Source organism: Eupeodes corollae, chromosome 3 (genome assembly GCF_945859685.1).
Source record: "Eupeodes corollae chromosome 3, idEupCoro1.1, whole genome shotgun sequence".
Classification (NCBI taxonomy): domain Eukaryota; kingdom Metazoa; phylum Arthropoda; class Insecta; order Diptera; family Syrphidae; genus Eupeodes; species Eupeodes corollae.
In genome coordinates, this window is record NC_079149.1 from 20,563,126 (window position 1) to 21,716,558 (window position 1,153,433).

General features: G+C 32.8%; 15 protein-coding genes, 2 long non-coding RNA genes and 1 other non-coding gene across 65 annotated transcripts in view; 10 read left to right on the forward strand and 8 right to left on the reverse strand.

Annotated features, from left to right (window-relative positions):
• The first annotated feature begins 30,245 nt into the window (after positions 1–30,245).
• LOC129952235 (pro-resilin) lies at positions 30,246–93,116 on the forward strand. 3 transcript variants are annotated; one of them, XM_056064725.1, is made up of 7 exons: positions 30,246–31,208; positions 73,519–73,733; positions 73,854–74,135; positions 74,615–74,784; positions 74,847–74,979; positions 91,250–91,771; positions 92,565–93,116. In XM_056064725.1, exons 1-7 carry the CDS (start codon positions 31,191–31,193, stop codon positions 92,809–92,811), a joined length of 1,587 nt encoding a protein of 528 aa, XP_055920700.1. In that variant the 5' UTR covers positions 30,246–31,190; the 3' UTR covers positions 92,812–93,116. The 3 variants fall into 3 exon arrangements, with proteins under 3 accessions (XP_055920700.1, XP_055920701.1, XP_055920702.1); XM_056064726.1 differs by having other exon boundaries at positions 73,854–74,096; XM_056064727.1 differs by having other exon boundaries at positions 30,247–31,208; positions 92,539–92,740.
• A 1,498-nt stretch (positions 93,117–94,614) lies between these two features.
• LOC129950369 (ATP-dependent DNA helicase pif1-like) lies at positions 94,615–94,959 on the reverse strand. Its single transcript, XM_056062312.1, has one exon. It carries the CDS (start codon positions 94,957–94,959, stop codon positions 94,615–94,617), a length of 345 nt encoding a protein of 114 aa, XP_055918287.1.
• A 12,605-nt stretch (positions 94,960–107,564) lies between these two features.
• Positions 107,565–110,148, reverse strand: LOC129952795 (armadillo repeat-containing protein gudu). Its single transcript, XM_056065619.1, has 6 exons — positions 109,314–110,148; positions 109,023–109,245; positions 108,334–108,966; positions 108,091–108,271; positions 107,818–108,032; positions 107,565–107,755 (listed from the first exon to the last, which is right to left on the reverse strand). Exons 1-6 carry the CDS (start codon positions 109,928–109,930, stop codon positions 107,618–107,620), a joined length of 2,007 nt encoding a protein of 668 aa, XP_055921594.1. The 5' UTR covers positions 109,931–110,148; the 3' UTR covers positions 107,565–107,617.
• A 12,603-nt stretch (positions 110,149–122,751) lies between these two features.
• LOC129952273 (uncharacterized) lies at positions 122,752–131,318 on the reverse strand. Its single transcript, XR_008782290.1, has 2 exons — positions 130,431–131,318; positions 122,752–123,781 (listed from the first exon to the last, which is right to left on the reverse strand). It is a non-coding gene; the product is annotated as an uncharacterized LOC129952273 (long non-coding RNA).
• A 43,453-nt stretch (positions 131,319–174,771) lies between these two features.
• On the forward strand, positions 174,772–177,709 carry LOC129950949 (uncharacterized). 4 transcript variants are annotated; one of them, XM_056062915.1, is made up of 5 exons: positions 174,772–174,853; positions 175,662–175,914; positions 177,041–177,119; positions 177,213–177,415; positions 177,473–177,709. In XM_056062915.1, exons 2-5 carry the CDS (start codon positions 175,744–175,746, stop codon positions 177,626–177,628), a joined length of 609 nt encoding a protein of 202 aa, XP_055918890.1. In that variant the 5' UTR covers positions 174,772–174,853; positions 175,662–175,743; the 3' UTR covers positions 177,629–177,709. The 4 variants fall into 4 exon arrangements, with proteins under 4 accessions (XP_055918890.1, XP_055918891.1, XP_055918889.1 ...); XM_056062916.1 differs by having other exon boundaries at positions 174,777–174,835; XM_056062914.1 differs by having other exon boundaries at positions 174,779–174,881.
• A 4,294-nt stretch (positions 177,710–182,003) lies between these two features.
• Positions 182,004–213,254, forward strand: LOC129950948 (uncharacterized). Of its 2 annotated transcripts, none has more exons than XM_056062912.1 (5): positions 182,004–182,165; positions 207,448–207,610; positions 207,682–207,781; positions 211,941–212,147; positions 212,195–213,254. In XM_056062912.1, exons 1-5 carry the CDS (start codon positions 182,064–182,066, stop codon positions 213,015–213,017), a joined length of 1,395 nt encoding a protein of 464 aa, XP_055918887.1. In that variant the 5' UTR covers positions 182,004–182,063; the 3' UTR covers positions 213,018–213,254. The 2 variants fall into 2 exon arrangements, with proteins under 2 accessions (XP_055918887.1, XP_055918886.1); XM_056062911.1 differs by lacking the exon at positions 182,004–182,165 and adding an exon at positions 193,023–193,564.
• Positions 213,255–223,823: 10,569 nt separating this feature from the next.
• On the forward strand, positions 223,824–584,195 carry LOC129952848 (sorbin and SH3 domain-containing protein 1). 20 transcript variants are annotated; one of them, XM_056065716.1, is made up of 19 exons: positions 223,824–223,850; positions 241,168–241,232; positions 388,811–392,224; positions 411,337–411,645; positions 434,097–434,236; positions 434,438–434,510; positions 441,100–441,135; positions 447,363–447,534; positions 460,992–461,112; positions 472,294–472,326; positions 480,364–480,416; positions 485,986–486,167; positions 489,500–493,876; positions 497,902–497,985; positions 567,664–568,009; positions 573,505–573,619; positions 578,188–578,394; positions 578,482–578,723; positions 584,005–584,195. In XM_056065716.1, the coding sequence occupies exons 3-19, from the start codon at positions 388,951–388,953 to the stop codon at positions 584,171–584,173; spliced, it is 9,933 nt and encodes a 3,310-aa protein (XP_055921691.1). In that variant the 5' UTR covers positions 223,824–223,850; positions 241,168–241,232; positions 388,811–388,950; the 3' UTR covers positions 584,174–584,195. The 20 variants fall into 20 exon arrangements, with proteins under 20 accessions (XP_055921691.1, XP_055921690.1, XP_055921694.1 ...); XM_056065715.1 differs by lacking the exon at positions 223,824–223,850 and adding an exon at positions 231,123–231,297; XM_056065717.1 differs by lacking the exons at positions 223,824–223,850; positions 241,168–241,232; positions 388,811–392,224; positions 411,337–411,645 and adding exons at positions 417,857–418,061; positions 418,371–418,424; positions 431,493–432,098; positions 432,342–432,437.
• Positions 254,702–257,205, reverse strand: LOC129952850 (tetratricopeptide repeat protein 30 homolog). Its single transcript, XM_056065727.1, has one exon. It carries the CDS (start codon positions 257,115–257,117, stop codon positions 255,156–255,158), a length of 1,962 nt encoding a protein of 653 aa, XP_055921702.1. The 5' UTR covers positions 257,118–257,205; the 3' UTR covers positions 254,702–255,155.
• On the reverse strand, positions 298,891–300,250 carry LOC129952851 (uncharacterized). The gene is made up of 4 exons (XR_008782401.1): positions 299,809–300,250; positions 299,595–299,735; positions 299,405–299,519; positions 298,891–299,346 (listed from the first exon to the last, which is right to left on the reverse strand). It is a non-coding gene; the product is annotated as an uncharacterized LOC129952851 (long non-coding RNA).
• Positions 382,951–384,127, forward strand: LOC129950370 (uncharacterized protein DDB_G0280205-like). The gene is made up of 3 exons (XM_056062313.1): positions 382,951–382,963; positions 383,042–383,982; positions 384,056–384,127. Exons 1-3 carry the CDS (start codon positions 382,951–382,953, stop codon positions 384,125–384,127), a joined length of 1,026 nt encoding a protein of 341 aa, XP_055918288.1.
• Positions 584,196–593,282: 9,087 nt separating the features above from the next.
• LOC129952710 (activated Cdc42 kinase-like) lies at positions 593,283–675,387 on the forward strand. 3 transcript variants are annotated; one of them, XM_056065495.1, is made up of 12 exons: positions 646,860–646,932; positions 653,444–653,730; positions 664,310–664,379; positions 664,473–664,842; positions 664,967–665,268; positions 665,346–665,486; positions 665,567–665,726; positions 665,797–666,119; positions 666,181–666,334; positions 666,419–667,245; positions 667,325–667,544; positions 672,618–675,387. In XM_056065495.1, exons 2-12 carry the CDS (start codon positions 653,607–653,609, stop codon positions 674,523–674,525), a joined length of 4,599 nt encoding a protein of 1,532 aa, XP_055921470.1. In that variant the 5' UTR covers positions 646,860–646,932; positions 653,444–653,606; the 3' UTR covers positions 674,526–675,387. The 3 variants fall into 3 exon arrangements, with proteins under 3 accessions (XP_055921472.1, XP_055921470.1, XP_055921471.1); XM_056065497.1 differs by lacking the exons at positions 646,860–646,932; positions 653,444–653,730 and adding an exon at positions 593,283–593,898 and having other exon boundaries at positions 672,618–675,386; XM_056065496.1 differs by lacking the exon at positions 646,860–646,932 and having other exon boundaries at positions 653,324–653,730.
• Positions 675,388–697,241: 21,854 nt separating this feature from the next.
• LOC129952711 (activated Cdc42 kinase-like) lies at positions 697,242–699,781 on the forward strand (the record flags this gene model as incomplete). Its single annotated transcript, XM_056065498.1, has 2 exons — positions 697,242–698,882; positions 698,946–699,781. Coding segments are annotated over 2 exons (1,830 nt in total), but the record flags the coding sequence as incomplete, so codon positions are not given.
• An 8,147-nt stretch (positions 699,782–707,928) lies between these two features.
• LOC129949321 (condensin complex subunit 3) lies at positions 707,929–728,799 on the reverse strand. Of its 2 annotated transcripts, XM_056060711.1 has the most exons (18): positions 728,292–728,799; positions 728,034–728,210; positions 721,820–722,287; positions 721,596–721,744; positions 721,325–721,525; positions 721,005–721,242; positions 720,605–720,928; positions 716,214–716,345; positions 715,946–716,142; positions 715,759–715,886; positions 715,509–715,673; positions 715,070–715,446; positions 714,901–715,008; positions 713,849–714,826; positions 713,659–713,781; positions 709,822–709,896; positions 709,671–709,755; positions 707,929–709,610 (listed from the first exon to the last, which is right to left on the reverse strand). In XM_056060711.1, exons 1-18 carry the CDS (start codon positions 728,502–728,504, stop codon positions 708,574–708,576), a joined length of 5,175 nt encoding a protein of 1,724 aa, XP_055916686.1. In that variant the 5' UTR covers positions 728,505–728,799; the 3' UTR covers positions 707,929–708,573. The 2 variants fall into 2 exon arrangements, with proteins under 2 accessions (XP_055916686.1, XP_055916685.1); XM_056060710.1 differs by having other exon boundaries at positions 707,929–709,755.
• A 3,940-nt stretch (positions 728,800–732,739) lies between these two features.
• On the forward strand, positions 732,740–734,127 carry LOC129949322 (ubiquinol-cytochrome-c reductase complex assembly factor 1). Its single transcript, XM_056060712.1, has 4 exons — positions 732,740–732,900; positions 733,062–733,283; positions 733,345–733,596; positions 733,658–734,127. The coding sequence occupies exons 1-4, from the start codon at positions 732,844–732,846 to the stop codon at positions 733,952–733,954; spliced, it is 828 nt and encodes a 275-aa protein (XP_055916687.1). The 5' UTR covers positions 732,740–732,843; the 3' UTR covers positions 733,955–734,127.
• A 3,786-nt stretch (positions 734,128–737,913) lies between these two features.
• Positions 737,914–739,071, reverse strand: LOC129950023 (uncharacterized). The gene is made up of 3 exons (XM_056061784.1): positions 738,723–739,071; positions 738,465–738,646; positions 737,914–738,398 (listed from the first exon to the last, which is right to left on the reverse strand). Exons 1-3 carry the CDS (start codon positions 738,766–738,768, stop codon positions 738,135–738,137), a joined length of 492 nt encoding a protein of 163 aa, XP_055917759.1. The 5' UTR covers positions 738,769–739,071; the 3' UTR covers positions 737,914–738,134.
• Positions 739,072–788,124: 49,053 nt separating this feature from the next.
• On the forward strand, positions 788,125–788,206 carry Trnas-uga (transfer RNA serine (anticodon UGA)). Its single transcript has one exon. It is a non-coding gene; the product is annotated as a tRNA-Ser (tRNA).
• A 100,626-nt stretch (positions 788,207–888,832) lies between these two features.
• LOC129952319 (folate-like transporter 2) lies at positions 888,833–1,083,204 on the reverse strand. The gene is made up of 8 exons (XM_056064855.1): positions 1,082,750–1,083,204; positions 949,200–949,524; positions 948,932–949,019; positions 939,185–939,398; positions 929,440–929,729; positions 928,046–928,171; positions 906,121–906,410; positions 888,833–889,157 (listed from the first exon to the last, which is right to left on the reverse strand). Exons 2-8 carry the CDS (start codon positions 949,406–949,408, stop codon positions 888,905–888,907), a joined length of 1,470 nt encoding a protein of 489 aa, XP_055920830.1. The 5' UTR covers positions 949,409–949,524; positions 1,082,750–1,083,204; the 3' UTR covers positions 888,833–888,904.
• LOC129952313 (potassium voltage-gated channel subfamily KQT member 5) overlaps positions 1,073,245–1,153,433 on the forward strand; it is a 498,379-nt gene continuing 418,190 nt past the window's right edge. For 7 of the 20 annotated variants that reach the window (XM_056064829.1, XM_056064839.1, XM_056064834.1 and 4 more), the window contains exon 1: positions 1,073,246–1,073,727. In XM_056064829.1, the coding sequence (XP_055920804.1) occupies positions 1,073,444–1,073,727 (284 nt within the window). In that variant the 5' untranslated portion in view covers positions 1,073,246–1,073,443. Of the gene's footprint in view, positions 1,073,728–1,103,503; positions 1,103,909–1,119,485; positions 1,120,299–1,153,433 lie in introns of those variants that run through there. The other 13 variants (XM_056064840.1, XM_056064845.1, XM_056064849.1 and 10 more) reach the window with 6 other exon arrangements.

The following is a 1,153,433-nucleotide window of genomic DNA, read 5'->3' on the forward strand; positions in this document are numbered from 1 at the left end:
GCCAAAATAGCACGATTACGGAGCCAATTGCGATTTAGATAGTTATTTATTATATCTGGGAAGACACTCTCGATCAGATCATTTTTAGTTTCAACAACAGTAAAGAAATTGTCTGGCAATCTTATGCATTGTGTATCTTGATTAAATTCCACTTCACCGTTTCCAATATCTTATAGTTGCTGAGAAAATACTCGTTCTGTCGGATAATTTTGGAGTTGTACTCGCATGTTTTTTGTTAACCTTAGTGTTTCGACGTTTCTCCATAAAAATGATTGTTATAAACATGCATTGATTTCATCAGCAAAAGTAGAGCGAGGAATCACTGGCAATGTTTGCCGAAAATCTCCAGATAATAGAAGAATAGCTTCCACCAAAAAGTCTGTCATTACTGTTTAAATCCTGCAAAGTTCTATTTAATGCTTCGAGTGAATGTTTATGAGCCATGGTACACTCATCCCAAATTATGATTAAACTCTTTTGTAACACTGTAGCCATTCCACTCCTTTTCTTAATGTTACACATAGAATTTGGATTTTTATGGACATCTAGTGGTAACTTAAAAGCAGAATGTGCTGTTCGACCACCATCTAACAAAGTAGCAGCTATGTCTGATGAAGCCATTGCTAATGCAATTTTCTTTTGTGACCGTACTTTCGCAAGGATCAACGATATCAAAAATGTTTTACCGGTTCCACCTGGTGCATCCAAGAAAAAGAAACCACTTTGTTTAGCATCAACAGCCAACATAATCCGATTGTATAAATTTTTTTGTTCGTCAGTTAATAATGGTTCATAATTAGCAACAATTGTAGCTAAATCAAGATTATTAAATTGTTCTTCTCGCTGCAAATCGCTATTCACTCAGTCTATAGCTGGACGATTAGGTGATGGCATAGTGATGAATTTGCGATCATAATACATAAGTTTTCAATTAATATCAATGCTTCATTATACATATCTGGTATGAAATCTAGATTTGGACATTGGTTTGTTTGCTTAAGGCGGTATAGTATATCTTCAGTCATGTAGTTCTTATATTTTTCCCACAGTATACATAGATAACTGTGTTGGAAAACATGTCGTCAAGATGATGACAAATAGTTGACGAATACAACTTGGCGAGGACGTTAAAGCTGCATCAGCAAGTGTCAGATCCCAATGATTGTCATCTTCTAAAAGTTGCAACTCACGACATGCATCTTGATACGTACTGAACACTCGACCATTAACTTTTCGTAAAAATTGGAAAGAGATTGGTCCAGGAACATTAACCAACAACAAACGCAAAAGGAAGCATTCACGTTGTTTTGGATGTACTGTATAAAGTTGCCCCAGTGTCTTAGCTTTAAATATATGTACCTGCTATAGAAGGATGTGGTTCTCCTTTTTTACGTGGCTCCCATTTTTAAGCTGACATGTTCCATGTAAAATAACATGGAATATCGGTATACAATAATGTTCTTGCGAATTGGCCAAAGGCATCAGTTTTTTGACAAAGTGAGAAAAATCCAGTTAACGTCGTTTTTGGTGGTTCAAATGCTCTTTGAAAAACATTCTCTTCAGTGAAATATACAAGTTGACCATTTTCAAGATGCACTGCAAGTTGTTGGATAGATGGTTTTCTATGGTGTGTGGGAAAACTAAATATAATAATGTATCTGCCCATTTGGTATCGTGCCGTTTCGTCATTTTCATTTATGTTTTGTACTCCAAAATTACTGCCCTTATTGACGTACTTGCAAATGTACTTAATGCATTTAATTGAACTACAAAGCTCAACATTAATATGAGCCTTGTATGTTTTTGAGAGCAGTGGTGAGTACGGTACCACCCATTGATTGTCAATTTCTAATTGGTTAGAATTTGACGTTCGTTATCGGCGTTTAGTAGTACCCGTGGCATGATGGTTAGTGCGTTGGACTGTCATGCAAGGCCTGTGCTACCTTAATTTAAAAAATTAATTTTCGCGGGTACTGCCTCTTGCAAGGAATTGACAATTCCTTCAAGAGTAATTCTTGTCATGAAAAAGTGCTTTCTCAAATTAGCCGTTCGGATTCGGCCTTAAATTGTAGGTCCCTTCCATTCCTGACAACAGTACTCGCACACAGGAATGGTTGAGAGTTGTAAGTCACTAGGCCCTGGTTCACAACGGACTGTTGCGCCACCCCATTTGATTTATCGGCGTTTCTACGGCGATACAACGGATAACCATCGACATCAGTAATAGTATCATTCGTCAATTTCTTAGAAAAATTTTTCTTACATTTCTCATTTTCCATGCATGGCGATGTCATATTAAAAGCACCACACGGCCCTTGAATCATGTGACTTGTAACAATGTCTGGAAATCTGCAATTTCGGCTGAAATAATTTGATCAATTTCTTCTGGACGAATTATAACATCAAGCCAAATAAAAATGTGAGCATGACGTAAGCCTCGCTTTTGCCACTCAATTGAATACAACCAACAACACGTTTTGCCAAAGACTGAATATTTTACAATAAAATCAATTAAGGATTTTAATTTTTGTTTAAACACTCGTGCAGTAATGCCGTGACGATGTATCGACTGTTGACCTGGTTATAATAAAGTTTGCATTTCCTCCCAATTTGGATTGCACGTAAATGTTATAAACAAATCTGGACGCCCGTAATGACGGACATAAGTCATCGCGTCCTGAATGTATTCTTGCATGTTTCGTGGACTACCGATGTAGCTTGAAGGTAATAAAAATTTTATGTCAAGGTCAAAATATATTTCAGAAAACATAATGATCATTATATAATTAGAAAAGTATATTTTATATGAAGTATTTTTCATTTGCAACACATGTGTAAGCAATTTAGACCATTACTCGAAATAGAAACTATCCTATATCTTAAGTTAGAACAAATTACACATAAAATGCCAACTTTCACGAAAATCGGTTGACTTGGTGAAGAGTTCACTGGGAAAATACATATGACACTGGATTTTTATATATTAAGATTTGTTTTGTCTTTATTTGTTTTCCACTGTTTGACTTTTAATATATCACCAGAATACATTATGTACTCTTGAATACTGGAAAATAAAAAAAATGCCTTAAAATTAAAAAAATAATACTTTTTCCCCACTGTTTCACTCAAATTAGTCTTTTTTCATTTTGCGGTTTCAATTCAATTAAGATTACTTAAAAAATTGATTTTGACGATTGCACATTAAAACACTGCTATGTTTATCACATTTGTTAAAACTTCTTATTTTACCACAAATTTTAAAATAACCCTTATAACAGTTTTTTTTGGAAGTCACAATTTTTATAGCTTTGGAAATTTCCTTCAAGGTAACAAAAAATTTGAGCAATATCATTATTTGTTTAGAAGATATGATTTTTGCAACCAAAAAGGTCAAAACAGGCCACTGTGCGCTGAGGTCGTGATGGCAATTTTGCCATTATTTTGTTACTTACATAATTAAACCATTCCAAAATGATCATAAAAGAAATGACAATGATTTACTTTATAATTTGTGTTTTATTTAAAATAAACTTTGGCCCTTAAAATTTAACCACCATTTATATCTTCCCTTATTATTGTTAATACATTTAAAAATTTTCAATAAGAGATTTTATACTGAATAGTCCACTATTTAGACAGCTATCACTTTTGAAGCTGTCATGCTTTGACATTTGACAATTCAAAACTACGATATTATTTAAAATGGAAAAATACATGATTTAACATTGCATTTTAATAGTTATGTTTAAAAGTCACAAGGAAACGGTGAACATTTTCGAGTTTTGCTAGAAAAGTTTAATAGCCTTGTTTTTATCGCACTTTTTTTTCAAAAGCCAACATCTCGAAAACGGGACAACATTTTTTACGATATTCCAATGCTAACTAACCACATACCAACAATTTAAAAAAAATTCTATATATACAAAATTAATTTAAAATTGTATGCATAAACAATTAATACAAAATTAATCAAAATGATATCTCTTATTGGAAAGCACTATTTTTCCATCAATGTTTTCGAAAGTGTATACGCTCCGAACTTCAAGTCCACTTAATCAGTCTGTCACTAGAACCAATTTAACTCCATGACAAACAAGAAGGAAGGCTAAAATAATAAGATCGTGCCTTGAACCTAATTATCTATTCACCATAATAAAATGTAGCAACATAATCATAGAAAATTCTCTAATGGCTTCCTGGTTTAAGAATATTTCTTTAGCCAAAAAAGTGTCAACGAACATAAACAAAAACAAAAACTCTGACCATAATTGAGATTATTTTCAGGTTCAGTACTTCCTCATAATATATGTAAGTACTCCATACATAATTTAAAGAGTGCGGGTGTTACTGACCTTTGTTAAAATTCAAAGAAAATCTAAACCAGATCTTTGTTAATATTTTAGATCAAACCATTTCGCGTATCTGCTTCTCATCATTGTCAGCGATGCGTTAAAAGTTCGTCAACAAAATCAAAAACTAAAACAAAAATTGCACTAAAAAAACAAACACAACAATATTAGCCATGAAATTTATGAGTTCATTTGAATTTGAAGAAAAACTTCTTTACACATTAAGACACACAAAGTCAAGACCATCCAAAATGGCACAATTGACTGCAGACGAACCCTATTCCAAGGTCAGTGGTCTCCAAAAATCAGCACGAGCTTGAGATTTTTAACTGATGATTCCATTTGAAATGGTGATGGCACTGAAGTAGGTATAGACCATAAAGGTACTGCCCTGATGCTATGGTTCGATGAGGAGTTAACTTTGAAAATTTTGTAATACCCTAACCCAACCCAACCATCAGAGCTTGTAACTAGCCATAGCCTTGAGAATTTTTGTTTTGATGTTAATTTTTGACATAAGCTTTATTAACTATTTTGTTTCTGTTATACATTGAAAATGGTCTGAAATAAATATGAAGAATTATGAAATGTAAGGATTGAAGGCAGAGCTATCGGATGGGGACAAATTTCATGTTGTTCGGTTGGGTGATTCCCGCCAGATTGCTTGCTTTATGGTTGATCCATTATAATACCACATAATATTGCTGATGGTAAATCGACGGCGACAAAGTTTATGATTTGCGACGAAACATTGATGATCGTGATGATGATTATGCGTAATAAAAATACAAAAACGCTGCTTGTGGACAGAGGACAAAAAAATATATAAATGAGAAGCATCAGGTGATGAAATTGAACGATTTTTGTCTAATTCAATTTAAATAAATCCGAATTCTAGGTCGCAATGAGTTGCTTGATTTTTGCAGAACAGGAACTTTATTATTATACAGAAATGTTGGTATGTTTTAAAATTTTAGTTTTTTTATTTAATTAACAATTTCGAAAAAAATTGCTCAAAACGAATTTAAACTTCAAATATTCTTTTAGAATCATTATGAGTACTTTTAGACTTTCAACACTTGTTGCAAACGGTAGAAGAACACATGAAGATTTAATACTCAATTTACTTATCAAAAATATCAGTGAAATGACAGTCATGAGTGTTCTTCTATTCAGATCTGAGATAATTAGAAATATTTAAAGAAGGAAGAACATTAAGATCCGAAAACAAAGCTAAAAAAGAGATACTGACAACATTTAAGGAACTTTGTGTTATTTCAAGGTCTTGTGTGATGTTTACGATTTTGAACTACGAGTAATGTAAGAATTTAACTTCTTTTATAGAAATGTTACCAAGTCTAAGATGTAATAACTTTTTCATTTAATATCAGAGAACACCTTAAGGCCACACTCGATGGGGAACAAGCAGGATTCCTCGCTGGATCCTTCTGTATTGATCATATCAACACACTGTGGATCATTATTGAAAAGTGCGTTGAATATCGATCACCACTACACCTGCTATTTATTGACTTCGAGAAGGCCTTTAATAGCGTTAACTGGAAGTACATCTGGTTAGCTTTGCGGAAGAGTGGCATTCAAGAAAAACTAATTGCTGTTATTAAAGCAACATATGATGGATCCAAGTGTCACGTTTTGCACGATGGTAGGTTGTCAGATGATTTTGAAATCCGTAGTGGAGTATTGCAGGGCTGTTTTCTGTCACCAATATTGTTTCTGTTGGTGATAAGCGTTGTACTGAGCGCAGCTTTGTCAGGTATCGGAGGGTTCCAATGGACTTTGACATCCTATTTAAAGCACTTGGATTACGCGGACGATGTGTGATTACACTCTCATATGATAATAGATCTTTATCAAAAGACAACAAGTGTGGTCAGCTTCGTAACCCGACCATCCTATCAAATAAATATTTCCTCGCAACCGGTGGAACAAGTGGAGAGCTTTCAATACCTTGGAAGACTCGTCTCCATAGAAGGTGGAACCAAACAAGACGTCATCTGTCGCATCGGCAAAGCAAAAGCTTGGAAGGTAACTTCGGACATTACAAGAAAGCTACAAACCTTCGTGAATAGATGTCTTCGTAACATCCGAAGGATTTTCTGGTCAAATGGTATATCAAATGAGTTCCTTCATAGAAGGTCATTCCAAGAACTTATAGACTCTATAATACGAAACGTAAGTGGCAATGGATTTAACATTCCCTTCGAAAAGGTAACGACTACATTGCAAGCCAAGAAATTTAGTGGAATCCGCTCACACAAGAAGGAAGAAGAGCTCGGCGACCGAGAGGAACATGGCACAGGACAGGAGAGGTGGAATCAGCGTCAATATCCAAGAGTTGGAGGGAGCTGAAACACATCTTCGGAAACCGTACACGATGTAGCGTACCCGTTGTAGAGGTCTGAGGACCTAAGTAAGTAAGTAATTAATGTCAAGAACTTCAAGTCAATATATCTGCAAATTTTAGAGATATGGCGGAAGGTATCCCGAAGGTACGAACAAGTTATCAATTCGACGAAACGGACCGATCGAAAACAAGAACTCAATTTAAACCGCATAAAAAGGACAAAAATGATAAAATAAAGAACTCTTTAAGCCGTCGGAAACTTACATAGTTACCTAGTAGATTCCCTCACATATTTTACGAGGAACGAGTTAGCAATTTTTGTTTGTTTTAAAGTAACAATTATTTCCCAAAGATCGCAGAGATAATGTTCTCCTTCAAAGAGTTAGAATAGTTCTCCAATGAGAAATTAATTTTTTTGTTTGACAGCTGTCAATTTCGGAAGTTAAAAAAGTGGGTGCCCCGATTTCGTTCGTCTGTTTTTACTAGCACAAGCAGCCCAAGGTATTGGATCAATTTAGTGAAACTTGGAAATTTGTGTTAGAAGCAGATTTGTGTTAGGCTTTTTTTTAAGACCAAAAATATCATTAGTACAAACATTTTTTGGTCAAAAATCGAAAATTCTACTTATCTGAAAAAAGACGATAGATTTTTATTAAATTTTCTCTAATTTTTGTTGTTAACTTTCAATAAGTAAAAAATGTTTGTATTGCTTTGGAAGGATACCCCCATAGAATCTTTATTTCATTTTTAAGTTTTCACAAGAATTATTGAACTAATTTCAATATTTTTAGGCAGAAGATCTATCTTAATAATTTTTGATGATCAAAAATGGAATTGTTTTTATTTTATATTTTTAAAAATATAATAATTCGATACCTCGAAAACTCATCGTTATTTTGTTTTGAAATTGAAATGTAAAATGTATTTTTTTAACTAAAATTAAAAAAATGTATTAATATAAAATTAATAAAAAACAAATAAATACGCTCTAAAAATTTTCAAATAAAAATGTTTATGTTTTAAAATACAGTAAATAGTAAATATTTTTAAACAGACTCTTTGGATGCAAGGACAAGTTCCAGTTGTTCATTTTATTTAAATAAGAACTCAATCTTTAAAATAACGCATAATCTTAGATAAAATGAGTGACCAAGTAAAAATATGTATGAGAAAAATGATTCGACGAAAAACATTAAGTTGCATGAAACTTAGTTGCATAGTGAGCGTGTTCAACCGAGTACATGTGAACAATTTTAAGTTGTTAAATGTGTGAGAGGGTTAAATGAAGTAAACTCTTTTTTTTCAGGAATTTTTCAAATGAAAATTATTTTTATAAACAAATAACCATAATAAGAAAAATTTAAAAGAACAGATCTAAAAATGGTACTGTAAAGAAGATCTCAGAAAAAGACATGATCTCTATTAAAGAGATATTATGGACTAGTCTCAAATTGCTACATAGCATCGATAGTAACAGTTCTGCAAATAGCAAATAAATTGATTTGTTTATAGAAAATCGCAAACATATATAGATTTTTCGATGATTCAGTTATTGACAGCTTTCATTTAATTTTAACAACTCTCAAATAATAGTATGGTTTATTTGTACTTTTTCTAAGCTATATTTGATTCACGTTGGGAGTTACTTTAAATTAATGCGATTTGTTGAATTGAAAATGTTGACAGTTCCTTTTTTTCAAGGCCCCAAGAATATTAATCCATAGTTTTTGGAGAGATGTCCAAGTCCGACTTCAATATAATTTTAACTTTTACAAAAAATCGACATGTTTCTTTTCTATAGTTACAATTTACAAAAATAGTGAAAAATTTGGTTGATTCCAAATATCTCAGGAAAATTTCTATCGATTCAATGAAACTATTATTTAATTAAGACGTCATACACAATTTATTTGAATTTCAACATAACTAATGGGTTTTGTTATAATAATCTTAAATATAAAATGAGCTAAAAACGATTTTTCTTCTAAATAATCTTATATGCTACGAAGAATGACGTCAATGATATCTTTTAGAAAAATCTACTCATAAAAAACCAATACAACAAGGCTAAAACTAAATTTGGACAATTTGTTTACGAAAAATACTACCAAAGTAAACATTAAACGTCTCGGCAGAAAATTTCTAAAACTTAAATTTTCCAGTACTACGTTTTGAAGTTCCTTTGAAGAATATTTTAATGAAAAAAAAAATAATTTGCAAAATTTTGAACATCACCAGTAGGAAGCAATCCATGTGGTTTGCAAACCAACAAATATCTGGACTGAAAACTTTTTAAGGGTATCAATTCTAATTTCACAAAGGGAATAAGGAAGAGTGGTTTTTATTTGTTGTGTACTACTATTGGAAGCTATCATTTGCTTGACAGTCTTTGTGCTTAAAAAAATCTATATGAGTTAAAACTTCTTATAGGTAAACGTTATACCAATTTATCCCAAAACTTTCAACTGTAGCTTCCAACAGCAAACCCCGGGAGCACTTAATAGAGCCATGGTTTGATGTAGATTGTAAAAACGCACGGGAATTATCGTTTAGCTGGCTTAGAGCATACAGATCAATGTTTGGTGGCTAATAGATCTTTCAAGGCAATATGTAAGCTAAAGAAGGCAGCATTCTTTGAAGCTGAATTCAAGAGATTAGCGTCTTGTAAAAGCGGAAAAGAGTTTTGGAACCTGGGAAAGCAGCGGAAAAAAGTTTTTAATCCATTTTAGTATAGGTTCTGATCAATTGGCAGATCACTTTCAGAGCTTGTTGAATCCGACGGAAGGGAAACTTGTTTTTCAATACGCTACTTCGGATTTTAAAAATAAAACTCTTGATGCTGCAGTAAGACACCAAGAAGTGATTTCAACTGTAACGGATATTAAAGATGGAAAGCATGCGGACTGAATTGTAAACCAGCAAAATTGTATAAGTATGGAACAGCAGAGCTAATCAATCGACTAACAACTATATGAAACAATGTCATGAAAACAGGAATGACCGCTAGAATTCAATGAGTCTATCATTTTCCCGATTAATAAGAAAGGGAGCTTGGCCGAGGTGTCTAATTATAGAGGAATATCCTTTCTAAATGCTTCATATCAAATATAAACGCTGGTCTTGCAAAAACGTTTTAATAAATGGATAGAAGGCAACAAGGAGTTTCAAGCAGGCTTTAGGATAGGTTATTCGACAGTTGACCACATTTCTACCCTTAAAAGTATTGCAGAAACTTTAAATCTGCATTTGATATGATCGATAGACATGCTCTTATCTACAAGCTGCATAGTAACGAAATGTCATGGAAGTTCGGGAGAGTTATTCAGAATCTATATGCCGATACCATTGCTAAGGAATGGAATGGAGAAGAGTTATCTTGAGGGTTTAAAACACAATCGGGAGTCAGACAAGGCTGTACATTGGGTCCGAGTCTATTCACCTGGTTTATTGAAGATCTCACAGACCTCTTACCAGGTGGCATAGACTTCGCGGGCAGATAATAAAAGCATTGCTGTTTGCGGACGACGTTGTTCTTTTGGCAGCATCAACTGAATCATTGCAGTTAATGATAAACTGAATGTATCAATATTCTCAGCTTTCGAGTTTGATGGTGAATCTTAATAAGTTCAAAATTTTGATTTTTAAACTAGGAGAAGGCCACAATTCGGCGAAATAAAAATGGTTCCATAATGAAGAGGTCATTGAAGTTGTCACGGAATTCAAATACCTTGGAGTTTACTTAACGAAAAAATTTGAGCCTGGAAATTCATCTAAGAGAGAAACTAGTTAAGGCTAAAGGTGTAATTAGTGCAACTTGGAAAAGATGTGTTTTTTTTAACAAAAGTATAGCACATAGCAGCAAGTTCAAGATATTTAAAGCGGTATCTGAGTCTGTCATGTTTTACGCGTTACAAACTTGGGGAACGAAACAATACGAAACAGTTGAGAAACTTCTCCGATACTATATTAAGCGAATTTTAAGACTGCCATCAAATAAACCCAAATATGTTATTATGTTGGAATTAGGATTATCACCTATTTTCGTACGAACCCTAAAAATGCAAGTCGATTACATCTTGAGATTTATGAAGATGAGCAATAACAGGCTTCCAAAGATAGTAGCGCTTCAAGTAATACGAACCAAAAAAAGTTGGTGTGCTGATTGGATAAGTTTGGCAAGAAAAAGTGGAATGGAACTTAGCCTTTTGTGTAATAACCACGATGATTTAAAAGCTTCCTTATACCAGCTCATTTCTGCAGTGGACATAAAACAACAAGATAAATACTTGAATGACGCCACAGGATCTATATACAGGCAGCTGTACTGTCAACTAAATCACAACTTGGAACAGAGGAATTATTTTAGGGACGATAATAGCATCGTCGAAATTTCAATGATGGTTAAATTGGGAGGTGAAGTTATGCAACTGAGTTTTATACCTCAAAGAGATGACTTACCAATTATTGCAATATGGAAGTTACAAAATTATATCAATTCTGAAGGCTAGCTCTTCTGTATAGAAGTAGAATTATAAATGAAAGTTTTTAAATATGTATAATATTGAGCTATGTTATTTTTTTTATTGTCAACTAGGCAGACTGCAGTAAAGCAATGTTTTTTGTTTTTGTTTGTAAACTTTATAAACAAAATTAAATCAGCGTTATCAAAATAAAAACCAAATTTAAATCTAATCAAACTAGATTGTATTTATTTTTATGATGTAGATGACTAAGTTGTCCATTGATTTAAAAAAACTGTTTTTAATTTGAAAATTTTTTCATTGAAAATCATTGCAAAAATATTCGAAACTAGGCATTTTATAATTAAAAAAATCATTTTGTTTGCTCTTAATATAGTAGGTATATTGGAAAACACCGTGTTGAAATAAAGAAGCTTTTTTTAACTCAGGAATCTTTTATTTTGTATGTTTTTTTAACCTGAAAAAATGCAAATTAAATCTCACCAACGATTTTTTTCACAAATCCACAACTAACCCTTTAGAATTTATATCGCAAATAAATAATAAACCAAAAAAATATATATGCAAATAAGTTGATGACCCTGGCACAAATGCCCAAGCGGCCAGCAGCGCTGGACTTGCGAGGTATTTCTCGTCTGCATAGACTTAATTTGCTCAAAACAAAACTATATGCTTTACATTTAAATTGAAACATATTAAAGCTCATTGATTTGATCTTTTATATGTTTATATGCCCATGTTTTGGAACAGCAATAACTAACCTAATGATGTGTTCTACATAACACAATTTAATTAATGGCTCTATGATATATGACTGCTCCGAGATCAGGATTCAAAGAGTATACCATTTTTTTTTCTTTTATTATACTTTACTTTGATTTATTGCCTAAGTACCACCTTGAGAAATTTATGGCTGGTTGAGTTTTTCTTTTGTTCTTGAATTTCAAGACAATCGAAAAACAAAGTAAACAAAAATACGATTGAATTAAGTTAGTGAAGAAAATCATCTCCGGGAAATTAATTTATTTGCCAACCAAATTTTATATGTTGTGGAACTTAGTGCGAATTAAACAACAGACAGAAAAATGTGACAGCTCTAGTTGGTCAAAATAAAAAATAATAAAATAATAATAATAATAGATAATATGTCAGCATTTTTGTGTTCAGAGCATGACGAAGATGAAAAGACCATTTATCTTAGTTAAGTCTAAGAAATAGAAGTTTAATCGTAGTTTTTACATCTCATTCAAATTATTGCTGTTTACTTAAATTATTATTATATTATTATGAATCAAAGCTTTATTTTAAATTAAATAAATAAATTTTCATGTGTCAGCAAAATATGTAGATTTTTGTTAACGATTGTTGATGTACTTACTTACTTACTTAAGGTGGCGCTACAGTCCGGGGCGGACCTGGGCCTCAACCAACAAGCGTCTCCAGCCAGCTCGGTCCCTAGCTAGCTGTCTCCAGTTTCGCACGCCAAGTTGGTTGAGGTCCTCTCCCACCTGGGTGCGCCACCTGAGTCGCGGTCTTCCTCTACTGCGCCGTCCCTCGGGATTGGATTCGAAGACCTTCCGGGCTGGAGCGTTGATGTCCATCCGCTCTACATGATCTAGCCATCTAAGCCGTTGGACTTTAATTCTGCTAACCAGGTCAGTGTCGCTGTACAGCCCGTACAGCTCGTCGTTATATCTTCTCCTCCATTCTCCATCTATGCGTACGGGACCAAAAATCGCCCGAAGAATTTTTCTCTCGAAGCATCCTAAGACGCTCTCATCTTTCTTTGACAGGGTCCAAACTTCAGCGCCATAAATGAGAATCGGTTAGTATGATTTTAGATGGTTATTTTAGATGCTCGAGAGAGGACTTTACTACTCAATTGTCTTTTAAGTCCAAAGAAGCAGCGCTTTGTTTTTTGTTATTCTTCGCTTGACTTCAGCGCTGGTGTCGTTATCTGTATTTAGAGCGGTGTCTAGGTAAACAAAGTCCTTAACTACATCGAACTTATAGCTGTCCATGGTGACGTCGTTGTTCAATGTCCTTTTTTGATGACAGCATATACTTGGTCTTGCCCTCATTGATCACTAAAACCATCTTCTCGCTTCCGTCGCAATGCTCAAAAACGCTCCACTGACATCACGCTTTGATCTTACAACTATGTCAATACCATCTGCGTATCCAAATAATTGGCTGGACCATTGGAAGATTGTGCCTCTAGTGTTGACGGTTGAGTTTTGCACAATTCTTTCTAGAACGATATTGAAGAAGTCGCATTACAGTCCATCTCCTTGTCTAAAACCTTTTTTGACATCAAATGCATCGGTGAGATCTTTTCCGACCTTGATAGAGCAGCGTGCATGCTCCATCTTCATTCTGCACAAACGGATAAGTTTGACAGGGATGCTAAACCTAGACATTGCTCTGTAGAGCTCTTCCCTATAGATGCTGTCATACAAGGCTTTAAAATTGATAAAGAGATGGTGGGTATCGATTTGAAGCTCCTGGGTTTTTTCCAAGATCTGCCGTAGTGTGAATATTTGGTCGATAGTGGACTTTCTTGGTCTAAAGCCACACTGATATGGACTAATCAGGTTGTTGACGAATGGCTTCAGACGTTCACATAATATGGCACAGAGGTTCTTATACGCAATGTTAAGGAGACTGATGCCTTTGTAGTTGGCGCAATTTAGAGGTTCTCCTTTCTTATTTATCGGGCACACTATGCTGAGATTCCACTCATCGGGCATGCTTTCTTCAGACCATATTTTGCAGGTGCATGCTCCATACCAAGTCATCGCCTGCTGCTTTGAATAGTTTAGCAGCGATGCCGTCAGCTCCAGCAGCTTTGTTGACTTAAGTTTAGATATAGCTATCTTCACTTCGTCAAGGTCGGGTAGGCGGAATTGTTGATCTGCGTCGCCGAGGTTGAGTGGTTCTATCTCCCTCACAGCGGAATTCAGTTCGTTATCGTCGTTATATAATTGGGAGAAGTGATTTTTCCATATTCTCAGCATCGACTGCGGTTCTACTACGATGTTCCCCTGATCGTCTTTACAGGCTTCGGTTCGTGGCTGGTACCCTTGGGAGGTTTTTTTTACCTTTTGGTAAAATTTACGAACCTCATTCCTATTGTGACATCCCTCTATTACCTCGAGTGTGAGCTTCTCATGCTCTCTTTTTTTCCATCTTCGATTTTTTTCCAAAAATATAATGGTTTGGTATCACGTTACAATACATTTAACAAAAATTTAATTCAAGTCTCTATCGTCACATTGGTTCGTGAGATATTTAGGGTTAACCAAAACGTTCACCTTTTTTAAACTGATATGGTTTTTGGTTTGGTGTTTTTTAATATGTATTTAGTATAAAAATAATTGTAAAAACTCAATTGTATTCCTTTTTGATCGGACAAATTTTGTAAAGCAGGTGAAGTTCTTTCACGTTCATTCAAACAAATTATATCGGTGACGTTAAATTTTACATTGGGAGGTTTAAATATTCTTTTGTCTGGCCTTAAAGATCCGTTTTAGAGAAAGTTCTCTGACATTTGCCCTTTTCTTGAAGATTATTGCAACTAAAAGATTGCGCATAAAAAGCATTTCTTTCAATGACAGCATCTTAGATTAATTTTAAACTTAGCTGAATCCATCTTGAGAAAAGCAAACAGAAACTGTTCCGTACACTTTTACTATGTATTCCTAAAGAACTTTTAGATTCTTAGATGGATAACTGGAGCCCACATAAAGTCTAAGTAATTTTTTTTCAGTTGTGAGCCATCTTGAATCTGCCATTTTCTCAGGAAACCGATTTTTTAATCTGGGAGAGCGGTAACCTCATTTGATAGTTTAGTACATTTTTAAGAAATTTTTCATATTTGCTCAATTAATCTGCGATTTTTTGGTCAATATCAGGTACATTTCCGATAACAGAATGACATTGGTGCTTTCACAAACAGTTAAGTTATGCCCTTATAAGTCGAGCCAGAATACTGACGCTCTGGATATTCAACTACAGATCAGGTGTTCCTGCTACTTAATATATGCCCTTTTTATAGATTTTAAGGCAGCATTTGACAGCATTGATCCAGAGGCACTTTTTCTAAAACTTTTGAATATCGACACATCTTTCAAAATTATCAGTATATTAAGAGCTCGTTATGCTAAAAATTCAACAGCCGTTTGGGATGGAGAATGCCTTTCCGAAGATTTCAGTTCTTCAATGAGCCTAAAACAAGGATGTGCGTTGAGTACTCTATTATTCACTCTATTTATTGAGGATTTAGTGGAGCATACGAGAGGAGGGATGAACTTTGCGGGAGAAAATGTTCCGGGCTAATTTTATGCTGATGATATCGTACTTTTATCGGAATCCATAAACAAACACCAAGAAATGATCGTCAAACTTGGAAAATACTGCGAGACATGGAATTTATCAGTCAACTTTAGCAGATCAAACAAAATGATCTTCAGAAAAGGACACTGAAGATACGCTAGTTCTGGATCAGGAAGTTCAAACTGTTAACGCAGTTAAATACCTTTGTGTGGCCACAACAAGTAACCTTTGTATGAAAAAACATACCAAGTTAAAACTTCAGGAGACGAAGGCTGCCCCTGCGTTTCCTCGAAAAATTGGACTGCAAACAAATCCATCAACCACTCAGCAAAATATAAACTGTTTCAAGCTGTGGCAAATCTATTATGCTTTACTCCTCGCAAGTGTGGGGCTACAAAGAATACAAAGAAAATGAGGATGTGGAAAAATGATTGCGTTTCTTTTTGAAGCGAGTCTTTGCTCTCCCGTCAAAAACGCCTAATTATTTGCTTCATATCGAAACAGGTTCTCCACCGTTGTTCATTGACACGTTCGAGATTTATTTTGAGTTCGTTATCAAAATACTCCGTTTGGATTTATCCAGGCTGGCTAATAGAGTATTAAAATTTATCATCATAAATCTGTTTGATTTTGTAAAAACTTGGATAGGTCTTGCAAATTTGACGGGTGCGAAATTGGATAAAAAATATCGGCAAAATTTCATCAACCAGGCCAAAGCATCGCAGTATAGAGACTTCAATAGTAAGTTGGAGTTAAATCTTGGAGAATCAAACTACTTCGACGACAAAACCTCAACGGATATGATTTCTTCAATTCTCCGAGTCAGAGGTGAGATACTTTTTCTGAACAGACCTGCCTATCGAGTGCCAACTCTGCAACACCCATAAGAGGGAAAATATCGGACACTTTTTAGGATTTTGTCCAATTATCCAAGAACCAATTTAAAGCTGAAGATGTAATCCAAACCCTTAATGGAGCAAAAGACTGGGATAAACTTTACAAATTCCTCCAATGCGCAATAGCATTTTCAAGAAACAAAACTGGCAGACAAATTTGTTTGCCGCTCAAATTTTTACAACAGTTCTTCAAAAGAATCATAATATGTTATGCAATACCTGAGTTTTAAAATCAAAAGAGAAAACATTGTTATATTACTAAGCTTACACATTCAAACAACTTATTGTGAAATTACATATTTGCACTTCCACTTCTTCCTTAAAAAAATATTTCATCACATTTTTGTAAGTATAATCTTTTGTTTGTTTACGATGTCAAAAACTTCAGTTTTCCCCACGTTCAACTTCACTTCTAAAAGTTGAGAGTGGTAAACCAATAAAATCGGAGTAATTGAAGATCTTGCAAAATTCTGCACTAAGGCGAAATTTGCGAGTAATTGTCTGTAGAAGAAGTTTTCAATAATTCATCTTGAGATTTTTTGAGCAGATTTTTGGGCATTCGTTCAACCTTTATACCAAATTCAGACAAAATTGCTGTTTTCCGAACCCCATACAAGTAACTTAGACCTGACAGAATTTGGTTTTCGTTTTAAATGCTATCATTTCTGAACAATCCTATTTTTTATTTAGTGTCAAAACAGAACTAAAAACCACTGGGATGAACAATGGAGTCAAGTCTTTAAAAATCGTTTTAAATCGATGAACTTTAAGATATGCAGTCTTATATTTTGTATACCTTTTATCCAAAGAACGAGCTGGATAAACAGAATATATAAGGTTTTCTAAAGATCTGTTTAAAGGTATTTAAATTTCCTATACACAAACTATCACACTATTTCAATCTTATGGATTAACCCTTATTCTGAACTTATGGTAGAACTTCATAAAATTTTGGAAGACTACATTGCAAATTTCATATCAAATTATCATGAATGTGTTTGCACTGAAAACCAACCAAGTTTTCAATATCAACCTAAAACTAAGCCATTTATTATTTTAATTTTGAATTTGAACTTTTCAAAGTATACATCAGATTCATCTAGCTTGAGCCTATAGACTATACACCATCAGAGCTCTCTGGAACGAAAATCGTTACTCAGGGAATATGCATTTCATCAACCGACAAAGCAACGCACAATGTACACAGATTTTCAAATTTTCAAATCTTTTGCCATCATCCGAGTCATATATTCGTAAAGCAAAGGACATTAGAAGTTTCATTTCTGAGAACTGAGATGAAATTGCTATATGCTGTTCTGACGTTGAGCTTATGATGATAGTAGTGGATGCAATCTCTGTATTATTGAAGATACTATTTCCCACTCACTGAATCCTGGTTGATATATAAGACTGGATATGAATATGCAAACAGTTTCATTAAATGGTGCCTAGAGTGCAACGCGCAGTGTACATTCAAGCGTTTTATTTGCTTTCTGCATTTTCCCGTTGATTTTCGTTTTTTTTTTTTTTAGTTCGTTCTTAAACAAAACATCTATCTAACGGTTTCCATCTGTTTTCCAGACTTCCGGTTTAAAACACACAAAGTTAAATGTTGAAACAACGATAAGATAGGTAGGTAGGTATAGCTTTTTGGTTATACTCGTACCTAACCCTCAGGAGAAGCATTAAGCGCATATAGAGAGGCAGCAATTCGTGTGAATGCTCACTCAGTTATAGAGGAGAATACAAGGGTCTTTCCCCCTCACACTTCTAACTGCAGTTAGATTGTATCCGGGATAGCATGTACCTAAACCTACTAAAACACTAAGGTATAAGATATCATTCACTTGTTCCCTTCACTTGAAAGGCGTAAATCTAATTAAAATTTTAAATTCCTTGTCCTTTTGTTGAACGCGCAGACCCAGACACTTTAGCGCTAAAATTTGGAGTATAGTTTTGAAGCGATAGAGAGAGAGCAGCACAGAGGAAACGATATGATAATGTTCGGATATAGGGTGCAAATGGATATTTGAATTTTGAACATAGCTGGTGTCCAGTCGACCATGTACCTAACGTAACCGAAAACGACGACAACGAAACGACAACACTTTGCCTTGCTTCATGATGAATAAATTAAATTGTGCGAACAGCGAAGAGGGTTGCAGTGTTTGAAATTAGACAGGTACACTATTTCAGATGCAACGGTTACAGTAGTGTCATGAATAGGTTCAAGCTATAGGTAAATGGAAGTGATGTTAAAATCTAGCTAATAATTCAAAACATTGGTTCTGTTATCAAAACGTTTTGCTTTTTAAATGGCGCCCAACGCTTCATTTTCAGAATTAGTGCATTTCTTTGAAGGAGCTTTTATTTTCAAATTCAATTTGATTTATTTTGTGGTTTTAACTAAGTTTCTCTTCCCGTTAATAAAAATCCAAGGAGAAGTGAAAAAAAATTCCTTTTCTCCATCTGATGCTTTTTAAACTTAACCAGACAAGTGCATTTTTCGTTACTGTCATAAATTTTCAAGCTGTAAGCACACGGAAGTGATGTTAAATCCTGTCGTAGAGCATCCTGTGAGGCTCAAAATTCAACACATCGTAATAGTACCGCTTTGTTTTTTTCTAACTTTTCTTAAATGGCGCCCAACGTGTCGAATTCAGAAATGTTGAATTTTTTGAAGACATTTTTACTTTCGAATTTTATTTTAATGGTTTTGTGGTTTAAAATGGTTTTCTTTTTTTTATTTAAGAAAGCCCAAAAAAACAATTAATTTTCTTCGTCTAATATTTATTAAACTAAATTTGGAGAGCAACCGAGAGGAGTGTTTTTGAAACTAAGTAAGTTCACTATTTTAATGTAGGCAGATTTTTTTAATCTATATCGATTGACGGGAGTGACGTTGAAGCTTTTTGTTAAGGAACCTGTAAGGCTTGTAATTTTAAACATAGCTCCGTTGCTATATTTTTTAATTATTTTTCTTAATGGCGCCCAACGCCTCGTTTTCAGAATTAGTGCAATTCTTTGCAGGAGGAGTTTTGGTAGTCCCCTTTCCAAGTATATAGCATAACAAGGCGTATTTTGAGGTAGATTGAAAAGCTCTTTTATGAAATTCCTATTGAATTTCTCAACTTCCTCGTACTTATATAACCCCAAACTTGAGAAGCATAGCAAAGATTTGATTTAACTACTGCATGGAATTTCTTATATCTTGCAGATAAAATTATTCTTTTGTTGGAAAACACATTTTTTCATGATAGCAAGCTTTGAGAGCTGTTGGATTTTTCGGTTAGGTGTTTGTGTTAAATTAAGGCCGGATTTAGTTTAACTGCCAAATATTTGACCTCTTTAGCTGTTTCTAGAAAATGATCATCATAAGTCCATTGCCTTTCATTGTGAGCTCTTGGATGTCGCGCAGACACCATCATTTTTTATGGTTCTCTGTTTATAAACATAGAAAACAACAATGCACTGATGAGACAATCTTGTTTCAAGCCAGTATTTGTCTCAAACCACTCTGAATAGGATGCGATATCCCAAACTGCTGCATTTGTGTTAGTGTACATTTCTTTTATCAGTCTTATGAATTTGGGAGATATGCCAAGTTGTGAGAGCTCATAGAAGAGCGCATTTCTGTTAACCAGGTCAAAGGTAGCTTTAAAGTAAAAAAAAATGAGTACATTTTTTTGTCCCTGGCATGAAACGCTTTGACAATGGATGACAGAGTAAATATCTGATCAATGTTTGAATAATTTTTTCTGAGGCCAGCTTGAAGATTAGATAGAACATTTTTCCATTCGATCCACTTTTCAAGTCTCTCTACAAGAACGCCATATAATATTTTCACTATTACATTCATAAAAGAAATTCCTCTGTAAATTTCCACAACGACAAAAGGTCCTTTTTTGTGAATAGGAAATATTACAGACTTTTTAAAAGAAGAGGGGATTTCAGCTTTGTTGAACAGAATTTGAAGATTGTTGAAGAATGTAGGTGTAGCAATTTTAAAAAACTCATATGGAATCCCGTCATCGGCTGGAGCTTTTCCATACTTCGCAAATAGGATCACAGAATGTATTTCCTCAATTAATATATCAACGTCTAATGTGTCATCAACAGTTAATAGTTCAGCGTAGGAGAACATTAAATTAGAAATGTTGGAAGGAGCCTGAAGTGGACTAAAAGATCTTCAGGAGTATGCAGATACACCTACACCTATTTTATATTTCATCCCATTGATCTCCTTCGCTTTCTTGTTTGACCCAATGCTATTGCTTGTAGATTTTCAAATTCAATTTTATTTTGAAGATAAAGGTTTTTGTAATATGTGTAAGCTTCGATTTACCAAATTTTTAGTCGATGATTGTTAGAAGTTCACATGACTCGCAGAAGAGCAAGTTCACACATCTCAATATCCACAAGGGGACATGGAAATCTCCTGATCAATCAACCAACAACCAGATTGACCACATTGCGATCGACGCACGACACTTCTCCAGTTTACAGGATATCCGAACATTTCGATGGGCCAACATTGACTTGAGCCACAGCCTCGTTGTAGCCAAGGTACGGCTACCGATATCCCGATCCAAGCCAAAATGCGATCTCTACGAGCAGAAGATGAGAGAGAAACACCGGCTTCTTAGATGGATAAAAAGGAATGAGAAGCGCACGATCGAGGAGTTAAAGGGGTGTCACAACAGGAAGGAGGCGCGTAAATTTTACCAAAGGGTAAAAAGAACCTCCCAATTGCACCAGCCATGAATCGAAGCCTGTTAAGACGATCAGGTTAACATCTTAGTAGAACCGCAGTCTATGTTGAGAATATGAAAAGACCACTTCTCCAAATTATATAACGGCGATGACGAACCGAATTCCTCTGTAAGGGAGATAGAACCACTCAACCTTGGCGATGCAGATCAACAATTCCGCCTACGCGAACTTGACGAAGTGAAGATAGCTATATCTAAACTTAAGTTAATCAAAGCTGCTGGAGCTGACGGCATCGCTGCCGAACTATTCAAAGTAGCAGGCGATGACTTGGAAGGGAGCATGCACCAACTCATCTGCAAAATATGGTACGAAGAAAGCATGCCCAATGAGGGGAATCTTAGCATAGTATGCCCAATACATAAGAAAGGAGATCCTCTAAACTGCGCCAACTACAGATGCATCAGTCTCCTTAACGTTGCGTATTATGTGAACGTCTGAAGCCGTTCGTCAACAACCTGATTGGTCCTTATTAGTGTGGCTTCAGACCACGAAAATCCACTATCGACCAAATATTCTCACTACGGTAGATCTTGGAAAAACCCAGAAGCTTCAAATCGATACCCACCATCTCTTTATCGATTTTAAAGCCTTGTATGACAGCATCTATAGGGAAGAGCCCTACAGAGCAATGTCTAGTTTTGGCATCTCTGTCAAACTTATCCGTTTGTGCAGAATGACGATGGAGCATAAACGCTGCTCTATCAAGGTCAAGGTTTTAGACAAGGCTTGCACTCTCATGCGACTTCTTATACATCGTTCTGGAAAGAATTATGCAAAACCGTAAACATTAGAGGCACAATTTTCCAAGGATCCATCCAATTACTCGGATACGTAGATGATATTGAAATAGTTGGAAGATCAAAGCGTGATGTCAGTGGAACGTTTTTGAGCATTGCGACGGAAGCGAAGAAGATGGGTTTAGTGGTCAATGAGGGCAAGACCAAGTATATGCTGTCCTTAAAAAAAGGACACTGAACAACGACGTCTTGAACAAGACTTTGTCTACCTAGTCACCGCTATTAACACAGACAACGACACCAGGGCTGAAATCAAACGAAGAATAACTCTTGCAAATCGCTGCTTCTTTGGACTTAGAGCCAATTGAGAAGTAAAGTCCTCTCGAGCATCTAAAATCACCATCTATAAGACACGCATCATCCCGGTTGTCTTTTATGGCGTTGAGGCCTGGCCCTGTCAAAGAAAGATGAGAGCGTCTAAGGATGCTTCCAGAGAAAAATTGTTCGGGTGATTTTTGGCCCCGTATGCATAGATGGAGAATGGAGGAGAAGACATAACTACAAACTGTACGGGCTGTTTAGTGACACTGACCTAGTTAACAGAATTAAAGTCCAAAGGCTTAGAGCGAATGCACATCAACGCTCCAGCCCGGAAGGTCTTCGAATCCAATCCCGATTGATGGGGCAGTAGAGGAAGACTGCGACTCAGGTGGCGCACGCAGTTGGGTGAAGACCTCCAACAACTTGGCGTGTGAAACTGAAGACAGCTAGCTATTGACCGAGCTGGCTGGAGACGCATGTTTGTTGAGGCCTAGGTCCACACCGGACTGTAGCGCCACCTTAAGTAAGTAAGTAAGTCATTAAACCTTGTTGTTAAAACTCATAAGGCTAATAATGCAAAATATCAGTTCTATTACCACTTTTTGTGTAACTACTTTTCTTAAATGGCGCCCAACGACGTTCAAATTAAAAAAAATGAATTTTTTTTAAAGAATTTATATTTTTTACATACAATTCTATTGATTTTGTGTTTTTAACTGTATTTTTTTTCCTTTTTATGAAAATCCAAGAAAAAAACAGCCAAGAGGAGTACTCGAAATTAGGCAGCTACACTATATCAGTGTTGTCATACGTTTTCAAGCATAAGTTATACGGAAGTGACGTTAAAGTTTGTCGTCAATGAATCTAGAAGACTAATTATTTAAAACATGGCTCCTATACTATTTTTTTTAATTATTTTTTTCTTAAATGGCGCCCAACGTAGTGAATTCAGAAAAAGTGCATTTCATAGAAGAACATTTTATTTTTTAAATTTAATTTTATTGATTTTGTGGCTTTCTTCTTCTTCCCATTAGTGCTTTTAAGAAAATTCAAAAAAAAAAGAAAAAAAATAACTCGTAAAACAATTTCAACTCCCACACAACTCACCACACACAAACACAACACACAGAATAGCATCAGGTCTTATCTCTCTCTGTTAATCCTGGCAAACTGCAAAAATCTTTTCTGCATCTACTAAAAATGTAATTTGAATTCTTTGTCTCTGCGAAAAGAAACGCAGAAAAATACTCGTACTTAAAAAACAGATGAACTTAAAAAAACTGAAGTAATTACGAAAGGATCTGTGCTGAAAATCTTTTTTCTTCTTTTTTGAATCCATAAAACTCCCAGATGAAGTGAAGAAAAATTAAAATTTAAAGCAAGAGCAAAGAAAAAAAGAATAACTAAAAACATTTTCTTTGTTTCAGCATTCCTCTTACATTCTTTAGCATTAACTTAAGCTTCCTGTGCCAAAGAAAAGAAGGAATAGGAATAGTATAAGTTAAGTATGAATATGGCTTTGCAGTTGCAGCGCGCTGGAGGGTAAGGAGCGCGATGCTGAGTCTACATAGATGCAGAACCGATGCAGAACGAAGAAAAAGAAATATTTAGTTTCAGTATTTCAGTATCAGTACCTTACCAACCTAACATACCTAAGTTCTGAGGACTTGAAGCAGCGGAATGTTGGGGTGTATACGAGAACTACCTACGGAAAGACAGACAGACGTAGGATGAATGCGCATTAGAAGTGCGCCAATATGCTCAGCTATCAATTTAATTTCCATTTGGCTCTTGAATGCTAAGTGCTCAGCCTTTTACTTGAATGTCTATGTCGAGTCTTCGAATTCGACTCCAACTACGACTACGAGACTCAAATTTTGACTCCACTTCCATACACGCAGGATATAAATACATACTTTTAGGGAATGTGAATTCTTTTAGCAGGAGCGAGGATGCGGAACAGTGGATGATGCCATATCACCATGTGAATGTGAAGTATAAAGAAAACTTGCCAATAATAGTGCCAGAAAAAAAAGGATGCTGAAAAATCTAAGAAACTACAACCCATACTCGTAAATACTATGTATCTGCAGTTTTCACTTGAGAATCCTCATTTGATATTATATCTGCAGCAACTGCAAGACGCACAAACACTGCACCGAGCTAGAGATGGGCTGGCCGTCTAAATGGGAATACAAGTTCATACACTCGCTGTGTATGGAGAATGTATGGGGTATGTATGGGGTGTGTTTGGGGTATGTATGGGGTTTGTATGGGGTGTGTATGATGGCTGGGAGTTGTTTTGCATTTTATGAGCCAAAGGTTAACTGCGTTAGTTATGTTGATTGAGTTGATAGTAATCGCGCAGACAAAGCAGGAGCGGAGCATGCCACAAGCACATACAGCGCCATAGATACTTTTGCTCGTACAAGAAAAGAATACTTCAGGATTCCTTTTTCTGGTTCTTTGTTTCAGACAAACGAAAAAATAACTTGCGGGAAGGCATCATAAATTATATGCGGCATTATGCAGATCCGGGAAAGTTGTGTTTAAATCGATTTGGCAGCTTTGAACTTTTGTTTTTTTTTTTATATTTTTTTGAGAATATAAATTGAATTTGTTTGAAGGAAGTTAGTTTTTGTTTTTTCGTTGGCAAACGAAGTTAAATGTGGCAAAATAATGGTTTAATTCTCTTCAACAGTTGTTGGCAAAATAGTTCACTTTGTATAATATTAGCGGTTGAAGTTGGATATAGATTTGTTTGTATGTTAGAGTTTTTAACTGCTATAGAATGAATTCGTTTCATTTTTGTTTTATGTTATAAACTTTTTAATTTATAGGTAAAGTATTTTGGGTTTTATGCATAAAATTAAAGTGTATTTACATAAAACATTTTAAGTTAAATTATAAAATATGGTGCAGTTTTGTTGGCGATTATTTTAAGGGGTTAGAAGTAAAAACCTAAATTTAATTTGGAAAAAAAAGGGTTTCAAGTGAAGTGAATTTTGCATTTATTATAATTTTTATAATCAACAACATTTCTAGTTGAATCCCAATGTAACACTAAGAGATCCAAATTAGTGTTTTTTGTAGTGCAAAAATAAGACAACAAAAATAATGATATTGTAAGGTAACTGAAAAATGGTCCAAAAATGTAACCAGAGAGTGCTTGATTCCTAACATCTAAATTCCAAAATAATTAAAGTAAAATACGAACTTGCTCATGTATGCAAATAGTATGTTTAAAAATATAATGCTTGTATTTTAAAATTGAAAAATGGATTTTCAATAAAAAGTTCGTTTTCAAAAAGTTAAACGCCATTTGATTTATTAAATTACTAAAGCGGTTTTCTTTTATACATAATTTTTTTCAAATTTAGTTTAATTTATTTTAAGTGTGCAAGTATTTTTATTTCTTTTATTTATTTATATTTTATCAAAATCTTAAAACTATCTTAAAGCTTTTTTTTTTTATAATAAGCGCACACTCAAGGGGATATATTACCCTTATTATGTAGACACAGTGTGAGCACTAGGAAAGGGAGAGAGGGGTTGAAAGGAGATGTCGGTGCACATTGGTTTTGAATTCCTGAATATTGCAATAGCTGGGAAAGACAGAGTGTGGTAAGGCATTCCACATTCGCATAGTACGGCTAAGGAACGAATCTCTGTACTTGACAGTACGACCGAAGATGGGCTCGAGGGTATATTGATGAGCATTCCTAGAAGCGCGAGTATTACGGTTGAACTGTTTAAGGGGAGGAATGCAGCTAGCTATTTCTCTAGACTCTAAGTTAATCCATTGAAAAAATAGGGAAAAGCTTCGGGTGGAATGTTGCCACTTAAAAGTACGCTTTCGTAGAACTAATTTTTGGGGTAGAAAGCCCAAAAAGAAAGAAGAAGAAAGGAAGAGGATATACCACAGCTGTCTTAAGACGCATAATATAATAATATGCAATATTCAGAACGTTGTTAAACAGTTTGGTATAAATGTCCACAGATATCCGAGGTAAATTTCGTAGTACAATGTTGGATATACCATCGACACCTGCTGACTTCTTTTTCTTAAATGAATCGAAGATTAGCCGGAGCTCAATCTTCGTGACTAATAAGGTATAAGCCTCGTTTTGCTCGGTGATGATGGCATTTGCCAAGTTTTTATCATTAAACCTGGTAAAACTGAGGTTCTCGGATCGCCACTGCGTTATGTCGTTACGCAGGTAGAAGTAGTGCTGCAGGCCTCTATTCTTCAGGACGTGATTAGGGCGAATGCTAGAATTCACCTTGTACACTTCCTGGAAAGCCACCCCCACCACCTCTGCTTTCTCTTGCGGATCTTAGACAACAAAGAAGTCAAGTCAAGAAGTATGTATTTGTTTTCTGTCGTCCTCTGAAGCGTCCTTCTTATCATTCCTACTAAAGATCTTGTTAATTTTCGGAAACCTACTCGGGTCACTAGAATTAACGATCCGAATTTTCTTGTCCCGGTACAAATTAATGTTTAATCGATAGTTTTCTTGCTTACGTTTTTTATCGACGACTTCAATGTCCTAATCTCCAGATTGTTTAGGTCAATAAACCTCCTGTACAAACGTTCAAGCCTTGTCAGAAGTCTTCTTTTGTGTCTATGCAGTGCATCTGTAGTCGCATTACGGTACAAGTTGGTTGTGTCTCGCTCCTTGTATTTCGGTGTAGTTCTTTTAATGGTTCGTTGGATTGTCTCGTCCATTTGTCAATCTCGGTATTTGTCGATTAGTGGGTACATGTTACTAGACCGAAGTTCTCTCGCTAAAGCGTTTTTGAAGCACGGCCATGCCATTGAGTCTTACAACAATTTTAAAAGTGCACCGACGGTGCGTACTCCTCCAACTCCACAAGCTCGTTTAGAAGCCGTATTGCGGCGACGAGTCCGCAGTGGTCACTGTCGTACTCGATCGTCCGTAAACAAAGTATGCAGTTATTTATAACTTATCATGTAAGTGTTACATTTCAATTTCTTAAAAAAATAGTGACCCCTTTTAAAAATATCGAATTTCGAAAAAAGTTAACACTTTTTTAAAAAGCAAAAGTAAAGACAACGAGATTTTTGATCATTAAATATCATGAAACAGTTTATGAACTTGTGCAGAAAAAAAAATTATTTAGATCGGTGGATAATTTCTTGAGAAAATTTGAAATAACGGTTTTTTGTTTAAATTGAAGGAAGTCAAACCAAGACAGCAATTTTAGAGAACAGTTTGTTTTTGAGAATTTTCGATTTTTGACCGTAAAAGTTGCATGGGGACTACTCCAAATTATAAACGCCTAAAGTGAATTGTCTCGTAACCCTAATTTCCAAATTGGAATTCAATTCACAGGACTGAAGACAGGACAGATGGACTGAATCGGAGGACCCACATTTTTGGACATTTATCGTAATGTCTGATGTCTGATTAAAATCTCGAGTTCAAAATTTTTGACAGATCAAACAAAAAACAAATTTAATTGTGCTTCAAAAACATTGAAAAATAATATACGTATCAAAATAATAAGACTGTAAAGGGTGGTTTAGCTATTATATTTTTGGAAACACTGGCTTAAATAGATGACGCACGTTTCGTGTTTTTTTTCTTTCAAACATCTTCGGTTTTGGTCTATAATTTAACCATAAATCGTTTTACAAACGAAAAAAATTGAATTGAATTGAAGAAAATTATTGAATTTTATTATCAAAATGCGTGCTCTATTAGAGAGTTCATCATGCTTCTTCTATTTAATTGTGTTCAGCGACGAAGCTCATTTTTGGCTCAATGGATACGTAAATAAGCAGAAATGTCGATTTTGGAGTGAATATCATCCAGAAGCATTGCAACAGCTTAAAATGCATCCAGGATCCATTAAAAGTCACAGTTTGTTGCTGTTTATGCGCTGGTGACATCATTGGACCGTACTTCTGTACTTGTCATGCAAGAGCTTGACTTGCATGACATGTGGGTTCAACAAGATGGTGCCACATGCCACACAGTACACGCAACAATGGACTTATTCCGATACGAGTTCGATGAACGTTTCATTTCACATTCAGGACCGGTCAATTGGCCGCCAGGATAGTGCGATGTACTCGTAACACCTTTAGTCTATTTCTTGTCGGACTATGTTAAGCTCATGTCTATACAGACAAGCTCGCTTCAGTTGACGCATTAAATAACTTTGAAGCATTTATTCGTGAAATACCGGCCGAAATGTTAGAAAGAGTATGCCCAAATTGGACTAATCGGATGAACCATTTGAGGTGCAATCAAGGTCAACATGTGCATGAAATAATCTTCAAACATTGAATTATGTGGACAGTAATATCGATTCAAATAAATATTTCATGCATTTTTTTGAATTATGTATACATACATATGTGTTTTTTTTTTTGAAAAACTTTCCTGTAGCTCTTAAAAAATCACCTTTTATAATGTTGATTTTCGTATGATTTGAAAACTCATGTATAGCATTACCTGCTATACAAGTATTTGTTTAGTTTTTGGGGGCACAGTGATAAGGTGTTTCAGTTTTGAAATTTCTAGGAACTGAGAATTCCACTGAAATTAATAGACCTGAACTTTCATAAAAGAATTTAGGCTGTCATGTTTTTATTTTAAAGGAACGTAAAAACGTTGTAAAATTGGTAGAAGATCTAAACTATTAATATAAGTAAGTGATTCAAAGAATCGAAACCGTGTGTATCACTCAAAATCAACTGAGAATAATGCTTCCGTAATATTGACAAAAACCCTGGTTTGTTGGTCTTTGAAGAACTTTTAAAATTTAGCTAAAACAAACACGAATGCTTTTGGTTTATTGAATAACATACAAAATATACGGATTTTCATTGAAAAGTCATCAGTAATGAGTCCCATTTTCACTTTGGAAGTTACATTAATGAGAAGAATTGTCACATTTCAGGCTAAGAAAATCCAATAATGATTGTTGAAAAGCTTCCTTATCTTCAATGTGTCACTGTTTGGTGTCGTTTTTGAGCTATATTTTTATTTTAAAAAAGACTTTCCTAAATGTGCAACAAAAGCAAAAAAATAATCTCAATTTTAAAATAAAACCTTTCTGACTGAGTGAGTTTTTTTCGACTGAAAATCTCGTTAGCAAAAATAAATTTTGAAACAAAACTATTTCATCATATTATGCAAAATAGCTTTTGTTGGTAATTTTTAAACTTTTTAGAATAATTCAACTGACAACTTTTTTAACAAAACACGAATACCTACAAACCTTTTAAGCAAGACAGACAAATCGACAGACGGGATGAGAAGTTTGGGTCACATCCCAGCCTCTTTTTTAATATCAGATTTAAACCTTTATTGGAAGACCCAATGTGTAAATTTTTTCAAACATTATCTTTGCACTAGTTGAGTTCTTGAAAAGTTCAATATTCATTTATTTCAAACATAAGCGTCACTCTTAAGCCGACAATTAGGCACACAAAATTTCAAGACCAATATTTCTACCATATTTTTCCACTGTAACAAAATTCCAAATAAGAAATAAAATTAAAAAAAAATACTCTGACCTCATATTTAAAGATTTTATCCTTTGATTATTTTTATTCTTAAAAAATTAAACCAAGAAATCCCAAAACAAATTTAATCACCCACCCAAAATTTGTGTAGTAGTCAAATTAGGGAGTCCATTTATAGCAGAAGCAACCATAGTCTGCCAAGTGCCTGTCGACCCTTTCATCAGCAGAGCAGAACGAAATCTCGTCACTCAAAAACAATTTTTAAACTACAAAAAGAAAACTCTATACCTGTTGAACATTGCTGTGTTGAATCACCGAAGCAGATAAAAATTAACTCATTCAATCATTATGGCGCGGCAGTGGCCGGTGACTTCGATGGTGACTATAGTGACTCTCATTCTCGATATTTAATTGCGCCATTTTCTGATTAAGAAAGACCAACTCTAGCCACAGAGGACACATGGAATGGAGATCACCCACCTCTCGTGAGTCGTGAGTTGTGAGTGACTCTCTTAATGGTTTCAAATGAAAGTGAAGTTTTTAATAACCTATACCAGATAATATTATAGAAGCTCCATAGGTATGACCGAAAGAACTTTTTTGGCAGCAGGCAGACAACCCATCACCACAGTGAGGTGTAGATACAATAAATACATCCATCAGATACAAACTTTTCGTCACTCGTAGTTTTCTCTCGGAACCAAGCAGCAACAAGTGGTCATGGTGGTTCCGTAAATAAAAATTTTGGATACAAACAAATTAAAAATTAAACAAGAAAAATACTTGTGTCGAAATTCCCGGCTTAAAGATCAATTTAATTGCTCTCTCCTGTTCTCCAATTGACCGGGAGAAAATCTACAAATAAGGATTTTTTAAAAAAAGGACCTTCCCTCGTTTTCGTTTTGTTTTTCTTTTGTGATGAAATATTAAAAAAAGAAAAGTCCAAACGAAATAACGGTCTCATGTGGCGGTAGAATTTTTATGGAACATAAATAACCAAAGGGAATTAATAGAACGGGTGTGAGGAAATCAGCGAATTGGGGGTTTTTGGCGATTTGTTCTTTTTTTTCAACGTTTTTGAAATTTATTTTCACAGTGCTTTAATGTTCTTTTGTGGAAAAAATATAACACTCACAATAAATCACACGAGGATTGTTGTTAAATAAGATTGAAATACACGCGCCGCGTTCGCTCGGCAAAAAGGATATTCAATATTTATTCATATATTCGAATATATTTTAATATTATTCCCAATTTTATACTCGGCTTTTCCTAGAGTTGAGTATTTTTGTTTCTGTTTTCTTTTTTGGGGAAAATTGTGACAATAATTCAGTGCGTATATAAAACGAGCGTAACTACATACATACATATTGAGATTCAGTGTTGGCAGAATAAAATAAATATTTATTAAATTATTGGCAATCGAAAAATGGCGGCATTCAAATTGGTAAGTAGAAGTATATATATACTTACATTTGTGTTATCGTTACTTATTTTTGGTAATTTTTTTTTTGCCTTTTATCATGTTAAATGTCTGTTTATAAAAAGATAGATAGGTATTTAACATTTTTTTCATAAAATTAAGCTGGAGAGAATAATATTTTAAATTAATTTGTGCTATTTTTAATGTTGTTTTATTTTAAAACAAGTTTTGTTTTAAGTACAATAAATAGGTATTATTTTTTTAATGGATAAATTACTTGAAACTTGATTTTTATTTTTTGTTCAGTTTGTTTTGATAGTTTTAATTGTGAAGTATTTTTTGGATATGTTTAATTAAATATAATTAGAGTCGAATTTATAAATGGGGTGATTAAAATTAAATCTTTTAACAAAACAAACAAAAGACGGAACATTCTTGAAATAAAATATTATTTATTTAATTTGAATTTTAACGAGATGAATATTGGTTTTCAAAATTTGGATGTAATATTTCAATTGTGTGCTCAGGGGATTAAAACGAGGAGTTTAAATTGAATTATTACGTTGGGATCTACAGAGATATCATATTTCAGTTTCCTTGAGATACAGTCTTAAGCACTCCCCCCCCCCCCCCAAATGATATTTTGTATCTCTTGGATTGAAATTGATAGGTGATTCTTTTAAAGGTTCTTTTATTATTGCTTATTTAATTACAGTTTTCTTAGTTTTTTATATCTTAAAAGTGAGTTTTTATATAATCCTGGATTTCAAGTTTAAATGCATAAGATTTTTATATCACAATTCATTTTAAAATGTATAGAAAATTGTTTTTAAAAGAAACAAATCAAACCATTTTTGAAGTTTTGTTTTTGTGCATTTGTATGCGCGATTACTTGCGAAGTAATCGCCGACATACGCAAACATAACATTACGATGGTAGAGAAGTGGGAAAAAGTGGGTACCCCAGTTCTGTCCGTCTGTCTTTCTATATGTCTGTTCTCGCCACTGCAATTCAAAAAAATTGGGGGAATTAAATAGAAATTTGGAGTTTTAAGTTCAGGACCACGTTGGGAGTTTTTTAATTTTTTAAAGATTTAAAATAACGGTTGTCCCCATAAAAATTTGTTGGTATTAAATGGATAATTCGAATGTTTTGAAAAACTTACCGAAAGATTTTTGTTTTTAAATGTTCGTTAATATTTTTTTCTTAACTTGACTTCTTTCAATACAAAAAATATTTGTCTATTTCTACAGAAGGGTACCCCCACATAGGACTGTTATTTTGTTTTAAAGTTTTTTCAAGAACTAATAAAATAATTTCAATATTCTTTTTTCCACACAAGCTCTTACATTGTCTTAACAATATTTGGAGATCAAAAATGTCATTGGTTTTGTTTTAAAAAAATATAAATTTATTATTTTGTTTTAATTAATATTTTAGAAATTCGATATCTTGAAAATGGGTGATCATCTTTTGACGAAATTGTAATGGAAAATGTAGATCAATAGGCTATAAGGAACTGAATATTTTTAAACTTAAATTAAAAATTGAATTCGTACAAAAATAATTTAAAAACATTTTTAGATAATAGTTTTGAAAAAATAAGTTGTTTTATTAACTTCCCAAAGGAAGTTATTGTAATTGGTCCAATTTGTCGAATTTAATTTTTTTTACATATTTCGACGTTTCAAGGTCCATGTAGTCGAATTCAAAAGATTTTTAGAAAGATGTCTGTGCGTGCGTGTCTCCGTTAGTTCGCGAAGTTTTTTTCATCGTCCACAGCTCAAGAACCAGAAGAGAAATCGATTTCAAATAAATTGTGTTACACATAATACAAAAAGATGCAGAAAGGGCTCTCAAGAAAATTGAGTGGGTGGTTTTTTACCATACCAATTTAAAAAAAGTGAACATTTTCGTTACCCTTAAATAACTTACAAACCGATAACGCTAGACACTTGAATTTAATTTTATATTATGTATTGTAACATAATATCCAAATAAATAAACGGTGATTTTTTAAGAGCTTGAGAACTTAAAAAAAAAAAAAACGCATAAAATTTGCAAAATCTCATCGATTCTCTATTTGAAACGTTAGATTGGTCCATGACATTTACTTTTTGAAGATAATTTCATTTAAATGTTGACCGCGGCTGCGTCTTAGGTGGTCCATTCGGAAAGTCCAATTTTGGGTAACTTTTTCGAGCATTTCGGCCGGAATAGCCCGAATTTCTTCGGAAATGTTGTCTTCCAAAGCTGGAATAGTTGCTGGCTTATTTGTGTAGACTTAAGACTTGACGTAGCCCCACAAAAAATAGTATAAAGGCGTCAAATCGCATGATCTTGGTGGCCAACTTACCGGTCCATTCCTTGAGATGAATTGTTCTCCGAAGTTTTCCCTCAAAATGGCCATAGAATCGCGAGCTGTGTGGCATGTAGCGCCATCTTGTTGAAACCACATGTCAACCAAGTTCAGTTCTTCCATTTTTGGCAACAAAAAGTTTGTTAGCATTGAACGATAGCGATCGCCATTCACCGTAACGTTGCGTCCAACAGCATCTTTGAAAAAATACGGTCCAATGATTCCACCAGCGTACAAACCACACCAAACAGTGCATTTTTCGGGATGCATGGGCAGTTCTTGAACGGCTTCTGGTTACTCTTCACTCCAAATGCGGCAATTTTGCTTATTTACGTAGCCATTCAACCAGAAATGAGCCTCATCGCTGAACAAAATTTGTCGATAAACTTTTTTTGGTAATAAAATTCAATGATTTGCAAGCGTTGCTCGTTAGTAAGTCTATTCATGATGAAATGTCAAAGTACACTGAGCATCTTTCTTTTTGACACCATGTCTGAAATCCCGCGTGATCTGTCAAACACTAATGCATGAAAATCCTAACCTCAAAAAATCACCATTTATATGTTTGGAAAAAATTCCAATCAATGGTATTTTTATAAATAAAAAAAAAGGAAAAAAAAATATTTGTCAACTCGAAAATTTTACGAACAAAAAATTATATCACCTCCAAATCAATTTTGTGCAACAGAAAATTACGTTTTCAACATCTGGTAAAATTTTGAGAACTAATTGACAGTTTTTCTACAAAAAAATAAAAACCTAAAAAAAGAATTAACAAAAGTTGGTAAAATTTGATTTTCGACTCATATATCTTTTCAAAAATTTGAGATTTCGCCTTCCAACTAATTTTAACTTATAAGAAATATTATTTTAAACATTTGGAAACATTGATCTTCGACTTCAATATCTTTTTAAAACTTTATTTATCATTAGCTTTAAACTAATTTTATCGTTTTAAAAATATTTTTGTCAATATTCAATAAAATTTTGAGAAAATCGAATTGACATTTTTTAGAAAAAAATTAAAAACCTTAAAAGAAATAACGAAAGTTGGTACAATTCGATTTGCGACTTCAATATCTTTTCAAAACTTTGAGATATGGGCTCTTCACTAATTTTATCTTTTAAAAAATGTTTTTTTTCAACATTCAGTAAAATTTTGAGAAAAATCGTATTAACAGTTTTTTTTTAAAGAAAAAACAATAATAATTAGTAAACATTTACTTTGGATTCAAATAGTTTTTCAAAATTAAAAATATTGGCTTCAAATTTTTTTTATTTCACAGAAGATATTGTTTTCCACAGTTTGGTTTTCCATAAAAAAAATGCAATCTACAAAAAATAGAACGCAAATTTGGTAAAAAATTGATGTTTGGTTTTCGATATCCTGTGAATAATAGAAGCAATTGACTTCAAATATATTTCATTCATCCAATTTGTATTTTTTACTTGCGACATATAGGAACTATATGGCAAGTTTTGCATTCGTGCAAAATTTCGAACTCGAGATTTTAATCAAACATGATATTACGATGGTAGAGAAGTCGAAAAAAGTGGGTCCCGCGATTCCGTCCGGTTGGTTTTGTCTGTCTGTCCACGCTCCTACAGCCTAAGCCATTGGGTCGATTGAGTTCAAACTTGGAAGTTAAGGTTTTGAGCAGATTCGCGTTAGGCGTTTTTTTCATTTTTTTTTAAGATCAAAACTAACAGTGGCCCCCATACAATTTTTTTGGTCAAAAACCGAAAATTCGAATTTTCTCAAAAACAAACCGATAGTTTTTTTTTAAATTTTCTCTAAAATTTTATTTTTTAAATTTGCTTCTTTCTATAAGAAAAACAAATTTTTGTATTGCTCAGGAAAGGTACCGCTCATAGAACCGTTATTTTGTTTTTTAATTTTCTCAGTAACTTATGAACTGATTTTAATAATTTTTTTTCCGAATACGCTCCTATATTACCTTAACAATATTTGATTAACAAAAATGCAATTTTTAATTGTTTGGATTTTTTAAAAAATATTGAATTTTTATTTTTCAAAACTCTATATCTCAAAAACGGGTCAACAATTGTTTACGAAATTCAAAGGTAAGACGTATATTTACAATCACTAAACAACAGCATTCCAAAAATATTTTTAGAACAAAATTGGAAAATTTTATATATAAAAAATTAATTTAAAAAAAACCGCTCTAACGATTTTCAAAATAAAAATTTGAAAAATCAAAGGTTTTTTTATTTATAAAATGGCATTTAAATTTTTGAAGACAAACTTATTTTTCAGGTAAAATTTTGAATCTTTAAATATTATTTTTTAAATTATTTTTAGGGTGCATGAGCCCGAAAGATCGCATTATTTTGACAAAATTGTAATTACATTCCTATCTTTCATCCAAATTAATACATTTGGTACACATGTATATGATATATTTAATCAACAATCTATTTTAAAGAGTCTATCAAGAAGTATTATCTTGGTAACTTTGTATATATGATTTAAAAATATTATTCTTTACGAATAAGGTTGTTTCACACATGATTTACTGGCTTACTTAGTACCGACAAGTTAAAGAAACTGGCCAGAGAGAGTATATGTATTTTCTATTAGAATCACTTTTTCAACGCATACACATTGTACCTATGTATAAAGGTATAACGTACAACTTCTACAACTACTGCTTACGTGTCACTTCTTAACTAAAATCCAAAACGCACAAGAGCCTGACTGTAAACAACACATGAACAGCAATTTCTTGTACTTGTTCGTATGCTTGTTTTTTAAAACTTTAGTGAAAAAAATAGACTGAACGTAAAAACTCCATGTTTGCGCTGAAAACTTGTAGTAAAGAAGGAATGTAGTATGTACCTTCTAGCCACCAATAACATTCCTTCATTATCATCATAAACATGTCCTTATCTATTTATCTGCATAAAGCTAAGCACGCCAAGTGAACTATTCTATGGTCGTTTTAGACATCTACCTGCTACCTAACTACACAACCAATAGGCGATCGCCTTACAATTTAAACATTCATGGCCTGCCTCTTTCTTATCTTATTTATTTTCCATCCTGGTTCTTCTAATATGAAATTACAATAAAGCTATCTAAAGGAAAAAAGCTTTTAAGGAACAAGTTGAATCTATATGAATTGCATTGTAGCTTTATAGGTAATAGAAACCATTTTTCATATACAAAGATTGTACACAAGTAAAACAAGACTTATGAATGTAAATAAAAACAAATATCGGTAAAAGATCCTAAACAGCTGACTTATGCATACAAAAGTTTGTTTCATCCCCTTATTAGATACAATATTAAGCCATTTTGTTTGTTATATAAAGTGCGTTGATATAAATAAAACAAAAACAAATTCATCAACCTTCATATGGAAGCTCTTTATGTGAAAACATATACGAGGATAGACTCAAATAAATGAAGGAAATTGTGTTGACTTTTTGGGTCGAAATTTATTCTTCTGGCTGCTTATGGGAATGGGAATAATATTTTTCTCTCGCTCCCGCTGAATTTCTCCACTTTCGATACAAATGCCACGCCAACGACTCGGAATCTGGTCGCCCTAAAAGTTTCTGCTCATGAGAGTACTATGGTTTTCATATACAAAGATCGTGCGTTTTTTTTTGACTTGACAATTCAAATGGCATTTATATCTTTGGAGCCAAACTTATTTTACAGGTATATTTTTAAATCTCATATAAGTACTTTTTTAAACAGACTCTTTGCATACAGGAGCAAGTTCGTGCGACCCAGTCGTGCATTTTATTTATATAAGAAATAAGAAACTTTCAATAAATGCTACTAAAATTGGTAAAAATTGGTTTTCGACTCGAATCTCGTTATATGCAAAATACTGTTGGTAATTTTTATTTTTTTTAGAATAATGAGAACTTTTTAAACAAAACGCGAAAACCTGCAAACCTTTTAAGCAGGACAAATCAACGGACGTGATGGGAAGTTATCACTGTGGGTCGCACCCTATCCTTTTTTTTTCAAGATCTAATAAACGGATTTCAATATCCTTTTTTTCGCACAAGCTCTTATATTCTCTTAATAAAATTTTGTGGTTAAAGATGTCATTGTTTTTGGTTAAAAAAAATATCAAATATTCTTTTTTTCGAAATTCGAAATCTTGAAAATGAGTCATCATTTTTTCATGAAATTGAAATGTAAAACGTATATCAATAAGCTCTAAAAAACTGCATATCAAAAGTATTTTGTAGCGTAAGCTAAAAAACTTTATTATGTACATAAAAACAACTCTAACGATTTTCAAATAAAAGTTTTGAAAAATTAGTTTTTGAAAATAATAATTTTTTGAACACATTTTACATTTTTTAATCTTAAAATTCAGGAAGTATTTTTTAAAAGACTCTTTGTATGCAGAAGGGAATTCGAATTAAGATTATGATACCGTTCGATTAATGTACTTGAATCTATTTTGTAAATATTTTTAAGTGTTAAGTCTTTTAATTTTTTTTTTAAATTTCGCAATTTCTAAGAATGTACAATCTGGAGTAACATTTCTTATAATGAAAATAAAAACTTAAATAAATTTGAGTTAAAACGTTTTTTAAATATAAAGAACAATTAATTGTGTCACAATTTAACTGCATATCTTTTTTCAAATTTTGTGATTTCAAGTCTAGCTCTATATACTCTATATATAACTTTTTCATTGTTTTCAAAGAGCTCGCGGTTACCAATGACCTCATAGATTAATTTGTAACTTCACGCCTTTTTCAAAAACTTGAAACTGCTACTCTGAATAGAAAAATAGTTAAACCGACATTATCAGGTTTTTAAACATTGTTTTTAATGCTGTTGAAAGAATGCAACTAACTAACGGTGTGGCTTCCGGGATTTGTTATGTTAAGAAAATAAGTTAATAATAATAACAATGTTTGAAATCAGTTTTTTAGCTAATTGGATACTTAAAAGTTGTTATTCCTATTACCATAAATTTTAAAGTACAAAAGGTATTTATTGTTTTTAAAACTGATTCGTCTTTTGACGTTTTAATATGATTTTAAAATACCAGATAGTTGTATTGTGTAGATAAAAACGCTGACTCCGGATTCCTTTTTTCTTGAAGCTGGAAACATGAAAAATTATCAATGATATCGAAAAATTTATTAAACAACCCTCCGCCACAATTTAAAATTTGTATTTCGTTAAATCTTTTGTTGATAAGTTTTTAAACTTTAAAGGCCAAATTAATAAAACAAATCCTATTCCACCTTTATTCTGCGAGTTTATCAAATCATTGAATAAAAGGTAAGCTCTGTGTTAAAATGTTCCATGAATAAAACCAAAATATTGTTGGATTAGTAAAGTGATGTTTACAAAAAATCCGTTAAGAAAATTTACTACAAAAAATGCAATTCCTGATTGGTACCATTAAATTTGCACCAAGTTTCGCAGACTTGAGATTTTTCCGTGTGTTTTTGACAGCAAATTGTTATAATTTGTAAACACACCTATTGGAATTCTGTTGTTTTTTTTTGTTTCTGTCAAAATTATTATCATTTTTCAATTGTTTGTATTGTGTCTGTTATCTGTCCACCTCTTGTGTCCCCATTTAGGTTATCTTCAATGGCCGCAAAAAGTTTTCTCATATTTCTTGGATAACCTATATTTCTTCCTAAAATCCTCCTCGCATAGTTTTTGAGCTATATGATATTTATTTTTGAATATTTTTCTGTTGGTTGATAACTGATTGTCCGACAATTCAATACAATAAGAATTCAATAGGTTCTCTATAATTTTCGAGGTCTTCAAGTCTAAAAGAAAAAAATCAATGATCTTTAGCTTACATTTTTTGTTGAAAAATTCAGTTTAGCTTAAAAAATTTCGTAAGGTAACACAAAAATTTAGATGAAATTGAAATAGATTTTTTTTTCTTATAAGGAATTTTTGTTGTTTTAAATTTGTGGACATTTTTAGAAACATTTGATTGCAGTTTTCTTACAAAAAAATAAAAAAAACTTTAACACAAATGGATATTTTTTTTCGGTTTAACTATCTTAAAAACATAAAAAGATATTGACTCTAGATTTAATTCATCCTAACATATTGTTGGTTAAATTTTAAAAGGTTGCTATAAAATTACAACTCAATTGTTAAAAAATAAACATTTGAACATAAAACAGATTAATCTTCAATCCTTAAATGCATAGTTTTTAAAGCTCTCTCAATGCCAATTTGACTTATTTGCAAATTTTGATGGCGCCACTGCGAATTTTTTTATGTTGGTTGCGTTCCAGTTTATTGTTTGACAAATTTTTACTAACGTATTTTCCATAAAATTACTTTAGAAGTTTTAAAAATAAAAAAAATTAATGAACAAAAATCATATTTGACAGTGATTTGTTTAAGAAGAAAATAAAATTAAAAACTTTTAAAATTGAAATCTCTTCGAAAATTATAGAAAATAACTCAAAGAAAAAATGTATAAAAATAAATGAATGGCAATAGAATTATTATCAAAATAAATTATCTTTATGGCTTTCAGTAAAATATTTGATACGCACAATTTTTTAAATATCTAATAAACAAAATATCCAAACAGTAATTTAAAAATCCATTTTCAATACCCACATAAAACTAGAACAAGAACCATGTGCAATTCAATTTTTTACTAATAAATAATTAAATCTTAATTCCAATATTAAAATCAATTTCCCAAACAAAAATAAATTCCCCTCGCATATAGATTAATAATTCTTCCGATTTATTTTCCATAAATAACAAAAAATCCAATCCATTATCAAAAACCTTCTTTATTTTCATCTCTCTGCCGCCTTTCAATTCTCCTTCCCCACAATTTACAATCCACCATCAAAATCCTGATACTGTATAACGCGCCAATTCAAGCTGACACATTTTTAAATTCTCAATTCTCAAATATCGCTTTCAACTCAAAATCCAATAAATTTATCAATTTCTTTTACATCCTTTTTTTTTGCTTTGAGTCCTTTTTCTTTAATCCGAAATCCCAACCATTTGGTGTCGGTCGTCAGCATATCAGCGCCAGCACCAGCGCTAGCGTCACAATCACCAGCTTGTGCCATTAATATAAAATTAAATTTTCTCGCGATTAACCACATCGTGTTATTTTCATTTTTTATATATTATTAAAAAATAAACAAATGAAAAACATGCACATAAATTCTTTGCCCAATATGCTCTCGGCAATGTCATCAATATGCTTAAAATAATAAATATATAAAAATGGAAGGATAATTATGTGGGAAATAAAAAATAAATTTTATCGAGAGGACAAAAATAAATTACAGACAAAAAGTAAAATGAAAAAAAGAAGAAATTTCAAGCGAAAAGGAGAAAACCATAAACAAAGGGCAACCAGAACCGTGCCACCACCCACCGGGCATCACATGGCCCGAGCACGTCCAGAGCCAGACCATGTGGTGGTCCATCCCGCGGAGTATCGAGATTAACATTTTTACTTTCGATATTGAAGGCATTTTAAGGAGGTTTGTGGATTTGCAAAAAATTGAGATTTTCAACAAATTTATTACCAGAAGTTTAGGAAATGAGGGATTGGGTTTTTGTTTGTCTGGTTTAAAGGACCAAAAAGGGATCCTGTCATGTACTTGTACAATTTTCAGCATTTTTAAAAAATAAACTTTTATTATAAAGTTCTTAAAACTTTTTGGAAATCTTGAAGGCATTTTTCCTCATTTTAATTTTAATTTAATTTAAAATCTGTAAATACACGTCGTATCACATGGATAGGGACAAGATCTAAACTCAACATTAAGACCCTTTAAAGTAAAGAAAATTAAAATCTTATTGTTTAGGTAAATACTGTTTTTATTAAATGCTTTAAAATAATTTTTGGTAATTTGTGGTGCATCATGATTTCTGGATTACTTCAAGTAACCTGTGATGCATGAATTCATAGAGTGCTGTCAGATAATTGAGCAAAATTTGGGCCCAGGACCGTTTTATGGTTTCAATAATCTCTTCGATTTTTGTTGCGTATTGCGGTCCTCTTTCGTAGACTTTTCTTGAAAGATAGAATCCATTTTTAAGTGATTTTCGTCATTTTAAATTTTGAAATTCCTTATATCATTACACCGCCTTCTTTGCTGTGCCGTTTTTCAAGATAGATTTCTTCCTCTCTTTAGCTACATCCATCATCATTAGGTCCGATTTGTCTAATCTAAAATTTCTCGACGTTTTAAGGTCCCTAGAGTCAAAATAAAAGATTTTTAGAAAGCTGTCTGTGCGTGCGTGTGCCGTTCGAGACGTTTTTTCGTCGTCCGTAGCTCAAGAAACAGAAGAGATATGGAATTCAAATAAATTTTGTTATACAGATAATGGGCAGAAAGATGCAGAAAGGGCTTTCAAGACTTCAAGACAATTGCGTGAGCGGTTTTTTAAGGTGCAAATTTTGGTTAACCTTCAATATCTCACGAAGCAATAAAGCTAGAGACTTGAACTAAATTTTACATTATACATAACGTGATACCAAACAAATATATTTTTGAAAAAAAGCCAATCAACGTTTTTTATAAATAGAAAACTGACAAAAAATATTTGTCACTTCGAAAATTTTACGAATAAAAAGTGATTACATCTCAAAAGCAATTTTGTGCAACGAAAAATTACGTTTTAGGCATCTGGTAAAATTTTGAGAAAAATCAAATTGACAGTATTTTTTTATAAAAAAAAATAAAAACTTTAAAATAACATTACTCAAAGTTGGTAAAAATTGAATTTCGACTCAAATATTTTTTCAAAAAGTTGAGAGTATGGCTTAAACTATTTTTTTCTTATTAAAAATATTGTTTTCAACATTCGGTAAAATTTTAAGAAAAATTTAATTGACAGTTTTGTATTAAACAAAATAAAAACTTAAAAGAAAATATAACATACGTTGGTAAAAATTGACTTTCGACGCAAAGTCTTTCTAAAATATGTGGTAAAGGCTTCCAATTAATATTTACTTATAAGAAATATAGTTTTTCACATTTTGAAACATTTTGAGAAAAATGGAATGAACAGTTTTTTTTTTTACAAAAACTAAAATCCTAAACAAAAAAAATAAAAAAATTTGGTAAAAATTGATTTTCAATGTAAATATCCTTTTAAAAACTTTGAGATATTATCTTTAAACTACTTTTATCTTTTAAAAAATATTGTTGTCAACATTCAATAAAATTTTGAGAAAAATTTAATCGACAATTTCTTACAAAAATACTAAAAACCTTAAAAAAATAGAAAAATTTGGTAAAAATTGATGTCCGACTCAAATATCCTTACAAAACTTTGAGATTATGGCTTAAAACTGATTTTACCTAATTAGAAGTATTGTTTTCAACATTGGGATTAATATTATTACAAAAAATAAAAACTTAAAAGACAATTTAAAAAAAGTTCGTAAAAATTGATTTTCAACACAAATATCTTTTTAAAATTTGAGATTATGGCTTTAAACTAATTTTTACTTATAAGAAATATTGTTTTCAATATTCCCAAAAACTTTGAGAAAAATCAAATTGACATATTTTTCACAAAAATAAAAACCTAAACAAAAAAAATAATAAAATTTAGTAAAAATAAATTTTCGACTCAAATGTTTTTTTTTTTTCAAAACATTGATATACTAACCTTAAACTACTTTTGTCTTTTAAAAATATTGTTGTCTATATTCAGTAAAATTTTGAGAAAAATCTAAATGATTGTTTTTTTACAAAAACTAAAAAAAATAATATTAAAACTTGGTTAACATTTACTCAAATAGCTTTTGAAAAATTAAAAATATTGTCTTCAATTTTTGTTTATTTCACAAAAAATATTGTTTTCGATCTTCACTCTTTAAAAAAAAATGAAAATCAACAATCCGTTTTTCCATAAAAAAATAAAATCTACAGACGGGATGGGAAGTTATCAGTGTGGGTTGCATCTCAGCCTCTTTTTTTATCGGAAAAAACGACGGTATGCCAAGCCCGACTCCACTTACGATTTATTAAAAAACTAGGGCGTTGGCTCTTGCGTGCAGCATTTTATGTTGCTTTTTTCTTAATTTGTTGGTGTAGTATGGGATCTGCCTTCTGTACCACCGAATTTTCTTTGAATTTACTAATGGAAACCCTTGAATTTAAAGCAGTTCTCACTATCGCCCACCTTTCCTGACATGACGTGGCTTTCTTGACTGTTCTTTTGTGTTTTTTTTCCATATCTCTCTGGGTCCTTGAGGTAGTTGTAAACAAGATTTGAACTTCTTCCAATTTTGCTAACTATAAAACAGATGTTTTTTTCTCAAGATCACGGTAAGCTATAATTAAGCCTATTTCCTCCTTAGTACATACCTCATTCATTCCATGTTTGGATTTTTCAAAAAAACCTAAGTGTTTGAAAATTTTGTGAAATAAAAAACAAAAAAAGCGTGTCCCTATTCATGTGACATGAAATGTATGTAAGGAGCTTAAAACTTTTTACTAATTTTGAAGAAAATTTTATTTATCTTAGTTTTCTTTTTTTTAAGAGAACACTTTTAGAGTCAATGGCGCCCCTTAGTTTCCAACTATCGTAGAATGTGATCCTTCATAAAAGCAAGGACGTTCAACTTAGTTGTCCACTGTATTGAAATTATCGTCCTCGATGACGTGTCATTCTTTTCATCCTGGTGTTGAAATTTTCCTTAAATATATACAACAAAAAAACCACTGCCAAAACGAAGTGCTTAATGAAAACAAACTGCGCTAAAGTGCTCACAGGGGGCGCCACTTTAACCATGTCCTTTTCCTCGTTTTCACCAAAAATTGTATTTTTATTTTTTTTTATTTATGAAGCTAAATTCGAGGAAAATCGTTGGTTGTTGTTTGTTTTTTATTATTATTTTTATTCATCGATTTCAATAACTTTTCATAATATTCGTATATTCAATCATTTATTATTATTATTTTCAGTTTTTAAACTTTGTTTTTTTTTTATTTTTCCGTCGACGACGACAACGACGCAAACACATGTATGTACGAATATTTTATGTAGATTTTGTTTTATGTTTTCAAATTGTTTGATTCACTTCTGTCGGATTGAACAAGCAAAATAAAATAATAATAAAAACAAAATATATAAATGATTGTCAACGACAATGATGTGGGGCGACCCACCGACGACGACGGCAACGTTTCTGGTATCGTTATTCACATATTTATAGAGATGAGTAAATCAATTTGGAAATCAATTCATAGTTTGTTGAAATAAAAATAAAAATGTATTTTTGAACTTTTTTAAATTTACCGGAAGTTTATTGAATGGGAGTAATTATATGTTATGAATAAAAGGATGCTTCAGGATATCCTTGTTTAACAATAGGGCAAATAAATGTATTGTTTATAAAATAGTCAATCAAAATTAAAGCAATTATTTTTAAAGCTGTAATTTGGGTAAAATGTTTGTACTACAATTTATTAATTTTCATTAAAAATATTATTTTTTTAAATGAGGTAAAGGTAAAAGAAAATAAAGTACTTCTATGAAAGTATTTTTAAACTGACTTGTAAAAGTTTTTCATATCAGAGTTAAAAAATATATAATTCCTGTAAACCATAATAAAAAATTAATTTTTTACAATATTCATACATCTTAAAGAAATTGAATTTTCAAAAAAAAAAAAATATTTTAAAGAAGATTGGTATCCTTATTTTAAGACCTCTCTTCTTATTTGTTTATCTTTGTCATAATGTTGTTTTATTTTTATTGTTTAACTTTTAAAGGGGTGAAAATGAAAAATTTTCACATTTCCTAGCGCTTCAAACAAAATCCATGGTTTTTAGAGCGTTGTCTCTTCACGCGTCTATACGTTCATACATCCAAAATACCGTTTTTGGTCGGGCATATCTCAAGAACTGTTTTGTTTTGCATCTAATAACATCAAGATAAATAGAAAGGACTTTCGAATAAAATTCATGACTTGATCGAAAGAAATTGGTCATGTTAAAATATGGTACTTATATTTTAAGATTTTAAAATATACCTGAAAAATAAGTTAAACTCCATTTAGTTTCTCAAAAAACCTTTTTTAAATTCGTTAATCGTGAGGACAATGTTTTTTTCTTGATAATTTTGTAAAAAGTTTTGATTTTTTTTAAGAAATATTTTAGGTATGAAGATGTCTGGTATTAGTAAATATAGGTTTCGCATTGTATTTTGAATTTCGTTAAAAATAATAAACCGGTTTTGAGCGTTAACGTTAACGTTTTTGATACTTAAATATTGTTCAGAAAAAAAAAATATTTAAATATTGTTAACTTACCATATTAAGTTATTGTAATGGGTCCGATTTGTCAAATTGAAAATTTTGACATTTGTCTACGTTTCAAGGTCCCTAGAGTCGAAATAAAAGATTTTTAGAAAGATGTCTGTGCGTGCGTGTGTACGTACGTTCGTACGTCCGTACTTTCGCGACGTTTTTTCGTTGTCCATAGGTCAAGAACCAGAAGAGATATCGATTTCAAATAAATTTTGTTATACAGATAATAAGACAGAAACATGCAGAAAGGGCTCTCAAGAAAATTGCGTGGGCGGTATTTTACCATAGCAGTTTAAAAAAAGTTGAAATTTTTGGTTAACCTTCAATATCTTACGAACCAAAAACGCTAGAGACTTGAGTTAAATTTTATATTTTATATTGTAGCATGATACTAAATAAGTATATTTTTTAAAAAAAATCCAATTAACGGTTTTTTTATAAATTAAAAAAAAAAACTGAAAAAAAAATGTTCACCTCGATAACTTTACGAATACAAAATGATTTTATCTCCAAAACAATTTGGTGCAACGAAAAATAAAGTTTTCAAATAGCTTTTCAAAAATTAAAAATATTGTCTTCAAACTTTTTTATTTAACAGAGACATAATAATTATAATTCAACTAACAACTTTTTTAACCTAACAGTAAAACCTACAAACTTTTAAGCAAGACAAATAGACAGACGGGATGGATAGTTATCAGAGTAGGTCGTATCCCAGCCTCTTTTTTAACTTTTGTTTAACTAATATATTAAACAAAAATAATGGCTCTATAGATAGTACCCTCAAAGTATATTTTGTACTTCCCATAGAAAAGTATAGTAAGCGGTTCGAACCCCAACAATAGGTTTATTTGATCCCATAAGCATTAACTCATAACCACTAAATAAATACTTCAAACAAAAATTGAGGCCAAAATGTTCTTACAAAAAATAAAAACTCAACAAAACATACGAAGAGTTTTTAAAAATTGATTTTGGACTTGAATATCTTTGCAACAATTAAGAGTATTATCTTAAAACTAGTCTTGTCTTAGATTTTTTGTATTAACATAAAATAGAATTTTTAATTTTTCTTAATAAAAAATAAGAATTTACTAAAAAATACTAAACAAAATTGGTTAAAACGAATATCTCAATTTCGAAGGTATTGTCTTCAAAAGTATTTCTTTAATTTTTAATTCGACTTTTAGAAAAATGCAAAGCAAACATTTTTTATTTGCGACAAATAGGAACTATATGCCATATTGCATTTGTAAAAAATTTCAAAATCGAGATTTAAATCAAACATAAAATTACTGTCTGGCTGAAGCAACAAACGGAACACTAGCAAGGTAGGTCACATATTTTTTGGCTCCCGAAAACAAGATACTTAAGATACTTAATAATTTTTTGAAAAACGCTAGAATCGCAGAAATTTACGAGAAACATTAAAATAGAATAGAATGATATACATTATTCTGACTAATCAAGGGTAAGTTCATTAATGTAAAAATTGAGCAGTAATGCAAGATTTGCGTTCATAAATGTAAATACACTGCATGACTGCAGTCGGTAACTCTGTTCAAAAAAACAGTCAGACAGCTGAAATGCGATCGAACATTGTATATATATTTCTTATAGTACTCCTATGGAACGAAAATTTGTATTTCATCTCCACGCCGTTTATGGCGCTGCGTGTATCAAAATGCTTGGTAGGAAATCAAGAATGAGGAGAAAATTACTAAAGAAAGAATGAGAAAAGTAAATTTGTTTAGGTTCCATAAGCATTAATATGTTCGAGGGAGATAGCTGAAATACAAATTTCAAATCAAAAAGGAATAATATTTGTTTACATTTTTTTTTGCTTTCACGTGTGAATGTAGAGGAGATGTGCATATGTATTCATATGCTTATAGCTATGTATACTTTAACGTTGTAGGTATTTTGAATTTAAAAATTGTCGTTAGATTTTAAATTTTCAATTTTCAATTTTTGTGAAAAATGAAATGTTGCCATATTTGGCATATACAAATATATATGTGTGTAGCTATGTATACAATAACGTTGTAGGTATTTTGAAATTAATAATTCTCATTTCATTTTAAATTTTCAATTTTTGTTAAAAATGAAATGTTGCCATATTTGGCATATGATGCATTGAAGATTTTAAATATATTCAGTTATTTTGTCGTTGTTATTCTTGCGTATTATTTGTTATTTGTACGCATCAAGTATAAACACAATCAAAAATTAAAATTTATTCAAAACTTGGATGATTTTTGTTTTTTAACGGCTAAATAGGGTGTACTGAATTGAATTTTAAATTTTTATATGAAAACATTCAAATAATTAAATACAATATAATATAAAACTAGGTTCAAAAATTAACCTTACAGACAATAATGCCTTAATTTGAAAGATATAAGCCTAATATATAAGATATCGTGATTTTGACAGAATGGAAGTGTTTCTTGTGTGGAGATATCATTATGATAACATTAATTGCTTCTATGGAACTCTTCTATTCATATAGTCCAGAATATTTTACTTTTTTCGGTTTTAATCTTTTAAGGTCTTTTCTTGTAAAAGATACAAACATACTTGTAAGTGCATTGTATGCCGAGTTTGCACCTTGTTTCAAGAGTTTTTTTTCGGCGGGCATTTTAATTAGCATGTCTAGGAATTTAGAAACAAAAATTTCTCAAAAATTGATATCTTATCAGAACAAATAGCCCATTTGACTCTAGTATATGAGATCTTACTAAAGAATTCGTAGAAAGTTTGAGGTTTAACTGCAAGTACTGATGAAATCAAAATTATTACCGAAAAGCTAATCAAGAAAAAAGTCCTTTTGAAAACAAAAGAGTCCCTTTTGAAGTGAAGGGAGATTTTGTACCTGTTATCTTTTTGGCAAAATTGGTTTAAACAGCTGACGCACGTTTCGTGTTTTGTTTCACTATCAAACGTCTTCAGTTTGGTCTACGAGTATAATTGCACCATGAATCGTCTTACAAACGAACAACGCTTGCAATTTATTGAATTGAAATATTGAAAATTGGACTAAGCGAATGGACGCCTTGAGGCGCGGTCAAGTTCAACATCAGCATGAAATAATCTTCAAAAATTAAATTATATGGATCGTGCTTTACAATGTGTTTGTTTTTAACTTTCATATATTTTTTTAAAAATTCACCCTTTATAAATATATACATATACATATGAAACTGACAAACTAAAGGAATTACATGAAACTACATTTTTGGTATAAAAAAGATAAAATATGATTTTTTTTGATTTAAGAGTCATATCAAAAATAAAGACAATTATCAGGAACACCCTTTTGAATTGAAAAACAAATATATTAAAAAATATATTATATTCACTACCTACCTCAAAAAATACTCTTGCAGTACTTTTTTGCGTTGTTATTGTTTCTCTTATATATATTTTTTCTATTTCTTTCCAAAGCATAACCGTAAAAACTTTCCTCTTTAAGTATAATATGCATACACACATATAATGTCAAAAAGTTGTTGCTATTGTCTCCCTCGATCTCCTACTACATTTGCATATGTTCTTCTCTATTTTCTATTCTTTAATTATTGTTGAATTTTCCTTCATTCTCAACTATTGAGGGGTATAAAAAAAGGGATCAAATTCAATCATCTCCACGCCTCTCAGATGTCGCTTCGATCGTTCCTCTTCATGAGAGTACTATAGGAAATATATATACAATGGATCGAACCTGCAGTCATTTTATTTCTGTTGCCGCTTTGCAGGAAAATGTCAAAACAAGATGAGTAGGTAAAATAAATGAATATTTATTAAATTTTTGGCAAAAAATAAAATGATTTGTTATTAATAAGTTGAAATATAATATTTATACTTCAAAGAAATTATCTTTTTTCCATTCAAAACATTTAAAATAAGTCTTAATAAAACATTTTTATTGGACATTTTGAAATAATTTTTTAAAGACACTAAAAAACCAAAACCCTTAATTATTTCTGTCATACTTTTTTATAGGCGTCTGATTTGATGATATTTATGAACTGGTTTTTGATATTGTATACCTGCCGCATTCTTGCAGTAGTTTTTCTGTTCATAATTGCATTGCATGAGTTTTGTTGGCATGGCTTGTGCAACTAATTGCATTTTTGAACTCAGCCCAACTCCACAAAACTTACAAATTTGAAATAAGATTACTGGCTTTTTTTCTTTTTATCACTTTTCTGGTCTTTTTGCCGTTTCGTTTAATGAAAAAAAAAAACAGAAAATTTAGCGAAAAAAAACCATACAATTTTTTTTTGTCAGAAAAATTGTATAAAACTAATTGTTTGTCTTTTTCTTCCAAAAAAAAACACAGTGTTGTATGTTCTTTCTTCTTGGAAATTTCAGCAAATGAAAAACTGTAATCAGAACGTATATTTAGTATTGAAACCATTTTTCTTACGGACAACTTGTTGACGCAGTTCTCAGATAAATTAAAAATTCGATCTATTAATTCGGAACTTCATTTTAAAAATATTTTGAACTTTAGCATTTTATCAGATCGAAACATATCCTTTAAATCAATTTTGAGTTCTACGAATTTTAGATCTCAGTTGAATGGAAGTGAGTTCTAACGTGTTTTTGATATTTTTGTAGCATCTCGTATTAATTTCTGCCTTGAAATTCCGACGTTTTACGGACAAAAATTTAAAATTGTGTTTTCGTGCTAAAATGGATTTCGTTTAAGATTTGTGGTTTTTAAATTGTTCTTTTATGATAAGTGTACAAATATTTCTGTTGCATTGAACATCCTTACTTGAATAAAGATAAAAAAGAAATCGTTTTCTATTTAATTTTTAAAGCAATTCATTCGGATAATAAAGTTATGAAAACTCTATAGAATATCATATGATGCATGCAATTCAGATGATTAGAACAATTATATTGACAATTTGACGAAGTCGTGTGCTTAGTTGCTTGAGAGATTATTGCCAAGATGAAAAATGCAACAATATTGACAAAAGTTTGGTATTTTTAAATACATTTTCAGGTGCACCAAATGTCAAACGGGTGTCTTGTCTTCTATAAACATTTGCATCTGGTTATGCTGTCCGTGCAAATATTGACGATCTTTGATTGTATGTTATTTCACGATATAATCTTAATAGCTCTTATGTCTTATGTATTTGAGCCGACTCAAAACTCGTGGTCATTTTAAATACCAACTTTTATAATGTACTACCACCCTTTAATGTGAAAATTTGTAAAACTAAAATAAAGCACCGAAAAGTAAATAAGTTGATGGATGGGATTACGAAACTAACAGTGTCAAGAACATTTTACATTCTAGAGATAATAATTATTACTTTTTTTAAAACCGTCCATGTTAATTAGTTTTCTAAAAAAAGGCTGCGATATGACCCACACTGATAATTTCCCATCCCGTCTGTCAATTTTCCTTGCAAAAAAGCTTTGTAGGTTTTTGTGTTTTGTTAAAAAAGTTATCAGTTAAATTATTCTAAGAAATGACCAACAATATTTTGCATATGATGAAATACTTAGTTTGATTTCAAAATCTATTTTTGTTAACGAGATTTGATTTGATTGACCAATTTTAGTAGCATTTCTTAAAAGTTTTTATTTCTAATAGACTGTGATTTTTTAAGAGCTTGAGAACTTTTTTTGAAACGTTAGATTGGTCCATGATATTTACTTTTTGAAGATAATTTCATTTAAATGTTGACCGCGGCTGCGTCTTAGGTGGTCCATTCGGAAAGTCCAATTTTAGGTAACTTTTTCGAGCATTTCGGCCGGAATAGCCCGAATTTCTTCGGAAATGTTGTCTTCCAAAGCTGGAATAGTTGCTGGCTTATTTGTGTAGACTTAAGACTTGACGTAGCCCCACAAAAAATAGTCTAAAGGCGTCAAATCGCATGATCTTGGCGGCCAACTTACCGGTCCATTCCTTGAGATGAATTGTTCTCCGAAGTTTTCCCTCAAAATGGCCATAGAATCGCGAGCTGTGTGGCATGTAGCGCCATCTTGTTGAAACCACTTGTCAACCAAGTTCAGTTCTTCCATTTTTGGCAACAAAAAGTTTGTTAGCATTGAACGATAGCGATCGCCATTCCCCGTAACGTTGCATCCAACAGCATCTTTGAAAAAATACGGTCCAATGATTCCACCAGCGTACAAACCACACCAAATAGTGCATTTTTCGGGATGCATGGGCAGTTCTTGAACGGCTTCTGGTTGCTCTTCACTCCAAATGCGGCAATTTTGCTTATTTACGTAGCCATTCAACTAGAAATGAGCCTCATCGCTGAACAAAATTTGTCGATAAAAAAGCGGATTTTCTGCCAACTTTTCTAGGGCCCATTCACTGAAAATTCGACGTTGTGGCAGATCGTTCGGCTTCAGTTCTTGCACGAGCTGTATTTTATACGGTTTTATACCAAGATCTTTGCGTAAAATCTTCCATGTGGTCGAATAACACAAACCCAATTGCTGCGAACGGCGACGAATCGACATTTCACGGTCTTCAGCAACACTCTCAGAAACAGACGCAATATTCTCTTCTGTAAGCACTGTACTCATTCGTGTGGTTGGTATAATGTCCAATAAAGTAAACCGAGTGCGAAACTTGGTCACAATCGCATTAATTGTTTGCTCACTTGGTCAATTATGTAGACCATAAATCGGACGTAAAGCGCGAAACACATTTCGAACCGAACACTGATTTTGGTAATAAAATTCAATGATTTGCAAGCGTTGCTCGTTAGTAAGTCTATTCATGATGAAATGTCAAAGCATACTGAGCATCTTTCTCCATTGTATATATATTTCTTATAGTACTCCTATGGAACGAAAATTTTTATTTCATCTCCACGCCGTTTATGGCGCTGCGTGTATCAAAATGCTTGGTAGGAAATCAAAAATGAGGAGAAAATTACTAAAGAAAGAATGAGAAAAGTAAATTTGTTTAGGTTCCATAAGCATTAATATGTTCGAGGGAGATAGCCAAAGTACAAATTTCAAACCAAAAAGGAATAATATTTGTTTACATTTTTGTTTTGCTTTCACGCGTGAATGTAGAGGAGATGTGCATATGTATTCATATGCTTGTAGCTATGTATACTTTAACGTTGTAGGTATTTTGAATTTAAAAATTGTCGTTAGATTTTAAATTTTCAATTTTCAATTTTTGTGAAAAATTAAATGTTGCCATATTTGGCATATACAAATACATATGTTTGTAGCTATGTATACAATAACGTTGTAGGTATTTTGAAATTATTAATTCTCATTTCATTTTAAATTTTCAATTTTTGTTAAAAATGAAATGTTGCCATATTTGGCATATGATGCATTGAAGATTTTAAATATATTCAGTTATTTTGTTGTTGTTATTCTTGCGTATTATTTGTTATTTGTACGCATCATGTATAAACACAATCAAAAATTAAAATTTATTCAAAACTTGGATGATTTTGGTTTTTTAACGGCTAAATAGGGTGTACTGAATTGACAGAATGGAAGTGTTTCTTGTGTGGAGATATCATTAATTGCTTCTATGGAACTCTTCGATTCATATAGCCCAGAACATTTTACTTTTTTCGGTTTGAATCTTTTAAGGTCTTTTCTTGTAAAAGATACAAACATACTTGTAAGTGCATTGTATGCCGAGTTTGCACCTTGTTTCAAGAGTTTTTTTTCGGCGGGCATTTTAATTAACATGTCTAGGAATTTAGCAACAAAAACTTCTCAAAAATGGATATCTTATCAGAACAAATAGCCCATTTGACTCTAGTTGGGATCTTACTAAAGAATTCGTAGATAGTTTGAGGTTTAACTGCAAGTATTGACGAAATCAAAATTATTACCGAAAAGCTAATCAAGAAAAAAAGTCCTTTTGAAAACAAAAGAGTCCCTTTTAAAGTGAAGGGAGATTTTGTACCTTTTATCTTTTTGGCAAGACTGGTTTAAACAGCTGACGCACGTTTCGTGTTTTGTTTCACTATCAAACGTATTCAGTTTGGTCTATAATTGCACCATAATTCGTCTAACAAACGAACAACGCTTGCAATTTATTGAATTGAAATATAGAAAATTGGACTAAGCGAATGGACCCCTTGAGGTGCGGTCAAGTTCAACATCTGCATGAAATAATCTTCAAAAATTAAATTATATGGACCGTACTATCCATTCAAATAAAGATTTGATGCATTTTTCCGAATTGTATGTATGTGTTTGTTTTTAACTTTCATATATTTTTTAAAAATTCACCCTTTATAAATATATACATATACATATGAAACTGACAAACTAAAGGAATTACATGAAACTACATGTTTGATATAAAAAAGATAAAATATAATTTTTTTGATTTAAGAGTCATATCAAAAATAAAGACAATTATCAGGAACACCCTATTGAATTGAAAAACAAATATATTAAAAAATATATTATATTCACTACCTACCTCAAAAAATACTCTTGCAGTACTTTTTTGCGTTGTTATTGTTTCTCTTATAAATATTTTTTCTATTTCTTTCCAAAGCATAACCGTAAAAACTTTCCTCTTTAAGTATAATATGCATACACACATATAATGTCAAAAAGTTGTTGCTATTGTCTCCCTCGATCTCCTACTACATTTGCATATGTTCTTCTCTATTTTCTATTCTTTAATTATTGTTGAATTTTCTCTCATTCTCAACTATTGAGGGGTATAAAAAAAGGGATCAAATTCAATCATCTCCACGCCTCTCAGATGTCGCTTCGATCGTTCCTCTTCATGAGAGTACTATAGAAAATATATATACAATGCTTTCTCTTTGACACCATGTTTGAAATCCCGCGTGATCTGTCAAATACTAATGCATGAAAATCCTAACCTCAAAAATAAGTAAATACAAATTGGATAAATGAAATTAATTTAGAGATATCGAGAACCGAACATAAATTGTTACCAATTTTGAGTGATATTTTTTGTAGATTTTAATTTTTTATGAAAAAAACTGACTGCTAGATTTTTGTAAAAAAATTACTGAATGTCAAAAACAATATTTGCCAATACTTATAACTTTTGAAAAGATATTTCAATCAAAATTCAATTTTTACCAACTTTGAGTAATGTTTTTTTTTTTAACTGTCAATTCGATTTTGATCAAAATTTTGCCTGATATCAAAACCGTTGCACAAAATTGTTTTGGAGATACGTAAAACCATTTTTTCTTCGTAAAATTTCCGAGGTGACAAATTTTTGTTTCAGTTTTTTGGATTTATAATAACAACCGTTAATTGGATTTTTTCCAAAAATATATTTGTTTGGTATCACCTTAGAATACATAGTGTAAAATTTAATTCAAGTCTCTAGCGTTATTGGTGAGTCTCTAGCGTAAGATATTTAGTGTTATCAACATTTTCATTTTTTTTTAAACTGCTATGGTAAAAAAAACACATACGCCATTTTCAAGAGAGCCTTTTCTACAATATTATCACAACATTATTATAAGAAAATTTATTTGAAGTCGATATCTCTTCTGGTTTTTCAGCTAAGGATGACAAAAAAAACCTAGAGAATGTATCGACGTACGAACGTACGTACACACGCACATCTTTCCAAAAATCTTTTTTTCGACTCCAGGGACCTTTAAACGTCGAGAAATGTCAAAATTTTCAATTCGACAAATCAGACCGAATGCTATAAATTTCTTTTTGAAGTTAAACATATTTTATTACTACACATAAAATTCCTTGTTGTCTGAAATTGTATCCAGAACCTGATCAAATCTGAATTAGGTCTTTAAAAGAAGTAAAAAACATTGCCGAGTTCTAATATTCTAGACCCCAAATTTTAGGGTCTATCAGATCGAAGTTCTATCTCAGACTGAGATTTAAAGCAAAGTTCTAACGCTTCAAAAATTGATGAAGAAATGAGTTAGAGCTCTATTTAGTTCTAATTTATAGATAAACTAAGTTTTGGACACTGAACTTTGTCAAGAAATGGGCAGTTAAAGATCTAATTTGATTAAAAAAAAACACATGCATTTTATGCCTTAGCTGAATTATATGAGTTTGAGTTAAATAAAAAAAATTGGGTGGCGCAACAGTCCGTTGTGAACCAGGGCCTAGTGACTTACAACTCTCATTCATTCCTGTATGCAAGTACTGTTGTCAGGAATGGAAGGGACCTACAATTTTAGGCCGAATCCGAACGGCTACTTTGAGAAAGCACTTTTTCATGACAAGAGCGAAAATTAATTTTTTTTAAATTAAGGTGGCACAGGCAGGGATTGAACCCAAGACCCCTTGCATGACAGTCTAACGCACTAACCATCATGTTACGGGTACTACCTAGTGAGGGGGGGTTAAGTTATTTCAATTAAATATTCTTGGTTGATTTATAAACTATTTTGTTTTTAATTATTTACATTTTTATAAAAAGACTGTTTTTGAAATAAATTTGGAACAAATAATTTATGAGTATTTGGCTTAAAATTAAGAAAGGTTATTTTGTAAAGGGTCCCTTAATTCTTGATAGTGCTCTTTCATTTTGGTCGTGTACCATTAACACCTATTTACTCTAGAATGGCGAAAATTTCTTTAACGCATTAACTTCCTCTTAAGTCTTTTCGTTCCATACTTTCGTGAACATCACAAACACCCCATGCCAACTCTATATTTTAAAATCGTTATTAGTTCAGTAAGTCGTAACTAATCCTAAATTTGTCTCGAAAGTACCTTCTTCTTCTTTTAAACTTAATATTAACCTCTTCTAAATGTATTAAAACACATTCCATAACTCCCCCTTTAAAAAACCTAAAAAAATGCTCAAGTTCTTTTCTAACACGTCATAATAATCTATATTTCCTCCAATTTTATCGAGGTCCATAGCTCCATTTATTGACATCAAAACAAACAAAAAAAAAGAAGAAAAATTGTTATCACCTCTATACCCGTTTCAGTACCTTTACCTGTCACAGTTTTCAAAACTCCTACATTATTGCCATCAACATCGTCATCATCTAGATTTGGTCATTCCATTGTTAAAGTCCCTCACTTAAACGTTATAAAGTTATAGTACCTGTAGAAGTTAGGTTATAGGTAGTGGTATAAAATTGAGTTAATATTCCTCACTGTGACTATGTCGATGATGGGCCAAAACATAATCATCATCGCACCACTATTTTTCATCGTGCAATTCTCCACGCTTTGTTAACCAAGCAAACCACTTCCGGCGGCGTGTTTTACATGGACCACAAAATACTCACTCTTGTTGGCCGTAGCGCAGACTTTTTTAGTGAATATAGTTGTGTGCCATGTACCATCTACAAAATAGATTTAATGCCCTTCTACATGAGTTTACACTACAAATCGATTGGTTTAAGCTATGTTTATTTCATTGGAACAAATTTTAATGAATTAAAAGCCGACTTAAAAAAAATCTTTAAAGCACCCGAAATAGGCATTGATTTAGATTTTTTGAAAATAATTTTCAAGAAAGGTTTTCCAGAGTTTGGATACTAGCCCTAAATAGATCACTTTAAGGTTCAAAACATAAAATAAGTTTTAAACACCTCAACAGATTCACTGTCACAAACCACACTTGAGTATATAATAACAAAAAGTCATCAGAAGACTTATAGGAAACACTCCATCAAACATTTTAAAAGTATAAAAAACGGAAGATTTTATCGGGTGAAATGGAGAGTATTTTTTGTCACTTATGGTGTGTACCCTTCGTTCACAATCTAATCGAACAAGATTAATTAACTAATTTAGCTCGATTCCAAGAACGAATTTCTGAATTTGCGTGCTGCAGCTGGGTCAACCATTACTCTCCTTAAATGACAAACCAGAACGTTCTGAAATTGTTAAAAGTAATCATTCATTGGATTTTGGTTGAAATATCGAAAAATTCTTTGAAGAATTACTTAGAGAACACAGTGATAGCAGTTCTTGGCTTACAAATTGTATTTTATGGACAAATTTTGAAATCTCTTTAAAAAGTTGTCGAAATCAACTTGATGTCAATACTTTCTTACTTTACTGAACCAAAAATATCGAATTTCGAGGCATTTACTTTGAATTAAAAGAAAAATTCGACCTGGTCCACCGCCACGTATGAGTTACAAGCAATATATTTTTTGTCTCATCATTTTCTAACAATTATTAGAGCTCAATACAGCTCCCTTGGAATTCATTACCTATTCTGACTTTAAATGTCTCCTTTTTTCCTTTCTCAAGCTTACTAAGAAATCTCAGAACTTTTAGACTGTAATTTCTCTAACTTCTCTAAGGATTAAGCGTTGGCAAGTGTACAAGTTTTTGGCTACGATGAACTCCTCCATATTGCAATATGCAGTTGTGCCCAAATCCCGAAAGTACTTTGACCACAAAAATTCCTGAAGGCTTTTCATTCATCAAGTTTTGTTGTGTTTCTCTTTTTTTGAAAGGGAAAGAGAGAGAGAAATAGAGTAAGAAAGAAAATATGGAAATGTATTTATTCGGAAAGCCGGAAGTTCGTCATTAGAACGTTTGGCGTTGATTTTGAATCATTTCATTTCTCCCGAGGGGGAATTCCCTTCTTTTTTTAATTTTCATTTTATGAAAAGAAGAGTTTTGCTTGACCACACTAAATTTCAAATCTGGGATTTAGAAAAGAACCAACAAAAAATTAAATCTCTAGGAATCTAACCTATATCCATCAGTACCTAAAAATTTTAAGAATCTTAGGACGTGATGGTTCAATGCATGATGGTGGCGTTTTGTGACGTGGACGTACCACCATAGTTATAGGTTGCTATACTGGCTCTGGCTTTGGCTGATGCAATGTCAAAAAAAGAAGAACAAAATCGTCATTAAATCAGAGACAACATTTTTTCCATTCGGAAAAAATATGACTGAGAGATGGATTTTTTCTTTTCCCTTTTTTTTAGTGCAATCTTTGGTGGTATTAAAAACTTGTTGTATACAAATGTGGCACTATGAAATATAGTATGCAAAAGGACTTCGTTTTTATTTTTGACGTCATGATGATGGTGACTGACCACAATTTGATAGCGAAAAAGGAGCAAGGATATTGCTACACTGTTTGCAATTTGGTTCAAACCTTACAAGGTGACATACATGTATGTAAGTCATAAATTTGATTATTGATTGCATTAGTACCTATACCACAGAACTTTGTAATTTTTTAATAAAATTGTTTCTTCTTTATTGGTTTCGTGTGAAAATAAAGTAAACAGAAAACATAGAATTAAAAATTTTTCCTTTTAAACACAATTATTGTCATTTTATAAAATGGCTTTAAATATAGAAATCGTCTCTTGACTGTTACAGCCCTGAAACAAAATCATCAAACGAGGAATACCGATTGATTAACAACGAAAACCTGCATTTATAAATAATCTAACAACAGAATCTTTAGATCACACTTTTTAAAATAAAATCAAAAAAACAATAAATTGTCAGTTTTGAGAAAATTTCAAGGAAAATGTCTAATAAGAGAGTCGATTTATATTAAATATTCAAAAAATTAAAAAATATTTAACTTTAGGGTATTAATTTATCCTGTTCCAAAATGTCTACAGAAAAGGTGTTTAAGGGCCGATGTTGAATGTGAACCACAGCTAAAGCTCAATTTTGTTTTAGTTCAAATTTAAGATTTATTGAATTTTAACCATGGAAATATCTGCATCCCAAATATTTGCATGATCTGAAACTACGGCAAAAAATACTACGATACTGCTTATTGTTGGTCATTTGTAAAAAAAAAACTTACGAAACTCCACTCAATCCTCGTTTCCAATGCTGGTCTACAATGCCACCCTCTAAAGCCAATTTGATTTGTTAATTCGAGAGTGGCATGATTCTTGCTGTTTTTCAGAGAACAAACGATGTGCAAGAGTACTGAAAGACCTTGACATACACAAATCAGATATTCTTTATAATGACTTTATTTTAAATACTGAAACCGACATAAAAAAACAACCCAAAAAACTTTTGGAGCTATGTTAATAGTAAGAGAAATACTGACGAGTATCTAAACTGCATGTTTTTCAACAACGAACTTAGCCATGACTCTGAAAAAATTTCAAATATGTTTACAAATTTTTCAAAGTTGCTTTCGAAGTAGTGAACTCCTTGCAAACGCCTGAGTAATTGGCTCTCTCACAAAATTTCCCTCATTTGAATTCTTTGGATCTCTGAAGAAATAATCGTTCGCAACGCTTCAGAACTTGACGTTTGTTATAGCCCTGATCCAGATGTTGTACCTTCTTATATTTTGAAAAAATGCGCATCCTATTTATCCTATCCTTCAATTTTTCCTGAAATTTGAAAAACTTCGTTCATAACACCGATACATAAAAAGGGTAGTAAAAATGAGATACAAAGTTATCGACCCGTTGCAAAATTGTCCGTCATCCCAAAGTTATTTGAGTCCATTAGTCGTAAAGACATATCGTTTAAAAGTAAGTCTATAATTAGTGACAGTCAATATGGTTTTGTTCTAAATAAGTCAACAGTTACTAACCTCTTTAATTTCAGTTCTTTTTGTTTAGATTCATTTGAAAAATGAAAACACCTTGACTATGTGTTCACAGACTTCAGTAAGGCCTTTGGTAAATTGTGCCAACAAAACATTAACTTCCAAACTTAAATCCTAAAGCCTTAACGACGGTTTGTTAGTTGGGTTCCGTCGTACTTATATAATAGATCATACAGCGTAGTTTTTAGGAATGAGCAGTCATCATATTTGTATACCAAATCTGGCGTAACACAAGGTAGCCACTTAGGACCTTTACTGTTTATTTTGTACGTTAACGACTTAAATTCTATTATAAAACACTCATCTGTTTTAATTAACGCTGATAGCATTAAAATTTTCAAACGTATCGACTCACTTGACGTCTGTTTACTCCTACAAGATGATCTAAATAGTTTTCGCAAATGGTGTTTTACTAAACATAGACAAATGTAAATCAATGTGTTTTACACGCAAACAAAATGTTTTGACGTTCAATTATCAATTAAACTCTTCTTATTTGACTAAACTCTCTATTGTCTTGACTCCAAATTAACTTTTACAAATCACTATGAATAAAACGGTTTCCACATGATTTTCGCGACCCATATATAGTTAAACTTCTGTATATATCATTTGTAAGACCAATATTGGAATATGGCTGCATAATATGGGTTCCTTTTTATTCAGCCCATATAAACAGAATAAAAGGAGTACGAAGAAGATTCATGTGGTTCTGCCTCCGTTTCTTCCCATGGTCCAATAGGCTCAAACTTCCACCCTAGAATCATAGGCTCACGCTCATAAATCTTCCATCGCTTTCTAAACGCAGATAGTATATTCAGATATGCTTTATTATAAAACTAATCAATGGGTCAGTCATATCACCATCAATTTTGGAACAATTAAACTTTATTTATAGCCGTACAAGTATTAGCAGACAAGTTCCTTTACGTCCTACATGAAGCAGATCGAACTGTGGTAAAAATAGTCCCCTCAACTAATTGATATCAGTTTACAACAAGTATTACTTTTTGGTATATTCTGTAAGTGATGATTTTAAAAGTAAAACATTTAAATTAAATTTTTTCAACACTTCAGTTTACTTTTTTTTTTGGAAATTACTTAAAGCATTGTAAATCTATTAATCTAAGAATAAATGTAATATTAGTCTTAAGTTCTAAAGTTAGTTTGTTTAACGAATTCAATAAATACATAAATACAATCCACTGGCCCGATATTATCCTCCTATTATTCTAAAGCAATGCTCTTCTACACTGGTAACACCCCTCCGTAAGCTTTTCCATCTTTCCTAGTCTATAGGTCTCTTTCCGAGCGGTTGGAAATCATCATTTGTCAACCCAGTCCCTCAAATAGGCAAATTATCTTCCCCCTTTCAGCTGTCCAAAAGAACTCACGTCACTTCTTTCTACGGTCATAGAAACCTTGATTAACTATTAGCTTAAGAAATATTTCCAAGAACGGAAACTTCTTAATGACCGGCAGTATGACTTTCTGTAGCAATAGGTCCACTGGTGATCTCATGATTTTTCTCAGCGAGCAGTGGAACAAAACTTTAAATCGTTTTGTTGAGAGTAAGATTAAAACAATAAACTACGTGGCGCAACAGCCAGTAATAACTAGGGCCTAGTGACTTACAATACTCAACCATTACTTTGTGCAAAAACTTTTTGTCAGGGATAGAGGGGACCTACGGTTTTAAGCCGAATCCGAACGGCTAGTTTGAGAAAGCACTTTTCATGACAAAAATTACTCTCGGAGAATTTGTCCTCGCAAGAGGCAGTACCCATGAAAAAACTTTAGATGGCACAGGCAGACAGTCTAACGCACTAACCATCATACACGGGTAAAATTATTGCATTTGATATTTGAAAACCATTTAATAAGGTTTGGTATCATTCTTTCTGTATTTATGAAGCTCTTCCGACTCACTTCCTGATATTCATTAACAATATTTTGTCTGCCACTTTTAATCTATTAAAATGTTTCGCTGTAGACAGTTGTATCAGCTTTTCATATTCGTTTCCAAATTCACATCCTTGTCTTTCGGATGTGGAACTTCAACGGCAGCGTATGTTAAGCTTATTCGGATCTCAACAGTATTTTCCAAAGGAAATTTACTAGTTTAATGCTTTAGAAACTCATACTGTCTCCTGTCGTTAAAGCGTAACCTACCGCAGATTCCACTATGCACGAGTTACACTTTCGTTCAGGAAGCAAATCAACTTCCAGTACTATATATGTGTACCACAGATCACCTCTTATGGAATGATCACAAATTCGACATTTCCGAATTAGCCAGTTGCCTTCCACCCCATAAACAATTTAGAAGTAATATTCGCACTTCCAGAAATTCTCATCGGTTTACCATTGAGCTCAATTTCGGGCTAACTATTAAGTATAGAGATTTTACAGTTAGCTAACTATTAATTATAGAGATCTTTCCTAAACCGCAAATCGAGAATTTGGAATTCTTTGACCAATTTTGTTTTTCCCTCCTATTTTAATGTTCAGAATTTTACCACGAAATGACAAACACGATAATAGCCGAAATTGGAAGCATTGGTTGTTGACGGTGTCAGTTGCCACTTAGCTAATGAAACAATGGGTCCTTAGTGCGACAAATTCAATGGCCGTGTTATTTTAGGTGGAGGCGATGACAATTTTCCGTTAAGATCATTGGCGCATATGGACCTGTTTCTTTGGGATTATTTGAAAAAAAGTGTACGTCAATAATCTATTTGGCCAATAGTTGATTCGATTTATAATTTTATTCAAAACCAACATTGGCTCTTCAAATTTATTCGTATACAAGAAATTTGACAAACACAAAAATAGGTTAAATAGTCAGATAGTTAAACATTTATTCTCAAATAAAAGCATGCAGATGGCATTTCTCTATATTACTAATTATTACAAACAATATACTTTTTCTATGTTGTGTACAAATGTCAAAAACTAACAAAGAAAATATTTTATTTCTACTAAGTGAGACAATTATTGAAAACATTTTCGCACTTCTCATTCTCATTCATCATAATTTAAACAGTAATCGGAAGCAAATGAAAATGTAGGCATAGTATAAATAAATAACAACGGACAAAGGTGTCTGCCCTGAGGTACTCCATGATTTTTAAATTATTTCTTACGGTTAAAGTATTCAAAAAAGTCATATTTCGGAATTTCACTTTCTTACTAACTTCGTCGAACATGCCGAAGATTTCAACAACATGCTTTTACACATTACTTGGTAGTTTGCCTGGGGCCCCCCTCTTTCTTGCTGACCAAAAATTGTGCTACAAATTCTAGGGAGTTCTTCTCTGCAGTGCGTAACATTTCAGATGGTCTCAAAGTCCAGCAATTATTTTGAAAACACTGAAATGCCACTTTATATTTTTTAAGATTTTTCTTCTGTTTCACAAAATATAAAGTATGCAATAACCAAATTCATTATTTGGCAAAACCGAATGAAAAACAGTAGAATTTTGAACTGAAGAATACAAAACCGGGAATGCAAGCCAAAACACTTTTTGTGACATAAAGTTGAATCATGTGGAGTGAGGTAAATGTAAAGTTTTTAATGTAATTTTATGTTCTAAAACATAAAATACATATATTTTTTTTATTTTATATTCAACATTTTGATTTTTCCAAGATTTTTTTTCACAAATTTGGTTTGCAGACTGTTTCTGAAAGCAGCGATAAGAAACAGTAAAAATGAATAAATTTCTTGGGAATGACCAATTCCATGATGGAAGTTAATTAAAACCTTCGCATTTACTGAAAACTTAATATTGCAAACACCTTTTTTTAAGTTAAGTAATTAAAATTTTTCGAAACAATCAATTTCGCTTGAAAATCGTATTTTTCTTTCATAGTTAAACTTTCAGATTCGACTTAGTTTCCAAGACAGATGTTGGAATATGCTAGTGTCACTCAAAATATTGAATATTTTGGTCCCTATTGTAAAAAATGTTAAAACAAATGTAATAGAATTTGAAGTTTTTTTAAACATAATTGGAAAATTAATAAACCAAATTGAATAATAAAATACTCCATGATTTATTTAATAGCCTATAATCTGGGCAGGCAAAAAATGATGAAATATTAAACTGAGCTTTTTAAAATATTATTTAAAATATATCTTCTCCCTCCCCCTGCACTAAACTTTATATATCTAAAAAAAGAATTATGTACCTACATAGAAAGAGTAGATTTCAAATAATAGATATCCACTTTTATGGTCATTTAAATCTATAAACTTCTAAAACCATCATCGCATAAACGAACTTCATAGCACGAATATACTTTGAACACAATGAGGTCAATGTTCGAAATCCTCTGATGTAATCTTTTTTGGTTCGGGATTTTACATTAAATTTGCGTGTTTTTTAAACTATGGATAACAAAACACACCATTCAGCTATCAGTACGAGCTCTCTCTCTCGCTACCAAGTGATTTTATTTTTTTAATTTTTTATTGTACAATAAAAGCTTTAAAAAAAAATTATAATCGACGTTAAGTTGAATGAATACGCTCTGCTCAATATAAATAAATCCTCTTTTGTGTCGATTATTTTAATTTTTCTTTTTTATGATATGGCGATGAAAAATTGTAATAAGTTTTATATAGACAAAAAAAATAAAAATTATAATAGGTTGACCAATTACAGCAATTCAGCAATGGCACAAATAGATAAACAACAAACAAAACAAAAACGGTGTGCAGGTAGTTATAACTTAAATTGTACAATTGATTTGCTCTATTTGAATTTAATAATTAAATTAATTGTTTAAGTATTTTCAGGTTTTTTAGTTGTCTTATATTAAATTTAACTCGTTTGGATAAAATCATCATTTCGAATATTACAACAAGCAAAATTGGTGCGAGTTTTATGTATGTTAACATTTTAGCGTTAGTGTTGTTCGACATGGTTGTGTTGGTTAAATAATAACAGTAAATGGATATAATATTGTTGAATTGAATGGAAATCATAAAATAGAACAAACCATAATGAGCATGAGAATGTCTAAAATGCGAGTATGTGGAGGATTACACATTTGGCTGATGGCTATAATACCAATAGCAGTTTATTCTTTTACATGATTCAACACTAGTAACTCAGAGTAGTTTAGCAACAATTAAACGTTAATGGGGTCATAGATATAACGCGAACATTCAATTAACATGTTCTTTAATGAAACCATAAAATGTACACAAATGGTTCTATTAAAACTTTTAATAAGAACATCAATATTTTGAGGTTTAGCTTTAAAAATGAAGAATTATAAAATTATAAAAATGAAGAACTTTAAAATGATTGAAGTAAAATGGAAGAATAAACCAAAGCAAAGTAAGAATTTCCATAAATAAAGAGGTGGTTAAATTTTAATGGTTGATGTTGATTTTAAATAAAACACAAACTGTTTAAAAGTTATTAAACTTCCTATAAGAAGTTGTTGTAATCGATCCAATTTGTCGAATTGAAAATCTTAAAATTTCTCGACTTTTCAATCTCCCTAGAGTCGAAGTAAGAGATTTTTACAGTGATGTCTGTGATGCGTGCGTTTGTACGTACGTCCATGACTTAAAAACAACTAAAGATATCGACTTCAAATAAATTTGTATGCATAGATAATATTCCAAAAAGGACTGTTAAAAAAATTTAGTGAGTGGTTATTTACCATAGCAATTCCAAATAAACATTTTGGTTAACTCAAAATATATATATATATATATATATATTACTAACCAATAACGCTAGAGACTTAAATTAAATTATTAAATTAAATTGTAACGTAATACCAAACTAGTATATTTAAAAAGAAAATCCAATTAAGGCTTTTTTTATAAATCAAAAAACCTCAAAAAAAATATTTGTCACCTCACGAACAAAACATGATTTTATCTTCAAAATAATATGCAAAACCGTTGTGTGGTTTTTGAGAAAAATCAAATTGATAGTTGTTTAAAAAAAAAAAAAAAACATTACTAAAAGTTGGCAAATGTATTTTTGGCTTTAAACTAATTTTATCTTAAAAGAAATATTGTTTTCAACATTTTGTAAAATTTTGAGAAAAAACAAATTGACATTTTCCTTACAAAACATAAAAGCCTGACAAAAGAAACAATAATAAAGCTTTGAAAAATTTACTTTCGACTTTAAAATTAAAAATATTGGCTTTAAACTAATTTTGTCTCACAGAAAATTTTGTTTTCGAGATCGAATAATTTTTTTTTAAAAATCCAACAGTCCGTTTTAAAAACGCATATTCGGTAAAAATTGATGTTCAGTTCCGATATCTTGGAAGCAATAGAAAATATTGACTTGAAATTAATTTTATTCATCCAATTTTGTATTTGTTTTTATAAGAAATAATAGTTTTTAAGAAATGCTACTAAAATTGGAAAAACTTTGTTTTTGACTAAAAATCTCGTTAACAAAAACTGATTTTGAAATCAAAATATTTCAATATATGCAAAATATGGTTGGAAGTTTTTAATATTTTAAGAAATATTCAGTTGACAATTTAAAAAAAAAAAACACGAAAAACTACAAACTTTTAAGTAAGACAAACCGGAGGACGGGATGGGAAGTTATCTGAGTGGGTCGCATCCCAGCCTCTTTTTAAAATTTTCTTTAAAACAACTTTTTTCCGAATTTGGTTACAGAACATAGGAAAAATATATTTTTGTATTGCTTTAAAAGGGTAACCTTTATGGAACCTATATTGTCTCAAGACCGTATGAACCAATTACAATTTTTTTTACTGCACAACCGACTTAACTACATCTCCTCAATAATGATGATCATTAACTTCATTGTTTTTATTTGTGATTCTTAAAAACTATTGAATATTTTTTTTTCGAAAATCTATATCCAAAAATCTGTCATCATTTTAAACTTAATAAAAATGTAAAAAAGTAAAAAAATTAAACGCCATTGAGTTTCTAAAAAAAACTTAGCTTTTCAAGAATTTTATTTGACAATCGTTAGAGCGGTTTTGTTTTTTAATGTATCGGTTTGCTCTTAAGAAAATTTGAATGTTTGATTTTCAACCAATATATTATTATGGGGACTCCCGAGTCGAATTTTCGGCCCTATTCTGGTCCTTAAAACGAATCTTTTCTCCTGATTTGCTCCTATATACAGACATGAATCTTTACAATTCTTTCCACTTTCCCGAGTCGAAATTTTGGCCTTATTTTCGTCCCTAAAATTCAGGTTCTCTGAGGTTCAAAGTGATTCAAAAGAGGATCACTTTTTGTTAAAATGTTGCTCCGATCTGAACCTAATAGTGGCAGTCATCGGACAATGCTCCATGCTTGTTATTTCCACCATCATTGTTGTCATTATCATTATCTTCAACAGTGACAGCAAAAAAATTAACGTAAACGACTAGGTGGCTTATTAAGTATGAAACAATTACGATATCTATTTTCTATGTTGATAAACCTTCTTTAGGACGAAATGAGGTTCACAAATATGTGTAGAAAAACGGAAAGAATTCTAAAAAGAGGCTGGGATGCGACACACACTAACTTCCCATCCCGTCTGTCGATTTGTCTTGCTTAAAAGTTTGTCCATATGTACTCTTATCAATTTTTACCAAATTTGCGTGCTATTTTTTGTAGATTTTATTTTTTTATGAAAAAACGGACTGTTGGATTTTTATATAAAAATTACTGAATATCGAAAACATTATTTTCTGTGAAATAAAATAAGTTTGAAGACAATATTTTTAATTTTTGAAAAGCTATTTGATTCGGAAGTAAATTTTTACCAAGTTTTAGTATTGTTTTTTTTTTAGAGTTTTATTTTTTGTAAAAAAACAGTCAATTCGATTTTTTTCCAAATTTTACTGAATGTTAACAACAATATTTTTTGAAAGAAAAAAGTAGTTGAAAGTCAATATCTACAATTTTTGAAAAGATATTTGAGTCGAAAATCAATTTTTACCAACTTTGAGTAATGTTTTTTTTAGATTTTTATTTTTTATATAAAAAAACGTCAATTCGAATTTTCTCAAAATTTTACCAGGTGTTATAAACTTAATTTTTCGTTGCACAAAATTGTTTTGGAGATAAAATCATTTTTTATTCGTAAAATTTTCGACGTGACAATTTTTTTTCTCAGTTTTTTCGATTTATAAAAAGAACCGTTAATTGGATTTTTTCAATTAATAAACTTGTTTGGTATCACGTTACAATATATTATATAAAATTTAATTCAAGTTTTTAGCATTTTTGGTTCATAAGATATTAAGAGTTAACCACAATTTTAACCTTTTTTTAAACTGCTATGTTAAAAAACCGCCTACTCAATTTTCTTGAGAGCCTCTGCATCTTTTTGTAATAGTTTCTGTATAGCAAAATTAATTTAAAGCCGATATCTCTACTGTTTCTTTAGCTATTTACGAAGAAAAAACATCGCGGACGTACGAACGTACGTACACACGCACGTTGAGACATTTTTCTAAAAATCTTTTATTTCGACTCTAGGGACCTTGAAACGTTGAGAAATATCAAATTTTCAATCTGACAAATCGGACCCATTACAATAACTTCCTATGGGAAGTTAATAAAACCAACAAAAAAAAAATGTACGCAAATTTGGTAATCATTGATGTTCGGTTCTCGATATCTAGTAGACAATAGAAAATATTGACTTCAAATGAGTTTCATTCATCCATTTTGTATTTGTTTATATTAGAAATAAAAAGTTTTAACAAATGCTACTAAAATTGGTAAAAATAAGTCTCGTCAGTCTTTGTTTGTGCATTTACTTTTCCACAGATGCGGAGATTCTACTTATTGACGATTCACTTAGGTGAAAATGAATGAAGGTGGTTTTCTCGAAAATTGATCATCCATTGACGAAATTTTTTGCATCATTCTGACCATTGATGAGTTGACGCTTAAAATGGTCAAGAGGCTTTAATTTTTCTGTCAGTTGTACCTTGTAAGCGTGTAAATGTAAGTCTTAACTAATAGTGTTCATCAAAGACGAGCGTGCAATTTTTGGGTACAACGAAAAGTTGAAGTGGACGGCTTTTCAGCCACACTATCGCGAACAGCAGCAATATTTTTGTCAGTACGAGCTGTAAACGAGCATGCACTGGTGTTTCCGCATCTTCTACAGACCCGGTTCGCTATTATTTTTGTACGATTTTTTCGATTATACGGACATTTTAACGATTCAATAGACCAAACAAATCACGAAGGGCACGATATGCATTTTTATTTAAACACCCATTTCCATAAAGCTTGAATAACTTTAAGGCGTTTCTGAAATATGAGGCTTTCCATATTTTAAATTGAATTAGTCTAGAATTAAGAAATGTCAAATGAAATGCAGAAGGAACATGACGTTTAGGTGTGGTTAACATTCAACATCAGCTCTTAAAATGTAACCACCCTTCTTTTCCTTGATTTAAAAAAAAAATCTTTTTTGAATTTCACTAGTTAGAAATTTTCTAAAAATGATGCTATTCCAAAAATTGATTTCTATAATTTAAAAACCGTTCATCTGAATTGTCCTGAACACAACATTGACAATTTGAGAAAATAAATTATAGCAAAAAAAAATGAATTTGAGAAATGCGAGCTTTCATTTTGGTATTACGTAAAAGAGTATCTTTAAGAGCAATTGATACTTATGCATGTCCAATCCTTTGATAACTTCAAATAAATTCCATCTTTAAAGTCTTAAGACGATTAAAGCCAGATCATTGGCATAGACGTTATCTTTCATGTGGCATCAAGGAAAAAGTCTAGAAATATTTAATAACAATATCTTGGTGCCGCAGTTGGAAGCCAATTTGAGAAACACCAATATGTCAACAAACTTTTCTTAAAGAATTCTGTCTGCAAATTTCTCATTTTTGAAGTGAATTGTTTATGATTTGATGAGCTGTTCAAATATCAATCATTTAATTTTTAATAATGAGGTAGTTTTTACTTAATAATATAATTTGTCCTTACAATATGTGATTTGAAAACCTGTAATTTAGTTCTAAGACCTATAAGAGCTGAGGTATAATGCACGTGATAAAAATTAAATTTTATTGATTTCAGAAACATTTTTTTAAAACCACCTTATTTATAAAAAAGAAAGGGCTATTTCTTATTTCTCAAATTAAATATAATTTTGAACTTAAATCATTTTAAAATTACAGCAATTAAGTTAAAGATGAAATTAACAGGCCCCATTTAATCTATCAATAGCGATACAAAAAGTAAAAGCAAAAACATTTATATTCCAATTTTCCCAAATTAAAATATTGATGTTAATTAGTAGTAGTAGTAGCAACCGTGACATGATGGTGAGTGTTAGTGCGAAGGACTATGAGTTCAGAGCTCTGGGGTTCAATCCCTGTCTGTACCACGGGTACTCCAAGAGTAATTCTTGTTATGAAAAGTGCTTTCTCAAAACAGCCATTCGGATACGGTTTAAAAATATAGGTAGGTAGGTATAGGTGACAACAAAACTTGCACACAGAATTGGTTGAAAGTTGTCAGTCACACTAGGCCCTAGGTCTCAGCGGACTGTTGTGGCATCATATTCAATATTTATAAGAAACTGATTGCTTTAAAGTTTCAAACCCTAAAAGAATATCAGTTACAAAATTCCAGCATAATTATTGACATTTTGTTTAGTCAAAAGACACTAGATGGCACACTTATTAAAAAGAAGTTTTATAGGAGTAAAACATTTTTGTTTCAAGGAATATGTCATACATTAATTCAATTCTTCGAAGCATCAATATCATTACAACAAAATAGAGACTGTTGCATTGCATCGTAAGCCTTAATTATTTATTTATTCGGAATCAATAAACTTAACGTAAATTGTTGTAATTCACAATGATCCTCTCTTTAGAGTTAATTTTTTTATGAAATTAAAATTATTCTTCTAAACTTCCATTTTAAAGTAGTACAGGGTTTTTTAACAGGGCCACTACTAAAGTTCTTGCTACAGGGACAGCAAACGACGCCATATTTCTTGCCACTCTTTTGACATTGACAGTAAGGTTTGCAATTTCATGATTAACAACGAGTCGAAATTATTAAAACTTACTACCGGAATTCGGAGTCAGTGGCCTCAACGTTACGAAGAGCACTACGTCCAATTTATGGTCGTCATAATCGTCCTAGCAGACCAACAATTGAGCGTCTAGTGGAAAAATTTTAATCCACAGGCGCAGTTCAAAATGCTCCCGTCCCAATGAGAAAAAGAAGTGCCCGTAGTGTTTAGAAAATTGCTGCCGCTGAGGCTTTAGTTGCAGAAAGCCCAAATGTGTCTCTCACACGTCGTTCTCAAGTGTTGGGCACCTCTGTGACGTGCGTCGTTGTGGTGAGTTTTGCTAAAAAATCTTTACAATTGACGCAAGAACTAAAGCCGCTTGACGACTAGAAGCGTCGTATTTTCGTGAATTGTTCTGAGCAACAACTTAAAAATGATTCGGATTTTCATCGAAAAAATTTCTTCAGCGATAAGACTCATTTCTGGCTCAATGGCGTCGTCAATAAACAATTGGTCGCATACTCACGTACACACTCCATGATGTAGTTTATGGGCCGGTGACTTCATTGGGCCCTACTTCTTCCGTGATGATCAAGACCGGCACGTTACTGTGAATGGGGATCGCTAACGTTCAATGATAACCAAATGTTTTTGCCCCAATTTAATGATATGGACTTGGAGGACATGTGGTTGCAACAGGACGGGCGCCACAAGCCACCCAGCGAATGTCTCAATGAATTTAATGAAAACGAAACCGTCCAGTCACTTGGCCGCCTCGGTCATGTGCTTTGACGTCGTTAGACTATTTCCAGTAGAGCTACGTCAAATCTATGGTCTATTCAAAGAAGCCAGTGACGATTGAACAACTTCGTACGACTATCTAACGTGTAATTGCAGCGGTATCGGCCGATTTATGCTTGAAAACCTTCGAAAATTTGGTACAGCGTCTGGACTTCTTGAAGTGGGCCCGTGGTGACCATGCAAAAGAAATCGAGTTCCGTTTTTGTTTTATTTAAAAAAAACTTTGGTAGCTCTCTTATTGAAAAACATATTTAAATATATTGCGTTTACATTACAAAGCTTTAGTTTAAAGTCAATTAATCATGGAGTGCCTAAAGAAAGTCACTTAGGACCATTACTGTTTTGTTTGTTTTATTCGTTTAGTAATTTACTTCTTTTTGTTTGTTTAAATGTCAAAGAAGTGTAAGAATAGTTTAAAGTTTGTTAAAAGTATTAAACAAAATAGGTATCATATAATCTAAACTTGTACTCTACACGTTATTATTTCTTAAGGTAAAAAATGGATGACAGGATTAAAGACATACAGCATCATGATCAAAAATTCTGTATGGTACCAGTTTTATTAAAAATTTTGACCATACATTATTTCAAATTTTATTCGCTTCTAAATGTATTATTATAAAGTGTATTGAAATAACCCAACATTCCTTTAAAGAGTTGGTATAGACTAGGTTCTTGCTCCTTCTGAATTTCTGTGATTTTTAGTGTAAATTTCGGTCAAATTAATTTTGTTTCCAATATATTTGACAAGATTTTAATATTAAATTTAAAGAAAATCCCTGAAAATCACAGTGAGGAGATATACTACAGCAGTTCAATTTTATAAAGGTCAAAATTACTGTATAAAGCGAAACATCTGCAAGTAATATTGTCTCGCTCCCATCAAAGAAGCTCACTTTTTCATAACTTAATTAAAGGTTTAATCAGCCCTTTTTCCCTCTTCTATTCTAACATCAAATTTAACATTATTTTGTTTAACCTAAATTTTGATTAAAAAAGGAATATCAACGTGCGAGTAATCCAATTATTTTGACTCAGTGAATTCAAGGTTAAAGGTCACACTTCTCATAAATGAATATACATCTATACATATAAATTATATTTTTATCTGTCAGCTTCACACCTGATGTGTTATGTATTCGGATATAATATATGCCTTAAAATTGAGTAAGCAAATATGAGCTCATATTCCTATTAATTAAATTGAATCTCCAGCTGACCGTAACCTTAATAATAAATTTGTCAAGTAATTTGTATATTTCATTAATTAACCTTTTGTTTTTCCCACTGTTTTGTCTTTTACTCTTCTCTACACCATGTACAGCTTATAACCCTCCTGCTTTTGGCGTGTCCTACAAATTGGGCACTCTCCATGACATCATCAGATTCACTATTGGTGTCATCCAAGTCACCTTTGTCCAGCTCGAATACAAAAGATTCTGCGCCAGCACCAGCATCATCATCAACAGCAGCAGCAACCTTGGGTGATTTATATCGTAAAAGCAGGCAATCCAGATGTGTACGATGCTATGATGACAGGTAAAAGAAGTTCAAGGATTAATTCCAACCCAACCACTGTTATATCTTTATGTAGTATATTGTATATAATATATCTTTTATTAACTTTGGATCTGACGGCTTTATTATTTTTTTTTGGAGATATGGAGATGACTATGAGAGAAACCGTTATAATAGTGGACCATCAGGAGGAGCTGGAAGCATCAGGGGACCGGGACCGGGACCTATACCTCCTAGTGGTGGATATTCTAGCTATCCCAGCAGGACATACGATGAAAGGCCCGGTAATTGGTATTATCCCAGAGAAACAAATGAAAGGTATGATGAGAGTAGGGTGGGATATAGCGGCAGCGGTGGCGGTGGTTCCGGAAGAGAAAACGACAGGTATTATTACCCATCATACAACGGTTATTATTTCGAAAGGTATGCATAAGTTTATAATTTATGTTTTTTGTTTGATTTAAAATAATGAATTTTTTGGTAGATTTTCTAAAGTTTATTTTTCTAACCTAGCAAAAATCACTTTTTTGTTTTCGAATCATCACAAAAAATATAGACCCATAGCACCACTGTGTGACCTTTTAAGCACAAAAGCTTGCATCTTTGATAAACTTGATTCTTTATACATATTTCGAAATTCTAAGATTTCAGATTGATTTGTTTGTTTTTAAATGTCAAATGAAATTTTTCAGTTTGGAAATACAAATTTTTTGAACAACAAAAATTAAAAAATTTCTAAAATTAGTCTTTTTATTTGAATACAAAATTAAAAGTAATGTTTGAAAAGAATTGGTAAATATTTTTATAACTCATTTTCCAAACTAAAAAATTTGCACTTCAATATCAAAACAAAAATCAAACTTGATGAATTAAAGGACTTAAAGAAATTTGAATTTTTCCAGGAATGAAGATCGTTACAACACAAGAACCTACGACCGTTATGAACGTGATCGTTATGATAGTCGTTATTCTCATGAACGTTCTCCAAGTGAAACTAGAGCCTATGGACATGGATATGAAAGTCGAGATCGTTACTATCCTGGTGATCGTTCAAATGACTACTATCGTGGAGGTATTGGAATGTTTTTTGGAAGTGTCAGTTGTTTTGAATTCTATAACTCTATTTCTCATTAGATCGCTATTCCGATCGTAGTCGTGGTAGCAGCAGCGGTAGTGACGGTAGTATTTACGATCGTTACGGACAAGATGACAGATATTTGTCAAGATATGACTATCGCAATTATCGTCCTTGGGATGAGACTTACAGGTAATGTGTAGTTAAAATCATATTAATATTAGATTTTTAAAGAATTCAAATATTTTAGAAGACACAAAAATACATGGTAAAGTAATTTCAAGAGATATACACAAAATTAAGCAAACGGTTATGACAATCCTTTGAAAGAAGTGAATAGTTTCAAATATCTTTGAACTAGAGTGAAAATTGTTGATGGAAGAATTCTATTTCGGCACACCTTCAAGAATAGTTCGAGACATATTTTACCAATTGACCGCAAAAACTGCATCGGTGTGAATTTTAATTGAAATAGTTTTTAACTTTCACTGCCAATACGCCCCTAAACCAGAGACAAAACTGTCAATGTCAAAACATTCGGCTTATACGAAGTTCTCATTATATTGAAAGATCTCGGCCGAATGACTTGACAAATGACAGGGATTTCTTAAAGGTGACGCAATTTGACGTCTTATCGCTTTGACTTCTTGCACTTTTTTAAAAATAAAAATGAGAGCTGACAGTTTGGAGCTCTTCAAAGTGGGGCCTTAATCTAAAGTAAAAACGTGCTGTCAGCATTCACAAGAAACTGTTCGAAAACTTTGACTATTTCTTAAATATACGAAGACAATAAGTCAAATGATTTCTTCAATCCACAAGCCCTATGCCAGAGATGTTAAAATAAAATTTAAAAAAAAAAAGCAAAATAGTTGTTTTTTAATTGAAACAATTTACATTTTTATCCACAATAAAATATTGTTAAAGTTAAGCATTTTTGGCAGTCAAAACAATTGTGATAGATCTAAATTATAGACATTTAATGAAATTTTTTGAATTAAAAAATAAAACTAAATCGAAACAAGTTTTGTTTGATTATTGAAATTCGAAAATCTGTTGCCTAAATGGCCCAATATCTGAAAGTCAGAATTTATAACACCCAAAATGGAATCTCAGAATAATGATTTAAGTTTTTATTACAAAAACATAAAAAAATCCAAAATAAAGTCCTTAAAATGTAAAATTGGGCGAGGATTTTGAATTTTTAGGGTTTTGGTTTTTCAAAATTTTGAATTTGACGATCATGCTAACAAAAGTTGAAAAAATTGTTTACATTGGACAAAAATAAACGAAATGTCTTTTACACACATTTTAACCAAATTTTCAAATGTTAAAAATTTCGTTTTGATACGAAATAATTTTCTTTAAATTTTGTTTAATGAAAAAATTACTTAAAATAATTTTATTTGATCTATTAAATTTTTAAACTTCATTAAAATTCAGTGCACATAATATGTATTTTGTATTTTATTTAAATATTTCGTAGTGTAGAAAAAGTCTTTAGGCTTAAAAAGTTAAATGCTTTTGTTTGGATTAGAAATATAACATCCCTGCCCTTTACTTGCAAGTGTTAATTAATGGCTGAAACACAAACACGCTTCAGCTTCGACTTCGTCTGACGTTTTCGAGTTCAGCCATAGGAATTCAATGCATGCTATCACAATGAATATTTTACCTCACGTTTCGTTTGACAATCGTAAAGAAAAGAACGTAATGTTACGTAATGTGACTCCAATAAAAAGCTCTAGTTTAAATTTGCTGAACATTTGCTTTGTCTGACAGCTCATCAGCTGCAAAAAAATGTCAACAAACAAAATATTTGCTCTTTGGAGGGATGAAATAATAGAAATGTCATTCAAAGCAACATCGAAGCAGGCTTAACGTAACGCAGACGAAGTCGAAGCTGAAGCGTGTATGCGTTTCCGCCATAAATGTCAATGTAAAAGTTTGACATCGAATTAATTTTAGAAACATCAATATTTTGCTAAAGTATTTTAGATTTTTCTGCCTAAAATGGCTACTCTAAATACTCTAAATTGTTTGCTTTAGATACAAAAATTGCCAAACGATAATTTTGCCACCTTTAATCTTTTTACAGAGGTTCGAAAAATGTCAAGGAAATTATTTAGAACAGCCTACTATTTGCTTAGCTGTCAAATTTAATGCTGTCATATCATTTAACGTCGACCAAGAAAAACTAGGCCATTTCCAGAAATTTAACGACACACGCTTAACGACTCATTGAAGTCCCTAAAATCCTATACACAAAAATAGTGTCAGTGTTCCAACTAAATTTTTTGATTTGCTTTATTTTATTTAAGACTTAGAGTTTCAAAAATCAAATCCTTTTACCAACAAACAAGAGTTACAACTTACAACAAAAAAAAATTCTTTGAAATATCCTTTGTTTGAAAATCAAATAACTTCTTGAATCTATTGTATTACTTAAGAAGCTTAAAAAAGCTCAAACTTGTATTTTAGAAAATGCAAACAAAAATTCAAAAAACCAAAAATCTTCCTTGAAAAGATTTAAAACAAACTTTTATCCAAAAGACGTGATATTCAACCCGATCCCGTATCCGTATCCGTGTCCTTGCCCGTATATTTTTCAAACTATAATCCCTAGTTTCAGTAAAGATTCTTCCAAACACAGTTCTAGCATTACATTCGTTGTCTTCGTTGTCGTCCGCTTTGACGCCAGTGAAGACCTGACGCGACGGTCGGTTTTTTCGTTTTTTCATTCTGGTTGTTTGGTTGGTTAGTTCTGCTTTCCGTTGCATGATGTTCATTTCCCATATGCATGGTACAACTTATTGTATAAGCGGGAAGAAAGAAAAAAACTAAAATTTAAATTCGAAAAACCGCCAACACAAAACTTTGCATTCGAAACACCCGCACATCAAACACTTCACATATCCCGAAGAATCCTTCCTTATTTCTATTCTACGCAAAACTGATGGTGTTGAGTTTCTTTTTTTCCCTGCTGCTTTCTATTTGTCCATTCTTTACTAGTACTTCTTCTTGTTCTTCTTTTTCTTCTCTGTTAATCCCTTTTCTACAGCAACACCAATAGGTATAGAGTATAGGGTTAGAGAATTGTTCTCTAGGTTTAAGCTTTTCTTGCGGTATTGCCATTCAAAGTCCCTGGTCGAATATAAGGTACCTTCTCTACTCAGGTAGTCTTCGTTTTTAGAATCAAGGCATTTTGAATATCCTACCTTCATAGTACTTAAAAAAAAAGATACAACTCCCACAAAAAAAAACGAAGTGAAATGGAATCACTGGAGCAGCACTATACCTGCTCCACTTTTCAATACACAAAACACACAGGACGACAGGAACGAGAAACGAAGAAATGAAGGAAAAAGAATTCAGTCTTTCGGGAAGCTTTAAGTGCCATTACGGATGGGAGTAATGAAAACTTGCAAAATGTTTGCGAATGGAACCGGCAACCGGATCGGCTTTGGAGTGGAGTGAAATGGGTATGAGAGAACCTTGTGAGTTAACGACAGTGCTGTGTACTTGATGAAATGAGATACAAAGAGTATGATTCTTTTTGGCACCACAAATAAATGTCCAAAAGCATTGAATTCATTTGGACTAATTCACATTAAATTTCATTTCTAAATCCCCTAAAACTAAAATTCCGAAACATATGTAAACGAATAATCTTTATTTTATTCGATGATAGTTGATTTTCAAATTTGTTGATAGTCTTCTCAAATATTGCTTTTTCTAACTTTCTCTTTGAAAATGACAGAGACAGGTATCATTAAAAATGCTATCACTTTATAAAACGTAAGTTTTTGTTTTACGCAATAAGGTCAATACTTAAAATGTCAAAACATTCGGCTCGAACAAACACCGACTATTGGCGGTGTCCGCATTTTAATCTTTTAAAGTTACTCATTTCGATGTTTTGTCAACTGATTCACTGTCAAACTTATTTAACTAAAATGAATGCCACATCGAAAGGAAACGACATTGTCCAAAAAAACTTTACTTATTTCTTAAACATGAACATAAGCTATGAACATTTTGAACAGCTTTTATAAAAGTACTTGCTACTTAGTTGTAAGAAAGTCACAAAACATTTAGCAATTTGCAAGCAATTCCGATCCTATAATTAAGGATGAGAAAGACAGCGGACCGAATGGCATACCAGTAGAATTTTATAAGTATGAAACAGCAGAGCTAATCAATCGACTGACAACCATATTTTACAATGTCATGGAAACAGGAATGATACCACTAGAATTCAAGGAGTAAATCATTTTCCCGATTCATAAGAAAGGGAGCTTGGCCGAGGTATCTTGTTATAGAGGAATATCCTTTCTAAATGCTTTATATAAAATATTCACGCTGGTCTTGCAAAAACGTTTTAATAAATGGATAGAAGACAACAAGCTCTTAAAGGAGTTTCAAGCAGGCTTTAGGATAGGTTATTCGAGAGTCGACCACATTTCTACCCTTAAAAGTATTGCAGAAACATTCCTCAATAAGGACAAGAAGCTATATACGTTTTTCGTTGACATTTGATATGATCGATAGACATGCGCTTATCTACAAGCTGTATAGTAACGGAATGTAGTGGAAGTTCGGGAGACTTATTCAGAATCTATATGCCGATATCATTGCTAAGGTATGGAATGGAGAAGAGTTGTCTTGAGGGTTTAAAACAAAATCGGGACTCAGACAAATCCAAATCTATTCACCTGGTTTATTGAAGATCCTAAAGACCTTTTACCAGTTGGTATAGACTTTGCGGGAAAATAATAAAAGCATTGCCTTTTTGTGGACGACATTGTTCTTTGGCAGCATCACCTGAATCATTGCAGTTAATGATGAACCGCCTGTATCAATATTTTCAGCTTTGGAGTTTAATGGTGAATCCTAGTAAGTCCAAAATGTTGATTTTTAGACGAGGAGAAGGCCGCAATTCGGCGAAACAAAAATGGTTCTTTAATAGAGAGGTCATTGAAGTTGTCATGGAATTCAAATACCTTGGAGTTTACTTAACGAAACATTTGAGCATGGAAATTCATCTAAGAGAGAAACTAGTTAAGGCTAAAGGTGCAATTAGTGCAATTTGTAAAAGATATTTTTGTAACAAAAGTATAGAACATAGCAGCAAGTTCAAGATATTTGAAGCGGTATCTGAGACAGTCATGTTTTACGCGGCACAAACTTGGTGAAGGAAACAATACGAAACTGTTGAGAAACTTCTCCGATAATATATTAAACGAATTTTTAGACTGCCACCAAATACACCCAACTATGTTATTATATCGGAATCAGGATTATCACCTATGTTCATACGAACCCTAAAAATGCAAGTCGAATACATCTTGAGATTTATGAAGATGAGCAATAATAGGTTTCCGAAGATAGCAGCTCTTCAAGTAATACGAACCAAAAAAAGTTGGTGTGCTGATTGGATAAATTGGTAAGAGAATGTGGAATGGAACTTAACCTTTTGTGGACGATTTAAAAGCTTCTTTATACCAGCTCATTTCCGCAGTGGACATAAAGTAACGAGATATATACTTAAATGACGCCACAGAATCTATATACAGGCAGTTCTACGGTCAACTAAATCACAACTTGGAAGAGATGACTTGCCAATTAAATGCTCATTGTGGAATTTAAAGGAAAGGGAGGATGTTTTACACTTTTTTTTTTTAATTCACAACCCTCAAGGGGTTATTAGTACCCTTTATAAGTTTATATTTAAACACAGTGCGAGCGTTAGGAAAATAAGGAAGGATATCAAAATGGGAGAGAACACAGATTTGGCCAAAGCATTCCACATTCTCAATGTGCGATTGGCATGAAACATTGCTCCGGTGTTCGGGAGATGTAAATTTTTCGGTTATAGTTCTATCGCCTACCATTTTCAAAGTCCTTTTTTGTATCCTATCGAAAAACTCAAACTTGTTTAAGAGGTTCCTGTCCAAATATGAGAGTTATATTCAAGATTTGGACGGCTTTGTAAATTACCGATAGACCAGAAGGGGTGAAAAATTTCTTGCAACGTTGGAGAAATCCTAAGCACCTGGCAGCATTTTTGTCGATATTGAATATGTGACCATTCCAAAAGAGGTGATCTGTAATACACATAACGGGTACTGATAGTTTATTGGTTTCCTGGATGCAAGTGCCACTCATAGATAGTGGCATCGGGGGTGCGTTACGCTTTAACGACAGGAGACAACATTGAGTTTTTAAAGTATCAAATTCTACACGGTTTTTGATTCCCTATTGCTGTCAAGATCAGAATTTAATGAACTTATCATACGCTGTCGTTGAAATTGCACATCCGAAGGACAAGGAAGTGAATCAGTTTAATGGATTAGAAGTGGTAGACAAAAGATCATAAATTTTATGAATATAAGGAAGAAAGTCGGAGACAAAACGGAGCCCTGGGGGACACCAGCATTTATTTTATGAATTTCAGACTTGAAACCAATACAACTTGAATTAAACGGTTAAAAAGGTAATTTCTAATCCAACAAAGAAGAGATTCATCAATACCAAAAGCACGCATTTTCGATAAGAGAGCTTGGTGCCAAACTCTATCAAATGCTTTTGAAATATCAAGTGCAATGATGTTATTTTCTCCAAACCGATGTAAAGATTTGTTCCACTGTTCGGTGAGATGAACCATGAGATCACCAGTGGACCTTTTGCTACGAAAGCCATACTGTCGGTCTTTAAGAAGCTTCAGTTCTTCAAGATATTTTTTAAGCTGAAAATTAATCAGTGTTTCCATGACCTTTGAAAGAAGGGACGTAAGTGCAATTGGACGATAGTTTGAGGGGGAGGAGGATTCGCCTTTTTTAGGGACAGGCTGGACAAATGCAGTTTTCCATCCACTCGGGAAGAGACCTGTAGAATAGGACAGATGGAAAAGCTTACTTAGTGGTTTTGCCAGCGTTGAAGAACACCTCTTTAGAACAATAGGGGGAATACTATCCGGGCCAGCGGTTTTGTGTATGTCAAGGTCTTTCAGTACTCTTTCGAGTGCAAGAGTACGAAAGAAGATTCGTCCCATAGAATCATTTACGCTCTCAAGAATAGGAGGACTAATGACACTATCCGGTAGCGCCGAATTAACCTCAAAATGTGCTGCAAGCAAATTGGCTTTATCAATCGAGCTTACATAGGGAGTGTCATTGTGGACGAGCGTTGGAACCGGATGACGTGGTGTTTCGTACGTTGTTTACTTTGTTGGAAGATGTCCAGTTCTGAAAGAAATAAGAAGGAATGCTTTTGGTAGCGAAAAACTGACGCAAAATCAAGTTATTCTCTTGTTTAACAATATGGAAGTTGAAAAATTATATTAATTCTGCATGCTAGCACTTCTCTAAAGAAGTTAAATTATAATTATAAATGAAAGTTTTTAAATATATTATTGAGCTATGTAAATTTTTTTTTTGATTTGTCAACGAGGCAGTAGACGGCAGTAAAGACATTCTTTTTGTTTTTTTGTTTGTAAACTTTATAAAAAATCGTAATTACCGTTATCAAAATAAAAACCAATCTAATCTAAAAAATCTAGTTACAAGCAAATACAAAAAGCGATGCATGTGAGTATTGCCACAAACAGTGACATATCCTTTAAAAAGAAATTAGCAAACAAAACTAAATCTAGGAAACAGATCTATTAATTTGAAATGTCAGAAACTCTGATTCTAACCTTAGTTAAATACCTACTTTAATTGTTTTCATTTTAAAAAATGTTCCAAATCTAAAGCTCAGTACAGACAATTGTCAGTTCATAAAATATTGTTGCTGATGATTTGACGTATAGCCAAATATCTTGTTGTGGCACATTTGTTAGAACTTGTTCTAAAGTCTTATATATTACTTAATTGGACAGGTTTTGACGACATAAGGACTTGATTTAGCAAGTATCTGCTGGGATCACTGCCAAAAAATTGATTATGAACAAGGCATTTTTTTTTTAGAATGTAGTCAGGAAAAAGTTCTCTAACTAATAAATTAAGTTTGCTTATGTCAAAATGACAGTTGATAAAGTTTTTTCCATTTAACTGAAAGCTGAACTTTATTACTCTATGAACTATGTTATTTTTTCACAATTCAGTTTAATATTTTGTCTAAAAAGGTTCCTTATCCAAATTAGAAAAAGAACTAAGTAACATTTCTTTACAGTATAAAACACTAATCGTGATGGACTTGTAGCTTGCCTGAAAAGTGTTTTCTAGACAAAAGTGTTTCTGGTAGTTATTATAATCATGATTTGAAAGTAGAGAATAGCGAAGTAAGGTTCTCAGTTTGTAACTTGAAAAACTAACTGGATGCCTTAGTCACAATTTACCCTATTTTCCTGAACCTGCCAATTGTTAGTTGATTCGATTTAGAAGATTTATGGAAACGATCACAATTGGCGTTTTTCTTTTTTAGTTCAAAGCTGAGGACTGAGCAGAGTCTGAGCGAACTGAGTAGAGTTCTGAGCAGAGTATATTCAGAGCTTTCTGATTTAATTATGAAACAACTTGATCACTAAACTGTCATGATTTGAAAAACAGTCATAGCATTTTGGTAAATTTGACACCTGAAATAAATTTGATTCATAAAAATGCTATATGCAATTAGTTTTTTCTAAATTATCTCACATTCTGCACTAGAGCGACCAGCCTCTTCCGCCATTTTTATTGTTTTGGCGATTATTTGTTTTTAATTTCCCGGCTTTCAAATTCGTTTACTCTGTTATTTTATTCTGAGCTTGCAGAGCACGCTCTGAACATGTTCAGAACTAAAAAAGAAACACGAATTTAAAGCTCTGAACGATCAGAGCTCAAAAAGAAACATAATTATTCTTTTGACAGTTCGAGCTCTGCTCTGAACTAAAAAGCCAAATATGGCAATAAAGAAACTCTCATCAACTGTCAGATACGCAAAAACAAGATCTCTGACAATTTGAAACGTCATCTGGCAATAGCTGACTATATCGTTTTTATTAATATGTTCAACAAAATTGGAAATCCAATATTGGACATTTTTAACTAACAGATCTGAAAATAAGTTCTGACAATAGTCTGTAACATGGTTAAGATCTTTTTATTTGGTGCCATATGCATACAGAGTTTTTTAAGAAGTGTATATTTTTTAAAAGCAATTGATACAAATTTCGAAAACAATTTCACGAAGGCTACGGTTCCTACATTCGCTGCTGTATCCCTGATACCTTCAAGACTGCTATCTTTCCAAAAAAAAGTCTAAAAAAGCTGAACACAAGATGTCGGTAACTAATTGTGATCACTTTTTGCAACTGTCAGAGTTGTGAACCCAAAGATATCTGAAAATTTAAGACTTCTTTTCATTCTAAATTTTCTGAAAAAAAAATTGTAAGTTCTAACGACTGTAAGATGACGTTATGTCTTTTCGCTTAAAACCACATAGCCTTAAATTGAAAATGTCATAGTGCCCAAAACAATTTTATTAACATTTTTTTTTGTTGTTTTTCGTTTTGGGCAATATTACGGAACCATGGGGTGTTAAATCTTTATTTAGTTTTATGAAATTTGAAAAACTTTTTCCAAATAAAATTTCCATATTTGCCTAAATCAAATTTAAAATATCTTAACGTCCAATTTACTAATTGACATTTAGGCATTTTGAAAAGTTTGTTTTATATTGAACACTATAATGTTTTGAGTTCTAAATTTGATCTCTCAAACACAAACATTAAACGAAAAATAATTTCAGATCGCCCAAGAACTCGGAACGTCAAAAAAGCACAGTAAATCTGTTCGGTTTTACTTCACTTTAAGAAAGTGTGTAAACGTCTCAGAGCCCGCAACCACCCAAAATATGTTTTAAATACAAAATGTTGGGCGTTTTGACATTTCTTAATTTGGATTGTACGACATTAAAAGTTGGTTTAGTTGGTATGACATTTTATTTGGGTTTTGTGAATTTTTGGTTAGTGATATTTTGTACGACGGCGACGTTTTTCTTTTGGGACTTATGTCATGTCAAATGATTTCGGTTATTTGTCACATGCCCTGAATAAGTGTCACAAAGCGCAACCAGTATGTCATAAGACGCAAACTGAAAATTCAAAATTGTTTTGTTCGAAATAAAAACTGACAATTTAGGAATAACGACATTCGGTTTAAGCTTTTTTTGGGAACTTTTTGAGACTTTGTACAAATTTGTTTGGCTCTATGACATTATAGGGTTAAAACGTTATGGTTTTGGTTGAAAGGACCTAATGCCTTGTAAGACATTTGTAAACATTATTTTTACTGACACATCTGACAATATTAGCAGTATGACTAGTTCGTACAAGTTGGGGTCTACTAACAGTTTTTCACCATAGATTGTGTATCTAACGCAGAGCAACGTTCTTTTTCACTATTGAACAAAAGGTTTCACAGATTTTGAAATTTTTAATTATGGGACCCACTTTTTTGCTTATTATAATTTCATATGTCCTTAAATCATACCAACTTTTCCTTAAAAAATATGATATTCTGTATTGCTATAGATTTGTGTCTCAGTCTCTGATTCAAGATGCTAAGTCGTAAGACTTTTCCACAGTACTTTAAAATGTGTAGTACATACCGCCAGGACACCAAACATACTTCTTGTACACATTATTAGCCTGTTTTCCTCATTTGGCTGTTAGAAACGTTGTGTTGGGTTTATTTTTTGTTGTTGTGTTCTATACCTTCATCTAGATACCTTACCTATGCGAACGCCGAACTCCCAAGGATTATGCTTTATGTGTCCTGGGGATTAGCAGGTGTAGGTTGAGAATGTATAAAACAGCCTTTCTGGTGTTTTTGGCTTGGTGGGATCGTCGCTCATCCTCGACGTCGACATCGTCGTTGTTGGTTGTCGGGATTGGGATTGGTATGTGGAAAGTTGGAATAAGGATCTAATGCTGGCTGGTGCGTCTCTGTGGAGGCAGACAACATATCACCTGGATTATGTAGATGAATGCGAAATGATTTGTTGTGAAAACGTGGATTCATACCGTGTATGGGGTGTGTATGAGAAGCAGAGGTACACAGGACACACATATGTTTCGTCGATTCAAAAATGGGAGTCTGTCTGTTTTGTTTTTGTTTATAGAGTTTTTGTTTGTGTCAATCCTTTGAAGTGGATATCTCATTTGGGAAATTCAAACATGTTTTTTTGTTGTTTTATTTGTGATGTAATTTCCTTCTTTTTGTTTGTATGTGTTACGTATGATGGTGACAATTCATGCTCTTATACACATTTGGGTTAAGCGCGAAATGAAATAAATGTCGACGATCACGAGATGAGGCTACGATGATGATGGTGATGGTGATGATGATGACAGCGATGCTACTAAGGCCACAAACCACACAATGTACGAGCATGAGTCCCACCTACATACATCAGAAGTGGGATGCTATGTTCTAAAATTTAAGGGAAACGTATAAGACATATCCTATTTGTGTGTACTTTCTCACGTCTTTGGTGGTAAGAAAGAAAGTTGTGTCTTGTGTGTCTCCTTTCTACTTTGATTGTGCCAAATTTTAATGTTTACTTCACTTTGACGCGGTAAAGACGAGACGTTGACGACGTTAACAACGACGTCGACGTGCTAAAGTGAATAAAATGAGTTCTTATTCTGCACAAAGATTTAATAGCAAAGCGTTACATACATTTGTATGATATGTTTGACTTGGTTTTCTCTACAACAAAAAAGGATTAACATGATTATTTGCTTTGACACAGAGCTTATAGAGTGTGTTTAAAGTTCAAGTCATCAAGGGTTGAATAAATATATGTTTTTGATTTAAATAATTTATTGTTTCTTTGGAAACTTCCTAGGAAGTTTTATTTTAAGGACACAAATTTACAAAACAAATCATTAAGCCCGAAGTCCGGACTTAACCAATTTCATTCTAATAATATGTGTACTTTAACACACTGGAGACCGATTAAAGCTAATCGACTGCAAATAAGATAAGTTTTGTAGGTTAAAATTAGGATATATTGCACCAAGGAGACTCTGTATATATTTCTATGTAAAGATGTAGATATTGTTTAGGTATAATATTTTCCCCAACATCCTTAGGCTAGAAGAGACACGTGTGTCCTATTATCAAATATGTTCTGTTCATAGTTAAAACATACAAGAGAACCATTAGGTCTTACTTAAGGCAAATATTTTTCCACAAAAAAGAGAAAGAAAAAACACTTTATGGATATTAAACTAGAATAGAACCTATGGTTTTCTATATCCTTGCGGGTGGAGTAGAGGCAGTTAACCACAAATGTATATAAGGAAAAAGGTTTGTAAAGTTATTTTACTATGCATAATTTTCCAATAAACAGTAGCCCAGCCTCAAGGTAACCTTTTATTAAGAATTAACTTTAGCCAAATTACTATACGCATCATGAAAGCACATTTGGGATTTATTCAAATACTAAAGTATTAGATATAATGGAATGTTTCGAGGAAATTCAAAAATTAAATTTATCAAAAAATAAAGTCTGAGACCAATTTTGTCTAGAGTTCTTTTGTTTTTGAGTGCCCGCATCCTTTTTTCAAGAACCACTTAACCCCACTTTACACACCCTCTCTTATTTCAGTTCAGTACCATCATAATATAATATAATTGATTTAGGAACATCAAATTTGCATAATTGTATTGTTTGGACACAAGAATTGACTAATTTTCATATTTACTTGGAACTTATGATTCTTGATATCATGGATAGTTGTCTATTTTAAAGCTTTCATCTTTTGATTTCTCACAAATTAAACCTATGCCATTATTAATAATAAACGATAAATATCCATAACCGCCTCAACAAACATGCGTCTCCAGCCAGCTCGGTCCCTAGCTAGTTGTCTCCAGTTTCACACGCCAAGTTAGTTAGGGTCTTCACCCAACTGGGAGCGCCACCTGAGTAGTGGTCTTCCTCTTCCGGGTTGGAGCGTTGATGCGTTGATGTCCATTCGCTCTATATGACCTATAGCCATCTAAGCCGTTGGACTTTAATTCTGTTAACTATTACAGTGTCGCTGTACAGCCCGTACAGTTTGTCGTTATATTATCTTCTTCTCCATTCTCCTTATATGCATACGGGACCAAAAATCACCCGAAGAATTTTTCTCTCGAAGCATTCTAAGACGCTCTCATCTTTCCATGATGATGAGTGTCTTGAAGATGGTGGTTTTAGATGCTCGATAAAGGACTTTACTACTCAATTGCCCTCTAAGCTCAAAGAAGCAGCGATTTGCAAGAGTTATTCTCCGCCTGATTTCAGAGCTGGTGGCGTTGTCTGAGTTTAAAGAGGTGCCTAGGTAAACAAAGCACTTAACTACATCAAAGTTAAAGCTGTCCATGGTGACGTTTTGTCCAAGACGTCGTTCTTCAATGTCCTTTTTTGATGACAGCATATACTTGCCCTCATTGACCACTAAATCCATCTTCTTCGCTTCCGTCGAAATGCTCAAAAACGCTCCACTGACATCACGCTTTGATCTTCCAACTATGTCAATATCATCTGCGTATCCGAGTAATTGGATGGACCTTTGGAAGATTGTGTCTCTAGTGTTGACGGTTCAGTTTTGCACAATTCTTTTTAGAACGATGTTGAAGAAGTCGCATGACAGTGAATCGCCTTGTCTAACACCTTTTTTGACATCAAATGCATCGGTGTGATCTTTTCCGACCTTGATAGAGCAGCGTGCATGCTCCTTCGTCATTCTGCACAAACGGATAAGTTTGACAGGGATGCCAAAACTAGACATTGCTCTGTAGAGCTCTTCCCAATATCATACGCAAATTAAAATCGATAAAGAGATGGTGAATATCGATTCGAAACTCCTTTTGTTTTTTCCAAGATCTGCAGTGTAGTGTGAATATTTCTTCGGTAGTAAACTTTCCATGTCTGAAGCCACACTGATAAGGACCTATCAGGTTGTTGACGAACGGCTTCAGACGTTCATATAATACGGCAGAGAGGATCGTATATGCAATGTTGAGGACACTGATGCCTCTGAAGTTGGCGCAATTTAGAGGATCTCCTTTCTTATGTATCGGACATACTATGCTGAGATTCAACTCATCGGGCATGCTTTTTTCCGACCATATTTTGCAGATGAGTTGGTGCATGCTCCCTACCAAGTCATCGCCTGCTGCTTTGTTTGACTTAAGTTTAGATAAAGCTATCTTCACTTCGTCGATGTCGGGTAGGCGGAATTGTTGATCTGAGTCGCCTAGGTTAAGTGGTTCTATCTCCCTTGCAGCGGAATTCGGTTCGCCATCGCCTTTATATAATTTGGAGATGTGGTCTTTCAACATTCTCAACATAGACTGCAGTTCTACGACGATGATCCCCTGATCGTAATTACACGCTTCGGTTCGTGGCTGGTACCTTTGGAAGGTTTTTTTTTACCTTTAGGTAAAATGTACGCTTTTTCTTGTTGTGACATCCCTCTACCTCCTCGATCGCGTGCTTCGCATGCTTTCTTTTTTACCATCTAAGAAGCCAGTGTTCCTCTCTCCTCTCTTGCTCGTTGAGGTTGCTAGCAACTCTGCTTCTTCTGCACAGCACCGTTTTGAATACCTTTGCGTGAAAAAATTTTGATAATTTGTTGTCAACTGGGTGTTTTCTATCGCTTGGATAGGAATGCCTAAGGAACATTTAAAAGTACTAGAAACGTTACATCATCTTCAACCCTTTGGTTTTATATAACCTTTAAAAGTGCAACGGTGCTACTTTGTTAGGGTGAAAACTAGATTAAATTTCGACTAAGAAATAGGATTATCAGTAATAAACTTATTGAGTTGTGTATGCATAGAACGTTCAAAAACTTTCGAAAGACATGGAAGAATAGAGATTTGTCGTAACTCATTGCAAAGCGAGTTTTTAAGAAGCGGTATAATCATAGCCACCTCCCATTGTTGAGTAAATATTTCTGTCAAGAGAATAGTATTAAAAACATGGACTAGGAAGCGCAAACATGGACTAGGCAGAATGGATCTTAATAAAACATAGTTACAATCGTCAACACCAATAGCACATGATTTTATAGAAATAAGACTTTCTACCACCATGCAGGTCACATTTAGAAAACTTATAAAAGCAACAATCAGTGGTCGGTATGGACCGATAGATTTTCCAAGATCTCAAGAGGACAAAGAACTAGGTGTTCATAAGAATGTCTTATTAAGTTCGTCGATATCAATAATGCTTTTAAATTAAGGTGTTTGTTTACCTATTCTGGGTTTTAGAAGATTTTTACCCAAAGTTTCCGATTATCCGAAGGAATAACAAGTCGACTTGAGAAGTGCTGTGTTTTTACATCTTTAATAACCAAAACAACCTTGTTACTTGTGTACAGCGAATCCATCTTTGTTAGGCTTTAACTCGTTGATTCATAAGCTCTTTTATACGACTCGTAAACCACGATTTGGAAGTTCAATGCGGTTTTTTGGGTTTTAGCGGAATGTAAAAATCAAACAGAGGTTGTATGTTCTCAGTTAAAAACTTTACGTAAACGTTGAATTTATTAAGCTTTCCCTTGTAGTAAACTCGTAAGTCAAAAAATTTAGGTCGTGCTTAGAGAAAACTGGGTTGGTAACTTGATTATAAAAAAGGTGTAAGTTAATCATATTGAGGAAGGAAAAGTCTAATAAGGTACTCGAAGTTGGTGTGAAATAAGTTGGTTCAGATATGTTAACAAGGTGTAAATTACAAGAACACATGTTTTTACAAAGATTTTTTTCGATATTCGATGGACGTACTGTAAGTTCTTCAATAAGTTGTTAAAATAACATAAGATCAACATTAATATTCATTCTGTAAACAGTAACTTGAATTAAATTGCGTACAGTACCTTTTAAATATATAAATAAAAATAAATATTCGAACTTTCTATCATTTTATACAAAGTATTATCAAGTTTTTTAAAATTCATCAAAAAATAAGTCAAAATCTTAATTTAAGATTATAAATCTTGAAATACTTAAAAGTAAATCTTTTCGTGTCGAAAAGACTCTATTTCTTTTCGTTGACTTCTATAACTATTTAAGAATTTTTCTATTTTTCAAATATTTTGCCTAAAATAAAATCTACTCTTTTTGTATTATATTTTCATATCTTCCAACACAATACAATGGGATAACACAACACCATCTGATGGGCCAACAACAATACTGAAACACACAACAAAAATATTAAAATAAATAAACACAAAAACTACACTGCACAAAATACATAAACTCTTTTGGAATTTCGACCAAAAAAATATACACCGCACGATTACATCAAAAACAACCAAAACTACGAAATATCATCACGAAATAATCACAACTCCAACTCTACACTAAAACCATGTCTCCATATGTCTTTGAACTTAAAAAAAAACCCAAACATTTAACACAACTTATGTCCTTAATCCATAACCTGGTCTTCTGACTTGGGTATAATGATAAATGAGCAGGGGACAATCGGGTTTCGATAATTCTGGTCGTGGTTATTATTTCGCCAACGAAAGACCAAATGATTACTACGAACCACCACCACCGCCGCCGCCACCTCAATATGGTCCTTATTCCCGCCCGCTAGGTCCATCAGGACCAGGACCATCGACACCAGGTCCTACTTACCTGCCAAGGGATCCACACGAACAATCTCGTCCATCAAACTCCCATCATGGTTATCCGGATGATAGGCCAGGATCGTCGTCATCACCATCGTCATCGTCGTCGTCGTCCTCGGGTTCCTCTTCTTCTGGTCCCGATTATGGCAACCGACCGAGAGATGACGTTCATGGACATGGATCTGGATCCGGTGGTGGAGGTGGAGGTAATGGTGGTGGAAACGGTGGCAGTGGCGGCGGAGGTGCCACTGGTAGTGGCGGTGATAATAAGAACGGATATAGTGGCGGTAGCTGGAGTTATGTTAATGACAGGGAAAAGGATGCCAGCTATAAAGGAGGCATTAGGGATAAGGATAATCAGAGGTAAGCTGCATAGGAAATTTTATGACGACGGATGGAGGTTTTTATGTTCTTCTATATACCTTACTCTCATATAATGTCCTGCACAAGGAGCAAATCGGTGCTCCACGGTGACAGTGGCTGTGGCGTTGATGTGGTGGACTGCCTTACCGAGTGCCAGCGCTTTGAGCTCCTACTTTGCAATTCTACAGATTATTTCTTGTTTGAGTTTTTCTTTCAAGAACTCTATCTTTATAAGTTTCTCCACTGTATAGGGTAAATTTTCTATTTAAAAACACAAAAAACATTAAGTAAAACATAGCAGAAAATGAAATCTTGTTTTGTCTTTGATGCAAAGTTTTAAGTAATTTAAACATTTTTAAATTCAATGTTTTTATAAATTTGTATTTTGAATGATTTAATTTTTGATATTCTGTATAGTTTTTTTTTAATTTCTTCAGAATTTTTGTAGATTGTTTTTTTGTATCAATGTTTTCATTCCTTAAACAAAGTTTCCAAAGGAGGATTAAGTATTTTAAAGCAGCAGTAGACATAGTTACCTAATGGTTTTATAGGAAAATAAGGTCTACCAAGGTAGAAAAAGTATTTAACAACTTATTGCGGGAAGAAGGTTTTCCTTCGGTACCTATTTTTACCCTTAATCAACACCACCTTTACATTGTGATTTATCTTCTTAATATGTTTTCCAACATTTATGATGAAATTTTTCAATAATCTTTTATTTTCGTATTTTCTTGTAACTTTATGAATTATTTCAACATTAAAAAAAGGTTTTTTCTTTTATCGCCTTTAATAGCTCTCCGTACGGTGGCGGACGTGGTCGACCATCATTAAGTGGAAGTTATTTACTCGATCGAGAAAATAATAATATTCCTGAAACATCATTGGCAATTAATCCAGATAAGCCATCTAATGCAGGTGATAGTCATCATCAAATAAGTGATTCGCCGACGGCATCAAAATTAACCTCACCATCATCATCATCAACATCGAAATTAGCAACAAATGAAGATCGTGTGACTGAGTCAAAGGGTTCCAATTGATAAAATGGACCAGGAACAGAAAAACTCCAAAACTAAAAAGGACCTTTCACATTAATTAATTAAATTTATGACGAGGTGAAGAAAAAAAAGTGGAATTGAAAAATAAAGGGTCCTTTTTTTTCCTACAGAAATTTAAGTTTAGTTTTTGCATTTAGTACGAGATAAATTACTATTTAAAATTTCGACAGAAAATTTAATTTATATTTAATAATAATATTAACTCTGTGAAATGTATTTTTCAGCATTTATTTAAAATTTAAGAAAATTCAGTAATAAATAAAAATAAATTTACCACATAATACCCATTTAAAGCATTTCGAATCAAATTTTTGAGTACAATATTTCATAGGATTTTATTGATTGAAAAGGCGGTTAAGTCAATACTTTATTAAAAATAAAAGGAAATTACATGTCAAAAGAAAACCTTAAATAAGGGAGAAACGCCGCATGACTCCTGGGTTGCCACTTTGCTAAAACCTTTGTATATTATATACAATATACATATATATTTGAATAGTACTATCATTAAACACAAAATTGTGTTACGGAAGCCGATCCATGGGGGCACTGCGTGTGGAATCTAAGAGCGATTGGAATTATTGAAATAAATAAATAATATAAATAATATAATAGTCGTTGCCAACGTTACCTGAGATTTGATTATTCATACCCAGTGCTGTCGTTTTTAAAAATTTCAATTTTTCTATCATTTTCGGGAGTATTCTCTTAAATAGAGGAGTAAAACAAAAAACACATGCTTGGCCCATGAACAAAATTAAAAACTGAAAGTAATAATTTCCAAATTCGAAGTTAATTGGCCTACTGCGAAGGTTATTGTTCCGAAAACATACAAATAAAAGGATGTAAAGCCGTGCCAAATTTTTGCTTTCACTGCTCAAAGCCCAACATTTAAAAATAATATAGTTAAACTAAATAATTTAAATTCATCACTTTTTGTTTATTAAATAAGAAATTGACAATTGAAATTATATTTTACATCACTTTTTGTTTATTAAATAAGAAATTGACAGTTGAAATTATATACAACACTAGCAGACCCGACCACGCGTTGCTGTGGCTGAGTAATTAAGGAAGGACTTAATAGACAAAATTGAACACAAATTTACATAACATTTCTAATTGTATGATATTAATAAATACTATAATTAACATAAATTAAATAAAATAACAGTTAAAGTTTACTGAAGTGCCAATCGATGAACAATTCTTTTGGTCAGCCTGTCTTTTGTCAACACAAATAAACTCGATGGTCTCCCTACACGTGAACAGGCCGCGTATAATTGCCCATGAAAGAAACATGAATTCTCTGAGTCTAAGCCGCAAATACACATTGTTTGTCCTTGTGATTTGTTAATAGTCATCGCGAAAGCTAAACGGATAGGAAATTGCAGTCTTTTGAAAGGTATTGGAGAATCTGACGGTATCATTGGAATGCGTGGTAACAGAACGATTTCTCCTTTAAACTTTCCTGCCAAAATAGTTGCTTCGAGAACATTTCCGGTGATTTTTGGATTACCAAACGTGTACCGTTGCATAGTTTAGGGGGGTTCAAATTACGCAGAAGAATAATCGGTGATCGATCAGATCATTTTTAGTTTCAACAACAGTACAGAAATTGTCTGGTAATCTTATGCATTGGGCATCTTGATTAAATTCTACTTCACCGTTTCCAATATCAAATAGTTGCTGAGAAAATACTCGTTCTGTCGGATAATTTTGGAGTTGTACTCGCATGTTTTTTGTAAACCTTAGTGTTTCGACGTTTCTCCATAAAAATGATTGTTATAAACATGCATTGATTTCATCAGCAAAAGTAGAGCGTGGAATCACTGGCAATGTCTGCCAAAAATCACCAGATACTAGTAGAATAGCTCCACCAAAAAGTCTGTCATTACTGTTTAAATCCTGCAAAGTTCTATTTAATGCTTCGAGTGAATGTTTATGAGCCATGGTACACTCATCCCAAATTATGATTAAACTCTTTTGTAACACTGTAGCCATTCCACTCCTTTTCTTAATGTTACACATAGCATTTGGATTTTTATGGACATCTAGTGGTAACTTAAAAGCAGAATGTGCTGTTCGACCACCATCTAACAAAGTAGCAGCTATGTCTGATGAAGCCATTGCTAATGCAATTTTCTTTTGTGACCGTACTTTCGCAAGGATCAACGATATCAAAAATGTTTTACCGGTTCCACCTGGTGCATCCAAAAAAAAGAAACCACTTTGTTTAGCATCAACAGCCAACATAATCCGATTGTATACATTGATGAATTTGCGATCATAATTCATAAGTTTTCAATTAATATCAATGTTTCATTATACATACATATCTGGTATGAAATCTAGATTTGGACATTGGTTTGTTTGCTTAAGGCGGTATAGTATATCTTCAGTCATGTAGTTTTTATATTTTTCCCACAGTATAGATAACTGTGTTGGAAAACATGTCGTCAAGATGATGACAAATAGTTGACGAATACAACTTGGCGAGGACGTTAAAGCTGCATCAGCAAGTGTCAGATCCCAATGATTGTCATCTTCTAAAAGTTGCAACTCACGACATGCATCTTGATACGTACTGAACACTCGACCATTACTTTTTCGTAAAAATTGGAAAGAGATTGGTCCAGGAACATTAACCAACAACAAACGCAAAATGAAGCATTCACGTTGTTTTGGATGTACTGTATAAAGTTGCCCCAGTGTCTTAGCTTTAAATATACCTTCTATAGAAGGATGTCGTTCTCCTTTTTTACGTGGCTCCCATTTTTAAGTTGACATGTTCCATGTAAAATAACATGGAATATCGGTATACAATAATGTTCTTGCGAATTGGCCAAAGGCATCAGTTTTTGACAAAGTGAGAAAAATCCAGTTAACGTCGTTTTTGGTGGTTCAAATGCTCTTTGAAAAACATTCTCTTCAGTGAAATATACACGTTGACCATTTTCAAGATGCACTGCAAGATGTTGGATAGATGGTTTTCTATGGTGTATGGGAAAACTAAATATAATAATGTATCTGCCCATTTGGTATCGTGCCATTTCGTCATTTTCATTTATGTTTTGTACTCCAAAATCACTGCCCTTATTGACGTACTTGCAAATGTACTTAATGCATTTAATTGAACTACAAAGCTCAACATTAATTTGAGCCTTGTATGTTTTTGAGAGCAGTGGTGAGTACGGTACCACCCATTGATTGTCAATTTCTAATTGGTTAGAATTTGACGTTTTTATTTTAAATGTGTGACCACCGTTATCGGCGTTTCTACGGCGATACAACGGATAACCATCGACATCAGTAATAGTATCATTCGTAAATTTCTTAGAAATTTTTTTTTACATTTCCCATTTTCCATGCATGGCGATGTCATATTAAAAGCACCACATGGCTTTTGAATCATGTGACTTGTAACAATGTCTGGAAATCTGGAATTTCGGCTGAAATAATTTGATCAATTTCTTTTGGACGAATTTTAACATTAAGCCAAATTAAAATGTGAGCATGACGTAAGCCTCGCTTTTGCCACTCAATTGAATACAACCAACAACACGTTTTGCCAAAGACTGAATATTTTACAATAAAATCAATTAAGGATTTTAATTTTTGTTTAAACACTCGTGCAGTAATGCCGTGACGATGTATCGACTGTTGACCTGGTTATAATAAAGAGCCTCCCAGTTTGGATTGAACGTAAATGTTATAAACAAATCTGGACGCCCGTAATGACGGACATAAGTCATCGCGTCCTGAATGTATTCTTGCATGTTTCGTGGACTACCGATGTAGCTTGAAGGTAATACAAATTTTATTTTAAGGTCAAAATATATTTCAGAAAACATAATGATCACTATATAATTAGAAAAGTATATTTTATATAAAGTATTTTTCATTTGCAACACATGTGTAAGCAATTTAGACCATTACTCGAAATATAAACTATCCTATATCTTAAGCTAGAACAAATTACACATAATATGCCAACTTTCACCGAAATCGGTTGACTTGGTGAAGAGTTCACTGGGAACATACATACATTTTCCTGAACAGCCGATACTTTATGTTCAAAAGGGAAACGAATCGTTCCAATGATTTGTGTTCCAATTTCACTCAATTCAAATGATAGATTTCTGTCAGTAAAATTTTGTCGGTGGATTTCAATCGGGAAATGTTTTCAATACCCGTTATTTGTTGGGAAATCTATCGATAGTAAAGTAGGATTTTACACGAATAACAAAAACAATATCCATAGTGAGAATAACACCGATAAAAGTTATAGTAGAATGTCACTATGGATAGGTTTTTGACATTTATATGAGCCTTGAATGGATCTTATGTGATTTCGTTCTCAAATGTTGGTATTGCATTTGTATCTCGATGGCTGTGTTCGTTGAGTAGTTCTGCATTTGGAATCATGTGTGTTTTACATTGCGGAAAAACAAATCTATTATTGTTGATATTATTAAGTATTAAAACAATAAACAACAAAAGATATTTATGTCTTGCTATGTCTCCAAAAAAGGTTTATCTCAGTTTGGAATATATAAATCTATACTCGATTTAGGTATATAAGGAAGCTCGCTTCAACACCACATGTTAATGGAGTAGTCTACGAAAAAAACCCTTTTTGAAGTTTTTTATTATTTTGACAGATCTTCTTTCAGTTGTACCAATTTTTAAATACAAAAATCTGGCCACTGTGGATCGTTTTGTTGGGAATTTCTCACTTTACTATATGTATATGAAATGCGAACAAAACGCACGTAATGACAGAAATGTTTAAGGATAGCTATAAACAACCTGTCAAAAAATTCCAATGTTTGTTTTCAATGATGAAAACCAATGATAGCTATAACTTTCGCCTTATACAATGTTTTGTAATTCTCGATTAAAGTTTTCGATGGCTCCCATTTTTCGGTAAAATTGTTTTCACGAAGTTCCTTAGCAGCTAGTAAGGTATTCACCGTTCCTACTTTGAATTAATTTCTTTTTTTTATCTTTAATAAGGCTAACATCTGAAAATTTTCTATCTGCTGTTGCAGTTGCACTACTATTGTTGCAAACTGATTACAGAACAGACGAATTTTTTAATCAGGGAAAACATCAAAACATTTGATTTATTTGAAATATTTCGCTATCGCAATCTGAAAAGAATGGAAGGAACATTTGGAATGGAAATAGAACACAACAGAGATATTAGTGGGTAAATGCAATAAGAGATATGCAAGTTTTGTCATTATATTTTAAATTTTGGTTTTTATTGTAAACCAAATACTAATTCCTTTTCCGTTTTATTTTGGGGAGTAGTTTTGGTCCGTGGGTAGTAGAGTAGCAGCTTACTCTGAAAGAAGTAAAATACTACTATAGTAGCAAGAATGACAGCTGTGTTCATACCTATGAATGTAAAGATTAGAGTTGTTTTAAGAAAATTGTATTCATTTGATTTTAGATTTTCTATTTTTTTTAAATCTGAAAATTTTAAAGCAACGTTTTTAAATTTGAGTATTGATACAATGCTTCATTGGCATATTTTGAATTTTTCCATAGCAAAAACATTCGATGTAAGTATTTTTTAAAATTTGTATATTTTGAAGTCAAATGGGAGTCAAAGAGTCAACGCATTGACCGTTTACGTTGACCTTCTAATAGTAGCTTCAGACTTTTAACTTTAATATTTAGCAGTGTGTAACAATTATGTGTTTAAATTGAAAATGTAAATATATAGGTACCTATTTAGAAACATATTTTTCTATATTTATTCTTTTGGAAACAGATAGGTCCAGAGCTTAAAAAGGTACATGTATAAGTACGGTATTATCTTTTTAGGTTGGCTGGTTGATGCGTAGGTAAAAGGGTATGGAAGTTTTTAGGGAATAATTTTGTTAAAATAATGTACCAAACCAAGAAAGTTTACAAAATTAGTTTAAAACTTACATCCTCCTCACCATCATTTTGGTAAAAATTTACTTTCGACTTGAAACTAATTTTGTCTTACATAAAATATTGTTTTAGACATTCAATACATTTTGTATAAAAAATCTAATAGTCAGTTTTTTCATAAGAAATTAAAATCAGCAAAAAATTGTACCCAAATTGGTAAAAATTGATGTTTGCTATTTCGTAAATAGTAGAAAATATTGTCTTCAAAATTAATTTCATTCATTATTCAGAACTTTTAAGAAATTCTTCTGAAATGGTTAACATTGGTTTTCAACTAAAAATCGATTTTGAAATCAAACTATTTCATCATATGCAAAATATTGTTGGTCATTTTTTTTAAATCATTCAACTGTCAACTACTAACCAGATTCTAATACTTTTTTATGTTTTCACACATGTTTTGTAAATTTAATTTTAATTTTTCAAATTGGCAACCACAAAAAGCTTTTTACTCTGTTTCTTTTTTTAACTTTCCATAGGAAACAGGGGCGGATTCAGAGGTCCAGAGGCCGCGGGGCAATCAAGAAGCAAAGGCACCCTCGCCCGAATTATTTTCAATATAAAGTACCTAACCCATTTTTTTTCACTCGAGTTTTCCATAAATAATTTATTGCATAAACACATATAAATACAAACGGAAAAAAGAATTATCTAAAATTAAATTTTAGGGTTAACGAACGGAACCTTTCGAGCTTTTTTCGCCGAAAAATCGTTGATGATTTCGTTGAAATCCAGTTCTTGGAGTAAATCGCTTTTAATACTCAGGAGAGAAAGCTTCGATAAAAGGGTTTTGTTCTATTGTGGTTCGAAGCCTATTTTTTATAATTTACATTTTTTAAAATGAGCGCTCTCCAGTGCATTTTGTTACCATCAAAACTAAATACAATCTCAATGCAATTTCGAGGTATGGGAATGTAGCTCTGAAATTATGATTTTCGAGAACTTGGTAGTAAAATAGTTCCGTCGATTGATCTATTCCGTAGTCCTTTTACTTTTTGCATACTTCAATCAAAGACACAAATTGAACCAACTCATTACCAAGACTAGGCTCTAAATCATCCGGATACACTTTCAACAATGCCTCTGTTGCAGCGTGCAAATTTGCAGCATCCATCTTCTCGATGTGATTCATGAATCCAAATCTCGAACGTATGCTTCATAACCCTGCAGTGTTTCAGTAAGAGAAACGGATAGCTGGTCAATTACTGGGATGAAGGCGGATTCAACCTCACATTTCTCGATCTGGTGCGTGATGGTACATTTTTATCAGCATGAGATATTTTTTGGCTGCTTCCTAAAATCATTTCGTTTGGATTCCACGAATGATGTCCATGATTCTAGTGCACGCATTGTCAATTCAAGAATCATTTTCGGGTGTTGCAACATCTTGTTTGTAGATACGCAAGATATCGTTCCAAAATGTTGCAAACATAACGGTTTTGAGACCACTCATCTTCTGAAAAATGTGCATTGCTTCATTCCTTACGATGTTGTTTTTTTGCTCTTAATTGGAAGATATACTGGTTTAAGCTTCTTCGATTTTCGAATAGCCGTTGACTAAGGCTTTCATAGCTTCAGTTCGACAAGAGCAACTAGTGTCGCTGAACTTCTTCAAGACTAAAAACTAGCTGCTTTTCTTCTCCGATAATTTCCCAATCAAAATATGGTGCCGCTCAGTAATTTCTGTGAAAAACGCCTACAAATGCACGAAATCAAAGAATTGAACAGCCGATGGACAAATTATTGATTTGAAGAACACCGCAAATTAAATTAAAAAAAAAACATTGTCAAGACACGGAATTGAATACCCAACCTCTGAGGTTGCGGACAAGTACTACCCCACTCAGCCATTAAACGATTGGTGTACTCCCTCAAGATATATATGACAAAAATCATTAAAAATTAATATAATTAAATAATCATGTATGTATAAAGTTCTGTAGGCTATAGGTAAAGGTAAAAGAGCAAAAACAAAATACATATCAAAGGAAAAGATGTTTAATAGTGTTTATTAGTTGGAATTTGTTTTAAGTGTCTATTGGGGGGCACCTGGTTGTAGAGGCCCCGGGATTCCGCCCAGTTGCCCTTCCCTAAATCCGGGCCTGATAGGAAGTTATTGTAATGGTTCCGATTTGTCAAATTGAAAATTTTTCTCGACGTTTCAAGGTCCCTAGAGTCGAAATAAAAGAATTTTAGAAATATAACTGTGCCTGCGTGTGTACGTACGTTCATAGCTCAAGAACCAGTAGATATATTGACTTCAAATAAAATTTTACATACAGCAGAAAGATGAAAAACGGGCTCTAAAGAAAATTGCGTTTGTGGTTTTCTTACGATAGCTGTTTACCAAACCAAACCAAAAACGCAGGAAAAAAAACTCCAATTAACGTTTTTTTTTTTTATAAATCAAAAAAACTAAAAAAAAATGTTCTCCTCGAAAATTTTACGAATACAAAATGATTTTATCTCCAAAACAACGAAAAATAAAGTTTTTAAAATCTGGTACAATTTTGAGAAAAATCGAATTGACAGTTTTTTTTATAAAAAATAAAAATATTAAAAAATGCATTGCTCAAAAATGGTAAAAGTTGAATTTCGACTCCAATATATTTTAAAACATTTGAGATTATGGCTTCCAACTAATTTATGCTTATAAGAAATATTGTTTTTAACATTCTGAAACATTTTGAGAAAAATAAAATTGACAGTTTTTGTACAAAAAATAAAAACCAAAAAAAAAAGTAATAAAAGTTGCTAAAAATTTATTTTCGACTCAAATAGCTATTTAAAAATTAAAAACATTGTCTCTAAACTTTTCCAATTTAACAGAAAATATTGTTTTCGATATTCAGAAGTTTTTTTTTTCAAATACCATCAGTTCGTTTGGTAAAATTTGATGTTCGGTTCTTGATATCTCAAATTAAATTCTTTCATCCAATTTGTAAAAATTTAAGAAATGCTACTTAAATTGGTAAACATTTGTTTTCGAATCAAAATCTATTAAACATCACTAGATTTGCAAACTAAACTATTTTTGTATATAAAAAATAATGTTGGTAATTTTAAAATTTTTAAGAATAATTCAACTAACAACTTTTTTAACCTAACCCAAAAATGTACAAACTTTTAAGCAAGACATTTTGACAGACGAGATGGGAAGTTATGAGTGTGGGTCGCATCCCAGCCTCTTTTTTTTAGAATCATTCAGCTGATAACTGCTAACCAGTTACTAATATTTTTTAATGTTTTCACGTATGTTTTCTTAATTTAATTTTAATTTTTGACAACCATAAAAAGATTTTTACTCTCATTCTTTTTTTTTGTCTTGTTGTTCTTCTTTTTCAAATGTTGCTCATTCTCTACCAATCAAAATACCGCGTTATTTAGAATATAAATTATAAATTATAACAATAAGGTAATTTAATAACTAATAACAAAGTGCTTTTAAAAAGTTTTAAAACGCGTCTGGCAAGTTCCCCTGAAAGTAAAACGTCTTGGATACACTTTTCTGACATCAGTGGACTATCAACTATTGATTATATATTAATTTAAGTGGTTATCCCTTTGACCCCAAAATCGAAAAAATGAGCATTTTTGAACGCCCACCCCCACCCCCGGCTGAAAAAAAACTGCCAGGCGGTTGAATATGAATTTGGCATAATGTTGCATATATGTATCTACACATATGTACATGTATATATAAATTTTGGTTCTCACTCCACTCCCAAATTTGCTGCCGGCTCTTGGTCTATTAGCTTGTAACTTATTTACCCAGGTATAAGATATTGTGTCTTGCATTTAAAAAGCATTAACGAATAAATAAATTAATGAAAATAAAATACATATGCAAATGAAAATTGACATTGCCACCACGTGAGATAACACGGCCACCAATTTTGGCCTCGTGCTGTTTAAATCACAAATCGTCAACATCCACATTTTTAAATTCGATCAATAAAAAGTGCGTTATCATCTCACAATAGTGAACGCCATTCATAGTGACTGGCTGTCCAGCCTGATTTTGAAAAAAAAAATACGGACAGATGTTTGCGCCAGCCCATAAACCGCAACAGTTACTCTTTGTGGATCAATCAATCTTGAATTATCATTCGCCGGATGCGGAAATTCTGCTTATTGACGAATCCACCGAGGTGAAAATGTGTCTCATCACTGAAGATAATGTTCTTCTTCCAAAAATTGATCATGCACTGTTGTAATTTCCTGGTATTGCTTACTTTCAAGTTTTACCAGGTTCAGTATTTATCAACAACTAAGTGATTTTTGACACACGCAATAGAAGTGTTTGATTAACTAACTTACTTCTAAAAAGTAAAAAAAAACTAATCATCACAAAATATTTAAGAAAACATATCTACATATGTATGTATGTGTCAATACGGATTACGATTACTATTAATTATGTCCCAAGAAGATAAAATTTAAAACTATGATAATGGCGATGCTTTAAGTCAAGTTCATCAGTACATAAAAGAGTATATAAAGAAATTTCAAAGCTGTCTCATATTTGAATCCAAAAGAGCATCTAATAAATCAAGACTTTTAAGCTCAAAACACAATCCAATTGTATGGCTCATTGTAACGTATTTGGAAGAAACGTCCAAACAGTTTTAAAAGCAAGAGCGCTGTAAGGAATTATATGCCATCAGTTGGATTTAGTATCTTTCCTTAAAGAATTCAACAATAATTGAACTAAAATAATAACAAAGACAATAGTAACAAATTTTGTTTTTCAAAGCCTTCCAAAGTCAAAAATGTAAATAAATTGACCTTAGAACTGCAGGAATCCATTGAAGAACTGTCCATATTATACAAGCTATTGCCAGAACGTAGACTCTTGTGATGAAATATTGACATCGTCTTCTAAAAAGCATGACTCCCAAATCGTAGACTCTTGTGATGAAATATTGACATCGTCTTCTAAAAAGCATGACTCCCAAATCTCATCATAATCTAGGATTCCGCCAAATTTATCGACGAGATGAAAGTTTCCGAAGATTGTTACCTATTATGTTATAGCCCGTACTGTTCTGGAAGATGATGATGATATACCTCTTTGCTCTTTCAACTTCTGGAACTGCAAACTGAACTTGATTCATGCTCAAATTTTTGACAGACTAAACAAACAAAAATGTTTTCGACAACAATTCTAAAATGTACAACACAATATATAAGAAAAGAAGTAAAAATAAAACAAGTGTTCATAGGCAGCTTGAAAAATATAATAAATTTATTCCTCATGATTTGAATTTGAATACATAAGTTTTCAAATTGCATCACGTACTATGATATTTTTGGATTTTGTTGGCGCACAGTATGACACGGGTCAAAGTGTTTGAATTTTGAATTTGCAAGGCACTCTAAGTACTGCTGGAACTAACAACCCTGGGCAGTGTATATTCATTAAAAAAAATTAAGGCTGTCATCTTTTGAAATTTGACAAGACTTGTTGAAATTGACTTAGAAAATGGTGAATAGTTTCCAGGTTTTTGATTGGCAATAGTTAAACGTGTGGACAAATTTGAGCTGGTGGGACGAGTTAGTGATGTGAAGAATCTATACCATATGAGTCATCAATGAATACTTGCGAACAACGCTGTCAAAATTGACGTACCAATGACAGTTTTAGTAACAACTACTAACCACTTTATAGAACGATCGTTTTTGTTTTACGTGATGTGAGCCCGAAATAAGCTGAATTTTTCTTATACTATTTTACAGATTTCAGAATAGGAGTAGGGTTTCCACACTCATAGAAACCGAAATCTACTGAAACAAACACAAAACATATACATTTTGGAATCTGATATATTTTTTTAGTTAGAATTCGAAGGTATTTACATTAAAAGAAGTTGAAAACAATTAATTTTGGTAAATGCTATTGATTGATATTCGGAAATTAAAAGCATCTTTCTGAGTTAAGGTTCTCGAATAACTTAATTTCTTTAAGCACCCTTATGAGTACAAACTTTAAGTGAATTATGTGATTGCCGAGTGACCAAACAAAACTCTTGAAAGCATCATCATACACATAAACCTTATTCCCACCCCTGCCCATCATTAAATTAAACACTGAGTACCTTTTCCAAGCAACTTGAATACAGAATATTATTCAGCTTACTAAAAATAGATATAAGATGCTTTCTTGTCTTCATCATTAGGAAGGACCATTATAACCAAACCATCCAACTGTATATCGATTAACTTTTACTACCACTTCATAATTCTTCAACTTGACCAAAGTCAGTTGACCACTTCGTTTCCTATCTATAAGTATCCTAGTTTCAAGCGATTAGAAAAGACTATATGCGATGCTCCAGACAGACTTGAAGTCCCATTAAGCATAACTCTGAGGAGAACCACAAAAACGGACATTACATCTCTGTCTTTCTAACTTTATTTTTACATGAAAGTTAAATTCATAAATTATTCGTCACTATCAAACTAACATTAATGCATTCTATGGCAACTTCACGCCTTGCGTCATGCTCTGCTCCGGTCGATGATGGACCTTGGACATAGGACACACACAGGACATAGGACACAGGCTCGGGAAGTCTGTCCATTTGCTAGTGTCATGTTCACATCCGTTGATGCAAAATGCCGTCGTCGTTGCTCATCTTTCCCGCCGTCGTCGTTCCTCGGTCACTCGTCGCCATCATTTGCAATTCCCTCTTTTGCTGTTTGCCGATGATGATGGGGTTGTTCCCCTTAAACACGGAAGAACTTGTGTTGGAAATAAAATTGAAAAAAAAAACAAGGATTTCCCATCGTTCCCATATTCTCATGCTCTCACCATCATCATCCATGTGCTTGTCCATGTCCATGTCCACCCGCAGCCGAAGCCACAGCCACCCGTCTGCTGTCCCACTGAAATGCCGCCGTCTCAGGCGAATGACCGCGTAGCGTATTCCTCTCCTGATGTCACACTGATTTATGAACATTAAATGAGAATGAGAAATGTATTCCCGTAAATGTCGTCGCAGCAGGACGAAAGTTGGCCAACATAACCACCACACTATCATCACCTACTACATACTATTCACGCTTGCCTCTCTCCTCCTCTCAGGGATGCCAATGGATGTCTCCATCATTTTACCCATCTATGGAGCAACTGCTAACTACCGCACCGTCTTGCCTTAACCATCGACTTGGATATGGTGTGATGCATAGTAATGCGATAACATCTTTGCTGTCAGGGCAAAAATTACTATGTCCCTGGAGCATCCGGCTTGAGATGCTTTTTACCAGGAGACACTGGCATCACCAGGAACTCACTAGGGGATTGAAAATTGGAATGGGAATATAGAAGTGGTGGGGAAAACTGCCCGGATACCGTGGCATTTAGACATAAATATGTTAAGAGTTTGACTACACGCCAGGACCTCCTTCCAAAATCTCCTCCTCTCTTTCCCCCCCAATAGAAATCAGAGTGAGCAAAAAGGATATTGGTAATAGCGTGGGCTTGGGTGTAAAATTCACCGCCCTTTTAAAAGTTCCATAATACTGCGGGACACGTGTTTTCAATTTAAGTTTCATACTCTCTGTCTCTATCTGTATCCTTTTGACTTGTAAGTTTCCCATCAGATCTAGCAAGTTATATGTGTGTTAAAAAAGGGGGGGAGGGCGAGAGTTAAAAACTTGATTGGTAAAAGTTCGATGAAATTTCTTTCGGTCTAAAGGATTCACAGGAATCGTGGAATGTGATTTAACTTTCAAACATTGAATTATCTTAGTTTTTGAATATATGACGTTAGAACAATTTTGAATGAATAACGTTTTGGGTGTTCGTCGTTTCATTCGTGGCTTGGAACGAATGATAGTTAGCGAAGAAATGGAGGCAAAGTTGGTTGAACTACATGGTGTCTTTTAGAATTTAATTAACTTTTGTAAGAAAGAAATTGGCTTAAGTTGCATTTTCGAACACATAACTCCGTAAACGAATAGGTGTTTTTTCTTCGTTATGCACAAGGAGGAATAAGTTTGGAGACAATATTTATCGTGAATGAAATTTGCCTTTAAATTTTGTCCATGAACAACGGATGTAAAATATCAAAAACTGACAGTTCGTAAACATAAAAGTTTTAAATTTGACTAATCAGCTTGTTACAGTTTTGATAATCGAGAAGTTTTAAAAGGTCCTGTTTCAATATGTGTCAATTATACGTTACCAAATATCAAATATCAACTATCAACTATCAACTATCAACTAGTAACTATCAACTGTCAACTATCAACTATCAACAACCAACTATCAACCATCCACTATCAATTATCAACTATCAATTATCACCTATCAACAATAAAGGATCACCTATCAATTTATCAGCTAGCGTGAATGTCAAAAGAATCTCATAGCATTTCTTGACACTTAATTTTTATTAAGCTCCAATTTCAACAGATTGTGTTCAAGCTCATACGAAATAGTTTTAAAATGTTGTACATTGGAAACATTTGAACAGAAACTTCTTTCACGCTAGTTTCAAATGGGGTTATCAGGAGCTATTAATTTTAATTGAGCTTTATTTTGGTTAGACGGACTTCACGCTCTTTCCGGACGTAATATTACTCTACTTAATGGAGTTGTTAGAATTTTTTGTCGAAAGTTAGTAAAGCTTTGTTTTGAACACTCGAAATATTGGGCTTGCCAGCTTGTTTTAAAACTAAAGATGTGCTACATTACTAGAACCAGTAATCAATGGGCTAAAATGTGTCCAGTTAATAATCAAACAATGTTTTGCTAATTCATAAATTATATTAAAGCTAAAGTTTTTAAAAAATTCTGAAATAAATCTGATTAAGTGCTTCTAAATAGCCATTACTCTTCAATTCTTAATTTATATTCTTCTGCTCTTAGCGCCAGTTCACGAATATTTCGAAGACATCCAGCTGATGCAAGTTGTAAATCGGTATCAGTTGAAGAAAGTGTTTCTAGCAAAAATGGAACAACTCCGCTCTGAAATTTTCAAGAATCTTAAATATTATCCAATTTTTAGAAGTAATAATCTTTTTTAATACCTGATGCATTGTTATGCAATTTCTTGGATCTGCAGAAAGTTTCTCCAATGCCATGGCACAAGTGCGATGTACTTTTGGATTACTGCTTATCATATAACCAACAATTGGTGTAACAGCACGCATTCGACCTAATTCTTGAGTATTGTTGCCATATCCAGCACAATTAGCTATGGCAGCAGCTAAATTCTCCCTTAGAAGATCATCAGATGTGTTCACTTGGAAAAGAAGAACACAAAATATAAACGTTAAGAAAGTCTAATAAAATTGACCTACCTAATTCAGCAAGTTTAGTAATAACCTTTAAATCAGTCAAAATAGCCAAATTGGTTGAATCTTTTGCGATGGTAGCAATAGCAGCACAAACTGCTGATAGAACAAGAATATCTTTGGAAGCTAGAAGTCCCACAACTAATTCCATAGCACCAACTAAACTTCGAACTAGCTCACCAGAATTCTGTTAAACAAAATAAAAATACTCAAAAAGCACTTTTTCGCTTTGTCAGAGTCTTAAATTACCGTAGCATTTTGAACACAAGGACATATTGCGTACGCAGCATAAGCTTGTACTCGACTATCAGTGTTCTTCAACAATGACCATATCAATCGAACAGCATCAAGTTCTTCTAGAACTTGCATGCAATCTCTATCTTCAGCACATTCCTTGAGGGCCTTCGCTAAATTCTCCAATAACGGAGGATGTGATGAATTCAATAAGGCTACAAGACTTGGAAGACCACCAGCGATACGAAGAGCATTTCTGTTACTTTTGAATCGAACGCATTCAGCAATTCCTCCAATGACATTCGTGAGGACGTCATCAGACTCATCGTTCAGCAACTGAGCAAGAACGTTGATTGTCCGAAGAGTGTCGAGTTTTTGAACGTTTGCATCAGTTGCAGCACACTTCCAGATAGCTCCTGTGGCACCTGATAAAAGAGCTTTGTTTTCCCGGTTAGCTTTGTCCTTAATGATCATGACCAGAGGCTCAAGACCTCCAGCTTCCCGAACCAAATCACTAGTTGTTGGGTCTCGTGCACATCTGTACAATGCTATGCTGCATTGCATTTTAAGATCGATATTAGTTGAGTGTAAATGGGATACGATATCAGCAATCATACCCTCTGTTGTGATGGCCAATTGGAACTTGGCCTACAAAAGACAACTTTGTGTCCACGATCATAAACATTTAAAGAATTATTAAATACCTGTGAAGAGCACTTCTGTATAGTGCCCATAATTGGTATTACAACTTCAATATGAATCGATTTCAAAAGCCTCGCCATCAATGGAACTATTCCAGTCTTCCTCATCACTTCAATATTGTGCTTCGAATCGGCCAAGGACCATAAGGCTTTCGCTCCCGCACTAGCCATATTCACACTCTCCTTCTCGTCCACACTCAGTTCTTCCATTGGAGTCTTAAGGACACTGAATTAAAAATCAAAACTTCATTAGACCTCGATAAGATAACTTTTACTATAGACCTTCGTACTCACTGCAATTTAATATCCAGCAAATCAACCAACTTCGATATGCCTCCACTCTGCCTTACGTATTTCCTAGCCAAACGAACTTTTGAAATATTAGCCAAAGTCTCAGCTGCCATTGTTTTCAAATCCTTTGCCGAACTATTCAATATGTCAACTATCAATGGCACTCCGCCCAAATCCACAATGGTCTTTCTTATATCAATATTTGATGAAATCTCAGCCAGTATCATCAAGGATCCCAAACGACACTTCATATCGTTGCACTCAAGCAAATTCACCAGCACTTCAATGCCACCGATATCTTGAATTGCAAATTGATGAATTTGCACTTGTAAGTCGTAGTCCTTGAGGCAGCATAGTGAAACAATTGTTGCCGTTTGATTGCCACCCTTAATGTATTTGACGAGCTTTTGAATGTGATAATATTCAGCTGGAATTTCAGCGGTACGGGCGGCATCTTTCCAGCGTTCTTCCTCGTCTGTGGACGAGAGTACTTCGGTGGATTCGGAATCGTAATTTGCTTCAGATTTTCTTCGTTGATGATTTCGGTCGGGACAGCTTCCGCATGAGAAATCGGTGTTGTTATTTTTCTGACGATTAATAGATACTGCAGCTACGGACATTTTTTCAGTTGAGTTTTTGGAGATGCTGATGAATGTGATTCTGATTATATTGTGTTTTGTTTATTATGACTGATATAAGGATTTCAAAACGGAGAAAACACACGTCGTTGTCGTCGCTCGTTGTGGGGGGAGTTTGTTTATTTTGATTCGATTTACAGAGCTTATTTGAATGTTGCTAGGAAGTAGAGGTTATACAGTCACAGTGTGGATATGGGGTTAATGGCGTTCTTCAAGACTATATGTGGGCTGCTAGTCATGCGCTTATCTTTAGGAGCAATACCAATATTTGTTGATGCGGGATCAAACAAACAGATGAATGTCAAACAGAATTATAAGCATTTGTGTGTAAGACGGATATTTAACCAGTGTTAGGATTTATTTTGTAAAAATGCAAACTGTTTAAATAGCTAGAAAACAATCACATATTAAAGAATTCATATACAGTTTTAAATACTTTGAATATTATAGCAGGCAGTTACATGAGGTAATTACTCCATCTTTCAAAGGAAACAACTTCACATGAGAAAATAACTGCTCGTAGAATGAACATTTATACTTAAAGGAAATAACTTCACATAGAAACATGTTAGAATCTCTAACTTTCTTTGGTTGTTAACTTTTATTTAAGGGAAATAACTTCATATTGAATAATGAGTTTACTTCTTTTTGGGAAATAATTACATTTTAGAATTGTGAAGTCAGGTAACTGTGTTAGACAGTAAGATGAATTATAGTATGGAGTACGTTAGTGTAATCTATGATTATTCGGCTGAAAATCACCAAAATCAAAATTTAGTGCTACAAAAATCAATCTTTTGAAGATTATTTAGAAGAGCAGTATAAGAATTTTAATCAGCATGAACATAAAAGGTTTTTCAATAAGCGCTATTCTACCATTTGTTAATTTTAAATCTGTTATATTTTGACGTTTGAAATGAAATAACTACGCCTTTACTTAAATTTAAAAAACAGAAGCTCCAATAACTTATTGAACTTATTAAACTTATGAAAATTTTTCATTGTTTCCAAAAGAAGTTCTTTCTGAAATTTGGTCTTGAAGCTTTAAAGGTGCAATCAAACGAAACACCCACGTCAGCTGATAACCAGCAATTTCATTGTAACTTGGCTGATTGGGCCTTAAAGGGGCGGTTAGCCTTTCGCCCAAAACCATATCGTCCAAATTAAAAATGCAAAAACATCTAAAATAATTTTAATATCATTGTACGATTTGGGCTATATTACCGAAATTTCGTTACTAAAAATCGACAAGAAGTATTAGATATCACTTTTTTCTCGTTATATCTCTCAAATAGAATATTGAATTGGAGAGTATCAAAGGAGCTCTCGTTTTCCGATCATAGATACATCCAATTCACACTTGTTGAAGAGTCCCCAAAACCGATCCAATTCCGAAATTATAGAAAAACAGATTGGCCAAAATATAGGATCTGAAAAGTCTGATTAAAAATCGATTTTAAAATATCATAACACCCAAATTTCTAATTGACATATCACCCAGAAGACGTCATGTGTTTGCTTACTTTGGGCACTACGATGTTTTCAATTTTGGTTTTCATCACAAAAAGGAAACAAAATTACAATCGCCCAAAAACTCAGAACGTCAAAAACACGTGACAAATATTTCTAAGTTCAGACGTTACGACATTGAAAGTTGGTTATGATATTTTTTACAATGTTTCTCATATTGGGCTTTAAGTCATTTTCTGATTTGGGTTTTATGTCGTCGCCATGCCCAACATAAATGTCACAGTCCCCAACCTCTTTGTCATAAATACGCATCAAGGCTAAATTCGGAAAGATTAGCCTGATATGCGCGCACGCCCCCACAGAAGAGAAAGACGACAACACCAAAGATATGTTCTTCGAGCTCCTAGACAAAACATATATGCAGTGCCCTAGCTACGATATTAAAATAGTCCTGGGCGATCTTAATGCCAAACTAGGAAGAGAAGACATCTTTGGTGGAATAATCGGGAAGAACAGCCTGCACGACAACACTTCCGACAACGGATTCAGGCTCATAGATTTTTCTGCGGGGCAAAACATCATAGTAGCCAGTACGCGTTTTCCACACCTCAACATCCACAAAGGTACTTGGACTTCTCCAGATCAATCCACCGTCAACCAGATTGACCATATTGCGCTCGATGCCAGACACGCTTCCAGCATTATGGATGTCCGAACTTTCCGAGGAGCTAACATCAACTCGGACCACAACCTCGTTGTAGTCTAGGTAACACTTCGGATTTGCAGATCCAAGGCAAAACAGGGAGGTGCTGGTAGAAGGTACAACGTCGAACGGCTACAATCGCCAGAGATCGCCAAATCCTTTTCCGACCGAGTTACAAGTAACCTCTCTGGGTGCTGGGTTTCAAACAGCCACCAACAGGGAAGCTCTGGTTTGATAAGGAATGTCGGCAGGCAAAGGCAGCCAAACAACAGGCACGGAAAGCGGTGCTGCATAAAAGGACGAGAACTGCTCATGAGCTCTATGAGCAGAAGAGACGAGAGGAACGCCGACTTCTCAGAAGGAAAAAGAGAGGCCATGAGAAGCGTGTGGTCGAAGATGTTGAGGGGTTTAAAAGTAGGAATGAAGTTTGAAAGTTTTATGAACAGGTGAAACGAAATTCACAGGTACATAAACTTAGAACCGATGGCTGCAAAGACGAAAGTGAAAACATCACAGTGGAACCACTTCTGCAGACTGTATAATGGCGACGACTAACTGAATTCCGCTGTCAGGCAGGATGACCCATTCAACATAGACGACAAAAGCCAACAATCCCGTCCTCCCGACTTAGACGAAGTAAAAATTGCAATATCTAAGCTGAAGTCTAATAAAGCCGCTGGAGCGGATGGCTTGAATGCCGAGCTCTTTAAAGCAGCTGGAGATAAGTTGGTTAGGATCATGCACCAACTTATCTGTAAGATATGGTCGGAAGAAAGCATGTCCGATGAATGGAACCTCAGTATTATTTGCGCGATCCTGAAAAAAGGAGGCCCTCTAAACTGCACCAACTATAGAGGAATCAGTCTACTTAACATCGCCTATAAAAACTTCTCTGCCGTAATATGTGAACGTCTAAAGCCCATCGTCAACAACCTGATAGGTCATTATCAGTGTGGTTTTAGACCAGGAAAGTCCACAGTGGATCAAATATTCACATTACGGCAGATCCTGGAAAAAACCGAAGAACACCAAATCGACACCCACCATCTTTTCATCGATTTCAAGGCCGCATATGACAGCATCTACAGGGACGAGCTGTATAGAGCCATGTCTAGTTTTGGCATCCCTGCCAAACTCGTCCGTTTGAGCAGATTGACCATTAAGAATTCACGCTGCTCCATAAAGATTGGAAACAACTTAACAGAACCTTTGGATGTCAAAAAAGGTTTTAGACAAGGTGATGCACTGTCATGTGATTTTTTTAACATCGTTCTTGAAAAAATAGTATAGACCTCACACGTCAACACTAGAGGCACTATCTTTCAAAACTCTTTCCAATTACTCGGATATGCAGATGACATTGACATAATCGGAAGAACTCAGCGTGATGTCAATGGGGCTTTTGTGAGTATTGAGGCAGAGGCGCAAAAATAGGTTAAACGGTTAATGAGGGCAAAACAAAGTACATGCTGTCGTCAAGAAAGGTCATACAACACCGACGTCTTGGTCAAAACATCACCATCGACAGACGTAACTTTGAGGTAGTTAAGGACTTCGTCTTCCTAGGCTCCGCTGTAAGCGCAGAAGACAACACCAGAGCTAAGATCAAACGCAGAATAACTCTTGCTAACCGCTGCTTCTTTGGACTAAGAAAGCAATCGAGTGATAAAGTCCTCTCTCGAGGGACCAAAGTGTTGCTATATAAGACCCTAATCATCCCCGTCCTGCTATACGGTGCAGAAGCATGGACCATGACAAAAGCGGATGAAAGCACCTTGGGTCGCTTCGAGAGAAAAGTTCTTCGTCTGATCTACGGTCCCGTATGCATCCAAGGGGAGTAAAGGAGAAGATGGAACGACGAGCTGTACGGGCTGTACAGCGACGTAGACTTAGCCAGAAGGGTAAAAGTCCAACGACTAAGATGGCTGGGTCACGTAGGGCGGATGGAAACCAATACTCCGGCCCGGAAAGTCTTCGAGTCCACACCCACAGGACAGCGCAGTAGAGGAAGACCGCGAATCAGGTGGCGCGCACATGTGGAAGGTGACCTTACCCAACTTGGAGCCCGAAACTGGAGACATCTAGCTAGGGACCGAGCCAGATCGAGAAGTTTGTTAGGTGAGTCCCTAGTTCACACAGGACTGTAGCACCACCTTTAGTAAGTAAGTAAGTAATCGTCTTGATGTGAAGGTCTTGAACTTATTAAGTAATTTCTCATTAGTGATGAAGTAATTTTACTAAAACTTGTATTCCCTAAGCAGCACCAGTGGCGTGATGGTTAGTGCATGCGACTGTCATGCCAGAGGTCTTGAGTAATTCTTGTCATGAAAAGGACTTTCTCAATATTAGCTCCATCCCTGACAACAGGAATGGTTGAAAGTTGTAAGTCACTAGGCTCTAGTTCTCAACGGACTATTGTGCTACCTAATCTATTTATTTTATTATTCCCCTAGGTCCTCTCAAATTATAGTGACGTAAAATTTTATTTCAACAACAAAAAATTAAGATCCAATTAACTGAACCGAAGTGTAGTTGAGTTTATACTTTTAGGTCTTATTCCTATAGCTGTAGGTACCCTTTCATTAAATAATATTGCATTTTTACTTTAAACCATAAGTTTAATACAAATTTAAATGAACCTAATTGTTCGAATTGGAGTTCAAATCTTGGACAGCAAATATGAACCAAACTCAAAATATAACGTTCGTCTACAATTCTGTTACTGTGGAACACCTTACCATAAAAGATTGTTTTAAACAAAAATTATTAGAAAAACAAGTCAATTTCTAGTGGCGAAATGTTTTAATATTTTTATTAAAACAAATCTTTAACTTTTAACCAATAAATTCAAAAATAAAAAGAAATTTTAGTTTTTGTTTTTAATATTTTCATATATTTTTTTTATTTTTTGTACACACTCTTGTTAATAATTAAACGTAATACAAATTAATTATATTCTTAAATATTAAATCGCCTTTTAAATGTAGATATTTATTTTGGAATAAAAATGTTACATTTGTTTTTTAACTTTACAAAATTTACTTTAAAGTATTTTTTTTTAAATCAGGAATGTTTGAAGTATTGTAACATTTTACATTTATAACTTTTTTGTAAATTAAAATTATTCTTACGTATATATTATATTTTGTTTTTATATAATTAAGATGACACAATATAAATTTTTACACTTAGTTGGTAAAAGTGTTTTTATTTAAACAATTAAATAATGACATATTTCATATTCATATTCTTTTCTTTCTCAGTTCTCAGTTTAACAAATTTTTCTCAATTTTATGACAGCAGCAGTTTATTGAATTTTTTTTTCTATAACTGTAAGATTTTATATTATTATAATTTTGTTTTATTGCAATAATGAATAATATGTAACTGATGATGGTTATGTTGTTGGATGAATCAGTTTTGTTTTCTTTTGTACTGTTATGGATGAATTTAACAAAAATTAATGAAAATAACAAATAACAACTTTGTAAGTGAACAATTAACAAAAATTAACAAAAACAAGTAATTATTTGTAATCAACTGAATGGGAACAAAAATTATACCAAACGAAATTAAACAATATTTTTTTAAAAATTTTAATTTTTTCTTTCTAAACAACCAAAATAATGATAATAAAATCGTATAAATGAATCAAACTAAAATTGAACGAAAAACATTATTAAACGAAAACTTAACGCGAACGAATATAATTAAATTAATTAATAACCAAAGAGTGAAAACAAAAAATAAAATAACACATTCAGTTGTTTTTGTTTTTTTTTTCTTCGAACTTACAAACTTAGCAACAAATAAAAATTAACAAAAATGTACAAACTTAACACTTAAAAAATAAATAACAAAAATTGTATAACAATCAAATAATAACAACAAAATGTTTAACAAAAACAATAACAAACTTAACAATAATTAAAAAACTTAACAAAGAATTAACAAATAATTATTATCAATGAATCTATGTTCAACATAGACTGGCAGTGAATGAATTAATAGAATAATTAATGCATTTTGCATGTGTTTATTTTTTAATGAGTATACTTGATGATTTTTATGATTTTTTTTTAAATTTTATAATAATATGATTTTTATTATTTGTTTTTATTTATATTTTTATTACCTGCTGAGAACAAACCCTGAACTTATGAATCTTTTTCGTTTTTTTTCTGTGTCATCATTTTTTGGATGATTTTGTGTTTTGTTTTTTGTTGATGTCATATTTTTTTTAAATATTTTTATTTGGCGATATAATATACTTACTTTACTATTTTTATTTTTCCTAACCCTAGTAATATTTTTGAAATAAAAAACCTAACCTAACTTAGCAAAACAAACTCAATATTTATGTAGTTTATATATTTTTGAAAAAAAGGCTGTAATTATAATGTTTTGAGTGTTGAATGAGGAACAATTTTGAACCAACAACAAAAAACTATTTTTTAAGCAGCTGTTTTTTTTTATAATTAATTATTTTGGTGATTTAAGCAGTAGACTTTTCGTATCAAATAATTTTGAAAAATAAAGTTTTAAGACTTTTAACATTGGCTACAGGCTATGTTCTAATATTGATCCGATGTAATGAATGAATATTTAAAATGTAATGATTATAGTAATTTTTATTATGAAGCAATATGAATATTATTTGCTTTGATGTTCAACCAGTTTTTTTTTAAGATTGGCTTTTAAAATAATTAATTTATAAAAATGTACTCGTAGATTTAGGTTTATGGAACTGATTCCTTAAAAATTGTGTATTTTAGTTTTCAGATTTAAGGTTTTTAGTTCCTTTTGGATATTTATAGAGAATTATTTTCAAAAGATTTATTATTTAATTTTGTTTATTTCTTTAGTTGAATTATTTTAGTAATTTTGTATTATTTAATTATTATATTTTAGGTTATGTCTTTATATTATTTTGTCAACTTTCCAAAAAATGTTTAAATTAGAACTTGGCATTTGGTATTGAAGATATTTAAGAAGTGAAAATAGAATTAAAATATTGGTTCAAGTAAAATGATAATTATAGTTCCACAATTTAATTTTAAATGAAATAAAATAAAACTAAGGAATGTTTTACGAAATATTTGGAGTTTGTTCCAATGAAACAAAAATTAAATATGGTACAAAATCACAATAAAAAAATATAATAAATCAAATGAAAAAATGAAAAAAAAAAAACATACAATTTTAAAATATTTGTATTTAAATGGAACTTTTTAAACGAAGAACTCAATAAAAGAGTGAAACAAAAATTGAAAATCAAAATATGAAAATCAGAAAATGAAATAAAATGTTTCAAAAAATATTCACATTGAACTATTACTGAATTAAAAAATGTCATTTAAACTGAACTAAAAAAAATTGAAAACAGAAAAGTACTCGACAAAATAAAAAGCAAAATAATATCAGTAAAATAAAACCAGATGAACAGAAAAACAATAACAAATTTAATGAAATCATAAGATCTAAGAAAAATTTGAAAAGAAAACTGAAAACAAATGAAAACAAGCAAACGGAAACAAAAGAAAACGTGAAATTTTGAAACAGAAAAGAATAAACCCACTTTTGAAAACAAATTAAATCAAAACAAAATAAAAATGTAAAAACTTTTAAAAAAAATAAAGAAAAAAAGGAAAATTTTGAAAAAACGATAATTTAAAAATAAAAACGGAAAACCAAAATAATGAAACTCAAAAAGAAATTAACCAAATAAAATCAAAAAGAATTCGAAACAGAAGAGATGATGTCAAAATGATAATTAACGAAAAACAATCAAATATAAAAACGGAACGAACATTTAAAAAAAATGTAAAATGAAAACGCAAACACAATTAAAATAAAAAAAAACGAACAAATTAAATTTAAAATGAAAGCCAAAAACAAAAATTTGTAAGCAAAATCAAAAAACAGTCACGGGAAATAAAATAGTTAGAAATAAAATTGAACAAACAAAAAATCAAACCGAAATTTTTAATATGACAAAAATGTGAATTAATTGGACTAATTAAAACTCAAAAATAACTCATAAAAAAATTAAATTTAGAAAATAGGTATGAAATAAACAGAAAGAAATAAAAATCCATAAATTTTAAAACCGAAGATTTAATTATGAAAAAAATAAGACGGAGAAAAAATAATACAAAGTTTTGGAAATGAAATAAAACAATAAAATTGAAATCAAACGGATGAATAAAAAATAAAGTACGCAAAAAGAACCGAAAAATCAAAATGGAAAAAAATTTAGAACAAACGAAAACGAAAATAAGCATAAAAAAACCAAAACAGAAATATTTTGGAACTCAAAAAATATAAAATGAGGAAATTTAATTGAAAATAAAAACAAACTAAAAACGAATTAAGACGGGACGAAATGCAAAAATTATAAAAACCAAAAAACAAATTTCAGAATCCAACAGAAACAAAAAATAAATTTAATGAAACAGAAAAATTAAGTGTAATTTTTTTGATGGAACAAAAAACGTTGTAAATAATTGAAACCAAAAAATTTTATTTTAAAGAAAGTCAAAATAAAAAATAAAAACGAAAAAATGAAAATGACTTCGAAATATTATTCGTAAAAAAAAACAGACAAAACAATATGAAGTGAAAAAAAATATTGAAATGAAAATTTTAAACGAAATAAATTTTGAAAAAATTGGAACATGCACACAGCGAACAAATTAAAAGACAAAATTAAATTTTTAACCAATAAAAACGCAAAATAAAATGAATGCACAAAAAACCGAACCAAAATTAAATTTTAGAATAACATGAAAGAAAATAAGGAAAAATGTTTAAATGAAAAAACGTTGGTTTTTGGTTTGAAAATAAAAACATATTTTGAACGAAATAAGTTGAAACAATATTGAAGGACAACATAAACGAACATTTTGAACATTTAAAAAAAAACTTTGGAGTAAGAAAAATCAAAAGTAAATATTTGCAAGCTAAAGAAACCGAACAAAAATTAGATGAATTGGAAATTATATTAAATACAAATTTGTTATTATATCGAAATTATCAAAAATTCCAATTGTGGCATAAAATAATAAATATCTGTGCAAAACAAAAATAAATAAAACATAACTTAATAAACTGAAATAAAAAATAATAAAATAATATAGAAAAATGTCCACTATCGTTTGAAACAAAGTTATTATCTTATTTTATAAAATAAAAGTCCTTACAACAATAAACAATAGAATCTTTAAATAAAATAAGATAATAACTTTAATTTAAAGAAAATAACAAAACCACTGTCCGGAGAAAACAACAATTAACAAATAAAAAGGCACAGTTTGGTCGTAATAAATTAAAAAACTAAATAACAATAAAATCCAAATTATTATTAAATAATTGTTAAAAACCTCTTTGTGCAAAGAAAAATGTTCGAAAAAACTAAAGAATTTCATTTATTGACCAAAAATAAAAAGAACGGAAAATTTAAAAGAAAATAAATTAAAAATACTTATATTTTTGTTAGTTAACAAACATAGTATTAAAATCAAAAGAAATGAACCAGAATTGAAAAACAAAAACAAAGGATGTAAATATGAAATTGTATGAAAAGAAATTCTTTAATTTTTGTTTGTTAATTTTTCTTAACAAAAGAGACAAAGTAAACAATTATTGAGTATAATTTGTTAACGAAAACAACAAAAGAAAAAAACATAAACAAAAACTCAACAATCCACGGAGGATAGGATTAAAAAAATCATTCTAATTTAACAAATTAATGTGTTTTTAATTAGAACAAGATTTTTAATGAAAAACAATAACAAAAATAACAACAAATTAAAACAAAAACTCAACGGATAACGAAGAAAAAAAAATATTTAAAAATTGAAAAATATTTTTTTTTTCAATTTTTAACATATTTTTTTGTATAATTTAACGAATGAAATCAAAGTCGACTTTTGGACATTTTTCGTAGAAATAAAATTAAAAAATAAAAATTAAAAAAAAACATAAAAATAAAAGTAAGACAATCGAAATAAAATTGAACTAAAAATTAAAAAAAAAAAAATGAAATGAACCGAAACATGAAAACATAAATAATTAACTAAAAATTTAAAACATAAAAATAAATAAAACAAAATAAAATTGAACTAAATATTGTAAAAAAAACTGAAATGAACCGAAACATGAAAACATAAATAATTAACTAAAAATTTAAAACATAAAAATAAGTAGAACGAAAAAAAATTGAACTAAAAATTGTAACTGAAATGAACCGAAAATAAAAAAAATAAATAATTATCTTAAAATTTCAAACATAAAATAGATGAAACGAAATAAAATTGAACTAAAAAATCAACAAAATAAAAAGAACCGAAACGTGAAATAAGAAACAACTAAAAAAATAATAAACTAAAAATAAAAACATAAAAATCAGACAAACGAAATAAAATTGAACTAAAAAATTTATTATAACAAAAAAAAGATGAACCGAAAAATTGAATTAAACAAAAATAAAAACGAAATAAAATGAAACTTGAAAAACAAAAATAATTAAATAAACCGAAACATGAATAAAAAATAAATAACGACAGAAACAAAAAATTAAATAACACAAATAAAATTTAACTAAATCAAAAAAAAAATACAATTAAAAATTTAAACTAAAAAATTTTAATGAAATAAAAATTAATTGATGAAACAAAATAAAATAAAACGAAACAAAATTTTAGAAGCCTAACATTTTAACTAAAAAGAAATAAAATATAAAATAAAATAAAATAAAATAAAACGAAACAAGACAAAACAAAATAAATTAAAACAAAATCAAAAAGAACTAAAATTTGGATTAATAAAAATAAAATAAAATAAAATAAAATAAAAATAAAAAAAAAACATAAACAGAAACTTAAACATTTTTAGAGATTTTTCTTCTATTTTTGATAAACAAATAACAATTCACAGATATTTAATTTTATGCTCCACTTAGAATTTTTTAAATTTTTTATTTTGTAAATTTAAATAAAATATTTTATTATTTTTTTTTCATGTCGATGGTTTGTAATTTGTATTTTTTTAAATCAGATTTGTATTTTGACGGATTTTCGTTTGCATGTAAATAATTTTATTGATTTATTTATTTTTGAAAATAAGACATAACTAAAAAAAAAATTGAAAAATGAAAATAAAGTTCAAATAAAAAAAAAGATGTTAATGAAACCAATAACAAAAAATTGGAATTTTGAAAAATGAATTTTTAAATTATGATAAAATAAAAATGTATATGGGAATTCTCGTGAATGCGATTTAAAAAAAAATTAAAATAGTTTTAAAATAAAAAGGAGAAACAAAAATTAAGATACCAAACGCCATTTTTGAATTATTTTAAGTGCCCTATTTCTTTAATAAACATATTTAAGAAGTTTTGACTCTATTTATTTTTATTTGTTCAATTTGAATTTTGCTATTAAGGTAAGCTCAAGACCTTTGTCCTTTTACAAACATAAATGAGAACTTGTAAAATGTGTCCTTTAAAATTAGTGAATGTGAAAACGATTGCGGGCAGTTTATAGTAGGATATTTTTAAATGTGTTTTTCTTAAATGCTATAAAATGTTCTGCTATTAAAAATTCATTGTCACAAATATTAGGGTAATGCATGTGAAAGGGATTAAAAGGATTTCTCACTTCTGATAGAAGCAATATTTTTAATTTTGGTTCTGGTTAAAAGTTTTTTTCTGTTAAATATTTATTTTTTTTATTTTTATGTAAGGACCAGGTTTAGTTTTGTTTTGAATGCGTACAAAATTTGTTTGCATTGATTTTTTTTTAGCCTTTCTCGTTTTTGTAACCAATGTAAAACTATAATTTTAATAATTTAACAAAACTTAATGAAATGAAGAATTAAGAAATGATAAACCTACTGATTTGAAATAAAAAGAAAATAAATTTAAATAAACAATAAGAAGTAAAAAAAATATTTTAAACAAAAATTAAAATAAACAAATCTAACTCAAACTATTTTTTTTATGAAATAAGTAACTGAAGAAAATTATAAAAAAAAACTAAAAATCGTGAAGATACCCTGCAAATCTGTTGACATAAAAATGGTTTAATATTTTCCATTGTTTTTTTTTTTTTTTTATTTTCGTTATAAGATAAATCAAGATTATTTATTTAAATATTTGAGTTTGTTTTACCTTCCTAACCTAATAATTTGAAAATGTTTAATTGATTATTATTAGAAGTGGAAAACTCGAACTTTAATAATTGAAAAATTTGAAAATTTAACAAAACTTGAAACACAATAAATTTCGAAATATGATAAAAAGTCTTTTATAAGAAACAAAATTTAACACGCAAATTTAAAACGAACAAAAGTTTTTTTTTTAACAATTTTTGTTTTGTAATCAAAGCTAAATATGAGAATATTTTATTTTAGATACAAAATGAAAATTCTAATGATTTCCTCAAAAATAATATTTGTATCTCTTTTTCAAATAATTCTCATGTAACTTTTTTCTAATTAATTTTAATTTTTTTTATTTTTTTAACAAAATTGTAATTTTTGAAAGATTTTAGTATCTTTCTTTTTCTCTGATTACCAAAATCTTTACCTTATTTTTAAGGTACCATGAATTTACTTTCAAAAATTATAATACCTTTCCTTTTCTTATCTGTGTCCATGATGGTGAAGGTCTTGATATTATTTTTCCTCCATGTTGATTGTTTTGTATGATTTTTATGAATGTAAAATTTCGTTGAAAGCTTCCAAAAAATTAAAATATGGATCCAATTTCGCAGTGCTAAGCTGATGTGAAGGCAGCGTTCCATAACCTTGCATCTACTTTCTCGTACTGCGTGGGAAATTTCAAATTTCAAAATTGTATTTTTGTTTATGCGATGTTGATGTTGAAATAATTCCAAAAAAAAGTTTATAATGTTTTTGGTTTTATCGTCATCCTCATATTTATGTAGATGAATAATTTTTGTCGCATTTCTAATTATATCAACGTTGTATTTTCAAAAGTAAAATAAATTCCATAAAAGTATCTAAATTTTTGTTTTGTTTTGTTGTTGTTTTGCGAAGCGATGAGGAAGTTTATCTGATGGATTTTCTGTTGCTGTCTATGGATTGTTAAGTGATGTTTATGTTTAATTTGTGATGTGTAACGAATAACGATGCTGATGATTTAAGGATAATTTGTCAACTGTTGATGTTTTTATTTTATCTTCTATTTCGTTGTTATTTTATTCTGATTATTGCATTAAATTTTTAATGTTTTTTTATTTTTTGGTTTTATAAATTGTTTATTTTGTGATGGTATATGTTGCTATTTCTTGTTGAATATTTGATGATAAAAACTGTTTCCTTCTTCTCTCATTTTAGTTTTTTTTTCTTCTTTAATTTATGGAACAAAATTAATATTGAATTTTGATCCAGAATTTGTGTTGAATAAAAACAAAAAATCAAGGACTATCAAAAAATGTAGCTTCCCTTTATTCGTCGACCATCATGCATTGCAATTTTTATTACAATAATCCCTTGGAGCAAAATTGCTATGGTGTTTGAAAATGAATAATAAATTATCTTTTTATATTATATGAGAAAAATTCTTGCGGAGGAAGCAAATGAAATAGCTTAAGGGGGTTATTTTCCTTATGGTTTTTCAGCTGTTGTGGGATGATCTGTAATTAAAGGAATAAAAGAATAAAATAAAAAATAAAATACAAAAAAGAAAATTAATATAAGAGGAAAATTAAATAAAAAATTTAAAAAAAAGTATAGTAAGGAATGCAGTGAATACGGGTTTCTTTGCTTTTTACTGAAGACATGACTGGAATAAGTCGGGTTAATTTGAAAAACAGCCAGAAATATTTTTTGAAAGTTAACGAAACTTATAATTATTTATTTTTTTTAGTTAGCAATAAATTTTGAATTTTTAAATTTTTGTGTAGAGGCCAAACTCTAGTAAATAAAATCAACTTTATACTCGTACAAAGCAACAAGTCCGAAAAAGAAGGAAGTCAGTATAAATATAGGGTGCATTATTTTTTTGTTTAGAGGGCAAACATCTTAAGTCAAATGTTCTTCTATGTATTTGAGACAGTTATTGTTTTTTGTTTTTTGTTTATTATTATTATTATTTATTTGTTTATTTACTTAACATGCTATTAATTTAAAAATGCAATTAAAAAATTCAATAAAACTTATTTTATATCAAGGAAAACTATTATTTAAAATTACTTAAAATTCGACTTCAATCCACTCCTGGATAAAACACAGAAAATAATTCAATGAATAACCCATAGCTAAAAGCTATTCTCAATTTTCACAAACTTAAAATATTTTTGTTCGTGTTGTTTTAACTATGTACTACAGTTACATTGAATTATCTTTTATATTTTATCTTCATTTTTAATTAAATAAAAAGAATTTAACCTCAAACATTTTTTTTATATTCATGAATTTTATATTCAGCGGATTGAAATAAAATAGTAAAATAAAGATAAAGATATTAAAATTAAAAATTATTTCTATAATTTTGTGTTTATGTACATGTTTGGAATTTTGTTTCTTTTTCTATTTCTAATAATAGTATCTTTAATAAACAAAAATTAAGAACGAACTTCAATTTTATATCAAGTGATAAAGTAAAGAGGACAAACGAAAATTCGTTTTATGAATGAATTTCTTAAACTAATTGATTCAATTGAATTCCATTTCTGATCCATCTCTTTGTGTCACTGAATCTGAATCAATCTTTATTGATTGTTGATGTGAATAAATAAAAACAATACAAATAAAATAGTAATCAGGAATATTTTCTATCAATTAGCTTCGTACTCATAGATGTGGACTTTTGTTATTTTTCCAATATTGATTTGTTACGTCTCGCTCTAAAAAACATGGTAAAATATCTTAAATATAAGCATAAAATTTACTTTTGAAATGTGAAATCAATAATTCATGTTCTCTTAAGAGTTTTTAACAAATGGAGTTCTTCTAGTCTGGTTTTATTTCAGTAGTTTTGTTTGAATTTTGGATAGAATTAATATGGGTTTGCATTTGAGAGTTTATTTGGTTTTTCTTTTATCAAACTCAAATTGCTGGACGGATTTTAGTGAAATTTTTAAAAAAAGTATTGTTCACAATAATAGTTTATAACACAAAATTCTTCTAGGATGTCAGAGAAAAAGAGATTTTGGAAACATATGAACATAATTTTAATTTAACTTAACGAAGTTTGTTTTCTTTAATAAGTTTTTTAATTTTGTAGTCAATGAAATATTTTTTTATAATTCTAATTTTAATAATCTAAATAAATTCAAAAAATGGTTTAAAAAATATGTGATGTCGAGAACAAACCTTTGAACATAGAATTTAAAGAAAAATAAATCTTTTCGTAATTAAGTAATCAAATAACAATATAAATACAAACAAATTAAATTCAATTTTGAATTTTTTTTTTTTTAATTTTAAAATGGTGATTGTCATTGAAACATTAACTTTATTTGAAAGAACAAGGTATAGAAACTTGAAACACAGTTGTTTCTTAAAACCAAAGTTAAAATAAATAATGTATTACCAACTTTTATAAAACTGTATTTGTTTATTGCTTTTTAAATGTTTTTTTTGTAATCATATTTTATTATTTTTTGATCTTTTTTGTAATTAATAAAATATTTTCCCCTTTTAATTTTAACTGAATTAAAAAAAGACTGCTTTAAAACATATGTAATGTAACAATTTGAGAACAAATATTTAAACAAAAATAAAGAGAAATACAAATTAATCCTTTTCTAATTAAGTAATAAACTTAAATTATTAAAATATAAAGTTAAAATAAAATCAAAATATGAAGTTTTTTCTAATAATTTTAAAATGTTGATTTGAAATTGAAAAAGATTAACTTTTATCAATTGAAAGAATCAAAGAAACTTGAAATTTTGTATAAGTATTTATGTGTTAAATCTTTTTTTTTAAAGCAAATTTACATATATACATGAAAATTTATTGTGTTGAGATCATAATTTAGTTTTTTATTTGTATTTTGTTTTTGTTTGTTTTCTTTAAACTATTTTTCAAATTATTTTAATTAGTCTTTGGTCTTGTTTTTGTTACCTAACAAATATTTATCTTTTTACTTTTAAATATATAAAAAAATAAAATTCTTTAATACTTTTGAATTGTTGAAGAAAGAAAAATTTAAAATAGACCACAAATTGAATCAGAAATTGAATATATATTTTTTAATTTGATAATTATATACAAATATAAAAATGAAATAATCAAATATTTATAAATATCATTGTTTCTTAAATGATTCTAGATTAATTGTTTCCAAATGTTATTAACAATTTAAAATGAAAATAAATTTTGAAATATGTTGAACTAAATTTAAGGCGAAACAAAATTTAACACAGATTTTTTTTATTTTTTTTTTAAAGTTAAATTCTAGAATATTTTTTAGTTGAGTTCATATTAATGAAAATAATAAAAATTAGAATTAATGAATTGCTGTTAGCTTGCGTTTCAAATTTACACATAATATGTTGTTTTCCCACACCTTATGCATGCAATGAATAAATTAAGTAATTTACAAATAAAATGTATGAACAATTCATAGAAAGATACAATATCTTTAGGATGATATCTAATAACATCTCAATTCTAAGTTGAATGCATTCAACCTGCTATAAAAAAAAATGCATTTTGAAGAAAAAAAGAAACACCTGTTTGATTATAATATGATTAAAAATAAGGGATTTTGTTTTGTTTAAAAATTCACGGTTGAAGTATTCTAATATTGTTACTTTTTTTTGTTCAACTAAATATTGTACAAAAAAAAAAACAGTTTCCCACAAAAAGATTTTCAAAAAATATAAACACGCACAGTGTGTTTTATGTAGATTTCTTATAAATGTAGGCACGTTTATTTTTTGGGGGGAACAATTCAATGAAACGATTTTATTGTTTATTTTTTTTTTGTTGTTTTCTTAAAACGACTGAACTCTATTAAATAAAATCAACTTCATACTCGTACAAAGCAACAAGTCCGAAAAAGAAGGAAGTCAGTATAAAAATAGGGTGCATTATAGTATAGGTACAGTACCTACAATGTTTATCGTATAATGTTTAAACTAAGGGAAACCCACAGTATACGAAATCTACATTCACTATACATATGTATATGCAACAAAAGACTACAAATATTTATTCCGATTGTATTGGAATTTTTATTGAGGTTTCGTTTACATGTACTCTGAACACTGTTCAGTAAATATTTTTGAGGGTTATTGCTTAAGATACGTTTTCAGCTTACAATGGTTTCTTTATTTTGTGTTTTTTTTCAAGGATTTGATTTAAAAAGACAATAATACTTATACTTATGTGAGATCAATGAACTTAGTCTGGATGAAACTCTCATGCAAATTATTTTGAAATTAAATAAAAACTTGGATTTTGAGTTTAAATTACAACTACGACCAATAAGTAGATACTTGAGAGGGAACAAATGATAGTTGAATACTTCACTCAGTATAAATTATCATTTAGTATAAAATAAAACAAACAAATTTGACTTCATTAAAATTTTGTTTTAAATATGCTCAAACTGACTTTAAAAAACATACGTTTTTAACTTTAAAAAGAAAAAATGTATTGTTTCAAAATTTTGTAAAATTCATTCAATAATTATTTTTGGAAATTGGGTTTTAATTAAATGAAATCGTAAAGAAAAAAAAGACTAACAAAAATAGTTATAAAAGTATAGAAATGTTGCTTAAATTGGTTAATTTAAATATAGTTTAAAATGAATTCTAATACAATGAATAATATTTATTTTAGTAAATATATAAAATTATATTATCTTTTCTTTTAAAAAATGCATTTTATAAAATACAAAAGAATATGAAATGAACTACATTGATGTGAAATGAAGCCTAAAAGTTAATAAAAACTAAGTTATAAAATGTTCATAAATATTTCTTTTTTAACTTATTTTACAAATACTTTTAAACAACAATTTAAATTTTATTCCTTCAAATTTGAAGATAAGTTTACAAAAGTAATCATTTTTACTTTTAAAAATGCATAATTACAATTCATTGAATTTTTATATTTTTGGAAGTTTGAAGTTATTTTTATTTAAAAAATGAATAAAAACATGTTGAAAAAATAAGAAAAGATTGATATTTTTTAATCTATTGACTAAACATTTGAGATTTTCAAAACTTGATAATTTTGATTTATTAAATTTCTATATATTTGGAGATTTAAAATTCTTGTTTTATTTTAAACAATTTTTTATTTAGCTTTTTTCCATAAATGTTTTCTAACTCAAATATTAAAAGAATTATATTTTAACATCCTTAAACGGCTTCAAAATCTTGATTTGATTTAATTTTGGGGTAACTTAAAAAATGGATAAATTTGGCTTGAAATAAAAGTTGTAAAATTTAAAAAAAAATGCAATTCTAGTTAATTTTTGAATATACAAAAATAATGACAGGAAAAACAATGCGTACAAATTTTTGGTACGCAAATTGTCTTAAAAACTTTCTTAGCTTATTTTTTACACAATTTAAAGTTGGTTTCTTTAAAATTTTAAGGAATTTGTATTTTTAAGTTATCTTTTTCTTTCAATAAACTATTGAAAGAAAGTAAGTAAACATACATTTTTACCATTTTTTGTTTTGATAAACAACTAAAACATATAAAATTTACAATTTTGAAGATATTTTTAATTTTTTATAATACTTATCCAAAAAACCCTGTTTTTCTTCAAAGTTTTAAAATTAGTTTGTCTTGAAATATTTGAATTTTCTTAAATTTGTATTTAGATCAAGTTAACTAAAAATAAAACAAAGTAATACATTTTAATTTTTGTATAGTTTTAAAAAATCTTTAAAAAAAAACAATTGAAAATTATAAAACATAAATTCTTTCAACGTTTTGTTTTAATAAACAATGAAAATATATAAAACTAAAATTTTGACACTTTGTTTATCTACAAAAAAGTATTTTCTTAATTTTTTATAATCTTCATCTTGACAATCTGTTTTTAAAAGTTTTGAATTTGAATCTTTATTTTTTTTAAACTTCAAGTTAACTTAAACTGAAACAAATTAATAAATTATTAAAATTCTTTTTTTGCTGTTGTAAAACTAAGAAATTATTTTTTGACAGTATTTTCAATCACTTTGGCAACCCTACGTATCATCAACAAAATAAATAAATAAAATATCAACATGTCATTGTATAATTGATATCTCTTTTCATTCTTCTGTTTAATCACCATAATACATGAAAATATGTATTTAAAAAAAAAATATTATTTGATTGCAGTCACGATTTATGTGTAGCCTGTCATCAGTTCACTCAAACAAAAAAAAAAACTTCAATCCTATAAATTTAATCAAAAAATAAGCAAATTAATCAAACAACTTTATGTGTCGTCAAGAAAGAAAACAAAAAAACTGAAACTCATCTGAACTTTGGACTTCTCTTAAAGAAGTATTATGAAGTTTGAACTTCAAACCAAAATGAAAAAGAAGAAAATATTTTATAGGATTTTTAATTGGCACTTAAATCGATTGCAATAGATACATTATACATAAATTGAGTAACATTTAATTGGGTGATGGCGCCAATAGGCATAAGACATTTTATACCATAAAAATTCAATACAATCCGATAGATATCTGTTAATTTATATGAAATCAAGCCAAGGCTTTCTGCGAGTTATAAAAGATACAAAATTTATAATTTATCTATCTTGTATCTACAGAACTCATTGGTTAAGCTTCAATTAATAAATTAATGGGCAATAAATTGCATATCTAAGTTCGGAGTCCTATAAAAATCATACCTAGATAAGTTGATAAAGTAATGTATTTCAAGTCTTCTTAACTTATCATCGAAATTTGGGTCAATTGCAAACACCTCATTTCAATCCAGAACAAGTCTGGAATAATAAACTCAACATTCAGTATCTAAAAAAGAAGAACTGGTATCTTTCTTTTTATCCCTTTTGAATACACAAAATCCGCATTGAAGTTCTATCCATATCTATAAAGATATCCATAAAACCTGTCACTTTCACCGAAACTCGTGTATAGGTATGTCTCAAGCGAAATTCCATCGCACTTCCAATCCCAGACTCTATACTCTATGTTATATAAATTCCCCCCCAAAAAAAAAAGATTCTCAAACTTTCACGCAAATTATAGTCAGAAAAGTATCTAGATACAAATCTATAGGTATAAGAATTGTGCAGTAAAAGACCGCACATTGAATTAAACTTAAAAAAAGATATAAGATATAAGTACTTACAGTGGGTTCGTTACATCGGTTAATCCATCAAATTAAGTAAAACACTGTAAGGTATATAGATATAGAAAATCCCTTGCAACGGCGGCAGCGAGGCACGGTTTGTGCTATGCTTTGCTGTTCGGTTGGATGACTACGTTACTAAGTTTCATTTTCCACGGAAGAATATTTTCATGATAATAAATAATTTGAATTTATCATAATCGTCATCATCATTATACACCTTGCTGCATCCATCATCCATTGAGAGAGGGATATGAAAAAAGTATCTGTATCTATTGCTTTATCGTACTTATGTATGGGAAGTTAGATAGTTTGTTGGTGATGATCATAATAATTATTATGTTTGGTTTTTATTACGTTAGTTTATTTTTGCTTTTTTAGAATGTCTTTTAACTTTCTCTTTCGTTGAATGTCATCGTCGTCGTCGTTGCTGTTGTCACTTTCAACAACACAAAGATACACACAATCAGATAGATAGATACTTTTTTTTTTTTTTTAAGTTCTCAGATACACTTTGCACTTCACTTTGATTCGAGATTGGAAATTCTGGATAAAGTTTCTCTTTTTATTTAATTAATTCACTTAGTTTTTTTTTTCTACAGTTGTTGGAGTTCTTATGATCAAGTTTCACTTATGCACACAGATAGTTTTTTTAGTTCTTTTAAATGAATTCCAAGTTTCGGCCCAATTTGAGAACCAGCCTCAGAAAGGGCCACACACCAGAGAGGCACCACACTCAAGTTTTAAACTCAATCGTAGTCGTTGTTGGTTGTGTCGACTTCGAGTTGCAAACAAGAAATGCGATGATCATTGGAAATGCTGATCGTATTTATACTTGGCCGTCATTTTCATATCGAACATTTCAACCACCAAAATTTTTAGTGTGTTCCTATAAAGTTAAGTACATAAAATACGTACAACGATGCACCCTATAGAAAGAACATACAAAAATATGTACGAGTATGTTGTGAAATTTTTAATTGAATTTATATACATGAAATTAAAAAAACCACCACCACGGCTCTACAATATACAATCTTATAGATACATTATCTAATCGTTATATTTTGGTTAAGGATTTCGATGGTTAGGAAGTGAAAGGAAGGGATCGGTTGGATCAGTGGGAATTTTTCTTAAAATTTTGTTTGCCTTTTGCCGATTGTACATAAGAAAAATAAGCAGGCATAAGTTGGAAGGAAGGTATACCTACTTTTGTATAGAAGCAACAACGTTCCCCTAAGATTTGTGAATAGTTTTTTTTTTGCTTCCCTGGCTTCTTAAGGGAATTATATCTAATATGGCACAGAAAGAATAATAAATTCTATTGTTCAAAGCTTAAGGTTCTGTGAAGATATTTTTTGTGATTTTCACATGAGGCAGAAATTCTTGGATGAGGATTGACTTTTTTGGAGAAACTTAAAGGGTGATATTTATTTTTTTGTTATTTCGATGTGAAATCTAACTCTAAGAAATTTAAGATTCAAAAATCTATCTAAGGGCGAGGTACCTATCACCTATAATTTGGTGTAAATAGTTTTTTTGGTTTAGATATTTTCCCATGAAGATCTTCTTTACAGTTCTTTTTTTGCAGTGTTTTTTTAGTTTATGAATCTGGTTATGGAAGATACTTGTAAGTAGGTAAGGTACATGAAGAAATTAAGCTTGAAACCAGCTTGAAATATGTTGTTAGTTTTATAAACTTGTTCTTCGATCGTTTAATGGCATTTTTGTGTAGCTATATGTAAGAAATTGGAAACAATTACCTTATGTGTTCAATAAAATGTAGATAAATACTTATATGTATCTATGGTGTTTGAAATGTCATCAATAAAGCTTGCCAACAATTTCTAGATAGTTTTTTGAAGTTGTTTGTTAGATTTGGCTTTACGTTAGGTACGAGTACGTTCATTAAAACAAAATTGTATGCTGTTTGCTATTTTTGTGCCATTTTTGTATTTTTTTAAAATTTTGTTTGATAAGACTATCTGGTACCTTTAAGATATCTTTGAACTTATGTTGAACACATGATACCTTAAAGTTTGTATATTGTATAGGTACACGAAGATATGGTGTCATGATTCAACTGATTAATATTCATTTCATATATGTCTACGTACTTATAACGTATGTAATATTGTATTTGAACAAACAATCAATTTTGTACTTAGTTTTTTGAAACAACATTTTTTTGAGTTGGTTCTATAGAAATTTGACCTCATTATTTTTATTTTTTGTATTTATTTTTATAAAACAATTTGAACTCTTTGTTTTAGGGGAGGTATTTATGTATTTAGTCATTGGTATAATGAATTTATTGTTCATTACTATTATTTTTAGTTAACGGAGGTCTCTGATTGTAATGAGATATGTTTATTTTTTGTTTGATATGTTATAAAAGCAAATATTTTCAAACATAAAAACTATGCTTCATCTAATTTGGGTCGGAACTAAAGAAACTTGTTGCAAAATTGAAAATTTTAAGACAAACTAGTTTTTAAAACTGCTTCCTTAAATTTACAATTTACTGATTTGAAAAAAAAACTGTATCCAAAAATGTGAATGAAGTTCTATCGAAGGTAGATGAAAAAAAGCTCACAGACAGTATTGTTCGTAACCATACACATTGTAAAAATGTTTCTTAAATATTTCATTTTGAATTTTTGAAAGCAAACAATTCAGAAATTCAATCAACTTTAGAAGTTCAATTAAAATAAATATGTAATTTTTAGCTTTAAGCGTTTCTTACCGCAATTCTAAAAACAACAAAACTTAATTTTTAAATCAAATAAATAACTTAAAACTATACATACCCATTATTTTCAGCGATAAAAGCTGCTGCAAAAATATATGACCTATAGTTTTAAAAATAACCTAACAACTGCTTTAAAAATTATAATCAATAAAATTGAAAAAAGTCCGAAATATATTTTAGTTATTTTTGGAATTATGATTTGGTCAAAGTCCTTATATTAACATGCTCTTTTCAAAAGTCGTCTTTTCAAAATTTTTCTTACAAAATTCTGCCTTGTATAATTTAATTTATCAAATCTTGTATTTGAGAATTAAAAATACTCTTACATTGGGTTTTCCACTAACGGTTTTTATTTTGGATGACCCACAATTTGGCAATCGCCAATTTTAAACTGTAATAAATTTTCATTTGTCAAGCAAAAGCTACGTCATTCAACAACACAATGATATTTTTAAAATTTACTACAAATATGGTAGAAATATTCCAGCTACCTGTTCAGAGCCTAGCCCGTCTAATAAATATTAATGAAAAAACAATTTTTAGAATTCTATTTTTTAAATAAGACAAGAAATATATTTAAAAAAATTAATTGCATGAACTGGTTTTAAAAATTGTCAAGAAATTCAATTTTTGTACAGCTTGATTTTTGATTGTTAAAAAACTTCTTGTAAAGAGTGGTTAAATTTTAAGCGCCGGTGTTAGATGTAAACCACACCTAAAACTCAAGTTGGTTTCTGCAATTTCATTTGACATTTCTCAATTTCAGACTAGTTCAATTTCACCCATGGATGATACACAATTGATCAACGTTTTAAAGTTGTCAAGGCTTATTATGAAAATGGGCTTTCAAATCAATACGCATGTCGAGCACTTCACGAGTTGTTCAGTCAATTTAATCGTCCAAATGTGCGTACAATGGAAAAAATTGTTCAAAATTTTAAAAATTGGGTCTGTAGGAGTTGTTAAAACACCAGTGCATGGTTGTATTGCAGAAAATATTGCTGCTGTTCGCGATATTATGGCTGAAGAGCCGTCAACTCGACATCTCTCACGCTCGTCGTTGATTATCATGATACATAAAAAACTTCCATTTACACGCTAACAAGGTGCAATTGACTCAAGAACTAAAGCTCTTTGAACATTTCAAAAGTCGCGTTGTAAAGGGTCAGAGTGGTGGCAAGAAATGGATGACCAATTTTCGAAGAAAATCATCTTCAGTGATGGGGCACATTTTCACTTCAGGGAATTTGTCAATGAGCAGAATTGATGCATTTGGGCGAATGATAATCCAAGAGTGATTGTCAAAACACAAAAAACCAATACTGTGAGTGGTGTTTGCTATCGCGAGTTGATAACGAACTTTTTATGGCCAAAATTTAGAAGATATGGATGAAGATGATATCTGGTTTTAGCAGGACGGTGCCACTTACCAGACACACTGCTAACGAAACAATAGATCTTTTGCTTGACAAATTCAATGGCCGTATTTTTGCACGTTGTAGTGATGTCAAGACCATGTAATTTGACTTCTTTCTTTGGGGATATTAATGGTAAAGAACCTTAATTATTACTGAAAATTTAGACCGTATCGGATGAAGTTGTGTCGTCGAGTTCACGGCGGCCACTTGACCGATATTATGTTCCATACATTATTTAACCATACTAATATTATTGTCATAAAACGAAATGAAAATAATTGAATTAAATAATTTGCTTAATTACCCTAAATCCAGAACGTTTGCGGTTTTTAAAAGAAACGTTAACTCTTAAAAAACCAATTTTAAAAAATATGTAAATAAATATATTTGGACAATCTTTGCAGACAGAATTTGTTTATAAAAACACAGGAATAAAGTATCGGCTTCGTTGGTCTTAAGAAATTGAGTTCGAAAAAAAAAATAGTTCCAAAGTATTTTTTTTTGACAATTTTGATTTGAACTATTAACTTTTACTTAAGATAAGTTTTTGTTTCTTATGAGAAAATACAAAATTAAAAAATTCTCAATGGCATTTATCTCTCACCATTATTTAATTATCCGTAATCATCGCAATGTTAATTTCTATACTAGTTTAGAATTACAAATAAATATTTTGTTCTTTGCTTTTTTTGACAGTATGTATATTTTCAGGAATAGTTTATAAACGTTTTAAGGGCGTTCTTTTAATACTTATAGAATAGCAGCTTTTGGTGACATTGTAGCTCTAAGAGCTAAGAGATTTGAGACTTCAAGTGAATATTCGTGAATATGTATTTTTTCTTCGATGATTATAGGCAACAGAATAAATAAATAAGAAGGTGGCGAAACACTCCGTTAAGAAATAGGACCTAGTGACTTACGCAACCATTCCTGTGTGCGAGTTAATCCTATAGCTTTAAGCCAAATCCGAAAGGCAAATTTAAGGCATCACTTTTCATGCGACAAGAATTACTCTTGGAGAATTTTCAAATTTTTGGCAAGAGGCAGTAACCGTGAAAAAAGTAGATGATACAGGCAGGGATTGAAACCAAGACCTCTGGTATGACAGTCCTATACCTATTTTTTAAAATGTATTTTTACTAATTCATTCTTAAAACTATGTATCTTAAACGGTAGAAAAAAATTAATAAAACCATAGTAGCACTAAACGGTCACTCTAAATTTAGCAGTAACCATCACGTTATTCGAAAATCTTGGGTCATTGACAATTTTGTTTAGTTTTAGCTACTCTACCGTCCGAAAGAGTAGCAGTAAAGATCCATGATGTTTGACAATCTGAAGAAAACGTATGTCTCTTTTTTTATAAAGTACAGGCACTCAAGGTTATATTAATACCCTTAACACGTTTACGGTTAGACACAGTGCGAGTATTAGGAAAATAGGGAAGGATTAAAGAAGAGATACCGTTGCACATTGGTCGTAAAATTTTGAGGTTTGAAATGGGAGGGGAAAACAGAGTTGGCCAAAGCATTCCACATTCTCGATGAGTGGTTAAAAAAAGAATCTCTATATGTACTTAAAAGTACGTCCGAAATTGAGCTCGAGGATAAACTGATGAGCATTTCTGGATGTGCGAATATTAATACTTAATTGTTTGAGGGGGGGGTATGCAACTGGCTAATTCGACAGAACGTTGTTTGTAAAAGTATCCGTAAATAACGAAAGGCATGAAAAGTTGCGCCGGTGTTTGAGAGATGTAAATGTTTCGGTTATAGTTCTATCCCCTATCATTTGAAGGCTTTGTAAATTACCGCCAGATCAGAAGGGGTGAAACATTTCTTGCAACGTCCGAGAAATCCTAAGCACCTGGCAGAATTTTTAGCAATATCAAATATGTGATTATTCCATAAAAGGTACTGACATACTGACAGTTGATTAGTTTCCTGGATGCAAATGCCGCTCATAGATAGCGGCATCAGGGGTATGTTACGCTTTATCGACAGGAGACAGCATTAAATTCTACACGGTTTTTGATTTCCCAATGGACAATGCTGTCAAGATCAAAATTTAATGAGATTATCATACGCTACCGTTGAAGTTCCACATCCAAAGGACAAGGCTGTGAATCTAGAAACGAATATGAAAAGCTGAGAGTACTGTCGTCGGCGAAACAGTTTAATGGATTAGAAGTGGCAGACAAAAGATCATTTATTAATATAAGGAAGAGGGTCGGAGACAAAACGGAGCCCTGAGGGACACCAGAATTTATTTCATGAATTTCAGACTTGAAACCATCCAATACAACTTGTATTGAACGGTTAGAAAGATAATTTCTAATGCAATGAAGAAGAGATTCATCAATACCAAAATCACGCATTTTCGATAACAGAGCTTGGTGCCAAACTCTATCATATGATTTTGAAATATCAAGTGCAATAATCTTACTTTCTCCAAAACGATGATTTATTCCACTGTTCGGTGAGATAAACCATGAGATCACCAGTGGACCTATTGCTACGAAAGCCATACTGCCCGTCATTAAGAAGCTTTCGTTCTTCATCATATTTCTTAAGCTGGTAATTAATCAGCTTTTCCATGACCTTGGAAAGAAGGGACGTAAGTGCTATTGGTCAATAGTTAGAGGGAGGGGAGGATTCACCTTTTTTAAAGACTGGCTGTACAAATGCTATTTTCTATCCACTTGGAAAGAGACCTGTAGAGAGAGAATACTATGTGGGCCGGCGGATTTGTGTGTGTCAAGGCCTTTCAGTACTCTTGCAACTGAACGAGTGCGAAAGTAGATTCGTCCCATAAAATCGTTTACGCTCTCAAGAACAAGAGGACTCTTGACACTCTCCGGTAGCGTCGAATTAACAGCAAAAATTTAGGGTGATTTAAATGCTAAATCAATAAAATAGATCCATTTAATAGTAAAAGTAAATCAAAGTAAAGTGACTAATCAAATACAATTTCTATCGAAATTGTTAATCATGAAAATCTAAATTTTAATTAAAACATTTTATCTCTCCGATTTCTTGTTTGAAATCCATTCAAGACTAGTTCATTCATTCAAACTTCAAGCTTCTGATGAAAAACTCAATAAAACCCTCAGTTATGTATTTTTTGTTTTCTTCTTTTTTTTTGATCGATGAAAACTTGAAGCAATTTATTAATAAGCATGCATTTATGGCCTCAAAAGTCTTAAATCTTATAAAGTACTCTTTGTCCCCATAACACAGCTATGTATCTTCATATATTTTACGATACATAATTTCGCTTCTTAAGCAGCTATTACACATACGTATATACAGTTTCATTTACATTCTAAAATAAAAACACACAAATATAAATTTAATATCTAAATGTGTGCCGTTTGTTTCTTCAATTGAAAATCTAACACCCACTTTAAAAATATGAACATAATCATAAGCATGCGTGCAAAAGATGTATTAACCCGCATTTTTGTTGGACACAAATCCACAGCATCACCATCAGAGAATTGTGATGTGTTTTCTTTATAAGATAATCAAATTTTTATATAAGACCAAAACAATATTATTTAAGATGGAATATGAGTTTGAGTATTGTTGAATTTATCCATTAAGACCATCATATAGAATATTTTGTTGTTTGTATTCTCGAATCATAAATAATTCTGAAATGGGCGTACTTTATTGCTCATGGATATTTGAAAAAATACAAATTTTATCATTTCATATATACTCCGATGTATGTATCTATGTTTGGTTAAATGATATCTGTGTACATAACAGTTAATTATCTTTTCTATGAATATGTCGCCCTCTTATTCATTGAAGTAATTTTTTTTTTGTTTATAACAATTTTGTTGTTGTTATTTTGTTTTCGAAGATAAGTACCATTTAATGTCTTTTGAATTTCGAGTGCGGGCGGCAGCAGATACATTTGTAGATATGACAGTTTTCTTCAGATAAGAAATCCAAAATCGTTTAATACAAAATGCTTACACGCTTGTATGAGTATTTATGTATGTAAGTTATATTGTTTTGCATTAAAAACTAATTTTGTAAGATATCTTTGAACATATAGATTATTATTGTTGATTTAAGATAAGCAAATGTTGAAGCTAGTTTTTATGAGTCATTTATAGTCATGAAGATAAAGTTGCAATATTTAAATCTTCCACACGGTTGTTACAAATTTTTAACAACCAGAAATAATTTAAAGGCTATGTTTTCAAAAAATTGTCTTACTGACGTACTTTATTAATTAATATATTTTGAAACAAGAAAAGGTCAAAGTGTTATATCGATATTAAGCCTAGTCAAGCATTCCACATTTGTATAGTGCAGCGAAAGACAGCCCCGTCGAGAGGGGATAGGGGAGGAAACCCCGCGGGCACGGAATTTTCTAGGGGCCCCTAAAATTGAAAACAATGAGGAGAGTGCTTAAATTGAAGCAGTGAAACCATTGGCGAAGTATCAGAAGAAGAATTATTATTCAAGCCAGAAACATGACTACGTTGAAATTCGAAAATTCTTAAAAAAACTAGCGTAAATTTAAAAAAACTTAAAAAATACCTTACTGGCCCTATGCGGGTGTTCTAAGTTAATCCATTATCTTATAACTACTATCTTTTGGCCAAAGAACAAGTTTAATGCTAAATAACGAGAACTTATTCTAAGAACCAAGAAAATTTATACAAAAAAACTTGGTATCTTTATCACTGTTTTTTTATTTTAAATAAAACTTAAAACTAAATAAAAAAAGAAAGCCGAAACCCGCTATACTTAAATAATAATAAATTAAACTAAACTATAATACTTAAGCTACTTAAAACTAACCAAAACCAATAATACTACTTAAAATTACTTAAAACTACTTAAAAGCTAGAACAGCCAAAGTAAGCCTGTTTTTTGTTTTTGTTTTTTGTGTTTTTGTGTGTTTTTTTTTTTTCTGTGCCGCCCTGACTGTCCCTAACCTAATCCTTAAACCTATGTTAGCCGACCAAGGCCAAACGCCCTATACACTTTAAATGACATTCTCAATTTGAAGACATCAAAACTGGTTATCCTGCCTCACCCGATCTCTTCGGTCCCTATAAAAAACAGTCCTACTGAACCGAAGGCACTCGTCGCCTTCCAGTGCGAGGACGTCTCAACTGTAAAGGAGTCGCCTATCTACAGTTTTACGGCTGTCGTGGTAGATTAGCGGAACCGCATCCTTATCCTGTATCAGCCCTCGATTGTCTGAATCGAAAAAAGTTTCGGGCGGAATGTTGCCACTTAAACGTGCGCTTTCGTAGTACTCATTGTTTGGGTAGTAAGTCCCAAAGATTAAGCTGCTAGTCGACGACATCGCTCTCGCAATGTGACCCCTACCAAGCTTCAGCAAGAAATTATATATTCTGTTTATGTTGGCTCTGTTGTATAGAATCTGGTTGGAGTAGTAATGTTTGTACTCCGACTCTGGTGTTCTGTGTAGTCCAAGCCAACGTCGCAGACATTGTTTCCTAAACACCCGAATCTTTTCCATTTGAGATGGGGTAACGTTGAACCATACCCGGCACCCATAGGCAATCATCGGCCGGATAAGGGCCATGTAGCAAATCAAATTCACTCTGCTGTCGAGACGGCTGCCAAAAAACAACCGTTTTGCCAGGGCAAAGGCTCCCCTAGCTCTGGCCAAAGCAGCACTCATATGTCTGTCGAAATACAAGTATTGATTCAACCAGATGCCAAGGTACTCTACTACACTTTTATTCGTCAGTGGCTGTCGATTTGGTCCAACGATCACTAGATTTTTAAAGTTCTTTCTCGTATCCCTTGAGGCTCCATACAGCGGAGTCCTGAACAGAATAGTTTCACATTTCTGAAAGTTGATTTTCAACTTCCAGTCATGCTGAATCTTGTCGAAGTCACCCTGCAAAAGTGTCTTGATAACCTCAATTTTTGGGCCGTTCTGTACGCAATTAAGTCACCGGTGTACGCTATTGCCTGAGTCAGACTTGCTATCAGATCACTGGTGTAAATGCTGAATAAGATCGGCGAGTTAACCGCTCCCTGTTGAGGATCATTTTTAATATCAAAGATTTTGGTAAATGTTACATTGCCAATTTTGACAATAAACGGTCTGCCATTAAGCATGTCATAAAGGATATACAACCGTGGTTTACTTATGCCGAGCCTGTTTAACTTTAGATACAGACCCTCTAACCATACGGTGTCGAAGGCCTTCTCCAAATCAACCAGACAAGACCCGTACATTGCTTTTAGATTTGTTCTATTGGATATCAGAAACAAGCTTAGACGCAGCATGAATAGTGTCATGACCCGCGTTAAAGCCGAACTGATTATCCGGAATTATTTTCTTGTTCTCAGCCCACTTGGACAGAGCTCTATTTATAACCTTCTCGAGTACCTTACTGATACTTGGCAGAAGACTTATCGGCCGGAGATTTGCCGGATTGGAGTTGTGCTTTCCCTTTCTCGGGAGGGGATGTACCACAGCTGTTTTTTTCCAACGGACTGCATAATATGCATTATTCAGAACGTGGTTAAACAGAGTGAAACGGTAAATGTCGTAGTACAATGTTGGATATACCATCGACTCCTGCTGACTTCTTTTTCTTTAGTGAATCGAAGATGAGCTGGAGCTCTTTCTTCGTGACTAATACGGTATTAGTGCGGTTTTGCTCGGCGATGATGGTATTTGCCAAGTTTTCGTCATTGAACCTAGTAAAACCGAGGATCTCGAATCGCCACTATGTTATGTCGTTACGCAGGTAGAAGTGGTGCTGCAGGGATCTTTTCTCCAGCTCGTGATTCGGGCGAATGCTAGGATTCACCTTGTACACTTGCTGGAAAGCAGCCCCCACGGCCTCTGCATCTAATGCGGATCTTCAACAACAAAGAAGTCATCGTCCAAGACGGCGTCTCCTGGATCTATTCCTGCTGTCAGAAGTACGTCTCTGTTTTCTGTCGTCCTCTGAAGCTTAAGACAAGGAAGGTCGTACTGATCATTCCTCCTAAAGATTTTGTTAATTCGCGGAAACATACTCGGGTCACTAGAGTTAACGGCTCGAATTTTCTTGTTCCAGTACAAATTAATGTTTAATCGATAGTTTTCTTTGATCAATTTGTTAACGTTTTGTATCGACTCCTTCAATGTCCTAACTTGTAGATTGTTTGGGTCAATAAACCTCCGGTACAAAAGTTTAAACCTTGTCAGAAGTCTACTTTTGTGTCTGTGCAGTGCATCTTTAGTCACGTTACGGTACAAGTTCGTTGTGTCTCGCTCCTTGTATTTTGGTATAGTTCTTTTCATGGTTCGTTGGATTGTCTCGTCCATTTGTTGCAAATATCCGTCAATCTCGTCATTTGTCAAATTCCTATCTATTGGTAGGGATATGTTTCTCGACCGAAGTTCTCTCGCTAAAGCGTTGGTGAAGCGCGGCCAGTGAGTCTTACTATAATTGTAAGAGTGCACCGGCATATACTCCTCCAACTCTACAAGCAGTGGTCACTGTCGTACTCGATCGTCCGTAAACAGTTTCTTGGTCTTTGACTCACAGCGTCAGTTATTGTCAGTCTTTAGTCCATTAGCAAAAGATCCAGATAGGCACCGCTACTTGGGAATGATGGTCTATCAGTAGCCAACAAGTCAAGCATATACTCGGCATTGTACTGGACAATCCAGTTAAATGACTGGTTACCAAAGGTTTCATTCTTTGGGCATGATTTCTTCCTACCTACTTAAAAAGCTCGGCATTCAATCCATCTGCTCTAGCGGCTTTATTACGCTTCAAATAAGATATGGCAATCTTTACATCTTCCAAATCGGGAAGACAAGATTGTTGTTAGCTGTGGTCTGGGAAAATTTGACATTTACTTAGAATAAACTCCAATAAAGCTGTTTTTTCGGGGAGAGCATCCTAAAAACTAAAAATTAAAAGTGATATTGAATCCAAATTTTTTGAAATCTAGAGAGTTTAGATATGCATTACTATGACAGGTAGTTTGACAGTTTTAAGTTTTGAAAATTCCGATACGTCATTAATAATCAGTAATACTAATCAACATTTTCTAATTCAGTGTTGTATCAAACTCGAATTGGCTAGTTTTGGATCTTAACATATTTCACGAGTTTAAGATATAAGTTTTAGGTATACGTAGTTAATCTATCGTCTTTATGGTCCTCTTTGGAATGAGAAACAATATTAGATCAACTCCTCCTCCAAACCCTTTATTATCCATTCAAGTAATTTGATCCATGTTTTGAAATAAGTTCAATTAAAATTCACCAGACGATTTGAAAGACTTAAAAAACCTTATTATTATACTTCCTCATTTCTTATAATGCTTTGAAATTTCCCAACAAGAAAGCTGCAATTATATTCTTTACAATAAGCCTTAAAATACTGCATATTCCATATTGCACATCCCATAAATCCCTTATGCCAAACCAAATTAAAACTCAAAACATATAATTTTTTCAAGCATCCATCAACACATACGTAGACGATCACGATATGGAAAAACCACCCAAGTGAAATCAAATGAGTATAAACCTACGAGTAAGTCTTATATTTCAAGATCTTATTACGGCGTCAACCCTTAAAAGAAAAAAAAAGAAGAAGAACAAATAAAACACCAATTACATTTTTTCAACCTTATTTCTACGCAAAAAAGTGTAGAAATAAAAACAACCTCCTTGATGTGAAGTTGGAAGCACCTGGTCCTTATCATCCAAACAAACTCAAACTCATATAACAGAGTATAGACCATGATTGGATATCTCTTCACCATGGGGTGTAAGATCATAAATCGAGTACACACCATGTAACTCCTAGAAGAAGGACGCAATTCAATAGATTTCCTTCCTTTTCCTTAAGCATTATTCTAAAATGATGGTGATTTCCAAAAAACATCCTTACAGTACCTACTTTCTTCACGTAGTAAATTTGCACTAACGAGCAAAAGTTCCTCTCTTTTAGTCCTTGTTCCTTATATTTATATCGTCTTCTTCTTCCATCTTCTTCTATTTACAGTCTGTGGGATGAGAAAGAAGGTAAGTTGTAGGTAAGGTAGATCTAAAGATATTCAAATGCAAATTAGGGAAAGGACCAACAGTAAAATATAAGTACACTCAAAGGATCCTGAGACAGAGTCTTAAGAAAACCATTTTCGAAAAACACAAACACCACCGAACCGATTATGTGCATATAATGTTACGGACAAATTCGGTTTCGTTGTTGTAATTGTAAAACTATGCACAAACACCATCATCAGGAATGAAAACAAGGTTATCGAGGGACGAAGTCTCTCCTCAGAAACCTCGGTATGACGATTATTTCGAAACGGAAACTTCCAGAGGGGGGAAGGAGGATTTTCTATGTTCCTTAATACCTCTCTCCATCTTTGTGTGTGAATTTTACCTTAAAGCGAAGAAATACAAAATTTCTGCGCAATAAAGGTTTCTCGATGCGTTCAAAAATATCCTTCAAAGGATTCTAAAGAATAACAACACAAACAAAATCTTTCATTTCCTTCCGATTCAAATTTTACAACGAACACAAAACCAGTCAAGTCAGTTAGTCAGTCAGTCAAAAATAAGGGATACTTCTAAGAAAAAGGGGGAAAGAAAATTCCCATGGATCAGGAGACGACGAGGACGACGGCGAATACGACGGGCACGGCACCGGTATGCATTGGGACTTGAAATTGCGACGTTAGAATAAATTTATCAGTCACCCTATATACTTTATACCTACATTATGTATTGTTTAAAAAAAGGAAGCAGGAAATCTAGTTTAAAGAAATCCTTCAGACCAAGGATTTATTACGTTTTGTCATGGATCAGGGAAAAACTAAACTTTCCCAGAGAAAACAAAGCAAGGAAAATGTCGTTTTTCTGCTGGTCGCCTTCATGTTATTATTAACTTCATTACAATACCGTTTTATAGGTACTTACTCGTAATAGTAACGAATTTTCAATTTGAATACAAATTTGTCCGTTAAACGTTCGCTTTGGCTTTCCGCAATAAATTTCATTCCCCTTTTGGTCTCTCGTGACGCGACGTTCCGTTCGCCGTAGTCGGCGGCGTTTGCATTTGATTAGAGCGCAAGTAGTAGCAAGTATCCTTAATTATTAGTAAATTGATGACGATGAGTGGATAACGAATGTAACCGACAAAAACGTTTTCGAAAACTCTAACATGCGGGTATCCTATGTTTTGATCGCATTTCAAAGTCACATTCACGACACGAGAGATAGGCAGCTATAGGTATGGTTTGTGTTTTATTGAGTTTAGTGGTTGGTGGGATTCTACTCTGGGTCTGGTCTGGGGTGTGAGACTGCATCGACGAAATTGTGCGGGTACCACGAGACTACCAGCAGGAGTAGCAATATTATAGCGAGTGCTCCTGTGCTTCTGGATGAACGTATAATAAATTGAAGGCAATTCCAGGATTGGGAGTACCTAAAGGTATTGTGGAAAAATTTTCTATTCCCACGTGCCATCTTTCAACACTGCTACTGCCACTGCCACTGCATCATCATCATCATCATGGTATCGGGGCTTCAAATCGGCTTGTGTGTGTTTTTGGTCTGGTTGTCAATATAGACAGGTGGGCTCGTGCTGGAGGATGTTCGAGCGACCAAAGTACGACCGACCGGCCGACGACGACGACGAACGACGAGTAGATTACATACCTCCATTTATGTATTTTTTATTTGTGTGTTCTTTTATTAGGAAAATGGGATGTTTGGTTCGGTTCGGTCATTGGCTGCAGTTTTTCATTTTTGTAACGATTTTTCATTAATTTGATATGAGGTAAGGATTATAGGATAGGACTTGATGGGACTTTATAACTACACTATAGGAATAGGATACCCGCATTAGATGTCAATAAAGTTGAGTATCGCGTGTGTGGAATTTTCAATTTTCCCATGTTTTATTTTTATATATTCCAAAAACACAGAGAGAGAAAGATATCGGAGGATATAGAGGTAAATATTTTATTTTGATGAAAATATATTTAGAAATGAAGTTTACAAAAGTAAAATAAGTTTGAATTTCTTTTTTTTTGTGCAACAGCCGTTACAAAATTCCCTTTTTTGTTTGCAAAAATGATGCTATGGTTTATTTTGTGACAACATCAAGCAATGACAAAATTTCATGACAAAAAATGATACTGACAAGGTTCTATAGATGGAATGCAGAATTGTGCATCAAAGGTAGGGCTTTACTTTATAGAAGGAGTGGATAGGAGTTTATTTTATAACACTTTGAAAATTAAAGTTGCACAACTTTTATTTGGGAAATTTTAAAAGGATTCTAACAAAAGTAACCAATAGAGGTCTGGTCCCGTAAGAGTTTGAGTAAGATTAAATTATTTCCTAGAATGTAATATGGCCTTTTTTATTTTGAGATAGGAACCATGTTAGTTTGATTTGTAGAGATACTTAAACTAAGCCTGTTATTCTTATGACTACAAGAGTCATACAAACGGGTTTATTATTCTTTCCAAAATTGTTCAGGTTTTGAAAAGAAGCAATGAGAATTTTTACATGAAGGATAAGAAAGTAAGACTGCTTGAAATCAGAAATAACTACAGACAATTTTTTAACAAAATGCGGTAACCAGTACCAAATTTCCAGGTGAGCAGAGAGCAAGTATCTTTTCGTTTTTCCCTTCATTACTAAATATCTTGTTTGAAGGTATAAAAAGTTTTAGACTGATATCAGGTCCACAATTCTTTTGGGCCTTAAGTGTAGACAACCAGATATAAGATTTATGGAATATATGCCCTGTTCGTAATATTTATGGACTTAATGCCTTTAAAAAAAAGATTAAACTACAAAAATGGCACTATTCAATGAACATTATGACCTTTTCAAGTCGATGTAATATCTACGAACTTATGCTTCTTAATTATCATAAACCGTCATTAAAAGTACTTAAATATAGAAGTTAATGCTGATGGTTCTGTGATCATGTGTAGGCTATAAAAGCAGTTATATTTTGTTATTAAGCTCTCAAAGCTTCCATATGGCTTCGTATAATAAATAAAGAGAAGTTGTGATCCGACCCACACTGCTAAAGCATTCCACATTCTCGATGTGCAATTTAAGAAAGAATCTCTATACTTTACAGTACGCCCGAAATTAAGCTCAAGAGTTAACTGACGAGCATTCCTTGAAGTGCGAGTATTACGGCTGAATCGTTTAAGGGGTGGAATGCAACTGGCTAGTTCAACAGAACATTGTTTGTAAAAATATCGATAAAACAAAGAAAGGCATGAAACATTGTGGCGGTGTTCTAGCGATGTAAATGTTTCGATTATAGTTCTATCGCCTATCAAACATGCGAATTATATTCAAGCTTTGGACAAAGGCTTTGTTAATTACAGCCAGATCAGAAGAGGTGAAAAATTTCTTGCACCGTCGGAGAAGTCCTAAGCACCTGGCAGCATTTTTGTCAATATCAAATATATGATCATTCCATAAAAAGTGATTTGTGATACACATACGGGGTACTGACAGTTGATTAGTTTCTTGGATGCAAGTGCCACTCATAGATAGTGGCATCAGGGGTGTGTTACGCTTTAACGACAGGAGACAGCATTGAGTTTTCGAAGCATTAAATTCTACACGGTTTTTGATTCCCCATTGTACAATTCTGTCAAGATCAAAATTTAATGAGCTTATCATACGCTGCCGTTGAAGTTCCACATCCGAAGGACAAGGATGTGAATCTATAAATGAGTATGAGAAGCTGAGGGTACTGTCGTCAGAGAAACAGGTTAATAGATTAGAAGTGGCAGGCATAAGATCATTTATGAATATAAGAAAGAGTGTCGGAGACAAAACGGAGCCCTGGGGAACACCAGCATTTATTTTATGAATTTCAGACTGGTAACCATCCAATACAACTTGTATTGAACGATTAGAAAGGTAATTTCTAATCCAACGAAGGAGAGATTCATCAATACGAAAAGCACGCATTTCGATAACAGAGCTTGGTGCCAAACTCTAACAAATGCTTTTGAAATATCAAGTGCAATAATCTTACTTTCTCCAAAACGATGTAAAGATTTGTTCCACTGTTCGGTGAGATGAACCATGAGATCACCAGTGGACCTATTGCTACGAAAACCATACAGTCGGTCATTAAGAAGCTTCCGTTCTTCGAGATATTTCTTGAGCTGATAATTAATCGACGTTTCCATGACCTTGGCCTAGCTTAAAACTTTAACAAAATATTCATAACAATATTTTGTGTGTGATAACAAATTTGAAATCAGTATCTTTGTTCTTCGAATTCTTGAGTCGAAAATCAGATTTAGATAAGATTAGGTTGATCTTATTTAAACATACATTTTTAACATTTTGGTTAATACAATTAATATGATGCATGACATTGCCATCTGCTTTATTGATAACTAAAAGTTTAGTTTTATAAGATTAAAAATAGAAAGTGCAGTTTAAGGTTAAAACGCTTCATTTAAAATTGTATGTTTTTACTTAAGTGATGTTCCATCCATTTCCTGTAGAAGGCTTATGCTTTGAGTATTTGAAAGAAAGTTACTGCATAGGCAGGGCCGACCCCAGCCAAACTTGTGGCCTCTGCAGGATTAGTAGAAAGCGCCCTTTTATATACACTTAACCATAAAATAAAACGCAGCGATAAAGTAAGCAAAAGGGAAACGTTTAAACTTGGAAACTTACTTTTCTGGCCTTACATTTTGCAAATTCTGAAATGAGGTCAAAAAAAATCTAAAGAATTTAATAATTCCTTTTCAATGGACATTACACATAAGCCTACTAATCTCTCTTGAGCTATGGTTGTCCTAAGATAATTTGTAATTTTTAATGATTTTATGTTTAAAAAAAAAATGAAAAATTTATACTACACTTATGTATCAAGCTGTTCAAACTTTTGCGCCCTGTCCATTTGAACATCTTGCACAAATGCTTTGTCCGGCCCTGTGCATAGGATGAATCTTCTTATTTCTCTTTATATCACACATCGTCCAACAAAATGAAAAACATCCTATAGCACCTTTCAAATTACGCAGCTTGCCTAAAATCGGTAAGTGCTCGCGGTGAGGAATGTAGTTCAGATTATGGAGTTATCATTTTAGCCGGAACATGCACGAAACTTGTTTGATAGTATGTTTGTCCTGGAAGTAGTTTCTTTCCCGGAGATTGAAGTCTATATTGAACTGTAAATCATACGGTTCAATGAACTTTTGGCTTGCTTAGTGTTCTTCAAACAATCCAATTCTACTTCGGAATTGAATTGTTTGAAGAACTAGTTTCTTTGGAAGACGATAACTTATCATACACAGAGCTTTGAGGATGTAATCGAGCTGCAGCTTGAATGTTTTAATGAATAAAGACGATAAACGAACATGATCAATGATCATGTAGTTTGGCGTAAGGTTAAAACGCTTCATTTAAAATTTGATGTCTATATTTAAGTGTTGTTTTGCAATATGCATATAACTTTGTGACGTCCATTTCCTGTAGAAGGCTTCTCATTTTAGTATTTGAAAAAAAAGTCACTGCCTAGGATGAGTCTTCTCAATATCGCACATCGTCCAACAAAATTAAAAACATCCTTGAGCTCTTTCAAATTACACAGGTTGCATAAAATCGGTAAGTCCTCGTGGTGGGGAATGTAGTTCAGATTTTGGAGTTCTCCTCTTAGCCAAAACATGCACGAAATTTGTTCGATGGTATATTTGTCGTGGAAGTAGTTTCTTTGCCGGAGATTGTAGTCCATAGTCTACTGTAAATCATACGGTGCAGTGAATTTTTGGCTTGTTAAGTTTATTGTTCTCTTGAGGTTTTATTAAGACGAGCTATTAAGCGAAATAAAGTTGGTTTAAATGAGGCAATGTTACAATAGTTCGAGTCAACAATGACCTGCTCGGCTGTGGTTCCAGTCTTAAAACCATCCACTTCGGATTGTTTGAAGAACTACTTTCTTTTTAATACGATAACTTTGCACATACAGAGTTTTGAGGATGTATGGTATGGTCTACCTGCAGCTTGAGTGTTTTAATGAATAAAGACGATAAACCTGTTTCCAACATGATCATGTAGTTTGGCCTAAACGAAGGAAGGTGGAAAATCCGTTTTATGTAAAATCTGAGCTGTTTTTCCACTTGTTCATATATCCGACTTCCCCAAGCTCGCATATCTGATTCTGATACAGCTTCGAAGGCCCTGAATTTACGGTATGCGTAATTTCCTTATTATTAAAGCATTTCTTCCATGCTACGTTTATAGCTGTTTTCGCCTTAACAAGTTTGGCAGTGAGATGTTTTACCAAGCTCAAGTTCTTAGTAGGCATGATGGTTAGTGCGTTGGACTGTCATGCAAGGGGTCTTGGGTTCAATCCCTGCCTGTCTCATCTTAATTTAAAAAAAAAAATAATTTTCGCGGGTACTGCTCTTGCGAGGAATTGACAAATCCTTCAAGTGTAATTCTTGTTATGAAAAAGTGCTTTCTCAAATTAGCCGTTCGGATTCGGCCTAAAATTGTAGGTCCCTTCCATTCCTGATAACAGTACTCGCACACAGGAATGGTTGAGAGTTGTAAGTCACTAGGCCCTGGTTCACAACGGACTGTTGCGCTACCCAATTTAATTTAATTTAAGTTCTTAGTAAATAAGACTCATAGATATTTGATTAGTATTCTTTTACCAACTCTACTCTTCCGCCCTTATAGTGCCATTGCGCACTTGCACACAATCTTCCTCGAACATTCTTAAAAGACATCACTTTGGATTTATTAAAAATTACCACTAGGTTCCAACTTTTTCAATTTTCAGCAAGTTTATTTAACTAAATAAGCTGAAGGGACTGAGAAGCATACGCGAGCAGGACAATGTCGTCAGCGAAAAGAAGAGCTTTAATGTTAAAGCCGCCGTCGTATTCGATTCCTGCCGGTAATACTTCGACTATATTTTCAATGAAGAGTGCAAACAAGCTTGGACTGAGCGCACAACCGTGTCTTACTCCTGATTTCGTTTGGAAACACTCTGAAACGCATTGGTAACACCACACTTATGCTTTCGTAGTCTTGTATAAATTTTGCAATACTGTACCGACCCTAAGCTACATTTCTTATCATTTTGTTGGGTTTTGTGTTTTGTTAAAAATGTTGTCAGTTGAATGTTTCTAAATTTTAAAAAATTAAACAGTAATTACCAACAATATTTTGCATATGATGAAATAGTTTAACCAATTTTAGTAGCATTTCTTAAAAGTTTTTATTTCTTAAAGAGAACAAAATAAGTTGAAATTAGTTTAAAACCAATTTTTGAAAGGATGTTTAAGTCGAAAATCAATGTTTTTTTATGATAATTTAATTTTATTTAAAAAAAATGTTACTGCATGTTGAAATCCATATTTTTAACTACCCATAGGAAGTTATTGTAATGGGTCCGATTTGTCAAATTGAAAATTTTGACATTTCTCGACGTTTCAAGGTCCCTAGAGTCGAAATAAAAGATTTTTAGAAAGATGTCTGTGCGTGCGTGTGTACGTACGTTTGTACGTCTGTACGTCCGACGCGACGTTTTTTTCGTCGTCCATAGCTCAAGAACCAGAAGAGATATAGATATCAAATAAAGTTTGTTATACAGATAATAAGGCAGAAAGATGCAGAAAGGGCTCTCAAGAAAATTGCGTTTACCATAACAGTTTGAAAAAAGGTGAACATTTTGGTTAACCCTAAATATCTTACGAACCAAAAACGCTAGAAATTTAAAACAAATTTTTTATAATATATTGTAACATGATACCAAATAGGTATACTTCTTGAAAAAAATCAATATAACGGTTTTTTAAAAATCAATAAAACTGAAAAAAAAAATTGTCACCTCCAAAATTTTACGACTGAAATATGATTTCATCTCTAAAACAATTTTGCGCAACGAAGAATAATGTTTTTGACATCTGATAAAATTTTGAGAAAAATCTAATTGACAGTTTTCTTACAAAAAATAAAAACCTAAAAAAAAAAGTTGGTAAAAATTGATTTTCGACTCGAATATCTTTTCAAAACTTTGAGATATTTACTTTAATTTACTTTCATCTTTCAAAAAATCTTGTTGTCAACATTCAGTTAAAGTTTTAAAAAAACCGAATTGACAGTTTTTTTACAAAAAATAAAAACCTAAAAAAAAATGTATAAAAGTTTGCAAAAATTTATTTTCGACTCAAATATCTTTTGAAAACTTTGAGATATTGGCTTTAATTTACTTATATCTTTCAAAAAATCTTGTTGTCAACATTCAGTTAAAGTTTGAAAAAAATCGAATTGACAGTTTTTTTACAAAAAATAAAAACCTAAAAAAAAGTATAAAAGTTGGTAAAAATTGATTTTCGACTTAAATATCTTTTCAAAATTTTTAAATATTGGCTTCAAAGTAATTTTATCTCATAAGAAATATTGTTTTCAACATTTGGTAAAATTTTTAAAAAATCGAATTGACAGTTTTTTTTACAAAAAATAAAACTCTACATAAAAAAACAATACTAAAACTTGGTAAAAATTTACTTTCGACTCAAGTAGCTTTTCAAAAATTAAAAATTTTGGCTTCAAACTTATTTTATTTCACAGAAAATATTGTTTTCGATATTCACTAATTTTTATATAAAAATCCAACAGACCGTTTTTTTCATAAAAAATAAAATCTACAAGAAGTAGTACGCAAATTTGGTAAAAATTGATACGAGTATAGACAAACTTTTAAGCAAGACAAATCGACAGACTGGATGGGAAGTTATCAGTGTGGGTCGCATCCTAGCCTTTTTTTTTGTTTTTAAAATGTATTAATTTAAAAATCTGAAAAACGATTTTTTATAACCTTTTGCTGATTCAGAAATACCTTTTTTTTAAACTATTGCAATTCTGATCAAAGTAGTACCCGTGGCATGATGGTTAGTGCGTTGGACTGTCATGCCAGAGGTCTTGGGTTCGATCCCTGCCTATGCCATCTAAAGTCTTTTCACGGGTACTGCCTCTTGCGAGGAATTGACAAATTCTCCGAGAGTAACTCTTGTCATGAAAAAGTGCTTTCTCAAATTAGCCGTTCGGAATCGGCATATAAACTGTAGGTCCTCTCCATTCCTGACAACATTACTCTCACACAGGAATGGTTGAGAGTTGTAAGTCACTAGGCCCTGGTTCTTCATGGACTGTTGCGCCACCCAATTTTATTTATTTAATTCTGATCAAATAAATTATAAAAGTCATTAAAATTTGTACCTTACCATTTGAAGTCTTTCCAAATTGAATCCTTAAAAATTTCTCACAGAAGTATTGACTTCAAAATTTAGTCTTATACACAAATTCAGAGGAAAATTCAAGATAAGTACGAAATTTGGTTGAGAAGATGTATGCATAACATGAACTTCGCCTTCAACATGTTAATAGAGTGTCAAATGGTTTTCGTAAGATACTAAAATGTAAAGAAATAATAGTGTTTACTAATTTGAATAAAACTGTTAATTGATACGATTCTAGAGCTAGATTAGTCTAAAATAAGTAAACCCTAATTTTTACCCTATGGTGTCATAATATAGTCTGCTTAAAGTCGTACATAAAAGACAAACTTTTAACTCCAATGTATTTATTTATTTATTTTTATTCGAAGCTATTTGCGAGTTGTCTCTTTCTAAATTCCAAATAAAAAAATTAAAATACGTGCAAAGTAGAGTTTAATTAATTCAATGTATCATCATTGTGAATAGCAATTAAGGTATCAAAACACGAACACTCCAGCCGATGACGACGAGACATTAATATTATAGTTAATATTCTAAAACATACTTGTATTTCTCATTTCCCAAAGCTAGACATGGCCAACAAAATAATATTAGTAAATTCGAAATGTTTTAAAAAGTCATTAGTGCAACTAAATTAGAATACCCACACACATGAGTTCCAACAATTAGAAGTCTCTTAATACATTTGTCAAACTCATGATGTTGCGGATTATTATCTTGCTCAGCAAGCAAATCAAAATCAAATCTATCTATTGTATCTTCCAGACTTTAATTTGAATGCAATTAAATTGGAAAATAATAATTTTTTATAATACGGCACTCATAACAAAACAATGTCAATCTCAATACACCTATCCAAATCCAACTTAACGACAAAAAAAACGACAATAATATAACTCCCACGCAGAAAAACGGAAACAACAACAGAAATTGGAACCGAAAAATGATTGTGTTTTATTCCGTGTTAACAAGGGTATTTTTGAAGTTTAAGTGGGTGGATATTTTCAGTGATTTGGGATTTCAAATAATCCCCGCACAAGTACTCGTACTCATATATAAAATAGTTACTCAAGCGTAAATTTAAGAGGTGGAAATGAATGCATGAATTAATAATGGAGAGATATTACAGGTCCTTATAGTAATTTCCGCAACGAAATAAGCAAAGTAGTGTACTCAGGTTTGAATATTTTTTTTGGGCGAATGTGTGAACTGAGTTTTATGATGGAAACAAGTTAATTTCTTGAAAAAAATAAATGTTGTTCAACGGAATTCTTTAAAGAACAAAAATATGATTTTTGACTAAAGTCTTTAATATTTTGACTCATATCATTTTTAAAAAATGCATACATTACAAATTTGTTGCATTTTCTTAAAATATACAATTTAAATAATTTGTGATATATTCCTACGGGTCATTATACTTATCATTCATCCTACTCTAAACGAATTAGAAAAAGGATATGAAGTGGTCACTACAGACTTAAGTAAAGCTTTTGATAAAATTAGGCACCAAATTATTTATCTTAAACTTAAAGCCGTACTTTAAGAACTGCCGATGTAGAGATGTTCTTTTATCATATTTTAAAAAAAATCAGGAGTCCCTCAAGGGAACCGCCTTGGTCATTCATTATTTGTCGCAACTATGTACGAGGTTATTATAATGTCATTGATAATTCAACTGTCTCTATTTACGCTGATGACATGAAAATAACAATTGTTATTTCTACTCCATTGGATTCTGCCTTACTCCAAAATAATCTTGTTTCGTTTCATACTTGATGGGACAAAACTTTCTTAGAACTCAATGTTTTCTGAATGCCAATTCATAAAATTCACCCATAAGCGATCACATCTTCTGTACAGAACTTTCAGTCTGCACGATAATACTGTTCGCTCTGTCGGTTCTATTCGCGACCTATGAGTTATTTTTGACACGGAGTTAAATTTTCGAGACCATTTTGATAATATTATTAACAAGGTCCTTGGTTTCATCAAACTTTGGTCTAAGAAATAAATAAAAGCGCCTATATTAGACGTCTGCTTGAATATGGTTGTCAAGTCTGGTCCCGCCAACAGAACTCTAACTATCAAAGAATTGAATATATACAACGCAGATTTCTTAGATTCGCACTCCGCGGTCTTGGTCTTTCTTGAAGAGATAATCTTTTCTTAATACCTTATGAAGATAGATTAGAACCTGTTACTCTGAAAACGCCGCAAAGTCGCTGATATTTTCTTTTATACCATTACTTTTAGAACAGAATACTATTTATACTAGTCTAAGGAACGTCAGACAGGCCCTTCTCTTTTGCCTTTTTGAAACTTCTTAAAGAATAATGTTTTTAGCCAACAACGTGCATACCAGCTTTGACTTCCATCAGTACTTTTCCCCTTAGACGGTCATTCTAAGCTTCTTGTTAATTAAAAACTAATGTGTGTGCCTTTGGGCCCAAGCCTTGGCATAATATTTATAAAACTTACAAAAAAAATTGATTTAAGTCTAGCTTGGAAGACTTTCGTTGTTTAAGAGCTACCACAAGTGTGCCTTGCTAGGCCTACATTGTGTTTTGAGAAAAATGTATTTGTTTCAAAAAAATAGGGTTTTCATGAACTGACATTTTTGTGGCTTGTTCTATTTGTCATTAATAAAAATCTACTAAACATGAGGCAAAAATGGGTTTAACAGTTAATGAGGGCAAAACAAAGTACATGCTGTCATCAAGAAAGCACATACAACACCCACGTCTTGGTCAAAACGTCACCATCGACAAACGTAACTTTCAGGTAGTCAAGGACTTGGTCTACCTAGGCTCTGCTGTAAATGCAGAAAACAACTTCAGCGCTGAGATCAAACGCAGAATAACTCTTACTAACCGCTGTTTCTTTGGACTAAGAAAGCAATTGAGTGGTAAAGTCATCTTTCGAGGGACCAAAGTGTCGCTATATAAGGCCCTTATCATCCCCTCCCTGCTATATGGTGCAGAATCATGGACTATAACAAAAGCGGATGAAAGCACCATGCGTCGCTTCGAGAAAAAAGTTCTTCGTGTGATCTACGGTCCCGTATACATCGAAGTGGAGTGGAGGAGAATATGGAACGACGAGCTGTACGGGCTGTACAGCGACGTAGACTTAGCGAGAAGGGTAAAAGTCCAACGACTAAGATGGCTGGGTCACGTAGAGCGCATGGAAACCAATGCTCCGGCCCGGAAAGTCTTCGAATCCACACCCACAGGACAGCGCAGTAGAGGAAGACCGCGGATCAGTTGGCGTGCACAAGTGGAAGGTGGCGAAACTGGAGACATCTAGCTAGGGACCGAGCTAGATGGATAAGTTTGTTGGGTGATGCCCTAGTTCACACAGGACTGTAGCGCCACCTAAAGTAAGTAAGTTAACAGTTTTTTTTAGAAAGCCAAAATATTTGAAAACAAAAATTTGTTGGGTCCATTAATACAATGAAAAATAGACTTGAAGTCTTATTCTGTAGAGGTATTCTTCAATTTGTTTGTTTAACCATTGGCTACATACACATTTGATGCGACCCACACTGATAACTTCCAATCCCGTTTGTGGATTTGTCGTCTTGCTTAAAAGTTTGTCTATATGTATCAATGTTTACTAAATTTGCGTACTATTTTTTACTTTTACTGACTGTTGGATTTTTATAAAAATATTACTGAACATCGAAAGAAATATTTTTTGTGAAATAAAATAAGCTTGAAGCCAATATTATTAATTTTTGAAAAACTATTTGAGTGTAAAGCAAATTTTTACCCAGTTTTAGTATTAATTTTTTTTTTGATTTTTGTTTTTTATAAAAAAACTGTCTATTCAATTTTCCTCAAAATATTATTGAATTTTGAAAATAATATTTCTTTTAAGTTTAAAGTAGCGAAGCTACTATCTCAAGTTTTTGAAAAGATAATGATTTGAAAATCAATTTTTACCAACTTTTATAAATTTTGTTTAGGTTTTTTTTAAAGAAAACTGTCAATTCGATTTTTTCAAAATTTTACTTAATGTTGACAACAATATTTTTTGAAAGATATAAGTACTAAAAAGCCAATATCTCAAAGTTTTGAAAAGATATTTGAATCGAAAATTAATTTTTACCAACTTATATACATTTTTGGGTTTTTTTTTGTAAAAAAACTGTCAATTCGTTTTTATCAAAATATTGTCACATTCGAAAACATTATTCTTCGTTGCACAAAATTGTTTTTTGTTTTGGAAATGAAATCATATTTAAGTCGTAAAATTTTCGAGGTGACAAATTTTGTTTTCAGTTTTTTTGATTTATAAAAAAAACCGTTAACTGGATTGTTTTCAAAAAATATACTTGTTTTGTATCACGTTACAATATATAATATAAAATTTAATTCAAGTCTCTAGCGTTTTTGGTTCGTGAGATATTTAGGGTTAATCAAAATGTTTACCTTTTTTTTAACTGCTATGGTAAAAAAAGCACTCAAGCAATTTTCTTGAGAGCCCTATTTGCATTTTTCTGCCTTATTATCTGTATAAAAAAATTTATTTGTAATCGGTATCTCTACGGGTTCTTAAGCTATGGACGATGAAAAAAACGTCGCGAACGTACGGACGTACAGACGACTCTAGGGACCTTGAAAAGTAGAGAAATTTCAACATTTTCAAAATGACAAATCGGATCCATTACAATAACTTCCTATGGGAAGTTAAAAAACCAAAAACTGACCATTGGATTTTTGTTAGAATGGTACCAAATTTTTACCAATATATTCAATAGTTCTAAGGACAGCATTAATTCTTAAAAAACATTTTTTAAACATTTTAGTAGTTTTTGAAATTTTTTATTTTTTAGTCGTTAAAAATAGTAGATTGTATTTTTCTAAATAGATTTGAAAAATGTAAACATTAGTAAATTGTAATTGAAATTGCTTTAAGGAAAGCCAATATTTAGAAGTTTTTTTGTAAGTAAAAAAACAATTTTTGCGTAAGGTAAAAAAATTCTTTGTTTTTAACTCAATATCTTTAATTTTTCTTAAGATTCGACAAAAAAATGTTAGAACTATTTTTGTAAAAAATACAGTCGAATGATATTTATAGTTTTCTTAAAAAATTAAATCCAAAAAATTCACATACAAATTTTGTTTCGATTAAAATATCTTTAAAATGAAAAAAATTATTATAGATTCTAAATTTGTTTAACGTCTTTAATTTTTTGACAAAAAACAACCTAACTTATTGATATATTGGTTTTAAATTTCTTGAAACTCAGCTTATTCAAAATTGTATCGGATTCAAAGCTTTAAGAGCGATTTTTTCACTACTGTTCAACCTGCCGGAAAATCTAAAATTTAACTCTGAAATTGGTTTTAACTCAAAATTGCATTTGCAAGTGTAACATTTGTATATTTGGTGACTATTTCAACTCTCACCTTAGAAGTTTACATTTAAAAGTATTCCAGCTTTCAGTTTTGAAAATTTCCCTTTAATATTTAAGAAAGATGTTCCATTAATGTCAGCCTCAAATTTCGGCTTTCATTTTTGAAAAGGGCTAGTCTTTTTTAATTTAAATTCTGATCGTTACGTTTTAAAAACTTAGAAAAATAATTTGTTTTCTTTACAAAAAAGGTATACGAAGATACGAGGCATCTTGTATTGTCGTCTTTCGAAACGCTTATTTTCTTCATCGTCGCTGCTTAAAAATATTACCCGATCCTCCTGGATTTATTTTTATGTATTTTTTAATAATTTATATGTTATATTTTTGATCACCGTTGTAAAGAGCAAGCAGGCCACTTTTACATGGAATAAACAAGAATCGAGGGAAATCCCAAGTTTGATCGATTTACTTAACCACTATTTTGAGCAGTTGAGAAAATAAAAATGTTTAACTCTACAGTTTAACATTTTTGTTTGAGCAAAAATAAAATTCACAAGTTGCAGATAAAAAACCTCAAGTAAAGTTTAACTTTTAGTAAATGAAATTGCTCTAAGGACCAATGAGAAGTTAACAAGACTCAATAGAAGCCAAAATAGAAAAGTCATTTTTAGCAAGAAGTCGTTTTTTAGCATTAGAATGCACCACTTAAACCTATTTTATTTCTGTATAAACTTTTGTACAGTGTATAATAGATGGACAACCTTCTTGGTAGATCTTACTCTTTCTTTCCTATAATCTATCCATTATTTGTAAGCCAAATTTTAATTTTATAACTGAAGGACAACAAAACGAGGCTATAATAATAATTCATAGTTAGCTTAGCACTATGTTTCTAAGTCTGATAAAGGTATCTCCATATTTTAACAAGTACCTAGATGGGTCTAGCCATAATTATGTCTCAAGTCTTTAAATAATCTTTGCATTTTATTGACGACACATTCCTCTTCCTTATAGCTATACCTAGGTACCAACTATGTATAAACCAACTTTGAAAGAAGCCATAAAATATAAAATATTCCAAGGCGACTTAACAAAACAATGGCTATTAATTTTTACCATTTGAACAAGATCTAATAATTTAAATGCAATTCCATCGTTGCGCAGAGAATACATAAATCGCATTGCAATTTTCTCAGAACTAACGAGACTAGACATTTTCTTTTGTTGTGCCAAAAAGTCTTCGCTTAGCAGCAATCGGTACATTGGCAGATGTCTTGAAAAAAGATGTATTTGAAGAAAAAAAAACTACTTTAAGAACTAAGAACCCTCTGGGTAATAAAAACCGCGGCACCAAATCCATATAATACTTTCCCAGACACAATGGCGTCATCGTCCTTAATACATTACTCACAGGACAACGTACATTACATACATTCACAATAAAACCAAATAACATTATATATGAACGAGAACAAGATTCCGAAAGTGAAAACAAAGAACAAAAGTTCAAAAAATAAGAAGAAAAAAAATCAAGAAAACGAAAACGAGAAGAAGAAGGAACAACAAAAAATACGCACAGGTAAAAGATGTCCTTTCTTGCAAGAAAAACCGTTCTTCTTTTGTTGCCTGTAGCCAGCGGCAGAGTGCAGTAAATCCAAATCAAGGATATATGAAAACGACATTACGTATATATGTATGTAGTTTTGCAAAAAGGGATAAAACAAACCTATACCTACTTTTATAGAGTTCCAGTTTAGCTTTAAAATAAGTTCGACCCTAAGATATAGCATTTATTCCACTATGTGTGCCAGACCAGACATTTATATCCTCGTGCGGACGTACGAACATCTTACATTGTGGCATTGTGCACCTTTTAAAACTCCTGCCCTAAGACGTATCCTAGAAAGGTAGAAGGTACCTATTCCTTCCTTAATGTAGAAAAATAAAAAAAATATTATATATAAGGGATTCTTACACAAACTTTAAGATTATCCCAGATGGACAAAAAGACCAAGTCCTGTAGCTGTGGCAGTCAGCAGGCAGTGGTGGCAGTTGTAGAAGGAAGGATATCCTAAGTCAATGTTTTCTGTGAACAGTTACTGTTTTTGTTTTATTTCATTTCTCTTTTATTATTTTGTTGGTAGACAGGAATTCCCAGAGCTGCGTGGCTGGTGGTTGACATGATGCCATTGTGTCCTTATATATATAAATACCTGGGCATAAGAATATCCTTATACCTCTTGAGCTTCTTTATAATAGTATCGCCATACCTAAATACATATACTCCTTACCTATGGGCTATGGTTTCTTTAAGGATAACCAGAGCTCTTAAAAAAAAATAAAAGTATAGATGTAGGTATTCAAGAAACCGTATCTAGGTATCCTATGAGATTTGTTTCATTCTATTGTTTGGACATATCTTAGAATTGTGCTGAAGCAGAAGCAGAAAAGTGGACATTTAAGGACACGCTTGCTATTGCTCTATACATGGGTTCAAGATTTTGTTTAAATCACATTGACCCAGGATCCTTTTGTAATAAATTGCGCGTTGCCATGCGGACACAAAGGTGCGTTAAAATAATATCACAATGTCATACCTTTGAATGGGTTGTTACATTTTGTGACAGCAAGATAAAAAGATGGGTTGGATTGGATTCCAGGTGGCTCATGATGATGAGGATGTTGATGGGTATAGGTATGGCGGAATTACGCCCCAAGATTGAAGCAGATGTGAGCTTGAGGAAAAGTCTTTGCCATAAAGGTATACCCACATAGTCAAAGTCATCATTCTGCTCGTAGATAGGCAATGCCAAGATATGTAATTAAGTTCTTGGATGGAAGTGTAATTGAAATTGAAAAGATGTGTGTTGTGACACACAAGTTACGGGTAGGTATCAGGTAGCTTCATAGCTGAAGGGTGTTTTTTTTGTGTGTTATTGCGTAGTGCAGTTGCTTCCGGAATGACAATACTATGGAAAGCTTCATTTAGTATCTGATTTTCCTTTACACGTTTCGAATATCATGTTTCATAAAAAGTGAATTATTATATAAAATTAATTATAGTGTAGGTACATGATGTTGCAGTATTATTATAAAGTTGTATGAATTATGTTTTCATAAGGCGGGAGTGGTCTTCGATATACAATAAGATGCGATCCGATTACCTAGATAAGATTTTGTGTAGGTTATAAGTATAACTCCATCAGATAAGAAAGATAACATACATTTAAAGTAATAAGGTTAAATTAATTGGATGATTTTTGTTATGTGAGTGAGTGTCATCACTGAATGCGGAGTACTTTAAAGGTCCCAAGAAACAGGAGCGAGAACTATTTGAACAGGAGAAGGAAATTTTACATTCCAGAAGGAAAATGTGTAAGAACCTTAGAACTACCACAAGTGATCTAAGGATTATTATTTTACAGACTCCTTTGGTTCCTAGAATAGAGACCCTTAACAATGATTATTTATAAAATCCCTTAGTTTTCGGCACTTTAAGAATTTGACCTTGATTAAAGCTTTAGACGAATTAAAGAAGCCTTGGCCTACTCTGTACCTGTTATTTGAAGAGAAGCTTACTTCGTCAGAATAAGGAGTATTGCTGATGCATCATAGGATTAAAAGGGTACAAAATTTAAAGGTTGAAAACATCATAAAGAACATTATTTAAAAGATATCCTTTTTAAAAGGGAGCACACTCCTTTTTTCTTGATTTAATGCTTATTCTAAATATTCAAAAAAAAAACTGAACAGAAAAAAACAAATGTATTAAACATTCTCTGTGCAAATTTCAAATTCAAAAAGAGGCTAGGATGCGAATCACACTTATAATTTCCCATCCCATCTGTCGATTTATCTTACTTAAAAGTTTGTAGGTTTTCGAGTTTTGTTAAAAAGGTTGTCAGTTGAATTATTCTTAAAAATTAAAAATTACCAACAATATTTTGCATATAATGAAAAAGTTTCATATCGAAATCTATTTTTTAAACGAGATTTTTACCCGTAAACCAATTTTTACCAATTTTAGTAGCATTTCTTAAAAAATTGTATTTCTTATATAAACAAATACAAGTTGGAAGAATGAAATTATTTTGAAGTCAATATCTTCTTCTTGTTCACGAGATATTGGGAACCGAACATCAATTTTTACAAAATTGTTTGTACTATTTTTTTGAAAAAAAAAACTGACTGTTCGGTTTTTATAAAAAATTTACTGAATATGGAAACAATGAGATAAAAATAGTTTGAATCTAATATTCTTAAATTTTAAAAAGATATTTGAATCGAAAATCAATTTTTACGAACTTTTGCTAATGCTTTTTTTGGGTTTTTATATTTTTTTGTTAAAAAAATGTCATTTGTTTTTTTTTTAATTTTCGTCAAATGTTAAAATCAATATTTCTTATAAGATAAGATTAGTTGAAAGTCATAATCTCAAAATTCTTTAAAGATATTTGAGTCGAAAGTAGATTTTACCAACTTTGAGTAATGTTTTATGTTTTTATTTAAAAAAAACTGTCGGTTCGATTTTTCTCAAAATCATTTTTTGTTCCTAAAATATTCGAGGTGACAATTATTTTTGTTCGTTTTTTTTTATTTATAAAAAAAACCGTTAAGCGTTTTTTTGTCCAAAAATATATTACTTTGGTATGACGTTAAAATTTAATTCAAGTCTATACCGCTATTGGTTTGGAAGATATTTTGGGTTAACCAAAATTAAATTGCTATTTTAAAAATAAACACTCACTCAATTTTTTTGAGAGTCCATTCTGCATCTTTCTGCATTATTATCTGTATACAACAATTATTTGGAGTCGATATCTCTTCTGGTTCTAGAGCTATGGACGACGGACAAAAACTCACGAACGTATGGACGTACGAATGTACGTACACACACACGCACAGACATCTGTCTAAAAGCTTTTATTTCGACTCCAGGGACCTTGAAACGTCGAGAAATGTCAAAATTTTCAATTTGACAAATCGGACCGATTACAATAGCTTCCTCTGGGACGTCAAAAATACTACTTTCTTAAACTTAAACTTCTCAAAGTCATGTTTTCTCTCTTTTTTAAAATTTGTTCTGCATCAATAATCTGATGATATCCCCCTTTTTTTATTTTTTTGAGACAATTTCGTTTTGCAAAACCTTGTAATATACGCACACATAGTTATGTATGACAATTTCTTAATTCCGATTAATTCTTCAAAAATCTGCTTGCCAAAAACGTTTGTTTTTGAATTTTTAAATCTCTTAATTGGATTTTTGTACTTATTTGGAGCCCATTAAATAAAAGACAGCTTCAGAAAAACTACTATTTCAATTCAGTTTCAACATCACAAAAGATTGTCTTGTATAACTAATATTTCAAAAAAAAAAAAACGAAAATGAATTATGTAAAATATTATTACAAAACAAATTTCAAGAAACAAATCTAAGATCATAAAACAAAATGTAATGCAAGTCCAAAAATTTATTGGAAAATAAATTGTGTGTGTTTGTTTTGCGTCAATCATTTTTAAATATAAAAATTAAAAATTGAAATTTAGTTTGAAAATAATTTCGAAAGATTTTTGCTAACCAACCTTAACAACCAATGGACGAGGTAATAAGATTTGTTTGAATGTGGCTTTCTACATTCCACATTTTTGTATTGAGGGATATAAAACGGTATTTAAATCTCTTGTTAACTTTGTTTACTCAAAACTTTGTCAAATATACACCCACATCAACTTTTTAATTTATTTGTTTTATTTTGAAATTTATTATTTCAAACATTTTATTCGGCGTCAAACTTTTGGCATGGAGTGTATCTATCGACGACGCAAAACCAATTATTTACAAAAAATCTTATAAGAACTTTTTAAATCTACCAAGAAAATAGATACAAAATTGAAACGGAATCGGTTATTTTTGTTTGGTTCGTGTATAAACTAAATATCCAATTAAACAAAATATACATTTAATTAGTGAATTGTTGATCAGAATATTAAACATTTGATAAAATTTCTATCCATGGCATTTAATTTTTTCAACTTTTCAACCACTCAATATTTGAAATCTTCTTATATAAACAGCTCGATAACTTTAATTTGAGATCCAAAAGAAAAAAATGGATGTGGGTCGAAATTGTGAGTTTTAAAATTAAATTTTTTAAAGATCGGCTTTTTAAAAAATTAAAGATCGGTGCCCTTCTGTCGATTTGCTTAAAACTTTAACAAAATATTAATAACAATATTTTGTACAAGTTTCACAAATTTGAAGTCAATTTCTTTATTTGTTATCCTAAAACTTTAGTCAAAAACTATTTCTTATCAGTTTTTTGTAGTTTTTTTGATTGTTTTCGTGTTTAGTGATAAAACTTTACTTAAAATTACCAACAATATGTTGGATATGATGAAAGAATTTGATTTCAAGATCTATTTTTACAGAATAAAATTATTCTGTAGTCAATACATTTATTCACTAAATATCGAGAATCGAACATCAATTTTTACCAAATTTGGGTAATATTTTAAGATTTTAGTTTTATGAAAAAACTAGCTTTTGAGTTTTTATACAAATTTTACTAAATGCCGAAAACAATATTTTTATAAAAAAAAATGGTTAGAACGCAACTTTTTTTAAATTTTACTAAGGTTTAGTATTGTTTTTTAGGTTTTTATTTTTTGTAAATTCGAATTTTTTTCAAACGTTTGAAAGATTTCAAAAACGTTATTTTTCGTCGCATTAAATTATTTTATAGATACATTTCGTTCGTAAAATATTCGAGGTAACAATTATTTTTATTTATTTTTTGTATGTAAAAAAACCATCATTTGAATTTTGTTCAAAATTATAAAAAAGTAATATCATGTAAGGTTATAAAATATGAAATTTAATTCAAGTCCTTGGCTTAATTGGCTTTGGAGATATTTTGGGTTAGCCAAAATGTTAATTTTTTTAAATAGCTGTGTTATAAAAACAACCATTTAATTTTTTTTAGAGTCCTTTCTGCTTTTTTCAGTGTTATTATCTGTTTACCAAAATTTATTTGAAGTCAATGTCCCTACTGGTTCTTAAGATATGGACTACGAAGAAAGATTCCCGAACGTACGGATGTATACACACACAGGCATCACTCTAAAAATCTCTTATTTAGATTCTAGGGCCCTTCAAAAGTCAACATTTTTAATTCGACAATTCGGACCAATTACAATATACTTCCTATGGGAAGTTTAAAAGTCGATAGCGGGTCAAAAACGTGAGTTTCAAAATTTGGTTTCGTAAAAATATGCTATGTTTTTACAACAAAAAATGAGCGTTCTCCGAATTTTGTTTTCCCAAAATCCCGTCGTTCTTTCAAACTCTTAATATATTCTAAATTCTATAGGTGAAAAGTCTGTTAAATTTGTAGTCTAAGGTTTTCAAGATCATGGCTTTCCTAAACTTAAATATTAATGTTTAAACTAAAATATCGGAGGCAGGCATAGATTTCTCCGATAGGAGGTGCAATTTAGAATTATTAGCCTTCCGAATATGAAAGTTTGACAAGTAAATACAAACCAAGCATTACTAAAAATGTAGCAATAGAGTTTCAAAAACGCATTGGAATTGTTGAAAAGCACGACAAAAATGGTGAATCTTTTTAAATTACGGATTAGGGTTAGCGGTTGTTCAATATACAAGTTAAATGGCCCTATTATTATTTTGAAAAGTGTGATTTTTTCAGCGAAATCTTGCAATTTTTCACTTTTGGTCTTTTTGTTTTCTGATTCGTGAAAGATAAATCTTATACCAATGCTACATCCACGATTGAAGATTGAATTTTTGAAGATTGACGTAATAGAAGACATACATCTGCAAACTTAGCAACTGTTAATGAAAAATGTCATGAAAAGAGTATAGTGCTGCAACCTTAGCCGTGGCAGCCATTAATATAAGTCATGATACCGTACTTTTTTTAAGCAATGAACTAAACGACCATTCATTTTCTTAAAAGAATCGTTTCTTTTTATATCAAAATGAATCCTGTCATTGGAAAACAGGACAGGACTCTACCAACATCTAACAGTATGCAATTTCCAGTCACGATCGTTCAATTTTGTTGGTTTGATAATAATTTCAAAAAAAATAACATGGAAATTCAGATAAATAACACGCATCTTAATTATAGTTTTTGAAAAGTCAATTAAAACAATATTTAAGGTTCAAGCACGTATTCTTATTTTAATAATAATGTGAAGGGTATAGAAATACTCTTTACGTTTTAAATTGTATGATAAATTTAATGTTTATTTTTAGAATGTTAATATCTGCTTCCATTAAATCTCTACAAGTTAAATATTTCCTTTTTTGGTGACCTTTTGTTTATTAAATATTATAGGAAAAGCCTTATGGGCTTTTGGCTTTTATTTTAGGTCAATTTTGTTTATTTTATAAATTTGTTCAAGTGACCTTTATCCCACAAAAGGATCATATTGTTGTCTTGTCTATTTATAATTTATTCAAGTGGTTTAGAGGCTTTAAGCTATACATGTTATTCAAATATTTCTTTAAAGGGTTCAATTATCTTTGTTTATGTCCTAAATATTTCAACCGCGAAGGAATTGATTTAAACGAATCAATCATTTAACCAAAAATCCTGTTTTTAAAATTTAATCCCTAGCTATTTTATATTTTTTGTATTTTTTTGTTTAAGAATAAATATACTGTCGAATTTTTTATATAGCAAATCCTTATTTATCAAAAGCGACGTAATAGAATTAAATGGAATAAGGATGCATTTGGAAATAAATCATCCTCATGACAACACCATATACACCAACCAAGGCAATGTGTGCTCCTACTTATATGTAAAATTCGATGACAAAGAACTATAAGAATTTCTAAAGTTGTGCTCGGAAGAAAACGAAAAAAATTCCATTCTCCAGGATCTTTGAGATATGTTTGCAGTAAATCAGTACAAGAAAAATAAGAACCCAAACTCCTTTTAAGAATACAAGGACGAAAAACCCCTGTATACCCCACTTAAAAAACTCACAATAGATAGGTAATATCTTGTGAGCTATTTCGAGTATGGGGAAGTTTAAAGAATTGCATTGAAGTTTATTCTTCTTTTGGTTAACAATAGTTCCACTATTTTCCAAGATGTCAATAGAATCCTTGGTGTATATGTATGTATTTGCAAAATTTAAGTTTTTCTTCCTTTATCTTGAATATATTTCGTGGTGAATTTTGATCTTCTTTTGGATTAACACTCTGTGGTGTAAAATAAAAACAACATAACAAAGGAGGACTTGACTAATAGTTTTGAAGGTAAAGCGAAAATTTAAGTGGATTTTGGGTGTCAGTTTTGAAATGCAATCATTTTCAAATGGGAGTAAATAGATATACTATATTTCACTCGATAACCAACACGAATTGATAAATCAGATGAGTTGTTGATGACGGTCGCACAAAGGAATACAAACTCAGTGAAGTCGAAAAGGAGACACCAAAATATTAATTTTATTTTGAAAATATTTACTTTTTTTCCAGCTCATTTAATAAATTTTAATACCAAATAAAATAAATTCCAGCTTGCTTTCAGAAAATATAAATTTACTTGATTAAAAGCCTCTGACTTGTAAGCTTGAGTAATTCTTTTGGTTTTGCATTGAGCTGGGATAATTTTCCATTGGTGCCCTTAAAATTTTGCAAATGATATTTTTAAAAGCTCAATTGTTATTTAAGGAACTTTAAAATTAAGTTAAATTAAAGTTATTTTTTTTTCTTGTACACTAGATATGCTAGTTTATGGCTCATGGATACCATGATTAATGCGGTGCTGAAAACTGTGCATTTATTGGAAGCTACGGGTATTGTATTTAGATTCCTCTATGTTAGTTTAAACTTTAGATATTTAATAAATTAGGTGCATTAATTACAGAAATAAAAAGTTGATGAACAAATAGAATATAATTATAAAACCTCTTTTGAGATAAAAGCTACATTTAGAAGCTTCAACCAATGTTCATGTGGAGGGAGGTAATAAGGCAATGGTAACCCTCTTAAGGAGAAACGCAAGAAGTTGAGTTGAAGAGATTCTATTCTATTCTTGTGGATCTCGTGAAAAGGCATCCATACCTGAGATGTACTCAAGATGGGTATAGACCCATCAGGGGATGGACCCTGAAATTCTTCACATACCAACTTTTAACAAGTACTAACATAGATTTTGCTTTACTAGCTACCGAATATATTAATTCTCCATAAAATCGAGATCAGAATCAAAAAGAACTCTAAGATTTTTTAAATAATTATAACCGCCATGTATAGAGTGATGCAATATTTTATTATTAATCAAACTAGAAGAACGTTTTTTGGAGAATGTCGTTAACTGATATTTAATTGGGTTAAAGTTAAGCCCATTCTTTTTTACACCAAATAAGAAATCCTCTTGGATTTTATAATAGCTTTTATGCTTTTGAAGATGTTCATATCATCCGCAGAGATTAAAATGTTACTGTATCGTACGGAAAGATCTACATCATTGGCAGCTTAGATAAATATTATAGGGCCTTAATGACTACCCTGGTGAACTCCTGATTTTACAATGAAAGGGTTTAGGAAAGAACTTCTGAATTTAGCTTTCTAAGACCTATTTTGAGTCATTCACAAAGGGATACATCATTGACAGCTAATATAAAGAGTAGAGGTGACAACCTTAGCGAACTTCTGATTTGGCTATTGTTGAAAAAAGAACATAAGAATGTAGCTTGATAAAATCAAATATTCATGTGATATATTGAGGGAGTAACTTAATTGTCTTAAGCTTAAATGTTATGATATTATGAGAAAATTCATCAAAAGCTTTAGAATAATAAGTGTAAATATACAGTCCATCTTATAACCGAGTTCTAGGGTATTTGAATAATTATGCAAAAATACAAGTAGAATAGTAATTGTGGAAAATGTGAAGAAGGGGCGATTTCACTACCGACTTTTATTTTTTTAAGACAATTGAAGAAATTCCATCTGGATGAGAAAAATAATCATCCTAAAGTAATGCAGGATTTTGTTTAACGTCTTATTTATGAACTTTATTAAAGGTAGTCTCGAAAGTATTAAAAAGAATTCTCAACTTTTTTTTTGCAGAAGTATCAATGAAGAATTGCTGAAAGTTGTTAGCAAACGTGTTACACATTTTTGGATTACCAACCATCAGCCAGTAGCCATCAGATTTCCGTTTTATATTAACATATTTCCAAAAGGTTTTGGGGGTCAAGCTTAAGAGAACTTTCCATATCTATAAGATATTCGGCATACGAATGATTGGAGAGAGATTTGCACTCTTCAAAGAAAGTAACTTTTTATAAAATTGATATAAGCCTTGTTCCTTTCTTTCGAAGCATTAAAGCTCTTTCGTGTAGCATGGATGACAATAACTGGAATATTTAAGAGGAACGATATCTTTAACGGAGAATTCCAATACATTGTAAAAGTATGGAGCTGTAACAGCAACGTATTCTACAAAAGGCAAATCCTCCTTACCCTGTAATTACCGACCGATTGCACTTACCTCCCTTCTTTGCAAGATCAAGGAAACAAAGATAAATTATCAGCTCAAGAAAAATCTTGAAGATCAAAAGCTTCTTAATAAACGGCAGTAGGGCTTTTGCAGCAATAGGTAATTTTGCTTCATTTTACAGACGTTAAATTTGGTATCGTACTTAAGGCTATGAGTTGTTACAAAAAGAATATGGATTTGGGTTTCGTACCGATTCTAAAGGTAATTTCTGTCAAAATGTTAAGCAATTGCATTTTTTTTTTAAATATTTCTAAATGTTATCAACAATATTTTGTACAAGATGAAATAAGTTTTGAGTCAATTAATTTTCTTAGAAGTTTTTTTATGTTATGCAAAAAATCTTCAATTTTTTTTTTCAAATATATCATTAACTTAGATTGAGGGGCCTTGAAATATTGTTAATTTAATAAAACAATTTGGACTTCAAAATCTTGATCAAAAACACTGTTTTTAGAATATAGCTCATAGGACTTTTTAACTTATCGTTCCCTTAACTCAATTTTGTAAGTATGCGTTTCAGATCGTACCATTATTATTATTCCCAAACTTTATTCCCTTTCACTGACCTTATGTGTCACTGGATGTTTTTGATCGAAATACAACAAATCTACTTACTTTTGGTATTTTGCCAAAATAAACAAAAACATGTACTACATAAAATGAAAACCATTTAAGGATTATCCATTTTTGCTGCTTGAGGATAAATCAAATTCAATATAAAATATATACTCGTTCAATGAAATTGGATTTAAATTGTTTTCATTTTGATGGCTCTTTTCTTTTTTTTTGTTACGAAATATCAAATACTTCAATAAAGTGTGTGATGTCAAATGTGTGTCATAAAATTGATGGTATCGTTTTTAAAGTATAGACAGAGGCATACATATTTTTTATATAGGAGTATTTTAAAAAGCTTTGTTAAAAGCAGTTAAATAATTTATTTGTCATGTAACTACTTCTATACGTACATATAATATGTAAATATGTGCACAATTTTACAAGTACATATTTTCGAGCTTTTTCAAACAAACATCATAGAAGCCAAGTAATTGTTACAATTTTATCGTAAATGGTATTGGAAATCAATAAATAAAACAGTTTATTTTTCCCTCCAATAACATATAATGCATGAAAATACTTCAACCCTTAAGCCATTGACCATGCTACTGCCCTACTTTCAAAATAGTGCCTATTAAACTTAGGGGCAATTATTGATCATGAACATAGCAATAAGTTTAAATGGCTATCGAAACATAACAAATGAAGAAAAAAACTTGTATGAATGAACAAAATTTGTAATATCGGAAATAAGAGCTTTCGAAAATAATCAAAACTCAATTATAATTAGTTGTGAATGTGTATATAACTTGATAAATAAAAAACGTTAGTTGAAGAGTTCTTAAGATTACATTTTTATTTATGTACGTATTTTCACCTTTTCTATTTTTTTCCAACACCCTTTTATTATCTCAGTTATTTGTATTGTTCGTTTATATGCAAACACCTTAGCTTTCAAGTTGTCCGTAAAAGTACCTATAACCATGCACTAGGTACAGAAATAACCAAATAAATTAAACAGTTTGTTCGACAGAAAATTATCTATTGGGTTTATTTGAACAATTTCAAGACCTTAAACAAAACATCCTTAAAGTAAAAAAGTATGGTCATAAATAAATTTAAATCTAAATAAAGTGCACGAACTCGTTCATTTATCAAAGGACTCTGCTTACCTTGATCGCTGGAGCGGTTTTTCTGATATTTAATTTTTTATGCTAAACATTTATCAATTTTTTTAGCTTAAAAAAATTGCTTGTATGTAGTTTTGTATAGCTTATTTTTTTTTTAATTCACAAGCACTCAAGGGGTTATTAGTGCCCTTTATATGTTTATATTTAAACACAGTGCACTCGTTAGGAAATTAGGGAAGGATTTAAAAGGAGATACCGGTGCACATTGGTCTTAAAGTTCTGAACATCAAAATGGGAGGGAAAAACAGAGTTGGCCAAAGTATTCCACATTCTTGATGTGCGATTTAAGAAAGAATATCTATACTTGACAGTACGTCCCAAATTGAGCTCAAGGGTAAACTGATGACCATTCCTAGAAGTGCGAGTATTACGGCTGAATTGTATAAGGGGTGGAATGCAACTGGCTAATTCGACAGAACATTGTTTGTAAAAATATCTATAAAACAACGAAAGGCATAAAACGTTGCTGCGGAGTTCTAGCGATGTAAATGTTTCGATTATAGTTCGGTCGCCTATCGCCCTTTTTTAAATTATATCCAAGAGATTTAAACTTGTTTTGGGGGCACCTGCCCAGATATGCGAATTATATTCAAGCTTTGGACGGCTAAAAGTTTTGTAGATTATAGCCAGATCAGAAGGGGTGAAAAATTTCTTGCATCTTCGGAGAAATCCTAAGCATCTGGCAACTTTTTTGGCGATATCGAATATGTGCTCATTCCATAAGAGGTGATCTGTGATATTCATACCAAGTACTGAAAGTTGATTAGTTTCCTGGATGCAAGTGCCGCTCATGGATAGCGGCATGGAGGGTGGGTTACGCTTTAATGACAGGAGACAGCATTGAGTTTTGGAAGCATTAAATTCTACACGGTTTTTGATTCCCCATTGGACAATGCTGTCGAGATCAGAATTAATGAGCTTATCATACGCTGCCGTTGAAATTCCACATTCGAAGGACAAGGATGTGAATCTAGAAACGAATATGAAAAGCTGAGGGTACTGTCGTCGGCGAAACAATTTAATGGATTAGAAGTGACAGACAAGAGATCGTTTATGAATATAAGGAAGAGAGTCGGAGACAAAACGGAGCCCTGGGGGACACCAGCATTTATTTTATGAATTTCAGACTTAAAACCATCTAATACAACTTGTATTGAACGGTTTAGAAGGTAATTTCTAATCCAACGAAGAAGAGATTCATCAATACCAAAAGCACGCATTTTCGATAAGAGAGCTTGGTGCCAAACCCTATCAAATGCTTTTTAAATATCAAGTGCAAAACGATGTAAACATTTGTTCCACTGTTCGGTGAGATGAACCATGAGATCACTAGTGGACCAATTCTACGAAAGCCATACTGTCCATACTGTCGGTCATTAAGAAGCTTTCGTTCTTCAAGATATTTCTTAAGCTGAAAATTAATCAGAGTTTATTTGGAAAGAAGGGAAATAAGTGCTATTGGACGATAGTTTGAGGGGGAGGAGGATTCTCTTTTTTTAGGGACAGGCTGGACAAATGCAGTTTCCATCCACTCGGGAAGAGACCTGTAGAATAGGACAGGTGGAAAAATAGGGGGAATACTGTGAGGGCCAGCGGATTTGTGTGTGTCAAGGTCTTTTGGTACTCTTGCGACTGCACGAGTGCGAAAATTTTTAAAAAGTTTAAGTATTTTTTTGTTAGTTTTTATAAAACAAACAATATTTTTTATAAAATAAAATTAGTTAGGTTTTTATTTTTTTAAATTTAACCAGATGTTTAAAACGTTATTATTCGTTCTTTTTTTCAAAAGTTTATTTATTTAGTATCACGTTACAATATATAATATAAAATTTAATTCAAGTCTCTAGAGTCATTGGTTCGTGAGATATTAAAGGTTAACCAAAATTATCTTGAGAGCCCTTCCTGCATCTTTCACCGTTTTTATCTCTATAACAAAATTTATTTGAAGCCGATATTTTTGCATTGCAAACATAAGAGTGAAGAATAAAATAAAATAGAAGTTCGCCACCTTAGTCGCGGTCTTCCCTTACTGCACAGTACCTGAGAATTGTATTTGAAGAGCTTCGGGCGTTAGTCTCCATTTGCTCTACATGACCCAGCCATTTAAGTCGTTGGACTTTTATTCATTTAACCAGGTCAGTGTTGTCGTTTTGTCTTCACATCCTTTCTCCATCTAAGCAAAAAGGACCAAAAATCTGCCGAAGAACTTATCTCTCGAAACATCCTAAGACGCTCTTATCTTTCTTTGATTGGGTTCAGGTTCCAGCGCCATAAATTAGAACTGGGATGGTGAGTGTCTGATAGTTGCTGATTTTAGATGCCCAATAGTGGTCTTTACTACTTAATTGCCTTCTAAGCCCAAAGAAGTAGAGATTCGAAAAAGTTATTATACGTTTAATTTAACACTGGTGTCGTATTCTGAATTTATTACAATGCCCTTGGACGTTTTGTCCAAGATGTTCAATGTCCATTTTTGATGACAACATATTCTTGGTATTGCTTCATTGACCGATAAGCCCATCATCTTCTATCGCAATGCTCAAAATCGATCCACTGATCTTTGATCTGCCAATTATTCCAATATCATGGGAGTATCTCAGTTATTGAATTGACCTTTGGACGATTGTTCTTCTAGTGTGAAAGGTTGAGTTTTGCACAATTCTTCCTAGAACGATGTTGCAGAAGTCTCATGAGAGTGCATCATATTGTCTAAAACCTTTTTTGACATCAATTGCATAGTTAAGATCTTTTCCGATTTTTGTTAGCCATAATCATTTTTTTTACAAGGAATTTTTCAAATTTCTTCAGTTTTCTAGAATCATTAAAAAAAATATATGTTTGTATGTGAATTTAGAAAAAAATATAATAATACATATTGAAAAAAGAAAAAACGTTGAAAAATTAAATACAAATAAAAACAAATACAAAATTGAAAAAAGAGATTCCTATTCCTATAAAGTTTGTTTAAAATTGTTTCTTCCTTGCTTAAAAATAGTTCCATTATTCAAAAATAAATAAGTGTTTAACCCAAAACAAAATTAAACCTTTTCTTGCAACACAAACTGTGTCTGCATTTCGAATTTGTGTCTCTTCTTCCTCTGCAATTTCTCAACCCTATGGCAAAAAAGCTGAAAGTGTCATCAACTATCTCTCCTACGTTATAGGCATAAAACATCCACCTTTTTTTCTTCTCACCCAACACAAACTATATTGAAGCAAGTAGTATAGTGTGTCCACGTCTCCCAAGGCGCTGGCAGTTTTTCAAAATAAAAAGTCGAAAAAAGTATCTCCGCAAAGAAAAGTTTTGTAGATTCTCTTCTTCATCAGCTTCAAGCATTCGTCGTCATCGTAGTGGTAGTCGTAGTCGGCAGGCTTACAAAAAAAGATTGTTTAAACGAAAAGAAAACAAAAAACAAAAAACAAAGTGAAAGGAAACAACTTTTTGCATTTTTTGGATGCCAAAGAGAACTAGATTTGAAAAAAAATTCCAACCTCCTATCCTGGTTCTTTCCTGTTTGTCTTGATCCTGATCCTAGCCCAACTACGACGACTACGACTACCGACGACGACGCTGGCTGTTAGTGCTTTATTTTTTCTCCCTGCCTTAAAAAATCGTAGTCCTGCAATCGCCCAGAGGAAAAAAGTGTAAAAGTGTTTTGTGGTGCAAAATGTTTCCATGAGGCAACACCATCCACACGACTTCAATAGTAAAAGTGTTGGATAGCGGTTTTTGGCTTCGACCATTTAAAAAAAATAAATCGAAAAAGAAGAAGTGATGAGCCATGAGATGAGAACCATTTAATGCACACCAAGCGCACTGTACCTTCCACTACGTAAAGGGAGGTCTTGAAATTGCAAGCTGAAGGCTACATCAGAGGAAATTAAGGCCACCAGCGATAGATGCATTCAGTGAAGTTGTAGCTAGTCGTCGTCGTCATCATCCTTCGTAGTAATCGTCGTGGCCAATGCCGCTGTCAGTCGTGTCGTAGTAGTTGTCGATGGTCTTTGTCAATAATGATTTCAATGACAGGACAGCAGAATAAAAGACCAGCTTTTTGTTCTTGCTCTTCGTGTAGTGCATCATCAGACTGTTCATTTCTTTTTTCCAGGACATTTGAGTTTGTCGTCGAAGTTTTAGTATTATTTGTTTAAGCTTAAACGGCAGAAACAGTTTGAAACTTTCAAGAACAAATGGCCGCTGTCCTTAAGCTGATTTTGACGCTTCTGTTTGTTTTGGCGATTTGCTATCAAACGAACGTCAATTGCTTTGACGACAATTATACCCTGTTTGTTTCACACAAGTTCGCTGTGGAACGGAGACAGCTTTATCGATTTGTAACGAGGCCTGAATTGGTCGATAGGGTAGGTTATAGATGTTTGTGTTTTATGTTCAAGATGATATTTTAAAGTGTTGGTCACAATGTTCTCTCCCTTAAATAATGTTAAGTGCTTGGTATTAGCTACATCCTTTCCTTTCCTTTCCTGACCCAAATAAATATTTTTTCATGCTTTAACTCCTCCTAAATCATGGATAATTGAACGTGCTTATTTCTTAAACTTTTTTGGCTTTGGCAAAAAACCCAATTTATTTAAGCCAAAAAGTGATAGAGAAAGAAAAGTTAACCCGCAATAAACTCTTACCATAGCTTTTAAGTGTAACAGAAAAAGGTTACTCACTTTTCCGCTGAGAAACAAAAAAGCTGAAAAAAGTCTTAAAGGGCCTATTAATTAAAACTTCAAGTTTATATATTTTTCTTTTAAACAACAACGATAACAACAAATATAAAAGAAATTCCATCATCCACAAAAGTATTAATACTAAAAAAGTTGTTTGTACTTTGTCTCTTTCTTTTCTTCTGTTTAATTGTCCCAGCCCTTCTTGGGTTCTCCCTGTTCCTCACACTTCTTCGACTTCTTCGTCGTTCAATCAGAAATGTTTTTTAATCTTCAAGGCAGTGTTTTTTTTGTATTAAATTGCTCAATAGATTTACAGGAAAACAAGGATAAAAAAGGAATACAAAACAAACAAAAAGTTAACTTCGAAATGAGTCCGGTATCTGACAGTCATTAAAATGTCAGACGTGTCTTAAGCTACCCACATAATCAAGCCACCTCAGTGAGAGGACTAAAAGAACGACAACGACTATGGTTATAGTGGTCGTTGAAGTCAGTCACCATCTCACCCTCTCATCCCCCTTGAAATGTCCTGAAAATAGTGCTTGTCCAACTGAACTGACGACTGTAGGTAGGTAGGTACTTTTGGACGACGACGACAACGAGAATAACCACAGTGAAAAAGCCGCAAAGGGAAAACTTTGACTCAGCATCAGCAGTAAATGTCCTTTAAACCTACTTTTCATTTTTTTTCTCAGTTCCTCGCTTTCTCCCTCTCTCTTCCTTTTGATCCTTATTTTTCTTAAAGCAGAATTAATTAAGTTTTTTTCTTTGCTTTTTTTGAATTAATATTTTATTTTTCTCTCCCTTACAGTGGATGAAATGGCTTCCATTCTTTATGGCTGCAGACTTTAAACCTTTAGGAGTTGGTAAACATTTTATGATATTTTCAAGTGAGTTTTTTTTATTCTTTGCACTACTATAATTTTTATGGAATACGAGTGTCGAGTATACTTAGAAAAAAAGCTAATTTAAAATAATTTTAGATGATTACCAATACCTTATAAAGGTTACCGACCATCAGGCTGGGAAATTTCTTGCCCTTGAGTCGGAATTATTTTTAAGGCCAAGAATTGAATTGCATTTTAGTGAGGAGGAAGAAGAAGTGGATGATGATGATGATGGTCAAGGTAGTAAATCGAAACTGGAAATTCGAATGAGTTTTCAAAGGACTTCAGTCTTATTTCAAGTATGTTTTTAAGTTTGAAAAATAAGTGAATTTTTTTCATTAATTAATATTTTATAGAACACAATTGGAAGACTGTACCGAAAGCTGCTTAAGCCAAAACTAATGGAGTCTTTGATAAAATTACATGGAATAATAAGCCATTTGCCAGAAACGAAATGTTGTTCTAACGATTCTAACGACTTAAGACCTCAAAATTCGATATGTTTATATTGATATTATAGATTTGTTATGAGGGTTTCCATTAAGAGGTTTCATTTTTATATTAATAATAAAACATATATTTTTTAAGAGAAATCAATGGATATTTATTTTCATTGTAAAAATGAAGGTATGTATTTATTTATTATGACTAAGGCTCCTGAAGATTCACTCCTTGTACGAGGACCAGCTACCGCTAACATTAAAATTAATCCGTTAAAATGTTTGAATGGATATTTTTTTCTCGATTAGAAATATAATTTAATAACAGGAGTTAACGCTCTGGGTTCCAAATTACAAAATAGATCTTTACTTAATTACAATTAATTTGCTGACATTTCAAAAAACAGGGATAATATAATTTATACAAAGTTAAATATTAGATAAGTTACATCATCTCCCCGAATATTCCATAAGTTCTACCACACTATGTTTGAAATCAGGCACATTTTTCCCTAAATTGGTTTGAATTTCTTACGTCGAATTATGTTGATGATTACCAACCTTTTCTTGACGAACTCGACTGACTTCTTGAATCTAACTTTAATCCCTTCAACTTCACAACATTTATTAGCTGTGGTAAAGATGGTATCATTTCCGGCAAGCTGTGTTAGAAGAACAGAATTTCATTCAGTATTGTATTCGACATTAGCTTCACTCGAATTTCTATTCCCAGCGTCCACAGGCATCGATAGCTGTGTTGATATCCAATTGAAATCTCGAAAGAAAGAATCTGGTTCTGGTGGCGTGGCAAATACTCGCGGATTGGTAAAATTTTGCAGATGTAAAATCCGCCGTTACTTTTTTCTCCTCAGGAACAAAACGTGACAAAAGATTGTGGTATTTTTGGCCATGAAGTAACTCTGCTGGCTACTTGAGTGAAGCACACCAGGAATGAATACGGAGTGGTATCAGCATCTTTCCTATTTCCATGTTCTTCTTGAACGACTCCTTTAATATTCTAGCAAACCTCTCTGCCCAGCCGCTTGATGCTGGAAGAAAAGGAGCTGTTGTAAAGTGATGAGTTGAGTGAAATTCGCAGAAATTCTTGAAGAGTTTTCCGTCACAAACACGTTTGGACGTCCTTCAAACACAAAAACTGATTGGATAGCATTGATTGTAGCGTCACCACGGCGCGCGTGGCGGTTATAGAGCCATCGAAAAATTCTACACAGATGAGGTACACTTTATCAAAAAAATGACCAACGAAGTCCAAGTGTATTCTTTCTCAGTCCACATCTGCAGAAGAACAGTAGCTATATTCTTTCTTAGACCAACGCACTTTATTGACAATTAGTGCATCCCACTTCCATCTTATCAATGTTTCTGCATAAACCTGGAAACCAGATTTATTGGTGTGGTAGTCGCTCCATTCTTGAAACGTCCCAGTGGCCTTCATGAACGTACTTCAGCACTCTAGCCTCCATCTCTCCCGGAATTACGACCCGTTCAAAACCTACATTTCATCATTTATGAAACCAGCAACAAAATCTTCCATAACCGATATTCACATCATGGTCTCTCTGATTGAATTCTATATGTGGGCTAATTGGAAAACTAGGAAACGCATCTGCATTTCCCTGTTTGAATGTCGGGCGGTACTTGATTTCATAACCTTAGGGCTAGAGTGTCAGAGCGCAGTTCCGCAGCCGTTGCATTGTCATCCATCTGGGTAACAGTTTGAAATAAACGCTCCAACTTCGTGCCTGGAAGCATATGGTGCCTATATCAGGGGTAAATTCACATTTAATTGCGTTAATCGTGCTGCTACCAGAAAACTGCATTTAAGCTGTTTTGTTGGCTAGTAGTCACAACCTTGGCATTGTAGTGCATTTAGAAGTCCAACTTCCTGTGAGAAATTTTGATATAAATTGATTGTAGTTAGTAGTTCAATTTACTTATCAAGGCTATCAATTATTTAAGAATCGTGAGATTTGGTGAGTTTCTTAGAGCTTCCAAATTCTTTATAGAAGGACTGATCCCAACGGTTCATAGCGTGTGGCAGAAATACTCTAAGTGCTCCGAAATTCATTGTGTTGAAGACGACTCAAAACTTTTTCCAACGCTTGCATGTGTAATACCAAAAATAACGATGTTATCGCGATAAACAAATACAGGGAGCTCAACAAACAGCTTCTCCATATTGTTCTGAAATACCCCTGGGGCTCTACTTAAACTAAACGAAACACGTTGATATTATTATAATCCGAAAGGTGTCTTGATTACTGTCAACTCCTTGGTAGCGTCATCAAACTCAATATGGAGATAAGCATACGAGAGGTCAACACAATGCATCAATCCTATTTAACAGAGACGGATTTGTACAATCGAATTTTCTAAAGTTAGACTAAAGGTCTTAAATCAGTCTGTACCCGTAATATTTGATCCATTTTAATTCACAACCAGCTTGCTTCCTTAAAAACGACCCCCACTCTTGCAACTCACCTCTAATAGAAATCGATACTCCACCGTACACAGTCAAAGGCTTATGAATATGTACAGGGCCTAATAAAGAGGTCCAGAGGCCTCGGAGCAACAAAGGAGCGGAGGCCCCCTAGCCCCAAATTATTTTCAAAATAAAGTAAACCATTTTTTTCGCTCGAGTTCCTTTAGTAGGTATTGAACAATTACATATAAATATAAACGGAAAAAGAATTATCTGAAATTAAATTTTAGCTGAAAAATCGTTGATCATTTCGTTGGTTCGAAGCCTGTTTTTTATAATTTTCATTTTTGGAATTTTTGTATGAGTCAATCAACACAAATTGAACCAACTCCTTTTCAAGACTTCGCTCTAGATCACCTGGATTCACTTTCACTAATGCCTAATTTTCAGCATCCGTCTTACGAAGTGATTCTGGAATCCATCCATCATCGATCTTTTTGCTCTTTATTGGATAGAGCTGGATAGAGCTTCTTCGATTTCTAAATAGCCGTTGACTTAGGCTTTCATTGCTTAAGCTCGACAAGACCAACGAGTGTCGCTGATGTTTTTCAAGACTAAAAACGGGCTGCTTTACTTCTCCGATAATTTCTCAATAAAAATTCGGTGTCGCTCTGTACTGGCTGTGAAAAAACGTGTACAAATTCCGAACGAAATCAAAGAATTGAACAGCTGATGGACAAGAGTTAACAGATGCCTTTCCCACTAAATTCAGAGAATGACCACAACAAGGTACGAACGCCGATAAATGATTTCTCTCCAAAATAAGAGCCTGCATCCCCTTGTATTTTTAGCCTACAAATTTGAGCAGAGTGTTTGCTGTGGCTTCGCCAGTATAACCGCAGTTTGGTAAAAAGGTGAGATACCTTTCTTTTGGCGTCGATCCTTCCATATATCGATCAAAAATAGTTAGTTGATCGAGCTTCTTCGGGAGTAGAGTCCACTGATACGGAATAGTATTTCGATTTTTTAATTCTGGATACTATTTTAGCTAGTCATAGAACTGATCAGTTTTTCGCATATCGTGGACGAAAGGTAACTGACATGACCACTCCCTTTGTTTGCATTTTTTCCTGTTGCACTAAACTCATTACTAATTCCAAATGAGTTTTCGAAATCTCTTTTTCTTAGAGACAATCGGATGCATGCTTTCAGTCACTGAAACCTTCTCCACTAAGTTTGTTGTTTTGAGGGGACATCAATTTGCACACATTTTAGAGCGGTGCAGTTATTTCTTGAATATATCGACTTTTTTCTTTTAAATTTCAAAAGCCCTAGTTCTCAGGTTAATTCCATTTATTTTTGAGTGTAAAGCCAAGTGAAATAATAAAAACATTTAAAAATTTGGTTTATTTCACTTCATAAAATTAAAATAACACCAATAACCAATTTTTAGTAATTGGTGGTATTGCACTTTTGAAAGTGAACAAAGCCAAATTAATTTGAGAAATATGACCAACTTAATATTTCGGTGAGTATATAAATATTGATTTGACTTTATAAATATTGATTTGGGCTTTATTTCACTTGGTTTAAGTGTAAATAGACCGATTGCTGAAAATTGAGTTCTTTGCGTTTTACATATGTCAAATAAGGCCAGTTCTTGAAAGTGGGCACTATTTTACTAGGCTTAATTTCACTGCACTAAATGTTTGTACAAACAAAGTTTAATTGCTTGCATTGCACATATCGCCCGACTTATAATCCCACATTATAAAAATGTGCTATTTATGTGCAATAACTTTTAGTATAATCTATTTAATCTTATGCTGATAGCACTATCATTAATAGTGTTGTGCGATGTTTCATTCCAAAGCAATAAATAAGAAACAGCTTTAGCCTCCTCTGTTTGATATTTGTTGCTATTAATGTCTCTTATCAATTATTGTTGTATATTATTGGAAAATTTATCAAAAACTTCTTCTAACAATATAAAATCATCAAAGTTTAGTTTAGTTTTGATCAAAGCTGATAGGCATTCAATTATTATTATTTTTTTTTTGTAAAATGAGTTCCATCCGTCCTAGAAGTGTATTTTTAAGAAAAATTAATTTATTATTTTTATTTTTAATTGTTTATGGTTTAATATTTTTGTTGCATTTTCGAGAGGTAATTATTATTGAATAGATTTGAAACACACACAGTGGTCAACATTTTACCTAAACATAATAAACAAAATTTTAAAATCTCAAAATTTATTATCTCAAGAACACTGTGAATGTTATTCCGATAAGACATGAACACAGAATGTGGTTTGTCAGTGACTAAACTTAAAATAAATTCAACTACACAACTTCACACAAAGGTTTTATCAATCTAACTTAATTAATCTTCTGTGAACGATATAAGTAGCTCTTGTGATTCTTATAGTCTAATGAAATAATTATGGTTCCACGGAAACAATTAACAAGTTTGGATTTTTGGTAAAAATAGTTTGTTTACTTAAGTTATTGTAATTTTTCGAAATTTAAGATTTCTCGACCGTTTAATAATTCTAGAATCTAAATCAATTTTTTTAACGAGATTCACTCTTTTTTTAGGGCTATATTTCAAAAACCAGCAGAGATATCGACATCAACAATTCTTTTGGTAGTTTTCTTCGTTTAGCAATTTAGAAAAACAATTTAAAAGAGGCTGGAATTCCGTCTTTACTGATAATTTCCCCATTTGTGCAGTTTCTAAAAGTTATAAAAAAGATATTAATAACAATAATGTGTCGAAGATGAAGAAAAAGTTTGAAACCAATAATTAGTTGTTTTAAGGGGTTTCCACTTATCAATTTTTTAGACTTCATTTGAAAAGTAAAAGTGTTTCACCAATTTAAAACACAACGTTGCAATTAATTCGTATTTTGAAAAGTTGTCAAGTAATTCTTAAATTGTGTTAATGAAATTATAAAATGTACATACATTGAACAAAATTGGTGAATCAATATCTATTATAGTACCATCAAGACATCCAGCTTCATAAGGAAATCCTTCTTCAAAAAAAAAATTCGAGAATCTGTTTTTGCTCAGCAAATTTTGTTCTAGAGAAATTCATCAATGATAATATTCGACATTCCGTGCACAGGTGAAAGACCCTTATATTGGTCTCCATTCTCGGCCTAAACTATACAAATATTAATCAAAAACTCTCTTTTCTAGAAAAATCATTTCTGATATCAACGCTAAGTCTTAGTTTCACTACTTTTTGGTCACTATTTCTAAATTTTTCGTTTTATTTTAACAGCTTTTAAAAAAAAAAATTGATTTCCTATAAACTGTCAAATTCAATTGAAGCAAGACGGTTACGATTTTGATGGATTCAAAAACTTCTACAAAATCAGACATTTTTGAAATTGAAATGAAGAAAAGCGTTAATCCTTAATTTCAAAATTCAAGTTCTTTATTAAATTCGTCAATTTAGAAAAAAGAACCTGGGTCCATTGCCTATTTACTTTTATTTACTTCTTCATTTCAAAACAGTTGATATATTTTTAGTAGAGATATAGATAGAAATTTTTAAAAAGTCTTACATTCATAAAAAAACTCGGACTCGAGATTTTAATCAAACATGACATTACGATGGCAGAGAAGTCGAAAAAAGTGGGCCCCTTATTCCTTCCGCCTGTCTGTCCGTCCTGATATTTACAGCCCAAAGCAGGGGCCGATTGAGTTCAAATTTGGAAATTATAATTTTAATCCGATTCGAGTAAGGCGTTTTTTTTTTATTTTTTTTGGAAAACTAAAAATAATATTTGTTGGACAAAAATCGAAAATTTAAATATTCTCAAAAACAAAGTAGTGTATTTCTTTTTTAAGTTTTGCTAAATTTTGTTTCTTAAATTGGCTTCTTTCAATAAAAAAAAAAAGTTTGTACCCTCCGCCATTTTGTTTTTTTAAGTTTTTTTAAGAACTAATCAATCGATTTCAAATATTTGTATCGTCACAAGCTTTTATAATGTCTTAATAACATTTGATGGTCAACAATGATATAGATACTGTTTATATTATGTATGTATATATATATATTTTTAAAACTATGTTTAACCTTTTTTCTAAATTTAGTATCTTCAAAATGGGTCATAGATTGTTTACGAATTTTAAATCTTAAACTTATTTTAGTAAGATTTAAATAACTGCATACTTGAAATATTTTTAAACGCAAATTACAAAAATTTATAAACACAAAATGTATTTAAAAAAAACTTGAAAAACGATGACTTAGTTTTAATTTTGCGAAATCAAATGGCATTTAATTTTTTTACTTTTGAATCTTAAAATATGTGAAATATTTTTGAACATACTTTTTGTCAAGTCCGTGCCACCCAATCGTGCATTTTACTTTAAGTTCAAACCAATTTGATATAACCTAAAAAAAAAATCACATTTAAATATTTTGCATTCAACGAGATATTTTCAAATTAAGAGTTTAAAATTGTTTGGATGAAAGCAATACATTTGCCTTTATCTTAGCGTTATCGTTTTTTGTATAGTATAACATAGTTTAGAATTTTAATACTATAGTTTTTGTCTGGAGATAATTTAAAGTGGTTTTTCGGAAAAAATTTGATACACATTTGAAAAGTCGCTTCTTGAGAACATTAAAATGAAAAAAAACTTGAAAAAGTACATTGTTTGTATTGAAAAATTGATGGTACTTTTTTGATAAAATATGACACATACTTTTGTCCAATTGGAAACTTTGACATTTCTCGACGGAATGCCTATTTTCTTCAACAATATCGTTTAATTTTTACGTTCAATAGTAGCTGAAGTCCCCATACAATACGCCTTTTAAAACTCAAATTTAAAAGCGCTACCGGAAATTATTATGCACCTTCTTCGTCTAGGATTATTTAAGGCACAGTTAAAACTAACCTTAAAATCCTAAACTGTCAAACTAGAAATATTTATATTTCGTGATCAAAAATGGAAACATTTCTTAGAAAAATGTTGACCAAACATTTTTTTTTCGAATTTTGTCAAATGTTTTCAAATAACAACATATTTTTTAATAAGGTTTTGTTTTATTATGTGGTTTACATCCTTTTATGATATAATAGGAATTTTGAGATTTTTCTAAAATAGTCACGGGAACAAAAAGTGATTATACCGAAAAATGAGTTTTCTAGGATTAAAGAAAAATACTTTATTGGTGCAGTTTTTTGTATTGCTTCTCAGAAACATGTTGTATCTAATGAGTACTTTGTTGGATGTCCCTTTCTTTATTGCGGCTGCACATCGGCGATTGAATGAGATAGATTTTCCATGTGGATGCAATTATCGTGTTATCGTGTAATTAGTTTTTTAAATTCATCAACTGACTTTGGTCGCTTTTTCGCATCCTTAGGTTTCATTATAGACCAAATATTCTCATTTGGATTGAGATAAAACTTAAACTTTTGTATTGTCTCTGGATTCCAGAAATCTCTTTTTACCATTTTCATCTCCAGAGAAGCATCCAAACACCATCTCACCTTCAGTTTTGGGGGGCATCCTCAAAATGCAATCAGACTTAAGTCTTTCTTTTGGTACTCTTTTCTCAAGGATCCTTCCATCTCCAAAATGGAGCTTGAATTTTGATTCATCCTAAAATATGACATTGTTCCACATGTCTTAAGTCTAATTTAAGTGCTTCTGGGTAAGGAACAATCGTTTTTTTGACTCGTTTTGGAAAATCCGCCTTCAGAACCGGCTTGAGTGCTCTTAGTCCAGCTTGAACGTGCCTTTTTCTCACTGAGCTTGACGAAATTACTTTGCCTGTACCTAGACACAGATCGTTTTAAAGGTCAACCGAAATCCTCAACCGATGCTGACGACTGTACAACACCAAAGAACAAACTTTCACCTTTGTTGCCTTTTTCTGCTAGTAGTCTCGGTATTACCATCATTTTGCAAATTCCATGCCACAGTTTGTTGAGCAATATTCAGTCGCGTGTTGCAAACTGATCTCGAAAAGGTAATAAAATGTTTATCCAACATTTTTTTAACAGTACTCTATATGATCCAAACCATTTTGAATGTAACAAAAAGTATTAAGAATAAAAAACTCAAATGTTTTTGTTGCTCAGGATGAAAAAGCAAATATTTTATCTGAAACTTTTAGCAAAAAACAAATGGTTTATGCACACATAAGTGACATTCAAAGACAATACATAGTAAAGGAAAAGCTTACTGAAGTTTGTAGTTTTCCTATTAGACAAACAGATATTTTAAGAAATAACAACCTGTTAGTAAAAAAATTAATTAAAGAATTGAAAATTTCAAAAACTCCTATTATCAGAACCCGAGTGTTAAAAGTACTACCTAAAAAAGCTATAACTTATCTAAAATTTTAGTTTAACGTCTTTATTAGACTCTGTTATTTTCCCGAACAATGGAAAATAGCAAAAGGTGTTCCAATTAGTAAACTTGAGAATTATAGACTTATTAGTTTACCTACACATTAAGTACAATTTTTGAGAAATTCTTAAAGGATCGCCTATTAATCTGTGTTGAGGAAGCTAATATCACTATACAACACTTCGGATTCCGAGCAGGTCACTTCAATAATCATCAAATACTTAGAATAAAGCAGTACTCGTATACTAAAAATACTCAAGGCAATTGACTGGTTATGTTTTACTAGAGTTTTGATGCAGTATGGTCTTGTTTATAAACTAATTTTATTTCATTTTCCTCAATTCTTGAAAAATAGATTTTTTTGTTCACACTGGAATTGCGAAGTCTTCCATGCATGAGATATTTATTATGGAGTTCCACAAGGTTCTGTACTTGGACCCGTTCTGTTCAATAGTTTCATGTCAGACCTAAATCAGTTTGAAAATAATATATTTTTATCCAAGTGTTCTACATCAGTAAGTGTTCACTTAAAACTCTTTTAAATCTCCTTACAAGGTTAATGCTAAAAAATGTGAAGCTATATTATTAACTGAGACATAAAAGCTTCAAGTAAGCCAAATTAAAATCCTTAAATTATTTTGTCAGGGTTATTCAACTGCTCGGCTACACGATAAAACTAATGTCAGTTTGGTCTTTACAAGCTTGAAGACAAATTTTTTGAAAAATGTTCTTATTAAGATAATGAATTTATGCTTAACTTTTAACTTATAAGCTTCATCGTATACTTCGTATTTTTTGCAATTTTAGATTTCAAGGATTAAATAAGGGTAATTTAGTAGTCTTGTAGAGTTGTCCCTTAAAAATTATATTTTCTATTGCTTTCTTAAGAATGTTGTCATTAATTTATTATTGGTATTAAAGATTTAAAGAATGAGGTCCTATAGCTCTTAAATTAGATATTGTGTCCCCTAGATTCAAAAGCGACGTATTCCACTTTTTCAAGTTTTGAGATATTGAAAAAAAAAAAACGTTTGTAGAGACGAGGCCTTAGTAAAAGTAGAAATCGAGTTCTTTTTATGTTTCAGCTTAGATCTTCAATCCTTATTGCTTATCAGTGTTGTTTGGAAGTTCATTGAATGGATGCATTTTGAAATTTTCTTTTCGGAATACTTTGTTTTTAAAATTGAAGCACATAATTTGGTTAATTTTTATATTTTTTCATAAATAAGTAATTTAAATTAAAGGAAAACATTAACAAACAAAAATTATTGATAACAATAAGAATAATGAGTATCTATAGTTCAAATTAAATCCTGATGGCTACATCCGCTTAATGGGGTTCGCAAATAGGGTCAGTTTCGATGTTGTCCTTATAAAAATTCAGCAAATGTAAGGATTTCCAATTGCATTCAAAGTGTTTTTGGAGTAAATTATTAACGTCATTAAGCTTTGCATCCTTTAATTTTACAAGTTTGCCCTTCTTTGTGTTTGGTTTTGCTTCTCCAATATCTGACTTATAAATGGGTTCACCCGAACGTCAATTAAGCCTAATTTTCCTCTTTTTAAAATAAATCTTTTTGATGCCTTGAATTTAAAATGCCAGGCGAATAGTGGCTGTGTAAATTTTAAAATTTCATCCTTAAAGTCTAAAACCGGACATTCATCAGATCCCAAATTCAGTACAGTTCCGTGTTCCTGGTAAATGGACAAATACTCATCAACAGCCATAGTTTCCTTAGCTTTAACTTTAACACTCTATCAGGTGGTATGTAGGAGTGCTCAGGAATGGGGAACATCAATTCGACGGAGTTAATGTGGCGTGGTGCTCTATTTGCCAGCCGTACTCACACATACCTATCATAATCGAGTTTTTATTCTGCCCACCTTCCGTCAAACAGTATAAAAAACATTTTCATTGGTCAGAGATGAGTGCGAGTTACCAACAACAAGACCAAAAAAATACAAATATATCTGCCGACTATAATAAGCTGCTTGGTCAAAAACTTTGTGAAGTGTCATATTTTTCTGACAGTCGAAAGACATTAAGAAATGTTCTCTTTCCTCTCTTAAGGGGGCATAAAATGCTTTTTCCCGCAACTTAAGGATCAGACGTTGTGTCATTAGTTGAACCTTTTTTTCATCTTCTCAATTTCAATTTTTAAATGTTCCTAAATTTGAAGACATGTCGAGCAGACATCTGATGAAGGGGGTTTAAAACCAGGATTAAAGCATGTGTTGAAAACCATACGAAAAAAACTTAATTTAGCTTGGTTGAGTTGATTGCTCTGATTGAAACCTTTCCACATTTTAGTAATGGAAAGATGGCCAGGTAGGTACTATCGTTTTGCGGTTCTACTCCTTCAATAATGCACTTCCATGGTTTTATATTTTTTTCTCCCTTAACTTTGAGCTTTTATGGTCACCACCACGTTTATCCGAAGGAACTGATCCTGTTTTGAAATGATTATTGCAAATATTTCTTACTCGACTGGCTGTAACACTAAGAATGTTTAAAAAAGTCTTCTGGGAAACTTTAACGGTATTTTTTTCTGGTTTTGTTCTGACAAAATAAGTTTTTGTTTCCTTCGCCCATTCTTAAAATTTCGGTCTGAACGTTTAGGCTTTTGAATGTTGCAGTAGCTTAAAATAAAACCATCCTGTAAAATTTTTGTCAATTTTCTACATTTATAAGATCCACTTTTATGGTTGCAAGTAGGCATTATTAGTAATTGTTTTCTTTTGTACCTACGTTGTGAATAAAATGATAAACATGCTTAATTTCGCCTTAAAGGATTTACTTACCGCTCTACTTTAGCTAGCTGACGCTTCGTATATTCTGTATTTAATTTTTATTTGCGTGGATATGATGTAAGAACAGGTGATTCGATTGATTCCATACCGATGTTTTATAAAATTGTATCCGCACTGAACAGCTTAATAGATCGAACTAAAAATAATTATTAAATCCTTTTCACAATAGTTTGACAGTAATCGATCTTCACGCCAAAACTTAGAATACATTTGAATACAATGAATTTACTCTGGAATAGAGCTTCTTTGTTTCAAAACAGAAATGGAGTCGTTTTGATTCAAAAATGCCTACGGAATACGTATTCAAAACAAAATATCTTTGGAATAAGAAAACTTTTGAATGTTTCAATCACATTAAAAGATAATTTTCAAAAAATTCGTCGTTAACTTTGTTTTCTAGAAAAGTGCAATACGTTGCTTGTGATTTAAGGAGACAGAATTTAAGATGTAAACTTTTAAAAGCAAATTAATGAAACTGAATTAGCTTATTTTGCAGGCATATTTTTAAATCTTAAAAAGCAGGAACATCTTTAAACTGACTCTTTGGAAACGGGAGCGACCACTTGCAACCCGTCTTGTACTTTATTTCTCCTCACATCTCTACCCAAGTTTCAAAATACGTCAAAAATCATGAAAATGAATTGAATAAACATTCCTTTCAAAAATAAAAACAATTAAATCAAAAATTATTTAATTTTTGTATTAGTTTTCGTTTACTTTGTTTACTGAATATCATTCGGATGACGACGCACGATGATGGTTTACAGCCCACACGATGCACGACGAAGCAGGCCGGCCGCCCGCCGCCGGCAGTGCTGCCGATATGTTGTGACGACTTGACAACGACGCACGCTGAGATGCCTCGACATGAGTTTTTCAGATATTCCAGCTGTAAAACATCGGTATTAAAGCACTCACACAAGATGCCAGCTCATGGTTCCTTCTTCCGTTCATTCGAATCTCGAGCATAGGTAAAACTTGTGTATTTTTGTGTATCTTCTGCTTCGCCTCGAATGCGGCTCCAAAGAAAACATCTTGCTCATACTCAATTTGCAGTTTACTCATAGAGATACATATGTATGTAGGTACGAAAGTTTCTTTTTGTATATTTTTAAAAATAGCATTTTGTAATTAAAAATAAAATAAAAACAAAAAAAATTATATCAAAATTCGTATCAGAAACCATAGAATATCCGTTTTGAATTGAGTCATATGTGTTTTGTGTGTCGTTCGTATTGCATGTGAATATTTGTTTTTTTTTTTTGGAGAGTTTCATTCAGTCAACGTTAAGGTTTTCTTCGAATTAAAGCTGTTTTAATAGAAGTGCTTTAAGTAATTATTATTCATTTGCATTTCTTATTGATACTCCAGAAAAAGGACTAAATTAATTCTATATGTGTGACCGCGTCATTGTGCGTCGCGTCGTCGTGGTCTTCGTTAGACGCTTTGTTTGTGCTTCGAGGGATAGTTTACTTTATTCCAACATTTTGTTCGTTATCGGTTACCACTTATCCCAACACCACCCTTAATCATTGACCGAAGGGAATTGAAACTTTTGTGTGTGCGATATTAAGGACAATGGACGACAATAATAACAATAATTGTATAGCTCCTTGAGTTAATTTATCCTTAACGAAACATCGATTCGATATTGCTACCATATTATACACTCTGAGTCATTAAATTAGGGCTTTTAGTTTGTAATGTATAGAAAAAATCAAGTTAAATTATTTCGGGCGTTTTTAATCAGTGCTGGAGTTAAGAATATTCTGCCGTGGATTTTTTATAAGAAGGAGTTTTCCAATAAGAGGTTTCATTGTTATATTTAAAAAAACGAGTGTTTTTTAAAAATGAAATTAATGGATGTTTATTCCAATATAAAAAAGAAAAAATGTTTTTAATACTAAAAATATAGCTACAATGTCTCCAGTTGCAGCACCATATCCATTTTAGGATAATTCCCATGACCAATTAGCAGGTTAACGATTGTATGTCGTCGATAACTTCACAGAAGAATGCATACTCTTAGATCTAATCCTTTATGAGGCCTTAAGGTTTTAAATAACAGTCTTGTGAAAAATTGTGATCAACCCTTTTTAGAAATAACACGACAAAAAGTTTTTGAATTTTGTATTTCGCAAATTTTGCTTATAAATGTGTCTATAAGTAATATTTCGACGGATTTTTCGGTGTATTTCAATAACCCATCAGTGCAGACATTGATACTGATGAACCGGCTTGATTTCTATAGGGCTTTTTTTGGCGCGGGTAGATTTCAGCGCCCCGCGGAGGCCATTTTGTTTTGGTGACATCTGTCAAAACTTTTCTTTGTTATTAAGTTGCTTACGGCAAATCATCATAGAAAGTTACACGGTTGAACAGCACGTTCAAATGATAAAGCTTCATTATCAAAATGAGTTTTGCTAACGCAAACGTTGCGCGGATTGAGTTCATTTTAGACGTGTACGCCCCTGTACGTGCAGAAGCATGGACCATGACAAAAGCGGATGAAAGCACCATTGTTCGCTTCGAGAGAAAAGTTCTTTGTGTGATCTACGGTCCCGTATGCATCGAAGGGGAGTGGAGGAGAAGATGGAACGACGAGCTGTACGGGCTGTACAGCGACGTAGACTTAACCAGAAGGGTAAAAGTCCAACGACTAAGATGGCTGAGTCACGTAGAGCGCATGGAAACCAATGCTCCCGCCCGGAAAGTCTTCGAATCCACACCCACAGGACAGCGCAGTATAGGAAAACCGCGAATCAGGTGGCGCGCACAAGTGGAAGGTGACCTCACCCAACTTAGAGCGTGAAACTGGAGACATCTAGCTAGGGACCGAGCTAGATGGAGAAGTTTGTTGGGTGAGGCCCTAGTTCACACAGGACTGTATTGCCACCTTAAGTAAGTAAGTAAGTAAGTCTACGCCCTTGACAGTCGACTCTTCAAAGTTTGGTGGCCAAATTTGAGACAACTGGTTCAGTAAACAATCAGTGAAGACCCGCACGCTCAAGGAACGCAAGATCGGCCGAGAATATCGCCACGGTCCCAAAGTAAAAGTAAAAGTTTAAAGCAGAAGCAGTCTTTTCCTTGCCATGCACAAGAACTCGGCCTTTCGGAGACTTCAACTTAGCGAATTTTGAGGTGGGCTTACAACCGTACAAGATCAAACTGGCCCAGGATCTCAAAGTTCATGACTATAGACAACGCCGTTTGTTTGCTGACTAGGCTTCAAATCGTTTGGAAGATGACCCCAATGTTGGCCCAAAAATCATCTTTAGTGGCAAGGCGCATTTTTGGATGAATGGCTGTGTTAACAGTTCCCAGTTGTTCTTGAACAATAGTTTCTATTGTTCACATAACTAAATTTTCTAATAGCTCAAATTTTTGCACCAATTTCATCATTAAATTTCCAGAAGGTGCTTTCCGACGATTGTATGCTTAAATTTTCCAAAACGTTCAACGATTTTAAAGTGAATTTTTACAATTTGAATGCATTTTGTCTTTAAGTTTTAAGTAATGCCATATTTTTTCTTGTAAAATGCCAAAATATGGCAGCTACCTAAATGCCAGGCAAAATACACTTAATGAAACCTCTTGCTGGAAAACCTTTTATATCAATTCATATAAATATTTTGAACTATTTGTATGCCCTTATTTTATGACACAAGAAAAAAAACATTTGCTTGGCCCAGTCGAGTGAATCGGAGTGTATTTTTGTTTCTTTGTTTGTACAATATCCTTACCGGCCGGCTGGTGGTGCGGCACAATTGGACAAATACCAAGAAAGTTATAGCCATTCTTTTTCTAGGAACTGCTAAAATAAACCCTCAACCCTCAACCCCCACCCCCCCCAATCTTCTTCTAAACTTGGACTTACCTACCTAGAATATGGAAATGTAAACAAGAAAGTGGATATCCGTCAATAAATTAGGCCAATCGATATACTACACATGTGTTTTATTCTTTGCCTTACTACAATTACCTGCTACTACCCCCGCGAGTTGTATGTTGTTAATTTTTTCAATTTTTTCTTCTGGTGAATAAGAATCCATTAAAAGGCGCGGTTTATAGCTTTATTACTAAAGCGAGTGCATTTGAAATTTATCCGTGCGTCGCGGTAGTCGCGTGCTACTTATAGCCGACTTATAGTTCCTTATAAAGACCAAACGAGTGACTACAACTTTTCCGGTGCTACTCGTAGAAAAGTGTTCTTTTTTAATAAAAAATATTCGCGCTTTAAATTGATTTTAGACGAATTTTTAAATCATGATAAGCTACGAGGCCCGATATCAATTTGTTTATTTTGTACTATCGGGGATTGTTGCTGGTATTATAATTGCTTTGGTGTATATTTCAATTCAGGATACAACTGTGAGTGAAGACTTTATTCAAGTTCTTATTTTATTATATTATTTGTGAAAATATTACTATTCGAATAATTTATTTAATTCCGAAACAGTGTGTTTTGGTTTCTTTGTTAATTTTTTGTTTGTTTTTTTTCGTGAGTTTTATTTGCTATCTTTGTGTTTCCGAAAAAATAAAAATTCTGGAACTGAACTCAAGGCAGCTATTTGTGGCATCAATATGAAATTTATAAATAAATAATGCCAACAATTCATGTCATATTTTTGTGTGCATTCGCAAGTAATTTGTTGTGCTCGAATATGTTTACTTGTTTTTCAAAAAATATTTTAAATATCCATTGGGATTTCCAAAATACAACACTGTAAAAAAAATTGTTTTAAAATTTTGATTCAAAATATAAAAACTTTAAGGTTGTTGAACACAGAATGAAATATCAGTATACAAAGCATTCAAAATGAATGCGATTATTTGCGCAGTGAAATAAGTTTTTATAATTCTTCATCTGAAGAATTCCAATCCTCCAAGAAATTTTAGATAAAATAAAATGCAAGATTGGGAAGCACAAACTTGTTCCGGTATCTAAAGCTTAAAAATTGTACTTATGTTTGAAGATTAAAAAAAAATATACCTGCAAAAAAAGTCAATTTTTAAAAACCTAAATACCATTTTATTTCTCAAAATAACCTTTATTTAAAAAAAAAACTTTAGGGCAGTTTTTTAAATACATTTTGTGTAAAAATACTTTTGTTTTCAGATATTTAGTGCTTATCAAATGCTGACCCATTTTTAAACATCGAATTTTTCGTTTTTGGACCATTAAAATTGTATGAGGACTACTATTATTTTTGGTCTTTAAAAAATAAAGAAAAATGCATAACGCGAATTTACTACCAATCATTTAGAATATAGGGACTGGAAAGTCAGATGGACCGTCGAAATCGGCTGACACACATTGTTTTGACGTCCTTACCATTGTATTGTCAAGTTAAATAATTAAAATATCGACTCACAAATTTGTTTACAATTGCCATATAGCTACTATAATTATAATATGCATGTCAAAAATAAAAATAGAAACATTTCGACAAAGCTGAGTTTTGACAATGCTCATAACCATCTTAAAGTCTACTTAACAACTTTTCAAAAAAGATCTATATCATGAGTATCGGACAAATTTTGGGAGAAAAGACTTCTGTGTTTCTCTAACGATACTATACTCTGAAACTTTAACTCCAGAAGAAATAAAATGCACGATTGGGTCGCACAAACTTCCACATACATATATCCAAAGTATGGGCAAAAATATTTTTAAGATTTTTAAAAGTAGTGTTTTTTAAATAATTTTGTAATCATAAAATGTTACAATTTTTATTTAAAAGTATTTTTAGTATGCAGTAATCTGGAGCTTATTAATGTACGTTTTACGTTTTAATTTTGTGGAAATATTATGACCCATTTTCAAGATATCAAATTTCGAAAAAAAGCTAAATATTTTTTTTTTAATAATACAAACTTTTTTTAAAATTAAATGTTATTGAGAAAGTATAAGAGCTTTTGTAGGAAAAATTATTGAAATCCGTTTATTAGTTCTCGGAAAAACATAAAAGCAAAATAACGGTACTGTGAGGGTATCCTTCTATAGCAATACAAAAAAAGGTTGGGAAGTGACCCACACTGATAACTTCGCATCCAGGCTGTTGCTCTGCCTTGCTTAAAACTTTAACAATGTTTTGTGTGAGATAAGCAATTCGAAGTCAATATATTTTTTTTTGTTCTCCTAATACTTGAGTCAAAAATCATTACTTATAAATTTGTCGTAGGTTTTCGTGTTTTGTTAGAGAAGTTGACAGTTAAATTTGTCTGAAAAATTAACTATAAATTAATTGAATACTACAAAATATTTTGATTTCAAAATCTATTTTTGTGAAATCAATACAAATTTTTTCGTCGATTCTAATTTTAATGGATAAACTGACCGTTGGATTTTACCTAAAGTACCTAAAGTTGAAAATATTTTTACTTGCGACATATAGGAACTACATATACATATGGCAAGTTTTGCATTTGTACAGAATTTCGAACTTGAGATTTTAGTCAAACATGGTATTACAATTGTAGACAAGTCGAAGAAAGTGGGTCCCCCGATTCCCTCCGGTCTGTTTTGTCTGTCTGTCCACGTTCCTACAGCCTAAACCGTTGGGTCGATTGAGTTCAAACTTAAAAGTAAAGGTATTGAGCAGATTAGCGTTAGGCTTTTTTTCATTTTTTTTTCGATCAAAACTAACAGTGTCCCCCATACAATTTTTTTGGTCAAAAAACGATATTTCGAATTTTCTCAAAAACAATTCGATGGATTTTTTTTTAATTTTCTCTAAAATAGGAATTTATAACTTGGCTTCTTTTAATAAAAGAAAAAAAAACATATTTTTGTATTGGCCAGGAAAGGTACAGCTCATAGAACCATTATTTGGTTTTTCAATTTTCTCAGTAACTTATGAACTGATTTCAATAATTTTTTGAACAAGCTCTTATAACGCTTCAACAATTTTTGATTATCAAAAGTGCAATTTTGTATTGTTTGGATTTTTAAAAATATATTGAATTTTGTTTTTTTTTAAATTCTATATCTCAAAAAATGTTCGACATTTTTTACGAAATTCAAATGTAGAGCGTATATTTACAATCACTAAACAACTGCATACCAAAAATATTTTTAGAACAAAATTGAAAAATATAATATTATATAAAAAATTAATTTAAAAAAAAAAAACCGCAGTAACGATTTTCAAAAAAAAATTGAAAAATGTAGGATTTTTTTATCTACAAAATGGTATTTATATTTTTGAAGACAAACTTATTTTTTAGGTAAAATTTTGAATCTTAAAATAGTTTTTTTTTTTAAATTATTTCAACTGTATTAAACGTTACTCCCTCCCATCTCACCACATCAAATCCTGTGCATGAGCCCGAAAGAGCGCATTATTTTGACAAAACTTTAATTACATTCCTATCTTTTATCCAAATTAATGTATTTGGTACATACAGTGGACGTCCAATATAACGAATGCCCGATATAGCGAATTTGCGATATAACGAACGCTTTTGAAATTTACATTAACATCTCTAAATAACGAACGATGATAAAAATTTGCTAACCAATATAACGTACGCGTATATATATTGCCTTAAAATGATTTTTTTTCTTGGCATTGTGGTCTGTGCATATATTTTTATGTCAACACATAAGTTTATTCTCGTACATATGTACGTGTGTGCGCCAAAGGTTGAAAACTGTAACAAGCTTTCTGTTTTTCGTTTAGTCTTCGCATTGCCTACTAAAACATTTTTGTTAGAATTCTTATTTTTTGGTTTGTCTATCGCTATGCAGTTTTGAATTTTATGTACGGTCTTACACACACATATTCAATAACACGACGGCAAGATAATGTTAGCAGTTAAATAGTGTTTTTGTTGTTTAAAGTCTCGTCTGGTTGAAACGCTCCGTAATAATTTTGTAGATTTAGTTTTGTGTACAAAATATTAAAATTAATACAAAATCTCAACGTACTCGGCTTTCATTAAAGGACAAAGTCAAAATTATTGATGAGTGCAACAAAGGCGTTTCACTTAAGGAAATTTCAATAAAATTCCGTGTGCCAAAATCAACAATATGTGGGATTAAGAAAAGTCGCACAAAAATCTTGAAGAACCTGAACTTGGCACACAATGGCTCTCTACAAAGTAAATCTATGCAAAATAGAGAGTTTTCTAATATGGAAAATCGGCTTATAAATGGTTTCTTAGACAAAGAGAGAAACACATTCCCATAAGTCGATCGATATAACGAACGCTCTCCATATAGAGAATGGCCTCGAACATTATATCATTCGTTATACTGGACGTCCACTGTATTTATGTATTTTTATAACTATAACTATTGTAAATACCAACGATCAAGAAGTATTATCTTGGTACCTTTGTATCTATGATTTTAAAATATTATTCTTTACGAATAAGGTTGTTTGATATATATTTTACTTGTCTTCGCCTATGTAAAAGAATAAATACTTAGTACAAGTATACACATTATACCTGTATAGGTGTTACGTACAACCTTTACAACTATTGCTTACGTGTCACTTCATAACTAAAATCCAAAACGCATAAGAGCCTGACTTTAAACAACACATGAATAGCAATTTCGTATGGTTATTTTTTTTTAATTTAACGAAAAAATAAACTGAACGTAATAACTCCATGTTTAAGCTGAAAACTTGTATAAAAGGAGGAATGTGATTAGATTATAGAAAGTTCCTTCTACCTACTAATAACATTCCTTCATTATCATCATAAACATGTCCTTATCTATCTATCTGCATAAAGCTAAGCACGCCAATGAACTATTCTTTATTCGTTTTAGACAACTACCTTCTACCTAACTACACAACCAATAGGCTATCGCTTTACAATTTAAACATACATGTTCTTCCTCTTCCTTATCTTCAGATAATTTACTTTCCATCCTGGTTCTTCTGTTATTAAACTTTAATAAACTCTTGAGATTAATGACTCGGTTTTTTTGACGAGTCAAATGGCATTAATATCTTTGAAGACAAACTTATTTTACATGTATATTTTTAAATCTTATATAGGTAGTTTAAACAGACTCTTAGCAAGTTCGTGCGACCTAGTCGTGCATTTTATTTATAAGATGGAACTAGTTTGAAAATCAATTTTTACTAAGTCTTAGTAATGTTGCTTATATTTTTTAAAAATTGCGGGGTGGTTTTTTACCATAGAAGTTTAAAAAAAGGTGAAAATATTGGTAAACCCTAAATATATCACGAACTTCAATAAAATTTTATATTATATATATTAACATGATACCAAACCAATATATTTTTGGAAAAATTCCAATTACCTAACGGTTCTTTTTTATAAATCAAAAAATCTGAAACAAATATTTTTCACCTCGAAAATTTTACGAATTAAAAATGATTTCATCTCCAAAACAATTTTGTGCAACGCAAAATAACGTTTTTTACATATAGTAACATTTTGAGAAAAATCAAATTAACAGTTTTTTTTATAAAAATAAAAACCTAAAAAAACATTACTCAAAGTTGGTATAAATTGATTTTCGACTGAAATATCTTTCCAAAACTTTGAGATGTTAACTTTAATTTACTTTTATATTTCAAAAAATATTGTTGTCAACATTCTGTGAAATTTTGAAAAAAATCGAATTGACAGTTTTTTTTACAAAAAATTAAAATCCTAAAAAAAAATTTAAAAAAGTTGGTAAAAATTGATTTTCGACTCGAATATCTTTTCAAAACTTTGAAATATTGGCTTCAAACTTAATTTATTTCACAAAATTTTGAAAAAAATCGGATTGACAGTTTTTTTTACAAAAAATAAAACTCTAAACAAAACAATACTAAAACTTTGCTAAAAATTTACTTTCGCCTCAAATAGCTTTTCAATAATTAAAAATATTGGCTTCAAACATATTTTATTTGACAGAAAACATTGTTTTCGATATTCAGTAATTTTTATGTAAAAATCCAACAGTCCGTTTTTTCATAAAAAATAAAATCTAGACAAACTTTTAAACACAACAAATCGACAGACGGGATGGAAAGTTATCAATGCCTCTTTTTTTTTTAAATCTATTGACCTTGAAACGTCGAGAAATGTCAAAATTTAAAAATAGTTTTGATACCCAAATATTATTTGGACATTATTCGAGCTCGATCAGAAAACAAGTACTTACATCGGTGTGTTCCAAAAAATTTGAATGTGAATTTAATAATTGAGAATATTTTTTTTTGACCAAAAATATGTACTATGTATTAATTTTTGGTCTTAAAAAACAATAACACAAAATCCTACAAACTTTAAAGCACATTGACAGACGGGATGGAAAGTTATCAGTTTGGGTCGCATCCCAGTCTCTTATTTTTTTAGAATCAATCGATACTTTGTGTGATATTTAGGGTTTGTATTTTTTTTAAAATCTTTTGACTACTTTAACAACACTTTAATATTCAAGGCCAGTTATATTGAATTGTACAATATGTAGCCCTAGTACCATTTCTAACAATAGTCCAATATAAACTATAGGTTTGTTGGAATTTTTTCGAAATGAAAATAATTTAATTTTTCTAGATTATAACGCATATATAAATTTTAAAAAACGCTCCTTATGAAATGGATAGGGGTGCTAATATTCATACTTTTTTTGAAAACACAAAAAGAAAGTTCTTCATTAAAACGTACGACAAACTTAACTATAATTTGTCAATGATGGTTATTTCTGGACAATGTTAGCATTTGTTCAGAGTTTTTTTTTTTGTAATTTCTATTCAAGTTTAGTGTTTCAAAAAAGACGTATTTTTTGAATGTATTTTATTTTTTAAGGAGTATCATAATAATTTGTAAAAATAAATATATCCATTTAACATTTTTGTATATGATATGAAACATTAAACATCCATTAATTTTTCTTTCTATACTTCTATAGTTGTATTTTTTTTGCATTAAGTTCCAAAATTTATCTTTAATCGGTCATTAGAGCTTATCACATTGCCATCAAGAGGGTAATTTAATTTTATAGCTAAGCTATTAAAAAAAAAAAAACAAAATAGACGCTATAAGCTGTGTTAGATAAAAATTGTAGATAACAACTTTATTATAATATGGTCGAGGGTCTATGAGGAATTTAGTATTATCATAATGGCTATATCGATTCCCATACAAAGGATAGCAATAGATAGGATTTTATAAACGAAATAGAAACAAAGTATGAGTGATAGAATTTATTGAGAAATAAAAATAAAAACGCCGAAATTAAAAAAGACAGACAAAAGTTTTAGTGGCAATAATAAACATATTTTTTGTAGATATTATAAATAATAACAGTGTTTCAAAATAGCAAACAGATATGATTTAATGTAGTCTAAGTGGTTTTGACCATTACAATTGTTGTTAACAAAAATTTAAAAATAAAAACGAATGTTTTATGTATTTTAGAACAAATAATTAAAATTACACGGTATTATTTAAAATTATTGAGTCTAGCTGGAAAACCTTAAAGCTGTATGTTGGATTTCTTCTAAAAATTTTGACAAATGTTTTCGACAATAATGGTTTTCACGCAACACTAAAAAATTGTTTACAATGATAAGTTTACACAAAAGCTTACCTGAACTCCCTAATTTAATAAGTTGTACGTTAAACGTAAAAGATAAAACATTAAAAATTGTTCTTTTGTTTGTGCTCGGATAAATTAGGCAGCGTATAAAATTCTGTTTTTAAACAAAAATTGAAAAAAAAAGTTTTATAATCCTGTCTTTACCGATTTTTTAATTTCCTTCTTTTGAAATCCAACTTCTTCAAAATCAGGATCAATTTCAATCCCTCTTTTTAAAATCCCGTCAAATCCCGACAGTCCAGTTTTGTTTACAAAATACGTGCATTAAACTATATAACAGTAGGAATTAAAGTCAAATAATATCGTAATTTGTTTTGTTTTTTACTATACACAAACATTCATTTTTGTTAACAATATTAATTCTTGCACAAAAAATATGCATCCATCCCGATAACTGTTTTACTGCTATCATTGGCTTTATTTGTTGTATTTGTTAAAGTTTACAATAGAATGAATCTACAAGAATATCTCATTTTTTTGAATTTTTTTCTAATTTTTAAAAATTAAACAACTAGTTTTGATTGCAAAATCGGGATTGTAAAAAGCGGGATTACAAAAATCGGAATTATAAAAAAAGGGATTTTAAAATCAGGATTTTAGAAACGAGAATATAAAACCGGGATATCAAACTCAATCCCAAAATTTTTTTCTTTATTGTTTTTGTAAATTCGTACAAAATTTTAATAAGTTATATTAATAATTCGAGGAAACAAAAAAGAAATTTATTCTATTATTTGAAGAATTCGCTTTTACTGATTTATTATTTTGTTAACTATTCGGAAAAAGTGGTTTGTGTATTTACTTTGAAAAAACAAAATCTCCAAAAACGAAATCGCCACACTTTTGGAAAATCCACAAAGTCGTATTCCCCAAGTACAAAATCTCCAAAAATAAAATCCCCAGGATCTGAATATCCATGCCCATAATCCAGAAACAAAATCCCCAAATCTAATTTTTTCGAACTCCGCCAATGCATGTTGGTTTTCATAATTTTAGTGTACTTTTCGGAGCTAATCAAAAGTTCGGAAGATAAAGACTTTTCAAAATTTATATTTTTGGTTCAAGACCAATTTTCTGGATGCATCAAAAAGAAAATATGAAGACGAGTTTTAGTCAAAAATTATTTAATTTTCCTCGCACGCAAAATGCAGTTGAAGCCTGGCATCACCGCTTCAAATGCATTGTAGGGATTATATGCACTTATAAGAGATTTATCAAAGAAAATGACAGATGTGGTTGCTACAGCCAATAGCGGATCCAAGGGGGGGGGGGTGTCGTTGGGGTCATGACTGACAGCTATTCACAGAGGTGTACTTTCCCGACACCAATAGCACCAAATCATCCGCGTAGGCTACCGCCTTCACTCTACATCTCTCTAATTTAACGAGAATTGTATCCATGACCAGAAGCCAAAGAAGAGGCGAAAGAACACCACCCTGGGGTGTTCCCCTACTCACGTGTTTTGTTGCGATTGTATTGCCTAGAGAGGCTCTAATCTTCTTACCACTGAGCATGGAAATAATCCGTTCTGGAATGAAGTCTTCTACACCGAACTTAACGAGCGATTCTTCTATGGATTCGGTAAGGACGTTGTTAAAAGCACATTCTATGTCTAGGAATGAATTGTTTGTTCTACAGTACGCACTACCTCATGGAGGGCAGTCTCCGTAGATTTGCCCTTAAGATAAGCATGCTGAGAGCTTTCGAGAGGTCGTCCAACTAGGATTTCTCTAATATGGTAATCAAGAATGCGCTCCAAGATTTTAAGCACAAAAGATGTTAAGCTTATTGGTCTGAAATCCTTCGCGGATTCGTGACCTCGCCTACCCACTTTCGGGATAAAAACTACTTTGACCTGTCTCCACGACATGGGCACATGTTTGAGAAGGAGACATCCTTTGTTCCAGCCATGGAGCTGCCACATCATGCAACTTTTGAAGCATAACTGGCAGTATGCCATCCATGCCTGGAGATTTATATGGAGAAAAAGTATTGATGGCCCACAAAATATTTTCTCTGGTTATAACGGAATTGACTTGCTCCATATGAGCTACGTTTAGCTCTGTGGTTTCAAGCGATTAGGGGTTATCACTCTCGCAACCCGGAAAGTGCGTCTTCATCAGTAGCTCAAGAGATTCGGCTGGAGAGGCTGTCCAGGTTCCATCAGGCTTTTTTAGAAATGAAAGATTACAGAGTCCCTTATGTCTTCGATTGATTGACAGTATTCTCTCCAGCCTTGTCTTTTGGCTGATGACAGGGCTTGTTTGTAAATTTTAATAGAGTCTTTATACGGTTGGTAAAACTTATGTTTGTGGCAGATATTGAAAATTGTCCTCGTCATTTTCCTAAGACTCTACAGTTCTTCATTCCACCACGAAGGAAGGGTTTTACGGCTATATTTAACTGGGCAAGAGACTCTAAAAGCTTTACTTATAGAAGTTTCAAAGGTTTTCACCTTTGATTCAAGGTCTCCTATCGATTCAGTGAGATTCGGTAAGTTGCTTAGTTTGGAATTCGCAATTTGACTGAATTTCGTTCAGTCAGTTTTTTGACTCGAAATTAATTTGAAAAAGAATCCACTTGTGATCCGAAATCGAATTTAAAAGGGAAACTCTCCAATTCTCCACTAATAAATTGCGGTTGTTTACTAAAGTAACATCAAGCACATCCTCCCATTCATCATAATTTCGATGTGGTGGTGCGTTATGGGCAGAGTAAAAAGAGGCCATCAGCAAACCCTGTGTATTCTTGTCTTCAAATCTGACAACTGTTAGATCGGGAGTGCTAAAATTTGGATATGAAAAACCTTTTAAATGTTTCTTAGCTAAAATACGAGTTCTGGGATTCCCTTGGTCTTGATCTGCGGTTTTATAAAAGAGGTCGTACTGGTTGTCTTGGAGGCCTCGCACCTTGAGGCCGTTTATCCACGGTTCTTGGATAACGCCAATGTAGAAGTTTCCCTCCCTAAGGAAAACTCTCAGATTATCTGAAGCGCACTTAGAGTGCTTCAGATTAATATGGATGACCTTCAGCGCGTTTTTTAATTATTTTTAGCTGCAGAGCTGGGGCCCGGCAACTCGCTGGGGATCTCGACTCCACTTATAACATCATCATTATCGAGGTTGTCATCAGCTTTGACGGTGTCTGTTCCCTGACTCTGCAGAATTTTAATTTTGGCATTCCTTATCCTTATGCCAAAACTAAGTTTGTATTCGGCTTTTTTGAGAGCCCCTAGACTCTCCTCGCTAATCCTCAGAAGGTAAGAGGCGCTGGTCTTCTGCGGTTCTTCTGCTTTAACTAAAGCCCAATCGTGCATGGGGACCAGCGGATTTTGCCTCTGAAGACCGCGGGTCAGGTACTATCCACTTGGCTTTATGCTCATGAGCGGCAACCAGATGCGAACCTTCGGTTGTCTAGGGATGTCCTTAGCTGGGATAAGCTTGAGCTTCAAGCCCTCGCAGTCATTGCTAACCTTAGCAATGCTTTCACTAAGAAAATCCCTAGAAAACCTGTCCGCACACTTAATTACCCTATGCCCCCTGAGCATCTCGCCAGAGTCAAAACTATGGTAGGGGCCCTCACTGTTTGTTATAGTGTATGAAAACACCATCTCAGAGAGCTTGCCCTCTATAGAGTTCCACACGTTCAGCAAACCTTTACTGTTTGGGGAGAGCTCATCCACAACTGCTACGTGGAGGTCATCCCTGACAACCTCACTAAGAGTACGCAGTTGCGCTGCTTCAGAAGATGGATCTTTCACTTACTTTGTCCGGTCGTCAAGCTTGCTCTTTTTCTGAGACGTGCAGATCTCTACCTGAGATCTGTTTCGCTTAACAGTCTTTTCTCAGCTGGCCAGAAGATTGTTGTATTTATCAACAATTTTCTGGTACTTTATTTTATCTTGGGCGTCTCTCTCATAAATCACTCCGGTCTCTTCATTTTTGACAATCTTGGCAAGAATGTGAGTGGCCGATTTGAAGCGGTTCCTGAGAAGAGCGCCTTCTGATTGTTTTTTGGTTCCCCGAGTTGCACTGCTACTGCTATGAATAGCACTGCCTATACTTTCTGTGGTTTTGGGTTGCTCACAAGTGCTGGAACTACCAGCGCTAAATGAGCTCCCTTCAAAGTCTCCTGGCTGGAGGCCAAGAGTTCATCCTCCAAGTCTGTGGAGGGTTCTACGTTCGTCTTGTCTATTTCGTCCATTTTTAAAATTTTTTTGTATTTTGGTCCCACGAGTAGGTCGGAAAAAAGAGGTCAGCCCCGGCAGAGCCGATATACCGGGGTAAGGCAGAAAATAAGACGGACCCTGTTTACCTTAATTTGTTTCATTTAATTTTTAGAGACATTATTTACTAAAATGCACCTGTTTCCTTAAATTCAAAAACCAAATATTTTCTAGAATCTACAAGTAAGCTAAATGATATCGATAATAATAATAAAATCCTTAAAATTGTGTTTGAAAAAACTACTTTAAAAAAAGACCGACAATTCTTCAAATCAGATCCTCTCTCATTTTCTGGGTTTTTGCATTTTTATAGCGTTTTTGGGATCAATAGATATGGAAACAAGAAAAATTTATATTATTTTTGGGAAAAAAACTACGTTTTAAAACCATTTATTACAATTCTAAAATATTTAGAAAACTTAGTTGGAATAACTATAGTTGTTAATTTAGCCCTTGAAATGCATAAATTTAAGGCTAAGATGCACATTATGTTGTTTAACATTTTGTCAGCCCTTTTTTACAGAACATCAAAGAACATTTTTAAGCGGTGAGTAAAAACTCTACTTTATGTTAAGGGTGTGGCCCCCTCTTGATTAAAAGTCTGGATCCGCCCTTGGTTACAGTTGAGAAAATAAGCAGCGGTGAAAAACGTCAATTTGAAAAACCGAGCGTGAAAACATACCAGAATTTAAAATCTGTCATTACAAGGCGGTAAAAAAATGCTAATTTATTTGTTTCATATATTATTTACTAGCATAAATTTAAAATGTACACATTTCTTATTTTTGAAAAATATAGATAGTATTAACTACTTATGTTTTTGTTAAGTATATATAATATTAAAAAGAGGACAAAAAGAAAACTACAACTTAAATTGGTTCTGAATTATACCCAAAGTCTTAATTCTTAAGCACAGACTCACCATATTTTGAGTATGAATAAGAAATTATGTGTGGCGCCAGTATGTCTGTTAGTATGTCCTTCCCGCTATAGCCCAAAAGATTTGGTCGATTTAGTTCAAACTTGGAAATTAAGATTTTGAGCCGATTCGAGTTAGGCTTTTTTAAGGCTAAAAATAACAGTCCCATGCAATTTTCTTGGGCAAAAGCCGAGAATTCGAGTTTTCTCAAAAACGAACCGAAAGACCTATATTTTAGTTTGTTCTTAACATTTTTTCTTGACTTGGCTTCCTTCTATAAAAAGTATGTTTGTATTGCTCATAAAAGAACCGTTATTTTGTTTCGAACCGATTTCAGTAATATTTTTTTTAATTAAGATTTTTTAATAAATGGCATTTCAATTGTTAAAAACAAACTTTTTTAAATTCTAAAATACAGGACATATTTTACAACAAACTCTTTGAATACATGAGCAAGTTCTTGCAACTCTGTCGCTTTTATTTTTTAAATGTTTTTAAATTTATAATTTTTATTTTCTTACAAACAAATTCTGATACAAATGGTCATGAAATCCAATTCTTTCAAAAGGCATTTGTAGAAAAAATACATACCGTAAATACGAGTATGTAATTTTTGGAGTATGAATAATACAATTCTCGGGATCTAATGATGGTGGAATTGTCTGCGTAAAAGTAAATTTTAAATTAAAATATATCCTTCTAAAAAAATTAATGTTTAATACATTTATTAAGACCGTTTTCCTTGAATCTTTCATTGTAAAAATATTGTTAAATGTAATTTTTAAAAAGGAACCCCTTTCGCCTCTCTAAATATTTTTGCACTACGCTAAATTTACAGCACATTTATATAAAAGTGTTTGAGTTTTTATCAAGTTTGTAATTAAATTTTGCATCCAATATTCTTGGACTATCTGTCTATTTAATGAACATTCTTCTTAGTCACTCAAGCCCCATTTTACTTTCTTGAGTATATCAACTTAATGTTTAAAAAAAGAAAAAACCTACTAACCAATAAATTTACACAGCTGGATTGAATATTTATCATTTTCTGATTATTACGTACGTAATTATATACGAGTGTACCTAAAGTGATAATGAATAATTATTATACATTTCCGTCAACTTAAGTGTACCCTTCTTGTAGCCTTTCACAATACCATATCATTATGTTTTTTTAGGTTGTAATGTCTTTTATATCACATTGACCAAAAATAGACTATCGACTTGAAATACCACAAGTTATGAAATCTCTTCCTTAAAATGTACATTATATTATGTACCCTATGCACCTTCCTGCTGTACTCATATCCGGAAGTCAGACAATATGACAAATGAATTTATATTTGACATTGTTTCAAATACGAAAATATGAAATCCTATTATCGTGGTCTCTGTTTTGAAGCTTGGATGGCCTTCACACAATCAATACTTAACAGTTATGACTTATTGATTTTTATTTACAATTTCCAAGTTCAAAGATTATTTATGGTTTTATTTTATTTATATTTTTATTTTGTCTTTCCATTTAGAATGAACATCGAGCAGAAGAAGTGATGAAAATTCAACAGACTTTGACGTTCCTCAAACCAAAGAAAGAATGGAATTATAATAATACTTGGCAATTTATTGGAGACCCCTACTACCGGCAACAGGTGTACTCCGCTTATTTTGATCCAAGAACAGAACTTTATAGTAATTCAATGACTTTTATATTGTTTATTGGAGGCTGATATAATTTTGTGTTTTTTTTTATTTTATTTTAGATCCGAGTGACTTTGATTCGAATTACATTTATTATGGATCGATTAGAGTGTTTGCTGTTTTGCCTTTACGATTGCAAGCTCCAATTATTTGTTCCATTAAGTAAGTGTGGGTAATTATTTTTATAGAAAGGGTGTATTTTAAGATGGTATGAGTTGTTCTATTGAGAGATTAAATGAAACCATACCTCTGACCACATGTAGTTTTTCATTTGATTCATAAAAGTGAAGAATGTTGTATCTTATTTTAAGCTTAAGTAGATAGCATTATCTATCAAATGGATTTGTACTATTTGGCTACAACAGAATTGTAGGTACGGAAATAATACAATTTATTGAAAACTGTCTAAAATATTTACCAAATCAATACATTTATTATTTTAAGCTTGATATTGCACAATAAAACATAAATTACTCTTAAATAATGTTGATACGCTTGGAAATTATCTAAAGTCGCACTTCTGCAAAAGATTTAAAACCACTAAAACTTAACAAAGCAACATTTCGGTTAGAAAGAGGCCAAGTGGGTCAACAAATTTATTTAAATTAACTTGAAATTAATTTAATTATTGATTCAAATTTACTTATACCATAAAAAACTTAAAAAATAGGAAATAAAATGGACGAATTAGTCACACAAACTAGCGAAAGCTGTTTAAAAATAGTACCTATATTTTAAGATTAAGAAATATAATATCATTAGAGCTTTTTTTAATTAAACTGTAGGGGTGAGATGTCGTATTTGATTTCACTATTAAGTTCCAATATTTAACCATTTTTTTTTAACTTTAAACTCGATTTTCTCAAAACTCAATTTTACACACCATACTTTCAAAATCTGCCATATAAACAAAATTAAACTAAACTCAAAGTAGCGAAAAAATTTTGCTTAATCCTTAAAAATTCTAAACACCAACAAGGTTTGGAGAAAGGGATCCTAGAACTGTGAATTACTTTGCCCGTTATACATGCTAAAAGTGTATTAAGAGCAGTTCTACAAAAAGTATAAGGATTATTCAAAAAATTTAACTTGCTCGTATTTGAGATACCGCAGATCAAGTCCAAGCCATCCAATCGTAAAAGTTTAAATTTGTAAAGCTTTAAATTTAAAATTTATCTTATTACTTAAAAAAATAGTTTTTGTGTAATTTCGATTAAGTCCCCTTTCACCCTCGAAAGTGGTTTTCTCCAAAAAATAGTTTTCTTCCAAAACCAAACTTTAATGAAAAGTTTTAGAAGTTTTTTTTTCAATTTCTGCTAAAGTAAAGAGTATATTCAAAAGTATCAAAGGCTATCTATCAACGTCCTTCACATTCCAAAATGGTTCAAGGAATTTCAAATCAGTTAAAAAAATTATAAAATTTTATGTGTGTACATATCAATAATTACTTTTTGCAAAAAATTAGCTTCAAGAAATTAAATTACATATAAATTGTTTTCCAGTTGAAATTATTTTTTTATTTGAAAGTGGAAGAAAGTAGCCTCGCCTTCTTACTGTGACACGGATTCAATCGCTGAATTTGAGCGATTTCCAGTGTTATGTTCACCTTTAAGGCATCGGTGGATTGTGGTTTATTTGCATACACCTGCGACTTCAAGAAACCCCACAGGAAAAGGTCAAATAGCATGACCTTGGTGGCCAATGCACATCACCCCTTCTAGAGATAACCTTACCCTCAAATCGTTAATGCAAAATGTCAGTCGTTGCGTCTGTTGTGTGGCACGTAGCGCCGTCCTGTATAAACCATATGTCGTCTATTTTGCTTGTTAACACAGCCATTCATTAAAAAATGCGTCTCGTCACTAAAGATCCATTTTTGGCCAAAATTGGAGTCCTCTTCCAAACGATTCGAATCCCAGTCAGCAAATAAATGGCGTGGTCTATAATCATCAACTTTGAGCTCCTGGGTCAGTTGGATCTTTTACGGGTGTAGGTCCAAGTCCGGACCAAAATATGCCAAGTTTGAGTCTGCGAAATGCCGAGTTCTTATGCACAGCTGCCTGGGGTTCTGCTGTACACTTTAACGGACCTCGGTGATCTTGCGTCCCTTAAACTTACGGGTGTTGGCTGATTGTTTACTGAACAGGTCGTCTCAAATTTAGAAATCAAACGTTGAAGAGTTGACTGCAAAGTGCCACCACGTCTACCTTAAAATGGGTGCAATCGTGCATTGCAACGTTTGCGTAAACGAACTCTCATTTCGATAATACATTTTTATCATTTGAACGTGCTGTTCAATCGTATAACTTGCCATGAATATATCTTATAAACAACTAAATAACAAACAAAAGATTTGACAGATGGCACCAAAACAAAATGGCCGCCACAGGGCGCCAAAATCTACCCGCGCCAATTGAAAAACCCTTTATAAAAGGCATTTCAGAACTTGTCAAGTCAGTTAAAGAAAAGATGAAAGTTAAAGGTTACTCTAGGTTTTTTAAGATATTTTGAATCACCTCAAACAGCTGGTGGAGTCTTTATTCATTGTCATTTTCTTGGGATCAATTAAATGTCCCGAGGTTTATCATAATGTGAGGTCAAACATGAATTTCCTCTTATAGGTATTTGAAAAATATCATTTTGACACAGCTAATCAGATGCTATATACAGTTAAAATAATTTCATTAAGACTTTTCAAAATACTTTAAGACAAATCATGATCTACAAATTGTAAAGGGTTTATTTTGATTACCCTTTTTAATTTCATTTTGGATCTTATTTTCCTGAAGAGGGCTTTTCTTTTTTAATTTAAACTTAAGGAGTACCTCTGTTATCTAAAGTGGTACAAAAATAAAGCTGAGCATTATTGGTCCTTTGAAAACTATAACACATTTGACCTTTTTGAATATTTTGTTTCAATTTACATTTAAAGTTTTGTAATGAAATGTGTTTCATAGTGCTTTTTTTATAAAGGTTTATAAATATAAGAAACTTGACTCGAAAAGAATAAGTTAAGGAATCTTATCATTTCTTACGTAAAAAATTAGATCTTTATTTAAAATTATCTCGAAATTATAATTCTGACACTTTGTAAGAATAAGTGCAGAAATATTAACAAAAAAAAAAGAGGCTGCGATGCGACCCACACTGATAACTTCCCATGCCATCTGTCTTTTTGTCTTTCTTAAAAGTTTGCATGTTTTCATGTTGGGTTAAAAAAGTTGTCAGTTGAATTATTCTGAAAGAAACGTCGAGAAATTTCAAAATATTCAATTTGACAAATCGAACTTATTACAATAACTTCCTACGGGAAGGTAATAAAATGATACAAAACAGAATTGTTTTCATTAAAAATAACAGAGAAACAAATCTTACAATATTAATAATTTTCCAAATTCCGAAGAATTTTGCAATATGCAATTCCTTTCAAACTCACACAAGGCCATTACCAATCAAGGTAGCACTTTAACACTCCTCAAAGACCGACCGACGATGGACTACAACGACGATGACGAACAATGATAACAATGACTTCTAAAGTAAACACATATTGCATTGTTACCTTTAACTTTCCCAAACCCACATATGCATCTATAAGTATAGTTATAAGTTAAAACTAACCTAACTCGCCAACTTTTCAATATCCTTAAAAGCTTCACAAAAAATAAGTTACTACACATATCCATATAAACTTGCATCTATTACTTTTGCCAACTATTTCCCATTATAACGCCCTCGTTCGTCCGGTCCGTTCGTCCTTTCACTGTCGTACCTTCGTCCTATCGTTTGTTAGTTCATTGTTCGCTTCAGAAATCAATTCCCTGCCAACATAGATTTTCCTTAACAAAACCATGAGCATGACGCAGAGTAACTTTTCCTTTAATGCCAGAAAACTTTTAAATTTGTTACCTAGCGCGCCATATACTAACTAAAAGTAGTAGATCCATCTCATCCTTATACCCCGAAACCGAACCGCACTAAAAACCAACCGCAAAAGGAATTCCATCGTGACATGCATTTCGTGTCCCATGAAAATAGATATCCCATTGGCCTGCCACCTTCGTCGGTGCCAATAAATCAGTTCGATAGGAACTTTAAGACCTAACCGGAGAAAAATACCATACCATACCTTCTCTCCCTTTTTTCCGTTCTAAGCGTTATTTCTTTCCCAAGTCCTAAACCTGAATCTTCTAGCCTCCAGTCTCATCGTATAGTTCGTTGACTATAAACCAAAGATTTACTACCTGAAAGGTGTGGTTGTTAACGGTATTTTTCTGTTCTTATTTTTTTAAATTCATTCTTTCTTTTTTTTTATTCACAGATACGAAGATACTTTCATCAAACAGGTTAAAGCTTACGAGGCCTTTCCCATGAACGAGCACGAAAACATGAAGTTTTCCGGCTACACCATCATGTGTCCACTCCGACTCCGACGAGGAGCGGCCATCGTCAATCTTCCCGAGTCCGTTGCCATAATCTACACGGCAAATCCGCTCAGCGAAGAAGTGCCAACATATGTGTCAATCAGGTAAGTCTCTTGCTCTCGCCGGATCAACTTTCAAACTTTACCTTCAGTTATTCGAAGGAAAATGTCCTCGCCAAGCCGAACAAAACGCTCGCCGTCTGCGTGGGTCCCCTGCAACAGCGCTACAGCCAGGTCCTGCGGCTGGTCGAGTTCATTGAGATCTACCGCCTGCTGGGTGCCGACAAATTCTATTTCTTCCGGTTGGATGTGAGCCCTGAAATCGACAAGGTCCTCGGCTACTACGAACGGGCTAAGATGGCCGAAGTGCACGAGTGGAACTTCTACGGCTATCAGTTCGAGGTGGAAGTCCATTATGCCGGCATCATGGTTGAGCTTAACGAGTGCGTGTATCGGGCGACATTTGTCGATGGCTACCGTTATGTGGCGGTGGTGGACCTGGACGAAATCCTGGTGCCATTGAAGTGCAACACTCTGCTGGATTACCTGCGGGGTGCTGAGGATGGACGAACAAGTGCGTTTGTCTTCAGGAATGTGTTCTTCTTCAAGAAGGGCCCCAACGACACTATGAGTATGCCTCGTGGGGTGCAAAATCGATTTCTCTACACCCAGGTTAAGGTGAAACGAACATTCCTGCCCCTGCCGCCGCATGTGAGGAGCAAGTGCATTGTAAATGGCAGGACCACCATCGAGATGGGTAATCATCGGGTGTGGCGTCAGTTGGAGGGCATCTCCGAGACAAATGTGCACATTAAGGAGGGACTGATGTTTCATTATCGTGAGAAGTGCACCGGGTGTCGGGCAGACCCATTGATTGTGGACTTTACTGCACGCCGGTTTGGTTCGATTATATGGGATCAGGTTGATGAGGTGTGCGAGAAGGTTTTTCAAAATGGGATCTGTCCAATGGATTGATGATAGTTGTTTTTATTGTTGTAGTTGTTTTTAGTTTTCTTTACTATTAAATCGAATGGAAGCGCAGAGGTGAAGCAGATAGATGGGACTTTTGTAAGCTTAATGCATATTTATATACACAGGACATATTGAGACGGAGAAAATGCAAATATTAAATGGAAATTTATTTTTACATTAACTTATATACCTTACCTACATTAGCGTTGTAATAAAATTTTATACTGTAAAATATTGAAAGATGAAATGTGTTTTTTTAAAATCTGTTAAAAAAAATATGGACCTAAAAGTTATCAGGGTAAGTTTGAAGTATCAGGAAAATAAAAATAAGTTTCAAACTAAAATGAAATATAAAATCCACTTCTGATACTTTGTAAAGTTTAGTACCTACTACCTATAGCAGGAACTCTTCGAAAAAATTATGTTTGATAGGTAATAACAGGAAAACACAATTAAGGTACTCATTGTTTTGGTACATGAACAAAGAAGAATGAGAATTCAAACGTAATACAGTGTATAGGGTGTTTCATGAAGAGCTACATAACTTTAAAATTATGCTTGAAATATATCTGAAATTGTTGATTTGTTTGAAAGGCCTATCGATGTCATTGAGTGTGAAACATAACATATTTTAAATTTGCTAATCAAAATCTCCAGTCTTAACTGCAGTGAAGAATATTTATCTGGCTAAGAACAGAAAAGGTTCATGTGAAATTTTGTGTTAATTGAGAGGGTGGCTAAATTTAAAGGACTGATGTTCAATGTAAACCACACTTAAACGTAAAATTTTGTGTCTGTATTTCATTTGACATTTCTTAATTTCAGACTAACTTAGTTGGAACCTTAGAAAGATACACAATCGTGCAACGCGTTAAAGTTATTCAATCGATAAAACCAATTTGCTTGCAGCACAGCTTGCTGCTAGTTTGAAGTTGCCAAGGACTGAAATGACTACTTTTGCACTTGAAAACGTAAATATTTCTATGGAACGAATCGTCTTTCTCACTCGTTGCTAGAGTACTTAAAGATCTTGGCATTTACTAATGCGCTGGCCAGGATAATATCGCCGCTATTTTTCTAAGGAGGTGTTCATTTTCGCTGTCAAAACCACTGCGCATAATTTTCCAGTTGTTCCACTTAACTGGTCTTTTCCTAGTTTATGAAAAACAGTATTTGTCCAGCCTGTCAAAAAAGGCGAATCCTCCTCACCCTCTAAATATTGTCGGATTGCACATACGTTACGGTTTATCTCACGAACAGTGCAACACAGCTTTACATTTTTTGGATAAAGTAAAATTATCGATCTTGATATTTCGAAGGTATTCAGTAGAGTTTGGCATTAAGCCCTCTTATCGAAAATGCGTAAAAATAAACGCTGGTGTGCCCCAGGGCTCGGTTTTGTCTCCAAATTTCTTTCTTACTTTTATAAATGATCTTTTGTCTGAAAGTTCTAAACTAAATTGTTTGGCTGATGACAGTTCCATCAGCTTCCTTGGGCTTTGGATGTGGACTATCAACAGAAGCGTATGATAAGCTCATTGAGTTCTGATCTTGAGAGCATTGTCCATGTCCAATCGGGATTTAAAAACAGTGTAGAATTGAATGATTTACAAACTCAACGCTATCTACTGTCTCAAAAGCGTAACTCTTCCTCGATGTCACTAGCCATAGGTGGTACTTTCATCGAGGTGGATGAACAGCTTTTAGTTCTAGGTATCTGCATCACAAACCATCTCTTGTGGAGTGGTCAGATATACGAAGTCACCAAAAACGCTGCTAAGCGTTTCTTCGAAGATGGAAGAAGTGTTCTAATCTGGCCATAATTTATGAACCCTATATTCGTCCGAAACTCGAGTACAATTTTCAAATCTTGTCATGTGCTCCAATAACCCACTTGAGTGTCTTGGACAGCATTCAAAATAGAGTTTTAAAAATGATAGGTGACCGTTGTTTAACTGAAACGTTTGTATCTCTTAGGCACCATTGTCGGATTCATGACTGTCATTATTTAATCGCTGTTTCCATAAAAAAAAGTTCTAGTGAAAAAGCTAGTTGCATTCTTTCCCTCAAACAATTCAACCGTAATACCCGTTTTTCTAGGTATGCTAATCAGTTTACCCATAAGACCAATTTCGGACTTGCTTTAAAGTACAGGGATTCTTTTTTAACCGCACTTCCCAAATGTGGAACGCTTTAGAAGACTCAGTATTTTTTTTTTGATAACATGTGCAGACATTCAAAACCAATGTGCATCGGGATCTTCGTTCTAATCCTATCCTCCCCTTCTAATTGCTAGCACTGTATTTATGAAATGTATCATTATAAGGGTATTCATATCCCCTTGAGTGAACACATAAAATAAAAATAGGGTGTACCGCTGAAGTCATGTAAATAATTTGTTTTTTATTCACAATCAACATCGCCTCTTAAAATTTAACCACAAAAGTTAAAGTGTTAAAGTCAAAAGTTGGATTTTTATATGAAAACTGTTCAATATCACGGGGATATCTTTCGCTAAATTCATAATATTTATGAGTCCAAAAGTTGACCAAGCTCAGTTGTTAAAAAAATGTCATTTGTATCGCTTTTTTTTAGAGATAGCCAATTGCTTTATTAAAAAATGGGTCAGCTTTGAACCAAAATACTCAATTACAAAGATGAAAGACGTAGGCGTTCTTTTTGGTTTGCCTATAAGCTGCAGAGGACTAAATGTGAGAAAGTGTGAGTAGAATTATGTAATAACTAAACACATTTTTCCATTAAGTCATCTCACGAATTAAATTGCTTTTTTTTCAAAACATCATGGACGTGTTCAAAAACAATGCAATCTTAAACAACAAAATCTCAAGTGCTGACATGGTCTTAAACTAGAAGACTTTTTTTATTTCAATTAAATTAAAATGTTTTATAAACAAAATTTAAGTTAAAGTTTCATATAAAAGTTCATAAAGTTAAACAATATAACAATAATTAATTTTTGACTGCCTTATTTTATTTAATCAATTAATATCTTCTGATGTTGTTTTAGTATAATTTCAAATATAAAAAATTGAAACTTTCAAAAGATTTAAAGTAAAATAGTCTTTTGACACTCTTATTAAAATTGTATCCCTTAAAAATTTACATCAGCTTGTAACTGTACTGATTACAGCATCCGTCGAATGATCCGTTGTCAAAATTGACATTTGATTTAATCGTGAAACTACTAGTTTTGATTATGTAATCGTACGTTAAGTTTTTCTTTTTCAATTTTTGGGTTTCTTCCATTCTTTTATAAATTTTAATTGTAGGTTTAAAAACAAATGTATTTTCACTAAAGTAATTGTAACAATATGGGTTGAAAAGAAAATTGAATTTATTTTCTAAAATAAATTGTGTTTTCGCCATTAGCTTTATATTTTTTGAACACACCCTTCATACAACTTTTTAAGGTGAATTATTTATTTTATGAAATTAAATATTGATTGTTGTTAATAATTGTGTTTATTACAATAAAATTATGCTGTGTGACAAAATGACTACAAAACTATTATTTGAAACCTATATTTTCGATTAAAAAGACTAAATATAAAAATCTGAAAACTAACGGGTTTTAAAGGGTTAAGGCTTTCCATTTATCTACTTGAGTATTTTTGGTTTCAATCGATTCAATCATATTTATCTACCGCACTGCGATGAATATCCGGCTTTAATAGCTATATAAAAAACAGACTTATTGAACGAATGGGTTAGCTAAATTAAAATAAATGTCAAAAAAACACCAAAAACTGACTGAAATTTAGATTTCAAGGTCTAAATTTATTGTAAAATAAAATGTTTGATGTATAATTGTAGTAATTACTGGGTTCCGTGGGATTTTGATGGTGCCCAGAAAAATCAGCTGTTTTGACAGGTAGCCACATATAATAGACATTTTTGTGAACGCAGCCAATAAAACACAAAACCATTTAAATTTTAAATGTGCCTCAATAATTTCCTTATAACACCTAAAAATATGCAATTGTATCTGTCTCTTTAAATGACAAACGTCAAAGTGCAGTTTTCATAGAAGAAAGTGTTATTCTAAGTTTCATCAATGCGCAAATAAATGCTCCCCCGTGAAAAATCGCATAAAAAGAGTAACTAACCTTACCATGACCTATCGTCAACCCGGAAAGGAATGTTTCTACACAAAAAACAATCTGGTTCAATAGACTACACTTCACCCTATACCTAACTGCTAGCTACTCTTGTCAGCTCTCCAACTTCAAACCTATTAACCTAGAAAACACTCCAAATCACCTCCATTGTAGCTCTTCCACCGTTTCACCATACCAGTCGACCATGATACTCTCACTCTTACCCCCAGGCTTGAGAGCTTTTTTTCTATTGTACCTTCATCACGGTTCGCTGAATAAACAGTCTTAAGAAGGAACCATATCGTGTCCAGTTGATCATTTCCATATCCGTTTTAATGTGTGACTAAAAACAAGGGGTGTATAGTGTTTTGTCTTTACTCGTATGGTGGATGGCGTGGAGTGTATTTCATTAGCTTAAGATTGTTATCGATGACCAATTTTTTCTCCTAACGTGCGTCGAAGTATTGTCGTTCTCCGACAGGAAAACGAATGACATCACCTCGACGAAGACGTTCCATGTAAATATTAGGCACTTCCTACACATTTCTCCTGGATGATTCCTTATTAGCTATTCTGACACATTACCGTATAGCCTAGCCACTCATGGTGTCTATAAGTTATTTTATTATAGCTAAGAGGATAAACGCGGGGGAAGTTGTTGTTGTCTCTCTACTCTTTAGCCTGTTTCTGTGAGTAAGTTAGTGATGATGATGAAGCCAGGTCATGATGCCAAATCGATGAGCTTTTTTTTCTTGAGAGGAAAACGCAATTGCGCATTGAACGACACCACTTTGCGGATGAACACGTTCAACACGAAGAATGTTGTTGATGTTATTTGTCGCAACATTCGGTGTGTTGCTGCAGTGTTTTTTGATTTGTGTTCAAAAGTGTTTTTAATTATTTTCAAAAATTATAGCTTCCCTAATTAATCACTTGTGAATTAAAAAATCCTATAAGAAAGCAAAAAAACTCCATCAGGATAATTTAAATAAAATTGGTGAAATTCGTGTGTGTTTACATTAACTTTGAACTTACAGGAAGTAGTTGCATAGCCATACTTGAGTATGAAGTGAATTCTAACTGTATACATAACATCAGTGACGAAACTCAGCACCACTCTGGTACACGGAAATTGGGGTAGGTAAACACGGAAATGTTAGAAAATGTTTTTTTTTTTTAAAGGAGCACTGAACTTTTATCACCATGAAGCATGAATGCGGTCAAAGGGAAAAGTTAACACGCTTATAGATGGTACCTAATTTTGTTGTTGTTGTTAGTTAATGTTGCTGTTGTGCAGAAGAAGAAGAAGTGTGTAAGTTTAATTTACCGGAAATTGAAGCGAAAAGATTGATAGTAAAATTCATTCAACTGTGTCCTGTTTCCATATACGAGTAGGTAGGTTCTACATACATCTAAGGAGAGTACTTAGGAACATTTTGGGTGCTATTAAAGCTAGAAGGTAAAGGATGTTATAGGTACTTAAGGTGATTATTATGTAAAATGGCTTTTGTTATCGCTGGCTTGTGAATTGATGTTAAATGGGTTATATTTGTGTGTATGACTAAATAGCATTATGATGATGGTTCGGGAGAAGTGAGGTGTTTTCTAAAATGAAAAATCATGTTTTATTTTAAAAATAGTGCGGTTTTACAGAAATAATTTGTTTGAGTTTTAATAAACAAAAGTAATCGCGCTAAAGAATCAGACACTTTACTCCAATTCAAAAAGTAAATGAAAACTTCTACGAACTTCGAATTTTTGTTACCTTACATTTTTCAAAATCCACAAAACCAAAACTACGTAGGGCTTAGTAATTAATAATAATAATTTGTAATTAATTCTTGTATATAAGCCCACAATAACCAAATTCCAGTAGAATTTCGTGTTTTTCAAAAAAGTTGTTAGTTGAATTTTTCTAAAACGTAACTATAAATTACCAAAAATATTTTGAAATAACCAACTTTTAGTATTGTTTTTGTTTTTGCAGTTTTTCTTTTTTAAGAAAACTGTCGATTCGATTTTTCTCAAAATTTTAAAAACAATATTTCTTATAAAAATAAATTAATTTGAAGCCAACAACTAAAATTTCTAAAATAGTATTTGAGTCGAAAATCAATTTTTACCAACTTTGATTATTTTTTTCTTTAGGTTTTTATTTTTTGTAAGAAAACTGTTATTTTGATTTTTCTCAAAATGTTAATGAATGTTGAAAACAATATTTTTTAAAAGGTGAAATTAATACCTCAAAGTTTTGAAAAGATGCTTAAGTCGAAAATACATTTTTGTCAACTTTTGTTAATTTGTTTTTATATTTTGGAAAAAGCTGTCAATTCGTATTGTCTCGAAATATTACTGAATGTTGACAACAATATTTTTCAAAGATGAAATTAGTTTGAAGCTAATATCTTAAAGTTTTGGAAAGATATTCGAGTCGAAAATCAATTTTGACCAACTTTGACTGTTTGTTTTTTAAACTGTCTATTCGATTTTTCTTAAAAGTTGCAAGAAATTGTTTTGGAGATAAAATCATTTTTGTTCATTAAATTTTCGAGGTGACAAATATTTTTTTTCAGTTTTTTGATTTATAATAAAACCGTTAAGTGGATTTTTTTCCAAAAATATATTTGTTTGATATTGCGTTACAATGTATAATAATATATCTACAATTTAATTCGAGTCTCTAGCGTAAGGAATAAAGGACATTTTCACCTTTTTTTTAAATTGCTATGGTAACAAACCATCCACTCAATTTCTTGAGTACCTATGTCTACTGGTTCTTGAACTATGAACGACGAAAAAAACGTAACGAACGTACGAACGTACGTACACACGCAAGCACAGACATCTCTCTCAAAATCTTTTATTCCGACTCTAGGGATTTTGAAACGTCGTAAAATGCCAAAATTTTCAATTCGATAAATCGGACCCATTACAATAACTTCCTATGGGAAGTTAAAAATAACCGTTTGATTTTTAAGAAATTCGAATTCTCGAGTTTTGACCAGCAAATTTGTATGAAGTCAACTTTTATTTTTGGTTTTTAGAAAATGAAAAATATAGCTTACGCGAATCTGGTAAAAACCTTTATTTCCTAGGTTGAACTGAATCCACCCAATGGCTCAAGCTGAAGGTGCGAGGAACGATAGACAGACTTCGATTTCTCTACCATCGGAATCGCATGTTTAATTAAGGAACCGTGAACTTATGCTATAATTTAAAAGTATATCAACAAACATAAGTAGCCATTTTCTTTTTTCCAAAACTTTTACAAGTAGCTTTTATGGCATGCGAAGGCTTATGTCGTTCTTTATTCCTTCCTCAAAAAATAGACATAATGCAGAAACATTTAAAAAATTGATAAGAAGATAATAATTTTGCCACTCAAACTTTTATGGAAAACTACAAAAAGTGACTAATGCTGTTTTTACTTGTGGCTTCAGAATTTATGATCAAGAACTTAATTCGAAAACATTTTTCACTTTGCAACTTTCCACTTTCACTTTGCAAATAGCGTTTGACCAAAATCAAATTTAGAAAGATTAAATTATTGAACTGAATAGTTGACATCTTTGTAAAATAAGTTATATCGAACTAAAATTTTTTCTAAAAAGTGAAAAGTTTTGTTAAGTTCCAAAGCATTTGTTTTTGTTTTTGTTTCACCAAACAATAAACTTTGCAAATTATATTTAGAATTTTGAAAAGGTTTTCAGTAGTGAGCAAAAAGAAATTTGTCTTTAAAAATAAGAGTTTGTTTTGAAAAGTTGTCAAAAACTAAAAAAAAATATGAACCGTATTGAAAATGAAGAAGTAAATAATTGTTAAAAAGTTTACAAAAGAATAGTGAAACTTAGACTCAACGTAGATATCGGTTATGATTTTTTCACAAAAAAAGAGTTTTCGACAAACGAAAAGTGACATCAAATGTGTGTTGTCTAAATTTGGAAATAAACTACAATTTAATAGCCAAAATAATATTTTAAAGCTGGGCTGGAAATGAAGCCCAATATCACGATGTTGCATCTATGCACGGACTAAGCAAAGCAACCGTCTGTAGAGTAGTTCATCAGGTGTCGAATATTGTCAAAATAAATTAGAAATAGATTTGGAACTTGTGTTTCAAGGAGGATTTTCTTAGATATTGATTCACCAATTTTTTCAGTACTTATTTGATCAACTTGAGAAACTTTGCATGATATTATTGTTTTGCTTAGTTGTAAAGTGAAAAGTGTTTGGTAAAATATACCCCAGGTTCAAAAACTTTGGTATATGATTTTTAATACAATACATTAAGTTCGTTTTTTACTGACGTTTCATTAATCACTGACGTTTGAAGTGTTCTGAAAACAGTATTGCCAGTGCACGTAGTCCTGCCAAAACACACAGTACTGTAAATCCCTATAAACTAACTTAAGAATATAATTCTGCAAGTTTTTGAATGATAAAGAAAACGATTATAGAATCTGAAGAATATACTGCGCATCGTGTGCTGAAAAAAACCTGCATGAAGGTCGATAATACAGTTTAAAAAATATAGATTTCATCGAAACTGCCACGGATAGAACTTAATCGAAGTTTTTATGATCAACCAAAAAAACATGACTTTTAAGTTCATAACAACCATATGTCTTTGCTTAAAGAGAGCCTATTTCAGCAGATGATGGAGCCAATGAAAAGTAAACCTAATATCGCGAAAAACTTCAAGAAAAACATCATAGGTGTACTTAACGAGCGTCTGACTCTCTATTTTTAAGGTTCTTTGAAATCTCCGATTCCAAAAATGGTACAAACCCACTTAGTAACTATATACAAAGGTGGTTTGTACCCTTTTGAAATCTAAAATTGATCTTCAATGCATTCGAATTGCTTGCGTTACATAACAATAATTTAAACCATAGCTCTTGTTGTTTGATTAAGACCAAGTAGAATTTAACTCATACAATTTTGTACAAGTCGAAAATTCTTAAAGCTTTACTAAAAATTGATTTTTTTTAATGACAATTTGATGGAAATATGTCAAAAAATGACATCAGGCATCAGAAATGGCAAGGTAGTGCGAATCGTGCATCGTGCGTGATTTTTTCGGTCAATTTAATGCCTATACAATCGGAACAAAAAAATCTCACAAAAATTTAAGCAAACCTGGTCTGTAGGAGATCTGAAAACACCAGTGTATGCTCGTACAGCTTATATTGCTGATAAAATTTTTGCTGTTCGCGATAGAGTGATAGAGATTGTTGATGAACATTTACAATAATACTTGAATTTACACGCTTACAAGGTAGAATTTACTAAGAAACTAAAGCTTCTTGACCATTTCAAGCTTCGTTAATGGTCAGAATGGTGGCAATAAATGGAAATAATCTTCAATGATGAGCCACATTTTCACCTAAGTGAATTAGTCAATAACCACAGTTTCCGCAATTGGTCAATTAATAATCCAAGACTGATTGTGGAAAAAACACAAAGAGAAGTTTTTTGGGCTGGCGGCATCATCGGACCGATTTTTTATTTTGGAAATTAAGTCGTTAAGGCAGTTACTCTGAATTGTTTCAACGGGGATCAATGGCTCTTTTGCAGGACGAAGTGTTATCTTAAGTGGTGACGATTTCAATTGTCGCCATGATCATGTACTTCGACACCTTCTTGTTCTTACTTACTTCATATTAATATTATCAATATAGGAATAAATGACAGTAATTTCCTAAATAATTTGTATTTTATTCAAAATCAACATCGCCCTTAAAATTTAACCGCCCTTTAAAATAGATATATATGATAATTTTTCAAACTTTATGGCAAATTCAGAACCTTATAATTGTTTAACTTTCGAAACCAAAAATTGTATAAACCTATTAAAATAATAAACCTTTTAAAAAAAATCCTTCGTCTAAAGACTTCATGAAGAATTTCGCCAATAAGTATGCTTCACTCTTTAAATTCTTGTCACTTTTGAGTTATTCACCACAATAAACATAAAACTTACCACGGAAACAGAAACACAGTGAATTCGCCGCAAATCACACTGCATGGATATGGCATTTTTCGCTTTTCATGATTACACTGCCATTTGCCGGTAGGTACCTATAACGGCAAACTTTTGTTTACAAGTTAAAAGATAGATTGATTTTTGTTTCTTGTGTTTTTTGTGTGGTGTGTGTACATTTCAAACTTCTAGTCAAAACGATAATTACAGTTTTATTTGGTTCTAGTTCGCTGGCTGGCGGGCAGACTGGTTAACTCTTAGATTCGTGTCTGGTTTTTCTTTTGCCCATGTGCATGAAAAACAACAACAACACAAAATGCACACGAGTGACTTGATGCCGTATAGATTCTTTTTATTCTATTTTTACAAAAATAAATAAAAAAACGAAAATAATTGCGATGAAAATTGCAAACGAACTGATCTTGTGCTTTCATTCAGTTTTCAAACGAATATCGCCCTGTTTATTGCGGATTGCCGTGCTTCGTCGTCGTCGTCGTTGCTCGTTCAGTTGATTTTTATTTTGTAAACAATTTAAAATAATTATAACATTATTTTTGGATTTTGTTTAAAAATCATATTTTATTTTATTGAAATACCAAAGTGACGCCGCCGCCACCGTTCGCCGGACATAGTTAAAGTTTCAAGGTTTGTTCGATTTAGTGAGGTGAAATATATTTTTATTTTAACAACCTGACCGCTGCGCCGCCTGCCGCAAGGAAGTTTAAGTGCAACAATGTAAGAAAAACTGTTTGTTTATCTAAATACAGCAACCCGGTGTTTTCTTCAGTTCGTTAGCAATTATTTTCGAATTTATTATAATTTTTAAAAATTAAGAAATAATCTTTGTCTAATTATTTATAAGTTTGTTTTTCCAAAGTCGTACGTTCAAAATAGAAATTACCTTATTTTTGTGAGTTTTTCCTCATTTTCCTTGAGCAAGGTGCAATTCAAAATATCGCAGAGTTTTATTTATTATTGTCACTTTCATGTGATTTTTCTTGTGGTGTTTTTTTTTTTTTGTTTAAATAAAAAGTAAATTTAATAACTATTTTTAGACGCCTTAGCGGAGTCGGTTTGGTCGGTATTCCCTCTTGGTGTGGTGATGATGACGATGATGCTGCTGATGTGATGTTGGATAGGAAAGCAAAAGTTGTTCTGTTCTTTTTTTAATGACATAATGTGGAGACTGGTTGATGAGTCATTATGGTCTTCCTTTAAGTACTCGCATAGTCGTAGTATATTATTTGTACTGTTTTGGCGTACTTGCCACTACTTATGGTGAGGTGTCTATTTGCGTTAATGTTGACTTTATATACTTTAAGTGCCATGCCACACCATGCTGCAGGTATAGGTGTGATGGTTTAGGAATTGTGCCTGTGGGCTCGAGTTGGGCAGAGAGGGAGCTGATGATGCAAATAAGATTTTCTGGTTTAATTTTAATTTAATTTTGTATAATCATTATTATTGAAGAGTAGGAAGTGTTTTGGTACATTTTTGGATAATTTTTTTAAGTTTCTTCCGTGTTTTTTTTTTGAGAAGTGTGATCAAGGAAAGTTGTTTGTTTTCTGTCGAAAATAACACCATTTTAACAATTTCGATTATCAAATGTCAAAAGATGACAGCTTCAAAAGTTTGAGAAGCGGGCTTTTTAAAATTTTCCGGTAGAAATATCGTTTATATTTAAAAAATGAATTTCAACGAAGCATTTCTTAAACTTTTGCATGAATATTACAAATTTGGAGAAAAGCACATCTTATGACTTGAATAAAATAAATTTTAAGACTAAGGTGTCGAAAAACATAACAATTTAGGGAAAGTGCGAAATTCTGTGAATTTCTAAAGCAATCATTTTTAAGCTAAAATACATTGAAATATAAACATTGTCAAAATGTCATGCAAAGAGCTTCATTAGAAGTTTTTTTGGAGTAGGTATGGTAAATCTTGAAAGATGTTTATAACTTTAACACTTTTAAACACTGAACAATTGGTCTTTTAATTTTTACAATACGCTGTTCAAAAACTTTTGTAAAAAAACATAATTTACTCTAGATGTGATTTTTGATTTAAAAAAATGTTTAAGTGTTAAGAATTTAAAAACCAATTACAAAATATAAGGATACAACATTTTTGAAAATTAACATATAAATGAAAAAATGTTTGTCCAAAATGCATACAAAAGTATTATTGATATCTTTCGTGATTTGTTAGATCAAGAAGAAAGACTTAAAATCAGGTCTTTGTTGCTTAAGAACGAAATTTATCAAATACTTGGTTCCAAATTCACTGGACTAGATCCTAGAACTTGTGTGAAGAAACGAGTTGTTGCCGATTCGAGTACTAATTAGCACTGAAGTGCACGCGTCGCCTACTGTAGAAGACCACAGTTACAGTTTTCTGCATAACTTAACAGTTTTTTAATATTAGAATTAGAATTGAAATAATATTTTTTACTTGACACTCCAACCTAAATTAATAAATTATGTATATTAAATGTTTTAGGATAGTTGAATATTGAGTAAAAATATTTATTTCATTTATATGTTTTAAAAATAAAAAAAATGTTAACATTATTAAATGGTCTACCTTAGTAGGCCACGCGTGGATTGGTGTACAAAAATGTTTACCAATTTCGCTCCCATTTTCCTAAACATTGCCAAGCTAACTTACTTACTTAAAGTGGCGCTACAGTCCTGTGTGAACTAAGGCCTCAGCCAACAAACTGCTCCATATAACTCGGCCCTAGCTAGATGTCTCCAGTTTCGCGCTCCAAGTTGGGTGAGGTCACCTTCCACTTGTGCGCGCCACCTGATCCGCGGTCCTCCTCTACTGCGCTGTCCTGTGGGTGTGGATTCGAAGACTTTCCGGGCCGGAGCATTGGTTTCTATGCGCTCTACGTGACTAAGCCATCTTAGTCGTTGGACTTTTACCCTTCTGGCTAAGTCTACGTCCCTGTACAGCCCGTACAGCTCGTCGTTCCATCTTCTCCTCCATTCCCCTTCGATGCATACGGGACCGTAGATCACACGAAGAACTTTTCTCTCGAAGCGACCCAAGGTGCTTTCATTCGCTTGTCATAGTCCGTGCTTCTGCACCGTATAGCAGGACGGGGATGATAAGGGTCTTATATAGCAACACTTTGGTCCCTCACGAGAGGACTTTACCACTCAATTGCTTTCATAGTCTAAAGGAACAGCGGTTAGCAAGAGTTATTCTGCGTTTGATCATTGCGCTGGTGTTGTTTTCTGCGTTTACAGCGGAGCCTAGGTAGACGAAGTCCTTGACTACTTCAAAGTTACGTCTGTCGATGGTGACGTTTTGACCAAGACGTCGGTGTTGTGTGTCCTTTCTTGACGACAGCATGTACTTTGTTTTGCCCTCATTAACCGTTAAACCCATTTTTGCCACCTCTGCCTCAATACTCACAAAAGCCCCACGCTGAGTTCTTCCGATTATGTCATTGTCATCAGCATACGCTAGTAATTGGACAGACTTTTGAAAGATAGTGCCTCTAGTGTTGACGTGTGAGCTCTGCATTATTCTTTCAAGCACGATGTTAAAAAATTACATGACAGCGCATCACCTTGTCTAAAACTTTTTTGACATCGAAAGGTTCTGTTAAGTTGTTTCCAATATGCTGTCATATGCGGCCTTGAAATCGATGATGTCGATTTGGTGTTCTTGGGTTTTTTTCCAGAATCTGTCGTAATGTGAATATTTGATCAACTGATTACTTTCCTGGTCTAAAACCACACTGATAAGGACCTATCAGGTTGTTGACGATGGGCCTTACACGTTCACATATTACGGCAGAGAAGATTTTATAGCCGATGTTAAGTAGACTGATTCCTCTATAGTTGGTGCAGTTTAGAGGGTTTCCATTTTTTCAGGATCGAGCAAAACAATACTGAGGTTCCGTTCATCGAGCATGCTTTCTTCCGACGATATCTTACAGATAAATTGGTGCATGCTATTAACCAACTTATCTCCAGCTGCTTTGAAGAGCTCGGCATTTAAGCCATCCGCTCCAGCGGCTTTATTAGACTTCAGCTTAGATATGGCAATCTTTACTTCGTCTAAGCCGGGTGGACAGGATTGTTGGCTTTCGTCGTCTATGTTGAATGGATCATCCTGTCTTACAGCGGAAATCAGTTCGTAGTCGCCGTTATACAGTCTGCAGAAGTGGTCCTTCTATATCCTCAGAATTGACTGCGGTTTCACTATGATGTTTCAACTTTCGTCTTTGCAGCCTTCGGTTCTAGGTTTATGTACCTGTGAATATCGTTTCACCTGTCCATAAAACTTTCGAACTTCATTCCTGCTTTTAAACCTCTCAACATCTTCGACAGCACGCTTCTCATGCCCTCTCTTTTTCCTTCTGAGAAGTCGGCGTTCCTCTCGCCTCTTCTGCTCATAGAGCTCATGAGCAGCTCTCGTCCTTTTATGCAGCGCCGCTTTCCGTGCCTGTTGTTTGGCTGCATTTGCCTGCCGACAATCCTCATCAAACCAGGGGTTCCTTGTTGGTAGCTGTTTGAAACCCAGCACTCAGAGGCGGCTTCTCTGATTAAGTTGGCGGCAGAGAACTTCGAAAGATGTTACTTGTAACTAGGTTGGAAAAGGATTTGGCGATCTCTGGCGATTGTATCCGTTCGACGTTGTACCTTCTCCCAGCACCTCCTTGTTTTGCCTTGGGTCTGGAAATCCGAAGTGTTACCTTGGCTACAACGAGGTAGTGGTCCGAGTCGATGTTAGCTCCTCGGAAAGTTCGGACATAGATAATGCTGGAAGCGTGTCTGGCGTCGATCGCAATATGGTCAATCTGGTTGACGTTAGATTGATCTGGAGAAGTCCAAGTACCTTTGTGGATGTTGAAGTTTAAAAAACGCTTACTGGCTACCATGACGTTTTGCCCCGAAGTAAAATCTATGAGCCTGAATCCGTTGTCGGAAGTGGTGTCGTGCAGGCTGTTCTTAACGATTATTCCACCAAAGATGTCTTCCATTGGCGAGCAAAAGTGTAGTGAAGTACCTCGGTATCTGGTTAGATCAGTATTTATATTTCGACAGACATATAAATGCTGCTCTGACCAGGGACTTTGGTTCAGTAGGGCTGTGGCCGAACGGGACCGAACTGATAGGGTGAAGCAAGAGAACCAGTTTTGTTGGCTTCAATCGGCGGTGGGTAGTCTTGATGGGGTTTTAAGCCTTGGCCGGCTTACATACTTGTTTTATAGTTTAAGGGTTTAGTTTTAAGTAGAATAGGCATGGTGGCACAAAAACAAATAATTAAAAAATTAAAAAAAAAAGAAAAAAAAACATGGAATATAAAAAAGAAAGAAAAATTAAAAAAAAAACATACAAAAAAAGACAATTAAATATAAAAACAAAAAACGTTAGATTTGTTTCTGTGGTTGTTCTACTTTTTAGTAGTTTATAGGTAGGATAGGTAGTTTAAGTTAGTTTTAAGTTTTATATTAGGGACCTTATGTAAGTAGTTTTTAATCAAAAATAATATTGACATTAGTTTTTTTAAATTTACTTATTAATACAAAAATAAATAAAAATGAATTGAAGTTAAAATAGATCTTAGTGCCGGAAGGCATTAGTAGTTAGTGTTAAAGTTTAACTTAGAGTGTCCGTATGGGAAAATTAATTTAGTTGTAAGTTATGGATAATTAGGCTAGTTTTATGAATTTTTGTCTAGCTTTATATTAGATTTTAAGTTTAAACACAAAAACTTTTTAAATTCTTTTAATGTTGCTTCTACAACGTTTTAATTGGGAATAAATAATAAAAAAGTAGGATACAAAAACATGTAATACTTAAGAAGGGATTTCCCCGTTTAAAATTCAAATTGTTAAGTTACTATGTTTTCTGAATTGAACAATGAACAAGTATTTTATTTTAATCAGTGATGTGATGATTAAATTTTGTTTGTTTAAATTAATACTTTTAGATAGGTTTAAGAATGAATTAATAAAAATGAATTTAAAAAAAAGAAAAAGTTCGTTGCACTGTCATGCAAGGCGTCTTGAGTTCAATCCCCGCCTGTGCCACCTTAATTTAAAAAAAAAAAATAATTTTCGCGGGTACTGCCTCTTGCGTGGAATTGACAATTCCTTCAAGAGTAATTCTTGTCATGAAAAAGTGCTTTCTCAAACTAGCCCTTCGAAATCGGCCTAAGATTAAGTCCCTAAAAGTAAGTCCCTTCCATTCCTGACAACAGTACCCACACACGGGAATGGTTGAGAGTTGTAAGTCACTAGGCTCTGGTTCACAACGGACTGTTGCGCCACCAAATGTATGTATGTATGTAAATCTCAAATTAAAAATTTCAATTATAAAAAATAATGACGATATTTTACAAAACTCTAATAGTGTTTTTTTTTTTGCTCGACCAAACAAAATTATCTTAACAAACTTATAAAACTGTGAAGGATTTTGCATTTAAATAAATAATAAAAATGTATTTGGATCTATTTTCTTGTGACCTAATATCTATAAATATAAAACCAAACAATTCAGATGCCCTAAAACTAAATATTACAAATATGCTTTTAACAACGTAAGATAAGACTGGTGCTCCAAGCTCACCTTATCAAACATTTCATTACGAAAATAAAACATCTTCATAGTTTTCAGTTCTTAATTATGTATGTATGTAGGTCAAATTTACAAAACGTTTCTCCACTCTCCATTATATACTTCATTGTTTTGTATTGAAAATCCATTAAATCTCCATCTCTCAAAAACCAACAACAAAAACAAGAATCATATTCATATTTTGAACCTTTTAAACTAATCACATTTCCCTCGGGATTCTTCATATCAACATGTGGTTCTTCACTGATTCATAAACATACCTACTCGAACATGTTTCTATTTTTTATTTTTCAAATTGATCCACAATATCCATTATTCTTTGACTCATTCAGTTATTCTCGAAGTCGTACGCGAAACGCCCTATATCTGCAGAACGCACTTAAAAATTCCATTGTCTTGTTTTCAAAAATAAAAATCTCTTTTCTTTTATTCCAAAAATCATTCACCGCATACAATTCTCTATTCCAAAATACAATGTTGAAGTTTTGTTCTCCAAAGTCATCACGTAGTAGTTTTCAAAAAGTAAGTTAAGCAGTTTTTAAAAGTGAAAATAATGATTATGAATCTAAAACGTTTTATAATTAAGATCTAAAACTTCTGCCAAACTAAAATATTGACACTGACTCTCAATTCACCGAGTGAACTGATTTAAAATGCGTTTCCAAAAAATGTTTCAGTTTGACAAAAGTTTCTTCAAATATAAATGCACACGTGCAAGTTTATAAATGCAAACTAAAACTGCAACTGCAACTTGCAACCTAACCTATGAACAACGGCGGAAAAAAGTTTTTTAATTTGAAATTTTTGGAAAGTTTTACCTTAAAAATAAAAAAAAAAATCAAGAACGCACACATTAAATGAAACATCGGGGTAAAGTCAAAATTACCACAACCAGTGATGGAAGCACATCATAACTCAAGTGATTTTCTAATGCCAGATTATGAACTGAAAACCTTAACAAAAAATACACTGACAAAAAGGTGTCCTACAAATCAAAAACTAAACAATTATTTCAAAATTGTGTTCAAGAATATTATCTTTTTAAGAAACTGATCTCAAAACATGTTCAGAATTATATGTTTTAGTCTTGAAAGTTTCCAAGTAGTTAAAATACAACTGAACTGGATCTTAAACCTTTACATTTAAACACATTCCTAGTTTTTGAAAAACACCCTTCAAAATGTTTTTATTATTAAATTTTTCAATGTCGTAGTTTTGATATTCGCTTAAGTTTTAACCAATTTCTTAAGTTACACAAATTTAAAGAACATTTTTCGTTGAGTGCATAAAACTTTCATTGAAATTATGATTAGAAATTTAATTAAACTTTTCTAAATATTATGCACATGGCAAATATTGAGTCTAAATAATGAATTCCCTTCCCTGTTCTCTGAATCCACACAGAGACTAGCCGAACGTCAACCATCCGTTGAAAACTTCTATCAGAAGGCTGAGGACGTAATTACACAACCACTGGAGCTAGAAGGACTGGAGCTGGATGTGCGCCTGAAAAATAAATTAACCGAACGCGAACTGTCTAAACTATTGCAGTCAAAAAAACCTCTCATTATCGCCTTAAGCAGGTGAGTTTTCAAAAACGTACAAGTTAATATATTTACTATACGAGTAAATGGAAGTTATATATTTTAAAGTTAATTTTGAAGGCATTACCTAACCTAACCTATCCTAACCTATGTCTGACTATGAGGTTGAATATACTGAAAGGTATGATTACAGCTCATCATAAATGAATGATGAATAAAAGTTTAAAGTGCACGAGTTGAGTACTTCAAAGGTATACCCTTAACAAGCAACATGATCAACTCCTATATAGGTTTTTAATAAACATGCAGTGCATATGAAGCCTGATACCAACCTACCTATGCCTTAGCCTGATGTATGTGTTCTGTGCTGTGCAATGTTTTTGAATGTACTGTAAGTATAAATAGGTAGCAAAGTGCAAATTATTAGGTTCTTTAAAAAGTTTTTAATCAAACAGTTAGGTAACTCAAAATTATGTTCCCATATTAGGTATATGAGTTTTTAAGGACTAACTTAGAAGTGTTTTCTGTTTATGTAAGAGGATATTGTGCGTGTTATTAAATACTGTTAGATGAGTTCAAAATACTTTGGAAATTTCATTGTTAATTAATATTGAATTTGAATTCTAAAAAATGTATAATGTTGGGTAGTTTGTAAATAGTTTCTATAGGTTTTGAAAAGATAGTTATTGGTCAATTTCGTTAACTCGTCCAAAACTTAACATAAATGAAGGTTTAGAATTTAAACAAGAGATGATGATGAAAATAAAGGACTGAGTGATTTTTAACTCTAAAACGAAACTGATGCTTGTTGCTGTTATATAATTTTTGATAATTTTAAATTTTAAATATTTAAATAAAGTACCAATAAAATTATATCACTTCTCAAAAGGTAAAGCGGATTTAATCGTTTTTAAGTATTTCCAGGAAAATAATTTAAACTTACTTAAGATTTAATATAAAAAATTATTTACTTGCAATTTTTATGAAATTAAATTAAATTAAATTTGGTGGCGCAACAGTCCGTTGTGAACCAGGGCCTAGTGACTTACAACTCTCAACCATTCCTGTGTGCGAGTACTGTTGTCAGGAATGGAAGGGACCTACAATTTTAGGCCGAATCCGAACGGCTAATTTGAGAAAGCACTTTTTCATGACAAGATTTACTCTTGAAGAATTTGTCAATTCCTCGCAAGAGGCAGTAACCGTGAAAATTATTTTTTATAAATTAAGGTGGCACAGGTAGGGAATGAACCCAAGACACCTTGCCTGAGAGTCCAAAGCTCTAACCATCATGCCACGGGTACTACATACGACAAAAAATAAAAATCTAAACAAAAAAATTAATAAAAGTTGGTAAAAATTGGTTTTCAACTCAAGGCTAGGTTAGGTTAGGTTGAAGTGGCTGTCCAGATGTCATTGACAGACGTAGACCTCAAGGGTCCATTGTGATACCACTAATGGGGTTACTCTTGGGAGAGTAACGAATTTAAACAAACCATTTTGTACTTTTAATAAAGTTAGAGAGACGTTTTGTGTCAATCGTTTCCAGTTCACTGGTGTTATCGAAGAAGGGATTACCGAGAAAGTAATTCCTTCTAATGGAGATTGCTGGACATGTATGTACATAAAAGATGTTGGACTGTTTCCTCTTCCTCCTCGTCCATGCAGCTTCTACAGAAGTCATTTGAGTAGACCCGTAGCCTCAGAGCATGTCTTCCTATGAGGCAGTGTCCAGTTATTACTCCAATTGTAGAGCTTATACTTGGCCATATTTGCTTGGTTGCTAGGCAGGGTTTCTAGAGCATATTGTTTGAGAAGATATTTGCATGTAGCATGTTCCTATGTTATGTTTTTGTCTAACATAAGGCAGAAGTGTTCCGTTTTTGGCGAGTTCATCGGCTTTGCAATTTCCCAGAATGTCTCTGTGACCCGGCACCCAAATGAGGTGAACAATGTTAAACTGTTACGTCATCTCATTCAGAGATGATTAACAATCATGGACTGTTTGAGAGTTGTACGGTTCTTGATATCTCTCAAATTAATTTCATTTGTCCAATTTGTAAAAATTTAAGAAATGCTACTAAAATTGGTAAAAATTTGTTTTCGACTAAAAATCTATTTAACAAAACTAGATTTTCAAACTAGACTAGTTCTTTATATGAAAAATATTTTTGGCAATTAAAAATTTTTAAGAATAGTTCAACTGACAACTTTTATAACTCAACACGAAAACCTACAAACTATTAAGCAAATCAACAAACGGGATGGGAATTTATCAGTGTGGGTCGCATGCCAGCCTGTTTTTTTATTTTGGTTTTATCGAATTGTTAAAGCTTGGTTATTTTTCTACAACATTTATACAAGATTCATAAGCTGTTTTGTCTAAATGAAGTCTTAAACTCAAAAAGTTAAAGTAATACAACAATTTCGTTGAAATGGAATTTTTCAAATAACGGAAACTTAATTAATTTTATCGTTTAAAAGTGACACTCCAGTAGACTTACTTAAATTTTAAAATTGAAGATTTTGGAAATATGGAATGCAAAAATCAATTTGTATTTAATTCAACAACTTTTTTCCTGGTCTAATCAGTTTGTTTTTATATCATCAAAAGACTATTCTCAGAAATGTAAACATTAATTGTTTGTAGTTTTATTCATAAATTTACAATTTTTGTATGCGTCTTGTGTCAAAATAAGCTATTCTTAATAAATTTTGAGTTTTTATTTTAAGACTTTTAAGCACAACTATGCCATTTTTGTAAAACAGAATTTTTTTCTCATGATTTTGTTTAGAATTATAAGAATATGACCCACTTTTTTGAGGAATTATTTAAAAGAAAATTATAACAACTTCATACAAAATTGCGTAGTACCCGTGGCATGATGGTTAGTGCGTTGGACTGTCATGCAAGGGGTCTTGGGTTTAATCCCTGCCTGTGCCGCCTTAATTTAAAAAAAAATTAATTTTGCGCGGGTACTGCCTCTTGCGAGGAATTGACAAATCCTTCAAGAGTAAATCTTGTCATGAAAAAGTGCTTTCTCAAATTAGCCGTTCGGATTCGGCCTAAAATTGTAGGTCCTTGACAGCAGTACTCGCACACAGGAATGGTTGAGAGTTCTAAGTCACTAGGCCCTGGTTCACAACGGACTGTTGCGCCACCCATTTTAATTCAATTTTATTTTTTGTCAAAAACAATCAATTCGAATTTTCTCAAGTTTTTTTCTGAACGTTGAAAACAATATTTCTTTTAAGTTAAAAATGACTGGAAGCCATAATCTCAATATTTTTCGTTGCACAAAAGTGTTTTGGAATTTAAAACCGTTGATTGGATTTTTTTTTTCAAAAATATTGGCTATCACGTTACAATATATAATATGAAATTTGAGTCAAGTCTCTAGTGTCATTGGTTCGTGAGATATTTATGGTAAACCAAAATGTTCACCTTTTTTTAAACTCAAATTTCTTGAGAGCCCTGTCTGCATCTTTTTCCATTAGTATGTATAATAACGTTTATTTGAAGTCGATATCTCTACACTCTACTAGTTCTTGAGCTATGGACGATAGAGACCTTGAAACGTCAAAAAATATCAAAATTTGTATTTCGACAAATGGGACTCATTATAATAACTTTTTTTTTTCTAAAATACTTTAGCTGTTTGTAAATTTATATTAAAGCATTTCTTATCTATACAAAATTAAATATAAAGGTTTTATTAATTACATATAACATATATTATTAAAATGCTTAATTGTAAATATTTGTATTAAATAAATAGAAAATACAAAAAGAAAAAAAAAACTTTTGACATTCAAAAAACGATGCAAAAATGTTTCCGTGAATTAGTTTTTTAGCTTTTCTTCTGTTAATACAACTAACAATTGTTAAATTTATATTTTAAATCAATTGTTTTTAAATTTTTACTAGAAAACATTATTTAGATTCCATAGACTTTGGTAAGATTTACATTTTACATACAAATATAATTCGTCCTTTTTTTAAAACGTGAAATCTCATGTTTTTATTAAATTTTACGCATTTAAAATTGTACATCTCGGTTTATTAGTATTAAACAAAATTTATTAAGTTTTTTTTAACTCTTATTAACTTCAAAATTGTATGAGAAAATAATATTACTGATATAAATGTCATTTTAAGACAATAATAATTTTAAATAGTTTTTTTTTTTATATTCCTACAATAATATTTGTTCTTAAATATAAAATAAATTGCGTCAGAAAACCGAGCCATAATCAGTAGGATTATTTCTTTATCAAGATCTAAGTATTACAAATAAACGATCGCTCGAGTCTTCCAAAATGAATGCATTTAAATTTCCTGCCATTTCTGTAGTGAAGAGTTGGTAAACCTAACCTAAAAGAGCAAGCAAAAATAATAACAATTTCAATCCAAAAATGTATTAAAATTTACTAATGGCTTATTTAGAATTTGTGAGCCATTACAGTTTCCTAATCTTCAACGGAATATCAAACTGCATAGTTTGTAATGATCCAGAAGAATGCAAAAACGAGTCTTTAAAATTCCTTACCGTTCGAAACTTTAAAAACAGTCGCTAAATTGGCGCATCTTTTCTAAATACATATTTTCAAAAATTAAAGCAATTTCTTTTATATATTAAAATAAACTAATTCAAAATGTTCTACTTAATTGATTAAGACAATTAAATGAATTTCACTACTTAAAAAAATATCCAGTACAATAAATGAAAGGTTTTCCAGTAAAAGATTTTATTTTAATATTAAACTAAAACGAATGTTTTTTTCATTGTAAAAAAGAAGTGATAAATTTATTGTTGAAAAAATGTTTAATATGGATACGGTTGCAATATCAAAACCTTAAATTTGTTGCAGTATGCCCTTGATAACTTCACGAAATTACGAGTTTAGTTTCTTTAAAAAAGGTAAAAGTTGTTTAACCATAATAATGATTTTGAAAATATTGCATTTTTTTGTAATAAGCTTCAATTTAAAATTAATTTAATACTTAACTAGTTGGTGTCAACAGCGGATCCAGTTGCCGGAGTTTGTAAGAATTATGACCCCCTCGGAGAATATGTTTGTTTATAAGAATTTCCTTGAATTAAAAATATGACCCCCTTGTATTTAAAATTATTTATTAATAATATATTTATTAAAATAAAATTCTATCATAGCAATTTGCGTTTAATGGCTAAAAGTCGTACTTTTATGAATTGTAACTCCTGGTCTATTCCAATCGCACAGCACACGTTGAACAATTTTTGACCAATGGAGGATCTATGGGGTTTCATATGACCCATAAAGTTCACACAGTTAAGTTTTATAAGCAAAGATTTCATAATTGTTATAATCTTAAGGTATTTACAAAACATACAATTTGGCAAAGCTTTAGGAATGCTTTAAATTATTTTAGTAAAATAAGAAAGAGCAAATATTCAGATTCTTACCTAGAATATGAGATCGTCAATTTAATATTATTGAAGTTGCCTTTCACATTACGGCAGATCCTGGCAAAAACCCAAGAACACCAAATCGACTCCCACCATCTTTTCATCGATTTCAAGGCCGTACATGACAGCATATACAGGGACGAGCTGTATAGAGCCATGTCTAGTTTTGGCATCCCTGCCAAACTCGTCCGTTTGTGCAGGATGACCATGGAGAATTCACGCTGCTCCATAAAGGTTGGAAACAACTTAACAGAATCTTTCGATGTCAAAAAAGGTTTTAGACAAGGTGATGCGCTGTCATGCGATTTTTTTTAACATAGTGCTTGAAAGAATAGTGCAGAGCTCACACGTCAACACTAGAGGCACTATCTTTCAAAAGTCTGTCCAATTACTAGCATATGCTGGACATTGACATAATCGGAAGAACTCAGCGTGTTGTCAATGGGGCTTTTGTGAGTATTGTGGTAGAGGCGGCAAAAATGGGTTTAACTGTTAATGGGGGCAAAACAAAGTACATTCTGTCGTCAAGAAAGCACATACAACACCGACGTCTTGGTCAAAACGTCACAATCGTCAGACGTAACTTTGAGGTAGTCAAGGACTTCATCTACCTACACTCCGCTGTAAACAACACCAGCGCTGAGATCAAACACAGAATAACTCTTGCTAACCGCTGTTCCTTTGGACTAAGAAGGCAATTGAGTGGTAAAGTCCTCTCTCGAGGGACCAAAGTGTTGCTATATAAGACACTTATCATCCCCGTCCTGCTATAAGGTGCAGAAGCATGGACCATGACAAAAGCGGATGAAAGCACCTTGGGTCGCTTCGAGAGAAAAGTTCTTCGTGTGATCTACGGTCCCGTATGCATCAAGGGGAATAGAGGAGAAGATGGAACGACGAGCTGTACGGGCTGTACAGCGACGTAGACTTAGCCAGAAGGGTAAAAGTCCAACGACTAAGATGGCTGGGTCACGTAGAGCGCATGGAAACCAATGCTCCCGCCCGGAAAGTCTTTGAATTCCATCTTATTTTTCAATGCACATAAAAGTGTGTGAAGTGTTTTGTCTTTTCAAATTGGTTATTAAACTATTTGAGGTGAATTTGCTTTAGATGCTCTAGAACTGAGATATTTAAAGAATATAAATGCTTCAAAAATAGTTTAAGTGATATATTCGTTCAACTTATTGCTCTAATGGAAAAACATTTCTCTTAGTTTAATATGAAAGCTTTGAATCGCACGAGAGTTTAAATGAGAAAAGATTCTGCCACGTCTAAATTTCGGGAGTTTATAGCTTCTTCCCAATATTTGTTTACCTTAGTTTGCTTGTTTTAAATATTTAGAGAAATCATGTACCTAAATACATTTTATTGTTGAATAAAATAAATAAACAAATTGCTTTCTCGAATTTCAAAGTTCAAAGTTTCAAAGGAAGTGTTTGAAAACAGCACCCAAAACAGTAATTTTTTAGAAATTGTCTTCTAGAATCAGCTCCAAGCTACGAGTAAGCACACTGAAAATTATAGTTTTAATAGACTCCTTGTAATTGCGTCTGAAGAAAATACGCCAAAGAAGCCAGAAAATTCTTCATATTAAAGTCTGTTTTCCTTTCCTATTCAGAATTATATCGCCAGCTTTCTCATTTTCTGGCTTTTTGCATCTTTACTTTTGTAGCCTTCTTTGCAATTATAGAAATGGCAACGAATCAGAATATATCACCTTAGCCCTTGAAATAAGTGAATGGAAGGTTGAAGTATACAATATGTTATTTTAATTTTGACAACTTTCTTTACAGAATGTTAAAAAATGTTTTAAAACGGTACCCAATAACTCCTGTTTTTGTTATGGGTGTGAGCCCCCAACCATATCAAAAGCCTTGATCCGCCCTTCATTGGTGTGCACTTCAGGCTAAGGCTATATAATCAAACATACCCATTAGCTCTTAGTATTAAAAGTTGAACTTATAGTTAAAAATATCTTTACGAAAATATAAGGATATTGCAATAACCTGGTAATTTAAAACTCACAAAATGTTAAGTAAAAAATTTGTCTCGTCATGTTTTTTTTTAAATTAATGATTTATGTTTATAATTTAATTAAAGTGACTAAAATGCTTATAATATCCATTAAATATGGCCAGAATTGAAATATGATTGTCTATTTACACAGAAATTGTAATAGGAAATAATTTTGAGAGAATTTAGCTTCTCATTGATATTTATGTATCAATTTCTTATTTCAATGAAGAATCAAATTGAAATTAAAATAAAATGCACGACTGGGTCGCACGAACTTGCTACTGTATGCAAAAAGTCTGTTTAAAAAAAGTACTTATATAAGATTTTAAAATATATCTGTAAAATAAGCTTGTCTTCAAAGATATAAATGCCATTTGATTAGTAAAAAAAGCAGCAATTCATCCACACAACTCATCCTAGGACATTTCATCCCGCAAATGAAATATACTTGTAACCGTACTTAACGAAAACAATTGTCTATATATTCAACTATTTCGTTCAATTGGATAGCCTTATTTTAATTTCATGTTAAGAGAACCAGAATGGAAAGTAAATTATCTGAAGATAAGAAAAAGGAAGAAAATGTGTGTTTAAATTGTAAAGCGATCACCTATTGATTGTGTAGTTAGGTGGGTGTCTAAAACGAACATAGAATAGTTCACTTCGCGTGCTCAGCTTTATGCAGATAGATAGATAAAGACATGTTTATGATAGTGAAAGAATGTCATTGGTAGGTATCCTTCTTTCCTACAAGTTTTCAGCGCAAACATGGAGTTATTCCGTTCAGTTTATTTTTTTCGTTAAAGTTCAAGAAATTGCTATTCCTGTGTTGGTTACAGTCAGGCTCTTGTGCGTTTTAGATTTTAGTTATGAAGTGACACGTAAGCAGTAGTTGTAGAGGTTGTACGTTTCTTTAACTAGTACTAAGTATTTATTTTTTATATAATCGAAAGGAAGTAAAATATGTGTTAAAAAACCTTATTATTAAAGAACTATATTTTAAAAACTAATATACAAAAGTTCCTAGATAATACTTCTTGGTAGACACTTTAAAATAGATTGTTGATTAAACATATCATAATCGTTTCACGGCCATAGTTGGTATTTACAATAGTTATAGTTATAAAAATACATAAATTGTACCAAATGCATTAATTTAGATAAAAGATAGGATTGTAATTAAAATTTTGTCAAAACAATTTACAAAAAATATAAATAATTAAATTAAAATAATTAAAAAAAATATTTTAAGATTCAAAATTTTACCTGAAAAATAAGTTTGTCTTCAAAAATTTAAATGCCATTTTATAAATCAAAAAACCGTTGATTTTCAATTTTTTTTTTGAAAATCGTTAGAGCGGTTTTTTTTTTAAATTAATTTTTTATATATAAAATTTTTCCATTTTCTTCTAAAAATATTTTTGGTATGCAGTTGCATAGACATTGAAAATATACGCTATGCATTCGAATTTTGTAAAAAAATGTTTACCCGTTTTTGAGATATCGAATTTTGAAAAAAAAAAATTTCAATATTTTTTTAAAAATCCAAACAATAAAAAATTGCACTTTTGATAATGAAATTTTGTTAAGGCAATATAAGAGCTTATTCAGAAAAAAAATTATTGAAATCGGTTAATAAGTTGCTGAGATAATTAAAAAACAAAATAACGGTTCTATGGGCGGTACCATTCCTGAGCAATACAAAAATATGTTTTTCTTATTAAAAGAAGAAGAGTTAAAAAATAAAATTTTAGAGAAAATTTTAAAAAAATCTATCGGTTTGTTTTTGAGAAAATTCAAATTTTCGTTTTTTGACCAAACAAATTGTATGGGAGTCACTGTTAGTTTTGATCTTAAAAAAAAAAATGAAAAAAACGCCTAACGCGAATCTGCTCAAAACCCTAACTTCCAAGTTTGACCCCAATCGGCCCAATAGTTTAGGCTGTAGGAGCGTGGACAGACAGACAAAACCGACCGGACGGAATCGCAGGACCCACTTTTTTCGACTTCTCTACCATCGTAATATCATGTTTGATTAAAATCTCGAGTTCGAAATTTTGCACGAATGCAAAACTTGCCATATAGTTCCTATATGTAGCAAGTAAAAAATCAATTGCAATTTTACTCCACTTATACTCAGATATCATTTAACGAAAACGAAAAAAAAAATAATAAATTAAATTAATAAACCTAATCATATTTGATTTGATGATTTCATCCTATTCACTTGAGTCTTGAAAAATTGTATACTCCTTGAGACCTCGTTATTCACATCCTTTACAGTATAATATCTTTTCATCTTTATTTCTATTCCTTTTGAGATTTTTTCCTTACAATAATCTTTTAGCTCTTTATAAAATTTTGTACCTATAAATTTATGCACATATTTTTATAAATACAATTTTTTTTTCTTGGTTCTTATACAACAAATTTTATTTTTCAGTGATATTTCCAACGAAAAGAAACAGCTCCTTGATTCTCAAAAAATACAGGATCCGTCTAGTGCAGGTATGTGTGAAATTATTATCTTTCATTTTATTTTGTAGGTTTTCTTTGCACATTTTTCACTTTTTTATTTTTATTTTATCAACTGTACCATCAGCCAAAGTCTGATTACGTATATATATAAAGAAATGACATCCTTGAAAAAATTATGTTTTCATTTCTTCAACACAAGAAAAAAAATAAAAGAATTTTCTAGGAAAATGGAAAATGAAAAGAAAGTACAGCAACATGATACTTTCTATTGACTTAATATAATAACTTCACTCCTTGTATACCTTATACAATATATTTGACAATCATACAAAGATACTTTTTCTTAAGAATATTTTAAACTAAATGTTTGGTGGTGGTATTAAGGGTGTTGAGTCTTTTTGAATAAAGCTTCATATAAACATGGATAATAATAATCACAATTCCACACGCTTGAATTTTCTTAAGATTTGATTTTTGTCTAGCAAAAAAAGATAAAAATGAAGAAAAGAATACTTAAACGAGAGAAGAGCAAATAAGACTAAAATTTATTAAAAGAAATTTGTTCAACAGAAAAAATATCTATAAGAATAAATAAATTTGTGAAATAATGAATAAGACATACAAAATAAATTGAAAAAATAGTAATGGAAAACAGCTCATATGTATGTAACGAACATATACCGAAGATATGTTGCGTAATTTTCTTAGCTTTTTTATCAATTTGAAACAGTAGAATGCACGTTTGTAGAAGTTTTGTGAAAAGAGATTTTATTTGGATGTCCAGTGGTTTCAAATTTGTAATCAGGGGCAAATGAAGTATTATGTCTATTCGAGTTTATAATAAAACCAAATAAAAATAACAAAACTTGAAACGAAAAATAAAAAAAAAATAATAGAAATTCTACTACTCATGTTATTAACAGTAAAACCCATATACGTGCGTAAGATAACTGATTTTTTTATTTTAAAACATGAAACACAAAAAAAGTTCAATTGTTTTTATTTAAAATCTAAAGTAACACTCGCTAAAAGTGTACAAAATAAAGATCAATTAAGCGAATCAAAAAATTAAGTGAACAGCATATATGAAAATCCTTATTATTTGGGTTCTCAAAAAAAAAAATGGTAACCAAAAGGCATCTATGCGAGATTTACTTATACGGGTGTTTTTTCTTTTTGAACTCGGAAATTAACTCAAAACTTCTTTTTTAAATATTTGGCTTTTGGAGAATTATAAAAGTTTGAAAACCCGAAACAAAAACTAACTCGAGCATGAGGCACATATCATGATTTTATTGTAATAACAAAATTAACTCAAACTATAAACTTGAAGAAGACATTTAAAATTAACTTGGTCCTTATAAAGAGCACTCTTTTAATACCTAAGTTTTAAAATACAAAATTTTGCGTTTGTAGAAACATAAAATATATTTCAAGCCGGTAATGTAAAAGTATATCTATAATCAATTTTTGGTTGCATCAAACCCTAAAATAGTTGTCATTCAAAATTATTAAAAACTAAATTATCTGCATAAAAACAATTATGTATCGTTTGAATAAAAAATTTAGAAGGCAATTAGCGCAAAATTCCAAACATGCTAACATGCAACATTTATTTGCATTGAAAAAAATTAATACGAAATTAATAATTTGTTTGTATCTAGAAAAAGGAGATACAAAATTTAAATTCAATTAAATTGGTTGCATTTAGAAAATGAATCTAAATAAAACAATTTAGCATTAAAAAATAATGGCTTGTATACAATTTTTTTAATGAAAATTGGACAAAAATTGTCCACTTGTTATAAACTTGTTTAATCAATCTTTTTTCGTGTTGAAATTAAAAAAAAATAAATTAATTTTCTCTTTTACATCAGCATTTTTCTTCCTAATAAATGTTTTTTAAATTCGAATTAAATTTTGTTGTATTCAAATTCTTACCATACACATTGTTTTTTAAAACTCGGATTTTAGATTAAACGAAATTTTTGAAATTAAAAGTTCGACCATTTCACTTTTCAAATCTCGATTATAGGTCTCATGTCTGGAACATTAGTAGGGTTTGAATACTACATGTTTATATAAGAAAAATAATTTGTTTCACTTGATTATTCTACAAAGCTGGAATTTTTACTTGAGACCTATAGGAACTTCACAAGGATAACCCCCATAGAACCGTGTTACTTTGTTTTTAACCCTACTTTACGTGAAGGGTTCTATTTGTACCCCAATTTTATTTTATGCGTGTGTATAGCTCAAGAACCAAATATATCGACTTGAAATAAATTTTGTTATACAGATAATAATTCAGAAAGATGCAGAAAGAACTTTTAAAAAATTGAGTGGGTGTTTTTGTTACGATAGCAATTTAATAAAAAAGGTTAAAATTTTGGTTAACACAAAATATCTCACGAACCAATAACGCTACTGACTTGAATTAAATTTAATATTTATTTTTATAAACGAAAACACTAAAAAATAATATTTTTCACCTAAAAAATGTTATGAACAAAAAACGATTTTATCTCCAAAACAACGAAGAACTACGTTTTTGACACCTGGTAAAATTTTGAGAAAAATCGAATTTTTAGTTTTTTTTATATAAAAAAATAAAAACCTATAAAAAAACAATACTCAAAGTTGGTAAAAATTGATTTTGGACTCAAAAAATTAATATTACGGCTTCAAACTGATTTTGTCTTATAAGAAATATTGTTTTCAGCATACGGTAGAATTTTGAAAAAAATCGAATTGACAATTTGTTCTTAAAAAAGTTGATAAACATTGATTTTCGACTGAAATATCTTTTCAAAAATTAAAAGTATTATTTTTAAAATTATTTTGTCTCACAGAAAATATTGTTTTCGATATTCAGTAAATTTTATATAAAAATTCAAAAGTCCGTTTTTCAATAAAAAACAAAATCTACAAAAAATAGTATTCAAATTTGGTAAAAATTGATGTTCGGTTCTCGATATCCCGTGAACAATGGAAGATATTGACTTCAAATACTTACATTCATCCAATTTGTTTATATACAGGGTGTCCCACGGGAACCGGACGAAAAGTAGATGGTCCTTTCTCTTCACTGGTGCGGTCGAGTGAGGTGGGGATGGGTTCGTTTGAAACCTCAGGTAGTGCCGTTTAGTTACCACAATGGATCGTTGGGAATCGGTTCATCGTGTCTTCGCACTGGAGGAATTTATTAAAAACAATGAATCGGTGGTGGAAGTGCAGCGGGCTTTCCGAATCAGATTCAACATTGGACGTTACTGTACTGTTCCTTTAAGAAACACAATTATGAGATGGGTAACTTCTATTCGGAGTACGGGCAGTGTAATGAAAAAGAAACCACATGGCCCCGTACGGGCAGCTGACAGCTGCAACTGAACAAAACGTTGACCGAGTGAGGACTGTTCTCCAGAGCCCTGGCCGTTCCGTGCGCAAGCGAGCTCAATCACTGCATATTTCATCCTCTTCATCAAGTCGAATTATTAAGCATAATTTAAAGTTTCATCCGTACAAGTTAGCAATCGTTCAGAAATTGCAACCTACTGATTACGCACAGCGTTCTTCATTCGCACTGGAGATGCTCTCGTTGTTTGAAGTACGATTCGTTTTTAAGCTTACACTTACATTTTATATTACGCCTGCAAATTAGGGTATCTGTATATTGTTTGAAGTGAATGACGATATGTTGCTGCTCATGAGCGATGAGGCGCACTTCTATCTCAATGGTTCTGTTAATCGACAGAACTGCCTCTATTATGCCTCCATGAACGGCCACTGGAAGGCCCTAAGGTAACTGTGTGGTGTGCAATGTCAAAAAAATTTATCATCGGTCCCTATTTTTTTGAAGAAGAAGGAAACACCTTCACCGTCAATTCTATCCGCTACATGGACATGATATATAACTTTTTGAGACCTCAATTACGCAGAAGAAGACGAATTGTCAACCAAGCAGATGTTTGGTTTCAGCAAGATGGGGCCCCCCTCACACTTCCAGACCCACAATCGCCCTTTTGCGCGCGATGTTCCACAACCACCTTGTGTCACGCTCTGGGGACGTGCCATGGCCCCCAAGGTCCCCTGACTTGACGATGTGTGACTTTTTCCTTTAGGGATACCTAAAATCACGCGTTTACGAGTCGAAACCTCTTCTTAAGGCAGTTGACATCTTTTGCCTGTTGACAGGAAAACTTGTGGAAATACAGATGGAAGTGTTTAAACCGATTATGAAAAAAATTAAAAAAAGTAAATTGTAGTGCAATCGTAGCCTTGGTGGCCATTTGGCTGACAATGTTTTTTATTGTGAATGGGATAAATTGCTTCTTTCACTGAAATAAACATACATTAAATGTTTCCTAAGAAAAATGTGTGTTTTTTCATGTTAAAATGAAACTCCTTATATCAGACTGCTAACTATACAACAAGAAGTGAATTTCTAACTACCTGATATCAATTTAGGGTACAAAATTGTATTTCAAAAATAACTTCTTTTTCGGCCCCACTGTTGTTTTGATTTTGTTGATTTCTTAAATTTACGGTTCATTACATCTATCGCCATTATATCTCTATATCGCCTTCGTCGTCGTGCGTCGTGAGAATTTGCCAAGAAGGGCATAAAATTCACTGCCTCACTACTCAAAGGGAGCAAATTTAGGGCAAAAATGGTTTTCTTTTTCTATAACCTATTTTGTATTATGTATCGCGTCTGCATTCAGGCAAACGGAACGAATTGAAATAATGACAAGCTTGATATCATTATTTAATAGAGTCAAGAAAGTAAGAAAAATATTGGATACCCTTACCTTACCTACTCGTATGTACCTTGAGAAAATTGAGAGTGGGTGTGTTGTTTTGGTTTGAAAGACAAAAATATTGCAGTTTTATCGCGTTCACAAAAACGTTAAGAAGTCAGTAAAGTTTCTCGGTTCGGAACTTCATTTATTTTATTTATTATTTCTTTTTGTTTTTCAAAATTTTACAATAAAAAAATAAGGAAAGAATATCTATGGTATACCTATCGGTGAAGGTAAAATGAAATTTCCAACTTTTTGTGCAACATGTCCCGGAAATGCCAAAAGACAAGAAATGTCATCTTTGTCGTCGTCTTCGGCCAGGACATCCTTGAATTCAAAAACAAATCGAAAACCCCAATGGATGGAATGTTTCAAAAGAATTTTTGTAAAATCATCATCATCATCACCTCCTGACACTGTAACCTTATCGAGTGGGAGTGAAAATGGAAATAAAAATAGAGTGAAAATGAAAACAGTGCAAGTGCATTCGGTGAAACAAACAAATAAATATCGTAATGTTAACATGGAAGGCAGAGGAAATAGAAGGAAAAGACAATGTGTACGTTTTTCTGAAAAGATATCAGAACCAAAAATGTCCAAGAATAATGGACAAGGACATAACCAAGGTAAGCTTTATACCTTTTTTTTTGGACGTCGAAGGACTTGAGATATTTAACATGGACGTCATGCTCCTTAACCAAGTGTGTTCTTCGTTTTTCAAGTTGTCTTCTAGGTTAGGTATCTACGACTACGGAGTACCTATACTAGAGGTGAAGAATTTTAGAATGTTGTTTGATATTGTGTATTCTTTCCCCACATGTGCTTACATCAAAAACTGACATATGTACGTACATTTTATGAATGTGAGATTAGTATGGAACTAGTATTTCAAAGGGTTTTTTGCCCAGAAGTTTAAATTTCCATGAAAAAGAAGACAAGAGGAGTCAGTTTATCTTGAAATTTCTTATTTTCAATGTTTCGCATGTTGAAAACTATGGTTTTAGAAACTCTTAGCTTAAAACCTTTGTAAAAGATACCAACTAGCTCTAGAGTGAAGTGTTTCTTCTTAAAAATGCTTTAACTGATTTCGAAGTAACGAATTCTGTTACTTCAATTTTCCAAGAATTCGTTAAAGAATTGCTAAGACAATATTATCCTTAAGTGCTTGAATTGTTTTCAGATTGTTGGAAAAAAGGTCAAATGGCACACGATATGAGTCTTAAATTTCAACAAAAAAAGTAATTTAACACAGCTTTGGTGGGTGTTACTTTTGATCTCGTCAAAACATTCCAAACCAAACACCAAGCTGTCATTTATTTTTAGTTTTGAAGCCCTTTATACGTAAAATACGTTAAATTTTTTTTATTTGTTCTTATCATTTTTAATTCACATCCATTTTGTCAGGCATATTTGACTTCTGCTTACAAGAGATTATTGTTTTCGAGACAAACATTTTGAAGTTTGAATACTTTTCCCGAAAATTGAACTTACGGAAATATATTGTCTAGGTGAATTCTTATACAATTAGTCTGAAAAATCTTTAAAACATTTTTGTCAACGTCCAATATTTTGTCATTGCATAAGGAGTGATTTGTGCTGCACGTACCGGGTACTAAAAGTTGACTAGTTTTCTCAATGGAAGAGCCTTAATGGCAGAAAAAATTGGGTTTTGAAGCAAACAATTCTTCACTGTTAATAATTCCATATTGGAAACTGTTGTCGAGATCGAATATTTATACATGAACAGGGACTTGGACGTTAATTTAGAAACGAATATGAAAAACTGAGTATACCGTCATCAGCAAAACAATCAAGTGAATTGTAAGTTTCATGCAAGAGAAAATTTATAAAATTAAGGAAAAGTATGGGAGACAAAACGGAGCCCTGTGGCACTCTAGCGTTTATTTGTGGATATTACACTTAAAACCATACAATACAATTTGTTTAAACGGTTTGAAAGATAATTTCTAATCCAAAAAAAAGATATTAATTAAAACCAGAAGTACTCATTTTCGATTGGTGCCAAACTCAATAAAATGCTTTTGAAATATTGAGAGCATTAATCATACTTTCTCCAAAATGATTTAAGAATTTAAATTGGTTAAATAAATCATAAAATCACCAGTGCTTCTGGTTATGTAAGAACTTGGTTCGTTGAATATGAATGTTATATGTCTTTCTAGCAGTTTGCTCTTTTCCTAATAACCTCCTTACATCTCGAATCAAGCCCTGAGTTATCTTTAAGTTTGATAGATTTTAACCTATTTTTCATGTAAAAAAAAATTAAGTTTTTAATCATATCGGCACTGGGGATCACGTTACTATAGAGAAATATTAGTGACCAGTTTAAGTTCATAAAACAAGTTTTTCTTTCTTAGTTACTTAAGGTGGCACTAATATCCTATGTGAACTAGGGGCTCACCCACCAAACTTCTCTATCTATGTAGCTCGGTTTTTAGCTAGATGCCTCCAGTTCCGCACTTCAAGTTGGGTGAGGTCAGTTTCAACTTGTGTGCGCGTAATTGATCCGCTGTGTTCCTTTACAAAGTTGTCCTGTGGGCGTGGATTCGAAGTCTTTCCGGGCCGAAGGTTTGGTTATCATGCGCTTTACGTTACCAAGCCGTTGGACTTTTATCCTTCTGGCTAAGTCTACGGGTCTGTACAGCCCGTACAGCTCGTCATTCCATCTTGTCCTCCACTCACCTTCTATGCGTACGGGGTCCTAGATCACGCGAAGAACTGTTCGCTCGAAACGACCCAAGGTTCTTTTATCCGGTAGTCCATGCTTGAATGTCTTAAATAGCAAAACTTTGGGCGCTCAAGAGAAGGCTTTACTACTTAATTGCTTTCCTAGCCCAAAGAAACATCGGTTAGCAAGAGTAATTCTTCGTTAACGACCTCAAAGTTACGCCTGTAAATGGTGACGTTTTGACCAAACCTTGATGCAGATGGTCATGAGGGGCTCGTTAATGGCCCTATAGCTCAAGACCTTCTGCCCCATCACACCGCATTTCCTGGTTGGCAGTGATATCTAGTTTATAGCAGTCAAGGCCTCCGCTATATTAAGGGACTTAACATACCACGTACAGATCCAAGGTTTGTTGTCCTTATTACGTTTGCCTGGTTCTTTATCAGAAAATACGTTCGTATCTGAGGCTTGTTGGTGTTTCGCAACAAGGATAGTTTTAGGTGGTCAGGAAGTCACTCCGATGACACAACTCCCAACCTAGAGGGCCAGATCCTTTGTATAACTCAATGGACGAGAAGACGGATAAAACGCTCCTTACAGGCCTGGGTGCCAATTATGTCGTAGAAGCCCTATAAGGTGTTCACTAAATAGTTCAACCTAAAACTCCACTGGGGTTAAATCCCAATCTTCAGTTGAGTTGAGTACTAGGCAACCGATTTTAACCACAGGGAGGTGAGAGTAGGCGTTAGGAGACAGAGTTTGGTTTTTGAGAAAAAATCTGTGGACGCTTGTATCCTCTTAAATTCATATGTCTACCATTTGAAAATCATTATTGGGGATTATTCTAAGTGAAATGTTTAACGAAGTTTTGACAATGGACTCAATTTTGAAATACAGTTGTGCTTTAAATCTAGACATGTCTTTACATACAAATTTGCATGCATAAAAATCGAATAGTTGAACTCTATAACCGTTAGTATAAAAATGTTTGCATATTTCTGCCTCAGTTATTTATTAACCGAAAGTGTAATAAAACCATTGAAAAAGTTCATCACGAAATCACTTTTCAATTTTTGTTTAAAAAAATAACAAAATCACTATTTCAGGTGTTAACATTTCACCAAAATACTCCTTTTACAATATATTATATTAAATTTTATGTTTTTTGGATTATGATTTTGTTTGTCATGAGTTTCAATAGGTACATTCTTAGGTATGAACAAATGTTATTGTTTTTATGAATGTTGGTCGATAAATTAATTTAATTGATACATTTCAACAAAAGTGTGATAACAGAAAAAACTTAAAAAATAGCAAACAAAAGATTTTATATCAATTACAACCAACATACAATAAAATATAAATATTTCAATTTAAAAATAATAAAATATCAAAAAAAAATATTTTTCGTTAAAAATGTTTTTCAACTTCATGAATACCAACGAAAATTTTCATTCAATATGTTTGTTTCCTTCTTTTTAATAAAATACATCAAAAAAATATATAAAATTGAATTTGAATGTTGTGTTTGTTTGAAATGCAATTAAGTAAACGAATTTTTCATTGAATCATCTAACAAACTAAAAACTGGTATGTATTTCGGTAAATCCGGAACCGGAAGGCAAAAAGAATATTAATTTGTTTTGATCAAATTGAAATGCAACAAATGAAAAGGTCATACAAACTCGCTGAACAAATATATTGTTCTTAATACTTGTGTCGTGATACACAAATATTCAGTATATTTTAGACTTAAAAATCTTGAGAAATATAGAAAATGTTATTGTTTAACTTAATAAAATTGGTAGACAAATTCAATGAGGATAAAAGTCTTATTACTTTACCTTAAATTAACTAAGCTCTGATCACTTCCCAGTTCTATGTGAACTTCTTCGGTCAGGAGTTGAAAAAGTGCAATATTACCAAAACACCAAAAATGCTAACTGCAAATGTTTAAGGTCGATTTTAAAACGAAACGCATGGACTCAGAAAGAGTAAATAGTTAGAATGATGTCGACAGTATCGTAGAAAACTTTAAACAAGATATCCTAACAACAAACCATTCTGGAATATTGTCAAACTTGTAAGAAACAAACATGGGCAGATACCTTTCTTAAAAATTGTTTCAAAAACCCACTTTACGAATTTGGAAAAAGCCAATGGACTTGCTCTTAATTTCAAACAAAAAAAACAATCTTTATCAAAAACCTTTTAGTGCATAATTCCATGTAAAATATTAACCAGATGACATTTGAAACGCAGCAAAATATTTTAGCAACTCATAAACAAGTAGCTGAAATCATTTTTGCGCTTAAAACAAATAAATCTCAAAGGCTAGACCAAATTAGAAACCTAATGTTACCGAAAATTTAAACTGTCATATTTCTATAGCTAGGAATTATACTGCTAGATATGGACCAATTAGTTTTCCAGGCAATTTCGGTAAAATATATGAAAAAATATCTAAAGATTTAAAGACAGATTGCTTAGGATAATAACTGATAATAATTTATATCCAAATGCACAATTAGGTTTAAGGAAGCACCAAAGTACTTCTAATATGTAACATAATTAAAAACTGCAGAAATCAAGGCTTGTCATCATTGGAAATGCATTATTTATAAAATTATCTCCCCCAAATTCCAGGCTTATCGGAGTAAAATTTTGCAAAGTTTCCTTTCAATTAGATATTTCAAGGTTTATGTTAACAAAAGTGCTTCGGAATTTATACGTTTTGAGTATGATATACCTCAAGGATCGGTCCTAGAACCGATTTTATTTAGCTTGTATGCTTCTGGATTTTCCGAGTTACTCGACTGTGAAGCAGCCGTTTTTGCCGATTACTGTTGTTGACTTTCTTAGAAAGTCGAGTCATGATCGGAGAGGGCATGGGTACATCGTTGGACTCTGGTGGGAGAGAAGAAGACGTCCCACGCCTTTCAAACGTGAGTTCGCCTTCAAATATTGGTGATGGAGGCCCGCTATTTGCGATAATCCATCTTTTCTGTATACTCAATTTTGATTGTTTCGAAAATATAATTAGTTGGGCCATTTGCCAGGGTTAGGGTCGGATTGCAAACCTTGGTCATTTCGAGAATCTGCTCGATACCATTAACTTCAATTGGAATCTAAATCCGGGTTCTAGGTCTGCTAGGAATGTTTTCCTTAGCAACAACCTCGAATTTCGCAACTGGACAAACTTCACTTACCCGGCTGACAGCAAGCTTGTACATGTCACAAGACCTCTGATCGCCACAGACCATGTGTTTGACATGACTTTGATGCCACCCCCCATCACTTATGGAAGGAAGTGGTCCAAGAAGCTCTCTCAAAATGCTTACAAAGCCACCCGAGAGCTTTAGGCCTCTTTCACACTAGGCTTCGTCCGTACGGTTTTTATCCGTGAGCCGTTAATAGTAAACTAATAAAATTAATTAAAGCTTTCACACTGGACGGAGACGGGTTTTTTCCGTACGGACGATTTAAAACAACCGTCTCAACGACTGAAATATACGGCAACCGTGCCGTTGCCGTCTATCAGTGGCGTACGTGACTACGCGAACGCAAAAAACTATTTTTATTCGTCTGAAGTCCGTTTTCGTGGTCATTTCTAATAAAGAAAAATATCTAAAATATAGCCAAACGTAGACAATTCACGGGTACGGATTTTAACCGTACGGACGAAACCGTCTCGTGTGAAAGAGGTCAACCCCGAAAAATCAGCTGAATTTGTGCCTCCATCATTGCTCCTATCAATGATCGCTACCACGACTTTGTCCTTCGTGACATCACTGAAACTATTTTTAACTTCCTATAGAAAGTTATTGTAATGGGTCCGACACTAGAGGCACAATCTTCCAAAAATCCATCCAATTACTCGGATACTCAGATGATATTGACATAATTGGAAGATCAAAGAGTGATGTCAGTGGAGCGTTTTTGAGCATTGCGACGGAAGCGAAGAAGATGGGTTTCGTGGTCAATGAGGGCAAAACCAAGTATATGCTGTCATTAAAAAGGACACTGAACGACGACGTCTTGGACAAAACGTCACCATGGACAGCTATAACTATGAGGTAGTTAAGGACTTTGTCTACCTAGGCACCGCTATTAATGCAGACAACGATACCAGCGCTGAAATCAAACGAAGAATAACTCTTGCAAATCGCTGCTTCTTTGGACTTAGAAGGCAATTGAGAAGTAAAGTCCTCTCTCGAGCATGTAAAATCACCATCTATAAGACACTCATCATCCCGGTTCTCATTTATGGCGCTGAGGCCTGGACCTGTCAAAGAAAGATGAGAGCGTCTTAGGATGCTTCGAGAGAAAAATTCTTCATGTGATTTTTGGTTCCGTACGCATAGATGGAGAATGGAGGAGAAGATATAACGACAAACCGTACGGGCTGTACAGCGACACTGACCTAGTTAGCAGAATTAAAGTCCAACTGCTTAGATGGCTAGTTCATGTAGAGCGAATGGACATCAACGCTCCAGCCCGGAAGGTCTTCGAATCCAATCCCGAGGGACGGCGCAGTAGAGGAAGACCGTGGCTCAGGTGGCGCACGCAGGTGGGAGTGGACCTCAACCAACTTGGCGTGCGAAACTAGAGACAGCTAGCTAGGGACCGAGCTGGCTGGAGACGCTTGTTGGTTGAGGACCAGGTCCGCCCGGACTGTAGCGCCACCTTAAGTAAGTAAGTAAGTTCGAAAAAAAGTTGAACATTTTTATTAACCCTAAATATCTTACGAACCAAAAACGCCAGAGACTTGAATTAGATTTTATATAATATTTGTAACGTGATATCAAAGAAGTATATTTTTTGAAAAAAATCCATTTAACGTTTTTTTTTTATAAATCAAAAAAACTAAAAAAAAAATTTGTCACCTCTAAAATTTTACGACTAAACTATGATTTCATCTCCAAAACAATTTTATGCAACGAAGAATAATGTTTTTGACATCTAATAAAATTTTGAGACATTTTTTTTTATAAAAAATAATAATCTAAAAAAAACATTGCTCAAAGTTGGTAAAAATTGAATATCGATTCAAATACCATTTCAAAAACTTGAAATTTAGGTTTCAAACTTATTTTATTTTATAAGAAATATTGTTTTCAACATTCGATGAAATTTGGGAAAAAATCGAATTGACAGTTTTTTTTACAAAAAATAAAACTCAAAACAAAAAAACAATACTAAAACTTTGAAAAAATTTACTTTCGACTCAAATAGCTTTTCAGAAATTAAAAATATTGGCTTCAAACTTATTTTATTTCACAGAAAATGTTGATTCCGATATTCAGTTTTTTTTATATAAAAATCCAACAGTGCGTTTTTTCATAAAAAGTACATATAGACAAACTTTTAAGCAAGACAAATCGACAGACGTGATGGGAAGTTATCAGTGTGGGTCGCATCCCAGCCTCTTTTTTTTAATGAGAATGATGGAGTTCTGGTGTTGGGAACACGAGGCCGTTTTGATGTGTCGTTATGGCCCCCTCAAGGGACCTCGTTTAGACGTGGAGTATTTACCGGTCCTTGCTGCAGCAAGAACACTGTTTGCCCATTCAACGCGAGCGGTTTGCTGCGGTGTCTTTCCAGCCTCTAGTGATTAACCAGAGGTCTTCATGATTCTTGCAGCTTGCCGGTTTTTTTTATAAAAGCTTTGAGTTTCTCCTTTCCATTTCTGGATTTGTGCAATGAAGATGTGCTCTCAGTAGTAGTGGTAGGGCCATTCTTTAAAAGCCTGCCACTACTGAAATTATGTATCGCTTTCGTCCTACTCTGATTGCTACCAATAGCAGAGGAGGGTCCATGGATTACTACTGCTCACTTCTCTGGGTTGGCCGCAGGAAATACGACAACGTCTCAAACATCTCGAAATAAAACAGCTTAAACTTCAAACTCATTTGCTTGTAAACTTTCTAAAGTTCCAAACACAAAGCAGCTTGTCTATTCACAGCCTTTCATATATTTTATTAAACAATATAAAACAATTTTTTTTTTAAATCCAATACTTGTCTCTTAAAAGGTTATGGTTAGTAACATTATTCGTACCAATTATAAATATTTTCTAACTCAAAAATGTTGTGTGTTTATACAGTTCATTTTTAGTCAAGTCATTTTTGTGATGTGGTTTGAAAACAATGCTCATAGAGCTTAGGCGAAATTCATAGTCCACTGCATGTAAAATCAATTAGGCTAGATTGGTCGGTATGCATTTGATATTTTATATTTTACTTCATTTGTAGAACACTGCATGTTTCACCCAAGGATATAAAAACCTTCCTTTGTGAATCCAAGGCAAACAATGTGATGAATATAACCAAATAACACTAAACTGAAATACAAAACACAGGAACAAAAATATTTGTATTCTTTTATTAAAAAATAAATATTAACTTTATGAATTTCATTGTTTTCTGACTTAAATCAATTTTAAAAATGCTTGATTTTATTCTACATTTCATATTCACTTAGTTTTATCAAAAGAACTCTTAATTTCCGAGCTTCCAGTCCAATGGTCAAAGGTTTTTCGGGAATTTCTGTTCCTGCAACGTAATTGTTATTCGCTGGGGTCATAAGTCCATAGACTTCGCAGGACTTTAAGAAATTTAAAACCTCTTGAATTGCAGGATATTTCAAGATGATGTTCTGTTTGGCCATGCCAGCTAAGAGACCCAAAATACATCGCTTTACGTGAAGCCAAGTGTCGGCGTATAACCTTGAACCAGAACCACCTTCGAGGGCATGGGCAATCCGTGAAAGACCGAATTCATAATTCGATTTGGCGCAATATAGGGTTCCAACGACCAAGTTCACAATGCACAAATGATGATACTGTTTTCCCTGACTCTCCTTTTGTTCCTCGGCCTTCTCGACTTTTTTCATCAGCTCCTCAGCTTCGTCATTTTGAAACGTCATGATGTAAGAGGCGCATAAGTTGGCCAACACAGCTGCCGAAACTGTCATAATGTTGTCAGAATGCTGTCTGACAATAGGCTCGTAGAATGCTGCTGCTTCCTTGTACTTGTCGCCTTGCATGAAGAGGACATGGCCGGCATTTAGACGCCACACTGGATTTTCTGAACAGAACTCAGCACTTGAGCGGAATTCCCTTTCGGCCCCTACAAAATCGTCATCACGCCACGAGAGCCAAGCTCGAGACATTACTACTGGGAGGTAGTATTCCAGGGAGCTTTCATAGTCTTTCAAGGCCTGTCGCAAGGCATTCTGATCGGTTGTAGTTCGAACTTCTTGGACTTTAGCTGCAAGTGCTCTCAACTTCCCAGCCAAGCTCGAGGCCAAAGTTCCGAGTTTCTTTTCGGCTAATTCAGGTGAAGTTTGAGCAGTTATCAAGGCATCCAAAAGTTCGTACAGGTATTGGGACAAATACTTGTAAGTGAGGTCTGTGTGCTCGGCCAAGATATCAGCAGCTGTATCATACATCTCGTGCTTGCAGCACAGCAACAATATATTAGCAAATGTTTCTTTGGGGCATGCTGGCGGTCCAAGTTCAAGGAGGAAAGCCAATTTCCTCAATCCAGCTACAGGACCACTGGGGTCAGTTAGAGCCATGTTGTGCAAAGTCACTGGGTCCAATTCACTCTCCACCCTCGGGGGTAGATCAAGGAGAGCCTCACGAGCCGCCTCGATGTTACCATCCTGATATTCAATGGCTGCCTTTAAATTAAGGGCTTGAGTGATTCCAGACATGGCCATAGTTATAGGATTTCCGACACTGCGAGCATTACCTTCGGATTCCATTTGGGCACCAATTCCCAATTCTGGGTGATTCCGGATCCCACGTTCGATAATTTCTGCTGTGTAATCCAAAGACTGTGCCTTTTCCTTCTTTCGAAAGTGACACAGAGCCAGATTATAGGCAACCAGAGGATTAAACCCTCCAATTTGAAGACCCGAGACAAACCTTTGAACTGCATTCTCATACTGGTCTGCTTGATACAGCAGACACCCCTCGTCGTTGAGAGTCTCCGCATTACCACTCAAACGTTGATTGAGGACACCCTGGGCTCCGGCAAAGTCTTCACTCGAATACAAAATGGCACTTTGCAGCTGAAGGATTTGTTCCTTAAGTTCCTCATTGTCGATTATTTGTTTGAGGACCTTCAGAGCCTCAGCAAAGGTTCCAGCTTGATACAGCGATTGGGCACAATAGAATTTATACTTAGCTTCCTTTGGAACTAGGACACATAATTGCTCATAGCAGGTGGCGGCTTCTTCATACCTCTGGGAGTGATAATAGCAATAGCCAAGGGTTGAGATTCCAGCTCTTGTGGTAGCAGCTTCTCCAAAATTATTGATGCATTCAATTACATCGTCAAAACGTTTGTCTTTGATTAAATTGTATATGGTTCTTGTAACATGACCCTCACGGAGAATTATTCCTTGATGGAGCATTATTTTGAAAAATAAGATAAACTATACACAACAGAATTCAAAAGTTTGTTTCGGAAATAAAATATAACTGCGAATGAAGAGTTGTCAAAATATTTGTTTGGGTCCTTTAAGTTGTCAAGGACACCATCAAATGTGTCCTGCGCAAATAATATGTGACTTGTTTGACAACACAACACTACCTTACCTACATGTAGAAGCGAAACTCCCAGATAAAGTTACCTAGTGACCTAGCAATTTATTTCCAACCCTCATAATCTACACAATGTCTCAATTAGTGTCCTGATACATGATTTATAAATTCACGAGGAAGTAATTTTTTGTTTTTTTTTAAATTCAAAAATGTGAAATATAAACACGATACTTGTTTCGTTCGCTCCCTTCATATTTTTGGAAAATTGACACAGCTTACACAAAATGTCTCTATTTTCTCGTTTTTTGTTTGTTTATTTTTATGTATTTATGTATTTGGAAAAATTTCAAAATCAATTGGGAGGAAGTTATGGCCTTGCAAACAAAAACACCATCGCACGTCCATCGTGTTTTTCGATAAACATTTACTTCCATGAGTTGTTGTTGACTCTTTGGATGAAAGTTGATTTTTTGTTTTGGTTAAATAAAGGCAAAAGGACAAAATATGTACACAATGTTGTTCTACATAGGAGCGTCCTTAAAGGAATGGGATTTAAGTCCCTTTTTCTATTTAAAAGTTGACTTGAGGCAAAATAGTTAAAGGGAATATGAGAGAAATGTTTTGTGGTTTTTATATTGAAAGAGATTTAAGAACTTTGAACTTTTAGTTTTAATTTTTGTTATGAATTCAAAAACATTTTTTTTTAAAAATAAATTTGATATATTTTTTTTAAACACAAAAAATTGATTAAATTATAGTACGTCCGTACGAATTGAAAATTTTGACATTTCTCGAAGTTTCAATGTCCCAAGAATCTAAATAAAAGATTTTAAGGGAGACTGTGTGCGCGTGTACTTTTTTTGTACACCCGTACGTTCCGGAAGCTTTTTTCGCAGTCCATATCTCAAGAACCAGTGGAGATATCGACTTCGAATAATTTTTGATATACAGATAATAATGCAGAAATATGCAAAACAAAATTGGGTTACTCAAAATATCTCAAGGACCAATAACGCTTGCGATTTTAATTCAATTATATATTATACATTGTGACGTCATATCAAACAAATATAATTTAAAAAAAAGTTCAACTAACGGGTTTTTATGAATAAAAAAAAAAACGGAACAGAAAAATAATTGCATCCTCGAATATTTTTCGAACAAAAAATTATTGTATGCGAAAAAGAATAACTTTCTTGACATCTAATAAAATTTTGAGAAAATTCGAATTGACAGTAATTTACAAAAAAAACTTTACAAAACCTAAAACTTGATAAAAATTGATTTTCGACTCAAATATCTTTTCAACATAATCTTTTAAGAAATGGTGCTTAAATTGGTAGAAATTCGTTTTCGATTAAAAATAATTCATAAGTTTTCAAAAAATTAAAGTAAAATTTTTTATGTTGAAAGAAATCAAAAGGTTGAAAAATAAAATTAAGAGAAAATTCAATAAATTGTAGGGCCATTTTTGAAAAAATTCAAACCCACGGTTTTTGATCAAAGAATTTGTATGGGAACTGCTGTAAATTTTGGTTTTAAAAATATACAAATATACCTAAGTCGTGGTCTTCCTCTACTGCGCCGTCCCTCGGGATTGGATTTGAAGACCTCCCGGGCTGGAGCGTTGATGTCCATTCGCTCTACATTACCTAGCCATCTAATCCGCTGGACTTTAATTCTGCTAACTAGGTCAGTGTCTCCAGTGTCTAGCTTACGGGACCAAAAATCACCCGAATAATATTTCTTCGTAAGCATCCTAAGACGCTCTCATCTTTCTTTGACAGGGTCCAGGCCTCAGCGCCATAAATTAGAACCGGGATGAGGAGTGTCTTATAGATGGTGATTTTAGATGCTCGAGAGAGGACTTTACTTCTCAATTGCCTTCTAAGTCCAAAGAAGCAGCGATATGCAAGAGTTATTCTTCGTTTGATTTCAGCGCTGGTGTCCGTGTTTGTAACGGTGCCTTGGTAGATAAAGTCCTTAACTATATCGAAGTTATAGCTGCCCATGGTGTCGTTTTGTACAAGACGTCGTTGTTCAGTGTCCTTTTTTGATGACAGCATATACTTGGTCTTGCCCTCATTGACCACTAAACCCATCTTCTTCGCTTCCGTCGCAATGCTCAAAAACGCTCCACTGACAGCATGCTTTGATTTTCCAACTATGTCAATATCATCTGCGTATCCGAGTAATTGGATAGACCTTTGAAAGATTGTGCCTCTAGTGTGACGGTTGAGTTTTTCACAATTCTTTACAGAACGATGTTGAAGAAGTCGCATGACAGTGCATCGCCTTGTCTAAAATCTTTTTTTGACATCAAATGTAACGGTGAGATTTTTTCCGACCTTGCAGCGTGCATTCTCCATCGTCATTCTTCACAAACGGATAAGTTTGACAGGGATTCCAAAACTAGACATTGCTCGGTAGAGCTCTTCCCTATAGATGCTGTCATACGCGGCTTTAAAATCGATAAAGAGATGGTGGGTATCGATTTGAAGCTCCTGGGTTTTTTCCAAGATATGTCGTAGTGTGAATATTTGGTCGGTAGTGAACTTTCATGGTCTGAAGGACCAATCAGGTTGTTGACGAATGGCATCAGACGTTCACATAATACGGCAGAGAGGATCTTATACGCAATGTTAAGAAGACTGATGCCTCTGTAGTTGGCGCAGTTTAGAGGGTCTCCTTTCTTATGTATCGGGCACACTATGCTGAGATTCCACTCATCGGGCATGCTTTCTTCCGACCATATTTTGCAGATGAGTTTGTGCATGCTACGTACCAAATCATTGCCTGCTGCTTTGAAAAGGTCGGCAGCGATGTCGTCAGCTCCAGCAGCTTTGTTTGACTTAAGTTTAGATATAGCTATCTTCACTTCGTCAAGGACGGGTAGGCGGAATTGTTGATGTGCGTCGCCGAGGTTGAGTGATTCTTTCTCCCTTACAGCGGGATTCAGTTCGTCATAATTTGGAGAAGTGATCTTTCTATATTCTCAACATAGACTGCGGTTCTACTACGATGTTTCCCTGATCGTCTTTGCAGGCTCCGATTCGTGGCTGGTACCCTTGGGAGATTTTTTTTACCTTTTGGTAAAATTTGCGAACCTCATTCCTGTTGTGACATCCCTCTATCTCCTCGATGGCGCCCTTCTCATGCTTTCTTTTTTTCTATCTAAGAAGCCGGTGTTACTGTCCTGAATAATATTTGCTAAAAAAAAGTCATTGTTAGTTTTTAAAAAGAATCAATCAGGGTGTCAAATCAAGTTTTTGAAGACTGGGTCATGTCTCCAAAGAGTGTGTTTTAAAAATATTTTCTGCATTTTAAGATTTAAAAATCAGTCTGCGAAAAACGTTTGTTTTCAAAAACTTAAATGACATTTGATTTCTCAAAAACACCTTAATTTTTCAAAATTTGTGTTTGAAATTCGTTAGAGCGTTTTATGAATTAATTTTTTTTATTTTCAATTTAGTTTAAAAACATTTTTAATATGCAATTATTTAGTACTTATTAATATTCGTTTTAAATTTTAATTTAGTATCATATTTTAATTTCGTAAAAAATGGGGAATCATTTTTAAGGTATCGAATTTCGAAAAATAAAATTGTAATACATTTTTAAAAACCAAAAATAATAATAATGACACTATTGATCACCAAATATGCAGAAAAATATAATTGAAATCTGTTAATCAATTCTTTAAAAAAACTTAAAACAAAATAACGCTTCTATGGCAACACCCTTCTGGAGCAATACAAAATTATTATTATTATTTTTTTATTGAAAGAATCTAAGTCAATAAAAAAAATCTAGGAATAAATTTAATACAAATATTATCGGTTCGTTTTTGAGAAAATTCGAGTTCTCGATTTTTGCCGAACAATTTGTATGGAGACTATTGTCAATTTTAGTCTTACAACAAAATTTAAAAATGCCTAATACAAATCGGCTGTAATCCTTAATTTCAAAGTTTAAACTCAATCGAGCCAATTGCACAGACAGACAGACGGAATCGGGGACCCATTTTTTTCGACTACTATGTCATATTCGAATTTTCAATTTTTTCGCCCAAAACCTTACAGTACAAATTTTAAATGTTAACATTTTGTTGTTGTGCGATTTGGGAAATTTTACCGAACGTTAAAACTTTTTTTGGTTTTATGAAATTTCAAATAAAAAGAAGCGTTCTGTATTGCCTAATAAAACGAGTAGAAAACACTTAGAATGTCATATAACTCAGAAATGGCTCTATCGCCCAAAAACTTTTTCAAAAAAAACGCCACAAAGTTTCAAATTAATGTTATATTGAACAAATTTATTTTAAAATATCATAACGCCAAAATTAGTAATCGACATATCTCCCAAAACTATGTCATGTGTTTCAACATTTGGGCATTCCGACAAAGTTTTCGTTTATTTTGGGCCTCACGACATTTTGAGTTTTAAATTTTATAGCCCAAGAACAAATATTAAACCAAAAAAATGACAGATCGGCCAAAAATTCGGAACGTCAAGAAAGCGTTAAAATTCGTTTGGGCAAAATGACAATTAATTGGCGATTTTTTAAAACTTTTTTACATTGTGACCAACTTTGGGCTATGTGACATTTTAAGAGTTGGGAGTTATGGTATTGGGCGTAAAGCCCTAATGCCAACATTTGCGTTGAACTACTGTGATTTTTGGTCTTAAATACAAAAAAAAAAACGCCTAATGGTCCAATGGCTTATGGACCGAAACGTCACTGCACCAACTTTTTTCTTCTTTTTTTTACTTAAATTGAAGTTTCTTAAGAATTTAGCTTATTAACGTAGTTTTCGAGTCTCAATACTGAAGATGATTTTCTGATAAAAATCTGAAGAATTTTCATACAATTTAAGGAACCAACAAGCGAGCATACAACAATTTGAACACTTTCTTGAAGCATGCATCATATAGCAACAAATTAAATCTTTAAAAACGACTCATCTAGTTTTTCAGATAAGTTACGAAAAATCTTTATTAGTCCTTAGTCTTCACACGTTCCACGTTACATTGGTTGGCAAATTAGTTTTTTTGCTGGTGCCCGAACAAAACAATACTTTCTTAAAGAATTAAGATGTCCTGAATTCAAATCTAGCCCTTAAATTTGTGTGTAATATCAGGCTTCTTAAATGTGCCACTTCAAAAACGCTAAGAATAACCAATAACAGGTTATTAAGGCTTAGTTAAAACACAATATAGCCCTAAAAAATATATTGTGTCATATTTGCTAACTTCAATTATTTCTTATAGATACATTTTAAACCATTTCAGTACTTCACTTAGTTTTCGCAATTTCTAATTAGTTAGGAGATTACTTCTATGGGTCTCAATTTTACTAATCTAAAGTTTTGAAAAACGTTTAATGTACTTAATTTATATTTCAAACTTCAGCTTTCGCTTTACGTGTTCAAGCCCTAAAATATTCACTTTTAAACGGAATATTGAACTTGGAATTGTAGATATAGTACATCGTCAGGAATTGTATTGAAAAAGAGACTAATACAAGTTTTTGTTTAGAATTTATAAAAGGTTGTGTCACAAAAATCTGGCGACATAAATAGATTCTGAGGTGAGATGCGGAGTAAAGCGATCAACAATCTTAGAAAAGGTGTAATTTGTAATATATGGTGAAAGCGTCATTGTATATTTTTATACAGATGCGTCATCTGAACAAGGCTATTAAGTTAAGTTTTTTGAAATATTTGAAAATATAGAAATATTATTTTAAAAACGGATATTTCTTGCTTTCTATTTAATATCTGACACTGTTCTGTTCTAAGCTTTAGAAATTCAATTTGTATGCCACACCACACCAAATCCACTGTATATGGGCCTTGAAGTAAACTGTGGACATTCATTATTTTAAGGCAGATAGAATTTAAATACAAATTTTCTTAACTTAAAATATAGCCAAAATCATCAGTCATCGAATAAAAAAGCTAAGAGGCAATAGTTACCTCATGTTGCTTAAGAAGTCAAAACATGAACAATTCGAACCACTATTTCGTGGCACATAGAAATTTTCCTGTGTTCTAATTTTTCAACTTTTAATTTGTTTCTTAGTTTTCATTAGTCGTATCATTGTTTTGAAAACTAAGCAAATAAAAATTGTTTAATGACGCATGACAATCGCTTAGATTCTTTTTTGGAGGATGTTTATAAACAATTTTCTATTCATTGCTCTCATTATTTGCAAAGCTGTGTATATTGATTTCTATTTGTTTTTGTTTTTCAATTCGATTTTAGCTAAATTCTTTTTGATTAGTTTCAATATTCTATATCGATTAAAGAAAAATTACACCTCTGCAATACCGACACAAATAAATCGATCCACCACCGTAAAATGTTCTTTATTAGAAAATACAAAAATGATGATTGAATCTTGTGAAATAAATAAGGTGTGTCCTCTACTTTGCATTACGTATTATAAAAGGATGGTCGCGAATACTTGAGATATTAAATGTATTTGAATTATGATTGTTTTGGAATTTTTAAATTTGGCGGAAAATGATTTCATATACGAGTATATAGCAATTAACCTCATTTTCAAGAGGTGATGGTTATTTGGATCAAGAACATTCATTTTAATCGCAAGAATTTTCACGATGGAAAAATAAAATTAAGATTTTTTTTAAATGTATGAATTTATCTTAATTTTTCATTTTTAAGTTAAGTTTTATGAAATTAGCTGATTTTTATTTTTGAAAATTTATCATGTTCTGTTTAAAATCAAGACAAAATTGTTTTTTTTCTTGAAACTTAAGATGGATGGCAAAAATAATTTAGGATAAATTATTAATATTAAGAAGCAAATATTCGTAATACAGGGTTTTTCAATAAGTGGTTTCATTTGTATGTTAAAATAAATACAAGTGTTTGTTAAACAAAACATTGAATGTTCATTTAATTACTAACAAAAAAAGAGGCTGGGATGCGACCCACACTGATAACTTCCCATCCCGTCTGTCGATTTGTCTTGCTTAAAAGTTTATCTATATGTACTCTTATCAATTTTTACCAAATTTTCGTATACTACTTTTTTTAGATTTAGAGATTTTATTTTTTATGAAAAAACGGACTGTTGGATTTTTATATAAAAATTACTGAATGTCGAAAACAATATATTCTGTTTGAAGCCAATATTTTTAATTTTTGAAAAGCTATTTGAGTCGAAAGTAAATTTTTAATAAGTTTTGTTAATTTTTTTTAGGTTTTCAATTTTTGGTAAAAAAACTGTCAATTCGATTTTTTTCAAAATTTGATCGAATGTTGAAAACAATATTTGTTATAAGATTAATTAGTTTGAAGCCAATATTTCAAATTTTTGAAGAGATATTTAAGTCGAAAATAAATTTTTACCAACTTTTGTTAATTTTTTTTAGGTTTTTATTTTTTTGTACAAAAACTGTTAATTCGTTTTTTTTTAAATTTTACTGAATGTTGACAACAACATATTCTTAAATATAAAAGTAAATTAAAGCCAATATCTCAAAGTTTTGTAAAGATATTTGAGTCGAAAATCATTTTTTACCAACTTTTGTTAATTTTTTTTCGGTTGTTAATTTTTTGTAAAAAAAATGTCAATTCTATTTTTCTCAACATTTTTCAGAATGTTGAAAACAATATTTTTTATAAGATAAAATAAGATTTAAGGCTAAATTTCAAGTTTTTGAAAAGATATTTGAATCGATATTCAATTTTTACGAACTATGAGTAATGTTTTTTTAGATTTTTATTTTTTTATAAAAAAAACTGTTAATTAGATTTTTCTCAAAATTTTATCAGATGTCAAAAACATCATTTTTCGTGGCACAAAACTGTTTTGGGGATAAAATCATATTTTAGTCGTAAAATTTTGGAGGTGACACATTCTTTTTCAACTTTTTTGATTTATAAAAAACCGTAAATGGATTTTTTTTCAAAAAATATACGTCTTTGATAGTACGTTACAATATATTATATAAAATTTAATTCAAGTCTCTAGCGTTTTTGGTTCGTAAGATATTTAGGGGTAACCAAAATGTTCACCATTTTTTCAAACTGCTATGGTAAAAAAACCACCCACGAAATTTTCTGGAGAGCCCTTTCTGCATCTTTCTGCCTTATTATCTGTATAACCTAGAGTTGCTAGTTCTGGTCTAATAACACCGATAATAGAAGAAATGTGTTATCGAGTACCAAAATTAATCATTTGCGGAGATTTAAATATTAACCTCCTTAAACCCTCCTCTAATTGTTTTAAGACTTCAATGAATTCTCTGGGGCTCTCTTTTGTTAATAATATTGAACCAACACATTTTAAGCCTGACTGTGTACCTTCCCTTTTTGACGTTTTCCTTGTAAGCGATGTTAGTCTTGTTAAATGTTCCAGTCAGCTATCCGTCCCAGTGTTTTCATATCATGATCCGGTTTTTGCAACTTTTGATTTATTTTTTGAAAACGAATCTCCGCAATATTTCGAGTGTCGTAATTTTCGTAACATAAATGTCGAATCTTTATTTAGTGATTGCTCATCTATTGACTTGTACTCAATTTATGCAACATCAAACGTTGATAATCAAATTGAATGTCTTACCGTTGCAATTACTTACCTTTTTAATAAACACGTTCCCATTAAAACTCGTCAAATTAGATCGCGTAGTTGTCCCTGGCTTTCTCTTGAGATCATTAATGCTATGAAAACAAGAGACGTTTCATACCGACACGACGTTGGAATCGATTTGGTTGCGTAGAAATGCTTCGGCAATTCAAAACATCTCGGAACCTTGTAACTAAATTAATAAAATCAGCTAAATACAATTTTTATAACAACAGGTTCAACTCAAATCGTTCCTCCAAGTATTTTTGGAAAGAAGTCAAGAGCATTGGTTTAAGAGGAGATTCTTCTACTTCCGATGATAATATTGATTTAGAGGAGTTGAATCGAAAGTTCTCTACTCCCCCAACCCAATTCCCAACTGGGCAATCTAGTGTTTCGGAAAACGATAGAGTCGATGCTTTTTCTGTTTTTCAGTAGATGAATATCAAGTAGGTAAAGCAATATTTTCCATTAAATCCAAATCAACTGGACTTGACAACATACACCCAGACTTTATAAAAATCATTCTTCCTTTCATACTTCCTCACATAACCCACATTTTTAATACCATCATAATGACCTCCATCTATCCCACCTCCTGGAAAAAATCAAAAGTTATACCCATCCCTAAACGAGGAAAGAAAATGGAATACAGACCAATAGCTATCCTTCCTTTTTATCTAAGGCTTTTGAAACTATCTTAAGTAACCAGATTAAAAATTATATTGAAGATTCACGTCTTCTTAACCCTCTCCAGTCGGGATTTAGATCTGGATACAGCTGCATCTCAGCCCTTTTAAAAGTTTCTGAAGATATAAGACAAGATTTAGACTCTAATTATACAACTGTGATAACCCTACTTGACTTTTCCAAAGCATTCGATTGCGTTAACTCTAGCCTTCTCTGTGATAAACTGACGACTTATTTCAATTTTTCTGACACAACTAAAAATCTTATTTATTCGTATTTGACTAATCGCATGCAAGCCGTATCGTGTAAAGGTAAAATGTCTTCGTTTCTTCCTGTCAATATAGGTGTTCCTCAAGGATCTATCCTTGGTCCTTTACTGTTCTCTATGTTTATTAATGATCTGCCATCTGTTTTATCTTACTGCCAGTTTCACATCTACGGTGATGATGTACAATTATATATTAGCTTTCCGATCGGTATGATTGAAGATGCGATAAAAAAAATGAACATTGATTTATGCTCAATATTCGATTGGTCAACTCGCAATGAACTTGTACTTAATCCAGAAAAAACAAAAGCTATTCCAATATGTAAAAATAAACCCCACCTTGTAAATTTTCCACCCCTTTACTTTAACGCCTGCCAAATCGAATATGTCACAAATGCAAAAAACCTAGGTATAACTTTCAACAGTAGGCTAACGTGGGACACCCATATCGATACTGTTATCTCCAAAATTTATGCTTCACTCCGAGGACTATCTGTTACTAGATCAATTCTGCCTCCTCAAGTTAAATTAAAGCTGGTTAAATCACTTATCATACCAATAGTAACGTATGGGTGTGAGATATTTGCAGATCCTGACTCCAACTCGCTTCGTAAGCTAAAGGTAGCATTTAATGCCATTGCTCGGTTTGTTTTCAACCTCCGAAGATACGATTACGTTTCGTTTCAGGCTCGTCAACTTTTAAATTGCAACTTGGAAGCTTTTTTTAAATATCGAGGTTGTTTGCTTCTCTTCAAACTAATTTTTAACAAGACTCCAAATTATTTGTTTAATAAGCTTGATTTTTGCTTGTCAAATCGTTTTACCTTGTTGCGCTCCCCCAGGTTTACCTGTTTGACATCACCGAGGCAATTTTTCGTTTATGCTGTCAGACTGCGGAATAATCTTCCCAGTCACATGAGGTCTGGAATCGAACATAGAAGGTTTCATCAACTTTGTTTTGAATATTTCTCAAATTTGAACTGAGGTAACTTTTTTGTAATAAAGTAACTTTTTTGTAATTATTGTAATTTCTTCTTCTTGTGACTTTAATTTTTAATTTTGTTTTTAATTGATTGCTATTGAATAAATTATTAATAGTTTGCTACAATTGCTTTAAACATAGTGTTTAAATACTTGCATTATCATTAATAAATATTGTATTATATCCTGTACTATTTATAAGTCAATCTTAATGTACAGCTGTTTTTTTAATCAATAAATATCAAATAACAAAATTAATTTGAAATCGATATCTCTTCTGGTTCTTGAGCTATGGACGACGAAAAAATTCGACTCTAGGGACCTTGAAACGTCGAGAAATGTCAAAATTTTCAATTTGACAAATCGGACCCATTACAATAATTTCCTATGGGAAGCTAAAAATTGCATTTAACAATAAAAAGAAATCAGCCAAATGTCTGCCACGGCTATCATTGCAGCATCATATCCATTTTATGCAATTTTTCCTTACCAATTTGCAGGCTTGTGGCTATATGCACGATTTTCTTGTTAAATGCCTTGAACTGATTGTAGAGCATTAGTAAAAACTTGTCCTTCATCTGGTTTCAAAGAAAAACTGGAGAAATAGTAGTAGTACAGGCACACTGTTCGTCAATTCTGGCCAAGTTTTATGAGGCACATTTCAATCTCTGGTATTGTTTTTTAATATTGATTTCTGATTATTGGATAATTTTCTAAACATTATTTTAAGATCTATAAAAATCTGACTTATTCTTTCGTTATACCTTAACTCTTTGTCATGCTAATTTCAAATGGGTACATTTCAGTTTAATAAAAATTAGTTCAATTAGTTTCATTTGTTGCATGTTAAACAAATCATGAGTGACACTCCTATTTAATATATTATTTCTCTCATTCATTATTCAAAATCAGGTAGGTATTGGCCATACCTCTATTTTATGAACTGCCAACTCCAGTGAGCCTAACAAAAGCAGAAAAAAGACCATAAGCCTTCTAAATTGTTACATCAATTAAAAAATTAAATTGAATTTAAACCTAGCCCAAGTAAATCCAGATTAAAAAATCATTAGCATGAGAATTAAAAAAAAAAAAAAAACAATTCAATGCCAAAACTCTCCTTAAAAACTTAACTCCCCCCAAACTCACATCAACTGATCAATTGTGAATTATTTTTTAAAGAGACATGTGAGCATCACCAACAAAAACTACAAAACAATCAAAACTAATACAACAACAAAAAATCAATCCCAAAACGACCAAAAAATTCTATAGCTCCCGTAATACAGTGTTTCCAATTACACTACTCCGGTGATTTCAACGCATGACTGATTTGAATTACTGATGTTTCCGGTTTTGTCATATCGGTTGCAATTAGTAGTTAGTTGTTGTTTGTGCCTCATCATTTGGGCACAAAAACCTACCTACATATGAATTGAACACATGACAGTACCTACCTCATAGTAGAGACTGTGCTCAACCCTCAACTCTCCACTCTCAACTTAGCAGCATTCAACTTGTTTATCGTTATTGTCGTCATTTATATAGCTCCGAACCCGAAGTATTGAAGATAGGTTAGGTAGGTTTTTAGATGCACCTATCCTATAGGTATAGCGTATAGTGTCAAACTCTATATGACTGCTTCGGATGTTTATTATTATTGAGGTTGTAATATGGGTGTGGCAGTAATACTCTTGCAGTAATACCCTAACCTATTCCCAAAAATCCCTAGATGCTACTTAACCGTATCGGGACCGCTTAAACATGCTAAATGAACATCTATAGCTGATGGTACTACTCGTATACTCAACCTATAGTCACTATTGGTTGTTATAGTCATTGACTTAATATTAACCCTTTCATGTCGTGTGCTTGTGCATCATGTCATTCATCAGTAGGTACGATACTGAGATGGTTAACAGAGGATAACAGTCCCTTCAAAATATTAGGTGAGGGATTTTTGTAACAATTTTGTGGTTTTGTCTCTTATTTGAAATCAGTGTTGCCAAATGAAATTATTTTTTTCTTTAAATTGAAAAATGGGTTATAAAACTATTGTTTTCTGCAAAATGTGCATTTTAAGGAATTATAAATAATTTAAAAACTAAGCTTAGCTTTACTTGAATTTATGGTAGACCACTGCCAGAGTTGCCTCCAACACAATATATTGCTTTTTTTCTTGCACTTTAAATTATTATATAGAACAAAAGTCTGAAAATAATAATTAAATTAAAGAACTGAAATTGTTCGTCAAATTATACTCCATTTGGAACAAATTTAAAAACGTCAAATTTTCAACTCTTTTTATTAATGAATTTTTTTGAGGTCAAGAAAGGTAATAAGTAAATGTTAAAAAGGGTGACTTTTTTTAGTTGCATAAAAAGTTTTGATGACTCTTACCTATGGTTTGATAGAAGAGAAAGTCAAATTGTTTGTCATCCTGCCGGCATCATCTGTTATTGGAAATTGAGAAGGATATTCAATAATTCATTTGGTGACAACTTTATTTCCCGAAAGATTAAAGTTGCGGAAAACATGTGACAGAAATCAAACTTAAAAAGTAAACGCCATTAGATTACATACCTGATTAAAATAATTAAAAACTTCATTCCAACAATATTTCTATTTTCTGTTAATATTTTTCATTATCATGCTCTTAAAAACCGAACGATAATAATTTGTTCTTGTCATTAAGTTCGTTGTTCTTGTCATTAAGTTCGAAGGATATAGGGTCCGCCATCTAATTTTTTTTCAAATAGTGTTTATTTCGTGAATGTTAACACTTAGCTCATGTCTGATTTGACAGATAATTAGTTTGATTCTTCCGCTAAACGAATATGGTTGGGTATACAATTGAACAACCCTGGGAACATCGGTTAGAGAAGATGCTGATTTTGCCAAAATCATTTTTTCACTTACTTACTTAAGGTGGTGCTACAGTCCTGTTAGTGCCTCACCCAACAAACTTCTCCATCTATCTCGGTCCCTAGCTAGATGTCTCCAGTTTCGCGCTCCAAGTTGGGTGAGGTCACTTTCCACTTGTGCGCGCCACCTGATCCGCGGTCTTCCTCTACTGCCCTGTCCTGTGGGTGTATATTCGAAGACTTTCGGGGCCCGAGCATTGCTTTCCATGCGCTCCACTAACCTTCGATGCATACGGGACCGTAGATCACACGAAGAACTTTTTTCTCGAAGCGACCCAAGGAGCTATCAACAGTGTTTGTCATAGTCCATGCTTCTGCACCGTATAGAAGGACGGGGATGATAAGGGTCTTACATAGGAAGACTTTGGTCCCCCGACAGAGGACTTTACCACTCAATTGCTTTCTTAGTCCAAAGAAACAGCGGTTAGCAAGAGTTATTCTGCGTTTGATCTCAGCACTGGTGTTGTTTTCTGCGTTTACAGCGGAGCCTAGGTAGACGAAGTCCTTGACTACCTCAAAGTTACGTCTGTCGATGTTGACGTTTTGACCAAGATGTTGGTGTTGTATGTCCTTTCTTGACGACAGCATGTACTTTGTTTTGACCCCATTAACCGTTAAACCCATTTTTGCCGCCTCTGCCTCAATACTCACAAAAGCCCCATTGACATCACGCTGAGTACTTCCGATTCTGTCAATTTCATCAGCATATGCCAGTAATTGGACAGACTTTTGAAAGATAGTGCCCCTAGTGTTGACGTGTGAGCCCTGCATTATTCTTTCAAGAACGATGTTAAAAAAGCACATGACAGCACATCACCTTGTCTAAAACCATTTTTGAGATCGAAAGGTTCTGTTAACTTGTTTTCAACCTTTATGAAGCAGCGTGAATTCTCCATGGTCATCCTGCACAAACGGACGAGTTTGGCAGCGATGTCAAAACTAGACATGGCTCTATACAGTTCGTCTCTGTAGATGGTGGGTGTCGATTTGGTGTTCTTGGGTTTTTTCCAGGATCTGCCGTAATGTGAATATTTGATCAACTGTGGACTTTATTGGTCTAAAACCACTCTGATAAGGACCTATCATGTGGTTGACGATAGGCCTTAGACGTTCACATTTTACAGCAGAGAAGATTGTATAGGCGATGTTAAGTAGACTGATTCCTCTATAGTTGGTGCAGTTTAAAGTGTCTCCTATTTCAGGATCGGGCAAACAGTACTGAGGTTCCATTCATCGGGCATGCTTTCTTCCGACCATATCTTACAGATAAGTTGTTGCATGCTCCTAACCAACTTATTTCAAGCTGCTTTAAAGAGCTCAGCATTCAAGCCATCCGCTCCAGCGGCTTTATTACACTTCAGCTTAGATATGCCAATCTTTACTTCGTCTAAGTCGGGATTGTTGGGTTTCGTCGTCTATGATGAATGGATCATCCTGCCTGACAGCGGAATTCAATTCGTCGTCGCTGTTATACAGTCTGCAGAAGTGGTCCTTCTATATCCTCAGAATTGACTGCGGTTCCACTATTATGTTTCCACTTTCGTCTTTGCAGCCTTCGGTTCTAGGTTTATGTATCTGTGAATTTCGTTTCACCTGTTCATAAAACATACGAACTTCATTCCTGCTTTTAAACCTCTCAACATCTTCAACCGCACGCTTCTCATGCCCTCTCTTTTTCCTTCTGAAAAGTCGGCGTTCCTCTCGCCTCTACTGCTCATAGAGCTCATGAGCAGCTCTCGTCCTTTTATGCAGCGTCGCTTTGCGTGCCTGTTGTTTGGCTGCATTTGCCTGCCGACATTCGTTATCAAACCAGGGGCTCCTTGTTGGTGGCTGTTTGAAACGCAGCACATCAGAGGCGGCTTCTCTGATTGCATCTTGGCAATGTTGCCACTGGTTTTCGATACATTGTGTTTACGGCAAACAACTTCGAGAGAGTTTACTTGTTACTCGTTGGGAGTAACATACGTTGCAAACGTACCTACATACGCACGCACAGACATCTTTCAAAAAATCCTTAATTTTGACTATATGGACATTGAAAAGTCGAGAAATGTCAAATCAATTTTCAATTTTACAAATCGGATCCATTACAATAACTTCCTATGGGAAGTTAAAAAAGAATACTAAAACTTGGTACAAAATTACTTTTTCGACTCAAATAACTTTTCAAATATTAACAATACTGTCTTCAAACTTTTTATTTCGCAGAAAATATTGTTTTGATATTCAGTAGTAAACAGTCCGGTTTTTCATAAAATAAAAAAATAAAATGTATAAAAAATAGTACGCAAATTTGATTAAAATTGATGTTCGGTTCTTGATGGTCAACTGCGGATGGTCAACTGCGGATGGTCAACTGCGGATGGTCAACTGCGGATGGTCAACTGCGGATACGTTTTTTTTTGGGAAATTGAATTTGGTTGCTGATAGCGATGCCGAAAAAACACTCCTAATCATATTGATGAATTTCCATTACCTTTCATAAAAGTGCGAAATCGCTGGTGGCAATACAATTCTAGAGCCTTACAACATTAGTGTATTAACGTAAAGATCGACGAGACAAAAAATCGACAAGCATAGGTTTTCGTCAACACCGATGGCTACAGCAGCAGTATTCTCAGTTATTCTAGTCTGGCAATAATTAAATGCGTTGTTAAAGTGTATCGTTCCGTTTTTAGTGATGTCTCATGTCAAAATAAAACAGCTTCAAAATTGACAGCAGCCCAAATAGGGGGCTATTGAAAATGAAAGCTCTTATTGGAGAATCAATATTGTTACTTAATAATTCTAAACATTAATCATAAAAATTAATATTGTGTTTAAATCCATAAATTGACAAACCTTTCACAGCATGTGCCGTCTGTACCATTAGGTCAATACATTTTTCAATGGTTAATCTTTTCTGTAGTATTGTCTGCTTACAACAGCAACAGCTAAAAAATACTTTCCCAACTTAAAAGCTATAATTTGTAACCAATTTGTAGTAAGCCGATGTTAACCGCTTTAAAGTTAGTACCTTCCTTCTCGTTCGGCGCGTCGTCGTTGTCGTTCGTCTCAACTTTTAACAATAATTGAACACACGACCAACATAAGACGCTTTAAGCAGCAGATACAAATATAAATCCATTCAATACTAATCGCTTATTTCCACATAAGGTGGCAAGAATTCCCTCATATGGTTGGTTAAATTTATATTATGCCCCCCATAACGCGATATCAATCGATTCTCGATTGTGCGGAGCTTCTCATGATATCGTGTTGAACATTAAACAACCTATGCCCATACCACGGGTATAGAAATACAACCAACTATAGATATCCTATACTCCCCTTTCCAGATAAAGACGTGCATCTATGTTCAATTTGAAGAACATCCGAGGCACATGCTGGTAGGTTAAGGCATACCTAAAGCGAATAGTTAAAGCTACATTCGAACACGTTCAGCTCATATAGATACATCAAAGGTGCCGCACCAAATAGTAGGTTAAAACCGCAGCATCTGAAGCATCTACCATAGCTAAACAGAAGCGCATCAGCACTTGAGCTGAAAAGCAAACATATTTATAAGTATCTAAATGAAAACTTTATAGCGTGCGGTCTATAAAAAGAATAAAACGTACCTAGAATATGCTACATACATAAGTTCAGTTAGTACCTTTACCTTCCCTCAGTGGATAAGAGAAACTTGAAGCCACAATATGAAGTCTTTGATATTGATCTATTCGTGACGTAATAGTGAGAATTTTATATGCATTCAGATTTTATAGCAAGCGAGTGTTGCCACCTTTTTTAGCTGAAAAAACTTCATAAAATATTTAGTATTAGTTTATACAGAAAGTAATAAAAAGGTAACCTCAAGTCATCATTACAGAACTTAATCATTTGTATAAATATTAAGGAATTTGAAGAGTGTTTTTAATATTTTTATAACGTTATTTATTTTTTATTTTTTTTAAGAATACAAATGGGAGCTTACATTTTTTATCAATTTTTAAAAATATTGAAGTCTGTTTTGGGAGCAAGTATCTCTAAATGATCAAATAAAAATATCTTCTTAATTTATAAGGTTTCGTAAATTCTATAAATGTTTTTAAATATTTTGAAAATAGTAATTAATTCTGAAACATAATCTCAATTACAATTATTTGAAATTTATATTAAATGTCATCGAGAGTAAAAAATCAAGTTCCAAATTTGTAAAGTTTGACTTTAGTCTTGTTGGAGTTATAGTTTTAATGTTGTAATCGTCTTGTTCTCCAGATTTTGTTTTCTGATGTTAACTAAAATTGGACGTTATGAACTTTCCATAGGAAGTAATTGTATTCGGTTCAAATTAAAAATTTTGAAATTTCTCAACATTTCAAAGTCTCTAGAATCTAAATCAAAGATTTTAAGAACGATGTCTATGTGCATAATATTAATAGTACATAAATATTAATGTTACATTCGGGTACCATTTTTCATCGTCCATATCTGAAGAACCAGTAAAGATAAAGACTTGAAGTAAATTCTATTTTCAATATTATAACATTTAAAAATGAAGAAATAACATTTAAAAAAAAAAGAATATTTTCGTTGACCCCAAATATTGAATTGATGGTTTTTTCATAACTAAAAATGTGTAATTTTCCCGAGATGGAATCAAAGGTGGCGTCTACAGTTCCTGTAAGGTTGTACTACTTAGTGAACACCTTATAGGGCTTCTTCAACTTATTCGAAACCCAGGCCTATGACGAGCGGATTTAATCAGCTCCCCATCCTTGGAGTTATACTTAGGATATGGCGCTCCAGGTTGGAGGTTGTGCCGTTGGGGTGACTTCCTGACAAGGTAAAAGCTTTCATAGTTGCGAAGCACCAACAAGCCTCAGATACGGACGGATTTACTGTTGACAACCAACGCAAACGAATTAAGGACAACGAACTTCGGATATGTACGTGGAATGTTAGGTCCCTTAACAGACCACGTGCAGCCGAAGAATTAGCGGAGGCCCTAGACTGCTATAAAGCAGATATCACCGCCATCCAGGAAATACGATGGGATGGGCCGGGCAAAAGGAGGATAAAAAACTGCGATATTTATTATGGTAACTGCTATCACGAAAACCAACAGCGCTTATTAACTTCCCATAGGAAGTTATTGTAATGGGTCCGATTTGTCAAATTGAAAATTTTGACATTTCTCGACGTTTCAAGGTCCCTAGAGTCGAAATAAAAGATTTTTAGAAAGATGTCTAAGCGTGCGTGTGTACGTACGTTTGTACGTCCGTACGTCCGTACGTCCGTACGTCCGTACGTCCGTACGTTCGCGACGTTTTTTTCGTTGTCCATAGCTCAAGAACCAGAAGAGATATCGACTTCAAATAAATTTTGTTATACAGATAATAAGGCAGAAAGATGCAGAAAGGGCTCTCAAGAAAATTGCGTGGGTGGTTTTTTTACCATAGCAGTTTGAAAAAAAGGTGAAAATTTTGGTTAACCCTAAATATCTTACGAACCAAAAACGCTAGAGACTTGAATTAAATTTTATATAATAGATTGTAACGTGATACCAAACAGGTATATTTTTTGAAAAAAATCAATATAACGGTTTTTATTTTAAATCAATAAAACTGAAAAAAAAAATATGTCACCTCCAAAATTTTACGACTGAAATATGATTTTATCTCTAAAACAATTTTGTGCAACGAAGAATAATGTTTTTGACATCTGATAAAATTTTGAGAAAAATCTAATTGACAGTTTTTTTATAAAAAATAAAAATCTAAAAAAAACATTACTCAAAGTTCGTAAAAATTGAATATCGATTCAAATATCTTTTCAAAAACTTGAAATTAAGGCTTCAAACTTATTTTATTTTATAAGAAATATTGTTTTTAACATTCTGAAAAATTTTGAGAAAAATCGAATTGACGGTTTTTTTTACAAAAAATAAAAACCTAAAAAAATAATTTATAAAAGTTGGTAAAAATTGATTTTCGACTCAAATATCTTTTCAAAACTTTGAGATATTGGCTTTAATTTACTTTTATCTTTCAAAACATCTTGTTGTCAACATACAATAAAAGTTTGAAAAAAATCGAATTGACAGTTTTTTTTACAATAAATAAAAACCTAAAAAAAAAATTTATAAAAGTTGGTAAAAATTGATTTTCGACTCAAATATCTTTTCAAAACTTTGAGATATTGGCTTTTATTTACTTTTATCTTTCAAAAAATCTTGTTGCCAACATTCAGTTAAAGTTTGAAAAAAATCGAATTGACAGTTTTTTTACATAAAATAAAAACCTACAAAAAAAATTTATAAAAGTTGGTAAAAATTGATTTTCGACTCAAATATCTTTTCAAAACTTTGAGATATTGGCTTTTATTTACTTTTATCTTTCAAAAAATCTTGTTGTCAACATTGAGTTAAAGTTTGAAAAAAATCGAATTGACAGTTTTTTTACATAAAATAAAAACCTACAAAAAAAATTTATAAAAGTTGGTAAAAATTGATTTTCGACTCAAATATCTTTTCAAAACTTTGAGATATTGGCTTTTATTTACTTTTATCTTTCAAAAAATCTTGTTGTCAACATTCAGTTAAAGTTTGAAAAAAATCGAATTGACAGTTTTCTTACAAAAAATAAAAACCTAAAAAAAATAATTTATAAAAGTTGGTAAAAATTGATTTTCGACTCAAATATCTTTTCAAAACTTTGAGATATTGGCTTTAATTTACTTTTATCTTTCAAAAAATCTTGTTGTCAACATACAATTAAAGTTTGAAAAAAATCGAAGTGACAGTTTTTTTACAAAAAATAAAAACCTAATAAAAAATTTATAAAAGTTGGTAAAAATTGATTTTCGACTCAAATATCTTTTCAAAACTTTGAGATATTGGCTTTAATTTACTTTTATCTTTCAAAAAATCTTGTTGTCAACATTCAGTTAAAGTTTGAAAAAAATCGAATTGACAGTTTTTTTACAAAAAAATAAAACTCTAAAATAAAAACAATACTAAAACTTCGTAAAAATTTACTTTCGACTCAAATAGCTTTTCAAAACTTAAAAATATTGGCTTGAAACTTATTTTATTTCACAGAAAATATTGTTTTAGATATTCAGTAATTTTTATATAAAAATCCAACAGTCCGTTTTTTCATATAAAAAATAAAATCTACAAAAAGAGTACGCATATTTGATAAAAATTGATACGAGTACATAAAGACAAACTTTTAAGCAAGACAAATCTACAGACGGGATGGGAAGTTATCAGTGTGGGTCGCATCCCAGCCTCTTTTTTGAATGCGGCTTCGTCATTGGAGCCAGACTTAGGCAAGAAGTCTTGAGCTATAGGTGCGTCAATAAGCGCCTTATGGCCATACGCATCAAGGCTAAATTCGGAAAGATTAGCCTGATATGCGCGCACGCCTCTACAAAAGAGAAAGAAGACAACACCAAAGATATGTTCTTCGAGCTCCTAGACAAAACATATGAGCAGTGCCCTAGCTATAATATTAAAATAGTCCTGGGCGATCTTAATGCCAAGCTAGGAAGGGAAGACATCTTTGGTGGAATAATCGGGAAGAACATCCTGTAAATTCGACAATTCGTAAGTTGAACTCCTTACCACTGGTGGGGGGAAGTAAAAATCACGAACTGGTAGGTTGCCGTTTTAGTAGTAAGTGAAATTTATTATTATGAATTTCCTAGTTTTATACAAAATAAATGCTTACTGAAGTATTTTAAAATAAATAAATACTGACAAAAAAAAGAATATGATACAATTTCAAAATTTGATGAAATATGATCATGTTGCTTTTAAAAGTGCATGGCGATGCGTCGCGACGACGACGACGACGACAACAATGCTGTTTGCGGGTGGTGTCATCTTCATTGTTGTTGTTGTTATCACAACACAGCCTGCACGACAACACTTCCGACAACGGATTCAGGCTCATAGATTTGCTGCGGGGCGAAACGTCATGGTAGCCAGTATGCGTTTTCCACACCTCAACATCCACAAAGGAACTTGGACTTCTCCAGATCAATCTACCGTCAACCAGATTGACCATGTTGCGATCGACGCCAGACACGCTTCCAGCATCATGGATGTACGAACTTTCCGAGGAGCTAACATCGACTCGGACCACTACCTCGTTGTAGCCAAGGTAGCACTTCGGATTTCCAAACCCAAGGCAATATAAGGTGCTGGGAGAAGGTACAACGTCGAACTGCTCATTCGCCAAGGATAGCCAAATCCTTTTCCGGCCGAGTTACAAGTAACCTCTCTCGAAGTTCTCTGCTGCCAACACAATGCATCGAAAACCAGTGCCAACATTGCCAAGATGCTATCTAAAAAAACCGCTTCTCTCAATCAGCCACCAACAAGGAACACCTGGTTTGATGAGGAATGTCGGCAGGCAAATGCAGCCAAACAACAGGCACGCAAAGCGGCACTTCATAAAAGGAGGAGAGCTGCTCATGAGGTATATGAGCATAAGAGTCGAGAGGAACGCCGACTTTTCAGAAGGAAAAAGAGAGGGCATGAGAAGCGTACGGTCGAAGATGTTGAGAGGTTTAAAAGCAGGAATGAAGTTCGAAAGTTTTATAAACAGGTGAAACAAAATTCACAGGTAAATAAACCTAGAACCGAAAGCTGCAAGGACGTCAACGCTGAGGATTTGGAAGGACCACTTCTGCAGACTGTAAAACGGCTTCGACGAACTGCATTCCGCTGTGAGGCAGGATAATCCATTCAACATAGACGACGAAACCCAACAATCCCGTCCTTCCGACTTAGACGAAGTAAAGATTGCCATATCTAAGCTGAAGTGTAATAAAGCCGCTGGAGCAGCTTGAGATAAGTTGGTTAGGAGCATGCAACAACTTATCTGTAAGATATGGTCGGAAGAAAGCATGCCCGATGAATGGAACCTCAGTACTGTTTGCCCGATCCTGAAATAGGAGACCCTCTAAACTGCACCAACTATAGAGGAATCAGTCTACTTAACATCGCCTATAAAATCTTCTCTGCCGTAATATGTGAACGTCTAAAGCCCATCGTCAACAATCTGATAGGTCTTTATCAGTGTGGTTTTAGACCAGGAAAGTCCACAGTCAATCAAATATTCACATTACGGCAGATCCTGGAAAAAACCCAAGAACACCAAATCGACACCCACCATCTTTTCATCGATTTCAAGGCCGCATATGACAGCATCTACAGAGACGAACTGTATAGAGCTATGTCTAGTTTTGACATCCCTGCCAAACTCGTCCGTTTGTGCAGGATGACCATGGAGACATGAAGGTTGAAAACAAGTTAACAGAACCTTTCGATCTCAAAAATGGTTTTAAACAAAGTGATGCGCTGTCATGTTCTTTTTTAACATCGTTCTTGAAAGAATAGTGCAGGGCTCACACGTCAACACTAGAGGCACTATCTTTCAAAAGTCTGTCCAATTACTGGAATATGCTGATGACATTGACATAATCGGAAGAACTCAGCGTGATGTCAATGGGGCTTTTGTGAGTATTGAGGCAGAGGCGGCAAAAATGGGTTTAACGGTTAATGGGGGAAAAACAAAGTACATGCTGTCGTCAAGAAAGGACATACAACACCAACATCTTGGTCAAAACTTCACCATCGATAGACGTAACTTTGAGGTAGTCAAGGACTTCGTCTATCTAGGCTCCGCTCTAAACGCAGAAAATAACACCAGCGCTGAGATCAAACGCAGAATAACTCTTGCTAACCGCTGTTTCTTTGGACTAAGAAAGCAATTGAGTGGTAAAGTCCTCTCTCGGGGGACCAAAGTCTTGCTATGTAAGACCCTTATCATCCCCGTCCTGCTATACGGTGCAGAAGCATGGACTATGACAAACACTGATGATAGCTCCTTGAGTAGCTTCGAGAAAAAAGTTCTTAGTGTGATCTACGGTTCCGTATGCATCGAAGGGGAGTGGAGCTCATGCAACGCGATGCTCGGGCCCGGAAAGTCTTCCAATATACACCCACAGGACAGCGCAGTAGAGGAAACGCAAAAGTGAAAGGTGACCTCACCCAACTTGTAGCGCGCAATTTTGTGCTACGAAAAATAACGTTTTGAACATCCGGTAAAATTTTGAGTAAAATCAAATGAACTTTTTTTAATAAAAAATAAAATCCTAAAAAAAATTACTCGAAGTTGGAAAAATTGAATTTTAACGCAAACATCTTTTCAAAACCTTGGCTTCAAACTAATTTTATCTTATAAGAAATATTGTATTCAACATTCGAAAACATTTTGAGAAAATTGATCTAACAAAAAAAAAAAGCTTAAAAAAAAGTACTTGAAAGTTGGTAAAATTTGATTTTCGACTCAAACATCTTTTCAAAACTTTGAGTATTTGGTTTTAAACTAGTTTTTTCTTTTAAAATATTGTTGGCAACATTCAGTAAAAATTTGAGAAAAATTGAATTAACAGCTTTCTTACAAAAAAATAAAAACCTAAAAAATAAACAATACTAAAATTGGTAAAAATTTACTTTCGACTCAAATAGCTTTTTAAAAATTAAAAATATTGTCCTCAAACTTTTTTAATAAAGAAAATATTGTTTTGATATTCAGTAAAAAAATCTACAAAAAATATTACACAAATTTAGTAAAAATTGGTGTTCGGTTCTTTAAATCTCTCAAATTAATTACATTCATCCAATTTGTAAAAATTTAAGAAATGCTACTAAAATTGGTAAACATTTGTTTCTACTAAAATTCTATTCAACAAAACTTGATTTTCAAACTAAACTATTTCTTTATATGAAAATATTATTAGTAATTTTAATTTTTGAGAATAATTCAAATGACGACTTTTTTAACCCATCAGGAAAACCTACAAACTTTTAAGTAAGACAAATCTTTAGACGGGATTTAAATTTATTAGTGTGGGTCGTTTTTTTAAAAATCGGTCATTTCGATTTTTCTCAAAATTTTTTTGTATTTGTAATACTTGGATTCTAGCACTGCGGATACGGAAAGCTGTGCCAAAAAAAGACACCTGTTTTCTTCGAAAAATGATCTTGGGTAATGAGGCAAATTTTTACTTCAATGACTACTTTAGGGCAAATTTTACTGTGACTTAGCTACCGAGCTTTCTAATTGGTAATTCATTATTTCCGAAATTGGAGAAAATTTGTACGTGACACAACAAAATAATCACAATTTTACCAAAACAGTTTCTTGACTGTTTCTCGTAACCGCTGATCACAATTGAACACCAATATCTTATGATCAAACAGACTTAGAAAAGTACCTTACTATGGAATTTATTTAACGGACCTTACTGTCAAAAATGTCAAAGGCCAAAAACAAAGTTTAAAAGTTTTTCAAAATTTCGTTGAAGAGACAAATTCTGAGGGAAGTTATTCTTTTTTAGAACCCTTACAAATCGACTGATTAAAGCTCCCAATGTTTGCTAAACATGGTACCAATGCCTTAAAAAAAGAAAGGTGGTAATACGAGTATCTCAGACATTTAAATTAACAATTAAAATAATGATTCAGTGTTATTTTCAATGAATGCAAATTGTTTAATTGCATAAAGTTTAATATTTAAGATTAAACTTTAAATAATTTGAAAAAAAATGACCCGCCGCCGCCGTACTGTTCATGTGAATCGTACGATATGGATACGGGTTGAACTTAAATCGAGAATCTATCATTTATTAAACGATTTAAACGATTAACACTCTCAACACGAGCTGGTTACCGACTTTCATAGCATTTCACATTGCTTTGATATCATTGAATTTTGGATAAATAAATTTATACCTCACACCATAGTTTTGCATTTATAGATATAAGATACTTTTCTACCTCATGTGAGCTTCTTTTTTTTTATAAACGACGTGACGTGATGACGGTATATATTTTGCTATGCAAATCCAGTGAGCTTGATTTATTTATAAATATATGTGCATGAATTCTTTATAATCCCGTTAAAAGGAATCTGATTTGTGCTCGTGGGTGAAATAATTTGATCGACATCAAATTATATATGTAGAGGTGTTTTTCATATAAATTTCCATTTACCCCATCGTGTTTGAATTAATGTTCGTATAAATGTATATCATGTGCAATTTAGTGCAATAAAATGATAGGATAAGGCAGAGATAGATACATACATACTATGTTTCTATTTTAAATGTTTTCGAAACAGAAAATAAACAAAATATAATGTGTAGATATTTTTAATTTAATTATTATTATCATGATATATTTTTTTTTGAAGGCCATCATCATCACTGAACCGTGACAGACACAGATGTTTTGATTTGATGTATCTATTATAAAGTGTACGGTTATTCGATATTTTTAATCACCTTGATTTTGAAATTTTTTGAATTTCTTTTGTTTAAATTATAAAATTCCAATTTGATGAATAAAATGCAGAGATAATAATACATTTTTGTTGAATTTTAAATAAATAGATAGACAAGAAAATGAATATTTTTAAAACGGTTTTGAAACGAATATTTTCCTTATTTTAGAACTTTTGATAAAATATTAGTATTTAACAAGAAATTACAAAAAATATTGAATTGTTATATCTTTAACATTTATTAAAAACAACTGACAAAATGTCTGTCTTACGTCTCTATCCGTTTTTAAGCATAAAGTGAGAGCCAAGTTTATTGATACACGTCAAAATCAGACCGTTTCTACAGCTAGAATTACACGGTCAACGCTTTAACTTTATTCAATTTACGTAAACAATGAAACTAAATACTATACATCAGTGATAAAAGATTTTTTAACAAACATGTTACATTAAAAACGTGTCGTATGAAATCTCGAAATCTTGTCTTTGGCTCTCTGCTCTCTTAATGCTATAAAGGCTAGAGATTTCTCTTGCCGACGACGTTGGAGACGTTTTGGTTGTCCAGAAATGTTCCTCGACTTTAAACGGTTATTTTGATTAAAATTGCGAAATACAAATTTAATAAGTACAAGTTTAATTTATATCGGTCGTTAAAATGTTTTTATAAGAATGTTAAGAATATTGGTTTGAGAAAAGATGTTCAATCTTGTGAAGATAATATTGCTTTAGAAGATTTAAATGTTTAATTCTCTACTTCACAATCCCAATTCAGTGAAATGTCTTCTAGACGTGCAGAGAATGATACTAACGCCTTTTTAGTAAGTACCGTAGAAGATTATTAGATTAATAAATTTACAACGGTGATAACCTTACTTGACTTTTCAAAGGCATTTGACTGTGTAAAACATAATCTTTTCTGTGATAAATTGACGACCTTATTTAGCTTCTCTGACACAACTAAAAAACTTACTAACTCATATTGGACCAATCGTATGCAAGTCGTGTCTTGTAATGGTAGAATGTCCTTGTTCCTCCCTGTTAATAATGGTGTTCCTCAAGGACCAATTCTTGGACCTTTAGTGTTTTCATTGTTTATTAATGATTTGCCCTCTGTTTTGTCTTACTGTCAGTTTCATATCTATGCAGATGATGCCCAATTATATATTAGTTTTCCTCAGATGATCCTTAAGGATGCAATATCTAAAAATAAAATTGATTTACTATTTATGATTGGTCGAAACGGAACGGACTTAAACTCAAACCTGAAAAAACCAATGCTCTTCCAATTTCAATAAACAAACCAAACCCTGATAATTTCTCTCCCGTTATGTTGAATTATTGAATAAATAAATAAATAAATTGGGTGGCGCAACAGTCCGTTGTGAACCAGGGCCTAGTGACTTACAACTCTCAACCATTCCTGTGTGCGAGTAATGTTGTCAGGAATGGAAGGGACCTACAATTTTGGGCCGAATCCGAACGGTTAATTTGAGAAAGCACTTTTTCATGACAAGATTTACTCTTGAAGGATTTGTCAACTCCTCGCAAGAGGCAGTACCCGCGCAAATTAATTTTTAACTTCCCATTGGAAGTTATTGTAATGGGTCCGATTTGTCAAATTGAAAATTTTGACATTTTTCGACGTTTCAAGGTCCCTAGAGTCGAAATAAAAGATTTTTAGAAAGATGTCTGTGCGTGCGTGTGTACGTACGTTCGTACGTCCGTACGTCCGTACGTTCGCGACGTTTTTTTCGTCGTCCATAGCTCAAGAACCAGAAGAGATATCGATATCAAATAAATTTTGTTATACAGATAATAAGGCAGAAAGATGCAGAAAGGGCTCTCAAGAAAATTGCGTGGGTGGTTTTTTTACCATAGCAGTTTAAAAAAAAGGTGAAAATTTTGATTAACCCTAAATATCTTACGAACCAAAAACGCTAGAGACTTGAATTAAATTTTATATAATATATTGTAACGTGATACCAAACAAGTATATTTTTTGAAAAAAAAAAATTGTCACCTCCAAAATTTTACGACTGAAATATGATTTCATCTCCAAAACAATTTTGTGCAACGAATAATAATGTTTTTGATATCTGATAAAATTTTGAGAAAAATCTAATTTACAGTTTTTTTATAAAAAATAAAAATCTAAAAAAAACATTACTCAAAGTTGGTAAAAATTGAATATCGTTTCAAATATCTTTTCAAAAACTTAAAATATAGAATTCAAACTTATTTTATCTTATAAGGAATATTGTTTTCAACATTTTAAAAAAATTTGAGAAAAATCGAATTGACAGTTTTTTTACAAAAAATAAAAACATAAAAAAAAAATTAATAAAAGTTGGTAAAAATTGATTTTCGGCTCAAATATCTTTTCAAAACTTTGAGATAATAGCTTCTTATTAATTTTTACTTATAAGAAATATTGTTTTCAACATTAGGACAAATTTTAAGAAATATCAAATTTATAGTTTTTTTACAAAAAATTAAAACATAAAAAAAAATGTATAAAAGTTGGTAAAAATTGATTTTCGACTCAAATATTTTTCCAAAAATTGTAGATATTGGCTTTTAAAAACTTTTATCTTTCAACAAATATTGTTGTCAACAGTCAATCAAACTTTGAAAAAAATCGAATTGACAGTTTTTGTGCAAAAAATTAAAAACCTAAAAAAAAATTACCAAAAGTTGGTGAAAATTTACTTTCGACTCAAATACCTTTTCAAAACTTAAAAATATTGGCTTGAAACTTATTTTATTTCACAGAAAATATTGTTTTCGATATTTAGTAATTTGTATATAAAAATCCAACAGTCCGTTTTTTCATTAAAAAAAAATTTACAAAAAATAGTACGCAAATTTGGTAAAAATTGGTACGAGTACATATAGACAAACTTTGAAGCAAGACAAATCGACAGACGCGATGGGAAGTTATCAGTGTGGGTCGCATCCCAGCCTCTTTTTTTAAATTAAGGTGGCACAGGCAGGGATTGAACCCAAGACCCCTTGCATGACAGTCCAACGCACTAACCATCATGCCACGGGTACTACATTATTGAATACAAGGTAAAAAAAACAAGTTAAAAAATTTAGGTTTAGTCTTTATGCTCCACTAAGAGGATTATCTGTTACCAGATCCGTAATACCTATCCATATTAAATTAAAGATGGTAAAAGCACTTATCCTACCCATAATAACATAGGGGTGTGAGCTGTTTCCTGATCTTGATTCTCAATCAACTCACAAACTAAAGGTGGCATTTAATGCAATAGCTCGGTTTGTTTTTAACCTACGTAGATCTGGTAGATTTCTTCAAATATCGTTGTTTTATTTTACTCTTCAAATTGATAGTTGAAAACACTCCAAGTTATTTATGCAAAAGACTTAATTTTTCGGTTTATAGCCGTTAAACTTTATTGCGCTCGTCCAGCTTTACGTGTTTGACATCACGCAGGCAATTTTTCGTTAATGCTGTTAGACTGTGGAATAACCTTCCCAGATATATGAGGTCTAGAATCGAAAACAGAAAGTTTCAAGCAATTTGTTTTGAATATTTCTCGAACCTTAACTGAACATACTTTTATGTAAATTAATCATTTTCAATACTTGTGTCTTGATTCAGACAACTTTTAACTAAAATGTTTTTTTTTTTCATTCTGAAATTTATAACTCTTAATTTAAGATCATTTTTAATGTATAATTAATTTTAACTAATATTTTGCTTATATTGTTCTCACACGTTTGTAAATATATCTTTAGTTAATTGTATCTTAAATAAATCTTTTATATGCTGTGCTATTTATAAGTTTAACTTGATGTACAGCGGACCTACAAATAAATAAATATCAAATATCTCCGTCAACGTTCGCAGTTGACTATCACTCAAATGACACCCCCAGTGAATGTTGACAAAAAATGAGTTGACTTGAATTAAATATTATAATATGTTTTGTGACATGATACCAAACATATTTTTGGAAAAATATTCAATTATTCTTTTTTTATAAATCAAAAAAACTGACAAAAAATATTTGTTACCTCGAATATTTTACGAACAAAAAATTATTATATTATTAAAAATTATAAATAATTTTTTGGAACAAAGAATAACGTATTTGACACGAGGTAAATGGTGAATTGACATTTTTTTCTATAAAAAATAAAAACCTAAAAAAATTACTTAAAGTTCGTAAAAATTGACTTTTGACTCAAACATCTTCTCAAAAGTTTGATATTATGGCTTCAAGCTAATTTTGTCTTACAAGAAATATTGTTTTCAAAATTCATTAAAATTTAAAAAAAAACGAATGGACAATTTTTTAAAAAAAAGAAATAAAACCTTAACCTTAAAATAAAATACAACTTGGTAAAAATTAACTTCGGCTCAAATATCTTTTTAAAAATTAAAAACTTCAAACTAGTTTTATTTCACAAAAAATATTGTTTTCGTCATTCAGTAAATTTTTCATAAAAATCCAACAGTCCGTTCTTTCTTAAAAAAAAATAATTTTTTTACAAAATAGTAAGCAAATTTGGTAAAAATTGATGCTCGGTTCTTGATATCTCGTGAAATAGAAGATATTTCATTCACCCAATTTTTATTCGTTTATATAAGAATTAAAACTTTTAAGAAATGCGACTTTACTTTTTACTTTAGTTGGTGCTACAGCAAATTGTGCTCCTGGGCCTCAAGTAATAACTTTCGCCAACTTACTCGATATCTAGCTTGCTGCCTCCAGTTTCGATTGCTAAGTTGACGTGCGTTGGTCTCAACTTGATCACTGCACCGGAGATGAGGTCTGCCTCTGCTTCGTGTTCCCTCAGGCTTGGCGTTGAATAACTTAGAGGGCTAGAGCTTCAATGTTCATTCGCTCGACATGCCCTAGCTATCTTAAGGGTTGAACACGCAGTTTTTTAACCAGTGACAATCATGATTATATCTTCTCCGCCAGATGTTACTTTTCCCGTCGACACAAACCGGACCATAGATCGTACGCAGCACTTTCCTCTCGAAGATACCAAGATATCCTTCACGTGTCTGGGAGAGGGTCCATGCTCCTGCACTAAACAGCAAGACTGGGATGATTAAGGATTTGTACATTGTCTCTTTGGTACTTCGCGAAAGATCCTTATTCCTCAATTGCTTACAAGGCCAAAGAAATAGCGATTAGCAAGGGTAGTTCTACGTTTGATCTCCGCGCTGATTTCATTTGCAGAATCAACAGCAGTGACAAGATAAACAAATTCATTTACCACCTCGAAGTTATACCTGTCAATTGTCACTTTTTGACCAAGTCTACGGTGTGAATAGACTCTATTTGACGACTAAAATAAATACTTCGTTTTGGCCTCGTTAATGTCAAGACCCATTTTCTTTGTATCAGACTGCTCGCTTGGTTATTCACATAATTTCGATGCCATCTGCATATCCAAAATGTGTGGACTTTGAAAGATGGTGAAGCAGCTACATGACAGCGCATTGCCTTGTCGAAGTCCTCTGGTGGTTTCGAAGACTCTTCCAATTTTGACGCAGCAACGAGCATTTTCCATCGTCATCCTGATAAGTCGTATCAGGTTATATTTTTTTCCTGTCAACATTGTCATAATCTGCTTTAAAATCGATGAAAAAAAGAAAATTTGGTCGATGGTAGATATTCCAAGCCTGAAGCCACACTGGTAAGGGACAATTAGTTCGTCAGTAAATGGCTTGACAAGATCTTGTACGCGATGTTTAAAAGTCTTATGCATCTGTAGTTGGGGCAGAAGGCGGTCACCTTTTTTTTGGATCGGGCAGATGGTGTTTAAGTTTCACTCGTGGGGCGTGCTTTCTTCCGACCAAATTTTAGTAAATAGCTGGTGCATGCTCTTCACCAGATCTGCTCCAGCGTACTTAAAAAGCTCCGCCAGCAGACGTTCATCCCGGCAGCTTAATTCGACTTCAGCCTGGTGATGCCTAGTTTGATCTCACTCTGGTCGAGTGGGTGCAACTCTAGATCGTGAACCAATTTGAGGTTTTTGCTCGCTGGCGGAATCTTTGACTTCATCACCATTAAGCAGCTGGTTGGCTCCAGGGCGGCTAATGAATCCCATTGTTTTCTTTTGACACTTCTCTAAAAGCTCCTCACCTGTTTCCTGTTAAAACATCCCTGGATCTCCTCGACTTCACGCTGCTCATGGATTTTTTCTGTTTTCTCAGCAAGCGGTTCTCATTCCTTCTCTTGCTGACGTAGAGCTGGGGGAAAGATCATGTCCTTCTTTGCTGCCGCAATCTGCTTGCCTCCGTTTTGGCTTTGTTTGGCTGAGCATATTCAGGGTCAAACCAGGATTTCCTTGTGGCGGCTGCCAGTATATACAAAATATACAAAATACTAATTTTAAAATTCTGAAAGATAATTAAATTGACAACTTTTTTAACAAAACATGGATAGGCATAAGAAACCATAGAAATCATAATCATCGTAATGTCCAAAATAACTTTCCCAAGGTCAACCCCAAAGTCATAAAATTGAAAATTAATTTTTTTTTGTGCAAAACGAAATCTAACAATTTGGGCCCTGTTTTATTTAAAATTTATTTGGGAGTAACGACATTCAATTTTGGTTTTTGGCGAGTTTGTTTTTTAATTTTTGGACTTAATGATCAATTTTGGGCCTTATGATATTTAAGGTTTAGTTAGTGCATGACGTTTTTGGGCGAAAAGACCTAACATTCATTTATGTTTGAACTTAAATTTAGATGGGTCTAAATCTTGAACTTATCTACCCATGTAAAAGTTAGGTGCTCGACAGTTATTATCAATCTATAGATCCCAAAACACTCTTAACAATATTAGAAACCAGAAATGATGTCTTTTCTATAAGATTTTAAGAATGGATGTTGAAAAGGTAACTAAACTCGAAGACTAGGACAGAAATATGAATTTTGAAAAGTGTCAAATAATTTTGACTTAAATACAAATTAATCCGTATTTTAAAGTATATAGAAATTCTTTTTTTAGCTGCACAATGAGAATGTGCAATGAACTATTCAAATCTGTTTTACTCTCCCGGGTTGTTTCACCCATTTCTTGTGTTATAAATATTTAGAAGATTTACATTTTTTTGTAAAAAAAATTGTCAACTTATTTTGTATTTTTCCAAAAGCAGTCAATATTTTTTACTTAAATTTGAGTCCAAAACCAATTTTATCAATTCTAAGTAGTTATTTTTTAAGGATCGATATATAAAATATTCGCGGTAACTAGGTTTTTTCTTGTATTTGTATTTTAAAAATTGTCCCACAGAAATTAGGAAGTCAATATCTCTGCTAGTTCTTGAGATATGACTGATAAGAAAAAGGTATCGTGATGTTACGGTCATACGTCCTCAAATGAAAGTGCCTTGTAAACTTTTGTTTGTAGGGTTCAAACGTCCTGAAGGTCAAATATTATTTTAAACCTTGGAGCATGGTCTTGACCTGTTTTGCATCATTAAATCTGTTAATTATACACAATTATATCTGAGGTTACAAAAATATTTTGTATACCATGCGTTAACTATTCAAGTCAGCTCTATGACTACAAAAATACCCATTAGTAAATATTTATTAAATTAAGTGTGTAAATAATAGTAAAAAAAAAACAATCTATCCATCATAAACCAAAACCTAATTTATTCAAAACTAAAATCAATATTCTTCATTAATTTTTACAACAAGGTTGGCTTAGCTTGAAAACCGCTTTAAAAATTGCCCTGTGTTTACTTTGTAACAACCACATAATTATATTTCTTCACCTCGCTCCATAAGCTACACAAGAACGCGTTTTGACAGTTTGTTGTCATATCAAATAGAAGAACGAAAACTTCGACTTATAAAAGTAAATACAATTCAATTTCATGCATGAATCCAATACAAATAAAAACAAACCAACCGAGTATCTGTCCTATCCCAACAAATTACAGACATAAATTTCAATCGCTCAAAAACTCCTCAAAACAAGACAAAGTATCTTTTATCCATCAGATACATAGATACAAGCAAAATCAATATTCAGAAAATCGGAGAAAAAAATCTTTAAAAAATTAATTATTTTTATCGCTCTTATCTCCGTCATTACGTAGAAGAGAGAAAGATGGGAGCGGGAAAAGATCACAAATTATATTTGAAGGCTTTTCTCATAAACTGGGCGGCTAACCACAACCTTGCCACTTTAAACTGATTAATAACGCTCCATTACTTAGCAATTAGGTTTCAAAAGCTCATTCTAACGGATAGCCCAGCGCTAGCGCTAAGTAATAATCGTTCTTTGCATAATTGATGCGATGGTCGATCCTCCACGTCCGCAGCAGCGTCCATCCACAGGAATATGTATATACATTAAATTCATTGCGATGATTGCGGGATTACGAAGCATTGAGGAGGAGAGGGGGAGACATGGTATGACGACAACTATGCATGGTCGAATTTCATGAAAAGCATCCGCCGAACAAACGACTACCACGACGACGACGAATTGATTGAATCCCAATCGGATTTCATAGCGAACAATAATGCGTACAACCCATATACCTTACATACATACCGCACTATAAAGCAAAGCGTACAATCGACCGATACACTATAAATCCCCCCCGAATCTGTTCAACGAGAACACGAGACAACAACTGTTACACTCCCACATAAATCCAAAGCAATCTTCAAAGGCTTTTCATTTCATCAAAAATCAATTATTATCAACAAGACGGCGGCGATGCGAAGCAGGGAAAGGGTGGAGTAGGGTCGGGGGTAAAGGGGTTTATGGACAGGGCATACCATGCGTCGCTCGTCATAGTGGAACATTTCCATTCAATCTTCCCACCGATCGGAGTCTCACATGGCTTAAATAGAAACCCAATAGCATTCGCATTCGCTTTCGCATCGCCATCAAATCAACAAGCACCAAAGAGCTCAGGCTCCAGAACTCAGACCTCGCAGCGTCTATTCAACGACGACGTCGTCGTTGTCGTCATCGCGTAGCTCGTCATAGTTGGGTATATATGCAGAGAATTGCATTATATAGCTCACCCTCTCCCATAAAGACACATGGCCAACACTGGAACTGGGTGACTCTCTGATGTGCTGAAAAAAAAATAATAGGGATGGGGAATAAGACTCGTTGCGTTCCCATTCAACATTCACTTAACCCATTCATCCATTTCGTATTGCATCGTAAAATAGTGCCCATACCCACTTCATGCATTGCCGCAGGGTAATATCACAGAAAACAACAACAACAATCAATCCCAGCAGAACGGCCAAGCCTTGATCGTTGTTTGTCAATTTTGCACAATATGCGATTGTAATGCGATGATGAACAATTCAAGGAGCGGATTTGATTACATGATCAATTCAGAAGAAAATTAAAATGGGCCGCTGTGCAAAGTTAAAATATAAATGGAACCCTAAAATCCTTAAAGTTTTTTTTTATACATTTTGGAAGTGACGCAACTAGTTCCAATCTTTTTTTTTAATGTGAGATCAAAATTTGTCCTCGGATAATTCTGTCGTAAAATGATTGTGACGTCTTCTCGTCAAGCTTGAGACGTCCATCCGCATCATGCATCCTGAAAAGAAAAACGTTTTCTTATTTTAACGGAGCTACATTGACATTTTTTAAGCTAAAATATTATTCTAGTCAAAAATTTAACCGTTGAATTTTGACATAATATCAAAAAGAATGTACAAAACTCAACTTATACAAATTAAGGTTAAATCGAAAATCTCAGCACATATATATTTCTTTATTTGTAAATACAATTAATAAACTTAAATTAAACCTAAATTATGTGTGTCCCATATGCGACCTTATCATAAAAAAGGCCAGAACTACTTATTTTCCATTCAGTCAAATAGACTTGTTTGTTTAAAATTCCAAAGTTGCCAAACCTTACACCCTCTTAACGGACTTGAATCAAACCTGATTAACTTTTAAGCTGTATGTAAAATAAGAAATCTTGTCACTCTTTTCGAATTTAGGCAATGTTTCTTGATCCCATCCATCTCCGGGTAAAAAGTAAAATTTAAATCTGGTGACTTTAATACCCTAAGAAGCAACTAAATTACGTAAGAAAATTTGTTAAAATTTGATAAACCACCAGCTTTATTATAACTTTACTAGAAGTACAGAATGCATTAAATGAGTTAAGCGAAGATGATAATGTTGGCCCTGACGGAATTCCCCCTAATCTTTTAAAAAAGTGTGATTCCACTTTTTACAAAATATTATTCATCTTTTTTAATAACTCACTTCATCATGGGTTGTTTCTTCCTAAATGGAAAACTTCCTTTATAATACCAACCCATAAAAATGGTTCTATCCAAGACGTTTGTAACTATTGGCCTATTAGTAAACTATGTGTAATTTCGAACTTATTTAAAAAGATAATTTGCGGAAAACTAAAATTTGTACTCAAAGAAATAACATCTCCTTTTCAACACGGTTTCGTTTCTGGTAGATCCACTTCTACCAACTTAGCTATTTTTACAAATTATGTAGTGAATGAAATGGAGAAGATTCACCAAGTGATTTCGCTAAGGCATTTGACAGGGTGCATCACCATATTCTATTGAAAAAAAACTTTTAAAAAAATCGCGTTTCATTCTAATATGCTTAACATATTTAACTAATCGTTGTCAGTATGTACATACTGATTCAAATCTAACAAACCCTATAATGGTTTCATCAGGAGTTCCCCAGGGAAGCCATTTAGGTCCGATCATATTCCTCGTTTTCAATAATGACTAACCTAATGTACTTCAAAGCTCAATGTGTCTCCTGTTTGCAGATGATCTTTAATGTTTTAGACGTACCTAAACAAATTACAAGCGATTGCGATTTTGCAAAATGAAATCAAAAGACTTTCTGACAGACTCTTTTTGCATCAAAAGGAGACTATTTAGGTACTATTATTTAATAAAGACAAATACACATTAATGTTAAGAGACTATCTAGTCATTCTACATAATATAATTAAAAGGTGTAATGCAAATATGTAAGGCCACTTAAGTGGAGTACAGAGTAGGAGTGTAATGCCATGTCAACACCCTCGATTCGCAATTGTCTTGGTGTAGTAAGCGAAATAGCTAATTTCTTCCGAAACCATTCAAATGCAAATAAGACTTTTCAAATCGCCATCCAAAAATACGCACCAGAAAGCAAGGTTTATTGCAAGGCATGACAGCATTCTTTCATTTGTAGAGCTCTTCAAATTCATTGCTATTAGTCTTAAAGAACTATCCACCAAGACGTGGGCAATGTCTTCAAAAGCATCAACTCTGTTAGCAGCAATTCAAAGAAGTGATTTTCTGGTAAGCCTTATGGTATGCGAAAAACTTTTTAGTTTAACGCTACCATTATCTATTTTCCTTCAAAATGTCTGTTCAAAATCTTTAAATTTGGTGTGTGCAATAAATCACACGAAACAAGTCTTAAGTTATTTTAAGAATATAAGAGAAACTGCCAGAGACTTTTTCAGAGACGGATTTATTTGAAGTCAGGATAACAATTCCAAGGCTTTCTTTGAAACAAACAACGCGTTTTAATATAGACACATCATGTCCAGAAGACTATTTTAAAGTATCTATACTTATTTTCTGTATAGATTCTCTTATACAAAATCTTACTGACAGATTTATGGTCCAAGAGGACGCTTTACTATCGTTTCAAGCTCTGCTTCCAGATTTTGCTGCCGCCAATCGAGTAAATGAAATGGAAAATCTAACACTCTACTTCGATAACGCAATATCCTTGTCAGCTGTTAAAGCAGAGTACATACTCTGGTGCGAAAAAGTTTCATCGTGTTCATGTTCTGAAACTGCTGATATATGTGACAAAACCTACTTCAGGAGCATAAGCTACTTGCTTACAATTAAGGCCACACAACCAGTTACAACAGCGTTGAAAGAACCTTTTCAACGATGAAAAGGATCAAAACAGTATCCCGAAGCGTTGTGGGCCATCCAAGACTAAGCGCACTTGCAATGCTGTCTGTTCACTCAGGTATTGATGTGGATCCAGATGAAGCGATCGACATTATGTCTGAAAAAAAAGACAAGGCGTTTATTGCTGTAAAAATCTAAACTATTTATTTAATTAAATAAAAAAATAAAATATTTACATTATGTAGTTTTTTGTTTTAGTTTTTGTATATAGAATTACTTCTTCGAAATTGAACAAGCCCCCCCCCCCCCCCCCCCCGAACCGAAATCCTGGCAACGGGCCTGCTCGCCGTTAATTTTCGAATGACTACAATTATAACATTAGAACTTGAAAAAGTGTTTACAAAAAAAAAATATCTTGGTGTTATTTTTGACTATATATAAAACTTTCGCAAAATATAGAAGTTTTAGTTAACAGAGTGGATTCTATGCTTGGTTTTATTCGTCGAAACACTGTTGACTTACATAATCCGTATACGTTGAAGAGTCTCTTTATAAGTTATGTACGGTCAGTTCTGTAGCTGTAGAATAGAAGCAATTCAAAAATGATTCATACGATTTATGTTTAATAAATTAAGGTGGATCATTAAAATGTCCTCTTATATATGTAAGATGTCAACTTATTGGTACTGAGTTACTAGAAAACCGAAGGATGTATGTAAGTATGCGATAACTTTTATTCATGACGTCTTATCTTACCACATAGACTGCTCTTTTTTATTAGCTCTTATCTTTCACGTGATTTAAGAAATCGTTTCCTTTTTCGCGAAAACGCTCATAGAGTAAACAATTCCTTCAACAAAGCATTAACTCGAAGTGTTAGAGAAATAACTTATCATAAATTATTTAGCCCTTGTCCTTATGGCCTCCCATCAGTTGTTCTAAAAAAAATTATGTATTCTCTGTTAAGGCCTCTAACTGCACTCTTTGAACTCTCTCTTTCCCAGGGTGTGTTTATTAACATGGCAGTGAAACTGAAATTAACAATTATAGACCTATTGCTAAACTTTCATGCATCCCAAAACTTTATGAAAACTTAGTTTATGATTACGTTTATTTCCATTTCAAGCCCTTATTCTTCCTAGCTCAACATGGTTTTCTTAAAGTTACCACTGCGACTAATTATTAATTGAATTTATATCCAAAGTTTTGTCAGCCCTCGACAATGGTAATGAAGTTGATTACCCTAATTACAGAAAGCCTTTGATAAAGTATCCTATTAGATAATTTATCTTAAACTTAGAGCTCTAGGCTTTCCATCTATATTTATAAACTGGATAAGCTCTTACCTTGCGAATAAAACAAATAGAGTCCTTTTGCGTAACTCAGCCTCCAGTTCCATACATGCAACTCCTGGAGTCCCACAAGGTAGTCACCTGGCCCCCTTCTCTTCGTCTTATCTATTTACGATGTATGTCTTAAATTGAAAAGCTCAGATATGCTAATGATTGCGGATCATAAGAAAATTTGTAAAACTGTCTCAACCCCACCTGATTTATATTTTTTACAAAATGATCTTAATATCTTTTTTGTTTATAATTAAATTCCTATAGAGTTTAATGAAGGTAAATGTAAAGAAATTACTTTTTCGCGCAAATAAATCACATCTCATAGAGTATACTACTTCCTTAAGACGGCGTCGACGTTGTCGATTCTTTTAGAGATCTTGGTATTATGATTGACAAACACTTGAATTCCCATTCACATTTTGACCAAATTATTAATAAAGCTAATAGATCTGTCTGTTTTATTAAGAGATGGTCAAAAGAATTTTTCAACCCCTATGTAACTAAAGCGCTTTACATTTCTCTAGTCCGTCCTCATTTTGAATATGGTATCCCTTTTATGAAAACCATTCACTCAGAATTGAAAATGTTCAAGACGTTTCGTTCGATTTGAATTACGTGGCCTTCCCTGGAATGATACATCCAACTTGCCTCCTCATGCCGATCGATTAAAACTGATAGGTTTGCAACCCTTATATATTAGACGCAAAAACGCTAATATATTATTTGCTAACCAACTGTTAATGAGCAATATTGATTCCCCGGAACTCGTGAGTGATATTAATCATAACACCAATCCTCGAAATCTGCGATCTGTCTCCCTTTAAGCTGTCTCCCTCATCTCCACACAAATAACGGACACTTAAAACAAATGTCCAGAATTCTTCGTCACTGCAACGCTGCTTTGCTAGTTTTCAACTTCAACATTTCCAAATTCCACCTGAAATATACCTTTTACTTTTTCCCTTTTTGAGTCGCCATTCCTCGCCCCCAGAACGTTAGAGCCAATGGTGACCACTATAGAGTCATGATTATTGACTTTTTCGTTAATTTCCGAACTGTGACTTCAACAAGCCGTTACAACATGTCACACAGCTCGTGACTCAATTTTCTGATTGCAGAAAAGATTTGGCAACTGCATAGCTTGACTTTACGAGCCATTGAATTGGCTTCAATATCGTAAGATTTGTTTTGCATACTTTTTGTGAGGATAATTGGCGTAGATAAGCGAGCCAATTAGCCGTGGCGTGATGGTTTGAGTGTAGGACTGTCATGTTACATGTTTTGCGTTCGATCCATGCTTGTGCCAATTATAGTTTTTTCCAAGAGTACGAATAATTCTTTTCATGAAAAGTGCTATCAAATTAGCCTTTCACATTCGGCCTTAAACCTCCCAAACCTCCCTGACAACATTACTCGAACACAGGAATGGTTGAGAGTTGTATGTCAATAGGCCCTAGTTATGTTGAGCCTCGTATTTTTTTATATTGAGAACTGATTGCTTTATAAGGAAGCGAACGGCGAGTTCAAATTTCTCAAACCACAAATAAAAAGCCACGAAAAGTTATTCAAGAAATCGAGAAGAATTCTTCTTCCAATAGGTTTTCTTAATATGAACATCTCATTTTGTACATTTTTGGGATTACTTAAAGCTCGAAAAAAGTAAGTACTATGGTTCCATTTGTCAAACTTGGTAAATAAGGTTAAGAGCTGTTTCTAATTATGTATTTTCTTTTTAAATTATATTAAAACCAAAAGTAAATGTAGTTTATATAAAATTTATTGGTCAAAAATCGAAGTTTAAAATTTTCTAAAAAACAGTCCTATTCGCTTTTAAAAAATGTTCACTAAATTTTTGGCAATTTTCAATGTAAAAATTATGATTTTTTATTGCCTTAAAAGAGTACCCAAAAAAGAACTTTTATTTAATGTATGCATTTTCTCAGGAACTTATAGAAAGGTTTAAGTAAATTACAAAAGCTGAACAAGATCTTATATCATCTATTCAAAATTTAAATACTTAAAAATGTGTCAATATTCTAAACGGCATTCGTTTAAAAACTTATACTAATGTATAAGTTCTAAATAACTGAATGCTAACAACATTTATTAAAACATTATATTAAAAAAAAAATATTTATCTCAAAAAACCGCTCTAATAATTTTCGAAAATTAGTAAATTAAGGTTTTTTGAGATATAAAAAATATGGTTTAAGAATTCTTTCGATGCAATAGTAAGCTCGTGGGAAGACTGTTTTGCATTTTACTATTTGAAAATGATTTTTGGCCACATCCTTACTAAGAAACATGGCCGTATGTTGACATTGGTGGATTGAATATTGATTCATAATGGTTCATAAGTTGATAATTTGGCGGTAAAAACTATTAGGGAAGTGTTGAGTCATACGAGTGAATGTGCTAGTTATCGGCACACATCTTCCAATATTTTCAATTTATTTTCTTCTTCTCAGAACCAATTGTAATCGATATTTAGCTGATGGAAACAAACATGGCTGAAAACTTTTGACATTCATCGCACCGGCTACTCCGCTCTCATTTCAGAATGGATTTACAGCACAAGTTCATTTTAACAAAATGGTAATTCGTTAATAGCTTCAGAATTGTCTTCAATCCATACATGGCAGTTTTGCTTATGAATGAAGACAATTTAACCAGAAAAAAAGCTTTTTCACTTAAAGCCTTTAAATATACGAATTGCTGTATTACTTCGTCAATATATTTATTTTTTCAAGTAAGTTTCAACAATTTTGAAAATTTGTTTTGGACTTAAACAAATTCATGATGAATTTTCAAAACTTACTGAAATGAAAATTTGTGTTAATGCACACAAATAATAATTTTGGCGGCACCAAATTGGAGTTATCAGTAAAGTTTGAATGTCGCACTTTTTTCATTTTTTTTCCAGAATAAGGTAATAACGTAATTTGGAATTATTGCACTACATCGCCAGAGTGTGGTGTATACCAAAGTGGTTACATTAGAATGTTCCAAAACGAAAGTTACTGCTAACATATCTGTGCCCTTATTTCTAAAAAATTAGTTTTACCAACAATAACCTTTGTATCATTTTAAATTCTACTACCAACCTCAATCCATCATTCAATCGAACAAAATCAATAGCGCCTTACCCAATATTGTTCACCTATAACCCAACCCTGTTTAGTGTTAAGCCTTTAGATTATGTCCCACTTCAGCGCACTCCTGAAATGATACATTTTGTGTGTTATGTTGATTCATTCAAATAACAAAAATGTATACACCACACACAAAACTTACAAGATACAAAAACTATTTTCTATAGATACTCTGTGCACTTTGTTGTTTTTGTTGTATGGTAGTGCTTCTATTTTATTTTGTACTCTAAAGTCAATCGAGTGCGAACCCCACCAAAAATAAGCTTCCTCTATATAGTTGCCCCTGCCACACACAACACAAATAATAATGTAAAATAAGAATAAGAAGAAAAACTAAAAACTAAAAACCAAACTACCAGAGTTATAGTACATCGAGTTTATGTTTGCACCGCCACTGTCTCCGTAGAGCTTGACTAAATGAGTTGAACTCTGCCGCCGCGCCGCCAATATCGCTAACGTCATCGTCACCGTGCGTCGTCGTTACCGCCACTGTTTGCGCCGTCGTTTGCGAGTCTCTTGTGTTCGAACAAAAACTAAACTCAAGTCCACTATTCGAATAATTATTTTATTTTGTACTTTTTTGTTTATTGTTTTTTGTTTTTTGATTTTGGTTTTATTTTTTGAAAATTCAATTTCGACTTTTCAATCTCCAAACGTATATTACCAAGTTTAGTTGAATTTTTGATTAGAATACGATCAGTTGAGAGCAATAACGCGCTCTAACAGTTAGACGCGCGCTCCATTACTAACAAATTCTATCCTCTCTATAGCCTTCTATGGTATCGCTGGGATCGGTGCTCGTTCTGTGTTCTGTCATAATATATTTTTCATCTATGATAGTTGTATAGATACTTTTGTAAGTCACTAGTCGGTCGTTTAGATACATAGATAGTTAGATACTTTTGCACTTCAAAATCTCCTCATATCGCATAACACAACATAGCGTGCTGTTAGATAGAACGATTTGTGTGAGATTGTTTTTCTTTTTTAAGTGTGTTAAGTGTTAACAGCTGAGCTGACCCCTACGAGCGGCCTTACGTCAAAAACAGGTAGTTTATGGTTATAAAGTTAAGTAACACCTTGATAACAAGAACAGCCAGCAAACCTGGCGGCGGGGTTTTGTCGTGACTCTTACTAAAAAGTATCTTTCTCTATGAAAAATCGTGTTTGACAGTTTATAGCTTAGAAAAGTATCTATCTTTCGTGCGCTTTGGTGTTGTGCTTTTTTTTCGTTGTTGATGTTCTCATCGGCGGCTATCAGTGTTTTTTTTTTGTTTAAGCTGATAACAAAATTTCTAAATGTCTAAATTCTAGCGAGAGAAGGAGAAAAAGTAAATTGCACAAGAGGGAGAGTGAGAGATAACAAACTTTTCGTTTGATATAGGTGTAATTTTTGTATCTATAGTGTTTCAAAAAACGTATCTTTAATTTCCGAAATAAAAGTGTGTTGATAACAACTACCCAAAAAATATAGAAAAAAAGTGAAGCAATTAATTAATCCCCAAGGAGTCTGCTGATAACCGTGGTGCTGAAAGTTTTTGTAGCAAAAAAAAGTTTGCCAAACAAAACCCGTAACGTGTGGAACGGAACGAAATAAAAAATAAAAGCACGCATACAATCAAATTGATAGCAATCAGCTGAGAGTGAGGATTATATACGGACTACAGCAAGGGAGACATTTTAATTTTGTATCTTTTTTTTAGGTATGTACTTTATTTATTTTTCTCTCATTTTCATCACTCACAAGTCACAACTCTACCCAACCCACCCACAACTTTGATGATGGGTGGAAGTGGGAGTATACATTTGCCTTTTATGCCCTCACAAAACATCATTTTAAAACACATTACAAAATATTATATATTTATTTATTTACAATCACCCTTTTGCCTTGGTTTGAATATTTAATTAATTCAGATGAAGTCCGCGCGATAGATAGATATTTACCCACAACCACCTTCTATTACCTTACCTACCTCATAAAATGAATAGTATTTCGTTCGATACGAGTATAAAATATAAACAAAAACTATGTTGAAGTCGAAAGTATCTATATATGACATAGATAAATAGACAACAGAGGCATTTGCATAGTACGTACTATTTTACACGTTTTAATGTCATCGACGTTGTTGTTGTTGGTACAAATAGTAGTTACATATATCTATTTAACTATCTAGAAACGATTTCCGTTCCTGTTCAGTTTTTGTAATCTCCCTTTAAGGTAGGTGAATTTCAGCAGAAAAATTGTTTGTTTTTTTATTTAAAAAGTAGTTAGGTATGTAAAGTCTTATAAGTTACTTTTAAGTTCCTCACATGAATATTTTAGTGATTTGGAAAGTTAAGTATCATTAATTTATTAAAACGAACAGTTGTTTTTATGGAAAGATTTCTTTTAAACTATTAAAAGAGTTTGCGGAGCAGAAGTGTCATTACAAACTTTTGATAACATTATTATTATAATCCTTTGCTATTTCATAATTATTGAACAATCACATTGATGGAATTGGGAAATGCATATAATTGTCTACTTTTCCATATTAACTTCAATAATACAAACTGTTAATAGGGGCCCAGGTCGCCTACAAAAATAACTTCTGTTATAAACAAAGTCCAGGTGCTCATTTTTAGATTATAAATTAAAATGTTAGGTACTATATAAGGGGTACATCATTGAAAGCTAAGATAAAGAGTAGTGGTTCTAACTTGAGGAACTCCTGATTTTGCAATATCGGGGCTAAAGGATAGACTTCTGCATCATGCTTGAGAAAACCTTTTTTTAAGATAAAAAGAAATTAATGTAATTAATTAAAAAAGAAAACCAATTGCCTTCAGCTTAAATGTGATAATATCAAGAGAAAAAGGGGCAAAAGCTTTAGAATAATCATAGTGTCAGCAAATTCAAGCTTTTGACCAAGTTCTAGGGTATTAGAGGACCTATGCAAAAGTGCAATTGTCAATCCATTTAGCATTAAACCGAGTTGCTGATTATATTTTATATTCTTGCAGTTAAAATTAAACTATCTTAAAAAAAAACTTACAGATTGGTCTGCAATAACTAATGTCAGAGGAGATCCCCTTTAGACTCATGTGGTAAATGTTTTTTTTTCCACATAATTGGGAATTAATCTGAGCTAAGCCATAATGCAAGTATGTTAAGGGAAATATGCTTCAGTTGATTCACATTTGTTCAAGGCAATTGGAGCAATTCCATCTGATCCCGAGGAATAATCACTTTTAAGTAAGGCCCCAGCAATTTAAGATAATGTCTAACGTCAATTGAACATTATTAAATGTAATCTGGGGAAATGTCATATAGGATGGAAGTTGTTTAAATAATTATTCATATTAAAGTTACATATTTGTATTATTGTTTAAAACTATTTGCAACAACATTTTCATCACGAAATGATTTTAATAAAACATTTCCAGTAAAAGGTTTAATTTTGAAACCCCCTTCCATACCCCGCTTTGAATACAAATTGGTCTTATTTCTCAAAATAATTTGGCCTTATTTTACATTGTTAAAGTGCAATGTGACAAACTGCTGAAATTTGATTTAATTTAATATTTTTAAAGTGCAATAAGGCAATTTTTTTATTCTTATTTCAGTTGGGTTTGTTTCACGGAGCCTTAAAGTTTACTGGCCATATTACTTCTCGAAGAAGTGATTAAAATTCACAACCCAGACCACTTTTTCGCACTAAAAGAAAAACGAAGTTATTTTTTCAAACTTTTAAACGAAATTGATTTAAGGTTTTAGAAAAATCAGACATAATAAATTAGTAGGCAATTGTAATGTCAATTTTTCTTTCTATAAACAAAAATTAATTTTTTATCAAAAAATTTCAAAAATCTATGCCTTAAAATTCTTAAATAGCAATTCTGGTACAAGCTGTAATCCACGAAGTTTCAGTACTTAAAAATGATTGTTTTCTTCCTTCTTAAAAACTGGGCACATTGTTCAAAAAATACCGGCATAGAATAATAAAGCTTGATCTTAGAGCCCAAGTGAGAGCCAAGAGGGTTCAAAAACTGGATTCTTTTTTGCCTCCAGAACTGTCGTACATTCTTATTTATTTATGTTCATATCAAGTTTTTATGTTTGGTTTGAGAACAATTAAAGTCGTGATTCTCATCGGATTTGTTGATCTTTTTGATGATTAAATGAAAACAGTTTTCATCTGATTTTTCCCAAAGTTTTGACGGTGATTGCCGTCTTCTTCAGGGGATGTCTTTATTCACAAAAATGATAAAAATGTTTATTTAATACATACGAATATTATGTACGAGTAAAGCGTACAAGTATGACTTACATTGATTTGAATATTACAAAAACATTAAATCATTTAAAGCGCTTCCGATTTGAAGACTAGTGAACTGTTGAATTGTTTGTGTCTGAAACTAAGGAACAGTAAATGGCGTTTGAGTGTCTTGTTTGCGGTTCATATTATTTTTATGTGAAGTGGTTCTAATGTATAGCGTTTGGATGTATGTTTCCCCGTTGCAAGAATTTGGACTCCTTCAAAATCTGGTTGATGTCCATTTTTCGATGGTGTGGCATCCTAGTGCCGTCTTTTCGGGTTTTTTTTGGCGAATGACTGATTTATGGTTAGCCATTCTTTGTGGAAGGAGTTGTTTAGTTGTGCCAATGTAACAGAGATTGCATGGTTCGTCTGGTTTTCCTTTGCAGTTTATTTTGTAAACTACGTCTGAGCGGCGATCCTTGTCCGTTTTCGTCTTTAGGCATGAAACTAAAGATGCAACTGTCTGGTTTGAATTATATGCTAAGTTCACGTTAGGGTTGTTTTTGGCGACAACTTCTTTGAAATTTTCCGAAAGTTTGGGAACATACACAACACTTTTATAAACACCTTTCTTCTCTTCCAACTTATTTAAGGAAGAAACTTGATGTTTTTGACGAAGTATCAAGTTTCTTATGATTTCTATCGGAAAGCTACTGTCAACTAGTATTTGTGAGACTTTTTTTCATTGGCGGAGTGGTATTTTGGGTCACTCAACGCGAAGACTTTGTTTATGAGATTGGACGCTGTGTTCATGCGTATGTGTTTCGCTTGATTAGATCGGAAATTGACAAGTCTTCCAGATGCCGTATCCTTCTGATACCACTCGAAAGATAAACGATCGTTTTCCCGATAGATTTTAATGTCTAGGAATGCTATTGACTCACTTTCTTCCTTCTCTACGGTAAACTGGATCTTTCCGTTGAATTGGTTGAGGCAACTTAGCACATTATCAATTTTTTCTCTTTTAACAATCAACGTACTTTGCTATAAACTTAGGGATGTGGTTTAGTTTAAAACATTCTTCAAGCAAATATTCTAAAACCAAGTCAGCAATCGTCGGCATACCATGTGTTTGTTCAAGCAAATATTCTAAAACCAAGTCAGCAATCGTCGGCATACCATGTGTTTGTTTGTAAAAATTGTCTTTCTTTAAAATTGTAAGTAGTTATTGTCCTTTATGCAAAAATTAAACAATTCGAGAAATTTGCTTTGGCTCAACCTTGTGTTTTCGCTTATAATTTCCCATTTCCTTTTAATAATGTTGACTGCAAGTTGAACAAGAACATTAGTAAACATAGAAACAGCGTCGTAAGAAACCAAAACTTCATTTTTATCGATTATTAAATCTTTCGCTTTGCCCTTGAACTCTAACGAATTTCTGACTGAGTGTATCAAGTTTTTAGTTTTTAATAAATTAGTATCAAAGCAAATTGTATTACACAAAAATATTTTGAACACAAACTAATTTATCAGTGATTTTCAAAGCCATGAGTTATTAATTGCCTCGAGTCGAATACAATTTTCAACTATTTCGAAATTAAAAAACATGCAATCATATTAATCATGTTGCACTGAAAAATCCCCAAATCCGATTTAAGTAATAATGACATAAAAACGCAAAGTTTATCCCAATGAAATAATCTATATTCTGTTAAAACTCCATAAGCTTTACGTTCTTCTTTTATTTAATTAAAAAGAATTGTTTGAGCCCTAAATTCTGATATTTTGTGTATTTATTTTAAGCGTAAAAATGCAAATATCTTCCTTCCCTAGTTTGAAAAGTCTCTAATTTGCTAATTTACCAATTAACAATAGGGGTTTGATGATTAAGATCTATAAGCCCGTGTTTGATCTTTTTTTCTTCTAAAAGATGTTCCATATATGGACCTTAAAATCCAAAAATTTCAGTTTAAAAATATTCAATATTTAAAAAAAAATAATTTGTTTTCCTGGTGAAATTTTTTTTCCATTTTCATGTTGTTGATGACAAACGATCACTGTTTGAATTGTTTCTCTGACTGTTTAGACTCATAGATAGGTATTCCATGGAGAAAGGTCGACCATGATGACGGGCCCCATTATAACATCTCTATGAATGATACGTACTTCAAATTATGGTTACCACTTTAGTTAATACATGTTTGCAAATTTTGTCTAACCTTTTCCAATTTGAACTTTTTCTTTTTACATAACTTTACTTAGAAATTTAAAACAAATTTTCAACGATGTCTTACAATGTCAGGAACTGCTTGAGTTCAAACATTTAAAAACAAAGTTTTATCCACATTAGTGGATGAGAAGAACCGATAACATATTTCAATCTTAAAAATTCGGCCTTAATTGTGTGAAAATAACTAAAAGATACTCAAAAATGCAATCGTTTTTTATATATTATTTTAGTTTTGAAAATGCAAATTCGAAAACACCTAAAAGCTTTTTTCTCCTTAAGCAAGTTCTCATTTTAATGAATGGGTTAAAAGTGAATAGAGATTTATATCTAATATGGATGTGGCAATCATACTGACTACCATAGGCGTATCACAGAGATAGTATAGTAAAAATATGTAAATTCCCCCTTGGATGATTAGTTGATTTTAATTTGATATGCGTGGATAGAATTATAATAATTTGCATAGACAATTATGACTAACGAACAATCACATCACACAACGGACGACCGACGACGACGGCCAACGACGACAGCAAAATAATTTAAATGAATGAAAAACTAAATTTTGTCTCTTATTTCGGAAGCGTTTGTCTCTTAATTTGTTCAATTTCATATCTTTTTTATTTTTCTAAAGAAGTCACCGAAAAGATAGCTCTTGTCTTAATGGCGATGACACGAAAACGACCGTCTTCGCTAACCTCCTCATTTTTAGGTCAACATTGACGTTTTTCTAGTTCCTTATAAAGATTTGGTCCGAAGATGAAATTGGCAAAGCGAGAGTAGAACAATAAAATGATAATAATCACAGGATGTCAGACATTTTGTAACGGTTTGTCTAACATAAACTCTAACTATACAAAGAGATAGGTGGGTGACATTGGTGAATCAGATATACGAGCAAAGGTACCTTCCTATGATGGAAGAAAAGTGGGAACGGTTTCAGCTTGATATGGAAATAAAACACAACGAATTTTTGTTGGTGGGTTTGGTTTTTTTGTTTCTGGTCGTGGACTTAGAGGGTTTGGCGATATGATTAGGTAAGCACCATTCACAGTTTTACTATCGGTTGTCACGAACTATTTGACATTGACACGGTTATTTGCATATCTCTATGATATCGTATATAGCTAAAGTAGCTTTCGACTTATCTTAGATGGTTTTGTCATTAGAATTGTTGTGCGTAGATTTTTCTTTTATTTTTATGTTAGGTAAATTAATTCAATTGAAGTGGGTGGGTAGTGTTGAAATGATGGAAGAACGCGTTAAGTTCTTATTGGCGGTAAAGTTGATGTAATCAGGAATCTTAAAGTACTTATAAAGGGGGAAATGATTCGTATGTAAGATGCGGCAACATTTGAATACGTGTAGGTTTTAAGTGAAGAGAGTATAATATGAAAAAACGTGTGGAAATGGAAATCAGTTAAAATAAAAATTGAATGCTAACTTTCATAAATTTCCCTATGTAGGTACCTTTACATTTTTTTTTTGAACATTAGTAAAATTTGACACATACAAATATATAAAAATGGAATGTCCATTTTTTGTACTCACGTTATTGTTAAATCTATGCATAACAAAATTCCTTTGAAACAAACCTTAAGGTCTGTAGGAAACTTAATTGTCTGTAACGTGACTCCCATTTTGAACGTTTAAAATTTTTGGGAAAACAAACCATCAAAAGTTTAATAAATCTGGTCTATATACATACCTCAGCGATGGAGAGGTGTAAAGGTAGTTTTCATTCCAATGGCGGGCAATGCTTGCATGTCAACCCTAAGGACCTAAGACCTATTAGCCTATCATCATTCATTCTCAAAACTCTGGAACGATTGATTGATATCCATATACGTAATAGCATTGATAAGGGACTATCGATGTATCAGCACTCTTACTGCAAAGGGAAATCGGTAGAAACAGCCTTGCCCACTCTGGTAAGAACTATTGAATACTCCTTAGAGCGAAAGGAATATACTATGGTAGCCTTCCTCGATATTAAGGGCGCTTTCAACAACGTTGACACATCCACTATCACTTCTACTATCACGACCCTAAACGTCAAATCTGTGAGTTGATTAATCTAATGCTAAAAAGCTGGATCATCAACTCTAAGATGGGGGATTTTTGTACTAAGAGGTCTGTCGGTGGAGGCACTCCGCAAGGTGGTGTTCTGTCTCCTCTCCTGTGGAACATAGTGGTTAACGAAATACTAATATCACTTGAGAGGGAAGGCTACAGAGTGGTTGCATATGCCGATGATGTTGCTATCGCCATCACAGGGGAACATCCTAATACCCTGAGAGACCTCCTCCAAAACGCACTCAATAAGCTCACAAGATGGGCTGATCACTGCGGACTAAGAATAAATCCTCGAAAAACAGAACTCGTCCTTTTTACATGGAAATACAAGATCCCAGCAATTGTACCTCCTTCAATAAAAGGTGTGCCACTAATTTTTACCAATGAAGCCAAATATCTTGGTCTGATATTAGACAAAAAATTAAATTAGAAACCCAATATTTTGGAAAGAGTTGTGAAAGCTACAGTAGCTCTTTTCACTTGCAAGAAAGCCATAGGAAGCAAATTGGGGTTTCAACCTCACATAACCTACTGACTATTATACATATCGGTCATTCGACCAATACTTATGTACGGGGTTGCAGTATGGTAATCTGCACTGGAGAAAGTCGAATACTACGACAAACTCAGCAGAGTCCAACGCACTGCATGTCTCTGCATAAGCGGGGCATTGAGAACCACACCCTCAGCAGCGTTAGACACTCTCCTCCATCTTACAACCATCGACATCTTCAGTAAACAAGTGGCAGCGAGTACAGCGATAACACCCAACACCTCATCTCAATGGACCAACAACAATGTGGGGTACTTCATCATTTTGAACCTCTTTGTTTCTATACCAAAGTAAATATACTGTTCCTAAGCCCCTATTTGTTAATAACTTCCAGGTGTGCATTCAATCCAGAGATGAATGGGAAGACAAAAAACTCCTGGATAACAAAAGTATTCATTTTTATACAGATGGATCCAAGACACTAAAGGGAGTTGGTAGTGGTGTCTACTCAGAAAATATTAGCGATCAAAGAGTTTCTCTTCTGGCTAAGAGAAAACGTGATATCTAATTCTGATATCCGCAAGTTCTCTGACAGTTAGGCTGCTATTAAATCTTTTGACGGTGTCTCAACCAAATTTCGAACGGCCCTCGATTGTCGATCGTCTCTTATGGAGATGGTGCAGAAATTTAACATTCACATCTGTTGGGTGCCGGGACACAGAGACATCACGGGAAATTGTAGAGCCGATGAACTCGCTAAAAATGGAACCATCATGCCTATTTCACCTGAAAGGGAGGAGATAGGTATACCGATAGCTACATGTAAACAGCTTTCTAGGTGGCACAATTTACCAACATGCGTAACCACAAAACTCATGTGGCCTTCACTGGACCTAAAGCACTCTAAAGGCTTGTTATCTAAAAGCAGACTTCATATCAGCACCCTAATGCAATACAACTTGATGTAGCCTCAAATTACTTCTTCAGGAGCTTTTTAGACGAAGAAGAAGAGGAAACAATCTCTCACCTTCTCTGCACTTGACCTGCGCTTTCACTAAGCCGCAAACTTCATCTGGAGACTACTCTTATGGCCTAAGTGTGTGGATTCTAAATCCGCAGCCACGTTAACCTAACCTAACTTTACCATCATAAACATGAAAATCTATACTAGGTACCATCAATTTTCAAGAAGATAAAAAGCAACATTCATCCTGCATGTCCCTTACAAAAAGTAGTTTTTTTTTTTATCTAACTATTGACCATGACTAATTATCAGCTTATCAAGTATTCTTAATAATTAGTTCTAGAACAAAAAATGTGTTGGTATACCACAGGGATCTGTTCTGTCTCCAATTATCTTTCTTTTTTGATCATATAAGTTTGGGAAAAGTATAAGTCGAATCCAGAATGAGATCTGATGAGCTTAAAACTTGATTATGCTTTCCTTTTGGTATTCTTATCATTTTGTAAAAAGTTTCAAAAAATCTCATGTTTGCGTCGTTTTAGAAGAACTAGGTGTAAGTGGATTAAATTTAATCAATATAATGACTTTAGGACAATGCATACCTTCCCTTTTTAAACTTTTACAGTTAGGTCTTAATTAGTTCAGTAATTAGGTCAGTAATTGTGAACTTTACGTTAACCCTTTTAAGACAGAACTAGTTCTAAAAACGAAAAAACGAAACATTCCAATTATTTTCCGTTCAGGCATCTTTTCATGCAATCTTCTCCTAGAAAGATTATTTAAGCTTCCAGATTGCTATAGTGTCATTCAAGCTGATAGAGACTTTCTTACATTTTCCAAGAAATCAGGATGGTTCACGGTGAGGCCTTTAACGTTAATCCTCGCCAACCTAATCCCCTAATGAGTATAATTAACAAAATTTCAATTCTTTACTTTAACCTTGCGCACAATTCAAACCTTCCTTCAAAAATAAGTATTATCTCTTCAACTGCACATAAAGAATGTGGAATTAATTACCCTCTAACTTTCGTATTTAAAACCCTAAAACTAATGCTTCAGTAGTAAAATTTAAGAATTTCCCATTTTCTAAACGCTCGATTTTGAGTTTTGAAAACCAAAACTTTATTTCAACCAGTTATTCTATTAGAAGTTTAAAAAGTTGTAATGCTTTGAAACCAACAAACTCAATGTAAGATCAAGTGTCAACAACTTTTGTAGACACTTTTTTATTAAATTAGTAAATGCCCTAAAATTTAAAATTGATGCCTTAATTTACTTGACAAAAATTAAACAATCACTCTTTTGACTAACTTGTTAGTTTTTACTTTGACTTATAGGCCTTGAGTTCTGAAAAAAAGTTTGCTACTAAACAAAATTCAACAACAAAAATCAAAATTAAACTCACAACGATTTTGATTTTGATTTTCTTTTGGAAGAAATTTGCTTGTCAAATTTCAAAAGACAAAACTTCCAAAAGAATATTAAATGATAAAGAAAAATACCAACAATTTGTGTGTCTTCAATTTGTCGAGTCTTGTGTATCATCTTCTTCAAACAATAAATTCAAACCCCTCTTATAAAAGTCAAAAGTCTTTTTGAACTCTATTTACAATATTATGATGATGTCCAAGTCCATTGTACCTCCATCCGCTACCATCATCCGGATGGCTTTTTTTCGAGGAAGACAAGGAACACAATAATGGAAATAATAAGTCGAACTAAATACATACATAAATACATTGTAGGTAGGTACAACTTGTATACCTTTTAATGTATAGCCTCTCTCCCTCACGATTAACTTTTCAAGTTCAATATTGAAGTTATTCCTTTTCATCATTTCACTTAGAGCTCAGAGGCATCATCCGAATATAGTGAAGAAAGAAACCTCCTATGTTATAAAATGAAACTTCTTGAGAAGAACTCTTCAATTATTCAAAAGAGTTTTCTTTCAATTCGTTCGTTTTTGTGTAAGTTTTTTCTTTTTATCGTTTTTTTTTTGGCAAAGCATTTAGCTACTCGAGAAAATGTTTTGAACGGAAAAGTTTTTTGATTCAAGTCTTTGTACACGTGCTTCACTTCTTCGATTGGAAGATGATGTTACATTTTTGAGACTTTGTTTTGCTGAGCTATATATAAATCTTTAGGATGCTAAAATAAAGTTATATTAATTTTTGGAAATTCAAATTAAAAGCATAAAAGAAAGACCCTTTGGCATGGAGCTTATAGCTCGAAGAATAATAAAATAACAAAATACAAAGCAATCAATTAAAATAATATTTTGGTTCTAATTAAATATTCAGTTTGATGAGAGTCAGCGGTATTATGATGCGGTAAATGAACTTCAATGGTTATATGAATGATTTTGATTAACTAATTCTTAGTGGAAATGTTTTGATGAGTGTGATGAGTGAATTACTATAAAATTCATTAAGAGAGATGGTGGAATTATAGGTATTTGAATAATTTATGATAACTTACCTAAAGCGAAATTTGAAGCTTGTGGGAATTTGCTGATGATTTGGGTCTGAAGAGGTATTCTAGGTATTGTTGTTTTGTTTAATGGTTGTTGGTCTGATTTATTGTTTCTTGATATATAAATATTTATAAGTTTAGAAGGTATTAAGGGAAATAAACTCGAAAATTGAGCAGTTTAATTTTTAATTTGCTTAAAGTGTCTTTTAAGAAATTATTTATAGTCCAGGGATTTATTTCAATTGTTTTTCGTGTCAAGAGTTGTAAGTTATCGAAAGCCTAAAATCAAACTTCTCCCTATTTCTGGAGTTCTAAATTATGTCATTACCATTATTGTTTTTGATAAAACTGGCTTGTTTACTTAAGGTGGAGCTACAGTTCTCTGTAATCAAGAGTCTCACACAACAAACTTCTTTAACTAGCTCGGCCCCTAGATAGATGTCTCCAGTTCACTTGGATTAGAAGACTTTCTGGGTTGGAGCATTTATTTCCATGCGATCTACGTGAACCAGCCATCTCAGTCGTCCCTGTACAGCCCGTGCAGATCAATAATTCATCCTCTGCTCCACTCCCCTTTTATACGTACAGGACCCTACATAACGCGAAGAACCTTTCTTTCGAAACGACACAAAGTGCTTTCATCCGCTTTTGTCATTGTCCATACTTCTGCATCGAGCAATAGGACGGGCATAATTGGGGTCTTGAATACCGACACATTGTTCGCTCTACTACTCAATAGCTTGCTTAGCATAAAGAAACAGCAATTAGTAAGAGTAATTTTTCGTCTGATCTCAGAGCTGGTGTTGTGTTTTGCGTTCAAGCTAAGTCTACGTAGACGAAGTCGTTGACTACCTTAACGTAACGTCTATCGTTGGTGACGCTTTGACCGAGACGTCTGTCGGTATTGTAAGTCCTTTCTTCATGACAGCATGTACTTTGTTTTGCCCTCATTAACCACTAAACACATTTTTTCCATTTCTGGCTAAATACTCAGAAAAGCCCCATTGACATCACGATGGGTTCTTCCGATTATGTCAATATTATATCCATCAATAGGACAGACTCTTGAAAGATAGTGGCTCTAGTGTTGATGTGGTATATCTGCACTATTCTTGCAAGGACGATGTTAAAGAAATCGCATGACATTGAAAGGTTTTGTTAGGTTGTTAAAAAACTTTATGGAGCGGGGCAAATTTTCCCTGGTCCTCCTGCACAAACGCACGAGTTTGGCAGAGATGCTAAAATTAAATATGGATCGTAACAGCTCGTTCCTGTAGATGCTGTCATATTCGGCCTTGAAATCGATCCTGTAGATGCTGTCATATTCGGCCTTGAAATCGATGCAGAGATGGTTGGTGTCAATTTGATGTTTTTAAGTTTTTTTTTCAACACCTGCCGTAATGTGAATATTTGATCGATTGTGGACTTTCCTGGTCTAAAACCACACTGATAAGGACCTATCAGGTTCTTGACGATGGGTTTTACACGTTCACATATTATGGCAGAGAAAATTTTGTAAACGATTTAAAGTAGACTGATTCCTTTATAGTTTCTCTTATTCAGAGCAAACGATACTGATGTTAAATTCATAGGGCCAAATTTTATCCGACCATATTTTAAAGATAAGTTGGTGCATGCTCTTAACTAAATTATCTCCATCTGCTTTGAAGAGCTCGGCATGCAAGCCATCTGCTCCAGTGGCTTTGTTAAAATTTAGCTGAGATGTGACAATCTTTATGTCTAAGAAGAAAGAGGGGGTTGTTGTCTTCGGCAATTAAATTAAATGGATCATCCTTTCTGTCAGGTGGCATCAAGTTTTCTCGTCGTCGTTATGCAGAAGTGATCTTTTAATATCCGACATGCAGCCTTTGGTTCTAGTACTTCTAAGTCTCGTTTCACCTGCTCATGGAACTTTCAAACTTTATTTCTGCTTTTGAACTTCTCAACATTTTCGGCCACAAGCTTCCCATGCTCTCTCTTTTTCCTTCTTAAAAGTCGGATCGGATCTTGCATTTATCACTGGAAGATTAAACTATCAGTACTTTGTTTTTAAGGCTTATAAATTTGAAAGACAAAAATAAGTATTGTTCTTTAATTAAATGTCAACGTTAAGCTGACCAAACACATTCATCAAACTTTTATCTTGGAAATTTTGGTAAAAGTGGAACTTTAAAAACAGAGTTATTAAAAGAAATTGTTTTGAACATTTGGCGGTCCAAAACTTTCAACTTAGACAAGACTTTGTCAAAAACATTCAAGTTAATTTATAATATAAAGATTTGTAACTTGGAAAACAATAAACATTTTATTGTTAAAAACTGTGCTGTGTGATTACTTAAGCCTTAAAAACAACTCTTATATTTTGCATTTTTAAAACATTATTAAAGAGGTATATTGCAAAACCTGATTCGAATTCGAATTAATAATGCAAAGTTAGAATTTGGGACGACTTGATCCTTAAATAAAGTATTGTTTGGTTTTTGGTGCAGAAGAAACGTTATTAACGATGATTATTTTTACTCGCAAAATCTTAATGTTGTAGGAATTGTAGAAAACTGTAACCAGTCAAAGCACGAAACGTTCGAAATTGTTTACAATTAAATAGTTCCTTTCCTTATACTTCCGCATGAATAATTGTTTTGACGTAAAAGTCGCAAGCTTGTCAGAAAAAGTTGAATAAATGTGCTTTAATTATACTCACTTAAGAGAAAGATGCAGATGATTCGGTAAGGTTTAATTTAGCTAACAAAGTCTTCTTTAGGACAATTGAAAGTACTTACTATTTCTTAACTCTTTTGAAGAGAAATACTGAAGCAGAAATAAAACGTTTGTTCTTCAGATATCAACCAGTCACTGCAACCAAAGCCTTTTGCACAGAGTTTAATTTACCTCCAAGCGGGTCATTAGATGGTATTGTTACACTTTTACCTAAATTAAAAGAACTTTTGAAAATATAATAGTCTTTTGTTCATTTGCAGACGAAACTTGTTTCAATAGGAGTCCTATTTGAGTTCAATAAACAGAAAATCGATTTTCTGTTTATTGAATTGGTTTGAATTAAAGCTTGACAAACAATAAAGACTTTTGAAGGCTATTCAAATTCATTTCCGTTATTTGCTTATGTCACATTTTATAAAATGACTCTCAATATAAGTAAACAAAATTAGGTGTGCCATCATATGATTCGACATACATCACTAAACATTTCCAATACCTTTTTTCCTTTTGTATCTCCAAACTCCATTACAAAAAATAGAAGAAAACAATTTTATTAGATACATAGGTTAGGTTTATATAAGCTTATTCTTTGTATTCATGTTCAACGGGCCAGAACGAAATTCTATTTCTGAAATACGTACAACTTCTCTCTTAATCGATCATTATGTGTGCGTTAGTATTAAATCATTTTCTAACTTTAAGAATCTAGAATATGGCGAATCTTAAATTTTGCAAAACGTTTAATGAAATCTCACTTTTTTCTTCATATGATTAAATAAGGTCAAAATCAAAACGGAAAAGAATGTGTTTAATTGGAAAAAAACCCAACCCCATAAGTCCGAAAAAAAAGAATTATAAAGCATCATCATTATATTCGGTTTTGTATATAATAGTGGGTGGGTATTTTTTATATGGGAAAAAGGGGTGTGTTTTTCTTTTTCACTACACTATAGACTATTGAATACAAAATAATAGGAAATATCAACAAAAACAAAAAATAACAACAAATAACAACAAATAACAACCACCGCTTCGGAAACACATGTTTCGAATGACAAATGATGTGTAACATGTGTGGGGCTGTGAATTCGAATCGAATACTCTATAATATGTACATTTGACATGATTTGTGCTAAATAGATGGAACAATCCCTCATGATGCTGGATGTCCGATTAAAGTTTAAGAGATGGCAGAGGTTGAATTTACTTGCTCAAAAGAATTGAGAAAAACTATTAACTTTCTCCAATTGTTTAAAATAAAAAGATATTTTAGATACTGACTAATTCTTTTAATGATTTTTTGCTTTTTCGATATTTTTTCCTACCTTAAACAAGCTAAACCAGAGAATTTTAATGATTTCTTCCAACTTGTTTTTTTAGACCTTAGCAAGACATTTTTCAAATTTCTGATTTTAAAATTCTTATCTTAAAATTTGTAATTGTCTCAAAATAATAATTGCTTGGTTATTTATGACTTTTTTTGTATTTGTTTTTTAATGTGTCCAAGACTTTTGTCTGTTAATATTTTTAACCGAATTTTTGAAAGTAGATTTTTAAGTAAATGATTTGAACCATAGTGTTATTTGAGAATTTTTTTAAGAACAAATCTAAACTGATTCAAGGGGATTTATATTTCCAGAAGTTGATATAAAGAGACTAGACACCTTGGCCAGACAAAATTGTTAAGAGAATTAGAATTAGCTTTTGGAGATTTTAAAAGTTAAGAATGCATGGAGAAGAATGGCTTTGAACAACTTATACTTCTTAAGTGACAATATTAATCGAAAAGTGTCCGCCTATCATCGCTAATTGTTAACATTAAGGGTTTTGGGCAGCGGAAACAGACAAATGGTCATGGGAACATGTGAAAGCGTTGAAAAATACCCTAACAACGAATCATTAATATCATACGCTCCAGGACGTGACTTCTGATTGCTTTGAACTATCCTAAGCTTTTTCTGGTAATTTTCCCGGAAATTATTTTTCTTTTTCAAAATTGTCTTACGGTTTTTATTTGGATATTTTTCGTTTAATTTTTGAATAACGGTCGTATCGCAGATTTTTCAAAATACTGTTGCTATAATAATCAGGACGCTTTGCTTTCAAAAGAGCCGTATATTCCCCGTGTAATTCCACAAAATCGTATCCAATATTTTTTCTCTTCATTCATTATTATGGAAAAAATATTTCAAAACAATGTGTACTCCAAACATTTTGTAGATGGTTTCATATTCACATCACAAAGTGTCTCCAGAAGTTGACGAACCTGTACCTATCAAAATTATCAGTCAACCCTACAAACAGAACATTTGCGAAGTTATTTTGTGTCTTAAACGGCCGGCCTAAGGCTAGTTTAAACATGTTTTCGAGTATTGAAGGTGTTTTTTAAAATGTTGTTTAAATGACAATACAATTGTTATTATGCAAACACAGTATTGATTTAATTAATGTTAAATCAAAGTTTTGAAAAACTTACGGCCAATTCCTTGAGCGTTAGCACTCTGATTTTGATCTCAGTCTGAGATAAACCTTCCATTTATTAGACCCTCAAATGTGGGGGTCTATGATATTAGAACTCGGCTTAGGAATATTTTTAATTCCTTGAACATTTAAATGATAAGTAGTATTTTTTTAAATGTGATGTCACCGAATTTCTGAAACTTGTCACGGAATTGTCATTTAAAATTTTAAAATATATGCAATTAAAAACTTTAAAATCTTTTTAGTTGCTTTTTAGATTTAATTATAAAATAGGATCTGGTTTAAAAATAGAAGCTTCTTTATTAATTCTTCCTTTTTATAAACTTCCCATAGGAAGTTATTGTAATGAGTCCGATTTCTCAAATTGAAAATTTTGACATTTCTCGAAGTTTCAAGGTCCCTAGAGTCGAAATAAAAGATTTTTAGAAAGATGTCTGTGTGTTCGTACGTCCGCGACGTCTTTTTCGTCGTCCATAGCTCAAGAACCAAAAGAGATATCGATTTTAAATATATTTTGTTAAGGCAGAAAGATTCAGAAAGGGCTCTCAAGAAAATTGATTGGGTGGTAGCAGTTTGAAAAAAGGAGAACATTTTGGTTAACCCTAAATATCTTAAGAACCAAAAACGCTAGAGACTTGAATTAAATTTTATATAATATATTGTAAAATGATATCAAAGATGTATATTTTTTTGAAAAAAATCCATTTAACGGTTTTTTTTTATAAATCAAAAAAACTGAAAAAAAAATTTGTCAACTCCATCATTTTACGACTAAAATATGATTTTATCGCCAGAACAATTTTGTGCAAAGAAGAATAATGTTTTTGACATCTGATTAAATTTTGGGAAAAATCGAATTGAAAGTTTTTTTATAAAAAATAAAAACCAAAATTAATAAAAGTTGCTAAAAATTGATTTTCGACTGAAATATCTTTTCAAAAATTTGAAATATTGGCTTCAAACTTATTTCATTTCACAGAAAATATATTTTTCGATATTCAGTAATTTTTATATAAAAATCCAACAGTCCGTTTTTTCATAAAAAATAAAATCTACAAAAATTAGTACGCAAATTTGGTAAAAATTGATACGAGTACACATAGACAAACTTTTAAGCAAGACAAATCGACCGACGGGATGGGAAGTTATCAGTGCGGGTCGCATCAAAGCCTCCTTTTTTTTTAATTTCGCAAAAGATGTTCTTGTATTTGTAATTTCTACGATTTGTCAAATTTCGTTGCGTTTCAAGTTTCCTAGAATCTAAATAAAAATGTTAAATATGTGCTTCTGTATTGAGGTTCGATATACATTTTTTCATCGGCTTAACCTCAAGACCAATCGAAGCTATTGAATTTATCGTTATTATCGATCAAAAGATGTAAAAAGGAATTTCAAAAAATTAAAGTTAAGGCAGTTAAAACAAGAGTGCAACATTTTTTTAAAATTTTCTCCCAAACTGATAACGATAGCGTCTTCAAATAAATTTTGTATTGTGCATTTTTGTCACCTCGAAAAAAATGTCGGTTTCAAAACAATTCCATGCATCGAAGAATAACGATTTTTGACACCTGGTAAAAATTTTATAAGCACACACAGCAAGTTTTTTTTTGTGGTGCCACCCTGACTGTTCCTAACCTAATCCTTAAACAAATGTAAGCAGGCCAAGGCAAAACTCCCTAGGCAGGTTTAAATGTCATTCTCAATTTAAAGCACCAAAATTGGTTCTCCTGACTTACCCTATCTCTTCGGGCCCTATCAGAAACAGTCTTACTAAACCTAAGGTGCTCAGCTCCATTCAGTGCGTTTAGACGTCTCGACTGTAAAGGAGTCGCCTATCTACAGTTTTACGGCTGACGTGGTAGATTAGCTGAACCACCTCCATATCCTGTAGTAGCCCTCAATTTTCTAAAGTGAAAAGCTTCGAGCGAGGGTAGTAAGCCCCAAAAATTAAGCTGTTAGTCGACGGCATCGCTTGCGCAATGTGACCCCTACCAAGCAATTGGTATTTTGTTTATGTTGGCTCTGTTGTATATAACCTTTTTGGAATAGTAATGTTTGTACTCCGACTCTGGTGTTCGGTGTAGTCCAAGGCAACGTCGCAGACATTGTCTCTCAAACACCCGAATCTTTTCCATTTGAGATGGGGAACGTTGAACCATACCGGGCAACCATAGGCAATCATGGGCCGTAATGGGGGGTTAAGCACATCATATTCACCCTGCCGTTAAGACGACTGCTAAAAAACAACCGTTTTGTCAGGGCCAAGGCTTCCCTAGGTTTGGCCAAAGCAACACTCATATGTCTTTCGAAATACAAGTACTGATCCAACCAGTTGCCAAGGTACTTTACTACACTTTTATTCGCCAGTGGCTGTCGATTTGGTCCAATGATCAATAATTATTTCCAGTTCTTTCTCGTATTCCATGAGGCTCCATACGCGAAGTCCTGAACAGAATAGATACGCATTTCTGAAACTTTATTTTCAACTTCCAGTCATCGCATTATTGCTGAATCTTGTAGAAGTCACCCCGCAAAAGTGTGTTGATAACCTCAATTTTTGGGACCGTTCTGTTCGCAACTAGGTCGTCGGCGTACGCTATTGCCTGAGTCAGGTTTCATATCAAGTTAACCGGTCCCTATTGAAGAACATTTTAACATCAAAGTTATTAGTAGATGTTACATATCCAATTTTGACAATACACCGTCTACCATAAAGCATGTCATAAACAACAATGGTTTACTTATGCCAAGTCTGTTTAACTTAAGATACAGACTCTCTAACCATACGGTGTTGAAGGCCTTCTCCAAGTCAACTAGACAATCACGAGTACATTCCCTTTTAGATTTTATCCACTGGGTATCAGAAACAATCTTAAATGCCGCATGAATAGTGTCATGTCCCGCTTTAAAGCCGAACTTATTACCCGGAATTATTTTCTTGTTCCAAGCCGATTTGGACAGAGTTTTATTTATAAACTTCTCGAAAACCTTACCTTACTCGCAAGAAGACTTATCGACCTGAGATTAGTCAGATTGGAGTTGTCCTTTCCTTTTTTTGGGAGAGGATGTATCATAGCTGTCTTCAAACGGACCGGATGATTTTCATTATTCAGAACGTTGTTAAACAGAGTGGTATAAATGTCCACAGTTTCCTAAGGTAAATGTCGTAGTACAATGTTGGATATACCATCGACTCCTGCTGACTTCTTTTTCTTTAATAAGTCGAAGATTAACTGGAGCTCTATCTTCGTGCCTAATAGAAACATACAATTGCAAATTTTGTATAAGAAGTACAAATCTCCAAAGATTGCTGTTTAGTGTTAGTATAGACTTAAATATCTCGGAACGAAAAAGATATAAAATTATTGAAAACAAGAACCTTCAACAATTACTTAAACTGGTAAAAATTGAGTTTTGACTCAAGTGTTTTGAGAACAAAGAAATTAGTATATGTTACATTCCACTTATGCAAAGAATTAAGATTCAAAAACACTACAAATCTTTCGAGAATTTCTTTCAAAAAACTTAGTTTTTTTTGAAAATTCGATGTAATCGAACAGAAAATTGTGTAGAATTAATTTTTATAGAATTTTATAAAAACTTCAATATTTTTCTGAATTATTTTAATACAAACTAAATTAATGTACAAAATTATAACTACATAACAATACTTTTTTTTTTAAATCCAATAAATTGGTATAAGGATTTAACAACCCATAATAAATTGTTGAAAAAAACACAGTCGAGAATGGATATGGAGTAAACGATGGCATAAGTGGTCAACTACTACCGACGGTTACATATAATTAAATTATCTGCAAACGTTACAACTACACAAAATACAACACATTGTGCGAGATGAGGTTTTAATTAGTTGTTCAGCTTTTTGCCTTTGAATGAATAAAAATTACAAAAAAAAGTATAAAGGCTGATTAACTTCAAACGCACAGATACGACATATGCGAACAACATAATTCCATTTTATTATATTAGGGGCGTATATTTCATATTAACGTATTACAATAATTTAAAGACTCTTTCAGAATTTGAGAACCTTTCATTGAAGACGATGTTTAAAGTTGAATGACGTTAATATCATTCAGCTCTTGACAGCAACATCCTTCTGATGTTTGGACTTGACACGACCTACGTTTTATTTTTTTGATTGTGGTTTTGCGCCCTTTTATAATCTTTTATTAGTTCATTTAATTGTGCGTCTACGTCTATAGTGATGTTGCGTGAGCAATAATTAGGAAAACAAACACCGACTCCGACACCGGCTTGACATTAACAACAACAACAACAATAAATTTAATGAAAATGATGATTTCATTGTTTTGAGTTCATTAGTTTGTGGTTTTTTTGAAGAGAAACCGCATTATTTAAGTTTGGCCGACGATAATGTTGACAAAAAGAGGGATGATGACAACGACGACGATGGTTTCATTTTTGAATAGCCTTCAGCAATGAACTAATTGTTTGGGGAGTATTTCTCAAACCAATGTTGATGTCCTACTTAAAGGTTGGTAAGGGTGGTATAATTTGATTGAAGTTTGTTTTATTATATAGATTTGAGTAGGTACTCCTTTTGATTAACTGTTAATGGGATTAAAAGTTTTGGTATTGTTATGGTAATGGTTCTTGAGGTTGACCACAATTTTCAATTATTTCGAGAGGTAGTAAAAGAATGGAATTATCATAGTTAAGTAATTAAACAAGTGGGACTTTTGACAAATTTAATATTTTTTGAGTAATAACTTTTAACAGGTTTTTTCTTTAACCGTATTTTTAAAACCTTTTTTCTTTGGTGTTATCATAAAAACTTTCTTCCTTAATTTTGTTTCAGATAGGTTAAGTAAATGCGACTGTCATTTATTTCAAAAACATGGTTAAAAAAACATTTACTATTAAAGCTCTAATTGTAGCTTCCTTATCTTTATGAAAATGATAATAGTTTCGTCTATTTAGTCATTATTATCAAATTGTTTACTACGATAGAATTTTATTTTCTCACCATATTAACAGTCTCACAGAGAAGGACCGAAGTTTCTTGAAATTTGAAAATAAAATTCCTTAATTAACCTCTTTAATTATGAAATGATCTTTGCCATTTCTTCCATTAAATTATCAACCATAAAAGTTCCCAACCGACACGACAAAGTTGAAAAGCGAGAAAAAAAAATATCCTAATTCCCTTTTGGCTTCCTTAGTAAGACGAGTGTAGTATACACTTTGGTATAAAGTTCTAGAACTGTTGATGTTTTGATGGTTATGGCATCGTGTAGAGGGCAAAAATATCAAAAGACTCGAGATGCACCATAACGTTCTATCTTTTCGCTTTGGAGCATGAAATCATCTGGTTCTCCTTCAAAGTAATCATTTAATATAATTAATAAAAATAAAATAAATATGTACCATAACCCTCTTATACCGCCGCACTCTTTGGCGTATCTCTGCCTGCCAACATTATGTTGACTTTCAAAAACGAAAGAAGACAGAAATGACACAATGTCTGCTTTATAGATGGACTATATGAAAAGATGCAATTCTGGAGGAAGAATTCACTTTACAAATGTGCCGAGGAGAACGTGACAGTCAGCGCAGTGCATCCATTTGTGCTAAACTATCGTTTTATTTTCTGTTTGAAGGGAACATGTCCATCAGAGAGATTGGGCGGGAGAGAGTTTTGAAGTCTTTGGAACTTAAACATAAAACACGTATCTACCCTACTTTTAACAACTTCATGATGGTTCTAAGAGTTTTGGAGGGAAGAATAACGAAATTAGGAAATGTTATATAAGGAGTTTCGCAGACTTGGAACTTGGGTACTCTTGTAATCCAATTTATGAAATGTTTCTTTTAGTGGTACTTGATGTAGCTATAAGTATAATGTTTCAATTTAGATTCAATTTAAATGGGACTGAGATGTGATTGAACGTAGTTGGTCATCCCAAATGACAGTCATGTGGTCATACAAAAATTTATCATAAAGATTGAAAATATGTACATTTTTTTCTGCTGTAAAATGACCTTTTACCTTAGAAGACTTGATTTGGTAGGTTATGGTTTTGATTTATGCATTTTTATCATTTTCTTATAAGTCAATCCCAATCATGCAAATTGCAGTGGACCAAGTGTAATCCATCAGAATTTTCTGGGGGGAGATTATGAGGAAACAAACTAATCGATATAAGGTGTTTTTTACTCGGCTACGAAAGATGGCTTGATCGTTAAGTTAATAACAAGTTAGCACAAAATTCAAAACAAAATTAACACATTTAATTTAATAAAAATAGTAGTTACACCTTTTCTTTTAACCTTAAATTAATTATTTGATAAAAAACCACAGTAAAAAGGTGCTCTTGGGCGTGTACTAATTTTTTTTTGCTTTTTGTATTGAATTTGTTGAAAGATTGTACGATATTTTTATTGAATCACAAAAAAAGTTTCGTACAATTAAACTATTTTAATAAATAGGAAATAGCTTTTGTTAGGAAAATAAGTGATTTTTTAGTAAGAGGTTTCATTTTTGAATAGTACTTTGTTTAAGCACTATCGACTTTGAAACTCTCCCTTTTAGAAGTTTGCCTAGTAAAAATCTACGTTATTACTTAAAATGGAAAAATATATGTTTAAACAACTTAAGTTATTAAAGTTAAGAATCAGGCGAAAAAACTGAAACAGTTTTCTGGGACCTTACTTGGCCGACAAAAATGCAAAAATGACAGCTATAAAGACATAATGTGAAGAATTAGGCAGTCGACTTATATGCTAAGCTTGTAAATATTTTAAGCTTTTCTCTATACAAAATTTTATATGTAACAAAATAAGGATTTAAAGAAATAGTTTGAAGAATCAAAGTCGTATGCGTCGCTCAAGATCAATTTAAAATAAAGTTGTAGTAGGCTTGAAATCCAGATTTGTCGATTCCTCGTCGATCTTGAAATTTGGCATTCCAAAAACAACCAGTGAACGTTTGTTGGGGAAGGTTGCCCCTGAGTTGAACCATCCAACTCAGCTTGTCTACGAGCCCACCCGAATATAGGACGTTGAAGGTCGAGCAGAAAATACTCTTGACTTGTTTCTTACCTCTGACCCTGATAAGTACACTGTTAGTGTTCTATCTCCTCTAAGCGCATCTGACCATTGTGTTATATCAGCAAATTTCTCGTGTCAAAACTGTTCAGCTAAAGAAAGAGCTCCTAGAAGAACCGTTTTGTAAAACTAGAAAGCCAACTGGTACGGTCTTAATAATTACTTCAGGATCTTTAATTGGTCACTTTGCTTCCTCGATAGTGACATTGACGCCAGCGCTGATATGATCACAAGTTTAATTCTTCTGGGAATGAGAACTTTTATACTAAACAGGGTTAAAAGTATCAGACCCAAGGAAAACGCTTGCTTTGATGAGAGCTGTAAAGAGGTTATTAGGGCCAAAAGATGTTAGTTTCCGTTGCTATAAAGCCAACCGCACTGAGGAAAGCCAGAAAAAGTTCAAACAAGCCAGGAAGGCCTGCAACGCCCATATTCGATGGACAAAATTTTTACTTTACCAAAAGTTACGGCAAAAAATACTGCAATGTCCCAAAGGCAGAAAAAATGTTTGGTCATTTGTAAAAAACATGAGGAATTCTTCCTCTTCTTTGGTTCCTACGCTCGTTGTCAATGGCACTCCTTTTGTGTCTAATCCCCGCTATTAAAGAGGTGTTCTTCAACGCTGGCAAAAACACTGCGTAAGCTTTTTCATCTGTCCTACTCCTTAGGTCTCGTTCCGAAAGGATGGAAAGCTGCATTTGCCCAGCCCTTCTTTCCAAGGCCAAGGAAACGCTGATTAATTATTAGCTTAAGAAATATCTTGAGGAACGGAAGCTTCTTAACGACCGACAATACGGCTTTCGTAGCAATAGGTCAACTGGTGATCTCAAGGTTCATCTCACCGAACAGTGGAACAAATATTTACATCGTTTTGGAGAAAGTAAGATTATTGCACTTGATATTTCAAAAGCATTTGATAGGGTTTGGCATCAGGGTCTCTCATCGAAAATGCGTACTTTCGGTTTTCATGAATCCCTGCTTCATTGGATTAGTAATTACCTTTCGGATCGTTCAATACAAGTAGTATTGAATATATTCAAGCCTGAAAACCATAAAATAAATGCTGGTGTGCCTCAGGGCTCTGTTTTATCTCCAACACTCTTTCTCATTTTTACTAACGATCTGCAACTTCTAATCCAATACCTTGTTTCGCTGACGATAGTACTCTTAGCTTTTCATATTTGTCTTCAGACTCACATTCCTCTTCTTCGGATGTTGAACTGCAACGACAAAATATGATAAGCTTATTAAATTCCGACCTAAACAGCATTTTTCAATGGGGATTAAAAAACCGAGTGGAATTTAATGCTTCGAAAACCCAATGCTGTCTTGTATCGTTATAGTGAGATATACCCCTATTGCCTTTATCTAGAGATGACATTTGCATCAATGAGACTGAAGACCTCGATATTCTCGGTTTGTGTGTCACCAACCACCTCTTGTGGAATGATCACATACGCGATGTCGAAAAAAATGCCGCCAGATGTTTGTGTTTTTTAACAGTTTTTTACTGTTATTGGTTCTTGCGATGAATTTGCAAATATTTATAAATTAATTCATCTCAAATGAGTCCTTTGGTTCCCAGATACTATAGGTCCTATCCATCCCTGACATTACTAGCGCAAAGGAATGGTTGGAATGATTGGAATGGTCACTAGGCCCAGGTTCTAAAGGAGCTTTTGCACCACCTTATTTATTTATTTAAACACAAGAACTCTAGCCGGTCGATCACCTTCAATGTTTTTTCTTCGTTGATCTAAACCTTGAAATAACTCATTTTCAGGGATGAAGGACTTGAAAAAATTATTGTTGAAAAAAATCTCTACTTCTCATATTGTCACTCTTTAAGCATTTGCAGTGCGATGACTGGGTTATAAATCATACTTATTCGAAAATAAGGTTGCCGAATCAATTTCTTCCCAACACTAAATATAATGATGCTCTTTTAGTGAATATGGAAGATATTAATATGTTTACGGTAAGGACAACGTTTAGGTCAAGAAAACGTGATACCAACAAGATAATACCTATTTTGAACGAAAAGTTTCCTGCCCCAAAATTTGACATCAAAATGAAACATCTTACTAAAAATAAAAAACCTTGTTGAACACATTCCATTAATTAATGACTTATTAAACCTTTATTATCTACTGTATAACTTTAGCATAAGTGAATGTTGTTTGAAAATCAATTCGCTTTTGTACACTCGGGCGTATACGTGTTTTTGTATTGCATTAATTTGCCAAAGACAAAAAACACCAATGTTGATATAATTACACTTACATTGTTCAAAACTAGAAATAAATTTTGACAATATAAAAGAAGAAAGAAAATGTTGCCTATTTGTTGAAACTTTTTTATTTTAATGTCGAGTTTTATTAAAATTTGCTTATGTACTTAAGATTCTGAAACATTTTGTTTACTATTAGAAAATTTTCAATAATTATGAGTTGTTATCAGAAAACCAACTACAATCAAATTAAAGGAAAGAAGACAACATCCAATTAAAATACTTAAATTAAAATCAAACACATTCTTTAGCATCAGACTGATTTTTAACCTTTCACAAAATATGTTTAACAATCAAAGTCTAAATTATGTAATCATATAAAATAAATGATCCCTTCTGTATTTTATATTGGAATTAAAATTTATTATTTCTCTTCTAATTGAAGATTTCATGTTGTTCTTTTTTATTTTGAAATTGATGATGATAACAACATCCAATCAAAAAATACTAATAGACATATCAAATTGTTCACCAAAAATAATTGCCAAACAAATAATTTATTTCAGAACAATCAGTTTCAAAGAATACTCATTTATCTTAGCAAATAATATTGTTAGCATCCTGAAATTTTCAAATCAAATTTGTTCCTTATCATCTTTCTCTTTTTCTCTAAAATACACGATACGTACCTAACCCACCTTCTACCTTTATCAGAAGTGGGAATGCACCTACTGTTCTATATAAAGATAAAGATACAGATAAGGTAAAAGTTATACCTATAAAGTCTAGTTTTATGTAAATTTATGGGATGGCCAGCATATGTTGATTTTCACATAGATTAAACAAAACAATGAAAATGTATCCATCTTCTATACCTAACCTATTCTTCTTAAAAGTCTCATTCCTTCAAAATTTCAACTTCAAATGGGTTTATGAAGTTTTAAGGGGGCTAAGCCTAATGTAGAGAGTGAGTAAGTTGAAAATTTTGCATCCATATACAGAAATCAAGCAAACAGAAGGCTATAAATACTGGCTCATCATCACTCTTCCTCAGCTGTGTTTTAAATTATTATTATGCCTTGACATAACAATCCCAAATGTACATTTAGCTTTCAATTCTCTGTTGGACTTTTGCCTATGTAGTTCAAGACGTTAGGTTATTCAATTTTCTTCACCTTTTTTGGTTTTCGAAATGTTCTTAAATTTATTTTAGTTTTTTCCTTGCCTCTTCTTAAAAAAATAAAACTGATAATTTTGAAATCCTCAATAGCGTATCAAAACTCTAAAAATATTAAGAAATCTTAATATCGGCTTTGGAATCCAATTAATTTTTAAGTTCCAAATTCATTGATTTGTGTATACAATTGCAACCCAACCGATTTGACTATGATTAGAAAGTTTCAACTCTTTACCCTTTTAATCTTTCCTTTGGCAAAAAGTAAGTGAATCACTCGACTGTCCGTAGATGGTGTTTAGACTGATTCCAAATCTATTCTTCAATCTTTGTTTATACACCCGAGATACACCCAACACAAAAAAGAACAACAAATCGAAACCAATTTTGCCAAATTACTCTTTGGAATCTTTGAAATTTATTATGCGCTATTGGCGTCATTTGATAATGGTGCTCCTTGTATGTATCTTTGGTCTCTACTTTATATACTCAACTCATGGATACATATAGAACTTAGATTGTGGAGCTTTCTATCAATTGTTTCAGCATCTATATCACTTTTAGAGAAGAAAACATCCTCAATATCCAACCTCTATAGACTATAAAAGCTACAGTTCCGACATTAAACTTTGTACACACTTTTACTCCTATTTCGTATTTTATTCGAATTCAAATCAGTCAAACCAAATGATGGCTTGATGGTCTCTTTATACTTCAAAGATATTTTATTATCTATGTTTGTAAAGTCGATGAAATTGAAGATCTTTGTTTTTCGTTTAAGTGAAATTGAGAGAATTTTTGTACTGCTCAAAAAATATAATTTACAATTTGCCCCAAGATCTGAAATGTTCAATTAGGAAGCTAAAAATTTGAAATATTTACGAAAAATTTGGTTTGATTCTTCACATATTAATTCAATATTTTTGAAACAATAACGTTTTTTACAAAACTTGTACGTATTTCATTTTTCACAGCACTTTTAGTTCTTAAGATTTAACTTCCTTCTCTGACTGGGAGACTTAAACCTTATTTAAAGCAGAATATTAAGTTTCTTTCATTTTCGATTCCACCCGAAAGATGGATCTTACTTACTTAAGGTGGCGCTACAGTCCTGTGTGACTGACCTGTTTCGCGCTCCAAGTTGGGTGAGGTCACCTTCCACTTGCGCGCCACCTGATCCGCGGTCTTCCTCTACTGCGCTGTCCTGTGGGTGTGGATTCAAAGACTTTTCGGGCTGGAGCCTTGGTTTCCATGAGCTCTACGTGACCCAGCCATCTTAGTCGTAAGACTTTTACCCTTATGGCTTAGTCTACGTCGTTGTACAGCCCGTACAGCTCGCCGTTCCTTATTCTCCTCCACTCCCCTTCGATGCATACGGGACCGTAGATCACACGAAGAACTTTTCTCTCGAAGTGACTCAAGGTGCTTTCATCCGCTTTTGTCATAGCCCATGCTTCTGCACCGTATAGCAGGACGGGGATGATAAGGGCCTTATATAGCCAGACAGACATTTGAATGATAGTGCCTCTAATGTTGACGTGTCTTTCAAGTACGATGTTAAAAATATCGCATGACAACGCATCACCTTGTCTAAAACCTTTTTTGACATCGAAAGGTTCTGTTAAGTTGTTTCCAACCTTTATGGAGCAGCGTGAATTCTCCATGGTCATCCTGCACTAACGGACGAGTTTGGTAGGGATGCTTTCACATGCGACCTTGAAATCGATGAAAAGATGGTGGATGTCGATTTGGTGTTCTTGGGTTTTTTCCAAGATCTGCCTTAATGTGAATATTTGATCAACTGTGGACTTTCCTGGTCTAAAACTACACTGATAAGGACTTATCATGTTGTTGACGATGGGCTTTAGACGTTCACATATTACGGCAGAGAAGATTTTATAGGTAATGTTAAGTAGACTGATTCCTCTATAGTTGGTGCAGTTTAAAGCGTCTCCTTTTTTAGGATCGGGCAAACAGTACTGAGGTTCCATTCATCGGGCATGCTTTCTTCCGACCATATCTTACATATAAGTTGGTGCATGCTCCTAACCAACTTATCTCCAGCTGCTTTAAAAAGCTCGGCATTCAAGCCATCCGCTCCAGCGGCTTTATTAGGCTTCAGCTTAGTTATGTCACTCTTTACTTCGTCTAAGTCGGGAGGACGGGATTGTTGGCTTTCGTCGTCTATGTTGAATGGATCATCCTGCCTGACAGCGGAATTCAGTTCGTCGTCACCGTTATACAGTCTGCAGAAGTGGTCCTTCCACTTTCGTCTTTGCAGCCTTCGGTTCTAGGTTTATGTACCTGTGAATTTCGATTCACCTGTTCATAAAGCTTTGAAACTTCATTAATGCTTTTAAACCTCTCAACATCTTCGACCGCACGCTTCTCATGTCCTCTCTTTTTCCTTCTGAGAAGTCGGCGTTCCTCTCGCCTCTTCTGCTCATAGAGCTCTCGTCCTCTTATGCAGCGCCGCTTTGGGTGCCTGTTGTTTGGCTGCATTTGCCTGCCGACATTCCTCATCAAACCAGGGGTTCCTTGTTGTGGCTGTTTGAAACCCAGCACATCAGAGGCGGCTTCTCTGATTTCATCTTAATAATGTTGCCACTAGTTTTCGATACATTGTGTTGGCGGCAGAGAACTTTGAGAGAGGTTACTTGTAACTCGGTGAGAAAAGGATTTGGCTATCTCTGGCGATTGTAGCCGTTCGAAGTTGTACCTTCTTCCAGCACCTCCCTGTTTTTCCTTGGGTCTGGAAATACGAAGTGCTACCTTAGCTTTAATGAGGTAGTGGTCCGAGTCGATATTAGCTCCTCGGAAAGTTCGTACATACATGATGCTAGAAGCGTGTCTGACGTCGATCGCAATATGGTTAATCTGGTTGACGGTAGATTGATCTGGAGAAGTCCAAGTTCCTTTGTGGATGTTGAGGTGTGGAAAACGTGTACTGGCTATTATGACGTTTCACCCCGCAGCAAAATCTATGAGCCTGAATCCGTTGTCGAAAGTGTTGTCGTGCAGGCTGTTCTTGCCGATTATTGTACCAAAGATGTCTTCCCTCCTAGCTTGGCATTAAAATCGCCCAGGACTATTTTAATATCGTAGCTAGGACACTGCTGATATGTTTTGTCTAACAGTTCGAAGAACATATCTTTGGAGCTGTCATGTTTCTATTCTGTGGGGGCGTGCTCGCCCCATATTAATGCGTTAATTTTATTCGAATATTTAATTTCAGACTGTTAAAGTTTTTCTTTTTTTTTAGTAAAAATTTGTAACGAAGAAAAAGAAACTGTTATATTTCGAAAGTAAGTCTAATTTACGAAGATTCATGCGAAAAGAATAGGCACATGGTGCATGTTACATCTCATTTTTATTTATTGTTTCAAAATATCAATCTTTTCATGTTTTTTTTAAAAGATAGTACTACTTTTTTGAATTTAGAAAGAAATGAAACCTTTGTTGAAATGTGCAACCTTGCGTCGTTTTTCAAAAACAAGGAATTTAAAAAATTTCAAGCAAGATTTTGATTCTTTTAGGTTTTACTTAATTTGGCTCAATTGGTTATTTGTTATACATAAATTGGTAGCACAAAATGAAATTTTACAGCACTTTTTGATTTTTTACGAGTTTCGAAAATTGCGAAAGTTATTTCATGATTTTCATGACAAGAACTAATTGCAGTCGTTAAATATTCAAACGTGTAAATATTTGAAAATCTTTTCGAGACTCTGAATTTTTAAGTATATGTGTTAAAAAACGTGCTGCTGATGTCAGTACAAAAAATTCGAACATAAATTTCGCACAATTTCTTCAGTTTTTTCTTTAAAATTCCAAATACAGAACTGAATTTGGATGAATATTAATTTTATTAAAAGTCTAATGCCATTCACTTTTATAAATTCAGTTACCTGAATAAGTCCTTATCAAAGTCTTTTATTCTACCAAATGTCAAAACTATTTTTAAGGGATCGAAGCTTCTTCTATTGTCAAAGCCTAAAGAAACAAGATTTTGATACCTTATTTTTTTGTGGACAGTATAAAACTATAAACTTAAGCAAAGAACAACATCGAACGAATTTGAATTGAAATTGTTTAAGTTCTATAGTCATCGTTTTCTCGTCCTTCGTCGTTTAGAATAAACCTAAAGGACGATAATGTTGATGACTATGATGAATCTTCTTCGTATTCTTCTTCTTCCCGTCTCGGTCTACAGTATAAAAGCACACACCCGTTTTGATAGGTGATGGCAATGATGATGGTAATGGTTATTGTGACGTTGATGGTGGGATTCTATTTCAATCTGAAATTTGTTTAAGCGGCCCTGCACAAAAGAGTGACCCAACCCTTTCGAATCCCAAAAAGCCCCACATTCTATTTTACAACATACATATACAAGGATATATAAGGATTGAAAGTGTAGTAGAGAGGATTTGCAGTTGCATCCCTTTGGATGAACAACCAAATTGTGGACCAAAGATTAAAGAGCGGTAAGGCTAAAGCTTTTCACATTTGGATTTCATTACTCCATGTCAACATACACAGACCGCACATAAAAGACCTTGTGGACTTGTGTGTACCGTGTGCGTTAGAGGTTTCGTTTCGTTTCGACTTGCAACTTTACCACCACCTACCACTACCACACCTCCACCCAAAACCCCTTCCAATCTCATGTAGCTCATATGATGGGGTTGATGAAGAAGGGGATATTGCTTAAGTTGGTGGTTTCTTTTGTGTGTTTTAGGTTTTGCTAAAGGTTTTTGAAGCCACCAGGCTATAGCAAAAGTTGAGAGGCTGATGATGTTATAGACGTGAGATGGTGGGAGAACTTGTCGATGTTGCAATTGAAAAATAATCCCTTAGCACACATTTTTTTTCCATGTACCGATTCCTATCCACAACCAGCAATGTCCCGAAAGTTGACATGTGGTGCAGAGAAATAGAACAACTCTCGTTATTGTTGTTGTTGTTTTTGCTGCTTGAGTGGTATTTGCTGTTTTGAGTTGATGGTGGCGCTGCGCTGAAAATACCTAAACCTTCCTGTTGGTTTGACAAAAATGATGGCTACAGAAATGGATACGTTTCCATGTTTTGTGTTTGCGGTTTTTCGTTTTGGAACGGATTATGTGCATGTTTGACAGGTGAATATGTTGTCACAAAGAGATTAGATGTACTACTTTAGAAACACATATAGAGTGGCGGCCGAATCATCAAACTGGGACGAAGAACTGGGACAAATTTTGCTGTGGCAAACTACCACAAATTATTATAAAATATACGAATTCAAGAGAATCCCATGGAAACCGAATTGAATTAAATCCGAGAAAATGACACGTTCGATTAAAAATGGCATTTAGTTGTGATTGTGGTTGGAAAAGCGAGGCTTTAATTACCCCGACCCACCCTGGTGGTACATTTATTCCATTAACATTATTTTTAATTATACAAAACAAAACCTATAAGGGACATAAATTTCACATAGGGAATAAAACAGCAGACGCATAACACGATTGTGGGATATTTAAATATAGACAGATGGCGTTGCCGGCGGTGATTTGAGGATTGTTTTTGTTGTTGTTATATAAGTTGATTTGTATATTTTGTGGCATTTATTTATGGTGCTTCAGTTTAAGGTAACTATTATGTGGAAAAGGGCGTAGGTAATGAGAGTTAAGTTGCGAATTGATTGATTAAAGGGTTTTTATTCATTAGTGTAATAATTACTTAATTTTATAAACAGAGGCAGGTTTAGATTTACCCGAACTGATGAGTGAAGACTATGAAACAAAAGAGGATTAAGACTCAATTTTCAATGGGAATTACATACATACTTACGAGTATATGTATGTGAAAGGCAGTCAAAATTGATGTGGGAAAAAGTGGTTTGTGTTATGTTACAGATGAATAGGAATGCGAAATTTGAATCCAAGTGCAGTAGCACTTTGATGGTTTTTAAAAAGGTATTATCTTTCTTATTATACAATAATTGCATATACATATTGGAATTATAGTTTACATACCTTGGAAGCTAGAAGGTTTGTCGAAAATTCATTTCCAATGGAAAGTGGGTTATTTAAAACACTCTTTTCACATTTATTAAAATAATATAGGAAGTTATTGTAATGGGTCCGATATGTCAAATTGTAAATTGTGACATTTCTCGACGTTTCAAGGTCACTAGAGTCGAAATAAAAGATTTTTAGAAGATGTCTTTGCATGCGTGTGTACGTACGTTCGTACGTCCGTACTTTCGTGACGTTTTTTTTTGTCGTCCATAGCTCAAGAACCAGAAGAGATATCAACTTCAAATAAATTTTGTTATACAAATAATAAGGCAGAAGGGGCTCTCAAGAAAATTTCGCAAGTGGTTTTTTTACCATAGCAGTTTGAAAAAAAGGTAAACATTTTGGTTAACCCTAAATATCTTACGAACCAAAAACTTTAGAGACTTGAATTAAATTTTATATAATATATTGTAACGTGATACCAAACAGGTATATTTTTTTTAAAAAGTCAATATAACGATTTTTTTATAAATCAATAAAACTGAAAAAAAAAATTGTCACCTCCAAAATTTTTTTGTGCAATGAAGAATAATGTTTTTGACATCTGATAAAATTTTGAGAAAAATCTAATTGACAGTTTTTTTTATAAAAAATAAAAATCTAAAACAAATATTACTCAAAGCTCGTAAAAATTGATTTTCGACTCAAATATCTTTTCAAAACTTTAAGATATTGGCTTTAATTTACTTTTATCTTTCAAAAAATCTTGTTGTCAACATTCAGTTAAAGTTTGAAAAAAATAGAATTGACATTTTTTTACAAAAAATCAAAAACCGAAAAAAATTAACAAAAGTTTTTAAAAAATTATTTTCAACTCAGATTTCTTTTAAAAACTTTGAGATAATAGCTTTTAACTAATTTTTTCTTATAAGAAATATTGTTTTTTTCAACATTAGGACACATTTTGAGAAAAATGGAATTGACAGTTTTTTTACAAAAAATAAAATCCTAAAAAAAAATGTATAGAAGTTGGTAAAAATTGATTTTCGACTTAAATACATCTTCAAAAACTTTAAATATTGGCTTCAAACTAATTTTACCTTAAAAGAAATATTGTTCTCAACATTTGGTAAAATTTTTAAAAAATTCTAATTGACAGTTTTTTTACAAAAAATAAAACTCTAAAAAAAAAAACAATACTAAAACTTGGTGAAAATTTACTTTCGGCTCAAATAGCTTTTCAAAAATTAAAAATATTGGCTTCGAACTTATTTTATTTCACAGAAAATATTGTTTTCAATATTCAGTAATTTTTGTATAAAAATCCAACAGTCCATTTTTTCATAATAAATAAAATCTACAAAAAATAGTACTCAAATTTGGTAAAAATTGATAGGAGTACATATAGACAAACTTTTAAGCAAGACAAATAGACAGACGGGATATGAAGTTTTTTCTTGCTTTAACTTTATAAGCCTAATTTATTTTCGCCGGAAACTATAAACTCAAATCCTTACACTTCATAGAGCCCAAAAATTTATCACCAAGCCCAAAAAGCTAAGAATCCCCGAAAACCCCAAAGCGAATATCGTAACACCCAAGTAAATTTTAAGTAAACGAACGATTTGGAGTAGTTGCGAAGTTGGATGTATACAAAAGTTTCCTTGCATTTAAAGAATCTGGACTAAAGAAAGCCTAGGCTGCTGAGAGACGTGCCCCAATACATAATACACTGTTTATACGCACTGAGAGGAAGAAAACTATTTCGTATTATTTTAATTTGACAAATGGCTTTTTTCACTTTCAGGTTACTTGACGCTACTAGTTTTTGGACGATCTGTCATTTTTTTCGTTTAATGTTTGCATTTGGGCGATACAATTTTAAACTCAAAATGATTTACTACCCTGCTAAACAAAAATTTTGGCCAAATTTCAATTACTAATTTAGACATTATGATATTTTAAAATTGGTTTGGGCAATATGACATTGATTTTGGGCTTTGAAGCATTTTGTTCTGAAAATGTTTTGGGCAACAGAGCCATTTTTGAACGATGTGAGATTTTTATTATTTTAGGGTTATTTTATTGGGGAAAAAGACTGAGCGCTTCTTTTTATTTCATAGAAGTTGTAAATCGCACAACAGCAAAATATTAATACAATTTGCTTAGACGCTATGACATTTGTATTATGTTGGTGATATGAGTTCGGGCGGAAAGACCCAACGCGTTTGTTGTGCTATATTGAACTTAATTATAGCACAATACTACAAAAAAGAGTTTTCAAACATTGTGCCAGGTAAACAATTTGGACAAAATTTCTGAATTCTACATAAATAATATTTTAGTCGTTATATTTTGGAAAATGTTCTTTTTTTCCTCCCTTTTTAATTTGAATTCTCTACGTTTTTATGTATTTACAAAAGTGACACATTGGACGGAGAAAAATTGTTTTAAAAAAAAAACATAAATTCAAAGTTTCAAAAGCCGTATCAAGAGTTGTAAAATAAAATTCCTAAAATCGAAAGGAAACTTTGCAAAAACTGGACCTTGAGCCAATTTTAAATAAAATATGTATTAAGTGTGTAATTAAGAATACCTGACTACTTAGAGATTTGAAAATCAGGCCAGACTTTGTTTTAAGACAGGTTTCTTTTTTACTTTTCTCCGACACAATTCAAACATATCTGAATGATATTTCAACCAAAATTTGAGAAATTTGAAACAGTGTAAAATTCCTGGAGTTGTGGGAGATTTTTGTGATTTTTAAATAATTTTCAAAGACCAACAGATTATCTATTTTATGATGCATTTTAATATTAGACTGAAAACTATTACAGTTTGATCATTAAGAATGAAGGAAAATAATGTATTTGACTCAAGTGATATTTAAATTGTTAACCCTTAAGCTTTTATCTGAAATCACTGATCTATTCTGTATGATCAATATTCAGTTTGGTCATAATGTTGTATGTCTTTAGTTTTGGGGTGGAAAAGATTCAATTCGTTTTAAAAATTTGTTATTTGAATTGCCAAAATTCATTATTTCCAATGTTGAAAATTTAAAGTGGTTAATACTCGTAAAATATATCGAATAAAACATTTGTGTCATATTGTATCAAATTACTGATCATAAAATACTGTATCCTTAAAAAGTTTATTTTTGATAGTACTGTTTTATAACCACATTTTGAAAGAAAACATCATCTTTCTAATAACTATTAACTTTTTAAGAACATAAAATATCATGTTTATTCGAGCAATATTAATGTATATTGTAAGAATTAAGTTGTTATTATACTACATCATTCTGAAAATTATTTTGTATACTGTTTAAAAAAATCTGTACTTCTGAAGCACAGAAAATCATAAAGCATTACTAAAATGTAATGAATTTTAAAGAACAAACTTTTATCGTACAGAATTTTGACCATATAATATTTTGTTCATACAGAATTTAATAACACAAAATTTTGACATACAGTACTATAAATGTAATATTACGACCCCTAAAATATTTCGAACCACAGTAAAATAACTTTATAACTTAAGACATTGGTAATCCTGTATTTTATTGATATCAGAAAACTTAATTTGTATATGTTCAATGTAAAAACAAGAATTTTCTAAAAGCAATTTTAGGAGATAATCAATTTTTTTTTAATTTGCGTCTGTTTCATCTATTCAAGTTCAAAATTTTAAAACTTATCGTTTTGTGAAATAAACTTATTTTATGTGCCCAATTTTAATTAACGAAGTGGGATGTAAAATAAATATTTACCATTTACGTTTATTTTTTAAAAATGTTAGGACACTAGTATTTTTTCGAGTTATTGCGATGAGGCTAAATTGTGTTCTAGAAAATTGTGCGAATAACTTCAAGCATCCAAATAAGGCTGATTATTTTCTAACATTCAAATTAAAAGCCCGAAACAAAATGAACGCAAGAAACTGCTTAGTGAATTCGCTTTGAAAAAAACTAAAGACAATTCAATTGAAAATATTGACAATTTCGACTGAATAAGTTAAATATTAGTCATATTATATTTGGAAAGGAACACGATTGAAGAATTAAAAACAAAACACTCATATTTAGGTACAAAAAAAATTTTCTAGCATAGAGGAGTAATTCGAAATTTTAAATAAAATTACACAAACAATTTAATCATCATCATCAGGTATTCGAACCACGTACGGGGCATAGGGCGTCAACAAAACGTCTCCATCCTTCTCGATCTGCAGCTAGATAGTACTGTAGATTTCCATGTTGTTCTTGGTCTTCCAACTCTCCCTCGCCGTGACCTCTGAGGATTGCATTCAAAGGACTGCTACGCAATATCATCGTTTGGTTGTCTTCATTGCCATTTGCGCTTTCTGATGTCGATGTCCAAACGCCTCTGTCCTGTCCTACGCCACAATTCCTGATAAGATATTGTTTATGGCCAGCAAATTTTAAGGATGTGATGCAGACAGCTGTTCACAAAAGCCTGCAATTTTCTCGAGATGGTGGCCAAGACTTTCCATGCATCACAAGCATATAATAGCACGGATTTCACATTGGATTCGAAGAATCTCAGTTTAGTGCGTAAGGAGACTTGACTGGATTTCCAAATTTGGGTCAGAGCACCAAAGGCAACGCGAGCTTTATTTATTCTGCTTTTTACGTCCAGACCACCACCATTTGCTGATACAATTCTTCCGAGGTAATTAAATTGTTCAACCTCTTCAACAGGCGTGTCATGCAGAATAATACGATGTTGTGTTGGGGGGCCTGTTAGCATTATTTTCGTCTTTTTGATAATTTTTTTTTTACACAACTCGTTCAGCCATCTGATGTTATTTGCCATGAGTCATATATCGTCGGCATAGTCTAAATGGCTAAGCCTTTCAAACGTTCTTCATTGAATACCTTGCCTCTCAGTTGTACCGACGCTGGCCGTCAGAACATCATCTATCGCTAGCAGAAAGAGAATTGGCGATAAAACATCCCCTTGTCTCACACCCGGATAGCTGCCCATTATGCAACACGAAACACCTTGCATTGTTGTAGGACTCCTTTATAATTTCAAACATTTTTTCCTCTCCCAGGAAGTGATCTCCATATACATTCTCGGTTAACTCGGTCAAAGGCCTTCTCAAAATTTACAAACATAAGGTTCAGCGATGTTTGAAATTCTGCAGACTGCTCAAGAACAATGCGTATGTTGATATGATTTCTCTTGAGTCTCCATTCTAGCCTTTATCCGTTCAAGGATTAAAGTTGCCATTAGCTTTGCGAAAACGGACAAAACGGTTATATCACGCCAATTGTTGCAGTTCTTGAGATCACCTTTTTTTGGCACCTCAACAATCACTCTATCCTTCCATTCCCTAGGATAGGTTTCGTTTTCCCAAACAGTTTGTATAAGCGGATGCAAGATACTATAGCTGCTGTGGCGGGATCAGCTTTCAGGAATTCCGCTGGTACTCCGTCAAGCCCGGCTGCTTTGTTGTTTTTAAGGAGATTAATCGCTGTTCCAATTTCATCTACTGAAGTGGGTTCGATGTCAATACCCCTGCAGGATCTGCGCATCTCGTTAAGTTGGGGCACTTCAGCACTCTGGTCAACGTTGTCCTCATTTAACAGGGCACAAAAGTGATCCTTCCACCTGCGAAGTTGATCTTCAATTGATACCAATAGCGTCCCATCCACATCCATTACAGGATGATTGTTGTTGCTTTTTTCCCGACAACTTCTTTGGCTATTTGGTACAATTTTCGGATATCTCCTCTTCTTGCAAGGTTTTCAGCATTATAAGCGTTAAGTTAAGATGAGTGTAGAACGCGGTTTTGTCTTCTTCGGTCGATTTATTTGTGGGGCGTAACACTGAACGATTGTGATGTCGCGAATTTTTGAGCGGAATCTTGCAGTCATTTTTCTCAGATATTGGAACCCTGGAAATAAGACTGCGCCTAGCTACTTCGTTCAACATAATTCCAACACCATGCAGCCTTTGGCAACCCTCTCTTTCATCCTCTCCGGAATACAGCATTCTCGTTGGTCCAGTGTCAGATCTGTATTCAGCTCTTCCTCTCCACTTTGTTTGACTAATGCCCAGGATACTGATCTTATGACGAAGCATTTCGCGCTCTAGCTGTTTGTATCTTCCTTCGCCATACAATTATCGAACGTTCCAAGCTCCGATTTTTGTACGTATACCATAGCCAAAAGTATCCATTGCAGTTTTGGAAAGACTTCTACTAATTGATGACGATTAATATATTGTTATGGCGTCTGGATTGATGCTGTTGCATGAAAGATGCCGCACCCCCAAATCCGATGTGCGGTTCACTGTAGAAGGATTCTCCATAATAAGGTTACCTCTTAGGGACACGTTTCCAGTTGTTGTCATATTTCATGTAACAGCATGGTGTTTTCCGAGATAAGATTAATAACATACATAAGCTTCTCATCTGGCTGTTATATACAAGACTTACATACGTCCAAAGCTTGAGTAGAACTCCCATCTCTGGGCTGGTGCTCCTGCAACCTACTTAATCCTCTTGGATAGTATTGAACGTAGAGCATTTAAATTGATAGATGATAATTATCATCATAAGTTCATTTACTTCGCTTGAACATCGTCGTAAGGTCTCTTGTCTGACCCTTTTTTACCATTATTTTAACGACTTATGCTCTAGTGAAATAGCCAGTTGCATTCCTCCCCTTAAACAGTTCAACCGTAATACTTGCGCTTCTAGGAATGCTCATCAGTATACCCTCGAGCCCAACTTCGGTCATACTGTCAAATACAGATTCGTTCTTTAGCCGTACTACGCAAATGTGGAATGCCTTACCACACTCTGTCTTTCCTAGTCATCGCAATATTCAGGAATTCAAAACCAATGTGCACCGACATCTCCTTTTAAACCCTGTCTCCTTTTAATAGTGCTCACACTTTGCCTCTGCATAATAAGGGTAGTAATATCCCCTTGAGTGTGTGTTTATTATAAAAAAAAAGCTTAGATTCGACAGGCACACCCGCCCTTTGTCGAACGCATAACCTATTGAGGCCGCTCACTATGGGAAAACAGACGCCTTTTGTAGCCGCGAAACTCTGGAAAACAGACGCTACTTGCTGCTATCTTTGGCCTTCTTGAAAAGCTCATCTGCTGCCAGACTTAAATGCAGTTGACCGTAAACTGCAGTTCCTCCGCCTTAAGGGAGATTTTCTTCAACCCAGGGACAAGTCAGTGCCCTGTCCAGCATAAGCTGGGTTGGCTGCTTATTCCAGCAGTTGTTCGGTCCCCTTGTGCGTTAGCGTTACCCGCTCTCTACCGAGGAGGTTAACATAGGGATTTTCTTTTCATTGAGCCAAGGGCCACCGAAGTAGCGTTACCCAGAGCTCTCCAGGACTTTAGAGAACAACAAAATTTAATATAATAACGAAAAACGTTTAAAATGTTGATTTTAAAGGATTTTTTGTAATTTTTCTTCATTATAAAAACTAACCTCAAAATTGGAAGGAAAATTCAATGGCTTTGACATTTTAACTGTTTTTTTTTTTTTTTGAATGCAAAACATAATCTTTCATGATGTTAACTCTTTTCTTACTTTCTCTGAAACATACCTTAGAACATCTTTAAAATCAAAAAAATTAAAAAAATTGTTTCCTCTAAAATTTGTATCTAAAAAATCTGAGATTTATATTTTCTTATAGTATTCAAATAGCGACAAAAAGAAAAACACAACAAATAAAATACTCATAAAAATCATATTATAACTAAGCTAATATGAATATGTGTGCTAAATATAAAACAAAAAATCACAAATAAAAGAAAACTCTTTGCTAAAATAAAATTAGAAAAAAAGAAACATCTAATGAAATCCTTCACTAATTCATTTACTTAAACCTTTTTATTTTTCTTTAACCCCCACCATCAATGCCACTACCACCCCTATTTTGCCTCATTAAATTATGTTACACTCTAAAGAGCTCTATTCACTTTTTTTTCAAACATTGAAAAACCCAACATCCTTATTTGGGTCGTCTCGTTAGTTTCTCCATATATTAAGTTATATGGCAAAGAAAAGCAGTAGCTTTATAATGTAAACTCTTTCAAAAATAAAATTGCACAAATTAATACAAATCATATACTCGTACTCAAAGAGCGCAAAGCGTGTAAAGTGTATACGAATACGAATCCGAGTACGAAAAACGACATTCATTGACAAGTTTCTCTTCATATTTTCAACAAAAAGATACTATGCATCTTTATATATAAATATTGTATAGAGTTCCCCACCAAACCAAATTGAATGAAAGATGCAAAATCATTAAATTATATGGGTCACTAGATTTTCTGTTAAGCACTTTGGATATTCAGTGCAGCGATGCACAGAGATGTAGACTAAAAGATAGATAGATAGATACAAATACCCAGATTGTGAACTAGAGACCCCAAAACTAATGTTATGTCTTTTCAAATGATGCGCATAAACCCCCACCCCCCCATTTGCATATAAGCATCAGGCATCAACCCTTTAATATTATGCCACGAGTGCGTCCCTATAATATTCCGACGTTTTCATTTTGACGGCCGCGACAATGATGATTGCAACCCCTAACATCTCATCGCGACTTTATCCTACTCATGTGATAAATTGGGGCAAAAATATAAAATGAGTTAAAAAGAAAGAAAGAAGTTCGTCGTTGATGAATGACAGCTGTGTCGGCACCGGCGGCGGCGACACGACGGCAGCGGTAGCAGCCGCAGTGAAGAGTTGAGTTAAAACAAAAAAAAAACGACACAAGTTTCTATGAGATTTCAACAATATTATTGTCATACGGAGACATCAGCCATTCAACTCAAGTCTGGGGTGCTAAATCGGGCAAAACTGTCCTTCTATTTTTAATAATATGGCAATGCTTCTATTTTTTGCTTTTTGTTCAAACCAAAGTCGAATGTGACAGTGACGAGTCTAAATAGTCTAATGACAGCAACAACAATGAGGACGCCTTAAATAAGGGCACAAGTCGGTCGTTTGTTCGTTCTGTACTCGTTTGCTCAGACGAATAACTATACACATGTTGTATAGTCCAATACCAACCATCAGAGCCCATGAGATACGTCCGGTCCGGCAATAGCCCGGACGGCTCGGCTCGGCCAGGCCGACCAGAGCAGGCCAGCCTGTCTGTCTGCCGCATAATAATAATTATAACTCTTTAGCATTTGCATGTAATTAATAAAACATCATTTGGGGGAATGGTATATGGTGCGACCGACCGACGCGACGGGGGGAGGACAGTGACAGAGACAGAGGGACGGATGGTCCGGCCTTCGTTGGATGGTCTTCAATACTGAATACTGAATGTTTATTTTTCTGTATGAAATTGAATGCACTCGCCCCGTTCCCGTTTCCTGCCACCGAAATGACAATGGTACGAGTATGTCACTTGAAAAAGGATCTTTCTTTTTGTACCCCATTAAAAGCAGCAGTTGGAGCTATCATATAGGGAGTGTTTGAATATGGTGCAGCATGGAGGATGAAAAATAAAACAAAATCACTTGAGAAATGCAAAACAAACAAAATTTGAATATTTACAGTGTGTGCTGCAAGATATGAACCTAATAGGTGCATTTAAATATTTATTTAAATACTGGTTTATAAAAACACCCAGTTCTCTATACCTTACAGATCCTTCTGGGACGATAGGAATTCCTGAAAGACGAGTCAATACACTTTGACAAAGAAAAACAAATGAAGGGGTTTATAGAGGCGTATTCTCCAAACGACATAAGCAAAAGCTCTCAGTCCGCATTCCCAATTGTTTTAGCGTGTTCCAGGAAAAACTTTTGGCGATAAAAGAAGTCTTATCCTGGCTAAAAGAATACGTGATATCAACATCTGATATCGGTATTTTCTCAAAAGGCCAGGCCGCTATCAAATCTCTGGACCCCGTCTTTACAAATTAATTACAAAGGGAGGTAAAAGTTTTGTATATCTTCTGTACATGGACTGTTCAAAGGCACAGCAATTTCAAATAAGAATTCTTTTATAATGATCTAAACGATCAATCATATTTACATAATCAGTAGTTTACGTTTCGTAAGGGACTGAAATTGGCTTCATTGAGCTTAGAAAAAAGCCTCAATATTTATATGGTATCACAATGGGACATTAAACTCGCATAAATATTTCCTACTTCAATACAGACAGACACTTTAACCTAATCCAACCTAATATAAATGAGAAGAATGAATAAGTCTTAAAATTCTATCCAGCACTAAGCTTGGGTACAGTCTAAATGGTTGGTTTGACGTTCTTCAAATTGTGTCCTTAGTATTGTTTGTCGCTTTCAAAATCAATATTTTGTATCTTGAAAACAGTTTCCTTTTTATAAAAGTTTTTGATTTTTTATTTTGTATTTAAACTGAGACTCTCATCGATGTTATAAATCTTTTTGATATTTATCGTTAGTCCATTAAATCACTTGAAAAATTAAACACTGTTGAATTTTGATGAAATAATCAATTTTTAATTCTAGAAACCCTTTCTAAAATGTTTTGTTATTTTGGAGACTGGAGTAGGATTCAGAAAAAAAGATACTTGAGATTTTTTTGAACTAACTTCTTATTTTTACACCGATTATTTTAGGAGCAATTAATAGAGACCGTAACATTATCTACAATTCATTCCTCAGTTATATCAACCCAAACATCGATTTTTGTCGAAATGTTGGTTAACTTAAAAGTCTCATACTTTCCTCTCGTATCTCAAATACTACCATTTCAATTTTGAATACAGTTCACTACTTATGTTTTTTGGTCCTTTTAAACTCTGTATTAAGAATATCGAATTCTAAGAGGACCCTTTAGGAAACGTTGATGACGTGTTACTTAAAAAAAGTTGACAAAAGTTGAACTTCAGTTGAATTTTTTCGAAAATAAAGCAATTTTTCAAGCTCTATACTACGTTGAAAGTGCTTATTTAAATATTTTTGAGAAAAAGTAATAATTAGTTTTTGAATTTTATTGATAAAAACACAAAATATTCCAGTTTTACATCCTTGAACTATTTGATGAATAAATTCAAAAAACTCTAAAAAAATCAAAATACGGTATGTGACTCAAGTAATAAACTATCATAATTCAATGAAAATTAGCTTTTTTGCCTTCAAAAGCAATTGACTAGCTATATTAAAATAATAAGTTAAATTTATTAATTTTCCTCCAACAGCATTTCCACTATTTACTAAAATCTTTCATCAAATTTTTGACTCAAAAAAACAACTCGTTTCATCAGCTGAACTACCACCATATGTTCTCCTTCTTCACTGATGAAGTCTTAGCAGTCTTGATAGCCACGCAAATTGCTTCTAAATCTGAAAAAAAGTCATTTCCATAGACATAAGACAGTCTATCAAATTAAGCTTCCATCAAAAACGTTAACAATCGATCCTTATTTATTAGCAAAATTAAACATAAGGACATTAAACTTGCAAAATGAATGAACATTTGTTGGGTGCCTAGGTTTAACACCTGCAATAAACACGCAGATCGTGAAGGCAGAACTATTGCTTTCAAATTATCAACCCATCAACAAACATATTTAAAAACTGAGTTGTTCTTATCTGCACAGCAAAGAAATATATTGGATAGGTCTCAATACCATCACCATTACTTTTCTATTAACCAAGATGCAGTCAAGCTATATATCCATCTTCCTAACCTGTAACTATGATCAAATGCTTCAACAAGTTGGGGACTAGACTCACTCAGCACGACCACGTTCAACTATTTAACAGTGATCCTCCAACCATATGCCACCTCTTAACCTCCAGCTTTCGCTTCAACATTTAACTAAAGACTGCGTTGATTTTACAACAAAATTTGCAATGAACTTTTTAAAAATAACCTAAAAAATCTGCTTTTGGTTCCTTCCAAAGAAAATATAAATATTTTAAACCTTTTTGTTAAAGATCAGCATATTTAAATTGTAAACCTCTAACGGCTATGAAATGTGGTCAGATTTATTACTCTTACTACCTTCAATCGCCCAGCAGTAGAGAATTTAAAACAGCGTAATACTTTTTATAAGTGCTTCTCTTCATATAAAGCTAAAAGCCTTTTTTTACATATTGTTTTAGTATTAACAAGTAGACAAAATTACCAAACAAAAAATAACAGTTCACTTACACAATTTTTCAAAACATTGTACAAAAACCTAATTTTTCTTGAACACGGTTCTGAAGAATAAGGTAAATTCTAAAAATAAAAGACTCTTAACATAAAAAAAATCTGAATAAGTCCTTAAATATATCAGATCTAAACCGCAAAGTTTTGAAATAAATGTAATTATTTTTGTACACGGAATATAAATATAAGTTGTATTAAATTTCAATACTTGTAAGAAAAAAGTTGTTGCAAAAGTGGCATTTTTACAACTTAGTTCAATATCTTTGTTAAGCTAAAAATAAATTAAAGTTTACTTACAATAATGTTTTCCTAGTTTTTAATATCTTCACATTTTTACTAAAAAAATAGAAATATTTTCTTTTAGAAAATAACTGAATTCACCAATTAATTATTTTTTTTTTTAAATTGTCTATACTTTTCAATAAAAAAGTAATTGGACAAGGAACTGAAAAAAAGTGAAAGCGGTGCAGTCATTAAAATTGAATTTTCTTTCAGAGTGATAATTTTCTTTTGCGCAATACTGTTTCTTCATTTTAATGATTTTTTTAGTTGTGTGCATATTTTCATTGAGAATTCTGCTGCTATATCATTGTTAATGATGTCAGTTTTCTTAAAGTTTTCGTAAACATTTATTTTTCTTTTATTTTTTTGTATCTTTTATTTTCCACCAAAATAATACTTCACATTTCAAGAACTGTTATGTACCGATTTCGATGGATTTATTTTATAAAAATTGATTTTTCAAAAGTGACATCACATCATCAAAATTTCTGCAACAACAGCAGCACCAGGAACCGAATATGAAAACGTTTTTCGCGCTCTATCAACCACAAAAGATTTTCCGATGAATATTGATGATGATGATGATGACTGTTAAATGCTTTCAAGAATTGAGTGGTTTTGACATATTTCTGTTTTATATTCTTTTTTGTATTTTCCGCCGTCACACAATAATTCATAAAAATGACAGTTTTCAAAGTATTTTCTATTTGAGAATAGAAAAACTATGAAAAATGGTGAAAAATAACCAAGAGCTCTTAAATTTACATACGACTATGGTTGCCATGGTGTTTTTTTTACTGTAATCGGTCCGATTTGTCGAATTGAAAATTTTGACATTTCTCGACGTTTCAAGGTTCCTAGAGTCTAGATAAAAGATTTTTAGAGATATGTCTGTGCAGGCGTGTGAATGTGTAATAATTGTATGCAACGAAGAATAAAGTTTTTGAGATCTGGTCAAATTTTTAGAAATATCGAATTGACAGTTTTCATAAAAAATAAAATTTAAAACAACATTTTTAACAGTTGTTAAGAATTGATTTTCGACTCAAATGTCTTTTCAAAAATTTGAGATTATGGCCTCAAACTATTTTTTTCTTATAAGAAATATTTTTGAATTGAGAGTTTTTTTTATAAAAATAAAAACATAAAAAAAAACATTACTAAAAGTTGTTAAAAATGTGACATTTTTTTTCAACAAAAAAAAACTAAATAAAAAAACCCACCCTGCAACTTGGTAAAAAATTACTTTCGACTTAAATATCATTTCAAAATTTTAGAATATTGGCTTCAAACTAAATTTATCTCACAGAAAATATTGTTTTGGACATTCAGTACATTTTTTATAAAAATTGAACAGTCAGTTTTTTTCATTAAAACAAAAATAAAATCTACAAAAATATACACAAATTCTACTAAATTTGCTAAAAATTAGTTTTCGACTGAAAATCTTTTTAACAAAAATAGATTTCGAAATCAAACTATTCCATTGCATGCAAAATTAAAAAAAAATTAACAATAATTCAACTGACAACCTTTTAAGAAAGGCAAATCGAGAAACGGGATGAAAAAGTAATCAGTGTGGATCGCATCACAGCCTCTTTTTTTTTAATATTTTCAGATGAATAACTTTTTATTTTTAAAGTCTTAAATAAATAATTTATTCACAATAAATATTCTTGTTTCGTAACAAATAAACTAAATTACATTTTTATGACTTTTAAGAAAATTACACTTATTTATGAAAAATAAAATCGGCTATTGTCAGAATAAAGCTTTTTTGAAATAGACCGATTTAGAATTTTTTACATATTAGTATTATAATAAAGAATTGGCAACCTTACACTAGAAATGCTTTAGCATTTTTTTAAAACACAAATTTTTTTAGAACACTTAAAATTTGCTAATTTGAATTTAAGAACTGTGTTTATTTTGCAAAAATGCACAAATAGCAAATAAGATAAGACCTAATTACCATCTAGTTATCATTAGAACTGAATTAAGCACATGTCTGCTAATAGTGAAGAAGATAGTAACTAAAAAAAAATGTTTTTAATTCTAATGGAAAATTTTATATTGTTCAACAATTTGTGTAGACCATAATATAAAAAAAATGTACTTACACTTAGCTGTGTCTAAAAGCTTGTAAATACTGTTTGTATTTTCAAATGCATTTTTTAAATGAATTGAAATAAGAACAAAACTTTATTCAAAGAGTATTTTTGTATCCTACTAAATGAAAAAATAGATGGTGTTCTGAATGAAAATTAAAAACGTAGACTGACCATTTTAAAATAGATTAAGATTAAAAAAAATAGTTTTCAAAAAAAGAATATGATTATTAACCATTTGTGAAATCTCAGGATGAGCTCCTCCTAATGTTGCATTTTTTCCTTTGGAATCGTTTTGAATGCTTTAATTCTACAATGTTTGTAGTCTTGAAAACAAACTTATTTCTAAATAAATTAAATTCTAAAATCGTATTTTGTCGTTGATCTTTTCTGTTAAATATGTTTTAGAGATTACCTATATCCACAAAATTTAAAGTATTGCAATTTTTTAAATTTTTCGAAGTTTCAAGGATTAAAAGAAACGTTTCGGAAAACAATTACGTATCTCAAAAAAGAGCATAGATAAACAAACAACAATATTAAGATTTTCAAATGAAGACTTAAAACTAAATTTAGAGGTTACAAATTTGGTTGACCTATATTATTGTAAGGACAAATTGTGCTGTCGACTTGAAGCACTGGTTACTTGCAACATATGGGAATGGTATAGAAAGTATTGCATTCGTTATAAAATTTCGCATTTGAGCTGTGAAATCGAAATTTCAGCCAGTTTTTCCGTGCAACATAAGCCAATGAGTAGATTATTACGATTATAAAAAAATCAAAAAACGGCCTAAAGTATTTGCATGAAATTTTATCCGGTCATCCTTTTTTCAATATAAACAAAAATTGCTCCCGAAGGGTGACCCCAAAGAACCATTATTTTGTTTAAAATGTTTTTCAGAAAATATTACAGCAATTTAAATAATATGTACGTATATAAAAAAATGTTTTCCTAACCCTTGGATTAAATGTCATTCTTTTATCAATAATTTTTAGCTCAATCTATAGTTTATCGAACGTAAATTTTCTCATTGCGATTGATTATGTTTTTAAGAAACATGTTCGTAATCTTGTTATGAGGTTTAAAAAAATTTGCGAAATACAACTTTTTTAAATAATAGGTTTCTCTTAGATCGGTCCTCAAATTTTTGTTTTAGAAATAAGTTAAGAACACTGGCTTGATATAAAATGTCCATCTTCCGTAAATTCTCTACTTTCCAAAGCTGAAATATCAGAGAACTGACTTTAATAGGAATTTAATTGAATTCTAATATTCCCTGTGAAAACTAAAAACCCAATTTATTCAAATTTGACCAAAAGAATGCAAACCGTATTTTTTAATAATAAACTGTCTTCTTATATTTCTGTTCATACCGATGTTCCTCAAGCATCAATACTTAGGCCTTTACTGTTTTTGTTGTTCATTAATGATCTGCTTTCGGTTTTGTACTTTTGTCAAAACCGTAACTATGCTGATTATGTTCAGTTATGCATTACATTAGTTTTCCTGAGAGCATGATTAAGGATGCAAAAGCTAAAATAAACATCTATCTACAGTCTAAAGAAAGGTGTTCGAACCGCAACGGGCTCAAAGTCAATTCTGAGAAAAACTAAAAGTTTTTGCACTATGAAAAAAAACTCAAACTTTAAAACTCCCTTAGGTTATATTAAATAATTACTAATCATAGACTAACTGGGGATTCCCCCACAGATACTATTGTGCATGCTTTCTGCCTATCATTATGGATGGGTGTGAGCTGTTTGAAGACCTTGACTCTTTGGCTCAGAGGTTAAAGGTTGCGTTCAATGCTTTTATCAAACATAAAAAGAGTCTGGAATGCGATCCACACTGATAACTTCTCATCCCGTCTGTCAATTTGTCTTGTATAAAAGTTTGTAGGTTTTCGTGTTGTTCTAAAAAAGTTGTCGATTGAAATATTCTTAAAAATTTCAAAATTAAAATTTAAATATTTTGCATATAGTAAAATAGCTTGATTTCCAAATCTATTTTTGTGAACGAGATTTTGAGTCGAAAACCAATTTTTACCAACTTTAGTAACAGTTCTTAAAATGTTGTATTTCTTATATAATACAATAATTGTAGTACCCGTAGAGTGATGTTTAGTGCGTTGAACTGACGATCTAATTGATTACAGAACAGCCCAAAAAGTTGAGGTTATTAGAATTCTCTTGCAGCGTGATTTCGACAAGATTCAGCAATATTGCGACGACTGGAAACTGAAAATAAATGTCCAGAAGTCGGAGACAATTCTGTTTCGGACTCCGTTGGCTAGGGCCAGGAGGGATACGTCTAAGATGGTCATCGTTGATCTTCACGGGCAGCCATTGGCGAGCAAAAGTGTAGTGAAGTACCTCGGTATCTGGTTAGATCAGTATTTATATTTCGACAGACATATAAATGCTGCTCTGACCAGGGCAGAGGAGCTTTCGCTCTGACAAAACGGCTGTTTTACAGCAGTCGGCTTGACCCCAGAGTAAAGGTAATTTGCTACATGGCCTTCATACGGCCAATGATCGTTTATGGTTGTCCTGTGTGTCTTCTTACGTGCACTACTATGCCAACGAGGTCCTATATATAACGGGGCTCGAATCAACAGAATTAACAATTTCTTAATAAGACTCGTTCGAGGTCACATTGAATTGTCTTTCACCAACAATTTAATTCTCGGGGCGTTCTATCCGAACGACGAGTATTTTGAGAGTGCACGCTTAAGCGGCTTCATTCCACCAGAAGCGTTCCTCTTCTTAGAAATATGCGGTCTGATAAAGGATGGTTTGGCAGTTCCGCTAATCTACCACGTCAGACGACGACCCGAGGATAGGCGACTCCTGTACAATCGGGAAGTCATGGCACAAGGCGTAGCAGAGCTCCTTTGGTTCAGTAGGGCTGTAGGGCTGTGGATCGATCTGATGGGGTAAAGCACGAGAACTAGTTTTGGTGGCTTCAATCGGCACTTGATAGTGGGTGGTCGGAATGGGGTTTGAAGCTTTGCGGCTTACATACTTGTTTTATAGTTTAAGGGTTTAGTTTAAGTAGAATAGACTTGGTGGTGAATTAAAGAAAAGAAATGACAAAGAAATATGAAAAAAAAAGTTGTTAGATAGTTAAATTTGCTGCTGTAGTTGTTCTAATTTTAAGTAGTTTATGGGTAGAAAAAGTAGTTTAAGTTAGTTTTATTTAGGGACCACATTTTAAGTAGTTTTTAAGTAAAACTACAAAAGGATATTGATATTAGTTTTTTAAATTTTCTAATGAATACAAAAATAAATAAAATTGAATTATAGTTTAAATAGATCTTAGAACGTTGAACTGTCATGCAAGGGGTCTTCGATTGAATCCCCGCTCGTGCAACCTAATATTTTTTAACGGGTACTGCCACTTGCTAGGAATTGACAAATCCTCCAAGAGTAATTCTTGTCTTGAAAAAGTGCGTTCTCAAATTAGCCATTCGTATTCTTTTATTATTCACGAGATATCGAGAAGCAAACATCAATTTTTACCAAATTTGCGTATACTAGTTTTTGTAGAATTTAAATTTTTTTTATGAAAACACTGGCTGTTGGATTTTTATAAAAAATTACTGAATGTCGAAAACAATATGTTCTGTGAGATAGAATTAGTTTAAAGCCAATATTTAGAATTTTTGAAAAGACATTTAAGTCGAAAATAAATGTTGACCAAGTTTTAGTATTGGTTTTTTTTTTAAGTTTTAATTTGTTTGTAAAAAAACTGTCAATTCGATTTTCTCTAAATTTTACTGACTGTTGAAAACAATATTTTCTATAAAAAAAATAATTTGAACCCAATATTTCAAGTTTTTGGAAAGATGTCGAAATTCAATTTTTAATAACTTTTAGTAATTCTTTTTTTAGGTTTTTATTTGTTTATTTAAACTGTAAATTCAATTTTTCTCAAAATTGTATGAAATGTTGAAAACAATATTTTTAATAAAATAAAATAAATGTTCAGCCAATATCTCAAATTTTTGAAAAGATATTTGAGTCGAAAATTAATTTTTACCACCGTTTTTTAATTTTATTTAAGGTTTTTATTTTTTGAAAAAAAACTATCCATTGCATTCTTTTCAAAATTTTACCGAATGCTGACAACAATATTCTTCAAAAAAAATTACTTTAAAGCCAATATCTCAATTTTTAAAAGTTATTTGAATTGAAAATCGATGCATACAAACTTTTATACATTGTTTAAAGTTTTACTTTTTGTAAAAAAAACTGTCAATTTGATTTTGTTTTCAAAATTGTACTCAATGTTGAAAACAATATTTCTTATTAGATAAAATTTGTTGAAAGCCATAATCTCAAATGGTTGCAATGATATTTGAGTCGAATATGAATTTCTACCAACTTTGAGTAATGTTATTCTTAGGATTTTATGTTTAAAAAAAAAAACTGTCAATTTGATTTTTCTCAAAATTTTACCAGATGTCAAAAACTTTCATTTTTCGTTGTACAAAATTATTTTGGAGATAAAATAATTTTTTGTACGAGGTGACACATTTTTTTCAGTTTTTTTGATTTATAAAAAAAAACATTTATTGGATTTTTTCCAAAATTATACTGTTTTGTACCATATCAAAATATATAATATAAAATTTAATTCAAGTCGCTAGCGTAATTGGTTCGTGAGATATTTAGGGTTAACCAAAATTTTCACCTTTTTCTTAAACTGCTGTGGTGAAAAAACAACCCTCGCAATTTTGTTGAGAACCCTTTCTGCATTTTTCTGTGTTATAATCTCTATAACAAAATTTATTTCAAGTCGATATCTCTACTGGTTCTTGAGGTATGGACGACGAAAAAACGGACGTACAGGCATCTTTCTAAAAATCTTTTATTTCGCCTCTAGGGACCTTGAAGAATCGAGAAATGTCAAAATTTTCAATTCGATAAATCGGACCCATTTCAATAACTTTAAATGGAAAGTGCAAGTTTTTTGACGTATGTCTAAGGTTTATTGTATTTACTTAATTCTTCTTAATTTTTTGTATTGAAATTTACTTGAAAACTAGAAAAATAATATGTGATTGTTTTTGGTTTTTGAAAATTAAAAAAGGCGCAGGTTCCAAGCTCAAAGGGTTTATTACAAACAACATGCAGACAACAGATAGATGCACTATTTGTGCATCTTCCCTACATAACTATTTTTCAATATTGATCAAAATTTCATATTTCTGGAACAGGAAATTTCACTAGAAATATAACTCTAATGATGGTGATGATGATAGGTGATGAAACATGTTGAAATTCTAGTTCAATTATGTCCAAAATGAGAATATTCCATTGAAAACCTGAAAGCTTTGTTCACTAACTTCAGTTCAATAAAAAATTTGTATACGAATTAAATCGATTTCAAAAACAAAAAACAAATCATTGAGATTACATATAAATTCACAGAAACCTACATCAGTAAAGTTTACTCAAAAGTACATAATCCCACGCATATAATTCTTCCTTTAAAAGCTTCAAAACATTGTGCAAAGCATATCATTTTTCGAGTTTTCAACAGTTAGATCAAGGGTGCTTATAATGATATTAAGCTTCGAGTAATTCACGTAATTCTGTACAATTTAAGTGCTTAACAAGAAAATGATCAATTAAACATTATTCTTAACAAAAATTTCCATTTTCCTATGTGAAGAATTTCATAAACAAAAGTTACACGTTCGAAAGACATTCGAAAGAACTTGTACCTTAAAACAGCTTAACAAATTTTGCATAAAAGTTTTCCATTTTCCAACTTATGTGCTACTTTGTCTGAGAATTGTATAAAACATAACATAATCTTTGTCCTTATATTATTTTCCAACTGTAACTATACATACTTTCTCTTCGAATTATTATCCTAGCACGTGTTGAGAAACGTCTTACGACTCGACTCGACGCAACGATACAACTACAATATACAAAACTATAACAACATAATATTTCAAAGCGTTCGTTGTGTCTGTATGTTCCTTATATGGTGTCCTTATATCATAACCCCAAGGTAAACCTCTTAATAACTCATTAAATACCGTCACGTTCGCATTTATGTGTATAGAGATGTTCACAAGAACTACGCGAGTAAAGCATCATTTTTGCTTTTGCGTTTTCACGACGTGTATAGCGTACGGAGGTAAAAAACATCACACATCTTTTATGCCTTCTTGTAAATTACCGCTAAACTACGTGCTGGGAAAATCCAAATCCAAAGTCTGAAACATACGACTTCGAGTATAAACATCTTATTAATAGTTGACATGAGTTTTCCTGCCATCTTTGGGAATCTATAGCCAAGGACAACATGCTGTCGATTGTAAAGGAATATTCAAAAATTAATTTTCAAAATCCTAAACAATAAGAAAATACGACAATATGACAATGACAGAAAAACAAATAATGAAAACTAATATCATGCAAATAGTTTTTGAAGATTTTCATCTCAGTTTTGACAATTTTCTTTGTTTTATAGTTTTTTTTCTGTGTGATGTGTGGTATCAGGATTTTATCCTTCGAATGTGGATTTGTGTTTTTTTTTGTTTTTGGAAATTCCTTGGATGCCTTTTAACTTACTTTGAGAAACCCTAGGCATGTGTGTTGTGAGAGTTTCTTGACGCTGCGTCACGCTTTTATTTTCAGATTTTCTTGTTAAGGAATCTAAAGTAAGATGGCAGCTAAACGTGCTCTCACAACATTTTTTGATGACGTATAACAAAGGATAGTCTCACTATAAGGAAGATGTTCCTTGTGAGTTGAATTGGAAGAATTTCACTGAATCGAAACAAAGCAACTCACAATCCTCATCACTTTTGCGTTTTTATTTGTTCAAAGTTTAAGTTAAAATTTAAGATTTTACAAAAGCTTTTCTATTAAATTCTGAGATCAAAATCATTAGAAAATTTCACCCGAAAAATATGTAGGTCAACATTTGATTTTGAATTAAATTTTGACATTATAGAATTTTAAGTTTGATAAGAATAATTTTTCCCAGAAAATTGCAATAGTTATTCTCAGAAAATATTGAAAAATTTCACTCGAAAAATATTTTAAATTCAATTTTGATAATATGAAATTTTAAGTCTGATGAGAATAATTTTTCTTAGAAAATTCCTTCGCGTGGAAATTTCGAAATTAGAATTCAGCTCTCGTTAGTCAAACACTATATTTGCAAATGGTTAAAATTAACTACTTGTAGAATAAAAAATTTCGAATTTTTAAATATTCGTTCATATAAAAAGTATATTATTGATAATTTCACGTGGAACATTTCTTGTAAAACTTTTAATTCAAAGCTTAGTTTTCCTGAATTCAGTTTAAACCAACAAAGTTAATTATGAAAAATTCCAAGTGAAATAAACTGGTTTCATTTTCAAATGCAGAAAGTTAAATATTGACAATTACACGTGAAATAATTCAATAGAATATTTGTTTTCAAATTTTATTGTAAAGGAAAGTATTGAAAATTTCATGTAAGAAAATAAACTAATCCTTTTTTCTTTTTGATTTTTTTTTTCTAAACAGGAAGTGAATTTTTAAAAAAATTCACTTATAATAATTGCAATGAAAACTTTTATTTTCCAGAATTTAGTAAAAATATCCAAAATTAATGATCGAAAAGTGATGTATTTTAAATTGATCATCTTACATTTCTGAATTTTTATTTTCAAATGAAATTTGTATTTTTGATCATTTCACGCGAAACATTTTTTGTTAGTTTAAATAAAAATAATGAAAATTGGCGCCAACAAATAATAACGAAAGCGGAAATTTCCTTCCCAATTAAAATAAAATTGAAGAATAATTTTTCAACTAAAAAGGTTAGTTTAATTTATTTTATCTTATATCTGGGAAACCTTTATAAATATAGGGAAAAAACCCAGATTTTTTTCCAAAATTGTGTAAAATTTGAACTGACACAAAGGACAAACAATAAAACAAAAAAAATTGGTTGTGTAACAAAGGACATAAAGAACGGTCACCTTGGGAAAGCTCCCAAAGAACAAAAGAATTTTACGATCGAGGGTCCCGCAATCTTGGGAGACAAAGGAATCGACCGAGAGTTTAGCGGGTTAAATTTTTTGTTCTTCGTAGCCAACCACAAATTAAAAGAAATAAAATTTTAAATTAAATTTTTGGTTCTTTGTAGCCAACCACAAATTAAAAGAAATTATGAGAAACAAATTATAAAAATAATACTAAGCTTCTTTTGTTTGAAAAATTGAACCTCTTCTCCAAAAACGCCTTCCTCAGAAATTTTGTTTGGTTTATCAGATTTTTGTTTTACTAACACCCAACACAAACTACCACGACCACACGACCTCACTCTCCTTCGCTTCTCTACAAAGTCCCATATTCATAGCTTCCCTCATCCAAGAGGCGACGACAAGTATGCCATCCTACTCTGACCTTTTGTTATAATCTGGTTTTCTCTTTCGGTATAACTGCGACTCACAGCTTTTTCACTGGGGTGCAAGCCGATATCAAAAACCAGCCAAACCTTTGTGGTCTCTTTCACCTTTTTGATTTAAACACCAACCTTGTCTTAATGGACGAGTTCAATTCTTATCCGTGGAATCCAATTGGTGTGAAAAAAAGTAAACGAAAAATTATTGAGAGTTTGTGAATAAAACCCCCCAGCCCAAACCGGCCCAGTTTGATAACTTGAGGAAAGCGTTCTTGTAATAAGGATCCTTGGCATTTCTCAACCAATATTGAGACGCAGGGTCCGATAGTTCGCAATTTAGACTCTGAACCCTTAGACTTCCGTGCAGACCATTTTAGAGGAAGGGAAAACACATCGCAAGGTGACCTTCCTGCTTCATTAGTATTCCGACACTTTAGATTGGGAATTAAACCATACTTATTTTAGTGGCCTTTGTGGCTCATATATCCCACAATTATGCATTTTGTGACCGCCCCGCCCGTCCAAAATTTTAAAAGTAACTTCGAATGTGGACCTTCTGTTTCCTTTCCAAAATACAATAAGAGCAAGACACTAACTGCTGAAAAGCAGGATTCAACTGAACTCTTAAAATATTTTGGAGCCAAAACAACGAAAGGAAGGTTAAAAATAAAGGAAAAGGGAATGAGATAGGCTTGTGGTAAATTTCACAGCAACAAGGTTAATTATGAAATATTTCATTTGAAATTTCAATAATTAATTCTTTTTTTCAGTTCTTTCATATGCAGAAAGTCAAATACTTAAAACTTTTCATGGCAAAATTCAAAAGAATTCTTATTTTTTCCGATTTTATTTTAAATAAAAACAAACGTGAACAAATCCTTGTGTTGTTCTTAATTTGTATTCTTTGTATTTTTGAAAATTTCACTTAGAATAATATATATAAGAACTATTATTTTTCATGAATAAGTCTCAAAAACAAATTGGAAAATGAATGATTCAAAAGTGACCCACTTTGAATTAATTAAATCACATATTTGAAAAAATATCATTGAAAATTTCACTTGATGTATTTCCGATTAGTTTTTTTTTTAACCAATTTCACCACAAAGTGAAATATAGTGTTTTTCACATGGACCTGGATTTAATATTTTTTTAAAAACTTTGTTCGAAGTCAATTATTAACAAAAAAATTATTGAAAATTTCACGTGAAATATTTTCTACTAGTTGTTTTTTTTAAACTAATTTCACCTTAAAGTGAAGTATTGTATTTTTCACATGGAACTGGATTTTATTATTTTTTTAAACTTCCAAGTAAATTATTGAAAATGCACTAAAAAAATCTCTAGATATGGTTTCGTTCTTCAAATTTATAGATAATCCTGCATTTTTTCTTGGTTTATCTTAAATAAAAAGAATAAGTGAAATATTTAACATAAATCATAAATACTGCAGATTTCACATGAAATATTTCCAATTGGAATTTTTCAAAACAATTATTTAATTTTTTACCAATTTGTTTACCAATAGTAAGTGAATTATTATTATTATTATTATTATTTTCCAATTCATCTTTTAAAGCCAACCATTGACAAATTCAAGGTTTATCTTTATTTCTTCCCAATACCAAATTAAATTTTAAAACAAAAGTCAATTTTATTGAAAATTAATTTTTTTTCGAATAATTCTCCTAAATGAAAGTGAATTAAAACCATTCGCATAAAATTGATCATATTTTTGTTTGGCTTTAAATTTTACTAAATTTGGTTTCAAATGGAATGAAAATCATTAAAAATTTCATATGAATTACATTAGAATAGCAGTTTTTCAAAAATTTCGTTTCATTATACAGAAATTGAATGATTGAAAATTTCAAGTGATCATATTTAAGACGGCATTTTAACTTTTATTAATTAAATTTATATTTTTCTTAATGAACGTAATTATTGACAATATGAAGTTACAATATCAAAATTTATTTTATAGCAAACAAGAGAATAAGAAATTTTGAAATTGATAATTGATTGATAATTTTCCTCAATTGCATTCGGAAATAGAAAATGAAATAATCGTCATTTCGGGTGAAATGTCGGGATTTTTGTTAAACATAAAAAAAAAACTACTAAAATTTAGACAAGTAAATTTCCACTGACCTAAAAAAAAATAAATCTTGACTTTAAAATACGAAAACTGTAGTAAAACCATTTTCCAATTTTTATTTCACATACAAAAATTCCTTGCTAATTTTTTCACTGTTCCTATTGCTGTTCCATAAGCCTCTTCAATGGTGAAATTCTCCCACATCTCCTTTATAGGAAAAGTTATTGAAGAACACAAATTTGTATATTTGTTCGGTTAAATTTCTTAAAGTTCCGATTCAAGCTCCTCTGTCTTCTCCTCACCTCACCTAGAAGTGAAACTCCCCCAATAGAGTTGTTTGAATCTTGGAAAACTCCTGTCAATAAAGTATAAGAAAAATGAAATTGAGTGCTTTGGTCTTGTTTTTCGAAGAAGAGTGCAATATACTTATGTACTGTACAACTACGTAACGTATATACAGAGAAGGCGTCATGATGGCTTCTGGAATTGAGTCCACAAAAGCTGACTCTCTGGGTGATTCATTTATCATGTCATGCATGCATTCCTCATAGACCAGAAGAAGCATCAGCATCAGTTAACTCATCGTATATCTCGAACACCAACAACAACAACAACTTCATCATCTAACTATCCAGATCCAGATCCACCTGCAATTGAGATGAATATCAAGAAGTTGGAGATGAAGTAGATGAACTGAACGTAGTGACTGACACTTGGAGCACCCTGATGATAAACCATCAGCCAGTAGCAGCAGTTAGCATAAGATACAGAACCTTGTTGTTGTTGTTGGATATCTATTAATAATATTATAGTTGTTGTTGTTGTTGCGGTCTTGGTTCACATCATCATCATCATCATCGTCATCAGAGTGAAGATGTCTTTTACGTCTGGTGTTGGGCTTGGATAATTAATACTTCGACTAATGAAGTGGATCACAACTTTGTATCTATATAAATTTATAAGTGTATCTATCTTTATATGAATTAAAAAGAAGAAGAAGATGGATTTTTCTTTATCTTCATCTTTTTTTGTTAGTCTTAATTTTTGTTCAAAGATTTTTCTTCATCAGAATTGAGAATAGAGGATAATGGAGTAATGAGGAGAGTGGATGGGATCTTTAGATAAGACTTATAATATAAGAAAGGATACTGATGGTTTGGATTAATTATCATGCAATCAAAATAAAATAAAAGAATAGAAAAGAAAAGTAAAGAAGTTTCAAGTACATTTTTTTCTTCGAAGTTTGTACTGCGTTTTCTTTGAAATTCAAAAAAGAATATCAAGTTGAAAGAAGTTCTTGCGAAGAGAATCAACATTAAAAACAAAATTGAAGGGTTTTGTTAAGATAATTTTTCAAAGGGAAAAAGTTCCTTTTTTATTCTTATACTGATGTGACAAATTTACCTTTGACAGGCAGTGCCAAGTTGATGGATTGTTTGTTGTTTAAGTTGAAATTAGAACAAAAAAGGAATGGTTTCTATTTGGGTTAGGAATTTGTGTTAATTGTGAAAAATCTTAGCGGAAATTCAGCATAATGCATTTGAGTAATTAAAAGGGTTGATAACCTTAAAATCATGGGGGTTATACAAATTGGACACTACAGAAGAAGGTTTATTATATTTGACCAAAAATTCAAAAGATTGTCAGAGTATTCAAAGTATCTGAATCTGAAAAAAATTGATTTGTGATTTTGAAAACAACTGTCTTTTAAAAATGTGACGTTAAAAGTGTCAGTATTGAAGCAGAGCGTGAGATACTTGATAAATGCTCAAAAACACTAATTCGCTAGCTTTCATCGTTTTCAAATTGATAGTCATCATGTTCTCATTGTTGATCTAAAAATGTTAAGCTGTCAAATAGTTATGAAGATTTGCCAACACTCTAGTTATTTTTTGATTACAAATTCATATCTTATTTTTATTTAATTCTTAGCAATTTTTGAATGCAAATCACGCATTTTTGTTTAGTTTTTTTTTAAATTCGGTTTCATATTATTTTATGATTTTGAAGAAACTCAGCTTTAAGTGAATAACATTTTGAAAATGAAAACATGACTTTGTCAACTCAGTATATGCTGGTATGACTTTTCAATGTATTTTTTCACTGATTCTAGAAATTTTGTAAATTATTATTTTTGATTGTAAAAATAGCAACACTAATATTTTGTTAAGGGTGATTTTTTAAAAGCTATAGGAAGGAAAGTTTAAAACAAAAAAAACAACTCACAAAAAATTCTTGAAATCTTTATTTAAATCGATAGCACGCTCCATATAATTTTGTTTTTGAAGATTATTTTATGCAAATGTTGACCTAGACTGCGCTCAAATAATCCATCCATTTATTCCAATTTTGGGATACTCTTTCCAACATTTCGGCCGGTATCTCACGAATAAATGCATCAATGTTGTCTTCCAATGCGTCAATTGAAGCAGGCTTGTCTGTATATACATGAGCTTTAGTATTACCCACAAAAATAGTTAAAAGGCATTAAACCGCACGATCGAGGAGGCCAATTGACCAGCCCCGAACGTGAAATAAAATGTTCTTCGAACGCGTTTCTCAATAAGTCCATTGTTGCGAGTGCTGTGTGGCATGTGGCACCATCTTCGTTAAAACTACATTTCATGCGAGTCATGCTCTTGCATTTTGGACAAAAAAAGTCTTCACGGTAGCGCTCACCATTCACAGTTACGTTACGATTCGCATCATCTTTGAAGAAGTACGGTCCAATGATGCTACCAGCCATAAACCGCACCAAACTGTGACTTTTTCTCTATCAAAATCAACAATTCTGCTTATTTACGCACCCATTGAGCCAAAAATGAGCTTCATCACTGACTACAATCTTTCGAAAAAAAAGAGCGCGATGAACTTTCTTAACAGAGCCATCAATTTGATAATAAAAATCAATAATTTTCAAGTGTTGTTCGTTTATAAGACTATTCATGGTTAAATTATAGACCAAACTGAAGATATTTGACAGTGAAACAAAATATTCAACGTGCGTTAGCTGTTTAAACCAGTCTTGCCAAAAAGATAATAGCTAAAAAATCACCCTTTATAAGAATGACAAAAAAAACTGAATTGGTATCAATACAAACTTATGCTAAATCTTTTGCAGAATTGTTGGTTTTCTGTTTAGTTGAAAATTAACGAAATTACAAAAGCAGTACTACAAGACACGAAAGTAAAAGTTACAAAAATTAAAAATATGAAACATTTTTTGACTTTAAGGTTGGAATGCGGCCCACACTGATAACTTCGTATTCGTGCTAATTTTTCATATAAAAACTTATAATGTCTATGGATTTTGTTGTTCTAGCCATTGAAATTCTATAAAGCCTAATAGGAGGTTTTCTGAAATGGCTATCAGTTTTGCAAGATTATTAAAGAAGTGGTTGCCTAAGAATTTTTCGTGTAGTGTGGCATAGTGCTGGGCAGTTGCATGAGAAGTGGGCATTGCAGCCTTTGCACATGTCATCGTTGGTAAGCCGTATTTTATTTTTATGGCAAGCCAAAAAAGGTTGTGACCTGTTAACATGCTTACAAGCAATCGAAAAGATTGTTTGTCTATATGGATGGATAATAGATCGGGATCTATTTTTATAGAATTTGGGACATAGTTTCCTGTGTGTAGGTCTGCAGGTTTCGAGGATTTCCCACCTTTCATTGATTTTTGCAGTATTTTGTTGGCAATGATCTGTTTGAGTGCACAAGTGTGGGTTTCTATATGAGATTGGTCCAGAGTTGTACCTGCTCTTGCTAGCTCATCAGCTCTCTCGTTTCCAGACTTATCACTGTGACCTGATACCCAGCAGAGACTTATGTTATGCTGTGAGTAAGATGTGGCAGAAATCGATTTCATTGCTGCTTGACTATCAATGAAATGGTGAAATCAGCTCATGATAACGCCATCAGTGAGACCTGTTTTTCATTGTATGTCACTGTTAATACCTCGGCTTGAAAGACACTGCTTTGATCGCTAAGTCTAACATTGCGTTTGACATTGTTCACACATTCGTTCTTATCAGGGAATATAGCAATAAAGGGTTTAATGAAATTCAGATATGGATTCATGGAGTCTGTGTTACATTATTCCGTATGATGCATAATCTGAGCGTATCCATTGTGGCTAGTTCTTCAGCAGTTGGTCTGGCTAAGCAGTAAAATGCTGTTTCCAGCAGTTTCCTTTTCTTAAAGGTCTAGGGATAGAAGATTGAGTATTGCTAACATTTCTGCAGTGGGAGTGGTTCTTTTCGCTCTTGCTACACTTATACAAGTCAGTCTCTGTACTGTACTACCATGGGCTAGTACTGGTCTAACGATTTCCGTGGCCATCTCAGTATGATTTCTGGATTTGGTCAACAGTTTCTACTGAAGATCTTATTGTATGAGTAGAATGTGATTTGAGCTTTTTTTTATCTGTCCAAAGTATTTGGGCCAATTTTTTATCTAGGATTACTCCTAGGAATTAAACTTAATTTGATAGTTTCAGTGGCGGTCCACCTGTACTAGGAATTGTATAATCTAGTATTTTCTTCTTATTTGCAAGAATTACTTAATCTGTTTAAAGTACGAGTAGGTTAATCGTCAAGCCACAGTTTTCTTGCCCATGCATAAGTTCTGGATAATCTTTAGTTGAGTTGATCACTTATATTGGTAAGGAATTTTAGTGTCACCAACAGATTTACAACTTCAGCGTTTACCACAGCTCTGACACCGCTGTATTCAAGTTTGGTAAGGATTTCGTTTATGACCAGAAACCAGAGAAGTGGTGAGGGACAGTATACCTCTTTTACGAGTTTCTTTGCGTGTTTGTACTTTGATCTCTGTACCACATAGTTCGCTTTTTTCTGTCTAGTGTCTATGTTTTAACATATAATTTATAAAGCATTGTTCTTTTTCTAGACCCGAAAGAGCATTTTTTGACTGCACTGATTTGTACGTTGATGAAGGCCCTCCTTATCATAAAATAATTTGTCTATTGTTCTCACCACCCAGTGTAGGACAGTTTCTACACTTAAGCCTTTAGTTACAAAATGTTAAAAATATTTTGTATGTAACTTAAAATAATTTTGAAGGCTAAATTTTAACCAAGAAATTTGAGTCCAAAATCACTTACCAAGTCTTAGTAGTATTTTTGTTACTAGTATTTTTTTACTTTCCAAAGCAAGTACTTGAAATGGGCTCGATTTGTCGAATTGAAAATTTTGACATTTATCAACGTAGAAATGTCTAGAGTTGAGTCTGTACGTCCGTACGTTCGTGACATTTTTTTCGTCGTTCATAGCTCGTCAACCAGAAGAGATACCGACTTCAAATAAATTTTTTTATACAGATAAAAATGCACGAAGGGCTCTCAAGAAAATTGCTCGGACGGTTTTTTTCAACATAGCAGTTTAAAAAAAAGGTAAACATTTTAGTAAACCTAAAATATCACACGGACCAATGACTCATCGAAAAAACTGAAAATAAAATTTGTCACCTCGAAAATTTTACGAATAAAAATGATTTTATCTCCAAAACAATTTTGTGCAACGAAAAAAAACGCGTTGTTAAATTTTGAGAAAAATCAAATTGGCAGTTTTTTATAAAAAATAAAAACCTAAAGAAATTGAATTCGACTTAAATATCTTTTCAAAGACTTAAGATTAAGGCTTCAAACTTATTCATCTTATAAGAAACATTGTTTTTAAGATTCGGTACAATTTTGAGAAAAAATTAATTGACAGTTTTTTTTAATAAAAACAAAAGTTGGTAAAAATTGATTTTTGACTCAAATATTTATATAAAACTTTAAGATATTGGCTATAAATTTATTTTATTTTTAAAAAAATATTGTTGTCAACATTCGGTAAAATTTTGAGAAATATCGATTCGACATTTTTTTTTCAAAAAATAAAAATCTAACAAAACATTACATTCGACTCAAATAGCTTTTCAAAAATTGAAAATATTGTGTTCAAACTTTTTATTTCACAGAAAATATTGTTTTGATATTCAGTACAAAAAAAAAGTACGCAAATTTGGTAAAAATTTATGTTCTCTCAAATAAATATCATTCAGCCAATTTATAAAAATTTAAGAAATACGACTAAAAATCCATTTAATAAAACTAGATTTTCAAACTAAACTGATTCTTGATGGTAATTTAAAAATTTTTAAGAATAATTCAACTGACAACTTATTTAACCGAACACGAGAACCTTTAAACTTTTACGTATGACAAATCGGCAGACGGGGTGGGAAGTTATCAGTGTGGGTTGCATCCTAGCCTCTTTTTTGTAGTATTTTGAAGTCCATATCATCATTGGGTCGTGAAATATGGCCGACGACGAAAGAAGGCACCCAAAGCTAAAAGACATTCGGACGTACGCATGCACGCACTTACAGACATCTTTCTAAAAAAATTATATTTAGGAACCTTGAAACGTGAAGAAAAGTCAAAAATTTACCAATTTAAAAACTGGGACCAATTAACTTCCATATATTACCCACCTAGCAAAATTTCAGAATGTTATTATAAGATTTAGCTTAATTTCTTTTAAAAAGCGAAACATTGTTTTTTTTTGGTGTTAATTCTAATAAGATTTAACTATACAACAATTGTATTTGCCCGGCAACTAGGGTTCCCCTTTTTTTCCTTTAAGACTTCTACGATAGTTATTTTGTCATGTGCAGTATGTCAATTGTGCCAAAATAATAATAGAATGCCCCAATTCTATTTTAAATCATCAAGAACATGCTTATTCTTCTCCTCCTCATTCTTCTTCAGACATAAACATAAAAACCATTGAATTCAATTATTTGTATGATTTGCTAAGTGGGAGCAATAATTAAGTTCAACAGTCACGTATATTAAATTTAAATGACTCATTTGCCTCATTCCATCCAATTAACATCAACTATCTGCAAAAAAAAAAAGAGATACTATGAAAAAATAAAAACATCTCTAATTTTCTGCACTTATAAACTTTGTAGCACGTTACGAGTACTCGTAGTTAGATGAGAATTGCTAGTCATCCCCTTCATCATAAAATAATCATAAACAATTTTCTATTGCAGATCGTCGCGGTCGTTGTCGGTCGTGAGAAAGAAAGCAAAATCACACCACACAATTATAAACACTCATATAAAGCTCCTGTTCCACTATTATTATTATGATGATGATTAGTTTTTTTTTTAAAAACACTTTTAAAACAGGTTAAAGTTCGACTTAATGCAGAAGAAACTTTCAATCGACAACCAAGTGTTAATTTGCATCTAAACTCTTTATACCTACCTCCTTACAAAAAAACGAAGTCGACTACGATAGTTTTCAAATCACGGTAGCAAAAATATAAGTTGCATAGACCAAACCGAAACCGAGCTGGAGACCGACCGGCATACATCTATCAATTTATCGCCTTCTCTGTGCCGCAAAAAAAGATTATATGTACGTACATCAAACCGCTGCATGCCACTCATTTACAAGTATCTCAAGTTTGAAACGTCGTTGGTCGTCGTCGTCTCTGCCACAATCAACCTGGTGTGGTGAAGATAGACGTATCTCGTAGATACAATTTTGCATCTTGATTTTTGCACAGGAGACATGAAGCTGATGTAACCATTTTCCCATTACATCATGCATTTTGTATGCGTCGATGATAATTGCTCCAATTTGAAACTATAAACCTGGGGTGATAGATATTTCTTGACTTCACGACACGACGAAGTGTCGAGCTCTCAAAATGATGATGGGTTTTAAGTTTCACTCTTTATAACTCCTAACCACTATATATAGCCCAGCTTAGCCACCAATGATGATGATGATGTCATTAAAAACCAATCCAAAAATCATATACCAATAGATAGAACAGGTATAAGTACTTTCATAGGTACATCCGTATTAAAATACTCATGTCAAGTAGAGATAATTTAGGTTAATGACGTCACACACTCGGGAAGTTTTATAGTGTTGATTGAAGATTTATTTTATAAACTGTCTTGAGTATCTCACAATCCCATTTTATATGATATGGGTGCTTATTTCTGTTTTTCGATAAAATATATCAAGACGCAGATAAAGTAGATATACCGGTGAATGATGACACGCTGCAATACTGTGGAACACAATAACAAATTTCTAGGACAAATTCAAAAATTCTATTCTTATTTTACACGATGTAAAAAAAAATAAGACGTGATGATTATTACTTTCGATTGATGTATTTCGGTCTAAGTCAGAAGATCGATCTAACTAGATAAAGTAATTTGCTTTTAATTCTACACTGAACATTTTTTACTTCCTCAAAAAGGACCGGTTAGATTTTTATGAAATTTTCTAAAATTCAATTCTCATTTATTGATATCGATTTAATTTTTTAGAACATAAGACGAAGTAAATTTGCGTTTTCCATATTTCGATTTTTGCCATTTTTAAGTTATTTGTGTTATTTGAATTCGACAAGTGGAAATCGTTTAAAAACAGTAATATTTCCATGTAAAGGAAATGAACCTTAAGTTTTTTTTTTATAGAATGCACTTGATTCTACTTTGTATTTGAGGAAAGGAAACTATTTTTAACACTTCAAACTTTTAACGACGTTTTTGATATTTGGAAACTGCTTTTTGCAAATATCCGCAAATCTGTAGCAAATGTGCAAATGTGTAGTGACAGTGCACATCAACACACAAAATACTCATATTTAATATTTATTTTATTAAAAATGAACAAAACAAATAAAATATAAGAAATTATAGACATTATGACTATGAATAAAATTGTTTACTTAAGGTGTTTTCGGAAAGTATTTGATGTTTTGAAATCGATCGAATGATAGAACCCTTAAAACATTTCTACTTGATTTTCAATTTAGATTTCATTGTCATTTCACTCGATTTTGGGAACTTAGCTGATAGTCACCTTTTCTTTGAATCGATCCTCTTTCGAAGTTATTTTAGCATTTTTAAAAAATAATTTTTCCCTTTACCATTTTAAAAGATTTCATTAAAAAAAACTCTACAAGGGACATTTACTTAAAAGAGCATCTTTTGTTGGATAATAAACGGTTTTTTGGATTGTTTTAAACAAGTCGAATTTAATTGGTTTAAGTCCGACACCCATAAAATAATCGCTGGTGTTCCCCAAGGCTCTGTCTTATCTCCCATATTCTTTTTGTTAGAGCACTGTTTAATGGAGAAAAATCGTATAGAATTTAATGAGTCGAAAACTTGACACTGTGTTTTGCCGCCTTTGCTAGTATCCAAGAGTGACATTTCCGTCAAAGAAACTGAACAGAACACGTCTTTATTCTCGAAACAGTAACAAGTTCTTACTTACAATAGAAAAATAGCATGATGCTTGAGTTTTTTGAGGTGATGAAAGAAGTTTATTTTCGACCAGCAACTCAGTTTTCCTCTTCTGCACCCTCTCACCGGATTGGATTCGAAGACCGTTCGACCTTTATTATTTCGACCAATTTGTCGTTTTGTCTTCTCCTTCACTCTCCATCTATATGTAAACGGAACCAAAAATCACAAAAAGGATAATTTTATAAAAGCATTCTAAGAAGTTTTCTTTAACAGGTGTTCAGGCCTTAGCGCCATAAATGACAACCGAGCTGATGAACGTCTTAAAGATTGTAGTTTTAGATGCTCCAGGGAAAACTTTACTACTTAATTGCCTTCGAAGTCCAAAGAGGCATCGATTTGCAAGAGTTATTTCTTGTTTGATTTCAGCGTTGGTGTAGTTGTCTGAATTTGTAGCGGTACCTAGGTAGGCAAAGTCCTCAAATACCTCAAAGTTTTAGCTGTCTTATGTGACGTTTTGTCCAAGACTTCGTTAGGCAACGTCCTTTTTTGATGAGAGCATATACTTGGTCCTGCCCTCATTGACCTTTATATCTTCTTCGCTTCAGTCTTAATGTACCACTGACATCACGCTTTGATTATCCAAATATATCAGAATCATAGGCGGATCCAAGAATTTGCATCACAAAATCGCCAAGAGTGTTTAGGTTTTATTAACTTCCCATAGGAAGTTATTGTAATGGGTCCGATTTGTCAAATTGAAAATTTTGACATTTCTCGACGTTTCAAGGTCCCTAGAGTCGAAATAAAAGATTTTTAGAAAGATGTCTGTGCGTGCGTGTGTACGTACGTTTGTACGTCCGTACGTCCGTACGTCCGTACGTCCGTACGTCCGTACGTTCGCGACGTTTTTTTCGTCGTCCATAGCTCAAGAACCAGAAGAGGTATCGACTTCAAATAAATTTTATTATACAGATAATAAGGCAGAAAGATGCAGAAAGGGCTCTCAAGAAAATTGCGTGGGTGGTTTTTTTACCATAGCAGTTTGAAAAAAAGGTGAAAATTTTGGATAACCCTTAATATCTTACGAACCAAAAACGCTAGAGACTTGAAATAAATTTTATATAATAGATTGTAACGTGATACCAAACAGGTATATTTTTTTAAAAAAATCAATATAACGGTTTTTTTTAAAAATCAATAAAACTGAAAAAAAAAATTTGTCACCTCCAAAATTTTACGACTGAAATATGATTTCATCTCTAAAACAATTTTGTGCAACGAAGAATAATGTTTTTGACATCTGATAAAATTTTGAGAAAAATCTAATTGACAGTTTTTTTATAAAAAATAAAAATCTAAAAAAAACATTACTCAAAGTTCGTAAAAATAGAATATCGATTCAAATATCTTTTCAAAACCTTGAAATTTAGGCTTCAAGCTTATTTTATCTTATAGGAAATATTGTTTTCAACATTTTTAAAAATGTTGAGAAAAATCGAATTGACAGTTTTTTTTACAAAAAATAAAAACCTAAAAAAAAATTTATAAAAGTTGGTAAAAATTGATTTTCGACTCAAATATCTTTTCAAAACTTTGAGATATTGGCTTTAATTTACTTTTATCTTTCAAAAAATCTTGTTGTCAACATTCAGTTAAAGTTTGAAAAAAATCGAATTGACAGTTTTTTTACAAAAAATAAAAAACTAAAAAAAAATTTATAAAAGTTGGTAAAAATTGATTTTCGACTCAAATATCTTTTCAAAACTTTGAGATATAGGCTTTAATTTACTTTTATCTTTCAAAAAATCTTGTTGTCAACATTCGGTTAAAGTTTGAAAAAAATCGAATTGCCAGTTTTTTTACAAAAAATAAAAACCTAAAAAAAAAATTATAAAAGTTGGTAAAAATTGATTTTCGACTCAAATATCTTTTCAAAACTTTAAGATATTGGCTTCAATTTACTTTTATCTTTCAAAAAATATTGTTGTCAACATTCGGTTAAAGCTTGAAAAAAATCGAATGGACAGTTTTTTTATAAAAAATAAAAAACTAAAAAAAAATTTATAAAAGTTGGTAAAAATTGATTTTCGACTCAAATATCTTTTCAAAACTTTGAGATATTGGCTTTAATTTACTTTTATCTTTCAAAAAACCTTGTTGTCAACATTCGGTTAAAGTTTGAAAAAAATCGAATTGACAGTTTTTTTACAAAAAATAAAAACCTAAAAAAAAATGTATAAAAGTTGGTAAAAATTGATTTTCGACTCAAATATCTTTTCAAAACTTTGAGATATTGGCTTTAATTTACTTTTATCTTTCAAAAAATTTTGTTGTCAACATTCAGTTAAAGTTTGAAAAAAATCGAATTGACAGTTTTTTTACAAAAAATAAAAAAATAAAAAAAAATTTATAAAAGTTGGTAAAAATTGATTTTCGACTCAAATATCTTTTCAAAACTTTGAGATATTGGCTTTAATTTACTTTTATCTTTCAAAAAATCTTGTTGTCAACATTCAGTTAAAGTTTAAAAAAAATCGAATTGACAGTTTTTTTACAAAAAATAAAAAACTAAAAAAAAATGTATAAAAGTTGGTAAAAATTGATTTTCAACTCAAATATCTCTTTAAAAATTTTAAATATTGGCTTCAAAGTAATTTTATCTCATAAGAAATATTGATTTCAACATTTGGTAAAATTTTTAAAAAATCGAATTGACAGTTTTTTTTTTACAAAAAATAAAACTCTAAAAAAAACAATACTAAAACTTCGTAAAAATTTACTTTAGACTCAAATAGCTTTTCAAAACTTAAAAATATTGGCTTGAAACTTATTTTATTTTTTAGAAAATATTGTTTTCGATATTCAGTAATTTTTATATAAAAATCCAAAAGTCCGTTTTTTCATAAGAAATAAAATCTACAAAAAATAGTACGCAAATTTGGTAAAAATTGATACGAGTACAACGAGTACATATAGACAAACTTTTAAGCAAGACAAATCGACAGACGGGATGGGAAGTTATCAGTGTGGGTCGCATCCCAGCCTCTTTTTTATTTAGCTTTTATTCGTCCAAAACTTGAGTATAACTATCATATTTGGGCTGGTGCTCTAATAACGTACTTGTGTCTTCTGGATAGAATTGAAAAAAAAACTCTAAAAATGATTGGAGATCGTTCTCTTTCAGAAGCATTTGCTTGTTTTGAACACCGCCGCAAGGTGTCATGCCTGTTATTGTTTTATCGTGACCTTTATAACAATACTCTATTGAAATAGCCAGTTGCATTTCTCCCCTAAACAATTCAATCGTAATACTCGTACTGCTAGGAATGCCCAATTTCGAACGTACTTTTAAGTACAGAGATTCTTTCCTTAGCCGCAGTACACGAATGTGGAATGCTTTACCAGGCTCAATATTTTCCACTCATTACAATGTGCAGACATTCAAAACTCCTATCCTCCTTTCCCAACTGCTCCCACTGTGTTTAATCATTATAAGGGTATAAAAGATTTCTTCTCACTGAATTTTCAAAACATTTTGTTTTAAAAGTGAAGCAAAAGAATTGAATGAATATTGCTCCACACCCTTTTAGTGAGTGCATAATAAAAAAAATTCAAGTAATTGGATGAACCATTGAAAGATATTACCTCTAGTGTTGACAGTTGAGTTTTGCGCAATTCTTTCTAATACGACGTTGAGGAAGTCACATGACTGTTTTGACATCAAACACATAGGTGAGATCTTTTCCAAGCTAGCATTCTACATCGTCACTCCGACAAACGGAGAAGTTCGACAGGGATTCTAGTCATTGCTCCGTAAATTGTTCACTACTGATTTGTCATATATTTGTCTTAGGACTTTTGGGCAGTATTAAAAAGAAAAAGTGGCAAAAACATCGTTGGACCTTATTAAAATTTATTATGCTCCCGTGAAAAAGCTACTCTCATTCCATCCCTAAAGAAATTTGAACACAATAGTCATACATCCAGGAATACTTATCATTAACGTTCGGTGGCAATTCTTAGTTTAGAGATTATTCCTAAGCCGTACTGCATGAATGTACAATGCTTGACCACACTCTGACTCACTTTGTCATTAAGAAGGGGAGGGGGAGTAAAATAGGTCAACTTTTCTATTTTGAAAATTATTAAAAAACTATAGACTTTTTCGATTTATGTGTTTCTGAGTAGAAATGATTTGAACAAATAATTTTTTTTAAAAATTAAGATTTTTAAAAATCACTCAACTACAAGTCTTTTGGAAATTAAAAAAACCTCAACTCAAAGCTTTTCCTTTACTGACAGAATCTAAAGATCACTCCGTTTATAACCACAAAAAAAACTTCTACTTAAAATTTATAATTTTCTGTGATCATAGCCTTTTCCCGAAATTCTAATTTAATCTGTCCCACTGTACTTTTTTTAAATTGATGTAATTGAAAGTTTATTTTAAAATAAAATTCTTCTTTTATTGTCCAATCATACACAATATCAACGATAGATAACACAGTCTCTATTGTTTACAAGCTTTTTGTTGATACTTTTGACATCACCGCCAACAATTCAGCAATTGAATTTGATAACAACGATACTATTTTTATTAAGCTTTTTGCGTAATCGAAAGTGGTCTAATGATTGTATCTGTATATTTTGTTTAGTTTTATTTTTTTGGGTATTTGTTTAAACTATTATATTATATTTTGCTTGTTAGTATTTTGCACCTTTTAGTTAAAAGTATTGGTAATGGCGGATGTACAGATACAACAAAAATATACACTCTCAAAAAACTCAAAACCCAAACGAAGTGTGATCGATTGTAGTCGGATCGGATAGCCCCTTAATATTTGCGGTAACCGATCAAGAGCTTAGCTCATCAGTAGCCCAGTATTCGGTTAGCATTTGATACGATTTGTGGTGTTTTTGTTGTTTTTTTTCGTTCCTAATAAATTAATATTATTTTAGTTAATATTCGTATAAATTACAGTGCTTCATCATTTTACAATGAAAGGAAAGAAAAATAAAACAAACATTCAAGAAATTGAAAATACCTTTTAAAAGGCTGAGATCATAATCTTCACGCATAAATATAAAGACTCTTAGAGGAGACATAAGCAAAACAAAAATCAAGAAAAATAAACATAGAGTGATTAAAGTTAACAAAATATTTAATCAACTCTAAAACACTTTTCGTGTACTTCAAAAATTTGATCGTATGTTTTCCCAAAATGTGAGAGAGAGGAATGTTTTTTTTAAGTTTTGCTGTAAGAGGAAAAAAGACTCGAGTCTTGACTTTGGGTTGTTCAGAATTGATTGACACATCAACTGATTCAAGATCTTCTATGACCTTGATTGAAATGAAAACAACTAATTAGGAAGCTGTTTTTGTTTTGAAGCCAATATTGTTTTGTTTTGGTTTTCTTTTTGGGAAATGAGTCATAATTAGTAAATTTTTTGTATCATTGGACTTGAATTTAAAGGGTTAGGCGCCAGACCCAAAGACTGATAACAGACGCAACGATATCAAATATAGACTGGTTCTCGTGTTTTAAAACATGAAAAAAGTATATAGATGTAAGTTTAATTGTTTCTTGTCTGTTGTGATAAGAAATTTCGATAAGAATTTCGTTTAAGAAAACAAAAAATTGTTGATAGAAGAATTAATAAATGTTTACATTTTAAGTTGATCTTTTAGAGAGTTGAGGGCGGGACGCCTCCGTTTTTCAATGATTGGTTATTCATAAGTTCTTTCTAAATTCCCATAAATTAACACGGATTTAAAATTAAATCTTTGTTCAGTTTTATTCGTTTGACATAAAGATTATTAATTATAATCATTTATTATTATAATAAACTTATTTGCATTGGAAAATAATTTACTATGCACGAACGTTCAAATGTATTTATTTCAAAGAAGTATTGTTCTTTTGATCATTTCTATTTTTAAAGATATTGTTTTATTGAATTGTTGTGATCTTACCTACATCAAGTTATATGTGTCTACTTTATGTCAGAATCTTACTTGACAAGATTTGTTTTTATTGTTTATTATTATCAATTGATGTCGTTTAATAAAACAAACAAAATGAACAGAATAATTTAAAGAAGGGAAATACATTTATTATTTCTAATTAAAGTAATAAAACTAACGTATTTTATTATTTTAATGCCTTTCTTCTTGGTTGAAAAACAGAATGTTTTAGTTGTAAGATATTCATAAATTTTTAAAACTTGTATTGGAAAGTTTCGAATATAGCAGAAATTGGCTTTTGAAACAATTTCTGTTTAACAATATTTTGTAGAGTTGGTGTAGTTTCTTTGGAAAGTTTTTTGGGTTCGACATTTTTTAAACTCTGGTTCAAAGTCTTCTTATGCTTAAATGGTAGTGAAACATTTTTCTTTCTCATCAATGTAGCATAAAACTAAGTTTTCAGGTTTAAACTTGTTTATATATATAACTATTAACATGATTGAAAATCATTTAATGTGCGAAATCTTTTGATTTTAACAATTTTAATAAGTTTAAGAGCTTCTGAGATAGAAGAAGAAATCGCTTAGAGCTCAATCTTTTTTGGTAATAAGCTATTAATGAAAAGTTATTGAGGTTCTTAAATAAATATTAACGAGATTTTTATCTACTTAATATTTGGTAGTAGTGCCCGTGGCATGATGGTTAGTGCGTTGGACTGTCATGCAAGGGGTCTTGGGTTCAATCCCTGCCTGTGCCACCTTAATTAAAATAAATTAATTTTCGCGGGTACTGCCTCTTGCGAGGAATTGACAAATCCTTCAAGACTAATTCTTGTCATGAAAAAGTGCTTTCTCAAATTAGCCTTTCGGATTCGGCCTAAAATTGTAGGTCCCTTCCATTCCTGACAACAGTACTCGCACACAGGAATGGTTGAGAGTTGTAAGTCACTAGGCCCTGGTTCACAACGGACTGTTGCGCCACCCAATTTAATTTAATTAATATTTGGAAATAATTTTGTGACTGTTTCGCAACTGATCGTCATTAAAAAAAAGAAGCTTACTATGTCAGAGTCCGATTTGGGAAAATGTCTTTTCATGTGAAAAATAGTAAAGTGTTTAAGTTTTGAGATGTTTCATTTTGATATTGTACAACTTCTTTCTTTGTAAAGAGAAATCGATCAATATTGTCAAATTGTCCGATTTACAAATTCAAAATTCTGACATTTCTCGACTTTTCAAAGTCGAAACTACCACACTAATATAATTTTGAAAGAAAATAATTAGCTGTTTTTTCTTAAACTACAAAAAATAATTGTCATCCCGATATTTTACAAACAAAAAATGATTATTCATCCAAAATATTTACATTCAGTAAAATTTTGTGAAAAATCGAATTTACAATTACTTTTACAAATAAGAGGCTGGGAGGCGATCCTCACTGATAACTGAAAAAAAAGTTTGAAGATAATATTTTTAATTTCTAACAAGCTATTTGAGTAAAGTAAATTTTTACCAAGTTTTTTTTGTTAAGTTTTTATTTTTTGTAAAAAAATTGTCGATTCGATCGTCTAAGAAATTTTCCAGAATGTTGACAACAATGGTTTTTAAAAGATAAAAGTAGTTTTAAGCCAATATCTTAAAGTTTTGAAGAGCTATTTGAGTCGAAAATCAATTTTTACCAACTTTTGTTAATTTTTTTTTAAGTTTTTATTAAAAAAAACTGTCAATTCAGTTTTTCTCAAAATTGTACCGAATATTAAAAACAATATTGCTTATAAGATAACATACGTTGAAAGCCATAATCTAGAATTTTTGGAAAGATATTTGAGTCGAAATTCATGTAATGTTTTTTTTAGGTTTTTATTTTTTTAAAAACTGTCAATTCGAGTTTTTTAAAAATCATACCAGATGTTAAAACCGTTATTTTTCTTTGCAAAACATTATTTTATAGAAAAAAATTGAAATTTAATTCAAATCTCTAGCGTTTTTAGTTCATGAGATATTTAGGCTTAGCCTTCTCCTTTTTTTAAACTGATATGGTAAAAAAAAACACCCACGCCATTTTCTTGAGAGAACTTTTTGCATCTTTCTGCATTATTATCTGTATGACAATATTTATTTGAAGTCGATTTCTCTTCTGGTTCTTGAACTAGGACGACGAAAAAACGTCGCGAACAAACGGACGTACGAACGTGTTTTACACACTCAGGCACAGACTTATTTCTAAAAATCTTTTATTTCGACTCTAGGGACCTTGAAATGTCGAGAAATGCCAAAATTTTCAATTTGACAAATCGGACCAATTACAATAACTTCCTTTAGGAAGTTAAAAACCGAAAAATAATAATTGCTAAAAGTTTGTAAACATTGATTTTCGACTTGAATATCTTTTGAAAAATTAAAAATATTGGCTTCAAACTGGGTTTTTCTTATTAAAAAATATTGTTTTCAACATTCAGTCAAATTTGTATCAATAAAACAATCAGTTTTTTGATAGAAATAGAAATCAACCGAACATAGTATACAAAATTGGTAACAACTGAAGTTCGATTCTCCATATCTCGTAAATAAATGAAAGTAAAGAGAAATCTCTAAATAAGAAATAATAACTTTCAAGAAATAGTACGAACATTTGTAAAATTTGGTTTTCTACTAAAAAAAATCTCGTTAATGCTTCATTTTTCATTATATGCAAAATATTGGTGGTAATTTAAAGTTATTTTTTAGAAAAAATTCAAGTGAATACTTTTATAACAAAAACCTACAAACAATTGATAGTGGTATTTTTTTTTTCATCTCACACAAAAATGTGTCAAAATATTTTGTTAAAGTTTTACCAAGATAAATAGAAAAATAGGATGGGCTGTTATCAGTGAGGGTTGCATCCAAGCCTCTTTTTTATTCTTATTGTAACTATATCAACCAAAGCCGAAATCAAACAAATGTAAGCCATGGAAATACGTTAGCATATCTGTATCTCTTTATTTTATAATTCTGGACTAGTTAGCACATTTGTTGATACACATCCTCAATAACTTCACGAAATAAATATTTCTTCTTCTTCGTTTCCGGCTGCTAGTAGCAGCACTTTAACTCCTCTTGGAGCATAGGGCGGTAACTAGTTCCTACCATCTCTCTCTATTCCTAGCAATATACTTCAGCTGGGGCCACGTCTCCAAGTTCTGGGACCGAGCTTCCTTCATGACAGATGATCTCCATGTTTCTATTGGCCTTCCAGGCCGCCTTCTACCTTGAGGATTCCATTGAAAGCACTGCTTTGCTATGTTGTCGTCCGGCTTCCTTAATGCATGACCAATCCTTTTGTTTGCCCAGTCCTGAGCCACAGTTCATCGTTAGATATGGTTTGTGGCCACCGGATGTTCAGGATGTAACGTAGACAGCGGTTGAAGAAGAACATTCTCGAAATGTCATCACAGCACTTTCACGTTTCGCAAGCATATAGCAGCACGGATTTTACGTTGGAATTAAACAATTTTAACTTGGTACGGAGCGCTATTTTTCTGGGGTTACATACTTTAGAAAGCATTCTGAATGCACCACGGGTTTTTTTATTTTTCTGGTGACATCCAGGTCCGTTCCACCATCGAGTGCCAAATAGCTTCCCAGATAGTTTCACATCTTTAGTGAAATGCCTAATTCCAAAGATCGATGAAAAATCAACAATCCTGGGTTAGCAGCAATAATATTTTTAGATATTCTTACTTATATTCTTCTACAATTTTTTTTACTCTTTACTTAATTTTCCTTAAATGTCATTTTTTTACACAAGTTTCACTTAAGCGACCCAAAAACTCTTTGGTGTGCTAACTGTGATTGTAAAGTATTCCCATAGGAAGTTATTGTAATGGGTCCTATTTGTCAAATTGAAAATTTTGACATTTCTCGACGTTTCAAGGTCCCTAGAGTCGAAATAAAAGATTTTTAGAAAGATGTCTGTGCGTGCGTGTGTGCGTAAGTTCGTTAACCACAGCTCAAGAACCAGAAGAGATATCGATTTCAAATAAATTTTGTTGTACAGATAATAAGGCAGAACGATGCAAGAAAAATTTTCGAAAAAAAATCTATTTAACGTTTTTTTTTATAAATCAAAAAAACTAAAAAAAAATGTGTCACCTTCAAAATTGTAAGACTAAAATATGATTTCATATCCAAAATAATTTTGTTCAACGAAGAATCATGTTTTTGACATCTGATAAAATTTTGAGGAAAATCGAATTGACAGTTTTTTTTTTATAAAAAAATAAAAATCCAAAAAAACAATACTCAAAATTATTAAAAACTGAATATCGATTCGAATATCTTTTCAAAAACTTGAAATTTGGGCTTCTATCTTATTTTATCTAATAAGAAATATTGTTTTTTACATTCTGAAGAATGTTGAGAAAAATAGAATTGACAGTTTTTTTTACAAAAAATTAAAAACCGGAAAAAATCAACAAAAGTTGGTAAACAATGATTTACGACTCAAACATCTTTTTAAAAATTTGAGATAATAGTTTCTTAATAATTTTTACTTGTAAGAAATATTGTTTTAAATAGTAGAACAAATTTTGAGAAAAAATCGAATTGACAGTTTTTTTTACAAAAAAATAAAAACCTAAAAAAAATGTATAAAAGTTGGTAAAAATTGATTGAATTGTAGGTATTGGCTTCAAACTAATTTTATCCTATAAGAAATATTATTTTCAACATTCAGTAAAATTTTGAAAAAAAAAACGAATTGACAGTTTTTGTACAAAAAATTAAAAACCTAAAAAAAATTTAACAAAAATTGGTAAAAATTTACTTTCGACTTAAATAGCTTTTTAAAAATTAAAAATATTGGCTTCAAACTTATTTTATTTCACAGAAAATATTGTTTTTGATATTCAGTAATTTTTATATAAAAATCCAACAATCCGTTTTTTCATAAAAAAAATAAAATTTACAAATTTGGTAAAAATTGATACACAAACTTTTAAGCAAGACAAATTGACAGACGGGACGGGAAATTTTCAGTGTGGGTCGCCTCTTTTTTAAATTAATTTTAACAGTTGTTTTTAATAACAGCGTTGCTTAAAGTTTTAAAGTAAAGGATTATGATGCCATCCCAAATAGCAAGCCATTCAAAATAAAACCTCTGATTGGAAACCCCTTTTATGAACAAAAACACAAATTCCAAAACAAAAAACTTATTTATTTTTAATCCAAGAAGTACTTTTTTTCAAATTTTGTATTTGCAATATTATCTCATTTTAATGAGCCTGCTGTTCAAACATTAGCATTGAAATCGATGAGACATTTTTAAATAATCGTATGACCTTGCTCTTAAGAAAAAAGTCTCATGGAGTATTTAAGAAATACTAAAGTGAAAGAAAGTTTAAACTTATTTTGGAAATTCCAATTAGATTTTGAAATGAAAAATGGTTTTTTTCATTACATAACAAAAATTTATAAAAATAGATTAAAATTTTTTGTCTTTTGACAAAGTTAACCCTATTAATAACAAGTTAACACTATTAACCCTTAGCGGCCACATGGATAATTGGTTAACTCAGGTTTAAATGGAGGTCTTAAACCTTTCAAATTCAAATTAAAATACAACAAATAATATCTGCTAGTGGTAGGCAAGTTTGAGGACTAATTTTGCTAAGTACAAAGTTAGCCAACAAAATCTATGGTAGCGCTTTAAACGTTGGCTTCCTCGGTCTGCGGTATAATAAATTACACCAGTGTGACCATAACCGCTGATCAATATAAATATGGCTTTTTATTAAATTGAGTTTAAGTTAACTAACTAAAACAATGAGAAATGTTGATGAACTCTTCGGCACTTTTTGTTAAATTGGGTTTTTAAACGTAGGGTAATGAGTTACCCTGTGTCGCCGCTATGTGGAGTGTTTAAGGTGTGGCAATTAAGGTTTAAAATTAATGCAGTGATTTTTGAAATACCGTATTTGTTGGTGCTTAACATTTTTTTGTCTACATATGTACATAGATTAATTCTAAAGTTCTTGGGTTGTAGAGAAAAATTTGATTCCAAAAAGATTTTCAACTAGGTTCTACATTTCAATTTCACTCGAAATATTGATATGGATCCATATTTCAAATTGAAAATCTGAAATTAATTTGTATGGATATTGATTACATTTTTCTAAGAACTTGTTTTTAAGTTCGTGATAATCCGTCTTCGATTAGAATAAGTTGCTGCGATTTAAGTTCAACAAGAACAAATAGTTTAAAAACAGTACTCAAAGAATTAAAGAAGTTGCAAACTTTAATTGTATTTGAAGGAATTGAAAAAGCATTTAAAATGATTTTTCAATACGCAAAATTTTCCTCTAACTAACATTTCGAGTAAAATAATGTTCTTCCAAAAACACATGCTTTGGCATCAGACTGTTTTCAAATCTTTATCGGAAACTGCGTATCGCTTATCGTAAAGACTCACTAATCTGCAGCTACTCCTATATATTATAAAAATCAACAAAATTGTTAATTGACTGATGTGATCTACACAGCTGCTTTAATTCCATTCAAAGTGATTTGCTTTCGAAAAACGTTTGAAGTTATGGAATCAATGGAAAAGTAAAACCCTGCAAAGAATTTGACTAGATTTTCATTGATGGTAATTTTTTGGGGAAAAATTTTAACAAATACTTCAATTTCTTAAAGATTTACAATTAATTCTACACTTTTCAAACCATTCAAAAAAGTTGTGATCAATGTTCCCAATTCTTTGATACGTGATGTTAAATACAAAGTTACTTATGGAATTCTTATTTGTTAACCTCAAACTTTTCTTTTGAGCTTTTAATTATAAAGATGTTTCAAAACTGTTGAACCCATTAAGTATATAAGTGTGATTTGTAAACTAATAATGTAAGAAACAAATCTAATACTCCTTCCATCAATATTCGTAAGATCTGAAAAAATATGCAAGATCACAAAAGCATCAAAAATAAAAATGTGACTTTTCCCCTCAACTTCATATAAATTCTTAATGGTTTCAATTCTATTAATAAACATTTATCATTTTTTTTTTGTATCCTACCTGATAACAACATTATCTTTAAATAAATGATCTCAGTCTCGGATCATGTCACATGATAAAATTTATTCATATCAAATTACTTTGTCATCTGTCTATTTTCCTCATGTTTCTCTTCCTGTCGTCAAATCATTTTTACTTAAAAAGAAAACCGACAATAATCAAACTAAAATCTGTATGCATGTCATGCCTATAAAGACAACAATTAGTAAAACCTCTTTATAACAATTAATTATATTGCATAATATTTTGTTTTCTGACGTATAAAATAAAAACAGCAACAATGATGAAAATTTCAACAACCTCTTGAAGAAATTCTCCTTTTCCTTTATCTGTTTGTGTATCTTAAAAAAAAAAAACAAAATAAAAAGAAAACGGCCCTTTAAACTAAATTGCAAAACAACAACAACAACATTGCTCATAAACAACTCAAAAAAAGGAAAACACGAACAAAAATATTACTCATACGCCACAGTGTTCGATTTAATCCAAACAAACTTTCAGCCCATAATAATAACATTACCCATTAACTGTGAACTTAAAACACAACAAATACAACAACAACGATAAAAAAGACTGTATTTTTTCGCCATGATTTTTATGTTTGTTGTTGTTGTTGTTTTTGTATCCAGTTGAAGTGCGACTAATTGAAACGGAAGCGCAGTCGCAAAACTGTGTTTCCCCCTTTTTTTGTTGCTATAACTCACGCCAGGTTAATTGTAGGGTTGCGCGCTTTGAAAACAGTCGTTCGCTTAAACGTTAAACATTCTCGCCTCTGATGACTTTGACTTTCAATTCAATACAAAAAAAAATTCAATCCATTTTTGGAATATTTATTAAACGTGCCAAAAATAAATCAATTAATATTTCCTCTCTCACATAAAAATTCTACATACGTGCATCTACTAAGTTAGAATTTTAGAAAATTAAAACGAAATTAATTTGAATTTAAAAAACATATTTCAAAACCAAAAAAAAAAGAATCTTTTGAGTGTTTTTTCTTCGTTTTTGTTTTGTTTTTGTCTCCCTATACATTCACTCTCTCTCCACTGTTTCGTACTCAAAATATATTTTGTATTTTGTTAAACTTCAACAACCCTACCTAGTGTATCTATATTCCACTCAAAACGCCTCACACAGTCACTTTACTCACTCAGGTGACAAGCAGCTGACACTGATCGTATCGTTCGGTAGATATAATAAAAAAGATAGATACGTTTTTATCTTACGCAAAAAAAATACACAAAACAAAAAGATGTTTAGATACAAAATTTACGCAAAACGCCGGTTGATGATGTGCATCTAATTTATTTGTTTTTGTATCTTATTTGTTCTCGTTTCGTTTAGTTTGATTAGATGAAATTCAAAAAAATAATTTTCATTCTCAATTAGAAAATACACCAAACAGAAAATCGAAAGATATTTGAAATAAAAAGAAAAGTATCTTTTGGATACAGAAGTGTGCCCGCTGTTCGTTGCTATTCGGTGATGGTGTATTTGTGTAGATTTATTTATAAATTTGTACCTAAATTAAAGAAGAAGAATAGCTAATGCTTTTTTCTGTTTGTTTCTTCTTAAATAATAATTTATAGTTATTTTCGATTTTTCGGATAAAAAAGAAAAGATACAAAATAATTACGAAATCTGTTCGCTCTTCGCTCGTTCTCGTGGTTTACTCGCTCTCTGTGAATTTTATGCTTGTGATTTTTTGGTGGGCATTTATTTTTTCGTTTAAATCCGGTCTAGTCTCTCAGTTCGGTCCAACACGTTATCGAGTTGAAAAAAGCTTATATATATTTATTCACGAAAAAATCCCCCATTCGAACGAACGAGAAAAAGATTCTTTTGTTTTATATAAATCGTCGGTTAAACTCACGGTTTTCGGTTTGAAAAAAGTTCCAAATTATATTAAAAATGCCTAATTATCGTAAAAAGAATAATAATAATAATAATAATCGTAATAAAAATAAAAATAAAAATAAAAGTACGTCATCGGTAAAACAAGAAACTAAAGTTGTCGAATCAACAACTATCGTGAAAACAACAACAACATTGCAAGGCATTGAGCCAAATTTACCGGCTGATGTTAAGAACTCATGCACCACCACCAGCACCACAAACGCCTCCGCGAAAAAAAGTGTTGTTTTCGAAGAGAAAAATGTCGTCGTAATTGTCAATGCTGATGAAGCAGACTCTTCTAATAGCTCACCGTTGAGCAATGAGGAAATCGACCAAAGTGCATTAAATGTTGACATAGATACGCTTAGTTGTAGTGAAGATAGAATACAAAAACAATCTAATTATTCATCCTCTTCTTTTTATTCATCTTCATCTTCTTGTTCTTCTTCTTCATCTAATTCTAATTCGAATTCTAAAAAATCTACAGAAATCGAAGATCGGCAATTGAATAGAGCTGTTTTCAATATTGGAGACAGTACGCTCGCGGATTCAGTGATAAGAGAAACATTCGTCAACGACAAAGCTAGTTCGGGTAAAAATAGCTTAAAAACGGGGTCAGCTAATACAAAGGATGCAGAAGTGTCGGCTGCCGAAAATCCATCGGCGGCTTCGGCATCGTCGGCAACTGCAACTGCAACAGAATCAGAAACACCAACGACACAATCGATAGAAACTACGAGAATCAATGAATCGGTATCGGAAAAATTACGCGACATATCGGAACAAAGGTCAAAAAGTACAGACAGTGCAACGGAAGTGATCGAGTCAATCAGCAGCCGTCAATCAAGTCATTTTTCATCAAAAGAAGACTATTCATCAAAAGTGATCATTCAAAAGGACATTGATCGAAATGGTTCGACAAGATCGGTGCTGAGTCATTCAAATCCTCCCAATAAAAAATCTCAAGTAATCACACATCATGAAGAACAATCTTCATCATCTACTAGTCATAGAGCAACAAAAAATGGAGTTGATTTGTCAAAAAAGGTAATTTCTAAAGAATTTTCAAAGAAAAAAGCTAAAAGAACGAATACTTCTTTTCTTCAGACCTCAACTAAAGCAGCAGAAAGCTCAACAACACAAACTTTATCATTTTCGAATGTCCGAGGACAACCGTCTTCGAGCCAGATAATCTACGAACCGAGAAAAGTGATGCTCGACAATTTTGCAAGCATTTCGGGGCCATCAAGAGCCATAATTCATCAGATTTCTAGAGAAGATGATTTTGGAAATGTCAGGAATGAGAATTCGAAGGTGATCGTTCATCAAATTTCCAGGGAAGAAAATCAAAGGAGTTATTCGTCAAATGAATCAGTGATAACGAAACATACTCAACCACAAACTACTGACTATAAATTGATCGTTCACCAAATTTCACCAACAAGTGATCGTGCACAGGGAAGCCCACGATCACCATCAGAAAGTACTGATGAACAAGGAAAAATTATCAACCACTCTGTTCTTCAAGAGAATTTTGCTGAAAAAAGGCTTAATATTGATCAAAAAGATCGTTTCACACAAAATGTCTCTAAAAAGGACACTAAGGAAACTCAATCGGAACCTTCAGATAAAACCAAGAAAGTGATCTTGATACCAATTCACCAGGAGAATTCAACACAAACATCACCATTGCCATCGTTAAGTGAGGACAATCCTTTGCATTCAAATCTTCTCGAGATAATCAAAGATGAAAACCATCATTCAGAAACAAAGTCTTCTTCGAAACAGTCTGAAATATCTCGACAAACATCATCGTCACCGTTGTCAAGATCACCAGTGATTTGTTTTGAGAACTTGTCGAAATCGTTTGAGTTAAATAACAATAAGCCCGATAATCCGGCAGAATCAAATTTAACTAATTCTGCTCAACCAACTGCAGAACAGTCTCCAAAAGTAATGGAACATCCTATTCGTCAAGTGGAATCACCACAAAAGAGTCCCAAGAGGTCGGATAATCTTGAACCTCTTAAAATACCAGCTTTTCCTATCAATCGTCCATCAAAAGTGATTCTTCATCCGATCATTAATGAAACTTCCGGAAAACCAGTCTTTCCATATTCTGAAAAGTCGATGAATACTATCGACACTTCCTCGAAGAATATAGCTAATGAAATTCTTAAGGAAGTTTCATCAGAATTATTGAAATCTTACTTCGTTTTGGAAAAAACTAAAGAAGAACTTATGGAAAAAGTACAATCCGAACCCATAAGGACTTCGTTCCCAGTTTCGATGAAAAATCAAGCATCATTCAGGCCAGGTTTCTTCGACACAAATAAGTTTGAAAAGCAAACAAATCCTTTAGATAGTGAATCAAAGGTTATTGTACATCCAATTTCGACGAATGTTGAATCAGCATCAAAATCAAAATTAGAAACAGAAACAAAATTGAAGACACAAAATTCAAGTAAGCACGAAGAAAAAGTTATTGTTCATCAAATTTCACGAGATGAATCAAGCACAACTCACGAATCAAAGTCATCACATGATTCAGCAAATTTCACCCACAATTCCCATATAAACTCTTTACCATCAAGTTTCCCGATTTCAATCGAGAAAGAAACACACGCTACTCAATATACTCCAAGACCTCAAGAGTTCCATTCAAGGACTGCTGATCTTCAGTCTATGAGAGATTCCGCGAAATTTCATCAAACAAGTTCGAAAATGTCTTCGACTTTTAATGAAACGGAAACCAAAAAAGAAATAATTCACGAGGTTTTAAAAGCAACGGATATTGCAAACCACAAAAATACCAACAATTCAAGCTTTCCAAGTGCTTCAGCACCCTCGGAATCAAAGGAACCGAGGGAAGAAGATAAACCTAAGGTCATTCTTCATCCAATTTCAAAAGAAGATCCAACATTAAATCGATCGCCATCATTTCCTTTGATCAAAGAACAAACTGAAGCATCTTCTTCAAAGAAGAATTCAACAACTCTCAAAGATTCTTCTTTCCCTGTGTCGTCTTTAAAGATACATCACCCAGATCAATACAACTCGAAGTCTACAGTTCTCGAGCAGAAATCAATCAATATTGAAAGATTGCGCAATGAGTCAAAACTCATTCAATCGAATGCTTCACCATTTGCGCAGAAATTGATGGAAGAAAAAGCTGATCAGAAAAAGCCTCAACCATCACAAACTTGTTCCCAAGAACCTTCTTACACTCCATTCCCAGTGTCAGTGGTAAAACCGAAGCAATCATCCTTCACCAGTCAATCGACTGGATTTCCCATTTCTGTTGAAAAGGAAACACATGCAACCCAATATAAGGCAAGACCTCAAGATTCTCAACAAAAATCAATTGATCTTCAGTCCTTGAGAAATTCAGCAGAATTACGTCAATCTAGTTCTACAATGACATCGACATATGGTCTCACGGAAATTGAAAATATGAAAGAAATCATTCACGAAATTTCGAAAGAATCCCCGACAGGTGATCTTCCTTCTTCTCAGAACTCAAAACCTGAAGATCATAATCAAAAAACTCACGAAAATCGATTAACAAACAAAGATCAACCAAAAGAAATCGTTCATCAAATTGTGAGGGAGCATTTTGCGAGTGATCTTCAGCAAACTCAGTCTCAGCAGACTGCTTCCAAAAAAGTAACCAACAAAACTTCTGAGGAGTCCCAAACAGTACCAAAAGAAATCGTGCATCAAATAGCTCGAGAAGATTCTTCAAGTAATATTCCATCACAAACCTTTGATCATCAGACGTCTCAAGACGAATCGATTTCATCTTCAGAAGGAAGTGTCCTCACAGTAATTCATAACGAATCTCCACGATCAATATCACCTCCAGCAGCTGAGGAAACAAAACCAAAGGAATCTTCAGAAGAAAAATCTTCCAAACGCTCTTTCTTCCTTCCTCCAATTGAGCTACCAAACAAAACTCAATCTGAAGCTGTTGAAGTGAAGCAAGACCTTCAAATTATATCCCCTGATTTTGTGAAAGTTCTCAACCATCCAATTGTTCGTCAAATAGAGAAACCCCTCGGATATCGTGTCGAGTCACCACAACCTGAGAAAATTCCAATGCTCATGAAGAAGAGCAAGAGCTTTGATGACGATGATGTGGTTATACAAGAAATGAGTGACACTAGCTCCGCCGGTGATACTGACAACCCTCCAGTCATTTCCGAAGCTGAATCTGAAACAGACACAATTGAAGCAGTCGATGATCTTCCCGATCTACCTTCATGTTCTTCGCTGGTGAGTATCCAGACTCTTCCAATGGATAGTGAGAGCAGTGACAACTTGTCAACTAAATCTGCTCAGGAGTATAAGACCCGTAGACAGCAGAACCGTGCAGCTCTGGAATCACACTTCCTCCCGCAGTTCCTCGCTCCAAACTTCCTCGACAGCATCAAAGAAGAGAACAGCGACCTAAGTGATTCTGATCGACGAAGTTCCTGCTCCGATCGCGTCGAAATACCAGTCCATCAAGGTGATCTTGAAGATGACGTATTTCTCGATCCACCGAAGAAAGCCAATGCAGTCTATCCCAAGAGCAATTTGGATTTCTCAAGAAAACACAAACACGTTCTAAACGTCCGTCCTCCAAAAACCGGCGTCATCCGTGAAGAAGCCTCCCCACCCTCAGTAGTCGAGGCGAAGATCATCGAACAAGGTTCGATCGAAGAAAGTTGTTCTACCTGGTCAACCGATCTCACCCCCGAATCTGAGGCAGCCGAAGTAGTCTACATCAATTCGGCATCCAGCAGTGTATCTGATTTGCTCGAACTCGACTATTCTCAAGGCCAACCCGATGATTCCATCGATCGCGAAGACGACGTCGTCCGCATCCAAACACCAACCATCGATCTAGATAGTGTTAACGAAATGTTTGCAACCTGTCAACAAGTTGAAAATAATGATCGCAAAATATTTATTCCACCATCCGAAAAACCACCTCCGCCACCACCTGTTAACGGTGAAAACCAACAGGAAAATAATATAAACCAACAAAATTTATCGTCATCCAATAATAAAAATGATCTGCCAAATACAACAAAACTTAAATTAGACAACGACGAGAAGCAGAAGTGCAAAACTGACGATGAACTAATTTTCAAAAATACAGAAACTAAAGCAGGAGATCGAAATGCTCTCAAAAGTTCTGATGATGTCTCTGCCGCTGGCACTTTGGCGAGTGCTGATGAAAATTCCATTGCGAACAATTTAAATAGTTGTGACAGCGCGATCGACCAGATCGTTACGAGCAATACATCGCCATCGGTATCCGCTAACGCCAACGCTACCGCCGCCGCCAACGTCGTCGTCGGTTCGAATAAAAATATGGAAAACATACGTGAAATAGTAAATGCTTCAGCGTCGTCGTCAGCTTCGTCAAAAAGTGAGTTAGACACGAATACGATCACTGATCGGACTGATCATGGATTTTTTAAAACAAATTTCATGATCGGTCAGCCATGTTCAGATCATACACTTAAATGTGACACTAAATCATCCTCATTATTGTCTTCGTCATCTTCGTCTCCGTCTGCGTCAGCGTCTGTGTCTTCGTGTTCGTCTTCCTCTACCACCACCACCAACACAACCACCACTACAACAACAAAAATCATAACGTTGCATGATCTAAGTCAAGCCCTTGACAATACTAAACACTTGATTAATCCTCTTGTTAGTCCCAGTTCTTCAGCCCTTGATCGTCAAGAATCCCTCGATAGCCATGGCTCTGATCAGTCGCACAGCACCAATCAGAGCCAATGCACGGCCATCAATCAAGGATCATTACCTCATTGTGATTGGAATGAAATAGATACAACAACGGATACTACTTATGTTTCAGAATCCGACACTGCCGCTGGACTTGCTTCATCCGAGGCATCATCACCCCTAACTACCAAAGGAGCACACACTTCGGGCGACGAAACGGAGTCTCCACCGATCCGCAAGCTTCGATCACTCTGCACGGAGGCTTTAGCTTCCATGCCATATGGTGAGGAGGTTCTTCAGGAACTAGCAACGGTTGCACAGAACATTCGAGACATGCCCTATCCGCTACCAGATCTCCCACAGATCCAGGACATCCAGCTGTCCATGGGTGCAAAACCAGAGAAGACATCAGTGATCACCCTCTCCCAGGTACCACCTAGGCCTGGTGCTTCACAGATGGGACATAAATTCAAATCACCACCTCCACCACCGGTTCCTGAGCCACCGTCAAAGTACGACGCATGGTTAGGTGTTCCCACCGAGAGCGACCCAAGTGTCCTGGTGTGCCTGTCTCCCTCGCAGAGAAACGCCGTAAAAAGTGACTCCACGGCGGACAGTCTCCTAGACATGCACAAGAAGTTCGTCGAACGTCGCGGCTATCACGAGTACACAACTAAACAGGTAAACGCTATCAATCAAGCCAACACCGCTGAGGCACCCAAACTGAACAAAGTCGATTCCCCGCCGCCACCACCGCTGCCGCCACGACCACAAACTCAATTATCAAATCCCAACGGAAATGCTGACAGAAATGATGATAATGATGATGAAGAAGACCAGAATAACCATCGATTGTTGGCAATTATCCGAGACACTCATCAAACCCAACAACAACAACAGCAACATCAACAAAAATCATCCATGACATCGACGAGTGAAAATATTTCAAGGAGAACAGAGAGCGGAATTCATAAAACCGTTAACACAAGTACAGCCCACAATGGAGCAAGTTCTTCTCGTCTAGAAACAGAAGCAGATTTCTCGAAAACACCTTGTTCAGTTAACAACCAATCTCAGGAACGCAAGTTTATAAGTGAAAATAGCAAATCTCACGGCAGCACAGAAATGCATCAACAAAGTGAATCGGAACATTCGATGAAAGTCGGTGGTGAAACGGTTATGGGAATGAAATTCCCCACAAGTGAATATTTCGATAGTATTTTCGCTGGAAAAGATAAACGTTTTTCAAATATCGAAATGGGTTCGAGGCCGGAATTCTGTTCGCAACTGCTTGCAACCCAACCCAAACGGTACTCCAATATCGAAACGTCATCGTTTGAATCGAAGAAGTGCGTGGAAAACGGTAAAGTTCTGTACGACGTGAGTGATTCGAAACGGGAGAAAATCAGTGAGGGTGATGAGCCTGATTCCGCGTCCGTGGGACCTGCATTCTTTCCAGAAACATCCAGAGCCAAAACAACAAACGGCCTGGAGTATAGCTTTCCCGCTTCGGCAACCGCAAATCGATCCGGCACTGACGACTATCCAAGAGAACACCACGGTGGCGACAGTGAAAATATTATGTCAGCATTTAAATTAAACACAACACAAACGACAGCGCCACCAGCAGCAGCACCACCAAGTCGCGTAGAGTCCTCACCGCCAGCACCGCCAGTGCCCCCACTGCCCCCAACCTTAACCGCAGATACAACTGCAACTAGTTCGACGATGACAACAAAGTCCACTTCAACATCAGAGAGTCATATAAATAGAACGTTCAATGCTAAGACGAGCAAAAAAACTTTCGATGATTTTGGGCAGCGTGCCAAAGAGGCAGCATCCACCAACAACACCACAAACACCAGCACCGGCGGAGGCAGAAATGAGTCGTCATCCACAGCAGATAAAAAGCCATCAGATGCTTTTCAACATGAGAAACTTTTCAAGGAATTCGACGAGCTCTCGAATTTGCTTAAAGATGAATTGGAATCGGGTAAGCGTAGGCCTCCGGCGACCTTGAATGGCAATGACATACCCTCGAGTGTGATTGATTACAATCGTGTGGCAAGGGAATCCAAAATACAAAGCAGCCATGTGTCATCGACCACGAGCACTGAAACAACTCGCCGCGAACAAATGAAGAAGCTAGCCGATGAAATTGATCGTACGTCGAAGCAAAAGTTAGCACAACGGCGGGAAATGAGAATTCCTATCGTTATTGAAAAGTCCACAGATATAGGTCCTCAATCTGCTCCGGTATACTCTCAGGAACCAAGGTCATATGAAATACCGGTTCGAGTCGAAGGCGGACGTGGTAGCCGCCCCAATCTCCAGCATCAACGAAGCTATGAGATTCCAGTTCGTGTGGAAGAGTCTTCAAGCAACAGTCGTCAAAGAACCTACTCCGAACATCAAACCCAGGCCAGAACACACGAAATTCCTATCCAAGTAGAGGAGCCACGTCCGGATCGATTCCGACGTGCCGAGAGTATGTTCAACATCTCCGACTCTACCACCAGCCGTCACCACCTTCATCATGATGATTGGATGAAGTATGTCGGTGACATTGGGTCCTCCGAGAATATCTGCAAGCCCTTCCAGCGTGAGGTCGAAATTTGCTATCTTGGACGACGTCCCAACATCCGTGCGCCACGTATGTCAGCCTCGACAAGTGACCTTTCAAGCATCCAAACCTTTGATACCCACGGAGCTTATGACGTTCGAAGAACAGCTCAGACCCCTCGGCCACAGCAGCCTCCTCGTCGGTCTTTGATTGACACAACCCCCATTACTTCATGTGTCAGTGCCCGACGATCTCCAGCTCCCGAAAGGCGATCCTCTTTACCAAGGGAGATCCATGACAGACAATTGCAATACATCACCAGCAAGGAGCAGCAACTTAAGTATGAGTTCGAGCGACTCGAAAACGAGCGCCGTCACCTGATCGACGAAATGAACCGAGTCCAGCTGAATCAGAGAATCAGCCGGGAAGCCTACCGCCAGCGACAGCTTCCCCCGCTGACAGAAGACGAAAGTTTCCGTCAGCAGATGGCCGAAGAGTGGTTGAACAAAGTTGCCGAGCGCGAAGAACGACGCCTGCAGAAAATCATAAAAATCTCGAAAATCAATCAAGAGGCTGGAGTCCCCGTAGCTCCTCCCCGCAGACACTCCGCTGCCGATGATATCGGCGATGAGTTCCTTCGTCGTGTCAAAGAACGTCGTTCGAAGCTCCACATGCCTTCCGACAGTGATTGGGAGAGTGGCGCCGAATCGCAACCTTTGCCCCGCACCGATGGTAGTCGCAGTGAGAACGAAGAACCACCCGTAACAGTCTTTGAAGGCCATTCTACGGCCAATATCAAACAACTTCCGAAGCATTTACGTGAATTCGCCAAATTAACAAGTCAAATGAAAGAAGAACATCGCCAAGAAATGACAGAAAACACCTCCACCAGCGCCTCCAAGATGACATCTCAAAAGACAACTGTCAAAATGACAAGCAACAACAACAGTACCCATGAGTCTCATCAGTCAATGCAAAAAGATGGTGAGTCAAAAAATGATGATGATCGTGATCATTCTTCATTCACTTACTCTTCTTCTTCTTCCTCCACTTCTTCAAATTCAAATAATATTATTAAAAATATCGATAACGATAACGATAACAATGCTTTATCATTGGGTAATAGTAGTAGTAGTAGTAAGCGTTTTGTTGGTGTAATGGCTGTAGTTGGTTTGTCCCTTGGTTGGACGGTTTTAAGATCTTTCATTAACAAATAAAAATATTAAGAGCTTTATTTTAAAATCTATATTTACAAAATCATTCACAACAATCATGTATCTATTCCAAAAATTCAACAACAGTCACTCACAAAATTCAACGGACACACATTTTTATTTTAATCCATAAATTATTATTGTTTTTTTTTCGTTTAAATGCTAATTTTAAATTTAAATTTATTTTGTGTAAAATAACATAAATGTGTCTTTTTTTATTTTCTGAGTGATTGCAAAGAATTTTTAATAAAATATTGTAAACTATGTCCTCGCTTTTTATCTATCTGTCAAAAAAGTCAATGTTTTAACACCAAAGTGATTTTGTCATGTTTGTTTTTGAAATTAATTAAAATGCTTGTTTTTGTAGAATTTGATTATAGGTTTACACAGTTTCGAGATGCATCACCATCATCTTTATTTTCGAGCTTTTATGATGACTTTAATAAGTTTGCCAACGATAATTTCTGGCAATTTTAATAAAAAATTTAACCAAAATAAAATTAACAATTTATTCAAATTGAAATAAAATATTATACTATTATTATATGAATGTAAAAAAAGCGTTTGAAGCGCCATCTCTTATGTGATGTTTGTTTTTAAGTCGAACGACGTTAAAAAATATAAATATTTAACGATTATATATTATTTAATAATAATTATTATTATTGTCATGAAATGTTTTATGTATAACACAAACAAAACAGTGCTGTCAAATTTGAATGAAAAATATTATGTTATATATTTGTAATAAAAATTGTTTTGTTTTTGCAACAAAAAAACTGAAGTTTTGAGTGGTTTTATTTTGTTTTAATTAATTTAACAACAATAATCATCTATGGATCATAAAACATGCTGGGTTTTTGCTTTTATCCTTAAATAAATACAATACATAATTATACAATTGCTTTAATATTGCTTTGGAATGAGAAACAAAATAAAAAAAAACACAACCCTGCTGTTTGGCTGATATAATTTTATTTAACAAATAATATTTTACTGCCCTTAAGTGTATTAAAACAAGAGAGAGAGGATAATTTTAGGATAAAAGGAGCAAATTTGTAAGTTTTTGGGTGGATAAGTTTATCAAAATCAGTAAAGTTCATAACTTCATCTATTTCAAAACATAAAATTTTAACATCAGTTGCAACACATTTAAGGCTAAGTTAACACTTAGAAATGACGCTGAAATAATAATATTCTTACGTAAATAATACTTTTAGTTTTATTATACTTAGTGAACTATTCGTTGAAAAAATATGTCTTCTCGTAAGTCAATTCATATTTGGAAATTAAATCAGTTTTTCAGAAGTTGTTTTTAGTAAAACTATTTTGTTAACTGACCGAATTATTTTATGTTTTTAACTTCCCATAGGAAGTTATTGTAATGGGTCCGATTTGTCAAATTGAAAATTTTGACATTTCTCGACGTTTCAAGGTCCCTAGAGTCGAAATAAAAGATTTTTAGAAAGATGTCTGTGCGTGCGTGTGTACGTACGTTTGTACGTCCGTACGTCCGTACGTTCGCGACGTTTTTTTCGTCGTCCATAGCTCAAGAACCAGAAGAGATATCGACTTCAAATAAATTTTGTTATACAGATAATAAGACAGAAAGATGCAGAAAGGGCTCTCAAGAAAATTGCGTGGGTGGTTTTTTTACCATAGCAGTTTGAAAAAAAGGTGAAAATTTTGGTTAACCCTAAATATCTTACGAACCAAAAACGCTAGAGACTTGAATTAAATTGTATATAATATATTGTAACGTGACACAAAACAGGTATATTTTTTGAAAAAAATCAATATAACGGTTTTTTTTATAAATCAATAAAAGTGAAAAAAAAAATTTGTCACCTCCAAAATTTTACGACCGAAATATGATTTCATCTCTAAAACAATTTTGTGCAACGAAGAATAATGTTTTTGATATCTGATAAAAATTTGAGAAAAATCTAATTGACAGTTTTTTTTACAAAAAATTAAAAACCGAAAAAAAAAATTAACAAAAGTTCGTAAAAAATGATTTTCGACTCAAATATCTCTTAAAAACTTTGAGATAATAGATTCTAACTAATTATTTCTTATAAGATAATTGTTTTTAACTTAAGGATACATTTTGAGAAAAATCTAATTGACAGTTTTTTTTACAAAAAATAAAAACCTAAAAAAAAATGTATAAAAGTTGGTAAAAATTGATTTTCGACTCAAATATCTTTTCAAAACTTTGAGATATTGGCTTTAATTTAATTTTATCTTTCAAAACATCTTGTTGTCAACATTCAGTTAAAGTTTGAAAAAAATCGATTTGACTGTTTTTGTACAAAAAATTAAAAACCGAAAAAAAAATTAACAAAAGTTCGTAAAAAATGATTTTCGACTCAAATATCTCTTAAAAACTTTGAGATAATAGGTTCTAACTAATTTTTTCCTATAAGAAATATTGTTTTTAACATTAAGATACATTTTGAGAAAAATCGAATCAACAGTTTTTTTACAAAAAATAAAACTCTAAAAAAAACAATACTAAAACTTGGTAAAAATTTACTTTCGCCTCAAATAGCTTTTCAAAAATTTAAAATATTGTCTTCAAACTTATTTTATTTCAGAGAAAATATTGTTTTCAATATTCAGTAATTTTTATATAAAAATCCAACAGTCCGTTTTTTCATAAAAAATAAAATCTACAAAAAAAAGTGCACAAATTTGGTAAAATACATATAGACAAACTTTTAAGCAAGACAAATCGACAGACGGGATGGGAAGTTATCAGTGTGGGTCGCATCCCAGCCTCTTTTTTCTTTGTTTATTTTCATAAGATTATCTTCATTTGAACACTGTCATCTTAAGTTTTACTATTTTTTTGTATAGTTCTGACGTTTGACGTTAAAGGACAACTTATAAAGTTACTTGCAGTACTTACACGAAAAATTACTTGAAATACTGTAATCTTTACATTTTCTAAATACTGATTGACTCCAATACGAAATAATAATAACTTGTGAAAAATGTGACTCTTTTAAGCTTGTTTTGACGGCAACGCTGGTTTTGAATGAAATAGTGCTGTTCGATTTACTGATGATTTAATAGTTCTTCTGAGGCAATACAAAATGGTGAATTTTCTTAAACGTCAAATTAAGTGTTATTTCTTTCCAATGCAATCTGTGCAACAATAAGAACTGTCAAATACGTTTGACGTTAATGCATATTTGCGAGCATAATTGAACATAATCATTGGTGAAAAATCAAAATGACATGAGTTTTTTTGTATTTTCTTAACATTTTGTAATTTATTGATTTCCATCTTCATCATCATTGGCTTGACAACTGACACCTGCCATAAAATTTAGCACAAAGGACTTTCCGCGCTGGTTCCATTTCACTCCTACGAGCTAGGTGTCCAGCCAATCGATGTTAACCCAGTCTAATTTTTGTCACCTTCGGGTTAGATTTTATTTTTGATTGAAGCGTCTCCGGATAATCCGTCCGAATTTTTCTAAGCACTCATCCATAGCCCTATTTTATAAAATTGACAGGTGAAATTTCTACTAATTTGTCACACTTGTCTGACAAATCTCTATCTAAATTAATAAATAGTGACAGGTGAAAAGTTTGTCATTACAATTCTGTCATTGTCATATGATGACATATTTGTCATGACAATTTTGTCACTGCCATACTTTCCTAAAATTACTGACAAATGTGTCGTGACAATTTTATTGTATAGTCTTAAAATGTGTTATGTTCCAAACATTCTAAAATATGTGGAAAAATACTTGACAATTCCTTATAAAACGAAAATATGATAATAACCCGACTATTGTATTTTCTTAGAATTCTACAAATTTGTCAAATTTTGTATGAAACAGATTTTGACAACTAAAATAAATAATTTGGTTGGCGCAACAGTCCGTTGAAAACTAGGGCCTAGTGACGTACAACTCTAAACCAATCCTGTTTGCGAGTAATGTTGTCAGAAATGCAGGAAACCTACAGTTTTAAGCCGAATCTGAACGGCTAATTTGAGAAAGCCTTTTTCATGACAAGAACTATTCTTAGAGGATTTGTCAACTGTTCGCAAGAGGCAATACCCGTACAAAAAATATTTAGATGGCATAGGCAAAGATCGAGCCCAAGACCTCTCGCATGATAGTCCGACGCACTAACCAACATGCCACGGGTACTAAAGACTTGTAATGAATATTTTGATTTTGACAACTGTCCAGTTGTAAATTAAGAAATTGTCACTTGCCGCTGTTGTTAATGTAAATAATATACGCCCCAGGTATTAGATCCATATGTGAGTACTAGCAGAACTATCGTCCTGTTTAGAAACTTATAGAAATGATGGTAAGGCTTTTGGATTTAAAATGCGTTGACTGTCTTAAATAGGGTCTGTTGGCTTTGACGAAATGTCGACGTATTTCCTCTTTTAAGTTGTTATCGGCCGCTACTATTGACCCAAATATTTGAAGGATTGTAGTACTTCAAATTCATGTTCCACTTTCTTGATTGTTTGACCAATTGTTTAATTTATTGATTTTAACAACAATTATTTTTGTCTGCAAGAAATTTAAGCATTTTTTGTGACTTTATGAATATCTAATGAAATGTAATTAATTTTGACATATGTAACCTTGCTTTTCTAGTGACTATATGTAAATTGTACATACACGTATATTATTATCAATTATTAAGAAAGCTTTAAAGGCTTTTGAAAACAATGTTCTTACCTCATTTCCAGCGTCCACCTGTTCAAGTTGAGATGCAAAATTGAAATTTCACACACTGTTTATTTTTGGTCGATTAAATAGAAATGTTAAAACAAATTTTGAAAAGGTGCTTGTTATCCGGAAAATTCACGTTGCGTTCTTAGCAAAAATAAACATTTAAATTTAAAATAGTGTGAACCGAAATAACTATTTTTACGTGAATACATATCTAAATGGCAATTTTGTACGAAGGAAATACTTCTATATTTTAGACAATTCAAAGTTGGGCTGAAAAATGACACATAAGAAACTTTTATCTTGTTTTGACAACTTAACAATTTATTGACTATTAAAACCAAAAAGTACTCCAAATTTTCGAACATAAGATGGATCTTTTCGGAATTGAAAGATGTTTTAGGGTTTTTCTAAGATTTCAGTTTTCACATTTATAGAAGTTTATTTATTTCTGACTTTTTCGACAGATTGAGAGTATGGAAATTATGAGAGAAATTATTCTATGTCCAAATAGAATTTCCTAAATTTATTTTATTTTTGGATAAGATAAAATAAATTTCGAAAACGTCTTTCCTAAATTTTTCACTACGTACAAAGATTAAAAAGACATCATAATTTTTTGTCAGCGCCAATCAAGAAGTTGAATATAGCTCAATGAAGATGATATCGGTTGAGAATATTGACAGAATTGACAGAATTTCTAAATTCAAAAGTAGTTACGAAATTTATATTTGTAAGATTTTTCTCATGCATATTTAGTACAATAAGCACCGCTCATGTCATGTGTTACTTGAGAATTTTATTTTTTAAAAGTTCGGATTGTAAAGCTTTAAAAAAACACAATAAAATGACATTTTCGAGAGAAATCCAACACCATTTCGACTAGAAGTTATTTATACTTTCAACATCAATAATTTGTTCATTCAAACGCAGCTTTTGGCAGAAATGGGTTAAATAAAAAGTTTTGCTGGATTTTTAAAAACTTGATTTTTGTATTTAGTTTTTTAAGAATATCAAGAAATAACGTCTTAAACAACACAAATTAGTTTGTAAAATTATTTTATGATAGATATTTTAAAGAAGAAATTTGTCCAAATAAATGTAAGGTTCCTGAAATCACAAGGGTTCTTCTCATTAATAAACTTTTGGAGATACCACTACAAAAGAATGCCTCAAGAAGCTATTTTGCAGTAATAAAGAATTAAACATAGATATGATAGCTTATTTATAAGATTTTTGATAGACTATAGACTAAGTCTAGGTTTTCCCTTGCCTTCACGAGAATATGATATCAGAACAACTTAAACTCAAAACCTTATTGACATATACGAACTTCGTCAATAAGCAAGTTTTCCCAGATAATTTTCTACTTACTTAATTAGGTCCTCAGACCGGTTAAGTCCGTTGGGAACCCCTTAAGAGGCATAGGGCCCCTACTACGCTTACGCACTATTGTGTACGTCTTACAGAGATGTGATTCAGCTCCCTCCAACTCTTGCCTAGTGACGTTAATTCCATCACGACTATCCTGCGCCATGTGCTTTTCGGTCGTCCAGCTCTTCTTTCTTCTTGTGTGATTGGATTTCAATGCATTGCTTGGCCTGTGTATGTCCAATCCATTTGACACTTAATCCTTCATACTATAGAGTCTATAGGTTCCTGACCTGTGCTTCTATGAAGGACCTAATTTAATATACGGTTTGGCCAGAAAATCCTTAGTGTGTTACGAAGACATCTATTCACGAAGGTTTGCAGCTTTTTGTAATGGCTGAATTAACCTTCCAAGCGCTGCACCCATAAAGAAGCATAGATTCGACATTTGTGCGAAAGAGTTGTAGCTTTGTTCTTAAGCTGATAGAGCTTTTCCTCTATATTTTCAACAACATACCGAACACCATTTTTGCTTTGCCGATGCAACAGATGACTTCTTGTTCGGTTCTGCTTTCGAAGGAGATGATACTTCCAAGGTGTTATTTGAGAAGATGGTCGGGTTCCGAAGCTGATCATTTTTGGTTTGCCGGAATTAATTTTCAGCCGCAAAACTTCTGCTTCTCTCTCCACATTCATTGTCATTTGATAAGGATCCATTATGCTATGAGAGAGTAAGCAAACATCGTCAGCGTAATTCAAGTGCTTTAAATAGAATGTCAAAGTCCATTGTATTCCTCCGCTACATAACAAAGCTGAGCGCAGTACATCGCTTGTCACTAACAAAAACAATATTGGCGACACAATACAGCCCTGTTTGACTCCTCTACGGATTTCAAAATCATCTGGCAACCTAACATATCGTGCAGAACGTGACACTTGGTTCCATCATATGTTGCTTTAATAATAGCAATGAGTTTTTCTAGGATGCCTCCCATCCGTAAAGCTAACCAGATATACTTCCTGTTAACGCTATCAAAGGCATTCTCGAAGAAGTGATCGATATTCAACGAACTGTTTACTAATGATCCGCAGGGTGTCGATATAATCAATATGGGAGGATATGCGCGGACTCCTGCTTGTTCGGCATCGAGTGTGGCGTTAAGGTGTTCTCTGATGCGTTTCAGTATGACTTTTGCTACTATTTTGGCCACGGCAGTTAGAACGCAAATTCCCCTCCAGTTTTTGGCACTTTGACGATAATTCCCCTTTTCCACTCATCGTGGAAGCTTTCGGTGGTCAAGGCTTCTTTTATGAGCGGGTGAAGCAGTTCGCTTGATGATGTTACCGCTGCTTGTAAAAGCTCTGCGGGAATTCCATTAAGTCTTACCTCATTCTTGTCCTAAAGTGCTTTAATTGCGGCAACGATCTCATCTTTACTGTTAGGTGCGGTGCGGATTCGGGGATTAGTTTGTTCAGGCGCTTCAGAAGGCATCGCCTGCACATTGTTTGCAAACACTCGGTTTAAAACTGAGGATAAGTGTTCTTTCCAACTTCTGACTTGCTCATCCACCGAACTTATCACAGTACCGTCTCCGTTATTTCGTAAACGGTCCTGCTGTTGCCCCTGTTTGCAGCATTTACTTCTTCTTGAGCCAATACGTTGATGTAGTTACGATTGTCACGGTGCACACTGCGGTGAACCTCTCTCTTTTTCATGTGGGTCGAGGACTCCAACGCATTTTTTCTTCCCCTTGTGCAGCAGTAATTTGAGCCCTTACCTGTTTGCGTTCATTTATCCTTGCCCAAGATTCTTCTTCTTTTAAAAGCCAAGTGTTGTTGCTTCCTCTTTTCCGACCGACTATTCTGTCAGCATCTGATATAAAAACATTTTTCAAAACATTCCAATGGTGTTCGATTTCGTCATGTATTGTGGTGCTGATTGTTCCCATTTGTAATAATAATTTAATTTTAATTTTTTGATAAGGTTAATTTTGGAGTTTTAAAAAAATAGTAAGAAAATATTTATTTTCCAGATAGCAGCCGTCGGCGGCTCCATTTTGAATTATTTTTTCAAATTAAAAATAAAAGCAGTTTTAAGAACGCCACCAAAAAACAGCTTTGTCGGAAGTTTCCGTGGACATTGAAAATCCAAAGACAAATGTTGCATCTTCTGACAATAGGTTTTATTAACGGTTTTAAATTAGATTTCCAAACTAAAATCCACCATTGAAATAATTTTCATCACCTTCATCAAAGAGGGAATCCAAACAGTTGACAGAATAATGAATGTCAAAATAATTTTCCAACACACTTGATACTGATTTCATATCCTTTAAATGATGTTCATATAAAATCATAATCATTGAACCAAATGATTATGTCAACATCAAAATCCTCTCATATTGTCAATGGTTTGATAAATAATAACAATAATAAAATTGTTATACTGTTTCTTCTCATAATGTTTAATATAATGTGGATATAAGTGAATTAAGCTACCCAAACGCAATCATTGTGCAATTAATTAGTTCAATTAAATATTCAACATACTCGTACCTCCATATTGAATGCATCATTATGAGCTTATATGAATCCTTGCAAAAGGACAAATATGTGTGACACCTACAATATGCACATCAGCTCTGTACTAAATGCCACTTTAATTTGGATTAATAATTTAATACTATATCGTGTGCCGCTATTCGGTTCATTAAGTTACAATTATATTGGCACACTTCATTAGGGTTGAATTAAAATGGAAAAAAAATAAAAATTAATCTGAATAGCAACTTAATTTTTATTAAAACAAACGATCCGTTACTTTCAATCACTCGTGTCAATATTTTTCCATTCCATAGGGAAGGATTTATGCCTGAAGCTGTAGAACAATCAAATGCATTCAATTAAAACCTGAGAGATGGCGCTGCAAAACAAATATGATGTCACTTTTATGTTGAATTTTCACAGTCGTTGATGAATTTGCAGGTGTGGCAGAAGAAGGCTCACGAAAACAACGCAGTAGAAATAGTTCGTTAATATTTTATTTGAAAACACACTGTTTCCAACTTTTTTTTTGGAAAATTCGTCAGTTATTAAAAACTTCCAATCAAAAACAGAACAACTTTTTAACAAACATTCCTCCAAAAATCCATCTCACCATGAAACTTCTAAGCTCAACGTCAACCATTCACCACATCTCCCATTAAACCTTACATCAATCCTTGACGCTTACATTTATCTCTATGCAGCTGTGCAGACTAGAACCAAAAATACAATTTGTCCTTCTTGTCATCGCAAAGACTCCTCCAACAAAAAACAACGAAAACAAAAAAAAATCACCTCAACCGACAACGCCATCTGTTTCATTGAAACCCAAGTCACGATTCAAAACCATGATGAAAGGTGCCTATAATTTATATGCAGGTCATGTATCGAACACCAGGCTCTCGAACTTGCTCACGTAAATTCAAATCTACGAGTTCGAGGCGAGTATGTTGTAGGCAGGTACATACATACATACATATACTTTTTTATGATGGAAGTGGAAGTGAATCAGAAACAGAATGTGAGCGGGGTGTAATAAGCGTGAGCTTGGTGGCTTGGTTTGCTTTTGACACAGACAGGCACAAGCGGTAGAAAATTAAAGGCCCCCACTCACTCTTATTCCTTTAGGTTTTAATTTTCTAACGTTTGGAACGTCCACACGAGTGTCGGCTTTTTTTCGTTTTTTCATTTTTATGGCTAAACCGTCATAAAACGTATAATTTCGAATACGGAGGTGATTAGGAAGCTACTTTAGACAAAATTGGAGATGTAAACAATTTTAATCAACATCATTTTTGGGTTTTCGTCTCGAAACGATTGTATGAAAAAATAAGTAATTTAATATTGATGCATTAAAATTGAACATTAACATTTCTTTTGGGAAATATTTTGTACCTCAATATAAATGAACCTTAAATGTTTCATTAAATTCGAGATATAAAATTAAAAAAAAAAATTCTTGCAAATTTTAAATTAAAACCATCGTAAAAATGTTTCGTTCAGGGGAATTTCAATACCATACATTTTTAAATGTCTATTTTTTTAGTAGAAAAGTTGGAAGTTAAACAGCAACAGTTAATCAATAAGTGAATGGATGAATTGAAAGAAAATTCCAAAACAAATATGTGATTTGCATTGTGAAATTAAATGGAGCGCCACTTTTATAGAAATAGTTAACTGTGTTGACTTTAAAATTAATGGACAAACATTCAGTTGGCAAACATGTAGAATATTAAATTTGTATTTGACAGGAAGAGTTGTTAGATTGATTGGAATAAGTTAATCATCAACATCAGAGTGTACAAGAAATATTAAATGATACCATTGGCAAATTTCTTTAAAACACAGAATCTTTTAATTTGCTTATTGTGAAAAGATAATAACATATAATCATATGGAATTGTCTAATAAGAGGTTCCATTTTGTATTGACGGCTATTTTGAAGGTGTCACTATATAAACTGTCATCTTTTGACATCTACGCCATTGTTAAAAATGAAACGTTATGCACTTCAAAAAATCCTTTAAATTGACTACAAAAATGATGAACATTTGTATTCTGCAGTTTTGGAAGAGAAGTTTCTTGACCGTGTTAGTTATGTTGGCTCATTAAAATTTATTATTATATATATTATATTATATATTGAAAATATATAGAGTATACAAAAAATTTAATTATTATAGCTAAAAGTATAGATCTTTGGCTGAAAACCGTCTGACATAGTTAAAATTTTGATTTTGTTTAACAAATAATAGATTTGTAATTTGTTTTACTTAAAAATCTTCGTTTACAATGCAGTTGCGATATTTAATTGTTTGAACGGTTAAATTATAAAGCACTTTCAAGCCACGAGATATATTTATGATTTGAAGGGTTTCTCTTAAATCCAATGACTGCATTCCAAAATAATGAACTCGTAGTTCTTTTAAAACGGGACAGACAGCTACAAAATGAAACACAACTTCTTTCATTACGGTTACATAAATTACATAAAATAGATAACTCAGGACGGTGTGATATGAAATTAAGATTTAATCTACTCTTAATCAGAAGATTATGCTTATTAATTCCGTCGAATGTTCTTCTAAAAAATCAAATCTTTCATTTAAATAGTGATTTAATTTGCTGTAGAATAATCTGTATTGCGAATTCTGAGCTACATCCATGAAGTTTTGGTACATTATTTTTCCCGTTCTTTTCAGCAATTCTTCTAGTTTTGCTTTTTAAGTGTAACCACCAAAATAACTCCACATTCCTAAGCCAGTTTTTTGCATTCTTGAAAAAGCTTGCTTAGCATCTTGAAGATGTTTTTTCGTTTAAGAGTTTAATGAAATCATCGTGTTATTTCTCGAAAAGGTGATCACAATTATTTAGCGACGATATGTTGTGATTTATGGCTTTTAGACAATTTGTGTACTGCCCTAGACAAAAAGGTATATGTCCATTTCAAAATCTTTAAAATGGGATCTGTAAAGTCTACAGCTGCAAATGTTAGAATCGGCTCTGGAAAATTACATGAAAAAGACATGGTGCGGCAATTGTGACCGTAATGGTCTTTTTCCATTTTTAATTTGCATACCTTTATCTTTAAAATTAAATAAGCAATAATTGATTTCTTTTAGATATAAAATTCAAAAATGGAATTTGGGAAATGTTTTCGGTCAAGAAAGCTACTAAAAAGAATTATTGCAAGAAAGCGGTGATATTAGATCGAATCACGGATGAGACTTTTTTGAATTTTGAAGTATATACATTTTGTTGATTCTTACTTCAATCTTGGGAATCAATGCAAGTCTCGGAGAAAGTGCAAATAAAAATAGATATTTGGTTTAAAATTTGGCATGATCTTATTTTTAATAATAAAGAACTAGTTCAAAACCTATTGTACGAATTAGAACCATTTAAGTTCAACAGCCATAACCAATTTAACAATGGGATACATTTTCCAACGTTTCTTCATTTTACTTTTTATGTTAAGCTTCAAAAAAATGAATGAATGAAAACAAAGTTTTATTGAAAAATATTTCAAAAACTAAGAAAATGTTATACCCATATTTCATCAAGTTTTTAAGCATTCGAATTCTGATTAAGATCTCAGTTTTAAAACACAGAACAGCAATTTTTGGTATTTCTTTCAATGACCTTATTTCTAGAAAAACTTAGAAGTTGGATTAATTTTAAGGCTTAAGAATTTGATAACATTCTGATAATTTTATGATTTCAGTCAACAATGTAAAAGAAACGAAATAGAAGTCAAATGATTTTGCATTTTTAGACTGTTTTTCATGTATTGGGAAGTAAACCGAAAAGTTACTAGAACTCGAAAGAGGGTTTAAAACAAATTTTGTATGTTCCTACATATACATACTTAGGTGTGATGAAATACTCGAGTTTTACATAATTTCTTACACTAGGTTCCAATTTTCAAAGACGTAAATTACAGAATCAAATTTCAAAATGTTAATTTTTCTTATGTTGTGGTCGAAATAAGTACCACATAAGTGATACATCAAGAAATCAGAAAAAACATCCCTTGATTACAAAAATGTGTCTCCAAGAGGTTATGGTTGCAACCTTCTACTTGCAAGGCGCGTTTTAATGATTTTCTGAAGACTTGGAGAAACTGACCATAGAAATAGGATAGTAAAGACGTTGAAAGTGATGACATCCCATAAGATCGTTTAAGATGCACATTCTAATAAGCAAAGTGTTGTGATATTTTAAAAAGTTTATGTTGAAAAACGCATTTAAAAACCTTTTGAAATGCGGCTGGCAAGCAGAAGGCTGCTATCAAAATGTCTTAGACACACATTTATGTAATCAGGGGAAGTTTTATAATATTTTGGTATATCATTCTAATAGCTATACTTTATAGAAAAATAGTTATCGAGATTCTACGATCACAAAAATTACATTTGAAAAAGCTTAAAATGCGTATGGAAGCATTTTTGAAAAACACGGGATTTTTTCTGATTTTTGATAAACATACATTTAAGGAATTATGGTTATCACTCAAATCCTTAAATTTTCTGCCGGCTCTTAGATATAATAGTACATTGAAACCCAAATTCTGTTTAATCCAATATCACCCTATAAATGCTGTTGCTCTACGTCAGAAATAGGCAACTGAGTCTAATAGGAGTTTGAGGAGTCAGAGTTTTTACAAACAAATGGATATTCTTTAACATATTAGAAACATGGTGCGACTAAGCCCCACAGAATACATTGAGATCAATTTGTTCAAACTAGGAATTAAATTACTTCTTATAGGTGTTGGAAATGTTATAAACAATTCACATAATACTGAGGGTTTTTTATAAGGTCTTTTATAATAAGCACACACTCAAGGGGATATTACTACCCTTATTATGCAGAGACACAGTGTGAGCACTAGGAAGAGAAGAGAGGGTTTAAAAGGTGATGGCGGTGCACTATGGTTTTAAATTCCTGAATATTGCAATGACTTGGAAAGACATAGTGTTGTAAGGCATTCCAAATTCGCGTAGTAGGCTAAAGAACGAATCTCTGTATTTGACAGTACGGTCGAAGTTGGGCTCGATCATTCCTAGAAGCGTGAGTATTACGATTGAACTGTTTAAGGGGAGGAATGCAACTGGCTATTTCACTAGAGCATGAGCCGTTAAAATAACGGTACAAAAGGGTCAGACAAGAGACTTATGAGCTTATGATGATATTATCATGTATCAATTTAAATGCTCTACGTTCAATACTACCTAAGAGTCTTAAGTAAGCTGCAGGAGCACCACCCCAGAGATGGGAGTTATACTCAAGTTTGGACGTATATAAGTCTTGTTGATAACATCCAGATCAGAGGAAAGAAAAACTTCTTGCATTCCCTTAGAAAACCCAAACACGAATATCGAGGTGTTCAATCTCATTGATGCAAGTGCCATCCATGGATAATGGCAATGGGGGTATCTCTCGCTTTAACGATACAAGAAAGCATTAAGTTTTCTAAGCATTAAATTCCACGCGGTTTTTTAATCTCCATTGAACAATGCTGTTTAGTTCAGAATTTAATGAGATTATCATATTTTGTCGTTGCAGTTCCACATCCGAGGAAGAGGGATGTGAGTATGAAAACTAATATGAAAAGCTAAGAGTACTATTGTCAGCGAAACAATGTATTGGATTAGAAGTTGCAGACAGAAGATCATTAAAAAAAATGATATACCAGCATTTATTTTATGGTTTTCAGACTTGAATCTATCTAGTTGAAACCACATGTCATGCAAGTCAAATTCCGCACAATACTGTGACTCTTTCTGGATGCATTGGTAGCTCTTGCAATGCTTCTGACTGATATTCACTCCAAAATTGACAATTCTTCTTACGTACCATTACGCACTCATTGAGGTAAAAACGGGCTTCATCTCTAAACACAATTTTTCAGTAAAAAAGTAGATCTTCGGCCACCTTTCCAAGAGTTCATTCAACAAAAATTATAAGTTGCAGTAGGTCGTTCGGCTTCAATGCTTGCAACAGTTGTATTTTAAAAGCATCACACCTAAATCCTTCGGCAAAATTTTCCACGTTGTTAAGTAACAGAGGCCAATGGCTGCGAATGGCGACGAATCGATAATATTGATGGTCATCATTAACACTGGCCGATATATACTTAAGTTCGCACTTTGGTGCGAAATTTAGTCAAATAGCCCGAATAGCTGCTTCAGTAGTTCCATTAAACTGATCATAAAATGGAAGAAGCGCGCGATGAACTTTCTTAACAAAGCACTCATTTTGATAATAAAATTACATAATTTGCTAGCGTTTTCCGTTTGTATGACAGTTCATCATTAAATTATAGACCAAACTGAAGATGTTTGACAGTAAAACAAAACACCAAACGTCCGTCAGGTGTTTAACCCCGTGCTTCCAAAACGATAATAGCTTAAATATCATCCTTTTAAAATATTTAAGAGATTTAATATGAAATGAAAAATATTTTTTTTAATAAATTGCAGGTCTTTCGGTCACACTTATCTTTTGCAAAAATATGCTTTTAATTTTTTGACTGAATATTCCTCTTGAAAAATTTTAAAATATTACGAAATAAATATTTTAATTGCCTTCATTTTTCTATTTTTGATTTCAAAATTATTTTTTTAAATTTTATTTGTTTAATTTTCATCGTAAAACAAAAAAATTACTATGTCTAAAAAATGTATCACATTTTCAAAAATAAATCCTAAGTTTAAAAAAATTGTTTTTTGTCTCTTTGTAAAAATCTAGAACAAAAAAAACTTAAGGTCAACATTTTTTTTCAATTTCCTATTTCGATGTTTATGATTTCATTCAAATTAATTACATAAGTAAAAAACAACGATTGAAATAAAAATAATTGTTCATATCATAACCATAAGAGCCGTCAGTTGCTGAGGCTCACATTATGTCCATTTGATTCGGTTGAATTAACACAACATCCATTCACAATTCTAAATTGCATAGGTACCTACATTTGTATAAAATAAACAACAGAAAATTGCACGCCAATTTTAAGTCACGACCTTCGCTATAATCAACATCAATCTCTCACATATCTAGGCGATTAAAAGGCTATTAAAATAATTCTGTTCGTGTTTGTTTTTATTCCGTTCTTTCTTTTTATTTAGTGATTTTTACTTTGCTTTTTGTTACGTACTTTTTTGACGATCGCAATTTTGTGTCAGAGATGTGAATTCACTACAAAAATTTCAACAGTACTATTAGATTAATTTACTTAAAGCTTTCTGGTACCAATCTAAACAATAAGCAACTATTGTCTGACGAATAAATAAAGATACCAACATAACTGACTTTTAAAAAATTAGCTTAAATTTGTTTTCTTAAAGCAAGAATTTGGGCAGAAGTGGCGTAACCCAATTATGCACTAATTGAGAAAATCGCGACTTATTTTGGTCCTAGAAAAGTTCTGTGCAGAAACGATCATTCAGCATTTTTGCATTGATTTATGAGCAAATTTAAGTAATATCACTCCTGCGTTGGAGGAAAATTTATTTTTGACCATTTTGAATTAAAACCTCAAAGTTGATAAAATGAGAGTTAAGCCTTCACTCAATGCCGCACTTCAAAATGTGTCTTAAAGTCTGTCTGCAAAAATTAGATATAAACTTTGAAAAATTCCGAAAAAGTTGATTTTTGAATCAGACCAAAAAATTTGTGTCAGGGGCTGAAGTAACTCGTTTTATTAAATTATTCTAACCTATAGATTTTTTAGAAAAAAAGGTCTAGCTTCACATTGTAAATGATGCACTTTGCAAACAAGATTACAAATCATAAATAATACGCAATATATTCTTTACCCAAAAATATGGTTTTATTATATTTTTGACTAAATGGACTACACTCCAATATTTTGTGACCGGTTTTCTTAACCGAGTTTAACAAAAACAGGAAGATTTGTATGATCTTTAAAAAGACTTTACTGTTTGCACTTTAAAACGTACAAAAGCTTTGAAACGGAAAGTTAAAGTAGCTGTCCGTGATGGAATACGACACACTTAGGCCAGCTTAATGGCCAATGTTATACCGCATAAATCTTGAGGCTTTCTTCTAAACTCAATAAAAAAAACAGTTTGAGTAACTTACAAAACGTAAAAGACTAATTTTGTTGATATGACTGAGGTCGTTTATATCGCTGTAGAATAATTCTCCTATGTAAGTTTTTGAGCTAGAGCAGGAAGGGAAGAATTCTTCCTAATCCATATAGCTCCTGCAAAAATTCTTTGGGAATACGTCTAGCTGTTCTATGTTTAACCAACATGAGCCTATGAATGATCTTATTTCACATCAAAAGTGAGGAACATTTACTTAGAGTATTTACAAAAAGAAAAGTTTAAACTTAAATGGGCCTAATATACTCAAACCTAATGCGAGTAAACTCCTCAAGCATTGAGACTAGTCAGCTCAAACTTGGTGTTTTATTTTTTCAAAAAATTGGTGTTGGAAACAGTACAAATATTGTGTATCTTATGAGGGGGGGGGGGGTTAGACGAATTTATTGTGTTATGTGCGAGGAAACTGTATTTTTGAAGTAATTTGCAAAAAAACGGCATTCGAAAACCCATTCACCTTCACCTATCAAATTGTCTCCTCCTTACTTTTAGAGTGTTAAGAACGTATAAATGAAACTCTCCACTAAAATTCAGCTATGTCGGAATTTTCCTACAGTATTAAAAATTTAAGTGTCTCAAAACTTTCAAAGATTTAAAATGTTTAGTAAAATTTGTTCTTATTGACTTTCCATAGGAAGTTATTGTAATAGGTCCGATTTGTCACATTGAAAAATTTGGACATTTCTTGACGTTTCAAGGTCCCTAGATTCCAAATAAAAGATTATTAGAGAGATACATTTTGTTATAAAGATAACAATGCAGAAAGGACTCTCAAAAAATTGAGTGGGTGGTTTTTTTTTAAAAAGAAGTTGAAAATTTTGGTTAACCCAAAATAACTCACGGACCAATAACAGCGACTTGAATTACATTTCAAATATCGTGATACCAAACTTGTATATTTTTGAAAACAAAATCCAATTAACGGTTTGTTTTTATAAATCAAAATAATTGAAAAAAAATATTTGTCAAATTAAATATTGTATGACCAAAAAATAATTTTATCTCCAAATTAATCTTGTGCCACGGAAAATAACGTTTTTGACATCTGGTAAAATTTTGAGAAATATTTAAATTGACAGTTTATTTTACAAAAAATTCAAAATTAAAAAAAAAAACAATACTAAAAGTTGGTAGAAATTGATTTTCGACTCAAATATCTTTTCAAAAATTAAAAATATTGGCTTCAATATTATTTCATCTCCCAGAAAATACTTTTTTCGACATTCAGAAAATTTTTGTATAAAAGTCCAACAGTTCGCTATTCATAAAAAAATAAAATGTACAAAAAATAGTACGCAAATTTAGTAAAAATTGATGTTTGGTTCTCGATATCTCGTAAACAATAGAAGATATTGACTGCAGATGAATTTCATTCACAATAAAAACTTTTAAGAATTGCTAGTAAAATTGGTAGGCATTGCTTTTCGACTAAAAATCTCGTTAGCAAAAATAAACTTTAAAATCAAAAAAAAAAAAAAAGAATAATTCAATTAACAACTTTTTTAACAAAACACGTAAACCATCGACAACTTTTAATCAAGACAAACCGACAGACGTAATGGGAAGTTATCAGTGTAGGTTGCATTACAGCCTCTTTTAATTTTTGTTTAATAGATATTTGTTTGTATTTATTTTTAAAAGAAACGTTTGTGAATTTAAATTTTCTTTTTAACATCTTTTGCCATCACTGAACTATTTCCCTCGTCAGCTGCTATTTGAAAAATCTCCCAGTTTGCATGAAGATATTAACTCATAAATCCACTGAAACACATTCTCTCTTAAACATTAAGCTTTATTTATTCATTCTTTTTCCATCCGTTTTTCAAATGAGCAAACAAAAATTATAAACAACATTTTTGAACTTGTGTGGCATTTTTATTTTTACTTTGCTATTTTTATTCGTCTAGCCTCTTATTATTCTACATCAGGTGGAAAAATATGTTCAAAGCAAAATTAATGCACGTGATTTGTTTCGTTTAGAAAGGAAACAATAATAAATTTAGGACAAACTAAATTTTTAAATAGAAAATGAAATAATTATGTATTACTCTTTCTCTCTTTTACTCTCATTATCATAACACTAACAAGGTATAAACTAATTATTTTTAATTTAGTTGCACACGTCCGTGATTTAGAACGACAATTGTCACAGCCACAGTCGCAGTCGCACAACAACGGCAAGCGACCTAAGCTTGTCACAATTTTACGCCATAAGAAGCCAGCTGAGTGTAGCGGTGGCGCCACACACCACCAATCCGGTAGCAGCTGCAACAACAACAACAATAACACAAATTCAGCTATTAAGCGCAGGAAACAGACACGCTTTCTACTAACCCCGAATCGTCGAAGTTGGTCGGAGAGCGATCTTCTGCGCGAAATCGATAAAGATCTTGTATTGGCGAAAGGCTTTCTCTATGCAAATGGTATGGGGTCTCATGTACATTTGTTCTGTGTTTGTTTGTTTGTTTGTGTGTGTAGCTATTTTGTATAGATGTATATGTGCTACCCTATTTGTATATATAAATATTGCTGCTTTGCCTATTTGCATAAGTAGATGTTTTTTATATTTGTCCCGCTTTGTTGGCTTTTTCCTGAGTGTCTTTCTATATTAATTTAAAAAGTATGCCAAAAAGTATGCAACACTTTCTCTTATGTTATAGGTACAGTTATAAAGTTTAATAGGTAAGGTAAAATGGGAGAGAAACACTCTTCTTCTAGAAAGCTTTTCTTTACTTTAAGTAAGTAAGTATAATTTTAAGGGTATACATCAGAAAATAGAAGACAGACATTTTTCAAAATATCATAAAGTGATCGTGGGAGTTTTATGATCAGAGATCGTTTTTATGTTGTCATTAATTTATTTTAATCTTTTTTATTTCTTACATCTACCCTTGATCTTTTTTTTGATTTTGTTAAATCAGTGTCAACGATTTTAGGTGATTTTATAAAGGAGATCAACATTATTTGGCATCGAATTGTGTTAAATGAAAATTATTCTCGATGTGATTTGTTGATGGATTGGTTGGTAAAAATTACATTTTTTTTTATAATTTAAGAAAATGAGATAAAATAGAATTATTCCTTAATTAGGTTAATTTAAAAAATGTGTTGGTAATATTTTATTGAAGACGCCGATTTATTCTTATTTTTTTTGTTTAAGTAGTTAAAAAACATTTAAAAAAACTTTTTTAATGATGGTTTCATTAACATGATATCCAATTTATCGCTATCGTAGAGTTTTAAGGCAATAATATATCATTTAAAATATTTAACTTTAAAATTATTATTTTCTAAAATATGGCCATATATAATACTAAATTTCTGATTTATACATTTAAAAGGGAATACATTAATTTTATGAAAAAATATGGAGAGCTATTGGGTCATGAGTGTGGGCCGTTTAAATTGTGAAATTTTATTTAAATCAAGTATGGAGATTTTGAGACCATTGAGCCTTAACTCAAACAAAAAAGCTTCTCACTTTCCATTTACAGCAGTACAATAGTGATGATGAGAAAATGAAAGTTAACAAGAATATCAGATGACCCTTTTTTAATTTTTTTACGTTAAGAGGATTTCTAGGTATAAAGTTTCGAACTTTTATCTTGAAAAAAATCTACTTTAAGCTTGATTATCACAAAATTCTTACACACGATATTCCTAAGACTTCACAATTGGAATGTACTAATAGTCACCTGTCTTTGGATACCACTCTTAGCCATTCAAGCTCATGGCCCAATGCCACATACAATTTTGAACCATAAACAGAATCCTTTCAAATTATGAAAAGCGGCAAGTGGTTTAGAGTTTTTAAGTAGAGGGGCGTAAAATACGTGAAGCAATTTGGTTTTGAGATCAATTTCGCATAAAAAAAGTATGTATGATGTTCTGAAGGAAATTTGGTTAATTTTTTAGTGATTTAAGTTAAGAAAATCATGTGTAAAACAAGGCATTGAGGTTCTCAACACCGAACGTTTATAACCTAACGACATAGTGACACAGTGACAAACAAATCGCAAATATTTGTGTGTACGCGTAAATATAGAAATGAAGGTAACCCACAATTAAAGGATTCAGGCACTTATTTTCTTCGGATAAGACAATATCTTTGTTGACTACTTTTATCTTCTACATGTTGGGACCAAATTCAACCATCTTTTCACTGTAGGCATAACTGATTTTGAGGCTAATAGCTTATGAATTTCTGGCACAAATAATTGTACAGTATCGAACCTATTAGCGATTAAAAATGATCAGAAAAGGATCCGCTTTTTAATCTTGATATTAACGTTTAGATTTTGTGAAGGTCTTGCTTTTTCAGATGAAATTTGAATGATTTAAGAAAAGTAGTCAATGATTTTTAGTTGGAAAATTTATTATCAATATATTTAGTAATATGAAACGTATATTCCATATTCTTCACGTAAAAAGAAACGATATAAAAGCGACGCACATATGCGTTGTCTTCATAGGGGTTATCAAAATTTTCTGCAATGCCACCAAGATTCTGGAAGTAAAGAATCTGAAAGTAAAAAAAAAAGAAAATTTTTGAAAATTTAAAAGATGTCTGAAGTTCTACAAAAAAAAGTGTTTTTATGACGAAATTCGGTTTTATTGCGCTTAAAATAGTCGTAATCTTAATTCTAAATCGTCAATTTTCATCCAATCCAAAAAATCCTCCGACATCGAAAGTGTAAAATCTTATTTTAAGAGCAAAGCGTTAGAAGATTTTATTGAGGTAGATGTGGCATTTAACTACTGACAGAATTGCCTTTAACAAATCAAAATAAACAAAGTTATGTGAAATGTTTCCTAACCTTACTCAAAACTCGAAAGTTTGCATGTATAAAAGTCTAAAATGTTTTTAAACTTTGAAGTTGGGAAATGTTTTCTTTTGATTTTGCTCAAACAAAATAATTGTGTACATTTACCATATTAATTTTTTAATTGTGACATAAAATAACTACATGGCAAGTATTGCATTCGTAAAAAGTTTCGAACTTCAAAATTTTAATCAAACATGACATTTCGATTGTAGATAAGTCGAAAAAATAGTTCCAGCGATTTTGACCAGCTATCTCTCTGTAAGCGCCCAAAAATTGCGTCGATTGACTTATAATTTTAAAATTATGGTTTGAATTCGATTCACGTTAGGATTTTTTTAAATGTTTTTTCTTAAACTTAAATTAACATTTTGATCGAAAATTCGAATTTTCTCAAACTCATAGAATAAAAATAATTTATTTGTATTGCTCCAGAAGGTTACCAACCATAGAACCGTTATTAACTTCACTTAGGAAGTTATTTTAATGTCGAAATAAAAGATTTTTAGAAAGGTTTCTGTGCGTGCGTGCGTGTGTACGTACTTTCGTTCGTCCATACGTTCGCGACGTTTTTTTCTTCCTCCATAGCTCAAGAATCAGAAGAGATATCGATTTCAAATACATTTTCTTAAACAGATAATAAGGCAGAAAGATGCAGAAAGGGCTCTCAAGAAAATTACGTGGGTGTTTTTTTTTACCATAACAGTTTAAAAAAAAGGTGAACATTTTGGTTAACCCTAAATATCAAAGAAAAATATCCATTTAACTTTTTTTTTTATAAATCAAAAAAGTAATAAAAAAAATTTGTCACCTCCAAAATTTTACGACTAAAATATTATTTCATCTCCAAAACAATTTTGTGCAACAAAAAATAATGTTTTTGACATCTGATAAAATTTTGGAGAAAAATCGAATTGACAGCTTTTTTTACACAAAATAAAACTCTTAACAAAAAACAATACTAATACTTGGTAAAAATTTACTTTCAACTCAAATAGCTTTTCAAAAATTAAAAATATTGGCTTAAAACTTATTTTATTTCACAAAAAATATTGTTTTCGATATTCAGTAATTTTTATGTAAAAATCCAACAGTCCGTTTTTTCATAAAAAATAAAATCTACGAAAAATAGAACGCAAATTTGGTAAAAATTGATACGAGTATATATAGACAAACTTTTAAGCAAGACAAATCGACGGACGGGATGGGAATTTATCTGTGTGTCGCATCCCAGCCTTTTTTTCTTTATTTAAGATTTCTCAAGAACTAACCAACCGCTATGAATAATTCTGTTCTTCACAAGCTCTTATTAAAAAAAAAATATTAAATACTTTTTTCGAAATTTGATATCTTCAAAAAGGGTCATTATTTTTCTATAGAAATTAATTTTAAGTCACTGCAAACTAAAAATAATTTTAACTCAATTACAAAATTGTATATTTTTTTTTGCAAACCGCTCTAACGATCTTTACAAAAAATCTGAAAGGTTAAGTCTTTTTTTTAACTATTTTAAGGGTGTTTAAATGTTTGAAGGTACATTTTTAAGTCTTAAATCAAGGTACTATTTTTAAACAGACCTGTAGTTGAACTTGAAACAATGGCTCCATTATTGACTCTTAAGCATTAACTTCAATGCAGAAACCTAGGCAAGTCACATTTTTAGGCCAAATCAAATTTACAAGGGTTACTCTTGGAAAACTTATTGATTGCTTGTTAGAATCAGGGTTTTTTGATGGCAAAATTAAATTGTAAAGGCTATGACAGAATAATATACTTCTTATTATACGTTTGGGTGACCACCCATTTTGTTCGTAATAGACCAAGAAATTGTTTGTTAGTATCCGTGGCCTTTTCCAGCTACATTTTTGTATCCTAGTTCTTTATATATTTATATTTTAAATACAATATATTTAATATATTTAATATTTAAATAGAATATAGGGCTTATATAGGGTTAAAAAAGGCCACAAGGCTGTAGTACGAAGAAACATATTTAATGAAATATATTTGGCTTTATGAAACATGTATACAGTATTTATTCACATTAAAATACGGAAATATAAGCGAATTATGCCCTGACTTTTTACTCACCTTGGCCATGTTTCCAGAAGATGGTGGAAAAAAACATTCCTCATCAAAAAATGTTGTATACCTTAAGATATTTTCGTACCTGTGAGTTTTAAAAATCGAAAAATTGACTTTGACGTGTCTTTATGAAAAACAGTCAGTTTTATTGCCTACTTCTAAAAATTGGTGGTATTTTTTTCATGCAATCAAAAATTTCCAATGTCATCCAAAAGTGAATAAATTCAAAAACATTCAATAGTATACATTTCATGTCTATCGAAAAATGATGTTTCACAGTATCAGCTAATTTGGAAAATCTCAATTCACGAAAAACGCTTTGTGAAATTAACTTTAATTCATATGGGACACATTGCTTTTTAGAAAGCTGTAATTCAAAAAGTATGTGAGATACGGCCTTGAAATGTTCAAACCTCTTTTATAAAAGTGTACTATCCAAAAGATAAACAAATATTATTTCTTGCAAGTTGCACTCTTAAGAAATTAACAATTGAAAATAATAATATAAAAAATAGGGCCTGGTAACTTACAACTTTCAACTATACCTGTGTGCGAGTACTGTTGTCAAGGATGAAGGGGACCTACAGTTTTAAGCTTAATCCGAACGGCTAGTTTGAGAAAGCACTTTTCATGAAAAGACAGTCTAACACACTAACCATCATGCCACGGGTACTACATTAAATTAATTAAAATTAATATTAAAAAAGAAAAATATGATAAATGGTTCGAAATATAAAAAAGACTGTTTTCAAAATTGGATTACATAACAAGGTTTTACAATATTTGATTTTTTCTTACATGAAATTTTGAACATTTGAGTAATTTTTCCTTCTATTTTCAACGAATAAATATTTGTGTACACTTATTCGAGTTTACAAAAACATGTTGTTTTTTTCAAAAGTGAATTCTGATTTTTTTTTATTTTTTGCGTCAAATTAAATTTAAATTAATTGAATTTCATGTAATTATAAATGTACATTGATACGATTCCCTTTTAAATTAAAAGAAATACTTAACGAAATAGTATATGATATTAATAACAGTGAAGTTGGAGGGTTATATCGTTGGTAGTCTCACATGCCCATTTTTCTGTCAGCTCATCACAAAATAATGTTTAAATATAACGAAGTATGTGCAATCGTAAATGTGTTTAAACCAAATTTAAAAACAAAAATACAAAAATTAAGACTCTGTCTTTGATATATTCATTGTACACTGTGGCGTATACTTACTTTTTTCTTCTCACCATTTCTTTATTTTGTTCTTATTCTTGTTTTAACTTAAAGATGTGGTAATATTTTCAAAACCTTCTTCTAATTTGATGTTCAAACCCACAAATTGAAAGCTCATTTAAAAACACAATATTTACTCGAAAAGCCAGGCCAAAAAGTCTCGAAATTCTAAAAAGCATTCTATTCTTTTAAACAAAACTTAAATTCTATGAACATAATTTGTTTTCCACTCTTCCAAAAAAAAGCTTAAATTTTCACTCAAAATCCCCTCGCCCACCCACAAAACACAAACAGCAACACAAAACCCCAAAAAACACTAAAAATTGAGAATATAAAAATTAAACGAAAACTTTTTTTTTCGGTGCTTTAAAATATAGAAAATGTTGCTAGAAGAAAAAAAGAATATTCAAAAATCTCTCACGAGTCAAACAGAATATATAAAATTAAGTTTTACACTTTTTGAAACAAACAACAAAAATCAATTCAGTCTATGTTTTCGTCGTCGGCTTTTGAATTCAGTTGTGTGGTAGCTAAGAGCGGCGCGTTCAACTTGCTCGACATTTCGATTTCCATCACGATCACGAGAATATTTCGAACTTGTTTTCTTATAATTTTTTGCCTACGTAAAACTTAAATCTATTTGAATTTTAATTTTACCTATTTTTCGCGTTTTATACTCGAGAACGGATATGGGACAGGGTTAGTTACAAATTGTGATCGCCGTGTGCCAAGAGAAAAAGACTTTTTTTGTTGTTGTTTTTGTCTTTTTTTAATTCGTTTTTGATTTTGTGTTTTTGAAAAATATATATTCAAAAAAAAGTACCTCCATCAACCTACACTTTTGTGTGGACGATACGTAAAATATATTTCTGTCATTCTGTTCAGCGATAGAGAGCTAAAGTGAAAAAAAGTTAAAAAGTTTTCAGTGCCATTGTGTGTTCGTTTTCATTAAAATCAATATTTTGATTTTTTTAAAGTAAAATTAGAAAATATTTGTTGTTTTTACAGAATCCATTGAAATGTTTGCACCGAAATTTAAAGCTACAGCACCTCCGGGTTCAGGTACTACAAGCTAAATCAACAATATCACCAAATCAATCAATCAACTTTATTTGTTCTTTTTATCATATTCTTTTTTTAATTCATAATTTTTTTCATTTTTACATCGTTATTTTCATAAAGACTGTTTTATAGATGAGAAAGATAGAAAGAGATAGAAAGACAAAAGGAGTCCCAAAAAATTATGTTTATTTAAGAACAGCCGGCTTATTTATAGTCGTTTTTTTCAATACCAAAAACTCAAATTAGCAAGACAACTCGGCAGTAAATAAATTTTTTGATTTTCGAAAATTGGTTCTGTTATTTTTTGTATTTTGTTGTTGTTTCTTAATGTTTCAATCATAACGGAATACAAGTGTTTTGTTTACAAGATGATGGATTTTTTATTAGCAATACGCGCGGAAAACGAATTTATGCGATGTTTAAAAAAATATGGGGGATGCGTATTTTTTTGTTTAAATTGTTGGTTTTGTTTATTTTTGAATTAAGTAATCGGGAGCAATAAAAATAGAATGTCAATGTTTTCAAAAATGTTTTCAATTCAGTAAATGGACAGCGTATTTCATGCGTGCTGTATAGTTTATGTTTAAAATGAGACTTTTTGGCAGTTGGAGATTTATGTTTCTGTTAAATTTTGACACCCCATTTTGGAATGGAGAAAAGTGTGCTTTGAATATGTCTTAATTTTTTCTCAAGGTAACAAAATATTTAACAAAGAGTGACTTTGAAAATATGTCAGTTGGTGTTTCTTGAATTTCAGGGAATTTTTTTTATTTTTGGTCAAAATTCCTAATGTTTCATAAATGAAAAACAGAAACCCACACAAATTTGGAATATTGGTTTTAAGGAAAACAATTAAAATACAAAACGTGACATTCCTCATTTTCTAATTACGATCAAACTGAAAGCGTTCGAAAAGGATTTTTAAGGTGTATGGATGAATTGGTTTTCATTTTTTTAACCCCTCGGGAAAGGGGTCCGATTTCGATTATTACCATGAAATTCTCAGCTGCTTGTTCAGCGAAAACTAATTTTTTTTCGAAACAAATTAGTATAGAAAACTGAAAGTTGTTCATAATGATTCGCTCCACAAAATAGATTAGGATTTAAAATGAGAGCAGTTCACAATCTTAACGGTTAAAGAAAAAACTTCTACACTTGTCAGAACGTTCGAAATTGACCTCAGGGTAAATTAATGACTTTGAAAGAAGCTGTATGGATGGGGAAGAGGAAACAGTTCTTCACCACCTCTGTACAGCCCTGCTTAAGGTCAAAAAAAGGTAGACTAAATAAATAAATTAGGTGGCGAAACAGTCCATTGTGAACTAGGCCCTATTGACTTACAACTCTCAACCATTTATGTGTACGACGAATGTTTTCAGAGATGGAGGGGACCTCTAGTTTTAAGCCAAATCCGGATGGCTAATTTGAAACAGCACTTTTCATGAAAAGAATTACTCTTGCAGGATTTGTCAATTCCTCGCAAGGGTTAGCACAAGTGAAAAAAAAAATAGATGGCACGGACAGGGTTTGAACCCAAGACTTCTGGCATGACGCAAATTTAAGTGATACCTAAGAAATCTAAATGATCTGAATCATATTAACATAATGGGTCTTTCACGTTTTGCAAGAAACTCAAAGTGGTTTCATTGAGCTTAGAAGAAAGTCACAAGATTTATATAGTATCCCATTGGAACATTAAACTAGCTTATTGTGTCCTACTCCATCACGGGCAGTCCCCTTAACCTTTAAGCTACCTAAACTGATGGGCGTTTAAAAAAGTTCGAGTATTAAAGTGGAAATGTTTGAGGGGGAGGGGGGCATTCAACTAAGTAAATTGATAAAAAATATCTTTAAGACAATCAAGCGATGTAAAAGTTTCTATTATAGCTAACTCGCCTTAAAAGCTTATTTTAGGATGTAGTCAAAAAAGACCTTAGCCAAGTTGTTATCAAGTTTTCAATTTAATCAGAAGGAGTCATATAGATTTTTCATCGTCGAAGAAATTCTAGAAACTTAAAAGATCCTTTCAACCACCAAATTAAGATTTTTTTGTCTAATTTTCAGCCTAATTTTTGAATTATCAAAAGTGGTCATACATTTTTTTCATCGTCGTAGAAATCCTAAACACTTAGAAAAACATTGTGAAGTTTTAGTTGACATCTAAGAAACAAAATTTTAAGTGCACTCTAAAAGAGTTTTTTTCTTTAATTTGAATAAGATGAAAAGTTTTTCCAATCCTTATTACTTTAAAAGTGAAGAAACCACCAACAGCTTTTTTTTTAATTTCCAAAGTATAGTAGGATTTTACACGAATAACAAAAACAATATCCGCATTATGAATACTACCGAAAAAAGTTCAAGTAGAATCTTACTACGGACGGGATTTTGACATTTATACGAGTCTCGAATGGATCTTATGTGATTTAGCTCTCAAATGTTGTTAGAATTTATATTGCCTTTGTATCTCGATGGCTGTGTTCGTTGAGTAGTTGTATATTTGGTATCATGTGTTTTCCATTGGGGAAACAAATCAATCTGTTACTGTTGATATTATTAAGGTTCGTTAATGAAAATTTAGCTTGGCTTATTTTGCAAGAGCAAAAAATAGAAAAGACAATAAAGTTTTGCTATGTTTCCACCAAAGTTTTATCTCATTTTGATAAAATAAATTTGTTTGGTATTTCTACCGCACAAGAAGATTTAAAATGGTTAAGTTTGACAGCACTTTCTATAATGCAAATGGTGTTTCGATGTTTCTTACGAAATGGGAGTGAGAAAGTTTGAAAAGTGTTAAACAATGAAGAAGTGAATAGTTCAGCACCATATAAGAATAAGCTACCTACTCCATGTACAATTTTTATTCAATTTGTTTAAAACAAACCTTTTTTTTTTGTACACAAACAACCAAATAAATAGATCATAATGCATTACCTATAAAACCAACTCCTCCACACAGGTTTTTTTTCACAAATTTTAAATCGACTCCGATCCCGATGAAGCTCATTTTAATTCGATTCAGGTACATAAAGAATTTAGGCGTGTTTCGAGATCGCTTCAACACCCCATGTTAATGTAGTAGTCTACGAACAAACCCCCTTCTTGAAGTTCTATTTTATGTCAAATTGTTTGGTGATGAATTAACTTTTTTTATAGAATCTCAATTTCTAGATGTTTTCTTACCACTTCTTCTTGAAAATTGACCATTTTATTAGATTTAGTCAGTTTTTTTCCTGAAGTTTATTCTAATTTTTGATTTTCACAAAACTTTCTTCTATTTGTATTTTTGTTCTGACAGGTCGTCTTTCAGTTGTTCCAATTTTTAAATACAAAAATCTGGCTACTGCACATGCAGATGGACCACACTTAAAAAGCCTTCGAAAGCATGATTTTCAAAAGATGTAGAATTTATAAAAATTGACACAAACTTCTCTAACTTATTGAAACATAGAGCTTGTCTAATTCTTGTGGAGGATTTACACTTTAATAATTTTTGTTTTCAATCCAATTTCAATTGAAATACATTTTTGAGGGCAACGTGTGTAAATCTTTCCTACCTTGAATTTTGCTCTTTTCTTCTGACACTGATGGGCAATCATCACTTCTTACAAACAAATTATAAGTCTAACAAACTCGAGAAGTCCCGATGACTGAAATTACTTACCTCAAACTATTTTTGACAGCAGGAAATCTATATCGCCCACTTGATTTATTCTGACACAAAAACAAATTTTATTTCAGTACTTCTAAAGATGATGATGAGGATGATGATGAAGATCATATCCAAATGTGATCTTTCTATGCAAAAGTGTATACAATGTTTATCTATAGACCTTCTTGTAAAATTTACTTCTACCTATCTCAATAGAAATTACGTCAACTAAATCAAAATAAAAAAAACTTATGTGGATTTCTTTAGATTAGAATTATTTTCCAAATGAATTAATAATACTTTATATCCGTGGCCGGAGAATGCTTTGAATTTTTCCAAAATGATGGATAATATGAAATAGAAACTGGCAAAAAACTACACTCGGAATCATAAAACAAAGTAAATATCTTTTTTGAAATTATAAGTTGTAATTTTTCCCATAAAAATTGTGTAAAAAAAATTGAGATAGAAACTGAAAATATCAAAAACACTTAAATTCGAAAACCTAAATCGATAACCCAATTTCTGTATTTTTATAATCGTGAAAACTAAAAATCACGAGAGACGAAAATACCAATACCTAAGATCTTAGAAATCCGAAAAATCTGAAATCTGGGATTTTAAAGTTCTGGAAAATGAAAATCTTAAGAAACATCCAAACGAAAGACTGGCAAAGTCCTGAAGGTCTATAATCCTGGCAACCAATATTCGATAAAAACCAAATTACGGAAAATCATTATCCTAAAAACACAGGGCAAGAGTTCGATAACAAGATATTATAATGGATTTTTTAGCACAGTTTAAATCAAGCATTTTTTACTATGGGACCATTTTTTTAACTTGTTTTTTTTTCTAAATTTTGAGTTTAAAACAATTTTTTTCAACAACTATCCATAGTTTTGACTTGATTTAAAAACAAGCTAATAGACAAAAGTGTTGGCTTTAAATTTAACATACATATTTTTTAAATTGCCCCTATCGCCTAAACGGGGGGAGATACATAAACCCCCCTGCTCTGATAGTAAAAATGCTTGTTTTTAACTGTTTCATACAAATCCGTCATTAAACTTTTTCCCCTTAATTTCAAGAATTACGAAAGGTCAAATTTACAATTTAAAATTAAAATCAATTTGTTTGTTGTTACTTTGAAAATGTTAAAAGTTTATCCAGTTTTTTGAAATGCTCATGCATTTTAATTTAATTTTGTATGTTCAATCCCAACAAATTATAGAAGACCACTTTACAAAACAAAAATTAGACCTCAATCGATTGATGTGGAGTGTATAATGTACCTCAGAAATCCGTATGGAATAGTTCAAATTCAAATTCGGCCGTGAATTGTGTGATGATTTTAATATTGGAATTTCATTTCCATCCATCCAAAAAGTATTCGAATTCTCTCTGAAAGCAAGTGTGGGTTGTAAAATCTCTTAAAATACAAAAGAAAAACTTTCAAGTTAAGTGCATTTCTGAATGTTGCCTGAGAGCCTGACACAAATCAGAATTCAGAATCATCACTGACACTCATTTCAAAGGAATGCAATAAAAATTACATTCGTCGCTCATTCTCAAACTCACTTAAAGAGAATTTTCAAATTTTTTGAAGGACAGTTCAAAGATAAAGTTCATTCATTGCATTTAAGGCGTGCGAGGGGATGGACGTTTTCGAAATTTCTTCTTCGATATCGGAAATTCGATGAAAATCGAGGGCAATGAAAAGACATACATATATATGAACTGATATCGGTGTCTATGGGAATTGTGTCTAGAAATTCAAGTTACACATAAATTGCAGCAATTTACATACCTCCTTTTTCATTATCTATTTCGAATCGATCTATTTGTCTGGTATAGAAATTAAGTTCTAATTACAGAATATCGCACCCATTGATTGATGAAATCACGACTAAATAATTCAATTTGGCACCTGGCCCGCATCTACATCTTCATTATTATCATCATCAACCTCAGCATCGTCACCATAGCTTCATCCACCTTAAGGATGTTGATTTGTCGCGCTTTGTGTGTTGATAAATAATATAATTTGAACTAAATTCTATATCAATGATTTTGGTGTGAAATGCATTTCAAATATTAATTGAATTATGTATAATTGTGAGGAGAGAAATTTAAATTTAATTTGACAGGTAGTTAAATTTGTATGCGAAGATAATATTATTAACTTACCTAAATTACAATATTCATAAATCGCGTCTTATATAAACAATGTACCTATAGTTCAAATTTGATCGATAACTAAATTTTAATAGAATAATTTCTATTCGATAATTTTAATTGAAAATTTTTTGATTCACAATTTGTTTATTTTTTTTTATTTCTTTTCTTTTGGGAATTAATTTTAAATTTTCAACGATAGAGAATATACGAGTAGAATACCATATTTTATTTCTAATTCTTTTAAATGTTGGTTCTAATACAAATAAATATTTTGCCTATTATTAAACTTTTCCAATAAGCACTGGGATGTAAAATCAAAGTAAGCAGGATTTGAGAAAGTCAATGTTTAAATGTGTTCGATGTTTTTTAAGGACGTGTAGCTTTCAAGAAGAAATAAAACGCACACGACTTTATGTTATGTTATGTTTATGTTATAGAGACAAGGGTTTACGATAATGTTAACAAATGATTTTGAGAAAGTGGCTGCGGCAATCGGCTTGAATAAGTTCAATTTGGACTACGTTTTGCGTAATTGGGTACGTCAATACCCGTGTTTGGTTGGAAAATCTATCAATAGTATACTAGGATTTTACACGAATAACAAAAACAATATCAGCATTATTAATACTACCGATAAAAGTCCAAGTAGAATCTTACTGCGGACGGGGTTTTGACATTTATACGAGTCTCGAATGGATCTTATGTGAGTTCGTTCTCTAATGTTGGTACGATTGATATTGCATTTGTATCTCGATGGCTGTGTTCGTTAAGTACTTGTACATTTGGAATCATGTGTTTGAAATTGGGGAAAACAATTAATATGTAAATATTGATATTTAGTTTTGTTACTGAAAATGGACTCACTGGGCTTATTTTGCAAGAGAAAAGAATAGAAAAGATAATTAAGTTTTGCTATGTTTCCACCAAAGGTTTATCTTAGTTTAGATTAAATAAGTCTTTTTGGTGTTTCCGCCACACTAGAAGATTTAAAAATGATTAAGTTTGACAGCACTTGCTTCGATGAAAATGATTTTTCGAAGTTTTCTATGAAGTGGAGGTGGAATAGTTTGATTCATGTTAAACAATGAAGAACTGAATAGTTTACCACCATATTATAAGAATATGCTACCTGCTCCATGTAATTTTTTTTTTTAATTTGTTTAAAACAAAACTATATTTTTTTTGTATACAAACATGTAATAAACAGACCATAATGCATTTCCTGTAAAACCAACTGTTGCACAGAGGTTTTTCTTCACAAATTTTGACTCGGCTCCGATCCCTGACCGGAATCGAGTCAAATCAAGGTCTTTTCAACTCGATTCAGATATATAAAGAATTGAGGCAAGCTTCAAGGTCGCTTCAACACCACATGTTAATGTAGTAGTCTACAAACCAACCCCCTTCTTGAAATTTGTATTTTATGTCAAATTGTTTGGTGATGAATGAACTTTTTATTATAGAATCTCAATTTCCAGATGTTTTATCACGATTTATTCTTGAAAATTATCCATTTTATTAGTTTTAGTTAGTTTTTTTTTTGCTAAAGTTAATTTTAACTTTTGGTTTTCAAAAAAATATCTTCTATTTGTATTTTTTATCATTATTACTATTATTCTGACAGGGTACTGCCTCTTGCGAGGAATTGACAAATTCTCCAAGAGAATTCTTGTCATGAAAAGTGCTTTCCCAAATTATCCGTTTGGATTCGGCTTAAAAAATGAGGTTACTGTTTTCAACTCATCCTGACAACATTACTTGCTGTTGCGCCACCTCATTTATTTAATTTTAAGGCGCCAATAGTCCTAGACTAATTTATGTAGACAAACGACTTTACTTCACTCCACAAAAAAAAAGTCCAGTGGTGTTAAATCACACGATTTTTAAAATTACACTACAGACTCGCGACGAAGTAAGATAATGCGCTCGCTAAATGTTTCTTCAATTGATGCGTTTCTCGAACAGAACAATTATTTTGGTAATAAATTTGCACAATTTAAAAAAGTTATTTGGGATTAAATTTATTTGTTATAAAATGGCAAACCAAATTGAGCATTAAACAAGTGACAGCCGTCAAATAGAGGAACTCCCAAGAAAAAATTTCGAGATTGAAAACCACCAAACATCTACAAAACACAAGTTTTACAGCTGTGGAAAAGAATGACGTATCACCCCCTTTAGTTACAAATGTTCACTACTTGAATGTCAGGAATTTGTTTTAGAAACTTTTTTTTGTATCTTCATCATATTTATTTGAATAAAATTCACGAATGCGTTTTACAAGCCTACCCATTTATACAAAAAATCTGTTTACAAATACTTCCTGTATTTTTAAATTTAAAAAATGTACCTGCAAAAAAGTTTCTTTTCAAAAACTTAAACGCCATTTAATTTCGTACGTTTCCACCAAAAAATAATCCGAGATTTAAGGCAAATGATTTAAAATAAATCATGAGGTGTTTCCACCAAAGAAAAGGAGATTAATTTGACGTTGTCATAACAACCAATCGTAATTAGTTTTATTTTATTCTTGTACCTATGTATTTATTATTTTTGTATACTTACATTTTATTTCGTTTTTGATTTCTTTCGTTTTCGTTTTTGAATTGTTGTTATTCTCCGAAACAAAAGTTTGTTTAATTTGACACACTAATGTTTCCAAGTAGATTTCAATGAGTTTTATTTAAAATCTTCATTTGAGGAGATTAAAATTTCTATTGTAAATCTGTGAGATTTCAAGGAGATTTGTGACAAATCTAGCTAAATCTCGGTTCAGTGCCCGGTGGAAAAATAGAATAGAAAAATTAAAAAAAAAATCTATTGATCTGTTTTTGATAAATTTCGAATTTTCGCTCAACACGAATCGGCTAAAACCTTAATTTCCAAGATTGAAATCAATTTTTTGAATTATAAAGGAGAGAACAAACAGAATGACGTAATCGGGAACCCACTTTTTTTTGACTTCTCTACCATCGTAGTGTCATGTTTGATTTAAATCTCGAGTTCGAAATTTTTCCCATATATTATTAATGTATGTATGTTCTTAAATTAAAGAATTTGTTTCAAGGGACCAAAACAGTAGTTTTTTTTGGAAAAAGTTTTTTTTTTAGAAATACTAATAATTTAATCAAATAGTTTTTGTAGCGATTTTTTTTTCTGTCCTGTCCTGTCTGTCTGTCCACGCTCCTATAGCCTAAACCATTGAGTCGGTTAAGTTCAAACTTGGTAGTAAAGGATTTCAGCAGATTAACGTTTGGCGTTTTTTTTCTAGTTTGTTAAAATCAAAACTAACAGTGGCCCTCATACAATTTTTTGGTCAAAAATCGAAAATTCGAACTTTCTGAAAAACAAACCAATTGATTTAATTTTCTTTGAAATTTTATTTTTTAACTTGGCTTATTTTAACAAGAAAAAACATATTTTTGTATTGCTCCGGAAAGGTACCGCTCATAGAACCGTTTTTGTGTTCTTTTAATTTTCTAAGCAACTTATGAACGGATTTTTTTACGAGCTCGTATATTGCCTTAACAATATTTGATTATCTAAAGTGCAATGTTTTTTGTTTGGATTTTAAAAAAAAATATTACATTTTTTTCAAAATTCTATATCTCAAAACCATTCAATATTTTTTACGAAATTCAAATGTAGAGCGTATATTTAAAATCACTAAACAACTGCGTACTAAAAATATTGTTAGAACAAAATTGAAAATATGCATGCATGAACATTAAAAATTAAAAGAAACGCTCTAACGATTTTGGAGAAAAAAATGGATTTCAAGGATTTTTTGATATATAAAATGGAAGTTAAATTTTTGAAGACAAACTTATTTTTCAGGTAAAATTTTGAATCTTAAATTTGTGTATTTTGTTAAATTATTTTAACTGTATTAAATGTAACCCCCTCCCATCTCACCAAATCAATTTCCGTACATAAGCCCGGAAGAGCGCAATATTTTGACAAAATTTTAACTACATTCCTATTTTTTATCCAAATTAATGTTTAATGAAGGTTTTTAATCGTACCTTTTCATTCAATTATATTTGTATAACTACTGCTTACGTGTCACTTTAAAACTTAAATCTAAAACGCACAAGAGCCTGACTGTAAACACCACATGGATATCAATTCCTTGTACCTGTTCGTATGTTTCTTTTTTTTAACTTTAAGCCTAGTACGCTGCTGATGCGAAACGAAAATTCCCATACAAAAATGACATGACGAAATCATAAACGAAAAATTTCGCTGTGCTTTTCGTCTTTCAGTACGCTGCTGAACTACGGAATGTGTCCATTTTAGTGGATAGCTGTACTAGATCTCTTCTCCACTCTTTTCGTTCTCAATTTATTTGCCCGGCATATTAATTGCTTGGGAAATTTTGTCATTTAATTTTAATATTTTTGACTTTTATTTATATTTGATTTAAAATAAAATGGATTAGTTTTACATTATATGTTCCAACAATACATTTCCGAATCGTAATCTCAGGATGTTGAAGATGTTTTCGGTGATGTGAAGTGATGAAGACGAGAAGTGAACTCCAACTTCCAAAAAATAAACCGAAGAAAAAAAAAATTGATTTCTCTTCGGATGAAAAAAAGAAACTGAGTGAAGCTATTTGGAAGTTGAAGCATAGGCTTCACAAAAATAATTCAGCAGTTGCAAGCCTCTGGAGTAATATAGATGCAGAAATGAAAAAACCATGTACTAACTGCTCAACGAAATATTAATAAATAGAATTCTTTTTTACTTGCCAATTGTTTAAGACAGCTGACAGAGCTCTCCACCACTATTTTTCCGCCGCGGTTTTCATTTTCATTTGCTCTGCACTTGGAGACCGCCGACTACTAAACTTTAACGAAAAAAAAAAACTGAACGTAATAACTCCATGCTTGCTCAGGAAACTTGTTGAAAAGAAGGAATGTAGTATGTTACTTCTACCTACCAATAACATTGGCTGCTCACGCCAATGAACTATTCCTTATCCGATAAGATCAATCAAATACACAAACCATTTCCCTTAACATAATGTTTTTCGAGTATTTCATGTTTTTATTATAATAAAAAGTGAAGTTTTTTCAACTAATTAAAAATTAATATTCAATAAAATGCACTTTTGCATGGTCTACGGACAATCCCTCCGTATGAGAGCAAAAAACGGAAGACATGCTGATAATTTGTCCAGACTAAATTTCTATTCAATCAAAAACCGGTCTTACGATTTTCAAACAAAAAAAATTAAAAAATGTAGGTGTTTTGACAAATCAAATGGCATTTATATCTTTGAAGACTAACTTATTTTACGAGTATATTTTGTAATCATATATAGGTGGGTACTTTTTAAAACTGACTCTTTGCATACATTAGCAAGTTCGTGCGACCTAGTCGTACATTTTATTTCTAAATACTTTTAATAGGCTTATTCCAAAAACCTGATGTGATGGAAAAATTATAGGTCAACTATTTTTTTGAACACAAAACATTCAGTAATTAGAAATCATAAATGTAATCATTTTGTTCAAAACTCTTTTAATTTCTATTAGTTTCTTCATTAAATCAAATTTGCTTATACAATTTAATTTCATATTACGAAAAAAACAAAAATAATATTTCTATTTTAAATGTGGTTTATCTTAAAAAAATCTCCAATTTAAAAGCCTCCATAATTTGATTACATATTTTATTTATTTAAAATTTAAAAAAATACTTCAGACAAAAAAACTTATTGATTTATGAATATCTTTTAAGTTTTTCACCAATTAAGATGATTGATGCGATCAACTTTAAAATAAATTTCCAAACACATAATCAAGCAAAATTATAGCTTGTCATATCTGGAAAAATATTAAAAACCAACCATAAAATAGAAACAAATTTATTTAAACAAAACAGAAAATAGAAAACAGAAAAAAAAGATAGAAATAAATAAACCGCCAAAGAATGAATTTATTTGTAATATAATTATCTGGACCATCAAGGGAGTATCTATACAACAAAACCCGCCTGACGTAAAATGTGTATTCCAACTTAAAAAACTTATATCTACATCCCATTCAACAAAACTTAGAAAAACAAAAAACAAATATGTATAGTTTCATTTTATTATATTATAAAAAGAAACCCCATCGAAGCCTGGCAGTGAAAATGAAAGAATTTTTTGGCATCAATTCAATTTGTTCAAAGATAATACTCGTACTTTACCGCCTCACCGCCTCCGACGCCTCCATTCTCTGATTCTACACAATATTGACTTGACTTGACTTTTTATACTATGCAAATGTATCTCATAGATCAGCATGACTCATGCGGTGTGTTCTTAAAAACACACCTGTAGATACAAATGTATCTTTAGAGGCAAGAAGATAATCATCATTATTTTTTTTCTTTTTAATTTAATTTATCAACAAAGAATCTACCGAAAACGCGACGCAACGACGACCAATGACGCCCAGCACTGTAGACCGTACTAAAGTAGATAATTGAAAAAGTTCTATTTTTACATTAAATTTATGTTGCGACAGTGCGCTTAAATTTGTCTGTAATTCTTTGACAGTAATTTGCTAAAGAAAAGAAGAAGAAGTTAGTCAAAGGGACTTATTTTAACATTTAGTCTTTATACCTCAGGAGGTTGGGGAATTGATTAAAAAAAAAGGATTATGAAATATATTTTTGAATTATTTAAAAACTTAATTAAAGGGAACATAAACTAAGCTTTAGAGAGAATAAAATAACGAATGGCCTATATTTTTTATTTTTGAAAACTGAACGTCAAAAATTTAAACGAAATTGAGAACTTCAAAAGCCTTCAAACTGAAAATGAAAGAAAGGAGTACTTAAAGGTAGGAATAATGATTTTACCAACTTTTTAGTGTTCTCTGATGGTAGGTTCTAGGAAGTCCCTTAATGTATTCCAAACGTACCTATCTTTATATATGTTTCTTTCAAAATGAAATTAAAGTGCCAATGCCAAAGCTTCTGTTGTCTTCATATCAAAAATAACTTAAGAAATACGTTTTCCTCCACTTCCTCTTGTCTTTCTCTTTCGTATTTTTTTTTTTGATATCCAAGGACTTCATTGTTAGTTTTTTTTTATTTTGTGCACTTCATAATTTTTTCCTCATCAACTATCTGTCCAAAAATGTTGATATATTTCATTTTGCCATCATTCATTTCTTTCATTCTTCTTTTCATACATTTTTTTAAAAAATGAAAACAAATTTCAACAACAACAAAAATTTAAGGAGTCTGGACACCGAAAAATCAAACACCAACGTCCTCCAGAACTAACTTGAACGAAGTACAACCCCAATCTATCAACAACAACAACAATACAAGTACAAACTCGTCCCCAGTAAAAGAAAGAAGAAATAGTGAAAATCGATCATCATCGGCTTGTGGGCGTAGCAGCCAACAAAAAGGTATCCCAACTCCACCACCTCCACCATTGTGGACACCACAGCCCGAACGTAAACAATTCCGTCCGGTGCATTTTGAATCGCCAACTTTGCAAAGGAAATACGTCCAACAGCAGTCGACGACGACAACATCGTCGTCAAGTGAAGTTCCATCGCCTCCGTGGTCCTATACGAATTCCCAACCATTTCCAGGATATCAATCACAGAGTTGTTCAAACCTCAATCAAAAGGATACGGCAATTTCTTGGCCACCTCAAGCATCATCATCGTCAGGAGCTGCAGCTGCATCAGCATCAGCATCACATAAGGTAGCCGTCCATCAGGGACAGGGAACAACGACCAGGTCGATTTTTAATGAAGTCGAGAAGGACATAGACAACGACGACGAAGGAATATTTTCACCAACCACAAGCATAGCGGAAAAAATCAGAAGTAATTTCCGGTGAATTTAAGCCCCACTCCGATATGCGATGCAGTGCATCTTTCTTCGTTGCCACAGCCGACGCAACCGGAAGGGCTCTTCACAATCCCATGCTCATTAATCTCATTTTGTTTATGTTTTTTTTCTGTTTTCTTTCATTTTTCATATTTTTCTTGCATCTTATTGCTGCAACATGACGATGCGATGATAACTTTTGAATTGAATCTTTTTGGGGTGTTTCTATACAAAAAAAGGTTTTGAAAGATCAAATTCAAACTACGAGCTACAGCGGCCTTTTGTGAGGCTTAATCCACATGAAAAACCTGCAATTTTAAAGCCAAATGAAGTCAGTAAGTATGATTATGATTAGTAAACAAAAAAACTGAATATAAATTTAAATATATTTAAAAAATGATTTTAAAGTTTTATTTAATTAATTCTTATTGTTGTTGTCACAAAGATAACATTTTTACCAACCAATCCCACAACACCTGAGTGATTTTTTTCTTATAAGCACAATCCCTGATAAATTCACAAACCCTTAAAAAAACAATCAATTTGTTTTTATTCTACAATCAATAACTTTAAGATTTAAACAAATATATTTTGCCTATTTTTAGGATAAACAAGTTCTTAGTCATCCTAATACTAAGCTGTTTCACATTTATTAAAATTGTTAAGATTTGTTTTAATATTTGAAAGTAGTACAAAGTTCAAAAGATATTCAAAATAACTGACAAAGAAATTATAAACTTAGGAAATAAAGAAACTATTTGCATACTTTTAGGATGACTCCATTAATTTAATGTGCTTGAATATACAAACATTACGGATGTTAAATGTATTATTAATCTTATTCTTTAAACAAAGTTCACAGTGATACTTTAAATATAATATAAATTGGTTAATTTAAATATGTTTTTAGGTTTGAAAAATAAAATAACATAGCCTATTTTTAGTCTTATACTACAAAATTAATAGAAGTAGCTAATTCATCTAAGTTATTGGTTCAGTTTTCCTTTTTATCTGATTCCATAAATTTTTTGGAGTCTTTTTATATGCTCTAGTCAAAAAGTATTAATATACCTTAAAACTTTCAGTGCACCTAAGCAAGTTTTAATATAAAAATATGGTGTTATTATGAAGGTTAGGGGTTTAAATAAGAATCACTAATCCGGGTCTTACTCTACATAAAAAGAAAGTTGTATTATTAAGGTTCTTTATTACTACCATATATTGCATTATTTAAGGGTTATATTAATTTTTTGTTGCACAGAAAAAAATGTGTTTGTGATTATTAAGGTATTAAACCAATTTCAACAATGTTGCATACTACAGGGAGTTGTTAAAAGTGTAATACTATAATATTTTGTTGTCTGCTTATGGAACAGAATTTTCAAAGTTATAGCATCTTAAGAGTTAGTATAGATTAATTTCAAGTACTTAAAGGTAATTTATTGTATACACTTTATAAAAACAATGAATACAAACATAGTTGCATACTTTTTGGATACAAAAGTGTGTTTTAATTCTGCAAATACCATTTTAAAATAAGTAGCAAGTTGGTACAAGATGAAATTAGCACGTAAGCTAGAAAACATATTTTTTTCAGTTATAAAAATATCAATGCAACTAAAAATAAAAACATATATTCAACAATTACCTAATAATTGCATACTTTTTGGCATAATCTAACTTCTTTATAGAAAAATTAAATAATTATAATTACTACAATATATTTATTTCTAAATACCCTTAATTAATATTAAGCCGGATATCTTCACCCAAAATAAGCCCTTGGTGAACAAATTGCATACTTTTAGCCGCATCCATTAACTTGTATTTTAAATGGTTAAGATTTAGTCTTGTCGTATAGCATGGTCCCTTAGTCTTGTTAGATAAGTAAAATAGTTGCATCCAATAGATATGTATTTTAGTGGAATGAAAGGACACAATTGAATAAAATTTTGAATAATATAAAACCAAAAACCAAAACCATTGAATTTCAGTTTTCTCTGTTAAAAACGAGTATATGAGTGAACCGGAAACGGAATACGAGAAACCAAAGAAAATGGCTCAATTAAGTCGACGGCAGTACGATGGTATTGGACCAACAACAAAAGATGGAATGCCAGTTGTTCTTAGATCGGTAATACAAACAAAAATAAAAACTCAAAACAAAAATTATTTTTATTCAAGTGAATTATGAAACAAAATTCTTCTTCTTCTTCTTTTTGTTTTCATATTTAATTTTTGATGATATCGTCTGGTCCTCGTCGTCGTCATCTTCATTGTTGTCATTGTTAAAACGAAATATTGTATCTTCAAAATGAAACGCACAAAACATCAGGAAGTCAAGGAACCAAATCAACATGAATGGTATAAAAGGATATTCCAAACGATACACAAACAAAAGAATCCTGGTACGAAACTAGAAATCGATGGAATGTTCATGTTCATATAATGTTTCACTAAAGAAGCCAAAAAAAACAAACTAAAACTAAAACCAAGCTATAGTTCGAATAATAAAATGCATATACTTAGGGAACAAGCAAAAATATTAAAGCAAATTTGGCAGAAAAGATGAAAATTTCAAAACTAAAATAATGCACAGAAGATGAAAGTTGAATAGTTGAATAATGCTTTTGATCCTTCAGAGAAGAGAAGAAAAGATGTTTCTATGAGAGGATAGGATAAATAATAATAAAACTAAAATAAGGACATTTTGATTCTATATCTCTATCTTACTCCCACTCTATCTCTATCGCTATTTTTATGATGTTCTGATACTTTTGTTCAGTTTTGAGATACCCTTAGTTTTATCCTTGTTGTTATTTTAATGTCGGTTCGTTAGTCAAATTGCCGAGAAAGATAACATTTTGAATGAAAACTATAATGTTTCGTGTTCCAAAAAGTTATGCTATTTTCTTTGTTGATGTTTTCATAGTTTTATTTAACAAATATATAATTTGAATTGAATGGAAAATTGAAACTGGATTATTTTGTACAATGCAAGTATCTATCGACATTTTGTGTGATGCATTTGTCTGAAATATATTATTTATAGGAAAAGCATTGACAAAAGATTGATTGGAATGGGTTTTGAATAATGTTTGCTTTTATATAAAAAAAATATTACACATAGTAAATACAAATGAGTACAAAACCTTTGTTTTCATGAACTCGAAAAACCTTTTCTTGGAAATTTAGATAAAATATGTTTCCATTCGCTTTAGTTTGCGTATTTTTCAATGAATACATTGTGTTGTTCTGGGGAAATTAATTTCACAAATTTTCTTTGCTATTGACTTTGATTTCGTTTTTTTTTTAAATAATAACAACCAAATAAATTTGAATTCAAGATTATAACTTAATTTCGTATAATTTTAAAGTTAAAAGATTGAAATCTGATGATTAAATTTTTGTCGATTTTTATTGTTAGCTTAAATTTTCTTTGCTAAAACTTTAGAAAATCAGCATTTTTTTTAGTCTTGAGTAGGTTTTTAGTCGATATAGTAACAGCAAACGATAAATCTTTAAAATAATCAGCCTGGATTTAGTTTTTTGTTGTGAGTATTCGTTTCTAGAAAACGCACATCCCTAGTGAATTGTATTTTTGTTTTGAAACTTTCAAGGATTAATAAAAAGAAGTAATTTATAATTTACAATCAAAAGAAAATGTAAAGTTTTGTATACAATTTTGTATATTGTTGTTATGATCTTTCATGATGGATAATGCTTCACCCACTTTGTCACAAAGTTCTTATGCGCTTGAAGTTTCTCCATAACAACTTCGTGGGTACACATTTTGCAAATATTTTGTTTTTCTTGGTGGTTTGAATGGTTGAAACAAAAATAGCTACAGGTACGACTGGAATAATATCATAAAGTGAAAACGATTTTGAAGAAACAAAAAACTGGAAGATAGCTTCTTCAGCAGGACTGAATTTTAGTGTCCTATTAGTTCCTCCTCCTTTTCCTCCTTCCATTATTTTGTTTGTAGCAGCCTTTATCCTCACGTAGCGTTTGTCGGTCGGTCGGTCCAAGCCTAATTAAAATGTTTTTTTTTTTGTTCAGTCTTCAGCAATGTGAATTAAATTGAACCCTTACCTTCTTCCATTCGAATTCAGTCTCGATTTTAGGATTTTCCTGCATCTTGTTTAGCAGCTTATTGCTTTGATTTGCATTTATTGATTTTGTCCTTACATATAGATAAAAACAAAAGAGTTAATTCTTTTTTTTGCAATTACAATAATAAATATAAATAACTTATATTGTAAAATGTATTGTTCTTCTGTTCACCTCTAAAAACTAAGAGGACATTTCAGCTCCAAATGACATTTCATTCCGCCCCAATAAGGGAAATCTTTAGAACACGATTTTTTTTTCGCCCGAAACTCACAATAGTCGAATTGAAAATAGAGATTTTTTTCGGGTGGAATCTTGTTCACGTAAAACTCACAATAGGGCTGAATCTGCTTATTTTAAAAACATCATTTGAGGTAACGTTAAACCTTGTTCGATATTCGTACCGCGAAAAATTAATTTCTTTAAAGCTAAATTTGCATTAACATACTTTTAAATATTTCTAATCTTTTATCCAAGAGAACATTGTTTTTTGTTTTTGTTAAATTTAATAATTTGTATTATGCTTATACATCGAACTGACTTTTTTAAATGGTTGTCGTTCCAATACTTAAATGCACTTAAGGCATTTTCTCGGATCTAACATAAATAAATTAGATGGTTGAACATCTCATAGAGACTCACGGCCTAGTAACTTACAATTCTCAATCATTCCTGTGAGCGAGTAATGTCATGGTTAGAGTCTATATACTGAGCCTGAATGGCTTATTTAAGAAAGCTCCTTTCATGATACCATTTATTCTTAAAGGATTTGTAAATTGCTCGCAGGTGCAATACCCATGAAAAAAACTTTAGGTGACATAGGCAGGGGTTCAATTCATGACATCTAGTATCACAGTCGTAGCCATCATCTTCCCTGCTTAGGAGACCAAAAATACGGTCATATTTAAAAATATATTTTTGTTCATTATAAACCAGAAAAATAGTTTCTTCAGCTTTCTCAACAGAGTATTTCTTAAACATAAGTTGTTAGGAATTTAATAAAAAATGCAAATTTTGGAGAAATGGAATAAATCCTCATTGATAATTAGTTACCTTAAAAAATTTCAACTGATATTTTGGGAATAGTTCAAATTTGAAAGTCATTTTTAAAAACTTCAAAAATTATGATCTAGAAAATTCAATTTTAGTCAGTTCACTGTCGAGATTTATTTTTTGTTGGAATTAGATTGTCAACACAAATAATTTGTTTATAATGAAAAAAGGATTGAATACAGTGGGAAATATTCACAGTTATATTTTAAACCCAAGACTAATTGACCTACAGTCTTTTTTTACATTTAACATTCACGTTACACACAGCTTATTTTTATCAAGAATAAGTCAGTTCTGTTTAGTTCAAAAAAGGTTTGAGGTATATTCAACTACAACTTTAGTACAATTTTACTTGAACCTATAACATACGATTTGTAGAGGGTTAACAAATAAAATACGTTAGCTATAGAGCCCATTTTTTTGATATTCTTGAAACTATCCTTTTGACTGTTGGCTTCAAAATTCCATGAAAGGCACCTGTTGCAACAAAATATTAACTAATTGTTGGAAACATAAGTACAGGAGCAACAATCACATTACCTACATTAAATCAATTTGTTGAATATTCCGAGCGAACTGCTAAGTCCTGGAAACTCTCAAATATTAACAAAAGTATCAGTAAAGTTAAATCTTCAATAAGAAAAGGGATAAGTAAAATTTGCAACATTTCGAATACATAAGGACTCATAGTTTTTTATTCTAACCTCAGAAAATGTTGATAACCAAATAAAAACAGAACAATAATAGATTTTAAAAGGTGTGACTTTTAATGTTCGCCTCATTTATTAAACAAAAAACTCAAAATCAATAAAATCAGGATGTTTCCAAGAGGCGTTTTTTATCTAAATCCTCATTAACTTTTATGTAACTTACCAAATCCTTACCATTTCCTGGGGGCACAGTGGATCCACAGTGATCCAAGTGAGATGTTTTTCCGTCTACGGACGCATCATCCTTTCAAAGTTAACCTTACCTGTCCCAACAACCATTAAAACCTTAATCAATTCTCGAGTCTACTGACATTTCAATTTTTGTTTTAGTTTTTTTTTTTTAAATAAAATGTCTCGCAATATAATTTTCTCAATAAGTTTGTTTAGCTTTGATGTTTTATGAAGTTAAAAACACCTTGAAAATAGGCTCTGTCATGTTTTTTTTTAGACTCCAGGCTATCTTTTAAAATCGGTTTAAATTGTCTAGTTCTGGAATAACAAAATCAGAACTTATCAAAGAACTATAAATAAGGTCCAATATTTTTCTTTGTTCTCAAGATAGCATCTCAGTTTTGTGTAGATTTGTATCTTCTTTAAATTTGTTTTCTAAAATTTGTACAAAACGTCAAAAACATCATTCTTCTAACTAAAATATAAGACTGAAGGTAATATTATTTTTTGTTCGTAAGATATTTGACAAATATGTTTTTTGTGATTCATAGAAACTGCGTGTTATTTGTATTTTCTAAAAACACACGCTAAGAAGTTCGGACCATTATTTTTCGTCAAATATTTGGGATCGAATATTATTTTTACTTATTTTCAAATTGAAATTCTATTAAAAAATGTTATATTTTTGAAATATTTTATAAGCAGAATCACAGATATTGAAAAGAGAGAGATATTAAAATGTGCAGAAAGAACTTAAAAAAAAAAAAAACCAATACATTTTTTTTAAGTGAAAATTTACCATTACTATAAATTTCTGACGAACTTTATTGTCATACTTAATTATTAAACTTTTAATAAAGATTAAAAACAGATTTTTTTTTAATACTTTTCAACTCAAACATTTATTACAAAAAGAATTATTAACCTCCAGAACAATAATTTTAAACTATGAAAAACTACGTTTTTTATAAGTGGTTCAATTTTAAGAAAATTCCAATTGACTTTATCACTTAAAGTTGGCAGAAATTTATTTTGTACTCAAATATCTTGAACATAAATGAATAGAAATAATTGTTGTTAGCATTAAAAAGAATTCAAGAAAAAATACAACAGACGGTTCAAAAATTGTGGAAAATCGTTATAGGCTTTTACTTGAAATGATAAAAACACTAATTTAAACTTTTTCAATTGCATTCGATTTGCATTCAAACAAAATAATTTGGTTTGCTAAAATAGGAATTTATTTTAAATAATATATAATTTTTAAATTCTACCAAATTATAAAATTTTCTTTGACAACATTTTTTTTTTTAACGAAACAAATTAAGCAAGCATCGTCAATTTTTGCTTCCCTTTTTTCGTAATACTGAATTTAAATATTTGCTTTATAAGCTCTTTTCCCATACTAAGTTTTACATTGTATTCTGAATTTAGTTTCTATATTTTTTATTTGTTAACTTTAGCTTTTTGTGTAATTTTAACTCCTTGACTATAAAACCACCTGCAATCTTGTACATAAAATCATAAAGCTATTTTTGCAACCCATTTTTTAAGGTATTGGTTTAATCACAGCCGGTTAAATCACTCACGAGACCAAAATATTAAATTTAAAATTGAACAATATGTGACTTACCGGTTATAAAATTTATTTTAAAACTATAAAATATTAAGCTTGCAATTTGTATAAAGCTCCAATAATCAGTATTTAAATATGTAGACATGATAAAGACAGAGAATTGCATCACAAAACTTGTTCTTCCAATGTCATTTTTGATTGCCAAATATTGTAGATAGATACAAACTTTGAAGTGTATATTTTATAAAATACAATCTGAGGTAGCAAATAACAACAGAGTTAATTTTTGTCAGTCCAGTGAATTAAACCGAGGCATTTTGTGATTCTTTTTAAAATAATTGTTATTCTGTCATAGAACTGAAAACTTACAAAGAAATCGTGTATCTAGATACAAAATATAATATCAACCCCATTTTGGAACAATATAAACAAAATTGCCTGACATCAGATATCAGAACCCCCCAAAGTGAGTAGGATTTTTATCCTTCTGTTTTCGAGTCTTATTAAATCTTCAGGCAAATATTAAATACCTAGGATCTAGACCTAAAAGAGCCCACATTCTTCTCTCGGATGAAGGAATTTCATAATTTACTATTCAACTTTCGTTTAGTGCTTAAAAAAAAAAGAAAATAAATTTGCAACTTAGACACGCTCTGGAAAGTTTTAAAATAAAAATGTTTGAAGCCACCAGTGTCCTTATAGTCCTGATGGTGGGCTGATTACAAGAATGCAACAAAAATATCCTTTCTCATCGTCCTTATTTTGTTTTTCGTTTTTCTTTGGTATTTTTATTTATTTATTATTATTTTTATTTTTTTGCTTTGCTTTTATCCTTCTTATTACAACTTTTCCGCAAATTAATTATATTCGTGCGCGCTTCTGTGCGAACTTTTCATTTTGTTTTTATTTACTTATGATTTTCTATCATTATTGTTATTATTTTTTTTAATTTAAAAATATTACGCTTCGAATCATCTTTATTTAACTTTTCTTTTGTTACTATTTTTGCTTCGTTTTCGGTTTGGTTTGTTTTCTTATCTCATTGCCATTTCAATAATTTTTAAATTTAAAACAAACAAAACAGATAATTAATAATAAGGTTCTTGCTTTGTAAAATAAATAAAAGCCACAACGACTAAAAGAAGACTAAAATTATTATTGCAATTTATTGCAAGAATAATAAACAAAAATAAGAAAAAAATAACAAATTGTAATCAGAAAAACAAAAGAAAAATGGATGATGAAACATTTTTAATTCTTTTGCTTTTTTGTTTATTCTTCGTTTGCATTGAATAAGAAAGACAAAAATTAAATAAAAACATAATTTTATTTTTGTGTTTTGCTTTATATTTTCTCAACGCCCCCTGCTTACAGATGATTACGTGACAATACGCTACAAATGTCCCAGAGGTGAATAAATAAATATTTTTTCTTTTTACAAAAAGATTTCAAAAAATTTCTCTGGAGGAGGATTTCAGTAGAGTAGTTTAGAAGCTTTTCCTCCAAAATTTTCACGCTGACATGACGCATGGGTTTTCTTTTTTTTATTCATTCCAACATTGGGTTTCATTTGGTTTTTCTTTTAATCATCAGGGAATGCCCTTTTTTAGCAATTATAAGATAAGCTTTTTTTTAATGCTTAGCTGGAAAATGCTTTTGCTTTGCTTGCTTTGCAAACTTTATGTTGCTTATGTTTCAGGAAAAGCATGAATTTAAAAATATAATAATTAGTTTGTAAGGATATAACACAATCGCATGATTAATTCAAAAACATCTATTTTGTTCAACTTTAAATAATTTTAATATTCTTGCGATCAAATAATTTTAAGTATAAAACATAATTTATTTTATCATTTAGTCGTAGCATTTTTTTCATTTTTGCATAATTTATGATTTAAGCATAGAAGCTATCAGAAGATGTCATAAATATCAAATAAAATATGAGGCCATGAAACAAAAGGTGACGGCTTAAAAGTTTTTAATTTTTTAATTTTTGTTTTCAAAGGAAATCAAAACTTATACTTTATTATGATAAAAATCAAAAGGCTTAGTTATGTAAGTAATTGTTTAAAAAAAACATAACTCTTAGCTCTTAATCGTATTTTCCTAATGAGATTAAACAGATTTATACTCATCAGTTACTTATTAAATTTAATAAATTAAAACAAGCCATACAAATTTAAATGCAAAATGATAATATTAATAGAATAAGAATCCGAAATTCGAAGATTTCGTTTGATCAAAGTGATTGTCTTTGAAGATTCTGAGATACGAATTCTAAATTTGTATTCAAAAAACACTAATCAAAAAATTAAGGGATCACACTTTCTTAGTTTTGTATTTTTTTTTATTTTGAGAATTATCTTTAATAAAATGGTGGTATTGAGATAAAATATTCAAATTTCTACATACTCATGCTTATTTTTAATAGTTCAAAAATAGTTAAACATTTGTAAGACATGAAATAAAAAAAAAATTAAGTATCCCTTATTTTGTTTGTTTTAAAACACAATTTCTTATATCTAAAATTACAGCATGTAAAGGTTATCTAAATTTGTACAAGAATATTGGAAAGAGTTTTCATTTTAATTCGGTATTTATTTAAAATAGGTTTGACAAATCCAGTTTGAAAACCTTTGTGAACATTTCTGTTAATTTGTTTGTAAGACCTTAAAATAAGATGATATTGGTCATAAAACTGAAAAAAGTTTTGTGGAAAGACAACATCTTTGAACATCTCTTGAAACTATTTCCTAGATATGTCTAAAAATATTCCCGAAAAACAATTTTTCAGATATTTTTAACTTCCCAAAGGAAGTTATTGTAATGCGTCCAAATTGTCAAATTGAAATTTTTTACATTTCTCGACGTTTCAAGGTCAATAGAGTCGAAATAAAATATTTTTAGAAAGATGTGTGTGTGTGTGTTCGTACGTTCGTTTATTTTTTATTTGTCAACATTCAGTAAAAGTTTGATTATCTAAATAACAGTTTTCTTTACAAAAAATAAAAACCTAAAAATAACATTTTAAAAATTTACTTTTGACTTAAATAGCTTTGCAAAATTAAAAATAATAGCGTCTCGGTACGTGCTTCGCTACTTTTAAGGCATAGTAATAAAAACAATGATTATTAAGTTCATTTATTCGAACAAAAATATTTTAAATTGCTAGCTATTTAAAAGTCCAAATGACCCAAATGATATATCGTTTATATTAAATTTATCAGCAAAGAGTAAAAACTGAGAAATAAAAAAGAATTGGGTACTTTTACTATCTAAAACAGTTAGATAAACAATATTTTTAGTTTTCCCATTTTGAGCATGAATAAATAAACAGGCAACATAAAGTTGGTCATGTGAAAACATGATTCCTTCAAATTGACACCACAGACTTGAAGTGTTTGCCCTTGGGCCTTATTTATGAACATCGCAAATGATGAACGCTCAGGATATTGTAATCTTTTGAATTTAAATGTCACGTCAGCTGGAATCATAGGGATACGCAGCATCAAACACACTTCTCCTTTTGATTTACCAGTTAAGATTGTAGTTTCAATCAAATTTGGCAATGACTTTTTCACTGCCCTTCTGGTGCCTTTACACAGTTTTGGTGGATACAAATTTGCAATAATATAATCAAAGAACCAATTTTCAGATTCAATCAGCCGGTTGCAATGAATTCAAAAATTCATTTGCATAATTCATTGCCTCATCTTGATTCATAACACTGTCAATTGATTTATATATCGTGACTACCTGGCAGTTTCGCTAGAATTTAAAAAAAAAATGGCATTGATATGAATGTTTGTCGGTGCTGAAATGGTGCGTTCTCTCAACCAATCATGATTTCTCTAATTTTAAAGAATATTCGGAAAAACACATTCAATCAACTCATCTAGATTGCGCAATTCTACAGTTTTGATAACTCATGGGCAGTTTCATGATTATCTCGGTGAATACGCATATTAATGTTCAGTGTCAATTTTCGTACATGTCTCCAAAAACTGATGACTTCAAACAGGCGTTTATTTTATCAGCAGGAGTATAACACGCAAATTTGGTAAAAATTGATGTTCGCTTCTTGATAGCTCTCAAAATAATTCCATTTATCCAATTTGTAAAAATTTAAGAAATTCTACTTAAATTGGTGAAAATTTGTTTTCGACTAAAAATCTATTTAACAAAACTAGATTTCCAAACTAAACTATTTCTTTATATCAAAAATATTGTTGATAATTTCAAAATTTGTAAGAATAATTCAACTTACAACTTTCCTAACCCAACACGAAATCCTACAAACTTTTAAGTAAAAAAAAATCGGCAGACGGGATGGGAAGTTATCAGTGTGGGTCGCATCCCAGCCTCTTTTTCAAATTAAGTTTTTAATTTTACCTTTGTTATTATGTGATATCATTTTTTTCAAAAATAATGACGACCAAGCATAATTTTCAACCTTCAAAATTAGTTACCTATCAAAGTTTGTATGTCAACGATGTAAAGGTTATAATACTCAAAATTAAATTTGATGCCCTTTTTGCCTTTCAAGTTCTTCAGGTGCATTTTTAATTTGGCATTTTTGGTACGCTTTTCTTCCTTTTCCGGAAAACTACTCTTGTTTAACCTTCTGGTAGCTCTACAATCCAGACATGCTGTTAAAACCTACCTTGAACTCTTATATTTTAGCCTTAAAAAATACCCAAGAAACACCCTTTTTTTCATTCTCCAAATACTCATATTTTAAGTGCTTTTAAAAAATTATATTTTTGTTTGTTGGAGTTTGAGTTTGTTATGTATGCGTTTTACGTGCAAAGAACTCTTTTTTGTATAAAATTTCTTTAAGATAAATTCTGTATCACTATTTTACCTTAGTTATTCAATCTTATGCCCGTTTTAATTTCATTACGATAGTATAAGTTAAATTTAAATACCTTAACTTTTTCAAACGTTGGTCTAAGAATTTCTCGAACACCTTTGTCACTCCTCCGTAAGACTTCTACTTGAATACGCTAGTCAAGTAGACCAATCTTTTTTCACCACCTTATGAAGATCGTTCAAAACTTTCTACACCAGGTACCATTTGACACACCATTTCTTCTAGAAAATATTCATATTTGTATATTTAAGGAACGTCAGACGTACTCCCCTCTTTTACTTTCCTCATTACCACATAAATGATGAAAAATAGTCCCCTTAAGAAGTTATCTAGCGACAATATTTGATATAAAGAAAAAAAATTAAGGGAATCTTACTAATTTAAAATTAGCTACAAACATGTTTTTATTTTCGATTTATCTCAATGTGACCATTTTAATCAAATTTAGTTAAGCTTCTTCAAAAAACTAAAAACTAGTAATTTTTGAATGACTTTTTAATATTGTTGAGGAAAAACAAAGTAGTAATTTTTGCTTAAATGCTAAACTTAAAATATAAAAACTCAGTGTTTTTTTTATAAATATACAAACAAACAAATCCTTTAAAAACCACAATATCAACCAAATTGCAACCATACAGCTGTAGCATCATACCCTTTATATTCAAATTTTCTATGGCCAATTCACAAATTTGGAGCCTATGTTCTCGAAACCCTTCTGAATTTCATCTTTAACATATTAAATCCATTGTGTAGCATTGGCATAGACATTATCTCTCAAGAAGCTTAAACAAAAAAAACTTGAAGGGTTAAATTATAATTTCGCCGTTTCGGAATTTTAACAATTTGATTGAATTTTTGAGGAATAAATCGTTCCAATTTCGGTAATGGTGTAGTTTTTATTTTTTAGATATAGAAAATATATATCAGTGTCAAAAGTGAGAAACTAGAAAAACGGGCTATTTAAAATTAAGCATCTAAACATCTTTAGGAAAACCCTATACAAAGTAACTTAATTCTCTTTCAAAACTTCAAATGGCCTTTTTGTATTAAGCTTGAAAAACAATTAACATAGTTACAAGCATTTTTTTCACTTAATAATTTTGTTTTCATTTCTTTTTTGAGGTAGTTTTGTGCACATGAAATTAATAAACTTTTTTTTCAAAATTAGTGATTTAGGTTAAATATTTAAGTTTCATTTTTATTAAAAATCATTCTTGTCTACTATTTTTACCATTTATGCAATGCTGGCCACTTTAGTTTTTAGAGAATGCAGTTGTCAAGGTAATTAAACAAACATTCATTGAAATAATTTTACTAAACTAGATAAATAACTTAAAGTTTAAAAACAGGAACTGGATTCAATGTGGCAACCCTGAATTAATAACAGCATTAATTAAAAATTCAATTAAGACAACTTAAATATTCTTCATAGGACTGTCGAATGATACTGGATCTGCTTGATTTACAATTTTACTAAAATATGATGCATTCAAATTTAAAATATATTTATTTAGCTTTCATTAAACCAGGGCGGCCACGTGCATGCAATTTATTAAAAGCTGTTTTTTATTTTAAAGGTAGAAATAAAAAAATTTACCGCATCTGAGAAGTTTTGAAAAAAAATCTTATCAAATATCTTTTGAAGTCAATCTACAAAATTTAAATCAGAAGCAGGTTTTTATAAAAAAAATCCTTTTTAAATTCTTGTATAACTTGTAGCAAGTATTTAAGCTGTCAACTTAAGAGTTTTACACCATCATCATGTACCATTGTAAAGATATATGAATATTTAAGATTAAAATTTTAAAGGTAAACGTGGGCAGACCACTTTACTAAATTTTACTGAAAGTTTAAGTTTTCAACTTGGGTGATATCAAACAATGAGGTTAGCTGAGATATAAATCAAACGTACATCAAACAAAAACCATAATATTTGGTTTAAGTTAATGAATAGGAAATAATTTTCTAGAATACCATCAGACACATACCAAACGTCCTAACCTACATACCTGACTATCAACCTAACCAAAGTTTAGTTCTAACAAAAAAGAAACAATAGTTTGGTGAGCCATAAATCATATACCATTACTTTAAATACTGACCGCATTCCGTTCTATGAAAGGATCGCTAACTCCCACAAATTCCACCCTCCCACATAACTACGTAATAGTAGAAATGCTAATCGCTGCTCCGTGGCGCCGGCCGCTTGCCGCGCTGTGGGTGCGGTCTTTGTATTATTAGATTTTATGCGGTGTTGGTTTAACATATTTTGTGAATTCCCTTTAAACATTTCTCTAATATGTGGATTATCCTTAAAATGCTTTCATATACCACCAACCTAACATTATATAAAAATATTTATATAGATACATAATTTATCTCAATGTTGTATAGAATCATCTAACATTATTGTATTCCATAAAACAAACAAAAATATATATGTATGTATTTAACCAATATGAACCACAAATTCAAGGGAATTTTATTGAGCTGGATTTGATTTTATTGGCTTACTAACATTTACATTCATAATAAATTAACTATTGCTTCTATAAAACATATTTATAAATATACATTATTCTGCATTCCAAGGTTTCCTTAAATAATAATCTGTCTTCATATATTATTGGTTTAACTCATGCATGGCATACATCATTTAAATTACTTACTCATTGCATTACTTAAATAATTAGCATTTTTCACAAAATAAAAATAGAGTCAAAGAAAAACAAATAAATTCATTGATAAAATAAACATTTTGCAGGGCGATATCCTTACAAGGCAAACGGTTATATGTCAGAACCAGAACCAAACTACGATTCAGATTATTCAACAGTAAAATATCGAACTTTGGAACGAAGAAGGCTTCAATCAACAGGAGGTACAGAATCAAGGACATCAGCGGGTACAACAGGAAACGAAAGTCGTGACGAAACGTAAGTATCTATGCATGTCTAACTTAAGAAAAAATAACAAGTCTCGTCTTTAAGAAATGTCAAGGGTTGAAAATATCAAAACATTTGATTGTTTATTTGTCAAGATGGGAAAGGTCAATTTTTTTTAAATTGATAAGGTTTGTTCAATTCATTCCGGAACAATTTTAAGCTCAACGCATACTCGTAATATTATGTTTTTTAAATGTTTCGCTAGAATTTCAATACTCATGTTTTCAAAATTTCGAACGTAAAAATTATTTTTTTTTTAATAATTCTGTATGACTAAAATATTTTCTCTTCATGGAATGACAAGTTTTTTACTTGAGCAGTAAATTTAGGTCAGAAAGAGGAAAATAGAATTTGTTTTTTAATTTCTACCTTGAATAATATTTGAAAGATTAAATTTATGCAAATATGCTTTAGGGCATTTTTTTAAAGAATTAATTTTTCTCTCAAACTCTGTATATTTTTCATAAGAAATTCCAAAGCTAAAAAGTGGGAACAAAAAGATTATAACTTTAAGAACTTTTTATTTTATCCTAATTTGCACATAAAAAAAAGTGTATAATACAATTGACATGTTTAGGAAAAAAAAGTTAAGAAATAGAAAAACACATAGGTGCACATTGGTCTTAAATGTATGAATATCGAAATGGGAGGCACATAAAGAGTTTACTTAGGCATTCCACATTCGTGACGTGCGCTTAAGAAAGAATCTCTATAATTAACAGTATGTTTAAAATTAAAATCAAATGCAACTGGCTAATTCATTGTTTAGATGCATGAAAACAATTTTTTACAACAATGATTCGGAAGTTTTGACTCAATGTATTGACAAGGAATTAAAAATAACCCTTTAGACCTAAAATGAAAAATGTTTAAGTGCTAAAATTTGAACGTTACGTTTTTTATTCAATACGATTTTTTTCTGATGAAATATTTATTCAGACTTATGAAACAGTATTCTAAAATAAAAAGTACACGCAATTTGAAAAAGTTAATATTCAATATTTTTGTAAAAAGCGTTGAATTTTTATAATACACAATTTTTATTTTATAGAAATTTGGATACATTTCTAAATAAATATTTATTTCTACATGAACAAAATTTTGAAAAAATCGTTCTCAAAGCCAAAATTCTGATCTTCACCTTATAGCAAGTTTTGCATTCGTACAATATTCCTAACTCGAGATGTTAGTCAAAAATGGATTAATGTGGAAGAAAAGTCAAAAAAGTGGTTTCCCCGATCTAGTCCGTTTCTGTCTGTCGCCCCTACAACCCGAACTATTAGTTCAATTGACTTCAAATTTGGAATTATGTTTTTAAGATGGAAAATAACAGTAGTCCTCATAAAATGTTTTGACCAAAAACTGAACATTCGATTGTTCTCAAAAACGAACCGATAGACTATTTTTTACTTTTCTCGAATTTGTTCTTCTTAATTTGTCTTCTTTGAATAAAAAAAAATCTTTGTATTATTCCAGAAGGGTACTCCCTATTGAACCGAAATTTTGTTTTTGAATTTTCTCAAGAACTAACGAAACTACTTCAATAATTTGTTCTGTACCAGCTCTTATACTGTCTCGATAATATTTTATGATTATAAAATGTCATTGTTTTAATTTCTGATTTAAAAAAAAATGTTGAACATTTTTTCGAAATGCAATACCTCAAAAATTCGTCATCATATTATTACAAATTTGAAATGTAAAACGTACGAGTATATTAATAAGTTCTAAGTAACAACCAAATATATTTTTAAACTCAATTAAAAAATTGTATGCCCGAGAAATTAATTTAAAAAAAAAAAGAAAACAAAAAACCTTTAACGATTTTTCAAAAACAAAATTGAAAAAAATTAAGTTGTTTTTGAGATATCAAATGGGGTTCAAATTTTTGAAAACAAACTTTTAAATCTTAAAACACCGGAAATATTTTTTAACAAACTCTTTTTTTTATTTAAATAAGATTTTTGTCATTAGTCTTAAAAATAAAAAAAATTTGTCTAATATGACATTGTTTTTAAATTAGTCCGATTTTTTATAAAAAGAATTGAGTTTTCGCAATACATAATTTTCATTTTATAGGCAACAGGCATTTTAAAAATATATGCTTTTTTCTTAAAAGACCAGACTCTCAATTTTAAATTTATTGTAAAGGACTCAAAAATGCTGGTCACGAATAATTTTAAACGAATTGACTTTTCTTAAAAGTTTTAATTTTTTTTCAGACGATTTTATTAAAATGATATGGTTACAAATTGCTTTAAAAGGCCCAATTTTTCATTGACATACATTTTGATATTGAAAGACAAAACTACATCAAACACTACAATCAAGGAAATTAATAACGTTTGAAAATAAAGCTTTATCAAAACTTGTGTGTATTCACCAAAATTTGCATTAGAGTTTAAAAAACATGCAAAATTTTCTTGATATTAAGTAACAACAATTATTTTAAGAAAATTTTAGATTTTTGAAAATTGCGTTTAATACAATATACAATGAACTTTATAGTAAAAATTTAACTGAGCCAACTTGGACCAAAAAAGTAATAAAGTTTCGTTATTTTTTTGTTTCAAAATAACTAAATAAAAAAACATTTTTTTCCTAATCTTAAACTTTCTGTAACTATCCTTTGTTTTGGAAAAAATTGATTTTAAAGAAAATTTAGGAGCATAAGGAGAACGAGCCACTGAACATAAATTAAATTTTTTTGGGGACATATCAAAACAGCAATTTGTGTTTTTTTTTTTAACCTTAAACACCGCAAACAAAATAAGCATAAAACTGTCTTATAATGTCTTGGTTTTTAACTTCCCATAGGAAGTTATTATAATAGGTCCGATGAGTCGAATTGAAAATTTTGAGTCAAAATAAAAGATTTTGAGAGAGATGTCTGTGCGTGCGTGTATACGTAGGTTTAGGACGTTTTTTTCTTACTCCATAGCTCAAGAACCAGAAGAGATACCGGCTTCAAATAAATTAATTTTCCACTGAAAAATCTTTTCAAACACTCGAGATTATGGCTTCCAAATTGTTATATTATATTCAAAAAATTTTGGGAAAACTCGAATTGACAGCTTTTTTTACAAAAAATAAAAAAAAACTAGGAGAAATTAATAAAAGTTGGTAAAAATTGACTTTCGACTCAAAAGTCTTTTTAAAACTTTGAAATATTTGCTTTTAACTAATTTTATCTTCAAAAAACTATTGTTGTTAACATTCAGTAAAGTTTTGAGAAAAATCGAATGGACAGTTTTTTTTTAAAAAATCTAAATTGATTTATGACTCAAAAATCTTTTCAAACTATTTGAGATTATGGCATTCAACCATATTAACTTATAAGAAATATTGTTTTCAACATTCGAAAAAAAATTGAGAAAAATTGACAATTTTCCTATAAAAAATAAAAATTTAAAAAGAGCAATACTAAAACTTGGTAAAAATTTTATTTTTGGGTTCAAACTTATTTTATCTAACAGAAAATATTGTTTTCGACATTCAGTATTTTTAACTTCCCATAGGAAGTTATTGTAATGGGTCCGATTTGTCAATTTGTAAATTTTGACATTTCTCGACGTTTCACGGTCCAAATAAAAGATTTTTAGAAAGATGTATGTGCGTGCGTGTGTACGTATGTACGTTCGTACGTCCGTACTTTCGCTACGTTTTTTTCGTCGTCCATAGCTCAAGAACCAGAAGAGATATCGATTTCAAATAAATTTTCTTATACAGATAATAAGGCAGAAAGAAGTAGAAAATTGCGGGGGTGGTTTTTACGAACCAAAAACGCTAGAGACTTTAATTTAATTTTATATAATATAATGTAACGTCATATCAAAGAAGTATATTTTTTGAAAAAAAATCGATTAACGGTTTTTTTTATAAATCAAAAAAACTGAAAAAAAATGTGTCACCTCCAAAATTTTACGACTTAAATATGATTTCATCTCCAAAACAATTTTGTGCAACGAAGAAAAATGTTTTTGACATCTGATAAAATTTGGAGAAAAATCGAATTGGCAGTTTTTTTTTACAAATAATAAAAACCTAAAAAAAATTAATAAAAGTTGGTAAAAATCGATTTTCGACTCAAATATATTTTCAAAACTTTAAGATATTGGCTTGAATTTACTTCAATCTTTCAAAAAATATTGCTGTCAACAATTAGCAAAGTTTTGAAAAAAATCAAATTGCAGGTTTTTAACAAAAAATTAAAAATTAAAAAAATAATAAAAGTTTCTGAAAATTGATTTTCGAATCAAATATCTTTTTAAAAACTAAAAAGCGGATTTAAACTAATTTAATTTCACAAGAAATATTGTTTTCGACATTCGACAAAATTTGAGAAAATAAATAAAAATCTAAAAAATGCAATAGTAAAACTTGGTAAAAATTTTCTTTTGACTCAAATATCTCTTAAAAAATATTGGCTTTAAACTTATTTAATCTCACAGAATATATTGTTTTTGTTGGACATAAGAATCCAACAGTCCGATTTTTCATGAAAAGATAAGATCTAGAAAAAATAGTACGCAAATTTTGTAAAAATGGATGTTCAGGCCCCGATATCTCTCAAGTCAATTTAATTCATCCGATTTGTATTTGTTTATATAAGAAATAAAAACTCTTAAGAAATGTTTCTTAAATTGGTAAAAATGATTTTTTACAAAAAATTTCAACAAAACAAGATTTTGAAATAAAAATATTTCATATATACAAAATATTGTTTTTAATTTTGAAGATTTTAAGAATAATTCAACTGACAATTTTCTTAACCCAACACGAAAACCAGCAATTCTTTTAAGTGGGACGAATCGATAGACGGGATGGGAAGTTATCAGTGTGGGTTTTTTGTATTATTTTTGTAGGACAGAAAATTAAAAAACTTTTTTTAAAACTTACTTTTCTCATAAGTAGTCACTCATTTAAAAAAAATTGAATATTCAAATATTGAACATATTCTTTTCTTGAATCATCAAATTACAAGTTAAAACTAAAATGTGTCAATTGTCTAGTTGATAATATTATTTCGACACAAATTTCTGTGTTCATTCCCATCTTCCTTAAGCTGAACAGTAAGTCTGAAAACAAAACACACTTTTCTCTAAACTTCTATACCTTTTGAAGTCAATTTAATATGTTTTTATAAGTATTCATACCATTTCTCTATTAACTGTTTTACCCAAACTATTTTACAGTTTTGCCAAGCTCTACCCATAAACCCATAATTTTAACTCCATTTAACGCTTAGTAATATTTAAATGAATTTGTTTGACGTAAAAAGGGCCATGCTCCCTTAAAACTTTATAAAATAATTACATTTGTAATAAAAAAAAAAAAACCCTTTTGAAATAAGAACCAATCATAAAATGACAACTATTTTTGTTGTATTTAGTCATATTTGAGCCTTTATATTAAGTTGAACAAAAATTTCCAGCTTCAAGATTAATGTCATAGTACAAATGTTCATAATTTTTGTTTGTAACCCCTTTTACCTATAAAATACTAATCATTCAACAAAACAAAACTTCCATCAAAAAATTATTCAAACATTTGAATCGGTGGTTTCTGAAACCAGAACGATTAAAAGCACATTTTAAATCTAATTCAAACAAATTGTTTAAAGGCTCATTTTTTCGTCCTGAAGCAAGTAGTCTTACCCTTTATCCAAAATCCATCCACCAACTAAGCTTCTATAACTTTATCACCCGTTTCCAAATTTGTACATAATTTCAATATTTTCAATTCTCAAATTATAATATATCTAAGTATAAGTATTCACCGCAAAAGTGCAAATACGTGCGACTTATTCATGCATTTTATTTTTCACCAATAAATAATTCTTTGAAAAGTAATAATTTGTCCCTATAAATCATATTTATAATCCTTTTTTTCCCTTTCCTTTTCCAACAACGAAAAAAAGGACAAAATGTATATTGGGTAAAGTACAGTAATGGTACAGGGTAGGTATTATTTTGTACCTTTCATATTTATGAGTTTTTCAATTTTATTTTTCCTCAAATCGAAAAAATGGATCTTATATAGCTACCTCCTACCTACATGTGTAGGTAGACTCGTTAAAGTCTAGTTTCAAAAATGTGATGATGGGGTTTTGAGTCGGTATATCCACTTAAGTGTTTTCGTGCATTTGGCATTTATAACTTCCTCATACTCAACATCAACATCAACATCGACTTCGATGTCGACATCTGGGGGCTAAGAGTCTGCCTCTTAAAAATATCCTAACACTAAATATAGGTATATACCTATCTCTTATATCGACAAACAAAATGTAGCTTTTAGTAGGTTTTTGAAATCCTTTAGAGGATTTATATGGGACTAGAAATAGGTAGTGGATATAGGTAAGGTATTGAAATGATTTACATTTTATTATGATTCTTTTTTCCTTTTTAGCAGCAACGAGTGTTGTTTGGTTTGACTCAAACCATTCTGCATTTATATCCACCTTTATCATAGAAATTTCCATTGAACTTTTATACCTTTTTGTATGAAAGTATCACGAAATTGGAAAGAAAAATTTATTTAAAAAAAAAAAAAAAATAGAGAGAAAATATGTACAAATGTGTGTTTTTATACGAAGGTATTTATTGGTAGGGCAGGTAGGTAGGTAGGAATCAAGCCGGTATATTGAAAAGGATATCCATTTTGAAATATACTTTTACGAGGCAACATCCTTCAATGATGTGTATATAAATGAGCCGATGTAATCCGCTTGAAAATGCACACACCAGGAACAGGAACACTTATACCTTTTTTTATACTTACACATATGTTGAAGATTGAAGGAATTAAAGGACCTATACGTCTGTGATATGAAAGGGAGAAGCAGGACGCGCCAGAGAATATAAAAATGATGCCTGTTTGCTCTGAAACACCTATGTACATACATTTATACAGGAGTTTGAGTAAAGACGATGATGCTTTAAAGAGGCACTTTATCGAAACATATTCGAAAATGTTTTTTTTTAAATAACATAAAATAAAAATGTACGTAGATGAAACTCGTGTGCCTACATACAGAAGGATCGGAAAGAAATTTTTATAGAAATTGATTTTTCCATTATTTCAAAATTTTTGTCATATTTAAGATTTAAAGTGGGAGTGCTTCAGATTCCGTCAAAGCTTGTCCCCGAACGGATAAGAGTTCTGGGTATAGTATATTTTTTTAAAAGATTTTTAAGAAAATTCTGAAATATTTGTTCATTGTAAAAATGGTAAAATAGTTAATAATGAATTCCTTGAACCCTCACAAAGTTTGTAGCAAACTATCGAAACTTTAAAAATTCATATGAAAAGAATAAAGTATTTTTGTGTTGAAAATGAATGTTTTAAGAATTAAAATAAAAGAAAACTACTTTTTTCTGACGAAGGCGGATAATCAACAATTTATTTTTAACGCAAACAATATTTTTGATTTGCAATAAGCTCAATTGAAAAACTTATAATTTGCAATAAATCGACTTAACCGTAGTTTGAATTTTATTTCTAAAAAATGCGAAGAAATAAATACTTGATTACAATTTGTTTATGAAAAATTTGGGTCAATTTCGTACTGAACACATAGTGAGTTTTGAAATTTGTTTTTTCTACTTTGTGGAATTTTTTGTCAATTTATTTTTCGGGATTATAATCAAACATGACATTATGATGGTAAAGAAGTCGGAAAAGTGGGCCTTGTAAATGCGACCATCTGTCTATATGTTCTCACGCCTACGAACTAAAAATTGGGTTGATTTCAAAAACTTAGCAATTAATTTTTAGGCAGATTCACGTTAGATTTAAAAAAAAAAGTGTGAGTGAAAATCGAAAATTTGAATTTTCTCAGAAACAGCAGAATAGATTTGTAAGCAATTTGCTTACCTTTCTCAACTTTCTTTTTACCACAAGAACCGGCGTTTTGTTTTTCAAATTCACAGTACTAATTAACCGTATTAAATAATTTTTAAAATTATGAAGTTCCCGTGGCATGATGGGTAATTCGTTGGACTGAGGCCACGACTGATACGTGCAAGAATAAGAGTAAGTTGCTGATCTTTACGGACGGCGACTTTTCAACTCACTCCATAAACAACACACAAAGTTGTACCATGATGATTCATTCATCGCAGATCATTTAAAAAATGTGAGAATCCAGGAAAGGGATACACTTCATATTTATCAGCAAATATTTGCAACGAATTCATTGATATAATGGGAAAACAAGTCCTAATGAAAATTTTAGGTGAAATTAATTCGGCAAAATATTTTCCCCTAACTGTCGACCGCTAGGTTAGGTTATAGTGGGTATCCAAGACGGAAACGGATAGTTTAATGGCCCATTGTGATACCACATGAATCTTGAGGCTTCCTCCTCAGCTCAATGAAACCATTTTGAGCCCCTTACGAAACGTGAGAGGCAGTTTTGACAGTACACCCGACCTTTCTCATTTGACTTTTGTAATTCGGTATGTTAAAAATTGTGTTCCCATCGAAAGCTGATAATGCTTTTAATACGTCGGGAAAATATTATGGTTTGCAAGCAATACTAAAGGAGAAGTGCGAATTTGCTACCTTTGCACCTTGTCAAGCACATTTTCTTAACTTCATGCGGCTGGTTGTGTGCAGGAGGCAACAAGTTTCTATCAAGTGGTTCAAAAAATATACAACTTTTGTTTGCTTCTACCTATCGTTGGAATAAATTGAATGTATGTTTAAGTTCACATAGAGTGAAACAAGATGGTCTGCACAAGTTGATGAAGTTAACACGCTCCAACATGGTTATAAGCAAATTACTGAAGCCTTGATATCTATCTCTAGAGATGCACAGCAAGCTCCATACACAAAAAGCGAAGCGTTAAGCCTGTCAAAGAAAATGTCAAAACCTGAGTTTCTCATTTTAATAGAAATTTGGAGCACAATATTAGAAAGAATTCATAAAACCAGCAAGAGCCTTCAAAAAGAAACAATAACGATTGACGTTACTGCCAATTTGCTTTGTTATTTCATAAATGATATAAGAAAGATTTTTAATAAATTTATGGCGTGTGCCAAAATTCAGAATCCGGATGATAATTATATTTTTTGTAAACTGAACTTAAACTAGGCGTGGTGGAACAAAAAAAAATAAACAAAAAAAAATTAAAAACAAGAAAATAAAAAAATATACATAGTGTGACTTGTTGTTGTGGCTGTTCTAGTCTTAAGCAGTTTAAAGACAGAAAAGGTAGTTTAAGTTTTATTTTATGGACGTAATTTAAAGTAAAATTTAAAAAAAAATATTGAAAATAGTTTTTTTTTTATTTTTCTAGTAAATAGTAAAATAAATAAAATTGAATTGGTGTAAAAAAGATCTTAGGGCGGAAAAGCATTAGTATGAAGTATTATTGCTTAACTTAGAGCTTCCGTATGGGACCAGTAAGCTATGTATTAGTTATAGTTAACTAGGCTAGTTTTATGAATTTTTGTCTAGCTTTAAGATAGGTTTAAGATTCAAGTAATAAAAAATGAATTTAAACAAAAAACTGCGTTGGCCCGTCATGCCAAAGATCGAGGTTCGATCTCTGATTGTGCCATCTAAAGTTTTTTTTTCTGCACGGCTACCGCCTCTTGGGAAGAATTGATAAATTGTTCAAGAGTTATTCTTGTAATTAAAAGTGCATTCTCAAATAAGCTGGCTTAAAACTGTAGGTGCCCTCCATTCCTGGCAATATTACTTACACACAGGAATGGTCATGGTCAAGATTCGTAAGTCACTAGGCCCTAGTTCTCAACGGAAGTTTCGCCATCTATTTTTAACTTCCCATAGGAAGTTATTGTAATGGGTCCGATTTGTCAAATTGAAAATTTTGACATTTCTCGACGTTTCAAGGTCCCTAGAGTCGAAATAAAAGATTTTTAGAAAGATGTCTGTGCGTGCGTGTGTACGTACGTTTGTACGTCCGTACGTTCGCCACGTTTTTTTCGTCGTCCATAGCTCAAGAACCAGAAGAGATATCGACTTCAAATAAATTTTGTTATACAGATAATAAGGCAGAAAGATGCAGAAAGGGCTCTCAAGAAAATTGCGTGGGTGGTTTTTTTACCATAGCAGTTTTAAAAAAAGGTGAACATTTTGGTTAACCCTAAATATCTTACAAACCAAAAACGCTAGAGACTTCAACTAAATTTTATATAATATATTGTAACGTGATACCAAACAGGTATATTTTTTGAAAAAAATCAATATAACGTTTTTTTTTTTTAAATCAATAAAACTGAAAAAAAAAATTTGTCACCTCCAAAATTTTACGACTGAAATATGATTTCATCTCTAAAACAATTTTGTGCAACAAAGAATAATGTTTTTGAAATCTGATGAAATTTTGAGAAAAATCTAATTAACAGTTTTTTTATAAAAAATAAAAATCTAAAAAAAAAACATTACTCAAAGTTCGTAAAAATTGAATATCGATTCAAATATCTTTTCAAAAACTTGAAATTTAGGCTTCAAACTTATTTTATCTTATAAGAAATATTGTTTTCAACATTCTGAAAAATTTTGAAAACAATACTAAAACTTGTTAAATAATTACTTTCGACTCAAATAGTTTTACTTTCGAATTGACAGTTTTTCTTACAAAAAATAAAAACCTAAAACAATGTATAAAAGTTGGTAAAAATTGATTTTCGACTCAAATATCTCTTCAAGAATGTGAAGTATTGGCTTCAAACTAATTTTATCTTATAGAAATATTGTTTTCAACATTCGATAAAATTTTGAAAACAATACTAAAACTTGTTAAATAATTACTTTCGACTCAAATAGCTTTTCAAAAATTAAAAATATTGGCTTCAAACTTATTTTATTTCACAGAAAATATTGTTTTTTATATTCAGTAATTTTTATATAAAAATCCAACAGTCCGTTTTTTCATAAAAAATAAAATCTACAAAAAATAGTACGAAAATTTGGTAAAAATTGATACGAGTAGGTACATTATAGACAAACTTTTAAGAAAGACAAATCGACAGACGGGATGGCAAGTTATCAGTGTGGGTCGCATCCCAGCCATTTTTGTTTATATTATTTCAAAAACCGATCAACATTTTTAAACGAAATTCAAATTTAAAACGTTTATTTATTAACTTCAAATAAGTAGGTATAGAGAAAACAATTCAAAAAAAGCTCCAAAGGTTTTTGAAAAAGGATTAATATATAAAAAATACCTTTAATTAAAATACCTTTTGAAAATTAAATTGATTTTTCTAGTAGTTTAAGGTATTTTACAGTCTTAAAAAAATTGCGTTTGGACGACTCAGTCGTGCATTTTATTTAATTTACGTTTTCTGGTTTCAGATGCCAAAGGATCTTGCGCCAAAAACTTAGAAAAAAAATAGTTTGTACATATTACAGGGCCAATAATTTTCTATTTTAAAATTTTAGCTCAATAAATTATTTTGGAATTTCGTATTAAGTGTGAAAAGATTCCGGCTGGAATTAAATACTTTACAATTCCGTAGTTGGTCGAATTTTATGACTATATCCATCGCATAATACGTTAAAGTATTTTAATGTGAATCATGATGTTCGTAGTAAGTTTTAATTTTAACTAATTGTTAAATTGTCAACCAATTTACTAACGTAGTAGCCAACAATCAACCGATATTATGACACTTCGAATGACAGTTGAGTTTTGACAGGTGTTAAATAACAGTGCTTCCGTTTCCTAAATCGTTTTTTTTTTAAATTAAACAAAAACGGTTTTGGATATCATTAATATTCTTTATTTCTGTGAAAGGACGTTTGATGCCATTATATATGAAACTCAATTTCTTCTGCATGGCAACAACGTTCACGCTTGAAGAAGTCCAGACTCTGAAACCAATTTTCGTCGGTCTTCAAGCATAAATCGGTTTGTGGTGCCGGCCACGGTAGCTAACCATATCACAGTAACGTGCCGGTCTTGATCATCAAGGAAAAAAGGAAGATGTAGGCAATGACGCCGCCGTGCAAGCCCATAAACCACACCAAACCGTAATTTTTTCGAGATGCAATGATGACTCGTGTGGATTACTGCCTGACCAATACCACATATTTTGTTTATTGACTAAACAATTGAGCCAGAAATGAGCCTCATTGCTGAAGATGATTTTTCTTTTGGTGATGAAGCGGCTTCAGTTCTTGCGTCAAGATCTTTTCGCAAAATTCGCCACAACGACCTCAAGGAGATGCCCAAACACTTGAGAACGACGTGTAAGAGACACATTTAGGATTTCTGCAACTGAAGCTTCAGCGACAGAAATATTCTCTACACTAAGGGCATTTCTTTGTCTCACTGGCACGAAAAAATTTTGTACTGTGCCTGTGGATTCCAATTTGTCCTCCAAAGATGCTCAATTGTTGAACTGATCTAGGACGATCATGACGACCATAAATTAGACGTAGCGGTCTTAACCTTGAAGCCACTGACTCCAAATTTCTGTATTATTTTTTTAAAAATGTCGACTTGTTGTTGGCTCGTATATCTTTCCATGATCAAATGGCAAACTTTACAGAAGAGAAATGTCAAAAAAGTGGCAAAAAGTATGCCGTCGTTTGCTTTCCCCGTCACTCTAATTTTGTAGCGCCCCTGTTGAAAAACCTTGTACATTAACGAAATTACTAATATTTTCTTTTTTGTAAAAACACGAATTTCCATTTAAAGGAAAAACGTATGCTTTAAGCTTGTTTTAAGAGGTACTTAAGACGTTAAACGAAATTAGTAGTAATTTTGGTAAATTTCGAACCTCTATAGAAAAAAACTGTCGTCTACAAATTGTTTTATTGCTTTTTATTATAATTTTTTAGTCAATGTCTTTCTACTTTTGGAAGATAATTGATTCGAAATAAAGTTCAGTTTTTTGAAAGAGAACTGAGTATTGGATTTTTCCCCAATTTTAGCACGTGTCAGAAACGTTGTTCTTCGTTTTATAAAATTATTTTGGATTTATATTCTAGGGACCTTAAAACGTCAAGAAAATTCAAACTTAACATTTCCATAAATTGGATTGATTGCAATATATTTCTTGACAACCATCCGTTCACTTCCACACAAAAATCTGGTGTTAGCTCTTATCGCCCAAAACCTTAAAACTCAAATAAAAAATTTCAAAACACACAAAAAACTGCATTAATCTATTTGAATAAATCATTTCGAACATATTTTGAGGAGTTTTTGTATTTGTCATGGACATTCTTATATATTTTGGTTTTAGTTCATTTCAGTAGCTTGGTAAAAAAAAATGTCAAAAGAGCTTTTAAATTTCGTATTTTAAGAAGAACCCTTGACTTGTTTACCCTACTGTTGAAGTAAGAACCGTGTAACGTAAATGCATATCAACGTTGTATTACTTTATGTTTTTATTTATCTCTCTATCTCTCTCTCTCTCTCTATCTCTCTTTTCAATACTTATTATTTTTATTTTTTTTGCAGATTTTATGGTACTATGCCAAATCCTGTTAAATCAGGCCAAGGATCCTATAAAGTTCAACCTGGCAGAATTGAGAATTACATTACCGGTCATTCATCCGTATCCGAAAAGGAAAAGAAAGAGGTACGTATCGTACGTTACACGTTATACTCAAAATTCTTAAGTGAATAAACGTACAAAAATGTATGAAGATTATTTTATACTTACATATTTATATTATTTTTATGTGATATAAATACATGAATATACGAATATAAGAACATCAGAATATTATAATAGAATTCATATACGCTACTATACGATACGATACGATACACGTAACGTATAAACATCATATTCATTTATCTAAATCTTCTCCAAAAACTCCTTCAATTTCCTTCCTTGTCCATAAACTCCCTCTCTCTTTTTTTCACCGTGATTTCATATTTATGAAATATTTATATTTACATATTGCTCCTTTTTTTATTCCACACTCCTTGATCCTGATTCCAGATTCCCAGACTCCACAACTTTATGTGTTGGCTACCTTTATCTAACCATGTATACCTATAAATATGAGCATAAATGTTGTGTCTACGAGTAGAGTTTGTGTGTGTGTGTGTGTGCCTGCTTCCTTGCTATGCTTACACGGAGGAACCTTTAAAAATATCCTTCCTCTCTTGCAATCTATCAATAAATTTCTTCATCCTTTAACGTCCATCGGGTCGTTTTCGTCGTTCGAATCGTGTGTCCTTTATGTAGTTTTGTGTGTGTGTTTTCGTCCTTTTTTATTTTTTTAATGTTTTTATTATTCTTCTTAAAATGCACATTCAAATAAATGTACTCGTCGTACAATCCAAGGGGAACACAAAATAAACAAGAAATGGAATATGTAGGAAGATATTTGAAGAAAAAAATACTAAAAACCTCGTTGTGTTTTGATATGAATACGGTTGGAAGCTCCTCCAACAAGGTCCACCAAGGATACCTACCAAAGTCCAAGTACTACTTAAAATTTGATGTCCTACTAAAAAATTGTCTTAAAACTTGTGGTATTTTGCAATACTTTTTCTTCTAAACATCTTATTAACGGTCACTTAAGTATATCCCTAACTGCAAGTGAACTCAAAAAATTTAATTTTATGTCAGGCATATTTTTTTCTGGAGACGTGTGGTTTTAATACATAAATAGACGCAATATGTCGAAGATCGTTAAATAAGTTATTAGTAGTAAATTATAGCGTACAAATTTTATTTCAATTTCATCAAAAAATCAATAAATATCTCCACCTACTCCGATCGCTAGCAAATGTCATCTTGTTGCACGTAGCATCATTCAGGGCAGAATGGACTTTCATATTATTCATTTGTTCAAAAATTTGTCGAAATACAAAATTTGCTTATGATGTTATTTTCTATACAAACAAATTTACTTAAGCGAATTTTTTATTAGTTGAATTCATATGATGACATTTGACACCTGTCATGTTAAGTTTCATAGCATCGATCCTTTTGAGGTCATTTTTTGACTACTTTTTGACACATATTGGGCGGTGTTGGTTTTGGTTTTGGTTTTTAAGTGCTCAAAAGTTAAAGGTTTATCTGCATAAATACGGTCTTTCGCGTAGCTCCACAAAAAATAAGTTCAGTGATGTAAAATCGCATGATCTTAATGGCAAATTGATATTGTCACTTGCAATAAAGCCAAATAAATATTCCCTCGAGTTATGGGGCGTGTGGCACCGTCTTGTTGAAACCACATATTCTCCAAGTCGTATTATTTAATAGCAGGCGAAAAAAAAGGCGGTTCTCATATGACCACAACGTTCCGAATTGACGGTGACTGTCGTTTCGAAGAAGTAAGGTCCAATCACACCTCCAGATCAACGAGTGCACCAAACTGTGACTTTTTGTGGTTGTAATGGACTCTCTTCAATTAGTTGACGATTCTCCGTACCACAAATACGATAATTTTGTTTAATAACAAATTGCCGTCCACCGCCTGTTGTTCAAGCCCCCATTCGACGTATTTACGATGTTGTGAATGATGGCTTCAGTTTTTATGTGAGTTGAACTTTATATGGATGCAGATGTAAATTCCTAAGAACGACGAGGAATCGACACATTCGGGTCTTCGGCAACCCTTTCACTTACAGCAACGGTCTGAACAAGCCTTAACAACCAATCCAGCCTCTTGAAAATTTTTTGACAATTTTGCTAATTACTTGCGTAGTTGGACAACTATGTAAACCATAATCTCTTCTTAAAGCACGATGTAAGGCTGTGGCAGAATCTTCATTTGTGTAGTAGGTTTTTGAAAAATGTTAAGCATTGTGCGGTACTTCGGATCGGGAGCGATCCATTTTCGTAAATTCCAAACTTTCAACTAAAAAAACTTAGTTTGACAGATGTGGAATTCAAGTACTAAAAAGTTTAGGGTTGTCAATTTCGTGGTTTCAAACTGGCAGCTCTAGCATTTAACACCTGTCAAAATCAGCTGTCATTTGAAGTGTATTAGTGTTAACTGAATGTTGGCCTTTTACTATATTAAATCGTTTAAAAATTGAAACACACTTTAAGATAATTGGCATTAAAATACTTTAAATTGTCATACACCTTCATTTGACCAATGGAAGATCGATAATGTTCTTCCACGAAGACGGGTTTGAAAGTCTAAGTACACGTCTTTTCGTGTCAGAAGTTCCTTCCAACTGGGACGGTCTCAATAATTACTTCAGGATCTTTAACTGGTCACTATGCTTCCTCGATAGTGACGTCGACGATAGCGCTGATATGATCACAAGTTTAATTCTCCTGGGAAAGAGAACTTTTATACCAAACAGGGTTAAGAGTATCAGAAACAAGGAAAATGCTTGATTTGATGCGAGCTGTAAAGAGGTTATTAGGTCCAAAGAGGTTAGGTAAAAAACCATGAAAAATTCTTCCTCTTCTTCGGTTCCTACGCTCGTTGTCGATGACACTCCTTTTGTTAGCTCTTTAGAGAAAGCTAATCTCTTTGCTAGGCGGTTCGCCGCAATTTCTACGCTGCCAGTGAGTGTTATGACTCCGCCTGTACTTGAGCGATTTAGTGATTCTATGGGACCAATTCTTTCTCTCACTCGCACTGTAGCGAGAGTCCTAAAAGATCTTAACATACATAAATCCGCTGGTACGGATGGTATCCCCGATATTATTCTGAAGAGGTGTTCTTCAACGCTGGCAAAACCACTGCGTAAGCCTTTTCATCTCTCCTACCCCTCAGGTCTCGTTCCGAGAGGATGGAAAACTGCATTTGTCCAGCCCATCCCCAAAAAAGGCGAATCTTACTCGCCCTCTAATTACCTAAAGATTGCACTTACGTCCCTTCTTTCTAACGTCATGGAAACGCTGATTAATTATCAGCTCAAGAAATATCTTGAAGATCGAAAGCTTCAATGACCGGCAGTATGGCTTCTCACCGAACAGTGGAGCAAATCTTTACATCGCTTTGGAGAAAGTGAGATAATTGCACTTGATATTTCAAAAGCATTTGATAGAGTCAGAACCTCTCATCGTAAATGGGTCCTTCCAGTTTTCACGAATGTCTGCTTTATTGGATTAGTAATCACCCTTCGGATCGTTCCATACTTGTAGTATTAGATGGATTCAATTCTGAAAACCATAAAATAAATGATGGTGTGCCCCAGGGCTCTGTTCTATCTCCAACACTCTTTCTCATTTTTATTAATGATCTCTTGTCTGCAACAACTAATCCAATACCTTGTTTTGCTGACGATAGCACTCTCAGCTTTTCATATTCGTTTCCAGACTCACAACCCTCCTCTTAGGATTTGGAACTGCAACGACAAAATATGATAAGCTCATTAAATTCCGACCAAAACAGCATTGTTCAATGGGGATTAAAAAACCGCGTGAAATTTAAAGCTTCGAAAACCCAATGCTGTCTTGTATCGTTAAAGCGAGATATACCCCCATTGCCATTATCCATGGATGGCACTTGCATCAATGAGACTGAGCACCTTAATATTCTCGGTATGTGTGTCACCAACCACATATTGTGGAATGATCACATACGCGATGTCGCCAAAAATGCCGCACGATACTCCTGCAACTAACTTAAGCCTCTTGGATAGTATTGAACGTAGAGCATTTAAATTGATAGATGATAATATCATCATAAGTTCATTTACTTCGCTTGAACATCGCCGTAAGGTCTCTTGGCTGAAACTTTTGTACCGTTATTTTAACGACTCATGCTCTAGTGAAATAGCTAGTTGCGTTCCTTAAACAGTTCGACCATAATACTCGCGCTTCTAGGAGTGCTCATCAGTATACCCTCGAGCCCAACTTCAACCATACTGTCAAATACAGAGATTCGTTCTTTAGACCATATGTGATGTTAAAACCACTGGCCAATAAGCCGCACAACACGGCTTGCTTTATTGCGGGAGAAGTTTCATGATCCGGTAATTCAAATTTTGGCGACGTCAATTCTGCCACCAAAATCAGGCGATTTGTACACCTCTTGATTTTTTTCTACGGGATCACGCAAAATGTCGGCTTCAAAAAATAATTTGCCAAACTCCAGACGCATTAAAAACCAATGTTACTCATGTTATGGACGAGGTTCCCGCTGAAATATGAGAAATAGAACTTTATAACGAAATAAAATGCACATCAGAAATATTTTACTTAGTTTTACTTTTGAAAACGAAAAATGAGTGGCCATGTATTATTTTCAAAAAAAATCAGTCGTAAGCTGAGGATACTTAATGACAAACACAATCCACAAGATTATTCTATAATTTTACTCTCTCAAATAATAAAGAATGAAAATGCACTTGGGAGTATACACACTTTTTCTTTTTAATTGTTTTGCCTTATTGCAAATCATAAGGCTTCTTGCAACAAAATATTTTCCCTGAAAATAACAACTATGGACAAATAAAACCAGAACCTTGTGGCTTTGAACTGTCAATCCTTTTTACATGCGCGTAATGTCAGGAATGAAGCGGACCTACAGTTTTAAGGCCAATTAGAGAAACACCTTTCATGACGATCATCTCTAGCAGACCTCATGCATAACTGTTCTCATTTCTAACCATTTCGCCAAGAATACCAAAAACCAAAGTCTTTCAAGCTCAACTCTATAATCATCTAATAATCTACATATGTTACTAGTAAAAGCTAATGATTAAAGTGTCGCCGGAGTTGTCCTTTCTCCCTTAGGCTTTTCTCTCAATCACTTCTAACCAAAATTATGAAATAGTAGACGTGCCTCAATCATATCGTTTAAACAGAAAGACGCCCATGAATCTTTAATGAAAGCTAAAGATCCAAAAATAACCTTTTAAACATAGACTTCCCAGAACAAAAAAAATTGTTAGGATCCAAGAAATTTCTTAAGATAGTTTGCATATTTCTAATAAAATTGATTTTGAACTTCTTAAATCAACATAAGACAAAGGTTTTCCTCATGTTCACAAGTTTTATTGTTGAAATTGTATCTTAAGTCATCTCATAGTTAATTTGGATTTGTTTGCCATATGGCAAAGTATCCTTAGTCAGATAAATGACTATTTCAAAGCATTCAACAATAAAAATAAGCTTGGAAAATAAAATAATCTTAATTCTCCTTAAAATATCTACACAACATTTTGTGTTGGCCGAAGATATTTTTCCTTATATAAACTTAAGATGTTTTACCTTGCTTAACCAATAAATATTTTCAATATTTTCATTCAAAGGAAAAGGAGTGTTTAGATATCAAAATAACTTTTTGAAAATGAGCTTTAAAATATTAGAATTCCATCAAAATGGCCAACAATAAAACAATTTTGGTATTAAAATGTATGTCCTTCTGGACAACACACATCCTTTCTTTATCTCGTTGAGTATAATATTCCTTGAATTCTGGTGTATTTCGATAAAGAAATGAAGTATCCTTTTGAATAATATAAACAATTCACATACAAAATACACATTGACTTTAAGGGCAAGAAAAACATACAACTTGCACTCGATCTGTTGTGTCCTTTCTCCTTCAAATTGTTGTTCTTTCTGCAGGACTTTTGTGATTCTGTGTCTTTTTTAATGTATGTACTCGTATACTCTGAAGGTAGAAGACACTGTTTGGATGTGTAAATATATTCATTTATTTTGTATAAATCCTTAAAATATTTATTCATCCTTTCTGATATGCGCGATATCATAAATCATCTTCATCACATAGTAAAGGTACATGTTTTATAGTCGACTTCTCCCAAGAGAGAAATCAATTTATCCTTCTGTCCGGACCAACGACCCTTCGACCAGCAAACCAAATAATATATCAACCATTCCCTTATATTTCTGTCTGTATTGCAGACAGTATAAACACAGACATACCCCAAAAGAAAAGGATATATGAAGGAGCTGGAGAAGGACGAGGAACGTACAATGATGAAGGCGTTTCGTTGAGAAAATTGGAATTAAATTTTCACAATTAAGAGAAAAATACTTAAATCTGCTATTATTTTTGTCTTTTTGCTACTTAAAGAAACTTACCTTTGCACCTTTTGAACAGTGCAAGTGGATTCATTTTAAAAATCAGAAAAAGAACTTAAAAAAACAAGGATAGCACCACAGGAGCAACAAAAATGGCAAGGATGTGAATTATATTTTTATTTTTATTTTTTTGAAAAGAAGGATTATTTATGTTCTTTTGTTTTAACTCGAAGTGCTGCTGCGCTTATTCACTCTCTCTCTCTTTTTTATTTTGAAACCTTTATTCGTTGCATTTTCCAATAAATGAAATGGAACTGCAATTAAGAAGAAAAAGGATTTTCATTGAATTATAGCTTTGGGGATTAAAATACTATGCTTAGGTACTATTGCAGCTTTTCCAATCAAGATGAACGACTTTAAGGACTCCTTATTCTCATTATTATGGTGCTTGCAAGTCTTATTATTATTATTTTCTTTTTTCAGTTTAATTCTTTCAAAAAAGGATTAAATGTTCCTTTAGTCTTAGTGTACCTTTTATTTATTCGTAAGTACAGGGCGAACTCTTAGGGATTACCGGTACTGTTGTAATTACATTTTGCTTTGTTTCACCTGAATGATTAACAAAGGGGGTGAAGATGAGAGGTCGTGGAAATCTTTAATATATATATATTATTTTTAATGGGTGCGGGATTTAGAAAGAAAAGATTTTTAATAACAGTGTTTGGAAGATGATTAAAAGAATGTTGAGTTCTTAGTGATTGAAATACTCACTTTGTGATTTAATTATTTTTAATACTAAAGAAAAGAAAATTCTGAAGAGATTTTAAATATGTTTGTACGTAAATTTAAATAGAGGGAAGTTCCATGAGGAAGTTCTACGAAAGAAGACAGTTTCAAATGGTATTCAATTGAGAAGGAAGATTTAGAAGGATTCTTTCGGATTTTAGATAACTTAGAGAAATAGCACTTTGATTAGAATTCTATGAACGTTTTAATATTTATTTATTATTTTATTTTTCATTTTATTTATTTGAAGTATGTTGAGATATTAAAGGATATTGAAAAACTTTAGCATAAATTGGTTGAAATCACCACACAAAATTGCACGTTTGCTGCTTGTATTTTGATAAGTAAAAAGGTTTTGAATTACCCGTTGGTAGAATAGGCGTAGCTCGATCTGAATTTAAAATTAATTTTCGAGCAAAACTACATTACAATAAATTTATGAAATGAAGGGGTTAACCTTTGTTTTGTTTATAATTTTAAAGCTGGTATTATTTGATATGATTTTTCTTAGTAAAATAAAAAATCCTAAAAAAAAACACTTAGGCGTATACGCACTTTTTTATTTTGCCAATATTTTTGCTCCAAGTTAAACTTGTCCAGGTTCGAACTCCAAGTTGTTACTTGTGCGCGCCACCTGATCCACGGTCTTGATTTACACTGTCCTGTGGATGTGGATTTGAAGACTTTCCGGACTGGAGCATGAGTTTCCAGCCATCTAAGACGTTGGACTTTTATCCTCTTGCCAAGGCTGCGTTGCTGCACAATTCGAACAACTCGTCGTTCCATCTTCTCTTTAACTCACCAGAGAGGGACTACTCAATTACTTTCTTAGTTCAAAGAAACAGCGGTGTGATATAAGCGCTAGTGTTGTTTTCTGTGTTCAAAGCAGAGCCTAGGCAGACAAAGTTCTTAACTATCTAAAGTTACGTCTGTCGATGGTGACGTTTTGACCGAGGCATAGGTGTTGTAGATTCTATTTAGATGACAGCATGTATTTTGTTTTGCCCTCATTTACCTCTTAACGCCGCTTTTGCCTCAATACTCGCAAAAGTTCTATTGACATCACTCTGAGTTCTTCCGATTATTCCAATCTTATCAGCACATGCTAGTAATTGAATAAACCTTTGAAAGATAGTGCCTCTAGTGTTGACGTATGAGTTCTGCGCTATTCATTTAAGGACGATGTTAAGGAAATCGCATGACAGCTCATCACTTTGTCTAAAGCCTTTTTTGACATCGAAAGGTTCTGTTTAGTTGTTTTCAACCTTTATAGAGCAGCGTGAATTCTCCATGGTCATCATGCACAAACGGACGAGTTTGACAGCGATGCCAAAACTAGACATGGCTATATACAGTTCGTTCCTGTATAAGCTGTCATATGCGGCCTTGAAATCGATGAAGAGATGGTGGTATCGATTTGCTGTTCTTTGTTTTTTTTCCAGGATCTGCCATGATGTGAATATTTGATCGACTGTGGACTTTCCTGGTCTAAAACCACACTGATAAGGACCTATCCGGTTATTGACGAATGGGCTTTAGACGTTCACATATTACACCAGAGAAGATTTTGTAAGCGATGTTAAGTAGGCTGAAGCATCTATAGTTGGTGAATTTTAGAGTGTTTCCTTTTTTCATAATCGGGCAAACAGTACTAAGGTTCCACTTATCGGTCATCCATTTTTCCGACCATATGTTACAGATAAGGTGGTGCATGCTCCTAACCAACTTATCTTCATCTGCTTTAAGGAGCTCGGCAATCAAGCCATCTTTTCCCGCGGCATTGTTAGACTTCAGCTAAGATATTGCAATCTGTACTTCGTCTAAGTTGGGAGGACGGGATTTTTGGCTTTCGTTGTCTATGTTGTTGATTCTTCGTTGCTGTTATACAGTCTGCAGGAGTAGTCCTTCCATGTTCTCAACATTGACTGCGTTTCCACTATGATGTTTCCGCTATCGTCTTTTCAGCCTTCGGTTCGAGATTTATGCACATATGTATTGTGAATTACGCTCTTAAAACTTTTGACCTTCATTTCTGCTTTTGAACCTCTCAACATCTTCGACCTTTCGCTTCTGTTGGTCTCTGTTTTTCCTTCTCAGAAGTCGGTGTCCCTCTTGCCTCTTCTGCTCATACAGCTCGTTAGTAGTTCTCGTCCTTCTATGCAGCACCTCTTCGCATGCATGTTGTTTATCTGTACTTGCCTGGTGACATTTCTTATCAAACCAGGAGTTTCTTGTTGGTGGTTGCTTGAAACTCAGCACGTCAGAGGCAGCTTCTATGCCACTGGTTCTCGATACATTATGTTGGCGGCAAAGAACTTCGAAAGAGGTTACTAGTGGGCTTGCTCGGAGAAGGATTTGGCGATCTCTTGCAATTTAAGCCCCTTGACGGTTTATCTTCTCCCAGCATCTCCCTGTTTTCCCTTCTGTCTGGAAACCCGAGGTGCTACCTTGGCTACAACGTGGTGGTGGTCTGAATAGTAATTAGCTCTTCGAAAAAATTGAACGTCCATGATGCTGGAAGCGTGTCTGGCGCCAATAGAGAACTTCAAGTTCCTTTGTGGATGTTGAGGCGTGAAAAACGTCTACTGACTACCATGACGATTCACGCCACAGCAAAATCGATGACCCTGAATCCGTTGTCGGAAATTTTGTAGTGCCGTGCTGTTTTTCCCGATTATTCCACCAAAGATGTCTTACCTCTTTCCAGCTGGGCATTCAAATCACCCAGATTAATTTTGATATCGAAGATAGGAGGCGCTCGTTGATGCATCTATAGCTTAAGCCTTGTTGCTCAAGTCTGGCTCCAATGACAAAACCGCATCGAAATAAGGATTGTTTTGTTTTTCTCGATAGCAGTCACCATATCAAATATCGCATTTTTTTATTCTCTCAGGCCTTAAATCTTCACCCCCCACCCCTCCTTTTATCTTGTGTTCTGTTTTCAAAACCAGCTAAACATTTATGATCTCTTTCACATTGGTGATCTGAACACCAACCTTGGTTTAGTGACCGAAAGTAAACGAAAAATTGTTGAGAAATCCTGAAAAAATCCTCAAACCCAATCGGCCCAGTTTAAATGAAAACTTTGTCATTTCCCGACCACAATTGTAGGACAAGATCCAATAGTTCAATCTAAGTTAAAACATTGAAAACCCTAAGACTTTCGTGCAGAAAATTTTTGGTGAAACAGAAAACACATCCCAGCAATTGAGCAATTCAATTCGAGCTTAGAAGAAAATACTGATGATAAAATTCTTAATACTGATCTTAACAGGAATTTCCCCAAAACCTAAAGATCACTAAGACAGAGTCCAATAGAGTAAGGATAATGCAAAAATTCACATAAGATTAAAAAAAAAAAAGATTTTGAACTTCAAAACTAAGACAATCTTTTTGATTGTTCTAAATATCAGACCAGATTTTATAAACAAAGTTTTGTTCGTAGTAGTTTATTGTTGAAATTGATTTACAAATTTGTATCTGCATCTCACTGATCACCGTTTTCACTTCTTTTTGGAATGTTGCATTTAAAAGAAACGTTTTATGCATATCATCTGTTTGCAACGTTTTGATAGCACCACATTTTTCAATGCAAAACTTAGCACTTCACAAAAATTTGACTTTTTTAAACTAATGTTTGCTAATTATACCCAAGAGAATAATTTTGATTTTGATTTTTTTTTAATTAAATTATATAATAAAATTTACAAAATGGAGGATATTTATGAATACTTAATTCTTTCTTTCGGAAAATGATACTTCAATAAATTTTGATCCGAAATAATATTTTAGGAAATACTTCTTACCTTATTCAAAGAATGAATAAGTTTTTTGTAAGGATTTTATTTAAAATTTAACTTGCATGGATATAATAATATACTTTATTTCTTCATCCACCTGATCATTCATTTAATAACTATATTTTTTTTATTTTAAAACAATTCAAAACAAATATTCGACAGAAATTAAAAAGAACAAAGATGAAAACAACATTTTGTCTCAAAATTGATTTTAAAATTTAAACAAACAAATTTTATTTTTCGCATTTTTTAGTGGTGGGACGAAGTGATGGACATCTTTAACGGGGTATGATTCATATATTATGAAGTTTTAAGTTTTTTTTAACAATAAATATATTAATTACAGTTAGTTAGTTACATTATTAGTTTAAACTGTTTTTTTTTGTTTATTTTTTACATTTAATCTGCTTTTGTTTTTACTTAAACGGTACCTGCATATCAATACTGCTTAGTAGAATGTATTTTTAAGAATCCTATAGTTCCCGAGTTTATATTAGAAATAAAAAGGTAAATTCTGTTAATTAGAATTGTTAAATTTGATATAAATAATTAGTCGTAATATAGATTTCATAGAAACGGTTTTAATTTTCATAGAATAATAATAGGAACAAATTCACTGTAATACGATGATTTTTAATTGAAAGAAAAATACAATTTTCTATTTTAAAAACATATTTAAATTCACATCATATTTAAAAAAAAATATAATATAATTATATTACTATTGCATGATGTATGCTTTTCATACGTATTTAAGCTCTTTTTCAAATTAATGAGCCTTAACATATGCAACATAATCTACTCAACTCTAATGACAATGCTATATATCGAAAACCATTAAAATATTTAATTTATCAGAATTGAATGATTGAATAAATCATCCACTGCAAAAATGATATATTATAATATAAAAGAGTTGCATATACAAAAAAAGTTAAATCGAAAATACTCTTTTCCATATACAGGACTCACTCCTTCCTAAGAGTATGCAGAGTAAAATTTCCACAATAATTAAATTTTCATGATTCGATACGATGAATCGTTTTTCATTTATTTTAATTTTTTTTTTTCATTTTAATTTCAATCAAACAATACGTAATAAATTTGTTTCTATGTATATGAAGGTTTATTTTGGGGGAAAATTTAGAAAATAGTTTCCTCTTATTTACCAATAAATGACAAACACCGATTTAATTTCCCTTCACTCCAACGAACAATTGATTTCTATTTTAGTAGTTTTAGAATTTATAGCATTTAATTTGATCAATTATGATAATGATGAGGTAAATATAGACAGACAGTCGGTTTATTTATGTATTTATCCGTTTTATTTTTGTTGTTGTTTTGAAAAGATTAAAATTAATTTTAAACATTAAATTTAAATGAATTAAACCCTATTTGAATAAAATTTATTGTTCGTATTTGTCTTTTGTTGTTACTACATCGTTCCTATAATTTTATTTGTAGTTTTTTTTGTATTTATTTAAATTTTTCGAATTAATTTTGCAAATATAGAAAAATGAGAATTTGTTTAATATTTATTTTGTGCTTTTTTCTTATTTTTAACCAAACATAAATTGAATTGAACATTTAACAAAAATATTGATATGCAACAAAAATAAATAAATCCCCATCCAAATTTGTATGCACCACTAGTGGCTTAAAGACAACCATCCATTGCCTCGTACATTCATCGATTTTGCTTATGAAGTTGAACAATTTGTAAGTTTTGCTTTTGGTAACACAAAAAAAATATAATTTATTATTTATAAAATGTGTACTATTTTAAATCAAATTAAAGGGTAAATGTTATTAAGAATAATATTTAAAAAACGCATGCAAATAAAAAAGTGAATAATAATTTAAAAACCGTTCTAAAAATAAAATATAAATATTTATTTAAAATTTTCAGCCTTAAAATTTTCTTTATAAATAAATAATGGTTCAATTGCTTATTTTCTGGAGTTTTTGATAATAATATATACACAAATCTGTTCATATTTAAAATAGATATAAACATTTTTTAAGTTTATTTAAAGTACTTTAATAAGGAACTCAGATATAATTTTTGAATTTTTTAAAGTTTTCATATAAATATGTAGAAAATGTTAAACCAACGTTTTAATTCATATCGAATTTATACATTATACTTTTGTCTTAAAAACTCTTTGGCCATATATTCCAAGAGCTTGGATACATTCGTAATTGTTTAATAAATTTTGGTGCAACTCAAAAGCTAAGACGAATTTAGAATTTTATTTAAAAAAAAATATAAAAATAAATACAAATTGTTTCAAATATAATTTAAAATATTTAAAAACATAAACAATCGTTTGAAATAAACATACAAATCAACAATTTTAAACTAGACGTCAATTAATGATTAATTTTCGTTTCTCATCGGTCATATCTCAAAAACAAGTTAATAAATTTAATTCAAATAAATGTGGTTTTTCAAGTAACTAAAAATGTCAGTGTTTGTTTTTACACTGTAGCAATTTTGAAAAAGTGACAGATATTTAAAATATTAAAAGAACCAATAATTTTAAGAAATTCGATTCTACATACTATGTAATTACGGTTTTTTCATAAATTGGAAAATAAGTTTTTACGTCGAAAGTTAACGTTTTTGATACAAACAAATAAAACCCACTAAAAATAAGCAAAACATTAGTTTTCAAATTGCTTGGAAACTAAAAATCTGATTTGACTTTAAACTTATGTGTATCATCTTTTGCCAAATATTGTTATTAACATTTTTGAAAACTGTTAGAAATTTCAAGTAAGTCATCGTTTTACACAAAATGGAAAAGACCTGCTAAAAAATAAACTATTTAAAATTGTTAAACATAAATAAAGGGTGATTTTTTAGCTATTATCTCCTTAGCAATACTGATTTAAACAGCTGACGCACGTTTCGTGTTTTGTTTCACTGCCACACACATTCAATTTGGTCTAAAATATAACCATGAATCGTCTTACAAACGAAGAACGCCTGCAATGCGTACTCTGTTAAAAAAAAAGTTTATAGCGCTCTTCTTTTTCCATTTTCTCAATTTCCATTCTCGACTCGAAATATAAAATTGTACTTGTTGGATTAAAAAAAATTATACATTTTAAAAGTTTCAATATTTGTTTATGAAATGTATGCTTCAAACATTTTTAAACTAAAATTGAAACATTTTATAAAAAAAAAAACCGCTCTAACGGTTTTCGAGAAGAAAAACTAATAAATCAATATTTTAGATTAATCAATTGACAGGATACAGGAGTATCAATCAAATTTGAACGTTTAGCCAAAAAACTACTAAATTGATTTAAAGCCTCAAATATGTCGACAATTCAATTTTCGATTGTATTGTTTTTGAAGGTCAATACATTTTGTAAGGCACCAATATTAGAAGTCATTTCTTCTGATGGAAACCAAACTAGAAATATTCTGACACAAAATTTTCTTTTTTTTAATTTTTGAACATAAAATTCTCTATTTCGTCTAAGTTTTCGAATTGTACCAAAACTTTTGAAACGCGTAACCATTTATAATTAAAATAAAAAGAACATGGTTTTGAGTTTGCTTTTGAACTCAAGATTTATTATCTTGTCCTTATATTTCTTTAAATACTACGCAGCCAAAAATATTTTCTTTTAAAATCAAAAATTATGTTTGTGTACTTTTACACTAACAAACTATAACTATTCCATACATTGAGGTGAGATAGACTTAAAGTAGCTGTTTTAACGTCATTGGAACGTCATAGAACTTTAAAAAAATCGACATGTTTAGCTTATTAAGATTGTTGCCAACTTTCCATCGCTCGACCGACCCGAAGGACTGAATATAATTACAATTGTCTTTAAACAATATTGGATCTTCGAATCCAATATTGTCGAAGATCGCGGCTTAAATTCCTTTTTTAATTATTTTAAACTAAACGAAACCAAAATTGCACACCGCCACGTAAGTTATTGTGACACTTTACGAAAATCGTCAGTCGGTATGTCAAACAGGTGAAATAATTCACCACATTCAGCATAATCATATCATAATACTGATGGGCCCTCAGCCATACTAGGCTAAAGTTGGCGTGACTTTCCTACACGCATTGTTGGGCATGGGTATCACCTTCATGCCTTTGACGATATTATTAAGTCAATATGTGGACCAACCGTCACACAGTTCGTTGGTGTGAAATCCTTTCGCACAATTTGGTAAGACCTGTTAAATTTGCTTTCCCAAAATGCTAGAGGAACAGGTCACTGGCTGATGGTCCAGGTTTTTACTAATCTCTTCCAGAATTTTGGGGCCGCAGAAAGAATTATCAGCTTAAGAAATATCTTGAGGAACGGAACGGTCCACTGGTGAACTCATGGTTCATCTCACTGAACAGTGAAACAAATCTTTACATCGTTTTGGAGAAAGTAAGATTATTGCACTTGATATTTCAAAGGCATTTGATAAAGTCTGGCATCTTGCTCTCTTACCGAAAATGCGTGCTTTCGGTATCGACGAATCACTTATTCGTTTTATTATAAATTTTCTTTCGAACCGTTCAATGCAAGTTGTATTGGATGGATTTAAGTCTGAAAACCACAAAATAAATGCTAGTGTGTTCCAGGACTCCGTTTTATCTCCAACAATCTTTCTCATTTTTATTAACGATCTCCTGTCTGCAACTTTTTATACAATACATTGATTCGCTGACGATAGTACTCTTGTCCTTTCATATTCGTTTCCAAAATCACAACCCTCCTCTTAGGATATGGAACTGCAACTGCAAAATATGATTAGCTCATTAAATTCTGACCTACACAGCATTGTACAATGGGGAATAAGAAATCGTGCGGAATTTAATGCTTCGAAAACTCAATGCTGTCTTGCATCGTTTAAGCGAGATAAATCCTCTTGCCACTATCTATGAGTGGCACTTGCATCAACGAAACGGAAGATCTTGACATCCTCGGAATGTGCATCAGTAACCCCTTTTGTGGAGCGATCACGCGATTTTGCAAGAAATTTTTCTCTCTGTCTGATCTGGCTACAATCTACAAAACCTTTATACGTCCGAAACTTGAATATAACTCTCATCTCTCTCAATTGCTTCAGTAATTTATGTAAGCCTCTTGCTCAGTATTCAAAAAAGAGCTTTTAAAATGATTGGTGACATTAACATCATCATCGAACATCGACGCAAGGTTTCTTGCTTCACCCTTTTTTACCGTTATTTTAACGGACTATGCTCTAGTGAAATAGTAAGATGCATCCCTCCCCTTAAATAATTTAACCGTAATATCGCGCTTCTAGGAATGCCCATCAGTTTCCCTTTGAGCCCAACTTCGGCCGTACAGAGATTCTTTTTTTAGCCGTACCTCTCGAATGTGGAACGCCTTGCCACGCTCTATCTTTCTCTGTCAATGCAATGTTCAGAAATTTAAAACCAATGTAAACCGACACCTTCTATCCAACCCTTCCTCTTTTCCTAATGCTTTGTCATATTAAAGCTATACAAACCCTTGTAGTGTTCGCTAATTACAAAAAAAAAATTCTTAAATGTGGTTAGCAAAAAGGGAGGTGAAACTTGCTGTGGTAAAACTTACCGCGACAAGATGGCAAACATAAGAAAATTTCTAAAATTTATTTTAGAAAACATGTGAGCTTAAAATGTCTAAAAATAATTCTTCGAGTCAATTATGAAAAAATGTTGTCCAAAACATATTTTAAGCCATTACAATTTTTATGTATTAATTAATAAATTAAAAAAGGACGTCCAAATCCTTACTTGTCATTTTGTCCAAAAAGAATTTTTTCATTTTATTTTGGGAATTACGACGATTATGATTCTTATCGTTTCTTATGCTTTATAACCCAACCATACAATAACCATATAGCCCTTATCATAAAATGACATAAAGTCCAAAAAGATAAATGTCAAAATATCACTAAAAAACTGTGACAACGTCTAAATAAAATTTCATATTACCCAAAGTGACTTTCAATGTCATAACGCTCAAATTTAGAAATATCGTAACGACCAAAAAAATGTTGGGTGGTTGGGCTTTGAGGCGCGTAAAAAAGTTTTTTCATTTAATGTTTGAATTTGGGAGATAACATTTCAAACTTGAATTGAAAAATTTAGTCAGAATGCCCAACATTTTAAAACAAATGACATCTCTTGGGCGATGTGTCACTTAGTAATTTGGTCGTTATAATGTTTTAAAATTGATTTGGACAACATAACATTGATTTTGGGCTTTGTAGCTTTTTCTTCGGAAAATTATTTTTTTGCGATAGAGCCAGTTTTGAGCAATATGACATTTTAAATATCTTGACATTAGTTTTTTGGGCAGTAAGACTCTTAATTTTAATTGAAATGTCATAAAACCAAAGTATAGTTTAAACGCCCACAAAAGTTCTGTATTTCCCAAATCGTACAAAAACCAAATATGTACAAAAATTGTTTTGGATACTATGACATTTTTAAATTGGTTAATATAATTTTGGGCAACAAGACCTAACGCCGAATAAAAGTCTTACCATACAAACAAATGAACGTTTAAAGAACAAATTGAATACTTTAATTCATGAAAAAAGGGTAATAAGTCTAACATTAACATAAATATGCTTAAAATTCGGAGAACTTAGTCTCAGTTAAAAACTAGCCATAGTCAAGACATTGCCTTAATTAAAGTTACTTTTTTTCTGTTTTCAAACATTTTCTTTGATTTAAAGCTAACTAATTTATAGCTAATTTTAAATGACCTAATGATATTTTAATTAAATTCTTAAACAACATATATTTATTTTGATTACATGTGTATATCAAATCAAGACTTCCTTAATTATGTATTTAAAAATATCTACATCCTTTAACAAAACCAGAAGCAAAATTTGAAATACGTGCTTGACATATTTTAGATAGTTAAGTTAATTTTATTATAAAAGTCATCTCACCTCATAAATTTAAATAGAAAATGTTAATTAACATAAAGTTCAGAGTAAATATAACAAGAAAGAGGTATAACATAAATACCAAATATGTCCTTTTACTTAAAACCAAAAACTATCCACAAAATGATGATTTCAAAAATAACAAAAAACAAATAAAATAGAAATAAAAACACAAATAAAAATAACCTTAAAAACTAACCACAACTACTTACACATTCATTGCAATCCATTACAACAATAATACCATCAACAAAACATTAGAAATTCTGGCTCTTTTCCCCCCTCATCATCAACATCATCATCATCATCATCCTCGCATCCTCAAATCCTCGAATATGCATTGACATAAGTTTCAATGTCCTGTATTTTTTGTTTTCTCATATAAAACAACATAAACATCCTCATCTACTCACCAAACATTTTTCACCATAAAAACCCTAAAAAACCATTTCCTAGACCTAGAAATAGTACAAGTACATTTGCATACAGCTATGGCCAAAATAATACGAACACTTTATTTAAATTTCACAAACTTTAAACAAGTTTTGCTTGAAAACGAAAATCTAAAAAAAAAACAACTTAAAAGCTATAATAAATGTTTTTTCCACTCAAGTTTCTCGAGGGCAAAGAAAGATATTGATATCAAACTTTCAAAAAATGTACTAAAATTGACAAATTGACAAAAGGGCACGAACGGGAAGTTATCGCAGTGGGCGGAATCCCAACCTCTTTTTTATTGTCTGAAAAAATTGACTTTTTTAACCAATGAGCACTTTTGTACAAGATTGTCCTCTAAGTGTTCCTATTATTTTGACCAATACTGTATATTCTAACACCATCCATATCTAAACAAAATAAAACTCATACATACCTTAAAAAAAAATAAAAACACACAAAAACTTTGTTGTGAACTTCAGAGGGGGTGGCAAACTGGTAAAATGGTAAACTAGTATAAAGTGGTAAAGTGGTAAAATGCGGTAATATGGTAACATAAAAATAGAAAGAGGTGAATGGGAGGTTTTGGAAATGAGGGGCTATGAGGTTTTGGTCTATACGTATATAAATTATATGTAGTTCTTTTGGTCTAACCAAAACTAGTAGAGACCATAAAGTAGAAGTTCTTGTTGTTGCCGCATGCCATGTCCATATGGGAGACCACATTTTAGAAACTCTACTATATTTGTACATATATATTTATTTGTTATATATTGGCCCTCTAAGGACGAAATAAGTGAACATTTTAATCTAATTTTTGCTCTTTTCTTTCTCTTCCTCCTTTTTTTCCTACTTCTTCTTTCATCCTCAAATTGTGTGCTTCTCTTTGGGGGATATCTTTTCATACATTTCTATGGATTTTCCATCTCAAAACTCAAACAGCAATTGGACCAGCAGAAACTTTCTCCACATTACACCGAGGGAAATTTATCGAGGTATGTAAATGTTTTCAATATTTTCTTCCATACGACACAGGATATGTAAGTTTTGTAAGGATCTAAAGTAAACGCAAAAAAAAGAAAAAAGGAAATTGCATTAAGTTGATCCTTTTACATAAATTTGTATTGAGTTCGAGTTCGAGAGTTCGAGTTTGAATTGAATACATATTTGACGAACGTTTGTGGTGGTCAAATGTACGAGTATATGTAAATCAAAAGATGTCCTTTTTTGTCGTATATGTTTTAAAGTTGTGGCATCATTTTATTAGTGTTGCGTTATTGCAGTGATTTATATACAGGACTATGTATGTATTTGATTTAATCCTTGTATGAGTATATCTATTGACAGTCCTTGGTTTAAGGAGACTTTACTGTCAATATGCTTGTCCTTGAGAATTAATAAGGACTATGAAATGTTATTATACTGTGCAAAAAAAGTATGACAGTAGTTCTGAGTTAAGGTCAAGATGGTTAGTACTTTAAATTCGATTAAACCACATCAAAAAGCCATCTTCAAAATATACAAGGAATTGAAATATGAAGGAATTGAAGTCATGAAGAAATTAAAATATGAAGGACAATCATTTCAGCGTCAAAAGCTTTTTGAGCATTATAGAGAGTGAGAGTGTTTATAATTTTAATCTCAGTCTCTCTTATGCTTTAAAATCTTTTGACTGTTACTCTCGACTAAAAAGTGGATTGACTTTTTTTAAGTCCTACTTGAATTATTTAAAAGACGAAATTCTATTTTTTTGGCAATTTATGTTTTTCAAAATTATGAAACACTCATAATCCACGATTTAAAAAAAAAAATATATGCACTGTGTTAACACGGTTTTCTGTGTAAAATGTAATTAATAAAACAATTTTTAATAATTTAAAATTCAGGTCTTTGAAGAATTTGACAAAGTTGTAAGTTCTCTAGTTTTTTCCAGAAAATAAATAATAACCATTTCATTATATCTAATTTACCTCAAATAAATTGGTAAAATAAACTATTTTTAATATTTTGTAAAACTTTGAACATAGACTAATTTTTGAAATTTTAAACTGACATTTGTCTAAAAATGTTAAGACAAATTCCCAACAAAATTGCGACAAATAGATTTCAAGATAAGCCCGAAAACCGAAAAAAAAAAAACGTATGTTTCTCTTAACTACCGCTAGAGTCATTTCATAAACCATAACAAATACGAACAAATCACGTTGGATTCTTCTGGACTTTTTTTTGGGGCTTCACCAGACATTCCTTAGTAAGTGTGCGAAGTTTCAAAACTGTTGGATTTTTTTTGTGGTGAATTTTTTTCGTTCATTGACTACTATCGGACTTAGAGAACTTAAAATTTTTAAAACGAAAATGTATTTTAAATTTTTTCAACAAGTTCCACTTGCAACCTGTCATAAAAATACGCTGTGAAAGGCCAAACATTTTTACTAGAATTAATATGAACGGAAAAATTTGATTCTGAAAATTACATTACATTTTTACATTTTTTGAAAACGATTCTGATCTAAAAAGTACGCAAATTCCCATTTTGTATGCTCAAAAACATGTTTTTTATTACTTTAAACTTATTTTTAGTCAATTTCGAATATTATGTAGAATAATTCTACTTTATTTACAAATAGTGAGAAAAATTATAAAAGCTTACTTACAAAATTGATTTTGTTAAAAAGAAGAAGAAAAAAATAGATACCTCACAAAAATACTAAAGTTAAATTATTAACTTCCCCATAGGAAGTTATTGTAATTCGTCCGATTTGCCGAATTGAGAATTATGACATTTCTAAACGTTTCAAGGTACCTAGAATCGAAATAAAAGATTTTTAGAAAGATGTCTGTGCTTGTGTGTGTACGTACGTTCGCGACGTTTTTTTTTTTTAATTGTGCATAAAGATGCAGAAAGAGATCTCAGAAAAATTGCGTGCGTGGTTTTTTTACCATTGCAGTTTAAAAAAGAGATGAAAATTTTGGTTAATCATAAATATTTCACGAACCAATTAAATTTATTATTGAATGAGTTAAATTTTAAATAACGTGATACCAAACCACTATATCTTTGAACAAAAAAAAACAATTAACGGGTTTTTATAAATCAAAAAAAAACCGAGAAAAAAATGTATAAACTCTAAAATCTTACGAACAAAAAATTTATTTTATCTCCAAAACAGTTTTGTGCAACGAAAAATAACGTTTTTAACATCTGGTAAAATTTTGAGAAAAATCAAATAGACAGTTATTTTTATAAAAATTAAAAACCTAAAGAATTTAATTAAAGTTGGTAAAAATTGATTTTCGACTCAAATATCTTTTCAAAACTTTGAGATATTTCCTTAAAACTATTTTTATCTATGAAACATATTGTTATCAACATTCAGTTAAATAGACAGTTTTCTTACAAAAAATAAAAACCGAAAAAAAAACAATATTAAAACTTGGTAAAATTTACTTTCGACTCAAATAGTTTTTCAAAAATTAAAAATATTGTCTTTAAACTTTTTTATTTCACAGAAAATATTGTTTACGATATTCAGTAGGTTTTTTTTAATATAAAAATCCGAAAGTCCGTTTTTCATAGAAAAGTAAAGACTACAAAAAATAGTACCCAAAATTGATAAAAATTAATGTTCGGTTTTTGGTATCTCTCAAATTAATTTCACTCATCCAATTTGTAAAAATTTAGAAATGCTTCCAAAATTGGTTAAAATTTGTTTTCGACTAAAAATCTATTTGGCAAAACTAGATTTTCAAACTAAACTATTTCTTTGTATGAAAAATATTGTTGATAATTTGAAAATTTGTAAGAATAATTCAACTCAGAACTTCTTTAAAACAACACGAAAACCTACAAACTTTTAAGCAAGACAAATCAACAGACGGGATGGGAATTTATCAGTGTGGGTCGCATCCCAGCCTCTTTTTTTTTTAATAATTTGACTTCTAATTTGTAAATATATATTTACTGCTAGTTTAAAATGCGCTATAAACCTCTGAATTGAATGCATAGAACATTTCATTTCAGTGTCTTCCAATAAAAGGTTTAATTTTAAATAGCTCCTTCTTTGGTCAACTGTTACTTTTTATTCTGTAATCTTTTGACAGTTGACAAGAAAATACTACGTCATTACTTACAACGAAATGATATTCACTTTAACAACGCATTAAAATTGTTAAAAATACTACGTAAATACAACGAATGAAAATAATCGTAATTTTAACAACCATGTTATATCTCAAAAATATGATAGCAATTGGTAAACTCTACCTTGAATTTCAACACCTTAATATTGTTTTAGAGTCAGGTGACAGGGATGGTATATTTCAATACTTCATAACTGATTTATTACCTTTAATAGAAAGCTCGTGAATCGTGATGTTATCAAGGACATACCAGAAAACAACGTGTGAATTGGTCATGGAAAATAGGAATGCATTAACTTTCAGTTCATTCCAAAATAATATACTTGGTCCAAAAAGTCTCCGTACAGCAGCCTAATGTTAGCTTTTTTTTTAAAAAAAAGTACTAAGAACAAATGTAAAAACCAAAATTGTAAAATTGAAAAAAAAAATAAGTTTCCACCTCACCTTTTTACCAAATTAAAAGAAATGTAATTGTGATTTTCAAAAATAATAATTTTTAATTTATTGTACTACTAATAATTGATCTCGAATGTTCAAAAAGAAAGCTGCTATACGTAGACTTTTTGGACTATATGCATCTCTCGAAAAACATGTTTTCAAATTTTTTAAAATTGTTTCATTTCATTTTGCTTAATTTTTGATGACGTTCTTCTTATAAAGCTTTGAATAAAGAATATGATTTCAAAAGTTCAGTAATTCGAAAAAAAATTTTTAAACAACAAAATAATTTTAAAAAAATCAAACATACCTATATTTTTATCATTAAAATTGTAATTTAATCATTTTTATTTTATGTTCATATTTAGATTTTCAAAAATGTATCCATGATTTTAAAACCTGGATTTCCATGTGTCATTTTTTGTTCGAAAGTTAAAGTTCAAAATTATCACTGCAAATGAATAATTTTTAAATTTATTTCCTACCGTACAATTCAGCTAATTCGGAACTATTTCTTAAGCGTTTTCTCTCATTTAACGTCAATGTTGTAACAGTCTGCCTTAACTCAAAGTATTTAAGAAACTTGAACAACTTTTTAAAATCTTATAGAGTTTCTTCGAAAAACGTATAAGAAAATTCATTGCTTATAACAGTGTAGCAAATAGACAAAACTTACTGCAGACCTGTCAAGTCTGTTGGAAACCCTTTAAGGGGCATAGGGCATCTACTACGCCTATGTACGGTTTCCGTTGATGTGTTTCAGTCCCTCCAACTTTTGCCTGGTAACGCTGATTTCTCCTCGACTGTCCTGCAGGGCATGCTTCTTTGTCGTCCAGCTCTTCTTCCGTCTTATCTGAGCGGATTCCAATGCATTGCTTGGACTGTAATGCAGTCATTCCTTTTTTTACTTTAAGAGTATGTCCAATCCGTTGCCACTTATGCCTTCGTATTATAGAGTCTATAGGTTCCTGGCCTATCATTCAATAAAGGAACTCATTTGATGAAGGGTTTGGTCAGAAAATCCTTAGGATGTTAGGAAGACATCTATTCACGAAGGGTTGCAGCTTTCTTGTAATGGCTGAAGTAATTTTCCAAGCGCTGCACCTGTAAAGAAGCACAGATTAGACATTTGTGCGAAACAGTTGTAGTTTTTGTTCTTAAGCTGATAAATTTATTCCTCCAAATTTTCAACAACATACCGAACGCCGCTTTTGCTATGCCGATGCTGCAAATGAAGTCTTGTTTGGGTCCGCCTTCTATGGAAACGATACTTCCAAGACATTAAATGCTCTCCACTTTTTCCACAAGTTGCAAGGAAATATTTATTTGAGAGGACTGTTGGGTTCCGAGGCTGATCATTTTTGTTTTGCCGGAATTAATTTTCAGCCCCACAACTTCTGCTTCTCTCTCCACACTTGTTGTCATTTGTTGTCAGAGCATATTCAATTTAACAAAAAAAAATTGGCATCATAAAAACGCTTCATAGGCACGAAGTCAAATCTTAGGAATTATTTTTTTTTTTCAAAAAGTTTGAAAATCTCTTCTATGGTATAAAATTAAGAAAACAAATTAAGATTAAAACAAAAATTGAAATAAATTTTAAAACAATCCTATGACTGACTTTATAAGATATCGGTCTTAAATTAACACACCAAATGCACAAACCCCTAAAAACTGTTTTTCGATACAATTTTATGTCATTATTTTATTTGTTTCATCTTTTTGTATCTAACCACTGTAAAACGCAACATTGGTATTGTTTTTCCTGAACTCAAATCAACAATATTATTTATGTAAACTAATTCAACATTTTGTCCATGTTAAATGTTTTTTCACTTCTTATTTTCTTAAAGCTTATCCATATTCTTATAATGTTTCTTTTTTACTTTCTTCTTCCTTTCTCTTTGTCCTTCTTCAATAAAATGGAATGAAATTCATATATTCAATCAAAACAACAACAATAACTGGAAAAAAAATCAAAACCAGAGCATTACTGAAGGAACAGGGTTACACGAGTGATTCGAATTTAGTATTCCGGAAAAAGGATGTCCCCATTTTGCAGTCCCCATTGAGTCCAGTCGAACAGAAACAAGTCTATAAGAGTGTCCAAGCAGGAGGCCAGCCACCACTTTTGGGTTTCAGGAAACCAGCCCCAGAAAAACCAAAAGGTATGTAATTCAATATAGTATAAAAGTAGAAACATAGTATAAAGAAGAAGTCCATACAGTTGTCCTTTACAACGACAACAACGCACAAGGACGAGTAAAATACTAATGCGAATAAAAAAAAGAAAATTGTGTGTGTGCTCTAAAAATAGTAGTTTTGTTCTCAAAAATCACAAAATTGCAAATAAACAAAATTTAAAAAAATGAAAAACAACAAAATCTCTTTCCCATCAAAAGGATATGCCACCCTTTAGTATGGCTTCGTCCTTTTTTTGGGGCAAAGGCAACAAAGAAAAGAGTGTTATTTCTGGAAAACTTATTTTCGTAGAGTGCGGCGCACAGCAAATCTAAAAATATAGCACGTTATCTTTAACATTTTATAGAGTGCAGCATTCGCAATAATGAATTTTATTTTTAACTGGGTGAAAAAGGACTAAACCAAACACACTGAGTTTTGAAGTTTTTTGTTTTGAAAGTTTGGAAAAGATTGATGTGGTGGTGGTCTTGACTAAAAAAGGATAATTTTCGGGTTCGTTGAAAGGAATAAAGAGGAAAATAAAACCTTTTTTTTGTTTGATTTACTTTCTATCCTAACTGAAGTAGCAATCTTTTTGATTTATAGTACTTTCTACTTATAATTTTGTGTCTGTCTCTCTCTCTCTCAATTACTTACTTTTCTAGCTTGGCAATGGCAAATAACTTTTAAAATTGTTCTTCTAAAATCTATGCACACATTTCTAATTAAAGCTAACATCAAATAATTAATAATAGGGTAGGAGGAATTTTTAATAACTGGTTATGTTTAAGGTTGCGGGATTAGAGAAGGATTTCTATAAAAACCCCATACAAACTGTCGGGGGCTTTAGACTTGACCGTTGCTGGAGAAAAAAACAAATCCTATTTTGCTAATTGACCTTTTTGAAATTGAATTGATGAGTAGTTTACTAAGAGAATCAAACGTCAACTTTGACATTTCGACCACAGTAAATACTTAAGTCAAAAATTAATCCAAATATATCCACATCATTGCTTTATGTAATCGGTGAAAATGAAATGTCACTTTTGACATTTCTGCATTTGTAACTGTGTCAAAATATCTTCCAAAATCCATTTGCAACTTTTGGATTCTATTTTTTAAATTATTATCTGCGGGGGAATCAAATGTCATTTTTGCAAGTTCTGCATAAGTAAATATGTCAAAAATCTTATAAGCCCATTTGCAAATCATTTACAAGTTCTTGTATTTTTGACATTTTTAACTTACATTGTAAGTCCTGAATATATCTTCGAACCGTTGCTTGATGCTTGAAATTGACATAGATGTCAGCGGATCAAATGTCAATTTTGACATTTCTACTACAGTTAATACTTGTGTCAAAAATCATCCAATTCCATTTGCAACTTGTGGAATCTATGATTTACATTATTATCTGCGAAGAGAATCAAATGTCGTTTTGGCAAGTTTTGCAAAAGTTAATATGTCAAAAGGATTCTTGTAGTCAGCATGAAAATATGTGAAAATAAACAAATGCCCGTTTTAACACTTTCTACCTTACATTGTAATGTAATAAATCACCTAAATATATCTTCAAACTGTTTATTGATGTTTGCAATTGGAATAGATGTCAGCGAATTGAATCAAATGTCATTTTTGATAATCCGAATGTATTAACATAATTGTTTTATGTAACGGAGAAAATCAAATGTCACTTTTGACACTTCTAAATTGGTAAATGTTTCAAAACATTATCCAAATTCATTGGCAATTTATTAATTAGGCTTCTATGACTGCTATTAATATCTGCGGATTGAATCGCATTTCATTTTTGACAGTTCTGGTTTAGCTAATATCAAAACTCATCTCAGCCGATTTTCAACTCATTTACAGGCATACAAATTTGCGGAAATAATCCAAAGTCAATTTTGACATTTTGACGTAAATAAATATGTAAAAAAAACTACTCAAATCTATCCGAACCGCATTAAATGGGTTCTGGATCAGCTACAATATTAGAGACATTTGACATTTCTAGCTTACATCTGTATATTATAACTTCAAATTGTTCTTTGATTTTTGTAATTCCTATAAATGTCAGAGTAGGAAATCAAATGTCAATTTCGACATTTCTACTACTGTAAATGCTTATCTAAAAAAATAATCGAAATATATCCACACTTTATTCATTGTATTATGAAATCGGAGTTAATGTCCGTGGAGAGACACAAATGTCATTTTTAATATTTCTACATTGGTTAATGTGTCAAAGTATTATCCAAATCTCTAAGTTACTCATTAATTGGGTTCTTAATTAATATCGGCAGAGCAAATCCGAAGTAATTTTTGACATTTCAACCTGAGTAAATATGTCAAAAATCATCTGAGCCTACTCGCAGCTTATCGCAGGTTTTTTGTAGTCAGCATGAAAATCTGTGAAGATAGCCAAATGTCAGTTTTGACATTTCTACCTTACATAATAAATAAGTCAATTAAATAATCTGAATATACCTTCAAATCGTTCTTTGATTTCTGCCATAGGGTTAAATGTCAGCAAAGTTAATAAAATGTCAATTTTGATATTTCTATTATATTTCAAAAACTCATTGGAACTTATTCGCAACTAATTTATTGGTCTTTATGTTTATAGAAATGTTAAATTTTGCTGACGCAACTGCTGTCAAAATATTAACTGTACTAAAATTCAATGTGCGTTGTCACATGCCACAATTTAGACGGTTACATCAAACAAAATGTCTTCGTGCCTTTTCGAATCCCATTAAACTCGATGGAAAGTTAAATTAGGGTTGAAATGAACTTTAATCTATTTTGAAACCTAATATTTTCGATCAATTGTTTATGCACCTGTTTCTTCTGTTTTTCATGAAAATCTGTATACACCTTCATTGTGGAAACATACGAAATAATAAGTGCATCTGCAGTTTCTGTTATCTGCCTTAACGCCTTATGATAATTTTTTTCATCTCAAGCCCGTTCATACATTACGTTTTCATCTCCAATTTAAGAGTTTAAGTTTTTTTCTTTTAATATTCTTCTGTTAATTTCCAAATTTAACCTTCACAATCTCAAACACCAAAAACACATAACATACTCACTTCACACAAAACTCAACAAATTTTCTACACAGTTTCCAGAGTTCACCAGAGTGTCAAAATCAGCAAAATTGTTTTTTAAAAATTCAAATGTTCCAAAAAATGTTTGGTTAACCTGCACCGTGTGTTACACCGAGTTATGTATACCAGAACTTAAAACCTCCCGAAAACAACATTTTCTAATACGAATATTCTCCCCTTCTACTTTTTTCTCCAAAAATTTTCAGAAACCGAATTCGAATATCTACCAATAACTCCCACACTGACTAAGATTCGAGTACATAGCAAAGAATTAGTTATGTCTAAGAATCATCGAACATCAGCTGAACGGGGGGAATTTTTGTGTTGTCCCATTACGAACATTGCACGTCCCATAGATGTGTTTGCCCCATTTCCGAAAAATGTGCCATCATTCATTCCATTGCATCAACCACCAATGCCACCAAATCGTAAATCATCTCGAGTCCGTACAAATAGTATGGCTTTGAAATTATCATCGTCATCGCCATCGCCTCATGGGCGTCGGCCAACTTCGGCGAATTCAAGCCGACATGAAGCATGTTTTCAAACAAAAGACGCCATTACATCACCAACTCCGCCGAAGCCTACAAAATATGGAACGATAACTTTGAGAAAAACCGTGCGTCGTACGGAACCTTTGATGAGGTCGAAATCGGCTGGTGCCGTTGTGAGTATACTTACGGCATCTAGTGGTGGTAGAGAGGAAAAGTCTCAAGATGGAAGAGTTTCGAGGAAGCAACAATCGGTCCGCTTGAGCTCTTCTAGTCCTGTGAGAAGTGCTTCAAGATTGTCCACCTTCCGAGCAACAAGCCGAAGTCCGGTTGCTTTCGGCCGAAGTGTCTCCAAAGAACGTTCGTTTGCCGAAGAGAAGAAGCGCATTGAAGAATCACTGCCATCAGTTAGAACTGATTTCACTGCTAGTACAAACATTCTCCGAGACCCGAGACTCAAGTCTCCTGATCAAGTTAAAAGGGCTGTCCGTTCGTATGCATTCCCGATTGAGCGAAGCAAATCAGCTCCTAGAGTTCTGCCACCAATCAAACCAACTATGTCTTCATATGTCTCAACCTATGTGGTTCGACGCATTCCAAGCCCCCCAAGGAAAGAGCCACCCATTAAACGGGGTCAATCTTCATCGTCTGGAAGAATGCTTACAAAGTCTCCTGCGACTGTTCGTTCAAAATCACAATCCGGGAAGGTGATGCTTGATAAAACCAGCTCAAAGTCTTTGGCAAAGACAAGCTCAACATTAAGCCTAGCCAGAACTAGCTCAACATTTTCAGTCGATTCTATAGCTCCAAAACCAAAGCCTTTACAGAAGAAGTCTCCACTTACAATCTGTAAGAGCACTTCGAAAATTGAAACTGAGAAACCTAAAAGGAAGCCAGTAACAATATGTTCAAGCAAAAGTGACAGTAATGTCTTGAAAAAAATCAAGGAAAGTCCTGATATAAAAAAGAAAATCATCAAGGCCATACCAATGCAGCAGAAGATTATTCGATCTAATCATCAGTTCTTTCAGAATCTCTTCATGCGGGAGCATTCACCAAAACGTGATGAGCCAAAACGTCAAGCTTCGGTTCATGAGAAAGCACGATATTGGAATACTATTTCACTACCTCCAAAGAGGGCAATTTGTGACTCAAGAACTATTGCCTATCGCAGCCTCAGTCCTCCAGTAAGACCTCACTTTGTTGAAGAGTTCGAGGCCGTTGAGCATTTCCATAGCGATGAAGAATGCTCCGAGTTTGGAGATCGTGCAGGTCGAACAGAAGACCTTGTTTGGCAATATGAACAAAGGAGCCGTAGTGAGCCACGCCCAGTCAAACCCATAAGGCCGATTTGTGACATTGCTCGACCAGAGTCCCCTGTCCGAACATCCGGGAGAGAGTTTTCACCGACTCGTGAGATTCGTGTTCCTCAATCAAGGGAAATGCGATCCCCGTCAAGACGTCGTATTCAGAATTTTCGAGACAGTCAGCGTAGTGACACGGGAAAGGTGATACGAGCAAGTAGCTTGAGCAGTGCTGATGACCGTTCGAAGAAAAGTCTGTACAACTGCGAAGAATTCTCTCACAGTGCTACGTCTCTTGACTATATTGAGCGCCATAGTCCAAGCTGCCGGCTATGCAATTCCGATCGGTTTATAGACCTGAATCGTTTTTATAGCACACTTGAAAGGGTCGGTCAATTAGAACGGGCAACTTCGGCAACCAGTCTCAAACCCATTCGAAAAGAGGGAGAACCACTGGATTTTGAAGAATGGCGTAAGATTCGTTGTCATGAACGCGCTGAGCGAGAACTAAGCTATTTAGTTGGAAAGCTCAAAGAAGACCAAAAACAGAAGGACTTTCTTTTTCGTCCAAAAGATGTGGAGGACGTAAAGTGGATTGGTAATAGAGATCTCTCACTGAAATCCAAAGAAAAGTCAGTTGAGGACTTGAGAGAGAATTTCGAGAAGAAAATCCACCAGGAATGGTTGGACGAGAATAAGAGGCAAGAGCTTGAAGCAAAGAAAGATACCTACAAACCCTACTGGAGGGGAAGTTCCGTTGTTGATCTGGCCTCAAATATGGAAATCAAGTACAACTCGGAGAACGGATCATTTGGAGTTCAGAAAACACAATGCGAAGCTCCACCACCGGAGAAGCCACTTTGTCTGAGTAACCGGCTCATAAGCACTCTGTCCAAGGATCAAGTCAGCAAAATCACACAACAGCTGAATGAAATCTACAATGCCTCTGAACCAAAGACGAAGCCCGACGTAAGCGAAGAGTTTGTAATCACAGTTGACAAACAGGCTCCTTCAAATTCCCTCAAAGTTCGTTGTAACTCTTCGATATCGAAGGAAGAACTAATTGGACCGGTTCTACGTCGCAAAGAAGCTTCAGAAAAGTCTGTTCAAAGTAAGAAAATTGAAAAACTCTCTCGGGAATTCAAGAGCGAACTAACTGAAGCCGATAAGAAAAGACTTTCACAAAATTTCAGTCGTGAAATTCAAGGAAAAGCCCGTTCAAGTTCGCCAATTATAGTTGGTCGGGAAACTAGGGGTGCCATAGCAGCTGAAAATGCTAAACTAACGCCCCATGAAATCCCACCTCCACCACCACTACCGACAAATTTGAATCCAGTCAAGAAACCACCACCACCTATGAAGCCCAAGAGAAAATCAGCTGAAGATCAAAACACAAAGTCAGATAAAGCCCCTGATGCACAAGCTCCCAATACAGAGCCTAATTCCTTAGAAGTTACAATTGAACAGCCCGATGAAACAGTTTCAAAGAAAATCCAATACTTCGAGGAACGCAGGTTCGAAGAATCACCAAAAACCATCTACCATGCTCGTGAGGATTCGTCACCCGATGAAGACGAAATCATGCGTGTCATTGAGGCAAACATCAAGGCTAGAGCTCAATCGGAAAAATACCACCATCAAGAAATGAGTTCATCGGTGACGGATCTCAAAGATCTGTTTGGCGAAAAGGAATCTTCTCGAATAAATTTTCCTATACCGCGACTTCCACCACCTCCAGACGAGACAATTTATCACGAGACCAAACACGATCAAAATCAAAGTACGTCTTTGACTCTTCGCACATCTCGCCAGGGAAGCAATGAAGAGTTAGAAACTCTGTTTCGGTCTCGGAGTGTATCACCTCAATCGAAGGAAACATCCTATCTTCATCGAGTCAATACCGGAGAGGTTCGAAAGATCAAGGACAAATTTGAAAGTCTCGGCCGCCCTAAAAAGAAGAAGCATTTTTTTGAGTTGAGCCCGCTGCGGAAGGTGCGCAGCGATCCGGAACTCTGCAATGACGGATCAAAAGACACCTTTAGGACGATTGTTCGAGACCATGAGCTCGGTGATGTTTCATGGATCGCTCACAAGTTTGAAGTGCGACAATCGTCTGGCCGTGGTCGAAGTCGTGTTAGAAAGCCAAGCTCTCCTATTCAACGGATGCCTATACGCAAAGAGGACCGTTTAATGCCTCACATTGATGTCATCAGCAAAACGGCCTCTCTAAAACAGGAAATGATGAAATCTCGCAGCCCAAGTCCAGCCGTCCGTCAACCAACTACCCAACATGCTGGTGGTGGTGTTGGAATCGAACGCATTCGTTCCATATTCGAAACTTCTCCGGATCGAACTTCCCCGGTATGCCAACCTCGTTTAGGCACTTCATCGCCCGAACTACGTGACATTTCTCCCCACCTCACTGCCAGTTGGATAGCTCACAAATTTCCAAAGACAAAGGATAACAATCTTCGCTCTCCACCACCCCCTCCTCCGACGCCTTTAAAACCCGTCAAATTAGCAAAATCTGATTCACTGCCAACTAAAGAAGCCAAACGTCACGAATGTTGTTATCGGTCCCGTTCAACATCTCCGCCAAAATCCAAACAAAAACAGACAGTTATTTCGATTTTGAAACCACGTTTTGATTTTTTTGCTAATCAAAAATTTGACCCATTGATTCATCGACCAAAAGCTAGATACGTTCCTGATTCTAGTGACGATTATCTAAAGAAATCATCTAAGTCTCAGGGTAATGTGAAGAAGTCGACAGCTGTCAAATTCAAAGGTGAAATAGTTAAATAAGTGTTTTATTTGCACAGAGTGTGAAAGTTGTTTGCACTTTTGTAGTTTTTGATATATTTTGTATAGGTATTAAAATTAGAGGCGCAAGAGTCTTGGAAGTCTCAGGACAATTAGGGACTCCTATTTTGCACAAGATGTTTTTATTTTATATTTCGAGAATGACGTCTGTACTTTTATTCTCTTCTTTATTTAGTAAATAATAATATTTTCGTACTGAATTTGACTTCTTTTTTTGAGCTTCAAAATCAATGTTTCCAATAATACTGTTGTGGATTTTATGGAACTTCAAATCAAAATAAATCCCTAAAAAAAGATTAAGTGGAGTTCCTTTTGGTTGAACTTCAAACAAAAAAATGTCAAATTTGGCACTTTTTAGGTTTCCTATAAAATTCAAAACAAATGCACTTTAAAAATTTCTAAATTTAAGAACATTATCAACCTTCAAGCTATATTTTAACACACTTTGAAGACAGAAAGGCTTTTCAAACAATTATTCTTGGGTTTTGCAATCCTGCTCTCTAGGCTCCGAAGAAAAATTGGTCCCAACACTCAATTTTTTGTTGAAAACTTTGATCTTTACTATTAGTGCTGTATCTCTTCTAGACGCATCTGACCATTGTGTCAAAACTTTCCAAATAAAGATAGATCTCCTAAGAGAACCGTTTGGCAATACGAGAAAGCCAACTGGGACAGTCTCAATAATAGGAACTTTAACTAGTTTATATTTAACTATGCTTTCTCAATAATGAAGTTGACGCCAGCGCTGATATGATCACAAGTTTGATTCTTAGGAATGATAACTTTTATCTAGAACAGGGTTAAAAGCGTCAGACCTAAAAAAATGCATATTTTTATTCAAGCTTTAAAGATTTTATTAGGATAAAGGGGTCATTTTCCGTTGTTTTAAAGCCAATCAAACTGAGAAAAACCGAAATAAGTTCAAGCAAGCCAGCAAGGCCTGACACGACCATATTCGATTTGCCAAATTTGAACATGACCAAAATTACGGCAGTATAAACTTTTGGTCATTCGTGAAAAATTTCGAAATTCTTCCTCTCCCTCTTCCTTTGTTCCATTTTTTAGCTCTCTCGAGAAAGCTAATCTCTTTGCTGCCAGTTTCTATAGGGCCAATCTTTTTCGTACTCGCACTGTAGCGAGAGTCCTAAAAGATCTCAACATACATAAATCCGCTGGTCCTGATAGTATCAACGATATGATTCAGAGGAGGTGTTTTTCGACGCTGGGAAAACCACTGCGTAATCTTTTTCTCCTCTCCTACTCCCCATGTCTCGTTCCGAGTAGATGGAAACACGAATTTATCCAGCTCATCCCCAAACATGGGAAACCGTCCTTCCCGTCTTTCCAAGGTCGTTTACCCGATGAATTTATATTAGTTCAAGAAGTATCTCGAAGACCTAAAGCTTTTTAATAACCAACAGTACGCTTTCGCAGCAACAGGACACCTAATGATACAAAAGTTCATCTCACCGAACAGTGGAGCAAATCTTTAAATCGTTTTGGAGAAATTAAGATCATTGCACTTGATATTTCAAAACCTTTTTAAAGGGTCTGGCATCACGTTCTCTTATCAAAAACGAGTTCATTCGGTTTTCATGAATCCCTTCTTCATTGGATTAGTAATTACCTTTAAAATGGTTCAATTCAAGTAGTATTGGATGGGTTTAATTCTGAAAACCACAAAATAAATGGTGGAGTGCCCAAGGGCTCTGTTGTATCTCCAACACTCTTTCTCATTTTTGTTAATTATCTCCTTTCTTCAAATACTAATCCAATACATTATTTCGTGACGAAACGTATTCGTTTTCAGAATCACATCCTTCTTTATCGGATATGGAACTGCGACGACAAAATATGATAAGCCCATTAAATTCCGACCTAAACAGCATTGTCCAATGGGGAAAAACGTGTGGAATTTAATGCCTTGAAAACCTAGTGCTGTTTTCTATGCCATTATGCATCGATGGAACTTGCTTCATGGAGACCGAACATCTCAATATTCTCGATATGTGTATCATCAACCACCTCTTGTGGAACGATTACATACACGATGTTGCCTAAAATGACGATAGATTTTGGGTTTTCTAGGGCTATGCAAGAAGTTTTTGTCGTCTTCTGATCTGAATGTTATCTACAAGACTTATAGACGCCCAAAGCTTGAGTTTAACTTCCATCTTTGGACTGGTGCTCCTGCAACTTACTTAAGCCTCTTGGACAGTATTGAACGTAGAGCATTTAGATTGATTGGATATAATGTGATTGTTTCATAATGTCCTACCCTTTTTTACCGTTATTTTAACAGTTTATGCTCTAGAAAAATAGCCTGCTCCATTCCTTCCCCTTAACAGTTTAATCGTAATACACGCGTTTTTTAGAACTGCTCATCAGTTTACCCTAAAGCCCAACTTATGTCGTACTGCCAAATAAAGAGATTCGTTCTTTAGCCGTATTACGTGAATGTTTAATGCCTTAACATATTCTGTCTTTCCCAAAAACTGCAATATTCAGAAATTCAAAACCAATGAACTGTTTGAGCATCACAGCACTCAATTTGGAAATAAGATTTCAATATTTTTCAAAGCGTTTTTTTTTTATTTAAGGCAAGGTTGAAGAAGAAGTTACATAAATTTGCTAGTCATCAAAAATGACTGTTACAAAGTTCTCTCGTAGCTTGGTTCACTTTAACTACCAAATTTCGTGTTGAACTTAAAATCTTTTTCTTTCTCCTCAATAATGGAAAAAATAATACAAATTTTGTTTGTTCGTGACAGAAATATTTATTTGAAAAGGTCAAAATTGTCATCATTTCGTCAGTCCTTACATTCTTTGTTCGTGAGAAGATCAATTATAAGAAAACGTTCACAAAAACAAAATTCTTCTTTTTGCTGAGAAATTTGTTTAAAGTCCAATCGCTTTGCAAAAATATTTCTCTTCAAATTAAAATTCTTATATAAGTACTCTTCAGAAATATTTATAAACCCTTAAACCACAATTCCTGCCATAAGTAGACAACAAGTAGTTACCATAAGTAGATATAGTTGTATGGCTCTAATTTCTTTGGCTTGACTTCACTGTTACTGATTACTATGATTATGATTATACTTCTTAGAACTTTAAGTGGCCATATCTACTCTCTTTAGTTCACTCAAGTATAGCTTAAGTATATATTGTTGTTATATGAGGATGCGTTAAGTTATCCAAAATTCTCAAAGGTTAACTAAATATAAAGGTATCTTTTACATCTTAATGCGGGAAAGTCAATAATAATAATTATAATGGAAGAACTAATATACACTTGGTTGACTATCACACAACCTACATACATACAAAATTCATCTTTATTTAATTAAGTTGCTTTCATGCTTCATTAAACATTTATTAGATATGCTTTTGACTTATACTTATGCTTACATAAACATTTACGCATAATATTAATAAATAATAATTATTTATTTACAAACATTTATATGAACTTGTGCCACATTCACCATAACGTCGTCGTATGTAAACTTATTGCTCCTTTTTTCTAAATCATAAATTGAGGGTAAAAGTTGGTTTGAAAGTTCATATTACACATAAAATACTAAAATACTTTACATGCAGGAAACTTGCTCCAATTTTATAAAATTACAAAATTAAAAATGCTTCACATCGCCTGTGGCATCTTTTGCTTGGTTTGGATTAATTTTTGTATTTTGGTTGTAGCTAGAGAATGTTTAATCGTACAAAAGTCTTGGATTTCTTTGAACTCAACAAAACGAAAAACATCAACTAGAAAACATGCAAGAATATACAACATGCCTAATAATTATTTATTCAGTTTTCATTAAACAACATAATAATACAAGAAACAAAAACATTACTATTCCATCAATACCTGCATTTTACATAAAAAATATTTTATTTTTCTTGCTTTTTTTCTGTTCTTTCGTTTTTTTGTTCGTTTTATTTGTCCTGTATTGTACCTACCCATATCCGGAATGAATTCAGACGACGATGATGAACCAATACCACCGGTGCCACCAACTAAGGGTGTACCTTTACCATTAGATTCAAATGGATCTTATATCTTAGGTGAGTGATGTTGTTTGAGAAGATTTTTTTTTTATTGAAGATTTGTTCAAGTTCAAATTTTCACATTTTTTTACAACGAATAATCTTACGAATGTCAAACTATGACAGCTGACATCAGGTGCTATCTTAAATACAAAACGGCGGCGTCAAAACAAAATCAACGTATGAAATACAAAATACGCTTCATCGAATTAAAAACACATTTTTAACGACCAATCGCCTAACAAGTGCCAAACTCTGACAGCTGACAGGTGTCATTTGAAACACAAAAAAGAAATTAAAAAAACAAACATATGTATCAAAAGAAAAGAACAAAAAATACAACTATATTTCAATTAACATAAGTCAAATACTCTTAAGTGAATACAAAAGTCATTTTTTCTCACAAATAACCTAACAAGTGTCAAACTCTCATAGGTGACAGGTGGCAATTAAAACATAAAATATCGTCAAAATGAAATCCACTTATGAAGCAAAAAATCAACATTCATCACGTACTCTTTATCAAATTCATAAAACATTTTTAACGACTTATCACTTAACGAGTATTAAACTCTGACAACCGACATGTGTCATCTGAAACACAAAATGGCGACAAAACAAAATCAACTTAAGACAAGGAAGAAACCGTTTTCTTAATTATCATTAATGAAACACTCTTCATCAAATTCAAAAAGCATTTTGACCGACTAATCACCTTGAGTATGTCAGACTCTGACAGTTGACAGGTGTCATTTAAATCAAAAATGTTACCAACACAAGAAACAAGATCCACTTATGGAAAAAATACGTTTTTTTTAACTAAAATTAATCATATACTAAATTTTAAATAAAGATCAAATATTTAACAAGATATCAGTAGAATTTTTAAAAAATTTAAAGTAACGCCCAATTTTTGGTTAAAAATCACACATAAGAGAACATTATTCTGTAATACGTTTAATTTTCAACAAAGACATGAAGCAAAATACATTATTAACTTCTTATAGAAAATTCTTGTAATAATTCCGATTTGTCAAATTGAATATTTTGACATTTCTTGATATTTCAAGATCCTTAGAATATAATTTATATGATATACGATAAAAATATTAAGATATACAAAAAGGGCTTTCAAAAACATACAGTTTTTAAAAATATTTCTCGAATAATTACTGTCACAGGTCTTAATTTAATTTTATATTAAGTGATAGTTTTGTAAAGCTAGAAAAAAGTGAATAAAATTTTGTCAATTTGAATATTTTACGAAAACAAAAACATATTAAATCCAGAACAATCTTATGCAATGACAAAAACGTTTTTGACATTTAGTTTTAAAAATAAAATTCACAACAACGTCGTGACCTGTCTAAAAACAATAGTTTTTTAAGAATTTAAAAATGTACCTGTAAAACAAAAGTATCTTCAAAACGTGTAATTTCTTAAAAATACTTTCATTTATAATAGACCTAAGGCCGGCAGCAAACTCTGGGAATGGAGTCATAACCAAATTCCATGAAATGATAACCACAAGAGTAGAACATTAAAAAATCAAAACAAGTCCCTTATTACAAAAATGTATGTCCAAGACGTTTTACTTTTAGCTATCTGGTTCCCAGATGCATTTAAATAGTTTTTCAAATGCGTTTTTCAACTTAATAAGATTTGTCCTTAAAGGTATAACCAAAAGAATGATATAACAAAGCATCAACAATTTGTTTGCACATTATATAAAACAACCGCCCTTACATTAAATGAAGCACGAAAAAAGTTCTTTTACAAAACTGTTTTAGTGTTAGTGTTCTATCTCCTCTAGGCACATCCGACCATTGTTTCATATCAGCAAATTTCTCGTGTAAAAACTCTCCAGTTAAAGAAAGAGCTCCTAAGAGAAGCTTCATCGATAGTGACTTTGATGCCAGCGCTGATATGATCACAAGTTTGATTCTTCTGGGAATGAGAACTTTTATCCCGAATAGGGTTAAAAGCATCAGACCTTAGAAAAACGCATGGTTCGATGCGAGCTGTAAAGAAGTTATTAGGGTTATGAAGGTAAGTTTCTGTTTTTTTAAAGCCAATCTAACTGAAAAAGCCAATCTGAGGAAAACCGGAATAAGTTCAAGCAAGCCAGGAAGGCCTGCAACACCCATATTCGACGGACCAAATTTTTACTAACCAAAAATTACGGCAAAAACTACTGTATTGACCTAAAGGCAGTAAAAATGTTTGGTCATTTGTAAAAAAAATGAGGAACTCTTCCTCGGTTCCTTGGCTTGTTGTCAATGACACTCCATTTGTTAGCTCTTAAGAGAAAGCTAATCTCTTTGCCAGGCAGTTCGCCGCCAATTCAACGCTGCCAGTGAGTGTTATGACTCCGGCTGTACTAGAGCGAGTAAGTCATTCTATGGGACCAATCTTTTTTCGCACTCGTACTGTGTGTTCTTAAAAATCTCAATATTTATAAATCCGCTGGTCCGGATGGTATTTCCGCTATTGTTCTGAAGAGGTGTTCTTCAACGCTGGCAAAACCACTGCGTAAGCTTTTTCATCTGTCCTACTCCTCAGGTCTCGTTTCGAGCGGATGGAAAACCGCATTTGTCCAGCCTATTCCCAAAAAAGGCGAATCTTCTTCACCGTCCACTTCCCTACCGGTTTCACTTTCATCTCTTCTCTCAAAGGTCATGGAAACGCTGGTCAATTATCAGCTCAAGAAATATCTCGAAGATCGAAAGCTTCTTAATGACCGACAATACGGCTTTCGTAGCAATACGACCACTGGTGATCTCATGGTTCATCTCACCGAACAGTGGAGCAAATCTTTAAATCATTTTGGAGAAAGTAAGATTATTACACTTGATATTTCAAAAGCATTTGATAGGGTTTGGTAGCAGGATCTTTTATCGTAAATGCGTGCTTTCGGTTTTCACAAATCCCTGCTTCATTACCTTTCGAATCGTTCAATACAAGTTGTATTGGATGGATTCAAGTCTGAAAACTACAAAATAAATGCTGGTGTGCCCCAGGGCTCCGTTTTATCTCCAACACTCTTTCTTATTTTTATTAATGGTCTCCTGTCTGCAACTTCTAATCCAAAACATTGTTTAGCTGACGATAGTACTCTTAGTTTTTCATATTCGTTTCCAGAATCACATTACTCACCTTCGAATGTGGAACCGCAACGATAAAATATGATAAGTTCATTAAATTCTGATCTAAACACCATTGTTCAATGGGGATTACAAAACCGCGTGGAATTTAATTCTTTGAAAATGCAATGCTGTCTTGTATCTTTAAAGCGAGATACACCCCCTTGCCATTATCCATGTATGGTACTTGCATCAAGGAGACTGAACATTTCGATATTCTCGGTATGTGTATCACCAACCACCTTTTGTGGAATGATCACATACGCGATGTCGCCAAAAATGCCGCAAGATGTTTGGGTTTTCTAAGGCGATGTAAGAAGTTTTTCTCCCCCTCTGATCTGGCTGTTATTTACATGACTTATATACGTCCAAAACTTGAGTATAACTCCCATATCTGGGCCTGTGCTCATGCCACTTACTCAAACATCTTGGACAGTATTAAACGTAAGGCATTTAGATTGATTGGTGATAATACCATAGTAGGATCATTTACGTGGCTTGAACATCGTCGTAAAGTATCCTGTCTCAGCCTCTTTTACCGTTATTTTAACGGTTTATTCTCTCGTGAAATAGCCAGCTGCATTCCTCCCCTTAAACAGTTCAACCGTAATACTCGCGCTTCTAGGAATGCTCATCAGCATACCCTCGAGCCCAACTTCGGTCGTACCGTCAAGTATAGAGATTCGTTCTTTAGCCGTACTATGCGAATGTGGAATGCCTTACCACACTCTGTCTTTCCCAGCCATTGCAATATTTGGGAATTCAAAAACCAATGTAAACCTCTCTTTCCCTTTCCTAGTGCTCCCAATAAGGGTAGTAATATCCCCTTAAGTGTTTGCTTATTATAAAAAAAGGAACTTACAAACCAACTTTCGCCAATTTCTTGATAAAGTTTTTGTCTCTTAAACTCTGTTTAATCCCTATTTAGAACTCGATTGAGCTCTTACTCATTTCTTCGTTAAATTTCCAAGCATTAGAACTCTGATTTAGATTTCAGTTTGGGATAGAATATCGATTTATTGGACCCTCAAATTTGGGGATTTAGGATATATATTTGTACTTCTTTTAAATTCCTAATTTTTGATTTATTCCTGTTTTGGATCAAATTTAAGACCTCAAGGATTTTAAGAAAATACACAAAAGTGGGCGATTTTTCAAAAAAGTCATAAATAGGAGCTGTAAAATGTAAAATGTGGACGCTGACAGTTTATAAAGTGTAAAATTTACATAAGCATTTAAATCCATTAAATTATTCACTTTTCGTGCGCTTTAATTTAGTTTTACATATTTTTTTAAATCGAAGAGAAGACATTATACATTTCAGCGTTAATAATGACCACGACTATTCCGTTTGCACAAATAGACATAAATAGAACACAAGACGCCTATTTTTACATTATATGCATTTAAAGAAATAATTAAAAATACTACACTCGAAACCAATTTCGTTTGATCTTTTTTCAAGCAAAATGTTCAGTGAAACACAAATATATGAATGTATGTATTTACATATGTAAATTTATCAAAAAAAGAATCATTTTAAACAACACAAATCTTAAACGAAATTCATAAAACCTGAAAACACAATTTTTACTTCGAAAACAAAGAGGAAATATCAAAAACTGACAGATTTTAACGAACGTACGAACTATCTACGAGTGCTACAAAAATAGTAGTAAACAAAATGTTAGAAATCAGTTCCAATAAACCGAGATCTAAGATTCCTAGAACTCAAAAAATATTTTAAACCATGATCTACAGATACGATTACATGTAAAGTAATGATTAAGTTCTGCCAGTATCGTGGCATGATATTTAGTGCGTTGAACTGTCATGCCAGAGGTCTTGGGTTCGATCCCTGCCTATACCATCTAAAGTTTTTTCACGATTAAGTTTTTTGCGATTAATTGACAAATTCTGAAAGAGTAATTCTTGTCATGGAAAGTGTTTTCTCAAATAAGCCATTCGGATTCGGCTTAAAACTGTAAGTGCCCTCCATCCCTGACAACAGGACTCGCACACAGGAATGGTTGAGAGTTGAAAGTCACTGGCCGTAGTCCTCAACTGACTGTAGCGAAACCAAATAAATAAATACTTGAATTCTAAATATTTTAAAAATGAAGTTACATTGATAAACCGAAAATTACTTGATCAAGCTTTTATTTTATTTCCAAACTTCGTCAAAAAATTATCCGTAAAAGTTAGTTAAGATTTTACAATATTTTTGTAAGCCCTAAAGTAAATTAAATGCTCAATCATTTTATGTATAATTTTTGAAGGAAGTTTATTGCCGTCAAGTAGAAGGTTTAAATTTCAACAAACAAATCGTTTCAACTAAATATTTTAATTTTTGAAAAATGCGGCAATCAATGCAGGCATAAAGCTTTCCTTTTCTCATTGTGGCTGGAAAATGAAAAATAATATTGTAAAACCGGGATGATTTAACGGAATTGATAAGAAACTCATTTGACAAACTATTTAAGCGCGTCTGGCAACCAAAAGGCTGCATCCAAAATGCTTTGGACATTTTTGTAGTCATGGAAAGGTTTCTGATATTAGAATGTATCATTCTTTTGGTTATACCTTGTATGATAAAAGTTATCAGGGTAATAAGTTGAAAAATGCATTTGAAGACAATTGAATTGCGCCTGGAAAGCATGTTGTGAAAAATAACGAACCGAATATTACGATGGCGGATTGATTATCCGCAAACTCAAAAGATTGTAATAAAAAAACGAAAACGAATTAAAATTGAATAAAATAGGTAGCCGACGCGCACGAGTAGTACCTATTTGTGATTTATCTAAATCAAAGACAACTGTCAGACGCGAAAAGGTTTGTTCGTCAATTTCCTCACAGACAGCAAAAGCAGTGCTGTCGCCCGATAGCTCAGTTTTGGGGTGGGTTTAATTAATTGGGAACAAGGTTAATTTTATTAATCGAAATTATCAAATTAATTTGATAGTGGGTTGCGAATAGGGTGTTCTTGAAATATGTATAAAATCAAATTTAGAAGGAACAAGATGGGCGCCAGTAATTTTTTTTTTGTAAAAAAAAAGGAAATTACAAACCTTTTGGAGCGGAACCGACCAGAACAATTTGTGAACAAATAAAAAAATGTTTTAAATGGATGGAATATTTTTAATTGTTTTCGATTTTGCTTGGGAAACCTTACAAGTAGGATTAAAACCCAAGATCTTTTAAGAATTTTTAAGAACAAAGAGTTGGTGTATGACACCGAAGATGGACCGTTAACCTTTTGTCCCTACTGGACAAAGAAAATTTCTAATTACGGGACGCGAGTTCCGCTTTCTCGGAATTGCCTTTTTTTTCTTTTTCGAAACGAAAGTCCAACGATTATAACACGATTCTCAATAGTTATTACCACGACAAATAAAAGGAATTCTACTTTTTTAACACCAATTAAATACTTATCTTTTCTGGATATCCTGCCAAAGTGCCAATTTCCCTCTCCTAGCTGTTTTTTTTTCAATCCTTTTTTTTCTCTTCTTCTTCTTAATCAAAATTTTTAAAATTTTTCACTTCCAACAACACTTGAATTTCTTAACTTCTCAAAGTTTTTCCTTTTTTTTTTTCTTTCTTTCAATTTCTTGAACCTCCGGTTCAGATTCTATCTCGCAAAAAAGTGATCTTCCAGGCTTTCACCTTGCCTTGATGACCTCTCCTTTTTCTTCCATTCCCACATGCTTTCGGCCAATCAGAAAGTGTGGGTCTCTATCGCGTTTTAATTCAGCTTTACCTAGCTTATTTGCAAGAGTGAGCGAACGCAGTTGAGACACCACCACTTTTCCTACTCGCACGTTTCACCCCAGCTTTATGCACTACCACTGTCATTGAATTCGCCGACCTCTAGTACTTCTTCCAGTGAGCGGGAATTCAATGGTTGCATTCAGCCACCCTATTAACACCCCCATAATTTTGGAGAAACTTTGATAAGTCGCACGAAACTCAAGTGTTTAACGCGTTCTTTTTTTTTTGTACGAAATTACAATTATGTAAAAATGTTTGTTTTAACTATCGGAGGGTGGAAGTTGGCAGTGGTTTTTGAACTCGCGATTTTACTCTATTTGTCGTTGGACTTTCGTGCAGACTAGGGGATTAGGGACTCGTGTTAACGTTCCATCTTTTACATAACGAAATTGATTTATGTTGGGCATGCAGCCATTCTCATATGAGTAACATCAGCAATCGAGGACCAAGTGTCACTCGTGCCCCTTTTTGTTTGTTGGTTTTGGTGTGACCAGACCACTTGTCTGTCACCTTGGTTGGTATTCGTGCAGACCGTCTGTCGTTCCAGCAATCACTTTGTGGACCGCCCGTCGCACAAATGTACCATTTTGTCCACACCTAATTTTGGTTGCTTTTCCATTATATATTAAGAGCAGGACACTGACTGATGGAAGACAGGATTCAACTGAACTCTTAGAATATATTGGAGCCACAACGAAAAACGGAAGGTTAAAAGGGAACGGGATATAGAGTAGGTGAGTGAAACTTGTTGTGGTAAATTTTACCGCAACAAGCAAAACGGTAAAAGTAATACGTCTTAGACACACATTTTTGTTATCAGGGGATTCTTTCTGATTTCTTGATGGATCACTCATGTGTTTATCATTTCGACCTCAAAATCTAAAAATGCCAATTTTCAAACGCTAGCCTACGATCACGGCTAAAAAAACTTGCCAATTTTGGTTATCACTCTACTCACAACATTTGCTGCCTACTCTAGGTCTTGTTCGAAAATCGTTAGAGCTGTTTTTTTTAGAATTAATTTTTTATTTCTAAAATTTGTTCAATTACTTTTTGGATATATTTTTATCACGCAGTTATTAAAGGCTTTAAAATAACCGTTTTACATTTGAATTTCATTAAACAAATGTTGACCTGAGGTATCTACTTTTGAGCTCAAAAAAATATTTTGCATTTCTTAGCAATCTAAGAATAATTGATATTTTTGATCATCATTATTCAGACTGTTAGTTTAGAAAAATTTCTTTTTTATCAATTCAATAGTTTCTGAAAAAAATTAAGAACAAAATATACCCCGTAATCTCCATCAGCCATACAAAAACATTCTTTTTATATTAAAAGAAGGTCAAGAAAAATTACTGGAAAATTAAAAAAAAAGTTATTGGTCCGTTTTTGAGAAAATCAATCAATTTTTTTTTAATCGTAACCTAAAATATTTTACTAGCTAAAAGTATAATTATTTTTAGAATAGTTTTATTAAACAAAAGTAAACGTTTTTGACATCTGGTCTAATTTAATTTTGCATCAGATTGATAATTTTCGTGCAAGAAAAAAGAACTTAAAAAGTTCGAGAAAAAAGGAGTTGACTCAAAAATTATTTAACTTTGATAATTTTGTTAATATTTAATAAAATTTAAAATAAAATATAATTGACAGATTTCTGTACAAAAAATCCAATCCTGCCAAAATGCCACACTAAAATGGTCTAACGTCAAAAATATATATAAAAACTTCAACTAATTACACGTATTGCATACTTTTCGAAGTTATTAACATGACAGTTTGGCTTATTCCAAAAAATTATTTTTAAATGACACCAATGGAAAGTTATCAGCCTCAACTGCTTTGTAATCTATCATGCTCACTCTGTACTTAAATTTAAAGCTATATTTCCATATTGCACTCCTTTAAATCATAGCTTTAATTCAACAGCTTTTTCCAACTAGGTATTTGCAACTTTTTCAAACAAACAGAAAAAAAAAAACAATAACTTTACTATGGGAAATTCCCAGCTACTCGTATTCTAGAAATGGAATTTCCATTCACAAAACAAAAACTGCATAACCTACTTAAAACTAGGTACATTAAGTCCTACTTCAAAACAACAAGTAAAACTAAAACAACAACCTTTAAAAAAAACCGTTTTTAAACTGTGTCAATTTAATTCTCTCTTTTGCAACCCCTGCAGTATACCTCCACCTATACCTACTTTAAAGTGTACACCAAGCTTTACCTAAACGGTGGCGTCGTCATCATCATATCACCTCCACAAATGCCCCACTTTATACACATTGTGGTCACTACCTAAAAATCTTTACAAGGTATAACTTAGGGTATAAACAAAATTATGTCAACTATCGTCATTCGAGTAATTCGAAAAATCGCAATATTCGTATAGCCTTTTATTCAGGGCTTCATTTATGATGGTCATTAATTCCACCTTTTTCATGCAATTTCTTAAATAAAAAAATTATAAAAATGAAATAAAACAATTTGAGTTAATTTCTTTTAGGGGGATGACATTTTAGGAACAATTTATATGAAATCAAAAAACAACTTCATAATTCCCAGTTCGTATCGTAATCTATGTCATTTGTTGCTTTTTTCTATGTTTTTGTTAGTTTCGTAATAAAACAAGGAATCAAAATATCGCAATAAGAAACAACTCTCACATACAATTCCAAAAAAAAAAACAAATAAAATAAACTAAAAAACACCCCAACAACCTATATCCATAACCAAAACTTTTGCCGGTTTCCAAAACATAACAAAAACACGTTACCATGACAAAAACACTTGACTATAGCAACTATAAAGAAGGGGTGTTGTAAAGTTTCTTTGAAGCTAGCAGAAGCAACAATATTACGAACACGATGAAAATTATCAACCCCTTGATGCAGCCCTTGCCAGAGGTCTTATGCCCTCAATGGCGACAAAGTGTTGCCACGAACTTAGAATTGAAATAATATTAAAATATTTTTTCGACAAGAAAATCTAAATTTTAAAAAGTTGCATACAACGTGTCGAAATACAACCAAACATTGTTTTAAACATAATGAAAGTGAGGCAAATATTTTTTGACAGTAGTCGAAAGCGAGTTAAAATATAAAACGTCAAAATGAGACATTGGATAATTTCAATTTCACTTTATTTATTTTTATTATTTTGTGATAGGACGTTTTTTCTAAACAGTAATAATGGGTTTAAGGTCTTGAACCATTTTTCAATTTCTATCAAGCAAAAAAACACTTTTTAAATTAATGAATGTTTCAAAATCCTTGAAATTTTTTAAAATTAAACACTGACTTAAAAATGCTTTTTAAGTGGCATCATGGAAATATTTGACAACGTTATTTTGGAAAAAAGACAACAAATTATGTTTATCATTATAATGACAGAGCATATAATCAAAAGTTCTTTTCTGTAAGCTTTTGTCATTTATTTCATATGCCATAATAATATCCACTTTTTTGACAGTTCTTCTTTTGCAGAAGTAAATTTGGAAATACAAAATGTTGCGTTGAAAAATGTCAAATCGACTAATTCGTGTTCCTTCTGAGAAAAAATTGACTTTTCCAATATTTGCATCAAAACCCAAAATTTTTCGAACATTTAAGGGTTTAGACGTTAGGCTACCTATAGAGGCCTAAAAATGTATTTTTGTGATTTTTTTCGACATATCAAGAAAAGTGAAAAGTGAAACATTAGCCTTAAAAATCGTCAAACAATTGAACTACAAAATTTAAGAAAGTATTCAACTTCAAAGGGAAATTACTTTCCAACACAATATTCAACATTTCAAGTCGGTTTAAAACCTTCTGAATTTTGGGTATAGCCAACTAAAAACATGTGTTATTGAGTTGAGCGCGTTGTTTTGAATAATAGCAAAAAAGGAATGGACACGATTTTTTAACTGGGAATAGAATTGCACTTTTTCAAATTCTGAATTCTAATACCACTTCAAAGTTAATGTATCACGTCAGGTTTATGAGATATTAAGTTTTTTTAAATTCGAAAAAAAACATGAATATTAGGCTTTTTGAGACTACTTACATTTATGAGGTTATTTTGTTTCAATAAAATTCGTGATGGGTTTTCAAACCTATAATCCCTTTCTTCAATATTCAATTGAAATATTTATATTATTTCATATAATAATCTAAAAATCTTCACCTGTCTTAAAAAACGTCATTTATGCTGAAATGGCTCTTATCAAAGTTTTCTAAGTATCTTTAAAAATATTGTTAAAATAAAAATTTAGGTTCGTAAACAGCACTAAAGTTTGACTCCGAAAAGTATTTTTCAAAACTTTTCATAGTTTTGAAAAATAAGTTCTCGAGTTAAATTCGAGGTTTGCTCAAGACTTCATAAGGATTAAAATGAACCCATAACTTATGAGAATTTCCAGAAACAAAGTAAGATACAAAAATTATTTAAATTGTATTTAAAAAATAAATATTTGTCTTTTGAAAAATCATAATTTAATTTATTGTTAAGAGATATTTTGAGTTTTAACTTAGCCTGAAAAAATCCGTCTTTGTTTGTTTGTTTTTAGCATTTTTTAAAGGGGAATATTTTAAAAACGTGATGTGATAGAAAAATTTGAAGACGAGATTCAAATTAAGAGCATCTTAATCCTTTAAAAAAGCATTGTTTCATTTGTGGGATAGAAACAAATATTAATTTTTACGACCAGTCTAAGTGCAACTCAATACCGAAATTCAAAAACGGAGTACTCTAAAATCTTTAATGATATTATTTTTTGAAGGTTTTTGTGACCATTTAAAAAAAAAAGGTTTTTCCAATATTCTAGGATGACTTTAACCCTTGAATTTGTAAAAATACTGTTTCGTACCATAGAATGTTTTTAACAAGTGACAATAAATCGTTTGAAAAAAGAAAATGACAACCAAAACCTTAAATATACACAACTTGATGACATATCTCCTACTTTTTGACAAAAGAAGTTAGGGGTATAAACTCATGGAAAATTTCGTTTAAAAATATGATGATGAAAAATTCTAAAACTTTTTATTAAACAACAAAATTTCAATTATAAATGGAGGCTTAACACTCAGTTGTGAACTAGGGCCTAGTGACTTACGACTCTCCGCCATTCCTGTGTACGAGTAATGTTGTCAGAAACGGAGGGGACCTACAGTTTTAAGCCGAATTCGAACCGCTAATTTGAGAAAGCACTTTTCATGACAAGAATTACTCTTGGAGAACTTGTCAATTCCTCGCAAGAGCAGTACCCGTAAAAAAAACTTTAGATGGTACAGACAGGGATGGAACCCAAGACCTCTAGCATGACAGTGCAACTCACTAACCATCATGCCACGGGCAATACAAACAAATTTAATTAATTTCAATAATTTTCAATGACTTACCTTAAGAATTTTAAAATTTTAAGGTAAAGGTTAAATTCCTTTAACAGGGTTTCTTGTTTTTGAATGACCATTGATTTTTGTCAGTTTCTCATTTAAAATGTACGTACAATTTGAGCTTTTTTCAAATATCTATGACTCCGTGGCATTTTATAATATCAAAGAAGTTTTTTTCAGTATTGAAAGCTCTACAGAAGTGTTCATTGTTTTTTATCATTTACAATAGAAAACATTAATTATTTCTGGCAATACGTACAAAATGGCAAGACTAACAGAAAATAAGTTCAATAACTTCTTTAAGGAAATTTGATTTTCTACAAAAAAGTCCGAAAGAAAAAGCTGCTAAGATTAATAGTTTTCGATTTCTTAGTCCTTAAAATTCACAACAGTTTTTAAAACTTTGTTCGAAAATTTATGAAAATTCATTGTTACTCCAACTTCAATGATGAATATCGCAAAAACTAAGTGTAAGGGACTTTTTTATAAGACATTGAATTTTCTGTAAAATTGTTTCATGAAAATTTTATGAAAATAAAACTCACGACTGGTTAGAACTTCCTTCAAAAAAATTAGATGTAATTTAACTAAACAAAAAAAACAATGATTTATAAATTTTTTTTAAATGGTTAGAACTTTTTCTTAATATTTAGTAAACACAGTTTTTAAAAATTTTGTCTTAAAAATTTGGTAAAAAAATAACGACCTATTTCAAGTTTTGAAAAAGTTCAACATTTTTATAAAAATCAAGAATAAAAAACAATGACGTTTTTGATCATCAAATATTATTGAGACAATACAAAATCATTAAAACAAGTTGATTAGTTCTTGAAAAAACTTAACTAAAAAATAACGGTTCTATTGAGGGTACACTTCTATAGCAATACAAACATATTTGTTTTATATTAAAAGAAACCAAATTAATTAATAAGTTGATAGCACACTGCCTTCAAATTGAATGAATGACCACCCTGTATTATTCAAAAACATTTAAAAAAAAACTTGAAAAAACCAAGAACATTTTAAAATATTTTTGACAGACGAATGACAACCATAAAAAACTTGTCTTACCCAAAATATGACAATTCTTAAACGTTTTTTTTTTGGAAGTTACCAAACAAAGATGACTAAACGCAGAAAATTCAAATTCGTGTCACATACAAATTCCTTGCATCATCTGAACACGTATTTTGAAATCCTTATTTGTTTAAGTTAACAGCGAGAAAAAAAGTCACCAAAACGGCAACAATGGTGATAACTGGGTTGCATGCTACCTACCCCCTTTGTTACTCACATACAAAATGTATATTGTGCCACTTAGTACTTTCACCAGTTTTGCTAAGAACGAAACAATAACAGTTATTTCGAAACCTTTGTCCGCCACAGTCGTAATTTGAAGAAAAACCAATTCTTATAATAAGTCGTAGAATATTACAAAACCAAAAATCAACCCCTTCCCCTCCTTCGAAAACATCGACATCTCTAAGTACCTTTGAACTTGAAATACCTAAACCAAGGAATTCCAAGAAGTGAAACGAAACAACCCTTTTATAATATTTCGAAAAAAAAAGGTTGGATATTCGATAAGAGTTTTGTTGTTTTGTTTAGCTTGCATAAATAACAAAAGAAACTACGTGCTTGGAATTAAATATAGAGCCTTCCAGATTTAACGCCGCTCGTGCCGTCCGTCATCGTCGTCTTCGTCGTTGTCGCCACCGTGTAGTGCCATAGACTCTTTTTTTCAATAATCCAATTAGTTCCGAAATCGAATTCACCCTAATTGGCTTAGTGAAGCAAGATTCGCAACAATATCACTGCTGTGGTCGTAAAAGTTATAGTGTCACCACGGTACCGTAATCTTACAATACGTTGTGATTGTTTGTTTGTTTTGACGTACAACTTACAACATGGCTGGTGTAACTCTTTCCGTTCAATGCCGTTAACCGCAAAGCAAGTGCCATATTAGTTACATAAAGCAAAAGACAATATATTGTCGCGGAAGAAGAACTAAGAAACAACTAAGAACTTTGTCTTCAAGTCTTGAGTGCAAAAAGCCATCGCCATCACCATCACACTAACCGCCAGGTGAAGAAAATATACAAAACAGACAAAAAAATACAAAAATAGATGCAAAAGAATAGAAGAAAACAAAACTGTACGTAACGTAATATATCGACGTTTGTTTTGCAACTTTCATTCCATTCAAGCCGCGCTGCGCTGCGTCCAATCTAGGTTGAGAAATCAGTGCGGTCACATCGCGTTTTGAATCATTTGGTTTTTTGGTTGAATTCAAAAAATTGCATTTCAATCGCTTCTAGCTTCTAGAAAATAGTTAGAAACGTGATACGAGTATATACGTAAAAAAATACCGTCACCAAAAATGTATCGAAAAAGTTTCCCAAACTCAGACTACATTCCGGCATCATTCTACACCAATCCGAAGTCATACCAAGAGTATTACGACGAAGGAGGCGGCAGTAATGGAAGAAACGTCGAGAGTGGCATCGATATTGGTCACCAGAATGCCACTATCGGGAGCGGCAGCAAAAATTACTGGCACGGAAAGCATCCACTGGATGCCAATAACAACACACAGATTTATCAAAATCGCAATGGAACGCTGAATGGTGGAGGAACGGGCTCAATGAGCCATAGTCGCAGCATGGGCACGTTGAATCGTCGAAGGACTGGTGCTGCCGCTGCTGCTCTTTCACCATCAGATCAGGTGCATACGTTAGAGAATTCGATACCCCAAACCAACCATCAGCACCATCAGCATCAGCATCATCATCGAAAAACAGCATCAAAGCCGATGCATCATCGAAGTTGCAGCAATCTTTTAAGTGGTGCAAATGATGATAGTGGCATCACCGTTGGTGGTAATGGTAGCGGTGGTGGCCTCCTAGGTAGCTCCTACAATAGTTACTCCAACAAAGGTGTTGCAGGAGTTGTTGGTGGCCGTGTTGGTGGCGGTGGCGGCGGCGTCAGTGGTACAAATATGGAATATATGCCATCTACAGCTGCAGCACCAACAACTACACACCATTGGAGACGCAACGGTGGTGGTTATGATTGTGATATCGGTAATTGTGGTAAAATTTTGTGGATCAGTCGTGACAAAAACACGCACAGTGGTGCGAGTGGTAGTTTCAGTGATAACGGTAGTGATGGCATTGCCACAAAATATAATCACGGTGCTAGTGGCAACAGTGGGGCAAGAGTGACTCATGCTAATAATAATTATGTTATTCGGACGAATGCAAACGGCTTGCCTTATACACCGTCGCCAGATGAAAGGAATTCGTATTTGGCTAATAAGCATGCCATCGAAGCGGCCATACCAATTGTTTATGGAACAAGGAGATCAAGTTAGTAGATATTTAATTAGGTTTATAAATTATTAATTTATGTGTGTACAGGAAGGCATACACGTGTGCTGCCGCCACACGTGTTTTTGATTGATGGTTAAAAATAAAAATATTGAAGAATGTATACGTAGAGCAAATCAACAATATGCATCTATATGAAATGTTTAGGGGTTTGCCAGACATGTGTCAAGTTAGACAGTTTGAAATTGACATGTTATTTAAGTTAAGTCTTATTTGAATAACTAAGGCAATTAAGAAATTTGGTATTTATGCAAACCTTCTTAAAGTTGAAAGGTCTTTAAAGATTTGACAAAAATTAAAAATGGCTTAAACAAAAAATTCATATAATGAACATTTTTGAAGTCCCTCTGTGTCACAAAACATATCTTTTAATCTGACTGTTAAAATCTGTTTATCAATAAAGAAGTCTATTTTTTTAAATGAAAATTTTGCCAACGATTTTAGTTTTATCAAATTTCTGTCGAAATATGCATTTAAGCAATTCAATCAATATCTCCAGTTATTTTAGACATCATTCCATTTTAGTACTTTTTGTATAAGGTTAAGTTATGTCAATAGGATATTTTTAAAACATAACAATAAAAGTTCCTTTGTTTTTAGGATTTGTTTTACTAATTTTAAGTTAACAACTTAATTTCAAATATTTATTTGCTCCTAAAATACCTATTTAGTTAAAAATAAAATTTTAGCCTTCAAGATTTATTTTAAAAAAATGTCAATTGGATTTTTCTAAAAAGATTATCTTTTTTGAAAAAAATATAATGTAAGGAATGCAATCATTTTGTAGTCAATAACATAATTCATCTTCGAGATATTCTATTCAAAATCAATTTTTACCAATATAGGAAGTCTTTGTAAACGGTCCTCTTTTTTAAATTGAAAATAGTGACATTTCTTCACGTTACAAGGTTCCTAAAATTAAAACCAATGATTTTTAGAGAGTTGCGTGATGCATGCGTCAGTACCATTTTTTGTCGTCCTTATCTTAGGAACCAATTATATTGACTTCCAATAAATCTTGTTTTACAGGTAATAAAATTTTTGTTGACCCCAAATATCTCACAAACCAATACCGCTGGCAACTTCAATTAAATTTTGAGTGATATAATGTAATATGATACCAAATATGTATAATTTCAAAAAAATAAATTGTACTGTTTTTTTTATAATTTAAAAACTGTCACTTAGAATATTTTACCAAATTAAAATGATATTACCTCCAGAAAAAATGTATGCAGAAACGAATAACCTTTTTGACATCTGTTAAAAATTTTGGAAAAATCAAATTTATGGTTTTCTTACAAATAAATAAAAAATATAAAAATACAACAAAAAGTTGGTAAAAATATAAGACATTTTCTTTTCTTTAATTTTCTAATAAAAACATATTGTTTTTAAAATTTCTTAATTTATTTTTAGAAGAATCAAACATTTCGTAACAAGTCTCTACAAAAATTACTACGCTTAATTGGTGATTATATTCGGTTCTAAGATATGAACTACGAAATTATGTTTGTCTATGCAAAATGTTGTTGTTTAATGTATCGGTAGAATTAATAATTTTTTAGAAATGTTACTAAATTGATTGGTTTAGTATTTAAAATTTCAAGAACGAAATCAGAAATGAAAATATTGTTACTAACATTTGATTGATTTTTTTTAGACAAATTCAATTGACAATGTTTTGTTTTAAACACAAAAAGAACAAAAAAGTGGTAAGAAAGGGTTTTTGACTCAAACAAAAGTAGAGCAAAGAAATATAGACTTCAATTTTGTATACACACAAAATATTGTTTTTAAAATTTTATTGAAGCCTAAGAAAAAATTAGACGTTAATGAGTGAGAGTTATAAGAGTGGTTCGCATCCCAGTCTCTTTTTTAAAACTTTTATTTTTATCAAAATACCGTTCTATTTTTCCAAACAAATTACAAGCTGTCAAAAACTTTATTTTTCTATGCATATTTTGAAAATAGGTTTTGTTTGTAAACTATTCGACGTGAAAATATTTTTTTCCGAATTTTTAACCATCTGAGTTGATTTTCACTTGCAACATGGCAAGTATTACATTCTTACATAATTTCGAACTCAAGTTTAAATTAAACTTGACATTACAATAATAGAGAAGCCGAACAAATTTGGTCCAATGTCTGTCTGTACTCGCTACTACAGTCCAAATCATTGGGTTGATTAAGTTCGAACTTTAAAACTAAGGCTTTAAGCCGATTCAAATAAGGCTTTTCTTTCCGTTTTCTTATGACTCATAATACTGTAGTCCCCATACAAATTTGTTGGTCTCAATAATTTACTACTTTGATGATCAAAAATATTAGTATTTTTTTTTGAATTTTAAATATATCGATATCTCAAAAACGGGTCAATATTTGTTTACAAAAATCAAATATAAAATTGGTATTAATATATTCTAAATAACTACAAATCAAAAATAATTTTTAAACAAAAAAATTGAAAAACATAAAAATGAAAAAAAATATAAAATGTACAAAATAAATTTAAACAAAGTAAAAACCGCTCTAAACGATTTTCGACAAAAAAAAATACAATAAATTTAGTTATTTTTTTAGGAATCAAATAGTGTTCATATTTTTGAAGATCAACTTATTTTGCAGGCACTATTTAAAAAAAAAGAGGCTAAAATGCGACCAAAACTGATAAATTCCCATCCAGTCTGTCGATTTTTGAACATTTTCGTGTTGGGTTCAAAAAGTTGTTAGTTGAATTATTCTTACAAATTTTAAAATTACCAACAATATTTTTCATAAAAAGAAATAGTTAAGTTTGAAAATTTATTTTTGTGAAATCGATTTTTAGTCGAAAAGAAATTTTTACCAATTTTAGTAGCATTTCTTAAATTTTTACAAAATTGGAGGAATGAAATCTATTTGAGAGATATCAAGAACCGAAAATCGAAGTTTACCATACAATTTCTTGTAGATTTTATTTTTTATGAAAAAATGAACTGTTGAATTTTTGAAAACAAATAATGAACATCAAAAACAATATTTTCTGTGAAATAAAAAGTTTGGAGACAATATTTTTAATTTTTGAAAAGGTATTTGAGTCCAAAATAAATTTTTACCAAGTTTTAGTATTGTTTTTTTTTTTTAGGTTTTATTTTTTGTAAGAAAACTGTCGATTATATTTTTCTCAAAATTTTACTGAATGTTTTTTACATTATTTTTTAAAAGATGAAAGTATTCAAGTATTCATAAGCCAATATCTCAAAGTTTCGAAAAGATATTTGAGCCGAAAATCAATGTTTACCAACTTTTATTAATTTTTTTTGTTTAGGTTTTTATTTTTTGTAAAAAAAACTGTCAATTAAATTTTTCTTAAAATTGTTCAGAATGTTGAAAACAATATTTCTTATAAGCTAAAATTAGTTAGAAGCCATGATCTCAAATTTTTGAAAAGATATTTGAATCGAAATTCAATTTTTAACAACCTTTGTTTTAGGTTTTTATTTTTTGTAAAAAAACGTCCATTCGATTTTTCCTTATTTTTCGTTGCACATAATTGTTTTGGAAATAAAATCATTTTGTATTCGTAAAATTTTCGAGGTGACATTTTTTTCAGATTTTTGGTTTATAAAAAAACTGTAAATTGGATTTTTTTCGAAACAAATATTTATTTGGTATCTGGTATTTATTCAAGTCTCTAGCAACCAAAATTTTCACCTTTTTTTCAAACTGCTATGGTGAAAAAACCAGCCACGCAATTTTCTTGAGAGCCCTTTTTGCATCTTTCTGCCTTATTATCTGTATACCAAAATTTATTTGAAGTTGATATCTCTTCTGGTTCTTGAGCTATGGAGGACGAAAAAAACGTTGCGAACGTACGGATGTACGAACGTACGTACACACGCACGCACAGACATCTTTCTAAAAATCTTTTATTTCGACTCTATTGACCTTGAAACCTCGAGAAATGTAAAAGTTTTCAATTTGACAAATTGGACCGATTACAATAACTTCCTATGGGAAATTAAAAAAAAACTTTGGGAACTTAAGTCCAAATTTTTTATTGAAAGTTCTTCATTGAGTTTGAAAACTTCATTCAAATGAAAGATTCATAGAACTTTCTACAACTAATCAAAACTCCTTATACTTTAAATACATCATTAATTTTAACTGAAAGTGAATAATGTTAGCTATTTTTTATGATTTAATTGAAGTCAGTTTATAATTGTTCGCTTCCGCTTAATTTTATGAGAACTTCTAAGGAAGTTGTTAAATTTATTAATATCTAAGAAATAATGGAAAAAAATAATGTTTTCGTTTTTGTGACCTAATTACTTCATGATACTTAAACAAAAATGATTAAACACATGAAAACCTGATGTTTGTTCGCAAATTTTAAGCTTAACTGATTTGTTATAATTTTTATAATTTCCATGTATTTTATTGAATCGTTAAACTTATTCAAATAAAATAACCACCAGAAGAAGATAATTGAATACAAATTGCCCTGAGAATTATATATTTTTGGGTTTCAACAACGTCAGGATGCTTTTTTATAAGTGGACCAACAATTCAACATCACTGAAACAAAAGATATACAATTATTAAAATAAGTTTTTTGATACCACTATTTGACCAAAACTTCTTTTATTAATGTTATTAATATCAAAAGCAGCTTCACTAGAAAGAAAATAAATTCACTTTTTATCAGAATTGGTAACAACCTAAAAATTGGCATTTACGAATTTTCAATTTTTCTATATGACACTTTGTTAAACAACGTAATAAAAATTTTACACAAAATCAGGGAATCACAATTCTTTAACGTTTTGTAAAAACGATTTAAGTCAGAAAATGGTCACAGTGGCTCAATGAACTTAAGACGGTAATATCAAAACAAATATGAATTTGTGTGTTTTCTTGTCTGAAGAATAAATTAATACAATATTTAGAAGTTGTTCTAGACTCAAGACATCAAACGAAAGAAACAAAAACCTAAAATACAATTTTTTGAGTAAAATTTCCCTCTGTTTTTTGAAAGGATTTTTAAAAACAAGCAATAGAAAAATTAAGTATTTCAGTTAAAAAATATAATAAAAATTATTAAGTGAAAAAATCAAATGCATCATAAATGATCATATTTTTACAAATCTTTGATAAAAAATTAATAAGAAATATTAATTCTTTTATGTTTGTCATGTAAATTTTTCTTAAAGTAAATGAAGATATTTAATTCTTAAAGAAATTATGACTATATAAACTTATAAAACAATTTAAGTTAAAGTTTACAAAATTCGTTGCAATTAAATGTTTTTAGCCGAATATTTCGAAACTAAAATAAAGTACCAAAAACTCTGTTTACAAAATGAACATGTATCGAAAAAATTTAAAATTTAAAAATAAATAAATAAACCTTCAAACATTTATATGCTATTTAATTAATCAAAAAACTTGATTTATATTTTATGTTTTTCGGAAATCGATAAAGCGGTTTTAATTTTAATTAATTAAAAATAACATTTTTCAATTTAAGTTTAAAAATATTTTAAGTATTTAGTTGCTTTGTCTTGTCAATATGTGTTTTACATTAAATTTTTGAGAACAAATATTGACCCGTTTTTGAGATCTAAAATTTTGAAAACAAATGTACTAGTTTAAAAAATCTAAAAACTAAAATTTGACATAATCGGCCATCAAATATTATTGACACATTATTAAAATTGGTTCATTAGTTCTGAAAGAACCTAAAAACAACCTATTAGGGGTACCCTTCTGGAGAAATAAAAACATTTTTATTTATTTGAAGAAACCAAGTTAAATAAAAAAATGTAAGAGAAAATTTTATAAAAATCTATTTGTTTGTTTTTGAGAAAATTCGAATTTTCGATATTTGGCCAACAAATGTTATTTTTAGTTTTTAAAAATATAAAAAAAATTGTCTTAAATCCTAAATTTCCAAATTTGAAGCAACCAATAATTTGGAATGTAGGGGCTATGACATACAAACGGACGGAATCGGGTTACTCACTTTTTTCGACTTCTATGATGTCATGTTTGATTAAAATCTCAAGTTCGATATTTTTACGAATGGACTTAAATTTTTTGTGTTGAATATTTTATTCGTACGTCTGTACGTTTGCGACGTTGTTTTCGTCGTCCATAGCTCACTAACCAGTAAAGAAATCGACTTCAAATAAATAATAATAATGCAGAAAGATACAGAAACGGCTCACAACAAAATTGAGTAGGTGGTTTTTTACCATAGCAATTTGAAAAAAGGTGAACATTTTGGTTAACCCTAAATATCTTACGAACCAATAACGATAGAGACTTTAATTAAATTTTATGTTATACATTGTACCGCGATACTAAACAAATTTATTTTTGGAAAAAGATCCAATTAACGGGTTATTTATAAATCAAAAAAACTGAAAACAAGTATTTGTCACCTCTAAAGGTTTACGAATAAAACATGATTTTATCTCCAAAATAATTTTGTGCAACGAAAATAAACGTTCTTAACATCTGGTAAAATTTTGAGAAAAATCGAATTTACAGTTTACAAAAAAATAAAACCTTGAAAAAAAATAAACGAAAGTTGGTAAAAATTGATTTTCGACTTAAATATCTTTTCAAAACTTTGAGATATTAACATCAAACTAATTTTATTTAAAAAAAAAATATTATTTTCAACATTTAGCAAAACTTTGAGGATAATTGAATTAACAGTTTTCTTACAAAAACTTAAAACCTCAAATAAAATTAATAAAAGTTGGTAAAAATAGATTTTCGACTCAAATATCTTTTCAAAAATTAAAAATTATTGGCTTCAAATTAATTTTGTCCTATAAGAAATATTGTTTTCAACAATCGATAGAATTTTGAGAAAAATCAATTTGACAGTTTTTTTTTACAAAAAATAAAAACCTAAAATAAAATTAATAAAACTTGGTAAAAATTTACTTTCAACTCAAATATCTTTTGCAAAAATTAAAAATATAGGCTTCGAACTTATTTCATCTCACAGAAAATATTGTTTTCGACATTCAGTAATTTTTTTCATAAATAATAAAATCTAAAAAAATAGTACGCAAATTTCTTAAAAATTGATGTTCAGTTCTTAATATCTCCTTAACAATAGAAGGTATTGACTTCAAATTAATTTCATTCATCCAATTTGTATTTGTTTATATTAGAAATACAAATTTTTAAGAAATGCTAATAAAATTGGTAAAAATTGGTTTTCGACTTAAAATTAGGTTCACAAAAATAGATTTTGAAATCAAACTATTTCGTTATATGCAAAATATTGTCGGTCATTTTAAAAGTTTTATTTTTTAAGAAGAATAAAATTTTTTAAGAATAATTTAACTCATAACTTTTTTTAATAAAACACGAACACCAGCAAACTTTCAATCAAGACAAATCTACAGACGGGATGGGAAGTTATGAGTGTGGGTCACATCCCAGTCTCTTTTATTAAATTTAAATAATCACTTACAACTTCCCCATTTTCAACAACAAAATAACACAGTTCTTTAAAAAAAAGTGTCAAAACATTTCAAGCAATAATTAATCATAATTTACTTGATATACTTTCAGTAGTTACTCATAATGATTAATGTCAAATTAAGCATGAAAAGTCTCATAGCAATAATTATGCAGTAGTTAACCTATATCCGGAATAAGACTGTTCATCATTTAAATGTGAGTTAAAACAATTTCAAATACTGATTATGGGGTTCGCTAGAATTTGGCACAATAAAAGCTTCAGTATCGAACTCAAAGGTCAAGTCCGTAATTAGATTTGTTGAACACCACCGTCCACCGTCTCTAAGTCTTTATCAACACAAATTTAAAATAACATCAATCTAAGAACAAGATTTCCACAACTAAACTATATTCACCAATAATTTCCCAGGTGATTCATAAAAAAGCCTCTAAGCATCTTCAATTCCCAAATCATCTTCTTTTTCATTTTCTTGGGTCATTTACAATTTTTCTCACAAGTTCAAGTCACATATCTCAAGTTATAAGCTCTACAAAGCGTACAAATTTAATAATTTCTCAAAATGAGCCAATTTAATCATCTTCTATTTCTATTTCTTCATTTAACCAATTCTCATTATATGCTTGCTATAAGTTGTAAACCGGCATCAAATAATATAAACTTTCTTACCAAACCATCATCATCATCAACATTAAAGCCAAGTTCACATTCATTCAATGGTCTAATGGTAATAAATGGTAACACAAAACGAAGATAGAAAACGTGTACTCTATAAGTAGGTAGGTATAAAAATGCCATCGACCATATCGAACGTGCTTGACCTTAACTCTCTTTATTGGTCATGGTCATGATGAATCTTATTATACCACCAACTAGCCAACCAGCAAACCTAGAAGAAAAAGAAGATTGTAGACTTCTACATAAAAATCTACCCACAATGATATTGATGTTGGTGAAGATGAAGATGATGATGATGATGATGGTGATGATGATAATAATGATAATTTCATCTTGCATTTCAACCGATTCAATTGTGAATTGTGAATTCTTCATCATCTTTTTCCCCGGTTTAGTATCAGCCTCCTCCTGAGATTCTTCCTTTCTGTACCAATTTTTTCCTCTAAAGAATACCAATTGCCTTTGTGCCTCATCATGCTCATCTTTCGTCACATTACACTTGGATATGAATGACAACATAAAGATTCACAGCTTTGGCCAAAATAATAGGAACATTTCTTAATTTTGATTTTTTCAATAAGCTTCCAAAATTTTGACAAATATATTACTTTTAAAAATCAGAAATTTTGAAAAATTAACAAAATATTTACGATTAAAATTGGTTGAATCTTAGACTTGTTTTCTTAGAGAAATTCTAGAGGTACAATTGCCAAAAATTAAGTTTTGTGCATATTATTTTGGCCATAGCTGTATGGAGGTACTTATATTTTCAAAATGTGTATGGAGCTTAGTAGAGTTTGAGGTTCGAGTATGTAGGAGGAAATCCTATCATCATCATCATCATCTTGGAATCTTGGAAATGATATATAAAACATATCTATAGAACTTCTATGTATGATGATGAAGGTGATTCTCATGACAATTATTATTAGTGTCTTTCTTTCCTCTTCAGACTTTAGATCTATCGACACAATGGAAAATTTAATCAAAGATATTTCAGACATCTCTGATATTGGATATCGATGGGAATAGGAATTTGGAATGGGAAGAAAGTCTTGAGAAAGGGGACATTCATTCCATACACCCTCCTCTTATGGCATGACTACAATATTCTTCAAGAACGTGCATACTTTAAGCTTTAGTTTGGAATACGAGTACGAGAGAACGAACAAAGTACTTATCCACATTCCGTTGAATTGAAATTGAAAAAGATTCTTTTTTTTGTTTTTGTCTTGAAATATTTGCAGAAAGTTAAACCCTAAACTGTTTGCATAATGAAATCTGAAGATCTGTGATTTACTCAAGTGGATTTCCTCTTTCATTCTTAAACATAATGTAGACAAAGAATTTAGAATTTGACAAGACATAAGATCTATCTATCTATAAAGGCACACACAAGGAATTGAGTACTTCCGAGTGATGTGTGTAACAAACATACTTTAGGAAGTTATAAAGTCAAGAGTTTCTTTTTCGAAATGAAAACAAGGAGCGTATAAATGATGTATGTAGATACACTTGAGCTAAATTTAATTGATTGGGAAAAAGTTTTACTTGGCTAATATGAAATACGGAAAATAAACAATGTTTTGATTCTTGTTACAGCAATATACTTTAGGAATTGTGTATTTTGAAATGTTTTTTAATGGAATTATATTAAATCTTGGTAGCCGATACTCAAAACCCGACTTAGTTTGTGTGTAGCCACTCATTTAGGATCTAAATTTTATAATTTTCAAAGCATCAAAACAATATTTTTACCCATATTATCATATTTCTTTAAAGACAATAAAGTTTTCAAAACTTCGGTTTAAAATCAAATATTCTAAAAACTTGCATTGATTGAACTTTTTATTCGACATTTCATATATTTTTATTTTCTTCAATTAAAACATTAAATTTTAAATACTTTAAAGACAGTTTTTGTTTAAAATTGCAGTTTTTAGAAGCTTTTGTGTCATTCCATGGAATTTTCCAATAAGAAGTTTCATTGTTAAAAGCTGGATATTTGCTTTGACTTTTGAAGCTGTCATATTTTGACGAAAATGGGAAAAGTTTGGCAGTAGAATTCGAATAAAAGTTAACCTGTTGGGTGTAGTAAGTGATGTGAAGAATTGAAACCGTGTGTATCGGTCTTCACTATTCGGAAACGTTGCTGCTGCTGCAGCTTGTTTTGCTCTATAATTTTTAGTCAATCTTTGAAATTAGACCTTAAAGTAAAACTGTACGGTGTTTTGGATTAAGACACATGTAGGTCTTAAGAGTTTTAAATGTTCAGTTTACATAAGAATTTAAGCCAGTCTGTGGTATCTTCTCTGATTGTTCCTTGAAATTCTTCAAAATTATGAGGGGGTTTTCAGCACAAAATCAACTTCAATTCTGAATACCATTTTAGCCTAGGAAATCCTTTAAACAGAATGGAAAAAAAATAAATCAATATTCCAAAGGTAGTACAAATTTCTGATCATTTGTAAAAAACGTGACCTATACTACATAATCGTTGGTTCATTAGCTCGTATCCAATGGCACTGATCTTATAAGATCTATTGAAAAATCAAATTTTTTTGTAGCACAGTTTTGCTGAATTGATGAATCTCCTTTCACACTCGGACAATTGCTAGAGTACTTAAATATCTTGACATTTACAAATAAACTCGCCCGGAGACTATTACAGATATTGAAGAGGTGTTCTTCAACGCTGGCAAAATCATTGCGTAAGATTTTCAAACTGTCCTATTCTTCAGGCACAGGCGTCTTTCCTAATAGATGGAAAACAGTATCCAGCCCGCCCCTAAAAACGCCGTATCCTCCTCACCCTCTTACTATCTTCCAATTTCTCTTACGTCCTTTATTTCCAAGGTCATGGAGTGGATTATAAATTTTCAGCTAAGGAAACATTTAAAAGAACGGAAGCTTTTTAATGACCAGTAGTATGGTTTCGTTGCAATAGGTCCACTGGTGATCTCATGGTTCATCTCACCGAACAAGAGAGCAAATCTTTACATCGTTTTGGAGAAAGTATGGTTATTGCACTTGACATTTCAAAGGCATTTGATAGAGTTTGGCATCAAGCTCTCTTATCGAAAGTGCGTGCATTTGGTATTGATGAATCTCTCTTTTTAATTTTTTAGAAATTATCTTTCGGATCCTTCAATTTAAGTACTATTAGATGGGTTCTAATCTGATATCCATACAATAAACGCTGGCGTGCCACAGGGCTCCGTTTTGTCTCCGCCACTCTTCATTATTTTTTTATAAATGATCTTTTGGCTGAATGTTCTACCCCACTAAATTGTTTCGCTGAAAACAGATTTTCATATTCGTTTTTAGATTCTCATCTTTGTTCTTTGGATGTGGCCTTCCATCAACAGATTATAAAAAACTCATTAAATTCTGATCTTGACAGCATTATCCAATCAAGAATCAAACACTATATAGAATGTAATGCTTCGAAAACTCAATGCTGTCTACTGTGTCGCAAAAGCGTAACCCTTTTCCAATGCCACAATCTATGGATGGTACTTACATCAAGGAGACTAAACAGCTTTTAGTTCTAGGTATGTGCATCACAAACCACTTGTTGTTGACTGATCACATATTTGAAATCTCCAAAATTGATTCTGATTACTTCGGTTTTCTCCGACGATACAAAACGTTTTTTTTCTCCATTCTTATCTGGCTATAATTTATAAAGCCTATATTCGTCGGAAAACTCGAGTACAATTCTCATATCTTGTCAGGTGTTCCAATAACTCATTTGTTATTCTTGGAAAGAATTTAAAAGAGAGTTCTAAAAATGATAAGTGACTGTTGTCTCAATGAAACTTTTGTATCTTTTCAGCAACCTAGTAATGAAATAGCCAGTTGCATTCCTTAGCTCAAACAATTTACTTGTTATACCCGTACTTCTAAAAATTTTTATTAGTTAATTCTTAAGTCCAGCTTCTGTTAAGTATAGAGATTCTTTCTTTAGCCGCACTACACGAATGTGAAATACTGTATCAGGCTCAATATTTACCCCACATTAAAATGTTGGGATATTCAAAATTGATGAGCATCGGTTCCTCCTGTCTAATCCTGTCCTCCCTATCTAATTGGTCACACTGTGTTTATAATTATAAGGGTAAAATAAGACGGAATATAACTTCCACAATAAAAAGTTGATTAACTTAAAATGTTAAAAAAAAATAATAAGATTAAAAAAATACGTATACGCCCAAGTAAACAAATATGCTTTTGTCGTTTTAAGAGTTAATACACTATGTGTAACTTTTCATGACATAAACCTAAGATGATCGGTGTTAAAAAAGTAACATTTTGACAAACCTACTAATATATACATCTGATCATTGGAAATTTAGTGTCAAAGTTTAGTTTTTTAAGCTTTTATTGAAATCGATGAGTTGGTGAATTATATTCACTTACCATCTAGGTTCTTGTTATAAATAAAAGGCTTGGCACTGTCGGTGTTCATTACAACTTATCCCACTTTGAGGCTACTCAAATATATCCAACCTTAAACTCATAAAAGAAAATTAAAACATATCTGCCATCAAAACAAAACACCATCATGTTAATTTACATTACATTTAACAACTTTCTCATTTTTACTAGACATTAAGACCAAAGACCTCTCTTTTTAAGAACTCAATATATCCACAACGCCCTATAGGCTTTTCCAACGTTCATTCACTATGGACAGTCTTTAAAAACGTTTCAATGAAAAACAATAAGACAACAAAAAACACAACAACAACTGCCATAAAACCCCCAGCTGTGTTTAGGCACGGCGCAGCGGCCAGTGGCAACGGCGCATTCACAACTTATATACGATATTTTTACTCTAAGCTATATTTAAACTAAAAAACTACAAGGTAGTAAATATAAAAACTGCACACCTGCGCACAATTATTTACCTTTAAAAACGATAAAAAGATAATTTCACCTGTCCCGACATAAAAACCAAAAGAATCAACATACATAGCATGCATAATAATCTCACGTACTTACCTGAAACTGATCTCACTACGAGACGAAGACGATAAACGGCTCAAAAGCTATACCCAGCCATTTAAAGGCTATAACCAGCTTAAAGCCAAAAACCATAAGATAAGCCCATATATGTATGAATAACTACAATAATAAAAATAATAATAATAACGTGTGAGAGTGCTTGAGATTAGTTATGGCTCATATGAAACTTATAACTGCTTCTGGTCAAAAGCAAAACGGATGATGGCAACGCACTTAGTATTTCCACTTTCCACGGAATTATTTGCGCAATTAAACAGCTAAGAATGAAAAACTCTCAACGTCGTTCGCGTCGTCGTCGTAGATCGTCGTATAGTCGTCAAGTCATCCGGCTGATTTGTGGGTTACAATTTTTTAACATCACATAAAAAAACAACAACTAAAAAAGTAAGAAACACAAATTAAAAAATAAAAGAAACAAGCGGATAAGCTGCGCGCTGTGTCAGATCAGGGAGGGATTTGGAAAATGATTGTAAAAAGCCCAATTTTTTGTGCTCGGAAGGTAAAGTCAACTTAAGTGGTTTAAACTACTTATACTTTTTAAATGTTCTGTCTATAAACAATTTTTCCTTTTCTAACCTCGTTGATAAAACTTTTTAGAGAAGTACGTTATGATATTTTCAAAAATAGGTTAAGTTTAATATGTCGGATTTTGTAGAAGGTAAAACTACTTAAGGCGATGATTCATCTTATGTATCGATTTATTGTATTTATCATATAATAGGCAGAAATGATTATGGGAAAATATTTTAAGTCGTTTTTATGTTCTATATTAACCAAAAAATTAAAATGGCTTATGTCAAGTTAAGATATTTTACCACATTAGTTTTTCTGCATTACTTATATTGACACAAGATGTTTACCATATTTGGTAAATAAAAACAAGCATAACAATTAAAAACAATTATGAAAACCTGTAGAAGTTGCTTTGGTAAAACCACTTAAGTCAAAAAAGATATTACCAAATGCATTAAACATTCCACATATTAAAATATAAAGACTTAATAAATGAAAACGCTATTTTCATATCCTTCTTAATTTCAAAAAGATTACAAGTTAAAAATCCGCTTTCAGAAAAAAAACTGTAATAATTGACTTGATAGTTTTTACCTTTTGAACAAACACTATTATAGTCTTCGTAATTGTATTCCAGTTTTTAAGTCGTTGGTTTTACTAACGCTGTTATTTATATTTGAGCGGTTAATTCAGAGTTGAAAGCTTTGATCCTCGGATTAAGATTTTAACCCACTGGCACTGATTTAAAAGCGATTTAACTTCTAAAGGTTGAAATAGTGATACACTTTCCGAAGACTTAATGATTTTTTACCAAAAAGTTGAAGTCAAATTAAACTTAACAGTTCTGGAAAATCAAATCAGGTTTATTCACAAAAATTTCAATTCACTTTACAGAGGATTAAATTCTTAAAGTTTCAAGCCGTGTTAACCTACCAAAGTTGATACATCTTCAAATTAAAAGGATTTGAACGACTTTGGGAACGGTGAACTTAAATTGCAGAAGAATGAAGCAGGATTAGTTGAAATTTCAAATTTCTGATCCTGACTTCAACCAAACATAAATTGAACTCAGCCTAAATTTTTGAATTCCGTTGTGATATGTCAAAAAGGTTTATTAGTTGATCCTGAGTTAAGTCAACAAATAATAGAGATTTAGTCCCTGGCTTTAGTTTAAAACCCCCTGGGCGCTGACTGTAATTCTTATTCAGAGATATTTAATTAAAGTTCAGAGTTAACATTTAAAGAAAAAGTCAAACCTGGTTAAGGTTGACAGACGTATGGAAACGGCGTTTGAAATTTCTTACAAATACAATATAAATCGGAAGTAAAAACTAACGGTTTCAAATCGCATAGTCAGTTGACAATACCAAAACGTGCTACACAAAACTTCGCACGTAACAAAGACGTTATTAGTGTTGTTAGAATGAACTATTGTTTAAGTCATTATCTTTTAAAAAGAGGTGTGCATACGCATTCAATTGCTCCGAACGCTAGAAAAACAATAAATTCACAATCGCACTTTTAAAACCTGATTCCCTTTTTAGGCCCAAAGAAGACGCGTGTCGTCGCGCTGAATGCTGCGGACTAACCTGAATCGCTTCACGGACTCTCTCAATGTTTTCAGCCGTACGGACCGTTCTCGGCGGGCCCGGACGCTTCTTATCGGTTGCCTTGGCGGATTCACGAACATTTTGAACAGATCTGTTGACAGTTTTCCATGAAGGCACGCGTTTATGACGAAGAACTTTGAACTGACATACGTCTTTATCGCTATAACTATCCATGACGACTGATAACAAATGAAGACAAATTTGTCTGGCCTGTGCTTCAACTGGATCGCGCATTCGACACCATAGCATTGTTACCACCGGAGCGAGACAAGAATGAAATATGGGCATCTTTGTATGGTCACCCGTTATTATAACACTTCAAATGACAGCTGAGGTTGATAGATGCTAAATGTCAGTGCTGCAAACTTAAAACCACAAAATAAAATGTCTTAATTTTAGTAAGTTAAAGACAAATCGATCCATCGATCCACTTCAAATGACAGCTGAGTTTGACAGATGCTAGATTCTAGAGCTGCCAACTTTAAACCAAAATATACTGTCTTAATTTTAGTAAGTTATTGGCAAATCGATCCATTGTGGTAAATGTGAAGCTTTCAACAAATATTATGGCACTTCAAATAGCAGCTGAGTTTGACAGACCCAAGTTTCAGTGCTGCCAACCTCAAACGACAAAATAAACTATCTTAAGTTTAGTAAAAGTGGACAAAATATCATATGTCAAGTTGAATTTCTAATTAAGATGCACCAAAATTAGTTGATTGAACTTTTAAACCATTTGTTTCGTTGGGTTTTCAACCGATCTTAAGAAATATGAGTTTGGGATTTGTAAACTTCCTCTAAACCATTGACAAGTTCACAATTTTAAAAATTCTATCATTTTAAACTTTTTTGTATAAAATACAGCCCCGTTAATGTGTACCACTCATTCATTGGCAATTAGTTGGGATATCCCCTGCAAATTGACGACTACTACGAAGAGCTCAAAACTAAAAGATAGAGACCTCGTTCATTTTGCATTGCATCTAAAACCATTCTACAAGATCCAATCCATTGTGGTGCCGGTGGTGCTCATACCGTACCAGAGTACTGTGGCTATGGTGGTTAAAAAGTGGGGTCATATATAGACTTATAGTTAAGAAGCCAAGCAGTAGCAGACGATATCGCGCCAATTCACCAAGATGCCAACAAAATATCTCTCTCTCTTTCATAGTCTTAGTCTCCGTTAAAGTATCTATCAGTTAAGTTAGTTAGTTAAAAAGTTGAAGTCTGCTCGCGCATATATTTACAATTGCACTCATCAGTTTCACTTGTAAAGTTCCTGAGCTGATGTGCAGTGTGCAGTTTGCAGTGTGAGCTAAACTGCGCAAGCTAAAAAGTGTTAACGACTTTGCATACCTATAGTATACGTTTATTTAGGTACAAAAGATATTTTTATAGATATTTATATTAAAAACAAGTGAAACTTTGACGGACAGACAAGACGGCCGAATGTACGAAGCGAAACGGCCTAAAAGAATCCACAACGTAGACGTTAAGTGAATTTGAATTTGTTTGCTTATTAATTTTTGTTTACATTTTGCTTTTTGGCATACCAAAGTGATTAAGGCAAAGACTGTTGTGTCGTCGTTGTTTGGTTAAGCCTGTCGGTCTTTACATTGTCGTATAGTTAGCCCGTCGTTGTAGTTGGTCCGTCGTCGGCGTGTCGTGTCGACTTGTAGATGTAGACTTTTTCGTATATATCTTTCTTAAGACTAACTTGTTGCGGAGATATAGTGGCGCGAATCTTAATTGTGTGTTTTTTGTTTCTATTAGATACACCCATTGGTGTCTTCAATTTAGTTAAGATCGATAGCTGTTGTTGATCAGTTTATTATTAAATCCGCACATCCTCATCGTCTTCGTCGTAGTCGTCTTCGTAGAAGTCAAGTGTGAATTTTATGTAATTCAGTTACAAATTGCTCATGAGATAAAAATAAATCTAAGCTAAGTGAAAGTGATAAAAGTGTCAATAACTTTTCTTTTTCACACTACTTCAAGAAACCATAAACAATAACAACAACGACAATATACAGATAAATTTTGAAACCTGGAAGAAAATCAATAAACCTCTCAAATAACATAATGAATGGTAAAATTATAGGTATCTATAGTCAAGTGTATCTTTTACAAATTTGTTTTTAGTTTTTTTTTTTGGTATAATATTTCGAAGCAAGTGACGTTTATTGATTAGGTCTTGATGTGGTTTAAGATTTGTGGTTACTGTTTGTGGTTATTTATTATTTTTTCAGTTTTTATGGAAGTCAAAGACATAATTATTTTGAGTACACAATAGTTTGAGATGTTGAGTTGTAAATTTTTCATTGGGATTTTGAAAATAATCTTCAATGATGCTGGAAAACTTTGAAGTTTTATAATTTAGTTTACGAACCTAATGATTACACTTTATGAAACATTTTTAAGTTGAAGAAAGCCAGAGATATTCGTTTAGTGGACACATAGAGTAGTCTTTAAAAACTTTTTCTGTAACATCATTTTTTGTGATATTTTTCTCTTTAACAGAATTTTGAAATTTAAAAAACCTGAAAGTTTCATCGATACCAACAATAATATTTAAATACAAAGTTCTTTTCATTATTTTTGTAAAAATAGAAATTATGTTTTGAAATTTCTGATCCAAACTTTTAGTGCTAAAAATTGAATTCTTTCTTTTAACTACGAACTGTAACTTAAAAATGTTGACCATTTTAGTTTTAAATTTTAGGAGTTTCAATAAGTGTATCGTTAAACTTTTAGCATTGTCATAATTTCACATGTCAAATGTGAGAACTCTTATCATTAAACTGTATAGAATTCTTGAACAGTTCGATACCTGACAAGTGTCATCACACTTTCTTGGGCCTTCAAACTCAAGGTGAACTGGCGACATACTTGGCAAACTGTGTGGCAAGTTTTACATTCTTAAAAAGCTTCGAACTCGAACTTTTAATTTAGGTAGATAAGTCGAAAAAAGTGGGTCCTCCTATTCCATCCGTCTGTATGACTGTCATCGCCCCTACAGCCCAAACCATTGGGTCGATTGAGTTCAAACTTGGGCATTATGGCTGAAACACAAACACGATTCAGCTTCGGTTTCGTCTGCGTTACGTTGGGCCTGCTTCAAGGTTGCTTTGAATTAAACTTCTACTATGACATTTCTAAAATTACAGTTCTGTCATTAGCAGCTATTATTTTTTCTCAAAATAAAAAAATATAAGTGACGAAATAAAAAAAATTTAATTAATAGTGGAAGTAGCTTACATAGCTTAGAATAACCAATGGGAATCCCTTTAAAAGCAAATGTATTTTGTTTGTTGACTTTTGAACAGCTGTTGAGCTGTTGTACGAGGTGGCAAATGGAATCAAACACTTCAAATAGTCTAATTTTAATCGAGGATATTCTAATTTCCTTTTTAACCAAAAGGTATAAAAATCGAATGACTTAAATACCACTTGCAGCATTCCATTGGCAGATAGATATAGCAGGCTTTCCTTGAGCTTGATTGCCACCAATTTTGCCTCATTTACAGCTGCATAAAAAACTTCTTCCATTGAGAAGTAATAACACATAACTTCTTTCAACTTTTCTAACACCATTTTCATACCAGGTATAAATTCCTTGATATTTATCTCACATCCGACTTCTTCAACAAAAGATTGTGTCGAGGAAAATGAATTTAAGTGGTTTTGGTTAAGAGGCAATGATCTAAATTCAATTTTGTTTGTAAAGTCATGGATTTTGTCTTTAGCAGTGATACAATTTTCATCACTCGCTTGAAGACTTTTATTCAAGACATACAAGCAAAAAAGTTCGAGATGTCAAAGTTAAAATGTATGAAAGAAAAGCTCTTAAGACTCTTGCCATATTATTTTAACCAAACAAAATTCGAGTTATCGAAGTTCGAGCTATCGAAGTTCGACGGTACGGCAAAAAAAAAGCAATTGAGGGTCGCGAGATATTTCTTCGTGCTAAAGGGTCCGTTTTATGTAAAAGTTTGAAAAACACTGGTCTAAATAATATCTGATGATCAAAAATTTCAACATTTTTGTTTTGGGTTTAAAAGAAAAATGTAATTTTTGTTTTTCAAAATTCGATATCTCGAAATAGTGTCAACAATTTTTAAACGAAAATCAAATGTAAAATATTTTATAAATATATCCTAAATAACGCTCTAACGGTTTTCAAAAAAATATGTCAAATATTATTTTATTTTCGTCCTCTAACAATTTAAAAAAAGATGTTTTCTTAACTTTAGACTCACATAAGTACTTTGATCCGAATTTTAGTTTTTGCAAGAAATGTATGACCACATGTTGAATACCTCAACATTACTGTAGGTTGTTTTAGTTTTAAAAAATATTTTGGAGAAATATACTTTCTTAGCTTTATTTGAAAACTAAATTATAGAATTCCCATAACTCATTTGATTTAAAACAAATAAAAAATCTTTAGTAGTTGTTTCTTAAGCGGGCTCTAAATCTTAATATTTTGACGAAAATTAAAAAAAAACTTATGTTTTTCGAAAAAAAAACTTCAGTTTTTTAAAGTTTCTTATGAACGGGCCATATATAACGATTTTCGCTTACCCAAGGAGTCTAGAAGAAGTTTTTATAGACATTTCGCCGCAGTGGATTATTTTGTCACTCCTAATTTTATAGACCTAGTTGATGATTTTTACTTTAAGTATTTGAATCTTTACAGAACATTGGTTTTCATGGTAACAATTAAATCACAGCTCCAAGTCGTCCTAATGATATTACTAATACGACTGATAATACGATTTTAGAGATGACTTAAACAATCTATGACATGTTAACATGGCTCTGTACTTTCACCGTTGAACATATTTTCGAAGAAGATGATCGAACAATTCCAGTACTTCACAATCCATACTAAACTAAACTGTCAATCTCGATGGAGGAATGGGCTTTTTGACAATAACGTGCCGGTTTTTTTAAAAAGTTATTCAATTCCAGCTAATCTAAGCTTGAATTTCCAAACCGATAACGAAGTGGAAGATCATTACCATCAACTGGGCCTTGCTAGAGTATGAAATTTTGACATCGATAGCAAGTTCATGTTCGAGGATTGAATCTCAGACTCGAGACTACATTAATCACTTATTTGTCTGTCCAGAAGCATGCTAAGCTTAAGAACTGTGGTAATGCTTCCTTAATTTTGAAAAAAAAAATTATTTTCAAAAAAAACTAAATGTTTGAGTTACGTGTTGTCCAAACTTAAAGTGACTCATTTCGTGAGATACTGACTGTCTGTTTAGATATCGAGCTGTTGTTAGTCTATAGATACAACTTATAGGCAATCTAGAAAACCCAAAAGCCTCTAAGTTAGTTTTCATTGAAAAATAATGTCAAATCAGCAATGTATTCAATTAATGCTGTCAATGTTAACCTCCTTAAAATAAGTTAGAAATGCCGCCATTCATGGATAAATGGCAATGGTAGTAAATAAATTTAACTTAGTCTGACGAAGGACTGATGATATTTGTATTTTCGAAGCATTAAATTCCTAAAGTTTCCTTGACACCTCTTTGTATAATCAGATTATCAGATATTCGCATGTAAAACACCTTGCACCAACTTTAAGTTTCCGTTCCTTGAATATATTAAATTATAACCCAAATTAAATTTGACAACAATATTTTCCTAAACTATAAGGAAGCAACTTAATCATATTTCTTAGTAATTTATTAATTAATTATTATTATTACACCACTATATTCCCTATACACACTCTCGGTGCTACCTTGGAGATGAAATTATGTAAGAATTTTACTCTCATGATAATTTTTCATAATGCCGCAGTACCTTTAGTTGTCTTGTTGTTGTTTTGTATCTTATAGATACACACGAGTATCTAATGAATTATTTAAATTTACAACAAGTGCAAACAGTTTCTAGGGCAGTTGGTTATAATTAAAAATTCAAATAAGAATCAACAAACAAATAGAAAAATTCATGCGGCATGTGCTACTATACTGTTGCATGATGCATGCTGCATACAACTTATATGCAGATAGCACTCCTAGATAGTTTTGTTGAATTCAATTTGAATTCTATTTGTGTGATGATGCTGTATATGACTTCCAGTTCAGTTTATATTAATAAAATAATAATTATTTGATTGTTTTACGTTCAATTATACAGACTCGTACAGTAGACTATTTGAATTTTCAATCATAATGAAATAACTTAGAAATATGCAAATAGAGTTTTTAAAGGGAACAAACAAAAAAAAAACACAAAGAATCTGAAGTGAGTTTTGTAAATTAAAATTTTGCATTAAGCTATTGAAAGTTTATTAAGTTTTCAAACAAGTTGCACATTTCTTAAAGACTTATTTCAATTGTATGCGTCTTGATTAATAGTTTACCATTATAGAATTAACTAATTGATTTAAAAATACGTCTTATTAGATTGAAATAATTAAACATTATTATAAATGCAAATATATGAAATTAATGTTGATTAAAATAGAGAGAAACTGCAAGTTATAAGCTTGGGATTATATGAAAGCAAATCTATAGTTGTGTAATGAATGAATAAAAAGTTGATGTTGACTCAAACGAAGAAATTTTAAGTAATTACAATTCTTTAAAAATATATAAAAATTAGTCACCTAATTATAGAATTAAAAGTACATTTTGCTTAATTCTATTTTAATGACTGAATGGTCAGCCCGTTATACCGATACAATCTTTAATGTATTGTTAAGTAGTGGACATTAAATAAGACGTAATTAAACTAGATAAGTTAATCATCTGCTTTTACATTTTCAGGTTTTTTATGTTTTTTTTAATTTAATAAGTTTTCAGAGTAGGAACTTGAATAAATAAAAAAGTATTTAGAGATTTGCGAGAGAACAAAGTTTCACGCAAAATATGTACTAATAAAAACTAAATTATACACAATTTTGTTTTTAACATTTTTGTTAGATTAAAAAAATCAAAGAATAGTTTTGTTTACAAGATCCGAACATCAATTTTTGCTAAATATGTGTACAATTTTTTGTAGATTTCATATTTTTATGAAAAAACAGACTGTTGGACTTTTATAAAGAACAACTACTGAATATCGAACACAATATTATCTGTGAAGTAAAAAAAAGTTTGAAGACAATATTTTTTAAATTTTGAAAAGATATTTGAGTCAAAAGTAAATTTTGACCAAGTTTTAGTATTGTTTTTTTTTTTGTTAGGTTTTTATTTTTTGTAACAAACTGTCAATTCGATTTTTATCAAAATTTGTCCGAATGGTTAAAACAATAATTCTTATAAGTCAAAATTAGTTGGAAGCCATAAGCTCAAATGCAACGTTATTCTCCGTTGCACAAAATTGTTTTGGAAATGAAATCATTTTGTATTCGTACAACGTTCGAGGTGAACATTTTTTTTCTTTTATTTTATGTATAAAAATTTATAAAAAACCGTTAATTGGATTTTTTTCAAAAAATATACTTTTTTGGTATCACGTTACAATATGTTATATAAAATTTAACTAAGATATTTAGGGTTAACCAAAATGTTCTACTTTTTGTAAACTGCTATGGTAAAAAAAACCAAAGACGCAACTTTCTCGGAAGCGTCGTGAACATACGGACCCAAGCACATACAGACATCTTTCTAAAAATCTTTATTTTCGACTCTAGGGACCTTAAAACGTCGAGAAATGTCAAAATTTTCAATTTGACAAATCGGACCCATTGCAATAACTTCCTTTGGGAAGTTAATAACCAGGTTAAAATTTTAAAGGACACTAATAAAGAGTTATCAATGCCTGTCGCATCCCAGCTAATAATGTTAAATATTTCTTCTTTTAGTACACTGTGACGCATGTGGGATATTTTCTTGAAATTTTGTATCAGTGTTTCGTTTTTAAACTTTTTAGTCATATTTTGTGAATAACAAAGTATTGCATTTCAGTACCTTGTATCTTTTATGAAAAGGGATAGTATGTGTTACTTTAATATTGCTTTATTTTTATTTCATCTGTCTTACAAAAATATAAAAGAAACGCTAAACCATTTAAAACCAGATATGATAGAAAAGTTTTAAGCAAAATTTGAATTCAGGACAGCTTAATCCTTCAAAAAAGTATTGTTTTGTTTGTGTTATAAAAAAAACGTATGTTTTTCAAAAAATGTAAAATGTTTGAAATAATATTTTTTGTAACAAAAGCTTTTTTATTAATATATTTGCTTCCGTTTTATGAAAATATATTCATGGGCGTGATGCCATTTGTTGGTACAAAAACATTATTCGTCCAAAATTTTAATATAACTCGCATTTTAGAGGCTAAAATAAGCTTAAATATTTTGGATAGGATCCAAAAATGTTTTATACCTTTCGTTCTTCTACCTTTATTTTTACAAACAGTGTTATGTCGAATTAGCCACTTGCTTTCCCCCCTTCAAAAGAAATCAACCGTAATACTCACACTTCCAGGAATGTTCATCAGCTTAAAATTGATTTCAATTTCGTACAATTCAATTTAGTCAAGTATAGACATTCTTTTTTTAGCCGCACATCTAGAATGTAGAATGCTTTACTTTAAACTTTAAACGTGTTAGGATTAATTATAACCCCTTAAGTGCCCGTTAGCTATACAAATATGGAATAAACCAAGTTACTGTTAAGTTGTATACTTGGTGGAAAGGTGGAAGTACCGCCTTTACTGACGATTACGTTCATGAACTGTGTAAATAATAATGTAAAGATCAGATGAGTACTGCAGTTATGGACGGAAGTGCAAATTTTGCTCCTGTACCCAAGCTTTTATAGGCACGTTTTCATATTGGTAGGCTTAGTTTATCAGTCAAAAAATGTTAGATTATTTGGTAACATTTTTTTCCAAGATTTCCTTATACCCAGCTGTAGTAATTTTTGATGTAACGACATCAACCTTAACTGTTTCATAATAACTGACAGCTTTCAATATAAGAACACCACCTTCACAATTGTAATGAGACTTTAACAACTTTTTATTTGAACATAAAAGGTTCACCCATCAGAGCCACTAAAGTTTCTTTTTCAAGATTATTTGTGTTTAGAAAAACTTTGAAACATACACTTCCGTTGTTCGTCATGTAGCGGGTTTTTCTTTAGATTAATTCAGTTAAGAGGGCGTGAGTTTAAGTTACTCCTAAAAATCTTAAGAGACTTGTGTTTACGTCAGTTTTTTGTCGGATGCTGCACGCCCAGTTTTAAAACACTGTTAAGGCATTGAGATCTAACTATTTTTCTTAAAATTTTAGATCAGAAATTGAATTTCATTTAAAACACTAAAATTTAAATTATCCAGTACTTAAAAACTCTCATAAGCAACAATTAAATTTTCGTTGTACCCATTCAGCTGGCTCAAAAAAAAACTTCTTCTTTATGTATTTTATTATTCTTTATGTATACATAACGCAGTTTTATTCAAATATTTTTTTCTAAACATTTTAAGGAAGTTTTTTTATCGAGAGATGTCAGAAAAACCCTCAATATTTAGAAAAAGATGTACAAAGTTTTTTAGAAAATGTTCGTACGTATTCAGTTAAAGTGAAGATTCAAAAAACCAATATGCAAGCATATTTCATAGGTTTTTGATTTTTATATACGAAAACCTATTTTTAAATCTTATAAAATATTAACAACAATATTTATGTGGGATGAAACAACTTTGAAGTCAGTGTATTTATTTTTTCTCAAAATACTGTTGCATTAGTTAAAATTAACTTAATGTTAACAACAATATTTTGTATTGATTCCAATACATTTTTCTGTTCCCTAGATATTTTAGTCGAAACCCAATTTTGAATAATTTGGTCCAGAATGAAATAATTTTGAAACAAGAAAAATGCAGAAAAGCATCTCCAAAAAATTGAGTGGGTGGTTTTTTACCAGAGTAATTTAAAAAAAGGTGAAAATATTAGTTAAATCAATGTCTATTATCTCTTAAATAATTTTGTGAACCGAAGAATAACGTTTTTGACAACTGGTAAGATTTTGAGAAAAATCGTATCAACAGTTTTTTACAAAAAATAAAAACCTAAAAAAAATACTACTAAAAATTGGTAAAACATTAATTTCTATTCAAACATCTTTACACAAACTAAAAATATTGGCTTCAAACTAATTTTATCTCAGAGAAAATATTGTTTTCAACATTCAGTAAATTTTGTATAAAGGTCCAACAGTCCGTTTTTCCAAAAAAAAAAAAACACATCTACAAAAAATAGTTCGCAATTTGGTAAAAATGGATGTTGGTTCTCGATGTCTGGTAAACAATAGAAGATATTAACCATGTTTTTTGGCAGTATAGTGAAAAATTCCCAAGAAAACCCATCGGCATTAGCCAAATGTTTGTATTTAAAAATTGGTACAACTAAAAGACGACCTGCCATAATAATAATAAAAAAAAAAAACAAATAGAAGAAAGTTTTGTGGAAATCAAAAGATAAAATCAATTTCAACAAAAAAAACTAACTAAAATTATTAAAATGGACAATTTTCAAGAAGAAATGGTAAGAAAACATCTGGAAATTGAGATTCTTTAAAAAAAAAAAACGAGAAAAATCTCCTTAACAAAAATACATTTTGAAATCATACTATTTAATTATATCCAAAATAATGGTTATTTTAAATGTTTAAGAATAATTCAACTGACACGAAAACCTACACATTTTTAAGCAAGACAGATGGGATGGGATATGTTTTCATGATATCAAACGTTATTATTCAATGTATAAAATGTACACGTACATATATTTCTCTAAAAGCTATTGATTTACATTTAAGGGACCTTGAAACTTAGAGAAACCTTAAGCAATTTTCAATTCGGCAGATCAAACCGATTAAAGTAACTCCCTATAGAATTTGCTTATTAATGTATCAGCTGGCAGAAGAATTATTGCTCCTTCTCTATTTCATCTAAGAATAATTTCTTTAACATCAAAAACTTTACTTCTGCAAATTATTTATACTTTGTCTTCTTTCCACAAAATTGCCACCATCAAAATAATGTTTCCACAATCATCATTATTTCTGATAAATAGGAACAATTTATAAAACAAATTCTCATGATTGCTACCAAATCGACAAAACATGCAAATATTCTACAAAAGTGTGTCTTATGATAAATTAAAGTCAGATTAACCTTTGTTCATCTCTGGATCTGATCTGATCAACTACATCTAAGTTTATTCTACCATCAACAATAAAACCGAATAAAGTTATGCAATTCAAGTTTACATATACGATTTCATACAAAACTCCTACCTCTCCGAGGACGAGTTGTGTGTAATCTTTGTTAATCCTCTCGAGAATCCCATATATTTCATCAAGCCCTATAGACTTTTGTTATTGTTTCGTTTAATTTTTATTTTTATTTTGTGAGCCAACAAAATAATTGTGTGCAGAAAAGCTTATGATACAAAAAAAAAATTGGTAATCTTTTACGAAGATAAAAACCACCTACCTTTATGTGCAGACAGGTATAGAAAAATATCGAAAGGTACCTACCTAGTGTACAGCACCTCTATCGAACTATTGGAAATTCCACTTTCAATGCATGCGAACAAAATATAAATATCTCGAGTACGTTGGTGGTGAAATTTTTGTTTTTTGAAATTTTAACGAAATATCGCCAGAGACCGATACCTATCGATTTTCATTTTCACTAAAATTCTTGCATCGGAGGTTTTTATTTTACCAAGGGTGTTTTTATTTTTTGTTTTCATTGGGGTAGGTGGGTAAAGTGTATGGAGAAAAAATGAAAAAAACAAAAGGGTCAAAAAGCCTAACCCCTTGGTAGTTGTTGGTTGGTTGGCGGAAACTAAATGTTAGCAAAGCTATTTGTTTCCCATTTTAATTTTTCGCCATGTAAATTTCGACGTATAGATGAAATGCGAGTTTAATTTAGGGCAACGCGGGATTTATACTTTTTTAACTTGCGATATATAACTAAAGAAAAAGTATATAAAGGGGATTTATAGTTTGGACACAAATAAAACGTAAATTTTAAACAGAATACAACATTTTTCACGTATTTTAAAGTGAAAAATGGCTCCCAAAAGAGAAATTATATCTTCGGACATTAATTTGAAAAAAAAAAAACATAATTTCGTGTAAGTTACCTTGAAAAGTCAGGGTGTTTTTGTCACCCACATAATGTCAAGGAACAGTGAGAGAGAGGGTTGGAAAAGAAGTTTCGGTGAACTGATTATATTATTTTCATGATTTCTAAAGACAGAGTACGATTAATTAGTATTTTACATTCGCGTAGTGCCACAAAAGAACTATTCTCTGTTCATGATGTGGAACTGGAAGATCTGGAGGGCATTTTTTAACAGATAATTTTAAGGTAATAAAAAGGCGAAATTCTATAATAGAAGGTTTTTAGGTACAATCAGACAAAACATTCCCTCTAATCTTCCAGATTCTTAAAATTGTAGGTCCCCTCCATTCCTGACAACATTATTCACTCACAGGAGAGAGAGTTGTAAGTTACTAGGACTGTTGCGCCACCTAATTTATTTATTATTTATTGATCTTTGCGGTGAATCTCCATCTTCCATTTTGGGCTCTTCGCCAACAACCCAAACCCCAATAAATGATTTGTTCGCAGAAAACTGTTCATTTTGGGGTTTTCAATAAGAGCGATACAAAAGTTTTTTTTTTAAATAAAACAATATCGGTTTTGGATATCAATGAAATTCTTTATTATTATGGAGTACGCTTATAGAAGTCCAGAAGCTGAACCCAATTTTAGACGGTTTTCAAGCATAAATCGGCCGATAATGCTGCAATTTTACGTTTGGTATTCGTACGAAGTTCATCAATAGTCGCTGGCTTGTTGGCATAGACCATAGACTTGACGTAGCTTCGCAGGAAATAGTCTCACGGTGTCAAATAGCACGACCGAGGTGGCCAAGCGACTGTACCTTTTCGTGAGAAAACACGTTCTCCAAACTTGGTTTCCAATAAATTAATTGTTACATTCGCAGTGTGGCTTGTGGCAATAAATAAAAAATAAATTAATTGTTACATTCGCAGTGTGGCTTGTGGCGCCGACGCCGTCTTCCAAGTCCATATCATCTAAAAATATTCGGCTATCATTCAACGGTAGCGATCCCCATATTGCTGCCTGATCAATACGGCATTTTGTGTTTATTGACGAAGCCATTTAGCTAGAAATGAAACTCATCGCTGAAGATGATTTTTTGCTGAAAATTCGAATTATTTTTAAGTTGTTGCTGACCTCAATTCACGAACATACGACGTTTCTGGCGGTCAAGCGGTTTCAGTTCTTGCGTCAATTTAAGTTTGTAAGGATTTAGGCCCAGGTCTTTTTGCAAAATTCGACACAACAACGTCACATAGATGCCCAACGCTTGAGAACGACGTGTGAGAGACACATTTGAGCTTTCTGCAATTGAAGCCTCACCGGAAGTAATATTCTCGACACTACGGGCACTTCTTTTTATCACTGGCACGGGAAAATTTTGTTCTGTGCCTGTGGACTCAAATCTGTCTACTAGACGCTCTATTGATGATCTGCTAAGACGATTATGACGACAATAAATTGGACGCAGTTCTCTGAACGTTGAGCCCACTGACTCCGAATTTCGGTTGGTAGGTTGGTTCGTATTTATTTCCATCATGAAATTGCAAACCTTACAAAAGCAAAATATGAAAAGAGCGGCAAGAAATATGACGTTGTTTGTTGTCCCTGTTACTCTACTTTTGTAGCATCCCTGTTGAAAAACCCTATAGTTCTTGAAAGTCGTGCATGGTTCCGAAGATTGCCCAAATTGATTATTAAATTTACCGCCCATTCCGAGTCCATTTCGCAATGTTTACTGACTGTTTTTTAATTACTGGTTATGATCGTTGTAGCCCCATGGAATAAAGCTGTACCTCGTAGGCTGCAGAGTAAAAAACAATGCCGTGTCGTTCCTAACGAATTCCGGGTGTAAATTACATGAATGAGGAGTGAATCCCAAGAAAATGTGCCTCTGCTTGTTTTCGATGATCAAAACTGTTGGTCCTTTGTTAATGATTATTCCCAAGAAGGTGGTAAAGCTCTCACCGTCTAATTGGGAATTGAACAGGAGTCACCATTTAGTTTGGAATTCAGTAGAAAGCTGATCACTGAAATACTGGATGCTTTTGAGTTGATTGCAGTTTGGAGATAGTTCACAGAAGGTTTTTGGGTGGTATTCAGCTGTGCTGGGAAAAGGAGTCGAATGTTTTTGACTATAATTAGAAACTACAGCTGGCTTTCACATCTCCAGTTATAGGAGATTGAAATGAAGCCAATTTTTCAGTTTATCTAGGAGGACACAGGTTGACCATATATTAGGAGGTCGTTCAGTAAATATTGGAAGTAATTGCCGATGTCGTTGCGATTATCCATTCCTGTACAACCATCTTGTGTAATAAGGTATCTTTTTGTGGTCCAACACAATAAAATAGCTTCATATAATGGACGAATTTCAGCAGACTATTGGATGTAATGTTTCCTTCTAGACCTGGAGAATTGCCAAAGATTCCCTCATTTATTTGATATCAACTTCCCTTGGTTTGTCTAAAATGACTTGGAAAGAATTTCACTAAATTTTAATTTCAAATTTGTTTAATATTAAAAAAATGGTCAAACAACAGCATTTAGTACCTTCCTTTTATTTCCTTAAGCCCTTAAACATTTTCCTGCTCTAAGACTTTACTGTATTAATAGATGAATGTGTTTCGAATCTCATCGATACGATTTTGGGTGTTCCTCAAGGTAGTCATTTGGGTACACTTCTTTTTTTTTAAGCTCCAATCAGGAATTTTTATATTTTTTGTGTTCGAACATTCTATGGAATAGTAATCTTATCACATTTTTGAATTAGAAAAAATAAATACAACTTTAAAATTAGATAAGAAGTTAGAATCGAGTCAATAGCATTTTGAATCCGGACGTCCTTCAACAAATTCATTGCACGATAATCCGACTTGACCGATTCCAAACTTGGATAGAGTAGTTTATAATGAGTTTCTGCAACCGAGGGCTTATTGAAAATGTTAAGAATTTTCTTTTGCAATTTTATTTCAGGGTCTGGTTGAGCACCAGCACTTGTGGCGGCATCACATAATTCTAGTTTCAATTCTAGTTCCCGTATCTCCTGGAGATACTTGATGATACAATCGTATTGCAAAACAGTCAGTGTCAAGTTATCAGCCAATAAATTTAGTAGAGATTGCACTGCATCGGGATGGCCTAGAGGATATGTTTGCAAGCACCTTTCCCAAGTGAGACTTCCTCGTTGGAAAATAGCACATCCACTTGAAGATTTAGTGTCTTTAAGCACCCTTCGATGTACTCAGCATAGGCCGTATTTTTTATGAACGATGATCTCGCAGTCAATCTATTCAGGATTAGACCTTACCGATTGATTGAAACCGCCTTGGGAAGCTTCTGCGAAAGGTTGTTTATTACCTAGGCCAGCAACCCCGCCGTCATTTGGATTTGCACGCTTTTTTTTATCCAGCATTTCAAACGGATATACATATGATTGCCCTTGAATAGGGATTTTTTAAGTGCTTTCGCAGCTCTATTGGCAATTTCCTCGGACTCGAATTGAATAAAACCATAGTTATTCTGAACAAGCGAACCAATAACTTTGCCATAAAGAAGGAAAATGTTTTCGAGATCGTCTTTTGTGAATTGCGGAATATTTCCAATAAAAACACGATTGAGAGCTAACTTGGGATCTTTAACTAGGCTTCCATTATGCTCTCAGGTAAATGGTTGAATATCTTTATAAATGATTTTTCTTCTATTTTGAAATATGGAAACTGCCTTTTGTATGCTGATGATGTAAAAGTATTCACAACAAAATCTTCTCTTGAAGATAGCTTATTAATGCAAAAACAATTTTCCTAAATCTTCACCTCTTATTGATTTTGAATATAAACTCTATTATGGTGTTACTCTTCTAGGGGTAATTAAAGTAAATGATATTGGGGTGATTTTTGATTCAAAGCTTGATTTTAGATCTAATGTTGATTACATTGTACTTTTAGGGGTCTTGAAGTGGAACTCCAAAGATTTTTAGGATGCCTATGCTTTGAAGAAATTATTAATGTCTATAGTTCTACCGGTTGTAAAGTCTGGTCTTCATCTTTTGAAAATAATATTTTGAGAATCAAAAGAGCTCAGAAAATATTCTTTATCCACTTCGAAACCCTAACTGGGTTGGGTTTTTATCAAATTGAAAATCAAAGTGGTATCTTATTGACTTAAAAACGCTTTAAAGACGGAGGCAAGTCCATTATTATTGATATTATTGATAACAAAATAATCTCTTCTGAACTGCTTCCATTAATTCCATTCCATGTTCCATCACGAGTTTTTCGAATGAATTATTGTATCGTCCTCTTAGAACTTATTATGGTCTAAATGGACCAATAACGAATTTTTTCAAATTTGTATTTTAGTCAATTTCAAAATTGTTAATTCAATGAATAAAACCAACGGTTTTAAAAGATTAATATGAGAAAACAATATCTATTAATAAAAGCTTGAGCATTTTCCTACGACCCAGTTGTGAATACTTTGTATTTGTTCCATTTTTTAGTTTTTTTTTTACTTTTAGTTTAATTCTTGCATCATGTTTCAGTTTCGGTGCTTTTATCTCTGGGTTTCAATTTTAGCCTTTTACATTCTTTTTTTGATTTTATAAATAAAAACGAAATTTAAAAACAAAATATTCCAACTGCGAACATCTCTGCAAATGTTTACTGCAGCTCAGCTGCGATGATTCTTTTTCGCATTTAAATTTAATCATTTTATCGTAGGTTTATTTTTACATCTTTTTTTTCAAACAAAAAGAAGACGTTTGCGAATTTAAAAAGGATAAACGCGTTTTTGATTTGCATAGAGAAATTAATTAAGATTAGGAAAGGATTTTGAGAGATTTAATTTGAAACGCACTGTTTGATATAATTTTACACTCTGTTTCTATTTTTTTAAATTAAAATCGCATTTAATGTGTAACAAATAAATGGCTAAATAAATAATTTTTCGGGATTATGTCTTAATAAAGGCAAAACAATTTTTCAAGTGAATGTTGTTAGGTATGAATATATAAACTTTAAATTTAAATTTTCATAAAAGACTACAAAATTTACATAGCTTTTGTATTTTCAAGATTTAATTTTCCCTCTTAATACTACAAACAGTTTCTAATTAGTTTTAAAATATAATCGTCATAGCCATAACCATGAAAGTAAATTAACCACTTTCTTGAAAGTCCTGATTTATCAACAAAATATTTGAAAAATTTTGTACGATTAACAAAGATAGGTTATGAAAGAGAAATCATTTCTTGGTTAACCCTTTGTGTGTATGTTAGTCTATCATAAGACACATTTTTGGCTTCTGTTAGCTTTAAAACCTCTCAGCAGGTGTCTGTCAAAATGTCAAACAAATAAATAATTCAGTTTTATTAAAACAACCACCATTTTCAGAATTTTAAAGCACCTTTGGCACGTGCTTCTAAACCTTTCGAACAATATACTACATTATTCAAAGTTCCTATTATCCTTTCATGGTTTTGATAATGATAATGTATGCCTTTTAGCTTTGGGATTCTATTATCCTATTATAAGTTTGTATGTATATTGGAAAAGTTCAAGTTGAAAAGTCATGGCCAAATCAACAAAACAAAATATACCATCAATTATTTTGTGAGAGAAAATGTTCCACATACGCCATAGTGCACCGAAAACGAAATTATTCAAAACGAAAGGTTCAAGGTTGTTATTTTGATTTTTATTGGGAAATTAAAGTTTAAAGACAGGCTTAATAAGATTGAATTATAATAGTTAAAATGAGGAAAAGAGTTTTACTATAAACAACCCGAAATTTGTATAAAGGGTTTTTCAATAAGGGCGGGTAGATGTTGAAATGGAATAAAATAAGCTGTGTGTGATGTATTAACAAAGTAAGTTTTTTCTTTGAAAGACAAATATATGCCATTAAAAGTGGAATTTGACATCATTCAAATGCCCGACTCGGCTTCTTACGGTGACACGGATGCGAGTGGTCCAATTTTCAATGACTCTTCGGCATAGATCCGGTTGAATTTGAGCGATGGCCTGTGTTATGTTCACCTTTAGGGCGCCAGTCGATTGTGGTTTATTTTCATAGACCTGCGACTTCAAGACACCCCACAGGAAGAAGTGTAACAGGGTCAAATTGCATAACCTTGGTGGCCAATTCAGAGCACCCCTGCGAGAGATAACCTTACCCTCAAATCCTTCATGCAAAATGTCAATTGTGTCGTTTGCTGTGTGGCATGCAGTGCTGTCCTGCTGGAACCACATGTCGTCTAGGTCCTCACAAACGTCGTTTTCTAAAAAGTACAGACCAATAACGCATTCGGCTCAAAATCCACACCAAACGGTAACTTTTTGAGGGTGTATTATCACCTGAAGAGGCGAGAGGAACACCGACTTCTCAGAAGGAAAAAGAGAGCGCATGAGAAGCTTGCGGTCGAAGATGTTGAGAGGTTTAAAAGCAGAAATGAAGTTCGAAAGTTTTATGAACAGGTGAAACGAAATTCACAGGTACATGAACCTAGAACCGAAGGCTGCAAAGTAGAAACATCATAGTGGAACCGAAGTCAATGCTGAGGATATGGAAGGACTACTTCTGCAGACTGTATAACGGCGACGACGAACCGAATTCCGCTCTCATACGGGATGATCCATTCAGCATAGACGACGAAAGCCAACAATCCCGTCCTCCCGACTTAGACGAAGTAAAGATTGCCATATCTAAGCTGAAGTCTAATAAAGCCGCTGGAGCAGATGCCTTAAATGCCGAGCTCTTTAAAGCAGCTGGAGATAAGTTGGTTAGGTTGGAAGAAAGCATACCCGATGAATGGAACCTCTGTATTGTTTGTCCAATCCTGAAAAAAGGAGACCCTCCATTTACACCCTATAAAATCTTCTCTGCCGTAATATGTGAAAGTCTAAAACCCATCGTCAACCACCTAATAGGTCCTTATCAGTGTGGTTTTAGACCAGGAAAGTCCACAGTTGATCAAATATTCACATTACGGCAAATCCTTTAAAAAAAATCCAAGAACACCAAATCGACACTCACCATCTTTTCATCGAATTTAAGGCGCATATGACAGAATCTATAGGTAAAAGCTGTATTGAGCCATGTTATGTTTTGGCATCTCTGTAAAACTCGTCCGTTTGTGAAGGATAACCATGGAGAATTCACGCTGCTCCATAAAGGTTGGAGCAACTTAACAAAACCTTTCGATGTCAAAACAGTTTAAGACAAGGTGATGCGCTGTCATGCGATATTTTTAACATCGTACTTGAAAGAATATTGCAGAGCTCACACGTCAACACTAGAGGCACTATCTTTCAAAAGTCTGTCCAATTACTAGCATATGCTGATGACATTGACATAATTGAAAGAACTCAGCGTGACGTCAATTGGGCTTTTGTGAGTATTGAGCCAGAGACGGCAAAAGTGGGTTTAACGGATAATGCCGGCAACTCAAAGTACATGCTGTCGTCAAGAAAGCACATACAACACCGACGTCTTGGTCGAAACGTCACCATCAACAGACGCAACTTTGAGGTAGTCAAGGACTTCGTCTACCTAGGCTGCGCTGTAAACGCAGAAAACAACACCAGCGCTGAGATCAAACGCAGAATAACTCTTTCTAACCGCTGTTTCCTTGGGCTAAGGAAGCAATTAAGTGGAAAAGTCCTCTCTCGAAGGACCAAAGTGTCGCTATATAAGACCCTTATCATCCCCGCCCTGCTAAACAGTGCAGAAACATGGACTATGACAAAAGCGGATAAAAGAACCTTGGGTCGCTTCGAGAGAAAAGTTCGTCGTGTGATCTACGGCCCCGTATGCATCGAAGGCGAGTGGAGGAGAAGATGGAACGACGAGCTGTACAAGCTGTATAGTGACGTAGACTTAGGCAGAAGAGTAAAAGTCCAACGACTAAAATGGCTGGGTCACGTAGAGAGCATGGAAACCAATACTTTGGCCCGGAAAGTCTTCGAATCCATACCCACAGGACAGCGCAGTAGAGAAAGACCGCGGATCAGGTGGCGCGCATAAGTGGAAAGTGATCTCACCGAACTTGGAGCTCGAAACTGGAGACATCTAGCTAGGGACCGAGCCAGATAGAAAAGTTTGTTGGGTGAGGCCGTAGTTCACACAGGACTGTAGCGCCACCTTAAGTAAGTAAGTAAGTAAATATTATCACCTGGTGAACCTTGCGTGGGTTGGTGTCGTCCCATATACGCCTATTTCTCTTGTTAACACAGCCATTCACCAAAAAATGCGCCTCGTCACTTAAGATGATTTTTCGGCCAAAATTGGTGTCCTCTTTTAAACGATTCGAAGCCCAGTTAGCAAACAAACGGCGTTGTCTATGGTCATGAACTTTAAGCTTCCGAGTCAGTTGAATCTTGTACGGGTATAGGCCCAAGCCCCGACTCAAAATTCGCCAAGTTGAAGTCTGCAAAAAGCCGAGTTCTTATGCACGGCGATAAATAGACTGCCTTGGGTTCTGTTGTACATTTTTAAGGGACAGGGCATTGTTCTCGGCCGATCTTTCGTTCTTGAACGTACGAGTGTTAGCTGATTGTTTACTAAACAACAAATTTGGCCATCAAACGTTGAAGAGTCGACTGTAAAGGGCCCTCACGTCTACCTTAAAATGGGCGGAATGGGCTCAACGTTTGCGTTAGCAAACACTCATTTTGATAATAAAGTTTTATCATTAAACGTGCTGTTCAATGATGATTTGGCATAAACAAATAAATAATAAACAAACAAATTGATAAATTTCACCAAAACAAAATGGCCGTAACGGGGTGCCAAAATCTACCCGTGCCAGTTGAAAACGATTTATAAAAAAAAAAACAATACAATTTTTAAAAACTTTAATTTAAAGAATGTTTTCTCATTGATTTTGCTTTAAGACTGTATTTTCAAAAACGAGTGAGTTTACATTAAAAAGTATTGCAATCATTTTCGCAACGCATGCATTGATTTAAAGTGATTTCATTCATTTTAAGTGATTGCATTCATTTAAAGCAATTGCATTTATTTAAAGACTTTAAATGCTTTCATATTTCTTGAAAAAGATTTTGAAAAGTTTTAAGTTACATTCTTAAAGAAGTCAAAGAATGCAAACAAATTTGATATACATATGTTACCCTCAAAAAGTCTTATAGGGCACAGTCAGGGCATTTTTGCCACTCATATTATGTCAAGATAGAGTAATAGCATTCGGGAGAGAATGTTGAGAAAGAAGTGTGGGTGCACTGATTATATTATTGTCATGATTTTTAAAGACAAAGTGTAATAAATTAGTATTTTTCATTCGCGTAGTACGGCAAAAGAACAATTCTCTGTGTGATTGACAGTACGGCTAAAATTGTGATCGAGGGTATTTTGAAGAGCATTTCTGAAGGCGCAAGTATTAAGGTTAGATTGATTAAGTAAAGAAATGTAACTGGTCTTCAAAAATGTTTGTTTTCAACCCTCGAAAACGGTTATTGACAAAAAAGAACATATGTTATTTGGCCGATATATAAAGTTATAATTTTTAAACATTGCATTCACACAAGATTCCAACCCGAACACCATTCGATTTCACAATATTTAAATTTTCAAAATAATTGTTTGTAATTCAATTATGAAATTTTATCAGATTTTTATCAAATCAAAAAAATTTCCCCATAAAACATAACTTCAAGTTTATACGTTACGCCACACCCATTAAAACACTCCTCTGGTGTAAACGTGACCTAATATCTTATCTTTTCTTTAAATCTCAAAAATTTCAGTTGCAAGAAAAATTAAATTTTCATTCATATTTTATAACAATAAATTAATATTTGAGCCACATGTGAAATATTGTAATTTTATTCATTGTTAACAAAATAACAGCCCATGAAGGTAAACTCTTTAGCACTCTCTGCAATATAAAATACTTCATATATTATAAGAGGTGCAAAATATTTCATTGCAAATGTTTATTTATATATATTGTGCGTGTTTAAATCATTTAGTTTTCATAATATAGTTAAAACATAAATTCAGCCATGTGTGTAAATTAGCTACAACTAATTAATTCGCAATTCTCTTGAAAATGAATGATATTATTTAGAATCTTTACTCATTAGTTTTAGTTTCAATAATTTTTTTTAATTTATACAGAAATATTTTTGTTTTGATTGTTTGTTTATGAAATTATAATAAACTTCTCTTCTTTTCGTCATAAATTTACATGAATGTTGTCTTAGAAATTTAAAAATAAAATTATTAACATATTATTTTGTGGGTAGTGTAATTATTCAGATCATAAACAAATGCAAATTTAATGCATTTATTTCATTTATTTATTTATTTTGTTCCGAGAAATTGGAACATTTTCACTTTTTTTTTTATTAATTAATTAAAATTTTAAAGTTCTATGTCACTTTGTCTTTGTTTTTTGGTTTAGTGGGCCAAGTATTGATTTAATCACGAAGATGAAGAAATTTAATTTATTTTTTTGGTTCGAATATCTTTTTTGTCTGTAAATTGCTAAAGAACAAGATGGAATTTATGGCCATAAGACTTTAACAAAATATTCTTTGCTCTTCAGGTACTTGAGTCAAAAACAATTTTTTAACAGTTTTTTCTTGTTTTCGTAGGTCTTCGTTTTTTGTTAAAAAAGTTGTCAGTTGAATTTTTCTAAAAAACTTAACTAAAAATTAACAACAACATCTTGCATATAATGAAATAGTTTGATTTCAAAATGTAGTTAGTTTATTTATATTGACTTCAAAATACTAATAATGTTCACAATTTTCTTTGTAAGTTTAAGTCTTAAGTCGGTTTGGAAGTTTTTATTTCTTATATACACAAATTCAGACCGGATTTTTTAAAGAAAATTTAGCACGAATTGATATCATTTTGAAATCAATAACTTCATTTATTTACGAGATATCGAGAATCAAACATCAATTCGATTTGAATAGATTTAGTAAAAATCTGTCAGTTGGATACTTATAAATTTCACTGAATGCTAAAACAATATTTTCTCTAAGGCTGATTGAGTTTGAAGTCAATATTTTTAATTTTTGAAAAGTTATTTGAGTCAAAAATGAATTTTTACCAACTTTTAGTAAAGTTTTGTATATGTTTTTACTTTTTGTACAAAAAATTGTCAATCCGATCTTTCCTAAAATTAAACTTAAAGTTGAAAACTATATTTTTGCTAAGAATTTGAAACCAATATCTTTAAGTTTTAAAAAGATATTTAAGTCGAAAATCAATTTTTTTTAAAAAAATGTTAGTAATGTTTTTTTATTTAAAAATTATTTAAAAAAAAAAAAAACTGTCATTTCGATGTTTTACAGAATGTCAAAAACGTTATTCTTCGTTGCATAGAATTAATTTAGAGATAAAATCATTTTTTGTTCGTAAAATATTCGAGGTGACTTTTTTTTGAAAATTAAGCATTGTACACTGTATAGCTTATGTAGCTTAAAATGACGATTTTACAGAACTCGTGTTGAACTCGGATCATACAAACTCTTTATGGTAAAACGCCAAATCCAATAAATTTAGTTTATTTTTATTTTCAATTTTATTCTACCTCTGAAACTAAAAAACGTGGTCTTAAGGGGTGGTGCTAGAAAAGTTTTAACTTCCCATAGGAATTGTAATAGGTCCCATTTGTCAAATTGAAAATTTTGAAATTTTCTCGACGATTCAAGGTTTTATTTCGACAAGGAGTTTGAAATAAAAGATTTTTAGAAAGATGTCTATGCGTGTGTGTGTACGTACGTTCGTACGTTCGTACGTCCGTATGTCCGTATATCCGTACATCCGTATGTCCGTACGTCCGTACGTTCGTGAAATTTTTGTTCGTTGTCCATAGCTCAAGAACCTGAAGAGATATGGACTTTAAAATAAATTTTACAGATTAAAAGGCAGAAAGGGCTCTCAAGAAAAATGCGTGGGTGGTTTTCTTACCATAGCAGTTTGAAAAAAAGGTGAACATTTTGGTTAACCCTAAATACGTTAACCTTCGTATCTCACGAACCAATGACGCTAGAGAATTGAATTAAATTTATATTTATTTTCGAAAAAATCCAATAAAATAATAAAAAAAAAAAACCGAAAAAAAAATTGTCACCTCGAAAGTTCTTTGAATAAAAAATGATTTCATCTCCAAACAAATTTTGAGCAACAAAAAGCATCGTTCTCATAAAATTTTGAAAAAAATCAAATTGACAGTGTTTTTTTACAAAAAATAAATACTTAAAAGAAAGTTTAACAAAAGTTCGAAAAAATTGATTTTCGACACCAATATCTTATCAAAAAGTTGAAATAATGGCTTCCAACTAATTTAAACTTATAAGAAATATTGTTTCAATACTCAAAAAATTTTTAAGAAAGATCGAATTGACTGTTTTTTTCCAAAAATAAAAACCTAAAAAAACAAATTAATAAAATTTGAAAAAAAATTGTCTTTCGACTCAAATATCTTTTTAAAACTTTGAGATATTGGCTTCAAACTACTTTATCTTTAAAAAATATTGATGTTAACATTCAGTAAAATTTTGAAAAAATCTAATTGACTGTTTTCTTACGAAAAATAAAAACTTTAAAAAAAAAAACAATGCTAAAACGTGGTAAAAATTTACTTTCGACTCAAAAAGCATTTCAAACATTAAAAATATTGTCTTCAAACTGTCCGTTTTTTCATAAAAAATAAACTAAAAACTACAAAAAATAGTACCCAAAATTGGTAAAAATTGATGTTCGGTTCTTGATATCTCTCAAATTAATTTTATTCATCCAATTTTTAAATATTTAAGAAATGCCACTAAAATTGATAAAATTTTGTTTTTGAATAAGAATCTATTTAACAAAACTAGATTTTCAAACTAAACATTTTCTTTATATGAAAAATATTGTTGGTAATTTAAAAATAAAAATACTGCAATATCCCAAAGGCAGTAAGAATTTTTGGTCATTTGTAAAAAACATGAGGGATTCTTCCTCTTCCTCGGTTCCTACGCTTGTTGTCAATGACACTCCTTTAGTTAGCTCTATTGATAAAGCCAACTTATTTGCAAGGCAGTTCGCCGAAAATTCCACCTTACCAGATAGTGTCATGACTCCCCCAGTTCTTGAACGCGTAAATGATTCTATGGGACCAATCTTTTTTCGTACTCGAACTGTGGCGAGAGTTCTTAAAGATCTCAACATTCATAAATCCGCTGGCCCAGATGGTATCCCCGCTATTATTCTGAAGAGGTGTTCTTCCACGCTAGCAAAACCACTGCGTAAGCTTTTCCATCTATCCTATTCTTCTGGGCTCGTTCCGAGTAGTTGGAAAACTGCATTTGTTCAGCCAATTCCAAAAAAAGGCGAATCTTCTTCTCCCACAAATTACCGACCGATAGCACTAACGTCCCTTCTTTCTAAGGTCATAGAAACGCTGATTAATTATCAGCTTAAGAAATATCTTGAGGAACGGAAGCTTCTCAATGACCGGCAATACGGCTTTCGTAGCAATAGGTCCACTGGTGATCTCATGGTTCATCTCACCGAACAGTGGAACAGATCTTTACATCGTTTTGGAGAAAGTAAGATTATTGCACTTGATATTTCAAAAGCATTTGATAAAGTTTGGCATCTTGCTCTCTTATCGAAAATGCGTGCTTTCGGTATCGACGAATCTCTTCTTCGTTGGATTAGAAATTTTCTTTCGAACCGTTCAATACAAGTTGTTTTGGACGGATTCAAGTCTGAAACTCATAAAATAAACGCTGGTGTGCCCCAGGGCTCCGTTTTGTCTCCGACCCTCTTCCTCATTTTTATAAATGATCTCCTGTCTGCTTCTTCTAATCCAATACATTGTTTCGCTGACGATAGCACTCTTAGCTTTTCATATTCGTTTCCAGACTCACAACCCTCCTCTTCGGATGTGGAACTGCAACGGCAAAATATGATTAGCTCATTAAATTCCGACTTACACAGCATTGTACAATGGGGAATAAAAAATCGTGTGGAATTTAATGCTTCGAAAACGCAATGCTGTCTTGCATCGTTAAAGCGAGATAAACCGTCTTTGCCACTATCTATGAGTGGCACTTGCATCAACGAAACAGAAAATCTTGACATCCTCGGAATGTGCATCAGCAACCACCTATTGTGGAGCGATCACATACGCGATGTTGCCAAAAATGCCGCAAGATGTCTAGGTTTTTTGAGATGTTGCAAGAAATTTTTTTCTCCGTCTGATCTGGCTACAATCTACAAAACCTATATACGTCCGAAGCTTGAATATAACTCTCATCTCTGGGCTGGTGCTCCAGTAACTTATTTAAGCCTCTTGGACAGTATTCAAAAAAGAGCTTTTAAAATGATTGGTGACATTAACATCATCAACTCGTTTACATCACTCGAACATCGACGCAAGGTTTCTTGCCTCACCCTTTTTTACCGTTATTTTAACGGACTATGCTCTAGTGAAATAGCCAGTTGCATTCCTCCCCTTAAACAATTTAACCTTAATACCCGCGCTTCTAGGAATGCCCATCAGTTTACCCTTGAGCCCAACTTCGGACGTACTATGAAGTACAGAGATTCTTTTTTTAGCCGTAGTACGCGAATGTGGAACGCCTTGCCACGCTCTATCTTTCCCTGTCATTGCAATGTTCAGAAATTTAAAACCAATGTACACCGACACCTCCTATCCAACCCTTCCCTCTTTTCCTAATGCTCACACTGTGTCTTTGGCATATTAAAGGTATAAAAAACCCTTTTAGTGTTTGCTAATTATAAAAAAAAAAAAAAAAAAAAAAAAAAAAAAAATATATTTAATAATAATTTAATAATAATTCAACTACTTTTTTAATCCAACCCTACAAACTTTTAAGCAAGACAAATTGACAGGCAGGATGGGAAGTTATCAGTGTGGGTCGCATCCCTGCCTCTTTTTTTGGATATAAAATCACTTTTTTTTAGTAAAATATTCGAGGTGACGATTATTTTTTTTTATTTTTTTAAAATTAAGCATTGTGCAGCTTATGCAGATCAAAATGGCAATTTTACATAACTCGTGTTGAACACGGATCATAAAAACTCTTATGTTAAAACACCAAATCCACAAAATTTAGTTTATTTTTAATCTCAATTTTATTTTTGCTCCGACACTGAAAAACGTGGTCTTAAGGGGTGTGAATAGAGGGTTTTATAAAGTTTGATATTATGAAGAAGAAAACGCGTTTACTTCATTATAAATAAGTAGGCATACCATTAGCAATTGGAAAACAATATTAGCAAAGTGACCTTCACAGATACGGTTACAGTAGCACCATATCCTTTTAACGTAATTTTCCTAATAACAAAATTTCAAGGTTTCAAATCAAAATATCTCAATTACGACCACATAGAAATAACATGGTCAGCTTTTCTACTCGATACTTAGTGCCCTTCTTGTTTAAACAAAAAATGATACGTTGATGATGGAGAGGCCTTGCAGCGGATTTTTCCGAGCTCCAAATTCGACGATTTCACTTACCTAGTCTTGACATAATTTTCTTTAAAGGCAAAAAACACCATGAGGCAAGTAGTATATAATATTTTGTATTCAGTGTTGTTTCATATATTTCTCCCTAATACTGGCTTAATTAAAAAAAAGCTACACTGAAAATTACCGACCTCCGAGCTATAAAGCCAGCCATTAAACGCTCTGGCCATTGACCTATGTTGGGTACACTTTGGCTATAATCATTTGTTTTCTTAGAACTCTAACTTAATAATTTAAAAATTCCTTCAGGAATCAAATATGGACTTCCTGAGAGACAACGATATTGACAATAAAACACTTTTGTATTGTTTTGACTTTGTTAGTCTTACCAGAAGAATGTAAAAAATTCTATCCATATCGATTGTAAAGAAAATTTCAAAAAAAATCCTTTACTAAATCCTTAAACACATCTCTATGTACAGAACGAAAAATGTCATCTTTTTGACTATTGAATAGTCAATTTTTAGCCGATGACCGATAGTTAATAGGCCTTTTTCGGTTGTCAATTGTGGGATAAAAAATGTTTACAACTTCCTAGTCAATACGACAACTGTGGTAGTCAAGGCGACATCTGTGGTAATTAAAACTGCAGTAGTCAATACGACAACTGCGGTAGTCAACAAGAAAACTGCGGTAGTCAATTTGGCAACTGCGGTGATCAATACGATAACTACGTAAAACCAACGAGAAAACATGTCAACCAAATTGCCGTATTGACTACTGAAGTACTTTTGTTGTCATTTCAACTTCCCGAAATGGACAATCGAAAATTATTCTATGGACTATTTATTCGTCAATTTTTCTTAATAAAGATGTCATATTGACTATTTTGGCAGTCAATGCAACAATTTGGACAAACTTCAAGTTGACTAGCGACGATTTTTAATATGACAAGTTTTTTTCTGCGTGATATAACTTAACAACCGTGTTCACAGTTTTTCCCGAAAATGGCGGGATTAGAGTGCGACTTTCAATTAAACCATTACAGATACTTAGTTATGGTTACATTTGATTCTTCCTTGTTATAAATTCTTTCAGCGATGAAAATCTTTTCATTGGAAAAAAAGAGTTATTTCATTTTTATTTTTCGCGTTCCACAATAAAAAAAAAAGCACAATGACTTTTTCTTCAATCGCTTTTTAGAGTCAAGCTGTAAACAAATGATCTGTAGGACGTTCGATATTCATTCATGTGTAAATCCTCCCTAACCTATCATTGAAATGGATCTGGTGAATATTTCCAATTCTCTGGACACTCTACACATTATTTTTCTCTTCCGAAGGTCTTTGCACAGACAACTACTTTTTGTACCGTCATTTCTTCTTAAAGACATGGCAAACTTATGAAGAGCTAAATTCCTCAATATTATTGCGGTTCTCAATGGTTATTAAAAGAAACAAATTTAGCCAGAACTCATACCTTAGGTACCTATTTTTGATAATAGTCCACTTAAAGGTTTTCACCTCAAAAAATTCAACAGTTTTGAAACTTGGCACACTTACTAAGGGATGTCTGGTGATGACCCAAAAAAAGTCCCCAAGAATCCGACGCACGTGAGCTCTAGCGGTAGTTAAGAGAAACATGGAGATTGTTTCAGTTTTTCACGTTCATCTCTAAAACTATTTATCGTATCAAAAAATGTTGTTTTTCGTGTCTGTGATCGTCCACAAAAAACTGTAGTATTCAATTTGTATGTTGCTTCTTACTCCTGAAACTCATTGAACTCCTTGAAGTTTTCTAACAGAATTTATGCCACGACTATTCAGTAACGTAGCCTTCTAAAGCAAAAATGGACCTAATCTTTTAGAACTAAATATTTCAATGTCAATCCGGATCTGTACTTTTTGTGGCGTGATGGTTATGTACGTCGGACTGTCACACCAGAGCTCGTAGGTTCATTTCCTAAATGTGCCACCTTAAGTTTTTTTTCACGTTAACTGCCCCTTGCGAGAAATTGAAAAATCATTTCAGAACAATTCTTGTCATAAAAAGTGGTTTTTCAAACTAGCCGTTCGGATTCAGCATATAAACTGTAGGTCCCCACCATCCCTGACATAACTCGCACATTGAAATGGTTCAGGGTTGTAAGTTAATAGGCCCTGGTTCTCTATGAGCTGTTGCATCACCTTTAAAATATCCAGACCATTTTGATGCATTTCGAGGAACAAATCAGCAAAGATTCTTGAACTCTAATGTTAATAATTAATCCTTAAAATCGTGTTTAAAGCCTTAAAACCTAAGTCTTCTTGCCAAGTATAGGGAAATGTCATTATTTATGAAATGCCTAATTCCAAATATCAACGAGAAATTAACAAATCTTCGCTTTTCAAAACTACTAGATACACCAAAAATGTTCGTAGTTGTTTTTGAAAAACACACTTTTTTGATTTTCATATCACTAACTTATCCCAAAAGCTCATATTTGTCTACCAATTTTACGAACCGCTTCCATCAAATTTTCACCATTTTTGTAGTAAATTTAACAATTTCTTTTGCGTTGTTGAAGCTTTCATCGTTGCATTTTTAACAATAGATTTTTTTTGCCAAATGTCAAAAGATGACAGTTTCAAAAGTGCGGCTATCCACATATTGGCCTTACCAAAATAAAACCTCTAATTGGCAAATCTGAAATTCTATTTTTTCAAAGTTTAAAAGTTACTTAAGAGAGTTTATTTAAACTCATTACCGCTACATCTAAATTGACAGTCAATTAATTCAGTTTCTGATTTCAAATATTTTGTTAGCATTCTTTCACTAGTTTTTAGCGATTTTCGAAAATTATTTCTTTATACTGATTTTTTGTTTGCAAGATTTTATTCCATTAAAAATTTTAAAACATTACAAACTGAATTATGTGCCACACGTTTAAAATTAAATTTATATGCAACATCAGTAAATACTTACTTCAATTTTAACAGAGTACATTTTTGTTCTTCACATTTCTGCATAAATTAGTTTATGCACATTTTATTAACAAAATGTCAATCTGTTAAGCTTTTTGAATAAAAAAATAATAAAAAATATTAAAACTATAACAAATCTCTGGCAACCTTATGCGTTAAGTAATTAATTGTATTTCAATCACTATGATATGCTATCAGCCGTCATGCTGTCATTGTCGTCATGTCGTCGTCGTCGTCGTTAAAAAATAATTGTAACGACCTATCAAATATCAATCAGTCCGCATCCATTGCATTGATTGAATTGAAAATTACATCAAAACGAATACATTTTTATTTAAAGAAGTAAGAAAAAACAAACAAAGTTGGAAATCAACAAATAATATCGAACTTTATATAAAATCGCCTACGTAAAAATCTTTATATTTAAAGGTTGTTCCATGTATGACAGAAGCTTACTCGTGCGTTTGTTTTCATGGAAACAATAACAACAACAAAAACTAGAACTACCTAAGGCTACAAATGGAAATATTTCACATTCTTGTGTTATAATCATCACCGTAAAATTTGACTCATCAAATTTACAAGAAAATTTATACGATAACGTATCGTATAGCGTCAACGACCGATTCACACAGTGGGACACATTTTACTTAAAATTGACTTTAAAAAAACAGAGGCATACAAATATTCGAAAATGTGTTTGGAATTTCAATAAAAATATACTAAATTGCTCAGTTTGATATATTCAATTATTTCATAACTCAAGGTTTTAAGTTGATAGACCTGGCATTTGACACCTGTCAAACTTAACTGTCATTTGAAGCGCCATATTATTAAAAGAAGACTTGTTATTATCGATAATGAATAGCTTCACAAGTAAACGGCTGCGTTCAATCTCGTGTTGGATAGGGTATCTTTGGTAGGTGGATTTTTAGATACCTTGTTAAACGAGTTGGATAGCTGTCAACAAAACTAGAGAAACATTTAAGCTTCGAAGTCAAAATTGTTGTAAGATAAAACATTTAATGGATATTTAATGGATATGGAGAACAAAATAAGTCAATTTTGAAGTTTAAACAATTAAATCATAATTACCTTCTAAAATTTGGAGGCAAATAGCTTTTTCATCGTCTATTATGTTCTGTACCAATATAACTTCAACTAACATTTTGTATCTTTTTGTTTACTAACAAATACAAAAGGCTGAAATCAATTTTTAAGTTTCTTGAAAATCAAACAAGTGTTAAATCAGCTGTTCTGTCAGATACCTACATACCCTAGAAATTCTTGGATACCTTTGGATTCCTTTTTTGACATCTCAGCTGTTTTTTACACGTAAAACACTAACAAAGAGGTATCCGGATACCCTATCTGTCTGAGATTGAACGCAGCCAATGAAAAAGTTACAGATAAAATATTGCATGATCAGTCGAATATATATTTTTACCTAGAAGTATTTGTCAAAATATGACATTTTGATATTTGATCAAGATTTTTTACATCACATTTCTTTAAGACATATTAATTAATTTTTCCACTCTTAACATCGTCCTTTTTAACATAATAAGGACATTGATTTGTTACATCAAGTTGATGACAAATTTCATATTTTTCTATCTAAATCGATATTTTTCCATATTGGAATCTATTTTGTCCAACTGTGTGATATCTTTTTTGTTTTGTTGGATTTTAAAATTATTAATAGGTATGTAGATTAAATTAACTCGTTTTATGGCGATGAATCTGACTTCAAAAAAAGAAGCCTAAATTTCGTCGTATTGTAGGTATATTGTTATTATATAGTTCTGGGTGTAAATATTTTTGTTGTTAATTTATTGTCTGTATAGGCCTGTTGTATATAATTGCCTACCAAGGTCATTTTTATTATCATACTTTAACAGCTATACTTTTGATTCTGTATTTATCTTTTTTTATTTTGATCAAATTGCTCGCACGCATTTTATATGAATTAATAAATTTCAGTAAGAAAATTCAAAGCAATCGGTTAAGATCAACATTTTTTGTTTTAAATTACAAATTTATTGTGTTCAATCAAAGAAATCTTGAAGTTGAGTGTTTTTGTAATAATAATGATAATAATTGTTATTGTCTGACTTATGACAAATTGTGACATTTTATGTATGCTGAGTTGATGTTTTATTGTTTTACTCGTAAATATTGAACAATTAAATTTGATACGTTTTATATTAATAAAATAAAAGAAGCTATATTTAAAATAGTTTGCATTCAATTATGGTAACTTTGTACATAATTTAACCCTCAATATCAAAATCAAGTGTTCCAAACAAATTTAAATCAAATAATTGAAATACGAGAGGGTTACTTTTTGTTTACCTATTCCTTAAAAAGTTAAAGGATCATTCAAAGTTAAACTATTATTCCAATAAGATTCTCAAAAAATGTGTTTTCCAAAAGAGGTTTCATTTTGTAATTTAAAAAAGAGCATATTTAAGAGAAAAAAAAGTTGTTACGTTATTGAAAAATAGAAACAATTTTCGGAGTAGAATATCCTTTACATGTAGAACGTGCATATTTTGTCCATGATAACTTCAAAAACTCCATTTTTACTTTACTTTAGTTGGCGCTACAGCCCATCGTGCACCTGGGCCTCAAGTAATAGATCCCGACAGCTTACCTGATCTTTAATAGACTCCTGTCCCCAGTTTTGAATACCAAGCCAGCGTGCGTCGGCCTCAACTTGATCACTCCACCGGAGATAAGGTCTGCCTCTGCTTTTGGTTCCCTCAGGCTTAGCGCTTATTACCCTACAAGCTGGAGCTTCGATATTCATTCGCTTTACAAGCCCTAGCCATCTTTTTTTTGCCAATGGCAAGTCCCTGTTTAATTCGTGATTGAATCTTCTCCATCAGATATTATGTTGCCTGTCACCACAAACCGGTCCATATATCGTACGTAAAACCTTCCTCTCGAAGATATCAAGTTATCTTTTTTCGACTCTTTCATCTATCTAGGATGCTACTGCATCATACATTTAGTCCAGGATGATTAAGGTTTTGTACAGTGTCTCCTTGGTATTTCGCGTTAGGGCCTTTTTCAATAGCAGTACCAGATAGATAAATTAATTTAACATCTCGAAGTTGTACCTATCAATGGTCAAGTTCTGACCAAGTCTACGATGTGAATTGACTCTATTTGATGACAGTGTGACAGCTCATCACCTTATGGATGTCCTCTGGTGGTTTCGAAGGTACCAGTTGAGTCTCTATCAATTTTGACGCACCAACGACACTTTTCCAACGTCAACCTGATAAGTCCTATCATTTTGGCAGGGATACCAAAACTCGATATAGTTCGATCCTATTGTCGCTGCTTTGAAAGCGATGAAAAGATGATGTTTATCGATGTTATATTCGTAGGTCTTCTCCAGGATCTAGAGTGAAAATATGGTCAGTGAGATATTTTTCAGTCCTGAAGACACACTGACAATTAAAATGTATAAGCAAAGATTTCATCCAAAAATTTGTAAGTTAGTTTAATGATATTCACCAACAATTGGTTTACTGTCAAAAACAACTAAAGTCTTTGTTTTGACACAATTTAGAATTTTTAAAAACTTTAGTAATGATTTAAATTATTTTCATAAGGTTTTTGCTCAGAGAAATAGCAAATATTCAGGTTTTTAAGAAGTAACCTTGAATTAGAGTTCTTCAATTTTACATTAAGTTGTTTTTAAAACTTGAAACTTGTCTTCACTTGTCTAATTTCAAGAATCGAAAAGTCCCAAAAATGGCAAATGTAAAACTAACGTTAAACTACTGGCTATTGAAAAAACATAATGAACGTTTCAAATTATTATTACTTTAATATAAAAGCTCAAAAATTCTCAAGAACTGATCTGCTCTAAAGTATCTTCCCAACTTATTAATGTACCTCAATATTTTTAAATTTAATTTTGCAAAAATTATGTACTTATATTTTCCTTAAATTCAAGAAACAAACATTTTTGTCTCTACAATTTTGAAGTTTTTTCGACTCCATTAAGATCAAAATAGGTTCAAAAGCTTCGCTCAAGACAGTAATTTTTTAGAATTTGTGTAATTAAAAAAAAAATGGGGTGGCGCAACAGTCCGTTGTGAACCAGGGCCTAGTGACTTACAACTCTCAACCATTCCTGTGTGCGAGTAATGTTGTCAGGAATGGAGGGGACCTACAATTTTAGGCCGAATCCGAACGGCTAGTTTGAGAAAGCACTTTTTCATGACAAGAATTACTCTTGAAGGATTTGTCAATTCCTCGCAAGAGGCAGTACCCGCGAAAATTAATTTTTTTTAAATTAAGGTGGCACAGGCAGGGATTGAACCCAAGACCCCTTGCATGACAGACCAACGCACAAACCATCATGCCACGGGTACTACTAGAATTTGTGTAATTAGACTCCCGAAAATTGAGTCCGAAAAAAATACGTTTAGACAAAAACTTCTTTATATCAAATTCTGTTTTATTTTCCTACGAAAAGCGTAACGTTTTTTGTATCTACAGAAATGGCAACAAGAACAGAAGAACAGAATTGTAAATCTATAATTTGTGACAGTCAAAATGGTTTTGTTCAAAATAAGTCAGCAGTTACCAACGTCTTCTATTTCAGTTCCTTTTCTTTAGATTCGTTTAAAAAACAGAAACAAGTTGACTGTGTCTTCACAGACTTCAGTAAGGACTTTAATAAATTGTGCCATAAAACATTAACTTCCAAACTTAAATCCCAAGACTTTAAAGATAAATTTGTTAGTTAGGTTTCGTTGTACTTATATAATAGATCATACAGCGTAGTTTTTAGGAATGAGTGGTCATCATATTTTTGTATCAACTCTGGCATACCACAAGGTAGCCACTTGGGACCTTTACTGTTTATTTTGTACGGTAAGAACCTACCTTCTATTCTTAAACACTCATCTGTTTTAATTTGCGCTGATGACATTAAAATTTTCAAACGTATTGACTTACTTGACGACTTTTTACTCCTACAAGATGATCTAAATACTTTTCGTGAATAGAGTTTTATACATAAGCTTTAACTAAACATAGACAAATGTAAAGCAATGTGTTTACACGCAAACAAAATGTTTAAACTTTCAATAATTATCAATTAGACTCTTCTTATTTGACTAAACTCTGTACTATCTCTGACCTAGGTATTATTCTTGACTCAAAATTAACTTTTACAAATCATTATGACTATATTATTAAAAAAGCAAATAAGACACTCGGATTTATAAAACGGTTTTCACATGATTTTCGCGACCCTTATTCTTAAACTTCTTTAAATATCATTTGTAAGACCAATATTGGAATATGGCTGCATAATATGGGCTCCCTTTTATTCAGTCCATATAAACAGAATAGAATTAGTACAAAGAAGATTCATGCGCTTCTGTCTTCGTTTCTTCCCATGGTCCAATAGGCTCGAACTTCCACCGTTCAATCATAGGCTCACACTCATACATTTTCCATCGCTTTCCAAACACAGAAAGTACATTCAGCTGTGTTTTATTATAAAATTAATCAATGGGTTAGTCATATCACCATCAATTTTGAAACAATTAAACTTTATTTGTAGCCGTTGAAGTATTAAAAGACAAGTTCCTTTACGTCCTATATCAAACAAATCGAACTATGGTAAAAACAGTCCCCTCAACCAATTGTTTTCAGTTTACAACAAGTATTCCTTTTTGGTATATTCCGTAAGCGATGATTTTAAAAGTAAATTAAGTTGTTTCCGTTGTTACAAAGCCAACCCGACTGAGGAAAACCGGAATAAGTTCAACAAGCTAGAAAGACATGTAATGGTCATCCTCGACGAACCAAATTTTTGCATGATGAGAAATTAAGTCAAAAAATACTACAAAGTCCCAAAGGTAGAAAAAATTTCAGGTCATTTGTAAAACACGTACGAAACACCACGTCATCCTCGGTTCCAACGATCGTCCACAATGGCACTTCCTATGTAAGCTCAATTGATAAAGCCAATTTGCTTACAGCACAGTTTGCTGTTAATTCGACGCTACCGGAAAGTATCATGAGTCCTCCTGTTCTTGATAACGTAAATGATTCTATTTGACGAATCTTTTTTCGCACTCGTACAGTTGCAAGAGTACTGAAAGATCTTGACATACACAAATCCGCTGGCCCGATTTGTTCTGAAGAGATGTTCCATCTTTCTTGCTCTACAGGTCTCTTCCCGAGTGGATGGAACCCTTAAACTATCGTCCAATAGCACTCACGTCCCTTCTGTCCAAGGTCATGGAAACGCTGGTTAATTATCAGCTCAAGAAATATCTCGAAGAACGGAAGCTGCTTAATGACCGGCAGTATGGCTTTCGTAGCAATAGGTCCACTGGTGATCTCATGGTTCATCTCACCGAACAGTGGAACAAATCTTTACATCGTTTTGGAGAAAGTAAGATTATTGCACATGATATTTCAAAAGCATTTGATAGAGTTTGGCACCAAGCTCTCTTATCGAAAATGAGTGCCTTTGGTATTGATGAATCTCTTCTCCGTTGGATTAGAAATTACCTTTCTAACCGTTCAATACAAGTTGTATTGAATGGTTTCAAGTCTGAAATTCATAAAATAAATGCTGGTGTCCCCCAGGGCTCCGTTTTGTCTCCAACTCTCTTCCTTATATTCATAAAATATCTTTTGTCTGTCACTTCTAATTCATTAAACTGTTTCACGCGACGACAGTACCCTCAGCTTTTCATATTCGCTTCTCGATTCACATCCTTGTTCTTCGGATGTGGAATTTCAACGGCAGCGTATGACAAGCTCATTAAATTCTGATCTTGACAGCATTGTCCAATGGGGAATCAAAAACCGTGTAGAATTTAATACTTCGAAAACTCAATGCTGTCTCCTGTCGTTAAAGCGTAACCCACCCCGATGCCGCTATCCATGAGCGGCACTTGCATCCAGGAAACTAATCAACTATCAGTACTCGGTATGTTTATCACAGATCACCTTTTATGGAATGATCATATATTTGATATTACATAAAATGGTGCCAGGTGCTTATTATTTCTCCGATGGTGCTAGACATCGCCGCAATGTTTCGTTGTTTATCGATATTTTTACAAACAATGTTCTGTCGAATTAGCCAGTTGTATTCCACCCCTTAAACGATTCAGCCGTAATACTCGCACTTCCAGGAATGCTCATCAGTATACCCTTGAGCTCAATTTCGGGCGTACTGTCAAGTATAGAAATTCTTTCTTAAATCGCAGATCGAGAATGTGGAATGCTTAAGCCAACTCTGTTTTTCCCTCCCATTTTGATGTGTACCGGTATCTCCTTTTAAATTTTTCCCTATTTTCCTAACGCTCGCACTGTGTTTAAATATAAACATATAAAGGGTACTAATAACCTCTTGAGTTCTTGTGAATTATTAAAAAAAAAAACATGATAGCTTCAAAAGTAACAGCTGTTCGAATAGCAAGTTATCAAAAATGAAATATCTTATTGAGAAAAAAGTTGCTATAATTTCTTCCAATTTATTTGTATATCAAGATTCTAGTAAGAATATCGTTATCATTTTTGTATATTGTTTAAAGAATGAAAACAGAATTTTATCTTTTAATGTCATGAAACCATGAAACAGATAGATAACCTAATTAAAGTGTTTACCTATAATTTTGGGAGGCAAACTATACCATTTTGTTCGTAAAGATAAGACTTAGTTATTAAAGAAATGACCACCACTTCAAGCTTTTATATCTAAATTGATGGTTTTTCAATAAACTCTTCAAAATAGAAGATTGGCACTTATGCTGTGCCAACATAAAAAAATCGAAACAGAGTTAGCAATATTGCACCTTAATTACCAAATCAGCTAACTCCACTTTTTCTCCACCGCATGAGCTCATATCTAGACTCTTCTGCTCATTTAAAAAAGATAAAATTTCAAGATTAAAGAAATAATGTGCTTCAAGAAATAAGGAATAACTAATAGAAATAATTTCGACTACTTTAAGTGTCTTCTGCTATGAATAGATTCTATGGAGTTAGCTGATTTATCGATATTTCTCTTATTCTGATTGTTTAACTCATTTTCTTAATCCACAATAGAAATTTACATATTTTTAATATTTTCTTTATTTTTCTTTCTTAAAATAGAATCTCCGAATCGTTATTTCGAGAGTGACGTCAATATTCACTATAAAACACCAATACGCTATGAATACAAAGATCCAATACCCGAAGAAGAGTTAGCCATACGTCAAGCTGAAACAATGCAAAAATTATATCAAGAAGAACGACGACGAAAATATCTACAAGAATTACAAGACATGAATTCTAGACGTCATACTGATAATTTTACACCATCACAAAAATCACCAATACCATTGAATCGTTATGATGACTTTAATTCAGATTTGGCGCCAAAATCACCAAATAATACTGTTAACTATCCAAGAACCGTTGCCAGGGCATTATATAATTTCCAAGGACAAACAGCAAGGTAAGTACGAGTACATCGAAAAGACCTCAAGTACTCAATGTTTTTCTTTGCTATAATATGTTTTAAGCTTACGTTACACTTTATTCAAGGAGGTTTGAACTATTTTTGTTGTTAGGTTTCTTTATACTATGATGTTTATAGCTTAATTACAAGTTATATGAAAGGTTATGAACGTTTTGGTTTGACACAGTTATCGAGGTTCTTAAAGCTTAAGTCGATTAAATTCATGTATACAAAAACAACACTCCCCTAAATACATATACGTAGTGTAGAGGGAGGTGTTCAGAAACTGAGAGTATAATGACTATGACTACACTGCATATGCAGTTAGAAATTTATGGGTTTCTTATGGTAAACTGATGATGATTATTATAACTCCAGAGCACACAGATGGAATATATAACATTATATTATGGTGATTGCTGTTGTGAAAATCAAATCTTGATTAGAATGGTAATTATATAATATCCCAGAGTGTGGAGAAATAAATAGTTATTTAAAAAATGTCAACCCCATTTTCACCTTGTAAATATAAATTTTATCAAACAAGGATATGGAACTTATTTACATATTAATTGGGTCACATAAGTTGTTTTAAATTGAAATTTGTTGATTGTTTACGAGAACAGCCTTGTTGTAGCAATTAAGGACATGCATAGAAAATTTTAAACATTTCTATTTCAGTCTTCAGGTTTTAATTACTTCAAGCGAATACACGTTTTAATTCGACTGATGTCATTTGAATGCTTTTAGAGGATATTTCTTCAGGGACATATAAAAATTCAAAACATGTAACAATTATTATATTAAGACTAAGAACCATGATACTATTTTGTTGGTTGCTAAGAAGTTAAATTATTGTGCTGTCAAATCAACTGTCACTTGCAACAGTCCTTCCAACCTAAAACTAGCATGTGTCAATGTTTAACGAAGTATTTTTTGCGTCAATTCATCTGAGCTTCAATATTTGTAACTATTTGATTGTACTATTGTTTTGACGGCTTCTGTCAAGTGTATTAATATTTGTTTACTTAAATAAACTGGCAATATTACTGTTGACAGTTTGTTTGAAAGCAAATCCGTAAGTGACACTTACATAAGTGTCCAATGTAGGGGACTTCAGATTATCAATTATTCTAAAAAGTACGCGTGGGGTGCAATTAAATTTTTAATCTTTGTTTTGACAATCAAAGAAGGCAGATCAGCGGTCGAGTTTTTGTTGTAAGATTATATATTTTTGGGTCTAGAAAGTAAAGCTACATCGATAAAACACAGCGATACATTTTTGATGTTAACCTAATGTCATATAAAATGTTTAAATGGAAGCCTAAAATATATTAGTATTGAAATGGCAGTCACTTGAGAACCACAGCATACAATTCTTTTGATGTAATTTTAAACAACTTTTTCGCATATTTCGAGCAGATTCTGGGCCATAACTTAAAATATGATGGTTTTTGCATATATTTAGCAGGGATTATTCCCGCAAAAAGAAATATATTGAAATTCGGATCATTTGCAATATATTTTTTGAACTAGAAATACTTTCTGCTGGGCGTGCATTACCGCTTGAACATAATAGGTGAAGTTTGAAGCTTTTAAAAAACGCTAAAGACGCTCATTTTAAAGCAAATGAAGTCCACAATAGTGAAGCGCTACAAGAATTGAAGTTTAAAGCATCTTGTACATGAGCTACGAACTGCGAACTGTGGATGTTCGCATATTTTGACTTTTCTTTCACATGAGCTATTGTTTCTATTTTTCAACAAACAAAAAAAGATTGGTATAATTTTGAGAGGTTAAGTTGAGCGCGAACAGTTTAATCGTTGCAGTGTGGATGGTATGTGGAACTCGAATAGAGTTTGACAGTTCGTAGCTACACACACTGTAATTCGTTAATTTTATTATCCTTACATTAGTGTCAATTGGTTTCTTATAATTCACATGTGGTTTTGTTTTGACTTTTTGAAATGTGTAAAATCACGTTTGTTCGTCCATTCGTTGTTCGCTCTCATGTGCAAGGCCCTTAACGCTGTCAAGAAAAAAAAAAACTATTCAAACGTCAATTTTGTGCGGCAGTTTTGTTGTCGCACTGTATCTTATGAATAAATTCATTATTTTCATTGATTGTTTTACAAAACTTTTAAAGATGAATAAAAAAACACCAAATGTCAAAAATATGCGCAGCATGAAGTCTTAAGTTTAAGTTCACCCAAATTGTGCTTCAGCTTCGGCGTCAACTTCGCATTGTTGCGCTTTGTGCTGCTTTCGTATTTTTAACTTTGACAGTACCATAAGCTTCAAATTCAGCTTCACTATTATGTTACGATGATTTACAGAGCTTACAATATCAGTAACACTTCCACTTTCTTAAAATTGCTGAACGGGAGTTATTTGATTGATAAACGATCCAATATCGTAAGTGACAAACATTCAGCTTATATTAAGACAAACGACAGCTGAGCTTGATAAGTGTCAAATTTCAAAGGTACCAACTTAAAACAATAATATGAATAACCATTTATTAATCTACAGAGACTTATGTACTGGATCCTCTCACATTAATACTTTTTAACTGTAATTTAATGTCTTAAATAGAAGGCTTGAGTATTTAAATTTCTTTGGTGAATGTAAAAGTGAGTCTCAAATTGGTTTTATTTAAGAAGTTTATAAGATTTTTCAATAAGAATTTAAAAAAAAGAAGAAAGCTACTTGAGATTTCTCGTAAAATGTGTCATGTAGAGTTCGAAAGTTCGTAGTTCATATGTCCACCACCGTTACGTGAGCAGCGATCGATTAATTCAAAATATTTAAATTTCTTTGGTGAATGTAAAAGTAAGTCTCAAATTGGTTTTATTTAAGAAGTTTATAAGATTTTTCAATAAGAATTAAAAAAAAAAGAAGAAAGCTACTTGAGATTTCTCGTAAATTGTGTCATGTAGAGTTCGAAAGTTCGTAGTTCATATGTCCACCACCGTTACGTGAGCAGCGATCGATTAATTCAAAACAATTATTTTGGATTAACACAGCTGACATAATTTTCTTTAAACATGATTTAAGTCCCCATTTAGATACAAGTCAATTCAATAAACAAAGCACTTATTAATAATTTGTTTCTGAAGAAGCTTTTAAGCCAGAAATTTGGACTTAATCAATCAATATGTTGATAAACTTGGCATTCTTAAGCTTTCCATCAGATTACATTGACAATTTAGTTATTTTTTTGACATTGACAGTTTTATTATTATAAAGCACTTTTTCACAATAAAAGACTAAAGTTGTCAAATCATAGTGTAAAGATCTTTAAAAATATACAGGACTTTCTTAAGGAAAGCTCACCTTGGAATCTTTTAAGACAACTCATTGACATTTCATGATTTGATCTTTCTCAATTTATTTTACAAACACAGGTAAGATACAAGTCTAAAGAAATTGCAGTTAACGCTAAGATTGTTTATTTAACCTAAAACTGTTTTAATGAAATGTAAAATCATGTAATATTTTCCATCTACTTTAAAAACATGAGTGAAATATTAAATTTTTCCAAATGTTTTATTTATTTTACACAAAAAAGTAAAATTCTACCTCACTCCTTTTCCTATTTCTCTTTAAAGCATCAAGTGAAAGAGAAGTAAAACAACGAGACGTCAAAATGATTTGCTTTAAGAAATTCAAATGTGAACACTGCCTAATGAATGACAATCTATGGAGGCCATTTTGTTTTTTTTTCTGGTTGAATCTATTGTTTATGGCTGGAACACAAACACGCTTCAGGTTCGGCTTCGCCTGACGTTTACGAGTTCAGCCATAGGCAATCAATGCATGCTATCACAATGGAGCTTCGACATCACGTTCCGTTTGACAATCGTAAGTAAAAGAACGTAATGTGACTCCAAACGGAAGCTCTTGTTCAATTATCTGAACATTTGTTTTGTCTGACAGCTTAACGGCTGTAAAAAAATGTCAACAAACAAAATATTTGCTCTTTGGAGGGATGAAATAATAGAAATGTCATTCAAAGCAACCTCGAAGCAAGGCCACCGTAACGCAGACGAAGCCGAAGTGTGTTTGTGATTCAGCCATTACTTCTTTGGCAGTGATGCCAGATTACATCAAGAAGCGCTTAATTCAGGCAGCAAAATAAGTATTTTACATATGTATTTAGTTGCTTTAGTAGTACAAAAGGTTCCGTAAAATCACAGGTGTTTGCCACATGCCTCCATAGACCTTTTGTCTTAAATTCAACATAACCCATTCCATCATTGAACTTTACTTTAACCTATAATCAGAATCATTGAAAACTGAATCCTTTTCACCGTGTTTCCATGGCAAAGCCCCGTCGAGCATTTTAACGATGTCATATCTAAAAAAATTCCAAAATGTTCAGAGGTAGGCTTTCAAATGTAAAACTTTATTTAGTTACCTTTTTTCTGTTGAAATGGAACCTACCCTATCCATTTTGAAAAATCCTTGATGTGATGGCGATGAATGCTCTAACTATATGAACCTATAGCATCACTGCATAATAATGAATCCTCACTAAAAAGCTTATGTATAACTATAAGGCTCAGTTTGTTAGTGTCAAATTAAAGTTGAAATCGAGTTAACTCATCCTTTTTAATTGAGATTACTCTAGATTGACTATAAAAAGCAGTAGAGCCTTTGATATTTTATTATTCGAGTTTTTGTTTACCTAGATGCCTCCATATGCTATAAAGTGAGCTCTGAATGAAAAACAGCTTGTTAAACTTTTCATAAAAACAAAACTTCAACCTCATTTAACTCTTGACATTTTAACACGTCATCGTCCTCTTGTCAAATTTTGAATTCAAGCATTCACCTTTACACCCCAAATAAACCCTTTTGAAGCTCAAGCCATATCTTCATTTACCTTTTCAATTGGATACAACTCACTTAAGGGAAACCTTTAAGATTCCCAAAATCATTGTAACTCAATCTATAGCAACATAAAAAACAAAAAAGGTTAAAAAAAAACCTCAAAGCGGTGACATTGATTATTTTGTTAAAAAAGCGTTTTCTGTCAAAACAAAAAAGAAAAGAAGCCGAATCAATGGAAATCAACTTTTTTTTCTCCGCACTTAGCTATCTTTAAGTATTTATAAGGAATTCTTAATGTCTCACGCCTCCTAAGTGAACATCAAATCAGGACCTTTTCCAGCTCATTTACATCAAATGCGATGATACCTTACGACGTATGAATATTTGCTTTGTAAACAGGAAGAAGAACTAAAAAACAAACAGAATTTAAGGTGGAGGATGGATGAATCCCTATTTTATAGGAGATCGCTGTATCCTTGCTACTTAATGGATAGGTTTGGGTTTTGGGTTTTCAATAATATACGAGTTATAGGTATCTTTTTTGTGTCTCCTACAAATTATTTTTCTACAATGTTTTATATGTAATTTTGTTTTGCTGCTTCTATTATCCTATAAAATGTTTTCTTATTTTTTTGTTTACTTTTTTCGTCCTACAGGGAGCTGACATTCAAAAAGGGTGATGTGATTTACATAAGACGCCAAATAGACAAAAATTGGTACGAGGGTGAACACAATGCGATGATCGGACTCTTACCATCAAATTACGTCGAGGTAAATGGACTGAATTTAATCGACTACCTATAATAATATTATAGCTTTTCTATATTTTTTTCTTTGGCAAGGATTTTATTTATTATGGTTCCTGCAGCCCATTCTCTGCTGGTTTTCTGCAGTTTGTTGTCTTTTTTATGGGTTTTTTGTTCAACGATATGTCTTTGTCATTTCGTGTTGGAACTTAGGTATTTTTTTAAGGCTATAGATATTTGAACTTTTTTCTCATGGAAGAAAAATAAGCGATTTAGAAATATGTTATGCCGATGGACTCCTACGATAAACATACAAAAACAACTAGGGACAAAATTTATAGTAAAAAATAAAAAACAATGTCCACTTTTCTGAAATCCTTCAGTTCTCTGATTCTGTTTTAGGTTCATCGTTGGTATTGGATTCGTTTATTTTAAAAAATGGTATTGATTGTTTTTTACTTCGAGATACACGTAATTGGTTTTTGGGAATTTCCCACTTGCTATTTATTAGGTAGGGTTTTCAAATTTCGGAACGTACAACTACTGTTAATAGAAATTAGATTGTAGATATTGTATGTATTTAAATTGATAGGCTTTATTTTACGAGGATTCCTACATTCAAAATAATTTTAGAAATAGGAGTTTCAGTTATTTACAGAAGTGTTTTTTGTGAATTTTTGTTAAAGATAAATTTCGGTAAAGGGAAAAATATACAAGGATAGCAACGTATTCATATTTTAGAAGCTTTTTATTCAAAATACTAAATAAGTGCTCTAAGAACTTTCAAGAAATGTACAATCCACTTTCTTATATTTTTTTAATCAAAAAGTTGCTGATTTATATGTTTTTTGCCAGATCTCGTGAAGTATTAACGCAGTTAAAACGTTATTTGACTATTTCGCTGAGTGTGAACATGAATGCAGAGTTGGACATAAGAAAGAATTTATACATTATGAAAAATGTGCCAAATGAATTAGTAATGTCCAATTGTTGATACTAAAAAAAGAAGATCATCTCATCAAACAGTCTCCGTAACATCGCTAACAAAATCTTCTCTTGCTTAATATGTGAACATCTAAGCCCATAGCTAATAACCTGTTAGGTCCATATTAGTGTAGTTTTAGATCAGGAAAGTCCGCAGTCGATCAAATATTTACATTACATCGATTTGAAAGCAGCATATGACAGCCCTCTCTTGTTTTGGGTGTCCCAGCCGAACTCGTCCGTTTGTGTAGGATGAGCATGGAAAATTCGCACTGATCCACAAAGGTTGGACAAAACTTAACAGAACATTTCGATGTCTAGAAAGGCTTTAGGTATGGTGGTGTACTGTCATGGGATTTCTTTAACATACATTGATTGGCGTAACAGTCCGTTTGAGAACTAGGGCGTAGTGATAGACAACTATCAACCATTCCTATGTGCGAGTACTGTTGTCTGGGATCGAAAGGACCTACATTTTTAAGCCGAATCCAAACGGAAAATTTGAGAATGCACTTTTCATGACAAGTATTACTCTTGGAGAATTTGTGAATTCATCGCAAGAGGCAGTACCCGTGAAAAAAAACTTTTAGTGGCATAGGCAGGGATTGAACCCAAGACCTCTCGCATGACAGTCCATCACACTAGCCATCATGCCACGGGTACTACGCGATTTATTTAACATAATCCTTTCAAAAATAGTAAAAGGCTCCCACGTCAACAACTAAAGGCACTGTCTTTCAAAAGTCTGTCCATTTATTGGAATAAGCTGATGACATTAATATAATCGAAAGAACTCAGCGTGATGTCAATTGGTATTTTGTAAGTATTGTTGCAGAGGCGGTAAAAATAAGTTTAGCGGTTCACGAGGGCAAAACAAAGTTCATGCTGTCATTAAGAAAGGACCTACAACATCGACGCTGAGATCAAACGAAGAATAACTCTTGCTTACCACTATTTCTTTCTACTTAAAAAGCAATTGAGTAGTAAAGCCCTCTCTCGGTGGACCAAAATGTCAATATACGAGTATAAGGCCCGATTCATATTAAGTGTCACAATAGCGCCATCTGTGTTGAAACACAAACACGCTTCAGCTTCGTCTTCGTCTGCGTTACGTTGGGCCTGCTTCGAGGTTGCTTTGAATGACAATTCAAATATGACATTTCTAAAATGGCACTCCTGTCATTAGCAGCTGTTATTTTTTCTAAAAATAAAAAAATATGAGTTTTAAAATCGAAAAAATTCAATTTATAGCGGAAGTAGCTTACATATCCTATAATAACCAACTGAAATCCTTCAAAAAGCAAATGTATTTTGTTTGTTGACTTTTTTACAGCTTTTGAGCTGTCAGACAAACTAAATTTTCATCAAGTTTTAACTAGAGCTTCCGTTGGGAGTCACATTACGTAACATTACGATATTTCCTTACGATTGTCAAATGAAACGTGAGGTCGAAGCTTCATTGCGATAGCATGCATTGAACTACTATGGCTGAACTCGTAAATGTCAGGCAAAGCGGAAGCTAAAGCGTGTTTGTGTTTTAGCCACATAGGTAAGTGATGTCCAATCACACCGCCATCCATCCAGACGAAAAGCTACATCCAACATTATTAACCCAAACGCGACAATTCTCCTTTAACGATGTCTAAGAGGTGAATATTGACTTATCACTGAAGACTGTGTTTTGAATGAAAACCCAGATTATTTTAATGCATTCTCTGTACCCATTCCGTAAAAAACAGACCTTGTTCGTGAGCAAATGGCAAATGGCAATGACAAAACAAGGTTTTCTTTAACATTTTGAGTTCCAGCGACGCACATGGTTTTGAAATTTACATTTCTAACTTGTCTCCTAACAATAAATTTTTAAACCAGTTTTTATAACCGCCTCACCCAAAACAGCTTTTACCATTTTTGCGATGAATTTTAAAAATTTCAAAGCGATGTTAAAGTGTATCATCAAAATTTTTAACTGTGGCGTAGTTGTTACAAGTCAAATTTCGAAAAGATGACAGCTCTAAAAGTGACAGTTGCCTTAATCTTATTTTTAGTTATGGCGTAGTTTTTACTTGTCAAAAGTGAAAGCGGCCTAGATTGCGGACTATTCAAAGTTAAATCTCTTACTGGAAAGCACTATACCAAATTAATTTGGCAATTTGATGAACGATTAATAACATAATAACAATTCAAAATTTAAAAATGTTTCTTTTTCTGAAGAGCTCTGACAGATAATAAGAAAACTTTCACTAAATGTCATGTGACCAAATTTACATAATTCTCTATAAAACTAACAATTTTCTTCTGTGAACTATTTGCCGAAGAAAAAAAAATAACACTCCGCCTACACTCGACAATTTAGCGAATACAAACTTTCCTTGGTTCTAGTGTAGCTTGTCAATTGTACACAAGCTACAACAAATCAAGTGAATCAAATGTCAAAACTCATGATTATTCGCAATTATGTAATTCGATGATTATATAATTTTTTCAAGACACTTTTTAGAATATCTTTGCTTTGCTTATCCACTCTGTTTCTTGCTGATTGTATTCTGTTGACAGTTTTTTTCGAAGATTTTTTTTTAATGGCGGATTTCGAACATAAGTTTTGACAGGTGGTTTTTTCTTATCGAATCTATCGGAGAAAATCTCCTACGTTAATTTTCGTAGGAGTAGGAACAATACATTGATTGCGTTCAATCATGTGTTGGAGAGGATATCTTGGATAGGTGGATTTTTAGATACCTTGTTGAACGAGTTGGATAGCTGTATTGAGATAGCTGTCAAAAAATAAAAACAACTTTCAGCTTTTCACAAAAGGCAGAAAAACATTTAAGCTTCGAAGTCATAGTTGTTGTAAGATAGACTGGAGGTAAGTCCTAGCAAATTGGTCATCTACAAAACGAGAACAAAATATGTCAATTTTGAAGTTTAAACAAATAGATTATGATTACCCTCCGAAATTCGGAGACAAATAGCTTCTTCATAGTCTATTATGTACTGAAAATGCCCAAATACAACTTCAACTAACATTTTGGTATGTTTACCAACAAATACAAAAAGTTGAAATCAATTTTCAAGTTTCTTGAAATTCGACCATGTGTTGAATCAGCTCTTCTGTTAGATACCTAAATACATACCCCAAAAATTCTTGGATATATTTGGATTTCTTTTTTAACATCTCAGCTGTTTTTGATCAGCTGTTATTTTACACGTAAAACACGTAACAAAACGGTATCCGGATACCCTATCTGTCTGACATTAAACGCAGCCACTCTTACATGTTTACAAGCCCAATTTACTTTGTTGTAGTTCTTAATAATCAAATGTCAAAATATGAAAGTTTTTTTAAGTGATATTTTTTATCATAGCTAATTTTCCAAAATAAACCATCTTCTTTTAGAATCCTGTAGTCCTTTGTTATCCGTATGCTATCGAAGAACGTTTCATAAATTGTCTCCATTATAACTCTTCAAAACAGTAGGTCTTAATCTCTTTAACCGCATATCCTAAATAATCCAACGTTTAAATCTTAGCAAGGCCCTTAAAATAGTTATATTTGTTTATTTTTTTTTTTAAATCAATTTTGTAATCTTAACTCTTTTTTACTTGCAGCTTTTAACCAAAGATGGAATCCGCCAACCACCAAAGAAACCCTCCGAGGGACAAGCACGTGCTAAATATAACTTCCAGGCCCAATCGGGCATTGAACTATCACTTAACAAAGGCGAACATGTAACCTTAACCCGTAGGGTCGATGAAAATTGGTATGAAGGAAAAATTGCCAATCGCAAAGGAATCTTCCCAGTCTCATATGTTGAGGTAGGTTTCCGTCGCATTTTTTTTACAAGGATGCTAACTTTTTCAACCGTGATGTGATTTTTTTTTTGTTTTTTTTTTTTCATTCAGGTGCTTGTGGATATCGGTGCTGAAGATAGAGCAGGAGGCCGGTTACCAGTTACACAATCCATAATTACACAGACATCATCATCATCGATGCGACCATCGCTGGACACCCTTCGCACAAACATAAATAATGAATTTAATAGCCTCACTTCCAATGGCCAACCCCCGAATGGCATCCTCAGGGAAACAAGGTCTCTCCATAAAACCGAAGTACTTCACGTTGATACAAATGCCGATCCAGTTGCGTAAGTAGAATCTATTGATACAAGTTTATACGACTCCTTTAATACCACATAGGGTTTACATATATGTACACAATACAGGATACTGACTCCTTATACATATACGTTACATATATATAGTTTATATAACCACCAGGACTCGCTGAAGCTATGCAGAGATCTGGACTTTGTGGTCGAGTCTCCATAGTCTGGTTTTTGGTTTCCCAGGGGGATGACAAACATACTAAAGCCGACTCCTAGTATAACTGTACTTGCTTACATACCTACAATAGGAAACGAACGAGAACGACAATCGGCCATTAAATGATGCTTTAAGCCAAATAATTTGTTAAAGAATCTTACGATTGCTTTGGTCAATGTTATATTATACGAGTATAAGTTTAGGGTTGCCTCTGCTCCGAAATATTTCTTCGTTTACTTCTTCTTCTTCTTCGAACCATACAATAATTGTGTGGGGATGAAGGAGATAGTTGTCGTCGGTTGCTCGGTTTGTTGCTGACTTTGGGGTTTTTAAATGTGACTACAATTGCATTAGTTGTAAACAATTCCACTTTTAGTGTGGTTAAGTAGAGCTACAAATAATATGGGGTAAGCTTCTGTATTAATCCCCCTCCTCCCTCTTACATAGACGAAATAAGGAACAGCTGGAACAGAGCTTATATAAGGATGTTTATTGCTAGGTAATGGTCACAAGTTTATGAGGTTTGATTGGATGAAATTTGCTATTACAAATGGTCAAGACTATATCCTGTTTCCGGTACGTAGAGAGGGGGTTTGATGCAGGAATGTTAGAGGAAAGCGTAAGCGTATATATATTTAAGCTTCCTCAAGAGGCTATTATACTTTACCCATCAAGGGGTGAAAGGACGATATAAATAAATTTGCTTCATGTGAGGGAAATATGTGCTATGATGGTTTTGGGGGAAGGATTAACTTATAGTTTCAATTGCCAATAAGATATTCTTTATTATTCTTAGAAATACTTTGAGCATTTGTCAAAAAAAGAAGAAACCACTTAGGTGCTTAGCTTATAAAAGAAAATCATATGAGATATTTTCGTGGAACAGAAAAAAAAAGTATTCAATTTGGAGCTTTTTATAGGAAGTTATTAGGTTGAAGTTTGTTGATGACCATCACTTAAGAAATGGCAGAAGACTTGATAAATAGACAAATATAAAAGTGTCTCTGAGGCAATAATTAATTATTTTTGATTAATTATGAGAATGATTTTTTATAAGCATTTTCTAAAAACGGGTGTCCAGAAATGTACAATAAGGTATGAAATTCCTGTAATAGCAAAATAAAAACAAATATTGACAGCTGACAGTTAAGAGCTAAGAAACAGACCGCTGGTGTTATGTAAAACCAAACTTGTTTAAATGACATTGCTGAAATTTGTTAAAGTCATTTAAGAATGACTATTGTTCAAAATTGTTCATCTGTCAAACGCCATTCTGATACTGGCGTTTGACAGATGAACAATTTTTAAATTTTAAACTTTAAATTGCTAAAATTATTACGAAGAAAAAGGTTCATTGTTTTCCACCAAACCAACAAAAATAAATACTTGTTTGTATAAAAAATATTCACATAGACAGTTCAACACTTTTAAGCTGAGTTGTGGAATTTTTCAAATCTCGTAATTATTTGAAACTACAGAAATATATAATAGATAATAAAAAACCTTTAGTACTATCATTCTGGGTTTTATGGGCAATACTATAGGTTTTATATACAAAGTTTTTACAAAACTTTACAATATTTAGCGTTTTTCATTGAACTGAGCTGTCAAAAAACGATCTGTGTTTCTTTTTTTGTTCAGAAATATCAAAACCCTCGGCTTGTGTTTCTTTTTTCAATCAGAGCTAGCACTTAGATCTCTGAATAAAATGACCGAGTAAATGGAGTTATAAGCTGTGCGTGGCTGACGTTTGTTTCGTTTGGTATTAAAAAGACCGATGGAAAATTCTTTAACTATTGACAGTTAATTTTTCAAGTGTGTTTTATAAATAAGTCGGAGACCTATGATAAAACTCTGCTCAGATCTTTCTCGATGTGCTCAAGCTCTGTTCAGTGCCCTGCTCTGAGTTTAAAAAAAAACGACAACAAACTGTTAATAATTTTTGACTATCGTAAAAAAAGAATGCAACCCTAATGTATTTATGGTGGATATGTGACCAGAAATTAACTATCAACGAAATTAGCAACTGTTAAAAACTGGCAGTGATAATTCTTGTTGTTTGTTTGAATTTTATGGCTGAAACACAAATACGCTTCAGCTTTGGCTTCATCTGCGTTACGTTGGGCTTGCTTCGAGGTTACTTTAAATGACCCTTCCAACATGACATTTCTAAAATGGCACTCCTGTCATTAGCAGCTGTTATTTTTTCTTAAAATAAAAATTAAACATGAGTTTTGAAATCGAAAAAATTAAATTTATCGCGGAAGTAGCTTCCAATACAATAACCCATGGGAATCCCTCAAAAAGCAAATGTATTTTGTTTGTTGACTTTTCTACAGCTCTTGAGCTGTCAAACAAAGCAAATTTGAACTAGACCTTTCGTTTGGAGCCACATTACGTTATTTAATTTTGATTGTCAAATGAAACGTCAGGTCGAAGCTTCATTGTGATTCCTACGGCTGAACTCGTAAACATCAGGCGAAGCCGAAGCTGAAGCTGGTTTGTGTTTTAGCCATTATTGTCATGATTACTTACCTGACTAAAATTCTAGCAAATTGATTTCATTTTGACATTTCGTTGGTTTCTTTTGGACACCCAGTGTTTTTTTACAACCAATAATTGATCAAGTCAAATAGAATTTTTCGTAGCTCTTGATTATTTAAATTTTATAATTAAGACTCAAAAAGCTTGTGATTTTTGGAAAAAATTTGAAAATGGAAACAGTCATAACACTTTCAACTATCAAAATATTGTTCTTAGAAACTGTTAAAAGATTGCTATAGAAATGACATACAATTAAAATTGACTCCAGTTTATTTGTTATTATTTTTTCCCAAATGTCAAAATTGCCATTTTGAAACATGACATTTAGCTATTTTATATTTTTGTATGGTGTTGACTTTTTGCCATCGGTTTGCCGTTTAAAGGGAATATGTTGTATTCAAAAATCAAAAAACCGACAGTATTATGGGAGTATTCTTTCGGAATATAAGGACACATTGGGCCAGTTTGTATTTCTTAGATCTCAGAGATTTCCGTACCTACTCTCAGAAATTTAAACATCATTTTTCACTTTTGCTGTCAAAAATCTGAAAAGAGAATTTTTATGATTCGATTTCTAAAGAATTCTCTCTGTCGCACAATTCACAAAGGAAGAAAAGAAATGCAGAGATCAACATGACAACATTTTTTGATAGGTAGGAATAAATAGTGTATTCTCTTTATTCTCATCAATCTGTCTGAAAAAAATCTCAGAAATCTTGAACATATAAACTGGCCAATTAAAATTTTAATTATTTTGACAGAATGCAAGAAGTTTGTAAAAGTGTAAATGCAATTTAAATTCGAATTCATATTGGATGCATTTGGCGTTCTCTCTGTCTCTCTCTCTCTTATTTGTCTCGATTCCACTCATTCTTAAACTAAACATATTTGTCTCACCTATGAATGTACCAATTTTACTTGAAGGTTTAAAACGTCAAACTTTGTCAACTCAGAAGAGCTCAATATGAGCACTAACTTTCACCTTATCAATTTGACATAAGATGTCAATTTTCAATAAGTTAGTTGATGAGATTAATACGGTATTCTCAATCATATTTTTCAGACTTGAATTGATAATGTCAATGTCAGTATCTTCAGATTTAAGCTATTACTTCTAAAAAGAGCTAAAGCATCTTGCACATGAGCTACGAACGGTGGATTTTCGCATATTTTGACTTTTCTTTCACGTGAACTTTATTTCTATTCGCAGACAGCGTTGAATCGTCAATTTATATTTGAGGTTAAGTTGAGCGCGAACAATTTATTCGTTGCAGTGTGGATGGTATGCGGAACGCGAATAGAGTTTGACAGTTCGTAGCAACCACACTGCGATTCGTTACAACCAAATTGTTTTTACAAAATTGTCTTGTTTTAGAGAACAAAATGCAAATTTTATTATCCTAACATAAGTGTCAATTGTTTTTTTTTATAATTTGAATGTGTTTTTGTTTGAAATTGACTTTTTTAAATGTGTCCATTCCTTCATTCGTTGTTCTCTCATGTTCAAGGCCCTTAAGGCAGCATTCACATGAGCGCGACCAACGAACGACGAATGACTTACAAAATATGAGTTTATTTACGTTTGAAAACATATTTCCACACAAATCCTTAACAAAACAATACTTTTACTTTTTAATATCATATGTTAATAAATTTAAGAAAACAAATTTATTCGTAGCGAAAAAAATTGAAGTTAATACGAACTGTCAAACTTTATTCGCGTTCCACATTATCCACACTCCCAACAAATAAAATAATCGCGTGTACTTAACCTATAAAAATCATTCTTGTTTGGGTTTCGGTGGTCAAAAGTCAAACTTTATTTGTGACGAATAAAAAACTCTCATGTGAAAGAAATGTCAAAATCGACGAATATTCGTTGGTCGTTGGTCGTGCTCATGTGAATAATGCTTAACTCTGGTTTCACTTACTGGCTAAACACAATGGTGAAGCTGAAGCTAAAGCTTGTGGTGATGTCAAAGTTGAAGACTACACACAATGCGAAGTTGAAGCCGAAGCTGAAGAGCAAGTTGGGTGAACTTTTATTTTGGATTTCAACTCCACAGAATTTTAACATTTTTAAGGTTTATATGGATAGTTGAGGGATAAAGTTGAAAACATTTACTATTCTGAAGTTTTGTAATATAATCAATGAAAATACTGAATTTATTAACAAATACAGAACGACAACAAAACTCCTGCACAAAATTGACACATTAATTGTTTTTTTTTTGACAGCTTCAAAGTTCAATTTTTGTCACGCTTCACTATTGTGGACTTCCTTTGCTTCAAAATGCGTGTTTTTAAACCAAAATTGGCTTGTCAAAAATCTAATAATCAAAATGTTTTTGACAATCAAATTTGGGCAAACTTAAATGACATATAAATGTCAAATCTGAAATAAAATATCAATCTGTTCTGTTTTAATTTACATTCCAATAAAGCTTTAGCTCTTATTTTAGTGGTTTCCATCACTTGTCACTTAAATTACTCTCCATTTTTATATTTTTGACAAATCTAAAATACTAAAAACTAAAATATACGTATTTCTCATTTCAGTTACCGTGCTCTGTACAAATACCGACCGCAAAATACTGACGAACTAGAACTCCACGAGGGCGATATTGTTTTTGTGCTAGAAAAATGCGATGATGGTTGGTTTGTGGGGACATCAGAACGTACAGGGTGTTTTGGTACTTTCCCAGGCAATTATGTCGAACGAGTGTAAACCACGCCAAAAAAATCAAAAAGATAAAAAGTTATGATATTTCAAAAAAAAAAATAAAACAAAAAAAAATATTTATAAATATAACCGATTTATCATTTTTAGAACTCGTATATTTACTTAAAAGAGAGAAGTTTTTTGTTGTTAACCAATATTAATTATATAATTTATAAAAAATTAATGAAAAAAAGAATTGTTTTATAATATTATCTAATTTATTTGTTGTTGATTTTTATTATCATTTTTTTTTCTTAAATTATATTAATGCTATTTTATTTATTTTTTATTATTATTAATAATGTTAAAGAAGAGTAAAATATAATATTTAAAAGTAATATAATGTAATTACATGAAAATATATACAATTCAGTTTATATATTTAAAATTATTGTAATTACTTATATTTATTTATTTTTTGTTTCCCCTGTTAAAAAGATTATCACCATATTTAAAAAAATAAAAATAATGTTAACCAAAATATGTTTATTTTAATTTGACACTCGCACAAAAGAAATTTAACTTAATTATTAAAACAAAAAAAACATTATGATTATATTAATATTTTGAAAAAGCAATAATTTGAAAATTTAAAAAGCAAATATATTAAAAATGGTAGCAATCTTTACGGTGTGGTGTTTAATATTAAAAAAAACATGAATTTAAATAATATTTAAAAAACAAAAAGTTTGAAACTACTAGTCATGATAAAATCCAAAAACAAAAAGCAAAATGAGGATAGTAAATTATTATTAACAACAATAATTATATTAAAAACTTTATATAGACCAAGAATATCCACGAAGATAAAATAGAAACAAAAATATTCTTGCCATCAATATTCAAAGAAAATATCAGTTTTATATCGTAGACAAAAATTCACTCACTCTTTAGTGCCTTTGAAGATATTTTATATAGATCCTTAAATTATAGGAAATAAAACTTATTGCAATATCCTTTATATAACTTTTTATTACAAACTTTTAAAGAAGAAAAATTGTTTAAAATTATATTTTATTTCTATGCAGAATTATCATCCATTAAAGTCAAAACAAAAAATAGAAATTTACATTTTAATCCTCTAAAATTTAACTAATATCAATTTTAGTTTGAACTTCTCGTTATTCTAGTTGAAAATAAATTTTGAAAACAAAAAATAATAATAATAATAAAATGTATGATTTTGTTGTAACACGCCATTCTGAGAGCATAAGTTCAATAAATAAATAAATTAATAATAAAATTGCAAATTAATAAATATAAAGTCTTTTTTTTGATTCTTAGAAAGATTAAGCTGACACCAGACGTCAAGTTAATGTGGATATTTTTTTAAAAGACTTGACTGTCCTGTTCCTTTTTTTTATTTTGACATTTCTTTAATATCAAATAACTGCTAAAACAAAGTTATTGGCATTTTGGTAAATCGCTGATTTGTTTGGAACTCTTATGTTGAAGTTATGGGGTTTTCCATTGGTACATCTAGGTTTCCTTTAAAAATTGACTTTTTTTCGTGGCGCATAGGACACGATTGGAATTGTTGTTTTATTTGACATTGTATTAGTTTAACTTTGTGTACTTCTTAACGAGTGCTGTTGAACTAAACATTTTTTTTTAATTGTAAAATTGTAGGGGTAAATCTGCCGAAAAATTCAGATCTGAAGATTTGATCTTTAACCAAAAACTAAATCAATTTATTTTGCCCCATCGAATGCAAATAGAGGGGAAATTTATGTTTTGACAGTTCAGTTCAAAAATAAATTTATAATTAAATCATGTTGAACCCGATTATGGAATATTCCAAATACAAATTTCACGTTGAATAGTTCGCTATGTGGGTAGCTGTCACTTTTGAAACTGTCATCTTTTGACATTTAACATGAAAAGCTTTGCCATTTCCAAAAATACATTAAAATTCACCACACAAATAGTAAAACTAGTGGACAAATTTAAGCTAAAACAACTTGCTTACGTTAATACGTTAATGAAAACCGTTTGCGTCACTGAACAAAAAATTAAGAATATTTCCGGCTCCCGGAAATTAAGCCAGAATTTTTGTTTGGAAAAATCGCCAGAAAATGTTTTGTGCTTCAAATTGGAAAAGGAAGCAGAATTTTTTGTGGAAAATAAGCAAAAAACATTGGAAATTGTGCCAGACAGAAATGGAAAAAAAAAACAGAAACCAAAATGGAAATTAGGCCAGAAAACCAATTGATATATTCTGGCCTAATTTCCTATAATCAATTTGGAAAAAAAGCCAGAAAATGTTTTGCATTTTAAAAGTCGCTCCTTGGTCAATATTGTAGACATTTTATCACAACAGGAAAAAACAGCCCCTGACATGCACCCGCGGGGGGAGGCGGTCGCGGGCCGGCGCGGTTACGGCGTGGCTGCCACGCAAAAAATTACTAAAGTTTTCAATAATTTTTTTTATTTGTAACAATTTATTTAAAAAAATAGAAAAGAACAAAATATTTTTACTAAAAATGTAAACTTGCAAAGTGTCTGCTACGATTTCCCGGCAGCATGGACATTTGTTATTTTCGTTTGAATCTGCAACTGCTTGAGTTTGCAACTTTAAGTTGCACTCCGAGCATATTTTTATATGCCTGCACGGCAGCAACACAACGTTGCATGTTTTTTTTTTACAACGTCAAGTGTCAATGATGAATTCGCGAAAGCAACTAAACAATAATAGATGATAGAGACAAAGAATGTGTAGTAAAACTGTTTATTTATTACAACAATTTATACAAAATACAGTTTTCTCCTTTTCATGTTTAGGAAAAAAACGCCAGAAATTTTATTTCTGACTTTTTTTCTAAATATTTTTTTTTTGCCTTTTTCTGTAAATAGAAAAAACGCCAGAAAATTTTTAGGAAAAAATGTCTGGAATTCCAAATTTTGCCAGAAAAATTTGGGATTTTTTCCTAGGAATAAAAAGTCAGAATTTTGTATGAAGAATTTTCTTGGGTTTTTACCAAAAAATTCTGGCGTAATTTCCGGGAGCCAATATTTCCGCATTGGAATGCAGTGATGATAAGAAAAAACATGATTTTGTGGATTCCTCCCCGAATTTCGGAAATGGGATTTGCCCGTTTTTCGTTTTCGTTGTTTGTATATTAAAATCAAAAATACTCCATTTAACAAGATGGGAATCTCAGACTGACATTTCGGTTTGCCTACAAGCTAACTGCAGACTAAATGTAAGAAAGTGTGAGTGAAATGATGCAAAAACCAAACACATTCTCACATTTCTCATGTTTTAAAAATAAATTGCTTTGTGATCTTTAAGGAATAGAAATACGCAATATGGTTACACACAATACCAACTAAATGAGTGCAATAAATAGATTTAAGTAACTTTTTTATTCCAGTATAGGGAAACAGAACAACCAATAGAAAACAAATCGGTGAACGCGCCAAAATGCATACTTTTTGACTAAATAATGTTATCTTCTATGCTTAAGCATAAAATTACGAATTCTGTAGCATATGAACATTTCTAGACATTTTACAATGTTAACAATTAAATATGCTATAAAACAATTGGCTGCTATTATTGCTATTTTTTTTTCTAAAAAGTTGATGAAGGTTAGCGGAAGCGGATATTTCTTTAATGAACACATACCTAAAATATTATTGGCTTTCTCAAAAATATTTTTCTACACTTACCTCTGCTTTATATCTGAAAAGTATTGTTTATGTTCTGCATTTATAAAATGTAATCTATGGAAGTATTTATTATATTAAGAAAAACAAAAACATGTTTGTAAAACTCATTAATTTTGTTCATAATTAGCAGCATTAATCTTACTTAACATACCCTTCAAACAATAATAAATAAATTTGAACTTGATAACCAAACATTTTTAAGGAATGAATGAAAATTGTATTTTGCGTTAAACTGTGAGAATTCACTGAAAGAAAGTTCTGTACGTCAGCAATAAACATTCATGTCGATTACATGATCTATTGAATAAGTTTTGCATGAATTCAGAACGATTTTTTGACGTTTTTATTTTGTGATAAACGTCAAAATTTGCATTTTGTTTGCTCTGCATTTATTCAACAAGTTCGCTATAATCGTTCTGATTTTTTTTTGGTGTTCCTTTGAAGCATAATTTTGTTTTGATAGCAAATACATGTATGCTTCTATTAATCAAGAATGTTATGGATGATGTATTTTTCGATGACAACTCTTTTTTTTTAATTTAAAATTTATTAATCAAAATGGAGTTAAAACATAGTTGCAAGCTTAAATCATCAAAAACAAACTATAATTACTTGCAAAACAAAATTTTGATTTCAATAAATTGCGCTCGCACCCTTAACTTGCTGGGTCTTCGAACGCATCTTTGATACAATAATCCGAAGTTAATGAAATTTAAAGAATTTCGTAGTGATTGCTGTAAATGAGTGAGTAAACTATATTAAACTAATGTTGAACATGTTTTTTTCAAGACAAAAATGTACATTGGTTCGCTATCAACAAAATGAATGCAAAACTAAAGCTAAAAACTGACTTTTTCATCAAAAAAAAGTAAAAAGAAAAATCTGAAAAAAAAACTTATTAACCTCCCCATTTTGTTTTTGCTTTGCAAAGTGCAGCTAGCCCACGGCATCGTTTTTTTTTTGTTTGTTTTCATATCTATTCATGGACTAGTTGTCAAAATTACAAATACAACAATGTATTTTGCTGTCAGAAAGCAATCTGAGAAAATAATTTTTCTTATTTAATTTCTCAAGAATTCTCTATACTAAAATTCAAAAAGGACGAAAAGAATAAATAGTGAATTGTGTTTATATTTTATTCTTCTGCTATGTCAAATCGCTTGAAAAAATTCTCAATGGCTGCGTTCAATCTTGTGTTGGATCTTGAATAGATGGATTCTTAGATACCTTGTGGAAAGAGTTGGATAGCTGTATTGAGAGAGCTGTCAAAAAATAAAAATAACTTTCAGCTGTTCACAAATAACAGAGAAACATTTAAGCTTCGAAGTCAAAATTGTTATAAGATAAAACATTTAATGGATAATTCAACTGATTCGTAAGGCGATGATGAATTGATAGGTGCGTAACAATTTAATAAATGAGAGATAATCTTAATCTCTAATCTATGTTATATTTCCACATAGCTCAATTGGAATTCTATACGATTTATAATTTACTTGCGAGATTTTTCTTATATGTATACCTTTGGATTCCTTTTTTGACGTCTCAGCTGTTTTTGTTCAGCTTTTATTTTAAACGTTAAATACCAACAAAAAGGTATCGTGATACGCTATCTGTCTGAGATTGTACGCAGCCAATAAAATCTAAGAAACATAGACTGGCCAATCAATACCCGGTTTTTGACAGAAACTTTTTCTTCGTTGTCAAATCGTCAACCTAATTTGGAAAAGTGTTGTATAAGGTATAAGTAAGATTGGCTGGTAAGTGATGTTGCTTGTGAAAATATTGAAGAGAGTGATGACTCTTTATATATTGATCACGTGGTTGAATCAATCAATACAAATAAATTAGAGTACTGAACAGAAGCTCTGCACATTGAAAATGTGCCTATTGAATTTAAATCTGCCAAAAAATATTTTTACTAAATTTAAAGATTTATCGAATTTAAAAACATTTAATCAAAAACTTGAAGCTTATGGTGGTCTTAAATTGTGTGCTCTGAGAACAGCAAGCTGTAAAACGATGTTTAGGACAAAAAATTTTGATCTCGATTTTGTTATTGTTGATTGCAACTCAAAACCACTTTTAGGTCTTGAATCTTGCGTTAAGTTAGGCCTAATAAGTCGCGTTAATTCAGTTGAGGCGAAAAGTTCAGTGTTACGTGATTTTATAGAGAAGAATAAAGATGTTTTCATGGGTCAGGGTAGATTTCCTGACAAATGATCACTGGAATTAGATAGTTCAACTTGTCCGGTTAGTAAGCCACCCCGCAGAATTCCACTTAGTATAAGAGCAAAGGTTTACGATACTCTTTAGAAAATGGAACAGAAAAATATAATTACAAAGGTTGAGACCCCTTCAGATTGGTCACATAATATGGTTGTAGTGGAAAAGGGTGACAAGTCTATTCGCATTTGTTTAGATCCAAGAGATTTAAACGTAGGATTAAAACAAGAACATCATTTAATACCCAAAATAGAAGATTTTATTTTTAAAATGCAAGACATGAAGTTCTTTTCTATATTGGGCTTTAAAGAGGGTTTCTGACAACTAGAACTAAATGAAGAATCAAAAAAACTCACGGTATTTAGTACACCATTTGGAACTTACCGGTATTAAGTCTTACCTTTTGGTATCAAAACCGCCCCTGAGAAATTTCAGAAACTTAATGACAAATATTTTAGAAACTTGCCTGGTGTATTTGGATATATTGATGATTTAATTATTGGTGGCAAAACATTATTAGAGCATGATAAGAATTTAGATAGAGTATTGCAAAGGGCCAGAGAGATAAACATAAAATTTAATGAGAAAAAAGTTCAGTATATGGTTGATAAGGTAAAATATTTAGGGCACATATTTTCATCAGAGGGAATATCGACAGATCCAAAACGAATTGAATCCATTAGACATATTCAGACACCCTCTAATAAAAATGACCTACAAAAAATATTAGGCACGATTAACTATCTACGCTCGTTTATTCCTAATTTAGCTAAATTATCAGCTCCTATGAGATATTTACTTAAGAAAGAAAATATTTTTCGCTGGTCACTAGCACATGAGAAAGCACTGAACGATATTAAAAATCCAATTGTTAATGCTAGCACGTTAAGTTCTTTTGATCCCGATTTACCAATAATTATGCAGACAGACGCATCAAAGAATGGACTAGGCTGTTGCTTACTTCAGGAAGGAAGGCCAGTTTGTTTTTCGTCAAAAAAGAATTTTTGGCGATCGTGTATGGATGTCAAAAATTTCATGATTATATTTATGGCCGGCACATAACTAACCACAAGCCACTTGTGTCCATAATGAATAGACCTTTAGAAAAAACATATTCTGGCAGATTGCAACGTATGAAAGTCAAACTTTTTAAATACGATCTTGAAATCAAATATATGCCGGGTAAAGATCTTCATATAGCTTATTTGCTTTCTCGAAACTGACAACCTGATAATGAAATAAATCTAGAAAACATTTTAACAGATGTTGTCCATAGCGTTAGCATGAGTGACCCTAAGAAAATACAGTATGAAGAACATACTACTCAAGATGAAATTTTAAGCAATTTAATAGAACTTTTGAATAAAAGATGACCTAACTCTAAGAACAAATTACCAGATCATATGAAATTCTATTGGAATATAAAAGATAAAATTTTTTTTGAAGATGTACTAGTTTTTTACGAAGATCGGATATTTATTCCTAAAACATTAAAAAATGAAACGTTAAAGGCTTTACATGAAAATCATTTTGGTATCACCAAAACTATTTCACGGGCTAAAACGTTATTTTACTGGCCAATGATGGCTCAGGATATTGAAAATATGATATACAGTTGTCCAATCTGTGAAAAATTTCGAAGTTCAAATATAAAACAGAGTTTACATCCACATGAAATCCCAGAGTATCCTTACCAAAAAGTTGGTTGCGATATTTTGGAATTTGAAGGAAAATCATTTTTAGTTGTCATAGATTATTTTTCGCGCTGGTTTGATTTAAAAAGCAACCAACTAAAACAGCCAAAAGTGTTGCTAACGTATTAAAAGAAATTTTTGCCACTCATGGAATACCGGAAATGGTGGTTTGTAATAACCAGCCATTTAATTCGTTTGAATGCCATAATTTTGAAAACGACTGGGGTCTAAAGTTCATTTATTCAAGTCCGCGCTAACTATGATGAGGAAGTCTAAGGAAAGTAATAAGGATATTAACATTTTTCTACTTGAATATCGAACAACAATCGTTCCAAGTTTAGGTTATACCCCATCACAGTTATTAAATAGTAAGTTACCTAAAATAAAACATCCTGTTGCTAAAAGCCTACTTATACCAAAAACTGTACCTATTGAAATCAGGGACAAGATGTCCCTTATAAAAGAGAAACAACAGAATTGGTATAACAAAAATAGTGGAATTACGAATTTAGTCTTACAAAAGGGGATAATGTTGTTTATAGGAGGGATGGAAGATGGGAACCAGCCAAGATTGTAGGAGCAGCCAAATCTCCTAGGTCTTATTTAATACGAAATGAAAGAACTGCAAAAAAGGTGATTTCCAAATATGTAGGTGCATTTAGATTCCGTCAAAGACAAAAATTATGGCCATTATTTTGAATAGCATGAAGATTATAATTTACTTTAATAATTGATTTTGTTTAATTCTATTTGAATTTCTACAAAAAATGTCACTGCCCGAACAATAGTTTTGACGTTTATGCAAAAAAAATCAACTTTATCAAAATGGTGTCCAAGAAAAGACATACCACACGCCGAATTCATTGGATTTATTTTAACGTTTCAAAATTCAAAAAGTTTAAATTTTCAAAATTCAAAAATTATAACAGAAAAACTCAATTCTCGACTCGTTCAGTCCACAACATCCTTTTTACTAACAAGTAAAATCAAGAACTAAAATTAGATTGTGTCTCCGCTTATAGAAGTCGCGGGCGACATCTATTTCTCGCAATATGCTACTAGACAACATCGAATAAACATAAGGAATAACATTTAACAAAGAAAACATTTCATAAATTAAAATATGTATTTGATTATATTTAAAAGAATGTTTTTTCTTACGATTTTGTTGCATTACTTATTTCTAACAATTTATTATTAATATTATCCACTCTTTCCCATTTAAATGATGGTGTTCACGTTAGACTTTCAACTTGACATCTTTTAAATGTTTCTCGTTTACACCATTTTGTTTAAAAAGATTGAGAAGTGAGGTGAATACGTTTTAAAATGATTATGAGTAGGATTAATTAATGAAACTTAAAAATGAGCCGCTTTTAAAGACTCCAATGTCAACAACTTCAATTTAAAGAACATCAAAAATAAAATTCATGCGATGAATTTGCTATGTTATCTTCGACACCAACCCATCTGTCAATCCAATCCGAACCCAACTCTCCGAACACATCCCATTTTCCATCAAAACAAAACCAACTTTCCAGTTCGCTTCAAAATGCAATCCAAAAAAAAAAAACAAATCACCAGCATTCTCAAGCGAACTTAGCTTCTTGGAAAGTTATTTATTACAACAAAAAAAAATGGCCACCCGAATGTCAGACGTCGTCGTCGTCGGTTTAATCAATCTTCCGAACCCAAAACTCGAGTCGAGGAGTGCAAAGTAAAAACTAAATTTCTTGGTTTTATATATTTTATTTTAATTTTAATCAAAGAAAAATTCCAATTGCATTTAAATTGCATCAAAATGTGAGCAACCAAACAAAAAGTGAAGTGGTCTCATTTTCAAAATCTCAATAAAAAAAAAAGAAAAATTAGTGATTTTTCTCCCCAAGTGAATTTATATTTGAAAAAGAAAAGAAGAAAAAAAGAAAAACCTGAGTGTCCAAAAGCAAAAAAAAAGAAGAAAAGAAAGAAGTTAAGAAAATTTTTCATTTCCCTTCAAAGTGCGGTTTGTAATTTTTCTTGTTTTTCCTGAATGTCTGATAAATAAAACAAACCAAAAACCAAAGGAACAGGAATATTTTCAATTCAAGAAATTAAAGGAAATTCCTGCTGCTGCTGCTTCTACCACCATGACGACGGGTGAGTGCAAAAATTTATCGACATAAATGATGAAAAAAAAGACGCAGCCAGAGCCGCAAGAGGAGTGTTGGTTGAGTCTGTGTAGCCTGTGTGTAGGTGGAACGGATGGCGAATTCTTCTCAACTTTACTTAAAAGTTCGTCAAACCTACTATGTACTTCCTTGTACCTACTCCCTGCGTTGGTCTATAAAATAAAAATACAACTCACAACTCCAATTAGTGGGTTTTTCCATCGTCATTTACATTTCCAACAGAAAATGCGACAGAATAAGGTATCAAAGACCGCATCAGCAGTAGTGAGGGGTGCGTCTTCTGCTTGCTGCCTCGACTTCAATTCAGGAACACAAACAACAAAAAAGAATTGGCATAAAAGTGTTTCTTCAACCCCTTTTGTTGCTTCTTCACCTTAACTCGATTAATCCTCAATGAAAAACACAATCGAAGGTGTTTCCTCTTTTGTTTGGTTCCAAATGCAAATACGAACTACGAAGGTTATTTGACTTTGCGATCCGTATCCGAACAAAACATTTACTCGAATTCCACGAAAAGTAAATTTACCTTGAGTCTTTGTGGACGTGTGTATGGAATTTCTTGTATTTTCTGAGCAAATCTCTGTGTGATGCGCTTCACAAATAAAACAAAATTACTCATCATGGGGTTCAAGAATTTCAGTTGTAGTCGCAGTCACAGTGAAGGTACCCAACAGCATCATAAGTTGGTATCTAGTTGATGTGATGCAGCAGTCGATGGAGGAGAATGAGAACGTGGAGGAGGAGGAGGAGAATATGATTCTTCCTAAAAATTCTTCTTCATCGAGATAATTTTGTCATCATCCACACATATACACATAATTTTTGTTGAGAATATATTATTGAAGGACAATTTCTAATTCCAAGTTGTTGGCAAAATGCCTGCTGCTAATACTGGCTGTTGGCCTTTTCCTTCTACTCTATCTCTAAAATGAATATATACCTAACCCCCCCATAAAATCCCAACCCAAGAGCAGCTAAAGCCAAAGCTAAATGTTGTCTGGAATCTGGATTGGGAGTTGGTCGGTTTTTGGTTGTTTGTTTTTGTTGTCCTTTCCTTCGAACGAAACAAGAAATTCCTTCGCTATGACGTTATGTTCTCTCGTATACTCTACTCAACGACCCACGACGACGACAACGACGAAAACGACGAACGTATATATCGCGTAACTCGTATTCGTATTCGTTTTCGTATTCCATCCAATATAAAGTTGTGTCCTTCGTATTTTTGTGTTGGCTTTTTTGCCTCTGTTTAATTTGGGATGTTGTTTTTGTTGTCGTTGTTTCTGGTTTTCTTCCTCCTTTTTTTTGTTGTTCTTATTGGTTTATGGAGCATATTTGTTGCTTTTGTTTTTATTTTATTTTTTTACTATAAATCGAATTGGATTTTCGGCACCGCACAGAACATCATACATAAGGTCATCATCAGAAGCTCAAAAGATCGAAAAAGAGTCAATGTTATTGATGAAATTGGAATGTTTTCTTATCTCTTGCTCTGGTTGTGTTTTGTTGTTGTTGTTGCTGTTGTTGTTGGTGGTGGTGATTATTTGGAAACAATCGCTTACTGAATGCGATAAGACCAATTTGAGAAGTTATTTGGGGATTCTGGAAATGATGTAGGTATGTATTTAATTAATTTGTATGGAAGTGAATCGCCTGAGATGAGGGAATTGGGAACTACAGAAGAGTACCTATCTCATATAAGTTGGCATATACAAGTACCTTCACAGACGTAGGTAGGTACTTGAATAAGATTTCAAGCTTTTTAGGTTATTCTTTTACTTATTTCTCTGTTACTCAACTTCCTGACTGACTCATGGTATTGGTATTGGCTAAGAGTTTTGATCGAGATAAGTTGCTACAGATCTAGATCGTGGAAACTGTTTTTGAAAAGACATGACACACCAAATTAAAATTGGTTTGTTTTTCTCATTGACACACCGGTTGAATGACCCCAATTTCCCTGAGTGTGCGCACTTTAATGTTTATTTATTTGTTTAGTTTTTGGAACGTGTTTATCGAATTGATAAAGATGTAACTGTAGTGATCTCAATTTACTGAGTCTTTAGGGTCAATTTCATTAATGACAAGAGAAAAAACGGCACTATAGCATCATCGACATTATAAAGTACCTAGGTATAGGGAAGTTCCCTTTAACAGTCAACCTATAGGTACCTGCTTTCTTATGGGAACAGATATTTTGGCCAGGAAAAATTCACTTTAATCTATTTTTAAAGTAGGTTTGTTCTTTTGGACTTTACTCAAAATTGCCCCAAGCTTTTTGATAACCTAGGGTCTATCAAACAATTTGAGTTTCCTCGAAAATACCCAGAGGATGTTTGTTGTGTTGATTGCATTATACTTAAACCTGAAATATTCTGTGAGAACCAGAAATTTGATGAAAACACTTCAAATTGGTGAAAAGACGATGACACACCGGATGCGATTTAAACGATTTACGGAACATCTTGCAAAACAATGATCGACAATACCTGATTTTTGTGAATATTACTAAAATTTGGTGTGTCTACCTTTCAATGAAATTATAAAACCGTAAGAAGATATTTTGTTTTTCGAAATTCTTTAGAAAATGAAAAACCCGTTTTCCAACTTTTTTAAATTTTAATTTCCTTGCTAGAATTACAAAAATCTAAATAAAAATTAGGTTTTACGAAAACTAGATTTTTTTATGATTTTTTAATTTAAAATTTAAAATTAATCAACTCGAAAAAGTCCAATTTACAAGATTGCCGTTCATAAAATACGTTCGCGCACAAGGGGCTGCTCTGGCTGATTGTGACAAGGGTGACGGGGGGTCTATAGTAACGTGACGTTCGCCATTCATATTTTATGAACGGCCCCTTATGAAGCTATTCAAAATAAATAAAAGTCCACGAAAAAACACAAGTATTTTATAGCCTAGTGTTACTATTATTTTGAAATGATGTGATGTTTTTAAATGCCTACTAATAACATTTAATACTTTAATATTATAAATGCGAAAGTAACTCTGTCTGTTTGTCTGTTACTCAATCACGCCTAAACTACTGAACCAATTTGCATGAAATTTGATACCCGAGAAAGGACATAGGCTACTTTTTACCCCTGAAAATTAACGCATTCCCATGGGAAAACTCTGTTCTAGAAAACTACTGAACAGATAAAAATAAAATTTGGTAAGCAGATAGTTTGAGACATAAGAAGGGACATGACTTACTTTTGACCTCGGGGAAACAACGCATTCCCAAACTGTGGCTCCCACCAAGTTCCACAAATAATAATTTTAAACCTAAACTTTGCTATGCTCAACCAGCTCATAAGAAAAGCCAGTATGTATTATAAGTTAAAGTAGCAAGTGTAGAAGAATGTTGCAGCAATGTAAATTGTTGGTTTGGGATGAATGTACAATGTCCCAAAAAAAAGCAGTTGACGCACTAGATCGTACACTGAAAGACATCAAGAACAACCGGGCTATCATGGGAGTGATGGTGGTTCTCTTAGCTGGCTACTTTAGACAGACCCTGCCGGTAATTACTAGAGATACACCGGCAGATGAAATAAACGTATGTTTGAAAGCATCTGTGTTATGGGTACATGTAAAATAGTTTTGTCTGACTACGAATATGCTAGTACAGCTCCACAATGATTCTCAAGCAGGTCAAAATGCCGTTGCTCTTCTAAAAATGGGAGAAGATTGTATGACAACAGACTTTAACGGCTCGATTACGTTGAGTCATGAATTCTGTCAAATTGTCTGTAGCACAGATAAATTAAAAAGTAATGTCTATCAAAACCTGCATATAAATATATGGGTAATCGGAAGTGGGTTTGTGAGATAGTAAGCGATAAACGAACAAGTTCGTGGAGGGAGATATCTTCGAGTACCTCTCAATATACACGGAGCAAGTAACATCATACCCTATAGAGTTTTTAAATACTTTGGAATTATCAGGGTTGCCTTCTTATAAGTTGAGATTGAAGGTTGGTGTTCTAGCCCTGTTATGTAATGGCACACGTCTACACATTACTCACCTAGGACGAAAAACAAAAAAGTCGTATATAAAAATGTATTGCAGTAACCTATCTTCTTCTTAAAATTTATTAACCTTACTTAACCTATGACAATCACACTAAGTATGGCCTCATCCCATCTCGGCACAATTCAAACATATGTACGTACAAAAAAGTACAGCTCAGGTTTTTTCATACTACTATCCAAAAAAAACTATCTAATGCGGACGAAGTCGTGGGTAAAAGCTAGTAAAATATAAACATTTAACAAAAGTTAAATTTTTAAATGTAAAGAAGTTCAAAAAAACTCTGTTCAAAAAGAGGCATATGAATAATTGAGATCAATCTTTTTCACAGTTGTTAGTTATCATTCTTTATTAACTTTCCATTGGAAATTTTCCGATTTTTCAAATTAATGTTAACTTTTCAAGAAGTTTTACGGTCCCTAGAATTAAAATCCATTGTTTTTAGAGAGATGTAGGTAGGTTCTTGTATGCTTTCGACCCGTATCTATTTTTCTCTCAAGAGATATTGACTTCTTAAATACATTTTCGAATAGTTTTTTGTATGCATGTAAATCAATTTGAAAAAAAAAAACAAAAACTTGACGGTTTTAAAATTGTAAATTTTTTTATAAAATTTTCCAATCAAAGTTTTCATGTTGATTTGAAAAAAAAAACTGGTTTTAGAGAGGAACGTATGCCAATAACAAAAGAAAATTGCGGTCTCGGCTGCAGCATCATATCCTTTTAATGAAATTGTCATTTAAATTCTATGTTAAAAATGTTGAATCGATTATGAGAAATTGGTAAAGACCTTATCTTTCATGTGGTCCTTAAGAAACAATTCCTAAAGGTCGAAGTTACATGATCTACATAAGTGGACGATTTTGATCACCTCTTCGAGAATTAATTCAATCAGGAAACCAATATTTTCAGTTGTTCTTGAGCGACAAGGTTTCGTTTTTTCTTGCAAGGAATTGACAAATTCTCCGAGAGTAATTCTAGTCATGAAAAGTGTTTTCACAAAACTAGCCATTCAGATTCCTCTTAAAACTGCAGGTCCCCTCTATCCCTGACAACAGTACTCGAACACAGAAATGTTGTAAGTTGTAAGTCGCTAGGCCCTAGTTCTCAACAGACTTTTGCGCAACCTATTTTTTTAACTTTTCACAACAGAACAACATTTTTAACAATTTTTAATTTAAATTTTAGTGCGTTCTCTGGCAATTGAAAGTTAGAGCGGAGAGTCCTTGATGGAAAGTAAAAAAGTATTCGCTCTAACAAAGAAGAACATTTGACACGGTTGATTATTAAATCTTTACAAACATTATTGAAGCATACCTTGTCAAACTTTTTTGTATTTTTTCTATTCTAGAAGAATGAGTTATATAAAAGTGGTTCCAAACTTTAATGCAATATTCCAATACCGATCTAACAAGTATATATATATAATGATTTAAAGCTGTAAGGGTCGGAAAAATCTTCTGATAAACCCTAGCATCCCATTAGCTTTACTGACCATGTAATCGATGAGCTTATTAAACGAAAGCTTCTCATTCACTATAACTCCCTAATCCTTTTTTGCCGTAACCCTATTTAAACTCGTATTGTTGAAAGGTAGGTGTTTTTTTTTCTATGACATGTATGTAAGGCTCTGACATTTGCCATCATTCAGTAACAACTTGTTAGATTCACACCTTTCAGCCAGTTTTTGGATATCCTCTTGGAAATACAAACAGCCTGTAGAAGATTTTTTGACCCGGAAAATCTTGACATCATCGGCATACATAAGATACTTCGAATATTTAAAATTTACCGGAATGTAATTTATAAAAAGAATAAATAACAAAGGTCCAACATGACTTCCTTGCGGAACACCTGTAATTTCATCAATACTTTTGGATTTTAATTTTCCCAATTTTACAAATTGAACACAATTTTTTAAATAAGAAGAAATTTTACGAAATTAGAATGGAAACCAAGTTTTGAAAGCTTAAAAATTAGTATACTATGATTAACTCTATGAAAACCTTTTGCAAAATTTGTAAAGATAACATCAGTCTGTAAACCATTTTCGATCCCCCAAAGTAAAGAATGGCATAGCAAAACCATGTTGGTATTCAGATATTAAATCCTTAACAAAAAAATTGAAGCATTTCGAAAATTTTTGGGATCACTTATAATTTGCAGATAGTCATATAATTTTTTTTTTAATTCACAAGTAGGTACTCAAGGGGTTATTAGCACCCTTTAGAATGTTTATATTTAAACACAGTGCGAGCGTTAAGAAAATAGGGAAGGATTTAAAAGGAGATACCGGTGCACATCTTAAAGTTCTGAACATCAAAATGGGAGGGAAAAACAGAGTTGGCCAAAGCATTCCACATTCTCGATGTGCGATTTAAGAAAGAATCTCTATACTTGACAGTACGCCCGAAATTGAGCTCAAGGGTAAACTGATGAGCATTCCTGGAAGTGCGAGTATTACGGCTGAATTGTTTAAAGATTGGAATGCAACTGGCTAATTCGACAGAACATTGTTTGTAAAAATATCTATAAACCAACGAAAGGCATGAAACATTGCGACGGTGTTCTAGCGATGTAAATGTTTCGATTACAGTTCTGTCGCCTATCATTTTTAAAGCCCTTTTTTGAATTCTATCCAAGAGATTTAAACTTGTTTTGGGGGCACCTGCCCAGATATGCGAATTATATTCAAGCTTTGGACGGATAAAAGCTTTGTAGATTATAGCCAGATCAGAAGGGGTGACAAATTTCTTGCATGCATCGTCGGAGAAATCCTAAGCACCTGGCAGCATTTTTGGCGATATCTAAAATGTGATCTGTGATATTCATACCGAGTACTGAAAGTTGATTAGTTACGCTCAAGGATAGCGGCATCGGGGTGGGTTACGCTTTAACGACAGGAGACAGCATTGAGTTTTCGAAGCATTAAATTCTACACGGTTTTTGATTCCCTAAGGACAATGCTGTCAAGATCAGAATTTAATGAGCTTATCATACGCTGCCGTTGAAATTCCACATCCGAAGGACAAGGATTGTGAATGGATGTGTGACAAGGAACGAATATGAAAAGCTAAGGGTACTGTCGTCGGCGAAACAGTTTAATGGATTAGAAGTGACAGACAAGAGATCGTTTATGAATATAAGGAAGAGAGTCGGAGGCAAAACGGAGCCCTGGGGGACACCAGCATTTATTTTATGAATTTCAGACTGAAAACCATCCAATACAACTTGTATTGAACGGTTAGAAAGGTAATTTCTAATCCAACGGAGAAGAGATTCATCAATACCAAATGCACGCATTTTCGATAAGAGAGCTTGGTGCCAAACTCTATCAAATGCTTTTGAAATATAAAGTGCAATAATACCCGTGTTTTGTTGGGAAATCTATCCGTAGTAAAGTAGGATTTTACACGAATAACAAAAACAATATCCATAGTGAGAATAACACCGATAAAAGTTAGAGTAGAATCTCACTATGGATAGGTTTTTGACATTTATACGAGCCTTGAATGGATCTTACGTCATTTCGTTCTCAAATGCTGGTACGATTGATATTGCATTTGTATCTCGATGGCTGTGTTCGTTGAGTAGTTCTGAATTTGGAATCATGTGTGTTTTTCATTGCGGTAAAAACGAATCTATTACTGTTGATATTATTTAATTTTGTCAGTGAAAATGGACCAACTGGGCTTATTTTGCAAGAAAAAACAATAGAAAAGATATTTATGTTTTGCTATGTTTTCAAAAAAGGTTTATCTCAGTTTATAATAGATAAATCTCAACTCGATTCAGGTATATAAAGAATTGAGCCGAGCTTCAAGCTCACTTCAACACCACATGTTAATGTAGTAGTCTACGAACAAACCCCCTTTTTGAAGTTTTCTATTATTATTTTGACAGATCTTCTTTCAGTTGTACCAATTTTTACAACAAAAATCTGGCCACTGCGCATCGTTTTGTTGGGAAATTTCTCACTTTACTATATATGAAATGCGAACAAAACGCACTTAATCTTACTTTCTCCAAAACGATGTAAAGATTTGTTCCAGTTCGGTAAGATGAACCATGAGATCACCAGTGGACCTATTGCTACGAAAGCCATACTGCCGGTCATTAAAAAGCTTCCGTTCTTCAAGATATTTCTTAAGCTGAAAATTAATCAGCGTTTCCATGACCTTGAAAAGTAGGGACGTGAGTGCTATTGGACGATAGTTAGAGGGAGACGAGGATTCGCCTTTTTTAGGGACAGGCTGGACAGATGCTATTTTCCATCCGCTCGGAAAGTGAACTATAGAGAAGGAAAGATGGAAGAGTTTATTGGTTTTTGCCAACGTTGAAAAACACCTCTTCAGAACAATTGGGGCGATACTATCCGGGCCAGCGGATTTTTGTATGTCTAGGTCTCTCAATACTCTTGCAACTGCAGGAGTGCAAAAGAAGATTCGTCCCATAGAATCATCTACGCTCTCAAGAACAGGAGGACTCATGACAATCTCCGGAAGCGTCGAATTAACAGCAATCTGTGTTGCAAGCAAATTGGCTTTATCAATCGAGCTTACATAGGGAGTGTCATTGTGGACGAGCGTTGGAACCGAGGATGACGTGGTGTTTTGTACGTTTTTTACAAATGACCAGAAATGTTTACTACCTTTAGGTTAGGTTAGGTTATAGTGGCTGTCCAAGATGGAACGGACACACTTAGGCCAGTTTAATGGCCCATTGTGATACCACATGAATCTTGAGGCTTCCTCCTAAGCTCAATGGAACCAGTTAGAGTCTCTTACGAAACGTGAGAGGCTGATTATCCCGATATGATTTAGATCGTTTAGATCGTTAAAGAAGAATTCTCCTAGGTAATTCTTGCGTTTTCGAGCTAGATCAGGGCATATGCAGAGAAGATGGAGAACCGTTTCTTCCTCTTCCTCGTCCATACAGCTTCTGCAAAAGTCATTTGAGAATACGCCTAGTCTCATGGCGTGCTTTCCTATTAGACAGTGTCCGGTTATGACACCTATTATCGAGCTTATATGCGATCTGCTTAGAGAGAGCAAGCACCTTGAACGTTTTAAATCCAGTGTTGGCCAGATGTTTTTTGTGGCTTGACACGTGGTGATGTTGGTCCACCTGGTGCCTGCCCTCCTCACAGCGTCTTGCATTAGTAGCAGTTTACAAGTAGCGATTGGTATGCCAGTACTTGCCAAACGTGGTAGGATGGGTTGTACTGTACCGTTCCTGGCGAGTTCATCTGCCTTACAGTTACCTGGAATGTCTCTATGGCCCGGCACCCAGCAAAGGTGAATATTAAACTGTTGCGCCATCTCCATTAGAGATGATCGACAGTTATGGACTGTTATAGAGTTTGTAGAGACTGAGTCCAGAGATTTGATAGCGGCCTGGCTGTCGGAGAAAATACGGATATCAGATGTTGATATCACGTTTTCTTTGAGCCAAGACAAGACTTCCTTAATCGCCAAAAGTTCCGCCTGGAACACGCTACAATGATTGGGAAGGCGGAATGAGAGACTTAATTTCAGTCGTTCAGAGTACACACCACCACCAACCCCTTCTTTGGTCTTTGAGCCATCTGTGTAAAAGTGGATCCTTTGGGACATTGTAATATTTTTGCCTTAATTTCTGAATTTCGTCGAATATGACCATTACAGGTCTTTCTAGCTTGTTAAAACTTATTCCGGTTTTCCTCATTCGGGTTGGCTTTATAACAACGGAAACTTACATCTCTAAACCTAATAACCTTTTTACAGCTCGAGTGTAACCATGAGTTCTCTTTGGGTTTGATAGATTTCATCTTATTCGGAATAAAATTTCTCATTCATAAAAAATTAAATTTGTAACCATATCTGCGCTGGAATCCACGACACTATCGAGGAAGCATAGTGACCAGTTAAAGTTTCTGAAGAATTCATTGAGACCGTAACAGTTGGCTTTCTCATATTGCCAAACGGTTCTCATAGGAGTTTTTTCTTTAACTGGGTTTTTTCGACCTGCAACGTCAGGGATTCGAGTTGGCTCGTCGACAACTGATTTATTGATTTAACTCAGCAAAGATCTCAACATACCTTCCTTCCAGTGTTGACTGGCCAGAATAACGAATCCAAGAAGAATTTTGTGAGGATAATGGGCAACAATTCTTTAAATGAAGTCAGACAGAGCATCAAATTCGTTGAAAGTTGAATTTCTGTCCAGATTTGGACTTTGATATAAAAAAAACAAATTGGTCAAATTTTGCTTCGAGTCAGACTTAAATACCAATCAGACTTATATAAGAGATCTTTCAACAGTCCAAAAACTGGCCACTTTTTAAAGACTGATTAAAAATCAAGCTGAGCGGTAATGCCAAAGAAACAGCGCAGTTTTTTATTGCAACAGAGGCTATTTTATCTGGCCCAGCACTTCTATTTAAATCAAGGCCAGCTAGAGTTTCAAAAACATCAGAAACGGTTAAGTCTATACTTCCAATACCAATAGCATAAGACGGTCAAAAATCAGAGGGTTCACAAGGAGCAGAAGCAAATAAATCACATATAACGTTCATATCACTAGATACACAATTGGAGTACTTCATACAGTTTGAAAGCCCTAAAGACTTTCTTTTAAGTTTTTACTCGATTAGTTTAGTTTAAGTTAAACATTCCTCAAACACGTTTTTTAAGGTAAAACAAAAACGTGTAGAACACAGAGTTTTTGGATTGTAGTCAGAAGAATGTTCAATAATTAAAAAAAAACCTAATTCTAGATTTTATCCCTGTAGTAGTTTATGGCTGTATGCAATATTGCGTTTTTCATTCGCCACTTCTTCACGTTAGCCATAAACACACACATTACTTTGTCGAAAACAGTATAATTATTCATACATACATAGTACGTGTTTTAGATCATATCATTCAAATTGATGTTAAAAGCTTAATTATGTACATAGTTTGAAGTATGAATTCATATATTCTTTGAGCATAACCATAGGATATAGGTTCATAGGTGTCATTGCTATCGAATTGTAGAATTTGGTAATACGCGTGTGCATATCCTGTAAGACTAGTAGCTTCGAGACTGACAATTTACATGCAATTCAATTAAATCAACTAGAGAGACAGTCAATTGAAATTCTGATTTGCCATCAGGCTAAATAAATCTACCTAATAATTGACAATTCTTCACACGTATAATTTATATGCTTCTCACTCCGTTACATTTGCTGGACAAGCTGGCGACGTAGGTACTTTTTTTTGTAAATCCAAAAGCATACCACGACGACGACGAAGACGACGACGACAGTGACACATGTGATATTATTTTTATATTCTCCTAGAATGATAAATTCGAATAAAATAAATTAAGCTACACGTGTTGTTGAAGAATGAATTGCTTGTGAGTTGTGAAAGAATTTTCAATGAATTTTCGGCGCCCTTAAGTTTTTCTTCGATTGCGTTTTGGAATTGTTATTAAAAGTCTTTTTAGGGTGCGTTTCATTCTTGCTTTTGTTGTATCCATTTTTAAAATAATCAACTTCTACACTCCTTAAGCTGAAGAGAATTATGCATCACTGAAGCAATGTCTATTTGGAGTCACTCAACTTTTATTGATATCAATATTTTGAATGGCTTCACTGGTGAACTATGGAGTGAAAGCAAGGAGAAGACGAATGAAATAATATGGAGATATGTTTTTTTTTGTTTAAATCTAAGTGAAGAGAGGTAGAAGGTACTTTATTGGCATTAGCCACACCACTTGCGTCATTCATTCGGAATGTGGTTTTGTTCTTCTGCTTCTTCGTGTGTATTCGGTGGGAATGGCATTGACCATTTAATGACCAGAATCTATCCAAACATCTTTCGATACACATAAAACATAACAGACCATCGAATAATTGTGCGATTCTTTGGCAATAAAAATAACCGAACGTTTAGAGAGAATCGTGATAATAGCCGTGGAATAAAATACTTGAAATGATAATGCACAAGAGGCGGTAAAGCAGCCTTTGGTTCCTTTTTTTATTGAAGATTTGTATTTGATTTAAAAATTGACTAGATTGAGTTCTCAAGTTGGATTTGGCCAATGTATTTCGAGAATATTAAATGGATGTTTAAACTTTTTAGTTGAATAAGCACTTAATCAGCGGGCTTGAGGGGGGAATTCTATTTTATGTTCGATTTTAGATTAACAGAAAGGGAGGTTGTTTTCTTTCTTTTTTGCGAATGATTAACTGGAGCATTATTAGGTACGCATGGATTGTTTTCCAGTGAATAGGCAAATGTGTCATCATTGTCATGTTTACTTTTATTTAAATTTTATGCTTATGAGAAAAATGTTAGTAATGAATGAGTGAGGGGAATGGAATAACAAAAACATTTCCGATTTTTAAAAATGTGGATCGCTTGAATGCAAAATTAAATGTAAAGAACTTGTTTTTTTTTTAGGGTTGAAGTTCTACCTGAATGAATGGGAATATTGTTGAATATTTTAAATTTACGAACCATATTGGTTCAACCCCAAATTGCAATTTTACTTGAACTTCAATTATACATACAGTCAGTCCCAATCGTATTCGTACAGAAGAGCGGAATTACTTCAAGTGTGAACTAAAGTTATTTGGTTTGCGGAATATAATTTGTAGATACATTTTTATACTAAGCAAGTCATTTTCGTCACATTTGCAAATCAAAATTTCAATCGTGAAAAAAAACTTAACGCAAAAGCATTGTCAATACGTTAAGTGAGTTGTGTGGACGGTTTTGTTTATACATTTTGAAAAATGGAAAGAAAATCTAAAGAAACATGTGTTGAAGTTCGGAGTTTGATAATTACCCACCATTAAAAGGAAAAATGACACGCGGAAATAGGTGCAATTATTAATAATAGCCGTTCAACTATTCAGTATATAAGAAAACGGAATTGAAAACAAGCCAAGGAACCAGACAAATTTTAGCTAGGCTAATGGAAAATGTATTATCCGCGAAATAAAGAAAGGTCCTAATTTAATTGCACCAAAGTTGGTTGAAATTGTTAATTGTGACCTCAACAAGCAAGTGAGTCCTGAAACCGTTCGCCGAGTTATAAGAAAACAATGAAAGAGTTGCTAGGAAAAAGCCTTGGATATCAGAATTGAACCGAAAAAGCGATTAGCTTTCGCGAACAAATATAAAAACGAAACCATTGAGTTTTGGAAACCGGTAATTTTTCCGGATGAGAGTAAATTTAACTTGTTTAGAACGGATTGCCGTCAGAGTGTTTGAAGAAAATCAAACACAGAGCTTGATTCTAAGAATTTAGTACGAACCGTGAAACACTGTGCAGGTTCCGTGGGTTACCTTGAAATTATTAATGGTATAATGAATCAGGATGTGTATATTGATACCCTGAAAAAAATCTTAAGGAAAGTGCCATTCGACAACTTTTTATTCTACCAAGACAATGATCTCAAACACACTGCCTTGAAAGCGCGTACCTGCTGTTTATACAACTGCCCAAAAAGTAATGGAAACACCACCACAATCACCAGACATAAATCCCATAGAGAATCTGTGGGATCACTTGGACAAGGGAATAAAAAAATTACCATAAGTTATTTAAAAAAAAAACATACATTTTGTTATTATTTTTGTTTTAATAAATATTAAATGAAGAGTTGTACGAATACTAACGTGGTGCTTGTTAAATAAATTTTGTTTTTGTTATTAACATAAAAAAATGCTTTTGTTATGTTTTTTTAAAAAGTTATATGTTAACTAAGCTAAATAAATTAAATTTTTCAATTCAAGTTACTTATTGCACTTTTTGGGCTGCAATTTATTGAGAATTAAGAGGTGTACGAATATTACTGTGACTGACTGTAGATAAAGCTGCAGACAAAATAGCTTTGTAGCTTTTCCTTCAATATTTTCTAGCAGAGACTAAAAAATAAGCACTTATTTGAATATTCCAATTATTTTCAGAAAAACATTTTGATACTATAAGAAAAATATCGCATGGCATATCAAATTTTTTCTAAATGTTGTTTGCTGTTTCCAGTAAAAATAATAAATTTGGGTCTTGTGAATATTGGAGCTATAATAATTTTAAGTATTAAAGTAATCTCTAATATTTTAAAACATATTTGCTTATATTTTGGGTTGCTGTTGGAAGGATTAACTTTTTGAAGGAGTCTAGAAATGGATCTGGTTGTTCATGTCGATAATGAAGAAGATTGATAATAATAAACGTTTGTACTCCGGAGAAGTGGCGAATCATTCAATGACATCTATTGAAATGGAAAACATATTCGAAAAATCAAAAAGAACTTTAAATTTCTGCAATAATTATTTGAAATTCAATATATTGTGACCTAAAATGCCAGGAAAAAAAGAAGTTTTCACCCCAAAATCAGTAAAAGGTTTTTTAGAAACACAAGGGCATTATGATACTTGCAGACAACTAAAATTAAAATCTATTGATATTAAGTGTGAACATTTTTAGAAGATTTTTTGGAAATAAGAGGTTACTTATATATAACCAAATAGATGTAACCTTATTAAATCCATGTTGATTATGTCCCTTTAAGAATAGCGGAATACCTTATCGATAGAAGTAAAATATTTCAATATAGAGACGTTCGAATTCTCTCGAATATGTAAAACCGTTACCGAAAGCTGAATACGTTCCTAGGTATTAAGTTGCTTCTCATATAATAAAACTTCCGAATAAATGGAATGATTCTTATGTTGGCTTTCTCCAATACAGAAAGGAAAAATTCCGGAAAGGTAGGTCTTTCCACAGTTAAAGACCCAAAGCACACCAGCAAAAAAGGTTAAGAGTAGTTTTTACTCTATAATTTTTTTGTTAAGGGCTGGCATCTCCAATTAACTGACCTAAGCATATTTCAAAAAAGATGCTGGGATGCGACCTACACTGATAACTTCCCATGCCGTCTGTCGATTTGTCTTGCTTAAAAGTTTGTCTATATGTACTCGTATCAATTTTTACCAAATTTGCGCATTTGGATTTTAATATAAAAATTACTGAATATCGAAAACAATATTTTCTGTGAAATAAAATAATATAATAAATATATTTGAGTCGAAAATCATCTTTTACCAACTTTGTTAATTTTTTCGGTTTTGAATTTTTTGTAAAAAAAAACTGTCAGTTCGATTTCTTACAAAATTTTACTGAATGTTGACAACATTATTTTTTGAAAGCTAAAAGTAAATTAAATCCAATATCTCAAAGTTTTAAAAAAAAAATTTGAGTCGAAAATCAATTTTTACCAACTTTTAAAAAAAAAATTTGAGTCGAAAATCAATTTTTACCAACTTTTATTAGTTTTTTTTAGGTTTTTATTTTTTGTAAAAAAAACTATCAATTCGATTTTTCTCAATATTTTTCAGAATGTTAAAAACAATATTTTGTATCAGATAAAATAAGTTTGAAACATAAATTTCAAGTTTTTAAAAAGATATTTTAGTCGAAAATCAATTTTTGCCAACTTTTGTTATTTTTTTCGGTTTTTATTTTTTTTTTTTTTTGTAAAAAAACTGTCAATTCGATTTTTTTCAAAATTTTACTGAATGTTGAAAACAATATTTCTTATAAGATAAAATTAGTTTGATACCAATATTTCAAAGTTTTGGAAAGATATTTGAGTCGAAAATCATCTTTTACCAACTTTTGTTAATTTTTTGTCGGTTTTTAATTTTTTGTAAAAAAACTGTCAATTCAATTTTTTACAAAATTTTACTGAATGTTCACAACAGTATTTTTTGAAAGCTAAAAGTAAATTAAATCCAATATCTCATAGATTTGAAAAGATATTTGATTGGAAAATCAATTTTTACCAACTTTTATTAATTTTTTTTTTAGGTTTTTATTCGATTTTTCTCAATATTTTTCAGAATGTTGAAAACAATATTTTTTATCAGATAAAATAAGTTTGAAGCCTAAATTTCAAGTTTTTGAAAAGATATTTGAATCGATATTCAATTTTTAACAATTTTGAGTAATGTTTTTTTTTTAGATTGTAATTTTTTTATAAAAAAAACTGTCAATTCGATTTTTCTCAAAATTTTATCAGATGTCAAAAACATTATTCTTCGTTGCACAAAATTGTTTTGAGATGAAATCATATTTAAGTCGTAAAATTTTGGAGGTGACAAATTTTTTTCAGTTTTTTTGATTTATAAAAAAAACCGTTAAATGGATTTTTTTTCAAAAAATATATTTCTTTGATATCACGTTACAGTTACGTTTCAGTCTCTAGCGTTTTTGGTTCGTAAGATATTTAGGGTTAACCAAAATTTTCACCTTTTTTTTAAACTGCTATGGTAAAAAAAACACCCACGCAATTTTCTTGAGATCCCTTTCTACATCTTTCTGCCTTATCATCTGTATAACAAAATTTATTTGAAATCGATATCACTTCTGGTTCTTGAGCTATGGACGACGAAAAAACGTCGCGGACGTACGAACGTACGTACACACGCACACACATACATCTCTCTAAAAATCTTTTATTTCGACTCTAGGGACCTTGAAACGTCGAGAAATTTCAAAATTTTCAACTTGACAAATCGGACCCATCGTCAAAACGATTATTATTAAATGTATCGTCAATAATTTGCTTCACGTTACTTCATAACTGAAATGTCAAAATTAACTCAACGAAAGCAAACGCTATCGTTTTGACAATATCACTTTGTTGATTATCGTCTAACGTGAGTGAAGTGAGACTATCGTCAAAACGCTATAGGTTGACGATAATCGTTTTACGGAATGACCCCCCAGGACTAAAACGATGAACGTGTACCCGCAATGATAAATATTCTAAGGGTTGTCATGAATCAAATTTTTCTAGTAATTTTTCGAATTCAAGAAATAGCAAAATTGAATACTTCCGCACTGTTTATTGTAATTCTATTTCTGTTGAATATTTCTTTCAGCAATGGATTAATTGAATTTATTATTTTTTGATGTTATTCACGTTCCATATTTTGTATCTTTTGAAAAATTCCACTGTAAATTGTATTTGCGACCGACTTAAGATCTGGTCTTTTACGTAGTTCCACAGAAAAAAAAAAGAGTCATATTGTATGATTTTGGTAGCCGACTGAAATTGCCAAAATTTGAATTCACGTGACCAAGATTGTTGGAAAAAGTCATGATCCTCACTCGCGAGCCAAAAAGGAGGGCCAGTACGTTCAATTGCTACTAATGTCGTAAAATCGATAACAATGATTCAACTAATATTTTGACACTTCAAATGACAGATGAGTTTGATAGGTGCCAAATGCCACTGCTTGAAACCAAATGGTAAGAAACACGCGGTATGTATAGAGGGTGTTATAATTTTTAGCCGATGTTGAATGTGAACCACACCTAAAAATTAAGTCTATAGCTTTTTAATTTCAGACTAACTCAATTTGAACCATGGAAAGATACCCAATCAAGCAACGCTTTGAAACTATAAAGGCTTATTATAAAAATTTCATGATTTTTTCGGTCAATTTAATCGTAAAAAACGTGCGTCTATTAAAAAATTTGAGCAAAGTGGATCTGTTGAAAACATGTTCGCGATAGTGTGGCTAAAGAGCCGTTTATCTTAACTCATCGTCGTGTCCAACTTTTCACGTTGATAAATTTTATGCATACAAGCTTGCATTTATATGCTTATAAGGTGCAATTGACTGAAGAACTAAAGTCTTTTCACTATTTCAAATGACGCCAATAGTCAGAATGGTCGCAATAAATGGCAACATTGAATGATCAATTTTCGTAAAAATCATCTTCACCTCAATGTATTCGTCAATAAGCAGAATTTTCGCATTTGGGAGAATGTTAATCAAAGAATTATTGTCAAAAAAACAAATGCAAAAAGTGACTGTTTGGTGCGGTTTATATGCTGGCGGCATCATCGGGCCATTTTTTTTTTTCCAAAATGAAGGCGGGCAGGCAGTTACTGTGAATGACACTCATCTTGAGGTGATAATCAACTTTTTATGGCCGAATGTGGACAGTATACGGTTTCAACAGGACGATTGACACTTGCCTTGCCACATAGCTTACGAAACAATGGCGCTTTTGCGTGAAAAATTCAATAGCCGTTTTGTCTCACGAATTACAAAAAGCTTCTGATATAATTGCACCAATCCTTGAGGCAAATTTTACCAGCTGTCTTTACCTGGTCCATGTTCCCTCGGCATGGAGAGAAGTTAAAGTTGTTTTTATACCTAAAGCAGGTAAATGCTTGCAAGTCAATCCTAAAGATTTACGACCTATAAGTCTATCGTCATTCCTTCCTAAGACCCTGGAAAGATTGATTGATATCCATTTAAAGGCACGTATCGGAACAAGACTTCTGTCTTCGTCTCAACATGCCTACTGTAAAGGTAAATCAGTGGAAACAGCGTTACACACTTTAGAACGCACCATCGAATATTCCCTCCATCATAAAGAGTTCACTATGGTTGCTTTCCTTGACATCGAAGGTGCCTTTAACAACGTGGACACATCTGCAATCAAATCTGCACTAACATCTCTAAATGTAGAGAGTTCGCTTCAGGAGTTAATTCATTTAATTCTTCAAATCAAATGGGGTGGCGCAACAGTCCGTCCCTTTAATGCTTACTAGCAGAATAATTAACTCAAAACTGGGCAACTCTTCTAGCAGACGATTCGTTAGTAGAGGGACACCGCAAGGTGGTGTTCTATCCCCTCTCCTCTGGAACCTAGTGGTGAATGAAATCCTAACTAGTCTGGATGCGGAGGGTTTCAGAGTGATAGCCTATGCGGACGACGTTGTTATAGCAGTTTCAGGAAAGCATCTTAATATCCTAAAAGAACTCTTACAAAATGCCTTAGATAGACTAATACTTTGGATCGGTGTGGACTGGGTGTTAACCCACACAAAACCGATCTGATCTTATTTTGGAGGAGATACAAAATTTCATTTGTCAACCCTCCCTATATTAAAGGAATCCAATTAAAATTCTCAGACGAGGCTAAATACCTGGTTTTTATCTTAGACAAAAAACTAAATTGGAAACGCAACGTAACGGAGAGATTCAAAAAAGCTACTGTAGCTCTCTTTTCTTGCAAAAAAGCTATTGGTAATAAATGGTGTTTACAACCCAGAATCACGCATTGGCTATACACATCGGTAATCATACCGATTTAAACGTACGGTGGGACAGTATAGTGGACTGCTTTAGAGAAAGGTGTAAACAGGAATAAGTTAAATATAGTCCAACGTTCAGCCTGCCTATGTATAAGCGGGTCGCTTAGCACCACCCAGTCTGCGGCACTGGACACATTGATCTACCTTACACCTCTTGAAATATTTAGCAAACAAATAGCTGCAAGCTCTGCTATTCGCCTCAATGCTTCGTTGCAGTGGACTAACAACAACATTGGCCACTCCGTAATTCCAAGGTACTTAGAATCAATTCCAAAGCACACAGGCTACACCATCTCCCAACTACAATTCGACAGGAATTTCCAGATTTCTATACCTACCAGATCTTTTTGGGAGGATAGGACATTCTTGGAGGATGAGTCAATCCACTTTTACACAGAATGCTCAAAAACCAAAGAAGGGGTTGGTGGAGGTGTGTACTCTGAACGACTGAAATTAAGTCTCTCATTCCGCCTTCCCAATCATTGTAGCGTGTTCCAGGCGGAACTTTTGGCGATTAAGAAAGTCTTGTCTTGGCTCAAAGAAAACGTGATATCAACATCTGATATCCGTATTTTCTCCTACAGCCAGGCCGCTATCAAATCTCTGGACTCTGTCTCTACAAACTCTATAACAGTCCATAACTGTCGAGCATCTCCAATGGAGATGGCGCAGCAGTTTAATATTCACCTTTGCTGGGTGCCATGCCGGGCCATAGAGACATTCCAGGTAACTGAAAGGCAGATGAACTCGCCAGGAACGGTACAGTACAGCCCATCCTACCACGTTTGGCAAGTACTGGCATACCAATCGCTACTTGTAAACTGCTCCTAATGCAAGACGCTGCGAGGAGGGCAGGCACCAGGTGGACCAACATCACCACGTGTCAAGCCACAAAAAACATCTGGCCAACACTGGATTTAAAACGTTCAAGGTGCTTGCTCTCTCTAAGCAGATCGCATATAAGCTCAATAATAGGTGTCATAACCGGACACTGTCTAATAGGAAAGCATTCCACGAGACTAGGCGTATTCTCAAATGACTTTTGCAGAAGCTGTATGGACGAGGAAGAGGAAGAAACGGTTCTTCATCTTCTCTGCACATGCCCTGCTCTAGCTCGAAAACGCAAAAATTACCTAGGAGAATTCTTCTTTAACGATCTAAACGATCTAAATCATATCAGTATAATCAGCCTCTCACGTTTATTAAGGGACTCAAACTAGTTCCATTGAGGTTAGGAGGAAGCCTCATGATTCATGTGGTATCACAATGGGCCATTAAACTGGCCTAAGTGTGTCCGTTTCCATCTTGGACAGCCACTATAACCTAACCCTAACCTAACCTTTGTCTCACGTGGTTGCGATGTCGATTTGGCACAAGTCAGAACTTAAGAATGAGATAATTCGGCACTTTAAAGGTATAGAACCTGAGTTTTGCTTCAGTGTCATTGAAATTTTGGACCTCGATTGGAGGTGTGCCGCCGAGGTCGCATCGGCCATTTGGTCGTAATTTCCTAAATAATTTGCGTTTTATTCAAAATCAACATCGGCCCTTAAAATTTAACCACACTTTATTTCTTTATTTATAAAGCCCGTAATTTGTTTGTAATTTGATTACTCATGGAATGTCGCATCCCAAAAATGGGTATTTTCATTAAAAAAAAAGAAATAGGTTATTGAAATTGATAACCTAGTAAAATCATGGATGACGACTTAGAAAAACCGTTATGGCTCTTATCAAGTATAAACTATAAAACACTCATATATGAAACTTGAAACATTCAAGATCTATTAAGGAAAATTGTATGCATCATTGATGATGTTCAACAAAGTGCATGCGTCACTAAATTCTGAACTACGCTGCGTTGCTATCGGCTGTGGAATGGCGGCGCCTTGAAAATATCTTATGATAGGTGTGTGTAATTATTATTCAAGCAAAGCTAAGCTAAGTACTCAATTTAAATTAATGTGTCTTAACATAATAATTTAAATGATCTAAGGTACATATGTTCAGTTTCCTTCAACAAAATCATTGAAACGTGTAACCTACAAATGACCAATTACAACCTTTACACATTTTGTTGCAATATACAAACAAAAATATAATTAATTAAATTGATTTGCAGCTTTTTTTAAATTTTTGTTCTCAGATAATTCTATTATGAAATATTTTGTTTTTTTTTTTTATTGTGCGATCACGATGATCGTCATTTAAATCAAGCTACGGAAATCATTACCCCTCATTTCTTCACCCTCTGAAAAATTTAATTCAAATGCATTTTGCATGCAAAAAGTCTCAGCTAGTGCCTTGAATTATAATAAAAACTTTCTGTTTTATTTGTTCTTTTATCGGCTGTCGGTCGGACACATGAAATAGAATTACTAATCTGGATCAAGTTATGTAATGAATCATCAAAAAAGCAACCAAGAGACCCTCAAATCCGCTTCATACAATCTTTAATATAGTATTCTTAGAATTTCAGTATAAATTAAGTTCTTTTTGAAATAAATTCTTTGGACAATAAAAATAAAGAAAAGGAATAATTAATTGTTTTGTGGTTCCTCGTAAATTTAGAAATAATCGTTTTTCTTTGCTTTTTTCAGATTCTGTTCTTCATAAACAAAATCAATCCCCTTCTATAGAAATATTATTTTTTTAAAAAAAGCAGAACATTTTTCAAGAAGACTCAATTCTTTTACCCTTTGAACTGAATTGAGTTGAAACGAGATGAGATGAGATGGAATCATGGAATCTGTGTCTGGTAAATTTCGACATCAATTAAAATGTGGGAGGAAATGCATCTCATGTCCGTTGTCTACGTCGTAGTCGTTCGTTGTTGGTTCTTTCACGGAAATGATTTCCAGACGCAACAAACGTCTGCTCGTTGTTCCTTTTTTTTTGTTGAAAATGAAGGGAAAGACCAATAAAATGCCAACATTTGAAGAGCTTTTCTGTCTTTCGGTTTTTATTGTTGTTTTTTAAGTAACCTACACAATGTTTTCCAAAATTATCCATTACTGTCTAGCGTTTTTCTTTTCGTCTTCTTATGGGTTGTGTTTTGGACTTTTTACTGCAGTATAAGTGCTTTAGTGGTAAATTATGGTTTTGTAAAAAAAAGAAACTCTTAGATATAAAAAGAGATGAGTGCCAAGATTCTGACTCAACTTAATAAATAGTCTTTTTAATATTTTTAACTTATAGCGATTGTTTTGGGGTTGAATTTATTTCCTAGGCAGGAACTCACACTCACCCTTTGTTTTAATTACTTACTTTCATTTCAATACTGTTTTATATGCGGCTTATAAAAACTATGTACATTAGGTTGGAGCAATTATCAAAGAAAAGAAAATAAGATTCGCATTGGCGCAAGAAGAAGAAGATGCTGCAAACAGGTAAGAAGCAGGACCGTTTACAGAATAACCAAAGAGCTGACCGGTGCACACAGCTCAAAGCAACACCTGATTAAAGAAGTAGACAGTACAGGGATAAGTTCGGTGGATGAGCAAGTATGAAGGTTTTCAGAAAGAAAACTTTTCCTCGGTTTGAAACCGAGTGTTTGCAAACAACGTGCAGCCGATGCCTTCTGTAGCCCCTGAACAAACTAATTCCCGAATCCGCACCGCACTACCTCCCAGTAAAGATGAGTTCGTTACTAAAATTAAAGCACTTAAAAACAACAAAGCGGTAGGACTTGATGGAATTTCCTCAGAGCTTTTACAAGCAGTGTCAACGTCATCAAGCGAACTGCTTCATCCGCTCATAAAATAAGACTAGACCACCGAAAGCTTCCCCAATAAGTGGAAGAAGGGAATAATCGTCAAGCTCCCAAGAAGGGGAGATCTTGCGAAAGCTGGAAAGAAACTTGCGTTCTACCTACCGCTGCCAAAATAGTAGCAAAAGTCATACTGAAACGCATTAGAGAACACCTTGAGGCCACACTTGTACAAGCCGAACAAGCAGGATTCCGTGCTGGATTCTCCTGTATTCATCATATCAACACCCTGCGGATCATTATTGAACAGGGCGTTGAATATCGATCACCACTACACCTGCTGTTCATCGAATTCGAGAAGTCCTTTGAAAGCGTTAACAGGGAATAATATGGTTAGCTTTGCGGAGGAGAGGCATCCCAGAAAAACGAATTGCTATTATTAAAGCCGCATATGATGGATCTAAGTGTCACGTTCTGCACGATAAGGTAGGTTGGCAGATGATTTTGAAATCAGACAGGGCTGTATTCTGTCTCCAATATTGTTTTTTTTTTATGATAAGCGATGTACTGCGCTCAGCTCTGTCATTTAGCGGAAGAATCCAATGGACTTTGACATCCTATTTAAGGCACTTGGATTACGCAGACAATGTTTGCTTATTCTCCATAGGATCATGGATCTCCATAAAATGACAACAAGTGTTGAAAGAGAAGCAGAATAAGAAGGGCTGAAAATAAATTCCGGACAAAAAAATGATCAACTTCGGAGCCCGACGATCCTCTCAAATGAATGTTTCCTCGCAACCGGTGGAAAAAGTAGAGAGCTTTAAATACCTTGGAAGTGTCATTTCCATCGAAGGCGGAACCGAACAAGACGTCATCTGACGCACCTGCAAAGCAAAACCGGCGTTCGGTATGTTGTCGAAAATATGTCGGAATAACTCTGTCAGCTTAAGAACAAAGCTACTGTTTCGCACAAATGTCGAATCTGTGCTTCTTTATGGGTGCAGCACTTGGAAGGTTACTTCAGCCATTACAAGAAAGCTAAGGATTTTCTGCCCAAACCGTATATCAAATGAGGTCCTTCATAGAAGGACAGGTGAGGAACCTATATACTCTATAATACGAAGATGTAAGTGGCAATGGATTGAACATACACTTTGAAAAGGTAACAACTGCGTTGCAGGCCAAGCAATGCAGTAAAATCCGCTCACATAAGAGGGAAAAAGAGCTGGACTATCTAGAAGCACATGACGCAGGACAGTCGAGGCGGAATCAGCGTCACTAGGCAAGAGTTGGAGGTAGCTGAAAAACATCTCTGGAAACCGTACACGATATGGCGCGTAGGTGTAGCAGAGGCTCTATGCCCCTTAAGAGGTTCCCAACGGACTTAACAGATCTTTAGACCTTATTAAGCATTATAGGCTTTAATATACAAAATATTATTAAATTTCGTTAACGGGTAACTGCCTCCGCAAACTCATTGAAATATTTATATAAAACGTTCTTAATTTTTTAAATGAGCGTTAAGTTAATTAGTGTTTGAACTTTTGCTAAATGAGGAAGTCACTCCGAGAGAAAAATTCATAATGGACAAAATTGAGTTTTGGGCAGTGAAAAAGTTCTAACTAAGCGAGTCAAATCCCCTTAGATCATTTTGGAAGAGATGTCAGCTGTTTAAGGGGGACTTTGGAAAAATAATGATTTACAAATGACATAGTCATTTTAAACGAAGTAGAGAGTCCATAGAAGACGATCCCCGCTTCGGCCGACCGATTTAGGCATTGCAAGACCATCTTGGCATCTCGTAAGAGAGATGAAGTTATTGCCCAAATTGTGACTGCGGAGGAGACTTGGGTTTATCATTTTGAGCCTGAGTCAAAACATGAGTCGCAAAAGAAGCGCAGCAACCCTTAAGAAGATCAAGATCTCACAATCGGCTGGAAAAATCTTGGTTACTTTTCTTTAGGGATTCGGATGGGACTTTACTTATTGATTACAAGGAAAAGGGTATCAAAAGGAGCAGATACTACGCAAATATCCTACATAAATTAAAAAAAAACAGCATGAAGAGAGGAGAGGAAAATGGACAAAATGTGTTTTGCTTTTGCAAGACAAGTTAACAAGAGTCGCGTTGTGATGACTGAGTGTCTGATAGGGCACCAGCTGCAATTGCGTCTTCTATTATGTACGACACTGAGTCTGAAGTCAGGTTCATCGACAGACATAAATTTCGAAGAGTGACAACTAAAACAAGAGAAAAACTAATGAAAGTGAAGAGTATTTCAGATTTATTTTTTTATATTTTAATGGACAAAACTAGTTAAAAAGATGGTAAATGCTACAAGGCTACCATTTTTGAGGAATACACTTTAATTATTCAAAAACTGGGATCTGGGATATGTAGTTCCTAACACAGGTTTAGCGAAAGAAGTACCATTTGTAATCAGTGAGCTTCTAACAGATGAAAGATTTTCTCAGCACCATCTTATGGCTTTCGTTTGTGACGGAACAAAAGTAAATAAGTTTTGACGATACAAAAGTAAATACAGAAAAATGTGGCGGCATTATAAGACTTCTCGAAACTAGACTTCCAAATCCACTTCAATATAATTTGCCTATTGCACATAAACTTTTATGACTATGAGAGTACTTCAGGGCCTAAGTCTTAAAGCGGAACTTTAGGAAACGCACTTGAAACCTGTGAACAATTATCTGTCAAATAATGTCAGCGTTTGTTTTGTGTTTTTTTTTTTTTATAATTTTTTTGGTGCCACCCTGACCTAATCCTAAAACCTAGGTAAGCCGACATCTAGACAACTTTGAATGATATTCTCAATTTGAAGCCATCAAAACTGGTTCTCATGGCTCAGCCTATCTCTTCGGTCCCTATCGGAAACAGTCCTACTGAACATGGCGAGGAAGTCGGGACTGTAAAGGAGGAGCCTATCTATACAATTTTACGTCCGACGTGGTAGATTAGCGGAACTACCCTATTCTGTATCAGTCCTCGATTGTCTAAATAGAGAAAAGCTTCGGGCGGAATGTTTCACGTTTAGTGCACTTTCGTAGTACTCAGTTTTTGGGGTAGTAAGCCAAAAAATAAAGCTGTTAGTCGACGACATCGCTCTCGCAATGTGACCTCTACCAAGCTTCAGCAAGAAATTATCTACTCTATGTTGGCGCTGTTGTATAGAACCTGTTTAAAATAGTAATGTTTGTCCTTCGACTCTGGTGGTCAATCTTTTCCATTTAAGATGGGGCAATGTTGAACTATACCGGGCACCCATAGGCAATCATCGGCCGGATAAGGGCCATGTAGCAAATCACCTACAACCTGCTGTCAAGACAGCTGCTAAAAAAACAACCGTTTTTTTCAGGGCAAAGGCTCCCCTATCTCTGGCCAGAGCAGCACTCATATGTCTATCGAAATACAAGTACTGATCCAACTGATACTGATATTCGCTAGTGGCTGTGGATTTGGTCCAACGATCACTAGATTTTTCTCGTATCCCTTGAGGTTCCATACATCGGAGTCGTGCACAGAATAGTTTCGCATTTCTGAATGTTGATTTTCAACTTCCAGCCACCGCAGTATTGCTGAATCTTGTCGAAGTCACCCTGCAAAAGTGTCTTGATGGTCGTCCGCGTACGCTATTGCCTGAGTCAGGCTTGCTAAAATACCACTGTTGTAAATGCAGTATAAGATCGGTGAGTTAACTGCTCCTTGTTAAAGACCATTTTAAATATCAAAGATTTTGATATTTCTTACAATAAAAATTTCAAGCATGTAGCCAGAAATGACTAAAGATTTGAGTTCAGATCAACTAAATTTGCACATATTGTGTCAGCGGTAATTTTAGGTAAATTTCCAAAGGATCTCTAAAATAAATCTCCGAGCAAACAGTCTCATGCACGTTAGATCCTACGTGCTAACCGAATAATACGTTTGTAGGTCACAACAGAGAAACCTTCGGAAAACTTGGTAATTTTGGCAACATTTATTGTAAAAGTTTGTGCGCCATCTTGGTTCAACATTAAAAATAAACTATCATGCAAAGATGGAACGGGTCATCTTTTTAATACAATAATAACTTCCATCTTAAAAAAAAGATCTTAAGAGATCGATCCTCTAATTTAACGAAATGCTTATTTTTCGCATCCTGAAAACATTCTTCTTTCAATAATAAACCGATGATAATAAATACATTCGAGAACTGGCAGCTCGACGCATACTAAAAGCTCGCAGTATGCCTCAACCCATAAGATATTCGAAGCGCCCCATAATTTTAATTCTTTAACCTATATAAATTTGATAAAGTGGAAAGTACCGATTACTGAACTACCGATCATGAGAAACCTATCAGACCAAGAAATTCAGTTCATCTTTCACGATGATGGTAAAAGTGAAGTGTTTTGTTCATTGATTCTTTGCCATACCCGAGCTTTAAAGAGCGGGCTGGGAAGTTGACGACGGAATGTGCTACTACTTAATACACTAAAAGGCAGTAAAAATTGTTGGTTATTTGTAAAAAATATGAGGAATTCTCCTCTTCCTCGGTTTCTGCGCTCGTCATCAATGACACTCCATTTGTTTGCTCTTTAGGAAAAGCTGGTCGCTTTGCTAGGCAGTTCGCTGCTAGTGAGTGTTATAAATCCGCCTGTACTTGATAAAGTTAGTGGTTTTATCTTTCTTTTTTCGCACTCGAATATTTCAGTGCCTAAATATGTCTCATTGTCTGTCATTCTAGAGGAGGAACTTATCCAAGCCCTCATGAACCCGCAACCCTGACTCGTAAATGCTTACACGGGCCTCTGTCTCTGCCCAGCATTTGTCTTTTGTCTGCCCCTAAACATGGTAAATCTGCAAATCCGGCTCGAAGGACCAAATGTTATGTCTAAGTTTTTTGTTATAAAAAATTAGCAAAAAAAAGAAAAAGAAATAAAACATGAACCACTTTGTAGAAATCTAATTTTGAATTATATTTTTAGTCACAAGACTATGTTTAATCGATCATACAACAATTCCATTAATTATTTGACATGTAGCTCATTTGTGGACTGTATTTGATATTTTTTTTTAAAAGGTTTGTTTCCTTCAAATGTTGAACTGTCCTCTCTCCGTAAATTTAATCTTATTTGTAATTGTACATTCCTACACGTACTGTGGCAAGAGTTCTTAAAGATCTCCCCGCTATTGTTCTGAACAGGTGTTCTTCAACGCTGGCAAAACCACTGCGTAAGCTCGTTCCGAGCGGATCCCCAAAAAAATTCGATTCTTCCTCACCCTCTAATTACTGATTGCACTGCGTCCCTTCTTTCTAAGGTCAATGAAACATTGATTTGTTATCATCTTAAGAATTATCTCGACCGGCAGTACGGCTTTCGCAGCTTAGGTCCACTGGTAATCTCATGGTTCATCTCACCAAACAGTGAAACAAATCTTTACATAGTTTTGGAGAAAGTAAGATTATTGCGCTTGATATTTCAAAAGCTTTTGATAGGCCCTCTTGTCGAAAATGGGTGCTTTCGGTTTTCATGAATCCCTGCTTCATTGGGTTATTAATTACCTTTCGAATCGTTCAATACAAGTTGTATTGGATGGATTCAAGTCTGATAACCACAAAATAAATGCTGGTGCACCCCAGGGCTCTGCTCTATCTCCAACACTCTTTCTCATTTTTATTAATGATCTCCTGTCTGCAACTTCTAATCCAATACATTGTTTTGCTGACGATAGTACTGCTAGCTTTTTATATTCGTTTTCAGATTCACTTCCCTCTTCTTCGGATGTGGAACTGCAACGACAAAATATGATAAGCCTTTTAAATTCCGACCTAAACAGCATTGTCAAATTGGGAATAAAAAACCGCGTGGAATTTAATGCTTCGTTAAAGCGAGATATACCCCCATTATCGTCACTTGAACATCGTCGCAATGTTTCTTGTCTGATCCTCTTTTACCGTTATTTTAATGGTTTAAGCTCTAGAGAAATATCCAGTTGCATTCCTCCCCTTAAACAGTTCAACCGTAATACTGGAGCTTGTAGGAGTGCTCATCAATATACCCTAGAGCCCAACTTCGGTCGTACTGTCAAGTACAGAGATTTGTTCTTTAGCCGTACTACAAGAATGTGGAATGCCTTGCCACACTCTGTCTTTCCCAACCATTGCAATATTCAAGAATTCAAAACCAATGTGCACCGACACCTTCTTTCAACTTTTCATATATACGTGTTCTAGCCTAAAGTCCATAGAGAGCAAGTATTGGAAGCGTTCAAAATTTGGAACTCAAGATTTTAATCAAACGATGGTAGAGAAGTCAAAAAATATGTGTCCGGCGATTGCGTCCGTCTTTCTGTCTGTTGTGCATTTAAACAGTTTCCATGTGTCGTTAAAGAGTTAACTAATCAATTTTTATAAATGGCGTAGTTTTACTTATCAAATGCCAAATGATGACGTCTTTAAAAGTGACAGGTGTCTAACCAGCTTTCCAATTCAAATGAAACCTCTTAATGGAAAACCCTTTAGTTTCACATTTCAAAATAAATAAAGAGACACATTTTCATAACAATTCAAAATAAACTTTAAACAAAAGTTATCCTAAACTGTTTGTTAGTTATTATCCTTTTAAATCGGACAAACTTTGTAGCCTTTTTCTATCAAAAACAGAAGTTCCACCTTTGGGGTTTATAGTTTTATTATAAATTTAAAATATTATTTAAAATGAGAACTTAATAGCAATCTGAAGTACCTCGAGAGGGTCATGAAAGACTCATTTCAACATAAATCATATAATGTAAGTTGGGGTTGTTCCAGTTGGAAGGAAACCTTTGATTTACAATAAGGTGTGTCTTAAATATGTACTTGTGAAACTTCCTTATTTTCATCAAAGTAAATACCTATACCTATATAAATTGTGTAACTGTACACACCTGAATGTCGTTAAAAGATTATTGATTGGACTTTTGCTTTTCTTTTAAGGTATAGGTATAACTTACATCTGAAGCAATTTATTAAAAATGTATCCCAGTTTGAAATTGAGAAGTTTTCGAGTGTTGTGTTAAGTTTTCCTTATGTGATGTTATATGATGTCTATAAATAGTTATGCTATTAAAACAAGTTTATCAAACCCATTTTATACCTAACTATAAAATTGTATACCCCCCTTTATGGAAGTTCTCATCGTCATCATCATATTGTTGACGTTGTGCCCCATATTTAAGAGAGAAGTATAGGCTAGGCATGTAGATTGTAGATGCAACAACAACCAACATTCTGTGTTAAATATTTACAGTTATAGTTGAATCTCTGGTTTTCAATGAAAATGCATCATCCCCACACTAATTAAACTTCAAGCATTTGATTGCGGATAATTAATCAGCATCGAAGTAATGAGAGATTTACTAGAATGTGGTAAATGGTAACCCCCTGAGTATAGGTACATAGGTTTTACTGTATACACAGAACATAGAGAAACATCCACAAAGTGCGGTGGGGATGAATGGCGTTGCCGTCGCAATGTTTTTTAATATTCTACACAGGGATTTTTAGATGAGTTTTGGGGTCGTTTGGGGACTTTATTTTTGGTTTTGAAAGATGTTCCTGTGTCGTTGTCGTGATCGGTGTGATGTGTATGGGCGCACATTCACTATTCAGTTGCACCGGAAACGTTGAGTGCGGTGAGTCGCAAGATGTTTTAGTAAAAGCTTTAAGCGTTAACGTCACTCATTCTGAACTTTCCTCTTTGAGATCTCTTTCCCAACTAATGTGTGAACGATTTGGTGTCTCGTGTGTAACGGTGTCAGTACACCGGTTTGTACACAAGTGTGATTTCTATGGGCCGCTTAACAGCTGTGCCGGAATTAAATGAGATTAAATGCCTTTGCTATAACCAAGACTTAAATCCACCAGTGGTTAGGGGTAATGGCCTTGTAGTAAATACAAAATAAGCCGGTTATAAGCCGTGGAAGGGTACCGCCAGCCAAGAAACCTTAATCAAAGCCACCGACACATTAGGGAAAAGCCAGCATTCGATGTAGAATTAGCAAGGTTGCATAACCTGAAGACCAAGCCCTTATGAACAAATACAATAGCAGAACCGTCAGATTTATCGTACCAAGAAAATTAATTTACAATTTGTATTAATTAAAGTTGTGAATCAAGTGAAATCAGAGTTATAATAAAAGAAAGAATTTTATATTTAGCTTAAGTTAGATCATGGATCCGAAGAGCTTAGCTCAGCCTTTGCTCCCAAGTTATTACAAAGCTACAAAAATAAATAAGTCAAATACAGGGTCCGGCAAAAAACCTCCCGTATTTTTAGACGTTTATATTTAAAGCTATTTATAGATAAAATGGTATTGCGGGTATAGATAGATGGAGGTCTAAGTGCCGTTTTTAGTAATCATAATGGCGTGGCACGGAGAATCGCCCATTTGTCGTAGAGGAATATATCCGTAATGGTTGTTCTGCAGAGTTGTTTGTGAAGACATTCTTCAAACCATTCCCGTTGGTGCTGTTTTAATTTCGTCTGACGAGTCCCATTTCCATTTATCGGGTACTGTAAATAAACAAAATTTCCGATACTGGGCAACATAAAACCCTCAAGAAATTCACAGCCCTTATGTTACAGTTTGGTGTGCCGTTGCTGAATTTGGTGTGTTAGGTCCGTATTTTTTCGATGAAAATGGGCAAAAAGTTACAGTTAATGCGGATCGGTACTGTCACATGCCTGAAGCTTTCCTCAAACCGAACTTAAATCAGTTTACTAGAAACCACAAAGCAGTCTTGTTCCAACAAGATGGATATGGGAGATCTTTTTGCCGGACCCTGTATAACATGCAATTTGCTGAACACTTTAATTTCTTCTTTATTTTCTGACTCCTCCACGAAAATGGCATTTGAAAACCAAAAAATAAATAGATAATGGGATTTTTTAATTCGACTTGCTGATTTTTGATCACTCATTTCGACTCCTTTTAAGTAAATTTTTGTATTTATGACGTTGATGTTTCTGTTTGATTTGCGAAAGTTGAAATGAGAATCTCTTTTTTTATAAAATTTCTAAACTACTCGTTTACAATTTTTTTGGAATAGGAACTTTTTTTGTGCCAAATACAATACTTTTTGAACTAAGGAAAAAAGTTTTTTTTGTGGGAAATCTTATGAACTCGTTAAAAAATTAACTTACTTGGTTCTACCGTTTTTAGTAACCAATTGCTTAAGGTAGTCTGTTTTTTAAGTTTTGGGGGTAATCCCATTAAAAGCTTACTAACTTTTTCATTAGGGATCGAACAAACCATTTGTTTGGTTGAAAAAAACGGGGCTAACAAATTGTAAATAGCAAGTTTTGTATTAGTAAAAAATTTCGAACTAGAACTCATCATCAAACATGATATTACGACGGTAGAGAAGTCGAAAAAAGTGGGTACCCGATTCCGTCCTTCTGTCTGTCTTTCCTTGCGCCATACAGCCCAAACAATTGTGTTGATTGAAATTAAGGTTTTCAGCCAATACGCAAAAAAACAGCAGTCCCCTACAAATTTTTAAAACTTTCTCTAAATTTGATGTTCTTAATTTCGCTTCTTTCTACAAAAAAAATACATTTTGGTATTGCTCCAGAAGTTTTTAAGATTTCTCAAGAACTAATGAACATTTCAATAATCTACTCTTTCGGTGCAAGCTCTAGTCAAAGATCATAAAATCAAATAGATAATTATTTTAGATGATCGAGAACTGAGATTTAAAGACAAATTTCAAAAATATAAATTTCAATTCCATTTTTTAGAGAAATCATGTATTTAAATGCACCTATTTCCTTAAATTCAAGAACAAAACATTTTTCTCTCTACATTTTTTAAATTTTGTTGAATCCTTTTGGGGCAAAATAGGAGTAAGCAGACTGATAGTAATAATAGACTCCCGTCATCTAAAAGTCATTTAAAATAAATAGTTAGACCATACCTTGCTGGACAACAGTGTTCTAAAATAATTTAATAACTAAAGTTATCACTTTAGCAATTGAAATATGTTGTTGAAGCACAAGCAGTTCATTAACCTATTATTGAATTTTATTAAAATCACTTTTTTAATTCACTTAAAATCTATATTTAAATTAACTTTTAACATAAAACTAAATTTATTTTCAATTTGATATTTTGAATACTTAAACTTTAATTTAAATGTAAAACTTAAAGTCTAAACATGAATTAAAACTTAAACCCTAAAGTTGAATTAAAATTCTAAAATGTAAATAAAAAATCATTGCGATTATAGCTTAAAATTTAAAGATCCTAAAATCGTACTAAAATTCTTAACTTTTCAAATTTGCCGCCACTAAAAATCATCCTCCATTTTTTATTGTAACATAATTGTACTAAAATTGAAAGCAAGAAAGAGAAAGAAGAAAATAAAAGAAGGATCTGGCATTCAAGCACAGACCACCGTACTATAAAAATTAAATTTGTTTTCCACCGTCGTCGTCGCTCTTTTTTGGTCGAATTTTTCGAATACTTTCAGATTGAAGTAAGTAAGAATAATTATATGTGAAGATTTGCTAATCAGATCAACATTCAGATCAACATCAAAATCTAAGCAAAGCGATTACAAAAAGCTTTGCTCGTACATAAGTAAATATAAGGTTAATATACACGTTATGTTATTTAAATTTTGTCAGCCTCCTTTACAAAACGTTAAAGAACATTTTTTAAGCAGTGAAGTGAATACAAACTCATCTAAGTGTGTGACTTCCCTCTGATTAATAGTCTCGACCCGTTCCTTTTGCGCCTAACTTGATTATGACGACCATAAACATGGATTTATTCTCCAAAATGGCTGTATTTTAATTACCTTTTTGTTGTTGCGTTGTTTAATTGTTTAGCGAATTATCATGTTTTAAGTAATATTGGTTGGGCACGTTAGACGACACAAAATTCTTACATTTTTTAAATATGGGACTGGCATGCTTAACTTTTAAATACATTTTTGGAGGGAGAATTGTGGCCAGATGAATTTCGAGATGCTATTATATTTCCAATCCACAAAAAAGGATCGTTATTTGATGCAGCTAACTACAGAGAGATTTCATTTTTAAATGCATCTTAAAAGATATTTACAACGATGATGCATACACCTTCTGTTAGTTGGATTGAGACCGGAAACTTGCTGAGGGAGTTCCAGGCTAGATTTACACCGGGATATTCAGCAATAGATAACATTTATATATTCAGGAGCTTGGCAGAGAATTTCTTGAAACAAAAAAAAAAACCTGTATTTTTTTTATCGATTTTAAAGCAGCTTTTGATACCATCGATAGAGGTGCACTATTTAATAAGCTTGGTATATTATTCGCATTCTTGAGCACATAATATAGAGGAACAAGGGTGGCTTTATGCACAGGTAAGGAACTCTCAGACTGGTTTGAAACCTCATCGGGAGTGAGACAAGGTTGTACATTAACCCCTATCTTGTTTGCATTATTCATAGATGACCTTTTAGACAACCTGCCGGGTGGAGTGAAGTTCGCAGGGACGCACTTCTATTCGCAAATAATATAGTCATGTTTGCGCATTCACCGGAAACTCTGCAGATCATGATTAACAGGGTTTACCAGTATTGTCAGCTATGGAATTTAGTAGTTTTAGATAAATCGTAGGTTATGGTTATTAAAAGTGGTGGTGGACGGAATGCATCAAATGGAAAATTCAGCTACAATATCGAAAATATTGAATGTGTGCGAGACTAAAAATACCTTGGTATAACTGTTACAAATAATTTTAATATAAATAAACACTTGTGGAAGAAATTGGTTAAGGCGAAAACTGCTATTAAAATGACGCGGAAACAATGCTTCATGAATAAGTGTAGAGCACATTGTAGCATGCTTAAAGTATTTGAAGCAGTTGCTAAAAGCATTCATTTATATGGATCGCAGGTATGGGGATATAAAAAGCACAATTCGGTTGGAAAACTCCTAACGCACTTTATGAAAAGAATATTTCATTTGCCGAAAAATACGCCAATCTAAATACGTAATAATGCTGTAAACCGGTCTTACTCCTTTGTTTTTAAAAACATTGAAGTTGCAAACGGACTTCTTGCTTAATGTTTTTAAAATGAATGATTCACGGGTCGTGAAAAAAAAGGATATAAAAGCCATACAAGATCAAAACAGTTCGTATCGAGAGTGGCAAGATCTTACTGAGGAATGTCAAATTAGTTGTAGTTTACCCATCAAGGATTTAACAACCGATACAAATATCTTGTATGAAGTTATTTTAAAGGTTGATGAGAAATGTAGAGCTGAATATATTGCTAAAGCGTCTTATTCCTTGTACAGAACAAGTTACAGTAGATTAAATCATAACCTTGCAGAACAACTATTTTAAAGATTCCAATAATGTCCGTGTGATTTCTACGATGGCCAGACTACATAGTGAACTAATAGATTTATATTCCTCACAGACCTGATTTACCCCTACAGTGCAATATGCGCAACCTTTAAAAAAGAGAGGATACTGTTCACTTCTTGGGAAAATGCTCCATTCTCAGAAAAATCAGAAGGAGTGTATTCAGAAAAGACATTTTATCGAAAGATCAAGTGATAAGTTTATTGAATGAAAATGAATGTTAAATAAATAAATGAATTAAAAATACCTTTTTTTAATATTGAAAAGTAAATATATTGACGGCTTTTTACATTCATTGTATTTTGTTGTTAATCTGTCAGACTGCAATCGCCATGCTATAACGATTTTTGTAAACATTTTTGGTGTTTAATGTGAATTTTACTTTAATTCAATAAAATCTGTATCTATCTATCTACCAACTTAAATAGGAGTCAACTGCATTCTTTGAGCGTAATTTTTTGCTTAGGAAACAAGTCTAACTTCAGCTCAAATGACAGCTGAGTTTGACAGGTGTCAAATGCAGCTAGAACCATGAAAATATTGACAATTAATGTTCTTTAATAATTAAATGTGTTAAAAATTCGTGAAATGAGTTATTTCAAATATTTCCATAAAATTGTGTACCCTAGTCCAGCAAGACATGTTTTTGTTTGTTTTCTTGATAAAATGCCCCACAATCTTTACCCGATAGCGTGGCAACGCTGCTTATCTGCCATTACTAACTTTGGGTTATGTACACTAATTCAATTTGCAGATGGATAAGTAAGCCTTTTGAGCTGCGACGATAGCTATGACGATGACGACGGATGCAGAATTAATCGCAGAGCCATCAGAAACCTCTAGGCGGTCGGTGGTGGTGATGGCGAGGAGATGATGTGCTCTTTAGATGATTACCTTTTTTTTGTGTTTCCATTGAGGTATAGAAACACTCACATGCAGTTTACTTTTTCCATATCGAATCCATTGACATACGCTCCTATTCCTATCCTATCCTAGGCATCAAGTCGAGAAAAGAACTATTTTTCGTTTGACTTTTTGTTTGTTTTCTTTTTCTCTCGGAACTCAGTTCCATGTGTGCAACTGTGTGAGACATAGCTTCTTTTTTTTCTTGTTAAATGAAAATGAGACCGATTTCCAAACGATAACAATTCCCTAGTGACCCAGAAAAGGAAGTTCATGGCTTGATATAAACAATTCTATTTATTTTTGTGAGTTCTTTTTTTAATTTTGGTCCCAAGTCAAATCAAGGGCATTAAATAAATGTACACAAAATTTGAACTTCCAGCTTCCCAGAAATATGCTAAAATAAGGCCCACTATCTCAGTTATAGTTGGATGGGATATTTGAACGAAAATATAAACAAAAGTAACGAGTACAAGGTCATTCAGTCAGCAGTAGTTTGTATATACAATATCGTATATATCGTTTCTGATGTTTATATAAGTTTTGTATATATAACGTACAGCTATGGCCAAAAAAATAGAATCACAATTTAATTGTTGGTGATTTGAGCGAAGCAATAAGTTTAAAATGTAATCATAAAAATATATTGTCATTCTGAAATAAGGTAACATTTAACTTGGAAACATCAGACGGACGAATATTTGTATGGAGAAAAGCAAATGAAGAAAAATGGAGGTAGGTCTTTCATGGTATGGAGATGTATGTATGTCGAGTTCTGGTGTTGGAAACTTACACTTGGAAGGTAAAATGGATCAAAGGTGCTACATGCAAATTTGGTGCCAAGTGTCAGTAAGCTTGGAATAGGAGACAATTTCATCTTCTACCAGGACAACGACCCCAAGCATATATGTTACACAGCAAGGTCGTGGTTGTTGTATAATTGTCCCAAAGTGTTTAAAACACCTGTTCAGTCCCCTGACCTTAATGCAATTGATCATATTTGGGATAAATAGTGACGGTGAGTCGGTCAAAAGAATTTTTGAAAAATTCAGGAGCTAAGGTGGGCCTTCAAGAAGAATGGACACAAATACCTCTGAAAGTTTTTTCAAAACTGATTTCTTCAATGCCTCGACGCCTTGAGGCGGCAATAAAATCAAAAGGATACGCCACAAAATACTTAATGGAATGCCGATTATTTCTAAGACATGAAATTATGGAGTTGTTTTAGTTTTTAGTTTCCTTGTTTTGAATAGTAATTTAAAATGTTGTTTTTGTTTATTTTATTGAGGATCATATAATTATAATATGATGTTTAATTGTAACACTCCCATACATTTCTTAGAGAAATTGCGCTCCGAAATGTTTGCTTTTCTATGTCCGATTAGTCGTGGGGATGACTGTATGAGATTCTGTTCCTATTATTTTAGATCACATATTTTGTGTACTCATAACATTTTTAATTAAATAATTAAAAGCTTGATTTTCTTACAAGTGAATATTTATCAGAAGTACAGCATAGTTTTGTATCCGGTCGATCATCTGTTTCCAATTTAACTTATTTCACTTCGTATAGACGCAGTATACACTGACTTTAGTAAAGCTTTTGATTCTGTGAAACACCAAATACTTCTTAAAAAAACTTGAGATTTTTGGTTTTCATTCTCACTTTCTTCGTTGGTTATCGTCATATTTATCTTGTAGAACACAACAAGTTAAGATTGGAGACACATACTCTAAGGAAATTCAGTGTACATCAGGTGTCCCGCAAGGTAGCCACCTAGGTCCGCTACTTTTTATAATGTTCGTTAATGATATTGTCCCGGTCTTTAATTATTGTTAATGCTTATTATATGCGGACGATCTGAAAATATTTTCAAAAGTTTCGAGTTTGCACGATTGTCAACTTTTGCAATCTGACATTGATTCTTTATCAAATTGGTGTCACATCAATAGCCTTAAATTGAATATCAAAAAGTGTAACACGATTTCTTTTTCCAGAAAATCTCATATATTTTTATTCAACTATGCAATTGAATCTGTGGATTTCGAGGGTTTCAAGTATTAAAGACTTAGGAATTATTCTTGATTCCCAACTTTCATTTAAAGGTCATTTCGATTATTTGGTTCCTAAGGCCAACTCGCTAGTAGGTTTCATAAAACGAAATGGGAAAGACTTTAAAGACCCTTTCGTGTTACTATCCCTGTATATATCTCGTCAGATCAATTTTGGAATATTCTGATGTTATTTAAAGTCCTATTTATAGAGTTCATTCTCATCGGATTGAAAAGATTCAAAGACGATTTACAAAATATATACTTAAGAAAATTGAAAATTACAAACTTGTCGCGAAATAAAAAAGGCTTTGATTTATGAAACAAGAGTCTTACAACTGACTCATTACAGAGACTTAAAGAAATTGTGTATTTTAAGAACCCTCAATGGAAAAAAAAACATACGAATCAACGGTAAACTATCTCCCAATGTTGTAAAAGATCACTTTCGAAAAATTTTGAACCCAATACACAATTCACCAATGTTTCATTATACGATGCCCGTTTTGGAGACTGAAAGTTGACAATTTTAAAAAAGAAGTATTGTTATAGAGTCAGAGATTATAAAACTCTAGAAGTCGATAGGAACACGGTTGAACTTCTTAAATATGGAATTCACAGTTCTCATTTTTAATCACTCAAAACCGTATCGTGATATGCGAAAATGTACTACAAACAGGAATCAAATCGAATCAGTTCCAATTCATAAAAGGGCGATATTTCCGATCGAAAAAACTACCGCTTAACATCATTTTTTAATATTAGCTTTTATACAAATTTTATGATAATCCTAAGCGATCGTTTTGCTGTGTTGATAAACTCCTTGTCGATTTCAAGGCGGCATGCGATTCAACCAATAGAATAGCCTTGTCAAAAAAATATGGACGGGTGAAAGAAAACTTGTATGGTTGGAATAAAGCGGTGGTATGGAATAGTGATGAAAGACCTGAATAGTTTGAAACAACAATGGGGTAAAACAAAGATGCCCCTCAAATCCTCATTTATTTTCTTTGTTTATTGATAATCTCATTGATGATTTATCGGGAGTAAAAATTTTGCTGAGGATTCAATCAAATCCCTTCTATTTGCAAGCGATGTTGTTCTTGTTACTTACTCTCCAACTAATGATCAACCGTCTCAACAAATCGAAGTCATTGGTTTTTGAAAAAGCGTTCTGGAAGAATGGCTAGAAATGAAAAATTGCAATTTCAACCATATGTTTTGAAAACATATAAATACCTGGGTGAACTTATGACAAGGAACCTGAATATGGAAAACTATTTAAAAGACAAATTGGTTAAAGCGAAAATAACCATTAGTTCCTCATGGAAAAACTGTTTTGCTAACTACTCTATTTCACATAGCGTAAAAATACAAAGTGTTTAACTGTTTCCTGCGGTAGTAGAATCTATAAAGATGTATGTAGCACATGTTTGGAACTACAGAAAATATAAATCGTTAGAATCTATGAAGATTCTACGTAAAAAGATGTTTCCAACTTAAAAAAAAACACCAAACTACATGATAATTATTGAAACTAGGCTATAATCACTTTTCATCAAATCACTTAGGCTACACATCGATTTTTTTTAAAGATTTTTTAAAATAGTTGATGAGAGATTACCTAAAGTGATTTCGATGAATATTATTCAGAAAAAAAGTCTTTGGCTCGAAAAGATGAAAGAATTAGCAGATTACTGTGGAATGGATTTTATTCTTAACGTTCAAGACTGTAATGGGAAGGAAGTCAATGATTCTCCTGTATAATCTCATCGCGATGCTTCTTTCTTCATCCTTCCTTCGATGCATCGCTAAAACTGATAGAAAATGTAGACTCTTCAGTACATAGAGCCACGTATATTATTTTTCAACATAATTTTTGCGAAAGGAATAATTTTAAAATAGATTTCAATCAAAAGATAATACCTGCGGTTTTCAAAAAACATTAAACTAGTACGATTAAACTTCGTGCTATATCGTAAGGATCTGCCAATTGTTTGCTCAATGTATCGGTAAGAGATGAAGCATTTCATAGGAAAATTTCCAACACGAAAAAACGAATCTTTTTTTGCTTTTAATTTAAAAAAGTTATAACCTTTTTGTATGTTACTCCAATTTAAAACCTTGTTTTAATATTGTCAACTGGAGAGACGACAATACTGTGCTTATCAGATTTTTTTTAGCTGAACTTTTGAAGAATTGTAATAATAAATTAAGAAATAAAAATCAATTTGAACATTCTAAGCGTTAACGTCTGGCCAACACTTTATTTAAAGCGATCAAGGTGCTTGCTATCTCTAAGCAGATAGCATATAACCTCGTAAATAGGTGTCATAACCGGACACACCACGCGGCTAGGCGCAAACTCAAATAACTTTTGCAGAAATTGTATGGACGAGGAAGAGGAGGAAACAGTTCTTCACATTCTCTGTACAAAAACGGAAGAATTACCTAGGGTATTCTTCTATTATGATCAAAACGATCCACGTTATATATTCACGTCTTGTAAGGGACTTAAACTGGTTTCATTGCCTTTAGAAGGAAGCCTCAAGATTCATGTGGTACCACAATGGGCATTTAAACTGGCCTAAGTGTGTCATATTCCATCACGGACAGCCACTTTAACCTAACCTAACCTAAGCGTTAAGGGGGCCTGTATTTTAAGGAATGTTTAAGATTTTTTTTTACGACCAGTAAATAGATACAACTTTATTAAGTTCATTATCATTTATTAACATAGTTCGACAGTATGAATTAAAAATATTGTAAAGAACATGAGTTACACCGGTGTGAACAACTCCACCTCGGAAAAATGGACTCGCACTTCCTCCACGATTCCGGCTGATTGGCTTATCTTAAACAAAAAAAGTAAGCAGAGTGTTATAAAAAAATCGAAATTTTTTGAATTTTTGCTTGTCGATAGTTTATTACATGTGATGAATCCCACAAAGTCATCAAGTCATTTGCTCAAGCCGTTTTATAGATACGATAGTAGAAAAACTCGTTTAAAGTTTCAAGTCCTCTTAACTATGAAAATATCAACTTACCTTTCAATCGGCGATGCCTGGTCCATAGGGTATTCCTTCCTCTTCTGTTAAAACTCTTTCAAAGCAGATTGTTCAGGTCTTGAATCAATTATGGCTTGTTTAACTTTATCACTTACGCACCGCTCAGAACGTGAGATTCGCTTTTCAACACGTTTCTCAATATAAGTATGGGCTTCGCGGCCTATAGGGCATCCCTTAACCGACATTACTTTCAAATTACCTTCAAAACCTTCATTAAATATATAATAACTGATAAGTAGCTAGCAATTTCAACTATGCCGATTGTATGCCGATGCATATAAGATACTTTACCCCATATTTTTCCATGGTACTGCTGTATCTTTAAAACGACTTCGAGTTTTGAAAAAATCGATTTTTTGAACCCATCACATGGGATGACCCCCTTAATATAAAATTACTTCTTTAAAAAATGTTAGCTTTGCTATAAAATAAAAATAAACTTACAATTATGAAATGTTTCTATTGTTTTGGCCATGACTGTGTATGTACACAAAATAAAGGAAATTAAAGTAAAAAAAAAAACTAAAAAGCATTGCGTTAGATTAAAGAGCTCTTAGCTTAGTGCTGTATCATCACACACATAATAAAGTCTTTATTTTCTTTTTGCATGTCCCGAGGAAAATTTTCAAGGGAAAATGTTAAATGTTTACTTTTAGATAAGTTTATTGTAGTTTATAGGTTCATATGTACATATAAACATGTATCTACATATGTTCTTGAGGTTGAAATTGTTTATGCAACATAATTCAAATTAAATACAAAATTTTTGCACAGACGAATTTCTGTGTTTTTGTGATCGAATATATATTTTGTTGTGTGTTAAAAATGTTTACTTAAAAGTTTTTTTTTTCTTAGAAATTCATCAAGAATAGAAAATATTTTGGAACATTTCAGAAAGAGGAACTTCCTGTTTGGTGAAAAGATTTATTTACGCTTAAAGTTAATCAAAAATTTGTTTGTATCGTGGTTTTTTTTTATAACGAACACAAATTATTTATTACGATGAAAGATATTAATGAAATATTTAGGTTTTGTGGGTGTTCCAAGAAAAGCACGTCGTCTGTGGTTTTAAAATATATTTTGGATAACGATGAACAAACGTTTTTAATGTTTAGACATTGAGCTTAAAATTTCGGACAATCATTCAATGTAAATAAATACTTAAATAGAAAGAAGTATAGGTTCCTTGATAAGTGATTCCTTTAATGAAATTTAAATAAACAAAGTGTTTGTGAGATTTTATCAAATGTTTTCAATCATGTATATTAAGTTTTTAACTTATTAGCATAGACCGTCGACTTTAGACAACTCCACAAAAACACGGAATTTCGAACGTGGATTGAACTGTTTGGTATTTAGCAGTCCTGTTGCAGCTACAAGTCGGTATAGTAGTGTCCAACATTCAAAAATTATTTTCAATATTCAATATAAAATATTTCGAGTGAAATATTTTCATGGCGAAGCTAAAAAAATGACTAGTTTAGACCAAAGCAAGTATAATTCATGTGAACAGAAGTTGGTAATAATCGACATGCATACAGTCCGTAACATTTTAAAATCCCCATACTTAAACTTTCCTAATGTTAATTATTTTGTTGATACTTATTTATAAATGTAAGTTTAAAGACAAATTACGAAAACGCTTTCTAAGATCAAGAGAACTTTAAAGAATTTCTCAAAGTTTACGAACTTTGTAAAACCAATTTTGTTTAAATTCACAAAAACGAGCATTTATGTTTGTAAAAATAGAGTAAACGGACTTATTATGAGCAAGAAATTTGTAATTGCTTTCTATTTGGTAAAATTTAAAGAAACTCAAAGATAGTTAATAACTATTTAGAAAACCCGTTATCATATGGAACAAAAAATACATTCTTTCGAGTAAAATTTAACGTAAAATCATTGGAAAAGCTTTCAGTTTCACACACTTTCTGAATAAGATCAGACTGGGTTAGACCAGACGTAAGCCGAATGACTATAAATTTATGGAGTTCAGAAGCAGTGAGTCACAATTTCCTTAAATCTTTTAATTTCTTCTACGTTTATCCAAAGTTTCGTATTTTTTGAGATAATTCAAAAGAAAGCTGTACTAAGTATCAATTGGATTAAGTCCACAAAATAATGTTCTCATGTTCCAAAGAAAAATTCAAGTTTTAATGACTCCATACAAAATAATCTCATAAGAGTGTGCAATGTGAACTTGGAAGAAGCCTAAATGTCCAATCGCAGATAATTGAATCGCTTCTCTACGACTTCATCAAACAACCCTGCAGACCTGAATGCTGACCCTCTGCAACAGACCAACTCAGTAAATTTCATTGAAGAAGACGAATGAGGCCATTCCTAGAAGTTATGCGATTGGAGTTTAAGACTCAGCAGGCTTGAATCTACTAACAACACATGATTCGTGCTGAATAATTGTTCCATGGATTCCAACCTTTTTTAAAAGAGATCCTGATTGCCTCGGAAAACAACTGGTTGTTTCACAACCAAAGAGTATATATGCGACTTGCTCGAATGCGGCTTTCCAGAATGTGTAGCAATAATCATTTAATTAAGTCTAACAAACATAAACCTAATCACAAAAATAATATTGAACTCAACTGGACTCTTAAAACACGAATCTTTCAAATCTTTTCCCTCCCTAAATAACTTTCGTCCCTTAAAGGAAAAACTCCTCCTATCTCTATAAAGACTCCAGCCAACGAGTTTCTTTTAACCCTTCTCCTCCGGATCTTGGTTATCGCCCGTCCTCCTTTCAAAACATCCGCGTATCCAAATTTCATCTATTCCTCCATCTTCTTTTTCAGTTTCCCACAAGGATTCTTTAACCCAATGATCCCCCCAAACGTCAAGTTAACTAAACATTTATTTGAGGCCCATACTCGTATCTGAGGTATGTCTCCCAAAACCTTCTCTATGACATATTTGCCCTTACCGAAACCAACCTCATTCCTGAAATCCTTAGTCTTGAACTTTTCACAAACGAATATTCCATCCATCGAATGGATGTCCAGGAATGCGCGCCGCCGTGCTTTTAGCTATCAATAGTAATTTTGAAAGTTCATTACTCCATATTATTCCTACCTCAATCGAATTTGAAGGTGTATCAGCTTAGGTAACACTCCCTAAGTTTTGTCTCTTTGTCCTTTGTCGTTATATTCGACGGGCCCAACAAATTCAAGCTGCTGTTAATGCCATCGATTATCTGCTTGAACAAGTGCAACCTAATGATTTGATCATCGTTCTTTGTGACTTTTATTTTTCCCATCTCAATGGGTCCAGCTCAGATGATCAGACATCCTTCTTTCCAACTAACATCTCCTCTGAATCTGAATCGCTGCTCATTGATGGTCTGTCTGATTGTGGTCTTCTTCAACTAAATGGAGTAGCAAACTTTATGGACACCTTGATCTCATCTTCTCATCTGATTGCGATAACTGTGTCGTCTCTGTGAGCCCTCACCTTCTCTCAACATTGGATCGCTATCATCCTCCCCTTACTCTCTTTTTTTTCAAAAAGATATAGGCAGTGATCACTTACGGTGTCGATATTCTCGCCCAGTAGACTCAAATGTATCATAACACTCTTCGAATTGCCTTCTTCGTAAAAATTACAGTCCACGTGACGTTAAAGTAAACATGGAGAACACCGAACGTTTCTTGTATAATAGGCTAAATAAATGGCAGTTAATTTGACAGATGCAGCTTCATAAACATGGCTGCCATCATGTTTCAAGTTTGGAAGACAATTTAAATCTGTAACCTTTTTCGTTTATAAAATATTAAAAATATAAAAACATTTGTATTTAATAAAATGTCCTGAAATAAAAATAGGATAGGAAAAGTCCCCTCCAATATGGGTACGGTTTTGGTGTTAAATACTCAGTTTTGGAAATAGTTTAGAGGTTGAAAACTTGTATCAACAAAATTTTATATGACAAAAATATTTTAGAGCAAAATTCTGAAATTCAACATTTTGTACTTTTAGTTTAAACTTGTTAGAAATGTAAAAAAAATGTTCCTGAAATGTTTAGTCCTAAATATTAATATTCATTAGTCGCCCATAGCATTTAAATGTTTCCCATATAAAATAAACGAAGATTTTGATCATTTTCTTAAAATTTCTATCATCAGTGGCCTTTTATAGTAATAATTTCGTTATGTAAAGCAGTAATGGCCAATAAAATAATTTTTCATACAATTCGTGCTTTTATTTTATAATATCTCCGAAATGACAATGACAACACAAAATTTCGAATCAGTTTTGTAAAAAATTCAATTTCCTTCGAAAAAACAGTGGTTTTTCCGGGATGGCATTTGTTCAGATTTTCAAAAAAAATACTTCATTTTTCCTACTGATTTGAAGATACAGTATTATGACATACAGTGTACAGTATTTTGAATTTACAGTGTTTTGAAATACAGAATTTAAGACATACAGTATTCTGAATTTACTGTGTTTTGAAATACAGAATTTAAAACATAGAGTATTCCGAATTCACAGTGTTTTTAAATACAGAATTTAAGACATACACTGTTATGAATTTACAGTGTTTGAGTTTAAGACACACAATATTCTTAATTTACAGTGTTTACAAATACAGAATTTAAGACATACAGTATTCTGAGTTTACAGGGTTTTAAAATACAGAATTTAAATTATACAGTATTCTGAATTTACACTGTTCGGAAATACAGAATTTAATACTTACAGTGTTCTGAATTTCAACTGTTTTGAAATACAGAATTTAAGACATACAGTATTCTGAATTCACTGTGTTTTGAAATACAGAATTTAAAACGTACAGTATTCTTAATTTACTGTGTTTTAAAATATATAATTTAAGACATACAGCACAATAACCAAAAGGTATCATTCAGAATGTTTATCGTTGAGAGTTCTGAAAAACAGTACTTCAACCCAATCCTAATAGTTTGACATTTTGATACTCCGTTTTGGCATTCGACTTTAAATTAATAAAGTTCGGTTAAAATATTAATCCAAATTCCGATTCCGAACGCAAATTTCCTCAAAGCTCATCCGAGAATATTTTTTCAAGTTGTGAAGAATTTGTATTTTATTAGTTTTTTTTAATTTAAATTTTAGTTGCCAAATAAATTCATATTAAGCCAGTTTCACATAACAAACCTCTATTCAGGAATTTTTTTAATTGCAAAAGAAATTTTAATCCCAAATTCTAGAATCCGATTTCTTAGTCAGACTTTTTGACATCCACCATGAATTTAATTATCTTGTCTTTTAAATTTTAAACTGCATTTGTTCTAAATCTTCTATTCTAGTTCAAAAATTCAAATTTACAACGCAAACAACAAAAAGGCATGACCCACAAAATGAAACCAACATCGTTTCGTTATTATTTTGACTATGTCAAAGTGACATATGTCAAAGTAAGATAGGGATCTCATTTATATTTTGTTAATTGGAACTGACACTTTGATGAGTTTTGTTTGTGTCACACCAAGATCTAGAAAAACTTTTTGAGAAATAGTAATAAGAGGAATAATAAGAGCTTACAACAATAATTTCCTTAATTGGAAGGCAATTCTTTGACAGCTAGCCAAACATAGGCTGACCATACTCATCGTCATAAATGGAATAGCGAAAACAACTCATAGACTTCTATGAAGAACTTCATTTTTTGTTTGGTTTACATTTTTTACTTAGTTGGATACCTACTTCCTTACCATCAATCTTAATTTTCTTCACTTCTAGGGGCTTGACTTGCTTTAAATAAAAAAAAAACAATCTAGATTCGTGATCTATAACTTTCGCTTTGGATTGTGTATTTATGTCCCACACACATCTCAACGATCTTTTGTTCAAAATGCATTTGACTTTTATTTTGTAGGTACTTCAAAACAAAAAAAGTGAAAAAATGAGTAACCCATTTGTTAACAATTTATTTTGTTCAACGATGCAATCAATTATCAAGTCAGACATTAGGTCTAACCATAACCGTGACGCCTTTCACTTCTTATGACAAAACGCCTTCATATCAAAACCCATGTTAAGTCTCTGTCTCATTTACAACTTTTTTTTATAAGCTTGCATCTCTTGAATACTTTTATGTCGCTATCGCCATATGTTTTGAGATCAGAGTCAAATAAAGTATAAATGTAAACTCAGAAGTGGAACATACTCAATCAATCAATTTTTCTTATTTTAATTGGGTTTCAAAATTAAATTTTAAAGATTCAAAAAAAGATGAACTCTCGACTTTGCTTAAGCTTTGTTTTTTGATGAACTTGTATTAACTTTTACTTACCTTGTCATACTTTGTATGTATAACCCTTGACAATACTGTTCTTCTGTTCTTTTTTTCCATCCATTATTTTGGAGGAGTTATTAAGTTCGTTGGGAGAGGGGGGGGTGAGTTGGTAAGGTATTCTTTGTTCTCTTAAAAAACTAATTTGTCTAAAAAATAAAAAAAAAAATAGAAAAAGAATTTATGTACTTCAATTACCTTGATAACTGCTCTCTTTTTTTAATCTTTGTTGTTTTTGTATCTTCATTGAAGAATTTTATAAAATGTGCACCACTTCATCATATCAACTTTACCTAATTACAACATTTCTCCCTTCTTCTTTTTTTTGTGTGTTAATATCATAGAGTTTTCCAAGAACCTCCCTCAAGCTCATACTCACCTTCAAAAAGTTTTTTAAGTTTTCTTGTTTTTTTTTTTCTGTTTGTGTAGTCTTTTTGAGAGTTTTCTTTTTTGTTGTTTTTTAATTCAGAACGCATTTCCTTCTTCTTGCACTATAAGCAGAAGAGTATATATTTTAACTTTTGTCTGTCGATGCATTTACCTCGCACCCTTCCCTCCGCTAAAGGTATACAGTAAGGTGGAACGAAAAGAAAAACCATTAAAAGTGAGTGTAACCCTTTCAGAATGTAAAAGGGGCGAAGTGTTATCTTTTTCCCTAAAATCTATTTTGAATGTAGGTTATTGATGATAAGTTGAAACTTTATAATTCCCCTTGACGATTTCCACTTAGAAAAAACTAAAACAATTTAGTGGGGCTTGAATATTTAAGGCATCTTTTTTGTTGATTTATTTTATCCCGTGGTTCATTTAGACAGTGTGTCTCAGAACCCCCTTTAAGTCAAAAATCAAAAAAATAAACAAAGTCAATACAAAGCTTTTAAAGACCAGTAAAATAAAGTTGTTCGTCAAATTTCGACCAAAATCAGTAAAGGTGTTTAAAGCGTATTTAAAATACCGACGAATAATATACTATGTTCCGAAGACAGTAAGAATTATTGGTCATTCGAAAAAGAATTTGGGGAATTCCTCCGCGGTCCCTACGTTAACGCCGATGACAATCCTTTAGTCAATTCTATTGAGAAAACTAACTTATTCGTAAGGTGATTCACCCCGAAGTCCTCTTTCACTGATAGGGTCATGATTCCATAATGTGACGAAAGTTCCAAAAGATTTCTAAAAACATAAATCAGCTGGTCCGGATGAAATCTCCGCTATCAAAGACAAAAATATTCTTCTACGCTAGCAAAATCCCTGCGTAAGCTTTTCCATCTATCATGTTCTTCTGGGCTCATTCCGAGTAGTTGAAGAACAGCATTTGTTCAACTAATCCCTAAGAAAGCTGATTATTCTCAAAACTTCTACCGATTTCACTAACTTCCAAGATTATTGAAACACTGATTAACTTAACGACCGGCTTTCGTAGCAATAGGTCCACTTGTGGGCTCATGCTGTCCATGATAGAAACGGACACCTTAGGCCAGTTTAATGGCTCATTGTGATACCACATGAATCTTGAGGCTTCCTCCTAAACTCAATGGAACCAGTTTGAGTCCCTTACGAAACTTGAGAGGCTGATTATGCTGATACGATTTAGCTCGTTTAGTTCGTTAAAGAAGAATTCTCCTAGGCAATTCTAGCGTTTTCGAGCCAGAGCAGGGCATGTACAAAGAAGGTGAAGAATTGTTCCTCCTCTTCCTCGTTAGTACAGCTTTTGCAAAAATCATTTTAGAATACGCCTAACCGCTTGACGTGCTTTCCTATTAGGCAGTATCCGGTTTGGAAAGCTTTTATCGAGCTTATATGCGATCTGCTTAGAGGCGGCAAGCACTTTGAACTCTTTAGATGTAGTGTTGGCCAGATGCTTTTTCGTGACCTGACACGTAATAATCTTGTTCCATCTGGTGTTTGCCGTCTTCATAGCGTCTTGCATTAGCAACAGTTTATAAGTAGCGATTGGTATCTTCCAAACGTCGTATGATGGGCTGCACTGTACCGTTCCTGACGAGTTCATCTGCCTTACAGTTACCAGGAATTTCTCTATGGCCCGGCACCCAGCAAAGTTGAATATTAAACTGTTTTGCCATCTTCATAAGAGATGATCGACGTTACGGACTGAGATTTTGAGAGACAGAGTCAAGAGATTTTATAGCGGCCTGACTATCTGAGAAAATACGGATACCAGATGTTGATATCACGTTTTCTTTAAGACAGGACAAGACTTCTTTTATCGCCAATATTTCCGCCTGGAACACGCTACAATGATTGGGAAAGCGGAATGAGAGACTTAATTTCAGTCGTTGGAGGTACACACCTCCACCAACAGCTTCTTTTGGTCTCATGCTTCAACTCACCAAATAGTGGAAAAAATCTTAACATAGTTTTGGAGAAAGTAAGATTGTTGCACTTGATATTTACTCAGCTTGATATTTACTCTAGCATCTGTAATTTATTAAGCCTTCATTCGACCAAAACTTGAATATAACTCGCATATTTGGGCAGGTGCCCCTAAAACAAGTTTAAATATTTTAGACAGGATCCAAAAAAGAGCTTTGAAAATGATAGGCGATAGAATTATAACCGAAACAATTACGTCACTTGAACACCGCCGCAATGTTTCATGCCTTTCGTTGTTCTACCGATATTTTTATAAACAGTGTTCTATCGAATTAGCCAGTTGCATTCCCCCCCTTAAACAATTCAGCCGTAATACTCGTACTTCTCGGAATGCACATCAGTTTAACCTTGAGCTCAATTTCGGACGTACTATCAAGTATAGAGATTCTTTTTTTAACCGTACATCGAGAATGTGGAATGCTTTACCCAGCTCTGTTTTCCCTACTATTTTGATGTTTAGAAATTTAAGACGAATGTGCACCGGTATCTCCTTTTAAATCCTTCTCTATTTTCCTAAAGCTTGTACTATGTTTAAACTTTAAACATGTTAAGGGTATTAAGAACCCCTTAAGTGCCCGTTTATTATAAAAAAAAAGTCTTGCTATTACATCGAAATTTCGTTCTTTAAGTGTCAACAAACACTGAAATTGTCTTTCGAACCGTTGTATTCAAATAGTATTGGATTAGTTCAAGTCTGATAACCACTATTCAATCGTACTTTCCGTTATTTTAAAGTCATATTTTCTCCTGTACTTAATAGAAAATAACTTAGAACCTTGGAACAATTTTATTTATTTTCATCTATAAATAAATAAATTGGGTGGCGTAACAGTCCCTTTGAGAACTAGGGCCTATTGACTGACAACTCTCAACAATTCCTGTTTTCAGGGATGGAAGGGACCTACAGTTTTAAGCCGAATCCAAACGGCAAATTTGAGAAAGCACATTTCATGACAAGAATTACTCTTGGATAGTTTGTCAATTCCTCGCAATAGGCAGTTCCCGTGAAAAAAAACTTTAGGTGGCATAGGCAGGGATCGAACCCAAGACTTCTCGCATGACAGTCCATTTTCATCTAGTACATTTTTTGAATAAACGAAATACAGTTCACAATTTGAGTTAGAATGTATCGAGACGTACAATAAAGAGCACGAATTTTGAATCCTCGAAGTTCGAGTTTTTAATTCCCGACCTAATAACCACAAAATTAATGCCAGTGTGCCTTAGGGCTCCGTCCTGTCACCGACTTTTTTCTCTCTTCTTTAAGTGATCTTCTATCTGCAACTTCTAATGATATACTGCTTCCCTGACGATAGTACTCACATTCCTCCTCTTCGGGTGTAAAAATCCAACGACAAAATATGATAAACTCATCAAATTTCGATCCGCACAGCATTGTTCAGTTGGTAACAAAAACCCAATACTGTATTGTATCGTTGAAGTGGGATAAATCCCCCTTGCAAGTATCCATGAGTGGCACTTGCTTCAACGAAACTGAAAATCTCAATATTCTAGGTATGTGTATGACCAACCACTTCTTGTGGAACGATCTCTCTGGATGTTGCTAAATCTTTAGAGAAACTTTATACCTCCAAAACTTGACTATAGATGCCATCGCTAAGCTGGTGCTCCAAAAATATTTTAAAACATTTTGGAACTTATAGAATTTTTGGCGCCAATAACGTTATCATTTCTCAATTTCACCATTCGAACATACTGCCTCAATTTGTATTACTATAATTTTAACGAACTGTCATTATCATTATCGGCTCTACAACCAGGATCCATTCCTGGCCTTATTCAACAAGTCTCTCCATTTATCCTGATAGTGAGCGGGCGCCATTCATTTGCACACCCCAAGAGTTCGGGGGTCCTGATCTAACACATCTCTCCAGCGTAAGATTGGTCTGCCACTCTTTCGGCTACCATAAGATGTACTACAAAGACCTTCCAGGCTGGTTCCTCTTCGCTCATTCCAGCCCGCCGGAGTCTACCGGGCTTAAGTCTTGAGATGATATATGATTCGAGGCATACAGTTCATGATTGTAGCGTCTCCGGAATCTTCTGGATTATGCTCTTGTAAAACAGCCAGTATCATTAAAAAATTCAATCGTAATACTCACTTTTCAGTTAACCCTACTGTGATACAGAGATTCGTTCTTTAGCCGTACTAAGCGAATGTGGCATGCCTTACTACACTCTGGCTTTCGTTCCTATGTTCCCAATTCTCACTCTGTTCCTCTGGTTTATTAAATTTTTACAAAAACCTTTGAATGTGTGGTAATTATTTAAAAAAAATATCACCACATTTACCTTCACGTTGGGCGCCATTTTTACAAATTCCAAAAACCACAACTATCTTAACTATGCTGGTCTTTTATTCTTTTTCACACATCACTGTAGCACGAAAATGAAGTACGAGTGTGGGCTTTGCTGTTATGTCCTCTACAAACAGCTCCCATTTCGAAAGAAAAAAAAACAGCCAGCACAAGCATTGCCCCAGATGTCATCCGGTGTTGTTGTTACTGTCGACTATGTCGGAATACGGCGAAGGAGATAGATACTCTATACCTACTTTGAGTGAAGCTAAAGTCTAGATAGGTCTACTGTATACACTATACGATATACACTTCTCACTCGAAAAGGGTAATCGGAGATACATTCAGGTATCATATTTAAATCAACAGTCTGCCTGTCACTTCTGTGTTCTGTCTCTGTGATGCCAGGCTAGCAGCCAGCAGCCATCATCATAGAGCTCCATTATAACCTACCCGTCCGTCGACGTCGTCGTTTCATACATATAGCTGCACAACAACTGACAATCACTGTCTAAGTTTCTCTGTACCCAGAGCAACAGTACCAGCATCACCCGCAGATGGTTAACATCGTGTTGTCGTGGCGCGTCGATCTGAGAGTTGGTTGAGGAAAAAAGAAAAGGTCCATGGTACATGGTACATGGTCCATGTCGTGCCGTACTACAATTCGTGAGTTGTGTGTTTCGAGTTTTGAGTTTTTCCTTTACTGGATGAAGGAGAAGCTGTGAACCGAAAATTGTGTGTTATTGTTGTGACCATAGTGAACGACGGTGGCGGTGTAGGCGAAACTGCACTCAGTTTTCGGGGTGGTAGGGACGGAAAAAGGGGGTTACCGGGTGAATTTTCTTTTACTTGTGCGAGTGTTCGCCGGATGGTGATTGTCATTAAGAATAGTGGGTGGTCTCTTGTTTTACAAAGAACACCAGTGAATATCTCTCTCTATCTCTTTCCCCTTATACTACCACCTACCTGAGAATTTAGCCAGCACAAAAAATGATAAAAGATCTTTTTTAAAAACAAAACAAAAAACTGTTGAAAAACATTTTGGAAAGTTGCATACCTGTCCATTATTTTGAATGCTAGTGTGGAATTGATAAACATGACATAGGACACAGAGCACCGGTTTCAGATAAAGTTTATTCGATGCTAGCAATTGGTCTGTAATTAGAGTTTCAGTAAAATTCTGTGTTTCAATATTTATGACAGAATATTGAAAATTGGCTAATTGGGAATATGCAAGTCTCACAGAACTCTGAAATTGCTTCTCTTCGAAATTCAATTATTCAATTAAAACTAAGAAATTAAAGTTGTAAAATAGCTTTAATAAGTTTGAATTTGAAGTCACATTTAAGTCCTTAGTGTTTTTTTAAATATGATTGTTTCAACAATTTTTAGAGCTTGAAACTATAATTCGATAGATTAGTTTTGACATATATGCGTGTACTGTTTAATTTTTAGTAATGGCGTACTTGTCAAATGTCAAAAGATGACAACTTCAAAGGTGACAGCTACGTAAATAGCTAGCTATTCAAATTTTAACCTCTTATTCGAAAGCCTTATAGAAACATAACTATCATTTTATGAAGTTCAGAGGATTTGAAAATCGCCATTAGCCATATCAATTTGAAATGTCTACTATCTTATTGCCACTAAAAAATTGGCCATTGACTTGTTATTTTCTAACTACTGATAACAATCGTTAACTGTTCTCGTGAATAAGCTTAAGAATTGTTAAAATTTGTTGACAATATGATGTTATTACGTCGTTTCTAAACTCATTGTTGAATTGTCAAATGGTTGCAATTTGTAACAAGCGATGAGTTGAAAGTGCCGAACTGTCAAAGTGAATGATTTGACATTTTTTTGTTTGGATTGGGTGAAAACAATGAAAATAAAAAGCAATTTCAACCAAAAAGTTGTTATTATACAATAGACACATTTTTTCCATTGATTCCAGTTTCAATTTTTAATTCGTCAATTTAGGAGCAAAATTACAGTGAATTATGTGAATTTTCATAACATTTTATGAGTGATTTATTTTGTTGGCATTTGATAACTGGGCTAAAAAACCAACGAATCATTAAATCCGAAACTTCAAATTAGAAACTCCGAATTAAATGTGACAGTTGATGAAAGCTTAAATCTCTCTCTCTTTCTCTCTCTCTCTTACACTTTCTGACGCAACAAATGTCAATAACTCACCAAAAATGTCATTTACTGCCTGTCAAGTGTCAAAAAAAAAATACCAATACCAAAAATAACCGCTTTAAAGTTTGTAATGTTATGAAAACATTACACCCTTTGAATGTTAACTCTTATTTATTTTGTTAACATTTGGGAATTTTAATTTGGAAAATCGTTCTAACTAACCTAAATTAAAAACGAGAATATTGAAAAACACACTGACCACGACTCCAATACGAATCTTGAACATAATTATGTAAAAAGGCAATATTGTCTTTAAAGTGACAGTAATTTTGACAGCTGATAATAGTCTCCTACGCTTTCTGTCATAACAAATGTCAATAACTGCAACTCGATCACAAATCTTGAACATAATTATTTTAACAGGCAAAACTGTCTTTAAAGTGACGGTAATTTTGACAGCTGATAATAGTCTCCTTCACTTTCTGTCATAACAAATGTCAATAACTGCAACTCCAACACGAATCATGAACATAATTATTTAAAAAGGCAAGACTATCTTTAAAGTGACAATAATTTTGACAGCTGATAATAGTCTCCTACACTTGCTGTCATAACAAATGTCAATAACTGCAACTCCAACACAAATCTTGAACATAATTATTTAAAAGACAAAACTGTCTTTAAAGTGACAGTAATTTTGACAGCTGATAATAGTTTTCTACTCTTTCTGTCATAACAAATGTCAAAAATTGCAATCTAATTGACAGATTATGTTTTTAGAGTTTTTAAGAATTTTATCAGAGAAATTTTAACAGAATTCTTCAATTAAACTGCCCTATTCTGCTCTTCACGTAGATCGTATATTCGATTCACCCATTCGATACCCTTTCACACTGCCTTTGCATTCTGCTATCCATCGGGTGAACTACATTATCCCAAACCAATTTGACATTCAAATAAACAGCTGTTCATGTAAAAATCTTGGAAATGTTGGATAAATTGTTTTGATTCATACAAAAATTAAGTTTAATCAATCGACCGATACAGATTAATTTGTGTAATTTTTGGAAATGGGCAGTATTGGACTTTTTATTCCAATTGTAAGAAGAGGAATAAGAGAATCCTCAAACAGAGAACTTCAGAGAAATGTTAAAAAGTGTCTTCCTTCCCCTAAAAATGTTAATATTCTTTTATTTATAAAACAAATGTTCTAAATTTAGCAATAAATTAGTTTTCACAATTGAAAAATCCGCTGCATTTAATATGCGGATCTGAATTGTATAGAATGAATGCTTTCACTTGAATAGAAGAATACCGCACAGTATTACCGACGTTACCGAAGTTACCGACATACACAGATTCACTTCGAATAAATAGCAAAATAAGGATTAGTGAAAATTCAAGTAAAATTCCCCCCGATGAATAGCAGAACAGTCCTAAAATTCGAATATTTTAGAAATCAAATCCTAAAACTTGCCTTCTCAGATTTTTGACGGTAGAAATGATAAATTTGGTTTATATTTCTAAAAATACAGAAATTTCCGAAATCATCTCATTTGTTATAGTGAACTATCAAATCAATTGATGGTTGAGGAATTTTAAAGTTTGACATATAACCGTTCAATTGCTAAAAGATTTCATGATGTGGGACATTTTTGAAAAGCTATTCAGGCTTCAGTTTCTGTTTTATAATTTTAATTTAACTTTAAGAATGACAAATATTTGAACAATTTTGTTTACAATTAACAATCACCCTTGTAAAAGGTTGATACCTTTTCTTACTTTTTATCAGCAATTTTCAAGTTTTCGGTGTATTGAAATTCAACTATGTTGAAATGGTTGTCTATTTGAAAATACGTTAGTTTAGGTTATAATGGCTGTCCAAGATGGAAACGGACACACTTAGGCCAGTTTAATATCCCATTGTGATATCACATGAATCTTGAGGCTTCCTCCTAAGCTCAATGGAACCAGGTTGAGTCCCTTACGAAACGTGAGAGGCTGATTATACCGATATGATTTAGATCGTTTAGATCGTTAAAGAAGAATTCTCTAGGTAATTCTTGCATTTTCGAGCCAGAGCAGGGCATGTGCAGAGAAAATGAAGAACCTTTTCTTCCTCTTCCTCGTCCATACAGCTTCTGCAAAAGTCATTTGAGAATAGGCCTAGTCTCGTGGCGTGCTTTCCTTTTAGACAGTGTCTGGTTATGACACTTATTATCGAGCTTATATGCAATTTGCTTAGAGAGAACAAGGACCTTGAACGTTTTAAATCAAGTTTTAGTCAGATGTTTTTTGTGACTTGACACGTGGTGATGTTGTTCCACCTGGTGCCTGCCCTCCTCACAGCGTCTTGCATTAGCAGCAGTTTACAAGTAGCTATTGGTATGCCAGTACTTGCCAAACGGCGAGTTCATCTGCCTTTCAGTTACCTGGAATGTCTCTATGGCCCGGCACCCAGCAAAGGTGAATATTAAACTGTTGCGCCATCTCCATTAGAGATGATTGACAGTTATGGACTGTTATAGAGTTTGTAGAGACAGAGTCCAGAGATTTGATAGCTGCCTGGCTATCAGAGAAAATACGGATATCAGATGTTGATATCACGTTTCCTTTGAGCCAAGACAAGACTTCTTTTATCGCCAAAAGTTCCGCCTGGAACACGCTACAATGATTGGGAAGGCGGAATGAGAGACTTAATTTCAGTCGTTCAGAGTACATACCTCCACCAACCCCTTCCTTAGTTTTTGACCCATCTGTGTAAAAATGGATTGACTCATCCTCCAAGAATGTCCTATCCTCCCAAAAAGATCTGGGAGGTATAGAAATCTGGAAGTTTCTGTCGAATTGCAGTTGGGGGATGGTGTAGTCTGTGTGCTTGGAATTACGGAGTGGCCAATGTTGTTGTTAGTCCACTGCGACGAAGCTTTGAGGCGAATAGCAGAGCTTGCAGCTATTTGTTTGCTAAATATGTCAAGAGGTGTAAGGTAGATCAAGGTGTCCAGTGCCGCAGACAGGGTCTTGCGTATTACGTTGACATTATGAATTTGTAGGAAAAATTCAAAATGGCCACCTTTAGCCTATCTATCGCTGAACGCATGACTTCCAGGGGTAAAAAAGTTTCTGTCATAATCAAAATAGCTTTAAGAGACTCAATATATCGGTGAAGCTTACATAAACCCTTCTCCTCCAAGACATTCTATAGACGGTAGCCCAGTGTATTAATCTTCAGCGGCGATAAGCCATGGTAAATTGTCCTTAAGCCAAAGCTCCTTGGTTTTGTTGTTCTTGTAAGTAGGCGCTGTCTTGCTGACAAATCCCTGCTTGCCCTACTCACAAAATTGCAAATTTTTAATACCGTCTTACGACACTACCCACTAAGGTAGGTAGGTAGAAATAGCGATCTCAAGGCAACCTAGCCTGAGATCCAATTAGCGCTGTAGTGCGCCGTTTTGATACCAAAAAATTGTTTGACCTGTGATAGAAAGGGAAAGATTTATAGAGAAGCTTTATAGCGATTATGTTAGAGCCATTTTGTCGCATTGAGAAAAAAGATTAGGTCCCTAATCTTTGTCTCAGATAGCTCATCAAGTTTGTGAAAGAATGCTTTTCCAAAGTATTTCATTCTAGTGTTTGCCAAAGCAGGACATTTGCAGAGGAAATGGATTATCGTTTCACTTTCTCTTTGGTCACTACAGCTACGGCAAAAGGTGTTGAAGGAGATACCCAACTTCTCCGCATGAACTCCTATAGGTACGAACCGCAACAATCCTGCCTATGTCTTGCCTTGGCCTGCAAAGAAGATCTTCCTAGATATATTGCAGTTGAGTAAATTGCTCCACCTTCGGTTTGATTCAGTTAGGTAGATAGAAAAGATTTTACCCTTCATAGCCGCAAGAGGAATGTTATCCATTTCCGCCAGTGAGCTATGAAGGGCCGATCCTTGCTGGCTAGCTCGTCAGCCTGTTCATTTCCCACGATACCACTATGGCCCGGAACCCAGATCAGGGTGATACCGAGGTTAATATTCAGGCTCGCAAGCTCATCGTGACATTGCTGGACCAATTTAGATGAGGATGTGGCCGAGTTAATGGCTTTGACAGCTTCCTGACTGTCTGTAAAGATAGCCACATTTCGGTTTTGGTTTGGGCTTTGTTTAAGAATCTTACATGTCTCCCTTATTGCCACGAGTTCAGCCTGAAAAACGCTAGCAAAGTCAAGAAGCCTAAAGAATTTAGCTACATTTAGGGACTCAGAAAAGATCCCAGAACCAACTCCGCACTCCATATTTGAGCCGTCAGTTAAGATGGTTGTGTCGAAACGTATCGACACGATGTCATCCTCCCAATCTTCTCTGGATGGGAAAATAACCTTAAAACCCTTACTAAGGCTCAAAGTAGGAGTGCAGTAGTCAGCGTCTACCGAGATAATATCTGAGGAAATCAATTTCGTTGTGTATAGCTGTGACCATAAGGTTTTGACAACCAGCTGTTTGATTCCTTCAGCCTAAGCGTCAAGCCTTAGGTCTTGTTTTATGAGGTGTGTCGTCTTATGAGTTAGGGATAGAACTTATGGTAGGACTGTGTACAATCTTTATTCTGGTTTTATTTATGACTACCTGATCAGACTTTTGTACATCTAGTCTTTAGATTTTCAAAAGCTTCTTAAAAAGAAACAAAAAAATGTCTGATGTCTCTTGTATTTTTTTCGAACAATCTTATGAGTTTACAGCTCCAACCTAATATATAATGCCTCCATTCCCTAACCCCATTTTACTAATAAGATTTATTGAAGAAACTCCACACTAGCTTGAAGCGTATTAAACATTTTTTGTGCAAAATTCTCCTTTGATATACCGAACAAAAAGTAAGAAATTAATTATTTGACACTACGTGGCGCTGTAGAACTTCCGTTTCTGTTCGTTTGTTCGTGCTTACTTTTTTGTTTACCGTTACTCTATATATGCACTTTACTTTAGTATGTGTATAAAATAGTTTTGTTTGTTCATATCCTACCTACATATATAAAATAGTTGTCTTCATCTACTAACTTCCTGTCATGCAAAGTTGCCTTTTCTTGCTTTGCTCAAGCTTAATACAACAACAATAAGAAGAAGTAAAAAAGGCTACCTTTACCTACATATAGTATATTTTTGTGTGTGTTTTTGTTTTGTTTGTTAAAAAATTAATGTTCGTATGTCTGGCTTCGGCAAAAGGACCATGCAGACAAAACTACTGCCAAATGAAAATCCCCCTGATGCCGATGGCGAAGGGGCAAGTGGAGGAGCAATTGTCAGCAGCGGAAACTACAACGATGAAGGTAGAAAATAAATATATATAGACGAGTATATAATATAAAGATACATAAATACATATGATTTAATATATAGTACAAACCCAACGAGTGACTAACTCTCATTCTCTTTTTCTCTCATTTAAATTCCATTGAAAAGAAAATCTTAAGATTTCATTTCAGTTTTTTTTTTTTTTTTTGTTCTTGCTGTTTGCTTCCGCTTTCCATTCTAAAGTGGTACAATGCTCTTGGGGAGGGGGCTTTAATTGTCATCGACTTAGTCAGACCCCAGCAGGGTGCGAAGGGGTAATGACTTTATTCATTTAGAGATTCAGCAAAAATGTTCAAGTGATTTTCTACGCTCTTTAAAAAAAGTCTACGAATACTAAAAATAATAATAATATAAGACCTGATAATCTAAGGGCAAGTTAAGAGGTTTCAAAAAGAAAAAACAGAACTTATGGATATAATTTAAGATGACAATAGTATAGAATTTCGGTTTGAAGTGACAATCACAACCTTTAAAGCTTAAATGCCCACTTAAAATATCAAATAATCTTCTTGTTTAAAACCACCGCCAACAAAGGAAACCTCTGATAAAATAAGATCCTCGTATAACACTGGTCGAAAAGGTTGCATTCATCACAGGATGGATTTTGATGGCGTTAATTGAAACCCGACTCCAAAACCACTCCATCGCGTCAGATTTTCGAGATACTAAAGGGTGGTTAAATTTTATGGGCCGATGTTGATTTTCAATAAAACTCAAATTATTTATGAAATGATCGTCATTTCTTTTTATAGTGATAATATTGGTATAGTTCAATTATTTATGTAACAAAATATGGGCAAAATAGTTGGTGGCAAATGGTCTAAACTTTTGATGACGTTGAGGCATAATCAAGGTTTTATGCCGTTAAAGTGTCAAATTATCTCATCTTTTAGGTCTAAAATTTTTGCTAGTTTAAGGAAAAAGACCAGCTGCTAAGAAAGAAGTCCAACCGTATCAAATCACATGTCAATTGACATCGCTACCACTTGAGCTAATACGTCCATTGAATTTGTAGCTCGAAAGAGCGGTCGTCATGTTTAAACCACATATCGTCTACATCCATATCTTCCAATTTGGGCAATATAAATTTCGTTATCATCTCACGATAGCAAACACCATTTAAAGTAACTGCTTGACCTGCCTCATTTTGGAAAATACGGCCCTATGATGTCAGTATTTATGGGTGCCAGGGCTGGATTGAGGAGATAGCAGCCGGGGCCTCTACAAACTGGGGGCCCCACAATAGAGACTTCGGAAAATGTTTGTTTCAAATTCCAACTAGTAAACATCTTTTCCTTTAATATGTATTTTTTGTTATGCTATTTTATCTTTACTTACAGCCTACGGTACTTTGTACATAAATGATTATTTAATAACAGAAATTATTGATTTATTTTTGTTCACTCCAATCACGCAATCAGTTAAATATCAGAACCTTAAATGGCCCTGATAAGAAGCACTTCCAATTCACTATCGCTTAATGGCGGAGTGGGGTGGTACTTGCCCGCAACCTCTGAGGTTGGGCATTCGATTCCGTGTCTTGACAATTTAGTGGGAAAGGCAGCTGCTAACTCTTGTCCATCGGCTGTTCAATTCTTTGATTTCGTGCAGAATTTGTACAAGTTTTTCACAGCCAGTACAGAGCGGCACCGAATTCTGATTGAGAAATTATCGGAGAAGAAAAGCGCGCAGTTTTAAGTATTGATAAAGCTCAGCGACACTCGTTGGCCTTATAGAGCTGAAGCTACGATAGCCTCAGTCAAAGGCTATTCGGAAATCGAAGGAGTTCTAAACAGCATATCTAAGAGCAAAAAGACATCTTGAGGAATGAAGCAACACTTTCAACAGAAGATCAGTGGTATCGCTTTGTTTGCAACATTTTCGAACGCTATCTTGGAGCGATTCGACGCTACAAAGATGTTGCAAGACCCGAAAATGATTTTTGAATCGAAAATGCGTGCACTAGAATCATTGAAATCATTCGTGGAATCCAAACGTAATGAGTTTGATAAATACGAGAAAGCAGCCAAAAAAATATCCCATACTGATTAATATGTACAATCACGCACCCGCACGATAAATGTGAGGTTGAAAACGATCCATTACGGAAAAGCACAAGACGCAAATCTGTCACCCAAGGAAAAATACAAAGTATCCGCCTTCATCGTAGTGATTGACCAGCTATCCGTTTCTCTTACTGAAAGATTGCATGTCTTTGAAGCTGTACGTTCGAGATTTGGATTTCTGAATCACATCAAGAAGATGGATGCTGAAATGTGCACGATGCAGCATTGGTGAAAGTGTTACCGGATGATTTAGAGCCTAGTCTTGGTAATGATTTGGTTCAATGTGTGTCTTTGATTGACTTATACAAAAAGGAAAATTACTATTTTTTTACTACCAAATTCTCGAAAATCAAAAATTCAGAGCTACATTCCCAAACCTCGAAATTGAATTGATAATGTAATTGGTTTTGATAGTAACAAATTGCATTGGAGAGCGGTCATTTTCAGAAATGAAAATTATAAAAAGTAGGCTTCGAACAACGATGGTACGAATCTTTCTCTCCTGAGCATTGAAATCGCTTTACTCCGAGAACTGGATTTCAACGATTTTTCGGCGAAAAATGCTCGAAAGGTTCCGTTGGTTAATTCTAAAATTTAATTTCAAATATTTCTTTTTCCGTTTACATTTATATGTGTTTGTCCAAAGCCAAAGGAATTGGAAAAACTCGAGTGAAAAAAATAGTTTACTTTATTTTGAAAATATTTTGTGGCAAGGGGGCCTCCGCACCCTTTATGGCTGAAACACAAACACGCTTCAGCTTCGGCTTCGCCTGGCGTTTACGAGTTCAGCCATAGGAATTCAATGCATGCTATCACAATGGTGCTTCGACCTCACGTTTCGTTTGACAATCGTAAGGAAAAGAACGTAATGTAACGTAATGTGACTCCAAACGGAAGCTCTAGTTCAATTATCTGAACATTTGCTTTGTCTGACAGCTCATCAGCTGTAAAAAAATGTCAACAAACCAAATATTTGCTCTTTGGAGGGATGAAATAATTCAAAGCAACCTCGAAGCAGGCCTAACGTAACGCAGTCAAAGCCGAAGCTGAAGCGTGTATGTGTTTCAGCCATTATTGTTCCGAGGCCTCTGAACCTCTAAATCCGGCCCTGGTGATGCATTGGTTTTTCAAAATCACTATTAGATTATCAGTCGCCCAAATGCGGTAATTCTGCTTGTTGTCGAATCCACTGGGTTGAAAATGTGCCTTATCACAGAAGATGATTTTCTTCGAAAATTGACCATCTATTGTTGCCATTTCTTGCCATCCATCATTCTAACTATTGACGACGCTTGAAAAGGTCGAGACTAGAGAGGCGTGAGATGTGCAATTGTCGAGCATGATCGCCCGTTTTCATAGAAAGCCTAAATATCTTAAACGTGTTGCTTTTTCCATAATTCAAATTGAATTGGTCTAAAATTGATAAATGTCAAATTAAACAAATTTGACACTTAGGTGTGATCCACATTTAAATTTGGCCCTTAAAATTTAACCACCCTTTATTAAAACAAAAAAAAAAACACTTTTTGGGGCTCTTTAAAATTTTGAAGTAGTTTTGTTTTGGTCAATAAAATGTATGATGGTTTTTCAAATCTATATTTCCTATCTTCAATATTTAATATTCAGTTGAACTATTTATCTTAAAAAAACGCCGAATTACTTATTCTAAATCCGTTTTTAACCCAAAAAGCAAAACAGTTTGAAAGTAATTTTCTTATTTTGTAACAAACCCATCGTCTAAACAAAGCTTTCAAATCAAGTTTTTGAAATATGTTAAAAATATTTAGTTTAAATCGAAGGTAAGTTTTGAAATCAGCACTAAAAATCCAAAACGTATTTTTCAAGACCTCGAAAACCAATACAACCATCCAAAAGGCAATTATTTGTTGTTTTTTTTAACCATCATACAATTTATTGTTAAAGGTTAAATTGTGTTTTATCTCAGTCTTAAAAACACAGTTTTTGGTTATCTTTAACATTTTTAAACATTCTAAAAAATGATTGCTTTTAAAACTTAATTTTGTCGACAAGTGTCATCAGTTTTGTTTCAATTCCAAGAATCAGCATAATAATTAAAATGAAATGACAATCAAAAATGCTTTTGAATCTTGCCTTGAACTTTGTCTATTCAAAAAGTTTTTAAATGCGCATTCAGTTTGAACGACCCATTAGAAGCCTTAACTGTTAACAACTGATAGGCCACTTAAAATTAAGTTTTCAATTTTAACAGCTGGAAAAATATTGCTCTTTACACTTTCTTCCTGCTACTAACTTTAAACTGAGAGACACAAAAAGAAGGCTAAACAAATCATAAACCGACATTGACAACGTCTGTCTCCTGTTTCTCCAAGATCAGTGTTGGAAAAGGATATGTCAATAATATACCTATATACATATATTGAGTCTACACCACTTGATAGTGCAAAGGAGCAGGTGGTGGTTTTGGGCACATCAGAAACAGAATGGTCCTTTTGACTATGACTATGCTTCGATGATGGGTTTATTCCAAGTAGGTACCTATATTTCAATTCACACAACTCGTGATGCTGTTTACAGTTTTTGTTGTTGGGTTTGAGAATCGATGAAAATAAAAGTGGCTGACACACAAAGGGACACTCTTCTTCTTCTTTTCCGCCTTCTTCATGCTCCTTCCACCACCTTTTCAAATCGAGAAAAGTGTCTATTTTAATATTTCGTATAAGATGTGTGGTGTGATGTACCATAAGAGATGATATAGGTTTTTTTTGGAGTGAAAGGAACCGAAGCGCCTGCAACGCTAAACGAGGACCAAGAAGACAGACGAAGGCATTTGTACCCTTTGCCCTAGCCCGCTTCGATAAAGATGAATAGAATTTTATTTTTAAATTTTATTAACATGTCACGTTGGGGAGTGTGGATTTTATTTAAGTGGTAATGGAGTTTTCTTTGAATCTATAAAAAGACATGTACAACATCGATTTGATTATTTCGTCGTCCTTCTGATGTTCAATTTAACCTTGTCATACACATTATCTACATAGAAAGATGTCTATTATGTATAAAATTTACAATTTTCACACACAAAAACAAATTTTAAATGTAAGATAAAAAAAATATGAAGCTTTTGCTGGGTTGGAATAAAAGTGATTCTTAAAAAACGGGATAGAATTTAAAAGAGTTTTATCAAAATTTATGATAAACAGCTGTCAAGAATATTCGGTTCGTTTTCAAGCAAACATTCATGAGAGACATGATGGAAAAGTCATAACATCTGGAAAAATTCACATTTTCTATATAAGCTTAAGGAGGAGGAGCCATTAAAATTAAAGCGATTCCTCTTTAAAAAACGATCCAGCTGTCTACCGTAAAAAATTCATGATGACCCCTTTTTCATTTACCAACAACTGAAAGACATCAATTTGAAGCAGAATTCATCCAGAAAATACAACCTACACCTTATTACATTCAAGTGTATGTACTTATAGACTCAAGCCTAGATAGATAGCGTCAGATTATAAACATATATCAAGTCCTGAGATCCATCCATCGCGATCTGATAGCAGCAAGATATTGAAACTGACCACATCTGTCTTTGAACATCTGCTTCTACTATTAGCAAAGATTTTTACAATGTTCTTGGTCTTCTAACTCGCCATGCACCCTGTGGATTCCATCGAAGCCTGGTTTCCAATATCATAGTTTAGTTTCTTATAAGTGTGACCATTCCATCTATTTACACTTGATAGACTCAACGACAACGTCCAGGAGCTCTTTATTTGTCTTCAACTGTCCGCTGATAGTAGCCGAAACCTTCCAGGCTTTACTTGATCTTTTCTTAACATCAAGATTCGTACCAACGCCGTTTTTTGATACGACACTTATGAGATCTCTAAATTGTGTAACCTGAAAAATAATACGCTTTAGAAACTTTATTTCGAACCGTTAAATACAAGCTGTATTCGACGTTTCAAGTCTTAAACCAACACTATCAATTCGAGTGTGCCTCAGGGTTTCGTTTTGTTTCCAGTCCTCCTAATTTTTATAAGTGATCTCCTAACTGCAACTTCTTATTTTGCTGACGATATTACTCTTACCTTTTCTTTTTATTTCCAACAATCCGACAAGATGTTTGAATTTTCAGAGATGATGCGTCTCTAGCTCTGGGCTGCTGCTAAGGCAACTTACTTAAGTATTCATGGAATAGCTTTTAAAATGTTTAAAACGTCATTAGATCTACTACATACACCCTTTTGTACAGTTTACCCTTAAACCGAACTTCGGCCGTACTATGAAGGACAGAAATTAATTTTTTAGCCGTACTACGCGAATGTCGAACGACTTGCCACGCTTTCTTTCACAATCATTGTAATGTTAAGGAATTCAAAATTAATGTACACTGGCACCTCCTATCGAACCCTTCCCTCTTTTCCAAATGCTCACACCCTTTATGTTCACTTATTATAAAAAAAAGTTCTTTTAAAGAAGTATGCTCTAATGAAATAGCCATCTGCAGCATTCCCCTTTTACAGTTTAAACTTAATACTAGATTGAGAGTGAGTACTGTCGTTAATATAAACTGCTTAGTTAGCTCCGCGACCAAATCCAAGATAGCCAAAGGAAATTGACGTACAAGCATCTCATACATGACCTAGGAATTAAAAATTACTTCCAATATGATCTAAGTGTAGATAAGATATCGACAACCTTAAGACCATAGGTGAACTCTTGCCTTTAAACTGCAAACGATAAGACACTAACTCAGAATCAACATGCACCCTATTCAACCTCAGGCAGTTAGAAGACACTCAACATTTCATTACAATATACCCAGTGTTGAAAACTATAAAAATACAGGTCTAGGGAAATCCTATGCTTCGACAAAGGGACTAACTTATCCAAGTACTAAACGGAGAAGAGTGGAACCTTCACTACTATTATATCAAAAATGCACTCAAGTACAGACAACAAACTATGAAGGAAGACTTTCAATACCAAACGTAAAGTATGCTTATTACAAATGTAAACCCACTTTTTTGGCTGACAGCATGAAGCCAATTCTACCTTCACAGTAGTTCATATTCTTCTATTACTTCTCAAGTTTTTAGGGATGTACAAAAGTTTATCTTTAAAGCCAACTACCGCCGCCGTACTATGAAGTACAGCGATTCGTTCTTTAGCCGTACTACACGAATGTGAAATACCTTGCTATTCAGTCCACTGATGTGGCTTACCAGGAAACATATATCATCGGGTGGCCAACCGATCGCTGCAAAGTAATCTAATCTTCAAATCTTGCACAAAATCAAAAAATGCCAAGCAATTAAAAATCCAGGAAAACATATTTTCTGGGCCAATTGAGTAAAGCTGCAGCTGAAACTTCTTCCCAAGTAAGCTATAGAATTGCACAAAAGTGCAAACCTTTTTCCTATGGAGAATACATCAAGAAAATCTTCGAAGCAGTGTCACATTTACTTTTTGTTAATTTCAAAAACAAGCTATTCAAAGTTAACAAATGTCTCGAAATACTGTGATGCGCCGCATAGAAACGATAAGTAAAGACATAACAGAACAACTACAAAAAAAGATATCGTCCTCTGCGTTGCTTTTTCGCTACAACTTGAAGAGTCAACAGATATTTTTATTCGGATGTTCTTCGATAATTTCTCGACGAAAGAGGAACTGCTACGTATGATTTCCTTAAAATGAAAAACTCGCGGCCTTGATACTTTCACGGAATTCAAAGCATATATTAACCAAATTAAACTACCTTTGTTTAAACTCGTATCAATCACAACTGATAGGGCTCCTGCAATGACAGGTATTCATAATGGTTTTATTGCTCTTTGTCACAAAGACGAAGATTTTCCAGACATCATTAGCTACCACTGCATTATTCATCGACAAGTACTGGCTAGTAAGAGGCTAAACACAAAACATGTGATTGATATCTCTTTCAAGATTGTAAATTCCATAAAAGGAAAATCTCTTCAAAAGCGGCTCTTTAAACAGCAATTAGATGAGATTGACCCAGATTTGGCATTACCCACTGACAAAGCAAGTTTTTACAAAGATTTCGAAATCTATTGCACGAAATAATAAAATTTCTTGAAGAGATTGGTGATGATTATGATGATTTCGACTGGCAATGTGATTTAGCGTTTTTAGCAGGGTTTACTGGAAAACTGACCATATTGAAACTGGAACTACAAGGCATCAATAAAACACTAACAGAAATGATAAGTTCTATTGCAGCATTTCAAATTCAAGCAGCGACTAGGAAAGTTGACCTCGAAAAGAAAAAAGTTCAACAATTTTTTAACATCAAGGATCATTTGGAAAAACATACAATTTCATTCCTGACAAGTATTCAGCAGAAATTAAGGCAGCGGTATCAAACTTCTAAATTCGATTCAGTGATTTCAAGAAAAATGAGAAGTTGGCGGAATTTATTAGTTTCCCGTTCAATACTTCCATCGCTGTGATATCTTTGAATTGTCCACAAAATTTGCAGAAACATTTCAAGTGGACCACATGACACTTCAAAACGAAATTATTACTCTGCGCTGCGACATATTTCTAAAAGCAAGATTGTCCTCGGGTCTAGATTTCTGGGCATTGGTCTTCAACAAGAAATATCCAAATTTGAAGAAATGTATCAGCTGCTTTCGTGTTTTGGTTCAACATATTTATGTGAGTCAGCATTTACCTAACTAAAACAAACAAAAGATAACCACCGTGCTCTTGACAGACGCTCACACATTGAATTCTTTAAAGGTGGCAACTCCAAACCACAAACCTCATTTTGCTAATCTAACGGAAGATGTTCAGACGCAATGCTCACAATAATATTATTAATAAGTTAGAATAATTTTCAGTTTTATAAAGGGTGTCCCAAAATTAACGCAACATTTGAATTTGCCGCCATTTGTGCAGTGAAGTGTTGGCAAGCCTGAAAAAAAAGCAATTTGACAGCTAACAGTATAGGGTTATTATAAATGGAGCGTTACACGATAGAACAACGTGTCTTCGTTATTAAAGAATATTTCAAAAATAGTGAAAGCTTGGCGGCTGCAGTTCGAAAATTTCATACAAAAAAATTTGGTCGGAATAGTGTTTTAACTTCGTCAACTGTGAAGAGATTAATTGAAAAATTCATGGAGACTGGTTCCGTTGGAGACGCCAAACACACTGGTCGTCCAAAAACAAGCCGTTCAAATGTGAATGTCGAAGCAGTGCGTAAGAGTGTTGCTGACAATCCAGGAACCTCAATTCGACGTCCTGGACAAGAATTGCAAATTTCAAGAACCTCTCTACAGCGTATACTCACCAAAGATCTGTGTCTTCATGCTTACAAAATTCAATTAACACAAAAATTGAAGCCTAATGACCATGGACAGAGAAGAGAGTTCGTTGAATGGATTATTGAACATCAACAAATGGACCCTGATTTTTCGAGCAAAATCATCCTATGGTGTGGATTTTGGGCTAGAGGCATAATTGGGCCATATTTTTTTGAAAATGATGCTGGTCAAGCAGTGACTGTTACTGGTGCTCGATATCGCGACATGATTACACAGTTCTTTCTGCCAAAATTGGATGATATTGATGTGTCCAATATGTGGTTTCAACAAGACGGTGACACATGTCATACAGCCCGTGAAACAATTCAATTACTGCATGAGACATTTCCAGGTCGTGTACTCTCTCGTTTCGGTTATCAAAATTGGCCTCCTAGATCGTGTGATTCAACACCATTAGACTTCTTTTTATGGGGTTATTTGAAATCAAATAAAGGAGGAGATTCAACGCTGCATCAACGAAATTCAGCCACATTTATGCAGAATGGTCATGGAAAATTTCAACAAAAGAGTGCGCATGTGAATGCAAAGCCGTGGAGGCCATTTGTCCGATGTTTTATTCCATACATAACCCTATCCTATGTACTTTAATAGTTATATTTTTATTGACTCATAAAAATATAACTATTAAAAGACTAAAAACGGCGTTTTCTATTTAATTCAAATCTTGCGTTAATTTTGGGACACCCTTTATTTTGACTCCAAATTAAAATATGACTTAATTGTGTAAGAAGGATGCTGTTTCATTTCTAAACAAGTTTACCACCCTTGGTCTAAATGATTAAAAGCATTTCAATAGGTCTTTATCGGATGCTTTGTCTCTCCGCGGTACCAATACTGCTCGTCAATCTTAAATTTCTCTACCGAAAGGTTTGATTGTTGACCTCAATTCAGCCTATTATCACTTTAACTCTATAAAAAACCAGAAAACTTGTGCTTACAAATTGAGAAAGTTCCTCTATTACTGTCTCTATTGTACCTCCTATCGTTGATGGCTTCATTTAAAATTCCAATTTAAAAAATCGTTGTGTTTAATCTTCTTTTATGTACCTTAAAACATATTGTTTAAGGGTTCCTGCATACAAACAAATGTTTGAGTGTGAAAAAATGTCCAACTTTATAATCATCGTTCTTTTTTTTTCTCTTTTTAGAACCCGGACAAATTGACCTGTATGAGTTTCTAACTGAGTCTGAGCTGCAACATTACTATAATTCGTTCAAGTAAGTACCTACCTACTTAATGTCCTTAAGTTATTTATGAAGTATCCTTTTTATCACATTTTCTCTTCTTTTTTTTTCTTTCATCTTACATAGAAATGAACTTAAAATAAAAAGCGCTTCCCAATTCAAATACGCAACCGATGAGGACCTCAAACAAATTGGACTTTCTCGTCCTGAAATACGTCGACTACGCAAATACTATGAAAAATACTATCCCCATGGATATCTTAGTAAAATCAAACGTCTCCTTCAAACACCCACCATAGTAAAACGGGATGATGGCACCGTAACTTATAATACATCATCGACTGACGGCAATGGCGCCAAATCGGGTACTTCGCCCAGTAAAGCACCAAACAATAAACACATTATCCCGGCCGATTCAATTTGTGTGAATAAGCAATTGGGCACTGGGGAATTTGGTATTGTTCAACAAGGAGTCTGGACAAATGGCACAGAAAGGGTAAGTGATTGGTTTTATTTTTCCGATATTTCATCATCATCAACATCACCATCACCATTACCGCATCGTCAGCAACATAAAATAAAAGTGATTTCTTTATTCTTCTGTTTTGTTTTGTGTGTAGATTCAAGTAGCGATAAAATGTTTGTGCCGCGAACGAATGCAATCAAATCCTATGGAGTTTCTCAAAGAGGCTGCGATTATGCACTCAATCGAACATGAAAACATCGTTCGATTGTATGGCGTTGTACTTGCTACCGATTCTTTGATGTTGGTCACTGAGCTGGCACATTTACGTTCGCTATTGGAGTGCCTTAAGGATTCTGGACTGCGTGTTAGCTTTTTAACTATACCAACCTTGTGTGAATTTGCTATGCAAATTTGCAATGGAATGAAATATTTGGAGAACAAACGACTTATTCATAGGTAAACAACTCAAAAACATCTCTACCACGTCATTGGATTTAGGATTCTAAAAGGTTATGTCATTCAAATAATTTCAGAGATCTAGCTGCCAGGAATATTTTAGTTTTTAGTAAGAACAAAGTGAAAATCTCTGATTTCGGTCTGTCTCGAGCGCTGGGCGTTGGCAAGGACTATTACAAGACTAATTTCAATGTAAATCTTAAACTACCCATTGCATGGTAAGTTCTCACTGTCTCTCCCTCAAAAACAGAATCTTTTCAGTAAATTCATATTCAATTATTTCCAATCACTTTGGTAGGTGTGCTCCTGAATGTATCAATTATCTACGTTTTACTAATGCGTCAGATGTGTGGGCTTATGGAGTGTGCTTGTGGGAAATGTTCTCTTATGGTTTCCAACCCTGGGCTGCACTTACTGGACTTCAGATCCTTGAAGCTATCGATGAACCAAATTATCAAGTAAACTTTATTTAAAATACTTTCATTTATTTCTCAAGTTTATTACATGTTTTTTTGTGTACATTTTTAGCGTCTTGAGCAACCAGACTGTTGTCCACGGGATTATTATAACCTTATGATGAAATGCTGGCAACATGATCCATCTAAAAGGCCTAGATTCTCAGAAATCCATGAAATGTTGCCTGAACTGAAACCTGAACAACTAAAGACTATTGTTAATTCATTGGAGCCGAAAAAAGATCATTTAATTTATCGGCAAGGTGAAGTTATTACTGTTCTTGAGAAAAATACTAATACTCCATTCTGGAGAGGAGTTTTAAACTCAGGGAAAACGGGATTGTTTAACCCAGCAAACACTATTGCCTATACCGAAACTCCGCCTAGTTCAAATCGGTAAGTCCATTTGAAAAACCTTTTTTCAAATTAATTATTTAATAATTTTTTTTTTTAATAGGGAATCATTTTATCGTAACAATGAACGTTGTAGTAAACGTAAATTGCGAACAGAAATGATTTCTAGGCCACAAAACGATTTTAAACACACCGGACATATCGGAATCGATGGTGAATCATTCGGTGATGTTGCATTTTTAGGAAACTCTCAAAGTGTAAGTTATTTTCTTTATTATTCTCATATTCTTAAAAAATAAAAGAAAATCATCATCATCTATTTATTTTTATTATTTGTAAAGTATAATCATTTGCCACGCCAAGTCGTAACGCCATACAAACCATCTGAAGACATTGAACAAACGCCTCTATTACTACCACCAACACCAACTAGCCCAGACTCTTTACAAACTGCCAGTGGTTATTTTCCCGAAGAGATACGCACATCATCGTCGACAAATCCGACGTTTATCAGTTCCAATGAAAACACACCCAATCACCATAACACGTTTGGCGCTCCATCCTTTGATTTCTCATCGACAACGTCAACAACGGCAATGTCAAATGCCCAAAAAACGATGTTTCATTCATCTACAAATCCATTTGCTTTAGAATCAACTGCTACAGCGAATCATCATGCTAGAGCCACAGCTTCAAGTAGTAACAGCAGTAGTAATAGTACATTTGCATTGCAAAACAATAACTATGGTCTAGAATCGAATGCTTTTACAAATGCCAATCTAGAAGATGACTCTCTTCAGGCATCGAGTGGTTCGAATATTGAAGATCAACATGAATACCATGAGATATCCGATGATGAGATCACAGCGGACAAAGTCTTCGATATGGGTCCATCGTTGTTGGATGAGATAAATTCGATGTTTGGAACAATTACTGCTGCAGCAGCCACAAGCACAACGGACAGTTTGACAATGTCCAAATCTCCCGACTTTGATCATTCGCATAAACTCGCTGAATTGTCTTCCAAATTGAATAGAAAGAACAGTGGTGATTCAAATGGAAATAAGTCCAAAAAGAAGTCTGGAACTGGAACAATGAAGCCGATTTCAGTGAAAGATGAAAAAATTCTCAACCATGCAATTGAAATTGCGAATGAGATTAGTGCGAGGTAAAGAATTTTATTTTGTTTTATTTCTTTTAAACTTTTTAAATGTGCTTTGTTTAATGTTGCTTCTTCTTGTTTCAAGGTCAATGACTGATTTGGTGTCTGATCAAACACCCAGTGTTCAGAGTCCTAAACGAAAATTTAGCTTCCGTTTCCCGCATTTATCACATCATCATGGTGCCAATGATAAACATAGTGCTGGTCCATCTACTGGACATAATGGTAATGCTGGTCCATTATCATCTTACGCAAAGGAGAAGAAAAATTTCACAGAGGAATTGAAGAGCATACCCGACTTACAGGTAAAGAATTTATTATTTTTAAAGTTGAATTTAGTATATATGACAAAGAATTTAAAGTAGAATCATTTTTTAGAAGGAAGGTAGATCATTGCTTTAAGGGATGGTAGTTTCAACAAAATGAAACAAATTTAAAAAGTAAATATCAGTAACAAATTAGCTTTAAAAATAGATCTCTAGAATTACTTAGTTCTAAACACTGGATCACTACTACCATAGGTTCTGGGGTATTCCTGAAAAACAAAGCATTAATTTACTGGTTAGGTTAGGTTAAAGTGGCTGCGGATTTAGAATCAACACACTTAGGCCAAAAGGAAAGGCACATTGTGATACCACATGAATCCAGAGAATTACTTCTTACTAGTCGAACCATTTTGAGCTTTTTTAAAGCGAAGAAGATTTGATATCCTTTTTAGCTAGTTCACTGGGATTATCAAAAGAGTAGTCTCCCAGATGATGTTTACGTCTTAGTGAAAGAGCAGGGGAAGTGCAGAGAAGGTCCATACAGCTCCTGCAGAAGTCATTTGAGGTCGTATTGCGTGTCTGCCTATAAGATAGTGTGCCGTAAGGACACCTATTAGGGAGCTAATATGAAGTATGCTTTGAGATAACAAGTCTTTAGAGCGCTTTAGGTCCAGTGAAGGCCATATGAGTATTGTGGGTGCGCATTTTGGTAAATTGTGCCACCTAGAGTTTGTTATCGTAAAAGCTGTTTCTTTTAGCAGAAGTTTACATGCAGCTTCTTCTCCCTTTCAGGCGAAATAGGTATGACGGTTCCATCTTTGGCGAGTTCATCGTCTCTCCAATGTCCCTGTGGCTCGGCACCCAACATAAGAGACGATCGACAATCGAGGGCCGTTTAAGATTTGGTTGAGACACCGTCAAGAGATTTAATAGCAGCCTGACTGTCAGAGAAGATGCGGATATCAGAAGTTGATATCACGTTTTCTCTTAGCCAGGAGAGAACCTCTTTGATCGCTAAAATTTCCGCTTGGAAGACGCTACAATGATTAGGGAGGCGAAATAAGATGCTTAGATTAAGCTTTTCTGAGTACACACCACTACCAACTCCCTCATTTGTCTTGGGATTTGAATATTAGGTTTCCAAGTTAATTAATTATAAAACAATAAAAGTTTTTGTCCAATATCAGACCAAGATATTTGGCTTCATTGGTAAAAATTAGTGGTACACCTTTTATTCAAGGAGGTAAAATTACTGGGATCTTGTATTTCCGTGTAAAAAGGACGAGGTCTGTTTTTTGAGGATTAATACTAAGTCGAGATCAACCCATCTAGTGAGCATATTGAGTACGTTTTGGAGGAGGTCTCTCAGTGTATTAGGATGTTCTCCTGTGACGGCGATAGCAACATCATCGGCATATGTAAGCACTCTGTAGCCTTCCCTCATCCCCCATCTTAGAGTTGATGATCCTGCTTTTTAGCATTAGATTAATCAACTCACAGATTGAGTATTCGACGTTTAGGGTCGTCACAGCAGCAGGGATAGCGGATGTGTAAACTCTGTTGAAAGCGCCCTCAATATCCAGGGAGGCCACAATAATATATTCCTTTTACTCCAGGGAGTATTCGATAGTTCTTACCAGAATGTGCAAGGCTGTTTCTACCGATTTCAAATTGGACGTAAGGATGCTCAGACATCGATAGTCTCTTATCAATGCTATTACGTACATGGATATCAATCAATCGTTTCAGAGTTTTGAGAATGAATGATGATAGGCTAATAGATCTTAGATCTTTAGGGTTGACATGCGAGCATTTGCCCGCCTTGGGAATGAAAACTACCTTTACTTCTCTCAATCGCTGAGGTATATAGACCAGATTTAGACAACTTTTGAAGATCATCTCAATGATGCGCAAAGTAAGTTATATCGATGGTATGTTGTAGATTTGCTGGTACGATTTGATCTGTACCTGGAGTTTATAAGGTTCGAAACTATTCAGAGCCCATGCTCGATTGAAAAGCCTTCTACAACCTTTCCTGAGTATTTCTAGTTCAGCAGCCCACCAATATGGTTTCTTGTTTTCCCGCACTGTGGAACAGGCAGTTTCAATGGCTTTATTGATGTCTGCTGTAAGCTCAACGACTTTTTGATCGAGTTCAAGAGCACAAGAGCGGATCAAAAAGTTCTGGTTTAATCAGACTTTTCAGAGTCGCCCTAAATTTTGGCTAATCTGTTTTCCTATAATTCCGGAATTGGATCGGTTTTGGGGACTCTCCTATTAGTGTGAATTAGAGTGTTCCTTTGATACTCTCCAATTCAATATTTTATTTGAGAGATGTAACGGCACAAGAGTCTTATCTAAAACTTCTTGTCGATTTTTAGTAACGAAAGTTGGTTCACTTACTACCAGATTAGTTGTTAAAATATAATCAAAAAGAGACTCACATTTGTCATTTATATCGGTACTACTTATGTACACTACTATTTTAGCATAAAAAGTTCATTTTGATTCTAAGATCTAATTCCAAAAAATAGACTTCTTGCTTTGTTATCCGGAATAGAGCTCAATTTTGTTTTATAAAATACCCACAAAAAGAAATTGATTTAAAATTAGTATTCTAGACAATGTCAGCATTTTAAAGGAGGAAGCTTATCAATAAGCGCGCACGGCTTAGATTCAATATAAAAAATTAATCTGATTATTTGACTTTTTATATTTTTAGTTTTTCGAAATCAGAATAACGCCAGATTTTCTAATAGAAATCTTCTATGGCAGTAACTTTAAAAAAAAAATCAACCACTGTTTATATTTTATGACAGCTGCAATATCATTCATACAAATATAGAAAAGAAGAGGACCCAAATGGCTACCTTGAGGCACATAACATATAAGAAGTCGTGAAATAGAATTCTTAATAACAATTTTTTTGAGAGTTTCCACCAAGGATCGATTAATGAATTGTTCACATAGTCAAAAATATTGCTCAAGTCTGTGTAACTAGTATTTTTTAATATATGTACGCTGAAAATAGAGCCATGTGGTTGCTGTAATTCGGATTATCTGTATTGACATATGATTAGAACGAATAACAATTAGAGCAGGACCCTGTTTCATAAGCATTGACAGGTGTGACAGGTGACAATTTGTATCATGCAATAACTGCCAACTTTATAGACTTTTTAGAGAATTTACGACAGTTGTATTGAATAGAACAAAATACAAAAAATGTTGTGTGTATGTAATTGACAGTTATGACAAACAGTTAAGTCTCAGCCGTGATGTGACAGTTTTGGTAAAAAAAATGTCTAATATTATGTTTACAAGTCAAATCTATAAAGAAACTGGTGTACAATTTCGAGAAGTACGTGGTCCTCTAAATTTTTAAAAAACTCACAATGATTTTGTTACAGAAATTGATTTTTAATTTAATCAAAAAGTGCTCGTCTGCAAAATTACAGTGAATTATATTTTGTGTTGAAATTCCGTCGACACCTCCAACACTCGTAAAAAGATATCATGCCCTTGATGTCAAGACGCATGTTTAAAATGGCTTGGAAGTGGAGCTCAGTATCATGTGGTTGTAGAATAGAATAGAATAGAATAGAATAGAATAGAATAGAATAGAATAGAATAGAATAGAATAGAATAGAATAGAATAGAATAGAATAGAATAGAATAGAATAGAATAGAATAGAATAGAATAGAATAGAATAGAATAGAATAGAATAGAATAGAATAGAATAGAATAGAATAGAATAGAATAGAATAGAATAGAATAGAATAGAATAGAATAGAATAGAATAGAATAGAATAGAATAGAATAGAATAGAATAGAATAGAATAGAATAGAATAGAATAGAATAGAATAGAATAGAATAGAATAGAATAGAATAGAATAGAATAGAATAGAATAGAATAGAATAGAATAGAATAGAATAGAATAGAATAGAATAGAATAGAATAGAATAGAATAGAATAGAATAGAATAGAATAGAATAGAATAGAATAGAATAGAATAGAATAGAATAGAATAGAATAGAATAGAATAGAATAGAATAGAATAGAATAGAATAGAATAGAATAGAATAGAATAGAATAGAATAGAGGAGAATAAAATAGAATAGAATAGAATAATTAATATCTGTTTAAATATAAAGTTTATAATTAACGTTTATAAACATAATAAATAGAATTTGGACTTGGTTTGAACTGTGTGCCATGTGTTTGTATGGCAATGACAAAACCTTTACGACAAGTTTGCTATAGTCTGTAGTTGTAATTAACTTACAATTATGTCACCTGTCAGTTTGTTATGTAATGAAGACTTGTCAAATGTCAATGTTTATGAAATAAGATCTTTTAAACAGTACATTCAAACTACCTCTACCCCTGATAAAGCAATTATAGACCTTCTTAAAATTGATGTCAAACAATTTATTTTTATTTAATTTAAGTATCTGAATTGCATATTTATCTTTTTATTTCACTTTTTTTCTTGTCTTACCTATCCCGCGATAATTTCTTACTAACAAAAAAAAACATATTCTCTCGAAAAACGAAAACCTTAATATTGGTCTCCAAACCTTTATTTTGTTGCGTATTTGGTTTTTTGTTTCCTATGGTTTTTCTATTTTCGTTCTATTGCTGGTTTTTTGTGTGTGTGTGGTTATATTTTTGTTTCTATTTTAACTGTTTTATATCTGCTATAAAATAATCAAAAATCTCATAACATCATCATCAATTATTATTTTTAATTTATTTGTTTTGTAATTAGTTTGACGATTACATTAATCATTCCACTATCGATTTGTAGATTAGAATTTAAAAACAAATAAAAAGACAAAATAAAGTTTATTTAAAATTAAAAAAAAAATCATTGTAAACTAACAAAAACATTTTCCTTTTTCTTCTTATTCACTTTTTCTCTATCTCACACTCGTTCCCAATCAATCAATCGTTCATTATTTTTTCCTTTATAAATACGTCCCGGTAAATTGTTTTCTGTTTTGTTTCTTTTTTATATTGTGTTTATTTTTTCTCTCCTCTACTGTTATTTTTGATTTTTGAATTCGCACAACAACAAAACAAAACAAAATTCCTCACCTTGCATAGCGTTTTCGCCCCAGCGATTTGGAACCCTTTCCTATTTCAGACATTAGAATACCTATTTTCGACAAAGAGGCTTCAGACTTCTTCTTTGAAAAATCTCGCGAAATCCTTAGTCGCCCGATTAACATTGACTTTCGAGAAGACATCGAGGTCAATGATAGCCGGACACCAAGAGATGTTATCGGGGAGAATCTGTTGGACATTGAGAACACCTTGAAAGCTCTGAATTTAGATTTTATTCAGACCTACAGTGAGCTGGACAAAAATGATTCAGCCGAAACACTGTTGAATGAAAAATTTGCCAACATAGTCTCATCTCTTGAGGGTGAGATTAGTAGCGCCAGCACAATTGCTGGGAGCCTGAAATCATCAGGAGTGTATGATTTCGGCGGTGGCGTTCACACCAAATTCGACTTCAACTCTGCCACTAGTCATATTGATAAGCACTTGCAACACTACAATGACATCATAGACAAGATCGAAGACAAGCGATCAAGCACTCCAGACACCGGATTCGCTTCCAGAGAAACCAATCTCTCGCTCTCTCGCCGGAGTAGCCAAAAAAGCAGCTACTCCCCACAAGATAGCTACTTCAGTCCGAAGGATATTAGTTTCTCTGGAAGTTCCATGGAAGCGCGTGGCTATATGAGTGTGAAGAACGAATTGGCCACCAACAATTGCACAAAAATCCATCAGTCTTCATCTCCAGTTAAGAATGTGAATGCTAGCAACACATCCATCTACTCGCATTCGCAAATGCAGAACTCTCCATTAGGTGATTATTCGGGCAGTCGACAACGGTCCATGTCGTTTAATGATAATTATAATTTGAAATCTCCCGTTCTATCAGAGCCACAACACCGGACTGTGGGACAACAAAATTTCTCCCACCGCAGTACCGGCTCCTTTCGCAACAATCCCGTGGGCGGTGCGGGCAACAAGGTAATGCAATATAAACCGCGTAGCATCAAAGCGCGCACCTTACGGCGTCTGAGCTATAATCCAATTGTACTTGACTCTAGCTCTACATCAAGCGATGAGGAGAGCGACTTTGACCGAAGCATTGCGCACTCCGAGTGCGATATACGCACGCGTGTGTCTTCCAAAAGGCGGCGGCAATATCTCAATAGGAAGGCATTCTCCGCCAGCAATGACGAATCGGCCCAGGACAAGTTGTACGGGTCGAATGCGAGCATAAAATCGGCGCCGCACTACAACAACTATGGCGCCGAATTGACCCAACGTCGGTATCGTGGTGGCAATAACCATCAGCAGCACTTTTCTCATGATATCCATCAGCAGCCGCCTCAACATGGATATGATGAGAAGATTTATGATTTTGGAGGACGTGGTCCTGGCAACAATTATGCCATCAACATCAACCACGTCATCAAGCCACCACGAGCTTTCGCCGTGAATGGGTCAAATTTTGCCAACAGTCGCAATTCAATGTTCCATGAATTTGATGTCTCCAAACTGACTGGTAAGAGTCCAACTTCCACAACTTACTACAATGCGGGACAGGAAGGAAAGAAAGTGGTTGTTAAGCCACAAAAAACTCCACCTCCACCACCTCAGCAACTCCAACAACAAGTGCAGCAGCAGCTGCTGCAGCAACAACCACAACCGCAGCAACAGCCGCCGCCACCACCACCTCCAGCTGTTCTACAGAAGCAAGTATCAATGCCGCATCAGAGTCATCAAGGCGGCAACTTCCATTGGCCAGAGAAGATTCATGCCTCAACCGTGAAGCAGAATGACATCCTGTGGCGCCAACAACGTTCGCACAGCACATTTAGCAGTCTCAAAGTCAAACCGGCTTTTTCGAGTGACAGTTCCTCGACAGACACCGAAGAATTTGAATTTCGAAAGGACTTCTTGCCTCACATTCCGCCCAGCCCGGCACCATAACTAAGAAAAATGCTTAAATATTTAATGAATTTACTGTTCGGAAGCGTTATGCCGCCAACGTCGTCGTCATCAGCGTCGACGGCGTCGCCGGCTGTCAAACGATCGTCGGCTCAATCAAGTTTAAAATATTGAATTGTTATGGTATATTTTTTGTTTTTATCAAAAAATATACGAGTTGATAGTTGTTGTTGTTATGTAGTGAGTTATGAATGTTTGGCTTTAAACAAAAAAAATAAAAAATATTCAAAAAGGAAATTACAACATTTAGATATTTGGAAAAGGAACGAGGAAAAGTTTAATGCTTCTGCGTAAATTAATTAAATCTTTTAAGCAATTGTACAAAAACAAAATTCAATTCAATTCAATTATTTTGTACGGGTGCCTTAATTTATTTCCAAAAGCATTTCCTCGTCCTGATATACTACTAAAGATATCATCGCCCTAGTCCAAGTTCAAGTCATTGTACTTTTGTCAGGTTTATACTTTTTGTTAGTGGTTTTTATTTATGAAGAAGGCACAGATTCTCTCGAACTAAAAAGTTGATGGGGATCTTTTTTTCTAGGATACAAAACAAACTTACATAAACAGAGAGGATGCAATGCCTCAACGTGAAGTTGTCAATTTTTCGATTGATTTTTCATACACAAAAGAAATTTCAATCATATTTAAGAGCTTTTCAGCTTCCCGTCTAGAGAGAAATGTATCAGATTGCCTTAGAGTCAGGATTTTATGGAATTTTTTTTAGGAATCAAAGCAAATATCAACTTATTCGAAAATCTTTAATAACAAGTTGAAATGCATTTCAATTCCTGATTTTATTTTCCTGAATTTTCAAATTTAACGGAGAAACATTTGTTGCTTCTAAAACAAAATCGAATTCCATTAATATAAGTTCTTGTTAGTTATCAAATTAATTGGATTATCGTCGATCAAATTTTTCTTGCAATTAATTAATGCTAAAAATTCAGTTTCTTGGAGACTTTGGCTCTCATTTGAAAATGTGAAAATAAGGGCGTTTTCAAGAATGAAAAATATTCCGAGAGACATTTTTTGACGATAGGTTTCAATACAGTTTTTCCTTCCAATATTAATTGGTTCATGCAAAGTTTAAATAATTGATTTATCTTCTTGTTAAGATGCATTCAATAAAAGTTTGTTTAGGTTTCTTTTAACATTTATTGATAAGTTTATCTTCATTGCTGAAACATTTTAAAAGTAAACTGCCAAATGTAACGATAAATACAGGGTGATTCAGAAAAGCTTTTACTCTCATATTTATTGATTTTCTTCTTTAAAACTAGTTTCTGGGCAAAACTAGTTCCAACATGGCTTAGAATTGTCAGTTTTTTAGAAATTTGATTTAACCTTAAGCGGCTACAAGGGGTAAGTGATTACACCACGATGAAAAACCCAATTGAACAAGATGCGTGGATAGTTTGAAACTTGGCTGATTTTATCATGCCACTTGGAGAATTCTTCAATATTTCTCATAGTTTTGGTTGGTTACTTTAAAGTCGATTTAAAAAAGAAGCAGATTTGTATTGTGCAACGGTGACGGACACACTGGGGTAACTAATTACCCTAGGCCAATTAATCTAACGCCGACCTGTAATTTGTTGGCTTAAACCATCAGATGTCTGTTACCATCAGATGTCATTTGTTTTATTAATTTGTAATGTTTAAGACTTTGTAATCCACTTTTTTTAGCTAAGAGGTAACGCATCAACCCCCGTGGCTGCTAAGGGTTAAATGTCAATATATTTATCATTCAGTTTTTGAAAAAATTAAAACTCGAAAGCCCTTCAAATCTAATTTTGTCTTAAATATTGTTTTGAAGAAACTCAATAATATGAACGTTACTATTTAAAACAAAAACTTTTCTGCCTTATTTAAAATCTCGCATTGTTAAAAAAAAACTCGCAATCAAAAAATCTCGCAGAAAGAAATCATGGAATATTTGAATTTATGTATACAGGGTATCCCGTAAGTAGTGGATAACCCTGAAATGCTGTATGACCGTCCTGAAAACTGATAAAAAAAGTTTTATCCCAACCACAAGAAAAATTAAATGCATTTTTTTGTTCAGTGCATTATTTTTTTGTTTTTACTTTACATTTTTGAATACCACGACTACAATTGAATGTTTGGAGAAAATAACAAATAAACTTATAGCAACCAACAAAATATTTTATGGGTTTGTTAAAGCCCAATAGAACAGGTAAAATTCAAAGAAGCTCGAAAATGTAAAAATCTGCTATGTTCAACGCTTGGTATTATTTTCACGTTTACTGTGCTAATTTTTAAAACTTTGGTTTTTGCTAAATTTACTCTAGTATTGCAGATTTGTCTTCCTTTTTCGTTCCTGACAAAGGTACTCGCACACAGGAATGGTTGAGAGTTGTAATTCACTAGGCCCTGGTTCACAACGGACTGTTGCGCCACCCCATTTGATTTTTTTGATTGCAGATTTTTACCAATAAATTGCTATTGACACTAGATATAATAATAAGTATTACCATTTTGAAATCTGCATTTAACGCGCATATTTTTAAAATAGTTGGCCACTTAGGTATTCAGCATTTTTTTTATACCAGCTATGATTTAACTCTTTCAAAAAATTCAATGTTAAATAATTTTTTTCTCTAAGAAGTCCAAGAGTTATAATAATTTTCTTCTACTTATGTGTTGGCACAAGTAATGTAAAATATTCCTGAAAAAAAAAATGATGGTACTCATTTACTTGTAGTCGTGGTATTCAAAAATGTAAAGTAAGAAAAAAAAAATAATGCACTGAACAAAAAAATGCATATAACTTTTCTTGTGGTTGGGATAGAACTTTTTTTATCAGTTTTCAGGACGGTCATAAAGTCTACTATGCGGCATTTCAGGGTTATCCATTACTTACGGGACACCCTGTATATATAAAATCTAAAGTCGCATATACACGCATCAAAATCTCATCAAGCATTTAAGAGTGTGTTTGTGAAATGGAAACACGTATAGAGCGTGTGTATGCTTGACGCGAAATTAAAATGTTTTGATTTTTCTTCAATCAGGGGTCTATGCTTGACAAGTGGTTGAAGAGTGTGTATTCGTGATTGATTGATTGATCAAGCATTCAAGCATCATTCTTGTTTTTGCGTTGCTAGTATGAAGACATAATTCGGAAGGATTTTTTTTAATGTGCATGATGGAGGATACAAATTTTTTGTTAGAAAGTTTTATTTACTTTGATATGATCGTTTAGGACTTCAAATATAGCTTCGTACGTTTCCATGACAATATGACCAATAGACTGTTCAGAAATAGCACTGATGAATTTTAAGTCTGCAAATGTATTGCCTGTAACCAGAAACCGAAGAGTTATTGACAGACGTTGACTAACAGGTATAGCTTCTCGCATTTCGGTATCTTTTCTGATAATTTTGGGTGTTATCATTTCCAGAAGTTGGTTTTATGTGTCCTCGTTCATGCGAACGAGATTTTTAAAGTCACTTGGAGAACTTAATTTCAGTTCATTCAAAAGATTTTCATGTGTAAACTGTGTAAACTGATTTCGTATTTTTCAGTCACTCCTTCATCCAGATCCGTTTTTTCCGCAAATTTGTCTTCTTCATTTTTAACGCCAGCGCTAGTCCCAGAGCTATGCAACAATCGTCCGTGTCACTCATATTGTTCTAACAAAGAATCCGCACATCCATTCACATCCAAAATCTACGAACAAATGATGCTTGATGCCTCATGCTTGATGTGTGTATATTCAACGCGAAAAAGAATTTACAAGCACACTCTCACATGATTGATGAGATTTTGATGCGTGTACGAGTATATGCCGCTTAATGTGCTAAGACATTTTACTAAGGAAACAGTGTTTTTTAAATCAGTAATAAATCACTTTTTTAAAATTCAAAGTCTCCTTTCACAAGTGGAACAAGGTGGCACTACAAACTAAAAATAGTTTTGCTAACAAGGAGTTAACCCAGATTTTCAAAAAAAAAAAACTGCATTTTTCATTTCTTAAAAACATGGAACTTTTGCCCATTGACATAAAAAAATATTAACTAAAATTTATTTCAAATTGTTTTTTGATAAATAATTAAACATTCCCACTTTGTTCTGTGGTTAAATATTACATAAACCTCGAGTGATTTTGGTGCCGTTAAAATGGAAGTTGTTTTTTTAAGTACAAGATATTTAGGTCTGAAACAACCAATTGAAATATTTTCAAAGTTTGTAAACTTTTAATTGATTGCACGTAATATTTTAACCAACAATCAAACTATACTTTTCCTTAAATTGTTTACTCAATCGCGTAATTTTTTTAGGCATTACCTTTATATATGAAAACTTCCATATTTTTCATATGCGAAGGTTTACCTTTTAAAACTTAAAAATAAAGCTTTTTGACACATTCATGAACTAGTTTTTTTTTCAATAAAATTTATGATGGTTTCTCAAATCCACAATGCCATTTTGAATATTCAGTTTAAATGTTATCAGTATTTCATAAAATTGTTGAAAAGTCCCAATTATTTCGACTTACAGCAAATTTGTGTTCTGATAAATCAACAACAAGGCTATCAAGCCATTTAAAACTAGTAATTTTGAAATGTGGCTACATATCTAACAGCATCAAAAATTATGTCTAAAACTTGACAACATACGTTCAAAGGTTTTTCAAATCCAATGAAAAGAAAACTCAACTAATGAGAATTTTCGAAAACTTACTCAAATCCTAAAAATATTTAAACAGTATCTGGAAACTGGAATGTAAACATTTGCACTTTGCGTAATTATCATAACTTTTATTGCTTTATTGCTGTTATGTTTTGAAAATGGTTTCAGGCAAGTGGTCTCAGATAAAAAATTTCAGCAGAGTGGCCCAATTTCCGACCGATTTTATACTTATGAGGCCACTTTGGGCTGTGATCAATAAATGGATTCCAGCCCAGAAGCTCAGGGTCCCAATTTGTTTCCACTTTTTGTAATAATTGGGACCTTAAATCAGCAATATCCGTGTTTGTTTGGCTTCTTATAAATAGTATAGTAGAAAATTCCCAAGAAAACCGATTGGCAGCAGCTAGATTTTTAGAAGACCCGTCAGAATGATAACAAAAAAAACACAAATAGAAGAAAATTTTGTGAAAACCAAAAGTTAAAATTAACTTCAGCAAAAAAAAAACTAACTAAAACTAATAAAATGAACAATTTTTAAGAAAAAATGTTAAAACAATTGGAATTGAGATTCTATAAAAAAAAAGTTCAAACAATTTGACAAAAAATAAAAACTTCCAGAAAGGGGGTTTGTTCGTAGACTACTACACTAACATGTGGTGTTGTTCTTCATTGTTTAACACGAATCAAACTATCCTACGTGCACTTCAAAAGAAACATCGAAACACCATTTGCATTGTAGGGGTTTTCATGAATCCCTGCTTCATTGGATTAGTAATTACCTTTCGGATCGTTCAATACAAGTTGTATTGGATGGATTCAAATAAATGCTGGTGTGCCCCAGGGCTCTGTTTTATCTCCAACACTCTTTCTCATTTTTATTAATGATCTTCTGTCTGCAACTTCTAATCCAATACATTGTTTCGCTGACGATAGTACTCTTGGCTTTTCATGTTCGTTTTCATCCTTCTTCGTCGGACAACGACAAAATATGATAAGCTCATTAAATTCCGACCTAAACAGCATTGTTCAATGGGGATTAAAAAACCGCATGGAATTTAATGCTGTCTTGTATCGTTAAAGCGAGATATACCCCCATTGCCATTATCCATGGACGGCACTTGCATCAATGAGACTGAAAACCTCGATATTCTCGGTATGTGTGTCACCAATGATCTCGGTATGTGTGGAATGATCACATACGGGTTTCCTTAGGCGATGCAAGAAATATTTCACCCCTTCTGTTTTGGCTGTTATCTACAAGACTTACATACGTCCAAAGCTTGAGTATAACTCCCATCTCTGGACTGGTGCTCCTGCAACTTACTTAAGCATCTTGGATAGTATTGGAAGTAGAGCATTTAAATTGATAGATGATAATATCATCATTTGCTTCGCTTGAACATCGTCGTAAGGTCTCTTTTCTGGCCCTTTTTACCGTTATTTTAACGGCTTATGCTCTAGTGAAATAGCTCCTCCCCTTAAACAGTTCAACCGTAATACTCGCGCTTTTAGGAATACTCATCAGTATACCCTCGAACCCAATTTCGGTCGTACTGTCATATGCAGAGATTCGTTCTTTAGCCGTGCTACCGGAACGTGGAATGCCTTACCACACTCTGTCTTTCCTAGTCATTGCAATATTCAGGAATTCAAAACCAATGTTCACCGACATCTTCTTTTAAACCCTCTATCCTCTTTCTAGTGCTCACACTGTGCCTCTGCATAATAAGAGTGTGTGTTTATTATAAAAAAAAAGTGCTGTCAAAATCTCCTCGTGAGGACTTCTTGCCTCACATTCCGCCCAGCCCGGCACCATAACTAAGAAAAATGCTTAAATATTTAATGAATTTACTGTTCGGAAGCGTTATGCCGCCAACGTCGTCGTCATCAGCGTCGACGGCGTCGCCGGCTGTCAAACGATCGTCGGCTCAATCAAGTTTAAAATATTGAATTGTTATGGTATATTTTTTGTTTTTATCAAAAAATATACGAGTTGATAGTTGTTGTTGTTATGTAGTGAGTTATGAATGTTTGGCTTTAAACAAAAAAAATAAAAAATATTCAAAAAGGAAATTACAACATTTAGATATTTGGAAAAGGAACGAGGAAAAGTTTAATGCTTCTGCGTAAATTAATTAAATCTTTTAAGCAATTGTACAAAAACAAAATTCAATTCAATTCAATTATTTTGTACGGGTGCCTTAATTTATTTCCAAAAGCATTTCCTCGTCCTGATATACTACTAAAGATATCATCGCCCTAGTCCAAGTTCAAGTCATTGTACTTTTGTCAGGTTTATACTTTTTGTTAGTGGTTTTTATTTATGAAGAAGGCACAGATTCTCTCGAACTAAAAAGTTGATGGGGATCTTTTTTTCTAGGATACAAAACAAACTTACATAAACAGAGAGGATGCAATGCCTCAACGTGAAGTTGTCAATTTTTCGATTGATTTTTCATACACAAAAGAAATTTCAATCATATTTAAGAGCTTTTCAGCTTCCCGTCTAGAGAGAAATGTATCAGATTGCCTTAGAGTCAGGATTTTATGGAATTTTTTTTAGGAATCAAAGCAAATATCAACTTATTCGAAAATCTTTAATAACAAGTTGAAATGCATTTCAATTCCTGATTTTATTTTCCTGAATTTTCAAATTTAACGGAGAAACATTTGTTGCTTCTAAAACAAAATCGAATTCCATTAATATAAGTTCTTGTTAGTTATCAAATTAATTGGATTATCGTCGATCAAATTTTTCTTGCAATTAATTAATGCTAAAAATTCAGTTTCTTGGAGACTTTGGCTCTCATTTGAAAATGTGAAAATAAGGGCGTTTTCAAGAATGAAAAATATTCCGAGAGACATTTTTTGACGATAGGTTTCAATACAGTTTTTCCTTCCAATATTAATTGGTTCATGCAAAGTTTAAATAATTGATTTATCTTCTTGTTAAGATGCATTCAATAAAAGTTTGTTTAGGTTTCTTTTAACATTTATTGATAAGTTTATCTTCATTGCTGAAACATTTTAAAAGTAAACTGCCAAATGTAACGATAAATACAGGGTGATTCAGAAAAGCTTTTACTCTCATATTTATTGATTTTCTTCTTTAAAACTAGTTTCTGGGCAAAACTAGTTCCAACATGGCTTAGAATTGTCAGTTTTTTAGAAATTTGATTTAACCTTAAGCGGCTACAAGGGGTAAGTGATTACACCACGATGAAAAACCCAATTGAACAAGATGCGTGGATAGTTTGAAACTTGGCTGATTTTATCATGCCACTTGGAGAATTCTTCAATATTTCTCATAGTTTTGGTTGGTTACTTTAAAGTCGATTTAAAAAAGAAGCAGATTTGTATTGTGCAACGGTGACGGACACACTGGGGTAACTAATTACCCCAGGCCAATTAATCTAACGCCGACCTGTAATTTGTTGGCTTAAACCATCAGATGTCTGTTACCATCAGATGTCATTTGTTTTATTAATTTGTAATGTTTAAGACTTTGTAATCCACTTTTTTTAGCTAAGAGGTAACGCATCAACCCCCGTGGCTGCTAAGGGTTAAATGTCAATATATTTATCATTCAGTTTTTGAAAAAATTAAAACTCGAAAGCCCTTCAAATCTAATTTTGTCTTAAATATTGTTTTGAAGAAACTCAATAATATGAACGTTACTATTTAAAACAAAAACTTTTCTGCCTTATTTAAAATCTCGCATTGTTAAAAAAAAACTCGCAATCAAAAAATCTCGCAGAAAGAAATCATGGAATATTTGAATTTATGTATACAGGGTATCCCGTAAGTAGTGGATAACCCTGAAATGCTGTATGACCGTCCTGAAAACTGATAAAAAAAGTTTTATCCCAACCACAAGAAAAATTAAATGCATTTTTTTGTTCAGTGCATTATTTTTTTGTTTTTACTTTACATTTTTGAATACCACGACTACAATTGAATGTTTGGAGAAAATAACAAATAAACTTATAGCAACCAACAAAATATTTTATGGGTTTGTTAAAGCCCAATAGAACAGGTAAAATTCAAAGAAGCTCGAAAATGTAAAAATCTGCTATGTTCAACGCTTGGTATTATTTTCACGTTTACTGTGCTAATTTTTAAAACTTTGGTTTTTGCTAAATTTACTCTAGTATTGCAGATTTGTCTTCCTTTTTCGTTCCTGACAAAGGTACTCGCACACAGGAATGGTTGAGAGTTGTAATTCACTAGGCCCTGGTTCACAACGGACTGTTGCGCCACCCCATTTGATTTTTTTGATTGCAGATTTTTACCAATAAATTGCTATTGACACTAGATATAATAATAAGTATTACCATTTTGAAATCTGCATTTAACGCGCATATTTTTAAAATAGTTGGCCACTTAGGTATTCAGCATTTTTTTTATACCAGCTATGATTTAACTCTTTCAAAAAATTCAATGTTAAATAATTTTTTTCTCTAAGAAGTCCAAGAGTTATAATAATTTTCTTCTACTTATGTGTTGGCACAAGTAATGTAAAATATTCCTGAAAAAAAAAATGATGGTACTCATTTACTTGTAGTCGTGGTATTCAAAAATGTAAAGTAAGAAAAAAAAAATAATGCACTGAACAAAAAAATGCATATAACTTTTCTTGTGGTTGGGATAGAACTTTTTTTATCAGTTTTCAGGACGGTCATAAAGTCTACTATGCGGCATTTCAGGGTTATCCATTACTTACGGGACACCCTGTATATATAAAATCTAAAGTCGCATATACACGCATCAAAATCTCATCAAGCATTTAAGAGTGTGTTTGTGAAATGGAAACACGTATAGAGCGTGTGTATGCTTGACGCGAAATTAAAATGTTTTGATTTTTCTTCAATCAGGGGTCTATGCTTGACAAGTGGTTGAAGAGTGTGTATTCGTGATTGATTGATTGATCAAGCATTCAAGCATCATTCTTGTTTTTGCGTTGCTAGTATGAAGACATAATTCGGAAGGATTTTTTTTAATGTGCATGATGGAGGATACAAATTTTTTGTTAGAAAGTTTTATTTACTTTGATATGATCGTTTAGGACTTCAAATATAGCTTCGTACGTTTCCATGACAATATGACCAATAGACTGTTCAGAAATAGCACTGATGAATTTTAAGTCTGCAAATGTATTGCCTGTAACCAGAAACCGAAGAGTTATTGACAGACGTTGACTAACAGGTATAGCTTCTCGCATTTCGGTATCTTTTCTGATAATTTTGGGTGTTATCATTTCCAGAAGTTGGTTTTATGTGTCCTCGTTCATGCGAACGAGATTTTTAAAGTCACTTGGAGAACTTAATTTCAGTTCATTCAAAAGATTTTCATGTGTAAACTGTGTAAACTGATTTCGTATTTTTCAGTCACTCCTTCATCCAGATCCGTTTTTTCCGCAAATTTGTCTTCTTCATTTTTAACGCCAGCGCTAGTCCCAGAGCTATGCAACAATCGTCCGTGTCACTCATATTGTTCTAACAAAGAATCCGCACATCCATTCACATCCAAAATCTACGAACAAATGATGCTTGATGCCTCATGCTTGATGTGTGTATATTCAACGCGAAAAAGAATTTACAAGCACACTCTCACATGATTGATGAGATTTTGATGCGTGTACGAGTATATGCCGCTTAATGTGCTAAGACATTTTACTAAGGAAACAGTGTTTTTTAAATCAGTAATAAATCACTTTTTTAAAATTCAAAGTCTCCTTTCACAAGTGGAACAAGGTGGCACTACAAACTAAAAATAGTTTTGCTAACAAGGAGTTAACCCAGATTTTCAAAAAAAAAAAACTGCATTTTTCATTTCTTAAAAACATGGAACTTTTGCCCATTGACATAAAAAAATATTAACTAAAATTTATTTCAAATTGTTTTTTGATAAATAATTAAACATTCCCACTTTGTTCTGTGGTTAAATATTACATAAACCTCGAGTGATTTTGGTGCCGTTAAAATGGAAGTTGTTTTTTTAAGTACAAGATATTTAGGTCTGAAACAACCAATTGAAATATTTTCAAAGTTTGTAAACTTTTAATTGATTGCACGTAATATTTTAACCAACAATCAAACTATACTTTTCCTTAAATTGTTTACTCAATCGCGTAATTTTTTTAGGCATTACCTTTATATATGAAAACTTCCATATTTTTCATATGCGAAGGTTTACCTTTTAAAACTTAAAAATAAAGCTTTTTGACACATTCATGAACTAGTTTTTTTTTCAATAAAATTTATGATGGTTTCTCAAATCCACAATGCCATTTTGAATATTCAGTTTAAATGTTATCAGTATTTCATAAAATTGTTGAAAAGTCCCAATTATTTCGACTTACAGCAAATTTGTGTTCTGATAAATCAACAACAAGGCTATCAAGCCATTTAAAACTAGTAATTTTGAAATGTGGCTACATATCTAACAGCATCAAAAATTATGTCTAAAACTTGACAACATACGTTCAAAGGTTTTTCAAATCCAATGAAAAGAAAACTCAACTAATGAGAATTTTCGAAAACTTACTCAAATCCTAAAAATATTTAAACAGTATCTGGAAACTGGAATGTAAACATTTGCACTTTGCGTAATTATCATAACTTTTATTGCTTTATTGCTGTTATGTTTTGAAAATGGTTTCAGGCAAGTGGTCTCAGATAAAAAATTTCAGCAGAGTGGCCCAATTTCCGACCGATTTTATACTTATGAGGCCACTTTGGGCTGTGATCAATAAATGGATTCCAGCCCAGAAGCTCAGGGTCCCAATTTGTTTCCACTTTTTGTAATAATTGGGACCTTAAATCAGCAATATCCGTGTTTGTTTGGCTTCTTATAAATAGTATAGTAGAAAATTCCCAAGAAAACCGATTGGCAGCAGCTAGATTTTTAGAAGACCCGTCAGAATGATAACAAAAAAAACACAAATAGAAGAAAATTTTGTGAAAACCAAAAGTTAAAATTAACTTCAGCAAAAAAAAAACTAACTAAAACTAATAAAATGAACAATTTTTAAGAAAAAATGTTAAAACAATTGGAATTGAGATTCTATAAAAAAAAAGTTCAAACAATTTGACAAAAAATAAAAACTTCCAGAAAGGGGGTTTGTTCGTAGACTACTACACTAACATGTGGTGTTGTTCTTCATTGTTTAACACGAATCAAACTATCCTACGTGCACTTCAAAAGAAACATCGAAACACCATTTGCATTGTAGGGGTTTTCATGAATCCCTGCTTCATTGGATTAGTAATTACCTTTCGGATCGTTCAATACAAGTTGTATTGGATGGATTCAAATAAATGCTGGTGTGCCCCAGGGCTCTGTTTTATCTCCAACACTCTTTCTCATTTTTATTAATGATCTTCTGTCTGCAACTTCTAATCCAATACATTGTTTCGCTGACGATAGTACTCTTGGCTTTTCATGTTCGTTTTCATCCTTCTTCGTCGGACAACGACAAAATATGATAAGCTCATTAAATTCCGACCTAAACAGCATTGTTCAATGGGGATTAAAAAACCGCATGGAATTTAATGCTGTCTTGTATCGTTAAAGCGAGATATACCCCCATTGCCATTATCCATGGACGGCACTTGCATCAATGAGACTGAAAACCTCGATATTCTCGGTATGTGTGTCACCAATGATCTCGGTATGTGTGGAATGATCACATACGGGTTTCCTTAGGCGATGCAAGAAATATTTCACCCCTTCTGTTTTGGCTGTTATCTACAAGACTTACATACGTCCAAAGCTTGAGTATAACTCCCATCTCTGGACTGGTGCTCCTGCAACTTACTTAAGCATCTTGGATAGTATTGGAAGTAGAGCATTTAAATTGATAGATGATAATATCATCATTTGCTTCGCTTGAACATCGTCGTAAGGTCTCTTTTCTGGCCCTTTTTACCGTTATTTTAACGGCTTATGCTCTAGTGAAATAGCTCCTCCCCTTAAACAGTTCAACCGTAATACTCGCGCTTTTAGGAATACTCATCAGTATACCCTCGAACCCAATTTCGGTCGTACTGTCATATGCAGAGATTCGTTCTTTAGCCGTGCTACCGGAACGTGGAATGCCTTACCACACTCTGTCTTTCCTAGTCATTGCAATATTCAGGAATTCAAAACCAATGTTCACCGACATCTTCTTTTAAACCCTCTATCCTCTTTCTAGTGCTCACACTGTGCCTCTGCATAATAAGAGTGTGTGTTTATTATAAAAAAAAAGTGCTGTCAAAATCTCCTCGTGCGGTGGCAACACCAAAAAGATTTATTTAATCTAAACCGAGATAAACCTTTGGTGAAAACATAGCTAAACTTATTTATCTTTTCTACTGTTTTCTCTTGTAAAATAAGCCCAGTCAGTTCATTTTCATTAACAAAAGTAAATGATATCAACAGTAGCAGATTGGTTTTTTTCCTTAATGGAAAACACATGATTCCAAATGCACAACTACTCAACGAACACAGCCATTGAGATACAAATGCAATATCAGATGCACCAACATTTGAGAACGAAGGGAGATCCATTAGAGACTCGTATAAATGTCAAAAACCCATCCGTAGTAAGATTCTACTTTAACTTTTATCGGTAGTATCCATACTGCGGATATTGTTTTTGTAATTCGTGTAAAATCCTACTATACTATTGATAGATTTTCCAAAAACACGGGTAATAACGCGCCAAATATTCTCTTACAATGCGTCGAATGTCTCGGGCATATGAAGGCTATCGACTTCACATAACCCCACAAAAAAAATAGTCAAGTGGTCTTAAGTTACACGATCTTGGACGCCCACGATGCGAGATAATGCGCTCACCAAAAATGTAAACCTTTATTTTAGTAATAAATTTGCACAAGTTGCAAATTTTTCAGGAGTAAGTCAATTCAATATCAAATGGCAGCTCAAAGAAAAGAATTGCCAGAACGAAATCCACACGTCCTAACAAAAATCCAAAATTACTGATTTTTTAAATTTAATTTGCATCAAAACAAACGAATTGAAACAATTTTGATTCAACTTAATCAAATTTGATTTGAACAGCTTACTATTTATTTACTAACCTAAGGAACCAAAAAAAATCGAACATTTCTGACTGTCTACACCAATTCCTCACATATAGTGTTTCAAGGTTTGAACTTGTATAATTTGCATAATACATAACTTTCAAGATATGCATTTACTAAAAACAATATTTTGGTTGTAATAATTTTGTAATATTAAAAAATAAGCTGTAATTCTGAATCACTCTTTGTTTTTAGAATAACTTTTCACTCTCAAAGTATTGTTTTCTTCGTATTTAATTACAATTCTTACAAAAGTACATTTCTGATTTCCCCAAAAAAAAAATTCATGGTTCCAAAACATAAAATTCACTCACTCCATTGGCATTCGTATTTTTTAAAATTCTTTTATTGAAAACATCTCAATAGAATCGCACAAAACCGTCTATATGATTCGTTTTCAAAGTAAAATTAAAAAAAAAAAAAAAAACAAAACTAAAAACTTCAAAAAGCAGCACATTGTCAACAATTATAATAATAAATGCTTGACCGTTTATTTATGGTCAAATAAAATTATTACACTTTTCATAATATTTTTTTATACTCTTTCTATAATACACGACAATCTCTGTATTACTCAAAACAAACAATTTTTCTATTTAAACAAGCAACAAAACCAAATAAACAAATAAATTAATACTTTTATTACAGAAAACGTATTTAAACAAAAAAAAAGAAATTCAAATTTCTAACTCATAAAACTTAACAATTATTAAAACAATTAATTTATTTTTAAAAATTATATAGAAAACAAAAATAAATTACAAAGTTGAATTTATAAACAAATACAAATATTTATAAATATAAACAAGGATTGAAAGCAATAATATAATGTTCAAGGATCGTTTATGAAATTGGAATTAAATAAAATTAAAAAATTAAATATTACAAAAAAAACAACTTAAACCATTGAATGTGTGAATAATAAATATTCTATTTCTGCTATTTACATTAATAATATTTATTTCAAAAACAAAACAAAAGAAAAAAAATGTGTAAAGTTTGAAAAAAAAGATTTAAAAAAAATATAAAATATATTAAAATAATATTTATATAATCTAAATTAACTAAAATTATTTTTTTGTAATTGTTTGATAATTACACAAGTGAATTTATAGACAAAAATAAAAAAGAGTAATAATACTATTTTCTTTATACGTAAAAATCATATGATATTATATTTATAACTATAAAATAATAATTAATCCAAAAATAACCAACAAAAAATAAGTGTTTAAACTTAAAACAAAACCAAAAAGAAACCTAAAAGGAAAGCGAATTATAAGAAAAAAATAGTTTGTTGCATTTCTTGAAAAATAAATAAATACAAAATTGATTTCAAATTGAAAACACAAAAATTGTATATATATAGATTTTGAAATTGGGACTTAAATCAGTTGTATGATATAAATCTGTAGTATTAGTTTTTCAGAGTTTATATTTTTAAGTTCAGTTGTAGGAAATTTTATTAAATTCGAGACGAGATTGCTATTTTTAATTCTTCCTAGAAATGTCTGATGGCGAACTCAGACGTCAAAACGAAAATTAATTGTGTTTTTTTTTCGTTGAGTGTTCCGTCTAAATGTGGCCCTCTTTTGGAAATATGAACATCAGAAAATATTTTAGAAGAAAAAGAAATTACCCTCTGCATCCCAGAAAGGGTCCATTGAAACTTATCTAAGTTACAGGGTCTACTAATGATAAGTCTCATATTGATATTAAATAAACTGATTTTTTTTCAAGAAAGTTCAATTTTCTTTTTCCCATTTTCCACGACCAATTCGAATGTTTTTGGCTGTAAATCCCGTTTACTTTACGAATTCTATCTTGAAAAGATTGTGAGTCATTAACATTGGCCTTATCTTCAAATTGGTCCCAAAGGAAAAAGTCTTAAGGTGTTAACATAGTCTTTGAGAAATAACGCGGTCAGAAAACTTTTCTTCCAAAAATGCGATTGGTTTTTGCACGTAGAGACGTCTTGATAAAAAATAAATGGTGGTTAAATTTTAAGGGCCGATGTTGATTTTGAATAAAACACAAATTATGTAGGAAATTATTGTCATTTATTTTTATTATGATAATATTGGTTTGGTTCAATTATGTAGAGAACACATCTCCATCCGATGGTCCAAATTTTCGTTGACGCTGAGGCCAAATTGAGGTTATATGCCGTTAATGTGTCGTATTATCTTATACAAGAAGAAAGAAAAAAAAGGTCAAATCTCATGATCTTGGATTGATATCGCCACCACGTCAGATAACACGGCGATTGGATTAGCCGGGCAAAAGAGCCATTGTTTCGTTAGCTGTGTGGCAAGTCGCACGATCCTGTTGAAACCACATATCTTAACATCCATTTCTTCTGATTCGGATCATACAAAGTTCGTTATCATCTTACGATAGCGAACACTATTCACAGTAACGGCCCAACCGTCCTAATTTTGAAAATAAAATACGTCCCGATGATGAGTGCACTGGTTTATCGACAATCACTCTTGAGTTATCAATCAACCAAATGCGGTAATTCTTCTTATTAACGAATTCACTGAATGAAAATGTGCCTGATCACTGAAAATGATTTTATTCGAAAATTGATCATCCACTGTTGCCATTTCTTGCCACCATTCTGACCATTGACGAGGCTTAAAATGGTCAAGAGGCTTTAGTTCTTGAGTTAATTAAGCACATTTTGTCCATTTATTTGACTTACAAAATCACGATATGCATTTAGATTTTGATTTGAACGACCATTTTCATTACAAGCCTGAATAACTTTAACTCGTTACTCCATTGTGTATCTTTCCATAGCTCAAATTAAGTTAGTCTGAAATTGATAAATGTCAAATGAAATGCAGAAAAAAACTTGACGTGTAGATGTGGTTCACATTCAACATTGGCTCTTTTCTTGAGTGACGCACATGTTTCGATTCTTGACATCACTAACATGTCCCAACAGCTCAAATTCGTTCACCAGTTTCAAAATTACCAGCCGAAAAATTTTTCACAACGACCCAGAAATATTTTAGTTTTGACAAATTTCAACCATATTTTTAGATAATGAACAGGTTCATTTGTCATAAGACTAATTGGCGAATTGACATTCAACTAAGGAAAATTTATTGGAAAGTTGACTGGAAAGTTAATCAAGAAAAATCCACTTATGTCAAAATGACAGCTAATCATGATTTTTTAATTAACTGAAAGCTGAACTTAGCTACTCTGTGATTAATTTATTGTCTGCATAATTCCAACTAATGTTTTATGTTAAATGTGGGTGTCACTCTTTTGAAAACATCAATGATGTTTAAAAATTGCCCTTGGAAACAAATTTCCTGATAAATTTGGGTGCACTTCTGTTGGATTTTTGTTTAGAAAATATACTACTATATCAGAAAATAATTTATAAGAAAAAGAAACTGCCCTTAGAATTCCCGAAAGGGTCCATTGGAACTTATTTAAGTTACAGGGTCTTCTAAAAATAGGTCTCATTTTGATACTCAACAAAAGTAATATTTTTCAAGAAAAATCAATTTTGATTTTCTCATTTTCCACGACCAATTGGCACATGTTCGCTTATAAAGGGTGTCCCAAAATTAACGCAAGATTTGAATTTGCCGCCATTTGTGCAGTGAAAGTGTTGGCAACCCTGAAAAAAAGCAATTTGACAGCTAACAGTATAGGGTTATTAAAAATGGAGCGTTACACGATAGAATGGACAGAGAAGAGCGTTCGTTGAATGGATTATTGAACATCAACAAAGCGATGAATCACATTTTCATCTTGATGGCTTTGTCAATCGCCAAAATTGCCGCATTTGGGGTTCGGAGAACCCACATGTGATTGTCGAAAAACAAATGCATCCACAACGCGTGACTGTATGGTGTGGATTTTGGGCTAGAGGCATAATTGGGCCATATTTTTTTGAAAATGATGCTGGTCAAGCAGTGACTGTTACTGGTGCTCGATATCGCGACATGATTACACAGTTCTTTCTGCCAAAATTGCATGATATTGATGTGTCCAATATGTGGTTTCAACAAGACGGTGCCACATGTCATACAGCCCGTGAAACAATTCAATTACTGCATGAGACATTTCCAGGTCGTGTACTCTCTCGTTTCGGTTATCAAAATTGGCCTCCTATATCGTGTGATTTAACACCATTAGACTTCTTTTTATGGGGTTATTTGAAATCACAAGTCTATGTCAACAAGCCCACAACCACCCGTGCATTATGCAGAATGGTCATGGAAAATTTCAACAAAAGAGTGTGCATGTGCATGCAAAGCCGTGGAGGCCATTTGTCCGATGTGTTATTCCATACATAACCCTATCCTATGTACTTTACGAATCAATAAAAATATAACTATCAAAAGACTAAAAACGGCGTTTTCTATTTAATTCAAATCTTGCGTTTATTTTGGGACACCCTTTATATCCCGGAAAACCAATAACTTCACGATCTCTATCTTGATTAGATTGTTTAGCATTGGCATTCAACTTGTATTCATATTGGTCCCAAAGAAAAAAGGTGCCTCATAACCTCTTGCAGAAATACCGCAGTAGGGAAACTTTTCTTTCAAAATTGTGTTTGCTCCTTACAGGTAGCGACGTCTTGATGAAAATGAATGCCGTCTATATCAACATCTTCCAATTCCGGTCATAAAAATGTATTAATAATTCGTTCAATTAACCGAATGCAACAATTTTGTTTATTAACTTTATATCCGAGGTGCTTTTTCGCTGAAGATGATTTTTCGATGAAAGTCTGGGCCATTTTGATGCATTTCACAGACCCTATCAGGAAGGATCGATTAGCTTGAGTTCATAATAGTCCAGTTAATAATGGTTTTCACCTCAAAAAAAAAATCCAACAGTTTTGAAACTTAGCACACTTACTAAGGGTTGTCTGGTGATAACCCAAAAAAAAGTCCCCAAGAATCCGACGTGAGCTCTAGCGGTAGTTAAGAAAAACATAGAGTTTGTTTCAGTTTTTTACGTTCATCTCGAAAACTATTTGTCGTATCGAAAAATGTTGTTCTGCAAAATTAAAGCTCATTCAATTTTATAAAAAAAAGATTCAGTGAATTTGTTCGTATCCCTTACAGTTTATAAAATAACTCTAGCGGCAGTGAAGAGAAACACACGTTTTTTCGGGTTGATCTTGAAAACTATTTGTCGTATCAAAAAATAAGCTTCTACAAAATGAAAGCTTATTAAATTTCCAAAAAAATATTATATTAATTTGTTCGTACTTGTTTTAGTTTGTAAAATAACACTATGGGAATTAAAAGGAAAACATTTTTTGAAAAGATGCTGCGAGGAAAAGCTTTCGCTAGAGGACTTCGTGCTTTAATACTAATACAGACATCTTTAACTAATATCATAATAGAACAAGTCGACATACATAAGTCAACATGAATTAAAGGAAATCCATAATCTCACTTAAAAACTTCTTGATAAGTCTCCTTCTTTATGTGAACTAAAAAAAACCCTCATTTAATCCATCTTAGTGAGAAGCTACAAACAAATCTTAACATACTCCAATCTAATGGACAAACAGCAGCCCTATGGATTCAGTTGTTTTATATGATTACATTGATTAAAGATTTTATTCAAGCTGAGTGGTCTGGCGATTGGAATGCCCATATTAACTGTGTGAAGAATATGATTCCATATTTCCATTCCGTCGGGCACTTCTCGTACGCCAAATAATGACACCTGTATTTGCAGAACATGACAAAACTGCATTCTGTGATGGCCCCAGATGAATTGAAAAACTTTGTTCAAAAAGATTACTGAAAAGAATTGACCAATTTTGGACAGGGATGTGGTCGGACCAGACAATTGAACAAAATCACTTGTAGCGTTCTTAGCAAATGGTTTCTAGAGATCACTGCTACTCATGAAATTTGCTCATCACTCTTTTTTCTACTAATAGACAACAGGAAAATAGTGAAATTAGAGATAATACAAATTGGTTCCAAAGTCATCCTCCATTTCCAGTTACAAAAGGGAATCATGTCAATAGCGAGTGGCATTGTTGGTGATGATAAAGTAACTTCCTACAATGCCTATTCTCTAGGCACGCAGACAATGAGCCATATAGTGGGCCAACGAGTTTCAGAAGTAGAACTGTGCAAAAAAAAATCGAGCACTCCCTTTGTCTTTCATGTCAAATTCTAAAGATTCGAGATGAAACTGCGGTATGGATACTTTGATGATATTCCAAGCAGTCCGATGAAGACTTGAAAACTAATATGGATTATGGAAAATTGGATGACAAAACGAAGTAAAGTATCCACAACAAATATTGATTTCCTTGAATTTGACATTATTGTCTTGCTACACAAAGTATTGTGGCCCAAAGATTTCGATATTTCAACAATTTTCCATTCTTACAATAAGTACCTTCAAAAACATTATTCGGCAAAAAGTTTAACTGTAGTGTTTGATGGTTACTCTTCTTTGGAATACATTACAAAAAGAGCAAAACACAATCGAAGACTTAAGAAATCAGTCGATATTCAATTTGATCATATAACAGTGATAAACATCAAACAAATAGATTTCCTCTCCAACGAAAAGAATAAGTCAAGATTGATAACTTTTCTATCTACGTCACTTTGTATCCAAGGAATAGAAGTGAGAGAAGCACCTGAACGATGCTGACCTTTCAATTATTCAAACTTCAATAGAAAAATCTGTGGAGACTGCAAACGTTGCGGTGAAAGCTGAAGATGTTAATGTTGTGTTCACCAGAAAAGGAAATGATTTTCATCCATGAGTTATTTATAACCTTATACTATATTTTCTTTCGGAAATTTAATAAGCTTAAAATTTTTGAAAGATTGTTTTTTGATACGACAAATAGTTTTCAAGATAAACCCGCAAAACCGAAAAAACGTGTGTTTCTCTTCACTGCCGCTAGAGTTATTTTATAAACTATAAGAGAAAAAAAAATCACTGAAGCTTTTCTTTATGAAATTGAATGAGCTTTAATTTTGTGAAACAACATTTTTTGATACGACAAATAGTTTTCGAGATAAACATGAAAAACTGAAACAAACTTCATGTTTCTCTTAACTGCCGCCAGAGCTCACGTCGAATTCCTGGGGACTTTTTTTTGGGTCATCACCAGATATCCCTTAGTAAGTGTGACAAGTTTCAAAACTGTCGGAATTTTTTTGAGGTAAAGGAAATTCGTTTCGTACGTTGACTGGACTATAACTTTAATCCGAAATCCGAGTTGAAAATAGGGCTCATAGCTTAAAATATTTTTTCGATGGAAGTCTGGATCATTTTGATGCATTTCAAAGACCCTATCAGGGAAGATATGACCTTTCTGGTAACCCATCGGCTTGAGTTTTTAACTTTAAAGGCCTTAAGACCGAAGTTTTTATGCAAACCACCTTGTAAGGCAGTCTGTGGAATGTCTAATTCCAAAGATATAACGGGGTTCTTACAAGACAACGGGCGGCTAAAGAAGCAATAGATACATTTGTCTAACAGTTCACAATTACTGGCCCAGAAAGTGCTTCAATGTGATCTAAAAATGCAAAACTTCTACCATTTTTGTAGTGAATCGTAAAAAAGTTAGTTCGTGAAAAGTGTATCGTTCCATTTTTAATAATAGCCTAGTTTTTAATTGTCAAATGTCAAAAAAATAGCGAAACATTTTATAAGTCGTTGCTTTTTGTTTAATTTGGTTTGCCATGGGTAAAATATATCAATTTATTTTTGATCTAGATCTGTCAAAATGCGAATTTCCCATGTTTTTGCATTCCATGGTGTACAGTAAATTGATTTATTTTTAATTTAAGATCGAATCGGCAGACCTGGATTTTTCGGCAGATTTAAATATTTTTCCACCAATACAGTTTTTAAAAAATTAAAAATTCAGATTTGATCTTATATCAAAAAAAATTTATTTTGTCGTGTTTAAGTCAAAAATAGGGGAAATCTGTATTTTTAGTTACCTATGTAGATCAAGAATAACTTGAAAACCCCATAAGTGAAGTCTTGTGTGATCAAGATTGAGATTGACATATTCTTTTTAGACTCAGAACTGTCATTTTTCCAGAAGGCTTTCGGAGTGCCGAATAAAAATGACATTTCTTCTTTCGATCCCTAGAATAAATTTTCTTTTTTTTTAAGATTAAATAAATCTTATCCCAAAAAGAGCAACATGATGATTGATGACATCAAAACGAGTTTATACATGGCTCAATCTTAAGTGTTTCATGAACGCTCCAAATAGTGTCCTACCGCTTGGCATACTTTTGATCAGACAATATATGGTAACAAAATATAGGCATCGCTGCCTTCTTCCTGTATATGTTCATAAATCTATAGAAATAGCAATCAATCCAAATAAGATAAGGGTGAATCAAATTTTAAAGGACAAGTGAAATCAGGGACATTTAGAACTCTTTAATTCCTTAGCTTTAGTAAAAGCTCCCTACTAAACAACGTTTGTAATAACTTAATGCCTACGAGGCGTGTTTTGATGAGAATGTGGAAATAACACGGTTTCCATTAATAATCTTTTAGTAATTCTTTTGTTTGTTTTCTATGTTTACAATTTTTAATGACTAAGTTGTTATGCCTCACTAAAACACGCCTATTCTAAAACCATAACATCCTTCCGCTGGTGATGGGTTAAAATCACTAAACAAATAAGTAAACCTGCAGCACTCACATATTGTTCTTTCTGTGGCTTTTTTAACTTCTTTTCTCTCTTTTAATTTATGTTTAACGCTCCTTTTTTATTTGTTTAAATTAATATTTTTTGTTTTATTAGAATTTTCAACAACCTCTTCAATTAATATTACACTTTTGTTATTTTTCTATTGTTTTTCGTTTTATTTTTAAATAATTTTTTTGAATTTTCATTTTAACCCACGATACTCCTAATCCTAAAAAAAAACAACAAAACTACCTTTAACGCTTTGTTTTTCTCACTAACGCCATTCCTGTCCACCTCTACGAACAACAACAAAAAAATATCAAAAACAAAAACCTAAACCACATCCTTAAAACAAAAATTCCCTCTCCGGATCCACACATAAATTTTCATTCACAGAACACTATCACCGATGAAGGACGTGAAGCCTATAACAGTCTAATTGAACGAAAGTCTTCAATGACATTCATTAGTAAGTTGGATACTAATGAATTCGAAATGACCACTGCTAAGACGCTACCAAGGAGATCAGTCCACTTGAAGAATGAAGTTGATGTCCTTGCGATGGAGACAAGTTTGAGAAATCAGCAGGGTCAGTTGACGGTGCCACTGCAAGAAGCCCCGCGACCAATGACCCTACCCAATCGGGGATTCAATGGAAAGCTGAGGAAGAGTGAACTCATAACAAATCCGAAGTTCTTCCCTTTGAAACAGAGACCCAGGACATTGGCTGGGGAGAATGATGAAAATTCTCCAGTCAACAGTAATAGTTGTGGCCAGGCGATAGCAGGTGGTGATAAGGAGTGTGAAAGTCCCAGCTATCTGACGAATACTTTTTACACCTTCCCCGAAAAGAACGGAGAGAAGGCCACGTCGAGTGCCGATCATGCAGATAGTTCCAGCTCAAATGTCATTCCTCTGCCACCGAGAGACAGAAACAAAGTTATCAAAACCAATCCCAAACGTCATGTGCGCAAACATCCACTTATAATTCCAGCCTATGGTGTTCAAAGGACTTTGAATAAAGTCACCGAAATAACACCCGATGATGACCCTAAAATTCCTTTCCCTGGAACTGATAGAAGCCACTCTCTGACGGGTGACGCACACAGGAATTCGGGTATAAATTTGAGGAAGTTCACACATGAAGCTGTCAGCGCAGTTGTTCGTCCAACGAGTAGACACTCAGATTCGTTTGAGAAGCCGAATGAATCGAGAACCTACCAGAACTTGCAGGAAGTCCACCGAGACATGAATGAGAACAACACACATTCTGATTCTCTAAAATTTGAGTCCATTGTTGAAGATGGTTGTCACAACTTGGGATCACCTGATGTCACGGATGGTTTCTATAATTTCTCCATTCAAAAGGAGCAATACAACAAATCCAAGGAGGTCGACTTTGATAGTACAAAAATATCGGGACTCTATGTGAACGAAGATGAGCTTCGGAACTTGGACATCGAAAAGAAAACTGTCGTCCCCTATGTGTCTCCGAAGACAACTAGCGCAAGCAGTAGCAGCAGTTCAGTTTCGATTGCAGTCGCTAAACCTATAGCAGCTGTGGCGACAACCTCAAGTGGTAGCACTGGCAATGAATTGGCAGGTCACGCACTCTTCAACAAAATCCGAGAGAGCGTCGACATGGCTATGAATAGGTCACAAACCAGCGATGGTAGTCGTCATAGCAGTCGTCCTGGCAGTAAGCACGAAAGCGTCGTCCTTGAGAGTTCAAATGAGGTTGGTCAAGAGGAAGATGCTTCACCTCAGGGAGCGTTGGTTAAAGACTCGAATTCCGTAAGCTGTGAGGATCTGCTTGAGTTTTCAGATAAGAAGCCTAAGGGATGCGAACGTGGCGTTGACTCCGATGAAGTGAGAATAATGATGAAAGTCTTAGGAAAAGAGGTGAGTTATTGTTTGTTTTTTCCCTATGTTCTATGTTTGAACTTTGTTTTATTATATTTTCAGAGTACACCACCGAGGTGCCTTCACGTTCTTGAATTCATCGAATGGGATGTTCACAAAGCAATAAAACTCATCAAACTTCAAAACATCCTTTCTGGAATGGAATTAAGTCTAACAGAGTCTGTTGAAGCTTTACAAAAGTCCGACTGGGATCTTCAAATAACCGCCATGAAGTTGAAAGGTCATAAATGATTACTGATAGTCGGACCGCTGTTTTCTTTTTTAGTCTCTATACAGTCACAAACTCATCACGACTTCCACTGAGCATTTCTTTTGGCAAATATCGATTTCTTTTCCTTAATTATCTTTCAATTATATTTTGAATTTGAAAACCTTTAAAAAATTAATAATAATTTTGTATCTCGTTTCATAAATTACATGACAAATTTTTGATTTCTTTTCTATCGAAGTCTGAATCTCGATTAAGTACTTATTTAGCTGTAAAAAGTATGTTAACATATATTTTTTTTAATAATTAATATTTGAATTAATTCTCACAAAACAAAAATATTATTATAATATTTAAAGAGATTTTATATTGTGTTTAAACTTTAACTTACAAAAGAAAAAAGTATAAAAATCGAACAAACTCTATTTTACTTTTTTTTACAATTTTCTTATTATGTTTTAATCTTATTAAATTGTTTGTTTTATTTTCTGTATTTTTTAATTTAACATTTTTATTATTGAAAATATTTTGTAAAATAAAAATTTATTTTTTATAAAACTAATTGACTTATTTAAGAACTAAATACAAAACAAAAAGATTCTACATTTATACCTTTTTTCCAAGAAAATTTAATAAAACCTATTTTGATATTGATTAAAATTTCCAAAAAGTCTTTGTTTGATTTGTGTGCTCATCTAAAATAAAGATACCGTTTTAATATATATAGGTCGAAATTTCACAGTGCAAAATTTAGAAAACAAGAACACACATTTTTGAAATGAAGAACTGATACAAATTAATTTTTAATTTGTAAACAAAAATGTGAGATGATGTATTGCAAAGTAAATGACCTCACGTTCATGCTTGCGACTAAACAAAAAAAGTAAGTTTTAATTTCTTTCGAATAAGGAATTTTGTAAAAGGTTTTTTAGATTTAAAAACCTGTCTGTCAAATTTTAAGTAAGAAATTTAAAATAGATCGCAGGGCCACACAAGTGTACAATTTTCAAATTTTCATTTACTATATATAATGCAAAGCCAAATTTTATATGAAATATGTTGATGACATATTTGCGGTTATGTCAAAATCCACCGTATGGACACTCAATTGTCGTTTGATTGGTTTCAAAAACCAACAGCATCAGGACGTCTGATCAACTTCCGGTCCAACCAAGCCAAACACATAATCTTCAACACAGCTTCCAATTTAATTAACAAAGTTTTCACGTTAAGTGACGAAAGATTCCACCATTCAAATTCCATCAAAGTGACCAAAATTTTAAGCGACAACGGTTTCCCTCCAGCAATTATTCGTGGCTTAATTTTACAACAACAATGCAGACGCGCTAAACAACAAAGTGAGGATAACAACAAAGGATACTTCAAAAGAATTGTTTACGTTCAAAAACTGGGTGAGAGTTTTAAGCAAGTTGTCACCAAAAACATCCAAGATGTCCGATTGTCTTTCAAATCTAACCAGACAATTAGACACCTTTTCACCAAACTAAAGACCAAAATAGACAGAGATAAACGCACTGACGTAATTTATAAAATAAACTGCAAAGGTAAACCTGACGAAACATGAAACCTTTGCTATATCGGAACCACCAAACAATTCTTGCGCCAAAGATTGCCCAACCACAAATCTGACATCAAAAACAATAACCTGGCTAAAACCGCATTGGCGGCCCATTCAATAGACAAAGGTCATTCTCCGGATTTCGATGGTGTTAAAGTTCTTCAAACGGAAAAACATACCTCTAAGCGATATTCTCCCGAAACGCTCCACATCCTGAACAACAAAAACAATATGAATCGCAAGCAAGACACACAGAGTATATCATCTGTATTCTGCTCACTTGTTTCCTCATAAGAGTTTTCTCTTTGTTTTTTGTAGCTATAGACTGAACTTCTTAATTAGAAGTTTTTTTTTACACTGTTTTAAAATTTAATTGTTAAATTGTTAGTTTTTTCTTATTCTTGTTGTCCACAATATTGTACTATGTGTCGGGAAAAGCTAATGTAACAACCTTGTTTCATTGCAAAGATCAAAATGACCAAAAAAGCCAAAGGAAAACCTAATTTTTCCAATACACTTAAGTATATATTCATTGGTCAATACATTATCTTTTAAAGTGTTTATAGCAGTAGCAGAATCTATAATGACGATAATGATGTATGCAGCACAAGTTCAGAGCTACAGAAATTTGAATGTTTCCTAATACCACAGTGGAAACTTATGTTCATTTAATAATCATATCTAGGTAAATTTTATTTCCGATAGCATACCAAGTCTAAGCCTTTTTGTACAGTTTTTCATACATTCTTTTAAGCACCGCTACAGGAATTTGTAGAATGTTTTTTCAAATTTCATTAAAGTATTTCGAAAGATTTGAGATGATCTGTATAAATAACTATAGATTACTAATCCCGCAGAAAAAAATCTCAGGTTTCCAAGTTGATTAGGTTAAATTTGTATTGTCACTTACAAGAAATGAGTTCAATTCGGATAAATGCAAAATCAGAATCATGGTCAATATGCAATTTTTTACTCTGGAAAGCATTAACCTGGGTAAAAAGAGCTGCTAAGATATACAGCTATTGCCAACATAATAAGAACACTTAGGTACAACGTTTGAATAAAGTAACAAAAGTTGAATTAATTAAAACAAAGAACAATGCGTTCATTTGCAATTTCTTGTTCACGGTAGTAAAAAAAAAAATTGAAGTTTTGCAATTAACAAAAAAAAAAATAGGGTAATAACAAAGGTCCATTATTTAACTACTTATGTATAACTAAAATACTTTTATTTTATTGAAGAACGTTACGGGGAAAAATAAGCATTGCTCGGAATTACAGCGCCAAGCTATTTTGGTGTTGCGTGAGCAGGGTGAGTCAATTAGGAATAAAATGCTCCTATAAAATGGTTTTTCAAGATCAACGACCAAGAAAAACTATAGAAACTAGAGGTCTTCCATCAAAATTGTCAAAAAAAGACAAAAGCGCCTTGAAATGGAAAACATTTTTGTCTTCGCGTGACCTAAAACATGACATTGCTGCGGCAGTAAGTTCCGGGACAATCCGGAGAGTTTTGTTTGAGTCAAAATTACCAGCTCGATCGGCAAGAAAGGTTCCCTTATTAAAACCAGGTCATATGTAGAATCGCCTGTTTTTTGCCAAAATGTTTCATATGCCTTATGATCCATTGAAAGAAGTTAAACAATGGCAAAATGTGTTGTGGAGTGACGAAACAAAAATCAATCTATTTGGAATGGATGGAAAACATTTTATTCGTCGCCCAAAAGGTGAAGCGTACAATCCACGATACATCTAGCCGACTGTGAACAACCCATAATCATCTCTCTCTGATCCATTGTCCGAGTTGCTGTTAGAGCTGTCTGTGCTCTATTATTTTCATCGTCATCATCTGTACAAAAAAAAATTAGAATGCGTATTTTACCATAAAATCATTAATTTGATAATAAAATGTTACTTTTTTCGGGCTGGATAGTTATTTCATCAATCGATGTTGGCAACTGACTTCCAAAGAACCAGGTGAAATTATATTTATTGTCGATTTCCAACCATAGTCTTCCGGATCATCAGAAGTTGGAACCTTCAAGTGTGCATTTGACCAAATTTGAGCAATGTAACATGCTCTTAAAAATTGCTGATATAGCTCTGAAATGCAAGGTGGTAGAGAAGAGCCATCAATACCTTTTTTTGGTATCTTGAATGTCTCAGTATCCAAGAATTTATATGCTTTTTCAAACAATGCTATTCCCGCCTCATTGACCTGTTTCAGACGATTTAATCCATACATATGGCAAACAAACTCTTCTATTTTCTCAAAAATATTGTCTTTATCCTTTAATGATTTTGACATTTGGATGAAACACTTGATAAAATCATTCGATTTAGCCATTATTGAGAACGGCCGTTTTTTTAATTTTCGAAAAAAGGCCGGGTTAAAATCACACCCTGTGAATGCGCAAAATGCCGGAAGTGCTGCGGTCAAATCAGATCCTAAAGATTCATATAATTGAGTAACGTTAATAAATCTTTGGGCTTTTCCAACTCCAACTTCCATGCAAATGTGGATATTTTCTGATATATTAGCCATGTTAGCTAACATAATTATTAACACGTCAGTGTCGGAACAACGAATTGTCACGTTCGCATTAATATCAATGTTACAGACATGGAAAATCATTTTTGTATCATTGCAGGGATCGGTGATTCCACTTTTCCCCGCCAGTGGATTTACATTTTCATGTTGTCTTAAAAATAATAATAATTATTATTATTATGATAATAATCATCATTAATAATTACAATAACTACAATAATAATATTTTCAAATTTTAAAGTATAGTAATGTTATACACTAGGCACGTAATATTCTACTAAATAATGTACAGAGTATTGTATGATGCTTATAAAAATCGTAGCCTAAAAATAAAGTGAAAAAAATATTAATTTAGATAAATACTGTAATCTCGCAGTAGATGTGTCTTCTGGTGTTATTTTGCGATACTTTGGGGGCAAAGCCGTAAAGCGTCTATAACACTCACTGTGGTACAGCTGAAAATTGTTTTTTACTGTAATAAGTACAGCCTCGTGTCCACTTAGTTTATTATTTTTTCAAGCACTCAATATTGCACTGCACTTAATGAGATTTTCTTCACTGAATGATTTTAAATTGGAATAATGTTTTTAGAATATTCTTTTCGTCTGACTACGTTGGCTAGTCTATTCTAAACGTACATTAGTCCCCTCCTTTTCTACTTCTATTTTTTTTTCTATGATCGAGACAGCAGCTGACGAAGCTATTATATTGGGTTAGCTATAACTTGATAAATTTTTAGCCGAGAGGAAATGAGTAAATGTATTTTTTTTTCTTCATGCGTGGGAGGTTACAACCGCTCACCCCCCACCGAGCTGACGTTCACGAGGCTTTATGGTTCGATTTTCTGATGCTGATGAGAGGAACTTGGTTATATATATCTGTTACTGGCTCTCGGACTATTAGTAAAAGTAACAAAAACGTGGTTTGAAGAAAATAAATTTGGTGTTTTGCACAGTCTCCGGATTGGAATCCAATTGAAAACTTGTGGAACTACCTACAATTAATTATAGGCGCCTTATCATGGCCTACATATTTCAATATTTGAGAGCTTTCAAACATTTAAAAAAAAATACTGGAAGAACGTGGCGACATCTGACATCTCGTTCCAACATCACCTCCTTTGAGTTGGTCTAAATCTTCCATCTTCTTTAATACAATCCCTTGCAATGTTCGAATGAACCTATTACTCTCGTGATATGGAATATCAATTTGATCGAAAAAATTTTCGATTTCAATGTAAGCACTTCTTACTTCATCGTCTTCTTTCCCTTTAACCAGTATTATCTAATATATAAGATTTCCTGTCACAGTGTTAGTTACCATACTCCTCTGAAACGGCTTAACCAATTTCAATGAAATTTTGCATATGCATTCGGTAGGTCTGTAAATAGGTTTGTATCTATTTGCACTCTTTTATTCCTTTCAGGTGGTTTAAAACAAACACTTACCGTTATTCCGCGTTCAAAATCATCGTAATGTTAAAAAAGTACAACTGAAAGTAAATATGCGTGTTCAAATGCTTCAAGATCCATCCGCTGAAACATTCTTTAAACAACTGTTAGATATAGGCGACGGAAAAGTTATTACAGATGAAACTGCATGCACGATTATTGATTCACAAAATGCTCTCATTGACCAGGTATATCCTGATGTACACAGACAATATACAAATCATGAGTGTCATATGGATGTCACATGACTTGGTGTCATACAAATGTATTGATACAGTTTGTGATACTACCGAAGCTGTAAATTATCCAACTGAGTTTTTGAACTCATTGGGTTTACCAGGTATACCACCGAATAATTTACAACTAAAGGTTGGATCTCCGTTAATTTTGCTTCGTAATTTGAACCCAGACGACGAAAGCCAACAATCCCGCCCTCCCGACTTAAACGAAGTAAAGATTGCCTTATCTAAGCTGAAGTCTTTTAAAGCCGCTTGGGCAGATAGCTTGAAAACCGAGCTCTTTAAAGCAGCTGGAAATAAGTTGGTTAGGAGCATGCACCAACTTATCTGTAAGATATGGTCGCAAGAAAGCATGCCCGATGAATGGAACCTCAGTATTGTTTGCCCGATCCTTAAAAAAGGAGACCCTCTAAACTGCACCAACTATAGAGGAATCAGTCTACTTAACATCGCCTATAAAATCTTCTCTGCCGTAATATGTGAACGTCTAAAGCCCATCGTCATCAACCTGATATATCGATCAAATATTCACATTACGGCAGATCCTGGAAAAAACCCAAGAACACTAAATCGACACCCACCATCTTTTCATCGATTTCAAGGCCGCATATGACAGCATCTACAGGGACGAGCTGTATAGAGCCATGTTTAGTTTTGGCATCCCTGCCAAACTCGTCCGTTTGCGCAGGATGACAATGAAGAATTCACGTTGCTCCATAAAGGTTCGCTACAACTTAACAGAACCTTTCGATGTCAAAAAAGGTTTTAGACAAGGTGATGCGCTGTCATGCGATTTTTTTAACATCGTTCTTAAAAGAATAGTGCAGAGCTCATACGTCAAGACTAGAGGCACTATCTTTCAAAAGTCTGTCCAATTACTAGCATATGCTGATGGGACTTTTGTGAGTATTGAAGGAGGCGGCAAAAATGGGTTTAACGGTTAATGGGGGCAAAACAAAGTACATGCTGTCGTCAAGAAAGGATATACAACACCGACGTCTTGGTCAAAACACACGTAACTTTGAGGTAGTCAAGGACTTCGTCTACCTTTGCTCCGCTGTAAACGCAGAAAACTACACCAGCGCTGAGATTAAACGCAGAATAACTCTTGCTAACCGCTGCTTATTTGGGCTTAGAAAGCAATTGATTGGTAAAGTCCTCTCTCGAGGGACCAAAGTGTCGCTTTATAAGACCGTTATCATCCCCGTCCTGCTATACGGTGCAGAAGCATGGACTTTGACAAAAGCGGATGAAAGTACCTTGGGTCGGTTCGAGAGAAAAGTTCTTCGTGTAATTTACGGTCCCGTATGCATCGAAGTACCCGTGGCATGATGGTTAGTGCGTTGGACTGTCATGCAAGGGGTCTTGGCAGGGATTGAACCTGCCTGTGCCACCTTAATCTTAAAAAAATAATTTTCGCGGGTACTGCCTCTTGCGAGGAATTGACAAATCCTTCAAGAGTAATTCTTGTCATGAAAAAGTGCTTTCTCAAACTAGCCGTTCGGGTTCGGCCTAAAATTGTAGGTCCCTTCCATTCCTGACAACAGTACTCGCACACAGGAATGGTTGAGAGTTGTAAGTCACTAGGCCCTGGTTCACAACGGACTGTTGCGCCACCCCATTTGATTTGATTTGTATGCATCGAAGGGGAGTGGAGGAGAAGATGGAACGACGAGCTGAACGGGCTGTACAGCGACGTAGACATAGCCAGAAGGGTAAAAGTCCAACGACTAAGATGGCTGGGTCACGTAGAGAGCATGGAAACCAATGCTGCGTCCCGGAAAGTCTTTGAATCCACACCCACAGGACAGCAGTAGAGGAAGACCACGGATCAGGTGGCGAGCACAAGTGAAAAGTGACCTCACCAACTTGGAGCGGGAAACTGGACACATCTAGCTAGGAACCGAGCTAGATGGAGAAGTTTGTTGGGTGAGGCCCTAGTTCACACAGGACTGTAGCACCACCTTAAGCAAGTAAGTAAGTAATTTGAACCCTCCACGATTTGCAACGGCACGCGATTAGTAATTAAAAAATTAATGAAAAATTTTATCGAAGCCATAATTCTAAATGGCAAATTCCGAGGTGAAAATATATTATTACCGCCAATTCAATTCAAACGCCTTCAATTTCCAATTAGATTGGCATTTGCAATGACTATCGTCTCAAGGACAGAGGATGTCTATCTGCTGCTTAGATTTGAGCACTTCTTGTTTTTCACACGGACATTCATACGTGGCATGCTCTCGAGTGAGCAAAACATCCAGTTTGGTTGTATTGGCGAAAGAAGGGATCACAAAATATATTGTACACTCTGTTGCATACAGGGATTGATATGACCTCTCCCACTTATACACCACATCCTTACACACTTACAATTATTATTGAATTCTATACAAATATTCTTTAGAAATTATTCATACGATAAAACAACGTTTGTCGGGTCAGCTAGTATTTATCTATAAGTTACTTAGTTAGACTAAGTTACCTATGAAGATGAAATGTTTGACTGTTAACAGTCGAATTGTTTGTAAACATGATTTAAAATCATGAAAATGAAATTTTTATTTAAAATCATGAAAATAAAAATAAACCAGCATAGGTGTTCTTATATGCGTTTCGCCCCGATGTAATGGTTGGGCTCATCAGAAGATGACCATTACACCTTGTCTTGACGCATAATTTTCTCGAATAAATCGAGATTCTAATAACATGAGCTACATAGAACTACTGTGAATTATAGATAAATTGTAGCTATTTTTATTTCTTTGCTATGTGACTTTTGAGGATTTTAAATAAAAATTTCATTTTCATGATTTTAAATCATATTTATTACCTATGAAGCTTGAATTAAGCAAAATAAATAAGGATGTAGTCCACACCAAAATCCAAATCAAAATCAAACTATCCGCTCCATTAATTCTAGAACATTTTATATTCAGAATCTTCATACTTACCACACTTATTTGTTCTTGTTTAAAAAAAAGATGAAAACAACAATTTTTTTAAAAATCTAATTATTTCTTTTTATTGCTAAACATTTTTAATTAAATTATTATGTACAACGTGGCTAATTTAAATTGAATTAAAATATGTTTTTAATAATTGTTTTTTTTTTGTTTTTTTTAATCATAATAATTCATTTAACTCATAAACTAAAAAATTGTATTCATCGTAAATGCGGTATAAAAGGAGAAAAGAAAAATTGAAGAAGTTAAAGAAACCACTTTAAGTCATTTATACTACCTATGCTTGGGGTATAATTTATATTTATTTATATATATATATATCTATAATACATTAACAACTTTGTTTTTTGTTTTTCATTTTTCAGGCGTATAAAAATGTATGTATTCTAAACATTTAAATTTGTTTTTGACGACTAATTATTACAATTATTATTATTGTTGGTGTAAAATGCCCTTTTTACTGAAATTTATTTATTTATTTAGTTTCAACAACATGCGAATAGAAAGAAAAAAGAAGGAAACAAAATTAAATTGGATGCAGAAAGTAATGAAATCAAAAAGAAAAAAGAAACACATTGAATTGTAAAAAAAAAGAAAAGAGAAAAGTAAAATTGTAACGAAAATTTATGAATTAGTAATAAATGAAATGAAAATCTTCAAGAGGTTTATGTGGACGTCAAATATTTCTTTTGCGCAGCATCGTCTTTGCTGCAATTGTACGTGTGGTACTTCTAGCGATCCTCGATAGCGTCCTTGGTCTTTGTATGGCGGCCATTGCTGCTGCTGATGACGAAGAATTACGCAGCTGTTGCACTATTTGTTTATATTGTGATTGTCTTTTAGCTCCGCCGCCGCCGTTGTCTGAAGATTTCTCTTCAGAATCTGTTCCTGATTCTGTGTTGGAAGCACTCATACTCGGCACGGATTCACTCGATGCCAGAGTTGTCGGCTTATTTATACTTGTGTTTGATCGATTCGAACGCAGCGCTATATTCACTGGAATCTTGCTGGCGACAGCCTTTGGTTGCGTTACTGCACCTGATGGTTTCTTGTTGGATTTTGTTTTGGGAGAAGCGAACAAAGGTGGTCTTGACTTTGGACTATGAACGTTTTCCAAAGACAAACGTTTGCGCGTCATGATCATGTTGTTCTGGCGATTTTTTCGAGCTGAATTTCTCGTATTGATGCGGCTAGCCGATGCGGATATGGTTGTGCCGCCGGCCCGAACAAGGCTTAAATTCTTATTTGTCATGCTCTTTGCGACTGATTGTTTGCTGTTTAAATTAGATCTCCTCTTGTTGGATAGGATTTTTGGCGTGTTTAGTTCTTCTTCATCATCACTTTCACTCGATGACGTTGAATACGCGTCACTTGATGATTCCGACGAAACAGACTTGGAAGGACTCTTTGGTTCGTTCTCTTTACTCGAAGGGCTATTGGTCTTCTTTTGTGTCCTCCGGGTGCTTCTGATTTGTTCGACCGGTGGATTTTCAGAAACATTGGAGTTCCTCGCCCGAAGTTTATTTCTTATGGGCGTCTGTTGCTTTTCATTGCCGGTGTTACTGTTTGTGGTGTTGCTGATGGATGAGTTAGGGGGGTCTTTGTTGATGATGGAGTTGGTGTTGTTAGCAGTGTTGTTGTTGGGGGTGTCCGTAGATGAGGATGATGATGTTGTTGTTGTTGTTTGTGCTGCTGTTGTTGTTGTTTCGTTTCCTGAAAGATGAATACTCGTCTTTGATTGTTTGCGTAAAGGAGACGCGAATTCTTTACCACCTTCAATTAAGCTTTTAGGAGAGTTTGGTGAAATCGGTCGCTTTCTTGTTGATCTTGCCGTTGGTTCTAGTGGTGTCATTGGGGTCTTTACATACAAAGCAGAATGTTTAATTTTACACTGATCGATCGATAATTATAATAGATGACTTACCACACTTACATTCGGTGTATTATTGCGATTGGACCGAGTTTTAACTGAGCCAGGTGTTGCTGGGTATTTACGTGCCTGTAAAAAAAGAATTAAATATACGCATGTTAATTTTGAACTCATTTTCATGAGACACTGCCATGGAAAACAACTTTTAAAAGGGCTTATAATTGCTTAATGCAGTAATTTTTATTTTTATTGTGTGGGAGTAAAAAAGTAAGTTTTTCAATTTTTTTTCATTGCATTAAACTTAAAAAAAAATCTATAAAAAAACATTGTGCTCACGGCAGATGGAAGGATTTAAAAAATCTATGTAAGACAAACAATTATTGAATTGAATTTTGTCTTCTAGGATGTATGTATGATGAAAGTACTCTCTCAAGCATTCGATGTCATCAAAGATCGAAGGAGATTCGTAGCTCTGCGCCTAACCAAAGCATTTGTCATAAAATTTAGAGTTGCTGAAAATTTATATCACTAGTACACTATAAGTCAGTGGTAATAATTAAGTTACAACTGGAACTATAATGCTTTTTATTTTGCCAAATTTAAATTACTGGGCTACACCACCAAAGAGGATGATGTTCGAATGTTTTGTTTAAGAGTTTTAAGAGTCCTAGTGCAATTTTGTATTTAAGTATCACAACAGCAAAACTGATATGAACGCGATGTTAATGTGTCTTTTTTTTAGTTCTGCTGATATCTTCCATAAGCATCTGTTTCAATTGCAATAGTAGAAATTGGTGGCGTACCAGACCTAAAGTTTTTATGCCGAATCAAAACAGCTTACTGGAGAAGTACTTTCAATCTTTATTATGCCAAAAAGTGAGTATTAGGAAAAAAGGGATGAGTTAAAAAGGGGATGTCGGTGTACATTAGATTTGAATTCTTGAACAATGCAATGACAGGAAAAGATAGAACGAATCTCTATACTTTACAATACGGTCTAAGTTGCGTTGAAAGTTATCGTCAATACTGCAAAATAAGTGATGTACGATTCCACGTCGCCAACGAGAAAAAAGTCATCAAAATCTTAAGTGATAATGTTTATCCTTCTACCATAATTCAAAGTCTCCTTTTAAAACACAAAATGCAAATTCCACGAGAAAATATCGATGAACCCGTTAGAACCAACCACAAAGCCAGGGTTTACGTCAAAACTTTATTCGACAACTTCAAAAACTCCAAAAATTTGACAGAGGTTTGCCTTACTTTCAAAATTAAACAAAACACTTGACCAATGTTTTATTAAACTCAAGACAAAACCTGATAAGGATAAACAAACAGATGTTATCTACTAAATTAATTGGAATGGTAAATCAAATGAACCGTGCAACTTTTGTTATATTGGGACCACGAAAAAACTTCTTAGACAACGCATCTTGAATCATAAGTCCGACATAAAACAAAACAATTCTGAGAAGACAGCCCTGGCCAGTCACAGCATTGTAAGCGTTCATTCTCCAAACTTTGAAGGCGTGGAAGTTCTACAGACAGAGGAACATTACATATTCTCAATAACAAAAACAACATGAACCGAAAACAAGACGCACAAAACATTTGTGTTCTCTTCTTTCTTCTTTAATGTAATTTGTGCTTTATTTAATTTAGACTTAACTTCATTCTCCAAAGTGCTAATTATATTTATATTTTTATTTTTAATTTATATTTATTAATATAATTAATATTAATTTTGTTTCCTATTTTTCTTGAGTGAGTAAACCCCTGAAGAAGGCAGCAATCCCTGCCGATACGTTGGGAAAGTTCAAAATCAAATGGGGTGGCGCAACAGTCCGTTGTGAACCAGGGCCTAGTGACTTACAACTCTCAACCATTCCTGTGTGCGAGTACTGTTGTCAGGAATGGAAGGGACCTACAATTTAAGGCCGAATCCGAACGGCTAGTTTGAGAAAGCACTTTTTCATGACAAGAATTACTCTTGAAGGATTTGTCAATTCCTCGCAAGAGGCAGTACCCGCGAAAATTATTATTTTCTTTTTTATTAAGGTGGCATAGGCAGGGATTGAATCCAAGACCCCTTGCACGACAGTCCAACGCACTAACCATCATGCTACGGGTACTGTCGTTGGGAAAGTTAATGTAACTTAATTGTTTCATTGCAAAAACTACAGCGACCAAAAAAGCCGACGGAAAACTATATTTTTACACTAATTACAAGAATAAAGCTAGCTTTTTTATTAGAGCACAGAAGCAGACATTTTGCGATGGTGTCAAGTAGCGCCATTGACTGATTACAAGGTCTTATTTGAATTCTGCCCAACAGGCTTAAATAAGTTGCTGGAGCACCAGCCCAGAGATGGGAGTTATGCTTAAGTTTTGGCCGCAGATCAGAAGGAGGGACACAATTCTTAATTGTTTCTAAAAATACAAAAAAAGTTTGTGTTTTTAGAAGTTACAGGCAGGAAAAGAGGAAAGGGCAGAGGAAGAAAATTTGTAATTAAACGTAAACGAGATCGCCGACACTTAAAGCAGGCATTTTAGGTAAGAGCAAAAGATGACAGATTTTACCAACTGCCTTATCAATTTATCTGTTTTTTATTTACGAGTTTTCAGAGTCCTGTGGAGATTTAAAGTGAGGAACCAACCTTATAAAAGGTACATGTAAACCTTTATTTCTTTCTAATGTCTTCCATCGACCATCAGCATCTGTTCCAATTCGGACAACAAACTATCTTATAGTAATATATAACTCAAGCTTTTTGATTAGGCCGAATTTTTTAATTTAAACCATTTCTAATACGTCGGAATCGGTGTTGAAATATGAACGAAAGCGAACTGAGCTCGAACGATTTAGCGGGAGCTGAAACTGACAACTCAATATTGGCGATTGAAAATAAGTGCTTAAAAATTCCTTTCTCTTTAAAATGACTAGACATTCAACAATCCGTGACTTTAAAAATACAATTTTCTATTGTGATACTAAAATACAAATCTCACACATTTTACGGGAAAAGAAGTACATTGAAGACAAATTTTTGTACAGGAATTTAAATTAAAAAAAAAACTGTCGGGTTTTTACACTTGGGTCTCAAGAAACCCACAGAGAAAAAAATATCTATTCTGGTCTACAGTTTGGCAAATGTTGATACTGTCCACCGTTTGGAGTGTCTGTGCGCTGTAAACTAGTAAACCTAAATGCTCGTGAAGACTACTTTTATTCTTATTTTGTTGGAGAGATAACTTTTCAAGTTTTATCAAAAAACAATTGCCAGAATTTGTATTAAACTTCTTACCTGAAATCTCCAAAGGATTGTGTTGATGAAACTAATTTTTCTTCATATAATAAAAAGTCTATTTATTGGCCTGTTCAATTAAATAACAAAGGCGATTTCGTGCTTTCTTATATGCTTATTTAATGAAGTATGTCCCGAGAAGTATTTAATATTCTGCAAACCTTTTTCTTGCAACTTAGGGTTTTAAAACATTAGAGATCTTTTCAGCTCAGAAATCAGTATTTTTTGGTTTATGTGCCCAATTATTTTTGTCTTACTTAAATATAAGCTACCAATCATAAGCCATTTCATTTTTACTAAAGGATAACACACAATTATAATTTTTAACTACAAAATGTATGTTTATTAAAACGTTTACGTCGAGTAAGCGTTATATTGGATGGATTATTATTTACAACTTTATGTGAATTTACTGTTTTATAAAAATTGTTCAATTGTTTAATTTGTTTGATAAAAAAATGTAATAATTACAAAACGTTCAAATATATTCGAAATGATTACAGTGGTTTTGAATTGTTGTGTTTTTAAAATGAGCTTAGTTTTAACTTTAAACTTACAACTTAAAATTTCGACTCATGGTACTCACTTTGATATTATCAAAACGAAGTGTTCGATTAAATCTTCTTGCTGTAGAACCTCTTCCTTCAGACGTTCCTTCGTTAATTGTAGACGATGTAGGTGAGGGGGGAATCTCTTCACATTCGTCGCTCTAAAAATAACCAACACAAAATTGAATTCAAAAAGAAATAATATATTTTCTTCAATTAAAAACTTACATCTCTTGCAGTTGCTGCTGTTGTTGGCGATGGTTCTTTTTCTTTTTGTGGCTGGCGTCTAGGTGTCTTACGCGTCGAGGTAACAGTTGGCTTCTTTTTATTTTTAGCTGATTGTTCTCGTTTTCTTGTTGATGTTTCTTCAACTTCTGTTGGGGAATTCGAAGGATTTGCGAGGGCACGAAGCTTTTGCCTTGTTGTTCGCACCACTTGAACGGGGGTCAGTGGTTTTTGTGGTGACATAACTGTGTCAATACGAGCCTCGATGCGAATTTTAGGAGACGGCGCATCTTCTGGATGTGTGTTCTGACGCGCAGAGTTCATTGATTTGCGTAAATATCTCAATCCAGTTGAGTTCTCTCGGCCAAAGGTTGTTGGCGTGGTTATTGCTCGAATAGAATTAGCAGGCGTGGTCATGGAAGATTGGCTGATGTCTACTGCAGCAGGAGTTGATGGGGGAATCAATTCAGCGACAGGAACAGCACGTTGAGGAGTTGCATTAAGTTCCACCACCGTTTGTTTTGGAGTTGGAGGCGGAAGTGGTTCACTGACAGGAACAGGACGTTGGGGGGATGTCTCTGCATTCTTCTCCTTTTCAGCCTGTTGCTTTGCTGATCTAGTTTGTTTCCTATTCGACTTAGCGGCCTTCTTTTCGGGACTTTTCTTTTTCTCAGGCGTTGTTTTCTTCCCCTCATTAGATTTCCGTTTCTCTTGTGATTTCGAATTCTCAGATGTTGTCTTCTCTTTCTCTGTTTCTTTTGAATTTTCATTCTCTAAGGTCTTCTCCTTATCCACAGAATTATTATTTTCTATTTGAGCACTACTAATTTCTTCAGTGGCAATTGTCGAATTTGACGGAATAGTTTCGTCTTCTTCCAAAACTGGTAAGAGACGATTTGAAGCAGTTTCATTTGATGTAACTTTTTCAAATTCCTTCTCCGTTGTAGCACCACTGCCGATTTCATCATCCGTTTTATCATCCTAGAAAAGAACACATATTTTTAAGTAAGTATCAAATGTTAAGAAACACAGAAAATGGGTTATGGTTTACTTACATCATCAGAACCATCGGGATTTGTTGGCATTAAAGGAGGATTAAATTTACCATCTAGCAAGTCCTTAAAATCAATTACATTCTTCAAGGTTTTTGAATCAAATTCACACTGAAAAAATTTCAATAAACAAAATGAAAACATTCCTAAAATGTATTTAAGAGAAACTTACATTTATCAACTTTTCGGCTATGCCTTTAAGTTGATCCTTTAATGTTAGATCATCCTGCACAACCATTTCCAATGTCAACAGTTCCTTCGACAGGATCTTACACAAATCCTTATTGGCGATATTGTTTTGCATTTCTTGCAAAAATGAAAGTGCCAATTTATTGTGAATATTCGCTCCTGGTGAACAAAATTCAGGTCGCGTAGCATCGATAACAAAACGCAACACCGTTTCGGGTTTAATTTCATGCAGAGGACTCTCGTAGGGTGCGCCGATAACTTGGGAGACCGTTGGTAAAAGGCACGGATGGAGATAATCTTGTTTCTTACGTTGTATCAGATTCTCAAGGAATACTCCGAGAATTTGATTTATTTCAGCATCTTTAAAAAAAAAGTTGATTGATACCAAATTCACTTGACTTGAATTGATGTTAGTGTCTTACCAGTCGATGGATTAAAATAACGCAGCAGTAGCTTCTCCAGGATTTCTGAATTCTTGATATGATCGTGAAGAACTAGACGGCAAAAGCCGTTAACAATTGCACTAATAATACAAACATCATCGCAAGTATCAAGAAAATGCGACATCATAAATATTATATCCACAGCTTTTGAAACAAACAGAAAGAGAAAAGAAAAATTGTGTGTTATGAAAAAAATGATTCGAAGTTAGAAAAGCTTTTAAAAGTTTACCTTGTCCTGATGACCACACGCTGCTGTCATCGTCAGCATCAAGAAACTCGAGTGTATTGTACAGTTGTCTACCGTTACGTTTACTCTTATTCTGACGCTCTTCAACATTGAAACTCGAACAGCCATACCTTAAAAAAAACTCGAAACTGTATAAAAGTAATACAGAAATTAAAGAGAACAAGCTTACCGATCAAGAAGCTCAAATATACAAGTAATGGAAGTCTTCCATATGCGAATATTGTGATTCTTGAAGAATTGAGCATAGAGAACTTCATAGATTTCTTTTGCCAGAGCCTCGTAGAGCATACTATAGGCTGTCCCACATTTTAGGGCCCAATCTCTGATAGCTATTTGATTGGAAGCAATATGACGACCAATAAACTCCTAAAAGTTGGTTAGGATTTAATTAATATGCAAATAGAATGTTTTGTTTTTTGTTTTTTTTTTGGACTTACATGATACAGCTTACAGACGTTTGGAGTCAAAGTTCTGACATTTTTCGACACGACCATATAAAACGCTATCTGAAGGCTTTTAATTATCGTCTCAGATGTGACTTTTTTCGTTCGTTGAAAGCACGATGAGAGCTAAAGAAAAATACAAGCATTTTAAACATTTTATCAAGGTATCGACAAAACCAAACTTAAATCTAGATTTAAGCCTATGTTTTTAATTGGGGAGATTAAGGGGTTTTAAAGAAAGTTGCAAATAGTTTCTTAGGAAGAAAGCACTGACAAGTCAAAGTTATAATGTTCGTTGAGGCCCTAATTTGTTCAGTGGTAAGGCGAACGAGAGAAGCATATATGATGTTACGTGGATTAGTATGAATTGTAAGTCTATGGACCCTGCCTAAAGCTGGTGCAAAAGAACATTGTCAGTGAATATCGTAGAGACAGACAAATGTGGTTAGGGTAGTTATGTTTTAGGGCAGTGTTTTTCAACGTGTGGGTCGCAACCCCCTAGAGGTCCCGAAGGCTATTTAGAGGGGTCGCGAAAATTCTTACGAGTAATTCCAAAAGGTTGAGAAAATACTGCAGTTAAACAAACCAATACAGTTAAAAAAGGTTTATTAAGGAAATTGATAATTAAGGAAATATTAATTTGTGTCAAATAAACAAAAAATAAAAATAACCTATGAGATATAATCCATCTTAAACATTTGTATCAAATTAACAAAAAGTTATTCTTAATGCGAGGGTTGCGCTTGTTTATCAGAAATCAATTTCTCCCAACGTGGATCGGTTTTTGCTACATTGAGTATTAAATCGTTTTTAAAATTGAAGCGATTTCTTTCTTTACTTTTAATTTGGGCCTTTGATGCAAATTTCAACTTGCACAGGTACGAGGTGGCAAATGCAGTCAAACACTTCAAAGCCTCTAATGTTAATACAGGATATTCTAAATTCCTTTTTATCCAAAAGGTATCCAAATTCAATTGCAGCATTCCATCGGCAGATAGATCCAGTAGATTTTCCTTGAGCCTAATTGCCAATTTAGCCTCATTTACAGCTGCATTTAAAAACGGATTAAAGATCCACCTTGGCCCAATATTCTTCGATATCTCTTTCATTGAGAAGTAAAGACACATTTTTTCTTTCAACTTTTCTAACACCATTTTCATACCAAGTATAAATTCCTTGATGTTTATTTCACATTCGACTTCTTCAACAAAAGATTATGTCGAGGAAAATGAATCCAAGTGGTTTTGATTAAGAGACGCTGACCAAAATTCAATTTTGTTTGTAAAGTCATGAATTTAGTCTTTAGCAGTAATGACATTTTCATCCCGCCCTTGAAGATTTGTATACAAGCAAAAAAGTTCGAGATGTCAAAAGTAAAGTGAATGAAATAAAAGCTTTTAAGACGTTGCCACATTATTTTAATTAAACAAAATTCGAGTTATCCAAGTTCGATCTAGCGAAGTTCGACGGTACGGAAAAAAAGCAATGGATTGGGAGGTCGCGAAATATTTTTTCGTGATCCGTTTCGTGGGTCCGTTTCATGTAAAAGGTTGAAAAACACTGTTTTAGGGTGTTGCGAGTACTTTTGAGGAAACTGGTTTAGAGCTGATGTGGGAGGCATAAGATTTTGGGTTCGAACGACTTATCCTTCCCTATGATATGGGCCTATTTCCTTAGTGACTGTAGCTGGAGAAATATTGAAGCCTTCATGGAAATTGATGTACATATACAGACATGGACATATACAAAATAGACACAGAGACAGTTGCTAAGAGTAAAACCAAATTAAAACAACAACATGCGTTAGAAGTAGTTTAACCCGTTATCAAAAGAAATTAAACTTTTTATGCTAAATAACATGTGTTTTATTTTTTTTTTTGCTTGTTGATTGTTTGGAGATAAACCGTTCCTTAGATAATACTGTGTTTTTGGTGGACATTAAAATAGAAACACATTGCAGACTTTAATATTTAACTAGTATCAAAAATATTAGTTTTTAATATTTTTTTTTGTTTTTATAAAACAATAAGTTCACTTTAGGAATTAAATTCAAATTATTTTAATAATATTACAATTAATTCTAAGGAAAATATGAGTCGCGGAAAGCAATGTTCCTTAGAAGCGAAAGCTGTCATTTTAGTTTTACGAAGTGAGGGATAATCTTAGAGGGAAATAGCAAGAATAATGAGCAGATCTCTCAAGTTGATTGCAAAAGAAATTTGACCACTAAGAGCTAAAAAACAGAGGGAAAAACAACTTATAGAGAAGACTGACAGATAATTTGCACCTCAAAAAAAAAAACTTACAAACTACAGCTTCCAATAACTTCCAGAACTGTCCGTAGAAAACTTGTTGAAGCTAACTTGCTCAGAAGGATCACAACTATGGTGCCCTTTCTAAGGAAAACAAAATATAACAACGCGGTATTAATTCGCCCACGATAATTTTGATTGGAGAGATCTACAAGGAGGCAAAAAGTAGAGGAATGTTTTGTGGATCGACTAAACAAAGATAAAATTGTTCGGAAACGATGGCAGACAAAACGTTAGAAGGCTTAATTTGAAAAAACTGAATCCCAAATACATTCAGAAAATGGTAAAGAATGGTGGCAGCAGTATCATACTTTGGTTGAGGGTAAAATGGATTAAAATATGAAGGTAAATATCATTAAGGATATGATGCTGCCTTATGCGGACGAGAACCTTCTCAAATGTGTTCCACATCAGGACAACGACCCTAAGCACACATCCAAATCAGCTCAAAAGTATTTTAAGGACCACAAAATCAGACTATTGGAGTGGCCATCCCAATTGCGTGACTTAAATCCCATAGAACATTTTGGGGTAGATTGAAAATGTGCAATTGGGAAACATTTAACAAAAATAAAGCCGAAGTGTGTAGGATGGTTCAACAGGAGTGGTACAATATTTCAATTAACAGATGTCGCCGATTATTTGACTCAATGTCCAACAGATGTCACACTGTAATTAAAGCTAAGGGCCAGGCTACGAGCTTTTAAAATAATTTTTAAATCGAGAATAGCTTTGCATTTAATTTAATTTGTTTAGATATTTGTATCTATTTTAATATAAACGAAATTTCCTCCTTTTTTATACAATTTTGAATTTAAAATATTTTATGTTATAATTGTACTACAAATATTGGGTAATTTTAGTTTGGAATAAAAAATAAAAAAATGAAGACTAAACTTGAAAAAAAAAACTTTTTAAGTCAATACAAAATTGATTTTTTAAAACTCTGTTTGGTGTTTCTATTTTAATGTCCATATCTGAATGCCAGGCGGGAACTATTGGCAGGACCTTTTTGCACCGCTCCATTTAGGTTCAGACACAAACGGAATATGTTTTTATTTTTATATTTTAAAGACTTGCATTTACGCGCTTACAAGGTGTGATTGATTAAAGAACTAAAGCCTATTGGCCATTTCAACCGTCATTAATGGTTTGAAGAAATAGCAACAGTGGATGATGAATTTTTGAAGAAACCCTTTTTCAGTGATGAGACACATTTTCAACTCGGAAGATTCGTCAATTACCAGAATTGCCGCATTTTGACGAGTGATTGTCGGAATACCAGTAACTGTTTGGTGCGGTTTATGGGCCGTATTTTATCCAAAATTAGGCCGGTCACGTAGTTTCTGTGAATTGCATTCATTGAGATGATTAGCAACTTTTTTTGGTCCGAATTCGAAGACATGGATGTGGATGATATGTGGTTTAAACAGGACGGTGTCACTTGCCACTCAGCTAACGAATCGATGGCTTTTTGCGCAACAAATTAAATTGCAGTGTTACCTTACGTGGTGTCGAATACATTTGGGGTTATTTAAAAGGATAAGATGATTCGACACATTAATGGCATAAAACCTCTATTATGCCACAGCTTCATCGAAAATTTGGACCATCGGATAGAGTTGTGCCGCCGCCGCTGCGTCCAAAATTCGGCGGATATTTTGTTCCATAGAACCATACCAATATTATCATAATTAAAAGAAATTGACACTTATTTCCTAAATAACTTGTGTTTTATTCAAAATAAACATCGGCCATTCAAATTTAACCACCCTCTATATCGGCTCCCTAAATCTTGAAGCAAGTCTAGACATTATTTAAGGTACGAGAGTATTTGAAGTTTCTATAGTTGGAAGTGAAAGAGTTGAAGAACGTTCTAGGTTAGAAGATACTCGCTTAAGTCGGGTTAAAAGAGGGCTTGTTGTGGTATTTGTTTTGAAAAGACTTGAACAAAATGTTAGTTTGAAATAACAATTATAGAATAAGGCTTAAAGTTAATGCAACATTTTTTGAAAATAAGTTTTTTTTTCTATCCTAAGACGAGGTTCATCTCATTTAAAAAGTAAAACTTACCGAACTTGTTTGGCCTCTGCTTTCCCCAGAAACATCAGTTGAATGTTTATCCAACAATGGCTTCAATAAATTCGTATATTCCTCGGTGTAGGCATTTTTCTCCTCGGTTATACGTTGTGCTTGAACATAATCTTTCATTTCAACAAAATTCATTTCTTGTTCTTCGAGATCTAAGATTTTAACTTTCAACGAGGATAATTTTAATTTAAGATCCTTATCGGAATGTTTTTCCAGTAATTCATCAATAAGAATACGATCATTTATAAGTGTATCATTTTTAAATGACGATGTGTGGGTGATTTCTTCGATTATTTCAACAAAGAACTGTAACAAAATAAAATACAAAAATATAGTACAAATTATTTTTAAAGGTTTTCTTCTTTATTTTTTGTTAAATTACCTGTAATCGTGAATTTTGGTCGGTTATTAAATTTTCAGTACACTTAACAATGACTTCAACTAATTTTTCTTCGAGATCATTGGTTTTTAAAACTGTTGTAATTAATTTTTTGAGATTCTCTCGACCGATTTCATCACCCAAATCGTAGAGATAGAGAATCTCTAGCAACGACAGGAGGACATATTGAAATTCCATTTTCATAAATTTATCTGTTGCCGATTTTTGAACCTCACAAAATCTAAATTAAAAGAAACAATTTAATGATTTAGGGTAAAGTCTTTTTGACAGATGTGTTCTTTTGTGAAAGTTTTAATACTTACTTCAAAACATATGAACAAAATGTACTCAATTCAGGAATTATGGATTCCAATTCATCATCCATTGTATTTGATAAATGTTCAATAAGGCACTGCCAGTATAATGTAACTTCTATTGATAGTTTATCGTGTGGAATACACTTATGAAATTCGCCATCCTCTTCAAGAGGTACACAATTCACAAGATCTTCTGTTTTTTGTCTTCTACAATACGAAAATTTCATTAAAATCATAAAAACCATAACATGGGTTTGAAAAATAAATTAATACTTACTTAAAGATTTCAAATAAAGCAACTTTTGCTATTTTAAGAAATCTCTCAACTTCTGCTTCGCTGGCATCAAGCTTTAAAGCAGAAACGAATAAAATGAAGTTCTTATTATAGGACTCCAACCATTGAGGCAACATAATTGATGTTACAACCTGCAAATAGACACATTTAGCATAAACATAGAAAGAGTTTCGATCTAATGGGATAGCTCTTAGGGATATACTTACTTTCTTAACCATTTCTGATCGATCGTTGAGACCCTGTTCGAGTAACTGCAAACGCTGGGATACCTTATAAGCCTTAACCGGGTATCCACTCATGTGCAGATATGTGTGACGTCGCACTTTCTCATCAATATCCCACAAACGATCCAAAATGTAAGGAATAGTACTGTAATTCCTTCCCATAGACGTCACCACAGCCTGACGAACTCTCGGCGATGGATCCGAGCATAAATGAAATTGATAAACACGAAGCACAACATCATCTGGATTGTCTGGATTTTGCAGACGTTGCAATGCCAATATTGCTTGAACCCGTACATTGGGATTTATGTCCCGCAGCCGCCTTAACATATACTCCATAATGCCATCACAAATGGCGTCATCGAGGGCTGCTTCAAGACCCAATGCATTGAGAATCATATTTACGAACTGACACAAACGAAATCGAATGTGAGGATTTTGACTTATTGTCTGGAAAATAAGATGATCGATAGGATTAAAAAGGGGGAACTCTTGTCAACAAGGCTAAGTGATTTTATATAATAAAGTAATAAGAAAGGTGCTTAGAGTAGCAATAATTTCAAATCGAATACTTAAACATTGAATAATTGGTGTATTCATTAATCCAACTAAGTAGAAACACGGTTGTATTCCCGACATTTATAAAACCACCCCATGAAAGTCAATATAAGATAACACAACATTTTGCACCCATAAGAAATAATTCTAATTGAGGAAAGATATTTAAGTTCATTGGGAAAAGGTTTGACAAAAAATGAAGCAAGTATTGGACCTGAAATTGAACCCTGTGGAACTCTATTGTATGTAGACAGTCAACTTGTAAAAAAAAAACAGTCTGCGCCTATAAGAGAGTTTTGAAAAAAATAAGTTTAACAACAAAAAACGGACAAGACTTTTTTGAAAAAATGAGAATGATATCATTTTTATGGTGTCAAAAGTCTTTTAATGATAAAGAAAAAAGTGAGAATGTAAGCATCAAGAGCTGTTCCAAGAATGCCGTATTCACCACCTCTAAAACATAATTATATTTTCTTCATGCGTCGAAAATCGTTCTCCACAAATTTTATTCAATCAATTCAATCGTCAGAGACTTCAAAAATTTGATTTCTTTCGACTGTTTTGCGTTTTCATGATAAAAAAGTATTCCATATATTTTGTTGGTTTTTCTCTTTTATTAAAGACTTGCGGCAAACAAAGCTTTTAAAGAATTCTAAATTGTTGGGCCACCTTAGTTTCTGACTTAGCCCTAAATCCATGTTTAAAAACCTATGACGATATCGTATACGGCTATTGAACTAAGTTAATTGAAGTTCATAAGCTTTTTCTTACACCCAAAACTAGACATTTTTTGGGCAAGTGTTAAAATAATAGGTGGATTAAAAATTTTCTTAAGAACACTTAATTTATGATTTTTTTCAGGTCATAAATTGAAGTAGATTTATTGCGGACAAAGAAGGAGCACATACGCCATCATTATAAAGAAATAATTTCTAAGCGAAGAATTCTCAAAATTTACAAATTTTATTACTACCAAGTTAGTACTCAATTTATCGACTATGAAAGTAGCTTAGCACATAATTTGTATAACTTTTAACTAAAATCTTAAAATCTTAGTATGAACTTTGTGGAATAGAGTACCAAGTTTCCGGCCCAAAGATGGTTTGAATTTTATCTGCCCAATTTTAATTTCAACATTGTTCCATAAGCGTTCTATAGGTCAAAGATCGCGACTTTAGGCTGGCAAGTTGATAACATCAATTTTTTCACCCGAAACTCGATTTTGTACGTAATTTGTTTGCCTGTTTGTGGTCATTACCATGCAAAAATATCATATCCTACTATTGGACATGAAAATGGTTCCATAGTGTTCTTCAGTATATAAATAATGTATCCTTTCAGTCATTAATCTCCACCAATGGACGCACTTTATGCCAAAAAGACTGTTTATTCCCCCATGAAGCTTCCTACTATTGACTTTATTTAAAACATTTATCGCTTTATCCGCAACTGCTTTATGTCTTAAAAAATCTTCAGAGTTTATATTATTTGTGACGAATATTTTTTTTTTTTGATTGAGGATATAAAATAATTCTGCTTTTTTTTCGCAGAGCAATGAAATTTACGGCCTATTTTTGAAAGTATTACTCAAATAAATGTTTCTAAACAAAAATATAGGAATTTTTTTCACAACTTTTTATCGAAAAATAAAAACTGAATTGTTTCTTTTTTATCTATAATCTTTGATGTTTTTACAAATAATAAATATTCATCTTCTGAGCTAGTTGGGTCTTTGGGTCAGATGCAAAAAGAGTTCAAGCTTTTTACTCACTTTTCTGAGAACTTTCTCAAGCTGTGAGTTCGAACTCAAAGTGTTGAGATCTATCTCTCGATGAAAATTCTATGTGAGAAAGTTCTAGTGTTGATATGCAAAAAGATGAGCAAACGCTCGATTGCATGAAATCATCTCACAAATTGTTGAGGATGGGGATTCTCTTACAACTATCAAAATGGATGAGTTTCTGAATAATTTTGATACAAACTGTGTTTATAAAAAAAGAAGATGTCCAATTGGTGAAGGTTTTTGAAAATTGTATAGATTGACAGATGAGTTTTTGGACTCAACCCTGGAAACACGCATTGGTGCTTTGACTCATCAAGAATAAATGAGGGTTTTTCTGCGTTATGTAGGAGATCCTGGATTTCAAAGCGGTGTTGTTGAAGACATTGGTGTCAATCAATCAACGATATCTAGGGTGGTACAGCAAGTCGCAATAAAAATTGCAAGCCGTGGAACTGATTGCATCATATTCCCACACACTTCTGAAGAAATAGAAGAAGCGCAAAGGTTATGGAGCAGTAAGTATGAGTTTCCTTAAGCCATTGATGCTCTTAATTGTACACATGTACGTATAAGGAAAACACTCTATCACAACGAGTACGTCAACCGGAAAGGATACTACTCAATAAATGTACAGGCTATGTGAGATATAAGCAATTTTTTCCCCAGTCCTTAAGAATTATTTTCCTATTTTCAGTTTTTTTTAAAAGCTATTTTGCTTTTTAAGCGGGACTTCATATTTGATACTCTTTTAGTAATATTTGTTTTCACTTGTGTCGTCGCATAATTTGTTTTCAAATGATTCTATGATTTTAAGTATAGCATCCCTTTTTCTTGTCTTTAAAACTGGTAACCACGACTTCTCCACTAAAACTTTATTAAATTTCAGTTACTAGAAATTCACTAAGATGGTCAGTATTATTGTTTATAATTACACTTTCATTTTCGCTTTCAGAAGACATTTTTCTTTCTTGACTTGACTGACCGCACAGAAACTACTGCTTTAACTAGTGCAAGTGCATACAAAGAGCTTTGAGATCCTTCTCACATCACTGAGTCAGAACTGTAAAGAGTGAACTCATTTTTTTGCATATGAAACTGAGTCCGAGTCTGCTCGATCGATCTCACATGCGAGTTTAAGCTCGTCAACTCTGACTCTGAGAAATTTCTCATCTTTTAGCATATGACTCTTTGTTTCTGTTTTTAGTTTTTAACTTATGAAATACCTTGAATCATATGTGTTCGTGGTTTGGAAAAAGTACGATTTAGAATTTTAAATGCTGATTTCAAATCCTAATTTCAATTCAACTGTGTTCAAATTAACACAAAATCAAATAAATTAGCCGCGCAACAGTCCATTGAGAACTGGGGCCTAGTGACTTACAACTCTTAACAATTGCTATATGCGAGCAATGTTGCCAGGGATGGGTAGGAACAACAGTTTTAAGCGTTATCCGAACAGCTAATTTAAGAGAGCATTTTCATGAAAAGAATTACTCTTGGAGGCTCCTCGCAAAGAGCCAATACCCCTAAAAAAAACTTTAGATGGCACAGACATGGATTGAAGCCAAGATCTTTAGCATGGAAGTCCTACGCACTAACCATCACGCCACGGGTACTAAAAAGTACCATACCAGCTTTAAATAATATTTGTAATGACAACAAATATGGTTTTCATGCGTTTTTGCATCTTTTGGCTAAAAACCATTCTAACACAAATAGTTTAGTGTTTTTTCTTCAGTATTATGGAGAAATAAGGATTTTCAAAAATTTCATGAGATACAGAAAATATTTGAACTGAATATTAAATTTACATTTCCTCAAAAAAATTACGTTTTTTGCTAAGGCGAATAACCTTCGATTGACAGTTCTGAAACCTTGTTAACCAGTGTAACTAACGTCGAAACTAGAAATAATTTCATGAAAATTAACTCTCTTTAAATTTATATAAGTTTATTGATGGTTTTTCCGCGAGAAACCTACCTTACTTTCACGTGAAGAAGTAAAGACGTATGTAGACTACCCATGTCATCGCACAATACTTTAAAAAGGTTTGTATTTTTTGGACTAGATTTAAGAAAATTGATTATTTTCACGCTTTCGTTCAACTCCTTAAGAGAGACCGTAATTTTTTTCATTGCGAGGGCATGGTGATGTAGAATACAATGGCTACTGGTGCATCCTTTAACAATTTGCTTTATTCTTGCGACTGCACCGGTAGCTTTTACAGTCATGGGCTTGGCACCGCCGTGCTAAAATCCACGCAGTTAATTCTTCAATCAAATTAAAAATGTCAGCACCTGCTGACATAAGTTTCCAACAGCTGGCAGAAGAGCAGACCTTCTTGAAAGGAATGTAGATATTGGTAGCTCACAAATACCATAAAAATAGCCAACCCGGCAACATCCGTTGATTCATCCATTTGCAGCTCAAATTTTGTGACTTTTTATTCATAAAACTAAAGTAGCTTTCACATTTTCCGCTAAGTCTCTGATTAGTCTTGATATTGTGTTAGTATTTGACAAAAGAACGGTGTAAAATTTGTTTGGCCTTTTCACCCAACAAACATTCAACAATGTCTTTAACACATGGCTTAATGTTTTCAGCAATGGTATGAACTTCACCAGTTGGGCTATTCGGAAACTTACCCAGAAGGAGGCCATCAACGGATTTTCGTTTACTGTCTTTAAGTGATAAGTTATAATAGTTTGAGATGTAGTAAGTTCACAATACTTTCTTTTGAAGAAATCAGTCGGTTTGCTTTTGCAATCTGGATGAATCCCTGCAGTGTTTCATTTTTGCTGGAAACATTACACTGCAAATTACGCATTAAGGTTTGTTATCATTTTTTCTCAGCAAATCCAAAATTCAAATATGATTCGTGGTACTTCCTTTTAACTGATTTTTATATAAAAACAAAACAAAGAAAAACTCACGTATTAAAAGCAACTGCTAATGAAGTCCACTGAACTACGTTTAAATGTTTGCATGAATTGAACTGTTTTTATTTCAATCGTCACTTTCGTTAGTCTTCGTGGTATTGTATGTAAATTTATACGAGTAAGATGGAATAAAAAATATTTGTCCCTGAATTTCAAATCCGACAGCTGCGATCAAAATTACAAGATCAGAACCCCAAAATTAACTAGTTACTAATCCGTCTTAGAATTTTTATATTTTTTCTAATGTTTTAGTGGAGCATTAGAGTATTTTGGGAAACCTAGAGCTAAATCAACTGCGTTTTGATTTGAAAAATATCTTATGATTGTAGATATTTCAGAAAATAAAAAACCTTTAAGTGTCAGAAAGTATACCTAAAATAGTTAATTTTACCAAATGCGGAAATATTAAGAGCAACCTATTTTGAAGTTCGCTTTATATCGAAGGGAGGAAAATGCATAATTTTTTTTCCTTCCCTTCAATAAAGAAATATTTTTTTACACCTTTTCTTGGTATTGTTATGACGTTTTAGAAAACGCAACATTTCTCATAAGGCCTACAACATTTTACAGTCCGACCTACTCATGCATCTAACACATTCCCATACACATAAATATTTCTAAAATAAACAAATTCACAAACAACAACAATCCTATAGATGGAGCTAAGGTATAATAATTATGCATTGGGGGCATACGATTGTTCAACCCACCAATTACTCTCTTAAAGATGTGTTTCATATTTCATTAAAAAAAGTAGGGTCAAAGTTCAAATCATTCTAATGCACAGTTTAAAAAAAAAAACTATCGAAATCTTTTACACTAAACTATATGCAACTGTACTTTTTGTCTTAGAATCTCACAAAATAAGGGATAGTGTTTATATGGTTAAAGTTAAGTTTGCTTAAGACCCGCTTACCGTCAACAACCACCGACAAGTATCAACCAAAACAGGATGTGTATCATCCACATCGTAGGAAGCAACAAATTTAGCACAAAACAAAAGCGTTGTATATGCGTATTCATTGGTTTCTTCGCCTTCCATCGCCGACTTGACCATTTTGATGAATGTAAACATAAAAGCGTCATGGTCCATCTAAAATTAGAGCAATGTTTTATTCTCACTTCTGTCCCAAAGAAACAAAGCCAAAATAAATCCCTTCTAGTTTGCACTTACTTTATCATAGAGCAGACTCATCTCACGAATATATTTCTTGTGAAAGGTCTCATTGAGCTGGACATTGGCCATAATGGAATACATCGGTCCATGTTGGACAACAGAAGTTGCTGTTGAATTCCTGGACACTTCAGCCAGTTCGGATTCATTTTCTTTTTCTTCTTCCTCAATTATCGCAGGCACTGGGACTTTCCGTTTGCGAGGCATTTTCATTTGCGTCGCTGTGTGTTTCTAATTTTCGTTTGCCTGCAATCGCACTGCACTGGAAATTGAATTTCGGCTCACAATTTTCTTTTTTAGTTTCACTTTTGGGCTTCTATTTGTTCATTTGGGTGATTAATTACTAATTAACTAAATTAAAAGGTGTCACGTATTGGGTATTTATTTTCTTTAATAATTAAAAAAAAAGAAACTTTTACGAAAAAGAAAAAAACAAATTTGCTTGTTTGTCAAATCCTACAAGAAACAAATAAAAATTAAAGTATGCAAGAGGAACAAGGTGACGCTTGATAGTTTCGATATTTCTTTTTTCTTTCAGTTTGGGATTTGACGCGCTTGACATAAAATTCCGTTGGTTGTTTGTTTGAAGCGGGGTGGGTTCGCAGAGTAATTGAGCTAGGGTTGCAAACGGATGGTTACACCTTGAACACAATGGATGCTGGCTAGAAAACATACGCCAACAGTCATGTGCACAAATATTTAGTTGGGAAACAAAATTATTTCGATGATTACATTTTTTATAGGAGACTTTTTTTTATTCGAAATTACATGATAATGATTAATGCATTCATTTTATTTTGAAAAATGTCAAGAGACAAAAGAATTCTAAGGCTAGGCACGCACTTGCAACTTTTAGTTTCGAACATAGAGAAAATATATTTTTGGTTTCTAAAGTGAGTACTATTGACTTATAGTTTTGACACAAACTTGACCATTACCTTGAACCAATTCCTTTGTTTGTGTCACAAGGAATTGTAGGTAACTGCGCTGACATTCAACTAAATCGTTGAATAATTTTCTGTAAGTGCAATGAGAGAAAAATTTAGTCAAGGTGAATACATTTTTCCTGTTTATTAATTTATTTCATTGATTACTTTCGGAGTTGCTTATGTGCGCCATGTTTGGGCAATTAACGATCGAACTATTTGGTTTCGAAAAAGTTGCATGTGCGCGCCTAGCCTTATGATCCATATGGGTTATCTTTAAACACGTATTACAAGTATTTGTGAAAACTATAAAATAGTTTTCATTGTGCCAAGTAGATGGCTGTTTGGTGTTTGAAATGGTAAGGTAGTATTAACTTAAGATGATTGAAAGAGACTTATAATATTTGAAAAGTTGAAAAACATAACATAAAAAGAGATAGGAGCATGAAAGTTGTATGCCTTTGCATCTACATAACTATCAGCTACTATTTTTAATAGTTTTTCACTTATATTTTGTACGCATTGAATTTGTTACATTATTTTTTACCTATTGTGATAAATTTTGATATTTATTTAAAGTCCTCTCAAGTTCTAATAAAAAGTCAATTTGACAGAACTAATCAAACATCAGGATGGAATTACACGAATAAGTTTTGCTTACAATACTTGCTTGCAAAACATAATTACTAGTGTAAATGGGTCTATAATCAACTTATGGTGGACTTACACTGTTTTTCAATTAAAAATATGAACACGATCAGCATTTTCATACTCGATACTGCTTTTAGCAAACTTTGCGATAATGTAGTTTCAGTGGAAGTAGTCAGACACTTTTGAGTTTGATTTTTGTGTTTTGTTTATTTTTCGAACTTAATAGAAAAGAAGCTTGTTGTTGCTATAAATTAATACCGACGATGATAGTATTATAAGTTTTACATACAAAAATGTCATTACTGAGCCAATTTGACAGATGTGAAAATTCAATTGTTTTTAGTGATTTCAAGAGTAATTTACCTCGGTTGAGAATTAATGTGATTTCTTTTCCAATTTTCGGTATTAAATCACTTTCTTTTCTTTTATCAAAAAAGATTGTAAAACTACACTTAAAAATGTTTGGCCTCTTTTTAAAATTCTAATGATAGATGTCAGTCACAAAAATGTGAAACGATGTGAACCAATTATTACTGCTGCAATTTTATCTAAGTAAATTGATAGAAAAGTCGGCGAGTAGTTTAACGTTTACATAAGCTCATGTAACCCATATTGTTAGTTATTTTTGTAGGACCAACATAAGTCGAAAGTAAATCTTATATGATTTATAATTAATCTAAAATTTATGGGCCGATTTTGGTTTTGAATAAAGCACAAATTATTTAGGAAATTATTGTCATTTGTTTTTATTATGATAATATTGGTATCGTTTAATTAAATTAAATATTGGCCAAATGGCAGCCAAACCTCGGAGACATACCTATATCCGATGGTAGAAATTTTCGATGACGCTGAGGCATTGCGATTCTATGGTGTTAATGTGCTAAATTATTTCATCCTTTAGCGTTTATAGACGTACATCTTTGCTTTCAAGAAAGCCCAAAGAAAAAAGTCCAACGATGTCACATCACATGATCTTGACATTGACAACATGTGAGATGACAAGGCCATTGAATTTGTCGCAGAGCCATTGTTTCGTTATCTTTATTATCTTCCCATTCATTCCATAAAGAGTTTTTTATCATCTCACAATAGTGAACACCGTTCACAGTAACTAGGCAGATTTACTTTGTTAAAAATATGACTCGATGATGCCGCCAGCCTTTTGCTATTTCTTGACACCGCTCTGACCCTTTTCTTTGCTTTTCTTCGTATTTTTTTGGATTTGCTTCACTCCGTGTTCGTGTTTAGTAGAGCTAATACCTCAATATGGGACATGGAAGTGAAATCAAATGGACTATAGGTATATAGGTATAATTTGAAAATAAACATGACCACTTATAGGTTAAAATTACCAATATAATTCAAGTCCGAAAAAATTGTAAACACAGATTAATGAATTCATCACATTTTGTTTAATATATTTTCCATATTATGCAGATGACATTTATTTTTAAATAAACCCACAAAATCCCCAACAAACTTAATTAAATTAGATTGACCCAAATGAGATCACAGTATATAAGTTTTTACAATAATTTTATTAAAAGTAGAACGGTTCGATTTAGATTTTTTTTACATATTACGTAATATGTAAATAATTCTCTTTCTTCCCTAAGTCCAATTCAATCAAGAGTTTATATTTTTAATATAGTTATTATTTACACAAAGTTGCTTAAATGAGCTTGACCTGTTTAGCGAAGTGAGTAGGGTAAAAGAACGTTTTCGTTAATCAAACTGTCAAAAATCTTTTTTCTTTTTCGAAAAATATAAGAAATTTTAATAAAAAAGACCATTTGATAAAATGAAAAATAATGACCAAATTTGGTAACAGACAACCAATGTTGCAACCGTGGGTTGTTTACATCGAGCGAGCATTGAAAGTAGAGATGAAAGATATCTGTCAAAATAATCCACAGATTTGAAAATCCGAAAAGTCCTCGTGTAATAATGAGCGCATCACCGAATGACTATTCAAAACAAAATAGCCGATTAATGCGCATTAAATACATGCACTTTGTAATACCGGACATAATGTTCATCAACTACGAGCTTGAGAGGTGCAATTGTTTCGCACGACAACGAGTTAAGACGTTCAACCACACATGCACTGGTGTTTTCACATCTTCTAAAGACCCGGTTTGCTGAAATTTGTATACGATTTTTCCGATTGTACGCACATTTGCACGATTAAATTGACCAAAAATTTTGATGTCATTACCGATTTTCATAATTAGCCTAAATAACTTTAACGCTTTTGCAACTCGTATTATGTATATTTCCATGGTTCCAATTGAGTTAGATTGAAATTGAAAAATGTCAAATCAAATGTAGAAAAACTTGACGTTTAGGTGTGGTTCACTTGAATTGCGATAAACTCGGGTTATAATTCTATGTATACGTGAAAACAAGCCAAAAACTGTTGTCAGAATTCACATCTTCTTAAGGAAATTAACAAATAAAAAGAAAAAAGAGGAAAGTTTAAGAAGAAATTTCGTATGAAAAGAATTACTATTGTAGGATTTATGAATTTTTCGAAAGAGGCAGTACCTGTGCCGAAAAAAAGTGTTTAAGGTGCCAAGAATTTAGCCGAATCTCCTACACTAAAATTTCACGTACTAAACATTACGCTACGGCTACTAAGGTACTTTAAAGCAAAGTTTTTTCCAGTTTTTGATTGAACTTTTCACTATTAAAAAAGTTTTTAATGTTTGAAAATAATGATGTGTGTAGTAAGGCCCTTAATAATTATATGATGTTTTTCTATTTTCACCTCAGTGTAGGCGCATGCTTAGCACTCACTTAAAAAAAACCGCTGTAGTGTCAGCTGTCAAATGTCACATCTGTCACCAATCAGCTTGTCTTCCAATCAAAATTCGCCTTAAATTTTTCCACTCTCCCATAAGTCCGACCGAAATGAAGCAGGTTTTATTTATCTAAAAGAAAAGTATAATCAATTTTAGTTTAATTCAAAAATGTTGTATCAAAGAGCACTGTGCACGTTGGTCAACACAAAACACACTTTGCCAGCTGTAAGTACAAAATAAATGCGTTTCAATGAAATTAAAAACTAGTCAATGAATAGTTTCATCGTGTCGTGCGTAATAAATGCGCATTGATTTTAAGTGCAGGGCATACATAAGCTTACATAAACAACACTAAATAATGACCACCGTCTATGTTACTCTTTCAGATTTCACAATTCTCGCAATTGCACTTATATTCACCGCGTACTAATGCTGGGTCTGGGCTAGTTACGGTACAACAACCCATCAAAAAATGTAGTCCACTGATACCACTCAGTTCTACCGCTGCCACTTATGCCACCGATGTGTACCATGCCAAGGCCAGCAATGAAGAGGGACTCCTGAAGAAAGTCCTCAAGAAAGTCGGATTTGCCCACAACTCGAAATCTGTAAGTATTTTGTTGCATTACATATAAAGTCTCAAGATTAATAATAAATTTTTTGCTGCAGCGTCTTCGAGTTTGCAGTCACATTTTATACGAAAGTGTCGCTGACAAAATCAACTACCTAAAATTCTTTGAGTACTTTAATCTACCGAACACTTTCAACTCCTGGTTCCTGGTCACAGAGCTGCATGTATGGATGCTCCTAGTGCGTGCCATGGTTGAGGGCCCAGAAGCAGGAGAAGATGGTCGTTTTCTGCGGAATGCAATAGTCGAAGCTATGTGGAGTGATGTCAATACCAGAGCTAAAAAGCTTGGGGTAAGATTTAGCTTTTATGTTTTTATTTTCTGAACAAATTTTATATTTATCTTTTGTCTAGGCTCAAAATCCATCTCGAACTCGGGCACAAATCGAAACTATGTCGGAACAATTTCAAGCTGCTCTGATAGGCTACGACGAAGGTATCACGAGCGATGATCGTGTTTTAGCTGGAGCCATTTGGAGACGTTTCTTTGAAATGAAATGTGACGACTTTACCAAATTAGCGACCCTAGTTAGATATGTGAGACAGCAAATCCATATGTTGGATAGACTATCGAGGGAAGAGTTTCTCGTCAAGCCGAAAATTCCTTGGTTAGATCTGGAGAAGGACACTTTAAACATCAAACCTAAGTGAACATTTTGAACAAGAGAGGCAGAAAAAGAGAGAGAAAGATGTGTTTTTTGTTTTAAGGTCATTTATCATTGATTTTGTTGAAAATGTTAAAGCTTCTTAATTTATTTCTCCTCGAACTCTAGATATATAGGAAGTAATAAACAATGCAAATATGAATGTTTTCAAAAGTTACAGTTTTTTAGTTTGTTTATTGGACGAAAATATAATTCAAATTAATTTTCATGTACTTATTTTCAATATGAAACTTTAATTTTTGATCGGTCTTAGAAGAATCGTTTTAAAGTGTAGTCCATAAATAAGGTTTTATTTAAGGTTACATTCATATCTTTTCTGAAAGTTAAACAGCATCCTTCAAACATTTGCTTCTGAAAAACAAACAAAACTTATTATGATTTATGAAATTTGAAGCATTGAGTTTTTAAAAATTTATTTTTTCGGATCTGTTAAAACATGGATTTTGAAAATATTAATATTCCCATGGTCAATAATCAAATTGAATTTGCAAATGTTTCACTTTCATTGACAAACCTGTTATTACATCAACAAAATTGACAGCTGTTAACACAATTTTAATTCTCATAAGATAATATTCGATATAGGACTATTATTTTGACGTTTCATTACTTCATCGAGCTTTATAGGCTTTTCACGCCAAAACTCAAAATCCAGTTTTCGCGAAATTACCGGTTTTAGCCAAATAAATTATTAGTACGTCACAAGTTTTCGTAAACAACAAGTTTTATAAAATAGAACATGTCAAAAACTAGTAGCAAATAAAAGATGATCTAAACAAACAAACCCTTCGAAACATTCAGCACTCAATTAAATTTTAACAAAACAGCTGATGGTGGCTGTCAAAAGAAACTCCAGAGGTTCGAATTTAAATAAACCTTGAGTTTTTTTTTTGTGGAGGACAGCTGTCCCACAGGAAAAGTTTTAAATAAATAAAAAAACACAATGCAGTATTATATAGTACAAAATGTACAAGTTCATATTTATTTTAGATTTAAGAGATATCAATAGATACGTTTCCGGGTTCTGGTGACTTCATCACGCCAGTACGAAGATGATGCTGATACTCAATCCAACGAATAACTTAAAATTTTTGCGTCAATACAATATTTGACAGGCAAAAACTGAAATGTCAAATCAAAATTTGTACATTTTCGGGTTTTCTAAAGCTTCTAACAGAAAACTCAGTTTTAAGTTTGGTGTAAAAGGCTATTATGTGAACACCGTCCTATACCCAAGTTTTTAAAAGGCGTTTATAAGTCTTCAGATCAATTTACACGTATGAAACAGCCTTGGTGATCATATACCAGAAATCATATTTAAATTGTTATTACAGAAAATCATCTTTCGTATAAAGAAAATGTCATGTAATTTTAAAAAACCATTAATGTTTTATGACATTTTATTTCTTTCTGCAAAGTGGAACTTAATTTTCTTTCAATTAATATTTTCATTGACAAATTCTGAAGTCACTACACCATTATTAATGATGTTAAAATTTTCTATCTAAAAACTAGACAAAAGGAAATTTCTATTTTAAATTATAAGGTTTTTCAATAATAGGTTTCGTTTTTGATAGAATGTTATTTAGGAAGCTGTCAATTTGAAATTTACTACCTAGGTACCATATTGTACCAAGAAAACTATTGCAATATTTTAAGACAAGTTTCCTGGTCATGTTAAATCCCGAAAGTGTGTACGGATATATAATAAAAAGGATATAGTACTTGGACCGTAGTCGGTGAAGCTATTTAGATAATTTCGTTTACCAATAGCTAGTTTTTGAAATAACAAACTGAAAACTCTTACTGGAAAACCATATTCAAAAAGATATTACCACTTTTTTGAGTTATCTATTTGTAGGTACAAGAAATCACCTTCTCTATTAAAACCTGTCAAAATACGAATTTTATGAAAACTAATCTTTGAATGAATAACAAAAATTGATTTTTCTAAAATTGTCCAAAATTAATTATCGAAAAATCGCCAGATTGGTATTTTGACAGATCTACCTCTTTTTGATCAGAACACATCAGAATTATTTACTTCACTCAATATTGAGCAATGTTTTCTTGACGTAAGAAACAGATTGACATTTGACAAACCTGGCTAGTTAATATATTTAAGAAATCAGAGATGTCTGTTTTCATAAAAATATACACAACATTTTCCATACAAATTTAACACTTTTGATGTCAGAAATCTGAGAAGAGTTGTCAGATTCTGTCACAAAAAAATAAATTAATTCAATTTGATTGATCTATTTTTATTACATTCTCCTGCTCTGTCAATACCCGTGTTTTGTTGGAAAATCTATCCATAGTATAGTAGGATTTAGAACGAATAACAGAAACAATATCCGCAGTATTAATACTACCGATAAAAGTTCGAGTAGAATCTTACTATGGATGGGTTTTTGACATTTATACGAGTCTCGAATGGATCTAATGTTATTTCTTCTCAAATGTTGGTTCGATCGATATTGCATTTGTTTCTCGATGGCTTTGTTCGTTGAGTAGTTGTGCATTTGGAATCATGTGTTTTCCATTGGGGAAAAAATCAATCTGTTACTGTTGATATTATTTAGTTTTGTTAGTGAAAATGGACTAACTGGGCTTATTTTGCAAAGGATTATCTCAGTTTAGATTAAATAAATCGTTTTGGTGTTTCCACTGCATAAGAAGATTTAGAAATGATTAAGTTTGACAGCACTTTCTAAAATGCAAATGGTGTTTCAATGTATGAAGTACAAGTGAGATAGTTTGACTCGTGTTGAACAATGTAAAACTAAATAGTTCAGGACCCTTTAAGAATATGCTTCCTACTTCATGTTGCATTTTTTGTACACAAACATGCAAATAAACAGACCATAATGAAATATCTGTAAAATCAACTCCTCCACAAATATTTTTCTCCTCAAATTTTGACTCGACTCCGATCTCCGACCGATTCAACTCAATTCAGGTATATAAAGAATTGAGGCGAGCTTCAAGCTCGCTTTAACACAACACCACATGTTAATGTAGTAGTCTTTGAATAAGCCCCCTGCTTGAAGTAATTGTAAAATTAACTTTTTTTATAGAATCTCAATTTCCAGATGTTTTCTTAACATTTCTTCTTGAAAGTTGTCCAGTTTATTAGTTTTAGTTAGTTTTTTTGGTAAGTTAATTTTAACTTTTGATTTTCACAAAACTTTCTTCTGTTTGTGTGTTTTTTTTATTATTATTCTGACAGATCTTTCAATTGTACCAATTTTTAAATACAAAAATCTAGAAATTTTCTATATGGAATACCAACAAAAACGCACTAAATCTAACTGATAAATATCATAGAAATATTTGAAATCTCCCACTTCTCCTACTGAGTTTGGTATTTCTTTTATAAATCTGTGCAACACTATTTTTTCTTCAAACAAAATTTGTTTCTACGTGTGAAAGGGGCTTAAGATAGGTGGAATAAATTGAACAGAACTAAAAAACTATCTCTTCCAATATTCCAGTTCGCCATAATTACACAAATGTCACAAAAACCAAACTTCAAAATATTTGCAAATAAGCAACAAAAACCAAAACAAAATAAAATACAAGTAAAATTTAATTTTCTCGAAATCACTTCTCGAACACAAAATTTTCAAAAATTTTTCCAAGGACCGAAATTCTTTGAAAATTAATTTTAAATGAAAAAAGAAATGTGCACAAAAGATGGAGATCCAGCGGCAACGGACAAAATCAACGGCAGTACCTATCTCAAACTCCAACAATCTCAAATGATTCGTTCCAACATTCAAGGAATCTCACAACTCCTTAATACCGGACTCAATCATGAAAGCCTGGACATTTGCATTAAATTAATCGAAGCAGGAGTCCATCCTCAAGCTCTGGCCGAGGTTATCAATCAAATTCGAAGGGAAATGGCTTCAATTCAGGATGAACATTGATACAGAAGAAAACAAAAATGCAAAAAGTTTTGAGTTCGTTTCTTTACTAAGTTATTCACATTTTACTAAAATTAATTTATTGTTTCATCAAAAATTGTTACAAGTTAATAATAGAAATAAATAGAAAACAAGAAAAAAATGAGTAAAAGTTTTGTTTATGTAGATAACTTTCTACTTTGGCAATGTTTTTCTTTTTACTTTGGGAGGAAGTTTCCAGAGACGCATCTCTCATCAATTCAGTTGATATGTTCCGCTCAAAAGGAGACCGAGGAATAAATAGTGTGTAAAGGAGATATCGAGTATTGTTGAGCCACTACCACGTCCGATATTGCAAAGAGCCTTTTCACAGCACGATGTGCAGGCATACAACTTCGTTCGTTCGCCAATGATTATGCAGCCGGCTTCACAATTCACCGAACAACGTCGATCCAATGACCACATCTTGGGATTACTTGTCATGTTCTCTGTGCTGGTGGTGTAAGAAAAGCGTTTAACCTAAAGATTGCATTAAAGATAGTAAATAAATAATTCTTTTAGCTATGCCCTTCTTTTCGTACTTACCATACACACAAATTCATCAGCTTTGCATTTTTTAATCAACGAGGTCGATGTGTTCTTCGCGAGTAAATCAGAGCAGGCTTCTCCATCGTCCATAGTATCACATTGATAACACCACAAGTCATTAACTCGTTCTGTTGCAGCTTGAGTGCGATGTATTCCGCTCGTAAGCGACTGAGAATTACCTTTTTGGAAACAGAGGTTGATAAATTTATTATTATTGATTTTTCTACAAGCGCCATTTAGTTAAAAGGAAACCACCTAAATGAAGAATCGGTAAAAGGATACACGCAGAAAACAACAACATTTCTATTTAACATTAACTTGAACTATTTTCAGATTGCAACTTTGGTGTTTTTGAATTAACACAACACGATTAAACTACGGGGGAACTAAATACTAGAGATAACAACTAAATGTCTATTTTGGCACACTCAGTAAATTCTACCTAAGTCCACAGGACTTCTGTCAGAGATGAAATGAAATTTATGAAATTGGAATGCAGGAAACAGATTTTTGTTGTTTTGGTTTTCCTCCTGTTGAAGGTTATTGAGAGAGATAAGTTATTGAAGTTTTTAGATGAGAGAATTTGTTCATTGAAGTTCCCAAAGATGGCTCTAGGGGCATCTGGAAAGCTTTTAAAACTCAAATTTTGTATAAAAAGAAAAAAATATTGAATTGACTTTCAGGATTTTTTATCCTTTGCAAATTTGTTTTCTAATAAAAGCTCCAATCATATTAAAATTTGAAAATGGGAGTTTGGATTTGAAGCTAACTATAAAATATCAAATTCCTTTAAATTCTCTTTTCAGCCAAAGAGGATTACCTTTTTTACAGAGGATTTGGCTACTATGGCGAATAGTATCATAATTGTTTTTATTAGTTTTGTATTATGTATGTATTATTTCGAGACATATTTGAGTTTTCGAAAGCTTATACCTTGGGTATTTTAAATAAAAACGACAAAACCATAATTTAGAAAAAAACATATGATGGTGAGAGATGATGTTACGTTTTTTCTTGGCCATAGAAAGACCACGAACATAGACTTTTCCACAGTACTTTGCTCATTTAAGATAGACAAAATCTTATTTATTTATAATTTACGCTTAAATGCAAGCAAACAAGAAAACATTTGGTCTAGACATCATATATAAGCTTCGACCTGAAATCTACCCTAATTTTTATGATAATTGAATTTTAACATCGTGCGGATTATAAGTTCGAGAGGGAAGAAGTGATCGCGTAGTGGTAAATACAAGGGATTGGCACTAAAGTTTTAGTTCTACGAAATGTTTGTTGCATTAAGTTTGAAATGAGTCAAGATTTTGGAGAAAGATATTAATAACTTCATTGTTTTGAGCTTGAAAAGAGTAAAGACGTAATCAGAGATTGAGAGAACCTGAAAACAATTCTATATAAGTACAGCACGTACTTACTAACTTTAGTTGGTGCTACAGTCCTGTGTGAACTAGGGCCTCACCCAACAAACTTCTCCATCTAGCTCGGGCCCTAGCTAGATGTCTCAAGTTTCGCGCTCCAAGTTGGGTGAGGTCACCTTCCACTTGTGTGCGCCACCTGATCCGCGGTTTTCCTCTACTGCGCTGTCCTGTGGGTGTGGATTCGAAGACTTTCCGGGCCGGAGCATTGGTTTCCATGCGCTCTTCGTGACCCAGCCATCTTAGTCGTTGGATTTTTACCCTTCTGGCGAAGTCTACGTCGCTGTACAGCACGTACAGCTCGTTGTTCCATCTTCTCCTCCACTCACCTTCGATGCATACGGGACCGTAGCCCAAAGAAACAGCGGTTAGCAAGAGTTATTCTGCGTTTGATCTCAGCGCTGGTGTTGTTTTCTGCGTTTACAGCGGAGCCTAGGTAGACGAAGTCCTTGACTACCTCAAAGTTACGTCTGCCGTTGGTGACGTTTTGACCAAGACGTCGGTGTTGTAGATCCTTTCATGACGACAGAATGTACTTTGTTTTGCCCTCATTTACCGTTAAATCCATTTTTGCCGTTTCTGCCTCAATACTCAAAAAAGCCCCATTGACATCACGCTGAGTTCTTCCGATCATCTCAATGTCATCACCATATGCTAGTAGTTAGACAGACTTTTGTCTCTGGTGTTGACGTGTGAGCTCTGCACTATTCTTTCAACAAGTACGATGTTAAAAAAATAGCATGACAGCGCATCAGGTTCTGTTATATGGTTTCCAACCTTTATGGAGCAGCGTGAATTCTCCATGGTCATCCTGCACAAACGGACGAGCTTGGCAGAGATGCCAAAACTAGACATGGTTCTATACAGCTCGTCCCTGTAGATGCTGCCTTGAAATCGATGAAAAGATGGTGGGTGTCGATTTGGTGTTCTTGGGCTTTTTTCCAGGATCTACCGTAATGTGAATATTTGATCAACTGTGGACTTTCCTCGACCGAACGCTTCTCATGCCCTCTCTTTTTCCTTCTAAGAAGTCGGTGGTTCTCTTGCCTCTTCTGCTCAAAGAGCTCATGCCTGTTGTTTGGCTGCATTTGTCTGCCGACAGTCCTTATCAAGCCAGAGGTTCCTTGTTGGTGGTTTCTTGATTCACTGATTGCATCTTGGCAATGTTGCCACTGGTTTTCGATACATTGTGTTGGCGGCAGGGAACTTCGAGAGAGGTTACTTGTAACTCAGTCGGAAAAGGATTTGGCGATCTCTTGTGATTGTAGCCGTTCGACGCTGTACCTTCTCCCAGCATCTCTCTGTTTTGCCTTGGATCTGGAAACCCGAAGTGGAAAACGTTTACGTTTCGCCCCGCAGTAAAATCTATGAGCCTGAATCCATTGTCAGAAGTGTTGTAGTGCAGGCTGTTTTTCCCGATTATTAAACCAAAGATGTCTTCTCTTCCTAGGTTGGCATTAAAATCGCCCAGGACAGTTTTAAGATCGTAGCTAGGACACTGCTCATATGTTTTGTCTAAGAGCTCGAGGAATATACATTTGGTGTTGTCGTCTTTCTCTTCTGTGGGGGCGCGCGCATATCAGGCTAATGTTGCCTTGTTTAGCCCTGATACGGATGGTCATGAGGCGATCGTTGATGTACCTATACCTCAAGACTTCTTGCCTAATTCTGGTTCCAATGACGAAGCAGCATCCAAATAAGCGCTGTTGGTTTTCTCGGGAGCAGTCTTTTTGCACGGCCTATCCCATCGTATTTTCTGGATGGCAGTGATGGCAGTCTAGGGCATCCGCTAATTCCACGGCCGCACGTGGTCTTTTAAGGGACCTAACATTCCACTTGCATATCCGAAGTTCGTTGTCCTTAGTTCGTTTGCGTAGGTTTTCAACAGTAAATCCGTCCGTATCCGAGGCTCGTGGTGCTTCGCAACAATGATGTTCTTACGTGGCCAGGAAGTCACCCCGACGGCATAATCCCCAACCTGGAGGGCCAGATCCTTAGTATAAATCCAAGGACGGGGAACTGGATAAAACCACTCCTTATAGGCCTGCGCTCCTAATAAGTCGAAGAAGCCCTATAAGGTGTTCACTAAGTAGTTCAACCTTACTGGAACTCTAGACGCCACCGTTGATTCCATCTCGGAAATTCTTCCGCTGTGGAAACCTCTGTCTGTCAACTCCAACTCTCACCTCCCCGTGGTGAACATCGGGTGCCTAATACCTCAACTAGAGATTGGGTTCCAGCCCCAGTGGAAAGATGTTGGGAGCAGAAAACGAGGGAAGGGGGAGAGGTGTTTCCACAAAAAATAGATGTACATTGAATAAAAAGAAAGACAAAGGCAAAGCTTTCGATGAACTTTGTAATTGCAGGAAATGGAAAAAAAAACTTTTGAAAGGTTTGGGAAGACCACTTGGAAATTTAAGGACAAAACAATGCTGAAAGAGTTTTACATAGAGAGTAAGCCCATTTTGTTTAGTAATGATGCAGGTAATCCATACGGATCAGGGTGGAAATCATATTTATCGAAACTTAATTTTTCGACTTCAACATTATGGCACTTACTTTTTTTCAGCAAAAGTGATACCTGGTTTTTGTTCTTAAGAATTTCGACCTTTTTGTTTCTTCTTTTGGTACAAGTGAGACATTTTGAGAAAATGAAGCTTGCGACCAGTTGCTTTTACTGGTAACGTCTCATTTGTGCTTATCATCCAATATTATCTGTAAGCTGAATCCATAGTTAAAATCTCCAAATTAAATAAATAAGAGTGTGAGGTTATATGTTTTTAAGCTTTATTTTAAAATTGTAAATCGAAAGGCTTCGATATTGGTAAAAACTAGCATTTTTATGTGATTTGAACAATGGCTTGTTTAGTTATGTGTCAATTTGAATGATCCTTCCCAAAAGTCCATAAAGCTTGGTCACAAATTACTCTCCTATTATAATTTGCTATTGTTTGGGTGAACATATCATACATACATAAAATGTTTTTTATATTCAAACATTAACTTCGGGTAAATATAAATAGAACATCATCACCTCTTAAAGGATTATTATTATCATGGTTCTTGAAACAACTCCAACGACTCTACTAATATGAAATTCATAAAGTAGTTTTCCCACATGAGGCATGACTTTTCATTTTCACAACAGAGATACTACAGGACAAGTCACAGCTACATCCCTTGTTACTCTCTTCATCATGTTATAGGTAGTAGATAGGTTAGATACTCCTGCAAGGAGGGATATAGAAACTATACATTCTATTTATTTTTAAACCTAATCCTCTTCTGAAAATTGTTTTCAAATTGAATATATTTATAACTTGCTCAAACATTGGCCCTATAAAGTCCCAAATATAGCTAAACGCAACATATCGTCATAGTCACATTACCACACCGTAGCGTAGTTTTCCTATAGTTTGTAGCATCATCATCGTGCGTTGTTATCTACTTTGCTCCTCCGTTTTGGAAGAGAGAAATAGTAGTTTGTTGATGATGTTCTAGGTAACGTATTTATTTTGCATGAAAGCCTTATATCCGTATATTCACTTTACATATATCATATGTGTGTTCATAGATATGAAGGTAGTTTAAGGGAGATGTCATCATTGAACAGGGTGTTCTTCTCAACCTCGGAATATACCACGGTTTGTTGAGATTCTGTTAAGAGTTGGCTAGAACTTGCAAGGGATGCAAAACCCATAGACTTGGCATATTGACTTTTCGTCGCAAATTGATGATTTCCATTCTAATATCCCGACAGTCAGCTTCATAATTCATAAAGTGTCATGATTCAAACCCTACGAGGGCAAAATACCTGACATTGACAGATCAATTTCTTTTCAGTAACTAGTTCTCGTTATTTTCATATTTTCAATAAAAATATCTTTTATGAGGCTATAATTTTGTTGTTAGCCAGGGAACTTAGAATTTTGTTAAAAACCAACCTGCAAAAAATCATCATTTGAAATAAGTTCAATTTTTAACAACAATCAACACGGAATTTTTCAAATTAAAGAATTCACTTCGGGAAATTGCATCATGAGTGTGTTCAACAATCCAAACATAAAGGTGAGGGCAACATTTTTTAACACGTTATTAAGATCAACTTAAGTTAAATTTGTTTTATATTTAACAACAAAAATCAATCAGCCAAATTAATGAAAAACACTTATTCCACCTTTGTTCCGCGAGTTTACTAAACCAGGGCATAAAAGTTAAGCTGTGGGTTAAAATGTTCGCGGAATAGTAAAGTGACGTTTACACGAAATCCCTTAAGAAAATCTACTACAATAACTTGAAATTTCCACCAAGTTTCGCAGACTTTTTTTTAGTATGGGTTTTTGACAGCAGATTGTGATAATCTGTAAACACACCTAAGAATTCTCTTGTTTATATGTGTGGCTCATACTTGGTTTTGTATATTTTTCTTTTTTTGTTGGTTGATAGCTGATTGTTCAATAATTGGAATTGGTTTAAAAGCTTGAAAATTCTAGCATTTCAGAATAAATATGACACATTTGGATCTTATTTTTTCGTTAAACCACCTTCTTCGGTGGTTTAACTTAGTAAACGTCACTCAGTAGGAATTTTGTTTTATTCATAACATTTTGAACTTAGTCTATGCGATAAGACCAAACCCTTCGTTATTCCAAGTTGAGTAATTTTGCTGAGTAAGTTTTAGAAAAACACATTCTATGTTTTTTATTACATACTTAAAGAAGTACGTATTAAAAAAAATAAGACTTAAAGAAGCCCTTGGAGATATAGTTTGAGGTGGAAATCAAGTTTCAAATTTGACATTTTCACTATAGTCTAAATGACAAAAAATCACTCTAAATCCTTCTGCAACTCATTGAACGGATTTTGTTATCAGCATGAATTTTTATTGTTGTAGAACAGAAGTTCGTAAGTAATCTACTACAAGCTGATGCAAGACTTCAAGAATTAAAATTTTTATAAAACGACACGAATACTATTTTGTTACAATTCCTTTAAAAAACACTTGATAGATTAGATTAAATTCTTTATTTCGATAATAAAATTACATTAATTTAAAGATAAGAATATAAGGACATGGCGTTGTTGCTGTCTGCCTGATAGACATTTCAGTTAAAAATAGTTTAACATTATGAAAGTTTTTTTTGTTTTGTTTTTAGTATAAGAAAATAAAAACTGTATTTTTAGTAATTTTTCTTAACAATTTTGAAATACACTGCGGGTCATAAGGTTAGAAGCAGGCATTTTTGAGAAGTAAAATCGATATTTCTCCCGTTACATGGTGGATTAGAAAAAAAAATAACTATAGTAAATGAAAGACTACTTTGTTAACATCAAAATGTAAAATTTGGGAATATTAGAGAATTAGATAACGGATCTTTTATGACAAATTGTCAATTGAGTAGAAAATATACGAAAATAAATCGGGTCATAAGATTAGAAGCAGTGAACATATAAAGTTGTCTTGCGAAGTGAATTCATTTTATTTTCGGTATAAATGGTGCATTTTATATATTAATTGTTGTTAATTGAGTTGTAATAAAAATGGGCAAGAAAGAATATTTGACACTGGAGGAAATGGCAAGAATAGATGTTTATTACTCTGAAGGTCTTCATGCCGTGCTATAGCCCGAAAAATTAATCGAAATGATCATTGTGTCAGCAACTATTTAAAAAATCCATTGTCGTATCTAAAAAATTATAAAGGAAACACTTCCTCTGACTTAACACTTCGCGAAACGCGAATAGCATCAAATTCATCTAAAGCTAAAATTAGGGATAAAGCTAATGTTAAGGCCAGCTTATGGACTGTCAAACGCACGATCCGCAATGCTAAACACATAAAGCGCCTGAAGCTTAAAAAAATACCACCACTAAATGACGCAAGGAAGAAGTAACTCTTGTGTTTTGTGAAAGATCACATGAGCTGGGATGTGCAGAATTCAATGACTACAAATGATTGGCGGAAGGCCTAGATGGGCCAGATGGTTATAATTATTATTTCCATAACATGAGGAAAGAGGAGCAGTTTTTAAACCGTCACCATAGCAGAGAAGGACGCGTTATGGTCTGGGGCTCAGTTTAGTTTCATGGCACTATAGACTTGGTAGTCCAAGATAGTAAAACTGGACTGGAAAAACCTACAAAGCCTTGCTGGAATCAGTATTCCCCAAAATTACCGAGCTTTTTGGACTAATTTCATGGATTTTTCAGCAGGACAACGCTCCGATACACACAGCTCGAGAGGTAAAATCCTTTATTGCAAACCAAAACATCTACTTGCTGCCTTGGCCACCACATTTCACGGACCTTAACATAATGGACAATGTGTGGGACTGGCTTACACGTAAAATGTATGAGGGAGGGAAGCAATACGATGACAAGGAAGCGCTTATTCATGGTATCAAATTGGCCTGGAGTGAGATTTCACTGGACTACTTGGAATCTCTTTATAAATCCCTAAAAGATAGAATTTTTGAAGTTATTTTAAAAGCTGGTGCCAGCACACAGTATTAAATATTTAATAAAACCGAAAAAACTTAAACAAAATATGAATAACTGCATTTTATTTTCATTCATTTTATGTGCTTCTAATCTAATGACCCGATTTATTTTCGCATATTCTTGACTTAATTAACAATTTGTGTTAGAAATTCAGTTAGCATAATCTCTTCTATACCCAAAATGTATGTTGTGTTGCTAACAAAATATCTAGTCTTTCATTAACCATAGTTATTTATTTAATCCATTATGTAACGGGAGAAATATCGATTTTACATCTCAAAAAATCCTGCTTCTAACCTTATGACCCGCAGTGTATAACAATGATGATGAATAATTTATTGAATATTTATAAAAAAGAAGATTAATAATACAATTTTGAATGATTTAACAATCTTTAAAGATATGTACACAATTTTGACATGATTTGAAACATAAAAAATATTCAGCTCGTCAAGAATGTAAATAAGTTGGTCCATAGACAAAAAACTCACTTGGAAGTATAGCCGTCGTATTTCTTGTAATATTGGATAAACTGCTATGAAATTATTTATATCCTCCACATCTCTTCGATTGCAGAGAGTGCAAATTTGTGAGAGGTCCGATCTAAGGGGGACAAAGTTGAGATTGAGGATCTCGACTCTAGCTTTAAAAATGGTGCCGATAGTTTCCGGAGTACCGGAGTTTGAAGTTAATGAAAATTGATGGTTTAATCTTGTAAAGGGTGATTTTTTTGAGGTTAGGATTTTCATGCATTAGTATTTGACAGATCACGCGGGATTTCGGACATGGTGTCAAAGAAAAAGATGCTCAGTATGCTTTGACATTTCATCATGAATAGACTTACTAACGAGCAACGCTTGCAAATCATTGAATTTTATTACCAAAATCAGTGTTCAGTTCGAAATGTGTTTCGCGCTTTACGTCCGATTTATGGTCTACATAATCGACCAAGTGAGCAAACAATTAATGCGATTGTGACCAAGTTTCGCACTCAGTTTACTTTATTGGACATTAAACCAACCACACGAATGCGTACAGTGCGTACAGAAGAGAATATTGCGTCTGTTTCTGAGAGTGTTGCTGAAGACCGTGAAATGTCGATTCGTCGCCGTTCGCAGCAATTGGGTTTGTGTTATTCGACCACATGGAAGATTTTACGCAAAGATCTTGGTGTAAAACCGTTTAAAATACAGCTCGTGCAAGAACTGAAGCCGAACGATCTGCCACAACGTCGATTTTTTAGTGAATGGGCCCTAGAAAAGTTGGCAGAAAATCCGCTTTTTTATCGACAAATTTTGTTCAGCGATGAGGGTCATTTCTGGTTGAATGGCTACGTAAATAAGCAAAATTGCCGCATTTGGAGTGAAGAGCAACCAGAAGCCGTTCAAGAACTGCCCATGCATCCCGAAAAATGCACTCTTTGGTGTGGTTTGTACGCTGGTGGAATCATTGGACCGTATTTTTTCAAAGATGCTGTTGGACGCAACGTTACGGTGAATGGCGATCGCTATCGTTCAATGCTTACAAGCTTTTTGTTGCCAAAAATGGAAGAACTGAACTTGGTTGACATGTGGTTTCAACAAGATGGCGCTACATGCCACACAGCTCGCGATTCTATGGCCATTTTGAGGGAAAACTTCGGAGAACAATTCATCTCAAGGAATGGACCGGTAAGTTGGCCACCAAGATCATGCGTTTTGACGCCCTTAGACTATTTTTTGTGGGGCTACGTCAAGTCTAAAGTCTACACAAATAAGCCAGCAACTATTCAAGCTTTGGAAGACAACATTTCCGAAGAAATTCGGGCTATTACCAAGTTACCCAAAATTGGACTTTCCGAATGGACCACCTAAGACGCAGCCGCGGTCAACATTTAAATGAAATTATCTTTAAAAAGTAAATGTCATGGACCAATCTAACGTTTCAAATAAAGAATCGATGAGATTTTGCAAATTGTATGCGTTTTTTTTTTTTTAAAGTTCTCAAGCTCTTAAAAAATCACCGTTTATATGTTTCTGCTTCACGATGAGGATGCACTTTGCAGGTGTTCTAAATAAAGTTTTTCATCAATTTTAGCCATCAAAACCGCGAACTTATTTTGCCATTCCTCTACATTATTTTCCCTTAAGGAGAATACTATATCAACTCCTGCAGCAAGCGCGTTCCATTCTCTGAAGGGAGATGCATTTGTACGGAGCAGTCTTATGAAGGCCATTTTCTCTATTCATAGCCTTAGCTAAATAGTCGGAGTGCTGTTTCATATTTTGAATATACATATATCGGTGCTATTCCCGATTCGACATGTATGTATGAAGACTCTGTACTTTGATGAGAGGTCGATAAGTTGGTTGCTAAAAAAGTTGGGCCACATCAGGCTTAGGGCCAGTTTGGCCTCCCTGGTTTTCTCTTTTGCATGATTTCTCCAGTTTAGGTTATAGGTCAGCAATGCACCCAGATATTTAAACTTACTCATAATTTCAATACGCTCGTTGTTGATGTTCCATGATTATTCAGCACGTTGTGCATGCCGCCTAGATTCAAATATATTAACTTTGGTTTTTCTAGTATTGTTCCGTAAGCCCCAAGTTTCGCAATATTCTTTTAGTCTATTGATTTGCAGTTGTAAAGAAAATGGGTTATCCGCCAAAAGTACCAGATCATCTGCATACAGTAAAACTTTAATCAAAGATTCGCCAAATATTACACCTCCCAGTAGAATTTCAGTAGTACCCGTGGCATGATGGTTAGTGCGTTGGACTGTCAGTCGTTATTTGACTTTCAAAGAGTTAACAAGTGTTTAAAAGTGGATAGTAGATAATTTCAAATTAAAAGTGCATTTGTAAGGTTTTTCATTTAAGAAGGCAGTAAGCCACAACTTTTACTAATTAATCGGTAGCCTAGTTGAGGTGGCGTCCGAAGACGGATCCAGAGGTCGTGGGTTCGAATCCCGTGCGGAGTGCACGAAAAATATTCTTGCTTTTTTCCACAATCGAGAAATTGTCGACTTTATTGATTGGGAAGAAAAGCTGATGGAGAGGGAGAGAAAAGCAGGGGTATCGAAAGATACCTCTGCCAACACATCAGGTGATGTTACGGTGGTGCCAGCAGCGGTACCAATAATAACAGCAACAACATCTGGTCAGGTATCTGACCAGTGGATGGAAGCAACATCTAATAAGAAGAGGAAGCTAAAAAAACACAGTCCCAATAAAGTTGAAAGAACCAACTCCGCTAAGCGGCGTGATATGAGAAAAAAAATGGAGAAGGTTAAAGAAGGAATCACAACTGAAAGTGAATTCTCAGACTACGCCGAGTCTGAGAAGACAGAATATGTATCTGAAGGTGGGGAGGGGCTATTCAGGTCACCGAATATGGATTTAAACATATCGGAGCCAGAGACAGTCCCGCCGACAACGAAGGCTTTGGAGGTAGAGGCGGACCTCCAAGATGAGACAAGACTTGTAAAGGCCCTGCAAGCCAAACAAGCAACCATCAGCCAATTTGAGGAAAACCTCAGAAAGCTCAAGGAGGAAATGGAGCCCCTCCTCACTCAGCTGAAGCTAAAACAAGAGGCACGCCGACAACAAGAGGCAGCTCAACGGCAACAAAAACAACAGCTGCAAAAACAACTGCAGCAGAAACAACAGCAACAAAAACCACAGCAGCAAAAACAATCACAACCCAAGCCCGCTAATAAAAACACAGGAGCGGAGCAAAAGAAAAAACCGCCATCAGCAGTGATAGGCCCGGATGTTGAGGGCCCATCGACATCAAGCAAAGCAATGCAGCAGCAACAACAGCAGCAGCAACAACAGCAGCAGCAACAACAGCAGCAGAAACAGCAGCAGCAACAACAGCAGCAGCAGAAACAGCAGCAGCAGAAACAGCAGCAGCAACAACAGCAGCAGCAGAAACAGCAGCAGCAGAAACAGCAGCAACACCAGAAACAACCACAGCCCAAGAAGGAGAAGGTGCCACCTATTAGGACCTACCGGGTTGACATACAGGACATAAAACAGGTATGTAAGTCGGCCACTAAGGGTAAATTTCTTATCAAAATTTTGAATGAAAAAGAAAAGAGCTATTCGGTCCAGTGCTTCTCACTGGCCGAATACAAACTAGTGAAAGAGTTACTAAAAGAGGCTACAGCTGAGTTCTTCAGCTACACGCCTAAGAGCGAAAAATTCAAGACGGTCCTTCTGAAGGGCATAAGTTCCTGCACGGAACCGGAGGAGCTCTTAGCTGAGCTCCGCCAAAAAGCCAGTGACGATCTCGATTTTATCGGGGTCAAGCCTTTCACTACGGTGAAGTCAAGACGAGGGGGTTATAGGCTGCCAATGTTCCTCGTAACATTATCGCCCCAAAGCAGTTTGAATAGTGTCGAGAGAATCGTATCTCTCGACAATCAAGCTGTACGCTGGGAGACATTAAAAAGGCACGACGACATTCTACAATGTACGAAGTGCCAGAGGTTTGGCCATGCCAATGCCAATTGCAATATGCAATTGCGTTGTGTGAGGTGCGGAGAAACCCACAAAGAAGGTGAATGCAAGCTGGGGAATGAGCGGGTTGAGGATTTGACCCTGCTCAAGTGTGTCCTTTGTGGAAACCAAGGGCACCCGGCTAGCTATAGGGGTTGCCCTAAGGTCCAACAAATGAAACAGAAACAGGCCAGTCAAAAAGCCGAAAAAAGTCGACAGGCTCCAACACAAAAATTCGTAGATCCCAAATTTTCCTACGCCCAAATGGTGTCAGGGAATGGGAACACGAGACAGGCTCCACCAACGGTTGCCCCAAAGGCCTCTGTGCCTAAGGCACCAGAGGTGCAGCCGGACATTGTAGCCTTGTTGTTGAGCATTCAAGGTCAACTAACAGGACTGCAAAGTCAGATAAAGGAGCAAGGCAAAAGGGTAGATCATCTCTACTCTTTGTTGCCTGGCCTGGCGCAATTTAGACCATAATGGGCGCGCTGCCGGAGACGCGCCTAAAAGTCCTAGCTGTGAATGTAAATTCACTGATTAGGATTGAACGAAGAGCCAATATGTTCCAATTGTTGACAGACTACAGTCCCGATGTGTTTATGGCTAGCGAAACTAAGCTAAACCACAAACACAAATTGACTCATAAAAATTACAATATCGTAAGAAGAGACCGGCCCGACTCCACTCAAGGTGGCGGTGTCGCTCTCTTTATACGAAAAGGCATTAATTATAAAGTCGTATATAACAATGAATTGCGAAAGCTCAAGACGCTAGAAGTTTGTGTTGTATGCATCTCTCTCACTCAAGGGAAGCGGATGTATATGATTGCGGCTTATGCGGCTGGAGCTCCGCAGGTTACTTACTTTGCTTCAGAACTCGAGATTCTTTTTAGGGAACTGAAACTGAGCTTGGAAGAAAACTATTTCATCTTGGCCGGTGATTTGAACGCAAAACATGAAGATTGGGGAAATCAACATAGTAATCCCAGAGGTAATCATCTTTTTAATTTGATGAATCTTTACAGCGTTGAATATGGCGTCGACCTGCTGGCTACCGAAAAGCCATCGTATCCAAGAAGCGGCTCCTTTTTGGATCTTTTGCTGTACGACACTAGAATGACAGTAACAGACAAAGTGGGTAATCACCCTCGAAACTGCCTACAGACAGTCGAGTACGACAGTGATCACTGCGGACTGGCTGCTGTAATGCAGATTCCGAACGAACGCGTGGAGTTGGAGGAATACGTTGCAACGCACTCTTACAATTACAAGAAGATGCGTTGGCCTCGTTTCACCAACGCCTTAGCAAGAGAACTTTGTTCGAGTGACATAGCCCCACCAAACAACAGAAACCTGACAAATACAGAAATTGACCAACATTTACAACAGATGGACGAAACAATAAAACGAACGATGGAACGGACAATCCCAAAGTACAGAGAACGGGACCAAATGGACGCTTACAGAAACGCGACAATTGACGCACTGCGAAAGCACAAAAGTGGCTTACTGACAAGACTCAAAAACTTGTATAGACGACTTACAGACCCACACGACTTGGAGGTTAGGACACTGAAGTCGTCAATAAAAAATGTCAATCTGTTGATTAAGGAGAACTACAGGGTATCAATTAACAAGTACTGGGACCGCAAGATCCGGTCAGTTAATTCGAGTGACCCTAGTATGTTCCCCAAAATCAACAAGATATTCAGAAAAAAAAACGATAATGACCTTCCGTGTCTTAAACTCCAAAGAACTGAAGAGAACAGAGAAGTACTCAGGACAGCGCAAATAGATCCAGAAGAAGCCATCTTTGACGATGACTTTTACATAATTGAAGATCCGAAGGAAAAAGTGGAGGCGGTGGGAGCTGCTTTCCAACAAGTGTACAAGGTAAATGTTAGCATTCGCCCCAACCACGACCTGGAAAACAGAGCCCTACTTAATCACTTTTACCTCCGTAATGATATCACACATTGGCGATCTGAGAACCGCGGTTTCATGCGGTTCAATGACGATTCCTTGGCAAATGCCATAATCGCCGAGCAAACGGGACCAAGTCCCTTGTTAGTGACGAAGGTTGAGCTTCAGCTCATCTTCAATTCAATCAAAAACAAAAAGTCAGCAGGTGTCGATGGTATATCCAACGTTGTACTAAGACATTTACCGATGGAAGCAATTGACATTTACACCACACTCTTCAACAATGCACTGAATAATGCATATTATCCAGTGCATTGGAAGACCGCTGTGGTTCATCCTCTCCCGAAAAAGGGAAAGGACAACTCCAACCCGTCAAATCTTCGGTCGATAAGTCTTCTTCCGAGTATCAGCAAAGTTTTCGAAAAGATCATTAATAGGGCTCTGACTAAGTGGGCTGCGGACAACAAAATAATTCCGGATAAACAGTTCGGGTTCAAGGCGGGTCATGACACAATTCATGCTGCGTCTAAACTCGTTTCTGATATCCAATGGAATAAATCAAAACAACAATGCACAGGTGCTGTTCTGGTTGATTTGGAAAAGGCCTTTGACACCGTATGGTTAGAGGGCCTTTACCTAAAACTGAACAGGCTTGGCATAAGCAAGCCATTGTTGTATATACTTTATGATATGCTTAACGGTAGAAAGTTTGTTGTCAAAAGTGGCAATGTAACTTCTACCACAACATTCTCAATTAAAAATGGTCTTCAACAGGGAGCGGTGAATTCGCCGATTCTCTTCAGCATTTACACCAGCGATCTGATAGGTAGTCTTACAAAGGCAATTGCGTACGCCGACGATCTAATTGCGTACAGAACGGCCCGAAAGGTTGAGGTTATTAGAATTCTCTTGCAGCGTGATTTCGACAAGATTCAGCGATATTGCGACGACTGGAAACTGAAAATAAATGTCCAGAAGTCAGAGACAATTCTGTTCCGGACTCCGTTGGCTAGGGCCACGAGGGATACGTGTAAGAATTGGCGCAAGATGGTCATCGTTGATCTTCACGGGCAGCCACTGGCGAGCAAAAGTGTAGTGAAGTACCTCGGTATCTGGTTAGATCAGTATTTATATTTCGACAGACATATAAATGCTGCTCTGACCAGGGCCAGAGGAGCCTTCGCTCTGACGAAACGACTGTTTTTTAGCAGTCGGCTTGACCCCAGAGTGAAGGTAATTTGCTACATGGCCCTCATACGGCCAATGATCGTTTATGGTTGTCCTGTGTGGTTCAACGTTGCCCCTTCCCAGATGGAGAAGTTTCGGGTGTTCGAGCGGCAGTGTTTACGACGCTGTACCGGCTTATATCGAACAGCCGAATCTTCTTATGTGCATTATTATTCCAACGAGGTCCTGTACAACGGGGCTCGAATCAACAGAATTGACAATTTCGTGATAAAACTCGTTCGAGGTCACATTGCAAGAGCTATATCTTCGACCAACAATTTAATTTTCGGGGCGTTCTATCCGAACGACGAGTATTTTGAGAGTGCACGCTTGAGCGGCTTCATTCCCCCAGAGGCATTCCTCTTTTTAGATAGATGCGGTCTGATACAGGATAGATTGGCAGTTCCGTTAATCTACCACGTCAGACGAAGAACCGTGGATAGGCGACTCCCGTACAGTCGGGACGTCATGGCACAAGGCGGAGCGGAGCTCCTTCGGTTCAGTAGGGCTGTGTCCGAACGGGACCGAACTGATAGGGTGAAGCAGAAGAACCAGTTTTGGTGTCTTCAATCGGCACTTGATAATGGGTAGGTCGGGATGGGGTTTAAGCCTTGGCCGGCTTACATACTTGTTTTATAGTTTTAGGGTTTAGTTTTAAGTAGAATAGGCATGGTGGCACAAAAAAAAAAAAAATACAAAAAAATTAAAAAATAAAAAGAAAGAAAAAAAACAAAGAAAAAAAAATTAAAAACAAAAAAAATCAAAGAAAAAAAAAAAAAAATCAAAGAAAAAAAAAACCATACAAAAAAAGACAGTAAAATATAAAAACAAAACACGTTAGATTTGCTGCTGTGGTTGTTCTAGTTTTAAGTAGTTTATAGGTAGAATAGGTAGTTTAAGTTAGCTTTAAGTTTTATTTAAGGACCTAATTTTAAGTAGTTTTTTAAGTAAAAATAAAAAAGGACCTTGATATTAGTTTTTTCTCATAATTTTCTAATAAATACAAAATAAATAAAATTAAAATGAAGTAAAATAGATCTTAGGGCCGAAAGGCATAAGTTTTAAGTGTTATAGTTTAGCTTAGAGTGTCTGTATGGGACCATTAAGTTAGTTGTAAGTTATGGATAATTAGGCTAGTTTTATGAATTTTTGTCTAGCTTTAAGATAGGTTTAAGATTGAATAAATAAAAATGAATTTGAAAAAAAAAAAAAAAAAAGTGCGTTGGACTGTCATGCAAGGGGTCTTGGGTTCAATCCCTGCCTGTGCCAGCTTAATTTAAAAAAATTAATTTTCGCAGGTACTGCCTCTTGCGAAGAATTGACAAATCCTTCAAGAGTAATTCTTGTCATGAAAAAGTGCTTTCTCAAACTAGCCGTTCGGATTCGGCCTTAAATTGTAGGTAACTTCCATTCCTGACAACAATACTCGCACATAGGAATGGTTGAAAGTTGTAAGTCACTAGGCCCTGGCTCACAACGGACTGTTGCGCCACCCCATTTGATTTGAGTAGAATTTCACAAATCGCATCAATATAAAGTGCAAACAAAATGGGGCTTAGAATACATCCTTGGGGAACTCCCGACGCTGTCTCAAACCTTTCGGATAAGTTGTTGACATCCCATACTGAGGCTTTCGTTGAACTTAGAATAAGTTAGAATAAAAAAGTACACGTTTTTTCGAAAGTCCAAGAAAAGATAGTTTGTAAATCAATGCTTGTCGATTGACCGTATCAAAAGCAGCTTTGAAGTTAATGAAGCAGCTGTAAAGCTTTTTATTTTTCTCCAAACACTTGATATGATTTTGTAAAACTTTATTAAACTTTATTACACTTTAACTTACGAAAATGATAGAAATATTTTTATTTTAGTTGAAATACTTTTGGTTAGGTTTGTTTCTTGAACACACCCACACACACATTTGATTGTTTGACCAAATTTAAATCTGAGAGTATGTTTGGTTTTTGCTTGATTCTACTAACACTTTCTCACTCATAGTCCTCCGCCAGCTTATAGGCAAACCGAAATGTCAGTCTAGGACTACTATGCTTGTAATGGATTACTTTCGGTCAGGACCTTGTTGCGCTGCCTTAAAACAATATTAAAGCAATGGAAATAAGGTTATACAATATAATTTATGGGGTTTTCCTTGGGTGAAATCAGATTTCTTTCAAAAATTGATTTTTTTCGAGACGAATGGAACACAATTGGGATAGTTTTTTCGTTTGTCATTGAATTAGTGTAACTTCGTGTACGTGTTACCGAGTGCTGTAGAACTGTCAAATAACTAGCTAAACATTTTTTAAAAACTGTATAAGTATTGGTGAGAGAAGGTAAAAATCCATTTCTTTTTAAATAAATCAATTTACTTTGCCCCATGGAATGCAAAAACAGGAAAATGTATGTTTTGACAGATTTAGACAAAAAATAAACTGGTTTAATTTACCCATGGAAACACCATTGGAATAGAGGGAGGGTTGTTGTTGATCTTTGAGATCTGATTTCTGATCGATTTAAATAACATAAGTCAAGTTATTGTGAAAATGTCTTAATGTTGGCACAAAAAAGAAAGACCTACGGGCAGATGGATAAATACAAGTAGGACTCGTAAGATGGAAAAAGTTAACAATTTTTGACATATGGTTCATTTGAAGGGTCTCAGTAACTCAAAACCAAAAATAAAAAGTACAAAATTTGAGTGGTCCAAGTGAGGTTCCCAAACACCCTGTAAGCAGGTTTTGAGTGACGACATTTATTTACATTCTGATGTGTGTAAGGTACTATGTCATTAAGGAGTAAACTAAAGGTATACGTAAACATACCTCTAACACAGAGTCATTTCTTGTGAATAAAATGTGTATTAATGTTTCAGTGGCTTAATACTGAATGCACTTTACTCAAAATAGGTACTTTGGGATCTTTCCTGAATCCTGATGTCGTCCTATAGAATACCAGCACGTACGACTATACTATAAGTCGTATTCTAGACCCATATAGTTGGTTTTGGTCTTTAAATACGACCATGAATATTCATAGTAAGTATAACCCAGAGCCAGACGTTGCGTTAGTTTGTTGAACATAACTTCTATATATGTAGTTATGTATAATGGAGGGGCTGTGTGTTTTATTATAGTGGAAATGAAATACACCTAATATCAGAGATTAAAGACACCATCATTACATTAAAGAAAAAAGAATAAAGTTAGAATAACAAACATTTTCTTCGAAGCATTTAATTAAGTCCAAATGTGATTTGTTCAAACAATAATAATAATAATGAATACATCACGGGTTTGAATAGTTGTCGTCTTTTTGCGTATAGCCAACAAAACAAAAAAGTCGAAATGGTATCGCCTTTTGGCAGTTAAACATTAGGTTTAGGTACTTTTTGTTGACAGAGTCGAAGATAGACCAGAACTATATCTAATATCGTTATTTGTCATGATGGTCAGTTCCTTTAAATCGATAGACAAACCAAAAAGCTGACGAAGGCTAAAAAGAAGAAACATAGCTCTAAGATAGGTCCATGAAGAGGAACCGTTGCGTTCGTTGGAACCATAAACGACTATAGACCTTTTCTCATGGGGAAACAAAAAATAAAAGACATAAAGCGTTTTCCCCAAAATTGTTATAAATGTTAATGGTTATGTGTTATTTTTGAAACAATAAAAACACTGACTCGTAATATAAATTGAGTATAGAACCGTGTAAAGGACCTCGCCTTCGGTAATAATTTCATACAAATGGTGTAGAGTTGTGTGAAGTGTGAGTTAGAACATAGAATACGATAATAAGAGAGCAAGAGGCGTTGAAAAAATAGAAAGGAGCACATTTTATGGGGTTATGTGGTATTAGAAAGGGTAGAATTTATGGTCTTTAGGCGAAATGAGTTTAAATGTTCTGCTCGAAACAAAAAGATATTTCTCACGACATAAAGAAAGTTAACTTAGAAGTAGTTTAAAAAATTATAATGATTTGAGATACTCTTTAGAATTGCTACTGAACTTGATGCTATTTTAGTGAAAATTCATGATCTCAAGGTATCCCGTAGCACAAGTTTGAATACTATACTGCTATACTACACTCAACGATGAAAATGGTAGTTTCTTATCTTAGATTGTACACAAAAATCCCCCAGTACTTAATCGATAGTTTTGATTTCTTAATAATACATTTTAACATAACTTTTGAAAAGTGCAATTCCTTGTCTTCTTGATTCTGTTTAAATAGCTCATTCAGTTTTCTTAAATTCTCATTTAGTTATGAATCTTTCATAATTAAAAAACAAAAGCTTCGTTGATATAACTTTTATGTGCTGATTTCGAATTGGAACGTCGTTTTTAAAGACAAGCGATTTGAAGATTATTATTAGATATATTTTTAAAAGTGGAATTGGTTTTCATCTTGAATAGCAGACTTTTTGAGTAACTGTCACTTTTGAAGCTGTCATTATTTTACGTTTTAGAGCTAAGACGACGATATTAATAAAAATGGAATAGAATGGTAGCCATTTTACACTAAACCAAACGCACCAGAAAGTTTTTGAAAATCCGAAAATAGTTCAAACTCAACACTTAAGGCCCAACTATAATAGGCATAAGCAAACATAAGCTTATGTCAAAAACCCAACGATAATTCACTTAAGTTAGCGAAATTACTGCATAGCCATAATGCAATTTTGCTCACGTATCTAAATGTCAGATTTTACTTATGCGGCGAGCGACTGGGATCGCTCTTGCTTAAGTGTGCTTAAGTTAACGAAACTGAGAAAAATTGAACGAAACAGAGCTAGACTCCATTATGTTCACTCGTATTGAGATTCTTTGTATTCGCACGTTTACTTATGCGCGCATATGCTAGCTTATACCTATTATAGTTGGGTAAAGCTGCAGCATACCGTATGTATTCGTTACTTAGTAACGGGTATTTTAGTTTGTACCGAGTAACGTTTCGGTACTCTGAAATAAATGTCGTTACTTTTATGATCTAGTTACTTTTGTTTAGGTAGTTATTTCATACTAAATGACGCATTACATACCAGCATAGAAAAAGTGGTATATTACACTGTCATAATGTATCCTGTGATAGTGTGCTGTGTTTCGTTTTGGTGTGAACTGTGTGTGTCATATGTGAGTTGAGTTAACATGTACATATAGCTAAGTAGTTGAGTAGTATAAGTTAAGTGTGCGTTTTTATTGTAATGGGTAACGTCTCTTTTCATTTTTCGTATTTGTTGTAGGTTGTAGGATGAGAGATAGACAATGCGGAGTTCAAATTGAAATGAGAAAAAACAACATTTCGCTGCACTAGCTTCTTATTGTAGGCAAAATTTATTTTGACAGTTTGGTTTTCTATCTCCCTTTCTCTGATATGTGTTATTGTTATTTGTATGTTTTGCATTTAGTTACTTTGAACGTCGTTACTTTTTAAGTTAGTGGGAAATCTCGAACTGAATTTAGGTACTTTGGCGTCGTTGTTTTTTAAGTGGAAAATCTCAAATTTAAATAAGTAAGTGCATTCAAATGGAGCGAAAAAAAGTAAACTTTGGAACTTTTTTAGTCCAATTCAAGACAGTCGTGATTTTTGCCATTCATGTTATTCTGTTAAAGGTGGTTCAGTTACAAATTTAAAAAAACATTTACTATCTAAACATCTATCGGCGTATGAATCTATTTCAATCCCAAATGTGCAACCTTCTCCAATGCCTTCTAGACGTATCCCTATCGAAACGTGAAAATATATCAGGTAACGAATGTAATGCAAATACAATAGCCAATGCAATGGAAGTATAATTTGGGTCTTTAAAAGAAAAAATATCAAAAAGATAAAATGACTAAAATTTAAATATATATTTTTCAATGCAACACATTTAATATCTTTTATTTAAGTTTCTCTCAATATTTACTTCATATTTTCCGCTCACTGTGCTGAGAAAACTAATATTCTGATATCAGCTGCATTCAATTTAACACATACACAAACTATCTTTGTGTTTATGTAAAATTTTAAACAAAAATGTATCATTTGGCTTGTGCTATTGTGCATCTGAAATATGTACCTAATACATTTTTAACGAAAATACCAATTTCAATGAAAGTAACGAAAGTAACTAGTAACGATACATTTGTACCGAATATTTATACCAAAAGTAACGTATACATACGGGTACTCATTTTAACGTTACTTTGACAGCTCTATAGTTGGGCCTTTACTCATTTTCGTTTGACATTTCGATTTTTGCAATATTGGCTGTTAAATATTGTGCTTATTATAACAATTTAATTCAATTCGTACAAGTACTTTCTGGGAACGTAAACAGTTTTCAAAAAAAAATACTCCATTTAAAAAGATGGGAATCTCAGACTGACATTTCGGTTTGCCTACAAGCTACTGAGGACTTCATGTGAGAAAGTGTGCGTGAAAAACCAACCACATTCTCACATCTTCAATTAGATTTTATCAAAATTTTATGGAATATTGAAAACTATATTTTTTATAAGATAAAATTAGTTTTAGTTTCAAATTTTTGAAAAGTTATTCGAGTCGAAAATCAATTTTTACCAACTTTTGTTAATTTTTTTTAGGTTTTGTAATTTTTTGTACAAAAACTGTAAATTCGATTTTTTAAAAAAGTTTCAGAATGTTGAAAATAATATTTCTTATAAGATAAAATATAAGTTTGAAGCCTAAATTTCAAGTTTTTGAAAAGGTATTTGAATCGATATTCAATTTTTACCAACTTTTAGTAATGCTTTTTTAGATTTGTATTTTCTATAAAAAAACTGTTGATTCGATTTTTCTCAGAATTTTATCAGGTGTCAAAAACATTATTCTTCTTTGCACAAAATTGTTTTGGTGATGAAATCATATTTAAGTCGTACAATTTTGGAGGTGACACATTTTTGTTTAGTTTTTTTGATTTAAAAAAAAAACGTTCAATGGATTTTTTTCAAAAAATATACTTTTTTGATATCACGTTACAATATATTATATAAAATTTAATTTAAGTCTCTAGCGTTTTGGGTTAGTAAGATATTCAGGGTTGACCAAAATTTTCACATTTTTCAAACTGCTATGGTAAAAAACCACCCACGCAATTTTCTTGAGAGCCCTTTCTGCCTTATTATCCGTACAGCAAAATTTATTTTAAATCGATATCTTTTTTGGTTCTTGAGCTAAGGGTGTGCGAACGTACGTACACAAGCACGCACAGACATCTTTCTAAAAATCTTTTATTTCGACCCTAGGGACCTTGAAACGTCGAGAAATGAAATTTAACTGAATCCTGTTCGCGCACTCAAAAATTTCGTAGTTTTTCGTAAAACCTACGAATTTTAGCCCAAAAAATTTCTTTGTCAAATGTGTCAAAGTTTATAGAACTTCAAATAAATTAAATAAATTGCTCGCTTTTGCTGTCACTTACAAAATTAAAAATTCTTTTCAAATTTCAATTTAATCAAGTTTTTTTTTCATATAAAAAAAGAGGCTGGGATGCGACCCACACTGATAACTTCCCATCCCGTCTGTCGATTTGTCTTGCTTAAAAGTTTGTCTATATGTACTAGTATCAATTTTACCAAATTTGCGTACTATTTTTTGTAGATTTTATTTTTTATGAAAAAACGGACTGTTGGATTTTTATATAAAAATCATTGAATATTGAAAACAATATTTTCTGTAAAATAAATAAGTTTGAACCAAATATCTAAAATTTTTAAAAAGATATTTGAGTCGAAAATCAATTTTTACCAACTTTTATTAATTTTTTTTCGGTTTCTAATTTTTTGTAAAAAAAACTATCAATTCGATTTTTTTCAAAATCTTACTGCACGTTGAAAACAATAGTTTTTGAAAGATAAAAGTGAATTTAAGCCAATATGTCAAAGTTTTGAAAAGATATTTGAGTCGAAAATGAATTTTTACCAACTTTTATTATTTTTTTTTAGGTTTTTATTTTTTGTAAAAAAATTGTCAATTCGATTTTTCTCAAAATTTAATCAGATTTCAAAAACATTGTTTTTCGTTGGTCAAAATTGTTTTGGAGATGAAATTATATTTTAGTCGTTAAATTTTGGAGGTGACAAATTTTTTTTTCAGCTTTTTTAATTTATAAAAAAAACCGTTAGATAGATTTTTTTCAAAAAATATATTTCTTTGAGATCACGTTACAATTTATTATATACAATTTAATTCAAGTCTCTAGCGTTTTTGGTTCGTAAGATATTTAGGGTTAACCAAAATATAGCCCTTTCTGCATCTTTCTGCCTTATTATCTGTATAACAACATTTATTTGGAGTCAATATCTTTTCTGGTTCTTGAGCTATGGACAACGAAAAAAACGTCGCGAACGTACGGACGTACGAACGTACGTACACACGCACGCACAGACATCTTTCTAAAAATCTTTTATTTCGACTCTATTGACCTTGAAACGTCGAGAAATGTCAAAATTTTCAATTTGACAAATCGGACCCATTACAATAACTTCCTATGGGAAGTTAAAAAACAATGGACAAGCATGATGTTGCTTGAAGTTCATGATGCCTCAATTTATCCATTTACAAAAAACAATAAATAAATTCTAAATAAAAAATAAAACGATGATGTTTCATAATTTATATTTTTTTTGACACTTAAATTGTGGGATACATTTGTTGTTTTCCCGTTCACTTACTTTTTTGTAGTATTGTTTTTTTTTGTGAGAGAATTTTTACCCACTCTTTAAAATGTCTGTTTTTACGAATTTTAGTGCAGAAAGTAAGCGAACGGACCTTATGATAGGCATTTCACACCAAACCCAAAAAAAAAGTTTTTGAAAATCCGAAAATCGTTCAAACTTAACACTTAATCGTTTTCGTTTGACATTTCGATTTTTGCAATTATGCTTGTTATAACAATTCAATTCGTATAAGCACTTTCTATAGGAACGTGAAAAGTTTTCAAACAATTATGAGTATTTTAAACAACATTTTAGATTTTAGAATGAGCCGCAGAACTTTTGAAATACCTTATTTGCATTGAACAAAAGGATTTTGAAATACAAACTAAAAATCTGTACAATGGGAACAGTCGCTTAAGACCGGATAGTTTCAGGGGCATCCACAATTGTTAAAACATTTCGTCAGGAAGTTTTTGCAAAAAAAAGGACTTGTATGCATATCCACTTACTCAAGAACTTATTAAGGAAAATGTGAATAATTATGAAAATCTGACTTAGTGTTTTATGCCAACAATTTAAAATTTGTGTAGTTTTGGACAAAAACTCAAAACATCAAAGTCAAATATTTAGGCTCAACTTTTCATTACCTCAAAACGAATTTTAACACGCGTGTTTTTTATTTGATAGATATGTGGAAACAAATAGTAATTATAGCAATTTTCGAACGAGGAAACATTTATTTCTATCTTAAATTAATTTTCAAAGTTCACTTTTTCACATATAAAACACGCAAAAACAGTTGATTTTGACATTTCTCCCCTGTTTGTTGGTCAGTATTGCCATACTTGATTTTTTTGTTGGGGATTTCTTTGATTTTAATGCTCAAATTCAAAAAGTACTATGCATATACCAAAACTCGCAACCACCCCAAATCATATACTGACCCCAAGCAGGGGCGTTGCAGCTGTTAGTACACCGTACTACTTACTTACCTATGGTGGGGCTATAGTCCGGGGCGGACCTGGGCCTCAACCAACATGCGTCACCAGCAGGCTCGGTCTCTAGTTAGCTGTCTCCAGTTTCGCAACGCCAAGTTGGTTGAAGACTTCACCCACATGCGTGTGCCCTGAGTCGCGGTCTTTCTCTAATGCGACATCCTCCATCTATGCATACGGGACCAAAAAGTACGCAATACTATCAATTTAAAAAAAAAACTTGTTTTAGGCTCAAAAAAATGAAATATAAAAAAAGTAGGGTTAAGTGCGAAAAATATTTGTTTTTTATGACTTAAAGGTATTTGCTCGCCGTTATATTTAAAACATGTTCTATTGAGACCCCTACTCAACTGGTAAAAAAAAATCAGAAGGAAATTCGTGCTGCGATAATGAAAAGTCCCCCAATAATTATTTTGACAGCATTCATCAGGTGTTTTGCTTATTGAGCGTTGAATGTTTCGAAAAGTTTGTTTGTTTAGTCTATCTTTGAATTGCTACTAGATTTTGACATGTTTTATATAGAACTTACTTGGGGTCTCCATAGAACATTTCTGATGACATGACTATTGGCCTGTCATAAGATTATCCAGTAGAGACCAACAATCCCACATCCAGTCCATGGTCTGGTCATCGCAATTTGGATTTTTCGAGCGGATCAAATTCCTGTCATCAAATTTGACGTTTGTGTTGTAGGTAGTGGTGAGCGCCGTTTTTCCACAGTCTTTTTAAAATTTAAATTTAATTAACAATTCGTTTAAGTTGTCGTCGAGTGCCCTAATTCATTAACTCAAAGTTATCTTTGCTATGCACAGAAAAGCTTCAAAGCTGTCAACCGACATCCTACTAAAATTCTTATAGTCTGCATAGTCCTCCCATGGTAAGTCCTTGAGTAGGTGAGCCTCCAAATCAAGAAGTTCCCTTACTTCGACATGTAAAGGTGGATTCACCCAAAACCAATAACTATCGACACTAAAGGTAAATCAACAAAAAAGTAAACAACCGTTTCAAATGTCAAATGTGACATTTGAAGTTGCTTATGGCAAGACACTGAAAAAAAAACAATGGATTGCGGAAGAGAAGCTGGATTGGATTTTACTCTTGTGAAGCCTCAAGGTTATTGTTTACGAAAACTTGTGGCTTACAAACAATGCTTTGCGAGCATCTGTCACATTGAAGCTGAAACTACGCCATCTTTGTATATAGAATCTCCACTATTATCATGGAGCAGTTTTTTGTACATCTGCCGTTGCCACTAGGTGCCGCCAAAATAAAAACTATAGGTTTTATAAACAATGAGGTAAATTCTTTGGAGTCAAATTTCGTAGAACTTTAGCACCTTTTGTTCATTCTGACAATAGGCAATATTTAAATTAGTGGACGAATTTGAGTTATTGGGACTAGTAAGTGAAGTAAAGAAACAGAAGCTTGTAGCGTCGTGTCGGTCAAGAAGAACTAAGAATATTGCTTTATCTCGGAGTGTTGACGAAGACTCAAGTTAGTTGATTCTACGAGAGTCGATCTTTGGAATCAGAAATTACAAAATCGCCATTAAACCGTATTTTGCATACAAACTTAGGTTTTAGGATTATTAAAGTTCAGTCAATACAAAATCTCAAGCCAATCGATAACCAACAGCGTCTTATCTTCAGTCATTGAGCCCTGGAACAAATCAAAATCACGATCGAAAAATGATCTTCAGCGACGAGGCACATTTTCACAACGGAGTGAGGCAGTCAGAAGCAGTGTTATTGCATTAGGTGTCCAGAAAATCATAAGAAAGACTCTAAGTCCTCGACGTATCACTGCGGTCTTTTGGGCAGGCGATACGGTTGAAGATAAAGGATGTTTAAAGACCAATGTTGAATGTGAACCACACCTAAACGTCGAGTTTTTTTCTGCAGTTCATTTGAAAATTATCAATTCCACACTAACTCAATTTAAATCATGAAAAGGTACACAATCGAGCCACGCCTTCAAATTATTCAGGCTTATTACGAACGTTGATGAACTTTATGCATAAAGACTTGCATTAACGCGCTTACAAGGGGCAATTGACTCAAGAACTAAAGCCTCTTGGCTATTTTAAGCTTCGCGTCGTCAATAGTTAGAATGGTGTCAAAAAATAGTACCAGTAGATGATCAATTTTCGGAGAAAATCATCTCCAGTGATGAGGAATAAAGCTCATTTTAACCTCAGTGGATGCGTCAATAAGCAGAACTGCCGCATTTGGGCGAATCATAATTCAAGAGTGATTGTCAAAAAACCAATGCACCAACAAAAAATAACTTTTTGCTGCAGTTTATGGGCTGGTGGCATCATCGGGCCGTATTTTTCCGAAATGAGACCCGTCAGGCTGTTACTGTGAATGGTATTAGTATTGTGAGATGATAACGAACTTTTTATGGCCCGAATCGGAAGAAATGGATGTGGACGATATATGGTTTCAACAGGACGGTGTCATTTGCCACATAGCTGGCGATGTAAATTGTTCTCCAAGATCATGTGATTTGACACAGTTGCACTTCTTTCTATGAGGTTATTTGAAAGAAATTGTGTACGCAGGTAAGACAGCAATAATTCAAGTGCAAAAGGGTGAGATAATTCGGCACACTTACGCCTTATAATCTTAATAAAGCCGAATAAAATCATTTCTATAACGTAATCACCTAAATCGTGAAATTAAACTAAACAAATAAACATTTCAAAAATAGGAAACCTCCGAAAAACAATGCATCTACCTCGGACACTATCCTTTGGGAAGTTCTGAAATTGCTCTAATACTTTTTTCAGTCGTTTCCAGGTGAACAAAATTAAGATTTAGAAAACCTTGGCCCTTTTGGGATCACATAAAGTACTTCAACATTTTTTTTCCAGAAACCTTTTAAGTTGATGAAAGATGAAACCGAGGAGTACGTTGTATGCACCACGTCTAGATATCTCAAAACATCATACCTCTTTCCCAGGTAAGTCATATTGCACTTTTAATAATACCAAATATTTAAATTGCTGAAAAAAATCCCAAGTGAAAATACGCTAAGAAAATAAAAAAAAACTGTCTACGTGAGTGGCAAGTTAAAAACAAAGAAGTAACGAAACACCTTTAGGAATATATACGGTATACGTCAAAATCTTCACACCCATTAAATTCACTCAAAAAAAAGTATGTTAAGTTATAGGGTTAGGATTAGACTTTAGATACATAGGTATGCAGATAGGTTAGGTACACTTTTAGAAATTCTTTATTCGAAATATAACTTCTAGTAGTTCCTATCTTTAATTATTTACATACATTTCGCAGCAAAGTGGAATTAAGATACCAGCAAAGCAACTGCAGCCTCTTCAAATATTATTTCCTTTTTTCGCTCTTCATAAATCATACCATCATTTCAAAGCGAAAAAAAGGCATCATTCAACTTCTCTAGATCAAGAAAAGTGTATACAATATCAAGTCCCGGCCCGGGCGCCAAATATATACCTACTGCAAGACTGAAAGTATAAAAACAGCATACATATATTCAAATGAGTTTTCAAAGCTTATAGTGTACTTGAAGGGAGCACATTTTGCAGTTGGTACGTGCTAAAGTGCATCACTTTGATACTATAGCTCTTGTGAGCTGCATATTTTTCATATTCTTCCTATGGTATGGCTTAAGAACGTAGGTTTTACCTTTTGAAATCCTACTCCTAGGACTTCTCAACATAAATAAGAATAAAAAAAAACTTAGGAATTCGAATAAAAATATTCTGGTTCTGGTTCGTTCGGGGTAAGTTCTTTTTATTTATTTTTTTCTTAGACTTGATAACACCTATACCCTACATATAAAGTCGACATAGATCCTGATGGGCTTTAGGAACATGGATACAAAAATGTGCAATATACTGAGCAAGCGATGGATGGTAGATGGAATTTTATTCTTTCACACGAACATGGAATGCCTACGTCGGTCTTCGGGGGATATCAAGCTCATTTCGATGGATATCACTTAGAATATGTTTAACCTTTAAATCCTAGAAAAGAGATAGACTTTACATGATTTGGTGTAGCTAAAATTCAAAATAGGGACTAAAGACTGGTTTTATGTGGTCCAACTCTTATTAAACGTAACAAAAGTGATTATTTGCTCACAAAACTAACTGATAAGTATTTTTTGAAGATTAAGGATATCCTGAACATCTCGAAGCTTCTTTGAAATGAAATTCTGGGAGGAGTTTTGAGAATGATAAATGCAGTTTTCTCTAGATATTTCCAGTCAATTAACTTTCACTGGACTTGTAAGAAAACATTTTCCTAATAAGAGGTTTTACATCATTAAAATGCTTTTATCAACTTCCTTAAGATACAAATCAACCAAATATCCATTCAGAAAAAAGGATATAAGAAAAATAAAGCCAAATTATTCACTTTTACATTTCGAAATAAATCTTTTTTGATCAATACGAAATTAGTCATAGATATTCTTACATTGTACATAAAAATATACATTCTTGAAAATGTCTTCCTTCACTTTTGTCGTTTGTGGAATAATAAAAGAATAAAAGATTCATAGGGTTGCCAATTGGAACTTTTATTATGATTTCAAATAAAAATCAAGGTTCTTATTCAACCTATTTGAGCATTTGAGATGAAATTGTGCATAAGAGGGCTGCAAAGATAAATTCTATTTTGTTTTCTAAAAATAAGCAGTTAAAAAGGGTGATTTTTTAAAAGCTACAGACAAGTTTTTCAAAAAAAAACACATGAAATAAAAAAAAAAACATACAATCTTTATTTGAATCAATAGTTGTAGTCCAGTCAATGAACGAAAAAAAGTGCCTTCATCTCAAAAAAAATATAACAGTTTGGAACTTGGTTCACTTACTAATGGATATCTGGTGATGACCCAAAAAAAAGTCCCTAAGACCCCGACGTGAGCTCTAGCGGCATTTAAGAGAAACATGGAGATTGTTTCAGTTTTCCACGTTTATCTCGAAAAATATTTGTCGTGTCAAAAAATGTTGTTCCACAAAATTATAGCTCATTAAATTTTATAAAAAAATGCTTTCATGATTTTGTTCGTATATGTTATAGTTTATAAAATAACTCTATCGACAGTAAAGAGAAACATACAGTTTTTCCGGTTTTTCGGGTTCATCTTGAAAACTTTTTGTCGTATCAAAAATAATCTTTTCTAAGCTTATTAAATTTCCTAAAACATGTGTTTTTTTTACAAGAAAAGAAAGTTTATTGAATTTCGTAAAAAAAACTATAGTATTCAATTTGTATGTTCCTTCTGACTTCTGAAACTCGTTGGTCCAGTATATGGCTCATTGCCTGCATGCCTAGAGAATAAGCATTGTAGCAAGTTACTTTATCATCTCCAACGATGCCATTCGCTATTGACATGATTTAATTTATGATGTAACTGAAAATTGAAGATGGCTTTGGAACCAATTTGACAGCTTTGTAATGTCTGTATTATCTCTAACTTTACGTGCCTCCCCAAAATCTTTATGTTGCTCACTAGTAGAAAAAAGAACGCTAGTGAATTCTTCGAGTGATGAGAAAATTTCATGAGTAGCAGTCAGCCCTAGAACCCATTTGCTAAGTACACTATCAGGGATTCCACGCCCTATTGTCAGCATCTTTTCAACAGAAACCGGGCGTATGTACATAGTACTCATTAACTCTTTCAGGATTTGTTTTGGGGTGAAAAACTTTATTAATTGGACTATACGGTCCATATAATATAATATTGAAGATTGTTTCATGCAAATGTTGGCCTTGACTGCGCCTTAAATGGTCCATCCGCTTAGACCAATTTTGGCATACTCTTTCCAACAGCCGGAATCTCACTTATAAATGCTTCAATGTTGTCTTCCAATGCGTCAAAATAGCATTATCTCGGTGGCCAATTAATCGGTCCCGAAATAAAATGTTTACCGAACTCGCCTCAATAAGCCCAATGACGCAACCCGTCCATAAACCGCACCAAATTGTGACTTTTCTGGATGCATTGGTAGCTCTTGCAATGCTTCTGGCTGATATTCACTCCAAAATCGACAATTCTGCTTATTTACTTACCCATTGAGCCAAAAATGAGCTTCGTCGCTGAAGCGAGCTGTTAATTTTTTTAACAGAGCACGCATTTTGATAATAAAATTCAATACTTTGATTCATGTGAAAAAAAAACACGAAACTTGCGTCAGCTGTTTAAACCATTGTTGATTATTCGGTTAAAAACCACAGAGATTTGTTCTTTAGCCGTACTAAGCGAACGTCAAATTCCTTGATAACAACGCTCTGTCAAGAACTGTTATTAAAATGTTTAAGAATTCCAAACCAATATACATGTAGTGACTCCTTTTTTACATTATTCGTTTCTAAGATATAAATGTTGAAAGGATTTCTAATAAGAAATTTCATTTTAACCTGATATTAATACAGGTTAGGATCGCAGCACATTTCATAAGATTTTCTAAGATAGTTTTGGAGCAGAACAAAACGTTTGAAAGGGGGGGGGGGGGGCGGATAAAATGGTGACCAAGTAGGTATACTTTTTTTTAAACTACTCAAAAACCTTTGAATTCGTTTTTGAAAAGGCTCATGACATTTTTTGAACTGCACTGAAAAACTCCTTAAATATGTTTTATCGGACAAAGTTTCACCAAATGTACGAATCTTTTTTTAAAGCATTTGATAGGGCATCAGGCTCTTTTATCGAAAATGCGTGCTTTCGGTTTTCATGAATCCCTCCTTCATTTTTTAGTAATTAGCTTTCGAATCGTTCAATACAAGTTGTATTGGATAGATTCAAATCTGAAAACCACAAAATAAATGCTGGTGTGCCCCAGGGCTCTGTTCTATCTCCAACACTCTTTCTCATTTTTATTAATGATCTCCTGTCTGCAACATCTAATCCAATACATTGTTTTGCTGACGATAGTACTCTTAGCTTTTCATATTCACACCCCTCTTCTTCGGATGTGGAACCGCAACGACAAAATATGATAAGCTCATTAAATTCCGACCTAAACAGCATTGTACAATGGGGAATAAGAAACCGCGTGGAATTTAATGCTTAGAAAACGCAATGCTGTCTTGTATCGTTAAAGCGAAATATACCCCCCCTGCCATTATCCATAAATGGCACTTGAATCGAGGAAACTGAACATCTGGATATTCTTGGTATGTGTATCACCAAGCACCTTTTGTGAAACGATCACATACGCGATGTCGCCAAAAATGCCGCAAGATGTTTGGGTTTTCTAAGGCGATGCTAGAAGTCTTTCTCCCCCACTGATCTGGCTGTTATTTACAAGACTTATATACGTCCAAAGCTTGAGTATAACTCACATATCTGGGCTGGTACTCCTGCAACTTACTTAAGCCTCTTGGATAGTATTGAACGTAGAGTATTTTGATTGATGGGTGATATTACCATCATAAGCTCATTTACGTCACTTGAACATCGTCGAAATGTTTCTTGTCTCACTCTCTTTTACCGTTATTTTAATAATTTATGCTCTACAGAAATAGCCTGCTGCATTCCTCCCCTTAAACAGTTCAACCGTAATACTCGCGCTTCTAGAAATGCTCATCAATACACCCTCGAGCCCAACTTCAGTCGTACTGTCAAGTACAGAGATTCGTTTTTAGTCGTACTATGCGAATATGGAACGCCTTGCCACACTCTGTCTTTCCCAGCTATTGCAATATTCAGGAATTCAAAACCAATGTGCACCGACATCTCCTTTCAAACCCTCTCTCCCTTTCCTAGTGCTCACACTGTGTCTACATAATAAGGGTATTATATCCCTTTGAGTGTGCGCTTATTATAAAAAAAACCGCTGACGAAATCTTAACGAAAAGAGCCGAAAAATTTGAATCTAACTTTAATAAAAACTATTTTTTTTTAAATTTGCAAACACATGTACTTGAACCCCTTCATCCCCCTTTATTTTGTTACTCAAGCCTAAAAATAGAGGATTCTTTTGGGAGTGTTAATGACTTATACATTAAAACCCAACATAAAAATTCAGCTTTGTCGGAATTTTTTCGAAGTGAATATCTAATTTCAAAGAATGAGCAATTTGAAAATTTGCAGCTGTGAATACGTTTTTGATAACTTCGCGAATTCTTTCTTAAAAACATTAAACCAATTGTAAGGCAATGGAAAAATTTAAAGGGCTCTGTTGACAATTGTGATCACCTCATCGAGGAATAACACGACCAGAAAATTTTTCTTTTAATAAAAGCAACTTTATTGGAAAGTTAACTGGAAAGTTAGTCAGCAAAAATCTCCCTAGCTACCAAGCCAATTCCACATTTGTCAAAATGACAGCTAATCATAATTTTCATTCAACTGAAAGATGAACTTTATTACCCTCTGGTTTATTTATGTTCTGCACATTTCTCTTTTATGTTTAATGTTCCTTGTCAATTTGGAAAAGGAATTAATAGTATTTTTAACTTCCCATAGGAAATATTATAATGGGTCTGATTTGTAAAATTGAACATTTTGACATTTTTCGACGTTCGACGTCCCTAGCCTCGAAATAAAAGATTTGAAGAAAGATGCCTGTGCATGCGTGTGTACGTACGCTCGCGACGTTTTTTTCGTCGTCCATAGCTCAAGAACTAGAAGAGATATCGACTTCAAATATATATTAGGCAGAAATATGCAGAAAGGGCTCCGAAGAAAATTATGGGGGTGGTTTTTTTTAACATAACAGTTTAAATAAATGCACGACTAGGTCTCACTAACTTGCTCCTGAATGCAAAGAGTCTGTTTAAAGTAACTATATCGGATTTAAAAATATACCTGTTAAATAAGTTTGTCTTCAAAGATATGAAAGCCATTTGACTTGTTAAAAAAACCACGTCATTCATCCCAAGACACAACTCATCCTAGGACAACTCATCCCGGAAATAAAAAATATTTGTAAGAATACTTAACGAAAACAATTGTTTGTGCATTCGTTTAGTTCGTTCAAATCTTTTTCCTTTGGATAGCTTAATTTTAATTTCATATTAGAAGAACCAGGATGGAAAATAAATTTTCTAAAGATAAGAAAGAGGCAGAACAAGTATGTTTAAATTGTAAAGCGATCGCCTATTGGTTGTGTAGTTAGGTAGGTGTCTAAAACCAATAAGGAATACTTCATTGGCGTGCTCATCTTTATGCAGATAGATAGATAAGGACAATTTTATTGATGATGCAAACAAGGATTTATTACGTTTAGTTTAATTTGTTCGTTAAAGGTAAAAAAAACAAGTTTTCGAATTTAGATTTTTTTAGTTATGAAGTGAAATATAAGTTTATCTTCAAAAATTCAAATGCCATTTTATAAATAAAAAAAACATGGATTTTTCAATTTTTTTTTTGAAAATCGTTAGAGCGGATTTTTTTAAAATTAATTTTAATTTTGTTCTAAAAATATTTTTGGTATGCAGTTGTTTAGGGATTGTAAATATACGCTATTTTAATTTCTAAAAAACTTGTGACCAGTTTTTGAGATATAGAATTAAAAAAAAACTATTTTTTTAAAAATCCAAACAATAAAAAATTGCACTTTTGATAATAAAATATTGTTAAGGCAATATAAGAGCTTGTTCAAAACAAAATTATTGAAAATAGTTCGTAAGTTGCTGAGACAATTAAAAAACAAAATAATAATGAGCAATACAAAAATATGTTTTTTTTTTTATTAAAAGAAGCCAGGTTAAAAATAAAATTTTAGAGAAAATAAAAAAAAAAATCTATCGGTTTGTTCTTGAGAAAATTGGAATTTTCGTTTTTTGACTTAAAAAATTGTTAGTTTTGATCTTACAAAAAAATGAAAAAAACGCCTAACGCAAATCTGCTTAAAACCTTAACTTCCAAGTTTGAACTCAATCGACCTAAAGGTTTAGGCTGTAGGAGCGTGGACAGACAGACAAAACAGACCGGGCGGAATTGCGGGACCCACTTTTTTCGTCTTCTCTACCATTGTAATATCATGTTTGATTAAAATCTCGAGTTCGAATTTTTGCACGAATGCAAAACTTGCCATAAAGTTCCTATATGTCGCAAGTAAAAAAAGGTAATAATGTTGGTTAACCCTAAATATCTCATGAACCAAAAACGCTAGAGACTTGAATTGAATTTTACATAATATATTGTAACGTGATACTAAACAAGTATTTTTTGAAAAAAAAAAAATCCAATTAACCTTTTTTATAAATAAAAAAAACTGAAACCTGGAAAATTTTACGAATACAAAATGATTTTATGTTCAAAATAATTTTGTGCAACGAAAAATAACGTTTTTGATATATGGTAAAATTTTGAGAAAAATTGAAATTAAATAAAAACCTAAAAAAAGCATTTCTCAGAGTTAGCAAAAATTGAATTTCGACTCAAATATCTTTTCAAAAATTATGATTATGGCTTCCAACTCATTTTAACTTATGTATAAGAAATATTAATTTCAACATTCTGTAAAATTTTGAGGAAAATCTAATTGACAGTTTTTGTACACAAAATAAAAACCTTACAAAAAAAACAATACTAAAACTTGGTACAAATTTACTTACGACCCAAATAGTTTTTTAAAAATTAAAAATATTGTTGTTTGTCACAGAAAATATTGTTTTCGATGTTCAGTAGTTTTTATTAAAAATCCAAAAGTCCGTTTTTTCATAAAAAATAAAATCTACAAAAAAATAGTACGCAAATTTGATAGTAATTGATGTTCGGTTCTCGATATCTCCCAAATTAATTTTATTCATCCTATTTCTAAAAATTTAAAAAACGGTACTTAAATTGGTAAAAATTTGTTTTCGACTAAAAATCTATTTAACAAAACTAGATTTTCAAACTATTTCTTTATATGAAAAATATTGTTGGTAAGTTTAAAATTTTTAAGAATAAGTCAACTAACAATTTTTTAACCCAACCTTACCAACTTTTAAGCAAGACAAATAGACGGACGGGATGGGAAATTGTTAGTGTGGGTCGCACCCCAGCCTCTTTTTCTTTTAAATACAAAACACAGGTTGGGATGAAATTGTAGCTTGTCCGAGCAGTGTTTCGTAGAAAATTATGTGTTTGGTATTTTTTAAAGATGAACTGAAAGATGAAGAAGTTAGTGAAATAAAATTCCAAGTTTGCCATATGTGACAGTTAATTAAGTCGCTTTGGTCACAATGTGCGTTCAAAGAATGTAGTTGACTTCAAATGAAGTCCCTTGTCAAACATCAAAAGATGACAGCTGCTAAAGTGACAGCTGACCAAGTGTCAGAAAAAAACACTGACATTGCCTAATGTGACGGACGTAAATGACATTATGAATTGGTTAATTGTTTTATTTTTTTTATTGTTCCTGTATTGCAACAAAAAATTAATCCTTAAATATCAATTTGAGGTTGTCGTTAAACTACACTTCATAAGGGAAAAACGTTTTGAAGCGAATCAGTTTATATGGGATGCCTGACAACCCTAGCGATTCTAACATGTCAAGTTGAATAAACTTCCCATCTCCTATCAATATCAGCAATTGAGCTCCATGGGGCAGACAAACAGGCGTCACATCACATTATGTTGTGTTTAATCAATGAGTTTTTCCCTTTTTTGTTGCTGTCGTCGAGAGGAACTCTATATCCCATAACAAGGTCCACAAAACACACAATTTCTTCTTTTCTTATTCCGGCCTGGTATCGGGAGAAATTTACGAATCCAACACAATTTTTTTCTTTATTTTCTTTTATTGCTCCCCTTTGGAAAACAACGAATATAGAACAAAAAATACTACACATTCTTTTTCTTCGTGGTTGATGAAGAAGATTTTTGAAATATCCTTAGGGATATTAAATGAAATTTGATAGTAAATCCAGAATAGAAGATAATCTCTTTAAATGAAATTCAATCTTTAAGATTCAAAAATAAAGTTAAATTTAAGTAATTCTATTGAATTCGAAAGCTTTCTTATTCCTTATTTGTATGTGCTTGGAAGATTCCTCGTTTAGGATGGAAGAACTTTTAAAGCCTACGCACTCGTAAACCATAAAACTTCTAATTATACTTATTCCAATTAAATTTAATATAAAATAAGGTGTTAACCACTACCGCCATTGAAATAAAATATTATACAAATATTATTCAGCTTCATTCAAAGTTTTATATTCATATGTAAAACCTCTAGGAAAAATCACTTCCCTCTTGAGTATGTATAGGTTCATACGTAACTGAATCAATTACGTTATCTAATTAAAATCCAATGGTTTTATGACTTCCTTTTGGTTGCAAAGTTAATTACGCACTTGTATATTACTCGTTCTAGTGTATCTCTCCACACCCAGATACTTTTTGCTTAGATTTTATATCAACCCTCTATCAATTTAATTCCCTTCGTTTCGTTTCATTTCATTTCGTTGGGTTTTGGTTTTTGGCCCGAGATCTCTTAAAGATTTTCTATTAAACAAATTAAACATTTAAAGTGAATAATTATATTGTACAGTACACTCGTTTTATATTTATATGTAATTTGAAACGATAAAGAAGGACTTTCTTCTCTCTTTTGACTGAATCTGGATCCTGTGAATCGTATCGTATTGTACTCGTATCGTATATTGGTGATGTTGTGTTAAATTTTATTCAAGAAAAAGCAATTTTATCTCATGAATATTTTGCCCTCCACCCCCATACCCCAGCAGAATAAAGTCTATGATGATGGTGCAGACAGGCAGTCTTTATTTACTGATTTGTTGAGCTAAAATGAGACTTAAAGTTTTTGTATCTACTTTAATTTTTTTTTTGGAGAGACGTAGATAGAAATTAAATTTATTATCAAGGACACACATAGAATTAAAGGATCGTGGCGGGTGGGGGTGTTTTGAATTTATTGTGTGTGGTATACGATTGTAAATAAACCACATCACAAAATAGATACATTTAATTTAATTATGAAAATAATTTTCAGATAATTTGTAAGAAATTTAAAATGGTTTAAAGAAAAATGAAGACATTTTTGCTAAATGGAAAAAAGGAAGATCATTGAAATTTTAAGAGCCTTTTAAGATTATCACCGAAAGATTTCAATTATGTTATGTCTGCTAACGATAAATAGTTTGAAAAACTATAAAATGATTTTTATTAGGATTAACATGAGTAATTGCGGTATTAGGAAATCCTTAAAGGATAACTCTTGTCTTCTCAAACGTTGGGATTCATTTTAGAATTGAATTATTCAAAAATTATTTCCGTTGGCAAATACGCTTAGAAAAGGTCCTTATAGAAAAATTATATTAAGAACCAGTTTTAAACTTCATATAGGAAGTTATTGTAATAGGTACGATTTGTCAAATTGAAGATTTTGACATTTCTCGACGTTTCAAGGTCCCTAGAGTCGAAATAAAAGATTTTTAGAAAGATGTCCGTACGTCCGCGACGTTTGTTTCGTCGTCCATAGCTCAAGAACCAGAAGAGATATCGATTTCAAATAAATTTTGTTACACAGATAAAAAGGCAGTTTGAAAAAAACATTTTGGTTAACCTCTAATATCATACGAACCAAATACGCAAGAGACTTGAATTAAATTTTATATAATATACTGTAACGTGAAACTAAACAAGTATATTTTTTTGAAAAAAAATAAAACTAACGTTTTTTTTTTAAATCAAAAAAACTGAAAAAAACGCAAAATAACGTTTTCAAAATCGGGTTAAATTTTGAGAAAAATCAAATTGACAGTTTATTTTATAAAATTTTAAAAATTACTCAAAGTTGGTAAAAATTGAATTTCTACTTAAATATGTTTTCAAAACTTGAGAATATGGCTTCAAAGTTATTTTACCTTATAAAAAATATTGTTTTCAGCATTCGGAAAAAAGTATTTGAGATATTGGCTTTTTTTATCTTTTAAAAAATATTTTTTTGTCAACATTGAGTAAAATTTTGAGAAAAATCTAATTGGATATTTTTTACAAAAAATAAAAACTTAAAAAAAAAAAAAAACAATAATAAAACTTCTTAAAAATTTACTTTCGACTCAAATAGCTTTTCAAAAATATTGTCTTCAAACTTTTCATTTTACAGAAAATATTGTTTTTGGTCTTGAGTAGTTTTTTTAACTCCCATAGGAAGTTATTGTAATGGGTCCGATTTGTCAAATTGAAAATTTTGACATTTCTCGACGTTTCAAGGTCCCTAGAGTCGATATAAAAGATTTTTAGAAAGATGTCTGTGCGTGCGTGTGTACGTCCGTACGTTCGCGACGTTTTTTTCGTCGTCCATAGCTCAAGAACCAGAAGAGATATCGATTTAAAATAAATTTTGTTATACAGATAATAAAGCAGAAAGATGCAGAAAGGGCTCTCAAGAAAATTGCGTGAGTGGTTTTCTTACCATAGCAGTTTGAAAAAAAGATGCAAATTTTAATTAACCCCAAATATCTTACGAACCAAAAACGCTAGAGACTTGAATTAAATTTTATATAATATATTGTAACATGATACCAAACAGGTATATTTTTTGAAAAAAATCAATATAACGGTTTTTTTTTAAATCAATAAAACTGAAAAAAAAAATTTGTCACCTCCAAAATTTTACGACTGAAATATGATTTCATCTCTAAAACAATTTTGTGCAACGAAGAATAATGTTTTTGACATCTGATAAAATTTTGAGAAAAATCGAATTGACAGTTTTTTTTATAAAAAATAAAAATCTAAAAAAAAACATTACTCAAAGTTCGTAAAAATTGAATATGGATTCAAATATCTTTTCAAAAACTTGAAATTTAGGGTTCAAGCTTATTTTATCTTATAAGAAATATTGTTTTCAACATTTTGAAAAATGTTGAGAAAAATCGAATTGATAGTTTTTTTACAAAAAATAAAAACCTAAAAAAAATTTTATAAAAGTTGTTAAAAATCGATTTTCGACTCCAATATCTTTTCAAAACTTTAAGATATTGGCTTTAATTTACTTTTATCTTTCAAAAAATCTTGTTATCAACATTCAGTTAAAGTTTGAAAAAAATCGAATTGACAGTTTTTTACAAAAAATAAAAACCTAAAAAAAATTTTATAAAAGTTGGTGAAAATTGATTTTTGACATTTCAAAAATTTTAAATATTGGCTTCAAAGTAATTTTATCTCATAAGAAATATTGTTTTCAACATTTGGTAACATTTTTAAAAAACCGAATTGACAGTTTTTTTTTACAAAAAGTAAAACTCTAAAAAAAAAAACAATACTAAAACTTCGGAAAAATTTACTTTCGACTCAAATAGCTTTTCAAAACTTAAAAATATTGACTTGAAACTTATTTTATTTCACAGAAAATATTGTTTTCGATATTCAGTAATTTTTATATAAAAATCCAACAGTCCGTTTTTTCATAAAAAATAAAATCTACAAGAAATAGTACGCAAATTTGGTAAAAATTGATATACGTTTCTTGATATCTCGCAAATTAATTTCATTAATCCAATTTGTAATAGTTTAAGAAATGCTACTAAAATTGGCAAATATTTGCTTTCGACTAAAAATCTATTAAACAAAACTAGGTTTTTGAACTAAATTATTTCTTGTATAAAAAAAATATTGTTGGTAGTTTTAAAATTTTTAAGAATAATTCAACTGACAACTTTTTTAACCCAACGCGAAAACCAACCAACTTTTAATTAAGACAAATCGACAGACGGGATGGGAAGCTATCAGTATGGGTCGCATCCCAGCTTTTTTTTTAATAAATGACTCGTGTGAGATATTTTAACAAAAAAAGTTCTTTAAAAAACCCACAAAAATATAGTTCCCTTAATTTTTGTCCTGCATACACGTAGAATAGAAATATGACTTCCAATTTTTTTAGAACAGATGTTTAGTCATGAATTTTTGTACACTAATTTTAAAGGATATTACTTACTTCCTTTAAAAAGTCATTGTAATATTTATAAGGTACAATTTGACATTTCTCAAAGTTTGAATTTCTCTAGAATCTAAATCAAGGATTTTTAAAGATATGTCAGTACATTCGCAAAACTTTTTTCATTGACCAAATCTCTAGAACTAGTCAACTTCAAATAAATTTTGTTTTAAAGAAAATCACATCAAAAGATGAAGGAAAGACTTTCTAAAACACTGTGATTTTTTTTTGTAACTAAAGCAATTTAAAAAAGACTGAAATTTAGTTAATACCAAATATCTTATAAAAATTGTGTTTAAACATTTAGTGAAATATTCAGACAAATCCAATTGCCATTTTTTTAAATATAAACATATACAAAATTGGTAAAAACTAGTTTTTGACTAAAATATGTTAGTAAGAAAAACAGATATTAAAATCAAACTTATTTTATTACACTCAAACAATTGTTGTTAACTTTTATTTAAGTTTTTACAAAAAATCCAACAACTTTTTTGCAGAAAAAGAAAATCTACAAGAACACCTAGGAACTGATAAAAAATGATTTTTATAAAGTATGGAGACTTTTTACTTGTAGGAACTATATGGTAAGAACTTTCTCAAAAACGAGCTAAATTCCACATTATTTTGTATTCCCCATTGTACAAGCTGTGTAGGTCGGAATTTAATGAGCTAATCGTATTTTGCCGTTGCAGTTCCACATCCCAAGGGTTGTGAGTCTGGAAACGAATATGAAAAGCTGAGAGTGCTATCGTCAGCGAAACAATATATTGGATTAGAAGTAGCAGACAGGAGATCATTTATAAAAATGAGGAAGAGGGTCGGAGACAAAACGGAGCCCTGGGGCACACCAGCGTTTATTTTATGAGTTTCAGACTTGAATCCGTCCAAAACAACTTGTATTGAACGGTTCGAAAGAAAATTTATAATCCAATCTAATTTTCGATACGAGAGCAAGAAATATCAAGTGCAATAATCTTACTTTCTCCAAAACGATGTAAAGATCTGTTCCACTGTTCGGTGAGATGAACCATGAGATCACCAGTGGACCTATTGCTACGAAAGCCGTATTGCCGGTCATTAAGGAGCTTCCGTTCCTCAAGATATTTCTTAAGCTGATAATTAATCAGCGTTTCCATGACCTTAGAAAGAAGGGACGTTAATGCTATCGGTCGGTAATTTGTGGGAGAAGAAGATTCGCCTTTTTTTGGAATTGGCTGAACAAATGCAGTTTTCCAACTACTCGGAACGAGCCCAGAAGAAAAGAATAGATGGAAAAGCTTACGCAGTGGTTTTGCTAACGTAGAAGAACACCTCTTCAGAACAATAGCGGGGATACCATCTGGGCCAGTGGATTTATGAATGTTGAGATCTTTAAGAACTCTCGCCACAGTTCGAGAACGAAAAAAGATTGGTCCCATAGAATCATTTACGCGTTCAAGAACTGGGGGAGTAATGACACTATCTGGTAAGGTGGAATTTTCGGCAAACTGCCTTGCAAATAAGTTGGCTTTATCAATAGAGCTAACTAAAGGAGTGTCATTCACAACAAGCGTATGATCCGAGGACCAAAAATTCTAACTGCCTTTGGGATATAGCAGTATTTTTCGCCGTAATTTTTGGTCATGTAAAAATTTGGTCCTTAGAATATAGGCCTTGCAGCCCTTCCTGGTCTTTTCCGGGTTTCCTCAGTTGGGTTGGCTTTAAAACATCGGAAGCTCACCTCTTTCTACTTGATAACGTCTTTGCAGCTCGAATCGAACCATAATTTAACCTTGGGTTTAATACTTTTAACCCTATTGGGATAAAAGTTTCTATTCCCAGATGAATCATACTAGAAATCATATCTGCACTGGAGTCTACGTCACTACCGAGGAAGCATAGCGACCAGTTAAAGATGCTGAAGAAATTATTAAGACCGTTCCAGTTGGCTTTCTCGTGCTGCCAAACGGTTCTCTTTGGAGCTACAGGAAAATTTTATAAAAAGAACTCATACAATTCAGAAAAAGGAATGAAATCTTTATTTAAATCGATAGTACGGTCCATATATGTAATTTAAGGTTTGTGGATTATTTCATGCAAATGTTGACCTTGACTGCGCCTCAAATCGCCCATACGCTTTGTCTCACAAATAAATGCTTCAATGTTGTTTAATAATACCGTACAAAAAATAGTCTAAGGGCGTTCAATCGCACAACTTAGGCGGCCAATTGACCGGTCCCGAACGTGAAATAAAATGTTCACCCAATTCGTCTCTCAATAAGTCCATTGCTTCGCGTCCTGTGTGGCATGTGGCATCGTCTTGTTTAAACCACATGTCATGCAAGTCAAGCTCTTGCATTTTGGCCAAAAAAAAGTTGGATATCATCTCACGTTAGCGCTCACCATTCACAGTTACCTTACTATTCGCATCATCTTTGAAGAAGAATTATGCCACTGATAATAAACCGCACCAAACTGTGACTTTTTCTGGATGCATTGGTAGCTCTTGCGATGCTTTTGACTGATATTCACTCCAAAATCGACAATTCTGCTTATTTAAGTATCCATTGAGATAAAAATGAGGTTCCTCGCTAAACACAATTTTTTGGTAAAAAGTCTATCTTCGGTCAATTTTCCAAGAGCCCATTCAACAAAGATTGTACGTTGCAGTAGGCCGTTCGGCTTCAATTCTTGCACCAGCTGTATTTTAAAAAGGCATACACCTAAATCCTTCCGCAAAATTTTCCACGTTGTTGAGTAACAGAGCGGCCAAATTGCTGCGAATGGCGACGAATCGATAATTGATGGTCATCATTACCACTGGCTGATAAAGCTGCTATATTTTCTTCAGTTCGCACTCTACGTAAGTGTGTTGGTAGTTTAATGTCCAACAATGTAAATTTGTTACGAAATTTAGTCACAATAGGCCGAATAACAGCTTCACTAGGTCGATTAAACTGACCCTAAAATATAAGAAGCATTTTGATAATTAAATTCAAGCAAGCGTTGTTCGTTTGTAAGACTATTCATGGATAAATCATAGACCAAATTGAAGATGTTTGGCAAACAAAATACGAAACGCACGTCAGTTGTTTAACCCAGTCAAAAATCACCCTTTTTGTTGATATTTTTCTTCCATTACAACACCACATTTATAAGGCTCAATCAACCCAACTACGTTTTTACCCTTCTTTTGTCAGTTTTCATGAATACTTGAAACTCAATTAGATGACCTTACTTTTTATGGGCAAATTTATTTTTTGAAAAAATTACCGAATTGATAAATGTTATTACTTTGATCTTAAATTGATTGTAATCTTTTACCGTGCAATTAAAAACAATTATTTATCTCCTTGAAGCACAATCCTTTTTCTAATTTTCAAAGAGTACTGCAAGAATTATCAAATCAAACGATAAATTCTTGATACTGTCGATAAACATTCAAATTCTTTGAGTTTTTTCAGAATTGTTCGAGTTTTCCAATAAGAATTTTACGTTTGAAAAGCCATTACGGGTCAAGAATTTATACAAAAATCAATTATCGATTTTTCCGCAGATTTTCTCGAAAATGTTCTTCCGTCAATTACATTATATAATTTTAGCCAAATCGGTTCAGCCTTTCTCATTTCATGAACCACTGTACATTTTTGAATCATTTTTACATTTTATAGATTTAAACTTTTGTTGTATTAATTCCTCCAAAGTTTGGAACATAAAGTGAGTAAATCGCTTTTAAAAGATAAAATGCACGACATCAATAATGTCCAAAATCTTTCCAATCCATAAACTAAAATCGTTAAATGAACCTATGTTCATTAAAGTTGTCATTTCAAGTGAAATATTGAAAGTTTTCCAACGTTTTATGTATAGTTTGTCCCATTAACACAATAAGTTGAAGTTCATATGCTAAATGTCTCAATGGCTTTATAACCTTTTAAGCTTGAACAAGATAAAATGGTTGTTTTTAAATGTGTCTTCTTCTCTTCAGTCTACATCAAACCACAGACTAACCACAATCATTCATCTCTTCCTTACCACATTTTCTATAGACTTTATATTGTTACCCCGTTCCTATATAGACTCCCATATACTCGAACTTATGTAGAGAGCTTAGCCTACCTAAACGGGAGTATATACATACTTTGTTAGCTAAAAGTTCATGATTTATTGATATCTTGAATTGTTTGCTTTTGCCGGAAGAAGCAGCTTCATTCATGAGAAGAACATAACTAGAAGCCATTTCCATCATTACTCAATCCATATACCACATCCGTTCCGGTACCGTATCCGAAGAAGGAAACCATACTCGAGTAGAATTGAATCAGAGTTGAACTTAGATATATTTGATGGTTGACATAATATTTGATTGGTTTATTAAAAGTTTTCTCTTTCGAACACAAAATGTCCATGTAGGGTAATTGTTCTTATTTCCAGGATTATTTCTATATCTAGGCTTTAGTTTCTTTGACCGGTTCTTCCAACGTCAAATCTGCATCAGTATTTCTAGTTATAGGGAAGACTGTAGTATTACTGCTCCCTTTTATAATTTCTAGGAAACTATCATTTAACAAATCATAATGAGAAAAGTTTCATTGGACGAAAACATCATGAGGGTGAAAATTGTATGGCAAAAAATAAAAGGGAGACAAACTTTTACTTTCAACATCTCATAGTATATTTTTGATTAAATGATAAATAACTTAGTTCTTTGGATAATGAATGTAAGCTAAAGTCAACTCGATTTTTGTATTTATTCATGGATAGCATATTTTTAATTAAATTTTGACGCTTTCGGTGTCCCAGCCCATGTCCAAGTTTCTGTGACTTTTAACTTTAACAATGTCATTGCAATCTGTAATGCTATTTTCTCTTGCAGAGGTTTTTCAAATTTTTAATCAGGTCCAATCTTGGAAAGACTTTATAATTTGAGATTTCACAATGGTTTAGTATTTAAGAAAATCTTGAAATTTAAAAAGTCATAAACTTTAATATTTAAATCAGAAGTGGTCTGAAAAAGTAATTTTACCATCAGTCGTACTAAATTGATGACTTGAGAAATTCGATCCATCAGCACATACCTCCAGTTTTCTACATATTTACATTTCTTGAGATTCACATTTTTTTCCAAATACTTAAAATAAATGCAAATCACTTAGGTAGAAAAAAAGGAACTCCTAAAAATATCTTATCGACCTTTTCCAAGCAGAAAAACAAACAAATTCAGTTTTCGGAAAGGTTAACGAGTAATAAATGGTATACATACCACATTGACCTTTGCCCTTACATCATGCAAAATCTTCTTCTTTTTTTGGAAAGAATTAATGATTGTGAATCTTACCAAAAATGCGAATGTTAAAGGAATTTTCTTTAAGATGTTTAAGACTGCATTTGTTATACCTACATCCCTACAATTATCAAAAACAAGACAAAATGAGCAACATTGTCCCTGCCTTATTTCATTTCACAAAGAGTTTCCTATCCTTTCACAAAACTTCACTTGATTAATGGTCAGAAAAAGAACTAAAAATAAAAACCAAGAAAAGCGAACAGAATTTTGCGATAGCCAGCACTATTTCCAAAATCAAACAGAGCGAAAAAAGAACATTTACTTTGAATTTCTCTTAAATGTAATTTATCAAAATGATAAAATTGATTAAGGAATTTTGGAGCTGTCAGAATAACAAAAAAAAAACTCAAATCTATTATTTTAGGAAAATTAATTCATTGAGGCTGGTCATGGATATTTTATAGGGAGAGATGTGATAAATTTTGTATGCGATGATGATATCATAGGAGATTATTTGATAATTGTCTTAAATGTCAGTGTGGTTGAAATAATTTGACTTTTCTATAAACAAAGATGTGATAGTTTGAAAAATTACTGAATAGATAAATTAACTCATCAGGCGCTTAAAATTATGGAGAGAAATTTTAAAGAACCCGCATTTTAATTGTCAGCACTTTTCTTATTACTTATAGCAATTTAATATCAATTCCAGAAATTGAATATGAACACATCTAAAAAATGACAGTTTGTGAACAAAACAAACATACCTTAATATTAGGAACGGACCTATTGAATTCAAATGTCAGAAAGTCTAGAAGTATTCAATAAGGATTAAGCAATTTAACTTTAATAAAATTAATTTTAAATTTTGAATTTGAGTTTAATGATATTTATTTCGAGCGTTACGGCGATTATCGATTTAAGGGCCTTGTACATGGGAGCAAACAACGAATGAATGAATGGACGAACAAACGTTATTTTACACATTTCAAAAACTCAATTTCAAACAAAAACAAATTTTTATTTTGTTCTCTAAGTGTCCGATTACACAAGAGGTTGTTTCCTCTTTCGTCTTTTTGACAGATCGGGTGAGGGGCGTAGAAACGTAGGGGGAAAGAAGTCGTGAAAAGAGTCCTGAAAATTTATGGACTTTTTTTGGTTGAACTTTGACGTTTATGCTTTGACAACCAATAAAAAAAAAATGCATAATTTACAGATATAAGTTCAGTTTTCCAGAGTACGGTGTAGTAAAGGCAAAAATAAACGTGAAATAATGTAAATTTAATTATTTATTTAAACGATTTAAGAAAAGTGGACAAAAATTCAAACGGAAGTATTATTAACGCTGTTTCAAAGTTGGCCCAATTTGTATAACAAGCTGAACAAAAATTAATAAAAAATCAATACAAATTATTCCATAAATTTGTTTTATTTATCACTAAATTATTGCCACAGAAATCCAATTATAATTTGTAGGTACTCTCTGATTATTACTGCCCTGACAACGAAACAAAATTAAATTCTTCCTCCACAGTTTTTTCAGAAACGTCAAAAAGACGAATAACGAAAGGAACGAAAAAAGGAAAGGTGTAATCACGAGGGTAGGTACCTGTCAAAAAGACGAAAGACGAAAACGAACGAAAAAACATCCCGTGTAATCAGGATCTGAAAGTGTGATTGCTACTAACTGCCAAACTTTATCCGCGTTCCACATACCATCCACGTTGCAACGAATGAATTGTTCACGCGCAACATAACCTCAAAATTATACCACTCTTGTTTTGTTTTTCTGTGAAAGATCATGGCTGAGGAAAATATGGAGAAAACGGTAATTCAATTCGTCGCTATCTGCGTATAATAAAAAGCCCATGTGCAACAAAAGTCAAAATATGCAAAAATCCACAGTTCGCAGTTCGTGGCTCATGTGCAAGATGCTTTACTATCGTTTCTTGTGTCTTATCACCCAGCAACACATAAAATCATAAAATGACATAATGTCCAAAAAGAGAAACGTCTTAAAAAATATCACTAAGATAACGTCACAAAACCCAAATAATATATCAGCCATACCAACTTTCAAATTTAAAATTGTAATAATGCCCAAAATATTGAATTTTTGAGAAACATTAGGTGGTTGCGTGTTTGTTAGAATGCCCAAATGTTGAAATACATGATATCTTTTGGGCGATATGTCAAATAGTAATTTGGGCGTTATGATAATTTAAATTTAATTTGGGCAATATGGCAGTGATTTTAGACTTTGTGGCATTTTTTTCTAAAACAGTTTTTGGACGATATGACATTTCTAATACTTTAGTGATATTTTATTGGGCACTGACTGAATGCTTCTTTTTAATTTAAATGTCATAAAACGCAAAATAGTTTTAGACTCCAAGGGTTATGTAATATTTCCCAAATCGTACAACAACAAAATGATAATAAAATTGTTTTGGACCCCACGACATTTTTAATTTGGGCGAAAGCGTCTAACGCTTCTTAAAATGTCAAAATATATTATTCGTTAAATTTTAATTAAAAGAGCTAAATCATCGCTTTATCGGCTCAATAACAAACACGCTTCAGCTTCAGCTTCGTCTGCGTTACGGTGGGCCTGCTTCGAGTTTGCTTTGAATGACATTTCTATTATTTCACCCCTCCAAAGAGCAAATATTTTGTTTGTTGACTTTTTTTTACAGCTGTTGAGCTGTCAGACAAAGCAAAAGTTCAGATATTGGAACTAGATCTTCCGTTTAGAGTCACATTACGTCAAACGAAACGTGAGGTCGAAGCTCCATTATGATAGCATGCATTGAATTCCTATGGCTGAACTCGTAAACGTCAGGTGAAGCTGAAGCTGAAGCGTGTTTATGATTCAGCTATATCTCATTTACTTACTAAAATGACTTTAAAGTGCTACCAAATCGTTTAGGATTTTGGATCAATGTTTTTGATATTTGTAACCAGAGTTTGAAGATTTAAAAAGTAAGCTATAAATTGAGTAATTTTACTCTAACTGTCACAGCTTAAAACAAATTTAAGATTTCTTGTCTTTTAGTCCCAAGGCGCTTAGAAATAAGATCACCTTAAGATTATTAAAACATTGAAGAGAAATCTGAAGTAAAAAAAATTGTTTTAAGAACTTTATATTGCATATCATGCATACGCCACAGTACATTACTATTAAATTAAATTCTTTAAGGAAATTAACATAAGTATAGTTAATACAATATAAATAATTTATTATTCGGATATGTTTCTGATATGTGGCATCACTTGTTCGTGAGCTGCGGTGTCCGAGTGGTTAAGGAGATGGACTTGAAATCCATTGGGTTCTACCCGCACAGGTTCGAATCCTGTCCGCAGCGTGAGTTTTTTTTTTTTTAATATTCAATTTTTTTTATAAAGTCGTGGTTTGATTTAAATCTCCTTCCACTGTTTGCATTTATCTTTAAAGAGATAATAAATAATAAGAAAAAAAGAAGTACACAATTATTATTATACAATATATATGAGAACCACTTTGCTATTTGATACAAACTGACAGGTGACAATTCTACTAATTTGTCACACTTGTCTATCAAACTTGTGTTCATAAAATATTGACAATTTATTTATGTAACGAAAAGATGTCAGTTGTCGGTTATTTTCCTACAACTGTCAAATTGTTTATGTAATAGATTTTGACAGATGTCAAGTAATAAATTAACAATTTGTCACCTCTCGCGGTTGACAATGTTTATGAAATAGACCCCAGAAAGAATTACTGTTTTATAAACTTGGACAAGTGCTGCAGGTGACAATATTTTTATGACAATTTGACAACTGCCCTAATCCTTACAATAAATCAGTAAAGTTTCCACTTTCTTCACATTTCATTCATTTGGCAAATAATACCGTATTTTTAATAGATTTAAGTAGTTGCTCGATATTTAAACGATCTATTATCGCAAATAGCAAACATTCAAGTAATATTATTACACTTCAAATGAGAACTGAGTTTGACATGTGTTAAATGCCAGTGATACCAATTTAGACCATTAAATGAATGAACCTGTATAGTAGAAGAACTAGAAGTTATCAAAGTAAATTTCCATTCAAAATTCTTTCCAAAACTTAGTCAGCTAAAAACTAGCAATCATTTTAGCCTATTGATATGCAGCTCTAGCTAAAATTTCATATTTTTGTTTCATACGTTCAATTTCGTGTTAAATAGGTTATCTTGGATAGGTTGATTTTTAGATGCCTCGTTGAACAAATTGGATAGCTGTTTTGAGAAAAAATAAAAACAACTTTCAACTGTTCACAAAAAGCAGAGAAACATTTAAGCTTCGAAGTCAAAATTGTTGTAAGATAAGACATTTAATGGATAATTTAACTGATTCGTCGGACGATGATGAATTGATTGGTGCGTAACAATTTAATAAATAAGACATAACTTTAGTCTGTAATCTATGTTAAATTTCCTCCAAGCTTATAATTTTATACGATTAATAATTTACTTGCGAAATCTCGGGTTTTAAATACAAAAAACTGAAATCAATTTTCAAGGTTCTTGAATTCAACCATGTATTGAATCAGCTGTTCTGTTAGATACCTACATGCATACCCCAGAAATTCTTGGATACCTTTGGATTCCTTTTTTGACATCTCAGCTGTCATTTTACACGTAAAACTAAAAAAAAGGTATCCGGATACCATTTCTGTCTGAGAGCTTAAAGGGAAAATCATCTTGAAATTTTATTTAACAGATAAATTTAAATGACATTTCGAATATAATTACAAGTACAGATATTATCCGCTAAAAGAAATTAAAAACATATTTGTTAACAAAAAGTAGTCTCAAACAGTCCCCTTTTAATTTGATTGCGTTCAATTGAGTTGGAATTTAACTGTAGTCGTTTTTCTTTTTAAAGTCACAACGGAGTCTGAGATCAGAGACTTATTTATGAAACACTAGAAAAATTAACAGTCAATAGCTTGGGAATTTTCCATGTCTCTTTCAATCCACACGAAACAAACATCGAAAAGAAAGCAAACAAAAATCACGCAATACGGACAAAAATAAATATGTCGATGATCGTAAAGCAACATCCCTCAATTGGAAACTTGTAGTTTGGAGAATAGTTTCCACAGGAACAATAGCATTTTCAACACAACGTTTTTCTGGTATTGGCTCAGGTTTTAGCTGAAATGTGTACTTAATTTTAGCTGGAGCTGCGTACTACCCTTGAAGACTTAAGATGAAACATTTTTGACAGAAAAATATGAGAAATTTGTTGCTTTATTATTGTATGCAACATTTTCAGGAAAAAACAATAAAAGCATATTTGTCTTACTTAAAGTCATCAAACCTTTATTTATATTTGAGCTAAGGTCAATAATTTTTGTTGATTACTTCAAAAATACATATGTACATAGATAATCCTGCTTTAGGTCTTTTCGCCCAAAATCATATTGCCTAAATTAAAATTTAATAGCCCTATGAAAAATGTTATTAAAATTTTCTTGTTCTACGATTGCAATGTTACCGAACCTTGGGTCGTTAAATCTCTTTTGGGTTTTCTGAAATTCGAAACAAAAACAAGCGTTCAGTCTTATTGTTCAATAAAATAATAGCAAAATGTTGAAAATGTTATTTCGCCAAAAATAGCTCTGTAGTCCAAAAACTTATTCAGAAAAATTTTCAGAAAGCCCGAAATCAATGTCATATTGCCCACATTAATTTAAAAATATAACGCCCAAATTACTTATTGACATATCGTTTGAAAGATATTATGTTTTTCAAAACTTGGGCATTTTGAACAAATTTTGAGTTTCATATTTTATCACCCAAACGAAAAGATTAAACGAAAAAGATGTTAGATCGCCCAAAAAATCGGAGGAGGCGTACCAAATATGTATCAAACATAATGTGCATTTTAGCCTTCCATTTATACATTTTAAGCTCTAAAGGAAAGTGACAACTTTAGCTTTATATTTTTTTAGAACACTGTGTCCAGCAAGGTATGATCTAACTTTTTAATTTGGACGACTCCCTACATATGAAAGAATTCTAAGATTCCAAAAGTTTTCTAAATACGTATGTCATATTTAAGAGCTGAAACACAATAGTTTAGAGGGTTTTTTGTGCATTGCACGCATTGTTTCGAAACATAGTTTTTTCCCAAAAACAATATATATACTTTTCTTGTTTCCATTTCTATAAATGCTACAAAAATTCAAAAACCCAGAAAATGAGAGAAGATCTGATATAAAGAATTTTCGGGATTTTTTGACATAGTTTTTTCGAATTCAATTTCCGGGAGTCTATTAACAGTTTATTATCGCAATTAGTCGGCTTACTCGTAGATTCTAGAAAATATTTTGATCTTAAAAGAGTCAACAAAGCTTAAAAATTGTAGAGAGAAAATTAGTTGGTTTTTTGTGGCACTCACAAATTATGCGTTTCAGAATCTCTTTTCGCTTCAAAACTCAAGAGATTCAAAGCTTTTATATTAATAGATATGTAACGTTTATTTTTAAATTAGCCATTTGTTTAACAAAAGTGTTACTTTTGCTGTTTTTGAGACGTTTATATTATTGAAATTCTTGTTTAAATCTCAGTTCTAGAGCATCTAAAGCAAATTCACTTCAAAAAGTAAATTTCTTTAATTTTTTAAGAACTTATCTTAAAATGGATCTAAAAAAGAATAATCTTAAAAATTTAAATGCGTCTTGTTTTTAATTGAATTTTACATAAACAATTTTTCAAATTTTGTCTCAAAAATATTTTCGATATGCAGTTTATAAATATACATTTTACATTGTGACTCTTCACTGAGTTCTGTACACAAAAATCATTATATTTTTAAAAATAAAAAAATAATATTGAAATTCTTGAGAAAACTTAAAAACAAAATAACTGTTTTATGAAGTTTACTCTTCTAAATCAATTCCGAAATACGTTTTTCTTGTAGAAAGAAGCCAAATTAAGAAACAAATTTTGAAAGTTTTTAAAAAAATGTATTGATTATTTTTTGCTGCTTTTATATTTCGCATAAAATATATTACAAATATTTCCTTACGCTTTTGATTAAAAATTCTAGTTCGAAATTGTGTACGAATATAAAAAATTAACATATAGTCCCTATAAACTGGACTGGACTGCAAAACAGTGTTTTCAGATGGAGGGACTTTTTCTTCTTCAAATTCTTCAAGAGTCAAAGAGGACAATTTTATGCTATTTTATGCCAATTTTGAGGAAACAAAAGTACCATATATTTCTTTCTTCACATGAAAAAAAAGAATGCATTTTAAATATTCCGGAACGAATAAAGAAGAAACAGAAAGAAACAGCAAGATAATTTATCCGGAATATTCTGCTGAATAAAGAAACGTAAAATGCTGATTCCAAATATTCTAAATGAATAAAGAAACAAAGTTGATGTTTTAAAAGATTTTACAAATTCATAATAGGGGAAATTTGTTTGGGATATTGTTTTATTGTACAGGGAATTTTTTTTAATTAAGATTCTATGATAACACTGCACACAATTCGAAATTGAGTTGATGTTGGTAGTTATTTCCCTGGGAAAAATTTATTCCGAGGGAAATTCACGATAACTCGAAATGTTTCTTGGGAATGAAACTTTCCGTGGGAAATAAAATTCCCCTGAAGATTCCCCATAAGAATTCACCTAAAGAATTGTTAGTAATTTAACTACATTTACAAAATAGTGGTTTGCTGTCAAAAACAACTAACTTTTTTGTTTCACGTGATTTAGAATTTGAAAAAGGTCTAGTTATGTCACAAAGCCCAACCCCAATAACATTGCAAAATGCACTAAACAATTTGGGCGTTCTTTCATTTAAAATTTGTTTGGCCTTTACGATGTTCAGTTTGGGGTTTTTGGGCGATTTTTTTAAAAAACTTTTTGGGCTTAAAGACATCTGGCCTTTATGGTGTTAGAAGAAGATACCTAAAGTCAGATAGTTGAGCCGTTTATTTTGAAAGTGGCATAAGTCACTTTTGTTTTAAGTCGAGATATTTAAGATATTTGTTATACCGTTAATTACCAATACTTCTCTCGAGGATGTCTCAATAGTTCTCAACTTTTTGAGTGCACATTTTTTTAAAATGAAAAGATACCGTTCAATTGTATTTAGTGATGCCATTAACTAGATTTTTTTTGAAAAAGTTACTTATGCCACTTTCAAAATAAACGGCCCAGTTATCATGTCAAACATTAAGCTTATGATATGGTGTTTAAGGTTTAATAATTTTTGTCGCTTACGATAATTTAGCAGATGGCTGATAGTTAGTTTTAATTAATTAGGAAATAATGTTGTTTTAATAAAATATTTTATCATTTGTATTTCCTTCCGTTAAGTGTTGTTTGGTGAAGAATGTAATCCACCACTGGATTATTCAATAAAAGCATCAAGTAAAGGTAACTTACAAAAGATACACATATAGCTAAGAAGGCATAATGCCTCAAGTCTAAATAAACATTTGATATTTACATTTTTCTTCTTTTAATTTAGATTTTATATTATATTTAAGAAGAAGAGGAACTTTTTATCAAAATTGTCAGCAATAAATAATTTTGATGAGCAGCTTTATTACTGAATGAATATTTAAAAAAGTTCCAAGTTTCATAGCATAACATATTTATGATTTGTGTATATGTAAGTATGTAAATATTATTAATTTATATATTCTTTCTGAAGGACGAAGTTAAATATTTTGCCCAAAACATGACAATCACAATAAAGATTATGAAATGACAATGGTCGATTATAATTTCAAAAGGCTCAAGAATTTAATCGTCGTAAAATTTTAATTTTGTTTAACAACAAATCTTTTGTTATATCATTTCGAGTCGTTAAATTCAGGACGAATTTGTTAAGTTCGTTATAACTATTGAATTTTATATCGAAATACTTTACATAAATAATTGAATAAGATATGCACGTATTTAAATTTTAACGGGATTTGAAAATTATCATCAAAGGAGGATTTTGTGTACAATTACAACATTCCAAATATTATATGAGGAAAGTTTTTAATGATGCAAAGAAATATTGAAGGGATATTATGTAGACTGATTGTTTACATACATAATTTATTTGATACCTATAGGATATTGATTGATAGGATTAATAAATAATGTATTCAATGTTAAGGCGGATTATTAAAACAATGATTGAACAAGTTTAATGATGGACAACATAAAGCAAAACCTTTAAAGTTTAAGGTAGACTTGTTTATATCCACCTTGATATTATGATTCTGAAGTCTCATTTTAAACGAATCACCCTGTAAAACAAACACCTCCTTTTTCTTTTGATAACCATTAATATTTTTTTGATCCAAAAAAATAAAATAAAAAAAACAACAACATAAATAATGCAGGATAAAATAAATGAAGAAAACATTCATGCAGCTTTTCACACAGTGTCAACCTTTTAAGTCATAGAAAAACAGAAAAATTGCTCCCAAAAGTCACATTTTCCAATTGTTCCCATTGTAGCTCGCTATACAGCAACAGCAGCGCCAGTGATAGTGGTGGGATTTTCTAGTATTTTTTTGCACATTTTTCAATGACAACACGAAATTTAAAAATCCAAGGACATTTTTGGACAGGAGCTGCACACCTAAGTTGGTTGTTGTTGTATTGTCTATAGGTATGTATGTTTTTGTTATCCTTATAAAAAGTCCATTGTGGAAAAATAAAGAAACAAAAGTTAAATCAAAACAAAGAAAAGAAACAAAATAATATTCCCACCGAAAATAGCGATTCTGAAAAAATAAAATAGACTACGAGTTGCACGTATTTGCTCTATCGCCGAGTTGTTATACCTTTGGGATGTTATTTATTTTTTAAGTGTGATATTCATTTAAATGTTAAGTAAAAAAAGAAAATCCAAGACAAAATTATGGCATTTCAATTGTTTAAATGAGATTTGAAATAGTCATAAAGGCGAACATAAAAATATTTTGCGTCGAAAATGGTTTTTGAACCTATAAACACTATTATTGTTATTACTTTTGAAGGTTTTTAAAGGCTATAAGAAAAGGAGAGAAGACGACAGAGGGCAGAGAGGCAGTTGTTTTAAGGATGTGGCGTGCTGGTGGGGGAGGCGAAAAAATTCCTACCGAAATGTGAAGTCCTTTTATAGGCATCATGAGGACTATTAAAGGGAGACTTTAGACTATTTAGACAGTTGTAAAGGGAATGTTACAAAACCCAAAACAGGACCCATAATAATCATTGTGATATCCTTAGAGACAGATTTTTGCAACTGTAGTCCTTAGACATATGGAATAAGAGCATTTTTATGAATATTATTTTTAAATTATTATCAATTAATTTTTGGGGGAGGAATGCCCACATTGGATTATGACAGCCTTGAACTTAAACGCACTCTTAACCAATCAAACTGTCAAACTCAAAAAAATATAGTAATGTCAACATATTGTTGATAAATTTAAATTCGTTATGACGACAATATTTAAGACCATATTTCATAGCAAACAACTTTTTTTTCTATAATAAACTAAAGGGGTTATTAGTACCCTTTATATGTTTATATTTAAGTGTGAGCGTTGCGAAAATAGGAAAGGATTTAAGCGGAGATACCGTTGCACATTGGTTTTAAAGTTTTGAATATCAAAATTTGTAGGAAAAACAAAGTTCGTCAAAGCACTCCAGATTCTCAATGTGTGGTTTAAAAAGGAATCTCTATACTTTATATTACATCTTAAACTGAGCTCAAAGCTATACTGATAAATCATTTCTGGAAGTGCGGGTATTACGGCTGAATTGTTTAAGGGCTGGAATTCAGCTGTCTAGTTCATCAGAACATTGTTTGTAAAAATATTGGGAAAACAACGAATTACATTAAACATTGCGGCTTTGGTCAAACGATGTAAATTTTTGGATGTAGTTCTAACATCTACCAATTTAAAATTAACAGATTTAAAATTGTTTTTGGGGACCTGCCCAGATTTGCGAGTGACTAATGAAGGCTTTGTTAATTATACCCAGATCAGAAGATTTGTTCCGTTGAGGAAATCCTAAGCACCTAGCAACATTTTTGGCAATGTCGAATATTTATTCATTCTATAGGAGGTTGTCTGTGACTGTGATACACATACCGAGTTTTTGAAAGTTGATAACTAGCATTGGGGGTGGGTTACGCTTTCAAAATAGGAGACAGCATTGAGTTTTAGAAGCATTAAATTCTACACGACTGATAAATCCCCATTGGAGAATGCTGTCGAGTTCGGAATCACACTGCCGCTAAATACAATAGGTTCACATCATTTCCAATACAGAGGAGCTATCTTTTCTTCAAAATAGTTTTGCAAGAATATTTTTGTCGGTGATAGGCCTTTATTAAGTGTTACCCCAAAGATTCTATTTGGCATGGAATCATACCTTCTTTTAAAGTAATTTAAAGAAATTTTTGTCCAAGCTTGTTTTATTGCTATTGTTATTGATTTTGTGTCTTCAAATTGTTGCCCAGACTTGAATCTCACGGACGAGCCATTTCCAAACATTCTCAATAATATTTAGGTCTAGTGATGTAGGGAGGCCATTCGAACAATCCAACATTTTGTTGATTTATTCAGGCTATTACAACTCTGACGGTATGGATGGAGGCGTTATCCTTCTGAAAAGTCCATTTAAAGGGTCCAAACATTTCACTGAGTTTCGAAAAAGCCCTTTCAAGAATGCTTTTATATGAATTTGCCGTCATTCGTGATGATGGAAATACCAGCTCAATAGTTCGAAAATACTATATTGCACCCCAAACCATAACACCACGTCCAAGGCTATGATGACGCAGCAAATATAATTTCTTTTCGTAGATCATGGTATCTAATAATAATCAAATCCGTCCGGCCATCGATATTATATTTTGTTTCATCCGTGAAAACGACAAACTGAAACTCCTTTTTCCATGACATGCGCCTGCAGACAGAATTCAAGCCGCTTTTCCTTTCTTTGTGGGTTAAGTAGAGGCTTCTCCAGTTTCATGCGCTTGATGTTTGAGGCACTCCTATTCACTCTCTTAACCGTGGAAATGCTTGCTGTTATTCCAGATGATGTCTTTATTTGAGGAGCTGACTGATAAGAATTAGTTGGCAATCAATCAATCAATCTTCTTTCAGCAGGTGACGTAACTTTTGGGTGTCTTTTCAAATTCTTCCCATAGTTTTTTTTATTTTTCAAAAAATTTCTCACGAAATTTTGCGATCTTCCAATTTTGTTTTGTTCTGCGTACACTTTGATTTTAATCTTTCTTTCGAATTAAGGCACTGTTCTCGTCCCATTTTTTCTCAAAATTGTATTTTGAATAATTTAACTTCACTTTGTAAAAATTTCACGCACTGATCCATACAAATTCTGAACCAGAACTAACTTTAAAGCAAATGAACTTATTTTTCTTTTCTTTTTTTAATTGAATTTCACAGTGTGCTTGCAATTTACCGTTAGGACATATTTTAATTTGTCTCTTTCTTGTAAATAGATTGATAATGAGAAATGAACAGAATACAAAAGAAAAAAGCTTTTTGCAAAGCCTTTTGCCTTGTAAAAGCTACGAACCTATTTTATTGGCCGGCAGTGTAAATGAGCTTAACATACGCTGCAGTTAAAGTTCCACATCAGAAATATGTGGATCTAGAAATGAATATGAAAAATTGAGGGTACTGTCGTCAGCGAAAAAGTTTAACAGATCTTAAATGGCAGACAAAAGATCGTTAATGAATATAAGAAAGAGAGCGAGAGGCAAAACGGATCCCTGGGGAACACCAGCAATTTCATCATGAATTTTATCATCATCCAATACAACTTGTATTGAACGGTTAGAATATAAGCTTCTAATTCAGCGAATAAGAGATCTTTCAATACCAAAAGCACACATTTTCGATTAGACACCTTGATACCAAACTCTATCAAAATTGAAATATCAAGTGTAATAATCATATACATAATTTCTCCAAAACGATCTAAAGATTTGTTCCACTGTTCTCTAAGATATACCATCAAATCACCGGTGGACCGATTGCTACAAAAGCCGGTTATTAAGAAGCTCTCGTTTTTCGAGATATTTCTTAAGCTGATAATTATTCAGCGTTTCCGTGACCTAAGAAAGAATTGACCTCAGTACTTTTAAAGGAAGAAGAGGATTAGCCTATTTTAGGGATAGGCTGGACAAATGCTGCTTTCCATTCGCTTGGAAAGCGACCTATATAGTAAGAAAGAAGACCTCTTTGGAACAATAGGGAAGATACTATTTGGGCCAGCGAATTTGTGTATGTCGAGGTTTTGCAGTACTCTTGCAACTGAACGGCTCATGACAGTAAACTGTTCTGCAAGCAAATTGGCTTTATCCATGACATGAGGATGACGTGGTGTTTCCAACGTTTTATTTTGGAAATATCCAGACATTTTAACTATATTTGGGACATTGGTTTGTTTCGTAAATGATTCTCATTTTTTGGTTTAAAAAATTCGTTTATAAATTGAATATGATTTATTGATGAGGCTAGAAGCCAAATATTTTACAATAAAAATGGTTTAAACCACAAAAATTATTCAATCATTCAGTGAATTGAGTTTAAACATAGAAAATAAAGTTTTGGTTAAAAACCAAAGATTCTACTTTTATGAAATTTCAATAAAAATAAGTTTTTTTGACTTGGTTTTTCCAATATTAAAAATATGTTTTCTAGTGTTGCTTCAGAAGGGTTTTCCACCATACAACAGTTAATTTTCAATTTCTCAATTACAAATATTGCCATTTCTTGAAGTTTCAAGGTCCCTGGAATCTAAATCAAAGATTTTTAGAGAGTGCGTGTGCGCACGTAGCGTACGTTCGTACGTTTAAGAAGTTTTTAACCACTAATATCTCAAGAACCATTAGAGATATCGTCTTCAAATACATTTTTCATATTCATACTCATATTCAGCGTCGTCAATAAAATAATTATAATATAAACTCCAACGTGATACCAAACTAGTATAGTTTTGGAAAAAAAAGTCAAAGTTTTTATTTTATAAACATAAAAAGAGGCTGGGTGCGACCCACACTGATAACTTCCCATCCCGTCTGTCGATTTGTCTTGCTTAAAAGTTTGTCTATATGTACTCGTATCAATTTTTACCAAATTTTCTTACTATTTTAAAAATTTTATTTTTTAAGAATAAAACGGACTGTTGGATTTTTATATAAAAATTACTGAATATCGAAAACAATATTTTCTGTGAAATAAAATAAGTTTGAAGCCAATATTTTTAATTTTTGAAAAGCTATTTGAGTCAAAAGTAAATTTTTACCAACTTTAGTTATTTTTTTTTCAGGTTTTTAATTTTTTGTACAAAAACTGTCCATTATTCAAAATTTTATTAAATGTTAACAACAATATTTTTTGAAAGATAAAAGTAGTTTAAAGCCAATATCAATCAATTTTTACCAACTTTTATACATTTTTTTTCAGGTTTTTATTTTTTGTAAAAAAAAACTGTCAATTCGATTTTTCTCAACATTTTTCAGAATGTTCAAAACAATATTTCTTATAAGATAAAATAAGATTGAAGCCCAAATTTCAAGTTTTTTGAAAAGATATTTGAATCGTCAAAAACATTATTCTTCGCTGCACAAAATTGTTTTGGAGATGAAATCATCTTTTAGTCGTAAAATTTTGGAGGTGACAATTTTTTTTTTTTTCAGTTTTTTTGATTTATAAAACAAATCGTTAAATCGATTTTTTTCAAAAAATATACTTCTTTGAAAACACGTTGCAATATATTATATAAAATTTTATTCTAGTCTCTACCGTTTTTGGTTTGTAAGATATTTAGGGTTAACCAAAATGTTCACCTTTTTTTCAAACTGCTATAGTAAAAAAACCACCCACGCAATATTCTTGGGAGTCCTTTCTGCATCTTTCTGCCTTATAATCTGTATAACAAAATTTATTTGAAATCGATATCTCTTGTGGTTCTTGAGCTATGGACTACGGAAAAAAACGTCGCGAACGTACGAACGTACGTACACACGCACGCACAGACATCTTTCTAAAAATCTTTTATTTCGACTCTAGGAACCTTGAAACGTCGAGAAATGTCAAAATTTTCAATTTGACATATCGGATCCAGTACAATTACTTCCTATGGGAAGTTAAAAACTTAACAAAAATATTTGTCACCTCGAATATTAGCGTTTTTGACATTTGGTAACATTTTGAGTAATTATAAACTCCAACGTGATGCCAAACTATAATAATTTTGAAAAAAAAATAATTTTAATTTAACTGAACAAAATATTTGTCACCTCGGCTTTTCATAACATTTTGAGAAAAATCGAATCGACCGTTTTGTGTACAAAAAATAAAATAAACCTTCCCAAAACTTTGTAAAAATTGATTTTCGACTCCAATATATTAAAAGAAATGTATTGGCTTTAAACTTATTTCATATTATAAAAATATGGTTTTCAATATTCAATAAAATTTGTGTAAGATCTTATGTGATTTCATTCTCAAATGTTGGTACGATTGACATTGCATTTGTATCTCGATGGCTGTGTTCGTTGAGTAGTTGTGCATTTCGAATCATGTGTTTTCCATTGGGGAAACAAAAAAATCAATCTGTTACTGTTGATTTTATTTAGTTTCGTTAATGAAAATGGACTAACTGGTCTTATTTTGCAAGAGAAAACAATAGAAGAGATAATCAAGTTCTGCTATGTTTAAACCAAGGGTTTATTTCAGTTTAGATTAAATACATTTTTTTGGTGTTTCCACCGCACAAGAAGATTTAAAAATGATTAAGTTTGACAGCACTTTCTAAAATGCAAATGGTGTTTCGATGTTTCTCATGAAATGCAAGTGAGATAGTTTTATTCGTGTTAAAGAATGAAAAACTGAATAGTTCAGCACCACACAGATTTTTCTTCACATATTTTGACTCGACTCCGATTCCCGACCGGAATCTAGGCAAATCAAGCTCATTTCAACACCACATGTTAATGTATAAGTCTACGAACAAACCCCTTCCTAGAAGCAATTGTTAAATAAACTTTTTTTTTTATAAAATCTCAATTTCCAGAAATTTTCATTTTATTAGTTTTAGATAGTTTTTAACTTTTTTCACAAAACTTACTTTTATTTGTGTGTTTGTTTATTATTGTTCTGACAGATCTTCTTTCAGCAGTACCAATTTTTAAATACAAATATCTGGCTACTGGCTACACTTTTGTTGGCAATTTCTCACTGAACTATGTATGAAATACCAAACAAACGCACTTAATGTGTCACTAAATTTTTCGAAGCCATGATGTTATTAATTGCAAACAAAACTCATCCTTAAACCCATGAATTAAGATACTTTGGACCTTAAAACGTTGACAAATGTCAATATTTTCAATTTGACAAATCAACCGAGTTACAAAAGCTTCCAATGCGAAATTAACAAAAAATCCTTTTAATCTCATAGATGATGAACCTGAATCGACATTTTTTAAGAACCTTTAATATTCCCCTTAATATTTATTTTATAACCTTCTATTCTTATCACTTTAGTGACAATACATAGTGAAAAAAGTGAAATAAATATTTCCTGGTATAATAAGAAGTCGAATACAACACCCGTTTTATGACTACATCCTGTCCCCCATGTCGTATCCGTGGCTCGTCTCCTTGGTTGCCATTTAGAGTAAGTTCTTTTATGTGAGAAAGGACATTCAAGAATGTCAATTGAACCGAGAAATACACTTTTTCTCTTTCTATTCTTTTCCTAGTTCATATAGTTTGCTGTTCCATTTCAATAGTTTCTGGAGAAACTAATATACCGCCCTCGATTTTCAGGAATTTTCCAAAGTTATTTTGTGTCTTGAAATATTTAACTATTTTTTCGTTTTTACTGAAATACTGAAATATTTACTTTGTTCTTTTATTTTTGAATTTTCGCCTTAAAATGAATTTAGGTATATTTCAATTGGATTTCGACAGAAAATACTTTTTTCTTTAAATTCGGAAGGCATTTCGCGCTCAATCACAAATTTAATAATATTCTTCAAAGCCTTGAATTTGTTTAAGAGCTTCTGATGGGGGTAGGTTTTATTTTGTGTGTGTTATGTCAAACGAGAGACGAAAAGGTAACTTTTTTCTGTTCAAAGTAGCTTCAAAGGATGTAACGGGTCTGGAGAAAATTATATTATTTTGCGTGAGGGTTGAAATGTGCACCAACAAAAGACTCGACTTGATAATAATCATAGAGTTGCGTGTCTTCTTCTCTAAGGATGTTGAATCAGAAATTTATCTTTTTTTTCACACTAACTGAATTGAGGGCGAACAATTTGTGAGGCGGTTTGTCATCATCAAATTGACGGGAGTATTGAATTTTTTAGGGAAAATCATTGAAGCTGGTGGCAAAAAAAGAGGCATATAAATGCGTGGGCCTCCGAAAAAAATAAGACAAATTTAAATAATCAAGTGAATATATTGATGTTGGTTGTCACAATTTGTACGGGTAAAATTGTACGCGTCTTATTGTGCAATTATTGTATCACGGATGTTCGTAAATATACGGTGGGTACATTAAGTGTATGACACATTGATTTGAGACAGTTTTAAGAATTATTTTAAGTCAAGAAGAAGTCTATGATGGATAATTTAAAATTGTTTTACTTAAAACTTTATATTTATATTTTTAGTTGCAGTTTATATAGGTTTTAATATTTTGTAAAAAAAAAACTGCTAATATTCGAGGTGCTTCAGTTTTTTTTTTTTTAAATTATCAGTTGCTTTTTTGCTAAGTTGAAACCAATTATGGTATGACGTCACAATGTTCAGCATTAAATTTAACTAAAATCGATATCGTCCAAATTCTGATAACAGAAATTCAAAAATTTCGAGGGTCTAGAATTAAAAAAATCTGAAAAATGAAAACTTAAAATCTCAAGCCTAGAGTTTTGAAAACCAAGAATCTCACTGACAAATTTTTGGGAAAATTTATTTAAAGTTGAAATCGGTACGGGTTCTTGACACATGATCTACGAAAAAAGTAACACCCAACGTGTAAACGTAGAACAAAAGAATTTAAAGCTTATTTAGTTTTTAACTAGTTGTTCTTTTTATTTTGATTTTTGTTTCATTTTTGTTTTTCTTGAATTCTTTCTGATGATGAATAAAGAATATTAAAAAATGAAGCATATTCGCTTAGAAAATATATCACATAATTTAGATCGCTTCCTAAATTAAGTTTTGATAATGACATCCTAGAATTTTCAAAAAAATCATTTTTCAGCACTCCACCATTGAAAATGTTCTTAAAAAAAATTATGGCCATGAAAAACATTAAATTTATCAGTTTTCGAATTTAATTATAAATGTTGTTGAAAAATTTCTCATGCGGTTTTCTCCTACTCATAACTTCAAAAGCGTTTATCTCAATTTTTGTATAAGTTGATTGCATTTAAAACTTTAAACACTGTTTTCAATGGTCGCATTCACAAATCTAGTGGCTACGTAGTCAAGGGATTCTGATTGGCTAAATCTAACTACAAAAGTAGTTGAATTTTCCCCTCCGACGTAGTGTAAAAAATTCGGCTACAAAGTTAGTGGAGCAAGATTTTGACGTTTCACAATCAGCTGCTCGGTAAAGTAACACGAATTCAAAATGAAATTGTTCAATATTTAAATACAATTTTAAATCATTCAAATTGTGTCTTAAATTTGATTTTATTGAATTAAAAAAAAAAGATAAGTTAAAGTTATCAAATCAAAAATGTTTCTTATTTTATATATTTTCATTTGTCAATAATATGACAGTTCCAGATTGACTATCTTTGTAGTGTAGTTTTGCATTCACAAAGCTAGTTGAGTTTTGACTACGTAGCCACTAGCTTTGTGAATGCGGCCAATGTATCTAGAACTATACAAAGATTTTAAAAACAATTTTTTTACTTTTTACTTTAGAAGTTGGTTGTCATTTGTCTAAAAATCAATACATCGTTAAAATCCTTAGTACTTCTATAGTAGTTAAAATTCGTTCGTTAAATAACAAAAGTTGTGAAATGAACCGTTTCAAAGAAAATAATTGCAGTTTGTATGCAGCCACTGTTAAAATCCCGTTTCTTTAATCTCGAATTATTTTAAAGTTTTTTTTATCTCAAGGATCGGCCATTTACTGTCTATCTGTCTATGCCCCTAAAGCCTAAGTCATTTCCCCGATTGAGTTGAAACTTCAGTAGGTTTAGGCTTAGGTATTTTTTTAAGAGCAAAAAAACAATAATACAAATTTTTTGGACAACAATTGAAAATTCGAATTTACTCAAAAATGAACCGATTGATTTTTATAAAATTTTCTATAATTTTTTTTTTCTTAAAGTAGCTTCTTTCAATACAAAAAGTATTTATGTCTACTCCTCCAAAATAGTACCTATAACCATAGAAACGTTATTTCTATGCTCAAACTCTAAAATCACTTAAGTCGACTTGAGTATTTTTAGCCTTTTTTCATATATTCTGTCGTTTAAAACAAGAAAGTTATAACTTTTGTAAAAAAGCTTAACTTTAATTCGTAATTTTTTGCAAAAGGTAAAACAAAGTTAAGTAGAGGAAGATTCGTCTTATGTATCAATTTGTTTTATTAACTTCCCATAGGAAGTTATTGTAATGGGTCCGATTTGTCAAATTGAAAAATGTTGACATTTCTCGACGTTTCAAGGTCCCTACAGTCAAAATAAAAGATTTTTAGAAAGATGTCTATGTGTGCCTTTGTACGTACGCTCGTACGTCCGTACGTTCGCGACGTTTTTTCGTCCTCCATAGCTCAAAAACCAGAAGAGATATCAACTTCAAATAAATTTTGTTATACAGATAATAAGGCAAAAAGATGCAGAAATTGCTCTCAAAAAATTGCGTTGTTGGTTTTTCTACCATAGCTGTTTGAAAAAAAGGTGAACATTTTGTTTAACCCTAAATATCTTACGAATCAAAAACACTAGAGGCTTGAATTAAATTTTATATAATTTATTGTAACGTGTTTTCAAAGAAGTATATTTTTTGAAAAAAAAATCCATTTAACGGTTTATTTTTATAAATCAAAAAAACTGGAAAAAAATTGTCACTTCGAAAATTTTACGACTAAATATGATTTCATCTCCAAAACAATTTTGTGCAACGAAGAATAATGTTTTTGACATCTTATAAAATTTTGAGGAAAATAAAATTGACAGTTTTTATTATAAAAATAAAAATCTAAAAGAACATTACTCAAAGTTGGTAAAAATTAAAAATCGATTCAAATATCTTTTCAAAAACTTTAAATTTAGGCATCAAACTTATTTTATCTTATAAGAAATCTTGTTTTGAACATTCTGAAAAATGTTGAGAAAAATTGAATTTACAAAAAAAATAAAAACCTAAAAAAAATAATAAAAAGTGCTAAAAATTGATTTTCGACTCAAATATCTTTTCAAAACTTTGAGATAATAGTTTAAAACTAATTTTTACTTATAAGAAATATTGTTTTAAAAATTAGGACAAATTTTGAGAAAAATCGAATTGACAGTTTTTTTTAACAAAAATAAAAACCTAAAAAAAATATATAAAGTTGGTAAAAAATTATTTTCGACTCAAATATCTTTTCAAAAATTTTAGATATTGGCTTTAAACTACTTTTATCTTTCAAAAAATATTGTTTTCAACATTCAGTTAAATTTTGAAAAAATCGAATTAAATTTTTTTTACAAAAATTTAAAAACGGAAAAAAAATTAACAAAAGTTGGTAAAAATTGATTTTCGACTCAAATATCTTTTCCAAAATTTAAAATATTGGCTTCAAACTTATTTTATTTCGCAAAAAATATTGTTTTCGATATTCAGTAACTTTTATATAAAAATCCAACATTCCGTTTTTTGATAAAATATAAAATCTACAAAAAAATAGTACGCAAATTGGGCAAAAATTGATACGAGTACAAATAGACAAACTTTTAAGCAAGACAAATCGACAGACGGGATGGAAAGTTATCAGTGTGGGTCGCATCCCAGCCTCTTTTTTTTGTATTTTATATTAAAAAAGAAAAAAAAAAACATGATTAAAAGTTGCACAAAAAGTGCGAAAAGTTTAAATATGGACAATACTAGTATCACCGTATTTAACAACTAAGGTATGTCCACACTATACAAAGCATTTTGTAATTTTTGTTAGGTTTTTATTTTTTGTAAGAAAACTGTCAATTCGATTTTTCTCAACATTTTACTGAATGTGGAAAACAACATTTCTTAAAATTCAAAGAAGTTGAAAGCCAAAATCTCAATCTCACCACGAGAATTGCTGCAAGCATCGATTCATTTAAGGCCATTCCGACCACTTTTTGACTAACAAAAATAAGTCCAGTGGTGTCAAATCGCATGATCTTGGTTTACAGTTGATAACGTCACGACGAGAACTAACGCGGCCTGGTAATGTCTCTTGCAATGAAGTCATATTCATTTGAGTTGTGTGGAATGTGGCACCGTCTAGTTGAAACCACATAGTCTCCAATAGCAGGCAGAAAAAGTCGGTTACTATATGTCCATAACCCTCCGAATTGGTGACGGTCCTTCTATGATCGTTTTCGAAGAAGTAAATTACCGTCCACCGCCTATTTATCATCTATATCCAAATGGAAAATACAACATAATGTACCGTAAGACAGTCCTTATTCCATTCAAGTTATCGACAACACTTTTACTTACAGCAGCGATATTTTCAGTGGTACGATCGAAACGATGATGCACATGCCTTACAATATCTGTAACCCATCCAATCCTTCAAATTTCTTTACAATTTCAAGATTATGTAAACCATAGTCTAATCTTAAGGCACGATATAAGGCTGTTGCAGAATCACCATTTTTATGCGTTGTGCGATAATTTAGCGATACATTTTCGTAAATGTCAGACTTTCAATAGAAAACAAAATTGGTTTAACAACTTCCACTCCTATCCTTTTGAAGCCGCAAAATGGATAATGTTACAGAATAATTAAGGCGTTAAAGTACCCTAGAATTTTCCAAACATAGTTTTTTAAATGGTCCCTTAGAACCTCAAAAATTTGGTTACGAAAGATAATGCTTATCCTTTGAGTACTCAGTTTTTGAATTTATGTATAAAGATTATTGCGAAATTGCTCATAAACCCAATTTTGCATTTGATAAATTAGCTGGACACATTATATTTGAAAGTACGCAGAAGGTTTTTTTTAATATCGTGTAACTGATTTTTTTATTAATAATAATTTTGAGATTTTGAAGGAAAGTTTTTCAAGTTTAAGGTCAACTTGCCCGTAAATAGTAACAAAATTATGGTTTGTGATTGAAATTACCCAATCTTAAGAAGTGTTACAAAAAAACTTATAAGTAAACCGTTTTCAAAAAAGGAATTAAATTTTCGTAAACAAGTTAAAAACAAATGTTTATATATGTAGGTATTGAATCTTCAATTTTGCAAATGTGATTTGATGAAATAGGGTGTTTTTTTTAGTAAAGTTCAATACTAATAAATGATAGCTTCCCATCCCGTCTGTCGATTTGTCTTGCTTAAAAGTTTGTCTATTTGTACTCGTATCAATTTTTACCAAATTTGCGTACTATTTTTTGTAGATTTTATTTCTTATGAAAAAACGGACTGTTGGATTTTTATATAAAAATTACTGAATATCGAAAACAATATTTTCTGTGAAATAAAGTAAGTTTGAAGTCAATATTTTTAATTTTTGAAAAGCTATTTGAGTGGAAAGTAAATGTTTGCCAAGTTTTAGTATTGTTTTTTTTTTTAGAGTTTTATTTTTTGTAAAAAAACTGTCAATTCGATTTATTTCAAAATTTTATCGAATGTTGAAAGCAATATTTCTTATAGGATAAAATTAGTTCAAAACCAATATTTCAAATTTTTGAAAAGATATTTAAGTCGAAAATCAATTTTTACCAACTTTTGTTAATTTTTTTTCAGGTTTTTATTTTTTGTAAGAAAACTGTCAATTCGATTTTTCTCAAAATTTTATCAGATGTCAAAAACATTATTCTTCGTTGCACAAAATTGTTTAGAGATGAAATCATATATCAGTCGTTAAATTTTAGAGGTGACAATTTTTTTTTCAGTTTTATTGATTTATAAAAAAACCGTTATATTGATTTTTTCAAAAAATATACTTGTTTGGTATCACCTTACAATATATTATATAAAATTTAATTCAATCTCTTTTGTTTTTGGTTCGTAAGATATTTAGGGTTAACCAGTATTTTTACCTATTTTTCAAACTGCTATGGTAAAAAAACCACCCATGCTATTTTCTTGAGAGCCCTTTCTGAATCTTTCTGCCTTATTATCTGTATAACAACATTTATTTGAAATCGATATCTCTTCTGGTTCTTGAGCTATGGACGACGAAAAAAAAGTCACTAACGTACACACGCACGCACAGACATCTTTCTAAAAATCTTTTATTTCGACTCTAGGGACCTTGAAACGTCGTGAAATGACAAAATTTTCAATTTGACAAATCGGACCCATTACAATAACTTCCTATGGGAAGTTTACAAGTGAGGACTAAATGAAAACGGTAAATTGTAAACAAATTTAAAAGAGACACCTGTGAAGTAAGTGGGTTTTACTGTTTAAAAAGCATAATTCCAAATTTTGTATCTCGGCAATCCAATTCAAATGTTATTTCTTGTTCTTCGATTTTGTATAAACTGTCAAAATACAAAAGGAAAACATTCCCAATTTGTTCGAACAAATTAAATGAAATCCACATCAAGTGTTTTACAAAGAAAAACCATCGTTATTACATTTTGAGAAAAAGAGAGGAAACAAACTTTTCCCCTTGAAAAGAAAAAGTTTTATTTTTTCTACAGAAAAGAACATATCACCTTAAATGTTGAAAGAATCCTCCATCGCCGACGTTGCCACCATTAACCCCCTAAACACACTTATAGGAGGTATAATGTGATTCTTCCTTTTCGTCATGGCATCTAAACATCAACTTTATCGCTCCGAACTCTCTCTCTTTCTCACTCTTTTAATATAATGATTTATTAACGGTCGATTTGAAAAGTTTGTCTACCTTTTCCACAACTATTCAAAAACCCGTAGGTCATGTTTTGAATATGAAACACATTGAACAACAACAACAACAAAAGTGAATTAAAGCTTTTCGTCATCGTCGTCGTCGTCATTTCAATCAAACTTCGGCGAAAGTTGATTTTTTCTTTATGAAATAAAAACATTTATCTGATATTCAAAACAAATGAGAAAGACGTGAGCTAAGAAATAAAACTCAAAACATGCATAAAAAGTTCGTGAACCATCCTACCGGTGAAAGAAATTTTTTGGCGCCAAAATACAGCCCCACAGGTGATACACAAAAGCTCCCCCAATTCGCTCCAACTTAAACAGCTGATGTTTGAATTCGCTTGGTTATGTTTAAGGTGAAGAAAAACCAGAAAGTTTGCCAGAACGCCGCCGCTCTTGTCACACGTTTGTTTGTCAGTTTCTTCTAAACGAAACGAACGATTGTGTGTGATGCACAACCTGCTCCTCCATTTTTATTATGAATCTGTATCCAAAAGATACACTTTGTGTTTTGTGTAGGGTTTTTGCGAAATTCAGTTTGTCGTCAGTTCAAATTGATTCATGAGTGTGTCGGTCGGTTAGTTTTAGTCGGCGGATGCGGATTTTTATTTATTTTTGTATGATTCATACACATTTCAAAATTATGTACCACATACATAAATGCAAATATTCCTCCAGAATAAGCGCTAATGAACGGATTCATTAAAAATTAGGATTGTGTTTGGATTTACGTAAAACGGGTTAGAAAACGTTTATTTTATTTCGGCTTCGGACCGTTTATTTGACTAAAGTTGTCTGCTTTTTTACCCTTGCATCTTCATACCTATCTATCGATTCTAATTTGTCGGCGATTCAAAAATGTTTTCCAAAGTCTGTGTATACATTTTTGTATTTGTTTTTAAATCTGTCGGTTGTGGTAATAAATTTTGTAGCACTGTTTTTGATTGATGCAGTGTAAATAAGAAAATCCATAAAATCGAAATTTGCAGCTGTGGTGATAAATATAAATTTACTAATTACAGTTCCTTTCTTTCATTCATATAACCCGTGTCTGATGTGTATTTTTCGCTTCTTGCAAACGGTAGTTTAACAGAATTAAAAATAAATCAGGTTCTCTTCCCTGCGTTGGGCGCCATTTAGTTAAAAGTTATAATTTGTCCGTAGTTTAAGTGGGTGTGTGTGTACGATGTTTGTCATTCGTTGATATATACCTTTAAGGTCCAACCATAAGGACCTATACTGATTCGGGTCGCAGGTGAATTTGGCTTTCCTTAACCACCTTTAAATTAAGAAAAAGTAGTAAACCCTTAAAGTCGTAAATCATTTCGGTGTAATAAAGTGAAGTGCTACGAGGAAGTGAGGTAACACAATGAATGTGAAAAAAAGAAAAGAAAAGTGTCAATAAAAATAAATACAAATGATGTATATTTTCAACCCTTGTCTAAGAATCAAGTCAAGTTAAATTGTTGCAAATCAAATGTAATTAGTGTTTTAAAACAACAAAAACGAAAGAGAAAACACGACATTGGGAAAGTTTTTACATAGCACTTAGCTATTCTCTTTTTACTTACACATTTATGGGTGGAATACGCGTGGCTTTAACTTTAATAGTAAAGTGAGTAAAATACTTACCCTTCACATAAAATTTATTATTTAAAGTTAGCATTTATAAATTATGTATTCATTACATTTTTAATTAGGCAAATAAATAGATACAAAATTGTTTACAGAGATTAATGAATTTATGTACAAAAAAATTCAAATTGATATAAAGAAGTAATTTTTAATTAACGTAGATAAAATGAAAATTTTAATATCTACACATTCGATACACCAAAGCCAAATTAAGTATGCAATGTGTTCATTTTTCATTTTTTGAAAGTGGTTTTTTACTTTTAGTTAAAGGGTTAATTGAATAATATTACTTTTCATTTAGTTACAAAAACATGTATGCATTTTATATATCAATTTAAATATCACCGAGGTTAACTGTTGTTTTTGAATTATAAAGGAATTCATTTAATGTAATTAAGTTCCTTCATTATATTTTCAATTTCCGGATAAAATTCAGATGAATTATGTGTTAAACTTCAGTCGATTGGAAAAATTAAATTTACTATAGGTACGAATTTCCAATAGCTTAATAATGTTATAATTAAATAATGTATACTTTAAAGAGCTATCTTTAGTTAATAGATATTATTATATGAAAGTTCTCATTCTTTTGTTTAAATTTCAGAAAATGTTTTTGTAAATATGAGTGCTAATTAATAAGTTACATTGTGTAGGTATATGTACCTGCTATAATTCTAAGAAAACATTTTGAAAGCACTCTTGAGATAATAAGGAATAGCTTTTATCAAATATCTACATAATTAATTTTCACAAATTTTCTCATTATTGAGACAATGAATGGAAAATCTTTAAAACTCTGGGGGGTGGTAAGGGTTTTTTTTTTTAAACTAGCGATGCAAGCAACGATAAAATAGATTATATTTTTTAGGTTCCTTAGCTACTTGCAAAATCTTCCTAACATTGTTCGTTAAAATCTTTTAAATATAACTTTACTATAATTACTTAATTGGTACTCATTAATTTTTGTTTAAGAAAATTAAAACTAAATTTATTACTTCCGCCTTTTTTATTTAAAGGGGACAAAATCGATATTTTAAATTTTTATTTGTTCGGTAGTAATAGAATCTAGTCCTACGTTTAGTTTAAACAAATTTTAAATTTTCGCGTTATTCGGTTGGTTTTTCAAAATTAAGAAATTTAAAAAAAAATACTAAATTCAAGATTTGTTGTTAATTTTTGAAATATATTTTTTAATTTGTTTGCCCAGTTCTTCTTTGAAATTGAGTGTCTTATAGAAATTACTTTACGTTCTTTGTGTGTTTATCAATTGTTATATTATGCCTTGTGATTCGATTATTTTATTCAACTTTATTTAATTTTACTTTGTTTATTTTATTTTAATTTAGTTTATTATTTAATTTTACTGAAAAATACCACAATAAAAAAGCTTGTAACATTTTTCAAATTTTAACATTGCTTCTGACTAACCCTAAAAAATGTTTGACTAAATTCGTTTTGTTCAAAAGCTAAGTTAAAAAGATGGGCTTGAGAGATATTAAGCAATAAAATACTGAAAAAAATGTTCAATTCAACAACAAATTTTAAAGTTAAGGAAAGAATTTGAAAAAGAATTTTATACCAGAAAAAAAAAACAATACAAATTATGGAATTTCCCACATTCCACTGGAAGTTATTGTAGTCGATCAAGGTCTCTATAGATTCTAAGGTCATCGATTTTAGAACTTTTAAGTTTAGTAAGAGTAAGACTTAAATACATAATTAAATAGAGGCTGGGACTCGAACTCGGCTCACACAGATAGCTTCCCATCCCGTTTGTCGTCTGTCTTGCTTAAAAGGTTTGTAGATTTCATGATTTGTTAAAAACGGTGTTAGTTGAATTATTAAAAAAGATTAAAATAACATAATATAACAAAAATATTTTGCATAATGACAAATTTTTTTTATTTCAAAATCTATTTCTGTTAACGAGATTTTTAGTCGAAAACCAATTTTTACCAATTTTAGTAGCATCTCTTAAATTTTTGTATTTATTATATTAACAGATACATTGTTATTATTAACTTCCCATAGGAAGTTATTGTAATGGGTCCGATTTGTCAAATTGAAAATTTTGACATTTCTCGACGTTTCAAGGTCCCTAGAGTTAAAATAAAAGATTTTTAGAAAGATGTCTGTGCAGGCGTGTGTACGTACGTTCGTACGTCCGTTCATTTATTTTTTCGTCTTCCATAGCTCAAGTACCAGACGACATATCGACTTTAAATAAATGTTGTTATACAGATTATAAGGTGGAAAGATGCAGAAAGTGCTCTCAAGAAAATTGCGTGGGTGTTTTTTTTATCATAGCAGTTTAAAAAAAGGTGAACATTTTAGTAAAACCTAAATATCTCATGAACCAATGAAGAGACTTTAATTAAATTGTATGTTATATATTGTAAAGTAATACAAATCATATATATTTTGGAAAAAAATCAATTTAACGGTTTTTTTTTATAACTCAAAAATCTGGAAAAAAAATTGTTACCTCGAAAATTTTACGATTTAAATATGACTTTATCTTCAAAACAATTTTGTGCAACGAAAATAATGTTTTTGACATCTGATAAAATTTTGAGAAAAATCTAATTGACAGTTTTTTTGTATAAGAAATAAAAACCTAAAAAAAAACATTACTTAAAGTTGGTAAAAATTGAATTTCAACTAAAATATCTTTTCAAAGCTTTGAGATATTGACCTTAAACTACTTGTATCTTTGAAAAAATACTGTTTTCAACATTTAGTTTTTGAGAAAAATTGAATTGACAGTTTTTTTTTTACAAAATATACAGTTGTGTTCATAAAAATAGCAATGCTCTCCAAATAAAACAAAAAGCCTATTTCATTAAACTACCAATAACAAACTAAAATATTTGATTCATAATAAAAGACAATAAGTACTATCGATTTTTTACCGTTAGCTTTGTCACAGTAAAAACCGTGTTTTAAATATATGGCTGTTCATAAAAATAGCAGTGCATGACAAAGTACTAGATCTATAACCTAGAAAGTAAGAAAAACTGTAATAAGTTATATAAAAGTATACAAATAATGTTAGCTTATAATTAGTACTTAGTTGCATAACCACTGTTTTTTATTTATGTGGCATCGAGTCCACTAAAACCTGACACCTCTCGACTAGTATTGCGTTCCACGAATCACGCACTCCTTCCCAAAATTCTTTCAAATTCTTGGATTTTGCTTTATAAACTTTGTTCTTAACATCCCCCCACAAATTTTCCATGGATTTAAGGTCGGGGGATTGAGCGGGCCATAACGGATTACTTCTTCTGCGCAAACAATGATTTTACATTGTATGACGTATGCTTTGGGTCATAGTCTTGTTGGTATACCCAAACCAACGGCATTTCAGCATACGGTAGCATAACCTCCTCGTGAATTTTGACATAGACGGTTGAATCCCTTATAAATAGGCCCTACCCCGTAATATGAAAAGCAAGCCCATATCAATTTTTCCTTCACCATGATTCACTGTTTTCGTAGTGTACCGTGGATCGATTGCTGCATTTAAGAGTCTTGTCACATATTTCCGACGACCATTGGACCCAAAAAGGACGACTTTGCTTTCATCCTCCACAGAGCATTCCTCCTTGGGAAGGTCCTTTCTCTTTGCCTAATGCCTTTTCGTCAAGAATGCTACCTTGCGTGGACTTTGGGCTGGTAACTTCAATACTAAAAGACGTCATCGTATTGTGACAGCGCCAACAGACAGTTGAAGTCTATTTCTTATTTTCCTAGAGCCTATGGAATTGTTCTGTTTTGCTAACTGAATAATTTGTCTGTCAGTTATTCTTTCAGTAGTCATCCTTCTTGGGCCTCGCGTTTTTGGTTTATTTTGCCATTTTAAGGCGTTACTGATCATTTTTGCTGAGCAGCCTAGGATGTCTTGAATATTTTGCTAGGTTTTTCCCTCCAAACGCAGTTTTACAAAAAGTTTTCGAATATCGTCGGTGCAGTGTCTTGACCGTCCCATTGTTTAGTTTTGAGCTAATATTTAATAATTTTTTATATGCTAGTATGTTACTAATACTTGAAACTTTGAATATTAAAATATTTACTTACCGAAAAATAAAAAAAATGGATTTTTAACACTTCAATTATAAAATCAAAAGCACTGCCATTTTTTTGAACGCTCTATATCCAAAGAGTTTGAAGTAATGTGTGTTCACCGGGAAAAGTATAGTATAACTTCAACTTAAAGTCTCAAATACGATAACGACAGACCGTTAGATGCAAGTAACATGATAATTTTTTTTAAAGAATTTCCGTCATTTAAATGATTGAGAATCTAATAAAATGTGATCATCACTGCTATTTTTATGAACACAACTGTAGAAACCTAAAAAAATTAACAAAAGTTGGTAAAAATGTTGTCTTCAAACTTTTTTATTTCACAGAAAATATTGTTTTCGATATTCAGTATGTTTTTTTATAAAAATTCAAAAGTCCGTTTTTTCATAAAAAAATAAATCTTCAAAAAATATTACGCAAATTTGGTAAAATTTAATTTTTGCTTAAATTGGTAAACATTTGATTTCTACTAAAAATCTATTTAACAAAACTAGATTTTCAAACAAAACTATTTCTTGATATGAAAAATATTTTTGGTCATTTTAAAAATAATTTAACGGACAACTTCTTTAACCCAACAAACTCAAAGTTCGATTCAATTTTTATCAAAATTGTACCAGATGCCAAAAACTTTATTTTTCATCTTGGGATAGGGGCGAAGAAAAAAGCTTTTTGAACGTAAGAACATATCGACGTAAGAACACACACATAAAAACATAAAAAATTTTAATTTACATTCTAGGCACCTTGAAATGTCAAAATTTTCAATTCGACCAAATGGACCAATTACAATAATTAAGGGCAAAGAATAATATTACCCTTTTACATTTGCATATTCGCTTGTGTACATATGTCCTTGGTATCTCCTCGAATAGGCCTTATATTTAATTTGAAACCAAACAATTCTAAAGTTGTTAAATCACAAGATCTCTATAGCCAATTGTGATAATCTCTTTGAGTCAAAAACACAGTCAAAAAAATTGACTTATTCTTCTCTTTTTTCGACGTAGTTTTTACTTGTCAAATGTCAAAAGATAGCTTCAAAAAAGCTTTACAAACAGCGAGTTTGATAGCTTCAAAAAAGCTTTACAAACAGCGAGTTATTTTAAATAAAACCTTATGTTATGAAACCCTTAATTAGTGATTTATTTTTACGTCGCGTAAAACTCTTTCTTTACATAAAACAACTGTAAGTTGAGTTTATTAATTAAATATTTTAAAGTTCCTTAAATGACAATTGAGGTCATTATTATTAATTGTCTTGACATATACTACTAGTTAATATATGTATGTAGATCATATCAATAATCATGAGTGAGTCTTTGCCTTCTGATATGTCAGTTTTTCTTCAAAAATTGCAACAAGACCACTTTCAACTTTTGAATTTGAACTTGCATCGCGTGTTTAAGACTTAGAATGTACCCTGAGTTCATTAATCTTAGATCACATGACGTCATCGTGCATACTCCATAACAGTGTTCCAAGTTCAGAACTTTCAATTTAAAAGCAAAAGTATGTCATTGCTGTAAGCCATTTATATTCGCATTCATATATTTAAATCAAATCAGCATATCGATTTGTCTTTCCAATGTCAAATTTGACTGACTTTTGGTCCCGTGGTCTAAATCACCATAAATACAAAACCTTCTAAGCATTGAAACTATAATTTATGTAACAAAAAATAAAAACAAATGTGACTCCATTGCACGCACTTCATCCATACAAGTATGTTCAAGGTATGGTAACGAGATGTTGAAAGTAATTTTAAGAATTATTCCAACCTTACATAAATAATACAAGACCGTGATAAATTTGTCATCCACCTACAATATAAATAATTATTCAAAAAATATGTACCTATAAAAAAAAATGTTGAATGTCATTTTCACGCAATGGTAAAAACTCTTAATGCATTTCATTCATATACGAATACAAAAACAAAATATAATAAAGTTATAACTTTCCTGTTGACCATCACGATTTAGTGCAGGTAGACATGAAAATGAAATACTCTACATAACTCCCCAAAAAAAAAAGAAAATCCTTTGGAAACCCAGGGAGAGAGACAGTAGACCATCAGACCAACTCCATCATCACAATCGGAAGCTTCGTGTGGTTAACGGGGTCAGGAAGAAAAATGTTGAGCAGATTATCCTTTTGACACTTTAAAGCCTGAAATGATAAATTGAATTTCACTTCAACTCTATACAATGATGGTTTGGTTTGCTTGTGCATTTTGGCATGTTTTTTTTTTTTTTAATATTTCCAATTTAAGAGGTTTTAAATTGGATACAAAAATCAGATGGCTTAAATTAATTAAATGCACGAATGGGTCGCATAAACTTGTATACAAAAAGTATATTTAAAAATTGAAAATATATTTTAAGCTTAAATTCTTGGCCAAAGAAAAATTTATAGAGCCTTATCTAATTTTTGGTCTTAAAATATTAAAAACTCTTAACGTGTTTAAAACCAAAAATGCTAAATTAAAAATATGGTACTCTTATTCTGACGTTTAGATTTATTTAAATACAAGATGCGGAGGAGTATATTTGAGAATGTATGCGTTAAATCTTGCAATACACGAACACATTCAGTTTTTTGATCAATCAAATTGCTTCTTTTTGAAAATTTCTCGGGTGTGTTCAAGAAACAAAGCGATCCTAATCAACAGAATCTCAAGTGTTGCCATGTTTTTAAATCTGAAGATTTTTATATTATATTTAATGTTCCATATTAAATTTAATAAAGTTAAACAAAATCACATTTAGGTATTTTTAAGGGATTGTAAAAAACAGTGAAACAAAACTAAAAATTGTTATTTGTTAACAATTGTCAAATATTATCAATTAGCAATTTGCTTAGTATTTAACAATTTACTAAAGGAGTCCAAAATGTAAAACCTTTAATCTCGTTGTGCTAGCTAGTAATTGCTTATTGCCTCTTATTATTAAACGATTATCGAAACATGTCTAAAAAGTGATAGTTCGGGAAAATAAACAAAGCAAATACACTTAAACATACTTATTAATTCCATTTTCCAACTGTCGAATGGGACATTCTGCCCTAACAAGAATACTTTTACATATGTTATTGGGATTTCGCAAATTGCTAAAAGCTAAAGTAGCCATTCGGTGATTCTAACTTTAGCATATTTTTAAGAGATAGTGAGATGTTAAAATCTTTTAAAATTAGCTAAATCACTTTTAAAGCTAAGTAAATTCTTACAAATGGCTTTAACATTTTACTAAGGCTCGTTGCACATTACACGGTTTTGACCGTACGGCAAAAAACCGGACGGCATAAACCGGATTAATGCCTAATTACACATTATACGGTTTTAACCGTACGGTAAGACACGATATATCCAGATTCCTATGCTTAGTATCACAAGTAATCGTGTCTTGAAGTGGTTAATCGGACTCTGCAGCACGAATAAAATCGTATGATGTACGTATGATTTCGCCAAGTTCGCCACTAAGCTTACCGCACCGGCCGTCCGGCTGCCGTATTTTGTAGTGGCAGTAGACGGTTGCTACACGGTGGGGCGCCAGCATTTTGCATATGAAAGCTTATATGCTCTTCTTCGCGCCTCTAACAAAATGTCGCAGTCCGGTTGTTTTCCGTACGGTCAAAACCGCGTTGTGTGAAACGAGCCTAAATCGTTCAAAATTCGTTCGTTATATAAATATTGTAATCTTTGAAAATTTGCATTATTTTTGTAGTTGAATACTAAAGAACTTCTTTTCTGCAACTATGATTATTCATGACTTTTACAAAATAAGTTCAATGAGCTGCAGGTGGATTCAAAAACACTTTTAGACAGTTTGATTATGGCAGAAATGTCAAAGTTGACAATTGATTTCGCCGCAAACTGTAACTCCAATAATGTAATTGATATGAATTCAAAGAAGAATATTTTCCTAATTGAAAAATTAATGGAAAATTAAATTATGGAATAAAAAAAAATATTTCATTAGAATTAGACGCAATCGCATTAAATAAGAACACATAAACGAAAATTTAATTCAGTGACAATAAATTGTGCACTCACCCTTTAAGTTTTATGATTTTTCGACCACATCCTGATTCAATTTTCTGAAGGGAATTCTTGAGTTTTAGAAATTCAAGAATTTAGTTGTGAATTTGTTTTTATATTAAAACTATAAATTTGTTTCCACCAATTGTGCCACCCTGAATTATGAATTAAATTTTATTAAAAATAGGTAATTGTTTGTAAATATGATGGACCGAAAATTAGCTTACCCAAACACATACGGAACCTGATCAATAAATTGTTAATTGTGGTCTGAAGGCTTGAAGTTCGGATCGCATCAATTATTATCAATATGGACTGTTCCAAGTTAGTCAAATTCCTGGGTTTCGTTTTGTAGACCTCCTGCTTGACAACCCCATAAAAAATGTCTGGTGCAGTCAGGTCCGGTAAAAGTGGAGGCCAGTGAAAAGTAGAGTTCCTGGAAATAAATTTGTTTAGGAATGTTCGTTCGAGCGGTTCCTCCATTTTGCTAGAACCAAATGCTGTTTAATGTGATACGTCTTCGGCACAGTTCTAGGTTAAAAAAAAACTAATTCAACATCTTTAAATAACTGTTCCCATTGACAGTTACTATTACACTGTTTTCTTCAAGAAGAAGAATGGCCCGACAATACATACCTTCATGAAACTGAGCACCACAAAGTCACTTATTCTGGGTGCAGTTCCGTCTCATGGAGCATTTCTGGATTTAATTCACTCCAAACTCACCAATTTGGCTTGTTTAAACTTCCGTCGAGGTCAAAATGAACAAACAATTAATCAATGCCCGTGTTTTGTTGGAAATCTATCAATAGTATAGTAGGATTTCACACAAATAAGAAAAACAATACCCGTAGTATGAATACTATCAATAAAAGTTAAAGTAGAATCTTATAACCGATGGGTTTTTGACATTTATAAGAATCTCTAATGGATGTTATGTGATTTCGTTCTTAAATTCTGGTTCTATTGATATTGCCTTTGTATACAGCCATCGAGATACAAAGGCAATATCAGTAGTTGAGTAGTTGTGTGTTTGGTATCATATGTTTTCCCCTGGGAAAAAAATCAAATCAAATCTGTTACTATTGATATTATTTAGTTTTGTTAATGAACTGGGCTTATTTTGCAAGAGAAATCAATAGAAAAGATGATTAAGCTTTGCCAGGTTTCCAAAAAGGTTTATCTCAGTTTATATTAAATAAATCTTTTTGGTGTTTCCACCGCACAAAAATATTTTGACAGCACTTTCTAAAATGTAAATGGTGTTTCGATGTTTCTTTCGAAGTGCAAGTGAGATAGTTTGATTCGTGTTAAACAATGAAGAACTGAATAGTTCATCACCATATAAGAATATGCTATCTACCTATGCATTTTTTTTAATATTATTATAACAAAACTATACTTTTTGTACACAAACATTCAAATAAACAGGATATAATGCATTATCTGTAAAGCCAACTCCTCCTCATACGTTTTTCTTCACAAATTCTGACTCAATTCCGATCGCCGACCGAAATCGAGTCAAATCAAGCTCATTTCAACTCGATTCAGGTTTTTAAAGAATTAACACCACATGCTAATGTAGTAGTCTACGAACAAACCCCCTTCTTGAAGTTTTTATTTTATGTCAAAGCTGCAATTGTTGAATGAACTTGTTTTTATAGAATATCAATTTCCAGATGTTTTATTACCACTTCTTCTTGAAAATTTGCCGTTTTATTAGTTTAAGTTAATTTTTTGGGCTGAAGCTAATTTTAACTTTTGATTTTAAACTTTCTTCTATTTGTTTTTTTTTTTAATTTAATATTCTGGTCTTCTTTCAGTTGTACCAATTGTTAAATACAAAAATCTGGCTACTGCCGATAGATTTTCTTGACAATTTTGTACTATACTATTTATAGAATGCCAAAAAGCACTGGTAATGTGTTGTCTTCTTCGGCCATTGCAATCATTTTTTGTGAAAAATTCCTCACGAACAGGAAAATCTTTGCTTGTAACTGGATTTTGTGCGGAAAAAAAGTTTAAGCCACCTTAAAGTACCCGCCATAATGACCGTCTGCTAACTTCCATTTGCCCCGACAAGCTTCGAGTCGAAAAGCTTGGAATTGTTTGTATTGCCGTTGTTACACGTTCCCAAGCTTCAAATGTATCCATCTAAAATTGGGGGGCGCAACAGTTCGTTGAGAACTAATGCCTAGTGACTTACAACACTCAACCATTCTTATGTGAGAGTACTATTGTAAGGGATGGAGGGACCTACAGTTTTAAGCAGAATTTTATGACAAGATATACTCTTGGAGAATATGTCAAATCCTCGCAAGAGGCTGTACTCGATCGAACCAAAGACCTCTGGCATGACAGTCCAATGCACTAACCATCATGCCACGAGTACTACGATATTTATCCATCTACGCGGCTTTAATTAGCCTAAATTCCCTTTGGAAAGAAATTACGGATTGCAAACCATGGTACCCACACAAAAAAAAATATTTTGTTTTAACTTTTTGGAACGATTCGTGCACCACCCTGTATTAATTGACGTAACGTAAATTAAAAAAAAAACTGAAGGCATTCCCCCTTTTTTATTATTTAAATTTTGTACGAATGCAATACTTGCCATATACACACTTCTTATATACATCGCCCGTAAAAACTGGAAAAATTATTGGAATGACTGGAAAAAAAAATAATCAATGGTGATGGATTATTTCGTTCATTAATCTGCTGTAAGTTGATGGAATTTGTATGTAGTCTATCATATCAACTTGTATAATATGTCGATTCGAGCGTGAATGATCCCGGGCTTAAAATCTATACTCGATTTATAAAAATTCAATTCAATTCCAATCGAATAAAATGATGGCATTAATTCGACATCACTTGTACTTAGCTGCGAGTGACGTTTCCTATCCGAATAAGTCTCGTCTGTTTTCTGAAAACAATGCCTACAGGAGTATAAATCACAATGAAAAATTAATTTAATTAAAATAAATCGTTTCTTTATTGTTTTCCTGTTGATTGATTTGTATGTGCCTTCTTCTCAAACTCACCTCCATTTTTAAGCTTCTTCTATTTTCGAAAAAAGAAAAACAAAAATACAAAACAAATAGAATTTCGCTGCCATATTAAGTGAAACAGTGAACACTTCACTCAGCCAATTTCCTCGTCCTTTTTTTGTCTGCTTTCATTTTCCACGAAGGATTCGTGGGGAAGGGTGGTTTATTTTTTGCCATCAAATTATTTAATTTGGAAAATCATCTCGCTTTCAAAACTGATCATCCCCGCAGTTAAGTGAATTGAATTGCGGAAAGGATGGAGGTAAAGAGAAGCAGAACTGCATCATACCACTCGAAGATAAAGTCAGTACCTATGGTATGCTTCTTTTTGTTATAATTTGTATTTTTTTTTACAACTTTCATCGTTAGCCACGGTTTTAACTTTTATTTTAGTGCCGAATCTTTTCGATGGTTATAAACCGGATGCGGATTAAGATTCTTTTTTTTTTCCTTCTACATGGACTTCAGACTTGTGGGAATAATATCGTTTTCTACATTTTATTTGCTTCTGTTAGGACTTGCGAGATTTTTCTTTTTCAAAGGACATTAAAAGAAAGCTAAATTTTCCATTGACTGAAGACTAAGAAAATCTTTTTCCTTCTGTAATATATATATAGAACATAATGTAGGTTATATACTCGTATATATTTTTATGATTGCGTGAAGACATTAAAACCAACTTGAAAAAGGATAAAGTTATCCTTTTTTATAGTAAAGATATTAAAAAAATATATATTGATTTTGTTTCTTCTTGTTTTGCTTGGCTTTGATTTGATTGGATTTTTCTGTATTTCCAGATTTTCTATTGAAATGGTTATGGTATTTCTTTTTACTTTTTCAAATAACAAGGATCATTAATTTGGAAAAAAAATAAGCTACTAAAAGGCTCATTTTGAATTTTTATACTATTTGAGGTTATTTAATTCATTGAGGGAATTTCGTTTGTGGTCAAAGCTTTTTTCTTTTTGTTAAGTAGGCATCATTAGATGGAAAGTCAATTCGAATTGGAAGCAAATCAAGCTTAAGAATTAAGACTAGGAGGAAGAATAGTGGAGTTATACTTCATCACTGATGCAGATTATAAAAGAAACACTTAATAAAGCAACTAACGGTGGACCAATGCTGTTCTGAGAATAGATACAAGATTGGAACTGGACTTGAAGCGCAGTTACTCAAAACTGAAGTTCAAACTTATGAGTCTCAAGATATACACAGCTTTGAATTTTTCACCATACCTTACGATTTTGTTTTTAAAATAAGGCCATACTTTCTTTGGTCCTCATCCTCACAAATAAATCTTGTCAAAAGGCCATGGAAAGATCAACTCTGAAGTTGAGTTTATCTCAACGGATTAACTACGAAAAATTAAGAACGCATACGAAATTTAAAGTTCTTTTTCACTAAATCAGAAATCTTAATGGGATTGTAAAAAAATAACAATAGAAAGGACTCCGCTAGATAAGAAAAAAAGTTTAGAAAGACAATTCCAGAATCCAGGGGTGTAGAAATGAAATACAATCTTTTCGTCCAAATTACTGGGAAGAAGCTTTATGGCTGAAACACATTCACGCTTCGGCTTCGGCTGACGTTTACGAGTTCAGCCATTAAAATTCAATGGCTGCGTTCAGTCTCAGACAGATAAAGTATCCGGATAAGTTTTTGTAAGTGTTTTACTTGTAAAATAACAGCTGAATTGTTACACACCAATCAATTCATCTTCGTCCGACAATCAGTGGAATTATCCATTAAATGTTTTATCTTACAACAATTTTGACTTCGAAGCTTAAATGTTTCTCTGCTTTTTGTGAACAGCTGAAAGTTATTTTTATTGTTTGACAGATACATATCTCAATACAGCTATTCAACTCGTTCTACAAGGTAACTAAAAATCCACCTATCCAAGATACTCTATCCAACAGCAGATTGAACGCAGACAATGCTTGCTATCGCAATGAAGCTTTGACCTCACGTTTCGTTTGACAACCGTAAGGAAAAGAACGGAATGTTACGTTATGTGACAAACGGAAGCTCTAGCTCAAATTTTCTGAACATTTGCTTTGTCTGACAGCTTAACAGCTGTAAAAAAGTCAACAAACAAAATACATTTGGCTGGTTTAGATGACATAAGGGACTTGAAAGTTAGGCAAGTTTCTAGTATCTGATTGGCCATCTGTCAAAAAATTACCTTTCAATTAAGGCAAATTCATTGGAAAGCTGACTGGAAAGTTAATTAAGACAAATCTAATACTATTAAGTCAAGTCTACTTCTTTCAAAATGACAGTTAATCATGTTTTTTCATTCAACTGAAAATTTAGAAAAGAAATAACTAATATTTCTTTACAATAGAAAAATAAAAATCGTGGAATTGTAGCTTGCTCGAGGAGTGTTCTATAGACAATAATTTTATTAGTACTTTTTGTACTATGAACTAAAAGTAGAGGCACTTGCAAAACTAACTTGTTGCCTTGGTCTAAATTTACGTTCAAAGAAGGCTTGACTGCAAATGAAGTGCCTTATGTTGTCTGAACCTGTTCATTTACTTTTAGAGCGATTCCCATTGGTTATTATAATACATTATTTTATTGCACTAAAAATCAAGACAAACATGTGACAAAAAATAACAGCTGCTAATGACAGAAGTGCAAGATTTGAAATGTCATATTAGAAATGTCATTCAAAGCTACTTTGAAGCTGGCCCATCGTAACGCAGACGAAGCCGAAGGTGAAGCGTGTTTGTGTTTTAGCCATTCGACTTTGGAAGAAGGAAGAAGATAGAGGGGAAGGCTTAAAATCATCAAACACATAGTGAACTTTTAAGAGTGAATAAATCTTAATAAAACTTATTTTGAAGTACTGCTTTCGCATTAGATTTTAATAGGTTGTTTTGAGATGTTTCCATCATCTTCAATTTATCGATTATCACGTTAGACTTTGTATGACATTTTTGGGTGAAAACGTCACACATACCCTTCTCTTATAAGGGTAAGATAGTTTCTTCACTTTTCTTTCGTATTAGATATAATTCAATTTTTTGCTAAATAAACAACAATCTGCTTCAATTATTTGAATAATTCAGCATTTTTTCAGTACCTTTTAAATATGTCAATTTCTTGTTTAGGCGTCAATCGTTTCATTGATGTTGAATGTGAACAACACCTAAACGTCAAGTTTTTTCTGCATTTCATTTGACATTTCTCAATTTCAGAGTAATTTAATTTGAACCGTGGGAAGTTATTCAGGCTTATTATGAAAATGGGCGTTCAAATCAAAATGCACATCGTGTACTTTGCGATATTTTCGGTCAATTTAATCGTCCAAATGTGAGTACAATCGGAAAACCGTCCGAAAATTTGGGCAAACCTTGTTTGTGGAATGTGAAATGCTAGTACCGCAGAAAATGTTGATGCTGTTTCAATAATGTGGCTGAAGAGCCGTCCACCTGAACTCGTCGTCGTACCCAACAATATGTTTTCCAAAATGAGGCTTGTCAGGCAGTTACTGTGATCGTGAGATCAAGATCATGTGATTTGACACCTTTGGACTTCTTTCTTTTGGGTACTTCGAAAGAAAAAGTGTACGTTGATAACCAGCAACAATTCAAGAGCTAAAGGATATCACTTTTTTGGAAGTTGGTGTTTTTGACAGCTGCCATAGACAGTTTAGTCTGCTATTTCATAAAAAATAGATAAACTTCTGAATAACGTTAAAAATAATAGTTCAGATGGCACAACGAATCAATTTATTGAATTGAATTGAATTCATTTATTTGAGAATGTCAGGGCCTGCAACGTAGCGTAAGAGATCTTGATATTTCACATAGCTTGACGAATTTTGACGGAGTTATGTAAAGTCGCTTGTTTACCCAGGTAAGCTCAATAAAATACATGTTTTGAAAGAGACTATTCGGCAGCCCAAGAACGGACAGGAACTAAGTATAAATTATTCGAGCCAACAGCGGCGACCATTTTACCAAAATCATTTTTAAAATATAATTACACGTTCTTTATTCAATTTCTATTTCTATTTTATTATATTTCTGTGCTTACATTTTATTTCATCACTAAATATTACTTGCAATTATTTTTTAATTAACCTTAGTTATGTCGCAGAATACATAATTGAACCATACCGATATTATTATAATAAAAAGAAATAACAAAATAAAATTTAACAACCCTTTACTTATCTGTCTAATGGCAATAGGTTACAGTTTTAAGCCTCATCTATAATAGACTAAACTGAGCTTAAGCCAGCTTAAGGAAACGAACCAATACGCAGCCTTATATGTCACTAACCATAATAGACGTTCTGCTCAGTTTCGTTAAATTTCGCTAACTTTCGCGCAATTACGCAAGCGCCATTTAAATGGCTCGCACTTAAGCAAATGTCAAATTTGAAACTTGAACCTATATGGTTACTTTTTGTTTTGACGATAACTTCTGATAACTTTTCGTTCGGTTTTGCCATTAGCTTAGAAATTTTATTGAAAATCCTTTTTCAAATGTGTACTATGCTTTCTGAATACACTATAAAACTGCTGTCAAAAGCGAATTTTATTTTATTTTGACTTTTGTTTGCCCTAAGATTTATATTTGCCTGTCAGCTAATAGTGTCAACTGTGATTTCATAAAAAAATACTGAATCATATACATTTGGTTTGAATACTCCTCATTTTAGTTTCTTTACCAGCGTTATGACATTTCCTTAATAACATGTGTTTTTTTTAGACGTGTGGTTTTCAATCTCGCAATATTTTAATATTTTATTCGGAGTTAGTCTTTTTGAAAGGTGTCACTTGATTTATTCTTAATTTGGTTTGTTATTTTATAAAAATTGAACTATAAAGCGCCTTGCACATGAGCTACGAACTGCGAACTAAGGATGTTCGCATATTTTGACTTTTCTTTCACATGAGCTTTATTTCTATTCGTAGACAGCGACAAATTGTCAATTTTGTCTCCATATTTTCCTCAGCCATGACCTTTCACACAAAAAACAAAACAAGAGTGGTATAATTTTGAGGTCAAGTTGCACTCGAATAATTTATTCGTTGCAGTGTGGGTGGTATGTGGAACGCGAATAGAGTTTGACAGTTGTTGCAGCCACACTGCAATTCGTTACTACCAAATTGTTTTTAGAAAATTGTCTTGTTTTAGAGAACAAAATACAAGTTTTATCATCGTAACATTAGTGTCAATTGGTTTCATATAATTTAATTGACTTTTTGAAATGTGTAAAATCACATTTGTTCGCCTATTCGTTCATTCGTTGTTCGCTCTCATGTGCAAGGCCCTTAAAGCCCTATTTACATGAGCACGACCAGCGACCAACGAATGATCGAATATTCGTCGATTTTGACATTTCTTTAACATAAGAGTTTTTAATTCGTCGCGAATGAACCAAAACAAGAATATTTTTTTAGGTAAGTACACGCGATTATTTTATTCGTTGCGAGTGTGGATAATGTGGAACGCGAATAAAGTTTGACAGTTCGTATCAACTACATTTTTTTTCCCGACTAATACATTTTTCTTCTTAAATTTATTAATAGATGATATTAAAAAGCAAAAGTTTGCATCATAAATCAAATAGAAACTATATTGCTATTGTTTTGTTAGGAATTTGTGTGGAAATATGTCTTTAAACATATATAAACTCCCATTTTGCAATTCATTCGTTGACCGTTGGTCGCGCTCATGTGAATGCTGCTTAACTCTGGATTAGCGCTTGCACGACAAATCAATTTATTGATCGCCGTCTAAAGTGGTCCCATAAGGCAAAAATTAGTCGGAAATTAGTCTGGTTAGGTGAAATTTATTTCAGTCAGCCGTGGCAGCCACGTGCCCGAAGTCATTTTTAAATCATATTGGCAAATTCTCATTTGTATAATAAAGCTTAATTCTTGTCCATTACATTTAACCATGTGCCTTTTTTTTAATTACTAAATTGATTCTATGTTATTTCTCATTTTATGATCAAAACAGGACCAAATAAAACAACTTAGGTAATCCTTCTTTTGTAAACCCTAAAAAAAAGTTTATAATTTTTAAAATATCATTTTCATCTTTCTACTTTATCTACCACAAAACAAAGAACTTTTAATTCATTTGGGCAAGGAATACGACGACGTTATATTTTTATCCTTGGATAACTGCGTAAGTTTCTGCAATGAATCTTTTGTCCTGTATGTCCTGTCCGGTTCCTATTCAACTAAGGCTTTTGAATCTAAGTTAATATTGCATCTATTCAACTACCGTAGTTTAAGCTAGATATTAAAATCATTATTTTCTAATTTAAAAACCAACTCTCAGTGTCCCATTTAAACTATTCAGAAAAAAGATTTGAAAAAAGTATCTAAGGAGGTAGGTAGGTATACCTTTTTTCCAAACTAGGTATAGCAAACAAGTTCATTAAAAACCATTATAAGATAGAGAAAAAAGGGAAAAATAACTTTTGCAATCTTTTGCCCAAGACAAGCGTCGGACGGCGCGCCACATCATCGTCAACCCTTCGGCCACTGCGCTAGCTGGCTAGCCCATACCTTCGAGGATGGGTATAAGGTATTCATTCATCTAACTGCTTTAAGCAGGTGAGTCGACTTTTGTGTGAATATTTCCTAGGGACAACACCCAGCGAAGAACGATGCTGCAGAGCAGCATCTTGTGTTTTGTTTGCCCTCTTTACAAAAGTTATATTCAAGTCAATAGAGGGAAAGGTACTTTATAATAGGGTCAACTATATGAACATTATAGGGTATTTTATAATGTAGACCTATATATATTAAGTATTCTTTCGATATTTCTATGGAATTTTCGAATGGGGGAGTTATTGTAAACACAAAGTTGTCCTAGATTTCTTCAGAGATTCAAATAGGTTTGCATACAGCTGCGAGTGCATTTATGTCTAACTTAAATTTATTTGCATTCGGGGATATAATAGTCTATTTTTGTTTTGTCCATAGATGTGCTTTTTTTAATTTTGAACTCAAGGTCAAATGATCTGTCAGATTTAAATAAGAAAAGTACAATAATCTAGTACATAAAAACTAACGATCTCATTTATTTTAGTAATAGTTTTCAGTTTTGGATGCGTTAAGTTTAGTACATGGCTGCATTCAGCAAACACTAATGAAAAAGATGAAAGGCCTTAAAGCAAATAGTAATAAAAGTCCGAAATTTATTTTCGTGTCACCAAATTTAAGGAGACTTCAAAATTATATCAGTTTTTTTGTTGAATAAAATTAAAATCTGAACAAATGTCAAATTACATTATGAGCAATAATGCTTCAATACGTTTTTTGGCTCACTTCATATGGATTTTGAGTGATTTTTTGACACATTTACTATAATATCTACAAGTGCCAATAAGTGACATATAATTTCCCTGCAAAGCTTACTCATTGGATTTTGAAATCAGTGTGATTATATTTCTTTATTTAGTCTATGGTTTTGCTTACAAGCTTATTTTGCAATGATTTATAAAGGGTAGTGACATTTTAAGGGGCGGTGTTGATTTTGAATAAAATACAAATTATTTTCAAAATTATTGTCATTTCTTTTTGTTATGATTATATTGATATGGTTCAATTTTAAATGGAAATAAATATCGGTCAAATGGCCGGCACGACGCGACGTCGGCGTCTCATCTGAATCCGATATTCCAAATTTTCGATGACGTTGATCATTTCACGATAGCGAAAAACATTCACAGTAACTGCCTGACTGGCCTCTTTTTGGAAAAATACGGCCCAATGTTGCCGCCAGTCCATAAACCGCACTAAAAAGCAACTCTTGTGGGTTCATTGGTTTTTAGAAAATCACTCTTGGATTATTAATAGTTCCTGTGACGTGATGGTCAGTGCGTTGGGCTACCATTCTAGAAGCAGGGCTTTGAACCCTGCCTGTACAATCTAGAGTTTTTTTTCCACTGGTACTATTTCTTCCGAGAAATTGAAAAATCCCCCAAAAGTGATTCTTGTCATGAAAAGTGCTTTCTCGGCTTAAAACTGTAGGTTCCCTTCATCCCTGAGTTGTAAGTCATTAGAACCTAATTCTCAACGGACTTTGACTTGGTTTATCATTCCCCCAAATGCGGCAATTCTGCTTATCGGCGAATTCACTGAGGTAAAAATGTGCCTCATAACTGAAGATGATTTACTTTAATTTATTATTTTCATCAACGACGAGCGTGAGAGGTTCAATATTATTGGGCACGACGACTAGTTGAGAAACACGGCTCTTCAGACGCAATAACGCGGACAGCAGTAATATTTTCTACAGTACGATCTGTACTTGCATGCACTGGTATTTTCATATCTCCTACAAATCCGGTTTATTCAAATTATTGCACGATCTTTCCAATTGTACACACATTTTTCCGATTAGACTGATCGAAAAAATTACGAAGTTCACCTTATGCATTTTTTATTTGAACGCCTATTTTCACCTTGAATAAATTTAACGCGTTTATTGTTTAGCTGCGTTCAATCTCAGACAGATAGGGTATCCGGATACCATTTTGTAAGTGTTCTGCATGCAAAATAACAGCTGATCAAAAACAGCTGAGTTGTCAAAAAAGGAATCCAAAGGTATCCAAAAATGTCTGGGGAATGTAGGTATCTGTCAGAACAGCTGATTCAACACATGGTTAAATTTCAAGAAACTTGAAAATTGTTTTCAGCTTTTTGTATTTGTTGGTAAACAAAAAGATACAAAATGTTAGTTGAAGTTGTATTTGAGGATCATCTGTACATAATAGACGATGAAGAAGCTATTTGCTATTTGTAATTATGATCTATTTTTGTAAACTTCAAAATTGACATATTTTGTTCTCGTTTTGTAGATGACCAATTTGCTAGGCCTTACCTCCAGTCTATCTTACAAAAATTTTGACTTCAAAGTTTAAATGTTTCTCTGCTTTTTGTGAACAGCTGAAATTTGGTTTTATTTTTTGACAGCTATCTCAAAACAGCTATCCAACTCGTTCAACGAGGTATCTAAAAATCGATCATAGTTCAAATTGAACTATTCAGAAATTGATAAATGTCAAATGAAAAGCCGAAAAATACTTCACGTTCAGGTGTGACTTACATTCAACATCAACCCTTAAAATTTAACAATCCTTTATTTTATAATCACTCAAATACATGTTAACTTTGGAATCAAATCTCGCAGTCACATGATGAAAAGAAAGAGACAGACACGCAAAGCAAGAATTAAAAATGAATCACATCAAAAGAGTCCAATATAAGCACGATGTCAGTTTCATCAAAGTGATGAGTTTGGCGTTTATATGAATGAAGATTTTTTTGTTTGTTTGAAAATGCTTAATTGAGATCTTAAAATGCTTACTTTGGGGGAACTGACGTTTATAAAAATAGTTTTATACTACTACATATATAAATCTCTAAAGATTTATAAAAAAATACGTGGCAGCTACGAAAAATGCTTAACTTTCAATTATGTAAGTAATTACCTTTTGAAGTTTAAATTGGTGAATCTTTTACTTAATAAAACGCAAACTTTTTGAGATAAATTGAACATTTTAGTATTGATTTGGAGTTGAATCAAAATTTACGCTACAAGCGTTCAATTTATGGAACAAAAAAGCCATTTGTCTTAAAAATACATTCTTCATGAGCTTAGCAAAATTTGCCATCACAGATTTAGAAGTACAGTTCTTTTTCAATAATTTACAGCTAAATCTATGGCTTAAGGACGAGTTCACATTGAATGTTTCAAGTTGTCAAAGTAAAATTGAAAAACCATTTATAAATTAAAATTCAGCTAAAAATACTTGCACTATATACAGTTTCAAAATTCCATATTATGTAGACACTCCTCAGCAGTTTAAGAGTTTCAAAAGCATGACACAAAAAATTCAAGGTAAACAAAAACGTACTCATAATTTTACCTTTTTGAAATTGAATTGAAGAGGAAGGAGATCTTCTGCATGAAATATTATTCCTAACCAATATGATAAGAAGTATACGAAAGTAAAGATATGTAGCATCGTTGTCGTCATATGTTTTTGACAGTTACTATATACGAAGTTCTTTTATCATATGCTTCTTCATTATGCGCGCTATCTCCGTCTTTTCAAGAATGTTTTAAGGAACCGCACAAAGTTATAAAGGGGAATTTAACGTAGTCAAGGAAAAGAGAACGTCTTGTGGTGGTTTTGAGGATTTACAGCACCAGAGATTAGTTGGGAATTTTATTCTAATTTATTTCATTCCTCGCGATGATGCTTTTCTGAACTTGATGGGTTATTATGTGTACATCAGAGGAGATGAGGAGAATCAAGGCTATTAATGCCAGGTGATCTCTATGGCTGAAGGAAAATCCGGAATAATAATAATTTGCACCTTCTTGATATATATTAAAAATAATATTTTACGTTTTTCGATTTTATATTACAAAATATAATCTAAAAAATAAAACAATATTTAGCAGTCTGCATGTTCATGTTCATATTATTAAACCCTTATTACCCCAAGGGTAAACGCAGATTAGTGTTTATATAACGTATGGCAGGAGTTGGTGTACACTCTTCTTCTATAGTCGAGTCGAGTTGAGTTGAGCGTTGAGGTTGAGGTTGAGGTTGAGGTTGAGAAAATGATGTAGTGTGCCCTGTGGTATAAGAAGAACGTGCAATTAATAGAAAGAGAAAACTTTTACGTGAGCTATTTAACAAAAACACCACCGACGCTCCGCAGCGCTGACAATCTGTTGTAGCTTGTAGCCGGTGCTGCTGTACTGTTATTAGGGTGTACCTACATCACAAATGAAAATTAGAGATGAGTTTCTTTTGTTTCCGTTCTTGTAATAGCTCAACTATAATAAAACAGACATGAAGGATAATTTGTGCAGTTCCTAAAATTTAAGCATGTAGCAACTTATAATTGTTATTATTATTCAGGTCCTTCGCATTTCCTTTTCGAGTAACCAAGTATACGAACATAAAGTTTAACATTGAGATTATAAAATTTGAAGAGAAACTTTTGGTCTGTTGGATGATTCTTTGTGTGGACGTTGTACCGTTAGGGATGTAATTTATGTATTTTTGCTATGTACATATAATGCTTTGGGGATTTTATGAACAAACTTAACAATCATAATACGAGTATGTGAATGACCCTGAAAAGTTTAAAGTGATAAAATTTTGTTTTTAAAACAAAAAACAAACTATCCATTAAGGGAGTTTGGTTAAATTTGTTTTCCGAGTAAAACAAAAAAAGTGTTAAGAGAAAAATTAAATTAAGCATGCGGGAATATTTTCTGCATGAAGTTTTATTTTGGAGATGAGAACCATTTAAAAATGTAATATGAGTTTTACAAAAATAGGTTTAATTTTAAAAAGTTTGATGCATAGGCAGCTGTCACTTTTGAAGCTGTCATCATTTGAGATTTGACAAGTAAACACTACAATGGCGTTATGTGTCACACAAAACGAAGCAAGATGGCGGTTTTATAAATAACCGTTCTATTATAGAGTTTTACGAATGATGTCTCAACGAACTGCATATGGTCGTTAAAAAAAAAGATGTACGACAGTGGAAAGATGGCAGAAAAGCAACTCTGGATTATATTCCTGAACTTATCACTCGTAGTTTTAGGAGGAAAGTGCTATAACGCAAGTGCCTACTTAATCGTATGTGTATTTCCTCTTTTTAGATTCTTGCTTTTAATCAAAGGTTTCTTTATATATTGTAAAAACCCATTTTATGGGAGCACTCCACTGGAACTGCGGGTATTTTTTTTTCATTTCATACAAAAAAACCCAATCCAATTATAATAATAAATAATAACCAAGTTAACAGACTGACTTTAAATTTGTTATTTTTTTTTTTATTTCTATGGTTTATTCTTTGCTTACAGTATTTTTATGTTTACTGACGAACTGCATACATATGTGTAACCTACCTTACCTACGCAGAAAATAATCCTACACATCGAATCGATAACGCGGGCAAAGCATGCTGCCGGCAAAGGCGGCGGCATTCGCACTCGTTAGCCATGTTCTTTTTATTTTTACCATTAAATTCAAATGCTCTTGACTTTCTATGGGCAGTATGCTATAGCAGGCAGCCAGCCTTGAATAGCCAAGCATCAGAATGAGCTTTTTATTGAATGTTAATGACCATCAGTCCTCCCAAAATGGGGGCTGTCAATTATGTAGTAGCTTATTGGCGAAAGTGTTACATGGGTGCTAAACTAAATTCCATTCAACTCTAGCGAATCTGGTACGTAATGTATTCATAACGCAATTGTAAAGAATGTTGAACGCACTTTTGTATATTATTTTTTTGAAAGCAGTCATTCAAATTTATTCGCTTTATGTAAATATATGATTAAAGTATTGAGTACCATAATAAGTACAAAGTATCAGTTTTTATAACCAAAAGAATATTTTAAAGATTCTTTCCATAAAATGGTGAATGGAGGAACAGTGCTGTCTCTTAAATAACAAGTTTGACCAAAATCTGAATTTTCATATACATCACCGAGGTATTGCATACATTTGTTGTTGAATATCCATTCCAGACCTAAACAAAATTCAACTACATAATTTTAACCTGCACTTAATTCTAATTTTAATTTGTATAAAACTACTACTATTTTGACAGCTATATGTATATGTCAATTTCTTTTCCTCCATTTTTTTTTTAATTTACCTATTTGCCTTTAATGTTGGCAGCACTCATAATCACCAAGCTGTTTAAAAGATAAATTTCAGTGTTCTTCTATTTGAAATGATTAAAGAATGTCAATTTTTTACTGTGTTCTTATAATTCATGTACTAAATCGACAGCCCTGATTATATTGCCAAGCCTTTTATATTAAATTCTTGAACGTGCCTTTTAAGGTTTATTAGAGTATGCAAAATTATGTTTTACTTCTTTTGCAAATGAGTGATGTTATGATATGCGATAGTGATATATGTAAGGCACGAACTTTACAGCCAGGCGATAGGAATGGTATGCATATCAATTTAATATGGAATTTATCAAAACAGAAATGTTAAGTACTCAAAGCACTTCAATGAACTTAAATACAAAGTTATTTGACAAGAGTAAAGTCGAGGTAGGAAGATTATTTCGACGACGTGTCGTGTATATTAGAGTTCTTGTCTTTTTGATGCATGAATTGGAATGCCTCATTCCATATACTTCATGTATTAAGAGATGAATATTTTGAATTGAATACTTACTTACTTTGTGTCCATAAACCTATGGACATATCCTATAGAGTCCATGGAAAGTTATATGTATTCTTTTAAAGAGTGAAAGTTAAAAGTTTAATTAAATTATTATAAAGCCGTGATAAGTTGGCCTTTCAAATCTTTTTGTCTGTTTTGAATCGATTAGCAGTATGATTAAACATCCAGACAAGAACTTTAAATCTATCACTTTTTCTTTAAGTAACTCGACTCATTTATGAACTCATTTAGAGAACTTTTAGTGGAGGAAGAATGTTTGAGGAACCTACAAATAGATTACATTTCAAAGCATGTGGGTGATTGACAGGAGGATGAGTGACAGCGTGATTTAGATTCACTACCTTGTGAAGAAATCTGATATTTTCTACATATTCATAAACTGCTTATTAAGCATTTTAAGTTGCTGAACAAACCATTAATTATTTTGACGATTTAATTAAGATGAACATTTCGGCAATGGAGATGTTCGGTTTACGTACAGCAAGTTTTAAAATGCACTAAATGACATTTGGGTCTGATTTCATTGATTTAAAATTCGAAACATTTCGAATTTTAAAAAATATTCAGAATTAATAACACTTTAGGTGCAAAGATTTTTAAATAAAAGTCTTGAGTTAAAAAGAAAGGATACTCGGAGAGAAAAAATGTGTCTTTCTAAATTGTGAATGTGTGCGACGTCTATTCAAAAAAAAGAATTCTTCCACATCCAATTTAATTCACCGTAAGAGTTGCAACAGCTTCTATTTCGAATAATTCGAATAAGTTAGCTTCGACCACGCCGCCAAAAAAAAAACACCAAACAGTGACAAGTGGAGGATTAGAAAGATTTTCAAAAATCATTTATGAACGCTCGCGGTCCCTAATGTGACATGTCTACATGTTACCTTAGCATTAAGATGCTTTTGTGAGATTTCAAGGACTTAATGAACAAATAAATTAAGTTTCTGGTAATCAACTGGCTTCATTGATGGTATTAACCGGCTTCATTGATGATATTAACTGAGCTTAAAACGCTTTAAAAATCAAGTCTTCATCTAAAATAAGGTGTCATTTTTAGAATGCTAGGTTTAAAAGCTCGATGAGGAATCTACAAACTGGAGTTTTCTTCAACACTACGACACTATAACCAATATTTTCAGTTGTTCTTCAGTAACGCACTCGGTTTCGAATCTTAGCATCACTAACTTGTGCAAACAGCTTAAATTTTTCCAACATTTTTCCTGTTACCTGCAAAAAAGGTGCCTCACGGAGAACCTAAACTGAATTAGTTCTCGAATTTTGACTGCAAATATTTAAAATATTTGTAATGAATCTTAACTGCAACTGAATTATTACATGTTAAGTTATGGTGTAATTCTCACGTGTAAATAGTCAAAAGCTTCCAAAGTGACAGATGCTCAAATAGCAAGGTATTCAGAATGAATATAATTGGAAAAATCTTCGTTTGTAAAAAATAATTTTAAGACTCACTTACCAAAAAAAAGGTATCCAAAGCTCATTGATTTTTAGTTTTTGAAAAAAAAAAATAGTAAAATTATGTTATTATAATTGAAAGGTGGTTAAATTTTAAGGGCCAATGTTGATTTTGAATAAAACAAAACTTATATATTTTTTTCTTGTCATTTCTTTCTATTATTAACTTCCCATAGGAAGTTATTGTAAGGGGTCCGATTTGTCAAATTGAAAATTTTGACATTTCTCGACGTTTCAAGGTCCCTAGAGTCGAAATAAAAGATTTTTAGAAAGATGTCTGTGCGTGCGTGTGTACGTACGTTTGTACGTCCGTACATCCGTACGTTCGCGACGTTTTTTTCGTTGTCCATAGCTCAAGAACCAGAAGAGATATCGACTCCAAATAAATTTTGTTATACAGATAATAAGGCAGAAAGATGCAGAAAGGGCTCTCAAGAAAATTGCGTGGGTGGTTTTTTTACTATAGCAATTTGAAAAAATGGTGAAAATGTTGGTTAACCCTAAATATCTTACGAACCAAAAACGCTAGAGACTTGAATTAAATTTTGTATAATAGATTGTAACGTGATACCAAACAGGTATATTTTTTTAAAAAAATCAATATAACGGTTTTTTTTTTTTAAAACAATAAAACTGAAAAAAAAAATTTGTCGTCTCCAAAATTTTACGACTGAAATATGATTTTATCCCTAAAACAATTTTGTGCAACGAAGAATAATGTTTTTGACATCTGATAAAATTTTGAGAAAAATCTAATTGACAGTTTTTTTATAAAAAATAAAAATCTAAAAAAAAACATTACTCAAAGTTCGTAAAAATTGAATATCGATTCAAATATCTTTTCAAAAACTTGAAATTAAGGCTTCAATTTTATTTTATCTTATAAGAAATATTGTTTTCAACATTCTGAAAAATTTTGAGAAAAATCGAATTGACAGTTTTTTTTACAAAAAATAAAAACCTAAAAAAAAAAATTATAAAAGTTGGTAAAAATTGATTTTCGACTCAAATATCATTTCAAAACTTTGAGATATTGGCTTTAATTTACTTTTTTCTTTCAAAAAATCTTGCTGTCAACATTCAATTAAAGTTTGAAAAAAATCGAATTGACAGTTTTTTTTACAAAAAATAAAAACCTAAAAAAAATGTATGAAAGTTGGTAAAAATTGATTTTCGACTCAAATATCTCTTTAAAAATTTTAAGTATTGGCTTTAAAGTAATTTTATCTCATAAGAAATATTGTTGGTAAAATTTTTAAAAAATCGAATTGACAGTTTTTTTTTTTACAAAAAATAAAACTCTAAAATAAAAACAATATTAAAACTTGGTAAAAATTTACTATCGGCTCAAATAGCTTTTCAAAACTTAAAAATATTGGCTTGAAACTTATTTTATTTCACAGAAAATATTGTTTTTGATATTCAGTAATTTTAATATAAAAATCCAACAGTCCGTTTTTTCATATAAAAAATAAAATCTACAAAAAGAGTACGCAAATTTGGTAAAAATTGATACGAGTACATAAAGACAAACTTTTAAGCAAGACAAATCGACAGACGGGATGGGAAGTTATCAGTGTGGGTCGCATCCCAGCCTCTTTTAATAACTTGGAATGGTTCAATTTTGTATAGAACAAAATATGAGCAAAATGGACGCACGCAACTTCAGCATCACATCTCCATACGATATTCCAAAGCTGCGATGTTGCTTAGGTATAATTGAGGTTCTTTGCTGTCAATGTGACGAATTATCTTATCTGTTTTATTTCAAACAACCCCAACAGTGTAAAACCAACTGAACTTATCGTGCACATCCATATCTTCAAATTCGTGCCATACACTGTCATTATCATCTCACGATAGCGAACTCATTACATTTGGATTATCATTCACTGAGGTGAAAATGTGCCTCATCACTGAAGATGATTCTCCTCGAATATTGATAAGCCAATGTTGCAATTTGTTTTCACCATTCTGACCATTGATGTCAATTGAAATTATCAAGAGGCTTTAGTTCTTGAGTCAATTACACCTTGTAAACGTGTAAATGCAAGTCTTTATGCATAATGTTCATCAACGACGAGCTTGAGAGGTGCAATTGTTGGGCTCGTGATTTACGGTTCTGAAGCCACACATGCACTTTTCTTTTTACAGCTCCTAAGGGTCTGTGCTTGAACAAATTTATGCACGATTTTTCCGATTTTACGCATATTTAGACGATTTAATTGACTGAACAAAATCACGAAGTGCACGGCTTACATTTTGATTTGAATGCCTTATTTCATAATAAGCCTGCACAACTTTTACGCGTTACTCGATTGTGTATCTTTAAGTGGTTTAAATTGAGTAAGTCTAAAATTGAGAAATGTCAAATGAAATGCAGAAAATATTTTGACTTTTAGGTGCGGTTCACATTCAACATCGGCTCTTAAAATTTACCCACCCTTTGTTATTTAAAAGTAACCAACGATAATTTTAAAGAAAAATACTAAATTCAACTTTTTCATAAGTTTGATTTTGTTATATTTTTGTTGTTACTATTTTTTAACTTCGCTATGATGTTTAAAAATTCAAGTCTGCTAGAATATAAAACCATATGGTTTTTAGAAATGATAAAAAAAAACTTACTAAAAATAAAACAATTTTAAGAAAAATCCTACTGACAGATTTTAGGAAACAATACTCCTAAAACATGTTAAAAACAGATAAAGACATCGACATAAAACTCATTTTTTCTTATAAAATAGTTTACACTCATGAAAATTCATTAAAAAAATCCCATTAACAGTTTATTTGCAAATAATATAAATCTATAGAAAATACTACACTAAATTCATTAAACCTCCCAAATATCTTGACAATAAACAACTAAACGTTCAATTATTGGTTGCATGCTTTTTGAAATTCCATTCAATGGAAAGTTATCAGTGCGAAAGGCATTCCAGAATCTTTTTATTATTTGTTTTATCTGTTTATTTTTTATCATTTTAACTCCACTACAATTCTATTTGAATTCAATCTTGTATACATCTTTCCATCCAGCACCAGCGAAGTCATAAATCCACCTCATCGAAATCCATATCAGGATTCGACTTCTCAAACCTCAATCACTCATGTAATCAGGGCACTAGTACAACATAATTCGAATGAGTTTGAAATCCATGCATTTTAACCCAAAAAAGTAGGTTTAATGAACACGGCCATTCTTTTCTTTCTTCTTTATCGTTGTTCTTTGGTAATCGGAAGTCGGAAGTAACATTTTCAGTTTGTGAAATTCTTGTGATCGTCTCGTCTCGTTTTGTTTCGAATTAAAAATTTAAAAAATTAATTTAAATATTTATTTTCAATGTGCGGTAAGAAAAAATTCACGCAAAATGTTAATTAAGTAGTAAAGTTTATATTTATGTAAGAAAATATCAAGTTTATATTGAAATTGAGTGTTTTTTTTCGGTAAAATGTGAATTGGTTTTCAAGTAGTTTCTGTTTTCATTCATCACGGATGTAGGTAGCTCGTTCCGTTATTTGGTCGGTCGGTTCGTTAGTGCCGGTTCATAGTGTTAATTGGCGGTTCAATTTGAAAATTTAAATTTAAGTGTTCTTTGGGTATTCGTTCCATTTTTTGCAAAAACTAAAAAGTATTTTAATGAATATATTTTTGGTATGTACCTAGTTAAAAAGTGAAGAAAAATTATTAAATTTTTAAGTTTGTAAAATTATTAAAATTTCAATTTAGTAGAACTTGTTTCATATTTCATCACATCACATCGCGTCGCGTCTCGCGTTTGGTATCACGGTCGGTCTCTGTTGGGTTCGCGAGAAAGTGCGTTTTTTATTGTTGATGAGTTGGCAGTATAAGTAAGTTCATTTTGATTGACAAAAATTTGTTTATTAAAAATTGCAGTTAAAAACTTTAGTTTATATTGTTTGCTTACGATAAAATTTTATTTCGGAGAGCGGAAACTGTGATTTAGACTTTTATTTACTTTATTTATGAGAATATCACATTTATTTTGATTTTTTAGGGTAATTGATGGTAGAAGTATGATCATATTGGGACACTTGTTTTGGTACGCATTATTTTTAGGTAAATTTAAATTTGGCCTATTTATTAAGTAACGATGTTTTTAGAATATAGAAACTATGTGGCAAGTATACTGCATTTGTGAAAAATTTCGGAATCGAGATTTTAATCAAATATGACATCATGATATCGAAGAAGTTTGAAAAAACTGGGTCACCCGGTTCTGTCTGTCCTTGGCTCTACAGCCCAAACCATTGGGTCGATTAAATTCAAACTTGGAAATTGAGGTATAAGGCAGTCTTAACATGAAAAGTGCCTAATTTTATTTTTAAAAACAACAGAAGTTCCCATACAAAAGTTTGTTCATAAAAAAAACTTCCCATGCGAAGTTTTTAAATTCGGTCAGATTTGCCAAATTGAAAATTTTGACATTTCTGGACGTTTCAAGATCTCTAAAATCTATATAAATGATTTTTTAGAGAGAAGCCTGTGCTTGAGTGTGTACGTCACGCTTTTTTCTTAAATAAGTTTTTTTATACAAATAATAACACAAAAAGATGCAGGAAGGACTCGCAAATTAAATTAGTTTTTTTTTACCATAGCAATTTAAAATAAAATGATAATTAACTTAAACTATCTCAAAAACCAATAATGCTTTTTCGAAAAAAATTAAATTATCTGTTTCTTGCATTAATCAAACGCTAAAAAAAGTGGTTACCACCTTAAATATTAACGAACAAAAAACTATGCTATCTTCAAAATAATCTTACGCAACGAAAAATAACCTTTTTGACATCTGGAAAGATTTTGAGAAAAATAAAATTGACAGTTTTGTTAAATCGTACCTATTTATAAAAAAAAATAATACTAGAACTATCTTTTTTGAAATTTAAGATATTGACTTAAAACTAATATCATCTTATATCAAATATTGTTTTCAGTATTCAGTTAATTTTTTATAAAATACCACCCGTTAGTTTCTTATATTAATTAAACCTACTAAAAAAATACTCAAAATTGGTAAAGATTGATGTTCAGTTATCGATATCTCGTGAATTTTCCGTTGAATTTTCCTGGAAAGACTACGAAAAATTATGAAAAATTACACTTTAAACCTTTTTCTAAACTTTTTTTTGAACACATTTTAAGTTTTTTAAACTATGCATAGTTTTGACTCGATTTCAAAATAAACTAATAGACAAAAGTGTTGGCATAGAAAAAAAGTATAAAACTTATTTGTAAGTTTTGCAATTATTACGATTATATTTTTTTTTATTAAATTGTCCCTACTTAATTATTTCAGCGTGTGGAAAATATTAGTGGTAGTTTTTAGTTAATTTTTTTAGAATAATTTAACTAGCAACTTTGTTGGCAAAGCCCGAAAGCCTATAAAAACACATAAAACGGATAAGAAATGGTTTTTGATTCAAGTATTAGAAGAACAAAGAAATATATTGACTTTCAATTTTTTATTTCACACAAAATACTGTTATGAACATTTTGTTAAAGTTTTCAGCCCAACCTCTTTTTTTAACTTCCCATAGGAAGTTATTGTAATGGGTTCGATTTGTCAAATTGAAAATTTTGACATTTCTCGACGTTTCAAGGTCCCTAGAGTAGAAATAAAAGATTTTTAGAAAGATGTCTGCGCGTGCGAGTGTAGGTACGTTCGTACGTCCGTACGTTCGCGACGTTTTTTTCGTCCTCCATACCTCAAGAACCAGAAGAGATATCGACTTAAAATTAATTTTTTTATACAGATAATAGGGCAGAAGCATTAAATTTGGTTATCCTAAATATGTCATGAACCAATGACGCTAGAGACTTAAATTAAATTATATAGTATATTGTAACGTGATATCAAACAGTTATATTTTTTGAAAAAAAAAATCCATTTAACGGTTTTTTTTTATAAATCAAAAAAACTGAAAAAAAAATTTGTCACCTCCAAAATTTTACTACTAAAATATGATTTCATCTCCAAAACAATTTTATGCAACGAAGAATAATGTTTTTGACATCTGATAAAATGTTGAGAAAAATCGAATTGACAGTTTTTTTATAAAAAATAGAAATCTAAAAAAAAAACATTACTCAAAGTTCCAAAAAATAGAATATCGATTCAAATATCTTTTCAAAAACTTTAAATTTATTCTTTAAACTTATTTTAACTTGTAAGAAATACTGTTTTTAATATTTTGAAAAATCTTGATAAAAAGCGACAGTTTTTTTACAAAAAATAAAAACATAAAAAAAATGAATAAAAGTTGGTAAAAATTGATTTTCGACTTAAATATCTTTTTAAAACTTTGAGATATTGGCTTTAATTTACTTTTATCTTTCAAAAAATATTGTTGTCAACACCTAGCAAAATTTTGAAAAAAATGGAATTGACAGTTTTGTTTACAAAAATTGAAAACCAAAAACAAATTAAAAAAGTTGGTAAAAATTGATTTTCGACTCAAATATCATTTCAAAAATTGTATTTAATAGCTTCTGACTAATTTTTACTTATAAGAAATATTGTTTTCAACATTAGGACAAATGTTGACAAAAATCGAATTGACAGTTTTTTGTACAAAAAAATTAAAAACCTAAAAAAATTTAAAGAAAAGTTGGTAAAAATTGATTTTCGACTCAAATATCTTTTCAAAAAATTGAAATATTGGCTTTAAACTTAGTTTATTTCACAGAAAATATTGTTTTCGATATTCAGTAATTTTTATAAGAAAAAAAATTGTATAAAATAGTACGCAAATTTGGTAAAAATTGATACGAGTACATATAGACAAATTTTTAAGCGAGATAAATCGACAGACGGGATGGGAAGTTATCAGTGTGGGTCGCATCCCAGCTTCTTTTTCCTTTGTTAAGTTTTTATTATATGAGTCGAAAATAATTTTTTAACAACTTTGAGTAATGTTTTCTAAGGTTTTTATTTTTTATAAAAAAATTGTCAATTTGAGTTTAAAAAAAAAAAATTTGATAAAAACGTTATTTTTCGTTGCACAAAATTGTTTTAGAGATGACAAATTTCTTTCAGTTTTTTTTTTATTTATAAAAAAAGTAGTGATCGGAGTTTTTTTCCAAAAATATACTGGTTTGGTATAACGTTATAATTTTTTTAATTCAAGTCTCTAGCGTTACTAGTTCGTGAGATATTTAGGGTTAATCAAAATTTCCATCTTTTTTTTAAACTTTTATGTTAAAAAAAATCACCCATGCAATTTTGTTAAGAACCTTTTCTGCATCATTATCTGTATAACAAAGTTTATTTGAAGTTGATATATCTTCTGGTTCTCGAGCTTTTGAGGTTGAGAACGTACACACACAAACACAGACATCTTTCTAAAAATCTTTTATTTCGACTCAAGGGCCCTTGCAACGTCGAGAAATGTCAAAATTTTCATTTCGTTAAATTGGACCCATTACAATAACTTTCTATAGTCCAAAAAATTTGTTTTCTTTTAAGAAGCCAAGTTCCGAAAAAAATGTACATAAAGTTTCATAAAAATATATTGGTGCATTTCGAGAAAATTGAGTTTTCTATGTTTTGCGAAAAAAAAATTTTTAGAGGACTGTTTTTATAATTTTGTTAAAAAATGTAATGCAAATCTGCTTAAATCCTTAATTAACAAGTTTCAATTCAATTGGGTCAAAGACAAAGTGAAAAGACTTTTTTCAATTTCATCAGACTTTTCAATAAACATTCAAATCCCATTCCTCTTCAAAATCAGTTTTGAAATTGAGATTAAACAACGCGTTAGCCTTAATTTTCAAAATTCATGTTCTTTGGTAAATTCGCCAAAATAAAAAAAAATAGACTTTTGTTTTTAACTATTATTAAGTTCTTCATTTTCAAAACGGTTCATATATTTTTTTTATTAGTTTTCTAGAAATTACTGAAAACATTTTCGAAATTCGAAATATAATTTGCAAAATGTATTTTTTAATGAAACAAAAAGAACAAATACTTTGAAAAATAGCTAAACTTTTTCACTTTACAGAAAAGAGTGCACTTTGAATATATTTGAGTTTAGTGAAACGTAAATGAAAAGTTTTATTGAAACTGAGCACAGGTTATCAAACCAAATGTTTTAACTTAAGGTGGCGCTACAGTCCTGTGTGAACTAGGGCCTCAACCAAATGTTTTAACTTAGGGAAAAACATAGTTGCTAAACTTTATTTCTTTCGAAAAACTAAATTTCATATATTTTTTGACACAGACGTCTGTGTCTCTCTTTAAATGTTGACAGAAATTCAGTATCATGTCAAAACGTTGAGGAATATTAAAATCTTGTGTGCAAAATGAGTGCTTTTGGGTTTAGGTTAGGTTAGGTTAGGTTAGAGTGGCTGTCTAGATATCATTGACACACGTAGACCTCAAGGGTCCATTGTGATACCACTAATGAGGTTACTCATGGGAGAGTAATGAATTTAAACAAACCATTTTGTATTTTTAATAAAGTTAGAGAGACGTTTTGTGTCAATATTTGCCAGTTCACTGGTATTATCGAAGAAGGGATTACCGAGAAAGTAATTCCTTCTAATGGAGAGTGCTGGACATGTACATAGAAGGTGTTGGACTGTTTCCTCTTCCTCCTCGTCCATGCAGCTTCTACAGAAGTCATTTGTGTAGACCCCTAGCCTCAGAGCATGTCTACCTATGAGGCAGTGTCCCGTTATTACTCCAATTGTAGAGCTTATACTTTGTCTGCTTAGTGATATCAAGCCTTTTGACCGTTTTAAGTCAATACTTGGCCATATTTGCTTGGTTGCCAGGCAGGTGGTACTTTGTGACCATCTAGTATTTGTTGTTTCTAAAGCATATTGCTTGAGAAGATATTTGCATGTAGCAAGTGGTGTTCCTATGTTATGTTTTTGTCTAACATAAGGCAGAAGTGTTCCGTTTTTGGCGAGCTCATCGGCTTTGCAATTTCCCGGAATGTCTCTGTGGCCCGGCACCCAAATGAGGTGAATGTTAAACTGTTCCGTCATCTCATTCAGAGATGATTGACAATCGTGGACTGTTCGAGAGTTTGTGGAGACAGACGCGAGAGATTTAAGAGCGGCTTGGCTGTCCGAGAAGATTCGTATATCCTTACAAGATATAACGTTTTCTTTGAGCCAGGATAGTGCTTCTTTAATCGCCATTACTTCTGCCTGGAATACACTACATTGATTGGGAAGTCTATAGGATAGACTGAGATTCAGTTGTTCTGAAAAGATACCACTTCCAACTCCGTGATCGGTCTTTGAACCGTCAGTGTAGAAGTGTACCGCATCGTCTTCCAGGGGTCCCTCTTCTTCCCAGGAGGATCTTGAAGGGATGGACACATGGAATCTTTTACCAAATACCATTTTTGGGGTGGTATAGTCTAAGCGATCTGGGATAGATCTGAAATTGTCTAGAATGGTTGTATGTCCAGTATTGTTACTGGTCCATTGAGAGGTGGCTCTAAGCCTTACACATGAGTTGGCAGCCACCTTTTTAGAGAAGATGTCAAGTGGTGTTAGGTTTAAAAGCACTTCCAGTGCTGCGGTTGGTGTTGTGCGAAGTGCTCCTGTGATGCACATACCTGCTGACCGCTGGACTTTAATGAGTTTATTTAGATTTACCATCTTATCCAGTGCGGTCCACCATACGACGGCTCCATAAATGAGTATCGGCCTGATTACCGAAGTGTATAGCCAGTGGGTTATTTTTGGGGAGAAGCCCCATTTTGATCCTATGGCCTTTTTACAAGTAAAAAGCGCTACAGTAGCCTTTTTGACTCTTTCATCAATATTTGCCTTCCAATTTAGTTTTTTGTCTAAAATGAGGCCCAAATATTTAGCTTGGTCGGAAAAGATTAATGGTATTCCTTTAATCTTTGGTGGGCTAATCTGAGGAATTTTATATCTTATATCTATATTCTTAGTATTAATTCTGTTTTGTGTGGGTTGACGTCCAATCCACATTGATTAGCCCATTTAGTTAGCCTGTTTAGGGCATTTTGTAGGAGTTCCGAGAGAACTTGGGGGTGCTTCCCAGATACGGATATCGCAACGTCATCAGCGTAGGCAATCACCTTGAAACCTTCTGTTTCCAATGTTGTAAGTAAGTCGTTTACTACCATGTTCCATAAAAGAGGCGAAAGGACTCCACCTTGGGGAGTGCCTCGATTCACCGATCTGGTGGTAGTAAAACTTCTCATGTTAGAAATTATTGTCCTGCTTTTGAGCATGAGACTTATAAGATCTATGAGTGACTTCTCTAATTTCAGCTAATCCATTGCTGTTGTGATCGCCTGGTAACTGACGTTGTTGAAAGCTCCTTCAATATCTAGGAACGCTACCAGGTTATATTCTTTGTATTCGAGGGAATGTTCAATAGTACGTACCAGTGAGTGAAGTGCTGATTCTACTGATTTTCCCTTAGAGTAAGCATGTTGAGCTGTGGAAATGAGACATGGTTTTAAATTATGTCTGATATAAATTTCAATCAATCTTTCCAAGGTTTTAAGAAGGAAGGATGATAGGCTGATTGGTCGTAGATCTTTAGGGTTAACGTGTGAGGGTTTCCCTGCTTTGGGAATGAAGACTACTTTTGCCATTCTCCAAGCTTTGGGAATATATCTCAACCTTACACAGCTTGTCAGAATGATTTCCAATGGTGGAATAATCATGTCTGAGCATTTTTGTAGTTCGGCCGGAATGACTCCATCTGGTCCTGGAGATTTATATGGATCAAAGCTGTCTATGGCCCATTGCAGTTTTTCCCGCTTTATTAGATCAACTAAATCGCTTGTAGAAGCTTGAGACTCTGATGTTAAGTCGTTGAGTATGTTAGAACTACCTGGAAAGTGGGTGTCTAATAACAGGTTAAGAGATTCTTCATCTGTGATAGTCCATGTGCCTGTTTCTGTCTTTAAAGCACTAGGTATTGTTGGACTTTTTGAGAGAATTTTCCTGAGTCTTGAGGCTTCTGAAGTATTTTCTATTTTACCACAAAAATTTCTCCAAGAAGACCTCTTACTCTTTCTTAATTCTTTTTTATATTGCTTTAGAGCTTATTTGTATAAGTCCCAGTCAGAAGGAGATCTAGTGTACTTAGATCTGTTGAAGAGTTTACGACAGCTCTTTCTGAATGGTTCTAATTCTTTATGCCACCAATGAGGTTTCTTTTTACCCTTTAAAATGGTTACAGGGCATGAAGATCTCATTGATTCATTTAAGGCTTCGGTGAGATGATTTACAGAAAGGTCTAGTTCATCTTTACTGGAGGAGCTTTTAAGAAGGTTATGATTAAGCAGTTGTGCTAGTACCTCCCTATAACGCTCCCAGTTGGTATTCCGGTGATTTCGAAATCCCGTAAATGTATTTGCTACATCTTTGAGCTCAAACTGAATGTATTTGTGGTCAGAGAAGGAATTCTCTTTTGAGACATGCCAGTTTGAAATCATATTGTGGATCGAGTCAGAGGTAAGTGTAATATCAAGTACCTCTTTCCTATTCTTGGTTACAAATGTGGGTTCATTACCAATATTACTTATGAGTAGGTTAGTGCTTAGTAAATAATCAAATAAGTACTCACCTCTCTCATTTATATCAGAGCTACCCCATACCGTGTGATGGGCGTTAGCGTCTGAACCAATTAGGAGACCAACTTTTTTCGATTGCGCGTCCGCAATTGCCTTCCTCAAGGTGTTTCCTGGAATTGGGCTGTCGTGGCCAAGGTAGGAGGATATGAGCCAGTAGGTGGCTTTATCTGTTGTTAGGACAGCGGTGGTGGTGTCCTTGTCGCTGTAATTGGGGAGTAAAAATATGTTTAAGTCATTTTTTACTAACATGCATGACCTTGGTTCACCTTTCTCCGATGCATATAATATTTTATAGCCAGGAGTCCTTAGACCTCTGTTGATGGAGTTTGAGACCCACGGCTCCTGTATTAAGACGATGTCTTCCTTGTTCATATGCAGTCGGAGTATCATGTTTTTTGTGGCCATGATGGCGTGATGGAGATTAATCTGTACTAATCGCAGCATTGCTACTATTAGTCAGATCAACCTCCACCACTGTTTTGTCGGCGTTTTCCTCGTCTGAGGAGGACCTAAGCAGGTCTTCCTCACTCTGGGTGATGCCTAAGGTGGCGTCTTCAGTCTCCATGTCGGAGTTACTGTCGACTTTAGTTTTAGCCTCCACGTCGGATGGCTTATTTAGGGCAGTGGATGTCGATGGTTCCACTTTTGGTGTTGCATCGACCTCCATTTTCGTTGCCAATGAATCGCTTCCCTCCGCTGAAGAGGTTTCTGTGGGGGCGTGTTTAGCGTATCTTCATCTTTTTTATAAATACACATCATGATTTCATCGAAACCATACCTAATCACACCTTTGGTCGCGGCCAGTGGAGCCAGTGATTCCCTATTGATCAGCACGAGAGCCGATCTATAGTGACCCACTGTCTCCTTCTCAACCTTTGGTACTTTCCAGTCGTGAGTAGGCAGGTCCGGATTACTTGTTTTGATCAGTTTCATGATCATGTCTGGACAGTTGTGAAGAGCCGGGACCATTATACGTGCTCTTGGCCGGCAAGGAATATTCTCCCTTGCAACAACCTCGAGCTTGGCACCCGGCCAGACTTCTGGCAAGCCATTGACAGCAGCCCTGTATAGATCGAAAGATCTCTGATCACCATCGGCTGTGTCTGGGAGAGGCCCCGGATTTTCCTCGATAACAGATAAAAATCTGAAACCGAGGTGAGCCTTGACCTCTGCCCAATGATCATGAGAGATGTTACCATCCACATGACTCCTGTCAATGACCGCGGCAATGATCTTACCTTTGAGCGCGTCGCTGAAGGAGAGATCTTTGTTGACGGCTGATGTGCTGTTGGAAAGCACCTTCTGCCTTTTTGGTTCGGGCTTGTCACCCTCGAAAGACCTATCTCGCTTTGACGTTGAGTCCCCGCAGGTCGGTTTAGCTTTTTTGCTAAGAAAGCCACTAGCCCACTCGAGTTTACGCGTTTGCTCTGGGGTTCTTTCCGCCGCCGGTATGACACCGACTGCGGCTAGAATCCTTTCGGCATTGAGTTGGTCTCGATTGGCCTGTGACTTCTTGGACTTCTTTTTGGCCGGCCCAGAACTATGTCCGTGTGTCACAGATGTGGGTCCACCTCCAGATTTAATTGCTACCGATGCCAATCCGGGTGTGCCCTCACCCTTTGAGTCAATTCCACATGTCGCAGATTTTGTCTCTCCGGATGGGGTGTCCCTTTTTGGGGTCGCTTGCGACGTCCTAGCAGGAGCGGGGAAGAGGTGGGGTGTGGAATTTCCGCCATTGGGACTGCCGAGCGTCACAGCTGTTCCACTGACGGGTAATTCCTTTAAGTATATGTTGCGGCTAGTAGAGGGAGAAGGACTCTCGCCACTAGTTGCAACCACAGGGTTGACAACACGTTCACACACCTGATTTGGCTCGACAGCCTTTTCAGGTGATGTGACCGCATTGGCAGCCTTGGTGCGATTTTTTTGTTTTATAATTGTTTTGTTTGTTTGTTTATTTTTAAATTTTTTTCATTGTATTCCCACGAGTAAAGCGGAAAGACGGTCAGCCCCGGCAGAGCCGCTTGCCGGGGTAAGGCAGAAATATGACGGACCTTGCCACAGCATCCGAAAGAGCTCGTTAACGGCTGGTTTATCCCCCAGCCTTTCATTCTTCGGCACGGTTTTCGTACTAGTACGCTCACACCACCACTGAAATTAGGAACCTCTAAACTATGATTAAATTGGGTTTCCGAACGTTGCACTATTGAGGAGTTACAACAATTCAGCGATCCAACTCAACCTTAGCTAATCACCATCCTGCCAAAAACGCACAGGACTACTGTGGTGATCATTGCCCGCCTGGCACCCACTTGGAGGGTTTGAATGAGGATTTTGCCGGGCGTGCTTTTGGGTTTAAACAGTGCGTTTTTTTAAAAGAAATTTTGACCGAAATGCAGTAAAAACGGTACGATACGGTTTGTTTACAACACTTTTGGTCCTCGTCGGCCTGGTATTTTGCGTACAGACAAGAATGTGTCGTGAGACGTAATTCATGAACATGAACTCGTTATCGCTCTTAACTGAGGAGAATATTGCACAACATCCGCTTCGTTAACGCTTCAAATCTTGTTCCGTGGAGCAGCCTTAATTGGACAACCATTTTGTTTGAAAAAATTTTTGTTTTGTGACAAGCCGTTATTTTAATCTCGACAGCAACTTTCGTAACCAAAAATAAATGGCACATCATTATCGATGAGCAAATGCACTTATAGCAAATGCACTTATAGAAAATATCAGTTTGATGGCATTATTGAACAACTTTTCTTTGAAAATGAAGCTTGAACATCGTTTCGGTATTTGTCTTACTGAAATTGAAGACATGCGTTTTTTGAATTATCTATGTCATATGCCACTTCAAAGCAGTCCATGTTCTGCTAAGAAGTCCTACGAAGCAGTTACTTGAACGACGTTTAGTTTTGAAGTCAATGGCAATGTTTACTGTAACTACTCGTAATAACTCTTAAATAAGTTGACGACATTGAATTGTTCATTTTATTGCATTTTTAAAAATAAAGTTATATTTATCTCACCCTGTATGCTATTTTCAAAAATAGTCAATATTAGTCTAACGGCATTTCTTCCCTCAAACAATTCAACCGTTATTCCAGTTATTTTCGGAATGCTCGTCACTTTGCCCTTGAGCCCAATTACGGTCGTACTGTAAAGTACAGAGATTCTTTCTTTAGTCGCACTACACGAATGTGGAATGCTTTACCAGAATCAATATTTTCCGAAACGAACTTTAAGGCGGAACGATCTTTCTTTATTGAATGAACGAATAGAACTGACTCAAAACTAAGATACAATTTATGTTTAAGCCTACGGTGCCGATATGTGCCAATATGTTTAGGGATAGTGTTATAGATGTTGTAGGTGGATTAAAAGGAAGATGCTGTGTTTGAAGGAGGATACTGTGTTTGTCTTCCGTTGTTTACTTTGGTTCTCATGGCATCGATGTTATTGGTAACTTCCCATAGGAAAATATTGTAATGGGTCCGATTTGTCAAATTGAAAATTTTGACATTTCTCGACGTTTCAAAGCCCCTAGAGTCGAAATAAAAGACGTCCGTACGTTCGCTACGTTTTTTTCGTCGTCCATATCTCAAGAACCAGAAGAGATATTGATTTCAAATAAATTTTTCTGTACAGATAGTAAGGCAGAAAGTTGCAGAAAGGGCTCACAAGAAAATTGCGTGGGTGGTTTTTTTTACCATAGCAGTTTGAAAAAAAGGTGAACATTTTGGTTAACCCTAAATATCTTACAAACCAAAAACGCTAGAAACTTGAATTAAAAAAAATCCATTTAACCATTCCATCCATTAATCCATTTTTTATAAATTAAAAAAAACTGAAAAAAATTTGTCACCTCTAAAATTTTACGACAAAAAAATGATTTCATCTCCAAAACAATTTTGTGTAACGAAGAATAATGTTTTTGACATCTGATACAATTTTGAGAAAAATCGAATTGACAATTTTTTTATAAAAAATAAAAATCTAAAAGAAAATATTACTCAAAGTTGGTAAAAAATGAATGTTGATTCAAATATCTTTTTAAAAACTTGAAATTTATTCTTTAAACTTATTTTAACTTATAAGAAATATTGTTTTCAACATTCTGAAAAATGTTGAGAAAAATCGAATTGACAGTTTTTTACGAAAAATGAGTTTTTTTACAAAAAATAAAAACCTACAAAAAAATTAATAAAAGTCGGTAAGAATTAATTTTGATTCAAATATCTTTTTTAAAACTTTGCGATATTGGCTTTAATTTACTTTTATCTTTCAAAAAATATTGTTGTCAACATTCGGTAAAATTTTGAAAAAAATCGATTTTATAGTTTTTTTGGTAAAAAATGATTTTCGATTCAAATATCTAATTTTTTCTTATAAGAAATATTGTTTTCAACATTAGGAAAAATTTTGAAAAAAAAATCGAATTGACAGTTTTTTTACAAAAAATTAAAAACCTAAAAAAAATTTACAAACTTGGTAAAAATTTACTTTCGACTCAAATATATTTTTAAAAATATGAGAAAATAGCTTCTTGCTAAGTTTTTCTTTTAAGAAATATTGTTTTCAACTTTAGGACAAATTTTGAGAAAAATCGAATTGACAGTTTTTTTTACAAAAAATTAAAAACCTAAAAAAATTTTTACAAAACTTGGTAAAAATTGATTTTCGACTCAAATATCTTTTCAAAAATTGTAGATAATGGCTTTAAACGACTTTTATCTTTTAAAAAATATTGTTGTCAACATTCAGTAAAATTTTTAAAAAAATCGAATTGACAGTTTTTTTTTTACAAAAAATTAAAAACCTAAAAAAAAATTAACAAAAGTTTGTAAAAATTGCTTTTCGACTCAAATATCTTTTCAAAAATTTGAAATATTGGCTTCAAACTTATTTTATTTTACAGAAAATATTGTTTTCGATATTCAGTAATTTTTATATAAAAATCCAACAGTCCGTTTTTTTATAAAAAATAAAATCTACAAAAAATAGTACGCAAATTAGACAAACTTTTAAGCAAGACAAATTGACAGACGGGATGGGAAGTTATCAGTGTGGGTCGCATCCCAGCCTCTTATTTAGTCTAGGATTCTTCATGGCAAAACTGCTGACATCGGTATCTGGATGGATACCAACTATGGAGTGGCCATGGAGTTGGGTAGTGGTACCTTTGTAACTCGTACACTCGAAGCCCTTAGTAAGACAATAAGCCAAGAAATTTGAATAATTCCAAAGCAAATGCTTCAGTGACTTGACTGATGTGTTTTATAAATATATTCTAAGAGGGCCCTATTTTCTAAAAAAAATCAGCTCTTGCTGACGCTAATTTTCTCCAAATTTAAGCAAAACTTATAAAGCTTATTAAAGTAACGAAAATTCCCTCTTCATTCATAAAAAAACTCTTTTTCCCTCAAGAACACTCTCAATAAGTGACATTTACACTGATGTATTATTATTTGGTCCTTATTGTGTCTGAATATCCTTTTCTCAACACTGAGATTTAATATGCATTCATCATTACGGAAGACAACTGACGTTATTCGTAGAAACCGAATTGCATTCCAAACCTCAAGAAATCCAATTTCGAAAAATGATTCCAACAATATCAGTTGAACAAATCAAAACAAAAACAAAAACAGAAAACAAGAACACACGAAAAAGAATGCAATTTTCGAAAAGATAATTGAACGTTCTTCCATTACTTGACTCTACCTTTTTTCCCCCATTCTTGACAGACTTCCATCTGAGTCAGGAAATGTATGTGTAAGTTAAAACCTGACACTCTTTGCCTTACTTCTCCTTAAATATATGTACATATAGAATGTAACTTACTTCACTTAACCAATACCTCTTTTTCCTCGTCCATTTATTTCTGAAGCTGGTGGGGGAGAATGAGGCAGGAGCATGAGGCAGGAGTAAACACAAAAGGCCAGTAGTTGATAATTGCAATGTACTTTCAAAAGTCACGCGGATATCCTTTTACTTTTTTCCAAAAAGATTCTTTCTCTTTTTTCATTCGAGATAAAATTTTAGCGTTGCACAATTTTATAGATATTTGGCATTCGATATCTTAAACGCCCTACCATACCAAGTCAACAAGAACTAATTGAAGGTGGTCTTTTTTTTTCTCTTTAGTTGAAGTCTTACTTGAGAATGAAAAAAAGAGAAGAAAAACAGAAAATTATATTTATCTTTGGGATTAAATTTCCTCTTTGGAAAAGTTCATCTCGATTTAAGGATAAACTAAAGAAATGATAAAGGAAATTTCCTACGAAATTTCTTCAGAGTGCTCGAAATTTGAAGAAGCGAAAGGAGACATTGCCATTGGAGTAAACACACAAGAGGTCAGATCTGCTTCTGTACTTATGTTAGCTGCTTCATTTCCCGAACTTTATACTTTAAAGCTGGAATTTAATTCGAATGTAATTATGGGACAAAGTTTTGTGTTCTATGTTTTTTTTAAGGTATTGGTGGAGTGTTACGAAAATGATGTGACGACAGAGATGAGAGATTTCGAAAATCACGTTTTATAAATCTCAACTTTTGCTACCTTCTTTGAGAAATGTAATTTAAATTGTTAACAGATTGCTATTGACGTTTTGTATGGGTGGTTTTTGTTTTTGGTGAACATGGAGCAATCCTTACGAGCAAGGACGAGGTGTCTGGTAAATTTAGTAGGTTGCTTGTTTTCCACAGTTTATACTTTTGTTCAAAATGAGTTTTCTGTCCGGAGATTTATTTGATCCAGATGGTAGTTTAACAACTTCTAAAGCAATATTTAATTATACCTTTGGGATTGAGGTAATTAGAGGGGGTAGTTACTGGTTCAGTGTTAAAATACGAACTGCTTTTGGTCTCTAACTCTCTCGTTCTGTGTTAAAGTCGATGTAGTCGCAAGCAAGTTTACAACTTTTTTAATTACTTCAAATAGAATTAAGTGCCTTAGAGGAGCTTTTGTCGTTTTTGAACATAGCCGCTCGTAAAGTTTTTTGTGGTTTTTGAAAAACACTTCTGCAGCAAAACAACTGGATGTTTCATTAGTGTTAAATGCGATACATTATTTCGAAATAAAGGAATTTAATTTTATTGTTAATCTTCAATCATCACAATCAATTTAAATCCAAGCCATTTCATCCAATAAAATTGTATTCATCCACACAAAACAAATGAATTGTGTTTTAACAAAAGTCATTGCCGGAATTAAACCAATTTATCTTGATGCAATCTTTATTCCTCGGTGGAAAAAAGTGAACTCAAAAAATGGAAGCAGAACATTTTCGACGAGAGGTTGTAAATAACTTAATTATCGCAATCAAAGTTTCATCAGATAAAGGATAAAGGTAGGTTGAACTTGATTGCATAGCACCTGGAGTTAATCGAAAAAAACACAACATAAAATCAAAAAATTGAAAAATGAAAAATGGCGAATGGCAAAAAGAAAACTCTTATTGCTGTTGAGATGAAAATCAAAGATTGTGAACATAAAGAGCTTCTAGTTTCACCAGGGAATCATCAGAGATTTTTCCAACGTGCAGTCGAATGGGGTGCAAGTGAAGTGTAAACAACGATGACGACGAAGGGAAATTTATTCAGGGTTTTGAATTAAATAGTAAAAAAAAAACGATAGAAAATGTTGGATTTTTTGATGGAAAGTCAAAGGCTTTAGTTGATTTTGAGAAAGTTAATTAAACGAAGTCAGTGTTATTTGAAGTTTGCTTATTTTACATGGAAAATATTCTTTTAGCCTTAGCCTTTGGATTTGTATAAAGGGTTTGTTTAAACTCTTTTTTTTTTGTCCTTTAATAGTAAACTGTCAATTCAAAGTTCGTTGATCTAGATTATTTTTTAAGGGGTATAGATGTTTTGGTTAATTATGCATTCAAGGATGAAGGTGTATTACAAAGTAGTTCAGTAGTTGGAAAATTGTTATTTAGGTCAAAATAAAGTCTAGTCAAAATTTTACATATGTATATTGGAGAATAGTTCAAAAAAAAATCAAAATCAAATGGGGTGGCGCAACAGTCCGTTGTGAACCAGGGCCTAGTGACTTATAACTCTCAACCATTCCTGTGTGCGAGTACTGTTGTCATAAATGGAAAGGACCTACAATTTAAGGCCGAATCCGAACGGCTAATTTTTGAGAAAGCACTTTTTCATGACAAGAATTACTCTTGAAGGATTTGTCAATTCCTCGCAAGAGGCAGTACCCGCGAAAATTATTTTTTTTTAAATTAAGGTGGCACAGGCAGGGATTGAACCCAAGACCCCTTGCATGACAGTCCAACGCACTTTTTTTTTTTTTTTTTTTTTTTCCAAATTCATTTTTATTTAATCAATCTTAAACCTATCTTAAAGCTAGACAAAAATTCATAAAACTAGCCTAATTATCCATAACTTACAACTAACTTAATGGTCCCATACGGACACTCTAAGCTAAACTATAACACTAATTACTAATGCCTTTCGGCCTTAGGATCTATTTTACTTCAATCCAAATTTAATTTGTTTTCTTTTTATTAGAAAATTTTGAAAAAAACTAATATCAATAACATTTTTTATTTTTACTTACAAACTACTTAAAATAAGGTCCTTAAATAAAACTTAAAACTAACTTAAACTACCTATTCTACCTATAAACTACTTAAAACTAGAACAACCACAGCAGCAAATCTAACTATCTAACATTTTTGTTTTTCATATTTTGTTGTCTATTTTTTTTTATTTTTTTTTTTGTATTCCATGTTTTTTTTTTTTATTTTAATGTTTTTTTTTTTTATTTATTTTTTGTTTTTTTATTATTTTTTTTTTTTTATTTTTTTTTTTTTTCGTGCCACCATGCCTATTCTACTTAAAACTAAACCCTAAACATAAAACAAGTATGTAAGCCGGCCAAGGCTTAAAACCCCATCCCGACTACCCACTATCAAGTGCCGATTGAAGCCACCAAAACTGGTTCTCCTGCTTCACCCTATCAGTTCGGTCCCGTTCGGACACAGCCCTACTGAACCGAAGGAGCTCTGCTCCGCCTTGTGCCATGACGTCCCGATTGTACAGGAGTCGCCTATCCACGGTTCTTCGTCTGACGTGGTAGATTAACGGAACTGCCAATCTATTCTGTATCAGACCGCATTTGTCTAGAAAGAGGAATGCCTCTGGTGGAATGAACCCACTCAAGCGTGCACTTTCAAAATACTCGTCGTTCGGATAGAACGCTCCGAAAATTAAATTGTTGGTCGAAGACATAGCTCTTGCAATGTGACCTCGAACGAGTTTTATCACGAAATTGTCAATTCTGTTGATTCGAGCCCCGTTGTATAGGACCTCGTTGGAAAAATAATGCACATAAGAAGACTCGGCTGTTCGATATAAGCCGGTACAGCGTCTTAAACACTGCCGCTCGAACACCCGAAACTTCTCCATCTGGGAAGGGGCAATGCTGAACCACACAGGACAACCATAAACGATCATTGGCCGTATAAGGGCCATGTAGCAAATTACCTTCACTCTGGGGTCAAGCCAACTGCTAAAAAACAGCCGTTTGGTCAGAGCGAAGGCTCCTCTGGCCCTGGTCAGAGCAGCATTTATATGTCTGTCGAAATATAAATACTGATCTAACCAGATACCGAGGTACTTTACTACACTTTTGCTCGCTAATGGCTGCCCATGAAGATCAACGATGACCATCTTGCGCCAATTCTTGCACGTATCCCTCGTGGCCCCAGCCAACGGAGTCCGGAACAAAATTGTCTCTGACTTCTGGACATTTATTTTCAGTTTCCAGTCGTCGCAATATCGCTGAATCTTGTCGAAATCACGCTGCAAGAGAATTCTAATAACCTCAACCTTTCGGGCCGTTCTGTACGCAATTAGATCGTCGGCGTACGCAATTGCCTTTGTAAGACTACCTATCAGATCGCTGGTGTAAATGCTGAAGAGAATCGGCGAATTCACCGCTCCTTGTTGAAGACCATTTTTAATTGAGAATGTTGTGGTAGAAGTTACATTGCCACTTTTGACAACAAACTTTCTACCGTTAAGCATATCATAAAGTATATACAACAATGGCTTGCTAATGCCAAGCCTGCTCAATTTTAGGTAAAGACCCTCTAACCATACGGTGTCAAAGGCCTTTTCCAAATCAACCAGAACAGCACCTGTGCATTGTTGTTTTGATTTATTCCATTGGATATCAGAAACGAGTTTAGACGCGGCATGAATTGTGTCATGACCCGCCTTGAACCCGAACTGTTTATCCGGAATTATTTTGTTGTCCGCAGCCCACTTAGTCAGAGCCCTATTAATGATTTTTTCGAAAACTTTGCTGATGCTCGGAAGAAGACTTATCGACCGAAGATTTGACGGGTTGGAGTTGTCCTTTCCCTTTTTCGGGAGAGGATGAACCACAGCAGTCTTCCAATGCACTGGATAATATGCATTATTCAGTGCATTGTTGAAGAGTGTGGTGTAAATGTCAATTGCTTCCATCGGTAAATGTCTTAGTACAACGTTGGATATACCATCGACACCTGATGACTTTTTGTTTTTTATTGAATTAAAGATGAGCTGAAGCTCAACCTTCGTCACTAACAAAGGACTTGGTCCCGTTTGCTCGGCGATTATGGCATTTGCCAAGGAATCGTCATTGAACCGCATGAAACCGCGGTTCTCAGATCGCCATTGTGTCATATCATTTCGAAGGTAAAAGTGATTAAGAAGGGCTCTGTTTTCCAGGTCGTGGTTGGGGCGAATGCTAACATTCACCTTGTACACTTGCTGGAAAGCAGCTCCCACTGCCTCCACTTTTTCCTTCGGATCTTCAATTATATAAAAGTCATCGTCAAAGATGGCTTCTTCTGGATCTATTTGCGCTGTCATGAGTACGTCTCTGTTTTCTTCGGTTCTTTGGAGTTTCAGACTCGGAAGGTCATTGTCGTTCTTTTTTCTGAATATCTTGTTGATTTTAGGGAACATACTAGGGTCGCTCGAATTAACTGACCGGATCTTGCGGTCCCAGTACTTGTTAATTGATAGCCTGTAGTTCTCCTTAATCAACAGATTGACATTTTTTATTGACGACTTCAGTGTCCTAACCTCCAAGTCGTGTGGGTCTGTAAGTCGTCTGTACAAATTTTTGAGTCTTGTCAGTAAGCCACTCTTGTGCTTTCGCAGTGCGTCAATTGTCGCGTTTCTGTACGCGTCCATTTGGTCCCGTTCTCTGTACTTTGGGATTGTCCGTTCCATCGTTCGTTTTATTGTTTCGTCCATCTGTTGTAAGTGTTGGTCGATTTCTGTATTTGTCAGGTTTCTGTTGTTTGGTGGGGCTATGTCACTCGAACGAAGTTCTCTCGCTAGGGCATTGGTGAAACGAGGCCACCGCATCTTACTGTAATTGTAAGAATGCGTTGGAACGTATTCCTCCAACTCCACGCGTTCGTTCGGAATCTGCATTACAGCCGCCAGTCCGCAGTGATCACTGTCGTACTCGACTGTCTGTAAGCAGTTTCGCGGGTGATTACCCACTTTGTCTGTAACTGTCAGTCTGGTGTCGTACAGCAAAAGGTCCAGAAAGGAGCCGGTTCTTGGATACGATGGCCTTTCAGTAGCCAGCAGGTCGACGCCATATTCAACGCTGTAAAGATTCATCAAATTAAAAAGATGATTACCTCTGGGATTACTTTGTTGATTTCCCCAATCTTCATGTTTTGCATTCAAATCACCGGCCAAGATGAAATAGTTTTCTTCCAAGCTCAGTTTAAGTTCCCTAAAAACAATCTCGAGTTCTGATGCAAAGTAAGTGACCTGCGGAGCTCCAGCCGCATAAGCCGCAATCATATACATCCGCTTCCCTTGAGAGAGAGAGATGCATACAACGCAAACTTCTAGCGTCTTGAGCTTTCGCAATTCATTGTTGTATATGACTTTATAATTAATACCTTTTCGTATAAAGAGAGCGACACCGCCCCCTTGAGTGGAGTCGGGCCGGTCTCTTCTTACGATATTGTAATTTTTATGAGTCAATTTGTGTTTGTGGTTTAGCTTAGTTTCGCTAGCCATAAACACATCGGGACTGTAGTCTTTCAACAATTGGAACATATTGGCTCTTCGTTCAATCCTAATCAGTGAATTTACATTCACAGCTAGGACTTTTAGGCTCGTCTCCGGCAGCGCGTCCATTATGGTCTAAATTGCGCCAGGCCAGGCAACAAAGAGTAGAGATGATCTACCCTTTTGCCTTGCTCCTTTATCTGACTTTGTAGTCCTGTTAGTTGACCTTGAATGCTCAACAACAAGGCTACAATGTCAGGCTGCACCTCTGGTGCCTTAGGCACAGTGGCCTTGGGGGCAACCGTTGGTGGAGCCTGTCTCGTATTCCCATTCCCTGACACCATTTGGGCGTAAGAGAATTTGGGATCCACGAATTTTTGTGTTGGAGCCTGTCGAACTGTTCGACTTTTTTCGGCTTTTTGACTGGCCTGTTTTTGCTTCATTTGTTGGACCTTAGGGCAACCCCTATAGTTAGCCGGGTGCCCTTGGTTTTCACAAAGGACACACTTGAGCAGGGTCAAATCCTCAACCCGCTCATTCCCCAGCTTACATTCTCCTACTTTGTGGGTTTCTCCGCACCTCACACAACGCAACTGCATATTGCAGTTGGCATTGGCATGGCCAAACCTCTGGCAGTTAGTACATTGTAAAATGCCGTCGTGCCTTTTTAATGTATCCCAGCGTGCAGTTTGATAGTCGAGAGATGTGATTTTCTTCACACTATCGAAACTGCTTTGGGGCGATAATGTTACCAGGAACATTGGCAGCCTATAACCCTCTCGCCTGGACTTCACCGTAGTGAACGGCTTGACCCCGATAAAATCGAGATCGTCCGTGGCTTTTTGACGGAGCTCAGCTAAGAGCTCCTCTGGTTCCGTGCAGGAACTTATGCCCTTCAGAAGGACCGTCTGGAATTTTTCGCTCTTAGGCGTATAGCTGAAGAACTCAGCGGTGGCCTGTTTCAGCACTTCTTTAAGTAATTTGTATTCGGCCAGTGAGAAGCACTGTACCGAATACCGCTTTTCTTTTTCATTCAGAATATTGATTAAAAATTTGCCCTTAGTGGCCGACTTACATACCTGTTTCAAGTCTTGCAGGTCAACCCGGTAGGTTCTAATTGGTGGCACCTTCTCCTTCTTGGGCTGTGGTTGTTTCTGGTGTTGCTGCTGTTGTTGCTGCTTCTGCTGCTGTTGTTGCTGCTTCTGCTGCTGTTGTTTCTGCTGCTGCTGTTTCTGCTGCTGTTGTTGCTGCTGCATTGCTTTAGCTGAGGTCGATGGGCCCTCAACATTTGGGCCTGTGACTGCTGCTGGCTTCTTTTTATTTTGCTCCGCTCCTGTGTTTTTGGGAGCGGGCTTATGTTGTGGTTGTTTTTGCTGCTGTAGTTGTTGTTGCTGTTGTTTTTGCACTGCCTCTTCCTTTCGGCGCGCCTCTTGTTTGAGTCTAAGTGCAGTGAGGAGGGGCTCGATTTCCTCCTTCAGCTTGTTGAGGCTTTGCTCGAACTGGCTGATGGCTGCCTGTTTGGTTTGCAGGGCCTGTACCAGTTCGGTTTCATCCTGGAGGTCCGCCATTACCTCCAAAGCCTCCGTTGGCGGCGGGACTGGCTCTGGCTCCGATAGGATTAAATCCATATTCGGAGACCTGAAGAGCCCCTCTCCACCTTCGGATACATATTCAATTTTATCCGACTCGGCGTAGTCGGAAAACTCACTCTCGGTGGTAATTCCTCCTTTACCACTCTCCATTTCCTTCCGCATGTCCCGCCGCTTAGCAGAGTTGGCCCTCTCCACTTTATTTGGGCTATGTTTTTTGATTTTTCTTTTTTTGTTGGTTGTTGTTTCCATCCATTGGTCAGATGCCTGACCTGATGTTGTTGCAGTTGCTTGCGGTACTGCTGCTGGCACCACCGCAACATCGAACGATGTGTTGGCAGAGGTATCTTTCGATACCCCCGCTTTCTTCTCCTTAACCATTTGCTTCTCTTCCCAACTAATAAAGTCCACAATTTCTCGGTTGTGAAAAAAAGCAATTAATTTTTTGGTAGACTCCGACTGGGACTCGAACCCACGACCCTTGGATCTGCCTTCGGACGCCACCTCCACTAAGCTATCGATTGTTAATTTCTTCGGTGGCAAACTGCCAACTTTACTTTTTAATTATATCTTGCACTAATTTAACTTTGAAATAAAATATGAAATACACTTCTTTACACTTTGGAAGTCAAAGAACGACTGACTGTCCAACGCACTAACCATCATGCTACGGGTACTAGAATAGAATAGTTCACATCAAACTAAAATATCTCAAAATATAGTTTTAGAGCTGCGAGCTACATGAAAGGAAAGTCGTTGATATTAATTTTGTTGGTACTCTTAGTAAAAGTGATAACAGAAACGTTCGTCTTCCGACACGTATAAGCCACGTTCCTGAGAAAAGGTACAGCAAAAGTACAACTTTTCCGAAAATCGAAATAGGGAGAGAAACCTATTTCAATTTATCAACTGTTGTATTTCCATACCTCAACATCCACAAAGGAACTTGTCAACCAGATTGACCATATTGTGATCGACGCCAGACACGCTTCCATCATCATGGATGTACGAACTTTCCTAGGAGCTAACATCAACTCGGACCACTACCTCGTTGTAGCCAAGGTAGCACTTCGGATTTTCAGGCACAAGGCAAAACAGGGAGGTGCAAGAAGAAGGTACAACGTCAAACGGCTACAATCGCCAGAGATCGCCAAATCCTTTTCCGACCGAGTTACAAGTAACCTCTCTCGAAGATCTCTGCCTCCAACACAATGTATCGAAAACCAGTGGCAACATTGCCAATATGCAATCAGAGGAGCCGCTTCTGATGTGCTGGGTTTCAAACAGCCGCCAACCAGGAACCCGTGGTCCTGGGTCAAAAAACAGGCACGCAAAGCTGCGCTGCATAAAAATGAGACCCTCTAAACTCCACCAACTATTAAGGAATCAGTCTACTTATCATCGCCTATAAAATCTTCTCTTCCGTAATATGTAAACGTCTAAAGCCCATCGTCAACAAACTGATAGGTGCTTATCAGGGTGGTTTTCGACCACGAAAGTCCACAGTTGATAAAATATTCACATAACGGCTGTCTACAGTTTCGCACGCCAAGTTGGTTGAGGTCCTCTCCAACCTGGGTGCGCCACCTGAGTCGCCTTGTCTAAAACCTTTTTTGAAATCAAATGCATCTTTTCCGACCTTGATAGAGCAGCGTGCATTCTCCGTCGTCATTCTGCACAAACGGATAAGTTTGACAGGGATGCCAAACACATTGCTCGGTAGAGCTCTTCCCTATAGATGCTGTCATACGCGGCTTTAAAATCGATAAAGAGATGGTGGGTATCGATTTGAAGCTCTTGGGTTTTTTCCAAGATCTGCCGTAGTGTGAATATTTGGTCGATAGTGGACTTTCCTGGTCTGAAGCCACACTGATAAGGACCAATCAGGTTGTTGACGAATGGCTTCAGACGTTCACATAATACGGCAGAGAGGATCTTATACGCAATGTTAAGGAGACTGACCCTCTGTAGTTGGCGCAGTTTAGAGGGTCTCCTTTCTTATGTATCGGGCACACTATGCTGAGATTCCACTCATCGGGCATGCTTTCTTCCGACCATATTTTGCAGATGAGTTGGTGCATGCTTCCTACCAAGTCATCGCCTGCTGCTTTGAATAGTTCGGCAAGGATGCCATCAGCTCCAGCAGCTTTGTTTGACTTAAGTTTAGATAAAGGTACCTTCACTTCGTCAAGGTCGGGTAGGCGGAATTGTTGATCTGCGTAGCCGAGGTTGAGTGCTTCTATCTCCCTTACAGCGGAATTCGGTTCGTCATCGCCGTTATAGAATTTGGAGAAGTGATCTTTCCATATTCTCAGCATCGACTGTGGTTCTACTACGATGTTCCCTTGATCGTCTTTACAGGCTTCGGTTCGTGGCTGGTACCCTTGGGAGGTTTTTTTTACCTTTTGGTAAAATTTACGAACCTCATTCCTGTTGTGACATCCCTCTATCTCCTCGATCGCGCGCTTCTCATGCTCTCTTTTTTCCGTCTAAGAAGCCGGTGTTCCTCTCTCCTCTTCTGCTCGTAGAGCTCGCGAGCAGCTCTAGTCCTTTTGTGCAGCGCCGTTTTGTATGCCTCTTGTTTTGCTGCGTGAGCTTGCCGGCATTCGTCGTCAAACCAGGGGTTTCGCTGTGGTGGCCGTGTGAAACCTAGCACTTCAGAGGCGGCATCTCTGATGGCTGCAAGGCGATGTTGCCACTAGTTTTCAATGCTTAATGCAGGAAGCATAGGACTCCTTAAGAGGTTATAAGAGACTCGATCGGAAAAGGACATGGCAGTCTCTTGCCATTGTAGCCGTCTAACGTCGAATCTTCTCACAGTACTTCCTTGTTTTGGCTTGGATCGGGATATCCGTAGCCGTACCTTGGCTACAACAAGGTAGTGGTCCGAGTCAATGTTGGCCTCTCGGAATGTTCGGATATCCTGGATACTGGAGAAGTGTCGTGCGTCCATCGCAATGTGGTCAATCTGGACGGTTGATTGATCAGGAGATTCCCATGTCCCCTTGTGGATATTAAGATGCGTGAACTGCGTACTAGCTACCAGAACGTCTCGCCCCGCAGCGAAATCGACCAGCCTGAATCCGTTGTCGGAGGTAGTGTCGTGCAGGCTGTATCTCCCGATTATGCCATCAAAGATGTCTTCCCTTCATAGCTTGGCATTAAAATCTTCTAAGACAATTTTAATGTCATAGCCAAGGCACTGCTCATATGTCTTGTCCAAGAGCTCGAAGAATATGTCTTTGGTGTCTTCATCTTTCTCCTCTATTGGGACATGCTCGCATATTAGGTTTATGTTGGCGAATTTAGCCTTGATGCGGATTGTTGTGATGCGCTCGCTCACACTGTTGAAACTCAAGACTTTTTGCCTGAGCCTAGTTCCAACAACAAATCCATACCCAAATAGACGCTGTCTTTGTTCTCGGTAGCAGTCACCGTAGTAGATATCGCAGTCTTTTAGTTTCTTGGATGGCTGTAATATCTGCCTTGCAGCAGTTTAGGGCTTCCGCTAATTGTTCGGCTGCATGTGGTCTATTAAGGCACCTAACATTCCACGTACATATCCGAAGTTCGTTGTCATTATTTCGTTTGCGTGGAATGTCAACAGTGAATCCATCCGTATCCGAGGCGGTGCTTCGAAACTTAAGGTATTTTTTACGTGGCCAGGAAGTTACTCCGACGGCACAACTCCCAACCTGGAGGGCCAGATCCTTAGTATAACTCCAAGGAAGGGGAGCCGGATAAACCGCTCCTTACAGGCCTGGGGTCCGAATATATCGAAGAAGCCCTATAAGGTGTTCACTAAGTAGTTCAACCTTACTGGAACTGTAGACGCCACCGTTGATTCCATCTCGAGAATTTGTCCGCTGCCGCCTTGATAAGAGAGGTGCAGGAGTTGATAGACAGAGGTTGGTTTTGAGAAAAACCTGTGGACGCTTGTGTCCTCTTGAATGCACATGTCTACCATTTGAACATCCCATTAGGCGATCGCCTTACAATTAAAACATACTTGTTCTGCCTCTCTCTCTTATCTTCTGATAATTTATTTTCCATCCTGGTTCTTCTAATATGACATTAAAATAAAGCTATCCAAAGGAAAAAGCTTTGAACGAAGTAGTTGAACACACAAACAATTGTTTTCGTCAAGTGTGCTTACAAGTATTTTTCATTTCCGGGATGAGTCCTAATATGAGTTGTGTCTTGGGATGAAACTAGCTTACCGACAAAAAATTTTGTGCATTCGATAAGTTCATTCAAATACACAAACCATTTCCCTTAGCATAATGTTTTCCGAGTATTTTATATTGTTATTATAATAAAAAGTTATGTTTTTTCCCATAGTCTACGGAAAATTAGTTCCGTATGAGAGCAGAAAAAGGGAGACATGCTAACGTAATAATTTATATGATGATGATTCGTCCAGAATAAAATTCTATTCAATCAGTAAACAACTGCATAACAATGTTCTTACGAAAAAATGGAAAATTTGTATATGTAAAAAAATGAGTTGAAACAAACTGGTCTAACGATTTACAAACAACAAAATTGAAAAATGGAAGTTTTTTGACGAATCGAATGACATTTATACTGACTTATATTACAGGTATATTTTTAAATCTTACTTTTCAAACAGTCTCTTTTCATAAAGGAGCAAGTTCGTGCGATCCAGTCGTGATTTTACGTTTATAAAACTTTAACCATTTGGGAATTTTATTTAAATTATTTCACTGATTTTATATTACAGATTTTAAGTCCAAAGCCCTTTGCTATTAAACAATTTTAATTTCGAGTTCCCTTATTTGAATTAAGTGTTTGAAATTTACATTTTTTAAAGTTATTAGTTTTTGTTTTCAAGAGAAACATTTTAATTTTACTTACCATTATAATTTTTACAGATAAAAGTGAAGAAGTATTTAAATAAACCCAAAACCTGCCCTTTCCTAACAACACACATATTTTGATACTCCCATCAAATGACCTTGCATAAATACGAGTATCTTACCAAAAGATCCTTATTCCACTCAACAATATAATAACTTAACATCCTTGTTACCGGTATGTTGACTGAATTGTTACCTCAGTCTCCCTCTTGCTAAATGGGATACGTATATCTTTCAGGATATTCTATTACCATACCCGCTGAAACTGAAAAAAGTTCCATAACTTATTAAAAAAAGAAAACAAAAATAACATCCTTTGGTCTGAAACAATATCATCGAAGCCCTGCATGAATACAATTAGATTCACGAATTACTCGCCAGCTGTGTTCTTGAGGTTTTTCTTTTCGTATAATTGGTTCGAAGTTAAACGTTTTTCTGCCACTTATTCTTCGTTGTATATTCTTCTTCCCATTCTCTATTAAATCTCTTCTGGTTAAGGGCTATATGAGTCGTTCAAAAAAAAGAAGTCCTTAACATTCCTGTCTGGTACAAAAAAACAGGTCCTTGCATACCTTCATACATTTTCCAAAAAGATTAATGGATCTTCTTTAAATACCATATGCTCCATCGAGCATACATATACCTACCTGTTCAAGATTAGGCAAAGTACCTAACCTATGTATATTGTACAAAGTATATCCCTGGAACTCAAGTCATTGTTTTCCTTATCCACCAACAACAACAACAAAAAGGACATCAAGTGTACGACCTTAGGAGCATGTCTTGTCGAAATTCGAAGTCTTGTGGTATAATAATGGCACTCTACTTTGGCTCACTGGCACTCAAGTGGATCCGAACCGAAGTGAATTTTGAAAACGCCTGTCTCTGATTTGGCGTAATAAGATGAAAAAGATGTGGAAATTAGTTTTATTTTTATTTTTACGTTACGTTGTTTTTTTTTCTCATTTTGTTTTTGTTTATTTTTCTGAAAATAAAATATTAAAACGAATCAATTTATTCAACTTAAGTGGTAATTGTCTTTGGTTTCTTTGCTCTCCGAAGAAGAAGAATTTCTACAAAACTTTTAACAAGTCTGGAAGAAATTTATTCAAGCGAAATAATTGAATATACTAAATAAAAGCTATCACCAGGTTTGAGAGAAGAATGGAGGTGCATATCTTGAAAATAAATTCTATTTGATAAATGACAAACAATTTCAACTGTTTTCTGATATCAACTCGAGTTTTTTTGTTTGATATGTGAAAGTTGTTGTAATGAAGATACCTTGAACCTTGAGGGATTTCAAAATCCACAGTAAATGTAGAGGTAACCAAAAGCGGCTATCTTCAATCATTATATTAACCTCAAAAACATCAAAACCAAAAGAGAAATAGGGATTAAGCTGTTTTCTCAACATCATTTTATCATTACTCAAAAAATTTCAATTTACCTACGGAAGCTATGAGAAAGATTATCCTGTAATAAATTCCTTTTGAACTCAAAATTCATTTTTCATGTTGGTTTTTCTTGTTTTATTCATTCATCACAATTTTCTAATTCAAATAAAATTTTCGGCCGACGAACAATTTATTGAAAAAGGATTTTTGTTATTGTATACATCACTTTTGTATTGTTTTAATAATTGAATGAGAAGAAAAACAAACAGCATCCGTTTTAAATTTTCCAGGATATTGTGCATCAGGATATTTGAAAGTAATTTTCTCTCTCAATTTATATAATGGAACAACATGAAACAAAAACAATATTTGTGTAAATTGGATTCCAATATAATAATATTTTATATGCAGTTCTGAAAAGAAATTGATGGAAATCAAAATTGCAGTACACACAAGAAAAACAAAATAACGAATCTATGTTTTTAAAAGCAAAACTAATTTAAGTAAATTAAAATAGAAATGGGAAATGATAAATAGAACAACCGAATTTAGTAATGGTGAAATGGAAATAGCGAACAAAACTTGGTAATAAGCATTAAATTGTATGTTTCATTAAAACAGAACTGCCCATTATTTTGTTAAGGATGTGAAATAAGAGATATTTCAGCAGAAATGGATTTTTTTTAATAAAAAAACGGACTGTTGGATTTTTATAAAAAAACTACTGAATATCGAAAACAATATTTTCTGTGAAATAAAAAAAAATTTGAAGACAATATTTTAAACCATTTAAATCGAAAGTAAATTTTTACCAAGTTTTATTAATTTTTTGTTTAGGTTTAGCCATAATCTAAAATTTTTGAAAAGATATTTGAGTCAAAAATCAATTTTTACCATTTTTTGATGTTAAAAACATTATTTTTCGTTGCACAAAATTGTTTTCGAGCTAAAATCATTTTGTATTCGTGCAATTTTTGAGTTGACACCATTTTATTAATTTCCCATAGTAAGTTATTGTATTGAGCCTGATTTGTCAAATTGAAAATTTTGACATTTCTCGATGTTTCAAGGTCCCTAGAGTCGAAATAAAAGATTTGTCACGTCCAAAATTTTACGACTAAATATGATTTCATCTCCAAAACAATTTTGTGCAATGAAAAATAATGTTTTTGAGATCTGATAAAATTTTGAGAAAAATTGAATTGACAGTTTTTTTACAAAAAATTAAAAACCTTAAAAAAAATTAATAAAACTTGGTAAAAATTGATTTTCGACTCAAATATCTTTTCAAAACTTTGAGATAAAAGCTTCTTACTAATTTTTACTTATAATAAACATTGTTTTCAACATTAGGACAAATTTTGAGAAAAATCCAATTGACAGTTTTTTTTTACAAAAATTAAAAACCTAAAAAAAATATATAAAAGTTGGTAAAAATTGATTTTTGACTCAAATATCTTTTCAAAAGTTGTAGATATTGGCTTTAAACTACTTTTATCTTTCAAAAAATATTGTTGTTAACATTCAGTAAAATTTTGAAAAAAAAAACGAACTGACAGTTTTTTTTACAAAAAATAAAAACATACAAAAATATATAAAAGTTGGTAAAAATTGATTTACGACTCAAATATCTTTTCAAATATTTGAAATATTGGCTTAAAACAATTTTATCTTATAAGAAATATTGTTTTCAATATTCGATAAAATTTTGAAAAAAATCGAATAGACAATTTTATTACAAAAAATAAAACTCTAAAAAAAAAACAATACTAAAACTTGGTAATATTTTACTTTCGACTCAAATAGCTTTTCAAAAATTAAAAATATTCGCTTCAAACTTATTTTATTTCACAGAAAATATTGTTTTCAATATTCCGTTGTTTTTTTATTTAAAAATTCAACAGTCCGTTTTTTCATAAAAAAATAAAATCTACAAAAAATAGTACGCAAATTTGGTAAAAATTGATGCGAGTACATATAGACAAACTTTTAAGCAAGACAAATCGACAGACGGGATGGGAAGTTATCAGTGTGGGTCGCATCCCAGCCTCTTTTTTTGGAGTTAAGCTAGTTTTGTAGAAACTCAATGGGCTTAAGAAAATTTATACCTAAATTAAATTGACGCTATTGTTGTTGGGTTGGTTTGAACTACACAATGTGTCAGTGTAAATTTGAGGGTGTATATCAGCTTTTGTTACAGTATTTCAAAGCTTTTGAAACCTCTAAAGCTATACTCAAAAACCCTATTTCTTACTTTCATATTTCCAAGATTTTTAATTTTGTATTTAATTTTATTTTAAATTGGAAAAGAAGCATTAAGCCACGACAATAAGATGCTTTTTGGAGACAAAATTTGGTGCATATCAATTTTTTGGGCTCTTGATTAGTATCGGGAAAAAATCTGGAAGTGACAATATTTTTAAAATATCATTTCACCTTACGGTGACTGCACTTCGTACATCGAGAAAAGTATAAACTTTTAAAATATCGGTTGTATACAACATTTTATAATAGACCTCTAAATTTTACAATTTCCGTCTCATTTTGAAAAATTAAATCATTTAAATAAATTTAAAATAGAAAGCGAAATCAAATTACAAAATTATATAAAAGCAAAATTATATAAATTCTGTTCTAAAACGCTTAAAAAAACTCGAAAAAGTGTTAAATTTTTGTTTTCAATCAAAAAACTTAATTCTTTATTTTTTCGTTGAAAGTTATTCTAAAACACGAATATTTTAAAAATCAATGAATTTTTCTATTAAATTTGTACAAATTAACTTTAAACCTTACCTAAAAATTGTAATTTGAAGATAGTTTAAAGTTTTGGAAGTCTTCGAATAATATACCATAAAATCATTAACACAGTTGTTTTTCTTATTAAAATGTATCTTTGCTCGAATTTTATTAGTTTATCAAAAATTGTTCCCGTGTAGTTTTGCTTACCTTACACTGAATTTTTGCTATGTTCAAAAACTCAAATTGACTTAACCCTTTAAAAAATTAATTTTTCCTACGAAAAAATATAGTTTTCTTAAAAATTCAAAACTTTTGACCAGAGCCAATTTGTCTTGACTCTCATTTTTGGCTGCGTATGTTTATAAACCTTGGATTGCACTTACGCAGTAGTACCCGTAGCGTGATGGTTGTTGCGTTTGACTTCAGGGAGCGATCTTATTGCGCACAGAACGGCCCGAAAGGTTGAGGTTATTACAATTCCTTCCTTGAAGATTCGGCTGTTCGATATAAGCCGGTACAGCGGCGTCGTAAACACTGCCGTTCGAACACCCGAAACTCCTCCATCTGGGAAGGGGCAACATTGAACCACACAGGATAACCATAAACGATCATCGGCCGTATGAGGGCCATGTAACAAATTACCTTCACTCTGGGGTCAATCCGACTGCTAAAAAACAGCCGTTTCGTCAGAGCGAAGGCTCCTCTGGCCCTGGTCAGAGCAGCATTTATAAGTCTGTCGAAATTTAAATACTGATCTAACCAGATACCGAGGTACTTCACTACACTTTTGTTCGCTGCCCGTGAAGATCAACGATGACCATCTTGCGCCAAATCTTGCACGTATCCCTAGTGACCATAGCGAACGGACTCCGAAACAGAATTGTCTCTGACTTCTGGACATTTATTTTCAATTTCCAGTCGTCGCAATATCTCTGAATCTTGCCGAAATCACGATGCAAGAGAATTCTAATAACCTCAACCTTTCGGGCCGTTCTGTACGCAATTAGATCGGCGGCGTACGCAATTGCCTTTGTAAGTCTACCTATCAGATCGCTTGTGTAAATGCTGAAGAGAATTGGCGAATTCACCGCTGTTTGTTGAAAACCATTTTTAATTGAGAATGTTGTGGTTGAAGTTACATTGCCACTTTTGACCACAAACTTTCTACCGCTAAGCATTTCATAAAGAATATACAACAATAGCTTGCTTACGCCAAGCCTGCTCAGTTTTAGGTAAAGACCCTCTAAGCATACGGTGTCAAAACCCTTTTCCAAATCAACCAGAACAGCACCTGTGCATTGTTTTTCTGATTTATTCCATTGGATATCAGAAACGAGTTTAGACGCAGCATGAATTGTGTCATGGCCCGCCTTGAACCCGAACTGTTTATCCGGAATTATTTTGTTGTCCGCAGCCCACTTAGTCAGAGCCCTATTAATGATTTTTTCGAAAACTTTGCTGATGCTCGGAAGAAGACTTATCGACCGAAGATTTGACGGGTTGGAGTTGTCCTTTCCCTTTTTCGTTAGAGGATGAACAACAGATGAACAATGTTGGTCAATTTCTGTATTAGTCAGGTTTCTGTTGTTTGCTGCGGCTATGTCACTCGAACGAAGTTCTCGCTAAGGCGTTGGTGAAACGAGGCCTCCAACTTCACGCGTTCGTTCGGAATCTGCACTAAAGCAGCCAGTCAGCAGTGATGGGAAAAAATGATAAATATGAAGAAACGTAATTAGTAAAGAAAAGAACACTCAAAGGGATAACTACCCTTATTATAAAGTCACAATGTGCACACTAGGAAAGGGAGAGAGGGGTTGAAAGGAGGTGTCGGTGTACATTGGTTTTGAATTCCTGAATATTGCAATAGCTGGGAAAGACAGAGTATGGCAAGGCATTCCACATTCGCATAGTACGGCTAAAGAACGAATCTCTGTACTTGACAGTACGACCGAAGTTGGGCTCGAGGGTATATTGATGAGCATTCCTAGAAGCGCGAGTATTACGGTTGAACTGTTTAAGGTTAGGAATGCAGCTGGCTATTTCTCTAGAGCATAAACCATTAAAATAACGGTAAGGAGGGTGAGATAAGAAACATTTCGACAATGTTCAAGTGACGTTAATGATCTTATGATGATAATATCACCAATCAATCTAAATGCTCTAAGTTCAATACTATCCAAGAGGCTTAAGTAAGTTGCAGGAGCACCAGCCCAGATATGGGAGTTATACTCAAGCTTTGGACTAATATAAGTCTTGTAAATAACAGCCAGATCAGAGGGGGGGAAAAGCTTCTTGCATTGCCTTAGAAAACTCAAACATCTTGCGGCCATTTTGGCGACATCGCGTATTTGATTGTTCCACAAAAGGTGGTTGGTGATTTACATACCGAGAGTAAGGAGATGTTCAGTTCCGTCGATGCAAGTGCCATTTATGGATAATGGCAAGGGGGGTGTACTTCGCTTCAACGATACAAGACAGCATTGCGTTTTCGAAGCATTAAATTCCACGCGGTTTCTTATTCCCCATTGTACAATGCTGTTTAGGTCGGAATTTAATGAGCTTATTATATTTTGTAGTTGCAGTTTCACATCCGAAGAAGAGGGGTGTGAATCTGAAAACGAATATGAAAAGCTGAGAGTACTATCGTCAGCGAAACAATGTATTGGATTAGATGTTGCAGACAGGAGATCATTAATAAAAATGAGAAAGAGTGTTGGAGAAAAAACAGAGCCCTGGGGCACACCAGCATTTATTTTATGGTTTTCAGACTTGAATCCATTTAATAAAACTTGTATTGAACGATTCAAAAGGTAATTATTAATCCAATGAAGCAGGGATTCATGAAAACTGAAAGCACGCATTTTCGATAAGAGAGCCTGATGCCAAAGCCTATCAAATGCTTTTGAAATATCAAGTACAATAATCTTACTTTCTCCAAAACTATGTAAAGATTTATTCCACTGTTCAGTGAGATGAACCATGAGATCACCAGTGGACCTATTGCTACGAAAGCCGTATTGTCGGTCATTAAGAAGCTTTCGATCTTATAAATCATTGATCTTCGAGATATTTTTTGAGCTGATAATTAATCAGCGTTTCTATGACCTTTTAAAGGAGGGACGTAAGTGCAATCGGTTGGTAATTAGAGGGTGAGGAAGATTCGCCTTTCTTGGGAATAGGCAGGACAAATACAGTTTTCCATCCGCTCGGAACGAGACCTGAGGAGTAGGACAGATAAAAAAGCTTACGCAGTGGTTTTGCTGGCGATGAAGAACAATAGCGGGGATACCATCCGGACCAGCAGATTTACATATGTATGTTAAGATCTTTTAGGACTCTCGCTAAAGTATGAGTGCGAAAAAAGATTTGCCCCATAGAATCATTAACTCGCTCAAGTACTGGCGGAGTCATAACACTCACTGGCAGCGTTGAATTTTGCGGCGAACTGCCTAGCAAATAGATTTGCTTTCTCTAAAGAGCTAACAAAAGGAGTTTTATTGACAACGAGCGTGTTTTTTTACAAATGACCAAAAATTTGTACTGCCTTTGGGACATTGCATATTTTTTGCCGTAATTTTTGGTCATGTAAAAATTTGGTCCGTCGAATATGGGCGTTGCAGGCTTTCCTGGCTTGTTTGAACTTATTCCGGTTTTCCTCAGTTGGATTGGCTTTAAAACAACGGAAACTTACCTTCTTAACCCTAATAACCTCTTTACAGCTCGCATCGAACCATGCGTTTTCCTTAGGTCTGATGCTTTTAACCCTATTCGGGATAAAAGTTCTCATTCCTAGGAGAATCAAACTTGTGATCATATCAGCGCTGGCGTCAACGTCACTATCGAGGAAGCATAGTGACCAGTTAAAGATCCTAAAACAATTATTGAGACAGTCCCAGTTGGCTTTCTCGTATTGCCAAACGGTTCACTTAGGAGCTCTTTCTTTAACTGGAGGGTTTTTACACGAGAAATTTAAAAAATTGGCAAAACATTGTTACAGAAGATATAAAAATAAAATAAAAATTATATTGCAATAAAAAGAATATTTTACGAAACATTTTGACAATGAAAATGGAAAAAGGTGAATAAAAAAGTCTGTAAAATAAAACATTTTAAAATTATACGCCTTACGACAAAATGATTTTGAGGTCATCAAATAACAAATATTAAGTTAAAATTTATGGAAATCAAATATTTGTCTACACAATTTGCAAATCGGACGTGGTAGGTCGAGCAGAAAACACTCTTGACTTGTTTCTTACCTCTGACCCTGGTAAGTACACTATTAGTGTCCTATCTCCTCTAGGCACATCTGACCATTGTGTCATATCAGCAAATTTCTCGTGTAAAAACTCTCCAGTTAAAGAAAGAGCTCCTAAGAGAACCGTTTGGCAATACGAGAAAGCCAACTGGGACGGTCTCAATAATTACTTTAGGATCTTTAACTGGTCACTATGCTTCCTCGATAGTGACGTTGACGCCAGCGCTGATATGATCACAAGTTTGATTCTCCTAGGAATGAGAACTTTTATCCCGAATAGGGTTAAAAGCATCAGACCTAAGGAAAACGCATGGTTCGATGCGAGCTGTAAAGAGGTTATTAGGGTTAAGAAGGTAAGTTTCCGTTGTTTTAAAGCCAATCCAACTGAGGAAAACCGGAATAAGTTCAAACAAGCCAGGAAAGCCTGCAACGCCCATATTCGACGGACCAAATTTTTACATGACCAAAAATTACGGCAAAAAATATGCAATGTCCCAAAGGCAGTACAAATTTTTGGTCATTTGTAAAAAAACACGCTCGTTGTCAATAAAACTCCTTTTGTTAGCTCTTTAGAGAAAGCAAATCTATTTGCTAGGCAGTTCGCCGCAAAATTCAACGCTGCCAGTGAGTGTTATGACTCCGCCAGTACTTGAGCGAGTTAATGATTCTATGGGGCAAATCTTTTTTCGCACTCATACTTTAGCGAGAGTCCTAAAAGATCTTAACATACATATGTAAATCTGCTGGTCCGGATGGTATCCCCGCTATTGTTCTTCATCGCCAGCAAAACCACTGCGTAAGCTTTTTTATCTGTCCTACTCCTCAGGTCTCGTTCCGAGCGGATGGAAAACTGTATTTGTCCTGCCTATTCCCAAGAAAGGCGAATCTTCCTCACCCTCTAATTACCAACCGATTGCACTTACGTCCCTCCTTTAAAAGGTCATAGAAACGCTGATTAATTATCAGCTCAAAAAATATCTCGAAGATCAATGATTTATAAGATCGAAAGCTTCTTAATGACCGACAATACGGCTTTCGTAGCAATAGGTCCACTGGTGATCTCATGGTTCATCTCACTGAACAGTGGAATAAATCTTTACATAGTTTTGGAGAAAGTAAGATTATTGTACTTGATATTTCAAAAGCATTTGATAGGCTTTGGCATCAGGCTCTCTTATCGAAAATGCGTGCTTTCAGTTTTCATGAATCCCTGCTTCATTGGATTAATAATTACCTTTTGAATCGTTCAATACAAGTTTTATTAAATGGATTCAAGTCTGAAAACCATAAAATAAATGCTGGTGTGCCCCAGGGCTCTGTTTTTTCTCCAACACTCTTTCTCATTTTTATTAATGATCTCCTGTCTGCAACATCTAATCCAATACATTGTTTCGCTGACGATAGTACTCTTAGCTTTTCATATTCGTTTTCAGATTCACACCCCTCTTCTTCGGATGTGGAACTGCAACGACAAAATATGATAAGCTCATTAAATTCCGACCTAAACAGCATTGTACAATGGGGAATAAGAAACCGCGTGGAATTTAATGCTTCGAAAACGCAATGCTGTCTTGTATCGTTAAAGCGAAATATACCCCCGCTGCCATTATCCATAAATGGCACTTGCATCGAGGAAACTGAACATCTGGATATTCTTGGTATGTGTATCACCAACCACCTTTTGTGGAACGATCACATACGCGATGTCGCCAAAAATGCCGCAAGATGTTTGGGTTTTCTAAAGCGATGCAAGAAGTTTTTCTCCCCCTCTGATCTGGCTGTTATTTACAAGTCTTATATACGTAGTACCCGTGGCATGATGGTTAGTGCGTTGGACTGTCATGCCAGAGGTCTTGGGTTCGATCCCTGCCTGTGCCATCCAAAGTCTTTTCACGGGTACTGCCTCTTGCGAGGAATTGACAAATTCTCCAAGAGTAATTCTTGTCATGAAAAAGTGCTTTCTCAAACTAGCCGTTCGGATTCGGCCTTAAATTGTAGGTCCCTTCCATTCCTGACAACAGTACTCGCACACAGGAATGGTTGAGAGTTGTAAGTCACTAGGCCCTGGTTCACAACGGACTGTTGCGCCACCCCATTTGATTTTGATATACGTCCAAAGCTTGAGTATAACTCCCATATCTGGGCTGGTGCTCCTGCAACTTACTTAAGCCTCTTGGATAGTATTGAACGTAGAGCATTTAGATTGATTGGTGATATTACCATCATAACATCATTTACGTCACTTGAACATCGTCGAAATGTTTCTTGTCTCACCCTGTTTTACCGTTATTTTAATGGTTTATGCTCTAGAGAAATAGCCAGCTGCATTCCTCCCCTTAAACAGTTCAACCGTAATACTCGCGCTTCTAGGAATGCTCATCAATATACCCTCGAGCCCATCTTCGGTCGTTCTGTCAAGTATAGAGATTCGTTCTTTAGCCGTACTATGCGAATGTGGAATGCCTTACCACACTCTGTCTTTCCCAGCTATTGCAATATTCAGGAATTCAAAACCAATGTACACCGACATCTCCTTTCAACCCCTCTCTCCCTTTCCTAGTGCTCACACTGTGTCTACATAATAAGGGTAATATATCCCCTTGAGTGTGCGCTTATTATAAAAAAAAAAAAAAAAAAAAACAATTAAATTAAATTTTCTTAGTTTTCTACCAACATTATCTTATTTTTCAAAATTTACATAAATTATTGAAAAAATTTGTAATCAAAAAAATTAATTGTGGTTCGTGTATACGTTAGAAAAAAAAACAATATTTTTATATCAAGCAATTTGCAATTTTGAAAAGTCAACACACTTATCTCTCACTATTTAAAACCTATCATAACGTAAATCCACCTGAACACAAAAATTTCGCACGTGTTCAAATTTAAATAATTTCATTTTTATATAAAACCATATCAAGTGAATTAAAGCAAAAACCAACCTCTGAGAATATGAAACCAATCCAGCTGAAAATATTATATTTTTGTTGTAACTTATATTTAGCCTAAGGACCCAGAGAGGCGGCTTAACGCTCCACTTATCACTTGAAAGTCCTCAAACAATGCATACTCAATTATACATCTATCAACAATTCTCTACTCTATTCAATTACAACAAAGAAAGTATTGTTTAAAATTTTATTATTCAGATGTAAATTTTTGTACTACACCCAATAAAGAGAAAAATAAATATGTTAACCAAATAAAAGTGCTTTTAAAGAGCTATGTAGGTACGGTAAAAGTATGATAAATAAACACTGCATAAAATTATGCAACGTGGTAAGGGAACAGGATTTATAATAATTTTTTTTTTCTTCTTTATTGCATTTTAATATTCATAAATATCAATGTTCTTCATTTAAACAGTTTATTCAACAATAAAACGTAATTATTTATGAATTTATCATTTATTCCTGTTTCAACATTGAGAAAGTACCGCGTACTTTGTTTCATTGTCATGGCCGCTTCTTATATTGTGTTAAGTACACAATATTTAAACAGGATTTTTATTTATTCATAGCTGCGGCCGGAAGCGTGGCGCAGCATGGCGGTGCGGTACTCGGAAACAATGTGATTTACGCTATTTGATTGCGGATGTTGTAAAGCAAATTTGGTTATGACTTGAGAGAACTTTCAAAATTTCAGGACCGCTGCATGGTGAATGAAGTTGAAGGAGCTGAAAAAAGGAGGCTACTTGGTTTTTAAACTAAAAACCTATTTAATTAGTTTAAATGTGTGCTCTCAAATAAAATTTTAATGTTGAAAATAAATCAAATTTTTTCTAGAATAAAAAATACTTTTTCCAGTCAGGATTTCAAATAATAATTCGTTTTCAATTTAATTGATTTCAAAAATTTTAACTAAAAAATTGCCTCAGGGCCTTTGCAAAACTATTACACGGTCATGTTAAGCATTCAAATTAAATATTTAATTATAAATGTAATAATTTACTTGAGCATAAATCAACTTCTGTACATCATCACAGTACCGCATTTATTTGCACCAACAAGGATACCCTTAAAGTACAAATACGTATGTATACAGTACACTGTACAGTACGTACGTGTGAAATAAAATTAAGCCTTCATTAAATTTATATTGCTTTGGGAAAACTTCATTCAAATAGAGATGGATGGATCTGGAAGTGCCAATAAAATATAGCAAAGCAAGGATAGAGTACTGAAGGTACTTTTGGGATTTAGGAAAATTGAGAGCTCTGTAACTCGGTTAGGGAATTCTGTATATGATGAGTTGGGTTGTAATTACTATCCCAATTAAATATCGAACAAGAGACTTAACTAGATGTTTAACACTTAGTTATATGGTGCCAATTGGTTTTTTTCAGGTTAATCTTAAAATTGTGTTATTTTGTTCAGTGATGTTTCGTAGTATCAGTTTTGTATTAGGAAATTAATGGAGTTATATTGATTTTTGTAATTTAAACCAAAAACATGCAAACATTTTAAATATCAGAAATATCGTATTAGTATGGTTTATTGAAAGAAAATGGAAACAAATGGACCAATTATTTCATTTGAGTTTGAACCTGTTTCAAAAATACTTCAACATTCTTTTTTTTCGAAACAAAAAAACTGAGATACAAACTACACAAAATATTTTGCCTCTATTATGGATTACATATTCTTCAAGATATAGGTACAATTTGTGTCACATGAACAGGGCCCCTTTTTTAATAATTTGCGATATTTCTTGAATAAGTTGATAAATACAAGTTTTATGCTGGTATTTCGCAAAAATTTCATAAAAGGACCTGTTTTTTTTGTGTCACGTGAATAGGATCTTAATTTTAAAATGAGATAAAAGGATACTCTAATTGTTTGGGAACTTGATACGAGTATTAATTTGATAGAATTAAGAAGTATGGTCTAACCAAGTAGGAAAAAGGCCAAATTTGAGCTTACCGGGATCTTGGAGAAACCATGCGTTTTATAGAAAAAGTTCAAATGGTGTATACGATTACCTCAAAGATTAAGAGATGAAAGAATGAAATGTAAAGAAAGCCAAATCATTTCAGAAAAAGCGGTCGATAGTGAGAGCTGCTTCAAACTCAAGGCTTTTTATTAGTAAAATCAAGGCAGGAGCTAGGGTAAATGTTAGTTGACGGCCTGTTGATCGGGTGACACAGAAGTTAGACCACAAATGACATAGACAAATGAAGAAAAAACCACCATAGAATGCTGCATGCATGAGCCAACGCCTTAATTTTGCAACAAATTACATAAAGTGGGTGGAATCAAGCTTGGCATACCGTGTCGTCTTTTCCGATGAAAAAAAAAATTAATTTGAATGGACCTGATGGATATAGCTGTTTTTTCCATGATTTAAGAAAGGAAGACATATATATTCAAAACAACGGCACAGGAGAAGGTGTAATTTTGGAGCTGGATTTTCAAAATGACGATATTGGAATATTGACGAAAATTCACTTCAAAATCGATATTGGAATTTTTCCACTGCTTTCTAAATTTTTTGCTGGACAACGATGGACTTTAAAACAAGATAATGCAGCAATACATACCGCACGGACAACAAAAGCCTGGATTCAGGAGCAAATGTGAACATATTACCATGGCCATTATATTCTTCTGACCTGAACATCATGCAAAACGTGTTGGGATGGCTTTCAAGAAAAGTCTACAAAGGAGGACGGCAATACCAAAAATTCGAATAGATTATTAAAGCCATAAACTGGGTCCAAATATTAAGAAAGGAGGCAGCACACATAACTAAAAGTTATTTAAATCCATTAAGTAAATTTAGATCTTTTTTTATCAATGTTACACAAAAAAACATGTACTTTGTATGAAATTGTTCAAGAAATTGTATTTAACAACTTAATTCAATATAAACTTAATACATACCTGTTTTATTCCACATTTTGGTTTTCCAAAACCTAAAGGTTTAAGAAATATCCTCAAATAAAATACGAAAAAAGCTTGTCCCTATCCATGTTACATAACATTTTTTGTCATATTTGTTTGTATTTCTATTTTTAGAAAAGAAACTTTTTTTTTCAAAAGTCCATTATTCAAAAAATAATTTACGAAAATTAACCACATTTATTTCAAACTTTAAGAATATTAAAAAAATACGATTACATATGTATTCATGTAAAAACATGTAATTAGTTATTTTAATACGCAATTGACATTTCATTCACCTTCTAGGTATGTCAGAAACAATAAATTAGAATTCTTTAATTCCTTAAATGTTTATCTAACTTTATATAGAAAAATGTTTGTGGTTTCCATAGGAAAAATGTTATGAATTTTTTAAACATTGTCGCGCAATATAAACCGTGAGGTTCTTAAATTTTATAAACTGGGTGCCCCTTAAAGGATGGCCCAAACTAAATATAGCGATGGGTCAAGTTAAATTCGTTTAATTGTTTATGCCAATATCGGATTTCGAGTGACGCCGGTTTTAATGAAATTTTGAAAGATACTTTTAGACGGGTTTTCAGTTAACCTGTCTACAGATGATTTTTGGTTTTAATGTTTTTTGGCATAATACTTCGGGAAAATTTTGTCATTTTCCTAAACATTAATTAATACTTAGAGGCTTCTAGCTCTATAATCTTTAAAGCAAAGCTGTTAATTTTTAAGTACCTTGTACTTGAAAATCACCAATAACAGTACTTTTTTCAAGTATTTGCTTCAAGTACTTTTCTGGATACTGCAATACTTTCAAGTACTTTTTATACTTTTTTTACTACTTTGTGAATACTCTATCGAAATATCTTCAATAGTTATTATTATTTTAAGCTTTTATTGCTTTACTTTAATGATTGCATTTATTCATTTACAATATTATTAACTAAATGTTTTAAAGTTTTCCTTAAAGGGTGGTTTTTAGCTTAAGCCTCTCCCAAGATCACATGGATAGTGTCTCTATTTTTTACTTGGTTATATAAATATGTACTTATTTGTAAAAGATCGCCACTCCCTCTTTTATTGGGTCATCCTGCTGACCTATTGTTTCTTCAAGAGTATTTAATGCAAAATTTGAAATTTAACAAAGTCGATTCTTTGTGACTCACTTTAAAAATGTTGACTCCAAATAAGAAAAGAACAAATAAAAAGCAGATGTGAGAACAACAAAATTTACATACATTTGTACTTGCCAAGTACTCGTTTATAAACTATCTCGAAAGTATTGCGTTAGTAAAAAATTTCGAAATCAAGACTTAATCAAACATGACATTACGATCGTAAAGAAGTCGAAAAAGTGGTGCCCCAGATTCCGTCCTTCTCTCTGTCTGTTTTTCTGTCCTCGCCCATACTTACAGCCCAAACTTTCGGTCTTTTGAGTTCAAACTTGGAAATTAAGGTTTTAAATCTATTTACATTTTTTTTCATATTGTTAAGGCGAAAAATAACAGCAATTTGCTTAAAAATTCTCTGCCGCAAATTAAAAATTCGAATTTTCTCAAAAACAAACCGATTGATTCTTATAAATTTTTTCTTATTTTCTCTGGTGTCTTTTAACAAAAACACATATGTTGTTTTTTAAGTTTTCGCAACAACTAATAACCCGATTTTAATGATAATAAGAAAAAAACGCTCTAAAACGCTGTTTACATCAATAAAGTAATGAATATTTTCTTCCAAGGTGTCAATCTAACAAACTACTTCACGTAAAACTCATGTTGTTGTTGCTCATGTTAATAGATTTTAATTTTTACTTGCGACATATAGGAACTATGTGCAGATTCGCGTTAGGCTTTTTTAAAATTTTTTTTAGGTCAAAACTCACAGTGGCCCCATAAAATTGTTGGTCAAAAAACGATATTTCGAATTTTCTCAAAAACAAACCGATAATTTTTTTTAAAATTTTCTCAAAAATTTAATTTTTTAACTTTTCATCTTTTAATAAGAAAAACATATTTTTGCCTTGACCAGGAAAGGTACCGCTGATAGAACCGTATTTTTTTTTTTTATTTACTCAGCATCTTATGAACTGATTTTAATAAATTTTTTTTGAATAAGCTCTTATATTGCCTTAACAATATTTGATTATCAAAAGTGCAATTTTTTATTGTCTGATTTTTAAATTAAATATTGATTTTTTTTTCAAAATTCTATATCTCAAAAAAGGTTCAACATTTTCTAACGACATTCAAATGCAGAGCGTATATTTACAATCACTAAACAACTGCATATAAAATATTTTTAGAACAAAATTGAAAATATTATACATACAAAATTAATTTAATTTTTCAAAAAAAAATTGAAAACTCTAGAATTATTGGAAATTGGCATTTTAATTTTTGAAGAGAAACTTATTTTGAATCTCAAAATAGTTTTTTTTTCAACTATTTTAACTGTGCCTTTATATCGAAAACAATATTTTCTGTGAAATAAAATAAGTTTGAAGCCAATATTTTTAATTTTTGGAAAGCTATTTGAGTCAAAAGTAAATTTTTACCAAGTTTTATTCTTTTTTTTAGAGTTTTATTTTTTGTACAAAAACTGTCAATTAAATTTTTTTCAAAATTTAATGGAATGTTAACAACAATATTTTTTGAAAGATAAAAGTAGTTTAAAGCCAATATCCACAATTTTTGAAAAGATATTTGAGTCGAAAATCAATTTTTACCAACTTTTATTAATTTTCTTTTAGGTTTTTATTTTTTGTAAAAAACTGTCAATTCGATTTTTCGCAAAATTTTATCAGATGTCAAAAACATTATTCTTCGTTGCACAAAATTGTTTTGGAGACGAAATCAAATTTTAGTCGTAAAATTTTATAGGTGACAATTTTTTTTTTCAGTTTTTTTGATTTATAAAAAAACGGTTAAATGGAATTTTTCCAAAAAATATACTTCTTTGATATCACAATATTAAACAAAATTTAATTCAAGTCTCTAGCGTTTTTGGTTCGTAAGATATTTAGGGTTAACCAAAATGTTCACCTTTTTTAAAATTGCTATGGTAAAAACACCACCCACGCATTTTTCTTGAGAGCCTTTTCTGCATCTTTCTGCCTTATTATCTGCATAACAAAATTTATTTGAAGTCGATATCTATTCCGGTTCTTGAGCTATGGAGGACGAAAAAAACGTCGCGAACGTACGGACGTACACACGTACGGACAGACATCTTTCTTAAAATCTATTATTTCGACTTTAGGGACCTTGAAACGTCGAGAAATGTCAAAATTTTCAATTTGAATCGGATCCATTACAATAACTTCCTATGGGAAGTTAAAAATTACTGAATGTTGTAAACAATAGTTTTAATAAAATAGAATTAATTTGAAGTAAAAGATATTTGTGTCTAAAATCAAGTTTTACCAACTTTTGTTAATTTTCTTTAGGTTTTAAATTTTTTGTAAGAAAACTGTGATTTCAATACTTCTCAAAGTTTTACTGAAAAATATTTAAAAATAAAATAAAATTAGGTTATAGCCAATGTCTTAATGTTTTGAAAAGTTATTTGAGTCGAAAATCAATTTTTAAAAACTTTTATTATTTGTTTTTTTTTTTATGTGTTTATTTTTTGTACAAAAACTGTCAATTCGATTTTTTTCAAAATTTTACCGTATGTTGAAAACAATATTTTTTTATAAGATAAAATAAGTTGTGAGCCATAATCTCAAATTTTTGAAAATATATTTAAGTCCAAACTCAATTTTTACCAAGTTTGAGTAATGTTTTTTTGTTCTTATTTTTTTTTATAAAAAATGCGGTCAATGCAATTTTTTTGATAACAAAAACTTTATTTTTCGTTAGACAAAATTATTTTGGAGATTAAACTATTTTTTGTTCTTAAAGTTTTCGAGGTGACAAATTTTTTTTTTCAGTTTTTTGATTTATATCAAAAAAAGTTAATTGGATTTTTTTTCAACAAATGTACTTGTTTGGTATCAAGTTAAAATATATAATATAAAACTTAATTCATGTCTTTAGAGCAATTGGTTCGTGAGATATTTAGGGTTATCCAAAATTTTCACCTTTTTTTAAACTGGTACAGTCTGAAAACCATCCACGCAATTTTCTTAAAAGACCTTTCTGCATCTTCTTGCACTATTATCTGCATAATCAAATTTATTTATTTATTATCTCTTCTGGTTCTTGAGCTACTTACAACGGGAAAACGTAGCGAACGTACGGACGTACGGACACGCACGCACATACATTTTTCCAAACATCTTTTATTTCGACTTTATGGACCTTGAAACGTCGAGAAATGTCAAAATTTTCAATTCGACAAATCGGACCCATAAAACTAACGTCCTATGGGAAGTTAAAAATTATTTACTCATATCTTATTATGTAATTTTCTGGGTTAACTTGAACAATAATTTATTTTTATTTTTATTCCTTGAATATTTGCTTACTTTATGTAAAAAATTAGTAGGCACAGTTTCTTAAAGATTGTCGTGTGGCTTAAAAAATGTATATACAGGGTGTGAAGTAAGGAATGTTTAAATATGGTGATAGGCCATAGTTATAACCATTCATGGCGATAAAAGAAGTTCTACCCTAGCTTAAAGAAAACGTGATATCAAAATATGACATCCGTATTTTCTCAAATAGTCAGGCAGCTATTAAATCTCTGGACTCTGTCTCCACAAACGTTATAAAATTCCATAACTGTCTATCAACTCTAATGGAAATGCACAAAAGTTTAATATTAACCTTTGCTGGGCGTCGCGTCGATCTACAGAGACTTTCCAGGAAACTGTAAGCCAGATAAACTCACTAGAAATAGTACACTACAGCCCATTTTACCACGTTTGGCAAATTCTGGCTTACCAATCGCTAAATGTAAACTATTGATAATGCAAGACGCTATGAAGAAGACAAACACCAGGGTGAAATGACATCACCACGAATCAGGTTACAAAAAAAATTCGGGCCTAGACTAGATTTGAAACGATCAAGCCACGCTACGTGACTAGGCGTATTTTCAATTGAAGACTAGGAAACAGTCCTTCACCACCTCTGAAAATACCTTGCTCTAGCTCAAAAACGCAAACAATTCTTCTATAACAATCTAGATGCTCTAAATCATATTAATATAATCAGTCTCTCAAGTTTTTTAAAGGACTCAAACTAGTTTCATTGAGCTTAAAAGATGAATGGTCCATTAAACTGGCTTAAGTGTCCTACTCTATGACGTAGAGCCTAACCATAAGTCGGTTTTTCACCTGTCTACAAATGTTTTTTTTTTGTAATGTTTTTGGCAATTTGGAATAGCCAGAGGTCGGAAAAATTTATATGATTGCTTATAAAAAAAAAAGATCTTTTTCTACTAAAAAAGATAGCTTCTATCTTATCAGTATTTAGTTTTACTGTCCATTTTGAAAAATACTGAGTTATCAAGTCTACAAATTGCATGTGTTTAATTTTCTCTACATTGAGACCAAATTCATGCGATGCAAAAATTCCAGTATCATCATCCAATATGTGTATCTAATTGACATTCAGGAAGCCTGCGAATATCGGACTATAGATGTTATAAAGAAATGGCCATAATACAGATCCTTGTCGACTTGGTAACAATTTGACGAACAATTATAAACATAAAAACTTAACCTAATGAGACATGAAACTTTGAATACATTCAATTAAATAAGTTTGAAAGTCTAAATAAACTAGTTTATGCATCATTCCATAATGCTTTTTCTATATCTAGTGAAATGAGGTCAGTTAATTTGCCAAGCAAACGATTTTTTTTCACATACTGGCATACTCGCAACACTTGGTGAGTAGTGATGTGAAATTCTAGACCAAAATTGTTCTTTCAGAATAATGTTCAATTGATCAACAATTTCTAATATTTTGTCGTTTAAAATATTTTCATAACTGATCAAAAGCTTTGTGGAAGTTTTAAATTTTGCACAGGCTTGGGAATATGTACAACCTTAATATTTTCTCAGTGTTTTCCATTTAGGTTTAAGAAAAATTGTAAACGCTTGAGTCATTGGTTTGCTTTTTTCTTTTTAAATTTCTTAGGTATAAAGACAACCAACTTAATTTTTTTGAAAAGCCTTTCTGTATCCTTTGATGTTATTATCTGTAAGACTTAATTTAATTGACGGCAACAATTCCACTATTTTTTGAGATACCTAATACACACATACATCTTGCTAAATATGTTTGCTTAAGATTCTATAAGAACCCAAATGTCAAGAAATGCCAACATTTTCAATTCAATAAATCAAAACAATTCTTATAAGGAATAACGACACACAATTTGAGAATTTTGTAGTCAATTTTTTTCGGTAAGAATTTCACCAGTGTTGGAATAAAAGATTTGTAATTGTTATTGTAATTTGTTTTTATTCTAACTTAGCTATATTTTTTTACAGCTTGCTTAACTTTTATGTCAAAAATTCAAACCTACGACAATGACTGTAAGAGTCGTCTATCGGGTAGTTTTAAATTAAAGAAATTTATTTTTTAATATTTATTTATGTACAATGATTTTATGTTACATTCCGTTTTAAAAGTTTTTCTTATACAAGGAAATTACTTATTTGATTACATTTAATAATGACAATGTTACGGTTATATATAATTATTCACAGTGGAAAATAAACGAATTTTTCCCTCCTTATATTTCAGTTAAGAATTTGATTGCGTCTTGTTTAGTCTCATTTGAAGATCTAACCCATTTTTTCAAAAACTTTACTTTCTCACAACTTATTGATATATTTTAAAAAAAGATCAATTTTAGATACAGTTTTTGACGAAATTTTAATGTTTTCTTTTAAGTGTTCCAAAAATATTGAAAAGTGAAAGTAAACATGAATGATCGATAAAATTGATATTTTTAAGAATTTTTGTTTCTCAAAGTTCTTTTATTATTGTGTTTCAAATTAAAAACAAAAGTTCTTCTTGATAAATTTAAAACTTAATTTTCAATTTTTAACAACAATTTTAAGCAAAAATTTGACTTTATACCTTATTCATTCGTATGTAAACAACATTAAAATAACTCACAGAAGCCATAAAAACTTTCCGTTGCATTGTTCATCTTTATTTCTAGTAAAGTATTTAAAAAGTAATACAGTCAAAAGCATGAACTTAATGTTTAAGAACAAATAAAATATACTCTACAGTCATCAGTTTTATAGCTTAAAGATAATTTGTTTATTTTTGTTTTTTTTTTTTTAAATAATATTTCATTCAATTATTCTGCTAAAAAAAAAACAAGGAAACGAAAAATAAACAAAAATCACTTTTTGTTTAAATTCTTACATTCATTAAAATTTTCATTATATTCATAAACACAATTAAAATTTCCTATCACATCTGTGACAGAAACACTAAAAACGCACCTATTAAATTATTCCAAATAAAAATGTTACGTATACGCCCGAGTGAACTCCTGCATATTTTATTTAGAAATATGCACATCCTTTATTTACTTTGATTCTCCTAAAAATAATAAAGAACATCAAAATATTTTCATATTAAAATCAATATTTGCTTTGAATTAGGTAAAAATAAATATTTTAATTTATGATATCGTGTGCATGTGTTGTGTAGGCAGACATAAATTAATTATTATCCAATAAAAACAAAAACAAACGACAACAACAGGCACAAATATACAGTCACTGGAAATATGCACACCAGAAACTCCAGAGATTAAATAGATTTTCCGACCTAAATACCTGGAAAAAGTAAATACACACCGTAACCAAATATAGTTCCCATGCTTACATAGTCTGCTTGGAAATGGGAATTTGCTCAGCAACTAAAAAATAAAAAGCTCATCTCTTTGACGAGGTTTTTGATCCTGAAAAAATGCAAATGTTTGAATGAATGAAACGATAAAAATAACAACACACTATTTTTTTTTTTACAAATTTATTTATTTAACTAAAAGTTACAAAAATTAAAAAAAAGTAAACAAAAACAAACAACATCATGAATTTATATTTAATTCATTATTTTGATTGCCTTTAAAGTGCTTAACTATTCCAGCTAGACAATACAAAGCTGAAAGCACAACAAAGTAACCACCAAAAGTCAGGAACTGCCCTCGGGGCTGCAAACTTAAACCACTCTCCGTAATGACGATCAATGTGAAAATGGACTGAGCTACAAGTGCTACGAGTGTATTGATGCCAAAGATTAATCCAAAGCTGTCCTCGAGTATGTTTTCAGCAACTATGGCACTATAAATTATAAAAAAGAGAAAAACAAAAATAAAAAAAGGAAATTTTTAAAAGGAAAACAAAGTTGAAAAACAAATTTTACTGAAAATGCAATCGTGTGAACTGGCATGAAAAATGAATAAATAAAACTATAGGTGTACAGTTAAATAAAAATATAAACAAAATATATTGAAAAAGAGAACAAATAAAACAATATATCTGAAAAACATTTTTTGGGGTGTGTTGCCAAGTCCCTTCAGGTGAATAATCTTTTGGGACTGTTTTTAACAATGTTGCTTTATTTTTAAAACAGATTTTCGAAGAACAAACATTAAAGTTAATATAAACACAACAATTCTTTTTACAGGATTATTTAATTGAAAACTATTATCGTTGAAAAATGTATTATCCATTTTTAATTACATAAAAGAAACACCTGTAAAACAGTTAAGCGCATTAGACAGTTTGAGTAAGAGAAGGAGGACTTAATTGAATGAACAGATTCGGAGTAAAAACAGAACCCTGAGGCATACCAGCAATTTTATTTTAGGAACTTATCTTTTATAAACTTTAAGTACGAAAATTTTCCTAGTTTGTTTTAAATTTAATTTAACATTGGGAAAAATGGTTAAACATTTCAAACGACTTAATAAATTGCTAAACCATTTTAGTAACTTGCTAAGCTTAAAAGTTAATTTAGCTAATTTTATACTCTTACTATTATTCTTAATAAAGTTTAAATAAAAAAGAAGTTATGATGCTACTCACACTGATAACTTCCCAACCTGTCTTTCGATTTGTCTTGCTGTTGTTAGATGAATTATTTTTAAAAATTTTTAAATTACCAACAATATTTTTCATATAAAGAAATAGTTTAGTTTGAAAATCTAGTTTTATTAAATAGTTTTTTAGTCGAAAACAAATGTTTACCAATTTAAGTAGCATTTCTTAAATTTTTACAAATTGGATGAATGAAATTAATTTGAGTGATATCAAGAACCAAACATTAATTTTTATCAAATTTGTGTACTATTTTTTGTAGATCTTATTTCATTATGAAAAAAACGGACTATTGGATTTTTATTATAGAAAAAACTACCAAATATCGAAAACAATATTTTCTGTGAAATAAAAAAAGTTTGAAGATAATATTTTTAACTTTTGAAAAGCTATTTGAGAAAGTAAATTTTTACCAAGTTTTAGTATTGTTTTCTTTTTAAGTTTTCAAGTTTTTGTAAAAAAACTGTCAATTAGAGTTTTCTCAAAATTTGTCTGGAAGTTGACAATAACATTTTTGTAAAAGATTAAAGTAGTTTAAAGCCAATATCTCAAAGTTTTGAAAAGATATTTTAGTCGAAGATAAAATTTTAAGAACTTTGTTAATTTTTTGTAAAAAAAACTTTCAATACCATTTTTTCAAAATGTTACCAGATATTGAAAACGTTGTTCTTCGTTGCACAAAATTTTTTTGGAGATAAAATCATTTTTTGTTCATAAAATATTCAAGTTAACAAATATTTTTAACTTCTCATAGGAGGTAATTGTAATGGGTCCGATTTGTCAAATTGAAGATTTTGACATTTCTCGTCGTTTCAAGGTCCCTAGAGTCAAAATAAAAGATTTTTAGAAAGATGTCTGTGCGTGCGTGTGTTTGTACGTTCTCAAAGGTTTTTTCGTCGTCCATAGCTCAAAAACCAGAAGAGATATCGATTTCAAATAAATGTTGTTATACCAGATAATAATGCAAAAAGGTGCAGAAAGGGCTCTCAAGAAAATTGCGTGGCTTGTTTTTTTACCAAAGCAGTTTGGAAAAAAGTTGACAATTTCGGTTAACCCTAAATATCTTACGAACCAAAGACGCTAGAGACTTGAATTAAATTTTATATAATATATTGTAACGTGATATCAAAGAAGTATATTCTTTGGAAAAATTCCATTTAACGGTTCTTTTATAAATCAAAAAAACTAGAAAAAAAAATTTCAAATCCAAAATTTTACGACTAAAATTTGATTTCGTCTCCAAAACAATTTCGTGCAACGAAGAATAATGTTTTTGACATCTTATAAAATGTTGAGAAAAATCGAATTGACAGTTTTCCTGTAAAAAATAAAAATCTAAAAAACATTACTCAAAGTTGGTAAAAATTGAATATCGATTCAAATATTTTTTCAAAAACTTGAAATTTGGACTTCAAACTAATTTTATCTTATAAGAAATATTGTTTCCAACATTTGATAAAATTTTGAAAAAATCCAATTAACAGTTTTTTTACACAAAATAAGACTCTAAAAAAAAACAATACTAAAACTTGGTAAAAATTAACTTTCGACTCAAATAGCTTTTCAAAAATAAAAATATCGGCCTCAAACTTAATTTATTTCACAGAAAATATGGTTTTCGATAATCAGTAATTTTTATATACAAATATAACAGTCCGTTTTTTCATACAAAATACGATACGATTACATATAGACAAACTTTTAAGCAAGACAAATCGACAGACGGGATGGGAAGTTATCAGTGTGGGTCGCATCCCAGCCTCTTTTTTTTCAGTTTTTTTTTTATTTATAAAAAAAACGTTAGTTGGAATTTTTTGTAAAAATATATTCATTTGGTATTGTCTTAATATAAAATTTAATTCAAGTCTTGAGCGTCATTGGTTCATAAGATATTTAGGGTTAACCAAAATGTTACTCTTAATCGAAAGATTATGCTTATTAATTCCGTCGAATGTTCTTCTAAAAAATAAGTTTTTTTTTAAAGTAATGATTTAATTTGCTATAATACAATCTGACTGCGAATTCTGACCTTCCCCCTTGAAGTTTTAGTACATTATGTTTCTCGTTTTCTTCAGCATTCTTCCAATTCTGGTTTTAGACATTCCACTTGCTTTTAAGCTGTAACCACGAAGCTAATTCCACATTCCATAACAAGTTTCTTTCATTCTTGAATACATCCTCCTTCATTGGTCATTAAGTGCATAAGTAATAAAGGGTGTCGAAAAATTAACGCAAGATTTGAATTTGCCGCCATTTGTGCAGTGAAGTGTTGGCAACCCTGAAAAAAAGCAATTTGACAGCTAACAGTATAGGGTTATTAAAAATGGAGCGTTACACGATAGAACAACGTGTCTTCATTATTAAAGAGCTTTTTCGAGCAAAATCATCCTAAGCGATGAAGCACATTTTCATCTTGATGGCTTTGTCAATCGCCAAAATTGCCGCATTTGGGGTTCGGAGAACCCACATGTAATTGTCGAAAAACAAATGCATCCACAACGCGTGACTGTATGGTGTGGATTTTGGGCTGGAGGCATAATTGGGCCATATTTTTTTGAAAATTATGCTGGTCAAGCAGTGACTGTTACTGGTGCTCGATATTGCGACATGATTACACAGTTCTTTCTGCCAAAATTGGATGATATTGATGTGTCCAATATGAGGTTTCAACAAGACGGTACCACATGTCATACAGCCCGTGAAACAACTCAATTACTGCATGAGACATTTCCAGGTCGTGTACTCTCTCGTTTCGGTGATCAAAATTGGCCTCCTAGATTGTGTGATTTAACACCATTAGACTTCTTTTTATGGGGTTATTTGAAATCACAAGTCTATGTCAACAAGCCCACAGGCCATTTTTCCGATGTGTTATTCTCCACATAACCCTATCCTATGTACTTTACGAGTCAATAAAAATATAACTATCAAAAGACTAAAAACGGCATTTTCTATTTAATTCAAATCTTGCGTTAATTTTGGGACACCCTTTACTTTTGGTATTCTCTGCACATTCATTGCTAAAACTCACGTTATGTTGTTGAAATGAATTTTAAAAAGAGGCTGGGATGCGACCCACACTGATAACTTCCCATCCCGTCTGTCAAAGTTTGTCTATATGTACTCGTATCAATTTTAACCAAATTTGCGTACTATTTTTTGTAGATTTTATTTTTTTATGAAAAAACGGCCTGTTGGAATTTTATATAAAAATTACTGAATATTGAAAACAATATTTTCTGTGAAATAAAATAATTTTGAAGCCCATATTTTTAATTTCTGAAAAGCTATTTTTTTACCATGTTTTAGTATTGTTTTTTTAGAGTTTTATTTTTTGTAAAAAAAACTGTCAATTTGATTTTTTTCAAACTTTAACTGAATGTTGACAACAATATTTTTTGAAAGATAAAAATAAATTAAAGCCAATACCTCAAACTTTTGAAAAGATATTCGAGTCAAAAATCAATTTTTACAAACTTTTATAATTTTTTTTGTAGGTTTTTATTTTTTGTAAAAAAAACTGTCAATTCGATTTTTCTCAACATTTTTCAAAGTGTTGAAAACAATATTTCGCATAAGATAAAATAAGTTTGAAGCCTTAATTTCAAGTTGTTGAAAAGATATTTGAATCGATATTCAATTTTTACGAACTTTGAGTAATGTTTTTTTTAGATTTTTATTTTTTATAAAAAAAACTGTCAATTCGATTTTTCTCAAAATTTTATCAGATGTCAAAAACATTATTCTTCGTTGCACAAAATTGTTTTAGAGATGAAATTATATTTCAGTCGTAAAATTTTGGAGGTGACAAATTTTTTTTTTTCAGTTTTATTGATTTAAAAAAAAAACGTTATATTGATTTTTTTCATAAAACATACCTGTTAGGTATCACGTTACAATATATTATATAAAATTTAATTCAAGTCTCTAGCGTTTTTGGTTCGTAAGATATTTAGGGTTAACCAAAATTTTCACCTTTTTTTCAAACTGCTATGGTAAAAAAACCACCCACGCAATTTTCTTGAGAGCCCTTTCTGCATCTTTCTGCCTTATTATCTGTATAACAAAATTCATTTGAAGTTGATATCTCTTCTGGTTCTTGAGCTATGGACGACGAAAAAAAACGTCGCGAACGTACGGACGTACGGACATACGGACGTACGGACGTACGAACGTACGTACACACGCACGCACAGACATCTTTCTAAAAATCTTTTATTTCGACTCTAGGGACCTTGAAACGTCGAGAAATATCAAAATTTTCAATTTGACATATCGGACCCATTACAATAATTTCCTATTTGAAATTAAAAACTACCAAACATCACTTAAATCATCCAAAAAGTTTTTAATATGAATGAAAATGAAGAGGTCGAAAAATTCTGGAGTAAAGAACAACTTTCTTCGAAAATATCACATTTCGAATTCCGCACAACAACACTCGAACCAGAGAAAAAAGTATAACTTTATTGAAAAGGAAAGTAGGAAAAACTCTTTTTTCAAATCGACATCGATTGCTTAGAACTTAAGAAGAAACAGATAGCTTGATCCATCCGAAGTCTGATATTTTCAGCGCTTTAAAGTAGCCACAAACTTACACAACAAGTTAAAAGACATTTAAAGCATTTGCAGAAATACTAAGCCGTTAGAATTCGGCTTTAAAAAGTGTAGGTCCCTTTCATCCCTGACAACATTACTCCAACACATGAATAGTTGAGAGAGGTTAGGTTAGTACCAAAATACGATTCAAGGCCTTTAACACGGAATTCAGGAAGTAATCCAGAAGATACAGACACAATGCGATGCCTTGATTTTCCCAATCCACAAGAAGAGAAGACCTAAAGTTCCGGAAAACTAGAGAGGAATCTCGTTTTTGAACTCGTCATATAAGATATTTTAATCAATCCATTCTAATAATCTTCTCTGTGAGTTCCAAGCTGACTTCATATCGGGATACTCTACCGTCGATAACATTTTTGTACTTCGTTCGATTTCTGACTCTTTTCTATCGAGAAATAAGAAACTATTTGCATTTTTCGTTGATTTCAAAGCTGCTTTCGACACCGTGGATCACGATGCCCTATTTTACAAGCTTTTCCACATGGCAAAGTCGCTTAAGTTCGGTACAGTATTGCAAAATGTCTACCAGACTACCAAAGCATCAGCATGGAATGACCAATGCTTATCAGAGTGGTTCCAAACAAGATCGAGAGTTAGACAGAGCTGTGCACTCAGTCTAAGTTTGTTTGCACTCTTCATTGAAGATATAGTCAAAGCATTACCAGCAGGAATTGAGTACGTAGGCGTTAGCACTAAAGCTCTTCTTTTCGCTGACGACATTGTCCTGCTAGCGTATACATTGCGGTCCCTTCAGCTAATGATAAATAAGATTGCTAAATATTGTAAATGGTGAAACCTAGTGGTAAATTTAATTACATCTAAAGCGATGGTTTTAAAGAATGGCGGAGGAACAGTAGCACTATAATTGTGAACAAGTAGAGTAGGAGAAAAAATAGAAATATCTAGGCGTCTGCTTTACTATGAACTTGAGCATGGAAAAACATCTCACTGACAAACTTGTTAACGACAAAACAGCTAAAAACGTGGCATGGAAGCAGTTCATTAATAATAAGGAAATAACGCATACCAGTCAATTCAGGGTCTACGAAGATGTTTTGGAATCAGTCATGTTTTATTTGGCGCAAGCTTGGTTAAGTCGGAAATATGAACAAGTGGAAAAACTGCTCAGATTTTACATAAAACGGATTTTATACCTTCCCTCGAGTACGCCAAACTATATGATCATATAAGATACGAGTTTATCACCTTTATTCATAAAAACACTCAAGCTGCAGGTCAATTATATCCTTAAAGCTCTGGATATGCCAAGTTATCTTCTCCCAAAGAAAGTAGTTCTTCAAACAATCCAATCCCGACGTGGATGGTTTAAAGACTGGATAGAACTACCCGAGCAGATTAATGTTGACGTAAACTTTACTAACCTTGCCTCTTATAAGCCAACCTAATAGTTCTTCGGGATGAAGCCTCAAGAACGCAATACGTGAAGCAAGCCAAAAGCTCACTGCGCCACATGATTAACAGTAGACTAGACTACGATCTCCGGGAAAGAAACTACTTCCACGACAAAAATATACCATCGAACAAATTTCGTGCATGTTCCGGCTAAGAGGAGAACTTATTAATCTGAATTACATTCCTCACTTACTTACCGATTTTATGCAACCTATACAAGTTGAAGGAGCGATGTGCAATATTGAGAGAAATAAGAAGACTTATCCTAGGCAGTGACTTTCTTTCAAATACTGATACCATAAGCCTTCTACGGGAAATGGATGTACCAAATTATTTAGTATCAAAATTAATCCTATTATTGGAAAACTTTGTCAAGTGTGATTGTTTAAAAAGCTATAAGAAAGTTTTTCAAAAAACACATAAAATTAAAACAAATGCATGAAATCTTTATTTGAATCGATAGCAGAATACATGTAATTTGATATTTGAAGATTATTTCATGCAAATGTTGACTTTGACTACGCTTAAAATGGTCCATCCGCTTAGTCCAATTTCGGCATACTCTTTCCAACTTTTCAAATAGATGCTTCAAAGCGGGCTTGTTTGTTTAGACATGAGCTTTAACATAGCCCTACACAAAATAGCCTAAAGGCCTTAAATCGCATGATCTAGGCGGCCAATTGACCGGTCCCGAACTTGAAATAAATAGTTCACCGAACTCGCCTCCAAATAAGTTCATTGTTAGCGTGATATGTGGCATGTGGCACTGTCTAGTTAAATCCACATGTCATGCAAATCAAGCTCCTGCATTTTAGGCGAATAAAAGTTGGATATCATTGCACGGTAGCACTCACCTCACAGTAAACGATTGGCATCATCTTTGAAGTAGAACGGTCCAATGATGCCACCGGCTCACAAACAGCACCAATCAGTGTTTTTTTCTAGATGCATTGGTAGCTCTTGCAATGATTTTGGCTGATATTAACTCCAAAATTGACAATTCAGCTTATTTACGTACCCATTGAGTCAAAAATGACCTCCGTTGCTGAACAAAAAATTGGATCTTCAGCCAACTTTACGAGAGTATATTCACCAAAAATTTTACGTTGCAGTACGTCGTCGTGAGGCTTCAATTCTTGCACCAACCGTATTTTGATAGGCATCGCTCCTAAATCCTTCCGCAAAATTTTCCACTTTGTTGAGTAACAGAGGCCAAACTGCGAATGGCGACGAAACGATTATTGAAGGTCATCATTAACACTTTCTGATAGAGCTGCGATATTTTCTTCAGTTCATACTCTACTTAAGCGTGTTGGTGGTTTAATGTCCAACAATGTAAATTTGGTGCGAAATTTGGTCACTAGCCCGAATAGCTGCTTCAGTGGGTCGATTTAACTGACCATAAAATGGAAGAAGCGCGCGATGAACTTTCTTAACAGAGCACGAATTTTGATAATAAAATTTAATAATTTGCAAGTGTTGTTCGTTTGTAAGACGATTCCTGGTTAAATTATAGACCAAACTGAAGATGTTTCACAGTAAAACAAAACACAAAACGTGCGTCAACTGTTTAAACCAGTGGTGCCAAAAAGATAATAGCTACAAATCAACTTTTAGTAAAATGTCTAGCTTTAAAATTTGGAATTTTCGAATTCATTTGAAAATGACGTAGAAGTCCTCGAAATTTTGGAAGTATGAGTCCCTCGCCAAATTTATGATCGAAATGAATATTTTGATTTTTTGATAAGCTTTTTCTTATGTTGGTAGTAAGCATGTCTCGATAGTTTCCAGAATAGTATTGAAGGTGTCGAAAACAATTGCTACACTTGCAAACGATTGTATAAAATGTTGCTGAAACATCAGCTGATATTTCAAGAACAAAACGAGATTTTCTTGAAAAAGCATAATTTTAAAACGTTATTGGAGCTATTCAAAATTCAGTAACCGAGTAAATTATGATTTAAGGTTGAATGTTGAAATGATGTTGTCATGTCTAAAGACATGTTACATTAAGGTGTCAAGTTAGGATCTGAAGGTGTGTGGCTTGCCTCCTTCTGTTTGTAGGCTTGCATTCATTTCTTAAGCCGCCTCTTTTCTTATTTCACTATTTGTTATAGAAACTCTTCAAAGATTCACTATTTCCAAAACATGTTCTCAAAAGAAATGAAATAAGAATTTAAGAATTAAGTGATAACCATACACAGATGCATAAGACGGTTAAGCCAAAGAAACGCCTCAGTTTTTCGGTGCGAATCTTATAACCAAAAAAAAAGATAAAATATTCTTTAACCTTTTACAATCATCTTCAAACCATATTTTAAATGAAAATGAAAATCGAAATTTTGGCCCTTTCACAAGGACAAGACCCTTTTAAATCTATTGTCTTTTGTATTCATTTAGAATGTAAATAAGTCTTTAGAGTTACTTATGCCAGCAAAATACACAAAAAAGAGGAAAGATCACAAAGCAAAATCCTAAACTAATTTATTTTAAAAGCATTTCCATAGCTTTAAGGGAATTTTATTTTTACTTAAAGAAAAAAAAAAATAACAACCATTCTTGAAATTTCAACAGAGTAAAGTGAATATTTGTATTTTTGTCTTTTTACACACTGTTTCAATTGATTATGTCGAATCTTTTTTCACAAATTATCGTAAGTGTCAAAGAAAGTCTGATCTATTGAAGTAGTTACTTAAGTCTTTAGTAAAAAAGGTACTTGTTTTAAAAACTTAGATTCTTTAGTTTAACTCTTCGGGCACCTTCGAAGTCGAATTAGTCAAAAAGTGAAGACATTTATTCAACGTTAGAATATTTTTAGGCGTTACAGATGTTTTAATTTTTTTTTTAAAACTAAAATTTTGTTCTATTTTTTCCACAAATATACTTTAAAGTTTAATTATTCGAAAGTTGAACGATACACCAGTCATTAATCAGATAAATCGGAGTGTATTGACATTTTTTAGGCATATGTGTAGCGTTTTTCGAAGGTACTTAGAAAATTACTTTTCATTTAAACTAATGTACATATGTGGTTGTTTGAAAAAGAGTTTCGGTTTAATAAGAGAATTCACAATTTCTGTTTCCTTTGTTTAACGAGACTCGGCGTGCATCCTCGACTGAGACAAATTTAAAAAGTGTATTGAAAAATAAATTGAAATTGAACTTGGAGAAAGTTGTTTGGCTTTTGTTTTTTGCTTTTTATAAGTTGTTTGAAATTTAAGTTCATTATTACTTTCGTTTTTGTTTCAGACTTTTTTTTCTTTCAAAGGAGAAAGTTCAACAGAATAAAATAAATCAATTTATGATTTTAATGTGCGTTCAAAATATGAAAATATTGAATTTCAACATTTTTGTTACATAGATGCCTTGAGTAAAAAATATAAGACACAAAAGTTTGGGATGTTTTACATCGCTTTAACTTTTTGTGTTTTTTAAAAAAGATCAATTTGTTATTGTTAGAAGATTTTTGAGAAATTTTTATTTTGAACTTGGAAATAATGATGATTTAATTTATTCAATTGCTTTAAGATGAGTTTAAAATCTCAAACTATCACAAAATAAGGTTTATTAAAAAAAAAACACCGAATTCAATCCTTATTTTTAATCAATATTCAGTATCGTTTATTTAAAAACTTACTATCATTCCATTTTTGATATAGTTAATAGTTATATTCAAATTTTGACTTGAAGAAATTGAAGTTTCAATTTCAGGGCTTTGTTAAAAATAACCAAGATGGTTAAAAAAAAAACCAAGTTACAAGAATTTTATAGAATTATTCGTTTTTCGGTTTCGAAAGTTAATCTAAATAAAACTGACATTACGCGTCGTAACCAATATCATTGTTTCGGGAAGAAGCATAGAATTCTTTTGAGGTTTGAGGTTTTTTGAGGTTATGGTGTTATGAGGTTTCTTGAATAATGTTGCTCTTTAATGTGTATCGAGTTTGGTTTTTACTTGCGTAATCACGGTCTTCTGCGATGCCCTAGAAAATGTTACTATAAAGAATCATATGATTTTGTTGCCAATTGATGTTGCCAAAATGTGAAGTTAAATGACGTGAAGTATTTTAACGCAATAAAGCTATAATTAGTCGTTTTGTGTCGTTTGTTACCAAGTCTTGTTGGAACCACCAATCGTTCAAGTCCTGATATTCAATTACCGACAAGAAAAAATCATCTACTATTTCTCCATTTCTTTCAAATTGACTGTAACCTTTACCAGCAGCACTTGCAGTAGCTTTATTTTCAAATGAGCGTGTATTACGGTGAAACGCTTTACAACAATAGGAACGCTTCCATTTCATCAAATTTGTTCTAAATCTTATCAATTGCGACCATTATCATTTCGTGTTGCGCTAGAACTAGCTTCGTTTCAATCATCTCTTTTGAAGGCAGTTATAACAACTTTAACCTGTTGTTCCACTGTAAAGTGATCTGTTATTGAAATAGTACTTTGACATTTTAATTGACAGCTGAGTTTGGCAGGTGTCACATGATTAACCAAATTGGAAGCACGAGATGAATGAGGGCTTTCAATTCTTGAGTCTGCTTGATACGGGTTCTAGTAGCTAATACGCAGTTCACACATCTCAATATCCACATTGCGATCGACGCACGACACTTCTCCAGTATACAGGTTATCCGAACATTCCGAGAGGCCAACATTGACTCGGACCACTACCTCGTTGTAGCCAAGGTACGTCTATGGATATCCCGATCCAAGCCAAAACAAGGAAGTACTGTGAGAAGATTTGACGTTAGACGGCTACAATCGCAAGAGACTGCCATATCCTTTCCCGATCGAGTCTCTAACAACCTCTTAACGAGTCTTATGCTGCCTGCATTAAGCATTGAAAACCAGTGGCAACATTGCCTTGCAGCCATCAGAGATGCCGCCTCTGAAGTGCTAGGTTCCACACGGCCACCACAGCGAAACCCCTGGTTTGACGACGAATGCCGGCAAGCGCACGCAGCGAAATAAGAGGCATACAAAACGACGCTGCACAAAAGGACTAGAGCTGCTAGCGAGCTCTACGAGCAGAAGAGGAGAGAGGAACACCGGCTTCTTAGATAGAAAAAAAGAGAGCATGAGATGCGCGCGATCGAGGAGATAGAGGGATGTCACAACAGGAATGAGGTTCGTAAATTTGACCAAGAGGTAAAAAAAAACCTCCCAAAGGTACCAGCCACGAACCGAAGCCTGTAAAGACGACCAGGGGAACATCGTTGTAGAACCGCAGTCGATGCTGAGAATATGGAAAGATCACTTCTCCAAATTATATAACGGCGATGATAGAACCACTCAACCTCGGCGACGCAGATCAACAATTGCGCCTACCCGACCTTGACGAAGTGAAGATAGCTATATCTAAACTTAAGTCAAACAAAACTGCTGGAGCTGACGGCATTGCAGCCGAACTATTCAAAGCAGCAGGCGATGACTTGGTACGGAGCATGCACCAACTCATCTGCAAAATATGGTCGGAAGAAAGCATGCCCGATGAGTGGAATCTCAGCATAGTGTGCCCCATACATAAGAAAGGAGTCCCTCTAAACTGCGCCAACCACAGTGGCATCAGTCACCTTAACATTGCGTATAAGATCCTCTCTGCCGTATTATGTGAACGTCTGAAGCCATTCGTCAACAACCTGATTGGTCCTTATCAGTGTGGTTTCAGACCAGGAAAGTCCACTATCGACCAAATATTCACACTACGGCAGATCTTGGAAAAAACCCAGGAGCTTCAAATCGATACCCACCATCTCTTTATCGATTTTAAAGCCGCGTATGACAGCATCTATAAGTAAGAGCTCTACCGAGCAATGTCTAGTTTTGGCACCCCTGTCAAACTTATCCGTTTGTGCAGAATGACAATGGAGAATGCACGCTGCTCTATCAAGGTCGGAAAAGATCTTACCGATGCATTTGATGTCAAAAAAGGTTTAAGACAAGGCGATGCACTGTCATGCGACTTCTTCAACATCGTTCTGGAAAGAATTGTGTAAAACTCAACCGTCAACACTAGAGGCACAATCTTCCAAAGATCCATCCAATTACTCGGATACGCAGATGATATTGACATAATTGGAAGATCAAAGCGTGATGTCAGTGGAGCGTTTTTGAGCATTGCGACGGAAGCGAAGAAGATGGGCTTAGTGGTCAATGAGGGCAAGACCAAGTATATGCTGTCATCAAAAAAGGACACTGAACGACGACGTCTTGGACAAAACGTCACCATGGACAGCTATAACTTTGAGGTAGTTAAGGACTTTGTCTACCTAGGCACCGCTATTAATGCAGACAACGACACCAGCGCTGAAATCAAACAAAGAATAACTCTTGCAAATCGATGCTTCTTTGGACTTAGAAGGCAATCGGGAAGTAAAGTCCTCTTTTGAGCATGTAAGATCACCATCTATAAGACACTAATCATCCCGGTTGTAATTTATGGCGCTGAGGTCTGGACCCTGTCAAAGAAAGATGAGAGCGTCTTAGGATGCTTCGAGAGAAAAATTTTCGGGTGATTTTTGGTCCCGTACGCATAGATGGAGAATGGAGGAGAAGATATAACGACGAGCTGTACGGGCTGTACAGCGAAACTGACCTAGTTAGCAGAATCAAAGTCCAACGGCTTAGATGGCTAATTCATGTAGAGCGGATGGACATCAACGCTCCAGCCCGGAATGTCTTCGAATCCAATCCCGAGGGACGGCGCAGTAGAGGAAGACCGCGCCTCAGGTGGCGCACCCAGGTTGGAAAGGGCCTAAACCAACTTGGCGTGAGAAACTTGAGACAGCTAGGTAGGGACCGAGCTGGCAGGAGTCGCATGTTGGTTGAGGCCCAGGTGCGCCCCGGACTGTAGCGCCACCTTAAGTAAGTAAGTAAGTGATACGAGTTCAAACCAGAACCTTACTCAAAATGCGCCTTGATGTGGTCTAAGCGATGCTCAGTCAATTCAGTAATGGACCTTATCAAAGCCAAAGTTTTGTGCTTGAGTCCTTTAACTAGCTTAGAGATTCTAAAATGAATTGGCACTTTAAAACTTCAAACTCTTCTGGTATTTAAAATGTGTGTTTGAAAAATGAAGCTCGTTTTTTTTATTGATGTTTTGGCACATATCTTTAAAAAGAGTATTTCTTATGGAGTAATTCCGATTGCTCTTAAATTTTCCAATATTTTGCCACTTCTCAAGAAAGGCACAACTCATGATCTGTTTATCAATGAGCTTATATCACCCTTGCCCTCGATTTTTGAAAAACCTTTAACGAGGACGAAATTTGTCAGTGATTTTCACTTTGGTTTTCAAAGCAATAAACCAACCGGGCGGCGTTGTTTTATTTACGTCCTAGAATATTAGATTTGACAGAAAAGAGAATACAGCCACATTGTTTGTTGAAATATCAAACACCTTTGATATTGTTAACCACGAAGTTTTGATTAGCAAACTTGAAAGTGCTGAGTTTCAAGGTTTCATAAGTGATCGGTTAAGATCTTAATATAAGAGCTCAAAGAGTGAAATTTAGTATTAGGAGTGATATTAACACATTCGATTTATGAGTTCTACAAAGTTCGGTCTTAGGACCAATACTTTTTTTGGTATACACAAATTCTTTATTCAGTTTGTCATTTAAGGGTTCCCTGATAGCTTTTGGAGATGATGTTGGTTTTTCTTTTGGTGCGGAAAGATGCCTAAATCATTTATTAACTTTCCATATGAAGTTATTGTAATGGGTCCGATTTGTCAAATTAAAAATTTTGACATTTCTCGACGTTTCAAGGTACCTAGAGTCGAAATAAAATATTTTTAGAAAGATGTTTGTACGTACGTTCGTACGTTGGCGACATTTTTTGCATCGTCCATAGCTCAAGAAACAGAAGAGATATCGATTTCAAATAACTTTTGTTGTACAGATAATAAGGCAGAAAGATGCAGAAAGGGCTCTCAAGAAAGTTGGTGGTTTTTTTACCATAGCAGTTTGAAAAAAAGGTGAACATTTTGGTTAACCCTAAATATCTTACGAACCAAAAACGCTAGAGACTTGAATTAAATTTTATATAATATATTGTAACGTGATATCAAAGAAGTATATTTTTTGAAAAAAATCCATTTAACGGTTTTTTTTATAAATCAAAAAAACTGAACAAAAATTTGTGACCCCCAAAATTTTACGACTAAAATATGATTTCGTCTCCAAAACAATTTTGTGCAAAGAAGAATAATCTTTTTGACATCTGATAAAATTTTGAGAAAAATGGAATTTACAGTTTTTTTATAAAAAATAAAAACCTAAAAAAAAAATTATTAAAGTTGGTAAAAATTGATTTTAGACTCAAATATCTTTTCAAAAATTAGAGATAATAGCTTCTAACTAATTTTTTTTATAAGAAATATTGTTAACAACATTAGGACAAATTTTGAAAAAAATAGAATTAAATGTTTTGTTACAAAAAATAAAAACCTACAAAAAATGTATAAAAGTTGGTAAAAATTGATTTTCGACACAAATATCTTTTCAAAAATTATAGATATAAGCTTAAAGCTACTTTTATCTTTCAAAAAATATTGTTGTTAACATTCAGTAAAATTTTTAAAAAAATCGAATTGACAGTTTTTTTTTACAAAAAATAAAATCTAAAAAAGTAATACGCAAATTTGGTAAAAATTGATACGAGTGCATATAGACAAACTTTTAAGCAAGACAAATCGATAGACGGGATAGGAAGTTCTCAGTGTGGGTCACATCCCATTAGCAGTTCCGCTAATCTACCACGTCAGACGACGAACCGTGGACTATTGTTCAATCGAGACGTAATTTCACAAGGCGGAGCAGAGCTCCTTCGTTTCAGAGGGGCTGTGTCCGAACGGGACCGAAGTGATAGTGTGAAGCAGGAGAACTAGTTTTGGTGGCTTCAATCAGCACTTGAAAGTAGTCGGGATGAGGTGAATCTTTCTCAATTATTCAACGGTACACATTTGGTCATCAAAAAGATCACCGGAAATATTCTTGAAGAGTGTTCCTGTTCCAACAATACCAACAGATTGTACCATACCCTTCAGAAGGTTACAGTTTTCAATTCGTTTAGCTTTTGCCATCTCTACAAATAAGTCTCAAAGCCAAACAATGTCTATTTGTGGTTTAAATTTGAAAAATCCATGTTTTTCTAATGGACAGCTATATGTTGCATGTTCACGTCTAGGAAAACCTTTGGAACCTTTTTGTGTTACCAAAAGTATGCAAAATAATAAATATTATTTTTACAAAAAAGACTTTACCCGCAGCAATGCGTAGCCGGGTCAGCTATTTAAAAAAAAAACAACATTTTTTTTCACCTATTTCTTTTCTTTCTTATCGTAATTATTTGGATTTTAGGAAAGAAAATTTTTAAATCAATCAATCAAATTCTTGAGAACTCCTTTAAATAGATTCAACGGCAGCCATATTACGGACATATTGACCAAGCTCTTGTCTCAATAAAAAATGGCAACATCACACAATAAATATGCAGACTTAAATTTATCCCCTAAATTTGTTTCTACTTGTCTAACAAAGCTAGAGTTAAGACCTTTAATTGGAGTTAAAGTTCTAAAAATTGAGGTCACTGATTCCTAATTTCAGTATAAATGTTTGTATAATTTGCAGACGGTAACAGGTAATGTTCGTGAATTTTACTATGATAAAAAATGTTGAATTAACTAAAATTCAAACTTGTCAAATCCCTATTCAAACATTCTACATGAGAACTCTAAAAGAAAAAATTAATCAATTTTTGCTTAATGGATAATGGTAATTTTCTGTACCACTCAAAATGTTTCCGTTTTTATTAAAAATCGTCGTAACATTCTTTTTGGAAAACACGATAATAAAAGAATTGTCACGAAAACATAAAAAAAAAGTTAAATGCGTTTACGTAAATGAAAGATATTCTTATGTAAATAATAAATTATTCAATTTCAAAATCAAATTTAACATTTCATAAAGTGTTTTTTGTTTTATTTTAAAAAAAATTTAATAAAAAAAAACAGCAACTTACAAACGCGGAAACGGAAACCTTCCATCCATGCAACATTGTTTCATATGCATACATCATCATGACAAAATCCAATTTATGTTCAAATCATTCACTACATACATGAGTATATAGTTATATATAAATTACACACATACATACCTTGCTTTTGTGACAACGAAAAAATAAACGGTATAGAAGACAATATGAATGGCATATGCCACCCAAACGGAATTAGTTGTGGCAGCCCATATAAGGAGTGCTCCTTCGAACAATGAACAAATTGTCAAAATCCACAAATTCCACTTTTGATAGCGATGACTGTTCAAAAATCCAGCGGCAAGAGCTCCAGCAGCCCCAAGTAGAGTGGCAATTGCGTCTGTGGCTCCATTATAAGCACTTTGATGGTTTTCATCGATTTCTTTCCAAAGAAATTGCACATAAGAAACGACCTGGGTTTTTTTATTTTTTTTTCATTTTAAATAAAAGAAAAGAAAATGGAAAAAAGAAAGAAGAAAAAAAAACAAATAGTAGAAAATTAGTTTTGAAATTCTTTGACTCATCTTATTGAATTTTTGATAAAATTTTTAAAGGATAATTGTACGAGTCTTGTGAAGTGGCTCTAGAAGATGGATGGACTCTTTTGTACAAACAAAACAATACTTTTTTCAGATACTACGATGTCCTGAATTTGAATCAAACCTTTAAATTTTTGTTTCGCAACTGATTTTTCAAAAATATGTTAAAGACAAACCAAAAAAGGGGGTTTAAAAGCTAATTTAAAACTCAACATATAACTTTAAAATAAATTGTGTGCTGATTTTGGAAAATATAAAGCTTTATTTTTAAATCAATTAATGTGTCACTTAGTTTCTGGAAATTATCATTAGTTAAGTCTTTATTTGACTAAGTTTGAAGTTTTGAGCAAACATAAAATTTAATACTTTCATAGTTTTGAAAAACACATTTCAAAATCAATTTTAAATCAGAACTTTGATTTGAACTATTTGTTTTAAAATACTCGTTTTCAACATAACTTTTGAAAAACTTAATATAGTAGAATTGTTTTTACAACGGATTCGTTAAAAGAACAAAAATTACTTTCAATCTTTTTTGTCTTTTTCCGTTGAAAAGCATTTAAACATAAATGATTCGGCTTCTAACAACTTTTGAAGATATTTCAAAATTGGTTCGAAATAGTATAAGTATTTCAACATAATTTTGGAGAAAGGTATTAAAGATTTAGAAAACTATCACAAATTTAATCGTAAAAGCTGCTTCATGAATTTAGATAGCTTCCAAGAAACTTTTGTATGTGTTTTTTTATTTTTGAAAGTAATATCTCAAAACTTGACGTGATAGAGTAATTTTGAAGTCGGATTTAAATTAAGGCTTTCAATACCATTTGAACAAGTGTTATTTTATTACGTGTAACAAAACCTTTTCGAGCAATTTTATGTAGTTTATGATGACTTGTGATTTCATTAGCAGGGAAGTCTGAAACGATTCATAAAAAATGGCAAACCTCAGGAAATATTTCGACAGCTTGGGGAGTCACTGGGTTTTTTACCAACAGAACTTTAGAAAATGTTCGAATTCCTCTTTTGTAATGTGATGCATTTTGAAGTTAGACGTGATACAGAAAGTGTTTTAAAAAAATTGAACAAATTTAATGATTGAATGTCAAAATGATTAAATGTCAAAATATTGAAATGACGAAATAATGCAATGTCAAAACACTGATGACTCAAACTGAGCAGCCCCAAAACTTCGTTGTAAACACTGTCTTAGGTCAAATATCAAAAAATGATGATCAGTTGTTATTGTGGATGGTAGGCATTTTAAAATGGGGAGAGAAAAAAATTTTATGAGCCGGTGAAACTTTACAAGTAAATATAACCTCAAACAGAGTAGAAGGCTGCAAGGACGTAAGTGGAAACATCAAAGTGGAAACACATAAATAGTGAAGATATAGAAGGACCAATTCTGCAGAATGTATAACAACGGTGACGAACCAAAACACGGTATCAGGATGATTTATTTAATATACACGACGAAAATCAACAATACCGTCTTTCCGACACAGACGAAGTAAAGATTGCCATATCTAACAAAGCCGATGGAGAAGATGGCTTAAATGTTGAGCTTTTTGAAGTGGCTGGAAATAATTTGGTTAGGTGCATTCACCAACTTATCTGCCAAATATGGTGGGAAGAAAGCATGCCCAAATAATAGAACCTCAATATAGTTTACCCTTTACTCAAACATTTAGAGTCTCTAAACTGCGCTCCTTAACAGCGCTTACAAAATCTTCTCTGATGTCATATGTGAACATATAAAGCCCATAATCGATCAAATATTCACATAACGGAAGATCATGAAAAAATCCAATAACATCAAATCGACACCCACTATTTCTTCGTTGATATCAAGGCCGCATATGACAGCATCTACAGGGACGAGCTGTATAAAGCCTTCTCAAGTCTTGGCATCCCTGCCAAACTTGTCCGTTTGTTTAGGATGACCATGGAGAATTCACTTTGATCTCTAAAGGTTGGAAACAACTAAACATAACCATTCGATGTCAAAAAAGGCTATAGACAAGGTGAAGCGCTGTCATGTGATTTCTTTAACATCGTCCTTAGAAGAACAGTGCAGAGCTCTCACATCAACAATAGAAGCACTAGCTTTCAAAAGTCTGTCCAATTGGTAGTAAAGCCTTTTCTCAACCTCATCATCACCCGTCCTGTTGTAAGGTACAAAAGCATCACCTATGATAAAAAAGGATGGAAGCATCTTGGTTTGTTTCGACACAAAAGATATCCGCGTATGCATAGAAGTTGAGCGAAGGAGAAGATGGAACCACGAGCTCTACGGCTATAGCCAGAAGAATAAAAGTCCAACAACTGAAATGGGTAGATCACGAATCCCCGCCCACAGGACAGCGCAAAAGAAGTGGTCCACCCAAGTGGTAACTGACTGGTACTTAACTTAAATTGTGGAACTGGAGACACCTAGCTAGGGATCGAGCTAGAGCTAGTAGCATCACTTTTTTTTTTAATTCATTTTTATTAATTCATTCTTAAACCTATCTTAAAGCTAGACAAAAATTCATAAATCTAGCCTAATTATCCATAACTTACAACTAACTTAATGGTCCCATACGGACATTCTAAGTTAAACTATGACACAAGCTACTAATGATTTTCGGCCCTAAGATCTATTTTACTTTAATTTAAATTTTATTTATTTTGTATTTATTAGAAAATTATAGTTTACTTAAAAACTACTTAAAATAAGGTCCTTAATATAAAACTTAAAGCTAAGTTAAACTACCTATAAACTACTTAAAACTAGAACAACCACAGCCGCAAATCTAACGTTTTTTTTATATTTTATTGTCTTTTTTATGTTTTTTTTACTTTTTTTTATTTTTTGTTTATATTCCATGTTTTCTTTTTGTTTTTTAAATTTTATTTTTTTTGTATTTTTTTTGTGCCACCATACCTATTCTACCTAAAACTTAACCCTTAAACTATAAAACAAGTATGTAAGCCGGCCAAGGCTTAAAACCCCATCCCGACTACCCACTATCAAGTGCCGATTGAAGCCACCAAAACTGGTTCTCCTGCTTCACTCTATCAATTCGGTCCTGTTCGGACACAACCCTACTGAACCGAAGGAGCTCTGCTCCACCTTGTGCCATTACGTCCCGATTGTACGGGAGTCGCCTATCCACGGTTCTTCGTCTGACGTGGTAGATTAACGGAACTGCCAATCTATCCTGTATCAGACCGCATTTGTCTAAAAAGAGGAATGCCTCTGGTGGAATGAAGCCGTTCAAGCGTGCACTTTCAAAATACTCGTTGTTCGGATAGAATGACCCGAAAATTAAATTGTTGGTCGAAGACATAGCTCTTGCAATGTGACCTCGAACGAGTTTTATCACGAAATTGTCAATTCTGTTGATTCGAGCTGATTGAGGACCTCGTTGGAAAAGTAATGCACATAAGAAGATTCGGCTGTTCGATATAAGCCGGTACAGCGTCGTGAACACTGCCGCTCGAACACCCGAAATTCTACATCAGGGAAGGGGCAACGTTGAACCACACAGGACAACCATAAACGATCATTGGCCGTATGAGGGCCATGAAGCAAATTACCTTCACTCTGGGCGAAGGCTCCTCTGGCCCTGGTCAGAGCAAATAGCATCACCCTAAGTAGGAAAGTAAGGTCAACATGATTACGGTTGACTAATTGTCTAATGCACAGTGGAAAATATTGTACAGAATTAACATCGACCTAATTTTTCAAGTGGCCTCAAAGAAAAAGGTCTCAAGGTGTTTAATCAAAAGATTTCGGTGACTAATTTTAATTATTTCTTCGAGTAAAAACATTGCTCGTAGGTCCATCTTATTGAAAATAAACGTTATTCACTCCAATATCTTAATTCTGGCCCTTAAAAAATTAATAGTTGAAACTGCGTAGGTCAATACATTCAATGTAACAGCTGTCCCATTATCATAAATTAAGTAAAATAAATTGGGTGGCGCAACAATCCAATGAGAACTAGAGCCTAGTGACTTACAACTCCCAATCATTCCTGGGTGCAAATACTGATGTCAGGGATGAAGAAGATCTACAGTTTTTAAGCCGAATCCGAACGGAAAATTTGAGAAAGCACTTTTTGTGACAAGAATTTCTCTTGGAGAATTTGTCAATTCCTCGTAAGAGGCAGTACCTGTGAAAAAAAAACGTTAGATGGCACTGGCAGGGATTGAACCCAAGATCTCTGGCACTTTTTTTTAAATTTATTTTTATTAATTTCATCTCAAAACTATCTTAAACCTAGACAAAAGTTCAAAAAACTTACAACTATGTGTAATACGGACACTCTTTCTTTCGGCCCTAAGGTCTATGTTACATTTCAACGCACTTACCATCATCCCACGGGTACTACCATCAGGATCATTCATTCCATTTTAAATATAGAGTGTTTTTTAAGTGTCATATAAAGTAAAGTGAAAGCTGCCAAAATATCAAATGGTAAAAAATGACAGCTTGAAAAGTGACAGCTGCCAAAATTTTGGAAATTCCGTCCGTTTATCCCCGCTCCTACAGCTTAACCCATTGGATCGTTTGAGTTCAAACTTTGAAATTAAGATTTAAAGCTTATTTGCTAAGCTAAAATGACAGTAGGCCAAGGCTACTTGCTTACAAGGCTCGTAAGCAAAATCGAATATTCGAATCTACTCAAAAACGGACCTATAGATTTTATTTTAATTTTTCCTAAATTGTTTTCTTAACTTGTTGAACTTTTAAAAACTAGTTTTTTTAACTTCCCATGGGAAGTTATTGTAATGGGTCCGATTTGTGGTATTAAAAACTTTGACATTTCTCGACGTTTCAAGGTCCCTAAGTTCGAAATAAAAGATTTTTAGAAAGATGTCTGTGCGTGCGTGTATGAGTACGTTCGTACGGTTGTACGTCCGTACGTTCGCGACATTTTTTCGTCGTCCATAGCTCAAGAAGAGATATCGATTTCAAATAAATTTTGTTATATAGATCATAGTGCACAAAGATGCAGAAAGGGTTCTCAAGAGTATTGCGTTTGTAGTTTTTTTTACCATAGCAGTTTGAAAAAAAGGTGCAAATTTTGGTTAACCCTAAATATCTTACGAACCAAAAACGCTAGTGACTTGAATTAAATTTTATATAATAAACTGTAACGTGGTACCAAACAAGTATATTTTTTGGAAAAACTCAACTTAACGGTTTTTTTTATAAATCAAAAAATCTTAAAAAAAAAATTTGTCACCTCCAAAATTTTACGACTAAAATATGATTTCATCTTCAAAACAATTTTGTGCAACGGAGAATAATGTTTTTGAAATGTGATAAAATTTTGAGAAAAATCGAATTTACATTTTTTTTATAAAAAATAAAAATCTAAAAAAACATTACTCAAAGTTGGTAAAAATTGAATATCGATTCAAATATCTTTTCAAAAACTTGAAATTTAGGCTTCAAGCTTATTTTATCTTATAAGAAATATTGTTTTTAACATTCTGAAAAATGTTGAGAAAAATCGAATCGACAGTTTTTTTTACAAAAAATAAAAACCTAAAAAAAAATTAATAAAAGTTGGTAAAAATTGATTTTCGACTCAAATATCTTTTCAAAACTTTGAGATATTGCCTTTAATTTACTTTAATCTTTCAAAAAATATTGTTGTTAACATGCAGTAAAATTTTGAAAAAAATCGAATTGACAGTTTTTTTTACCAAAAATAAAACTCTAGAAAAAAAAAAACAATATTAAAACTTGGTCAAAATTTACTTTCGACTCAAATAGCTTTTTAAAAATTAAAAATATTAGCTTCAAACTTATTTTATTTCACAGAAAATATTGTTTTCGATATTCAGTAATTTTTATATAAAAATCAAACAGTCCGTTTTTTCATAAAACATAAAATCTACAAAAAATAGACAAACATTTAAGCGAGACAAATTGACAGACGGGATGGGAAGTTATCAGTGTGGGTCGCATCCCAGCCTCTTTTTTTTTTAAATTCGATATTGCAAAAACACTTCTAAGCTTTTCAACGAAATTTGAAAAGAAAACGTTTATTTGGAGGTATTAATTAAATTTTATTCCGAAAATATTAAAACAAAAATTAAAATTTTTCATTTAAAAAACTTATTTAAAATAACCGAACTAACTATTTTCGAAAAGAAACCATTAAATTTAGATTTTTTTTAAGTTTTAAAACATTTACATTTTGAAAATATTATTATTTTGGAAGTATATCTTGGTAAAGTTTTTTATTATTCGCTTTAGATAGAGGAGAAAATTCGTGTGTTTTTGTAATCCTAGTTAAAATTTTTAAAAACAATTTAGAGAAGGTTTTTAATTTGAAATTCTTCGTCAAAATTTCGTTTTTAAGTGATTCCTTGCTATACCCTAAAAACCTATTCTTCTATCTCTTTGCGTTCTTTATTATTATAAGTGGTATACTTACCGTTAAGCATAAAAATGATGTTCCTCCAAGTCTAATGTCCCTATAATTGAATTCCTAATCCAATTCCACGACTATGCCTATTTGCATTAAAACAATAAGCTTATTTTCAGCATCATGAGTGCTGAAAATTTTAGATCAAGAAAGATTTAAACATCCAAATTCAGACTTAGACCTTGAGAATCATTTTGTGTGTTATGTATGTACATATGTATGTATGAAGGTTTGTTTGATTCTCATCTCATGGTTGAAGGACGCACAAGTTGATGAAATTCAAAGCGTGATTTCTATTTTCCCTCTGTTTGCCGTTATGATGTATTTGATATGAATTTATAACGCGTTTTGGTTGGATAAATTCATTTCTAATATTCTCTTTCCATGCAACTAAACTTATGCTTTGATATTCAGATCCAAAAGTCGCTGTAGGATAACATCTGTCAAAATCGGGACAAACAACTATATAGGCTCTTTAAATAAAGGGACATAGGGAATGAGGTTTGTCCTAATCGGAAACAACACTGCGAAGGGAATTTAAATGAATTTTTGTTGGTGCCTCTTTATGTGCGTTTGGAATTTTCAAAATCTGTTTCTATTCTGAGATTTTTTTAAGATGACAAATGAGTGGAGATTCAAAGCTGGCAGAATGAATAATTAAAAGAAATCACTCATGATATTTTCTTTATTATATTTGCCTCCTTTTAATGTGACAAAGGACCTCATCAAAATGGAAGATGAACGGTAGTTATTTTGATTTACTAAAATATGCTTCGGGCAGTGAGTAATTTTAATATTTTGCTCGTATTTCGAAAGTTTGTTAATATTTTTTCTTTCTTATTGTTTACGAGTGTAAAAAAAAGAAGAAAAAGACAAACAAACATTAAATTGTATTTTATGTCTCCAAAGAAGATGACGATACCTATCTTTGATTTATGAAGTTTTGTATTTGTGTAAACTTTTCTTTATAAATTCATGAGACATCGGAGAAAAAATATCGTAATCGAATTTTTAATGTTAATGGAATTTTCGTAAATTGTTTTCGTTAGGAAAATAATAATAAATTTTGTTACCGACCTAAGTGATTGGCTTAAGACAAAAATATGTTAACAGGATATACTGTAAAATTAATAAAACATAAATATAGTAAATTTATTGACATAAATGGGAGTTTCGTAGAGGGGTTTTTGGAGCAAAGACAACCGTTTCAGAGTATTAATGTGTTAATGTTGGATCATTCATTTCGTGGTTTCAGGTTGATAGCTCCTTAGATTTCATGACTGTCGTAATCGATCAGAACTACAAAGGCAATTGGTTACGTAAGGTCTTGGCATTATCATTATACTTGCTCATACAAAATGTCACTGCTCCATGTGCAAGTTTAGTTGGTGGCGGTTATATTTAATTCGTAGCGACATTGTTGAATAAGTGTTTTTTACCTTTACTTTTGAAACCGTAGTCATTTAATCCCTGTAGACATTTATGTATTTGACCCTACTTACTTACTTACTTAAGGTGACGCTACAATCCGGGGTGGACCTGGGCCTCAACCAACAAGCGTCTCCAGTCAGCTCGGTCCCTAGCTAGCTGTCTCCAGTTTCACACAACAAGTTGGTTGAGGTCCTCTCCCACCTGGGTGCGCCACCTGAGTCGCGGTCTTCCTCTACTGCGCCGTCCCTCGGGATTGGATTCGAAGACCTTCCGGGCTCGAGCGTTGATGTCCATCCGCTCTACATGACCTAGCCATCTAAGCCGTTGGACTTTGATTCTGCTAACTAGGTCAGTGTCGCTGTACAGCCCGTACAGTTCGTCGTTATATCTTCTCCCGCGAAGAATTTTTCTCTCGAAGCATCCTAAGACGCTCTCATCTTTCTTTGACAGGGTACAGGCCTCAGCGCCATAAATGAGAACCGGGATGATGAGTGTCTTATAGATGGTGATTTTACATGCTCGGGAGAGGACTTTACTTCTCAATTGCCTTCTAAGTCCAAAGAAGCAGCGATTTGCAAGAGTTATTCTTCGTTTGATTTCAGCGCTGTCTGCATTAATAGCGGTGCCTAGGTAGACAAAGAGCAGCGTGCATTCTCCATCGTCATTCTGCACAAACGGATAAGTTTGACAGGGATGCCAAAATTAGACATTGCACTTAAGAGCTCTTATCTATAGATGCTGTCATACGCGGCTTTGAAATCGATAAAGAGATGGTGGGTATCGATTTGAAGCTCCTGGGTTTTTTCCAAGATCTGCCGTAGTGTGAATATTTGGTCGATAGTGGACTTTCCTGGTCTGAAGCCACACTAATAAGGACCAATCAGGTTGTTGACGAATGGCTTCAGACGTTCACATAATACGGCAGAGAGGATCTTATACGCAATGTTAAGGAGACTGATGCCTGTGTAGTTGGCGCAGTTTAGAGGGTCTCCTTTCTTATGTATCGGGCACACTATGCTGAGATTCCACTCATCGGGCATGCTTTCTTCCGACCATATTTTGCAGATGAGTTGGTGCATGCTCCCTACCAAGTCATCGCCTGCTGCTTTGAATAGTTCGGCAGGGATGCCATCAGCTCCAGCAGCTTTGTTTGACTTAAGTTTAGATATAGCTCTCTTCACATCGTCAAGGTCGGGTAGGCGGAATTGTTGATCTGCGTTGCCGAGGTTGAGTGCTTCTATCTCCCTTACAGCGGAATTCGGTTCGTTATCGCCGTCTTTACAGGCTTCGGTTCGTGGCTGGTAACCTTGGGAGGTTTTTTTTTACCTTTTGGTAAAATTTACGAACCTCATTCCTGTTGTGACTTCCCTCTATCTCCTCGATCGCGCGCTTCTCATGCTCTCTTATTTTCCATCTAAGAAGCCGGTGCTCCTCTCTCCTCTTCTGCTCGTAGAGCTCGCGAGCAGCTCTAATCCTTTTGTGCAGCACTGTTTTGAATGCCTCTTGTTTCGTTGCCGGCATTCGTCGTCAAACCAGGGGTTTCGCTGTGGTGGCCGTGCGAAACCTAGCACTTCAGAGGCGGCATCTCTGATGGCTGCAAGGCAATGTTGCCACTGGTTTTCAATGCTTAACGCAGGAGGCATAGGACTCCTTAAAAAGTTATTAGAGACTCGATCGGAAAAGGACATGGCAGTCTCTTGCGATTGTAGCCGTCTTACGTCGAATCTTCTCACAGTACTTCCTTGTTTTGGCTTGGATCCGGATATCCGTAGCCGTCCCTTGGCTACAACGAGGTAGTGGTCCGAGTCAATGTTGGCCTCTTGGAATCTTCGGATATCCTGGATACTGGAGAAGTGTCGTGCGTCGATCGCAATGTGGTCAATCTGGTTGACGGTTGATTGAACAGCAGATTTCCATGTCCCCTTTGTTTATATTAAGATGCGTGAACTACGTACTAGCTACCAGAACGTCTCGCCCCGCAGCGAAATCGACCAGCCTGAATCCGTTGTCGGAGGTAGTGTCGTGCAGGCTGTATCTCCCGATTATGCCACCAAAGATGTCTTCTCTTCCTAGCTTGGCATTAAAATCTCCTAAGACAATTTTAATGTCATAGCCAGGGCACTGCTCATATGTCTTGTCCAAGAGCTCGAAGAATATGTCTTTGGTGTCTTCATCTTTCTCTTCTGTTGGGGCATGCGCGCATATTAGGCTTATGTTGGCGACTTTAGCCTTGATGCGGATTGTTGTGATGCGCTCGCTCACACTGTTGAATTTCAAGACTTTTTGCCTGAGCCTAGTTCCAACAACAAATCCACACCCAAATAGACGCTGTCTTTGTTCTCGGTAGCAGTCGCCGTAGTAGATATCGCAGTCTTTTAGTTTGCGTTTGCCCGGTCCATCCCATCGCACTTCTTGATTGGCTATAATATCTGCCTTGCAGCAGTTTAGGGCTTCCGCTAATTGTTCGGCTGCACGTGGTCTGTTAAGGGACCTAACATTCCAAGTACATATCCGAAGTTCCTTGTCCTTTTTCGGTTGCGTGGGTTGTCAACAGTGAATCCGTCCATATCCGAGGCTTCTTGGTGCTTCGAAACTTAAGGTATTTTTTACGTGGCCAGGAAGTCACCCCGACGGCACAACCCCCAACCTGGAGGGCCAGATCCTTAGTATAATTCCAAGGAAGGGGAGCCGGATAAACCGCTCCTTACAGGCCTGGGCTCCGAATATGTCGAAGAAGCCCTATATGGTGTTCACTAATTAGTTCAACCTTACTGGAACTGTAAACGCCACCGTTGATTCCATCTCGAGACGAATGTCCGCTGCCGCATTACTTTTATTTTCTATATTTATTTCTTATTTTCTTAAATACGTTTGCTGATGCAGAATTTTTCTGCATTAGATTTCTGCAGATGCTCTTTCATTTTTTGTCACAAGGCTTAAGAAATTGTGTCTCGATGTTGAACAATTTTCAAAAAATAAAAATTCATCACACCAACAACAATTCATTTATTAAATTCAAAAAAATCCCCACTCTGTTCATTCATTATGTTCGTTAAGTATGACAGCAAAAGTTCTCCATCATTAATGATGCTCCACTCACTAACCCTACATAAGTTATTGTCATTGTTCTACACTTTGACTTTATATCTAAACATTTTATATACGTACGTTACGAACTTCTATTATAAGCTCAAATACATCATCCTGATGGCTAATTCCCATATAAAATGATAGGTACACTCTAGTGGCTTACCCTGAAACCTGAATGCTCTCGATAATAATCAAAAGCAAATTTATTATGTCATTGGGGATAAAGCTTAACTGGTACTCGTCTCCTGTATAGTATATTATATATTATGAAGACTGGGAAAAGCTGCTCCTTTCTTATGTTAAAATATATATTTGTGTAGAAGGGAAGGAGTATAAAGTCCTTATTACAACCAAAAATAATCTACTTTGTGTTACATGAATTCCAATGACCTCGTCCTCGTAAATATATATCCATCCATATAACAAAGTCTAGGTATAAGGTACGAGTAGGTGAGTGAGAATTTGTTTGAGGATAAATTTCTTCCATAATTTCATAATAAAGCAGGAAACCCACCATTTTCATTCCATCAGAGAATGTATTGAGATTAATTGAAGTGTTCACTTCTTTTCGTTGTCTACTCAGCTGATTCAGATTCACACGCCCACTGCCACGCCCGCTAGTGCTGTTTGTATGCCATGCCATCATCCTCCAACACTCCACATCATCGTCACCATCCTCGTCGTCGTCCTTATTGTCATCGTCACCACATCTCAGCAGCAAGACAGACTAACCTCCATTGGGATGTAAAGTAATTTCTAAAGTTGTGCATGTCCCACATCCATCCAAGGACGACACGGACAAACTCCTCGAAATAAAAGGCGCTCTTTTCTACTTCTAGCCATCTTGTCCTGCTTGTTTCTCTTCATATACAAAATGTTCTCCTCGACTTGTGTACATTTATATCTTTCGTTTGCAAACTTGTGTATATCCTTTCACTTCGTCCTTATGGAGAAGAAAAAAACACCAAAAAAGAAAACGAAGATGATACTTCTTTCACGAGTCATAAAACTTGGTTCGTTAAATGAAGGACTTTGGGTTACACGGCACGTGAGTTTGTTTCGTGAGAACAAAGATTTCGTGGGATTGATATAAATCAAAGTCTTTTTGTCCTTGTAATGCTGTTTATATCATGACAATGTGAGGATGTACATACAAGGATACAGGTGCATTTTAAGTGGAAGGACGTAATCGAAATGTATTGTTGATAGCAGTATGGTTTTTCTTATTCTTATATTCGTTGTTTGTTAGGCAGAGACAGAGTGGCAATGTTATACGTGATTGTATCTTTCCTTGTGGTTTATAACTTGGTTTGTTTAGAAGGTGTGGTTTTTGTTGTTTGGCTAAGTATTTCGTGTTAAATTAGCCTTTGACGTGATTAATTTCAAATTGTCATATATGAGGACGGGTGGTATTAAAGTTTACACTGTGTGAACATGAAATATTAACTTATTCTTCATAATTCGAATATGAAGCTGACACAAGAAATGGATATCATGATGTTTATTATTTCACGCTCTTGGTCGTCCTGGGGAGGCTTTCAAATTTCACTATGAAATATACGGAATCTAATGATTTTAATAATCAAATATTATTTCTACAATTTAATGGTTGTTTGAAAAAGAAAAAAATATATAAATTGGTTCATTAGCTTCTGATAAAATTTAAAAGCAATATAATAGTTCTATGAATGGAGAAATAAAGTCTTTTTAAAGATCAAATTTAAATAACTACGAACACAAATAAACAAAATTTATAAAATTAAAAAAATACCTCTGTTAGTAGCTTCCTATTATATTTGTAAGTACCCAACTAATTGAAAAGAGAAAAAAAGATTAACAAAAAGAACTTATTTTCGCAAAGCTTCAAAGCAAAGAAACCTTACAAAAATTCCAGCGTCGTTGTCGATTGCTTTTGTTTTTTAGCGTTCCTAACGATTCCACAAATGGATTAGAAAAATAAAAACACAAAAAGCAGAAATGATTCCAATAATCTTTTACAAGTTTAATTGTTTCAAGGTTTCTGCACGCGAAATGTGTAGGTGAGGTACAGTGGCGTAGCTAGACCTTTGGGGGCCCTGTATCCATTTTTTTGGGCCCCATCAACTCTTACCCAAACTGGGCCATAACCTTATAACCTTTTTTTAAATTAAAACACTAACGTCAATAAATAAGTTAAATTTAATTCAATGTATAACGACATAGGAACTTTAACATAAATACATACTACATAATATATAGATACATGTTTTATAAAGCTCAAAAAAATAAATAATATTTGCACTTCTTCTCAAAGTACTACTTTCCTTGCCTTTTTTTCTGCAAATTTATTTATTAAATCTTCCATACCTGAAGACGATTTCAGTTTTTCAAGATTATCTGCTTCTATTGATAAAAGTGATAAATCTGACAACCTCTTCTGTCCCATTGAAAGATCTTTCAGCTGTTGCTGTGGTGACCGGAAAAGTCAAAAAGAGAAAGCATGCTGTTATTACTTCAGAAAAACTAGAAGCAAGACTATTAAATTCGATGACTAATAACTTAGCAAGTTCTTTAATGGAATGAATTTTGAGGATTTCGGATTTAAGGCATGTTTTTAGAGCAATTAGTTGATTGCAGAAATCACCAGATATGTCTGTATTGTACTTTTAAACTAGCTTTTTTTAACGTTGATTTATCTCATCATTAGAGAACGATAAAAGTTTATCCGGTTCCAACACTTCAAACATACTACTAAGACTATGAAGGCTTTGAAATTTTTGCTGAGTTTTTCCAATCAAAATGTCCAAGCAGGAATAGTAAATATTGATTTTGAAGTAAATTTCCGGATCAAAAATTCTTTGATCTTCTGCCAACTCATCAAAAAACCGTTTCGTTATTTTCCTCCTTTGTTTTTGAAGACAGGCGTCACTCCAATCGTTGGCTAAATCCTTGGACTTTTTAAGTAGTTCACTGAATTTCTTTTGATTTCTTTCATTTTCTAGGCCGTCTAAAAGATTTTGAAGCAAAATACTTGCTTTTTGTAAATGATTTTCCTCATCTTGAAGGGCTTTGAAAACTGGACTTATAGTATCAAACAGCGAAGAAAAAATTGACATCAACACAATAAAGTCGTACGTCTCTAAAATGTTTATAACATTTTTATATTCCTCTCATCCGTTTTTTTTTTGTTGAGGTCAAATTGATTTGGTGTAAGGTTTTCATTATCATAATGTATAGTTTGATCTTATACCACATAGTGCATCATTTCGTGACGACCATCACGTAGGACAAACCTTTTTAAGGATAATTTTATATTTTTCGAATGAATCGTTGTGCAGCAAAGACCAGCGCTTCATACTGTTACCAAAAAATGTATATATTTGTATTTCTGTGTGATGTTGGAGTTGGTGGCTGTGTCAGGCAGGACGATATATTTTGAAAGCTCGAATAAAAAAGTGTTTGCAGGTTGAAGTTGTAGTATTGTTGGTTGGTAGGACATGAAAAAAAGAAAAAGATACACAGGAAAAAAAATATTTGACGCATGTAAAAAATGATCATCGGAACATTTTTTTGTAATAAAACTTTATTAAATATTTAAGTGAATTTTTTACACACGTCTCTATATCTTTGGGGGCCTCTATATCTCGGGGGCCCTGTTACATGGATACAGCTGATACAGCGGTAGCTACGCCACTGGTGAGGTATGAACCTCACTTTTAGTAAAGATATACAAGTGTATAGAGGATTCTTTTACTAAGGAACGATATTGCACTTATACACAAAATACTGGGTGGATCCAGACTTTCACCGCTTAAAAATGTGCTTTAATGTTCTGTAAAGGAGGCCAACAAAATTGAAATAACTTAATGTTTATCTTAACCTTAAATGTACACATTTCAAGGCCTTAATTGACAAAATTAGTTATTAAATTATTTAAGAACGCTGTTGTCCAGCAAGGTATAGTCTAACTATTTAATTTGGTCGACTCTGTACTCATGAAAGCATTCCAAGATTCTAACAGTTTTCAAGAGTAAAACACAATAGTTTATAGGGTTTTTGTTGCTTTTACGCAGAAATGTTAGAAATTGTTTTGAAACTTAGCTTTTTTTAAAAATTTCTATTAATACGAAAAATGCTACAAAAATTCAAGAGCCCAGAAAATGAGAAAGAATCTGATATGAAGAATTTTCTGGATTTTTGATTTTAAAGGAGTCCACAAAACTAAAAAAATTGAAAAATATTTGGTTCTTGTATTTAAGGCAAAAGGTGCAGTTACGATTAAGTACCTATATATTTTCTCTAAAAATTAAATGAAAACAAATTAGCGTAAACAAATAAGTTGGGAAGAAACTATTGTGTGACACTTACAAATTACGGGCTTCAAAATCTTTTTTCACTTCAGTTCTCGAGAGATTCAAAGCTTTTATATAAGTAAATATGAAACGTGCATTGTGTTTTACAATTAGCTTAGTTTTTACAAAACTTGGTGTTTATTTTTTAACAAAATTTTAATGAAAAATATATACATATTTATAAACACCAAATAAAATTAAATAAAAAAAAGAGGCTGGGATGCGACCCACATTGATAACTTCCCATCCCGTCTGTCGATTTGTCTTGCTTAAAAGTTTGTCTATATGTACTCTTATCAATTTTTACCAAATTTGCGTAAAAAAACGGTTTGTTGGACTTCTATATAAAAATTACTGAAAACAATATTTTCTGAGAAATAAAATAAATTTGAAGCCAATATTTTTAATTTTTGAAAAGCTATTTGAGTCGAAAATCAATTTTTACCAACTTTTAGTAAATTTTGTTTAGGTTTTCTTTTTTTGTAAAAAATCTGTCGATACGATTTTTTTTAAAATTTGTCATTAAGTTGTAAGCAATATTTCTTATAAGTAAAAATTAGTTGGAAGCTATAATCTCAAATTTTTGAAAAGATATTTGAGTCGAAAATCAATTTTTACCAACTTTTGTTAATTTTTTTTTAGGTTTTTAATTTTTTGTTCAACAACTGTCAATTCGATTTTTTTTTAAAATTTTACTGAATGTTGACAACAATATTTTTTGAATGATAAAAGTAAATTCAATCCAATATCTCAAAGTTTTGCGAAGATATTTGAGTCGAAAATATGTTTTTCCCAAATTTTATTAATTGTTTTTTACGTTTTTAATTTTTGTAAAAAAACTGTCAATTGAATTTTTTTATGATTTTTCCAAATGTTGAAAACAATATCTCTTATTAGATAAAAAAGCTTTGAAGCCTAAATTTTAAGTTTTTGACAAGATATTGGAATCGATATTCAATTTTTACCAACTTTGAGTAAAGTTTTTTTTAGATTTTTATGTTTTATAAAAAAAATTGTCAATTCGATTTTTCTTAAAATTTTATCAGATGTCAAAAACATTATTCTTCGTTGCACAAAATTGTTTTAAAAATGAAATCACATTTCAGTAGTAAAATTTTGGAATTATTTTAAAATTACCAGCAATATTTTTCATATAAGGAAATAGTTTAGTTTGAAAATATAGTTTTGTTAAATAGATTTTTAGTCGAAAACAAATTGTTTACCAATTTAAGTAGCATTTCTTAAACTTTTACAAATTGGTTGTATGAAATTAGTTTGACAGATATCAAGAACCGAGCATCAATTTTTACCGAATTTGCATACTATTTTTTGTTGATTTTATTTTTTTATGAAAAAATGGCCTGTTGGATTTTTATATACAAATTTTTTTTATAAAAATGTTAGTTGTTTTTGCCAGCAAACCACTTTTCAGTGAATGTCGTTAAAAAACTATCAAATCTTAAGATAAAACCTTTACTTATACAATCTAACTGTATAAGCTTTATGGCTCAAATGACCCCCCTCTAGATCGTCCATTGATCAAAATTTGATGAATTTGTGGTAACTTTTTGCAATAGAGCTTAGTTTCCGATTCATATTATATTCTTAGTCCAGTCCTCAGTTAAAGGTCGTATTTTTGGCAATAAAGTAAAATAAATAATTCAAAATATAATAAGGGTCGTATCCATTAACTAAATACGATCAGTTTTGAATTGAAGGGAATTCCAACAAAAATATAAACAAAATATCTCCCAGGGGGTCATGAACCCTACGAAACGCCACACCTTCTCCCCTGGATTCGTCATTGTACGTCTATAATAAAAGCCTACAACAAATTAGTATAAATATGAAACAGGGCTAAGAACTACTATTTATTAAATTTTTTAAATTATTGGAAATATCATAGAATCTTATTTACTATTTTTCATATATTTCCAAATCTGTGTGGTAAAAAAAATGTGTCTAGGTTTGTATTTGGGTAGGAAATGCTTTGAAGATTCGAATTTTTATATTTTTATAATTAGCAAACAAATCATCCTACAGAAAGCAATAATACAAATTCTTAAAATTTATTTTAATATCTTGAAAATGGTCTTATGTGCGTTTGAATATAATCAAACCCTGAAAAGTAATTTATAATTGAAATTGAAACAAATATATATTTTGGTTTTTATTTTTTTTGGGTTACATTCAAATTCGTAAAAGACCTTATTTTAATTCTTAAACATGGTTCGTCTGACGAAAATTTTCAATTTCAATTTAACTTCTTTTATGTTGGGCAGTAAATTTTCTACTTTTTTCTTTCCTGATGATTTGAAAGTCTCAATGAAAAATATGAATGAGGAATTAAATACGTAAGGAATTGATGAAAAATTTCTAAAACAAAATTAAGAGGAACAATTTGTATGATATTTTTGTAACATTCTGAATAATATTTTTGCTAAAGCTTTCCAAAAAAATGGGTTACTATTCTGGTTCAATGCATTAAATATTCTTCAATATTTTTCGTCCACTGAATGTGCTTTAAATACCTTTACAATATACAGCACAGTTCCAGCAATTGGGAAAGCGAAATAGAATCCTACATTCTTATTGTACGAGTAAAATGAAAATCTTTATACTAACAGTTGTTCGTAATTGATTCAAGTATAAATTATTGAACTTTCCAAGAAAAAAAAGTTTTATGGCTAAACTTTATGAAAGTAGTCATGTAACTGGCTATTTCGCTACAGCACTGTTTATAAATCCCGCGGTAGAATTAAAGCTCCAATTCTTCTAGAATTCAATCAGTCAATGGGCACAATCATTTTAAGTGCTCTATAATTTTAATTTTAGTTTATATTCATGATATTGAAGTAGATTATTATGTCACCTGCTAAAATATAATTTGTATTGTATTAAAGATGCTTGGAAGGATAGAAGTAGGAAACAAGTACACAATTTACGAAAAGACAGAACAATATTTTGTAAAAAATCCAGACACTCCTTTTTTTCAAAAAATTGGAAAGATTAGAACTGTTTTATGTCTGTTCTAGAAGACTTAATAGAAAATTTGGTATTTCTTATCTAGAGAAACAAATAGAAATGATCATTTCAAAAGTTTAAACAAAATTATTTCATTTGGTTTTTGTTTCTCGTATATTGTGTTTGTTTTCAAAAATACTGTGATTTGCAATAATTTTAGAAGAGCTGCATCCTAAGGAGTGGTCATTCATAGGTTTGAAATGCCCTGTTTGTTCTTTAAACAAGTTTTTTCTCCAAAAAAAGATTTTTCAATTTTGCTATAATTTTAACTCAAGTTGAATTATTCGATAGAAATGGATTTAAAACTTAGTACTCTTGAATATATTGTCTTGACCATTTTAGAGGATGTTTTGTATTGGATAAAAATTGATGACTTAACATCAACGTTGGACATTGATATTTTTTCGATAATCTAAGGTACAAAAGTAAAATTTTTTAGTCTGTTTCAATTATTGGATTTTTTTTTAATAAGCGCCAACTCAAGGGGATAATACTACCCTTATTGTGTAGACAGTGTCAGCACTAGGAAAGGGAGAGAGGGGTTGAAAGGAGGAGAATTCTTGAATATTGTAATGGCTGTTAAGACAGAGTGTGGCAAAGCATGCCACATTCGCATAGTAAAGCTAAAGAACGAACCTCTGTACTTGACAGTACGACCGAAGTTGGGCTCGAGGTTATACTGATGAACATTCCCAGAAGCGCGAGTATTACGGTTGAACTATTTAAGGGGGGAAATGGAACTTGCTAGAGCATAAGCCATTTAAATAACGGTAAAAGAGGGTGAGATGTTCGACGATATTCAAGAGACGTAAATGATCTTATGATGTTAATATCACCAATTAATCTAAATGCTCTGCGTTCAATAATGTCCAAGAGGCTTAAGTAAGTTGCAGGAGCACCAGAGCAGATATGGGAGTTATACTCAAGCTTTGGAAGTATGTCTTTTAGTTAAGTCTTTAAGATAACAGCTAGATCAGAGGGGGAGAAAAGCTTCTTGTGCATTGCCTTAGAAAACTCAAACATCTTGTGGCAATTTTGGCGACATCGCTTATGTGATCGTTCCACGAAAGGTGGTTGGTGATACACATACCGAGAATATCGAGATGTTCAGTCTCCTCGATGCAAGTGTCTTCTATGGATAATGACAAGGGGGGTATATCTCACTTTTACAATGGAAGACAGTATTGGGTTTTCGACTTTCATTAAATTCCAAGCGGATTCTTATTCCCCATTGTACAATGCCGATAAGGTCGGAATTTAATGAGCTTATCATATTTTGTAGTTGTAGTTCTACATCCGAAGAAGAAGGATGCGAATCTGACAACGAATATGAAAAGCTATGAGTACAAGAAGTTGCAGACAGGAGATCATTCATAAAAAGGAGAAAGAGTGTTGGAGATAGAACAGAGCCCTGGGGTACACCAGCATTTATTTTTTAGTTTTCAGACTTGAATCCATCCAATAAAACTTGTATTGAACGATTCGAATACTAATCCAATGAAGAAGGGATTCATGAAAACCAATAGCACTCATTTTCGATAAGAGAGCTTGATGCTAAATTCTATCAAATGCTTTTGAAATATCTAGTGCAATAAAAAAAAATGTAAAGATTTTTTCCGCTGTTCGGTGAGATGAACCCTGAGATCACTAGTGGACCTATTGCTACGAAAGTCGTTTTGTCGGCCATTAAAAAACTTTCAATCTTCGAGAGATTTCTTGAGCTGATAATTAATCGGCGTTTCCATGAACTTATAAAGAAAGAACGTAAGTGCAATTGGTCGGTACTCAGAGGGTGAGGAAGATTCGCCTTTTTTGGAAATAGGCTTGACAAATGCGGTTTGCCATCCGCTCGCAACGGTGTAGGACGGAAGATAAAGCTTACACAACGAACAAGCTGTTTATGATAGTTGAATTATTTAACTGCAAGAATATTATACGTTATCAACAACATACAAAGTAGAATTACTAATCGACTTGAATTTTTGCATTAGTTCTCAAATACTCTAAAACTCGATGAAGAACTGAGCTTTATTATCACTAAAGCTGACGACCAACTTTCTCATGATATCATCACAATTGATTTTCCTTCTCATTTCTTCATATCTTCAAAATAGGTCTTAAGTTAAATTCAGAAGTCCTTCCTCCAACCCTTTCAATGCCAAATCAGGAGTTCCCCAAGGTAGGCATTTAGGACCACTTCTCTTTATTTTATATCTAAAATCGCTAATATGATGAAAAAACAAAAACCAAATAGAACAACTCATTTCCCTTGTTACTTCTTTTACACTCTTAAATACATTTTTAAGATCCCCTAAAGTGAAATATGTTTTAAGCGGATATTGAAAATACGCTAGTGCGAAGTTTTTTGAAAATAAAAAAATATGTATTTCTCAAAACTATGAAATCATTTTAGAAAAAAAATAACTTTCATGGTTCTAAAGAAAAACTTAACCAAGAAATGAACATCTAGAAGCTTATTTATAATATAAATTAATTTCAAATATTTTTGATTCTTTGATAGGGCGCTTTAATAACTTCCCATAAACAACAGACATTCATTTCTATGAATAAGGTTGAAAAAAGCTTTTATACATAAAACTATAGCGGTCTTTTGATTTTAATAGAAATTCAACCCAAACATCCCTTTCCTTCTCTATATGTGTTTTTTGTTTAAGTCTGATGTTAACTGATTTTTATAACCCACATCCGGAACCGCTAAAAAGCCAACCAAAAAGTTACTCTCTAATCCATCCGCCATGGGCGTTTATAACCTATTTTCCTTCCTTAACCCAACGGCACAAAAAAATAAATAATAATATTTTGCATTCATATTGTTTTTGCCATTTTGGTGGCTTATCGTTTACATCAGTTACATCCCGGATGCTGGTTATGTAACTAGGGGATCCTTTTTTCTATATTTAACTATTAATAAAAACATTTAACCATACAAAATATGTTCAAATAAAATTTACATATTTCATTGTTTGCATTGTTTCCAGTGCGGCGGCCGCAGGCGGGCAATGACGTTAGCCTGACCATTTTCGTAGTTCTTTTGTTTTTATTAGGGTCGGTAAATTATTGAAGGCATTGCGTAAAACCAATTTTAACATTTTGCACCGAAAATATTAATAAATCTTATCATCCTGCAGGGGTTTAAAAAAAAAAAACAAAACACCCACATTGTTCTTTCAATTCTTACCTGCAACTGTCCGCATGTAGCCAAAGCCCACCAGATACTCCATTCTACAACAACAGGCTTTGAATAGGCGCTAATAACGTGCAGTCCCAATAAACGTGTCGCATTTTGGCATGAGAACTTTGGTTCCTTGAAAAAAGAAAAACAAAAAAAAAAAAATGAGAAGAAAAATTGCAGATGAGAAAAAAAGGACGAAATTTCATTTTGTATTCATGCAAATTAGGAACAGCAACGAGTTGGAGGGTTTTTGGTAAGACTGACAAAAAAAAAGTTGGTCCTACCTGTCAACCCTGGTGTGTCGGATATTCTAGGTAGTAAATCGAGGCCATTTAACAAATATCTCTCTTTGGATGGAGATGTGTAATGGAATGTTCAAATCAGGCTTGCCAAGTTTAGATATTTATCGCAAATTCGGCTATTTATCGAAAACTGGGCTATAAATAGCTCAAATATAATTTTCTCGTTAATTGTGTTAATATTGATCATCTCATCTGTTTTTATAAACAAAAAACGGTGCTTTATTTTTTTTGTATAAATCAAATTTTAATTGAACAAGATTTTAATTGAAAGTAAGCTATTTTTTGGGCTACTTTTTTAGCTCATATTTTAAACTATTTACACATATAATTTTTAAATTAGTATAGTCTATGTTTATTTTCCTAAATTTCTTTATTTTTGAAGTAACTATTTATTTTATTAAAATTGAGCTACTTTTTCCACTAAAATTTAAGAATACAAACACTTTTAAATTGGGCTAATCTCTTAAAATGAATACAAAATTTATAATTATTTCTTTATTTTTCTAAGGAAAATTTAATTTTATTTCAAGCTTCTAGTTTTTTTTTTAAATTGAGCTATTATTTGAGCTACATTTTTGGCATGTACTCTGCGATATAAAAACTTTTAAATTGAGCTAATCTACACATTTTCAGGAACCCAGAATTTGTATTTTTTGTTTCTATATTTGTTTCAATAAAATGAAATTGTAGTTTAAGTAACTAGTTTTTTATTAAAACTGAGCTATTATTTGGGAAATTTTGAGGCTATGATTTTGGGCTACATATGGTTTAAATTGGATTAATCTATTATCGTGAATAATAAATAGAAATAAATAATACATTTTAATTGAAGCTACCAGATTTTTTAAAAATAAAAATTGAGCTACTTTTTTGGCTGAGCTACAAAATGTTTAAATTGGGCTACTGAGCCATTTCATGACATGGTAACCCTGATGGTACCAGTACCTATTCCTATTAAGCCTACGGTGGGTTTTTGTTTTTCCTACACATCCACCCCCGCCTCCCTCCCCGCCCACATCATTCCTCATGTACTAGTAAATTCTGCCACCATTTTTATATTTTTTGTTTTTATTGTGTGTGTGTGTGGGTAAAACTAACCTCATTTTCATTTGCAGCAATTATTTTGTGGCCGGAGGTGTTCAACTCTATTCCATTCGTTGTCTGTGGTTGGGTTGTAGGGGGTTGTTGTAGTTGTTGTTGTTGGTGGTGTTGTTCTTTTGGTATATTTGTGGTTAAAGCTGATTCAAGTTGTATTTCTGTTAGCGGTAACGGCGGCTGCTGATGTTGCTGTTCCACAGATTGTTGCTTCAAGTTTTCGCTAGCATAAAAGTAAATACTTTTCCGCACTGAAGGCAGTCCAATGCCAATGAAGAGAGAAACTATTTGAGCTAAGAGAATATAAGGAAATGTTAGTTAGTTTTTTTCTTTCTTAACCATCCCCTTTATAGGTAGGGTCGTAGAAGTAGTTGGTATTTTGCATAATAATAATAGCATCAGAATTTAGTTTAAGAAAAGTTTATGGATCTTTTTAGCTAGATAAAGTAAATTGCAAAGAAGAAACATAAGTTTTTTTTGATATCAACCTACTCTTACATATATTTTAGAAAGTTTCCTTTCTGCGAATTAAAGGAAAGTTTTTCAAAAAAAAGGAATACCTACTTATGATGTATCAAAATGTTGAAAGAGCAGTTTTGTTAAATTTTTGAGAAGGAAAATTTACACCCATATTATGAACACATCATGAAATATTAAAACGATATGTTAAATTGAGTAACACTAAAAAAGTTTCAAAAGTTGTAAGTTTCCAACTTAGCAGTGAAGTTAAGAAACCTAAAGTTTTGCCTACACATGAACCCACATGAAATGAAATATTAGAGTGTAAATTATAGAAAATTCATCTCTGTATTTTGTGTGGCATAGTTTGGGTGTTTCTTTAAATTTGAATAAAATTTCAATAGACAGCTATTTGTCAGATGAAAGCTTAAGGTTTGAAAAATTAACCTTTATGGATTGTGTGGCCAAGATTATGATGTTCAACTGGTAGACATGTGCATTCAAGAGGACACAAGCATCCACAGGTTTTTCTCAAAACCCACCTCTGTCTATCAACTCCTACTCTCACCTCCACGTGGTGAACATCGGGTGCCTAGTACCTCAACTGGCGATTGGGTTTCAACCCCAGTGGAAAGTTGTTGTGGGCAGCAAATGAGAGAGCGGGGAGAGGTGTTTCCACTAAGGCACCTCACCTTATCCAGACAATCAACGGTGGCGTCAACAGTTCCAGTAAGGTTGAACTACTTAGTGAACACCTTTTAGGGCTTCTTCGACTTATTCATAGCCCAGGCCTATAAGGAGCGGTTTTATCCGGCTCCCCATTCTTGAAGTTATAGTAAAAGCTTTCACAGTTGACGGATTTACTGTTGACAACCAACGCAAACAAATAAAGGACAACGAACTTTGGATATTCACGTGGAATGTTAGGTCCCTTAACTGACCACGTGCGGCCAAAGAATTAGTGGAGGCCCTAGAACGATATAAAGCAGGTATCACCGCCATCCAGGAAATACGATGGGATGGGCCGAGCAAAAAGAGGATGAAAAACTGCGATATTTACTATGGTGACTGCTACCACGAAAACCAACTGCGCTTATTTGAATACGGCTTCGTCATTGGAGCAAGACTAAGGCAAGAACAAGAAGTCTTAAGCTATAGGTGCATCAATGAGTGCCTCATAACCATACGAATTAAGGTTAAATTCAGCAGCATTAGCCTGATATGCGCGCACGCCCCAACATAAGAGAAAGACGACAACACCAAAGATATGTTCTTCGAGCTCCTAGACAAAACATATGAGCAGTGTCCGTAGCTAGGATTGTAATTAATTAATAATAATACGTGAAGTCATATGGCTACGGAGTAGACGTATATAAGAGTTCGGCTTCCTTTTATTTCTTATACCTCAAGTGTAACAAGTTAATACTCAAATCAAAACTTACCAAGAGCTCTGTGTTTGATTTGCCTCTTCAGTGACAGTGAATATTTTGTAAAATTTATTTGATTAAAACTGCATTTGATATTTGATAAAAAAAAATTATTTTTTCTGTTCAGACATAATAAATAAAAATATATAAAGAAATCGAATCGAACTATGTCAAACTCAAACTCAGCGAAACCTGCCGCTAGCACTCGAAGTAAAACTACAAACACACCGAAAACACCACATAATCATCCTCAATCTACCCCTTCAAAAACTGTAATCAGTGCGAAAGAAGAGTGTAATATTATTAGCCAGCAGTGTAAAGAACAAAGCGACTATATTATCAATCTCTTATCAAAACAAATTATTAACTCAGAAACAAGAATATCCGATAAAATAAGCAACGAAATTAAATTCTTGCAAAACTCCATAAACGCCACTAATATTAAAGTTACCGAACTTCAAACTGCACTTTTGAGCGCTAATAAAACGATCGACACTTTAAAATCTGAACTGTGCGAATTAAAAAAAACCGTAGGCGATGTAAACAAACAAGCCACAATCACTCAAACCGAAATCCAAAGTGTAAAAAAAAAACAATCAATTTTGGAAAATCGCGCCGTTGCAAATGATGCTTTTCTTTTCGGTATTCCACATTTTGAAGACGAAAATCTAAAGTCTACTTTTAATTTGCTGTGTAATGCACTTTCGATAAAACCACCTACGATTAAAAATATTTATCGCACGCGACCTCGAAATGAATCTAAAGACACACCGATTCTAATCAAATTCATTACACCGTATGATCGAAATTATGTGTTGAAGTCAGTTGCTCTTTTTCGAAAAGTAAATAATAGAGAGCTATGTTTGCAAGACATTGACATAAACTCCACAAGTGCTCTGTTTATGCGAGAGGCTTTAACGAAAAACAATCTGTCAATATACCAGCATGCAATGGCTCTGAGAAAGCAAAAAAAAACTATGCACTGTGTTTGTTTCGAGAGGAGTTGTTTACATCAAGCGACTTATGAATGAAGAAGCTCAACTGATCGACTGCTTGGAGGATTTGAATATGGTTGCCAACTCTGATTAATAATGTTTAATATTTAAATACCTACTTATAATATATTCATATTTTTTTTTTTTAAATTTCTGCTTTTACTCTATAATTTTTTTTTAATTTTTCATCATATTTTTTATTACTGTCTTTAACTTCCTACTAAGCTTTACAACTTCAATTATATTTACAATACATTATCTTTCAAGGATTTTTAGCATACAGTAAATCTTCTTTGTTTTTTCTTTGTGCACTTTAAATTTTATTGTTTTCATTTGCGATGGGTGATCTTAATTTGCGCACCATGATTAATATTTTGAGTGGACATCAAACTGGCCTTAGAGTATCTCACATCAATGCACAAAGTTTGCTATGTAAAATTGACGAGTTTCGCTTTACATTTGAAGGTTCTAAGGTTGATGTGGTTTGTGTATCTGAAACTTGGCTTTCTGAATCTCAAAACAACAACATATGCTCTCTCACAGGTTATAAGGTATATCGTTCAAATAGAGTACGCTGCAGAGGTGGGGGAGTTGCCATGTATGTCAAAGAAACATTAAAATCAAGACAGATAGCTGTCTCTTGTAACGAAAGTGAAATGGAATTCGCTTTCGTAGAAATTTCGAATGGTCAAGAAAAAATTTTAGTGGGAACAGTATATCGACCCAACAGAAACATTTGTATTTCTCCTCTTATCTCTATTTTAGAAGAGGTTTCAATTTCGTACTCTAACATAATCCTAAGTGGTGATTTCAACTGCAATATCTTAGAGGAAAATAACGTGTATGACCAATTTCTGACGCTTAATCTATTTTCTGTAAACACATCTGAGCCTACACATTTCCCTAATAATGGTAATCCTTCATTGTTGGATCTTTTTTTAGTATGTGATCGAAATAAAGTTATTCACTACGATCAACTATCTGCTCCAGGTTTTTCAAAACACGACCTTATTTTCTTAGTTTATGATTTCCACGTTGAAAGACATAGGCAAAACCATACCATCGAATACAGGGATTTCCGTAATTTGAACTACGCCGCCTTGGAACAAAATCTTAACACTATTAGTTGGAACTCTTTGTTAGATATATCTTCGCCCTCAATGCAGGTAGAATTTTTTACTGAAAAAATTAATGAACTTTATTATAGTCATGTGCCCCTAAGCACTAAAACTTTCAGTCCAAATAGCAAACCGTGGATAACGAGAAGTATTCTCTCTCTCATTAAAAAAAGAGATTTATTCTTCAAACGCTGGAAATTATTTCGCATTGACAGTTTTTATGTAAATTATTCCAAACTGCGAAACAAAATTGTTCGAGAGATACGCAAGGCCAAAGCTCAGACATATTCAACACGTTTCAATGCCGTATTGGGAAGCAAAGAGATTTGGAAGAATCTGAAAAACATAGGAATTGGTAAATTCGATAACAAATCTACAGATTTGCTTGACATAAATGCCCTAAACTTATCTTTCGTCTCAAGCACGAGAGGCACCTCGCATTTTCCAGACCGGGTTAATTTATCGGAGAATAATATATCAAATGCTAGGCCTAATACACCCCTTTTCGACTTCTCTCCCATTACCCCGGAGGATGTAGTTGAGGCCCTTCTATCGATAAAATCTAACGCTGTAGGACTCGATATGATGCACCCTAAGTTTTTAAAAATTGTTCTCCCTACCTTGCTACCATTCATCACACTCATTTTTAACTCCATTTTAAGAACACGTGAGTTTCCTTCTCTATGGAAAAAAGCAAAGGTTATTCCTATACCAAAAAATTCCAAAGGAGATGAGTTTAGACCTATATCTATATTGCCTTTTTTGTCGAAAGTTTTCGAGAGAATACTTCAAAAGCAAATAAACGAGTTTTTATCACGGTTTGACTTATTGACCTCAAGACAATCTGGCTTCCGAAAGAAAAATAGCTGCTTGACTGCCTTGTTAAGTGTTTCTGAGGATATTAGAAAAGCAGTTGATATGGACAATGTTACTTTCCTAATTCTTCTCGATTTCTCTAAGGCCTTCGACATGGTAAATCACAACATTCTTTGCCTTAAGCTCTCAAATTATTTCAATTTTTCCTCCTCTGCAGTCGATCTATTGTTTTCTTATTTAACAGAACGTGAACAGACGGTTGAACATAATCGACAAAAATCGATCTTCTTACCTGTTGCGAATGGTGTTCCACAAGGGTCAATACTAGGCCCCTTGTTCTTTTCAATGTATGTGAACGAGTTGCCTAGTATTGTAAAAAATTGTTCCATTCGCATGTATGCCGACGACACTCAGCTCTACCTAAGTTGTCCCTTAGGGATGATTGAACACTACGTTGCATGTATTAATGAAGATTTAAAAAGAATCGATCAATGGTCAATTGAAAATTGCTTGCTACTTAACCCGATAAAATCGAAATGCATCGTCATCGCTAGGAATAAGATGGATGTGTCATATTTTCCTCAAGTTGCTCTCAAAGAAAATGCCATCATGTATGTCGACAAAGCTGTAAACCTCGGTGTTTTGTTCAATATGACCCTGACTTGGGAGGACCATATCAATAGAACTGTGGGTAAGTGTTATAGTGTCCTTCGTATGCTTTGGCCATCTCAATATTTAATTCCAATAAAAATCAGAGTTCTTTTAATAAAAACGTTGTTTCTGCCTTTAATCACTTACGGTTGCGAAATTTTCTGCAAACTTGACTTCGAAAGCAAAAGAAAACTTAGTGTCGTCTTTAACTGTGCTGTTCGTTATGTTTATGGACTTAGACGTTTTGATCGAATATCCAATTACGTGATTCAATTTCTCGGAATGACATTTAAAAATTTTCTCAAATATCGAACTTTAACTTTTTTCTCTGATATTCTTCAAACCCGACAACCTGAATACCTTTATAATGAGATAAGATTCCTAAACTCAAATCGTTCCGCTCAAGTTTTGGTCCCGCGTTTTTGTTGTGCGACATCTGAGCGCCAGTTTTTTGTAAACTCCTCACGAATGTGGAATTCGTTACCACGTGAAATAAGAAGTTTGAATTGCGCAAAGAAATTAAAAAATGAATTAAAACTGTACCTTAGCAATTAATTACAATTAAAACAATTAATAATACATTTTTTAAATTCATCTTTTTATAAAATTGTATAAGTACCTATTCTTACTCGTATTAATATTTTTGTTATTATTATTCTCTTTCTTTCTTTTTGTAATTTGATGTTTTAACATTTTAACTTATATTTATTGTGATACAAAATGCCGTAGCTGCTGCACACTTTAAAGCTATATTATAAATAAGAATTTATGTTCTTACAATGTTAGCTAATCATGATTAATAATAAATAAAAAAAAAAAAAAATAATTTAAATTTTCCTGGGCGATTTTAATGCCAACCTAGGAAGGGAAGACATCTTTGGTGGAATAATCGGGAAGAACAGCCTGCACGACTACACTTCTGACAACTGATTCAGGTTCATAGATTTTGCTGCGGGGCGAAACGTCATGGTAGCCAGTACGCGTTTTCCACACCTCAACATCCACAAAGGAACTTGGACTTCTCCAGATCAATCTACCGTCAACCAGATTGACCGTATGGCGATGGACGCCACACACGTTTCCAGCACCATGGATGTACGAACTTTCCGAGGAGATTTTCAGAGCCAAGGCAAAACAGGGAGGTGCTGGGAGAAGGTGCAACGTCGAACGGCTACAATAGCCAAAGATCGCCAAATCCTTTTTCGACCGAGTTACAAGTAACCTCTCTCGAAGTTCTCTGTCGCCAACACAATGTATCGAAAACCAGTGGCAACATTGCCAAGATGCAATCAGATAAGCCGCCTCTGTGCTGGGTTTCAAACAGCCACCAACAAGGAACCCCTGGTTTGATGAGGAATGTCGGCAGGCAAATGCAGCCAAATAACAGGCATGCAAAGAGGCGCTGCATAAAAGGTTGCTCATGAGCTCTATGAGCAGAAGAGGCGAGAGGAACGCCTACTTCTAAGAATTAAAAAGAGAGGACATGAGAAGCGTGCGGTCGAAGATGTTGAGAGGTATAAAAGCAGGAATGAGGTTCGAAAGTTTTATGAACAGGTGAAACGATATTCACAGGTACCTTAACCTAGAACCAAAGGCTGCAAAGATGAAAGTAGAAACATCATAGTATAACCGCAGTCAATTCTGAGGATATGGAAGGACCACTTCCGCAGACTGTATAACGGCGTCGACAAACTGAATTCCGCTGTCAGGCAGGATGATCCATTCAACATAGACGTTGAAAGCTAACAATCCCGTCCTCCCGACTTAGACGAAGTAAGGATTACCATATCTAAGTTGAAGTCTAATAAAGCCGCTATAGCGGATGGCTTGAATGCCGAGCTCTTAAAAGCAGCTGGAGATAAGTTGGTTAGGAGCATGCACCAACTTATCTGTAAGATATGGTCGGAAGAAAGCATGCCCGATGAATGGAAGGTCAGTATTGTTTGGCCGATCCTGAAAAAAGGAGACCCTCAAAACTGCACCAACTATAGAGGAATAAGTCTACTTAACATCGCCTATAAAATCTTCTCTGCCGTAATATGTGAACGTCTAAAGCCCATCGTCAATAACCTGATAGGTCCTTATCAGTGTGGTTTTAGACCAGGAAAGTCCACAGTTGATCAAATATTTACATTACAGCAGATCCTGGAAACAACCTTAGAACACCAAATCGACACCTACCATCTGTTCATCAATTTCAAGGCCGCATATGACAACATCTACAGGGACGAGCTGTATAGAGCCATGTCTAGTTTTGGCATCCCTGCCAAACTCGTCCGTTTGTGCAGGATGACCATGGAGAATTCATGCTGCTCCATTAAGGTTAGAAAAAACTTAACAGAACCTTTTGATGTCAAAAAAGGTTTTATACAAGGTGATGCGCTGTCATGTGATTTTTTTAACATCGTCAAAACTAGTGGCACTATCTTTCAAAAGCCTGACATAGTCGGAAGAACTCAGCGTGATGTCAATGGGGCTTTTGTGAGTATTGAGGCAGAGGCGGCAAAAATGGGTTTAACGGTTAATAAGGGCAAACCAAAGTAAATGCTGTCGTCAAGAAAGGACATACAACACCGACCGACGTCTTGGTCAAAACGTCACCATCGACAGACGTACCTTTGAGCTAGTCAAGGACTTCGTCTACCTAGGCTCCGCTGTAAACGCAGAAAACAAGACCAGCGCTGAGATCAAACGCAGAATAACTCTTGATATCCGCTGTTGCATTTTACTTAGAAGGCAATTGAGGGGTAAAGTCCTCTCTCGAGGGACCAAAGTGTTGCTCCGGCTCTGAAAGTCTTTGAATCCACACCCACAGCAGTTGGAAAGTATTAAAAGCAGAGCATTTTAAATTGATTATTAATAATAACATCATTGGTTCATTTACGTCGCTTAAAAGTCGTCGAAAATTTTCTTGGCTCACATTAGAGAAATAGCCAGTTGCATTCCTCCCCTTAAACAGTTCAACCATAATTCTATTATGGTTTTCAGTATCCCTCAGGAACAACCTCTATCGTACTGTCAACTCAAGAGATTCGTTCTTTAACCGAACTAAGCGAATGTGGAATTTCTTTACCGCACTTTGTCTTTCCCAGTTATTGCAATATTCAGTAATTCAAAACCAATGTGCCCTGACACCTTTTTTCAAACCCTCTTTCTTTCCTAATGTTCATACTTTGTCTCTGCAAAAAAGGGTAGTAATATACCCTTTTGTATGTGCTTATTTTAAACAAAATTTTTGCTGAAATTTTAGTCTTGGTGATGATTCGATAATTTTCGATTGTTAATGCCAAACCTTCCTGATAGCAATGCTTAGCAAAATCCAATTAATTTTAATTAAAAAACGTTTCTTGGCAATAGCTTAAAATAAAATGAATTGGCGCAACAGTCCGTTGAGAACTATGGCATAGTGACTTACAACTCTCAACCATTCCTGTGTGCGAGTACTGTTGTCAGGGATGGATGGGACCTACAGTTTTAAGCCGCATTTGAACGGCTAATTTGAGAAAGCACTTTTCATGACAAGAATTACCCTTGGAAAATTTGTCAATTCCTAGCAAGAGGCAGTACTAATAGCTTAAAGGTCATACTTAACTCGGACATCATAGTTGGGTCCAGCTTTGCTATCATTGATCTCATCATTGAAACTAATCATTGAAATTTTTTCGATATCTTGGTAAGAGCTATAATTTAAAATTTCTGTCATTGCGCAAAAATTTCATGACAGTTGGTAATAAAAATAAACTGGAGCTCTTTCAGTTAACGATTTTGTAGAAAATAAAAACTAACTACAAAATCTGCTTACTTCTGAAAACGATTTTAGCATTAAAAATTTATTTAAAGAGATGTTACATAAAGCTTATTAAAACTATTTTACAACTTATTTGCTTAATTTTAATACCAAAAATAACAAAACTTTCCTAATCACTTTCAAATCTTGAAAAAACCACTGATATCTATAACTGGTGATTTAGAAATCATTTCTAAAAACTGGAATTCCAAAATGGTAAAAAGACGTAAATGATTGAATAATTAACTGTCCGAAATGAGATCACATTGCTTTTTCAAAATCTTATTTTACAAAAATAGTTTAACAGAATTTCTCAAAATTTACCTGATTTTAATAGAATATTTTTGTTTCTTATTTCCAGATGAATTCTTTAAAGTTATCATTGTTTCACAGCATTTGATAACCACAATGATTTGGAAATTATAAAAGTCCTAAGGTAAGTTTACATATTTTTCCTTAAACAGTACAATATTATCTTAGTAACTATTAACTTACTTCCAAGACTGAGAAAATTCAAATCTCTGTAGTTCATTAATTCCGCCGATAGTAAAATTTGTGCTATAATTCCTGCTAGAAATTTCCCCGCTAACATTGCTGCACGAGTATTTCCAGTGACTTTTTGATATTGATCCTTGTCGACTTTGGCATAAATATAAGTGTAATAGGCAACTTCACTCGCCATATAAAGTCCATAGAAAAATTGTCCAACCTAAATGAAAAAAAAGAAAGTTAATTAATTAAGAAGCTTATACGAAATGTAAATGGTCCTATCTTTTTCTACAGCAACAAGATGATCTAAAACACTCGTATTTTTATTCATTTGCATTTGAAAAATTATTTAAACTTCTGTAGTATTTGGTTTTTGTAGTTTCCCTTAATTTAATTTGCATTCACAAAACACTCGTTTAAATTTATATGAAATTTCTCAAATCCTAATTAATGCAAAAACTAAAAAAAAGAAAACTACAAAAAAAATTTACTTTGTTTTGAAATCTAAAAAGATTCTTTATTCAAAGGAAAATTTATGTAGTTCCTCAAAAAAGAAAACGAAGAGAAAAAATATATCAAGAGACTTTTTCTTTCTCGACACGTTTTGCATATTTTATGGCGAGAATTTAGTTTATTTTAAGTAATTGGAAAAGTGGGTTTTTTCTTTTTATTTTGAAAAACAGTGAAAAATAAAAATGAAAAACAACGAGAAATAAAAAACGTGAGAGGTGAACTATGCAGTTGGGGAAATAAAAATTACCTGGAAATTCTTACTATGACAGTCATGATACCGTTAATGTTTTCCACCAGGAAAAATAAATTTACCTCACGAAGTTAATATGGAATGTTAAAAATTAATCCTTTGTAATTACATAAAAGTCATTTCTGACATTTAATATAACGTAATATTTTAGGGAAAAAGCAAACGAAAACATAATTTGAAAATTCCATTTACGACAATGAACCAAATAGACCAATAAAAACTAAAAAGAGTTTTTGTAACGACATGTACGCAAACATTTTTAATTAATTATTTTCTTTTCAAATTTGGCAAATTTTATATTTTGAAATTAGATTACTTGAAAGTAATGAACGGTGTAGGGGGAAGGGAGTGCTGTCATTGGAAATTATCGTTTAAATTTAATTCGTTCGTGGATTCAGAGGTTTCATGCAACTACTTCGGCTATGAACACCCAGGGCCCAGTATTTTCAAGGACCCCCGAAAACATTGAATTATTTGAAGAGAGTTTACGTGAAAATTCACGACTTTCGATACGGAAAAAGGCAGCCTCACTTGGACTTCTAAAAGCCCTCATTCATGATATTTTAAAAAAAAGTTTAAAAGTTTAAAGTTCCATCCATTCAATTCTTTCAAGAACTAAAAAAAAATGATTTTATTTCACGCAAAGATTTTTGTGGGACGATGTTGGAGCGTTTTCGTAATATGAGTCCGATTTTTTGGAGCGGCATGGATCATTTTCATTTAAGTTAACCCTCGACTGAAACACCAATGTCAAAAGAGACAATAACCGACGTTTGTTGTATTTTTGGCCAACCTGCAAGCCAACCAACAAGAGGTTTCAACAGGATGGTGCGACCGCACACTAGGCTAAATATTCAATGAATTAGTTTTGGGAAGATCTCTCTTTTTGAATAATCCGATCGACAGAAAAGTTTAAAACATACATGAAAAAAATGCTTAAAATAGTTAAAATACGATTTTTTGGTCAAATATCTTGAGGAAATTTTGACATTAAACTTATTTGATCTTATGCGAAGTATTGTTGGTAAAATTTGGCAACTTACTTACTTAAGGTGGCGCTACAGTCCGGGGTGCACCTGGGCCTCAACCAACAAGCGTCTCCAGCCAGCTCGGTCCCTAGCTAGCTGTCTCCAGTTTCGCACGCCAAGTTGGTTGAGGTCCTCTCCCACCTGGGTGCGCCAACTGAGTCGCGGCCTTCCTCTACTGCGCCGTCAATCCGTATTGGATTCGAAGACCTTCCGGGATGGAGCGTTGATGTCCATCCACTCTACATGACCTAGCCATCTAAGCCGTTGGACTTTAATTCTGCTAACTAGGTCAGTGTCGCCGTACAGCCCGTACAGTTCGTCGTTATATCTTCTCCTCCATTCTCCATCTATGCGTACGGGACCAAAAATCACCCGAGGAATTTTTCTCTCGAAGCATCCTAAGACGCTCTCATCTTTCTTTGACAGGGTCCAGGCCTCAGCGCCATAAATGAGAACCGGGATGATGAGTGTCTTATAGATGGTGATTTTACATGCTCGGGAGAGGACTTTACTTCTCAATTGACTTCTAAGTAGAAAGAAGCAGCGATTTGCAAGAGTTATTCTTCGTTTGATTTCAGCGCTGGTGTCGTTGTCTGCATTAATAGCTGTGCCCAGGTAGACAAAGTCCTTAACTACCTCAAAGTAAGAGATGTCCATGGTGACGTATGATGACAGCATATACTTTGTCTAGCCCTCATTGACCACTAAACCCATCTTGTTCGCTTCCGTCGCAATGCTCAACAACTCTCCATTGACATCACGCTTTGATCTTCCAATTATGTCAATATCATCTGCGTATCCGAGTAATTAGATGGACCTTTGGAATATTGTGCCTCTAGTGTTGACGGTTGAGTTTTGCACAATTCTTTCCAGAACGATGTTGAAGAAGTCGCATGACAGTGAATCGGTAAGATCTTTTCCGACCTTGATAGAGCAGCGTGCATTCTCCATCGTCATTCTGCACAAACGGCTAAGTTTGACAGGGATGCCAAAACTAGACATTGCTCGGTAGAGCTCTTCCCTATAGATGCTGTCATACGCGGCTTTAAAATCGATAAAGAGATGGTGGGAATCGATTTGAAGCTCCTGGGTTTTTTTGGCCGATAGTGGACTTTCCTGGTCTGAAGCCACACTGATAAGGACCAATCAGGTTGTGGACAAATGGCTTCAGACGTTTACATAATACGGCAGAGAGGATCTTAACGATCAGGGGACGATGTTCCCCTGATCGTCTTTACAGGCTTCGGTTCGTGGCTGGTACCCTTGGGAGGTTTTTTTTACCTTTTGGTAAAATTTATGAACCTCATTCCTGTTGTGACATCCCTCTATCTCCTCGACCGCGCGCTTTTCATGCTCTCTTTTTTTCCATCTAAGAAGCCGGTGTTCCTCTCTCCTCTTCTGATCGTAGAGCTCGCGAGCAGCTATAGTCCTTTTGTGCAGCTCCGTTTTGTATGCCTCTTGTTTCTCTGCGTGCGCTTGCCCGCATTCGTCGTCAAACCATGGGTGTCGCTGTGGTGGCCGTGTGAAACCTAGCACTTCAGAGGCGGCATCTCTGATGGCTGAAAGGCAATGTTGCCACTGGTTTTCAATGCTTAATGCAGGAAGCATAGGACTCCTTAAGAGGTTATAAGAGACTCTATCGGAAAAGGACATGGCAGTCTCTTGCGATTGTAGCCGTCTTACGTCGAATCTTCTCACAGTACTTCCTTGTTTTGGCTTGGATCCGGATATCCGTAGCCGTCCCTTGGTTACAACGATATAGTGGTCCGAGTCAATGTTGGCCTCTTGGAATGTTCGGATATCCTGGATACTGGAGAAGTGTCGTGCGTCGATCGCAATGTGGTCAACCTGGTTGACGGTTGATTGATCAGGAGATTTCCATGTCCCCTTATGGATATTAAGATGCGTGAACTGCATACTAGCTACCAGAACGTCTCGCCCCGCAGCGAAATCGACCAGCCTGAATCCGTTGTCAGAGGTAGTGTCGTTCAATGTGTATCTCCCGATTATGCCACCAAAGATGTCTTCTCTTCCTAGCTTGGCATTAAAATCTCCTAAGACAATTTTAATGTCATAGCCAGGGCACTGCTCATATGTCTTGTCCAAGATCTCGAAGAATATGTCTTTTGTGTCTTCATCTTTCTCCTCTGTTGGGGTATGCGCGCATATTAGACTTATGTTGGCGAATTTAGCCTTGATGCGGATTGTCGTGATGCGCTCGCTCACACTGTTGAAACTCAAGACTTTTTGCCTGAGCCTAGTTCCAACAACAAATCCACACCCAAATAGACGCTGTCTTTGTTCTCGGTAGCAGTCGCCGTAGTAGATATCGCAGTCTTTTAGTTTGCGTTTGCCCGGTCCATCCCATCGCACTTCTTGGATGGCTGTAATATCTGCCTTAGAGCAGTTTAGGGCTTCCGCTAATTGTTCGGCTGCACGAGGTCTGTGAAGGGACCTTAAATTCCACGTACATACCCGAAGTTCGTTGTCCTTATTTCGTTTGCTTGGGTTGTCAACAGTGAATCCGTCCGTATCCGAGGCTTGTTGGTGCTTCGAAACTATCATATTTGTACTTGGCCAGGAAGTCATCCCGACGGCACTACCCCCAACCTGGAGGGCCAGATCCTTAGTATAACTCCAAGGAAGAAGAGCCGGATAAACCGCTCCTTACAGGCCTGGGCTCCGAATATGTCGAAGAAGCCCTAAAAGCCCTAGACGCCACCTTTGATTCCATCTCGAGAATTCGTCCGCTGCCGCCTGGATAAGGAGAGGCGCCTTAGTGGAAACACCTCTCCCCCCTCTCTCGTTTGCTGCCCCCAACAACTTTCCACTGGGGTTGGAACCCAATCTCCAGTTGAGGTACTAGGCACCCGATGTTCACCGCGGGGAGGTGAGAGTAGGAGTTGATAGACAGAGGTGGGTTTTGAGAAAAACCTGTGGACGCTTGTGTGCTTTTGAATGCACATGTCTACCATTTGAACATCAAAAAATTTGGCAACATTTAATAAAAAATCCAAGCTTACAAAATTTGTAGGTGCATCAATGGAGTGTTATTAGTGTGAGTCACATTGTAGCCTCTTTATTTTAAGTATACTGGTTTTAATGGTTTTGTTTATAGGATTAAGTTGCCCCGAATTCCAATCTCGCGTTTTAGTTTCTCCATCACATCAGGTCTTCAAAATATTTCTCCTTAAAAATGTTTAGGTTTTGCAAAAATATTGTGTTTGACCATAAAATGTTTTTTAATGTATTTTAAAAACTTGACGAGAATTGTTACAGGCAAAAAAATTGTTCTTCCAAACCATTTGCCTTTTTTTGTTCAAAGCCGTGAAGAAAACAATATGCTAAGTTGCTACCTAGCTGGCTTCCGTTCAAACCTTTTTTTTACTTGTAATAAATATTTAAAATCATGAAAATGAAAATAGAAAATATAAACCAGCATAAAAGTGTTCATATATGCGTTTCGCCCCGATGTAATGGTTGGGCTCATCAGAAGATGACTATTACACCTTGTCTTGACGCATATTTTCTGGAATAAATCGAGATTCCATATAATCCGAACTACGTAGAGCAACTGCGACTTATATAGTTGCTACAAGTCTTCAAAGAAGATAAATTGTAGCTATTTTTATTGCCTTGCTATGTGACTTTTGAAGATGAAATATGTGACTATTTACAGTCGAATTGGTTTTTCCTGAACACCGTGTATTTTATTTTTTTTTCTGTTAAGAACTGCATCCAGGCGATTTATTGATACAAAGATATCTTGATACTTTTTTGCATTTGCTGCATTCAACACAGTCAATTGGCAATTATTGATCTAGAAGCTTTCAGTACTAGATTTATCAACCGAATTCATACAATTCTATGAGAAGATGATTGAGAACAACATTGCATTTGTCGAAGATGACACAAACAAATCGAGAGACTTTAAATGTCAAACAAGTGTTCCTCAAGGCTGTGTTTTAGCTCCTATATTATTTTTCTCATTTATTAATGATGTTAAAAATCACATCCCAGAAGGTACTATGATAGGTCATGTTGATATTAAGTTCCTCCTTTATGCGGACAATCTCGTTATTATGTCATGAAACCCGTTTACTTTGGAGCTTTAAATCAATAAGTTTAAAGGTTCTGTGATAGTTGGTATCTCGTCACAACGGCGATATTATCGAAAGTTCATCATGTACATCCTTAAGTAAAAACTAAAGTTGCTTTAAACAGCATTTGGTCTAATTGTTTTTAAGTAAAAACTTTGTTGATACAGTTTCTAAATGTTAAGACTTCAACGCCATGGTAATGAAATATAGCTGGTCAACGAGCCGACTCGAATATGACGTGGTAGGCCGAGCAGAAAACACTCTTGACTTGTTTCTTACCTCTGACCCTGGTAAGTACACTGTTAGTGTTCTATCTCCTCTAGGCACATCTTGCTATTGTGTCATATCAGCCAATTTCCCGTGTAAAAACTGTCCATTTAAAAAAAAGAGCTAATAAAAGAACCGTTTGGCAATACGAGAAAGCCAACTGTGACGATCTCAATCATTGTTTTAGGATCTTAAAACGGTCACTGTGCTTCCTCGATAGTGACGTTGACGCCAGAGTTGATATGATCACAAGTTTGATTCTTCTGAGAATGAGAACTTTTATCGACCTTAGGAAAACGCATGGTTCGATGCGGGCTGTAAAGAGGTTATTAGGTTGAAGGAGGTAAGTTTCCGTTGTTTTTTAGCCAATCCAACTGAGGAAAATCTGAATAAGTTCAAACAAGCCAGGAAGGTCTGCAACGCCCATATTCGACGGACCAAATTTTTACATGACCAAAAATTACGGCAGAGAATACTGCGATGTCCCAAAAGCAGAAACAATTTTTGGTAATTTGTAAAAAATATGAGGAATTTTTCGTTAAAATGAAACTCCATTTGTTTGCTCTTAAGAGAAAGCTAATCTCTTTTCTAGGCAGTTCGCCGCCAATTCTACGCTGCCAGTGAGTGTTATGACTTCGCCTGTACTAGAGCGAGTTAGTGATTCAATGGGACCAATCTTTTTTTCGCACTCGTATTGTGGCAAGAGTTCTTAAAGATCTTAACATTCACAAATCCGCTGGTCCAGATGGTATTCCCGCTATTGTTCTGAAGAGGTGTTCTTCAACGCTGTAAAAACCACTGCGTAAGTTTTTTTATCGGTCTTACACCTCAGGTCTCGTTCCGAGTGGATGGAAAACTGCATTTGACCAGCCTATTCGTAAAAAATGCGAATCTTATTCACCTTCTAGTTACAGACCGATTGCACTTACGTCCCTACTTTCCAAGGTCATGGAAACGGTGATTAATTATTAATTCAAGAAATATCTCTAAGATCGAAAATATGGCTATCGTAGCAATAGGTCCACTAGTGATCTCATGGTTCATTTCACCGAACAGTCGAGCAAACCTTTACATCGGTTTGGAGAAATTAAGATTATTGCACTTGATATTTCAAAAGCATTCCATAGGGCTTGGCATCAGCCTCTCTTATCGAAAATGCGTGCTTTCAGTTTTCATACATCCCTGCTTTATTGGATTAGTAATTACCTTTCGAATTCGAGTACAAGTTGTATTGGATGGATTCAAGTCTGAAAACCACAAAATAAATGCTGGTATGCCCCAGGGCTCTGCTTTATCTCCAATACTCTTTCTCATTTTTATTAATGATCTCCTGTCTGCAATATCCAATACATTGTTTCGCTGACGATAGAACTCTTAGATTGTCATATTCGTTTTCAGACTCACATCCCTCTCCTTCAGATGTGGATCTGCAACAACAAAATATGATAAGTTCATTAAATTCCGACCTAAACAGCATTCTGCAATGGGGATTAAAAAATCTCCTTTAATTTAATGCTTCGAAAACATAATTCTGTCTTTTATCGTTAAAGGGAGATACACCCCCCTTGCCATTATCCATGGATGGCACTTGCATCGAGGAGACTGAACATCTCGATATTCTCTTTATGTGTGTAAAAAACCTCCTTTTGTGGAAAGATCACATACGCGATGTCGTCAAAAATGTCCCAAAATGCTTGGGTTTTCTAAGGCCATGCAAGAAATTTTTCTCCCCCTCTGCTCTGGCTGTTATTTACAAGACTTAAATAAGTCAAAGCTTGAGTATACCTCCCATATCTGGGCTGGTGCTCCTGCAACTTACTTAAGCCTCTTAGAGCATTTAGATTGATTGGTGATATTACCATCATAAGATCATTTACGTCGCTCGAACATAGTCGTAAAGTTACCTGTCTCACCCTCTTTTACCGGTATTTTAACGGTTTATGCTCTCGTGAAATAGCCAGTTGGATTCCTCTCCTTAAACAGTTCAACCGTAATACTCGCGCTTCTAGGAATGCTCATCAATATACCCTCGAACCCAATTTCGGTTGTACTCTCAAGTACAGAGATTCGTTCTTAAGCCGTACTATGCGAATGTGGAAGGCCTTGCCACACTCTGTCTTTTCCAGCCATTGCAATATTCAGGAATTAAAAACCAATGTGCAACAACACCTTCTTTCAAGCCCTCTCTCCCTTTCCTAGTGCCAACACTGTGTCTTTACATACTAAGGGTAGTAATATCCCCTGAAGTGTTCGTTTATTATAAAAAAAGACTACCTAAGAACATCCCTAATTATGCCATTCTTATAAAAATTAGGTAGCGCAACAGTCCGTAGAGCACCAGGGCCTAGTCACCTCACAGAAAAGCGTTATTAATCTTTTTCCATACCTTTTCCTTTATTTCATTTCCACACTTAATATATTTCTTAATGGTGACAGTTTCATATCTTCTTAAAACCTTAAGAGAAAATTCTATTTGATATTTGTATTTTATGTCATCAAAATACAAAGTTTCTTGCACAGCACTGTAACCATTGGAAGCATCGTGCGTACGCCACGTGCTGTACGAATACATTCTCTTTGTCTTTCCTGGATTTCCTTATTCAAAGAAAGAATTATGTAAATAATATCTCGTGAATGTATCATTTACCATGTCACTTTGGTATTAAAGTGTTTCAGCAATAAATCCTAGGAATATAAATTTTCCACATTTCTTTTGGTCATTTTTACATCAACAGAAACTCAACCCATTTATTAATCTATAAAATTTTATCTGCCTTTGATTGTGTAAAGCAAACAATCGGAAAAATCTTAATTGGAATTTTGAACTTTAAAAGTAAACAATCACACCGTACACCTATAGTCTATTATTTCCTATATAGCTCCCTCTATCGGATAAGACCTCACACACCTCCTCCACACTTCCATAATTTCCGCATTAATTATTCCCCACGTGTGCTCAGATTGCTTTCGATGCAAATATGCAATGTATTTATGTGAAAATCAACATGTGTCCTTCGTCCTTGTTGAAAAGTGTGATGATGTAGGTGGGTTCGGGTTTGGAGATTGTCGATATCTGACTTTGCAATCTGGTTTTTGCATTTCAATTTATTTTAACTACCAAGAAAATTCTACGATTTGTCTCACAGGACACAGAATCAAGGAAAAAAGTCAAACATGTCGATTGCCAATGCACTGCACGGTCAACAATATTTACTCCTATGGCCCGTGGCGACGGGCGGCACTCGGCCGACCAGTCCGTTGCGGTGCTACGGCTACCTACAGTTGAATTCCTTTTTCAAAAGATTTGCATCCAAATAAAGGAGTGTAGGTTTATAGACCACTGTTTCAGTTTCTCCCATAAATTTAAACAACAATGCCAACTCTATGGAAAGGAGGACAGAACCCAGACCGAGTTCGAATCCGAGAGATGAAGACCCAAGAACGAGACCATAAAGTGAAAACTTCACAACAACTGCCTGCAATTTATGCTTGCACAGCTCAATTCTGGGAAGGAATAAATCGATTCTACCTTGAATGGGGGTGGGGGCGGTTGTATGAAGGCGATGTTGAAGTTATGTGTGTTCAATGTGCATACCTGTAATTCCCAAAGTGATTCGGTCCACAAAAGGATACTCCATAGAATTATCCCCGCACATGCTGAAGTGATTATTATCGGTTTGTATCTGCAATTGTGGAAAATGTGAGGAAATTGAGAAAATACAATAATAAAGGATTCTTCTTCTTCTTGTTCTGATGTATGGCATAGTCCTGATGAATCGAGATCAGGATATCGTTAAAGTCTTTATTTTCTTTTTAGTTTTTTATTTTGTTTGTGTGTGTGGAAATTATTCTTTAATCCTTACCTCAGCATGTCTGTGACTAGGAGCACAATGACCAACCACCCAACATTCATATAAATCCCCAAAGGATATAGCTCCTTGTTCACCTGTTCGGACGTTATATCGTGCCATTCGCCCGACAGGAATTCAGTAGCAAAGGAGTCGGACGGTCGCAGCTCCCGAAGGAAACCAAAACAACAAAGGAGCATGGATATCTTAAGCCAGGACTTCATTGTGGGGCGTTGTCGTAGTTATTCGCTTTATTGAGGTTTTTTTTGTGTTGCTTTGATCTTCGTCGTCGTCGTCGTGGATAGTAATCTACTGATCCTTTCGTCCTTTTTACTTTATCCTGAAAATACATAACACAATTAGAAAGAAAAAAAATTTGATATATGTGGGTGGGATGGATTTAAAGAGGGTTGTGGAATGTGTGGTCCTGTAAAATTGATTTCAAATTTCAAGTCATATGATGATGTTTGCGGATTCATTGCCTGTGCGTGAGGACACATCACATATCATCATATTGCTGAAAGGATAACAAGCTTTGTATATGCAAATTATCAGCACTAGAATTGAAGTAAAGTTGGTACCTATCATATACTATGTGTAGATGCTATATAGAGGCGTGAATTGGATTGGTTATGTTTTGGCAGACATATTGAATGAAAGGCCTCTATTGGGATTTTCCAACATGTCGCTCTTTTATTCATCTGTACATCTCACAGAGGTAATATGCGTAAAGCGTATCTCGAATTGAAAACTCTCGAACTTTCTAAAATGATATGATATTCCTTTCGTTTCGTTTCGGAGATACGACACAACACAACTCAACTGTGTGTTTATGCTAAAAAGGATTTTGTTACATATTTTTCCACATCACATTTTACCTGTTCTATGTTCACAAGGATGTAATATAATGCAAAAGAATTTGGTAGCGATGTTTTGTGTGATTGAATTTGAGAACATTTACTTTGGGTGTAGATTGTCGTACCTATTGATTTGTAAAACACTTTTCGTACTTTTATTTTGCAATTTCCAATGATAAGATAGAATATCAGAGTAGTTTTGGTTATCCAATTTATTGAAAATCCTGGTAATACAAAGACTTGGAAAGTATGCGATAATCCTCTTTTTACGTGAGGTATTTTTCGACTATTTTCGACTTAAATTGAGTGATAATGATTCATGGAAAAAAACCTTTTTTTTTGTACCCTTGTTTGAAGGAAAATCGAATTTGGTATTGATTGATGAAGATTTGAAAGTTAAAACTCTTGGAATCAATTTTTTAGTTAGAGTGATGGATATATTGGGCTGAAAGGCAAAACTACCAATTTCTTAAATTGACCCGAAAATTGGTTTAAAGAGATTTTCCTTGAAATTAAAGGGAAATCGAATGAAAAGAAAAAAGTCTTAAATGGAACTTAATTTTTGTTTAGCAGTTGACGGTGTTAAGGATCCAACATATTCATCGCATACTTTTTCAGAGAAGTAAGGCGAGTGTTAGGAAAATTGGGAAGATTTTAAAGGGAGACACCGATGCAAATTGATCTTAATTGGAAGGAAAAATAGAGCTGGTCAAAGTATTCTACATTCTCGATGTGCGGTTAAAAAATGATCTCTATAATTGACAGTATGTCCGAAATTGAGGAAACTGATGAATATTTCTAGAAGTGTGAGTATTATGGCTGAATTGTTTAAGGTGTGGAATAGAACTAGCAAATTTTACAAAAAAAAAACTTCAAAAAAATATGGTTAAAAAACAAAATACATGAAACATTGCGGTGGTGTTCAAGCGATGTAAATGTTTCGGCTATAGTTCTATCAAAGCTCTTTTTTAAATTCTGTTCAAAAGACTTGAACTTGTTTTATGTGTTACCTGCCCAAATATACAGTTTTGGACGAATTAAGGCTATGTAAATTACAGCCAGATCAGAAGGAGTAAAAACTTTTTTTTTGCCCTTTTGGTCGTCGAACAGTAGAATCCTTATCACCTAGCAGCATTTTTGGAAATATTGAATATGTGATCATTCCATAAGAGGTGATCTGTGGTACAAATACCGAGTGTTGAAAGTTGATTAGTTTCCTGGATGCATTTGTCACTCATGGAGAGTGGCATCGGGACGGGGTTAGGTTTTAACGTCAGGAGACAGCATTGAATTTTTGAAGTATTTAATTTTATACGGTTAATAATTCTCTATTTGACAATGCTGTCGAAATTGGAATGTAATGAGCTTAACAAACACTGCCGTTAAATTTCTACATCTGAAGGACAAGGATGTGAATCCAAAAACGAAATAGTTAAATGTCCGCGTACTAGAATTGACAGAAAAAAATCGTTTATGAATATAAGAAAGAGAGTCGGAGACAAAATGGAGCCTTGGGGAACACCAGAATTTGTTTGTATAAATTTCAGACCTTAAACTATCTAATACAACTTGTATTGAACTGTTAAAAAGATTGTTATTAATCTACGAAGACAAGATTCATGATAAAGGCCATTTTTGAATAATTTCTTGGTGCGGTGAAATAAAACCAAGTGCAATGAGGCTAAATTTCAAGAATTAACATTTGCATACATGAAACTTCGCACCTATAATAAATCATATTTTGTGGCCATTGTGGGGTTCCAGGGGGCAGTAGTCCACTCCTTAGGGTTAGGTTAGGTTATAGTGGCTGTCCAAGATTTAAACGGACACACTTAGGCCAGTTTAATGGCCCATTGTGATACCACATGAATCTTGAGGCTTCCTCCTAAGCTCAATGGAACCAGTTTGAGTCCCTTACGAAACGAGAGAGGCTGATTATACTGATATGATTTAGATCATTTAGATCGTTTAAGAAGAATTCTCCTAGGTAGTTCTTCCGTTTTCGAGCTAGAGCAGGGCATGTGCAGAGAAGATGAAGAACCGTTTCTTCCTCTTCCTCGTCCATACAGCTTCTGCAAAAGTAATTTGAGAATACGCCTAGTCTCGTGGCGTGCTTTCCTATTAGACAGTGTCCGGTTATGACACCTATAATCGAGCTTATATGCGATCTGCTTAGAGAGAGCAAGCACCTTGAACGTTTTAAATCCAGTGTTGGCCAGATGTTTTTTGTGGCTTGACACGTGGTGATGTTGGTCCACCTGGTGCCTGCCCTCCTCACAGCGTCTTGCATTAGTAGCAGTTTACAAGTAGCGATTGGTATGCCAGTACTTGCGAAACGTGGTAGGATGGGCTGTATTGTACCGTTCCTGGCGAGTTCATCTGCCTTACAGTTACCTGGAATGTCTCTATGGCCCGGCAACCAGCAAAGGTGAATATGAAACTGTTGCGCCATCTCCATTAGAGATGATCGACAGTTATGGACTGTTATAGAGTTTGTAGAGACAGAGTCCAGAGATCCAGAGATTTGATAGCGGCCTAGGACAAGACCTCCTTTATCGCCAAAATTTTCGCCTGGAACACGCTACAATCATTGGGAATGCGGAATGAGAGACTTAATTTCGGTCGTTCAGAGTACACACCTCTACCAACCCCTTCTTTTGTTTTTTACCCATCTGAGTAAAAATGGATTGACTCATCCGCCAAGAATGTCCTATCCTCTCAAAAAGATTTGGGAGGTATAGAAATCTGGAAATTTCTGTCAATATGCTGTTGGGGGATGGTGTAGTCGTCTGTGTGCTTTGGAATTAATTCTAAATACCTTAGAATTACGGAGTGACCAATGTTGTTGTTAGTCCATTGCGACGAAGCTTTGAGGCGAATAGCAGAGCTTGCTGCTATTTGTTTGCTTAATATGTCAAAAGGTGTTAGGTAGAGTAAGGTGTCCAGTGCCGCAGATGGGGTCTTGCGAAGCGATCCGCTTATACATAGGCAAGCTGAATGTTGGACTTTATTTAATAATTTGTCGCGGTTTATAGTTTTCTCTAAAGCAGTACACCATACTGCCACTCCGTACATTAAAATCGGTCTGATTACCATTGTGAATAGCCAATGCGTGATTCTGGGTTGTAAGCCCCATTTATTACCAATAGCTTTTTTTCAAGAAATGAGAACAGTAGTTTGTTGACTTTTTCCTGTACAATGCGTTTCCAAATTTGGTTTTTTGTCTGAAATAAGACCCATGAACTTAGCCTCGTCTTACAATTTGAAATGGATTCCTTAAATATAGGGAGGATTGACAAATGGAATTTTGTATCTCCTCGAAAATAAGTTTAAATCGGTTTTGTGTGGTTCAACACCTAGTCCAAACCGATCAGCCCAAAGTATTAGTCTGTCCAAGGCATTTCGTAAGAAAAAAAACTGAAACTGCTATAGCAACGTCGTCCGCATAGGCTTTCACTCTGAAAACCCTCCGCATCCACTCCTTACATACCTCAAAATAAGAATATGTTCGTCTTATTTTTTAAAATAATTAAGCCTTCTTTCAATTTGTCGAAGTGTCTTTTTTCACGGCACTATAGCATTCATAAATTTTAGTCTTAAAATTTAAAAAGGGGCTGTTTAAGTTCAACAAAACATTGATATCAACTTTTAATGTGAGATCAAAAAATATGAAGTCAATTTATTTCTTTGTTTTTATTAACTTCCCATAGGAAGTTATTGTTATGGGTCCGATTTGCCGAATTGAAAATTTTGACATTTCTCGACGTTTCTAGGTCGTCCGTAGAATCGAAATTAAAGGTTCTTAGAAAGATGTCTGTGCGTGCGTGTGTACGTACGTTCGCCACGTTTTTTTCGTTGTCCAAAGCTCAAGAACCAGAAGCGATATCGACTTCAAATAAATTTTGTTATACAGATAATAAGGCAGAAAGATGCAGAAAGGGCTCTCAAGAAAATTACGTGGGCGGTTATTTTTTACCATAGCAGTTTAAAAAGGTGAAAATATATATATAATATTATATATTGTGAAGTGATACCAAACCAACATATTTTTGGAGAAAAACCCAATTAACGTTTATGTTTTTATAAATCAAAAAAACTGAAAAAAATTTCACCTCTAGTATTTTACGAATAATAAATGATTTCATCTCCAAAACGATTGTGTGCAAAGAAAAATAACGCTTCTATCATTTGGTAAAATTTTGAGAAAAGTTGAACTGTCAGTTTTTTCATAAAAAAACCTAAAATGAACATTACTCAAAGTTGGTAAAAATTGAATTTCGAGTCAAAAATCTTTTTAAAAATTTGAGATTATGGGTTCCAACTTATTTTAAGAAATATTGTTTTCAATATTCAGTAAAATTTTGACAAAAATCGAATGGACAGATTTCTTATAAAAAATAATAACCTAATCAAAAAAATTAATAAAAGTTGGTAAGGATGGTTGGATATTTCGACTCAAATATCTTTTATAAAACTTTGAGATATTTGCTTTAAACTACTTTTATCTTCTGAAAATATTGTTGTCAACGTTGAATTGACAGTCTTTCTTACAAAAAATTAAAAACCGGAAAAAAATAAATAATAGTTGGTAAAAAATGATTTTCGACTCAAATATCTTTTCGAAAATTGGAAATATTGGCTTCAAGCTAATTTTATCTTATAAGAAATATTGTTTTCAACATTAGAACAAATTTTGAGATAAATCGAGTTGACAGTTTTTTTTACAAAACATAAAAACCTAAAAAAACAATACTTAAAGTTGGTAAAAATTTATTTTCGACTAAATATCTTTTCAAAAATTTGAAATATTGGCTTCAAACTTATTTTATTTCCAAGAAAATATTGTTTTCGATATTCAGTAATTTTTATATAAAAATTCAACTATTCGTTTTTTCATAAAAAATAAAATCTACAAAAAATAGTTCGCAAATTTGTTAAAAATTGATACGAGTACATATAGACAAACTTTTAAGCAAGACAAATTGACAGACGGAATGGGAAGTTATCAGTGTGGGTCGCATCCCAGCCTCTTTTTTATAATTAATTTGAAAACCATTTCACATCAGTTGATGTAGGTTATCGTGTTTTGTAGAAAAAACATTTACTAGAAGTTATCAACATTATTTTTATATTATAAAATGAGTTTCTTTTTGAAATCTGTATTAATTCTCGACACTTTTAGTCGAAAATCAAGTATTACCAAATTGACCATTTTTTTTCTTCAAAAATTCAACAGATGTCGAACACATTATTTTTGCTGTATGCAATTCTTTTTGGAGGTAAAATGCTTTTTTTGTTTGTAAAGTATTAGTAATGAAACCTTTTTGTTTTCATTACTTATAGTTAGGTTAACCAAAATTTAAAATTTTTGTTTTAATTGCTGTACTTAAAAAACCAGACATTCAGTTTTTTTAAAGTCTGTTTTGAGTTTTTTTGTGTTATTATCTGTTAAACAAACTTTATTTCAATTTGATATTTTCACTAGTTTTTGAGATATTAAAGACGAAAAAAGCTTGCCGAACGCACGGACGTAAAAACGTGAGCACACACCTTTAAACAGACATCTCTCTAAAAATCTTTGATTTCAACTCTATGTACCATGAAGCTTCCATAAACGTCAAAAGATTTAATTCGACACATGGGACTACAGTAACTTCCTTTGGGCAGTTAAAAAGCGGTATTCTTGAATTTGCTTTAACTGATTGGTTGAGGCTGTAAAAAATATTAATTATGTAGATATAATTAATTCGTTTTCCCACTAATTTTTCTAACGCAAACAATTTTGTTTAAGTTTAAACTTATTTTTTAACGTCGTATCTAATTTTTTTGACGGAAATAATTTTTGTTTTGGATTATATGGATAATCGTCTTATTGTCCAAAACAAATGTTCCAAAAATTCTTTTGGAAGAAATGACATCTAACAATTTCTGCGTTCTTATATTGAAAAATGTATATGAGCATTAGGACAATAGCTTTGGGTTTATTGGCGATTTTTTCTTTACTTCTTGGGCTGTGATCAATTTTGGGTTTTGGATATTTTAGGATCATAGCGTTATGGTTTTGGCGAAAAAAGCCCTATGACCCATTTTATAAATCTGCTAAAAATTGACACTTGCAATCATCTCAACATTTGCTTTTGAGTAGGTCAAGATATTTTGGGTTGTGTTGAATATTTAAATAAATCTAAATTGCGGAAGGGAAATAAACGTTTTCCGGATTACATCCATATTTTCATAATTTCCATAAAGATCGTCATTTTTAATATAAATCTCTTCAAAAAATTAAAGGTTGACGACTTTATTTTGGTTACACGTTTTAATACCTGAACTGGAGGTTCATTTACAAATTTAGATTTAAGTTTCAAAGAATCTTTCTTTTTTTCAACCTAAATTCAATTCTGACGACCTTTATTATAACCTCTTTCCTTTTAACAAGGTCAATTAGTTTTAAACACAAAAATTTTTGTAATAAAAAAGATATGTATTTTTAAGAATGTTTTGTTAAGATCTGAACATAAAAAAGGTCGCAAAGTTGTATGTTCTTCTATTGCCTTATAAAGGTTATTCCATATTCATAAAATAAAAATTCATATAAATATAAAATCCATAACAAATGAGACATCCTTAAAATAATAAAAATACACAGACTTACATGTTCTTCCCAAAGAACCTTTTAAACATTAGTAAAGCCCAACAAAATAAAATCATTGAACTTTAATCTTTTCAATTTTACCTTTAATATTTATATTCCTTTTCGATTGCCACTTAAAAAAAGAATTTGTTCCCATGCTCCGAAAAAGTCCACACCGCACACAAATTGAGTAGGGAATTCGAATTGAGTGAGAGTTAAAAAAAAAGGTCCAAATGCCAATAAATTATACCAATACCATACCTTCTCTTATCTAGTGTCTTCTTTTTCGAATAATATAAATATAAAATATAAAAATAACGAAAACCAAAACCAAAACCCTAGGTCATTTATTATTACCTATGTTTATAACTCGTAGGCATAGAAAATAAAATATCTGTGGTGCTATAAAACTTTGCCTCTCACTAATTTCCTGTACCTACTTTAGTTAAGGTCGTTCAGTTGTCTTGTCCTCTTTAACAACAACGACAAAGTTCCAATAACATAATAATGGTCACCTAAGGATTCTCCAAAGAAAAAAAAAAGAAGTAAAGTGTCCTTGATGAAATCGAAAATAAAGGAAATTTCTATCCCAAATGGCGAGAAACATCCATCGAATAGGTTAGGAGGGCCCTATCCCTAAATCAAGTATCTTTAGAGAATGAAATTCATCTGGTTCTTGTGTTTCGTCAATTCCACAATAGTTTCTACTAGATATATAGGAAGGTACCTTATCTCATCAATTATATCCATTTTATTGATCGCTTTTCTTGACACATCAAGGTTAAATAATTCATAAGGTCAGTTTGACAAAGTAATACATAGTTTATATTATATTATGTATACGTACGAATATGTATCTCTGAAATTGTTTTGCTATAATTTTTAGATTGGGTTGTTAAATTTATTGCACCCAATTGGCACATTATAAATAGTATCGAGCTTTCAAATAAATTGGGTATTTACTTAATTTAAATTTGATGTTATTTTGCCGAATTTCATCATCAGAGTATTAAGTTTTTTATTTTTTTTGAATCTCACAATAATCTCAGGAAGGATGAAGGAAACAAAATGATTATCATTTATTTATGTACATATTTTGTTTTTGAGGAAGATTTATAATTGAGGTTGATAAAAGAAAGTTGAAAACAAAAATCAATTTATTTAACTTGGCTTTTGTAATATTAATTAAGATGTTGTGTAATCCTACGCAACGTACAGAAAAGTTAATTGATTATAAATTTAATATGGGAAGAAAATGTAATGAGTTTGTACTTGAGATCAATTCTTTTTTTCGCATTTTTATAAGTTCTTCAACTTCACTTAAGTTCTTTAATTTCCGTTTAGTTTATGAGAGGTTTTCAGCGTTAATAAACGACAATTAAACAGAAGAGGAGATTTAGGTCATCAGACAGGCATAAGGTCTTTGCGCCTAAAACCAGAACGCCCAAATCCCTAAAATTTCATAAAGAACAAAAAGTTTAAAAAAAAACGCCAAAAAACACAAAACAAATTTGGTTACACCCAAATAAATTTTAAATAAAAGAACGCCCAAATTGTTAGTTGTCATTTTTCACTTCCCATAGAAAGTTATTGTAAAGGGCCCGATTTGTCGAATTGAAAATTTTGCAATTTCTCGACGTTTCAAGGTCAAGTCAAGCCTCACCCAACAAACTTCTCCATCTAGCCACCTGATCTGCGGTCTTCCTCTACTGCGCTGTCCTGTGGGTGTGGATTCGAAAACTTTCCAGGCCGGAGCATTGGTTTCCATGAGCTCTACGTGACCCACCCATCTTAGTCGTTGGACTTTTACCCTTCTGGCTAAGTCTACGTCGCTGTTCATCCCGTACAGCTCGTCGTTCCATCTTCTCCTCCACTCCCCTTAGATGCATATGGGACTGTAAATCACACGAAGAACTTTTCTCTCGAAGCGACCCAAGGTGCTTTCATCCGCTTTTGTCATAGTCCATGCTTCTGCACCGTATAGCAGGACGGGGATGATAAGGGTCTTGTATAGCAACACTTTGGTCCCTCGAGAGAGGACTTTACCACTCAATTGCTTTCTTTGTCTAAAGAAACAGCGGTTCGCAAGAGTTATTCTGCGTTTGATCTCAGCGCTGGTGTTGTTTTCTGCGTTTGCAGCGGAGCCTAGGTAGACGAAGTCCTTGACTACCTCAAAGTTACGTCTGTCGATGGTGACGTTTTGACCAAGACATCGGTGTTGTAGGTCCTTTCTTGACGGCAGCATGTCCTTTGTTTTGCCCTCATTAACCGTTAAACCCATTTTTGCCGCCTCTGCCTCAATACTCACAAAGGCCCCATTGACATCACGCTGAGTTCTTCCGATTATGTCAATGTCATCCGCATATGCTAGTAATTGGACAGACTTTTGAAAGATAGTGCTTCTAGTGTTGACGTGTGAGCCTTGTCTAAACATTTTTTGACATCAAAAGGTTCTGTCGAATTGTTTCCAACCTTTATGGAGCAGAGTGAATTCGCCATGGTCATCCTGCACAAACGGACGAGTTTGGAAGGGATGCCAAAACTAGTCGTGGCTCTATAAATCTCGTCGCTGTAGATGCTGTCATATGCGACCTGGAAATCGATGAAAAGATGGTGGGTGTCGATTCGGTGTTCTTGGGTTTTTTTTTTTCCAGGATCTGCCGTAATGTGAACATTTGATCAACTGTGGACTTTCCTGGTCTTAAAACACACTGATAAGGACCCATCAGATCGTTGACGACGGGCTTTAGATTATGGCAGAGAAGATTTTATAGGCGATGTTAAGTAGACTGATTCCTCTATAGTTGATGCAGTTTAGAGGGTCTCCTTTTTTCAGGATCGGGCAAGCAATACTGAGGTTCCATTTATCAGGCATACTTTCTTCCGACCATATCGTACAGATAAGTTGGTGCATGCTCCTAACTAACTTAAATCCAGCTGCTTTAAAGAGCTCGGCATTCAAGCGATCCGCTCCAGCGGCTTTATTAGACTTCAACTTAGATATGGCGATCTTTACTTCGTCTAAGTCGGGAGGACGGGATTGTTGGCTTTCGTCGTCTATGTTGAATGGATTATCCTGCCTGACAGCGGACGCCGTTATAAAGTCTGCAGAAGTGGTCCTTCCATATCCTCAGCATGGACTGCGGTTCCACTATGATGTTTCCACTTTCGTCTTTGCAGCCTTCGGTTCTAGGTTTATGTACCTGTGAATTTCGTTTCACCTGTTCATAAAACTTTCGGCAGAGAACTTCGAGAGAGGTTACTTATAACTCGGTTGGAAAAGGATTTGACGATCTCTGGCGATTGTACCTTCTCCTAGCACTTCCCTGTTTTGGCTTGGGTCTGGAAATCCGAAGTGTTACCTTGGCTACAACGAGGTAGTGGTCTGAATCGATGTTAACTCCTCGGTAAAATTCGGACATTCATGATGCTGGAAGCGTGTCTGGCGTCGATCGATATATGGTCAATCTGGTTAACGGTAGATTGATCTGGAAAAGTCCAAGTTCCTTTGTGAATGTTGAGGTGTGGAAAACGCATACTAGCTACCATGACGTTTCGCAACGCAGCAAAATGTATGAGCCCGAATCCGTTGTCGGAAGTGTTGTCGTGTAGGATGTTCTTCCCGATTATTCCACCGAAGATGTCTTCCCTTCCTTACTTGGCATTAAACTCGCCCAGGACTATTTTAATATCGTAGCTAGGACACTGCTCATATGTTTTGTCTAGGAGCTCGAGAACATATCTTTGGTGTTGTCATCTTTGTCATCCGAATTCAGCCTTGATGCGTATGGTTATGAGGCGCTAATTGATGCACCTATAGCTCAAGACTTCTTCCCTAAGTCTTGCTCCAATGAAAAGGCCTCATCCAAATAAGTGCTGTTGGTTTTCGTGGTAGCAGTCACCATAGTAAATATTGCAGTTTTTCATCCTCTTTTTGCCCAGCCCATCCCATCGTATTTCCTGGATGGCGGTGATGTCTGCCTTATAGCGGTCTATGGCCTCCTCTAATTCTTCGTCCGCACTTGGTCTGTTAAGGGACCTAAAATTCCACTTGCATATCCGAAGTTCGTTGTCCTTAATTCGATTGCGTAGGTTGTGAACAGTAAATCCTTCCGTATCCGAGGCTTGTTGGTGCATTGCAACTATGAAAGCTTTTAGTTGGTCAGGAAGTCACGCCCACGGCACAACTCCCAACCTGGAGGGCCAGATCCTAAGTATAAGTTCAAGAATGGGGAGCCGGATAAAACCGCTCCTTATGGGTCTGGGCTACGAATAAGTCGAAGAAGCCCTAAAAGGTGTTCACTAAGTAGTTCAACCTTACTGGAACTGTAGACGCCACCGTTGATTCCATCTCGGGAATTCCTGCGCTGCCGTCTGGATAAGGAGAGGTGCCTTAGTAGAAACACCTCTCCCTGCTCTCTCATTTGCTGCCCACAACAACTTTCCACTGGGGTTGAAACCCAATCTCCAGTTGAGGTACTAGGTACCTGAAGCTCACCACGGGGAGGTGAGAGTATATATTTCTACCATTTGAACATGTTTAATGTTTATTTACATTTAAATTTTCCCACTGGGAATTCAAGTGCTAAATACGTTGCTGAAACATTCCATTTCTAGAAGTTTCTACTTAAAAAATGTCAAAATATGACAGCTTCAAAAGTGACAGCTGCCCAAATAGTTAACTATTAAAATTGAAACCTTTATCTACATTCATACATACATATGTCGAAAAAAGGGATTTGATTTCTTTTAAAATTCTAAAAACCATAAATAAGGGTTAGTTATTCCTTTACAACTTATTTGCCTTTTTCTTTCAGAAAAAAAAATAGTAAAGAAGCATAAAAATAAACTAAAGTCACAAGAATACTTTTAAGTTTCAAGAAATAAAAAAAAGTCCAAAAGGGGTTTTTCTATAAAATTTATTACATTCCATAAACTGACTTATTACTACCGCATGCTTTTTGAACTCAAAACAACATTTTCTTGATATAAATAGTAAATATACACTTATACAAACACTCTCCCCCGCATCATAAACAAAAACAAAAATCACATAGCTCAAGCCAATTGTTATACAATTCTACGAGCATATACATACGCATAGTCTTTAAGTTCAAAACGGAAGACTGTTTTGAAAGATTGAAGCAATATATCTTCATTAAACTAGACCCTTTTTTTAAGGACCCTCTATACAAGAAACAGAAAAACAAAAAATATACGTGATGTCAAATCAAATCCGCAACATTTTAAATGATTTCTATTTTTTTTACTATTTTTATTTGTATTTTCTTGGCTAAAGTTATGAGTCCTCTTTTTTGTTGTTGTTGGTAAATAAGATAAGGTTTAAAGTAAATAAACATTAAGACTGATTGTTATAAAGATGTCTGGATTGCCACGTTCCGGTTTGATATCCTTTTGCATTTATTTTACTTATGTCACACAGATTGTAAGAAATTTACCCTTCCTTTTTTTTGAGATAAGATTACTTTGAGGTTAGAGTTGGGATTCCATTAAACAAAATCGAATAAAAATCAGGAACCTATCTAACAAAAAACTTAACTAAATTTGAATAAATTTGTGTCTATGTTAGGCCATTGAATTGGGTTATCAAACAGGACATTCCATTTGAAATACTTTCTCAGGTTCAAGTTCAAACCCTAATTTCTATATCGACCACCAAAACCAAGCAAACAACAAGGCTGGTAAATTGTTATAAGCCTCTAGGCCCCAGCTTGGCACACCACCTGAGCCTGGTTCTATTTTCACGTTTGTATAAATGTACATATTTCGTATTTCAATATTTTGCTACTTGGAAAATAACCTCCGGAAATTATATTTTGTTGGGATTTTATCAATAAACTCATTTGTGGATTTTACCTTTTCATCCAGAAAGATTCTTTTCAAGATACAAGAGAGAGAAATTTCAAAATCATAAACCGAAACCAGAATAAATATGCCCTTTGGCACCTTTATGTATCTATATTCAATATTTTATATCATATCAATTCTGATTGCCTCTTGATTTCCAAAACCAGAAAACTAATCGTCCAATTTATTACATATATCATAAGTTCAGTAGTCCATGTAGCAATACGACTTACCATCATCAATGATGCGGTGCATGTATGGTCGGTGGTGTATGGTCTATGGTTTATAGTGTATGGACCGAATGTAATTAAGTATTGAAAGTGAAACCCAAATAGACCTAAAACCTTATTCGTAATTAAAGACAAACTGAACATTGAACATGTTATAGAGTCGAGATTCTATACCCAGAGAGTTTCTCAAAAACATATCTACAGATACATAGGTCGATATATGTATTGCCTTAACAAATATACATACCTACTCGATTTGATTCGACTCAACTTGTATCTATAGTGAAATATAGAGTAAGACATAAGGGTTTTGTGTAGTGAGGGAGATTTGCATTCGAAATCAATACCACTGTATACCTTTATAATGGCTTTATTTTACAGAATGCCTTCACAACAAACCAACTTATACCGGACTGATACTATATGCTTTTTGAAAAGATACCGATACCGATACCGAGAAAAGGATATAGAAAGGAGTTATTATTATTGATAGAATTTTGCTAATATTTATTTATTGAAGTAACCTACACAGCACAACAAATTCTAATAAAATTGAAGTTTTTATAGTTTACTATATCTGATATCTTTGAATATGTGGAGGTGTAGGCAGAAAAGGAAGATAGATTCTTTAATTAATTTCTCATTAAAAGGGAAATAATTTTCAATTAAAATCTTATTGATGTGCGTAGGAACATTGTACATCAATATGTGTGTTCTATGTTCATAAGAAAATGAACACTTTAAATTGTTCTCAACAAAAATTAAATGAAATGAAAGGTTCTTGGTAAAAGTTTCAGTTTTCATTATGTTTGAAGTTTAAATATTAAGAGGAATATGAATATATCAAGATAGGTACACTTTAAATAGCCTAAATTTTTATCCTAAGAATTAAAAAAAACTGACAGTGTGTTTAGTTTATTGACAAAATTCAAGGAGTAATTTTATTGTAGGAAAGATTTTTGTTATAATTAATTATGATGGAATATGTGTGTTAAAAACTGATCTGGAAGACGTTATTTAATTTTTTTAATAGAGTTAAAGTTAGGGGTATAGTTTTTATTAAAAATGTAATGAATCTTCAAAAAAAAAATGAAAAAAATGCGTATACGCCCGAGTGTATCATGAACAAGTGCAGGGCTTTCTAGAGAAATAATAAACCAAAAGATATTCATCATCAAAGTTAAAACAAGAACGAACTGAAATTCTAAATCATTGAAAAACCTTATTTAATTTATTATAAATTCTCAAAGTATCAAAATTTAATAATTTTAAAAAATTTGTTGTCTATAATAAAAAATTGTTTTTATACTCAAATATCTTCTTAAAAATTTAAGATATTGGCTTTGAATTAATTTCATGTTATTGAAAATATTGGTTGCAAAATTAAGTAAAATGTTTATAAGAAATCAACAGTCGTTTTTTTCACAAAAATTAAAATCTACAAAAATATTACGCAAAATTGGTAAAAGTTGATATTCGATTCTAGATATATCGTTATGGAAGTTATATATTACTATAAATGATGTTGAACAATATTTGTCTTCACTCATAATATTCGAGAAATCCTGGTCATTCCATTGCTCTTCGGCTATGGTTGATGCTTCTTTCACTGTGGACTTTATCTTGAGTACTGTGTTTATTTGGGATAAAGTGTCAGCGACCGTGTTCATTTTGCTATCGATGTGCCTCAAGTCAGTGATGAACTGTGAAATAAAATCGAGCTGTCTAATTCGTCTAAGTGAAGCTGATTCTGTCGATCTGTTTAATGCAAACGTGAGAAAATGTCTGAAGTGGCTTACTCCCTCGTAGACTGCCAGCAACTCGTGGTCATTCACACTAAACTTGTATTGTCTGTCTATGAGCTTCCTAGAAAAAAATCCGATTGGTTGCAAACTTCTATTGACGACTTGATGGAGAACCGTTCTGAATAGCGACGTCTAACGCATCGGTACTTAGTGAAAGGGGTGCATCTAAAACAGGATGCATCTGTCAAATGCAACTTCAGATTCACTTGTCCATTTAATTGGCGTTTTATCATTTTTGATGTTGCCGTTTATTAGCTTTTCTAAGATCATTTGATTATTTACAGCATGAGGTATGAATGACCTATACAAATTAATCATAGGTAGGTAGAAATGGCGATCTCAAGGCAACCTAGCCTGAGATCCAATTAGCGCTGTAGTGCGCCGTTTTGTTAACAAAAACTCGTTTGACTTTGATTGAAAGGGATAGATTTATAGAGAAGCTTCATAGCGATTATGTTAGAGCCATTTTGTCGCATTGAGAAAAAAGATTAGGTCTCTAATCTTTGTCTCAGATAGCTCATCAAGTTCGTGAAAAAATGCTTTTCCAAAGTATTTCATTCTAGTGTTTGCCAAAGCAGGACATTTGCAAAGGAAATGGATTATCGTTTCACTCTCTTTGGTCACTACAGCTACGGCAAAAGGTGTTGTAAGAGATACCCAACTTCTCTGCATGAACTCCTATAGGCCAATGTCCGGTACAAACCGCAACAATCCTGGCTATGTCTTGCTTTGGCCAGCATGGAAGTTCGTTTGTACGGGTTTTATTATAGGTGGGCCATATCTTCCTAGATATAATGCAGTTGAATAAATTGCTCCACCTTCGGTTTGATTCAGTTTGGTAGATAGAAAAGATTTTACCCTTCATAGCACCAAGAGGAATGTTAACCATTTCCGCAAGTGAGCTATGAAGGGCCGATCCTTGCCAAGCTAGCTCGTCAGCCCGTTCATTTCAAACGATATTACTAAGGCCCGGAACTCAGATCGGGGTGACACCGAGGTTAATATTCAGGCTCGCAAGCTCATCGGAACATTGCTGGACCAATTAAGATGAGATTTTGGTTTTAGCTTTGTTTAAGTATCTTAATAATTCCCTTATTGCCAGCACTTCAGCCTGAAAAACGCTAGCAAAGTCAGGAAGCCTAAAGGATTTGGCTACATTTAGGGACTCAGAAAAGATCCCAGAACCAACTCCGCACTCCATCTTTGAGCCGTCAGTAAAGATGGTTGTGTCGAAACCTATCGACACGATGTCATCCTCCCAATCTTCTCTGGATGGGAAAATAACCTTAAAACCCTTACTAAGGCTCAAAGTAGGAGTGCAGTCAGTGTCTACCGAGAAAATATCTGAGGGAATCAATTTCGTAGTGTTGCTGTGACCATAAGGTTTTGACAACCAGCTGTTTGATTCCTTCAGCCTAATAGCGCTGACCTTTAATAAAAAGGTCGATTGTGGTGCTCTGAACCTTCTTTTGCTAAGAGCAGGCAACCATACAATCGAACCATATGTTAAGATTGGACGTACTACGGCTGTGTACGTCGATAAAATAATCTTCGACTGAAGTCCCCACTTTTTGCCGAAAGTTTTGCTGCAGGCGTAGAAGTCAACACAGGCCTTCTTAACCCGTACTTCAATATTTAGTGTCCAGTTTAGTTAGGGGCGAGTATAACTCCCAAATATTTTGCACTGGAAGACAATGATACGATTTGACCGTTGAGTCGAGGTAGGGCTGTACTTTAGTTTTGGTGGTAAAGAGCAACAGCTCAGTTTTACTTTGGTTAACTCCTAATCCACAACTCGTGGCCAAGTTGCTAACTTTCTTCAAAGCTGACTCCGTGATTTCACTAATCACAGAGGTGTACTTTCTAATTTAACGAGAATTGTATCCATGACCAGAAGCCATAGAAGAGGCGAAAGTACATCACCCTAGGGTGTTCCCCTACTCACGTGTTTTGTTGCGATTGTATCGCCTAGAGTGGCTCGAATCTTCCTAGCACTGAGCATGGAAATAATCCATTCTCGAATGGAGTCTTCTACACCGAACTTAACAAGCGATTCTTCTAATGGATTGTTTGTTCTACAGTACGCACTACCTCATCGAGGGCAGTCTCCGTAGATTTTCCCTTAAGATAAGCATGCTGAGATCTTTCGAGAGGTCGTCCAACTAGGATTTCTCTTATATGGTAATCAAGAATGCGCTCCAAGGTTTTAAGCAAAAAAGATGTTAAGCTTATTGGTCTGAAATCCTTCGCAGATTCGTGACCTCGCCTACCCACATTCCGAATAAAACCTACTTTGACCTGTCTCCACGACATTGGCACATGTTTGAGAAGTTATGCAACTTTTGAAGCATAACTGGCAGTATGCCATCCATGCCTGGCTACGTTTAGCTCTGTGGTTTCAAGCGATTCGGGGTTATAACTCTCGCAACCCGGAAAGTGCGTCTTCATCAGTAGCTCAAAAGATTCGGCTGGAGAGGCTGTCGAGGTTCCATCAGGCTTCTTTAGAAATGAAGGATTACAAGTATCCTTCGATAAAATTTTGCTGAGCCTTGCGGAGTCCTTTATGTCTTCGATTGATTGACAGATTGATGACAGGGCTTGCTTGTAAATTTTAAGATAGTCTTTATACGGTTGGTAAAACTTATGTTTGTGGCAGATATTGAAAATTGTCCTCGTCATTTTCCTAAAACTGGACAGTTCTTCATTCCACCAAGAAGGGTTTTACGGCTATATTTAACTGGGCAAGAGATTTTAAAAGCTTTACTTATAGAAGTTTCAAAGGTTTTCACCTTTGATTCAAGGTCTCCTATCGATTCAGTAAGATTCGGTAAGTTGCTTAGTTTGGAACTCGCAATTTGACTGAATTTCGTCCAGTCAGTTCTTTTGGGACATTTGTAAGGCGGAAGGTTTTTCGACACGAAATTAATTTGAAAAAGAATCCACTTGTGATCCGAAAACGAATTCAAAGGGGAAACTCTACAATTCTCCACTAATAAATTACGGTTGTTTACTAAAGTAACATGAAGCACATCCTCCCATCCAACCTCGTTCGTTGATCACAGAACTTCCCCAAAGGGTATGCCGAGCATACAAATTAATTATTGCCAGGAAGCTTTTAAGTTCCGTGGCGATGAAAGGTTTTTTGATCTCCAAAATTACCTTAGCTTTCGAGTCGAGTGGCTTGATTTCCTGAGAGTTGATTTGATGATCGAGGAGCCTTATCACTGAGTGTCCAAAAACACATTTAGATGGATTGATTTTAAGTCCATAATCCTTTAGGCGCTGGAAAACAAGCTTGACATGTTTTTCGTGCTCCTCTATGTTTTTCGTTGCAACCCCAATATCGTCTATACAAGAAAGTGCGAAGTCTTCATATCCTCGTAGAATCTCGTGCATGTGCCTCTGAAATGTTTTTTGCAGCATTCCTTAACCCAAACATCATGTACACAAATTCGAACGATCCGAATGGTGTAGTAATTGCCGTTTCAGCCCAACAGGAACTTGATGAAAAGCTCTCTCCAGGTCAATCGTTGAAAAGACTGTGTTACCTTCCAAGATGTTACTAAAATCTTGCACGAATAAGATATTTGTCTGGAATGGTGATATTCTTAAGGGCCTGGTTTCTGCTGCATGTGCAATGGACTAGCCCAGTTGCTTTTAGAAGGGCGACACATGCCCTGTTCCATCAAATACTGGAATTATTTTTGGGCAGCTCTCAACTTGATGCGTTATTGTTGATTTACTCACTGGTCGTCTGTTTGACTTTACGTACAGTTCTTGAAACTCAACGAGAATATAAGCAAAAGGTTGATTATTATTGAAAGCTTTTACAATTACCTCATTAACAACTGAGCTGCTGGTTTTTGATTCGGTGTTTGTAGTGCTGTCGATAAGTCGATTTCGTTTGAGGTCTATCATGATTTCATAATGACTTATGAAGTCTGCCCCAATGATTGGTGTCATGATGCTACAATGAACGTCCACGTGTATGCTCGTCTCAATCCAAGGTCCAGTGTAAGTCTTCTTTCTCCGTATGTTTTTATTGTACTGCCGTTTGCCGCTAGCAATGCGTTCTTCGATGGTGAGAATCGATCACTATATGAAGGAGGTAGAACTGAAATGTCTGCCCCGCTGTCGATCTGTTGACCAACGCGTTGTTTACTTGTTGTTGCCGTGGTCAACGAGAGCGCTTTTAGTTTTTTGATTCTCTTTTGAAAGTACAAGGTTCACGACATTTTTTTGCATCACTACCGTACATGTTGTGAAACCAGCAGTAGTTATCGTTTCTTTTTTGTTTTGACCGTGAAAAGCGAGTCGAAAAAGGCTGGCGAAAGCTAGATTACTGCTGTCACATTGTGATTTTCTTAATAACTCATTTAACTGGTTGCGAATTGAATGTATTTCTTGTTGTAGTTGATGTAAGGAAAGTTCATTTAGGGAAGCTTGAGATGGTGTTCGTTGCACTGCATTTACTTCTGAAGTATGAGAAAAATCGCCAACTTCCATAATTTTGTCAGCTAATTTAGACAAAGCTCTTCATTTGAAGCTTGTAGAATGGCGCGTACTTGTTTAGGTAAACGTTGTAACCACAACGATTTAAGAAATTCGTCGATTACCTCCTAGCTCTAAGTTGGTTAAGAAGCTCTGATGGTCTCTTATCGCCAAGATCGACATCAGAGAGTAGTTTTTTGATCTTACGTTGTTCAGAATCTCCGAATCGCTCAATGCTCAGTGATTTCAGATTCTCGTATTTGTTTTCGCTTGGTGAATTTAATACCGCATCAGAGAGTTGAGTCAATACTTGAGACTCTATTGCACCGATGATGGTGTTGAATTTTGAGGAATCTTTAGATTCTTAGGAATTGCGCAAAACATATTTGGGGCTTCTCGTGCCAAAATGGAGGTATACGGATTGCAACTCGGGTAATTGTTTTTGGTGCATCTTCCAATGCTGGTAAAGGTGCTGTAGCGTTATTACAGTTATTGGGGTTGTCTTCGTTGTTGTCCATTTTATTAGTGTTAAGCATTTTAATAATCTTGCGTGAACCGGGTTCACTAATTATCAATCGTATGTATTATAACCGAATAAAACTCACTTTCTTTAATTATGATAAAATTTATTGATTAACCTAAACTTACAAAAATGTTGTTGCACGAGGCGTAAGGAGAGCAATAAAGAGGAAGATTATTGCTGAGCCACCTTTATTTAAATCATTCGTACTTTTTCATAAAAGGAAATAAAAGAAGAAGTGTAAAACTTAGCGAAATTTATAACTTTACGAAAAGTGTAATGTACAAGTACATTTAGAACCGAATCGCCATTTCGTGAATAAATGAAAGCAATATCTTCAAAATATTTGCATGCTGTTCAAAATTTGTATATGTATTTGCTTACGTAGGAAATAAAATTTTTCAAGATTATTTTTCGACAAACAAGCTCGTTAGCAAAAATAGATTTTGAAATCAAAGAATTTCTCTATATGCAAAATATTGTTGGTAATTTTTAAATTTTTATGAATAATTCAACTAATTCGTGTTTTTAACAAAACACGAAAAGGGATGGGAAATTATCAGTGTGAGTTTGGTAGAAAATTAAGTTAGTTCATATTTCCGAAATTAAACTTAGGGCTTAGAAAAAATGTGCATGCTTCTTACGTTCATACTGTTTTGAACAAGCCAGCTGTTTTGGCACTAAGCTAAACTCAGGTTGGTGAAACCACCTATCACTCTGAGAATAACCTTTTCGGTAATACGAGTAGCTTAGTGCCTATATTCTTTTCTCACCATAATCTAGCAGTATACATATGTACATAATGATGTTGCCTATTAACTTCTACCACAATATGGTCAGTGCACCAACGCAAATGTTAATTATATATAGTTTAAATTTACCATCCATGTTTTATTTATCGTAGCCCAAGTCTGGATAGAAATTCGACTTCTAACGAATTAAATGCGCTGTCCGACTCTATCCAGAGAATTGTATCCCATTTTCCACACAATGTAATCGTTATTGCGGGCGATTTCAATCTACACAATACTTTTGCTGGATGCGCTATTCTGCTCAGTCAACATCCGAAGGAAGGTATGTAAAGATTTTTGTTAAGTCAAACCACCTGACTCAGTTAGTTGACGAGCCAACTCTAATTCCTGGTTTGTCCGCTAACACTATAGACTTGTTTCTTACCTCTGATCCTAATAAATTTGCGGTTAGTGTATTATTACCTCTAGGCACACCAGACCATTTTGTAATATCTGCTAATTTTTCATGCCAAAAAACCCCAGTTAGAGAAAAAAAAACCCTACGAATTGCAATATGAGAAAGCCAACTGGAACGGTCTCAACTACTATTTCAGGAACTTTAACTGGTCACTTTGCTTCCTCGATAGTGACGTGGATTCCAGCGCAGATATGGTTACAAACTTAATTCTTTTAGGAATGAGAAATTTTATCCCGAATAAGGTAAAATCTATCAAACCTAAAGAAGAGCTGTGAAAAAGTTATTAGGATGAAAGATGTAAGTTTCCAGATTTATAAAGCCAACCCTGCTATGGAAAACCGGAACAAGTTCAAACAAGCTAGAAAGACTTGTAACGGATATATTGGACGTATTGAATTTTTGCACGACCAGAAATTACGGCAAAAAATACTACAAAGTCCCAAAGGTAGTACAAATTTCGGATCATTTGCAGAAAATATTCTCAACACTACGTCATCGTCATTTCTTACGCTCGTTTCTAATGACACTCCTTTTGTAAGCTCAATTATCAAAGAAAATTTGCTTGCAGCACAGTTTGCTGTTAATTCGATGCTGCCAATGAGTGACATGACTCCTCGTGTACTTGAAAGCGTAAACTATTCCATAGGACGAATCCTTTTTCGCACTCGTACAGTTGCTTGAGTACTAAAAGGTTCTGATATTCATAAATCCGCTGGCTGAGATAATATTTCCGCTATTATTTTGAAAGATGTGTTTTTCAACGCTGGAAAAACAACTGTGTAAGCTTTTCCATCTGTCCTATTCTACAGGCCTCTTTCCGAGTGGATGGAAAACTGCATTTGCCCAGCCTGTCCCTAAAAAAGGCGAAACCTTCCCCTTACTTGAGTCTTCTGGATAGAATTCAAAAAAGAGCTCTAAAAATGATACCCGTAGTGCTAGAAATGCCCAATGTTGTACATATTTCCTACTCATTACAATGTGCCGACATTCAACATCAATGTGCATCGGTTTCTCATTTGTAATCCTATTCCCCTTTCCTAATTGCTCGCACTGTTTCTAATCATTATAAGGGAATTATTAACCTCTTTAGTGCGTGCATAATATATATGACAAAAAACACACATTTGAAATATTGTTCATAGATTTCTTTTAAGTCGTCGAGATGTTAATCAACATGACATTAACTTTGTAGAGAAGTCCTAAAAAATGGGTCCCTAGATTCCGTTTATCTGTTTTCCTATCTATCCTCGTTACTACAGTCTTAACCATTGGGTCGATTGAGTTTAAACTTGGAAGTTAAGGTCTTAAGAAAATTAGAGTTATGTGTTTTTATCTCATTTTGTTTAAGACTAAAAATAACAGTTTGTATGGGGATTAGCCTCATACACCCTTTTTGTCGAAAATTCAAATGTTCTCAAAAACGAACCAATAGATTTTCATTAAATTTTTCTAAATTTTTCGATTCTCACATTTCAGGAAAAATAAAATAATAAAATAGTCTTGAAATGTATTTTGTCAAAGTTTCTTAATGTATTTCGAAACAAAAATATAAAAATACATTTTAAAAGAGGTCAGTACCGGCGCACGCTGTCATATACACTTAAATATATACAAATGACACATGCAGATTATTTTTTCATGAAAACATTCTATAAACCTTATTGCGTTAAAAGTCTTATCTTCAAATTTCAAAATAAATTGCGATGCATTTATAATTCAAAAATAAGTTAAAAAGGCAATCTTGTTATCAGCACCGCCGCCGCCGTCTTAATCAAAAATCCTTAATTATAATTGCTTATGATTTTTCTATGATTTAAATTTCTTATGCATATGCATTCCAGCTATTGACGTCTTTATAGCCCATTTGGTTTTTTGTCCATTTATAGCATTGTTTTTCATATGACAAAAGTCAAAATGAATGCCATTTAAAAAATAATTTTAATCTATGTAATGGATCCAATTTTCATACTAACCAACGACCATTAAGTCAAATAATTAAAAACATTAATTCTTATTTTTTCTGATCAACTTTAAGTTGAACTTCACAAAGGTTAAGTTAAATTTGCTATCATAAAGAATCAAAGACACCTTTATTTTGTAAGTTTTCATATTTCAAATGGAAACACAGCCGCCTTATACTTTGGCTTTAAATTTCCTTTTGTGGATTCGATTAAGGTAGTAAAATAAATAAAGTACCTAAGTACATTCCTGTTCGTGATTTCCATATAAAAGCTCCATCCAATGCGTGCCAAAAGACAATCGAGCGATATCGTAAATGAACTAAACGCATATACCATAAATCTTTATTTGTGCTATAAAAATAAATACAAAATAGAATATAAAAATTCCGATGGCAATTTTCGCACCATATCCGTAAACCGTGATATTTCCCTAAAATGTCTATAACCATCTTCATCGCTCATAACGTTCATCACGTATAACATAGATCTTAGGTTTAAGCTTTCCTAAACTTGCACACTTCACACCAATTTAATAGGATTCATAACAATAAAACTAAGAAACCAGAAAGTTTTATAAATACGCCCGCATATAAGGACTTCAAGGATATACACACAAAGAAGAAGATATGGCTTATTCTCATCTCCAAGGACTTTCATTACTCAATTTGTAGAATCTTTCCCTCAATTCATATCAGAAATTCCCCAACCAATTATTATTCTTATGATTATTTTCCGTTGCCAAAAGTCACCAAAGGATGTTTTGAAGAAATATAAGATGCTATTACAAAAATAATGGCATTAAGAAAAAAAGGAAAAATTCGGGTTTAAACTGGCCAGACGGGCCTTTGAATCTTTTTGGATCGGCGCTAGCCCCAATTTCAAACATATTTTATCTTTTTTTGAGAAATCTCATCATTTATCTTCGAGCATGAATATCCCTCTGGCAATGTCCATAACCTCAAGGATTTACACAGTTAAAGCTGTTTTTTCCGTAGTTTACATTTTTCAGTCGTTCCTTCTCCCTCGTTCCCTTTCTAAATCTCTATCGCTCTCTCTAGAGAAATTTATGTATGATGGTTCATATTTATGTGATGCAATAAATCAAATCTCTGATGTTTATTTTGTTTGACTTTTGACGAAAAAATGTACATAAATATATTTTCAAGCTTTTGAAAATTTCAAGATATGTGGCAAAATGCATCAAATCCGATGAAAATCTGAGATAGAGGGGGTGGAAGGGTCTTTTTTAGAGGGATTCAAAAAAAAAGATGTAGTATACTGCATAATGGATATCGAGGAGAAAATCAATGTTTGCGATGCTGTTAGCAATTTTCGTTTTTAAGGGAAATCTCCAATGCAACGCTACGTTACTCTATACAATGCATGATTTTGAAATAGCGATGTACATAGTAGATTTTTGGTGCTATTTTTGAAAGACGAAAAAAATCAGTATCAAAATACTGACTGACATCTTGATAATGGTGTTCATCCGTTCACATCTAGTAATCCAGTAGTTGCCAAAGAAAAAGATGTTATTCTCTTTAAACTTCAATAGTTGTTATTTCACGTACATTATTTGAAATAAGATGAGTTTGAAGAAAATGAATTATGATCATGGAATAAGTTATGAATAACTTAATGTGCGTTGTTTTTTGTTTGAGAAATGGATTTTTCATAGAGAAAAAGTACTGAAAGACTGACAGGAGATGATGTGCTTTCATATGCAGTTCGGAACAAAAGTGTTTGTTCATCAATAAAATCGATATCAAACTAAAGCTGATGGGTTTTGTTAAAAATAATAAAAGAGTGAAGTTTCACGAAAATCTGATGTTTTAAAATTTTCAATTTTGTATGTTTAAAATATATTTTGGGCATGGTTAGGTTAGGTTAGGTTGGAATGGCTGTCCAGATGTCATTGACGCACTTAGACCTCAAGGGTCCATTGTGATACCGCTAATGAGGTTACTCATGGGAGAGTAATGAACTTAAACAAACCATTTTGTACTTTTAATAAAGTAAAAGAGACATTTTAAGTCAATCGTTGCCAGTTTACTAGTGTTGTCGAAGAAGGGATTACCGAGAAAGTTATTCCTTCTAATGGAGAGTGCTGGACATGTACATAGAAGGTGTTGGACTGTTTCCTCTTCCTCCTCGTCCATGCAGCCTTCCTATTAGGCAGTGTCCTGTTATTACTCCAATTGTAGAGCTTATGCTTTGTCTGCTCAGGGATATCAAGCCTTTTGACCGTTTTAAGTCTATGCTTGGCCATAACTGCTTGGTTGCTAGGCAGGTGGTACTCTTCTTAATTCTAGAACATATTGTTTGAGAAGATATTTGCATGTAGCAAGTGGTGTTCCTATGTTATGTGGAGACAGACGGGAGAGATTTAAGAGCGGCTTTGCTGTCCGAGAAGATTCGTATATCCTTGCAAGATATAACGTTTTCTTTGAGCCAGGATAATGCCTTTTTAATTTCCATTACTTCTGCCTGGAATACACTACATTGATTGGGAAGTCTATAGGATAGATACCACTTGCAACTCCGTGATCGGTCTTTGAACCGTCAGTATAGAAGTGTACCGCATCGTCTTCCAGGGGTCCCTCTTCTTCCCAGGAGGATCTTGAAGGGATGGACAGACATGGAAGCTTTTACCGAATACCATTTTAGGGTGGTATAGTCTAAGCGATCTGGGATAGATCTGAAACTGTCTAAAATAGTAGTATGTCCAGTATTGTTACTGGTCCATTGAGAGGTGGCTCTAAGCCTTACACATGAGTTGGCAGCCACCTTTTTAGAAAAGATGTCAAGTGGTGTTAGGTTTAAAAGCACTTCCAGTGCTGCGGTTGGTGTTGAGCGAAGTGCTCCTTTGATGAACATACCTGCTGACCGCTAAGCTTTGATGAGCTTATTTAGATTTACCATCTTGTCCAGTGCGGTCCACCATACGACAACTCCATAAATGAGTATCGGCCTGATTACCGAAGTCTATAGCCAGTGGGTTATTTTAAGGGAGAAGCCCCATTTTGATCCTATGGCCTTTTTACAAGTAAAAAGCGCTACAGTAGCCTTTTTGACTCTTTTATCAACATTTGCCTTCCAATTTAGTTTTTTGTCTAAAATGAGACCCAAATAATTAGCTTGATCGGAAAAGCTTAATGGTATTCCTTTACTCTTGGGTGGGCTTATCTGAGGAATTTTATATCTTCTCGAAAAGAGTATTAATTCTGTTTTATGTGGATTGACGTCCAAGCCACATTGCTTAGCCCATTTTGTAAGCCTATTTAAGGCATTTTGTAGGAGTTCCGAGAGAACTTGGGGGTGCTTCCCAGATATAGATACAATAACCTGAAACCCCCTGCTCCAATGATTTAAGCAGGTCGTTTACTACCATGTTCCATAAAAGAGGCGAAAGGACTCCACCTTGGAGGGTGAATCGATTCACCGATCTGGTGGTAGTAAAACTTCTCATGCTAGAAGTTATTGTAATGCTTTTGAGAATGAGACTTATAAGATCTATGAGTGATTTCTATGATTTCAGCTTATCTATTGCTGTTCCGATTGCCTGGTAACTGACGTTGTTGAAAGCTCCTTCCATATCTAGGAACGCTACTAAGTTATATTCTTTGTATTCGAGGGAATATTCAATATTACGTACCAGCGAGTGCTGATTCTACTGATTTTCCCTTAGAGTAAGCATGTTGAGCTGTGGAAATGAGACATGGTTTTAAATTATGTCTGATATAAATTTCAATCAACCTTTCCAAGGTTTTAAGGAGGAAGGATGATAGGCTGATTGGTCTTAGATGTTTAGGGTTAACGTTTGAGGGTTTCCCTGTTTTAGGAATGAAGACTTCTTTTGCCATTCTTGAGGCTTTGGGAATATATCTCAACCTTAAACAGCTTGTCGGAATGATTTCCAATCGTAGAATGATCATGTCTGAGAATTTTTGTAGTTCGGCCAGAATGATTCCGTCTGGCCCTGGAGATTTATATTGATCAAAGCTGTCTATGGCCCATTGCAGTTTTTCCCGCGTTTTAAGATCAATTTAATCGCTTGTAGAAGCTAGAGACTCTGATGTTAAGTCGTTGAGTATGTTAGAGCTACCTGTAAAGTGGGTGTCTAATAACAGATTAAGAGATTCTTCATCTGTGATAGTCCACGTGCCTGCTTGTGTCTTTAAAGCACTGGGTATTGTTGGACTTTTTGAAAGAATTTTCCTGAGTCTTGAGGCTTCTGAAGTATTTTCTATTTTACCACAATAGTTTTTCCAAGAACACCTCTTACTCTTCCTTAATTCTTTTTTATATTGCTTTAGAGCTTGTTTGTATAAGTCCCAGTCAGAAGGAGAACTAGTGTACTTAGATCTGTTGAAGAGTTTGCGACAGATCTTTCTGAATGGTTCTAGTTCTTTACGCCACCAATGAGGTTTCTTTATAGTTTATTGTGATGACTTAACCTAAATGCTTCCCAATCAGTGTTTTTAAAGCTACTAGAAGGTTTTTTAAGGGGTGCCCAAAGAGGAGAATAATTACCGAATTGTACATTTATGAAGATACCAATGACCAATCCATGGTCCGATGGAGTAGCAAACGTTGTACAGTATTTTGATGTTTCATTACTGTTAAAGTTTGAAAAAAAAAGAAGTCAATGTAGGACGAAAACCGTGGAAAAGTCGGTCAATCCGAAGGAATGAGGTCTAGGTTTGAATAAGGACCATTGAAAAACCAGTCATAAACTAAACTTCCGTTTCGGTTAAAAATACTATCCCCCAGTGAGGGTGGGGAGCATTCAAGTCTCCACAAATGATAACCGCATTATAAGCTATTGCTCTTTGTAGACCTTGGCCAGCATTGCTAGTTAAGTACATATATTCTCCCCGTCAATATTTTGTAGTTTTCGTTCCCCAAATTATTCAATGAAATCGACGCTAAACGACAAAGGAACTGCGCTAAATGAAAGACTCTGTTTTAAAAGAATTACAGTGCCTTTAAGCCATTCAAAGTCCTCGTTGTTTTTTCGCTACCGTTGATTATTCGATCAACGCATCAACCAGGAGCTACCTATCCTTTCCATAAAGGGTATAATAGAGATGTCCGGGTTGACGGTCAAGTTTTTTGATCGTTCAATAACCTTCAAATGAAGGTTTTTGCCTCCTGCTTAATTCTGTCTCTGAAAGGAAACAACGATCGGGTTTTGAACTTTTGAGTAAATTAAGAAGTGAAAGTCTTTTGTCATGGGCGATTATTGAATTAAAATTCATCGATATTATGTTATGTTTTGGTTTCGCTTTGATCTTTTGATAAAGCTTTGGCTCTTTTGAAAAATATGAAATTTATGAAAAATATTTTAGAAATTAAATTTGTCAGTTTTTACTGAAACAAATATTAGTCTAGAAAAAGACAAACTAATATGTAATATAGTCTTAATAAAGTATAAATGAGTTGGAAGTCTGTTTTTAAAGCCATATTTATTAGCTTATGAATTTTGAGTACAATTCTGGCTTTATCTGTTAACATTTATAACGTTCCTTAGGATATCATTTAAGTTTAAAATTGTTTTATTTTTGTAGCTACCTTTTTTTTTTAAGAAGCTGTGTAAGGTCTAAAACCTCTGAAATGTTAACAATACATCTCTAGGGATTTAATTTAAATTCTGTGTAAAACAAAATAGACAAAATAAAAATGGACACAAAAAATTCAAATTATTCTTCCCTCAACCAAACATTCGTTTACATGAAACCACTTATTCGTTTTTTCAAAACCCATCGCAAACCAATATGGTTTTGTGTAAGGTATATCACTCTAAATCCACAACACAATATACTATTTTTTTTATTTTTTGTTATACTTGTATACAAGACCTATCCCTATACCTAGGTCTCTAAAGGATTTCTTTTTTTTTTTACAAATCTACTAAAATATTCCCGAACCAAATAAACTATTCCATTTTCTATATCCATCCATTCAACTGTGACAGGCCACTGGAGACATTTATTTTAAATTCTTCATTTTATATCTGTGTGATGCAAAGAGTCGTGTGCTATATATTGATTGAAAATATATTGATGTATAGGTAGATCTTAGTATTTCTACCTACACACCCGTTATATCCTTTAAAAGATCCAAACCTTTTTTGCTATTCAAATTTTGTCGACTCTTGTAAAAGGAAATGTGGTGTAACCACTTATCTTGCAGAGGTTTTCTATTCAATACTTTCCTTATTCTAAAGGATGTTAGAGGATATTTTATATACATATGCTTGTATAGGTAGTTAGACACAAGGACATAGGAATACAGAGAGAGACTGATATGCCGTCAGTTGCATAGACAAAATTCCAATGTCTAGAAAGTTCTATATACTGAAGGTATATAGATAGGAATGTAGACAATCTACGTGAACTTTTATTTGAATTACCACCACCACCACCTGTGCTTGTGCATTAAATTAATAAAATATTTAAAGTTTTTCGTATTTTTTATAGATTTTAGATACATTTATTTTGGTTTGAGTCTTTTTCACCTTTTGAAATGTTGACTTGACCACAAATTGATGAACAAAAGTTTTTAAACCTTTTACCAGCAGCACCTCTGTGCATTTTAAGTTATTTCCAAATTGATCATATTTTATGAGGTTTTTTAATGGTACACCAAGGCGTATGTGGAACATTTTTTTTCATCAGTTATGAAATTCTTGTTATATGAAACTTAATTCATTCGTAAACATTTCATACTCAAGCTTTCAATCAAAGTGGACATAACGATGGTAAATAAGTCGAAAAAAAGGGTCCCGTTATTCTTTCCGTCCCCTACAGTCATAAAAATGAGGTCGATTGGGATGATTTTTGTTGATCATCAATCATAAATTAAGACTTTTTGGAGTTTAAATTTTTGAAGATAATTTTATTTAGTATGTGTATTTTGTAATTTTTTTTACTTCCAGAAACTTGTGTGCAAAAAGTTTTGGTAAAACATGAAAAATTAACTTACTTCTACTTCTTAAGGACCTTATCCTAAAATAAGCTTCATTCTTCCTTAATTTTCTAAAACACTCCCTACTTAAGTGACTGACTCTTGGTTCATTTGATGCAAAATATTCTAAGAGTTTAAGTTTTCTTCAAGGAATCCATATTGACGACTAACAGATCATTAGTTTACGCATTAGAATTTCATTTTTCTTCCACTGAACCGAATAGGAAAAACCGACCCTAAGTCCTACTGTATTATGCGTAATTACAAAAATCATTCATGTGAACTTTGATTCTTGTTGTTGTTGTTGTTGATATCCTGAATATATTTTGTTTTCATCACATTAGGCAAAATATTTGTGCCATTAATTGCATACATTCGATTAACTTAAATTAACGATATCACATCAATAAAAATGAAAATAACCACTTTAAGGAGAAGAAACACAAACAAAAAAAAAAGAAAGGAAACAAAAATTTGAATTTCTATTAAGGATGTGGAATAAATTTGAATATGTCTTCAAAAACAAGAAAAATACATAAATAGATTCGAATGTTATCAGATATAGTGTTTTGTATTTTGTTCATCCTTGAAAATTAACGTTTGTTGATCCAAGAAAACACACACCTCATTCGTCCTTGTTCACACGTTAGCTATGTATGTTTTTATCTAAATACATAGATACAATAAAGATATATGTGAATTTTTCTTTTCTTAACATTCCTTGACATTTATCTTATGGATCTAACAAATGGATTTTCTTAACAAAAATCCATCTGTGCTTTGTTTGAATTATTCTGTAAACGTTTGTTTGGAGTAGTGTGGAAATTTATGAGTCGCCATTTCGACGCATAAACATTAATAACACTCCAAATCGACTGATGAAGGTTATATCTTGCAGCACCATAATTTTCATATCCTCGATAATCTAACGTATACCATTTTTAAGGCTCTTAGTGGTTTTGGAGCATTTGCATAGACCTTATCCTTCAGGTGGCACAATGTGTATTAAATCACAGGATCTCTTTTGGAGGAAAAAAATATCAATTAATAAATATTTAGATACAGACATCTGGAAAGTACGGTTTTACTGTCTGCCCAATTGACATAATTAACTCATAGTTAATGGTATGTTTAAAGTTAGAAGAGATAGATACAATTTTTTATATATAAACGAAAAATATAAATCAGTGAACATAAATCTTTTGCTGGTGTCTTGTTGCATAGGAAAAAAAGGTTGTCATATTAACAATCGTCGATACTCAACTTGAAATTTGGCCAAATTTTCGGATTGAATACCAAAATACTCAATAATACAACCTTATTTTAAATAATTGACTACTGAATTTTGTGTAGTCATTATGATAACAAAAATAGTCAAATTAGATTCCGGTTTTCAGAAAAAAATGTCATGTTGACTACCGAACGTGTCATATTGACTACCGCAGTTTTCGTATTGACTTCCGCCAGTGCCATATTGACTACCGAAAATGTCGTATTGACTACCGCCAATGCCATATTGACTACCGCAGATGTCGTATTGACCACCGCCAATGCCATATTGACTACCACAGTTGTCTTATTGACCACCGCAGTTGCCATATTGAGTACCGCAGTTGTCGTATTGACCACCACAGTTGCCATATTGACTACAGCAGTTGCCGTATTAACTAACACATTAGTCGATATGACAACCGTAGTTTCAATTTCCCTTAACCAAAATTGTCATATTGACTACCGCAGTTGTCATATTGACTACCGCAGTTGTCGTATTGACCACCGCCAATGCCATATTGACTACCACAGTTGTCTTATTGACCACCGCAGTTGCCATATTGAGTACCGCAGTTGTCGTATTGACCACCACAGTTGCCATATTGACTACAGCAGTTGTCGTATTGACTACCGCAGTTGTCGTATTGACCACCGCAGTTGCCATATTGAGTACCGCAGTTGTCGTATTGAGCAGCACAGTTGTCATATTGACTACCTCAGTTGTCATATTGACTACCGCAGTTCTCATATTGACCACCGCAGTAGTCGTATTGACCACGGCAGTTGCCATATTGACTACAGCAGTTGTCGTATTGACTACCAGATTAGTCGATATAACAACCGTAGTTTCAATTTCCCTTAACCAAAATTGTCATATTGACTACCGCAGTTGTCATATTGACTACCGCAGTTGTCGTATTGACCACCGCCAATGCCATATTGACTACCACAGTTGTCTTATTGACCACCGCAGTTGCCATATTGAGTACCGCAGTTGTCGTATTGAGCAGCACAGTTGTCATATTGACTACCTCAGTTGTCATATTGACTACCGCAGTTCTCATATTGACCACCGCAGTAGTCGTATTGACCACGGCAGTTGCCATATTGACTACAGCAGTTGTCGTATTGACTACCAGATTAGTCGATATAACAACCGTAGTTTCAATTTCCCTTAACCAAAATTGTCATATTGACTACCGCAGTTGTCATATTGACTACCGCAGTTGTCGTATTGACCACCGCAGTTGCCATATTGAGTACCGCAGTTGTCGTATTGAGCAGCACAGTTGTCATATTGACTACCTCAGTTGTCATATTGACTACCGCAGTTCTCATATTGACCACCGCAGTAGTCGTATTGACCACGGCAGTTGCTATATTGACTACAGCGGTTGTCGCATTGACTACCAGATTAGTCAAGATGACAACCGTAGTTTCAATTCCCTTTAACCAAAATTGTCATATTGAGTACCGCAGATGTCATATTGACTACCTTCGCAATCGCAATTAAGAAGATATATTACCTCTGCATCGCTTAATACATCAGTGCCAAGAAAGGTTCTTATCATTTCTTTCAGAATTGAGCATTTTAAGATAAGATGTAAAATGTCTTTTTTTACCGAAATGTTGCAAAGCGTACAAATTTTTAGAAGATCGTCTCGGAGCGTCATGTAGTCTTACCAACTCTTATCTTATTTTTAATATAGCCGATATTAGTTTTTGATTAGAATCAATAGTAAAATAATTTCTTTCAAAAAGAATGTGTTGAACGACCTGCATGAAGTCGCCAATATTTTTCGTCTAATTTGGCGATGATGATAATTTTGACATCTCTTCAAAATCGTCAAAATTCAACAAGTTTCATTAATTTCTCGAACTTTTGAATTGTGTACAGGGCAATAACTCTCAAAAGGTAATCAATGTAATAGCTTAAGCATTTTAAAAAAAGATCGAAGACAATTCGGTTTCAATGATGCCGATATAATTTGGAGTGTTTTTTAGTAGTTGAAAACATCTTTTGACATAAAACTTATTAGTTTTTCAACAATTTCCAATTTTTTACATCCCCAAGTTTTCTTTGCATGCAGCATTATAGATTCAGTGGCTGAAATGAAAACTTGTATTTTACGTTATTGAAAACAAGATTGTTTGTAAGGCATTTTTCCAAAGTAACCTTATCTTCTCCTTAAAGCTATTTGCAGTATACAACAATGTTTAGAGGAGAATAAACAAAAAGTCAGCCAACAGAAGTGCTTTCATTTTGGTTTTAACACACTCTATCCCACCCGGTAGATGATGTCGTCGATTAACAAGAAAAAATTGTTAATTGGTTTCAAACCAAAATGATCTTTGTTCAACATTCCACACCGCAGCTTTATTTCCTTCATACATTTTTAATAGCAATCTTCTAAATATTGCTGACACTCCCTTATTGTACAGCTTGTAAAACAACGATCTTCTATCGATAGTATCGAAAGCGGCCTTGAAATCTATGAATAGATCAAATGGCTTCTATTCCTGCTGCAAGGGTGTTTCAGCCATACTATTTATAGCAAAAATATTATTTTCTGTTGATTAGCCGTTTTAGAAACCCGCTTGGAGTTACATAAGTATTTTGTTATGATTAATCTTTTGAAACATTGGCCGTTTTGTCATCCAAAGAATCTGATCCTAGTTGCTATTCAAGGTCTTAATACTTTTCTATGCTTTTACTTCTGGCAGCAAGCGTTTGTCGGTATGACGGATACGAGGATTTAATAATTCTACCAATGTCCTCTTTACTCAGGTTTTCTTCAAATTGAAGATCCTTTTTCATATTTTGTCGATATTCGGTCGGTTTGTTCGCTTTCCATAAAACTTTCGGTAGAAAATTGAGCTTTCTCAAATCATTACCAGTTGATGCCGATGGTATAAGTTTAACTCAAAGTACCATATAGTCAGAAAACGTCATACTCAAGACTTCGAAATCATTAATATTCAATTTCTACTCCCCTTAACTAGCTGATAACCAGCTATTGAAGAGCATTGTTTCATTACAAATTCGCCATTTTCATCCGAAGCACTCTTGACCCATTTACGCTATACCCCAAATGAGGTGCAAAGTTAGTAATAAAGTGCGACACCCTTGGCATGATGGTTAATGCGTTGGAATATATGACCTTCCGTATCCACAACTCCAAAAAAACTAAGGAGAACAGAGACGTACTCAGGACAGCGCAAATAGATCCAGAAGAAGCCACTTTTGATGATAACTTTTACATAATTGAAGATCCGAAGAAAAATGGAGGCAGTGGGAGCTGCTTTCCAGCAAATGTGTGCAAGGTGATGTAAGCATTCGCCCCAAGCACGACCTGGAAAACAGGGCCCTACTTAATCACTTTTACCTTCGCAATGATATTACACAATTTCGATCTGAGAACAGTTTTATGCGGTTCAATGACGATTTCTTGGCAAATAACATAATCGCCGAGCAAACGGGAGCAAGTCAATTGTTAGTGAGGAAGGTTGAGCTTAAGCTCATCTTCAATTCAATAAAAAATAAAAAGTCAGCAGGCGTCGATGGTATATAAAACGTTCTACTAAGACATTTACCGATGGAGGCATTTGACGTTTATACCACAGTGGTTCATCCTCTCCCGAAAAAGGGAAAGAACAACTCCAACCCGTCAAAGCTTCGGTCGATAAGTCTTCTTCCGATCATCAGCAAAGTTTTTGAATATATCATCAGTACGGGTCTGACTAGTGGGCTGCGGAAAAAAAAAATAATTCCGGATAAACAGTTCAGGCTCAAGGCGGGTCACGACACAATTCATGGTACGTCTTAACGCTATTGATATCCAATGAAATAAATCAAAACAATAATGCACAGGTGCTGTTCTGGTTGATTTGGAAAATGCCTTTGACACCATACGGTTATAGAGCCTTTATCTAAAACTAAGCAGCCTTGGCATAACAAACAATTGTTGTATATACTTTATGATATTCTTAACGGTAGAAAGTTTGTTTTCAAAAGTGGAAATATAACTTCTACAAAAATTCCTAGTTAACAATGGTCTTCAACAGGAATCGGTAAATTCGCCGATTCTCTTCAGAATTTACATCAGCAATGTGATAGGTAGTCATACAAAGACAATTGCGTACGCTGACGATCTGATTGAAAGTTTGAATTTATTAGAATTATCTTGCAGCGTGATTTCGACAAGATTCAGCGATATTGCGACGACTGGAAGCTGAAAATAACTGGGCAGAAGTCGGAGACAATACTGTTCCGGAATCCATTGGCTAAGCCGACGAGGGATATGTGCAAGATTTGGCCCAAGATCGTCATCTTTGATCTTTACGGCAGCCATTAGCGAGCAAAAGTGTAGTGAAGTACCTCAGTATCTGGTTAGATCAGTATTTATATTTCGACAGACATATAAATGCTGCTCCGACAAGGCCAGAGGAGCAATCGGTCTGACAAAACGACACTGTTTTACAGTAGTTGGCTAGACCCCAGAGCGAAGGTAATTTGTTACATGGCCCTCATACGGACGAGAAGTCTAGCCATCGGATTGATAAGCTAAATCAGATTTGGACATTCGTCCAACAAATTCTTCAATTTCCGGCATTTCGTCACAAACTTTCACTTCTTCTGAAGATTTCCGGTGATATATCGCCTACTTTGTCCTTGTTCATATGTGCTTGCAGTATATTTCGTTTTCGTTAATGATGGTAGGAATTTTACTTAAGTGGAGAAAAAATCTAAGCATTATCATTTGACCTGTAGTGTAGTTTTTACCTCCCATAAACCATCTGAATAGTTAGAAGTAAATCATTCTTCAACTAAAAACACAAGACTGGAAATTGCGATACTTGCATATAGTTTTCTTACTTTCTAAAGAATTGTGTAAAAAAAGAAGAACATTTACTTAATTTTTCGTCATTTTCTATAGAATAAAAGAAAAGTAAAACAAAATCCACCCACAACGACAGCACTGGTGACAGTGACAACAACGAACTCATTAAATGAAAATCTGGTTTATTGACAGTATAATGGCATCCAGGATGAATCGTCTGATGCCACTCTTTCATATATCCTTTATGTATATTTTCCTACAGGATTGTGGGGTGAAAATATTTTGGATTGGTTTAGTAAACCATAAGAGACTTTTGCAAGCACACTCTAAGGATTAGGTTTAGTAGAGATAACGTACGTAGTTAATGTTTTCAATTATATGTCAAAAATATTTTCTATATGAAGAAGAAACTGCTGTGATAAGTGGAAAAACTTGGAAAAGTATCTTCTTTTACTTCTTTTACCGAATAAAAGAGTAATTTCCAAGTTTATTTTCTTCCAGTCATCTTTGTGTAGAGAGTTTAATAGATGTCATGAACTACGAGTACTTATTCTTGACGCCACCGTTGTCGTTTGTTGCCATCGTCTTCTTAGTTCTTGTCTTCATTTCTGAATGATATTAAAACTGCTATATTTTGTATGGTTGTGGTAATTTATTCGTTTGAAGTGAATACTTACAATTGCAGTGCTTATTGCTTTTATTGCATATAGGAAGCTTTTTGAAGAGAAAATATCCTGCTGAGAATTTTGACAGAGATTTTCATTATAAGGAAATTGACCTAATTTGTATACTGCAACTTGTAAAAGGATGCATTTTAACGAGAATAATTATTTAACTTTGTATCTTAATCTAATTAGAGAATTTTAATTAAATCTTAATTATTACAAAATTCATAAAAGAAGAGACTAGATCTTAGATACTTGTTACTAACTTACTAAGAAAGGCGCGGTTTTTCTCTACTTCGATGTCCTGTGGGCGTGGTTTCAAAGACTTTTCGGGTCGGAGCATTATTTTCCATGCGCTCTATGTGACCCAGCCTTCTCAGTCATTGGACGACAGCTCGTTGTTCAATCTCCTCTTCCACTCAACTCTTGTGGTTACGAGACCTTAGACCACGCGAAGAACTTTTATCTTGAATCGACCCAAGGTGCTTTCAAATGTCTTTGTCATAGTACGTTCTTCTGCACCGCATAGAAGGACCGGAATGATGAGGGTCTTATACTTTGGTCGCTCAAGACAAGGCTTTACTACTCAATTGCCTTCTTAGCCCAAAGAAACAGCGGTTAGCAAGAGTAGTTTTTCGTTTGATCTCATCCCTGAGCCTAGGGACACAAAGTCTTTAACTACCTCAAAGGTACGTCTGTCGATGTTGACGTTGTGACCGAGACGTCTGTGTCGGTATTGTATGCCCTTTTTGATGACAGTATCTTCTTATTTTACTATAATTCACTGTTAAACCCATGTTTTCAACCCCTATTTCCATACTCACAAAAGGCCCGCAACGTCATCAGAATATGCCAGTAATTCGACAAACTTTTGAAAATAGTGCATTCAGAGTTGATGCGGGAGCTCTGCACTATTCTTTTAAGGCCGATGTTAAAAAACAAATCGAATGACAGCGCATCACCTTGTTAACTTCCCATAGGAAGTTATTGTAATGGGTCCGATTTGTCAAATTGAAAATTTTGACATTTCTCGACGTTTTAAGGTCCCTAGAGTCGAAATATAAGATTTTTAGAAAGATGTCTGGGCGTGCGTGTGTACGTACGTTCGTACGTCCGTACGTCCGTACGTCCGTACGTCTGTACGTCCGTACGTCCGTACGTTCGCGACGTTTTTTTCGTCGTCCATAGCTCAAGAACCAGAAGAGATATTGACTTCAAATAAATTTTGTTATACAGATAATAAGGCAGAAAGATGCAGAAAGGGCTCTCAAGAAAATTGCGTTGGTGGTTTTTTTACTAAAGCAGTTTAAAAAAAAGGTGAAAATTTTGGTTAACCCTTAATATCTTATGAACCAAAAACGCTAGAGACCAGAATTAAATTTTATATAATAGACTGTAACGTGATCTCAAAGAAGTATATTTTTTGAAAAAAATCTATCTAACGGTTTTTATTCTAAATCAAAAAAACTGAAAAAAAAATTTGTCACCTCCTAAATTTAACGACTAACATATGATTTCATCTCCAAAACAATTTTGAGCAACGGAAAATAATGTTTTAAAAATGTGATAAAATTTTGAGAAAAATCGAATTGACAGTTTTTTTTATAAAAAATAAAAATCTAAAAAAAACATTACTCAAAGTTCGTAAAAATTAAATATCGATTCAAATATCTTTTCAAAAACTTGAAATTAAGGCTTCAAGCTTATTTTATCTTATAAGAAATATTGTTTTCAACATTCAATAAAATTTTTAAAAAAATGGAATTGACAGTTTTTTTACAAAAAAATAAAAACCTAAAAAAAAATTAATAAAAGTTGGTAAAAATTGATTTTCGACTCAAATATCTTTTCAAAACTTTGAGATATTGGCTTCATTTTACTTTTATCGTTAAAAAAATATTGTTGTCAACATTCAGTAAAATTTTGAACAAAATCGAATTGACAGTTTTTTTTATAAAAAATTAAAAACCGAACAAAAATTAACAAAATTTTTTAAAAATTGAATATGGATTCAAATATCTTTTCAAAAACTTGAAAGTTAGACTTTAAACTTATTTTATCTTTTAATAAATATTGCATTCTGAAAGATGTTGAGAAAAATCGAATTGACAGTTTTTTTACAAAAAATAAAAACCTTAAAAAAAAATTTATAAAAGTTGGTAAAAATTGATTTTCGACTCAAATTTCTTTTCAAAAATTGTAGATATTGGCTTTTAACTACTTTTATCTTTCAAAAAATATTGTTGTTTTTTTGTAAAATTTAAAAAAAAATCGAATTGATGGTTTTTGTACAAAAAATTAAATACCCAAAAAAAATTTAACAAAAGTTGGTAAAAATTGATTTTCGACTCAAATATCTTTTGAAATCTATAATATATTGGCTTCAAACTAATTTTATCTTATAGAAAATATTGTTTTCAACATTCGATAGAATTTTGAAGAAAATCGAATTGACGGTTTTTTTACAAAAAATAAAACTCTAAAAAAAACAATACTAAAACTTGGTAAACATTTACTTTCGACTCAAATAGCTTTTTAAAAATTCAAAATATTGGCTTCAAACTTATTTTATTTTACAGAAAATATTGTTTTCAATATTCAGTGATTTTTATATAAAAACCCAACAGTCCGTTTTTTCATAAAAAATAAAATCTATAAAAAATAGTACGTAAATTTGGTAAAATCGATACTAGCACATAAAGACAAACTTTTAAGCAAGACAAATCGACAGACGGGATGGGAAGTTATCAGTGTGGGTCGCATCATAGCCTCTTTTTTTAATTTTTTTTGACATCGAAAGCTTTTGTTTAGTTGTTTCCAACCTTTATGGAGCGGCGTGAAATCTTTATTGTTATCCTGCAGAATCGGGAAAACAATACTGATGTTCCATTCATCAAGAATGCTATCTTTCGACCATATCTTACAGATAAGTTGGTGAATGCTCCTAATGAACTTATCTCCAGCTGCTTTAATGAGCTTGGTATTCAAGTCATCCGCTCCAGCGGCTTTAATAGACTTCAGCTTAGATATGGCACATCAGAAGCGGCTTCTCTGATTGCATCTTGGCACGGATGCCACTGGTTTTCGATACGTTGTGTTGGCGGCAGAAATCTTCGAGAGAGGTTACTTGTAACTCGGTCGGAAAATGATTTGGCGATCTCTTGTGATTGTAGCCGTTTGACGTTGTACTCTCCCAGCATCTCCCTGTTTTGCCTTTTGTCTAGACACCCGAAGTGCTACCTTGGCTTCAACGAGGTAGTGGTCCGAGTCGATGTTCACTCCTCGAAAAGTTCGGACATCTATGATGCTGGAAGCGAGTCTGGCGTCCATCGCAATCTGGTTGACGGTAGATTGATCTGGAGAAGTCCAAGTTCCTTTGTGGATGTTAAGGTGTGAAAAACGCGTATTTCTCCCTTTAAACAATTAAGCTGTAATATTCACATGTTTAAAAATGTCCATCAGTTTATTTTTGATTCGAATTTAGAACCTACTTTAAAGTACAAACTATTTTAAGCGCACTCCACGAATGTAAATTGTTTAAACAGGCTCAATATATCCCACAAATTACAATAAGTACTGAGTCTAGCATTATAAGGGCATTTATTACCCCAAAACCTTAACCTATGAAACAAATTACTATTAAGCGGTTCATATTCAGTTGACATTTTTCAAAGATACCCTTCTGTAAATTAAATCCTTAATCCTTGATCATAAAAATATTTTAATTTTGTATTTCACGTTTTCATCTTTTCCCTTAGGTCTTATATTTACATAAAGCACCCAATTAGTGTATTCTTTCATCTTAAAACTTTTCACAACGTTGACCTTTTTATTTTTATAACCCTACAAAACGTAACTAGAATAAAATCTAGATCTGTTGAGAGTGTTGTAAAACAAATTAAATTTAATAGTTGGTCTATCACTGAAAATACTGGAAGAAGCCCGCAAGACAATAATTAAAGGTTAATCAGGGTTTTGTTAACAAACGAAATTTAAAAAAAATGGTGATTTTATGGTTCCTATTATCCTAATGATTGTCATCTTTCAGTTGACTCACCATTACTCAAAGCTTTTTAAGAATATCCACTTTGACAACATTCAAAGAAATGTCACGATTAAAGAAAATTATTTTGATGGTAAAAGCTTTCAAATTCAAACCAACACAACTTGATGGCAAACTGTGTACATATAGAAGAGGTATGTTAGGTAGTATTTAATTACAAAGTCTCAAGGCAAACAAAATTTGTTGAATTTTGTAGTGACGAAAATTCCTCCTTTTCTTAGACATCGTGTCATAACGCCGTGATGGTGGATTCTAGGAAAATTAATGGATATTAATGAAATATCAAGGCAAGTTGATTAAATGAAATGAACGGAAGCGGATGCCAAAACAAAGGGATTTCTTGATTTCTGTAATGAATACCTTCACTTGAATTTGCAAACCATAATATTGTTAGAGAACTAATATACCTCAAAACAAACTAATTATTATTAATAATGGGGGGACTTCTGATTGTTAACTTTTCTAAAAAATATTAAAGAAAAAAAGGAGCAGAAGAAAATCGATAGTGGTTGTCTGGTGGAACATAAAAGTTGTTCGAAAGTTAATAATTTGAATAAAAAACAAATAGCTTCTCATGTAAATTCAGATACTAGGTACCTTCAGACAGTTTGGACATTAATTATTGTTTGTTTAATTTGACATTGAAAAAGAACTCAAGAAAATTTGAATGCAATAAAATTAACAACATTTTATTCTTCCATGTTTTATTGCTTTGTGGGTGAGCAAACATTTGCAATAATTAGGAACAACGTCGTCGTCTTTCTGTTACTTTAATTTTTAGAACCTTGTTCGTGGTTAACTCACTTTTGCTGTTGCTTGGATGATATTGCTCCTAAGTGCTAACATTACTTTCGGATTATTGGTATATTATCGGTTCTTTACGGTTAGACAATTGACATTGTCAAAACGACTGATAATATGATTTGTTAAGTTGAGTGGAATTTTCTTCAAAAACCCATATCTTAAATTTTAGTTTAAAAAAATCGGTTTTCATCATACACCGTTGGCTGAAAATTTGTTACCATCCATACTTTGAAAGAAAAATGCTCTTCTCAACACTAACTTACGGATTTTCTGAGCCCCAAGTTTGGAAAGTTTGTTTCTTAAGTTAGCTTTGAAGATAAAAATGCTCCCTGTCAAAAAATATGATTTTTTCCAAAATTGTCTTCAATTGCTGAGTCAATGAAATTAAATATTCCGAGAATTTTGTGAAGAATTGTCTCCAGGGTAGTGGGTGACATATAGAGTTGATGAGGTCATTGGCAAGTTGATATTCGTGAATTGAGTCTCATACTCTCGGCTATAAAAGCCACATTCTCTTTCGTAATGTCTGACATATTGAACCACAAGATGTTGTTCACAACAACAATAAAACTTCTTTTTTAAAAAAACGCACTAACTTTGGAAAAAGTATCAAACATTTGATTTATAAGAAACTACTATATGGCTAATTCTGTCAGTTAAACACAAACAATTTTACTTGCGACATTAAGGAACGTTATGGCAAGTTTTGCATATGGTAAAAATTATGAACTCAAGATTTTAATCAAAGTTAAAATTAACGATGATAGAAAAGTCGAAAAAAAGTGAGTCCCTCGATTCCTTCCGTCTGCCTGTCTGTCCTGGCACTTAGACTCCAAAGTATTGCTTCGATTGACTTAAAATTTTGTAATAAAGGTTTCGAGGTGATTCGCGTAATTTCTTTTAAAACTAAACATGAGAGTAATTCCCATAAAGAATTTTGGTAAAGAATCAATAATTCCAATTTTCTCAAATTTGGTGTTATTCAAAAACTAATGAACCTATTTTCTGCACAAGCTCCTAAACTAATTCATTAGTATTTGAAGATCAAAAATATTGTTGTTTTTATTTTTAATTTAAATAAAACATTATATTTTTTCAAATTTCGATATCTTGCAAAATCATCATCTTTTTTACGAAATTAAAAAAGAGCTTAGAGTCGAAATAGAAGATTTTTAGAAAGATGTCTGCCCGTGCGTGTGTTCATACGTTCTCGAAGTTTTTTCGTCGTCCATAGCTCAAGAACCAGAACAGATATTGATTTCAAATAAATTTTGTTAAACAGATAATAAAGCAGAAAGATGTAGAAAGGGCCTTTAAAAAAATTGCGTGGGTGGTTTTTTTACCATAGCAGTTTGAAAAAAAGGTGAACATTTTGGTTAACCCTAAATATCGAGCGATCCAAAAACGCTAGAGACTTGAATTAAATTTTATATAACATATTGTAAAGTGATACCAAAGAAAATATGATTTCATCTCCATAAAATTTTGAGAAAAATCGAATTGACAGTATTTTTACAAAAAATAAAAACCTAAAAAAAATTATTAAAAGTTGGTAAAAATTGAATATCAATTCACATATCTTTTCAAAAACTTGAAAGTTAGGCTTCAAACTTATTTTATCTTATAAGAAATATTGTTTTTAACATTCTGAAAAATGTTGAGAAACATCGAATTGACAGTTTTTGTACAAAAAATTAAAAACCGAAAAAAAATTAACAAAAGTTGGTAAAAATGATTTTCGACTCAAATATCTCTTAAAAAATTTGAGATATTAGCTTCTAACTAATTTTTGATTATAAAAAATATTGTTTTTAATATAAGGAATAATTTTGAGAAAAATCTAATTCACAAAAATTTAATAAAAGTTAACAAAAGTTGGTAAAAATTGTTTTTCGACTCTAATATCTTTTCCAAAATTTAAGACTCAACTAATTTTAATATACAAAGAATTATCGAATATACCGTTTTTTTTTTTACAAAATTCACAACCAAAACAAGAAAATTAATAAAATTTGTAAAATTTACCTTACCTTTGATTTATATTCTAGCGCTCATAAAACTTCAACAAATTTTAAAAACCATCAATCGGCATCGTCAAGACGACTGATTTATTTTTTTAGAATTGTATGCTCAAAAGATTGATTTTGGCATGACTTGTGTAACATGTTCGTCAAAACCCATGTCTTCAATTTCAGTTTAAACAAGACTTTTGAATTTACACTTCTGACTACAAATTTTGCCCCAATCTCATTTTTGAAAAAAAAAAAAAAATGCTCAACACAATCCGCAATAAACTATTTCTCTTTTGATGCTTCTTAACAATAACTTGTAAGTTTTCCAACCAACAGATTTGATAACTTTAATTGCTAAAGTTGCCAGCAGGCATCAAAATTGTTTCTCGTTAGAAAAGATGATTTTTCTCGAATAACGTTTTAAAAGTTCTAAATGTGAGCTGCTGAACTGAACGTAATTACTGTTGTAATCAATTTTGTTAGTAAATAATCCGAGACCTTTGTGTAGAATCGTCTTCAGACTAGTGGGTTAGATATTGAGCTGTTGAAGTTTTTGAAAATTTTGATTTTCGTAAAGAGTGTATCATGCTCTCGGCTATAGCAGTCACATTTAATGTTGTTCATTACAATTTTAAAGTCTCACGAAAAAAAGCTTTATGCTTTATATTGTTTACAACATCTTTTCAAAAAAGTTCTAGTATTTTTCAACGGTCTTTAAACGTTGAAACAACTCATTTTGTTTCGTTTAGTCTTTTAAAATTTCCACCGGAAAAAAACAACATTGTAGTGTCAAAAAACCAACCAATTTCAATTTAACACTACTAATTTTTACAATCAGAGCAAAATAAGTGTTTTCTGATCAACAACAGTAAATATTTTTCAAAAATAGTTCGAATTTGTGTAAAATGTATTTTAATTCGATTTTTTTCACATAAGAAGTTATTGTATACGGTCCGATGTATCAAATTGAAAGCTTTGACAGTTGAAAAGGTTTCAAGTATCTTTAAGAATCTAAATCAAAGTGTGTGTAGCTCCGTTTGGCCACCTTTTCTCGTCGACTTAAAAAAACACATCGAGAGGACTAAACAAAAATTTGAGTACTTGTTAAAACTTTAGTTGGCCCCAAATATTTAACGATTTAATAAAGCATCCCTATATTGACTCAAACCCTTATTTTTGAATAAACTTATCCAAAAGAAATTCGTTTTCTTCGATCACGTGTTTTTTCGAGTGCCATTTTGCGAAAGGTCTGAAATTTGAAATATTTTGGAATTAACAAAGAATACAATTTGTATTCCGTTATAAGTCATTCTACACGCTTAATATTTTTTTCACCTTTCATATTTTGCATGCTATTCACTGATTACTGAGATGCAACGTTCATTTTTGTTGCGGATGGAGAAAATTTTAAATTCCACGTCTATACATTTTTCTAAAAAGCGATATTCATCTCCTTTATGTGGGTTCACTCATCGCTACTCCCATTCGAACCTAACCGAGTTCCTGGTCATTAGCCAGCAGGTAAAGTTTCATGAAAACATTTCCCAAGAACCACACTTTTTAGATGATGATGATGATGATGTTGACGATGAAGGGTGTGATGGTGGGTGTTAAATATTTATGTGACACAAAAGGATTTTTTTTTAACTTCAACATGATGCATAGAAAACAAAAACAACAACAACAGAAAAGGGAAAAATTACTTCAACCAACTTGCGTGATGGTTGTGGTTGTGGAAACCAACATGAAATTGTATAGGTAAGGAAAATCTAGAAAATAAAGAAAAATGAAAAGCGCACTGTGCCAATTTTAATTTAGGACACGAATATTGGTTTAAAAACTGAATTGACTGTGGGTAAATGGAGTTTTACGGAAAATTAGTTTTCATATTAAATCTTGTCATCGTCAACTACGACGAAGAGACGGGAGTGGCGAAGCGGCGCAGTGGCGGCGACGAAGTGGCTGGCAGCAAGGTATATAAAAGCATTTGCAGTTGTATGATGAAATTGAAAGGAAACTTGCAGTCGCCACATTTTCTCATCTCTGTAGTTACCTTTAGTCGCATGATAATTGTATTTTGTATTTTCTTTCTTACCTTTGATCAACTTTTTGCTTCTTTTGTTGTATATTTAAATTTTATTTGAGTTAAAATACCAACCCCTACCTTTTAATGCTTCAGCGAAATTACATACTACTGTTTTTCTTTTATTTCTGTTGAAATCAAAATCTCACGTTGGGCGCCATTTTCATTGCAGTCACCATATAAAAGCGTCTATGAATATTGTATTTGCATATAAGCTTTATTTTTATTGTTGTCATTTGTAAAAGCTGAAAATGTGCATTGTGCATGCTGAAATAATTAGGGTTTGTAGCACTTTTTATAGAACAGAAGACTACGACGACGACGTCAGACTTTTTGGAAAGTTGCTTTATTTTGTATAAAATGGAGGTGCGGGAAAACTACATACACGTATGAATTCGTGTTAAGAAGCATTGTTATTCATATTGTTTGAGAGTTGTTCTTTGGTTAAAAGTTTTACGAAAAACTTTTGTTTGCATTGTTATGTGAGATTTATGTACACATATGCACTCATACTTTTGTTTAAGACTCATTTGTACACTTTGTTGAGAACGAATATTATGCGTATGAAAACTGATGAATCTTTGCAATGCAGCAGTTCAGAAAATCTGAGACTGTGTTTTATTTTTCTGCATATTCATGTAAAAAGTGAAGTGGGAGTGAAACCCTATTTCCAAAAGAAACGCATTATTCTTCTTTTGTTTGGTTTAATATCTTGCGGTGAAAAAGTTTTATGTTTATTCAGGGTTTGAAACAGAAATATGAAATTAGTGACGCAAACAAAATTAATCTTGGAGAAAGTAATAATTTTGAGAAAGAAAATAGATTGCAGGAGTTTATGCTGCATAATCGTGTATTCGCAGCTTTTTATTTCCTTTATCATCATTCTTCCAACTTGTGTTTATAAGATTCATATGGAACAAGGTCCACTAGATGAAGGAGTTTGTTGGGCCCTATTGCACACTGAGCTTCATAGTGTAGAGCCACTCTAAGAAGGCAACCGAAGATCTTTAGCCGGTTCGTTAAAAGCCATCGTCTCATTTTCAACTAGGAGGCTACGTTAATGAGGTGAACTACAACGTTTGGGAATCGAACAATTCTAAAGTGATTGTTCAAAAGTCTGTCCTCAAATTGTTCATTGAATTCTGTCAACTGTTTTGTCCCCTTTCGGGCTGAAGGTGTTATTCCACTTTTGTTATTAGAAATTGAGGCTTGAGCAATTGTTATGTTTAATTGGGCTTTAAAAATTAATTTGGAGATATTGGTGTGGAAGGCGGAATTTACGTGCAACGAAATAATCGCAATTTTGTAAGACACATTTTTTCAGACTGTATAATTTCTAAAAGGGGTGATTACAATTTATTAACCTTAAGATTTCAAACCTTTGATTGTGTTTTTTCGGGGCCACGTAAACGAACTATATGTACACAAAGGTTAGGTTAGGTTAGGTTAACGTGGCTGCGGATTTAGAATCCACACACTTAGGCCCAGAGAAAGGTCCATTGTGATACCACATGAATCTAGAGAATTACTTCTAACTAGTAGAACCATTTTGAGCTTTTTATAAAGCGAAGAAGATATTTAATATCCTTTTTAGCTAGTTCGCTTGGATTATCAAAAGAGTAGTCCCCCAGATGAACTTTGCGTCTGAGTGAAAGAGCAGGGCAGGTGCATAAGAGATGAGAGATTGTTTCCTCTTCTTCTTCGTCCATGCAGCTCCTACAGAAGTCATTTGAGGCTACGCCAAGTCGTATTGCGTGTCTGCCTATAAGACAGTGTCCTGTAAGGACACCTATTAGGGAGCTAATATGAAGTCTGCTTTGAGATAACAAGTCTTTAGAGCGCTTTAGGTCCAGTGAAGGCCATATGAGTTTTGTGGGTGCGCATGTTGGTAAGTTGTGCCACCTAGAATTTGCTATCGCAAAAGCTGTTTCTTTTAGCATAAGTTTACATGTAGCTATCGGTATACCTATCTTCTCCCTTTCAGGTGAAATAGGTTGGCCGGTTCCATTTTTAGCGAGTTCATCGGCTCTACAATTACCTGTGATGTCTCTGTGGCCCGGCACCCAACAGAGGTGAATGTTAAATTGCTGCGCCATCTCCATAAGAGACGATCGACAATCTAGGGCCGTCAAAGATTTGGTCGAGACACCGTCAAGGGATTTGATAGCAGCTTGACTGTCAGAGAAGATGCGGATATCAGAAGTTGATATCACGTTTTCTCTTAGCCAGGAGAGAACCTCTTTGATCGCCAAAATTTCCGCTTGAAAAACGCTACAATGATTAGGGAGGCGGAATGCGATGCTTAGATTAAACTTTTCTGAGTACACACCACTACCAACTCCCTCATTTGTCTGTATAAAAATGAATACTTTTGTTATCCAGGAGTTTTTTGTCTTCCCATTCATCTCTGGATGGGATGGATACCTAGAAGTTTTTTCCAAATAGGGGTTTAGGTATAGTGTCTATGTACTTTGGTATAGAACCAAAGAGGTTCAAAATGATGGAGTGTCCCACATTGTTGTTGGTCCATTGAGATGAGGCATCGAGTCTTATCGCTGTACTCGCTGCCACTTGTTTACTGAAGATGTCAAGGGGTGTCAGATGGAGGAGAGTGTCTAACGCTGCTGAGGGTGTGGTTCTCAATGCCCTGCTTATGCAGAGACATGCAGTGCGCTGAACTCTGCTGAGTATGTCGCAGTATGTGACTTTCTTCAGTGCAGTCCACCATACTGCAACCCCGTACATAAGTATTGGTCTGATGACCGATGTGTATAGCCAGTAGGTTATGCGAGGTTGAAAACCCCATTTGCTTCCTATAGCTTTCTTGCAAAGGAAAAGAGCTACTGTAGCTTTTTTAACTCTTTCCTGTAGGTATATTGGATTTCCAACTTAATTTTTTGTCCAATATCAGACCAAGGTATTTGGCTTCATTGGTAAAAATTAGTGGTATACCTTTTATTGAAGGAGGTACAATTACTGGGATCTTGTATTTCCGTGTGAAAAGGACTAGGTCCGTTTTTTGAGGATTAATACTAAGTCCGCAGTTATCAGCCCATCTAGTGAGCATATTGAGTGCATTTTGAAGGAGGTCTCTCAGTGTATTAGGATGTTCCCCTGTGACAGCGATAGCAACATCATCGGCATAGGCAACCACTCTGTAGCCATCCCTCTCAAGGGATATTAGTAGTTGGTTAACCACTATGTTCCACAGGAGAGGGGACAGAACACCACCTTGCGGAGTGCCTCTACTGACAGACCTTTTTGTGCAAAAATCTCCCAAACTGGAGTTGATGATCCTGCTTTTTAGCATTAGATTAATCAACTCACAGATTGAGTATTCGACGTTTAAGGTCGTCATAGCATAAGTGATAGCGGATGTGTCAACGTTGTTGAAAGCGCAATCAATATCCAAGAAGGCCACCATAGTGTATTCCTTTTTATCTAGGGAGTATTCGATAGTTCTTACCAGAGTGTGCAAGGCTGTTTCTACCGATTTCCCTTTGCAGTAAGCATGCTGAGACATTGATAGTCTCTTCTCAATGTTGTTACGTATATGGATATCGATCAATCGTTCCAGAGTTTTGAGAATGAAAATGATAGGCTAATAGGTCTTAGGTCCTATGTACACAAAGCTTTTGATCGATTTGAAACCTTTAAGATGAAATTTGTGAAGTTTAACTTAACGGTAATTGTTTTTTTTTTTTTAAATATCAAACTGTGACACTTATGTCTGTTGAGGAATGAAATTAATTTCAACCCGCATTATAATCTCTTTAAGAAGTTTCTCTTCAATCAAGGTAGCTTCTATAAAAATAAATAATACTAACAATAAGATTACTGTTTCTTTTTTAATTTAAATTGTATTCAACTTATTTGTCACATGATACTAACCCCTTCCACAATTTTTGCACCTGACAAAGCTGTTTGTAAAAGCATTTATGCAGGTACCCTGCTCTTTTTTAAAGTTAAAAATAAATGTTGAAGCCTTCATAAGTCTTTTATCTAAGTACCAATATCAACACAAAGAAGTAAATAACTTCGGTGTGCTACTGAAATGTTCTTGATTTAAAAAGTAAACAAATGGATTAACAAAAGCGATATTAAACAAGTTAATAATTTTGTAATTAATATACGTACAGATATCGAATATTTTCCAGAACTTATAAAGAGAGAAAAACTAAGAGTTAATTTTCTATCGTTTTAATCGCCCACAAAATAAAAAAAGAAAATATGCCTACCATCATCATTCAAACATTTTAATTACGTATGTACATCAGCCTATTTTTATACTTCATAAACTCGTTTAAATTGCCGTTTTAATAAATTCTTTTTTAAATTCAATTTTGCAATTTAACATTAACAAACAGTCATTAATAATGCATATTTCATTTTTAATGTTCCATAAAAAGATTACGACCAAAATTATCACGCTTGTATGTTTGAGATTAAAAAGTTATGTTCATGTATCAACATCATCGATTTTATAGCCATTTTGAAAAGTTTTATAGATTGTGATGTTAACATTCATATTACATCCTCTTATCATTTTCATTATAAACATTAGAATTGCTCATAGACCATGAAAATACAACTAACATTTTGCTCATATTTCAATGGATCAACAAAATTATATTTTCATTAATCATACAAATTTTTCTACTCGATTTCAATACAATTTTTAAAAGATAAGTACCAGCAGTGCCCTCAGAATCAACACCTAAACTTCATTGATTAAAGTTTAACAATGCGGGTAGTTTTTGAAAATATAATGAAATTATGTTAAAAAATAAATTATAAAATAAATTATATTAAAAATCGAAGCGATCTGAGAGCCATTTTTGTGATCCATCATTTGGTACCTATATCATTGTAATGTCAAAACCAAAAGTTATAAACTGATATGACAACATAAAAATTGATTTTTTGAAGTTGAGTATTTCAATTTCAAGCTTTAATAAATCGAAATATCTAAAACCGACGTTTCATACATTAGCTTAATATAAGTTAATATAAGCTTTCTTTACTTACCTAACTCATGGGTGTACCCTAGGAAAACGGACTTGAATGAAAAGAGGCCTTTCTCTTTTGAGGTTTAATGTACACTCTGTTACCAAACATTATTCTAGAGAATCAAAAACTTTTCAAATAGGACCAGAAAAACGATCAAGGAAAATTCGTAAAAATATCCGTTTTCATTTTAACTATTTGAATAAAATTGAACAATATTACGCTCTTTTATAAACAATTTACTCGTAAGTATGTTTGATTTTTCATATCCATTTTTCAACATGAATGAGAAGTTAAATATAATAAAAAAAAGATTTTGGGAGGCGACCTACACTGATAACTCCAAATTCCGTCTGTCGATAAGACTTGTTTAAAAGGTTTGTAGGTTTTGGTGTTTTGCTAAAAAAGTATTCAGTTAAATTATTATAAGAAAATAGTTTGATTTTAAAAATCAATTTTTGCTAACGAGATTTTAAATAAATTTGTGTTTTTTTACTTCCCATAGGAAGTTATTGTAATGGGTCCGATTTGTCAAATTACAATTTGTTGACATTTCTCGGCGATTCAAGGTCATTAGATTTGAAATAAAAGATTTTTAGAAAGATGTCTGTGCGTGCGTGTGTACGTCCCGACGTTTTTTCGTCATCCATAGCTCAAGAACCAGTAGTGATATCGACTTCAAATACATTTTGTTATTTAGATAATAATGCAGAAAGATGCAAAAAGGACTCTCAAGAAAATTGTGTTTGTGTTTTTTTTTTTTTATTGCATTTTAAAAAAAAAAAAGGTGAACATTTTGGTTAACCGTAAATATCTCGCAAACCAAAAACGCTAGAGACTTGAACTGAATTTTATACTATGTGTATTGTAAAGTAATAACAAACAAATTTACTATTGAAAAAAATCCAAGTTACGTTTTTTTATAAATCAAAAAAACTAAAAATATTGTCACCTCAAAAATTTTACGAATAAAAAATATTTTATCTCCAAAGCAATTTTTGCCACAAAAAATAACGTTTTCAACATTTGGTAAAATTTTGAGAAAAATCGAACCGACAGTTTTTTTTACAAAAACTAAAAACCTAAAAATAAAACAATACTTAAACTTGGTAACAATTTACTTTCGACTAAAATACCTTTTTAAAAATTAAAAATATTGTTTTCAAACTTTTTTTATTTCACAGAAAATAGTTTTTTCGATATTCAGTAGTTTCAGTACAAAAAATAGAGCGCAGATTTAGTACAATTTGATGTTCGCTTCTTGATATGTCTCAAATTTATTTCATTCCTCCAATTTGTAAAAATTTAAGGAATCTATCTTAAATTGGTAAACATTTGTTTTCGACTAAAAATCTAATTAACAAAACTATATTTTCAAACTAAACTATTTCTTGATATGCAAAATTGGTAATTTTAAAATTTTGAAGAATAATTCAACTAACAACTTTTTTAACCCAACACGAAAACCAACAAACTTTTAATCAAAACAAATCGACAGACAGGATGAGAAGTTGTTAGCGTGGGTCGCATCCCAGCCTCTTTTCTTTTTTTTTAATTTTTTTATCGAAAAAAATGGCTGTTGGATTTTTTTTTTACAAATTTTCATATTGTCGAAAACAATATTTTCTGTGAGATAAAATTATTGTAAAGCCAATTTTTTTAAAGTAAGTTTTCAAAAAAAAATTGGTATTATTTTTTAGATTTTTTTTTTAAAACTGTCAATTCGAAAATCTCAAAATCTTACCGAATATTAGAAAACAATACTTTTTTTAAAACAGAATTAATTTTTACCAACTTTTATTAATTTTGTTTATTTTTTTTTCGAGAAAACTGTCAATTCTGACACTGAATGTTAACAGCAATTTTTTTCAAATGACAATATTAGTTTCAATTTTTTTCAAATGACAATATTTGTTTCAAACCAATATCTCAAAATTTTGAAAGGATATTTGATTCGGAAATCGATTTTAAATAAGTTTATTAATTTCTTTTTTAGATTTTTATTTCTTGTAAGGAACTGTCAGTTCGATTTTTTTTCGAAAATTTACAGAATGTAAAAACAATATTTTCATAGGACACATTTTATTTGAAGCCAATATCTCATAGTTTTGAAGAGATATTTGAATCGAAAATCAATTTTTACAAAGTGTTAGTAATGTTTTTTATTAGGTTTTTATTTTTTTTTAAAAACTGTCCATGCGAATTTTCCAAAAATTATACCGAATGTAGAAAACAACATTTTTTATAAGATAAAATAAATTTGAAGATAATATCTTAAATTTTTAACTGCCCATAAGAAGTTATTGTAATGGGTCGGATTTGTCAAATTGAAAATGTTGACATTTCTCGACGTTTCAAGGTCCCTAGAGTCGAAATAAAAGATTTGTCACCTCCAAAATGTTACGACTAAATATGATTTATCTCCAAAACAATTTGGTGCAACGCAGAATAATGTTTTTGACATCTGATAAAGTTTTTTTTATAAAAAATAAAAATCTAAAAAAAACATTAGGTACTCAAAGTTGGTAAAAATTTGAAAAATTGAACTGACAGTTTTTTTAGAAAACATAAAAACCTAAAAAAAATAAATAAAAGTTGGTAAAAATTGATTTTCAACTCAAATATCTTTTCAAAACTTTGAGATATTGGCTTGAATTTACTTTAATCTTTCAAAAAATATTGGTGTCAACATTCAGTAAAATTATGAAAAAAATCGAATTGCCAGTTTTTTTTACAAAAAATTAAAAACCGAAAAAAAATTAACAAAAATTGTTAAAAAATGATTTTTGACTCAAATATTTTTCAAGAATTTGAGATAATAGCTTTTGATTAATTTCACTTAAAAAAAAATATTGTTTTCAACATTAGAACAAATTTTGAGAAAAATCGAATGGACAGTTTTCTTACAAAAAATAAAAACCCAAAACAAAAATGTATAAAAGTTGATAGAAATTGATTTTCTACTCAAATAGTTCTTTAAAAATATTGGCTTCAAACTTATTTTATTTCACAGAAATTGTTGTTTTCGATATTCAGTAATTTTTATCTAAAAATAAATAAAACTAAAAAACAGTCCGTTTTTTCATAAAAAATTATATCTACAAAAAATAGTACGCAAATTTGGTAAAAATTGATACGAGTACATATAGACAAACTTTTAAGCAAGACAAATCGACAGGTGGGATGGGAAGTTATCAGGGTGGGTCTTATTCCAGCCTCTTTTTTAAAAGATATTTGAGTCGAAAATCAATTTTTACCAACTTTTTTCAAAAATATACTAGTTTGGTATCACGTCATAATTTTTAATATAAATTTTAGTTGGAGTCGCTATGGTTATTGGTTCTTGAGATATTCCGGGGTAAGCAAAACTTTCACCTTTTTGTTATGGTAAAAGACCACCTACTCAATTTTCTTGAGAGCCCTTTTTGCATCTTTTTGCATTATTATCTGTATTACAAAATTTCTTTGAAGTCGATATCTCTTCTGGTTCTTGAGCTATGGACGACAAAAAAACTTCCAGAAAATCTTATATTTTGGCCTTGAAACGGCGTCGAGAAATGTTTAAATATTCTATTCGACGAATTCGACCGATTACCATAACTTCCTATGGGAAGTTGAAAACAAGAGTACAAAATTTGTCAAATACCTCGCCCCCTTAGTGTATGTAATGGATGGTTAAATTTTAAAAGCCGATGTTAAATGTAAACGAGTCAAGTCAAGTTTTTTTCCACATTTCTTTTGACATTTCTCAATTTCAGACTAGGTCAATTTAAACCATGGTCAATAGTCAGAATGGTGGCAAGAAATGTCAAAAGTTAATGATTCATTTTTGAAGAAAATATTCTTAAGTGATGAGGGATATTTTCAGCTCAGTGGATTCGTCAGTAAGCAAAATTGCCCATTCGCACCCACAAAGAGTGATTGTTTGCTGCGGTTTTTGTGCGGCGTCATTCCAAAATGAGTTCGGTCAGGCAGTTATTGTCAAAACCGTGTTCCCTATCATGAGATGAAAACGAGCTTTTTATGGCCCGAATTTGAAGATATAGACCTGGTTTCAACCACTTGCCACACTCGCGCACTTAAAGGAAGAATAGATTTTTTGAACGGCAAATTTAATGTTTGTCTTATCTCAAATAGTGGTGATATCTAATGGCCGCTAAGATCATGTGAAAGAAAAGGTGTACGTTGATTTAAAGAGCTGAAAGATGAGATAATTCGTCAAATTCAGCAACATCTAAAATTGGAACCATGAAATGCTCAGTGGAACTTTGCAATCGTATTCATAAATGTTGTTTCAAATTCTCAAAACGTTGAATACAACTGTCAAAAGATACAGCAAGACCAACTTATTTAAAATAATTCCACTGTGAAATCCCAGATTAACTCAACGTTCTACTAAATCATCATTATAATTTTTGTACTTTGAATTATCTTTTATTTTCATTTTTATCCAAAGTCTAATCCATTAAGAGAGTGTGCGAATTATTCATGTAATTTATTTCAAAAAGAATACATTATTTTTCGTGAAGGTTTTAATTAGTGTTTCATAACACATTCATCAACTTAAAACATTTCCCTTACCGTTGTTCTTTTTTCTCCTTTTTTTATTTTGTAATTTATTAAACACAATTAAATTTTAATATCATCATTCTTTTCATCAACTTCAATGCTTTCTAAATCGACAGCAGCAGCAGGCAAAAGGCAGCAGGTACTTTTTCGTTCTCACAGCAAATTTAATGTGTAAATGTTCATCCTTCAATTTTTATTTATTTAAAAAAGAAATTAAAAACTTCAATACTTTGTATACTTGAGAAGTTGATACGAGTTGGGTTTATTATGAGTAATGTAATTCATATATGAGTTAACTTTTATATTGACTTTAGTCAGACTTTTCAAAAAGTTTTCCATCACCATAATCTTGATATGAAAACAAAGTCATTTAAATTCAATATAAAATTCACTTCTCGGGTTAAATAGATAGAGATACCTTACTTCAGAAGAAATCATAAAATCCACGAGTTCGAGTACGAATACTCGTATGGATGCACTCATGTTATTTTAGAATAATTTGATGAAATCATTTTTGAATACATTTTCCCTTAAAAGTATCTTTTCGTATTCCCATACATTTATGTCTATAGGAAAATATAGAAGGCATCTCTTCCAGCTCATTTGATTTACAAATATTTTAAGGAAATGCATTTTTATTCTTCTTCTTTTAGACTTATGCATGCATTGCTGTTTTGACAGGAATTCAGATGAGCATCATAAATAGGATAGGTATTGTGGAATATTACATCATGGAGAGAGTAAATTTATTTTATAAATGATGTCCTCGCTTCAAGGACTCCATCACAAGCTTCTCTCCTAATTGCAAATGCATTCCACCTCAATTAACATGTCAATAACAGAAGTTATGATTGAAGTTAGTTTTTTCTTCTCTATTTAATGTTAAATTGAATTAGAGAGAGAGTGAGGGGAGAGTTTTACTTTTTTGACATGAATAATATGAAGGTACTTATTTAAAAAATTGAAGAAAACTTTGTTCGGATTTGGGCCAGATTGTTGAAAATATGGAGTAAAAAATAAAAAGTTTTAAAGTCTGATATTTTATGAGGGAAAATCATGAAACATATGTTCAAGAAAAAAAAGTTATGTTTAAGGTGTATAGAATATGAGTTGGTATAAGGTTTAATTGACCTTCCCTTAAAAGTAATAATAATTAATTTTTAGAGAGGACACCCATTATTATTTTTTGATATTTTGATATAAACACCACGTGCGCATTTAATTTTTTTTAAGGAAATAATCACACAATGTGATAATATTTGAAAATAGAAACTTAAGATTTTTTTTTCTTGAAATGTTGGTTCAAACCTAAAAAAAGAGTCTGGGATCCGACCCTCACTGGTAAGTTCTCATTGTTGTCCTTAAAAATTATCAAATAATTTTCTTATAAGCAAAATCAATACTTTAAATGAACTGTTCACAATACATGAATTAGTTATAAAATATGGAAAACTTTAAAGAGAACATTTAAAATAACCAATGCTTAAAATAGTTAGTATTTAAAAATAACCATGCTTATGTAGGTTGAAAAAAAGCAAAGGTTAAAAATATCCCCGGTTACAAAATATTCGAGGTTGAAAAATAACTGGGGTTCAAAAATAACCCGAGGCTACAAAATAACCCAAAATATAAAAAGCTCCCTAACACAGGTTACCTTGGTTATAAAATGACCCAGATTAAGAAATAAATGAGATTATAAAATTACCTATGTTACAAAATAACCATTACTAAGAAAATCAAGGTTAAAAATAATAACCTAGGTTATTTAATAACTCGGGCTTAAAAATAATGCAGATTATGCAACTTACTCAGGTTACAAAATATCTGAGGTAACAAAAATTAACTGAGGTTGCAAAATAAAAAATAATCGAAGATAAAAATAACCCAAGTTTGAAAACAACAAATTTTAAAAAATAACTCTCTTTTTAAAAAAGCTGATATTAAAAATTAACCAAAGCATCAAAATAAAATAACTCAATTATTAAACAACCCATGTTTTAAAGAAACCCATGTTGTAAGATATCCCATGTTGAAAAGTAATCGATGTTAAGAAAGTAAGAAGGTTCAAATATAACCTAGGCTAAAGAATAATTAAGCTTAAAGTATGATGGGGATTAAAATAAACGAGGTTAAACATAACCAAGTTTAAAAATTAACCCAGGTTACAAAATAAACAAGGTTACAAAGTAACCAAATACAAACAAAATTTATCAGGTTAAAGTACAAAGAATATTCAAAAATAACCCATGGATTTAAAATAACCAATGTTAAAAAAGGTCATAGGTTTTAAAAATGAACCAGGTCTAAAAATAAATAACCCAGGTTAAAAAAACAACCAGACAAAAAAACACCACAGATAAGAATATAACCAAGGTTATTAAATGATTTAGGTTATAAAATAACACAAGTTAAAAGATAAACTAGGTTACAAAATCACAGATGTTAAGAAATATCTGAAGTTAAAAATAACTCACTTTTAGTTAGAAAAGAGCCGAAACAAAAGAAAACCTGAGATATTAAAATAAATTTGGTCAAAATAAAAATAGGCTAACTAAGGTTACAAAATAACTCAGGTAAAAAATAATTCAGGTGTCCTAAAAGCAAGTTGTAACTCTTGGATAGAATATAAAAAAGGGCTTTGAAACTGACAGGCGATAGAACTATAGCCGAAACATGGACATCCTTCGAACGCCGCGCCGCCGGCCGCAATGTTTCATGCCTTTTGTTGTCTTATAGATAATTTTACAAACAATGTTCTGTTGAATTAGTCAGTTGCATTCCACCCATTAAAAAATTTAGCTGATATAGTCCCACATCCAAGCATGCTTATCAGTTAACACTTGAGATCAATTTCGGGTGTAGTATCACGTAAGGAGATTATTTCTTAAACCGCACATCGAGAATGTGTAATGCTTAGGTGAACTCTGTTTTTCCCTCCCATTTTCAGAACCTTAACACCAATGTGCATCGGTGCTCGCACTGTGTTTAGATATAAACATATAAAGGATACTAGTAACTCCTAATTGTAAAGAAAACATAGAGTCTGGGATGCGAACCACACTGATAACTTTCCATCTCTTCTGTCTCATCTGTTTTGTCGTCCTTTAAACTTTGTAGGTTTTTGTGTTTGTTTTAAAAAATTGTCACTTGAATTATTCTTAAAAACATTTTTACCAAGTTTTAATATTGTTTTTTTGTTTCAGGTTTTTATTTTTTGTAAGAAAGACTGTCAATAAGATTTTTTTAAAAACTTTGCTGAATGTTGTTGAGATATATTTGAGTCGAAAATCAATTTTTTTTTCTCAAATTTTTACCGACTGTATGACATGACAACACTAACGGATTATTCCAGCGGATATTTTTAAAAAAGACAACGACTAAATAAAACCTCAGTAAAGAGTTTAATTTTGGATTGGGAGGATGGTATATCTACGAAAGAATGCGATACCACTATCTTTCATGACAGGTCAAAGATGGAGTGATGGAGAATCTTCTCTAAGTCCTTAAATGTCTATGTCAAGAGGAATTACTAGCATTTAGAAAAATATACAAAATACTTAAATCAATTTTTAAACCAAAAAAAAACACCGCTATACTAGTCCAAAAATGTCGAGACAAACTATCCATCCTCAACATCAACATCCTTGTCACTCTTATTTGGGTTCCAAGCATTGATGGAAATGAACGGACTGATACGTTGCCCCTCTATTTGCATAAAGGGAAAATATTCCTCTTGGAGCTTTGAATATTTTCAACAATTCGGACACTGGCCGATAGGAGAGGATGCAGCAAGGTTGGGTATCCCTCACAAACCCATTGCCGAACCTGCGGAGTTCAACATGAAAGTAAAACTGTGATTCAATTTCTCTGTAAATGTCCTCCCCTGGTCTGTTCTAGAATGTTATTGTTAAGTTTCGGAAGTGCATTCATTAAAGATATTGATAAACTTTCCGAGATGAAAACCAAAGCCCTCATTTCCTTTCTGAACGCGACCAAATGGCTCTGTGAGCATGAGGCTAGTGCTCATTCCAAATCCATCACTTTGTTTAAATCATGTAGTCACTTTTGATTAACCCTGTAGATATAAAATAATTTAGCATCAACCTCATGGATACTAAGTACACCCTTTAAATTATTTAAATTTATTATAGCCATTTAATTTAGCCTATAAAACAATAAATGCCCATTAGATGCCAAAGGTAACAAATGTCAAAAGTGACATACATTTAAAGTTTTAAAAAAACATTGATGAATCCACTGTTCATTATTTTAAAACTGAAAGTTATATAGTAATCCTTGAAGTTCATATTTTTCTATAAATACAACCATCGACCTTAAAAATTTTATTGCCAAAAAGTTTCGGGAGTGAAAGCGTTAAATTTTAAATTAAAAAAAAGAGGCTCTGGTGCGACCCACACTGATCATATCCGGTCTATCGATTTGTCTTGCTTAAAAGGTTTGTAAGTTTACGTATTTTATTAAATTACAAACAATATTTTGCAAATGATGAAATAGTTTGATTTCAAAATCTAGTTTGGTAAACTAGATTTTTAGTCCAAAAACAATTTTTACCAATTTTAGTAGGATTTATAAGTTTTATTTCTTTTATAAACAAATACAAATTGGATTAAATTAATTTGAATGTCTTCAATTGTTATTCACGGGATATCGAAAATCAATTCGACAAATCGCACCCATTACAATAACTTCCTATGTTAAGTTAATGACCCAAGTTAAAACGTAACCAAAGTTAAAAAATAACAAAAAGGTTATAAAAAAACCTGGTCTTTAAAATAACGGAGGTTAAAAACAACGAAGGTTGCAAAATAACAATGGTTCAAAAAAGTGGAGATTAGAAAATAACAGAAAATACGCAATAACCTTGGTTATTAAAAACGATTAAACGATTCAAATTATAAACGATTCAAGTTATAAAATAACCCTATTTAAGAAATACCACAAATGTTTTAATATAATCAAGGCTAAAAAATAACCAAGGTTCCAAAATAATTGCGGTAACAGAAGAACCCAAATTTAAAAATAACTGAAGCTATAGAAAACCCAAGGTTGAAAAATAACCGAGGTTGGAAAATAACACAAAGTATAACAGTATATCGATCTCGAGCTACACAATTTAGACTTAAAATATACCTTTTAGCACTTAAACATTCAAGTCTTGCACTAGTATATACCCGTGCTTTTAACAACGTCCTTACCGAATCCATAGAAGAATCGCTCGTTAAGTTCGGTGTAGAAGATTTCATTCGAGAATGGATTATTTCCATGCTCAGTGGTAGGAAGATTAGAGACACTCTAGGCAATACAATCGCAACAAAACACGTGAGTAGGGGAACACCCCAGGGTGGAGTCCTTTCGCCTCTCTTTGGCTTCTGGTCATGGATACAATTCTCGTTAAATTTGAGGGATGTGGAGTGAAGGCGGTAGCCTATGCGGATGATTTGGTGCTATTGGTGTCAGGAAAGTACACCTCTGTGATTAGTGAAATCACGGAGTCAACTTTGAAGAAAGTTAACAGCTAGGCTACGAGTTGTGGACTAGGAGTTAACTAAAGTAAAACTGAACTGTTGCTCTTTACCACCAAAATTAAAGTATCCTATCGATGTCTTCCAGTGCAAAATATTTGGGAGTTATACTCGACCCTAAGCTAAACTGGAATCTAAATATTGTAGTACGGGTTAAGAAGGCCTGTGTTGCCTTCTACGCCTGCATCAACACTTTCGGCAAAAAGCGGGGACTTCAGTCGAATATGATTTTAAGGACGTACACAGCCGTAGTACGTCCAATCTTTAAATATAGTTCGATTGTGTGGTGGCCTGCTCTAAGCAAAGCCTATAATATTGATAAGCTAAAGAAGGTTCAGAGAAAAGCTTGCGTGTGCACCACAGATGCCAAACGTACTTGCCCAACGGACGCCTTAAACGTCATTTTGGATCTTCTACCAATCGACCTTTTTATAAAATTCATAGTTACCTGCAGCGCTATTAGGCTGAAGGAATCAAATAGCTGGTTGTCAAAACTTTATGGTCACAGCAACACTACGAAATTAATTCCCTCAGATATTATCTCGGTAGACACTGACTACTGCACTCCTACTTTGAGCCCTAGTAAGGGTTTCCAGAGATGATTATGAGGCTGACATCGTGTAGATAGGTTTCGACACAACCATCTTTACTGACGGCTCAAAGATGGAGCGTGGAGTTGGTTCTGGGCTCTTTTCTGAGTCCCTAAATGTAGCTAAATCCTTTAGGCTTCCTGACTTTGTTAGCGTTTTTCAGGCTGAACTGCTGGCAATAAGGTAGGCATGTAAGACACTTAAACAAAGCCCAAATCAAAACCGAAATGCGGCTATCTTCACAGACAGTCAGGCAGCTGTCAAATCCATTAACTTGGCCTAAATTGGTCCAGCAATTCCGCGATGAGCTTGCGAGTCTGAATATTAACCTCGGTGTCACCCTGATCTTGGTTCCGGGTCATAGTGGTATCGTAGAAATGAACGGGCTGACGAGCTAGCCAGGCAAGGATCGGCCCTTCATAGCTCACTTGGGGAAATGGTTAACATTCCTCTTGGTGCTATGAAGGTAAAATATTTTCTATCTACCAAACTGAATCAAACCAAAGGTGGAGCAATTTATTCAACTGCATTATATCTAGGAAGATATGGCCCACCTATAAAAAAAACCCGTACAAACGATCTTCTATGCAGGCCCAGGCAAGACATAGCCAGGATTGGTGCGGTTTGTACCGGACATTGGGCTGTAGGAGTTCATGCGCAGAAGTTGGGTATCTCCTACAATACCTTTTGCCGTAGTGGTAGTGACCAAAGAGAAAGTGAAACGATAATCCATTTCCTCTGCAAATGTCCTGGTTTGGCAAACACTAAAATAAAATACCTTGGGAAAGCATTCTTTCACGAACTTGATGAGCTATCTGAGACAAAGATTAGAGACATAATCTTTTTTCTCAAAGCGACAAAATGGCTCTAACATAATCGCTATAAAGCTTCTCTATAAATCTTTCACTTTCTATCACAGGTCAAACGATTTTTTGGTTTTAAGTAATTAAAAAAGTTACTTTTGATAAGTATCTACTTCACGTTCATAAATTAACCAATTAAAAAATAAATTTTCTTCACTTTTCACGGAAGTGGTCAATCTCTCAATATATCGCTACACCATGATTACAATTTAATATTTTCACTCCCAAAATCCATAACATGCTCCAAAATTAATCTCTGGCATTGCTCTTTATTTCTTCTAGCTTAATATTTTCAAAAAACTGACCATACTATTCCATCACTTTTATCCTTTGGCGTATCAAAGTTCTTCTAACCCTGATGGACGTTATGGTAAGCTGACATCTGACGTTTCTATTAAATCCAAATATTAACCTGATTAGTCTACCACCTCAAGTCTGTCAAGTTCATTGTAAAACTAAATTATAAATATGTTACTCGTAGAGGAAAACATTTTTTGAATTTCAAAACTTTGAAAGGTAATTACACATTCTAACAAACGAAGTAGCACTTTGACGTCAAATCCTCGTCCTTTTTATTTTTACAAACTCCTATAACATACCATCAAACGTATAATTTTCTATTCTTGAATATTTGAAAAATACATATTTTGTGTGGGTATCGAAGAACATCAACCAGCTGTGGTTGTTTCGGTTCAAAAACACATTATACAAAATTTCTCTTCAAACCATTTTCAACATTCAACCACAGGATGTGACGATTTCTCAAGTACCTACTATTTCAAAGAAAATCAAATAAAAAAATATGTAAAATCCCAAAAAATTGTTTTTTTTTTGTTTCTTTAACTGGGTTGGGTCAAGGCAGGGTGTGATAATAGTCTAACGAGGGTTAAAGATATACGAAATTTATAAAAGACCACCGCAGTTAAAGGCATTCGTGGGATTTTTCAGGGGCAATTTAACCTTTGCTTTTCAAAAAGGCAAATCAAAATCACTCCCCTGGGAAGGGATAATACGAAATCTAATTTTGTGTAAAATATAGATGTTATTTTATTTTATTTCAAAAACTCATGATGATAATGATGTTGATGACGATGATGGTGACTTTTTGATGTGTACCCAAATTGCTGTGAACTTTTTCACACGCATTGAAATAAATCAAATTTAAGTTGTTAAAAGATTAAGATTTGTTGTTTTGTTATACAATTTTGATTGCCTTCTGTTTGCACCAATTTTTTTGTTTTTCGGTGTTGGAAACAGTGCAAGCTTTTTGTATTTGAAATAGGAATCGAAGGCAAACTTTTTGAAAATCCCAAGAAGTCGATAGGGTAAAGCGTATGACGTATGTTTACTTGATTGACTTTTCCCCTTTTGTTTGCTTTTTGTGACGACAATTTGAAAATAAAAAAGGATATACAAATCGATATTCACATTTCTCGTCTGATTTTGTATTTGATGTGTTCTTTTCAAATCACCTTTTCTCAAAAATATTGTAAAGCTTCACTTTAAAATTTAACATAGGAAAAAACCTACAAGAATAACCCAAGTATAGCTTGGAATCTAATGATAAAGATAATAAATATAAAAGATATCCTTTTCGAACATTACATTTATAAAGGATAAGATACAGAAATGGATCCGAAGATTAGGGTTCTATTGGCTCTGAAATGATTGTTGATTATACAGCTACCACAAAGACAAACAAGAATGTCTAAAAGATAAGATCTAATCGGGGGGACACCATTGTGGAACAAAACAAAAAATGATAACAAAAGAGTTGGTTTTCCTTTTGTTTGGGATTAGTAATCAATAAATCACTGATTTATATATTCGATAAGGACTTTGATTAAAAAGTTTAAATCTTGAAAACCAATATACATTCTATTCAAAAACCATAAAGCTTAGCCTAAATATTTTGGGATTTTAAATGTAGGACATAATTTAAGTATCATTGAATAGCATCATGTAAAAGTTCAATACCTTCTGTTGCTTGGACTTATATTGGAAACTAACAAAGGTTTATCTTATAAAGGACTTTTTCATCAAAGTTCTTAGGAATATTTATATGTATGTATATTGAAGGGTGGTTAAATTTTAAGGCCTGATATTGATTTTGAATAAAATACAAATTTGTAGGGAAATTATGATTATTTCTTTTTATTATGATAATATTAATATGGTTCAATTATGTGTGGAACAAAATATTGGAAAAATGTCCTCCATACGATCGTCCTCCAAAATGCTGAGGCATAATTGAAGTATTATGCCGTTCATGTACCGAATTATGCCATCTTTTAGCTGTTGAATTGTTGATTTATTATTTTCTTTCAAATAACCTCAAAAAATGAAGTCCAACGGTGTCAAATCACATGATAACGAACACAAAGTTCTCACGATAGGGAACACTATTCACAGGAACTGTGGCCTCATTTTGGAAAGAAATACGGCACCGAACAGTCACTTTTTTTGGAAGCATTGGTTTTTCCACCAATCAATCATTCATCATGATAATTCGGCTAAATGAGGCAATTCTGCTCATTGATGAATCTATTGAGGTAAAAATATGCCTCATCAGTTGGGAACGACGAGTTAAGGTGGGCCGCTCTTCAGCCAAACTATCGCGAGCTGCAATATTTTCAGCGATACGAGCTGTGGGAGCATGCGCTGATGTTTTCATGAAGTTTTCGATTGTACGCAAATTTGGACTATTAAATTTACCGAAAAAATCACGAAAACACTCCCATTTTCCTGGGTTTTTGGCATATCATGATATGATATTCTTAACCTATGATATTCGACCATAGATTACCATATGGTTTAAGTTATGAAGTACAAAGTACGCAATGCGAATATATCTATCAAATGCCATTTGTGCACCAACAGGCAGAGTTTTTGCAAGAAAATCTAAACAACCTTTTTGATCGTCATGTCCCCAAGAAATATAAGGTGGTTAAAAGGATTTCTTTGCCTTGGTTAAATGTTTTTATAATAGATTTGATTTAAAAACGAAACAATGCGTTTCTTCGTTGGAAGCGTTAAAAACTACCAGTTTTTCATGATCTTTTGTTTTTTCCGAAATTTAGTAGTTTTTCGCAATAAAACGGGTAAGAGCAGCTACTATGAAAATTTTTTGAACCCAAATAACCAATCTGGGAAAAACCTTTGGAAAAATTTGCGTGAATGGTAAACGAATTTCAGAACCTAATGCTAACATAGACTGCAACCAACTCAATGACCAGTTTGTGTCTTTATCTGTTCCAAAACACGTAATTTAATTGACTCTCATGGCTCTGCATATGATGTTTCGAGTAATGAAATTGACGACCATGAACAAAGTTTTAACTTTACTCGTTTCACAGATGAAGATATCGTCGAGGCAATGCTGTCCATTAAATCAGAAGCGGGAGGGATAGATGGAATCAATCCGAAGTTCTTGAAAATTGTACTCCCTCATATTCTAAAATACATAACTCATTTATTTAATTCTATATTAACCAGTTCTGAGTATCCGAGAATATGGTAATATGCTTCATATCCCTATAACTTTAAGCTGTGCTAACCCACAATATAGGGCTATTGTTATCCTGCCATTCCTATCTAAAGTTTACGAAAAACTACTTTTAAAACAGATGCAAGGACACCTTACATATGTACAATAGGCTGTTTGATACAAAACAATCCAGGTTTCATGCAAAAAGAAGCTGTAAAAAGAAGCTTTAACTTATTGATGATATTCGAAAAGCGATAAACATGAATCGTTCGGCATTCTTAACAATGCTAGATTTTTCAAAAGCGTTCGACACAGTCGATCACTTTGTGCTGTGCCAAACACTTAAGTATGATTTCAAATTCTCTCGTTTTGCGATGAAAGTTCTGAACTCATACTTATCTTATCAAAAACAATGCGTTGCTGTAAGAAATCAGATATTTCATTTCTGACAGTCCTAGCAGGGGTCCCTCAGGGCTCTAGTCGTGGACCTCTATTATTTTCACTTTACGTTAATGAGCTTCCTCGACTGGTTAAATTTTGTAAAATTCATATGTTTGCTGATGACGTCCAATTATACTTGGACACTCCTGTAGATAGCGTAAAAAATGCTATTAACTATCTTAATGAGGATCTAGTGGTTATACAACAGTGGGCTCTCAGGCATAACCTCACCCTTAATCTAAGAAAACCTACAACTTTGTGTATTTACAAACGCGCCCTCGATACGTCAAGCTTTCCACCGGTTCTGCTGGGTGGCTCAGTTATTGAATTTTTAACGTCTGCTAAGAATCTAGGTACATATTATTTTTAACGAGACCTTAACATGGAATCACCATACAGCTACTTCAATACTGTTTACCTGGACATCCCAAAGGTTTCGGGTCTCACTCTTTTTAACCTTATAAAATTTAGAACTCTCATTCAGCTGCACAGTATTATACAGTCTCTTCAACCTGATTATTTGCACAACCGATTAACTTTTTAAATACGCTAAGAACTCTTGCACTGATCCAGCTGAGATTTGCTTGCCTGCAATCTGACAATACTTATTTTGTCCATGTCACTTTTAAGACTGTGACTAATAGACGGGAGCGAAAATAGATTTGTTCTATAAAATCATTTAGGCTCTCAAGAACAAGCGGACACATAACACTCTTAAGCAGCGTAGAATTCGTGGCGAATAGCCTCAAAAAGAGATTAGCTTTCTCTAGACAGCTAACAAATGAAGTTTTATTGGCAATGACCGTAGAAATCGTGGAAGTGGAAGAATTTCTCATGTTTTTTAAAATGACCCACAATTTGTACCGCGTTTAGTAAATTCCAGTATATTTTGCGTCAATTATTGGTCATGTATAAATTCTGTCCATTGAATATGGGTGTTGCAATTGCTTGAACTCTTTCCTGTTCTTTAAGCCGAGTTTGGCTCTTTCTTACCGTATCAACAAAATACTATTAAACCTCCTTAGGTCTGATATTTTTCACCCTGTTCGGACAAAAGTTCTTTTTTCGACGAGTTTTGGGACGAAAAATAAGCTGATACAACACAATAATCGGATAAGTCTAGACTTGATAGAAGGCTAATGATGTCCTTATAAGGGTCAGAAGTAAGGAACAAGTCAAGAGTGTTTGCTAATCAACCAATAATATCCGAAATTCGAGTGGGCTCCTTGACCCTCTGAGAAAGTTGGTTAAAATTAGCAAAAATCTCAGCACACAATGTTTTGGCTGATATCTCAACCGAATCAAGAATCCAAGAAGAATTATGTAGCATGATATTAAGAAATTCTTAGGACTGAATGGTTTGTTTGTGTATTGTAATGACTGGTAATTCTTGTGCTCCGTATAGAAACATTAGTGGACTTAGAAAAAATTTCCATACTGCATACGTTCATACTGTTTTGGCTTTAAGCAAAGCTCGGGTTGGTGAAACCACCTATCACTCTGAGTTTAACCTTTTCGGTTATATTTTAGTGCCTTTATTCTTTTCTCACCATGGTCTAGCCGTATATGTATGGAAAGGTGTATGTTGTCTATCAAATTCTACCACAATATCGTCGCCCAAGTCTTAATAGCAATTCGACTTCTTACGAATTAGATGCGCTTTCCGACTCTATCCAGAGAATTGTATCCCATTTTCCGCACAGTGAGATCGTTGTTACGGGCGATTTCATTATACACAACTCTTTTGGCTGTGCTTTTCTGGTCAGTCAACACCCGAAAGAAGGTATGTCGAAATTTTCGCTGAGTTAAACCACCTGACTCAGTTAGTTGACGAGCCAACTCGGATTTCTGATGTCAATCCGTCAACACTCTTGACTTGTTCCTTACTTCTGATCCTAATAAATATAGGATAAGTAAAAAACTTCCAAGAGAACCGTTTAGCAATATGAGAAAGCCAAATGGGACAATCTCAATGAATTCTTCAGGAACTTCCTCGATAGTGACGTCGATTCCAGCTTAGATATGGTTACAAACTTAGTTCTTTTAGAAATGAGAAATTTTATTCCGAATAGGGTAAAATCAATCAAACCCAAGAAAAACATATGTTTGATTCAACCTGTAAAGAAGTTATTAGGATCAAAGATGTAAGTTTTCGGATTTATTAGACCGAACCCACTGAGGAAAACCGGAATAAGTTTAAACATATTCGACCTTACCAATTTTTTTCATGAACAGAAATGAAGGCAAAAAATACTTCAATGTCCAAAAGGTAGTAAATATGTCGGGTCATTTGTTAAAAACGTACGAAACACCACGTCATCCTCAGTTCCAACGCTCGTCCACAATGACACACCCTATGTAAGCTCGATTGATAAAGCTAATTTGCTTGCAGCACAGTTTGCTGTTAATTCGACAATACCGGTGAATGTTATGAGTCCTCCTGTTTTTGAGAGCGTAAACGGTTTTATAGGCCGAATCTTCTTTCGCACTCGCGTGATTGCAAGAGCACTGAAAGACCTTGATATCATACACAAATCAGCTGGCCCTGATAGTATTCCTCCTATTGTTCTGAAGAGTTGTTCTTCAACGCTGCCAAAACCACTGGTTAAGCTATTCCCTCTGTCCTATTTTACAGGCCTCTTTCCGAGTATATGAAAAACTGCATTTATCCAGCCTGTCCCTAAAAAAGGCGAATCCTCCTCCTCCTCTTACAATCGTCCAATTGCACTTACGTCTCTTCTTTCCAAGGTCATGGAATCGCTGATTAATATTAAACTTATGAAATATCTTGAAGAACGAAAGTTTCTTAATGATCGGCAGTATGGCTTTCGTAGCAATAGATCCACTTGTGATCTTATGGTTCATCTCACCGAACAGTGGAAAAAATCTTTACATCGTTTTGGTGAAAGTAAGAATATTGCATTTGATATTTTAAAGGCATTTGATAAAGTTTGTCATCGAGCTCTCTTATCGAAAATGCATGCTTTCGGTATTGGTGAAGATCTTCTTCACTGGGTTAGAAATTACCTTTCGGACCGTTCAATTTAACTACTATTGAAGGGCTTCAAATCGGATATCCACAAAATAAACGCTGGTATGCCTCAGGGCTCCGTTTTGTCCGAAACTTCTAACCCACTAAATTGTTTTGTTGATGACAGTACCCAAAGCTTTTCATATTCGTTTTTAGATTTGCATTCTTGTTCTTTGGATGTAAACTACCAACGGCAGCGTATGATAAGCTCATTCAATTCTGATCTTGACAGAATTGTCCAATGGGGAATCAAAAACCGTGTAGAATCTATTGCTTCGAAAACTCAATACTGTCTTCTGTCCAATGCCACTATCTATAAGTGGTACTGACATCGACTTGACTGAACAGCTTTCAGTGTTAAGTATGTGCATTACAAACCACTTGTCGTGGAGTGATCAAATATTTGACATCGCCAAAAGTGCTGCTAAGTGTTTAGGTTTTCTCCGAAGATGCAAGAAGTTTTGGGCCCCTTCTGATCTAGCTTTATAGCTGATTAACTATAAAGCCTATATTCGACCGAAACTCGAGTACAATTCACATATCTAGGCAGGTGCTTCTATTACTCACTTGAGTCTCTTGGACAAAATTTAAAAGATAGCGCTAAAACTGAAAGACCGTTGCCTAACTGAAACTTTTGTATCTCTTGAGCACCATCGTAAGGTTCGATGTCTGTCATTATTTAATATGAAATAGCTAGTTGCATTCCTCCCCTTAAATAATTCAACCGTAATATCAGTTAAGAAAAATCATTAGTTTACCCTTGAGCCCCATTTCGGGCGTACTGTTAAGTACAGAGATTCTTTCTTTAGTCGCACTACACGAATGTGGAATTTTTAACCAGACTGAATATTTCCACTCATTGAAATGTGCAGATATTCAAAACCAATGTGCTTTCTAACCTTACTCTCCCTTTCTGATTGCTCGCACTGTGTTTAGTCCTACCTACGGGTATTCATATCCCCTCGATTGCGTGAAAAATATAACAAAAAAAAGGGAATCTGACAAAGCATCAAATTCAGAAGAAGTCGATACTCCGTCTAGATTTCGACTTCTGCAGAGGAAACAGCGGTGATTGATGTGCTTGGTTACGTTAAATATTAGACCACATTCAACTTAGGAAAAAATTGGTGAAACCACCATAATGTACCAAGAGCTGATTAGCACCATCACTTGTAATGGCAAGGCTATAGTCGAAAACGAATAAAAATAATTTGTAAGAATTTACTGCAAATTGTTGCAAATTATAAAATCCAAAATAAAAAGCCTCACGCATCCTCCAAAAATAAATTGATTCCTTTAATAATGAATGGCAGAGTCCAAATCTTAATTCCAGCTCGCACATTTAGCCTAAGTTAGTCTTTATTTCTATTGCTATATAAAATTTGCAATCATTTACATATTTCAGCAGAAAATCTTTTGATATCCATATAGTCCTTGAAATGTTCCTTAAAATATTTCAATTTATGTAATTCCCGGATATAATCTTGTAAATCCATAAATTGTTTTCGGGATTATTAAAACAGATCAGAAACGAGTTTTAAACATTCTGCTACACACAACCCTAACATCGTTCTACTAAGGAGCGAACATTTATGTTTCAATTGAATTTCATGAATATTTTCTCAATTGCAAAGAACATCCTTGAATTTAAAAAAAAAATACCTAAACACATAAAATGATTCTAACGAAACGATAATTCGAAATAATGATGTGCTCATTATAATATCATAAGCTTCCTAAGCTTTATATTTTGAAATCGTGTTAATACCAAAATTAAATCTCATTGAATTTTCATTAAATCCTAAAAACATTTACAAACATTATTTGAAAAAAGAAGCTTTATCCTTAAGTAGCTCCTTATAATCTAAAACATTATCACAACATGACAAGCTTTGTTTCAAGAACATTGCCAAAAAATAAGCTCAAATAGGTCCCGAAAAAGAAAAAAAAAAGAATTGAAAAGAATTATTACGTGTGATTATTATTGATTTTCAATTTTCAACAACTTTTTTTTGAGTACAATAAATCAAAATAAATTTTTCAATTGAATTTTTATCTTCATATTTTTGTTTTTCGTTCTTTTCCTAAAAATAGAAATAACGAAAAAACCAACAAAAATTATTTTCAGAATCATATATTTTTACGATATTCGCCTCTTACTTCAAATTAGGTATACTTTGTATATAAAAATTGGAAATGTTTTAGGATAAAGAAAGTTTTCCCTTATTTTCGGTCGACTGTGAAATTTAAGGACTTGATATTGGGTGACACGAGAGAAGAAGGGGTTTGTTTGATAAATGTTCCTTTTTTTTTTGTATATTCTGTGTGGAGTAAGTTGAGCGTAAAAACTGTAAAAGTGCATTGTGCATGTCCAATAAAATCCTAAAATAATATTTTTCCTTTTATTATTTTTATTTTTTTGTTTTGTAATGTCAAAAGGTACTTTGATATTTTGTATTTGCTAATAGAGAGATAGAAAAAAAGGACACTTTCTATTGAAATAATGAAATAAGAAAAAAAGGATAAAAAGGTATAGTCGTATAGTACTTATGCTTTGCTTAGAGAAATAAGAAAAATGCTAATTTTAGGAACTGTGTTTCTCGAAATTGAAAGGTTAAAAAGGTATCTTGGGTAATGGCTTTTAGCTGCCGCCTTCGCAAACAGAAAAAGATTTCGAAAGGTTGGCATTCTTTTAAAGGGTATGACTCCCACACAGCAAGTTGAATTAAAGCTAATTTCTATCTTTTAATACTTAAAGACACAGAGTCAGTTGTTAATTTGTTCAAGCGTTTGAATTGAAACAAAGGGGAGCATAATCAATTTATTTTTCACCGAGCCAATTATTTCGGAAGCTCTGCTCTATTCAAATTGTGTTAGCAAAATACATAATAACTCAATTTTATCTGAAAAAAACTTAAAAACTAAAAAAGTTGTAACTTCCTTTTTAGAAATTAATTTTATGAAGTAATGGAATATTGAGATTTGCAAGTATTTAAACTAGTTTTGGAAAATTTCAGGAAAAGAATATCGTATTGCAACCTTAGCCGTAGTAACTATTTGGCTGATATTTTTTTATCGCTGTTCATGGATAACATTTATTATTACAATTAAATAAGAAGAAGCTGGGGTGCGACCCACACTGATAACTTTCCATTACGTATGATTAGTCTTGCTCAAATAGTTTGTAGGTTTTTTGTGTTTTGTTAAAAAAGTTGTCAATTGAATTATTCTAAAAGTTTTAAAATTACCAACAACATTTTGCATGTGATTCTAAAATCTATTTTTGTCAACGAGATCTGCTGTCGAAAACCGATTTTGAAGAGTTTTAGTAGCATTTCTTGAAAGCTTTCATTTCTTACATAAACAAATACATATTATGATGAACTAAATTAGTTTGAAGTCAATATCTTCTATTGCTCACGAGATATGGAGAACCGAATATCAATTTTTACCAAATTTAAGTACTTTTTTTAGATTTTAGTATTTGTGTAGGGTTCGCCAAATAACTTTTTAGTTTTTTTTTTTTTTAAATGCTATAAGAACATCGAGTGTAGCTTCGGCTGTGTGCCACATAGCGCGATCCTATTGATTCTTCAATTTTTGTGGACAAAAATTTGTTCAACAGGTCCGATTACGATCTCCATTGAGTGTTACGGCCACTCCCTGCTCATTTTCGAAGAAAAAGGGCCTAATTATATCTCTGGTTCAAAAACCGCACCAAACAGTGACTCGTTTTGATTGTATTGGCTTTTCAATGCATGTGTGCGGGTTTTCGGTGCCCTAAATGCGACAATATAGCTTGTCTACGTATCTGGTAAGATCAAAATGAGCTTCACCTGAAAAGATGATTTTTTTGCCAAAATCGGCATCTTCTCCAAGCGTTTTTCTCAGCGTTGTTCAAGCGTATACACAGCCACATTCGTTCAGCGCTAGGATAAAACTAATTACCTGTCAAATCAGACATAAGAGAGATAAGAGTTGCCATACATGAATTTAGCACTTGTTGAAAAAAGTTAGATGTCGGACCCTTTAAAAAATTGTATTGAATGTCAAAAACTATTTTTTTTGTAAAATAAAATCAGTTTTAAGCCAATATTTTTAATTTTTGAATAGATATTTTTTTATTTTTATGTCGAAAGTAAATTTTTACCAAGTCTTAGCATTGAATTCAATACTCAAAACTTGGTATTTAAAGCAAATATCTCAATTTCTTGAAAAGATATTTGAGTCGAAAATTTACCAAACTTTATTAATTTTTTTAAGGTTTTTATTTTTTGTAAAATATTGTTTGTAAAAAAATTCGATTTTTCTAAAAATTTTATCAAATTTCAAAATTCGTTGCACAAAATTATTTTGGAGATATGTAATATCATTTGTGGTTCGTAAAACATTCGAGGTGATAAATACTGTTTTTGTTTTTTTTTTTGTATTTATAAACTGCACCGACAAAGGGATTATTAAAGGGATTTAAGCGAATTTTATTGATATTGAAATAAAATCATTAATTATAAAACATTATAGATAGGAAACTTTTGGTCCTGTATCCCAAAGAAATAGCAAAGTTTGAAAAACGAATCCAAAGATCTTCGTTGATATTTTTTTGACTATGGCTCTTATTATCAAATTGAACATTTTTGAAATCACAAATTTCGCGAACCCCATTTTTGACTTCAAAAGCGCATTATTTTAGAAAAATAGATGTTACTGTGGTCAATTTGACAGTTCTCAACAAATTTTCAGGAAATCCAAATCATTTAATTTATATAAAACTTGTTCGTCCATCATATTTTGATCAGGGCCCTATTTCACCAAACACTTTTTTTTGCAACTTTTCAAATTCCGTTTCACCACACCCAAATTTTCCGCGACTAAATTATTATTGATTTGAAAAGTTTTCCTCTTTGCAAAACACGTTGCACAAAACTCAAATATGCAAAGTAAAAAGTTTTTCCTTGAAGTTGAAAAAATTTGTTATTTTGAAAAGTATTTAATTTTTATGTTGTAACAAACAATAAACTTTCCAAAATTATCAAATTTTTTGAAGATTTTAATTCCATCGACAATATACCTTCAATGAAATTTTACAGTTAATACCAAAAAAACGTTTCTTTTAAAAAATAATAAATTAAAAATTATTCGTTTTGAAGAATATTCTGAAAACAAAGAAGTTAATATAAGTGACTAAAGAGTAGTGAAACTAAATTTCGACAAAAGAGAGTTTTCGATAAACGAGAAGTGCTATCAAGTTTATCTTGTCTAAAATTTAAAATGATTTAATCTTCCAACCTTACAGTGTTGAATCTATGCATGAACATGGACACTATGCCCTAAATGAAATAATGGTTTGTGGCCCACATCGATCTTTCTATGCTTTATACGTATGCTTGCCATGTAGTGTCTAAAATGTAAGAGTGAGAGAGAAATTCTCTTTTGGAAGCTAATTTTAAAGCAGGATATCGAAAATTCCCAAATGCGATAATTTTAGGAGATATTACTTATGGTTTAGTAAACTGTTAATAACACTATTAAGGATAACAGAAGCAGATTACAGAGATTCAATACAACTTATTACGAGTAGATACTGTGAAAAATGTTCGCACTTTTACTTTGCAGGATATTATTTTTTGAAAAGTTAAAAGTGTTAAGTAAAACAGGCCCCAGGTCTTTGTGGAATAGAATTTAAATTGAACATTTTACTTTTCAGCTTAATAATCATTAAAATCAGTTGAATGCTATTTGAATTAAAGAAGTATTTATTTCTGCTAAATTTTTTCCTAAAAAATGAGTTTTTGCTCAGTTCTTAACTGTTCATCAAACTGGTTATTTCTACTAACCACTACTTCATAACTATTCAAATCCAGCGTAAAATACTTTTCAAACAATTTTCAACTACTCTCCATATGAACTACTATGGTTTTGAATTGATTTGAGGAAAATTTTTTGTTACCAGTCAAAAAGTAATTTTGTCATCCTCAGTACTTTAAGAAGCAAACAGTCTTCTTTTAGATCAAGAGTTCTTATAAATAGAGGCACGATTCCAGTTATAGATGAGAAGGTAGTTTAGACTGCTTAATGGAAATTGAAACATTTCTTTGACTAAAAATGAGGCACGCATCCCGTCTCTCGATTTGTCTTGCTTATAAACTTTAAGAAAATATTCAAAATATTAACAATATTTTGTGTGAGATAAATAATTTGAAGTCAATATTTTTCTTTGTTCTCTTGATACATGATCCAAAAAACATTTCTTATCAGTTTTTGTTGTTATAGGTTTTATGTTTGATTTGAGAACAATTAAAGTGGTGATTCTCATCGGCTTTGTTGATCTTTTTGATGATTAAAGAAAACAGTTTTTATCTGATTTTTCCCTGATGAAAACTGTTTTCATTTAATCATCAAAAAGATCAACAAAGCCGATGAGAATCACCACTTTGATTGTTCTCAAATCAAACATAAACATCAACTTGGTCAAAATTATAAATCGTTGTAGGTTGTAGTGTTTTGTTAAGAAAGTTATCAGTTGAATTCTTCTAAGAACTTGAATGAAATGATAAACAATGAAAGAATGAAATCATTAAATCATTTTGAAGTCAATCCCCTCATTAATTCACGAGATATTGAGAATAGAACGAAACATTTTACCAATTTTGCTTACTATTTTTTGTAAATGATGATCTTTATGAATAAATAAACTGTTGAATTTTTATAAAAAATGTACTGAATGTCGAAAACAATACTTCTTATAAGATAAAACTAATTTGAAGACAAAATCTTAAATTTTGGAAAAGATATTTAAGTCGAAAATCAATTTTTACCAAATTTTAGTTATGTTTTTTTTTTTAGGTTTTTACTTTTTTGTAAAAAAAACCGTCAATTTGAATATTCTAAAAATTTTACCGGATGTTAAAACATCAATTGATTTTTTTTGTAAATATAGTGTTTTGGTATTATTTCACAATATATAATATGAAATTAAGTTCGAGTCGCTAGCGTTATTGGTTCGTGAGACATTTCGGGTTAACCAAAATGTTTAACTTTTTTTTTAAATTGTTATGGTTAAAACACTACCCACTCAAATGTTTTGAAAGTCCTTTCTGCATCTTTCTGCAATAATATCTATATAACAATTAACTTTTAAGTCGATATCTCTTCTGATTTTTGAGCTATGGGAGATGAAAATAAAATTTGGACTCTAGGGACCTAGAAACGTCGAAATGTTCGACAAATCGGACAGATTACAAAAACTTCCTTTGGGAAGTCAAAAATCCATTGATTTCTATTAAAAACTATTGTTTTTTACCTTAAATGGGTGACTTGAATACAAATTTTGATCATTGAGTGTCTTTAATTATTTTTTCATTCAGGCGGTAGCGGTTAAATAGGGTGTGCATATAATATAAAATATAGAAAACTGCACCGACTTAGAGATATTATTCAAAGCAATTCTTCTTGAAATAAAATCAACAGTGATAAAACATAATAAATAAGAAACTTTGGGTCCTATATCCCAAAGAAATAGCCAAATTTGAAAAACGAATTCAAATATTTTCGTTGATGATCTTTTGAATTTGGCTCTTATTATTATCGAATCGAACATTTTTGATATCAATCATTTTGCAAATTCCATTGTTTACTTCAAAAGACACAATTTATTGAAAAAGAGATATTGCTTAGGTCAATTTGACGCAGTACTCAAAAACCTTTAAGGAAAAAAGTTTATTTAATTCCTATAAAACTTGTTCATCTGATGGGATTTTGCTTTCAAAAAACACATTTTCTTATTTCGTCTTGGACTGGACACTTTTTGACAAAGAGAATGATGTCTTCGGATTCATTCCAGCATTTCGTCAGTGCTCTATTTCACCAAACACTTTTCACTTTGCAATTTTGCAAATTACGTTCCACAAACGCAAATTTTCAGCTACTAAATTATTGAATTGAAAAGTTTTCCTCTTTGCAAAATACATTTCACTAAATTCAAATATACAAAGTGAAAAGTCTTTTCTTAAATGTGAAAAATTTTGTTATTTTACAAAGTATTTAATTTTGTTTGTTTTAACAAACTACGAGTATAAACTTTCAAAAATTTATTTAGAATATTGAAAAAAATGTCTAATTTTGTTGAAGATTTTTAATTCATCGATATTAAGCCACCTTTAATGAAATTTGACAGTTTATACTAAAAAAACTCGTTTTGAAGAATAATCTAAACACAAAGAAGTTGATAGAAGTGACCAAAGAAGAGTGAGACTAAATTATATTTCGACAAAAGAGAGTACTATCGAATTTTTGTTGTCTAAAATTTTAAATGATTTACAATTCAATAGCCAAAGGAATATATTCACGTCCTTAGCGACAACTATTGTTTAGACTACATTGGGCTGGGAATGTAATCCAATCTTACAGTGATGAATCTACGAATATGGAAACTATGCCTTAAATGCAATAATGGTTTGTGGCCCAGATCGATCTTTCTGTGCTGTATACGTAAGCTGGTCATGAAGTGTCTTAAATGTAAAAGTAAGACGGATATTCTCGTTTGGAAGCTTATTTTAAAAAAGGATATCGAAAATTCCCAAATGCAATAATTTTAGGATGTATTACTTATGGTTTCAGTAAACTGTTAATAACGCCATTAAGGATAACTCCGGAATATCCAGTTAAACGGTGATTCAATAAAGACTATTAGATATATACGAGTACAATTTGCAATATTGCAAATTCTGTGAAACACTTTCGCACTTTTACTTTGCAGGATATTATTTGTTTGCAAAGTTAAAAGTGTTAAGTGAAACAGGCCCCTGGTTTTTGTGGAGTAGAATTTAAATTGAACATTATACTCTTCAGCTTGATCACGGAAGTATTTATTTCTGCCACAATTTTACCTAAGCAATGACTTCATATTCAGCTCTACTTAATTCTACTAGCCGCTACTTCAGAACCATTCAAATCCAGTGTAATATTGAAACTTTCCACCAACCTCAACCACTCTCCATATAAACTACTATGATTTTGAATTGATTTGAGGACAATTGTAGCAATCAAAACTGTTGGCATCCTCAGAACTTTAAGAAGCCAATAGTCTACTTGTAGCTTAAAAGTTCTTATAAATAGAGGCGCGATACCTGTTTTCAGAATGACAAGGTAGTTTGGACTGGAAACCGAAACATTTCTTTGACTACAATGAGGCTGGGATGTTTTTCTATCGGGAAATAGCATTTCTAAAAATCTACGTTTGAAACTCCTTAAGCTAGTTATTTGAAGCAATTCCTACTTTGAGACGCTTCCCTAAAAATATCTGGATCCAATATTGATCAATTTTTATGAATATGGCATAAATAGGGTTTTATTCAACAGGGACGCTATTAAAGTAGAGCGACAGGGATAGCAAATGACGCAATATTTCTTGCCGCTCTCTTGACATATCTCTTCAGTAAGGTTTTAAGAGGAGCTAACAACGTGTGGAAATTAATAAAAGTTACTACCGAAATTCGGAATCAATGGCTTTAACGTTAAGAGCGCTACGTTTAATTTATAGTCGTCATAATATTCTTACCAATTGAGCGTCTAGTGGAAAAATTTGAATCCTTAAGCACAGTACAAAATATTCCCATGCCAGTGAGATAAAGAAGTCCCCATATTGTCGAGAATATTGCAGCCGCTGAGGCTTCAGTTATAAAAAGTCCAAATGTATTTCTCACACGTCGTGCTCAGGCATCTCCGTGATGTCGTTGTGGCTAATTTTGCTAAAAGATCTTGGTCTCCATCCTTACAAGGTTAAATTGACTCAAGAACTGAAGTCGCTTGACCACCAGAAGCATCGTATGTTTGTGAATTAGACTAAGCAGCAACTCGAAAATGATTCAGATTTTCATCCAAAAATCATCTTCAGCGATGAGGCTCATTTCTGGATGAATGGCTTCGTCAATAGACAAAATATGTGGTATTGGTCAGGCAGCAACCACAGGTTCCCATTAGTAATCATTACATCCCGACAAAATTACGGTTTGGTGTGGTTTATTGGGCTGTACTCCTTCCGTGATGATCAATACTGGCACGTTACTGTGAATGGGGATCGCAACCGTTCAATGATAATCAATTATGTTTGGCCCAATTTAATGATATGGACTTCAAGGACATGTGGTTCCAACAGGACGTCGCGGAGGCGCCATAAGCCACACAGCGAATGTCACAATCAATTTATTGGGAATCAAGCTTGGAGAACGTGTTATCTCACGAAATGGTCCAGTTGCTTGGCCGCCTCAGTCGTGCGATTTGATGCCGTTAGACATTTTCCTGTAGGCCTACAGTCTATGGTCTATGCCAGCAAGCCAGCGGCGATTGATGACCTTCGTACAAATATCGAACGTGAAATTGCGGAAGTATCGGCCGATTTATGCTTGAAAACCGTCGAAAATTGGGTTCAGCATCTGGACTTATTCAAGCGTGTCCGTGGTGTCCACGCAAAAAAAAAATCGAGTTCCATACAGAATGCAACCAAACGTACTTTCACAGAAATAAAGAATTTCATTGATATCCAAAACTTGAAAAACACGATTGTAGTAGTTTTTCTTACAAAACCAGTAAAAAACGAAAAAGTTACACAAATAACTTTTAAAAAATTTATATAAATTGTTAATCGATCCAAATATCTTCAGAAAAAACAATGGCGGATTTTCACGTGATAATAATAATTTCAATATTGAACTTTTTTCCAAGCAAGCAACAAAAACATATGACTAAAACATATTAAATTAAGCACTCCATTACTTCCTTAAATGACCATTCATAAACAAAAAATTATTAAAATTGTTATTAATTATAGCAATTTGGAAGCACTGTAATTCGTATTGTGCTTTTAATTTGTCCTCAATTATTTATACTTATTTTAGCATATCTGAGAGTCAAATAGGGTTAATTGGATCAATTCCAAAACTAACAGAAAAAACTCTTAACAAAATATTAAGGCCATTACATAAAAATATGATTAATATCCCACGCACCTTTCCAACCTACCATAAAGTATATGAAAATCTAATAAATGTCACAACAGGAAATATGTCAAAGTCAATAATAAGTCCAATAAGAAATTCGTCACGAAATCCACATTAAGATTTCACGTTATTCAAGGTCAACGTGTCCCCGTGTGTCGCCGTCACGACATGGCAAGATTACAATAATACGCGAGATAAAATTCTGCTCTGTTAACTTTGAAACACAATGAGCCGAGCATCTCGGTTGACAAGCAGACTGTCAACGTGTCCTAACTATGCGTTGAAAGGATGAATGAAATTTATAAAAGTCCTGCAAAAGAAAAAAATAAATATCTTTTCGCATAAAGTCTTCATACAACGAATTTTTCCAAACACACATTTAAGTTTATAAAAAAATGAACTACACACAAACAGAGGTATACCAAAACAATGACAAAAATGACAAATTAAAGGATTTCCCCAAAGGAGGTCTCATAGGTGATGATGACAACAATTTTCAGTGTCCTTGAACAACCAAAGTGGTGTCAAGTTTATCCGTTATGTGTTCCATAATGGCAGAAGGTTGGAACCTCGCAAACTTCAAGTCTTAACGCAATTGATTCAAAGAAAGAAAGAAAAAAATCCAAATCACCTCAGGATAATATTAGTTTTATATTTTTATCCTTCCACTCTCTCTTATATACGAGTATATTTAAGGATGATAAAAGGAGTGCTTGCATCTTACCTACAGAAAGAAAAATATATCCTTGTGAATTCATCACAAAGGGTAACTCATAGATTGAATGTGTGGTGTGGGTTGGTTGCGCGATGAAAGAAGGAAATCACTTCTGTGTTTTCCTACTACTCTTCGAAAGGATACTCAGAGGCAAAGAAGGATAGGTAGATACCTACATATATATGAAGGATGCCAACCCAACATGCCTCCTTGATGATATGGTTATACTCGTGTGACATAAAAATAGAGACACAAAAATACAAAGCTATATGTGGCCTTATAGTTTATTTATTTTTGTTGTTGTTTGGAGTTCACTTCTTTTGCTTGTTTTTTTTTTATTTTTTAATATAAGGAGAGTTATGAGAAGACGACAACGACAAACGTTGTTCCGATCTAAGTGTCATACAAAATATACAAGCCAAAGGAAGCATTTGTAAACCCTTGGGGCATACGGGTCCTGGATACCGCATATTGCGGGTATTTTTTGTTGTTGTTGTTGTCATCATGTCGCTCTCCCTTTATGCCATTGTTTTTTTTTGATTAAGGACAACAATGAAGATGATGGACAGACGGTTGTAAAATATGAAGTGAAATAAAAGTGGTTCCACAAATTGCACTTCAATTGCGGTTTATGTCATATCAAAAACTTTAATTTGTGTGTAGTTTGTTTTTCTCTTTCTTATTTTCATAAAGTTTTTATTAAAGGGAAATAAAAAGAAAATTTCAAGGTAATTTTAAAACTTGAGAAAATTATTCTCTATTTAGTTTTATCGTCTGAAAAATGAGTAACGAATGTTTTTCTAGTGACAATAATTTATAGTTATACATAAAAGTGTTCGGGAATAGTTTCTACCTAGAAAAACGATTTGTTTACGTAAAGTGTGTTTAAAAAGTAAAACAAAATATTTGAAGGTTTGAAGTTGCTTTTTAGCTGCGTTGTGATACAAACTGATAACTTACCCATTTGTTTTTTTTTTTTAATTAGCAAACACTAAAAGGGTTTTTATACCTTTAATATGCCAAAGACACAGTGTGAGCATTAGGAAAAGAGGGACGGGTTGGATAGGAGGTGTGGATGTACATTTGTTCTAAATTTCTGAACATTGCAATGACAGGGAAAGATAGAGCGTGGCAAGGCATTCCACATTCGCGTAGTACGGCTAAAAAAAGAATCTCTGTACTTCATAGGGCGACTGAAGTTGGGCTCAAGGGTAAACTGATGGGCATTCCTAGAAGCGCGGGTATTACGGTTAAATTGTTTAAGGGGAGGAATGTAACTGGCTATTTCACTAGAGCATAGTCCGTTAAAATAACGGTAAAAAAGGGTGGCAAGAAACCTTGCGACGATGTTCGAGTGATGTAAACGAGTTGATGGTGTTACTGTCACCAGTCATTTTAACAGCTCTTTTTAGAATACTGTCCAACCAAGAGGCGTAAATAAGTTACTGGAACACCAGCCCAGAGATGAGAGTTATTTTCAAGTTTCGGACGTATATAGGTTTTGTAGATTGTAGCCAGATCAGACGGAGAGAATAATTTCTTGCAACAATTCAAAAAACCTAGACATCTTGCTACATTTTTGGCAACATCGCGTATGTGATCGCTCCAAAAAAGGTAATAGCTGATGCACATTCCGAGGATGTCAAGATTTTCTGTTTCGTTGATGCAAGTGCCACTCATAGATAGTGGCAAAGACGGTTTATCTCGCTTTAAAGATACAAGACATCATTGCGTTTTCGAAGCATTAAATTCCACGCCATTTTTTAATCCCCATTGAACAATGCTGTGTAGGTCGGAATTTGATGAGCTAATCACATTTTGCCGTTGCAGTTCAACATCCGAAGAGGAAGGTTGTGAGTCTGAAAACGAATATAAAAAGCTAAGAGTGCTATCGTCAGCGAAACAATTTATTGGATTATTGGATTAGAAGTAGCAGACAGAAGATCATTCATAAAATGAGGAAGAGGGTCGGAGACAAAACAGAACCCTGGGGCACACCAGCGTTTATTTTATGAGTTTCAGTTGAATCCGTCCAAAACAACTTGTATTGAACGGTTCGAAAGAAAATTTTTAATCCAACGAAGAAGAGATTTGTCAATACCGAAAACACGCATTTTCGATAAGAGAGCAAGATGCCAGACTTTATCAAATGCCTTTGAAATATCAAGTGCAATAATCTTAATTTCTCCAAAACGATGTAAATATCTGTTTCACTGTTCGGTAAGATGAACCATGAGATCACCAGTGGACCTATTGCTACGAAAGACGTATTACCGTCAATAAGAAGTATGAATATTAATCATCGTTTCCATGACCTTAGAAAGAAGAGACGTTAGTGCTATGTGGAAGAAGAAGATTCACCTTTTTTGGGATTGGCTGAACAAATACAGCTTTCCAACTACTGGGAACGAGCCCAGAAGAATAGGAGAGATAAAAAAGTTTACCTAGTGGTTTTGCTAGCTTGGAAGAACACCTATTTAGAATAATAGCGTGGATACCATCTGGGCCAGCGGATTTATGAATGTTGAGATCTTAAAGAACTCTCGCCACAGTTCGAGTACGAAAAAAGATTTGTCCCATAGATTCATTTATGCGTTCAAGAACTGGGGGAGTCATGACACTATCTGGTAAGGTGAAATTTTTGGCGAACTGCCTTGCAAATAAGTTGGCTTTATCAATAAAGCTAATTAAAGGATTGTCATTGACAACAAGCTTAGGAACCGAGCATTTTACTGATACTCTGTTATTAATCTTTGTTCATACGCGTATATTGTGGCTGAAGCCTTTGAAGATCTAAACATATACTAGCCCGAATGTTCCTTAATGATAGCAAAATGCATATAAAACAACATTTGTTCAGTCAATCAGAAAAATAGAGAATTTTCTTTTCTCTCAAATTATCGACCGATTGCTCTTCTTTCAGAGGTTATGTAAACACAGATTATTTTTAATAATTAATGATGGTTTATATAGGTTTGTATCAATAGGTCCATTGGCTATCTTATTGCTTATTTTACTGAACAGTTAAACAAAACTGGACGTCGCTTTTGAGAAAGAAAGTTAAACTTGATATTTAAAGGGTATTTAATAAAGTCTGGCACCTTGTTCTCCTAGAAAAATAGGTACAAAACCTAAATGCGCATGAAACTTGAGTACAACATCTCGAGATTGGTGCTTTAGAAACTTACTTAAGCCTCTTGAAAAGTATTTAAACAAGAGCTTTTTAAATGATTGGTGACAGTTGTTCGTACATCACTAACTAAATTACGCCACTTAAATACCGTCGTAAATTTTTTTGCCTCATCCTTTTTTACCATTATTTTAATGGACTATATGCCCTTGTGAAATATCCACTTTCATTAGTGATTTAGCCTTAACAGTCGAAATTCTCATAAGTTTACGATGGAGCCCAACTTCGAGATTCGTTCTTGAGACGTACTTTGCGAATTTGAAAAGCGTTACCGTTCTCTTTATTTTCCTGTAACTGCAATGTTCAAGAATTCAAAACCAATGCACACTGACATAGTCTTTCTAATCCATGTCTTTTTTAATTGCGACATATAGAAACTATGTATTTATTATTGTATAATGTATATGGCAAGTTTTGCCAAAAAAAAACATTTTTTGGTCAACATTTTTAAGGTGCGTATATAAATAAAGTCTGAGAAACTGCATACTAAAAATATTAATAAACTAAAATTTAAAAAATTATAAATATAAATTACTTAAAAAAACGCTTTAACGATTTTCGAAATGAAGATTTATAAACAAATGTTTTTTGTTTAATTAATTCTTAAATTTAAAAACTTTTAAACATAAGTTCTATTTGCAAATGGAGTCATTAGAGGAGCATGTTCAGGCGATCCAGACGTGGACTTTAAATTTCTTGGCGAAATATTCGGGACATTTAACCAAAAAACTGTCTCTTTGATTTTTTTTTTTTTAAATTATACCAGATTTCAAAAACTTTATTCTTCTTTCAATACAATTACTCTGGAGCTAATATCATATGTTTGTTCATAAATTGTTCGATATATTTAAAGTTAATAAAATTGTACACGTTTCAATGTTTGTAAAAAAGTAATATTTGAATTCGATATGACTGCAGGTTCTTGACATCTGGCTGTAGATTAAAGGTACGTACACCAGAAATTTAGGCCTTTAAAAGTCGTGAATTGTCAGAATTTTCAGTTTGACAAATTGAATCGATTTCAAGAAAAGAAAAGATTTTAGAAAACTGCAAAGTTCAAGTGGTTTAAATTAATACTGCAACATTTGCACGTTGACTTGTTTTTAATAAAAATTTACTGGAATTTATTCTTTTTAGCAGAAAATAAATACAAATCTATTCGACACTTTTGTTCTTTAGATTCCATAGTTTAGTAAACACCTGAAATTTGAAATTTAAGGGACAAGCTATAAATGATTAATTTGACCTTCAATCAATGAATATATTCTTAAAAAATATTTTTTACATAATGTACTACAAGATTTTAGAACATAATTGACTTTGAACTACATACATATTGCGATATGTCTCTTTTAATTTTTTTTTTTCAATTCATAACTAAATTTGGAAGCCACTATAAAAAATGAGATCCAATTAGATCTGAAATTAGTATCTAACAGCATTGGTTATAAGTTTAATGTTTAATTTTTTTCTAAATATTCGATATTCCGTCAGCGTAGAATCAAAATCAGTGAATACATTAGTATAAAAAGTTATAATTTATATGAACTTGTATATATGTTTATCCTTTTGCACAAAATAACCGAGTTCCATATACTAAATTATGAATTAAAAGGGTATATCTGCGTTTTCAATATGATGTGTTCTATAGAATCCATTTTTCAATCTCTTCTTTATAAAAGCAACCCTTACCATTATCAATATTTTATGTTTCCGTTTTTAAATTTGTAAAGCATTAGCATGATGGAAAGTTTCAATATCCAATAAATAATATGTTTTGTATGCATTATATTTTTTAACCAATAGTCTAAAAAGATATGTTATATATATTGGGCTAAAAGTTTTGATTAGAAAGTAGAAGAGCTTTTCAATAATAGGTTTAATTTTGATATTTTGCTAAACCAGTATTATTTTAAACAGAGATCATTATTTCATTGTAAAGAAAAAATTAAGCCCTCAATAATGATAAATAATTTGAGCAAAATTGTCATTCACCCATTCACGGTAATTGTTAAATCTGTTTTATTTTCTAATACATATGTAAGTAAGAAAAAAAGACCGCCTTATTTTTACGATGAAGCGTTGCCCCCTCAGAAACATCTGCTTGGGCACACTAAAGGATTTGGGGTAGGTGCGATGTTCTCCGAACAGATTTGTAGACTAGTTTCACTATTGGCAGATGAGGAGAAATGCTTTGGTCTGCACAATGTAAAAGTTTCACAATTTTGAAGTAAATTTTGACAATTTCATTGCGTTATTCTTAACTTGTATTGTTCAATTTTCAGTAATGGTGAAGTTTTTATTGTCAAATGTCAAAAAATGAAACATCTAAAAGCAACATCTACCCAAGGATAGGTTAGATTAAAGTGGCTGTCCGTGATGGAGTATAACACACTTACGCCAGTTTATTGGTCCATTGTAGAGATGTTGCGAATATTCGCATCCGCATCCGCAATTGCGGATTATTCGCAATAATTCCAATATCAGCATCCGCATCCGCATAAACTGATGCGGAGTTTGTTGCGGATGCGGATGTTTTTTAACGCTTTCTTTTCAAATTCGAAAAATAGCAACAGCACGGCATGCATACTATACCATGATCAATACAAACGACCCTTTCACTCTTAGTAAAAGTTTTAAATTAAAAAATGTCGCTCCTAAGTAGGCGACGACAAAAGCAACAACAAGTCATATGCAATGGTCACAGATTTGAGGATATAAAAGCTCTTGCTAAGTGGCCAGAGGACACAGTTTATTTGTATATATTAAGTGAAAAATTGATACAAACAGAACATAAATGCCGCCACCAACAAAAAGCAACATCTGAGTCGTAAAACATACTCACGAAAAAGACGCACGACTTCTTCGTTGAAAAACCACTTGAAGTTAAAGCACCCAGAAGAGATCGTTTTATTTGATAGCGCCAACAATTAAAATCTTAAAAAAAAAAAAGAAAGAAGAAGCAGGTATGATATTTTTTATAAACATAAAACAAAGGCTTGCTTCAGAAGCGATATGGAAATGATGCTAGATTCATCAACTGAACCGAAGGTGAAGGAGAATCTGATAACGCTAGTCACGAAGCACTTCCCCGAAGGGAGTAAGCATGTTACCGAAATAAAAAAAGACTGGAATTGGATAATAATCCACTTGATTGGAGAAAAGTCCATCAAACAGACTTTAAAAGGCTCTCCAAAGTTGCACTGAGGTATTTATCACTTCCAAAAGCCAGTGTTCCCAGCGAACAACTATTTATCGGAGCTGGATTAATATACGATCCACTAAGAAACAGATAACAGTCTGAGAAGGCTGTAATCTTGCTTTTTATTAAATATAACTCAACCATTTTTAAATTTAATTATTAAACGCAAAGATAATAATCAATACAATTTTCCTTTATTTACGGACTTAAAATTGTTTTTATGTAAAAATTCTAAAATCCCCATCCGCATACGCATCCGCGGATGTGAGTCTCAAAAAATCCGCATCCGCATCCGCTTCCACGGATGTCAAAATTTGTACATCCGCAACAACCCTGGTCCATTGTAATACCACATGAACCTTGAGGCTTCTTTCTAAGCTCAATGAAACCAGTTTAAGTTCCTAACGAAACGTAAGAGGCTGACTATGCTAATATGATTTAGATCAATATAGAAGAATTCTTCTAGTAAATTCTTGCATTTTTAAGCTAGAGCAGGGTATGTACAGTGAAGGTTAATAACTGTTTCCTCTTCTTCCTAGTACAAACAGCTTCTGCAAAAGTCTTTTGAGAATACGCCTAGCCTTGCTTTCTTATTAAATAGTGTCTGGTTATGACACTTTGTTCCACCTGGTGTTTGTCTTCTTCATAGCGTCCTGCATCAGCAATAATTTATAAGTAGCAATTGGTATGTCAGCATTTACCACACATGGTAGAATTGGTCGTACTGTTCCATTCCTAGCAAGTTCATCTGCCTTAAAATTTCCTGGAAAGTCTCTATAGACCGACACTCAGCAAAGGTGAAAATTAAACTGTTGAGCCATCTCCATTAAAGATGATCGACAATTATAGGCAGTTTAAGAGCTTGTAGAGACAGAGTCCAGAGATAGCGGCCTGACTATCTGAGAAAATACGGATATTAGATGTTGATATCACGTTTTCTTTAAGCCAGGACAAGACTTCTTTTATCACCAAAAGTTCCGACTGGAATACGCTACAATGATTTCAGTCGTTCAGAGTGCAATCCTCCACCAACCCCTTCTTTTGTTTTTGATCCATTTCTGTAAAATTGGAATGACTCGTCTTCCAGTAGTGCCCTATTCTCCCAGAAAAATATTTAAGGTATAGAAATCTATAATTTTCTTTTAATTGCAGTTGGGGGATAGTATTGACTGTATGCTTTGGAATTGATTCTGAATACCTACGAATTACGGGGTGGACACTGTTGTTGTTAATACGACGAAGCTTTGAGGCGAATAGCAGAGGTTACAGCTACTTCTTTGGTAAATATATCAAGAAGTGTTAGGTAGAGTAAAGGCCCAACATAATAAGCATAAGCTTAAGTCAAATACCCAACGGAAATTCACTTAAGTTTGTGAAATTACTGCGGATAGCCATAATGCAATTTCGCTCACGTATCTACATGTCAGATTTTACTTATGCGGCGAGCGACTGGGATCGCTCTTGCTTAAGTTTTCTTAAGTTAACGAAACTGAGAAAAATTGAACAGAACGGAGATAGACTCCAGTATGTTCACTCGCATTGAGATTCTTTGTATTCACACGTTTACTTATGCGCGCATATGCTATCTTATGCCTATTGTAGTTGAGCCTAAAGGTGTCCAGTGCCACCAGGTCGTGCGAAGCGATCCGCTTATACATAGGCAAGCTGAATATTGGACTTTATTTAATTTTCGCGGTCTATAGCTTTCTGTAAAGCAGTCCACTCTACTGCCACTCCGTACATTAAAATCGGTCATTCACCACTAGGTTCCAGAAAAGAGGGGATAGAACACCACCCTGCGGTGTCCCTTCATTAACGAATCGTCTGCCAGAAGAGTTTCTTAGTTTTGAGTTGATTATTCTACAAACAGTGTGCTAGTATAAATGAATCTTCTTATTGGAAAACCTATTATTCTATATTTTAATTATTATATATTTTAATTTTTTATTTTATTTTAGTCAAAATAACATAAAAACCCCCTTAAATTCTAGATAGTTTATTCCTTTTTATCCACAACATAAATTTCTGTTCAAATTTTTCATTTTTTTATTCTATTTTACATCTCTGCAATAATAAAAATAAATACAACCAAATAAGAAAAAAAAAGGAAAACAAACCATCGCGAATATTTTTAACTCCCTCTCTGTTTCCCGACAAAAAGTTTATTTTTCAAAGATATTAGGCCACCACAAAATATATCCGTCCGCTGCCACCGCCGCCGCCGCCGGCTACCATCAAAGTTCTGGATTGTTAATGGGGTAGAAAATCAACTTGAAAAAAATTTAATATACAGTCCGCAAAAAGGAAAAGGCCGATGTTCATATTTGTAGAAAAATTCCTATACAAAATATATCTAATAAATTTATGTAATAAAAAGAACACATTTTGGTCGCACTGAGTTGCTCTTATTGAAGGTTCCTCAAATCAGAAGTCAAGTCTCAAAATAAGCAAAAAAACTTAAATATTTAATATGGCAAGGACTTTCAATTTTCTTATTTTTGATGTTTGCTATTTTGTACATTTAATTCAGAATTGAAATTCCCAATTGCTTTTGTTCTTTCTTTTTTTTGTTGAATACAAACAATATCCTTATAGTGCCGGAAGTTGAGAAAAAAAAGAGTAAATATCTTGCCAGGTCCCATGCTACTCCCACATACCAATATAATGATGTCCTGGGAAATTTTCTATGTCATTTAATAATCCCAAAAAAGTGCGTCCTTAATACAAGTCTTTGTCATCTTCGTCGTTCGCAGATTTGTTTCACAATTATGTGCTATATCCTTCTTCAACCGGAAGTCGCCCATCCTTTCACTACAAGGATAAAAATTGAAGACTCAAATGATGAAGGGAAAAACTTTTACGACATAAAATTGGAGATAAGAAAAAAAAAACAGAAAAATCCTTTCATATAAATAAATTATCCTTAACGGCCTTATCCTGCGATTAATATTTTTTTTTTCTACCCTTCCCTTCATCCACCTCATGGAAATTTTTTATTGTATTATTTTGCTATTTGGCTTAAGTTGCGCGCTGTTGTTTAGTATTAAATCAAAAGAATGTTAAATTATCATCAGGACACGAAGGATGTTAGAAGATGGAAGAAAATGTTGACGCATAATTTAATTCAATAAAATTATGCAAATAGGTGCTGCGGAGCGCGGTGGCGGCGCGCGCGGTGGTGGTGATGTTTAATTTCTTTAATGTCTTTTCGATGACTTTGATGATTTTAATGATCCAATGAGTTATAAAAAATTGGGCTATTAACCATGTAAAAGTGAGAGAGAGAGAGAGAGAGATGAGGGTTTTAATGTGTAACGACATTTTTTGGGCCTTATGAACAGTTTTTTCTTGTGTAGGTTTTGAAATTTAGTATAACCGATGCGACGCGTGGTATGTGTGACGCCAGTAGAATCTGGCTCCAGAAAACCTAGTCTATCCAAAGGCAATGCGAAGGAAAGGCACAGAAGGCGAAACCATCCTCAAGCTAGATAGTTTATTGAATTGTATATATATAGCTGATATGTAAACATAAACATGTATGACTCGTAAAAAAACGGAAAAAGTTAGTGTTTATGGGTTTTTCACTTAGGTTATACGAGTATAGGGTCAATTTAAATACATTACGATGATGTTCTATCTTACTTAGTCTTAACCTCGTCCTCTTATCGCAAAGGCTAAAAAAGTTTATATCTATTTTGTGGTTAGTTATGCGGGTTACAAATTGTGAAGTTAAAATTTATTATACCTTAAACAAAAAATGTTTACAAAATCCAACTTGGAGTAAGTAAGTAATTGCTCGTAAATTTTGTCTTTGTTTTATTTTAAGTGTTGAGTAAGTTTCTCGTTGAAAATAAAAAAAATAAAGGCGAGTTTGTACCTGAGGAGTTTTTAGTAAATCGATTTGGTATCACGTTAAAATTAAAAGTTAATGCTTCGTGCAAAGCTAAAACAAAACACACATATACAAATATCACACTTAGAACCTTAACTTAATGTATACTTTAAAATAAATTTATCGTTTGGTCTAAAAATAAAAATTACAGTGTACAGTTAAAAAAAAATTGATTTGTATTACTTAATGTTGCCAAAAAGGCTATAGTTCGTCTAGCTGTGAGACTATAGCCATGAACCAATCTTTTGGTCTTAAAGCTTAATATGTTTTAAAAATATTAATGTAAAACAAAAAAAGTTCCTCGAATTGTGATTCCTTATAAGTTAGGCTTTGCCCCCATTGAGTAACATTGTTTTTCTATAAATGTTTGTTGTGCTTTCTATAAGCTGCATAGTCTTGGGATTTCATTAAAGTTTGGTCGCGTTCTTGAGCACCTATATAGCGGAACAAGGGCGGCTGTATGGATAGGTGAAGAACTCTCAGACTGCTTTGAAACCTCACCGGGAGTGAGAGAAGGTTGTACATTAAGCCCTACCTTGTTTGCATTATTCAGACCTTAGTCTAAAAGGTCTTCCACCTGCCTGGTGGAGTGAAGTTCGCAGGGATGCGGATTAAGGCATTTCTATTCGCAGATGATATAGTCATGTTTGCGCAATCACCTGAAACTCTGCAGCTCATTATTAACAGGGTTTACCAGTATTGCTAGCTATGGAATTTTATAGTAAATATAGATAAATTTAAGGTTATAGTTGTTAAGAGTGGTGGTGGACGTAATGCATCAAATGAAAAATGGAGCTATAATCGCGAAAATATTGAATGTGTGCGAGAATACAAACACCTTATCATTACTGTTACAAATAATTTAAATATGAATAAACACTTGAAGGAGAAATTGGTTGAGCGGAAAACTGCTATAAATATGACCTGGAAACAATGCTTCATGAATAAGTGTAAAGCACATAGTAGCAAGTTAAAAGTATTTGAAGCAGTTTCTGAGAGCATACTTTCATATGGATCGCAGGTATGGGGATGTAAAAAGTACAATTCGGTTGAAAAACTCCTAACGCACTTTAGAAAAAGAATATTTCATTTTCAAAAAAATACAGCAAACTATGTCCCCAATAATGCTGGAAACGGGTCTCTCTCTTTTGTTTATAAAACCTTGAAGTTGCAAAGCGGACTTATAGCTTAACGTTTTTAAAATGAATGATTCACGGGTAGTAAAAAAAACAGGCAATAAAAGCCTTACAAGATCAAAGCAGTTGGTATTGAGAGTGGCAAGATCTTTCTGAGGAATGTTAAATTTAATTAAATTATCCATAGAGGATTTAACAAGCGCTAAAAACATTTTGTATGAAGTCATTTTAAAGGTTGATGAGAAATGAAGAGCTGAATATATAGCTGATGCGTCTAATTCCTTGTACAGAACCTTGTACAGGTCTCGTTCCGAGCGGATGGAAAACCGCATTTGTCCAGCCTATTCCCAAAAAAGGCGAATCTTCCTCACCGTCTAATTATCGACCGATTGCACTTACGTCCCTTCTTTCCAAGGTCATGGAAACGCTGATTAATTATCAGCTCAAGAAATATCTTGAAGAACGGAAGCTTCTTAATGACCGACAGTATGGCTTTCGTAGCAATAGGTCCACTGGTGATCTCATGGTTCATCTCACCGAACAGTGGAACAAATCTTTACATAGTTTTGGAGAAAGTAAGATTATTGCACTTGATATTTCAAAAGCATTTGATAGGGTTTGGCATCAGGCTCTCTTATCGAAAATGCGTGCTTTCAGTTTGCATGAATCCCTCCTTCATTGGATTAGTAATTACCTTTCGAATCGTTCAATACAAGTTGTATTGGATGGATTCAAGTCTGAAAACCACAAAATAAATGCTAGTGTGCCCCAGGGCTCTGTTCTATCTCCAACACTCTTTCTCATTTTTATTAATGATCTCCTGTCTGCAACATCTAATCGCTGACGATAGTACTCTTAGCTTTCCATATTCGTTTTCAGATTCACACCCCTCTTCTTCGGATGTGGAACTCCAACGACAAAATATGATAAGCTCATTAAATTCCGACATAAACAGCATTGTACAATGGGGAATAAGAAACCGCGTGGAATTTAATGCTTCGAAAACGCAATGCTGTCTTGTATCGTTAAAGCAAAATATACCCCCCCTGCCATTATCCATAATGCACTTGCATCGAGGAAACTGAACATCTCGATATTCTCGGTATGTGTATTACCAACCACCTTATGTGGAACGATCACATACGCGATGTCGCCAAAAATGCCGCAAGATGTTTGAGTTTTCTAAGGCGATGCAAGAAGTTTTTCTCCCCTTCTGATCTGGCTTTTATTTACAAGACTTATATACGTCCAAAGCTTGAGTATAACTCCCATATCTGGGCTGGTGCTCCTGCAACTTACTTAAGCCTCTTGGACAGTATTGAACGTAGAGCATTTAGACTGATTGGTGATATTACCATTATAAGATCATTTGCGTCACTTGAACATCGTCGAAATGTTTCTTGTCTCACCCTCTTTTACCGTTATTTTAATGGTTTATGCTCTAGAGAAATAGCCAACTGCATTCCTCCCCTTAAACAGTTCAACCGTAATACTCGCGCTTCTAGGAATGCTCATCAATATACACTCGAGCCCAACTTCGGTCGTACTGTCAAGTACAGAGATTCGTTCTTTAGCCTACTATGCGAATGTGGAATGCCACACTCTGTCTTTCCCAGCTATTGCAATATTCAGGAATTCAAAACCAATGTGCACCGACATCTCCTTTCAAACCCTCTCTCCCTTTCCTAGTGCTCACACTGTGTCTTCATAATAAGGGTAATATATCCCTTTGAGTGTGCGCTTATTATAAAAAAAAAAAAACTTACAGAAGATTAAATCATAACCTTGCAGAAAACAACTATTTTAAGGATTCCAATACTGTCCGTGTGATTTCTATGATGGTCAGACTACGTAGTGAACTAATAGATGTATGTATTTAGAACAGACTTTCAATCGAAAGATCAAGTGATAAGTTTATTGAATGAAATGGATGTTGCCAATCTTTACGAATTTTGCAAAACTGCGCTTAAATATAGAAGCGCTATAATGGAATGTTTTTTGAATTATTTGTAGTCTATCGTGAACTGTTTTTATTTAAAAAATATTATAAATACCTTCTTTAATATTTAAAAGTAATTATATTGAGGGCTTTTTACATTCATTGTGTTTTGTTGTCAATCTGGAAGACGGTAATTGCCATGCTATAGTGATTTTTGTAAACATTTTTGGTGTGTAATATAAATATTATTTTAATTCAATAAAATCTTTATCTATCTATATTTGTTGTGCTTAGTAAATAATTATACGAAGTAGTCAGAGCGTTGACTTTTGTAAAAAGTATTTATTTTGCTGGCTTGTGTTGCCATCATCTTCGAAACATGTCAATATCACTTTGGCAAATAATTATTTGTAAAAGTATTTTGTTTTGAAAACACAGTTATTATTTGAATTGTATGCAGAAAGCTTGAAATATTTTGTTAACGCTATCGTGATAACGAACTAGGATAATTTTGGAAAATGATTAATTTAACGTTTTTCTTATAAATAAAATAAAATGAAACAAAGTATGTCACCTCGAAAATTGTATGAACCTTCAAAATAACAGTATACGAACAAAAAATAACGTTTTTGAAAACTGATACAATTTTGAAAAAAAAAATATAAGTAACGGGTTTCTAAAATACCATTACTAAAATTTGGTAAAAATTATTTTTCGACTCAAATATCTGGGCAAAAATTAAAGATATTGGCTTCAAACTAATTTCATCTTATACAAAATTTTGTTTTCAACATTCAGTCAAATTATTACAAAAATCCAACATGAGAATTTAAATCTGCAAAAAATGCACACAAAATTGTTAAAAATGTACGTTCGATTTCCGATAACCCACCTTTGAATTAAATTTTATATAATATATTGTAACGTGATATCAAAGAAGTATATTTCTTGAAAAAAATCCATTTAAAGTTTTTTTTTTATAAATCAAAAAAGCTGAACAAAAAATTGGTCACCTCCACAATTTGACTACATAAATATGATTTCATCTCCAAAACAATTTTGTGCAACGAAAAATAATGTTTTTGACATCTGATAAAATTTTGAGAAAAATCGAATTGACAGTTTTTTTTTTATAAAAAATAAAAGTCTAAAAAAAATTAATAAAAGTTGGTAAAAATTGATTTTCGACTCAAATATCTTTTCGAAAATTTGAAATATTGGCTTCAACTAATTTAATCTTATAAGAAATAATGTTTTCAACATTCTGTAAAATTTTGAAAAAAATCGAATTGACAGTTTTTTACAAAAAACAAAACTCTGAAAAAAAAAATTACTAAAACTTGGTAAACATTTACTTTCGACTCAAATAGCTTTTCAAAAATTAAAAATATTGGATTCAAACTTATTTTATTTCACAGAAAATATTGTTTTCGATTTTCTGTAATTTTTTATATAAAAATCCAAAGGTCCGTTTTTTCATAAAAAATAAAATAAATAAAAAATAGTACGCAAATTTGGTAAAAAATTAATACGAGTACATATAGACAAACTTTAAGAAAGACAAATCGACAAACGGGATGGGAAGTTATCAGTATGGGTAGCATCCCAGCCTCTTTTTTATTATAAATCAGAACAACTGAAAAACCATCTAGTAAAATTTTGAGAAAAATCAGTTCTTCTTACAAAAACAAAAATAAAAAAAAAAGCTTTACTAAAAGTTGGAAAAAATGATTTTGAACTTAAATATCTTTACAAAAATAAACGATATCGGCTCCAAACTAATTTCATCTTATAGAAAATTTTATATTTAACATTTAGTAGAATATTTATAAAAATCCCACAGTCAGTTTTTTCATCATCATATTTACATAAAATAGTAAGCCAAATTGGAAAAAATTATGCTCGATTCACAATGTATCGTGAATAAGTAAGGATATTGACTTCAAAATGGTTTCAATTTGTATTAAATTTTCTAAGAAAAACCCAATCTGTATTTTTTTTACATACGAAATAAAAATTTGAAGGAAAGCTAATAAAATTCTTAAAAATTGTTTTTCGACTAAAAATCTCGCTAAAAAATAAATTTTGAAATTTAAAATTTTTAATTTAATTTTTAGAATAATTTAACTTACTACTTTTTTGAACAAAACACGAAAACCTACAAAAACAACTAAAAGAAAAAGATAAAAAGAGGCTGGGACGCGACCCACACTGATAACTCGCATCACGTCTGTCGATTTGTCTTGCTTAAATGTTTGTCTATATGTACTCGTATCAATTTTTACCAAATTTGCGTACTATTTTTTGTGGATTTTATTTTTTATGAAAAAACGGACTGTTGGATTTTTATATAAAAATTACTGAATATCGGAAACAATATTTTCTGTGAAATAAAAAGTTTGAAGACCATATTTTTAATTTTTGAAAAGCTATTTGAGTCGAAAGTAAATTCTTACCAAGTTTTAGTATTGTTTTTTTTCGAGTTTTATTTTTTGTAAACAAAACTGTCAATTCGATTTTATTCAAAATTTTATCGCATGTTGAAAACAATATTTTTTATAAGATAAAATTAGTTTCAAACCAATATCTACAATTTTTGAAAAGATATTTGAGTCGAAAATCAATTTTTACCAACTTTTGTTAATTTTTTTCGGTTTTTAATTTTTTGTAAGAAAACTGTCAATTCGATCTTTTCCAAAATTTAACTGAATGTTGACAATAATATTTTTTGAAAGATAAAAGTAAATTAAAGCCAATTTGTTAAAGTTTTGAAAAGATATTCGAGTCGAAAATCAATTTTTACCAACTTGTATTATTTTTTTTAGGTTTTTATTCTTTTGTAAGAAAATTGTCAATTCGATTTTTCTTAAAATGTGTTCTTATGTTGAAAACAGTATTTCTTATAAGATATTATAAGTTTAAAGTCTAAATTTCAAGTTTTTGGAAAGATATTTAAATCGATATTCAATTTTACCAACTTTGAGTAATGTTTTTTTTAGATTTTTATTTTTTATAAAAAAAAAAACTGTCAATCAATCAAAATCAATTTTCTCAAAATTTTATCAGATGTCAAAAACATTATTCTTCCTTGCATAAAGTTGTTTTGGAGATGAAATAATATTTTAGTGGTAAAATTTTGGAGATGTCAAATTTTTTTTCAGTTTTTTTGTTTAAAAAAAAAAACGTTAAATCGATTTTTTGTTTAAATATATTTTTTGATATCACGTTACAATATATTATATAAAATTTAATTCAAGTCTCTTGCGTTTTTGGTTCGTAAGATATTTAGGGTTAACCAAAATTTTCACCTTTTTTTCAAACTGCTATGGTAAAAAAAATCACCCACACAATTTTCTTGAGAGCTCTTTCTGCATCTTTCTGCCTTATTATCTGTATAACAAAAATTATTTGAATTCAATACCTCTACTGGTTCTTGAGCTATGGAGGATGAAAAAACGTCGCGAACGTACGGACATACGGAATAACGGACGTACGGACGTACACACCCACGCACAGACATCTTTCTAAAAATCTTTTATTTCGCCTCTATGGACTTTGAAACGTCGAAAAATGTCAAAATTTTCAATTTGACGAATCGGACCCATTACAATAACTGCCTATGGGAAGTTAATAAACATGAATAGGAATATAGCGTACAATATTATTATTAGTATCACATTCAAAATTGTTGTGTACATAAATTAGTTACTGAACTTATTTCTAACACCAGTTAGAAAAATAAAATTAATCTTATATTTGTATTTTGGCCAACCGCGAATTTCAAATTATGATTTCTTGTACTAAACTCCAACGGAAAAGCTTGTCCTTAAAACATCCATTCAGATATCCTGTATAACAGTTTAAATGGTATAAAGCTTTTGATTTTCGCATTATGGTTGTGAAATTTGCTATTTCGTTCAGTCACAACATAAAAGCTTTTTTAAAAGTTTTCTTTTGATTTTATGAAAATTTGAATTAAAAATTCGGTTATTCAAGTTTCAATAATATACATTTTTGACGTATGTGTATCATCTTTTTTACAGTTTTACTATCGGAAGCGAAAAACCTCAATTGATAATAATATGAATAAGTATAAAGCTTTCAATACAAATCCCATCTATCAAAAAAGAGATTTACGAGATTAATCTCATTTTAAGTTCTTCATTTTTAAGTAAAATTTCGTTAACTTTCATAATCAACAGTCAATACAGGATTGATATCACGTCCCCTGTAGACAAACGGAACCAATAGTATTTAAGAGCTTCACCTTCCTGTTATCGCTTAACATGAAATGCTTTAAAGCAACCTACCTAACCTTTTCTTAGCCATTGCCTTCAGGTGTTGATATATGTTGTATAATATGTTTGTTCAGGGACTATACTAACTTGTACGTTTATATAAATCTGTATTATTTATCCTTTGCAGATAAAATCATATACTTGTATCTACATCCAAACAATAAATAAATAATTATACCATATTACCTCCTGTCACCCATAACCCGACCCACCATCACCCACCCCCATCCAGCTACCTCTTCCGATCCGACCTATTTCACAGCATGGTTGGATGCGGATACCCTGAAAATATCTAAAAGTAACGTTTTACTTTTACGAAACATATTGTATTTGGGAATTGAGTAAATATTTTTACTTCCTGGAAACCGTTCGCCGCTGTTCCGTCGTCGTGCGTCGTAGTCGATTGTTTTTCAAAAGGAAAAATCTAAATCTACCTTTTGGTAAAAATGGGCGACGGAAAAATAAATCTAACTAAATGCCTTATTTATTTTCTTGTTCTCTATAAATAAACAAATAGACTTGAATATAGAAAAGAAAGTAAACTGATGTAGTTGAGGATGTAAACTGTAGGGTTGGGTAGATATATGCGTAGGCTTATGTATATTTGAATGAAAGCATTAGGCTTGGGTCTTTAAATAATTTTCAACAACAAGATGGAAACGAGATTTCTTTTTCCTTTATTTACTTTGCTTGTTCCTATTTGTTGCAGCATCTTTAAGTGGCGTTTTGATAAATTTCATGTGAATTTAAGAAAGAAAACGAATCTATGCTTATAAAGCTTTTAATAATAATTATTTATTGTCATAAAATAAATTGGTTCTTAGGTAGTGCTGGGATATAAGAGAGGGTTCAATTGGTTATAGCTATAAAATTAGGGAGGCAAAATATTATTACTCGAAATATGGCCCAAATGATAAATGTCCAATAAAATTTTATGAGCGTCGGCAAAGGTCTCCAAAATATGTTTAAATTTGAAAAAATAAATATTAAAATATGAAATTTAATGGTTTTTGACCTTTTCTTTTCATTCTTTATTGAATTTGTTTGTGTTTTTATTACAACTAAGTTAAATATAAAATTTAATAATCTATATTTAGTACAACATTAAAAAATCTCTTGTATGATTTTGGGTAAGTATCGTATTCTTTTTCTATTAAGTTACATTTAAAAAATGTTGGTAAAGATTTATAAAAGAGTCATAAATAGAGGCCTTAGCAAATTGGTGACTTTAGAAAATATCAAACTTTTTTTATTCTGCTAAATTTTCATTCAAATCTTCTATCTTCTTTAACTATATATACATATATAAAAATAAATTGCTGTTCGTAAGTCTCACTAAAACTCGAAAACAACTAAACGGATTTATCTTATCTTAGTCTTGAAATGTTTGTTGAGGTCTAGGGAAGGTTGAAAAGGCGAGAAAAAATCAAATAATTTCCGGGAAAACCCTAAAAACAACCCTTTTTTTAGAGTCAATTTAAACTTTATTGCTATTCAGTAAAGTTCATATCAAATTATTATCAGTTACTATTGTCTAAGCAATTAAGGTGTGTTCCAAACGTCAAAGAGTCAATTTGCATTTTACTACCGCTGCATAAAGTTCAAATTCAATCATATCTATGGAAACAGTTTTCGCGTATACTTTGGAGGATCTGTTTGTCACAAATTAAGTTTCTGAACACAACCATAATATTTGACATTAGATTTGACAACCAACTAATATGTCAATCATTCTGACGCACTTTCGGAGGAACCGGAAAAAAGTTCTTGATTTCATTGCTTTTGGCGAGGATCAGATCGCGAAATGATGTTGCTCTAGCTTTGGCTTCATCTGGAACAGCTGCGACTCTGCTAGAAGGCGGACTAACTGCGCATTCTACTATTAAACATGCAAATCACCGAAACACCAAGTTGCAACATCGCCAAATATAGCGTAATGACCAAGATCCTACAGGTATGCAAATTAATTGTTTGGGATGAATGCACAATGGCCCATAAGATCTTCGTGAGAACCAAATTATTTTTTATTTTTGATTCTGTTGACAGGTGATTTTCGTCAGACTCTTCCAGTTATTCTCCGATCAACTGTTGCTGATGAACTAAATACATGCCTAAAATTATCGAATTCGTTTTAGTACGTAAAGACACTCCAATTCGAAACTAATATGTGAGTATTTTTCCAACATGATGAAACTGCAAATGTGTTTGCGAAGCAGTTGTTAGACATTGGAAATTATAAAGTTGCAATGGACACCTCGACCGGATTCATCACATTACCCATATATTTCTGTCGCATCACAGGTTCAAAAGAGGAGCTTATTCAGCGCGTTTTTCCAGATATAGCCCAAAAGTTCAATAACCATAATGAACCAGGATGACGTAGTTAACTATACCACGGAGTTTTTAAATGCACTTTAATGACCTAGATTACTACCTCACAATTAGCAGTTAAAAGTGGGATCAGTTGTCACCATGCTGCGTAACATTAATCAACCTAGACAGTACAATGGGACAAGACTGTCTGTGAAAAAGCTAATGAATAACGGCAACAATCATAAAAGGAAAATACAAAGGAGATAATGTCTTCATCCCGCGAATATCGATGATTCCAAAGGATTTACCATTCGATTTTAAACGCTTACAATTTCCAGTACGTCTGGCCTTTGCTATGACAATGAATAAATTGCAAGGACAGTCTTTAGAAATTTTCGGAATCAACTTGTAGTTTCCCTGTTTCGCGCATGGACAATTATACGTCGCGTGTTTGCGCGCCGGAAAACCGTCTTCTTTGTTTATTTACGCACCACAAAACAAAACAAAAATATAGCTTATGTGAACTTTAAATTGATTAACAGAGTGTATCATAACAGTGTGTGTCTGTTAATAAAAATGTTAACCTTATACATAGCCAGTATTTCAGGAAAACTCTGTTTTTTAAAGTAAGCAACATGATGTGTCGAAAATAATAATAAAACTTCATGCTTTATTACTCAAAACGTTTTGTTTGTTTTGAAATTAAATTACGCAAAAGTGTAGGTCTTTTATTTATCGCTTGAGGCAGTACGAAGTCTCCCGGGTCAGCTAGTTAATTTGTATATTTAAAAGTAAACTGTTTTCTGTTAAAATATTTGAGACAAACCCAAAAAAGTAGTATTTTTGGTAGAACTTAATTCTTTAATTCATTAAAAATTATGTCGAATAATTTTTTCTCAACAATTTTGGAATCGGTGTTTTTTTTTTTAAATTAAATTTAAATTAAGGTCAATAAACTCCTTTACTGATTTTTGGAGGGTTTTTAAAGTTAAGTCTAAATCAATGTTTACACATTTTTAGTAATAATTTTTTTCCACTTTTAAAATTAGACTTATTACTATATCTCTCTATGAAAAGTTGGTTAACATTTTTTAAAACTCCCAAAGTGTTTTGACTTACCTAGAATTTTAGAAAAATATATTTTTGAAATTTTCCCTTATTACTACAAAGATTATATCCTAAATGAATTATAGCCGGGATAAGCTTTTGAGTACCAGCTTTCGAATAATACTATTGATAGTATTGATTCTAATACTCAAATTTTGAAACTGACTTATCTAAATGCTGTCTATTTTAGTTGATTTAGAAGTGCAACATTTCGACAAGAATTCGTGAAATCATAAGGATTGAAAATTCCATAAGCTGTTAATCTGCCCGTAGGCCCTATGGAAACGCAAATGCCAATGCAAAAATTCTACACAACCGCCATTTCGAAATAAATCGCTTTACAATTATATATTGTAAGGGCAAGGACAGACAGACAAAGAAGTTGGACCCCCTTTTTGCCTTCTCTATTAGATGCAATATTTTCCATTATGTCAGGGACGTTATTTTTTGAAGTACAAAATATTTTTGCACCCTAGAGTCGAAATAAAAGATTGTCTGTTTGTGCGGGTGTATGTATGTCCGTATATTTGCGACGTTTTTTTGGTCGTCCATAGGTCAAGAACCAGAAGAGATATCATATTCGAAAAAAAAATTGTTATACAGATAATAATGCAAAAACATGCAGAAAGGGCTCTCAAACAAATTGCGTGTTTTTTTGTTACCATAGCATCCGTAGGCATTTATTTAAATTATATTCTTTGATATTTTATCTTTATGTATAAATTGTGAAGAATTTGCAAAGATACGTTAGTTTAGTTGAATAAACAAAACTACAGTGAAACTCATATTTTACTTAACTACGAGTAATACTTCTGACATTACTTTCATTTAAAATTAGTAAAAAGCTCATAATCACTTAGGCTATGGTTCTTTTTAAGCCGTAGATCGACCAAATAAAATGTATTTATGCATAAATATCATTAATTTCCAGTTAATTTAATAATTCTGGAAACAAAACTAAATTTCTTGTTTTCGAAAAAAAAAACCTTACCCCGAAAAAAACTTCACTTCTAAAACTTATATCTTGAAATGTGTACATGAAAATACCATACTTAAGAAGTTAAATGTAAAGAATACACATACCAAAGTTTTACTGATCATAAATACACAGTGTTATATCTCTAAGAAAAACAACAATATATTAGAAGTTCACTTAGGCGTATACGTACTATTTTTTTTTCCTTGGAAATGGTACAAAACAAACAAACATCTAATTGTACATAGAAATAAAAATAAAGTAAATCTAGTTTCCAGCATATTAACGTTTTCATATAAAATAGAAATTAAATTAGTTTGGTGGGCTTAAATCTCAGACTTGACTTTCTGTGTGTTGCTTTAAAAATGGCTAAATTATGGAACCTAATAATTGTGTCCTAAATAATGTGGTACAAAAATTTTGTCTATGACAAGTAAAAAGATTTGTCAATGTATTTTTTAATTTGAATGTCTTGTTTTTTTTACATAATTAATAATAGTATAAAAATTCCACGTTCAACTTAAATTGCACTTACAAAATAATCCCTTTTGACCAGAATGTAATATAAGCCCTACCTACAAGTTGCTTATTTAAAATAAAAATTGTTTTGCTTTATATTTAATTCACTATTATCATAATTTTTATATTGATTTGAATTTCCTTTTCTACAAATTGGAAACCAATAGAGAATGAATTTTATATTTAATAAAATTTTCCAACAAACAAGGTCTTACTCTTTTACATTTATTTTGTGGTAATTCCTATTGATTTTAGTCTTTTTTCTTTAATGCAAACAATAAAAAAAAGAACAAAAAAAGTATCTACAAGCAGTGAAAAAATAAAATGTCGTTAAGGGTATAAGTAGGTATAAGGTAGGTTGGAAATTGTTGGGGTATACAAGACCAGCATCGCCCGTTTTACATTCCTCAACAGCTTATTCGCGCAAACAATGACCGTTTATTGTGACACACACAATTGCTTTGGTAAATATAATTTGAAACAATCACGTTGTTCTACGACGACGAGGACAACGACGACAACGAAGACCGAAGTCGAAGAGGACAAAACACATGGCTAAAAAATAAATGGCTAAAAAGGGTGGAAAATATGTTAAGTTAACAATTGCAGTTTAAAAAACAATATAATGGCAATATGGTGTATAACATAACAATAAAAGACCTACTTTGTCTACATGAAAGTGGGCTCCTTGTTATATCCTTGTATTTCAAAACTAGCTAACTATATAGCCCTACCATGTCCTTTATGCACAAAAGTAGGTATGTCTATATAAGTTCTCAACATTATAATTGACAAGAAAAGGTAGGTATTATAATATTCAAATTAGGAGAAGAAAAATAAAAACTAAGACATCATTCGTCTTAACAATCTTACAAAATAAAATAGGGTAAATAATTGAGTAGTTGGTATTTTACTTTACTTATATACGACCTCAGATTTTTGACAATCTTTCAAAATTCAAGTATCTTCAAGTTGCACAGGAAATCATAGAAGATAATTTGTGTGTGAAAGTTTTTTAAACTATCCATAAATATATTTTATTGTTGATAAAATAAACAAATCTTTGATTTACGGTTTCAATTAAAAAAATTGATAACTAGAAAGATAACTTAACTAATTTTTCATTCAGGTTTTAAACAAAATACCCTAGTTTCGATATTTTCATCAGGTGTTTTTATTTTAGTAAATTTTCATCTCAAATATTACAAATTGTATATTTTCAAAACCTATTTTCAACTAAAATATAACAGATTTTTGGTGGTCCTCTATTTTAATGAAAAACCATAAATCATCAACTCTATGACTTTAAAGTAGATGTTAGAGGAATGTTTTTCTATTCTCTTCTTGTGTTTGTGAATTCAACGCCATCATTGTACCAAAATCTTTTATTCAAAAAAAAACATAAAATCATAAATCGATTCGTTCTTAGAGAACGCATAACATTTTCTATCATGGCTTCGGTATCGAAAATCCATTATATCCTTTATACAAAAAAAACTACAACAAACCCTAGAATCCTATCACATGGCGCAATGGTGGAAATGATGGCAATGATGTGATTTGGAATATGTGAATGGGAATAGCCAAATCATGTAATTGCACTAGTAAACCATGAAACATCACCAATTTAGCTTTTACCCCATCATACATGAGAAGCCTTAATGAATGTTGATGCTTGATTAGCCATTTTCGTAAATCTGTCCTGCCGCATTTCGGTTTTCATCTGCGAGTGTAACCAACTGGAGGCGAGTCAGTGAACAAGCTATAGCTAGAGGGTTGGTAAATTCTTTTATTCAAAGGACATCATCATCATCATCGTCATCGTCATCATCCCCATCGCCATCACTATCAACATTACCATCACCATTAACATCACCATGGTCGCCTTTAGTTGAACATGTGATTGCACTCATAGAACCATAGCAAACCAAATCATTCGATTCGAAAGCTTTTGTGGTAAATCTCTGCAAAATACACCACCCTTCCTCTCAGATCAACCCTCATAAGTCCCCAAAAAGCCAAACCAAGTGAGTGTATGTGTGTGTGTGGTTTGGATAATTTCTAAATTTATTTAGAAAATATCACATTATTGCTCATACATTGGATGAATTTCAATATTTAAAGTCGTGCTTTTTGTCCAGTACTTTGGTTAGGTTATTTTGTTCATTTCACTTCAGTGAATGAGTATTTTTTGCTTTGCTGTGTTCTTTCTCGTTTTTGGCATTTCAGTGAAAACATTTGACATTGGAGCAGAGCAGTAGGTACTGTAAGAGTCCTTAGAGGGATAATGATGTATGTCACATTAGTGGCGAATCACTATTCGTAAATCTGCACATCAAATTGAATTCAATTCACAATGAGCTTGGTACAAACTTTGATTACAAAAACACTTAACCGCTTTGTGAAAAATACTTGAATTTTTTTATAGCCAAGCTTAAAATATAGGATTTTTCGGGATTAGTTCTCAGATATACTACAAAAAAAGGATTACGACCAACGATTGACAAAATATGTTTTTTTTTTTAATTGCATACACAAAACCATACTTTTATCAAAGAGTAAGATGTCCACTTCTCCAAATTATATAACGGCGATGACGAACCGAATTCCGCTGTAAGGGAGATAGAACCACTCAACCTCGGCGACGCAGATCAACAATTCCGCCTACCCGACCTTGACGAAGTGAAGATAGCTATATCTAAACTTAAGTCAAACAAAGCTGCTGGAGCTGACGGCATCGCTGCCGAACTATTCAAGGCAGCAGGCGATGACTTGGAAGGGAGCATGCACCAACTCATCTGCAAAATATGGTCGGAAGAAAGCATGCCCGATGAGTATAATCTCAGCATAGTGTGCCCGATACATAAGAAAGGAGACCCTCTGAACTGCGCCAACTACAGAGGCATCAGTCTCCTTAACATTGCGTATAAGATCCTCTCTGCCGTATTATGTGAACGTCTGAAGCCATTTGTCAACAACCTGATTGGTCCTTATCAGTGTGGCTTCAGACCAGGAAAGTCCACTATCGACCAAATATTCACACTACGGCAGATCTTGGAAAAAACCCAGGAGCTTCAAATCGATACCACCATCTCTTTATCGATTTTAGAGCCGCGTATGACAGCATCTATAGGAAATAGCTCTACCGAGCAATGTCTAGTTTTGGCATCCCTGTCAAACTTATCCGTTTGTGCAGAATGACGATGGAGAATGCACGCTGCTCTATCAAGGTCGGAAAAGATCTTACCGATGCATTTGATGTCAAAAAAGGTTTTAGACAAGGCGATGCACTGTCATGCGACTTCTTCAACATCGTTCTGGAAAGAATTGTGCAAAACTCAACCGTCAACACTAGAGGCACAATCTTCCAAAGATCCATCCAATTACTTGGATACGCAGATGATATTGACATAATTGGAAAATCAAAGCGTGATGTCAGTGGAGCGTTTTTGAGCATTGCGACGGAAGCGAAGAAGATGGGTTTAGTGGTCAATGAGGGTAAGACCAAGTATATGCTGTCATCAAAAAAAGACACTGAACGACGACGTCTTGGACAAAACGTCACCATGGACAGCTATAACTTTGAGGAAGTTAAGGCCTTTGTCTACCTAGGCACCGCTATTAATGCAGACAACGACACCAGCGCTGAAATCAAACGAAGAATAACTCTTGCAAATCGCTGCTTCTTTGGACTTAGAAGGCAATTGAGAAGTAAAGTCCTCTCTCGAGCATGTAAAATTACCATCTATAAGACACTCATCATCCCGGTTCTCATTTATGGCGCTCAGGCCTGGACCCTGTCAAAGAAAGATGAGAGCGTCTTAGGATGCTTCGAGAGAAAAATTCTTCAGGTGATTTTTGGTCCCGTACGCATAGATGGAGAATGGAGGAGAAGATATAACGACGAACTGTACGGGTTGTTCAGCGACACTGACCTAGTTAGCAGAATTAAAGTCCAACGGCTTAGATGGCTAGGTCATGTAGAGCGGATGGACATCAACGCTCCAGCCCGGAAGGTCTTCGAATCCAATCCCGAGGGACGGCGGCGCAGTAGAGGAAGACCGCGACTCAGTTGGCGCACCCAGGTGGGAGAGGACCTCAACCAACTGGGCGTGCGAAACTGGAGACAGTTAGCTAGGGACCGAGCTGGCTGGAGACGCTTGTTGGTTGAGGCCCAGGTCCGTCCGGATTGTAGCGCCACCTTAAGTAAGTAAGTAAGTAAGATGTCCTAAATTTAAATCACCTTAAATATTGTAATATATTATTTAGTAAAATATGCCGTTCTTAAAACGTTAAAAAACAAAAAAAATAGAGTTTTTGAGGCTAAGTCAAAACACAACATAACCCCTAACAATAAACTGCATGATGATTTTGAAAAAATTATTTTAGTATCCCACTTAGTTTTTCTAGTTTCTCTTTTGATGACTTATGGGTCTTTATTTGACTCTATCTGAAGTTTTATGAAATATTGAATGTAATTTCTTTATGTTTTTGAATGATTCGTCGTGGAGTTAATTTTTAGTTCTGATATAGGAATCTAAACTCCGATTGTAGCAATATGTTTTCAGTCTTAGAAATAAACGTAAACAGCGTTTTTTTTTTTATATTTTCTTAATAGATTCAAGAAACGAGTTCGTAATAAGAATAAAAAATGTATTGAATACCGTTTCAGGATTTTCTTTTAAAAACCGTTTTATCATAAATGCATTAGCGTTATTTTATGAAAACTTGCAAGTAATAAGGATTTTTTTAATAAAATAAGTAAAATGGATATTGAAGTAAAGGATTGGAAAATTCTTGCGTTTAAACAAAAAAAAAACTAAGTTATGAATTTACATAAGCCTAATATAATTTCTATTTATAAAAGGTTGTATCTCAAAAACCTGAGGTGATAGATTGATTCCAACAAAAGCAATCAATATGAGTATCACCTACATTATTTTTTTAATAAGTGTAATTGTTGATACAATTGAAATATGAAACATAAAATAAAATTAACGTACTCAAAAAGATAATGTATTTTCCTAGATATGTTCAAAATTATAGGTTTATCGTTTGAAGTTTAAAGATGAAGTTTTCAGAAAAGCGCATTTAATTTTGCAACACCTTTAATACAAAACTTCGAAAAATGAGTATCTAAAGGTTTTCCCAGCCATAATTTTGTGCAGTCTCATTTTTGAAGTATTAGGGGAATTACAAAAAAAAAGAGGCTGGGATGCCACCCACACTAATAACTTCCCATCCCATCTGTCTATTTGTCTTGCTTAAAAGTCAATGTCTACCAAATTTTCGTACTATTTTTTGTAGATTTAATTTTTATGAAAAAACGGACTGTTGGATTTTTATATAGAAAATTACTGAATATTAAAAACAATATTTTCTGTGAAATAAAATAAGTTTGAAGCCAATATTTTTAATTTTTAAAAAGCTATTTGACTCGAAAATAAATTTTTACCAAGTTTTAATATTGTTTTTTTTTAGAATTTTATTTTTTGTAAAAAAACTGTCAATTTGATTTTTTTTCAAAATTTTATTGAATGTCAACAACAATATTTTTTGAAAGATAAAAATAAATTAAAGACAATATCTCAAAGTTGTGAAAAGATATTTGAGTCGAAAATCAATTTTTATAAACATGCATTATTTTTATTTTTTGTCAGAAAACTGTCAATTTAAATTTTTCCAAAAATTTTAGTAAATTTTGACAACAATTTTGTTCAAAGAAAAAATTAGCTTAAAGCCAATATCTCAAAGTTTTGAAAGGATATTTGAGTCGAAAATCAATATTTTCCAACTTTATTTTAAGTTGTTAGTTTTTTGTAAGAAAATTGTCGTTTCGATTTTGCTCAAAATCTTACCAAATGTTAACGTCATTTTCCTATTTTTGGAAATGAAATCATTTTTATTCGTAAAATTTTGGAAGTGACACAGTTTTTACAGTTTTTTGATTTATAAAAAAAAAGTTAATCGATTTTTTCTTAAATATATGGGTTACAGTAATACAAAATTAATTCAAGTCTCTAGCGTTATTCGTTCGTGAAATATTTAGGGTTAACTAAAATGTTTACTTTTTTTTTTAAACTGCTATGCGGTACGAATATTACTCCTATAGCGCATACGAAGCCATTTACGGCTCTTTACATTATCCTTTTTTAACCAATTTTTTCCGGGAAATTATTAAAATGCCTAATTCCTGTTTTTTTTGGTATATCTGACAATCAATTAAGAATAATTTTACCTACCTGCTTTCATATATTATATAGGCTTAAATTTTACCTTTAAAGTCAGTTATTGTGGTTAAATAAAAGGAAGTTTTAAATTGTTAACGTTTTTGAATATTATTAACATTTGTCTAAAGAAAAGTTGAAGGGCTTTCAATCTAAATTTTTTTTTTTAGCTTTACTTGTTTTTCACTTTTACCTATAATAATTGATAATTAAAGTAAAATAAATGTATTTAATTGTTTTTAAACTTAAGAAACTCGTCGTTTTTGCGGAAGATCCGATTTTGGGAATCCCATTCCTGGAGATGGAGCACAGGGTGATGATAAATTTGCAGGTGACTTGGATATTTAAGTAAAGACGTAGATCGGAGATGCAATTCGAAAACATTCATATAGAAAGTGACATATTCCTGCGTACGTCAAGGAAAACTTCATACTTTCGAGATCGGCTGAGCTACCAGAATTAATTAAATCCCTGAATACCCTATCGGGGTATATTTTTAAATGCATGTCCTGTTGCGGACTTCCCTCTTAAAGACATTACTGAAATAAAACTGTAGGACAATCGATCATTTTCAAAGCAATGACGTGCAATAGATTTGAGAAATAATAAAAGCTTCATCCATTTCGACGACAGTGATAATTTCATTCACTTGGGCCAGAAAGGACACGACGAATTGTTCAAGATAAGGCCACTTTTGGAGAAAAAACGGTTGCTATTGATCCCAAAAGAAAAGTTTCTCGACGTTGATTAACAAATCATACCAACAAAATGTCGCTATGAACTGAAGCAGTACAATCCATCCAAGCCACATAAATGGGGTAATAACAACCAAGAAGTAGAATTTCTGGATTAAGCTACGATTTCGACTTGTTTGCAGGACACCAGAGGAATACATTTCCTGATGGAACTCCACATCTAATACTTAGTGAAAATGTCGTTACCAGATTAAAATCTACTGTGGCCAAAAAAATGAATCACACATTATTTTTTGCGATCTGGTATGATAGCCTTAATTTACATTAAAAGCCTTAATTTTATTTAAAAAAGGTATTTGAGGACCGTAAGGCTCAACCACCAACCCAACTAGAGAATCCCGAAAAATAAAGTGATGAAGGAGGGATGTGAAAACATGAACAAAGAAGCTGCAACTGAATGGTTACTCTGATGTCACCATATGTGGGAATGAATCCAGCAATAGAGAAACAAGTAAATGGGTGGAGTGGACCTTCTTGATTCGATGCTGGGCTAATAACCAATACACTTACGTTCGAAGAAGTGGTATAAGAGAGTATTTTTACAAATGGCAGATTTATACATAGTGAATGTGTGGATTCTCTATAGCGTCGCTCTTCAACATGAATTTTATCTTCCTTTTATCGATTTTAAACTTTAAATAGCCGAGCATTTATGCAAAGCTGAAAAGGAAGCATTAAAACTCCGTGGACGACCCCAAAGTGTATCTGTATTACATGCAGAAATAACATCAAAAAGAAAGCGTTCTGAAAGGCATCAAGATTATCGTCTACTCTCAATTCGTTATGATAATGTGGGTCATTTCCCAAAAATCAGACAAATTTGGCAAAACGATTGCTATTACCTTTCTTTAAAGCACATTTAAGTTACAATAAAAAAAGTAATCGTTTTTCTAAATTTTATAGATCTTTAATTTACAAGTATTAGCTTTTTTTTACTCAATAAATTTGTATTATTTTTATATTGAAATCCTTTAATTTTTATTTGTGTTCTTATAAACATTTTCTTTGAGGAAATTCTAAGGTTTTAAAATCTTTATGCATTGAAAGCCAAAATTGGCTTCTCTCCCCTAAAACTTTAAAAAAATTAACTTTTTTAATTTTTTTTACTAATAATCTAATAAAGCCTATTCAATTTTTTTTCTATGTTTTAAATAATTCATGCGTTCTCTTAGACCTCTAAACAATTGGTTCGAACAGCGTTCCCTGTCCCTAGCACCAAATTAGGGAATAATCGGTCAGTTTAAGCCTTTGCTCTTGTACCAGTGGCAGCAAGTCAGAAGATAATCGTTGCTTTGTTTCGCGGTGAAAAGCTATGTCCGTGACTTCCTTAGAAGAAAATTACAACGAATGAAACGGTTCCTAGCAGCAAACTAGAGAATAAACAAGTGGGCTACAGCCAGTCAGTTATGCACTTAGAAGAAGTTGATGGCGGAATGAAGGGGGGTGAAGAAGAAGGTGTTGGTGTTCAAAAATTACAAGACAGTCCTGTACTCGAGGTATTACTAATTGTGCTCCAGAATTATTTTTTTTAATGCACACAGGATTGGCACTCAAAATGGGTAAATGCAAAAGTTGATTTTGTGTTGAAATTTAACCTCGCTACATGAGGAGGAAGACTCTCTAAATTGCGCCGACCACAGAGGCATCACTCTGCTAAACATTGCTTATAAGATCCTTTTTAATGTATTATGTGAACGTCTGAAGCCGTCGGTCGTCAAAAACCAGATAGGTCCTCATCAGTGTGACTTCAGACTAGGAAAGACCATAATCGACCAAATATTCACTCTACGGCAGATCTTGGAAAACACCCATGATCGATACCCATAATATCTTTAACGATTTTAGAGCCACGTATGACAGCATCTGTATGGATGAGCTCTACAGAGCAATGTCTAGTTTTGGCATCCCTGTCAAACTTATTTTAACTTCGAGGTAGTTAAGTACTTTGTCTACCTAGGCACTACTTGTCTACTCTTGCAAATCGCTGCTACTTTGGACTTAAAATGCAATTGAGTAGTAAAGTTCTCCCCGAGCATCTAAAGTCACCATCTATAAGACACTCATCATCCCGGTTCTCATTTATGGCGCTGAGGCCTGGACCCTGTCAAAGAAAGATGAGAGCGTCTTAGGATGCTTCGAGAGAAAAATTCTTCGGGTGATTTTTGGTCCCGTACACATAGACGGAGAATGGAGGAGAAGAAATAACGACGACTTGCACGGGCTGTACAGCGACACTAATCTAGTTAACAGAATTAAAGTCCAACGACTTAGATGGCTAGGTCATGTAGAGCGAATGCACTCCAGCCCGGAATATTTTTGAAAATCCCTTCAGAATGTCTTCTAAAGTCTTTATCTCTGATTTATCCCCGTAACATTAAGGACAAATGAAGGTATTAGAAGAGTGCAAATGCACATCGGCTTAAAAACTATTTATTTAAATCCTTTGACCGTTAAAAATTTGAGAAAAGGAAGCATTTTCAATTTGATCAAATTTGAACCATTACAATAACTTGAAATAGAGAGTTGAAAATAACCCAGAATCTGTTCCATGAAATAAGACTCCTGTGCTAAGACACACTTCTTAATCGAAATATCAGAAAATCAATTCAGACATCAAAATTGTAATAAAAAATATTTTTATTTTTAAAATGTAGACATTTTCTATAACGATAGTTACAAGACTGTCTTAAGGTTTCTTCAATGTTGCTAAGGACTAATGACTTTCAATGGCCCCTTAGTAACAAAAATTATAATGTAGAATATTAGATTGCCTTAACTCTTAACTCCGCCACACACCTTTCACATCACTATTATTTTCATTCGTTTCGCTTAATGTCTTACCTACCTTACCTACTCCCATTTGGCTTGACACGTTTTCTGTTTAAGCCTTTTTAACTATTTACCATCATAGAGCCGAGAAAGATTCCTTAAATTTCCTCCCTGCACTATAAAAGGAAACCAAAAAACCACTACCGGTGCGGTGTCTGCAATTGACCCACATTTCCTCGAACGTCCTAGTAGTCGTCGTTGTCGTGTCGGTTGGTCGTCCTCCGTACTCATTCCCATTTATTTTATTATTACTAACCCCCCCTCAAAGGGGTCATCTCTCACAATCATTATTGTGAATATTATATAAGGGTATATTGTGTTACTTGAAACTCTATTCTTAGACCTACTTCGGTCGTGGCGTGGCTTGGTTTGGTTTTGTTAGGTTTGGACGTTTCCAAAACAATTTATTCACTGTCATAGTTTTTAACACCAAGAAAATGAGAAAAACCCATCATCATCATCAGGTAGGACGCCGTCAAAGGAGAGGTTGCGGAAAAATAAGGAAATACACAACAATTTTAAAAATATCAAACGTAATGGCCAACTTAAATTGTATAAGCCTTGGCATTCTGAACACTTTTGCTTACGATGCACTCTCTTTAAGGACATACAACGTACAATACAATAAAGGACGAAAAAAGGAACAACGCTGTTGATTGACATTCAAAACAAGCAATGGCGTTAATAATGTTATTTTCTTTTCCATTTTTTATAAGTATTGGTCTATACATTATATGGCTAAGTGGTGCAGTATAAGGCACTGTCTTCTTCTATAAGGTGTTTCAAGGCATCAAACGCTAGCCCTTCAAATGTAGCTTTCTTTGTGCACTTTGGTTTCTTCGGTATAAAATTAGAAAGTTGAACTTTACCGCGATAAATGCGTTTTTTCTCTTCCTTCTTCTTTCTCTCTCTTAAACTTTCTTTTCTTTTTGTTTGCAGTCATAAAGTCCTTGTCTTATGAAATAAAATTAATTTGTTTTATTTTTCATCCTTTTTATTTTTGCCATCGAGGTATTATGCTATTAAATTGTTCAACCTTTTGAAGCATAAAACACAAACTCCAACATTTCAACACCCAAAAGTTATGGCAAAATGCTGAAAGGAAAATTTCAAGTGAGTGGAAAACAAATTGGCGGATTTTCTTGTCAAACACCTCGAGGAATAAAATAAAATAAAAAATTAAATAAATAAAATAAAAGTAAGAAAATACACTAAGGCCGCGAATGCGGTTTTGGGGTAGGTTGAGTGCTTCTGGGTTCCTAAGGGTAGTAGGTAATATAACGTTGGCTAAGAGCTGATGGGTCTCTAGGTACTCTCTCTATTCACTCAACAAAACTGCAAGTCCAAAGACGAAACAAGGTTTTCTGTTTTTCCTTTCTTTTTATTCAATGTGGAATGAGGACAATAGGTTTTCCGCCGCAATGACGGAAAAAGAACTTTTACAAGAACAAGAAAATTCCCTGGGAACGTTTACGTTCAATATTTTACTTTTGCAATAAGTGTCCAATTTAATTGTAGGCAATTATGTATACCTATATATTTGTACATGTTTATATATGTTTTTCTTTTTATAAGTATAGGGACTTCCGTTTGGCTGTGGTTAGGCAGGCATATGTATGATGGTTGTACAATTGCGCATTGGTATGTGAACCTTCAAAGGATGGTATCCTTTAAGTAGTTATATTTTAAAGTTCCTTCCGGATTTTAATAAAGTTGATGTTATTTTATTTTACATGAATGCAGACTTTAAAGTTTTGGATAGGTCACAAAAACGAAAAGTAAGGACAAGACAAGACATGACAAGGCGAACATTTTGTTAAAGGATTTTGGAACTGGAATTTTATATTTAATAAAATGATAAATCTATAGGAAATGCTTGTCATCTATTTTAGAATATTTTTGGGAAAAGGTCATTCAAAAGGCCAGAGACGGATTTGAACAGAGTAGAGTAGTATTCGTTTGGTCAATTCCGTCTTGTACGAGTAAATGTTATAAATTTGAATATTCAAATTTCACTGCAGCTTTTTTACCATATTATACAAAAAAGGACAAATTATTTCAATAAAACCGGAATCATGTGCAATGTACATTTACAAGGACTTTCAGTTGGATATTGCCAAAAAAGATTACCATTGTATTCTAGACTTCATTTTTAGTCGAAAAACGTTCTTTCTTTAAATAAAAAGCTTTTTTTTTCATGTCTCAAACTAATGGCCTTAACTTTAACAAGTTCCAATAAAACTTTTCTGATTTTTGATTGTTTTTGTAAGAATATTTTTTGAGAGATATTCAATACTGTTTAAAATAATTATAATATAAAAATATTGTTTTTAGAACATATAACACTTGTCGACAAGGTTTTTTCTCTGGCAATGAAAGTAAACTTTTCTGATGGGTTTTTATAGCCTCAATTCAAATCAAACTCTAAATTCAATCCATTAAGACAGGTTTTTAAAATATTCTGTTTAACAATAAGGAAACATAAATATAAGTCTTTTTGATTCAGGATATAATTCTTTTTGATAAAAGTCGTGATGGTCTTACAGATCTTTAATCCCTATTTCATATTCAATACATATTTTAAATATTGACAACATCTTTGAAACTTTTTCGAAAGACCTTCATAAGTTGCTAGATTTAACCTGGCTTCAAAAAATTGTATTCTAAAACGGTTTTTCACTGAAAAACGCAAAACAGTTTGGGCATAAGTTTTGTTTTTATAACACTTCCTTCGTCTTAACAAGCGTTCTTACGTCCGTACGTCCCCACGTTCACGACGTTTTTTTCGTCGTCCATAGCTCAAGAAACAGAAGAGATATCGATTTCAAATAAATTTTGTTATACAGATAATAAGGCAGAAAGATGCAGAAAGGGCTCTCAAGAAAATTGCGTGGGTATTTTTTTACCAAAGCAGTTTGGAAAAAAGTTGACAATTTCGGTTAACCCTAAATATCTTACGAACCAAAAACGCTCGAGACTTGAATTAAATTTTATATAATATATTGTAACGTGATATCGAAGAAGTATATTTTTTGAAAAAAAAAAACTCAAAAAAAAAATTTGTCACCTCCAAAATTTTACGACTAAAATATAATTTCATCTCCAAAACAAGTTTAAGCAACGAAAAATAATGTTTTTGAAATCTGATAAAATTTTGAAAAAATCGAATTGACAGTTTTTTTTACAAAAAATGAAAACCAAACAAAATTAATAAAATTTGGTATAAATTGACTTTCGACTCAAATATCTTTTCAAAAATTTAAATTATGGGCTTCGAAGTAATTTTCTCTTATAAGAAATATTGTTTTCAACATTCGGAAAAATTTTGAGAAAAATCGAATTGATAGTTTTTTTTTTTATAAAAATAAAAATCTAAAAAAAACATTACTCAAACTTTGTAAAAATTGAATATCGATTCAAATATCTTTTCAAAACTTGAAATTTAGGCTTCAATTTTATTTTATCTTATAAGAAATATAGTTTTCAACATTTTAAAATATTTTGAGAAAAATCAAATTTACAGTTTTTTTTACAGAAAATAAAAACCTAAAAAAAATTAATAAAAGTTGGGAAAAATTGATTTACGACTAAAATATCTTTTAAAAACTTTGAAATATTGGCTTCAAACTTATTTTATCTTATAAGAAATATTGCTATAAAATTTTGAAAAAAATCGAATCGACAGTTTTTGTACAAAAAATTAAAATCCTAAAAAAATGTTTGCAAAACTTGGTAAAAATTTAATTTCGACTCAAATAGCTTTTCGAAAATTAAAAATATTGGCTTTAAACTTATTTTATTTCACAGAAAATATTGTTTTCGATATTTAGTAATTTTTTTATAAAAATCCAACAGTCCGTTTTTCATAAAAAATAAAATTTACAAAAAATAGTACCCAAATTTGGTAAAAATTGATACGAGTACATATATAGACAAACTTTTAAGCAAGACAAATCGACAGACGGGAGGGGAAGTTATCAGTGTGGGTCGCATCCCAGCCTCTTTTTTTTTAATTCAAGTTTTGGCACAAACGAAAAGTTGCCTTTATATATCATGATGTCAGGTAAACATTTTTTTTGAAAGAAATGGCGATCTTGTACTGCCCCAAAGTCATAGAAAACTTCTCCTGAAACCAAAAAAAAAAATAAATGTTCTTCAGAAATATAACCATTTTTTATTACTTTGGTGACATTAAATTTTATGGATGATAAATCGAAAGCATTTTGAGTAACAAACAATAAAATATTAAAAAAAAGTGTTAAAACTAAATTTAAAAAAAAGCAAAATGTCAAAAGTTAAGAAAAAACTAGAAAATTTTGAAATCTTGTTTCGAATGGAAAAATGGCATTTTTTTCGGGATTCAATTCTTGTTCTTATAAACCCATCACACCTCATTGGACTACAGACATCAGCTGAAGCTTCAGTCACATAATTAATGTTTCAATCAATTTGGGATCTTGGATACATTCAATAATATCTTCCAGACAAATGTTTTTTAATATAGGTGGATCACATAAAATATCCACATTCCAGTCGATTATGTCAATGTTATCCTGAGCATTAAATGTAAATTTCGGCAAAAGAAAAGACCGCACAGATGTTGATGATGTTTCAAGGTGCTCTCGCACTTTATTAATTCTTTTCAAAGCTAGAATTTGAATTACTTCCCTTTCGTCAGCAATTATTGATATTAAAATATTGTCTGGGTGTCCGAAATAGCCATTTCTTTGAATAACGGGGTCAACAATCAATTTGGAATTTTCAGGCAGGTACCTTGTCAGGTACCTTGAGGTCTAGTTTTTATCTCAAACCATAATGGCGCATAGACCTGTATTATAAAATTGACCAATAGGTGCAAATTTTCCGATGGTATCACATTTGAATTATATAACCTTAATATTCGATTACCAGTTGTAAGCAACCTTGAGTGAACGACTTTACCGGGATTTCTCTTTCTTAAACCGTCACTACAATTCCCTGAATTGATAGCTTGACAAATTTCAAATAGGTATCGACGGTCAGTGCTGAGATCATGAGTATTTGATAATGCTGGAAGGTTACATTGGATAGCTTGAAATGACACTACCGGCAAATTCTCACAATCCTTCAGGTTATTTCCCAAAGTGCCTGTAAAGCTTCGTGGTCCAGTTTTTGTGCCATCAAGATACTTAAATATGTGTCGATGTATAAGTTCATTTGCATGCAACTGACATATGAACCATTGCAATGGTTATCCGAGCTCTAGTTCCAAACGGCGAATAGCACCCCCTTTGGATCCCGTGTTTATAACTGTAACTTCACTTCCAATAACAACAAGTTTGGATTTATCAATCCCCTTTTCATCAAAGAACTCTTTCAATTTTGAACTAATGGTTTCAGCTTTTTTGAGAAAACAAAGACTTGAATGTGAATAGAGCACAAACACAGCCATATTGAGGGTCAACTAACACCTTTTCTCCCCCCTCTCTTTCTCTTAGCAGACGCCTATGCGTTAGTCTGTTGATTTTTAAATACAGTTTTATATTTAACTTGTAAAATATATAATCAATTTTCTAAACGATTTTATATACATATTTCTTTTCTCTAGATTTTCCATATTTCGAAAATCTTTAAGGTCCTTGGGGCAGTATTTAGAATTGAAATTTTTTTTAAATATTTTGCATTCTTATTGAGAGGCTATTATGACACCTTTTATATATAGTTGGAACCCCATAGTATTGTAATTATTTAAATAAAACCCGATGTAAATCAGTTTGAAAAGCATTTAAATAGAAATCCAATATATTTTGAAAGTTCAAAAATGTTTTGAATAAATAATTCACAAGAAAATAAGATTTCCAATGAAGAAAATATAATTTTAATAAATATGATTTAAACTCATGAAAATGAAAATAAATATAAACCAGCATAAGTGTTCATATATGCGTTTCTGCCCGATGTAATGGTTGGGCTCATCAGAAGATGGACATTATACCTTGTCTTGTCACATATTTTTATGAATAAATCGAGATTCCATATAATATGAGCTACCTAGAGCTACTGTGAATTATATAGTTGCTACAAGTCTTGAAAAAAGATAAACTGTAGCTATTTCTATTGCCTTGCTATGGGACTTTCGAAGAAGAAATATTTGACTGTTAACAGTGGAATTAAATCATCATGATTTTAGATCATATTTATTAAAATAGACGGTGTTTAAGAAAAAACAATTCGACTGTTAACAGTCAAATATTTCTTCTTCAATTTAAGTTTTTCAATTAGTTGTCCTCTGCTAGTTTTTGAACATGAATAGTTTAGAACGTCAATTTCGAAATTTTAAAGCTATTTCAACTATTTTGTTTAAATTTTAAGCTTTATAGGCATCAAGACTCGGAACAACTTTTAAGTTTCACATGTGTGAACAACAAATGAGGATTTTGGAAAATAGGTCTACAATTTTTCATTTTTATTTTTTTTATAAATCAAATTCTGATTGAATTTTTCTAAAAGAACGTTAACAACACGTTTAAGAGTGAAATAATATTAATCAATAGCTTCATTTATTTTTGAAAACTCGAACACCGGTTTTTAGGTGCATTGAAATTTGCTTTGCATTTAAAAACTGGATTTAAAGAAACTTTGAACACGCGAAATCTCATACCTAACACAAATTCTATAGTGAGCATAAGCATGGAGAGTTCCAGGGGCGCAAGATGCTCACATAATGGTCACGCTGAAAATAAGCAAACCAATTAATTTTATTTCACTTTAAAAATTGGCTTTATTTTGATTTCTGAAAGTGAAATAAGGCCAAGCATATTTCTTGCCCTTTCTTGACGTTTCGAGTTTTTGGGGGATCTGAAATTTGTTTTCTATTAATGTTTGCATTTGGGCGATAAAATTTAAAACTCAAAAAGTCGTAGCATCCAAAATAAGTCAACATTTTGTGAGAATGAGCAAAATGTTGAAAAGCATGACACCTTTTGGACCGTATGTCATTTAGTTCTTTGGTCGTTGTGATACTTTGATATTGATTTGAGCAATATGAAATTGGTATTAGGTCCTGTGGCATTTTTTCTTTAAAACATTTTTGAGCAATATGACATACTTAATTTTTTGTAATTATTTTTTTTTTTAATTTTCAATATTTTGACACCCAAAAAGCTTTAAAACCTAAGAGTTTGGTAATATCAACGAAATCCTACGACAGTCAAAATGAATACAATTGTTTTAGACACCTTGACATTTTTAATTAGGCCAATCAAATTTTTGTCAAGTTATTCGAGTTGAAAATCAGTTTTGACCAAATTTTTGTAGTATTTTTTAAGGCTTTAATTTTTTGTAGAAACAACGTAACATCAATTTTTCTTTTAAAAGTAATTTCTGCATATTTGTTGTTGTTTTCTGTAAAAGAAAATTTAATAATGATTCCAGCGATATGGACTTCGAAAAAAGCTTACTAATCGTACCTACAAACGCAAACGCAGGCATCTCTCTAAAAATCCTTGCCTTAGATTCTAAGGACCTGCAATAACTTTCTATAGGAAGTTAGGAAAATGGGCTCTAAGTGGTACCATATAGTAAACCCACTCTCAACTAAATAAAAATTAAATTTGAATTTTCCTTGCCATAATTTTGTTTTATTTTATGAAAACTATCAAAATCGTTTTAGTGATCACAAAAAAAATTTAAAAAGAGGCTGGGATGCAACCCACACTGATAACTTCCCATCCCGTCTGTCGATTTGTCTTGCTCAAAAGTTTGTAGGTTTTCATGTTGGGTTAAAAAAGTTGTCAGTTGAATTATTCTTAAATTTTTTTAAATTACCAATAACATATTTCACATCAACTAATAGTTTAAATAAAAATCCAGTTTTGTTAATAGATTTTAAGTCGAAAACAAATGTTTACCTATTTAAGTAGCTATTCTTAAATTTTTACAAATTGGATGAATGAAATTAATTTGAGCGATACAAGAACCAAACATCAAGTTTTACAAATTAGCGTAATTTTTTTAGTAGATTTTATTTTTTTATGAAAAAACAGATTTTTATAAAAAATAAACTACTGAATATCGAACACAATATTTTCTTTGAAATAAAAAGAGTTTGAAGAGAATATTTTTAATTTTTAAAAGCTTTTTGAGTCGTAAGTAAATTTTTTGTAAAAAAAACTGTCAATTCGAATTTTTTTAAAATTTTACCAAATGCTGAAAACAATATTTCTTATAAGATAAAATTAGTTTGCAAAAATATTTAAAATTTTTAAAGAGATATTCGAGTCGAAAATCAATGTTCACCAACTTTTATACATTTTTTTTTAGGTTTTTATTTTTTTGTAAGAAAACTGTCAATTAGATTTTTCTCAAAATTTGTCCTAATGTTGAAAACAATATTTCTTATAGGAAAAAATTAGTAAGAACCTATTATCTCAAAGTTTTGAAAAGATATTTGAGTCGAAAATAATTTTGTACCAACTTTTGTTAAATTTTTTTCGGTTTTGAATTTTTTTTTGAAAAAAAGCTGTAGATTCGATTTTTTCAAAATTTTACTGAATGTTGACAACAGTTTTTTTTTGAAATATAAAAGTAAATTAAAGCAAATATCTTAAAGTTTTGAAAAGATATTTGAGTCCAAAATCAATTTTTACCAACTTTGAGTTACGTTTTTTTTAGATTTTTATTTTTTTGAACAAAAACTGTCAATTCGATTTTTCTCAAAATTTTATCAGATGTCAAAAACATTATTCTTCGTTGCACGAAATTGTTCTGGAGATGAAATTATATTTAAGTCGTACAATTTTGGAGGTGACAATTTTTTTTTTGTCAGTTTTTTTGATTTATACAAAAAACCGTTAATTTGATTTTTTTAAAAAATATACTTCTTTGATATCAAGTTACAATATATTATATAAAATTTAATTCAAGTTTCTAGCGTTTTTGGTTCGTAAGATATTTAGGGTTAACCAATATTTTCACCTTTTTTTCAAACTGCTATGGTAAAAAAACCATCCACGCAATTTTCTTGAGAGCCCTTTCTGCATCTTTTTGGCTTTTTATCTGTATAACAAAATTCATTTGAAATCGATATCTTTTCTGGCTCTTGAGCTATGGACGACAAAAAAAACGTCGCGTACGAACGTATGTTTTCTAAAAATCTTTTATTTCGAGAAATGTCAAAATTTTCAATTTGACAAATCGGACCCATTAAAATAACTTCCTATATGAAGTTAACAAATTTGAATTTCTGGAAACAACTACTTACATTTCTTTCTTTTTACGACATAATTTAGACCTATCAATAAAGTATCTTAACTTAACTTAACTTTTCTCTAAAGAGATTCACGATTTTGAAAAGATTACTCCTTTTTCTTTAGACCCTCAACGTTGAATCATTTCTTTTTATATATATTCGTATCTTCGGTTCTTTAATGCCTCGAATATGCACTGAACTTCAAGTGAGAACGTCTTATTATCGCTTATCATAATCAATGGTTATTGTAGAAGGAAACATTTAAAAGTATTTTATAATTAAAATTTTAATCAATGAATTAATATTTTTAACTTATTAAAAGTCTAAATTAACGATTAAAGTTGATAAGACCTGTTAAATCAAAGCACTTAAAAATTATGTTACATTTTTAGACTTTTTTTATGATTAGTAACAATATTATGTAGTTCTATTGAAATCATCCTTTTTTTAAGGAACAGAGTTGCCACCTTGTTAAATAATGTGGCGAAGTTGATAATCTTAGTGTCTCAAAAATCCAAAGTAGGAAAAATCCCAAGTTTCTCAAGAACCCAAAGAATGAAAAATATCAAAATTCCAAAACCTGAAATCTTAAAAAGAAACTTTTTGTCTTGGTTTAATAGAAAACTGACCCACCCTGTCATCACATAGATAAAAACCTTAAAATTAAATTTCTTACCCAAGAAAAGTTTAAGCGTTACCAAATAATTGTTGTATTAAGTTGACTTTTGGACTCTTTGAGGTCATTCTGTTATCCTTTCTATTCAATTGCTCAAGAGTCAAACAAATTTTGTACAAAAAGTCAAAAGATGTCTTACTTTTATAAATAAACAAAAGAGAAATCTAATTAATTTAATAAATAATACAATTTCCTTTTTATCTCTTTAATTGCAGCCAACAATTTTCTTGTGTTCGCAGCTTAAAACAAAAAATTCAAAACACACAAAATTAAAAAAAAATTAAAAAACTATCTTTACCATAACACAAAACAAAAAGACATCATCTTGCCTTCAAATTGCTTCCCAACAACCATCCAACAATTTTAATGAATCCATCTGTGATGGCTATTCTCTGACACAAAGTGGAGCCACCACAACCGATTTTCCTTCGCATTAGAATAGCAATCAAAATGAGCGGCGGCGGCGGCAGCGGTGTCAACGTCGATCCAATGAAAACTCCAAGACTCTGTATCAGTGGAAGTGGTGGCGGAGGCGGAGGATCTGGTGGTGGGGTTATAGATCCTGCCGAGAATAATGACAACAATCTGGTGGTGGCTGTGACTGATTCAACTAAGAAGACAACAAACAACACTACTGGACGCAAAGAAGTTGTACGCTTCGATACGACAAAGGATGCGCTCTATGATGAGGACGATGACGAGATGAGGGATAAAATACGAGAAGAAATTAGAAGGTAAGTCAAAGAGAGAGAGAGATAAAGATAGAGCTTGTTTTAAATAGAATTATTAATTTTTGGTCTATAGTTAAAGGACATTCTTTTGTTATATTTGTCCTTTTTTCCGAACTGTGCAGACAGTCATAGATTAAATTTGTACGATTTTCTAAGTTCTTGAAGTCAAGTCAGATGATTTAGTTAAATGCGCTTTGAAGAAGGAAGGTGAATTTAATTAAAGGCAATCTTGGAAGGATTTTAGTGCTTAAACGATTAAAGGATCAAAATTTTATATTCGTAGAATGATCTTGAAAAGTTTCCACCTCGTGCTTAGTTACGAGGCCATTGCATATAGTTTTTTGGAAATTATTTAAGATTAAAATTTACTATTCAGAATCTAGCAGACAATTTTGAAATTAAAATATCTAAAAATCAAAAACTTGTAAGCAAAGTTTGGACGTTCGCGTTTTTTCTTTTGACGCAATTCCGGAAGTTGATAGATATTAGGTCCTTAATTTATAATGTAAAAAGTAGCTAAGCACTTACTCTAGATGTTTTGTATTTTTTAAAAGCTTATGAACATTATAATGACAGAGAAAAACAGAGTGAGGCAAAGCATTCTGCATGTACGGCTAAAGAACCATCTCTATACTTCACAGTTCAGCTTTAATTTATGAGCTTTGATACCTGCATCAAGGACAATAGAAGTAACATACATATAAAAATAACAAAGATATACAATAAATAGGATTAACTACGAGAAATTGAGAATGCGCACTGCTCTATTAAGGCCGGAAAAGATCTTACCGCTGCATTTGATGCTTTAGGCAAGGCGATGCACTGTCATGGAACTTCTTCAACATATTTCTGGAAACAATTGTGCAAAAATCAACCGTCAACACTAAAGGCACAATCTTCCAAAGGTCTATCCAATTTCTCGAATACGCAGATGATATTGACATAATTAGAAGATCAAAGCGTGATGCCAGTTTAGCATTTTTGAGCATTCCGACAAAAGCCGAGAAGATGGGTTTAGTGGTCAATGAGGGCTAGACCAAGTATATGTTGTCATTCAAAAAGAAAACTGAACGACTACGTCTTAGACAAAACGTCACCATAAACAGCTATAACTTTGAGGGAGTTAAGTGCTTTGTCTACCTACACACTCCTTAAAATTCAGACAAGGACACCAGCGCCGAAATTTAACGTAGAATAATTCTTCCAAATCGCTGCTTCTTTGTACTTAGAAGGCAATTGAGTAGTCAAGTACTCTCTCAGCATCTAAAATGATCATCTATAAGACGCTCATCATCCCGGTTCTCATTTATAGCGCTAAAGCCTGCACCCTGGAAGGAGGAGAACGTCTTAGGATGCTTTGAGAGCAAAATTCTTCGGGTGAAGGCTGTGCAGCAACACTGACCTTGTTTAAAGAATAAAAGTCCAACGACTTAGATGGCTCATGGTCATGTAGAATGTACATCAACGCTTCAGCTAGCTACGGTACAGAGAGAAAGGGAGAGGACCTCAACCAACTTGGCGTGTGAAAGTGGAGCTAGGGACCAAGCTAGCTGGAGATGCATGTTGGTAAAAGTCTAGATCCTTAACAGATTGTAGCGCGACCTTAACTAAGTAAGTGTGTAGGCAATTGCGAGAGATTTCCAAATGTATTGGTCTAAAAAAATTTCAAAGATGCGGAGGATCTAAGCCGTTCTTGTGGGTTTAAATTATTGACTTGAAGACAAAATATAATAATAAGCATTCGACACAAGAAACTGAAGAAAAGAAGCTTTTGGTAATACCTCATCCTTAAAATATCTCTTAAAGACGGCTTCATAAAAAAAATACCTCTTACAATAAGAACAACCTATAAACGTAATAAAAAAGGACTTTTTACATCTACCCTTTTTTCCTATGATAAAGTTTGATTTTTTGACATCATCATCATCTTCAGTGATGAAAGAAGAAAATTATTTGTCGTCGTTTTTGTTGTTGTTTTCGAAGAGGGTTAAAATGTTTATGTTGAACAACCTTCGGCTATTTTGCTGGTAAACCTTTTCTGATTTTTCTTTTTTTCCTACCGAAATCATGAAATTTGTTTGTATTCTTGAATCCTTCAACGAAGACTGTTCCCTTCGTCCATTTCTCGAAGCCCGTCATCAGTTACCTATACCCATTAAACCCCAAACAATCTCATGACTTCAATGGGTTATTATTGTTATTATTACCATCATCATATCATCCCTCAGACCCAGAGTCAAAGTCTATAGGTACATCTCCTTTTATAACAAACAAGGGATAGTTTGAAGAAAAAGAAGAAGATGAAGAAAAACAAAAGCAACAAGAAAAATATTCAAGGACTTTTTAACTCTGTGCTGCAAAGTGTTTGGCATAAAAATACCTACCTATCAAGGATCGTATACAAAAAGGTTACCATAGGATAACAATTTATATAAATTCTAATACCTAACTACTTTTTTCTTTCTTTTTGCATTCTTAAGGTTGCAGGATTTTTTTCTCTCTTTCTCTTTCGCCATTAAATTCATAAGAGATATATAATTTGAACTTGAAGAGGGAAAGAGGAAGAGATAGAGAGCTCTTGTGTAGTACTTCGGATAGTTTTTATATACCCATTTGCTAAAAGGCTGCGGGAAGATTGTTTTCCTTTGAAAAGGATATGAATTTAAATATTGTATTTTTAAGAAATAGCTAAATCTTCTTTGTATATTTATTTTAAAAACACAAATTGCCTTTTATGGTAGGTCATAACCTGTTGACGGTTAAGTTTTTATTTATTTTGTGAACTAAGTTCAAAATGCAGATAGTAGTGGAACAATAAACTATCAATGTCAGAGAAATGGAATACAATGGTAAATGTCATTTTAGTATAATATTTTATCAATAGATAAATTCGAAAAACTAATTGCAAAGCAGTGCAAGGCTATCCATTTTGTGGTTTCAAAAGTCAACGTAAATAAAACAAGTAAAATGGTTTTTTCATAATTTTTTTTTATGACAAAGCTTGAAAGTTAACATAATGTGTGAAACACTACATCATTTAAACCACGCTTATTGTTGCAAGTATTGCTTCTTTTAAGGTAATTTACGACTTTTTTTTGACACATATTGGGCAGTACCTACCTTAGCCATTACTTGAAGAATGTTGTTCTTCAAGTGCTCAAAAGTTTAAGGCTTATATAGCCCCAAAAATAAAAGTCCAGCGGTGTCAAATCGTACGTTCTTGGTGGCCAGTTTATTTCGTCCCGAGGAGAAATTACGCGGCTAGGAAATGTCTATTGTAATTAATTCATATTCGCTCGAGTTGTGTGGCATGGGGCAGCGTCTTATTGAATCCACATATTTTCCAAGTCGTATTCTTCAATAGAGACAGAAAAAAGTCTATTATAATATGACCATAACGCTCCTATTTGACGATGACAATTTCGAAGAACCTCCGGACCGATTAGCACACCAAGCAGTAACTTTTTGTGGATGTAATTTTATATATTTAATTACTTAAAGATTCTCAGAAGCCCAAATACTACAATTTTGTCTATTTAAATACCGACCCAGTGAGAAATGTGCTTTGTTGCTAAGGAAAATTTTGTTCGAAAAATCGGCGTCCACCGCCTGTTCTTCAAGCACCCATTCGACGTATCTACGACCGACGTTGTAACATGGATGAATGTGTAGAAAGAAATTAAAAATACTCCATAATAAGCCGTAAGACAATCCTAATTCCTGAGAACGACGAGGCATCGTCACATTCAGGTTTTTGTTAACACTTTCACTTACAGCAGTGATATATTCAAATTCAGGCGAAAAGATGATGCATAGGCATTACAATATCGGTAATCAATCCAGTTTCTTCAAATTTCTTCATAATTTTGCAAATTGCTGGCGTAATTGGACGGGTATCAATTTATACCCTTAAATTAGATCCAGTATGTTTTACAGATTGTAGTCCGATCAGGATGAGCTACAAATTTCGTGCATTGTCTCAGGAAACCCAAATACCTTGCATCACTGATGTTTTTCAAGAATTTGAGGAGCGGAAAATACCTTCGAGATTCCATCGTTCGCGATCCCGTTTAGGGGAACAGTGGAGAAGATTTGTTTCGTCCCTCTGAAGACGGGAAATGTGTTTGGTGATATACTTTTACTTTAGCTAAATCTATTCTCAAAAATAAATTCATGGTACTGTTTCTCAAAGTATTTCCAAAAGTCCTCCAAATTTCTAGCTTTCAATCTGGTATGTCCCCTTAAAAAGGTTAAGACATTATTATTATTATTGTACATTTTAATTTGAGACATAATCAAAAAATATGGCAAGTATTGTGACCTCGTAAAATATTTCAAACTCGAGATTTTAATCAAACATGACTTTAAGATGATAGATGAGCTAAAAAAAGTGGGTCCCCCAATTCAGTCCTTCTGTTTGTCTGTCTTCGCTCTACACCCAAAGTCATTGGGTCGATTATGTTCAAATTTGGACGTTAATGTCTTAGGCAGATTCACGTTAGGCTTCTTTTAATTTAAAAACAAATATTTTTGCTAATGAACCAATTCAATATCTCAAAAACCAGTCATTATTAAAAACAATGAATTATTAAATGTATAATTGTAAGCTCTGCAAAACTGCATACTTGACTTATTTAAACTAAAATAACAAAATTTACATTTACAAAAAATTAATCCGTCTGTTGATTTGTCTTGCTTAAAAGTTTTTAGGTTTTCATTATTTTCATTGAATTATTCTTTAAAATTTAAAAACTACAATATTTTGCACAAAATGGAATAGTTTTGTTTCAAAATCTAGTTATGTTAACGAAATTTTTAGTCGAAAACAATTTTTTATCAATTTTAGTAGCATTTCATGAAAGCTTTTATTTCTTGTATAAACAAATACAAATTGGATGAATGAAATTAATCATCAATTTTTATCAAATTTGCGTACTATTTTTTGAATATTTTATTTTTTTATGAAAAAACGGGCTGTTGGAGTCTTACAACAAAAATTGCAGAATGTCGAAACCAATATTTTTTTGTGAGATAAAATAAGTTTGAAGCCAATATTTTTAATTTTTGAAAAGATATTTGAATCGAAAATCAACTTTAGTTAGTTTTTCTTCAGGTTTTATTTTTTGAAAAAAAAACTGTCAATTAGATTTTTCTCAAAATTGTATCAAATTTCAAAAACATTGTTCTTCGTTGCACAAAACTGTTTTGGAAATGAAATCATATTTTAGTCGTAAAATTTTGGAGGTGAAAATTTTTTTTCAAAAATATACTTCTTTGATATCACGTTTCAATATATTATATAAAATTTAATTCAAGTCTCTATCGGTTTTGGTTCGTAAGACATTTAGGGTTAACCAAAATTTGCACCTTTTTTTTAAACTGCTATGGTAAAAAAAAAATTTTCTTGAGAGCCCTTTCTGCATCTTTCTGCCTTATTATCTGTTGAACGAAATTTATTTTAAATCGATATCTCTTCTGGTTCTTGAGCTATGGACGACGAAAAGAAACGTCGCGAACGTACGGACGTACATACACACGCACGCACAGACATCTTTCTTAAAATCTTTTATTTCGACTCTAGGAACCTTGAAACCTCAAAACCTCAAAATTTTCAATTTGACAAATCGGACCCATTACAATAACTTCCTGTGGGAAGTTAAAAAACTCAAAAATTTGCAAGTTGTATTTTTTTAGTTACTTATTTACATCCTTAAGGTGACGCTACAGTCCGGGCGGACCTGGGCCTCAACCAACAAGCGTCTCCAGCCAGCTCGGTCCCTAGCTAGCTGTCTCCAGTTTCGCACGCCAAGTTGGTTGAGGTCCTCCCCCACCTGGGTGCGCCACCTGAGTCGCGGTACGGAGCATGCAGCAACTCATCTGCAAAATATGGTCGGAAGAAAGCATGCCCGATGAGTGGAATCTCAGCATAGTGTACCGATACATAAGAAAGGAGACCCTCTTAACTGCGCCAACTACAGAGGCATCAGTCTCCTTAACATTGCGTATAAGATCCTCTCTGCCGTATTATGTGAACGTCTGAAGCCATTCGTCAACAACCTGATTGGTCCTTATCAGTGTGGCTTCAGACCAGGAAAGTCCACTATCGACCAAATATTCACACTACGGCAGATTTTGGAAAAAACTCAGGAGCTTTAAATCGATACCCACCTTCCGTTATTGATTTTAAAGCCACGTATGACAGCATCTATAGGAAAGAGCTCTACCGAGCAATGTCTAGTTTTGGCATCCCTGTCAAACTTATCCGTTTGTGCAGAATGACGATGGAGAATGCACGCTGCTCTATCAAGGTCGGAAAAGATCTTACCGATTCACTGTCATGCGACTTCTTCAACATCGTTCTGGAAAGAATTGTGCAAAACTCAACCGTCAACACTAAAGGCACAATCTTCCAAAGGTCCATCCAATAACTCGGATACGCAGATGATATTGACATAATTGGAAAATCAAAGCGTGATGTCAGTGGAGCGTTTTTGAGCATTGCGACGGAAGCGAAGAAGATGGGTTTAGTGGTCAATGAAGGCAAGACCAAGTATATGCTGTCATCAAAAAAGGACACTGAACGACGACCTCTTGGACAAAACGTCACCATGGACAGCTATAACATTGAGGTAGTCAAGTACTTTATCTACCTAGGCACCGCTATTAACACAGGCAACGACATCGGCGCTGAAATCAAACGAAGAAAAACTCTTGCAAATTGCTGCTTCTTTGGACTTAGAAGGCAATTGAGAAGTAAAGTATTCTCTCGAGCATGTAAAATCACCATCTATAAGACACTCATCATCCCGGTTCTCAATTATGGCGTTGAGGGGTTAACCCTGTCCCTGAGAGCGTCTTAGGATGCTTCGAGAGAAAAATTCTTCGGGTGATTTTTGGTCCCGTACGCATAGATGGAGGATGGAGAAGAAGATATAACGACGAACTGTACGGGCTGTACAGTGACACTGTTTTTAGTTAAAAGAAGCTAAAAAATGTGCAATAATTAAATGTACTCTTAAGGTGTTTTCTGCCCAAACATTTTTAAATTAAGACGTTTTATTTCCATTTTTGGTAGTACTTGACTTTATATAAAAAATCTTACAAAATATGAATTTTTCATTTCTTTACAAGAAAAGCTGCAGATTTTTTCGAAATTTTTTCGTTAAATATAAATAAATAACATGAATAATTTTTAGATTCATATTAATTTATTATAAAGTCGCAATGAGTAATAGAAGGTGTTATAGAACTTATGGTTCAAATTTGTCACCTTTTTTTACCTGCAACATGTAGTAACAATGTATTAGGACAAATTTTGCATTTGTACTCGAGATCTTAGTCAAACATGACATTACGATGGTAGAGAAATTAAAACAAGTAAGGACCGTGCGGTCCGTCTCTCTGTCTGTCTGTCTTCGCTACTATATTGCTCCGTTTCAGTTCAGTTAAAAAAAACTGCTGAAGATAAAAAGTAAAAATCAAGAGTTTTTTGAATAATTAAATGGTATTTACATATTTAAAATAAACACATTTTAAAGGTTACTTTAAAATATTAATTAAATTTGTTATTTTAGTCTTTGTACGCAGGATCAAGTTTGCGAACTAGTTGTGCACTTTATTTTTCTCAAAACCACTTGGTGTATGTTTCTTATAATTTTTTTTAATCCCTTATTTTATCCATTCCCAACTTTTCTTTTTAAAAACTCGAATTAGTTTTGTTAACCTTTTCAAATTTTTAATAGAAGAACTTTTTTCCTAAAACTAATTCTCTTTATTTCCATACTTTTAACAAAAATTACTTTAAAAGTTTTGTACCTTTATAATGTTTCTTTTTCTGGCTCTGTCAATTAATTTTTGTTTGAAAAGTTTATCCTGAAATTAGCAATTATCAAGTAATTCTCTTCCAACTTTTAGAGGGTATAATCTGATTCTACTTCATTATACTCTACAAATAGATCAAATCTAAGTTGCATGCCTAATTTTAAGAATTACATTTCCAAACGTAAAGGAAACATTTTGAATCTTAAATTCCATTTTTAAAATAAAGCAAAATTGTATACTAGAAAATAAGAACTGGGATGCTAATAACTTCTCATTGGGCCCTAAAAAATTTCAAAATAATTTAATTTCTTGGAGGCCATGTTTTGTCATGTTTTCCTATTCGGTACGACTTTAATTTCTGAAAAAAACATTAATGGTTAGATTTTTTAATAAATTTACTAAAAATATACTCAAAGTCAATATCTTTCTTCGTTCTCAAGTCATTAAAATTGGAAAATAATTTTTAACACTTTTTAAAGTTCTATTGACTTTGGAACGTCTAGAATTGAAAAAATATTCAATTTAAAAAGGAGGTTTGAAAACAAATTATTTTAAATGGGAAGTTAAAAAAAAAAGAAAAACAATATTAAAAATAAATTTTTCTAAGACTATAGAATCCTTATTCAGTCTTTTACAACATTACTTAAAATTTGAGCTTCCAAGACTTTTTTGTATCGTCCGTTTTCCTCTACCACTCACTTTTAGATAACACAGGAAATTGAAAATACAATTATCTCAAAAAACATCAATCATTCAATACTAACCTTCAATATTGTATCTACCTCTAAATTTTTTGGAATTTTTAAAAATATTAAAAGCCTTTAAAATTTCAATTTGCAAAAAACTATTTATTTTTAAGCATTTCGAACAATATCAACAAAAATATCTATGTACTTAATTATTCTCTTTTTTTATTGTTATTTAAGTTTTGAAATTAATTTTTGTTTGTTTAAAAATTTTAGAACAAGACAATAATTTAGTTGATTTGTTTGAAGGAAAACTTGTTATCAAATATATAAATCTAACGTATTATTAATTAGGCGGCCTTACTTCAAAAAAACCATTTATTGTCACAAAAATAAACAAAATAATAAACAATTAACCCCAAAGTAAAGTCGTTTAGATTAAAATAAAGTAAACACAGACGTCAGACAATTTAAATCTCTACTTTAATATCTTCTACCTTTAAAACACTTATACTAACCTCCAATAAGTATCTTTTTACTTAGGTGAGTTCTGGAATTGATGTTCCCAAATTGTCACTTTCACAAATTGTTATCAAATTGCACCTATCGCTCTCTTACGTCACTCAAACAGCACTCATTGCACTTTCTAACTCAATAAAACTATCTATCAAAAGATATGACTTCAGTAATAATTAATTATTTCACGCGTTAACAATAAAAACAACTTATGTCAGATTTAGTTTCGGTGATCATGAATATCACATCGACTTCTTGTTCTTACTTTGTTTTTGGTAATTTATTTTTATTTTTATAACCACTGCGACGGATGAGACGATCGCATACCGCACCGGCTATCTTTTATACTATCTCGTTTTTACTCAGGTTTAAAACTCAGCATGGGACGGACGGTTTGTCGTGGTGTGAAAACCGCACCGGTTCGATCAGAGTGACAGGCAACTCTAATATAAAATAAAAATAAAATTCATTTAACAAAAATAAACTAAAACAAAATCATGTGCGCTTTAAGAGAAGAAATATAAATATCATCTCTTAACTCTCCCTTATCCTCTCTTTTACTGGATTTTAAGAGAATTTATTATTATTTTTATCATCATCGTGATCGTAATCAACATGTGGTGGCGTTGATCATTTTTAGTATTTTTATTAAAAGTTCACTCAATTGATCAAAAAATTCACACTCTATTAAAGAAATCTTGAGATAATGATTTAGCGATTAAATGTTTAAGTTCATTAGATTAATTGCCTTATTTGTCAGTTTGTATAAAATGTTGTTGATAAATTTATGTTTATATGGTGAAATTGTTTAGACAGAACTTGAACTAATTTTTTTTGAACAGACTTTTAGTCGCTTTTAAATGAACTGTGACTGATTTTTTGAACAAAGTATTTCAAACTCTTTTGTTTGATCTGATTAAAAATAAAATGTATATTTTAGTCGGATGAAGGAGTTTATTTTTAGGTAGGTATTTAAGAGGGCATCCGAGAAGGCAGAAAATCCAGATATTTATGTACGTACGTACAAATTTTGAAATTCTAAGTTAGCAGCGGTGTTAAGTGTTGAAAGTTGAGATTTGATACTTTGTTTTTAAAAACTTCGTTTATTTTATCGTTATCAATCTGTACTAATTTTTATATGTTTGATGTATTGAAAATAAATATTATTACTGTTCAGAATCTTAAAACATCAGTTATGGGCCTTATCACGATCTAAATACAAAAAAAGAGGCTGGGATGCGACCCACACTGATAACTTCCCATCCTGTCTGTCGATTTGTCTTGCTTTAAAGTTTGTCCATATGTACTCGTATCAATTTTTACCAAATTTGCGTACTTTTTTTTTTGTAGATTTTATATTTTATGAAAAAACGGATATTTTTTGTGAAATAAAATAAGTTTAAAGCCACTATTTTTAATTTTTGAAAAGCTATTTCATTTCAAAGCAAATTTTTACCAGGTTTTAGTTGTTTTTTTTTTTAGAGTTTTATTTTTTTAAAAAAAACCGTCAATTTGATGTTTTTCAAAATTTTATTGAATGTTAATAACAATATTTTTTGAAAGATAAAAGTAGTTTAAAGCCAATATCTACAATTTTTGAAAAGCTATTTGAGTCAAAAATCTATTTTTACCAACTTCTATACATTTTTTTAAAGTTTTTATTGTTTGTAAAAAACTGTCAATTCAATTTTGCTCAAAATTTGTCCTAATGTTGAAAACAATATTTTTTATAAGTGAAATTATAAAGAAGCTATTATCTTAAATTTTTGAAAAGATATTTGGGTCGAAAATCATTTTTTACCAACTTTTGTTAAATTTTTTTCGGTTTTTAATTTTTTGTAAAAAAACTGTCAATTCGATTTTTTTTCAAAATTTTACTGAATGTTGGCAACAATATGTTTTGAAAGATAGAAGTAAATTAAAGCCAATATCTCACAGTCTTGAAAAGATATTTGAGTCGAAAATCAATTTTTACCAACTTTTTTTAATTTTTTTTTTTGGGTTTTTATTTTTTGTAAAAAAACTGTCAATTCGATTTTTCTCAAAATTTTTCATAATGTTGAAAACAATATTTCTTATAAGATAAAATAAGTTTGAAGCCTAAATTTCAAGTTTTTGAAAAGATATTTAAATCGATATTCAATTTTTACCAACTTTGAGTAATGTTTTTTTTTAGATTTTTATTTTTTATAAAAAAAACTGTCAATTCGATTTTTCTGAAAATTTTATCAGATGTCAAAAACATTATTCTCCGTTGCATAAAATGGTTTTGGAGATGAAATCATATTTAAGTCATAAAATTTTGGATGTGACAATTTTTTTTTTCAGTTTATTTGATTTATAAAAAAAACGTTAGATGCATTTTTTTCAAAAAATAAACTTCTTTAATATCACGTTACAATATATTATATAAAATTTAATTCAAGTTTTTAGCGTTTTTAGTTCGTTAGATATTTAGGATTAACCAAAATGTTCACCTCTTTTCAAACTGCTATAGAAAAAACCCACAAACGCAAATTTCTTGAGAGCCCTTTCTGCATCTTTCTGTATAACAAAATTTATTTGATGTTGACATCTCTTCTGGTTGTTGAGCTATGGAGGACGAAAAAAACGTCGCGAACGTACGTACACACGCACGCACAGACATCTTTCTAAAAATCTTTTATTTCGACTGTAGGGACCTTGAAACGTCGAGAAATGTCAAAATTTTCAATTTGACAAATCGGACCCATTACAATAAATTCCTATGGGAAGTTAATAATAAGGAAATTTGTATTGAGAAAATATGGCTGGAACGAAATTCAGTATTGAAAAGCTTCTGGGAAGCGAAAACTTCGAAGACTGGAAATTTTCCGTTCAAGCTTATTTCCAAATGAAAGGACTTTGAAAGCTGTTTCTGATGGAAGTGAAACGGGGAAGGATGCAACGAAGCTCTTAAACACAAAGTCGGAGCTCATATTGCTTGTTGAAAGGCAAGCGCTAAGGAGAATTGGTTGGGATTCTCTTCAGAAAAATTTTCAAGATTCTAGTCTTGTGAGGAGAGTTGGGCTCAATCAAAAGTTTTGTTCTACAAAATTGAAATATTTCTCTACCGTAGATGCGTACGTTAACGATGTTTTAAATACATCGTACAAGGTCAGGTCTCTTAGTCTTAACCTAGATGAAGAATGGTTAGGATCAATGCTTTTAGCTGGTCTTCCAGAAGAATACAAGCCAAAGATAATGAGAATCCAAAGCTCTGGGATTCTTATTACGGGAGACAGTATTTAAACCAAATGCAAGTCAAGATACTGCTTTTGTTGGCAAGAACAGGAAAAACTTTGGGAATAAGAACTTTAAGGGTCCTAAATGTTACAACTGCAACGAATTTGGCGATATTGCTGCTAAATGCCCAAAAAAGAATAAGAACCATCAAGAAAAGAAGAATGCGATGTTAGGATGTTTTTCCGTCACGGCTCTTGACAAAGAAGAATGGTATTTCGACTCGGGAGCGTCGGCTCACATGTGCTCAAATAGTGCATGCTTTTCAAGTAAGATGGAAAATCTTAACTCTGAGGTAATTGTTGCAAATAATTGAAAAATGCAAGTCCAAGGTATAAGTAAAGTTGATATGAAGGTATCTATTGGAAAATTCAAAGAAAGTGCGGTTGAATTTTTAGAAGTCTTTCACGTTCCTGACTTATGCATTAATCTTTTATCTCGAAAATTGTACAGAAGGGTTTTTCAATGATTTTTTCCAATAATGGATGTTTAGTGAAAGTCCAAAGGGGTAATGTTGTTGCAACTGCAAGCTTGGTGAACAATATGTTCCGACTCAACAAACCACCCAACCAAAGTACATATGTTACAAAAAATGTAGCTTCACACTTTGAACTTTGGCACAAGCGTTTTGGACATCCAAGTATTGAAACCACACAAGCTATGATTCCGAAAGTGGTGCAGAATATTGATTGCGATAGTTCAAAAATTAATTGCATCAAATGTATCAAAGGTAAAATGGCACGCCTGCCGTTTAACTAAATTGGTACTTGGTCAGAATCAATATAAGAACTAGTACACACAGATCTTTGTGCTCCGATTGAACAAAAATCAATTGGAAGTACAGAGTACATGCTTCTATTCATTGATGATTTTTCAAGAAAAGTCTTTGCGTTTTTCATTAAAAGCAAGAATGAGGTAGAGGAAAAGTTCCTTGAGTTCAAAAATTTTGTAGAAAATCAGAATGGTTACAAAATAAAGGCCATTAGAAGCGACAATGGAAAGGAATATTGTAATTTTAAGATTAAGAAGATTCTAGCAGATGCAAGCATTCTACACCGAACAACGGTTCCATATTCTCCACAACAAAACGGGTTGGCAGAAAGAATGAATAGAACCATAATTGAAAAAGCTCTTCGTCTTCTTATCAAGTCTTGGTTACACAAACGTTTTTGGGCTGAAGCTGCAAATACGGCAGTTTATTTAACGAACAGAACACCTTGCAAAGGTTCAAAAGAAAAAACACCTGAAGAAATCTGGAGTGGAAGAAGAGTGAATCTGCAGCATCTTAAGGTTTTCGGTTGTTAACTGAAAATCATATCGCTTCAATGACGTTAAGAAAATGAAGTAGAAAAGAAGTCATAATAAGTCGAGACGCAGTTTTCCATGAGCAAATTTTTCCAAAAGATGGTGAGACAAACGATACAACTTATTGTGATATTTTAACAGGATATGATTCAGTTGGGAATGAAGACGAAATTCCATCAGTGAATTCAAGCAATGGAATACTGATCGAAATAATTGGCGAAGCGGCAAGTGAACACAGTTTTTTGGATGCCCAAGATGATTGCATTGTTGAAGAAACTTCAGAAGCAATCATATCTGAGAAAGGAATAAGACAATCTACCAGAATAAGAAATATACCTGAAAGATAGATACGGTTAGCTATCATACGTGGCAAGCAACAATGATGAAGATCCAAAGACAGTCGCTGAGGGAATGAAGAGCAAACATATGTCTGATTTTAAAAAAGCAATGAACGATGAATATACAGCTCTTTTCAAAAATGGCACTTGGGAAATAGTTTTTTACCAAAAGGAAAGAAAGCCATAAATTCCAAATGGACATTTGAGATGAAAAAAGAAGCAAGTGGTAATGTCGAAAAATATAAAGCTAGATTGGTCGTAAAGGGGTATTCGCAACGTCAAGGGATCGATTATCAAGAAATATTTTTCCCCGCCGTAAGGTACACGTCCATAAGGTTACTTTTAAGTTTGGCTTTACGATATGTTTTGGATATCGATCAAAAGGATGTTGTGACTGCTTTCCTGCAAAGTGAACTTAACGAAGAAGTTTACATGAATCTCCCTGAAGGTTTTGATAATGTTCAAAATAAAGTATGTAAGCTCAAGAAATCACTGCACGGTCTTAAACAAGCTAGCAGAGTTTGGAATAAGAAATTGGATGAAACTTTAAAGAAAATGGGACTTAAACAATCAAAAACCGATCCGTGTATTTATTACAAGGCAAACAGCACAGATAAAACTTTCGTCGCTATTTAAGTAGAAAAAATACTGATTTTTAAAAATAACAAAGTTAAAAAAAAAGAATTATCAAAGAAAATTTGGCTAAGTCATTCGAGATGTAAGCTTAATTTGGGCTTGGTATTCAAATAACTCGCGATCAAGAAAAGGGAAAGTTATAGATAGACCAACGGACATACTTAAAGAATATTCTTAAGTGATTCAACATGGAGGAATGTTATCTGGTATCCACACCCTTAGATATTAACCAAAAACTTATAAAAGAAACACGTCAACAAAAAAAACACGAAACTGATTACAAGAAGCTATTGGAAGCATTTTATATGCAGCACAAGTGACTCTTGCAGATTTATCCTTTGCAGTGGGGGCTTTATCAAGATTTAATAATAATCCTTCAAAATATCATTGGTTAGCGATTCCGTTATATAAAAGGAACAATAAATTACAAGCTACAATACACTCGAGACATTGAAGGATGTTTAGAAGGATTTTCGGATGCTGACTAGGCTAGTGCCTCAGATGAAAGAAAATCAACTACAGGTTATCTCTTTAAATACCTAGGAGGACCTATTTCGTGGAATGCAAAGAAACAACATACTGTCGCTCTCTCCACCACAGGGGCTGAGTATATAGCCTTAGCCCTAACATCTCAAGACGCACATAAATAAACATATCTAAAAACAACGTTTATCACGCACGTTCAAAGCACATCGATATAAGCCACTTAATTTATAATTCAAATTTTTCAACTACATTTCAAAGTAATGGAAGAATATGGTGAAGATTAGGATAACAAGTAATTTTGTACTTGAGTTTGTTTTATTCATTTATTCCTAACCGTGGTTTGAAGTCTTACACTCCTTATGATTTTATGAGAGCTCACTATTTTCCAAAATTTCATAAAGAAAATTATATTAGTCGAAATATTTTTAATGTAGTTCAGATTTACAACATTTAAGAGGTTCAATACTTAAATTGAAATAATTTTAATTATTTGATAAGATTGAGGAAATTTTTTGTTTCTATAAATCATTGACGTTTTTATCACTTGAAAGATTATAAGAAATAATCTAAGTTAATTAGATGTTTATTTATCTTAAGAAGAATAAATTTAGAGTGGAGAATACATAAAAGTAAAGTATCTAACAGACATTAATGATTGTAATTGAAGATAAACTCTTATAAACTTGTTGTTATGGAGTTTAATGGACTTGAGCTATTTTTAAGATACTTAATATTGAAAATAAGATGATAGTTTGAATTTGTTATACATAACTAAGTGAGAGTTAAAAATAATCACAAATTTGTATAGTAAAGTTTCTCATAACAGGAGCATTAGGTCCAATTTTTAGAAATTATGGATTAGAGAAATAAATAATAAGGTAAAAATACATTTTTGAAAAAAATTGAACTTAAGATGTTATTGTAAGATTAAATCAGATTACACTGAAAGCAAAGGACATATGAAAGTTTCTTGTACAAAATTCAATAAAATGAACAAAATTACTTAACTTATATTAAATTACTAGCTTTTAACCTCAACTTCGTCCACATTAGATAGTTTTTTTGGATAATAGTATGAAAAAACCTGAGTTGTACTTTTTTGTACGTATATTTGAATTATGCCGAGATGGGATGAGGCCATACTAAGTGTGATTGTCATAGGTTAGGTTTATACATTTTAAGAAGATAGGTAGGTAGGTAGAAATGGATGAACACTTAGAGTGCTTCGGATTAATCTGTATGACCTTCAGCGAGTTTTTAAATTATTTTCAGCTGCAGAGCTAGGGCCCGGCAACTCGCTGGGGATCTCGACTCCGCTTATAAATTCGTCAACCTTGACGTTGTCATCAGCTTTGTCGGTGTCTGTTCATCGACTCTGCAGAATTTTAATTTTCGCATTTCTTATGCCTTCGGTTGTCTAGTGATGTCCTCAGCTGAGATAAGCTTGAGCCCAATCATTGCTTACCTTAGCAATGCTTTCACTAAGGAAATTTTTAGAAAACCTTTCCGCACACTTAATTACCCTATACCCCCTGAGCATCTCGCCACATTCAAAACTAGGTTAGGGGCCCTCACTATTTGATACCATACACCATCTGAGAGAGCTTGCCCATGATAGAGTTCCACACGTTCAGCAGACCTTTGCTGTTTGTGGAGAGCTCATCCACAACTGCTACGTGGAGGCCATCCCTGACAACCTCACTAAGAGTACGCAGTTGCGCTGCTACAGAAGATGGTGCTTTCAGTTGCTTTGTCCGGTCGTCAAGCTTGCTCTTTTTCTAAGACGTGCAGATCTCTACCTGAGATCTGTTTCGCTTAACGGCCTTTTCTCAGCTGGCCTTTATTTTATCTTGGGCGTCCCTCTCATGAATCACTCCAGTCTCTTCATTTTTGGCAATCTTGGCAAGAATGTGAGAGGCCGTTTTGAAGCGGTTCCAGAGAAACGCCTTACGATGGTTTTTTGGTTCCTCGAGTTGCACTGCTACTCGAGGGTTTCGGTATTGTATACGGTTTAGGAAGTATAAGAGTGCTATGAATAGCACTGCCTATATTTGCTGTAATTTTGGGTTGATCACAAGTGCTGGAACTACCAGCGCAAATAAGCTCCCCTTCAAGGTCTCCTGACTGGAGGCCAAGAGTTCATCCTCCAAGTCTGTGGATGGTTCTACATTTGTCATGTCTAGTTCGTCCATTTTGTAAAAGTTTTTTGAATGTTGGTCCCACGAGTAGGTCGGAAAAAAGAGGTCAGCCTCGGCAGATCCGATATACTGGCGTAAGGCAGAAGATAAGACGGATCCTGCCAAGGCATCCGAATGAGCTCGTTAGCGACTGGTTTGCCCTCCAGCATTTCATTCTTCGGCAAGGGTTATGTAAGACGATTACACCACCACTGAAATTAGGGACTTCGTATCTATGGTCAAATTGCATTGCTAAGGCTTGCTACTATTAAGGAGTAGGAAACTTCAGCAGTTCAACCTGACTTTCGCTGATGCCCATCTTGACAACGTGCAAGACAACTGTTTTGGTCATTACCGCCCATTTATTTTCATTTTTAAACTTATCCCATAATAGTTGTCGACATGTTGCTTCTTATATAAAAAAAAGCTCTAGCACTTTGGGAACAGATTTGTGCTATTTGGCCTCTTCTAGAGTTAGTTCAAACTGGTTGTCGTTTTCTTATAGCCACGTCACGTGACCACATGCTACCCCCGCCCGCGCACTCACCCCGCGCCACAGCCAAAACAGAATTATCAAAAGTAGAGGACAGATCCAGTCAAATATTTGTTTTACCTTATATGGCTCGTGTTTGGCGATGAAAGGTTGAGCATAGCAAAGTTTAGGTTTATAATTATTATTTGTGGAACTTGGTGGGATCCTCAGTAAGTTTAACATGTTTGACAACTTATTTCAGAAGGGTTGGGAATATTTTTCAAATCCTTCGTAATTTAGGAGTAAAAGCGATCAGATTCCCCGGAAAATGATTTTTCCCATGGGAATGCTGCGTTGTTTTCTCGAGGTCAAAAGTAACTCATGTTGTTCTTAAGTCTCAAACTATCTCTTTACCAAATAGCATTTAAATCTGTTTAGTAGTTTAGGCTTAAAAGCAATCGGCCCACTTGAATTTTCCCATGGGAATGCGTCATTTTCCCGGGGTAAAAAAAGCAATAATATTACTTCAAATATGGAAAAAGGGTTCCAAAATTATGTTAAAGTGTTAACCATGAAATCTAAAAAACAAACAAACTTTTCCAGGTATTCACTCTTCCTAACTTAAGTGGCTTGAATCATATTTAGCTGGTAGAATTCAAATAGTAAAAGTTGCTAGCTCTCGAAATATATTTTGGTTCCATGTGGTGTTCCACAAGGAAGCCATTTGGGTCCATTATTATTCTTGTTGTTTGTATATGATATACCTGATATATTTCATAATTCAAACTGCCTCCTTTTCACAGATGATCTCAAACTTTATCGTAAGATTTCTTGTCAAGCCGACTGCGTTCTTCTTTTGGAAGATCTGTTAGCGCTCTCTAATTGATGCAAGCTAAATCACCTACTGTCAAATGCTTCTAAATGTCAAGTCGTGTCGTGTTTCTGAAGTTCTAATCCCATAGTGTCTGATTATACTATCAAACATGTTAGTTTAGAGCATGTAACAAGAAATTAGGATCTAGGAGTAATCTTAGATACAAAACTTTCCAATCAAATGCTTGGTTTCGTAAAAAAACACATCAAGGAATTCTCAGATTCATATACCCTAAAATCTCTGGCTCATTCACTGGTAAGATCAGTTCTTGAATATTGTAGCATTATTCGGAATAGACAGAATTGAAAAAGTTCAGAAACATTTAACAACTCCTCCTCCAACCAAACACCGATCTGTTACCTTGCCAAACATATACCTATATACAAATTCTTCATCATCTAGCTCTTCCAAGAGACTTGCTTGTGATTTAAAACATTGTTATTTTCTGCTACCAAAGCCGAGTCCTTGATATCTTCATTTTCTAAAAACTGTTCCTTAATTTAAAATAATAAACTTTTAGTTTCGAAAAATACAAACAAAAACATAAGGCTTAACACTGTTAAGTAAATTTTCAAGTAAATTTTTCTAGAATAATGACTGATGCCATATGCCGGGTAGTGGAGATATTGAAAACTGAGTGTTTTTTCATATAGCAATATAAAAAAAATGCAAACAAACAAAATGTTTTTAAACTCGACCAAAAAATGGATTTTCACGCAAGTTAATTGCGAACAAAGAAAGATATTAACTTCAAATTTTGTACACAAAGTTTTGTTATACGTTCGATTACAAGCTCTTTTATCAACGTAGTCCATTAAGATGAAAGTTAGATATGATGGCTCAAAACTGTTGTACTTTTTTAAACTATTCTAAGGCAAAAAATGCTAAGAAATAACAAAGCACCTTTAATTGCTAAATAAATTGAGCCTCTTAAGCGAAAAATCCGAGATTTGGTTCTCAAGCTTTAGGCAACTTCATTATCGTCTGTTTGCACCATACTTTGAATATCTAGGTGGATTATGAGTTTTGCCTACCAGAATACCAACCTCAAGAAGTTTTACCCAAACTTGCTTACAAAAGCTTCGTAAGGTGTTTGATTTGGGCCAAAACTTTCTTTCAAAAAGCAAACTGTTTGAATTGAACATAACTCAATTTAGGAATAAAATTTCAATATTTCCTAACGTTATTAAAGCGTTAGTGACTTATTTCGTTTCTTAAAGTAATACCTCCAATGGCTTTTTTGTCAAACTGTCTGGTATGAAACAGATGTCTGTGTCAAAATAACCCAACTAAGATATATATAAAATACAAATACACACCGAGTATGTGTACAAGTTAAAAAACTTACACGAGGTACGTTAAGTTAAAAAAAAGTCTTAAAATGTGACTAAAGCCGTAAAACACTATGTTATTATTTGTTTTCAAAGTTAACAACTGTAGCACAGAAAAACACTTTTTCATTTACTTTTAATAAGTTTTTCCAAATGTAGGAAGATATGAAAAATTCCTTCTGACTTTTACTAAATTTTCTTGCAGTCAATTTTCTAGTACAAATCCAAAAAAGAACACAATTCATAAAGAAAGAGCAACTTTAAAATAATAAAAACTAAGACAGAACTCTAAATAAACCAACAAGTGTCATGCCGAACAAGTAATCACCTTACTTTACTTGTTTTTTTTCGCGTTGAATACCTCCTAAGGACATTTTTTCACTATCAAAACTTATTGCCATGCCAAGTGTTTTAAATTTCAACAAGGACCCAAACGACACCACCCACTTTTACTTCTATGAAGGTATTATAAATCCATAGTGAAACTTTTACCTTACGAAAAAGAGGAGACTTATTTTTTACTTCTAGCTTTTTTTTAGCGAATGGAAAGCTTTTTACCTGCTGCAATTCTTTACAAGTTCTATATAAACGTATATGTAGGTATGTCCCTATTTTTAGTGTCATTTTGTTGGTGTGAAAGGAGTTTTTTTTTTTTTTTGCTAACTAAAACTGAAGTGTTCCTTGAGAGAAAAAGACTAAACCAGCTGGTTGGTCCATTGAAAAAGTGTCTCAAATAAAATGCCCTTCGTGTGTTACTTTGTGACCTGAAATAAACAAAAAAGGACATAAGCATGCCTTTCAAAGCATGTGCAAGAAAAAAAAAACTGGTCACGTTTTTAAAGGTGTGCCAAAAGTTTTATACTCTACCGTTTCATAGTTTAAAGTTGAAACGGTAGGGAGATATATTTTTCTTAGGTCGGTACTAAAAATTACTTAATTCCGAGCAAGGAAATTTTTCATTTAAGGAAGGAAGAAAATAAACTGCATAGTTCAAAAGAGAAGAAAGTGACATTTTTCTAGTTTTTTATTAAGAGAAACAGGAGCATTTTAGATATTTACGAGAGAAATTTTACAATTTATTATTATTTATTTTACAAATGATTTTTTTTTTAAATAATTCAATTATTAGTAAAATAAAATAAAAAAATCATACTTCATACTAATATTATAAATGCGAATGAAAGTTTGTTTGTTACGCTTTCACGCAAAAACTACTTGACCGATCATCATGAAACTTTGCACATACATTCTTGAAGGTATTAGAAGTAACATAGGATACTTTTTATTAAAAAAAAATAAAAAAAAATTACGAAAAATAAGAAAATTGTTTGTCAAAATACCGTCAAATTTAGCTACTTTAACGCCATCTAGCATCATAGCATTGAAGTTTTAACCCGACGGTGACGACAATATCTAATTCAATATCTAATTCAATTGAATATAGTTTCAACTGTTTCTAATTTTTCTATATTTACCGTACATGTTACGAATTTTGAATGCTTTTGTCTGCGCATGTTTTCGCATCATGTTAGAGGTCCAATTAGCTTTACAGAACTTAATTTTGTCAATGGTCAGGAATGTCAAACCTACCGAGAAGCATGTGAAGCTCGGCGACTGTTAGAAAATGACAATCATTGGGATGAAACTATGGGGAAGCTGAACAATGCCGATCGCCAGATCAAATCAGGGAACTTAACGCTACGCTTTTATCTTCTTGCGGTCTTTCTAACCCTCAAACTCTTTGGAATAAGTATAAAGAATACATGGCTGAAGATATTTTACATCAACTGCAGCAAGTACACACAGACATTACTTTCAATGAACACGTCTACAATAAAACCCTAATTATAACCGAAAACAAGGTTTTTACGATGGTTGGAAAAAAATTAGATGATTTTGGAATGTCCAGCCATCCAAGAGACATTGTGGAAGATTTTGATAATGAAATTGCACGAGAGCTAGATTATGATTTCATAGCAATAAAATTAAGTTATTATATTGACTCATTTCTATTATTATACACTCAACCTTTAATCTCATACATACTTAATTTTCTCCACTGCGGGCGAAGTCGCGGGTAAAAGGGTTGAAAAAATTAAAAAAGGAGGCGCATACGTGTTATATCAGAATCAGTCTTTTACTTGTACAAATATAACACAAATTTAACTGACTTAAAACTGATGGAGATGATCCTTTAATAATAAAAACTATAAAACAAGATTACAAATGCTTTCGATGACTATTCATGGTGTTTGAAGGTTTATTAAAGTGAGCCTTCGAGAAGGAGGGGGAATCGTACGTTCATGTGACCATGAAAGAAAAGTAAGCACACAACACACCTATATTCAAGTATTAGTTTGACAAACGAAACAAAGAGAAGCTTAAGAATGTAAGGATCAAGAAAGTCACAAACAAATCTCCTTATGAATCCTTGAACCCTATTAGCTCTCTTAAATTTGGTGCTAAAATATTAAATTTAATTAACTTCCCATAGGAAGTTATTGTAATGGGTCCGATTTGTCAAATTGAAAATGTTGACATTTCTCGACGTTTCAAAGTCCCTAGAGTTGAAATAAAGGATTTTTAGAAAGATGTCTGTGCGTGCGTGTGTACGTACGTTAGCGAAGTTTTTTCGTCGTCCATAGCTCAAGAACCAAAAGAGATGTCGATTTCAAATAAATTTTGTTATACAGATAATAAGGCAGAAAGATGCAGGAAGGGCTCTCAAGAAAATTGCATGGGTGGTTTTTTTTACCATAGCAGTTTGAAAAAACGTGACAATTTTAGTTAACCCTAAATATCGTACTAACCGAAAACGCTAGAGACTTGAATTGAACTGTAACATGATATCAAAGAAGTATATTATTTTTTAAAAATTCATTTAACGGATTTTTTATCAATCAAAAAAACTGAAGAAAAAAAATTTGTCACTTCCAAAATCTTACGACTAAAATATGATCTCATCTCCAAAACAATTTTGTGCAACGAAAAATAATGTTTTTGACATGTGATAACATTTTGAGAAAAATCGAATTGATAATTTTTTTATGAAAAATAAAAATCTAAAAAAAACATTACTTAAAGTTGGTTGATTCAAATATCTTTTCAATAATTTGAAATTTGGGCTTCAAACTTATTTTATCTTATGAGAAATATTGTTTTCAACATTCTGAAAAATGTTGAGAAAAATCGAATTGACAGTTTTTTTTACCAAAAATTAAAAACCTAAGAAAAATTTAATAAAAGTTGGTAAAAATTGATTCCGACTCAAATATTTTTTCAAAAATTTGAAATATTGGCTTTAAACTTATTTTCTTTCACAGAAAATATTGTTTTCGATATTCAGTAATCTAATATATAAAAAATTCGTGTCACAGTGCCATGCTCCTACGAAACGGCTTAACCAAATTCAATGAAATTTTGCATATATATTCGGTGGGTCTTAGAATAGGTTTTTATCTATTTTTGATATTCCTAAGAGCTATGGTTTAATTGCATCAACATCGTACACGGTCCAACGATCTTACGATAGTATTCAGTGACGCTAAGTAAAATGAAGCATTGATTGCGATTGAGGCTCTTTACATTGTCATTGCCAACTTAACACTCAGAATGCAGAACAAAGAACCATTTATAACCACATCATGCTCGCAGTTTCGGCAGGACAAAATGGATTCTTTTTTTGGATCCAAAGTTGGAACTGGCAAAACATTCCTTATTTCTCTAATTCTTGCTAAAATACGATAAAATAATGGTTTCGCATTGGCTGTTGCATCTTCTGGAACTGTCTCAACTTTATTGCATGGAGGCAGAACAGCTTATTCAGTAATTAAACTGCCAATAAATATTCAAAATAACCCAGACGAGATGTGCAATATAAAAAGTAGTCATCAATGGCCAAATTGATGAATGCACTATGGCACACAAACATTCACTTGAGGCGTTGAACAGGATATTGAAAGATTTGAAACACAACGAAAGACTGTTTGGCAGCACTCTTTTCAACATACGCTGATATTTTAATATTTTGTCACCGTTTACAGTGTTCTATATCTCTCTCTTACTTATATACATCCTTACACACTGAAAATAAGTTATTTATTGCCAGTAAAATATTCTTTAGGCATTTTTATATGACAAAGCAATGTTTGTCGGGTCAGCTAGTTTTTATATAAAAATTCAACAGTCCGTTTTTTCATAAAAAATAAAATCTACAAAAAATAGTACGCAAATTTGGTAAAAATTGATACAAGTACATATAGATAAACTTTTAAGCAAGACAAATCGACAGACGGGATGGGAATGTTTTTTTAGATTTTTATTTCTTATAAAAAAAAAACTGTCAATTCGATTTTTCTCAAAATGTTATCAGATGTCAAAAACATTATTTTTCTTTGCTCAAAATTGTTTTGGAGATGAAATCATATTTAAGTCGTAAGATTTTGGAAGTGACAAATTTGTTTTCTTCAGTTTTTTTGATTGATAAAAAATCCGTTAAATGAATTTTTTTCAAAAAATATACTTCTTTGATATCATGTTACAATTTAATTCAAGACTCTATCGTTTTTGGTTAGTACGATATTTAGAGTTAACCAAAATTGTCATTTTTTTTTCAAACTGCTATGGTAAAAAAACCACCCACGCAATTTTCTTGAAGGCCCTTTCTACATCTTTCTGCCTTATTATCTGTATAACAAAATTTATTTGAAGTGGATATCTTATCTGGTTCTTGAGCTATGGCAGACGAAAAAAACGTCGCGAACATACGGACGTACCAACGTACGTCCGACAAATCGGACCCATTACAATAACTTCCTTTGGGAAGTTAATAAACAATAGATTTTTGTAAAATAAAGGACGGACCATCACGGCCTGGACTAAAACACTCTTCCAATATACAAAATTAGAATACTTTGTAAATAGTCGTTTAAGAATTAAAAAAGTTTCATAATATTCATAAGCTCTTACATTTCTTACCCTTTAATTCTTACCCTTATAATATGGAAAAGCCAGTTTTAAGTTCATCCTTATATCTTAGTTTAATAGCCATGAATTATGATAACAATGGGCAAGAATGATATCAGATTCATTACATACGATTTTGTTGAGGTTATTTCAACCCTCTTCCTTGCATAACTATAAAAATGATAGTGGTAAAATGGCCCAACACTTTTGAGCATCTACGTACATAAATAGGTTTCATAAAAAAGAACACCACGGCGTATACGTACTATTTTATTTGTGTTTTATGTCCAAATAGAAATTTTTATAACTTCCCGACATTCCAAGTTCTATTGAATCTAAATCTAAGATTTTTTGAGTAATATCTTTGCTTACGGTTATATCATTGTTCATTGGTTATATCTCAAGAACACACAATGTTTAAACAAATTTAGTAGGTGTTTAAAAAACTACAAAAAACTAATTGACTGCAAAGATTTCAAAAACCAACAACACTCCAATTAAATTTTATATTATACTTTGTGCCGTCATACTTAATTGATCTGAACCTACGACAATTCAATTTACAGGTTTTTAGTCTCAGAAAATATTTGTCATACTACGAAAAAAAGTAATATTAACTTTACAACTATTTGCATTTCAAAGAACGACGTTTTTGCTACTTTGTAAAATTAGAACAATTCAATCGCCAGTTTTCTTACAACAAATAAAAACTTAATCAAATTACTACCAAATTGGTATAAAATCCCGAACGGCTGGACAGAAAGCTGACTTGACTTTAATTTTTACTGCATACTTTTTGATGTTTTTAAATTCTTCAGTTCTCCATTTTTTATATTTTAATTGTAAATATGTTAAATTGCAGCTATACATTATCCATTATAGTTGTTACAAAACTTAATACTAAGTTATAGGAGCAGGAAGTACAGTAGTCGTCTTAGGGCATCCAATATTATATTGACTAAAAATTTCAACAACCTTGATAATTTGCGTCTTTCTTTTGTGAAATGTTTCACAATTTAAGTTTAACCAAAAATTCTATAAGTCTCTTTTAGTTATTTAGGTTAGGTTAGGTTGGAGTGGCTGTCCTGATATCATTGACACACGTAGACCTCAAGGGTCCATTGTGATACCACTAATGAGGTTACTCATGGGAGAGTAATGAACTTAAACAAACCAGTTTGTACTTGTAATAAAGTTAGAGAGACGGTTTGTGTCAATCGTTGCCAGTTCACTAGTATTGTCGAAGAAGGGATTACCGAGAAAGTAATTCTTTCTAATGGAGAGTGCTGGACATGTACATAGAAGGTGTTGGACTGTTTCCTCTTCCTCCTCGTCCATGCAGCTTCTACAGAAGTCATTTGTGTAGACCCCTAGCCTCAGAGCATGTCTACCTATGAGGCAGTGTCCCGTTATTACTCCAATTGTAGAGCTTATACTTTGTCTGCTTAGTGATATCAAGCCTTTTGACCGTTTTAAGTCAATACTTGGCCATATTTGCTTGGTTGCCAGGCAGGTGGTACTTTGTGACCATCTAGTATTTGTTGTTTCTAAAGCATATTGCTTGAGAAGATATTTGCATGTAGCAAGTGGTGTTCCTATGTTATGTTTTTGTCTAACATAAGGCAGAAGTGTTCCGTTTTTGGCGAGCTCATCGGCTTTGCAATTTCCCGGAATGTCTCTGTGGCCCGGCACCCAAATGAGGTGAATGTTAAACTGTTCCGTCATCTCCTTCAGAGATGATTGACAATCGTGGACTGTTCGAGAGTTTGTGGAGACAGACGCGAGAGATTTAAGAGCGGCTTGGCTGTCCGAGAAGATTCGTATATCCTTACAAGATATAACGTTTTCTTTGAGCCAGGATAGTGCTTCTTTAATCGCCATTACTTCTGCCTGGAATACACTTCATTGATTGGGAAGTCTATAGGATAGACTGAGATACAGTTGTTCTGAAAAGATACCACTTCCAACTCCGTGATCGGTCTTTGAACCGTCAGTATAGAAGTGTACCGCATCGTCTTCCAGGGGTCCCTCTTCTTCCCAGGAGGAATTTGAAGGGATGGACACATGGAATCTTTTACCAAATACCATTTTTGGGGTGGTATAGTCTAAGCGATCTGGGATAGATCTGAAATTGTCTATAATAGTTGTATGTCCAGTATTGTTACTGGTCCATTGAGAGGTGGCTCTAAGCCTTACACATTAGTTGGCAGCCACCTTTTTAGAGAAGATGTCAAGTGGTGTTAGGTTTAAAAGCACTTCCAGTGCTGCGGTTGGTGTTGTGCGAAGTGCTCCTGTCATGCACATACCTGCTGACCGCTGGACTTTAATGAGTTTATTTAGATTTACCATCTTGTCCAGTGCGGTCCACCATACGACGGCTCCATAAATGAGTATCGGCCTGATTACCGAAGTGTAAAGCCAGTGGGTTATTTTTGGGGAGAAGCCCCATTTTGATCCTATGGCCTTTTTACAAGTAAAAAGTGCTACAGTAGCCTTTTTGACTCTTTCATCAATATTTGCCATCCAATTTAGTTTTTTGTCTAAAATGAGGCCCAAATATTTAGCTTGGTCGGAAAAGCTTAATGGTATTCCCTTAATCTTGGGTGGGCTAATCTGAGGAATTTTATATCTTCTCGAGAAGAGTATTAATTCTGTTTTGTGTGGGTTGACGTCCAATCCACATTGCTTAGCCTGTTTAGGGCATTTTGTAGGAGTTCCGAGAGAACTTGGGGGTGCTTCCCAGATAGGGATATCGCAACGTCGTCAGCGTAGGCAATCACCTTGAAACCCTGTTTCCAATGCTGTAAGTAAGTCGTTTACTACCATGTTCCATAAAAGAGGCGAAAGGACTCCACCTTGGGGAGTGCCTCTATTTACCGATCTGGTGGTAGTAAAACTTCTCATGTTAGAAATTATTGTCCTGCTTTTGAGCATGAGACTTATAAGATCTATGTTTTAGTTATTTAACTTTTATTAAATAAGAACACCATAGAATTTTAATCCAAGGTTTTTTGAGCGATATACATATATACATGCATATTACTATCTTATTATGCAAGACCCCATAATTTAAATTTAATGGGTGGTTGAACCCGAATATATATGTTCAAAAACCAATAATACTTCAAATAAATTTTATATAACATTGTGCCGTCATACTAAATTATTATGAACGTACAGAAATCAATCAATAGTTTAAAAAACTTATATTTGTCGATTTGAATATTCTACGAACGAAAAGCGATATTAAAAAGTATTTTATACTTCAAAAAACGACATTTTTGATAAGTGATAAGCTTTGAAGAACAATCAAATTTCTTAAAGCAATTAAAAATCCACAATAATGACTCGACATAAAACATCTTAACTTCAATTTGAACTGTATATTTTTCTAAAATAAGAATAAAAGGGTGTTGAGCTAAGAAACAGAACGCCACCCACCAACTAGTCTTCAATTTGATTGTTTTTATAAAGTTATATAATTGTAAATGTCAAATTCAATTCTGCTTATCATGTTTCATTTTTATTGTTGTACCATTATGCCTATTTTGTGACAATAATGTCAAGAAAATAAATCATTCTTCTTTATAACGTTGGAACGAAAAGATCGTCTTTTATTTTAATTTATCGGCGAAACAAAGGGCGTTCTGAAAATTTAAAATTTACATTTGAATATTTTTTTTATGAGACAAATTTTCATTCAAAGAGCATGAATGAAAATTTGTTTCATACAAAAAATATTCAAATGTAAATTTTAAATTTTCAGAACGCCCTTTTATTCTTATTTTAAATGTGTTAAGTTTCAAGGATACATTATCCAATATAATTGTAACAAGTATAAGTTATTATATTATAAGTTACAAAAACAAGAATAGCTAAAACTTTCTTTGTTTTGTGGCTTCCAATTAGATTGAATACAAATTTCAACAATCTTGATAATATTCTTCTTTGTGTTCTTAAATTTAATCCAACAAAAATCCAATAACATCATAACTATTCGAGCCAGTTATCTTCTACTCTAGACAAAAAAGGAACGCCATGGCGTATACGTATTATTTTCGTTTTAAATATGTAATTTTCAGTTACACAAAATCGTATACATACGTTACAGAACAAATTGTAATAATATTTCTTTATTGCACTTTTTCACAAAAAAACCTCTACAGTTCCACATACATTTTCCATGTTCAATAAAGTCCTTAAATTACCACCTTCTACGTGAACACCAAAACCACATTAGAAAGCTCTATTCTCCAAAAAAAAGAAACAAAACAACACAACATCATCCATAATTAACCTCATGAAATAATCAAAATCCATTCTAGCAAGGTGTACAGTGTAGTTGGATCCACATGGTACACAATAACATCCTAGACAAGAAATCACTTCGAGAAGAATGACCATTTATCCGATACCTTCTCTCCCCCCAAAAAACCCTCCATCTAGATTACTCCACACATACCTATAGTAAAGGTATTCCTTTTCTATTATCAAAATAAAAAAAGAACAACCCTCTCTTTAAATAAGATACGAACAAATCTCCATCCACCCAGATTCCATAGCAAAAACAACCACCCGTTGACACTGTTGCATTTCCCAATGATGATGATAATGATGACGATGGTGCACATCCAGAGCCCGAGCCAGACACCAGTTTGCTTGCGTACACCTTCATGCGGCTTTTGTTTATATTTCTCTCCTAAACGTGTATCTTCTCCCAAAAAACGTGGGCTCCCCCAGAGAGCAAAATCTCTCAGCTCCAATAGCTGAATCTTTAGCTGACAAACCTCAAAAGAGAACCAAAAACAGCTGTTATCATGCTTCTCTCCAATGCCACTTGCCACGCGCATGCAAACTGAGCGAAAATAAACTAACTTTTCGCACGCAAAGCCCAAACGACCAACAACGAAAATTCCTCAGCACCTTCTCAGACTTTTGATAGTGAACTGATGCCAAACAACAGATGTGCCATTCGGTTCGGTGAACGGTATCTTCACCCATGTTTATATTATTTTGTCCAACAACAAACTCCGTTGTGTTGTTCCGTTCGAACGGGGTGAGTGTGTCAAGAGTCTTTCGTTTTGTAAAAGGTAAAAAACACCTTTTTCTTCTACTCATAGTTATTAGATATTGAAGTGTTAAGAAAAAAGATACAAAATTTACTGTGAGTTAAATCGTTTAAACAAAAATATATAAAAAAAAAGATACAAAAGTATCTATCTTTATGATGTTATCGCCTACGCACAGAATCGGTTCGGTTTGTTATCAGAAGTATCTTTATCTCCTAGGGGCGGTTAGATACTTCATTTAGCGACGGTAATTGTGTCCTCTGTGACTATGTGATGATGTCAATTTATTGTGTTTTGATACTTCGTACTGATTCATTTGTGATTTTGTCGGGAAAAAATGTGAGAGGGATTGAAAATGAGTGTTTTGAAAACAGATTTTGGAAATCCCAATTTTATTTCAATTTTAATTGTGAAAAATTATGAAATAATAAGCTTTGCTTTGCTTCAAACTTATCGTTCCCATTTCGGTTATGTTTTTTTAATGTTGTCTCATCTTAATATCTATACCACCTTTAACACTTAAGTTAATACCCCAAAAAAAATTAAGTTAAATCAACAAATAAAATTGTTATTTACTTACCTTGAAGTTTTATATCTTTTATTTTTGTGAAATTCAAAAAACAAAGTGTCGTGCTGTGTTTCCTATACTATTTGCCTTCATTTTCTTTGTTCTTTTAGAACTTATTATTAATTGCATGACAAAGTTCTCTATACTACCTTCAGTGATCTTTAAGGGTTTGTATGCTAGAAAATTAGTGGCCAAAATTAAACATGAGTCAAAGTCAAAGTGACGACAACGACGACGTCCATCAAGGACATTGAGAAATACCCTTAAATTAAAGCTGTTTTCTTCTTCTTTTTTATAAGTATTTTTATTCTCTTTCATATAATTAGGCCAAATTATCAAAGCCAAAAGTGTTATATTTTTGTCATTGGCCGTTGTAAAAGTTGTCGTGTGTCAAGGTGTTGTTAAACAATTTTTTTTGATGAATAATACAACCACACTCATACATACATAACATGTGGTTGATGATTTATAAATAATTGTTGGTGATGAGTGTTTAATTGGAGTGATGTGTTTTTTAATCGGTCTTGAAATGTTAAATTTATGAATTAAACAGATAATAAGCTGAATTTTCTCGAGGTTTTAAATTAAGGTACAATTTTAAAATTTTAAAGAAACCTTTTTCATTTAATTTTATAAAAAGCGAAAGGATATTTTTAGTATTTTAATAATTTAAGGTGAAAGTTGTGACGTATTTTTATGCAAATTATTCTGAGTCAATTGACAAATTTTTGGTTATTTTTAACCTTTAATTTTTTTTTAAATAAATCCAATAAAAATGTTAAATGAATTTTTTTTTGATAACTTTTGTTCCTTTTCATTTCCTTATTTAACAAAAGTTATTTCTTAGTAAAAAACACTTTACTAATTAATATCAGCTCCATTGATATAACATTTGTGGAAGAAGAATGAAAGGTGTTTTTATGAATGATTTTCTAATAAAAATATTTGTTTTTGAATACTACTCTGTTTGTGAAGTTGTCTCTTTTGAAGATGTAGTCTTTTGACACTAGAAAAGTATGTTTTAAAATGAATACACGCTTCAACAACGCATTAAAAATCATATACCTTTGCAAGAAGCCTCTCTAAAACTTGTTATTTCTCGAAGAATTAATCCCAATTTCTTCAACGACATTTTATGATTTCAATTTTCTTGTATAGGACTTATTGGGATGAAGAAGCTTTTTGACAATCAATCTTGATTCCTTCAAGCCCCTAATATGACAAATTTGCTTTTTAATAATGCTTTCGAGGTTAAAATACAACCTTCCTATTTAGTTACTGGATTAAATTCTTGTAATATCTAAACTTTTAAAGCCTATATTACATTAATACAACTTAGAACATAAATATACAGAGAAGAGACACTGAACCTTGAGTGACTTGGCTATATAAGGTGTTAACAACACAAGATATAAATAGAAGACAGAAGGACAACATGTGGTAAGTTTCGATATGGTCTTCCATATTTCTATTGATCATACTGACTGATGCTTTATTAGGGACTAGGCCATTCCTTCTTGACTTTTGAAACCTTCAGATCCAAGTCCAACAAGGCACGCTTCTGGTCTCCCTACCTTCAAAGATCGGTGTAAAATCAATAAATCTTTTGTCAATACTACGGGTGACTGCATTAATATAAAATGAAGTCCAAAGTACCTTAAAACCATTTTTTGGCAACATTTTGAATTGCAAGAAGTTTTTGTTTTTAATTAAATTCCATGATTTTGACACACACTCCAGTATGGCTTTAAACGAATACGGCACTGGATCCGGAGGAATTTTGTTTCGAGCTTTGAAACAAGGTGCAGGCAAAGTCATAGTGCGGGGTTCTGTCAAAGCCTTTCATGTGGGTTAATTGGTATTTATTAATGATGTTATGGATCTTTATTGGCACAAATCTGCTTCCCATGCTTTACATTTTGCTCCGAGTTCTATTTTGCAACAAGATAAGGATCCACACCAAATGGGTCCAAAGATTGAAACCGATATTACTCTTCACGCTAGCTGTACCCAACACCACATACCCTGGCCTTAAATGTCATTGAGCACGGATGGGAGAATTTGCAAAAGAAGATTCGAAAAAATGAAATTTAAAGTGCCCTAATTAACATTAAAGGCTTAAAGAAAATGGCAGCACATGCTTTTGATGATGTCAATAATTTGTTGTCTTCGATGCCGAAATTACTGCAGGCTTTTTAAATATACTCGTGGTAACCTAACAAAGAATTAATATTCAGCTATTCTAATTAAAAATGTATGTAGATGTAGACTTTCGTTCTTATATTTTTTAGGTTTAAAGTCAATGCGGGTTGAAATTTTACAAAAGTGATGTTTTTTCTCGTAGTTTCGACACAATAGATAATGTAAACTAGACCATCGATCTTTTCTATATTTGTTTAATGTGACCAATCTGCATGCCTAGAGACCTAGAACTATGTTGGCGACGTATTTTTGAAGTATGGTATTAAAAAAAAAATTTGGTATACGTAAATTACATCAATAGTTAATACTTAAGAGTTTTTATGTGCTATCGTTTTGGACTTCCCAAAATTTGTTTTCAAGAATCTTAGTAAATCCTTCCAAAATCAAACAGAGAACTCAGAAGCATAATATATTCACCTTTATGACGATCCAATTTTAAAGCCCCAAAACAAACAATTTTCCACAACAATGACTTAGGTTTTTGAAACAGTTGTAGAATTTTTAACTTCTAATAGGAAGTTATTGTAATGGGTCCGATTTGTCAAATTGAAAATTTTGACAGTTCTCGACGTTTCAAGGTCCCTAGAGTCGAAATAAAAGATTTATAGAAAGATTTCTGTGCGTGCGTGTGTACGTCCGTACGTCTGTATGTTCGCGACGTTTTTTCGTCGTCCATAGCTCAAAAACCAGAAGAGATATCGACTTCAAATAAATTTTGTTATACAGATAATAAAGCAAAAAGACGCAGAAAGGGCTCTCAAGAAAATTGCGTCTGTGGTTTTTTTACCATAGCAGTTTGAAAAAAAAAGGTGGCAATTTTGGTTAACCCCAAATATCTTACGAATCAAAAACGCTAGAGACTTAAATTAAATTTTATATAATAGATTGTAATGTGATACCAAACAGGTTTATTTTTTGAAAAAAATCAATATAACGGTTTTTTTTAAAAATCAATAAAACTGAAAAAAAAAATTGTCACCTCCAAAATTTTACGACTGAAATATGATTTCATCTCTAAAACAATTTTGTGCAACGAAGAATAATGTTTTTGGCATCTGATAAAATTTTGAGAAAAATTTAATTGGCAGTTTTTTTTACAAAAAATAAAAACCTAAAAGAATTTTATAAAAGTTGATAAAAATTGATTTTCGGCTCAAATATCTTTTCAAAACTTTGAGATATTGGCTTTAATTTGCTTTTATCTTTCAAAAAATTTTGTTGTCAACATTCAGTTAAAGTTTGAAAAAATCGAATTGACAGTTTTTTTACAAAAAATAAAAACCTAAAAAAAATGTATAAAAGTTGGTAAAAATTGATTTTCGACTCAAATATCTCTTTAAAAATTTTAAATATTGGCTTCAAAGTAATTTTATCTCATAGGAAATATTGTTTTTAACATTTGGTAAGATTTTAAAAAAATCGAATTGACAGTTTTTTTTACAAAAAATAAAACTCTTAAAAAGTCAAAGCTAAAACTTCGTAAAAATTTACTTTCGACTCAAATAGCTTTTCAAAACTTAAAAATATTGGCTTGAAACTTATTTTATTTCAAAGAAAATATTATTTTCAATATTCAGTAATTTTTATATAAAAATCCAACAGTCCGTTTTTTTCATAAAAAATAAAATCTACAAAAAATAGTGCGCAAATTTGGTAAAAATACATATAGACAAACTTTTAAGCAAGACAAATTGACAGACGGGATGGGAAGTTATCAGTGTGGGTCGCATCCCAGCCTCTTTTTTATAACAAATTCTTTTCAATCTTCAACTTTTAAACTTCTAAACTTCCAAATCTCGATTTCTCATTTTTCTGACTTCGTTTCGATTTTTCGTAATTTGTTTTGCTTGAATGAAGTGAAAAATAAGTTTAATCTTTAATTCAAAATGAAAACTATATCTATCGTTAGTCTTCAAATAATTGTATGCATAGTTAAAAGTTCGATTTTAAATACCGTGCCTGAAATTTAACAATTTTTTGTTCACTTTCATATTACCTTAAATTTAAATCGGTTGGTTAGCACCTTTTTTAAAAAAATGTAAAATTCTATGTTTCTTAAATGACTAATCTTTGGTTCAACTTTGAATGACCCATTTCTATGTCAGAGTAGCTCTCATTTTGAAAATGTTTTTGAAGTGTTAAGACAAGTGACATATTTTTTCGTACATTAATCTACAATTTTGTGATCTTCCTTTTATATATTTCAAAATTTAACAGTTTCCAACCCGTAAAAGGTGTAATTTTGCATGAATATTTCTGTGTGAAATAATGCTCTAAACATGTTCGGAATGTCAAATCTACTTAAGACCAAAACTGATATAGGTTAAAATTTTTTAATGTATTTAAAAATAAAATATTTCTCCTCGTCTTTTTTAAACAATTTACATGAAACCAATTCAAAAAACAACAACAAAACCTTTCATGCTTAGCTTACATGAGTATCTAACCTTAAAAAACAAAAAAAAAATTCGTCCATGCGAGGATGTCATGTAACTTTGGTAACAAAAGGCAACAAAAATGTAATTCGTTTTTGGCTATAAACATACCCAAAGATATATGTACATATGTACATATATATATGGGGGGTGGTGAAATATTGAAATTCTCTGTTGACAAATACGATACGAATCTTTTGTGAAACAAATAAAAATAGCCATGGCTTTTAATGGATTTGAAAAAGAGAATAGCAATATGGCAAGATTTCAACAACATTGACGAAGGGCTTACGTTTATTATATTATATGTATGTATGTATGTATGTATATGTAAGTATAACTGTATATATACTTTATAAACTTTGAGCTAAGCTGTGACTCCCCCATCAGCCAACTTGACTACTGATTGTATCACATCAGACACAACCTTTTTACTGCTTTTTGTATACAGGGTGCCCTTATGTGCCATGACATGACGATGACAATGCAAACTTGATAAATATGTCATGATAAAAAGTAATTTTTTGCAAATTAATAGATAAGTATCTTATATGCCAAAAATTAATTTTCTTGTAAAACTTTTATCATAAACAAGAAATCTTTCTTTGATTTATTGTTAACAGACGAGTGACGGCTTCATGGTTTCTGTTTTTTAATTTAGACTTCTTCCTTTGGGAAAATTTTGTAACGATTTGTTAAAAGTTACTTCTGGAAAGATTTCTCTAGGGAGTAAGGGAAATTCAAAGTTGATATCAAAGCTAATGAAGTTTAAGACTTCTTTCGACTTTTAAAAGACTCAAAAAACATCAATTCAGTCGATTTAAGTCGAAAATTCTGCCCTAAGAACCCAGCTATAGTTTTTAGTTGAATATATACAGAACTGAGCCAATATATGTTACTAGTTTTTGAAACACCTTGTATTGATATGAAAACTAAAAGAATCGATTTTGTTGCTTGTTTTTCTACTTTTGTTAGTTTTTTTTTTTGTGTCTCGTTTTATATTTTATTTTAGTTAAAAAGTTAAACTATTGAGTTTTGTTATTTTGATTACATCGACTAACGGTTTAGTTACATGACACAAAGTTTTCCAATTAAGTTTATTTGTTGTTGTTAATGTTTCTTAAGAAACATAATAATAAAAAGATATTAAAAAAGTAACTTTTAAGAAGTTTTTACAAATTAAAGACATTACTATATTTATTATTTAATATTTTACAAACCGCAAAAGGTGATAAACAATAAGAAGATTTATGATTTTTCAAATAAAATGTGTACAAAATTTTAGAAGAATTTAAATAAAAAACAGTTTTTGAACAAAAATATAAAAAAAATGCTTTTGAAAAGTTTTTCAAAATTTTGTATGTTTGTTTTTAATTCATTCATTTTTGTAAAAATAAGCCCTAAAATTTACCTTCTTAGAGTTTTTGGGCTCACATATATGTGTATATGAAGTTTAATAAATATGACTTCTTGAATTCTTTTGCAAATGTATTGAAATTTTACCCAAAGGGTTTAGAAAATTATAAATACAGAATTTTCCAGTAAGAAGTTTCATTTTGTAATTCATATAGTTTTCAGGAAATTTCCCATAAAAAGTAAAAATTTTCCAATTTAATATCCTCACCTGCATGACAAATACAATCTTTACAATTAACTGTCAATTCAAACAACAAAACAAGCCCCAAATGCCTCAATTCTGCTTAGAATGTCGTCGGAGGTGAAAATGGGGTTAGTCACTTAAAACGTTTTGTATATTGATACATTTCTAGGAATCAATCAGTAGAGAAAGTGTTTCAAGACGACCTGAAAGTTTATTAGTTTTGCGAACTGTCACTTCGAGACTTGGCAGATTTTTGTAGTTATTTTTAACACTATTCATTCCATTTTTGTAATTTTGTAGTTTATACTTGTAAAAGATGTCTGCTTCCAAAGTGACTGCAGCCCAAAACATCAAGAGTTCGCTAAAAATGAAACCAGTGATTGGAAGACCGTTTATAGACAAGTTTTCATTATATAAAAATAATCTCCGTCATCCAATTTTTTATAGTTTTTTCAAAGTCTTAATCGTTTTAATCAAACCCAAAGAGAACTCATGGTTTGATTCGAGCTGTAAAGAAGTTATTATCAGAGGTGTAAGTTTCCATTGTTACAAAGCCAACCCGACTGAGGAAAACCGGAATAAGTTAAAACAAGCTAGAAAGACATGTAATGGTCATATTAGTCGAACCAAATTTTTGCATGATCAGAAATTAAGGAAAAAAATACTACAATGTCCCAAAGGTAGTACAAATTTCTGGTCATTTGTAAAAAACGTACGAAACACCACGTCATCCTCGGTTCCAACGCTCGTCCACAATTACACTCCCTATGTAAGCTCGATTGATAAAGCCAATTTGCTTGCAGCACAGTTTGCTGTTAATTCGACGCTACCGGAAAGTGTCATTAGACCTCCTGTTCTTGAGAGCGTAAATGATTCAATGGGACGAATCTTCTTTCGCACTCGTGCAGTTGCAAGAGTACTGAAAGACCATGACATACACAAATCCGCTGGCCCGGATAGTATCTCCCCAATTGTTCTAAAGAGGTGTTCTTCATCGTTGGCAAAACCACTGCGTAAACTTTTCCATCTTTCCTACTCTACAGGTCTCTTTCCGATCGGATGGAAAATAGCATTTGTCTAGCCTGTCCCTAAAAAGGGCGAATCCTCCTCTCCCTCTAACTATCGTTCAATAGAACTCACGTCCCTTCTTTCCAAGGTCATGGAAACGCTGATTAATTATCAGGTCAAGAAATATCTCGAAGAACGGAAGCTTCTTAATGACCGACAGTATGGTTTTCGTAGCAATAGGTCCACTGGTGATCTCATGGTCCATCTCACCGAACAGTGGAACAAATCTTTACATCGTTTTGGAGAAAGTAGATTATTGCACTTGATATTTCAAAAGCATTTGATAGAGTTTGGCACCAAGCTCTCTTATCGAAAATGCGTGCTTTTGGTATTGAAGAATCTCTTCTTCGTTGGATTAGAAATTACCTTTCTAACCGTTCAATACAAGTTGTATTGGATGGTTACAAGTCTGAAATTCATAAAATAAATTCTGGTGTTCCCCAGGGCTCCATTTTGTCTCCGACACTCTTTCTTAGATCTTATGTCTGCCACTTCTAATCCATTAACCTGTTTCGCCGACGATACAGTACCCTCAGCTTCTCATACTCGTTTATAGATTCACATCCTTGTCCTTCGGATGTGGAACTTCAACGGCAGCGTATGATAAGCTCATTAAATTCTGATCTTGACAGCATTGTCCAATGGGGAGTCAGAAACCGTGTAGAATTTAAAGCTTCGAAAACTCAATGCTGTCTCCTGTCGTTAAAGCGTAACATACCCCCGATGCCACTATCTATGAGTGGCACTTGCATCCAAGAAACTAATCAACTGTCAGTACTTGGTATGTGTATCACAGATCACCTTTTATGGAACGATCATATATTTGATATTGCCAAAAATGCTGCCAGGTGCTTAGGATTTCTCCGACGGTGCAAGAAATTTTTCACCCCTTCTGATCTGGCTGTAATTTACAAAGCCTTCATCCGTCCAAAGCTTGAATATAATTCGCATATCAAGTTTAAATCTCTGGGATAGAATACAAAAAAGGTCTTTAAAAATGATAGGCGATAGAACTATAATTGAAACATTTACATCGCTAGAACACCGCCGCAATGTTTCATGCCTTTCGTTGTTTTATCGATATTTTTACAAACAATGTTCTGTTGAACTAGCCAGTTGCATTCCACCCCTTAAACGATTATGGCGTAATACTCGCACTTCCAGGAATGCTCATCAGTTTCCCTTGAGCTCAATTTCGGTCGTACTGTCAAGTATAGAGATTCTTTCTTAAATCGCACATCGAGAATGTGGAATGCTTTAGCCAAATCTGTTTTTCCCTCCCATTTTGATGTTCAAAACTTTAAGACCAATGTGCACCGGTATCTCCTTTTTAATCCTTCCCTATTTTCCTAATGCTCGCACTGTGTTTAAATATAAACATACAAAGGGTACTAATAACCCCTTGAGTGCCTGCATATTATAAAAAAAAAAAAGTTTTTCAATAGAAAATTCCAATAAATGCTTCCAATTTTCATACACCCCACTTACCAAGCTGTTTTACGTTGACGTTTAGGTTAGGACTTTCCCACATTTCTCGCATAAGATAAGAAAACACAAAATTCTGAGAAAATTTTCAAGGCTTACGAACTTTTGTATTAACATACCTATATCTACATTTATTCATATTGGAAATGTAAATTTAATGATTTCAGGTAAACCGAAATACTTTTATAAAATGACGCTGAATGAAATTGTATTTTTATTAACTTCAAATTTTTATTACTTGTTTCCAACCATTTCAGATGAATTTTATTTTTATTCTAAAGCACATGTTTTTTTTAGATTGCTGCCATTAAAGAAAATAATATCAAATGAATATTACCACAAATGTATGTAGGTTAGGTTCGGTATTCATTTGGAAATCTATACAAAACGATTTCACATTTTACATACAAAAAAGTATGTTTTAGGTAGGCGTAACGTGTGCCTCTATGCATATATGTAAATTTTGTACATATATTCAAATTTGTATATCTGAAAACATCCGAATGAATGAAAAAAGAAACACAGTTCAAATATAAACAAAACAAAATATTATAGCATAGGTACTGTTACTGTTTGTACTTGAAGACCTCTAAACATATTCACACTTTTAACACCCTAACAGTCAAGAAAAAAAAAATATTTGAAACAGCGATAAAATTTCGGATATCCCAGTTTTGTTTTCTTTTTTTGTTTTATTTATTATTGTTTCTTATAACATTAAAAAGAAGAAAAAAAAAAACGGAACCACACAGACAGAAAAAATACAAATAAAAAAACATAAAAATGCTACGTTTCATGAATGTAAATAAAAATAATGAAACCGCAATTTAAATTTAATTGTTTGAATAATTACCTCTTTTTTGGGACTTCAAAGTATTTTAGAAATATGAATATTGTTGTTAAGAAAGTTATTTTAGGGTGAGTCAAATGAAACCATAACTTTTTTGCATCTTTTCTTTAAGCTAAGAAAAAGGCTTTAAAAAGCATTGAAATTCTTATTCTTTCTTTTCTATTGAAACTTTGACCGAGAGTATTAATTGTGATTAAGGCAGAGTTTCTAAACTTTGAACAAAATCAAAATGCTGATAATTCCGAAAACTAATTTTTAAGACTTTTTGCGAGTGGAAGAATTGTAAGCATCAGTGAATTATACAGTCGAAAGTTCAGTGCATTTAATTCAATATAAGTTATATTCTGAAGTTTAATTAATTAAAGTTTAAATCTTTTAGTACTTTAATTTTTGATTTTCTTTTTACGTAACTTAAAGTTTCTTAAATTCTCAACATTATGGTTACGACAGTTGAACTTTCATACCAAATTTCCCAAAATCAAACTTTTTTTCTTTAAAAAATTCCAAAAAGCTGAATTTTGGTAGAGAACACAATTGGTATATCCTTTAAAATTTCTTTTATTTTGGACCAGAATAATATTTTTTATTGAGAAGAGGTGACAGGAGGGTCCAAGTAGTAGGTGGTACAAATTGAAGCCCATGAAATTATGGTAAAGGGTTTATTTTCAAGGTTGTCAAGTGCATTAGAAAAATGGTTATGGGCATTATTCAAAACAAAAACAAGGTTTTTGCGAGACCACAGAAATAGCCTCAGTCTTTCGAGTTAAGTTTAAATCGATATAACTTAAAAAACTACTTATGCAACATTAATATATCAAGTTTAAGATAATTGTCTGCACGTTTATATGACCATTTTGTGACAAAATAAATTGGTTAGGAAATATCGAGATCAATTTCAGACGTACTGTCAAGAATAGAGATTCTTTTTTTAACCGCACATCAAGAATGTAGAATGCTTTACTCTTTTTTTTCCGTATCATTTTGATATTCAAAACTTTAAGAACAATTAATAATCCCTTGAGTGCCCGTTAATTAAATTTTTAAAAAAATCGAACAACTCGTCAAATATTTTTTCAAAAACTATGTTTCATAAAACTTGGTTAAAAAAGTGTTTTCAGACATAATAATAAGCGTCAATATGTTTTTTTTGGATATTAGATAAGCTACAAAATTTCCCAACAACTTTTTTGCAAACAAATCTATAGTTTTCAAGTTCTTGATCCCCCTTCACCCTCCTTTTCTTTCCAGTTCAATTAAGCAAGTCGGAATTTTTGTTGAAGCAAAGTAATTTTTTAATTTAATTTTCCTGGAAGTTTGTCAAAAAAATAACCTAACTAAAGTAAACCTTAGATCAATTTTTAAATTTGCAATTAATCTAAGCTTTTAAAAAGAGACCCAAAGGTTGTAGGATTTTTTCAAATATTAGAAACAAATTTTAAGATATAATTCAGTTGGAAAAATTACATGACATTTAAGAGCACCAAATTTCATTAAAATTCCAACTTTGTCTTTAGTCTTTACTGGTTAAATGGTTTGTAGTCCACTGACGAAGTTGATAACAAAGCGACTATATCCACTATGACTGGCTGTTAAAATTAAGAGAAACAAACTATCAGTATTAAAACCAATTTAAATTTAACAAATTTTCAAGTAATTGTTATCTTTTTAAAATAATATGAAAGTGCTTTACAAGTTATATCTATGCTAATGAATGCTATCAACCGAAAGTAAATGTACAGTAAATGGAACCACTTTATCTTCGCCAAATTTCTATAGCCTAGGTTAAACATTGTATGTGCTCTAAAAAGTTTGCTTTGAAAATAGATTCTTCCTTTTAGCAGAAAACTTATGAATAGTTGTCGAATATGCCCTAGTAACCTTGCAATCTACATTAACCTAATCAATTTTACAGTCGTTCGCATCCATCGTGTAATGTATGTAAATATGTGAAGAGTGGTTAAATTTTAAGAACAGATGTTGATTTTTAATAAAACAAAAATTATTTAGAAAATTAGTAAATTTTCTTTTTGTTATGATAATATTGGTATGATTTAATTATGAATTAATATAAATATTGGCCAAATGGCAGCCATTAGCTCGTTGGCACACATCCATCCGATGGTCAAAATTTTCAATTACGCTGAGGCATAATTGAAATTATATGCCGTTTATGTGTCAAATTATATCATCTTTTTGGCTCTTTAATTGTTGTTGGTATATCCACGTACACTCTCCCTTTGAAATAACCTCAAGGAAAAGAGTCCAACTTTGTCAAATTCTGTGATGTTGGCGGTCAACTGATACCCCTACTACAAGTGATAACACAGCTATTGAATTTCTCTCACAAACGAATCAATTTTTCTTTAGCTTTGTGGCAGTTGCACAGCCTTGTTGAAACTACATATCGTCTTCATTCATATGATCCTATTCGTTCCACAAAAAGTTCGTTATCAACTCACGATAACGAACACCTTTGGATGCATTTGGTTTTTCGACGATCGCTTTTCGATTAACATTCGACAAATGTGTCAATAATGCTTATTGACGAATCCACTGAATTGAAAATGTGCCTCATCACTGAATATGATTTTCAAGCCACTGTTGCTATTTTTTTGAAACTATTCTGACCATTGACGACGCGACGCTTGAAATGTAAAAGAAGCTTTTGTTTTTGAGTCAATTACACCTTGTAAACCTGTAAATTCAAGTCTTTATGCATTATGTTGATGTTTTTTATTTATGTGCACTCAAGAGGATATGAATCCCTTATAATCATTACTCACAATGCGAGTAATTAAGAAAGAAAGAAAGGATTTGAAAGGAGATACCGATGCACATTGGTTTTGAATGCCAGCACATCTTAATAAGTGGAAAATGTTGATCCTGGTTAAGCATTCCAGATCCGTGTAGTGCGACTAAAAGAAGAATTTCTGTACTTAACGTACTTAAAGAAATTGGGCTCAAGGGTAAACTGATGGGCATTCCTGGCAATGCAGATATTCAATTAAATTATTTAAGAAGAGGAATAATGACAGGCATGAGACCTTACAGGGGTGTTCAAGAGAAGCAGATGTCTTGGTGACAGAGCGATCTTCTATCATTTTAAAGCTCTCTTTGAATTCTATCCAGAAGACTCAAGTACGTTATTGAGGCACCAGCCCAAATATGAAAGTTTTACTCAAGTTTATGACGAATAAAAGCTTTTTAAATTATAGCTAGATCATAAGGTGTAAAAAACTTCTGGCATCGAAGGAGAAAACTTAGCAGAATTTTTGGCGATGTCAAACATGTGATCACTCCACAAAAAATGGTTTGTGATGCACATTCCTATTACTCATAGTTGTTCAATCTCCTCGATGCAAGTACCATCCAAGTACCATCCAGAGATAGTGGCATTTTAAGAGGGTTACGCTTTTGTGACAGTACACAGCATTGAGTTTTGGAAGCATTCAATTCTTCATGGTTTTTGATTCCCTATTAAATAATGCTGTCAATATTAGAATTTAATGAGCTGCCGTTGGTAGTCTACATCCAGAGAACAAGGATGAGAATTTTAAAACAAATATGAAAAGCTTAAGAAACTGTCGTTAGCGAAATAATTTAGTGGGTTAGTTTCACACAAAGGATCATTTATAAAAATTGCGAAGAGCGTCGGAGACAAAACGGAGCCCTAAGGCACACCATTGTTTATTTTGTGGATATCAGATTTGAAGTGGACGATTCTTCAGTTAAAACTGAGTTATTCTCTAATTCAGAAATATCAATTGAAATGCTGACAAAACTCAACGTTAGGTGCGGTTTATATTCAAAATCGGCCTTTGAAATTTCAGCACCCTTTAATTTACAACTAAGTTCCATAGCAAAACGTTTTAATTGAACTTCCTGATGTAAGAAAATTTTTGCCATGAGTTACAGGAGTTACAAAAATCAACAAAGTAATAGATCATAAAACAATCTTAACTCAGATTTTCAAACAATTGATTTTTTCAGCTTGAACCTAAGAACATTACGAAGTTTTATTATTGAATCGAGTGATGCTTGTGAAAACATTATTTTTTATAAGAATTTTTAAGGCAATGCTAGCTGCGCTGTTATAGCTTAAAAACCTTATTTTCCAAGCTCATAAATACTTACTTCATTGTTTCAGGAAAGTTTCTTCTTTTGTAAAAACAAAAAATATTATGTATTTTATACATATGCATATTCTTATCTTTATTATTGTTTAAAATTTTAAAAATAACTAAGAGAAGAACACATATGAATAGACATATTATGTACATAAATGTATATTTATTTCCAGTATTTATTCATCATTTGCATTTTTTGTTTGTTTTGTTGTACTCATATTATTTCTATCTTAATACAAATCATTTTCATAGAAAAATCCTTTGTTATAATCCCAACCGAGCCCCCCCCCCCCCCAAAAAAAAAAATACACCCAAGAAAAACATAAAATTTGTGTTATTTTTGTTTTTTCTTCTGTTTTCTTCATTTTACGTTTTTGTAAACAAATTGTTTTGTTTTATTAATATTTTGCTACCTCAACAAAAATATTATGGTAACGATAAGCAAACGTTAAGCAAAGCAAAGCAAAGCTACACAATAAAGACCTAACATTACCTATTCAAAAAATCTGCTATAAAAATAATTGAATATCATCTTTGAAATGAGTCGAAGCTCCTACCTGTCGATGACGTTACCGACAACGCCAACCAAGACGACGACGACGACGACGACGTCGAAGTCGAACATAATGTACGTCGCCATCGTCGTCGTAGACACACCATATTGAAACGCCAACCAACGCCACTGCCACTGCCACCGACCGCAGTTCAAGTTGTTGTGATACCACCCCCTCCCGCCCCCACAACAATGCCTCTCGTAAATCCAAATATCGAAATCAGAAAAAAAATTAATGTTTATCAAGCAATTAATACAAATTTTTAAATTTTTCTTGCGCTCCAAATTCGTTGCTCGTCGGATTCGGTACAAATATAAGAAAATGTTGATTTTAATGTTTATTTTGAATCGCAGTGTAAATCGGCAGCGTATCTCACCCAAAATCCTAAAAATCCAAAATATAACAACAAGAGAAAATAAAATAATTATAATAATAATAATAACGAAGAAACATTTGTTTATTAGTTTGGCAGTCGTTTATTGTGTGAACGAACGGTCTATGTCCTCCCCCAAAAAAAGATAATCTATCTACACAGAATACTCGATTCTAGAATCTCCCGCATGCCATGATCGCCTCCACTTTTCAAAATTCTCAAATACATATTTATGTTTTTTTTTTGTTAGTTAAGAAAATATGTAAAAATGAATTATAATTAAATATAATTTATACTCCGTCTACCTCTAAAGTAATAAAAGAAAAATCTATCTTCTACTAAAAATGTGTGTGTTTCAATTTGAAGAACGTTTATTTAAATGTCCATTCAGCAAAATAAAAAGCTAAGAAAACAAAAAATTGTCATGAATTTTCTAAAAAAAAATAATGAAAAACTAAAAATAAATTTCAAAAAAAAAAAATAATTCTCTGTTTTCTTTTTAATTTTTAATTCCAAATAGCATCATAATTATTTTATCCCCTGCTCTTTTTTTTTCGTATAGTGTTGGATGTGTGCTTTTAATTATTTTAAAATAATAATAAAATAAAAATATTTATAATTTGATGTGATACCTGAATTATTTTTGTGGGTTTGTAATGTGTGCATAGCAGCAGTGCCAGTGCCAGTGTAAGCGTCAGCGCCAGCGCCAGCGCCCCCTATACCTCACATCCGATGTCATTAATCATCGTTTTGTTGTTTAAATTGACTGACAACACACGGCTGCCGGGTGATTTGTCTATCAAGAGTGCAACAACAACGACAACAATAAATAAATAAAATAGTCGAAATAGTCGGGTCTCGGGTGTAAGCGCAACACACTATGCATCAGCAGCAACAAAACAAACAACAACAACAAGAACAACAACAGCAACAAGCATCACAAGATCAGGATATTTGTCATCATCATCAGCCGTCGTCGTTAGCAACATCTTCACATTTGTACTACTATCGTCATTTAAGTCATCATTTGTACAAACAGCAACATCACCAACAAAATCAACAACAGCAACATCAACTACAACAGCAGCAGCAGCAGAAACAGCTTTTCAACAACAATAATAAGCAGTGTCTTCTTCAGCTTCCGCGAAATCTTCTATCTCTTCGGTTAATAATTCGCTTTAGTTCGTGGAAATAATAAAAAAATAAATAAATCTTTAAAAAAAAAGTAAAGGTGTGCATCGATACTCCTGTGGTAAGCCATCAACAGCGTTTAAAGAGTTCACAGAGTGTTTCCCTAGCAGCGAAGCAGCAGCAAAACAAAGAATCAGGAACATCAAGAGTTCTGATTCTGTATCTAGGACTATCCATATTGAAGGTTGGTATCTATTTTTGTGACGTCACAAATGTATATTTTCATATTTTCAAAGTGCATTGCAAGTTTAACAATAATGTAAACATAATGGTTTTTGAAAAAAAGAAATTCAAAAATTATAATTAAGTTGTTTTCATTTCCTATCGAACATAAATATCAAAAATGCAGTTTTTCTTTTGTGTGATTATTTTTATTTCAATCATTTCTTATTTTTTTGTTTTTTGAAGACTTTAGTTTTTCTCTCTCTTTGTGCCTTGTGGGGAATTCAATATTTAAAGACTTGGAAAATTTATTAACTGCTAGACAAAATTTGTGACGCACGAAATTGAATATGATTTTACTAAATTGGTGCTTTAGATAATTTGAAAATATGTGTAAAAGAAAATAATTCATTTTATCTCTATGACATGGATGATGATTGATGATAGGATGATGGGAATTATTGTTATTAGGAGGTTTTGAGCATCATTTTGAATTTTATTTATTTAAGTTTTTAAAACTTTTTTTTTTGTTAAATTTAATAGCGATGATGTTATTTATGGTAAATAGTTTGATTGATGACGGAATTTTTGGGAGTGTTTTAAATTTGTGTCAGAAATTACTACACAATTATGACAACATAAATACATTTGTAAATTAATTAGGTAGGTGGGTAAGAATAATAATTTTTATTTTTGAAAAATTATAGAATGCGAAATCCAATGTCATGTTCAATTTAGTGTTTGTTTTGTTAAGTATAGAGAAGTAGGCCAGAATGAAAGAAATGTTTTATTTATGATATTTATTTGGCAATGTTGAGTCTTTATGTATTAACCTTAGAAGCTTAATTGAGAACTTTTTGATCTGAAGATTTAATGTATGTATTTAGTTTTTAAATAAAAAAATCATTTAATAACTTCACATTTAAACAACGTTAAGTTTTAAGTATTTTGGAGCTTTATTACATAAATTAAATGTTTAAATGGTTCACTTGGGCGTATACACACTTTTTTATTTTGTAAACTCTTCTTTAAGAGCATGTTCGGACACTCATATATTTTTTGTGAACAAAGTTCAATGATTCTATTAATTTTGTTACGTAGTCCTTTGGCAGGTAGGATAGTGCGTTGGACTGTCATGCCAGTGGTCTTGGGTTCAATCCCTGCCTGTGCCATCTAAAGCTTCTATTTCACGGGAACTGCCTCTTGCGAGGAATCGACAAATTCTCCAAGAGAAATTCTTGTCATGAAAAGTGCTTTCTCAAATTAGCCGTTCAGATTCGTCTCAAGAACTGGAAGTCCATTCCATTATTGACAACTGGAAAACAGCAATGGATGAGAATTGTAAGTCCTAGGCCTTAGTTCTCAACGGACGTTTGCGCTACCTAATTTAAATTATGGTCATTGAAAATTTACAGAATTTTTTTCTTCGAGGCTGAAGAAGTTGGTAAGCTCAACGTGACATTTGACGAATATGTTATTAATGTAGCGATAGCAACACTATCTTCCACCACAGTCACATGATGCTGGTTAACGTTTTTTTGCTCTTAAACCAAGGTAAAATTTATCCCTTTTGAAAGGAAGTCCCTTTTGGACTGTTCGCAAGTCCTCACTAAGCAAAGGGCATACAAAGTATTGTTCTGTTTTTGCGTTGCAGGTTATGAACGGGCATTCATTTTTGACTCCATGAGCTCTTCTGGCAGTTTCATGAACTTATCATGGGTTAAATTTTCGAAATTATGGCAGTTACTTTTGCTTCTAGCAAATTGTTATTGTTAATTGGTTTCTCATAGTTGTTTAGCGTAGATAACAAAACAAGTTGTTTGTTTGGCATATAAGTCACCAACGCCATTCTTTAGGAAAATCCAAAGGTAAGTGATTAGACTGGCGGTTACCGCTTCCCGTTATAAACTTTTACGGGATTGTTTTGGTCATCAAGACATTTTTCAACACAAAGGGTTCTCCCATGTATTTCTTGTTGTTGCGGATTTTTTCAAGGTATTGATTTTTTTAATGAGCAACTTCAAGGTCAAGTCATCGGTTGTGGAGAAGTTATCTAGGTAAGGTTGTACCCGGTATTGAAATATAATGGCATGAACAACATCACCACGTCATAGTCACAACCAAGTCCTGTACTTTGTATTGAACAGAGTTTGTTTATTGTTTAAACAAATCGTCGGTACTTATGCTGCAAAAAGAGCTCAAGTCTACTTTTTTGTGATTTTGACTTAATGATGCAAAAATGTCCCAAAGTTCATAGTCTATGCTGTGTAAAAAAAAAATCCAAAGTCTATTTACATTAGTTTTGTAGTTGTTGTATAAAAACATTCAGTCTTTGTCCAAAACATCCAAACGGTGCGAAAGGATCTCAAGTGAACCTGGGTTTTCCTACACATATTTTTCTGTTATCTATATTTTTACTGCAAAAAAAGCTCATGTCCTCAATTTCCAGCAGAAAAAATATTTCAAAGCCTTCATTTATAATAGTTATGAGGAGGTTTCCCAAATGCCTTTTAAATGATTTCTTTTGAATTTACATGTAATTAAATGTTCATTATTGAATGTTTTCATTGTGAAAAGTTTGAACTTTTAACTTTGAGTAAAAAAAAAAACAATTTAAAAGTATCAAAACATTTGTATGCCGATGACATTCAAATTTACAAAAGCTGTTTTTTGGGTTTAATTGAAGACTGCGTCTTAGAAAAGATATCTTACTGGGCGTCTTGCAATGTGTTAATTCTCAACGCAAGCAAATGCAAATGCCTGGTTATATCAAGAAAAGAATTAGATCTAACGTACTTTCCTTCCATAATAATTTTAAACGCGAACTCATTGAATTCGTAAATTCCAGTAAAAATCTAGGTATAATCTTCATTAGAACGTTGACCTGGAATGATCACATCCACAAATTGATAGGTAAAACTTATGGAACGCTTAGGACGCTGTGAACTGCCCAAAACATCACTCCATTTAAAACCTGACTAATTCTAGCTACTACCCTAGTTATACCTGTTCTGACTCATGGATGCGAAATTTCTTACAACTGCGATTCCATGAACAAAAACTAAACATAGCCTTTAACAGTATCATTCGATTCATCTTTGGATTAAGAAGGTACGACCATGTTTCACATTTGCAAGAGATTTTACTTAGTATGCCTTTAAATGACTTCATGAAGCTTTGAACATTGATACTGTTATTTAAAATATTTGAAAACACGTCAACCAGCCTTCTTTGAAAAAATCCGAATGTCAACATCGAACAGATCGACATCGGTAGTTTTGACACGCTTTTCGTGTTTGACCTCAGAAAGGCAATTTTTCATCGCTGCATGTCGCCTCTGGAACTCAGTACCCACTCATCTGAGGGATATGCACATTTTCCAAACAAGTATTAAAATCTATATTTCTAACCAAAGCAACTAACTTAGCTTATCCTTTCTTCTTAACTCTAATTATCTTTTTCTTCTTCTTATTCTATTATTTCTTTGTTTTCAAGTAAAATAATATTTTTTCGATAATTTTATTTTAAATTAATTTTATATTATTTGCTTTTTTATTTTAAATTGTTAAGTTAAGTCATAGGCTCTCACAAATTTATAAGATATCTGTTATCTTACTGTGTAAGCTATACAAATAAATAAACTGACACTATTTGTTGTTTTGCTGTGCGAAATAATAAGTCTTCAAGTCGAAGTGCTGTTCTACTACAGCTTGCTTAAAAAAAGGTGGTTATTTAATTTCCGAATAGTATTTTTTTAATTTAAAGCTTAAATACCTTAAGGACATTCTGATGAAAACCGTGATATAAATTTGTGCATTCCAAGTACTTTAAGAGCTTCAAAACAAATTCCACAGAATCAAATGGTACTTCTTGACCTTTTCAGACTTTTGATGGTGAAGATCTTAATTTGAGCTATTGTATATTATGTTTAGATGCAGCAAACACAACATGGAAAGAGAGTGGAATGTCTCAAGCAATGAAGAATGTTTTTCAGGGAACGACGATGATCTGGATTATATTTCTGGAAGCAATGAATCAAGTGATAGTGATGATAAGGAAGATGACACGGTTTTAAAAGCACCTCAAGAAACCACCGTAGTTTAAGAGAAAGTTCAGAGAAAGTCTCACCTCTGTCTCGTAGAATTGAAGAAATCATATCAGTTGAGTTTTTGTCGTCGAAGTAGTTTGATTCTCCAAGATTAAACTCCAACTTAATATAGAAGTCTCTAGACTGCGATGCTTGGGCCTGATTAATGACATTTTGACGATATTTCTCATCCAATTTCGCAAGGAAGTAAAGATTTCCTTTAAAACCCGTTAGATTGTTCAAATCAAATTCGATCGATTCACCCGTCAAATTAGCAAGGGCGATCCAAGTTTGAAAAAATTAAGTCGATTTATGATGATAAACTTTAATACTCTATTGACCAGACTTGATGAATCCAATCGGAGTATTTTTATAACGTAATCAAAATAAATCTTGAGCGTGTCGATGAACAACGGTGGCAAACCTGTTTTGATATGAAGCAAATAATAAGGCGTTATTGATGGGAGAGCAAAGACTCGCTTAGAAAAAAAAGTTATCATTTTTCCACATCCTCACATTCTTTGTAGCCCCACACTTGCGAGGAGTAAAGCATTATAGATTTTGCCACAGCTTGAAACGGTTCATATTTTGCTGAGTGGTGGATGGATTTATTTCACCTCCTAAAGTTTCAACTTGATATGTTTTTTCATCCAAAGGTCACTTGTTATGGTCACTTCGAGGTATTTAACTTCCTTAACAACTTGAACTTTCTGATCCTGGTACTTCCATTTTTTATAACTAGCGTATCTTTTTCTGAAGATCATTATGTTAGATTTAGCAGTATTTTCCAAGTTTGACGATCATTTCTGGGAGTTGGTCCGGGGATTCCGATAAAAGTACGATATCAATTATCAACAGCATACAATAAGCCCGGAATATTTTCTCCCGTAAAGTTCACCCCTCCTCCCGTGTGCTCTCTTAAATCCTCAATAAATAGAATGAATAATAGAGTACTCAAGGCACATCCTTGTTTTAGGCCCATCAAAGAACTGAAATCCATCGCAAACGGCTATTGAATCTTTAGCATAAAGATCTCTTAACATACTGCTACTTTTGAAAGATATGCCGATATTCAAAATATTTAGAAAAAGAGGCTGGGATGCGACCCACACTGATAACTTCCCTTCCCGTCTGTCGATTTGTCTTGCTTAAAAGTTTGTCTATATGTACTCGTATCAATTTTTACCAAATTTGCGTACTATTTTTTGTAGATTTTATTTTTTATGAAAAAACGGACTATTGGATTTTTATATAAAAATTACTGAATATTGAAAACAATATTTACTGTGAAATAAAATAAGTTTCAAGTAAATATGTTTAACTTCATAAAGGAAATTATTGTAATGGGCCCGATTTGTCAAACTGAAAATTTTGACATTTCTCAACGTTTCAAGGTCCCTAGAGTCGAAATAAAAGATTTTTAGAAAGATGTCTGTGCGTGCGTGTGTACGTCCGTGCGTTTGCGACGTTTTTTTGTCGTCCCTAGCTCAAGAACCAGAAGAGATATCGATCGTCATACAGATAATAAGGCAAAAAGATGCAGAAAGGGATATCAAGACAATTGCGTCGGTGGTTTTTTTTACCATAGCAGTTTGAAAAAAAAGGCGAACATTTTGGTTAACCCTAAATATCTTATGAACTGTAATGTGATAATAAACAAGTATATTTTTTTGAAAAAAATCCAATTAACAGTTTTTTATAAATAAAATAAAAACTGCAAAAAAAAATATGTCACCTCAAAAATTTTACGACTTAAATATAATTTCATTTCCAAACAAATTTTGTGCAACGAAAAATAATGTTTTAAACATCTGATCAAGTTTTGAGAAAAATCGAATTGACAGTTTTTTTTTATAAAAAAATATAAATCTAAAAAAAACATTACTCAAAGTTGGTAAAAATTGAATATCGATTCAAATATCTTTTTAAAAACTTGAAATTTAGGCTTATTTTATATTATAAGAAATATTGTTTTCAATATTCGATAAAAATTTGAAAAAAATCGAACTGACAGTTTTTTTACAAAAAATAAAAACCTAAAAAAAAATTAATAAAAGTTGGTAAAAATTGGCTTTCGACTCAAATATCTTTTTAAATCCTTGAGATATTGGCTTTATACTACTTTTATCTTTCAAAAAATATTGTTGTTAACATTCAGTAAAATCTAAAAAAAATCGAATTGACGGTTTTTGTACAAAAAATTAAAAACCTAAACAAAATTTAACAAAAATTGGTAAAAATTGATTTTCAACTCCAATATCTTTTCAAAAAATTGAAATATTGACTTTAAACTAATTTTATATTATAAGAAATATTGTTTTCAACGTTCGATAAAGTTTTGAAAAAAATAGAATTTACAGTTTCTTACAAAAAATTAAAATCCGAAAAAAAAAATAACAAAAGTTGGTAAAAATTGATTTTCGACTCAAATATCTTTTCAAAAATTTGAGATAATAGCTTCTTACTAATTTTTACTTATAAGAAATATAGTTTTCAACATTAAGACAAATCGAATTTACAGTTTTTTTTACAAAAAATTAAAACTCTATAAAAAAGCAATACTAAAACTTTGTAAAATGTACTTTCGACTCAAATTGCTTTTCAAAAATTAAAAATATTGGCTTCAAACTTATTTTATTTCACAGAAAATATTGTTTTCGATACTTAGTAATTTTTATATAAAAATCCAATAGTCCGTTTTTTCATAAAAAATAAAATCTACAAAAAATAGTACGCAAATTTGGTAGAAATTGATACTACTACATATAGACAAACTTTTAAGCAAGACAAATCGATAGACCAGAAGTGGCTTTCTCATAGTTATGGAGCGTTCGTCGATAACAAAACAACGTGTTTGTTTTTCATAAGTCGCCAAGGCCAGTCTTTTACTATTGTGAGCTATGTTTTCGTTCATAAAGCATCTCTTCCATTAAATATTAATTGCAGTGTTTGCCTGTTGTAGTTTCTCGCTAAAATGTTTCTCCAAATTCAGGTTTTTTGAAAAACTTACTTCTAGGTATTTGTATTGATTAACACATTCTTTATCTTTTCCGTTGAAATTGCACTTTTGATTCGATGCTTTTCGTCCACCCCCTATCTTAAATATCATCACCTTAGATTTTTGTGTATTGACTGTAAGGTTCCAAAGAGAGAGTAGTAGTGGTGTTCTCTATTTATCATAAGTTGTGGTGTTTCTCGAGAATACGTAAAAATGACTATATCATCAGCAAACATTAATGCCTTAATACGAAATCCTGCTAAATCAAAACCACCTGGAAGGTAATCTACAAGGTCATCTATGAACACCGAAAACAAGATGGGACTCAATGTACACCCCTGCCTTACTTCTAAGCTCAGCCTGTGCTCTTCTATACAGCTCTTCGAGAACGCGTCTGAACTCAGAGACAAGCCCAGGCCATATAGCTTGTAGAAGAAAGAACTTCGGTTGATTGAGTCGAATGCTGCTTTGAAGTCAATAAAGAACGCATCCAATTTTCTTCCCTGCTTGATAAAGCTATCAGCTAGACTCCTGACAATTAAAATATTGATCTAAAGCATGCTTTCTTGAGTCTCTTTTAACAGGTTCTGATCTGCAATCCACGTTGTGAGTCTCTTCTGCAACAGAGCTGTAAAAATCTTATAAGTCGAATTAAGAAAAGAAATTCCACGATAGTTTGCTGCATCCAACAAGAATCCTTTTTTGTTTATTGGGAAGATTATATCATCTTAAAATTCATTTGCGGAAATATGCCTCTCAAATACTCCATTAAAAAGTATTACCAGTCGTTCTTTTAATATGACTTTTCCGTATTTATAGAACTCAACAGGAATACCATAATTCTATAAAATGAGTAACTTAAATGTTTGCACATAGTGTCTTATGAACTGCGAATTTACCATTCAATTCCCACGAAAATTTCCAAAAATCGGTGGCGTTTTTGCAGAGTGCCAGTTTAGATGCCTGCAGTACTTCATAGTTCTTCTTATTGTTTTTACATAGCTGCTGGTATTAAAATTTGGCCTCTAAGTAGTTTCTTCGAAACAGTAGGAATATTAAATTGACAGAAAGAATTTCTTAAATCTTATAAACATTTAGTTTTTTGTGGGTGACAAGGCAATAATTTTAAAATTTATTAAAATCTCTATATTGTAGGCATTTTATTTTAAAAGAACACCCTGTGTTTGTCCTGGTGCAAACTCGTTACTTTTTAGTACTAACAACATGCAAAGCAATTGTTAAATACTCTAATCGTATGATCTTCCCGTAAGCTATGTTATACATAAATTATTTGAAGCTATAAATACAACCTTCGCTTAATATTTGTCCTCTTTTATCGAATAAAACTATACTTGAACAAGCTCGAAATAAGTGTTTTAATCGTTTGCCGAAGATTATTCCCTACAAATTCAGAAGTGGGATCTGATACTCAAAACGTTTATTTAAAAATAATAAAAAGTTTTAACTTATAAAGTGTTTCGCATAAATATGTCGGAAGAATTTGATAATTTTCTAAATAAAGCAAAAGTTGCTATTCTTAAAGACATTTTACGATCAATTAATGAAAAAACCGATGGCACAAAAGCGATGCTAAAAATGAGAGTTCAAGACGCAGTTAGAGGTTATACCAAGGAAGACCTGCAAAAGCTTGCAAAAAATTTCATGCCTGAGCGTAACCGCAACGAGTCAGAATCTTCTGACGATCATGGGTCTGAGCTTGAAGGAGAACCACCTGCAGAACAAAGTGATGACATCGATGAAGAGCTAAATAATCTGCGAGAAGCATGCAAGAAGAAAGAAGAGATTATTCTACTCAGACGTAAGCTGAAGGAACTGCAGATCGAAGACGCCGCTCATGAAAATCCAAGTCAAAAGCCACATGTTTCTAGTAGTTTCAAAGACATGGAAGACTTAATGTGTCCATACAGTGGGGATGACAACTTTCCAATTGACAGATGGGTCGAACATTTTGAGGAATATTCTGAAACCCTCCATCTGGACGACCGTACCAAGTTCATTTTCGGAAAAAGGCTCCTTATTGGAACTGCAAGAATTTTCATACGATCTTTGAAAACTCGAACGTGGACTGAACTGAGAAATGCTCTAATGGGTGAGTTTAAACGAATCGTAACTAAAGCAGATATTTTCAGTGAGCTTAATGCGAGAAAACGACGTCGTGACGAGACCATACAACAATATGTGCTCTCAATGCAAGAAATTGCTTCACATAATCCGATCGAGGAGGAGGATTTAATCCAATTTATAATCAAGGGCATATCTGATGTGGAGATTAATAAGAGTATTCTCTATAATGCCAATAATATCGAAGAACTCAAAAGCGCACTCAGAAAGTACGAGAAATTTAAGAACAACAGCCGTGAACGTGACAATTTAACATACAAGCCTAGTACGTCTCATAATTATCGAAACAAGCACAGAAACATTCCATTAAAAAAGAATGTTGAGAGAGAGGCAGTCGATGCACCTGTTAGCAATTTCTATCAAAAAAAAGAATTCACTTGCTTTAAATGTGGTACACGTGGTCACATTGCTAAAAATTGTTTGAAAGATAAACCAGTTTTGACACTCAAGGCCAACAGCAACAGCATTGAAGATTACCAACAAATATCCAACCAACAAATTCACCGAGAAGCCAGAGAAATATTTAATCGAGAAAGAAGCAGATTCCAACAACGATGCAGCCTAGAAACCAACAATTTTGAGAAGCAGATTTCTTATCGATTCATTGAGAGCGGCTTTGAATGTTCATCTGTACTCACAACACTCTTGGACTCAGGGAGTCCAATAAGCTTCATCAAGGAAAAATACTTGCCGCCGTCGTTGATATTACCTCTGGATAAAAATAGTCAGTCATATTTTGGAGTCAACAATAGCCCGCTCCAAGTCTTGGGAAGTGTTAATACTTTTATAATTTTTGAAAATTTAAACACAAATTTATCTCTTTTAGTAGTTGAAAACAATTCCATGAGTTATCCAGCTGTTCTTGGACGAAATTTCATCGATAAAATTGGTATGGTGCTTACAAGATGTGAAACTAAAGGTGAAGGTGATATAAACGTAAATTTGTCGGAGTCATCAAACAACGTCGTGGAGTGTAATCGTTCATCAGATGTAACATTGTCGTCATTAAATCCGTATCCAGAAACGCATGTTTGCATGAATTTGTCGTCCTCAAGTCAATGTCAGTGTCCGCATGTAAGTAAATTAAGTGAAGAGGTTAACTTTATTAAACAAATTTATAACATTAACTTATGTGATGAAGAATCAGAGTTAGATATTAGGGTTAATTCAGATTTGCCATTTAGTGTTCAAGAAAGTGTTAAAAATGTAGTCAGACCAGCTTTTGATAAGAGTTTAGATTGTGTTGTGCCCGATGAGAATGAATTTAAAATGAGTATTGTTTTATCAAAAGATATTCCGTTTCATTGTCCTCCTAGAAGGTTACCATACTCTCATAAGATCGAGCTAGAGAAAATTCTTAAGGATCTTTTAAGCAAAGGCATAATTCGCGAGTCAAATTCTCAATACGCGTCTCCAATTGTACTCGTTGAAAAGAAAAATAAAGAGTTTAGGTTATGTATTGATTATAGGGAACTTAATAAAATAACTTTGCGTGATAATTATCCGTTACCCTTAATTGAAGATAACATCGACCGATTGAAAAATAAAAAATACTATACTACACTAGATTTGAAAAATGGTTTTTATCATGTTTCACTTGAAGAGGAATCAAGAAAATACACATCATTTACGACACCTATTGGACAATATGAGTTCACCAAAATGCCGTTTGGGCTTAAGAACGCCCCCTCTGTTTTCGAGCGTTACATGAAGCATTTATTTGGTAAACTCATACAGCAATCAAAAGTGTTGACGTACCTTGATGACATCCTCATCGCGACAGAAACAATTGAGGAACATATTGATATTTTAAAAGAAGTAGTTAATATAGTTGTCACTAAAGGGTTGAAACTCAGATTGGATAAATGTGTCTTCTTAAAAGATGAGATAACCTATTTAGGTTACAAAATTAATGAAAACGGTGTAAGTCCTAATGAAACAAATTTAAAAGCCATAGAAAATTTTCCACTACCTACTTCGACTAAAGACATTCATAGTTTTCTTGGACTTTGTTCCTACTTTAGGAAGTTCATAAATCAATTTGCCAACAAAGCCAAACCACTTTATGATTTGTTGAGGAAAGATGCAACATTTGTCTTTGGTCCAAAAGAAAAAGCCGTTTTTAACCTTTTAAAAAGTAAACTGATTTCAGCGCCAGTTTTGTCAATTTATAGTCCGAATAGTCCTACGGAACTACACTGCGATGCCAGCACGCATGGATTTGGAGCCGTGTTGTTGCAAAAGCAAAGTGATGGTAAATTTCATCCAGTGTTTTATTTTTCCAAACGTACGACTGAAGCTGAAAGTAGGTTCCATAGCTACGAACTCGAAACCTTGTCCATAGTCTATGCTCTAAGGCGTTTCCGAATTTATTTACTTGGCATTCCATTTAAAATCGTAACGGATTGCCAAGCTCTTGTTTTAACACTAAACAAAAAAACTTTGAATCCTCGCATATCGCGATGGGCTCTTGAGTTGCAAGCATACGACTATTCTGTGGAGCATAGAAAGAGTGATCGAATGTCTCATGTTGATTCTCTCAGTAGATCTTTTAACATTTTGCACATTGATGACGAATCATTTGAGTTTGTACTTGCCGCTGCCCAAAAACAAGATCCTAAAATAATAGCGATTGCAAGTGAGTTGATTAAGTCTGAAAGTCCTCACTATGATATGGTTGATGGATTGATATATAGGAAATCAAAAGATAATATACTTTTTTACGTTCCATCTCACATGGAAGAGCAAGTAGTCCGGACTCATCACGAAGCCCTTTGTCATCTGGGAGTTGACAAGTGCTTTGAGCACATATCTCGAATTTATTGGTTTCCCCATATGAAGGACAAAATTAGAACCGTTATCAAGAATTGCCTTAAATGCATCTACTTTTCACCTGAATCTGGGAAAGCAGAAGGTGTTCTCCATCCGATTCCAAAAGGGAACATACCTTTTGATACGCTACATATAGACCACCTTGGTCCATTTTCCAACTCGCGTTCCAATAAAAAACATATTTTCGTGATGATTGATGGCTTTACCAAATTTACTAAGCTTTATCCAAATAAAAGTACCTCAAGTAAAGAAGCTATAGAATGCTTAAAATCATATTTTGCTAATTTTTCGAGGCCGAACCGAATCATATCTGACCGCGGGACATGTTTCACATCCAAAGAATTTTCGGAGTTTTTGCATGACAACAACATACAGCATGTCAAGGTTGCAACGCACACCCCTCAATCTAATGGTCAGGTGGAAAGGCTTAACCGCATAATTACACCAATGCTTGCAAAGGAATGTGAAGCGCATACTACAATTGATTGGGACAAGCATCTTGAAAAGGTTGAGTTCGCCATTAATAACAGCGTAAATAGAAGTACCGGATTTACACCAAGCACTTTACTTTTTGGTAGAGATCAGAAAGGAAAATTTTGCGATAAAGTTAAAGAGTTTTTGGTAAACAATTTAGGTTCTGATAAAATAAATTTAGATGAAATCAGAAAAGAAGCTGAGGAAAAAAATGAAAAAGAGCAATTAAAAAACAAATTATACTACGATAACCGTCATAAAAGTCCAACGGAATATAAGCAAGGAGATTATATAATGATTAAGAACATAGACACTACTCCAGGGACGAACAAAAAACTGTTAGCTAAGTTTCGTGGTCCATATGAAATTAAAAAAGTACTTCCAAATCATAGGTATGCCATAGGTGATATAGAAGGACTACAGTTAACCAGGTTACCGTATAAGGGTATATGTTCTCCTAGTAATATGAAATTATATGTGACTCCGAATATTGACCTGATAGATGATGAACTTCATGAATGTGTTTCTAAAAATTAATATTTTTTACATGAGTTATGATATTAATCTAGTTACACTTGCTGCACACATGCTAATTATATCGATGAACTTTTATCCATTAAGCTTTTAAATAATTCTTTTAATTATTCAATTCAATATCTTGAATAATTTATTTAATTAAAAGAAAAATGTATGTTTTAACTATTCAATCAACAAAAAAAAAGAATTTTATGTTTTCGAATATAATAATATATGTAACTCAATTTAATTTAATTAATAAGTTTTCTTAACTTTTCATTTTATGAAATATGAACAATTTATTTTAAAAATTTCAATTCAAAAAACATGAAATATTTACTGTAACAAGTTTTGTTTTTTTACAAAGGTAGTCGTATACCTCATTTATGAACGAAAATTTTGTATTTATGTATTTATGACTTAATGTAATCGTAATGATGTTTTTATAAAATTTGTAATCGGGACGATTGTACGGTCAGAATGGCCGAGCTGTAGGCATTTTATTTTAAAAGAACACCCTGTGTTTGTCCTGGTGCAAACTCGTTACTTTTTAGTACTAACAACATGCAAAGCAATTGTTAAATACTCTAATCGTATGATCTTCCCGTAAGCTATGTTATACATAAATTATTTGAAGCTATAAATACAACCTTCGCTTAATATTTGTCCTCTTTTATCGAATAAAACTATACTTGAACAAGCTCGAAATAAGTGTTTTAATCGTTTGCCGAAGATTATTCCCTACAATATTATTCTCTTTATAATAAAATCTATACCTTTTCTATATTAACCCATAACTATCCACATACAGCAGAATTTTAACAATTTGATTATCACTTTTTTTCGACTTCTCACAAAATTTATCTTTGGTCAATGTTTTGGTCAAAATCCGGAATTTAATCAATACTATTATTTTTATTACTAAACCAACCAATGAACTTATGATGTTGTGGGCCTTGGAGTCTATAGAAACTTAAAGTTCTCTGATATTTAATTTGCACTCAAATGCGTTTTCGAAGTTGTTATTATTGAACACTTGAAATTGTGCAATTAAATATCAATACTGTGCACCTATAAAATTTTCCATTAAATTTGAAAGTATCTCCCATATACAAGTCCCACCATCATCATGGCGCACGTCCTACACAAGTTTCTCAACTTCAACTTAAAAGTATCACTCCCATGCAAATTGTTATTCATTCATACTTCTTTACGAAAAATAAGTTATAGTAATCGATTAAAGCAAAATATGTTAATTAAGTAATTTTGTTCTTTCTCTGTGAAAAATGGTGTCAGAAGTAACCAACCATATTGAAAATCATGTAGCGTAAAAAAAATTAATACAAAAATCTGCATCTGACTTTAAAGTATTTAAATTTATAATAAATTATGGTTTAACCATAAATATTCATTGGGTGCTGCAGATGTGGAATTTAATTTTCTGCCTGTCAAACCTTAACTGGGATGAAAAATATAAAGAATGGTTTAAACTTGCTACAAACCAACAACTATTTGACTATATTAGTCGATTAATCATTTGATAAAGTCTTGGACAAGAAGGTTTAAAAGCCATTCTTCTAACTCTCAACAGTCATGGACAAAACATTTTGTCTTTTTTTCTTAGTTCTTTTTTTGTTGAAAAGGGCATTTTACAATCGGTAAAGAAATCTCAGATTTGAAAGGAGGTTTAATATAAATTGAAGTCAGAGTCCAGGTCCAAGGACTCTCTTGTTAAGGTTAAAAGCAATACCTATACCTTACATTATTTATCTCAATCTTTTTGGTGAGTCTTTGTCCGCTTTTGGCTTTGTGGTCTAGTTGGATTTTCTTTAACCAAAAGAACGAACGACTCCTTTTACAATGTCACTCCTAGCTGAGATATCAAAAGATTAATTCCCTATTCGCTTTCTATTCGATGTCATCATCTGTTCTAGCCTGAGTACAGTCCTCCTTCTTTGTCGGATAAAAGGGCTCGTATAGACAAATCTTGAATATTAAATTATACATCACCAGAAGTTGGGAACTTGAAGCAAAATGGGGCAGTTCGGATGCCCCCAAAGATGAGAACAAAATAAAATCGAAATCTTTTATGTGCCAGACACTCACAGCTGTGTGTGTGCATAATGTTTGATATATTGCATTGCCGTTGTTGCAGGACTTTCGTTTTAGGTTAAAAGTTGAAAGGTATTAAGTCTTTCATATACGGGAGGACATATATCCTCCTTCTAAAGTTTTTATGCACCATGAACATTTTGATGAATGCTCTGCACCGTTCTTCTATTCGTCCATAGATAAATGGAAACAGAGAGCAGGTGTTTTGGACAAAAATGCTCCATACAGCCATATTTTTGAGTACTGGGATACTACTACCAGTTTTAATTTCAATGCCAAAAACTTCAAGTTTTTTATGTTACCATAAAAAATCCTTTATTTTCCTGCGCATTTAACCGAGTTAGATAAGTTTGGTGCTCCGTGTATTTTATTTTCCACTAAGTCTTCAGGAAATTGTGTTTTATTTTTAGTCGAGGGAGAACAGACAGACAATACTTCGAAGTTATGACTTGAACAACAACAACAACAAAATAATATCATCCTGAAGTCTGAACTTCCTTCCTCATCATTTTCTTCGCGCCATAAAATCACCATTTAACACCAGTTCTACACAGTACAACAAAAACTGTCATGTCAGGGAATTCCCCGACAATAGGTTCTCATTTGTAAGTGCTTTTTGCTGCTCCTGCAAAGGCAGACAAAACTCTATGCGTTCCTTCTTTAAGGACAGAGACTTTTGCTCGTCATAACAATCTAATAAATATGACGGAAACAAAATGTCAACATACAACATTTTTCGTTCTCAAACAATTTTTGTTCATATACATTTCTAAATTGTAGCTGAAGCTTTATTCCTTTTTTTTCAGCCTCCAAAAACCATTTGTGTATAAGGACATTTTGTTATATAAATGTTTTTCCTTCATTTTGGGGGGTCTTATAATATTTCTCAATTTATTCTCGTCTTTTTATTTTTGTTTCCTTTCTTCTTCTCATTACTCTTATTCTCCTATTTTTGCACTATGAAAAAATATTGTACAATACTCGTAATAATAATTTAAGGAAAGATATTTCATTATTTTCATGACTGCCAACACAACAAACGTGCTTATCACTCAATCATCCAATTATGAAATCCTTAAAAATAAATTCAAAACATGAACAATGGAAAAGGAAATTTTGTTTTTATTTTGATGTCATAAAAATACAAAATAAAAAAAGAAATGAAACGAAACGAAACGAAACAATTGGTCCTTTGAACACGAAAGTTACAAAAATAAAATTTGTTTAGGGTCCTTTTTATTTCCGCCTTGATGGGAATTTGAAGGATATTTTAAATTAGTCAACAATTCGATGTAAATTATTTTAAGTTTTGGAGATTTTTTTGATTGACATTATTGCAGCGTGATGAAGATTTTGTTGTATCGATTTTTCTATTAACGGAAGTGGACTTTAGTAGGATAAGTACTTGCATCATCTGTAGTGGTTATATTCCGATTGTGAAAATATTTTTAAGTGTATTGTACAATAAATATTTTGAATCCAATTAAGATCCATTTATTCAGCAATAAAATATTAAATATATGATTTTTCATAACAAAACGAAAAAAAAAATGTTGCATATACGCCGTAGTTGACTAATTGTGATTCAATTTTTAAGACTTTCCATCGGAAGTTATTGGTTTGGCTTTGAGTTCAATATTTTAAAATTTTTAGAAGTGCCAAGGTCCCTTAGAGAACCTTATGGTTTTGCAAAATATTTCCACACGTCAAAACGTTAAATGTGCAGAAAAGACTCTCAAAGCAATTCATAAACTGAACAATTTTGCGAATGTAGGAATGTAGAAAAAATAAAGTAATGTTTTATTTAAATAAATAAATAAAAACTCAATTTTTGTCAGCGCAATGATTTAACGAAAAAAATCGTATTTACTTCAAAATAAATTTATATAAAGCAGAATAACATTTTTGATATCACGTAAAAGTCTTAGACAGAGAAAAAGAGTTTACCAAATTGTATGAAATTATTTTAAGTAAGTATAAGCTTAACGATCTAATCTTACAAACTATAAGAATCTCTACAAAGAATAGCAAAGCTTTAAGCTCTTACATAAAAAATTAAATGTTATTAATAGGCCACATATAAAAATTTTTCAAAAAACAACCAACTTTTCGGGAATTTTATTCTTAAAAAAAGCGAAATGATTTCAATATTCAAAACAGTTATTTTAAAAAAAGTGTCAAAATATCATTTTGAGCTATGCTAGAATTTTCTCTTACAATTTTAGTGGACAATATTACCCGTGTTTTGTTGGAAAATCTATCCATAGTATAGTAGGAATTTACACGAAGAACAAAAACAATAACCATAGTATGAATAACACCGATAAAACTTAGAGTGTAATCTTACTATGGATGGGTTTTTGACATTTATACGAGTCTCGAATGGGTCTTATGTGATTACGTTTTCAAATGTTGGTACGATTGAATCATGTGTGTTTTCCATTAGGGAAAAAAATCAATCTATTGCTGTTATATTGTTTAGTTTTGTTAGTGGAAATGGACTAACTGGGCTTATTTTGCAAGAGAAAACAATAAAAAAGATAATTACATTTTTCTATAATTCCACCAAAAGTTTATCTCAATAATTGTTAAATTGATTTTTTTTTATAGAATCTCAATTTATAGATGTTTTCTTAACATTTCTTCTTAAAAATCGTCCATTTTATAAGTTTTAGTTCGTTGTTTTTGTTAAGTTAATTTTAACTTTTAATTTTCACAAAATGTTCTTATATTTGTGTGTTTTTTTATTATTATTCTGACAGATCTTCTTTCAGGTGTGCCAATTTTTAAACAAAAAAGAGGCTGGGATGTGACCCACACTGATAACTTCCCATCCCGTCTGTCGATTTGTCTTGCTTAAAAGTTTGTCTTGATTTTATTTTTATGAAAAAACGGACTGTTGGATTTTTATATAAAAATTACTGAATATCGAAAATAATATTTTCTGTGAAATAAAATGAGTTTGAAGCCAATATTTTTAATTTTTGAAAAGATATTTGAGTCGAAAATCATTTTTTACCAACTTTTCTTAATTTTTTTCGGTTTTTATTTTGAATTTGAATCGATATTGAATTTTTACCAACTTTGAGTAAAGTTTTTTTCAGATTTTTATTTTTTTATAAAAAAACTGTCAATTCGATTTTCTCAACATTTTATCAGATGTCAAAAACATTATTCTTCGTTGCACAAAATTATTTTGGAGGTGAAATCATATTTAAGTCGTAAAATTTTGGAGGTGACAATTTTTTTTCAGTTTTTTTGATTTATAAAAAAATCCGTTAAATGGATTTTTTTCAAAAAAAATACTTCTTTGATATCACGTTACAAAATATAATACAAAATTGAATTCAAGTGTCTATAGTTTTTGGTTCGTAAGATATTTAGGGTAAACCAAAATGTTCACCTTTTTTTCAAACTGCTATGGTAAAAAAACCACCCACGCAATTTTTTTGAGAGCCCTTTCTGCATCTTTCTGCCTTATTATTTGTATAACAAAATTTATGGACGACGAAAAAACGTCGCGAACGTACGGACGTACGAACGTACGTACACACGCACGCACATACATCTTTCTAAAAATATTTTATTTCGACTCTAGGGACCTTGAAACGTCGAGAAATGTCCAAATTTTCAATTTGACAAATCGGACCCATTACAATAGCTTCCTATGGGAAGTTAAAAATCTAGCAACTGCGGATCGTTTTTTAGCAATTTCTCTCTGTACTGTATATGGAATACCAAAAAACGGACTTATTGTTGTAAACGCTGGAAATTTGGGTGATTTTTGGACGTTTTTTGAAAAATGGAGTCAAAGTTAAGAAATATTTATCGCATTAAAAGTTTTATTTCGTAATATTTTTCAAGTAATAATACGGAGGGCAATTGTGAAATGAGTTCTGGGGGGCAAAACACTTCTCTGCTGTGACCATGATTTCGGTCGACGGAATAAATGAAACTGAAAAATAAAATTTCAAGAACTGACGTACAATGACTTGTGATATTCAAAACATATCAGTATCTAACAGAATTTTGTCATTGTAAAAGATTTCTTTCATTATTAATCGTTTTTAGAATTCAACTTGAAGATTGCATTCGTTTCATTCACCTAGAAATTTTAACTTAAAATTTGTCAATCTCCAATCATTTCACCGTAAAAATATTGTTATTTTGTCCCAATCATTTGAATGCAATCAATTGAATGCAATCACTAGAGAATGTATGCATTCTTTATTTGATCTTATTTGCATTCTTTTAAAGTCTTTGCATTCTCTTGAAGTCCTTGTATTTTTTTAATTCATACGTATTTTAAATTTGTATGCCTGTTTTCTTTCCCTCATTTGGGATGAATAGGTAATAAACACCGTTTTAATGAAGAGAAAAAAATGACAAAGAAAATCATACGCAGCTGAGAATGCAAACATTCAAAATAATGCAAACACTTAAGAGTATTAAAAAGAACTTCAATTGAATGCAAATGCTACGAGTGAATTCAAATGAATTCAAATGACCAGCAATCAATCGATTGCATTCTAATGGTTGGGACTAAAAAGATTGCAATCTTTTTACGGTAAAATGACTTGAGATTGAACAATTTTAGCTAAAATCTCTGGGTGAATGTAATGAATAAAATCTTTTGGTTGAGAATCTGAAGTACAATCTCTATTTCAACTGCATTAATGTAATTATTTTATTGAAGTCATAAAAGAATACATTCGCCAAAGATTGCATTCTTTTACAAGACGATTGAATGGTCGTATTTTTAATGCTAAATTGTCAATTGTCATGTTACTTACTTACTTACTTAAGGTGGTGCTACAGTTCTGTGTGAGCTATGGTATCAGCCAATAAACTTCCCTATCTAGCTCGGTCCTTAGCTAGATGTGTCCAGTTGCGCACTTCAAGTTGGGTAAAGTCACTTTAAACTTGTGCGCCAGACCGAATCCTCGATCTTCCTCTACTGCGCTGTCCTGTCGGTGTGAACTCGAAGTCTACGTCGCTGTACAGTCCGTACAGCTAGTCGTTCCAGCTTTCCCTTACTCCCCTTCTATGCATTTTTTATATATAATAAGCACACACTTAAGGGGATATAACTACCCTTATTATTTAACGACACAGTGTGAGCACTAGAAAGAGGAGAGAGAGGTTGAAAGGAGGTGTCGGTGCTCTTTGGTGTTGAATTCCTGAATATTGAAATGTCTGGGAAAAACAGAGCGTGGTAAGACATTCCACATTCACGATGTACGGCTAAATAACGAATCTCTGTACTTGACAGTACATCACGGGACAGTACATTACGCCAAAAACTTTTCTCTCGAAACGACCCAAGGTGTTTTCATTCGCTTTTGTCATTGTAGATGCTTCTGCACCGTATATCAGGACGGAGATGATGTGGGTTCTTATATAGCGACGCTTTGGTCCCACAAAGTAAATGTTGAAGAAATCGCATGATAGCACATCACGCTGTCTAAACTTTTTTTTTTATATCAAGAGGCTTGGTTAAGTTGTTTCCAACCTTTATGGAGAAGCGAAAATTCTTCGTGGTCACACTGCACAAACGTTAGATATTAGCAATGATTCCAAAACAAGACACGTCCCTGGAGATGCTGTCGTATGCGGCCTTGAATTGTATGAAGAAATGTTTTTTTCCCAGGTTCTGTTGTAACGTGAAAATTTGATCGATTATGGACTTTCCTGGTTTAACAAGTAGACCACAAACATAAGGACCTATCAGGTTGTTGACGTTCGATCCCATTATCTACAGCTGCTGTTCGGCTTTCAAGCCATCTGCTCCAGCGGCTTTTATTAGACTACAGCTTAGATATAGCAATCTAGACTTTGTCTAAGTCGGGAATTTCATTTGGGATTGTTAGCTTTCCTCTCCTATATTGAATGGATTCTCCTGTCTGACAGTGAAATTCGGTTCGTTGTCGCCGTTATACAATTTGCAGAAGTGGTCCTTCCATGTCCTCATCATTTGCTGAGGATAGAAGGATTCTATCCGGAGAATAAAAGAGATATTACATTTTTCACAGAACAATCTTGAAAGTTTACTCTTTTAAAAAATCAACACATAGTTTTTGGAGAATATTACAATATTTAACAGGAAGGATTTTGTTTGCATACCTTTAACATTTAAACAAATAAATCATTTTAATATTAGTTGGATAAAACTTCTATTCAAAAATTGGAGTCATTGTTGATTTCCAAGTAAAATAAAATGGAAGCATATTTTTGGTTGATTTTCCAGCTAAAGTTGAGTCATGATTATTTTTTTGGGACTAAAAATAATTATTTGCTTAAAAGTTTTTATATCAATTCCAATAAGTTTGATTCTGGAAAAACATAAAACCTAGAAAAAGAAAAACTATAATAAGTTTTTATGGAAATCATAACTAACTTAAATTAATTCAATTCAACATTTATAAGAACATTTTAAACTTTTATATTTTGGTTCTGAGAAAAAAAAAGCAAAAATTTGCAGTCACATTTCATAAATTGAAAACTTTTCAAAATATGAAAAAAAAGAGGCAGAAAATGCACTTAATTATAAAACACTTAACATAATATTCAAACTGGGGTTAGGTCACAGAGACCGCATATTTGCTGATGAAAAAAAAGCATAAAAAAGAACCAAACATAGAAAACACACCCATTCGTGTTGGACGATTGTCATTGTCATCGTGGTCGTCGCCGTTGTCGACGTCCTAAAGTTTTTCTCTCGTCACAGTTCGTCCTCGAGTCGTGTTCATGCTGAGCTGACACTCCCCAATTTCCTGAATGCATGCAAAGTGCGTTCCGGCGTAACTTTCAACAAGTGGCATTAATTAAATTAACCTCCTTTTTTTTGTGTGTTGTTAATGTTCAACTTCTCCTCCCTCACACGCTCGTTCGCTTCTGATGCTCCTTTTTGAGGATACTCTCAAACTCCTACTTTTTCCCATTCGTGTGATCTAAGGACATTTTTCTTTTTTATTATTTTGTTCAATTTTTTTCTATCGAATTCAGTTTCTATATGGATTGTGAAGTTTTGACATGGGGTAGCCTATTAACTTTATACAAAGGTACGGATATAAGGATATATAGGTTTGTAGGTGAAAAGTTTCCCTATTTTTTGTTGTGTTTTTAAAGCTCATGGGACATTATGTTAGTTCATTATCGACAACATAGAGTGACCTTTTAAATCTAGGACGACTTTTTCCTGTTGTTGTGTCTTATCGAAGTAGGTCGATTATAGTTCTATGATTATTATTAGAGTTCAAAACATCTAAAGAGGAGGTTGAATGTCGAAATAGTAATTATTGGGGCGTTCATTGTCGACGTCGTCGTAGTCATAGTCGTCGTTGTCATTGTCGTTGGCAGGTATATTGTCGGATAGCAAAATGTCACAAAATTGATATAAATGATTGATTTATTTGACACAAATGTTCGACATTTTGTGGGGAATCAATAATAATATGGGGATGGTGTTAAAGTGAAATTTCGGGTCAGAGAAAGTCGAGAGTCCTTAGAGATAGAGAGAGAGCGAGAGAGTGTGAGAGTGAGAAGGGAAATTATAGACATTAGATTGAAGGCTTTCAGATATGTTTGCTGACAGGAATTGACCAGAAGGTGAAATAACCTGTTGTTTGAATAGAAAGGATTAATTTCATGACATCCATTGAGGGTAGGTTATATCCACCCTTAACTCATAACACTACTTTACCTATACTTTATATATACTGTAGATTTATGGTTTTGTGAAGCAAACCTAAATCGATTAATGATTTGTGGTTGCGGTAAGAAATATGTGTTTTGGTTATGTTGATGATGTTGGTGGTTCTTTAATGGCTATGTAATTAAATATTAAATGGTTTTGTTATTATATTTTTATTTTGTGTTGTAAAGTTAATTACAAGGTTTTTTATTCAATATTTTTGTTCGTTTAATATCGATTTGAATCTACCCAAAACTACTCCAAAATTATGGTTTTTATGATGTAATAGCCATTTAATGAACTAAGTGTGAACACCTTTTTTCGAGTTCAAAAAATCCTTTTCATGAAACTTACGCCTTTAATTTAATAAATCGATTGAGGATCATTGGCACAGGTTTTTTGAACATAAACAAAACTGTTAAGGTGTAAAATTTCAAGACATTTGTTTGTCAAATTGTGTTTGATTCTTTGAGAAACATCACGGTTAAAAAACTTAGCACTTTTTCGTTGAAAATTAAATTATCCTCATCAATATTTTTTGATTCCTACCATACTTCATAAGGTAGTTACCACTAAAACAAGCCTGATTTTCGAAAAAGTAAGTTTACATCACAATGCAAGCCCAAAAACTACAAGACACCTTAGGAGTGCAGAAACTTTTAAACAATAATAAGACACTCTTCAAAAACATGCCAGATTGTAAGAGGTGTTTCACAATTTGACCATTTCTCTGGAGCTTCACAAGTGTAGAAGTGTTTGTTTGTAAACAGTGTTTATCCTATTCTAACTGCTAATACTTTTATACATTCTTCTCTATTAAAGGACTGGTTGTATTGGACACGTGTGTTGCAGGGTTGATGTGTTTGAAGAAAGGTTTGAGCGCTTCGCCACTTTTCTGAAAGCTCTAGCTTTTGAAAATGTGTTAAAGTTGTTTTCAAAAGCTGGTGAAGTTTAGGATACTAAAGTATCTGAGGGTAGTGAATAGTGTGTTTTGCTGAAAGATCAGCGACATTACCTTCTGTTTCGCAATTCGGGTATCCAAGCTAAAGTGATATTTGTGTTATAGTACAAGCAGTTTCTTAAGGTTTGAAAAGATGTACATTTGTTATTAACGTTGCTTAGCCCCTTGAGTATACCAAGATTGTCGGTGAGGATTAGGAAACGTTCAGAATTTATTTGAGCTACAGAGATCGCCTTGTAAGTTGCAGCTAGCTCGGCTATGTAACTGCTCGCATATTCTGGAGGTAGAGCCTGATGAAGAGTGGAGAATTGGGCATTGTGTGATTTTCTTTTTGCGAACCATTGCGTCGGTGTAAAAGATTCTGTCCGCTCCTAAGCTTGCGATAAGTTCTTCATGCAGCATTTTGTATATAGCGTCAGGCGTGTTTGCTTTTTTGTGGTTAGCCAGACTGATGTTTATTCGTAGAGAGTTTAGTTTCCATGGTGGAGCGTTGTGAGACACTGTTAACAAATCATGTTCTAGAGCGATTCGGGGGAATACAGAAAAAGTGAACAAGTTAGTTAAAGAAGATACTCAGTTACTTTTCTTATTTGTGTTTGAAAAGATAGCTTTTTCGACAGTTTCGAACAATGGGTGTGTTGGATTAACTATGGCTTTGCTTAAAAGATTTGTTGATCTTTTTTCAGCGAGATATTTAAAGGATACATAACCTCCTTCAACTCTAAGTGCTTCAACGTTTGGTGATATAAGGGCACCTGTTGCCGTTCTAAAGCATTCGCTTATAGCTGCGTCGATTTTCGAGATGTTCTTTTTAGTAGTCCACATAAAGAGGATTAAGCTGTGTTGTAGTGTCCCTTCCACCAGAGCCTTAGCAATTCGAAGAGCTGTTTCTATATGTGGCCCTTTTTTTGAACAGATCATTTTTAATGCGTTGTTCCTTGATTTTAAGCCGCTTATCACCTTGTTCACATGTTTATCCCATTTCAAGTTTTTTGTAAACATAACTCCAATAAAATCGAGATTGTAAGTGGGTAGCAAAAGCTTAGTTACCAAGGAGTCTATGTATGCGTTGTACAACACTACTGAAGTTGGTGAACCTTGAGGTACCTGATGATTTTTTTAATCTTTGATGCTTCTTGGTGGTGGGACGATTTGGGCCCTTAGTTTTTTTGTTTCTGCCAGATATAACTTCCAATTAGCCAAAAAAATCAAATGGGGTGGCGCAACAGTCCGTTGTGAACCAGGGCCTAGTGACTTATAACTCTCAACCATTCCTGTGTGCGAGTAATGTTGTCAGGAATGGAGGGGACCTACAATTTTATGCCGAATCCGAACGGCTAGTTTGAGAAAGCACTTTTTCATGACAAGAATTACTCTTGAAGGATTTGTCAATTCCTCGCAAGAGGCAGTACCCGCGAAAATTAATTTTTATTTTAAATTAAGGTGGCACAGTCAGGGATTGAACCCAAGACCCCTTGCATGACAGTCCAACGCACAAACCAATTAGCCATTTCTTCTTTATATCGTGGTTTTGGTTTAGGTTTGAATCTTCGTTCTGGGGTGCGAATCACGATGGGCATATGGTCTCTACTTACTGCATCAGGTAGCACATTCTATTGTAAAAAAGGAGCTAGGTCGTGAGTTGACAAGGAGACGTGCGTCGTTGGTAGAGAAAGTGTTTCGAGTACTGAAAAATGTGGGCGAACCATCATTCAAAGTGATAAGATTACGGCCATAGCCAACGAAGCCATTATTGTGGTTGTGGTTTTATGGTTGAGATAGGAGTTATTGGTTGTGTAACTGGTGTGATCTGCAGTATTTGTGTTAAGTTATAGTTTTTTAAATAGTTTGTTGTTTTGTTTGAAGAGTTGGATGAGAGAAGCTGAGGCTGGTCTTCAGTGCAGATGTCCATTTCAATATCATCAGAAATATTGTCAAGATCATCAGGTTTCATATTTGTATCTTGTTTTTCTTTTAAAGAATTTGTTTTGTTTTAGTTTTGTTTGTTTTCTGAAGTTGATGCAGATGCTGAGTTTTCTGTTTATTTTTGGGTTTGGTTTGAAGAATAAATTGGTAGGATTTGATGTAAATTTTTTTATTTTGTTTTTAACATTTGATAAAATTTTGAGAAAAATGGAATTGAAAGTTTTCTCACACTTGTTAAAAACCTAAAACAAAATTATTAAAAGTTGATACAAAATTGATTTTCGACTCAAATAACTTTTCAAAACTTTGAGGTCATGGCTTTAGCTAATTTTAACTAATAAACAATATTGTTTTTAACATTTAGTTAAATTTTGAGAAAAACCTAATTGACAGTTTTTTTTTAATAAAAATAAAAACTGGAAAGAAAATTTAACTAAATTTGTTAAAAATTTATTTTCAATTCAAATATCTTTTCAAGACCATAATATATTGGCTTCAAATTAATTTTATCTTATAGGAAATATTGTTTTCAATATTTGGTATAATTTTGAAAAAAATCGAACTGACCGTTTTTTTTCAAAAAAACAAAATCCTAACAAAAAAAAAACGATACTAAAACTTAGTAAAAATTTACTTTCGACTCAAATATCTTTTCAAAAACTATAACTATGGCCTTCAATCTTTTTTATTTCACAAAATTAATGTTTTTGAGACGCTGTAAAGTTTTTTTAAAAATCTAACAGTCCGTTTTTTCATATAAAATTAAAATCTTAAAAAATAGTGCTCAAAATTGGTAAAAATTGATGTTTTGTTCTGTATATCTTGTGAATAAACGAAGATATTGAATTCAAAACGATTTCATTCTGCGATCAATATGTCCATAAAATAAAAGCTGAAAAAAAAATGCTACTAAAATTGGTTTTCGACTAAAAATCTTGTTAGCAAAAATTGATTTAGAAATCAAACTAATCATCATAATTATGCGGTCACAAGGAATAACCGCTAAAGTCAGTTTTGCTCATTTTTCAGAAGAGCAGTTTAAAGTTTTTGATAAACTTGCGAAATTACAAACGACTCTATCTGGCGATCGAAAACTCCGATTGAGTTGAAACAAAAAGTGACATGAAGATAATTTTACTATGTCTTATTTCACTTTTTGTCGAAAAATAAGCTTCCCACGATTTTATTGACAAAAATAACACTTTAGTTCTTATGGCCTTTTATGTTTTTCATCATATAGAATCTAATCTCGAGTTTAGTTGTTTTTCCATTTTAAAGAAATGTTTTGTTCTGCTCTTAAGTCTACTTTAGCTGTTATTCCTCTTCTATTGTGTTAAATTTACAGTTTTTATGTCAACTTTAGTTTTTATTTCTAAATTAATTATGAAAAATAATCGACTATGTTCTCAGCAGAGAATAAGAACTAACTTGAATTTCGAGTTAGAATACGTTTTATTTATTAAAAAACACATAAAAAAAAAGAAAACAAAAAAAAAACAAACTTTACTTCATGCAATTATGCAGCATAAATTCAATAAAAAAAGTAAAATATTGGACATAATTTAGTTAACAACCAAGATTAAACAATTGTTTTTCAATTTTCATCATCACTACGCAGATCTGGATGCATGTTGAGCTCAGTGGAACTCGTTTTAAGGTTTTTATAAAATGAATGAAACCCTGGATTTATATACTGCAATAAATCCATAAGATCTTTTTTTTGTCTGAAGATAATACTGGTGGGTCTTAGACAGTGTTAGTGTCGATGCTCCCCTTTTGATCAATGGTAAAAGGTTAAACGGTTCTTCAGGATTTAAGTTCGTTTTATACAAAATTTGGTTGTAGTTGTTCGTATAGCGAATCCACCTTACCGAGTTCCATATAAACTTTTGGCCATCTGAGTTACACCTTTTGCAGTTGAAATTATTTTTTGAAATTTCACTAAAGTTAAAGAAATCGCTTTCTTTCATTTCAACAAGTTTAATTTTTGAATTTATAGTTGCGATGAACTGATACCAGTCCCTTGGCACACTAATTTCGACACTGGATTTTTTCTTTTTTCGTTCAATTAACGCATGATCAGAATCACACTCGAGGTGTGTGTGGCCAGGTTCCAAAAATGTATGATCTATAATATATTCCAATGAAGGATTTTCTTTTATGAACAGAAGTAACATAGCAGAGACATAGGAATTATTATTTTGGCCTGAACATGAGTCACTATAGAACGTTATTTTATTGACGAAAGAAGGTAAAGATTGAAGATGTTTGAAAACGCATGAAGCAATCTCATTTCCACCCTTTCGCGCAATTTCCTCGTGCCACATAAAACAGCCGGAACCATTCCTTTTTAAGTCGTATATAGTAAGATTGAAGGTCCAAAGCTGCCTTTTATAGAAACTAACTGAGTTTCTCAAAAATGGTGTTGGTAGGCACTGTTGTAAATCAAACGCGAACGCTGCCATATCGTTGTTTTGTCTAGCATTTTCTTTATCGACCCGTTTTTGCTCAAAGCCAAATTCTCCCTTTGTCATATGAATTAACTTCTGCTCCACCAGAACTTGTTTTTCTCTTTCATTCTGGGCTATTTTTATCTTTGACAGAAATCCGTCGCAAGTTGCACAAGTGTCAAGTTTGGGAGCTTTGAATTTTAAATTCATTGTTTTAAATATCATATAGCATATTTGGTAAGGCTTACAGGATTAGAAACTTCATTACTATACATCCGATGCATTATGGAGAGATTTAAACTGCCATGAATATATTTTTTAGATGTGTGAAGATGGCTGTAATGGCTTTCATACGATGGGAACTTATTTATGTGGTTGCACACTTCCTCTTCTTGATCCAATGTTAATTTGTTCATAGGAATCCCTTTACCCCGACAATACTTAAACGATACGCTTGGACTTGAAACTTTTTTTGCAATTAGGTTTCTGATGAAACTCTCCGTTTCAGAAAAACAGATCGTAAAATGTGTTCGGCAAACTTGTGTTCTCATACCATCATATTCTAAAAAGTACTTGACAGATTATTCACGACGTCGCTTTCTTTGGTTGCGTTGAATAGAGTATCACATTTTTTATCTTCTAGAATCTGAAGATTTCCAATATAAAGTACTCTCTGGTCATAGGTTCCCAAAGCCCAATAATGTTTAAATAATCGTTGAATCTGCTCGAATGAAATTTAATTTTGACAGTTGCTTCGACACATTTCAAAGGGTTTTGGAGCTCTAGCATGTATAACTTTCCCAGAAAGTGTTTTATATGATTTTCCAGCGTTCCTTAATTTCTGACGAAAGCGTTTTTTATTTTTAATTTTTAATTTCGGATCGTCATTGCTAATCGGGAAATTCAAAACTTCGCTATTTTCACCTTCAGGGTGCGAATCAGAAGAAGTAACATTATTATTTATTATATAATTAGGGTCTTTAGCAGAATCATCGGAATTTTCCCATTCTTGCAACTTATCATATGTTGTATTTAATGATGGAGATATTAAATTTCTATTTTCAACGTTGAACTCACTTGAATGACCTAAAACAATGGAAAACTTGAAAAGTGTTCTTAAATAAAAAATAGCGTTCTTACGTTTGAATACATTTATGTCGAAGTCAAATCCGTTCATCGATGATTTAGTTTTATTGGGTATCTCAGGAAAGTAATCATTCTTTTCTGATACAATTTCGTCGATCGAATTCGAATATTGATAAATTGAATCTTTTGCGGCCATTGGTTTATCGACTTTTTTGTGAAATTTGTTTCCGGGGATACAGGAAATGTGAAAGAACTTGTTTCAATGTTTTCTATGCAAATGAGAAAAAAACTTCGACATTTCCTTAATAAAAATTAAAATATACATCGTTTTACCAATATATTTCTTTGGTTCTGGTGTGGAAGTTCTTTGCATCACAAAAACCTTTTTTAAATGAGTTTCTTTTTCTGTAAAAAAATTGTACTCAAATACCAAACATTCAAGAAAAATAAGAAAAACATTCAAAATATAAATGCCAACCACTATAAAGGTTGATTCATACGACATCGCCTATACTGCGAGAAGTTCTTGCTTCAGCTGAACGACCTTGAAGCAAAAGGTTTCGGTGTCAACGCGACAAACGCAACGTGGCGCGCCGCCGTTGTGAAATCAGACATCCAAAAAGTTGGCATGTCTAGGCAATGGTAACAAAGTAGCTCATTGTTTTTTGTAACTATTTTGTGATGAGGTCGGAATTAAGATTCGTAATTTTATTTCCGATTTAAGGCAAGCTTATTAATTGCTTCCACATAAAATCAAGTACATATGTTCAAAATATCAAAAACCGGTATCATCAAAAGGACATTCAAACTACAAAAAAACATTAAATCAATCTTACCTTCAGCTCTTGCTTTTTCTTAAAGCATTCGTGATAGCGCCAAAAGTCTTTTCGATCAAAACATTATTAATTTTAATTAAGTTTTTTTTTTCAAAAAATAAGTATTTATAAAAACACAAGGAACAACACAAAGGACAACTAAGCTCGTTTAAGAACACAGGAAAAACACAGCACTAAAGTCTACTTTAGACAACACTTATTCTATATTAAGATATAGAAAAAGAACTAAACTATACTTAAGAAACACTTTTATTTATTTTGTCTTACGGAATAACAACCAATCTCGAGATAATTTTTTCACTAACTGAATTACTGACGGATAATAAAAACTAAAGTCAATTTAGGTTCTTCGTGCATCAGAATTTTATTTTGGAATAAGCGCTTAACTGCAGATAAGAGACTCTTTTTGCTTATTCTTTCTTGGGGAATAACCACTAAACTGGAGTTAAGTCGTTATTCCCTTTTACAAAAATGAAAAAAATACAAAATATTAACACGGAAAAACAGCTAAGCTCAAGTTTAGCTATTCTTCCGCCACAAATAAATGTAAACATTTTATGAATTTAACGAGGAAAAACAACTAAAGTCAAGATTAGTCTTTATTCCTTGATGTAAGTCTTACAAAAATATTATCTTAACTCAACTTTATATAATAAATTTCATCTTTTCTGAGTTTAGTTCTTTTTTTCTTAATCTCAACTTAAAAAAATGACTTAAGCTATTATGTTTTTTTGAAATTGTGGTCAGATTTTTAAAAATAGAAAGCTGAAAAAAATTAACAAAATAGATTTAAGTACGCTGAATATAATGGCATCAAAATCTCAATTTCGTCTAAAGTCGACTTCAGTGGTTATGGCTTGTGGCCACAGAATTATGCAAAATATTGTTAGTAATTCATTTTTTTTAAATACTTTAACTGACACCTTTTTTAAAAAAACACGAAAACCTATAAACCTTTTTTGTAAGACAAATCGACAGATGGAACTTTTAGGGTGAGTCAATGTCAAAGATGACAGCTTTAAAAGTTACATCAGTCAAAATAGCGGGTTGTTCAAAATGAAACCTCTTGTTGAAAAAATGTGTATTATTTAAAAGACAAAATCTTTACTAAGTCGATATTTTGCATGGATATTAACAAATATATAATATGTTTTCCTAGGAGATTTTGTAAATTTTGTCATTATAGATTCTAAAAAGTTGAGTAAAAATTATTTCTAAATTTGAAATTTATTTCACATAATGTTTTATAAAGAAAAAACCTTCTCATGAACAAACAACTTACATACAAGGTCCTTAAAAACTTGTAGATTTGTCACTATTTTCAATTTGACAAGTAGAACCAATTACGATCATTTTACAAAGAGAAATCGATACATCAATAAGAGTTGCACAATGAAAGCTCTTAAGACTGATGTGGTTACAACGTTTTACAAATTATTCAAATTTTTAAAAAGAATCACAAATTATTTTTGGTTGGATTTGAATATATAGGATTTCCTTCCAAAATGTATTCATCTCACTCAAATTGGTAACTCATTTGGTATTTTCTGAAGTTCCTTTCTAATAGCCACATCTGCATGAAAAATAATAAACCTGATGGAGAATATTTATTTTGTTAAGACGTATTCTACATCATTCCTCAGTCGTCCGTCGGCCGTTTTACGTTTCTATTTCTTCCTTAAGTCTTTTACTTAGTATTTTTTTTAAATAAAACACTCAATTTACATAATATATTGATGACAACCCTACTCTCTGTTGTAAATACGAGTAGGTAGGTATAGACCTTTCCCATTATATTAAATTACTAAGTTCTTAGTCTCAAGAACCTCTTCCATTTCAAAAATATTCTGTAGGTAGATATAAAGTACCTTACGTTACCTACGTAGGTATAAAGCCGAAACTGGAAACACTACAAAGAGAATTCATTTCACAAAATTCTAGGTTTTTTTTTCCTCTATCTATGACTACCTTAGTTACCTACTGAAAATAAATTTAAAAGCTCTTATTTAAAACTGAACTCGAAAAGAAACAAGAACAAAAAAATCAATAAACCTACAGACCTATAGATGAGGAAAGGTGATATATATGTGCATACATTATGTATGTAGATATGTATTTTCCTTGTAGAATAAACTCAAACCCTTTCACTTCCACATCCACACCTTTTGATGGCTGGTTTTCTCAATCAATAGGTTCTGCTAATTTAACTACATTAAATAGGAGGAAATCAGTCAAGTGATGGTAGACTCTAAGGCAGGAAGTAAGAGACTGCACCGGCATCAAATTGGCATCAGTACCGGAAGCCCATGATATAGATCATGATCAAGATGATGATTACGATGATGCGCCGATGAGTTGATGATGGTAAGGGTAATGTATAAAAAATAAAACGAGCAAGTCTCCTTTCACCTAAAGCCATCACAGGATATACCCTCATTTCTATTTCCTCTCCATCCTTTTACTAAAAAAAAAGAGTACGAAATCAAAACACAAAATAAAAAAACAAAACCAGAACTGATGAAAAAAATGTGTTTGCTTTTCTTTTTTTTCTTTATTCAATTTTCAGTGTGGTGAACGAAGGAGCAGCACTAACAAAGCACATTTATCAAGCTTTTGTATAAATGAAATCCCGAATAGAAGAACATTGAAACGAAAGAAAAATCTCTGCTGTCATTTTATCTCGCGTTTTCTCTTTTTTTCCACTTTGTTTCGTGCTCTTTTTTGTGTGTGTTTATTCAATGAATATTGTGAAATCTTAATGAAAATTGTCGACGTTTTACTGCGAAAAAGGATATAAATAAAAAATACAAAGAAGTAACTAAATTCAATGATGATTATTTAATTTATTTAAAAAGTCACTTACAACGAATCTTGATTAGGTTTTGAGGAAGAGGGTGAGAAATTGTACGATTTCACACACAAAAATGTTTAAAGGGCGCAAATTTTCACAAATATTGAATAAGATCAGACAAATTGTGAAGAACCGAAAAGTCAAAGAAGTTGTATCCTCGAGCTAAAATACGTCAATGTATCGCTATACCCTT

Excerpts from the sequence above, each read along its gene's own strand:
- LOC129952319 (XM_056064855.1), bottom strand. The coding sequence starts at position 949,408 with ATGAAGTCCTGGCTTAAGATATCCATGCTCCTTTGTTGTTTTGGTTTC. Across the intron at positions 928,172-929,439 it reads TTGCTGCAAATGAAAATGAG|GAACCAAAGTTCTCATGCCA; the intron begins GTTAGTTTTACC and ends TCTTTTTTCAAG. Across the intron at positions 889,158-906,120 it reads TTCGTTGTCACAAAAGCAAG|TGCCATAGTTGCTGAAAACA; the intron begins GTATGTATGTGT and ends TATAATTTATAG.
- LOC129950369 (XM_056062312.1), bottom strand. The coding sequence starts at position 94,959 with ATGGCTTCATCAGACATAGCTGCTACTTTGTTAGATGGTGGTCGAACA.
- LOC129950949 (XM_056062915.1), top strand. The coding sequence starts at position 175,744 with ATGGCCGCTGTCCTTAAGCTGATTTTGACGCTTCTGTTTGTTTTGGCG. Across the intron at positions 175,915-177,040 it reads GGCCTGAATTGGTCGATAGG|TGGATGAAATGGCTTCCATT; the intron begins GTAGGTTATAGA and ends TCTCCCTTACAG. Across the intron at positions 177,120-177,212 it reads ACATTTTATGATATTTTCAA|ATGATTACCAATACCTTATA; the intron begins GTGAGTTTTTTT and ends AAATAATTTTAG.
- LOC129950370 (XM_056062313.1), top strand. Across the intron at positions 383,983-384,055 it reads GAGTTGATTTGTCAAAAAAG|CAGCAGAAAGCTCAACAACA; the intron begins GTAATTTCTAAA and ends CCTCAACTAAAG.
- LOC129950023 (XM_056061784.1), bottom strand. The coding sequence starts at position 738,768 with ATGTTGTTGTTTTCTGCGTGTATCCTTTTACCGATTCTTCATTTAG. Across the intron at positions 738,647-738,722 it reads TTTACCGATTCTTCATTTAG|GTAATTCTCAGTCGCTTACG; the intron begins GTGGTTTCCTTT and ends GTTTCCAAAAAG. Across the intron at positions 738,399-738,464 it reads CTGATGAATTTGTGTGTATG|GTTAAACGCTTTTCTTACAC; the intron begins GTAAGTACGAAA and ends TGCAATCTTTAG.
- LOC129949322 (XM_056060712.1), top strand. The coding sequence starts at position 732,844 with ATGTTGTATCAAAGAGCACTGTGCACGTTGGTCAACACAAAACACACT. Across the intron at positions 732,901-733,061 it reads CAAAACACACTTTGCCAGCT|ATTTCACAATTCTCGCAATT; the intron begins GTAAGTACAAAA and ends TTACTCTTTCAG. Across the intron at positions 733,597-733,657 it reads CCAGAGCTAAAAAGCTTGGG|GCTCAAAATCCATCTCGAAC; the intron begins GTAAGATTTAGC and ends TCTTTTGTCTAG.
- LOC129952710 (XM_056065495.1), top strand. The coding sequence starts at position 653,607 with ATGTCTGGCTTCGGCAAAAGGACCATGCAGACAAAACTACTGCCAAAT. Across the intron at positions 664,380-664,472 it reads CATTACTATAATTCGTTCAA|AAATGAACTTAAAATAAAAA; the intron begins GTAAGTACCTAC and ends CATCTTACATAG. Across the intron at positions 665,269-665,345 it reads AACAAACGACTTATTCATAG|AGATCTAGCTGCCAGGAATA; the intron begins GTAAACAACTCA and ends AAATAATTTCAG.
- LOC129949321 (XM_056060710.1), bottom strand. The coding sequence starts at position 728,504 with ATGAAAATGCCTCGCAAACGGAAAGTCCCAGTGCCTGCGATAATTGAG. Across the intron at positions 720,929-721,004 it reads ACCAAAATTCACGATTACAG|TTCTTTGTTGAAATAATCGA; the intron begins GTAATTTAACAA and ends ATTTTGTTACAG. Across the intron at positions 715,009-715,069 it reads TAGCCGAAAAGTTGATAAAT|TGTGAATTTGATTCAAAAAC; the intron begins GTAAGTTTCTCT and ends AAATTTTTTCAG.
- LOC129952848 (XM_056065705.1), top strand. The coding sequence starts at position 384,148 with ATGCTCGACAATTTTGCAAGCATTTCGGGGCCATCAAGAGCCATAATT. Across the intron at positions 441,136-447,362 it reads ACGCTACAAATGTCCCAGAG|GGCGATATCCTTACAAGGCA; the intron begins GTGAATAAATAA and ends AACATTTTGCAG. Across the intron at positions 493,877-497,901 it reads GACAGCTGTCAAATTCAAAG|ACGACGATGATGAACCAATA; the intron begins GTGAAATAGTTA and ends GAATGAATTCAG.
- LOC129952795 (XM_056065619.1), bottom strand. The coding sequence starts at position 109,930 with ATGTCCGTAGCTGCAGTATCTATTAATCGTCAGAAAAATAACAACACC. Across the intron at positions 108,967-109,022 it reads TACAGAAGTGCTCTTCACAG|GCCAAGTTCCAATTGGCCAT; the intron begins GTATTTAATAAT and ends TGTCTTTTGTAG. Across the intron at positions 108,272-108,333 it reads CTTGTGTTCAAAATGCTACG|AATTCTGGTGAGCTAGTTCG; the intron begins GTAATTTAAGAC and ends TTTGTTTAACAG.
- LOC129952850 (XM_056065727.1), bottom strand. The coding sequence starts at position 257,117 with ATGCTCCATCAAGGAATAATTCTCCGTGAGGGTCATGTTACAAGAACC.
- LOC129950948 (XM_056062911.1), top strand. The coding sequence starts at position 193,460 with ATGATAAGCTACGAGGCCCGATATCAATTTGTTTATTTTGTACTATCG. Across the intron at positions 207,782-211,940 it reads CCAATTATTTGTTCCATTAA|ATACGAAGATACTTTCATCA; the intron begins GTAAGTGTGGGT and ends TTTTATTCACAG. Across the intron at positions 212,148-212,194 it reads CCAACATATGTGTCAATCAG|TTATTCGAAGGAAAATGTCC; the intron begins GTAAGTCTCTTG and ends CTTTACCTTCAG.
- LOC129952235 (XM_056064725.1), top strand. Across the intron at positions 73,734-73,853 it reads GTACGATGCTATGATGACAG|ATATGGAGATGACTATGAGA; the intron begins GTAAAAGAAGTT and ends TTTTTTTTGGAG. Across the intron at positions 74,980-91,249 it reads CCTTGGGATGAGACTTACAG|GGGACAATCGGGTTTCGATA; the intron begins GTAATGTGTAGT and ends ATAAATGAGCAG.